At 42.7% G+C, this 1,017,500-nt stretch overlaps 1 protein-coding gene across 1 annotated transcript; it reads left to right on the top strand.

Moving 5' to 3' along the window:
• The first annotated feature begins 456,185 nt into the window (after positions 1 to 456,185).
• On the top strand, positions 456,186 to 977,957 carry DACH1 (dachshund family transcription factor 1). Its single transcript, XM_054973584.1, has 11 exons — positions 456,186 to 456,892; positions 673,287 to 673,402; positions 720,179 to 720,340; positions 814,732 to 814,904; positions 825,816 to 825,951; positions 827,827 to 827,961; positions 915,838 to 915,989; positions 925,396 to 925,543; positions 930,133 to 930,276; positions 930,743 to 930,811; positions 975,165 to 977,957. Exons 1-11 carry the CDS (start codon positions 456,186 to 456,188, stop codon positions 975,200 to 975,202), a joined length of 1,980 nt encoding a protein of 659 aa, XP_054829559.1. The 3' UTR covers positions 975,203 to 977,957.
• Positions 977,958 to 1,017,500: the final 39,543 nt, after the last annotated feature.

Raw genomic sequence — 1,017,500 nt, 5'->3', positions numbered from 1 at the left:
GCCCAAAATGGTCAGGATCGGGCCACTGCTGAGTGAGAGAGTGATCCACCACCCATCAGAGGCCCGATCCGGGCTGTTTCAGCCCCAATCTTGGCTGAAACGGGTCCAAAATGGCTGAGAGTCAGGTGGGCGGGGCCACCTGACATGTGACCTCTTTGGGGAACTGCTAGAATTGCGTTCCTGCACGTTCTTCCTTGAAATGAGCCCTGAGTGAAACAATTTAAATTTCTCCACACACATCTTAGTTTCTAAGCAAATTTGATGGGACAGGGGTCCATCCTATTGAAGCCAGTAGACAGATTAGGTCGGACAAAGTGGGCATTATTCTCCCTGTCCATTTGTGAATGGAGAAGAGTACTTCATGGTATGACTGAAGCTGTCTCAGATCCAGGCCTGACTGAAATAAATTAAGGGCAGAAGAGTTCTTCCTCAATTCCGGAAGCTGAGCTGCTAGCACCCACGCAATCAGCCTTGCCTAGAAAGAATACTCTTGTTCAAACCTCTGTCTGTCTTTCGTAGCAATGTTGCGCTCTCCCAAAAAAGAATATATAAAGGCCAGTGTGGCACAGTGGAAAGTGTGAGGGGATCTGCCCCAGTTCGAAATTCTTGCTTAGCCATGAAATTCACTGGCTGATCCAAGCTGGATTTAAACTTTTTAGGAAATCCAGGTGTCTGCCAAACACCAGCAAAACCATGGCAGGCAGGAGGACAGGGTTTTGTGCAAAGAAATGGTGTCTGGGAAGAGAACTTTTTCCCTTCTGGCCATTCCGCCCTTGCAATCTTCTCTCCTCCCCCCAGTCATTTTTCCTATCAAAAACACACAGTTCTGGAACTCTGGCGGGGGGGGGGGAAGCGAGGAGGAGGAGGAGGAGGAGGAGGAGGCATTGCAGGGTGAAAGCAGCAATAGAAAGGGGACAAGGACATCCTTCCTCTCTGCCACATCTCAGCATCAAATTCTCAGCTTTGCCCCCAGCTTTGTAGGTACGGAAGCTCCCTGACTGGGTCTCCACTGGCCGCAGTTTAAACTTCTCCATAGGGTTGTTATTAGAATAAAATGCAAGCAGAGAATCCATGTATGCCGGAAGGAAGAGGGAAGGAATGTGTGTCATACACACATTTTTCTCTTGAGCATCTCAGGACCCAAGGAGAATAATAAGAATGCCATTAAAACAACAGTTATCAAAATAGACAAACAGATAAATAGAAAGACCCACAGGCAAACTAGGCTTGCTATTAAGAAACAGTCAAACAGCAGCGAGGCCAGGATCCATTTGCTCGCAGAAGGGCAGTGTGTGCCCACTAGAGGGCGCTCTCTCCCTACTCTATCGCCGGCTGACACCGAAGGTCATTTCGGCGTATTGATAAATCACACCGCCGTGATTCCTAACTGACAGCTCAAACTAACATCAAGCTGGATGAGAGAGAACAAAAGGCTATCAAGCAGCCATTTTCTTGACACTTTTATTCAATCACCAGCAGATTGCTTACGACAGCAATAGCAGCTGTTTTGTCTTCATCTTTCCACATTTGATAAAAGGTGTCAACTCAAATTTTTGTAAATAATTCACTTACCCCTGCAACTCTCTCGCCCACTAGCTCTGTTCGGCGCACGGACCCTACACGAGCGGACCAGGCCAAGGCAGGACAGGGCCCACTGATAGCGGGTGAAGGTCATCTCTGATCTACAAGAAGAGCCGATAAAGCTGCAGTCCTCTCAAGGTCACCGATAAGAACTATGCGGAGAGATTGGTAATGTGGACAGAAGGCCAAACAATGCAGGGAGAAATGCAGTATTGCTTTGCTTCTGACCCTTCATGATTTGTGTCTGGTATTGTTTTTGTGGAAAGGACCTTGCTGATTCAGCTGGTTAACGGTTGCAGACACAAACGACTTTAAACACGAGATGAGTAGCCGTCTTAGTCTGTTTGTAGCAGTAGAAAAGAGCAAGAGCCCGGTAGCACCTCTAAGACTAACAAAATTTGTGGTAGGGTAGGAGCGTTCGTGAGTCACAGCTCACTTCTTCAAATACCCGAGTCTCACGAAAGCTCCTACCCTACCACAAATTTTGTTAGTCTTATAGGTGCTACTGGACATTTGCTCTTTTCGACTTTCAACACGGCAACTGCAAATGTGGTTCCTGTTTCCCCAAGTTTTGTTAGTTCTTAAGATCCATTCCCCAAACTTCTGATAGCTGAGTAAGAGCTGCCGAAAGCGACCAAGATTCCCTCTGACTGACCCCCCCCTTCATGTAGATCACGTGTAAGATGCTCCATTCATCTGTCCAAAAACAAGAATAAAAACCATGTAATACTTTTTATTACAACCAACCAAATGGACACAAAACATTGTGCAAGCTTTCAGGTTCCTCAGAAGTCTTCATCTGGCTGGAAGTTACAAATTTTAAAAACACAGAAGGGTGGAAAGCGTTTTTTTCCAGCCCATGATGTTACAACCTATCCCGATCTTTTGCATGCGTTCTCTGAGAGATGCAAGCAGGCAATGAACTTAACTGCATTGCTGATGTGGTGTTCTTTGGGAAGCTGTATTCAGTCTATGCCACTCTTTCATTTTCCTTTCGCTCAAATACAGAAACCACCCCCAATCCATCCCAAATCATCTCAAATTGTTTCTCAGTAGGATGCTAAAAGCCAAATGAGAAACACAATTCCTTTACTATCCATCTCTTTTCCTCTCTCTCTTCAATTGAATAGCTATTTGCAATTATCCAGCAGAGGTATTTGTCTAGCTTCATAGGTCTCTGGGGTAAATTTTGTACCTCGAGTCTTCCCTCCCTCCACTTATCAACCCAGAGCTGAGGCACACCTTTTCTTTGGATTAAAACGGGAGGCATAATTCACCCTTGAACCCCAAAAGGTTTACAGTGCAAATGATTATCTGCCCTCCAAAGAGAGCACCTTTTACATTTTTTGTGAGATGTGTCCATTCTCATGGGCCCTCCTGATCAGAATGATGCCAGGCCAGAATAGCGACTCAAGTAACAAGGGCAATTGACAAATAATTGCCTATGGGGCAAATAATTCTGCTGCGTCTATATCAGGATTTGCCCTGATCTAGATAGCCCAGGAGAGCCTGGTCTTGTCAGATCTCAGAAGCTAAGCAGGGTCGGCCTTAGTTAGTAATTGGATGGGAGACTTCCAACGAAGACCATAAGAACATAAGAGAAGCCATGTTGGATCAGGCCAATGGCCCATCCAGTCCAACACTCTGTGTCACACAGTGGCCAAAAAACCAGGTGTCCTCAGGAGGTCTGCCAGTGGGGAAGGGACACTAGAAGCCCTCCCACTGATTGCCCCCCAAACACCAAGAACACAGAGCATCACTGCCCTAGAGAGAGAGTTCCATCTATACCTTGTGGCTAATAGCCACTGATGGGATCTCTGCTCCATATGTTTATCCAATCCCCTCTTGAAGCTGTCTATGCGTGAAGCTGCCACCACCTCCTGAGGCAGTGAATTCCATGTGTGAATCACCCTTTGGGTGAAGAAGTACTTCCTTTTATCCATTCTAACCTGACTGCTCAGCAATTTCATTGAGTGCCCACCAGTTCTTGTATTGTGAGAAAGGGAGATATTTTTCTCTACCTTCTCTATCCCATGCATAATCTTGTAAACCTCTATCATGTCACCCCTCAGTCATCATTTCTCCAAGCTAAAGAGCCCCAAGCGCTTTAATCTTTCTTCATAGGGGAAGTGTTCCATCCCTTTAATCATTCTAGTTGCCCTTTTCTGCACTTTTTCCAATGCTGTAATATCTTTTTTGAGGCGCGGTGACCAGAATTGTACACAGTATTCCAAATGAGGCCGTACCACTGATTTATACAGGAGCATTATGATACTAGCTGATTTGTTTTCAATTCCCTTCCTAATAATCCCCAGCATAGCGTTGGCCTTTTTTATTGCCGTTGCACACTGTATCGGCATTTTCAGTGAGTTATCTACCGTGACTCCAAGATCTCTCTCTTGGTCAGTCTCCACCAATTTGGACCCCATCATTGTGTATTTATATTTGGGATTTTTGGCCCCAATGTGCATTACTTTGCACTTGGCCACGTTGAACCTCATTTGCCACGTTGACGCCCACTCGCCCATCCTCGACAGATCCCTTTGGAGTGCCTCACAATCCTCCCTGGTACTCACCACCACCCTGAACAATTTAGTGTCATCCGCAAACTTAGCCACTTCACAGCTTACTCCCAAGAGTTTCGATGCAGAGGCAGGCAATGGCAAACCACCTCTGTTAGTCTCTTGCCTTGAAAACCCCACCAGGGGTTGCCATAAGACAGCTGTGACTTAAGGGATTTCTCCACCACATCCAATCACATGGGATGCAGAGATGTGATGTAACTACACGTTTCTTTTGCCCTCTCATTCTATTGGGTTGTTATTTATCTGACTAGGACTTAGTATGCAGTTGACATAGGCTATTTTATTACTGTAAGCCACTTCCTGTGGGGTGGGGAGTGGGGTCCTTCAATCATAAAGCAAAATATAAATAATACTAACACCCGGGGGCCATTTCGTAGAAAAAGAGCTGGAGGAACTCATTAGCATAACTCATTAGCATATGCCATGCCCCTTGCCATTGCCAGAAGCATGTCATTAGCATAACTGATTTACATATGCCACACACCCCTGACATCACCTATCCTGGCTGTTTTGGACCCAATCCTGGCCATTCAGGGCTGAAATTGGGCCCAAAATGGCAAAAAGGGGCTGAAAATGGCTGAAAGGGGCCCAAAATGGTCAGGATCAGGCCGCTGCTGAGTGGGAAAGTTATCCACCACCCATCAGAGGCCCGATCCGAGCTGTTTCAGACCCAATCCAGGCTGAAACGGGCCCCAAATGGCCGAGAGTCAGGTGGGTGGGGCCACTTGACATGTGACCTCTTTGGGGAACTGCCGGAACTGCATTCCTGCGCGTTCCCCCTCAAAATGAGCCCTGCTAACACCTACAACAATAATACTGATAATAATAGTATCAACACCAACTTGCCTCCAGCAAGGAGGAAATGGAATTTATAGAGATGCTTCCGCTGCGGATGAATATTGGAGACAGGCAAAATTGTACTATGATTTAATTAATTGTTTTCTTATAGCACACGCATGCTAGTTTGCTCCATCACACTTAAGGAATGAGCGACATCTTCAATAAGAAGAACTCAAAGAAGGACTTAGCTGGAGAGAGCTAGCCAGCCGCCCTCGGGAAGCTGACAAGCAGGGCCATCTCCCTGTTGGTTCTTTCCTTCCTTTGGTGTTCAGAAGTCCACTGCTTTTGAAGATGGAGGCTCCATTAACTATTATGGGTAACAGCCGTTCATGCTTTTCAAATGGTGTCAAGCGGATCAGCAGGTTTATTTATTGGTGGGGAGAAATCGCTGGATGTGGGATGGAGCAGCAATAGATTTTTAAAAAGACGAATGCTGTTTAGTGCAAAAACCAGTTCATTTTGAGTTCTTCCATGAAATATGTCTGGGTCTCAGCCTGGAGGACAATTAGAGAACACTTCTAATGTGTCCTGTTGTTACAGCTTCATTTACTTTTAAGAGCGGCGAGGAACTAATAGAGAGGTTTCTGAATTATTGTGATACGATGCCGTATCTAGTGTTGGCAGTAGCCAAAGCTCGGAGATTAAAAATGATACATCTTCCCACGTTGCCCTGCCAGCTGCATTACAAAATATATCTTGGCAACAAATAGTCCCTGTTTATCATGACTTGGTTTAGATTTCCTAATAGCAAAAGTATATATGTGCTTTTGCGATCCTGTCTCTTGTCCAACAGCAGAGAATTTATAGAAGGTAATGGATGTACGAGAAAATCAAAGAACCGTTGCTTTGTATGCCTACCCGGTGTTTTCTCCTAGCAATGTGGCAGCAACAGGTCTTCTTGGTGCAAGAGCCCCTTTCAGATATTATCACTTTGTAGACCAGGAGGCCAGCAACCACGGTTATCCTGAGTGTGTTCCTCTGGGTATGTTTGTTCACCATGTTGTCTGAGCTGCGGCACTACGTGCACTTTGCTTGCCTGTACGGTTTCAGTGTGTCTGAACTGGCCTCTGGATTTCGCAGGATTCCAGTTAAAGCTGTGCACACATGCAAAATACACACAGTGCTCCATTTCAGACAACTCACTTCCAAGATGTGTGATTGCAGGCCTTCTGGTACATGCAGAAAATAACATGTGGAAAGAGCTTAAATTTGGGCTACTCTACAAAGACTGACTTCTGACCGGTGGGGTGTGAAAAGGCTCGTTGTAACCTCACATTCTGGTTCATGAACTCCTACGGAGGAGAGCTCTAGGAATGAAGTCAGTCGGTGCCTTCCACTCTAAGGTCAGGATGCGAGCCATTGCCCTCCTCTGGCAAATATTGATTGCAGTAACCGCTCTCTTGGGGAAGCAAGTTGAGCATCAACCAAGTGCCCGGTGCTGGCAGAAAATCCCGATCGCCAGCATTTTAGTGTAATCCCTGAGATAAGATATAGGCAAACCTGTTTCGACAAAATATGCTTCTGAATATCATGCAACCAATTACCAGCGAGCCGAGAGCTAATTTTGCAACAATAGTGGGATTTGTAGAAACAAGAATTGCCGATGTTAATCTATGCAAATGTCTCTCTTCTTTGCTTATTAGTATCAATATTTGGTTTGGGAACGCGTGTGTTTTGAAAAGCAACTCACGGTGCCAGATTTTCAGGTACAGAGTCCAGTTGGTGCAGGCTATATAGGTCAACAAAGATGTCTTACGGCACCTGGCTAAAAGGCTAATCAGAGCGTCATGGCACAGGACATCCAGTTCATATTGATTATGAAGTCCAGCATGACGAGTTGTTTGTAACATGAGCAATGCGCTTGGTAAAACAAGCTCAGGGAGTTCAAGCAAGTGAGTAATGTGACATTGTCACGGCAATATGATGCATGCTTGTACTGATTATTCCGAAATATGCTTGGATGCAAACTCGGGCAATTGAGGGTGCGTCCAGACAAATATCATTGTATCATAGCACTGATTGGCTAGCCCCTGTGTCAAACACAAAGTCGCCTCCCCCTTTCCCAGGGCAGATTTCCAAGGGTTTTTTTTAAAAAAACCTTTTTTTCTTTTGAAAAATAAGACACTGAACAAACGTTTGATGGGATGGGCGTGTGAGAAATAAGCAAATGAATCAATAAAGAAATATGGAAGGATGGGCAAAGAGGGAGAGGAAATTCATTGTTCTGTTGATATGTGCCCCGCTGAACAGCAGAACATGCTATGCCCACTCCCGGTTTGGGTATTTCTACACACAGTCTCAGAATGTCACACGGAAGGCGTCTCAGATGTTGAATCAAACTCCATGTTTATATTTTTGGAAGATCAGGAAGGACAGATTTCCTTGACCTCCCAGGGTCACCTGCATAAACTTGAGCCAAAAAGCTGCTTCGTATGATCACCTGATTAATTATGTTATTCACTCTTAAGCGTGCAGGTACATTTTTGGCATCAAGCCATATAATTCTTGCTGCCTAGGTAATCAGCTTTGCTCAGTCACTTCCAAGGCTTAAAAACATGTGAAGATGGTGGTGCTGGTGACACACATAACTATCACTAGTTTCTATCATTTGGTAAAAGAAACACATTTGGTAAAAGAAACACATGTTATGACAACAACATGCTGTCACAACATGTGACTGTGAGTTTCCTCTTCTTCTGCAAGCAACAAGCAAACAACAACAACATTCAATTTATATACTGCCTTTCAGAATAACTTAATAACAACAACATTCGATTTATATAACGCCCTTCAGGATAACTTAATGCCCACTCAGAGCGGTTTACAAAGTATGTTACAACAAACACCCTGTGAGGTGGGTGGGGCTGAGAGAGCTCCAGAGAGCTGTGACTAGCACAAGGTCACCCAGCTGGCTTCAAGTGGAGGAGTGGGGGATCAAACCTGGCTCTCTGGATGAGAGTCCTGCTGCTCTTAACCACTACACCAAACTGGAATGGGAAAGGGGAAATACATGTATATGTTTGGGATATGTAGATAACAGAACCACGTATCTTCATAATATGTAATTAAGCACATATTCTCATTGAGTGTTTCAGTTACCAGAGATCACCCAGGAGGTAGTGAATGAGGCTTCATGTAATGAGAAGCCTCTGGGTGACAGTAACAACCAGTGCTTGTGTAACCCCTATGAGCTAATTGGTTTAGTCCGGTACGGTGGAGTCAGTAGCTAGAGCCAGGCAGCTGAGGAAGAAGCTGATTGCTGGGGAGCTTGATAATAGTTAATGTGCTCTTATCACCTTGAATAAGGTAATCAGAAATGTTCTATGTGGACAATATGACTAAAAGTGGTGTGTGTTGTGTTGGGTTGGTGTTATTACTGGAATTGTATTGTTCTTGCAGGGCTGTAATTCCCCAAGAAGAGGACAGAAGTCTGCTTCAAATTGGAAGGATTGTGGCAAAGGACTTGGTGGGATCTGACAAGTTGAACTGTTTACCTTTTCAAAGACATTGTTGGCTGAAGGTTTCTGTATGGTTACACCTGAGTTTAGTTAAAGAAAAGAAAAATATTTGTATTCTATTAATTGTTAAAAGGTTTGAAAAGAAAAAAGTTTTTTTCTTAACTTACGTGTGTGTGAAAGTTTGTTTCCTAAATTAGCCCCATAGGACCCATACAAAAGAGGTTACACTTGCAACAGCTGTCCACAGCTACTTAGGCAGAGTTCCCTTCCAGCTGTCTTTCAGTGCATGCATTTACCTCTTCCACTGAAATCAATGATGCCTAAAGGTGCTTCATGTGTTCATTTTTGGTCTCTAAATGAATCTATACTAACTATCAAAACATGCATAAAAGACCTAGATTACTCCAGCTCAGTTATACGAGTTTGGAGAGTATGTTCCACCCAGTTCTTTGATATTCTTTGTCCTCCAACCATTCTACCCTATACTAAATATCTAACAGTGCCTTGCTACTGTAGAACATTCATGCTCGCATGCCTGAATGCTGCCCCCAAACAGTCCTACATGGGAAATACTATAATTTGCCTTATTCGGACAGACTCTGCCAATGTGTTTTGAAAAAGGTTGACACCCTGTCCCGTATGATATTGGAATGCCCTCATTATAACGTTTATCGCGAATTATGGATTTTCCCTATTTTAATAAATTATCTCCTACTGTATAAAAAGATAACATAGTTACCTATCTGCTGATGGAGAGAGACTTGAGATGGACATGAACAGCAATACAAACTAAAAAAAACCCCACGAACAGCCCAATCTGCTGTTCACGAACAAGCTGTTCACGAGGCCCCATTCTAAACAAACAGGTGCTCGTTGCAAGCCTCCTTCGTTGCTGTTCATCAAGCCAGACAGCCTGGCACCTTCAATCAATTCCCTTGGCAACTTAGGCAGGGATTGTCTGAACTCTGTCTGAACTCCTGCTGTTGCCCTGGAAACCCCAATTGAAGCCCAATTTAGCTTGATAGGCAGGTCTTCCTTCCAAGTGTGGACTGGAGCTCCAAATTTGTTACAAGAGTTAAAGACCAGGGGGGAGGGGGGCTCCCAGCTCTGGCTTTCAGGGAGAGACAGCTGCTGTTAGAGAGATAGGGTGAGTGCATTGGAGCTTGAATGTTCTTTGTGTGTGGTGGGATAGGGATCTAACCCTTCAGGTTCCAGGGCTGCTGCCAGGCTCTGGGGCCGAGCTATTATTTATTATTGGTACATTTCCTGTGGCCTGCTCAGGTAGGGTTTCTGGGAGTGGTGTGGTAGGGATCTACATAGCTGGAGGAGAGCCTGCTGGCCCCCACAAACAACGAACAGTGAACATGTTCGTGACAGGATCATGTTCGTCATTGTTCATTGTTCGTTGTTCATGGATGGCAACAAACAACGAACACCATGTTCGTTTTTTTTCTGTTCATGCCCATGTCTAATAGAGACCCCAAAACTACACTGGCTGTGGCCGAGTATCTCTCCACCATATTTTCCTTAAAGAAATCGACTCTCTACCTGCTGCTCAAGATCATTAGATCAAAGGAGTTTGAAAGGAAAAGGAAAAGAAGGATTTTTGGTACTAAACATTTTGAAATTATTATCCTTGTAAATTTGCATTGGTTTTTATTTATTTAGAAAGGCATATTCAGAAATCCTGATTTCAATAATACAACAAAACTAGAAACTATCAAGTTGACTGTTTTCATTAGGTGGAGTATGAAACTCACATAACCATTTGTATCTCGTAACATGAAAGCTTGCTCAAAAGACGTTAAAACAACAAATCGTATGCGTGAACACAATTCTTTCTTCGTTGTTTGTTTCCTGCCTGATTTCAACAGCTCCACACAAGAAACAGAAAATATTACATGATGAGTTGCAAGAAGGATCTCCTTGGTGTCTAAATCTGCATTGCCAGCGTCACAGTTAGCATGGAATTCCTCCAGCACAAAGGAAACTGCTTCACTCCTTCCAACAGCTACTGTGCTAGAAGTGAAGGTTTAGACTCAGGTTCTTTTTAGACCCAGATGAAAGCCTCGGCTGCCATGTGCAACAGGAAGTGAAAATAAATGGGTGGAGCCCTGAGGTCTGCAGTCTACCACCTCACTTGCTGCATGTGTAGATCGAGTCTCTGTTGCCCATAAGGAGGGTAGAATTAGCATAGTAATAGTTAGCATTTCTGTAGAGTAGTGGTCAGAGTGCTGGACCAGAAGCAAGGAGACCCGAGTTCAAATTCCCACTCGGTCACAAAGCTCCCTTGGGCCAGTCAGTCTCTCTCTTCTTAACCCACTTCATAAGATTGTTGTACAAATAAAATGGGAGAGGTGAGAAGCATGTATGACACTTCTGTGGAGAAAAGGTTGGATCCAAATGGAATCGATAGTGTTTCTCCAACATTTAGCCCCCTTTTTGTGGGTGAGGCACCTGAGATGAAAATGGCATGTCTCAGGGAACTGGCTAAGGGACTCGTCATTCGGACAGGAAGGGGGTCACAGTGATGAAGCAGCCTGTCAGTCGCCATAGCATATGCCACTAGTTGGTTCATTATGCTACCCACGTACAAAAACCTTAAGTGGACTTACAGTGGATTGGATCGCGGAAGATGCCGCTGGCTGCAGATCTTCTCAGCTTTCCCCTCCCCTCCCAGCTGCCATTTCTGACCCCAGGAAAGTTTATTCCCTGGCTTCTGGAACCCATGTGGAGTAACAGCCACGTGGATGTAGAAGCTGCAGAGAAGATAGGGAAGAAGGCAAAATAGCTCCTTCCTACCTCTTGCATTAACAGAGTTCTGTGAACGGAAGCAGTAGAAGGAAATGATTTCACCCCCTTCCGACCGGCATGGCTATTACCTATGTTGGAAATTTCCGCTGGGGGTGGGGAGAGCTGGGATTACAATGGATCCTTGCACAGGCCTCAGCCAGTCCTTGCACTGGATCTAACCCACTGCATCTACAGCATTGTGGGTATTTTTTCAACGTGCACCTGTCTCTTTTCTAATGTTCAAATGAGAACTACAGAGCTAGTGCTGCTAATACTACACCAGGCACATGACCAATTTCAGCTGCCCCCGCTGGTCTTCTGTGATAATAGATACCGGTTGAGAATCCCGGTGCTCGTTTTTTTCCTTCTGGACATCTGGAAATGGTTTCATGGTGACTGCAAACTATTCATCTTGCAAAGTGATGTAACAGGGAAGAACTGAAAGTGTCCACTGGCATCATTTCATAGGGTACTTCCCCCCCCCCCACTCCGTTTACGTTATTGGTAATTGACCTCCATCTGTCAATTTCAGTACAGAAGGGGAGGGGCCGTGGCTCATTGAAAGACCCTCTGCTTTGCATGCAGAATGTCCTGGTATCTCCAGTTAGAAAGCCCAGGCAGTAGGTGATATGAAGGACCTCTACCGGGAGAGCTGCTGCCTGTCCGAGAAGACAATACTGACCTTGATGGGCCAAGAGTGTCATTCAATTAAAGCAGCTTCATGTGTGACTATGTTCCCTTTTGGAGCTCCGCAAATCTGCATTGCCTCCAAAGACTTTGGAAATAAAATTTGTTCTACAAATCATATAACTTTGCTGAATTTTTTCTGTCACCGGTCTCTGTCATGAATATTTATTTACATCCCCACAGAAATCATTGCTCATCTGAAGGGGAGTTAACAATCCTTAATAGCCTCTTCTGATATGATTGATGCTTTTGTCACTTTCTCCAGTAAATAGGTTTACATTAGCATACAAAATATGCTTTCTGTCCTTTTTACCTCTGCAGGCATTTAACTGACCACTCACTTAAGATGTAATCTTCCGCCCAAGGTTTTGCTGTCATTTCAGGGTCAATTTTTTCCAACTACTTGCATGAAGCCTTAATAATTTTCTAAAACCCTGGAGTTTGTGAACACTGTTTTCTTCTCAGGTTGCGTCGAACTATATAGCCCCCTTTAAGGAGGAGGGTAATTGCCAGCTGTCGCAGATTGGGTTTCAGACCGTATATAATTATATATAATTATCTTTCAGGAACACCTATACGTTTCTATTTATTGAATTTGTGTAACGTGTTTAAAATATTCATATGGGTCTTCTGAGAATCTCAGGACCCAAAGTGCATCGCCAGAACTCAGGTTCTACACACTGAATAATGATCGTAGTAAATCAGGGAATTACAGTCTTAGGGCCAGGCTAGAAGTGACGAGTTACACTTGAATGGCAAGCGAACAGGCTCACGTGTATTCCTCCCTGTTCACTTGCACTCCACTTGATCACGTGATCGAGTGGAATGCAAGTGGAATGCAAGTGAACAGGTAACTTGTCACTTCTAGCTTGGCCCTGAGGGCCAAGCTACACATGATGAATGACACTTGAATGGCAAGTGTATTTCTCCCTGTTCACTTGCCCTCCACTCAATCCACTTGCTGTTCAAGTGTCATTCGTCATGTGTAGCTTGGCCCTGAGTGGCAGAGAACTCTGGGGTTCTTCTGAAGTTTTTGGTGATTGCAACTAGCAAGGACGACAGCTGTTCTCCTACCATTCTTCCCTTGATATATGTAGTACTCCAGTTCACCCTAGAGCCCCAATGATATTTGACTTGTGCCCCAGAAAACTTGTCAGGACCTTCCAGAACAAAGGATGTAATGGCAGTTGTGCAAAGATTTCATCAGCCAGATTAGAAAGTTGATATTAACAACAGATTTATTTTTTTTGCCATCGGGTTGCTGCCAGTGCCAACTGATGGTGATCCCATAGGATTTTCATGGCAAGAGATGAACAGAGGTGGTTTGCCATTGCCTGACTCTGCATAGCAGCCCTGGATTTCCCTGGTGGTCTCCCATCTAAGTACTAACCAGTACTGACTCTGCTTAGCCACCAAAATTCAACGAGGTTGGGTTAGAGCGAGGCCACTCAGGCCAGGGGAACAACAGAACTACCTACATATTTTCTGTTTATTTAGATGATTGATAAGCCTCTGCTCTCAGCCAATGGCTCCCAAGGTATGCACACCAAAGGTGCCTTTATGATAACAGATGATCCAGACAGTTAAATAAATCAAAGGGACACTGTTTTTCCATTATTGATAACAAGGTGTAGAACGAATGAGGAGAAATCCCAAGCTTTTTTGCCTTGACAAGTCAAGGGCTTTGATCCCATGTCGTCTTCCCAACTCAACAATTCGAGATCATTTCGTTTTAAGGGGTGTTGTGTGTAGCCTGCGGAAGTGACTTGGCTTGTTGTTAAGAACTTTTAAGTCCCATTGATTTCCATGCCTGAGAATTAAGGACATGTATAACTCCTCCATTGAAATAGATAGGGCTGGAAAGTGCTTAACTTTAGTGTCTCTATTTTGACCATCATCATCATCATCTTGATCAACACATTTCACTCTACAGTCTGTGATGCTATTTTTGCAAGAGGACTACCTATTTCTTTATTTAGAATATTTCTATGCCACCTCTTTAGATTCCTGTTCGAAGTGGCTTACAGTTAAAATAGTACAACAATATAAAATAACCAAATATTAAAAAACAAGTATTTGGACATAAACCATGATAAATATATCGTATGTTGCCCCCAGAAATCTAATTAAAGGATTCCATGTTTGGGCCATTAGCAGAGTCTATCGTTTAGCAGAGGAAGTGTGACTGTAGGTGGTTGTGAACTGGTTTCACTGGGTGGCTGGCTGGCTGGTGTGTGTGTGCAGGAGAGAAAATAACAAAGCATACACTTGCTTATACTTAGAAAGTATCTTTATTGTAGGAACTCCATACTCTGATAGGAATGAAGGAGAGACAGATCCTAACTATCTATCTAGTCTAAGGATGGGCATGGATGCTAGGACAAGTCCTGCATCCATACGTCCAAGATGGAGGGAGGAGAAGGAGAGAGGTGTTACCTGGAACAATGCCAGGAAGAGAACAAGTGAGAGGGAGGAGGTCAGGAGGAGGAAATCCTGAGAATACCAATCTACATATCAAAGGATAGTCAGAGTAGTAAACAGTAAACAGAGTGCCCTGACCTCTCTATCTTTCTAGCTCTTTGGTTTGTCCCCCTCTGAAACCTGAAGAAAGGGACAGTGCTGAATCCTCCTCTTCCAACAAACCACATGAAAACGATCCATAAAACAGACCCAAGACCAGAAGCAGACTATTGTGAGGATAATAATGACACGCTTTGTAAACCACTCTGAGTGTGTAGCATTAAGTTTTTCTGAAGGGTGGTATATGAATCAAATGTTGTTATTATTATTATATTGCTCATCCTGGAAGCTGCATTTCTGGAGAGGTTATCAGGATCAGAATAAGAGTGGTGGGAATGGAATGCTTCCCCTGCATTTGGAAGAAACAATTCTGAGATCTTGACCTCTCTGTTATTTGTTTATTTAAAATATTTATATGCCACCTTTTCACTGAAAATTGGGCTCCCAAGGTGGATAATTAAAATATTAAAATTATATTGAAAATACATATATAATACAGTAAAATATTTTGACAAACAAACAAATAAATACATGTAGCCAGGGAGATGGGCCAATAAGAGTTTACCGGGGGTATGAATGACACACAAAAAAGGCCATTTTCACACTGCTTACCAGCCATAGAACATCGCATCAAGCTCCTGGAACGACAGCATCTTCCTGGAGCGATTTCGCACAAGAGCTGCAGTTCTCACACAAAATCACGCCATGAAGACGCTGTCATTCCGGGAGCTTGGCACGATGTTCTGTGGCTGGTAAGCAGCGTGAAAACGGCCACTGTCTTCACCTGCTAGCAGAATACAATGACAGAGGGAGACAGACAAATCTCCCCGTGGGGGGAGTACTGAAGTTTCATTACCACAACCAAGAAAGCCCTTTTTTGGGTTGCCACCTGTCAGATGGAAGGCCAAAGAAAGGCCTCCAAAGATGACTGGAGTTGATGGCAAGTCCCTGGGCCTATGCTAAATATGATTGGGGTCAGGGGTCATTTCGTAGAAAAAGAGCGGGAGGAACTTATTAACATAACTTATTAGCATAACCCATTCGCATATGTCACGCCCCTCGACCTCACTGGAAGTGTCATTAGCATAACTGATTTGCATATGCCACACCCCTGGCATCACCTATCGTTGCTGTTTTGGACCCAATCCTGGCCATTCAGGGCTGAAATTGGGCCCAAAATGGCAAAAAGGGGCTGAAAATGGCTGAAAAGGGGCCCAAAATGGTCAGGATTGGGCCACTGCTGAGTGGGAGAGTGATCTACCATCCGTCAGAGGCCCGATCCGGGCCATTTTGGCCCCAATCCTGGCTGAAACGGGCCAAAAATGGCCACAAGTCAGGTGGGCGGGGCCACCTGATATGTGACCTCTTTGGGGAACTGCTGGAACTGCATTCCTGTGCATCCCCCCTCGAAATGAGCCCTGGTTGATGGATAGGTTCGTATGGAAGAAGGCAGTCCTTAAGGTATGCTGGCCCCAAGTTGTATAGGACTTTAAAGGTCAATACCAGCCCTTTGGAATGGGCCTGGAAACGAATTGGGAGCCAGTGCAGATGAAACAAGACTTCAGCCTGCCTCTGCACATAATTGGATATTGTGCTATTGTTGTACCCTAGTAATTATTTGCAACTGGATTGGCTTGTCCATTGTGAATAATTACTGTCACTCACTGTCCAATAATGTGTGGATGAAGTCCAGGTTGGGGAAGGAAACAACAGGTAGGAAAATTGTTAAACATATCCTTCCCCCCTCCCTTTGGCTCTGAGCTTTTAGTATAAAGGTACAAGAATGAAAATAGAACAAAATGCACTCAGCTTCGGATTCTACATAATTTTATAGTCAAGTAAAAAATAACAATATCAAATGACCCTTCATTGAATTACTCTTGTTGATGCTATTTAAGGTTTTCTCATCCGGTACTTACTTTTCAGCAGGGGGGACCGTCCCCTCAGTAATTGGTACTTAGTCTACGAGATAATCTTATCATTTTCGCATAAAATATTGATAAGGAATAAACACAGCCTCCCTGTTGTGAATGCAGTGGACTTCACAAAACACTAATATATGGATTAAGGAAACTTAACATAATCCTTTTATGGAAACTAAAATCAATTATACTCCAGCTTTGTAGCATTTTAAATGTATTTAGTCAGCACAGTATTTTTTTTTTTGCCGGCAGTATGCCTTGCCGATTGACTCGCCAGATGTTAAATATTAAATAGAACTAATCAAAATACGATTGGAGAGATTTTAAAAACAATGATCAAAGAAGAGCTATTTATTATCTGATCCTTGTTTCTATTGAAATGCTGGATCCTGTGATGTTGGAGCTAATTTACCTGAGTTCCTGAATTAGTTTAGCGTGAACTTATTTTTTAAAAAATGTCACATGAATGAAAAATAAGAGTTCAGCATTTACATTACTATTTACTGAGCACAATAGATTTAAGGAACAAAGAGATCAAGCCTAAGCAGGTCTACTCAGAAGCGAGTCCCATGATATTCAGTGGGGCTTACACTCAGGAAATTGGTAGGATTTCAGCTTAATCATGTGCTCCCAAGCAGTGACGGGAAAGAGGACATGATGCAAGAGGGGAACATGAGATGTGCCCCCCCTGCAGGTCCTTGTGAGTCCCTCCCTAAGAAGTATTCCCCACTCTGACTGACTCTGGCCCTTTTCAGATGGCCCCTCTATGTGTTCATTCACCATGCAGGGAGGTAAAGAGAGGAATTATCAATATTATCTTTCTTTTTTAGGATACACAAAAAATTGGTGTATTGGCAGACATTTTTGGCAATGGAGACTTACCAAATCTGGAGGTGGCCCTGTCCTCAGATCATTTCCCATTTAGCAGTATCTCACAGTGAGGTTTCAAGTAGAGATGGGCACGAACAGCAATACGAACAAAAAAACCTCACGAACACCCCAATCTGCTGTTCACAAACGAGCCGTTTGCGAGGCCCCATTCTAAATGAACAGGTGGTCATTGCAAGCCTTGTTCATTGCTGTTCATCAAGCCAGATGGTCTGGCACCTGCAATCAATTCCCTTGGCAACTTAGGCAGAGATTGTCTGAACTCTAAACTCCTGCTGTTGCCCTGGAAACCCCAATCTAAGCCCAATTTAGCTTGATAGGCAGGTCTTCCTTTCAAGTGTGGAGCTCCAAATTTGTTACAAGGGAGGTTCTGGTTTTGGAGACAGTGCAGAGGGAGAGACAGTTGCTGTTGGCATTTTGATAGAGAGGGTGCATTGGAGCTTGAATTTTCTTTGTGTGTGGTGGGATAGGGATCTACCCCTTCAAGTTCCAGGGCTGCTGCCAGGCTCTGGGCCAAGCTATTATTTATAATTGATACCTTTCCTGTTGCCTGCTCAGGTCAGGTTTCTGGGAGTGGTGCAGTAGGGATCTTGACTTGAATGATGGCTGGAGGAGGGCCTGCTGGCCCCCACGAACAGCCAACCACGAACATGTTCCTGAACAGGGCCATGTTCGTGGTTGTTCATGAGTCCCTGTTCATGGATGGCAACGAACAACGAACATCATGTTCAGTTTTTTTCTGTTCGTGCCCTTCTCTAGTTTCAAGGCCTCAGAAATGAAGAACTTCTATAATCACTGCATCCTAAACTTGACTGATAGATTTAAGAGCTTGCTGGAGACCTGTGATTCAGTGAGTAAGCCTCTGATTTCATGTTTCAAGCCGGAAGGTTTCTTTTAAATGACAGAAAACTTTAGATGAACATCGGACTCAGCAGGTGACCCGTTGTTTGCTCAGAGTCGGAATGGCAGATTTTTCCTGACACGGTGTTCAAAGTGGAATTGTTCTGCGTGCACACCGCATGAATATTATCCTCATAATATGGCATCAGCAGAATGGTGCATCAGGATTTTCAAAGCATTCTGTCTCTGGCTCCAAAACATCGACTGATACCAAACGGGTCCTTCTGTTATGGACTACAGAGACAAAGGACATGAAAAAGAAAACATCTGCTGAAATGATTGTAAAATGCTTCAGAGATGTCATCTGCCTTCCCAAGAACAGACTGCCAGATGAGAGCAACAAGAACAATATTTTTGATTCATATAAATAATTTCAGAATACAGTATTTGACAAACGCTTGATGAATGGCATGTACCAAAGCCATAAAAATATCATCATATATTTTAGCATTAACACTACATTTTTATCATGTGTTTTTATTCTTATTTGATTCCATTGATTTGATTCTGTTTTCAGGTGAAAAAAGCATGTTGGGAAGTATTCTACCCTCCCCATATGTACTAATCAAGTAAAAGTATTCTCTTCTATCCTCTTCTATTACAAGAATTGATTTGCTTTGTTAATTTTTTTTTTTACATACTTTGACCTAGCTGCAATTAATACATTTCCAACAAGTTCTCTATATTTATTCACAACACTGGATTTCAGATGCCCCAACAGAATGAACAGATAATTAGTTGGAACTTCATAATAAAATTTCTTTGATATTCTTAACAATATCCTGCCGATATTCTTTTTATACATAGGAAATTCCATCAAATATGTATAAATCTGCTTTTGGACATCTTGACTATGGAGAGAAGCTAGATTGGATTTGGGTGGGTGGTTTAGAATACACAGCTGGGGCAGAAGATTTGCAGGGTAATCCTACACAGAGTTACCCTCGTCTAAACCCACTGAAATGAATTATTTTAGACTGGAGTAACTCTGCACAGGATGGCACATTTGGACAATTACACCCACGACAGTCGTCTTAGCATAACTACGAATGATTCCAGAAGCCATTAGATGCCTCTCCTCCATTTGAAGAAGTTTGCTTTGACTCTTGAAAGCTTATTCCCTGAAAATCCTGTTGGTCTCTAAGGTGCCACTGGATTCAAATCTTGCTCTCCTTCGGCGGTAACCCTAAAATAGCCACATGCTTTTGCATGCTCAGTGTCAAAGGATTCCAAGGCCCTAGTCCATCTGAAGGTACTTCTGACTAAGAGCTAAACTACACAAGAACTCTCGGGTGAAGAGAGACGCAATGTTAGCTGGGAAGCATAGTTTAAATTTCACCTCTCTACAGAGCCGGCAAAGATCACTCCTCAGAGAGTGTGTTAATTTCTTCTTTGCCTCCCCAAAGGTTCTGACAATTTTTAAAAAACTCTCTGCGGAACGATCTTTGACAGCTCTGTAGAAAGGTGAAATTAACAAACCCTCTGAGGAGCGATCTTTGCCGGCTCTGCAGAGAGAGGTGAAATTCAAACTACGCTTCCCGGCTAACATTGCATCTCCCTTCACTTGAGCATCCTCATGTAATTAGTCTCGTGTCGTTTAGCTCTGAGCCCCACTGAATACAACAGGAATTTTTTAGCCATTACTCACTTCTTCCATCAGTTTAAGAGGAACTTTGAAACCAGTAATTTACACTGCAATCCTGTACAGATTTACTTCAGTCTAAGCCCATTGATTTCAATGGGTTAGACTGAGGATGCTGTGCATTGGAATGGCTTGTGGTCAAATTATTCAGAGACCCCCCCCTCCCCCAAACTCATTACTGTTCAATACTATATAGAACAAAACATCCCAAAGGCGGAATTAAACATGTTGCCAAAGATTAATTTTATGATGTCATCGAAACCCTCTAGATGATGTTCAAACTTTATGTATCAAACTTCTGTATTATTCATTTTAATGTGGCTTTGCCTTTGATATGTTGTGCAATTTTCAGGGATTAAAATGGCATGCTCCTAATTCTTGGATGTTCTTTGATCTTGTTTATTTCTTTCCTCCTTTAAACATGAGCATTCATTTAGAGCCTGACAGCCCATATCCCATTTGAAGAGGTAATTATGGAGAGGAGCTAGTAGACTCTTTCTAGTAAAATCTGTAACTAGTTTCAGTTACAAGACCAGTTTTTACTTGCATTCCATATACAGCAAAATCATCTAAGCGAATCTGGAAATTCGGTGAAGTATACCTTTTAAGATAATATTTATATTTTTTAAGGATGCTTTAAGAACCCGTTTTCAAGAAGAAAAAGCCTTATGTCTTCCGAAAAACCACATTTTAAAAATAATTATTGGCTGAAATCTCAAACTTTGCAGTCAGTGGCAAAAGTTCTTATTTTGAGGGCATTAGCCTAATGATGATAACTAAAGCTATCGTAGATAATGGCCTTGATCCACAGATTCTCAAGAGAAATAGCATTATTGGAGTATTATGACAGTGCGGTGTAGTGGTTACACTGTTGTACTACAATCTGGGAGGCCCAAGTCCGAATTCTCCTTCTGCCACGGACTTCACTGTGTGACCTTCAGCCAGACACACACACTCAGCCTAAACTACCTCACAGGGTTGTTTTTGTGAGGACAAAATTGGAAGCAGGGGAGAATAATTTTGTAAGCTGTTTTAGGTCCCCACAGGGGAGAAAGACATGGTATAAATTAAGTATATAATATTGTCAGAGGGAAATTTTAAAAAAGGGTGTATACTCTGAACTCACACCACTTAACAAGAAACAAAAAATGTTGTATACATAAGGGCAGTAGTGCCTTTGTAGGAGCTGGTGTGGTGTAGTGGCTAAAATGTCATCTGGAAGAACCAGGTTTGAATCCCCACTCTGCCATGGAAGCTTCTTGGGTGACCTTAGGCCAGTCTCACACTCTCAGTTGACCTACCTTACAGGGTTGTTGTGGGGATAAAATGGAGGAGATGGTAATTATGTAATCCACCTTGGGCCCCTGTTGAGGAGAAAGGGGGATGTAAATAAAGTAAATAAAATAAAATAGGTAAGTAACCTGCTACTCCAGTGGTCATGGGCCTCTGCAATGGGGGTGCAACCACGAGTACAATGAAGTTCAGACCTCCCAATTGCCCGAGCCCAGTGGGGAATTCCCCACACTAATCTTCTTCCCTCCTTTACAGTGAAATCCTAAACAGAGTTATTCCCATCTAAGCCCAGTCTAATGGATTGGAGTAACTCTGTTTAGGATTTCACTGATAGTGAAATCACTGATAGTGACGGTCTAGTATTTCCCCTGATCTTTCTGGTTTTTACTATAGATATTAGAGGAAATTCCTAGAGCATCACCCAGAAGTGACATCACATCATCTCAAAATTCCACCCTCCCTGGACACTGCTCCCAAAGTTCCTGGCATTTGCCTAGACAGTGTCAGGAACCCTAAAGGGACTGTCGTTACAGCTGGCGGGGTAAGCATCGCTGAAGCAACCTCTTGGGCATGTGCTTGGGCTGGTGTGCACATGACTGTCAGTTTCTACACAAAATTCATCCCTTCACTGCATCAAGAATGCAATCAACGAAAAGGTAGGTGAATCTAAGTCCTATTGAAAGCAACAGGACTTCAATGCAGTGTTAATTTCAATGGGATTCCACATGACACTCGGGCCCGCCGAGACCTTCCATTCTTTTGGGAGACCTGCAAGATGCAAGTGTTCCGCCAGGCATTTGGTTGAGGCCAACATTAAATCCATCAAATGAGTTTCCCTGCCGGCCTCCCGCCTGTGGAGGGGGGGGGGCTATATGGTCATCTGCCCCCCACATATGAGCAGCCACAGGATATCAACCCACACCTTCACCTTTGAGCAGCTAAATTGTTGAAGTGCTGTACTGTAAGATTTGTGATTTTATTGTAGGCCTGTGTTTTTATTTTGTTGTAACCTGCCCTGAGCCCGCTTGTGGAGAGGGAGGGCTACAAACAAACAAACAAACAAACAGACAGACAGACAGACAGACAGACAGACAGACAGACAGACAGACAGACAGACAGACAAACAGACAGACAGACAGACAGACAGACAGACAGACAGACAGACAAACAAACAAACAAACAAAGTATCACTGATGGTTCCCTTGCTCATCCATAAATCATATAGGTCACAAAATATAATAATATTATTCTAATACTTCTATTCAACCAACAGCTGATCTATACGCAGTATATGTTGAACAAGCAGGCCTAATGCCAGAGGCATGTTATCGGCTAATGGATAACTGATGTCTGTTTTCTTGCTCCCATGACTCAAAACTACCTATACTTAAGATAAGTTGTTGCTTCTATAAAATTATCATCAATGTCCATAGAGTGTTATATTGTATTATTGATAGAGAATGTTACAGCAAACTGCCCTCACTCTCTATAATTGAGCGGAGTCACTTTTGCTGATTTCACCGGTATTTGAACAGTGTACAAGACTGGGGCTGCTACAACTTTTCATTGCATCATCTGTTACCCAAGAATGCACATGAACAACAGCCGTTTTCACACTACTTACCTGCTCCCGGAATGTTGCGAAACATCACGCAAAAATGCGGAAGATAGCGTCTACTTGTGAGAGTTTTGCATAATGTCGTGAAAAACTCTCGCGAGAAGACGCTATCTTCCACAGTTTTTGCGCGATGTTTTGTAACGTTCCGGGAGCAGGTAAGTAGTGTGAAAATGGCCTATGATGACGGAAGAATGTAAATCATTTACTCTTTGGCGTGGTAGTTTGTTTCTTCACTAAAGAGACACATCTACTAAATTTTCCCGTTTTTCATTTATTTAGACCTCACAAAGGGTCTTTCGACATTGTTCTCCCCTCCTCCATTTTCTCCTGACAACAACAACCTTGTGATGTAAATTATGCTGAGAAAGACTATCCCAAGGCCTCCCAGAAAGCTTCCATTGCAGAGGGGGGATTAGAACTGGATTTCCCCAGATCCTAGTCCAACATTCGAACCGCTCTGCCTCACAGGTAGTGTGAGTTTAGTGGACTTCATCTTGGTTGCTGCCTCTTACTTATTTAGTTACTTTCCTGCCAATGAGGACCCAAAGTGGCTCACATCAGTCTCCTCTCCCCCATTTTATCCTCACAACAATCCAGTGAGGTAGGTTAAGCCGAGACAGAGTGATGGCGGCCCAACTTCACCCAACAAGCTTCCATGTCAGAATGGGGTGGTTGAACCTGGGTCTCCTAGATCCTCATTCTGGCATTCTTCCATGCTGGTTTTGTTATGAAAGCTAAACTTTATTTCAGGCATACTGCAGATAAGATTGATAAATAATTGGACCCAAACAGCAAGTGCTCTTAAGTAGTCAGTCAGTCAGTCAGTCAGTCAGTCAGTCAGTCAGTCAGCCTTTATGGGTATCAGATGACACAATGTACATAATACAAAAAAAACGCCATAGAAAAACAAAGAACCATTCCTGATGGAATTTTGTAGCTGTATAGAGAAACATTGCTACATTCTTGGTTGTTTTAGACAGGGAGTCATTCAGAAAGCGATAGACCTTTAAGGAATCTGGGAGGCCCCTCACATTAACTAATTCTGAGTTTAAGTATTTGAGACACGTCTGCATATAGAAAAGAGTCCAGTAGCACCTTTAAGACTAACCAAATTTATTGTTGCATAAGCTTTCGAGAACCACAGCTCTCTTCATCAGATGCAAGTCTGCATATAGTTGGCAATAAAGCAGAATGCGCGAAGCTGTTTCAAGGCTCTTAAGTACTTGTAGGTTTGATTCACAGCAACTGGATCATACACAGATATGCTCTTGGTACAGAGAGCATCACACATTGGCTAATACACGGAAACCATTTGGATTTATATTTTCACATATGCAGGAGTGATTTTGTGGGTTTCAGAAGCCCTACTAGCTAATAAAAGTCATACAAGTATCTAAAAAGGACAATACAATTCAATTGAAACAAATCATGCTTTGTAATTATACTCTAAACAATTCTCCCCATGTTAAAGTGTGTATCCAAGAGAGGGAAAAAAATTGAGATGGGAGCAGAAATGGCTATATTACATATACAGAAAATAATGCTTAAAGAAAATGTTGCCTAATATGAAGGGAAGAGAAACATTAACAAGGATTTTTTTCAAGTGTCTACAATAATCTGTACTTTGCAACACATTACATTATTTTGCTTCATCGTTGGTGTGTTTGAAGGCAAATCAGATGAGGAGGCGCCACCGTTGTATCAAATTAAGTAGGGGATTTAATGTAGCCCCTGTGTGGACATCCTGCAAAGCCAAGCATGCTTTTGAACAACATTTCTGTTGTAATTCTGAATGGTCTTCAAGTGGAAATAATAGTCTCTTTGATCCAGCAACAGGTGCACGGAATGACAATTAGATTTTCCTCTCATAAAGCCCCTTCCGTGTAACTGATGAAAGAAGTCAACTAGCTCCACTGGACATCTCAAGCTCGTTGCGACTGGCTGCAATTCTGTTACATGGATTTCTTTGCATATGTGCACACATGCACACCAGTGAAGTAGGGGAGGCTGGTCAGCAAATTACAGTCTTTTAGTTTCAATGAAAACATCTTGTCTGGAACCAACCAAAGAGCATGTATGTGTGTGGAAGTAGGCGTCTACAGTCTTCTGAGGAAGTTTAGGTGCGTACATGCACCCAGGGCTTTTTTTCTGGGAAAAGAGGTGGTAGAACTCAGTGGAGAAAATAGTCACATGGCTGGTGGCCCTGCCCCCTGATCTCCAGACAGAGGGGAGTTTAGATTGCCCTCTGCCCTGCTATCTAAATTCCCCTCTGTCTGGAGATCAGGGGGCGGGGCCACCAGCCATGTGACCATTTTCAAGAGGTGCCAGAACTCCGTTCCACTGCGTTCCAGCTGAAAAAAAGCCCTGCATGCGCTGCTGATGTAATCTGAGGCCATGGTTATACATGCCTCTCACCAGACTAAAAAGTTTGATATCCGAGAAAGGAATCAGGAAATTGCGTTTAGCTCCCTCTCCCAAATCGATGACATACTTGCTTATCTGGTTGAACGTATACAAGGGCATAACTGATTCACAGTCTTTCCTCTTTCTGTTTGCAGTGATGCTCTTTCAAAGTTGGTTTTGTACCGTAAGAGGACCGAGTGATAGTCACAAACTATTTTCCAATAAACTACTGGTCCTCCTTTTTGAACTTTGCCCTTCTTCTAAGAGATGTAAAACAATCTCTCTTTGTTTCAGTCCTGTGTCTTCTTATACTGAACTTCTTCAAAAGGCAACTGCAGCTCCGTCATGAGGTATCTGTTTTCCCCAGGGGTTCTTGCCTTCTGATCCTTGTAATGATGTTGTGTTTCCTAATGCAAAAGACCTAGAGGCATTTCAGTGCTTCAAAAGACTAGAGCGAAGCTCTTATGCTTTTTTTAAAATTTTGGATACATGGCACAAGGGGGGAAATATTCTGTTTCTGCTTTTCATAATGACAGCTGATGACTCTGCAACATTTATGTGACAGAACATGACAATGATGATAAAAACATTTATTTATTTACTTTCTTACTGACTGACTGACTTCATTTATACCTCACCTTTCTGCCCACTGGGGACCCAGAGCAATGTACAAGTTCTCCTTCCATTTTTATCTTCATAAGAAGCAAATGAAGTAGGTTAGGATGAGACTAGGGGATTTGAATCTGGGGGCCAAGCTACAAGTGACGAATGACACTTGAACGGCAAGTCTATTTCTCCCTGTTCACTTGCCCTCCATTCAATCCACTTGCCGTTCAAGTGTCATTTGTCACTTGTAGCTTGGCCCCCAGGTCTCCCACATCCAAATGGAGCATTCTAACCACTACAATTGGGACTATGGCAAAATAATCTGGAAAGGAGCAAAACAAAAGTAGACGTCCTTTCTGCTGCCGTCTCTTACCCCAGGCCCATTTCTCTGAAGATTTGTGATTATTTCTTTTTGCCAATGTCTTCAGTCTTTTTTTTTAAATTAAGGAACATTAATGAAAGTTGTTAACTGACTATCAAGGGACTGACAAGCCTAAAATAAGCCCAGAAGCCATCAGGGCCTTTGTTTCTGTGTGAAGTGCAATTTGGAGCAGCTTCTCCTCTCATGGGAAGAGGCTTGGCTTGGAACCTCCCAATTCACTTTACATTCTCCGCCATTTTGTTATTGATTGCTGTCCTGTCACAGCAATTCTGTGGTTCTGTTCACTACCCTTTCTAAAAATTTGAAAAGTGCCCGTAGGGTCAACCAATCTGGAGGTTTTTGGATTACAGAGTAGGCAGTGGTCCTACTCTGTAAGGACCACATAAATGAGTCTTTAATGTCTATCATAAACCAGTCAATAATTCAGGAGGCCTTCCCTCAGCCTCTCAAAGAGGCAGTCATCCACCTGCTGTTTGAAAAATCATCCCTAAACAAAAACGATGCGACCAGTTATTGCCCAGTCTCTAATTTGCCCTTCTTTGATAAAATGATTGAGAAAACAGTAGCTGACCAACTTCAGGTCTTCTTGGATAATAACTCTTTTCAATCTGGGTTCAGGCCAGCCTATGGTATGGAAATGGCTCTGGTGGCTTTAGTTGATGACCTCCGTCTGAATGTAGACAAAGGCCATGCTTCATTTTTGCTTCTCCTGGATCTATCTGCAGCCTTTGCTACACTAGACCTCACTGTCCCGTTGAGGCATTTGGAGGCAGAATTAGGTATTGAGGTGGTGCTTGGACTGGTTTAAATCATTCCTCATGGGAAAGACTCAAGGGTTGTTGCTGGTGACCAGCTTTCTTCAGTGTAGGCAGGGCTTCTTTTCAGCCGGAATGTGGTGGAATGGCATTCCGGCACTTCTAGAAAATGGTCATGTGGCTGGTAATCATTAAACTTTAAAATTCCCCCATTAAACTTTAAAATTCATTCAGAAGTTTAAAATTCATGCCAGAAGTTGCCCCATGTGCTGCCAACTCACTTTTCCCAGAAAAAAAAGGAATGATCTTGTGGGGTTCCACAAGGTACAATCTTATCCCCCATGTTATTCAATCTCTATGTAAAGCCCTTAGGAGAAATAATTAATCTATTGAATCTATGGAATCTATGGAATTACAGATGACACCCATCTTATTCCTCTCTATTCTACTATATAAAAGGCTAACCATGTTACTGACAACTCACTTCCTACCTTGGTGTGCCTCCAGAGGGCGCTGCCACGGAGGGAAGCCCGGACAAGGCAACAGCCCAGGATGTCTACTTTACCTATGAACTGACTGTCCCTCCAGTGAGTGCACTGCTGGGGGGAGCCCAGGCTGGAATCAGGTGCAGAACAGTTGGAAATGCCCACCCCCCCTTCACCCAGTAGAGATCAGGAGCGGAGCAGGCAGCAGTGCTCACCGCCCTTCACCCAGCTGGGATCAGGAATGGAACTGGTGGCAATGCCCGCCTCCTGCCTTCACCTAGCTGGGATCAAGAGTGGAGCAGGTGGCAATGCCCGCCCCCCCTTCACCCAGCTGGGATCAGACATGGAGCAGGCAGAAATGCCCTCCCACCTTCACCTGGACAGAATGAGGCACAGAGTAGGAAGCAATGCCTGCTCTCCCTTCGCCTGCCGGGATCAGGCGCAGATCAGGTGGTGATGCCCGCTTGCCTGCCCTCTTCTTTCTAGAGCCTGTTGTATTTTTTCCCCTACAACGGGCTTTGTTACTAGTTCATAGATGAAGTAGACATCCTGGGCTGCTGCCTGACAGCTGGGTCAATTGGCTGAAAGCGAACAAATTAAAACTGAACCCAGACAAGACAGAAATGATGCTGGTTGGGAAGGAAGAGATCTGAAGGGCATTGTGTTTCCCACTTTTGAGAGGGTTTAGTTGACCCCTGGCAGCCTCAGTTAAGAGCTTAGGGGCTATACTGGATCCAGCGCTGCTGCCAGAGAAGCACGTAAATGCAGCTGCAAAAAACACCTCCTTCCAACTCAGACTAGCCTGGAAGATGGCCCCCTACCTTGACATAGCCAATCTAGCCACCTGAATGCATGGTCACATTGAGACTAGGCTGCTGTGATACACTCGACATAGGTATCCTTTCAAAGTCAACTCGGAGACTCCAGCTGGTGCAGCACACTGCTGCTTGGTTATTATTTGGAGCTTGGCAAAGCATGCATTTGAATCCTATTCTGCAATCACCGCTGGCTGCCCTGGGCTCAATTCAACATTTTGGCTATCAAATATAATGCCCTTGATGGTCTTGGCCCCTCCCTGCTCTGCCATGGCAGCTTCGCTCATCTGAACAGGGCCTTTTGCAGATATCACCTTGCAAATGGGCAAACTCAACAGCTGTCTGCACACATGCACATTCTCTGTAGTGGTCTCCAGCTTATGGAATGGCCTGCCTGAAGAGGTCAGGAAAGCTCCCACTCTCCTAACTTTTTGCAAACTATGCAAAACTGAATTATTCAGGAGGGCTTTTTCACTAAGGCTGTGCTGTAAGGAAATAGTTCAAAGAGATGCTTTGGTAAAGGGCCAGGGACTGTAGTCTATACTACCGGGTACTGTCGGTGGATGTAGATTTGATCTTACTGGGTAGCTTCCATGTTGTTTCATAGGTTGTGTCAAATTAGTTATTTTTTTTTTTGTTCAGCAATGTTTCATTGCTGTATTCCTGTATTTGAACTGTAGGCTTCTTTTGAAATCTCTGCCATGCGTACCGTATTGTATGATTTATTGAATGTCTCAGCTTTTGATAGCATGGATTTATACTGTGTAATCCAACTTGGGTCTCAGTGAGAGAGACAGACTCTAAATAACATAAATAAAAATCAAATAAAAACTTTTTAAAAATTGCTGTTTTCTGGAGATCAGTTGTAATTCTGAAAGATCTCCAGACCCTACCTGGAAGTTGGCAGCCATACACCCACAGAGATCAGGGTTTGAAAATAGAGCTTAATTTATACCCATCATTCACATCTCCATTTTCCTCTGTGGACAAGAAAATCAGGTGGGCTGTATAGTGGATGGGAGGGTTGCCAAGTTTCTATACTCTCTTGGGCGGGGGAGGGGCTGGCACTTACCTCGTACAGCTGATGAGGTCTTCTTTGTGTGTGTGCTTTGCATACATGTGCTCCAGTGCCTGCATGATGATGTCACTTCTGGAAGTGATGATGTTATCATGCCAGCCGCAGGCGTGCTCCTGCACTCTGTGCGGGGCCGATTCAGCCCATTTGGGGGCCCAAATCCGCCCCAAACGAAGCGCAGGAACGCTCCCGTGGCCGGTGCAACAACATCACTTCTGGAAGTGATGTTACTGCACCTGTTGGGAGTGCACATGCAGCATGCATTCTTCAGGTGCCTGCTGGTGGCAGGCAACCCCAGGAGCTTACCACCTCCTGCTGACCACTGGTAGGTCAGCAGGCAAGGTGGCAAGCCCCCAGGATTCTGCCCACCACCAGCAAGCACCTGGGGACCCTAGTGGATGGAGGAAATGGGGCCACACCAGAATCATGCCCCCACACTGACATCCAGTTTTCAGTGGAAGTAATACAATGTATTGGCAAAATGTTGGCATGCCAATCCCCACTCCCTAAATGCACCCAGGGGTTGATGGCTGCAGCCTGGCAACGCTATTTACAGCAGTGGTGATCTCTCTCTTATTTTCTTGTCCTTTGGGAATCCATTATGACAAATTTTTCCCTGTTTGCATATCCCCATTTATATACCATGTGGCTTATTACACCACTTCATGAACTTGATGGTCTTTGTCCCTTAAAATCATCCACAATTTAAATAATAATAATAATAAAATTCAATTTATATACTGTCGTTCAGGACAACTTAATGCCCACTCTGAGCGGTTTGCTTACAAAGTGTGTTATTATTATCCCCACAACAATCACCCTGTGAGGTGGGTGGGGCTGAGAGAACTCCGAGAAGCTGTGACTGAGCCAAGGTCACCCAGCTGGCTTCAAGTGGAGGAGTGGGGAATCAAACTCAGTTCTCCAGATTAGAGTCCTGCCACTCTGAACCAATACACAAAACTGGCTATCAAAAATTGTGTAGATGCCACTAGGTTCTTCTTCTTTTTTTGCTGCAACAGGGTAACATGGCTACCCTTTTGAAAGGAGGCATTTTGGTGCTCTCTGATACACTGATTTTCTATTGTGTGTGTGTGTGTGTGTGTGTGTGAGTCTGGAAATAAATATATTTCCAGATTCATTATAATCATTGACATTTTATCCACTTTCCTTTGTTTCTGTATGGCTCATTGTTTGCTCTGTTTCATTATTATCAAACAGCTCGTCAGTGATAGATCGTTGTTCTTCATCTTCGCATTGATTAATTCCATTTCCACTTGCATCATTCTGTTTCCAGCATCTTCAGGCTGGCCTTCAGAAGGGGAGTCATTTGCAAAAGAATGACTTTCATTACCAGATCTCTCTTCCGAGACTCTCTTTTTGGTCTCTTCTTTGGGGATATAGTTTGGGCCTCAGATGAGCTTGATATACTGGCTTGGTCATTAGCTGAGCAATTAAAATCAAATGTATTTATTTTTGCAGATTAAATGGAGATAACTTTTTATTGTAATTGTTTGTCTTTGAAAGTGAAAAGCACTGTCACATAAAATGTTGAGTGTCACATTTCTTGCTTTGAACATTTAATGCAATGAACATTTCCATTTGGAATGTAAAGTGTGCCATTAATATTTTAACGCTCACTTAGCGGATATGTGTGTGTGTGTACTGTTGACATAGTTATTTTGTAAAGGTGAAATAAACGACATGCAAACCAGACCTGCAGAATACAGGACTAGGGTTTCCCATTCTGACTTGGGAAATTCCAAGGGAGTTGCTGGCAACCCGTACTGCCCACCGCTGCTAGGATGGCTGGTGGGAGAAAAATGACTGAAAAATTCTTTGTTGGCATAATGGTGTTGCATCACTTCCAGGGAAACCCGAAAACGATGTCACTGTACTCTAGGAACTGCTGCCAGTTTCTACAGATACATGATGTAACTTCCATGTTCCCCCTGAAAATGACATAATGCCATAAAAGTGACGGTGCCCCCATGTTCCTGCCCCTCCAGACTCCCACCACTGGAATCAGTCAGTCAGTCACCCCTAGGGGGTGCACTGGGATAACAAAGTGTTGGGGAGGGAAGAGGGGAGAGAGGGTGCTTTCAATTGGGATGTGATGCTTCATAGTCCGCCCCCTGAAGCTGCCATTTACTCCAAGGAAACTGTTCTCTGTAGTCTGTGGTTCCAGGACTCCAGATCTCAGCTTGCAGTTGATAATGATAACCCTGTGTAGCATTACCAGCCGTGTATGTTGGACTTGACTTAGTTATCTGTTTTTAGTGGCTCCTTGAAGTTGCAGAACCCGAACTGAGTTTGCAGGGGATCAAAAGCAGAGCTGGTGGACTGAATTTGACTGTGGTGAATTTCAAGCCATAGAAGCCAGATATAAATTCTAGTTCTGTTAGATCCCTAAAGAGAAGAGGTAGTATTAAAGCCACTAAAAAGACAGAGCTTGTAGCCAGAGCTTTAGAGCAATGACAGTAACTTTAAACAGAGCCATGGGGATGTTTGAATAGCGTTTATGTAACGGTTACAGTTTATAGGAGGAACGTGACGTTTGTGACATCTTCATTCCTTGATCCAAGCCCGTATTTTAGAATGCCATTGGGTTAACCAAGGACCGCTACAGGTCTTTTAGTGAACTGTGTGTAGAGAAGAAGCTATGAAATTTAACTCTGCCTTTGCTCAATCCGTGCTGGTTCTTTGTTGTCGTGCTTCAAGGGGCTTTGGCCTTTTGGATACCACAATTATCTTCTACAATAAAGAACTGTCGTCCCTGGCAACAAAAAGATTTCCGATAACTAAAAATCAAAGGTTCTCTGAACACAAAACCTCCTCACTGCTTCAGAAAATCCAGCAAATCACCCACGTATTGCAGTCCATCTCAGTAAAAACCCTGCATGGAAATGTAAAACCAGGGGACTTGTTGTGTCCCTGGCCAGTCTCAATACATGACTGGGGGGCTAGTAAGTCACAAGTTTTATGCCTCTGTCTCCCTACAGAACAAATAACTAGGTTGACATGTTGTTCCACTATTTAGTCTATACATCTGGCCTCCCACCAACAGATTCATATGTATTTCCACGCATGCACACATCCATCGTATAAATTAATGAAATAAATTGCTTTATTACTAGACTTTAGTTCTATTCTTTCCATTGCCTCTCTTTTTAATTTCCCATGAAATATTGTGGTTGAACCAACTTCAGTAGATTGTCTCAAAGTCCAGCAGCCATTGTCGTCACAAACACTAAAACACTTACCTCTGCAGAATGTGTTTTTTGGGGAAGTTCAGGGGATGTGCGTTAGTCTCATAATTCTGTTTAATTATTCTGCCTGAATATAGAGCTCTGAGCCCATTTCATCGTGATTGATAGGCTTCTTCCATCTAAATTACCACCATTTGCTACGTTATGCCTTTTATCAGCAATCCTACAAATTTAACAAGTAGGGGTAGCTCACCAAGTTATGAAGTTAGATCAAAAGACAGATGTTCCAATCTGTTTCTTACCCCCCAGAGATGGAATCATTTTTGTTTTTGTAATTCAAGAAGAAGATGCTTTAAATGTCAAAAAAGAGACAAAGAGTGTATTAAGACTGAATTTCACTCTCTTGGGTAGAAGGAAAAGGTACATATTAGTACATAGCATCAGCTCAAATGGAAGGTTCTACAATTAACCACCAGGACTGCATTTTGACATCTACTGTGTATGAAAAATGGTACCGCCATTTAACAACTGGTACTACCTATTATTGTTAGTCAAATGGGATGAAAAATACATGTTGTAATTGCCAAAAGTGTGGGAAGTGTGTGACAAGAGCAGATTAGAGTCACTGCAGTGTGTAATGAATGATTCCCAGCAGAGACTCTTATCAGCCTTCCTGGGAGTTTTTTATTTCATTGGAGAGGTTCCTTTGGGCAACTTGGCATATAATTCAGATCTCAGTGGAGAGGATATTAATGTTTGTAAGAAGAAAATAAAGCAAGGACTCTGATTGGCTATGTCTGTAATTCTTCTACCCACCTAGTCTAAAGGTGTTCCATTAAGAGGAGGACCCGAGTTACCTTTATCCACTGAGGAAATAAAAGAAGGAGGACGAAGTGACTGGAACAAAGATGTAAGATCTTTGGACAAATTCAGCTCCTCATTAACAACAATAACAACAACAACAACAACAACAACAACAACAACAACAACAACATTCAATTTATATACCGCCCTTCAGGACAACTTAATGCCCGCTCAGAGCGGTTTACAAAGTATGTCATTATTATCCCCACAACAAACAAACACCCTGTGAGGCGAATGGGGCTGAGAGTGCTCTGGGAGAGCTGTGACTAGCCCAAGGTCACCCAGCTGGCTTCAAGTGGAGGAGTGGGGAATCAAACCCGGCTCTCCAGATTAGAGTCCCGTACTCTTAACCACTACACCAAACTGGCTTATTCAGCGTATAGTACTCAGGGGCTGGTTCTGTATGAAAAGAAATTTCAGGGCTCCGTTCTTATAAAAGGATTAGAACAGTAGTATAATGGAACAGCTCAGAAGGGTACTTCATTAAGGGATCCAGAGGAGTGAGCCGTGTTAGTCTGTAGTTGCAAAATAGTAAAGAGTCCAGTAGCACCTTTAAGACTAACCAACTTTATTGTAGCATAAGCTTTCGAGAACCACAGCTCTCTTTGTCAGATGCAAGGACTGCACAATAACATCACTTTGGGTCAGCTGGAACAAGGGGGGAGTTTTTTAAAGTTTAATTTGCCCTCAGCAAAAATGGTCACATGGCCGGTGGCCCCACCCCCTGATCTCCAGACAGAGGGGAGTTGAGATTGTCCTCTGTGCTGCAGCGTGGAGAGCAATCTAAATTCCCTTCTGTCTGGAGATCAGGGGGCGGGGCCACTAGCCATGTGACCATTTTCAAGAGGTGCTGGAACTCCGTTCCACTGTGTTCCTGCTGAAAAAAAAAGCCCTGGTCCTCACTCCCCTGCCAGGGATAAGGACACTTTGGGGGATACAGAGACAAACAAAGTTATAAAATTGCCAATGAGAGACTATTCCCACACAAGCTCTGGTAGTTGCCACCAGTCCTTTTTGTCTATCCCAACAGCATAAGAGCAAAAGGACAAATCTCCCAGCCTTTCTACCCCGCAAAGTTAGTTTGCAAGTAGAGTTTCTCAACAAAGTTTACCTGGTAGGTGGTTTTGAGGTTAGGAAGTCAAGAACCACAGCAAGTTAAAAATATAATTATTTATTTGATGCAAAGATATTCAAATAGACAAAACAGACTGCAGGGGAGAAATAACAAAAGTTTAGCCGTTACCTCTAACTAAACAATTCAAAGCATCAGTAATTCAGAAGGCACTCACAGTCAGTCACAGGTTCAAATTACCTCAAGTTCTCTTACTCAGAGACAAACAGGACCATCGCTTACATCCAAACCAGATGATGACCTCATTGGGGTACCCATCTTCAAGAAGGTCACAACATCACTCTGAGAGCTATTCTTAGCTCTAGGTTTCTTCTCCTACAGCAAGACTAACTAAACTTAAGGGTGACGGTTTTAATTGGTTCAGGCCTGTTAGCCAATCAGAACTCTCACCATAGATGTAACTGTTGTTAGCAGGAAACACGTGAAAGGGAAGAAACAAAACTTATCTGCAACTTAGGGCCAAGCTACACATGACGAATGACACTTGAACGGCAAGTGGATTGAGTGGAGGGCAAGTGAACAGGGAGAAATACACTTGCCGTTCAAGTGTCATTCGTCACTTGTAGCTTGGCCCTCAGGTCCGCCTCTTTCCCACAGGTGCTGAGGATATGTTCTCTGTTCTCAGGAACGTTAATTGGTGCTAGGCACTTGAAGTGAGCAATCTCTTATCTACAAGGTTACTGTGGGCCAAGCTACAAGTGACAAATGACACTTGAATGGCAAGTGTATTTCTCCCTGTTCACTTGCCCTCCACTCAATCCACTTGCCAGGCAAGTGTCTTTCGTCATGTGTAGCTTGGCCCTATGCACTGGTCTCTTCACTAATAAGTTCTGCAAAGCAGGCCTTTCTCCTCCTGAAGCAAAGATTCTAAGATGGTCCAAGTTTTAAAAGAAGCCGTTCACACGTGGGTTCCTGTTTTTGCAGTTGATTATTACTGTACGTTCGAGAACAGGCAGTTGCCCTTATTATGAGCCAACTCCGCTGAAAAACAATGTGTCTGAATTCATGTGGGTTGATATTACCGTTCCATTATGGTGTTCCATCAATGAAATCTCATTCACACATGCACATTCCTTGTAATCAAGTGAACAGGCATGTGTGATCCTATAGTGTACACCAATTAAAATGCGTACGTTTGCAATTGATCCGAGACTGCAGCATAAGTTGTAATCACTTCTTGAAATAAAAGTTGCAATATACAATGTATGTTACTTAGAAAGCGTGCAAGTTTACTGGCCTTTTAGGTTGGACACGCTTCTTGTAAACGTTGGTAACGCAGTGCAGAAAATGGAAGAGAGCCAAATTTAAGTCTAATGTCCATTCTAATCAATGCACCATTTATATTCAAATTACACGGTTGAGAAATGCAACAAAGAAGTTAAGAGTCACTTGTAAAAATGACCTCAAATTTAATTAAATCAAGATCATGGTCAAAACCATTTGCTTTGTAAATTTGTCGTGCTGAATCTACACTAAGATTTCAATCCAAAGAGAACAAATCATGCTTGAGTCCCACTGGCGTACTTACCCCACTGATTCAATGGGATGTAAGCACAACTTAATGTTTTCTTGAGTTCGAACCTAATGCTCTGCTCCCTGTAAAGAAAATTAAAGTGTGTATGATATCAGCAAGACAAAATTAAGAGCTGTTGTTCTCAGTGGGAATGTTAAGCACATTTAAATTTGCCACCATGGAAAACAGAGAGACATAAAAGTGATAACCTGCTGAATCATACCTTTTATGATTATTTTAAAAAACATGCCTTTACTTTGTTGGTACAAAAAAGCAAGAAACATTCCCAGATCATGAAACTTCAACAAGAATGTTAAAGAAAAACATACTCGTAGATTAACACATTTCACTGTGACAATTTCCCCACTTTGAAATGGCTGCTTGCATTGAACAATAATTAAAGCTCTCTTGAACGGGTTAAAAATAAAACTTCGTCGTGCTAATGGTATGAACTGAGGTTAAAACTTCAAAACACAAGTGGAAATGGGTTGCAGTTACTGGGCACATGGAAGCATCCTACTGCAATTTTAGATGTAAAATTTGGAGCTGTGCATTTTCTTCCAAATGGAAAACTTGGCCCACATTCCATCATGCTAAAGAGACAGTGCGTCACTGTTATCACTTCATAGATATTTCCTTCTTTCTTCTAACACTTCATTTCTGCTCCAAACCAAACTCTTTTACATATTGTGTGACAGCCCACCAACGTGAAAGGCATCTAAACTGTTTTCCCCTTTCTTTTTACAAAACAAAATTCATAAACTCGGTTTCTCTGACTGACACACAATGCTCAAGATAAAGGGTTTGTTTAATGAATAATTGACTTGATAAGCTAACAATGGAGGAAGAACACAAGGAAAACAGGTTTTGCTCAACTTTTATAGCCAGAAATCACAGATCCGTTTGATTTTATATTCTCAAGAGAAGAAAACAAATAAACCACAAATGTCAAAGCATTCATATGACTTTATGGGCATGTTTCCTACTGACTGTTTTAGCACCGTGGTATCATCTATTCTATAATTCCACTGACATCTTTATTGGCTACTGCACACATCTGGGGAAAGTGTGTGGACTGCAGTGAGATCCTGCCTGTCTAGTCCGTCTGGGTGCCTGAGTGCCTGGGCCTAAGACATCTCCATTGCATTGGACAGAATGGCTTGCATCCTACTGAAGATCTCTGCTGACTGAAGGTTCTCCATCAATACAAAGTGACGTCTCTGATTTTTGCTGCAACCAAAGAATCTTCCTCAAAATGCTGTTCCTGGAGGAAGGTACTCCCAAGAACTGCATGAAGGGGGAGTTGGAGGTTGCTCTGGGAGGAGGGATTGGCTAAAATCACTCCTTTGGTAGTGGTGGAAAGTTCCGTCAAGTCGTAGCCAACTTATGTCAACATCTGCTGGGGTTTTCAAGGTAAGAGACTAACAGAGGTGGTTTGGCATTGCCAGCCTCTGCACAGTGACCTTGGCCTTCTCCCATTCAATTACTAACCAAGTTCCCACCCTCCTTAACTTCCAAGATCTGACAAGATCAGGCTGGCTTGGACGATCCAGGTCAGAGCCAAAACCACCCTTTCCAACCCAATGGGTGCTTTGATACCTGCCCACATAGTTTGATGTTTCCCAAACGTACCATCTTTATTCCCCAAGTTTGAAAGATAAGGAATGTATGAGGCTTGAGCACAATGGAAGGAATATGCATTAAATCTCAGAAAATGCTCCATCCAATGCAGAAAGAGAGAGGGAAAAGGCGGGCAGGTGGGACCCATTGCTTACTGAACACTGAATTTTTGCAGAGATCCTACACTTGCTGGTAAAAGGAAGCTTGATGACTCACCAGTAGGCTGGGTTGGCACCGGATGCAAGATGCAGTGGTGGTGGGACTAACCTGGAAGAGGTGTTGCGTCCATCTCTGCTCTGGGTCAGCCTCGTGGTCAGAGCCATTCCACCTGAGCATCCGCAGGAGCAGCAAGTCACCCTCCCACCCTCCACTGTTCTGGACTGATGGGGGGCACCGTCACAACTTTATGGGTTTGGCGGTTTTGTGGTGTTGGGCTGGATCCCAACAGGGTGAGTGGGCCTTCGGGACTGCTCACCCCAACGGATCTGGAAGCAAGGGTCGACAGGCAGGGCCGGCGATGGAACAATGTGTGCCGAGGTGTGCCAGCGTGAGGCTGGCGGGAGATGCATCAGTCAGCAGCCTGGCCCTCCGATGCCAATGGGGATCCGTGCCCAGATGCCGGGCCAATGCTCCATCCAGCTGTAATCAATAAAGTTGTGGCCATTTCTAACCCAAACAAGTGTCTGGTGTGATTCTTCAGCCAGAACGCAGTCTGACATAGCACATAGGTGACAAACACTTATCCTAATTTGCTTGCAAGATATCTAGCTTGGAGTATAAGCAGAGACCTACTCTCGCCTTCAATGGATTCTGCTTCCTCATAGCCTCACTGGCTGGAGCCAAAAGCAAGCCCGATGGAGATGGGGTAAATAAGCATCAGGCAGCCAGCTAGCAGGGTCAAAAAGCTGCCCCCTTAAAAGCCATGGAAAGAACAACTGCAATGAAGAGCACTTGCTTTGTCATGGAAGGGAGGGGGCAGGCCTGGGAGTAGCCAGGGTGTCTTCACTTTCTTGTGGTGCTGGGACTTCTTGTGAGGAGGCAGAGGCTCATTTGGGCTTGCATGGCCTTTTGGGAGGAATTAAAGGGGGGGGGTCTAGCAGGCCAGGGAATAAGGAAGCAGGCACTACCCAGGCTATGAGGGAGTTATCCTGGGAGAGGAGATGGAATTGGCCTGGCCTGGCAACCATCAGGAGACCAGGGGGGCAGAAACAGCATGATGCCACTTCCAGAAAAAAACCTGGAAGTGACATCACACCTCCTAAGAATTACTTGTAAAGCCATAGAGTTTCCAGCAATTCCTAGAGAGGTGTGGTATCACTTCTGGGGTTTTTTCGGAAGTGATGTCGTACCATCAGCTCAACAGCCATTTTTTTAAAAAAAACTTCCACTGTCAGACTGAGCAGCCACAGGAAATGAGAGATGGGGTGGGGATGCCCCGCTGGGGGACTGGCAATCCTAATGGAGGAACAAGGTAATTGCAACCGCCTCCCTTTCCATTCTGAGGCCCAATAGAGCCTCCTCTGCTTCACAATTGACTTACTGGGGAAAACTCTCATTCCAACATCAAGATAAGTGGGGATATGATGACAACTCACTCTAAAAGTTCACAGTTTTCAGAAGCTATTTTATTTTTTTTGTTTCAAATGAGTATCCTCCTTTTAGCTCCAAAATACGTTCCTCAAGTTGGCAAGTAGACTCGGTGGAGCAAAGGCTCCTGTTGAGCTTTGCCCTATCAGCACCTCCCAAGGCAAAACGCTCTCTTTTCCCTCCCCAACCATCACAAGCCATCTGGAGTTCATACTACTGCTGGAATGGGGAATTCTCAGAAGTTGGGGGCACAACCGATCATCTGGGTCTGCAAGCCCTTGGAATCTTGAAGGCAATAATGAAGGTTGCACCAAAGAGCAAAGGCTCTATTTTTGCTTTACATGGATAGCTTCTTCTGACATTCATGACTCATTTTCCATCTCGACCTCCCAGGCGGCTTCAATACTATTTCTTATTTTGGACGTGGAGGATTACTGAGAAAATAACAGGCAAGCTGGATGCATTAAGCATTTGTCACAGTATACAATCTTCTCGTTCTCTGTCATATCATGAATACGGGGCTAAGAAATATCGGCCCATCTCTTGACAGCTATGGAGTTTTCTAGTCAAGCGGCCTTGTGCTGTAGCACAAATTTATCAAAGTACAATAGATGGCCCAGTGCCTGAGAACTTTATAACAGACTTCCTTATCACCCTTCCTTTTGTTAACAGAGTTGCTGCTGCGTCGATTCTGTTTTTACAAGCTTGGCTGTCTAAACGGAAAAGGCTCTTCACAAAGTACTTGGTTTCCTGTAGTGAGGTTTGAAGAGAGCCGCGGTGTGAATTATTTGAAAACACTGGCCTGGCAGAGATAATGAAAAAGAAGAAAATGAGATAATTAAAGGCCTTATGATAAATTTTAGGACCGGTATGGAAAATAACACAAAAGGGAATCCATAATCCTTTTCAAGGCTCTTCTACGATGTTGTGAGTGGGGGTAGAGTAACGGGCATTATTCTTGTTCCCTGGCGATCACTCAGTCATCCTGAGGCATCACAAGCAGCTGGGGGAAGAAAGCTGCAGTGCTTTACTTGAAGTTCAGTTCGTGAGCACAGAGAATTCTTGTTTATACCACTCAGGCTCCCTTTTTGCATTACCTCTGAGGCCTGGGACCTGTCACAGCGAGCTCTTTCAGAGTCACAAAGGTAGGTCAGAAGCCCCCAGGCCACAAGGAAACAGATAGAGTCCTCCTAACCCATGCCAGCATTGCTCCTCTCAGAAACAGAGTCTATGCCGCTGTGGTGGATACACATTAGACTCCCTTAAATGGAGTCAGACCATGGGTCTGTCAAGGTCAAGGTAGTATATTCTGACTAGCAGCAGCTTTTTAGGGTCTTAGGTAGAGGTCTTTCAATTTCTGGCCTTCTGGTGGTATGCTATACTGTGACATATGTAAGCGGGTACTGATGAAGCACCTCCTTCAATTAATCCACATTACGGCATAGCCACCATTTTTGAACCCATGAAGCTGATTTACACTCAGTCAGACCATTGACCTATCAAGGTCCGAAGTGTCTACTCTGTCTGGCAGTGGTTTTCCAGGATTTTAGGTAGAGGTCTTACAATTCCTGGCCTTTTGGTTGTGTGCTCCATGATTAATCTGATACTTTTAAAGTTACAACACGGCCTCCATTTTTTTTTAAACAAATGGAGTTTCCTTATATTGAGTCAGATTGTTGGTCTTGTAGGGTATGGTATATCTTATGAATTATCTTGAGTCTGATTAAGGAGTGAATGAAAAGAGTTTATTCAGGAACTACAACTTTGATAGAAAGCTGAGAGATACTAACTGCCTCACTAAACAGCGAGAGAGGAGGAGGGACTTCCGGGAAGAAACAGGAAGTAGCCTAAGAATACCAATCTGGAGACATGCAAGAAAGACAGTAGAGAGGAGGAAAAAAGGATCCCATCCTGTTATCTAACTGTCAGACTGGCTGCCCCCTGCAGGTATTCTGTATCTTCTGCCTTCTCTGTACACAAGACATTGTATGTCCAACAGGTCTATCAAGGTCAGAACAGCCCACTCTGAATGGCAAAGGCTCCCCAAGGTCCCAGGTAGAGAATTTTCACAATGTCTACTACCTGACCCTTTTAATTGGATTGAACACAGGACATGTAAACTCTACCCCTGAGCTGTTCTGTGAACCCTTGTTCTTCAGCCTCACACTATGGGCCAAGCTATAAGTGGCCGTCGTCACACGGGCTTTTATTTAGCGCTAAAATGGCGCTCTTTCCCTGCAAAAACCCACCTTATTCCGTCACTGTTGCGAGTGTCTGATTTCTATTTCTCACTCATTTTTCGCGCTGTAATCAGTATCCGTGCGATCACCCAGCAGCAATTCATACCGCCTCATAACGGGTTATCTCGCCACGCACGGCATTTTGCCCCTCCCATACAGCGGTGTAATTTTTTTTAAAAAAATTGACCTTATGTCGCTATTGCGACGTGGTAAAATACAGATTCATTGGGGGATCACGTCAGACAGGGATTTTTCTCTGGACGATGGGATCTTTATGGAAGTCAAAATTCGCCAGATAAACATTTTCATCCAATGATGTGGCTGGTCAATGAGCGGGAAAACTTGGCCCGCCTATCAAGCTCGTTAGAGGTTGGGCTATCATCAAGGTTTTTCATTGTTATTTCGCTATAACGCTATAACGCAATTAAACGGAAATTTTTTTTTAAAAAAAGGAGGAGTTTTATCTGTGCCTGCTTGATATGCCGGCACAGAGCGCCACGGTGTGAACAGCTGGAAGCGCAAGGAGGACGAAATCTGACAGAAAAATGCGTCATGTAACGACAGCGATTGTAACGCTACATGCTGCATATTTAACGGAATAAAAGCCCGTGTGACGACGGCCTGTGACGAATGACACTTGAACGGCAAGCGGACAAACTCACGTGTATCCCTCCCTGTTCACTACGGGCCAAGCTACATATGACGAATGACACTTGAACGGCAAGTGGATTGAGTGGAGGGCAAGTGAACAGGGAGAAATACACTTGCCATTCAAGTGTCATTCGTCATGTGTAGCTTGGCCCTACGTGATCGAGTGGAGTGCAAGTGGAGTGCAAGTGAACAGGGAGGAATACCCGTGAGTCTGTTCACTTGCCGTTCAAGTGTCATTCCTCACTTGTAGCTTGGCTCTGTGTCATGATCACATCAGCAGTAATCAGGGGAATTAGGTATCTTCAGTAGCACGTCCCTCCCCATTGCCAGAGCATAACTGTCCAGATGAAAGCCCCTTCCCACTCTGAAGACAGGTGAAATGAGAATGAGCAATGGGTAGGGACATATCCTTATCAGCCAAACCCTGTCAATCTCTTCCACTGAGGTTTTAAAGTTACTTTCATTCACAGGAAAGAATCATATTCATAACTGCAGTAGCTCCATAAAATTTAGCAATCTTAACAGTATAAGATATCTAAGGTTACGCTCTGTGGTGTGCAATGTTCAGCCGTGGAGTACATACTGACATCATTAGAAGAATGTTACTGCTCATCTCTCTCTCATTTGCAGCTTGTGGGGCAAGCTTAAACTTAATATGTTTAATTGGCTCAGAGCATATGACCTGATATTTGTAATTCATTCTCAGTTCTATTGTAACTTGTATGAAATGTCACCATGATGTGCTGTAAATCTTAAAATCAAAAATAAAATTTGGAAAAAAGAAATAACGGCAGTAGCTCTGCCTCTCCAAATTTCACATTAGAAAAGTGCCCTTTTATGTACTTAGGTCCAGAGGAGTTAGTCGTGTTTGTAGTCGTAGAATATTAAAGAGTCCAGTAGCACCTTTAAGACTTAGTGCCAAACTACACATGACGAATGACACTTGAACGGCAAGTGGATTGAGTGGAGGGCAAGTGAACAGGGAGAAATACACTTGCTATTCAAGTGTCATTCGTCATGTGTAGCTTGGCCCTAATTTGACGAAGAGAACAGTGGTTCTCAAAAGCTTATGCTACAATGAAGTTGGTTAGTCTTAAAGGTGCTACTGGACTCTTTACTTTTATGTACTGAAGAGTACTTTAAAAAACAATAAGGCCACACTGGTGTAGTGGACAGAGTGTTGGACAGAGATGTGGTGTTCTAACTAAGGGCCAAGCTACACATGACGAATGACACTTGAATGGCAAGTGTATTTCTCCCTGTTCACTTGCCCTCCACTCAATCCACTTGCCATTCAAGTGTCATTCGTCATGTGTAGTTTGGCCCAAATTGTTCAGACATTACCCAACATCAGGAGTAAGTCCTACTTTGCATGAACCATTATCCCCTTCTGCACTAGGGACATAACTCATTTCCCCTGAAGTCAAGCTGAAAGGTATGGAATTAGCTTGTATGTCGCCGTTTGCATGATTAGGGTTTAATCCATGGGATTTGTGCAGAAGAATATCCTACTTTGTGGGACTTAGTTCTGAGCAAACATGTAAGGCTCATGAATTTACTTGGAAGCGAGTCCTACTGAGATTAATGGGTTCAATCCTGTGTTCCCATTCTGGTCGTGGTGAAACCCTCCTCTGGTTCAAAGAGCTTCATTCAAAACACGGAGCCTTCTGCTGGTGCAAGGAACCTCACTCCAGGAGCACATGGTGTGACAATCAAAGCCATCTCTAGCCTCCAGGGGACTCTTACCAACCAAATCACCACTCAGCAGTGAACCAGCCAATCAGGAGAGTGAGGGGGGGGAATGAGTGGTAAGAAGCAGACATCAAAAATGTTTGATAGGGCTGGATAAAAGAAAGAATGAGATGGAGTAATAAAATCAGGACCAATCTCAGAATTCCTTGTGCCAAGGAGGGAATTAGAAGGGCTTTTCTTTGGAGAAGGGAAAATCATCATAAACCAGAGCCAGTTTGGTGTAGTGGTTAAGAGAGCAGGACTCTAATCTGGAGAGCCGGGTTTGATTCCCCACTCCTCTGCTTGAAGCCAGCTGGGTCATCTTGGGTCAGTCACAGCTCTCTCAGAGCTCTCTCAGCCCCACCCACCTCACAGGGTGTTTTGTTGTGGGGCTAAAAGTAACATACTTTGTAAACCTCTCTGAGTGGGCATTAAGTTGTCCTGAAGGGCGGTATATCAATCGAATGTTGTTGTTGTTGTTGTTATCATAAGCCCAAAGTCAAGCCTTAGTGAGATGCTCTGGCTGAAAGCCAGATTTGAAGGCAACAATTGTTGGTGGTGAGTGCCCTCAAGTCATAACTGACTTATGGTGACCCCTGCTGGGGTTTTCATGGTAAGAAACCCAACAGAGGTGTTTTGCCATTGGCTGCCTTGAAGGCAATTGGTACTGTTAAGTACAACATGTGCTGTACCGTTCTGAACCCAGTATGGGCAAAACACTACGCTTTTTACCCTCTCTGAGTGAATCAAAATAAAACCTCTTCAGGAAGAAGCCACGTCTCAATCTATATTTAACCCACAAGACATAACTTCATAGAACCCTTTTATAAAAAAGAAAACTGCTCCCTTATTGCACCACCACTTTTGCAACAAATACATCACCTTAAGGAAACAAAAAGGGGCACAGAAATCACCCCATCTTGGCCCTTACTCCATTCCTGTCTTCAGAGAAGGAATGTCACACACGCCTTTTCTACCAGAAGACTCCGTGTAGGGAAGGAAATTGTCTCCGTGATTGGAATGGAATCGTAGTACCCAACCGAAGGAACACCTATACAATTATAAGGAACATCACAGTGTATATGAATTTCAAGCACACATCCATTTCAGCAAGAAATAAAGTTGAGATCAGGTCAATATAGAAAATGTCAATTTATTTTAGGAGATGCACCAACAAGACTTCTTCTTTTTTTAAATCAAGCTAACTTGAATGAAAAGCACAAGTGGGATCTAAAGTTATCTGATGAAGGACTCTCAAGTAGGCGCCTGTCGGATCTTTTCGAGCAATAATGCACCCTTCTAATATCGCATCTTGCCAAAGGTTGTCTCAGCAAGCATAAATTTTAAATGGACTGAAATTTGATTTTGTTTCATATTTTTGTGCAAATAAAAAAAAATCAATCGCACATCAGATACCGTTGTTTCAAATAGGGGTTGACTTCACAAGAGGTGGCTCTGCTATTAAATACAATTTATGATGTCAAGGTAAAATGTTTTAAGCCAGCAGTTTTAAAAATACTGACTTTAATAGGATGCACGACCCTAGTGCATTTTTATTTCGTCAGGAACATCTTGTGCACATTAGCATTTTCAGACTGGGCCTGTGGAGAATGAAGTGTCTGGCTTCGGCAACAGATGTACATTTGAAAGGATTTTTTTCCCTCATACATACCATTTGTTCAACTTATAGTCGCTCCTTCTTCAGCTAGGATCTTCTGTGGTAGCAACCAGAGGCTTTGGCAGTCTGTTAGTGCAGCGTGTTGAACATTAACATTCTTTTCGTGCCTGCTTAGGGGGATGCAGCCTGTAAAAAGTTTTTAACAGTTTGCTTCTTGCTTATTAATGAGACGGTTGTACAACATGTTGGCGTCTGTTGTCTCCTTTCTCCCCCCCAATGATTCTTTTTCCACTAGGAATTTCAGTGCTCATGAAACTATGGACATTCACTGAGTTTTTAAAATTGTTTTGAGGTGGGGGAGGAGAAATAAGCACAAGTAAAGCAAATTCTAATTTTTTTAAACACCAGATTTGCCAGGACTTTGACTCGAAGATAGACAAATGGCACCATTTGTTACTTCCAATACCTAAATGACCTAAATGATTTGATCAGGCAACCCAGTGAAATTTTAGTATAAAGGCATCATAAAAAGTTTGGACACATATTCATTCATAAAGAAAGGAGCAAGATGTTTTCAAGTTTTTTTTTTTTTGAAAATTTTTTTTATTGGGTTAGAATCCGTTATTTTTAACATTACATTCAATTTTCCCCAAATTTTTCACTTCTAACCCCCTCCCTTTCCCCCCCTTTTGTTGACTTCCAACAGCTTTCCCACCCTTTGTCCCTTTTCCCTTACTTCTATTAAATTCCTCTATCTAAAACAAATATACATTCTCCATTATACTAAGCAGTACATCCTTAACTACTTTTCTTGTTATATACCCAAACTGTAAGTCTTTGTTTCCATCTTGGATAAACAATTTATCCCATTTCCAGTTTTAAATATTTCTATATATCATAAACCTATATATCATAAACCATAAAAATCTTACATTTAAATCAAACAATTTGACTTATTCTCTATATATTACTCATTGTATCTTTTTATGGTAATTCTATATAACTCATCACATAGTCAATCAATTTGACTCTTCTGTACATTCAGTTTGGTGCATTATACAAATCTTATCAAAGAAAGAAAATATTGATGGTTGTTGGGGGTTTTCCGGGCTGTATTGCCGTGGTCTTGGCATTGTAGTTCCTGACGTTTCGCCAGCAGCTGTGGCTGGCATCTTCAGAGGTGTAGCACCAAAAGACAGAGACCTCTCAGTGTCACAGTGTGGAAAAGATGTAGGTCATTTGTATCTACTCAGGAGGGGTGGGGTTGAGCTGAGTCATTCTGTAAGAGTTTCCCAGGGTGTGGAATGCTAATGGCGGGAGGCTTCACTGTAGCCTGAGGAGGTTCTTTTGCATATGGATTGGTGCTTGATGTGCTAATCTTCTCTGCAGGGCTATTGTCGGGTGTGGAGTGTTTTGTTGGCCTGGTGTTTTTCAGAACTGGAGCCCATGCTCTGTTCATTCTTAAGGTTTCTTCTTTCCTGTTGAAGTTTTGCTTATGCTTGTGAATTTCAATGGCTTCCCTGTGCAGTCTGACAAAGTAGTTGGAAGTGTTGTCCAGTATTTTGGTGTCCTGGAATAAGATACTGTGCCCTGTTTGAGTTAGGCTATGTTCAGCCACTGCTGATTTTTCAGGCTGTCCAAGTCTGCAGTGTCTTTCATGTTCTTTTATTCTTGTCTGGATGCTACGCTTTGTGGTCCCGATGTAAACTTGTCCACAGCTGCAGGGTATACGGTATACTCCTGCAGAGGTGAGGGGGTCTCTGCTGTCTTTTGCTGATCGTAGCATCTGTTGTATTTTTCGGGTGGGTCTGAATACTGCTTGAAGGTTATGCTTTTCCATAAGCTTTCCCATCTGATCAGTAATTCCTTTGATATATGGCAAAAACACTTTTCCTGTAGGTGACTGTTTTTCCTTGGTTGTTTGATTCATCCTGGGTTTGATTGCTCTTCGGATTTCATTTCTGGAGTAGCCATTTGCCTGAAGTGCGTGGTTTAGATGATTAATTTCCTCATTGAGAAAGCGCGGCTCACATATCCGTCTTGCACGATCCACTAATGTTTTCATTATGCCTCTTTTCTGTCGGGGGTGGTGATTGGAGTTTTTGTGTAAGTACCGATCAGTGTGAGTTGGTTTCCTGTAGACCTTGTGACCTAACTGAAAGTTTGCTTTGCGGATGACCAAGGTATCCAGGAATGAGAGTTTTCCCTCACTTTCTTTCTCCATTGTGAATTGTATGTTCAGGTGGATGTTGTTGAGATGATTCAAAAACTCCCTCAATTCTTCCTCCCCATGGCTCCAAATGATGAATGTATCATCCACAAACCGGAACCATACACTGGGTTTGTGGGGTGCTGATTCTAGAGCTGTTTTTTCAAAATGTTCCATGTAGAAGTTTGCTATAACTGGGCTGAGTGGGCTCGTCTTACATCAAAGATTCAGCAGATTTCATCAACAAAATCAGTTCTCTGAAACTCAATCCACAAGACATACTTGTCAGTTTTGATGTTGTATCCCTGTTTACCAAGGCTCCAGTAAAAGACACTATTGCACTGATTAATCAGATTTTCCCAGAGGATGTAACAGCCTTATTCCATCATTGTCTGACAACCAGTTACTTCCAATGGGACAACGAATTCTATGAACAGATGGATGGGGTGGCCATGGGGAGCCCACTCAGCCCAGTTATAGCAAACTTCTACATGGAACATTTTGAAAAAACAGCTCTAGAATCAGCACCCCACAAACCCAGTGTATGGTTCCGGTTTGTGGATGATACATTCATCATTTGGAGCCATGGGGAGGAAGAATTGAGGGAGTTTTTGAATCATCTCAACAACATCCACCTGAACATACAATTCACAATGGAGAAAGAAAGTGAGGGAAAACTCTCATTCCTGGATACCTTGGTCATCCGCAAAGCAAACTTTCAGTTAGGTCACAAGGTCTACAGGAAACCAACTCACACTGATCGGTACTTACACAAAAACTCCAATCACCACCCCCGACAGAAAAGAGGCATAATGAAAACATTAGTGGATCGTGCAAGACGGATATGTGAGCCGCGCTTTCTCAATGAGGAAATTAATCATCTAAACCACGCACTTCAGGCAAATGGCTACTCCAGAAATGAAATCCGAAGAGCAATCAAACCCAGGATGAATCAAACAACCAAGGAAAAACAGTCACCTACAGGAAAAGTGTTTTTGCCATATATCAAAGGAATTACTGATCAGATGGGAAAGCTTATGGAAAAGCATAACCTTCAAGCAGTATTCAGACCCACCCGAAAAATACAACAGATGCTACGATCAGCAAAAGACAGCAGAGACCCCCTCACCTCTGCAGGAGTATACCGTATACCCTGCAGCTGTGGACAAGTTTACATCGGGACCACAAAGCGTAGCATCCAGACAAGAATAAAAGAACATGAAAGACACTGCAGACTTGGACAGCCTGAAAAATCAGCAGTGGCTGAACATAGCCTAACTCAAACAGGGCACAGTATCTTATTCCAGGACACCAAAATACTGGACAACATTTCCAACTACTTTGTCAGACTGCACAGGGAAGCCATTGAAATTCACAAGCATAAGCAAAACTTCAACAGGAAAGAAGAAACCTTAAGAATGAACAGAGCATGGGCTCCAGTTCTGAAAAACACCAGGCCAACAAAACACTCCACACCCGACAATAGCCCTGCAGAGAAGATTAGCACATCAAGCACCAATCCATATGCAAAAGAACCTCCTCAGGTTACAGTGAAGCCTCCCGCCATTAGCATTCCACACCCTGGGAAACTCTTACAGAATGACTCAGCTCAACCCCACCCCTCCTGAGTAGATACAAATGACCTACATCTTTTCCACACTGTGACACTGAGAGATCTCTGTCTTTTGGTGCTACACCTCTGAAGATGCCAGCCACAGCTGCTGGCGAAACGTCAGGAACTACAATGCCAAGACCACGGCAATACAGCCCGGAAAACCCCCAACAACCATCGTTCTCCGGCCGTGAAAGCCTTCGACAATACAAAGAAAATATTGTTAGTTACTCATTACTTATATTTAAACCTTATCGTTAATTATTTTCTATCAATATTCTATCTATTAACCTATATATATCTATATATATATCAATCTGTTAATCTAACTGCTTATAAATTCACATTTATCTCTTCCCCCCCCCCGGTAAAGTCACCCCCCTCTACATTTTATTATACTTCAGTAGTTCTCAAACTGCCACAGTTTTCCTCCCACCTCCCATTTCTTCTCCAGATATTGTTTCAGCTTCTCCCAATCTGTGTTAAACTGCCCTGAGTCCAGATTTCTCAGTTTTCTTGTCATCTTGTCCATTTCTGCCATGTACAGCAATTTGTAAATCCAATCTTCAATAGTTGGCACTTCTTGTAATTTCCATTTTTGCGCATACAAAAGTCTAGCTGCTGCTGTCATATAAAATATCAACGTCCTATGATGGGCTGGAATTCCCTCCATTCCCAAGTTTAGTAGCAGGAGTTCTGGGTTCTTATTTATTTGAAATTGTAAAATTTCACTCATTTCTCTTATTATTTCCCCCCAGTACTGCCTGGCTACATCACACGACCACCACATGTGATAGAGGGAGCCCTCATGCTTCCTACATTTCCAGCAAACAAGCTCAAGATGTTTTCAAGTTTTAACGCAGAGCCCCTAAGACAGAAGAGGGCTAGAGGATGAAATTTTGAGAGCCCCGGTCACTCTAATGGAGCAGGACTTGATTAGGTTGAGAGCCAATGGGGTTTAGTGCTTTGAGTGTGGGGCTAAATTGTCTGGGAGACCCAAGTTTGAAATCCTGCCCTGTCATGGAAGCTTGTTGGGATAACTTGGGCCAATTAACCTACCTCCTGGGGTTGTTTGGAGGGTAAAAGTGGAGTTCATGGCTATGCAGCCAAGGTCCAGTTTGCCTCAGTCTTACATGATCTGGATGGTGGCACAAGGCTTGGGGGCTGGGGCTGAGGTGGCTCAGCCAGTCTGAAAGGGGCAGCAGGGGAGGCACCTAGCTGCCCTCTTTACCTCAGCTGGCACGAGGACTAGGGTGCCCTCCACTGTAAAATGGAGGACAAGACAGCGATGTAAGCCACTTTGACTCTCCATCGGGGAGAACGTTGGTGTCTAAAGGAAACCAACCAACCAACCAACATCATACAATTTGGGGATTAGCCCTGAGTAAAATGAGAGTGTTCAGAGGGAACCTTTTTCTAAGGGCCTGTGGTGGAGTGAGGTAATACAGCACTCCTGGCCAGCAGCAACAGCTGCTACAGCTGGGGGCTGTGCATTGCCCCTCTGGAGGTTGTGGAGGCAGCCTCGGTGCTCTCCCCTGCAATTTGGGGACGCACGCAAGCAGCAGAGCTGGACCTATCTTATTCAGCTGCTCCGCCCTTGGTGCTTCAGTGCGCCTCGTGCTTGGCCCACCCACCTCACCCTATTTCAGTGCAGTATTAGCTGGTCGCTGTTTCTAGGACCAGGTAGGAATTTTTCACCTACCTTGCACTGTTAGAAAGGTGAGTAATTGGCTCTGGTGGGTTGAGTTTACTATCCTTTGGCAGGATAGGAGTTGGGGGAAATGAGAGGGCCAGTGACCACCCTTGGTGTATCCCCACTGGTGGGGAATTGGGGTCTGTCAGGAGTGGCTGGTGGATGTCCGGCATAGCTGCGAGGTCAGACACCCTCGTGGGGAACCCCTGGACAAGCCGGTCCTCCCTGGGGCTTTATGGCCGGCGGGGGGGGGAGCTTTAAGGGGATGAACCACTTTGCCAGGCTGGCTGGGTCACAGCCATACGATGGATGGCTCGCCCCTGGGGCCATCGGTTGATCACCCAAACAGGTCAGGGTGGAGGTCCAGGAGTGACCCCCAGGGCCTGACCTGTACCGCTAGTTAGGCCCTTGCCATGTTGACAAATGTGTTGTTATAAATTAATAAAGCGGCCCATTTTAATTCCCAACACTTGTGTCTGCCTCTTCATTCTGACTGGGAGGGGCAATCCTGTTTTGCTCTCAACCCTTCCCTGGGTTTTGTACCATGCCTGAGAGTATTCTCTCCAATTCTTCCTATTTACCAGGGACGGTCATAATTTTTTATCTCTACTTTCTTCTATTTTGTTTTTTTGGAGAGAAGTTGAACCTCTGGAAGTCAAATCTCCAGGTGGAGAACAGATGCACCGGGCTTTAGTGTACGCTCATTTAAATGTTCACACGTAGGCACAAAATGGCAGGGCACTTCCTCAGTGCCTATTGAGATGTGGCTGAATGTGTTTGAATCGAAATTTGTGAGATTCTTTATGAGACTAAAGACTCCATTCATCGTCCTTTTAAAAAAATGATTTGTTATGGTTGTTTTAATATGAAGCACCTGAGGAAGAGCTTTAAGCAGGAGGTGGGTGATTGGATGGTAGCAGATGTTGTCATCCTTGCTTTGAGAGTACAGCAATACAAGAAACCAAAATCAAAAAGAGTCCAGTAGCATCTTTAAAACTAACCAATTTTATTGTAGCATAAGCTTTCGAGAATCACGTTCTCTTCGTCAGATGCATCTGACGAAGAGAACGTGATTCTCGAAAGCTTATGCTACAATAAAATTGGTTAGTCTTAAAGGTGCTACTGGACTCTTTTTGATTTTGCTACTACAGACTAACACGGCTAACTCCTCTGGATCTATGACAAGAAACCAAGAGATCTTATTTTCCACTGTAAAATGTTAAGGAAATGTGGGTACATATTTTCCATCCACAACTGCAAAGTTCTAACTGTGAGATGGCATCAACTTTACTGTCCAATCTGATCATCCCCCAGAGGAGGCCCAGACTACAGAAATAGGACTAGGGCTTCCAAGCCGTAGCTGAAAACCCCTGGGAGAAATTGGGGGTGGGACCTGGTGTGCCGGCATGGTGTTAGCGTGTCAACGTCACTTCTGGTTTCAGCCGGTCATTAGACACTTCAGAATTTCATAGAATCTTAGAATCATAGGGTTGGAAGGGATCTCCAGGGCGATCTAGTCCAACCCCCTGCACAATGCAGGAAATTCACAAATACTCCCCCCTCCCCCGCACACACACCCTAGTGACCCCTGCTCCAAGCCCAGAAGATGACAAAACACCATCAGGTTTCCTGTCTCAACTGGCCTGGGGAAATTTGCTTCCTGACCCAAAAGTGGTGATCGGCATTACCCTGGGCATGTAAGAAAGGCCATGAGAACTAAGCACAGATGTAACCCTTCCTGCAATCCCTCTCATGATCTGCCCAGGTTCACAGAATCAGCATTGCTGTGAGATGGCCATCTAGCTTCTGTTTTAAAACCTCCAAAGAAGTTTTTAGTATAGAGTTTTTAACATACAGCTTTTGCAAATCCCAGAGTGCTTATTGCTTATTTTTATTTATATTTTGCTTTTCTCCTTGATTGGGGACCCAAACCAGCTTTTCACACCATTCCCCTCTCCATTACTTAATCCTCACAATAGCAACCTTGTAAGGGTAGGTGAGGTGAATAGATTGTGATGGCCTCAAAGCCACCTGGTCCATTATGTCACTTTCAGTTTTTATTAAAAGTGATGTCTGCATACCAGTGCCCCAATGGCATGCCAGGCCCTGCCCCCAATTTCTCCCAGAGATTGCCAGCAACAGCCAGGGTTGCCTGGTCCCCCTCAAGGGTGAACAGGGGGAGCCGGGTGGGTGGCAGGGGTAGTGTGGTCACTTATCTGTGTACATGTGCACCCGCAGTGCTGGCAAATGACATCATTTCCAGTGTGACACAGAAGTGATGGGTCACACCAGGGGCCAATTCTCTAAAAATAAGCCCAAAACAGCATTTGGGGTAAATTTTTAGAGAATTGGCCCTGGTGTGACCCATCACTTCTGTGTCACACTGGAAATGATGTCATTTGCCTGATCCATGGGTGTGTACACACATGCTTTATACATATCCTTCAGGCCTGCCTCCCCCATTTCTTGGTGCCTTTCCCCCCTGCCAGCCAGGTGAGTGGTGATGGGGGTTGGCAGCTAGGGGTGAAGGGTCCCCTGCCCCTTGTGGGGGACTGGCAACATTAGCTGCAGCCTGACAACCCTAGTCTGATTTCTGTACTCTTGGGATGTCAACAATCCAGCATGACATTGGCGCATGCCCCATATTCATCCTCCCCCATTTCCTTTCACTTTTGGGCAAAGCACCAGGATGCGGAGAGGTCTCCCACTATCATGGAAGGCTAAATAGGGCATCCTCAGTCAAAGCAGAACAGCACATGGCACTGAGTTCTGTGAGTAGAGTGCCCAGAATTAGTTTTATATATATATATATATATATATATATATATATATATATATATATATATATATATATATATATATATATATAGCAGGTTCACACAAGGCCCAGTTTGGATCACGTCCAGGGGTCCTTTCGTAGAAAAGAGCAGGAGGAACTCATTAGCATAATTTATTAGCATATGCAATGCCCCTTGACATCACCGGAAATGTGTCATTAGCATAATTGATTTGTATATGCCACAACCCCTGCTGGCTGCTTTGGACCCAATCCATTCAGGGCCGGAATTGGGCCCAAAATGGCAAAAGGGGGCTGAAAATGGCCAAAAAGGGGCCCCAAAAGGTCAGTATTGGACCGCTGCTGAACAGGAGAGTGATCCACCACCCGTCAGAGGCTCGATCTGCACCGTTTCGGACCCAATCCAGGACGAAACGGGCCCCAAATGGCTGTGTCAGGTGGGCGGGGCCACCTGACGTGATCTCTTTGGGGAACTGCCAAAATTGCGTTCCTGCACATTTCCCCTTGAAATGAGCCCTGATCACGTCTATGGTTTGAGGGAAGGTAGGGTTTAAGCCTGCTCCTGCATGCCTTTTCCCAACTTGAAACTGACCTATAGAGTTGCTGTTTTTCCTATTGGAAAGAACATATTGGTACTTGTATCAGTATATGTGTGGTTCTCCTGGAGAGCAGATAGCAGTTTACAGAAGGGCATTTCAGTTGGGGAAAAATGACCTGGAGGGGTGGTTTCATGTAACTCCCCTCATGCTGTTGTCCTGAGCCACGTGAGTCATGCCCACATCTAGAATTTAATTGGAGCAGAATTGTGCCTGGCTTATCTTCAAAGCTGTATGAAACATTATAATGTAATCTTGTTACCTTTTTTCCCCTACAAAGAGCCTCCTCCCTTTACAACTGGCCGTATTTCTTTTAACAAAGCCCAGCCCTGTCTTAATTGCAAAAGGATTTACACTCTTGGGTACATCTCTATTGTTTCCTCTCAATAATGCATTGATTTTTTTGAACAAAGCGGCCCGTTCCCGAGAGGAGTTATAACCAGCTTGATCAAATTCAGAATCATTTTGGGGATAACGTAAAACACAGTGAGAAAGATACATACATACCAGCCAGTTGAAGCAGGTGCCGTTGTATGTGCAAGACAGGAGGTATTACAGAGAACCTGATTAACGTAAATGTAAAATAATCTTACATGTGAATCAGCGAATGTAGTCAGCCAGCAAATAACTGAGCAAGCAATATCACGTGATAGTGCAAATTTGTTTGCAATGGATCAGATCCTCTGGTTTGCTTCCGCTAAGCCTTCCTCTAATAGCAAAATCCTTTTCTCCATCAAGGAAAGTCTTCCTCAATAAGAAAAAAGCCATTCTTCTAGACTTATGATGGGAAATCTCCCACCCCCCATTGCCACTGCTGCTCAATTGGGTCATTGGAAGAAACTGGCAAAATTGGGGCAGGGGGTTCTATAGTTGTTCCTGATGCAATGATGCAACTTCCAGCTTGACCTGGAAGTGATGTCATCATGTTAGGGATAATGATTGTTTCCCCATGTGTAAGTTCCTATCTCTCCTATCTCCTGCTGGTTGCCGTGCCTGGAAACCCTCCATTCTCCCTTGGAGGAAGTCTTTCTCCCTTGCACAAAGATACAGCTTAAGGGAGTCATAGGGGCCGGCATAATGGAAGGAATCCTGCATATTTTAATATTTTGAAAAATGGAAGAGTGCCCGCTTACATCTATCAAAGCTTGCTTCTGGTTGTAGCTCTTAATGATCCAAGAATGGAAAAAAACAAAAGAAACAGATAACAAATATGATTAATTAGAAATAACAGCCAAGACTTGCACCCTATGTACAAATTCCATGTGTGTAATCGCTTGCTGCAGAGCACTCTTCCTCTTCTATTTGTGCAAAATCAATGGGTCTCAATGGTCCCTTGGGCAAGCAGAAGTTTTAGCGGAAGAGAAAACTCACTCCAAAGTAGAGACTATCGGAACTTGTTCATAAGATCCAAGCCCCAAAACATTACATTTAGTGAACTCCCCCCTCAAAATGATAAACATTTTCCTTTCAATTTGTACCAAATTTGAAGAGTTGCTTGCCTCAGCTTACCAGAAACAAGTCTTTCTTCCATTGGCATGTCTGTCAAGAAGTCAATGTAATATATTTCATATGGGAAAATTTTCTGGATTTTCCAAAAACTGAAAGTCCCCCCCCCGAAGGTCTATCTCTACACCATTCAGCTAGTTTAAGAATCGCCTGAACTCTGTCCTCTCAGATTTTTCCAGAATTATAATTGGTGAATCTCTCTCGCATACCTCCTACAACTGGTGATTAATGTTAAAGAAATATTCAGTTAGCAGAGCTGACAGTTACTCATCTGGTGAATGAAGATCCACCATTGGGTCATTTCCTGATCTAAAACACTGGGGGAACTCCTTTTTTTGGCTTTAGGGATTTTTTTAAGAAAGAGGAAGATACCGCGCCAAGAGAGAAGAAAGCTTTCAGATGTCCAGTTTTGGCACACCAACCGTTTGAAATGGGAGCGCATGCTAAATGCAGTCCTCCCGCTATGCACAGTCACCATTTTGTGAGAATAGAGAAACGTGTGTATTTTTTATATGTATACAGATTGGTACCTGCAAAGGCATACCTCCAAAACGTGAGAGGGAAATTTTGCTGATTCCGCCACTTGTGGCCAGCCCTCCAACTTCCCCCTCTTGCTGCTCCTGGGTCCCCGACCACCAAGGAGCAGCAGTTGTATAAGTGAGGAGTCATTTGGGGCTGCAGTGGGAGGGAGGTTTCATTTCCATGCTCAGAAATCATTCCATGCATGGAAATTTTAAATAGCATCCAACCAATACCACCGTCTGTTCCTGGTTCTTCCCATGCACCGGTCAGTTCTCTTCTCTCTGTTTCCTCTTTTGTATCTCATACAGAAATACTTTCTTGAAATGTGTTGAAAAATGGCCAGATTTTTAAAATGATAAAGTCTTGCAAATTTATCCAAGATTACAGGGCAAACAAAGCATTTTATAATCTTGTGTATAATTGTTTTTTCCTAGCAGCTTTAACAATATAAAGGTGTTGTGTTGTGTTTTCGTTTGAAAATAAGGCTTACCTCCACACTGCGTCGTATACAGGGCTTTTTTTCTGGGAAAAGAGGTGGTGGAACTCAGTGGGTTACCCTTGGAGAAAATGGTCACATGGCTGGTGGCCCTGCCCCCTGATCTCCAGACAGAGGGGAGTTGAGATTGCCCTCCGTGTCGCCAAGCGGCACAGAGGGCAATCTAAACTCCCCTCTGTCTGGAGATCAGGGGGCGGGGCCACCAGCCATGTGACCATTTTCAAGAGGTTCCGGAACTCCGTTCCACCGCGTTCCAGCTGAAAAAAAAGCCCTGGTTGTATACATAACCTGTCTCCCCCCATCCCCGCTGAAACTTAATTATACCTAGCAGGTTGGATCCAGCTAACTTTCCGCTGGTGAAAATAGGAGGAGGGATGTCCTTCAAACACCCAGAGAAGCTATTCTGGGGATCGTGGGAAGTGCATGGACAAAAGCCATGTGGTACGAGGACCGTAATAAGAAGTGGGCAAGATAGAACAACAAGAGAAAAGTGGCAGCTGATTTTTTTCTTTTCCAGAAATAATTTTGTTTGTTTATAGCTCACTTTTCTCACCGACACTCAAGGGGGATTTACATGGTGTAAGAAAATGCAATCAAATAGCATGAAACATCACAGATGCACTGCAGTAGGACTAGGATTTTAAAAAAAAACCAATACAATCTGAATTGAAAAGAATACAGTTCCCATGAGGCAGTGAGAGAATGTGCATGTACAAATTATTCCAGCTCCAGACAGTTCATTCACCTTCCCCATTAAGGAACTACAAGTCAGACAGCATTAAGGGACTGCAGGGAGACACCTTGTGTCCATAACTCCCTCGCTATGAAATGTTATTTAAAGTGTGTGTCGAAGAGCAGATGGGGGGGACAGTGGCTGGCCAGTGGGGGGAAGCTGTGGGAAAGCAGTATGAGAAGGCGCAGATGCAGTAGGCTTATCTGCATAGTTTGTCAAATAAAATTTCAACTGTGCCAATTGCTACTTGCAAACAGATTGCAAACTGAACTGGCAGGTGACTGAGCACTTTTAATTCGATAAAGAAATGGACGTGGCTCCAAAGCAGAAGACCCAAAATAGATAAGTGGAAAACCAACATCTTTATTTCACAAAGGCATTGCGATACACACTTTTGTTGTTGTTACTGCTGCTGCTGCTTGTTGTTGTTGTTGTTCTGGTGTGGCATTCTAGCCTCGGAGGCATAAGTGTTTTCAATAAAGCTTAATTTCATTTAAAAGGATACTGGCTGGATTTGAACCCACAAGGTCTGGAGCCCTGCCCCTTGGGTCTGTTCAGCCTGGTGACATGAGGTCTAGAACCACAGGTGCTATTTTGCACCTAACAGAGCCTGACCTCATCCTCAGAACATGGCTTAAGTTCTTCGGCAGTGAGAAATGCACTGTGCAGTGTGTTCCAGGGTATGCTAATATGACTGCTCACATACATCAAAGTAGATGTGAATACGGTTGTCATTCACTGGGTGGTGGAAAATGGGCTATGTTTAAGGGAGTGTGCCTCCACCCTCAAGGACAATGTAAAGATATGTTCTAGCAGCGCAGGCTATGCTTTCAAAGAAGGGTCACATATTTAACACAATACTATAAGAGTCTGACTGCTTACCAAACAGATTCCATTTTGACTTCAAAGCCAAATTTAACTAGGAGTCCCTCTACATGAGACATCTGATACGTGAAGTACATGTGTTGGGAGATGCAATGGTAGCCAGGAAGGGTAGTTTTAAAGGACAGAGCTGGTGGCAGGGCAAAGGCTTTCCTATACACTGGAGTGGTGCGAAGGGGCTCTGAAATGCCAGAAGGGAAACTTCAGCCCGTTATAATCTCTCCAGGTCCAAACCGGGCTCTGGAAGGCATCTGCAGCCCATTTCCATTCTTCGCTTCCCTCTGATTGTGAGTCCACATAGTTTTAGACTGGAGAGCTGAAACTGACAGAGGCGAAGGTGAAATTAACAAACCTGCTGAGGGGCAATCTCTGCAGGCTCTGTCTTTTTAAACTACACTTCCCGGTTAACATTGAGTCTCTCTACACTTGACAAACACGCACCGAGGCATCTCATGTAGAGAGACTCTGGGATGAGAGAGCTCCTCACCTTCTCCCACATTTACCTTCTCAGGCAACTGACATCTCCTAATGGCAACTGCTTGTCACTGACCTCTAAAGACCCAAACTCTGGAGTCTTCTAATTTTTGCGCAATAGATTTTGCAGGTTGGTCTATTGTTGGCCTTGCTTTTTAGACAGGTTTTTGGTTTATGGGTGTATTTGAGAGTTGTCATTTTATTAGGCACCAATACAATCCGCTTGTCTGCATGCTTTGTGGAGAGATCATTTGGAAATTTACAGTTTTATTTGTGTGCATTCTGTTGTAGGCTTATGCCTGTTACAGGAATTGCAAAACTGAAAAGTGAACTGTAAATCATGTTTAAAAACCTACCAAACATTTAAAAATAAATAATCTGTTGTACCCCACAGTCTCCTGGAACTTGAACATTTTACACATCAGAGGACCAGTTCCTATCAATTCATTCTAAGAAAAGCACAAGGTATAGCGTTCTGGTTGCATACTGATGTAGCAGGAGCTGGGGGATGGAATGAGATCCTAAGCTTTTTAGAAAGCTTGTGCTTCTGTGAAATATGATGCAATTCTTCACAAATGTAACCCCCAGAGTCCCAAGGCCCAGGTTCAATGTCTAGAGATACGTTTACAAATTCAATTTATTTAAATCCAATTTATTTAAATATAACAGAACACAACTATGAGAACATTCCCAAAGTTATCAATACTGGGTCAGTAACCAGTGACCCCAGAGCAGAGTCCTCCTCACAATCCACTTGGTAGAGTGAGCAAACAATTCTGTGGGTGTGGCCAGAGGCTATACCTGGAACAGTGTCCCAAATATCCAGAAGGCCTTGCCACAGCAGGACTCTTTTTGTGAAGTTGCTGTATGAATCCTGGAGCTTGCTCGTTGCCCTAGAAGCAGTTCCCTTTTCCTCCTAGCAAGACAAAGCGGGGCAGCTCTGTACTAGGGTGCTGGTCTCAAGCAGTCAAGGAAGAGTTCAGTTGCCAGCAATTCCTACTCTTTGCTCTTCCTTGCTTCTTCGGGTCTTCCCAGCTACTGCTGTTCTCCCAGGAAGGGTTCAATTCTTCCCAGCTAGCAGTTTCAGCTCTATGACCTTCTTCGATCCAAAGCTTGGAAACAAGCTTTACCTTCCAAAGAGCAGTAGCTTCAGCACTCCTCTCCAGTTTGGTGTAGTGGTTAAGAGTAGAGACGGGCACGACCGCATTACGAACCTCAAAACCCCACGAAAATGGCGATCGCGCGATTGTGACCCGGTGGTTCGTGATTGGCCATGGCCAACAAACCAGCGTTCCGGAGAGGCCTGGTTCGTTGCATTCGGGTGTGGTTTGGGAAGCCAGGCAGTCAAGCGCCAGTGATCTATTCCCCTGGCAACGGAGCCGGGGGAATGCCTGAACTCTGTCTGCGCTCCTTCTGTCACCCTGGAAACCCGAATGGAAGCCCAGCTTTCCTTGATCAGCAGGGCTTCCTTCCAACCATGGAGCTGCAAAGCAGTTACAAGTTGGGAGAAGACACCCAGGGGAGGGAGGGGGGAGGGGGTGTTCTGTAGCCATGGGCACTCCAATCTCTTCCCTGCAAACCCTGATAGGCAGCTCTGACGGCCAAACATAGACCTCCTGTGTTGCTGAATGGGACCCATACTTATAAATAGCCGTGGTCTCCCAGGCTGGGTTTCACTTTCTGCGAGCAGTGGAGTGGGACAGAGCTCTTGCTTGCCACTTGCTAGCCTTTGGAGAGAGAGACTGAGAGTACAATTGAGCTTGGCATCACCCACCATTCCTGTATTGCTGGGAACACGAAAGCGCTCCACTTTGGCCTCCACGAACCATGAACCAGTTCAGCAACAGGAAATGTTCATTGGGGTTCGCAAATTCGGGATCATCGTCTGCACCGAACCACGATCCGCTGGTTTGTTAATTTTTTTTGGTTCGTGCCCATGTCTAGTTAAGAGTGCAGGACTCTAATCTGGAGAACCGGGTTTGATTCCTCACTCCTCCACTTGAAGCCAGCTGGGTGACCTTGGGCTAGTCACAGTTCTCTGGAGCTCTCTCAGCCCCACCCACCTCACAGGGTGTTTTGTTGTGGGGATAATAATGACATACTTTGTAAACCGCTCTGAGTGGATATTAAGGCATCCTGAGGGGCGGTATATAAATCAAATATTATTATTATTATTATCTCTTTCAGTCTTTTCAGCTAGCCTAGTCCTGCATTACACCACCTCTCTTACTCATGGTGACCCCTTTTTTTTAAACACATGCCCCATAAGCCTTTGCTAAACATGCAAATTAATACAAATCTAGGTACAGCTCAGTTATCTGCTAGTTCCGTCTGCTAGTCTGGTCTATTTATGTATCTGCAGTCTATTAATCAGACCTAGGTCTTAGACCTCAAACCCTTTTTTTAGTACAGACGTACACAAATCTACTCAGAAATAAATCCCATGGTGTTGAATGGGACTTACTGTCTAGTTAGGGTGCTTAGGAATGCAGCCATAAAAAGCTATGACCTAATTGTTACCATAGTGCCTCATTTGCACATCCATGTTGAAGACATCACATGATAAAGAAGAACGTGTTAAACAGCATTGTGGGTCTTATATATATATATAACAATAACAACAACAACATTCGATTTATATACTGCCCTTTAGGACAACTTAACGCCACACTCAGAGTGGTTTACAAAGTGTTTTATTTTTATCCTCACAACAATCACACTGTGAGGTGGGTGGGGCTGAGAGAGCTCTGAGCAGAACCACAAGTGACAAAAGGCACAGATTGGACACTTGTCAGCTTCCCTCAAGTTTTGATGGGAAATGTAGGCAGCTTGGCGGAATGTTGGACAAGTGACAGTTGAAAAGTCCATTGGACAGCAGTCAGAGAGCGAAGCTGCGAGACCAGGATGCCTACATTTCCCATCAAAACTTGAGGGAAGCAGACTAGTGTCCAATCTGTGCCTTTTGTCACTTGTGGTTCTGCTCTCTGAGAAACTGTGACTGACCCAAGGTCACCCAGCTGGCTTCAAGCAGAGGAGTGGGGAATCAAACCTGGCTCTCCATATTAGAGTCCTGCTGCTTTTAACCACTACACCAAACTGGCTCTCGATATAACATCATATTGGGTTTGATCCAGTCAGCTTGTGCACTCAGCCTTCCCAGTTCTCCTTAATGCAGTGCCTATCCCACATAACTTTTGTCCGTGCAGTTTTCATGATTCCCTATCATAGGCTTTCTGGGTGGTCAAAGGAGATGCCAAACCTACTTTCAGCAGTGGATATGCTGGCTGGATCTAACCCATCTTGTTCTCAGCCACGTAAGTGATCTACTGGATGTCTGAATCAGTAGTTTACCAAACAGCAAACTTTCTTTTCCACTGGCAAATATAACTTAAGGGTACTTGACACAATTTATCTATTGTAATAACCTTTGAATTCACAAGTAGTCTAAACTTCACATGGGTGTTAGCAGAGCAAATAGATTTAAAGGTGCCCTGCGCTCCTCCTCTTTGACAATTTGAAAATATATCTGCTGTGTCTTGGCAGGTCCGGATTAGATGCATTTGGAGCCCAGGAAGAAGAATAATTTGATCTCCCCCCAACCTGTACAAATGGAAATGCACAAGTATTGTAACTCATTTCTCTGCTATGGTGTGGACAGTTCCTGGGCTGTAGTTCACCCAGCTTTTTGTCACCTAATATGTCTTCTCCACCTCAGGAGTCCAGTCTCCTTCCTTTATTCATTTATTTGAACAAGGGCTTTTCAAAGGAGGGTACGTGCAACCAGTGACAATATGGAGGCCGACAGCAGTGGATTGGAAAGCAGTCTTGCCTGGGTGACACATGAAGTTGCCTTATACTGAGTCCTCTTCTTGAAGCGTCTAAAAGTCCTGGAGGTATTAGTTTATAAAAAACAAAACAAACCAGAAACCTGGTAGCAACTTAAAGATTAACATATTTTATTCCAGTCTATATTTCCATAAGTAAGAGCTGGGGTTACCAGACAATGGCTGGCACCTGGAAAGAAATGGGATGAGGAGAGGAAAGACAGCATTGCTCACACTGTAATGGCTTTTTCAGGCAAAACCAAAAGTGATGTCACATCCCTCTAGGAATTGGCAGAAACTCTATGGTTTTACCATAGAGTGATTCCTACAGTGACGTGATGTCACTTTTGGGGTTTCCCTGGAAGTGACATCATGTCACCATGGTAACACCATTTTTTTAAAAAAAATTCTCCCACCAGCAGAAGGAGCAGCAGCAGGAAGTGCTGGTTGCCAGCAGGAAGCCCGGCAACACTGCTCAGACCTCACTTCGTCAGATGTATTGGAGCGTGCACACATCAGGAAGATGCGTTTGCATTAAAAGCTGCCAACGACAAAAAAGGGGTGGGGAGAAGATGAAAGCTCCTTGGAAATTTGAGGAAATCTGTACATTTGACAGTCAAAGGAGGGACCATGAGTTAGTGGTAGGGGAGGGGCCATGGCTCAATGGAAGGACATTTGCTTGGCATGCAGAAGGCCCCAGGTTCAATTCCTGGTATCTCCAAAGGATCAGGTACGGTACTTGCTGGACCCAATGTTCTGATTCAGTAGGAGGCAGATTTATGTCTTCACTCTAAACTCTGCACAGGATCAGACTGTTGATTCCTTTGAATGCTATTTACTATTGACAGTTTATTGCAAACTGTACCCAACTACATCAAACTAGCCACATCAGACCTTGGGAAGGAAATAAAATCATTTTGAATCGATTATGATCCCTCTAGGTTTTAACCCTCCTCCTCCAAGTATTGGGCTAGTGGGGAAAAATACTCAGCATAAACTATATGGCAAACCTGATTGTAAAGAAAGATTAATATGGAAAAGACGAGAAGTTCCATAATAAAATCTGCTAACTTAAATCATCCGCATTTGTGTATCAGCATTCATATTTAGTAACAGTCCCAAGGCTGAGATTAAAGCTGTTTGGTAGGTTACTTCAAGGCCTTTTTATTGCTAAATCTTATTATGTCTCTAAAATGTAGAAATTAATCACCTGTCATCAAAGCTGCAGTGGATTATTGACTTCTAAATGTCTCTACAAATTGATTCATGACAGGGTGAACCCGGAGACTGAGCTAGCATTGAAATCCTTTTGCATGTGATAAAAAGGGTCTATTAAAAGAGTTTCAAGAAACACTGCCTATTAGGTAATCATCACAAAGTGTTTTGCTATTGAAAGCTGGGTACAGATGATAGTTTTTCAGAGACTGGAAGTCGGTATGATAAAGCGATTGCTGCCTGTGACTGTGAGGTTCGTTTTTTCCTGACCCGCTGTTGTCTTCAGCCAAATAGATTTTCGCAGTAGTTCAAAAGTGTAATAAAAGTGATTCTCCTAAGGTCTGGTATTCCAAAAAGAAACCACTTTTAGCAGAAGGGAATTTTATTTATGTTATTTATTTATAATCTGCCTTTCGATGTTAAAACAGGTCTAGGGTTAGCTGAGCTGAGTGGATCTTGCAGTGCTCTGTACACTAGAGGGGCCACTTAGGCAGGGTCTCATTCCCCCGGTGCACCATCACATGACTTAGGGTCATGGAAGTGACATAGGGGAACTCTAGGAATCACAAGATACTCTATGGTAAGCATAGATTTTTTTTTGGTGATTCCTACTTCTTTTTCCCACTGGAAGTGATGTAACACCACAGCCATAGCCTTCCTGTCTTGCAATGCCTGACAACTGTAAGCTTGGGACACTTTTATTTATTTATTTATTTATTTATTTATTTATTTATTTATTTATTTATTTATTTATTTATTTATTTATTAGATTTACATCCCGCCCTTCCCACAAGCGGGCTCAAGCCACTAGTATTCAGGATAGCAGCCGAACAGAACTTTCCTGAAAAATGTTGTCCTTGTCCAAGCCTTACTGTTGACGCTTCCGATTGATTTTGGACACTAATTGAAAAAAGTGGAATTTTCTTGCCACTAATATTAACACTAATGGAAGATTTCAGCCACATCATATTTTTCTTCTGTTGCATATTTTCTCTCCCTTGTTCCCTTCAGGCTTTCTTCTCCTAGTTCTGTAGAGAATACATATTTGGCCATTCCACAGTGACCCAATTGCAGAGCAGTGTTCATTCCGGAGTAGCATATGGATACCTAGGAGGCTGAACAGATACTTGTACTCATAAACAGATACTGTTGGACCTTTTTCATACCGAAGCTATGGTGAATTGGGCTATAGTCCTTGAATGCAACTGCCGTGTTAATTTGCCTCCTGAAGATTTCTGTCCTGATAAAAAATGTCATTTATTACTTATTTTAAAAAACACACACATTTTCCCCCTACCCCTCAGACATGAGCTTTCAAGGCTTATTCCAATGAAAAGCATAAAACCCCCAGTTCTGTAAAACCTTAAAACCAATATGAACGCTTCATAAAAGAAAACAAAAATATGAAAAACAGGACAAAGCCCTTCTTGTATTCCTCACAGCATACACTCATCGAAGGCCTGGCCAGGACAAAAAGAAAGTTCTTAGTTTGGTGTCTCAAGTGAAAAGACTACAGAAAAGGTCAGATAGGCACTGCCTCACAAGTACTGCTAGGAGCAACCAGAGCAGGCACTCTGATGGAGATCTTTATTCCTGTGCGGGTTCTTGTGGGAACTAATAGTCTTTAAGATATCCTGGCAAAATGTGGTCCTCATATGGTCCATTGCCCTGACCTGGAAAGCCCAAGTGAGCCTGATCTCATCAGATATCAGAAGCTAAGCAGGGTTGGCCTTGGTTAGTACTTAGATGCGAGACCTCCAATGAAGAGCAGGGTTGCGGAGGCAGCCAATGCCAAACCACCTCTGTTAGCCTTTTGCCATGAAAACCCCACTAGGGGTCACCATAAGGCAGCTATGACTTGATGGCACTCTCCACTACCACCATCTAGTCCATTACTAACTCCAGACACCAAGTGTTCACCACCACATCTATTGAGAAGGAACAAAGTTGAGTGTCATCAACATATTGGTGATGTGTTTTCAGTGGGTAGCCTTGTTGGTCTGCAGTAGAACAGACCAGTGGCACTTTAGAGGCCAACAAAATTTTCAGCATGAAAGCTTTTGAGAGTTGGGAGCTGTGATCCAGAAGGCCAATAATACATATTTTATCTCATCCACACACTCACTCACTTCCTGTATCTGAAGAAGGGAGCTCTGACTCTCAAAAGCTCATGTGCTGAAAAGCTTATTGGTCTCAAAGGTGCCACTGGATTCAAATCCTGCTGTCGTATTGGTGACATTTTCTCTATCCCCTTGTGCTGCCACCTTCTGCCAGCAGGTGAAGAGTTTTTGGTTTTGTTTGGCATGCCCTCAATGTTCTCACTTTCATACCCTTCAGAGATCCTTTCTCCAACTGTGTTAATTACGTGTTTTGGTTGATTTTAATGGTTTTATAATGTGGTTTTATTATGTATATTTTAATTTGTTGGCTGCTTTGATGGTCCTTGGGCAGGCAGAAAGGCAGTATATAAATGTTGTTAAATAAGTAAGTAAGTAAGTAAGTAAGTAAATGTCACACTGTGGGCCAAGCTACAAGTGACGAATGACACTTGAATGGCAAGTAGATTGAATGGAGAGCAAGTGGAGGGCAAGTGAACAGGGAGGAATACACTTGCCGTTCAAGTGTCATTCATCACTTGTAGTTTGGCCCTAAATTGCAAAACAATCTTTACCAGTGGTTTCATCTTGATGTTGAAAGTAGAAACTATTTACACTGAACCAGGACCTCTTTTGTACGACACTCGCCTTTTCTTCCTCCATTTATCAACAGTGCTTTGATTCTCAGAATCTTGTTGCTCGTACAAAGTGTTGGGCTGAGCAGAACATGCATTAATTTTCACTTTTTAGTCCATACCAGCCATTTTGGTAGAGGAACAGAATCCACCCCCTCCCCTCGAAAATATTTCAGAGGGTGTGAATATTCACATTTTAGATATTCACAGACTGTGTTGCTATTAGAGATGGGCATGAACAGAAAAAATCCAAACATGATGTTTGTTGTTTGTTACCATCCACGAACAGAGACTCATGAACAACCACAAACATGGCCCTGTTCACGAGGTTGGTTGTTCGTGGGGGCCAGCAGGCTCTCTTCCAGCCATCATCCAAGTCAAGATCCCTACTGCACCACTCCCAGAAACCTGACCTGAGCAGGCACCAGGAAAGGTACCAATAATAAATAATACCTTGGCCCCAGAGCCTGGCAGCAGCCCTGGAACTTGAAGGGGTAGATCCCTATCCCACCACACACAAAGGAAATTCAAGCTCCAATGCACTCTCTCTATCAAAATGCCAACAGCAACTGTCTCTCCCTCTCCGCTGTCTGAAAAGTCAGAGCTGGGAGCCCCCCTCCCCCTTGCTCTTTGCTCCCTAGTTGTAACAAATTTGGAGCTCCACACTTGAAAGGAAGACCTGCCTATCAAGCTAAATTGGGCTTAGATTGGGGTTTCCTGGGCAACAGCAGGAGTTCATGCAGAGTTCAGACAATCCCTGCCTGAGTTGCTATGGGAATCGATTGCAGGTGCCAGATTGTCTGGCTTGACAAACAGCAAGGAACAGCAACGAACGAGGCTTACAACGACCACCTGTTTGTTTAGAATGGGGCCTCATGAAAAGCTTGTTCACAAACAGCAGATTGGGCTGTTTGTGGGGTTTTTTGTTCATATTGCTGTTCATGCCCATTTCTATTTGCTATACATGCAGCTTTTTCAATCCCATTGTTACCTCTGGATGTTGGTGCATTTTTCTTCATGAATTAGTAACTCCAGCTAGAGATTTCATTCTGAATGGGACGATGTCATTGCACTCAGATGATGTCACACCAAGGTGACATCATAAGCCAGGAGTAATACAATCATGTGGGTTGCATAATCGGATTTGCTTACAGAATAACATCAATGACAGTTACAAGAAGTGACAGCAATTTCTCTTCCTTCCATAAAAAGGTGCAAAGTAGAAATATTTCAACACACCTTTAGTGGAAGTAACTACTGAATGTCAGTGACAATATTTTAATGTATTTTCATTTTTGTGTTTTAATATTTTGTAAGCAGGTATGTTTACATTTTGGAAGCCACCTTGGGCATTGTGGAAAGGTGAGGTATAAATGCTTTAAATAAATTTAACTGAATAAGTAAAAACGTTTTCAGAAAAGTTCCAATGAAAAATTGCAGAATATTAATAGAAAATGTGTGTGATAAAATAATTGAAAAGCAGAAAAGTGAAATACTGGCAAAATAATACCTTTAAATCTCAAACAGGCATCTTTTCATCTAGGGGATTTGCCATCTGCAATTTCTGTGCTGCTTCATGGTTTGCTTTAATTTATCTGACTAATGACATGAAAGATGGAAACTCTGTAAAAAATACAGTGTTTGGTTGCTTAAATTAAGTTTATGAGTTTTTCTTAAGCCTGCCAAACAACTTAAATATTTCATGGCTTTCCACATAGGCTAGAGTTCTAATATTTATAACTCTTGTGTGCAGATTTCAAAAATGATAATTACAACTCCCAAGACACCAGATATAGCAGATGTTCAGTATTTTGCACAATGTTGGCAGAAATGCTTTTCGTAGCATTTTATTATTTTTTTAAGGAAAAAAAATGGTACCCCACATATTTTATCCAAGTTGATGCAACAGTTTATTGCTGCTTTAGAATAAAATACCCATTGAGCACAAGTTCGAGATCATATATTTTGGAGGAGGGTGTGAGTCGGGAGGACCAGGTATCAACATAAAAATTAGGACCCTGGGATGTAGCTCATTGTAACCATCAGGAAATTCTGCCAACAACACCTCCTTCAGATAAATTATTCCTGCACCATTCTTACGTGTCACCCCAGGAAATTGCTAGAAAAGGAAAACAGATTGGGTTGCGTGAATAAGTCTGTGCAGATGATACATTCAACTAAACTGGAAACCCAGCAACGACATGAATTGGAAGCTTATAGTTGCCTGCTGTGGGATGGGAAATTCCTGGAGATTTGGGGGTGGAGCCTGAGAGGACAACTTTGGGGAGGGGAAGGACCTCAGTGGGGTATAAAGCCATAGAATCTATCCTCCAAAGAGCCATTTTCTCCAGCAAAACTGATCTCTGTATTCTGAAGATCAGCTGTAATTCCAGGAGATCTCCCAGCCCCATCTGAGATGCACCCATACATGCAATCAATGTAGCATGTGAATTGAATGCTAATGCCATACGCACAGGGCTTTTTTTCAGCTGGAACACGGGGGAATGGAGTTCCGGAACCTCTTGAAAATGGTCACATGGCTGGTGGGCCCTGCCCCCTGATCTCCAGGCAGAGGGGAGTTTAGATTGCCCTCCACGCCGTGATGCAGAGGGCAATCTAAACTCCCCTCTGTCTGGAGATCAGGGGGCGGGGCCACCAGCCATGTGACCATTTTCTCCGAGGGCAACCCACTGAGTTCCACCACCTCTTTTCCCAGAAAAAAGCCCTGCATACACATGAACTGCATCTTATACCCTACCAAACAGCCCCCACTGCAGAGCCAAATCCCATTCTTCTTTTCTACTTGTAGGAATGTGTCTGCACACCAACACAGGGCTTTCTTTGACAACCAGCTGTGTTCATACAACATGTATGCTCTTGACAGATCACAAATGGTTGGCCTTCTGCCTGGGTTCATTTCCCAGCTACACACAGGACACTCTTTGTGCTGGATCTACTGCAAAGACTGCAAGGTCACGCAAGAATTGCTGACCTTCTGGGCTTTCCTATCCCCTAAGACCATTTTTGACCCTGGGAAACTTATTCTTGGGATCATGGAGGAGGCAGGAGGGAGCCTTTTCGCCTTCTTCCTCCCACTGCAGGTTCCTGACCCGCATTCAAATCCTGCAAACCCTAAGAATAAACTTAGAGCTAAGCTACAAGTGACTTTTTTCACATGGAGAACACTTGATTGTTTTCACAAGTTTTCCTGGGAACTGAAGTCTTCAGGCAGCGATTCTAACAGAGAGGAGCCAGAGAAAGCTGGCGGCAGCAGCAGCTTTTGCAAATTGTTCCTCTAGTCACGAGCCTGCTGGATAAGAGGGCTCTCAATGATGGTTTGGGGGTGAGGACACTCAGACTTCAGTTACCAGGAAAACTTGCGAAAACAATCAAGTGTTCTCCACGTGAAAAAAGTCACTTGTAGCTTGGCTCTGAGTTTGGCATAGAACACATTTGAAAACTCCAGAGCTTTAGATGAAACACAGTCAAATCAGTTCAGGCAGTATTTTTTTTTACAGGCAGGGAGTTATTCTGTTCTATAAAATTTATAACATGGCTTTAAAAGACTGATTAATGAAGCATTGTGGGCTGTGGGATGAGGAGAAGTCGTTATATCTTGCCCTGAAACTTAGTGTTACTTAATTTAATTATGGAGAATTTGTTTCTCTTTTATTTCTCCTAGGCATCTAACGAAGCTGTCTCAAGAGCCGAGTCTGCACGGGTCTGTTTTGCAGGTTCAGTTCCCATATTGCAGTGTTTTTTTCATGACCATCTGCAGCAGATTTGCTGCCATGAGGAGTCACTCTGTGTGGCTTTTCCCTGGCTTTCCTGGGAGTGCTTATGATTTTTAAAAAACAAATCTGCTTTGTGGTAGGCTGTTTCCCTGTGCATACTTTTTATTCCACTTTTGGTGTTCCACCCTCTTTCCCCCCTCTCCTGCCCCCTGCCAGCCCACTGCATTGTGATTGGCTACTCTTGTCTAGCCAGCCACTTCCTCTCCCCTCTTTTCCACTCTTTCCCCCTCTCTTCTTTCCTCTTTTATTTTTTTTTTTTTTAAGTCCAGTGCTAGATCGATGAATCACAGGTTTGAGAGCAGGCAGGGGGAATTTCCCTTTTTATTCTTTTTACTTTGGCACCGGTGGGAATTTTGTACAGGGGGCTAAATATCTGGGTATCAGAAACAATTGAGCTTTAGATTCTTTTTTTATCCCATGGTGGAGAAATAGATGCTTGGGGGCAACAGAGAAGGAGGCAGGATGTGCTTTGCCAGCGATTCATCGCTGCTCAGATGACATGCTTAAGGGCAAGTGAGGAATTATGTCCCCAATGCAGAAGGGGCTAATATTGAGTGTTATATTTTGTGCAGGACAATATAGTTATGACCAGCAGAAGGTGGAGAGAACATTCATGTATGACTTGTATTTCATTAGGCATGACACCAACGTTTTCTTGGACTGCTTGCTTAAAACATGAACTTCTAAATCCATGGAAATTTCCTGAAATTAGCCAAATCATTATCTTGGCTATGTACTGTATATTGAAGCCTGGATCCTATAACATCATTCCCTTTGCACTTCTCTTAGGGTTGCCAGCCCCGTAGAGCAGCAAGGAGAAAATGGGGGGAAACTGCATTGATCCAATGTTGCAATATCACCAGTATTGCTCCAATGTTGTGATCCAATGTGAATCTGGAAGTGATGTCATTCTTGGCGCAACTCTCTAGGATCCCCCAAACAATTAGTTTCCCACTGGAAGTGACATCACAGCATTGAAGCAATGCCTATTTCCTTCCATCCTGCCTCCAAGCAATAAGAAAAGCCAGATGGGAGGCATCTCACTGTAGTGGAGACCTGGGAGCCCTCGCCACTCTCCAGCTGCTGCAGATGTTGTCCTCTTCTGCAGAGGTCATTTCCTCTGCTGCTAGCACTTGTGCAATGTTTTTCAAGGAGCCCTTGCATGAGAAAGGGAGCTCTACAGCAGAGATTGGTCTCCGCAGTGGTCAGAGAGAAGTGTGAGGGGAACACAGTCATAGCATCAAAGCCTTGCTTCACTGTTTTATAGTATGAAGCTTTCACAGTCTACACTGCTCTGGATGGCCTAGTACGTCCTTCATTCCCAAAGACCTCTGGAGTGTCATGCTAACACTTATGAGTAAAGCTAGGCCATGTGGATTTCTCCCAAGTTCCTAAATATAGCACATGCCACTTTCCAATCTATCTGTAGACCAAGCTAGGATTTTTTTACTGCACACCATTAGAAATTAGAAGATGAGGGTTTATGCATAGTTATTTGTGGATTGTGCTGTCAATCTTTCTTTTCGCTCTACCTTTTTTACCAATGGCGTCTCAAAGTTTATGTTGACATGAATATAGTTGTTCCTCATAGGAGAATGTTACGAGCAACCAAGGAAGCACAGGTATCAGTTTTCCCTCAATTCCACCATTTTTGCTGTGAACTCCCTTTTCTCCCAGTGGTAACAGGCAATGAAGATACTTGAACTTTGCTTCTATAATGACCTATGAATTCTACTAAGTTCATGAAGATCCAGAAAACCTAAGCCCTAGATCTAATCCACCTTCTACTATTCACTCGGGCAGTGAACATTGGTATTATCAACATACCTAGAAGAAAATATCATCCAAATGATGTCATAAATCTCATATACAGCAAAACCATCACTCTAAAACGTACTCCATGGGAAGGTCCTTTAGACATTTAGCCCAGTGACTTTGATTCCTAACAATAAAGTGTAGCTGAAAATGAATTTGTTGATTTCCTTGTCTTTCTTCCTGCCATTGATTGGACATCTGTATTACTCTCAAAGAATAGTGTGTGTTTGGTAGACACATAAAGGTAAACACAACGATGACCTCAAAAGGAATGGGGTGGGGTCGAGAGGAAGACGTCTGGTATTAGCAATAAAGCATTATCCTTTGCATTCCACTTCGGGGGAAATGATGTACTAAGGCCTCAGAAGGTTTGCAATTAATTGCTAAATCTCTCATCCATAACTTGGCAGTTTCAGATCGAAGGGAAATTCAGCATTCAATCCAGTAGTAAATGCGATGTCTAGACTAGCTCCTTGCTAAGGACAAAGCAGTCTGTCTTTGTTTTGCTGTTTGTGGGATTGTAGCAGTCGTTTGCTTGCTAACCTGAGTGTGTGACACTGCTGCCTATACGTAAGTTAGCAGTTGGATGAACATCACAGATTGTTGCTGGTTATCACTCCAGGAAATTCTGCAACAAGTGCATTCAATATGGGAGGTGAGAAACTTGGCAGAGTGGCAGTCACTTCAACTGCCTATAATCAGACAGATCCGGATTGCTTTTCCTGACCAAGGAAGACTCAAGCCCTTTTCAGATGATTGATACTGGCGTTGCAACTGTGAATAACATGGAGTCTTTCTACACGAGACATCTGACACGTGAAGAACACGTGTTGGGAGATGCAATGTTAGCCAGGAAGGATAGTTTTGCTGTACACAGAAGGCTTTGCTGTACACTGGAGCTGCATGAAGGGGCTGTGAAATGCCGGAAGGGAAACTTCAGCCCATTAGAACTTCTCCAGGTCCAAGTCTAGCTCTGGAAGGCAGCTCCAGCCCATTTCCATTCCTCGTTGCCCTCTGGTTGCCATTCCACACAGTTTTAGACTGGGGAGATGAAATTGACAAAGACTTGGGGGAGGTGAAGATGAAATTAACAAACCCTCTTAAGGAATGATCTCTGCTGCCTCTGTCATTTTAAGCTACACTTCCCAGCTAACATTGCGTACTCCTACACTTGAGGAACACACGCCAAGGCATTTTGTGTAGAGAGACTCAGGAGCACGTATGATATGTGAACCTCCCGATATGCACAGTCACCATTTTGCATGAATGTCTTTTCCGTATGTGTACAGATTTGGTACACATGAACGGAAGCCCAGATTTTTGAGGGAACCTGGTCATGCATACTGAAGCTGTACATGCACGGAAAATGCATCATGTATTGGCCTTGCCCCTGAAAATGGGAAGTATGCATAATGGGAAGAACAAGTCTAGTGCATGCTCTTGCTATGCCTCCACTAGCCATTTGTTAGCGCTACCTTCCGTGAATTAGTCTAATCCCTTGCCATGTTAATCCTTTGGGGGTGAAGGGAAATAGACTCAGAGGGGACAGCCTACATCTTCCTCTCTTTATTTATTTAAAACATTTATTTACCACCTTACAACCTTGCAGGAACTCAATGTGGCTTACAATTTAAGACTGCCAATAAACCCAAAACTAAAATTTACTTAGCAGTCCTAAGTAAAAATGACTCCCGCTGCCTCCTGAAGATTGGCAGTGAGGGGGCCAGGCACACTTCTCTGGGGAAGTTGTTCCACAATTGCGGGGCTGCCACTGAAAAGGCTCTTTCTCACCAGATAAGCATCTTTAGCCGATGGGACAGTCACTAAAGCTTCTCCCTGTGATTTTTACTCCCAAGCAGGAACACTTTTATATGTTTGTTTGTTTATGTCATTTATAGTCCGCCTTTCTCACTGAAAGCCAAGCTACAAGTGACACCTGACACAGGTTGGGCACTTGTCAGCTTCCCTCAAGTTTTGATGGGAAATGTAGGCGTCCTGGTCTTGCAGCTTGGCTCTCCATTTAATTGAAGTTTAAAGAGCGGCAGTCTATGGGAGGCAGAACAAGAGGTTGGGAGGGGAGTGCAGGTGTCGGGCTCTTGCCGGGTGCCCCCCTTCCCCTCCACTGGGTGTGTGTGTGGGGGGGGGGGTCTGTAAACTTCAATTAAATGGAGAGCCAAGCTGTAAAACCAGGACGCCTACATTTCCCATCAAAACTTGAGGGAAGCTGACAAGTGTCCAACCTGTGTCAGGCATCACTTGTAGCTTGGCTCTGAGACTCAAGGTGGAATACCCAGTGTGAGATTAGTACAGTCAATTTCAAGGACATTTCCATAAACTATGCCATAGGGTAAATAAATTTTACAAAAACATAGCATTAGTAAGAATCCAGTACAGAGTTGAAGAAATGCTGAAACAGAACATAAGCAATTCTAGGGCTGACATTAGACCACATGAAGCACAAGTAGCTCATAGAAGCACATATTCAAGACAACAGGTAGTATGTAAGGTAACATAGTGGGGAGGTCTTTGGTCCCTAACTCATTAGCGAAGCATTTGAGACCCCCTCCCTACAATACAGCCCTCCTATCTGAGTAAAAAACCTTTTTGAATAATTTGGTTTTGCATCGTTTGCAGAAAGCTAGGTGAGTGGGGGCTCACCTGACCTCCTCAGGCAGGCTGGTCCACTTGGTAGGGGCCACCACAGAGCATGGCGAAAAATCGCCATCACCAGCTGCTAAGGTAAGTTTAAGATAAGGTCGAGCGCAGGATGATCCCTCTCCTTACGATAAGAAATGTCTCTGTTGCGTCTCTCTTACAGCTGTCACACCCACTGTTTATCCTTGGCCTCCCATCTCAGGGGGAAATTTACCAGCATACTTACTCAGTCCACATGGATGGCTCTCATGCTTGCCTTAGTTGCCTGACTGTCCTGCCCAAACTCTGGTTCAGGAACTTCACAGAGGCCTTCATTCTTGGTCCCATGGCTCTGACTTAAGCCTCATGAGGCTCTGTTATATTGGGGATATTCGTTAGTCGGTGTAGCAAAACCGCACAGTGTGGAGTCATGTATGGTAAAACGCCCTCCAAGCCAGTATATTGCAAGAGATAAAACTTACTTTTATTGAAGCTGATTTACTTTCACTTTTGTAGTACCAGAAGAAAACGCAGAAGCCTAATCCAGATAACACTATTACAAATGGCTAGCTAATCTATCTGTATATGCATAGAAGTGTATGCCTCTTGTAAGCTTACACAGAAAAGCTTTACAGAAAGTGTCTTGCTTCTTGCAAGACCAGGAGGAGAGAGAGAGACAGAAAGAGGAGCCAGATAGAAGCGTCTAGCTCAGACAAAGAGAGGCAGAATACCAATACACAGTCTTCTTCTAATGTAAAGGGAGAATTAGCACCCCCCTTTCCAGTGTCCAGGCTGAGTTGACTCTATTTCAACATGTTATACCTCCTCAACAAGGGTAGGAAGTTTTCTGTACTCTGGCACCAGTCCAATATCACTTTTAGTTTGGCCGTGGGGCTGATGCCACACCCTGGTGCCTCCTCTCTCTCTACGTTCTTTGGAAAAAAAATCTCAACTATTTCTTGTGGCTACTAAATGTAAATATGCAGTTGTGTAAGCCTGCTCCCAATTAACTTCACCAATAGAGTCTCAATAGAATAATTCTTGTTTATTCTCAATATACATCATAATTTAAAAAACCGCTACAATGGCCTTTTTTGTACACTAAAAACTCTCTCGACTTTGTCAATCTTTCTTCTTGTATGGTTGCTTCTTTTTATCTGACCATGAGCTCTCCGTTCACTTCATTGCACAATGTATCTTTTTTATATGGAATCACTTTTTAAAAAACCTCCTCAAAATGAGATGGTAAAAACTTCACACGGTAGTTCTGTGGGCTCATTACAGATTGATGAAGGAACAGATTTTTTTCTTGAAAAAAAATTAGAATTTTGTGAATATTGATATTATTTATTCATTGATGTATTTTATTTATAGCCCCCTTCTTGCTGAGACTCAAGGATTATTACATCATGTAAGTTAATGCAATAAATAGGATGAGACATCTAATAAGCAATGTAATAGGACTAGGACTGCATACATCTGAAAGCATAATTTATTAGATGTGATAAGTTAACCCATTAAGAAAATGATATGACAAGTAGAAAACAATGCAGTGAGAACAGGATAATACATACAGCAAACAGATAATACATTGCTATAAACAGTAATATAGGCCACAGTCTCATTTCCTTTGTAAAAGTACCTTCCTGAACCATTTCATTATAATATAGCCATATTACCATATTATAATATAGCCATTACATTCGAGAAATGGCCTCCCGAATCATAGTTTTACACAGTGTGCAGAATGTCAGAAGTATGGGAGCATTTCTGATCTTGTTGGGCCAGCCATTCCTCAAGGAGAGGATATAACACAGAATGCATATATGTAGGTAGCTGTTAGGGTTGCCAAGTCCCCCTGTCCTCCCAGCAGGTGGTGGGGCCCCAGCTGCCCTCAGGAGCGCTCCCATGTTCCACTGGGGTGTGTGTGTGAATTGGTCTCGATTTGGGCCTGATTCGACCTGATTCAGGTCTGAATCAGGCTGCTGAGGAGCATGGGAGCTCTCGCGCACTCCACCGGAGCCAATTCCAGGCTGTCTGGGAGCACGTCATGTCACCCGGGAGTGAGCCCCCGGGAGGCCCGTCCCCCCCCTGCCGGCCAGGTAAGTGGGGGCAGGGGGTGGAGGATGGGAGCCAGGGATTCCCCCACCCTCAATAGGGAAATGGCAACCCTTGTAGCTGTTGATTTCACCCATTTGCAGGATGTCCTCCCGAGAAGGCCCTGTTCGGTTGAGGGAAGCTGTTGCGATGGAGCATAGAAAGGGCGGTAGTCCTGCAGATATGAATTCCCAAGGCCATGAAGGGCTTTGTACTGTTCAGAACAAATACCTACAAATTTTTGATTTTTCACAGAATGAATTAATCATCATGAATAATTCTTGTTCCATTTTACTGATTTTACTCACAAAAAAAGGAAAAAGTGTTTATACACATTTTTGAACATTATAAAACTCTAAGTAATTCCAAGCATCCCTTACAATATATGCTTAAACTGATACTCACTTCATGTTGGTTCTTCAATACGTGCAGAAAATGAAGATATATGATTAATTTTTATCACTGTACTCCAAAGTACAGTAGTGAATCTCCACTGCAGGAAAAATTTCCATAAGCTTTGTAGCAAAATTGATATTTGATAAATAGGTAATCACTGTTAATGGTGATTAAACTGAGATTAAAATGCACCTCCGCATTAAAAAATGCCCACATGTTTTGGTGGCTTAAAATCTTTAACAGGGCTTCTAGAACAGGGTAACTGGCTGGTTTCATCTTATCGGGGAGGGGGGAAGGTGTTGTATACATTTCATTTAAGGCATATGATTAACAAACAATGGATTAGGTTTCCCAGGTTATGTTTTTAACCTAAGCACGCTGAAATTACTGTATGTCTTTCTATCAGCTTGAATGGGGTATGGATTCTGTTACTAGAGGGACATAGGGTGAACCAAGCTGTTAAATCTGTAGAGCATTGGGACTGATTTATGAGCACCTTCACTGTATTCAATATATACAGACTATTTAAATTCCAGAGTTAAACTGCGGGGCGGGGGGGGGGATTCCACAATTTTGCAGGGAAAAAAGCACCAACTGCCCAGTGACTATGCCATGACCCGAATTTTATTCATTTGCTTCATTTATACTGCAGAATATTTTCTCCCCCAAAATTCCAGAAGACAACCTGTAGCATGGAAGAGAAGACTGATAGCTGATTCAGCATCTGGACTGAAAAATGTGTATCTGTCATACAAACTGAGAAGCCAAGAGGAAGCTGGGTTCCTACCAAGGGTAAAAAAATCTGCCGTGACTTCTTTTCAGAGACTACATCAGTCTTCATCCTTAATTGTACCTTCTCATAAAGTGTATGATGCTGGGTTTACATAGAACGGAAAGATCCTTTAAATGATGACCCAGGAAAATGAAAGAGATTTATCAACCCCTCTGCTGTTATTCAGTTTCTAATAGTACCAATTCATCTACATAACAGCATTTTGGTTTTCATAGTAAACTTACTAGTGACTTTGGGTTAAAGCTAATTCCTTTGTTCTCTTCAAAGATGTAGCAAGTTTTAAGAAGCTGGGGGGCTAGATATTTATCACTCCCCAGATCCCTTCCACTTTCCTAATTTTACAAAACAATAAAAGCTATATTTAAAAATCATTATCTAATCATATTAAAATGACATATTACCAGGGGTGCATTAAGCTAACCTCTAAAAATTTCATCCATTAAACTACAGCCCTATTCCCTTTTTTAAAAGGGCCTTTCTATACAGTTTATTCTATTACGGCCCTTTTCCTTTATAAGAATGTCCTCCTGAAGAATTCCATTTTACCTAATCTCTAAAACAATAGAAATGAGGGAGCCTTCCTGACCTTCTCAGATGGGCCATTCCTCAAACTGGGAGTCACATCATGTAAGGTTACCATTTAAATGGTAATGGTAGGGACTAGAGATGGACACGAACCAAAAAACCCCCAAACCATGTGGTTCGTGGTTCGTTAAATTTCACGAACCATGAACCACAAACTTTCACGAACCTGCCCCTCGTTAGCGAACGGGTTTGTTTGGTTCGTGAAAACATCACTTCCAGGTCAGAAAATAGTCACTTCCGGGCCAGCAGAAGTTCACTTCTGGGTCAGCAGAAGGTCTGCAGGAAGTTCATCCCCTGTTGCCTAGGAAACTGATTGATTGGCACCAGGCTATCTGCAGTGATGAACCAAAAAACGAACCAAATGAACCAGCCTAAGAGTTCGTGGCGGTTCGTCAGAAATGGGATCTGATGAACCATAGTTTGTGAACCACGAACCGGCCTGGTTTGTGCTTAATTTTGGTTCGCATTTCAGTTCGTGCTCATCTCTAGTAGGGACCTCCCAGTGACACTTCATGCCACCTGCCCTTGCTCAATGGAGCAGCAGGAGGAAAATGGGTGGGAAGTCACTTCCTGTTTCAGAACAGAAAGTGACATCGTCACACTCTAAGAATTTAAAGAATCTCTATGGCTTTACTATAGAGATCTTGAAATTCCTAGAGTGCCATGTCACTACCTGTGTCAAAACAGGAAGTGACTTCCAAGAAGTCTCCACTTCCCGCAGTGCTTTTACACATGAGAGAATGCTTGGATATGGGAAACTGCTTGTCTTACCAGTTTCCAGGGTGACACTTCCAAAGACTGCTTAGATAACCACAGCTGTTGTAGCAGAGTATATCTTGAAGATATGAGAGATTATCTTGAAGATATGTGGGCCCAAGGGCATAAAGGACTTTCTAGGTGATAGCCAATATCTCCAACTGAGCCTGAAAACTATTTGGTAACCAACAGCATGGCTACAAAATAAGTGTAATATACATAACTTGGCTTATAACTTTGGAATGCTATCCAATCTTTCAAATGAAGGTTCAGGTTGCCTCTTTAGCACACAGCAATTTTTACTAACTTTGGTGGTTGTGCCACCTCTAGCTTTTCTTTGTGGATTTGGTAAAAAAAATCCTGTTATATACTACTTGCTGTTTGTAATGACTTTTGATTGATTCCATTGATAATATTGCCTTTGGTGGATTTTGCAATACGGGTTTCAGTTTTACTTTGATCTTATTATGTCACGTTTGGCATTTTTCCAGATTAATTACAAGTAAAGAAAAAATAAATGTGCAGATTAATTAAAATTCTAAGGCAACTTCTTCAGACCCAGTGAGAGATAACATACATGGTATTCTGGACCTTGGATGAAAAGTGAACACTAGCTGTAGCGAGAGCTTGGGAATTTGCAGCATTAAACTTCAGAGTGATGTGATGGCTAATGTTTCATGTTAGAGCCACAGTGGATGTATGGCATCAGGCAGATGGTAGAAGTCATTTTTGGGCAGCTGAGACTTCTGTATGGCAGATCATAGCCTACCATAAGATGAAGAAAGCTCCACCAGCCTAAAGAGTCTTTGTTAGAAGAACAATCACTTAAGTTGGAATAAGTTTGGAGGAAGGTTTCAGCTAGGAATGTGCATCTGGATATTTCCAATCCAAAATGATGCCCCAAATTCCCTGTTTCATTTTCTACCAGAAATACCTGAAATGAAACAAGGCACTCCAGTTATTTTGGGATTCTCAAAATTTGTCTCCTGAAATTTCTGGATTGTTTGGGGTTATTTCAACTTCCACTGTTTTGTTGGGCAGTATACCTGATGTCTGAGTCTGGAGGCCTGGTAAGCCGGTCTTCAAAAACAGTGGAAGTAGACCTGGCCTTTAGACTCAGATGACAGGTCTACCACCCATGGGACTCCACAAGGATAGGACTGGTCTCCAGACATATCTACTGGTCACTGAAAAGAATGGAAGTAGAAGTGATCTCTGGAAGTAAACCTGGCTGACCAGAAACAGTTAACTGACATGAATTTCAGAAATGTTACCAATACTCCTGAAATTTCAGGAAAATTATAGTTGTGCCCTTTCTGAAATAACAAAGCAAAATGAAAATGAAAAGTTTTGAAGTGCGCACTCTTAGCTTCAACCTTTGCTTAGTAAAGTGGTGGTATACATTCTGGTATGTAACATGCATACCAGCTCAGCCACATACCTGACCATGAATGGTGGTCCTACAAGATGCCACGGGACTTCTGTTCTGATTTGCTACAATAAACTACTGTGGCTAGCACTGGTCTTATGCATGACAGGCTCAGTGATTGGCTGTCTCCATCCCCATTGTTTACAGCATTGCAGCCACTCATTTGGGAGGCTAATCATTTAGGTAGGGTAATCAATCCCTCTACCTTTTGTTACTGTCTTGAATACTAGTCGGTTTCCTGAAGGAAGGAAGTAAAAAATAACTTTTCAAACATATGCAACGTTTCTCCTCTTACCTAATTTGTGAAAAATGCAAATATACTTAAGGAATAGAAGGAAATTTGGGAAGGGGGGCAGGCAATGCAAGGCAAAGCCCACTTAGTTCAATAAGAATAAGTTAGTAAACTAGAAATCACCCTTTGGTTTCCCCGAAGGAAGCAATAAAAAGAAACCAACAACCAACATGTGTGGATTATGCCCTTTCCCCGTATTATGTATTTTGGGGTTATTATACCAGTCGCATTGCAAAAGACCTAGATCAACTTAAAAAAAAAATAAAACCCAATAGAATGATTACAGCCGCTGCCTGGAATGACAAGTATTATCAACAAAAATTAATCAGGCGCATCTTTTAGTGAACTCAATTAATAATGTGCAACAACAGGGTCTCTTTTCTTAAGATGAAAATTAATTAGTGGAGGGAAGGTCACTTGGAGATGCTGACATCACTCATCAGAATGCTCTGGCAGCTCCTAATTATTTGTCTTCCAGGCTTGGGTGATCAGAAATTATTGCAATACCTGAGCAACATTTTGAAAAAGCTTTGTGCGCAGCAGTTTTAATTAGACCTGGTATTTGATTAATGCAGTGGAAGCGTTTAGATCGGCCTCTTATCATTGAGTGACTTAGAAGTTTCAGGGGACAGGATGAGCAGAACCTATTCCCAGTTTTAAGATGTTACAAGATGTGTAAGAATTACATCTTGGAATAAAAGGGCAAATGTCCACATAATGTACAGAACAAAAACTTGTCTGTTCAAAACCCCCATTCTAAGCTGAAACTGGGGCATTAAAAAAACACAAGACATAATGTAAGCAACACGTATAACTAGCAGTGTTTATATCGCAACTCTCCTTTGTAACTCTCCTTTTTGTATTTTGATTTGTTGAGCTGATGGCATCTGCATCTGAACGTTCACTTTGAGCCAGCTTGTTTTGGGAAGATCCGGTTAGAGTATTTGGCAGAATTGCTTTTTTATCATCCACTCATGATTCATAAGTTAGTTTTCCTTCTAGACCCAGCTAATCTACATATTGTTTTATGCTTCCTGCATTATCTTGTCACTAGAGGTGGGCATGGATCAAAAAATGGACCATAATTTGACATGGATCAACCTGGTTTGGTGTTCACGAACAGGTGGGTCATGGGATGCGCATTTTTCATGGAAGCAATGACTTTTGGGCTAATCCGTCGGTCTGTTGGTCCATGAAAGCAGACATCCTGGTGCCGAGCAATCTATTCCCTAGGCAACGTAGGGGATTCGCCAGCAGACCTTCTGCTGCCTTTGGAATACCAATCTTAGCCCTGAAAACCTTGATAGACAGCTCTGGCTGCCAATTAGAGAGCTCTCATTATTCTCTATGAGAGGAAGCAGTATATATAACATGCACTGCTGAGCTGCAGTTTCACTTTCCAGCTGGTTACTGAGGGAAGAACTGCTTGTTGCAGGAGTTTTTTTGGATTATGTCAAAGGGTGGCTTGGGGCTTGTGCTGCAGCAAGGCTCTGGGAGCAAGCTTATTGGGTTTCCTCAGCTGAGGGCTCACTCTTCTGTTTAATATTTTTTTCTTTCAATTCTTATTTTATTGTGCGGTGGTGGGCTAGCCTAGGGCTCTGCCCCAACCTAGTCTCAGAGCTGCAATTAGGCTCTGGGACTAAGCTTATTGGGCTCCTTGAGGGCTCACTTTTCTGTTTCATTTTTTTCTTTCAATTCTTATTTGATTGTGGGGTGTTGGGCTAGCCTAGAGCTCTGCCAATTGCTGCAAGCCAATGCAAGTCAATTGGTGTTTGCAGCTCCTATTCTATCTACTGGAAAGTTTCCTGGGGGTGGCCACTTTGGGGGTCTGTAACTCAAACCTCTGAAATGCAATCTTGGTCAAACTTGGAGGGTGGCTGGAGGAGAGCCTACTGAAGACTTGCTGTGAGTTTGGCAAGTCTCTGAGTGTGAAGGGGCGGTCCTAGGGCCCCTGGAAGTGATGGACCATGGACCAACAAACTGGTCCTCAAACAGGGGCGGGTCTATAAAAACTTCATGATCCGTGGTCTGTGAAATGTGATGGTTTTTTCCCAGTCCATGCCTATGTCTAATTGTCACCCATTTTCAGGGTATTACTGCCAATGATCCCCATTCTCATTAAAAAAAATAATTTGAATTTGAAATAAATTTAAATACATATGTAATATGTATATAATTATCTGTCGCCACCCTCACCCCCCCACACCTTCATCCAAAATGGTCGAGGTGGTATATATAGTTCTCTTCTCCATTTTTGCCTCTGCATGGTAAGTTATACTGAGAAAGGTTAAATAGCCCAAGGTCATCCTATAAGCGTCATTAAGATCAGCATGGTGTAGTGATAAGAATGCTGGACTAGAATCTGGGTGACTCAGGTTCGATTCCCTACTCTGCCATGGAAGCTTGCTGGGTGACTTTTGGTCAGTCACTCTCTCTCGGCATCTCACAGGGTGGTTTTTGTAAAGATAAACTTGAGGAGAGGCAAGTAATATTGTGAACCACTTTGGGTCTCCCTTGGAAAAAAAACTGGGGTATAAATATCCAAATAAATATATGGCAGCATGGAGACTGGAAACTTGTTCTACCAGGTTCTCAGACTTGGTTCTCCCTGGTTCTCAGGTTCTATTTTTTTGTAAAGATAAACTTGAGGAGGGGCATATAATGGTCATTTTGACACACTTGTAACCCTCTGCAAATTCGCACAAGACTCACAGCACAATGGCGTCTTCATGGCACGATTTCCCAGTTCATGGCGCGATTTCTGACCTCATGCACCATGAAGATGCCGTCATGCCGTGAGTTTTTCATGATTTTGCAGAAGGTTACAAGCGTGTGAAAACGGCCAAAATTATGAACCACTCTGGGTCTATGGTTGTTGTGGGTTTTCCGGGCTGTATTGCCGTGGTCTTGGCATTGTAGTTCCTGACGTTTCGCCAGCAGCTGTGGCTGGCATCTTCAGAGGTGTAGCACCAAAAGACAGAGATCTCTCAGTGTCACTCTGGGTCTCCTTTGGGGAAAAAAGTGGGGTATAAATATCTTAATAAATAGATGGCAGCATGGGGATTTGAAACAGATTTCCCCCAGGTTCTCAAACCATTGCACAATCACACTAGCTCCAGTACAGCAATAAGTATAAAATATATTAATAATCTGACCCAGGCTTTAGTGCGTTCCCTACTGCACAGTTCTTCTTTGATCCTTCAGCAAGGTTGGGAAGGGCAACTGGATCTTGCCCCTAAACACTTTGAATTCTCATCAGTTTTGAGTAGAGTGATTTTTGCTTTGGCTTAATTGATCGTTTCGATGGCAGAATGAAGTCCATGGCAAAATGACTTCAGTCAAAATCAATGGGGATTCAAAGTAGTTAAGTATGGCTCGACTAAACCTGTAATTATTTAGATATAATGCATTATGCAGAATTAGATAAACATTTAAATACCCCATTGAAAATTCAGTATTATTCATAATCAGAGTGTGTCCTTATAATGGAATCCATCCATTATATGTCATTTATAAAGTCTAATATATAAATGCTCGCTTAAATATAGCATGAAAGCATAGTCATTTCTTGTTATTAAAGGGCTTCATGTTTCACTCCTTAAGACAAAGGAACATAAATATTAAATGGATCAACTTTTTAAAAGAATCCCTGCTTCACTGCTTAGCACACAGTCCATTTTAGATGGAACACATGGATTTCAGCCAATTCAGCTGAACTGGATCTTGTCCAAGGATTTGGTTTTCATTGACTTAGGAATGGAGCTGTATGGATCTTTAAAAGTTAAACCATACATATAGCATTTTTAAGAAGTTATGTTTGTGCAACGTATGGGCTCCCATTTTTCAGCTCGCATTTTCAGTTTTAATTATAGAAGTGTTTGATTACATATTTATGTTTCAGTGACTTCTTATTAAAATTAAACAGATGTGTTATGACCAGTTGGTTTAAACAAATACATATCATTACTAAAACAAGGGCCCTTTTCACACTGCTTACCGGGACTCGCAATGACGCGGAACATCGCGCTACAAAAGTGGAAAATCTCATTTTTTTGCGCAAGATTTGTGCGACATTGCGTGAGATTTGCACAATGTGCGAGAAAACGCGATTTTCCGCATTTGAAGCGTGATGTTCTGCATTGTTGCGAGTCCTGGTAAGCAGTGTGAAAAGGACCATAGAGATTCCCCCCACCCACCCCAAAAAAACTTGAGAGAAGAATTGTCTCATTCAAGCTCCTGGCCATTTTGACATGGGAGGTTTCCAATCACCTTACATCTCTCTCTCTCTCTCTCTCTCTCTCTCTCTCTCTCTCTCTCTCTCTCTCTCTGTCTCTCTCTGTCTCTCTCTCTCTCACCATCTAGGTTTGATCATTTTCAAATGGAGAAGATGGAGACGGGATTCACTTACAGGAGAGGAGAATGGTGTAAGCTGCTTTAGGTCCCCATTGGAGAGAAAAGCAGTATATAATAGCCAAGCTACAAATGACGGATTACACAAGGACTACACGTGAAGGGAGTCACAATGTTAGCTGGGAAGCTAAGTTTTAAAAGAGATCAGAAGGCTTTGTCAATTTCCCTTCTCTACAGAGCCAGGGAGATCACTGCTCCTAGAGCCTTTGGGAGGCAAAGAGGAAATTAACAAACCCTCTGAGGAGCGATCTTTACTAGCTCTGTAGAGAGGGGAAATTGACAGAGTCTTTTGATCTCTTTTAAAACTCAGCTTCCTGGCTAATATTGTGACTCTCTTCACATACAATCCTCATGTAATTCATCATTTGTAGCTTGGCTCTAAGGGCCAAGCTACAAGTGACAAATGACACTTGCCTGGCAAGTGAACAGACTTGTGTGTATTCCTCCCTGTTCACTTGCCATTGACTTGCACTCCACATGATCAAGTGGAGTGCAAGTGAATGGCAAGTGAACAGGGAGGAATACACGTGAATCTGTTCACTTGCCAGGCAAGTGTCATTCATCACTTGTAGCTTGGCCCTCAGTAAAGTAAATAAAATAATTCATAAAACATGTACCACAAAATCCCAGTTCTCATTAACTGATACACAGTTGACCATTTTATAGCCTGCTAATGGGTAGGACTAGAACTGCATCTAGTAATGATTCGGTACACACTGAGACATTCCAGGACAGTTATTTTCATGTTATGTATAACAGGCTCCAAGCCAGAATACCCTATGCAAAGAGCACATAAAGGAGACCCTATGTGCTTCAGGACAAGAGTACTGGATATAAAAGTGCCTCAGGGAAACTGGCAGTTTGGAGCAATGGAAGAGGGCAGAGACAAGCTGGCTGTTAGGATAGATAGTAGGTGGTGCCAGGTTGGACAACAGTTGCCCTGCACACCATCATTTTAAATAAACAAAAAGACTAATAGAGAACTAATTTAGCAATCAGTAATAAATGAAGGTACTCTCAGGCAATTCTCTGCTTGTATGGCCATGTTACAAGGGATTTGGTTTGAAAGCCAAATATTTCTCTAGGATTTCAACTTGTTGATGAATAAATGTAAGATTTCATTTCCTATGACTCTTGTTATGCCTGTCTAAATAATAAATTGGGGCAGTTCATTGAAACTTTTCTTTTTTGCTTCTCTTACTTCTTTATTCTTTCTGTGATTGCTGTTAGTGCCAATTAACTGAGTTTGTCAGACATTTATGAAATACATCTGAAGGTTCAGAAACATGTTAAATTAGCACTAGTTTTACTCAATACAGAAAGAAGCAAGCCTTTATTACAAGAAGCATACTGTTCTAGATGTAATGTATGCTTGTTATTTTTTTATCAAAATCAAACCCACATTATCAGCCATCCATAATTATGTTTCCATTGAAATTCGATTTCCCTCCTGGTTTTTGATGCATATTTTTTAAAAGGACAACTATATTCTAAACGATAATGATACAAACTCATTGATTTCCCCCCCATTTTCTGAATAAAGTACGAATTCCAATTACTTATTATGTTGAGAAACAGACGCATCAATTTAGAGAGAGACCATACTTAGCAGAAACGGGGTTCTTTGAGTGTATCCATAGCTGGAAACATGCACAAAACTAAAGGTGTGCTTCCTCAGCTGAAATCCCAGTGTAGGAAAGGCAAGAAGGATTTGGCCCCCTCTTCTCCATCCCTTCCAAATAGGGGAGGGGTGGGATACTGAGTTTGCAGAAAGGTCTCTGTAATGATTTTAAGTAAAGGTGTACATGTGTCTTTAACTGAAGGAAAGCAATGGTGTGTGAAGAGGAGGGGTTTGGGGTACTAGAAATTGGGTACCAGCATTCCTAACTCCAAAAAAAGAAAGAGAACGCTAAATGAAAGTATACTAGAGTGGTGGTGGAGAGTGCCCTCAAGTCATAGCTGACTTATGGCAACCCCTGGTTGGGATTTCATGGCAAGAGGCTAACAGAGGTGGTTTGCCATTGCCTGCCTCTGCAATCCTGTTTTTCTTTGGAGGTCTCCCATCCAATTACTAACCAAGGCCAACCCTGGTTAGCTTCCGAGACCTGATAAGATTGGGTTTGCCTGGGCTTTCTAGGTCAGGGCAAAAGCAAATATATGCACTGTTAATTACATTCTAATACCATGCAAGTTGAATTGTGCTGATTCCAAAATTTTATAAAAAGTGAGCAGGTTCTTACAGATATATTCACGTTTTCTGTGCCGCAAACCAAATCTTACCCACTGGCTTATTTCTGGAGTCTTCTTTCCATACTTAAGCTAAAATACATACTTGCTATTTCCCTAAACAATGACATTTGCAAAAATTATTTCTCCTGGAAATCTTTTTCAAAGCATATCTTCTGTTTAAGAAATACGAGCCTATGGCCATTTTTAAAGTGTGTGCACACACTCACACACACCCAAGGAAGAGATACTATATCTACTATGTCATGGTACAGCTATTAATGATACTCAAAGGACTGGAAATTACCAGTTCGGATGTGTCCAGGGTAACACACTGGTAAACAAGCCTGCAGTTAGTGCTATGGATGATTTGAATCAACAAGGGTGAAAAGATTTGGTTACTCTGTGTATTAGCGCTAATAGGAATAGATTATAGAGGAATATTTGCGATGTGACCTTCTGTGCACTAATTGAAATAGTATTCAGAGTCAGCAGTGGAGTAATCAAGTTAAACACTGAATCATAAATCATCATGAAAAGTGCTGTCACAACTGAGCCGTTAATGCCCCATATTGCTGGGCAGCCTCACGAAAAATATCTGTGATGCCGATCTTTAGGTTAATAGGAACAGAAATGGCATTTAAAGACTATTTGGATCAAATCTGCTCTGAGGTTGAAAGTGTTACTCTGTTAATTTACTGGTAATTTGAAGTGATGTAGTTAGGGTTAGCAGCCACACAGCTGAGCCCCAGAGAGCCAAACAAAAGGCAACAGCAGTTTTCTTCCCATGTTTATATCATTGCTGTAGGGTGCCGGAGTAGGTTCAATTTAAACATGCGCAAGGTGCTTCCTTTGTTTTCTTAAATCCTGCAGTATGTACAAAACCCAAAAATCCATAAAAGCTGTAGCCTCGTAACAAGATTACAAAGTGCCACAGTACCCATGCCTCTGATCTACAGAGCATGCATAGAGACTGTTACGAGCCTTACTTTCTCTTGGGTCGATTTTGTCTTTAATCTTTCCCTTACACCCTCTGGGTAGATTGCTGCCACCAGGAATATTATATTTCAAGATATTTTATTTAAATTTTCCCTTTAGTAACGTGCCCAGGCGTCAGGCTCCTTCGTGGTTCTATGTGGCCCTGAAGATAGGAATGGGATATAGCAATGACAGCTACTCTGGAATATAACAAAAACAAAGTAAACTTTTATTTTTCCAAGAAGCGTATCGGTTTCATAAAAGTAGTTCTTGGTTCTTAAAGTTACTTCATTTAAACTCATTCACACAGATCTCTTCTAACTGAGTCAACTTGCATGGTATTAGAATGCAATTAACCATGCATATATTTGCTTTTGCCCTGACTTAGAAAGCCCAGGCAAGCCCAATCTTGTCAGGTCTCAGAAGCTAAGCAGGGTCGGCCTTGGTTAGTAATCAGATGGGAGACCTCCAAAGAAAAACAGGATTGCAGAGGCAGGCAATGGCAAACCACCTCTGTTAGTCTCTTGCCATGAAAACCCCATCAGGGGTCGCCATAAGTCAGCTATGACTTGAGAGCACTCTCCACCACCACTCTAGTACACTTTCATTTAGCGTTCTCTTTCTTTTTTTGGAGTTAGGAATGCTGGTACCCAATTTCTAGTACCCCAAACCCCTCCTCTTCACACACCATTGCTTTCCTTCAGTTTTTGACTGAAAGTCTCCACAGGCAGTTCTGAAGCACACTTGACCTGGGATCTCTCCACTCTCCACAGCTACCTCCCTGTTTGACTGGGTAGAGAAAGTCTCCTCTCCTTAGAAGATCTATCCCCTTTCTTTGGCCCGAATGGGTGTCCGCACCTACTTCCCAAACTTCCTTGCCAACTTCCCCCAGTTCTCCTTTCAGTGTTAAAATGGCTCTCCATTAGGACTCCATCTCCCAACTCCTCACACTGGATTCTTCTCAGCTAGGGCTGTAAACAGACCCTCCTCTTTCCAGATCATGCTATGCAATCAGATTCCTTGGAGTAGTCTGTCACTCAAAGCTTTCCATGTCTGAGAGGGATTAACCCTCAATATCCTTCAGCTGTTTGCATAGCACTTCCAGGATTTTAAAAAGTGCAGTCTGTCACAGAGGGGCTTTTAAGCTTTCTTTGGTAGATCAACTTAACAACTTGGGGGTGTTCCTGGACCCAGCCTGGATGACAGATAAACAGGGAGGTGCTTCAGTTAGGAGCCCCTTCTTTCAGACTGATCTGGCTCATTAGCTCAGCCCTTATCTGGACTCTGCATCCCTTGCCATGCTGATCCACAACATGTGACCTGCAGATTAAAGTGGAATTCATTAGACTGCCTTTGAAGAGATATTTGAATGCAGAATGAGGCAACAAGACTCTTGTCTGGGGTCAGCATTTGGAACATATAACACCAGTGCTGTGTGAATTGCAGTGGTTACTTATCTTCTTCCATGCCCCATTCAAAGTGCTGGTTACTGCCTTTGAAGCCTGGGATCCTATTCGGCTGGAGACACGTCTCCCACTATACCTGTGTGTCCTGGCTGTGTTCCTCAGACAGTGTTCTCCTGATGGTACTCTCACCTAGGAGGGTTCATTTGGCAACAGGCCGGTCATGGGCATTCTTTGTGGGAGGTTCATTCCTGGGGTGAGAGGTGGGAACTTAGTGGGGGGGGTGATTGTCATTGCTATGCAATGATGCAGGTTCCAGCAGTACTAAGAAGCAACTGTGTCATGCCAGGGACAATGCTCTAGAATATCGAGATTTGCCAAAAATTCTGTTTCTGACCCCAAATGCTAAGTTTTTGGCCAAGTTCTGAAGTGTAGCCCCCAGCACGAGGGGGAGAGAAAGTCAGTTTGGTGTAGTGGTTAAGAGCAGGAGGACTGTAATCTGGAGAACCGGGTTTGATTCCCCACTCCTCCACTTGAAGCCAGCTGGGTGACCTTGGATCAGTCACAGTTCTCTCAGAGCTCTCTCAGCCCCACCCACCTCACAGGGTGATTGTTGTGAGAATAATAATAACACACTTTGCAAACCGCTTTGGGTGTGGCATTAAGTTGTCCTGAAAGGCGGTATATAACTCAAATGATATTATTATGGCACTATGATTCTGCCACATCCTGGTTGCACTGGAAGTTACGCAATCACACAGGGATGGCGACTGCGCCCCACTTCATTTGGTGGGCCTGCTTCCACCCACTGATTGGCTGATGATCAGAGGGCTGTGGTCTTGACCCCTGAGAGACTGCCTGCCATAATCCTATCCATTCCTCTGGAACGTCCTACTAAGCGGGCTCCTTCACTTGCTATGTTCAGGAAGTTATATAATATTGTCTTGTTCTAGATGGCACTTCATGCAGGGTGAATTATTTTTAGACCGTATTTATATCTCTGTGTACTGGTTTTTAACTGTGTTTGCGTATCAGTTTTAATTGGTTGGACACTTGCGATGTTTTGTCCTTGCAGCTTTTGCTGTTTTGTGAAGATAAGGCAAGGAATACATTCTTCACATAAATGCAGTTCTATATTGAGATTGCAATATTTATTTTATGGACCTTTTAGGATTTTAGGGATAGTTTTGATTGCGCGTATTGTATGTATACATATTTAAGAGACCCAGTGTGGTACAATGGTTAGAGTGTCAGACTAGGATCTGAGAGACTCAGGTTTGAAATGAATCCCTGTTCTGACCTGGAGGCCTGCTGGGTGACCTTGGACCACTCACACACTCTCAGCCTAACCTACCTCCCAGGGTTGTTGTGAGGATAAAATGGAGGAGAGGTGAAGGATATAAGCTGCTTTGAGTCCCCCCTGAAGGAAAAGGTGGGGTATAAATGAAATAAATTAAACAAATTAAGACTTAGTGGGTACGATTTATGTATATTTATTTACTTTTGGGGAAAACAAATAAGGGGATATTTTAGAACCCTGCTAGGACTCTTAGATTTAATAAGGCTCCAGTCTTAAGCCCATTTGCTTGGCAGTAAGTCCCTTGAACTAGGTATAGGATCGGGCTGCAAATGACTTAATAACGTGTAATGGTATCTAGCCCTTTAAGGCAAAGCTCTAATCTGGTGTAATATGTTGTCTAGGAGATGCTATAGAGGCCTACTCGCAAGGACTGTCTACTTGCAAAGGCCGCTTCTGGCAACAGACAGGAGCATTGGAAGGAGAGACATGAGGGGGGGGACACCAGCATCGCATGCACCATGATGCCTTTTCCGGGAAAACTGGAAGTGACGCTTTGTCACTCTAGGAACCACTAGAAATTCTGTGATAAAACCATAGAAACTGTTCCTAGAGGGATGTGATGTCACTTCCAGGGTTTGCTCAGAAGTGACATCATGCCATGCATGACACTGCATTAAAAAAAAAAAACTCTGCTCTGAGTGGCAGCAGGCAAGTGGAGGTTGCCAGTGGGAAATCTCCCACCACAGCTGGAAACCTGGGTAACGTACATCCAAAGGAAATTAAACCCAGTAGTGCTATTCCTAGAACATCTAACTGCTCCCAAGGGAGCAGATAAGAGACTTCAATACCATTGGAATAAATCATTTCAGGACAGTTGGTGGACATCCGGGGAGCAAGCCTAAGCAAGCCTACTCAAAACTAATACTTATTTTATTTCCAGTGAGGTGTTCATAGGAGCATAGTCCTTCTGTCCATTTTCTTAAAGTCTAAGAAACGTTTCTAGAGGTCTTGGAATGGGCTATGAGCGTATGGCAAGCAAATAACATTGAGGGGGTCATATTTAATCCTAAATATTAATTTTATAGACATCTAACAAAAGAATGATCGTGGTCTCAGGCCGTATGAAATTCCTTTGTGGCTACCTGTGCTGGAGGCAAATTCGTATAGTTCCAGTGTTGCAACCGCATCTAGTTAACATGGATCTGTTAATTTCTGCACAGATGCAACCCTCAGCAGGACACAAAAACAAACTGGGAAAGATAGCAATAACTTGCTGTTGTATCATAGTTACTGAAGTTTCTTTGGCTTTCATGTTTCCTTATATAACAGAAACAAGCGCTTTGCACGGGGGGAAAAGAATCACAAAGGTTCTGATTTGTTGTCTGCCTTATTTTTCGTGAATTTATCACTTTTTTAAAAAAAAAATCACCAGATTGTTAGCAACTCAAAGATCCACATTATTTCTCCCCTTCCCCCCAGGGCAATCTAAGTTTTTCCATGTTGAGCCTTGATTTGGTTTTCCCTGAAGTTTGAAAGGACAATGGCCCTTTTCACACTACATACCTGCTTCCAGAATGTCGCGAAACACAGCTCAAAAAACGTGGAAGATAGCATCTTCTCGTGAGAGTTTTGTACGATGTCGCGCAAGACTCATGCGATGTCGCACAAAACTCTTGCGAGAAGATGCTGTCTTCCGCATTTTTTGCGCTGCATTTCGTGACATTCTGGAAGCAGGTATGTAGTGTGAAAACGGCCAATGTCAGTTGATCATGCTAAGATTTCAAGCCAAGGTTGTAATGAGAACAATCAACCCCAAATACTCAAACAAATAAAACCCAGTCAGGAAGAAAATTATTGACCAGTTAACTGGTGCAGATATTATGAGCAAAGCTGTGGCTTTCTATAGGCTTTACCAGCTAGTAAATTCCTATGATGAAATATCGGTTTTGAACTTCTTCTGAAGCCAACATGGTCATACTTAGAAGCCAAGAGCCATGAGAGTGGGATCAGTTGTGCAGATCCCTCATAACTAATTTTTGTTCCTAGATCATTGCTGTTTAGCTTGGATATGTATTTATTTATTATTTTCTGCATTTACTATTATTTATTATTTTCTGCTTTTCTCCCCAATGGGAAGCCAAAGTGGCTTATAATGTTTTTTAAAAAAAATAGTAACCAAAAATCAAGATGGTGGCATGGAAGGTGGGCTAACCATAGAGATCAGGGAAATTCCTAGAGCGTCACGCAACTCGGTGATGTCACTCTTGGGAACTTACCCAGAAGTGATGTTGCAGCATTGCATGACACCCTTTTTCTCAGCCTCTGCCCCCTCTGCTGGCAACCCTGATGGGACTTGTGGCTAGAAGTCATTGGGAAGCATCTCTTGCTTTCTTGCAGTAATGTAGGAAGGGAACACTAACTGATATACTCAGAGTAGGAAATATAAAAAGCAAAAGTTAGTTGAAGCCCAGTAGGTTGAAATTGATAGGAGGAGAATTGGTATTGCTGGACCAGCTCATTTAGCACCACCGAAGAGGATTCCCTGAACTAGCAGAACACTATCTATACACAACCAGGGAAAATTACAATATCAGAGTATATGCCAGTTTTATTATTTTATAAACGTGCAAAGTAGAAAGTGCAAAGGCAATTCATATACAATTAAATACACAGTACACCAATAAATTATGTTAAATCCAACAAGTAAAGTCACAAGTCCATCTAATGGAAGTCCAACGAGTGGAGAGTCATACACAAATCAATGATCCATTTCTCTTTCTTTCATTAACAAATTTTGACATAGACCACCACATGATCTAGAAGAACTAGAGCTGGACGTTCTTTCAAACATGCAGGCTGGGGACAGGTGCACTACTGTTGTGCCAATGCATGCCACTGGCATTCCCTTATCCCCCTCCCCCCATATTACCTATGCTAGCCTGCAAACAGATGGCAGGAAACAGGGGGCAGAACACCGGGAACCCCAGATAAAGGTGGAACTCAGAAGGGAATTGCTGAACGGCCAAATCTAGATTTAGAACCACTGAGATCCTGGGCACTTTACATAGTAGAACCCTCAGGGCCAAGCTACACATGACGAATGACGCTTGAACGGCAAGTGGATTGAGTGGAGGGCAAGTGAACAGGGAGAAATACACTTGCTGTTCAAGTGTCATTCGTCATGTGTAGCTTGGCCCTCAGTTACAAACTGTGAGATGCCCCAAAGATCATGGTCCTCCTAAAAAAACAAGGCTGTGCAGGAAAAGGGGGGGGGTAATCCTTTAACCTCTGCTTAGTTTTTCGATTTGAAACTGGGTTCCATGCTTTGTTATTAATATTTTAAAAGGGGAGAAATGTGTGTGTTTTAAAGGACACAACCTTCCCCCTTTGAAATCCTAACAGCAGAGAAGAAGCCAGATTGTGAAGGGTTAAACCCGCTCTCTCGTCCTTACAAGTCCCAAGGCAAATTGAGATTCCATGAACCTGCATTTTTCATTTTGTGGAGGGCATCAGATACTTGACTTTTGAACCCTCAGTGCTAAGGCTCACGGGATTTCCTTTGGGCTTGCAAATCTCTCTTCACAGTAGAGTTGTTCTGGTAAGCAGGTCCACTAAACCTTCTTGCCTGAGGTAAATGTTCTGGGGATCAGAAGCAAGAATCTCACCTCAGTGTTTACTTGATGAACTCTGGCCCAATTACAAAGAATTATATCCTTTGGGGGGATTTTCTTTGTTCTTCTATTTTTCTCTCTTCCTTCCGTTTCCTTGCCCTTTTCTTTTCTTTTCAACTGCTTACTTAAGAGAAAAAAACTAACAAAAATAAATTAAATAAAAAAAGAATTCTGTCCCTTGGGTTGTAACGGTTGCAGTTCAGACATTTTACCCATTTAAATATTCCACACGTAACACTCTGTTGAATACCTATTTTTTCTGTTAAATAAAACATGTTATTTTACATTCACTTATGTCTTATCTGTCCAGTTGAATATTTAGTAATAGGGAGATTTTTTGATGGGGGAACCCCAGTGTGAAGAGCCTTTTCAGCTACCAAGTTCAATGGCCGATCTTGTGCTAGTCAAGTCAGCTAGCCTCACAGGGTGCTGTGAGGATAAAATGGCCGTTTCCACACACGTTGAATAATCCACTTTCAATACACTTTAGTGAACATTTGTAACTGATTTTCCATGTGTGGAACAAAAAATACCGCTTCTAAAGGATAACTAAAGTGCATTGAAAGTGCATTATTCAACGTGTGTGGAAACGGCCAATGACTTTACTCCACATTAGGGATGTTGCAAACTTTGCTATGAATGAGTCCATCAGGTTAATATATCTCTCAGCCAAGCGACACAAGACATGTGGCACATGGAGGGTTTGCACAAGTTTATCTGGGAAGTGTAGTTGGGTGAGCAGCAGCAGCAGGGCCAGAAGGATGGGAGAGAAAGAGTCATCGAGGAGAGCCCGAAGCTGGTAGGTGGCTAGCAGCGGCAGAATGTTGTCTTTGGGCTCTCTTCATTGACTTTTCTCTCCCCTCCTTCTGGTGCTGCTCACCCAACTACACTTCCCAGGTAAACTTGCACGAACTCTCCACGTGCTACGCGTCTTGTGTAGCTTGGCTGTCATTCAATGGGAAGCAACTATGGTGATTTGATCCCAGGATTACTGGCCCAGAGAAAAATTGCAAGCACCTCACAAACTTGTTAGCAGTTGGGTAATAACCATTTCCCCCCCTTGGCTATCAGTTGTATTATTTGCTTGATGTCTGAGCATAATTAACTGCCAAAGCAACCACAAATTGTGGGGGCAGAGGGGGTGAGCGAGGGCTAGGAAAAAGTGGACTCAACTCCAAGAAGGAAGGAAAGGTATAGTCTTTTTGCTTCATGGCTACTTTTAAATTTCAGCATAAGTCACAATGGTTTCAGGCCAGTTTGGGCCAAACCCATCTAAAACTCCTGAAGATGCATTTAAACTATCTAATTGAATAAAATCCCGCATTCTTTATCATATGGAACGGACTCTTACTCCCTGTTCAGTTCAATACAGAACTTCCAGTTGACCATTCAAGGAAGAAGAAGCTTTTGCAAATGATTCATTTAGCTGCGGCTGAATTTAGAGAGTTGCATAGAATGTGGACTTAGAAGGGTGTCATACAGAAACAGAGCCCCAAAAGAGCCCACTTGGGAATGCTCAAACAAAGCCACCCAAATGGAAGACATTTGTACTGTAAAGTGATACTTGTTAGTGGAGGAGCCGTGTCAAATCCTAAAACAGAAACCCTTAAATGTGAAGAAATCACTTGGGAGTGAAGCGATGTTTCAACTGCTGATATGAAGCCCCCCCCCAAGGAAGACATTTGTACTGTAAATGCTCATCAGTCTTATGATGAAATGGAGCCCTGAAATGGGAAGGAAATCTTTGTTAAGGTGTCTTGAATCTGGGAGAAGATTCTTCAGATGATGACCAGGAGGAACCAGAACCATTCTGAGGGATGACCACTTCTCCCCGCCCCTGTGCCTCTCCCCCTGCCGTGAATGTGGGCAGGTGAATAGGACAGCGGGGAGGGGGGAATGTCAAGCCTAATGAGGATGCAGTGATGGAGAAGGGCCAGGCTGGCAGCTCATATTCCAGCTACAGAGCCACATGGTGCTTTGCAGGATCAGGGCTCAGTCTGGTCCTGGCCAGGTGAACAGGTGGGGTCTCTTGCCCCCTAGGACACTTAAGCCCTGGGCTAAGCAGAGAGATCTCTGTCTTTTGGTGCTACACCTCTGAAGATGCCAGCCACAGCTGCTGGCGAAACGTCAGGAACTACAATGCCAAGACCACAGCAATACAGCCCGGAAAACCCACAACAACCATTGTTCTCTGGCCATGAAAGCCTTCGACAAATTCCAGATTGATCACTGATCAGATTGCAGGATCACCAAGCCTTTTGTTGGAGTTAGCTGCACATCTACATCTAGCATAGCAGCGCACATGAGAGAGCAAAGGAGCATGCACGTCGCCTCTTCCTTTGCTTCATATTCTAGACTCGGGCTCCCTGGTCTGATGGTCTCCTTGAGAGCCGGGACTTACTCAATTGATTATCAGTTAGTAAGGCCTGGAGCTGGTTCTAAAACCCAAAGACTGTGGCCTTGTAAACTGGTTGAACCAACAGACAATCCACAACTACCAATCTGGAATTTATTTGCAACTGGTAACTATAATGCAAGCCCATTGTGTGGAATGGGGGCAGAATGGTTACAGGAACTCTGAAATGACACACTTGCTCTTTTCCCTTTTCCATCTTGCCTCAGGCTTTGGTAGGCAATCTTATGCAGACTTGTTCCAGTTTAAGCTATTGAAATGAATGGGCTTAACTCTGCATAGGGTTCCACAGTGTAATAGGAGCTCTGGTGTGTGATCTCTGTTCAACTCTTGGGCTTCCTGTCTTGAGCAGAGAAACTTGAGCAGAGTTTGGACGCTTGGAACGGCTGGTTCTTTTAAGCTGGCTTTCTAGTGCTGACATTTGAATGCTTCGTATTATGATGATGATGATGATTGACAACTTTAGATCTGTGAATCCCCAAGCCCAGATATTCATAGTTCTCTTCTTGATAAAATGTTATTCCTTGTTCTTTGAAAGGGGCAATAAAAGGGAGCCATGGCAGGTAACGCAAACAAAACTGATATTTGCTTATAGTGTAATATACCTTAGTAATGCAAGGATGTCCAAAGTAAGTGTTTTGAATCCAATCATGGCTAGAATGAGAAGTTTAAGAAGGGTTATTGTTAATGTAAAGAGAATTATATACATATTTTAAAAATCTTGATTCCCATGAGTTTGTCCATACGAAAACGTCTCTCTCAGACACACCATACAAACGGGAGTCAAAATTAAACACAAATATTAACAGAGTTAAATCGTACACATCTTACAGCATAAAAAACTTGATCCTGGAGGGTGCTACATCTGTCTTCCTCCTTCTTGACATTTTTCCTTAAAGGCCTCTGTGTTTAAAAGATAACTTTTCCTGTGATTTACTTTTTTTTAATATTTATGGACACAGACTGAGGGATGGTGTGGTTTTGCCCACTTCCCCCCCATCCCAGGATGCTATTGATTATCATTTGTTATGTTAAAGGGAGCTTTTGGATTAATGCTTATATAGACCTTGTATCTCTTAATGCTAAAGAGAATGTTCAGATAAGGCCTCGCTTCTGATGATAAATGAACTTCTGCTTTTCATATCTATGGATCCCACAAGGTTTCTGGCTTTTTTTTTTTTTAAGCGAGACTGACATACAATTTCATGCTTTCACTGGAAACTGCACTGAAAGAATGTGAAGACAACCATCTAAACAAGGAGATTCACTGTTAAGACTTCGACAACATGCCATATGTCCTTTAATGCTTAATTAGAACAGGGGCACAATAAGAAAGCCATTAAGCCTGCACCCTATTGTGCATAGGTATTTGAGGACATATGGTCTGTTCTGAACAGAAGTATGAATTGTCTAGTGTTGGTTAAGGGATTTGGGGAAGTCACAACTGCTTTATTTCATGGAAATGTTTGGGTCTATGTAAGATCTAACAACTACGACTGAAAATTAGCGATATATAAAATGCAGGTTGGATTTCAGGATGGGATATGCACATTTGATCATCAGTTCTGCTTTCACCTGTTGTCAACAATAGCTGTAATACTTAAGAGTCTCTCTACATGAGACATCTGACACGTGAAGAACACATGTTGGGAGATGCAATGTTAGCTGGGAAGGGTCGTTTAAAAAGTCAGAGCCGGCGGCAGAACAGAGGCTTTGCTATACACTGGAACTGTGTGAAGGGGTTGTGAAGTGCCAGAAGGGAAACTTCAGTCCTTTATAACCTCTCTGGGTCCAAGCCCGGCTCTGGAAGGCAGCTCCTGCCCATTTGTATTTCTTGCTGTCCTCTGGTTGCAATCTCACACAGTTTTAGACTGGAGAAATGAAACTGGCAGAACCTTCGGGAAGGCGAAGATGAAATTAACAAACCTTCTGAGGAGCGACTTCCGCCAGCTCTGTCTTTTAAGACAACACTTCCCAGCTAACATTGCATCTCCCTACACTTGACAAACATGTGCCGAGGTGTCTCATGTACAGAGAGATTCTACGTGTTTCTAAAGTGCATTATGTAAGTGTTCGAAGAGCTATATACAAAGGCTTGGATTCCTCACCTCTTCCTTTTGACCGCAGCCCCAAATGCCCCCTGCTGAATACTGCTCCTGGGGAACCAGGGGCCCCAGGAAGGGGGAGGGGGTCACAGGTCTGCAGGGGGAGGGGAACATTGGCAAAAATCACCTTCCTTCCTCGAGCAGAAATTTTCCACAGGATCCAATCTATTATTCATATGTGCGTGATACAACATCCCTAAAGGTAATAACAATATTTATTATTTACTAAGTGCCTAAGGAGGGAAGGTGGCATGGTATAACCCGATCTTGTCAGATCTCGGAAGCTAAGCAAGGTCAGTACTTGATGTGAGACCACCAAGGAAGACCCTGCAGAGGAAGGCAATGGCAAACCGCCTCTGCTTCTCGCTTGCCTTGAAAGCCCCTTGCGGAGATTGCCCTAAGTCAGCTGTGACTTGATGGCATGTTGCACACACAAACTAAGTGCCTAAAAATAATTAGGGCCTACACAAAGAATATGAAGTTGCCACCCAAACTGATACCGCCATGTTGAGTTCTCCCTGTCACTTAATATTGCATCTGAACATGAGGGTTCTGTATAGCTTATCATGGGTAATAATTTTGATTGTTAGCAACATTTTGTTTCCACAGTGCAATAGCAAACTCCTCTGCCAGGAAGAGGGAGAAGTCAAATCTATGGTCAGCTTGATGTATCTGGTTCTCTCCCTGCTTTTAAAGCATTTTTGTGTATCTTGATGACCCTTGCATTATACTGAATCACACCATGAACTTTACAAAATGTCAGTAATTCCTCTGCATGCACGTATATTTGTTATTTTGAACAAAAAGCCACATCGCCTTCCCCACCTACCCCTCCAAATAGCCTTCATTCCCATTAAGGCCCAGCGGCCTGCAAAATTAAAACTATTGAAGCGCATAGAATCTCTGATCAGGCTCCCCCCACCCAAGACTTAATGTAAATATCAACAATAGACTACCAATGAAATATCCAAGTTTGGAAAACTCTGGCGTGGATAGATAATTTAGACATTATAATCCGATAATGCTCATATTATTATAATGCTGATATTTCAAATATGTGGTTGCATGGGACAAGCAGGGGAAGGATCACAAAATCCAGTTTATGATGCCTTTTATGTTGTATTATTTTCTTTTTCAGGACCCTGCATCTAGAAGTCTCTCTACAGGAGACATCTGACATGTAAAGAACACGTGTTGGGAGATACAATGTTAGCCGGGAAGTGTAGTTTAAAAAGACAGAGCCAGTGGCAGGACAAAGGCTTTGCTATACACTGAAGCTGTGCGAAGGGGCTGTGAAATGCCAGAAGGGAAACTTCAGCCCATTATAACATCTTCAGGTCCAAGCCTGGCTCTGGAAGGCAGCTCCAGCCCAATTCCATTCCTCGCTGCCCTCTGGTTGTGATCCCACACAGTTTTAGACTGGAGAAGTGAAATTGACAGAGCCTTCAGGGAGGCTAAGATGAAATTAACAAAGCTTCAAGGAGTGATCTCTGCCGGCTCTGTCTTTTTAAACTACTCTTCCTGGCTAACATTGCATCTCCCTACATTCGACAAATACGCACTGAGGCATCTCGTGTACAGAGACTGTGTGTGGGCTTATTCAAATGCCTCTCAACTGGATCTAGTTGGAGTTATTACATGTGATGTGACAAGGGCCATTTCCACAAACGTTGAATAATCCACTTTCAATACGCTTTAGTGCACATTTGTAACTGATTTTCCATGTGTGGAACAAAAAATCCACTTCTAAAGGATAACTAAAGTGCATTGAAAGTGCATTATTCAACGTGTGTGGAAATGGCCAAGGTGCTCTAAAATGTAGTGGGAGATGCATGTCTGAATTGCCATCAAACTGAAACGTAAGTGTAGGACACCTGCACCTCTGTTAGTCTTTTGCCGTGAAGACCCCGCCAGTGGTTGCCACAAGTCATCTATAACTTGAGCTCACTCTCCACCACATATGCATATTCATATTCTAGCATTTTTAGGAACTTCAAGAACCTCATTTGACCAGTTTCTGTACTATGCATCTGACGAAGAGAACGTGATTCTCGAAAGCTTATGCTACAATAAAATTGGTTAGTCTTAAAGGTGCTACTGGACTCTTTTTGATTTTGCTACTACAGACTAACACGGCTAACTCCTCTGCATCTATTTCAACTTAGAAATCTGTAGCAGACTGTTAATTATGACTGTGTTATGAATTGTAACCGTGCACAAAATGGAGTATGTACAAGTGAATATCTCATTGTTTTAAGTGTTTTTGTTGTATTCTTTCTCATCCGTGCCTTTGCAGCTATTCATTGTTTATTTAGTAGTACTAGTAGTAACTACTAAATAAGTGCACTCCATGGCAGTGATTATCACGCACGCATAGGCTCCAGCCCACATTCCTTTGTTTACTTTTTCTGAAATGTATAGCCTACACACGGATCAAAAGAACTCTCAAGGAAGCAATATAGTCCAAATCCTTAAACACTAATGATTTCTTTCCTCTTTTACTTCTTCATCATTTTAGCATAACTTCTATAATCCTGTGATATTCAAAGCAATCAACAATCAAAGCAGGATATATTGTTACCTGGAACCCCCTTATAGACTTTTTGCAGGAAACAGAAAGAAATGAAGTGTTGGTTTGTACTTTTGAAGATTGGGAGGTAGAAAAATGTTTATAGGTAAAAGGAGAAGTATTTACTCAGGGTAATTTTGGCATTAGTTTATAATATGTAATAGTTATATATCTTTCACAGAGAAAATTTGTTCTTATCCCTATTTTTCTTCTTTCTTTTAGCTATTTTTTTCTTTTTTAATTAATTTGTTTAAAATTCTTAATAAAAATAATTATATTTTAAAAAAACAATCAAAGCAGGAGAAAAATCTTTGCTTGCCGTTCATTAAAATCTTTATCCAGATTAATAAAGTGAGCAAAACATTCTCTCCATCTCATTTAATACTTCAATCTTAAATTTAAAACTTACTAACTTGGAATCAACCAATGTATTCAGTAGACTTGTGCCTTGGAGTTTGTTTTGTTTCTTTCATTAGGGATTGTTATTCTTCAGACATCTGAAGAAGTGAGCTGTGGCTCATGAAAGCTCATATCCTACCACTAATTTTGTTAGTCTTATAGGTGCTACTGGACTCTTCTCTTTTCCATCATCATCATCATCATCACCATCACTACGACTACGGCTACTATTACTATTACTATTAAAATCAATGTATGGGGTGTGGGTAGGGTCTGGCCTCCGTAGTAGGTCATCTGCTTGCAGCAGTTCACAGGTTGAATTACTGGAATCTCTAGTTTAAAAGGATCAAATGATGGGAAAAACCTCTACCTAAGGTCAGAGAAGACAATACTGACCTTGGCGGGTCAGTGGTCTGATTCAGTTTAAGGCAACGTCATGTGGGCTATGCTGATGACCAGGTTAACACAGTAGTATAAACTACCACATTGTGTCTGCAGACCAGATACACTATAAATGCACTAGTAAGCAGGGATGTGTGTTTTACATGAGTCTGATGCTTTCGTGAGACTTCAAGCCAAATCCTGCCCACCATCCATGCACAGCAGCCAAACAATAATACATAAATCTCTTATTTTTTCTGTCTGGTAGGGACAGCATAACTGGGGGGGGGGTGTTGTCATATACATGTCAGGCAACAATGTGTGCATTTTTAAATCAGAAAATGTATATGCCACCTTTCCAGAGACCTGTTCAAGGCGCCTCATGAAACGTTCATCAAAAACAACAACATATAATTATCAACATTAAAACAAGCCATAAAAATGAACCAAGAGTGAGGGCTATACAACTGCTTTAAACAACATGAAGTAGCCAAAATTGTTCATAAAACAGACCACAGGCTAAAAGCAGATAATATAAGTATTAAAAGACGAAACTTTTCAGTTAAAAGCCTAGATACAGAGATGCTCTGATGTCTAAAGGACAATAAAGCAGGTGTCAGGTGGTCTTCATAGCCATGTTTAGCTTGGTGGATCACAAGCCGTTTAGGATAATGACTGAGTCCCAAAATAAGCTACCGACATCTCCCAACACCTTCATCACTCTGAGAATGTGGCCCTCTGCCTCCATCAAAGTGTGTACTGTGGCTGCACGTGCCTGAAGACTCCACCCAAACAAGTCGACATTCTGAAGCAAATAATTGGCTGGCAGAGAGAAATTTCTGGGGTTCCTGTCAGTATATTATAGTTATTGCAATCCTAATACCCTTCTAAGAGCCAAGCTACAAGTGACACCTGACACGGGTTGAACACTTGTCAGCTTCCCTCAAGTTTTGATGGGAAATGTAGGCGTCCTGGTCTTGCAGCTGTAATGGAGAGCCAGCTGTAAAACCAGGACGCCTACATTTCCCATCAAAACGTGAGGGAGGCTGACAAGTGTCCAACCTGTGTCAGGCGTCACTTGTAGCTTGGCTCTAAGTCAATTGAAGTCAATGCGCTAAGAAAGGGACAATTCTGCGTACAGTTGTCTACTTGTATAATAATAATTTTTAAAAATCACATTCTGTTATATATTTATATGGTGTCTAGGGTTACCTCCAGAAATTACTGTTGAGCAGATTTTGACAAAATTTAGGTAAAATGACACAGGTGTTTCTCAGAGCGGAACTACAAGTGACAAAAGGCACAGATTGGACACTTGTCAGCTTCCCTCAAGTTTTGATAGGAAATGTAGGCAGCTTGGCGGAATGTTGGACAAGTGACAGTTGAAAAGTCCATTGGACAGCAGTCAGAGACCCAAGCTGTGAGACCAGGACACCTACATTTCCCATCAAAACTTGAGGGAAGCGGACAAGTGTCCAATCTGTGCCTTTTGTCACTTGTAGTTCTGCTCACAGAAGGCAGTTACACAAATGCATTTGCCACTGGAAATATGTAAACCACTTCAGACTGCAGGTGGGGGAAATAATGATGGGAGGCTCCTCTATATTTAAAACAACAACAACAACAACATTTGATTTACCTACTGCTCTTCAAGACAACTTAATGCCACACTCAAAATGGTTTACAAAGTGTGTTATTACTCTCCTCACAAAAATCACCCTGTGAGCTGGGTGGGGATGAGGGAGCTCTGGAAGAGCTGAGACTGACCCAAGGTCACTCAGCTGGCCTCTAGTGGAGGAGTGGGGAATCAAACCCAGTTCTACGGATTGGAGTCCTGCCGCTACGCTAAACTAGCTCATCACCACGCCAAAGACTCCCTTCCTGAACATGGGAAACTAGATGTACAGGACAAGCAATCTAGTCTTGACTTCTCCCTCAGTGAGGGGGGGGAAGTCCAAAAATTCAATCCAACATGTACCCAACATACAAACAACCCCTCTATGTGTTGACTGAATGCACAGACAGGAGAATTGGGCATGGGTAGCTGGCCCCACTGTACACCTCCTCATGATCACTGACTCATATGCTAGGATTTTCCCTCCACACACACAATTAAGGATTCAGCTACCCAATTTCACCATCTTTGGTCTGTAGTAATGTATTGTAAGAACCATTATGCCAGTTATCTGATATTTGTACGGAGTAGGCCTGAAAAGAACTGTCTGAGATGTTTTGAACTGACCTGAAAATTCTGTGTGTGGTATTTGACTAATTTAAATCTGTAAATCCACCTTTTAACGCTGAAGTTTTCAGTTCATTTATATGCATGTATCTGTCAGGTCACAGTCTTACAGAGAAGGGAATACTCCAGGTTCATGTTCCATGTTGCTCAGTTACACACAGGGCCAAGCTACACATGACGAATGACACTTGAACGGCAAGTGTATTTCTCCCTTTTCACTTGCCCTCCACTCAATCCACTTGCCGTTCAAGTGTCATTCATCATGTGTAGCTTGGCCCACAGTGATCAAGATTTTGGGACCCGATGCTGCCATGTGGCATGTGAGGCTTTATGGTTACTGTATGCATTTATATTTGTATTTATTTATATATTGGATTTATATCCAAGTGGGCTTAGATATAAAATGCAAATAGGTGGTAGAGTTAGAAAGTGCTGTCAAATTGTCATGGTGACCCCTCATGCAGCATTCAAGGCAAGAAATGAACAGGGGTGGTTTGTCATTGCCTCCTTCTGCTTATCAACCCTGGCGGTCTCCCATCCAAGGACTAACCAGGACTAATCTTGCTTAGCTTCCAAGAGCTGACAAGACTGAGGTAGCCTGGGTCATACAAGTCAGCGAAGTTTAATGGCTTACATAAAGCTTTTCACATGTATAGCAAGGGGTGTGGAAATTGGGAACATTGTTTTTCATTGGTTATTGGCAGTGGTAGTGGCAACACTATTGCATTCCCTTCCTATGTAACCCTGACATAGGAGAAACCATGATAAATAAATACAGTGTCAAGTGTGACAAAACGCTGTAGTTTCATGTTGTTGGTTTGCAAATTGAATTTTTACATAAAATTTACACTAAATGGAACCTCATTATATAGTGATGAGGTCCAGTATGATCCAAATCATTAAAATCATTGTACTGCTTAATGATTCACTAAGTGGTACTGCAGTGCCATAAATTTAGCACTAGTTTCATGATTCAAAACACTAGGCTGAGACACCAGCAAATCGTATGTGGATCATTAAATTTACAATGAATGTCAGAGATGAAATAAGGGGGAAAAAACACTTTGAGAGATCGGGATAATATGCGCTCTGAGGTGACATCCATCAAGATAAATGATTTTACCCTACTTGTGCTTGTTATTCTTCATTTTGTTTTGAGTTTTTTGTTGTTATTCGCCATTTTATAATTTCCAAAGACTGGGTACTTCTAGAGTTAAAACATTCCTTTGCAAGCTATCTGGTTTGCATTTGAGGTCATTTTGATACATGTCAGGGGTGACATGGCTCATGAACCATGTTTGATTCTTTGAATGTTCAAATGTGGCTAATGAACTCTGAGGGCCAAGCTACACATGACAAATGACACTTGAACGGCAAGTGTATTTCTCCCTGTTCACTTGCCCTCCACTCAATCCACTTGCCATTCAAGTGTCATTCGTCATGTGTAGCTTGGCCCTGAGATCCTCTGCTTCACATGGAACCCTGAGAGGCAGGATTGTTATGTCAGAATCAGAAAATGAGATAAGGTTAAAAGATTGCAATTCCTGGGAAATTACAAATGATGTAATAATAAATATACTAAAATCTCTGTAAGATCATGAGTAGGGTGAGAGTAAATAGCCAGTGGGGGAGAGAGAGCAAAGAGAAGACAAAGAAAAGGCAGGGCTCATTTTGAGGGGGAACATGCAGGAACGCAGTTCTGGCAGTTCCCCAAAGAGGTCACATGTCATGTGGCCCTGCCCACCTGACTCTCGGCCATTTTTGGCCCGTTTTGGCCTGGATTGGGGTGGAAATGGCCCAGATCGGGCCTCTGATGGGTGGTGGATCACTCTCCTGTTCAGCAGCAGCCCGAACCTGACCATTTTGGGCCTCTTTTAGGCCATTTTCAGCTCCTTTTTGCCATTTTGGGCTCAATTTCGGCCCTGAATGGCCAGGATTGGGTTCAAAACAGCCAGGATAGGTGATGTCATGGGGTGTGGCATATGCAAATCAGTTATGCTAATGACACATTTCTAGTGATGTCAAGGGGCATGGCATATGCTAATGAGTTATGCTAATGAGTTCCTCCAGCTCTTTTTCTATGAAATGACTCCTGAGAAAAGGTAAACATAAGAATGTGTCGGTTAATGATGGAACACTGGCCAGGTGGCTAAAAGCAGAAAAGTTTATCAACTTATGATGGAAGACTAAGCCGACAAGAAGGTTAAAGGCAGGAGAGGAGCTACAGGGGTCAAGGATCGAAATGAGAGGGTGAGCCAACTTAAGCTGGTTGTATACAGTTGAAAACGGGAAGTTCTCTAAAGCAGTGGTTCTCAACCTTTTCGGTATGGTATGGTGACCCACTTCATACGTCGCCACCTGCACGCTCAGCTCCCTCTGGCTGCAGAGTGCTTTTAGGGGAGCAAGGGGAGCTGGCAGCAGTGAGAGGGAGCCGAGCAGACTAGACGAGACGCCTAAAGAAAGAACCTCTGCCAGGGAGAAGAGGGATTCTCTCCCTCTTCTCCCTGGCAGAGGTTCTTTCTCACTACACTTCCCATGGAAACTTACGGGAAACTGACACCTGTCCTCCCTGCATCAGGCGTCTTGTCTGTTTTGGCTCATAGCCTCCCTGTAGCTCTAATGATGATACTTCATTGATTCCTTCATTGTCTGGTCTGCAGATGAGGAAGTACGGGGTGAGAATAGCTGTCAGCATCCACAAGAAGGTCTGAACAACATTTCCTTCCCAGATATTATGTCCTCAAGTTACACACTGACAGTGAAATCCTATGAACTTAGACAGGAGTAACTCCCCATAAGGCTGCAGTGTAAAATACAAAACTAGGAGCATGGAAGTCTACCATCCATGAAGCCGGACACAACCCACGTTTTAATCATTCATCTTTTTGTTTATTCTAGATTACTTGTTAATGTAAGATTTTCTGCATTTTTCCTTTATTCTGAGCAGTGTTCTGCTTGACATCAGAGAGACATTTGGTCAACTATTGGTGGTAATCTTTTCCATTGGCTGGCTTCTGTTGTTTGGCTTCTTTTCCCTAGCATAACAGGGGTGCAACCTTTTTTCTTCACACTTTTTAAAAAAATCTTTTTTTCTTCACATTTTTTTAAGTCTCCAGACTGATAAAGAGCTTGCACACATTACTTTGGATGATCTTAATAGAAGTGATGATATGGCTTTGGTTTTTGAATTTTATTATAGCCCAACTTACTTTTTTAGCAAAAGTTGTTACTGAACTCCAGCTTTCTGAACATAAATATAATAATTAGGAAGGATTCTACATCCCATCGCATGTTTTTATCCCTCCACCATATTACTTCAGATTTATCTCTGTGGATCATATCAAGAAGTATATAAAGGTCACCTGATTGTATTTTTATCCATATGGATTTCTGTCTTGTAAATTGGGTGTTAGTCTTCACGATAAGTTTTGTTCCCATACTATAGGGATAAAGATTGCGGAAGAAAGGGGAATGGGGTAAGAAATGGAAATGAATTAGTCTTTTTCTAAAAACAAGTGAAAATATGGAACATATGCATATACGGTGTTTGGCTTTTGTGTGTGGGTGTTTTTTGTGGGTTGGGATTGTGAAAAGGGACAGGGGAATAAATAATTCAAAGGCCTGGTGATCACACAAAAGATTCAGTTGACTTGACAGGTATGAATTTATCTCACTTGTGAATGAATAACCTTTGAATCTCACTTGAGACCTAAATATTCCAAACACATTTCCTTGGGATCACATCAAAAAGGCCTGTTCATTTCAACCAAACAGCCCTTTTGGGTACCTGTAGTTTATTGCAGCAAATTTGAAAATTACCATAATAAAGGCTTGCTGAGGAGTTTCTGTCTTGTAAGAAGGAATCTGAGTTAACCCTTTGTTTTGCCAACACTCAAAAGGAATCTTATTAGAGTTCCCCTTTAAAGTTGTCTGCTTTACATCATGCACGGAATTATAACGTACACGAGGTAGGCAGGAATAAATTTTCATAATAATACACATGTGGATTTGACAAGTGACAGAAGTTCCATAGGGATATGCTCTGGGAATGGGAACATTTATAACAACTAGAGTCCCGCAGCATCTTAAAGACCAATGAGATGAAGGAAACTTTATTCTCGAAATCTTGTACTCAGAAAAATCTCATGGGTCTTTAAGGTGCCGCTGCACTTGAATCTTATTCTGCTACTGCAAACAAACACAGCTACCTGAAACTATCTTTATAACAACTAGTTTGTTCTCAATAAGATATTCTATAAAGTGCAACCCCTTGTTTGACTTCCTAACCTGTTCACAGTACAAAAACTGAGTAAACACAATACACATACAAACACATTTTTAAAATAAACAAATTAGTTAAAATGGATCCTGCAGGATTTGGAGAGTGTACAAAGTGTGGAGTGTTGTAGCTAGTTACTGAATTGCAATGAAGTTCACAAAATGATAGTGGATTATGGCAGAAAGACTCTTATTTAAAACAGCCCATAGGCTTCATTTTCCATTCAGAGTCCATTTGGAGCTCACAGATTCTGTTTTTGGCTGTTTTCTATGTGGACTGGTAGATATACTACTGGATAAGTGTCTAGTGTCCACATCTCCTATGGAGAGGGATAACAATAATGGCGTTTTAGAATTTTGAACCTCCCAGGTGCACCTGAGCACAACTGAGGGCCAAGCTACACATGACGAATGACACTTGAACGGCAAGTGTATTTCTCCCTGTTCACTTGCCCTCCACTCAATCCACTTGCCGTTCAAGTGTCATTCATCATGTGTAGCTTGGCCCTGAGATTGGAATGGGGGCATGTGAGGAGAGGGTGCTTAAATCTTCCCCACACTCCATTTTCCTAAGCTGGGTTCCTATTTCCCCATATTATATTTTTCTAGGGATGAAAATAGTGGCTCCTCAAGAGCACTTCAGGTTAAGAAAATGGCTTTAGGGAGAAGGCTTCAGCTCACACTCCCTGAGTACCATGGTCTTAAAATAGGCTGACATCACAAGTCACATTGTGAAGTCCCATGTCTTTTATGCATCTGTTCTATTTGGAAGACTTGGATGGGCCCGGCTAGCCTCATTTCATCCGATCTGTGAAGTTAAGCAGGGTCAGCCCTGGTTTGTACTTGGATGGGAGACCTCCATGGAAGTCCAGGGTTGCTATGCAGAGGTAGGCAACAGCAAATCACATATGTTCATCTCTTGCTTTGAAGGCCCCATGAGCGATCACTATAAATTGGCTACAGCTTGACAACACTTCCCACCACTATCTATTTGCAATATATGGCTTTTCTTCAGACTTTTGTGAAAGTGATTTGTTGGATGAAATAAATCTGAAGTGAACACAGATGAATTTTTTGCAGTAAAAATAAGTACTAATTCATATCCTATTGCTTGCTTCCTTTAGTTTTTCTAAAGAATATATTAAAAACATACCTCTATGGATTTAATGAAAAAGCATTAAGAACGGTCACTTGATACCGTTTGCTAACTTAACGTGAAATCCCTTCACACAAAGATGTAGCCATTTCTACATCTGGAATATTCCGAAACGAGGCCCATGTTCCTGTCATGGCCAATTAGGTCAACACGGCAAAACAGAGGCTCATGGGATGGTGAAACATAAAAGACTACATTATTAACTGATGTCTTTTTCATTTTATTTTTCTTCAGTGACATTTAACAAATTGAATGCTAAATGCTGGAGCACACATGCACACACAAAAATGCTTTGTTAGAGGTTTTTTTTTATAAAAAGAGAGAGCAGAAACTTCTCAGTTGATATATAAAGTAATAATCCTAACTGATATGCTTTCAAAGAGGTTTTGAAGGTGCCATTTCCCCTCATAGTAGGGTCACCATCTAATAGTTCTCAACCACCAGGAGATGGGGAGACATGGGGAGTACATGCCTTTGGATGTCACTTCCTGGTTTTCCCCACAAGTGTCGTCATGTTTCACATAATGGTGGCGTTTTTTAAAAAAATTATCCTGACACCCAAAGGAGCAGCAGCAGCAGGAAGAGCTGGTTACTGACAGAAGGTCTCCCGCCTTGGTAACTGTACTTCATATTGGGTTTTAGTTAAGGCACGTTAACGAAACAAACTGCATGAAGAGAGCTCTCATCCAAGTTAGAGAACCAATAACTGTTTATTTTATCTAAAGAAATGTATTTACGTAAGTTTAGTGGAGAGAGAGAACTAGTAACTGATCTAACTTGCTAGGATGGCTTTAGATTGAAAGTAGGCCATCTCTCTTAGGAGGAAATACCATGCTGCCTCTTCTGGTGCATGCAGGGGAGAGAGAGGAGGAGGAGAGAAGGGAAGGGAAGAAGTTCTCCTGACAGGAAGGAGACTGATAGCAGCTTATCTATCTAACTGACTCTATGGTTGTTACCTTCCTTCTATGCTGGCAGTCTTAAAGGCCTGAGCAAGAGACATCGCCAGTCCCTTCTTCTAACACCCCCTCTCGATGGATCTTGGCTCAGTGTACCACGTCCATCTTCATTCGAAGAACTTCAAAACGTTCTCTCTGGAGAGGTTTAGTTAAAACATCAGCAATCATTTCATTGCTAGGACAGTAGACTAATTTAATAGTCCCATCTTTGTACACATGCTTAACTATGTGGTACTTCAGGTCAATGTGTTTTGAAGATGTACTGACGTCTTCGGTTTGTGATATATGAATGCATGTTTCATTATCCTCATATATGATGACAGGGATAGGTATATTTAGGTCTAAATCTTCAGTTATTTTGATTAGCCACTGAATTTCTCTGCATCCTAATGCTGCTGAAACATATTCAGCTTCTGCAGTAGATCCAGCCATGATGGTCTGTTTCTTACTTGCCCAGCTTATGGCTCTACCACCATAGAAGATTATGTTGCCGCTTGTGGAATTCCTGTCAGATTTTTCCACGGCGTGATCTGTATCCAAATAATGTATTGATTTAGGCATGTTGTCTGCTGGTAGCCTGAGTTTAAGGCTTGCAGTTTGCTTTAAATATCTTACTAAAGTCATTAGGGCTTTTCAGTCTTTCTTTGCGGGTTTGGTAAAATTTCTACACGATAGTCCTACTGCTGAACGAATGTCTGGTCGTTTCAGTGTTGAAATGTATAAGATCTTACCCAAGATCTCACCATATCTGTTCTCTTTGGGTAGCTCTTCAGACGCTTCATTTTGTTTGTTACAGTTAGGCTCCATTGGAATGTATTTGGGAGCACTGTCTTCCAATTTCAGGTCTTTCAATTAATCTCTGATCTTTTGTTCTTGGCTGAGAAAGAAACTTCCATTAGCTTCTCTCTGTATTTGAATGCCTAAATAGTTATTCACGTTCCCAAGCTGTTTGATTGCAACTTCCTTACTCAGATGATCTACAACTTCTTTGCTGTCATTTGAGTTCTCATAGGCCAAAATGATATAATCAACATAAATTAGAATGTAAGTCTATTGTTCATTTTTACATCATGTGTATAGGCTTCTTTGGAAGCCTGCCTTTAGAAGGATGTCATTTAGTTTGTCATTCCAGCATTTTGCACTTTGTTTTAAGACCGTAGATTGGTTTCTGAAGCTTGCATACAAAATCTTCCTTGCCTTTTTTTGATGAAACCTGGTGGTTGCTTCATGTAGACTTCTTCTGTTAGGTCACCATGTAAGAAAGCAGTCTTGACATCCAGGTGCTCTACTTGCATCCTCTTGCATGCTGCACCACTAAGGTGTGTTCTTATTGTAGTGTGTTTCATAACAGGTGCAAATGTCTCATCGTAATCCTCACCAAACCTTTGTGTGTAGCCTTCGGCAACAAGTCTGGCTTTGTAACATTGGATTTTACCTTCATTGTCTTGTTTCAGTTTAAAAATTCACTTGCTCCCCACAGCTTTCTTATTTCTAGGGAGTTCAGTGAGCATCTATGTGTTGTTCTTGTACATGGCATTTAACTCTGTTCTTGTAGCTTGTTTCCATTCCTGTGCTTGAGCGGGTGGCAAGCTTGAGATGTCTGTCAAGGATCTGGGCTCCAGTTCTTCCTCAGCCCTAATCATCACGTTTAACTTTGGGGCCGGGATACCTTTGTTGGAGTGTTCTGACCATCTCAGCATCTGCTGTGTGGCTTTTTTGGGTTCCCTCTGCTCTTCAGGTACTGTTTGTACATTTGGTAGAATGTCTTCACTTTCCCCCTCTGGTTCAGGCACTGCTTGTTGGGCAGCTTCATCTGTCAGGATTATATCTGGATTACCTGATTCCCTCTCTTCTCTTGTGTCTTGGATGTTGGGAATGGCAGGATATTGGAGCTGTGTCTTGGCTTCGCCTGGAGTTACCCCCTCTAAACCGAGAGGTTCTGCATTCTCTTTGAAATGAACTGATCTGCCTACTATCACTTTCTTGATCTGAAGATTCAGGATTTTGTAACCCTTGCAGCTGACAGCATAACCTATGAATATGCCAGCCACTGCTCTATCATCTAGATGCTGCCTATTTTCTTTTGGAACATGTGCATAAGATCTGCATCCAAAGACTCTTAAGTGCTCAACTGATGGCTTGTAGCCAAACCAAAGTCGGTATGGTGTAACACCTGTGGCCTTAGTGAGTAGCCTATTTTGTGTGTAATTTGCTAAAAGGGCGGCCTCACCCCGAAAGGTATGTGGTAGGTGTGAACTTTTAATCATGCATCTCACCACATCCACTAGATAGCGATTCTTCCTTTCAGCTACACCATTTTGTTCTGGACATCTGGAAACGGTCCTTTGGTGAACGATGCATTGGTCTCTCAGGAACTGTTGGAGCTCATTGGACATGTATTCGCCTCTGCTGTCTGTAGGACCTCTGGCTTTCTTCGAAATCTGTTGGACACCATTGCTATGTATTCTTTGAGCCTGCAAAACACTTGACACTTTTTCTTTAAGAGATAGCAAATGTTATTCCGGCTAAAATCATCTATAAAATTCAGAATGTATCTGTTTCCTTCCACTGTGGTTGGGAGTGGTCCACATAAATCTGTGTGAACCATCTGGATTGGGGCATTTATCTTCTCCTGGCTTCCCTTTGGGAAAGGCTGCTGCACTGCCTTGCATTCTAAACAAGAAACACAGCTTTGGTTAATTTTGCAATCATTAATACACATATTTCTGACAAGCCCCTTTGTACGCATTTCCTTTATAGTTTCTAAGTTCCTGTGACAAAATCTTAGGTGCCACAGGGTGGTACATTCTTCATGGTCGCAGGTTGTAGTGAAATTTACTTGCTCTTCTCTATTTTTCCACCAGAGGACTCTTGCTGCAACATATCAGTAAAGTCTTTCTCTTCATCATCTTCTTCTACGTCTGATTCTTCTTGATATTTGTCCATGTAAAAAAATTTTTGGACAGTCTCTGATATTTTGTTCAGTATATAAAGTCCACTTTTGGTACTGCCTTTCTATTCTTTGCAAGTACAATGTTCTCTTTATCAAAGTGTCCCTCCAGGTTATGTTGTCCACAGATTTGCTTATAGAAAGCAGCATATAAAACATGTTGTATTTCTAGCTGTTCTTTGGAAATGTCTCGTGGAAGAGGAATGCTGATAGTTCCACATCTGATGGCAAAGATTTCATGTGAGTCAGCAGTTTTAACTTGATGGGCTGTTCTAAGTCCTTTAATTCTTTGAAGAACTCTTTAGAGTGAAAGACTGATACAGATGCTCCACTGTCTAATACTATGGTATTAAGGCTGGTGCTGACTGAATTCAGACTAAACTTCTTTTGCTGATATGTCTTGCATTTAAAATTACTTGCTTTCATGTTAGAAAAGTGAGGGGGAGCTCCCATTGCTCTGGGAGAAGAGCAGTCGATTTACTTATGGCATATACCCCCACAATTGTAAAATGTCAATTGTTTTGCCTTTGGAGTGGTTGCAAATGAGTTTTGCCCTGTCTCATACTGGGTTGCTGTAGTGAATTTTGTTTGCTTAAGGATTCTCTCTTTCTGGCCAACGTAGTCCCCTTAGGATGCTTGCCAATTTGATAGTTTGAGAAATGTTTTTCTCCAGTCATTGGCAAATTGCGTTTTTGCTGTTAGGGAGACTTTATGAACATACTGGTCAGGTAATTCTCGTAAATTTGAGTTTAAACTTTTACATCTTGCAACTTCCTTTTCAATTTGTATGACTGCTTCTCAAAAATTTAATTTTCCCTTTATTTCAAGTTGCAGGATTACTGGCAGAAACATGTGGTCTAGAGATTTAAACAAAGCTACAACCTTGGCAGAATCATCTGTTTCTTCCCCTTCTTGGGCATACGGAAAGAACAGGTCCTGTAGTTTTCTCACATGACCTTTAAAGCATTGTCTGTCTGAATATCTTAACACTTGCAATTGATCTTGCAAAAATGACCTGGTTGCCCAATCATCTGTTACATGCTTTTTAAGTATAAGGTCATACATCTGCTTACCTGTTTCACAGTCCTGAATCAATTCTAGATAATTGGTAGATCCAGAACTTACAATGACTGTTTGTGCTACATCATCTTCCTGGTTCTACTTCACTCTCTTGTTGCTCTTAGCTGGTGGGCCTTCTGTGAGGTGTTTCTCCAGGTGCTTTTTCCTGAGATTATTCTGCCTTATTTTTCATTCAGCAAAGTTATCACCCTCAAGAATGAAGACAGGTGTGTCTTGATCCTTTATAGTAGCAGCCATTATGCCTTATACTTTCTTTTTCTCTCTCCACAGTTTTGAGGTTCTAATTGGTTAATCAGAACTCAGATAATATTTTCTGATAATTAATTTGGTGAGGCTGGGCCCATAACCACTATTGGGTTTTATTTAAGACATGTTAACTAAACAAACTGCATGCAGAAAGCTTTCATCCAAGACAGAGAACCAATAACTGTTTATTTATCTAAAGAAATATATTTACATAAGTTTAGTGGAGAGAAAGAACTACCAACTGAACTAACTAGCTAAGTTGGCTTTAGATTGAAAGTAGGTCATCTGTCTCAGCAGGAGATACCATGCTGCCTCTCCTGGTGCATGCAGGGAAGAAGAAAGAGAGGAGGGGGAGAGAACGGAAGCAAGTAAGTTCCCCTGTCAGGAAGGAGACTGATAGCAGCCTATCTATCTAACTGATTCTATGGTTGTTGCCTTCCTTCTTCTCTGCTGGCAGTCGTAAAGGCCTGAGCAAAAGACATTGCCAGTCCCTTCTTCTTACACCTCATAGGGATGTTACACCTCTTGCTCTATCCTGATCAAGTACACAAGAAAATTAAACATTGTTTTAGTGGAACCTCAGGAGAACTTAGAGTGTCAGGTCTGTAAAACAAAACACTGATTCTAAAATTATCTTGAGATAACAATTTGTCATTTTGTGTCTCTTGAGTGGACAGCAAATCTTTCTGCTATTTGTTTAATGATCAATGTGGCATTTTATTTTTTAGCATATTCTTAGGCTGCCTTTCCACTCCAAAGCTATCAAGGCAGTTCACAAATTCCTGAAACTGAGGACCCAACTACATAATGCAGGAGATGCTCCATATTCAGTGCTCCCAGCATTTTAAAAAAATGCTTACTGAGAGTGCAGGTACCCAAGGTGGATCAGCAGCATCTCATGAGGGAAAGAGGCTTTTAAACTTTCCTTTCTGTGCCCTGTCACTGATTAAAATGGTAAGTGTCGTAAGACAAAAATCTGTTTTTATGTTCTGACTGGATTTTTAATGACTGTTTTTATGGTTTGTTGATTTTAATGATTTATGCTGTTTTTATTTGTAGGCCACCTTCAGTGGGTATGGAGGTAGGCAGCATATACATTTTCTAAATAAAGAAAATAAATAGCAAGGTTTAAAAAATATAAACAAAACAAATTTAAAACTGGCTAATTTGAGAATTGTCAGTCAGGTGCACGATCCCTTCTGGCATTCTTAATATGCAATCCACTCCAAAGCCTGAAGCATCCTTGTGGATGAAGCTTAGATGACAAGCTGTATCAGGCTTTGACACCCTCCCCCCATGCTAAATATCGCAGATTGATCTATGTCGTGGTGCGTGTACCACATTCTCCTCAGGGATTCCAGCTGGCATTTTTCTGAGGGGAAATTGCATCTAGCAAGCTCTGTCTATGCAACATGAATGTTATTGACCTGCAGGCATTGCAAACCTAAGTATGTTTTCCCTCTATGAGACATGAATATTGCAAGAGGAAGAAATGTTGGCCCATGTACCTCTTGGTTTTGGACAAGATTCTAAACAGGCCTCCACATAGGTATAATACGATCATATCAGCTTGTCTTGGTCAAAACCTAAGCAGTAGCATTCTGTACTAGCTCTGAGTGGTAGACTCTCATAGAATATTTTACAGTAGTTTAACCTAGAGATTAGAGAAGCATGGATAAGCGAAGCAAGGTGGCTGGGTCTAGAAAAGATAATTTCATGCAAACTGGATCTGATGGGAATAGAAGAAAGTTCTGCTGGCTATACCTCCAACCTGCTTCTCTAGAAATAAGACTGGTTCCAGAAATAACTTAACATCTTTTGTTACCATGCATGAACAAACCTTACATACATATGAGATGTGTAGTGTGACTGCAGTCTACTTTCAGCTTTAAGTCAAAATTTATACTAGAATTGTAAGGAAGAAAATGACTGCATATTTAGTTAGTATACATTTTTTCATGCGGTGTATTGCCTGTTTCTGGAAGGCACCTGGAACAACTTGGTAGCCCTGGCCTAGTAACTGCAGAAAAACACACTGTCGCTCTGACAGAAATCGTAATGCTGAATTTGGATGGAGAAGATTTTTAGTAGCACCGCAATCTAAAGGTTGCATTAGCAGTTAACTCTCCTTGGATGCTGCAATTTGTACCTATAGTGGAAGGTTTCAGGAATGTCCACAGAGGCTTAGAGAAGTGGTGATCTTTTGCCTGATATCTGTCCATCAAACTCCTGACTCTTCAGTAAACATGAATACTTTTATGTCAAGTTTTGAAAATAAAATCAAACACAACCAAGTTAGGTTTGAGTAGCAAGAGGTACTTTAGTACATATTTAGTAGAATGCTTGATATAGAAAATCACTTGATAGAACTAGGCTATAATCCTAAGAACATTTTCCAGGGAGTAGGCCCCACTGAATAAAATAGGACTTAATTCTGAGTAGACTTGCTTAAGGTTGCTCCTCTGATCTCTTTTCTGGTAGGAAAAAGCCTATGTTAATAACAGTTAGGGTTACCAACTGCTTGGAGCGGGGGGGGGGGGGAATGACATCTACCTTTCTTTGATAGAGGTTTAATAGGATGCTATTTACCAGATGATATTTGCCTCCATATCAGTTAAAGTTTCACCTGCCCATCTCCACACATTACACCTCTATTAAAAGGACAAGAGATGTTTCGTCAGGCCTGTTGGCAATCCTAAATATAACCTGCCTTTCACATTGGTAGGTTATCTCTTTGGGGAATATGTTTTGGTAGCATTAAAACAGAGAAACTCAATGATTTTTGAGAATGCCTGCAAAATTGATGATATATTCATTTTCACTGTTCTCTTTATTCTCTTTCTCAAGTGAGTTTAGCAAGAGTCCAGTAGCACCTATAAGACTAACAAAATTTGTGGTAGGGTAGGAGCTTTCATGAGCCACAGCTCACTTCTTTAGATACAGACAGAATGTGAATCCATCTATCCTTATAGCTTGGTGAGTGGAGTGATTGCAGAAGCAGAATGATAATAGCTGATGAATAACAATAGCAGGCTTGATTGAATAGGGTGGGGTATGCAGAGAGGTAGTGGGTGTGGGGAAATCAGCATTGGTAATGAGATAGGAAGCCTAAATCTTGATTCAGTCCAGGTGGATGTGCTGTCTTGTTAAGTGATTTTGTTTGCCTTGGGAAGCCTCATCCACCATTTACTCCCCATAAACCTGCCCATTTAAACCAGACCACAGCCACATCACAACTGAAAAGCAAGTGTATTGCAAAAAGACACCTACAAAGCCTGGAGTTTCTCAGGGTACAACTGGTCAAACTGAGCTACATATCTAGTATCTGCTAGTTTTCACCTGGTATTATTATGTGTGCTCCCTTTCGCATGCACCCGTATATATATGTGAATTTTCTAACTTAGGTTCAGGTCACCCACCCAGAAGCACAACCAATTTGGGGGGGATTTAAGCGCAGTGTTAGAGGGAGCAGAATGTGTGTTTTAGGAATCTTTACCTGGATAGTGGGCAAGCAGGCTTGAAGTGCCTTTATGAGGCTACTGGTAACGAGGAAACAACCACATCTTTTCCAAAATGAGGTTTATAGTTTATTGAGGAAAACCCTGAAATTGAAATAGATATTCAACTGAACTGAAGAACCGAAAAGGGACTTAAGCATAAGAACAGTGAAACGGTTGTGTTCAGAAGGACATGTGTATGAAGAGTTAAATGAGACAAGAGAAAGAAAAAGAGAAAGAGCCAAGCCACCAGCTGAATAAGAATTCTGCACTGGAGAACAGCCATAGGGAGGAGTGGGAGAGTAGGTGACATTTTCACAAACCAAACGAATTAGTTCGCAAACCAGGGCACGTTCGTGGAAGTTCGTGGTTCGTGAAATGCAATGAATAACGAACTGCACGGTTCATTTCCCCCCCAGTTCATGCCCATCTCTAGTAGTCATGTTAGTCTGTCTGTAGCAGTAGAAAAGAGCAAGAGTCCAGTAACACCTACAAGACTAACAAAATTTGTGGTAGGGTATGAGCTTTCATGAGCCACAGCCAAAGTGAACGGTGGCTCACAGAAGCTCATACCCTACCACAAATTTCATTAGTCTTATAGGTGCTACTGGACTCTTGCTCTTTTCTACTGGTTCAGGTCTGGGTAGTGTTTCTAATTTCAGCTTGTTCTTAGTGTTTTCTTCTGCTGCTTTGCCCCTCCAGTGTGATATTGCTCATATTTATACCATAATTGTAGTTCACACTGTGGATCTGCATTCATTTAAAGAGCAAACTACTCAAGAAGTATGAAGCCATTAAGCAGTAAGCTGTGACAGGCAGTGCATTACCAGGAATTTATTTCCTGTCTCCAATGCCTAGAAAAGTACAAGGCTAAAGGTTGTGCAACTTCTGCCACCTGAGAAGCGTAAGGTATCCTCCAGGCATGCATTGGTTGTCATGCTTTATTGCTTGTTATGAGATGGAAATTATGGAATCAAAATTAAGAAAGGGAAGAGAGACGAATGGGGTGTACTTATGAATGATTTTCTTAGATAAAGAGGACTTTACTCACAGTTCTAGATGAGTCTGGAGAGTTCTAAACCCACGGCAAAATTATCATGTGTCACACTTGTTCTCAAAGTGGAAGATCAGCATCCTGTGTTGACATTTTTAAAATCAACACCAACACACACACAATCTTCCCACAACACTATATTTGCATCTTCCATACAGGCGGTGCTCTTGCAGAGAATGAAGTGTGGTTATTGAAAAAGAACCATACCCCCCGCCCCCCGGAGAATCAGAGGCATTTGCTGGCTGCCCATCTCTGAATACCCCAAGGTCATTATCTCTGGATAATCACATCTTATGGAGCTGCCTTATTGCTCAAGTGCAACACTAAATTTTAATTACAATGAAATAGAGCTCTTCTGGCAGTTCTTGCAACATCATATGCACTCAAAGCCAGGTGCATGGCTTTCTCTGAATCTGTGCTAGCATTTCAGTAGCATTGGGGGTGGGCATTGTTATTCCAGTATGGAAAGTGATATTGGGTTTGGGTTTTTTTTAGAAATTGAAGGAGATTTTGTTCCCGTGAGCCTGGGTCATGGAGCTAGTCTAGATGCTTGCAAGGTGGTTATCTGATTTCTGTGATGGAGGAAAAGGTGTGCCCTCTGCTTATCCTGGCATGTGCCTAATGTAATGTATGACATAGGATACAAGATCCACTTGGATCTTGTACATGCACAGCCCCAATTTTCATGATTCTTCTCCTTCAAAAATGAGGGAAACATCACATTATTCAGGCTTACATGCATATGAATTTCCACTCAGAGCAACTCTATCCCAATGGTAGGGAGAAGGTGTATGTGAACTCTTCCATCATTATTTCATTCCATTTCATTTCTACCCCATCTTTCTCCTCAATGGGGACTTAAAGCAGTGTACATCCTCCTCCTTTCCTCCAATTAATTCTCACCACAGAACCCAGAAGTGACATCACACCTCTCCAGAGTCTTTAGCAATTCCTAGAGAGGACTGATATCACTTTCAAGGAAAACCTCTTGGAGTCCTCTCACAGAATCATTGAAAACTCTATTGCTTTACCATATAGTTTCCAGTGATTCCTAGAATGGCATGATATCACTTCTGAGTTTAATCCAGAAGTGATGTCACACCATCACCAATGGGCACCAGGGCCGGCGCACCCATTGAGGCAGGTCCGACCCCCACCTTGAGCACTCAGGTGCTGAAGGAGGTGCCGGAGGGGGCGCCAGGGGCTCATGCCAGGGGCGCACGCCGCGAAGCTGTCTTGCCTGGCCTGCAGCTGCTGCAGCCTGCCAACCCTGCACTGCCACCGCTGTCACCAACACCCCCCCCCCCAGCCAGGCGCAGCAGCCACGGGCCAGGTGCGGCAGGTATCCGGCCTGGCGTGTGGATCCTCCCCAGCCACCCACCACGCCCAACTGGAGGCGTAGGCAGCCTCCACGCGCCATTCCAGCCGCCCGCCGGCCAACAGGGCAGGCTTGCTGCATGATGATGTCATATGCAGTGACATCATCACACAGTCTGGGGGGTGCATGCGCGCACTCTGTGTGCATGTGTGTAAGGGCAGCCACAGGCACCAGAAACCCTGGCGCCACCCCTGATGGGCACCTCTCATGTACCCATCCCTCAGTCTCCCAATTATTGCCAAACCTGGCCTGGCAATCCTATACAACAATCCTACAATCATGTGAGGTAGGTTAGGCAAAAACAGCAAACGATCCAATGCCCAGGAGGCTTCGTGGCTGAGTTAGGACTTCAGCTGAGCTCTCCAGGTTCACAGTCTGACATGTTAATCCCCTACTCCTCCCTAGCCCTTACTTTGCATTGATCTGTTCAAGGTGGCTCACAAAGTAAAAACAATATAACAAAGGCATAAAGTAATAACTTATGAGTTATCAAAACAATGCAGAAAGACAAGCCAGGGATATAACATAAAAGCACTACTAGACAGCCTTCGATGTACATAAAATATTCCTCAAGTTAGACACAAACCAGAACAAGAGATATAAAATATAGATCCCCTTATTAAAAAGCCTAGCTAAAAAGTCATGTTTTGAAATGGCGCTTAAAGCAGACACCAAACAACCTTCAAGGGGCCACCACTGGAAATGCCCTGTATCTGGTTGCCACCCACCTTGTCTTTGCAGCTTTGCACAGTGAGCAAAATGTGTGAGGAAGATTGTAACCCCTTCTGCCTCACTGTCCCAGAAGTCAAGCAGAAAGGCACGGAATCGGCTTGTTTGGGTCCTTTCACACCTCTCATGTCTGGTCAGTGTAGTGCTATTCTTTGTAGTGTGTTCCATGTCAAAATACGTCAGGATTGATGAGTGCCACCATCAGCGACATCACAGTGCCAGCCCTTTTCCCTTTCCCCCTTTCTCCTTTTTTTGCACATGCAATGAATTAATTAGGAAGGTGAGTAGATATAAATTACCTGCTAACATCTTCTCCACACATTGACACTGAGAGATCTCTGTCTTTTGGTGCTACACCTCTGAAGATGCCAGTCGCAGCTCCTTGTGAAACATCAGGAACTACAATGCCAAGACCCCGGCGGTACAGCCCATAAAATCTACAACAACTAACGTTCTCCGGCTGTGAAAGCCTTCGACAATATAATGAATTAATTCATCACTGGAATGCTGGCTCTATCTTTTTCTTGGGTTTCTCCCTCTCGACCCATTGGTGCATTGATCCTATGCTGGATTATATTTTTTAAAAAAAACAAGTGGAAAGGAAAATGGAGAGGAAAGAGGAGAGGGGAGAGGAATGGAAAGGAGGGGGAGGGCGTGGCTTGATAGACAACAGTGGCCTATCACAATGAAGTGAGCTGGCAGAGGGTGGGAGGGGGGCAGAAGGGGGTGAAACTCTAATAAAAGATGGGATAAATAGCGTGCACGTGGAAACAGCAGACTGAAAATGGAATTTTTAAAAATGTTGGGGTATAAGTGCTCCCAGGGAAGCCATGGAAAAGACACATAGTGGATAGAATGACTACTCATAGCTGCAAGTCGAGTGCAGATGGTCACCAAAAAAAAATGCTGCAGTATCGGAACTGAACCAATGAAATTGGCCCATGCAGAAGGGGTTACTGACATGCAACAGGATCGAGTGGTAGAATGCTGACACGGTAAACTGAACTGCGGAATTTCAGACTCCATCGTGTACATGTGCAATTTTTGAATGTTCTCATGTTAAAAAAATGCTTTAAGTAAAAGAAAAAAAAACTAGCACAGGAGGGATTAAGGTTCTAGTTTATTTTGCTCCACAGCAAGCTACTTTCCCACTTGCACGAAAGAGAGCATTAACACTGTGATCCCTCTCTGAAGTCTGAAATAGTAGAATTCATTCTACCACAACTTGGATCTAATAGCAAATGTGTCCAAGCCATGTCCATAACACCGTAGAGCAGGGATCTGCAACCTTGTCCAACTAAAGAGCCAAACTTCACCAACTTTCAGAGCCAAGAATCGACAAGGTCAGGGTTGCCAGCCTCCAGGTGGTAACTGGAGAGCTCACGGAATCACAATTAATCTCCAGGCCATAGAGGTCAGTTCCCCTGGAGAAAATGGGTGCTTTGGAGGGGGGACTCCATGGGATTATAGCCTGCTGAGGTCTCTCCCCTCCCCAAATCCTACCCTCTCCAGACTCCGCTCCCCAAATCTCCAGGAATTTCCCAACTTGGACCTGGCAACCCTATTAGTATAAGGAAGTCTGTTTGCATAATTGCAACTATACAACTTAACTTTTCTGATACTTGAGATGTTGATTGATAATCCATAAAGTTTCTGCAGCCAAACACGGGTGGTTGCAAGTTCTTCATTAGCAAGTGATACATGCGTGGTTTCAAAATAAGTAATAAATATACATAACAGCACCCTGCATGATGGTTTTAGTGTAGTGGCATAAATCTGCTCATGGTTTGCATTTGCGTTACCTACAGCTGTTCACCTCTATCCTTTTCCCTTCTGTAAAACATCTCTAAGAAACCCTTTAATCCCATAAAAGTATTTTCCTGCCGTTCCCTTCATATATTTGTTATTCTAGCATCCCACCTCCCCCTCTGATGCACATTGACAAATATTCTTCTTTTTTAAAGAGCTGTATTTGGCTCTGCCCTGATGTGGATAGCCCAAGCTAGCTCAATCTCATCGCACCTTGGAAGCTAAGCAGGGTCAGCCTTGGTTAGTAATTGGATGGGAGACCTCCAAAGAAGACGAGAGTCATGATGCAGAAGCAGGCACTGGCGAACCAGCTCTGTTAATCTCTTGCCTTGAAAACCCCAGCAGGAGTTGCCATAAATCAGCTACAACTTGACAGAATGTCCACCATATTTGGTTCTATGTGGTGGTGGTGGTGGAGAGTGGTGACCCCTGGTGGAGTTTTCATGGCAAGAGACTATCAGAGGTGGTTTGCCATTGCCTGCCTCTGCAACCCTGGTCTTCGTTGGAGGTCTCCCATCCAATTACTAGCCAGGGCCAGCCCTGCTTAACTTCTGAAAACTGATGAAATCAGGCTCACCTTTGGTTCTATACTGAGCCACATTGGCTTTAGAGTCACAGCTTGCAGACCCATGCTTTAGAGAGTATATTTGAATGGGGAGGGCAGGAATAGGGGACATCCACACCCTGAGCTTCCAGAGCTGCCTGCTCTAATACTAGGTGAAAGGAACTTTGATCTGATCAAGGAAAGAGAATTTGTATGTTCTTAATAATAGTAAGTCCTACCAGGAGAATTTATTCGGTGTTTCTGCTTTCAAACATCAGGCCAAACCAATAAATTGTATATAAACATTGTTTTATGCTAAACCACCTTGCATAAGCTAGGGGGATTGCTGCAGTGCGGGAAAACTTTCTGCTCCCCTGTGGCTCCAAAACAAAATAAGGGAGATGGATTGTTCCTGAGGAGGAGGTGCCAGGATCCATGCCAGCTGATTTGGCTGGCAGCAGTGAGAGGTAGCTTTGAAGATCAGGGCAGAATTTGGATACACAGGGCAAGATCAGGCTTCTGTGGTGCTGCTGCATGCCGCGTGGCCCAGGAGCACACCCCGGGAGGTGTGTTCCCCCCACCAGTCAGGTAAGTGGGGGCTGGGAGTGAGGGGTGGGAGTGGGGGATCCCCCACCCCCAGCTGGGGACTGGCAACACTACATCCTCCAAAGCAGTAATTTCTTCCAGGGGAACAGATCGGTCAGCTAGAGATCAGTTGTAATTCCAGGAGATCTGCAGGCCCCACCTTGAGGTTGGCAACCCTAAGTTCACCTGGCTGTGGTTGGTGGAAACTTGTTGCTGCAAGGATGCATTATTGACACTTACCAACCAGCTACTTTTGAATTATTCAAAAAACAATAGCTGCTAACCTTCCCCTCTATCCTAGGCTAAGTTATTTGCAAAACTTAACTGAATTTTATTTCCAAGAAACATCAATATAATTAGCCAGAACATGACTTTCCCTCGTCCAGTTCTGAGCAAAAGATATTCCTAGTCCTGAAATTGTTCAGCTGGGGGACTAGTGAATTTAACTGATTCAGCCTCTATTTGCATCCCCAAACAAGTGAATGAGATTTTCAAAGCAGACCATATCACTCATCTTTTCAGTGGAGTGCATGCATTTCCCTAACAATTATTGTGAATCAGATAGCATTCTGTAGTGATAAAATGTATAATTTAGAGACATCCCCTTATACCAAACCATATTAGGAACTGGTAGTTTAATGACTTGCCCTAAGATCACATGATTGTATTCAGCTCAAGAACAAGGGGGCTGCTTTCACACACTTTGGTTAATCCACTCTCACTGCACTATAGCAATGGTTTGCGACTGGATTGTTTTAAGCTATACTTAATTCTGTTAGCCTTTCTCCTCTGTTTAGAGGTTTACTACAATCCTAGCTTGTATAGAAGCAGACTTCCATACACAACTATTCCATTGCTTGCCTGGGTCAATGGGATGCCTTTTTGTTTGTTTATTTGTTTACACTCTGTCTGCTGGTTGCAAGCAGGCAGCTGACCTCTTGGCAGGCTGTTCTTATTCATCAGGATGTTCCTTGTGTCCTGACGAATGTGTGGTGGAATCAGCCTCGCTTCACACCATCACTGGATGAGAAGGCAGTCCTGCTCTCTCCCACAGACCTACAATCACTGCTCCGTAGAACTCTTCACACACTCCTTTCCTTCACACATTTGCCATTGCCACACACTGCTTGGCAGCTTCTAATCGCTAAGTATGCTGATGCAGGGAGATCTGAGCCTCAGCTTGTGAGTGGTTGTGGCTAGAGATGGGCACAAACTGAAATACAAACCAAAATTAAGCACGAACCAGGCCAGTTCGTGGTTCGTGAACCACAGTTCATCAGATCCCATTTCTGATGAACCGCCACGAACTTTTAGGCTGGTTTGTTTGGTTCGTTTTTTGGTCAGTCACTGCAGACAGCCTGGTGCCAATCAATCCATTTCCTAGGCAACAGGGGATGGACTTCCTGCAGACCTTCTGTTGACCTGGAAGTGACCTTCTGCTGGCCCAGAAGTGACCTTCTGCTGACCTGGAAGTGACGGTTTTCTGACCTGGATGTGACATTTTCATGAACCAAACAAACCGGTTCGTGAACCAGGAGCAGGTTTGTGAAAGTTCGTGGTTCGTGAAATATGACGAACCATAAACCACAAGGTTCTGTTTTTTTCCAGTTCGTGCCCATCTCTAGTTGTGGCTATCAAGCTAGGCAGACCAAGTTTCCTGCTCTCCCTTTTTATTGTTCACCAGCCTGCTGAGGGCTAGTGTGAGGAACTCTTTTTAAATGGAGCAGCACTGACTGGCCTTGGGACTGTCACTCTCTTTCAACCTACCCTTCTTCACAAGGTTGTCATGAAGATAAAATGGAGGAAGGGATGATTATGGCCATTTTCACACTGTTTACCGACCAGAGAACATCGTGGTGAGCTTCTAGAACAACAGCATCTTCCTGGTGCTATTTCACATGAGAAATTGCACCAGGAAGACTCTGTCGTTCCGGGAGCTCGGCACAATGTTCTGTGGCCAGTAAGCAGTTTGCTGTCCTCCTTGCAGCAATGATGGGATAAAGATGTATTACAGACAGATATGAAAATATGCTTGGATGACTGTTTGGACTTAGTACACAGGAAGGGAATTTCCATAATGCTGAGAGGACGTCCAGAGGAGGTAGGGACTCTGAGCTTCAATTTGTGGCTGTTGATCTTATTTTGTCCACCCACAAGCATGTACAGTGCACAGTCTTCTGTTTATAGCAGGAGGCTAACATGTGGAATCAGCTGCCTATGTGGAATCAAAAGTGGAATCAGCTGCCTAGGGAGGTGGTGAGCTCCCCTTCACTGGCAGTTTTCAAGAAGAGGCTGGATGAATACTTGTCAGAGATGCTTTAGGCTGATCCTGCACTGGGCAGGGGGTTGGACTAGATGTTCTGTATGGCCCCTTCCAACTCTATGATTCTATGATTCTGTGATTCTATGATTCTATGTGCCTCCTGTACAAGGATCCAGATATCTCTCTCCTGAGCCCTGACTTTGCAACTGACTGCTATTGTTAATATTGGTTATGATACCTAAGGGGTTAGTACGGGGAAGGAAAAATAGGATCTCTATTTTGCCCTGGGCAATCTCTTCCCATGGGATTGGCAGAAGCACCCTCTAAGGGATGCGCTGATCCCTTAATACCTTTAAACAAGATACGCCCTGGTATTTGAGTCCAAATCATTATTATTTTTTCAATAATTCCCCAATCTCTGAGAATGAAATGATTAGCTCTTGAATAAGCATCTGTGTGTAGCAAATTCCATCCTGACCATAGCAGCTTATCTTGTTCTGCTCTCATGCATTGGTCTTATTACATATCACTTTGTACTGGATTGACAAGAACTAATGTGAATACTTAAATATTTTAAAGGCAGCACATTTCAGAATGATAAAATACTTGCCTGATCTTTCTTTCCTGTTGAATTAGTGGTTAATGATAAAGAATGTAAGACTCGCGTTATTTTTTTCCAACAACAAAACACTGATGGTCCCTTAGAGAGGGATTCCTAAACGGAGCCAGTCAAATGATGCTTTTTAACCACATTGGGGTCTTTTTTATTATTTTTGATTCAACCTTAAAACCTATCTTTCATAAAGAAACCCACTTACATGTCTTATTTCGGTGAAGGTTATTTGTAGACTGAAGGTCTTTTCTTGTCAAGATATGATGAATACCATGTGTGAAGACAGAAGAGCGTCAGGACCTGTATTAGCCGGAAAACCCACTGATCTGTGAATAACCTAAAAAAGAAAACCTGAAGATTAGCAATGTCGCTTTTAAGAATGATCCATCAAATTCAACAAGCAGATTTGCAGAGATGAATCATTTACTTCCTTTCATTCATACAATACAGTAAAGGTTATTTCCTTTCCTTACAAACACAAGTTCCGAAATCATGGGACTAGAAAGACTTGAATACATGCTTCACAGGTGTTAAGTCAATGATTCCATTTATTTTTTTTCTTTCAACCCAAGAATTCGTTCTTTTTTTTAAAAGAAATGGATCGCTGAAAGGAGGTTTGGTTGAGTCCATTGGCACAACCTTAAACACATGATTTCTGTACCATTTCTGGCTTGTGTGCATACGCGAGGTGCCTAAACCACCTCTCAGGTTTGCTGTGAGGATAAAATGGAGGAGAGAAAAATGATATAAGCCATTTTGGGTCCCCACTGGTGAGAATGGCCTTTTCTTCATGGGTGATTTACTCCTCTCTTTTTGAGAGATCACTCCTCAAGGATCAGATTCGTTTTCGTCACCTACCTTTCCATATGCGGCTTTTAACCCCATAGTGGGTGCCGTCTTTTTTTTGTCCACATCGCCATGAAATAGAGAGGATTATGTGATGATGTGTGGAATGGACCTCATCAGTGGTGTCATTGTCAGTATCATTGATGCTGTCACCACCACCCCTTTTCTATTTTTGCATATGCCCAATCACTTTAATACATTATGACGTTACGATGTTATGACAACCAGAGGCGCCCAGCAAGAAGGCATTAGCAGTGGGGCAAAAAAGAGAAACAAAATCAAAAGGAAACTCAACGTGTGTAGTGTTGGTGCAGAGTAACTCCAAACACAGAACTTTTTATCCCAGAAGCTAATCTTTGAAAACCTAAACAAGATCCATGTAACCACAACACAAAGTCATCATATCGTTGTATTGTTATGAGAGAATCATGTCATTTTGCTTGGTTTAACAAAATGCCCCAACACAAGACAGTCATGCTCCAAATAGATATTTTTGTTTAAGATTTATGACCCCCTCCTCTTGATAGTCCAAACTGGAGAGCCCTACCCAGGCTGACCCAGAGCTGGGAGGCTGAATCTGTCACCAGTGGGGCAAACTGACACAATGCAATAACAAAAACGTTATGATGTTGTGATGTTATTAAGATATCTTCCCCCAAAAAAACTTGGGAAAGGAAGGGGATGTGGGGAAGGGGGAGAGGGGAAGACAATTGCTGAGAGGCAGATGGAGAGACCAATCAGCGAGAAGTATCCTGTAGAGGGGGAAGAGGGCAGAACAGGAGGGGGACTGAAAGGAAAATCCTGTATGATTGTAAAAGCTGACTCAACATTGCATTGAGAAAAACATTGGGGAATAAGCCCAGGCAGAAAATTCGAAGGGAAACCTTGAAAAGGGTGCATTGAAACCTGAAGGGGGAGTTAAGTGTGCATAAACTGAACGAAAACCTGAAGTGGTAGGGGCTAGAACCAGAAAAATCACCCATGCAGAAAAGGTCAACGGCAGGGTATACATTAGGTAAATAAATAAATAGTGTCAGTGAGTGTATGTGTGTGGTGGAGTTGTGAATTGTTTTGCACAGATTTTAAGAATTTTTTTTCATATGGTTTCCCACCTGGAGATGCATTCATAATATGACAAATAGCTGTAATAAATAGTACAAGAATAGTAAAGGGATTCGGAAGGGAGTTTGTATCCGAGTTTTACTTAAGTTTAGAATAAATAGAAGATATCTCAAAATCCAGTCTTGTGCCTTATGCAATTCCCAAATAGATTTCAGGGAATTTAGTAACACCTTTGAATCATGCTTTTCTATAAGCTATCCATTAAAACAACGAAAATGGGTTATCAATGCAAATGCTTTAATAATTTGGCCACTTTGTAATATAATGAGCATTATTTAAGCCTTTGAATTACTTGAGGCTTTAGATTAAATTCTTAGGACTATTATAGTGCTCCCAACATTTTAAAGACTGTGGGCACCTTTGGGATTTTGAGAGGGTGTGGTGAGCACCATCCCAAAATGGCTGCCACCAGAGACAGAGTTCGAATCCCAAAGGAATTACAGAAGGGCAATAAAAACAAATGAAGGATAGCCTGAGGGGAGGGAAGAGGAGAAGGAATAATGAGAAGGAAAGCCTGAAGGGGGAATGTTTATGCATACCATTCCTCTGATCTTCTAGTGACTGCTTTCAAAGGCTTGAGTACTGGCTAAGTTCCCTTCCCTCTTTTCCCCTTTAGTCTTATTCACTTTCAAAATTTGGTGCTTCCTAGAGCATATTTAGACACCACCACGCAGTTTGCTGAGATTTTCCATCTCCTTTTTTGGTATGTCTACAAACCATATCTTTCTGTGTACTTCAAGACAGAGGGCCAAACTACAAGTGATGCCTGACACAGGGTGGACACTTGTCAGCTTCCCTCAAGTTTTGATGGGAAATGTATGCAGCTTGGCGGAATGTTGGACAAGTGACAGTTGGGAAGTCCAATGGACAGCAGTCGGAGAGCCAAGCTGCAAGACCAGGATGCCTACATTTCCCATCAAAACTTGAGGGAAGCTGACAAGTGTCCAACCTGTGTCATTCATCACTTGTAGTTTGGACCAGAGTCCCCTGAGAATGTAGAGACCCCTTCCTTATCCATGGGTGGCATGCTTTTCTTGCTTTCTTGATTAGAACAAAGTGCAATGCCAGCAATGGTTTATAATGATTTGCTTTTATTTCTATTGCTATGCAGATTTGGAAATCTCATGTAGGGTATCAGTCTTTTATTGGATGAGGTTTCCATCCATGTTTAATGAGAAAAATCCAAAGACTCCTCATGTCATGTGTGCACACACCCATGCCATTGATGTATTCCCTGAACTGATATATTGATCTGATCTACTATATGATTATATGCCATGCTCACTTTGTGCTCTGTAAGGTAGCCGCACGTCATGCCATTCTTGGCTTTCCTGGAAATGAAAGTACTAATGCTGATTTCACAGAGAAAGTAACCAGCCTGTTATTTCTGAAAATATGCAGCGCTGGCCTTGCAGCTGGAACCAACAATGTAACCGTTTCCCAGGGGAGAGAGAAAGACTTTGCTTTCTTTGTAATCTTCTGCTGTTTCTACTCAGACTAAACTATTATGTTCTCATGGAACTTTTTAGGATTTTCGCGCCTAAAAGCTAACTGCTCAAGGGGAGGGGGAATAATGCTCCTTATATCAATAGTCCATATGCTTGTATCCTCATTCCTGCCAACCTTTCCCATCTACGGATGTACTCATGAACTTAATGGATCTCTGAATAAAGACATTTTCAACCAATGTACTGGAGTGCTTGCTGTGAGGGGTCTGGGGGTCTATCTGCCATGGACTGCCATCCCTAGAACTGACACCTAATGTCCTGCGCTAATGGGACTACATCCTTTTCTTTCTATGTATCTGTCTCACATTTTATCTTGCCTTACATCCAAGTTCAGGCTAGTGAACTGTGGCTGTTTTCACATGCACCCATAAGCATCCGTAAGGTTGCATGAAACTCACAGCACAAAGCGTCTTCCTAGCGTGATTTCCCAGCATGATCCCCTTTAATGGTGCGATGACATCAGAAATCACACCATTAAATGGGATTGTGCCACGAAATCGCGCTAGGAAGATGTTTCGTTCCATGAGTTTCATGTGATCTTCTGGATGCTTATGGCTGCGTGTAAAAGCGCCCTTTATTTTCATCTCCTAAATTGTTTCCCTCACAACCACCCTATGAGGAAGCTGAGGCTGAGAGGGAACAACTGGCCCAAGTGCGCTTCATGATTGAGGGCTATGGCTTCCAACCAAGACCGAGCAACCCTGGGAGCTCTTGGGGGTGGGGCTAAGCATTATGTCATAATGTCACTTTTGATCATATAGCAAGAAGTTAAATCATACATTGCCAGGATGCAACCCTCCAAAATTCCCAGCAATGCATGATATTACTTTTGGTGTCATGACCAGAAGTGACATTGTGGCATTGCTGCATTGTCACTTTTTGGGCCTAGTTTCTCTCAGTGCTTCACTGGGATGCAGGATGTGGGAAGTCTCCTGCTATAGTGGGACACCTGGTCCCTCTACTGAGGGCCTAACTAGCCTAACTGGCCATTACACTATTTCCACATGTGACACTTCTGAACACAGAACTCCCAGCTAGGTTTGCCAAATTCCTGGAATTATGCCTGCTGGGTTCCCCCAAACTGTCCACCCCGAGCACTACCACCAAATCTCTCCGAATTTCCTAAGCCAGAGTTGGCGATCCTACTCTTAGTACACATCTGGTTTGATAGGACCTGTGGTGGGCCTGGAAATGATGTAGCGTATAGTTAGGCTCAATTTGGATTTTGACCTCAAGTCTCCCTGGTAATAGTCCAATACTTCAGCTGTGCATAAAGAGGAGACAGAAGGGATGATTTTGTCCCCGTTCCTTGTCCTCTCTTTAGCTTCCCAGCTGTGTGGCTGTTAGTCCCTGTGGAACCTATGATCGCAGGGATAAACTTTCTTAGGGCAAGAAAGGACTGCTGGAAGGAGGTAACTTGGAAAAGATCTGTGACCACCAGCCCCTTTAACGGACAGTTGTGTTTGTCCCTCACTCCGCATCATTGACTAGCACTGTCAGAGTTGTCTTTGGTGTTGATTTTTATGCACCAAATGCTTAACGAAAATATTATCACTGTCTTTTTAATGATTGTAATGTTTTCCATTTCATGCTTTGAATGCTTTCCTGGATCTGTTGGTTTTGTGTAGTGGTTAAGAGTGGCAGGACTCTAATCTGGAGAGCCAGGTTTGATTCCACACTCCTCCACTTGAAGCCAGCTGGGTCAGTCACAGCTCCTCCAGAGCTCTCTCAGCCCCACCCACCTCACAGGGTGTTTGATGTTGTGGGGATAATAACAACATACTTTGTAAAGCACTCTAAGAGAGTGTTAAGTCATCCTGAAGGGCGGTATATAAATCGAATGTTGTTAATGTTGTTGTTCTTAGATGGAAGGGGGAAGTGGGATATAAGGTACACAAATGAACAAGTAAATCTATGTTCCTAGGAAACATAGGGATATATTGTGGTGTATAATAAAACTCACTCATCTCTTCCATAATAATCTGTTTGAAGGGGAAAAAATCTCAAGAGAGAACAAGAAAAAAACCACCTTGTTAAATGATGGTGCAATGACTGATCAGTAACATATTGGATAAAGATGACGATGTTGATGATGAACTGTCTTCAGGGATGTTCTCCTTTTCTCCTTTTGCATGTCTATTATTTTAATTCTGATATGCAGGCTTTTGATAACGTTTTTTCTATCATAATATTCATTATGCAGATGAAATAGTAAAATAGTAGCCCTGTAATGTCAGCCTATGATTTATGTCTTCATGAATGGGAATCTTATAGCTTGACACATCTTGAAATGTTTGGAGTCACCTTCAGGATATTCGCAAATTCAAACCCTGCGATGCTCAACTTGTCCAACTCATAATGAATCTGCGCCAGGAATCAAATCTGAAATCTATAGACCAACGACGAAGAAGATTGTGCATAGACATTTTAATCTTTTGTTTGTTAGCTGTTTGATTTGGATTCTTTGAAACACTCACAGCACAACTTCTAAATGTTTTCATATTTTGAAGATGTTGCCATTGGTTTTCAATGAGAAATATATTTCCAGGAACATTTGTACACAGGAAGCTACTTTAGGGCGATTCCACATGTCCCGGCATAGCATTATACTCGTGCAATGAGGGCATCTTCCTGGTGTGATTTCTGACGTCATCGCACCTCGAGATGCGATGATGTCAGAAATCACACCAGGGAGATGCCCTCATTGCATGAGTATAGCACTATACCAGGATATGCAGAATAGCCCTTATTCTAAATTAGAACACCAGTCCATCGAGGTCAGTATTGTCTCTCCAGAATGACAGCCCCAGAGTCTCAGATAATGGCCTTTCACATCAGCTGTCATGTGATCCTTTTAGCTGGCAATGAACCTGGGACATTCTGCATGCCACTGCTGCTCTGGGGCCAGAAGGAGCAAAATGGGGGAGAAGTGCCATTGCCATAGAGATATCACTTCCAGTATGACCCAGAAATGATATCAACACATAAGGGCAATACTTTAGTGTTCACCTCAAACTCTATGGTTACACCATAGTGTTTTGGGTGAATGCATCACTCTTATGCAATGGTGTTATTTCCAAGTCATGCTGGAAGTGACATCACTTGCAACATCAGAATGCCAGGGAACCCCACCCAGCCAGAGAGTCTCCATCGGTTGCCAGTTTCAGGCTGTCAGTCCTGAATGATATTCATAAAATGGCCTTCAAGCTAGAAGCAGATCATAAAAACTGCTGGAAAAGATGGCATTCCTCAGTTCAAAGCCTAGTTTAAAAAATAAACCCTTTGCCCTGACACTTAAGGGAGAGTGAGGTAGTCCTACCTTTTCTTTACAAGCTCCATGACCTCAGATATTTGCAGTGAGGCCTCTCCATGGAGAGATGAGTCAGACTTCCTTTCCGATGGGAAGCAAAGTGATCCACCAGAGGGCAAAGCTGTCTGAGCTTCTATTCTTCCCAGGTTTGGCTCATTCCTGGTTCCTGCCTGTGAACAAAGGGGCAAGTCTCAGAAGCTCTGCTGAAGACATCCTTCCAACATTGTTTCTACCTCTGGAGCCCTGTCTCTTTCCTCAGCTTTTCAAAGACTGTGAGGGAGAGTGCCTCACAGACCATCAAATCACATTCATCGCATCCCACAGCTCCTCCCCATCTGTAACTAGAGATGGGCATGAGCCGGAAAAAAATCGAACCATGCGGTTCGTGGTTCTTCAAATTTCACGAACCACGAACCATCAACTTTCACAAACCTGCCCCTGGTTCGTGAACCGGTTCGTTTGGTTTGTGAAAATGGCACATCCAGGTCAGAAAACCATCACTTCCAGACCAGAAGAAGTTCACTTCCAGGTCAGAAGAAGGTCTGCAGGAAGTCCATCCCCTGTTGCCTAGGAAACTGATGGATTGGCACCAGGCTGTCTGCAGTGACAAGCAAAAAAAATGAACCAAACGAACCAGCCTAAAGTTCGTGGAGGTTCATCAGAAATGGGATCTGACCAAACGTGGTTCACGAACCATGAACTTGCCTCATTCGTGCTTAATTTTGGTTCGTATTTCGGTTCGTGCCCATCTCTATATGTAACCCTCCCCCAACCAATAGCAATGAAATTTGTGGGGATCTACCCTTTATGCAAGGGATCCTCACTGCCAAATTTCAAAGAGATAGAAGAAAGCATCTCCAACCAGGCACAGAACAAGCAGCGAGGTCAAACACGACATCAGTCCTGAAATTACTGTAGGCCAGTGACTGTCTATTCATTTCAACACACCATCTGAAATATGAGTATAACAGCACTAAGGTATCTTTCAAGATTGTTCACAAGGATTGCTGTGATGGTGATACCTGTATTATTGATCTGAACTGCAGTCAGCGCTGTTCCTGAGTCAACGAAATACTCTGTTCTAGTGAGGTTCAACCAAAATTCACTCCTTAGTAATACAGGGAACTAAGGAGAAAGATGTCAGTGGAAACAGTAAAACGATGGAAGAATTTAATTAAGCACTCGTTGCTGACACCGGGGCATCCAAAAGCAACAATCTGCCTTTGTAGGTGATTGCATGCTGGAGAACTCGTAGGGTGAAATCCTGCACAGAGGGAACACAGTCTGTTTCCTGTTTTGCAGGGGATTTACCACCTCATTGATTCACTTGATCTGATTAGAAGTCTTTCTTGGCTTGTCTGATGCTCTAATGCAGGGATTATGGATAAAGGGACAGAAACATCTCATGTTGTTTCCAGGTTGTCCCCCTTGAAATCTCCTTTCAGAAGCATATGGGACCAGTAGAGGCACCTTGGATACTAGGACTGAGAAGAAATACCAAAGGTTTAAGCCAGCAGCTCCATATGGGGGCTGCAGCAGCCACAGTTTGAGACAGAGCTGTGGCTGCCAAACCAATCCCATGTGGAGCTACTCGATGTAACGATGGTTCCATGTCATCCTGGATGAGTTCTGAATCCACCATCCTCATGGTGGATTACACAGTGTAAGTCAAGGCCGTCAGTAGGATTGGACGTCCAATAAGCAGTGTAATATGATTAGGATTGCGAAAATTAAAACCAAGTTAAAATCCCGAACAAACTGAAACAAAGCATAAGTAATAACACGGTGTATTAAATGATACAGAAATTGCATAATGGAATAATACATACTGTACAGGTAGCACATCCCACCCACAGTCTCTTTCCCTTTATTAGAGCCTTCCTCCTGAACCATTCCATGATAATAAAGCCCTATTACCTTTGAAAAAATGTCCTCCTGAATAATTCAGTTTTGCATAGTTTACAAAATGCCAAGAGAGTAGGAATCTTTCTGACCTCATCATCCAGGCCATTCCATAAGGTGGGTGGGGTACATGGCAGAGAATGCACATGTATAGGCAGTTGTTGATCTTGCCCATGTACAGGGTGATACCTGCTCTGATGAGTGAAGATGTCATGGCAGAGCATAGGGGGAAAGGTGGTCCTGCAGATATGAGGATCCAAGGCCATGAAGGACTTCATAGGTGATATCCAGTACCTTGAACTGAACCTGCTAACCAATGGGCCATCAATGGAGAATGGGGATATTGTGCATGGTCCCTCTAGCTCCTGATAATAATAAGCTGCGGCATTCTGCACCGACTGGATTATCTAAGATGACTTTGAGGGGAGACCTATGTAGAGTGCATTACAGTAGTCTAGTCACAATGCTACTGTGGCATGAATTGAGGTGGTCAGATCAGCCAAGTCAAGGTAGGGGGCCACCTTCTGGGCTAAACAACATTGGCAGAAAGCATTTTTTGCAATTGCATTATCTTGGTTCTCCAGCTCTATTGTTAGGTCCAATATAACCCCCTTCAGCTACATGTATATGGATGATATACATACCCATGCTTCAACTCTAATTCTACCTGTCTCCAGTCTTACCATAGCATTAGACACATACCTGGGGGCCTGTATAATTGTCCTTAAAAACTTAGATTGCACTTTTTCCTACACTTGATCTTAGGCAAAAGACTGAGAAGCAATTAGATTGTGCTCTTTCTTGAGGGGCGAAACACAAGCTGGGAGGCCTTACAATTGTCCCATACAATAATCAAGGCCATTTTTTAGCCCTAAATAGTTTAAGCGCTGCAGGGACATAATGTCCCCTTTGTGATCGAAAGAATTTTATGATAGTATTTGCTGATCTTTCTCCTTGATTGGCAACATATTTACTGTGGTTGACCCTAGAACCTGATTCTTGTATAATTTTTTTTTCAAATACTATGAATTTTTTGTCCAAACAGCTTTACATAGAGGTTGAATAGAATAGGGAATAGTGCTGTGTCCTGTGTAACCCCACAGAACAGGTCCCACACTGATAAAAACTGGTCTCCAGTGGCAACTCTTTGAGTCTGGTTTGTGAGGAATGACTTGAAACAGTCCAGAACACATCAGGTTCTGATTTGGTTACTAGTGGAGTACCGAATCAGGTTCAAGGTTTTGGTATTAACCTACAAAGCCCTATGCGGGCTGGGACCGGCGTATCTGCGGGACTGCTTCTTCCCATATGAACCCTAGAGGACTCTTCGCTCCAATGGTAAAATCTGCTGAAGGTTCCTGACCTCAGGGAGGCCCACCTGGCATTGACTAGGGCCAGTCTTTTTCGGTCCTGGCCCCAGCCTGGTTGAACGCTCTGTCTAACGCTCTGTCCCAGCAGGACTTGTTATCCTTCCACCGGGCCTGTAAGATGGAGCTGTCCCACAAGGCCTATGGTTGATGCTAGGCGGAGGCCCCCTGTCTTGTTGAGTATGGGTTGTGCCCTCCCCACTGGTAACATCCTCCTTTGGTTGAATACCCCCTAATGCTCTGGTGCTGACTAAAGGGTATGCATATGTATAGTTATTTTATTGTGCCGCTGTGTGTGTGTGTGTGTATGCATTTTAACACGTATACATAATTCCATCAGCACACCATATTTAAAGGTTTGAAAGTTTTATTTGAACAAAAGCAGGGCCTTTCCTGGCCTCTGCTTAGTAGAGAACAAACAGCCCAAAACATGAAGGCAAAATGAAACAAAACTACTACACAGGCTTTTTGGCCTTAAGGGATCAGGGGAAAAATACTAAACAGTTCAATAAGGGAACATCACCAAATTCACAACTTGCTATGATATATATTTATGTATTTTAATTTTGGGATGTTTTATAATTTAAAGTTTTAAACTTTGAATCATCTGATGTAATTTTAAATTTGTGTGCAAATTGTGATCCGCCCTGAGACTGCTGGCGTGGGGAGGGAGGAATATAAATCTAATACATTAAATTAAAATTAAATTAAATCCCCTGATACCTACTTCTGTCTCCAAATGCCTCAAAAATGACAAGGCTTACTGTATCAAAGGCTGCAGTAGGAGTCCAGTAGGAACAACAAAGCAACCAAGAAGCATTGCCTTTGTCTATGTTCAGGTAGTGGTCATCAACCAAAGCCACCAGAGCTATCTCAGTCCTGTAGCCCAGCCTGAAGCCAGACTGGAAAGGGACCAGAACAGATGAACCATCTAAGAAGATCTGGAGTTGTTCAGCTACTGCTCTCTCCACAATTTTGCCTAGAAAAAGTAGATTCGAAACTGAGTGATAACTAGACAAATCATTTTTCTGTAGGAGTGGGTTTTACATAGTGGGTGGATTGTTGCCTCTTTGAGTGACCAAGGGAAGGTGCTCTGAGTTAGAGATTGATTTATGATGGACACCAAGGGCTTGTTGATGTGACCCTTATATGGTTTCAGCAGGCAGGGTGGGCAAAGGTCCAGGGCACAAGCAATGCCCAGTGAATCATTGGTTCTCTAAGACTTGTACTGTAAGTTTTTAGTCTATGGGAATGTCTTGGAGAATGTTTTTGATTCTCAAACTCTTTCCCTCAAAATATTTAACTTTGTCTCATATCTCCCAGTGTCAATATCCACATAGATAACCAGAGGACAAGGTGACCTGTCACCCAACCTCACACAATGGTTTTAAATTCTGGACAAGCATTTAGTGCTTAATGTAAGGTAGGGGGAAAGACAGGCCATAATTTAGCACCAGAAAGGGACTCATGCTCAGAATTACCTTTCTCGTCTCTCAAACGCTTTGCTTAGATAAAATGATGAAAAAAGGCGAGAGAAGAAAAAATATATATAAACAAACTTAATAACACCTTCCTTTCCTAGGAACATGATTTAAAATGAGTTTGTGAGAACAGGCTGCACCTATTTCATGTTGAATTACGGTACACCTTTGAGCGGGACTGCTAAACGAGAACTCCATGTCTGTTGTCTTGTGTGTTTGCCTGCTACCATTTCATGGCACTGCCACTAAAATTTAAAATGCTGTACATACCAAATAGATCTATAAATTTATATAGTAACTATCCCCAACAAATGCAAACTCATTCTTAGTAACCATAAAATTACCTTCTGTTATCTATCACCTGTGAATTACGGTCTCATCACGTACAACAGCCAGTGGCTGAATTATGCCCCTGCCTGGCGCACTATTTCACCATTTCTTCCAGGAAAGAAACACCATGCAAGGAAGAAAAGGGAGAAACAAACAAGCCAGAACTCACCTAAATTTGTAGCGCAGTCAATCTGCAGCTCCTTTATCAGATTTGAATGGAACGTTGTTTAGAACAATCCACATATCAGCTAGCTTTACAGCTTTAAATGTGAATAATAGCATCGCTGGTCAGCATCCCACCTAGATTTCGGTATACAAAATATTCTTAATATGAGACATCAGTTATGTCTCCTGTGGCTAAATTGATGTGTGTTTCAGGATGCTGTTCAAGGCAAAAGAGCAGGGTCAGAGAAAAAATGGGAAAGTATTAAAAAGAATCCAGAGGACCAGTTGAATGGTTTTCACAAACAGAAGTGTAATCTTTGTGGGCCTCCTTAAGAGGATCATTTCCCAAGGTTTCTAGGTTTAAAATGCTCACTAGTAAGGGCTTCCATTTCCCCACCTTTGCAAGCATCAGACAATGAAATGAAGTAGGAGGTGGGGCAATTTGGAATGAGAGAGCAATATGGAGTGAGGGCAATTTGGAGGTGGGGCAATTTGGAGTGAGATGACCTACGATTTTCTTTACATGAGGAAGAAAAGAGGAAGGAAACTAGGGCTGTTTTTTGTGCTAGCAGTCAAGTGTCCTGCATACTGTTTCATTCCAGATGGTTTGTAATGTTATTTACATTATTTATAGTCCACCTTTTTCACTGAAACTCAAAGTGGATCACACAATGTAATTCATTGTGATCAACAGTTGGGATGTTCAATAAACAATACAAGGTATAGATTGCAGAAATTTAAAGACAATGTTGAAACAAAACATATGCAATTTGACATGACAATTACCGCCAGCGCACAGTAGTACAGTCTACAGTCCCTGTCCCTTTATCAAAGCATCTCTTTGAACTATTTCCTTAGAGCACCTGTGTAAAAATTCCTAAATAAATTGGAATTTGTGGAAAGCAAGGCCATTCTATAAGGTGGAGGAGGGCACAGCAGAGAAAGCATGTGTATGGGCAGCTGCTGATTTTGCCCATTTGCTATTTTTAATAGGAGATTTAGTAAATAGGCGTATTGACAGCTGTTAGCCATGGTGGCTACATGGAACATGAGTGTTCCGGGGCAGTATTTTTCTTGCATGGAAGTATAAAACAGTGGAGGGTTATTGTCTTGCAAGCTCCCCAGAAGCATTGGGCTGGCTGCTGTTACAGACTGGATGCTGTATGAGGCAGATCTTTGCTGTGTTCGGGGATGCCCTGACCTGGATAGCCCAGGTGAGCCTGATCTTGTCAGATCTCAGAGGCTAAGCAGAGTTGGCTTGGGTTAGTAATTGGATGGGAGACCTCCAAGGAAGACCTGGGTTGCAGAGGCAGGCAATGGCATATCTCCTGTGTTAGCTCCCCGTTTTTCCTCTTTCCCTTCCCAGAAAACCCCCATAGTCTATCTCCTTTACCTGCTTCCTTTTCTCCTTAACACTCACCAGCCAATCTACATTTTTTCTGTCCCCGTCTTCGATGTTCTCTCTTACCTCCCCATGGCAGCCTCTCCCTGGGAAAACTGTGCAGTTTCAGCCACTGGGCCAGGCCAGGCCAAGTTGCATGGTGCCGGCTGCCAGGTCAGGCCCAGTTGTATGATGGAGAAACTGAAAAAGACTTGCAGGGGTGCTTCGCTTCTCCCAGTATCTCCTACCATACTACTTCTTATTAGTTGCAAGGGTGTGGCTACTCCACAATATATATTTTGTTTTCAACGTCTTCTTTGAACCCGGGGCATTTTTCAGTTTTGTCAAAAGATCTGTCTTGTCTGTTCATGGTGCCATAAAAGTTATCAATGCAGCTCCAAGTCCATTTGGCATGAGGACAGGGAGTGTCACTTCTTAAATAAAGTTCTTCTGAGCGCTGGATCCACATAGATCTTCCAAACGGGCCACACAGCTTGCTGTCTGGCCAGAAACGGGGGTGGAAATACGGGTAGATTGCCTGAGCAGATGGCTCTTGCAGATCTGGCATCAGGGCATCCATGGAACGAAACACTGGAAGACGGGCAGCTCAGGTGTCTGTTCTTGAAGCAGCGGAAATACAGCTGGGACTGGGTTAAGCACAGGATCAAGTTAGCTTAACTCTAACAATAACAATTCAAGGTAGGCACAGGAGACAGTCACTCAGAGCCAAACTACAAGTGACGTCTTACACAGGTTGGACACTAGTCAGCTTCCCTCAAGTTTTGATGGGAAATGTAGGCATCCTGGCCTTGCAGCTGTAATGGAGAGCCAAGCTGTAAAACCAGGGCGCCTACATTTCCCATCAAAACTTGAGGGAAGCCAACTAGTGTCCAACCTGTGTCAGGCGTCACTTGTAGCTTGGCTCTGAGAGTAGATACAGGAAGGTAGCTGGAGGACCACAGGCAGTAGAATGGAGTCACTGGATGAACAAAGTAGTTGTGAGACTGGAAAACTGGTTCCCTTATCCTCATGAGAGAGAATAAGGAAAGAAAGAGCAGACAAGACCACAGGAAATACAGTTTCCAAGTAAAACATTTCAATATAGGAGGAGAGAGCGGATTACTGTGCAAGCCGTACTACTGCACGATCAATAATAATAATAATCCCCGAAATCAAAACTAACTTACTCAATACTTACTGATAATACTTGTTGACACCAAGAGGGCATATGCTGGCAGGAATAGACAGGTGAGTTGCCTGTTAGGCCCTTCCTATTGGTCAGGATAAACTAAACCCTCAGAGATTACAAGGACTCCAAATGAAATGAACAGGACAGTTGAAAAGAACTGAAATACAAGCACCCAGAAGGGGGTCTCTCTCAGGACCTGTCTTACCAAGAAGTTGACATCCAAAGCCAAAGGGGATTAGTAGCGCAATAAGCTGCAATCTCCTTTTATTCTTCCTACTGAGCATTGACATGAAAACACACCGGATTGAGAGGCCCATGTTTTATCACATCACCACCAGCTTTCATACAGCCCTTTGTTCCCGCCTTCTTCCTACTTTAGATCTGTGTTTTGCTGCAGTACCCACAAATGCTTACCTTTGATTTTTAGGACACAGGAAAACCTCCATATGTACTGAAATAAAAAGCAATTTTGGAAGGAAGGCTGGGCGCTTTCATCACCATCGAGAAAAGGCACCCTTCCCCCCTTTAATTCTTTTTTTTATTTTGCACATGAGCTATTGCACTAGAATGCTGAACGGAAATTTTTTAAAGGGAAACGCGTGCGGCTACTATTGCAAGCAGGCTTCTGCAACTGGACAAAAATGTAAAGGAGAGGCAAGAGCTTTGGAGGAAGAACTGGACGGAGATTGAATGAGTAGGGGGAGGATCCTCAGAGGGTCACACTACAAGTGATGAATGATCTGGGTTGCAGAGGCAGGTGGCAAGTGAGTCTGTTCACTTGCCAGGCAAGTGTCATTCGTCACTTGTAGTGCGACCCAAAAATGCTTTAACTGTTCATATGCTGGAAAATGCAAAACAAACAAACCCTGCCAGAAACATGCAACAACAAAAAATCGGAGCATTTGCGGTCCTGGTAAATCCACGTAAAACCTGGCCAAAACCCCACTATGCTAGTGGTTGGCAAACGATGTGTGCATGCTTGGAAAAAAGCCGCCACAGTTCTGTGGGTGAATAGCACCTCTAATGACGTGCAGAAATGCCCACTATCTGGTTGGAAAGAGTGCCTGCCATATTGGCAGAGTTACTTTCTGTCTTTGTTCAACTCTTCCCTGATCCTCCCCTGTAAAAGTAAGATTTAAAGTCAGTACTGCGGAATGAAAACCAAAAGTAGATTATTTCAGATTTGCAGCCCTTCCAGAAAACAGGCTAGGCTTGGCCCAAGCGCTCTCAAATCTGAAAAACTTAGGAAATTTCATTAGTTACTTTTGTGAGATTAATGAACAGGGCATGAATGTATCAGATTTTGATTAATTGCTTTCCAAATTCCTTTCTTTTGCTGCTGTGGGAAGAAGACGGGCCCCACCCAGCGGACAGTTTAGGCAGAGATTGATGGATTTCCCAAATTAAAGTGGAAACCGAGGGGCGTGTATTTCTATCTCTAGGTTCATTCCCAAACTCTGCATCCAAAACCTGCCCCAAATGTCAAAATTGTCTCTCACTGATAGTAACCAAGTCAGTATATGGAGCACTGGCCATCTTCCAAAAGCGCTTTCCCCCAATTTCAGGAGCAAGGAAGAATCACAGTGCTGTAATGTTGTCAGACCTGGCCTGGCAACCAATGAGAGACTGGGGAGTGGAGACCTGGGAGAAGCATCAGTGATGGCATGACATCACTTCTGGGAAAACCAGGAAGTGTCATCACATATTTCTAGGAATCTCCAAAACCATAGAGTTTTCAGCTCATCCTAGAGAGGACTGACATCACATCCAGGTTATCCTAGAAGTGATGCCACAGTGTCAGCCCAATGGCCATGTATTATTTTTCTCTCACTGCCACTCAGAGTGGTGGTGGGAAAGAGATGCTGAGGGAAGGAGATTCCCAGACATTAGTCACACTACACCCACACAATCACGGGCAGATTCAGTTGCAGAGTTCTAGCTTAGTCAGTAAGTGAGAAAGAATGCCCACACTCAATTGATGATTTCCATTAGAACTGAAATTACAATAGCTCTACCAAACTCCAGGTGGGGCCAGGAGATCTCCCCAAATTACAATTAATCTCAAGAGTTATAGAGCTGGAGAAAATGGCAGGTTTGGAGGTGGAGAATATGCCTTGCTGAGGTCTCTCTCCTCACCAATCCCCCCCTTCCCAGGAGTCATTCCCCCAATCTCCAGGAATTTCCCAACCCACAGTTGGCATCCTTATATTAGAGGAAATGCCCCTTCCTACCTCTAGAAGTTTTCTTTAGCTAAGGCTAATTTTTGGTACCCCATTTCATCCCTGCTGTACGCGCTGTATACGATTCTCTTAACATTTTAATAAGGTCTATGAATCATACTTATTGATTTATTCACATAATCATACACTTTTTTTCCTCTGTTGGTCATACTAAGAAGAAGAAAAAAGAGAAAAGGTCTCAAGCCCTTTGACTTAAATATTTCTGTAATGGCTGTTAAAATCAATTCTAGCATTAAAGTCTCCACGAATGAACAATGCATTGAGTGGAAAATTGATTATATGGTCAAAGAACAGTCCTTTGTGGCCTTGGTCGCTTTTTCGATTAGTACAGCTGTCTTGGCGGTTGTAGGTGGTCCTCAGAATTTTTACAGGGCGGGGGTGTCCTTGACATGTGTTTGCCTAAAGATTAAAAGGGAAGCAAATACGTGAATTACTTTAAAGTTAACATTTTATTTAGTCAATGGAATTATAAAGCAAAGTCCTGGGTAGAAATGCGGGGTGGGAGGTGGGGGTCATTGCTTTAAGGAAAAATCAATAAACAGGTGAAAACAAAATGGGTAATACCCCGAAGGTTGTTGGAGACATTTCTGCCTCTGTGTGTTAGTGTGTTGAATTGGGCGAATCAATTTGACTACGGTCTGATTTCTGCATTGTACTTTCTGTTCAATGATACTATCCGTGATGAAAATACTAATGTATTGGGAAACAGTTTATATAAAGGTATCATTTCCACTTTCATTGGGAAGGAGAAGGATTTCTAAGAAGGCTCAAGGGTTCGGAGCTCTTCAACAGCGGAACAGCCTGTCTCAGGAGATGGTGGATTGTCCTTCTGCAGGGGTCTTGAAGGAGGGGCTGGATGCTGTCTGTTGGGACTGGTGATGGGACTGTATATTCCTACACTGAGCAGGGGGTTAGACTAGATGAACACTGTCAGGGTCAGGCGGGGCAGCGTGCGCCGGCGAGGTTGGGGTAGCCGTCCTGGCCTCCCCCGAGCGGGTCTGGCTCCTTCCCTGACGTCGGCCACCTGGTCGTCCGAGCTCCCCAGGCCTGCAGTAGTCGACGGCTCCTCCCCAATAGGCCTCAGAACTTGGGCAGGCACTGGGCCTGGCTGCCCTTGCCGCCTTGGGACAGCTGTCTCTTCACTGCAGTTACAGACTGGTCCACTTGCTCCCATACATTCCTCCTTGGCCTGGGTTCTGGAGCCCTCCTTTATTCCTCCCCCTATTCCCTGCTCCACCCCCTCTCCCAGGAGCCTGCCCCCAGGGCCAGGGCCACCACCTGGAACAGGTGGGGCCAGAGGCCAGGGCTCCGCCCCACCCCATGCTGCGGCCCCGTGCCTTACTTCCCACCACCTGGCTGTTTCCCCCTCTCCCGTGTGCTCGTCCACCCTGTTTCCCCTCGGGCCCAATCACTGCCTGCCTCCCATGCAGCGGGGGTGGGCCCGCACATGGCCTCAGCGTCCCGGGCTGGGGTGTGACCGGCGTGGCCACAGGTGGCGCTGGCTGGGCCCGCCGCATCCTGGGGCGCCCAGAGGCCGTGCCGTGCCATTGCACCCACGCCGCCGCGCCGCCGCCCTTCCCAGGGCCACCACAGTGGCCGCTGCCCTGACAGCCGGGTGTGCTGGGCAGTGCCCGTCCCGGGCTTGGCCGCCACCGCAGCTGCCTCCATTGCTCCTGCCACCGCCGCGGCCACCTCGGCTGCCTCCGCTTCTGCTGCGGCTCTCCCTGCCGTCCCCACGGCGGCGGCAGCTGTCTCCTCTTCGGCAGTCCCCGGCCTGGCCCTGCTGAGGTGAGAAGGGCCGGGGGGGACCCAGGGGGGCTGCTCGTCCAGGGGCCGCGGGCAGGTGCCGGACCAACTCCAAGAGCCCTGCATTTCTGTGCTTTGAAATATTCAAGCTTACATTGAAGACTGAGAGAGAGGGAAGAACTTGCATGGTGTAATCCAGGGGTCCCCAACCTTTTTGAGCCTGCAGGCACCTTTGGAATTCTAACACAGGGTGCGTAGGTGCAACCACAAAACGGCTGCTGCGAGAGGTGGAGCCAACCATACAATGGCTGCTACAGGAGGCAGAGGTAACCACAAAATGCCAGGGAACGAAGTTAACTCTCATAGTAACTCTTCGACGTTTCAGGCAGAAGTTCTGTTTTAAAAGATGCCTTTTTATCTGCAGAGCCAATCAGATTTTCAGAAACCCTACTGGGCAAAAGACCGACTTGGGCCTGCCCACTTGCTAAACACACTTAGTTGACATCAGGTGTTGATATACAGGTTCCCAATAGGTGCCATGTAGGGAACCCCTGGAGTAATAGAATGCTGGGGGCGGGTTAGGAAGATCTGAGTTCAAACTCCCACAGCACAAAGCTTGCTTGGAGAACTTATGCCAGTTGTACTTTCCCCACATACAGGATTGTTGTTGGGCAGATGAAGTGGGGGAGAGAAGAAGCTTGCAAGCTGTCCTAAGCTCCTGTGAGGAACACTGCAATAAAAAAGTAACATTAATATTAATAATGCCTGCTTCATTGGGTTGCCAAAGGCCCAACAGGATTGCCAACTGCAGACTAGAAAATTCATGTCGATTTGGGGGCAGTGCCTGAGGAAAGCAAAGTCTGGGGAGGGGAAAGAGCTCTCGAGAGGTGTGGTGCCACCTCCTGTGATGCCATGCCTGTGATGTCACATTCAGGTCAAAGGTCAGCTCCTTCAACCCCTCCCCTTCCTGTGAGGTCAGTTCCTTCCACCAAAATTCAAATGTCAAATTTTATAGTATGTCATAGTAGCCCTTTGTTTCTAAATATTTGTGCTGATATAACTGGCTGCTGTCCAGTTATGTTCCATTCATCAAAAACATCTTAAAATCTAGGTTTTTCTCAGTGTTCAGGAGAAAAATCCACTCTGAAGGCCCATAGGCGAATGCCAGCCAACAGCAGTCCTATCCTTCTCTTAATCTCCAGCCACCCTTTTGACTTTAGTGTCTTCACAAATGACAATAAGTTTCTTCTAATTTGTATGGTATACCATAGGGTCTCCATGAAAAGTATAAGCCCTAGAGCACCCACACTCTGTACGCAATCTATGGTATGGTATACCATAGAGTCCACCTCCTGAAGTGGTAATTTCCTCCAAGGAAATTGATTTTTGTAGTTTGGACACCCATTGTAGTTCCAGGAAAACTCCAGGCTCCCACTTGAGGCTGCTATTATAAAATGAGGATCTTAAAATGGGGGCGCTAAGAGTTTTACGGCCTTGCTAGGTTTTTTTTGTGATTTGTTAATTTGAATGATTTTTCTGCTTCTAAAATTATTTTATCATCTTTTACTTTGTGAGCTGTTTCAAGCACGTAATTCTCTACGGTATCCCCATTTGATAAGATTCCTCTGTAGCGCCCCCCCCCCAAATACATGGCCCTTATCATGTCAATATATGTTAAGACCAAACTTAAGATCAAATGAGAGCAGAAACGAAAGCATTGCTTCTTTTTAGAAAGAAATGATGTGTCTGAATAAGGGGCTACTTAGAAATATATGGAAGCCGGAAAGTGTTCAGGCGTTTCCATTCACGCTTCCGCTGTTATGTTCTGACTGCCATGGAACACTGATAAATGCAAACGTTGAAACGGTTTCTTTCTTCCCAGCTAGGCAAGCAATTTAGTCATAATTGAAAGCAGATTTCTTTGTTAAGGCCTTAATGTTTTATTAATTTAATTTTCCGCAGTCAGATTCTTTTTTTTTTATTTTTCTGTTTAGCTTAAATTTCCCTTGATATTTGTAATTATAATGTTTGTTTGGGATTGTGTTCCAGCAGAATACTGGAAGTCTCAACCAGCCACAGAAGAAACTAACAGCTATGTCCCCCCCAATACTTTACAAAATAAGAACAGATAATTATATGATACTAAAATACTTTAACTTCTTCTTGGTTGCTGTATGGATATGAATTGTTTTCTTAATTTCAGTTCTATAGTTTTAATAAAGAAGTTGATAGGGATGCATAAGCTTTCATTGAACTCCATCAGCCTAGCATTGCCAAATTCGGCTGGGAAAATTCCTGGATATTTGGGGAGTGAAGCCTGTGGTGGGTGGGCTTGGGATGGAGGTTCCTCAGCAGGGTCTAATCCACCCTTCAGAGCAGCCATTTTCTCCAGATGAACTGATCGATATACTCTGGGAATCAATTGTAATTCTGGGGAATCTCCAGGCCCAACCTGGAGGCTGGCGACCCTAATTCCAGCCCCTAGCTGATCAAAAGGGGCAAACTGTTTGACATTGATGTTAGCTGAGCTTACCTTTATGAATTAACACACTTTGTTAAAATTTGCTGGGGTTTTAAAGCCCTCTTGCTGTTTGGAATGCATACTCGGCCTTCTGAAAATGGCTGCTAGGACTTAGAGTCTGCCTAAACAAGACATCTTACACAGGGACGCTCATGTGACTTACTTGCTATGTGGTCTTATATTCAAGTGTACTCTGTCTCCCTAGCAGTGCATGTGTATCCACAACGGGAGAACAAGTGTAAGATCTTTCACTTGAGTGTCCTGTATAAGAGTCTCTCTACATGAGGAGAATTACACAAGGATGCTCAAGTGAAGGGAGATGCAATGTTAGCCGGGAAGCCGAGTTTTAAAAGACAGATCGGAAGGCCCTCTAGAGCAGGCAAAGATTTCTCCTCAGAGGGGTTGTTTATTTCCTCTTGGCCTCCAGAAGGGGAGGTGAAATTGACAGAGCCAACACTGAGTCTCTCAGCATTTGTCAGCTTCCTGCTGACACCCCTAATAGTGAATACCATTTGAATTGTTCTGTTTTAAACAACAAAATACATGCGTTTAGCAGTCATATCAAGTAAGTAGACCCATTTATTTATTATTGTTTAGGGATTGCCAGGTCCCCTTACCCTCCCAGTGGGGGGATGGGACCCAACACTCACCTTCTGTTTGCTCTTTGCATGTGGACAAAGTTTGCATGCACTCCTGAACCTGCACAATGATGTCACTTCCAGGAAGTGGTGTCATCACACAGGCCCAGGAGTGCAAGCATGTTTTGCACCGGGGTAATTCGTCATTGTGCTGCCCTGGGAGCGTGGCCAAGAAGCCTGTTCCCCTGCCTTTCCCCCTGCCAACCAGGTGAGTGGTAATGGGAGTTAGAGGGTGGGAGCGGGGGATCCCCTGCACCCACTGGGGGAAACCAAAATGTAAAGAGAGAGATTCATGGAAGGAACCAGGAAAGAAAGCCCAAGGCACTGTGAAAAACTAACTAAGCAACAAAATTAATTACAATGTAACAATATTCAATAAAGAGTAACTTAACATGATCATAGATCCAGAGGAGTTAGCCATGTTAGTCTATAGTAGCAAAATGGCAAAGAGTCCAGTGGCACCTTTAAGACTAACCAACTTTACTGTAGCATAAGCTTTTGAAAACCACAGTTGTCTTCGTCAGATGCATGTAGAGTGAGATATTTCCATAAAGTGCTAATTGCTAATTGCTAATAACAATAAATAACAATAAAGTGACCACTGCTTATACATATTTAAAGCCCTCGGTGCCTCGAGTCATGATAATGTTTCAAAAGTACAAATTTGTCAAAAATACATAATTCATTACAAAATGTCCATTTAGTCCAAAAGAAGGGAAATTACTCCAGATAGGATTAGTCACTGCAACGGAGGTACTAGCATTCACGTCCCATTTCTGAGTAGCTTTCTTCCAGGCAGTTACCAACTACAAAAAACAACAACTGATATTTAAAGAGAATAAAATTTAAGAACAGTCAAAACATTATATTACACAATTTAAAAAATAGGTAATACATACTTACTATGAAAGTTTACAATTCAAGATAAGGAACATTCCCAAGCATATATAAGGCATACATCTCAGGCAGCAAAGTGGAATAGTAAAGCATCTACAATTATAGTGAGAAACAGCTGTGGGGAATAACCCCAATTTTACTATATTTAAAGGGCCAGAATAGCAGGTCCATGTAAAATCAACACTTAAGTCACTGGGGGGACAGCAACCCTATTGTCATTTTACATTGGCCATTTCCACACACGTTGGATAATGCACTTTCAATGCACTTTAGCGATCCTTTGGAAGTGGATCTTTTGTTTCAGGCTGCTTTCACACACGTTGGATAATCCACTTTCAATACTCTTTAGTGAACATTTGGAACTGCTTTTCCATGTGTGAAACAAAAAATCCACTTCCAACGGATTGCTAAAGTGCATTGAAAGTGCATTATTCAACGTGTGTGGAAATGGCCTCCCACAGGAAAATCCAGTTCCAAATGATCACTTAAGAGCATTGAAAGTGCATTATCCAATGTGTGTGGAAGCAGCCATTGAGTGTGAAGAACCAACGAGTAGGCAAGAATGAAACGCACTCCTGAGAAGCATTTGTGATCTGAAACATCAAAAGAGGGGCAAGTTCCAGCTCCTTCCACCCCGTTCACCCTTGGGACTTGGAGTAGCAGTTAATATGTGTATACCTAAATAGCAAAGAGTCCAGTCGCACCTTTAAGACTAACCACAGCTCTCTTCATCAGATTACCTGTTCTCTGATTCAGCCTATATTTTGTTAATGTTGTACAAGAGACAGAAACCCTGCCAGCCTCACACTCAAAGCTTTCATGCCTCCAAGCATAGGTTGCCTTCTCCCAGATCACAAATCTGTGTAAAAAAACAACTTGGGATACTCTAGTTCCTATAACAAGAGCTATAATTGAAACAAACCATGGAAAATGTATTGGAAGAACAGGCTAGTTAAACCCAGGTATTAGCTGCAGTGAGAATCAAATGATATGCCCCATTAACCCGCTTTAATTTCCTGACCCCTGGAAACAACTTATCAAGAAAAGAAATAAATAAAAGCAAACCCAAATTCCTCTAGTTAATTAGAGAGCAGAGGAAGAAATACTTAAAAGAACACACCTAAGTTATGAGATTGCTTTCTGATCTCAGAAGATGATTTAATTGCATGGGGCCCATACACTTTGAAATCTGGAGCCAGCGGCTCTTGTCATGAATTTAAAACTACTATCATGCTTTCTACAGATGCCTAGACCTACATTTGGAGGGGAAGCATACAAGAAGCCACTGTTTTCTGCACCCCGAATAGCTTTTCCCTCCTGGAAAACATCAAGATGTATTTTTTGTCCTCAGATCCTTAGCTAGACTATTTCATAAACAAATATTTGATTCATCCAAAGGCGCATGCATGCTACAGATATAAAGTGGTTTAATAATCATGCTCCTGGCCCTGGGGATCCCTGATAACCATAGCTGTATTAGAAGGACAAAATGTTTCAATTAGAGAATAATCAAACTATAATTTTGAATGTCCTCTACTCACCAAACTACAATTTTGAACATTTATTGGGGGGAAACCATGAAAATAACATTAGTACGATACCGATGTCAGTGTGTTGTGTAAATAGGGCCCTAGTAGGTTAAATATTTGTTACAGTGAATGACAACAGCATATGCCATACTTTGTGATTCAAACAAAAATCACTCCTAAGTGGCAGATACACCAAATCTATCCCATCAACTCTTCCATGTTGTATAGGGTTGCCTGCTCCAAGTTGGGAAAATTCTTGGAGATTTGGGGGGTGACGCCTGTAGAAGGCAGGGTTTGGGAAGGGAAAGGATCTCAGTATGGTATAATTCCATAGAGTCCACCCACCAAAGCAGCCATTTTCTTCAGGTGAACTGATCTCTGTGGCCTGGAGATCAGTTGTAATTAGAGATGGGCACGAACCAGAAAAAAAACAAACCATGTGGTTGGAGGTTCGTAAAATTTGACAAACCATGAACCACAAACTTTCATGAACTGGTTCGTTTGGTTCGTGAAAATGTCACATCCAGGTCAGAAAACCATCAGCAGAAGGTCAATTCCAGGTCTGCAGAAGGTCTGCAGGAAGTCCATCACCTGTTGCCTGATTGATCGGCACCAGGCTGTCTACAGTGATGAACCAAAAAACAAACCAAACAAACCAGCCTAAGGTTCGTGACAGTTCGTCAGAAATGGGATCTGATGAACCGCTGGTTCACAAACCACAAACCGCCCTGGTTCGTCATGAATGTTGGTTCATATTTTGGTTTGTGCCCATTTCTAGTTGTAATACTGAGAGATCTACAGCTACCACCTGGAGGCTGGCAACCCTAGATTGTAATAGGTGACTCAGCATGCCTTAGACATCGGGGGCACTGCATATACCACTGCTTATATGTGTTATTTTCCTAATAAGCAAGTTGCTTCTGTTTGTCTAAGGTGGGCGTACCTCCTAACTCATCCTCTCTTTCTGTCTCCATTGAGAGAGATTCCTTCTCTTGCCTCATGGCTTTCCATGGAGAGGATATGTCATTTTCAGATCTCCTGCCATGCAAGCCTGATCTACATACCATCACCAGCATGGTGCTGGAGACATTTGGTGCTGGAGACACCAGCATGGTGCTGGAGACACCAGCATGGTGCTGGAGACATTTAACTCCATTGGAGGGAAAAGAATATGCTTAGTTTTAGACTAGGGTTCTTGTTTCTTCTACAAGAAAAAGCTGTGAATGGACTCTTACCTCAATAAATATAACTTCTATATTTTCTACTGTTTAATTGCCTGAAGACTAATTACTGCATATTGGTAAAAATGCTTCTGATTGAGTAACTCTGCTATCAAATGAAATACAAGTATTTCCACTATTCAGGAGCATTGGGAAAACCCAGCCTTTGATCTTTAATATGATCCTATGCAGATATGCCCCATTCTGAGCAGAGATGGGCACAAACACCAATACGAACAACAAAAAGCCACGAACAGCCCAATCTGCTGTTTGCGAACAAGCTGTTCATGAGGCCCCATTCTAAATGAACAGGTGGTCCTTGCAAGCCTCGTTCATTGCTGTTCGTCTTGCTGTTCGTCAAGCCAGACAATCTAGCACCTGCAATCAATTCCCTTGGCAACTTAGGCAGAGATTGTCTGAACTCTGTCTGAACTCCTGCTGTTGCCCTGGAAACCCCAATCTAAGCCCAATTTAGCTTGATAGGCAGGTTTTCCTTTCAAGTGTGGAGCTTCACATTTGTTACAAGGGAGCAAAGAGATGGGGGGAGGGGAGGGCTTAGTTTGTAGACAGTGGAAAGGGAGAGACAGTTGCTGTTGGCATTTTGATAGAGAGAGTGCATTGGAGCTTGAATTTTCTTTGTATGTGGTGGGATAGGGATCTACCCCTTCAAGTTCAAGGGCTGCTGCCAGGCTCTGGGGCCAAGTTATTATTTATTATTGATACCTTTCCTGGTGCCTGCTCAGGTCAGATTTCTGGGAGTGGTGCAGTAGGGATCTTGACTTGGATGATGACTGGAGGAGAGCCTGTTGGCCCCCATGAACAGTCAACCACGAACATGTTCGTGAACAGGGCCATGTTTGTGGTTGTTCATGAGTCCCTGTTTGTGGATGGCAATGAACAACGAACATCATGTTTGGGGTTTTTTCTGTTCGTGCCCATCTCTAATTCTGAGCCCACTGAAATAAAGTTACGCTGTCCAGGATTGCACTGTGTGATCTGTAATTGTTTTTAGCAGTCATTTTACAAGTTGAAATAATGATATATTTTTTTTGCTTTGACGATTAATGTCAGAGTTTGCTTTAAATATTTTATTTTTAGGATTCTTATAAAAGAATATAAATGTTGACTCAGCCTTCCATCCTTCATAGGTCGGTAAAATGAGTACCCAGTTTCCTGGGGGTAAAGTGTAGATGACTGGGGAAGGCAATGGCAAACCACCCCATAACAAAAAGTCTGCCAAGAAAATGTCATGATGCAACATCCTCCCATGGGTCAGTGCTTGAACTCGGTGCTTAAACAGGAGCTTGCACCTTTACCTTATCTTTAGGATTCTTATAAGCCACTTTTGGAGGATACTGTCAAAAAGGAGGACCATAAATATAGAAATAAATAATAGATGAAGCACAAGATGAACCCTCTTGAGGAGGAAAAAAAAAGCTCACCTTCATTAAGCAAGGGAATGAAACTATACATTTTCTTTCCCCTAGGAAGAAAGGGGAGTTTTTCATTAACACACTGAAAACCGGTAGCCAAAACAGTTAGGGCAATATTTTTTTTTTCTGCCAAGCCAATGTATTTTGCTAAATTTGTCCTTCAGGCAGAATGAGAAGGGCGGACTTGACATTAAAATCATGTCAACCATCACCTTGGATTTATTCCAAATTCACCTCCCTGGGAAAGAAAAGGCATTCTGCAGTCATTGATGCCTTCTCTGGATCATGAGCAACTGTATAAACTAGTTCTTGGTGATGGTCCTGTATCGCTTGCTGTTAACACCTTCCTCTTTCGATGCTGTATCTACTTGCTTCTTGCAGCTTAATCCTCAGGAAATTTCTGCTGCTAAGAATTTATGGGCTTTAATCTTCTTTTATGAGAGACCATTCCTAAAGCTTTTATAAAATCTGAGTAAGTCATGTCCAAAGATTCACCCTCTCCTGTTCCAGTAATATTTTCAGAACTTGTACTGCCCTAGAGAGATGCCGTGTTCCTTGCTGGATCCACCCTTATAACCTGAACAGTGCTTGTAACATGCTGATTGGATTAATCCTTTGCCATACAGGCTGCTTTAATAATATAACCCGAGTATGTTTTTCAGTTTGTTTTCAGTGGAACTACCTGCAATTTCTTGAGTACAGCAAAATACCTTGTAAACAATCGGCACTCGACAACTTAATTCCCTTTGTCCGGGAAGTGCTGCAATTTATTTCAGATCTAACTACATGCCCTTGTCAGTATCTCTGCCATTAACTACTTTATTTGATTCCGAAACCTCAAATGATATATGGCAGTCAAGGTTTTGAAGACCTCCAATCCGAGTAACTTCATATAGCATTTCCCAAAATGATGGATGAAGTTGGGTGCCAGAATTTATGGCACTGAAAGATCTCAGTCCACACCATCCCAAATCAGCGAAAGTTTTCGTTATCGACTTTCCATTAACAACAAACTTGCTTTGTTAACATTTGCTGCTGAAAATTCAATACATATCAAATGTATTTTCTGTTGTCTGGTTGCTTGTATGCTTTTTATGCCCAGGGAAAGTGCAAACAACATTTACCCCCACCAGATTCCCCAGAGACGTTCTTATCTCCCACCTATCCTGCTACAATGTTTGCTGGTACGAGCCAGTGTTATCTCCACGCTTTGTCAATAATTTCAAAACAACAATAATATCTGAGAATTCATATTCAGGATCGGTCTGCGTGTGGTGGTTAATTTAGTATACTTTAGTCAATCTTTGGTATACAAAATCAAGATATCTGAAAGAGGTGGATTCTTTCCCCTTCTACAAATGTATTTCTATGTGAAAATGGCTCCAGCAATTTTGAATACTGAAACAGGCAATCATTCAGAATTAAGTAATCAGAGGTAAAATGACTCAATTCAGGGTATACGTCTTAGGGCCAAGCTACACATGACGAATGACACTTGAACGGCAAGTGTATTTCTCCCTGTTCACTTGCCCTCCACTCAATCCACTTGTCGTTCAAGTGTCATTCGTCATGTGTAGCTTGGCCCTTAGATTCTTCTGCTTTCTTGCTGGGCTCAGTTTGTACAGAAATAATACGAGGATATTAAAAATACCATCATTCAAAGGTGATTCTTATAAGTCCATTTTTTTTTAAAACCAAGGAGGATGAATCGACGGGATGAGCATGGAAACATGCACAGAAACAAGATTCAGAGGTAATCATTTTATATAAGAGGAGAATCAAGAATAAAAAGGCATTGGCTGGGTTTAAAAGAGGTTAGTGAAAACATCTTTTTTTCTTGAACAGCTGCACCCCTCCATGTCATATCTCAAAATGCCTTTTGAGTTTCCGAAGCAGTTTGCTACATAGCAGAGGAATTGTGACAGCTGTTCTAAAAAAGGGGTTCTCAGTTTCAAAGTTCTTTGGACCAAGTCACAACCCCCAAACTGAATTAACCTTCTGTTCTTTTGAAACGTGACAGCATGTAGGGTTGCCAGCCTTCACCTGTACATCCAGGGAGCTTTGAGGGGAGGAGCCTGGGGGAGGGAGTATCATGGACACTGTGATGCCACAGCCCCCCTCCCCCAGTATTATCAGAATATTCCCACTCTCTATTGTATACAGATTAGAGGAAATTCTTAGAGCTTCATGGATTCTGTGATGTCACTTCTGGCGACATTTTCACCCTGTTTTTATTTCTACTGCTCAATTGATCAAGTGCAGGTGTCTGAGGGTGGAATTTTGCCTACCATGAGTGTGACAATGGCTCTTGTCAGTGGCTCTTTGGGGGATCTCAGGTAGAGGTAGGCTTGGACAAACGACAAGCCTACCTCTATCTGAGGGCCAAACTACAAGTGACAAATGACACTTGAACAGCAAGTGTATTCCTCCCTGTTCACTTGCCCTCCGCTTGTTCTCCACTCGATCCACTTGCCATTCAAATGTCATTTGTCACTTGTAGCTTGGCCCTGAGACTGCTCAAGAACCACTGACAGGCACCATTGTCACAGCAAACAAAATGGACCTCGGTGTGACTCACAATAATGTAGCTTCCTTTGTCCCTCTGGGCTGCTGAGTGGCTCGTAACCCAACAGAGATTGTAAGAACCAGTTTGCCTGTACATGTGTCCTTTACAAGCTGCCATCAACATGTATATGAAACAGGGCTCATTTCAAGGGGGAATGCACAGGAACGCAGTTCTGGCAGTTCCACAAAGAGGTCACATGTCAGGTGGCCCCACCCACCTGACTCTTGGCCATTCTGGGCCCGTTTCAGCCCAGATTGGGGCCAAAATGGCCCAGATCAGGCCTCTGACAGGTGGTAGATCACTCTCCCGCTCATCAGCAGCCCGATCCTGACCATTTTGGGCCCCTTTTCAGCCATTTTCAGCCCCTTTTTGCCATTTTGGGCCCAACTTCGGCCCTGAATAGCCAGGATTGGGTCCCAAACAGCCAGAATAGGCAATGTCAGGGGGTGTGGCATATGCAAATCATTTATACTAATGACACACTTCTGGTGATGGCAAGGGGCATGGCATATGCTAATGAGTTATGCCAATGAGTTATGCTAATGAGTTCCTCCTGCTCTTTTTCTACGAAATGACCCCTGATATGATACCTCATGTACTTGTTTCACTTGGAGGTGCTGGACCGTACAATCGTCATTTCAACACTGCATTGTATGCCTGTGAGTAAAACTTTAAGCAAGCCCATAATAAATAGTTAATTTCACCCTCAAAATCTATATGAGAGAGACATGGCTTGTGTTTCGGTGTTGCATGTCTGTCGGTGTGGTTTAGTGTGTGAGTTTACTAAATGGGAGGGAAGGCGACACTATATAGCCTGCTCCTGTCAGATCATGAAAGTTATGCAAAGTCGTACTTGAATGGGGGACAACCAAGGAAGATTTTGCAGAAGAAGGCCTCGAAAGCCCCTTGCTGAAGACAAAAGTTGGTTTTGACTTGATGACACGTCCGTACATTTGTTTCAGTAAGTGTTCTCTCCCAGCAGAAAGCAATATCATATGAGAACAGAAAAGAGTCCAGTAGCACCTTAAAGACTAACCAACTTTACTGTAGCATAAGCTTTCGAGAACCACAGCTCTCTTCGTCAGATGCATGGAGGATATCATATGGAATATGGAATATTCCAATATCATATGGAAGCCAACAGCATGAGTTGTCTAACTCCATATGCTCCAGAGTCTCCTGTATCTTGGTAACACAGCAGGAATGACAAGATAACTGAAAGCAGAGTAGGAAAACTCACTCCTACACACCTTGCTAAGGTTGCCATGTGTGGTGGACATGTAAGAAAGCAAAGAGTTTTTGGTTGCAGATACAATAATTGATTCAGAAGATTTTGAAGATTAAACTTCAGCTGATACCAGAGACTTTTCTGTTGGGAATAACGGACAGCCAGTTGGAAAAGAGTTTTAGAACACTGTTCTTATACTTTATTACAGCAGCAAGAGTACTTTATGCACAAAAATGGGAAACAACAACATTGCCTACAGTGGAGAAATGGTTGACAAAAGTTTTGGAGTTTGTGTCAATGGCAAAACTTACTGCATTAGTTAGAGAAAGGACATTAGTTAACTTCTTGACTGAATGGAAACCGTTGATAGACTTTTTGCATGAAACAGATAACAAGGATTTGATGACATCTGGATTTATGGATTAAGAAACAGGAACAATAGAAAAAGAGGGGGTTTGTGACTAACTTAGAATCAGTGGGACTCTAGAAATGATATATAATTGTTGCGGAGAAAATCAGAACTCAACTTGCAGTGTAATTTAGGGGTTTTTTGTTTTCTTTTTTCTTTTCCTCTTAATTTTATAGATATATGTAGTTTTAGTGTGTTGTTTAGAATTGTGTGTTTTTTCTTGGTCTCTCTGTTTGTTGTTTATTGTGTTGTGGTGTGTAGTTTATAGTTTAAATAATTTTTAATACTGCTAAGGTTGCCAAGAGGCCTGGAGAAAAAAAATGTCTTATCCCTTTAATAGACAATGTGTGGAAATAGGTATTTGAAGCTGACATGACCTCGCATGGTAAACAATTTCCTTCTATTAAGCGGACAGAGCATTTTTCTTTAGGCCAGTTGGCAATTCTATACCATACTCCAGAGACTAATACACATTATCCCTGCTAGGTTGAAAGCTGTCTGGCTGCCCCCCACAGACTCCTACAAGCAATTGCTTAAGGTACAAGTGACGCCTGACACAGGTTGGACACTTGTCAGCTTCCCTCAAGTTTTGATGGGAAATGTAGGCGTCCTGGTTTTACAGCTTGGCTCTCCATTACAGCTGCAAGACCAGGATGCCTACATTTCCCATCAAAACTTGAGGGAAGCTGACAAGTGTCCAACCTGTGCCGGGGCGTCACTTGTAGCTTGGCTCCTAGAATCCAAACAAGCTCACAGAATCCACAAGCACACCCCCATCTGTCTTCGTGGTTGCACCACGACTTCTAAACTGTATGGCATAAGAGATGGCTGAATTACAGTGTCATGTATTCCGTTTTTTTCAGGAAAAAGTAATACTTTGGAACTGTTCGCAGCAAGGCATAAATATCATTCCACCGTTTCCAAAAACTTTAGTTTTCTTAAGTAACTTACTACAAGACAAGTTTCAGTGGATCAGCATAAAATTTTCTTAATTTCATTACAGGCTGTAAATTAAAATTAATGAGGCTGACACCGACAATTAACAATGAAAAATGCAGATTGTTATAATTACTTAAGCAATAACATTGCTTTACATAGAAGACTTAAGGTGCTCCACAAATTATTTACAAGTGTTACATAAAACACAAAAAAATGACAATTTCAATTTATTTTGTCAGTATAAAAAACAAAAATCCTTACTAAAACCTTTCTCATTTGGGAATCTCTCGCCATGCATAATTAAGCAAATTTGATTGCAATTAAGCCTGGCTTCTACAGTGGAGTTTTAATTAATGCAAATCTGGCATCTACATCTATAAGATTAATTTTAGTGAATTAAAAGAAAACAACAAAGCACATTTGAAAGTGCAGTTGCATTGTTGAAAGGACGGGAATGTAAAAAGCTTGTTATATTTCCCCCCCAGCCTTCCATGAAGATAGCCTTTGAATAAATCTTTCAGGAGAGAGATTTTATTCAGACTGTTTTGTTTTGTTTCTCAATGCTTTATTAAATGGGATCATCACGCTTACACAAAGCATATTTGGAGAGACATCTTAAAATGTAATTATATACCCTTAGAAGAAGAAATAAACTGTAACGCAGGCTAAGCAGAGAGGTCAATGCTTTCTTTTATAACAGCTCCTTTAAAATCATTGTCAACCCAAACTTTTTATGTTGCTAATGTATGCTTTCTCTTTTCCTAGCACTTCTTTGGGCGAGAGAGTAAATGGAATCTGCAGTCCCCCATCACAGAAGAGATTTTCTTTAAAAATGGAAGTTGGCCACAAAGACAAAGCTGCTGAGACCCACCGTAGTCTTCAAACGAGCATTCTCTTTGGATCCTCAAACAAATATTCCCCCCTCATACCACCCAGACACAATCTAAATATCACATGGAAGACAACGGCATGAGTTGTCTAACTCCGTAGGCTATCATATGGTCCACTATTCTTGGCAGGACTTCACAACATGGAGACTATGGGTCTCACCACATGAGACAAAATACGCTCGAATTACCGGGTAATTCGAGTGTAATTCGAATGTAATTCAAGTGTATTTTGTCTCGTGTGGTTTGACCCTATGGCTTGGATCCTATGAATGAACCCCATGTGTGGTAGGTGAGCGATGTCAGATAAATGGAATGTCCATGTGGAGATATACAATGGTGAAGGGCCGTTGCCTGCATAGAGGCATCTCTCTGGTCATTGTTGGAAACTGTGTAAAAGCAAGGGTCTCTAGGGCCATTCTTATATTCTGATGCATTCTGAGTTAAATTCTCAGTACCTGAATGCCATAAATGTATGTGCAAATCCCTTTCTGTGGAAGATGCTTATGCACCATCATATCTATATACCCTTCATATGTATCTGTCTATTTCTCCTGTAGCCACTTACCTACCTTCAGAAGGAAAATAATTCCTCCGATAGATCAAATACTGTTTACAAAATTAACGTTATTGGAATAATCTATAATACTTTGGGGGCACAGGGCTGAAAAGTTTCTTGAAAGACGTCATAAGCTGTTTGTTCATGTTGCTGTTTGCAGATCCAATCAGCTGCAATTTGGGTTGGCAGGGATTACCCTGCTCTGCCTTCAGTGGTCCAGGCTAGCCTGATCTCATCAGTTCTTAGAAGCTAAGGAGGGTCAGCCCTGGTTAGTACTTGGATGGGAGAGAGACCCTCAAAGATGGTCAGGGTCATTTTGCAGTCAGCTGTCAGTTGGCTGCAACTTGATGGTACTTTCCACCACCAGGGATCACCCTTCTTCCTAGGAACTCTGACCTTCTTGGATAACTCTAATGCTCTGGACCCTTTCCAATCAGGCTTCAGACAAGGGCATGGGACAGAGACAGCACTAATAGCATTAGTGGATGATCTCCATCTGAATATGGACAAGGACCATGCCTCCTTACTGCTTCTATTGGATCTGTCTGCAGCCTTTGATACAGTAGATAATACCATCCTGTTGAGGCATTTAGAAACAGAAGTGGGCATCAAAGGATGTGCCCTGGACTGGTTTAAATAGTTTCTCATGGAACGGACTCAAAGGGTTGCTGTCGGAGATCAGCTATTCAGGTCCTTCACTAACAAGTTGGGGATCATAGACTTCATCAACATTTTTGCCTTATATACTATCTGCTGCTTTAAGTATGTACTCCTATGTACAACCATCGCTCCATCCTGTCTAATGTTAGTCCTAGAATTGATTGTTTTGCTTCAGTATCTCTACTATGTCTTGGATCCTTGCTAATGCTATGTCTTTAAACTTGTATATGTGTACCTTATGGTATTGTATTGAAATGTACTTACTTGATACTGATTGTATTAACCTCATACTGTGTAATCCGCCTTGAGTCTCAGTGAGAAAGGTGGACTATATATGACATAAATAAAATAAAATAAAAATAAAAAGTGTTACTTGAACATTTCTGGTTCTGAATGTAGAGTTGCCAGGAGGTAATGCACACCCCCAACTTTCACTGCATTATTGGAATAAGTATGAAGAAAAACAGTTCACAGTACCACCTGTGATGGAAATCCTAAATTCAGTACGGCTCAAGAGCACCACCTAGAGCATCTGGGTTCTTGGACTCTGGGCTTGAATAACTCTATTCAGTACATACTGGAGTTACCTGACCAGACTGAGAGCCAAGCTACAAGTGACGCCTGACACAGGTTGGACACTTGTCAGCTTCCCTCAAGTTTTGATGGGAAATGTAGGCATCCTGGTCTTGCAGCTGTAATGGAGAGCCAAGCTGTAAAACCAGGACGCCTACATTTCCCATCAAAACTTGAGGTAAGCTGACAAGCGTCCAACCTGTGTCAGGTGTCACTTGTAGCTTGGCTTTTAATCCCTTTTGAACATGAAGCTAACTAGTTTGGGCCAGACCTACATTTTGTCATGGAAATGCACAGTCATTAATCATTTGGGACCATTCTATAATAATTCTCTAATTGGTAGCCGCAGCTTTTGACATCAGAGATGGATTGGTTGAATCTACTGATCATTCTTGCAGAGGAGGTTGCCTTAGGTCAGATTCCCTTTCTTATAAATATCTGGCCACTCTGGGCTTTTTCTTTGATCTCCCACTTTGGAGCAGCATCTCATCTAGAGACCGCGAGACTAGTGGGCCAGGGCTTAAAGACTCCTCCACAATCTTCATACGACAAAAAACTTGTATACTGTGAGGAACCTGCCACAATATATGTAAAGTGTACTTAGTTGTGTTAGACCAACTCAACTAAGATCAATTTTATTGATTTTATTTGAGAGAGTGCATGTGATGGTGTACTCTTTTCCTGTTTTGTACTTTGTCCTCTTTTCTACCGCTTTTCATTTCAACCACGATCAACCACCCTTTTTCTATGATAAACCTTTATATAAATACTTTTGGGGAGGTTTCCTACAGCCCTGCAGTCACTCCATTGGCTACCTATTACTTACCATGTTCAGTTCAAGGTATTGGCTGTCACATACAAAGCTCTTTACTAGAGGTGAGCATGGATCGGGAAACGGACCTAAATTTAATGCAGTCTGGCTCAGTTCATTGTTTGCAAACATATGATTCATGAGTCTCACGTTTTTCATGAAATTTGGTCCATTTGGGCCAGTCCATCGGTCTGCAGTCTGTGAGTCCAGACATCTAGCAATTCCCTAGGCAACGGAGGGGATGTCTGCAGACCTTCTGCAGACTTTAAAGCCTTAATAGGCAGCTCTGGCTGCCAACCAGAGAGCTCCCATTCTTCTCTATGTAAGCAATGAGCTAGAATTAATTCCCTACAGGCAATGGAGGGGATGGACTTTCTGCAGCCTTGGGAACACCAATCTTAGCCCTCAAAACCTTGACAGGCAGCTCATCCTGCCAACCAGAGAGCTCCCATTCTTCTCTATGTGAGCAAGGAGCAAGAATTCATTCCCTAGGCAATGGAGAGGATGGACATTCTGCAGCCATGGAAACACCAATCCTAGCTCTTAAAACCTTGATAGGCAGCTCTGGCTGTCAACCAGAGAGCCTCCATTTTTCTCTATGCAAGCAAGGAGCAGAATTAATTCCCTAGGCAATGGCTGGAAAGGTGTCTGTGTGGTGAGTGAGGGGGCTCTACTCCTATCCTTTTCTGTTTGATTTTGCTTCATTGCAACTTTTTGGTACTACAAGCCAATGCAAGTCAATTGGCATTTGCAACTCCTAGTATCTACTGAAATTTCCTGGGGATAGTTGCTTTTGGGGGGGTCTGTAACTCAGACATCTGAAATGCAATCTTGACCAAACTTGGGGGGTGGCTGGAGGAGAGGCTGCTGAAGATATGCTGTGCGTTTGGGCTCTCTGGTTGTGAAAGAGGCAGTGCCAGGGCCCATGGAAGTGACAGACCATGGACCAACAATGGGTCCGTGAAACAGGCTGGTCCATGAAAAGTTCATGGTCCATGAAAATCGATGGACCATGGGCCAGGGGTCGGTGGAGTTTTCCCAGTCTGTGTCCACCTCTACTCTTTATGGCCTTGGTCTAGAATACCTGTGGGACTCCCTCTCTCAGCATTTTGTTTTCCTTAATGGCAATTCCCAACATTTTCATCAGAGAAATCTGCTGCTCAGCTCCTGCCACTCCTTCTCTGGTGGCCAGGTATTCAGTGGCCTCCACCAACCACTCCAGCCAGGTTTGGCCATCTCCCTCACAGGCGGATGTGATAGGATACACACAGTGTCCGATGAAGTGCCTGCCTACCACACTACATATGTTATGGCCTGTTCTCATGAACGAGTGGACAGTGAGGGGATTTTGGATGGAGTCAAGGCCCAGTAGCTGCCACATACTCATTACAAGTGATATGACACTTGGGTGGGTGGGGGCTAAAGCTTTTAGGAGGATTCCTTCTTAGAGTTTCTGCAATTCCGCTGATTGCCCACTGTATGTTGGAATGTCAGGGGCTGGTGGCCAGCTGAATTTGGGTGGAACTTTTTTGCTGGTGGCAGGTATATTCACAGCATGGGGCTCTTCCAATAGTCTTTCAAGTTTCTCCACTCTCTCTAACCTCAGATTAACTCATGGGAGCATCTGAAGGTTGAACATTTCTCGAGTTAACTCATGGGAGAAGGTTCACCCTCACCTGCCTAACAGTGCAATGATAGAAAAAAGGGGTAAATCAATGGGAATGAATACTTCCATGCATCTTCTTTCAACCATAAGAGGTCTCTCTCACTCACTCCCCCCACTTGCTATGGGATTAACTGTGAAATCCTAAGCAGAGTTACTCCAGTCTAAGCTTCATTGGGCTTAAACTGGAGTAACTCTGCTTACAATTTCTCTGTAAGTGAATCCCAATGCTCCGAGTGCATCCACTGCCCCCCACCGATAGGTTTAGGAAGTGGCTCATAGGAATTGCAAAATGTTTGCTTTGCGCTGGGGAGGGGATCAGCAGTTAGTGCCGTTGACCAATCCTTTTCTGTATACTGTTATGCAGCAAGCATCCAATGTACAAGCAACCCACCAGCAAGCAACCAATCAGCAAGCATCCAACTTACAAGCAACCCACCAGTAAGCAACCAATCAGCAAGCATCCAACGTACAACCAACCAACCAACAAGCAACCAATCAGCAAGCATCAAACGTAAAAGCAACCAACCAGCAAGCATCCAACGTACAAGCAACCAACCAGCAAGCAACCAATCAGCAAGCATCCAACGTACAAGCAACCAACCAGCAAGCAAGCAATGAGCAAGTATCCAACGTACAAGAAACCAACCAGCAAGCATCCAATGTATAAGCTGGTGTGCCTTCATATAGGTTTTAGGGGGGCAGGATCTCCTTTAGCCTCCAAGTCCTATGATGACACAAATGCAAATAGGTGTGAAAATTTGAAATAATAAATAATTTGCTAGAGGGGAGCTGCAGGAGGACTGAGCTAGGCATCTGGACCAGGTTGCCCAGTAATCTCCCGCTGCTGTCAGTTGTGTAGGTGCCACACTGTGACTAAAGAAGTCTTTCTACAATAACTGGTACAGAAGTACCAGGACAAACTTCATCTTAGCAGGAATGCTGCTGTAGCATACTGGCTAGGTGGTTGCGATGCAAGCCAGCACTCTACTGGTTTGACTCTCACCATCAGAGCAAGTAGCATCACACATATACTCTTTTCCATGTAGGCTGTGAAATATATGCAGTGTTTTTTGTGGGTGGCGAACAACACCATGCACAGAACTCTGCATACATATTTCTTTCTCCTCTCTTTGCTACAATTTTTGCTCTTGATGGGTTTCCTGTCTTCCCTTTGCTGTAAGTAGATCTCCCTCATTATTAACTTAGAAGATTTTTGAGTTTGTACTGTTTAGAAAAAAGAAAAAAGAGGTATTTATAATATATTCTATTTAAAAAGTTAAATTTTAAAAAATAATAAAATGCTGCTGGATATCACTGGGTGTTAGTTCTTTTCTTAATATTTAGGTGACTTTCACTTCTGTTCTGATTCCCCTCTCTCTAAAGAAACCTGTAAAAATGTATGTGAATACATACAAAATTGCTGACTGAATGTCAATTTTCTACCATGCGACTTCTATTGATCATTCATTATTGGTATGAAGGTCTCCAGCATCTTTACTTTTCTCTCTCGCTCTTTCTCAGTTAAAATTTCTGAGGGAGAGAGCAGTTAGGCCTTGAATCACAGAATGACTCAAGTCTCATAGGATGGTTTGCAAAGTACATTGACCTCAGGAAAACATCTGAGGGACGTTTTTAAAAAGACTCAACAACTGTTTTGAATAAAACATTTAAACACAATTGGTGGAAGGGAGGGGGAAAGAACAAGGAGATTCGCCATTCAAATGGAATACAATTTTTAAAAGTGTTGGGGCTCAATATAACAATCATGAAAACGGTGCAAGACTATAAATGTATGAGATATCTGACATGATTATTTCCCCCTTTTTCTGATTTCTGCAAGAGAGACAAATTAATGAACAAATCACCTTGCTTAGATGCAGGAAATTGTAGGAAGACTAATTCAGTTTTGAATTCAAAACAATGTTCTCGGAAAGACACTTTTTAACTAAAAGAGCTAATCCTAAATTCCTTAAAGAAGAGAGCTGCACAAGAAGAATGTATGTTGGATGTCTTCATAACTAGGACATTTTATAAATAATTTTTCCTCACACCATTCAGATGGGACTAATTTAATTGACACCTTCTTGGTTTCATTTGAAAGGCTGTGAATTGGTCTTTTTATTATATATGTTAACCTACATTCTTTTCCATGTAGGCTGTGAAATATATGTGATGTTTTTTGTGGGTGGCAAACAACACCGTGCACAGAACTCTGCAATCGTAGATCTGGCCTTTTATTTCTTTTCGCTTTGTGTGCGTTAATTAAATATACACATTCAGGGCTAAGTGCAGAGACAGCTAAATAAACAAATGACACTGTGGAAAGGTCTTTCTGCATACTAATCATATCCTACATCTGCAAGCAAAAGCTCTATAAATCGATTTGCTCTTTCACATCAAAAGACAAACCGTGATGCAAGTCAGCAATTCCTTTGTCAAAGTCACAGACATTGCCGTTCTTCACAAATGCATTTCGCCAGCGCTGGATTGAACCATTTGATGATTAGCATTATTGGCAACTCTTCAAAGAAGATTCATCAAGCAATTTACAGTTGGGTTGGTTACCATTTTTATGACGCGTCTCCATGAAATCAAACTTAAATAATAATAATAAAAAAGATTGACATTTGAATCCCTCCTTGGAGGGCGAGAGAGTCTACAGGAAGGGCTGTGTGGGAGGAAGACGGATATTTTCTAATTCCTAAGCGTCTGTGGGGCTGGAAGCATTGTCAGGGTGACTTCCATGATAGCTAGATTACGTACGACTGTACAGGTTAAAGATGAGCTTGTCAGCATTTGATTAGGAAAGGGCTTAAGTCTGCTCCAAAGCCAGGCACCTTAACCTTAATATGCAAAGGCCTTGGTGGTATGGGAGAGGTATTCCACCTCTACCCACAGGCAATCTAGCCATTCTTTACTCACATCCATTCAAATGCATTCATATTGCAGTTGGATCTTTTGCATCCCTTAGCACTGTAGTTGCCAACTGCTGCTTGGAAAATTCCTAGAGATTTGAGGGTGGTGGCTTCAGAGGGTAGAGTATGGGGAGGACAAGCACTCAGAAGGGTGATTCCGTACAGTCCACCCCCCCCCCCATGGGATGTTCCATTTTGCATGCAAGTCGGGAATAGGTAATTAGGTTTCTGATCTTAGGTTCACACTGCAGAGACAGGTTATGTTCAAAACAACATCTGTTTACTAGCATGGAGACATAGAGTCTCTCTACACGAGACATCTGCCACATGAAGAGCACATGTTGGGAGATGTAATGATAGCCAAGAAGGGTAGTTTAAAAAGACAGAGCTGGCAGCAGGGCAAAGGCTTTGCTGTACATTGGAGCTGTGTGAAGCGGCTGTGAAATGCCAGAAGGGAAACTTCAGCCCATTATAATGTCTCCAGATCCAAGCCTGGCTCTGGAAGGCAGCTCCAGCCCATTTCCGTTCCTTGCTGCCCTCTGGTTGCCATCCAACACAGTTTTAGACTGATGAAATTGACAGCGCCTTTGGGGAGGTGAAGATGAAATTAACAAACCCTCTGAGGAGCAATCTCCACCAGCTCTGTCTTTTAAAACTATGCTTCCTGGCTAACATTGAGTCTCCCTACACTTGACGAACATGTGTTGAGGTGTCTTGTGTAGAAAGGGATGAGAGTAACTGGATTCTGGACAAGGGAGCTCATGCAGGCTATAATTCTAACTCACAAACAGTCCTAAGAAGCAGAGACTCCACCCCATGAAACTAAACCAACACATACAAACGTTAGAGAAGAGAAGCAGATGGCTATATTGTAATGCATACAATAAATACACCACACACCAAAACTGCCATTTCCTCTAGGGGAGCATATATCTTTAGTCTAGGTATCAGTTTTAATTCCAGGAGAACTCTGGGTCCCATATTGTGGTTTGCAAACCTAAGTAGCACTAAATAATCAGGCTGAGGGCCAAACTGTGTGTTAGTGTTTTTAAAGAGTTGGCTCCAATTTCCCTGCAGCCACACAACAGCTACAGGGAGAGGAGAGCCCAAATTGGCTCAGAATATTGCCATGGAAGGGGCTTCTGCCTCTCCCGCAAAGCTGTTTTCCTATGTGGAAATAGTACCGAAGGGGAGTTAGTTCTCTGTTTTTGCTGCTCCAGTTGGAGTATTCTGTGCACACGGAACAGCACAAAGGAAATAACTTCCTCCCTGGCTCTGTTTCCATATGAGAAAATAACTTGAGGGGAAGGCATAGGGGTGCCCCCCTATGTTGGTGTTCTGAGCCAACTGGGGTCTCTTCCTTTTTTAGAAGCCATTCCTGCAGCTGCTATGTGACTGCAACGAATCTAAGTCACATTGGGGTTTCCTGAACCCAATTCTTTAAAAATACGAATGAGTAGTTTGACCCTGAGACTTAATGAACCCCTGGGTCTCCCATTCAGTGAGGACTTCGCTTGTTGGTAAAGCTGCAAGCTTTTGAGCTCATCTTGGGACCAATGTTCATGGCAAAGAGGAATGGATTATAATAAATAGACCAATGGAGACAGGTCCTCAGAGAGAAGGGCTGGGAGCACCATCTTCTCTGGGGGCACCACATTGCTCTGGAGGGCCCAAGAAGCCCAAGATGGTCCAGATGTCATATTCTTACTGATGACATGCCTGTGCCCTCTGGGCTTTAGCAACATCTAGAAGGACTTTCAGTAACCCGTAGTTAAATGTCATTGATATATAGATGACGTACAACTCTATCTTTCCTCTCCTTCTGAATCAGGTTAGGTTCTCAGTGTTCTGCATTGATGCCTGGATGGAATAAGAGGCTGGATAAGGACCAACAGTGTTGTGTTCAGTCCAGGATTACTTATTGGTGCTGTAGTCAGTTATGGAACTATGAGAGCTAGAGATGGGCACAAACCGGGAAAATTCCGAACCGTGCGGTTCGCAGTTCGTTGCATTTCACAAACCATGAACTTTCATGAACTTGTCCTGGGCCGTCGTCACACGGGCTTCTATTTAGCGTGAAAATGGCGCCATTTCCCGGCAAACACCCACCTTATTCCAACACTGATGCGATTTTCTCTCTTCTGGTTTGTGCTTGATAGTCGCGATATTTTGCGCCTCAGTGTGAATGCCTCACATAGATGTTTTTCGCCTCGCCACGCCATAGGCCCACCCTTTTTTTCTCTCCTCAATCCCAGAATCCATTTCTCCCGCAACTCCCCCCCTTTTTTTGTAATAATGTCCTTATATCGCTATAACGACATCACACAATGAAAATTTTCTGCTGAAGAAAACAAGTAAAAATGACTGAATTGCCATTAGAGAAAGTGCTATTTATATAATTTCAAAATTGGAAAAGTAAAAGGGTCAACCAATGTTCTGGCCACTCCATGGGCGGGAAAAAAGGGCAACCTATCAGTGTCATTCTGGGTTGGGCTACCGGCATGTTTATCTAATGTTATTCCGTTATAGCGGAATTAAACGCCAAAATTTTTTTTTAAAAAGGGGGGGAGGAGCTGCTTCTGCACTCATTAGAGAGAACGGAACAGAGCGCTTAGGTGTGGACAGCTGGGAGCACAAAGAAACGCGAGGTGACACAAAGAAACGTTACTGTGCCGATATCAGCGATGACGCTATATGCTGTAAATTTAACGGAACAGATGTGACGACGGCCCTGGTTCACAAACTGGTTTGTTCAGTTTGTGAAAACGTCACTTTTGGGTCAGCAGAAAGACTGCAGAGAGCCTTCTCCCCTTTGCCTAGGAAACTGATTGATCGGCACCTGGCTGTCTGCAGTGATGAATCGAAATATGAACCAAAGAAACTGGGCTAAAATTCATCACAGTTCATGAGAAATGAGCTCCCACGAACCGCCAGTTCACAAACCACGAACCAGGCCAGTTTGTGATGAACTTCAGTTTGTATTTCAGTTCATGCCCACCTCTAATGAGAGCTTATTCTTAGCAGGCTAATATTTAGGATTTTTTTTAAAGGGAAGGCACATTAATCAAGTTAAGTACTTTCTGTAATGTTATAGAAATGACTGACAAGAACATACTTCTGCACTCTTACAACCAGTGGCAGTCAAAAAAGTTGAAGTAGTTCTTGCTCATTGAGAACTGGCCAATTAATACATTTAAGTAATTTCCCAATGATAGCAGGTCCTATTTAACTGAAGGAAAAGCCCATTGTGGCCATCTGTGCTTTATGACATTTTGGGGATGTCTTGAAAAGTGTCAGGAGTTTCCATATGAAAAGAGGTTCTCTGCATTATCCCAGGGTGCTGTCTACATTCAAGATTCCAGATACAAGCAGTCTGGTATCTAAGATGCAGGAGGGAACTTGAGGGCTCAGCATAGAAAGCAACATAGCGGCCCATTTCTGGAGACCACTGGGGCAAAGCCTCCCTAGGCTTTCCAAGAAGCATGCAACATAGCCCAGTCTGCTAGACCAGCTGCAAAGAAGTCAACACGCATCAGATGGAATGATCCAACCAGGTCTTCAGAAGCAGAATGGTTGTGTAGAAGGATTCAGTGACAACGCCTTCCTGGTGCTCTTTGTCTGCTTGGAAAAGGGATGAAGAACCCTCCTTGGCACTTCTGAAAAACCTTATTCATTAAGAAGACTCTATGAGCAACGGCTTCTCTCTCACCACTCAGCTGCACTAGATATGGAGTCTTCCTCCACTGGAAGAGGCTTCTTCGGCCAGAGGAAGGCTTCATGTTTAGCAGAGTGGAGGGATAGTACACAAGCCATTATTGTCCATACAAACAGCACAATGAGCCGTGGAGAGGGAAAACAAAACACTTGCCAACTTTAACAAATGAATCTGATTCAAGTCATAGCCTATAGCCCTTTCAGTATTCGCCACTTTTAAGCCTCAATTCACCCTCAGCCCAGTACCCTGATAGTACCTTTGTTACTCCTTCTTCCTTTAATGGTCTTTAAAAGAGAACAATCCACAATCATAAATCTTAGATGATCTCTAAAACTGGAAGCAAAAACCCCCCATAAATATAATGTAACAGATGCACAATTGCCTCCGTTACATATGGATGGATGTATTATGCATAGAACGCTGTCATAACATCTCTTGCACAGTCCAGTTTTTTTCTCTCTCTAAGCACTGGCTCTCCTGTTCCATTTTGACAATGCCCCGGATCGTGTTGGGGAGACACAAAAATTGCATTCTGAGTAAGTCTGCAAAAGGTGACAAACCTTAAAAATGTTTCCGTGCCTGCTTGCTTACTTTTATCTGTTTGCTTTTTGAGGCAAATGGATGGCTTAAAGAAATGGTTCGCTGCCAGGTCACCTGGGGGCAGGGGGGCTAGACAAATGGCTATTTCTAAGGCTTGCCCTAAATGTTTCAGTTTTACCTTTTAAAAAATATGTTATATCTACTCTTTGGAAATTTGCTTGTTTGTGACATTAATATAGAAACGTAGACCAGATTATACACCCAACCTTGGGGGGGGGGGCTTGCTTCATTATTATGGCTGGCCTTGCTGACATCTCTAAAATATACGTTCTGCCAGTTAGGAGGATTTCAGTACAACTGAGCAGCAGTCATGTAATCAATGCAATGCAATTTTGTCAAGCTTTTTTGTGAGTCCTGCTTTTCAGTGAAATATATATGGATTAATCATTAGATAAGGAAAAAAATGGTATTAAGGTTTTCTGAGCAGGGTTCCACTTGTCGTAGTCAATATATATCTAGCTAAGGTCAGAAGGTGGTCTCTGCTTTTATTTTTAAAGGGGTCACTTTTTTGTTGATTACATGTTCCCCGTCACCTGCTTTCTGCTCTCTCTTTTTTTTCCCGGACACGTCCCTATCCCACAGAATTAATTTTAACTAGTTCTGAGATGAAACAGGAGTGCAAGTTTCTGTTAAGAAAACATATTTTGCACCCTGTGAAATGCAGCCTTCCCCCTTGATAATTTTTCAAAGGGGCTGTGAGTAGGGGGAGAATTTTTCAGAGTAGTCATAAGCACATCTACCCAGTTATATTCCTTCAATATTCTGAAAGATCATTCTGTACCACTTGCCACTCCTCCTAAGTTTTGGTTTCGTTAGAAGAATTTATAAAATTAATGTTAGTATTGCAGCATGTGGCATTCTCCATGCCATTCAAGTTTTTTTAAAAATCATTTGTATCATTTTTCTTCTTGACACTACTTGTGCATATTTTACAGTGATAAAACACTGAGAAAAAACACTATTTGCTGAATTCCTATAACTGCAGCAGGAGTATTTTGTACAGCATTTGAAATATATGCACATGCAGGGCTTTTTTTCAGCTGAAACATGGTGGAATGGAGTTCCGGCACCTCTTGAAAATGGTCACATGGCCAGTGGCCCCACCCCCTGATCTCCAGACAAAGGGGAGTTTAGATCACCCTCCAAGCCGCTGTGCTGCGGAGGGCGATCTAAACTCCCTACTGTCTGGAGACCAGGGGGCGGGGCCACCGGCCATGTGACTATTTTCACTGAGGGCGATTTAAACTTTAAAAAAACTCCCCCCTTTTCCAGCTGACCGAAAGTGACGTCATTGTGCGGTCCTGAGTTCCACCACTGAGTTCCACCACCTCTTTTCCCAGAAAAAAAGCCCTGTGCACATGTGTATTGATACAACACCACTCTAAAAGAATCTTGATGCAGTCGTGCATATAATCACCTCTTGTGCCTTATCATAACTGAAGTTTATTTAAACAATAAACAATAACGTAAAAGAAAGAAAAAGCATAATCACCTAAGAACCAAACTAATAATGCATATAAACATGAAAGAGAAAACAGAAAAGACAACAACTAATAATAATGAGATGTAAAGAAGACAAATAAAAGAAAAACTAAACTACTCAACAAGTATATATCATATTCAAATTCTCATTTATTCTATGTTAAGAATAAAACCCCTCTTTTTTCTGTAGTTCATATTCCTTAATCCATAAATCCACATACCACCAAATGATTATTATCTATTTCATGTAAAAAGTCTATAAATGGTTTCCATTCAACCAAAAATGTAGATATTGTCCTTTCTTTAATTAGTGAAGTAAGTTTTGCCATCAATGTAAATTCCAAAACCTTTATCCACCATTCCTCCATTGTAGGCAATATTGGAGCTTTCCATTTTTGTGCATACAGTAGTCTTCCTGCCTTAATCATATATAAGAATAAAGTTCGATGTACACTCACACATCATTAATACAGAGGAAGGAGCACATATGAAGTAATTAAAGCTGTGAAGCAAACCATTATGTCATCACTCTGTAATCATATTCACCATGTGATCCCTGATTGGCTGGATCATAGTCAGTGGAACAAGAGACACTCAAGCAGGAAATATCACACCAAAGCACCGTCTTGAGAGGGACTGTAAATAATGGCACAGAAATGGTAAACATGGGAGCATTTCAAGGAATACCCCCCCCCCAAATCTAATTTTATTCCCAAATCATTTGCTGGAGAAAATGCAGCACAGCACTATTTTTTAATATTAAGAACCACACATTTCTGTTTTGGAATGCAGGGTAGACTTCATGTGAGTCTTGTTTCACCACACTTACGCACAGGGCTTTTTTCCAGCTGGAACGCGGTGGAACAGAGTTCCGGCACCTCTTGAAAATGCACATGGCCGGTGGCCCCGCCCCCTGATCTCCAGACAGAGGGAAGTTTAGATTGCCCTCAGCACCATGTGGCACGGAGGGCAATCTAAACTCCCCTTTGTCTGGAGATCAGGAGGCGGGACCACCGAAATGTGACCATTTTCGCCGAGGACGATCTAAACTTTAAAAAACGCCCTCCTTGTTCCAGCTGATCCAAAGTGGCATCATTGTGCAGTCCTGAGTTCCACCACCTCTTTTCCCAGAAAAAAGCCCTGCTTACACGTGAAACAGATGTTGAACTAAATGCACCATTGGTCTGATCCACGCCTGCTTTTATTCTTCTGTACAGTCGAAAGTGGTACAGTCCAGGAAGTCCTGTATCATCTGATTGTGTTTCACATGTAGATTGTCTTTTCCCTGCCACAGGCAAGCAATTTTGACTTTTTGAAATTTACAGAGAAAATGTACTAAGAAAACGATGTCACTTTTTTGAGTTGTGGTTTGCTGAAAGGGAATAAGGCCTCCTTGGTGACGATTGCATGTTTACCAGCAAAGCCTTGAGGTCCCCATTTACCCTTCCATTCTGTATCATGATTAGACGGGGGGGGGGGGACCTGAACTCAACTCCCTGTTCATGAGTGAAAAACATGATGGATGTATTCTCAAACAAAGGCATGGAAAGGAAAAAAACATTGCTTCCCTAAAGCTCTACCTGTGGGGAACTTGCTTTGTCTTAATTTACACCTGGGAGGCCCAAACAGCTGGGAAGCTGCAGCTGTATCAGACATGCATGCAGTCAGGTGTTAATTTCTGGTTGCGTCCCCAGCCACTCCATGTGGAGTAATTTGTGAAAGTCTGTATCAGCCTTCATTGTGAGGACTCCAGTTCCCTTATTCTCTCTAAAACAGAAGTGTCAAACATAAGGTCTGGGGCCATGTTGAACCATCTTTAGAGCAAGTGTGTGTGTGGGAGGGGATGGATACTTACATATCAGTTTTGTTAACTTGCTCTTGGGGTTTATCTAGAATGCAAGTTTTTGGACTCCCAGGACTCAGCAAAGCAAGTGAGCGCATACATAAAACATTTGTTTTACTACATTCAGACCCATTAAGAATAACCAACATCACAGAAATGCAGGAAATGTTTCAGGTCCCCCCGCCCCCCTCAAATATTATGTTAAATTAAGGTAGTTTGAATCTTATTCACAAATTACAGTGAACACACTTACAATTGGTGTACAGTGTACACTTGTTTTTAAAATACATGCGTTGAGTGATTCCCACATTACATTCAATGCATGTACAGCTGAAGGTGTGATACAAACCCCACATTTATCCAGGTACTGGTCTCTAGTTTCAATTGAAAAGTGAACAGGTGTTGGTTCTCCCTTACAAACAGATGTAAACATATACCTGCGGGATATTATGTGAGTTCACTGTACCACGAACATCACTTTGTGTGGCTTTGTATTATGGGGCTGGCATTTTGATACATTTGCCCAATTTGACCCTGTAACTCATAAAATTGTAACCCCACTTTCTCCCACCAGTCCCAGTTGAAAGAAAAAGAAATTGTAGGACCTGTAGGGTCTGAGGTGGTTAAGCAGGAATGAGAAGGAGAAATTAGCAGTGCCTCCAGCCCATTGGCTTTCATTGCTTTTAAGTGTGTGTGTTCTTTCCAGTAGGAAAAAGAAAAGAAAATATGATTTCAAAATAAACTCACAGAATCTCTCATTACCTTTCATGTGTGTGTGTGCATATGTGCTGTCATGTTGCAACTAGAGGTGGGCACAAACTGGGAAAAAACCGAACCATGCAGTTCATGGTTTGTCTGGTTTCACGAACCACAAACTTTCACAAACTCCCCTCAGTTCCCGACCTAGTTTGTGGTTTGTGGGGTTTAAATGCCCCTTTCCGTACTGCTGGGAAGTGGCACAGAAAGGGGCATTTCACCCCTCAGCTTGGATCAGCTGCTTGTCAGGGATCTCCCTGACAAGCAGCCAATGGGGGGTTGAAATGCCCCTTTCCCTTCTGCTGCCTGCTGGCTGTTCTGTTTCCCATGTTTGCAGGAGTTTGTTTATTCCCTGCTGGCCTTAAAAGCCAGCAAAGGGCTAAATGGCTGGTTTTCCCTTCCTCCTTTGAGGTATGCACACATTCTCTCTTTTTCCCCCAAAGGCAAGAAAGTGTTGCAACGCTGTAACATTGTAACATGGCAACATTGCAACATTGTAACATTACTGCACTTTCCTCCTGGCTTTAAAAGCCAGGAAAGGATTAAATAGCTGCTTTTCCCTCCCTCCCAAGCATGTTTCAGGCTTTGCCAAAGGGAATAAAAACCAAGCATTTTGCACAGCCCTTTGGAAACAAAGTGGCAGGGAACTGCTGCTAGCTTCATCCAGGTTAATCAGAAATGGGGTCTGAGCAACTGCTGTTTCGCAAACCATGAACCAGACCAGTGCGTGACAAACTTTGGTTGCATTTCAGTTCATGCCCATCTCTATTTGCAACCCACTTATGGCAACTCCAGCAAGGGGCTGTTAAAGCAAGTGAGAAGCAGAGGTGGTTTGCCATTGCCTTCCTCTGCAGAGCCTTCCTTGATGGTCTCCCATCCAAATATAATCCTGCTTAGTTTCTGAGAGCTGATGAGATTGGGCTAAACCATGCTGCCTCCCCTCCCCCCTTACCTTTCACCCTTCATAAATAGAACTTAAAGTGCAAACAAGGTTTATTCAACAAAGAAGGATGGGAAATCACACATATATAAAACTTAGGCAACCCCATTTAAATATGGAACCAGAGATATGATGGACTCTTTTGCTTGTACTCTCTTCAAGGACTTCTGAAAGTCTCTCAGAGTCTCTCAACACAAGACATATTACAGGGGACGTGCAAGTGACTTGCTTTCTTGGTCTTATATTCAAGTGTACTCTGTCTCCCTAGCCGTATATGTGTATTCACAATGGGAGAAACACATCCTGGAAAATGATGCCTCTTTCTCACAAGCCCTGGGTGGAAGACCTCTCCTTGCCTACAGACAGCTCCCCAACCTTAAATGACTTCTCACTTACAACCATGAATTGGCTAGCAGAGTCACCAACACAGATACCAGACCCTGCAACAAACCCAGATGCCAGCTCTGCCCTCATATCTACCCAGGAAATACAATTACAGGACCCAATGGTGTCAACTACACTATCTCTGGCTCTTACAGCTGCTCATCCTCCAATGTGATATATGCCCTCATGTGCCAACAATGTCCATCTGCTCTGTACATTGGACAAGCCAGCCAACCTCTGCGCAAAAGAATAAATGGACACAAATCTGACATTAAAAATGGCAACATCCAGAAACCAGTGAGAGAACATTTCAGTCTAACAGGACATTCCATCAAGGACTTAAAGGTCATTGTAGTTCAACAGAAACCTTTGAAAAACAGAATCCAACAGGATACTGCTGAATTGGAATTCATATGTAAATTTGACTCAGTCAGGCTTGGATTGAATAGGGACTATGAATGGTTATCTCATTATCAGAAGTAACTGACTTCATTATCAGAAGCAAACTGATCCCATTATCAGAAGCTACTGATTGCATCTACTCCCCCCTCCCCTCTCCACCTATATATCTGACCAGTTTCTTCTTACCCTCCATGCACCTGACGAAGAGAACGGAGGTTCTTGAAAGCTTATGCTACAGTAAAGTTGGTTAGTCTTAAAGGTGCTACTGGACTCTCTTCTATTTTTGCTACTACAGACTAACAGGGCTAACTCCTTTGGATCTATATTACAATGGGAGAAGAAGTGTAAGATATTTGACTTGATCCTACTCATGTAAGATGTCTTGTGCAGACAAACTATATGTCTTTCCTGCTGTGATGCTGTTGTTGATGCTGTTCTAGATGTGTCGAGAAGCTGTACCTCATTCTGAAGAGAAAACACCTCTTTCTCCTCAGACAGCAATTTTCTCCTTCTTCTCTCAGAAATACTCTCTCCACTCCCTCCTACAGCTTCCCCCTCAGGGATAAAAAAAACCCCTTTCCCCTCACAATTTCCACCAGAGGGCCAAACCCTATAGGGCCACACATTTGATGCCCCTATTTTAACATACCTCAAATAGCTTGAGGAAATGAGGGCCTGCCAAGGTTTATTGCTGACCTCAAACACTCTAGCTGCACTGGCTAGTCTGTGTGCTAACAAACCTGTTAAGAGATTCGGAGATTGAACCCAGCCCCTTGGCATGTGCAAGAAGGCAATAAAGGGACAGCACAGATGCTGGATCACTGCTTTAATGAACTTTCTGTGATTTGTTTTAGGCGGGGTTACCTTTGAACCAGCTAAATCTTCCAGACAGTCATCAAGGGCTGCCCAGAACAGAATGTATCACAGTAGTCTATCCTTGAACTTGGATAAGACTGACAGTTGCCAAGTCCTGAGTAGATATGAAATGGTTTCATGGAGATTTATTCACATGTGAGAATCGTTCCTCAGTGCTACAATTCATGTGTGATGAATGTGACTTTGCAAATCTATTTGATACTGTTACACTTGATAGACAAAAGAGATATATAGTTATGCATTCAAACAATGAATTTTAAGTTTGTAAACATGAATTGCTTTTTTGCCTCTGTAACAATCTTTTGAAAATTTTAGAAACATCTTGCAATAGAAAATTAGAAATTTCAATGTAACAGTGAAACTTTTGCATATAATAATGGCATCTAAATTCAAAATTAAACACCCTGGATCATACTATAGCCCTTCTTCAGCTCTACCTTTCTCTCTGAGTATGTGAGATGAACCATGACATTACAATCTTATAGCTGTAGCAAGAATGAGTTATGTTTGTACTATTTCCCATTCTCATTATATTTTTTGTCACAAAATGAATTAATGTTGTGCCATTTTCTGTTCTCATTACAATCTTTTCCTTATGAATGGTGTATCAGAATTTTAATGTCTTTTGTAATCTTTGAATTATAGTGGGATGAGATACTACTTTGACCTTGTTTAATATTTTGCATTTTGACTGGCTGGCCATTACATCTACGGGGCGAGGTTAAAATGATCAGCTAATCAGCTTGTTTTGACAATATTTGATCCAAATGGTTTAGGTGAACTGAAGAACAAGTCAAAAAGATTAATTCTTATCAGAAAGGAGGTGGAAAATTGTTCTTGAGCATTGGAAAATGGCATTTCTCCATCCACACAAGAATTGACTCGGACATAATTTCAGAGATCAGACCCTGCAGTTTCATCTTTTAAAAACCAAAACAACTCAAAGCATAAGTCATGTGTCATATTATATCCAAAAAAGTTATACATGAAACCGTACATGGGCCTGATTTTCCCACCAGTTAAACTGGAGTACTTGGGGCGGGCTTATGTATGCAAACGGCCTCCTTGGAAACACATACAAGCATGTACTCTTCAGAATAAAGATTTTTTTTTTGGTTTTGTAACTTGGTATACCCCCAATAACTGTCATTGACCCTCCTTTCTGGTTTTGGCATTGTGCATTTATGTGTTCAAATGTTTTCATTGAATTATTTTATACATTATTTTAAGAGCAGTTTGAATGTTTGAACATTTTGTATTTACCACATTGGGGGGCCCTGTTTTGGTGGAAAGACAGAATACAAATGTTTTAAGTAAAATAATAAATAAATAAATTTTTGGCCCTGCAGCAGTTGCAAAATGTATTGCATTCATGGAAGCACTGTGATTGTGATTGTGCATCGGTAGATTTCCATTTCACATAACCTACTTTACAGTTTCCATGCAAAAAGATTATTGAAATTAACGTAATTATTGAAACCCATTGGCATATTTGCTTGTTAGCTATATTTTGAGGGGGAAATCAAATAGAAGTATTTTAAATAAATGATTATCCCATGCAGTCTGTTTACATGTATGAAGTGTATGGCAAAGCAGTCAACAGTTTGCCACCTATGTGCTATGTTCTGGCTGGGTTCCGGCAAATGATACACAAACACCTCCGTTTGGTTGGAATGGCCACAACTTTATAGATTACAACAGATTGGAGCATAGGCCAGGCATCTGGGCAGTGGATCTTCTGACATCGAAAGGCCCCATGCTGTTCGATGCATAATACCCCAGCCCAATTCTGGCCCCGTGGGACGGCAAGCTGTATTCCACCACCAGCCCCACTGGCTGGCCCTTGCCTCCCTGTAATGCAGGGGTGAGCCACCCAGTGCCCTGCTCACCCCTTAAGGATCTGGCCCAATGTTTCAAAACCACCAAACCCTTAAAATTGTGACAAGCCCACAGCCACCCTGGTTGAGCGGTACGTGGGTGGGAAAGCATCCTGCTCCTTCCAAAGCGTCTTTGGAATGGCGCCAACCATGATGCACCCGAGGAAGAGGCATCCTGTCGTCCCTCCTCTTCCACCTCTGGACCATGCCTCCACCTCAGCCTCGCCCTCAGTGGCAACACAGCCCGCAGTGAGTCTGCAATCTTCCTTTCTCACTCCTCTGCCACCTATTTTGCTCATATAGTGGATGTGGGTCGGACATTCTCTGACTGTCTACCTTACAGCTATCTCTATCTCCTTTCCAGTACCGCCCCTCAGAACTCTTCTTTAAACTGCACCTGAGAATGCAGAATTAGCTTATAGGGACAAGTCACTTCCTGCCATATTCCTGGCATTTGGCTATAGTTATGAGTGGTTAGCAATATACTATAAATCAAATCTTTTAAAAATCAACATTTTATTATTAAATGGGGAAACACTCAGAATATCTAAACTCGCATAACTGTTCAAATCTTTTTCATAACATGGGCAAATGGAATGTTTCTGCTGTTAACACTGCATATTTCTCTCCTCCAGTTTCTCTTTTTCTTTCTAACCCTGGAGATGGGCTTGGATCAACTGCTTGTCGGGGTCAGCTGCTTGTCAGGGAGATCCCGGACAAGCAGCTGATAAGGGTTGAAATGCCCCTTTCCCTGCTACTTCACAGTGGCACAAAAAGGGCATTTCACCCCTGCAGGTTTGGATCAGCTGCTTGTCAAGGAGATCCCCAACAAGCCTGATTCCAGGTTTAAAAGCCCCTTTCCCTGCTGCTGCATGCCGGCTGTTCTGCTTCCCATGTTTGCAGGAGTTTGCTTATTCCCTGCTGGCTTTAAAAGTCAGGAAAGAGCTAAATAGCTGGTTTTCCTTTCCTCCTTTGGGGTATGCACACTCGCTTTTTTTTAAAGGCAAGAAAGTGTTGCAACATTCTATTGTAACATTGTAACATGGCAACATTGCAACATTGTAACATTACTGCACTTTCCTCCTGGCTTTAAAAGCCAGGAAAGGATTAAATAGCTGCTTTTCCCTCCCTCCCAGGCTGCTAGCTTCCCTGCCACTTTGTTTCCAAAGGGCTGTGTAAAATGCTTGGTTTTTATTCCCTTTGACAAAGCATGAAACATGCTTGGGAGGGATGGAAAAACAGCTATTTAATCTTTTCCTGGCTTTTAAAGCCAGGAGGAAAGTGTGGTAATATTACAATGTTGCAACACTTTCTTGCCTTTAAAAAAAAGAGAGAGAGAGAGAGAGTGCATACCCCAGAGGAGGAAGGGAAAGTCAGCCATTTAGCCCTTTCCTGGCTTTTAAAGCCAGCAGGGAATAAGCAAACTCCTGCAAACATGGGAAGCAGAACAACCGGTACACAGCAGCCAGGAAAGGGGCATTTAAACCCCATGAACCACGAACCATGGACCAGTTTGGAAACTGAGGCAAGTTTGTGAAAGTTCATGGTTCGTGAAAGGGGAGGAACCACTAACCGCATGGTTGTTTTTTTCCGGTTGGTGCCCACCTCTAACCATAAGTCATAAGGTCACAAGAAATCTCTAGATTAGTGCAGGTAGATTCAGTTTATGTTAGCCCAAATACAGTCACATCAATCATGTGTACAATTTTAATTCATCAGAAAAACCTCCTTCCTTCCTTCCTTCCTTCCAATATAGATTACTAACTGCAGAAATAATTATGTTTTTTACAAACAACAGAAAAAGAAGTCTCTTCTACACCAGTACTTTGTACCTAAACAGTACAAGTTGTACAATCAATTCTTCTTTCCTTCTTTCCTTGTATAGGACAAAATACAATAGTAATTAAGGATATTCTGTTTTTTTCCGCTGGTCAACTTTTATGCCATTTCATCAACAAATTTTGTTCAATATGAATTGAATGTCTTGGAGTCAAATATCAAGTGTGAATTTTGTTCCTGCTTATGAAAGAAAAAATCATTTTACTAAGCAATGATCATTCAAGTATTTGTTACATACAGTAGAGGATAAGAATAGATCTGCTAGAGGACTAACCCCCATGTGCTGTGGTGGTACATATGATTGACAAGTAAATTGCTATATGCCAATCAGCAGTATTTTTAGATAAAGCTATTCACTTCTGTCTTTTTAACAGAAAAAATGTAATTTTCACTTGGGCTATAAGTTAAGTATGCACAACAAATAACGTTTCACTTAGTTGCTAGTGAAACCCGTAACTATGGTAAAGCAATCGGTGCTCCAATTAAACATTCTTTACATATGAATTTGAGAGAAAAATTCAGCTAGCTTATGGTGCTTACCATGGAAGATACAGCCCCGTATTCTACCACTCCACTTCCAAAGCCTTTCTCCAGCCTAAAGAAACTTCTTCCATTGAACTGGCTCTTCTTCCAATGAAAGAAGACCAGCCTAAGGTGGGATTAGACTGGACAGATCTCCCACTTTTGACCTTCTGCTGGCAGCCTGAAGCTCCCATAGCCACTTACTGGGGAAACAGAAGAAAAATGGAGGGGTGCCCCCAATGTTGTGACATCACTTCTGGCATGAAATGGAAGTGACATTAATGCATCAGAATAATACTCTAGCATTTGCCCAAAACTCTATGGTAAAACCATACATTTTGGGGTATATGCTACAGCATCACTGCAACACTTTGACATCACTTCCAGTTCATGCTGGAAATGACATCACAATGCCAGGAGATGCTGGGCAGGTTGGTTCCTGCCCCTCCAAACTCCAGCTGATTATTACCCTAGGTAGGATAGTGCTCACAAGTCTTGCAGACACTAACTCAGATTTAGTGTAGCATTTCTACGGACAGAGGGATTTAACTTAAGTGGCTCTTCCTCCAATGAAATGACTTTTTCCGCAATGGGAGAGCCACTTAAATTGGAGGAAGGCTTCAGCTTTGCTCAGTGGAGTTGTAGGGTAGGGGTAGGATCCATCTCATCAGAAGAGCCCTGTAGGCACAAGCACAGAGAAATCCTCAAAGGGAGAGTCTGGTTCTTACCAATGGAACTCTTGCCAACAGGTTGAACTGAATGACAACCCACAAATATGACCAAACTCAGCACTGTACAGTACTGTATACAGTATTTCCGACCTTAGTCATTTCCACACGTCCCAGCATAGCGCTAAACAAATGCAATGAGGGCATCTTCCTGGCATGATTTCTGATGTCATCGCGCCACGAAAACAGGATCGGGGCGCAATGACATCAGATATCACACCAGGAAGACACCCTCTTTGCTTTTGTTTAGTGTTATGCCTGGACGTGTGGAAAGGACCCTTGAATCATACATCTAAAAGGAATAACATTGACAAATAGGTTTTATTTTATTTATACCCTGCCTTTCTCCCTGGGGAGGACACAAAGCAGTTGACATCATTCTTCTTGCTTCCATTCAGTCCTCACAACAACCCTATGAGATATGTCAGGCTGAGACAGTGTGACTGGCCCAACATCACCCATAGCAGGGTGGGCATTCAAATATGGGCTTCCCTGACCCTTGTCCAGCACTTAACCACTACACCGCAATGATATTTACGTGTGTACAATTGGAAACCATTCTGTTTCCCCATATTCTCTCCTGACAGTAGCCTCTTGTCCAGAGTACAGGTTGCACATCAAAACAATCAGATGCTGTGGAACTCCCATTTCTTTTAAGACTCTCCATTGCTTTTCATGATCTACACAGTCAAAAGCTTTGCTGTAATCTATAAAACACAGGATGATTTTCTTCTGAAATTCTCTGGTATGTTCCATTATCTATTGTAAATTTGCAAGGTTCTCTCTAGTGCTCTTCCTTTTCTGAATCCAACTTGAACATCTGGCATTTCTTGTTCCATATATGGTAAGAGTCTTTGCTGTATAATTTTGAGCATCACTTTGCTTGCATGGGAAATTAAGGCAATTGTCCAATAATTACTGCACTCCTTGGCATCCCCTTTTTGGGGGGACTGGAATGTAGACTGAGTGTTTCCAGTCGGTGGGCCACTGTTTTGTTTTTCATATTTATTGACATATTTCTTGTTAAGATTCTGATGGACTCCATTACCTGTTCAACCTCTATGCAGAGTATATCATAAGAAAAGCTGGATTAGATCTAGAAGAAGGTGAAGTGAAAATTGGTGGGAGGAACATTAACAATTTGAGATATGCAGATGACACCACATTACTAGCAGAAAATAGTGAAGACTTGAAACAGCTATTGATGAAGGTTAAAGGGGAAAGCACCAAAGCAGGATTACAACTGAACATCAAGAAGACAAAGTAATGACTACGGAGGAACTACACAATTTTAAAGTTGACAATGAGGAAATTGAAGTTGTTCAAGATTTTCTATTCCTTGGCTCAATCATCAACCAACAGAAAGACTGCAATGAAGAAATCAGAAGAAGATTGAGACTTGGAAGAGCAGCTTTGAGGGAGCTAGATAAGAGCCTTAAAGATAAAGATGTCTTTCTGGGAACCAAGATCAAGATAATCCAAACGATGGTATTCCCCATTGCCATGTATGGATGTGAAAGTTGGACGGTAAAGAAAGCTGACAGGAAAAAAAATGATTCATTTGAAATGTGGTGCTGGAGGAGAGTTTTGCAGATACCATGGACAGCCAAAAAGGCAAATAAGTGGCTACTAGATCAAGTCAAGCCGGAATTCTCCTTAGAAGCTAAAATGACAAAACTAAAGCTATCGTACTTTGGTCACATCATGAGAAGACAAGATTCTCTCGAAAAGTCAATAATGCTAGGAAAAGTGGAAGACAGCAGGAAAAGAAAAACACCTAAAACGAGGTGGCTTGACTCAATAAAAGAAGCCACGTCCTCCAGTTTGCAGGATCTGAGTAGGTCGGTTAGAGAGAGAACGTTTTGGAGGTCTTTCATTCATAGGGTCGCCATAGGTAGGAAATGACCAGACAGCACATAACACACACACACAGTGTAACAATGATGAGGCATGATCAGGGGGTTTAAATTGCATAGAGGGGGTTGCACCCTCTAGATGTGGTCCACTATAGTGCAAGTGCTTAGCTCCTGCAGAAGGACACTTCTTGCGGGGAGGATTCAGGAATAGGTTCTTATCCCCACTGTGGTGCCCACCAGCCCAACGGCCCATGCCGATCTACTTCTGGGTTCCCGGTTATTTGCTGAACAAAACAGGAGCATTGGCTCATGCTCGACTGAGCTCGCCATGGGAAGAAGCATCACAGCAATGGATTCTTAGCTGCTCTACAGAAATAAGCTCTCTTACATCTTTTGGCGTGGAAATCTCCAACTGAGTCTTCATTGAAAGCCCCTCCCTTCTTTGGAAACCAAAACCAAGCACATAGATTCAGGTGGGTAGCTAACCAATCAGGCGGTTGGAGAGCAAGACTGGGGTCCAGTACCACCTTAGAGACCAACTAGGTATCCAGGGTATGAGCTTTCGAGAGTCAAAGCTACCATCATCAGATACAAGGAGTGGAAAAGGGTAGGCATCTTTATAATCTAGGCAGAGGGTAGAAGGAGTATTGCAAATTAGAGTAGGAAGCTAGCTCTAGTACATGTTGCAATTCGCTTGATGGAGCATGGGTGTGAAGTACAGAAAATTGGCATCTGTTATGCAAGAAAAATCCCATGTTTCAATTCAGTCCTGGGAGATCCATTGTTCCTAAACTTACTATATAATTGAGTAAGCGTGTTTCAGACAACTCACTTCATACCCTGGTGCACCACCAGAGGATACTTCCACAGAGGGAAGCCTAGGCAAGTCACCATGTCCCTTCAGAAAAATGTGCCATGATGGGAACCCCAGGCCGGGAGCAGGATGGGAGCAGGTGACAATGCCCACCTTCACCCAGCTGGTATTAGGAGTGGAGCAGGTGGCAATGCCCAGCACCCAACTTAATCCAGCTGATATTAGGAGTGGAGCAGGTGGCAATGCCCACCCCCACCTTAACACAGCTAGTATTAGGAGCAAAGCAGGTGGAATTTCCCCTCCCACCTTAACCCAGCTGTTATTAGGAGCGGAGCACTTGGCAATGCCCCCCCTTCACCCAGCTGGGATCAGAAGCAGAGCAGGTGGCTTTGCCCACCCACTGCCTTAACCCAGTAGGTATTAGAAGTGGAGCAGGTCGCAATGCTCAAACCCCACCTTAACCCAGCTGGGATCAGGAACAGATCAGATGGCAATGCCTGCCCTGCTTCACCCAACTGAGATCAGCAGTCAAGCAGGTGACAATGTCCCCCTGCCTTAACCCAGCTGATCTTAGGAGGAAAGCAGGTGGTAATGTCTACTCCCCACCTTAACCCAGCTGGTCTTAGGAGCAGAGCAGGTGGAATATCCTCCCACCTTAACCCAGCTGGTATTAGGAGCCAAGCAGGTGGCAATCCCCACCCCCTTCACCCAGCTGGGATCAGGAGCAGATCAGATGACAATGTCTGCCCCCTTCACCTGGCTGGGATCAGAAATGAAGCAGGTGGCAATGCCTGCCCTGCCTTAACCCCGCTGGTATTAGGAGCGGAGCAGGTGGAATTTCCCCTCCCACCTTAACCCAGCTGGTTTTAGGAGCTGAGCAGGTGGCAATCCCCACCCCCCCTTCACCAAGCTGGGATCAGGAGCAGATCAGATGACAATGCCCGCCCTCCTTCACCCAGCTGGGATCAGAAGTGGAGCAGGAGACAATTCCCACCTTCCACCATCACCAATTTGGGATCAGGAGTGGAGAAGGTGGCATACCCATCTCACACTTTCACCTGGCTGGGATCAAGCACAGAGCAGGAGGCAATGCCTTTCTTCCCTTCACCCAGCCAGGATAAGGAGCAGAGCAGGTGGCAATGCCTGCCCTCTTCAACCTACCAGAATAATCCACTGAGCCAGCGGCAATGCCCACCCTGTCTTCACCCTGCTGGAGTCAGGAGCCAAACATGCAGCAATGCCTGCCCCCCCCAACCTGCTGGAATCAGGAGTAGAGCAGATGGCAATGCCTGCACCCCCTTCACCCAGCTGTGATCAGGAGCAGAGCAGGTAGTAAAGACAGCCGCCCACCTTCACCTGTCAAGATCAGGTGTGGAGCAGGAGGCAAAGCCTGTTCCTCCCTTCACCGAGCGTGGAGCAGGTGGCAATGCCCACCCCCTTCACCCAGCTGGGATCAGGCTCAGAGCAGGTGGCAATGCCTGTCCCCCTTCACCCAGCCGTAGTCAGGTGCAGAACAGGAGGCAACCCTCTTTACCTGGCATGTATCAGGCATGGAGCAGGCAGCAAAGCCCACCACCCCTTCACATGGCCAAGATCAGGCAGATCAGGTGTGGAGCAGATGACAATGCCCACTCCCCCTCCTTCACCAGCTGGAATCAGTGACCGAGGAGGAGTGAATGCCTGCGCCTGCCCACCCTCCCCTTTCTAGAGCCCGTTGTATTTTATCCCACAACGGGCTTTGTTGCTTGCTTGAAAATAAACTTAACTTCAGCAAAATTGAATTCACTGGAGGAGGATGTTTGGCTTGGAACCTCCCAACCTTTTGTGATTGGACCCTTCTCTGTGACAGCCATTTTGAAGTAGCGCTCAATATCTTTCCTCAAAAAATAGTCAGCCTGTTTGGTATAGTGGTTAAGAGTGGCAGGACTCTAATCTGGAGAACCAGGTTTGATTCCGCATTCCTCCACCTGAAGCCAGCTGGGTGACCTTGGGTCAGTCACAGCTTCTCGAAGCTCTCTCAGCCCCACCCGCCTCACAGGGTGATTGTTGTGGGGATTATAATAACATAATTTGTAAACCGCTCTGAATGGATGTTGTTGTCCTAAAGGGCAGTATATAAATCAAATGTTGTTGTTGTTATTAAAATTCCATCTACTGCCTGAAAGCTCAACAAAGTTGAGGGGCCCTGCCCTAGCAGCTGTTCAACAAATATTACTCTTTGGCTCCATGCCGTCTCCAGCCATGGCAGCAAAGAGGAATGGCTTCTCCAAGTTGCCAGTCTTACGATCTTGAAGGGAATTGTGTCGTTGACTATACCTTGATTTCATGTGCAGATATTTCCTGCCAACCTGGTCTCCTCATATGCCTTTAACAGCAGCTCAGTCTGCAGAGATCAAGAAGTGAAGCTTTCAGTCATGGAGACCAATCAAATTACCTGCTAATGTCTGAGCATTGAGCTGATGTTAATGACCGAGTGCTGCGAGGAGCACAGCTGAAAAGCCGCAATCCTAACAGTTGCATAGATTCTGGAATCCAGTATAAGTAACAACATGCATCTTTCTCTGGTTGTCGGTAGGTGGACGTAACTTTGGACAATATAATGATTTGCTGCGAAAATGCTCAAAGTGGAGAAAAAGAACTTGCTCGGTGGAAGACATTGGGAGGGGAGAATTCTATTATACATTCTGGAATCTGGCCAGGCCTGACACTCCCGATCAACAAATGTGCAATCATCCCTGTTGATTTTCTGCAAAGAACACTACAAAGAGCAGAGCACATTTTCAATGCTCCCATGAACAGCAGTTTCCTACCTGTTCCCCCACCCCCTTTATAAGACTCCAGGAAAAATCTCTCTAACTGCTTTTAAGACATTTCCCCTAGTGCAGATCCTTTTTTTAAAAAAACAGTACATGTTCTCTACAGCGCTGACAGCCTCTTCAGCAAAAGAGCTGGGTTTGTCAGCCACTGATGCAAAAAGACCTGAATGTGCTTTGACACCCCGGAATAAGCTTCTGGCAATGTTATGTCTTTCTTTTTTAGATGTTTGGATAAATCACACCGCTCAAAAAAAAATCCCGCATCATACATTATGCCTAAGTTATAAACAAATGCTGCTGAGGTAAGGATATTTCTCGGCCCACTGTACTGGGCTCGCTGCTTTGAATCTCTGGATGTCACTTGGATACATCAGTGAAACGTTTGCTCCAGGCTTGTATATGCATTCCAAATGGATGGCTGATGCTCTTCACTGAGAATTAACCTGAAATAAAGGTCTAGATACCTCTCAGCTGAGATCTTGAAATACCATTGTGTTTCCAACTGATCAGGAGAAAGTTTAAATTTCTACTACGACTGCCTAGGGGTGTGCACTAAGAAAGTTTTCATTTCATTTTTGGTTCATGGGGAGCAGGGGTGCTCTGGAAAGATTCCATTTCATTACTAGCTTGTTCCAGGTTGGCCAGTGGCAGCTCAGAACTGATCTGTTTGGTTTTTTTTTGTTTTTGTGAGTTTCAGTCTACTGTGCACTTGTTGGCCGCACATGAGCAAATACATGTTGTTCCTTTTCAAGGGGGTGGGATGGGGAAATGAGACTGTGGGGCAGCTGATTTCAGGCTTAATCAAAACGAGCATTAACCATTCGTCCCCCTCTTAGACTAAACCATTGCTCTGCTGCAATTTTCCTCAAGCACAATAACACACACAAACACAACAAAGGAGCTGTAGAAAATGAGTGTCTGTGAGGGGGCAGTGGCAGCAGGGGGTCCCAAGCAGAAGAGTGCTCCAACCGGTGTAGTGCAGCAACATTAAAAACAAGCCTGCTTCATGTTCACTTTTTTCCCTTTTCTATAGTGCCAATAACTTATTACCTTTGCATTCTGCTGCTACTTGCTGGTGTCATGTTTTCTTGTTCTGTGTAGTTTTTGTTCCCACAATGAGGGGTGAATCCAATCTCTTCCTTTTGATGCTCAGCATTCCACTGCAAAATGGGGAGTTCTTGCTGTCAATCTTCTCCATCACCCAAGTGCAGCTGGCAGGCTGAATGTTTGGCTGAACCCCCCTACACACACACACACAGTCAAACAGATCTATGTTTTCCCAATAAGTTTTCCTTTTGCTGTGGAGGCAGGCAAGTTTGTTTTTCAAAAAGGGGTGGGAGGTACAGGTTTGCCATTTGACTCAGAAAAAGTGGGAGCCCTGAAAGACTATGGAAGCTATCCTAAACAGGTCTACTCAGGTGTAAGTCCTATGTTATTTAATAGTGCTTACTCCCAGGGAAGTGTCTTTCGAATTGCAGCCTATGTCTGACATCTCCCTTCCAAATGATTCCAAAGCTGATAGGAGGGGAGGGATCTCCCCTTACGAGGACTCGATTGGCAGGGAGGCAGAGAATGCCATTTCCCTGGTCGCTGTGAGTGGGGGTGGAGAGATGCATTCACACACATTGGTCTCATTCCCCCTTCCCATCAACAGAATTAATAAATAACATTTGGTCTCTCTCCCGTTGGGATTTGATTGGTAAATCCTGTTTAGGAAAACATGGTTCTGCCCTGTGAGGTGAGCCCAGTGCCTGCCTGCTGCTGGAAGGTAGGAACTGAACCGAAACACAGAAACTTTTTGGTGGGAGAGACTCGTTTCAATTTAGTTTCCTGGATTTAATGAGCAAAAGCAGTGACATCTGTTTGTAATTTCAGCTCATTGTTTCCGCTCCTGCTGCCTCTGCAGCAACTGCTGCAGCAGCTATTTGCATTACGCTAAGCTTTCCCATATCAAGAAACAAGGTATGAATCCTTTGATATAAACTAAGACTGGTTTACATAGGCATTTTAAGATGACTGAAGTATCAAGTGAGGTGAACTAGTCACCCCAGATTAATCAATATTCTTCACTTTCTTATCACTTCATGTTGCCTCCTAGGTAATGCTTTACAACAGGGATGCACAACAAATAAAAATACCATGAATGAGTTAATGAATGGATGCCATTCGTTTTATTAATTTCCTTTGCTTTGGTACCCACTGCCCTCTCAGTTTTCGAAGTAGTCAAAAGGAAGGAGGGGAGTCAGGGATGATCTGGAGGTAGAAAACCAACATTGAAGCATTCTGAACTTTAATGTCAAACAGTTCTTTCAAAAGAAGACAATTGTGCCAATAAGTTTTATGTTTCGTAGTGTATTCACCAATCGTGGTTGGGTCAGTGGCTTTTGGAAAGCTTTCTTGATCCCATAAAAGCAGTGGCGACTCTCCACGTGCTCTCTTTGGCCGTTTCCACACACGTTGAATAATGCACTTTCAATGCACTTTAGTTATCCTTTAGAAGTGGATTTTTTGTTCCACACATGGAAAATCAGTTATAAATGTTCACCAAAGCGTATTGAAAGTGGATTATCCAACGTGTGTGGAAGCAGCCTTTGTCTGGTTTTCTTGGTGTCAGGCTATGGATGACAGGCTATGGCAGATTGACCCCTGTACCATTACAGCAAGAATCCAGGCTCTTGGTTAAAAGGTTTTATTCAGGAATCAGATCATTTCCACAGATATGTCCATAAGATTACTCAGAAGCAAGGTAAGCGACTAAGCAGTAAAAACAGGTTAACAGGAAGGGCAGCATGTGGGAAAACCATTCCTCTTAAAGAACACAATTACTCCTTTCCTCCCTCCCATCAGTAAACAATATAACTTTTGGTGCGAACCCGTTCTAAGAACTTTTCACATATTTTAACTTTCAAGTCTAGACACTGAGAAAGCAGGAGATTAAAGTTGAAACACAGTAATTCATGGGAGCGAGCAGTGTACAAGGTCAGAAGCACTGAGAGCTTCCAAAGCCGTTAGATAAGACACCTGTGGCTTCAGTAAGCCTGTGAAAGCTAAGCAGTTATGGCATTGGCAATATGACATCAAGATACAGCATTAAACACTGGTTCAGAATAACAGGAGAGCATCAAATAATGGCATGGATGGGGCAGAGACATGACACTTGGTGCTGTGCTCCTCCCTCAGGAGTTAGAGCCTTTCTCTGTATGTGTTATTGATTGGTTGTGGTGGAGAGTGCCATCAAGTCATAGGCAACTACGACGACCCCTGCTAGGGTTTTCAAGGCAAGAGACTAACCGAGGTGGCTTGCAGCTGCCTGCCTCTGCATAGCAACCCTCATTCTCTCTCATTCTCAGTCTCTCATTCAGTTACTAATCAAGGCTGACCCGGCTTAGCTTCTGAAATCTGACGATTTTTATCATCATATATGTTACTGGTTTATATTACCAATTGTAGTGCATGGAAATACTGAATGGCCATTTTCACACACCTGTTAATGCCTCCAGAAAATCGTGCAAAACTCGCAGTATGACAGCGTCTTCATACCACAACTTCCCATTTAATTGTGTGATGACATCACACCATTAAACCGGAATTGCGCTATGAAGACAGTCATGCTGTGAGTTTTGCACAATTATCCGGAGGTTTTAGCCATGTGAAAATTACCAATGTCTGTATATGCTACTGATTCCAATACAAATGTGCATAATCTCTCTGCTCCTCTACCATCTTCCTGGAAGCAAGATCCATCTTCTCTGCCTCCTGCGCAAATCTATCTGGTTGCTGGGTGCCAAATACCAGTGACTGGTCACTGACTTTTTTGGTAAAACCAAGTGTCCTGATTATTGTCACATCTCTGGTTCATCGTTTGGATTTAATCACCTGCATCCGACCATTCAGCTAAGCAAAATGTGAAGACTCCTTCAAGCCTCAGAAACATTCCTGAAACTTAAATAGCTCTTCCTCCAACAGAACTGGGACTTAAGTTGCAAGATGGCTCATTTGGGTGGATGAAGGCTCCTTAGGGGGGTGGGAAGAGATTCCTCCAGCTTGAATCAGAATACCGTCCACTGCTTACATAGAATCAGGTGGGTATCCATGTTGTTTGTAGTAGAAAAGCAAGATTTGTGTCCGGTAGCACCTTAAAAACCAACAAGATTTTCAGGGTTTTCATATGAGCTTTTCATATGAGCTTTTGAGAGTCAATGCTCCTTTCCCAAGACTCCAGGTTATTGGGAATATATATTTAGTTTGGTTTAGTTTAGTAACTTAGCAGAGTAACATAGCAGAGTTATTTAGTCAGAAGCATTTAAACCCTTAAAAAACATGCATTAATTAATTAATCTTCAGACAAAATCATAGAAAGATAGAACTTACAGTTTTATTGTAGCAGATTTCTTCCATAGCAATACCTTCTGGTAAAAGGAAGGGAAAGATCCTAATCTAAAGAGTTACATTCCCTATTCTAATGCCATGGCCTGAAAAAGTAGGAGGTGATGTATGTTTGTGGACAAAAAGAAGCTCCATAAGGAGCATGGAGGATTTACATCTTTTCTCTTGTAAGACCATGAGGGGAGAGAAAATTTTCCAAGAGACACAGAGGCAAGAGAGGAGGAGTCAGGAGGCGTCCCCACCTTAGACAAGAGAGTGGCAGATTGCTAGACTTATACTTTACATTCAAAGAGACATGCAGCGCCCCCCAGTGTCCAAAGGTAGGGTGAGTCGCCTATTCCAACACAGGTATCTAACAAAGAAGGCTCGACTGTCAAAATCTTGTTGATCTTCAAGGTGCTACTGGAATCAGATCTTGCTTACATATCTATAGAAATGATCCATGTGGGGGGGCGTGGCGTCGCAGCGGAGAGGAATGGACGCATGTTGAGAACGCTCCGACCCTCCCGATCCCAAAGCCTCACCAAAAAACACTACGAGGGGAAATAAATCAAAAATAATGCTTACAAACTCCATCAAGAAAAAGAAAAACAACTTGAAATCGGTGAAAAACCTACAAACTTTTTTCGCGGCTTCAGGAGAGCCGACGGGGAAGGAACGCAGCAGCACGGAGAAAAATAAAATGGCGGAACTCGTCGCAAATGAAGGCGCGGCGGAGGTAGGCCAATCAGAAAACTATTTGGATCCCCAACTAATTCAATTAAAACAAGACATTATAGAGCAAATGACTAAACTAATAAGCCCAATTACAACACAACTCGCGGACATAAAACGCGATTTACAATCGGTTAACCAAAAGGCCGAAAAAGCTATGGAAGTGAGTGTGAAGTCACAACAGGACATTAACGACATGCAAAAAGCAATCATAGAACAACAAGACAGACTAATGAAACTCGAATTAAATGCCAGACAAAATCAGATTAAAATAAGGGGGATAGATGAACTACTCACGTATAATACAGATCTCACAAGTTTCATCGCTAACTGGCTTGCCAAGCAATTAAAACTGGAAGAAGGAGTCTATCCCTACATCACAAAATCTTATCGAGTGGGACCTTATAACCAAAACAAAAATAAAGATCGCCCGAGAGATATAATTGTCGAGATACCAGATCAAAGGACAAGAAGGAAGATAATGGAAGAAGCCAGGGCAAGAGGATCGTTTAAATGTGAAGGCAAGCTGATATATATTTTCACTGATCTTCCAAAGGAAGTGCTAGCCAAAAGAAGAGAACTTAAACCAATTTCAGAGACTCTGCAAAGAGCGAATAGAAGATATAAATGGCTGGATCGATGCAAGCTAATGGTCTATCATCAAGGCAAAAAGTATATAGCAACGGACGTCGACACGGGACTAGAACTTTTGAACGCAGTCGGGCTTGAAACACCAATGGAGACGAACAAACAAAACCAAAAAAGAAAATCTTCTGATCTACTATCTCCACAGAAAGGGAGCAAGATCCCCATCAGAGACACTTAATTTTCCCTGGCGTTGCTCCTAAACGTATAGGTAAAATGCTCATCAGTATGGAAGTTTGTTAGTATATGAAGTAGTGTATTTGTAAATAGAGGTAAAATTCAGAGGTTTCTTTGGGGGGGAGGGGGGGTTCTCAACATAGCTCACACAGATTTATTTAGCTCTCATAAGTGGACGGGGAGGGAGGTTGATTTCCACAACCGGTGAGTGAAGTTAACTCATCAGTTTGAGAGAGCTAAACTTGAATAAATCTTAACAGGGAAACGGAATTTTGGCTTTAAGGGAAAAAAATAAAGACAGTGTTATTTTCAATTCATTATAGAATGAAGGGGTCTTAGGGAGGGAGGGAGGGAGGTAAGGGAAAAGGGGAGGAAGCGGGATTAGTTAATTAGCTGCATATATTAACCAGTTTTATATAGTTAATAATAATAAAAATTAATTAAAAAAATATACATAAACAAATAAAAATAAAAAAAAATTAAAAAAAGAGAGAAAAAGCAACTAGAATAAAAAAAATAAATACAGTTCATTGCTTTAGTTTACCAACACAGGAGGGGAGGGAGGGGTGTGTAGTAAAGGGGGGTGGGTTGGGGTGGCTAAAAGGTGGTGAGGGGAATAGAACAAATATATAACAGGCTAAAGATTGCAACAACGATAGAAAATCAAGAAAGAAAGAAGAAAGTAGTAAGAAAGGTAATAAAAGAAGGAAAGAATAATAGTAAAAGGTGTATATATAGAAAGGAATTGTACCAGATCAGGAATTGATGAGATATATTTGATTTAACTGGTTTGAACTTTAAAACCTGAAAAGTTTATGTTATAAAGAGAAAAAAGAATTGAATCTATATTATCCATATACCGATTTGAAGGGTGTGATCTAAATATAACATCTTGGAACTGCATATCAGGAAAACATTGTGATATCAGTAACACCTCTTTAATAATTATAATACAAGACTTTATTAAGAATCCACAAGTGGTGCTACAATATTAAAATTGATTGATCTTTTAAGCCCAACTCAGTCAGCCTTTACACTGTCTAAAGAGAAAGGAAAGAGAAGAGGGGAGGGGGGAAAAGAGAAAGAAAGAAGTTCTAGATATTGTATTGTCCTTTGTTTTGCTTGTGGTGGGCCATTCAAGAAAACCGGTATCATAGTGTACATTGCATTTAATTGGGAATATTCAAATTATAGTGCAAATCAGATTGCTAATAAAAATAAATAAATAAACAAATAAATAAAAAAGTGAGAGAAAACAAGATAAAATTAAGAAGGGAAAAAAAAAATCCACATTGGAAACCCCAGAGTGATATATCAATAATATTAACAAAATAAGAGTTAGTCATAAATAATCATTACAACCTAAAGCAGAAATGTGTTCTAAAATCAAAGTTTTAACTTTCAATGTCAGAGGCTTGGGAAACCCAATTAAAAGAAGGAGAGTGATCTCGAACTTAGCCCATACTAGGGCGCAAATTATTTTTCTGCAGGAGACCCACTTGCGGCATAACAATTTTGATTCACTGAAGGCTAGGTGGCTGCAAGCACAATATCATGCAACTGGTAATTCCAAATCAAGGGGAGTAGCCATCCTTATAGCAAAAAATATACAATTCCAACAAACCAAAACTCTCAAAGACAAAAAAGGTAGATATATCTTCGTTAAAGGGAAAATAGGGGAGCACAAAATTACCTTAGCCTCGTTATATGCTCCTAATACAAATCAATTAGATTTTATAGAGGAAATATTGCAGAAATTAACTAAATTCCAAGAAGGAGATCTGATAATTGGAGGAGACTTAAACTATATAATAAAACATCAATTAGACAAATCAAATTTCAATAAACCTCACCCAAAAAATATTCATAAAACAACAAAACTAGCAGCTATTCTAAAAAAATATCACTTAATAGATACATGGAGGTACTATCATGACGGAGAAAAGGACTTCACATATTTTTCACAAAGACACAATACGTATACAAGAATAGACTACATATTAAACTCCAATACCACTATAGATAAAGTAGAGGAAATTGAAATAGGAAATAATACAATCTCAGACCATGCATGGGTAACAATGACATTTAATCTAGGTGATAAAACACAGAATAGCAGACAATGGTGCCTGCCAAAGCACTTATTATTTAATCAAATCGCATCTAAAGAAATTGGGAAAATAATAGAAACAGCTATAGCAGAAAACATATCTAAAGATATTGGAGAGCACATACTTTGGGATACAATAAAAACAGTGACCAGAGGCCACATAATAGCCCTTACGGCTAAAATCAACAGAGAAAAATTAAAACAAAAACAAGAGCTAACTAGTAATATCAAAGCTTTAGAAACCAAACATAAACTAACAGGCAGTAAAAAAGTATACAGAGAGCTTCTAACACAAAGAAAAATTTTAGAAACCTTAGAAAGCCATACGATATATAAACAACTGCTAGCTGTTAAGCAGTCTCACTGGTCCAACTCGTCTAAATCGCTCCGTATCTTAGCAAACAAAGTAAAACAGAGAAGATCACAAAATAATATTAATAGAATCTACAACAGTAAAAACGTAATACAGTATAAATCAGAATCAATTCTCAAGGTTTTTAAAGACTTTTATACACGACTTTACTCTTCAAAAAATCCTGACCAAACTAAAATAAATCATTTTCTAAACTCAATAAAAAGTCTTAAGAAACTAGAGGAAACACACCGAACTCTTCTTGACAAACCCATCACTATTCAGGAAACAACAAATGCAATAAGGAATGCTAAAAATAATAAAGCCACAGGGCCGGATGGCTACCCGGCAGAATTTTTCAAAAAATACACAAATTTATTAGCGACACACCTAACTAACTTGGCCAATTCAATTTTAGATAAGGGTATAATGCCACCTACTTGGGAGAGAGCTGACATTATAGTACTTCACAAACAAGGAAAAGACCCTCTGAAAGCAGCATCCTACCGTCCCATATCATTGCTTAACCATGATTATAAAATCTTCACTTCCATCATTGTGAACCGTTTAAATACATTTATATCCAATTACATACATACAGACCAATCAGGATTCATACCAAAAAGAGACATTACAGATAACATTTATAAATCATTAAATCTTATAGATCACTGCACTCACAACAACATGGAAGCTATTTTACTTTCACTAGATGTCGAAAAAGCTTTCGACTCGGTAGAACTAGCATATCTCTTAAAAACACTGTCATACATGGAATTTGGAGAAAAATTTTTAAATTTAATCAGTGCAATTTACCACCAACCAACAGCAAACATTAAGGTAAACGCTATGCAATCAGAAACCATTTACATCAAAAGAGGCACAAGGCAAGGTTGCCCTCTATCCCCCCTTTTATTTGCACTCGCTTTAGAACCCTTCGCGTCAGCGCTCAGAGAAAACAATCAGATAAAGGGGATAAAGGTTAATTCCACAGAATTCAAAATAAGCTTGTTCGCAGACGACATGTTGATTTATGTGACCGATCCAATAAATTCACTGTCCTATCTCTCATCTCTACTCACAAATTTTGGTACGATCTCAGGATTAATAATCAACCAAACAAAATCATATTACCTCGCCATTAATATCCACAACAAAATGATCCAACAAATAAATAAAGCGTACAGCTTTCAGTGGTCACCATCACACTTAACCTATCTAGGCGTTAATATCTCCCCCAAATTAAATGAACTGATAAAATTGAATCACCTCAAGTTAACAAACCAAATTAAATCAGACATTATTAATTGGAATAAATTAAAACTCACGTGGTATGACAGATTTCATTTGATAAAAGCTTTTATACTGCCGAAATTTCTTTATGTATTTAGAGCGATCCCTCTCTCCATCAACAGATCACTAATTGCACAATGGCAAGTACTAATCAATAAGTTCCTCTGGCAAAACAAACACCCGAGAATTGCGTTTAATACTTTGAGGAGGAAATCAGTAAACGGAGGTTTCAACTACCCAGACTTAGCATTATATCAATCAGCAGCAAGATTGGTCAACCTTTTGCAATTGACATCTAACTCTACCCAGCCAGATTGGATTAAGATCACACAATCATCTTTAAATCACTATGACATCGCAGACACAGTTTGGGATAACCCAAAAAATAGACCACAAGGTATCAAAATCAGCTTTGTGATATCATCCATACTAAAGACGTGGGACCAAGTTAAGAGCAAAATTGTTCCAAAACTGTCTAGATTCTCGACATTTATAAATCAAGAATGGTCCCCTCAGGGGTGGGAGCGGTCATTCATCCAAATATTGCGACAAGCCAAAGTTACTAGGCTAACAGATATTGCCACACACTCAGGACTATTAAAGAAGCTAGAGTTAGAGGATAAAATAAAACAGAAATTACAATGGTTTAGCTACTTACAACTCTCATACATGGCAGAGAAAATAAAACTAAGGAACATCATGAAAGAACCTCTGACAGAATTTGAACAAATTTTGAACTCATCCTCACAACAAAAAAAAGGGATGATAGCTAAACTGTACAAAATTCTATTAAACACTATGGAGAATAAATGCCTAAGTTGCCAAAATAGCTGGAATAAAGACTGTTCAATTGAACAGTCCTTAGAAACTTGGAATGACATTTGGTCATCCAACATATTTACCTCAAAAGTTATTATATCTAGGCTCCAAACATTCAAAGTGATACATAGGTGGTACTTAACTCCCAAAAAATTAGCACTAATCTCAGCCAAAGCATCCCCTAAATGTTGGAAAGATTGCGGTGAGGAGGGAACCTTTGCCCACTGTTGGTGGGAATGTATAAAAATCAGACAATTCTGGGAGGAGGTTCTAATGAAAATTAAAGATATCACTAATTATGTACTCCCTTTTGATCCGAAAATAATTTTTCTAGACATATGGGGAACTCTGTGCATACCCAAAATTAGGAAAGAACTCATTGACTCACTTTTTATTGCAGCTAAAAGCACAATTGCGACAGTATGGAAATCTAAGAGATTGCCGACAATTGAGACTTGGTTCTCAAAAGTTTGGAACCATTTTATTATGGAAAAAATAAGTAATGACATACAAAATGCAGAACATTTCACAGAAAATACCGGTTTTATTGATAAATGGCTCCCTTTCTTGGATTATATAGAAAAACATAATCTGCAGCCCAACTCAAAAATTTTTCAAGTTATAACACACAATGGTTTCCTTTCATTCTATTAATCTAACAATATACTCGAGTCATCAGAAGTTTATGTTAATGTTATTGTTAATTTTCAAAACACAAGGTTAAAAAATGCATTGTATATGGAATTTTTGTCGTGATCTGGATTGATGTTTATGATTGTAAGTTATATGTTGCAACAAAGGTTTAATAAAAAAAAAAAAAAAGAAAAGAAAAAAAAAGAAAAAAAAAAGAAATGATCCATGTGCTCTTGAGTGCTGTAGCTTATCAAGAGAATGGACTATGCTTAATACATCTGGGATCCAAAACATGTAGGCCCCTATGGATGCACAACGAGGAGTAATACACAAACAGGATTCAAGAGAGAGAGAATCCTACACACGGACTTGAGGCACAGCTTGACTCTCAGGGGACCAGGCAGTTACAACCTTGACCCCTCACTATACCTTCATATTGGATGTTTGGACAGGGCATTGATTTCTGGCAAGCGAATGTGTGAACCAGCTTCACAGAAAAGCATCTGCTATGATGTGATCAGATAAAGTTCTAACTGTGCTATGAAAACTGCAATAGGCCACCTTCACGTGCATTTGTCAACAAGTGACAAAAATATTGCGGCAGGAACTTATTCTCCTTCCCAGCTACCCAAACCCCTGAGTCTCACCAACCTATTTTACAACAATAGTACCAGTACCCCCTTTGTTTATTTATATCTCAGATAGGGAAGATTTATATACTAAGATTTATATACAGATATTAATCATCTATGTGGTTATGGCTGCAGATCCTGTTTGATACTTTCCAGCGGCTCCATAATGCCTTAAAATTCTGAAAAAGATGGTAAATGCTGGAGCAGTTGTGAGTTAGGGGATCCATATATTAATGGAACCCCCTTATCCCACACCGGCTCAAAGTGCCAAGGGGTGGCAACGTATGACTCACCATTCATGGCTGTCGTATGGCTAAGTGTGTTGGGTTGGGGAAAGCAATGGTGAACTACCCTGTAAAAACTTCAGTGCGAGACTCTGCGGATCTCTCTCGACGCACTATAGGACAGAAAGGCCTGGAGGGGGACGATCTACGGAGTAGCCGAGGGTCGGACGCGACTGTGTGGCTTGGATCGGATCGGATATTAATGGAAAGATGCTGAAGACAATGCCTCAGAGCCACAATTTCCACATGGGCTAGGGTCCTTGCGCAAGTGGAAGTGTGAAAAAGCTCTCAGACTAGTACCTAGTACAAAGTTAGACATAGTGTATCCCCAACTGCTTTTCTACCAGCACAAAATGCTCTGAAAGCAATTATGGGGTATGATAAGATATAGGTTTGGAAGCACTAGGCATTGCATAAAATCTTGTGTGAGTGGAACTGTATTATTTATAGTTTCAGGTGGGTAGCCATGTTGCTCTGTAGTAGAAGAGCAAGATTCAGGTCCAGTAGCGTCCAGGATGGAGTGCCCCCAAGCACTCTGGATTTGCCACAAACCCCTTACCTGAAGGCCAAGGGACCCCCAATTGCAGGCACAGGAAGCCCAAGGGGGGTGGGCTCAGCTCCAGCCGGCAGCAAGAGAAGGGAACGAGGAGCCAGAGGGAGAAACCAGCCAGGTGCACGTTGCCCTCCCATGCCCCAAAGGGCAAGAAGCAAGCAGGCCTGCCAGAGAAGCCGAGGACAGGGCAGGGGGGCTGGAAGCATCTGCACAATCCCAAGGGGGAGCCAGCGGCAACAGCCCCCTGGAAGAGCCGACTGAAGCCCAGGAGACCGGCGCGGCACGTTGTGAGCACAGGCAGAGGAGGCTGCATCGCCTGGCCAGGAAGGGGCCTGCCAGCCCCACCCTGCAGGTAAGAAAGAGAGAGGAAGGAAGAGGGAAAGGGGAACACCTGACGGAAGCCCCAGCTGGGCTACATCTCACCCAGCCCTGCAAGAAAGAACAGGAGAGCAAGGAGAAACTGGGGTGGGAGAGGGAACACCTGAGAGCAGACCCAGCTGGAAGGCATCAGGGATAGGAAAGAGCCTGGGAGGAAGGGAGGGGCAGGCAGTTGGAAGAAGCCCTGTAAAGGCAGGCTCAGCAGAGGGGTCGTGGTGGGTTGTAGAGGAGGAAAGAGGACATGGAGTTGGAAGGTTGGTTGGCGGAGGAATGAGCAAGGAAGGGAGGATGGTGAAAGACTGTGGAGAGAAAGGTGGATGCAGGGGCTGAGTCAGGTTGAGCGGGCCTCGAGTGGACAGAGAGGGAGCAAGGCTGAGGCATACCTCCCCTCCTTCCACAGGGTGGGTCCCAGCATATTCCCTGATGACCCCCCAGAAGCTGGTGTCAGGTGCCCCAGTGTTTGGCAAAGCCACGCCCGGGGCAAAACCTGACAAGTAGCACCTTAAAGACCAACTAGATTTCCAGGGTATGAGCTTCCAAGAGCCAAATGTCTCTTAGAAGCTCATACCCTGGAAATCTAGTTGGTCTTTACGGTGCTACTGGTCCCAAATCTTGTTGTACTATTTATGTTTCTACTCGCACACTGTTGGATCCAAGCCACTGTCTTAGACCGGAAGGGTTGATTTATTAGCATTCAAAGGAATAATGGCATGGAAATGGAAAGGAACAAATAGAGACATTTGTTTGTTACCATGTAATCTAGTCCTTCCCGCAAGGAGCTCCCGCAAGGAGTCCCCAATTTTTATCTTCACAACAAACATGGAATTAAGCTGAGAGGTATTCATGGTTTGTACCTTACCCTGTTGCTGAACAGTGCAGCATCTTCTTATGGCATGATGAGCCTTCCTCTGGAGGAAGAACCTTTTCCACCAGCAGATAACCTCTTGAGCTGGAGGAAGGCTCCACACATACCTGCATGGCATATTGTCTTCCCCAATGAGCATCACGGCAGAATGAGAATCTGAGCCCAGATTTCCCCATTCCTCTAACTATTATGCTACACTTGCTGTCATTACATATTTTGTATACATAGGCTATAATCCTACTTTCCTGGGAATAAGCTCCAATTAATAAAATGAGACTTACATCTGAGTAGACCTGCTGGCTCCCCAAAATGCATCCCTTTCTAGATAGACAACAGGGTATACTTTTTATTTTGTAACATCTGGTCTGGCGAAGAGTTCTGGTGAGCAAACCAACTTTATTGTAGCATAAGCTTTCGAGAATCACAGTTCTCTTCATCAGATGCATGGAGGGTAAGAAGAAACTGGTCAGATATAGAGGAGGAGAGGGGAGGGCGGAGTAGATGCAAACAGCTCCTTCTGATATGGAGATCAGTTTGCTTCAGTAAAGGAAATCAGTTACTTTTGATAATGAGATAACCATTCATAGTCCCTATTCAGTCCCAGCTTGACAGAGTCAAATTTACATATGAATTCCAATTCAGCAGCTTCCCGTTGGATTTTGTTTTTGAAAGGTTTCTGTTGAACTACAGTGACCTTTAAGTCTTTGATGGAATGTCCTGGTAGATTGAAGTGTTCTCCCACTGGTTTCTGGATGTTGCCATTACTAATGTCAGATTTGTGTCCATTTATTCTTTTGCATAGAGGTTGGCTGGTTTGTCCAATGTACAGAGCAGATGGACATTGTTGGCACATGAGGGCATATATCACATTGGAGGATGAGCAGCTGTAAGAGCCAGAGACAGTGTAGTTGATGCCATTGAGTCCTGTAATTGTATTCCCCGGGTAGATATAAGGGCAGAGCTGGCATCTGGGTCTGTTGCAGGGCCTGGTACCTGTGCTGGTGACTCTGCTGGCCGATTCATGATTGTAAGTGAGAAGTCGTTTAAGGTTGGGGGGCTGTCTGTAGGCAAGGAGAGGTCTTCCACCCAGGGCTTCTGAGAGAGAGGTATCATTTTCCAGGATGGGTTGTAGCTCACTGATGATATGTTGGATGGGTTTGAGCTGGGAACTATAGGTGACAACCAGTGGTGTTCTGTTGTTAGTTCCTTTAGGTTTGTTCTGGAGCAGGCTGTTTCTGGGTACTAGTCTGGCCCTGTCTATTTGTTTCCTCACTTCATTTGGTGGGTACTGTAGTCCCAAAAATGCTTGTTGTAAATCTCTTAAATGGGAGTCCTGATCAAGAGCATTGGAGCAGATACGGTTGTAACGTAAGGCTTGGCTGTAGACAATTGATCGAGTGGTATGTTTAGGGTGGTAGCTGGAGACATGTAGATATGAGTATTGGTCTGTGGGTTTCTGGTATAAGGTGGTATTTATCTGTCCATTATGTAGTTGTACAGTGGTGTCCAGGAAGTGTACCTGTTGTGTAGAGTGGTCCAGGCTCAGGTTGATAGTAGGGTGAAAGTTGTTGAAGTCCTGATGAAATCTCTCTAGGGCTTCCTTCCCATGGGTCCAAATGATGAAGATGTCATCCAAGAATCTTAAGTATAGTAGTGGTTTCAGTGGATGGGAGCTGAGGAAGCGTTGCTCCAAGTCCGCCATGAATATATCATCAGTGAGCTACAACCCATCCTGGAAAATGATGCCTCTCTCTCAGAAGCCTTGGGTGGAAGACCTCTCCTTGCCTACAGACAGCCCCCCAACCTTAAACGACTTCTCACTTACAATCATGAATCGGCTAGCAGAGTCACCAGCACAGGTACCAGGCCCTGCAACAGACCCAGATGCCAGTTCTGCCCTTATATCTACCCGGGGAATACAATTACAGGACTCAATGGCATCAACTACACTGTCTCTGGCTCTTACAGCTGCTCATCCTCCAATGTGATATATGCCCTCATGTGCCAACAATGTCCATCTGCTCTGTACATTGGACAAACCAGCCAACCTCTATGCAAAAGAATAAATGGACACAAATCTGACATTAGTAATGGCAACATCCAGAAACCAGTGGGAGAACACTTCAATCTACCAGGACATTCCATCAAGGACTTAAAGGTTACTGTAGTTCAACAGAAACCTTTCAAAAACAAAATCCAACGGGAAGCTGCTGAATTGGAATTCATATGTAAATTTGACTCTGTCAAGCTGGGACTGAATAGGGACTATGAATGGTTATCTCATTATCAGAAGTAACTGATTTCCTTTACAGAAGCAAACTGATCTCCATATCAGAAGGAGCTGTTTGCATCTACTCCGCCCTCCCCTCTCCTCCTCTATATCTGACCAGTTTCTTCTTGCCCTCCATGCATCTGATGAAGAGAACGGTGGTTCTTGAAAGCTTATGCTACAATACAGTTGGTTAGTCTTAAAGGTGCTACTGGACTCTTTTTGATTTTGCTACTATAGACTAACACGGCTAACTCCTCTGGATCTGGTGAGCAAAAAAACCTTGAGCAATATTTTGGTTCATGTTGGCTGGCCTTAATTAAAAGGCATTAGACTGATTTGGCTTTTTAAAAATTTTGCATGGGCCAATACAAACTTTCTACAACCAAAGGTCTAAATCAGCCCAGCGATCTTATTGTCAGACTATGGCATTCCATTTGTCCAGAGTCTGCCTTCCTCCCTTCTGCAAGAAGAAAGACAAGGTCTTTTGATTTCAAAAGGTTTTATTTGAAAGACAGCATTCAGGTCCAGGTGTCCACATTCCAGGACCAAGTAGATCCTGGCTGAGCAAAGCTTTGTTAGGAATGAGATACAGAACAAACGTTGTTACACATCAAACCCTCAGAGCCCAGCCTCCCCCCAGAGTCCACACATAGCAGAAAACTCCTCGGTGGGAACGCTGGCCCGCCAAGTTCGGCTGAGAAGAGAACAGATAAGATGCAGCATCCTCTCTCATGGAAACGGCTCCTGGCATCCCACGGGCCTAGAGAGAGAGGAAGACTAAACAACTACAAAAATAAGTATGGCGTTACTTAGGTTACAGTTCACTAGTATAACAGACTCTGACACTTATCACATCTCGGAAGCTAAGCAGGGTTAACTTTGGTTTGTAATTGGATGGGAGACCTCCAACGAAGACCTAGGCTGCAGACGCAGGCAATGGCAAACCACCTCTGTTAGGGCCAAGCTACACATGACGAATGACACTTGAACGGCAAGTGGATTGAGTGGAGGGCAAGTGAACAGGGAGAAATACACTTGCTGTTCAAGTGTCATTCGTCATGTGTAGCTTGGCCCTTAGTCTCTTGCCTTGAAAAACCCAGCTGGTGTAGCCGTAAGTCAGCTATGACTGTACTCTCCACCACCACAGCTATGAATCTTAGATTTTGGTGCAATGATGTTTGATAACAATGTATCTTTCTTCTCACTAGGTGGCTACAATTTTGGGCATACCATTTCCCAGAGGTTTACAAATGACATCTGAGTCAGCTGGAACTCGGTTTGTATCCCTTCACTCTGACAGGTACGGATCAAAAGATACAATGTCTAATTCCTACCTATATTAGGAGAGCTGAATTCAGCCAAAGGAGGAATTGAAAAGCTAGAGAAGCAGGGCTTTTTTTCAGTGGGAACATGGTGGAACGGCGTTCCGGCACCTCTTAAAAATGGTCACATGGCCGGTGGCTCCGCCCCCTGATCTCCAGGCCGAGGGGAGTTTAGATTGCCCTCCGCGCCACTGGAGATCAGGGGGCGGAGCCACCGGCCATGTGACCATTTTTGCCGAGGGCAATTTAAACTTTAAAAAACTCCCCCCTTGTTCCAGCTGACCCAAAGTGATGTCATTGTGCAGTCTTGAGTTCCACCACCTCTTTTCCCAGAAAAAAAGCCCTGTAGAGAAGTAACTACTTTACTGGACCACTGCTTTTGGATTTGCTGCATCATGGGTTTTCTTAAATAAACATTCAGCTAAGAGGGCTGTATGAAGTTTTTGTTTTTCCCTCTTAAAATCTGTATCTTAGTTAATAGTTTTCTGTTATTTCGTTTTGGGTATTTGAGGATGGTCTTGGAGATACTGGCTTGGATCCAGCACAAAATTTCCATCTGTGTTTGAGCTCTTGTACAAATAGAAATGCAGAAAAAAGACTGCAATAGCAGCTTGCACTAAATAAACTTATTACAATACTGTAATTATTACTGTAACCCACTTGTGTTTCCACATGTGCAAGATGTTGTGCAACCAATTTCTGGGCACTGTGAGGTTTAGGTAGGAGAGCAGTGAGTGTTGCAGATGCTCTTGTGCAAGCAAAACTGTACTACGTCAGTTTGTGTTTCTGCTTGTCCAACTCTGCATCCAAGCCTATGACATGCTGTTGTAGCTCAGTTGCATATTGATCAGTAGAGCAGAGAGAAAGAGAGAGAGGATGAAATACAGATAGATGACTCAAGGTATTTGAACAGAATGATGGGGTAGAAATGTTAAAAACAAGAAAAGGTTGGAACAGCTATATATTCAAATCCATTTCATCAGGAGCATATGCAATATTTGTATTAAACAACAGCAGACTGGTCGTCCTGGAAGTTATTAGAGGAAGAGAATAAGTTGCAACACATGCAAGTTGAATGCATTGTTTCTTGCTAGAGAGGCAATGTGGTGTAATAGTGGTTTATAAAAGCACAATCCTATATTCCACTTTTGGTACCTGCATGACTGTGGACACTGATTGACAATGCCATCTGCAGAGACACACATTTCTCAGCCTTCTGGCTGCAATAGGCTTAGAAAGGTGTAGCTCCACTTAAGATGGCAATGTAAGATCCCGTAAATGAGATGCAGCAAATTGGGGTGGGGTGGTGGTGGTCAGAAGCCCAGATGATTTCCCTTCTCTTCTCCCCACTCCAAGCTGTAGGCTTGGGCTGCAGAGAAAAGGTGAGAAGCCTTTCAATGAGAAGCTCGGAAGCATTGCTTCTTTCCCTGCACAGCTTGCATGGGACAGAAGAGAAACGAGCTCTTTCTCCTCTCCCTTTTGCAACCTCATCGTGTAGCTATTTTGCCGAGGGGGGTGATCAGAACCAAACTCCCAGCTGATATCCCAATCAAACGTGAGTTGGCTTCTGACCAACAGCCAGCTGCAAACTTGTTCAGCAGCTGCTTGAGCTGCTTGATGCCATCCGAACATATCCCTGATCTGCTCATCATTTGATTGTGAGCATCAAGCAAGGTATGTTTGATTACCAAACAGGCTCACTGAGATATTTGCAGCATCCCTCGTCTACCGGCATCTAGGAACAGTCCCTGGCTGTTACAGCTGTTGACTATTACTCATTATTGTCACTGTGTGATTTCCCCCAACAAGAGTGGAGGCAATGAAGTCTCTCTCTCCTTTCAGTGCAATGCAAGATTACTAGTGTGAATGTCGATGTTCTTCTGGAGGGCTATTCTAGCAGAATCCCTGTACCTATTCATTACTGAGGAACTGGCCCCTTTTACTTGGACACTATGTCATGGTGACTAAGGGCCAAGCTACACATGACGAATGACACTTGAACATCAAGTGTATTTCTCCATGTTCACTTGCCCTCCACTCAATCCACTTGCCATTCAAGTGTCATTCGTCATGTGTGGCTTGGCCCTGAGTGTCATGTAGAGGCTACAGTGAGTGACCCAGGTGTGATTGATTGACCAAGTAAAATAAATAAATAAAATGTAGATTTCACAGGCACAAAAGCCCAGCTAGAACATGGTTGGTGACTATATCCCTGTTTTCAAGTTGCACTTCTTCAAGATAAGCTTGGACTGATTCACAGCCAGGGTGTGGTAATGAAGGCAGAGACCCTGACTCTCTTTTGCTATCTCAGCTGGGTTTGGGGTGGAACTTGCAGTGGGAGAGGACTCAAAGCGTTCCCCATCCCTACCACAACCACACCCAGTCAGGATCTCCTGGCTGTCCTGTAAACTAGCTACTGCAGTTCCAACAAAGGAAAGACTCTGTTGAGATAAACCATGCATTGGGCTACAAGCAGTGGCAGTGGGAGGGGAGAGAGAGAGATCTCCTAGGCAATTTGAAGAAGGAGCAGATCATCAAGCTATGGCTATCTGGAATGGCAGACGACCAAAACGTATGAAAATCAGGCAAGTAATTCAATAGGATAATCTGTCTGTGCATCATTCCACACAATTGGCTTTGAGAGGTGTTGGATAAGTATTGTTGCAGAGTAGAATATGCTCAGCAGAGAAAGAATCACAGACGCATGTGGCTTCAGCTTCTAGGATAAAGGTTTACTACATTTAGGGAAAATAGGGTACATTGTAGAGAAAATAAAGAATACTTAACGTAGCTCCTACATCCTCACATCCTGATGATCTAAACGGAATGGTCTAACTCAGGGCCAAGCTAGAAATGACGAGTTACACTTGAATGGCAAATGAACAGACTCATGTGTATTCCTCCCTGTTCACTTGCGCGCCACTTGCACTCCACTCAATCATGATTGAGTGGACCAAAAGTGAACAGGGATGAATACACATGAGTCTGTTCACTTGCCATTCAAGTGTAACTCGTCACTTCTAGCTTGGCCCTAACTGGAGGGCAACGGCATCCTGAAAATAGGAAAGAATGTCAGTTGCCCCCCAGTAAAACTGGTCAACCCATAATCAGTCCTAGATCTCTTCATTAAGCATGCAACTCCCCTTTTACTCTGGTGGGAAGAACAACTTGACATCTAACTGGTCTCATACAAACTAGTGGTCTATAACTAAACACAAACAATTTAACACTTTCATGACTGAAGAGAATGACGTAAAAATCCCAAGAAGAGGGAACCCTTATGTCTGCATTCATGCAATTCATGCATCCTTTTAATAATTTCTGGTCATTACCCAGGATTGGAACATGGGAATTCATTAATCTGCTAGGGGGTTTCTCTCAGCTGCACCACAGTGGCTCAGTCTGCTGAGGGTGAGGTGGCATATTTGTGTCTGTAGGGCTATGTTTTGCCTGAGCGATTGGGGAGGGGTAGGTTTGCGTCATGGAGGCATTCCTGTGTCGCTGATGTGACAGCGACATCAGTATGCCAAACTGTGATTGGTGGGAGCTGGAGTTGTTTGTAATAGTGTCATGACACAATCTCCATTTTAAAACACTGTGGGTTTTTTTTTACCTTCTCCACGTTGGAAATACAATGTCTTGTGTACAAAGAAGGCAGAAGACACAGAATACCTGCAGGGGGCAGCAGGTCTGACACTTAGAGCCGAACCACACGATACGAATTACACAAGACTGAGCGAGTGTCAGGAGTTCTGTCTTACCCCAAATGCCCATGTCCAGCATTCTCTCAATGAGCACGTGTCCTGGTCCAGGCATGGATTCTTAATGTTATGCTCCAGTGTGGCCACGATGGCACATGTTTGCAGTCGCAACCAGTAAGTCAACAATGCAGAGTGTCCTTTTCCCCTGGATCTTCCGCTTCCTATCTGCAGCTCACTCCACCGTGCTCTCAGAACTGCAGGTAGATGGCACGCATGTCTATACGCAGAGTGCATATGCATGATGGGATATCCTTCCCGCGTCTTGGAGGAATGTGGAGAAAACCCATGCCACCGTGAACACGGGTTCAATAGAGGTCTTGCATTCCTGGCACGTGTAGTTGAGAACAATGTTAGAACACATGTAAGTGCGTTTTTGTGTCATTCCCGTGTAATTCGTATCGTGTGGTTTGGCTCTTAGATAACAGGATGAGATCTTTCTTTTCTCCTCTCTGCTGTCCTCCTTGCATGTCTCCAGATTGGTATTCTTAGGCTACTTCCTGTTTCTTCCCTCCTTCCTGTTTAGTGAGGCAGTTAGTATCTATTCTGTTTCTCTGCTTTCTGTCAAAGTTGTAGTTCCTGAATAAACTCTCTTCATTCACTCCTTAGTCAGACGCAAGATTATTCCTAAGATATACACTCCACAGGGCGTGCATATAATACAAAACACGTTGCACTGGTGTCCCAGTGGCATATATGTTGCTGCTCTGCTCAACAGAGTTTGAAGCTTTCCGCCAGCCTGAAAAGCCTTCTTCCAACTGAAGCAACTTCTCCATCAGAGGAAGAGCCACTTAAGTTAGAGGTCCAGAGGAGTTAGCTATGCTATTCTGTAGTCGCAAAATAGTAAAAAGTCCAGTAGCGCCTTTAAGACTAAGCAACTTCATTGAGGCATAAGCTTTTGAGCACCACAGCTCTCTTCGTCAGATCTCAATTGAAAATTTACCACACTATGGCCATTTCCGCATGGCTTACCTCAACCCGGAATGCTGCGCAACATGCCAAAAAAAAGTGGAAGATCGCATTATCTCACACAAGTTTTGTGCGATGTTGTGCAACATCGCGCAAAACTCACGCGAGAAAATGCGATCTTCCGCATTTTTTTCAGCACGTTGAGCAGCGTTCCAGGTCGAGGTAAGCTGTGTGGAAATGGCCTATGTTTTACACTATCCCCTATATCAGGAAACAAGGGGGAAATTTCTTGCGAATATTTTAGCTGGTCTCCATCTTCTGCCTGATTTTGATAAACTAAACTTTATACTTACAGATACAGACCCTTTTATTTCGAACAGGATAGCCCTCTATGCCCTGGCTGCTAGGAAAATAAGGGCAAATGTGGCAACCAGGAGAGTAAACAACTGATATAGATTGTCTTATAAGCTGCTAGAAAATTATTTGGTTTTAATGTTAACTTTTACATTAGGTAAAAGTTTTACATTAGGTAAAACGTATTTTATAGTAATTTTATTTATATGTACATAATTATATCTGTATTCTTGTATTTTTTTTGCTTTTTGATGGTTTTGGATTGTGAGGGCCTATGGCCATATACAATAAATTCATTCAGTAACATTCAGTAGTCTTAAAGGCTCTACTGGACTTTTTACTATTAAGTTAGAGGAAGATTTAGGATGCAGAAAGGCTTCACACATTACTGGGCAGAGAGGTAGGATACACATCAACATACTTTGTGTATTGTAGTGCTGTTCTAAGCAGGGTTGTACCTTTCTAAATCCAGAGCAATCCGTGGGCTGAGAGGAGTGACTCTGCTTGAATACTTGAAATGGGCTATAGAAAATGCTAAGGAAGTGCACGTACCACTTTCTTCTAAAAGTTTATAAGTTCTTCCATCATGACCTCAACTGATTATGGATGTGGTCAGTGGGTCAAGAAGATATAACTTGGGGAGGTATTGTTGTTTTTCCTCTTGATACTGCAAGAATTCACTATTGGGAGCGGGGGAAGAGGCCTTTTTTCTAATAAAAATTACTGGTTTAAAAACAGGGTTTGATTTAATATTTGAAGACAGAGTTAGCTTCCTGCTGTGCTTCAAGCATTTGAAAACCTGCTGCAAACTGGCATTTCAAAGGCAGCCTTATATTGAATTCCATTTGCAATATTCACATCTAATTGTTGCTGAGCCCATTGTTCTATTAGTGGCAGAGCAACAATGTCACCGTTTTTGGATTTTTCTGTTTGTTTTTAGACTTTTTTAAAGGACATAGTAGTAACAAAAGATTTTCCTCAAAGGAAGGGAGGGAGTTACATATATAGTTGATAAACTCCTACCGCTTTAGAGAAATAAACATGTTTATCATCATCTTGTTCAGAATTGATCTGAGACAGCAAAGGTATTCTTTGCATAAATATGTTCTCATTTTCCAGATTGTCTGCTTAGCTTTGCCAATTCCTGGCTTTATTGGGAGGAGGGGAAAAATCTGTAGCTATTTGAAGGGGAAAATAAAATATGTCTTTCTTCGGAACAATCTTCCGTTCCCCCTTCCCCTTCTTCGCTCCAGCAGAGGTAATGCAATGAAGTATTTCATATGACTTCAGCTGTGTTGTTGAATGATTTAAAACCATTTTCCCATTGTAAACTCCCCTGTTCTGCATTTTTATGTTTAGTGATTGTGTTTAGCAATATTGCTGAAAATATCTAGAGAGCAGTCATATGGAAAAGATACTGGCTACTTTTCTTTTGTCGGATTGCTTTTATCTGGCATAAAACTATTAGGCATACAGTCATTATGAATCATTAATAGCATGACAGGAAAGTTGACTGCGATGGGAAATATCAAGTCAGTTTTATTATTCATTAATACATTCCAGTAGGAACGAACTTTTCAGAGAAAGAATAGACATGAGAATTATAATATTTCACCCTTATGAATGTGGAAGCGAGCTTGTGTTTTATCAGCATTTTTTTTTTGTTTTGTTATTGTTGTTTGGCAAACTTTTATTGAATTTCTCCCACAGTTCCAAGATACTGCCTTCAATATTTTTACTGATTAAGCTTCTCCTATTGAAATGGTACTTCATTCACTGAACAGATCTGCAAGCATAAGAATAAATTTTTAAAAGGATGTTCAAACACTTCTTGAAGGGCAGAAGGTACATCCAAGGTGGACTCTCTACAATTATTTAGGCCTCAAACTTTAGATTCCTTCCAAGAGATGTCTGGAAATAAGTTGTTTGCCTTTTGCCATCACTGCCCTCAGACCTTCGCTGTCAATATTCGTATTGTCTGCCCATTGCTGTCAACACAGTCATGTTACAGAATGGAATGCTCAGGTGTAGGCATGTACATATATACAGGGGTCATTTCGTAGAAAAAGAGCTGGAGGAACTCATTAGCATACCTCATTAGCATATGCCACACCCCTTGCCAACACCAGACATGTGTCATTAGCATAACTGATTTGCATATGCCACACCCCCTGACATCACCTATCCTGGTTGTTTTGAACCCAATCCTGGCCATTCAGGGCCGAAAATGGCCGAAAAGGGGCCCAAAATGGTCAGGATTGGTCCACTACTTAGTGGGAGAGTGATCTACCACCTGTCAGAAGCCCAATCTGGGTCGTTTTGGCTCCAATCCAGGCTGAAACTGGCCCCAAATGGCCGAGAATCAGGTGGGTGGGGCCACCTGACATGTGACCTCTTTGGGGAACTGCCGGAACTGCATTCCTGTACGTTCCCCCTTGAAATGAGCCCTGCATATATATAAAGACAGTTGCTATGTGTAAACAAAATGGCGGGGCCCACTGGTGAGTGCCCAAAGAAACTAGTGTTTTTCCAGTGAACTTCTTTTCGCTATTGCTGTGTTCCTCAATTCCCCAGGTGATCAGAAGTGCATGGACCTGTAAGTTTGAACATACAAGACTACATAGGCTTGATTGCCTCCAGGTCTTATTCCAAACACAAAATCCAAAGGTGCAAAAACGCAAGAGTAGGGTAATGCAAAAAGTAAATACCAACTACACAAAGTCAAATCAAGATATATTAGTGACATAAGGAGTAAAACTGCTCTTCAGAGTCAAGATAAGTCCATCAAAATGCTAATATAATGAGTCACGTACAAGATATCTAACAGAAAGGTGACCAACGGGTGAGTAAAAAGTATAGTTGGTGCAACCAAAATCCAATTGGAGTACTTATCTGTTTATACAATATTGCGGGAGCTTACCTGTTGGATGTCTCCTCAATTGAATTTTGGTTGCACCCTACTCTTGCGTTTTCGCACCTTTGTATTTTGTAGCCTCTAGATGGTGGCTGGAGATCTCCCAGAATTACAACTGATCTCCAGGCCACAGAGAGCAGTTCCTCTGGAGAAAATGGCTGCTTTGGAGGGTGGACAATAGCCAGACCATGCAATATCTAATCCTTAGTAAATTAACCCTCTGTATGGAACACTGTCCCACAGAGAGAAGTAGATTCTGGAAGCCACCCCACCCCTCTGATCTCACCCACATTGACACTGGCAAGCCAGAAGTAATGCAAGGTAATGGCACTGTAATAAGGAAGAGTAGGCAAAGTAGAAATGAGCTATGCCAATCAAACTGTGGAACCATCTTCCCAAACACGTTTTTTTGGACGTGTATGCCTGATATCTGTTTGGCATCGCTCACATTTCTTTTTGTAATTCTCCTTCATTGGAATGTGTTCCTCAAACTAACTTGCAAGAATTCCAACCCTGACAGCTACTTTAACAATCAACGACGATAGAATATTTCATTTCTGTACATTTCCTTATCTGGTTACAATACTTATTTGCTTATAAATACTAGAGAAGACTTTTAATCATTAGCTGTCAAAATATCATGACGGATTTTATCTAAAAGTCATTTTATTTAAAAAGGGAAGGCAAAGTAGGTTTTCACAGTGGTGACTTAAGCTGCCACATGTATATGTCTTTCTGTTTTTGAGAAAACAAAAGTAATTAGTTATACTTGCGTAGACCTTGACTGTTCTCTGTGGGTCTGATGTGCAATTTGTAACACAAGCTGGGCTGAGGAAAAGAGACGCCCACTGTTTCAAGACCTGAGAGGGGGTTAGACTTGAAGGAGGAGCAGCGTAGGATCACGTCCTGAAGGAAACTCATCAGAAAAGATGAAAGGGTATCTGAGACAGTTGGTGCCATAGGTGCTGGGTAAATACGAAGATGAAAGTTCCATATGGAAATGGATCAAGGGAAAAAAAATGATAACAGAATTATGTTTTTTTCTCTTGCTAAAATTTGTTTTCTCTTTTTGGCTGCCTTCATGGTCCTTTAGGCTGGTTGCTTTCAGCACACAAAAGCAACACCGGTGAAATAAATTCTCGTCTCTTCCGTTATTTGTTTTTACAGGTCACCCGTGCCCAAGGGCCTCAGAAGAGATAACAAAATTTCACTCTAAAACATAGCTCTTCAGCATGCCCCAATTAATTCTCCATTTAATTAATTTTATTTTACATAGCTTTGAATTCTAGTCTGAGGGTTTTATGTAGGCCAGTTTCCTAAAAAAATTTTTTTAAAGAATCCTACTGACAAGACAGCAAATGTTTCCGTAAATGGTTAGTTTCTTCTCTGATTGGTGAGGACGGCGATGCTGAAGGGACCAATCCACCCAGTGGTGTTCCTGTGCAAGAACCACACTGCACAGCCCTATGTGGAGTAAACACCAGTCAAGCCCACTAATTTCGATCCTGTCGAATGGGAGCTGCTGAAGTTCTCTGCTACATTCCCATGTGTGAAGGACTGTATCCAGTTTTGTCCCATTTGACTGTCTAAAGCCAGAGTCACCCACAGTTACAAGAAGCATGACCCCCCCCCAAATCATTTGTATTTATAGTCTGCCCTAATTTGATTGACAGTCTTCCCTAATCCCAGTTGAAAACAGCAAGAGGTGCTACTGGACTCTTAACATGGCTCCCCTTCCTGATCTAATCCCAGTTGTTTGAGTGCTAGGAAAATATGGATTTCCTGCAATGGTGCCTGTAGCTGGGAAAGCATTGAGTTCATGTTTGAAGAAGGGAGCTCTCAAACTCTCAAAAGCTTACACTCTGAAAATCTTGGTCTCTAAGGCGCCACTGGACTCAAATCCTGATTAACAATGTTTGATAGTTTTCACTGTGGTGCGCGCTCCCTTTTCTGCTCAAACTTCTGCTTGCAAAAGAGCCCATTGAAAACCATTAACCGTACACAAATGGAAGTTTTAGTGGAAGAGGGACCGCCCTCCATGGCACAGACTGAATGAATGAATTGGCCCTGAGATCTATGAGGAACCAGGCTGTGACACATGAAATCTCATGCTGAAATCAGTATTTGAGGTTCCATTGGATTTTTGTTTTATTTGGTCCTAAGATTTAGACTCATTCTCAGGACTAGACATGGGCACAAACAGCATTACGAACAGAAAAAACCAACAAACAGCCTAATCTGCTGTTCTCGAACAAGCTGTTCGTGAGGCCCCATCCTAAATGAACAGGTGGTCGTTGCAAGCCTCCTTCGTTGCTTTCGGCAGCTCTTTGGCAGCCATTCGGCAAGCCAGACAGTCTGGCACCTGCTGCAATCAATCCCCTTGGCAACTGGAGGCTGGGAGGGACTGAACTCTGTCTGAACTCCTTCTGGCTTTCCTTCTGGCTCTAACCCTTCAAAGTACTTCCAGCAGAGAGTCCTGTTTTTGCCACTGTGAAGAGAAATGACAGCCAACGGGAAGACCCATGGATCATGCCTTTCCCAGGGTGCAATCTCTCTGAAACTTGGGGGGGGTCTTCAGAGGACAGTGAGGACTATGCCTCCTGCAAATTTGGTGGGTATTGGACATTGGGAAGGTCACTTTTGTAACCCCTCAAACTAGCTGCCAGCAGACACTGCTGTTTTTGCCAGGACAGGGCCCTTTAAACTATCAGCTGGCAGGCGGCAGGGGGGAATACCCCCCTGCTGCTTGCCAGCTGATAGTTTAAAGGGATCTTTAAAGGGCCAGGTAAGTGGGTTTGAGGGGAGGGGAGCTAAGTGGGGGGGGGTTGGGGGGTTCTGGCCCCCACAAACAACGAACAACAAACATGTCCGAGAACAGTTCAAGTTTGTCCATGTTCATTGTTCGTTGTTCGTGGATAGCACTGAACGACGAACAGGGTGTTCGGGGTTTCTTTTTCTGTTCGTGCCCATGTTTACTCAGGACCTCAGTACAGCAAGTGGACATCTCAGGGGCCCCATCAGCTGACTGAGACCCTGGATGGTTTCTGTGAAGTTTTCTTCACATGCTTGCTTGTTGTAACTACTAATCCAGAGATGGAAGGTAATAATTTGGCACTAACCGTTCAAATGCATTTTATATTTACCACATAATCTTTCCATTTTCTTTAATGTGTGGTGAATAGTTGTTCAAAGCCACCTGACTGGGAATACATGCATTCGTAGATATCATGTTGATCAAGTCCTAATAGTGTGCGTAAGTTTTATTTATTTATTTATTTATTTATTTATTTATTTATTTATTGCATTTCTAGACTGCCCTCCCTGTTGGATGGGCTCAGGGCAGTGTAACAACATATAATTCATAACATACAGTTATTACCATTAGTACAGCTATTCACACCACCCCATGATCACCAGTTTCCACCTTATAAATGTCACAATTCAGGGTTCTGGAAAGATAATCTGAGCCCTAACGCACAATTCCACTAATGAAAACTGGTCCTTCCAGATTTCACTTGGTCCCTAATCAACAAAACCTTTGTCAATTAATATGGTTGCCAGGCGTCTGGCAGGGGTGAGGGAATCTCCTGCCCCACCTCTAATTTCCCACCACATTAGAAGTGACGGGGGAAATGGCCACCCAGCTGATGGCATGACATCACTTCTGGAGAAAACCCAGAAGTGACATAGGTCCTCTCTAGGAATCACCAAAAATTCTATTGTTTTATGAGAGAGGCATGATGTCACTCACACATTTTTCCCAGAGGTGACATCACGCTGTCACCAATGGCCATCCCTATGTCCTCCCCACCTGTCTCTTGCTGGTTGCCAGGCTAACAACCTAATTAATGAATCTATTGATTGGTCCATGAAATCTTGCAATCCTACTTACACTAGTAATACAATCAGAATGATTTATGCTACCAGTACAAAAGAGTCTTTAAACTTCTTGCCTGAGCTGGCTTACACTTGCTACAGGAGTGTGAAAATTGTGGTTTCACATGAATTAGTTAACACAACAATGTCAACTCTTTAAGAAACAGCCACGGCAACAATTTTAATCATGTTCTTAGGATGTGATTGATACGGTCATAAAATATTATTTCCCCAGACAGAGAATTTAACAACCCCTCTTCTGAAAATACAATTTGTTGCAAAAAAAAAAGGTACAATGGACTGAGTGATAAAGTCGACTGAGGCTGAGGTCTCCAATCAGATTTTGCTGATATGAAATTTTACTTTTAATTATTTAATTCTTGATGTAATTAGAATGTTTCTTTCTTTTTTTAAAGGGTCTCTGAGTCCTGCATCATTCAGTTTGTGAAATCTGAGGTGTTCTTCTTTTTCCTGAAAAGTGGGATAGTTCGATATTAAGGACCTCTTTTCGGAAAAGAGGAAGGGCGGGGCTGGCAACATCTACAACATGCTCTAATGATGGCCATGTGGGCCACTGAACGAGAAGACAAGAGCCTCAGATGTTTTTATGTCAGTCTTCTCAGTTAGTAACTGGAATCTGCAATTAGGGAATTATCTCTATCTAGAGGCTTTATTTGCAGGCACGAGGGCTGAGGCTTAGCTAAATATGTGTCATTAAAATTGTTCCTGTTTCCTCAATGATTTCAGTTCCTTGTGGCGTTTTGTAGAGCAGTTTCATCACAATCCAAAGTGAGATTTGTTTCTGTGCCCTGCTCTTCACAGCCTCCCTTTAGCTCTGGTGTGGTCCAGGCACTAACAATGGATGTCAGTGAATGGCAATCAAGCTCTGTTTGGAATATCATGCTCGCCTGCCCTAGGGAGGGCTGAAAAAGGATATACTTGACAATAAATCACTGAAATTAGCTAGCATCCATTGGTGGAATACCTGTCAGAGCTCCTTTCTCAACACAGATACATCATACTGAAAGAAACTCCACTATCCCTAAGGACAGCGCTCATTTTGAGGGGGAACGTGCAGGAACGCAGTTCTGGCAGTTCCCCAAAGAGGTCACATGTCAGGTAGCCCCGCCCACCTGACTCTCAGCCATTTGGGGCCTGGATTGGGCCTCTGACAGGTGGTGGATCAGTCTCCTGCTCAGCAGCGGCCTGATCCTGACCATTTTGGGCCCCTTTTCAGCCATTTTCAGCCCCCTTTTGCCATTTTGGGCCCAATTTCAGCCCTGAATGGCCAGGATTGGTTCCAAAACAGCCAGGATAGGTGATGTCAGGGGGTGTGGCATATGCAAATCAGTTATGCCAATGACACACTTCCGGTGATGGCAAGGGGTGTGGCATATGCTAATTAGTTATGCTAATGAGTTCTTCTGGCTCTTTCTATGAAATGAGATTAGCATACCCCAAGACATAGAGATTTCCTCGCAATCTTTATTCACAGTTGTCCATAACCACTCCGCTTGGCCAAAGACACAGACTATCTTATGGCACTGAGTTTAGCAACCTCTCCCTGCAGCTGCAGAGGAAGCAAGTCCTCCCCTTTTGCTGGAAACGGGACCCCAATAGTGCTTCTTCCCTACAGCCACAGAGTCAATCCTGTCTTTCCTCCACCTCCTTGGTGCTTGAGATGCTTCAGAAGAGTCCAGAACACTTCAGAGTCCAGAACTTCAGGGACCATCTGAACACTTGAAAGCTGCCTGATTCAGAGTCAGTCCATTGCTCTATTCAGGTCAGTATTGTCTGTTCTGACAGCTCGACACAATAGGCCATCAGCATTGTGTAGAGTTCTGCTCCAAGAAGGGAGGCGGGGTCTTCATGACTGGCACAAAGGCTGACCAACCGTCACTGAGAACATCCATCTTCAGCTGAAAAAACAGAACTGGTTTCTGTGATGCACAGGGAGAAGGGCGGCTGTCTGTCTGAAATGCATCGAAGCACTTTAGAAATGTTTTATTTCCAGAGCTGATTGAGCCTGACATAACAAGCTTTCTTAATGCACGGTACAAATAACGGTGAATGCCTGCAGTGGCTTGAAAGTAAATGATGAACAGTTAAATGTTTCTTCTCCTCTGCCTCTCTTCTTTTAAAAGTGTCTTTAATTTAATCAAATTTTCGAACACAGAGTCTCTGTGATCCCCTCTGCCTCTCACACACAGTCTCAAAATCAGGGAGCATGCCGGATACTCTCTTTGTGGTGCTGTAGTTTTGCTAGTTTGTTCAGTGAGGATGCAGTGCTACTAAGATCCTCAGGGTGGAGCTCAACCATAGCCTACCGGAAAAGATCAGCTCAGGCAAGTAGCACCTTGGTGCAAGGTCACTCCAGCATCCTCCGTAGGTTCCTCCCCCCTTTTTACCCCGCTGGGAATTTAACAATACAATCTTGAGTAGAGTCTTCAGACTCTACCATTAGCTTATTGAGTAACTGCACCTGCGTTTAAACTTTAATGATGCATTTTTAATATGAGAAATGTATTATACTTCGATGGTTTTATATGCAGGTCGAATAAACTATGAGTTTTGTTACTCTTCAGAAACTACTTTCCAAAAGTCTAGGCTTATAATCCTATAGCATGGTTAACCACAGATGATCTGGATGCTACAGAGAAGAACGGTAGTTCTGTTCTGGTGGATGCAAGCGAGGGTTAGTTGAAGATGGGGTTTGTTTCTATTCTTTTCTTTTTTTGTTTAAAAATGTTTCTCTTCTGTTGTCTGAAGGGTTTGCTTTGTGCGGGCTTTTTCTAAAGAACAGAAGATTAGAAATCAAATATCTTTTATGGTCAAAAACGTGTGGATTGCAACGTAAATAGAACAGGGCTAGGTTTCTGAAAGTATAAGGAAAAGAAGTGAAGAATGGTGAAACAAAGTTAAGCAGACCTTGGGCAGGAAAGCAATATTGAACTCCTTAGAAAGGAAACACTTGCAGTTATAGAAAACTCTCAGGACTGTAGCTGAATTCACCCCAGTTTATATAGGGCATTGAGCCCATCAGAAGAGGAAGCTGGAAGTCACAAAGAATGAAAGGAGAATTCCACCTCCCGTCTTTCTTTTCTACCAGCAAATTGACAGTCTATATATGCAGCAGAGAGGAGGAAAAGTCCAGTAGCACCTATAAGACTAACAACATCTGTGGTAGGGTATGAGTTTTCTGGAGCCACAGCTCACTTCAAATATCACCTGTGACTCACAAAAGCTCATCCCCTACCACAAATTTGGTTAGTCTTATAGGTATTACTGAACTCTTGCTCTTTACTGCTACAGACAGACTAACATGGTTACCCATCTTAGTGTATATATGATGCAGAATGCAGTAGTGGAAGGATGTTGTTCTGGGCCATTCCACTTCAGAATACATGTAGTGATGAAATCATATTTTTGAGTCCTTCCTGAATTTTTTTTTGAAAAGTTGACCTTAGGGTTGCCTAGCTCTGGTTGGGGCCTGGAGTTCTCCCAGAATTACAACCGATCTCTAGACTACACACATGTGTTCCCCTGGAGAAATGGCAGCTTTAGAAGGTGAAGTCTGTGGCATTTCATGCCTACTGACTACACTGCAGCCCCACGCTCCATAAATGTCCCCGAACAGATCTGGAGCTTCATAAGCAGTTAAGGGCAATATGCCCCCTGTCTAGTCTCTAATTATCAGGAAAAGAGCCCTGACACAAATCCACACTGGGTTCTCTCTCTCCTCTTCCCAGGGACTTCACCAAGGAGGCAGCCAGCTCCCTATATTCACTACCATTCACTCAAACACTGCCCAGGGCTATTGGGGAAAGAGATCTCTATACACTGCCACCATTTAATTAATCAGGCCTACCAGTCATGACCGGAAAGCCTGATGGTTTTGTGTGTGTGTGTTATTTCGTCTTAGCCAACAACTTCAAGTCAGCCAGGGTTTTTAAAAAAACAAGAATAACTTTTATTTACAAGAAATATTTATCACCAGAGTGCAGTATTCAAACACATCGATTCTCTGTTGTTAAGACTTGAACATATAACCCCACATTTGTATAACTGCGGATGGTTACAATGTATGAGAACAGGTGTTCACAGTTGGCTATTATCTGCTGCTACTCATAAGCAGCTCCAAATCCTTCTTTCCTACAGCCTTAATGGATTTCAACTGACTCAAGCCACAGCATTCTATTGGCTCTCATTGGCTGTTTCCCAGGACAAACAGAGCTGGAACTAGCCCTGTCCGTCACAACTCCTGTCCCCAAGCTCCCACCTCCCAAGCAACATCCCCAAATCTCCAAGATTTTCCCTGGAGTTGGCAACCCTAGCTGAGCTACATATAGTAAAATCACATATCAAATAGAAAGATTTTAGCATGGTCATTTCCTTGAGCTACTAGCTGATCACTTACAAGCAGCTTTCCACATGGGGGAACATTTGAAATTGTACTTCCTTTTTGCAGGCTGTTATAACAAAACCCAAAATTCTATGGCACTGGTCTGTGATTTCACAAAATCTGGGATTCTGAGTCACTTGGACCAAAGGAACTTGGTTGAGGTACCCAGGAAGCTTGGACATCTCAATAAGTAAAAGGCAAAAGGTAAAAGCCAGTTTGGTGTAGCGGTTAAGAGCGCGAGACTCTAATCTGGAGAGCCGGGTTTGATTCCCCACTCCTCCACTAGAAGCCAGATGGGTGACCTTGGGCTAGTCACAGCTCTCTGGAGCTCTCTCAGCCCCATCCACCTCACAGGGTGTTTGTTGTGGGGACAATAATAACATACTTTGTAAATCGCTCTGAGTGGGTGTTAAGTCATCTTGAAGGGTGGTATATAAATCAAATGTTATTATTATATTATTATTCTAAAGCTCCAATAGCTAAATGATAGAAATCATCCATAGACTCAGATAAATGTGTGGGTTCTTGCGAGCAAGAGAAATTATGTAATACAAGTAGACTCAGGCAAAGGTTTCAATAAATGTTTTTTAAAAATGAAAAATACTGCAAGAGTTGTAGCATATATTCCTAAGGACTTGAGTATTATGAATTTTTTTTTCCAGATTATTGTGTTTCATGGAAATAAGATCAGGGAAATAAGCAATTAAAATGAAGGTATCTGGGGAAAGAGGGTAACTTAAAATCAAAAAGAAGTTGCAATGTGACAGTAAAGACAAAGGATATGGGTTCAAAACATGCAAGCCTGGGTAAATATTTAATTAAGAAAAAATATTGCTGAATTCTCTTTCTGTGGTCAAATTATAAAGTTATCTTGTCTATTCCACTACCTAAGTCGAGTGTCCTTCAATCAACAGTGCAAAGTTGTGCTTTTGTATGACCAAATTTACAGCACACACATTCAATCAAGGCTGGCCACACCCACCATATCGTGCAGTTGCCTGAACTGTAGCACAATATTTAGTTTGAGATCTACCCACATTTTGTATTTCGCCGCAAGCCATAACAGCCATTTTGAGATTGATCTTGTCCAATGGCAACCATTTTTGGTCATACATTTTCTCAAAAATTTAAAAGCTGCCACAAGCTCAGCAAGGTAGGGAATTCCTTTTTCTTGAAGGACTGGTTACAACTAGAAGACAATGGGATAAAAGAGAGGCAGGTGTAGCTTGTCATACATGAGTGAGAAAAACTACACACTCTTCCTTTGCATCTGGTCACTCCATCTGCTTGCCCCTATCTCCATAGGGATAGAACTAAGAAGAGTAAGGGGGAAAAGTGGAACCAAATAGTAGTGATGAATGCTCAGAAATGTGTTAGTTAAGATGCGACTCAAATCATATACATACAATACAGTAAATTCGGCAAAACTAAACAGAAATATTTCTTACATTTGTGAATGATTGGCATCCCTCAAATCTGACAATTATTCTGGTGTCTCATTGTCTGCTTACATTTTCCTGGACAGCAGGATACACGAGGGGACAAGGAAAGGAAAGTTACTTCGCAAATATTTGTCTGATAGAGCCATCAACCAACCAAAACAATTAGCCCATCTTCCCACTGAAACAAGATTGTCTTAATTGACTCTTCTGTGCTCAGCACTCCCATCTCCATGTATGTAACTGCTATGCAGGGGCAAAAGGTTGACAAGAAAGCCTGAAGGGATACACAGGCAGAGGCTGTGGGTGTAAACAATTGAGGACTCCAGGAGCCATGGGCTGATTAGATTTATCCATGAGAGTTTGTTTCATTTCTTCTATTTTTATTATAAATTCCTAAAAGGACAGTTTTGTTATTGGGTTTTGTTTTGTTAGTTTATTTCATTACTGTTGGTTTGTTTTCAAAATTCTATGTTGCTATTGTTTTCCTTTGGTTTCAACTGAAGACCACCACCCTTTTCTTGGGTCTGCACCTTCATGGGTTTCTATCTGAATTGGAAAAAACTCGGGGGGGGGGGGCTGCAGTACTACCTTAGGACATCTCCATTGCCAAATATCAGACAGATTGTGGCAGTTAAAGTAACCCATGCTTAACATTAAAGTCTATGGGAAAACTGAAAGGAAACAGTAAAACATAAAGCAGCATGAGGAATTGGCTCTGCAGCTGTACTTGAGACACCCAGACATGCAACACAGACTGAGAGTTTCTTTCCATGAGATATCTTACATGGGGATGCTCAAGTGTTAGGGGATGCAATGTTAGCCAGGAAGCATAGTTTTAAAAGGCAGAACCGGCTGAGATTGCTCCCCAGAGGGTTTATTAACTTCATCTTCACCTCCTGGAAGGCTCTGTCAATTTCACCTCCCTTTTGGGGAGGCGAAGATGAAATTAACAAATGCTCTGAGGAGCAACCTTTGCCAGCTCTGTCTTTTTAAACTTTCTTTGTGTAGAGAGGTGAAATTGACAGAGCCTTTGGCTCTTTCTTTTTAAACTACATTTCCCCGGTAACATTGTGTCTCCCTACACTGGAGTATCGCTGTGTAAGATGTCTTGTGTAGAGAGACTCTCAGTTACACAAATCCCAAATTAATTGACATCCCCAAAGAACCACAGCAGCTTCAGTAGTGGTAGGGGTCAAGGTTAAAAATCAAAAAGGTTTGGTAGAAGAAGAGCACTGAGGCAACAATAATAGCAAGTCTCACACTAGAACAAAGAACTAATGAAGCAAATAAGGCTGAGGGAGGATTAAATTAAAAATTGGGCTCCAAAAAGCAAAACCTGGCAGGAGGAAGGCAGAAGGCAAACCTCAAATCAAATAATAAATCAGGGGGAAAGTGCAGGGAATAATCCCCAAGTAAAAACAGTAAAATGCTTCAGAAAAAAATAGAGAACATGACATATGTAAAATGTAAACTATGGCCATTTCCACGTGGCTTACCTTTGCTTGGAACAACCCAGAACATTGAGCAAAAAACGCAGAAGATCGTGTTTTCTCGTGCGAGATTTGCGTGACGTCGTGCTACGTTGCGCAAATCTCATGCGAGAAAACGCAACCTTCTGCATTTTTTGCACGATGTTCCGGGTCGTTCTGAGCAAAGGTAAGCCGCATGGAAACAGCCTATGTTTAAAAAGAAAACTAAGCAGTAAAGAAGGAATAATATACTCAAATACTCTAAAATGCTATAGTCAATGTATGTTGGCAGAAGAAAACTTGTAAACAGATCTCTCCCTCTGAGAACACTAGTTCTCAAGAAAATAACTTGGGAGGGAAGGGGGATTATTTGTGTCTTTCTGTAATGTTGGTTCAGGCTACTTGGTAGTCAAGGAAACTCCACCCCAAACATTCTGTGATTTTTTTTTTTATTTCTAGGGCTTTTGAATACCTTTTAATCACAGTAGCATGCAGGTGCTTCTCAGGGCCAAGCTACACATGACGAATGACACTTGAACGGCAAGTGGATTGAGTGGAGGGCAAGTGAACAGGGAGAAATACACTTGCCGTTCACGTGTCATTCGTCATGTGTAGCTTGGCCCACAGTTATTGCAAGATTTTTTTTCCAATCTGCACCTCCCCCGGCCACAGACAACCTAGCACATTTATTCCTTCCAATGTGATAACAGGCCACAGAACTGGCCCAGTCAATTACCAAAGCCCCAATGAGGGCACATGGAAGGCAACTTATTTTGGTATGATGCATTCCCCTTTCCAATCAGACCAATGAGCACAGAGCTGTGCCAGCCAGCCAATCACCACAGCTCTAAGGTGGTAACATGGAAGGCAGGCTGGTACCTTGTTTTTCTGTTCTGATTTCCCGGGCAACCGGCCATATTTCTCCCTCTAAGGACCCACAGGCAATGGAGCATTGGACAAAAATGCCAGTCTGTTCCTTCTCCTGGTCTCCCCACCCACTCCACTGTAAGAAACAAATCTACTGTTGTTAAAATGATCATGAGCACTATAATTTAGACTTCACACATTTTTTTCCTGGGCTTTAATGGGCTTTCACTCTCTGACAGTTCAAATGTTGATGTTGAAAGGGCAGCAGATCCAGTAATGCCAAACCAAGTGCTCTGTTGCTTCACATTTTTCAACGCCTTCCTTCTCCCTCTTCCACTCACGGTTAACCAAGGTTAACCCTGGTCTCCCATCCACAACATTCATTACCAGATTCATGCCGACCCCCAACAGTAATTCCACACATTCAATGGGTTCTTCTGGAACCACTCCCAGCAGCTAACAATGTTTGAGGGTGCGTGTTTGTTTTGGTGGGGAGACCACGCTGAAAAGTCTGCAACTGAGTGCGGAATGGCAAGAATTAGAGAATGGATGCCCATCTGATTTGGGCATCAAATGTGATTGGATATTGCGCATCATCACATCCAACAACTGCACACAGGAACTTTTCTGGCCCTATAGAGGGACCTTGACAACAGGAAACAATGACAGTTATAGCCACTAGCACAGTACAAGAAAAACAGAAACATAAACAGGCAGCAGGGTTTCTTTTCCAAATGTCGCTGGCTAGCACAAGCCGGGGGTGCTCTTCTCTCCTCCTTGGGAGCAGCCTGCTGCTAATGCTTTCCTCGTAGTTTCCCACCATAGGAGTCAGTGAAACGATGAGCATGCGCTGCTGACACTCACCTACTTCAGGTTCCGTTAACACCGACCCCTTGTTTGTGTGTGCTACAAAATCAGTGAGTTGATAGCTCAGAGGGAGGGCTGCATTCTCCGTGATTTTGATGATGTGCTGCCCCAGAGCCTCCAATTGGTCCCCCTCCACTTCCCCATTGAAAAGAACAGCCATGAAAATCACAAAAACAACAACAACAACAACAACAACAAAACTAATGAATTTCAACCCTGACCTGGCAACGCTCCACCAGAGAACTACCCAATCACAATGAACATTTCACTCAAAAGCTCGAGATACAAAAACACAACAAAACTTCTAACTTTATAACATTGTCTTGCTGAATAATACCAGTTGCTAGTGTGTGTGTGTGTGTGTGTGTGTGTGTGCGCGCGTGAGAGAGAGAGAGAGAGAGAGAGAGAGAGAGCACTACATTGAACCAGGAGAGTGCCTGATGTCCCGCTAAAGACAAACAATTACCTTCAAATTAGGAAAGTTGACAGTGAATCGATACTGTATCTCCTGAAATATCTCCAGGAAACAGTCCACTGCAATCAACAGAACTGGCTATTGAATGCCACCATTTTTCCACACATATATACAAAAAAAAAAGTGCCACTCACAATTGAAATAGCCTTTCTTTGACATTAAGACTTCAGTCTTTTGTTTTCTAAAGTGCTGTTGAGGACAGTAAAGGTGAAGACAGACCTAAGGTTTAGAGAGCAATGGAGCTACTTTGGATGTGACCTCACCACGTTCAGCTCAAACATCCCTTTCTGATTGCCAGAGGCAGGTCTGAGAAAAACCTCCTCTATACCTCTCTCGTCATGAGAGGAAGCCTGAACATTCACTAGTGATGTCACACAGAACAATGCCTGAATCCCAATAGCAGTTCTTACACATTTTGAACTATCTGGAATGAATCCACAGAGGAATAAACATGTAAGCCCAGTTTCTTCTGCCAGCCCCAGCTGAAGAAAAAAAACCTCAGGACCTGGGACGAAGGGCTGTGTGTGACAAAGAGAAAGTAGGGGTGCCCCACCCTAACTAGGTTGGGAGGAGGAGGATTACTATTATGCAAAGGAAAGGAAAATACAATTTTAAAACAAGTGCACATTATCTTTTACTTCACATATACAATGGAAGTACAAATGGTTTATTTTAAAAAAGAGGGATGGGAAATCAAAGCAGAACACACATGTATGAAAACTCAGACTTAGGCAGCACAATATAAAGCTGAAACCTCCGAGGTGACAAAATATTTTGTTACAGGCTTTCATGGCCGGCAGGGGCAGAGCTAGGGTTTCTGGCACCTGTGGCAGCCCCTACATGCACACGCACATAGTGCGCGCACACGCCCCCGGATTGCATGATGATGTAAACGCGTGATGATGTCATCACACAGCAAGCCGGGCCCATTAGCCAGTGGGTGGCTGGGGCGGCACGTGGAGGCTGCCCGCACTCCACATGCCGCCCCAGATGCCTGCTGTGCCTGGCCCGCGGCTGCTGAGCCCAGCCGGGGGCATGTGGTAGTGGCAGCAGTGGCAGTAGTGGCACAGGGCTGGCCGGTGCAGCAGCTGCAGGCCAGGCACACCAGCTCCATGGCACACGCCTCTGCCCCTGGGGCCCCCTCCGGTGCCCCCTCTGGCGCCCCAGCACCCACGGCGCCCACCTCACTGCCTCAATGGTGGCACCAGCCCTGATGGCCGCAGAACGTTAGTTGTTGTAGATTTTCTGGGCCACGGCCCTACAGCCCGGAAAATATACAACAACTGATAAAATATTTTTCTGACGCCTTCAGGAAGTTTCTCACACACTTTCCTACTGCTTAGTTGCTTCTCTGTGTTGATGTTGCTGCTGTTCTTGGGGCTCAGCAGAGCCCCAGAGGCTATCCAAAGCTAAAAAATTACTTAACAAGAGCTTCAGATAGGGAGCCATGTTGGTCTGCAGTAGAACAGTAGGATTTGAGTCCAGTGGCACCTTAGAGACCAATAAGATTTTCAAGGTATAAACTTTCAAGAGTCAAAGCTACTTTCTTCAGATGCCTGAAGAGTACCTGGAGGGTATCTGAAGAAGGAAGCATTCAGACTTGAAAGTTTATACCCTGAAAATCTTGTTGTTCCCTAAGGGGGCATTTTAATAAAATCCAGCTTAAGTAGAATTGCCAACCTTCAGGTGGGGCCTGGAGATCTCCTGAAATTACCGTTGATTTCCAGAATTCAGAGATCAGATCCCCTGAAGAAAATGGCAGTATTGGAGGGTGGACTTTACGGCATTAAACCCCACGGAGACCCTTCCCCTCCCCCAAACCTGCCCTCCCTTAGACTCCACTCCCAAATCCCCAAGAATTCCCCGCCTTCCTCACCTGAAGCATGCACAAGATTGTCAGCTGAACACTACGCTGGATTTGTTACATTTATCTGCTATGCAAGTTGTGAAGCCAAGAGGATACTAGGCTCGCACAACAGCTGAAAGGCATGCTACAGCTTCTGCTTGAGTATTATGTAAGTTAGTAGGGACAACCCGGATCATTTCCCCTGCATGTGCTCACACATACTCACAATTCTTAGAATCAGGCTGATAGTTTTCTTCAAGCTTGATGAAGTATCCTAGAGAAATTCAGTGAAGCCACCGAAGTTTCGTAAAACTGGAATACCTTGAAATGGCCTCTTCTCTTGCCGCATGAGCTGCAGTCCAGAAAATGAAAAAGGAAGCATCTCATACAGAATATGTTGGTTGTATTTGGAAGTATCCTCGCAGGTAGGCTTGCCAAGTGCCTGAGTGTAGCAAGCAATCTCCCAGCAATTAAGGCCTCTGCCTTCCAATCCCCAGCTGATCAGTGGGAGGAGGATGTCCAACAAAATGTGGGGGTGCAATCGCCATCCCTGTGTGATGACATCACTTCCGGTGCAACCCAGGAGTGATGGTATTGCACCTGGGCTTTAACACTCAGCTATGTTTTTGGCTGAGTGCTAAGGTATTGACACTCGTGCAATGCAGTCACTTCCAGGTTGTACCATAAGTGAAATCATCACACTGGGACAACGATCACTTGCGCACCCCTGAGTAAGTTCCTGCCCCTCCTCTGCCACAACTCCCACCAGTTGCTGGGGGACCTGGCAACCCTACTCACTGGTTATGCAAAATACTTTCAGTACCCTCTGTGCTGATCCTGTTAGTACATTTGAAACTCGCAGTGATCAACATGGTGGAATAAACTCAACAAGAAGGTAGACTGTCCAGAAAGCCATCTGCCATAATATAGATTGTAGAAGCACAAAACGAGAGCTAGGAATGTGTGCTGCCCCAATCATTCTGTAGTCAATTTAAGTGAGGTTATGTAAAATTTAAAAAATTAATCGAGATTCATTTGTCTAAATATAGTTTTCAATTAATGTGACACAAATAAAAGGCTCAATACGGAGAACTTAACACCAATAAAAGGTTAAGTGAGATGCTTTAGGCTGATCCTGCACTGGGCAGGGGGTTGGACTAGATGGTCTGTATGGCCCCTTCCAACTCTATGATTCTATGATCCTGAGATAATAGCTAAGAAGGTTGGACCTACAAGGCTCCATCTTGCCCCCTATGCTTTTCAACTTTGACATGAAACTGCTGGGCAAGGTCATCTGGAGATCTGGGCAGTGGATGATATACCTCACGCTTTCAGCCAATCCCAGGGAAGAAGCCCCAAACTGTGCTTGGAGGCAGTTGTGGAGTAGGTGCAGGCTGACAAACTGAAGTTTAATCCCAACCAGGCAGATATGCTACCAATGAGTGGAAAATATGGCTTGGGATTTAAAGTGTCATCTGTTCTGGATGGGGTTGCACTCCTCTTGGAGGAAGAGCTCCATAGTCTGTGGGTGTTCTTGGCCTATTACTGGATAAGCAGGTAGCAGCTTTGCTTTGGATGCCCCACCCCTTGCCTTCTGAGATTAGCTCTATGGCAACCTGGGAAAGGCCCCTCTCAGTCATAGCACCAAAATTCTGGAACTGTCTCCCTAAGAAGAGTTATCTGCCCTCTTCTATTGCCATCTTCCACCAGCAGGTGAAGACTTTTTTTGTTTCATCTGGCATTCCCTCAGTGATCCTTCCTTCCTGCCATGGATTTTATTGTTGTTTTTTATTGTTTTAATGATGTGTTTTGTTTGATTTTAATGGTTTTTAAAGTGTGAATTTATTCTGTATGTTTCTAATCTGTTAGCCACGTCAACAGCCCTGATGAGGGCAGAATGGCAGGGTACAAATTTTCTGAATAAATAAATAATGATCAACTCATACCAGACTTGTCTCCACTTCCACACCTTCATCGGGAGGAGTCAGCAGAAGTAAGAGTAACTGGTGGCAGGGTAGAGATGCCTTAAATGCAATATTGAGTCTGATTTTCAGATCACCACTGACTTTCAACATTCAACCAACCACAGAGAACACAATAGGAGAATTGGACATGTTTATTTTAACTAAGCCTGGATGTGGAAATATTATATTTTCTGTTATAGGTGACTGAGGCTTGTGGACTGATGTGGCTTTTGCAACTGGCAGTATTCCAACAGCAGGCAGGAAACCCTTATGACATTAAAGTGGGTTGAAGGATGTTGACTGTGTAGGGCTCCTTTGAAGAAGTGAAATAACGATGACGATGACGATGACGATGACGATGACGATGACGATGACGATAATAAATATATATGCTGGCCTTCAGGACAAGTTAACGCTCACTCATAGCAGTTTATAAAGTGTGCTATTATTATCTTCACAACAATCACCCTCTGAGGTGGGTGGAGTTGAGAGACCTCTAAGAGAGCTGTAACTGACCCAAGGTCACCCAACTGGCTTCAGTCGGAGGAACGGAGAATCAAACCTGGCTCTCCAGATTAGGGTCCTGCCGCTCTTAACCACTACACCAAACTGACTTTATTGGAAATGACAGAGCCCTCCTTGGACAGTGACAATTGTAGTTGTGGTGGCAGACATTAAGTTGCCATTACCTGCTGAATATATGACACAGACCTTTTGTAACCGAACAGCAACAAACTGTACCTAGCCTGATGATTGACAGTTTACTGCTGTCCTTGCCTTTTCCAGCAGCAGCAGCAGCAGCAATATGAGGGTGTCATTTGAACCCCAGTTATGCACAGTCTGTGGCAGTGTTTTTGGCCTGATGAGACTCAAGCTGTGTAAGCATGGTTAGATGTTGGGAGAAAACTCCCTGGATCACCACTCTGACTTTCCTGACTCCTGCACTGATTGACTGCATTCTATATTTAATTAATATATTATGCATCTAAAAATGTTTCCCACAGCCCCTCCTCCACCACTGAAAGCTGCAGGGCTTTTTTTCAGCTGAAACACGGTGGAACAGAGTTCCGGAACCTCTTGAAAATGGTCACATGACTGGTGGCCCTGCCCCCTGATCTCCAGACAAAGGGGAGTTTAAATTGCCCTCCAGACGGCAATCTAAACTCCCCTCTGTCTGGAGATCAGGGGGCGAGGCCACCAGCCATGTGACCATTTTCTCTGAGGGCAACCCACTGAGTTCCACCACCTCTTTTCCCAGAAAAAAAGCCCTGGAAAGCTGCATTCATTATCTGCCACAGGGATAAACATCTCCCCAAACAGCAGCCAAGACCTGCGTCTTGGCTGTATTGTAGAGACGTTGGCTTGGATTCAGCCAGAAAAAATTCTCTGTGAAGCTTCTGGGTCAACCAAGGCAATTTTCACACAGCCTGCTGAATCGTGCCGTCACATTCAAGCACAAAAATCCTCATTTACTCTTTAAATGAAATGGGTGTTTTAAACCATAAAGCCAGGTGCTCCTCTAAATGTGGAATGGATAGAACGGCATGTCATAATAAATGAATGCGGATTAGTTTATGCTTACATATCTATAAGTTTAATCGGACTGTCGTTACTCATCAGGTTTCTTGCACATGCTTTGGACAGCAAACTGCCTATTACCTGCAAACACAAGCAACTTGAGACAATCTCTTCTGGCAAAAGGTCGCCATGCGGAAAATATTCTGTAAAACGTGGCAAGTTCATCGACAGCATCCTCATCAGCGCTGAAGGCGCAACTTTGCTGTTTCTAAGTCATTTGCCAAAGATGCAGCAGGACGGACAGTAGCCTACATCAAGCAGTTCTGTTTCCAAGCTCTTCAGACCAATTTCCGTGATTCCTTTACAACTGTTGAAGCAAATGAAAGTCAGATGACAGACGGGTGAGCCCTGACACTCCCCTAAATTCAGGGGTCTGCTTAAAATTGCAGCCAGGTTCTGAACTCGGTGGTTTCATTGAAAATAATATTTCAGTTTCTGTTTAAAGCTTCTTAAAAGCCAGTATCTGTAGAAGGCAGGTTGGGGTACAGATTCCTGAAGCATGTTAATAATAATAACAACAGAATAATAACATTCGCTTTATGTACTGCCCTTCAGGACAACTTAACACCCACTCAGAGTGGTTTACAAAGTGTGTTGTTATTATCCTCACGACAATCACCCTGTGAGGCAGGTGGGGCTGAGAGAGCTCCAAGAAGCTGTGACTGACCCCAGGTCACCCAGATGGCTTCAAGTGGAGGAGTGTGGAATCAAACCCAGCTCTCAAAGGTTAGAGCAGCAGCTCTCCAGGGTCTCACATAGAGGTCTTTCGCATCACCTGGTACTTTAAACTGGAGATTCCAGGGGCTGAACCTGGGACCTTCTGCGCACCAAGCAGATACTCCTCCACTGAGCCACTGCCTCTGCCCCAGGTTGTGCTGTGTGCCTTAGGAGCCTGTTCCCAAAGCCCTCTGCTTGCTGAACTGCCAATAAACAGGCACTACACAGATAGCAGAAGTGACCATCATGCTTTTGTTGATGGAAACAAAACCCTTCCTCCCATGCTGCCCCGGCACTTTACTGCTGGGAAGGTGGGAGTATGGAATGGCAGAACGATGCCTTTGTGCATGCATGCAAAGTGCCATCAAGTCATAGCTGACTCATGGGGCATTCCTGGCAAGAGACTAACAGAGATGGTTTGCCATTGCCTGCCTCTGCGTAGTGACCCTGGACTTCCTTGGTGGTCTCCCATCCGGGTCCTGACCACGGCTGACCCTGCTTAGCTTCTGAGATCTGATGAGGTCAGGCTCGCTTTGGCCATCCAGGTTGGGGCAGAAATCTGCCTGTATTTATTGCAAAATCAGAGGCAACAAAGATCTCACAACTCCTTGGTTGTTGTGGGTTTTCCGGGCTGTATTGCCGTGGTCTTGGCTTTGAAGTTCCTGACGTTTCACCAGCAGCTGTGGCTGGCATCTTCAGAGGTGTAGCACCAAAAGACAGAGATCTCTCAGTGTCACGGTGTGGAAAAGATGTTGGCAGGTCATTTGTATCTACTCAGGAGGGGTGGGGTTGAGCTGAGTCATCCTGTAAGAGTTTCCCCACGGTGTGGAATGCTAATGGCGGGAGGCTTCACTGTATCCTGAGGAGGTTCTTTTGCATATGGATTGGTGCTTGATATAGTGGATAAGTTTACATCGGGACCACAAAGCGTAGCATCCAGACAAGAATAAAAGAACATGAAAGACACTGCAGACTTGGACAACCGGAAAAATCAGCAGTGGCTGAACATAGCCTAACTCAAACAGGGCACAGTATCTTATTCCAGGACACCAAAATACTGGACAACACTTCCAACTACTTTGTCAGACTGCACAGGGAAGCCATTGAAATTCACAAGCATAAGCAAAACTTCAACAGGAAAGAAAAAACCTTAAGAATGAACAGAGCATGGTTTCCAGTTCTGAAAAACACCAGGCTAACAAAACACTCTATACTCGACAATAGCCCTGCAGAGAAGATTAGCACATCAAGCACCAATCCATATGCAAAAGAACCTCCTCAGGATACAGCGAAGCCTCCCGCCATTAGCATTCCACACCCTGGGAAACTCTTACAGGATGACTCAGCTCAACCCCACCCCTCCTGAGTAGATATAAATGACCTGCCAACATCTTTTCCACACTGTGACACTGAGAGATCTCTGTCTTTTGGTGCTACACCTCTGAAGATGCCAGCCACAGCTGCTGGCGAAACGTCAGGAACTACAATGCCAAGATCACGGCAATACAGCCCGGAAAACCCACAACAACCATCGTTCTCTGGCTGTGAAAGCCTCGACAATACATCTCACAGCTCCCTTCGTCTATACTGTGCAGGCTTTGGCACAGCCTTAGGCTCTTTTCACACAGCCCTTATAAGTCGTTTTGGCTGCTGGTTGCTCGTGGATTTTTTGTGCCGTTTCAGACACAACCGCTTTGGCTGTAGGTTGCTGATTTTTTCCAACCTCTGTACACAAAGCTGCTTGAGTTCCATTTGCAATGTGAGGTTGAGCCCTTTTTAAAAAAAACTCTCATTCTCCTGTGTGTTTCTGATTCAGTGCAGTTCACAGTTTGAAATTTCTGCAGCACTTCCTTCCGTGCTGTTTTTTTATTTTCCTGCCCATTTTTAGTGCATTCTCCTTTTTTTTCAACAGATAGTGATTTTCACTATAGCACTACAGTGGTGAATGCTGGTATTGTAGCTATCACATGGTATCACCATATTAGTGCCTTGATGATGCATGTAGCACTAAAGCTCATACCATTTTTTTAAGTGCTGCTCTTTCAAAAAAGTGGTGCCATTTGAAATGGTCAGAGAGATTCACTCATGATTCACATATGATTCAAACATGGCTGTTAATGCTGTTTGAAACTGCCATCCTGACATCGCTTTACACACAGAGTCTGAGAAGCAATGGATAACAATCAGGTTTAAAAGGCTGTGTGAAAAGGTCCTTAGACACATGGAAGGAAAGGAGAGGAGGTTTAGCTTTTCATTGCCCACTCATTTCTTTTAATTTGAAACTGGACTTGTTGCTTTTGTTATTAGCATGTTATTAGCAAGAGCCCCGTGGCGCAGAGTGGTAAGCTGCAGTACTGCAGCCCAAGCTCTGCTCACGACTTGAGCTTGATCCTGGCGGAAGCCGGGTTCAGTTAGCTGGCTCAGGGTTGACTCAGGGCCAAGCTACACATGACGAATGACACTTGAACGGCAAGTGGATTGAGTGGAGGGCAAGTGAACAGGGAGAAATACACTTGCTGTTCAAGTGTCATTCGTCATGTGTAGCTTGGCCCACAGCCTTCCATCCTTCCGAGGTCGGTAAAATGAGTACACAGTTTCCTGGGAGTAACGTGTAGATGACTGGGGAAGGCTTTTGGGTTTTAGTTAAGGCACGTTAACTAAACAAACTGCACGCAGAAAGCTCTCATCCAAGTTAGAGAACCAATAACGGTTTATTTATCTAAAGAAATATATTTACCACCCTGTAACAAAAAGTTTGCCAAGAAAATGTCGTGACTCATGCTGCAACGTCCTTCTGTGGGTCAGTAATGACTCGGTGCTTGCACAGGGGACTACCTTTACCTTTACCTATGTTAAAGGGGGGAATGTACATATTTTTAAAGGGAAAATCTTTTTTTCCCTTGGTGGTGTAAAATGGACAGGATATTTTTTTCTCCAGGCAGTTGCCAATACTAGTGGGCACACACATAGCCTATACAAAAGGAATAACGTTTTTACCACTTGGAATAGCCTGCAGGCAAGAGGATTCAGATCCAGGTGCATACAGACTACTCAATGAGAGAAAACCTTTTGGCACTAACTGGGAAACAACACTTGAGAAGTAGGGAGTGGCTTGAGTGTCAGAATAGGCTCTGGGAAACCCTGATTCAAATCGCCATTTTAACATGAAAACTTGATGGGTGGCTTTGGGCTAGTTACACTCTCTCAGGGCCAAGCTACACATGACGAATGACACTTGAACGGCAAGTGGATTGAGTGGAGGGCAAGTGAACAGGGAGAAATACACTTGCTGTTCAAGCGTCATTCGTCATGTGTAGCTTGGCCCTCAGCCTAACTTCCAGGTTTGTTATGAGAATTAAATCGGAGCAGAGGAGAACAATGTAATCCATTTGAAGTCTTCACCTGGAAGAAAAACGGAGTATTTATTTGTTTGTTTTTGTTTCTGTAATTTGTAGTCTGCGCTCCCCACAAGCAGGCTCAGAGCGGATCACATCATTTTAACAGTAACAACAACAACAACATTCAATTTATATACCACTCTTCAGCATGACTTAACACCCACTCAGAGTGGTTTACGAAGTATGTCATTATTATCCCCACAACAATCAACACCCTGTGAGGTGGGTGGGGCTGAGAGAGCTCTGGAGGAGCTGTGACTGACCCAAGGTCACCCAGCTGGCTTCAAGTGGAGGAGTGGGGAATCAAAGCTGGTTCTCCAGATTAGAGTCCCATGTTCTTAACCACTACACCAAACTGGGTCTCTTTAAAAGACAAAAACAGATAAAACTGGTAACATAAAAAGAGAAAATATGATACAGAAAACCACCTTCAGCAGCGCTCACTGCACAGTCCTGTATATGATCCTTTGGGACCATGGGGGGCCTTTGACAATCAGCAGATAACACAACAAGAACCATGGCAGGGATGCCCCCCCCCCCCGGTAGGAGGCCAAATTGGAGGTCCAGTTGCCTCAACCACCAAAGGCCTGGCGGAACATCTCCATCTTAAAGGCTTGGTGGAATGATAGTAAGTCCTGCTGGGCCCGAGTTGTCACAGAGAGTTCCACCAGGCTGGGGCCAGGACTGAAAAGGCCCGGGCCCTGGTTGAGGCAAGGTGAACCTTTTTAATGAAATAAGTAAGTAAGTAAATAGATAAATAAAATAATTAAATGATCACCTGACTTTTCAGGAAACTTGAACATGGCTTCCAATGTTAATTAAGTTTTCTTTTTGGTAACCAGACTTTAACCAAAAATCTGGCCAGGTCAGTAAATTACAGGCCAGGTGGTAATTTTGAAGAATAGCTTATACTCCTTGGTGGGGAAAATGCAACCACTTGCAATGTTCGTAATTCATTTAGGCTTGCCAACTTCAAGTTGGGAAATTTCTGGAGATTTGGAGGCAGATCCTGGGAAGGGTGGAGTCTGGAACGGGAAAGGCGCTCAGTGGGGATCTAATACCATAGAGTCCACCCTCCAAAGCAGCCATTCCTCCAGGGGAACTGATCTCTGTAGTCTGGAGATCAGTTGTAATTCTGGGAGATCTCCAGTCCCCCTCCCCAAAGTTTGGCAACCCTTCCCTCATTCCCTGAAACGGCACTAAAGGCTAAAGTTTGCTTTCTTGGTACTCTAAGAGTAACTTTTTTTCAAGGACAGTCACATTAAACTGTTTCAAATCTTTTGCCTTAATGCTGTTCCATCAACAGCAGATAGAGCATGATGGAAAATTCCACACAAGTTTATGCTCAAATCTAATAATATATAATAGAGCAAGCATTTATTGGCAGGAAAGGGGGGGGAAACACACAGGAGATTCTAAAAGACAAGGTTGAACTACACATACATTTCAAGGGGAAGTAAACTCAGCAGGTGATTTAAAGGGGAATGTTAATATTACACTTTCCGTCTGAATTAACAAAGGTACACCCTAGGTCTGATCTCCAAAGCACTAAATAAGCTATGAATCACCGATCCTGCTCTTTAGAAACAGGACCCAGGATCCATATTCAGCCTCTACTAAGATTTAGGGGCCCTGACGCCCAGCAAGCCCAATCTCATCAGATCTCAGAAGCTAAGCAGGGTCAGCCTTGGTTAGTAATTGGATGGGAGACCAACAATGAAGACAAAGGCTGCAGAGGCAGGCAATGGCAAACTCCCTCTGTTGATCTCTTGCCCCACCAGAAGTTGCCATAAGTCAGTTGTGATTTGACAGTATGCTTCAACACCACCAAGATTGGCTGCTTGTGGGAGGTCAAATCTGGAGAACAAAGGGAGTAACATGGAGCGGACGCGCCAGCTTCAAGGTGTCTTGAACTACTTGTCATCTACTGTAGCCCATATATAATGAGGTCTCTGATGTGATACTCTCTGTGTGTGTGCATGCATGAGCATGCATGTGCCATCCTTAGAAATGTTTAGATGATCCTTGAATCTCTATCTATCTGAGTATTGTAAACATGTGTCATAAAAATACCTGTACTAATTAAGTTTCCATGCCTAATATTTTATTTAAGGGGTCTAGGGAGTAGTCAGAGATCATGATATTTATTTATTTGCTTCGTGTATAGTCTGTCTTTCTCTTAGAGACTCAAGGCGGATACTTGTATTGCATAATTGACTGGCAGTAGTGAATTAAAGGTTAAGAGACACCGATTTAACCACTAGCACGCCTATAGCCATGTCTAATTACCATCTTAGAGCCCCTTTTACTGCCCTGCGCTTTCAGTCAATGCAATCGGCCTTCTTGGCTGGCCGCTACTCTCGAACGCCTGAGAAAAACCGTGTTTGTATTTGCAGTGGAGGACCTTCCTCATTTTATTTATTTATTATATTGTCTACTATATAGTACACCCAGAATTAAATTTCTGGCTGGAATTTTGCCTGCCACTGCGGCATATTCAGAAACTGAGAAAATCGAGTTCCTGTTAGCAGACAACAACAGTCCTTGGAGGTAGATATATTGTAAGCCCAATGGCCTATTTTTGTTATGTGCCCAGTGGCAGCCTAGAAATCATCATCATCATCATCATCATCATCATCATCATCATCATCATCATCATCATCATCATCATCATCAAAATAGTAAAGAGTCCAGTAGCACTTTTAAAACTAACCAACTTTATTATAGCATAAGCTTTCGAGAATCACAGTTCTCTCCATCAGATGCATGGAGGGTATCTGACAAAGAGAGCCGTGGTTCTCAAAAGCTTATGCTACAGTAAAGTTGGTTAGTCTTAAAGGTGTTAGGACTCTGCTATTTTGCTACTGTAGACTAACACGGCTAACTCCTCTGGATCTATCATCATCATCTTCTTCTTCTTCTTCTTCTTCTTCTTCTTCTTCTGCTTCTGCTTCTGCTTCTGCTTCTGCTTCTACTTCTTCATTGTCATCATCAAGATAAACAGCAGAGAGCTGCTGTAGCATAGTAGTTAAGTGGCTGGGCTCTGAGTCAGTGCTCTCCTGGTTCAACTCCCACTCCTGCTATGAACTCTGCCGGTAGCCTTGGCTAAGCCACTCCTCTCAGCCGCAGTTCCCCAGCTATATTGTGGGGATAATAACAACACTGACTTTGTTCACCACTCAGAGGGTGGCACTAATCTGTCCAAAAGGGAAATATATAAGCACACAGTTATTATTATTACCACCTAATTCTCAATATGGTCAAACCTGTGGATACTTAAATTTGGAGCTATGAATGAACAGATCTTTCTACAAACCTGAAAAACACCCCAGATTTGCAGAAAAATCTGAATTCACACGCACACACATTGGGGATGTAACCCCCCCCCCAAATAATAGTAACAGCACCTGTAGCTTTAAATACCACCAGTGGCTGTTGCTAGGCAACCAAAACCATATTGCCAGCCATCAAGCCTTGATAGCCATCAGTAAAAGGCAGAGGGAGGAGGCAGGGTCCTTTCCAGGGCTGTTTTGGCCTTGCCAGAGGATTGGGGCTAGGCTTGGCAGCAACTGCCAGACAATTTGCTACCACACAAACTTGTATAATTCAACCAGGACCGACTGCTTGTTACTGTTCAAGAACAACAACACACACACGCACACAAAAGCCAATATGGTGTAATGGTTAGAGTTTCAGAGTAGGGTCTGGAAAACCAGGCCTCCAATCACCCTTCTGTCGTGGAAGCTCACTGGGTGACATTGGGTCAGTTATACTTTATCATCCTAACCTAACTGACAGGGCTGTTATGAAGAGAAAGTGGAGGAGAAGAGAATGATGCACAGTGCTCTGGGTCCCCATGGTGGAGAAAGGCAAGATAAAAATAAAATGGCAAGTACAACTGAAGATGGGGGGAAGGGAGCAGATAAATGCTTGGCTGGTAGGTGGGTTGGAAGGAGAAAAGGAAGCAGGGAAAGGTGTGGATATGGGGGTTGCCAGGAGGAGGGAAAGAAGAAACAGTGTGGGGTGGAGATATAGGGAAAGTGAGGTAACCCCTAAAAGTTCTTGAAGGTTCCCCATCACACAATTGTGTCAGGCTCAGCTCATACTGGGCCACAGTTTTACAGGAAGGGAAGGAGGAAAAGTTGAAGATGGTGAGGAAGCAAGAAAAAGGAGAGAAGCCTTTTACTGGAAAGGGAAAGAAGAAATAGTGGAAGAGGGGAAATGAGAGCCCCCCCCCCTCCACAAGTCCTGGTGAGTTCCCTGTTTGTGATGATGATAATGATGGTGATAGTGATATAGGAATGATTGTTGTTGCCAATGTTTTCACTGTGGAGTTTTACATATTTAGGAGGGGAAATGGCCCCTGGAATTGTGAGTTAACTACCAGCTGCTAAATTTCAAGTAGAAAACATGAGGAAGGGGGCAGACCTATATAACTGAGAGAAGGACAAATGCATAAAGAACATATAGCAGTGCTGTCAGAAGCTGAAGTTAGAGGCAGCTAAAAAGAACAGATGGGAGGAGAAGCAACAATAACAAACAGTAAAACAGAACAGGCAGCTTAGCAAGGACCAGAGAAAGGAGAGACAGAAAAAACATACTCTAGTAAATCTGGAAATAACTGGAAATAACAAGGCACTTTGGGCATTTCTAAGACAGGCAAGAAGTTATCATAAAGACAGAATCCTTAACAAGTGTAAGTTTGACTTTGTTAAGGCTAGGGTTGCCGTCTGCTAACAACCACTGAGAGCTTTGGGGGCAGGGCATTGTGTTGTTGTGGTGTACAGTCAGAGTTGTGGTCTGGTAACTAGTCAGAGACCAGGAGCAGACATGACGGAGGCTGGTTGATCGTAGAGTTTCCATGGATTCCTAGAGAGGTGTGACAATTTTTGGGTTTCCCACAGGTGGTGTCAGGCCACTCACTGTTTTTTAACCTTTTCTCCTGCTACTGCTCCACACAATGGAAGGAAATGCAGGCAGGGGATGCCCCATCCCCGCCAGGTGACTGAACAACCTGCACAGTGAGTTGTGATACCATTCCTGGATACATAACTGAAAGTGATGTCACTGTGTTGCAGCAATGCAGTTTCCCTCGCATTTATTTATTTATTAAAGCGCACACACACAGCTTTTCTCATGGTTCACTCCTAGGGTTACCAGTCCCTCTCTGGGGGCGGGGAATCCCCTGCTCCCACCCTCCATCCCCTGCCCCCTACACATGTCAGATGTCTCCTGTAGGGAGACGCTAAGAATCTAGATGTTTCTTTGAAGCTTTTTTCAGAGTTGGCGTTCCTATTCTTTGCAGACAGCCTCTCATTATTTCAGTTGCTGGTTTTAAGGCCCCCCCCCCCCCGTTACATTAGCAGCATAATCATTCAAACACTCTGCAGACACAGGAATATTGCCTCACATGATGCTGTGTTGGGGTTTGTAATGTGGTTGCTGATGATGCAGAAACCTGATTCTCTCCATTAGGCGCTCATCCCTCGGTCATTACCCATTCTTCAACACCTCCATCATTACCCGTTCCAAAAAGGAGTCCCTTTGCTGGCTCGTCTTATTTTAAAATGTGCTGGCTTTATACATTCAACCATATGTGTGCATCAAAAACAGCGAGGAGGGTCTGTTCTGAAGAAAGAAAGGAATTTCGATGTGATTGTGCACGTAAGACCTGAAAGTGTCTATGTGAAAACAATGGCTGATTCTGCACACGTTGGATAATGCGCTTTCGATGCACTTTATCAATCGTTTGAGGTGGATTTTTTGTTCCGCACACAAAAAAATCCATTCCAAATGATCTGTAAAGAGGATTGGAAGTGCATTATCCAACGTGTGTGGAATCACTCAGTAATTTCTACTGTTTGGGTGGTTGCAGTAGACTTGAGTGCTACCACTTGTGAGCCTGTCTTTTTGAAAAAGCACCAGAACTCAAGATATTCCCCCCCCTCTCAGTCCAATTCTTGTATGCCCAAGAAGGGCCAGGAGGACTCCATATAGAGGTGCTGGAACTCTGAAAAGAGGTGCCGGTGCTCCATACTGGCAAGTGCCTCCTGAAGAAAGCCCTGGTGCTATCTTTTCCATTTGGACAGAAGTTACAGGCGCAATATTGAATTGATACATTCATGGAGAATTACAGTGTTTACTTAAATGCAAGACTAGGTTTTTTCACAGGTATGATGTGGAGAAATACATTTTACTTCGGAGGCCTGGACTTTTCCAATTCCTACACATGCAGTTTTAAAAATGTTTTCTCTCTCTTAGCAAAGAACTGACAGGAAGTGGGGAGAGCCAAAGATGCTCCTGCCGCACTCAGCCAGGCTTTTAAGACGCTAAGAGCCTCCTGGGACGAAGAAGCCTCTGGCTGAAGAAAATGACAGCTAGCTATACTCATCCTGGATACTTCGGCAAAAGTTTCTTTGACTTCCTACAGATGTGGGCAAATGGAGGTTGTTAGCACACACAACACCCCGGGCAACCAGCAGGGGACAGTCACAGTGGAAGAGGGATGGGACTTACTGGCTGCAGGGTGGACTTGCTGGTAATGTAATGACATTGCTGGTGATGAGTTAACATCACTTCTGGAAGTGATGCTATCATGTCACCAGCCTGCCAGAACCACTCTGGTATTTGAGCAAAACTCTATGCTTTTTTCCCAAATGCTTCACCCATCAATGTAATGACATCACTTGTTCCAGGCATGCAAGAAGTGATATCAGTGCATTGCCATCAACATCATTACATCACCAGCAAGCATGCCCTGCATCTGGTAAGTCCCCCTATTTCCCTCCATTTCTTCCTCCACCAGCAAGCTGAGCAGAGGTGGAGTCACAGGCCCCCAGCTGGAGACACGGTGAGAGATCCCCTGCCTCTAGCAGGGGGCTGGCAACTGCAGAGCAGAGAAAATAAAACCTCTTGGCTCACAGAGGGAGGGTATCTTGGGCTGATTTATGTCAGAATGAACTCTCACACCTGGGCTCCTGCTGATGGTGGTCATTGCCATGTGGAGGACTGCAGGCCTAAACAAAGACTCCAAGATAGCGAGATGCTTTCAGAACACTGTAACTTCTAAGAGCCTGCCTTAGAATAAGATCAGCTAGGGGACGTACAGAGTGAGGGACAGAGGCACTGAGTGTTCACACCTTTATTTTGGGATCCGTTGCTCAACCTGTTGCTATGCTGAGAGTATGCAAGTGAATATCTTCATTTTAATAAATGCTTCATAATTTTTAATACTGGCAGATGTTCCCTGTACCACATAGACTTCCACCATTCAAACGTTATTTAAACATGCGTCAAGAGAAGGAGGTCGTATATTGCCTAACTGCTACCCCCTCCCAGTAGTATGCAACTGTAGTAAACAGTCCCTGTGGTAAACAAACACTGAACAGCTGGAGACACAGGCCTAAGGCAGGGCCTTAGAATTGCCAGCCAAGCTGGAATTCCTGGTCCTCACAGTGTGTAATTCCTACACAGGCCTGGAGGTAGAAGTGGAGTACCCGAAGAGGGGGTTGGGAAAGGGATTGAAAATAATACAGTCTATATTATAATGCCCCTGTATAATGCCCCCTATGGTGCGGCCTCATTTGGAATACTGACTACAGTTCTGGTCACCATATCTCAAAAAGGTCAATGCAGAGCTGAAAAAAGTAGAGAAGATGTCAACCAAAATGATCCAGAGGAGTTAACCGTGTTAGTCTGATTAAGATGATTAAGAGGATGGTGCACTCTTCCTATGAGGAACACCTAAACAGTCTGGGACTCTTCTGTTTAGAAAAGAGATTATTAAGGGGGGACATGATAGAGATTTATAAAATTATGCACAGAATAGAGAGAGTGGACAGATAACTTTTTCCCTTCTCTTTTCCTAGTCACGGTATCATCTGGATTAAACTTTACATTACTTTATTCATTTTTTTTTAAGCGGAGAGCCAGAAAACTAATTATTATCCTATTCCATGCCATATTTCCCCCTTCCCCTTCTCTTACATAACAATGGAGAGCACTCCTTTCTCCCCCCCCCCCCCACCTTCAGTCATTTTTTCCTTAGTATTTTTCTACATTATTTTCCAAGCTATATACCTGTCCTTGGTCTCGAGTTCATTTCTGCTTTGGTGACCGTTTCCAGCCTATTACCTTATCTTCCAGTTTTGCACCATCATCAGATTTTTGTATTGTAGACTGCAAGGCATGTTGTATTTGGGACAGTGAATATCTTTTTTGCTTCTGTTCTATTTGCTCGAAGTGAATACATTTGGTCAAAGTACTAGAGGTTGGCCTTGGGTATTGTTGTTCCCCACACCCAGCAGTCGGTTTTCCCCTAAAAGAGCAGGGAAAAGATGGGTATATGAAGCTGAATACAAAAACAATTGCATTAAATTGCAAGAGAACAAGGTAAATCCAATTCAATTAATATTTGCAATCTTAATTACACTGAACTCTCAATACAAAAATCACATGTATTGATAAAGAGGAAAACATGGTGAATCAGTTGATAAATGTCCATTCATAGCTTTATTGGGAACCTATTAAATGTTGTATCATAAATAAATTCTTTCAATGCCTGACTGGATGCGTGTCTGGTACCTGCTCACCTTATTGGTGAACTCTGTTCTCTGCCAAGCAAGGAACTGTACATGTCATCCATAACAACAAAGATTTTACACAACAGTCTTGCAAAACAAGCTCATATGTTCCACAAGCATTTAAAATTCCAAACAGATTAAAACAAACAAACTTAAAATAGCTTCGATGGCATATATTTGTTTGTGTACCCTCTGTGTGATCACTTCATGGATGATACCCCCGTCTTAGTTATGCTACTGGGGCCATTCCATCAAGGATGACTATTGGAGGATCACATGTCTTTGAAGCCACAGCCATCCAATTATCTGGATTAGAGACCACTAAGGGTCCATAGATTAATCACCTTTGAACTCCTTGAAGACAAACATCACAAATAAATAGGAGTCCATGATATTTGTCTGTTTGCAAACACTGGGAACTATGTTCTTGCAAGAAGTAAGAAAACAGCCCTGAATAGTTCAGTCAACAGAATTTACTTCCGAATTCCAATAAAATTAGGATTGGGTTGTTTTGCTTGGAGCACTGGACATGGCAAAGTCAATTAATCTGATCTTCTCCGTAAATATTTATGTCCGCTCTTATTTTTGCATTGTGACCAATGTAAGATTTCATTAGTGTAATCTTATTAGTGTAATCTAGTGTAAGATTTCATTAGTGACTTTGATGATGGCTGGAAATGATGTCACTGACTAATTTTTTTATGCATTAAGGACCAGTCCACAACACCTTCACAGAACACCTATATGGTGCCACCTTCAAACCTCAAAGCCCATACCCATGGGGTGGTTCCCAGGGTTTTGAGCTGAGGTCTTCAAACCGCAGCTCAAAACCCACATCTCCCAGGAAACTTTGGCAGAAACCCTTCTTCATCGGCACACCTAACCAAAACAAAGCTTACGTACAAAGCTTATGTTGCTACTCTGTCTCCTCCACCCCCTTGTTGGTTCCACCCTGTCCCCCAACTTTCTGCATTTGTCAGGGTGAGGGCTTGTCTTCTGCTTACATTCTTCTCCAATGTGTCATGTACTCAGTTGGTGTAATATCATGCTTGCATGTCTTATGATTCATTAAGCCAAACACAGCATAGGTCCACAAGAAGATCACTGGCAAAATTCTTGTTTTTTACTGCCTCTCGTAAGGTTCCATCTACCTATCACAAAATCCACGTTTGTTGGGAAACAACACAAGAACTTTGTATCACAGCTACAATGGGAGATTTGTGCGTCCCACACTCACACTGACTCGTTTCAGTTCATACAGGGAACAGCATGTTTGCCCTCTGCTGTTTTCATATCCTCAAACCACCCCATGGGTATGGGCTTCATTGGAAAAATCAAGTTATTTACATGTCTATATGGAAGTTTCACAACACAGCCAGTAGTGACTCCCAGGGATTGCTCGAGGATGCCAAATGAAGCGCTCTTTGTGTGCTGTGGTCACAAAAAGGAAAAAAAAGCCAGTGTACATCTGAGAGGAACAAAACTCCCATCGCACTTGTGATAAAAAGTTCTCATGTTAATAATAACATTTGATTTATATACCGCCCTTCAAGACAACTTAATGTTCACTCAGGGTGGTTTACAAAGTGTGTTATTATTATCCTCACAACAATCACCCTGTGAGGTGGGTGGGGCTGAGAGAGCTACACCAAACTGATTCCCCAACAAATGTGAGGACTTTGTAACGTGTAGATGCAGCCTCAAAAAATAGGGCAGGATCAAAAAACTGTGACCAGTGAACTAGTTTTGACATGATGGGTCACAAGCTGTGTAGGGCCATGCTACATAGAATCCTAGAATCCTAGAATCACAGGGTTGGAAGGGTTATCTAGTCCAATCCCCTGCAAAATGCAGGACATTCCCAAATACCCCCCCCCACACACACACACACATAGTGGCCCTTACTCCATGTCCAGAAGAAGGTGAAACTTCATCAGGATCCCTAGCCAAACTGGCCTTGGGAAAATTGCTACCTGACCCCAAGGTTGCAATTGGCCTTACCCTGGGCATGTAAGAAGGGGCCACGAGAAACAACACCACACAGCATATAAGAGATAGGGAACATTACATACCAATAGGTCTTTCTCAAAGAAAGTAAGGGCCTCTTGGCCACCCCATCTATCCTAGCATGTCATGTTTCTTTAGTTGCGAGTCCAGCGTCAAAGGTTGAGGGGACAGAGGCAAACAACACAGAGACAGAGAAGGCTTGTTGGAAATAAAAAGTCCACAGCTTTATTGGTTTACAGCTTATGGAGCCTTGGAGCAGCATGGGGAGTGGATCCAAACATCGGCTAACTCGCCTGCCAGCCAGTGACCACCCTCAGCCCTTCAGCCAACCTGCTGAAGGGGGAAATCACAGAATGACAGGCTGTGGGGTTCCACATGGGCTCAAACCTCTGTGGATCCTCCTGCCCCCTGAGGATCAAGTATGCCCCAAGAGCCCTTGGCTGGGCTTGTCCTTGCATTGCCTCACCTCCAAGATTCCGTAAGAGGATCCCCAAGTATGGGGAAATGGGCTTGCCAGCCCTGTTTTCCCCAAAAGGATCCATGCCCAGTGCCAAAACCACCCACGCCCAAAGTCGTGTCAGAGATAGAATAGCCCAGAGCATAAAACCACCTTATCAGTAATCATGTTGCAGATCCCCAAAAGCAACCATCAAGCAGAAATCTTTTCTAACCACAAAGCCATTTCAAACTCCTGAGAATCCTCAGAAATGAGGGTGGGATGGGTGGAAAGCCAGCTATCAGGAGCAGAGTGCTGGGAGCCAGGCTGGCCCTGCAATTTATTCCGGCAAGCAGACCGGAGGGAAGACTCTGCCCTCACGATCTGCCAGCTGAGACTCACCTCACAAGCCGGATGGACCTGCTGATTGGCTGGCCAGCTATTCGAATCTGGGGGCTGCACACACAGTCCCGCAGAGGCGAATGGAAGCTGCCAGGCCCCCCAAGACAATGGTGGCTGTGGTGCGCTGCACCCCTTCACCTCACGGACTGCAAATGAGGCCCCAGGACCAGGTGTTTCTCATTTACTTAGACAATGTTGGTAGTGGAGGGGAGTTTTGAAAACCTTGGGTTGGTTTGAAAGATTCTTAACTCTTGTAGGCCACCTGCCGCATTTCCGAGGCACATTATTACCAGCCAGTAATTTAAGTGTCATCTAATGAATACATGAAGTTCTCTTATCCTGCGTGAGATCATTATTAATCTATCAAAGTCAATATTGTTTTCTTGTATTTGTTTTAAAAATATATTTATTTACTATATACTATATATATATAGTAAATACAATATTTACTATATATTTACTATATATATATATATAGTATATATATAGTATATATATATATATTTTTTTTTTTCTTCCCAAACGGGGATCAAGGGTGGTTTATAATATCATTCTCATTTCTTTAAGGTGTGAGAAAGTGTTTAAGATCTGCATTTCAATGAATGAATGGATGCAGGGGAAACTGGGATACTTTTGGCAGTTGAGGAGGAACTGATATCAAACGTGTGAATGTAATCTCGTGTAAATGTGACTGTGAGAGTGAGTGCTTGGAATGCTGGAGGGGGGAAAATGTGAAATGAGGTCCACTTAAGCATCCCTAAGTACTTGGTGGTGAAGAGTGCCCTCAAGTCATAGCTGACTTATGGGAACCCCTGGTGGCATTTTCATGGCAAGATACTAACAGAGGTGGTTTGCCATTACCTGCCTCTGCTACCCTGGTCTTCGCTGGAGGTCTCCCATCCAATTACTAACCAATGCTGACCCTGCTTAGCTTCTGAGATCTGACAAGATCAGCCTCTCCTGGTCTATCCTGGTCAGGGTCCCTAGATACTTAGTAACATGTATTTCCACCCTAAGTTTGGTGTCTGAAGAAGGGAGCTCTGACTCTCGAAAGCTTACACTCTGAAAATCTTGTTGGTCTCTCTGGTGCTACTGGACTCAAATCCTGCTGCAATACAGTTAGCAGGCTACTGACTTTAGGAGACATTTGCTTCTTTTATTGGGTTGAAACAGGTAAAGATCAAGATTTTTTTAAAGCTAAAGTATACAAAAGGCAAGACAACCTTCCTCTGTGGTGATTGCTCATTGTATTAGAGAAACAGAAATAAAAGCTTTATATATATATAATGCGTTAAATCCTAAAAGTGCTGTTAAACTCATTAAAGAAGAAATGAAGTTAGAGAAACTGGTCTCTCGCTCTCTCTCACTCTCTCCATTCCCAGTCGAGTTCATTTCTACTTCAACAACTAAGCCAAGGTCACATTTAACTCACTTCAATTTCACCCAGTGCACAAGCTAATGTCAATAGTACAGCTGCCACGCAGAGCTAAAGACTGATGGTTAGACAAAGCCATTTACACAAGGCTGGGTCTTTCATCTTCTCTCAGCTAGTGACATAAGAAAGCACTGAGGTTATTCGCAACTAGAGACTAAAACTGGCATATTAGAAAAAATGTTATTCTCCTTAGCTGTCACCGAAAAGATCTGAAGAAATGTAGAAATGTTTTTTTTCCTCCTCACTTGGTCATCTAGGGAGATCACAAAGTGACTCTAATAGCCTTCACTCTGAAATTTTCACATGGTTTAAGTGATTGCCAAGTCTGATATTTTCCATTTACACTTCATTGCCATCAGAAAAAGAAAAAAAAATCAATATACCTACCTACTCAAGTGTGTCACAGGATGAGCTTATAAAAGAAGACATCAGTCTTTTTAGGGCATGAAAAATATACTTATTCAAATATATCTTATTTAAAATGACATAAATTGCAGAGGTTAGTCAAGATTCGATTTCCTCTAAAATATAAGGCTTTAAAGGTATTCCTTGACTTGCCGAGGAATAAAAATCCTTCATGTTATTGATATATACAAATCCTCTTGTTTTATGCTATTACGTTAACCCCTCCACAGAACACTTTGTCTAAGTGACTCTTTCTAAATTCCACAGGAGAAATGAGAACCTACAATATTACTATATATTTGGAATACAGCCAAAACAGTGCTTCTTCCTGCTTTTGAATGTTTTATTTAAAAGCAGGTATTCTGATCTCATTTGGTTTCAACTTACATGCCAAGGACACCCTGCAAGCTCGTAGGTAACATAAATATATCTGCTTCTCCTAATTGTCTTTATTTATTACATTTCTTGACTATGCATTCAAAGCTCAATGCACCAATACAAATGCCCTTGTCTTAATCAGAGATTGTTGTTAATGAGATGGGTCTCACAATTAACAAGAGACCTGTGTTGAATTGATTGAGTTACTTTCTGTAATTAGTTATACTGTTCTTCAGGTTTCCAGGAACCATTTTGCTTCCCTGCTTAATTCTGTTCATAGGCCAAATGCATTCCCATCCCTTAAAAACAATACTTGCTTGTTTATTCTTAAAATTCTTTGTACTAAACAAAACCGGTAGCCCCTGGCTAACAATCACAGTTGCTGACGGCGATTCATATTGCTTGTATGCAATGAAGGACTAGACTAGGTTTATATTTATAGCTAGGATATGATGGATTCAAATGACCAAGGCTGCATCTGTTCAGTGATTTTTTTTCCACATGGACTTGGCAGTGGAGTTTTTTGGAGCACCCCCACATCCACTTTGCAGACTTTCTTCATTTTCAGTATATTCTTTCTCAAATCCTGCCTGGTACAGTTTTTCTAGACAGAATGAAACACAAGCGCATTAGCAAGGTGTATGGACTGGACTGCGTATGTTCCCGACTACAGTTGTAAATGTTTTTAAAAGGATAGCAACTCACAGCATTCACATAACAACAACAACAACAACATTCAATTTATATAACGTCCTTCAGGACAATTTAATGCCACACACAAGAGGTAGGTGGGGCTGAGAGAGCTCTGAGAGGGCTGTGACTGACCCAAGGTCAACTAGCTGGCTTCAGGGATTGGGGAATCAAACTTGGTTCTCCAGATTAGAGTCCTGCTGCTCTTAACTACTACACCAAACTGATGAAGATTCTCCATCTCTCTGTCACCATTGCCATGAATGTCTCAGCCCCCCCCATGGCGCCCCCCCCCAACTTTATAAAAATATGTAAATTTTGAAAGGACTTCCTACTCCCATATGAATCTACCCAACCACTACAGTCATCTCCTGAGGCCCGGTTTCGAGCGCCTCCTTCTTCTGAAGTTAGGTGAGTGGTAATCCGAAATAAGAGCTTTTGAGTTGTGGTGGCAAGACTGGAATTCCCTCCTCGGGGATATTTATCTTCCCCCTTCTCTCATATTTGTCTCATCTGGCATTCCCTCCATAATCCCTACTTCCTGCCCTATCTTTTAAATTGATGTCTCTTATATAAAAATAAAATCAATCAATAAAAAAATAAAAATTAATCCATGTATTTTAGTTGCAGTTTTTAACCCATTTTATGTGTTTTTATATTGCTTTTGTTTTCAACTGCTGGCCACTTCGGCGGCTCTGATTGTGCTGAAAGACTAGATGTAAATCTTTTCAATAAATAAAATAAATAAATGCTATTGTCATGGCCCAGTCTGAGAGTGAGGTCTCCTCTGGAGAAGAGGAGCCTCGTGTAGCCAGCCAAGACTCCTCAGGAGAAGAGGAGCCCTGTGTAGCCAGCCCTAACCCTGATTCAGCAGAAGCCAGCAATCAGGAGCAGCAGCTGCTGGCTGATCAGAGCTTGCAGCCAGCAGCTGAGACACCAGCACCCTCTAGCTCCAACACCACAGAGGAAGCTCAGCCAGGGACTTCTACAGGTGCAGCGCAGCCAAGAGCCTCCACCCCCCCAGGTTCACCCACGCCCAAGGAACGCCGCAGGCAGCACCAGAGACTGGAACGGCAGGAGAGACAGCGCAGTGCTCGCCTCTTGAGCCAACACTGGCTGCTGGAGAGTGACGATGAGTAGCATCAGGATGGAGCCCCAGCAGCTGGCTGAAAACCACACCTGGCTATAAAAGCCAGTCTGGAGGAACTGCCTGGCATGGAAGCAACGTGTCTACTGCCTGCTACCACTCCGTGTTCCTTGCCCATGCCTACTTTTGGACCTGACACTACTGGTAAATGACCTTGGATTGTACCTGACCTTGCTCTTGGACTTTGGACTCACTCCTGGTGTTATCTCGTGCTCTGACTACCGGTTTGACCTGGCTTTTGCTCTTGGAACTCCCCTCAGACTCTGGCATTAAGGTTTGGACTTGAACCACCCTGCTTGGGCTGGCCCAGCCCGTGACAGCTATCATGGCAGAATAACGTAATGATCTATCAACACAATCTATTGGTTCTTCTGAATCTCTAGCTTTCATTTACTTCCTTTAAAAATCAAAGCTGGAAATTGAGAGGAACTAGTAAAACATGGGGACATAATGTTATTCCACTATAGCCAAATAGCAAATAGCGAGCACTTCAAGGCTAGCACAAATACCTCTTCATAGAATCCTATGGTTAGAAGGTACCTCCAGGGTCATCTAGCCCAACCCCCTGCTGCACAATGCAGGAAATTGATAACAACCTCCTCCTCAGACTCACACTGCCAAGGACCCCTGCTCCAGGACCAGAAGATGGCAAAACACATCCAGGATCCCTAGCCAAACTGGCCTGGGGGAAATTGTTTCCTGACCCTGAAGTGGCAATCGGCCTTACCCTGGGCGTGTAAGAAGGGGCCATGAGAAGTAAGCACTGATGTAGCCCTTCCTGCCCTCCCTCTCACGATCTTCCTAGGTTCACAGAATAAGCATTGCTGTCAGATGGCCTCTGCTTAAAGACCTCCAAAGAAGGAGAGCCCACCACCTCCTGAGGGAGCCTGGTCATTGTGACAGGGAGACAGAGAAACCTCATCGTGTGAATGCTATGAGTTGCTATCATTTTTTTAAAATGTTTAATGGCTTTAATACCCATTTCTGTACCATGGCTTGGACCCTGCCTACAATTTCCATGGATGGAAGTAGACATGGGCACAAACCGCATTATGTACCAAAAAAACCCACGAACCGCCCAATCATCCGTTTGCGATCCGGCGGTTCATGAGCATCCATGGCCAACAAACCAGCGTTCATTAGAGGCGTGGTTCGGTGCGTTCTTCTGTGGTTTGTGAAGCTAGACAGTCAGGCACCATCAATCAATTCCCTTGGAAACAGATCTGGGGGAATGCCTGAACTCTGTCTGCACTCCTTCTGTCGCCCTGGAAACCCAAATGGAAGCCCAGCTTACTTTGATCGGCAGATCTTCCTTCCAACCATGGAGCTGCAAAGTGGTTACAACCTGGGAGAAGACACCAGGGGGAGGGAGGGGGTGTTCTGTAGCCATGAGCACTCCAATCTCATCCCTGCAAACCCTGATAGGCAGCTCTGACAGCCAACCACAGACCTCCTGTGTTGCTCAATGGGACCTCAGCTTATAAATAGCAGTGGGCTCCCAGGATGGGTTTCACTTTCAGCAAGCAGTGGAGTGGGACAGAGCTGTTGCTTGCTACTTGCTAGCCTTTGGAGAGAGAGACAGAGAGAGTTTAATTGGAGCTTGGATCCCTATTGCAATCTTGACCAAACTTGGATAATGGTTGGAGGAGAGCTTGTTAAACACTCACCGGGAATATAGGCTATCTAATTCCAACGGGGGCCGTTCTGACACCCACGAACCTTGAACCGGTTCAGCAACGGGAAAAGTTCGTTGTGGTTCACTGGTTCAGGTTCATCGTTGGCACCGAACCACGAACCGCTGGTTCGTTAAATTTTTTCGGTTCATGCCCATGTCTAGGTGGAAGGCCTTCTTTCATAGGTGGGACTTTCCCACCTACCTCACCTTGCATGAGCCTCAGGATTTGTACTTGGGGTCACCCGAAATGTACCATACAATCACATATCATATCCATAGCCACAGACTGGACCACAAAAATCATTCATCCACCACTCCCTTGGGAAGCCATGGTGCAGAAACGTGGTTCAAAGGCATGACGGATTGCCTTCATTAAATGTCTTTAAACACTTTCTATAAGATATAATATTTAAATTTAAGATACAATTATATTCAACATTTTTAATTGCAACTTTGAAAACTAATCTATTTTACTGATGATTGTTCTTAGTTATTCTTAATTTTCAACTACATAATCAAAGAAAGCTTCCCATTTTTCCTGAAATTCTAGGATTGGCCTATTATGTATGTAAGATGTTAATTTTGCCAGTGCCATAAATTCATATAGCTTATTCATCCGTTCTAGCAAATAAGGACAGCATTTTGCCTTCTATTTTGCTGCATATACTACTCTGCCTGTTGTCACCATACATTTAAATAGTTTGTTACATATTTTTATAATATTACTTGGTAAGATAGTTAATAACATTTTTTAGGAGTCAACACATATTTTTAGGATTCAACACAAAGCGAAACTTTAGCATCTTTTACATTTCATATATTTCTTTCCAATATTTCCTCGCTTTCTTGCATGTCTGCCAGATGTGATAGAATCCTGCATCCATATTTTGAGAGTTCCAGCACTTTCCAAAGTAATCCTTATTAGCTTTTGCAATGTCCTTACAAGTAATATACCATCTGAAGAACATTTTATATCAATTCTCCTTTAATATTTGACATTCTGTAAATTTGTTCTTAAGTACATAATTTTTCCCGCTGGCTCATACCGTCTATTATTGCCGAAGTTTTTGCGTCCATTTTATCATACGATTTTTGCTCGTTCTGTGGCATATTGTGTTTTGAATCTCTAATAATTACGTGTACGAACACTGTTTTCTCTCTTAACCGGCCACTTTCTTTGGATAGTTGATCGTTAAGCTTTGACACCATTTGATAATACATCAGCCATGAAATGTTTTTTCCTGGACCTTAAATTTCTTGCCATGTTTTTTATTTTCCTCTTTGTCCATCATATATTCATAATTAATATAATCAGTTTTATCCAGAGCTTTTTTTCAGCCAGAACACAGTGGAACAGAGGAGCTGTCTGGTGATGCGTGGAGATCTGGTCTGAGTGGCTGCTTGGGGAGGGGAGGCTGGATTGTTGTGAGGGACGGGTCTCCCCAATAGATATGAGGGACTCGCCTCAGCTGCTCTGGGGAGGGTATAGAGGTGGGGCTGGAGAAATTTTGCGCCCCTCAGAATTTTGCACCTGAGGCAAGATTTCACAATTATTGTGATAAGTATTATCCTACTGGGTAGTTCCTATGTCGTTTAATACCACCTGCCCCCACAAAGTAGGAGGTTCTGTCTCACAATTGATTTAAGTCCATAGCGCATGAAAATAATATTATTTTCTTATAATAATATCATAATAGGCATGAATTGGGGATGTCAGTGGCAAAGTTGGCAGACTTAATCTATTTCTGCATTGAAACCATATTCTTAGTAGTCCAGCTCTCAAAATATAATTGCTGTCTGTTCTTCGAATACTTTTTAATGATTTCATGATCCATAAATAGTTATGAATTCCTTCTTTGGTATCATTAATCTCAAGTTTTATATTTCTTCTGTTTGAATTTATAATCCAATCTGATATCCAAACTACTTCAGCTGTTTGATGGTACCGTTTAATATTTGGTACTGCTAACCCTCCTTGTTATTTTTTTCATCTTGGAATATTTTAAACCTTATTCTTGGTTTCTTCACATGCCATACAAAATCATTTATCCTTTTCTGCCATTTTTTAAAGATCCTCTCATCTATATGGATTAGGAACATTTGGAACAGGAAGTTCAGTTTTGATAACATGTTCTTTTTAACAGCAGAGATTCTTCCTAGCCACAAAATACTCAGTTTTGCTCATCTTTGCAGATCTTCAGTAATGCTTGTCCAAACTTTTTGGTAGTTATCTTCCTATAAACTATCATTTTGTCCTGTTATGTTTATTCCTAAACATTTGACTGGTTTTCTGGTGACAAAACAATCTCTTATTTTTTCTATGATTTCTTTTTCTGTTCTAGTTTCCACTAGTAACCTTATCTTAGTCTTATTTTTATTCAGTTTATATCCAGAATACAATCCAAATCTGAATATTTGTTCTATTATGTATTTCAGAGAAATGTTTAGTTTTGTCATTGATATAACAACATCATCCACGTAACTTTTCATTTTGTATTCTTCTTAGCCTTCTTTTATTCTGACAATTCTAGTGTCTTGCCTTCATAACCAATATTTCCAATGCCAATACTAAGCAATAGTGGTGATATTTGATACCCCTGTCAAGTTCCTTTTGCTATTGCAATATTCTGTTAGGGAATCATTTACTAAAACTTTGGCTTGCTGATCAATATACTTTGCATCCAATTTAAAAATTCAGTCCCACAGTTCATATTTTGTAATACTTTCATCAAAAATTGCAAAGAAATTACCTAAATCTTTCTTTGCATACGAAACAGAAATGCTGGGTTATTTTCTCCTTGTCTCCTTGAATACTCAATTGTGTTAAGCAGGTATCTGATGCTATCTCTCATATATCTCTTTGGAATAAATTCTGTTTGATTTTTCTGAATTATATCTAGAACACATTTTTTAAATCTCTCTGCCATTATTGTTGTAAAAATTTTATAGTCCACATTCAATAATGAAATTGATCTGTATGATTGTGATATTAATGGATCATTCTCTTCTTTATATATAAAAGTTATACTCGTATCTTGCCACGTTGGTGATATATACTGTCTGTCTTGTATTTCATTCATTACTCTTTGTAAAAGTATTGTTAATATGTCTTCAAAGCATTTATAATATGTTGCCGTCAGTCTGTCTGGGCAAGGCCCTTTACTTATTTTTAGTTTTTTGATGGCATAGTTAATTTCTTGTATTGTTATTGCTTGATTCACAATTCTTCTATTTTTGGATGTATATTCTTTAATTGGTATCTCAGATCAACATATCTCCTTCTGTACATTTATAGATTCTTCTTGCAGCTGGGCATAGTGTCACTTTTTGGCTATGTAGAATGTCACATGATTGAAATCATAGTTTATCTATATTATAACATGAAAAAGAGCTTAGATTTCTGCCTAAAATAACATATGAAAGTGCTAACCCAGATAGCTGATCTGGGCTTTGGCTGAAAGAAATCTCTTTAAGATCTTGGTGAGAAACTTGCCATTGTAATGTGTGCTTTGGGAACTTTAAGGCATTTCATAGTAAATCTGATTGATTTAAACTTAGATTTAATTAAGAAATGTTAGGAAACTTAATTCTTATTCCCTTTTTCTGTTCCATCTTTGTATGTTTTATTTTAATAAGCATTTATATTTTGATATCTTGTGTTATTTAAAAGGCTAGTGTTTATTTTAATAAAAGAAACAATTAAATTCTTAGGAGGAGTCTCTGTGTCTTGGTGGGGAGAAGAAGAACCTTATAAATTATTTTGTACTGACAGTTTCTCTAAAGGAGCAAAAGCTATTTTCAGGTCTCACTTCAAGATCTTAAACTGCCCAGGATTTAAGATAAAATCTTTAATCTGAGCAGTTAGAAGTCTTAATGAGACACAGATAACATTCTGCTATAATTGGTGCCCAATGTATCTCTTGCTTTGCTCTTCGCCTTCAAGTTATCAGATTCCTAATTAATTTCTCTCTTTTGACCCCAAGTCAAAAGTTCTGGAAGGCCTTCTGTATAAAAGAGATTTTAAGCTGACAGTCTTTTTTGGGCTGTTAACCATGGCACAGCAGACAATCATTTTAGGACCTGCTCGTTGAGCTTTTTTAGATCATGTTACTCATTATGGAGCTCAAGCTGGTTGTAATGTCACCTTTCTATTTAACATTGCTGATGATACTTCCGTTGTGCAATACACTTATTACATACTGGATGTTTTAAATGCTCAAGGACAGATTGAGAACATGACCTCTCATCCATATATTCAATATGAAGCTTTAGAGAGACAAAGATTCCATTTAACTATGCCCAGGTTCAAACTTAGCTGGGGGAGGGGAATATTTTTATTCCCTCTGGGGTTACAAGATTGGGCCCATGTTGCAGTCCGGATTCATTCATCTGGCCAAACACAGGCTCATATTTTCCTCCATGTGGGATCCAAATCGTTGCTTTTGCATCAGACAAATATTGACATATTTAAACTGACTCAGACATTAAAACTGAAAAAAAAATTGGCAATGACAATGACTCAGAATGTATTAATACTCTACCTTTTAAGAGCAAGTCTTCATTTATCCCAGCCAGCATAGAATCATTTGAAAGAGTTATTGTTCGGGACAATTCAGCACTGGAAAAAACTAGATGTAAAAGGTAGGATAATCTCTCCAGACAAGAGAGAGCAGACTTAAAGAATCTATCAGATGATCCAAGCATAATAATAAAAGCCAGCAGATAAAGGCGGTGGAATTGTAATGTTTTATATACAGGATACTAGGGATTTTATTAAAATGGTTGAGAATCTTAGTATACCCCCTGATGTAGTAACTAGAGATGGGCACGAACTGAAATACAAACAAAATTAAGCACAAACCAGGCCAGTTCGTGGTTCATGAGATCCCATTTCTGACAAACCGCCACGAACTTTTAAGCTGGTTTGTTTGGTTTGTTTTTTGGTTCATCACTGCAGACAGCCTGGTGCCAATCAATTAGTTTCCTAGGCAACAGGGGATGGATTTCCTGCAGACCTTCTGCTGACCCGTAAGTGAACTTCTGCTGGCCCGGAAGTCACCTTCTGCTGGCCCAGAAGTCACCTTCTGCTGACCCAGAAATGATTATTTTTCTGACCCAGAAGTGATTACTTTTCTGACCTGGATGTGATGTTTTCACGAACCAAATGAACCGGTTCATGAACAGGGGCAGGTTCGTGAAAGTCCGTGGTTCGTGAAATTTTATGCACCACATGGTTCGGGTTTTTTTCAGTTCATGCCCATCTCTAGTAGTAACCATGGACATAACCATGCTATACACCGCCATTCCAAATGAAGATGCTGGGCTAGTGGTGGAGGAGGCACTTACAGTTAACAACATTTCCTCTGTGTCATTCCTACTGAATCTTTTGGACATCATTTTGGAAAAGAACTATTTTTGATTTGGTAATGAATTCTTTTTCCAGACTAAAGAGGTTGTGATGGGCTGCACGGCAGCCCTGAGCGTCACAAACCTTTTTATGATCAGGCAGGAGCAGCACAGTATATTGAACAAGGAGGTTAATCCATTCTACCATAACATCCTTTTCTTTAAAAGGTACATTGATGACTTTGAATCTGTTGAATTAATGGGGAACTGGATGAACTCCGTTAATCCCAACATTCAGTACACTTGGCAGTATAGTAGGAATAGTGTGAGTTTTTTAGATGTGGTCACATATAGGAACAGCAGCAACAGAATAGGTATTAGACCATTTAGGAAAGGCATGGACAGGAACTTATATTTGCATTTCACTTCTCATCATCTACAACGTCTTCAGCAAAATTTGCCATATGAACAGTACCGCCTACAGAAGAATGCGACCTTACAACGGAATTATCTGTGAGAAAGAGACAGACTAAGTAGGGATCTGTTTGATATAGGGTACCCCCCTGAGGTGTTGGAATCAGTGGCAAACTGAGTCACAAGGCTACCTAGAGAGGAGCTGTTTAGAGCTAAGGAACCCGCCAGGATACAGGTTTATGGCTGTCTGTTGAGTATTCACTGTTGGCAAGGGACATGGGTAAGATCATTAAAAATGTTGGCATCTTGTGGACCTGATCCCAGGATGCGGTAGAGCGCCATCCATTGGCTTTAGACCAATGAAAGATACATTGGTCCACTCTGACTTTAAGCCTAAGGAAGTTCCTATGGGGGGCCCTATAGGTCATTTTAGATCATAGAATCATAGACTTGGAAGGGGCCATACAGACCATCTAGTCCAACCCCCTGCCCAGTGCAGGATCAGCCTAAAGCATCTCTGACAAGTATTCATCCAGCCTCTTCTTGAAAACTGCCAGTGAGGGGGAGCTCACCACCTCCCTAGGCAGCTGATTCCACTTTTGAACTACTCTGACGGTGAAAAAGTTTTTCCTAATATCCAGTCGGTACCTTTGTGCATGTAGTTTTAGCCCATTGCTTCGCGTCCTACCCTCTGCTGCCAACTGGAACAGCTCCCTGCCCTCCTCCAAATGACAGCCTTTCAAATATTTAAAGAGAGCAATCATGTCCCCCCTCAACCTCCTCTTCTCCAAACTAAACATTCTCAAGGCCCTCAGCCTTTCCTCGTAGGGCTCAGTCTCCAGACCCCTGATCATCCTCGTCGCTCTCCTCTGCACCCTCTCGATTTTGTCCACATCCTTTTTGAAGTGAGGCCTCCAGAACTGCACACAATACTCCAGGTGTGGCCTGACCAAGGCAGTATAGAGAGGGGCTATGACCTCCTGCGATTTTGATGCTATGGCCCCTTTGATACAACCCAGGATTGAATTAGCCTTTTTTGCCACCGCATCACACTGACTGCTCATATTCAGTTTACAGTCCACTCTTACCCCAAGATCCCTTTCACATATACTACTGCCCAGAAGTGTATCCCCCATCCAGTATTTGTGCTTCTCATTTTTGTGGCCCAGATGTAATACTGTGCACTTGTCTTTGTTGAATTGCATCCTATTCACAGCTGCCCACTTCTCCAGAGTATTCAGGTCTTGTTGAATTTTAATTCTATCTTCTTGGGTGTTTGCTACCCCTCCCAATTTGGTATCATCAGCAAATTTAATGAGCAGCCCTTCCACTCCTTCATCCAGATCATTGATAAAAATATTGAAAAGTACTGGGCCCAAAACCGAGCCCTGCGGCACCCCACTGGACACCTCCCTCCAATCTGATGAAACGCCATTGACCACCACTCTTTGAGTGCGGTCCTCCAACCAGTTCCCTATCCACTGAACTGTCCTATAGTCTACTTCACAGTCTTCCAGTTTGCCCATCAGAATGTCATGGGGAACCTTATCAAAAGCTTTACTAAAATCCAGATAAATCACGTCAACAGAGTTCCCCCGATCCAGTAAGCTGGTCACTCGATCAAAGAAGGAAACCAGGTTGGTCTGGCAGGATCTGTTAGGAACAAAACCATGCTGACTTCCCCAGATCACTGAGCGGTCCTTCAGATGCTTACAGATTGATCCCTTTAAAATCTGTTCTAATATCTTCCCAGCAACAGAAGTCAGACTGACCGGCCTGTAGTTTCCCGGGTCATCCTTCCTCCCTTTCTTAAAGATTGGGATAACATTTGCTCTTCTCCAATCTTGTGGCACATCCCCAGTGCTCCAGGAGGCCTTGAAGATGATGGAAGTTCTTTCAGCACTCTTGGGTGCACCCCATCCGGCCCAGGGGATTTGTATTCATCCAGTGCAGCCAGATGCCTCTCCACTACCTCTCTGTCAATGTCAATTAGCCACTCAGGTGTCCTGCCACATTTTCTACTATCTCTAGATGTGCCTGAGTTCTTCAGGGAGAAAACAGAGGCAAAAAAGTCATTAAGCTTGTCTGCTTTTTCTCTGTCCTGCACCAGAGTTTCTCCATCTACTCCCAACAGTGGTCCAATTGCCTCTTTTACCTTGCGTTTGCTTCTCACATATCTGTAGAAGTTTTTCTTGTTGTAGCGAGCCCTCCTGGCCAGACCCAGCTCGTACTGAGCTTTGGCCTCTCTGATGGCTGATCTGCAGTACCTAGTAACCCTCATATACTCCTCTTTAGAAGTCTGTCCTTCTCTCCATTTCCTGAACATTTCCTTTTTCTCCCTTAGCTTATTCTGGAGCTCTCTGTGCATCCACATCGGTTTCTTGGAGCCCTTACTATGTTTCCGTCTTGCTGGGATAGTGAAGGCTTGAGCTTGCAAAAGCTCGTGTTTGAGAATGGCCCACCCTTCACTCGCTCCTTTTCCTTCCAGCACACTCCCCCATGGAATGACTCTCATCAAGCCTCTGAGTTCATCAAAGTTGGCCCTACGAAAATCTAACCTACGAGTCTGGCTACGAACTTCCTTGGCTCCCCACAGCAACTGGAATTCAAGAAGGACATGGTCACTTCCCCCTAAGGTCCCCACCATCTTCATCTCATCTACCAATTCTTCCCTGTTGGTTAATATCAAGTCTAGTGTGGCCGAACCCCTTGTAGCTTCCTCCACCTTTTGAAAAAGGAAGTTATCGGCCAGGCAGGTCAGGAAATTGCGTGATTCATGACGCTTTGCTGAGCCTGTCTCCCAGCACACATCGGGGAAGTTGAAGTCACCCATAATTACAAGGTTCTGATGTCTGGATACTCTGCCAATTTGTTCAAAGAGGGCAGCATCCATTTCTTCTCGCTGGTCGGGTGGTCTGTAGCAGACTCCAACAACAATACCCTTTGTCCTTCCTCCCCTTATTTCTACCCATATACTTTCCACCGGGCTGTCCGCCCCATTCTGTGGGAGTTGCAATGTTTGCAATCTGGTGGTGATAGGAAAAGAGTTTAGAATAAGTTCCACCAGACACACCATCATCCTGTGAGATATTTTGACCTGCAGCATAGCTGGCATCATGTATGTGATCGAATGTACGTGCAGACCTGTCAAGGTAAGAGTACAGGAACACATCTCATATATTAGAACAAAAACAGTGGAAGCACCCTTGGTACAGCACTTCTTGGACTATCATAGGGAACCTAGAGAATTTTGTTATTCTGTACTCCAAGTGTTATGTCCAGATAGATTGAACAATCTGCTGAAGGATTTATTGAGATGAGAATCCTTTTGGATTTATGAATTAGATACTATGACCCCTAAGGGATTGAACCAGATTATTGACTTCTCTTGTTACCTGTGAGCTTGATGTTATGTTGGGGAGGCTTTGTTTCTGTGGGGTTCTTTGTACTTTTAATTCCAGTGTGTTGTTCTTCCACTAATTAGAGGCAAAGCTTTTATAAAAATAGGTAATATGGCATTCACCACACCCTGACTGTGCATTTTATTATTCACCACAGAAGACATTGCAAAAGAAAAATGATGGTTGCAGTGTTGTAAGTAAGAGTGTATTAAGGATTGGTTTAGCATGATAAAGTTGTGGAGGTGTTATTAGATCATATTTACTATTTATAATTTTTGTGCTTGTGTAACTTAGGGAATTATTTATTGATTCATCACGTCCTTGAAAAAATAATTTCGAAATAGGAATATAGCTAGCAACCTGTTGGACATTTTTGGACTGTGGACATACATATTTGCTGGCTTGGCAAGCAGCCCCAGGGTACTCTACTCCAGTGAACCAGTGGGTCAGTCTGGTTACTCTCAAGAAGGAGACCATTACATCTGGAATGAGAAAGACAAGTATTAGGAAAGTATTAAAACAAGTACTTACCTATCTATCTGGAGTCAGCCGTTTATATTGAATGCGCTTCCAACCAGATGTTCATGCGCACTGTGAAGGCGAGAAGCAGAAGGGCTTCTCTCAATTTTGTAAATAATAGGGTTTTGTAAACAACAGAGTGTTGTGTAATTGGATTGGATGTGAACATTGCATTGGGGTTGACTTTATATTACATTGATATTGATTATATTGGTATTGATTTTATACAGTCAATGATTATTTATTTATTGCTGTATTTATTGATTAATGAGCACAGTGCACTTACATTAGTAAATTTAAATATTTATTAGTAATAGAGTATTTCAGCACAGTGCACTTTAACTATTAAATGGTTACAGACTGATAATTTCCACAGAAAATCTTTCACCAGTAATCAGAGTTTCATGGTGCCCCTTTTGTTTTGCTGGATAAAAATACTTCGGCAGTTGCATCGGGAGGGCAATACCTAAGTAAAGAGTTGACCATACCATCCATGCCCTAACAGATGTACTAGTAATGTCCAACTTCCTGACACAATTTTATTTGCCTAATTGTGTCTTTTGTCTCTGTAGCCTTGACCATACTGCTTGTCATTCCTAGGCATTTCATTTTCTTTCCTAATACTTGATCCCATTGACTATTACATTTATCTGCCTGGATGAATCCAAGTAGAGTGGGCCCTCTCATATTTTAAAATTTTTACTTTAAAAAGAAATGCTTTTATCCATGCCTTAGCTTCCATCAGTATTTTGCCCAATTCATCTATCAGAGCTATTCCCAATACACATCTTAGAGTAGTCAATAAGCATTGAAAAAAACATACTGGGTGTAATCCATTCTCTCAGATGCAGCCTGAATCCAAATTTCTGCACCTTACAAAAATTGATTAAGAACTTTGGCATTATATACCTTTAAGGCCGAGGGGACAAATTCACCTCCCACTGTATAAAAATATTTTACAATTGTCCTCCCTACACTCAAGGCAGTATTCATCACCAAATCCAAATGAGTTTTCCATGCAAGGGATGCTTCAAAATGGATTCCCAGGTGTTTAAATTGGTTAACCTGTTCCATAGGTTGGCCTGCTATATTCCATCTGAAGATCTTTTCCCTTTTCCTTTTACTAAATATCATGACCTTGGATTTCACTACATTAATAGGCAAGCCTTCATGGTGACAATAATACTCAAAGTTTTTAATCAATTTGTGGAGTCCCACAACTGATCAGGACATTATCACTGCACTGTCAGCATATAAAAGGATTGGAATTTCACACTTAGCTATATATAGAATATGGCAAGCATTCCTCAGGAGACAGGGTCTAAGTTCATTTATATATAAGTTAAACAGCAGGGGCTCAAGAGAATACTAGGAATTTACATTCATTTAGAAGTTGTTAATAAATTCCCTCCCCCCTTTATGTAATTGTTCAAGATGACTGACTCGCTCCATTATTGCTTGTTTTTGAGCTTTTTTACTTTTATTCAAGAATGTAGACATTGTTATCAAGTGTCCTCCCAGAACTGCTTTTTAATGTGTCTCATATTATGTGTGGAGGAGTTTCTTCAGTTACATTGTCTTTTATGTATTGTTTGATGGAATTTTCTATTTCTTTGGCATTTCTTTCATCGTATAACAGTGATTTGTTTTTTCTGTTTTGTTACTAGGGCCTAATGATAGTGTACAGTTTAGATAGGCATGGGCCCTTTTCACACTGCTTACCTGCTCCCAGAATGTCATGAAATATCACACAAAAAATACGGAAGATAGCGCCTTCTTGTGAGAGTTTTGCGCGGTCGCGCAAAACTCTTGCAAGGAGATGCTATCTTCTGCGGTTTTTGCGTGATATTTCACGACGTTCTGGAAGCAGGTAAGCAGTGTGAAAAGGGCCATGGTCTGACCACATTATATTGCCAATTTCAGAGGATAGTGCACTGTCTTTTAGAGAATCAAAGATAAGTATATATTCAATGCTGGTACAGATGTTGTGACATGAGGAGAAGTGTGTGAAATCTTTTTCAGAGATATGCATTGTATGCCATCTGTGGATCAATTGATAGTTATCTAGTAGTGTTGCTCATTCAGTGTTTTGTTTCTTCTTTTATTTTTAGGTTTATTGAAGTGTGTTCTATCTAGATCATGCTTAAGAATGAAGTTTAAGTCTTCTCCAATTATAATTTCCCCTTCTAGTTTTGTTAGGAATTTTAGTGTTTCTTCTAGAAAATTGATTTGCTTATTGTTAGGAGCATAAATCGCAGCTATTGTAAATTGTCGCTCTTCTATTAAACCTTTAACAAAGATAAATCTTCCATAAGGATCTGTTAATGTTGCTTTGTGATGCAATTTTATATGATTAGAGACTAGTACTGATACTCCTTGAGTTTTTGATGAACCTTTGGCATGATATTGAGATTGTGTCCAATTGGCTTTCAGTTCATAATGGAGTGTAAGTAGTTCTTGAACCAGAATAATATCTAGTTTTAACTTAGCAAGATTTGTTTTCTTTTAATTGGATTATTGAGACGATGAACATTAAGGCAGGTAATATTCAATGCATTTGGACTGTTGTTTAGATGCGTATCTTATTCATAATATCATTAGCTGGTTAAATTCAAAAGAAAAGTATCAGGGTTTATGTATTTTTGAACTTTACAATTACAGTGGATAAGAAAATCTAGTTTAAATACAGTAGTTTGGTAAATAAGAATTAATTTTGTATAAGCAAATATCTGTAACAATACTCGTATTAGTTAGTTAATTAATTAATTAATTAATTAATTAATACAAAATTTATATTAATAATTGCTATACTTATACTATATACAACTTTCTATAGAATAAGCTGTCACTATTTAATTTAGTCACAATAAGATTTTTTTCTATTTAGTATACATATATAGTACATTGGGGAAGGCAATGGCAAACCACCCCATATTTTGCTTTCTTTTTGAGGGCTTCGTGGCTGTGTCATTTTTCTTTTTTGGAATGTTTTGTCAATTGGCATATGAGTAAAGATATTAATGTCTTGTAGTAATTTTATTCAAATCATAGTCTGAGGCATGATATAATTTGTCATTGTGCTTTACTTGTAATTTGGTGTGGTTTGTCCATTTAATGTGTGTCAATGCCTCTGTGGTCATTTTGAGCCTTTGGGACTTCCTGTTTGGGATCCATGGAGGTCTAACGCAGCTCCACTTGCGGAGCTGACCGGACTGCCGTTTTAACCGGCCGGCGGGGTGAAAATAGCCCGCGGCCGACTGCTCTCAGGCGGGGAGCAGGCAAAGAACGCTCAAGACCCTAGGGTGAGCTAGATCTCGGACGAGGGGGGGCTCTACACAGCGAGTCTCCCCCCGATCCTTGAGGTCCCACCTTGCGACGGGTCGGCTATAATCTCTGCGGCAGTTTTGGGGCCAATTCGGCTGGCATAAGACCTACATACCCAAGCATCGATTGGGGGAAGAAGCTGAGAGGAGAACTTAAAATCGAAACAGCGATTACAACCCGAGAAAAGTGAAGAGAAGGTAAAGATCATTATCTTCTGAGACGGGACAGATTGATAAAAACAGAGAGGAAAAAAAGTAGATTTTTAAACTGCAACAGACTAGTGAAAAGGAGGGGAAGACTCGGCAGGAATCGAATTTAAAAAGAGACTAAGTTTAAAGAAGTTATTAAAGAAATGGGACTATTGTTTTGAATACCTGTGGCTTTGGAGCTGTGAGAAAAAGACACCATCGCGAGATCTGCTGTGGGAAGACGGGAGACAGGAAGTGCGTAATAACAATAGAGTGGCTGGAGAGAAGCGGCCCTTGCTGGAGGGCAGGAAGTAGGGAATCGCCATTTTTGAAAGGGGAAGGGTCGCGGCTTCAGCAGAAGAGGAAGTAGGCCATCTTGGATTACAAAATCATAGAGAAACCATAGAGAAAAGACGCCCGACATTTTGGACTCTTTAAAACTTAATTTCTATAAGAAGACCGGGACGTTTAAAATAGAAAAACGTTAAATTTTACGCCACGGAGTTAAGGAAGAGAGCGGATTCGTGGGAGCGAGCTAAAGCAAGCCCCACGATGTCAAAAAAAGAGTGGCAATCGGCAATAGAAAACCTGGATAAAAACCTGGACAAAAAACTTTTAGATATGATTAAAGAACTTAAGGACACGAAATTGGAGCTGATAAAAGAGGTTAAAGAGGTTACACAGACAGTAAAATCGGAGCTGTCAGAAGTGAAAAAAGGTATGGAAACAATACGAAGTGAATTACAAGGAACGCAGCAGAGAGTTAAAACAGTAGAAGACGCGATGGAGAATTTAGCAGACACGCAACAAACAGAGATGAGATTGGTGAAGGGGAGAATGTCAGTTGCAGAAACTAAACATATGGAGAAGCAGCTACGTTTTCGTGGCTTGCCAGAAGTGGAAGGAAAGTCAGCGCAAGAACAGATGACTGAGGTGTTGGCTGAGTACCTGGGGAAGGAGGAGGAGGAAGTTGTGGCTATCCTAGATGTGGCATACCGTGTGAATTCGAGAATAGCAACCCAGAGGAAACTACCAAGAGATGTGATTGTGCAGTTTACAACACGAAATATGAAAGAGAGGATTGTGACAAAACAGTTTCAAGATCCATTGGAGATTGATGGCAAGACGATTATTATAATGAAGGAACTGCCCAGATCAGTGTTACTGGACCGGAAAAAATATAAAGTGCTAATTCAGATTTTGAAGGACATGAAAATCAGGTACAGATGGGAGTTACCGGAAGGAGTGTCCTTTGAGTTTGGAGGGGCCAAAAAACGCATCAGATCTGAGCGAGAGATGGAGCGATTTATTAAGGACAATGAAAAAGACTTACCAACAAGATCATGAGTATGGAGTGTAAAGTATTATCTTGGAATGTAAATGGACTAAACTCACCGAATAAGAGGAAAAATACTTTTCACTGGCTACTAAAACAAAAATGTGACATTGTTTGTTTGCAAGAGACCCATATCAGAAAGCAGGATGTAAAATATTTAAAATCTGGAAAATTGGGCAAAGAATATGTAGCGGCCTCCAACAAGAAAAAAAGAGGAGTGGTGTTGTACATAAAAGAGGAGCTACAGCCAAAATTTGTTATGAGAGATGTGGAAGCTAGATTTGTAGCAGTGGAATGTATTTGGAATTTAAAGAGAGTGTTGGTAGTCGGACTTTATGCACCTAACGGTGCAAAAGAAAGCTTCTTTGAGGATTTAAGGAAGCATTTAGACGATCTTGCATACGACCAGATAATTCTTGCTGGAGACTTCAATGGAGTGACAGACTTGGAACTAGACAAAAAGACTACAACGGCACAAAAGAAAAGAGGACTATTACCAAAGCTTTTTTTTGAGTTGATTCAACAAGAGACTCTTGAAGATGTATGGAGGAGAGAATATCCTAAAAGCAGACAGTTTACTTTTTATTCTGCAAGGCATTTTACATTATCAAGAATTGATATGATCTGGGCCTCAAAAGACTTAGCATTATGGACTAAGGAGGTAGAAATAATGCCTATGGTAGGCTCAGATCACAACCCAATTATGTGGAAATTTGGAAAAAAGAGAAAAAGGAAAGCATGGAGAATAAATGAGGACTTGTTACAGGAAAGAGAGAATATGGAAATACTGAGAAGAGAGACAAAGTTTTTTATACAATACAACGTGAATAAAGAAGTACCAACCAATAAAGTTTGGGATGCTTACAAGGCGGTTGTAAGGGGCATACTAATGGACTTAAATGGTAGAGCAAGAAAGAAGAAAGAGGAGAAAAGACAAGAGATTGAGGAGAAAATAAAAGCCAAAGAAACACAGCTAAAAAAGAGACCAGGGAAAAAGAAGGTATACCAGGAAATTAAAATACTTCAAGAACAGCTAACAGCAATGAGCAATAAAGAATTGGAGTGGAATCTCAAAAGACTGAATCAAAAAGCGTTTGAGGGTGCTAATAAACCTGGGAAGTACCTGGCATGGCAATTGAAGAAGAAAAGGGAAAAGAAGATAATAAATAAAATTTGCGAAGATAACAAAACGTATTTGGAGCAGGCTACCATTAGTAGAGCCTTTTATAAATTTTACGCTAAGCTGTATAATAAAAAAGAAGTAAACAAAGAATCAATAGCGTCATATTTGGAGAAAACCAAACTTCCAGAAATCTCGGAAGCTTGGAGAAATAAGTTGAATAGTGAAGTAACTGACGAGGAAATAAGTAAGGCAATACAATCTGCAAATCTAGGAAAGGCGCCAGGGCCAGATGGACTTACGGCTAAATTCTATAAGACAATGGCTAATGAACTGGCACCATTCCTAAAAGAGGTGATGAATGGGGTTTTAAGGGATCAAAGGATTCCAGAAACTTGGAGTGAAGCGAATATATCATTGATCCCAAAAGAGGGCCAAGACCTGACTAATGTGAAAAATTATAGACCTATATCGCTACTCAACAATGACTACAAAATTTTTGCGAAGATATTGGCGGAGAGATTGAAGGGGTGGCTCTCGGAAGTCATAGAGGAGGAACAAGCAGGCTTTTTGCCAGACAGACAAATAAGAGACAACTTAAGGACAGTGATCAATGCTATTGAATATTATGACAAGCGTTGTGACAAAGAGGTTGGTTTCTTCTTTGTTGACGCTGAAAAAGCGTTTGACAATTTAAACTGGGACTTTATGTTTGCCACTATGGAAAAGCTACAATTGGGAGAAAGATTCATCAGAGCAATTAAGGAAATTTATAGAGACCAGACTGCAGCAATTGTGGTGAATGATGAATTGACCAAGAAATTGACGATAAGTAAAGGAACAAGACAAGGTTGCCCGTTATCTCCATTGTTGTTCATTTTAGTATTGGAGATTCTGATGATACAAATACGTCAAGATGATGAAATTCGTGGAATAAAAATAAAGGACTATTCATACAAGGTCAGAGCATTTGCGGATGACATAATGTTAATTGTAGAGGACCCATTGGAGAACATGCCAAGAGTGATAGATAAGATCAAGGAGTTTGGAGACTTGGCAGGTTTCTTCATTAACAAAAAGAAGTCAAAGATATTATGCAAAAATATGACTAAGCAGAAACAACAATTGTTAATGGAAACAACGGATTGTGAAGTAACAAGTAAAGTGAAATATTTGGGAGTCGAATTAACTGCAAAGAACATAGATCTATTCAAAAACAATTATGAAAAACTATGGACTCAGATAGAGAGAGACTTGATTAAATGGAATAGATTGAATTTGTCGTGGTTGGGTAGGATTGCAGCAGTTAAGATGAATGTGTTACCAAGAGTAATGTTTTTGCTACAGACAATACCAATCATCAGAGACTCCAAACAATTTGAAAAATGGCAGAGGAAAATATCAGATTTTGTTTGGGCAGGCAAGAAGCCTCGAGTGAAAGTGAAAGTTTTACAAGATGCAAAGGAAAGAGGCGGAATGCAACTGCCCAATCTGAGACTTTATCATGATGCAATCTGCCTAGTTTGGTTGAAAGAATGGATGACATTAAAGAACAAGAAACTATTAGCCCTAGAGGGATATAAAAAAATATTTGGATGGCACGCATATTTATGGCATGACAAAGTAAAGGTCAACTCGATGTTCCTGCATCACTTTGTTCGGAGAAGTCTATACATAATCTGGAAGAAGTACAGAATTTATCTACAAGAAGGAACCCCTTTGTGGGTGGTTCCATATGAGGTGATAGACCCGAGAGCTGTTGATAATGAACAACAATGTTTAACGTATAAAGAAATAACTAAAACTGAAGCATCCAAACTTAGAATAAAGACACAAGAGGAACTATCACCTAACTACGATTGGTTCCAGTATAGACAGATCAGAGACTTATATAATTCGGACTCTGTAAAGGGAGGTATACGAATAGAGAATTCGGAACTAGAGCAGACCCTTCTTAAAGAAGATAAGAAAAGAATATCCAAGGTATACCAAGTACTGTTGAAGTGGTATACCGAGGATGAGATAGTTAAAACACAAATGGTGAAATGGGCTATAAACTTTAATAAAGAAATAACAATGGAGGCATGGGAATACTTGTGGAAAACTACAATGAAGACAACGACATGTATTAATATCAAAGAGAACATTCATAAAATGATCTATCGTTGGTACATGACACCAAAGAAGATTGCGCTAGGGAATTTGAATACTTCTAATAAATGCTGGAAATGTAAGAAGCATGAGGGCTCCCTCTATCATATGTGGTGGTCGTGTGAGGTAGCCAGGCAGTACTGGGGGGAAATAATAAGAGAAATGAGTGAAATTTTACAATTTCAAATTAATAAGAACCCAGAACTCCTGCTACTGAACTTGGGAATGGAGGGAATTCCAGCCCAACATAGGACGTTGATATTTTATATGACAGCAGCAGCTAGACTTTTGTATGCGCAAAAATGGAAAGTACAAGAAGTGCCAACTATGGAAGATTGGACTTACAAATTGCTGTATATGGCTGAAATGGACAAGATGACAAGAAAATTGAGAGATCTGGACTCAGGGCAGTTCAACACAGACTGGGAGAAGCTGAAACAATACCTGGAGAAGAAATGGGAGGTGGGAGGAAAACTGTGGCAGTTTGAGAACTACTGAAGTATTGAAGTAGAGGGGGGAGACTTTACCGGGGGGAGAAGAGATAAATGTGAATTAATAAGAAGTCAGATTAATAGATTGACATATATATAGATATATGTAGGTTAACAAACAGAACATAGAGAAAATAATTAATTATAAGGACTAAATATAAGGAGCGATTAACTAACAATATTTTCTTTTTTTTCTGACAAGTTTTGTACCAAACTGAAGATATAGATGGGTCAAATTGATTGACTACGTGAGGAGAGATATATAGAACTATTATAAAAAGATAGAATGAGTAATATATATAGAGAATAAGTCAAATTGTTTGATATAAACGAATGTATGATCTATATGGTTTATGATATATAGAAATACCTGAAATTGAAAAATTGGGATAAATTGTTTATCTAAGATAGAAACAAAGGCTTACAGTTTGGGCATATAATGTTAAAAATAGTTAAGGATGTACTGCTTAGAATAATGGGGAATATATATTTGTTTTAGATAGAGGAAGCTAATAAAAGTAAGGGAAAGGGGACAAAGGGTTGGAAAGCTGTTGGAAGTCAACAAAAAGGGGGGGGAAAGGGAGGGGGTTAGAGATGAAAAAATTGGGGAAAATTGAATGTAAATGTGGAAATAATGGATTCTAACCCAATAAAAATTTTTCAAAAAAAAAAAAAAAAAGATTGGGGTTCCTTTGAAGGATAACAAGTTTGGAGTTATAACAGCATCTAATATTTTTTCTGTGTTCTGCAGAGGCCTCACTTCAGGAGACTTGGTCCCACTTATGGGATCAGGGCTTCACACCTTGAACCATAAAATGCCACCTTGCTGCTATTTCATTCTTCAGCAAGGTGCATAGCTTTCTGGACCCCTGCAATTCATTTGCAGTCTGAAATGCCATCAAGGGGTGGAAGTGATTGGCCCCTCCCCCCAGACCCTCATAGGTGCATTACACACACCATTCTGTCACAGCTTCTGTGGCAGCTTCCCGATATCTTCCACTCAAAATATGAGGTTATATTATTTGAGGCTGCATTTTCTTTGGTATTCTTTGGGGCTTTCCGAGTTGGGGAATTAGTGGCTGGCTCTCACCAGGACACTTCCAGCTGGGCATTAACTTTTGGGGACATGTCCATTCATGATATTGCTGTTAGCATACTCCTCCATAGATCAAAGTGGGACCAGCTGGGGTGGGGGACCAGGGTCTCCTGGGCAGTACAGAATCTTGCCCATGCCCTCTAAAGATGCTGGCTTGGTGATCTGCCCATGGGGTCTGGACCTCCTTTTCCTCCACAGGGACGGTGCCCCTCTCACTCATTTTCAGTTTATTAGTGTAATGTTTATGGCCCTTTGCACAGATGTGTTTGCGTCTAAGGAATTTGGGGCACATTCATTTAGGATTTGGGCTGCCACTGCTGCCTTTGAGATGGGCCTGCCTAGTGCTCATGTTAAAGCGATGGGTCGATAGCGCTTCAGCTCATTCAGGTCATACATCAGGCTTGAACTGGTGATTAATTCACACTCTTTTTAGTCTCCTCAGGAGGGCACAGGCTGGTTTGGATTGTGCATTGGGCAGCTGGTTACATGAGAAGATCGTGCTGGAGTTCATTTCTAGGACTAGCAAATGTGATATCTATGAGGTGGATCAGTACAAAGGGGATGATGTGGGACTCCTACTTCCTTGCTTTCTCCAGTTGACCAAGCAGTTCAGGACCCTGGATGGCATGTTTCTCCAACTCGGTGAAAATGACTTGCCCAAGAGGTCCAGGCTGAATCTGCTCAAGCTATCTTGAGACACTTTAGATCTGTTACTCAACCATGCACATTATCTGGTCAGATCTGCTGGAGCACCGCTCTTGATGTGGGGTGAGGGCTGATGACAGGGTTGACTTAGCCTGGAGACGATTGTCTAAGAGGGTGGCGTGCTATGTACTAGAGTCAGGGGGCCTGGTGATTCATCACTCAGATATTTCATTTCGGTTGAAGGCACTTTACTGCCTGGATGGGGTGCACCTGTCCAGCTGGAGACAGGACATATGGCTGCAGAACATCTGAGACAGTTTACAGTGTTGGTTGCAGCTTTAGGAGCTTTGACAGGAGCCATTTTGGGGCTCTAGTGGTGGTTTTGGCATTGGGCATGGATCCCCTTGGGGGAGAAACAGGGCCTGTGTGCAGTTTCCCCATAGATGAGGATCCCTGTAAGGGTTCTCAGACCAAGCATAGGCAGTGGCAAGCCCAGCTTGGGGGCTGCATGAGCATGCCTGCCTCCAGGTGGCAGAGAAACAATGTAGAGGCTGCCACCCCATGGGTGGGCCCCACTAGCTGTCATCCTGCAGTTTCCCTTTCAGCAGGTGGGCTGAAGGGTGAGCGGTCATTGGCTGGCAGGTGGGTTAGCAGATGCAGGGATCAGCACCCTATATTGAGCCAATGCTCCTATCACTGTAACCAATAAAGTTGTGGGTTTTTCTTCCATTCTATGTTTCATGCATATTTGTTAACCTTCCCAAGCACCCTAAACCATAGAGCTTGCCCCACAAGCTTGATTAGGGAAACCCTGACTCAACTCAAGTTTAATGCATAACCCCAAGCCTACCTTTGAAACAGTGGGGGGAGGGGGCAAATCAGCTTTGTGAGCAGAGGCAGGAGGGATATCTTAATTCCCTCTTTTCTGCCCTGTGCACTTTACGTTGCAGAGAAGAGCCCTGGAGTAGGACTCTTTGTCTTACTGACAGTTCCATGAGGCTGCCAGGTTCCACTCATATCGTCTGCTCACTCCTGGGCAGATGTGTGGATCCAGCAGTAAGACAAAACCAGCAGTAACTCTGCTAGTTAAAGTGTCTGGGGTTGAAAAGGGTAAATGAAGGTGCTCAAAGGATGCAGAAGAGCTGATTTACCCCACCCATCTACCATCATTGTTTTAAAGGTAAGCTTCAGTTCACATGTTAAAGTTGGGGTTTCCCCCAATCAAACTCATGTTTAGTACATATGTAAAGAGACCTTCTGACAGTCTTGTTTCTCAACAATGTGACTACACTTGCAAGATGGCAATTAGGTCATCAAAAAATATTCAGTTTGTGTCCTGCTATTTTTCCAAAGCAACAACTTCCTATCTTTCAGTCATCATCTTTGTTAATTTGGAACTGCTGGCTGGACTAATATTGTTAGGGCTAATATTGTAAATTAATTAATTAATAAAATATTGATTGCCTTGATTTACATTGTATAATCTGGCTTGTCTCAGTAAGAAAGGCAGACTATAAATAAAGTAAATAAATAAAATAAAAATAGTTAATGTACCATGCTTTTTATCCTGCAAAGATACAGCCACACAAAAATGCCGCTAAACCTAGCTTTGCCAACTTTTATAAGTTGATGAAGACTTAAACTCTAGTTGACTAATCTATAGAGGGCCAATTTTCATTAGAAAAGATGTGACAAGTACGTGCTTACTAATTTGCAAAAGATATTTAAGCTCTGATATAGTACTATATCAGAGAAATGAAAATATATTAAATATTATCTTCCGTTCTAACAAGGAACAGAAGCTTCTGTTTATTAATCCAAGATACAGACATATATGCCAATCCAACCCATTCCCATTTTAAGTTCATTTGAAATGGAAATCCGGTGGAGCTCAAACCATGATAACCATTTGGATGGTTACAGCTAGTGCCGCTAATCAACCAGTCAAGATTTACTTCATATGAATGTATTTATTTTATTAATTGTGGCATTTAAATAACATCCTAAGAAAATCTCAAGGCAATTCATAACATGCAACACAACCAAAAATGATAATTCGAAATTCTGCATACATCCCAAATATGCTCCTCCTCCCTCAACTCACTTCCATTGCAAAAATCATTTTCTTCCTTTATTCTGATAATGTTCCATTTATTGAGTCCTCATTCTTGCCAATATCTGTGCTGTACCATTTCAAAGTGCAGATGGGGGCTTACATGGCTGGATCCCTTCCAGCACAAAAAACCTTCCTTCAAATAGAAAACTAGCAGGTGAGAAAGAATGGTGTTCATTATCTTTCTGATAATTATTTTTTTATGCATGGGATCTGTTTTTTTATGTGAAGGAACCGCTGAATTGCACTCAAACACACACACCACCTGCACTCCAAAGTGCTACAGCCTAGACAGGTATGCTAGCTCAGTTAGATCAATGCCCCAGCCTTTATGGAACATCTACCCATTCTATCCTATTTTCAATGAAAAATCATGACAGGAGACAGCTAATAGGGGTGCCAGCACAGCCTTGGCAAATGACAGGAGACTTTGAAAGAGGGCCTTGGGGAAAGTGGAATTTGGTGAGGATGTGATGTCACTTCCAGGTGACACTCTAGGAATTTCCCCATATATTTATTGTAAAAACCTTAGAGACATGAGAAAATTCCTAGTGTGTTGCTATGAAGGGCATTTTCTAGCTGTTTCTCCCAATCCTCAGTTCCTCAAGGTTTGGAGATTTGGGCAGAGAGTAGAGCTTTACCCATCATAGTCCAGCAAATGGCAACCCAACAATAACACAATGCTGCTTCTACCATTAATTGGTTGATGTTCTGTGTTTCTCCTCTTCCTCCTAGGGAATATCAAGTCCTTTTATAGTACAGTTGCCATGTCTCCTGCTATAGTGTGAGATCTCCCACTGGCAGCCACTGCCTCCCCACGGCTGCCCAGTTGGCCAGTGAAGGAAAGAATAAAGCAAAAACTCACCATCCCATCAACAGCATGATTTCATTTCCAGGGCAAAGCCAGAAGTGACATCATGTTGCTCTAGGATTCAGCAGAAACTCTATGGCAAAAACCATAGAGCTTCCACTGAATCCTAGAGTGACATGATGCTACTTGCAGGTTTCCCTAGAAATGACATTATGCCATTAGCCAAATGGTATCGCCCATGTTCCTATTGCCTCAGTCTCCCACTGAATGGCAGCCACCAACTGACAACCTTATTTTATACCCTGAGCCTGGAGAAGGAAAGCTCCTGCTGCAGTAACATGCCTAGTGTTGAATAGTGCCTTTCTTTTTGTTCCCTTGAGTTTTAGAAGCCTGTCTGGTCCAATTAGCAGCCAAAGGGGTTCTTCCTTGTGCCTGCCATACCTACATGTTCCTCTCAACACACTAACTATACCGCTACTAAGCCATCCCCCACAGTTACAAGTATTTCAAGGTCAATTTATCAATTTAACAGCTTCATCTTCTTAATCACTAAACTTCTGTCTCTTTGAGCCTGTGCTGAAAGACTCTGGCTGCTAATTAAAATGGAGCTTTACTAGCAAGTACACAAATTAGATCCTGTCAGTAAGTTTATTCTAACTATTGGTCATTTCTAAATGCCTTTTTAATCCCCTAATTTTTACATTAAAATTCAAAAGCCTAACAATCTTAATCACCCCTACATCAAATTCATCATTAAGAACAGGAAGCCAGATGGTATAATTTTGATTTACCGGACTTCAGCGTGAATTAATGTAGTGAGTGCCGATAATGAATACATCAAACCTGATATTGCAGAAACCTATGAATCTGGCATGTTAAATTAATAACACACTTTGCACAATGAAAGCATGTAAGCTCATATAAAACCGAGGAGTAATGGTCCCTTTTATTTTAAATGGTCTTTATTAGCCTTCAATTTTGACTCTTAACAAAAAAAATGAGCATTTTGTTTAGGAATCTTCTGTCCATTTTGCTCCATGTCCAATGCTGAATTGGAGAAAAGACCAAGAACAATTAAATATGAACATTCAGTGTGTGAGATGATAGGACACATCGAGAGTTACGTTACAAACGATTCTCCTGTCATATTATGCCAATGGCAGTCATTTCAAAAACTGCTCTCTAGGAAACTCTGAGAACATATTTGGACTCTTCTGAGGGCTTGATCAATGGTTGGATCAGTAAGGTTCCCTACAACTACCAATCTTCCTTTGCAAAGCTTAGTAATCAGAGGCTGTTGCATGTTTGCCTCCATCACAAAGGACAAAAGAAAGACTCAACAGCCTAGACATGGCCGAAGGCGTGAGCTAGGTTCCTGGCCCTTGTCCTTAGTCCATGACCATGACTCACAGTTTGTGGCATACAGTGAGCTAGGCCAGTACTTTATTTTTATCATTTGATCATCTAAATCATATTTTTTGTGTTAAGCCCTTTTTGAGTTCCAGTGAAGAGAACAGCAGTATAGAAATATGAATAAAGGAATATAAATAATAGACCCATATTCCAGCCGAATTAATTTTGCACTTTAGAACATGCCCCCAAATTTCCTGCCATACACAGAAGACAAATCAATAAGGAAAAGATTGCCAAACAGTAGTTCGAAAACTGCCATTCTAATGGATGGATTTTGACAGTGATATCAATATTGGTCCATATTGTGGCCATTTAGTGGGATAGGAGGGAGAACATATTAAAATGAAATGGGTATCACCACCATAAATACCTCAAGGAAGTAACTCCAAGAAGTTACCTACAGTAACACAAAGGTCTTCACTCTGAAAATTTACGGTGATTAGGTTCATCTGTCTCATCACAGTGAATATCATTATAAAAAAGAATTCCAATATAAATTTCAGCTCTAAAACTTCCTAATACGGCAGTTTTTCTAAAAGAACTAAAGGTTGGAATGGAACTGTGGCTGATCACCTTATATATAAATATAGACTTAACGACCAAAAGTTGAAGCCATTTAGTGTGAGAGAAAATGACTAGCCCAGTTACTAGAAGGAAACAGTTAGTGATATAGCTGAACATGAGCCTAAACAGCCCCCATCTTCATTCAATCTTTCCATCTGCTCAGCAATAAATGAATGTTTCATCAGCTACACATTTAGCCTACAGTGAAATGACTACTCATCCAACAGAGAACCTGAGAAAAATTCACAGTGCTGGGGAGAAAAATGATTTCCACTCTGCCAGTGCTCAGAGGCTAGCCTGAAAATGCATCTCCAGATAGCGCAAAAGCTGTAACGTAAGTTTCTCAAGTCATATTTCATGTGAAAACTAGCTATGGGCAGAGAGAGCTGATGTGCCAATGCAGGTATCAGCAACCATACATAATTAAAGTACCAAACAACACCCAAAATCAGAGCAAGAGATCAAAAAAGACCTAGTATAAGAAAGTCCATTTGCACGCAATTGAACATTATTGATTATAGAGATGTTGATTAATAACATGTCTATTATATGTTGATTAATAATACGTCTGTAATAACAACTATTATGTCTGATGTATTGTATTCAAGATGTCGATCAGTTTGCATTCTACAATCCCACAAGATCTTGTCTTGATCATTTTCTAGCACCTTTTCCACCTGATGTTCCCACGAATTCTTTGATACTGGCAGGTTATACTTTTTACTCAATGACCAATGAATCAGCTTTGCAACCTTGTGATGTCTGGCTTTGTAATATAGAGATCTGACAATAGAAACCACCCAACTATGGATGAAGAATACAACAGTAATCCCCATTGTCATCAGGGCACCGGGAACAATTTCGAAAAATTTTGCAACTTATATGGAAAAACTGCAGCTTTCTGACAGAACACATATAGAACTGCAAAAGACAGCATTACTTGGAACAGTGTACATACTGCCAGTTTGGTCTAGTGGTTAAGAGCGCAGGACTCTAATCTGGAGAACCGGGTTTGATTCGTCACAACTCCACTTGAAGCCACTGAGTGACCTTGGGTCAATCACAGCTCTCTCAGAGCTCTCTCAGCCCCACCCACCTCACAGGGTGTTTTGTTGTGGGGATAATAATAACATACTTTGTAAACCGCTCTGAGTGGGTGTTAAGTTGTCCTGTAGGGCAGTATATAAATCAAATGTTGTTATTACACCGATACCTGGTTGATACTTAGGTCTCTGGAGGAAACTTGTATCAGCTAAACAAGGCCAATCAATGATAACAAGTAATCTTTAGTTATTATTGATTGTGTTGCATGTAATTTGAATAATAATAATAATTTTCTGCTGCCGAGACACTAGCTTGTTGCTATTGCACCACGAAAACGGGATCATGGTGCAATGATGTCAGAAATCATGCCAGGAAGACACCCTCGTTGCAAGAACTTAGCACTATGCTGGTCCGTGTGGAAATGGCCAAGGTCTCACAATAAGTAATAAATACATGCAGAAGCACTGGGTGCACTTTTTTTAGCACAACGGGTTAATTCTTCACATCGTTAACATTTGGATTAGTGGCAACTATTCACCTCTAATGTTTCTCTTTCTGTAAAGCAACTGGAAGGAGCCATTTAGGGACGCAAAAAAAAGGCCATTTCCACACTACTCACCTTCATTCGGAACACTGTGGAACAGCGCGAAAAAACCGTGGAAGATAGCGTCTTCTCGTGCAAGTTTTGCATGATGTCGCGCAAAACTCGCACGAGAAGACGCTATCTTCCGCAGTTTTTTCGCAACGTTCCACAGTGTTCCGGATGAAGGTGAGTAGTGTGGAAACGGCCCATCTTTGCCTGCCATTTCTCTTACATAGTGATTATTCTAGCATCCCACTTACCCCTCCGATAGAGCTTAACATCAAAGATTTCATTTTCTGTTTTGAAGATCCACATTTGACTCTGAAGCCAAAAGTTGCAGACCTCTGTGGAATTGCTGTTGGGTGGGTAGAAGACCAAAGGGTCTTTCCAGTATATTATGTCGAAAATGAACCCTCTGCAGATCCTGCAAACAAAATGTACTGGAAGTTTTCAGCAGGTAGAGAGGTACGGCGTGAAGTTGTACAAAAGAGAAAGGAAGAACCCCTTGGGGAGGTCACAAAGAAATGGAAAAAAAATTGGTGAGAATGTAAAGAAGTCCTGAAGGCTTCTCAATGAAGAATGAAATAGAGATAGTTATCCTGCTTTTAATTAATTAATTCATTTTATTTTTATTTATTTATTTCAAATTTCTATCCCCCACCCCTTCCCGTGAGCGGGCTCAGGGCAGATAACAGCATATTAAAAATACAAAATGCAATAAAAACAACATATTAAAATACAATAAAAATTCATACACTTTTAAAACAAGATAGTGGACCTTCACAGGGAGGGTTAAGATTTTATACACCCCCCTTTTTTCAGGCTGGTGGAGGCCCAGCCTCAGCCATATGCCTGGTGGAATAACTCTGTCCTGAAGACCTGGCGGAAGGATAGTAGGTCCTGCCGGGCCCTGATTTCAGCAGACAGAGCATTCCACCAGGTGGGAGCCAGGACTGAAAAGGCCCTGGCTCTAGTTGAGGATAGGCAGGCCTCCTTGGGACCAGAGACCACCATGAAAAAGAGTTAACCATGAAAAAGAGTTAGTTACCTTCAAACATAGAGCCCTCTCCCCCTCTCGCTAGTTCCATCATTAGCTATTTGGATTGCCAACCTCCAGGTGGAGTATGGAGTTCTAGAAGGGTTTGTAGTGTGGATTCTATGGTATTGTATCCCAGCTGAGCTTACTCCCCTCTCCAAACTCTACTGTCCCCGGATATTGCGTGCCTCCAAATCTCCAGGAATTTCCCAAGCTGCAGTTGGCAAGAAAAGTGAGAAAGAGAAGGTCACATTTATTTCTTCTTTTTATTTGTCCTTTGTTCAGAATGCTGTAAATAGATCTTTTCTTGCTCATTACACCCTCTTCATAATCAGCATCAATCCTGTGCTAAGTAAAAGCTGGATGCTTTTTGCAATTAACTAGTCTTTCTATGATTGTCGCATAAAGGATCCCTTTTGGGAGGCAATAAAGAATCCCAGGAATTTGCTTCATGCTCAATATAAATGGGTTTGAGAGGCGGGGTAGAATTTGTGATTGCAGCTGGTTTACAAGAAGGATTTTTATTTATTTTAAAAGTGCCAAACCACCCTAACATCCCCCTAGTGGTGGTGACCAGAAAAGCAGTTGGATGAAGGAACTGGGCTGGAAGGCAAAAACCTCACAGGAGTCTGGAAACTTGAGTTTGGACCATCGAAGTAAATTCCTCATAGAGGCAGAACAGAGCCATTAAAGCACACAGCCAATCCACTTTGAATGGGCTAAACAACTGTAAATCAAACACAGGACTGAATTAAGGTCTATTTTCTTCAAGACTTAGTGGGTAAGTGTGTCACTGCTGTCTTAAAGCACAGCTTGCAACATAGATATCTCTAAAACTAGGGCTGCCAATCAATTAAATAGTTTTAGTTGATTAATTATATGCCTTTTAATGGACTCAGTGATTGAATGTTAATAATTTTTACACATTACCGAAGCCTCAATATCTCAATATTTTTTTTTTAAAAAAAAGATATTGAAGGAAGCATAGCAAATTTCAGAATAACTTATTCTCAGAACCATTATGAGGAAAAATGGGTAGGAGGAGAACTCTGGCTTGGATTAAGAGAATTATGGGGAGTGGAATGAAGCTTACTGTGTTGTCTCATGAGCAGATATATACCCCCTAAGGTCCGTCACCCTCAGAAATGGCAGAGGATGTGGTTAGGTTGCCGGCTCTAGGTTAGGTGTTTCCTGGAGATACGGGCTGCATCCTGGACAGAGCAGGTTTGAGGAGGGAAAGGACCTCAGAGGAGTAAATGCTATACAGCCCACCCTCCAAAACAGCCATTTTCTCCAGGAGAACTGATCTCTGTAGTCTAGAGATCAGTTGTAATTCCAGGAGACCCCCCCCCAGCCCCTCCCTCCAGAGGCTGGCAATCCTGGGGTGCAGAGGGAAGGAAGGATCAGGGGAAAAAATCTCCTCCCCTCTGGATGATTTATGCTGACTCTGCCTTCCCCTTCAAGCCTCTGCACCAAACCCACGCAATTCCCAAATGTCCCCTGACCATCAGCAGTAGCCCGGCTCCCACCCTTCGCCCTCCACCAACAGTCGCCGGGCCAACAGGGGGGAAAGTCATGGGAACAGGCCTCCCGGACGCTCTCCTGGGATGGTGCGACGACGTCACTCCCGGGAATGATGTCATTGCACTGCCCCAAGTGGGCTCCCGTGCTTTGCAACTCTGAAGAGTGCTCCTTCTGCTTTATGGTGTCTAGAGTAGCTTATGGCTGGAAGCAGCAGCAGCCACCCATTGGAAGTGGGAATTGGAGGCTTCACAAGCTCACATCTTGCTTGTGAAGGATGTTGATGGTCGGTGATAGCTTAACCCCTACTATCACCGGCCACTTGTTTGCGGCAGGCATCAGATGTGCCCCCCCATTACCCACCGCTCCTCTGGGCTTGAGTACGCCAACCTCCAGTTGAGTAGCAATATAGGAGAGGCAGTCCCCAACGATAATTGAAACAACCAAACGTTGTGACCAGCAGGGAAACCAACAGAATTAATTCAAATTATGAAATCACTTAAATGTATCGACAATGCAGTCCTCATTGATACTCATTAAATGACATTACAACAATAAATAACATTATGTGTAACTGTATCAAAAACACTTCAAAAAGATACTTTCTGACAATCTATACATGCAAAAATGAAACACTCCGAACAATGAAGGTGTGTCACAGTTTTTGTTTGTTTCAACCTCCATGTGAGGCCTGGAGTTCTCCCGGGATTACTTCTGATCTCCAGACTACAGATATTAGTTACCCTGGAGGAAATGGCTTCTTTGGAGGGTGGATTCTGAGGCATCGCATCCCTGCTGATCTCCCTTCCCTCTTCAAACCCGCCATCCCTAAGCTCTGCCCCCAAATCTCCAGGGATTTTTCAAACTAAATTTGGCAACCCTACTCTAGGAACAAATTTGCTGGCTCGTTCACTATGGGGGCCAGAAAAGTTTGGGGCCAAGACAGCAAGGGAATTTCAGCAGCAGCTGCTGCCATCCTAAATATGGGGGTGTCAAACGTGGCCCAGTTAACTGAGGGCAGAAGACATTTTGCTTGAGGCTTTTCCAGCAAACTGGAACTGGCCGTGAACTTGTTCGTAAGCTCCAGGGCACAGTTCAGATTGCAATCGTAAATCAACAATCTTCTTTCAACTTTTATCTCAGGAATCCTCTTGTCCATGAGTGAAAGGATCATTGCTGATTAACTGGGTATACTCACCAATCCAACGGCGACTCTGAGATTCGTGGCAATGCCTCTATACATACTGCGGAGTACACCAGTTGGGTCCACGTACTGTGAAACTATCAGACGCGAGTGATGTCCGATTCACATAATAATAACATTTGATTTATATACAACCCTTCAGGACAACATAACGTCCACTCAGAGCAGTTTACAAAGTGTGTTATTATTATCCCCACGACAATCCCCCTGTGAGGTGGGTGGGGCTGAGAGAGCTCCTAGAAGCTGAGACTGACCCAAGGTCCCCCAGCTGGCTTCAAGTGGAGGAGTGGGGAATCAAACCCGGCTCTCAAGATTAGAGCCCTGCCACTCTTAACCATTACACCAGACTGGCTGGTGTGCATCACTGTCCCATTTTCCTGACCTGAAGCACTCCTGGTGCATACTATTTGCCCCATGGGAGAAACTCACAAATGTACAGATGGGTTTCCACAATGATCCAAATAACATCCCCTGACTCTGTTTCAGGTTCGGGAAATGGTATGAGGTGGGGAGACTGAAACCTCTTTCTCCATGCACACCACACTCATGAACTGCATCAAGCACCACCCACATGACAGTTGAGAATAACACACAACTCACATCTGACTGTTACACAGGACACAGAGGCCCTGGACCCAACTTGTGTACTCTGTAACATTCAGATCTTCTTAATATGCCTGGAAAAGAAAAGTTTTTCTGCTATTTTCCTGTGTGGGACAGTAAACAACATTCTGCTCACTTTCTTTTCTGCTACTTATGTTCTCTCTGCTCCCTATAATATGTGAAGCCATTTCTATTTATCCACTTATACCCCAATTTCCCCCCTAATGGGGTCCTTAAATGGCTTACAGTATCATTCTCTCTTCTTCCCTTTTATCTTTGCAATAAGAGCCTTGTGGAGTAGGTTTGACTGAGAGCGACCAGCTCAAGTTCACCCAGCAAGCTTCCAGTGGCAGAGTAGGGATTCAAACCTGGGTCGTCAGGATCATAGTTCGACACTCTAACCCTTATACCACAGCAGCTCTCAAGTCAGAAAGCAAATGCAGGTGCTGTGAACCCCTGGGGCCAAACTTGAGAACAGATTCCTGGAGGAGTCTGAAACCAATCTGGGGAAAGACAAGGTGGCTCAGGGCCCCCCAATACACTTGGATCCCCCTCCAGACCCAGAGCCTCTCCCAAACCAGAGCCCCTGGATCCAGGAGCCTCAGTCTAAGAATGGCCCCTGAAGGCTCAGTACCAGGCAATGTTTGGTGTAGCAGTGAGAGCCTGTTTGGTGTAGTGGTTAAGAGTGCGGGACTCTAATCTGGAGAGCCGGGTTTGATTCCCTACTCCTCCACTTGAAGCCAGCTGGGTGACCTTGGGTCAGTCACAGCTCTCTCTGAGCTCTCTCAGCCCCACCCACCTCACAGGGTGATTGTTGTAAGGATAATAATGACATACTTTGTAAACCCCTCTGAGCGTGGCATTAAGTTGTCCTGAAGGGCAGTGTATAAATGGAATGTTATTATTATTATAATGTTGCCAACGTGCCAGAATCCAGGACTGCCAGTCCCCAGCCTGGACTACCAATCTCCCTGGTTCTCCCTCCACCAGAATAGAGCAACAGAGATGGTGGCGAGTAAGGAGTGCCAGGCTGGCAGCCTGTTTTCCAGCTATTGACTCAGACCTAAGTGCACATGCTGCTTCGCAGGATCGGGGCTCGATCAAGCCCTGGCCAGATGAAGCCTAGGAATAAGTGGGGCCACCTGCCCTCCAGGATGTTTAAGCCCTGGGTTAAACAAATAGCATTGGTGGTTCAACCAGTTTGTATGGCTAGCCTGCTTCTATGCTCTCTGTGAGACAGCACCCAGCACCCAGCTACTGAGCCTGCTATCAGAGCCAGAACAGCAGGTCCTATGTGGTTTCTGTTGCATTGGAAGACTCTCAAATGAGCAGAAGTGGTAGACCATCTGCTAGGGATACAGAAGATCCCAAATTCAATCCCTGGTATATCCAGTTAAAAATGATCAGGTATTAGATGCTGTGAAAGATCCTGGCATGAGATCCTGGCTTCTAGTTTGAGTAGGCAATATGGACTTAGACGGACCAGTGCTCTGATTTGGTATAAGGCTGCTTCATGTGTTTGCTCTGATTCGGTATAAGGCCGCTTCATGTGTTTCTCTGATTCGGTATAAGGCCGCTTCATGTGTTTGCTCTTGGACAATCAGAAACTATCCAAGGCTCTTTCGGACACTGTCAATCCATGGTTGTTTTAATTCAACAACAGTCAGTAACATATTCAGGGAGTCTCCAAGAAATTTAGGCCCACTGTCCTAATCAGAGAAAGGTCTGAACGCTAAACCTGCCTGCTTCTACATTTTATTCTATGGTTTCAGATCATTATTTATTCTTAGATGCCAATAGGATGGAAGAACCCCTCATCAACCAGGGACACATTTCCTCCTTTCAGCTCATGGTGGCCTTTGATTTATCCATTTGATTGTAAAAGATGGCGCTGTTATCTCAGGATTGCATAAACAAGCTTTAAACAAACGTTCATCTCCAAAGGCACTCAAGCAACTTGAAAAGAATAAGTTGGTCCCAGTTGCAAATATTTTTGACTCTTAAATTTCTCAATGTAGCTCATTTGACAAACCTATTATAAAATGAATAAACGCAGTTCTGTGTGATTTGTCCATTGTCAACATGTTAACACACTTTATTTGAAGGTAGATTGATGAAGGGTGGTTGAAGGAGTTTACCCTCCTGATTTAAAGAATAGAAAATCATTTTCCTCCTGCACATTTTTCTTTTTTTTCCCTAAGAAGTTCACAAGAGTAGATATACAATTATCCCCGACTTGCTGATGCAAAGGAACTGAGCATTTAGTTTCTTGTCACTGTCTCTGAAATTCCTAAAGGTACAATTAGCATTTCATTTGACATAATGTTGAAAGGTTCATAGATTGATCTTCCCTAAAATGCAGCAAGAATTTTTTGAAATGCAAATTTTGACATTTATTAACTTTTATTCCAGATCTGTTTATAGACTGTAAAACTGTGCATACATTTAACTCAAAGAAGCTAAAAGGACAATGTTTAGGTGGATACTCTGTGTTATAATAAAAGTCTATTTTATTGTTTCAACAATGAAATTTTTATTATCCAAGATTTATGATATCAGCACAGCAGTTTTTACTGCATGATTCACAGTGTTTTTATAGATGTATATTCAACAAAACAAGGAGAGAAATTGGACTGCAGTGTTCATTCTCCGGAGTGCATTTCCCTATTGAAATAATGTCAGCAGTTTTCCACCTTCAAAGCCCCATGTTTTCAAATCAATTAACAATTCTAATTGTGCAGGAACAGTTGTTCACTTCTCTCGGCAAATGGGACAGGAAGCTTTATTTCCTTTCTTTGCTTGAAACGAAGACTCTAATCTTCTGAACCATATTTAACATTTTTAAAAGCACATACCTTTAAAAAAAGTTGAGACAGTATTACAACACTGTCCAGTGTAAATATTTTTTTCCTGTGTGGGCCACATTAATTTTCTTTACTCGTTTTTCTTATTTGTCAAAGAGGGAACAAGAATAGTCTTCCAAGCCAAGAAAGTCCCATTACACTTCAATGAAATGTTTTAAAAACTATTTTATGCTAGACAGCTATCCTTGTTTGTGAAAAACAGTAAGTTAACGCCCTTTCCACATGTCCTTACAGGGACAGCCCACTCACCAAATGCTGCCGGCTTTCCCCCTTATCTCCAGATGTCTCCGTTTTCAAAATGGTAGCAGGCTGTTTGGCTTCCATTTTTGGGTGCCTTTTCTGGGACTACAAGAAAGTGCATTTTTGGCTTCCATTTTTGGTGCCTTTTCTGGGACTACAAGAAAGTGCATTTTCAGAAAAGGTGCCAAAAAAAAAAAAGGAAGCCAAACAGACTGCTACGGTTTTGAAAACGGAGACGTCTGGAGTCAAGGGGAAAAGCCGGCAGCTTTCAGTGAGTGGGCCGTCCATTTAAGGACACATGGAAAGGGCCTAACACTGGTTTTAACACAAGTAGGAAATTGTAGAAAATGCCTCCCTGACTATCAAGTTATGCAGTACACAGATTAATGCTTCGAATAGTGGTTAGAGTATTGTATTCGGAATGGGGATCGTTCCTGTTTGTATCAGCCATGAAATACACTGACTGGGCATTTCCCACCCTAAAATCCTCTCAGGTGAGTTATGACCCTCTGAGCTCTCTGGAAGAAATAACTGCAGCTGTCAAGGCCCTTGTCTTTGTCCCAGCTGCTCAAGCTTCACATTAACGACATTGTCCAATAGCTTTAAAATACCTTCAAGAGATAGGAATATAGATCACAGAAATTGTGGTGGACAGGCACAAACTTCCCCTCCACCTCTACTTCACTCCAAGTAACCCCCCTCCCCAGCAGTTTTCCTCAAATATTCAACAGTGACAACATGAGTGTGAAACCCCCCCATGAAGATGCCACTTGGGGGGAGTAGATCAGCAGACAGGACACTCCTTCTCTCTCCTTCCGCTTCTCGTCTCCTCTATTGAAGAGTGTTATAAAATGCTGTTGGGCTATTGTTACATCCATCAGCGGATTCAAACATTCAATTCAAGCTAGGGATGCTGTGATCTTCACTGCAAATGAGTTTGCCAGGTGAATTTACTGCAATCCATTACAGCAGTTCTGGGGATTCGATCCTGCGATTAGTTGGTTGGTGCAGAAAATGTCCCAAACCCCTTCCAAACTGGTTTGTGGTTGTGCAGTAGCTTTTGCTCCTAGCCTGTACTATTTGCTTGATCTCTGGGCATAATTAACAGATGGACCCAATCCTCTGTCCTGGGGAAAAAAGATGTTCTGGATTTGGGAGGGAGACTGTGGAGTGGAGCCCTGGAAAAGGTGGGCATGCAAATTCCCCAGAATTGGGGAAAGGATTTTCGGTTAAATCTAGTGGCAATGGTAAAGCAACAGGGTGGGCTGTTTTTGGCCACTCCTTCCCGGTTATTTGCCACTGAACAGATAAAAGGGTTGTGGTCACCAGGGAGTTACTTTGCAAAACCATGACCACTCGGATTTTGATAAAGGTTAGCCTAGGGCTGTTACCTTATTCTCTGTTTTGCTCGAGCACAAGCTGGTGGTTTTTCTTGCCTTACAAAGCTTTACTCCTGCCATGTATGCCAGCCCTGGGATGTTAGAGGCAGAATGGTAAACCCACCTGCCCTCCTGCCCCCTTGTGAGTATAAGATCAGAATAAATAATTCTCCTAAGCTGTGAACCGAACTATAGTACTGATGGAGGAAGTTGTGATGTAACTAAAAAGGAAGGGGAAACGTATCTCTGCTCTGCCAGGTATGGTATCTTGCACTGTCTGCTATGGAATGAATGTTAAGTAACAAATGTATTAAATTTCTATCAGAAGTGCATACCATGGCTGTGCCAAAGGCATTTGTGAGTGACGTGGAGTGTGATGGAGGAGATGGTTACAATCCGCCTTGATCCTTCGATAAACCACCTACATGTTAAACAATATGCTGATTTTGCATTTATGCAGGCATACTGCTGTGCTAGGTGTGTGAAATCCAATGAATGGGAAATAGTCCATCCAATCACTGATAAATCGGTGGTGTATTTGCCACTGGTAATCACTATGTAACCTGAGTCTGCAGGAGTTTGAACCTCCCTAATCCACACCCAGGTTCAAACCCTGCTCTGCCATAAAAACCTGCTGGGTGATTTTTGGTCAGTCACTCTCTCTCTCAGGGCCAAGCTACAAGTGACGAATGACACAGGTTGGACACTTGTCAGCTTCGCTCAAGTTTTGATGGGAAATGTAGGCATCCTGGTCTTGCAGCTTGGCCCTCCGACTGCTGTCCAATGGACTTTTCAACTGTCACTTGTCCAACATTCTGCCAAGCTGCCTACATTTCCCATCAAAACTTGAGGGAAGCTGACAAATGTCCAACCTGTGTCATTCTTCACTTGTAGTTTGGCCCACAGTTTTACCAATCTTATGGGGTTGCTGATGTGAAGATAAACTTCCTGTAACTGAGACACGCCTCATGACAAGAGAACGTACCTTGCACATTGATTTTACTTTAATCAAGTAGTTTCATTAGAAAGCCGAATACTAAGGAACATGTTTTGTTTTTCTTACTCCTGTTCCTAGCACAAGAGTTTAAGACACAATCTAACATTTGATTTTCCAGAATAATCAAATTCAAGGCAGAAAGGGGGGCGGGGGGGGAACCTAACACAAAAAGTGTGTTCTCTAAGAAATAATACACAATAATTTGGCAATCTATTTAAAATTGTATCTCCTTTCAACTCAAGTTCCCAAGGAATCTTGATTCTACACCTGCAGTCTTGGTATATTTTCTGATTTTGCATGACCTCTGAAAAGGCTAAGCAGTTTAACAGTGCAGTCCTAAACACTAAAAGCGATGGGCTTAGGGAATCTCAGCTATCGTTTTCCTAAAAAGCGAGTTTCTGACTCCTGAGCTGTGAAGCAAGATTTTAATGCTGTGGAGTAATCACCAAAGTGAGAGCAGAAAGACTTCTTGTAACTAGGGGCGGAGCTCTTCTGCATGACTGGTAAACCAGAATATATTATGCAAATGAAAGGAATATCTTCAAATGTGCTGGATTTGCAAAATTCAGGATTTTCTTACATGCAGTTTGGGGTGCCTTGATTTCTGAGGTTTCTTTTAACAACTAAGTGCATATCACTCTGCTTATTAACAACGCTATACTCCTGAAATAAAAAAATCTTTCTTAACACAGCGATATAATAATGTACTGGGTTTTATCCCATTATTGGATTACTGAATATTTCCAGAGTAACTCTAAATAGAATAAGGCCTCTATAATGTATTCAGTCTATGAATTATCATGTGTGTGGCAGAAGAGCAGAAACTTCACACCTGTCAGTTCTGGCTGATTTTCAAACACGATGCGCAAGTGTCAGAAAATGACCTGCCAGTCTGTGCTCATGATTAAGGTCCTGTTCAGGTTTTTCAGTGGGATTTGAAAGAGTGTTTATCCTTGAAGGGTTATTGTCTGTATGAATCTGTCCATCTCTGACTCACCATGCGAAAGGCTTATTTTTGTGAATTTGGTGTAAAATAAAAGCTTCAGGGATGGTGCTACACTTTGGTCTGTCTTCTGAACAGTCTGAAAACACCCTGACATTTGAGTAGACCAAGAAAATGTGCCTTAATTACATTGGAATATTAGCACAGAGGGTCAAAGATTTCATTCAGTGCCACCTGTTGTTAGAGTAAAATACTCTTCCGAGACATATTCTGTCTATTGCAACGGATGCAAGATTTCTCAGGAATACTGTTTGAGCTGAATGAATAATTAATTTGTGCGCCGTTGACTTTCTTTTAAAACAAGCCTTTTTTCTAGTGAGAATTTTATAATTTTTGGTCTCATGTCATCTTTGAGTAGTGTCTAGAGATGGGCATAAACCAGGAAAATGGCGGTTCACTGTGGTTCATGGTTCATCATGTTTCATGAACCATGAACCGGCATGAAATTGCCCAGTTCATAAACTGGTGCATTTGGTTCATGAAAACGTCACTTCCAGGGCAGCAGAAGGTCTGCAGAAAGCCCATCCCCCCATTGCCTAGGAAACTGATTGATCCATGCCAGGCTGTCTGCCGTGATGAACCGAAAAACGAACCAAAAATGAACTGGGCTAAAAATCAGCAGTTTGTCGTGGGTCATCAGAAATCCCATCCGATGAACCACTGGTTTGCGAACCAAAAAACGTCCTGGTTCGTGACAAACTTTGGTTTGCATTTTGGTTCATGCACATCTCTAGTCAATTGAACTCTTCTTTCACTATGATGTGATACTTGATAATAGAGATCATCAATATGGATCCTTGGCCGATTCCAGATGACTAACCTTAAGGCGTTTCATGCCGCCCTCTTCCAGATCGCGACGGGGAAAATGCGAAATATCGCGTTTCCTCGCACAAGTTTTGCACATCGTCGCGCAAAACTCACGCGAGGAAATGCGATATTTCGCATTTTCCCCGTCGCGATCCGGAAGAGGGCGGCATGAAATGCCTAAAGGTTAGTCATCTGGAATCGGCCCTTGTCTTATGAATCTTGGTTACCATACATTTGAAAGCAACACAATATATAAATTTCTGCTTTACTAAAACAAAATTCTCTCATACTTATTCTTTGTAAATCATACATACACACATGCACATGAACACACACATACACTCAAAAACAAGATTTCTAGATTTCATCTTTCTTAAAGGTAGAGTTGTTGAATATAATTCACTATCATTTGGAAGGAGCTATGCCTTGGTGGAAGAACACCTGCTTGGCATGAAGAAGGTCCCAAATTCAATCCAGTTAAAAGGATCAGGTTGCAGGTGATGTGAAAGACCACGACTGGAGAGCTGCTGCCAGTCTGAGTAGACAATATTGACCTTGATAGTGGTCCAATTCCATATAAGGCAGCTTCATGTTTTCACGATGGAAACTATTTAAAGGGATTTGAATTTGAAGTTCATAGATCCTCAGGATGAAAGCTTTAATCACTAGGGTTCTCTTGAAGCTGGACCTCATTTATGTAATATTTTAATTATATTATATGGGCCATGGTTCTGTTCAACTTGTTTAATTAAAAGTTAGGTATGTCTCTACATGCCCTGATCTGGATAGCCCATGCAACCTTGATCTTGTCAGATCTCAGAAGCTAAGCAGGGTCGGCCTTGGTTAGTAATTGGATGGAAGACCTCCAAGGAAGATCAGGGTTGCAGAGGCAGGCAATGGCAAACCACCTCTGTTAGTCTCTTGCCATGAAAACTCCACTAGGAGTTGCCTTAAGTCAGCTATGACTTGATGGCACTCACAACCACGGGTTTACATGCGTGAAGTGCAGAAGCTGCAGACATGTTTGACATGTTCAATGTTCAATCAGATATGAGCTGATCACTGGGTCTATTTGGTTCAACTCCAACTGACTTAAATGCATTAGATTTTTGTCAAATTGACATGCACTCAAACAGTGCCAATCCAAAGAAGTTGGCAGCCACTAACATTACTACAGTCTACTTAGATGAACACCGAATAATAGGATTTCTTTTAAAACACAGTGTTTATTTATAACTGATTTATATAATTATATGATTGGTTACTGTTTTGACTATCTACGTAAATCATTGCCTGCCAAACTGAGCTGCAGCTCAGCAAGGACAGGTGAATGGAGAAATGCCCAAGCCATCATGCTGACTGTGCTGTACCATTCAGTTAGAAAGGAATAGTTACATGACCTGCTGAACAGCTATGAATGGGTCAACAAATAGTCGAATAATTGGCTCTCTGTTTGCAACTGGCGAGCAGAATGTGAGCCAAACCAGTGGGTATTCAGGCATCCCTAGTGCGAACCAGTTGTCTCTAGATTTCTGTATGGAAAACAATTGTGGGGAACGGGAGATCTTTGTAGAGAACAAAGAAGATGCACAGTTTTTCTGTCCTTGTAAGAAGTGAATTATAGAGTAACTGAATAGTGTTGAATGTGTAGCATCGAGCACTTGAATGATTTTTATATTTCATCTTTGTGACACAAGGAGCATTGTTCTCACTTAAAGTCTTCGTAAAAGCTTTTCCCCTAGAAGACATTTGGTGATTAGACCCAACTTGTTTTTCTATGTCACTGCAAAGACAAAGCAAATGCTGATTAAAGCAATTAAAAGTTTCCTTTGTTTGCTGAAAGAGATGCACTCAGATAACGCCTTTTTTGTTTGTAGACATCTTAATAAGCAGTAGCAGACTGAAATGAAATCTGTCATCAGTTTATATTTTTTTCCTTAGGCTTAACTGTCTGCTTCACATACAGATTAAGGGCAACTTGTTAACCAAAGTTCCTTGTATGTTTTTCATTTGTTCTTGTAAACTCTAAAATAAGGGGGGAAAGCAATGATATGATCAACAGGAGGAAACTATGTATTACACTAAAAGCCAGCATATGTGGGACAGTCTCAGTGACTAAGAGTTGGACCACGTGATACGAATTACACATGAATGACACGAAAACTTACTTACACATGTTCCAATGTTGTTTTCAACTACACGCACCAGGACTGCAGGACCTCAATCGAACCTGTGTTCACGGGGGCACGGGTTTTCTCCGCGTACCTCCAAGATATCCCATCATGCATCTCCACTTTGCACAGATAGGAAGCAGAAGGTATAGGAAATAAGGACACTCTGCATTGCCGTGACCGCGTACATGTGCCGTCGCGGCTACACTGGAGCAGAAAAATTTGAATGCGTGCCTGGACCAGGATGCGTGCTCATTGATAGAATGCTGGACATGGGCATTTGGGGTAAGACAGGACTCCTGACACTCGCTCTGTCTCGTGTAATTCGTATCGTGTGGTTCGACTCTAAGAAATAGAACTCATGATGAGTCTGTGCTAATAGGACAGACTCAATGGACGGCAAATGTGGGTGCAAGGGACAAAGAATAAAAACATGCCCCTCATTCCAGATCCTGGCATCACCAAGAGTAAACCATCCCTAATGGGGCACCCGATTCATCTGTTTAGTGTATCTTTACCCAGCCCTTCCTTTAATTAATTAATTTATACCCCACTTTTCCCCCCAGTGAGATTCCAAAGCGGCTTACAGCATTCTTCTCTTCTCCATTTTATCCCCACAACAACCCTATGAGGTATGTAGGTTAAGTCGAGTGTATGTAACTGGCCCAAGATCACCCAGTGAGCTCCCATGGCAGAGTGGGGATTCAAACCTGGGTCTCTCAGATCCTAGTCCAACAATCTAACCACTACACCATGCTCAGGTTGGCATGCTTGATTCTCCTTTTCCCTTAACTTTCTACAATAGAAATAAATTGCTGGCTCTCAGTCCCCTGGGGAAGAGGAGAATGCTGCATTTTAATGACACAGTGGGGCAAAAATCCTGATACCTGGGCTGCCAAGAAGGGGAGACTAGAGAGACAAAATTCTTGAGGCTCTGTATAGCCTGAACGGCCCATAGAGCTGGGCAGGCCATGTGATTTACTTTCATATGATGTTTGGGTTGGATCCAGGTGAGGAGGACCCACAGGGAATCTTTGTATGGGGGCACGTGGTGGCTGTCAGCAGTTCTGCCCAAAATTGGGTGGCCAGGAATCACACACAGATACCTTAATAGGACTCTCTAAGCTGAGTGTATCAATGATCTCTGCAGTACACAGGTGTTCCCACTACACGTACACTAAAGGTCTCCTTCTCCTTGAAGGGAATGCCATACTGACAAGGGGCCCTGAAGCTACTTTAGGTGCTGTCTCTCTAGGAAAGGGATGCTTCAACTCAAGCATTTAGTAAGGTAGATATCTGGACCGCCCAGGTGCAAATATGTGATCAAGTGGTCATCGGTACCAAGCCAAAGAAAAGAAAGAAAATGTAGTGTTCCTTAATGACTGTGCAGTTTGTGTTTACATGTGTTGAATATGATGCTTATAGGCCTTACATAAATGTAACATCTGTATGCAGATGCCCAGTGGAGTAGATGCACCTACTCTCCCACTCTGTCCTCACACATAGCCCCTGTATATATCTGATTTGGTTCTTTGTTCATTAGTAAAAGGTGATGGGATGACGATACTACTAGGGTCTGATTACATGTGTACTAAAACAGTTTGTGTTTAATGTGTGACTGCACTGACCTTCAAAATGGTGTGTATGGAAGGGGGATAATGTGTTCTTTAGCATGCATGGAGCAAGGAGCAACTTCATCAGTCCCTGCTTTTTGCATTTGCGAATAGAAGAGGGCTGTGGGAGGCAGGCTGTCCATCTTACTCCCAGAAACACATATCTCAAGCAGTAAGAAGAACAGCCCATCCCCATGTGCCCTCTTCTTCCTGGAAAAGTGTGCTAGATGGAAAGCAAGGCCCAACAGAGACACTTCTGCCTCCACACATGCTCGCAAGCCCATTTCCTCCCTCCCCCAGACACCATTTTGAATGGTTGGTCACATGTTACACATGAGTTGGACTGGAGTTTCTCTGAACCCTTTTTTGTATTTAGCATACGTGCAATCAGATCCTGAGGGCCAAGCTACACATGACGAATGACACTTGAACGGCAAGTGGATTGAGTGGAGGGCAAGTGAACAGGGAGAAATACACTTGCTGTTCAAGTGTCATTCGTCATGTGTAGCTTGGCCCTGAGACTTCTTAATTACAGGAGGCATGATGGTGTTGGAGATCACAGGACCAAAATTGCAGATCGTAGCGCTCATTCAGGGGGGGGGGATGTGTTTTAACCACCAAAGACTGTTCTTTTTTCCATTGATAGGTGTTTCCTTATGACCTTCTGATGAGTCCCACATAAACCTGAATTATGAAAAAGGTCTCAGATGGGCTTGGATCATGGAACAACACTGGCCGTGACCCTTGCTGAAATTTAATTTATGTGCTGCCCAGTGCTTTGCTTCCAAAGCACTTAAGATACATTACTATTTTTCCATTTAAAAAAAATAAGGATGGTGGGTTAAAACAAGCCTTTTTCAGCCACAAAAGATCAGCTGTTCTTCACTGCTGAGAAGATTGTGTAGGGATAAACAGAGTTCCAAGACATGAGAGAGCTGCTGTAGAATAGCAGTTAAGTGGTTGGCCTCTGAATCTGTACTCTGTTGGTTTGAATCCCACTCCTACCATGAGCTCAGTACGGGGCTTTTGGTAAGCTATTCCTCTCACCCCCAGGTCCACAGATGTTTTGTGGGGATAATAATAATAACAACACTGCTTTTGTTGACTGCTCTGGCAGGGGCACTAATCTACCTAGCACACTAATCTAACACTGTTATTATTGTTGTTGTTTCTGCTGCTACTGTTGTTGTTATGTGTTAGGGGAGCCAAATTCCTCCTCGTACAGAATCCATTTTTTAGAAACTCAGGGGACAAAATTTCACAGGACCATGGACATGGGCAAGTTTAAGGATGTGTTTTGTTATAACAACAACAACATTCAATTTATATACCGCCCTTCAGGACAACTTAATGACCACTCAGAGCAGTTTACAAAGTATGTTATTATTATCCCCACAACAAAACACCCTGTGAGGTGGGTGGGGCTGAGAGAGCTCCAAGAGAGCTGTGACAGACCCCAAGGTCACCCAGCTGGCTTCAAGTGGAGGAGGGGGAAATCAAACCCAGCTCTCCAGATTAGAGTTCTGCGCTCTTAACCACTACACCAAACTGGCTCTTATGGTATAGTTCTGACTGGTGTGCATGAGGCAATCTAATGAACAACAGATTTCCCAGTATGTATTCACTGCTGATAAACCACATCAAGTGCAAGTGCTATGCAATCACAATGTACAATATTTATGATACATATAATCCCCTTGGGAGTTCAAATAAGAGTTCAAATACATGTACAACAATAAATTCAATTCATGGGTAATCCTACTGTAATTAACAATAAATACATGTATTGTACATATACATATTGGAAAATCTGTATTTGAGATTATTGGATTTATTACGGGAACACAGTGTGTTTTTTCCCCTGGAGGCACTTAACTGTAATTGCCTTGGTTGATATATCTGGTATCAGGAGCAGAGCAGGTGGCAATGCCCGCCTCCCTTCACGCAGCCAGGATCAGCTGCAGAGCACGAGGAGATGCCTGTCCCCCCTCACCCAGCTGGGATCAAAAGCGGAGCAGGTGACAATGCCCACCCACCCCCCTTCACCCAGCCTGGATCAGGCACAGAGCTGGAGGTAATGCCCATCCCCAACTTCATTTGGCAGGGATCAGGACTCTGAGCAGGTGGCAACGCCCATCCCCTTCACTTGGCCAGGATCAGGTACAGAGGAGGTGGCCATGCCCACCCCCCTGGCTTCACCCAGCTGAGATCAGTCACAGAGGAGGAGGCAATGCCCGCCTACCCGCCCTGCCCTTTCTAGAGTCCATTGTATTTTTCCCCACAACAGACTTTGTTGCTAGTCACATATGATTATTGATGTCTCACTACCCACCCACAAAATGCTCCCATGATCACTGGACATTTCTATTTTATTTTATTTAAAACATTTTAATACCACTTTTCCACTAACTTAGGACCTCCAAGGTGGATAAAAATAAAAGACATTAAAAGTCTTTACCTAATGGCAGAAGTCAATAATGTAGTGGAAGACAAACCTCCCTAAGGAGACAATTTCATAGTTTTGTTGCTACAACAAAGAAGGCCCTTTCTCATGTGACTAGCCATGTAACTTCACATGATGAGGGCACCCAAACTAAGGACCCTGAAGGTGACCCCCTTAAGGGTGCTTTCTCAGGTTGCCACCTATCCAGGATTACATGATGGGGGTACCTAGAGTAGGATCCATGCAGTTGACCATAAGGGTCGAATACTAGTGATGCCAGCCCCTACATTTCACACACACCCCAACCTGGCTGATGGTGGGGGGGGGGCAGGGAAGAAGCAGGACAGGAGTCCCAGAGCATGTGATGAAATGGTGCTTGTGTACCCTGGAAACCATCCGGTAACGTCACTTCCAGTTGAATCCAGAAGTGACAACATGTCTTTGGGGTCAAATCAGCCCCAAACATAGCACACGAGATGGGCAGATCAGGGCCGGTCACCCACCTTCCACCCTCCAGTTTCCAGGTAAGGGGGCTGGCAACCTATTATATGGGAGTATGCAATATTTAAAGTATGCTTGTCCCAAGCCATAAAGGGTTTTAAAGGTCAGTACCAGCACCCTTGAATTGTTCCTGAAAGCAAATTGGGAGCCAATTCAGGTGGGAAAAGATTGGAGTGGTATGGTTCCTATGACCCACTGCAGCCATCTACCCCCTTTAAGAACTATGGACTCTGTTACCATCAATCAGGGATTCTGCCATCTGTGCCAGCCTCCCCATTTTGGACTATGAACTCTGTTGTCAATGCCTGTCTCCTGAACCAGAGACCCTGCCATTTGTGCCTATTTCCTGACTCTGCCACCCCTGCCTGCCCTACCTTGGGCATGGACCTGGCAGCTAGCAATGACGCACAAGCAAGAAGGATTCTCTGTAAAATGGACTAGGTGCCCCCTGGCCTGCCCTCCACAGGGAAACCACCGCAGAATAGTCCTGGGTCCGCCATAATGCCCAGAGCAGCCTGCCAGCGAGCCCACGAACATGCAGAAGCAAACCAGAGGGCAGCCATGTTCTCAGGCAACAGGCAGTTACTACGGACGGTTCTCCTTGAATCCATCATTTCCCCACCAGGCTCCTGTCACGTTCTGAGGTCCTGCCTCACCCTGGTATGCAGATCGCTGGCCACAGCCCTAGGACGGAAAAGATGTGCTGGCTGAACAAAACAGACAATGGATTCATATTGATGCGCCTATCAAGCACCGACGTTCCAAGCTGATCCCATCAGTACAACCCGGCTTCCTGTCAAATCTAATCAACCCGCCCTGCACTCCTTCCCTTCCTTTTGTCCCATCCCAAGGGTGTCACTGTCTCACAATCAGATCCTAAAGTGGCCCATTACATTCCTGATATGAGCCCATCATATCTCATTAGCCCATTATATCTTTTGTTGAAAACATCCTGAGAACCAGTCGCAGGCCGGCCCCTCAGGGCTCCGCCTCAGGACATATTTCGGCTATTTAAGCAGGCTCTGCCTGACACTAGGTGCTTGGTGCTGGGTGCCGTGCCCGGTGCCTGGCACTGTGCATGGCCGGGTGCTGTGCCCCATCCACAACCCAGATGGCACTGTACATCGCCCCCCAATCTTGCTGCTGGAATCTCTGCTCCTCACCATGATCCGGTAATGTATTGCCTCTATTCCATCGATCTCAAGTGGGTTCCTGCTAATGCAAATGTCTCTGTAACTCTTTCCAACCTTTATTTCTGAGTTCTTGTATGTCTGCTGTATGTAAGTGCTATGTCAGGCATATGCCACACTTCTAGTAAACATTATTTATTTGAATATTCGCCTCCTCTTTCTTGTCTGAGTAATCAGATAGACTGACTCTAGTATAGTTGGTTAAAGATCCGCGCTAGCTCAAGCAGAACTTCTTGCTAATTTCCCCATAAAATAGCAGTTCTGGTAACACCACTCCCATAGCTGGATTCAACTTGTGCCTTCTAGTCTGCTGTTCAAATAGGAGTCAGAAGCTTCTTACAGGTATGTCCGTATGGATTTTATTTATGCAGCTATAGAAATAAAAATCTACTGTGATTTTTTTTATCCATCTGATAAAGGGGGAAATGATCACATACTCTCTGCAAGCCTAAAGCCATCTTCATGTTAACTTCTCTCACACGTTCTTTCCCCATAGAGCTCTGCCCACAGACTCCAGTTTGACCTTTCGATTACTTCCTGTTCCAGGCGGCGGCCTCCCATCAGTAGAGGCTATTAGTTAGTGATGTGTATGATAATAAATTATCATGCTCCTGCCTTCCACAATATTGCAATATTATGCTCTGCTTAATGCTAATATTCCTCCTGCTATTCCAGGTTTGCAGCCACTCATCTCGAGCTCTCAGAGGTGTGACATTCTGCCAAGATCCTGAGTAATCCGTAGCAAATCAACAATTTCCATATCATCGGCAAGGGAAAGCATTTCGGACTTGTTGAACCCTAGTTATTATAGGCTTGAACAACTCCTGATATAGAGGAAAGATATGCATGATTATGCAGGCAAATACAAGCGAGGCTGACTCCCGCGTACCGCAAATCTAATTGACAATTTTGTTGCCCTTCTCCGGCTATTTAAGAGAAGTGGCGAGGTCAATGGTAATGACGCATCTCATGGTCGGGAGAGAGAGAAAAAGGAGCCCACCTGCTTGGTTGCTGGCCTTAAGTTCCTAAACTAAAAGAAGATGAGAAAATTTTATGGAATAATAAAGAGTAAAAATAGAGCTTGTAAAAGGAGACAGACTGTCCTACAGATATGAATTGATGCAAGCAGAAGATGAGCTCAGCTTTTTGTAGAAGAAGCACCGTTGTATGGTGACTGAACCAATTCATTCTTCTGGTAAAAATGATCATCTTCTTAACCATCAGCTTCCTCGCGTTCCTCTTGTACTCACTACAGCAGTGCCATTGTGAGAATCGTTTCTTTTTAAAACCAACAGAAATAAGAGAAAGAATTAAGATCCAGCCATTTAAATTCCAATTGATTTGGGGCAGAGGGTTTAACATGGTGATCTTAATGGAGGTAAAGTCAGAGGTTTCTAACAGAGAGCTCACGAGCTCACTGTTGTTGCAGAGAATTTCATGCCTTATCTAGAAAACCCAGGAAAAGATCACAAAATGATCTGCTCTCAGTTTTGTTTTGTTTTTAAAGAAAATATTTCATGGGATTTGTCTCTGAGCTGCCCAGCCAATAGCGTCATTGTCTGTGCTCTTCCTAGTCTATCTTCTGATTCTCAGGGCACAATTTGGTAACATGCCGGAGGAAAGAGTAGTTAGGGATTCTTTTTCATATTTTTGATTTCTCAGAAGTCCAAGGTAGGGAATGGAATGGAGGCAGCGTACCATATACAGGCATAGATCCTCTGTTTAAATAATTGAAATGCTACATTGATTAATCACGGTGACTCCCTGATTAAGGGTCTAAATGGCAGGAGCTGGGTAAGGCGAGGTTTCATCGAAGTTCCTCCCCAGGATGTCTATTTTACTCTGGCTATTGGGATTGAATGAGATACAGCTCTGCTTCTCTGCTGGTTCTTTGTCTCACTAATAGTGACTAATAGTCACTAATAGTCATTTATTGGCATGATGCAAAAACGAAGAGGTGAGAAACTGGTCTGGGCACCAAGAAGGAAGGGGAACAAAGTGGAAGCATCTTTGCAACTGCAGGGCTGACCTTCATGAGCAAAATCAAAATTTAGATTCATGGGTAAGTCCAGAAAGACCATGCCAGTGAGTGCCTGTGGCCTTCCTAAGGCAGTGATCCTGCAGTGTAGCAACCATGCACACCAATGTGTTTCCTGGCACTTAGTTGCTTCTTTCCCAAAGCAAAGAGTTTGCTTTATTTCACTGGAGTAGATCACAGGAGGGTCTGCAGAGAATACCCATTCAGGAAAAACTACCTGTATTGTAGGAGGATGTTTGGCTTGGAACCTCCCACCATTTGGTAATTGCTCCTCTAGCGGCAGCCATTTTTGTGACTGGTTCCACCTCCTGTGGCAGCCATTTTGTGATGGCACCCACTACCCTTTCTCAAAATTCCAGCGCAGCAAAGTTGAGGGCACCACCCATAAGGGCAAAGTCAGCCCCCAGGTCAAACATACAACTTGTCTCTCCTCTCATCTTACTATATAATTGAGTAAGTGTGTTTCAGACAACTCACAATATACCCTGGGGAAACACTAGAGGGTGCTGACATGGAGGGAAGCCTAGGCAAGGCACCATGTTGCTCCAGAAAACGTGCCATGGTGGGAAGCCCAGGCTGGGAGCAGAATGGGAGCAAATGGCAATGCCCACCTCATGCCTTCACCCAGCTAATATTAGGAGCAGAGTAGGTGGTAATGCCCACCCCCACTTTAAGAGAGCTGGTGTTAGGAGTGGACCAGGTGGTAATGTCCATACCCCCTGCCTTAACCCTGCAGGTATTAGGGGCGGAGCAGATGGCAATGCCCACTCCCTGCCATAATCCAACTGGTATTAGGAGCAGGTGGTAATACCCACTCCTCCTTCAGCAAGCTGGGATCAGGAGCGGAGCAGGTGGCAATGCCTGTCCCTTGCCTTAACCCAGCTGGTATTAGTGGTGGAGCAGGTGGCAGTACCCACCCTCCACCTTAACACAGCGGGTATATGGAGTGGAGCAGGTAGCAATACCCATCCCCACCTTAACCCAGCTGGTATTAGGAGTAGAGTAGGTGGTAATACTCTCCCCCAGCCTTAATCCAGCTGGTATTAGGAGCAAAACAAATGCCAATGCCCACTCCATGCCTTAATTCAACTGGTATTAGGAGCGGAGCACTTGGCAATGTCCTCCCCCGTTCACCCAGTCAGGATCAGAAGCAGAGCAACCTTGCTGGGATCAGGAGCAGAGCAACCTTGCTGGGATCAGGAGCAGATCAGATGACAATACCCACCCCCTTCACCCAGCTGGGATCAGGAGAAGATCAGATGGCAATGCCCATCCTTCTTGACCCGGCTGGGATCAGAAGTGGAGCAGGTGGCAATGCCCACTCCCTCCATAACCCAGCTGGTATTAGGAGCAGAGCAGGAGGCACTGCCCACACCCCGCCTTAACTCAGCTGGTATTCTGAGCAGAGTAGGAGGCAATGCCCACCCCCTTCACCCAGCTGGGATCAGGAGCAGATCAGATGGCAATGCCCACCCCCTTTCACCTGACTGGGATCAGGATTGGAGCAGGTGGCAATGCCCACCCCACCTTCTCCCAGCTGACATCAGGAGCAGAGCAAGTAGTTAAGCCCGCCGTCCACCTTCAACTGTCAGGATCAGGTGTGGAGCAAGAAGCAATACCTATTCCTCCCTTCACCCAGCGTGGAGCAGGTGGCAATGCCCACCCCCCTTCACTCAGGTGGGATCAGGCTCGGAGCAGTCGGCAATGCCCACCACTTTCACCCAGCCGTAGTCAGGTGCAGAACAGGAGGCAATGCCCCCCCCCCTTTACCCAGTATGTATCAGGCATGGAGCAGGTAGCAAAGCCCACCACCTCTTCACATGGCCGAGATCAGGCAGATCAGCTGTGGAGCAGATGACAATGCCCACCCCCCCTCCTTCACCAGCTGGAATCAGTGATGGAGGAGGAGCAAATGCCTGCCTGCCCACCCTCCCCTTTCTAGAGCCCATTGTATTTTTTCCCACAACGGGCTTTGTTGCTAGTAAAGAATAATATTTGGTCAGTCTTTCGTCAATTGTGAGGTGTACACTTTTTGTTTTTCTCCTTGAGCAATGTACTCTTACACAGAGAGCATTAAGGTGTTAAAAACTGGGAGGAGGGAGTACCCTTCCGACATGCCTAGCTCCCCCATCATTCATGTCTGTGTTTTCAATTTCCCCAATGTGAACATCAAAACCTGCAGGATTACCAAGCTTATAAAAATAAGTTTCATCCTTCGGAGTCTTCTAAGAATCTCATCTAACTTCAGCATATAAAACGCTGGCCCTTGTATTTATACTAAAATGAAAGAATATATTGTCTGCACACATTATTTTATTGTTTAAATGGTTCTCGTTCATGTTTCATTTCAATAATATTTCCCCAGCTTGTAAAGCTTATGTTACGTTGAGCTCCTCTTTAAATTCACAATGCATAAAACTGCCAGGTGGCCTAATAGCAGAGTGCATTAACAGATTGAACTATAAATCAGATGGTTGGGTTCACATACTGTAAAAATACTACAATTTTCTTCCAGATCAAAGTTTGTACACTTATTTTCTCAGGCACTGAGACTGAACACAGAAGATTTTTTTTCCTTAAATGCACCCAGTCAAAAAGCTGAGGATTTACAGAGCTCTTATATTTCAAGGATATACAACATAGAGAAAATTATACTAGGGATGCCAGGCCTTGGCTGGCAACCCCCAGGAGATTGAGGTGGGTGGATACTTGCCCAAATAGTTTGTTGCAAAACTGCATTGCCACTTCCAGCTGTGTGACTGCAAGTGATACCACCATGTTGCAGGATGCTCTAGGATTTCCCTGAAACTCTGTGGTAAAAAACACATGTGACGGACCAGCACAAGACACCACACTGGAGGGGTGGAGCAGAGGCAGTGGGGTGGAAGCTTCAAAAGGAGGATGCACAGACCAGGGTGGGGTGGGCATTGGAGAGTGAAGTGGTGGAAGTGGAGAGCAAGAGACAGAGAGCGGAAGGAGTGAGGAGGCTGAGGCGCAAAGCCGAAGCAGCTGCAACCAGCGGCACTCTGGAACGGGACTGCAGGGATGGAGGTCCAGTCTCAGTGAGCCAGGGAGATGAGATGAGCTGCTCGGTGCCAGTCAGGCAACCCAGGACTCCCATTCTGAATGATGCTACAGCCTGCCCGCTGGATAAGCAATCCGGCATTGAGCTCAGGAGCAGCACAGGTGATGGAAGCAAGGGAAACACTAGAAGCCAGGAACATCCAGTCAGGCCAGGGATGAGCTGGGAAGCTGCAGCTCACTGTTAAAGGAGCTGCGCCTACTCTGAGGCCACTGGGGCAATCGTCACAACAGAGTTTCAGGGGAATCCTAGAGTGTCACACAGCATAGTAACGTCACTTCCTGTTATACAGCTGGAAGTGTCCTTGTAGCATTGCAGGATGCCATTTCAGCACACGCACATCCATTGTTCTCTGCTCCTTCTCAAACTGTGTCAGGGAGCCAATGCCAAGAATGGGATGGTGCTTGCCAAAGAAACCTAGCCAGCATAAAAGATACCCTTCCCTATGTACTCTTACAAAAAGGAAGCTCCATTAAACATAGTAAGTAAACCTTCTTAGGGTTAGCCTGCAGCTGATATGTGTAGAAAACTTTCCCTTGAAACTAGAGATGGGCACGAACTGGAAAAAATCCGAACCATGTGGTTCATGGTTTGTCAAATTTCACGAACCAAGAACCACGAACTTTCACGGACCTGCCCCTGCTTCGCGAACTGGTTCGTTTGGTTCGTGAAAACGTCACATCCAGGTCAGAAAATCATCACGTCCGGGTCAGCAGAAGGTCACTTCCTGGTCAGCAGAAGGTCTGCAGGATGTCCATCCCCTGTTGCCTAGGAAACTGATTGATTGGCACCAGGTTGTCTGCAGTGACAAACCAAAAAATGAACCAAATGAACCCTCCTAAAAGTTTATGGCAGTTCATCAGAAATGGGGTCTAACGAACCGTGGTTCGCAAACCATGATGGCCTGGTTCGTGCTTAATTTTGGTTCATATTTCAGTTCATGCCCATCTCTACTTGAAACATCAAGGCATGAGGAGAGGGGATGTGCACAAGGGGGAATTAGTGAGTGGAATAGGGCTCAACTCTGCCCCTGCCCACTTTTTCTTCCCTGAAAATGCATTTACTCGTTTTTAAGGTGGACCCTTAAAGACTAATGACATTTTATCCCAGGACAGGATGACTGCTGAATTACTCTGAATGTGAAAAAGTTTTTCTGAACATCCAGCCAGTACCTTCCCTCCTGTAGTTTAAACCTGTTGCTTCGAGTCCTATCCTCTGTTGCCAATAGGAATAGCTCCATTCCCTCCTTAAAGAGTCTCTCTACATGAGATGCCTCAGCATGTGTTCGTCAAGTGTAGGGAGATGCAATGTTAGCCGGGAAGTGTAGTTTAAAAAGACAGAGCCTGCAGAGATCGTTCCTCAGAGGGTTTGTTAATTTCACCATGGCCTTCCCTAAGGCTCTGTCAGTCTCACCTATTCAGCCTAAAACTGTGTGGGATCGCGACCAGAGGGCAGCGAGGAATGGAAATGGGCTGGAGCTGCCTTCCAGAGCCGGGTTTGGACTTAGAGAGATTATAATGGGCTGCAGCTTCCCTTATGGCATTTCACAGCCCCTTCACACAGCTCCAGTGTTCAGCAAAGCTTTTTCTCTGTCTTTTTAAACTACTCTTCCCCAGCTACCATTGCATCTCCTGACATGTGTTCTTCATATGTCAGATGTCCTGTGTAGAGAGACTCTGCGTGACAGACTTTTATCTGGCTGGAAATACAGATGTGAAAATCTGCTTTATTGTTCATATGTCCCTTCACTGGAACAAGACGCTTTTGCATCATTCTTCCGAACACGATTCTTTTTGTCTTTGAAACATGCAAATAATGGCTTGGATCTCATACAAGGGTTGGAGCTGGCTACTAAAGGTCCTGGGAGTAAGCAGAGTCCCCATGGGGGCTGGGCTGAGCTGGCCTCAGCAAATGGCAAGTGGGGAAGCTGCCAGGACTCCGGGCTTCAGATGGGTCCAAATGCTGCTGATTCCCTATTCCCCCATCTCCTCTGATGCCTGAACTCACGCCTGACCACAGCCTACTTGTGAATGCTTTGTCACCTCTGCTCCCAACTGCACGTACTCCCTACTGCTGCTGGAGAAGAGCATGCGCATGATGCACAAAGCATCAGCATTCCTTTTGGCCATGGGAGGGGCACTCCTGGCTGCACCCACCACACAGCACCATCAGGGACAGGGCGTGCAGGCAGTGAAGGCAGCTGTGACTGCAAGTGGTGGGAGAGCTTGCATGTGGGCACAGGAAGAATGCACAGGCAAATGGGAGCATGTGGGTGGGAGGGCAAGAAAGGCAGGGGACCGAGCACTCTGCCCAGGGGCCTCCCAAAACCTGGAACTGTCCCTGTCCCAGGATAAGCTTTAATGGACTACAGCCCACTGCAGATGTGATGAGAAAATCTTGAGTATGCGGATATTTTATGTGGAAGATAAGGGGGGGAGAACATTCTGCCACAACTGGAGAAGTAGCATCTGGTCCACCAAAGCTTATGCTGGAAAACAATACTGTTAACCTTTAGGATGACACCATTTTGTGCTGCTGCAGACTCAGGGCCAAGCTACAAGTGACAAATGACACTTGAATGGCAAGTGAACAGACTCCCGTGTATTCCTCCCTGTTCACTTGCACTCCACTTGTGGTCCACTTCATCAAGTGGAGTGCAAGTGAACAGGGAGGAATACACGTGAGTCTGTTCACTTGCCGTTCAAGTGTCATTTGTCACTTGTAGCTTGGCTCTCAGGGCCAAGCTACACATGACGAATGACACTTGAATGGCAAGTGTATTTCTCCCTGTTCACTTGCCCTCCACTCAATCCACTTGCCGTTCAAGTGTCATTCGTCATGTGTAGCTTGGCCCTCAGACTGCTGTTCCTGTGGAATGTGAATAGCAAAGATGATGGTGTTGATCCTACAATGCTGTTGTGTGGGTTGGTGGAGCAGTGGGGGAGGGGAATCAGTTGCTCTCATTTCATTTCATTTATTCGATTTTAATCCACTCTCCCCACTATGAGCTCAGAGTGAAGTAACAACAGTTAAAAATGTAATAAAATGTACATAAAATACAGGTTCATACAATGATAAAACTCAGTTCATACACTAAAACTGAAGATGGCGCCCCCCAAAATATGCCCTGCCCCATTAACATTCAAGAGGCGGTAGGTGGAGAGAGCAACCAGTCTGATGGAAAGCTCAGAGGGGAAGGGAGGCTAGCGGGGAGGCATTCCTACACCCCAGCCTGGTGGAACAACTCCGTCTTACAGGCCTGACAAAAGGATAATAAGTCTTGTTGGGTCCGGGTTTCCGCAGGCAGAACGTTCCACCAGGTCAGAGCCTGTTTGTTTGAGTCTTCTTGTTAGGGTTAGTCTTGTTGGTTAGTCTTAAAGGTGCTACTGGACTCTTTTTGATTCTTGTTAGGGGAGTTTTTTCTTTCCTAAGTTGCACTATAAGCTACGCCAATGACACACCCCAATACATTTATGAACAGTAAAATGAAATCATGTGCTCAAATATAGGCTATATTTAGAAGGAGGGCTCATTTCAAGGGGGACCGTGAAGGAACGCAGTTCTGGTAGTACCTCAAATTGGTAACATGTCAAGTGGCCCTGCCCACTTGACTCTCAGCCATTTTGGGCCTGTTTCGGCCTGGATTGGGGCCGAAACGGCTCAGATCGGGCCTCTGATGGGCGGTGGATCACTTTCCCACTCAGCAGCGGCCTGATCCTGACCATTTTGGGCCCCCTTTCAGCCATTTTCAGCCCCTTTTTACCATTTTGGACCCAATTTTAGCCCTGAATGGCCAGGATTGGGTCCAAAACAGCCAGGATAGGTGATGTCAGGGAGTGTGGCATATGCAAATCAGTTATGCTAATGACACACTCCTGGTGATGTCAAAGACCATGTCGTATGCTAACGAGTTATGCTAATGAGCGTCTCCAGTTCTTTTTCTACAAAATGACCCCTGTTTAGAAGGATTCTTTTTCTACAGCTCAGTCCTAAGGGGGGGAGGGGTGCCAAAAGTGCTCTGAGAGCTACCAGTCCCCACGATGGCATATCCAGCCAGGATGCCACTGTAAACACCCCTTGCAATGGTGGGTCACCCAGGCACCACTCCACCTGGGTTTCCCACCACTGGGTGGCTGCAACAGGCAGGCACTGGCAGATCTGGAGCATCAATCCTTGCGTTGGCAGGGAAGGGGGAAGGGCACAGGGTGGGGTGGAAGTTAGTCAGCTCTCTTAGCCCTTCAAGCCACAGGAATGTCCCCAACAGCGGTGGAAAGTTATGCCATGGAAAAGGTGGCATAGCCCATGGGTGCCCAAGTTACAGGGAAAGTAGTCCTCATCACCAGCCATGCCCGAATGGCCCAGAGGAGCACAGGATGCCAACTAAAGCTGTGACCAATCTGCTTGTGCCCTCACAGTGGCCGAGCCCCCTCCCATACACCCAATTATGCCCCCCACTCTAAATAAAAGCTAGCCTGGGCACTCATGAACTCCATAAGTAGGGGTGCAGTATGAGGCTCTGCTTGAGAGCCCTCTGCCACGGAGACTGAGAGCAAGAGGCTCCTCGGGGGTAGGGAAAGAGCACAGAGCAGGCATTTTGCATAATTGGCTGACCACTTTGTATTCATGCATGGGAAGAGAGCTAAGTCCAGAATGTATGACTTGCATCTCCCATTCAGTGAAGAGTCCAGTAGCATCTTTAAGACTAACCAACTTTAATGAAACATAAGCTTTCAAGAACCACAGCTCTCTTCATCAGATGCATAGAGGGTATGAAGAAACTGGCCAGAGATATATAGATGGTGAGGGGAGATGGGAGACGGTGCAGGGAGTGAGGGCCATGAAAATGTAATCAGTTGCAAAAGTCATGAAAGAGGTGCAGTGCATAATCCAGGATGAATAGAGACTCTGGATGGTTATTTCTGGATAGAGATTCTGGATGGTTATCTTATTAGCAGAAGTAATTGCCTTCAGGCATTCCATTCAGATTCAGCAATGGAGAAAAGGGGTCACACCCAGGCTGGATTGCACACTCCAGAGCCCTTCAGACGCTCGTCGCCTCTGCCTTAATGCCATTCCACCCTTGGGGCCAGCGACTTTCTTGAGGTGCAGCAGACCTGGCTTCCCCAGTGCTGCACATGTCTCTGTTTTCTCTCAGGAAGGTGGAAATCCAACTGAGAGACATGGGTGTGTGGCTGTCACAGTCCCTGGCTGTCCTCTCAGACTGCATTGCCAGCCTGGCTCCAGGAGCATTCCCCCTGAGACAGTCATTTGACCTGTGAGTCTGCCTCCCTTGCTCAAAAGCAGTGCAAAGGCTGGCCTGACCTGCCTCCAAAAGGCTCCCTGGAATAGCGCGCACACGAACAGTCACTACCCAATTGGAAAGAGTTGGCAACCTGTGCCCAGACGTCTTCTTCACATTTGGCAGTTCAATAAACTCCATATTGTACAATAACTCTCTCCCGGTCCATTTGCTTGTCTGTGAATGATGGTAGCTCCCTGCCCCTCCCTGACCCAACTTGTCCCCCCCCCAGCACTGCGCTTTCACACATCCCAGAGACTGACCTCTCGCTCTGGGCTGGTAAGGCTAGGCTGGCCCCAGAACATGTTCTTGGCACCTCTGGATCTTTGTTTTGTTCTGCTGCAAACCAGAGCAGATGCACCTTGGAGGCTGAGGCCACACCTTGCTACCCATCCCCCCTTCTTCCCCCTCAGGGTCACTGTGGGGAGTGGACTGCAACTTAGAGTGTTGAGCATGTGTGGCTGCCCTTGGGAGGGGGGCTTTAAGTGGGTATCACATTCTTCCACAGCACAGCACAGCATTTGATAAGTCAGGCAGATGGGAAGCATGAGGGGTGCCACTGATGCGAAGATGCGAGGAAGTTGAGGGGGGCCAATTGTGGAGCAATGTGCCAGCCAAACCAATGGATCTCTGGGGCTCCTCACCAGCAAGACCAGCCTCTTTTCCCTTTTGCTGTTTGCAGAGGGAGGGGGAGACCCAGAGCTTTAGCCTGCCTCTCCCCCCGCCCCAATTGGGGTTCATACCACAAGCACCGGGCATGCTATCCCAGGGCCTTTCCCCTGAGCCATGCTGATCAGTGTGATACTCTCTGTCAGACCCCAAGTAGCTGCAGGTAATGTTAGAATTGCAGAGGGGTCTCCCATCCTGACTGGCATGTCTCTTGGGAGTCACCTCTCCTGGCTCCGAGATTTGGTGGCTCGTCCTGAGTGTTAGGGGTTGTGGGTTTGACACTGGCCTGGATTTCTTTGTCCTGCTGACTTTCTGTTTTTTCTTTTCCGGGAAAGGGGTGCACGTGCCTTGGAATGGTGGAGGGTGAAGTCCTTCAAAAGTGGGAGGCACCCTCACTGCCAGGCTGGCCCTTGCGAGCAACAGGGTGGGCTCCCTGTCTGCACCTTGGGAGTACGTTCCTCTCTCCAGCTGGGAAGGGCTCCTCTTGAGCCAAGTGCCTCTGTTGGGGCACTGTGCCATCGAAGGGTCTTTATGCCCCCAAATGCCCGCTCTCTGCAGAGGAGGAGATTGGCAGTGGCAGGCAGTGACGATCATGCCTGCAGATTGGCTCCGCCTTTGCATGCCATTCATGGAGCTGTCAACAACAGCTGCCCTGCCATTGGTGGCTGCTGCTGGAGTTTCCAGATAAACAAGAGAGCCTGCTCTGCTGGCAGCAGCTGTCCCCACTTTTCTGCCAGTGTATCTGCCTCCGGAAAGTCTTTTGGAAGAGAAGAGGTGGTGCCAAAGTTAGACACGTGGCTGGCCACCTCCACCGTAGCATGGCTGAGGATTGTGCTGCTTGTTTTGCCCACCATCATAGAATGATAGAGTTGGAAGGGGCCATACAGACCATCTAGTCCAACCCCCTGCCCAGTGCAGGAGCAGCCTAAAGGATCTCTGACAAGCATTCATCCAGCCTCTTCTTGAAAACTGCCAGTGAGGGGGAGCTCACCACCTCCCTAGGCAGCTGATTGCTCCTTTGAACTACTCTGACTGTAAAAAAGTTCTTCCTAATATCCAGCCGGTACCTTTGTGCATGTAATTTAAGCCCATTGTTTCGGGTCCGACCCTCTGCTGTCAACTGGAACACCTCCTTGCCCTCCTCCAAATGGCAGCCTTTCAAATATTTAAAGAGAGCAATCATGTCCCCCCTCAACCTCCTCTTCTCCGAACTAGGGCTCTGTCTTCAGACCCCTGATCATCCTCGTTGCTCCCCTCTGCACCCTCTTGATTTTGTCCACATCCTTTTTGAAGTGAGGCCTCCAGAACTGCACACAATACTCCAGGTGTGGCCTGACCAAGGCAGTATAGAGAGGGGCTATGACCTCCTGCGATTTCGACGCTATGGCCCCTTTGATACAACCCAGGAGTAAATTTGCCTTTTTTGCCACCACAGCACACTGACTGCTCATATTTCGTTTACAGTCCACTCTTACCCCAAGATCTCTTTCACATATACTACTGCCTAGAAGTGTATTCCAAATCCAGTATTTGTGCTTCCCATTTTTGTGGGAAGCACAACAAACAACAGAGGTCCTTTTCTTCAAGTGGGATTGATGTACAAATCTGTCTCATGAGGTGTTCTAAAATTCAATTGCTTTTTCGCAAAAGCCTACCAGCTAAACCCCATTTACTTTGTCCAATGGGTCTTCCTCCCATTTCATTTAATCTTTTCAGCATCAGCCGAACATTTCTGGAAATCGTACTGCGCAATTACAACAGGCATGCAAAAAGAATCTCTCTTCTTCCCACACCTTGTCCCCTCATTGCTTTTCACAGTGCAGATTGTACCAAGTGCCCCCAATAACTGCACCCCCCAGAAGCACAAAGATCTTGTCTCGAAATGTCTTCGTTTCTTTTGGCTGTTGTTTCAAACTAACGTCTGCCATTCCGGGTGTTTATTCAGCTTCATTTAATTTCTTATTACGTCGCACATTTTTGTCGATAGTGCATTTGGACAGCATATTTTCAGTGCCTTGCAGAATAAGCTTCTTGTAGCCGATGCCATGACAGAAATTGAGATATCGATGTAAAGCTGCAGCTATTGATCCTACTTTGTTTCCTGGCCATTGTCAGAGGTGCAGAGTAGTAGTTTATAGAATTCTGCTATTGCCATTGTCTTTCAGAAAGGAGACTGGAGCACAGAAAGCTCTCCGTGATTAGAACTCAGCCATTTTTTAAAAAACCCTCTGAAATGTCAGGAGTCACATCAGATTTTTTTTGTGTCCTCACCCTGAGTTGTGCTACCACGGCAAAAATGATTATCTCTTTGACTAACAGGGATAATGAATCTGATACTATGATCTTTTCATTGTCAAAGGCATTTTCATTTCTGATTTCCTTCATCTGCAACAATCAGATCCTGAGCTCAGCCTGGGATTTTTTAGGAATTATAAAATGGAATTATAGAGAGGCTACGGACGCGTAACTGAAATTTTGGCAGATCAGTTCCAACAGTAATGTTTATTCTCTTCACAGGACAGCTAGAACTTTACTCGTACAACCCAACTAAGGCCTGACACCCAGCAAGAGGGCTGGGGGCAGAGACATGGGGGTGCAACCATGGCAACGTTGCTGATGTCACTTTGTCACTTCTGAAGAATAATAATCAGGGCTTTTTGTCAGCTGGAACGTGGTGGAATGGAGTTCCGGAACCTCTTGAAAATGGTCACATGGCCAGTGGCCCCGCCACCTGATCTCCAGACAGAGGGGAGTTTAGATTGCCCTCCACGCTGCTCCAGTGGCATGGAGGGCAATCTAAACTCCCCTCTGTCTGGAGATCAGGGGGCAGGGCCACCGGCCATGTGACCATTTTCTCCGAGGACAACCCACTGAGTTCCACCACCTCTTTTCCCAGGAAAAAAGCCCTGATAATAATAATAAAAACATTTGATTTATATACCGCCCTTCGGGACAACTTAACGCTCACTCAGAGTGGTTTACAAAGTATACCATTATTATCCCTACAACAATCACCCTGTGAGGTGTGTGGAGCTGAGAAAGCTCCGAAGAGCTGTGACTGATCCAAGGTCACCCAGTTGGCTTCAAGTGGAGGAGTGAGGAACCAAACCTGGCTCTCCAGATTAGAGTCCTCCTTCTCTTAACCACTACACTAAACCCATATGTGACCTCTAGGAGTAGCCATAAACTCTACAGTAGAGTTTCTGACGAGTCTTAGATGTCCCTTACATCATTCCTGGGATTATCCCTGGAAATGTTGTAGCAACATTGGCATTTTCACTGTTATTCCCCCTCCCACCCCCTCTCTGAGCAGTAACAGGCAAAGATGGCTGCCAACAGGAGACCTCCTGCCATAACAAGAAGCTTGGCAGCCCTAAACCTAACTCTGTGCATATTTACTTCAAAACAAAGTCCATGAACTCCTTCTGCAATTAGCTTCAAACTGGGCAAATTGCTGCTGTGTGGTCCCTGCTTGGATAAGGAAGGAAGTCTTGGGTCCATCTGAGTGGAAACTGCATTGCAGCATCTTTCCATCCCATTGCTGCCCCTTGCAGGGGGGATGTGGAAGAGTCCCAGGATGAGCTCCTCCAATATGGTCCAAAGTGTGGGAAGGAGCTACAGATTCCATTCCAGGAACATGAAATCATAGAATCATAGAGCTGGAAGGGGTCCTACATGCCATCTAGTCCAACCCCTGCCCAATGCAGGAATAGCCTAAAGCATCCCCCCAAATTATCCATCCAACCACTCTTTGAAGACTTCCAATAACATGAAAAGATCCGGAGTGCTGTAGATGTTACTGTTAGACTATGATCTAGGAGACTTAAGTTCGAATCTCTGCTCTGCCATGCAGGTTGCTGGACTAGTCATGTGCTCTCCGCTTTACCTACCTCAGAAGGTTGTTGTGGGGATAAAATGTGGAAACAATAGTCATGTACACAGCTCCTTGGAAGAATGGCAAGATATAAATATACTACATAGATAGAGGTTACATGAGAAGGGACCCTGAATATTTAGTAGGGTTTGTTTCCCAGGTAGTATGCATAGGATGGCAGTCACAGTGCCTTACCACCTGATCTTAAATAAGTTTATTTTTACAACATTATAGCACTTTGCAGAATAATCTAAGGAAAGGGGCGAGTCCTCGCCACAGGAGACTGCAATCTAAAGTCAGACAGGGGGCGGGGGTGACAGGAGACAGAGAGGTTTGGGTACAACGGAGTTTTCCAGAGATGGAAAAGGGAGGTCCAGCCACAGGTTACTTTAAGGCCAGAAACCAGGTGGGATGAGGAGTTCAAGTAAGGGAGAATTGTCCAAGACTGATCAAAAAAGCTGGGTGGATTCAACACGAAACTGGGGGCCAAACCGTATGATATGCAGCTTCCCTGACCTGGCTCATAGTCAAACATCATGTAGTTGGGCCCTGGAAGGGAAGAGAAAGCAGACAGACCTGAGCAAAACTGGGCATTGCCATTCCCCACAGCTGCTGCATGGCTGCAGGGAAAGCCAAAAACGCAGTGTGTAGTTTGTTTTTGACAGCCACTGCCGTTTTGTGTCTCTTGTGGCGTATTGGGCATTGGGCACTGATCTGTTTGGGGGAAAAATAGAGCCCGCAAGCTCAGTTTCCCTATTATGATGATTCCTTTAAAGGGGCCATTTCCACACGGCATACCTTATTCTGCAAAATAGCAAAATCTTGTGAGAAGACACTGTTATCGTGCGAGAAGACGCAATAACAGCGGCTTCTCATGAGATTTCAAGAGAGATTTCGCTATTTTGCAGAATAAGGTAAGCCGTGTGGAAACGGCCAGGGTCTGGGGAGAGAGGCATGGCAGATGCAAGCCCAATGGGGGCTATCAGATCCGCCTCACTCCCAGGTGGCAGGGGATCCACACAGGGGTGTACTCCCATGTGGCATCCCACTGACTGTCATCCCATGGTCCCCCCGCCCCTCAACAGCGGTCTGAGGGGTGTGTGGGGGTCATTGGCTGGCAGGCGGGTCAGCTGATGCTTGGATCAGTGCCCTATGCAGCACCAATGCTCCGTGAGCTGTAATACCAATAAAGTTGTGGCCTCTTTCAACTCCAACACTGTTGTTTGCTGGGTTTTGGTCACCTTGCCCCCCCTCCCCGCTCTCCTCCCCTATTCAGCACTGGCCTGCAACAGAAAATACTGACCTTGAGGGACCAAGAGTCTGATTTAGCATAAGGCTGCTTCAAGTGTTCATCTGACTGATCTGCCAGAGATTTTAAGAAAGCGTGGCAGAACTTGACTCCTGCACAAAATGTGACGTTGTTCCAAGGGCAAAAAAACGAGATAAGATGCTTGGATATCCATGAACGAATCTCCTGAAAGTTGCTTTACTGTAAGTAAAGGTGGGGGGAGTTTAATCCTTTCGCTCCGAGGTCAACATAGACAGGGCAAATAGCTGCCCTGTCGAACTATCTTAGGGCCAAGCTACAAGTGACGAATGACACTTGAACAGCAAGTGGATTAAGTGGAGCGCAAGTGAACAGGGAGAAATACACTTGCCGATCAAGTGTCATTCGTCACTTGTAGCTTTGCCCTGAGGTTGAGGAAATGGCATGAGAAAGGGTTAAACTTCTTTCTCCTCTTCCACTACTAACAGGGGCAAAGAGCAACTTTGGAAGGCCATGAGAATTTGGGGAAATGGCAGTGAGAAAAGGGTTAAACCACCATCCCCGACACGGGCCTGCTACAAACTTTGTACGGTTCCACTTCGAAGACCTGAGTATGGGGTTTATATTGCATCTCTGAGGGCCAAGCTACACATGACGAATGACACTTGAATCGCAAGTGAATTGAGTGGAGGGCAAGTGAACAGGGAGAAATACACTTGCCATTCAAGTGTCATTCGTCATGTGTAGCTTGGCCCTGAGTTTGCTGTTTAGGTATATAATTTTAATAACTGGGAACAACTCTAGGTTTACAGAGAAGGGTGGAGTACGAATATTTTAAATAAACAAACATAAATATTGTATTTCTCCGGCACAAATATTATTTCTTTTCAAAGGAATCAGAATGTAATAAAACACACACATTCCTCTTTGAAATGTCAACACAAATGACAAGTCAAACTGGAAGGGCGGCATAAACCAACATGGTGGAACTTGTCCTTCAGTGCATTATTAGTCCAAGTGGTATCACACACAAAATTTTCTGCTTGCTTAACCATGTTTTATACTTGGCTTCATTGAAAGAATACCTTCCAGCAGCTTGGGAAAGCCCACTGTTGCTTAATTTAGGAACTCCTGTGATATAAATAGTTAAGCATAAAGATGAAAAGTGGCAACTATGATTCAGTACTATTCATCTTCATCCTAACATGTTGCTCAATGACTTAAGTACACCAGCCATTGTTGTAATTAAGATACTTGTGCAATATATAAATGCCCTTCCCCAACCTAATTAAACTCAACGCTTCCATTGGAATTTGCTGGATCACACATTTTGTCTTCTGAAATAATCACCACAGATCTAGCGTGGGGGGAATTAACGACATTCTGCCTAGTATAGCATGGGATAAAATAACTATAGTCAGGTCTCCTCGTGCACAACTATTTTAAATGGTAGTTATACAACCCTGTTAATATTTCACAGTTGATTATTAGCTCTTGTCAGGCCACCTACACGTCCTGTTCCAGCAGTAGTAATAACTTCCCTAGTAGTGGGTCACTACTACTAGTTCACTACCAGTCATTATAGTGAAGGAATATTATTAGTGGTAATCAAGGCAACAATTATGATGCAAACACCTTTGCTACGTTTTCTTGAAAGCTAATCATTAGCTGGAACTTTTCTATTTAACTCAGTCATACTTTGCCAATTCAAACTTCCAAGCCGTGGCCAAAAATAGTTGACAATTTCCCCAATCTAACATGTCTAACAGAACATCCTACCATGTGTCATGAATCATGATATAAATATGCTTTGTTATCTTCCTCCTCTTAGTTCCACAGAGTTGAGAGGATTTCTGCCTTGTTCTCCTCGTAAATAAGTTGGGGTAATAATATCCTCACTTCCTTGACTTTGAGGAACAAATTAAATCAAGGAAATAAGGGGATGTGATTGCTTACTAACCATAAGCTGTGAGCACTGGGTAATCAGGACTTAAGATAGTTTGGCACTAGTCAGAAAATGGATTAACCAACTACTATGAATTAACTGAGTACTGTTCTGGATGGGCCACTGATCTGTCTAGAAGAGTGGTATATAAGTGCAGGTTGTTGTTTGTTGTTGTTGTGAGCGGTATATAAGTGCAGGTTGTTGGTTGTTGGTTGTTGGTTGTTGTTGTTGGTGGTGGTGGTGGTGGTGGTGGCGGTGGCGGTGGCGGTGGCGGTGGTGGTGGTAGTAGTAGTAGTAGTAGTAGTAGTAGTAGTAGTAGTAGTAGTAGTAAGCAGAGTGGTAAGCTGCAGTACTGCAGCCCAAGCTCTGCTCACGATCTGAGTTTGATCCTAGCGGAAGCTGGGTTCAAGTAGCTGGCTCAAAGTTGACTCAGCCTTCCCTCCTTCTGAGGTTGGTAAAATGAGTACCCAGTTTCCTGGGGGTAAAGTGTAGATGATTGGGGAAGGCAATGGCAAACCACCCCATAACAAAAGTCTGCCAAGAAGTCGTGATGCGATGTCCCCCCATAGGTCAGTAATGACTCAGTGCTTGAACAGGGAACTACCTTTACCTTACTTATTATTATTATTATTATTATTATTATTATTATTATTATTATTATTATTTCTGTATTTTAGTATCTGTCACCTGAGACACCTACCTCAGCTACTCTGTCAAATGGTTTGTCCATCCATGCATTGGCCTACAGATACGTAAACAGAAAACACTATTTCCAAGAGCAAAATTTCTTGTTTTTGATGTTGTTTATACTATCACTCAAGTTTATGTTTCTTCCTCTGTGAAGCTCAGCGTACCATCCAATTTTCCCTTCTTTTTAACCTTACAAAAGGGAGGCTGGTCTCAATTCCTGGCCCAAAATGACACAGAGCTACAGAGTGCTGAAGGAACGTGAATGGGGTCTTCTCGGGCCAAGTTCAGGGCTTAATCTCCTACATCATACTGGCTGTCCTGTAAGTGATGATGTTATTCCCTGGCAATGTGAACTTCAGGGACTGAGGGCCAAGCTACACATGACGAATGACACTTGAACAGCAAGTGTATTTCTCCCTGTTCACTTGCCCTCCACTCAATCCACTTGCCGTTCAAGTGTCATTCGTCATGTGTAGCTTGGCCCTGAGATGAGTTAACTGGTTTCAGGATCTGTAGTGCTGACAAGAAACCCAATTGTGGGGGAAGAACATACTACAGAGAGTGGGGAATTGCCACCCCTTATTCAGAAACCTCAAGTGCCCGGAAGTCTCTAGAACGTGTCGCTGGTTACAGACCCTTCTATTTACTGCTCATCTGCCTAATAGAACAATCTTTTAAATGCTTTCTGACACTGGCTTACAAAAATGGTATTTAAGTCTAAGTCTTCATCTGGACAAGATCATACATTGTCCTATTTGATTCTTGCATGCTGTACATTTATTTTTAGCAAGACATTTTGCCCATGTAATGTAAGCGTCTGTGTAACACAGACCTTATGCTTATAAAAGTAATTAGCCATCAATGAAAACAACTGGCTCATCAAAAGGAAAAGTGCTAAGGAAAGGAGACACAGCAAAGCAAGGCCCAAAGACTATTATGATAACACTGAATGTTCTTTCAATGTTGAATTTTTTTCTTTAGTCTTGGCAGTACAATTGTGATGGCTGCAGATAAATATTTGAATAAGTACAAGAGTGTATGTAGCAATTTTCCGTGCATCCATCTTCGTGATATCTGCTTCAATCAGTATTTCTGCACATGGATTGTATATAAAAATGTACACGGACTTGATAAGCTATCTTCAGTCTTGGCCTACTGTAATCTTAACATTGATCCATAAAACATTTTCAGAAATCCATCCAAGACAACTCTTGTTAAGCAGTTCTTAAAATATTTGCTTTTGCTATCTGTCTTAGGACACTGCACACATCACAATTGCACATGTCACATAAGCCCACTCACAACAAAATACTTCCACGCCATCTGCACACAGGAGAGAATCTTTTAAGATGGTATCTGTGGCAACACAAGTATGCACCTCCTAAACTAAAGCCACATCTTTGTTTATTGAATGATTTTGTGTTTGTGTGTGTTTGCATTTATGTATGTTGAGGGTTGTGGATTGGCACCCAATCTTGCCTGATGTTAGAAGAAGGCAGCAATGGCAACTGACCTTTGCTCCTCACTTGCCTCGAAAGCGCCTTGCTGGGATTGCTGTAAATTAGTTATGACTTGATGGCACACATTCACACACACAGAGAGACATGTGGATTGGATCCAGCCAGTATGTTCACTCAATCTTATCCAGTTCCCCAGTTTTTGTACATGCAGAAGATCCCATGATATTCCATGAATTTGTCTAATCCCCCCTTTTTAAAGTGCTCACCACATCTTGTGGAAGAGAGTTCCACAAGTTAATTGTGCACTATGTGAAGCGTTACTCCCTTTTGTCCATCCTAAACTTGCTGCTCATCACCTTCACTGGGCGGCCTTTGAGTTTTAATATTGTGAGAAAGAGAGAGAAACCGCTCTCTCCACCTCTCCCCAGAAATAGTGAGCCTGTATGTGCAAGTATGGCAGAGCCCTCTGTAGTTTCCTGGGCATGTATAACAAAACTATAGCTGTGTAAAACGCTGATTGTGGAAATTGTGCATGTTTTCTCTTACATTGTGAGATTAATCTGGACAGGTTTCAGAACCTCTCCAACACCAACACCTGTCCTTTTCTTGTGTTCTCTCTCTCCTTCTCTCACACATGCGCGCGCACACATACACACGCAGAGAATAAAAAATCAAAAGTTCTTCATGCTCCACTTCAGCTGTTCCAGGCCTACGCCACCCATAAAGAAACACGGTTTAAACAGGTCTATAATTTTTAGCCAGTTAACTGGTTAGGGTAGTTGATCGAAACAAATTCAATTCTGCCTTTTTTGGTGGTCAAAAGAGACTCTTCCCTCCTCTCCAGCAAACAAGCTGGTTGTGTTTGTGTGTGTGTGAGAGAGAGAGAGACAGACAGAGACAGAGCGACGTAGCGGTCAAAGTATCAGGCTAGGATATGCCATGAAACTCACTTGGTGGGTCACAAACTTAAACACTGGAGATTTTGAGTGCTTGTCGACACAGAGAACTTCATTATTGTAACTGATAATGTTTGCATGTTTGATGAATTGTACCACCAAAACGTGGGAGTTATCCGGAAGCCCCATGAAGTTCCGTTACTGAAATTAACAAAGCTTTGTGTTTTTGAAATTGACACAGTGTGTGTGCGAGAGTGCGAGCGGTAGGACCTGCCATGAAACTCACTAGATGACCTTGTCCACTTTTCTGAGAGCCTCAGCTCCAGTGATCTCATGAACTGTAACTATTGATGACATCATTTGAAAAACTGAAACCATGTCCCATTAAAGTGTATTTTCTAGAGTTGAAGATTTCCTGCAGTTCTTCCTTCCCTTGTGTCCCCCCCCCCCCCCGCCACTACCACCCTTTTAATTAAACTTGTTGGCTCAGAACCTCTCTCATTGTCAAGAAGTTGCATTGATGTGTGAATCACTAGCTGTTTGCTGTCTGACACATCTGACTCTGTTGAAAAATTAATGCATGCAAGTTGTTAGCAATGTAGAACTGGACAAATCAAATTTGCAGATGCTCTCTCTGGACGCTGACCCGGAATTCTGCACGGATGAAGTGCTGCACCTGAGGCAGGTGTCTTCCTCCTCCTCCTCCTCATCAGTTTATCTATATTGTGTATTTCCCTAATGTAGATTTCCTTCAAAAGGCCTAAATGGCATTTTCTCTGGGTAAAGAATCGGAGGACAAGTTCTTTATTTACCTATTCCTTATGCAAGTAATGCACAGACAAAAGGAGCATTCACATGCGCATGTTTGTGTTGGTGTTTGCATGTATTCAAAGCATCTCTGTCCCTTGGACTCGAGACGGCCATCAGTGTACCGACTCGGTTGTGAGGACACAAATTATAACAGTGCAATTGAACAAAATTAAAACAGGTTAAAATACACACATTAAAATTTAACAGACTCCAGAATGAAACTACTTTAAAATACATACCAATTCAAATCATGCAGGATTAGAATGAGCACATCCAAATTTGCCAAAACAATTTGCACTCCAACAAGATTGACTTGCATGCTTTCCTCATTGTAGAGAGTGGAGGCTCTGTCCTTGCCCTTCTTTGGTAGGCTATTCCAAAGGACTGGTCTCACCATAGCCATTCAGATGGTCCTAAGGAAGATACTTTAAGGCTATCTGAAGAATGTAGTAACTGGTATAGGGGAGTATTCTGTATAATATGTGCAAGTATCCTATTAGTCCAAAATGTACCTTCCACAACAGCCTCAACTAGGTCAGTTTCTCTTATGATCTATGTTCATGTTTTAATTGGCTGAGAAGTGAATTCCTGCTCCACTCCAACAGTCTGGGAGCTTCCCCTTCCCATTCCTTTAGAGGCAGTTGGAACAAAAACTGCTTACACATTTCCCCTTATACCTCCATAACAAAAAGACCAGAGACATTTTTTTTAAAAAAAATGAAATCCAGGAATTCAGAAGAACTCAACAATAGATCATTATGTTATTGCTCTACAGCACAACAGCGATTACCTTTTTTTAAAAAGCCCTAAAAAGCCCTCCAATGGCACAGCAGGGGAAATGGCAACAGTACAAGGCTAAGAGAAAAAAATTGGTCCAGTGTAGATGGAACATTTGGAAATACGCACTTTCCCATCAGGAAGATGTGCCAGTGAACTTGGATCGCAAATTATCCTGTCCTGTTGTACCAAAAAAGATGTTGATACTAAAATTAAAATTACATTAAATTAAAATTAAGCGAAATTAAAATAAAATTTCCACCAGAATAACAACAACAATTCTGACCTGGGTAGCCCAGATATGCCTGATCTCACCAGATCTCAGAAGCTAAGAAGGGTCGGCCTTGGTTAGTAATTGGATGGGAGACCTCCAAGGAAGACCAGGGTTGCAGAGGCAGGCAATGGCAAACCACCTCTGTGAGTCTCTTGCCTTGAAAAGCCCACCAGGGGTCACCATAAGTCAGCTATGACTTGAGGGCAGCATTTCATTCATTTCAATAATAATAATAATTATTATTTAATAGTTATTTGTTATATTAGTTATTTCACACAATAGTACATCTCAAATAGCTCTCAGCAAACTGGTTGTGTACAGGCAGGAAATGCTGTACATGTCCACAGCTCAGGTTACCAAACTTGTCACACATGTTCTTGAGATCAGAATGGTGTAGCGGTTAGAGTGTCAGGCAAAATCTGAGAGACTTGGGTTTAAATCCCAAAGCAAAGTATAAATGAAGTAAAACAAATAAATTGAGTATCATCTCCAAGAACTTGGATCTGGAAACATCAATATTAGCCAGCTTGTCTTGAGTAAATACAAACCTTCCCTCATTCATACCTGAATTCTATGAGGCAACAATATGCCCAGAGGTTGTGTTTATGTTTGAAGAGAGGATATCCGCAATCCGTACATGATGCCGATGAAAAAAAGTACCATCAAATGATAGGATCTCCCATGTCATAGAGGAAGAATTCTTCAGGAAAAATATATTTGATGACAATTCTTAAATTTGACGGGACTTTCACCAAAAAGATGTAAACTTATACACATTTTTGTCCATAGAACCCATTAAACTCAAGAATAACTTGGCAGGCCCCTGTGGACTGTGTAAGATGGCATCTCAGGAGTGATTTGCAAACTTCCATATGTTTACAACTCCCATGTGCAATATGCAGCTGACAGCCAGAAATGAAACATTTCCTACATTACTGTGCATGACCAATATGGTGTCCTAAATATGCATAAGTTTTGTCTTTCCAAAGCAAACACAGACCACTAAAACGTAGTCCTTATTGTATGCTGAGCAGCATGGCAGTAACAAAGTATTTCAGGAGCATTGTCTGATCAACGTGGATGAGCATGGCCTAGGTAGGGTTCCCCAATCTTCTCTTGTGGGCACTTTTGAAATTGTTTAGGACAGGGAGTGAACACTCCCACAAAATGGCTGCCTTGGGATATACAGCCAATCACAAAATGTTAACAGGTTCAAAGCCAAGCATCTTCCTATGACGGAGGTAACTGTTTCCAACAGACTGCTCTCTGACGACACAAAGTTGATGCCTCCTGGGCTCTTCTGAAGGACTTCCTGCTCCACAAAAGTAGAGGAAAGCCAGCATTGAGAGACAGTGTTGTGTAGTGATTAGACTAGGATCTGTGAGAACCAGATTTGAATCCCTGCTCTGCCATGGAAGCTTGCTGGGTGACCTTAGGCAAGTCACACTCTCAGCTTAACCTACCTCACAGTGTTGTTGTGGGGATAAAATGGAGGAGAGGAGAATTATCTAAGCTATTTTGGGTCCACACTGAGGAGTACAATGTAAGTAAATAAATAAATTGGCTTGTTACCTTGGCGAAGAGATGCTTTGTCTGTCTGTCTATCTGTCTATTTATCACTGATCATATGGCCATTGCCTTAAGCAGAAATTAAAATGGGAAGAACCTTACTTAATGTCATTTCTCTGATGTTTAGTTATCGCCCCTATATATTTTGCCACAGAAAGAATAACGGAATCATTTGTATCCGATAATAACCATGTCACCTGATGATTAAGCTAGCCCTCAACTCATGAAATATGGGACACTTTATAATCATATGTTCAATGGTTTCAATTTTATGATATGGGCACCTGCATGTTCTGTTAGCATATGGTACTTTCTTGCAGGGTGTTTTTTCAGCTGGAATGCGGTGGAACGGAGTTCCGGCACCTCTTGAAAATAGTCACATGGCCGGTGGCCCTGCCCCCTGATCTCCAGACAGAGCGGAGTTTACATTGCCGTCCGCACCACTTGGCGCGGAGGGCAATGTAAACTCTGCTCTGTCTGGAGATCAGGGGGCGGGGCCACCGGCCATGCGATCATTTTCGCCAAGAGTGTTTTAAACTTTAAAAAACTCCCCCCTTGTTCTAGCTGACCCCAAGTGACGTCATTGTGCGGTCCTGAGTTCCACCACTGAGTTTCACCAACTCTTTTCCCAGAAAAAAGCCCTGTTTTCTTGTATCTACCCTCCACAATTGCTGAGGGAAGAGCATTCATTCTTGCCAGAGTAAAAGCTCTTAATCGTGTAAGAAGAAGCAGTTCTGAGTTTTGAAGAGGCAGAGGGAGACAGTGGCAAGGACAAAAAGCTGCAATGAATTGTCTGAAATACCTTGAAGGGTACAAGGTCAATCAATCAATCAATCAATCAATCAATCAATCTCTCGCTCTCGCTCGCTCTCTCCCCCTCCCTCTCCCCCTCCCTCCCCCTCCCCCCTCCCTCTCCCCCCCTCTCCCCCCCTTCCCCTCCCCCATGTCTGGGGATCTGAAGTGGGGAGATGGATCTGGTAACCTGCAGGAGTGCCTCTTTGCTTCTACTACTTTTCTACTTGTGCATTTCTAAATAATGAAAATATTGCAGAAATTATTTTAAAAATTTACAAAACTTCCTAAGTCTTCAGTTATCTCTCTTCCAAAGGGAACTTATTCTAGAAACACTGCCCATGGAATTTCTCACCATTCAGGAAAACAAGAAGCACAGGATGCTGTTAAATGACCAAGAGCTGACTGGTGTAATAATTGTTTTCATTGTATTTTGAATGTCACTCAGCCAACAAGCCCATGAACAGCCTCGGTACTTTCTCCAAGATGCAGACAGGCTCAGCAGTTATATAGCAGAAATTGCTGCTGCTAGGATTTTGATATCTTACATAAGCTGCTTGGTTTCCCTCTATGGTTGGATTCCATACAACATTGCATGGTCTATCAGAAGCTAGACAAACCCACCTCTCGCCCCCATTTTGGCTGGCAAGCAGATTTCTTAAGCTAGTGTTGGGCTCGATAGTAAGCTTCATTTAGCTAGATAGCTAGGTCTCAAGTTATATAGGCCTACTCTTTATTTATTTAAGATATTTTTAGCCACTTTTCTCCTAGAAAGGATTAAAGATGCAGTATGAAAAAGTAATTAAAACCTGCATAATATAGTCATTAAAATGATGTCAGAACTGAGAACCATTTTTCTAATAATAGCATACTTTGTAAACTGCTCTGAGTGGGCATTAAGTTGTCCTTGTCAGGTTTTGCCTTGGATGCCATGGCTTTGGGCACTGCAGTGCCTGGCTCTGACCACAGGGGGGCGTCAGAGATACTGCAGGACCCTGCTCTGTGGAAGGAGGGGCGGTATACATCACCCTGACACTTGCCTGTCCACTCACCGGCCTGCTCAACCTACCCCAGCCATCACTCACACTCCTCTCCTTCTTCAACAACCTCCCTCCTCGCATCCTCATACTCTCTCGCTTCCCACTACTCCACTCCATCACTCCTACACAACCCACCCCACCCTGTGGGTGGACTTCCCTTTTATCCTTTCACCAATTCCCTGTTCCACCTGTCAGCCACACACCCCTCCAGCATTCTAGCCACACCCTTGGCTGACTCATGCAACTGCACCTAGGTTTGCTCTGCAGGCTGCCCAGGGCAGTCACTCATGTTCCTCCTTGGCTGGCTGACAAGCTTTCTCTACTTAGCTGGCTGCTTGGGGCAGGCACACCTGTGCCTTCTTGGATGGTTGCCAAGCTTTTCCTGTAGAGTGGCCCAGGCAGCTCCACCTGTGGTTGCTTGTCTTCCTGCCCTACTTGGCTCTGACTAATCCCTTATAGCCTGCCTGCAGGTTGGGGCATGGCCCTGTGGTGCCTTGACTGCCTTCCCTCTACTGCTGGTAAGGGTTCTGTTTGATTAGCTGCTGGCTGGCTGTCCCTGCTTCCTGTGCCCTCTCCCTCTGGTCTGGCCTCCTCTTGATTGTCCTCATTCTCCCTGTCTGGGCTCCTAGACTCCCACTGGAGGGCGGGGCTAGCTGGCCTCCACCTGTACCTTCTAACCCTCTGAGGCTTGGGTGCTTCTTTCCCTCCCTCCGGTGCTTGCAGGTTCTGGCCCTGGGTGTCTGCTGGGGCAGCTGGGCGGCTGTCTCCTGTCCCTTCCTTCCGGCAAGTCCGGGGGCTGCATCTCAGACTCTGGACAGTCCTGAAGGGCAATATATAGTTGTTGTTGTTGTGTTATTACTAGACATGGGCATAAAATAGAAAAAAACTGAACCATGGGGTTCATGGTTTGTGGGGTTTCCACAAACCACGAACCGGCATGGAACTGGCCCAGTTACGAACCAGTTCATGGTTTGTGGTTCATGGGGTTTAAATGCCCCTTTCTGACAGGGAAAGGGGCATTTAATCATTTAAAGGGCCCTTTCCTGCCACTTACAAGGGGCAAAACCCTTTAAACTATCAACTGGCAGATGGAGGAATCCCCCCTGCTGCCTGCCAGCTGATAGTTTAAAGGAACCTGCCACTTGCAAGGCAGGGCCCTTTAAAAGGCCCAAACCTGAGCCTCCAGCCCCACCCCCCCAGCCCCAGCCCCTCACTTAACTTCCCTTTGATGCTGGGGTGGTGGAAGCCTCCTTCGCTGCCCAACAGGCTCGTGCAGGGCAGAGGAGAAAGCCAAAAACGGCCTTTCTGCCCTTTAAATGGCAGCCACGGCTGCCATTTGAGGGACAGGAGGGCCCTTTTCCATCTCCTCCGCTGCCACATGGGCCTGCAGGGCAGCGGAGGAGGCCTCCACCACTCCAGCATCAGATGGAAGGTAAGTGGGGGGCTGGGGCTTGGGAGGGGAGTGAGGGTTGGGGCAGGGGGCTGGGGGTTGGGCTGTTTAAAGGGCCCTGCTGCTTGCAAGTGGCAGGTCCCTTTAAACTATCAGCTGGTAGTCTGCAGGGGGGGGCGGATCCTCCCTACTGCCTGCCAGCTGATAGTTTAAAGGGACCTGCCACTTGCAAGTGGCTGAAAAAATTTCCTCGGAGGAAATGGCCATTTAAACTGGCCCTTTAATACAAACCAAATGAACCAGTAGTCCAGTTCATGGAAGTTCGTGGAAACGAGCTTCCACGAACCATGGTTCACGAACCCCGAACCAGGCTGGTTCATGGGTTTTTTTGTTTCGTATTTAGGTTTGTGCCCATCTCTAGTTATTACTGAATAGCTAGTCTAAACAATTTGGCCGTATACTGCCTTCAAAATGTTAATAATGCGGAGTCCTTCTTGGTCTGTTGGCCCTACCACATAGGGACCACTGCTAAGGGCCAAGCTAGAAGTGACGAATTACACCTGAATGGCAAGCGAACAGACTGGCATGTATTCCTCCCTGTTCACTTGCATTCCGCTTGCACTCCAAGTGGATGGTAGTCTCCTTGCTTCAGTTTGGTTCTTTTGGGCTCTGTTGGCTCAGCTTGAATAGGAACTTGCACTAGGAAGTGGGCTTTGGCCAGGGTTTGCCCCTTTGCTTAAGGTTTCTTGGCTTGGAAAACCTAGGAAATGTTTCCCCCAAAGGAAACAATGGAGAGTAGCTGGGGGCAACTTGTTTAGGATCCAATCTTCCGGAAATTTGGGGAAGGGGTCTTGCCCTCCCCCAGCCCCCCTGATATTTTTCCCTATTGGAAATAATGACCAAATACATTTGGGATTCTCTAATATATATTCAGATCCGAACAGAAAATCTGACCCAGATATCAGGAATACAGAATATTTATGGCATTTCTGAATACCAGATCTGAATTGAACCAATTTTTGTTTTCACCGCACACCCCTATTGCAGAACCTGATTTAAATCAACTCTTAATTTTTAATGTCTTAAAGGCTGTAATCTTATGCGCACTTACCTGGGAGTAAAGCCTTTGGGGACTCATGGCTGAATAAACATGCAAAGAATCAGGGTGACAAAAGTGATATTTTTGCTATTGTATGGATAAACATCAGGAGCATTTTCTTGTAATATGCACGCTGTGATCTATAATACACCAGAAACTTTTGTTCTCTAGAAAGAAAATGTCATTTGTGTAGTCTGCTTTGGCGACCACAATACTTCTTCAAGTAAGGTAACCTTGCTTTCTCTGAGGTAGGAGTCATTTCATTGATTGTCTCCAAGTAAAAGGAAATGGCTCATGCATCTTTTGTACAATATAACAAATGTCCTTTTGCATTATAATTGAATGGTGATTGTTGTGTTCAATCAATGGGAAAGGTTAAAGGAGCTCCTCTGCCAGCATTTTTAATGGAGAAGTCGATTAAGATTCACTTTAATCATTCTGGCTGCCTAGGAATTAAAGCAACAAAGACTATCACTGGCACTATAATTACCAGTCCTTCTGTAGGTTTACACTGCTCTTTATGCAATAATAAATTTTCCTATAATGCACAATCTGACCAGGTTAACTTGCTTTGTTTGCAAAGCTAAATATTTCCCTTAATTGTATTGTGGGTGAGAAATTCGTGTGATTAAGCTTATGTAATTCAGTTGAATTATAAAAGAGAACCCGCCGCACAGACTGAATGAGCCGAATCAGCAGGACGCTTGGCGCTGAACAGTTTTAACGCCACGGCCTTAACCCTAGGACACTGGTGGCATATTTCACGTTATTGAACATGGGGACCCCTCATCTCTCTCAGGCAACTCTGAAGGGTCAGATATATTATTCTAATCTCTGTTCAAAACAGAGAAAAGGTTATATTGTACAGAAGAATTCGGCACACTGCAGTGAATGAAAAAATTCACCTCAGGGACATAGGTACAAATCTCTTTCAGACATGGCCTTTACGATGCTCCCCAAATGGAATACTTAAGTGGCCCCTGGTAATTTTTAAAAATTCCTGAAATTGATCTCATTTATTAATTAGTCTGGACCTTTAAAGGTCTTACTATAAATAGCAGCAACGTTTTTAAAAAATCATGTCAAATGAGACCCAGGTACAATCCAGGCCATATTAAGGCATGCAGGGCATCGATATATGCTTCCATTAAAACAATGCTAACCCTTGTAATCCACTTTAGCGATGCTTTGATCAGATTTTGTTAATCATCCGGTAACAAGATATTCTAATTCTTTAGATATGTTCTGACTCTAAAATAGTCTGATTGCTGTATCTGTTTATAGATGTGAGGTGGGTAAGAATTTATTTTATGTATTTATTTATTTCAAATTTGTATTCCGCCCTCCCTGCAAGCAGGCTCAGGGCAGATAACAACATACTAAAATACAATTTAAAATGCATGTTAATTAAAAACAACACATTTAAAACAGGAAGGTGGATAGGCTTCATGGGGAGGGTTTTATACACCCCTTTTTTCCAGGCTGGTGGAGGCCCAGCCTCAGCCATATGCCTGGTGGAACAACTCTGTCTTGCAGGCCCAGCGAAAAGATAGTAGGTCTTGCTGGGCCCTGATTTCAGCAGACAGAGCATTCCACCAGGTGGGAGCCAGGACCAAAAAAGCCCTGGCTCTAGTCGAGGCTACACCAAAGAAATACAAAGGAAGCACGCCAAGAATTATTATATTGCCCTATGTACAATGATACACTAAAGATTACAACAATTGGTGCAATGACAATTGTTTACAATAATCATAGGAGCAAGAAAAATTCCATATTTACAATAATCATAGGAGCAAGAAAAGTTTCATCATATCCTTATAAACATTCAACAGGTAAGTGGTAATCACGTTGCTGTTAATGCATAATGTCCCAAAGTCCGTGGAAGGCATCCAGTAACGCTGAGTGGCAGGAACGCTGAGTGGCAACGAGCTTACCGGTCCCATTCGATTTGGCTCGTTTCAGGATAAAACCTTCATCAGGCCACCAACCTATAAATTATCATTAAAAGTCCATCATAGACCGTGCCACAATAACAATCATAAATACAATATCCAAATGCACTAATTAATACTCACTATTTTGATTCCAACATAATCTTAACACGTGAAATTAACCACCAAGTACAGAGTCAATGTAAAGTCCATTCGAAGGTAAAGGGGAGATCATTCCTAAGACCATAAATACTGTCATCATTAAAAGAATCAATTGAGTACATTCATTGAACCATTTCATTAAACTCTGATCCTGAAAAGACCCACATCTACATATGGAGTCTACTTTTTTAAAAGGGGACAGGACCAAATTGGTATCCTGAGAAACAAATGTTCTCCATTGCACATGACCCCCCAGGCACACCATTAATTTGTTAAAATTATATTGTTAGAAAGGGTATATATCCTTTATATCCTTAAGAGAATTTTCGTCCCAAATACAGACCAGAGAACTCCACAGTCTGCGTAATTATCCAAGTTGTTTATACACCACAATGGGTGCTGAATCAAAGGATCGAAGGGAAGTAGAACATGAAACATTCATTAAAAACGGAGAAAGAATTTGTCAAAGCAAGAGATAGTGACAGCTGTCAGAGGAGCCCGTCCCTATCCGGTTTAAGTTATCACGGAGATCACAAAAAGATTGAATAGTCTATTTCAGTATTTAAACCCTGTGGAACCATAGTTTTTAATCTGAAAATCCATCTAATCTCTGCCTGTAAGAGGCGGGCGTTTGTTCACTCCCAATTTAGGTAACACCTCCAATACTGAAAATTTAAAGGTTTTGTACCTACCATGCGTCTGCCACAGATGCTGGTGGAGTGTTGTTATCTCACTACAGTTTTTGACCCGTGAAACGTGTTCCTGGATCCGCTGACGGATCGGCCGGGTAGTGCAGCCTACATATAGGAGGGGACAGGCACATTGAAGGAGGTAAACTACATTATCAGTATTACAAGTGGAGAACCCTTTTGATTGGGCTGATTGACTAGATGACGGATAATTTATATCTCTAAGATCACAAGACAGGGCGCACACACTGCAATGTCCGCAGGGGAAATGCCCCTGCGGCAAGGATTTTTCTTCCAAAGGTATTCTAAAATCGGAATGAACTAGTAAGTCCTTTAAGTTCCTAGTGCGGCGAAATCCTATTCTCGGTGGAGACTCACATCCCGGGATCTCAAGAAGGATGTGCCAGTACTTCCTAATGATCTTAGTAATCGGGCCAGATAGAGGAGAATAGTCAATGGGCCAAGAGATGCCCGTGGTTGCAGGATCCTTTTGCCTATAAGTAAGTAATTGCGGTCGGGTCAATCCATCAGCCTTTTTCATAGCACGGGAGATCACCCAATCTGGGTATCCTCGTGCTTTAAAAGCCCTTCCCATCCTGTTCGCCTCCTTACAAAAGTCAAAGTGGAATGACGCATTCCTCTTAATGCGCATGAATTGTCCCACTGGGATGTTTTTCTTTAAGACAGGGCGATGATGGGAAGTATACTGTAAATAAGCCGCCCTATCAGTCGGCTTCCTAAAAGGTTTTACCCCCAAGGAAGTGGCAGATCGCTTAAAGACAACCACATCCAAAAAAGGCACGCTCTCCAAACTGCCATGGGATGTGAACCGTATATTAGGGTCTAGGCTATTAAGCCAGTTCACAAACCCCTCAACCATCGAAGCATTCCTTATTATGCAAAAGACATCATCTATAAATCTCCTTACACAAACCAGTTGTCCGAAAAAAGGGTTATTCTCAGCACTATAAACATATTTTTCCTCCAATGCGGCCATAAAGAGAATCGCAATACTCGGGGCCGCGGGGCAACCCATCGCGACTCCCTTAACCTGGAGATAAAATTGGGATTCAAATCTAAAATAATTTTTCTCCATAATAAGATCCACAAGGTCTAGAAGAAAGCTAGTGGGGGGGGGGGGATTTTGATGATCTCTTTTCCAAATAATGCTCAATGACAGCTCTAGCCTCATTATGAGGAATCGAGGTGTACAGTGACTGAACGTCAAGGGTGAGCAAATAAGCCCCTACAGGAATCTCCATATCTTCCACTAGTCTAATGAAGTCCGTAGTGTCTTTGATGAATGATCTAACCTCCATCACAAAGGGCTGTAAAATACTATCCAAATAAATAGCCAATGGTTCCAAAATGGAACTGCATGCAGAGACGATTGGACGACCTTGAGGAGGTCGATCAGGCTTATGAATTTTTGGTAAACAGTAAAATACAGGAATCCGAGGGTCCTGATTATACAAGGCATGATGCATAGGCAAATCAATCAGATTATCAGCGAGTGCATTATCTATAATAATCTTAATAATACGCTGAATTTCTGAGGTGGGGTCGTGATCAATAGGAAGATAGTACTTACGATCCCCTAATTGTCTCAACACCTCCTGTCGATAATCCTCGCGATCCAGAAGTACAATCCCCCCTCCCTTATCCGCCGGTTTAATAACCACGGTGTCATCTTCCTGTAGTGACCGTAAAGCTATTTTCTCTAGCCTGGTCATATTTTGCCATTGGTTTCTAGGCTGGCCTTCCAAGAGTTCTACCTCTTTAAGTACTAATTTCTCAAAGGTCTCCAGTTGGACGTCTGAGACTGGTGGCATAAAGGTGGATTTTCTTTTCAGACCAGGAATCACGGAAGTCATGCTAGTATCTCCAAAAAACTTTTTTAATTTTAATTGACGAAATAGCTTATACAAGTCAATACGTGTGTTGAGAATATTGTATTTGGGGGAGGGAACGAAGCCTAACCCTTTGTTCAGAACCTGTAATTCAATAGTTGAAAGCCGCCGGTGGGACAAATTGAAAACTAAGTCCGGTATCTCCCCCTGCGTGGGGGGCGGCCCCTTGCTAAAAAAGAGCACTTCGGGGGTTGGTTGGGTATAATACGGCTCCTTAGGGTTCGTCCCCCTTCATCACCCGAATGGTCAGTGTCCGATGGATCTGTGGTGTCAAAATCATGACCATCCGTGGTGGATGGAAAGCCGGCGGCTTTCAACTATTGAATTACAGGTTCTGAACAAAGGATTAGGCTTCGTTCCCTCCCCCAAATACAATATTCTCAACACACGTATTGACTTGTATAAGCTATTTCGTCAATTAAAATTAAAAAAGTTTTTTGGAGATACTAGCATGACTTCCGTGATTCCTGGTCTGAAAAGAAAATTCACCTTTATGCCACCAGTCTCAGACGTCCAACTGGAGACCTTTGAGAAATTAGTACTTAAAGAGGTAGAACTCTTGGAAGGCCAGCCTAGAAACCAATGGCAAAATATGACCAGGCTAGAGAAAATAGCTTTACGGTCACTACAGGAAGATGACACCGTGGTTATTAAACCGGCGGATAAGGGAGGGGGGATTGTACTTCTGGATCGCGAGGATTATCGACAGGAGGTGTTGAGACAATTAGGGGATCGTAAGTACTATCTTCCTATTGATCACGACCCCACCTCAGAAATTCAGCGTATTATTAAGATTATTATAGATAATGCACTCGCTGATAATCTGATTGATTTGCCTATGCATCATGCCTTGTATAATCAGGACCCTCGGATTCCTGTATTTTACTGTTTACCAAAAATTCATAAGCCTGATCGACCTCCTCAAGGTCGTCCAATCGTCTCTGCATGCAGTTCCATTTTGGAACCATTGGCTATTTATTTGGATAGTATTTTACAGCCCTTTGTGATGGAGGTTAGATCATTCATCAAAGACACTACGGACTTCATTAGACTAGTGGAAGATATGGAGATTCCTGTAGGGGCTTATTTGCTCACCCTTGACGTTCAGTCACTGTACACCTCGATTCCTCATAATGAGGCTAGAGCTGTCATTGAGCATTATTTGGAAAAGAGATCATCAAAATCCCCCCCCCCCACTAGCTTTCTTCTAGACCTTGTGGATCTTATTATGGAGAAAAATTATTTTAGATTTGAATCCCAATTTTATCTCCAGGTTAAGGGAGTCGCGATGGGTTGCCCCGCGGCCCCGAGTATTGCGATTCTCTTTATGGCCGCATTGGAGGAAAAATATGTTTATAGTGCTGAGAATAACCCTTTTTTCGGACAACTGGTTTGTGTAAGGAGATTTATAGATGATGTCTTTTGCATAATAAGGAATGCTTCGATGGTTGAGGGGTTTGTGAACTGGCTTAATAGCCTAGACCCTAATATACGGTTCACATCCCATGGCAGTTTGGAGAGCGTGCCTTTTTTGGATGTGGTTGTCTTTAAGCGATCTGCCACTTCCTTGGGGGTAAAACCTTTTAGGAAGCCGACTGATAGGGCGGCTTATTTACAGTATACTTCCCATCATCGCCCTGTCTTAAAGAAAAACATCCCAGTGGGACAATTCATGCGCATTAAGAGGAATGCGTCATTCCACTTTGACTTTTGTAAGGAGGCGAACAGGATGGGAAGGGCTTTTAAAGCACGAGGATACCCAGATTGGGTGATCTCCCGTGCTATGAAAAAGGCTGATGGATTGACCCGACCGCAATTACTTACTTATAGGCAAAAGGATCCTGCAACCACGGGCATCTCTTGGCCCATTGACTATTCTCCTCTATCTGGCCCGATTACTAAGATCATTAGGAAGTACTGGCACATCCTTCTTGAGATCCCGGGATGTGAGTCTCCACCGAGAATAGGATTTCGCCGCACTAGGAACTTAAAGGACTTACTAGTTCATTCCGATTTTAGAATACCTTTGGAAGAAAAATCCTTGCCGCAGGGGCATTTCCCCTGCGGACATTGCAGTGTGTGCGCCCTGTCTTGTGATCTTAGAGATATAAATTATCCGTCATCTAGTCAATCAGCCCAATCAAAAGGGTTCTCCACTTGTAATACTGATAATGTAGTTTACCTCCTTCAATGTGCCTGTCCCCTCCTATATGTAGGCTGCACTACCCGGCCGATCCGTCAGCGGATCCAGGAACACGTTTCACGGGTCAAAAACTGTAGTGAGATAACAACACTCCACCAGCATCTGTGGCAGACGCATGGTAGGTACAAAACCTTTAAATTTTCAGTATTGGAGGTGTTACCTAAATTGGGAGTGAACAAACGCCCGCCTCTTACAGGCAGAGATTAGATGGATTTTCAGATTAAAAACTATGGTTCCACAGGGTTTAAATACTGAAATAGACTATTCAATCTTTTTGTGATCTCCGTGATAACTTAAACCGGATAGGGACGGGCTCCTCTGACAGCTGTCACTATCTCTTGCTTTGACAAATTCTTTCTCCGTTTTTAATGAATGTTTCATGTTCTACTTCCCTTCGATCCTTTGATTCAGCACCCATTGTGGTGTATAAACAACTTGGATAATTACGCAGACTGTGGAGTTCTCTGGTCTGTATTTGGGACGAAAATTCTCTTAAGGATATAAAGGATATATACCCTTTCTAACAATATAATTTTAACAAATTAATGGTGTGCCTGGGGGGTCATGTGCAATGGAGAACATTTGTTTCTCAGGATACCAATTTGGTCCTGTCCCCTTTTAAAAAAGTAGACTCCATATGTAGATGTGGGTCTTTTCAGGATCAGAGTTTAATGAAATGGTTCAATGAATGTACTCAATTGATTCTTTTAATGATGACAGTATTTATGGTCTTAGGAATGATCTCCCCTTTACCTTCGAATGGACTTTACATTGACTCTGTACTTGGTGGTTAATTTCACGTGTTAAGATTATGTTGGAATCAAAATAGTGAGTATTAATTAGTGCATTTGGATATTGTATTTATGATTGTTATTGTGGCACGGTCTATGATGGACTTTTAATGATAATTTATAGGTTGGTGGCCTGATGAAGGTTTTATCCTGAAACGAGCCAAATCGAATGGGACCGGTAAGCTCGTTGCCACTCAGCGTTCCTGCCACTCAGCGTTACTGGATGCCTTCCACGGACTTTGGGACATTATGCATTAACAGCAACGTGATTACCACTTACCTGTTGAATGTTTATAAGGATATGATGAAACTTTTCTTGCTCCTATGATTATTGTAAATATGGAATTTTTCTTGCTCCTATGATTATTGTAAACAATTGTCATTGCACCAATTGTTGTAATCTTTAGTGTATCATTGTACATAGGGCAATATAATAATTCTTGGCGTGCTTCCTTTGTATTTCTTTGGTGCAGCTTTTTTGAGGAAGCCCTTTCCCTTTTGGTGTTCGTTCTAGTCGAGGCTAGGCAGGCCTCCTTGAGGCCAGGGACCACCAACAGTCATGTATGTTTTTGTAATTTATTGGCATTTCTCCAGGTAGGTTCCTTGGTGGGGTTTCCCCTCTGGTTGTAGTTGGATTCTGTACCAAGGTTGCCTCTTTTTTGCTTCGAGATCTCAGAAGCTAAGCAGGGTCAGCCTTGATTAGTAATTGGATGGGAGACCTCCAACGAAGACCAGGGTTGCAGAGGCAGGCAACGGCAAACCACCTCTGTTAGTCTCTTGCCATGAAAAACCCACCAGGGGTCGCCGTAAGTACAGCATTGGACTGTAGAAAGAGTATCAAAAGCAGGCTTTATAACAGAAAGTAACATTAGACAGTAAACTTGAGGGCACTCTCCACCACCACCATATAATAAGAAAAGTGGGGATGTGGGATGGGATGGGATGGGATGGGATGGGATAGCCCAATCTCATCAGATTCAGGAAGCTAAGCAGGGCTGGTACTTGGATGGGGGACCACCGAAGAAGACTCTGTAGAGGAAGGCAACAGCCTGCATCTCACTTGCCTGAAAAGTCCATTGCTAGGGTTGTTAAAAGCTGGTTGCGACCTAATGGCATGTGTGTGCGTTACATGCTGTCAAGTTGCTTCTGAGGTCTGGTGACTCTATGGATGAATGCCCTCCAAAACGTCTTCTCATTGCCAGCCTTGCTCAAGTCTTGCAAACGGAAGCCCGCAGCCATTGCATATTGAGTCTTCCTCTTTTCCTACTACCTTCCACCTTCCCAAGCTTGGGCCGTTTTCACACGTCTCAGCATAGCACTAAACTTACAGAATGAGGGCAACTTCATGGTGCGATTTCTGACGTCATGGCAACACAATTCCGTTTTCATGGCACTATGATGTCAGAAATCGTGCCATGATGATGCCCTCATTCCATGAGTTTAGCACCATGCCAAGACGTGTGAAAATGGCCATTGTTGTCTTTTCCAGTGAGTCTTGTCTTCTCATGATGTGCACATACATACATATAAGAAACCCACTTTTCCTAAAGAAAAGATGTTTCAGGAGGAAATAATCAGAAGAAGTCAAAGGGCTTCCCCCCAAAGGGGGGTTGCATTCTCTTTTCCGTGTCCAGTACTTATCTGCTCCTTGAAGGACTGTCTCTCCCCGTATGTGCCCCGGTGAGCGCTTTGTTCAGCGGGTAAGAACTTACTGGTGATCCCTAGCCCTAGGGAGGCTCATTTGGCCTTGACCAGGGCCAGGGCCTTTTCGGTCCTGGCCCCAACCTGGTGAAACTCTCTGTCTAAGGACACTCGGGCCCACCATGATCTTGTATCATTTTGGTGGGCCTGCAAGATGGAGATGTTCCACCAGGCTTTCGGTTGAGGCCAGCGTCTGGACCATCATTGAGCCTCCTACCGGTCTCCGGTATTCAAGTACAGCTCGTGTGTCTGTCTACCTCCTCCTTGTATGCTGGGGGCAGGAATGTGTAGCCAACTATATCAGGTTTTTGTACATATATGATTTTAATTGCTGAATTTTATTGTAGAATCTGCTATGTAATTGTATATTATGATTGTTGTACCCCGTCCTGAGCCCACTTGTGGGGAGGGTGGATTAAACACCGAATAAACGAAACGAAATGAAACTTGTCTCCCCACACCCAGCCTTTTTCCTCACATAGAGTTCCAAACACTGTTTTTGTAAGATTTGGCTCCTCCCAAATTGGGAGGCTCCCAAATTGTCTCCTCCCAAATTTCAGGAGATTTGGCTCCTCCTTTGCTGGACTGTGCTGATGGAGCTGTGCTGAATTATGAGACCACAGCAATTTGCTTTAGAAAACAACACCCCCCTTTCCCACCCCCATCCCAGCTGCCCATGTTCCAAGTTAGACTGAAAAAGTCATTGAGATGTTTTCAATTTGCATATATTCATAGGAATCATGTACATATTTCTTTGAACTGGGCAGATTGCAGATCGTGTGCTCATGCGGCGCACTTAGCGCTAGGAAGCAGTTGAAAAGAAGACAGATCAAAATCACTCATTTCAGGGAGAAAATGAGAAGGAACCATTGTTTCTCGCTCACAGGAGATTATAATTAGTACGAGACAAGTTAAAAAATGAAAATCACTAACTTTCTATCTCCAAAGAGTTAAAGACAAATGCCTAATTAACTATTTATTAAAAATGCATGATTGGGTTTTGCAAGAATATCAATATATGATGAATATTATTGATAGTAGGATTATTCTGTTAAGGAATGGGGGTGGTGGTAAATCCTGCATGAAGCAAGAGGAGTTTGGCATAGAGCATTTAGGTTCCCCCCTCCATGTGCACATTACTGCAAGAAATCCGTATGCAATTTTAAAATAAGATAGACTAATCTGTTTGAGTGCCTACTGGCTTGTAAGCAGAGACAAGTGGAGGGTGCCAGAATGGGGATCATATGGGCCTGGAATTCCCCTTCTGTTGACCACAGAAGGCAAAAGCATAATCCATCAAGAACAGAATGTATGCCATACTTTGTTCATTAGCATTTAAAGAGGCTGTTTGGCATGAGACAACAGATACAATTCTTACAAGAACTTGGCAGCAGCAGGTTTGTCACTTAATGACAATCCACAGCTTTTTCAATAACATACTAAATGTTCCCGATGTGAGGGATGAAATCTTTGCAATCCTTTTCATTCTTACCCTCGGGTCTATACCAGGTTTTGCATCATAGCAACTGATTTATAGAGAAACTGACACAGGCGCCGCCGAAAATAAAAATAGATTCGTTGGCAGCTAGTCAAGTAATTGGAACTGAATTAGAAGCTATGTGGGTGTTATTGAAAATATCTTCGTGTTTGCCCCAAAACACCAGAACGCGCATCACGTCTGTAACCCAAAGACCTACACGTTGGCAGAGGAGAAGCAAAGCAGTGACATTGTGGCAGAGACAGCCGAAGCAGCCGTCCAATGTTATTGTAGTCCACGAGCCAGGACCTCAGATTTTGGATACTGAGATACCACCTGGGGAAACAAAGGCTCATTATTATTTTTGGCAAGCTCTGGAAAGAGATGGGAAATGGCAATAGCAGTACGTAACACTTTGCCTCCTCTACATCCACATTTTCTCAGCCATATTCCTAAATTTGCCAGTACCTAGAATTCTATCATTGTTCAGGATATCAATCGCTTTTTTTTTATTTTAATGCCTGGTTCAGTCAAGGGCTTGAATCCTCCACATTGCTTCAACTTGCACTGCACTGTCCTCCACTGAGGAGTGGATTCCTCCAGCCCTAGGTTCTTCCGCTTCACTCAGAGCCAGTTTGTTGTAGTGGTTAAGAGCAGCAGGACTCTCATCTGGAGAACTAGGTTTGATTCCCCACACCTTCCCTTGAAGCCGGCTGGGTAACCATGGGTCAGTCACAGCTCTCTCAGAGCTCTCTCAGCCCCACTCACCTCACAGGGTGATTGTTGTGAGGATAATAATAACACACTTTGTAAACAGCTCTGAGTGGGCATTAAAGTGTCCCCAACGATGATAGATAAATCAAATGTTGTGGTTGTTGTTACGAAGTCTAGCATATTTTGATGAGCAGAAACCATCAAATACCAGATGAACATGGTCTGCAGTAGAGGAAGGCGTCCACAATGGAAGGTTTGTGCAAGTGGAAGGTAAGTATAGGAAAACCAAGGGGCAATATTCAGCTAGAGTTGCCAACTCCAGGATGGGAAATTCCTGCAAATTTGGGGCGGGGGGTGGAATCTGGGGAGGAAGGGGGTTGGAGAGGGGAGATATCTCAGTGGACTATAATGCTATAAAGTCCATCCTCCACAGCAGCCATTTTCTTCGGAGGAACTGATCTCTGTTGTTTGAAGATCAACTGTAATTCCAGGAGATCTCCTCGTCTCACCCAGAGGTTGACAATCCTATTTTTGTACTAAACAGTCAAGACCTCTTCTTGACTGGAAGAAGCAAAATCCACTTACAGTCATGACCAGGGCTCGCCATCACACCCTAAGGAATCTTCCTTTTTCTTTTTAAATTTAAAAAAAAAAAAATCTGATGAAAGGTTCCAGTAGACTCAAAAAGTAGCACACTGTGAGTCTCTGAATATGAGACATCTTACACAGGAATGCTTAAGTGTAGGGAGATGCAATGTTAGCTGGGAAGTGTAGTTTAAAAAGACAGAGCCAAAGGCTCTGTCAATTACACCTCTCTACATGAAGGTAGTTTAAAAAGACAGAGCTGGCAGAGGGTTTGTTAATTGCATCTTTGCCTCCCTGAAGGTTCTGTCAATTTCACCTCCCCTTCCGGGAATCTGACATGTGTCATTTAGTTGGTTGTAATAAAAGATATTATGGAGATTGTGTTCTGATGTTTTGGATTTTACTTTTGGCAGCCTCTGTATTTCAACTGATCTTAAACAGCTTGTCGGAACATTACATAAATTAAATTTAAAAGTTCATAAATTAAAAAGTCTGCTAAAAATTAATCCGAAAACTAATTTTATACACTTGTACATTGAGTAATGTCTCAGGGCCAAGCAAAGACCTCTTGCAATTTTCTTAATGCTTTATTAATCAGTTTGTGATAGGAAAATACATGCCACTCCCATTATCTCCCCAATGAAAAAGTACATCATTAGCTCACTGTTTCCAATCATTTCTAAACGTGTGCATGAGAGATCCATTTTATCTTACTCAAATATCTCACATATACAATCCGCTTGCTTAAAATAGCAATGTTCCTTTTGGTACTTTGAATAGGTGATGATGATCATAAACCAGCTTTAACATCTAGATGATTTGGGTTTTCTCAGCTGGATCTCACAAGCTGAACATTCCTGGTTTCTCCTTTCCTCTGCAGCTGCTGGCGATCCCCAGATGTTGAGGATGGGAGTCAGGTGGACAAAACACCATGAGGATAGAAAGGGGGTGTTGCAATGGGAATCAGGAAAATCTCCACCTCCCGTTTATGCACTGCAGATTCATAAGTAGATAGAGGTGTCATCAGTGGTAACTTCCATTATAGAGGGAGTCCAATTTTGCAGTGCTCCTCAACATGAGTGGCTCATTTGTAACATTTGCAAAGGTTGTAGAAGATAGTTTAACCAGTACATTAGGCTGTGTCTTGAGATGATGATTTTGAGCTACTGGCAATTAAGGTGTGTGATTCATAATGCCAAGAAGGCAAGGCATGACGCAGTTTTGACCATTTCCTTTGACCATTTCCCTAGGGATTCTGTGCTTGCAAAAAAAATCACAGTGACCCTTCAACCCCTGGGGGGTACCAGCCAGCCCCACACACTGAAGGAAATATCCTCAGAGATTCCAGATCATCGCAACATTATTTTTATCTGCCCGCAGGAATATTCTCCTTTTTCTGCACATTTTTTTTCCTGTTGCCGTTTGCATGGTTCCCGTGGTATTCAATACTGTGAACATATTTGGATTTCATTTCACTGCTTTTTACGAAGTGTTTTAACTTATCTTTTGTGGTCCATTTGCCCCATCACTTCAGAATGAAAATGGGAGACATTGATACAATGTCAAGTTACAATGTCAAGTTACAGCCTCCCAGCAGACATGATAGAGGGGTCAAGTTACAAACTGAAATGTAAAATATATTCCAAGAAAGTAATGAATGTGCACAAAATATAGGTTACAAACAAGTTAAAAACATAAGGCCTGAATGGCAAGCTACATGCATATGCTAAGAATTGCTAAAATGTTCTCCATACACAGATAATGATACAGTCCAATGACCAACACAAAGACAGACCATACACGTTTCAGCCCTAAGGCCTTCCACAGTGGTCAATTGTACAATATTTATAATCAAACACACCCACCCGTTCAGAAACCAATATAGAAATGCTCCCAATGCTTTATCTAAAAATGCAGAGAGAAAGGGCGGGGGGGGGAGAGGAAAAAAATGTATTTAGTATTGGCAACCACTACGCTCTAGAAATATTTTTAGAAAAACACTAAAACAAAATTTACTTCATGTATTGTGTGGTATAATACAAATGTTGCTGCAGACCAAGGAATGCAGTCACACAATGCTCTTCGTTTGATATTGTATTCTATAGGAAAAAATGTTACAAATGAACTAATTATTCCATACTACACTCTTTAACCCGCCCCTTCATTTCTTCATTTACCACTAGGAGATTGCCCGCCACCGGAGGGCACGTGGGGCCTCTATTAAATGGCCACGATAATTCAGGAACTCTCTATTCTCTCCACAGCGCAGTGAAGGCCATTCTCTTATTTTGTTTTTCAGGGCAATTTGTATATGGGCAAGCATTTTTTAAAAACTGAACATTTTCCCACATACAGTTTGTAACAGTATAGCTCATTTTACCAGCTCTGAATTACAGCCTGCTCCCTGGGCTGCCCATGTAGACCAGGCCTCAGTCCTTCACAGCAACTCCTTGCAGCTTCCCAAGGCCGGGTGAGCCAGCTGCAAAGTAGAGGTTTCTCTTCTTTTCTTTGTAAGGATGCAAATGGCAGAAGTGTTTCTTTTGGTGACCTACTCCATATCATTGTAAAAGGAGAGGGTAGGGAATGCCAGGTTTCCACCCCTGGAGTTTTGGTGAGAGGGCAAGGGAAAGGCAAAAACCCAGTAATGACATCAGTATGTCAGCTAATGCTTTAGAAACTCTATGGTATTACCATAGAGCATTGGCTGACACACTAATAGCACTTTCAGGGTTTTGCCCAGTAGATAGCATCACATTAGGGTTACCAGCCTCCAGGTAGTAGCTGGAGATCCCCTGGAATTACAACTGGTCTCCAGGCCACAGAGATCAGTTCGCCTGGAGAAAATGGCTACTTTGGGGGGTGGACTCTATGGAATTATGCCATGCCAAGGTCCTTTCCCTCCACAAACCCCACTTTCTCCAGGTTTCTCCAGGTTTCACCCCCTAGATCTCCAGGAATTTCCCAACTTGGAGCTGGCAACCCTACATCACATCATGTTCACCTCCCGCTGTTCTCCCGCCACCCCAGAGGCAAAGGCAGGTGGGGTGGCCGGGTGGTGGTAGATGCAACTGGCACCCCTAGGGGAGAGGCTAAGTATATGTTAGGTAAAGGTAGTCCCCTGTGCAAGCACCGAGTCATTACTGACCCATGGGGGGACGTTGCAGACTTTTTAAAGGGTGGTTTGCCATTGCCTTCCCCATTCATCTACACTTTGCCCCCAGGAAACTGGGTACTCATTTTACCGACCTCGGAAGGATGGGAGGCTGAGTCAACCTTGAGCCGGCTATTTGAACCCGGCTTCCGCCAGGATCGAACTCAGGTCATGTGAGCAGAGCTTGGGCTGCAGTACTGCCGCTTACCACTCTGTGCCACGGGGCTCCTTAAGTATATGTTATATGCACATATTTGCAATAGAGCACTAAAGTCATATTTATATGAAAGGCACATTCAGATGAGGGGACTGTAGAGCAGAAAAGTGGAGGAAGGGGTTAATTCCCTCCCCTCTTCTATGATCTAAAGCATCCCTTCCGCGATGCCACCATGATGTTCCAAAGCTGCATCTCAAGCAATGCCACCAGTTTTCTGCCTTGACGCCCCATCTCCTGAAGCTGATGTTCATTGAAAACAAAATCAGAGTAGGTCTCAGATAAATTTATCTATGCAACTTCTCATTAGCCCTTCTGCATGTCTGGTGTAACAGGTAACATGAATTCCAGCTAGCAATGCTTTACGTTAGTTAATCAAGCCCTTTCGGCTGTGATGTTGTACAAAATGACAAGGTCATTTTCTATATCCAAAAAGTGTAGCCCCCAAGTATAAAATACATATGCACAATAATGTTTTTGAATGTGGTATGTTCCGTTGATATGACTGTACCCCTTTGAATTTCACACGGTGGGTGACAGCCCTGAAAAGTACTCAATAGAAATGGCAGCCCACATAAAAAGCTTAGCTGTTGAAGAGAAGGACTTACCATCCAGTTAAACTGCAGAATTTTGAAAAGGTCAAAATAAAGAGATAACTAATCTAATTAACAGGCTATTGTTCCTGAGTATAGACTTCAATCTGCAAAGATGTTATTGGCATTTGAATAATTTGGAGGCAGTAAATGGCCCTTTCATTGAGAGCTCCACTTCTTTTGCAGTTTTGGTGTTTAAGAGAGTTTGGATGACAAGCCAATTGAAGGCTCCCCCTACAAGCAGTCTACTTTTATGAGCAGTGTATGAAAACAGAAGGACTGGTGTGGACAGAGCCCAAAGCTACCTTACCTGAGCTTTGTTACATGAGAGCACTTCAGAGAATTATATCCATATAGAGATCAAAGAATTATAGTCTTAGATTCCATTCCAAGTATCAGTCAGCTAAAGATACTTGCAAAGAAATGTTTATTCGTTCCCGTTCCTTGACTTGGGGGAGGGGGGATCACAAACTTGATTTCATAATTTTATTTAGGATATTTTTCTTTTATCCAGAATCTTGTTCAAGAAAGCTTACAACTAAAACAAATTCATAAATCTATCATAAATCATCAGTGCAGAAAGAAATGGGTAACTGTGTATGCCATACAACTATTTTTATATGAGTAGCACTCTTGTATGAATAGTTAATTATGGGGAATGCAGCTGGCTGATTATCCAAACTGACTTTTGTTATGGGATTTTTTTAAGGACCTCTAACCTAATGCCCTACTGGGGGCCGGCTGCAATGCCAGATTTCATCTTCCGACTTCCTCAGGGGCAGGCAGAGGATCACCGTATGGAGATTATTTCAAATGTCCATTCCCTCATAGAACCTGGAGAGTGACGCAGATACAGTGAACTGGCATTGCAGCTGGCCCCCAGTTTGGGCTACTACCCTTCAGGATCTCTCATATGGAATATTGAAGAAAACCTATAAGCAAGAAAGAAGAACTAAATGAGACTTGTACTCTCTAAAAAGCGCAGCGCTTAACTGCTATTGGACTTGGAGTTGGCGTCCTGCTTCCTTGGAATGTATGGGAGGGGAATACGTGATCCTTGTTCTTAGAATTTTGTATTTAATATATGATCTTGTTGTATGAATTGCACGCTGTAAATGTATATGAATTTGGGAGCACCAGCACTTTAAATAGATTATATTACTGTTTTTTTTAATCCCAGGTGGTGTTCTTTTCCACTCCATGTATCATATGGCATATCTTAAAATAATCTTTCTGATTTCAGGAAAAGTAATAAGAATTCAAGTCATCATCAAACTGTTGTCATAATGAAATCCAAGTCAACAATTTTTGCTTATTGTGATCTCTGTGCTTTTAAAAAATAATAATAATAATTCAAGTCTATTACTGGGTTTATGCTATGCTACTTAAAGAAATGCTGAGCCTAGGTACTGTACTGAAATAAAGTTCTCCTAATGCATTAAAAACAAGACCCATCTATGAATCACATGCAATAAGATTGTGACTTTGTTTATAATAAACACTTTAAAAGACTGATATTTTCCCTTATAAATACTCATAGTAGGATGATCTATGAGATTTCTAATTTATTCTTGTTTAAAATTTAACCATGCTTTTTTAAAGCATATCAATTTTGTTAATACCATGTAATTAAAACATGTCAGTGCACAGCAAGTTTTAGTCTAAATTAATGACTATGAGAATTATTTTAATTAAATAACCAATTATAGAAAAATCGTAAGCATGAGAGCTGACATTTAAATGAATTTCATTTAAATTGCTTCTTAACATTGTTCCATCTAGGACACTAATGCAAAATGAACTATTGTATCAACATAGATTATCACTATTTTTTTCCATGCACATAATGTATTCATATTCAATCACTGGAACAAAGGGGATATTTTTGTATTGATCTGAAGCTTCTATTAACTAAATACAACAAAGTGAGGTAAGGAGAAGCAGAAAAACATCGTAATTCTCCTATCTGTCCTCCTGCATTTCCCTTGCTTTAATATACCCTTCAATGTTTGTTTTCTCTGTTCTGCTTAGATTTGTGTCTTCTCAATGATACAAAATGAAAAATGAAATGGTCTTTGTTTCTTCCCAGCACTTTGAGTTTTCTAACAGCAGTTTGAGTGAATGTGAAAAACAAATGGGGGAAAAACAAGCTCTTGAAAAATTAAAACAAAACCAAAAAAAAGCAAAGCATATCCCTGGATATGTCATTCCAGGGATATGTCATTCCCTGGATATGTCATTCGCTGGTTCTAACACGCGTTTAGAAAGATTGACCACTAGGGTTGTCTCTACTGCGGTTGCAGAAATGGCCATACTTTTCTTTTTCATTGTATCGGCGCTTTTTCATTGTTGTTCATCATGGCATCTTACAAAGAGGTGTTGGCTTTCTCCGTGGAGGAGCAGGAGCAAATTTTGTTAGGCGTTTCGTCAATTATGAATGAATCAAATGACGCTTCTAAACCTGATTGGGACACTCTTAACTTTCAGAAATGCAAGAAGGTCAAGTATGACCTGCATGCAGCCACCTTATCGGATTACCACAAATCTCAACGAATCCCACGAGGTTTGCGGATTCAGAAACCCCCGGGAATGTTTGGGTTGGATGAGCAGTTCAAATCAGATTGGGCTGCGATATTGAACAAGTGCAGCCTAGATTTAATGCTGTTAATTATCAGGAGGTGCAAAAAAGAGAGCGAGGCACTAATGGAGGATATTGAGGCAACTGGAAGGAGGATTAAGGAGTCAGTCCCGACTGTGGAGTATGAGCCATGTCTTAAAGAAATAGAACAGGAAGTGCGGGCTTTTGAGAATCGGACCAAGGAGATCAAGGTTAAGAAATATAAGAGGGATTATCTGGATTATACGAACAATAGAGTGTATTTATGGTGGGATTCTTCCATCAGTAATAAGGACATGAACCGTAGAGTTACTTGGGCGGAACCGATCCGCTCCTACTCCGACTTAGAGACCTCTGGTCTCTCAGACAGCTCCGGGGAGGAGGGACCGAGTAACCGCAGACTCCGCAGCGGAACAGTCTTTCCAAGCAGTAGGGAACCTTTTTTAGGCAAAGGCAAGAAAAGACCTGTCCCCAGAGCAAGACAGAAACCCTAGTGGTCAATCTTTCTAAACGCGTGTTAGAACCAGCGGAGCACACAGTTCTAAATAAAGGGCTAGGTTTCGTACCTACGCCTAGATATCAATCCTTTCAAACAACAATAGACGTTTTTAAACTGATCCGACAGATAAAATTGAAAGCTTTTTTCAGTGGAACGACCGAAGTGAAAAACAAGGACTCAGGGTTAGAGATACCTAAGCGCCTCAAGCAAAAGTCCAACTTTATGCCTCCCATGACCGATCACAGAATTGATACTTTCGAGTATATGGTCATGCGGGACATTAAAAATCTTGAGAGCAAACCGATAAGGACCTGGCAGAATATTTCCAAGGATGAGAGGAGAGCAATCAGCAATTTAAAAAATGATAAAAACATCATCATAAAACAGGCGGACAAGGGAGGGGGAGTGGTAGTTATGGACCGGGATATGTACATGGAGGAAGTGAATAGGCAGCTAGGAGATGCCTCTAGTTATCTCAGGATTCCATCTGACCCAACAAAGCATATTAAGGACATCATTAAGGTAGTTATTGATGAAGCAAGGGAGATGGGCGAGATTGATGATCAACTACACAAGTTATTACAAGCTAGAACCCCACGCATACCAGTCTTCTACATACTACCAAAAATACATAAAAAGATCTTCCCCCCTCCCGGACGGCCGATTATATCAGGATGCGGGTCTATTCTGGAACCGTTAGCTCTACTTCTGGATATGACCCTGAAACCAGCAGTTGCAGCAATTGGTCCTCTCATACAGGATACCAGGGACTTCATCCAAAGAATAGAGGGGACACCCATGGTGGAGGATGCATGCTTCCTCACCATGGACGTAACGTCATTATATACAATCATTCCACATGATTTGGCACGAATGGTAGTGGAGGAGGCTTTGGATTCAGTAGGAGGCAATAGACCATCAAAGAATTTTCTTCTACAGCTTTTGGACCTGATATTAGAAAAAAACTATTTTCGCTTTCAGGATCAGTTCTTCTTTCAAGTGAGGGGAGTGGCCATGGGGTGCTCTGCAGCACCAAATATTGCAAATCTCTTCATGGGTAAATGGGAAAATCAGCACATCCTGGATCAATCGAACCCGTTTGTAACACAGATCATACAATATTTTCGATTTATTGATGATCTCTATTTCGTATATAGAGGGACAGACTCAGTCGTCAAGTTTTGCGAATGGCTCAATAACAGGGACCCCCATGTTAGGTTCACCTGGCAATATAGTAAGAATGAGATCAATTACCTCGATGTGATTACCTTTAGGGATGTAGACAACACCATCAGGGTACGTTCCTTTAATAAGGAAACAGATAAGAATTCCTATCTACACTTTGACTCGTTCCACCCCCGGCATTTGAGGGAAAACATTCCCTTTAGCCAATTACTGCGGATTAAACGCAATTCTTCCTCTGCTTTGGATTTCTTAAAGGATGGGAGGAGGCTTTGTGAACAGTTTAGGAGAAGGAGCTACCCGGTTAAAGTCATAGAGGCAGCTTGGAAAAGGGCAAATAATACAGGAAGACCGTTACTCTTCATGCCGGGAATGAGGAACCAGGGTGACAGGATAACGTGGGCGTTGGATTTCACCCCCAGAGCCAACCAGATCAAAAAGATAGTATATCGACATTGGCCTCTGATAGAAGGGGTAGAGGGTTGTGAGTCTAGACCAAGGATTGGTTTCCGCAAAACCAAAAGTTTAAGGGACGACCTGATACGGGCAGACATTAGAGAGAGGGAGAAACATCTTGATCTCCCACAGGGTAACTTCCAGTGTGGCAATTGCCAAATTTGTAGCATCATGAATGTGGGTAGGGAGTTTAACATCAGAGACATTAAAGTGACAGTTCACCATTTCGCCAACTGCCAGACCAAGGGAGTAGTTTACCTTCTGGAATGCCCCTGCAGAATGCTTTACGTCGGCTGCACGTCCAGACCGGTCAAGGTCAGAATACTGGAACACATATCACGCATCCGCAATAACATACAGGAAGCTCCACTCACACAACACTACAGGGAACGCAGTCATCCAGAGAATGCCCTTAAGGTAATGATCCTAGAAGTAGTGGGAAGAACTAGCGCCGATACAATCCAAACAAGGCTTCTACGCAGAGAAGCTTTTTGGATTCACAAACTCGACACGATAAAACCAAAGGGACTGAATAATGAATTATGTTTGAATTGTTTCTTGTGAGGAACTGAGGCACATAGCATGTGAGGTTACAGCATACAGTGTGTGGTTGCTTTAAGAAAGGGTGGTACCAACAGGCTACAGCTGATTTAAATAGGGGGCAGTTTGCAATGACGTACAAGGAAGAGAACAAGCATACCTACTAACCAGGCGATGAGAGAAATGTGGTGGTGACATTCTATTGGGGAGTGTTTGTAAGTAGGAAAGATTGTGAACTACAGGGAAGGGGTATTATGGAGAAAAGGCTGTAAATGGGTAGCATACTCATAGAGTGTTTTCATCATAGATGGCACGCTCCTGAAGAAGGTGGCACGAAATCTGCGTTCGTAGCCGGCCCCAGATTGAGCGTGGCGGTCTCCACTCCCTCCTTTGGAATTCATTTGGGCTTTACACCACCTTTGGGAAGAACTAGTTGAAGGAGAGGAAGGAGTGAATCTGTATAAAATTCATTGTATTACTTATATACCTGGTATTGTAGAGCTGTACTGCACCGGAAATGAAATTGCACATGTATGATTTTGCACTTGTACGATTTGCACATGTATGAATTGTCCTATGAGCAATGGTCTTTGTATGAATTGCAATATTGGCTCAACGAACAAGGGGCACTTGCACTTTGAAAATTGTATAATCATTCATTATTGTTGCGGCGTGCACACAGAGTGCAAACGTTTCTGTGGGTAACCCCTCCCTTGTCTCTACTGCGGTTGCAGAAACGGCCATACTTTTCTTTTTCATTGGTATAAGGTAAATGCCAGGTCCCTCCCCTCCCCAGCAGGCCCAGGCCCAGGCTCATCACAGTATTTACTGCCATAATCAGGCATTGCACTTAAGTACCAGTAGTCTGCTCCTGGAGGGGAGAAGCCTGTATCCCCACCCCCTTGCATTGGTATTTAAGGCCTCAGTTCACTGACAACCTTTGCTGGAACAACATCAATGTGATACTGTCAGTTTCTCCCTTGAGGCCTGCTTTGATTCCTAGACCCCAGTCTTGAGCAGGACACTGCTTTATACTGAGTCAGACCACTTGCCAAGTTGCCAGCTTATGGCAGGACATTTCCCAGGAATCTCTACCTCTGCCCACCAGTTATCAGCAGGAGGAGGCAGGCTGGGGAGTGCCCTGGTAGGTTCCTGCCACTCCCACCCACCTCCTGCCAATTGCCAAGGGGACCTGAGACCCTATCTGTCAGGTCCCTATTTTCTATTCTGACTGAAAGCAGCTGTCCAGGGTCTCAGGTAGAGATGGGTATGAACTGAAATACAAACCAAAGTTAAGCACGAACCAGGCCAGTTTGTGGTACATGAACCACGATTCGTCAGATCCCATTTCTGATGAACCACCATGAACTTTTAGGCTGGTTCATTTGGTTCATTTTTTTGTTTCATCACTGCAGACCACCTAGTGCCAAGCAATCAGTTTCCTAGGCAACAGGGGATGGACTTCCTGCAGACCTTCTGTTGACCCGGAAGTGAACTTCTGCTGACCCGGAAGTGATGGTTTTCTGGCCTGGATGTACCATTTTCACGAACTAAACGAACCGGTTCACGAACCAGGGGCAGGCTCAGGAAAGTTCGTAAAATTTAACGAACCACGAACCACATGGTTCGGGTTCTTTCCGGTTCGTGCCCATCTCTAGTCTCAGGCAGATGGTTTCTGCATCATCTGCTACCTAATCCTTTCAGCAGGAGATGCTAAGGACTGTGCCTAGGGCCTTCTGCATGCAAAGCAGATGTTCGACCTTTAAACTGTGTCCCATCAAGTTACATATTCCCATGTGTCCCGTTCCCATGATAGTAAAGAGTTCAGTTGCACCTTTAAGACTAACCAACTTTATTATAGCATAAGCTTTCGAGAACCACAGCTCTCTTCATCAGATGCAACTTTATTGTAGCATAAGCTTTTGAGAACCTCAGCTCTCTTTGTCAAATGCAACTTTATTGTAGCATAAGCTTTCGAGAACCACAGCTCTCTTCGTCAGATGCAACTTTATTGTAGCATAAGCTTTTGAGAACCTCAGCTCTCTTCATCAAATGCAACTTTATTGTAGCATAAGCTTTTGAGAACCTCAGCTCTCTTCATCAAATGCAACTTTATTGTAGCATAAGCTTTTGAGAACCTCCGTTCTATGTATTGTTGAAGGCTTTCACGGCCGGAGAACGATGGTTGTTGAGGGTTTTCCGGGCTGTATTGCCGTGGTCTTGGCATTGTAGTTCCTGAAGTTTCACCAGCAGCTGTGGCTGGCATCTTCAGAGGTGTAGCACCAAAAGACAGAGATCTCTCAGTGTCACAGTGTGGAAAAGATGTAGGTCATTTGTATCTACTCAGGAGGGGTGGGGTTGAGCTGAGTCATCCTGTAAGAGTTTCCCAGGGTGTGGAATGCTAATGGCGGGAGGCTTCACTGTATCCTGAGGAGGTTCTTTTGAATGTTTTGTTAGCCTGGTGTTTTTTTCAGAACTGGAAACCATGCTCTGTTCATTCTTAAGGTTTCTTCTTTCCTGTTGAAGTTTTGCTTATGCTTGTGAATTTCAATGGCTTCCCTGTGCAGTCTGACAAAGTAGTTGGAAGTGTTGTCCAGTATTTTGGTGTCCTGGAATAAGATACTGTGCCCTGTTTGAGTTAGGCTATGTTCAGCCACTGCTGATTTTTCAGGTTGTCCAAGTCTGCAGTGTCTTTCATGTTCTTTTATTCTTGTCCGGATGCTACGCTTTGTGGTCCCGATGTAAACTTGTCCACAGCTGCAGGGTATACGGTATACTCCTGCAGAGGTGAGGGGGTCTCTACTGTCTTTTGCTGATCGTAGCATCTGTTGTATTTTTCAGGTGGGTCTGAATACTGCTTGAAGGTTATGCTTTTTCATAAGCTTTCCCATCTGATCAGTAATTCCTTTGATATATGGCAAAAACACTTTTCCTGTAGGAGACTGTTTTTCCTTGGTTGTTTGATTCTTGGTTGTTGGTTCTTGTTTGATTCTTGGTTGTTTTGAGTCTTTTGGTGCTACTCCTCTGAAGATGCCAGCCACAGCTGCTGGCGAAACGTCAGGAACTAGAATGCCAAGACCACGGCAATACAGCCCGGAAAACCCTCAACAACCAACCTCCGTTCTCTTCGTCAAATGCAACTTTATTGTAGCATAAGCTTTCAAGAACCACAGCTCTCTTCGTCAGATGAATCGTCAGATGCATCTAACGAAGAGAGCTGAGGTTCTCGAAAGCTTACGCTACAATAAAGTTGGTTAGTCTTAAAGGTGCTACTGGACTCTTTTCTGTTTTGTGACTACAGATGAATCTGTTCCTATGAGTTAGCTTCTAGAAATATGCATAAAGCAGGGGGATGATTTTACTGATGTATTTAAACCATCAAATTTCCTCCAGAGGATTCTTGAACAAGTTATTTTATTTATTTAAAATAAATAACTTATTAGCCACCTTTCTTCTTTGCAGTACCCAAGGTGGCTTGCAAAGTTAACAATACAAAGTAAACATAGAAGTGTTTTAACAATGACTTGTTAATATTACAATTTAAGACTGGCAATAAAACTAACTACCTCACTGTCTTCAGCTGCCTCCTAAAGATCAAGAGGGGGGCGCAGGCGCACTTCTCAGGGGAGGTTGTTCCACAGTCATGGGGCTACCACTGAAAAGGTCCTGTCTCATGAACTCACCAGATCAGCTTCTTTGATGGATGGAGCAGTCAGGAGGGCCTCTCCCTATGATCTAAAGTCCTGGGCAGCAATGTATAGGAGAAGATGGTCCTTTAGATACCTTGGTCCAAAGCCATGTGAGGCTTTCAAGGTGAGAACCAACACCTTGAATTACACTTGAGATAAGATTGGTAGCCAGAGTAATAGCTGTAATATCAGGGTTACATCTTCCCAGTTCCATGGCCTCAAACAGCAATCTAAGTGTTCTGTACTGGTTGCAGCTCCCAAACATTCTTCAAGGGTAGCCCCAAATAGAGCACATGGCAAAAATACAGTCTAGATGTAACCAAGGAATGGATCACTGTGGCTAGATCTGATTGAATCAGAAATGGCTGTAGCTGATGCCCCAGCTGAATCTGGGAAAAGCAATCTGAACCATCGAAGCCACATGGCTTTCTAAGGTGACTGCTCTGTCAAGCAGCACTCTCAAGCTGCAAACCTGACCTTTCAAGGGAAGTATAACCCTATCCAAGACTGGAGAGATCTCAAGTTCCTGGTCTGTCTTTCTACTAACCCAAGAGAACTTCTGTCTTGTCAGGATTCCGTTTCAGCTTTTTCACCCTCATCCAACCCATTACTAACTCCAAGCGCTGCTTCAAAACAGCATCCTTGGAATTAGGTGGAACTGGTAGAGAGCCAGTTTGGTGTAGTGGTTAAGAGTGGCAGGACTCTAATCTGGAGAACTGGATTTGATCCTCCGCTTGAAGCCAGCTGAGTATCATGCGTATATTGGTGACACTGCAGCCCAAACCTCCTGATGACCTTTCCCAGTGGCTTCATGCAGATATTAAATAGCACAAGGGATAAGATTAAATCCTGAAGAAGCCCACAGGCCAAGAGCCATGAGGCAGAGCAGGAATCTCCCGGTACAACCTTTAGTGATCAACTCCTCCATTGTAACATAGGGCCCCTTAGTCCCAGGACCAAGTAGGATAGAATGGTTGATAGTATCAAAGGCTGCTGAGAGATCAAGCAGAACTTGTAGGGTCACATTCCCCCTGTCTAGTTCTCAGTAGAGGTCATCAACTAAAGAGACCAGAGCAGTCTCAGTTCCAAATCCTGGCCTGAAGCCAGTTTGAAATGGGTCCAGAGAATCAGAGCCAAGCTACAAGTGATGCCTGACACAGGTTGGACACTTGTCAGCTTCCCTCAAGTTTTGATGGGAAATGTAGGCATCCTGGTATTGCAGCTTGGCTCTCCGACTGCTGTCCAATGGACTTTTCAACTGTCACTTGTCCAACATTCCACCAAGCTGCCTACATTTCCCATCAAAACTTGAGGGAAGCTGACAAGTGTCCAACCTGTGTCATTTGTCACTTGTAGTTTGGCTCTTAATCTCCTCTACAAGCCCCTGGAGCTGAGAAGCCATTGCCCATGACAGCACCTCACCCTAGAATGGACTGGTCGGCAGTTCTCCAACATAATAGGGCTCAGGGAGGGCTTTTTTCAAATCAGGTCTCACCACTGCATCCTTGAGCATAGGTGGCCCAATTCCCACTCTCAAGGACGCATTTGCCACTCCTCTCACCCACTAAGCCAGTCCTCTTCTATCACCTTTTATCAGCCAGGATGGGTAAGGGTTGAGAAACACAGGGGGTAGCTCTCACCTTTCCAAGGATGATGATGATAACAACAACAACATTTGATTTATATACCACCCTTCAGGACAACTTAACACCCACTCAGAGTGGTTTACAAAGTATACTATTATCCCCACAACAATCATCCTCTGAGGTGGGTGGGCTGAGAGAGTTCTGAGAGAGCTGTGACTGACCCAAGGTCACCCAGGTGGCTTCAAGTGGAGGAGTGGGGAATCAAACCCGATTCCCCAGATTAGAGTCCTGCATCTTAACCACTACACCAAACTGGCTCTCGTCCACATCCTTGGGCTGCACCAGCTGAAAGGTATCCATATAAACTGGACAAGCAGATGCCAAAGCTACATCATCTGAACCTGCAGTCTCACCAGCCTCTTACTCAGAGCAGATCTGGGTGACTTTGTCTGCAAAGTAAGTAGCAAATTGATCACAGCAGGCCATTGCAAGGTCCATGGGGCTTTGATGCAAAAGCCCCAGAACCAAAGAAAACAGCTCAGCTGGATGATTAGGTGTAGATGCAGTGGTGAGAGAGAAATATTGCCTTTTAACAACCCTTGCCGCTGTAATATGGGCTCTATGCTGTGTTTGATCAGGTTGGCTCCAAGTTTTCCACCAGCAGTGCTCTAGCGTTGTCTCTTCTATTTCATGGTCACCAGCTCCCCTGTGATCAAGGGAGTGTTTGGCTCTGTCCAGGGGAAGACGGCTCTTAGGAGGAATTGTGTCAACCACCTGGGCCGTTCCCCTGTTCCAAAGGGTGGAGAGGGCCTCGACAGAATCGTCAGCAGCGGAGATGGGGAAATCCCCCAGTGAAGACCCCCCCCCCCATGTCTTCAAGTGATGCTGGATGATCTGTACAGTTGGCACCCAGGGCACTTCTTGGGGGAGACCATTCCACAGTTTAGGGTCAACAGCTGAGAAGTCCAGAATTCTGAAAGTACAGGTTACCACAGCAAGCCCCCTGCTAGGAACTCAAAATTCAGGGAGGGTCCTATAGTAGAAAAGAACCTCTGACTCCACCCACTTCAGACCAGTTCACCATTTCTTTTTGGTCAGTTAAAAAAAAATGATTTCTCAATGCAGCCCTCATGCTCAACGCAGATATCTGAACTGAGACACTGTCTCTTCCGCAGAAGGTTACAGAAGGAGACCAGAGAAAAGGAGAATTTGTTTAGGCAGAATGTTTCTGGATTCTTGTGCCACCACTTCACGCTTTTTCCAGCACCACAAGTACACAGTTGTTTGAGGGCTCAACTAGACGATACATGTGACATGAGTCTGGTTGGGGGAAGTACCTCCCCTCCACCCCCGTGCTGCACTTGCAAGCCGAATCCAACCTTGCAGTGCTTGAGAATGTTCAAAGATGCACTTCTTTAAATATGCATAGGACATTTGGCAGGGAGCCCAAACCAATCCAGACTCATTGGAATCTTTCAGTGTATACCATGGTTCTTTATCTTCATGCTTCATACATTTAATAGGGCAAACAAAATCCATGTGGACCTGGAGATCTCCTAGAATTTCAACTGATCTCTGGACTATAGAAATCAGTGCCCCTGCAAAAAAATGGCTGCTTTGGAGGGTGGCATTATTCCCCACCAAGGTCCCTTCCTTCCCCAAACTCTCCCCTCCTGAGGCTCCACTGCCAAATCTCCAGGAATTTCCCACCTGGGGTTGGCAACTCTAGCAAACACTGATCCAATATTGAAGTACAGTGCTATTAAAAGTGTGAAATAGCACACTGCTTTTCATCCCAGCCTAAACAATACGGCATGAAAAGACTCAAATAAATATGAAAACTATTATTAAACCTCCCCTAGTCTTCAAATGGTATGTACTGTAGCTTTAAACTGTGAAGAAAAGAGAGAGCAAGAGAGAGGCTGCATGCATTTTTTTCATTGATTAACCAGTAATGTTATGTATAAATAATGTATCTGACAGTATGGCAGCCCACTTGGGATATTACGGCATTTACTACAAAATAGGATACCACATGCAACTGAACAACAAGAGCAAATTAAACATCTTTCCTTGGTAACTTTAGCATTTTTATTAGGCGATAAACTTCATCATGAGGGGAGGAAGCAAATGTAGATATTTTCAACAATATTAACTTAATCTAGCGTTATCTAGAGGGATGACAAAGTCTTTTATTTTCTTTAAACCACATTGTAAAACTCTGTTCGAAACAGACGAATGCCCGTCTTGCTCTGTTTGCCTTGGCTGCCTCCCAAGAGACTGATATCAGGGTAAATCCCTTCGCAGAGTACATATTTTTAAATAAGTATGTGTTTTATTGCCTTAAATCTGAAACCACTCATATTATTAAGAGAAAATACTCATACGAAGTGTTGTGCTTGGAATTCAATCATAAATTGTTCAGATCTTGGGGACTGACCCATTTCAAAGTCGGAATGTGCGCTAGCTGTGCTGAACACCACGCATTTGGGGAGAGCAGCTTCAACAGGGCACATCAGCATGATGTGAGATCATCAGGAGCCCAGAAATATTGCAATATCCCTCCTGCTCTCAAGTATATAATAAATGTGCTGGGATGTGGCTAGGGATTGAATTGCCACCTCCACCTGCCCATGGAACCAGTGTCCCTGCATGTTTGGAGAACTCAGAGCCAAACTACACATTACAGCAGCCATGGGTCCAACCCATGGCCACGATACCATTTTAGAGAAGAATTCAGCTGTTTAAAAACTATGGAAAGGGGTCAAACTCGCAGAATGGCAGCACCTTGCGATCTTGTCCTCCCCAACCCACAATGCCTTTTTAAATGCCAAAATAGTCATGGGGGGCTGTATTGGTGTTTGAAAAGGAATGGGGGGAAACAAGATTGCATGGTGCTGCCCCACTACAGCCTCTTGGCAATTTTTAAATTGCTAAATTCTCCTCTAAAATGGCATGAGTGACCATGGGTAGGACCCGTGGCCACTGTAATGTGTAGTTTGTCATTTGCTGTTCTCCAATGAATTTGCTGCGTCTGGGCAATGTTTGAGGTGTAGGTACTGGTGGGGCTAGTGAACTATGCACAAAGTGGGCAGTGCAATTCTGTGTGTGGAGTGCGAATTGATGAACTATCGGATGTCACCTATGAGTACATGCATGGGGTATGTGTGTTGATCACTGTGAATGCATGCCTCTGGCTTGTACTGCTGTATATCACAGCTGTCTTGGTATGACTGGGGACATAAAGACTGCTTGAAACAAACAGCGCACAGCTTTACAAAAATGCATAAAACAGTCTTCACATTTCCATCAATCCATAGAATGTGTAAAATGGAATTGTTTAGGACAGCATTTTTATGTAATGAATATGGTTGTAGTAAACAGGACTTGTTTGGGAGAGTGCTTCTATGAAGGGATTAGTGTTGTAATTACTGCACTCTTTATTGTATCTATTATCACGATTCTTTTCTAATTTTTGTAATTCAGTTTTTTGTGATGTTAATGGTATGTCATGTCTTACTCTGTTTTTTTGTTGCCGTTTTCTAATTGTATAATCTGCTTTGAATCACAAGAAGAAAGGTAAATAAATATATAAAATAAAAAAATGAAAAAGATAAAACACCTAAGTTAAAAGACTGGGTGAAAAAGAAATGTTTTGGTCAGGCACCTAAAAAAAGAAAGCTGGGCACCAGAAGAACCTCAAACAGTGCAATCCTATGGAGAGTTACTCCAGTCTAAGCCCATTGAAGTCAATGGCCTTAGACTGGAGTAACTCTCCATAGGATTGCGCTAAAAGGGAGGGGGAGCATCTCAAAGGTGTAGCGCCATCCCTAAAAAGTCCTATCTTTAGTTGCCACACATCTCACCTCTGCAAATAGATAGGCATGGAGAACAGGGTTAGGGACAAGAATCTTTACTGGTAGCCTGAACAGTGCGGGAGATGATTATATTCTTTTTCTGTTGACTATGCAGGTAGGTGTTATCATTAACTAGCCATGCAAACTAGCGTTGCTCCATTGAAATGAACATAGATTTGATTGGGAAATTATTCTTTTCCACTTCAGGGTCTCCATAGTGAAGCAACCCAGAGGAAAGGCCATCTTCCTAAGGCACAGTTTGGATCTCCCACTATTTCATTCATTTACCCATTCATTCAGTATATTTATTATCCTTCCTCCAAGGAATTCAGGATAGTGTGTATCATTCTCCCCTCCTCCACTTTATCTCTATAAGGATTGGAGATCATGAGGACTGGTCCAAGATCGCCAAAGAAAATTAATGGTAGGTTCGAATTTTTTTTTTAAGTAAGTATACCATCATGATCATGTGTACATCATGACTTTTTTGTTGTTAATAAATTTTTATTGGATGGGTCAATATATAATCAAATTCAAATAAAAATACACTCCATTTCAATACCCCTGTATATATTTCCCCCTCCCCTCCCCTCCCCCCTTTTCAATAATGACTTCCAACAGCACTCCAACCCCCCATTATTAATAATACCTTATTACTATATTAATATTCTTTTCTTACTATTAGTAAAGATCTTAGTTATATCTTATCTAACTTAATTTCTTTAAAACCCCTCGAAAGCCCATAATTGTCCCTTAACATCCCATTTCTTTTCCATATATTTTTTCAGCTTTTTCCAATCTTCCGAAAATGCTTCTGGATCTTGCTCCTTCAAATTTCTTGTTAGTTTGTCCATTTCAGCCATGTACAAAAATTTCCTTGTCCACTCTTCAATTTCAGGTATTTCTTCTCTCTTCCATTACTGAGCATATATTATTCTAGCTGCTGATATCATATAATATAACATTATCTTATTATTTCTATTAACATCTTCCAAATGCAATGATAATAACAACATTTCTGGATTTTTTGCAACATTATAACGAAGTATCAAAGACATCTCAGTACGTATTTTGGTCCAAAAGTCTCTAGCCTTACGACAAGTCCACCACATGTGAAATAGAGAACCTTCATGCTCCTTACATTTCCAACACTTATTGGATAGCTGTTTGTTGGCTATGGCTAATTTTTTCGGCGTTAAGTACCATCTATATAACATTTTACAGCCATTCTCCCTAATACTGGTACATGTTGATATTTTTAAAGTATTTTTCCATAATTGTTCCCATGCTTCCATCGTTATTTCATTATTACAGTTAAGTACCATCTATATAACATTTTACAGCCATTCTCCCTGATACTGGTACATGTTGATATTTTTAAAGTATTTTTCCATAATTGTTCCCATGCTTCCATCGTTATTTCATTATTACAGTTTATAGCCCACTTTACCATTTGCACCTTAACTGTTTCATCTTCTGTAAACCACTTCAATAACAATTTATACATTTTAGAAATCATTTTATTATTACCTCCCAACAATAATTCTTCTAACTCTGAATTCTTGGTTCTAAATCCTGTTTTTCTTTGGTCTGAGTCAACTAAGTCTTTAATTTGTCTATATTGCAACCAACCATATTTAAAAGGCAACTCCTCATTTGGTTTAAGCTTCAACTTATTATCTGTTACTTCTGTTAAATCTTTGAGGGTAAGCCCTTCCTTTCCTTTATATTCTAAGATTGGGTTGATCACCTCAGCTGGTATAATCCACAGTGGTTTCTTCTGGTCTATAAATTTTTTGTACTTTAGCCAAGTCGATAATAAATTTCTTCTTAAGTAGTGGTGCTGGAACATTGCGTCTATTTTGTGCTTTTCATACCACATATATGCATGCCATCCAAAAGATTTATTATAGCCTTCCAAAGTTAGTAATTTATGATTGGTTAAAGACACCCATTCTTTTAGCCAAACAAGGCATATCGCTTCATGATAAAGTCGAAGATCAGGTAACTGCATTCCACCCCTTTCCTTGGCATCACAAAGAACTTTCATTTTTACTCTTGGTTTCTTTCCTGCCCACACAAATTCCGATATTTTCTTCTGCCATTTTTCAAAATGTTTTTTGTATTTTATAATCGGTATTGTCTGCATTAGGAACATCACTCTAGGTAACACATTCATCTTAACTGTGGCAATTCGACCTAACCACGATAGGTTTAACTTATTCCATTTTATCATATCCCTTTCTATCTGTGTCCAGACCTTTTCATAGTTGTTCTTAAATAAATCAATATTTTTTGCTGTTAGCTCTATTCCCAGATATTTAGTCTTATATACCACTTCACACTCTGTTAATTCACTCTGTTCATGTTGCTTCTTTTTGGTCATATTCTTGGTTATTATTTTTGACTTCTTTTTGTTTATATAAAAACCTGCCAGATCTCCAAATTCCTTAATTCTCTCAAGTAGTATTGGCATAGCTTGCAATGGATCTTCTACTATAAACATCACATGGTCTGCAAACGCTCTTAGCTTGTAAGAAGATCCCTTTATTTTTATTCCTTTTATGTCATCATCTTCTCTGATCTGCCTTAGTAATATTTCTAAGACCATCACAAATTACAGCGGTGATAGTGGGCATCCTTGTCTTGTACCTTTCCTTATTTCAAACCTTTATGTCAGGTCGTCATTGACACAGAGTGTTGCTCTTTGTTCCTTATATATTGTTTTCACTGCTTCTATAAATTCTTTGCCTAAATCCATCTTTTCCATTGTTGCATACATAAAATCCCAGTTCAGGTTGTCAAAGGCCTTCTCTGCATCTGCAAAGAAGCCTACTTCTTTGTATAAAAGTGTACATCATGACTGATGTGCAAGTGTGTGTTCTCTTTGTTTGTAACTTGGGGATGGGGATACTGAATCATATACCCAAGACCAAACATCTGTGCATCACATGGGACCAGGTATACACTGACTTCACAGAATTTTTTACATGGATACAATATGTATATAAGGAATGTAACAACAACAACATTCGATTTATGAAGGTTTTATGAAGTGTGTTATTATCCTCACGACAATCACCCTGTGAGGTGGGTGGGGCTGAGAGAGCTGTGACTGACCCAAGGTCACACAACTGGCTTCAAGTGGAGGAGTAGGGAATCAAAACTGGCTCTCCAGATTAGAGTCCTGCCATTCTTAACCACTACACAAAACTGGCTCTCGTGTATCTTCCATGAAGAGTATTATGTCATTATCCATCAAATGGCACCATCCATGCACACAGTGCTTTACATAGTAAACAACAAGACAGCCCTCTGCCCTGAAAAGCTTTCTGTTTAAATTTCAGCAGAGTCAGAAAACACAGAGAGAAAACTGGATGCCATTAATCATAGGGGGTGATTGAAGGACTGAGATAACTGGTAGGTCCATGAGTTTTTTAGGAAACTTACCCGGTATTTATTGAAATGGTGTATAAATATATTTATTGAATGGTGTATATTTATTGAATATATTTATTGAATGGTATTTATTTATTGAATGTACTTATTGAAAGTGTATTAATTAATTGAATGTATCTTTAAATGCTGTACTAAGTGGTTGGAAGCTGTATTTGGTCCCTTTAAGTAGTAATGGGGTAATTGAATTAATTGTTATATAAGTGGGTATTGGGAATAATTAAGTACCTGTTCCATCGCGTCATTGTTCTTTCAATATTGGAGGTTGAAATAGTAGAAGAAGATATGATGGCAAGTATATAATTTTATAATTTTGTTACATGTTTGTATGGACAGGTTTTGGTTAGCAGCTTACCACATTATGGTTTATTATAGAAATAACGGCCTGAAGAAGGAAGTGGGCTGAAACGAGTAAAAGTGAAAGAGACCGGTTGAACTCGTTGCCGTGGACACTGCTTTCAGTGAAGTTAACAGCCACTATCACTATATCGTGGCATTGCTGCTACTACTGACCATTTTTGGACATTGGGTGTATATATATCCCGCATGAGCGGTGCACATTGAATTTGTACTAACGAAGGTTAATTTGAACCGGATATACATTTGATTTTGTATTTCATTAGTCCGTATACTGGGCGTTGTGTCGTAGTGAGCCCGGGACTGCATGAGAATCATTATTGTAATCACACTGTATCCATTGTGTGTACTTTGGAACTTCCTTGAGCCTGCGTGCTCTTTCGGTTTTGCATACTTTAGGAAGTGGTTCCCTTTTGCTGGCTAGTCTTATTTAACCAAACATTCATTAGCTGCTATTAAGAGAGAATCATATTCATTTTTTAAGACGGTATCCTGCCACAGTTCTTATTGCAGTAAATGTGCTATCATCCGTCTTGAACCTGGAGAACATTGTATCCAATTGTGGTTTTCTGCTAGCTGAAGGGTACTTCTGCTTGTAGAGTTGGAGGCATTTTTTGATTATTTCCCATTCTACTGTGGGGCCAACATCATGTCAATCATTGTTCCTGGCTGCCCCCTGAAACCCAGGGGCATTTCAGGAGGTTTAGTAGGCTTCTGAGGAGGGAAGGCAGCATGATGTAGCCCAATCTTGTAAGATCTTGGAAGCCAAGCTGCATTGGCCCCAGTCAGTACTTGGATGGGAGAGCCAAACTACATGAGATGCCAGACACGTGTTCTTCACATATTGGTTCCTGCAAGTTTCCCTGGGTAGTGTAGTCTTACAGAGAACAGCTGCTCAATGCAATTCTCTACCAAGGAAGAGCAATGGGAGGGAGTCTGTCTTTCTCTCTTGCAGAAATCCACGGCTTGGGTTTTCCTCCAGGAGCTTGGTGGGGGGTGGACATAACAAGAGGCAGGAAATCCAGGGTGGCTTTTTGCAAATGAGAGAGATTCCCCCCCGCCACTCTTCTCCCTGGCAAAGAATTGGTGTTGTGAGTCAGCCTTGCTGCCTGCAGTTCACCCCTACACTGACCCAGCTGCAGCTGACCGATTCTGATGAATAGCAATTGCCAGCTAATCAATCAGCAGAGCCTTCAGCTGTAACAGACTCAACAGCAGAGACTTCAACTGTAACAAACTCAGCTGCAGAAGCCCACTCCTCCCTTCCCTCTTCGCCAACACCTTTGCAGCACCAGCACTGTCAGAGATGGGTAGAGTTGCAAGAATGCAGGAAGAGTGCATGACTCATTAGTCAGCAGCAACTGTTAAACAACCAGGATGAATGAGTGAGGTCAGGATGTCTGCCTAGTAAGGGGCTGACAGTTTAGTTTATTAAGACTCTGCCATAAAAAGAGCTGGAAGGAGCAGCAGTTTGTGAAAGAAACTAGTACACATTATGGCTGCGCCACTGTCATTGCTACTGCTCAAATTCTGGAACTCTGACCCTTGGATCGGACCTGACTCTTGGCTTCTCTGGAACACTGACCCTTGAACAGGACTATTCTTTACTCCCTGGTCTTGACTGGCCTCTGCAGTCCAGCCTCTGGCCCCTGGGGGACTGCACCAGTACAATTGCATTGCAAATTCTCTCTCTCTCTCTTGCAAAAAAACACCCGGGATTTCCTTCCTCCTGTTAAATTTACACACACACACACACACACACTCCACCCCTGAGCTCCTGGAGGAAAACCCATGCTGAGGCTTTTTGAAAGAGAGAGAATCCCTCCCATCATTCTTCCCCTGGTGGAGAATCACATCAAGCTTATAAAGATAAGACTACACTACCCAGGGAACCTTGTGGGACCCAACACATGCCCAGGCATCTTGTGTAGTTTCCCTCTGAGACCACTAGAGAAAACTGGAGTTGCTCTGCAGAGGCTGGCAATGGAAAACTACCACTGCTCCCCACTTGCCTTGAAATCCTCTTGCTGGAGCCACCATAAGCCAGTTGCAACTTGATGGCATGCACATACATAGTATGCTTCAGAAGAGGAGGAAGGCAATGAAATTTCTACGCCACAGGTGTAGCTCTGCCCACAGAGTGAAGGCAGTAAATTGAAACACAGACGTTTTAATTGTGTGCGTGCGCAGCCTCAAAGAAGGTAGTACTACTTGTATAGGGATCGCTTCCAGTCTTAGATAAATCCTAAAGTTTCAACCCAATACAAATTAATCCGATTGAAATGAATGAGCTTCAGGACTCTTGATACTGGACTGGACTGTGGCTGTCAAAGTAATAACACATTTCCTGAGCCACGGTAAATCATGTGCCTTCACATTCCAAAATAAAATGTTAGTTTATGGTGCAGTAATTTTTGAAATGTTTTGGTCATATACATGGATAAATATAGAAAAAAACTTAGCTTCCTTCTCACGGGTAATAAATCATACCATAAGCAAATACCTATTTTCTTTGTTTCTTTGTAAAATAATCTTTGCTGCATCTATAGACCCCCTCCCCAGTGTACAGGTCAGGGTCTCCTAATCCTAACCCCCATCTCAGGAAAATGAGAAGTTCTTCCCAGATACAAAATAGGTAGGTACCATGCCAAATGGAAGTTGTTTGTGTGGAACAAATAGCAGCAGTCTCCCACCGTAATAAAAAGCTATCAATTAATTTTGTTGTAACTGTAAGCACCTGTGAACAACTGTTTAATTAAAGAAGCAAACAGAAATCTCTCACAATAATGCTTCAAATTACTTGCATTTATGTGACTCAATTAGGGAGAGTGGATAAATACAATTGGAAAGCTGCCATGTGGACTTTCAGAAATAAAGAGAAAACACAACTGGGGAGACGCAAAAGCAGTGAGGAAGATACAGACTGGCAAGCACAAATAGCTTTCTAGTGGCTTCCTCCCAACAACTGCTCTGCTGGAGAATACGTATGGAGGTTGGGGCATGGTGAAGTACACGGTAATCGTATGGTGCCCATCTCTAGTATAGTGGCACTAGAGCAAAAGCCACCATACTCAGATTTGTGCATGGAGAGGCTAACCAGTACCGATGCAAAGCTATAAAATGGAATTAGAATTGGGCTTGTTCTTCTCAGGGTACCAAACAAGGGTGATATTTTGTTCACAAGGTTCAGCTTAAGTGGTAGGAACATTCAGGATTTGTTAGAGAGCTGGTTTCTTTGTAAGGAGAAAATCCTGAAGATTCGTTGTGGGGGTCTGTGATATGTTGACTTACCAATGGAAGCTGTACCTAGAGAGTAGCTTGACAGTAGCTTGAATCCCACACTGTGACTGAGCCCAGCTGTGCTTCATAAAAGATGACTTTCCTGCCTCCCTTTTCATCTGTGACCACTGAAACTGTGTCCCATTGGGTCAGTGGACCACAGAGGAACATCCTAGGAGTCAAAAGAGGGGGGGAAGTTAGAGGGAGTATTGGCAGATAACTTCCTCTCCCCCCTCCTTTTCACAAGTAGAAGAGCCTACTAAAGACGGGCACGAATCGGGAAAATGGCGGTTCACTGTGGTTTGTGGTTCGTCACATTTCACAAACCACAAACTGGCATGGAATTGCCCAGTTTGTGAACCAGTTCGTTTGGTTTCTGAAAACATCACTTCTGGGGCAGCAGAAGGCCTGCAGAAAGCCCATCCTCCCCGCATTGCCTAGGAAACTGATTGATTGGCGCCAGGCTGTCTGCAGTGACGAACTGAAAAATGAACAAAACAAACCGGGCTAAAAATCATAGTGGTTCATCGTAGGTCATCAGAAATGCCCTCAGATGAACCACCGGTTTGCGAACCAAAAAATGGCCCAGTTTGTGACAAACTTTGGTTTGTATTTCGGTTCATGCCCATCTCTAGTGCCTACCATTTAAGGTCCAAACCAGATCGAAGCTGAGCATAACCTGCAGCAGCAGCAGCTCCTCCAAGGACAACTTGGCTCTGATCTGCTCCTGCCCAAATTATTTCCTCCATCTTCCATTCTGGTTTGACCTGAGCTACTAGCTGTGAGGAGGAGGCGACATGCACCTGAGGCAGGCCCCAAGTTGTTATGGCAAAAGTTGACATGTCTCTTGATATGAGTGGCAAAAAAGGCTCTGGCCCCTCCTTTGAGGACTCAAATTGCAAGGGGAGGGGCTTGCAAGCCACTCACTTCCTGCCCCTGGTGAGATGCTCCTTCACTCTCCATTCTCTCTGAAGTGGCCTGGCAGAGAGAGGAGGCCCCCCCCACCTCTTCCTCAGCCAGGGTTTCTGTGGCTTAAATAGCCCAAGTGGGTCTCCTGTTACTTCCTGCCCTACACATATTTCTGCACTTGCATGGCATTCAGGCCTCATGAGTCCTTCCTCTACCTGCTGGGTATGCTGCAGGAGCCATCTAGCACTTCCCGGAGATTCATGGAACCATAGCTCTGGAAGGGCCGCCAACTAGCTGACAGGGCCCGACCCAATGGCCAGTGGACTGGTGCAGCTGTTCTTGCTGGTTGATGTGGCACTCTTTTGGACTCAGTGTGACCAGGAAGTTAGTTAGCTCTTCTGGGGAGTGTGGTGTCGAGACAACGCTTCAGTGTCCAGCTGAGAGGCAGTGGCAGCTTGGGAGACCAGGGACAAGAGGTGTCCCAGTTTACAAATAATCTATTAGCTAGTTCCTTTAAGCAATTAAAGAAATATGGCCATCTCATCACTTAAATATAGGGTTGTCAGTCCTTGGAGGAGGGGCATTGGGAGAGGGGTGAAGGCCATGGGACATCACTTCCTGTGTTGGAACAGGAAATGACATCATAATGCTCTAGGAATTTTCAATTCCCAAAGCATCATGAATCACTTCCTATTTCAAAACCGGAAGGGATGTCCCAGCATCAATCAACACCATACCCTCCATTTCACCTCCGGTGCCCCACTCAGTGAGGATGGGGGATAGGGAGTGTTGGCAGGAGGTTCTCCACCAGAACCTGGCAAGTGGTGACCCTGCTTAAACAATATAATATCATGTTCAGAACATCATGTGTGAAATGGGATGACTGCAATAAGCCAGACAGTTAAGGAACATGCATTCTTGTTGGTTTGGTTCTTGTAGGTCTGGTGAATGCTGTGTGTGATGGAGATGGTGTGATTTCATGTGCATGCACACCTGGCCAGTGAGTGGCATGAGGGTGGTATGGGAGAACAGTGGTGCTGACCTCTAGATCTTTCTTCCTCTTTGGAGTCACTCAGCCAATGACAGGCCTTTAGAAGGAAAATAGAATAACAAGTACAGCCAGGGAACTGTGTGATGGGCTGCCCTTTTTAAAAGCTTAAAAGTGCTGTACAAACAGCTGAGAGAGAGACTTCTGAACTGGATGTTGGGGAGAGGGGAATCTGATTTCAGCCCCAGCTGAACGGAGAGAAACTTATGAACTGGATGTTGAGGAGAGGGGAATCCGATTTCAGCTCTAGCTGAGAGGAGTCCAATGATGACAGTTTTGAGACTCAGCCCTGACTGAGAGCAGTTTAACACAGACAGGAGAACTGAGGGAAATTAAGGGAGTTCGGGAAATAGGCACAGACTCCTATTTGGGCCAAAGGAAGGGGATAGATCTTCTAGTGAGAGGAAAATTTCCCTACCCAGTCAAACAGGCAGTTAGCTCTGAAGAGTGAAGAGATCCCTCGTCCGGTATGGCTAGAAACTTCCTTTGAAGACCTTAGGCATCAGTTAAAAACTCATGATGAGTGCTCATGTTTAAAGGGAAGGGATTTGGGTACTGGAAAGAGCCTTCTGGAAACCAAAAAGAGTAAGAGAATACTCGAAGAAAGTGTACTAAAGTTTTTGTGGTAACACTGGAACAAAAGCCTCTCAACACAAAGATTTTAAGTAACTGTGAAGAGCTTAAGAAACTCTTATTAGCCAGAACCATAAGAACTAAAATCTATGCATGTATTGATTGCCCCTCAGAGTTACCTCAAAAATATTGAGTTACCTAAGAAATTTTCAAAATTTCACCTGACCTTTCCCATCTCTGTTAAATAAAGTATTTTATTTTTGAATTTAAAAATGCCTCTAGTTCCATTTAAGTTTTTTAAGATAAAAGAAGAAAAGGGATAGGCCAGGAGCATCATAACCTGCTTACCGTTGCCGCTCCTCTGTGACATGAAGGGAACCAAACTAGCCACAGAGGTTACAGCACCAGCATCACTACAGTAAAATCCTTTGATCCTTTGTGTTATATATTTGCCCTGAACAATGGTTTAATGTTTAACAATGATTTTATTCAGCAGGAAATAGATTCCTGTGATTTTTGAAGAATGGCAAAGAGATGTTGATCATATAAATCAAAACTAAATTGAAATCAAACCTTGTATATTCACCAAAAAACCACGATGGGGCTAAGTGTATCAGGATTTTTTCTAATTAAGCCAGATAATTTCATTCAGCCTCAGTTGTAATGCCAAGAGTATGTGCATGTATTTCTTTTAAGAGTGAATAACGCCTTTCTAACTTCAACAATAACTTATGGGACTTTGTCAAAAGGTGAAGTCCTCTTCTCCAATTGTTCAGTGTTCTGTTTTTAGAACACATTCTTGCCACAAAGATGCTCCCATACTATTCGCACTGTTCTTCTTTAGATGAACAAAGAAAGAAGAAGAAAAAAACTTTGATGCCATGTCAAGCTGTGATGGGATAGGGTTTTGTTTTGTTTTTTGATGTCTTGCATGGCCTGTCTGGTCTTTATTATTTAAATGTCTTGTTTGAATTTCTATGAGGAGCTGAAGTACAGGGGAAATACCCAAATTGCTTGTAATACAGCCTGCACTTTGGAGTTTGCTACTCCCAATATTACTTTTTGATTCATGTGGCATTTCTTCAGTTTTGAAGTTTCATTGCAGGTGCCTGAAATTGGAGTCGAACGAGAGCTGTTATTTTCATTGTTCGGAAAACAAAAATGTACCTCTGATAATTTTTGTCTTTGATTACCACTTCTTCAAAGGATTTTAAGCAGCATGAAAGCCTTTGAAATTTTTAGAACTACAGAGACATGAGAGTTATTCTGTATGCACCAGATAAACAGATGTCTCGGCTTTCAAACTCAACGTGGAGAATGGAATTGCAAACTTCATCCAAAAGAGATAACTAACTAGGTTCACAACACTGTGCTTTTGACTAATATGCAGTGGGAGAAATAATAATGCCACACAACTTTCACTTGTCGAAATATCAGCAGAATAGCATTGTGGGGGAAATCACAGTAATAGCAACAAAATATGATAAACTCTGATGGGGGGAGGCTGGGTGGAAATGTATTCTCAGTACAATGTCAGTACAAGAACATGTAAGTACACTTAGATATGTGTTTATAAAGAACCAAAAATGTTCTCAAATCTTTGTGCCTCAAGTTTGGACTTCTCAAATGAACAAATATCAAACACCCATCCTGGTTTCCAGTGATTTTGAGTCGCTAATAGATTAGCACTCAAAGTTCTAAAAGAAATTCTGCACAAAAAATAATAAGATGGATAGCTTGGAGATAAAAACAGAACTTGAGAGAGTGATGATCAACGATGAAAACATCCTAGAAAATACTCAGAGGCAGCTTGAAGATCTGGACTCTCTGTACATCCTCCATCTACCACAGTCCCAAATGGAACACAGATCTCAAAACAGTGAAAGGAGAAACAACCAAGGACAGAGGGGACAATGGAAAGAGCTAAAGGGATCTTTCCTTTGTATTCAGAGAAGCAGATTCTTCCTCCATTTAGCTAAATGGGAGATTAGGCACAGAAAAGCTGTCTTGAGTTTGAAGAGATAAGGCAGAATAAAAATGTTTTCAATAAATAAATAAGAGTAGAGGCCATCAGGAAAGAAGTTTCTGAACACTGGGTTCTGAAGGTAGAAATGTAGGCTTGTTCTAACTTTCACCTTCTGTTGATTTAAGAGAAAGGAGACAAGAGTAAGCCACAGCTGGAGCATTTATGCTCCCAAGAGTAAGCTCAGGTCTGGCGAAGAGGCATGTGTCTCACTCCTCCCTCTCCACACGCACAGTTTGGTGTAGTGATTAAGAGCAGCAGGACTCTAATCTGGAGAACTGGGTTTGATCCCCCGTCAGTCACAGCTGTCTCTGAGCTATCTCAGCCCCACCCACCTCACAGGGTGATTGTCATGAGGATAATAACAACAAAGTTTATAAACAGCTTGTCTTGAACAGCTGTATATAAATCAAATCAATCAATAAATCAATGTTGTTGTTGTTAAACTGACCTACTTTTCAAACATGGAATTACTCAGTGTTCATACAATCAGATTTATCTTTCATGAACTGAGCACAAGGATTTACTGCAAGATTATCTATGCAAACACCAAATTATCTAGGCAAACACTAAATCTAGGCAAACACCAAATTCACACAGAGGCACTTAAGTAGTAAGCATCTGCTCAAAATGTGACATTGATTTTGTTTTCTTTTAACAATTGGAGGTGGCAGTGGCAGAAGATAAGTAGGAAGGGTGGCAGACACAAAATGGCAACCGCAAAAAAAACCAGTGTAACCATCAGGGGTAAATTTTGAAGAACTAGGTGCCCTACCCACACCTCCAAAATGCAACATAAATAGTTGTTAGAGTTCTTATTTTATGCAAAGTAAGCAGTTGTTGGTGAGAGGTGTTACTAATTTGACTGGAGTTACAACTAGACATGGGCACAAATGGAAAAAACAACAACGAACAAGCTGTTCGTTCTTCGTTGCCATCCACAAACAACGAACAACGGACAGTAATGAACATGACCCTGTTCACAAACATGTTCGTTGTTCATTGTTTGTGGTCCCTTAAAGATCCCTTTAAACTATCAGCTGGCAGGCAGCACGGGGGAATTCCCCCTGCCACCTGCCAGCTGATAGTTTAAAGGGCCCTTTCCTGCCATGTGCAAGGGGCAGGGCCCTTTAAACACCCCACAAACTGACCTTCCCAATGTCCAATACCCACCAAAATTGCAGGGGATATAGTCCTCACTGTCCTCCGAAGACCCCCAAGTTTCAGAGAGATTGCATCCCGGGAAAGGCATGATCCACGGGTCTTCCCGTTGGCTGTCATTTTCTCTTCACAGTAGCAAAAACGAGACTCTCTGCTGGAAGTACTTTGAAGGATTAAAGCCGGAGGGAAAGCCAGAAGGAGTTCAGACAGAGTTCAGTCCCTGCCATTGCCAGGGGAATTGATTGAAAGGCCCCAGACTGTCTGGCTTGACGAACGGCTGATGAAGGCAACGAACTAGGCTTGCAACGACCACTTGTTTGTTTAGAATGGAGCCTTTCAAACGGCTTGTTCGGAAACAGACGAACGGGCTGTTTGTGGGTTTTTTCCATTCGTAATGCTGTTCGTGCCCATATCTACCTACAACACAGGTACTTTGTGAGAGGATTAGCCCTTCCCCATACTCACATGCCACACACACAAACAAATAAACTCACCCATTGACAAGAGTTATGCCATCAGTTAGTGTCTGACATGGTTCCAGGTAATTACAATAAATATGTGCATGTATGTGATTTAAGGCTTGCAATCAAATTTTAGTCTTTGACACTTCTTATTTTAGAAACTGTGTTACTTTCAAAGGACCCATAATTCAATGGCATGGCCAGATTGCTCGCTGTGAACAAATTTAATTAAGAACAGAAAGTTCCCTTCCCTTCTCATAGCATGCCTCCAGCCAGGGATTCAAACTCAGGACACTGTCTAACCACTTTCCACCTTTATCAGAGTGAGAACCTCTGTAAATCCTGTGATTCGAGAGCCAGAGAATTACCAGACTTAAGGATAGAGAGTGATAAACTTTGAAGACTCTAAGAGCCATTGTGGTGCACTGGTTAAGGTGTTGGACTAAGATCTCAGAGACCTAAGATCAAATCCCAATTCTGTCATGAAAGCTCGCAGGGTGACCTTGGACCAGTCACACATTGCCAGCCTAACCAACCTCACAGGGCGGATGTGAGGATACAATGAAGGAGAGAAGAATGATGTAAGCTGTTTGCAGAAAGGCAGACTATAAATGAAGTAAATAAATAATGAGCGAACAGGACCCTGTGAGGTAAATCAAAATAGAAGTCTCATGCTTAATAAATGGACTAGAGACACAAAATATTATGCTGTTCACTTGGGCCACAATCCAACAAAGAGTTAAGCATTCCAATTTCATCGGGTGTTGATTAACTCATACTTAAGTCCTGCATATGATCATCCTTTATCCTTCTGTTCTATGGGATATCTTTCTTACATATTCTAATATCATTTGGCCTAATAACTTCTGAATCCCACATAGGAATTCTATTTATTATTATTATTTATTATTATTATTTATTTATTTTATTCGATTTATATTCTGCCCTCCCCGCATCAGCAGGCTCAGGGCGGATTAGTGATCCCAGCTGCATTCCACCTCTTTTTCCAAATGGGAAATTATCCAATTTTACGTCCACAACATCGCTGTGAGGCGATTTGGGTAAGAAAGAATGATTTGCCTAAGACAAGTATATGGTTAACCGGGGATTCAAACTCAGGTCTTCCTGGTTTCAGTTTGATGCTCTATCTGTCACATCTCACAGTCTCTTTCCCTGCTCCAGAATTCCAGCACACACTTTCAAGATGTCTTTTTTAACAACAAAAAACAGCAACCAATCTCTGCCCTCTGTGAATGAAACTGGCATCAAATAACTGCATATAAATTCCTATTTATCGAAAATGAAACTATTATGGCAACATAAAAATCAATGTTTGTTCAATTATTATCTTTGCAGAGTACAGTACATTGCAGCATAGTTTCTCATTAGATTAAATCAAAACTGCTTTTAAATACCATTTAACCAGCTGCTGCTGGATAAAGGGTGAAATGAACAGTTTGTAGCGGCAAACATTTAGATTTTTTGGCACACCTTCATGCCAACATTTCTACAGCTGTGGTTGATGTTTATAAATACCCTCCGCAGTTATTTTATCCACTTTATTGAAATTTTTGTTTTCCCCAACTCATCATCCCGTATCAGTAGAGGAATAAATGATTCTGTGGCTAGCAAAAACCAATCAGAAATAATAAATGAATTCATAACAATTTCTCGGGTGTTTAATTTTCAGTGGTTCGGGCTGAAAGGGTAGTTCAGTTGTTATGCCTGAAATGGAGGTAAACTGCAGCTGGAAAAATCAACAAGTCTACTCTGTTTCAAAAATTGCAAATATTAAATTTATACAAGTGCTGTATGCAAGTACAGCACTTGTATAAATTTAATATCTGCAATTTTTGAGACATAGAGTAGACTTGTTGATTTCTCCAGCTGCAGTTTACCTGCTTTTTGTTTTGGAGTCATTTACTGGGGAAACCTTTCCATTTTCCCTTTATGCCTGAAATGGAAGCAAGTGGCAGCGCAATCCTGTGCAGAAACCTTCAAATGGAGTAACTCGGCATAGGATTACATTATAACAGTGAATTCTAAACAGTCTCCTAAATCCACTGAAATCTAAGGTTGCATTGTAAGTTTCCTTCCTTCACTTTCAATGAAATGCTCGATCGCATAAAAATGTAGAGAAATTGCATTTCGAAAGAGATTCTTCTTTCGGCTTTCAGCTTTTGGCTTTAGCCGAAATTTTTTGGCTTGCACACCCCTGGTATTGAGTATGTGAGGAAATTTCACCTTGGGGCTATGATAGTTGTTTGGATGCTATAAATATCAACGTGTCTCTGATAGTTACTACTCAGTTCTATGCTTTTAAATGAATGCCTGTACATCAGAGAGGTTATGAGAGTACGTACCCCTTTTCCAGAAACTTTCTGCACTTTTCTCTTGCTATAGGGCCAAGCTAGAAGTGACGGATTACACTTGAACGATCAAGTGGAGTGCAAGTGGAGTGCAAGTGAACAGGGAGGAATGCAGGTGAGTCTGTTCACTTGCCATTCAAGAGTAATTTGTCACTTCTAGCTCGGCCCACAGTTTCCAAACACCCACCTCCATTTTTAGAGTAGTAGACCATTTATAGCTGCCCGCATCATATAGGTGAGAGAGGGCAAAATTGGACTGAATGCTTGATACAAATTGCGTGGGACCACCTCGCAACATTATTTATTCAAAAATTCAAATGGCACTCTTATCACAACACAAAAATATAATGAACAACTGGGAAATATTCTTTTCTAAAATAATTGTGTGTAGATTGTGAACACTTTCTTTTGTGGTAGGCTGAAATTTTGTGCAGTACTGAAATGAACCAAATGTGGCTAATCAGTTCCATGATTTGACAATTACAAATTTGGATTTGTTTTCCTATAGAATAGATGTTCTGACTGTCTATCCATATCCTCTTGTGGTAATAGTACTCCAATACAGGGAGCAATCATATGAAAGTTTAATTCAGTCTTGGACAGACTATTGCAAAGTAAATTGCTATAACAAATTACAGACAGAATTAACCCTTCAAAACTGTGTAATGTGGCCAGTATAGGATTGTCTACTTTTGTTTGATCCTGTGGCAGATAAACACAAAAATTCATGAGAATCATTCAAATTCTGATATAAGCTTTAAACCTGGCAAGGATATTGTCACTGTAGTAGGGTTCTTGAAAACGAAATGAGGCATTTGAAAATCCAAGATGGCATCTATAGGCTGGATCCCATGGAATGGCTCTGATGGAAGGATTTTTGTCAACCAAGCATGGCTCTTTCATCTTCTACCTCCTGCTGCACCCTGACCTGGATAGCCCAGGAGAGCCTGAGCTCAAAAGATCTCAGAAGCTAAGCAGGGTCAGCCTTGATTAGTAATTGGATGGGAGACCTCCAAGGAATACCAGAGCTGCAGAGGCAGGCAATGGCAAACCACCTATGTTAGTCTCTTGCCATGAAAACCCCACCAGGGGTTGCTATAAGTCAGCTGTGACTTGAGGGCACTCTCCACACCATACAAGGTAAGATTATATGAGATTAACACACTGGACAACAATAGGACAATGATAGCAGCAGCTCCTCCCTCACCTGAAGCCAACAACAGCCGTGACCTTGGAGGAACCATGTCCTTGCATTCATCCAGCTGGAAGGAGAAGGGTAAATGTCCCACTGGCAGATGGCAAGGGCAGGACACTGCAGCCCTCCATCCCCAACAAGGCAGCAACAGCCAGCTCAGCAGGGGCCATATCAGCTCTTACCAAGACCCTCAGCTAGGAGCCTGGTCAGTACCAGGACTGGCCCACTATGCAGGGCTCAGGTGGTCCAGGGGCCACAATAAGAGGCCAGGCAGGGGTGGGGCTGGGGATGTTAACAAAGGCAGTCCTACAGCCCCTGGCCCAGGTGCTGGGAGGCACCTTCTGGGTGGGGCTGGGCGTGGGGATGAGAACAGGCTGAGGATTGGGAGGGGGATAAAAGGAGGGCTCTGAGTCCCGACTGGAGAAGAGGCAAGGAAGAAAGCTCTGGTGCTCTAGAACTCCCTCCCAAGGATGAGAGAGAGCTCAGGTAAGTAACCGGCTTCTCTGCCCCATATCTGAGGCTGAGGGGGACACCCTCCACTCTCGGGGACCGTGGCAGAAGGCTAGGAGGTGCTCTCCCATTCCCACTCACATTCTGTAAGGAGATTTTGTTATATGTTATAAGTAGTTTTCAACTCTGTATGAACCTTGCATACAACATTCCCACAACTTGTGATCAGCACACCATCATTCAGAATAATTCAGAGCATCTTGGGGACAATCATTATCGAGGGTTTTCCCCTGGCTAACTTTTTTTTCAGCTGGAACGCTGTGGAACGGGGTTCCAGCACCTCTTGAAAATGGTCACATGGCTGGTGGCCCCACCCCCTGGTCTCCAGACAGAGGGGAGTTGAGATTGCCCTCTGTGCCGCTTGGCGCGAAGGGCAATCTAAACTCCCCTCTGTCTGGAGATTGGGGGTGGGGCCACTGGCCATGTGACCATTTTTGCCGAGGGTGATATAAACTTTAAAAAACTCTCCCCGCCCCTGTTCCAGCTGACCCAAAGTGACGTTGTTGTGCAATCCTGGGAGCATGCACACACTTTGTGCGCACACATATGGTACCAGAGGCACCACCTTCTGCCAGGAGTTGCCCCCTGTGCTAGCAACTCACTGAGTTCCACCACCTCTTTTCCCAGAAAAAAAGCCCTGGTTCCTAGTACTGGCTTCATTACATGCCGTGCTTAAGATTGCATTGACCAACCATTATTCTGTATCACAATATATTTATATAAGTAGAATTTTTTGAATAGCATAGCTTCAGCACAGTGCTCCTTAGAGGAAATTTGCCATTTGGAAGTATCCCAATTAATTAATTTACATTGGGAAGGGAAATGTCACTTTTTCAGTAATATTACATTCAGTTGAGAAGCCGTTGTTCCAAGAAGCATGCCTTTGTATGGGGGGGCCACTTAGAAATTAGCAAGTTTGTTTCCAAGTTTCATTTCCCAGATTGTCATAATTTTTCTTTGCTTGCTGTTGTTACATTTCTGACAGAGGATTTTTGTACTTATTTACTTTTTCTGTTTTATACACAAGCAAAATGTTCATTTTTATCGGATGTGTCCCCTTCAATTATGCAGCCCAAATGAGCCCGATCTCATCAGATCTCAGAAGCTAAGCAGGGTCAGCCTTGGTTAGTACTTCGAAGGGAGACCTCCAACAAAGACCAGGGTTGCAGAGGCAGGCAATGGCAAACCATCTCAGTTAGTCTCTTGCTACTAAAACCTTACCAGGGTTGTCATATGTCAAATATGACTTGAGGGCACTCTCCACCACCTCATGCAATACAATAAGATTCACAACCAGTTTGTTTATTTTGATTTAAAACACCATTTTCTTCAAGTTTCTCATTTCCTTAATACTAGTTCTGAGTGGGACAAAAAAAAGGTAAATGTGAGTATTCTATTGCACATTCAGCTGTACCTGTGCTGGATGGAACATGAGAATTGCTCTGCAGACACAGATTGTACATGAGTTAAGTGAGTCTCCTGTTACATTCAACACATTTACAGCTCAACGTGTGATTTAAATCTCACATTTATCCAGGTACTCTTCCCCAGTTTCATTTGTAAAGTAAACACACACTGGCTGTTTCTTACAAACAAATGTATGCAAGTCCATGCAGGATGTACGTGTGTTCACTGTAACATATGAACAGGGTTGGACTTTACATGCATTCACTGTAACTAATACACAGGGCTTTTATTGCTGAGAGGAGATTTAAACCCAAGTTCCCATCAGTGCTAGGCTAACATGATAGCCACTACAGAACTCTGGCTTTGCCAACATTATTTATGAAAGCTTCATTGTAAAAAGTACTTTAAAGGGGCCAGTACACTTGCCAGAAAACATTTCCCTGTCCTTCTGCATCATGGTACAAGTTCATTGGGCACAAGTACGTATGTAGTAGTCTAACATGATGAGATCCAACCCTTTCCTGTAGACACTTTTGTATCCTTCCCTGCTTATGGGCAGTCATTACAGATTCTGCAAACAGCTAAACTACACAAGATGAATTACACGAGGACACTCAAGTGAAGGGAGACTCAATGTTAGCCGGGAGGCATAGTTTGAATTTCATTTCTCTCTACAGAGCCAGTAAAGATCGCTCCTCAGAGGGTTTGTTCATTTCACTTCTCTACAGAGCCCGTAACGATCGCTCCCCAGTCAATGATTAACTAACCTTCCGAGGAGCGATCTTTGCCAGCTCTGTAGAGAGAGGTGAAATTCAAACTACGCTTCCCAGTTAACATTTCATCTCCCTTCACTTGAGTGTCCTCGTGTAATTCGTCTCGTGTGGTTTAGGTCTCAGACAAAGTAACAGGAATCATGTTCAGAATGCTGGCCAGCGTATAGCAGTTTATGTGCTCATAAGCACAACTCCAGAGAGTTTTTTTTAAAAACTCATGCCTGATTCATAAAAGAATGAAAGCAGACCAGACAAAATGGTGAAAGAGGGCCGCTATACAGGAGTTAGAATTACTGAGCAACAGGGCTCCGATTAGCTCATAATTGCAAGCTGCAGGGAGCCTCCAGACATGCTGTTCTATCCAAAAGGAACAGCTGAAGTCCACTTGTACCTTTTAATCATGGACATGTGCAGTTACAGGAATGCAAAAGAGTGTGATATGACAACACAAACTTTTAACATTTGCTGACAGCAGGCCACAGGAGTGGTGTTGTCTGGGTGGGAAAGGGAAGAACAGCATGAGAAAACGAGGCAATAAGAAACAGAAGGGGGTATATGTGTGTGTGCATGCTGGGTGCCTGCAAAATTCTTGTTATAAATACAGTGTATGGTGGGGAGGACCCAATGCTGTAACACTGTTGAATCTCAGTGGGCATAAATCCAATTAATGCTTGGATAGCAGACACCCTCATCCTTAGAAGGCGTCGGCAGGATAGAAAGAAAATTAATATAAGTACTGGGTCATGGAAACACCATACTCAGAGTTGAATCCTATGGATTTGTTCTGCTAACTATAGCACCTTCCTCCAGCACAAGGTGCCATCAGCATCTCATGCTTAGATCTGATTTCCTGTTGATTATCTTCATTGCTTCCTTACCTACCCTTGGTGAATAGGGTGAACAATGGTACTTCGATCCAGAGGAGTTCGCCATGTTAGTCTGTAGTAGCAAAATCAAAAAGAGTCCAGTAGCACCTTTAAGACTAACCAACTTTACTGTAGCATAAGCTTTCGAGAATCACAGTTCTCTTCATCAGATGCATGGAGGGTAAGAAGAAACTGGTCAGATATATAGGTGGAGAGGGGAGGGGGGAGTAGATGCAATCAGTAGCTTCTGATAATGGGATCAGTTTGCTTCTGAAAATGAAATCAGTTACTTATGATAATGAGATAACCATTCATAGTCCCTATTCAATCCAAGCCTGACTATGTCAAATTTACATATGAATTCCAATTCAGCAGCTTCCCATTGGATTCTGTTTCTGAAAGGTTTCTGTTGAACTACAGTGACCTTTAAGTCCTTGATGGAGATTGAAGTGTTCTCCCACTGGTTTCTGGATGTTGCCATTTTTAAAGTCAGATTTGTGTCCATTTGGGATTCTCAAAAGCTTATGCTACAGTAAAGTTGGTTAGTCTTAATAGTGCTACTAGACTCTTTTCTATAATGGTACTTAGTGTTCATTCTGCCATACTAACCATCCTCCTTCCAAATCCCTAGTCTACACAGAGGCAATTCCTTTGGCTTCCTTGCGTATGATTTTCTCCTAGACACGGTATCATCCTTGCAAACCTCCTGAGAACTTGGCATAGCTTGTCAAAAAGCCACCTTCACACACTCCAGCTGTTCTTGAATTTCATTCTAGGACGAGTCTCTGGTGTCAGGGGAAGGCACCTTGCTCCAAAGGTGTTCAGTTTAGCAGAACAAATCCATCAGATCATGCACTTTATTTCAAGTGTTGACTTGCATGGATCAATAAGTCATCACATATAAGATCCCTTTTCTCAGTGCTATGGGAGAAGCTTGGAAGATCAGTTGGTTATTCATCGCTGCTCTAGTATGTAAGAATCTCTGGGTCTCATGGAAGGAATCCACAATTTTATTCCCTTCTCCCAGAAGGGCAATGTTGGTGTTAGAAGTAAGTGTACTTTGGACCACTGCAATGCTATTCATTTTGAAATCTGATTTCCAGTACACTTAGTCTCAAAGTCTTGGGCGGGGGTAGCAATGAATAAATGAGAGAGAAAGAAACTACATGTGTTTCACTAATGCAAACTAGATGTGACCCTAGCCATCCTCCAACTAACCTCCGACTGCCAAAATCTGGCCTACACAAAGCATTTGTGGATTTGGAAAAACAGAGGATCTTTCTCAGTTCTGGCTGAAATACAACCTGTACACTTCAGTTGAAAAAAGTGAAAGGAGCACTACCGTGGTGGAAAAGCCATCAAAGACAGCTCACAAGCTTATACAAATTTGGCTATTCTTTCCAGTACATTGTTTTAAAATATTATCTTGACTTTCAGAAACTCTGTTTAAATATTTGAGGTCACAAGTAGAATCTTTAATGAAGCGTCAAATGCTGATGTTTTAGGCATGGTGTCATGTTCTTCCAAGAAGGGAGTGACCTCTCCATCCCCAAAAGGTTGGAGAGCCAGTTTGGTGTAGTAGTTAAGAGCAGCAGGACTCTAATCTGGAGAACCAGGTGGGATTCCCCACTCCTCCACTTAAAGCCAGGTAGGTGACCTTGGGTCAGTCTCAGCTCTTCCAGAGCTCTCTCACCCCACCCACCTCACAGAGTGATTGTTGTGGGGATAATAACAACATACTTCGTAAACCGCTCTGAATGGATGTTAAGTTGTCCTGAAAGGTGGTACATAAATTGAATGTTGTTGTTGTTGTTGTTGTTGTTGTTGTTATATTTATATCTATATCTTGCCTTTCCCAGTAGCCACAGTGAGTCAAAGTGGCAAACAAAGGCTTTCCCAGCAGGCAACAAAACAATTAAAACCACAAACAATACTAATTCAACAGACGCCACCAGTCAATTAACTCCTCCCATGCCACCAGCATTTAACTCCCTATAATCCTTAATTACTCACCCAATACACCTTTGCACTGCCTACAGAAGCAGGCAAATGTAGGGGACCTCTGTACATCCTAAAGGGCCGGGGGCATTGAGCTTGGACAATGGCTGGTCAAACAGCTTTAAAGGAAGGCGGAAACTCTGGAAGTATCTGTAACGGTTAGGGTTGCCAGGTCCAGGTTGGGAAATTCCTGGAGATTTGGGGGGTGGAGCTTGGAGAGAGTGGGATTTGGGGAAGGGCGGGGCATCAGAATGGTATAATGCCATAGAGTCCACCCTCAAAAGCTGTCATTTTCTCCAGGGGAACTGATCTCTGTCACCTGGAGATCAGCTGTAATTCTGGGAGATCTCCACTCTCCAGCCACTACCTGGAGGCTGGCAACCCTAGTAACGGTGCATAGGCCCATTATATCAGCTGAAGCCTTGGAACAATTCTTTTTACCCAGCAACACTTTGTGTTAACGCATTATTGTGCCTAAAGCAGAACCAATGGCACTGTGAGTGCAAGGGCAACAGAGGTCTGAAATCCTGGTCTTCAACTTCACCAACGCTCCTCCTCATCGGTTGCCCTAGGTTTCACTCCATCCCTACCCCCTGTCACCAGGAGGTAATAAAGACTTCCAGATTTACACGCTGGCTTTTAAAACTGCTTTTGAAAAAAGCATTTTTAAGGCTGTTTTGAGATGTGGGGTGTGATGTGAATGCCTTAGATGTTTTAGCACAGCATTTTAGGGCAGTTTATATGCTTGCTACCAATGGTTTGTTATATGTTTTTATTATATGTATTTATAAGTTGTGAATCCACTCTGAGCATGCTTGCAGGGAGAGCAGACTATAAATTAAATAAATAAATAAACATTTGTCAGATGAAGAAGTTAGGTTAGACTCACAAAAGCTCATACCCTACTACAAATTTTGTTAGTCTTACAGGTGCTACTGGACTCTTGCTCTTTTCCAGATTTGTCTGTGGCTGTCTTGACAGTTGCAGTAATCAAATATCATAACGTAATACTGTCCTTTGTGCAGGCAATCTTAATTAACAGAGCTGAGAACAAATTCTGCCCAAGCAGCAAGGTAATCATTGCCAGTTAGAGAAGATGATACACTATTAGATGGTCTGACTCCATGTAAGGGAGCTTTGTATGTTCATATATGTTGATGCCACAAAGAAATACATGAGCTGGACTTTAATGGAGGGTGAGTTCACTCCTAGTTCATTCCCCTGTACGTTCTCGCCACAGAGGCCAAGAACCTATTCTGGTTATTCACTCAAAAGCAATAAAACACTTCATGGGGTTTATAATGCTTTTGACACTGGTCAGCACTCCTGCAGTGGTCTAAAGTAAAGCGTTTTAATGTTAAGCGCTGTAAGCAAAACATGCACATATAAATGGCATTGGAAATGGACATTCTTAGTGGGCAGCAACCCCAGCAGGCACCATGCCCACTCAGACAAAGGTGGCAGTGGGTCAATGTCTGGAATGGTGTCATCCGCTGAAATTGAGATCACGGCCCAAGGGGATTGTTTGAGTTGCAAATTATCTACACGGTCAGGAGGTAGGATTGTAATGCAAATCTTGGGATTCCTGCTGTCTAATCAGAAGAGGTTGAAGCATCTTTCAAGTGGCCCAAAGGGGCAGAGAAGAAAAACATTTGGAAGTGTGTGGGTTTTTTTAAAGTCCTGCTCAATTCGTAACAAAAGTTTGGCTCGCCACTCCAGATTGCTGACTTGCCCTCCTGCTACAGACTCCCTCCAACTGATATCATTAGAGCTACCTCCATTTCCACCACATCAACTCACCAAAGTTCTCCCGTGACAGTTCCTATACCTGGCAGGGCGCATTTCCAGCACAGAAGTTGAGTGTCAAAACAGACCTTGTGACTTCTCCAGGCCAGCTGGAAACTGATCTAATAATTTTTTTATCGTTCTTTCTTGCTGCCCTTTCCTTTTTCTTCCTTGTTCCTCATAGACTTGCCATTAGACTTTCATTTCTGTTGGGGAAGACTTGTGAGCATAATAAACAAGCAGATTTTTTTAAAAAATGGAAAAAAGTTGTGCGCCAGATTGTACTCTCCCAGACCTTTAGCAACAACATTTCTGGAACATTTTACATTCCAAAACAAATCATTTGCAGCACATTTTCGCACCAAGGATGAGTTTGAGACAACTCCGCTTAGGAAGTCATCTGATTATCATACTAACAAGACCATTGTGCGGCAAGTGAGGAAAGTGTAAGATGTTAAACAGGCAGTACGGGCCAAAGAACAACAAGCAGCTTGAGAGTCACAGAAAATAATCTCTCCGCTGAACGTACTTAGCAGGGTGCTAAGACAGCCACTCACAGTGCAATACGTGCATTAAACAGTCCACCTTCAACACAATGTGCCAGGTCAATACAAGATGGTAGCATTAACATCCACTCCAACATGTCCAAACAAAGGGAAGAACAAATCTTTGTTGGACAGGCCTGTCCCATTTGGGTTTGCCACCCACCTGACTGCAGATGCCAGCAGAATACGGATCCAAAACTGAATCAATAATTATTTCACACAGCTGATAAATGCCTAAATGCAACCCAAATTCATCTCACTTTCCCAATGAAATTATTTTTTAAAAAAGAAATCCTTAGATGCTACCAATCTTAAAGGGATTTCTGAATTATTTCATTGCTAGTAAATACGGGATAGGCTTAATAGTATTAGCCAGGAATCCAGCATGTCAGAGAGCTGCTGTAGCACAGTGGTTAAGTGGTTTGACTGCAGATCAGCACTCTACTGGTTCGAATCCCACTACTGCCATGAGCTCAGTAGGTGGCCTTAGGGAAGCCAGTCCTCTCAGGCCCAGTTCCCCAGCTGTATTGTGGGGATAATAATAACACCAACTTGTTCACCACTCTGGGTGAGGCACTAAACTGTCTAGAAGAGCAGTATATAAGTGCAGTTGTTGTTGTTGTTATACATTCCTGACTCTAGGGATTTATTTATTTGTTTACTTCCTTTGTACCCTGTCAGTCTCCTCAATGGGGACCCCAAGTAGTTTACCTCACTCTCCTCTTCTCCATTTCATCCTTACAACCACACTATGAGGTAGATTAGGCTGAGTGTGTGACTGGCAGCAAGCGTTCCATGGCAGACTGAGGAGTCCACCCTGGGTCTCCCAGATCCTTGTTTGACACTGTAGCCACTACTCCACACTGGCTGATGGGAAGATAGCTATTGTGTACTGAGCCTGCAGCTCAGAATGATTGCAGCCCGGAGTGATTTCAGCCAAAACAATGCTCTTTGTTGCAAGCCAGAACAGACAGATGACAGCAGACACTACTCCCTAGATGACACTACGCACACACTCTAACAAGCTGAACAGAAGCCCTCATTATATACACCGAAACCCCGCCCCAATAATAGCCAGCAACCAATAAGAACATGTATTTTAGAATGCCAACATTTGCATAAACTATATACAATGTAGTGTGCAGGCAGGCCACTGATTGGTCTTTATTTGAGAGGACCGCCCCCAGAAAGTAACTAGTGAAGATGCATATGAATGTACCCAATGAGGGTTAAGTGCAGGCAATGTAACCAATGAGAATGAAGTGTGTTAGGAACCTTGACATGTTATGGAGCTCAACACAATGCATAACATCTACTATGATACAGTAGAGGCCTTGTCCGGCCTAACTCAGCCCAATACACAACACCCCTCCCCACTGAGCTTGGAACACCCTGTTGTCCACAAAGTCCTACAGATAGGCTGGGGAAGGTGAATCAGAATACACTGGAGGCCTGGCTAAGCCCTAGTTCAACCCAATACAAAACAATAGCCCTTGGCACACATTGCTTGGCATAGAAGCTTACTTGCTTTACTCCAAAATCAGTGGAATAGTCAAACCCATGTACACCTCAGCGCAGCTCCAGGGCCTCTTTTTTTTTTTACACTTGGAACTGTGATGTCATTGACTATAGCTCCTTCTGGCCCCAAACCCCATGCACCAGAATAACGGTCCCAATGGGTCATGCTGTACTGCGCAGGCATGCAGTGCTGCTGCTCAAAGTTGAGGGTGGGCAGTTACCAGTTGTGCACATGCTGCCACAGTCCCTCCGAAGCGTGGAAGCTGTTGCCGCTGTTTCTTCAACAGATGAAACCACCAGTACCCTCACCTTCCACCCACCCCTTTTTCTTTGTTAGTATACACTACAAATATTGTCACAGGGATGTCTTACACAGGGACGCTCGAGTGTAGGGAGAGGCAATGTTAGCCAGAAAGCGTAGCTTTAAAAGACAGAGCGGGAGGCTTTGTCAATTTCACCTCTCTACATGAGAGTAGTTTAAAAAGATAGAGCCAGCAGAGATCACTCTGTCAATTTCACCTCCCCTTTGAGGAGGTGAAGATGAAATTAACAAACCCTCTGAGGAGCAATCTCTGCCAGCGATCAGAGAAGTGATCTCCCTACACTCATCCGTCTGTAAGATGTCTCATAGAGACACTGCATTTCATTTGCTACTTGGGTCCAAAAGGTTGTAGGTGTTACACCTTAACATAAACAAGTAGTCTGTGTTATCATCAATTACAACTAGTATGAATGATCAGTTTGGGTGCCAACTCAAGCTTGGGGGTGGTGCTTGGGGAGATGGGCATTTAGGGAGGAAAGGGAGGGAAGGAATGAGATATCATAGAGTCTACCCTACAAAGCAGGGGAACTGATCTCTGTAGTCTGGAGACCAGCTATAATTTCAGGAAAACTCAAACTTCCACCTGGAAGTCAGTAACCTTAATGATCACTGAGTTTATCTGCATACTTTTGGACTTTGCATTGTAATATCACAAACTAAGCTTTGTGACTCACTGCTCATATTTATTCTTTCCTCTCCGTTTGAAAATGCGGTTGATTGAAAATGCACTTAATGCTTCAATAAATTTGATAGTGTTCAAGGTGCCACAGGACTTTTTTGTAGCTACAAAAGGCTAGCTACCTTCACCGGGGTGACTACCTATTGTTCTTTACAACAGCATGCTCTTTACAACAGAGCATATAATATGTAGCACATTTTGCTACTATGTTAAATTGTGCATTTGGTTGTTTCCATTTAGACAGCATCAAAGGAGGCTGAAATCCAATGGAAAAGTTTCGTCAGACAGCATTGTGCAAGAACATGATGTCAATATTAATAAAGGCTGAATTTCCCCTTGGCTCACTTCTTACAGATAAGCTTTTCAATAATACACTGCTTGCACCAAAGGTCTTGTGGGACTGGGAATAGTAAAAAAAAAAACACTAATAAAAGAATGTTGAATGTTTTTATATTAAATTTCCCCACAGGCAAACTGAAAAGCCTACTTAGAGGACGCCAATCAACATGGCACTTATTAAATGTAACAAGAGTCCTGTTACAACAGATCTTTAAAGCCCCTAAAAATGAATTGGAAAATAAAGACAAAAGACAATTACAAGTGCATTTTTAGTTGCAAACCCTGGACACCTCACCTGATACCCAATAACGTGGAACTGAGTTGTTTGATCTTCAAAAACACTGTTCTTTATCAGCGTCTAGCTATATTTGAATTCTGCTTAGCTATATCAGTAGAGAATTTTGCCCCTTTATTTCCAGAAGTTATCTTTAAAAAGGAATGCCAGGTCTGAGATATACTTATGTAGGATTAATGTGGCTTTCACAAAGTTGAAAACGTATCATACACCTTCTTACAAGGTTTAGGGAATAAATAAAATATCAAACTGAATATATCTGAAGGGAAAGAAAGTGGGGAGAAAAGATTGCAGCTCTCTTCAGACTTGTCAAATTTACTTTCCTTGCAACAAATTGCTCGTATGGAGGCTAGCCTACTATACTAAGATTTTTGAATCTTGTCTATGGCCTTTTCTCCTGTGCTCATTATCAGTCATATTCTGCAAAATGTTTATTTCTTCTCCAAAGCTTCCTAAACCATATTACTGACAGTGAAGATAAACTTTGCAAGAGTTAAACTGCTAGATTAACCATGAATTGGCCTTCTTAGCCAGCTAAAATAGCATCTAAGCAAAAGAAAGTAAAATGTACACATTGGTTTATAATAGAACTTAGGTCTCATCTGGATGACAGAAACATCTTGGGGAGATTTCTGTTTTTATGTGACATATTTGTCCATGGCCGTTTCCACACGGCTTACCTTATTCTGCAAAATAGCGAAATCTCGCGAGAAGACGAGATTTTGCATGAGATTTCGCTATTTTGCAGAATAAGGTAAGCCGTGTGGAAACGGCCCATGTGTAAGAGTTACCATGTGCATTTGGCATGCTGAATTGGTAGCTTGCCACCTGAGAAATTTACCTCAAGTATTCCATGATGATTTCATGAGGCAAACTTGCCCATGGTAAATCGAATGTAAGCATAATTCTCTCAGGAATGAGGCTTTTATGCTGTTGTCTATAGAGTTTTGATTCCAAACGATCTTAAAGAGTAAAGACTTTCTAGCAGTCTGTGTCTCTGTGGTTCCTCTTCTCCAACTTCCTTTTGACTTCTCCAACTTTCTTCAGATAGCTTCATGCTACATGGGATATGAAACCTTCAGAGCTTAGAGAGATTGAAGAGAAACACTGTTTGATGGAAAAGTTTTTTTAAAAATTCCTTTAGACCATTCAATGGCAACAATTAAAGATGGGCACGAACCTGAAAGGAAAAAAAAACACGTGCAATTCGTGGTTCGTTGCATTTCATGAACCACGAATTTTCACGAACCTGCCCCAGTTTGTGAACTGGTTCATTTGGTTTGTGAAAATGTCACATTCAAGTCAACAAATAGTCACTTCCAGGTCAGCAGAAGGTCTGCAGGAAGTCCATCCCCTGTTGCCCTGATTGATTGGCACCAGGCTGTCTGCAGTGATGAACCAAAAATGAACCAAACGAACCAGCCTAAAGTTCGTGGCGGTTCATCAGAAATGGGCTCTGATGAACAGCCGGTTCACAAACCATGAACCAGCCCAGTTCGTCACAAACTTTGGTTCATATTTCAGTTCATGCCCATCTGTACCAACAATCAATAATCAAGGCAAGGACTGTTCCCAAACATGTCACCAGCAAGGAACGTAGTAAGCTGTATTGTGCAGAACAGATCTTGCTTCCAAATAAGAGAGCTTAGGAGTGTGGCTTTACCTTTCAACAAAATGGGTAACTCTACTTACATTCTTCCAAATTATAATTTCACCATTTACCGAGTGATGATAGTGTACGTGTAACCTCTTCATAGAAGGGGATTATCGGCATTGTCTGTAGTTATGTATAAAAACATAGAGTTTCCAGCAATTCCTAGATGTATCCACTGTCACTTGTGAGTTTTTCCCAGAAGTGATGTAATGGCACACATGACAGTGGCAGCTTTTTTAAAAAAAAATTCCCCTGCCACTGTGCCAAGTACCTTTCCTATGAGGAAAGGCTGAAGACGCTGAGATATTCAGTTTGGAAAAGAGATGATTAAGGGGGAGATATGATAAATATTTATAAAATTATGCATGGGGTAGATGGGGTGGACACAGAGAACATCTTCTCCCAAAATATTAGAATTTGAGGGCATCCGATGAAGATGGGCAGTACATGCAGGACAAATCAAAGGAAACACTTCTTTGCTCAATGAGAGATTAAAATGTAGACTTTGCTGCCAGAGGATGTACGGAGGACCACAGACACTGACAGCATTCAAAGGGGATTAGACAGATTCATGGAGGAGAGGTCCAGGGCTTTTTTTCAGCAGGAACACAGTGGAACGGAGTTCCGGCACCTCTTGAAAATGGTCACATGGCCGGTGGCACCACCCCGATCTCCAGACAGTTTAGATTGCCCTCCACTCCACTGAGCGGCACGGAGGGCAATCTAAACTCCCTTCTGTCTGGAGATCAGGGAGCCGGGCCACTGGCCATGTGACCATTTTCGCTGAGGGCAATTTAAATTTTAAAGAACTCCCCCTTTGTTCCAGCTGACCCAAAGTGACATCATTGTGCGGTTTTGGGTTCCACCACTGAGTTCCACCACCTCTTTTCCCAGAAAAAAGCCCTGAAGAGGTCTATCAGTGGCTACCAACTCTGGTGCTAAAGAGGTGGTGAACCTCTGAATAACGAAGCCAGGAGGCAAAATACGGGGAAGGCTTCAGCCTCTATGCCCAGTTGTTCAGGGCTCTTTTTAAATTCTTATGAGTTCCTGGTTGAAACAGGTCCTCAGGTGCAGATCAGGACTGTTTTCCTAACATGACACAGCCCCAGGAAGCCACTACTTGCCTTAATGGGTAATTTATGTATAGCTGTCAGTACGCATGTAGCCCATCAGTTCTGTACACCTACGTTTTCCCAGCAGGGCAAAGAAAGGCTCCTCACAGCAATTTCGTATCGGGGAAACGGTATGGAAAGAGGGTTTAAGCCACCCTCCCCATGGTCCATGGTCCTGGAATGAGAATCGAAGTTTTAACTGTGAACTTGCAGTCCACAGTTGCTTGTCAGGTCCAAGACGATATACTGCAACAAACAAGAGGCAAAAACCCACAACTCACCAAATCAACCTGGTAACAAGAATGTGAGCGGTGTAAATATACTGTATAGTACAATTGTTTGTAAAGAAGTTTTTTCTCCTTTAATTATAACACAATGAACAATAATCCACTACAATAGATGCATGTGTATTTCTATCCAATGCAATGAACAATGAATTACTACAATATTCATAGTCCATAAATACAGCAGAGTGAAAAACAACTGTATTGCATGAGTGTCCTCAAGCATGAACCCAGTTCTGTGTGATTCTTATGAGTGTATTCCATATATAAATGCTGAGGACATCCGCTGATGTTATTCGAACCAATGCAATGTCCCTCAGGGGAAATGCGGAAAGAAGATGTCGACTCTGGGAGGAGATGATGTTATCCTCAGGTGGGTGTTGGATGAACTGCCTGGAAACCCTCCCAAAGGGGGCTCCTCACCCGACAAGCTTCCGGATATCTTAGGCTTGTTTCACACACACTTCCTCATGGGGCGATATACTTTCCACCATAAAACGATCTCTCCAACTCCCCTTTACAACGAACTCTCACGTGCTGAATCTCAACGCACCTTCAGGGGTCAATACACTCATAAGAATCACACAGAACTGGGTTCATGCTTGAGGACACTCACGCAATACAGTTGTTTTTCACTCTGCTGTATTTATGGACTATGAATATTGTAGTAATTCATTGTTCATTGCATTGGATAGAAATACACATGCATCTATTGTAGTGGATTATTGTTCATTGTGTTATAATTAAAGGAGAAAAAACTTTTTTACAAACAATTGTACTATACAGTATATTTACACCGCTCACATTCTTGTTACCCTGTCAGGTCCAAGGGCAGACCCAGGAATGGCTTGTCATGTAGACCAGACTGCAAAACAGTCAAGCTTTTCAAGCACCTGGAAGACTCAAATACGGAGCCTTCCAAGAAAGCTATACAATGCTTTCCTGTACGAGGAAAGTGCTACAAAGGAAGAGAAAATAAATTAAGTCCTATCTGTGGTTTTGTAACTTAAAAGCAGTCCAATTTTTGTTGTTGTTGTTTAGAGAGAGACCGCGCGCACAGGTATTTCTTTTCTACTTCTAACTTAACTTTTCCATTGTTTATATTTTAATACTGTTGAATTCAAAGGACTGTGTCAAGTTTTTGGAGCCTGAAGGTACACAGTCCACTTTTTAAAAGGTTGTCTGGTTCTTGTTGACTTAGCAGAAAGGAAGTTAAAGTTAAGATGAGTTTCCTTGAGCGGAAAGCTGATGGAAGTCATTGCAGGTAGGCATAGAGCCTCCAATGAATATCACACACCCAGCATGATAGTTCAGTTGCATGGAAGCCGCAGGGCACACCAGAAGACAACTGGTGAAGGTGAACTTTAAAACAGAATTAAATTTCAAATACTGACTGGTCAAGGCAAATGCTCACCGTTATTTCGGCATGGACGATATTATCAGTTTTCTGATATCAGTTCTGGGAAAGTGAGCTTCTTCGCCAGATTTGACAAATGGGAAAGTTACTGGGATGCTCAAGAAATACAAAGGAATACTTTTCAGTTTGTTTGCATTCAGCAAAGGTGGGAGCAGGAGTCTAATAAAGTGTGCAAGCTGTGTTGCTTCCCTTTCTCCTTTCTGCCCAGCCTACTGGTTGTTCTTCCATATTTCCTCTCACAACAAAACTGTAACTAGAGTGAAACTAGCGTCTAAAGCTATATCCAGGGCTTTTTTTCAACAGGAATGCAGTGGATCAGAGTTCCGGCATCTCTTGAAAATGGTCACATGGCTGGTGGCCCTGCCCCCTGCTCTCCAGAGGGAGGGGAGTTTAGATTGCCCTCCGTGCCATTCCAGCGGTGCAGAGGGCAATCTAAACTCCCCTCTGTCTGGAGAGCAGGGGGCGGGGCCACCAGCCATGTGACCATTTTCGCAGAGGGCGACTTAAACTTTTAAAAACTTCCCCCTTGTTCCAGCTGACCCAAAGTGACATTGTGCGGTCCTGGGAGCATGCGCACACTTTGCGCGCATGCATGTGGTACCAGGGGTACTACCTCCCGCCAAGAGTTGCCCCCTGCGCTGGCAACCCACTGAGTTCCACCACCTCTTTTCCCAGAAAAAAAGCCTTGGCTGTATCTAAAACATTTCCAATGTTTCATTGCATTCTAGAATAAGCAAAGAATGTTGCCGAGGATGATGATGATAACACAACAACAACTGTGCTTATATACTGCTCTTCTAGACTGATCAGTGCCTCACCCAGAGCGGTGAACAAGTTAGTGTTATTATTATCCCCACAATACCACTGGGAAGCTGGGGCTGAGAGGAGTGGCTTACCCAAGGCCACCTACTGAGCTCATGGCTGTAGTGGGATTCAAACCGGTAGAGTGCTGATTCACATCCAAACCACTTAACCATTGTGCTAACAGGCTCTGAGCCTCCTATATAACAGCTCATTGGCAGGAATTGGCAGATGCAGCTAACTTGTTGGAGAAGCAGCCCACCAATGGTACAGAATATTCACCAATGGTACAGAATATATGGTTCTCCGTCCCCATCCTCCTGGCCTTTGCCAGTGTATAAGAATGCTTTGCATTTTCAAGACAAACAATCCTCCAGTGATGCGAAATGAATATCTTTTGGCCACAGGCCTTCAAGCCACTTTCATCAGAGATTTCCTAGTAATTATATCACTCATATAGAACAGAGAGTGCTGTCAAGTCATCGCTGACTTATGGTGACTCCTGCTGGTGTTTTCAAGGCAAGAGACTACCAGCGGTGCTTGCCCTGGTCTTTGTTGGAGGTCTTCCGTCCAATTACTAACCAAGGCTTGCCTGGGCTATCCAGGTCAGGGTATATCACTCAGAGCCAAGCTACAAGTGATGCCTTACACCTGTCAGCTTCCCTCAAGTTTTGATGGGAAATGTAGGCATCCTGGGCTTGCAGCTGTAATGGAGAGCCAAGCTGTAAAACCAGGACGCCTACATTTCCCATCAAAACTTGAGGGAAGCCGACAAGTGTCGAACCTGTATAAGACGTCACTTGTAGCTTGGCTCTCATATACAAGATATTTCTATGCATGCAGCTGTAGTTTTTTTCTTCTTCTTCTTCTTCTTTCCAATTCAGCAGCATCTTCTGTACTGGTCAACTCAGGGCCAAGCTACAAATGACACTTGAAGGGCAAGTTTATTTCTCCCTGTTCACTTGCCCTCCACTTGCATGCCACTCAATCCACTTGCCGTTCAAGTGTCATTCATCACTTGTAGCTTGGCCCTCACTTGCTACATTCAGAGCATGATTCAGACGCTCAGTAATAAATGCCACATATTCTTAGAGAGAAAAGAATGCCCTGGGTGCACAAATGTATCCCATGTACTTGTGGCTTCGAATCATGGCTAATATCGGTCTTTTGTGAATGTTACATTTCTAGTAGCCACCTGGGAAATGTGTATACTATTTTGCTTAATGGAAAACCCTTTTCCCGTCACCCTCAGGTTCCATTCATGTGAACGGCTATGGTTTCTAGTTAATACACTGCAAGACCATTGATTTAACGTTCCCAGTTGTGTCAATACCAGACTGGTCTTACATAACTGCAAATTGAAGATATTCACTGCATTATCCTTTTTCCTATCATCTTTGTGTTACTTTTTAAAAAATTAAATTCCAATTGTTTAATATGGGATTAGCATAATTGCACATATTTCTTTGCTAATAAATGGCCAATCATTTGTTCACTCACTTATTAATTGTTATAAGATTAATCATGATGAACTAATGCAGTATTAATATCCATATAATTTGTGCATCCATAGTCATTTTATTGCAATATGATGATTAACTAATTCAACATTATCTACTTTTTGAGAAATAGGACAAAGAATCATCGGATTCATTGCAGAATAAGATGATATTTCTTTAGTAAGATCTTTTCATTTGCTTTTCAAGAGATTCTTCCCAAACGAATTACAATTTAAGTCCTGTGCAAAATATAGAACTGACACAGTAGGTGCCAGGAGGGCTTGCAAGCAGTGGAACTTACCTTTAAAAAGGTCTGTTAACTTTATAAGGATACAATCTAGGTTTCTATGGGCGCAACACTCACGCCCAGAGAATTCTCATATGCTTGATAGACAGCAGCCGTCTTAGGGATTCTGGGCCCCCAGGCACAATTCTCTTCGGGGGGCCACCCATAGCCCGAATTCCCCAAAGGAGCTGGCTGGGTGGATACCTGCTCCCTATGCAGGCAGCTGAAGGACTTAGCCGTCTGGGCTGCTCCTTCTTGTGCCATGTAGACAGCTTCAGAGCAGCTGGCTGCAGGGGCAGAGGTAGCCCCAACTGCAGGGCCCAAGGCACTGCCCAGGATGCTTCATGCCTCCTGTTCATAGATCCTTGGCTCCCCCACACACACCAGCTACAAGTATAGACAAGGCTTTGAAAGTTCCAGAGTAAGAATGATTTATAGTGAGGTCACAGAAAAGCAGCACTTACAGTATTTGAAGGTAGAGTTACACCCTTCTAAGTCCATTAGCTGGGGGAGGGGGGCATTGACACCTGTTCCACTCCTGATCCCGGCAGGTGAAGGGGGAGGGCATTGCTTCCTGCTCCACACCTGATCCTGTCCTGGGCTTCCCACCATCGCAGCGCTCTCTAGAGACGCACCAGGATAAAAGGTGAGTTGTCATTAATACGGTTTGCCTTTTATATAATAGGATGGGTTTATGGTAGCAGTTGAAGCATACTGCTAATGTTATGGGTATTATCTTCAATTGATGGTGGAAAGTGCTCTCAAGTCATAGTTGACTTAAGCTGACCCCTGGTGGGGTTTCATGGCAAGAGTCTAACAGAGATGGTTTGCTATTGTCTGCCTCTGCAACCCTGGTCTTTGTTGGAGGTTTCCCATCTAATTACTAACGAAGGCCAACCCTGCTTAGCTTCTGAGATCTGACGAGATCAGGCTCATCTGGGCTATCCAGGTCAGGGCATTATCTTCAATCAAGTGATGTTTTTCTCTATTTCTGATTTCTAAAGTGTGTGTTAGAGTTGCCAGATCCCCTTGCCCTCCTGGTGGGAAGGGGGGACCCAACCGTTCTTGTTGTTTTCATGCATGCACTTTGCGCTCACACACTCTCAGGACAGCATGATGACATCACTTAGAACCATAGAATCATAGGGTTGGAAGGGACCTCTAGAGTCATCATGTCCAACCCCCTGCACAATGCAGGAAATTCACAACTCCCCCCCCTCCCTGACTGCCACAGTGGCCCCTGCTCCATGCCCAGCAGATGGGAAAACACCTCCAGGATCCCTAGCCAAACTGACCTGTGGAAAATTGCTACCTGACCCCAAGGTAGCAATCAGCCTTACCCTGGGCATGTAAGAAGGGCCACGAGAACTAAGCACTGATGTAACTCATTCTGCCCTCCCCCTCATGATCTGCCCAGGTTCACTTCCGGGAGTGACATCATTGTGCTGCCCCAGGAGTGCTCCCACTCTTCACAGCGGGTTGATTTGGGCCCCAAATGGGGCTGATTTGGCCCATTTGGGGCCCAAATCAGCTTGCTGTAAAGTACAGGAGCTCTCAGGTCCTGCACAATGACATCACTCCTGGGAGTGACATTGTCATACTGTCCCAAGAGCATGCCTGGGAGGCCTGTCCGCCATCTTTTCCCCCATCAGTCAGGGAGACCTGGCAGCCCTAGTTACAGTATTAGTGGTAGAAACTGCTGTCAAGTCACAGCTGACTTATGGTGACTCCTGCTGGTGTTTTCAAGGCAAGAGACTAACAGAGGTGGTTTACCATTGCCTGCCTCTGTATAGCAAACGTGCTCTTCATTGGATGTCTCTATTGAAGGCTAACCCTGCTTAGCTTCCAAGATCTGACGAGATCGGGCTAGCCTGGGCTGAGTTATAGTATTATTTCCAGGGAAATTTCTCACTGGTGAGTCTTTGATAATTCTAACTTCCTTTTAGCATCACAGAAGTTGTTTCGTTACACTCCTTAAATATTAAGAGTACTTATACAGTATCTGAAATCCACAGAATTCAGCACAAAATGAAGTCGATGGATCCTACCCAAGATTTTGAATTCATGCACTCTTAAGCTCTCAGCAACCACAGGCAAGCTGTTTACTGTACAGAGTTCATAGAGATTCAGACTTAAAGCCTCTTTAGTGCAATGACTGGGCATTGGCCCAAGAAAGAGAGGATTAAAAATCATATTCAGATTTCTTTTCTGCAGTATTCTACTAAGCTATGCTTGAGAATAGTGAGATAAATCTTATACCCAGATTGCTAACTTCTGATTTCAAAAATTCTAGTACATGAGCAGGGCCATGGGATGGAAGGTAGCAGAAGGGCCAGAAGGGTGTGGGATTTGCATAGGGAAGCACCATGATAGCTCTCTCCCTTGCTCTGCCAGTTGGGCCTCCTTTTTCTTCTGGTCTTTGAATATGCTGATTATGCCTTTTCAACATCAGTTGTGCAAAACCAGAAGCAAAGCTAGAAGCATGCATGCTTTTCCTGGGGTGTAAGGAGGCATGTTGCACTTGTAGGCCTTTTAATGAATTTTTTTAGAATGGCTAGGGGGTGCCAGATCAAAAATGGCTGCCATGGGGTAGGACCAATCACAAAAAGAACTGCCATGAGGGCTGGGCCTGATCCCAAAATGGCTGCCAGTTCCAAGCCAAGCATGGAGGCATCTGTTTCTGAATAAGAGCTCCCTGCCAAGAGAAAGGTGTTACCTCCTATGCTCTTCCTAGGAAAGATAACTTGGCTTCATGCTTTGAAGAAGAGAAGCCGTGTGGAAGAACTTGCAAGTAGGCACCAAGGAACATATCAATGAGTATCACGGCACCCATGGACACCATGTTGGGGAATACCGGCCATAAGATAAGGTAGGCTTGCCAAAGCTAAGCATGTCTGAGCCTGGCCAGTGCATGGATGGGAGCCTTGAGTTCAAAGAAGACAGGTGAGATACAGTTAATAAATATATAAATACCTCAAAGTGGCTTGTAAAATAGGAAGTTCACCAGTCTGGTACATGTATGTAATGCAGGGGTCATTTTGTAGAAAAAGAGCTGCAGGAACTCATTAGCATAACTCATTAGCATATACCACACCCCTTGCCATCACCAAAAGTGTGTCATTAGCATAACTGATTTGCATACGCCACACCCCCTGACCTCCCCTATCCTGGCTGTTTTGGACCCAATCCTGGCCATTCAGGGCTGAAATTGGGCCCAAAATGGCAAAAGGGGCTGAAAATGGCTGTAAAGGGGCCCAAAATGGTCAGAATTGGGCCGCTGCTGAGCAGGAGAGTGATTCACCACCCATCAGAGGTCCAATCCTGGCCATTTTGGGACCAATCCTGGCTGTTTTGGGCCAATCCTGGCCATTTGGGGCCCAATCCAGGTCAAAATGGGCCCAAAATGACCAAAAATCAAGTGGGCGGGGCCACCTGACATGTGACCTCTTTAAAGAACTACTGGAACTGCGTTCCTGCGTGTTCCCCCTCAAAATGAGCCTTGATGTAATGTATAACTACACAGGTCAAGCATTCTTGGCTAAGAGATGGGATTTACTCCCAGCATTCATGCTTTACTCAAAATGGTATCAGGAACCTGCCATATGCCTGGTTTTTCACATATTCGTATACATGCATTCTACCCTGACCTGGATAGCCCAAGCTAGCCCAATCTTGTCAGATTTCAGAAGCTGTAGCAGGGTCAGCGATGGTGAGAATTTGGATCGGGGATCACCAAGGGAGTCTCAGAGTTGCTACACAGAGGTCGGTAGTGGCAAATCCTGTCTAAATGTCTCTAGCCTTGAAATGTCTATGGGATTGCCATAAATCATCTGTGCTTGGTTGCACTTTACACACACACACACGTGTGTGCGTGTGTGCATGTGCGCGCACGCGCACGCATGCATGCACACACACACATTCTGGTCAAGTCCTGAGTAGATGGGATCCAAACGTGGCATTGGATACATTTCACATGCATCCAATGCCACATTTTATGTGCTGGGAAAGTCCCTGGTTCAAGCCTCACATGAACCAACTAGCTGGCTTTAGGTCTAAGCCTTTAACAGTGCAATTCTAACAACAGCAACAACAACAACATTCAATTTATATACCGCCCTTCAGGACAACCACTCAGAGTGGTTTACAAAGTATGTCATTATTATCCCCACAACAAAACACCCCGTGAGGTGGGTGGGGCTGAGAGAGCTTTGGAAGAGCTGGGACTAGCCCAAGGTCACCCAGCTGGCTTCAAGTGGAGGAGCGGGGAATCAAACCCAGCTCTCCAGATTAGAGTCCTGCGCTCTTAACCACTACACCAAACTGGCTCTCAGTTACCCCGTGTCTAATGAGACTCGGTGACAGTCAGTAGACAACACTCAGGTCCAGAAATGTTTGTCTTCCTCCCAACTTTTCATTTAATCAGAGCAGTTGTTGGTCACTGTAATCTCAGCTGGAAGTTCATAAAGGGACAGGGCCTGGGGATGCCATGGGGGGCGGCCTCTTGCAGCCTTCTTGTCTAAAATCGAGGACTATTCTGGCCCATCTCACCCTCGGAGTTGTGCATCATGATGTAGAAAGTTCTGCAAGTATTCCACGCGTGTGTAGATGTATTCAGAATCAGCGTATGATTTTTAGAATTTAATACTTTATATTAATGGACAGTTCCTGACAGTATTTGACAGCTGTTGTGCATTGCTATTTTTCATAGCAGTCATCGTTTTAAAGCTGTCACACAATTGCATTTGGTAACTGCTGGCCTTCGGCAGCTGCTGGGAAAGCTGCTGTAGCATATTGGTTAAGTGGTTAGGCTGCTAGTCAGTGTTCCGCTGATTCAACTCCCACTACTGCTATGAGCTCAGCAGGCGGCCTTGTAAGTCACTCCCTTCAGCCTGAGCTTCCCAGCTGTATTGTGGGGATAATAGTAGCACTGACTTTGTTCACTACCCTGATGGGGGCATTAATCTGTCTAGAAAAGTGGTATATAAACATACTGTTATTTGTTATTATTGTACACTAGCAACAAAGCCTGCTGTGGGGAAAAAATACAACGGGCTCTAGAAAGGGGAGGGCGGGCAGGCGGGCATTCCCTCCTCCTATGTCACTGATTCCAGCCAGATGAAGGTGGGGGGGGCATGGCCACCTCCTCTGTGCCTGATCCTGGCCAAGTGAAAGGATGGTAGGCATTGCTTCCTGCTCCCTGCTCCCTAGAATCAATAGTGGAAATCCACAATCCAGGGGGGAAAGTGCTTCAATAAACAGATTAATTTGGGGGGATTTTTTTGGAAATTTCTGTAAGTTATAAAGTGTACAAGTGCTCAGAAATTTACAGTCAAATAAATACAATAAATCATATATTACATAATAATCATAAGCAATATCCTCATACAAAAGTATCTCTCTATACATTCAAATATGAGCAATGGCTGGACCGTCTATATAAAGAAGTCCAAACACACCGAACATAATATTTCCTATTTTCTTGCAGGTGTGTACTCCGAGGCGCTCCAGGAAAGGCATATATAAGTCCAAATATAATAAGTAAGTAAATTCTATATATTCTTTTCTCTTTCAGGTGGAACCCGAATTGTCAGGACTCAATCCTTCCGAGAACCCAACAAGCGGCCGACTGATGTTCACTTGTTTTATATACAACTATTTCATCGGGGTCCTCTATCTAGTCCACCCCAAGATCAGTAGACACATAACGTATATTCCTCTGTGTCCATCCCGGCACACCAAGAACCAAGCCAGGCGCAACCATTCACATTATCAAAGAAGTACACACAGGAATATGTGTTGTGTGTCTACTGATCTTGGGGTGTTTTTCAAAACAGTTCACATGTTATATCAGTAACCCTCACAACAGTCTATGTTGTTACCCATGTTGCAAATGGGCAAGGACATACAGCACTATCCTAAGCAAAGCTGATTTCAGTAGGCTTAGGCTGGAGTAAGTCTGCTTAGTTTGGTGTAGTGGTCTGCCAGTTTGGTTTAGTGGTTAAGAGCATGGGATTCTAATCTGGAGAACCAGGTTTGATTCCCCCCTCCTCCACTTGAAGCCAGCTGGGTGACCTTGGCTCAGTTCAGTCCCTGCCTCCGTTGCCAGGGGAATTGATTGAAAGGCGCCAGACTGTCTGGCTTGACGAACGGCTGACAAAGGCAATGAACAAGGCTTGCAACGACCACTTGTTGTTGTTTAGAATGGGGCCTCACAAACAGCTTGTTCGCGAACAGACGAACAGGCCGTTCATGGTTTTTTTCCATTCGTAATGCTGTTTGTGCCCATGTCTAGTTGCAATTTCAGATCTCCACGCCTCACCTGGAAGTCAACTACATTCCTCAAACTATTGGAAGACATGTCATTGTAATAAGAGATTTTGTACCGATAGACAATAGGCACCAATATTTTTAACTGATAGCATTTACTGGGTTACTTAAAAGCCAAAGAACACATCAAAAATGAAGTGTTATAATTTTTTTTTGTCATGCAGTATTCACGGCATTATTATTCTAACTAAAGAACAGCGAGAGGCAATGTGCAATAGCGGAACCTTTAAATCTTAAGGGAAGCTTTAATAACAATCAGTTTGATAAAACATTATTTACAGCAATTACATATATAGTTAAATTTTATGTATGTGTTTCAGTTTGAATGTCTCCAAAGTGTAAAACAGAAGCCACTACCAGAGCATAACAGATTTCTCCCCGAGGATATCTGCCTTATGTATTCAGATTTAAGGAAAAATAAGACAATTCAGTCTAGCTATAAAGGTATAAAAAGATACAATTTATTTTTATGCAGAGATTAAACTTGTGCAGTTGCTTCTTTAGCTGAGTTTGCGAGTGGAGTTGCATCTATTACACTGGGGCAATGGTTTTCAAATAGGGCTAAGGGGCGCCCTTGTGATTCCTGGATGCTTATCAGGGATTCCTCAGTGAAAAAAATCAGTATGACCATCTCCTTAGAAGGTCCATTTGCCCACCTTTTGAGATCTTTCTGTGCAATGCACACATGCAAGGAAGTGGTAGGTGTATTCTGTGGTGCATTGTCAGTTCACACAGGGCAACAGGCCCGAACTCTGCCCTAGCAGAGTGTGTGTGGCCTAGAAGTCTTCCCCAAATCCTCTCCAACCCCTCCCTTCTACAACTGTAGAGTCTCCAGTTGCACAAAGGTAGGGGAGAGAGAGGTCTTCTATTTCCTTCTGCCTTCCATCCACCTACCCACAGCAATTTTCTCAATTTAAAAGCCTCTGTATTCTGCTGCATGCAAATCAACTGATTCCAGACTTTGAGGGCTTCAAAGGTAGGGGAGATCGTTAAAACCCAGCTTTATTGTTGGAACAGACCTGCGATGTTATAGTCATAAGCAGCCTATAGGAGCAGGCTTATCAGTGCTCGCCCAGTGATTGGTGCGAGGGGACACAGACCTGGAAGTTGCCCACCACTGTCACATGCTCCCAACTGGCACAGCAGCATCACTTCTGAATCGGCCCCATGCGGAGTGTGGGAGCATTCGCATAGCCGGCATAGTGAAGTCACGTCCAGAACTGAAGTTATCTGGCAACACTGGGGTGGGTGCGCGCTTCGCACTGCATGAATGAAGACCTCATGCTCTGCACAAGTTGTGCCAGGTAGTCCACCCTCCCAATGGGAGGTGAGGTGAGGGGTACCTGAAGAATTTCAGCGTTCAGTTTCCAGCCAGGCATTTAAAGTACATTTTCATTAAAATTCTAGCAACATTGGTGGATATTTTTGATTTCCTAAATATTGGCTTTGTAATTAATGTAATTATGAGACAGCAGCAGGAATTCCAGCTGCTCTGAGTCTGAAGAGTTAAGAAGGGAGAGATATGTTTTAAATTAAACATTATGTTTAAATAAATAAATACAGGTGTGTGAGTAAAATGCCATCAAGTCACAACCAACTTATACCCACCCTTACTGGGTTTTTTTCAAAGCAAGAGACTAACAGAGATGATTTTCCATTGCTGGCCTCTGTACAGTGACCCTAGTCATCCTTGGTGGTCTCTGATCTAAGTACTAACCAGCGCTGACCTTACTTAGATTCAAAGACTTGATGAGATCAGGCTAACTTGTACTATCCAGGTCAGGACTAGATACACACATACATTGAGGGGGCAGAAATCCCTGCATTGACTTGGCATCTACTGTTCAAACATGCAGTCAATATTTACATTAGAACAATAGGAAGTAGATAAATATTTCCCAAGATAGACAGATTTTGCAAGACTGGGATATCAGCTATCTAGTTTAAGACAGTCATAAAAGTTGACAGATAAAAGTTAATACACATATAATGAGCCAAAGGAAAAGTGCGGTTTGGAAATGCCTAGGGTTAGATTTCAGAAAGATATGTAGGCTGAAGTGTGCCAGGATTTGAAGATCTATTTGTAATATTTTGCATATAATAAGTTTGGGTATTCTATTTCTGCTTGCTAATGTATGCTTTTAAAAAAAAATTATTGAGAATTTAAATGCAGGCAGGCCTCTGAGGAAAGAAGGAGGGGGCTGGATGTAGGGTTGCCATCCCCCCGCCCAGGGCAGGGGATCCCTCGATCCCCCTGCACCCACTTACCTGGCCAGCGGGGGGCGTACTCACTGGGGTGCACCCTCCCTGGGTGGCGTGGCACACCTCTGAGTGTGGGGTATGTTCCTACACCACTAGAGTGGGTGGTGGCGGCGGCAGAGAGAGAGCAGGCAGCAGTGGCAAGAGCAGGCTGCTCTCACCACTGCCACTGCAGCCGCTGCGACCTGCTCTCTCACCGCCACCACCCCTGTGCAGCCACCACCGGCAGGGACACGGGGCGTGGTGGTGGTGGCAGCAAGAGGGTGAGCTGTGGTGGCCATGGCCTGCTCTCTTGCTGCGGCCACTGCCACCCCTGTGCAGTTCATGCTGGCTTGGACAAGCGGTGCGGCAGTGGCGGCGGCAGCGAGAGAGCAAGCTGTGGTGGCCACGGCCTGCTCTCTTGCCATGGCCACCGCCACCCCTGTGCAGCCTGTGTGGGCAGGGACAAGAGGAACGGCAGTGGCGGTGAGAAAGAGCTGCTCGCTCTCTCTGCCCCTCCGCAGCATACATGACATCATCATGCAGGGCACCCTTTGACCCTGTGTGATGACATCACTCCAAGAAGTGACATCATCATGCATGCTGGGAGTGCGCACGCATGCATGGTCACGACATCAAGAGTAGTGACAGGGTAGGAGCCAGCATCCCGGTCTCCCACTGGGAGACCTGAGGGACCTGGCAACCCTAGCTGGATGAGCGGAGTGTCCTGTGACCGGATGGTAGCTATGTTATGCTGTGCTCTACGGGGCAGAGTGAACAGCACTTTTTAGTCAGTGTTCAGGAAAGAAATTTTCAGCCGCCTTTTATATATCTCAAAGAGAGATTGTTCAAGTTAAGTTGGGCAACTCATGTGGGGCCTGAACTGTCTGCATGTTTCTTGGAGAAAGGATTCTGGCTAAATTGGGCAAGCTGTGGTGGAAGCCTGAGAGAAAAAAAGCCTTTGGGGAGACAGCAATATATAGCTCACACAAACAAATCAGAAAAGGTGTTCTCAAGGTATAAGCCTAGGTAAAGTAGAGAACACCCAATATCTGTGTGAGTAGAATTAAAAAGTGTGTTGGCTGTGACCAGAGCTCTCCTGAGGTATAAGTTTGAAGTACCATAAGGAGGAGCTGTTTAAAAAGTTTTTAAAAAGGCAAATCATTACAGGATGGGTTCAAAACAAAGTAATCATTACACAATCTATATAGCATTTTAAAAAAGAAATCATAGCACTTCACATATTGTCTTAATATGACACATAGGGATGTGCCCTGCCCATGATGACGGGAAAATCCATCCTTTTGACACTCAGCGTTCCACCACAGAATGAGGTATTCTTGCATTAATCACAGCCAGTCTTCATTGCTTAAGTGCAAGCAGGCAGGCAGCGTATTTGTCTGACCCTCCCTCCACTTAAACAGGCCTAATGTTTTTTCTATACAGTTTCATTTTGCTCTGGGCAGGCAGGATTGTTTTTGAAAGGGCAGAGTAGTCAAATGGCTCTGAGGGAGCTAGATTTAAGCTTGATATGGAGAATTTATTTTTAAATAATGTTTGGCAGATGCTGAATGGGGGGAAAGCCATCCTTAACAGGTCTACTCAGATGTAAGTCCCATGTTATTCAACAGTGCTTCCTCCAGGGAGCTGTCTTTAAGATCACCGCCTATGATTGAAGTCCTCTGGGCCTTTATCGAGTCTGATCGATTGAACTTGCAACACAGCCCCCCCCCCCCCCCGTGGCATTTTTCCCCACAGCAACCGGCTGTCCAAGTGCCTTGATGGAGAGAGAGACCAGTGCCCAGGTAGCACCATAAAATGAACCAAGATGCACATTACCTCCTATACAGATCTACTCAAATGTAAGTCCCATGTTATTCAGTAGTACTGACTCTCAGGGAAGTGTCTTTAGAATTGCAGCCTATGATTGAAGTCTGCACATTCCCCTGTCTAAATGTTTCCAAAGCCAATAGGCAGGGAGGGGTCTCCCCTTGTGAGGACCTCATTGCAGGGAGACAATGCCATTTCCTGGTTGCTGATGGCGGGTGAGGGGGGGGGGAGATGCACTCATGCACACTGCACCCATTCTCCATTCCTGCCTACAGAGTTGATTAATACTGTAAGGGTTTTCTCTCCTTGGGGTTTGATTGGTGAATGCCATTAAAGAAAACAAGATGCTGCCATGCAGGCACGGCTGCTACTGTCACAATGAGGTAAGAACTGAAACAAAGCACAGAAACTTTTTGGTGGAAGGGTGTCATTAATAATTTGGTTTCCTGGATTCAGTCCACCATTCTAGATGCTGCTTTAATGAAACAAAAGTGATTTCCAAGTGTATTTCTTGGCTCGTTTGTTCATTTTGCGCACCTAATAATAGCTCTATAAAGTAAGTCATTACTGTTATCCCCATTTTACAGACAAGCGGCTGAGGCTGAAAGACAGGGCTTGTCTCAGGCCATCTGATGAATTCATAGCTGAAAAGAAATTTGAGCCAAGGACTTTTGAGTTTGCTCTTTTGCAATGGCAAGGATACGCAACATATCAGTCAGTTATGTTGGTCCACCCAGAGGTCAATGCTTTCCATTTACAGTGCAGGCGTCCTTGCAGCTTAAAGTTTAGCATTTACAGGGCAGCAGGGAGGGAAGTGCAGGCGTGGGGCACCTTTCCTCCCGCTCTCAAGGTGCATTGTGGCATTTTCCCTTCCCCTCACCTGGCCTGGCACTGCAGAGCGACACCTGGCTGCACCGGGAGACTTTAAGCTGCAAGGACGCCCACACTTCCCTCCCTGCTGCTCTGTAAATGCTAAACTTTAAGCTGCAAGGACGCCCACACTTCCCTCCCTGCTGCTCTGTAAATGCTAAACTTTAAGCTGCAAGGACACCTGCACTTCCCTCCCTGCTGCTCTGTAAATGCTAAACTTTAAGCTGCAAGGACGCCTACACTTCCTGACAAATGTTGAGGTAAGAGAACACGAGTTGAATCTAGGTATTTCGTCTCGTTTGTTTCGGCTCTGAGTTGCCAAGGGAATTGATTGCAGGTGCCAGATTGTGTGGCTTGACGAATAGCAACGAACAAGGCTTGCAACGACCACCTCTTCGTTTAGAATGGGGCCTCACGAACAGCTTGTTCGCGAACAGCAGATTGGGCTGTTCGTGGCTTTTTTTTGTTCGTATTGCTGTTTGTGCCCATCTCTAGTCTCAAGTTGAACCAAGAGGGCTGCAATCTGAGAGCATTTGGGAACAGGAGTATTGCAGGGGCAAGGGAGAAATGACATCACACAATGTTCTTCCCATTTTGTCTCCTTTTTTAAAAGGAATACATTTTGTCTCCTGACAATCCATTAGGCAAGGGCAGAGGTTGGATCAGTGGAGTAGGAGGAATATATATAAATATATATTCCAGTCTCCTGGGTTTATTCTAGGAGCAGGAAAAGATTTTCTTCTGGCACCCAGTTTGCTGAAGAAACTCACATACAAAATATGTGATTAACTGTATGGACAGGTTTTTTTCAAAGGTACTCCATAATTGTATTTTTGACAGAGACACCTCAGATGAGAAGATTGTGGTGAAACAAGGCAATTCATGAATCTGTTCCTCTAAGAGTCTGCTGTTATCGTTTCAAGGTAAATGAAGCAAGAATAAATGCCAAGTATTTGGGAAGGAGATAATTTGTATCTTCCAGAGCATTTTAATAAATTCTCCACACAAAAATCAATGCAAACAGATCGGTTCTATCACTCTTGAGCAGTTGAAGCGCTTTGCTATTTCATTTTTTTCCCTGAACTGTGATAGGTGATACATCCCTTTTTATGTTATAATTTTTCATATGGCTTGATTTTTTTTTTCATTCAGTTCCATCTTAGGGACATTCCACGAAGTATTTCTGTGACACAAAACATACAATTGTTTCTCGTTTATTGTAAGAGATCGGACATCTTTTCTCAAGAAAGGACTTTCTGTTACAGAGATGTCATATTGTCCCAGCACACAAACCATAATAACATGTTGCTGAGAAAATCGGATTTAATTTCCTCAAAAAGAACATAAAATTGCAAATGTTGTGCTATGTAGAGTACAGCTGTGTGTATGCCATGTGCCCCCATGGGATAGTGACTGTGATATCATCAGTGGCAAGTAATCCTATAGTAACATGTTTGGAAAAAGATATCTAACTGGACAGTTATTCTGCATCTGTAGCTTTTTTCTTCTTTTACTGTAATTTTCCAGTAAGGGCCAAGCTACACATGACGAATGACACTTGAACGGCAAGTGGATTGAGTGGAGGGCAAGTGAACAGGGAGAAATACACTTGCCGTTCAAGTGTCATTCGTCATGTGTAGCTTGGCCCTAAGTACTGAGTTGTACTGTTTGGAGACTGCTGGTTTGTTGCCTTGATGAACAGAATTACTATTAAAATTATCATCTTCACTGTGTGGTTTGAGATGGGACACTTAGTGGTCTCAGGGCGAAGCTACAAGTGACGAATGACACTTGAACGGCAAGTGTATTTCTCCCTGTTCACTTGCGCTCCACTCAATCCACTTGCCGTTCAAGTGTCATTCGTCACTTGTAGCTTGGCCCTCAGTTGTAACAGATACAACTCTATTATCTCTGCTCATCCCATTCTGAGTATGCATATATGTTAGTGCATTTAGACAGCAATTCTAAACAGGTCTACTCAGAGCCAAAACACACGAGAAGAAATACTTAGATTCAGCACGTGTTCTCTTACCTCAAGGTTTGCCGGGATCTGTAGGCATCCTGGAAGCTTAAAGTTTAGCATTTACAGAGCAGCAGGAAGGGAAATACAGGCGCCTGTATTTCCCTTCCCCTTCCTGCTGCTCTGTAAATGCTAAACTTTAAGCTGCCAAGACACCTACACTTTCCAACAAACCTTGAGGTAAGAGAACAAGTTTAGCATTTACAGAGCAGCAGGAAGGGGAAGGGAAATGCAGGCGCCTGTATTTCCCTTCCTGCTGCTCTGTAAATGCTAAACTTTACGCTTCCAGGACGCCTACAGATCCCAGCAAACCTTGAGGTAAGAAAACACGTGCTGAACCTAGGTATTTCTTCTCGTGTGTTTTGGCTCTCAGAATCTTACACAAGACTATTTAATAGGGCTTAATGCCAGGAGAGTATTCTTAGGATTGCATCTGTGGGCCAAGCTACAAGTGACAAATGACACTTGAACGGCAAGTGAACAGACTCATGTGTATTCCTCCCTGTTCACTTGCCATTCACTTGCTCTCCACTTGATCACTACGTGGAGCGCAAGTGAACAGGGAGGAATACACACGAGGGCCAAGCTACAAGTGACAAATGACATTTGAACGGCAAGTGGATTGAGTGGAGAGCAAGTAGAGAGCAAGTGAACAGGGAGGAATACACTTGCCGTTCAAGTGTCATCCATCACTTTTAGTTTGGCCCTCGGTCTGTTCACTTGCCGTTCAAGTGTCATTCATCACTTGTAGCTTGGCTCACAGTGTTAGCGTTCCACTAGGCAAAATCTGAAGCCTTCTTCCAGCCTACGGTGCCTGGTCTAAGAGCGTCTCAGATGGGAATCCCACTGTAGGAGGCTGTCCAGTAACAACAGGTACATTTTAAGGAGTTAAACTATATAATCTGCCCTTAAGCATCTCCATCTTATTTATTTTGGTTCCAAGGAAATGCTTGCCTTGAAATCTCATTTTGAAACGTAATTCAAAAGACTAAGTCCAAATCTGTAGTCAAAACGAAACAAAACTGGAACATGACAAATCAATCGTGGCTTGAACTTACTGTAAAATTACGATAGAAGCACCTGAATTTTAAAATGCATTCACCACCTAGCGTGCTTTTTCCCTTGGCCGTTGAGTGGATTGAGGAGCCATTTTTCATCCACATATTGCAACTAGAAAAAAGATTTGAGTTCAGCAGCTCCTCTAAAGACCGGCAAGATTTCCAGGGTATGAGCTTTTGGAAGTTAAGCTCCCTTCGTCAGGATCCACGTCTTTCAGTCATGTGGCTTTTGAGCCCTTGTCCAAAAAGGGGGACAGACCTACGACTTTTCACTTGTTCTATAGCATCTGGCCCTGGCAAGAGTTGCCTGTTATCTGGCTAGTTGGGTTATTTGTCTGACCCTTTGTAGCTGTTATCAACTTTTTCTCTGCAAGGACGGTACCAAGCCAAAGTAGTAGGCAGATGGTAAGTTTAACCCTGCTAATATCATCTATCCAGGGTTCACTGCTGACTATCACTTCCCGTTATGTCAGGCCAAGTCTTCAAGAGCTGCGTCCTCCACTGCCCGTTTTTAGTGACAACCAACTGTCTTCAGCCTTTTGGCATTTTGTCAGCTTAGCCGATCCAGAGCCATCCATCATGGCTGTTGGGGCTGTCACACACATTTAACGTCAGCATCAGCCAACAGCCTGCAGTCTTGGTTACTGATCAGAATCATTGCAGCTGTCAGTCGGGAAACAAAAAGTCTGTTTCAACATTTGGATATCAGGCGATTTCAACAGAGAGCTTACAGCATGAGCTTACATCTACATTGTGTGTGATGATAAAGTGAGGGATATTTAGAAGAAAGAGGGTTTCTGGAAAAGAAAATCCATCCAATACCTATAGAGATCTCTAGTAGCAAAGACTGGATTTTTAAAAAAAATGCCTTGCAATCATAGGTGTGCTAGCATGGCTGCTTCCACACATGTTGGATAATGCTCTTTCAATGCTCTTTAGTGATCATTTGGAATTGGGTTTTCATGTGTGAAACAAAAAATGCACTTCCAAAGGATTTCTAAAGTGTATTGAAAGTGCGTTATTCAACGTTTGTGGAAATGGCCCATGATTGGCCAACTGAATCTTCAGTAAGAATTGTCCGGGGTCTGAGTCCCAGACCCCAGACTTGCCAGGAGGGAACAGTGGGAGGCAACTGGGAGGCAGTGGCCCTGCCACCCCTGCCAGCAACCAGGTCCAGAACCTGCCTACTCCAGGGGGAAGGGGCAAAAGGCCAAAGCCTCAGAGGGCTGGAGGGAGCAGGGAGAGACCAGCTAGTCCCACCCTCCGGAGGGAAGAGAGGGGGCTAAGCAGGACAGAGGAAAAGGGCTAAGGCAGGGGGAATAGGGACCCAGCAGCAGCCCAAACAGAGCCCTAACCAGCCAAGGAGGAGAAGCAGCCACTACGGCCCAGATCCACATCCCGGCTAGAGGACAGTAGCCTGGCTCAGGAGTTGCTAGGAGCCAAGCCCCTCCAGGTGGAGCTGCCACAAGCATTCTGGGGGAGGAGATGGGCAGCCCCACCCAGCATCAATGAGCAGGCAGCCCAGAAGCTGGCCAGGGCAATTCCTCGCGAGCAAGGCCAGGGAAGCTCAGCAGCACAGAAGCCGGCTGGGGCAGCTCCTCGCGAGCAAGGCCAGACATACTCAGCAGCACAGAAGCTGACTGGGGCAGCTCCTCATGAGCAAGGCCAAGGAGACCTCAGCTGGGGATGGCTCACACTCATCCCCACCCTGCCAGCAAGGCAAGGAAGCCTAGAAGGGATTAGTGATAGGAGGGAAACACCTGAGGGAAGGCACAGCTGGGCCAAGTCAGGAGCGGGAACAAGCCTGGAAAGAGGGTGGGGCAGAGAAAGGAAACCTTATAAAGGGTGGCTAGGAAGAGCTCTGGGATGGTGGGTGTGAGTAAGGAGTGATGGTGTGGAGTGAGAGCAGAGCAGAGCGAGAGTGGAGGAGAGTTCTGGGAGGAGGAGATGATGATGATGGAGGATGCAGAGGGTAAGCAGACCAGGTTAAGCAGGCCAGTGAGTGGACTGAGAGGGAGTCTGGGTGATGTATACTGCCCCTCCTTCCACAGAGCAGGGTCCTGCAGCATCCCTGGCGCCCCTCTGATGTCAGGGCTGGCCCAGCCGGCGCCCCGCCCGGCGGCGGCAGCAACAAGCCCTGACAAGAATCTCCAGAGGGACTGATTGTTTTCCCTATGAACTTTAAACTATGTTCTATGAAAAATGCATGGCTGCCATCAACATCTCCCTAGTAATTTTTTTTGGGGGGGGGGGGAGAGACTGTTACAACTTCATTGAGCTCGGAATTTTCATTTCCTTGCCATCACATGTGGCAGCCAATGAAGCGGATCTTGGGTGTGGAAATTCTCAGTGCATTGGTGTGTATGTCTTCATTAACAAAAAATGTTATCAGACAGATGAGATGCTATGATAGACCCCCCCCTTCATTCCCCCATTGTAAGGCAGATTTTCCCACTCAAATTAAACTTTGCTTGCTGTGGTTGAACAGCCTCAAGTAGCATGTCTCTGTTTATAGTTTAAAGTTCTTTTTGTCCCATCCTGATAAGCGGTTAAATATTAGGCTTTTAGCCCAGCCCAGAACTTGATTGAAGGGAAAGCAAGAGCCCTCTTCCTTCTGTATATGAAATGGCACTAGAGGCTGAATAACGTTCCAAAGAATCTTTATTGAATAAGCAGGGATGGAATATAGGCAGTCAGGGAAGGAAAGGGCGGAAGTAAAACTTGCTGGTAGAACAGAATTCTTTAAAAGTAAAAGGCAAAACAGTTTGTTTGCAGCTTACTTTCAATGTTGTTAGAGCATATTAGTGAGAGGTGTTTTGTTTACTCCTTGGGTTACAGTCCCCCTTTTAAACTTAGGTTTCCAGGTGGTAGTTCAACACAGTTTTCCTTTTACACCAGTCCTGGGGTTCTCCACAGAGCCAAATCCCTTTTTCTAGACACTGTGCAGGAGTTATTCTTCTTTTCCTAAGAAGAAATAACCCTTTCCTTTGGCTAGCACGGGAGTCTCCACTACTATCCAATTCCCTCTAAGCCAAAACACATCTTCAGTTCTATTGTGGCTGTTTCTAGCCTTTTTCATTGCAGAGTTTATAGCTCCACAATGAAAAGAGCTGGGCCGTTTTCACACTGCTTACCAGCCATGGAACATCGCGCCGAGCTCCCAGAATGACTGCGTCTTTCTGGCACAACTGTGCCAGTAAGACACTGTCATTCCGGGAGCTCGGTTCAATGTCTGTGGCCAGAAAGCAGTGTGAAAATGGCCCTAGATACTTATTTTAAAAGGGGAAGCTGGAAGCTAGCATATTTCTGCACCAGTTTGTTATACCGTCATTGAACTATAGCAATCTAGAAATTCCCTCTTGGGAAAAAAAAGTTCTCTGGTGTACTGGGAGGAGTGAGAATAGTAGATACAGAGACACAGGAAAGGAAAATGGCACTTATGTGAGTAGGACCCAGGGTTGGCATGTTTCTGCCAGGGGTGAGTGATTCTCCCCCTCCCTCGGCTCAGGTTGCCTTCTAGCTTTCTGATGGTTGGTGGGAGGGGGGAAATTAAACACTGCCGTCAGCAAGAGCATGACATCACTTCTGGGAAAAGCTGTAAGTGATGCCACTCCTCTTTAGGAATCACCAGAAACTCTAATGGTTTTACCTCTTTAGGAGAGGTGGGAAGTCACTTCTGGGTTTCTCCTGGAAGTGCACCCTGTATCCCCTCCCCCATCTCCTGCCGGTTGCCAGGATATCTGCAAAAACTAACATTTCCTCAACCGCACCATGTCCAAAGGCACTCTGATTGTGATCTTTCAAAAAAACATTTTATCAAACCATTTTTGAAAGATCACAGTAAAGCAGGGGGGAATACAGGAGAAGGATGATAGATAATGATGGCATGTGGATGCCCTCCAAAACAAGACTGCAATAGGGAAACCAAGGTACAGCTAAGCATCTGTATGGAAATAGTCAGGTAGGTAGCCATATTAGTTGCAATAGAACAGCAGGATGTGAGTCCAGTGGCACCTTGGAGACCAACAAGATTTTCATAGTGTGAGTTTTCGAGAGTCAGGGCTCTTATTTACATAACTACTGTAAATTATTTCAGCAGTTTCAAGTTTTTTTAAAAAAAATACTTCCCTCCTCCCTGAAACTAGAAAATTAAATTGAAGTTTTAATTTTTAATAAAAAATAATAAACCAGTGTACTGGACTGTGGTCCTTTCTGCACTGGGATTTTAAAGCATTTCAGTATCTGTTCTGCTTCCCATGTTTGCCTGAGTTTCACACTTACAAGGTAGTCATGGGAAGCAGTACCAATGTTTGCCTGCAGTATCCCCGATTATCCCCCCTGCAGACATACCGTGATTTTATTTTGAAGCTGCTGCCTAGTTGCATCTGGCCCAATTAATGTCAGTGCAAACTCTGTACTCCTCTTCTGCTTCTCTTCTCCTCCCCCTCCTTTTCCCCGGGAGCTGATTGGTCTGTGTGGAATTAACCACTCCCACCCTCCTCAGCAATCTGAAATCCTTTCCCATCATTTTTATCAGTAAAGTGAGGTAAGGGTCATAAGGTGGCTGCTTCTTCGTTGGCTTCCTTCCTTCTGGGTATGCACGCACTCTCTTTTTTTCAAAGCCAGGAACAATTCCTAACATTGCTGCTTATTCCCTATTGGCTTTAAAAGCCAAGAAAGGATTAAATGGCTGCTTTACCCTCCCAGGCATGTTTCATGCTTTGCCAAAGAGGGGAAAAAAACAAGTGTTTTGCACAGTCCTTTGGAAACAAAGCAGCAGCTTGCCGGGAGGGGATGAAGCAGCAGCATTTTAACCCTTTCCTGGCTTGGTTAAAAAAATGATAATGGAACAAGCACAAAAAGTACGCGTTTTCCCCCAAAACTCTGCCTCTCCAGGGGGCACGGGACAGCCCAATAATCAAATATGGGGGGGGGGGGGAATGGGTTCAAACATTGCAATGTTACTACACCTGCTCAAAGTAAAAAAAAATTGACACAAATTGCAAAGCCCCGAAAGCTCAAAACTGCACCTAGGCTTCAAAGCCCATCTAAAATGAAAAACAAGATGCCACATCGAAACTGCCTAGGACTGTGTAGAATGTGGGGGTGCCATGCTGAAGCCATTGCGATCGGAACAAATGCTCATAAATGGTGAAAAGTGGTGAAAAGTGCAAAAAGGGCCTGTAAGGACTTTAGATATTTACTTTGCTAACCTCACCCATGGAAATGATTCTCTAATTTTATAGAAAAAAATATATATCCTGAAATTTGGAGGGGGAAAACCTTTCCTGGAGCACTGAATCCTGCAGGAAGCCAAAGCAGGCCTGTAATCAGTGAACCCCACAAAATCGTTCTCGTCCCCCTGGTGCAAAAACTCTCATGTCCCTGCAAGTAGTTGCAGGAATAGAGGGGAGGGTGTGGGGGTTTGCTATGCCTTCTGCCCACATATCTGTATTCTTTTTACTCACTGAGGGCCAAGCTACAAGTGACGAATGACACTTGAACAGCAAGTGGATTGAGTGGAGGGCAAGTGAACAGGGAGAAATACACTTGCTGTTCAAGTGTCATTCGTCACTTGTAGCTTCACCCTCATTTGACCTTTCTGTTGGTATTTTTATGGAATGTTCAGTATGACAGCAAAGAAGTAATTACTTGAATCAAGTTTTTTTCTCCTTAATAGGTGAGAGAAATCATTATTGTTAGTTATTAAACTACAGTAGTTAAATATTGGCGAGAGTAATGTGACTATGTAGCTTGAGCTTCTTGGTTTTGCTTTGTTTTTAAATTAAATTTATTTAAGCAATAAACAGTAAACATAAAATAAAAAAACACAATCACCTAAGAACCAAACCAAACTAACAATGCATCCTATTATATAAAAGGCAAGCTATATTAATGACAACTCACATCTTATCCTGGTGCGTCTCTAGAGGGCGCTGCTGCAGTGAGAAGCCCAGGTGAGGCGGCCCCTCCCTACAGAGAGAGTGCCACGATGGGAAGCCGAAGCCAGAATCAGGCATGAAGCAGGAGGCAATGCTTGCCCCTCCTTCACCTGGCTGAGATCAGGAGCAGAACAGGTAACAATGCTTTCCCTCACCTTCACCGGGCTGGGATCAGACACAGAACAGGATGCAATGCCTGTTCTCCCTTCACCTGGCTGGGATTGGGAGCAGAACAGGAGGCAATGCCTGCCCCCCCTCATCAGGGTGGGATCAAGAGTGGAGCAGAATGCCCATCCCCCTAACTCAGCCGGGATTAGAGGCGGAGCAGGTGGCAATGCCCGCCCCCTTCACCTGGCCAGGGTCAGGTGCAGAGCAGGAGGCAATGTCCGCCTCCCCTTCACCTGGCCAGAATCAGGAGCAGAGCAGGTGGCAATGCCCACCCCCCCTTCACCCAGCCGGGATCGGGTGCAGGTGCAGAAGTGGAGGCAATGCCCTCCTGCCCCCTCCCCTTTCTAGAGCCCATCGTGCTTTGTTGCTAGTCTTAAATATCTTGAATACTAACGTTTCTTCCTTATTCTGGGAATGGCTGCTTAGCCTAGTGGCCGTCAGAGAACAGAAGTAGCCCCACGAAAACCCAGGTTCACATTTGTGCTTGCCATGAAATTCATCAGTTGGCTTTAAGCTAGTTACTGTCAGCCAGCCTATCCTACCTGTCAAGGTAGTTGTGAGAATAAAATTTGCTTTATTTATTTTAAATCGGATGGATCCAATCAGCTTTTCCACTCCACTCCACCTCACCCAAACCCTCTCCTTACTATTGCCTCTGCCTCACATGACCTTTGGCCCTGCAAGGCCCATAGCCTCCAGCACAATCTTTCGGGGTGGTCAAAGGGGAGCCTTCCTTTCTTTATTCATCAGTGGGAGATCTGGTTGTATCCACGGCAGGATATATATGCTGCTTTTCTCCTGATCAATGGGACTCAAAATAGAGAGAAGGAGATGGCCGTTAAAAGTACCAGCAGTGTTGCGGTTGGAGTTCTCCGAAAGCACTGCCCCCCCCCTGAAACCCAGTGGCTTAGATCTATATAGCACGTTCTACATGTGCTGGAAAACCTCTGCCATGGAGCACACTTCCTCTTCTAGTAGAACTTCCGTCTGCACAAGATCAATGGTTCTTAATGAGCCCGTGCCCAAATTGAAGAGCTAGCGGAAGGGGAAGTGTGTTCCGTGGCAAAGGATGTGTAGCAGGCGTGGAACACGTTCGTATGATCCGAATCAAAATTCTTCTGCATGGCAGAATTGACATCTTTGGAAATCTGTACAAGGACATCACTCCTCAGAAACCATAGATATGCAGAAAAGAACACTTGTATCATCTAGAGAATATCCAATCACAGTTGCTGATACACCCATTATAAGGGATGTACATTTTTGAGTCCCTTTCTGCTTTTCCCCTCCAGAATCCTGTGGCGCTGTTAGAACGATCAGGGATGGACTCACATCTCCCTGTGAATGTATTTTCTGGCTTCTTAGCAACTGGCTGTGTGCTGTGCTGGAAAAGGAAGGTGTACTGTTTTGCATGTAATGTATTTAATTTGGATTTTAATTTAATTTGGATTTTTGATCATTGTTGCTATGAGTTTACAGATGTGGTACATCTTCTCCATTAAGATCTTCTACAGTTCTTTAAGAGCTAATTAGCAGCTCTGTAGCAGGGAAGGCCTCCCGCCTTTCCAAAGCTGCAATCAGCTGGGGGGAGGAGGGTGGAATCTGGTGTTTGTGTCTGTCCCCCCCCTCTCTTGCAGATGCAATTGAACTTTGGAGGGGGTCTTTTAAACTGTGTTAGACACATGGGAGGAAAGCTCAGCAGGTGGCCTTGGGTAAGCCACTCCTCTCAGCCCCAGCTCCCCAGCTGTATTGTGAGGATAATAACAACACTAACTTGTTCACTGCTCTGAGGCACTAATCTGTCTAGAAGAGCAGTATATAAGCAGTATTTAAGTATAGAGAAGAGCAGTATATATAACTCTGAAGTTGCCATCTGTGAACGTGAGCAAGCAGCAATCCTGTGCAATCCTATGCACAGTTAGTCCAGTCTAAATCCGCTGAACATGGAGTGGAGTTACCTGCATAGGATCACATTGTAAGTTAGAAACTAGTCACACAGACTGTCCAGTTCTTGGTTTAAGACCCAAAGTTTCTGCCAGGTGCTTGTGGATCTTGTATTTGGGGGAAGGGATGAGAATAGAAGGAGAACAGCAGGGGACGTTAGCTGATATTTGCCAGTGCTATAAGGGCCTACCCTTGACATGAGCTTTAGAAAGGATTTGTCGTGCTATTCTTTTGTGTGAATTCACTCAAGTATAAGGAGGTGTGCTCTTTTTAAAGTGATTGTTTGGTAACAGTTCGAGGATCTGCACAGAAATGAACAAACAGAAGGAGAGTTTGGGTGAGTAGCGCTGGACTGGATCTTTGTCCGTCTTAGGGCTACCAGCACGGGGCTGTGATCCCCACTCCGCCTTGGAAACTGACAGGATCACGCTCTCTCAGCCTGACCTACCTCACAGGGTTGTTGTGAATATAAATGGAGGAGCATGATGATCCCCAATGGCGAGAAAAGCAGAATATAAATGCAAGATTAAAAAAAAAATACTAGCCAACATTGGTTGCTCACAAGTTTTGGTCAATCTGGGTTTCCATCTGTGTTCCTTAGCTAGATGCAGCTCCTATGTTCTATAAAGAAAAATAAAAGACCAGAATGATGACTTTTTGTTCTGATTTCTGAAATGGAATAGAATTGGCCGTCTCTCTCTCTCTCTCCTTTTACCCATCAATGAGGCTTGTTTTTCTTTGAGCCGTCGTGAAATGATGTGAGTCAATCTTTATTTCAGCCTGACTCAATAAGCACAGTCCTCCTGACAAAACAATTCTTTGTTTTCTAGCAGTAATAAAGCCTACATTGCATTACTCATTTGTGGTATTAAGAAACATTGATAATTGCCTTTTATAGTTTTTCAAGCTTCACAGTTTGGCAAACCTATAATTGAAAAGCTGGATTTTGCAATCAAAAAGCTTAATGCAGGCGGTGTTGCTATGCAAAAGCGGAAGAATGTACTCCTTCTTTAGCTTATTAATTTTCAAATAATGCTTCAGGGCTTGTTGTGATAGCCCTTTACAAGGCAGTAAATATAGAGATATCCAGACTTTCTGGGTTGAAAACTAATTACCATTATAAATTGAGGCATTTTTGCTTGTTATTTCTGAAAATCAAACAGCTCCAAATACAATCTGAAATAAAATGTGCAGTGAACCATGGGGTGTCCAAAATATGGATGATTCTTTAAAAGCTTTGTGTATGTGTGTGTTTAGGGTGTGTATGTTTATATGAAACAGAGGGATTCCTAAGATACTGGTCCGGCAGCAGAGGAGAATTCGAAGAACAGTACTTTTTCAACAGGCTACACCACAAGTCTGTTAAAACCACAATACTTAATATTAATAAGCAGCAATGTTTAATATTTAAGCAGATTTGCAGCGCAGTTCTAACCAGAGTTGCATACATCTAAGCCCACTGACTTCATTGAAGTTAGAAGGGTATAACCCATCTTGGGAGTGCAGGGTTAGTGTTCCTTTATTTCCATTGGGCTGATCATTCTAAATCCAGGTTTATTTATTTACTTTATTTTTCACCCCAATTTTCTCCCCAATAAGGACCCCTAAGTGGCTTACATCATTCTCCTCTTCTCCATTTTATCCTCACAACAGCCCTGTCAGGTAGGTTAGGCTGAGTGTATGACTGGCCCAAGGTCACCCCTCAAGATTTCGGGGCAGTATCTGAATTCAAACCTGGATTTCCCACATCCTGCTCAGACACCGTAACCATTATACAACGTTGCCTCTCAACTTGTAGCCTAGTCCTAGTTTGTTCCCTGCATGTTGATTAACTGATTGATTTCGTTTATGGTAAATGACCATTAAGAATCATTGGTACATGTTGTGGTAATGATACAATCCAACATTTCACAGAAGAAAAAAAAGACACTCTTGTTGACAAAATGCCGCTGTGCCTTCACACCAAGGAACATTGCCTGAGCAAACTCACACCCTCACTATCCAATATTAATTGCTGCTTAAAAGCTTCTTTTTTGCCTGCTTCTACTGTATTCATTTTTAAGAACCCGTCTTCACTGGCTTCTGATAAAAAGTGTGTTGGTACAGTAACCAAATAATTGGCTCGTTTGTCTCATATCCTGTTAACCAATCATGATCCTTCACTGAGCTGTTTGGGTGCATCTGAAAAAATTAGACTGTATCTACTTGTGTGATTCTCACAGATGCTGCCCATCCGCCACCATGCTGCCACCGCCAGCGGTTAACAGGTACTGAGTTAAAATTCTAATCCATTTGACATTTTTAAATTGAGACTTACTATGTACATTCTCTGCATGCCATGAGTGTCTGCCCATGAATAGCTAATCTTGCAATTGGTTCTTATGATCACCTGAGGATTCACACAAGTACAAAGATCAGGACAATCTGTAGGCCTATTTAAAGGTTGCATCCTACTGGGCAGGGGGAAAAAGGGATCAGGTGCAAATGATTTTGTACTTATTTATCTATGTCTATGCTACCTTTCCACCCAATTGGGTCTCCAAGGACCAAGCTAGAAGTGACGAATTACACTTGAATGGCAAGTGAACAGACTTGCATATATTCCTCCCTGTTCACTTGTGCTTCACTTGCTCTCCACTCGATCACTCCACTCAATCGACCTTCATAGTTCATTGTTCATAGAATCATAGAGTTGGAAGGGACCATACAGGCCATCTAATCCAACCCCCTGCCCAGTGCAGGATCAGCCTACAGCATCTCTGACAAATATTCATCCAGCCTCTTCTTGAAAACTGTCAGTGAAGGGGAGCTCACCACCTCCCTAGGCAGCTGATTCCACTTTTGAACTACTCTGACCGTGAAAAAGTGCTTCCTAATATCCAGCCGGTACCTTTGTGCATGTAATTTAAGCCCATTGTTTCGGGTCCGACCCTTTGCTGCCAACTGGAACAGGTCCTTGCCCTCCTCCAAATGACAGTCTTTCAAATATTTAAAAAGAGCAATCCTGTCCCCCCTCAACCTCCTCTTCTCCAAACTAAACATTCCCAAGGCCCTCAGCCTTTCCTCGTAGGGCTCAGTCTCCAGACCCCTGATCATCCTCGTCGCTCTCCTCTGCACCCTCTCGATTTTGTCCACATCCTTTTTGAAGTGAGGCCTCCAGAACTGCACACAATACTCCAGGTGTGGCCTGACCAAGGCAGTACAGAGAGGGGCTATGACCTCCTGCAATTTCGACGCTATGGCCCCTTTGATACAACCCAGGATTGAATTGGCCTTTTTTGCCACTGCATCACACTGACTGCTCATATTTAGTTGATAAATATTTAGTCATATTAGTCATATTTACTTGATAAATAGCTACAAGTTAAAACACCCTGAATGATTCAATTAATTTAATTGTTATCGGCTGTCAGGGCTAACGACTGGGATATGTCCATTTTAGTGTAAAATCTAAAATTACTGTGATTTGTGATAACTTATAGTTTTATGCATTTTTAAGACTGTGTTGATTGTTTTGTTGATGTTAGCCGCCCTGAGCCTGTTCATAGGGAAAGCGGAATATAAATCTAATAAAATAAAATAAAGACAGGCATATCCATATCTCACTTGATGCCAAATGAAAATATGGTACATACGGTTTGTTTGGAGGTTCTAGCAGGGGAGCGCAGCTGTCGTATACCCTTGACCGAAGAATGGTACACTCCTTCTATCTGGGATGGTCGTCCTCTTCCACTGAGCACGCAGCTTCGGGAGGGATGCACATGGAGCGGTGAGGGAGGAAGGGGACACCCACCCAGCCAGCCAGATCAGCCGAATCAACCCTGGCGATCAATGGGGTGACAGATGTCACAGCCAGATCGCCCTCACATCCGAATATGGTACATAAGCCAGCCAGAGTTACACATTTTTAATTCCACTGGTTTTGATGGGTCAATTTAAGCATGTGCTTAATGATCCCATTGAAATCAACATGACCCATCTCGACATGAAATCTCAACATGACCCATTGGTGCTCTACCTCTTCCTATTTTGTTCTGGTGAACGACTTGGTCACACATTAAAGATCAAGATACTTAACATAACTTTTCATTGAGGAAAGGCTGTGTTGCAGGGGTGTTTGTCTGCGTGATTGTGAGTCATCTAAGTGCATGTGATCACTGAGGGTTGTAACAAATAATTGCTCCTGTTTTGTGGTATCCCGTGCCGTTTAAGAATGCAAAGCAGTTTAAATTTATAATCCCTTCAAGCCACGGGCGAACAGGATGATGAAGTGTTTGTCTGGCAGTTTCCCTACAGCCTCATTGATGCTGAGCTTTTCTTGAAAGCTACTTGATGGAAGCTCGATTTGGCTTTTTTTTGTTCGTTTAAGATGAGAAATGAAATGGCACAATTGCTTTCTAATGTACACATGCCCTTAGAAAGTGGGGATTGGGGAATTGCCCCTCCTCTCCACACCTTTTATTCGGCTGGGCATCACATGAGCAAGGCCTTTCTTTTGTTTCTCTTTGACGCATCACAAAACTGGCCCCAGGTTACTCCAACGGGACTGAACGTAGGAAGTGCAGCGTGATCTTATTTACCCAAACATGCTTAGGACTAGGGTTGTCAGCTCTGGGTTGGGAATTTCCTGGAGATTTGGGGGTTGGAGGGTAGAGAGGGTGTGGTTCAGGGAGGAGAGGAGCCTTGGTGGTGTATGATGCCATAGAGTTCACCCTCCAAAGTTTCTCCAGGGGAATTAATTTCTGTTGCCTGGAGATCAGTCATAATTCTGGGAGATTTCCAGCCACCACCTGGAGGTTGGCAACCCTACTTAGGACTGATTTTCTGTGGGGAAGATCCATAGATGCACCTTCTCAGGGGTTGCCAAAGCAGCACACAGCAGAACTTTAAGTTGCTTGCATGTGCTGTTTCAGAGCTTGGGAAGGCTGAATGCATCTAAGGGCTTTCGTTTATGACATGCATGAACAACCTGAAAGGAATTGATGCTTCCAGAGACCTCTTGCACTATTCTTGGTATTCCAACACTGCTCTGAGAAGAGAAGAAGGTGCTATTAGCATTGTTTACTTAGATTAGTAGACTTAGAGCCAAGCCACAAGTGACGTCTTACACAGGTTGGACACTTGTCAGCTTGCCTCAAGTTTTGATGGGAAATGTAGGCATCCTGGTCTTGCAGCTGTAATGGAGAGCCAAGCTGTAAAACCAGGATGCCTACATTCCCATCAAAACTTGAGGGAAGCTGACAAGTGTCCAACCTGTGTCAGGCGTCACTTGTAGCTTTGGCCCCTAGAGACAAGTGCCTTGCTGTGGGAAGCCTAGTTCACCATCTTATATCACTTTTACTGAATTCAAAGGGCTCAATTAGCCTTAGGAATTTCCAGGACAATTTCTATTTGTGGTTTGTGAGAAACAAAAATGGTCCAATACAGCAATTTTTCAAATGTTGGTGTTCCTTGGAAGCTTTTTGTAAGTTTACCGGTGAGAAATTCAGTAATGGTGGACAGGTTTCCCTCACTTGTCCTTCCTCTGCAATGAGCAGCCATGTTGGATGGTATACAGGAAGAAGCCCAAGAGCACTGGCTAGCTTTCAAATCAAATCCCATCCCAGAATTCTCTGCAATGCACAGGCAAAGCCACACAGAAAGCCTTCACTATAGAGAAGTAATCTGAAAACCAATGAACTATTCAATAGGAGATTTTGGCCATTTTCACACACACCCATAAGATCGCTCAAAACTCACAGAACGAAGTGTCTTCCTAGCGCAATTTCCTGACACAATCCTTTTTAATGGCACGATGACATCAGAAATCGCACCATTAAACGAGATCGTGCCAGGAAATCGCGCTAGGAAGACGCTTCGTTCCATGAGTTTTGAGCGATCTTCTGGAGGCTTTGGCCAAGTGGAAACAGCCTTTATTTCTGTTACTGTTTACATGGTACTGATCAGATAGCAGTTGCCCACGTTTTTGAGACTTGGGCTGAACTAGATCATACATGGGAGAGAAATGAATGGCCTCTGCCTTTTATTTAAACTGAAAAACAGATACAGAAGGTAGAATAGCAGAAGAAAGAGCTTCCGTGGAGAAAAGGCATAGGGGAAGGGCGTAATCTACTCATAATCATTTCCCCAAAACTGTTTTTTTCTCTGCAAAGAAAAGAGATGGGGGCCCAATAATTTCCCCCTGTGGGTGGAAAAGCAGATGATTTTGAGCAAAAAGGGAAAGGGTTAACTCACCACAATCTGTACCATTCCTCGGCTCCCAACTGCAACCTCCAATCATGTCTTTCCATTTTATGCTGGTTCATATGCTACGCTGAACACATGTACATCTTGTCTGTATGCAGGCACATCTTCTTTTAAGTGAAACCAGGGATCGATACATGAATAAATGTGCAGTTTCAGTCACACATTCAGCTGCACATGTGCTGAATGTAATGTGAGAATTACTCTATGCACGTATTAAAAAAATCAAGTGTACACTGTGCACAGATTGTATGTAGCCCTGTTTACTAGTTACAGCTAATACACATAAAATCCATATACAGTGTACACTTGATTTTTCTTTATATGTGTGATGACTAATTTTCACACTACATTTAGTGCATGTACAGTTGAATGTCTGATCGAAACCGGAAATTCAGCCAAATACTAGTGTCAGTTTCATTTGTAAAGAGAATATACATTGGCTCTTCCTTAAAGACTAATTTACATTCATTCACTAAAATACGAGTCTCTCTACACAAAGCATCTCAGGGCCAAGCTACACATGACGAATGACACTTGAACGGCAAGTGGATTGAGTGGAGGGCAAGTGAACAGGGAGAAATACACTTGCTGTTCAAGTGTCATTCGTCATGTGTAGCTTGGCCCTCAGACAGGGACACTCAAGTGACTTACTTTCTGTGTGGTCTTATATCCAAGCATACTCTGTCTCCCCAGCGGTGCATGTGTATCCACGTTGGGAGAACAAGTGTAAGTTCTTTCACTTGATCCTACTCATATAAGTCTCTCTCTACAGGAGACATATGACATGTGAAGAACATGTCGGGAGATGCAATGTTAGCCAGGAAGTGTAGTTTAAAAAGACAGAGCCCGCGTCAGGGCAAAGGTTTTGCTGTGCACTGGAGCTGTGTGAAATGCCAGAAGGGAAATGTCAGTCCATTTTATCCTCTCCAGGTCCAAGCCTGGCTCTGGAAGGCAGCTCCAGCCCATTTCTATTCCTCGCTGCCCTCTGGTTGCGATCCCACACAGTTTTAGACTGGAGAGGTGAAATTGACAGAGCCTTTGGGGAGGCAAAGATGAAATTACAGACCCTCTGAGGAGCGATCTCTGCCAGCTCTGTCTTTTTAAACTACGCTTCCCAGCTAACATTGAGTCTCCCTACACATGATGAACACGCACTAAGGCGTCTCATGTAGAGAGACTCTAAGATGTCTTGTGTAGAGACAGTCATGTGAACAGGGTTTGTGAGTGCACTGTAACTTGTGAACAGGGCTTTTATCAAGATTCTCACACATCTTTGGCATGTTGTCTAGCTTAGTTGCTGGAAACATGCCATCTTTGCTCTGACATGCTTACATAAGGGGACTTAAATAAGGCCAGAAGAATTTCTTGTTGCATCCATCATCCAAGGGATGATCCACTGGGTTAAATTTTGAAAAGATTATTCTGTTCTAGAGGAACAGTGGCAATCATTTTAATGAATCTACAAAAGAAATGGGTCTCTGTAGACAAACATTTTTTTTTAATTCCATCTCTCGCAGGGAAATGTGACTTATTTCACAACAGTACAATATATTTTTCATAAACAAATATGTTTCAAACTGAATGTTACAGATTAATCTTTTAAATAGAGACGTGTATTTTTCTGAGGGGAAAATCTGTTTATAATGAGGTCACTACTTTAAAAATGTAAGCAAGTGCCAAATTTAAAATCCGCTTTGAGAGAAAGATTCAGCTGCTACATTCAAAGAGGAAGTCTTCATAATAAGCAACATAGTTGTTCAACAGCGCAAATTAACCAATGGAAAAAGCAAATGGTGGGAATGCTAAGAGAGAATAGTTGTAAACCTAGACTCTCTCCTTTTAAGTACTTGTTCACACAGCTGTTTCCAATTTTCATGAGGTATAATATTGTGGTGTCCTCACATTAAGTTATAATACCCTGAAAAGCTGCTTAAAAGCTAGAAATATTCAAGGGAGCCAGCTTGAATTTTTATGAGGGGAAAAGTCTCCACTTAGTAACTCTTTCACCTCAAAAACTGTCATGTGAATCAGGGCCAGTTTACATATTACAGGCATCAATCACCCAGAAGTAGAAAGGAAACACTTTCTCCACTGAAGACCCTCCCCTCCTTAAATGCCTCTTTCTCCAGCCTTTCCTGGCCTACAGACAGCCCCCCAACCTTAAACGACTTCTCACTCACAACCATGAATCAGCCAGCAGAGTCACCAGCACAGGTACCAGGCCCTGCAACAGACCCAGATGCCAGCTCTGCCCCTATATCTACCCAGGGAATACAATTACAGGACCCAATGGCATCAACTACACTGTCTCTGGCTCTTACAGCTGCTCATCCTCCAATCTGATATATGCCCTCATGTGCCAACAATGTCCTTCTGCTCTGTACATTGGACAAACCAGCCAACCTCTACGCAAAAGAATAAATGGACACAAATCTGACATTAGAAATGGAAACGTCCAGAAACCAGTGGGAGAACACTTCAACCTACCAGGACATTCCATCAAAGACTTAAAGGTCGCTGTAGTTCAACAGAAACCTTTCAAAAACAAAATCCAACGGGAGGCTGCTGAACTGGAATTCATATGCAAATTTGACTCTGTCAAGCTGGGACTGAATAGGGACTATGAATGGTTATCACATTACCACAGGTAACAGATTTCCTTTACAGAGGTGGGGTCTGGGGGAGCTCAGTGGTACCTGGCGTGGGCTTTCGGGAACCACAGATCTCTTTGTCAGATGCATCTGGCAGGGAGAGCTGTGGTTATCGAAGGCCCATACTGCATTGGAATTGGATGGTCTAGCTGTTTGGCTTCTACAAACTAACAGGGCAAACTCCTTTGAAGCCAACTGATACACACACCAAAAGGAGATGTTTACATATACTAGCAAAGGAATGTTTTAATTGCTCCCTCCCCCTCCCCCCCAATTGCCTCTTCCCTCTGCTCTTCTGTGTTTGACCAGTCTCTGTATCAGGCATCTGAAGAAGAGAACTTGATTCTCGAAAGCTTATGCTAAAATAAAATTGGTTAGTCTTAAAGGTGCTACTGGACTCTTTTTGATCTTTCTCCAGCCTTCACCTCAAATCTCTGGGAATTTCCCAGCCCTGTGTTGGCAACTCTAACATTAGCTACGCAAAGCATGGATTCAGCTATGGAGCTATAGTTCCTTCCTTACTTGGTACCAACACTGCAAATTTTTGTGAGGATCTGCATCAAGTTTCATGAAATACTGTCAAAAAAGAAACATCCCTTACCAGTGTTAAAACAGTAGAGAAAGGGAATAAAATTTCACTGCTTTCAGGATGAGGAAATCCATAAAAAAGGATAAAGTTGTGATAATCAGAAAAGGCAGGAATCAGATGTTTGAGCAAAAGAGAAGGGCTGGGTAAGATTCAGAAGCAGTAAATGGAAAAAGTGACAAATGTAAATATTATGTAAAATGTATTCAGATAAGTATTTATAAGCTATTCTGTATGTGCTGTGTTGTCTCTCATGCACACAAAGATTCGGATTCTGTTTTTTTTATGTATCCTGCTAACTGAAATCTACTTGTATAGTTATTCCAGCTGCAAATTGTTAACAAACTTTTTTTTATTGTTAAATGTCTTTCCCGTCTTGTGGGTGTGCCATGAAACATGTTTTTGTTTATAATATCATAAAAAGTCCAATGAAAGAGGCAATTGGGGGAATAAACATGACCTTCAAAACAGAATTCCCAACCCTCACCAAGCTCCTGCTCAAAAGTTCCACAGAGTCCTTTCCTACACAGTCTTATTCTAGCCACAGACCTTTCTGTTAGATGGCTGCCCCTAGATCTTAATTTATCTTTAGCATACACTACTTCTGTGAAATGATTGTCCTCCCCCTGCCATAACACAGAGCACAACTTGCTCACATGGAGTGTTTTCATTCCAGAACTAGATGTTTTCGCAAGCATCTGTACAACTGTGGCTGTTCTCTGTGTGATCTGGAAGATCTGCCTGGGAAGTTACATTACAGGAGGAATGGGCCTGTACGGAATTGGCTTGCCGTAGGCATGTGATAATGCAGGCATCCAGAAATTGCAGTCTAGCAAGCTAAACACATGGATTGTCCACCTCCAAGTGGGGTCTGGAGAGCTCCTGGAATTGCAACTGATTTTCAGATTACAGAGATCCATTCCCCTGGAGAAAATGGCTGCTTTGGAGGGTGGACTCTAGGGCATTATAGCTTGCGGAGGTCCTTCCCCTCCCTAAACGCTTTTCTCCGCTGGCTCCACCGTCCCCCCCCCCGAATCGCCAAGAATTTCACAACATGGAGTCAGCAACCCAGTGAACAGTTCACCAGGCATAACAGCTTGATGCATTCTTGATTTATTTTTGTAATCCTAGGCAGGGAGCAACACCAGAGGGTTTTTTTTCTTCTTCCAGTTTTCAAATAATTATTTTCTTCACCTGACATTTGAGTACCTGTTCCAAAGAAGGTTTACACATTAATTTCTCACAAGAACTAGGGCAGATTACTTATATTGTGAAAGTTACTCCTTTCTGGAAACAACTTTGAATAAAGTATAGAAATATCAAAATACTCCAAGTTCTGCTGTGGAAAAGGAAACACAAACAGAATCATTTCTTCAAGGGGAATGTTTCTCCATCCTAATAATAAACCAAATTGAAATAAACATTCTTACATAGGATTATAAACATAGTCACAAAATTTGACCAATCTAAGATACCATTCTCTTCATCGTTATACAAATTCATACAAGCATACTTAAAATTCAGTTCTAGTTCTCCTACTCTATGGCTGATAAACTACAATTTATCTTGTATTGGAAATTCATAACCTACTTTCTTTAGCTATTGGGTTGCAAACAGAGGTCATATAATCTGAAATAGATTTTTTAATGTAATCAAGATTGTGAAAGCCAGCATTATACACATTTACAGATTGGTTCTTTACAATCAATTATGCCCTAAAAGTTGTTACGTGAGGTAATACAGGCTTTAAATCTTCACAAGTGTGAAATGTATTTGTGGCCATGGAAAAACAATAATGATACAGGAAGAAGTAGATTCCCCTTCCCTCCCCTTAAAAGACTCAGAGCTGCCTCATATTTATTCAGGACTAAGATATTCTAAAAAACACCAAGCTGCCACTGAAAACAGAAGTTGTGTGTGGCCCACCCAAAAATCTCTGGGCCAAGCTACACATGACGAATGACACTTGAATGGCAAGTGGATTGAGTGGAGGGCAAGTGAACAGGGAAAAATACACTTGCCATTCAAGTGTCATTCGTCACGTGTAGCTTGGCCCTAAGAGAAGGCCTTTTTCTCTGGATGGCTCAACATTCTTCTTTTCCCTGCTCTTGCTACACACCGCTGCCTGTGAATAGTAGGGGCCAGGAAAATGTGAGATATTGTGATATCACAATGTGAGGTAAATTCCACTAGACATTGCAGAGGTGGAAGGTGTGATAGATGAGTTAGATGATGATGCGAACAATAACAATTTATAATTAGAACATATGTTTCTGTTTTTTATTAAATTGTGCTCTTCGAGTGTTTTTTTGCCTCTCTTACTTGCTGTCTTTTTATTGTAAATTATTAACTCTGCGGTGTCATTTATACTGTGGGCATAAGCAGTTTCCGTTCCCAAGGGTTTCAATAGGAGAGTTTTAAACATACGCTTAATGATCCCATTGAAATAAATGGGACTTGAAGATACTTAATTTGACTGGATCATGCCCTGTGCATTTTATATATTTGATGTGGTGTGGAAACCATCGTTGCTACATGAAAATAGATATTTGTTTGTGCAACAAGAAAAATATATGGCAGCAAATATAATTAGAAGAGAAATGCATTCTTTATCACAAGGACCCGTCTTCATTGTGGAAATGCCTTAAAAAGGAAGGGGTTAAAAGGTCAAAGATCTGGAGGCTTTTTTTTAACAGTTATTGTTTTCAGTTTAATTTCTTTAGATGTATTTATTTCTGGTTATGCCCTGCCTTAACCAAATACTCAGGATGATTTTCAGCTGTGGCAGAACTCACCATCTTCTACGCACGCAGAAGTAGAACTCTCTCCCTAGCACATGAACAGCAGGATTTGAGTCCAGTGGCAACGGAGAGATCAACAAGATTTTCGGCGTGTAAGCTTTCGAGAGTCAGAGCTCCCTTCTTCAGACACAAGTAGGAATGGAGATCCCTGTGGCTACTCACCTTAAACTATCCCTATGCACATGCAAGATGATGGATCCTGCCATATTATGGAGGAACTCCCACTTATGGGGGAGGGCATATTACTTATAATTAGAGATGGGCACGAACAGAGAAAAAAAACCAAACATGATGTGTGTTGTTTGTTGCCATCCATGAACAGGGACTCACGAACAACCACGAACATGGCCCTGTTCACAAACATGTTCGTGGTTAAATGTTCGTGCAGGCCAGCAGGATCTCCTCCAGCCATCATCCAAGTTTGGTCAAGATCCCTACTGCACCACTCCCAGAAACCTGACATGAGCAGGCACCAAGAAAAGTACCAATAATAAATAATAGCTTGGCCCCAGATCCTGGTAGCAGCCCTGGAACTGGAAGGGGTAGATCCCTACCGCACCATTTCCAGAAACCTTACCTGAGCAGGCAGCAGGAAAGGTACCAATAATAAATAATAGCTTGGCCCAGAGCCTGGCAGCAGCCCTGGAACTTGAAGGGTTAGATCCCTATCCCACCACACACAAAGAAAATTCAAGCTCCAATGCACTCTCTCTATCAAAATGCCAACAGCAGCTGTCTCTATCCCTCTCCACTGTCTGCAAAGTCAGAGCTGGGAGCCCACCTCTCCCCTGCTCTTTGCTCGCTTGTTGTAACAAATGTGGAGCTCCACTCTTGAAAGGAAGACCTGCCTATCAAGCTAAATTGGACTTAGATTGGGGTTTCCAGGGCAACAGCAGGAGTTCAGACAGAGTTCAGACAATCCCTGCCTAAGCTGCCAAGGGAATTGATCGCAGGTGCCAGACTGTCTGGCTTGACGAACAGCAATGAACAGCAACGAACGAGGCTTGCAACAACCACCTGTTCGTTTAAAATGGGGCTTCACAAACAGCTTGTTCGCGAACAGCAGATTGGGCTGTTCGTGGCTTTCCCCCCCCGTATTGCTGTCCGTGCCCATCTCTGCTTATAATAGACACATAGAAAGCAGAAGTCTCTTTGAATGTTTTAAAGCAAGACATTAGTCACTAAATAACAGTGTTGCTTGATGATTGAATGTTCCCTTACAACCTTCAATCTTTTCAAGGCACAGCCCTCAATCTCTAAGGGAGACATTGAGGATTGTTCATTTGTTTCTTCCAGGTTCAAAGTGAAACCCTATTATATCCCAGCCAGTAAAGAGTCAATGTATTAACTGAAAGTTTTTATTTAAAAATAATCCGATCTCTCTAGGTCTGATTAAACAAAACATTTGAAAGATACACAGAACAGTAGTATACCCCATAGAAATCAATCCTATATATGCATACATCTCTTTCCTACCCTACATGACTTTTCGGCGGGGCGGGGGGGGAAGTTAAGTTCCAAAGCTTCATTATCCAGACTAGTCAAAAAGGGGAAGGCATCTTACACTGAACTCTAAATCTAAGACATTCAGAGATTAAAAGATATGGCCTTGTTCTCTGATAGAGGCCTATGCAGCCTCTGTTGATAGTAGAATAACACTAAGGATCCAGGAACATTTGGTTTGTTAGAGTTAGGCCAAAGTCTTCTGTGGGTGACTGTGAACAAAATAGTTGTTTTGTTTCCTGAGTCTGCAGTTCACAAACGGAATGAATAACACCTTCTGCAACACAAGGGTGAAACACTTTAACACTTGGGCTTAACTCAGTCATTGGAATAGTGTACTAGGTGTCTCTAGTCAGGTAGATACCTTATGACTACATAATGGAATTGTACTGGCTGTCAATCGAGTAAAGATTTTTAAGTTGATCAATCATCACTGCTCAATCTATCAAGTTTTATCAATCAACTTTAAATAAATTTCCATATTGCCAAAACAGCAATATATGTGCCTTGTTAGATATTAGAGAAGAGCTTTAAATAATAATAGTCATGCTTAGCATTTATATACTCCTTTCTAATGTCTGATGTGCTACACATTATTTTACAGCAACTCTACAAGACAGATTATTATTATTATTATTATTATTATTATTATTATTATTATTATTATTATTATTATTATTATACCAGTGTTTTAGGTGGGATAATCAAATTGAAGACAATTTGTCTAAGGCAAGTTAATGGTTTCTGAACAGAGGGAATTTTAACTGAAGACTCCCTGAACTGTAGTCCAGTCTTTCTGCTGTTACATTATATCTCTTCTCTAAGTAAGGTTGCCAACTGGACAGGGGGGAAAATATCCTGTTCTTTGAACAGAGGATTAATTTGTAGAAATGGGTAGTTGAAGCTTTTCATGGCATGAAGGTAAGTAACATTACCCAATAATTACTTGAGTATCAGACTGATATGAAAGGGACAGCTGCAGGGACTGGTTTAAAAGTCAGCAACCTTATCTCTAAGGTAACTTGCAACCATAAGACAACTTACAAAACCTACCAAACAAAAAGTGCCATTCATGAAAAGGAGAAGGCTGCCTTTAATCTTTCATGTTCACTTCCTATTATCGTAACACAACAGAACCAAAATAGCTTCCGAAAATAAACTGGTATATCATTAACTTCAACTCCAAATTAAAACTGGCCCCTCAACAATTAGTCAACCAAAGCTTCAGCTGATTAATCTACCAGTTAAATGGATTATAAATGAAATGTTTGCTGGAGAGATCACAGAGGACCATGACCACTTGAGTCCAAGCTGGCATTATAAATTAAAGAGGAGAATTCCCCAAATAATTACCCCAAACCCTTAGAGATCTTGCAAATTAACTACTCTCCTTTTGTAAGCATACTAACAAAAGAAATTTCTTAAAGAGCAATATGTCTGCCCAGTGGGACTGATAATAAATCAACTTTGCGGTAAACTTTACAAATGTTCAGGTAGAGAAAAGACTTTCTTTAAAGTACACAGCTCTGTGAATTCTCTCTATCAACATTCTTTGGCTCGCTTTTACAGTTTGTTCCCTTTCTAAGCCATTCGCCGCCCTTAAATCAGCAGCAACTTGCTAGCAAATGTCTTGTAAAGTTCAGAAGTTCTTTTGCAACTTGCAAATTCTAGATTCATTAAGTAGTGCTTTGCACTCATGTTTGATATACAGCATTTGTCAGGGCTGTTTTTGTGACGATATTCATTGGCACTGAGTGCTGGTACCTTTTTCAGGGTTCTCCAAAACCCTATATTTATGAACTGGCCTACCACGCTCAGCCAGAGAAAGACAGAGCAGGCCCTCGGGAACAGCTGGGATCTGCAAAGGGAGGGGGGATTGGTATAAATCAGCACAGTCTTATATTTGAGTACAGGCACTTTTTAAAAAGAAAAAACATACCATCATTGTTTCCTTCTAGGTCAAATAGTAGTGTTTAAGGGGCAGAAAAGAAATTGTCCTCAACTGTTTCACAAGCTGCCTTAATGACCCTCGTGAGGGCAGAAATGTGGGATAGAAATTTTGTAAAATAAATAAAAGTCAAGAATCAAAGGTAAAGCATATCCTCACGTTTTGCTTTGTGCAACAGCCAACTCTTAAAATGCACAAGCATCTTTGACTGGGGACTTTGTACAGACACTCCCCGACAGAGGGCGCTGTAGAACAGAGAATTGGTGATCCTCAAACCAGTATCACAATCTTCGTATAGCTGTGCCACACAAATATTGAGATTTTACACAGCGTTGCTTATTTTAACGATAGGGAACTTCTAATACTTCGGATAGTAGAAAAAAACAACATCTTATATCCCGTGATATATCAAATTATTAGCTCTGATACCAGTCAACTACCTAGGAATATATTAAAGGTATAGATGGCTAGATATTTGTTTTTTTAAAAAAGGATCCTTAAAAGAAAATGTTGAGCTGTTTTTGTGACGATATTTTCCAGGGAAAAGAGGTGGTGGAACTCAGGACCGCACAATGACGTCGCTTTGGGTCAGCTGGAGCAAGGGGGGAGTTTTTTAAAGTTTAAATCACCCTCGGTGAAAATGGTCACATGGCCTGTGGCCCCGCCCCCTGATCTCCAGACAGAGGGGAGTTTAGATTGCACTCCATGCCAAAGGCAATCTAAACTCCCCTCTGTCTGGAGATCAGGGGGCGGGGCCACAGGCCATGTGACCGTTTTCAAGAGGTGCCGGAACTCCGTTCCACCGCGTTCCTGCTGAAAAAAAGCCCTGGTAACACCTACAAACAACAACAAGACTTCTATGGAAAGAACAGGTTTTAAAAAATGAAAAGCACACCTGCTTCAAAAAGACGTCGCTGGGCTGTACGTCTATGAACCATTTTACTGGTTTATAATAAAGTCCATATATATTTGGACTGTTCCCTCCAGGCTGTGAGGTGAACTTGATCTTGCAGAGCATGATGAGAGAAGAGCTTCAGGGGGATATCTGATAAAGCCTTCTCTGTAATAATCTTGGCCATGATCCAGCTAAAATTGTTTTCAAAGGTGCCCTGAGTTCAGTAGCAGCCCATCTTACATCTTTCCGTTTGAAACCAATGGGAAGTGTTTAACTTTTAGTGGACCGTGGTGTTTCCAATGTCATCATATTTTTAATGTTGCCAGCTGGCCAGGAAAGAAGGCCCCGTCCCTTTACTAAACTCTTCAAAGCATGGAGGTAAATAACATCACTCAGTATTTGCTGCAGATCAAACTGATAATTAAAAAGGAAAGCTGAACAGACCAGTTAATGAGTGAGCAACACTACTTATTTTCATCGTGGTATCTTTTCTTTCCCAAGCCTCATCACTAACACCACTGGTGGCCTGCAGATTTAATTTTGACTTCTCAATTAAAAATTCATTTTTCTATTGTCGCGTTTCTAAAGCTTAGGCCTTCAGCATAGCAATTTAATACTTTACCCTAGTCGTTCATAAATGGAAGTCACACGAAAAACATAATGTTTATTCATTTCCTTCAGTGAATCGAGTTTGATAAGACATTTACACAAGGCAACAGAAGTCAGACAAGGAGAACTATTAGGTTTATTGCCCATTGTTTGCGAACAGGTGGGGGACCCGCAAGGACTCATTTCCTCCTCTCCTGCTGTCTCTTCTGTCCCTTCCCTGAAAGCCACATAGCTTTTCCCCTTTTCTGCTTCCTTCTCTCCTTCCCACCCACCAGTCAACCTACCCTCATCTGCCCCTCTGTCTTCAGCTTTTCCATCTTTGCTCCCCCTGACAGCCTCTCCCCAGGAATCTGGTCAGCTGGGCCAAGCTCAGTTGTGTGAAGGAAAACCCACAAAGTTTTGCAAGGGAACAGCTCACTCTCCCCTGTCTCCCCCTACCCACACTACTTCCTCACCTCCTCACGGCAGCTCCCTATTTTCCCTCATCTTTCTCTGCTTCCTCCTCTTCTCCCCATCTATCCACTAACCAACCTTTTACCTGCCACCCATCTTCAGCTATGTTTATTTTTATTTATTTATACCTTGCCCTTTCTCCACAATGGGTACTCAAAGCAGCTTACATGATTCTCCTTCATTTTATCTTCACAGTTTATTTTATTTATTTATGTATTCTATTCGATTTATACCCCGCCCTCCCCACAGATGGGCTCAGGGCGGCTAACGGCATTAGAAAAATACATTAAAAGTCACAAAAACATAAAATCAATAATAATTTTTAAAAACTCATTAAAATAGTCCAGGAGCAGGCTATTTAGACAAATAATGGGAGTCCGTATACGGGCATAGCAGATGGCCGAGAGCAGCCCCAGAAGTGGTGGTCTTAGATGAAAGAAAGAGGACACCCGCTGGCACTCAGCTGAAGGCCCGGCGGAACATCTCCATTTTACAGGCCCTACGAAACAGGTCCCGCAGGGTCCAGATCCCCAGCGGGAGAGCATTCCACCAGGCCGGGGCGAGGGCAGAAAAAGCCCTGGCCCTGGTTGAGGTCAGACAGATGTCCTTCGGGCCGGGGACCACCAGGAGTTGCTTGTCTGCAGAGCGCAACACCCTGCAGGGGACGTAATGGAACCCCGTGAGGTATGTGACTGGACCAAATTCTAGTCTGAAACTCTAACCACTACACTGGTTTTTGTTAGTCTTATAGGAGCTACTGGACTCTTGCTCTTTTCTACTGCTACAGACAAACTAACACAGCTACTAATCTTGACCTTTTTTAAAAAGACTAGATTTTTTTCTGCAAACCTAGGGTTTTTCTCAGGTTTGTAGAAAGACCTGTCTTCTCTGTTCATGGCTCTAAACTTCAGATTTAATTATCCCCAGATGGGGCCATGTTGAGAATGAATAAGAAATGCTTTACAGTGCAATCCTAAGCGGAATTACTCCAGTCTAAGCCCACAGAAATCAATGGGCTTAGATAAGAGTTACTTTTCTTAGAATTGCACTATTAATATCCTAGCCACACTTACATTGAAGCAAGTTCTGCTGAAAAGAGGGAAACTAGATTTCAATGTTTTCTCTAAAGCGATACACATAGGAAAAGTAAAACAATCCGTAGAATGATCCTAATAACTCACTCAGAAGTAAGTCTGATATATGCAGAATTACTCCAGTCTAAGCCCACTGAAATCAAGGCATTTAGATGGGAGTAACATTGCCCAGGATTGCACTATAACTTAATTCTGATTTGGCCTAAGTGTGTGCTACTTACATCCATTAATGGATGGGGGGATAAAAATGCTAATTCAAATGTTTCTAAACCCAAGCATAATTCACTTCCTTTACTAAAAATATTCTAAACCTACATTCAATACTCAACGCAAATGCCTTTGGGCTTTACTGATGTGACACATTTTCTTGAAGTCATTCAGAACTGTTTGTAATGGAGATATAGAAGATTTATGATATACCTTTTGTGGATTTCCAGTGTTAAAATGTAAGTCAAGAAAAGAATAATAATATTGCTTATGTTAATATATTCAAATGCCCCAGCTACTACAGACCAATTAAGCTGTTTTATTGTCAGTCACCACGTCTGAGATTATGCCACTTCCTTCCAGAGTTCCCAATCAATTCTTTCCAGGGTCTGTCATATTCAGCTTTTTTTTCTTAGGAATATTTAGTATTCAGCCTCTTTTTCTTAGAAACTATGTTTTCACATTATATAATGCCGCTCTTGAAATAACCAATAATTAAGCATAAATCTGCAGTAAGCTTGACATAGCCTTTGGAAGTGTTGCAAGAATGACTGAAAAGCAGAATACGTTGAGTTTGTGGTATAGAAGCAAAAGACTAGCAGCTGATGGCTCGGGATGTTTCTAGAACATAGCTGGCCTTGATGATAGGTCAAAGCTATGGACACATCTGAGTATCAAGGAGGTAGGGGATAAAAGGTGGAATTTGTTTTTATTCTGGGTACGGATATTAGACAGGGAAGTTACCTGAAGTTTGGTGATGGGATATATTTATCTCAGAACAGTGTGTGAAATTATGTTGGATTTTTCTTAGGGGGAAAAAGGCAGTATATACATGCAGTCTGTCTCTTGAGGAGGTCTTCCAGGAAACTGATTAATTCCTCACCTGTAGGCACGCAAGATTAGATTGGGGTGAATTATGCTATCTGGTTTTTAAGGTTGTAACCCACTCTGGTTGCCAGCGTCCTGGTGGGTCCAGGAATTCTTCCAAAAATACAACTGATCTCCAGAACAGAGAGATCAGTTCCCCTGGAGGAAGTGGTAGCTCTTGGGGGGGTGGGCAATATGACATCACATCCCTGCTGAACTCCTTTCCCTCCCCAAATTTGGCCCAGTCCCATGCTGTACCCCAAATCTCCAAGAATTTGCCAACGCAATATTGGCAACCTTACAACCAACAAAGTAGTTCTGGAGAAGCCAAATGTGTGTCCTACTCTTTATATACAGGAGTTTATCCCATGCAGCAAAATCAGGAACAAACACATACCGGCTCTGGCCCTGGAAAAGGGAGTTAAAGTGCTACTACTCTCTTTAGGTTTTTTTATCTTTTTGTGGTTGTGGGGGGGGGGGTGTCTTTCCCCTGTTACTTGTAGTGGTGGTGGAACACCCTCAAATCATAGCTGACTTATGGCAACCCCTTCTGGGATTTTTATGGTAAGAGACTAAGAGGGAGTTTGCCATTGCCTGGCTCTGCAGCCTTTGTCTTCATTGGTGGTCACCCATCCAATTACTAACCAAGGCTGACCCTGCTTAGCTTCTGGGATCTGACAAAATCAGGCTCACTTGGGCTATACAGGTCAGCGTATTACTTACAGAAGCGTGGCCAAATTAAATGCTTCCACCTTATGCTTCCTTTGACATTCCATAGATGTTACGAACATATTTCTGACTTCCATTGGAGTCAGAAGGAACATTTCTATCATCTGACCCTTATTGATTTAGTAGCCTGCCACTTCTCTAAGCAACGACAGACAAACTTGATACTCTGTGGAATTGTGGCCATGTATGTATTGTACAGCTATGTGATGCGTTTTGTTTGGAAACTAAAATACTGCAAGAGAAAATCCAGATTGAAAGGTCACCTCAGGTTAAGAAAAACTGGGTCCCAAAAACTGTAGGAAGACAGTAAACTTTGGGGACAAAAAGATCAGTCAGTACCAGAGGTTCACAAACAGAGAAGACGTTCCACAACTAACAGCATTGTTCTAGTGGTCACACAAGAGAGGCCCTTTTCAGTTCATAAATATTGGGAGGCCAGCAATAATGTATTGTTCCTCTTAGTACATGTGGTTTCCATGTTGTCTGAAAAGGACAATGCAGGGATTTTCAGCTTCGATAGTCATGAACTAGAAACCTTAAAAAACAAGGGTTTCATCTAGGCTGCATGTGAAATCCATGGCTTGCCCTTTTCAGACAACATAACTGGGTGTATTGGGAGAATTGTGGGTTAATATGTGCTCCATACAAGTTATCGGCAGGCTTCCTTATGTACCATCATAATGTCTGAAAAGGACTACTGTGTAACGGGCACTCTTAATATATTGTTAAGGAAATAGTTATCCGCCTTAGTGAAGGCAGGGGTGAAAAGGGGAGGAAAAGAAAGGCAAACACAAAAGTTCTGATATATTATTGACATTGTATCTTTGTAAAGATATAGGCGAGAGATGGAAAGGAAGGACAAGAGAATCCATTCAAAATCACATTCCTTAGTAACTCCTTGATGATGGTTGCCATGTCATAAGACAGCTTGCGATTAAACAAGCCTTTCTTTCTACACGCTTCCTCCTGACATTTATGACAATGATGTACATGCCATCTGACCAACATGGGAAGCTGGATAGTATCAGTTCCATTATAGAAGCCGATAATGATGGGTGAAGAAGTTAAGATTCTTCCAGCTCCAGTGCTTTAGAGTGGCCCACTTATCCCTCTGTACTCGAGACAGAGCTCTGCTGCAATACGTGGCCTTTCTGGGCCTACTGATTTATGGGTGATAGTGAAGGTAAGCATATGAAAATGTTAAACCCTTATATTGGATAATGTACTTATGCTTATTAATTGACACATATTGGACAACAAGTGGCTCCAACATATATGCTCAGCGCTTTTGTTGTTGCTGTTGTTTTAAACAGGCCCAGTACTCATTTATAAGGTTGTACTGATTCTCACCAAATCTCCTGTCAGGATTTGGGACTGCTCCCCTCCACCCCATTGCCAGTACTCAGTGCCAGGGGAAAAAAAAGTGAATGCCAGACTTTGATGTTCTAGTGCTTTCCTCATTTTTGTCTATGAACAGAAGAGCTTTCATTTTTTTCCGGATGGCCAAGTCTGCAGTGTTGTTCATGTTCTTTTATTCTTGTCTGGATGCTACGCTGTGTGGTCCCGATGTAAACTTGTCCACAGCTGCAGGGTATGCGGTATACTCCTGCAGAGGTGAGGGGGTCTCTACTGTCTTTTGATCCGGAAAAATCAGCAGTGGCTGAACATAGCCTAACTCAAACAGGACACAGTATCCTATTCCAGGACACTAAAATACTGGACAACACTTCCAACTACTTCGTCAGATTGCACAGGGAAGCCATTGAAATTCATAAACATAAGCACAATTTCAACAGGAAAGAAGAGACTTTAAGAATGAATAGAGCATGGTTTCCAGTCCTGAAAAACACCAGGCTAACAAAAGACTCTATACCCGACAATAGCCCTGCAGAGAAGATTAGCATATCAAGCACCAATCCATATGCAAAAGAACCTCCTCAGGATACAGTAAAGCTTCCCTCCATTAGCATTCCACACCCTGGGAAACTCTTACAGGATGACTCAGCCCAACCCTACCTTCCTGAGTAGATATAAATTACCCGCCAACATCTTTTCCACACTGTGACACTGAGAGATCTCTGTAGTTTGGTGCTACACCTCTGAAGATGCCAGTCACAGCTGCTGGTGAAATGTCAGGAACTACAATGCCAAGACCACGGCTATACAGCCCGGAAAATCCACAACAACCATCGTTCTCTGGCCGTACATTTTCACCTATTATCTGACTTGCTTCTGAGCAAATACTTATGATCCAACTTCCTATCTTCTAGAAATGAATAAAACTCATTAGTCAAGCCAGGGGTCATTTTGTAGAAAAAGAGCTGGAGGGACTCATTAGCATAACTCATTAGCATAACTGATTTGCATATGCCACACCCCCTGACATCACCTGTCCTGGCTGTTTTGGACCCAATCCTGGCCATTCAGGGCCGAAATTAGGCCCAAAATGGCAAAAAGGGGCTGAAAATGGCCAAAAAGGAACCCAAAATGGTCAGGATCGGGCCATTGCTGAGTGAGGGAGTGATCTACCACCCGTCAGAGGCCCAATCTGGGCCATTTTGGCCCCAATCCAGGCTGAAACGGGCCCAAAATGGCCGAGAGTCAAGTGGGCAGGGCCACCTGACATGTGACCTCTTTGGGGAAGAACCAGAACTGCATTCCTGCGCATTCCCCCTCAAAACGAGCCCTGAGTCAAGCCATGCAAAGGGGCGTGAGTTAGAAGGCCATAGGATTGCTGCTATATTCCTATTTAGTGTCCATTATTCTAAAATAAGTATGTGCAGGACTGCAATGAGCCAGACCTATGCAACACCACTTGACCAGCATCACCATTATACCACCATAACATCATGCTGATGTCATATTTTACACCAGAGTAAGGAGTCCAGTCCTCTCCAGCTGACATCACTGGACCTAATGCCTTGCTAATAATAATAATTAATAGATGCATTTATATACTGCTCTTCTAGACAGATTAGTGCCTCACCCAGAGCGATGAACATGTTAGTGTTATTATTATCCCCACAATACTGCTGGGGAGCTGGGGCTGAGAGGAGTGGCTTACCCAAGGCCACTGGCTGAGCTCATGGCAGGAGTGGGAGTCAAACCAGCAGAGTGCTGATTCACAGCCCAACCACTTAAGCACTGTGCTACAGCAGTTCTCTGCAGTGCAATCCTACGAATATTTTCCTGGGACCCAGCCCCATTGAACAGACAAGAATAGACCGATTTAGGATTGCTCTTAGTAAACCAGCATTAGGTGGATAGCTGCCATTATTATTAAAATACTTCAAGAATAATGTAGGCAAAACCAATTTTATTTTCAGTGAACGCTCGGCAACCTCTTGGTCCACAATGGTGCATACTTCTGGGCTGGCCAGGGTGTCCCATCTATTTTAGGAACAGTAATTCCATGTGGGTGGCCGTGATAGACATATAGCAGCAGAATAAAAGAGGAGGCTTTTGCAAGAATAATTTTGCTCATCATTAAAGTGCCACCGGACGCCTGTTTCAATCACAGTAATGTAAATGTATTTTTTTCCTAACTACTGAAAAACACATCACATGTGTTCCAGCCAAAGTTAAGTTGAAATCAAAGCACTTCACTATCCCAACTGACTGCATTTACACACGTGCATGTGCGCGCACACGCACACCCCCACCACAAATAAGCATGCAGCCCAATGCATGTTTTCTCAGGAGTAAGACTTGCAGAATTCTCCCAGAAAAGCATGAGAATGACGTTTTGGGGTCATCTTAATACCTAACATTCAGGGAATTCTGATGGGAAAGAGTTGTGCTGTGCTTTCTGAAAAACATGAAGCACAATCCAGGAAAAGCGTAGCACCTTTAAGTCCCATTGATGCCAATGGGATGTATTTTAAATACATGCTCCACTTTCACCCATTGAAATTGATAGGACTTAAATGTGCATCATTTTGTTTCATGTGCATACGCTGCACTCCCTTTCAGCCACTTCTTTCTGTGAAAAAGTACCATTGATGTCAGGGGCTCTCGCTGGCACGTAGATGTCCTTCGGATCGGAGCCTTAGTATATATACCTGTTTATCTGCCTTTTGTTTTCTGCCATTTCTGGAATATGCTGACTTATTACGGGTCACTGGATAAGCAAGCAATCAAACCCTTCTCATATAAATTACTGGTTCCTTTCCAAGTGCAACTGTTCAAAGAATAATATACCATTTTACAACTTGAGACTCAGGGTAGCAAAGTCCCTGCATTCCATGGCGGTTTTCTTTCTTTAATGCTCAGGAAATGAATAAAAAGGGAAAGACGAAACTGTAAGTGGCTTTATGGTGGGGCAAGCCCGCAAACACTTTTGAAGTTCTCGAACCCATCATCGCTGAATGATTTCAAGTTTGCTTTGCAAAGTTCATTCTGGCAGGGCTTGCTTTTTCAGCGATCCCAGATGAAAAAAAAAACCCATTCCCTGACATGTAGAAAGTAAGTTTTGATTAAGAGCCCAATTACATGCGCACAAATCTGATTGATCTCAATAGATTTAAGCACTGGGACTAGGACAAAGGGCTACAACCAAAGCTGCGACCCAAAGCCGTTCCGTTTTTTTAAAAATGGCATTGCCGGAGTTTTCACACTTAAGCTTTTGGTCTCAGATCGGTCTGCAGTGTGTCCGTAAAGCCTGTATTGGTCAGCAAATATATTCTGTTTCTCTTCCATTGGGCATGAACAATAGACACACCGAGCAAATGTCGCTTGCTAGAATCACCCACATTTCCCATGTCTGTAACATGAATGTGAAATCTGCATTGACCGACATGTGATTTAACAAAACACACAATGTTGTGAGATCTTCCAAGGTAATTTGAGGCTGCAGTACAGGGCCACTTTATACAGTATGCTTATAATCACAGTTGTATGGATATGACAAATATGCCTTGAGTATGTACGAGGTGCAGGACTGACTGCAATATTCTCCAGGGGCTGCTCCTGGTTTGGTGCCGCTGCAGGCTGCGTGGAATGGCTCTTTCGCTGCTTGCAATACAATTGTCCACAATCCAGTTGCATGGAGGATTGTGGCCTCAGTGTCTCCTCCCACTTCAGACCTGAAACTGCTGTGGGCATCCCTGACTAGTAATAACAATTAAATGTTCTCCACTGCAGGGGCAGAACCATTTCCACCCCTTCCTCCAAGGAAGAAGAGGCTTTACTTTGGCAGTCCTTTAAGTTGGTTCCCGTGGAACCTATTTCCAAGTGAGTTTTATTAGAGAAAACTCAACTCAAGGGGAAAAGGCACAAAGGATATTTAAGCATCTGTAAGCTATTTCTAAAAAGCATTAGCCCCATGGCGCAGAGTGGTAAGTGGCAGTACTGCAGCCCAAGCTCTTCTCGCGACCTGACTTCGATCCTGGCGGAAGCCGGGTTCAGGTAGCCGGCTCAAGGTTAACTCAGCCTTCCATCCTTCCGAGGTCGGTAAAATGAGTGCCCAGTTTCCTGGGGGTAAAGTGTAGATGACTGGGGAAGGCAATGGCAAAGCACCCAAGAAAACGTCCCCCCATGGGTCAGTAATGACTCGACATCCCCCCATGGGTCAGTAATGACTTGGTGCTTGCACAGGGGACTACCTTTACCTTTTTAAAGATGCTTCTAAATATACTTACAGAGCACTCCTAAACAGAATTACTCCAGTCTAAGCCCATTGAAGTCAATGGGCTTAGACTGGAGTAACTCTTCTTAGGATTGCACTGTTTGTTGACCACTCAGTAAAACCTCTGGAACTCCTACCCCACCCCTATGGACAGGAGCGCAGTTTGCTCCCTGACATTGAATTCACTTTCTTGGTTTTAAACTCTTAATAGACTTAAAACAAGCTTAATTCCTGCTAAAAATGTTAAAGTTTGTTGCATCTTCGGAGGAGATGGCCAGAGAAGCTTTCCTATAGGCCAGGATAACAGCCTAGGCTTAGTTATAAGAAAGTCTCATTGAGCTCAATAGAGCTTACTTTCTTCTAAGTATGCATAGGATTAGGATTACAGCCTAAGTAAACTGCTTTGCCGTCAACGGGAAGACACATGGGTAGGATGGCCTTATTACAAAGGCCCGGAGATCGCCACGTGTCCGGTCCACATACAGGCATACACGTTGCCGTCCCCCCCCCCTTGCTCCTCTTTCAACTGGCAGGCTATTGTTTTGTGAAACTGATTCTTATCACCCCAATGGGGCATTGTGTTTCAGCAGTGGCTATTTTTTTTTCTTTAAAAAGCGCCCGTCCTTTGATGTTAAGCCGTGTCACTCTATTTTCACGTCCGAATGACTGCAAAGAATCAAGACGACCCAAAGGCCGGCCGCTTCCATCCGACCCCCCCCCTTCTCTCTCTAGAACAGCTGCTTCCCAGTGGCAGGAATCTTTCTGAGCATCCTCCCCTCCGGGCTCGGAACCTCTTTCCCTCCCCGCCTCCTCCGAGTGACATCATAATTAAATTTCTTTTGCTCCTGGATCCCAGGCGAGGCCTGCTAAATGAGGAGCAAAATAGAATTTTAAGTAATTTGTTTGTATTCTCATTGGGGGGGGGGAGGATTAACAGCGCGCCTGGCTTGAGTTTACTGTCGAAGCCCGGCGAGCCAGAGATTGCTTTGCAAACATTACAGTTATTATGTCTGCAGTTGGCACTCTCGGTATAAATGATTGATCAGCCGCCTGCTTTCTCTTTTCTTCGCGCTTAATGGAGACGGTGGGGCGGCCCTTGGAGACGCGGCAGTCAAGACCGGGTCGGCGCCCTCCGCCCGCCCCTCGTGGGTTATTTGGGGCAAAAGGTTTGCAACTCGCGTGGAGCAAAAAATCCGCCCCGATTTAGTTAATGAAAGGGAAGGGGGGGGGTGAGCGGGACGCGCAAAAAGTTGGTTTTGAGCGCCGGGATTACACGGCTGGAAAAAGGCTTTTCCGACCGGGCGTTGCGTTCAGACAGGCGACGGCGCGTTTAGGGAGGGCCGCTTGAGAGGCTTTCGCCCCCGGCGGAAGTCTTTGCCGCCAGCTTCGCTTCCCGGGTGAAGATGCCGCGGACGGTTGTCTTTGAAAGCGGGGAGCCCCCAGGGATCCGATCCGCGCTTCCTAAAGACGTTAAGGAGGAAGGGAAGCGAGTCAGCGGCCAAGACGCCCCAGGTTTTGCCGCTGCAGGCAAAAGGCAGCAACCGCCTGACGCACGTGAGGAGGGCGGGCCGTGAGAATGGAGTCCCGGGGCGCCGCTTTGAGCCGTTTGCAAAACCGCCGCGCCTTGCAGGGTTTATACGCAATCCTAAACGGATTTAGGATTTCAGTGGGCGTAGACTGGAGTAACTCTGCTCGGGATCACGCTCTTCCCGTCCTCTCCCCGCCCCCTCCCTCGAGGCTGAGCGTGCGGACTCTGCAGAGTTGCGCCGGCCCAAGGCTATCGACTTCGGGGCGCTTGGACTGGAGCAACTCTGTATTGTTAGGCGCTCCATTCAAACCGCCCGGAGAGCGTATGTTTTAGGTACCGTCCACGATGGTTCCTGCGCCCGTGAGAGTGGAGAGGCGCGCCGGGGTTCAGAAGAAAGGGAGCCGCCGCGGCTCCAGCGGCCTCCGAGAACCAGGAGCGCCTCAGAGCAGCGGACCCAGGAAGGGCCACCGGGTGGTTCGGTGCTTGCACCGCCTTCGCAAGTTTCCAAGTGCGAAGCGTCCGGCGAAGTTTCCCCACGTGCCTCCGCCCCCGGCGCTTCGCTGCGCTTCTGTGAGCCGGAGGGTGCGGGTGGGCGTGCGCAAGGACGGGGCGGGAACGCTGATGGGGCTGGGAGGAGGTTTCCCGCCCCGCTGCAATTTCTGCTCCAATTGCATGAGACTGCACAGCCAAAGCGTCGTTGCATCGTTTTACATTGGGTTGCACCTCTGGGTCGTTCCAGATCAAGGCTGTTTACTGTTTCCCCAGTCTGCCAGGCCCCCTCTGGGCCCTTCCAAGCTACGGCTGGAGTTCAAACCTCCCTCCTCCCCAGTCAATAAGTAGTGCCAGCCAGGGAGCCAGTCATCAGCACCTCCACTGGCGTGGTTACTGCTGCGGTGCATCTGTTGCCGTTGGCACGGCATCGTTCCCCGCAGCTCGGCCTTGGGCACCAGCCGGGACGAGTAAACGGCGAGGCGAGCCGGTTCTAGCTTGGGCATTAGTGCTGCCCGTCAAGTCGGCACAAAGAAGCGATCAGGAATCTCCGAGGGGTCCAGGGCGGAGTCCATCTAGACCCGCTTCACACAGGGGATGGAGGCCAAGACCTTTCTCTCATGTTGCCTCCTAGCACTGCTATTCAGAGGCAGACTGCCCCTGATAGTGGAAGCTCTTTTTTGTCCCTATGCCTAGCCGCCAGCCATGAATCTCTCTCATTCCCCCCCTTATAAACCATTCCTGCTAGTGCCAGTGCAGCGAATCGCGCGGTTTAATGATCAAGGCCTTACATTTGTCTGCCTGGAGTTCGCACTCAGAAGTAGGGTTGCCAAATCTGAGTTGGAAAATTCCTGGAGTTTAGGAGGGTGTAGTATGGGGAAGGCCGGGTTGGGGTCACCCGAGTCCACCCTCCAAAGCAGCCATTTTCTCCAGGGGATTGATCTCTACTCTGGAGATCAGTTTAATTGCTGGTGATTTCCAGGCCCCGTCTGGAGGTTGGCAAGCCTACTCAGAAGGGAATTATGTAGGAAAGGAATGGGGAGCGGCAGCGTTCTGAAATGGATCGGGGCGCTGGAACGTGGCTTGGGACAAATCCATTCGAGGGTTTCTGCCTTGGAGATTTCCACCTCGGTCCCCACACGCTGGCGGAAGGGGAAAGGACTCTTGGTTCAGACGGCCATCTTGCCCCACACTGGCCGTTGAGGAGGCGTGGTAAAACTGCTCTTACAACGGGGGAAGATGCCCGCTGTCGCCTTGCCAGTAATTTGGTTGTCCTCCGCCCAGGACAACTTTAAAACGAACCGTCCTATTCTAAAGGTGGAGGCGAGGTCGCACGGGTGCCTATTCACAGTTGAGGGACTCCAGCGCACAGCCCGATCCCGTGCGTGTTTATTCTGAGGCAACTCCCCTTGAATCCAGGGCCTGAAGGTTAGAAAGGATCCCCGCCTAAGAAGCCTAAACAGGTGCGGGCCAAAGCTGACTGCAGAATTTTCCATTCTATTTTTAGTGGCCCGCTCGTTTTGTAAGTCGCTTTGAGTCCCCAGATGGGAGGAAAGCGGGGTATAAAAGTCTACGGAAATAAAAGATTGGTGAAATTGCTGCCCAAACTTGGAAGCATCCATTTTTTTAAAAGGGGGTGCCCTTTCCCCCCACTTCTGCCCCTCTCACTCCGAAGTGAGGCTGCAAGATCAAAACGCCCCGAGAGGGGAATCTGCCTCGGTGGAACTTCGGAATCGCGGCGACAACGCTTGGGGCGCGAATTCGTCTGGGATTCCAGGTTGCCAGCTCCGGGTTGGGAAATTCTTAGGGATTTGGTGGCGAAGCCTGGGGAGGACGGGGAGGGAGGGGGGGAGGGACCCCAGTAGAGTGTAATAGAGTCCACCCTGCAAAGCAGCCAATTTTCTCCAGGGACACTGACCTCTATGGGCAGCTCTCCAGGCACTACCTGGAGGCTGGCAACACGAATTGCAGCCTCGTTTGGGGGCGGCGCTGTTTTCCTCCCATCTGCTTCTTGCGGGTGTGCTAAAGACGCGGCTTGATTGACTGAATTAGCAGTCACAACAGTCTGGCCGGAGACCGGAGCAGTTGCAATTGATGTGAACTGCGTCTGGCCTGGAAGTGGCCCCGGTTCGGGTCTTTGACCTCTGTTGCCGGTGCTAAATTTGGGGCTCCCCGTCAGCCCCCTCTCCCGTTTTAAAGAAGATCTTAATTGAGTGCCGTCCCTTTACTCAAAACAAATCCGCACAAGCCTGAAAGTCATTCCCGATTCTTCCTTTGCCCGTTCCCCGCCTCTGCAAAACCGAACCGTTTTGCTTTCAATTAGAATAAACATAATTAGAGAGCCGCCGTGCCTTGAATGGCAACTAGCCTTTTGTATTTATGTTAGGCGTGCTATCTGCTCGTCCTGTCAGTAACTAGAGGGTGAATGTGTTCGTAGAAGGCGAGGGAGGGCCTTACTATTTCCCCCACGACGTTGCAAGTTCGAAACCTCCGCAGTACCAAACGGCCACTTCCTTTATTGAGCACTTTAAAGACCGACAAGCTATCGAGACGGTCTCCCTTCCTCAGATGCCCCCTTGGTGTCTGACGAAGGGAGCTTAGACCATGAAAATCGTGCAGGTCTTTAAGGTGCTCCGGGCCTCAAATCTTGCCGGTCTTTTATTCAGCGCTCCCGGATCCCGAGGCAATCGAATTAACACCACAGTAGCCCTGCTGGGATGCAGTAGAACAGCAGCATTTGAGTCCCGGATGTCCTGGTAGGATATCCTGAAAATCTTGTTGGTCTCTAAAGCACACTGGACTCAAATCCTGCTGTAACATCACACGGGTTTTTCCAGGCTGTAATTTTTGTCACAACACCCCTGGGAAATCCAGTGAAGGCGTTTCCCCCTCCCCCACCCCTCAAACCTTGGGTATTACCCAAGGGAACAGTCCCATCTTAACCACGTTCTTTTGCAGATGTGAAGTTCCAGACGGAGAGGAAAGCGCGTCATTTGAGCGCCGGAGAGTGGGATCTTCGCAGAAACCCTGGGAGGACTTTTCCCTCCTCGGGACCCCCATCGGGCCCGCAGGCCGTCCCTTCAGCCAGACAAGCGGCTTTCCCTCTGGCCCCTCTCCCTCCCCTCTCCTCCACCTACTTCTTAACTTAGCATACATGCCCCCTCCCCTGTCAAAGGACTATTGATCGCAGCGCCAGCGGGTGAGCCAGAGCCCCTCCCGTCCATTCTGAGCAATCGCTGGACAAAGATCGGTCAATAGACAGGAGGGACCAGGCGAGGTATAATGGACTCATTGTATTGCTCAGGAAAGGCGAGAGAGACAGAAGGCGCGGTGGCGGTTCCAGCGCGCAGGGGCGCCTGCTCCGGGATCGGGCGCCCCACCGAACAAGCCCCCTCCCTGCTTCTTCCCCCCCCCTCCCTCCCTCCCTCCAGAGAAGTATTTGTCTGCCTGCCTGATGAGTTGAAATATTTATTTGCCGGCAACGACAGGGGAGGGGGGGGGGGGAGGGAAACGCGCCACCGTCCTTGGCTGCCGCTCAGGTACTTCGAAGATTTCGCAGGGCGCGTCCTCCGCGCTCCTCGCCCGCCCCGGGCTCTGCAAAGCGGCGCGCTCCGGAGCAGGTGTCGGGGAAAGAAGTCACAACGATCGAACGCTCCGTTCCTCCGGCTGGTCGCAGCGCAGCGTCCGCAATTCATTCAAGGGGTCTGGGGGAGGGGGGAGCAGGGGGCAGCCCGCCCCCGACGAGCCGCGCCAAGCAGCCCGCAAGTCCCGCTTCAAACGCTGTTCCGGGGAAGAAATTAAAGGCTTCTTAATTAGTGCGGCAATTAAGCGCTCTTGGTCGCGTTTTAATCAGCCGAGGCCCCGATCAAAGGACGAGCGGAGCGGTTCGCAGGGCTTTGCATTCGGAGCGGCCGGACTGATTTCCACACCGCCAGGCTCTTCGACTCGCGCGCGGAGGAGTTGCAAATAGCGCTACTCGGGAGTTGGGATGACCCCTATTTTGGGGGGGGGGGCGGGGGGGGCAGGATCGTCTAACAATGACTTAAAAGACCAGCCACGTTTTAAAAGAAACGCGGTCGTGGCGTTATCGAACTGGAGTACGCGTTGCAAGCACTCCAGCCCCTAAGCGCTTGTGAGTTGAGATTTGCCCAGTTCGGGTCAATAGACTTACGCTCGTGTGAATGGGTTGACGACCCGGATGCCGGAGCGGCCAAGGTCAATTGTGATCACGCCCCCCCGCCGCCCCCACTCAGCCAGTTCTGCTGGCTGGGGAAAAGGCAAAGAACGAACAAGCCCTCCCGAGGACGAAGCTTAACAGAGTTTTTCTCCAAGTTAAGCCACTCGCTCCGGGATCGCTTTCCGTTTCTAGCTGGGGAGGTAACCCCTGAAAGAAACGCATTTAGAAGCGTCAGATTTGTCAAACTGGTGTAGATTTAGAAGTACTAGGGAGTCTGCCAGGCAAAGAACCCCACATCGACTGCAGACGACTTGTGATGTCTGATTTATGTTCGGGGAATTTACTTCCAAGTAAGAGCGCCGAGGCTTTACAGCCCGAGCCAGGCAGGCAATATTTAGTAATAAATCCCGCTGCTCAGTGATGCCAACTTCCAAGTAAATGTGCGTAGCATATGCAGCCCAAATCGGAAAAACCCAGGAGTTCGGCTTTGGTGTTTAAGAGACAGAGTTAAGGCAGTCGAGAGAAGCGTGTCCGTTCTTTGAAAACGGAAAAAAAGTCTCCAATGTTTCAAGCTATCTATGATTACAATTACATATGTTGATGCCCTCCTATTGATTCCAAGCTCTCTCACACAGCCCACAACCTCGAATTTACATCCATCATCTTTTCTACTTGGATCTTAAAAGCGTAACTTTTTATCGTGCTTCCAAAAGAGATGGTATCTTTTATTGATTTGAAAATGTGGACCACCAAGTCTGTCTCTTGTACTTAAAAATGACACCTAGAACATGTTTAAAATGATATACAATTTGACTAGTTGAATTATATTTTGACTAGTTGAACTTTAAAAAGCAGGTTAAAAACCCATCTGAACAAAAAAGGAGGTGTGGCAGTTTGAACTGCCCTTGGTTTCAATGGGAAAGTTAAGCACGTGATCAAATCTTTAGAAGGCTGAGCATTTATATAGTACTTTTAAAGCATGCAGAGGGCGTCAAATACTTTTGTTCACTCATTCTTACAACTATTTACATTCAATCAGAAATGATTTACCCCCTTATGGGGTAAATCCAGCCCTGTGCAGTGAATTCCATAGGACTAATTGCAACAAAGCGTAAAGTGTTTAATTGTGGCTACCTACTGCTCATGGATTTTAATATTTTAACAATCGTGATAACTACATTATAAGGACAACTGTTCTTCTCACCCTGGAGATCCAGGCCATTTCTCTGTTGTTATTTCAACAACATTGCAATTTCAACCTCCCCTCTCCCCCGAAACATTCTAGAATCAAGTTATAGGGCTTTCTTTGGGTTTGATATTGGTAGGTCTAAACTCCTTTATCTGGACCTATAGTCCCCACTGATTTCAATTTAGCTTTCTTTAACTAGCTACTTCAATGCTGATTTCCTATTCAGACACAACTTCCCCAATTTGTTTATATACTCCGCTTTCCTCCCCTGGTGGCTAGTCAAAGCAGCCCACCTCACTCTCCCCTCTGTCATTTCTAAACCAGGTGCAGACAGCACGTGTTCTGTCCTCACAGTGGGAAGATGTGGTTACTTCATGTGAGAATAACCCATATGTATGCAGGGATGGAGGCCAGACATGATGATGTATGGGTGACTTGCATGTGTGAATGCTGGACGACGAAATGTGAATGACAGAAACAGGCCAAAATCATAGGAGCATATGCACACAGGGCGTACCACCAAGAACACATGTGGGACTCCTCAAACATATACACTGCTCACCAATTAAGTTGAGCGTATTCCCAAAGGGTGAGAGACAGTGCAATGCTAAGAAGAGTTACTCCAGTCTAAGGCCATTGAAATCAATGGGTTTAAACTGGAGTAACTCTTCTTGGGATTGCACAGAGGGTCATAGATATTAGGGAGATTCTGTGCGCAACCAGTTTGTTCAGGTGTCCAGTTTGCCCAAAGAGTCATTAACTTGGCACTGGAAGTGTGCATTCCTAACTTCTGCGCACATAAAAACTAAGGTAGGCAAGTTTATTCTGCACCAGCAGATAGTGGAGGCCAGAAATTCATACACAGGGGGTTAAAAGTCAACAGACCTGACATTTCTAGGTAAAATCTGAAGATGGTCCATCACTCATAATAATTGTAATGGGTGATATCACAGTCTATTTATTTCAAAGAGATGCTCCAGCAAAAAACCCCCAAACAATGTATCAGATAGGTTTAATGACATTAAATCTGTCTTAAACAGAATTCTTAGCCACTACAAGCTTAACAAACCTAGGTAGACAATCACAAAGAGAAGAATGATCTCTTTGCAGAGCCAAGCTACAAGAGAGGGATTACAGGAGGAGGAGCACTGAAGGGAGTTGCAATGTTAGCCGGGAAGCTGTTTTAAAAGAGATCAGAAGGTTTTGTCAATTTCTAAAGAGCCAGGGAGATTGCTGCTCAGAGGATTTGTTAATTTCCGCTTTGCCTCCCAAAGACTCTTGTCAGTTTCACCTCCTCTTCTAAGAGTCTAAGAGGAAATAAACCTTCTGAGCAGCATCTCTAGGGAGGGGAAATTGACAAAGCCTTCCCATCTCTTTTAAAACTCCAGCTTCCCGGCTAACATTGTGACTCCCTTCACGTCCTCCTCCTGTAATTCGTCTCTTGTAGTTTAGCTCTTAGTCTGGTATGTACTACAAACCCTTCTTCTCGACTATTTATAACTCGCTTTTTTTACCAGAAGGTTCATCACCTCCACCCAATATTCTAACAGAGAATTTACTCATGCAGTTGAGGAAATTGGGCCGGTGGTCCAGGACAGCTAATGCTTCAACGAATTTCATACCGTGAAATCCTAAAGCCTGGTGCTCTCTTTTAAGAAGGGTGTCGCTTTGTTTAGGTCCAGAGTGCACCCAGGAGTGATGAAGAGAGCTGTGGTTCTTGAAAGCGTCTGAGGAAGAGAGCTGTGGTTCTGCAAAGTTAATTCTACAATAAAGTTGGCTAGTCTTAAAGGTGCTGCTGGACTCTTTACTTCTTTGTTAGTCCTCATGAGGCCCCAAGGCTTTTATTGAATTGTTATGTAGCATGATTCTCTGAGCAATGGAGATGGGAAATGTAGATGCACAGTGGACCCTCTCACAGCCAACTCAGACACCTTTCTCCCTCTTAAGGAATAACTGATATTCCTGTAAGAAACAGATGTCTGTGATACACCCTTCCATGATCTAACATTTCATGCTGGCCAGATGAAGATGGACCGAAACTCCAAAAGTTGTGTGGTGCTGGTGATGGGTGCCTGCAGTTCCATAAGAGTTCCAGTCATTGTCTGATTTCAGGAAACATCAAAGCACCCCAAACAAACTCTAACTACCTCTAACAAATAGAATGTTTTAATTTTTTTAAAGTTACAAGATGCTCTTGGAAAACAGCAAAACAACCACACACCACATTTGCAGGCTGGTGGCTTTAAAATACACAAAGAGTTTTAACACAATTGGGCCCTAAGGCAAGTATACATCCTGCCTCCAAAGCCCTGGCTGTTCTGTCCCCCTTTCCACAAATTTGTACCGATGGGCTCCCCTCCCCCAAACTGCGCAACAACGTTGCAGAGGCCCTGAAAGAGAAAGGAAGGATTGCGTCTCCATCAGCCCCAGTCCATGTGATGAATCGGGGCTGGCTGCTGAGACTTAAGCCGCAAGAGGGGGGAAGATACTTTCATAGGCAAAAAGGGCACCGCAGGAGCTCCTTCCCCTCGGTAGAACAACGAAACACGCATTTGGCACGGTTAGACACGATGCCGGCGAAACACAGCAAGTTTCGCGTCTGTCTGATTGCGGGGCTAGAGGGCAAAGAGCGCTTCCCGCTCCTCTGGCAAGTCGCAGCCCGGAGCCTAAAAACGCCTCGCTGTGCCCGGATCGTGTCTGGACGTCGTGAGAAAACGCCCCTCCGTCTGGTGGGCCGGCACAAAGCGGGAGCCGGCCGCCTCGCTCCCGGGCCTGCTTCCTTAGAAGTTAAGCCCAGACGGGACTCCGGGCTCGACGTGCTCCTGGCGGAGTCACCTGTTGTTCGCCCGGCGCCAGCCAAGCAGGTTTGGGAAGGGAGGCCAAGTTGCTCCCCGCACGCCTGATTTTCTGCCGCGCTGGCGCTTGCCAAGGACGCGCGGGAGAAGGCTGGAGACCGACCGGGAAGCCACCGGCTAACGCCTGACACGTCCCAAAGAGACAGGGATGAAAAATGGGGGGACGCTTCAGAAGGAAGGGGGGAGAGGAATACTTGCTGGAGCTCACAGGCGAACATCTGCCCCCTTCTCCGTGCCTAGCCCGGCAGCTTTCTGCTGCGAGAATCCCTTCCCACAACAGATGTTCTTCCTGCACTGCGTTCAACGCTGTTACCCCGGGCTCTTTGAAACACACGCGCTTATGATTTGCAGGGGACGCGGCAGCTTCCCTCGCGCTTTCTTCGAAAAAGTTTTTTTTGGGGGTGGGAGGGATGGAGGGGGAAAAAAACACGGATCGCTTTGTAACAAAATCATAACCCGGATTCCCCCTAAGTATCAGTCTCGGAAGCGGGTGTTCCTTCTCCGAAAGGGACGAGCCACGAAGGAAAGGCAAGGAGGCGTGGAAAGCAGAGACCCCTCCCCGGCCCCACGCGCGGGGACCCACCCCGGCTGCTTTCTCGCCCTCGGGCCGAAAAAACGCGCTCCGAGTTCGGGACCGGAGCCGCGCGGCCGCGGGACTGAGCGCGCGCGCCGAGGGAGGGCGGGCGCCGGGCAAGGCCGGCTCGGGACGGGGCGCGAGGCCAAAGGTGCCAGCTAACGGTCCCCGGGGAGGCCGGCTGCCGCGCGCGCCCCGCCCCGCCCCTCCCGCGCGCGCGTGTCCCCCTCCCCGCCGCAGGTTCCTGGTTGGATAATTTCGGCTCCTGCCGGCGCGGGCGGGCGGGCGAGGGAGGCTCGGGCGGCTTCAAAGGGTATTTCAAGTTGCCGGAGCTCCGCCCCCTCCGCTCTCCCTCTCAGCCGCGTAACAACAACAACTGGCGTCCGCGGCCGGAGAGCGAAGCAGCCGGGCAGCCCGGCTGAGGGACCCGCCGCCGCCGCCACCCGCCCGCCCGCGGACGCCGGCCTCGCACCTCAGGCGGGGCGAGAGAGGAGGAGGAGGAGGACAGGAGCGGGGAGACGCCGCCGCCGCCGCCGCCGCCGGAGCAGCCTCCGCGCCGCTCTGTCCTCGGGACGCTCGGCCGGCTCGGACGCCCCTCACCCGCGGCCCTCCTCGGGGCGTTTTTCCCGCCCTTCCCGGCGCGACCCCCCCCCCCCGCCCGCGCCTTTTGTCCCGCGCCCGCCGGCGCCGCTCAACTTTCCTCCCCGGCCGTCCCTGCCGGCGGGGGGCCGCGGCTGATGTGACTGGCCATGGCCGTGCCGGCGCCTCTCCTGCCCCCGGCCCCGCTGGTGCCCCCGCCGCCGCCGCCGCCCGTCGCCACCTCGGCCGCCTGCACCGCCACCACCGCCAGCGCCAGCACCACCACCCCCGCCGCCGCCTCGCCGCCCGCCGGCGCGCCTTCCGCGGCCGCCGCCGCCGCCGCCTCGTCGGGGGGGAGCAGCCTGTTCCGGCCCGAGCCGGCCGGCGTCCCCGCGGCCACTTGCAGCCCGGAGAGCAGCTGCAGCGCCAGCCTGGGCCCCGGGCCCGGCCCGGGCAGCGGCGGAGCCTCCAGCGCGGCGGGAGCCGGGGCCGGGGCCGGCGTGGGCTTGCCCGTCCCCGGGGCGGCCGCGCCGGGCAAGCCGGTGTACTCGACCCCGTCGCCGGTGGAGAACACGCCGCAGAACAACGAGTGCAAGATGGTGGACCTGCGGGGCGCCAAGGTGGCCTCGTTCACGGTGGAGGGCTGCGAGCTGATCTGCCTGCCGCAAGCCTTCGACCTCTTCCTCAAGCACCTGGTGGGCGGCCTGCACACGGTCTACACCAAGCTCAAGCGCCTGGAGATCACGCCCGTGGTCTGCAACGTGGAGCAGGTCCGCATCCTGCGCGGCCTGGGCGCCATCCAGCCCGGCGTCAACCGCTGCAAGCTCATCTCCAGGAAGGACTTCGAGACCCTCTACAACGACTGCACCAACGCCAGGTAAGGGCGGGCGGGGGCGCGCGCCGGCGCGGGAGGCAGGGCGCGCGCGCACGCACGTGGGAACCCACCCCCCTCTGCCCGCGGGCCAGGCTCCGCTGCAGGGCCGGCGGGGAAACACGTGCGCCGCCGGCCCCGGGCAAGTTCCGGCCGCTTCCCCGGGACTTCTCGGCCTGCGCCTGCTTCGCCTCTGGCGCTCGGGCGGTGCCTGCCCACTGCGACCCCCGAGGGTCGATTCGGGCCCGCTGCGCCTTGGGAAGCTGCGGCTCTGCTCGGCCCGGTCAGCCAGCGGATGGCGGAGGGAAAGCACTTTGCTCATGGGCAGAGGCGCTCCTCTCCTTCCTCTCAGGCGGAATTCTCAGGAGCTGGGAAAGAAAAGGCGATGCAGGAAGTTCGGGATCCTCGTACCCTTTTCAAAACTTCCAGCTCTGTGCTGATCTTTCTTTTCTAGGACTTCTTTTTATTAAAAAAATTGAGCCAATCCTTCCCTTCCTGTCTTTGCTGCTGCTTCTAAGGTTAGCCCAGCGAGGAAGGAGAAAAGGAAGAGGCTGTGGGTTGGATTAGCCGGGAGGGGACAGCAAATATTCAAGGATTCTTGCCCTATAAATGTTTGGTTGGAATTAGGTATCATTTGGGTAACGCCTACCAGCAGGTACTCTAAATACCAGGCAAGTGTTTCCAAACACATGTTCTTAGGATCCTGTTTTGACATGAGTCAGTTACCTGTGAACTCCCTTCAGCCTCAGAGACTTAACCTATAACCCTCTAGACCAGCAGGGCAGAGACAGTTGGTTCCCCGCACCTCTTTGACGTGTGCATATTTAGGCTGATAATTCTAATCTTGAGTGATTCTGGTGAATAACACACATTCTTGCAGGGTGTGGAAGTTACTCCAGAGCTGTTAATTCAGAATAAGGAGTTCAACCCTGCTTGTGTCGCTAGGTATAGTTTAGTTTGGAAACTTAGGGCAAACTTACTCTTCTTTTCTAGAGATAGCTAATTACTCTCTTGCAACATCTTCTCTCGGTCTCACAAACTAACAGGGCAATCCTAAAGACACTTTCCTGGGAGTAAGTGTCATTGAATAGACCTGAGTAGGATTCCAAGTAGACCTGCTTAGGATTGCTCTCTAAGTCTCATACCCTGAATTGTCAAAAAGGGAACCTTTATTCCTTCCAAGTGTATTTGATTGAATAGAAAGCAGTAAAGGAAGAGATGAACACGTGGGCCAAAAGGAAGCTCAGGCACAAAAGGAATAATTTACATAAAGGAAATGTTTAAACCATTGATTTATATCACCAAGTAAAAGGTGATACAAATAAACTCTCTGTTCTAATTTACATAATTTTAAAATAAGCATACATACTAGTTGCTTGCTATAACAATTGAAACCAATTTGTGACTAATCTTTACAATACCTAGGACCCTAATCTAGAACCTTTGGCCATGCTCTAGAATATACACCTGCTTAGAAACTGGGAATCAATCAGCTGTGAAATTAATTGACTCTCTTTACATATAAAAGGCCACTAAGCAACAACACTTATGTGAAGTCTTATGTCCGGTACTTTCCAAAAACAAGAACAGATAGATACTTTATGGTTCCTTCATAAGAATGGAAATTAAATATCCATGCTGTTTGTTCGGTACTGTACATATTAATAATTTGCTTATCAATTAATCCAATACACAAATATGATTTCAAAAAGTCGTATTTTGCCCCAGCTAAGTTTTTAAGCGATTGAGTGTAGTCATTAAAACGTCTGTTTATGTCGAATTGTTTGTATTTCATTTTGAACCCGGTTTATTTCTCAGTCATGTTTTAAAACAACAAAAATGTTCAGTGGTGAGTACAAACACAACCACAGATTACCCTACCCATCCTCATTTAACATCTCCTAAATTAAGCAGTAGTAAGTAGAAATATGGCTTTATGGGTCCATCTTCTAATAAAAAGGAAAGTGGAAGTTGCTCTGTTAAACTATAAGGCTCCAGTCCTGTACATGCTTGCTTGGGAATAAACACAGTTTACCTTAATGGTAAAGATGAGTAGACTTTGGTAGCACATCTGCGTCTGGTCTTTTTAGTTCTCTCTCTCTCCCTCCCTCCCTCTCTCTCTCTCCCCCTCTCTCTCTGCCCTTCCAGTTAGTATAATCCATAAATCTTGAGTTAACTTTTTGATCCGTGTAAAATAACATGGTGATTCATTTTCATTAGTTCTATGAGGAGCAAACTTTTTGAGCTGCAAGGAAATGAGACGCATCTACTGTTTCTTTTGCTGATTAAAACTTTGAGTCAAAGCCTTTTGTGCCTCACAGGAACAGAAATTAGTCTGTGAATTTCATATCTCTTGTTCTTTGGGACCAATGTGGCAACAGTTGATTATTCAGAGTCAGTGCTGTTAAAACCAGAAATGCTTTCATAATTTTGTCTAGGAATTTGTGGTGTTGTGTGTACTTTTTGTTACTCTGGCATTTAACTTTTTGTGTGATATTGTCTAAAGAGTTCTTTGCAGACAGCCTGGAACTTTTTAACTTCATAGTTCTCTCTGATAACCTTAGTCCAGCGTCTGAGAGTCAGGGAGTAAAAGCTCTCTAGCTTGGCCAGCTAGAGATCAGTTAATGGGTGGAATTAATTCAGGAAAGTGGGAGAAAAGAAGAGCACAGTGGATTACATTTTTCTGGTTGGGATGTCTTATATTTACAAGGCATCTTCTTATAATATATTATGTATGGTGGTTAAAATTACATGTCAGAGAGGCAGTGAACATTATCCTTCAAGGTGGGACACCTGTGCCCTGCCTCTCTTACCCACCTGTTTTCCAAGAAGTAAGCCAGTCAATGAGATCCTATGAAGATCTCAGTGGGCACAAAGGGATGGAGGACAGAGTGGCTTGATCAGGTAAATCACCTGATAAAAGGGAACATTTCTATTGTTGAAGTAACAAGCTACTTCACAGTTCCAGTTCAGCAGCATTTAGACCAATTCTATTGGTTTTAGGGAGGAAAAATACTTCAATTAGTTAAAAACAAAAGAAGAATAGTAAAATAGGCTCTAGGGACCTTCATTTCTCTGGTGTAACTTTTTCTAACATCTTTGTGTGAAAATTTAATTCATTTTTGCCAAACTCTTATTAAGTACATTTTCTCTTTTTGATGATGTATAATCCCTACCAATTAACAATTTGAGTTTGCCTCAGTTTTATTTTTTTTACTGTGAGTTATTAAGCTGCAATAGTGCATGGGGAACTAATCCAGCAAGACTTTGTTCACTCTGCTTCCTGATGATTGGTGATGGCTGTGTTATTTTTCTCACAAAAAGGTGAATTGGAATAGGAAAAATGATTTTTAGAGAGAGGCAAGAGACACTGATGAACTTCTCCAGTTTTTACTTTGAGTTTGGATATTAAGGGTTTACGGTATTAGAAAGACAACCAAAGTATTGCAGAATAGTATCTAAATATCAATTTAACTGCAAAACCACTTAAGGCTTGCAGATCTGACATGATGGTTATACCAAGAAAACTGGTGATGCTGTTGAAGAATTTATACGAACCTTTATAAAAAAAGTCTTTTTCTGTGGGCCAAATTCTGTGATTTATATAAGCCTATAGCATGATTTTTGGACTATAAAGAGGTGTCTTACTAACTTTCAAATACTTCTGGGTGCCTTCTATATTGTAATTCAGTTTAGCAAAAGATTACCATAAATAAATTTCAATCCATGTACTTTCTGTGAACCAAGCAAAGAAGTTAGTAGAAAAAAATCCTTCCATAAAACATGTACCATGAAAGATTTTTAACAAGCTTCTGCTAAAGAGATTCCTCATCAGTACATTTCCCCCCCTTTTTGATATTTTCTCCGGTTTTCAGAGATGAATAGCTTGGTTGTAATTAATTATTAGACCTGTCCGGTAGTGCACACTTCAGCCACACAATCTAAATGTATCCATTTTGGAAATGAGCCATCATTCTCATCAATTAATTGTTTTGCGTAAAACCGCCTTCTGTTTAAAACTATTTGTGGGTAAGATAAAATGTTAATGTTCAAGTAGTAAACATCTTGTTATATGTATGTTTCAGCAAACTGATAAACCTAAACAACAACAGGTTTGGGTTTTTTTGGTGTGGCATTGGTTGTGAGGGAGTTGAAGCTAACGATTCAGTCAAGGCTAATATACTGTTTAATCAGAAGGCATTTCAAGAAAGCTATTAATTTGTTTTGAATAATAATCTAATTTTGTTCCCCTTGAATGTTTTGATTCATTAGTCAATTGCAATGAAGCACTTACAGCAACTTATCTGTATAAATTCTGACATCTTTTAAAGAAGAGTGGTAATATGGCTTTATGTACAAAGTGCCCAATTTACTGTACCCTCTTTAAACAAAGTACCTGAACGCACTGTACTAGTACTCTGTATGATGTGAGGCTATATCCGAATATTAATAGGAGCTGATTAGAATTTTTTAATACCCCTTTTTATACTTTTTTGAAGTAATTTTAGGCTAATGTCTTATAAGATTGTTTAGGTTTTGATATGCTTGTTAGCCACCTTGAAAACCTGTAAGAGAGAAAGGCAGTTAATAAATAATCAAAACAAAAAAAATACAATCCTTTTATGTGTAGTTGTGAATGGCTGAACATCCCAGATAAAAATCTTTTTGGAATATCAGAAAGACATTTTTTTTTATTTTCAGGTTCTGAAATGTATGCCTTTCTTGTTCCAGACAGTTGTTTACAATGCATGTCCTCTAAATTGTCTGAATAAAATGTATAGCAGTGCTGTACTCAAAATTGTACAGGTTGGGTTTAGGTTCCTGTCAGCACTGGAACGTGTCTGATGCTTAAGACTTATTTAGTTTCCACATCCTTAATGATCTTTTTATTAATGAAGCAATGGACAGCGGTCTGCAGTTCATGTGCTGGTTGCAGTTGAAGCATCCAGATAATACTGGTGTGGAGTTGGCTGAGTGTGACTGAAAGATGAAGAGGAACTGACAGAAAATTTGCTGAAGAACAGACAGAGCTGAAAAAGAACTGTGGAAAATACTAGACACTGGCAGAAATCAAATGGGCAGATTAGTTAGCTGCTCATATATGCCTGAACTGGATATAATCCAGTTCACAACTCTGTCTTACTTGGAAGTAAGCCTCATTGAAATGGTACTCCGTACTCTTAAGTGTGTTTTGGACTGGCAGCCTTGGTTCCACTGATGCCACCAGTTGGTAAGGGGCAGGTTCCTAAATTCGAATACTCTGATTTAATTAGTACATGGATGGAGACTGGCTGTCAGCTTACTTGAGTGATGATGGAAACAAACCACAGTGAGTTACGCAGCTAAGTATGTTAGTTCTTTGAAAGCTAGATTTACTGAATCGCTTCAGTACCTCGTGTATTTTCTTATCCTTGTTCTGGAGGTCTGCCATGAAAACAATCTTCTTCACCCCCCAACTGAATCCTTTCACCTGGCATCGCTGGTCTCTGGATCAGACACCATGAGGAAACAGGCCTGCTCCCTAACCCTTTTGTGATCTTACAAGATGCTATTCAATGAGAACACTGGCAAGCAAAGTAAGAGTGAAGGATTGCTACTGGCATTTGCATTTTTCTAAGAATGAGAACTTTTTTTTTTGCTGTAGAGCATAACAGCAGGTCAGAAAATAGGCCTTTCTTCCCAAAGCTTTGCTTCTCTTCCATTTTTTGAGGGGGGGGGAAGATTTGGATAGCATTTCTTTTTACAGGACATGCTTTAGTATAATATTCTTGCTTTTCAGTTTAAAATTAAAACTTCTCTGTGTACAACTATCACACTCCAGTGTATATAATTTATGGAATACCTGTTTTTATCCTGCAGCACATGTATTGTGAAGTAACTCAAAAGTTGTGTTTGAGTATCAGTCTATATTTTTATATTTATGGGCAGAAGCTCCTAAGAAGGGCAGCATTGAAAGGATAAAGAATGATGACAAGAGCATTTTCTAAAATACAGCCTATGAACCGATTTCTTCATTGTTGTCATAATTCTTTATAGCACTTACATTAGATGCTGGACATTTCTTTAAAAAGTCATTATTGATGCACAGTACAAATTAGAAGGTGAATATAATTATGAAACACTACAGACATTTAATTTTCACTTTGCATTTGGTTTTCTAGTGGGCATTTCCCCTGTATCTCTCAAATTTGGCATTATATATGGTCATATTCATTGTTAGAGAATGCTACAGAATTCCTTCCTGACCCTTTTATCTCATGAATTTTAACTCATACAGTTTATATCATTTTGATAGCAACATATGACCATCATGATAGCAATAGCAAATTGGTCATGCAGGTACCATGTGCTTTCTGTACCTTCATTTAGTAAGATGTTTTAAAAGCGTATGTTACTTTACAAAATACACCCAGTGTATATAGGGCAGAGTCCAGTAGCATACACTTGTTTGCCTGTTAATATATGATGTATCTACTTACACGCTTTAACTTTTTGTGTAAATCTGAGGCCACATCCTATTTCCTAGACAGCTTATTTCTATCACATTAAAAAAGGAAACTGAATCTTACCAAGTGCGTATTTATTGATCATTATTAACTGCAAAAATAGATTAAAGTAGATTTTAAGCACCAGTGCAACAATTTTCTCACTGCATGTTCTTGTAGTAAAAAATGCTGAGAAGCAGAGCCGTGCTTCTAGTTCAACATCCGCTTCTGACTGAAAAGTTGAAATTTGTAAATATCCACTGATGTGTGGCGTTACTTTGAGTGCTTTGAATGTGCGAGGTACCTGAATGCGTACAAAGCCAATGGGAGCTAATGGTGTGTCACACCATTTGAACCAGCTGACACCAAAAATCCCCCCCCTCCCCATACTATGTAATATTGCTCTTGTAAAATACTATATATATCATTCAAGAATGGTTGTTTTTTCTCTCTAGGACTATATTATTGATTTGTAAAGTTAGCATAGCAGTATATTCTAGCGTACAGGTAGTCTTTTAAACCTAGTCTTTACAGTCAAGAAAGTTGTATCTTATTGTATGAACACAAACGTGCAGTGAAAGCCTGTTTATGTAGTGCAGCAGAAATAACAAGAACTGGTCAATCAAAACCCATCTCAAACGTTCACACTGTCCATTTGAAGACATCATATTGGTACAAATGGTACCAAATGAGCTTTTTAAATTATTTAAAACCATTTCAGTTGCTATCTGTCTGACATTCTTTTCAGAGTTATTATAACCCTGTTTACATGCAATTTTTTTGCAAGTAAATCCTGTGAGTGAACAGTGGTCTCTTTACCCTACCCCCACAGCTAACTTTTAGATCTGCATAGTATAGACAAACAAAACACACACCCATGACAGATTTTTGGTTTCCTACACACCTGGGCTGCCTGATAGGCCTTATCTTAAAAAAAAAAAGTTTGTGTCACAAAATAAATCTGCAGATATTTCTTGACTGTCCTATTCCTTTTAAAGAATTTTTGCTTCTTCCCTTATTTATATTAAAAAGTAACAGAATACAAATATTTATTGGTTTGAAGGAATAAAATCCAGAGGATTGATACTTACCAGAAACATTGGTCATACAGCCCAGTTCTGTGCATGTATACTTGGAAGTAAGTCTCACAGTGCAATCCTAAGCAGTGTTACTCCAGTTTAAGCCCACTGATTTCCACATGGTTCCACTGGGGTAACTCTGTTTAGGATTGCATTGCAGGACAAGGAAAGCTTACTCATGAGCAAATGTGCCTAGAATTAATTTTTCTTTGTTACATATTTTACAGATAACTATATGTAGTTTATGAATTTTAATGCTCTTTATTTTGATTTTGTTAAGTTTGGGCTGAAGTCCAAGTTCAACTACTTAACTGTGTTGACCCATACCATAGTACTTTGGTTAATAAAGGGTCTGTTTAGTGATGAATTAGGCTTTTCGCACTAACTTTTGGCAGGAGAATACAAAATCATTTTCTCTTATTTTTTTTAAAAAATCCCCTGCAATTGTAAAGCTATACTGCTCTGATGACTCCTTCAATATTTTAAAGAGTATTTTAACTTTTTATTACCAGAATGTGAATCCTTGCCTTTTCATTAGTTAAAACATAATGCCCATGGAGTGTGTATATGGGCCCATGCATGCGCACGCATGCACAGCTTCCCTGTTTGAGTAATAGATGGTTTTATAGATGGCTCTTCTATACCAGTCTTAAGGGACTATATCTGTTATTTTGGATTCTCAAGTTGTTTTTTCTAAAGCAGTTTCATTGGCCTAGGTCAGTTCTTATAGGTCCCAATCTTTGGTTTTCTGCTTGAAACTGTAGATTTCTACTGTGTGCCCAGGTCTGTAACTGCAGGTTCTACTGGACTCAATGGAATTTATTTCCAAGAGGATAGATTTTAAGTATTGTTGCAATTCTGCATGCTTTCCTTCACAAAACATTTGCTTGGTAATTAGTTTGGCGCTATAAATTATTGTTTGTAGCCAAAGAACAACTGGCAGCCTGCCTTTGGGAGCACGGTTGGTTTTTAAAAAAGAAAACATTGTTTCTAATATCTGTGGGTTTCAGGGAAGAAATCATCTCCAGATCTAGAAGCCAGGTGTAATTTCCTGTTGCACTGTACAGTGTTAGGAAGTTCAGTCTCCTCCAAATAAGTGAGCTACTTTAGTCACAAACCCCATTTCCTCTTTTTTTTCTGCCTTTAAATGATAATCTAACAGAGCTGGGCTGATAGATCCTGACATTGTGTGTAGCACTACAGGTGATTCACCTTGAGTCAAGCCTTTTGAGACTGAAGTTTGCTTAACACTTTCAGGGCACATGTGGTTGAAATCAAAGCTGCTAAACACTAGCACAGTAGATTGGAAATAACAGTAAAGTCTCATTTTGCTTTTATTACTTCTCTTGTTCTTTGGCCTTGCCATTGAGCGGAGTGTTCACAAGTTCACAACATCACATCAAGTAATGAGATGGCAAAGAGAAGAGCCCACAAGCTGCAACTGGTATAAGCAGTTAAATATCTGTTACTATCTTGAATGAAGGCTACAGAGTAAATGTTTGATCAGAGTAACATGTAGGCATCTCACAAACTGTGATATAAGTCATGCATTATTTTAAGCCATAGGATTGCTTTATCTCTATCATAATAAATCTCTATGATATTGAATGAAGTGTATTGCTTGGATCTGTTTCAATCTGGTTTCAGACCTGGTCATGGGACTGAAATGGCCTTGGTTGCCCTGGTGGAGGGTGGGGGGGGGGGGGGAAGCGTGTCCCTGTTATTTATTTATGTTATTCATAGTACACCTTTCTCACTGATCCTCAAGGCGGATCACACAGTGTAAGTGAATATGATCAACAGCTGGAAAATTCAATAAACAAGGCAATACAGTATGCATCACAGAAATTTGAAAAGAAGAATAATTTCGAATACGGAGATGAAACGATGCTGAACAAAACATAAGTAATTTGATGAGACATATTAAACAATGTGGAAACAGACTAGTAGGAGAATACTTAAAGCAACAGACTATACTCAGTTCCTGTCTTTTAACCAAAGCCTTTCTCGGAACTAGTTTTTTACAGCGCAGCTCTATGGCCTGAGTTAAAAGCTTCCCCCGAATAAATCAATTTTGTATAGTTTGTGCAAAACCAAGATTGGGCGGTTTCCTCACCTCTTCAGGCAGACCATTTTGTAACGTGGGGGCCACCGCATGTGTAGGGAAAGCTGTTGATTCTGCCCATGTGCAGGGTGGTATCTGCAGAAGGCTCTATTTATTCTCTTTGACCTCTCAGTGACTTTTGATACCATCAATCATGGTATCTTTCTGGACCGCCTTTTGGGACTGGGACTGGGAGATATTTTTTTGTGGTGGTTTCAGTCCTATCTTGAAGTTAGGCTTTGGATTGTGGCACTGGGAGACTGCTGCTCCCCCCCCCCCACTTGGCTGCCTATCTGTGGAGTTCCATAGGGTTCTATCTTGTCCTCCATGCTTTTCAGCACCTATGTAAAGCTCCTGGAAGAGGTCATCCAGAGAATTGGGATCAGTTGCCACCAACTCAGTGTTGTGCAGCTGACACTCAGCTCTGTGTCATTCTTCCAGAAGAACCCAGGGAAGCTGTGGAAATTGTGAACAGGTGCCTGGAGGCAGTTTTGGGATGGCTGAACACTAACAAGCTGAAACTTAATCCTGACAAAATGGAGGTGTTACTGGTAGGGGGAATGTTTGACCCAGAAATGGGGATATTGCCTGTTCTGAGTGGGGTTGCACTTCGCCTAAAGGAGCAGGTTTATGGCTTGGGGATGCTGCTGGACCCGGGCCTCCTGTTGGATAAACAGTGGCTAGGGGCGCCTTTCATCAGCTTCAGCTGATGAGCCAACTGTGGCCCTTCCTGAGTGGGGAAGATCTTGCCACTGTGGTGCATGTCCTGGTAATATCTAGATTAGATTACTGCAATGTTCTCTATGTGGGGCTGCCCTTGAAGACTGCCCCAAAGCTGCAATTGGCACAAAATGCTGTGACTAGAGTATTGACTGGAGTGGGTTGTAGAGATCATAGCACTTCCTTATACATTGACTCTCAGTTTGCTTCTAGGCCTTGTTCAAGGTGGTGCTATTGATTTTTAAAGCTCAGTATGGTTTGGGACCAGCAGACCTTAAGGACTGCTTCTCCCATATGAACCTACTGGTCACTCCCATCTTCTTTGGAGGCTTGCTTCAAGTGCCCTTGCTATCTGAGTCTAGGTGGGTTGCAACCCAAAAGCGGGGCCTTCTTGGTCATAGCTTGGAACCTCCCTCCCCACAAAAATTTGCCTGTCTCCCTCTGTCATTGTCTTTCACCAGTGGCTGAAGACATTTTTGTTTCATTTGGTGTACTCCCAGTAAACTCTTCTTGGCCTCCACCCTGGTGTGTGTGTGTGTTTGTTTATATGGTTTTTATTGCATTTTAATGTACATTTTAAATGTTATTTTAAGTGTTTTAATATCTGTGGCCTTGGGTGACCTGTTTTAAATAAAAAATAACAATTCTATTTTGGTTGCTATATTTAATGAATTTATAACGGAGAGAATTTTTTTTGTCCTGTTTAAGGGAATGGCTTTACATTAAAAAACATTTAACATGTATTAATAATGTCAAGTTTTTAATAGGTATAGCATCACTTTCGATATGATATAGAAGTATATTTCTTTTACTGTTCAGGTATGATTCAAGAGAAGTTTATTAAAGTGCAGTTGCCTTTCAGATGCAGATTAAGCAAAATCAATATCTTGTGGTTATTTGATACTCAGTGACAGCTGCCAGTTCTATTTGTGTTTGTCAAGAATTTAAACAAAAGGTTTTAATACCATTTAGAGGTGTGTGTTGCTGAAAAAACCACCTTCCGCTTCTGTCATATCAGGATTTCTGTTACACTGGAAAATAATTCGGTGAGATGCCTGATATAGTGGGATATATCAGTGACGTTGTAGCTCTTTAGAACCTAGCATTGATGCGGGGGGTGGGGGGCATCACAAATAAATATTATCCTTGCCACATTGTGGCTGCATTTGGTACCACATCAAATCAACATAAACAGTGCAGTTCTCAGCAGGTTTATTCAGAATCCTATAGAATCTGGTTTATTCCCAGGAAAGTGTTCCTAGAATAGCACTGTGGATGTCAGTGCATAAACTTCATTTTTTTTTTGCCAGGACTGCATATGTGCTTTGCTCCTTCCTTCTCTTCTGCATGCAGCATGATGAACATACGTTGGTTTAAAACTTACTCCAGTTCCCTGAGAGATATGAATGCAGGCATGTGGATTCATTCCCTCTCTCAAAATAGGGTTCTAAAACCGGATTAAACTTGGTTTAAAATTCTGGCTTGTGAAGGGGAAAGTAACTGTGATTAAACTGTGTACCTGTATCATAGGTAAGTGCTTTAAACCAGATTTCCTTTATTGCATTCTGCATGAGAGGGAAGGGAGGAACTAGGTACATGTGTGATCCTGGTAGCCTGGTAATTTTGTGCTTATTCACATTATTTGTTGGCTTAATGTAATGCGTGAATACTGTCTCTGCCTCCTTCACTCTTTGTTATCTTAGTGTTTTAAAAACTTTCTAAAGTCAGGGGATGCTTTTTCATATTGACGTCTACTGATGGACCCCTGTGTGTTGCAGAAGTGTTGAGCATGTTCTAGAGTACATGGACAGTTCACATGGAGCGCTGTCCAGTTCTGATAGTCCTTGCTGTTGCCCCACATGAAATGAGACTGCATTCTGGAAGACATAAACTCCCTCCTATAGCTAGTGTTGCATAGGAGCATCTGTGGAGGTGGGAAAGTTTGTCCACCATTACTCATTTGATTACTGAGAATGTCCTGATAGAGTTCCAAGGAACCTAAGCTTCCCCAGAATGAGGTTTGCGTGCCACATTGCCTGTGGGAGGGCTCCTCAAGGGCTGCCTAATTAACCCATGTTCATTGTTACCTGTTCAAAAATGATGGAAGAATGATCATACTGGTCCATGCTTTGCTGTCACAGAGCAGGGTTTTGTGTATATAGGAGAGTGGTGGAAGGTGTACTAGATCTGGATGAAGTACAGACCAGTTCTTGAGTCCTCTGAATGGTCTGTAATGCTTTGCTGTTCATCTTTCAGTGTTGACGTGTGTTTGAAATATCATTGGCAGTGTGCTTAGGCCACCTGCCTGAAACACTCTTTATAAATAGCTAGGAGTTGTTTGCTTTATTTTCCCTCTAGTGACAGAAGTTTATAGTTTGAAAATGTGTATAGGGTCCATCTACACCTTGTAAAGTTCTTGTGTTTGCTGGGGAAGAGCAGCAGGACTTTGTCTCCCAGGTGCAAGGGGAGCTTTGTGCCTCCCAGACCCACACTGTTTTATGTTTGTTTGCAGCCACAGCATGCAAGGGGAAGCGGATCTATCTTCCTTACTTCTGTTTTCATGTCCTAAAACTGCCCCATGGAGCTCCATAGTGTATAGCCACACTGCTAACATGACTTTTGCAGTGGAGCCAATAGTAGCGATATGGAACAGTATATGGATGTGCCAATAGCATGGAAGGGGAGGGGGGAGACTAAAGTTTCTTCTCCCTCCATGCTCGGTTGCACACATAACAGAACCATTGTGCATAAGGGAGGCACAAAACTCCCATCCCAAATGTATTACGAAGTCCGTGTTGTTCCACAATAAACAGGACTTTGTAACATGTAGATGTATAAGCCTATTAAAAGATGTCATCTTATCTACTTAGAGCCTAATGTAAGATACTAACTACAGTCACTTCTAAAGGGATGCTGCTTTATTTTTAAACTCGTCTTTCGTATGACGTTTTATAGGTTAGTTCTCATGGCTGGAGTGACACAACCTATCTGCCCCACCACATGTGTAATATGTGGGAGGGCGGAATATAAATGTAATAAATTAAATTAAAATTAAATTAAATTAAATTGCTCAAAAGGCAAAAACTTGCTCCAGTCCCAAGGCCATCAAAGAACCACTTCTTGAGATTTGAGTTATTGTTTTATTCTTGTCATCCCAAAATCTGAGCTCATGGATTGGGATTCAGAATATTAATATTTTGTGGTTTCTTGTATAAGCAGATAGAACAAAAACATGAGCATTAAATATTTTTATTCCTGACATCCAGTTCGTTCATACATGCCATAATTGCATGAATGGGCATTTGTTGTTTCTGAGCCAGTGTGGTGTAGGGGCTAAAGTGACAGACTGGGATTTGAGTGACTCATGAAAGCTTGCTGGCAACCTTGGCACATTCGCAATTCACGGGGTTGTTGTGAGAACAAAATGGAGAAGAGGAGAACAGTGTAAGCCACTTAGGCCGTCCCCATTGGGGAGAAAAGTGGGGTATAAAAAAGTAGATAAATAAAATAAAATAAAATTCTGTTCTCAGATTTGCCGAGCTGTGTCCCAAGGATGCAGGCCTGCATCCTGTGACAGAGAGCTGCTGTAGCACAGTGGTTAAGTGGTTCAGCTGCGAATCATCACTCTTCTGGTTCGAATCCCACTACTGCCATGAGCTCAGTAGGTGACCTTGGGTAAGCCACTCCTCTCAGCCCCAGCTCCCCAGCTGTATTGTGGGGATAATAATAACGCTAACTTGTTCGCCACTCTGGGCGAGGCACTAATCTGTCTAGAAGAGCAGTATATAAGTGCAGTTATTATTGTTTTGCATATGCTTTGCTCTGGATAAAGTGCAGCATATTTCTTTTGCTAGTACTTCTGATTGTGCAAGCTGAATGGTTTTCAGTGAGCCCTTGTGCACATGGAAGTGCTAGTGGCAGAGGAAGTGTGCGGTGCTTTGGTGGGTGCGAAGTGCATCCAGAAGAAGGTCATAGGATTCAAGCCTAATCGTTTAATTCTTCTGTATCCTTTCTTAGCCTCTTGTGAAATTTCTGATTCTTAAGGCGTTTTGTGTTGGATAGCTAATGTTGGAATAATTCCTTATGTAATTTAGGTTGGTAAGATAATATGGTCATTTTTTGAGAGCATTCTTATAAACTCTCTGGAATCTGTATTGCCTGAAAGGGTTACATAATATAACATGGTAGCACTTCTAGATCCCACAGAACAACAATAGAATAGAAGGGAAAGGTGAAATATAAATATTTTAATAAATAAACTTTTTTAGTACAGTGGCAGGATAAGGTAGTATTCACCCACTGGGAACTGGGGAGATGAATAGTAAGGTTGGCAGGCGCTTATTACCATAACCCTCTTTGCAAAGCCAAGGGGTTTGCAGGTGTGCTCCCTGTTTCTATCAGTAGTTCATCACCCTTCGTGCAGGGCTACAAAGGAGTTTCTGTGTGTGTCCAAACCTCTTGTGCCTGTGGAAGAGAATTAGAGATTTTCTGCTGTCTGCAACTTCCTTGCTAATTGGTAAAGGAATTGGTAAAGGCTGATGGTGTTTGAACATGCACAAAGAGTGAAGTGACTGAACTGGGATGAGATGAAGAAGCAATAGGAGCCAGTTTGGTGTAGTGGTTAAGAGCGCGGGACTCTAATCTGGAGAACCAGGTTTGATTCCCCACTCCTCCGCTTGAAGTCAGCTGGGTGACCTTGGGTCAGTCACAGCTTCTCGAAGCTCTCTCAGCCCCACCCATCTCACAGGGTGATTGTTGTTGTGGGGATAATGATAGCATACTTTGTAAACCGCTCTGAGTGGGTATTGTTGACCTGAAGGGCAGTATATAAATATTATTATTATTATATACTTTTTTTTGTGCTGACCACAAGGATCTTTGTCTTTCATTAATCTCATTCTCTTCATTAGGTTTATTTTCTTTCCTATATTATTAGGCCTACCTTCCTTATTGTGGCCACAGAAATGCTCTGGCTGGATCCCAGCAAGAAATAAGGAAATCTGATAATCAATTACAATATAAAACCAACACAAGAAACTGTGGCTAGACAATGACCAAGGAAACCCCCAGGTAATACTGCCAGTGAGATCACCTTATGAAGAAGTTTTTATGGTCCAGGAGAGCTTACCTGGTTAACCTGTACAGGGGAAGAGATCCACAGATCAAGCGTTACCAGTGAAATGAATGGCTCTGCTCTTTATCCCCATTCTTTGGTTTGTAAGTTTTTTCATCTTTGGACTGCAACCAGTGTAAGAAATGTTTCTGAACCAACAAAAAGTGATCTGAACGGCTGTGCATATAATCATGAACTTTATAATTAACTGAGAAAAGTATCATAGATCCAGAGGAGTTAGCCGTGTTAGTCTGTAGTAGCAAAATCAAAAAGAGTCCAGTAGCACCTTTAAGACTAACCAATTTTATTTTATGCTACAATAAAATAAAATTGGTTAGTCTTAAAGGTGCTACTGGACTCTTTTTGATTGAGAAAAGTATGTTATTGACATAACTGTCTGCTGTTACTACACGATTGATGACTGTATCATTTGGACTTTGTACAAATAATGGTAATTGGGACATATTTGGGACATAGTGTGGAGCCATGCTGGCTACTTATGATATATGAATGTAGGCTTATAGTCAACCAGAGTTAGTTCCCTGCTAACTGGGATTCTCAACTAGAGTTTAGTCCAGAGTTTAAACCCTCTATTAATCCAGTTTGGAGAGCTATCACATGCACCTTTTTTACATCACAGGCAGCTGAGATTTCTTCATTACGTTTCACATGTGAAAGGAAAGAGAAGCAGCACCAAACCGTAATTAAATGTGAATTCAGCCCTTGAGAACAAGTCGTATAGGACTTCTTGCTTTCTGCATTATTAAGACCAATTGGTAATCACCACTTGCTTGGTAAAAATCATTCCAGGTGACCAGGAAGGCAAACTTGAGTGTAGACCTATGTGTCTTTTTTGGTTATTGATGACATGCGATTAACACAGATATATAGGATAATAATTCTGGTGCATTTAGTTGCAAAGCTGATTGAGATAATTCAAAATCAAGATTTGGTATGTTTTTATGTCCCTGAACTGGGAGCCACGTAGAAATCATGTCGGGCTGAGATAGATGGACAAGTGATAGTAGCTGATAATTTTAATAGATACTTGCTATGTAATGTTTTAGAATTTTAATTTTAGAATTGTTAATCACCATTGAGCCCCTGGAATGGTGTGAGTTTTAAATGCACACCATTTAGTAATGCTAGTCTTGTGTGTGCATGTGTTATCTGTCCTGAACACAAGCTCATTTGTAACGTGGAGTAGTGGACGTAGAGAATGATTCATGCCATTTCCACATGCTGTTAAAAGGATGGCCCACTCACTGAACACTGTGTTTTTGGGTGCACTTTTCTGGAATGCATTTTCCGCGTTCCCAGAAAAATGTGCCAAAAAAATGGAAGCCAAATGGCCCACAGCCCTTTTGCAAATGGAGCTGTCTAGATTCCTGGGGAAAAGCCACCAGCGTTCATTGAGTGGGCTGTCCGTTTAAGAGTGTCTGGAAATGGCCTCAGTTTCTCCCCCTCCCCTAATCTTCACACAGAATATTCCCTATGCAAGCTTCAAAGTGGATCATGTCCCTCTATGTGTGTAATATAATAAACTTAGAATACAGAAACTGACTCTCTTTAGGATAACATGTTGCATTTTTCTAGGCCTGTTGTCATGTGGTTGGGTAAGAAAATCTGTCTGCATTCTGTCTCTTACTGGTAATTTCTTCGTGTGCTTCCCAAGACACGTTTTTATAAATGCAATACGTTTGTGTTTAACTTGAAATGCTTACTTTCAGTCCAGCGTTTGTGTGTTGCTTGTCTCCATCCTCTGAAGATGGTTCGACAATTAGAGCTGATGAGCAGATAGGAAAATGGTGATCCCAACTATGCTTGATGCCTCAAAGTAGAGTGCATCTCTCCTTTTGCTAGGTGCATGAATCAGATTATTTTTTCTTCCCATTACCCATCATAACTATTCAAATGGATTGCGTTTGGTCCTTTTATTTATTTTGCGAGGGCAAAAGAGGTGCTATTTTAACGATAAAAACATGTACTGGGGGGCATTGAGGAAACTCAGTGAAGTACCTTGATACCAAGTACTGAGGCTTGGATCCTAAGCATGTGAGTGGAATCATGCTAAAGAAAGCAACTTCCTCTGTTTCTTCCGCCCCCAGTGCAGCATTCTGTGCCCCTCCCAAACCATGATCTCGTGGATCAGTAGACCTAGAGGAACCATATGGGATGGAAACTGGGAGTCCACCAGGAGGGGACGAATGGGTAGTAATCCCCCTGCTTTCCACTGCAGATAGAAAAATAAGTCTGTCAGAGGAACTGCTGTTGCCCTGATCGACTAGCACCTTTGAATCCAAGCCTGAAACAAGAACATGGTTTCCACCTAGAGTGAACCAACAGAGGAGAAGGTGCTTTGATTACAGGAGGGGCCATGGTTCCATGGTAGAGCATCTGCTTTGTATGTAGAAGGTCCCTGGCATCGCCAGGGGAGAGCTGAAGGGACTCTGGCCAGTGGCCCACAGGCTGTGCCCTTTGGATGAGCCAACCGATGAGTCCAGGACTGCCCCATCATTTAATTTTAGCTTTGTTGATTAGTTCAGGGATTTATGTAGCTTTTCTGTCATAAGTTACTTACAGTCCCTTTGGGAAGAGTGCAAACAACTGAATAAAATGGTGCTTTGAATAATTAGGTAAAATTGCACTTCAAAAGGGTCAGGACAGCAGGGTTGGCCTTGGTTAGTAATTGGATGGGAGACCTCCAACGAAGACCAGGGTTGCAGAGGCAGGCAATGGCAAACCACCTCTGTTAGTCTCTTGTCACGAAAACCCCACCAGGGGTCACCGTAAGCCAACTATGACTCGAGGGCAGGATTTCATTCCAATGTGAAAGAACTCCTCCTGGGACCTTGGAGAGGTCTTGCTGGTGAGAGGAGACCGTCCTGATCGTGATGGGCCGCTAATCTGTATAATGCAACTGCATATGTGGATTTAGTAGGACTTCCAGTCTTAAAAAAAACCCAGACCTATGTTTGCGCATACAGTACGTTCTTGATATTGTATGAATGTGGCTAGGGTTGCCAACTTTGAGATGGGGCCTGGAGATCTCCCAGAATTACAACTGATCACCAGACTGCAAAGCTCACTTCCTCTGGAGCACACAATTGCTTTGGAGGGTGGACTCTATGGCATTATACCCCACTGAGAGCCATCCTTACATTCTGCATCTAAATGTCCAGGAATTTCCCAAGCAGGAATTGGCAGCCCTAAGCACAGTTCTTGGTACATTCTGTCCTAGTTAATATATTTACAAACAGAACAAGAGTACGGTTGTTAATGTGCAAATGGTCATGATTTGATTGTCATGGCAATTGCCAGAATAGCTTCTAACCTGAAAAAATAGTTTTGTTTAAAAACATTGTTTTCTCTGTAGCTCAGATAAGTAGTATCTTAATGTGTTTGTAAAACTGAAGCTAAGGCTTATGGGAGTTTAAAAGATTATGATGTGACAAGAGCTGTTGAAAATTCAGGCACAATTTTTCCTTCTGAATTTAAGCAGAAGCACATGTTCCTTTTTACACCCGAAAAGCTTTTCTTTCCAAGCATGCAAGAGTAAGAAGAACTGTTTGCCCTCAGAGGAGCCCTCTCCCACCCCTGTGTTTCTGGGTGAGTTGCAGACTTGGACATGCCTTCTGATTGGGAAAGAGAGAGATCTAGGGAAGCCACAGTGGCTTGTAAAGGTACTCAGTGGCAGTCTTCTCTGATGGGTGTGGGTTTCAGCTCTGAATGAATGAACTTATCATCACACCAGATATAGAGGGGCAGCTGAATCACCCCAATAGAGGGTGGTTGGAAGGAAGCAAGGCCAGAACAGTAAATCATTCAGAGATGCACCTTGCAGCCTCCTGCATCAGTAGAAATTTTGGGCCGATGGAAAACATTTATTCTGTGTAGCCTGCGTGAGCCTAGCTTTGTGAGTGATCTAGGATATGGAGCTGCAGATAATGTTGTGAAAAAAAAATTAAGTCACTGTGAGTCAAACCATACTTTTCTGTTGCAGATGAGACACAATAAGAAATAGGGCACTTGCAAAATGATTGTAGGTCATCGAATTCATGGTATGTTAGATGAATGCAGTGAATTTTGTGTCTTGTTCGGGGGGGAGGTAGGGGGAGAATTTTTTTTCAAGGGGGCATGACAGTGTGGCTGTTTGTTTTCGACAAAAGTTGTTTGTGATTTCAGGTACTCATGGGAAATCTCTTGATCAGATTCACATCTGTTCCTGTCAAAGTGGGTGCTAAGATACCGGTCACCCAGCAACCATGTCCAAGAGGGAATTGGGCCGATAATAACTTCAAAAAGGAATGACAGATGCTAGATTAGGATGAAAGACAAAACGCATGAAAAATGAGCTTGTTAGAATAAAAAATTTGTTCAAGCACCTTCATGCAAATTAAGCGAATATTGAACATTTGCATGCAGTAATTCCTACTTTTCTGTTGATAAGAAATAAAGAAGGTGGATATATAAAACTCAAGCATGCAATTTTTAGTGCCAATTATCACACAAGACTGTACCTTTCTGAGGACACTCCTCTAGATTATACACATAAGCTGTACTCTATATAAAATCACATTACTTTTATAAGGAATATGAATCTTTTGAAAAGATGTCATATTGTTTTTTAATAGCAAAACAAGCAAGCAGTCATATTTTAATTAAAATATTTAAGTCTCGTTCATTGGTTGGTTTCCTTGGATTCAATTTCTGTTACAAGCTCTGGTAAAAGATTATAGAAGCTCATCTTATTCCCAGTGCCATGGTTTCCTGAATCATTGAACAATGTATTCTTAAAATAAAATCAGTTTTGGTTAAAATGAAAATATAGCCACTTTTGCTGGATCTGTGTTTTTAAGGTAGATCACTTTAAACTAGAAGTGTTGTTATTGAAACAACCACATCATAATCAGAAATTTAGAAAGCGGGCTGATAAAATGTCCTGATTGAGAGAGTTTTCTGTGTCTTGGTAAAGCAACGTCTAATGTGGTCACGTACAGAAATTGATTTTCTTCAGAAATTAATTAATTTTTCATATCGCCCTAAGCTGCAGTTAAAAAGAGTGCATACTTGTCTGTTTTTTCCAGAAATATTGCCTAATCATATTAATACCATTGCCCCAAGGATGAAAAGATAATTGTACAAATGCATTTGGAAATATGTATCACTGAGTATTTATGATTAAATTATGCAAATGACCCAGCTCTCATCCTTTCCAGACCCAGATTGTCTAATTAGGATTGATATGCTGAATAGATGTTCCAGAATTTGAATACAAGCATGTCCAAAGAGCAGAAAATTGGAAATGACAAGGCTGAAATGTTGAGGAAAGTGTCTTTTCCTTTTATACTTTACTAATGTGGTGTTAGCAGTTGCAGTTTTTCCTTTGGCTATATTCTGTGACTCATCTGCCCTACAAGGAAGAAGTCAGCAAGAATATTCAACTTTCTCAAATAACACTATTGAAAAATAATAAAATGTTCTGTTCTTTCTCCCTGATGTAAGAACATAATAAAAATATTTTTGATATATGTAGCTCATTACAAATATAGGCTCTTTCTTGCCTTTCTCGATACCTCCAAATGGTATATTTTTATTTCATAGCCCCCTTTAAAATGTTGGTGATAATTACAGCCCCACTATTTGTTTCTAAGACAGAAATGACTGACGAAAAGAGCAGCTGCATATTGTAAACTTCTTTTCTGTAAAAAAAGAAAAAAATGGGTGGGGGTCAGCAATAAATGTATATATAATTGGTTTTATAAAATGATTGTAAGCAATTTACACAATCTTCAATGGTCTGAAATTTGTTTGTGGATTTCCTCCCCTTTGCTGCTATAAAGTTCAACATTGGACAAGGCATGGGTGTAAGTGAGTGAAACTGACAGTATTAAAGCCATCGTTAGCTGCAGGAGTCGCTCCATCTGAACTCTGTGGGTTTTGTTCCCCCATCTGTGGGATGATGGATTGCTATGTTTAATACATTTCAGCTTTTGTCTGTCTTAGTATGGATAGACAGCATTATCAACGATTTCAGTGGTGATTAGAGCTCCATCGCTGCCTGCTCCAATTGGCCAGATAGTCCCCTGGAGTGTTTGATGTAATAACTTACCCTGCAATTGTATAGTTTAGCTTAAACATTGATGGCTAATTCCATTTTTTTTTTAAAAAAATGCAATATATGAAACCCACCTAGAACAATTAAGACTGCAAAGAGCACTTAATAACAAAATTATACAAGGTAACAGTTTAAAATATTCCTGGGTCTTTCATCTAAATAGCTATCCTGTTTGGCCAGAAGAGTAAAGAGGAAAAGCGGCACCCTTGTTGTAGAGATGCCAGCATGCGTTTTGTAACACGGAGAGCATTCCATTGGGTGCCGTGCTATCATTTATGGGCCTGTCTGTGTGGCCACATTTTAGCTACAAGTGATGTGGTTGGAGTGCTATGCGAGGGTTGTATTAAAGCAATAAAATAGGACATGACATGTGTCAGGGGAGGGTTTGCTAAGCCTTGGGTGCATTGTGATTCAGAAGTCTAAGAGCTGAAGGATTCCAGCCACCAGAGGAGTTGCTATATACTGGCAACACATGCCCTAGAGTGTTTTCATTATAATTTTTAAACAGTACAGTGAGCATTTTGATTTGATTTTTTAATATGTAAAAAAATAATAGTTGTCATTTTATTATATGTTTAGAATATTAAGTATTCTGAACTGTTGCACAGAAAAATAAAAATTTTAAATGGCCTGTATTATACAATGTAGTTGGTGTCCAACTATCTTGACCCAGTTTTTCCTGTTTTGGACCATTCATTGCCTGCTGAGACAGACCCAGGGCTGGCGCGTCCATAGAGGCAGGTCCAGCAGCCGCCTTGAGTGCTGAGGCGCTGGAGGGGGTGCCAGGGGTGGGGGCGCGCTGCAGAGCTGGTGGCAGCAGCGCTGGAGGGCTGGGAAGACACCCACGCGCCACCCCGGCCACCTGCCATGCCTGGTCCGCAGCTGCGGCAGCCTCCCAGCCCTCCCGGTCAGCTACCCCATGCTGCTGCCACCGCTGCCACCACCAGCACGCGCTCCTGGCTGGGTGCAGCAGCTGCGGGCCAGGCGCAGTGGCGACCGGGACGGTGCGCGGAGCAACTGAGCAGGATGGCCAGGAGGACGCACGCACACCATCCCAGCTGCCTGCTGTGTGACGTCATCATGCAGTCCAGGTGCGCATGCGTGCTTTGCATGCGTGTGGGGGCAAGAACAGCGCTGAAGCTGCCCCTGGCCTCAGGCGCCAGAAAACCTGGCACCGGGCCTGGGCAGACCTGACTCCAGAGAATGTTTGCTGTGTTTTAGTTGGATGGCAGACGAAAGTTAAGGAAGATATTTCTTGTTTGTAAAATGCTAAAAACTCAAGTTAGAAGATAAATGAAAAGCTAATAAAAAGTCAGTTGGATGAACTGTATTCGTGATACTTTTATTCATCCTGCAGTTGATATTCATGTGGCCACTATCCAGGATTTTATTTATTTTATCCATCCATCCTTTAAATCTCTCTTTATCTGTGGTCATGGTATACTGTCCTGATTCTGTTTCTATGCTATGCTTCAATCTGTGACTTTTGAAGTCCCAGCGCCAAAGCAAACTTAGGATTCTATTCTTCCTTCTTCAAAGAGGATCTGGGCTGTGACAGTCCTCATAAGCAAGACAACTCATGCTAATTAAAAGCAGAGTTTAACTTGGGGAGGGACCGTTGGCAGTATGCCTGGGAGAGAGTTCTTTATTTTTTACACTCAGTGTTTCTAATCTGTCTGTTTCAAGGAATCTTAATTTAAAGAGTTTTAAAAAGTTGTCTTGATGGCTGAGCGGCTTTCACAATATGACTCAGGAGTGTCCATGGCATGTGTAAGTGATCACAGGAAATTTATGTAGCCATCTTAGCCTTCAAGAGAGGCAGGTATGCAAGATTTTTCTGTATCTGTAGTGCTGTTTTTGCCCCCAAGTGACTGGGTATGAGTGTTGTGGTCTTCATATTGGCTGAATAAAATTGGCTTAATGAAAAAATAGCCATAGAAATAGTGGGTGGAAATAAAAGACAAAGGGATCTTTATTTTTAATCTTTCCATCTACTTAGAGCTAAAGTCAGGCTGCCTTTTGGCCCCACTGATACACTCAATGGGAATAATATTGGCCAGCCGTCTGAAATATGTGTTTTCATCAAGGTTAATGGAAAGTTTAAAAAGTTTATATTGGTCCTATGTTGCCAAAACTGTTCTTTGACACTTCTTTCCTCAGGCCCTTTCCTCCTCCAAGTATTCTTCCTTCCATTTTGTGAGCTTTCTAGCTTTCAGAAAGGGAGCTGGGACGCACTGCCCCATTGTTTTGGTCTGTATGTGGTAGTTTCTACCTTTATTTGACCAGTAGCTCTTAAGGTAGAAGGGAGACAGATTGTACAGTGTAGCTTGATTTACAACCTGTATTCATTTATTTACTTCATTTATACCCCATCGTTCTCCCCAGAGGAGACCCAAAATGGCTTAGAGTGTTCTCATCTCCTCCATTTTATCTTCACAACTGTCCTGTGAGGTAAGTTAGGCTGAGAACGTGTGACTGGCCCAAAGACACCTGTCAAGTTTCATTGGCAGTTTGGGGATGCAAATTTGGGTCTCCCAGAGCCTAGTCTGAGAGTTTCATCGTCATACCAGCTCTGTATGGATGTCTATCAGGATTTAACTGTTACTAGGGATTACTAGCAACTTGACAGCCAAAATATTGGAAGGGTTTGTTTCTGTTATTCACATAAATGAAGAGGCTGGGTATAAAACATTTAAAAAACTGTCCATAAAATCAATGTGTATGATACTGGTGTGGATGAAAAAGTATTGAATTTTTGTGTTACAAAACTCAAATACTAATTTCATAGATTGAACCATATGAATGAGTATTTTATTTATTCATCATACTTTTAGTTACCATGTGTGCACATTCTTGGGAAGTACCAATTTAGTCAGTGGGAGTGATCTTTGTGGGGGGGGGGGGAATTCCATGTCCCTTGAAATTCTTGCCAAGATTACAGCCTTCGTAACTACAGCAAGGCTGCTATTAGTAATGCTCTATAACATTGCCTTAGTATTATTTTAATATTGGCCTAACTTTTTATCAGCTTTTAAAAAAACTTTAGTGCCAGAATACTCGGTACTGCATAATGGCAGAATGCAGACTTTTAACAGCTTGCCAGAGGCCAGAGCATGTGAAACTGGTTTTGGGAAGCTCCATCAATGCTGGCCCAGCATTATGGGTTCCACTGTGCTAATCCTCTTGGAATGTAGCAATTATCACCTAGCACATAGGTGTTAAACTCTGAATTTAAAAGGGATTAGCGCTTTCCACCTCTTTCTGTGGTTGAGGCTTGGATATGGGTTGCTGGTTTTGTGTGGACTTCCTTTAGGGAATAATGAAGAAGTAAGTTTCAGTTTTCTTTCCTAAACTGGAGACAGACAAGAGAATTCAGCATGTGAGGCTCCACTTGTATGTGTTTTGTATGCATTTTTCTCCAAGTATTGCTTCAGGTTGAAAAGATGTTGCAGGTTTTTAAAACCATACAGATTTCTGTAAAACCTGTTTGGCAGAGTGGTATGGGAACATCTTGAACAATGATTCCATCTCTAGAACTCATTTGACTTTGTGAAAAATTGACCGTCTCTACCGTAAGATTCTTTTATAACAGGTGTTTTAGAAGCAAAATATTAAGATGCAAAAGCCTGGGACATAATAACTCTTCAGCCTTTTTCAGAATGCATGAAGGCATTTTGGGAGCAAGCCGGAACAGGTCTACTCAGAAGTCCCATTGTATTCTGTGGGACTTACTCCCCAAAAAGTATTCTAAAGACTGAAGTTTTTGTATCATACTCCTCCAGATCAAACAGTGTTTATTCTCTGAAGGGAAAATTCTGCATTATGCTCAGTTCTGCGGTTCTTCTTTGGATACTGCCCCCACTCCAAAATGGTGCTATGATTGAAGTAGGAAAATAGAACTACAAAATCTTTCTTTTGCTCTGTGTTCCTTTCCTAATGAAAAGCACTGCCTCTAAATGGCTTTTACGGCATTGGTATGCTTTTTGCAGCTGGGGTAAAACTAGCTATTTGGGGCAATTCTCTGTGGAAAAGTAGTGCAAAGGAAAGGGTTAAAAGAATACTGTTTCCTTGAGCTAGCTTGCCCCTTCGGTTTTCAGCCTTTTTTTAAAAAAAGAAAAATTGCAGAACTACAAGTAAAGCTGTGGCTGCACTCTTGGTATACATCTAAGTTGAGAAGATGATATTCAGAATTCCGAGATAAGACTCTCGAAAACTCACATCCTGGGAACCAAGTTGGTCTCTAAGGTGCTACTGGACCTGAATCTTACTCTTTTACTACAGACCAACACAGCTACCTGCCTGAAACTGATTGGCTTCATGTGTTCTTTAGCTTCACCATCCTGCCCAATGGACTTTGAATGGGTTTGCAATTCTAGATGTGGAAAAAAAAATAGAACAAGACTCTTTTGATACCCTGACATTAGAAGAGGAGATCTGGCAATAACATGAACAAAACTTGTATCTACTTTATTTTTCCTCCATAGAAGAGAGAATTCAAAGATATGTGCTTCAATTTCTTTTGCATTGGGACATCCTAAAAGTTGTAGCCCCACCTGAGTACTTATTTTTACCCTGTCTCAAAACTTGTTCACGAACCTGGAACAATTACATGAAATTTTGTCTTGCATTTAAACTTACCTTATCCTTACTTGGCTTAAATCCAAGTGCTGGATTAATCTGAAAAAGGATAGTATGTTTTATGGAATGCCTTCAGTTGTCCTTAATTTTTGACCTACATAAAAATACATTTTTGGGGGGTTTGGTGCTTACAATTGCTTGATGGTACAGAGCAATAGCCATTTTAAAATGACTTAAGAGGCTAAACATTCTGAAAACTTACGGCCTTGTTAGAATGAGTATTCTCAATATTTAATGAATTACTAAAATATTAATTCATTTAGTGCATCTTTGGTGTTAATGGTTTGTAGATTTTATGGGGCATTTTCAGCTGTACTGGCTAACAGCTTAATTTTCTATATAAAGATGAGAATGTTATATACTATTAAATGTCTGCTGTGGAAAAAGAAAGTGCTTTCTATTGTTGAAAGTGACATTAATCTAGTATTTATAGTACATGCATAGAATATAGTATTTATGTAGGTAGAAATTCGACAATGGGCTTGAAGCCAACTGTCATGGAAAGATTTAGAGATTTGGTTCAGAGGAGCTGAAGCATGCGGTCAGTCATTCTCAGTTAGCTGGGGTTCCTTGTCTTGCAGAGTTTGACATCTTTTTCCCTTTTCTTTTTTGCAATTTGATTTCATCATCTTCCTGGTAGATAAGGAGTCTTGTGTTACAGAGATACTTCTCAGTGAAAAATATTGGCTGAGGAATATAGAGAATTTCATTTGTGATGCCATGTTGTCTTTTTTTTATTATTGAATTGTTTGTGGTCTCTGCAGCATAATGGATCCTAATTCCAAAGAACAGCAGCTCCTCCTTTGTCAGCAGGATTTATGATGATGTCTTGCCGTTTTTGTAAATTATGTAACGCTCACTGTTCCTCCTTTGTTATACTGTGAAAATTAGTGGGTTGTTTTAATTATTTGATGGATTCTTATTCTCTCCTGCTCTATTTGTTTTCAGAAGAGCTCGATTTCTGCAAATCATTAGGAGAAATAATTTAGAAAGACTTTGCCTTCTTTAAATAACTTTCCCCCCAGAAGGGTTAAGTAAAATTGAAATGCTTTTAAAAAAATTCTGGAAGCAAGAGTGTGTGCACCTTTTTAGGTACTGAGCATAGCTGATCTTTTGAAATAATCAGAATGTTTGATTTAAAATATTAGCCCTGGAATAGTTATTGGCTTGGTAAGTGGCCTCTTTATCAAGCCTGCATCATATAAAAAATAGCAACAAATCTAATTTTCTTTTTGTTGAGTGTAATATCAAGGGAGCAGCAGCTAATCGCACTTTCCCCCTTTTATCTTTGAATTTTAGTGGCAGACATATATATGTGCCTTTAGTTATTGCACTATCCTGAAAGTTTCCTTATGGCAGTTACCAATTTGAAACATATACAACCAAGTTAGCCAGGGCTTTTTTTCAGTGGGAATGCAGTGGAACGGAGTTCCGGCACCTCTTAAAAATGGTCACATGGCTGGTGGCCCCTCCCCCTGATCTCCAGACAGAAGAGAGTTTAGATTGCCCTCTGCACCACCGAGCGACATGGAGGGCAATCTAAACTCCCCTCTGTCTGGAGATCAGGGGGCGGGGCCACCGGCCATGTAACCATTTTCACCGAGGGCAATTTAAACTTTAAAAAACTCTCCCCTTGTTCCAGCTGACCCAAAGTGATGTCATTGTGCAGTCTTGAGTTCCACCACTGAGTTCCACCACCTCTTTTCCCAGAAAAAAAGCCCTGCAGTTAGCTTGTTTGAAGTCATTCATTGAATAACCTTAAATGTTGAATAGACAGTGCTGTTTTTACATAAAAGGTGAACATAAAGTTCTTTCTGTAGACATATGTTTAACTCTGTAGGAAATTCACAGCACACATTTGTTCCTCTACTACAGTAATTTTCCAGTCATGTTGTTGAATTGTCTATTTCATTGACTTAATTTTCCTGAATGAAACGATGCTGTTTGGTAAATTTGGTACGTTTTATAGCTTGATAACATCCCCATTTTCCTTTTAATCAATTGCTTTCCCTGTTCAGACAGTAATATTTTAATTTTAATGCTACTTGCAAGAACACTAGTTGAATAGTCAAAAACAAAGCATGTTTTCTTTATTAGTGCCAGTATTCATGTTTAATATGCTATTATATGGTTCATGATATTGTATAGATAGAGAAGATTTTGTGAATCAATTGATCGTTAGGACAAAATATCACAGAATTGAAAATCACTGATAAATAGCCTGGAAACTCAAATGTTACAAATCTTTATTAAATGAACTTAGAAAATGAAAGGAAAATCTGCTGTTTGTGGGATATTGAAAGCTTTCCATAGGGTTTTCAGCACATTACTGAAAGATGAATCTGAGTTGTCCTTCTATAATGTATAACCAAGTGTAAACTGATTCCTGAGCAAGTGTATCCGAATGATACCGGTTTAAAAAACTAGGGCCGTTTTCACACTGCTTACTAGCCACGGAACATCGTGCCAAGCTCCCGGATTTCATATGGTGCCAAGCTCCCGGATTTCATATGGTGTGATTTCATATGACAACTGCTGACGTTCCGGGAGCTTGGCGCGATGTTCTGTGGCCAGTAAGCAGTGTGAAAACAGCCTAGGTTTGTGGCACTCACACTTTACACTTTCAGGTGTTTGCCAAACACACCTTTAATGTACACCAACAAATGTAGTGCACGAAGCGGACTTTGAATGCATTAGGTAAATTTGAAGCATTTCATCACTTGCGTGTCTATATTCTGGTCATTTTGTGACCACACTGTATCACGATAGGTGAATTGGTAATGTTAACAGTAACATGCAGTATGATTGTCTAAACGTGGTGGTAGTGCCAAAAGACGATTAACACCATTCCTGACATTGAAGTCAAGTATTCTTTGCGCTGATCAGTTCGTCTGTGATAAAAATAAAGCCAAGGAAACCAAACAGAAGACTGTGTTATATTTGCAAAACATGTTGTAGTAGAACACTGCTCCATCCTCCCCTCTGAGGTATCTAGGCACCAGGAGCCACCTCAGTCTCCATCTGGTGATGTGCCACTGATGTGCCTGGCTTTTGTGACTCCTTTGGTGCTGCTGCCACCAACTGGCCTTTGTAGGAATTGCCTTCTGAGAAGACCAGCACTCCCAGCTTCCTTTCCCTGTGTTGTTGTTCTAAGGCCCTGCCTTGTCCTGTGTCCCCTGCTACCTTGCAAGTGCTTACCACACAGACAGCTTACAGCACTTGCGCACTGTGGAATAGCAGTTTGCCAATTGACTGCATCCCTTTTCCTGACAGCCATTTTAAGTAGTGTGTTTGAGTGGTGGAGAACTAAGTGGTACAGAGAGCAACTACCAGCGGTCAAAATTATAAAGTATTTATTAAAAATAAAACGTCCACACACATACTGTCAGCACAGTGAAAGACCGAGTAAGGAATCCAAAAGAAAAGTGTAAACATGCAGTTCCTCTGTCTCTCCCCAATTACATGCCCTACCTGATCTTATTTTAAGGCAGGCTCTTTAACTTAGTGTTCTCTAAAAGCTTCCCATTGCCTTGGTGTTTTTGTTCAGGCAGCCATCCCTTTGTTTCCTCCTCCCATGGCAATGGTGGCCTTCAGGTGGAGCTCGGAGGAGATAGCTCCTTCTCTCCAGGTGGATTCCACTCTGCCACAAAGGTTTTTAAAAATCTCTCTTTGCCCGCCCTATCCCTTCCCTGAAATCTCTAGGAAGACGCATTCTAGCTTCTTCTACCTCCCAAGTCTCTGCCTTCTTCTAGGTGTCAGTTTCTAGCTGGAGGAGTGAGCTGACCATTTCATTGTCTCTGGCCGGGGAGGCCACTAGCACTTCCAAAGCATTATTGGATGAGAATGGAGAAACTTTTAAAAACCACAGGTGAAGGTTTCGTACAGCCAGAACCTCCAAATTACAATGTATTTCTCCACACATGCTGAAAGTAGAAACATTTAAGATGCTTCATTTTTCTAGTAGTGCAGGAGCACAGCCATAAGTAGGTAGAATTGTGCATTTTGTGATAAAACACAAACAAAAGGAACCCTCTGAAGTTCAAGTTAAGATAGGGAGATACTCCCCAACAATTATTTGTGGGTGGGTAGTTCTAAATAAAGCTATCTCTGAAGAATTGCTGCCTCTTGTACTGATTTTATGCACTGATTTTTCATGTTTTAAATGCATTTAAATGTGCTTATGTACTTAGCGTATTTTATTGTGATTCTTCTGATTGATGTTACCCTCTCTGAGCCCAGTTGTGAGGAAAGTGGGTTATAAATTTAATAATAAATAAATAAAAATAAAATCTCAAGTGCATTTGTGCTTGAATTTTCTTTGTGTGTGGTGGGATAGGGATCTACCCCTTATTATTATTGGTACCTTTCCTGCTGCCTGCTTAGGTCAGGTTTCTGGGAGTGGTGCGGTAGGGATCTTGACCAAACATGGATGATGGCTGGAGGAGAGCCTGCTGGCCCCCACGAACAGCCAACCACAAACATGTTCATGAACAGGGCCATGTTCGTGGTTGTTCATGGATGGCAATGAACAACAAACATCATGTTCATTTTTTTTCTGTTCGTGCCCATCTCTAGTCTTGACTTCCACATCATCAACTTGTTTTAATTGGAGATGCTGGAGGTTGAACTTGGGACCTTCTGCATACAAAATTGTGGGACATGGCTCCTTCATGTTACAATAGAATGAATTCACAAAACTACCGTATGCTGCTCATGAACCTGTTGAGGTCAGTATGGTCTGCTCTTACTGGCAGTGACTCGTCAGGATTTCAGGATCTGTCTCTGTTGGACGTACAATGTCTTGTGTACAGAGAAGGCAGAAATCACAGAGTGCCTGCAGGGGGCAGCAGATCTGACAGGTAGCAAGATAAGATCCTTCTTTCTGCCTCTCCCCTGTCCTTCTTGCATGTCTCCAGATTGGTATTCTTGGGCTACTTCCTGCTTCTTCCCAGAAGTGCCTCCTCTCTAGTGAGGCAGTTAGTATCTATTCTGTTTCTCTCAGCTTTCTATCAAAGTTGTAGTTCCTAAATAAACTCTCTTCATCCACTCCTTAATTAGACTCAAGATCATTCCTAAGATATACCATACCCTACCCTTAGGGAAGTGATGTCATCACGCCAGGCGGGAGCGCATGATCTGGGAGTTTGCTTCCATCCACTGGGCGATTGGCAGACAAGGGGGCAAATCCCTGGGAGTTTGCCCGCCACTGGCCTGCCACCTGGGAACCCTATTATAAGATCATATATCTAAGCTAGCCGATGTTTGGCAAAATGTATTTAATTAAGGGGCACTTTTTACAATGCAGTTCTATGCCATATTACTCCACTCTAAGACCGGTGAACTCAATGGGCTTAGACTGTAATGACTCTGCATAAAAGGCTAAATCCTTTTATAGACCCACTGTTCAGGTCTGATGTACCTCACTAATCTATAGAAATGGCACAGGTAGTTAGGTGAGAGCAAAACAGTTTACAGTATAAGGTACTTCCTTTGCAAACCAGGAGCTGAGCTGTGGTGCAGAGTGAATGCCGTCTAGTGTACAATAAGCTGGCATGAGTTCTAAAGCTAAAAAGGATTTGCATTAATTGTCAATAACATTGTTTAGAAGACTCTGTTGAAGGTGAAATTGACCCAGTGAAACATTAAAAACATCAGATTTTGAAGAGAGAGAAAATGATTAACCTTATAATTTAATGTGGGAGAACGGATAGGAGCAGACTGTACCCATGTGATATCAAGAGTGCTTGAAAGCATTCTATTTGAACACCTTTTGCATAGAGCTGGAGCTACTTTAAGATCTCATGTCTTTGGAAATAAAATCTGAGAATCTGAAAACTAGGTAAGAAAGGAAGAGAGATTCTAGGAAATCCTTGTTTCCGTAGCCCAGCTGACTTCATGCAATGCCACAAAGCTACCTTTTGTGCATCAGGTTACATAAAAGGGTCCCAGGTCCATTCCAGGATCAACTGAAAAGAGTATCACCAAGTGGAGCCCTGTCCTGAACATACTATGGGGAGCTCTGTGAATGTTTGTTCAAGACCCCTCCTGCAATCATGATCCCTTTGGCCTGGTGCACTCACAGGGAAGGAAACATCACCATTCCAGCCACAACATGTGCAGGCTTGTGTAGTTCAGGCAGCAGAGGCATCCTTGATAGAATGTCTAAGGCCATTTCTTATTGATATTTCATGAAGACTAAGGCCGTTTTTAATTGATATTTCGTGAAGCTTATGCTACAATAAAATTGGTTAGTCTTAAAGGTGCTACTGGACTCTTTTTGATTTTGCTACTACAGACTAACACGGCTAACTCCTCTGATTCGTGAAGACTGACGTTCACAAAAATAAGTTTTTGCGAATGTCAGTCTTCGTGAATGAACGTTTAAGTTGAGTGAGAGATGGTGGCAACCTGTGATTGGTTTGCTTAGATTTGGTGGTGGTTTGGGGATTTTATCACCTATTCTAAATTTGAGTTTTTAAGCTGGGGTAGAGCCAAGAGGAAAAGTGGATATAAATAAATATAACTGCTGGCCTGTGAGCAGTTTTGCTGTACCAAACACTGCGATGCTAGTAGAATAATCTTGTTGAAAAGAATCCCAGTCCAAGACGTTATAAGAGGTGCTTAGCTCAGAGGGATTACTTATTCTGGGAAAGGCTGTTGCTTTTAATTCACCTTGAAAATAATCAGCTCCATGGTTAGTTGCATACTGAGTATGCTCATTGATATCTATCAGTAAGTGGTGCTTGATATCTGATTGGAGGAAGATGGAAATCTTAAAAATTACTGCTATTCAAAATCTGGTGCTAGAATGCAAGAACGGAGCATGCACCATTCAGGGGACAGGTTATCCTTTTGTGAAACACTTCAAGGAGCCAAGATTTTTTACTTCAAAGTTTACTTAGTCTTTGTTTGACAGTGGCTTTTTCCCCCTGGGCACTGGGGTCATAGTAATAATTGTTCAGGATATTTTTAAAAACATAGAAACACATCAACTATAGTAGACTTTCTGCCACATTGTAATGCAGATAAGTTATCAGATTCGGTAACTTGTACCCCAAAGCTAAAGCTTAATGTAGAAGCAAGTCCCACTTTAAAAAGAATAGAATTCTTTCCAAATAAATGGATTAGGAAAATTATATTTAACATAAACTTGCTCAATTAATTCATTTCCTGCCTTTACTATAAAATTACCCAATAATTTATTTGTATAGCATATCTGATTGCCCCCAGATCTTAACCAGATTGGATAACATATATAAGGAAAAAGGGAAAGTTACATTTGCTGACACATAGAAAATGTTGTTGCAAGCTATACAGTACTGCAAAGATTTTTAGTTTAAGATTTTTCTTTCTAAACCCAATTTGAACTTAGGCGAGCAACTCCTCAAACTAAGGATAGAGTGCTCTGTCTTTGTCTAATTTCCTTGTAAAATAGAACAAAAAAGAAACATGAACATACCAGAGCCTTGCTAGGGGCAATGAAAATATTGCTGTATGGGTTCTTTTTTTAAAGGTCAGGCCTTCACAGACATACTGCCTACTTTAGGCAGATAGCCGCCACACACTGCTCATCCTTGTTCAGGTAGCTGTAGCAGGAAATACCCCCTCCCCTTTGGATCTGTCTTGCTTGTTTCGACTTCCTTTTGCAGAGTTAGATGTAAATACAACTTTAGTTCATATGTTGTGTTCTAATCCATAAACTCTTGTTTTGGAGGATCATGAATGTGCTTGGGGCTCTTTTCTCTGCTTTTTTGTCAGCAGTTTCAAGGTTGCCTTTAATAACAGTTTGCTTGATGGCTCCCGTTTGGCAAGCTCTGGTTAGTGTTTACCTTCAAATTATGGTTGAACATCATTTGCGGCAAACTACAGTTTGTCATGACAGCTGAACCCAAAATTATTGCGTGTGCTTTTCTCTATAAAAAGTGACATCCAGGATTCTAAACTTTTGGATCAACCCTGGTTTAGAGGAAAGAGGGCAAACATATTTTCTGGTTTGTACGTAATGGCAAACTACAGTTTGCCACAAAAATGAAAATCATTATCAAGCATAATGAGAGGAGGCAAGGGGAGGGAGTACTTAAGTCTGAGACTATTCTAGGAGGGTGGCTTGCTTAAGTGGGCAGGCCATATGGTAGATGGAGTGGACCTCTGCCTCGGGCATTCAGCATGGTAAAATGATACTGTGGTATTCACTTCATGAACCTATTTGTGATATCGGGAAGGTGAAGGAGGTTTGTGACACAGTTCTAGTGTGCATACAGAAGGAACACAGATGGTCTAGGAGCAAGACTGGAAGTCCTTTACATCTTTTGTCCCATTGGTATAATTCTGGGGATCCTAGGGAAAGCCAAACAACTGACAGCAAAGAATATCTTCATTGTTTCACATTGTCCATGGAAATCTATGTACCCAGATGTCTTGGAAAGGTCAGTAAAGGAACACTCGTCTTTGCTGGAGAGGAAATACCTTCTTTTACAAGGTCTGATCCTTCATTGGCAGCCCCAGAAATTCCAACTAGCAGACTCGCTGAGAGCGAGGACTTGGTTAAAAGAATCTGGACATGCATGGTCTTTGTTGTCATCATTGTTGGATTCCAGGTAACCTTTCACAAACAGTATCATATGGAAGATGTTTTTAGACTGGTGCACAAAGGATGGTGAAACTACTGAGATACTGGAAAAATTAGCTGATTCTGGGTTTTATGAAGGATTGGCTGGAAAGAGAGCTTAATACCAGTACACTACAATGTGAGACAATGTCTCTGAGTGGCACCTGAGGATGTGAGAGTCCTGTACCCTGGACAGGCAGGAGGGCATTTAGCCTACCACTGTCACTTGCAGGTAGCATTTCTCTTTCCTTCTAGATGGTAGGCTACATATAGAAAATGTACATAAGGATCCCTTGGGATTTTGTTCCTCTCTGTCTATCTCCTTCTTCTCATAGCATGTGACTACAAGTGACTTCCTTCACGTGGAGAACACTAGATTTTTCTCGCAAGGTTACCTGGAAAGTGAAGTCCGAGGGGTCCTTCCCCTCTCTGTTAGAATCGCTGCCTGAAGAGCCACAAGAGGGCTTCGTTTGGGGGCAGGCAGCTGCTACTTTCTCCCAGGGTGTCCTGCAGGAATGAGGGCATGTTAGAGCAGCAGTAGATCCTTCCACTGTCGCTGCGGCTGAAGCTTCACCGATGTGGCCGCTTTCTCCAGAGCAGCTCTCCGGGAGCAGGCAGCCTGCAGGACGCCCTGGGAGAAAGTAGCAGCTGCCCACCTCCAAACGAAGCCCTCTAGTGGCTCTTCAGGCAGCGATTCTAAGAGAGAGGGGAAGGACCACTCGGACTTCACTTCCCAGGTAACCTTGCGAGAAAAATCTAGTGTTCTCCCCATGAAGAAAGTCTCTTGTAGCTTTGCTCATAGTCAGTTGATTTCTGGCCCTTGTGTTCTCTGTTATAGCAGGACCTGAGTTAAATCTAGATGCAAGGATGCTGGAAGAGTTTCATGCTCTTTCTGATCCAGTGTGGGAGAGAGGAACCTGCACAATGGAGGAGCTGACTGATGTTGCTTCGGGAGGATCGTTCCTGAATTACCTAGGAGTGTGCAATCTGGACCAGGAGATTTGAGGGGAGGGGGAGCCAGATTTTTGCCAATCGGGCTAAAGATGGCTTTCTCAGATCAAGTCAGAGAATCTCAGATCCTATCCGGGAGCTTTGATTCCCGACCCCCTAGATAAATCTGGGTAAATCCAGGTAAATCTGGGAGATGTGGCTTCAATCTCTGGCTGGCTCCTTGCTTGGTTTTTCCAAGAGGGGAGGAGGGAGGCAGGGAGGGGGAGTGAGTGGCCGGTTCATGCAGGAGTTCTCTTTGTCTGCCTGGCTTCTGTGAGTGAAGCGGGTTCAGTTGGGCTATGTTGTAAGAGTGTCCTTTGCATCAGTTTGGTTTGGATGGAATTCTGTTTGGATGTGGTTCTCTGATTTGCTATTGGTCCTCTTGGTTCACTTTGGTTCGGTTGGACTTCCTCTTGCATTGGGAAGTGTGCCTTTGGGCACTGACAGCCTTGCCCCTGTGTGTTTCTGCCTGAGCCTGCTTGGAATTGTTTTCTCCATAGGAAACAATGGAGAGTGGCCCCTTTTTCAGGGGCCCATAGAATTGGACCCCAGGGCCCAATCTTCCTGAAACTTGAGAGGCCTTTGAAGGACAGTCAGGAGTAGATTTCCTGCCAATCTGGTGGTGTTTGCTTGAAATTACCACTCATCTCCCCAGATAGTCTTCCCCATAGGGGATGATGGTCAAATAAATCTGGGAATCTGTCTTAACTAGATTAGAAAATCTTTCTCAGTTTTTAGGAATCTCAGATTTTTTGGGGATCCCTGAAACTTGGATCCAGATTTTCCAGATTTTTTTGGGGGGGGTGCACACCCCTAATCTAGAATGTCATCCTGTCTCTCTGCAGAATACAACTTGGATCACAATATAAAAGGTAACAGGCCGAAAGTCTGTTTTAAATCCAGCAACTTCCTAAAAAGCATCTTACCACCACACCTCCTGTTTTGGCCACAAAGTGACAGAGGCAAAGAGGGAATGTGCTTGTTGAGTAAATGGATCTTGAAGATTCAAGCTACTGAGTTGTAGGCTTCCAATGACTGGTCAGTCAGAATATCAGGAATCTTTCAGAATCTTAATACATTCTTTGTATTAGCCCACCCAAGGAGTTCTATGTGCATTGTATTACACCAAGAAGAATTTTTCGCCTGAGACCCTGTATCTGCTGCATCAAAAGAAGGGGAACATCATAGGTGATTTCCTGACAGCAGCGGACCACAGCTAAGGGATTAGAATAGAAATCGCAGAGACGTATTAACTGATTCCACTCTGTCTGGAGCCCCATGAAGTTCTTTGATTCCAAAACTACATCTAGTGGGTCTGTTGCGTACGCCCGTGTTTCAGCATCACTACCTGATGTCATTTTTTTTTGTTCTTGTAACTCAAGCTTCCTTTAAATGGAAGAGCTTGCTCCCTTCTGCCGTATTACTCATTCTTAATACATGTGTAGTATACTAGCATTACTTTAGCTTCTCTGCCCATAAATTTAGAGATTCAATCATGTTTTTGTTCCAGTTGTTCTTCTTTGCACTATCTCCAGTTAGAATTCTATGTCTTTGAGTGCTCTTGACAAAAAATGGAGCATAGTATTCCGTATGGACCCTTGCCAAGGGTATAGATACTTTGCTTTTTCCTTTCTGAAAATGTGTTTCTAATCCATGCAAGTATTACACTTGTTGTGGTCATAATTCTTTTACTGTCAGTGTCCTCTGATTTTTATTTGTTGAAGCCTCTAGTGAGTCACAATCCTGCTTGACCTGGTGTGCAGAGATAGCAAGTTGTGGAGATTACCTGTATCCAAGTACACCCAGAGCCAGGAATGAAAATCTGTTCTAGTTCATCTGAAAGCAAAGCATGAGGTTGAGAAATTAAATACAGAGACTTTTTACCCTCTCTGATAATACTAGAACCCAATGAAATTGATGGGAAATGGTTATAGGACAGACAAAAGGAGCCATTTTTTTACTCAATGAGTCATTAAATTGTTGAACTCTCTGCCAATATGTATTGTATGTAGTGTACAGATGGCTTTAAAAGGTAGCTAGAAAAGTTCATGAAGGTTAGTTCAATCAGTGGCTATTTGCCGTTACGGGGATCAGGAATGGAGCAGGTGGTAATGCCTGCCCCTCACCTTCACCCAGCTGGGATCAGGAGCGGAACAGGTGGCAATACCCGCCCCCTGCCTTCACTCAGCTGGATGAGGCACGGAGCAGGAGGCAATCCCTGCCTGTCTTCACGCAGCCAGGATCAGGTGCAGAGAAGGCAGTAATGTTTGCCCTCCTTTCACCCACCCAGGATCAGGAGCAGAGCAAGTGGCAATGCCTGCTCCCTCTTCACCCTGCCGGAACCAAGCATGGAGTAGGTTGCAATGCCCACCCCCCTTCACCTGGCTGTAATCAGGCATGGGAAGGAGGCAATGCCTGTCCCCACTTTCACCCAGCTGGGATCAGCAGTGGAGCAGGTGGCAGTGCCTGTTCCCCCCCTTCACCTGGCCAGGATCAGGAGTGGAGCAGGTGGTAAATGTCTGCCCCCATGCCTGATTCTGGCCGGGATCAGGAGTGGAGGATGAGACAATGCCCACCTATATCTATATCTATGTATGATATCTATGTATGTATGTGTATATATCTATATCTATGATATATATGTATGCATATGCATATGCATATGCGTGTATATGTATATGCATATGCATGTTTGTATGTATATGGATAAAATCTTTGAAAATCCCCCTGCTTTACAGAGTTCTTAGGAAAGCCAAGATAGTTCAGACTTCCACTGCTCTAGGCAGCCCAAATCCTCAAATTCATTTATTTACTACATTTCTATGTCACTTTTCTTCATTTCTCTAAGAATGGGCTGCCATAAGGCCTTGCCCATTTTGCCATTGACCTGGGCTGTCTCAATGAAGGAATAGAAGGAATACCTGTCTCCAAATGGAAGAGGCTGTCCTTCAGACATGTGGGTCCCAGGTGATAAAAAGCCCTACTAGTCCAAATGCTTGGTCCTTCCTATAAGGTCATCTGCTTCATCCTTTCTAATCCAGCATCTTAGATCACCCTGTACTTCACTATATTTGCCACATACTTAATGAATTTGCTACAAACTCTTCTTCAATGTTGCTGATCCTTCCTGCTCTTGTGTAGACTATATGATTGTATGCTCGGATTATCTTTGGTTTTATTATTTGTACAGTGCCTACTAGGTTTCAGGTACTTTAGGAATATTAATTATTGTGTAATAACAACAACAACAATAATAACTTGCCATAATAGTTTTTAGCTGATCCCATGCAAATTTCTTTCCCAGATCATCATCTAAATAGGTGTGTGCTGTCAAAAAGCTTAAAGAAGTCAGTGAGAAATGCATTATCCTCAGGGAGTTTTCACTGTTCTAATTGATAGCTTTCCCTGAGATTTTGCTCAACCTATTAAACAAGTCCTTAGAGGAGTAAAAGTGTAGGTTACCTCCTTGAGAACAAAGGACAGTCTGCTGTGGTTATCAATTTGTCCTTTTCTTTTATACGTTTTAGAAACAGCTTGTGAGTCAGTAAATAGTAGCCAATTTAATTTCTGAATATTACATGAAGTTTCTTTTTAAAGTGTGCAAGTAGTTAGTAAAATGACGTAACATTTGGAATGAATGAGTGATAAAATGGTTGTTGTTTTTCTCTGAACAGATAAGGAGTTGCTTGCAGGTTTTTAAACCTCACTTTTAAGCACACAATGAAAAGTCGGCCTGGCTATTAGTATGGACTAAATTTCACTGGTTCAGTCATTTTGAGTGCACATTGTTACTTGCGCGTAAACTCTACTGAAGTTAGTACTCGCCAACCTGTAGTGGAAGCTGAAACAAATCCTGCACAAAGCTGATCACAGGATTATGCCCAAAGGTGTCTATATAAAACAGATGACTCCATGGCACTAGACATGCTGAAAATTGTGGCACAAACATAATTGCTAGATGAACTTACTTTGATAATAATCTCTCAGGAGGTAAACTCTTGATCATGTTCCCTCTGTTTCCTGGCGGAGTTCATCTTGAGCATAGCACCATACTGAGCAGCTTTATGTTTCAGGACTAGGTTGTTAATACAGGACCAAAGTAGAGTATAGTGGTAAAATATATTGACCAGATCACGTGAAGTGATGGTGTCACTCTGCTCTGGTTAAACCTCACCTAGAGTATTGTGTTCAGTTTTGGGCACCACAACTAAAGAAGGATATAAACAAGCTGGAGCAAGTTCAGAGGAGGGCAATGAAGATGGTGAGGGGTCTGGAGACCAAGTCCTATGAGGAAAGGTTGAAGGTGCTTTTAGCCTGGAGAGGAGATGACTGAGAGGTGATATGATAACTATCTTCGTGCTTGAAGGGCTGTCATATAGAGGATGGCGTAGAGTTGTTTTCCATTGCCTCAGAAGGTTGGATCAGAACCAATGGGTTGAAATTAAGAGTTTTCGGTTAAACATAGGAAGAACTTCCTGACAGAGCGGTCCCTCAGTGGAACAGGCTTCCTCAAGAGGTGGTGGGCCCTCCTTCTTTGGAGGTTTTTAAGCAGAGGCTAGATGGCCATCTGACAGCAATGCAGATTCTGTGAACCTAGGCAGATCATGAAAGGGCAGGAAGGGTTACATCAGTGCTTAGTTCTTGTGGCCCCTTCTTCCATGCCCAGAGTAATGCCGATCACCACCTTAGGGTCAAGTAGCAATTTTCTTCAAGTCTGTTCAGCTAGGGATCCTGACAGTATTTTTTCATCTTCTGAGCATGGAGCAAGCAAGGGTCACAAGGGTGTGTGGGGAAAGGGGAGGTAGTTGTGAATTTCCTGCATTATGCAGGAGGTTGGACTAGATGACCCTAGAGGTCCCTTCCAACCCTATGATTCTATGATTCTAAAAGGAAATAGCTCCTGGGAGACCTTATTTGAGTGGAAAGGAGGCATATAAATATTTGAAATAAATAAATAACCAACTTGTATTGTAAAACATGGAATCATTTGCCATTCATACTCTCTTTGTGCCTGTAGCATCAGATGTAATTTTCTTTTTTAAAAATGGCACCGAATTGGATAGATTACATTGCTTACTCTTAAATTGATTGCAAAATTGATTGCAAAATTATCTGGGTTCTTGGGCAGGCACCAAGGCCTGCCTAAATAGTAAATAACTTAAAAAATCTCACTTTAAAAAAAACTTCATATAGAATCAAATAACTTGATTTGGATCCAATCTTTCTGTGAATGGAGTATGATTGTGGAAGAGATTTTTGCTACCATTCCTTTCCCTCTGCATCTCCCTGTGTTCTCTGAAGAACCACTGGTGAGGGTTAGGGAAGCTGCCCTGGCCCCTGACCTGGATAGCCCAGGTGAGCTTGATTGTATCAGGGTCAGCCTTGGGTCGCTTCCACACATCTTACCATCACGCAAGATTCACGGAAGGAGGGCATCTTCATGGAGCGATTTCTGACGTCATTGCGCCACGAACCCGTTTTTGTGGCACAACACCATCAGAAATTGCACGACAAAGGCACCCTCATTCCACGAGTCTTGCACGATGGTAAGATGTTTGGGAATGTCCCAAGTTAGTAATTGGATGGGAGGCTTCCAACGAAGACCAGGGCTGCAGAGGCAGGCAATGGCAAAACCACCTCTGATCATCTCTTGCCATGAAAACCCCACCAGGGGTCGCCATAAGTCAGCTCTGACTTGAGGGCACTCTCCACCACCAAGGGGAAGCTACAGCTGGAAGGGGAAATCTACAGAAAGTGCCTCCCATTAAGTCAAATAGAACAGAAGCACATGAAGGAGGTAGGATTTATAACAGGGAGTATATGAAGAAACCTCAGTAGTATAATGCAGACATAACTTTTCTGATTTCCTAACCAGGATGAGGATTGGCAGTTTTGCACAGGTTCATGTTCTCTGTACTCATTGTGTGCAGATTTCCCTCCTTTGGAAACACTGTTCTGCTTATGTCTTCACTAATGTTAAAAGAAATCCTCCATGAGTTCCAAACCAGAGTTTGCAAGCCAATGTAACAAACCCTAGTTTGAAACTAACCTTAGTGAGAAGTGTTTGTGAAGGCCTAATGGAATCTTTTGGGGAAAGAATTTGTGCATGAGACAGAGTGTAGGGAGCGTGTTAGATCACAGCATGGTTCCAATCTGTTAGCATTGTCTGTAGATCAAGCTATATACAATATGTGGGGCAGGACAGCATTTAATCATATATAAAGTGAGTGGTGGAATGGTGTATGGTTTTAAGAGGAAAAGGGAATCCTGGTGATGGGCATTGACCTCCTTACCAGCACCACAGTGCCTGCAACCTCTCCCACTTAGCACGCTTTATCTATATGTCTGCTTTGCTTTATAACTGGACCCCCAGCCCCCGCACTTTATATGCGATTTGGGCAATCTTGGGTTTAAACAAATGGATGTGTTTCTGTTATGCTTAGTTTGGCCCCCTGGGTCAAGTTGTACACCACCAGATTCAGCAACCTCTGGCAGTGATTTCTTTGATCAGGGTGCCTGAAAAACTTCTTCTGTGATCACAGAGGTCACTGCCAGCTACTGTCAGCGTTATTGCTGTACAGCATGTTTCATACTGAGGCTTCTCCTTACAGCACCATAAAGGTATGGAAGAATCAGAAACTGCTGAACAATTTAAAGTTGTTTGAACTATCAACAGTATTAACACATCTTTTTGGTCTCTGTTTACAAGCTGAACAGGACATGCTGTAGTTATTGTCTGATAGCATGATGGGGAGAGGTATAAATGAAGCGAGTACATAAATTCTTGATATAGAACGTTCTAGAATAAGAGTTTCAGTGAATGACCTTCAGTTTAACTTCCCTTTGTCCCGTAGTGGATGCAAGCCCATCGTGTATGCAAGCCTGTGGACAGTATGGCGCTGCAGATACTGTGTGAACAGTTTGTTCAGTACTTTGTAGAAACAACCTTTTCATCCTCTTTGGGGGTGGTTATAAACAGCAGCATGATCTTGGCCTAAGTATGTATATGAAAATACTAACTTGGTATGCTGCAGTGATCAGATAAGATGCTTAGAAGACAATGCGCTCATTTCTTTTGTTACAAGGTGATACACTTCATTCTTCTCCTATTTAGTTTTCCCTTTCCTTTGTCAGGCCTCAAACTAATGAGAGCGCTTTAGAATGGCCCTTTGCTGTCTAACACCAAGCACATAAATGCTTTTCAATAGGGGGAAAAAAAAACACCCACAAGAACTGTGCACAGAGATAATGTGCAGCCTGAGAAATACTTGTGTGCTGACAGCTATCCAACAGTGTTGTCACAGCAGGAAGACATCAGTTGAAGAAACAGATAGCGACCTCAAAAAAAGAGAAAAAGTCTGGTCAGCAGTGTGGACAGGGTTTCACAAGATTATAAATCACCCCAGGGTCGCTCTGTTCCCACCATAAAGAGAGCATGGTCGTTTTATTGTAATCTAATAAGTGATGGGAGCAAAGGACAGCTCCAGTGTGTGCCTGGAAAAAAAAATCTTGATTACAGTTTGAAAACTATACAGTTTCCCTTGCCATTGAAGTGCAGATTATAGGGGTTAAGGCCATTCCAGGATTGGATTACCTCTTTATAGCTGTATGTTATTTCCCTTGTTCATGAATCAGAAAGTACTTAAATTAAACTGAACATTGGGGAGTAATCCTAACATGTATGAGTTTGGTGGCAGAAAATTAATCACAATTTAGTGACAGATTGTTAGCCATATAAGTTCTTCAGTCAGTGACTGAGCATCCGTCTTTCTCTTGGTGAGCTAGGAAGTAGCAGGAAATACATATTTGAAATAACTCAGTTCAAATTGGCACATACGGTAACGCGCGAGTGAATCAGATGGTTTTTTAAAAAAAAGATTGTGGTTTAAAACGTACTTGCCCATAAAACTGAGTACAGAAAAGAAGGGTAACACCCTCCAGTGATGCAGATTAAAAAAGCAAAATAATCCATGGGTGCAACAAAACCCCCACCATTTATTTATTTACTTTATTTATAACCTTCCTTTTCTCCTTAATGGGGACCCAAAGTAGCTTACATCATTCCCCTCTCCTCCATTTTATCCTGACAAGAGCCCTGTGAGGTAGGTTAGGCTGAGAGAGCGCGGCTGGCCCAAGGTTGTCCAGTGAGCTTCCATGGCAGAGTGGGAGAATGTTTTGTTCCTAATGTCCCACTGGGTTGCTTTCTACTAAATTTTAGTACCTGCCTGCTTAGATCCCTGTTAAAAAAAACAAGAATCAGGCTATTGAAATGCCAATAAATGTCGGACTTCCCAGACAAGATAGTTTAATTCAAAGCTACTTTAAAATCGTGCATGGCATTTTTTTTTTGTAATTTCCTTCTGTAGATATTGGTATTTTAAACAGATAACTCTTCTGTTAAATAAGTTTTAAATTGCAGGCCTCATAAATAAACCTTATCATTTCCCCGAAGACATAGCCAAGAATTACAGAGTCTCAGACAAGAGGCAGACGTGTGATTCTTTCGTAATCTTTACAGGCAATGCCCTTCCGCCAGTTGCTACACAGATTGCTTTCTACCTGCCTACAAATTCCTCCATAGACTCCTCCCCTCATTTCTTCAGCTTCCATAGATTGAGGGATTCCTGCCAGTGATCTTTTCTCCTCCAATTTTGTCACTTCCGCCTTCCCCAAAAATCTTCTGCTCCTTCAAATGTCTCTGATTATTTTCTCATAGTTTATCTTATATCTGAAATTCCTTCCCAGGATTTCTACATGGTGCTATTTCCCCCTGCATCCTTTAGATCTCTCTTCAAAACTATCTGTCAAAGACTGTAATTCTTTGGGGTGGGAACCTTTTATGTTACTTGTGGTTCAAAATATTCTGGGCTGTTGTCGGGCACCTGGGTGCAGGAATTGTATCACTCAAGTGGTGAAAGATCACTGACTCCCCCCCCCCTTTTTTTAGGCACAGTTCAAAGTGCTGGCCCTTACCTTGAAAGCATGAAATGGCTTGGGGCCCACATACTTGAAGGACTGCTTGTTCCCATATTGTCCAGCCTGCCAGTTAAGCTCTGCCTCCAAGTTTCTGCTCTCTTTCATCCCCATGTTCACTGGGGAGGCAGGTAGTGAATAAAGATAAGGAATTTTCATTGGTGGCGCGTTTCCTTTGATGTGCTCTGTTCCTTGATGCTCACCTGGAATCTCCCATGCTGTCTTACAGCTTGCTTCTGACCTGAGGTCTGTTTTATGAGTATTTTTATGGATGTTTTATGCTTTTTTAATGTCCCTAACTTTTTGTTTTATAGCTAGTTTTTATGACAGTAACTTGAGAAGTTTTTAATGATTTTATGGTATTATGTTACTTCTAAGTCGCCTAGCATAACAACAAGAACAGCAACGTCAACACCATTCAGTTTATATACCACTCTTCAGGGCAACTTAAAGCCACAATCAGAGCGGTTTACAAAGTGTGTTATTAGCTTCATGACAGTCACTCAGTGAGGTGGGTGGGGCCGAGAGAGCTCTGACAAGCTGTGACTGACCCAAGATCACCCAGCTGGCTTCAAGTGGAGGAGTGGGAATCAAACCGAGCTCTAGTCCTGCCGCTCTTAATCACTAACCAAAATGGCTCTGGAGAAGTGACATGAAAATTCCATAAACAAATATCATGTACATTGATGGCACTAATAATAGGAGGGAGGGGTCTTGGAGCCTGGAGCACAGAGTTTGCACCTAGTGGACCAGTTGATGCAACAGTGCAGCCTTCTCAAGCGTCAACCTAAATAGGCTGGGCATCAGTTAGGCTCAGTTGCACTGGCTGGCAGGTTTTGCAGATCTCAAGGCTCTGCTGTGCTGCTGTGCTCGAGGCCAGGCTACTGTGAAGAATTACCACTTTCAGCACTCTGCTCTGGATCTACAGGGAGATTGCACACAGACAGTCTGGCATTTCGCCTCCTTTATGCCTGAGTCTTTAGCCATTGCTGTTCCTGAGGAATTGCAGAGGGTCCCAAGGGGCAAGGAACTTGGGTACATGTCCTATCTAGCAGAGGCCTAGTGGTTATCTCAGAGGGTGTTGGTAAGGGCTCACTTGCAGGGTCTGGCAGGTGACCGCTGGCCCTGCCAGAGTGTGGTCAGCAAGTGCAGCGTCAAACCCTCCCTGATCTTGCTGGATCGCCTGATTCCCTTGGCTCCTCGGGTTCTCTTCCTGAACAGTGAGTCAAAGTCCTCCTAGTTAGAATCATTGGGCTGGACAGTCGGCTGGTCAGAGGGCTGATCAGAGGGGGTCATCATGACACCCCTCTCCTTGAGCTCCTAATCTTCCTCCTTTCCCTTGCTGGCCCTCACTTCCTCCTTGCCGCCTTCCTTTCCTTCCATCCCTGCTGATTCAGCTTCATTCCACTTCCCTCTCTGAGCTAAACTATAAGAGACGAATTACATGAGGACGCTCACATGAAGGGAGTCACAATGTTAGCTGGGAAGCTGAGTTTTAAAAGACAGATTGGAAGGCTCGGTCAATTTCTCCTCTCTGCAGAGCCAGCAAAGATCGCTCCTCAGAGGGTTTGTTTATTTCTTCTTCGCTTCCTGAAGGCTCTTTCAATTTCATCGCCTCTTCTAGGAGACGAAGAGGAAATAAACCCTCTGAGGAGTGATCTTTGCTGGCTCTGCAGTGAAGGGAAATTGACTGAGCCTTCTGTTCTCTTTTAAAACTCAGCTTCCCGGCTAAAGTTGTGACTCTTGCAGTTTAGCTCTCTGTAGCTGACGCTTCCGGGCTGTCCTCCTGCAGCTCCCGTGGTCCTTCTTCCCTCTTCCACTTTATCCTGGCTCCTGCTTCCATTTCCCACCCTGGTGAGGATGATGCCCTTTTTGTGCTGCTTCACAATGTCCGCATAGTGCTCTTTTTCCTTTTGGTATTTAAAAAAGACATTTTCCGTTTGCTTCTGCAGTCAAACTACGTTTGCGAGAAGTGTATACCCTAGCTCTGGGTGCCCCCATTGTATAGTTGTTATTTGGGAAAGGGGCACACATATAGTCCTTAGGTGTTAAATGATACACCCGCCTTTGCTGGTTTTGTGTTTGTCATATTTCAGGATGCTTCTCGGGGGATTGAGAAAGGTACATGTTGAAGTGAACAGGAAGCGCTTGAATCATTGAAGAAAATGGATGCCACCTATTGGTTAAATGTCAATCTGTTTCTTGTCAAGAAACAAATGTTAATTTTCTCAGGGCAAGAGAGCAAAATGGAAGGCTTGAAACATTTCCTCACTGCTGCTGCTACAATAAGTTATTCTGTTGTTTGGTGCTTCCTTGTACCTTTTTCTCTGCACAGAAAGATCTGCAAAAACATTCTAACACGTGCTTCATGCTCTGTGACCCTTTAATAGGTTCCCTTCCCTATTCACTTATCACCAATAATTCTTGGGTTCCCTAGAAATCCTCCTCTCCTATAATTTCCTCAGTTCTGCATACTCAAAGTATGCTGGTCCCAAGCTACAGAGGACTTTAAAGAAGCATACCTCAAGGACCACCTTCTCCCATTTGAACCTGCCCATCCACTCTGGTCATCTTTGGAGGCCTTGATTTTTGTGTCCCTGTATTCTGAGGCTAGATGGGTGGTAACCTGAAAAAGAGCCTTCTTGGTTGTGGCACTGAAATTTTGGAACTCCCTCTTCAGAGAGAGTCGTCTGTTTCCCTCTGTCACTGTCTTCCACCAATGGGTGAAGATCTTCCTGTTTTGTAACCCCGGTAAACTCTCATTGGCCCTCCTCCTAGGTTGTGTTTTTATATCTAAATGTTTTTATTGTATTGTTAAATTTTATTGTTTCATTGCTGTTCCTTTAGTTGAATTGTATACTTCTTTTAAAATTCTGCCATGTATACCTTATTATATTGTTTATTTGAATGTCCCAGCTGTTGATCTCATGGACTTAACACTGTGTAATCTGCCTTCAGTCTCAGCAAGAAAGAGGGACTACAGACAGACAGACAGACAGACAGACAGACAGACAGACAGACAGACAGACAGACAGACGCGACATATCAATGTTTTAAATTAAAAATGAAAAAGAAGGGAATATTGCTAAAGGTAGTGATGACACCTTCAAGTGTGGGGAAGGAAATTTAAATGACCCTCCCTCCGATTCCATCTCTTTCTTTTTCTCTCTCCAAATACCTGGGAACAAGAGAATCCCAAATATCCAAAGACATATTAGAAACAAGTTGTTAATAAAAGAAGCTGCAAACTGGTCTAATGAGGAGGGTTTCTTACACTTCGGAAAAGGCAAACTGAGTAAGCATGTTGGCTGGACAGAGAATGGAATTTGGTTTAGGTGGGTAAGCTAGTATTTGAGAGTTATTGAGATTAGACTCAAACTACAAACTGTTTTAGAGGGAGTTTTGAGGATCAGAGAACTTCATTAAAACCTATGGGTTAGATTATAAAATTTTTTTTAATTGCATATTAAACATTAATATTTTTGTACAGTTGTTTTGGATTTCACCACAGCAAAGTCCAAGAAATATTGTTTAAAAGGTTTTTTTTTGTGGGAAACCTTTTGTATTTTTTGTTTTGGTTTTACTTTTTCCTGTTTTTACTCCAATTCCTCAGAACCTTTAATCTGGAGGAGGAAATTCAATAAGACATCTTCAGATTTACAAGCCATATTTAATTCCACAACTTCATCTGCCTTGCTTTGCCTGGTGGCGCATGCTGGTAGAATCACTCTGCCTTCCTGAGATAAACTCAATCAGACTTGGATGAATCACCAAATTTTGATTCTTAAAGAGCAGATGGATCTTCGTGAAAAGGAATTAAATGTGGATGGCTGCTTGCTTCTGGCATAATTTATATTGAATTTCAAATTCCAAAAGGCAAATCAATAAAAAAAAATCTTTGTTATACTAGCTAGTTTTCTTGGGATTGCACTTTTAAAATGTGCATGTGTTGCTGTTAAGACCTGTGCTTTGCATCATACTTCAGTAGGTAAAAATTAGATTCCCCTTTTGAACAAGAGTAACTTCTGGGAATTGACTTCTTGGCAGGATGTATTAGATGGTGGCAGTATTTAACACTTATATGTTGCATTAGAAAAAGTCTTTCGTCTGCTGTGTTGTTTCTTCTCCTGTTACCCCCTTAAGCTGTAATGCAGGCAACCCTCACCCTGTGCTTAATAGGACTGACAAAAACCTCCTAGTGCTGATATCTGTGTCATTCCATTAACTGAAAATGGGGGCATGATTGATAGTCAGACAAGTTTCATTTCCCAGCGTACTGCGTACATAACAGGCATTTCCTGCGTGACATTCCTGGTCTCCTTTGGTGAAGGGAATAATAGCTCCAGAGTCATTCTCATGCCAATCCAAAATGGCCAGTATAATAGCGTGCAACATTGCTGAGAAACCATATTGTGTCAGCAGAACGTACAAGTTCAGAGGAGGTCTGAGAATGTGGCACAGTGGTGGATTTCTGTTCTTGGTTTGCTTGCTTTTTTACTCTGAGAAGTTGCACTGGTTGAAAACATAAACTGGGGCATAGTTTTACTTCAGGTCTTTTGGGTTGTCCAGTACGGTTATTTTAAAAGTGCTTATTTAATCTCCCCCTCCTCCAAATTAACAGCATATTTAGGGTGCATGTCAATATCAATCAAATACCGCTGCATTGGAAAGTGCTGGTTCCTGAAAGCAACCGTAGCGTTTTATCCAAAGCAGCATTCACATACATTTGTTTTACTCGTTGGCATTTAAAAGGGGTGGCTGAGTCAGCTGTTCTACATATGGCGTTTTACGTGCCCCACGATTGCTTTTGTTTTCAGAGTAAACCACAAATGCTGGGGCGGTGGAGACGTGAGGTAGATGGGCTAAGGCTGAGAAGCAAATCTTGTTCATTTGATTTATCGGTTGTGACACCTGTATGTACTATAATGCTCTCCTGGAAACAAAATGGTTACACCTGAGGACAGTGATACAAACACTACTTTGATTATTTGAAACAAACCATTAGGCTCTGATGAAAGCACTGTGGCAGGAGTAGACCGTGTACAGAGTCGGTGCTTTAAAATAATGGATGAGCAGCTTCCAGGTGGCTTGTGCAGAATTTAAGAGTTGCATGTTTTGTCTGAACATCATCAAGCAAAAAGAAACGGGATGCAAGTCATGCCAGCAACCGCAGATCATAAAGTACAGTTCAAGGTACACTGTTGATATTGGGCTCATAAAGAATCTCTTTTGTGAGTCTTGCCTAGTGGTGCTGGGGCCTTCTGCTTGGCCCCAGGCAGTCTTCTCCCTCCCTGCCTATAGACGGCAGCATTCTTGGACTCCTCGTAATGGGCTTCTCGGGGCTTTTTTTCTGGGAAAAGAGGTGGTGGAACTCAGTGGGTTGCCCTAGGAGAAAATGGTCACATGGCTGGTGGCCCCACCCCCTGATCTCCAGACAGAGGGGAGTTTAGATTGCCCTCCCCTCTGTCTGGGGATCAGGGGGCGGGGCCACCAGCCATGTGACCATTTTCAAGAGGTTCCGGAACTCGGTTCCACTGTGTTCCTGCTGAAAAAAAGCCCTGGGTCTTCTTATTAAAATGTTTCACCCTGATGTTCCAGGTTAGCTTGATCGCATCCGATCTCAGACAGTAAGCAGGATCAGCCCTGATTAGTATTAGGATGGGAGACCACCAGGGAATTCCAGGATTGCTCTGCAGAGGCAGGCAACAGGAAACCACCTCTCAACATCTCTTGCCTTGGAAAAACCTACAGGATTGCTGTAAATTCACTGTGACTTGATGGCACTTTTGACACAAAATGTTTATAGTTAGTTTGGTATAGTGGCTAAGTGCAGCAAGATTCTAATCTGGAGAACCAGGTTTGATTCCCCACTCCTCCACTTGAAGCCAGCTGGGTGACCTTGGGTCAGTTGCAGCTCTCTCAGGGCTCTCTCAGCCTCATCCACCTCACAGGGTAATTGTTGTGAAGACTAGAGATGGGCACGGACCGGGAAAATGGCACAGATCATCAATCTGTGTCCGTCAATTTTCACGGACCAAGGTCCATGAATTTTCCACGTACCAGCTCAGTTTGCGGACCGGTTTGTCAGTCCGTGGTCAGTCACTCCCGGTGACCCTGGCTCCGCCCCTGCACACCCAGAGAGCCGAAACTTGCAGAGAATCTTCAGCAGCCTCTCCTTCAGCAACCATCCAAGTTTTGTCAAGATTGCATTTTGAACATCTGAGTTACAGGCTGCCAAAGCGGCCACCCCCAGGAAATTTCCAGTACGTACTAGGAGTCGCAAATGCCAATTGACTTGCATTGGCTAGCAACACCCATAAGTTGTAATGAAAACGTGGGATGGAGTAAGAGAATCTTCCCCTAAGAATGGAAGATTGGCCCACATAGTGGAATGATGCTTCCTGGGAGCAGAAAACCTGCTCTGGGGCCGGAATGGGGGGAGAGAAAAGTACTCTTTGAGGGGACAGTCAGGGCGATGTTTTGGGGGAGACATCAGGAGGAAGACTCTTTGAAAGAACATGAGGACAGAGACAATCTTGGAGAGGAAGTTAAATTTGAGGGGAGGGAGTGGTTTTATTTGGGCAGACAGGAATATCCCTGGACAGGACAGGACAGGACAGGACAGGGGCGATCCTGGGGGGAAGGTGAGTCTCCTGGGGGGAATAGAAATCTCCCCATTGGGCTGCCCGAGGAGAGGCTTGAAGTGCTGACTCTGGGAGGGAGAACAATCATCATGAGGAGGCACAGCTGGGCATGAGGAGACTAAATGACAGGAGGACTCTTGGGGGGGGCAGACATCTTGAGGGGACATACGTGGAAAGGAGGATGAAAGTGAGGGTTTGGTGGGGGACAGACCAAAATTGGCAGGAGGCAGATGTGGACAGCCAGGCATCAGCAGGTCTCCATTGCAAGTTGGGATTGCATTTCACAATGAGGACCTCCATCAACGGGGCAAGCCAGACCTCTCGAGAGGAGGAATGGAGGCTGTACTGGTGGAGGGGAGAACACAGCCCACAGCGAAAGATGCTTGCCTTGCACCCAGAGAGACTGAGGGCAGCTCAGAGACTGGAATGGAGCACAGCCCTAGCATGGCCCACCACCCCAAAAGCAAACAGACTTCAGCCCTGAAACTGGTGTAGGACAGAGCCCTTAAAAAGTTAGAATGTTATAAAGTAACTATGTAACTATTGAAATTGTAACTGTACAATTTTATAATAACTGTATAATTCTGTGCTGTGTACAGGAATGAAGTTTGTCAGTGGAAAAGTTTGAAAAAAATGAAAATATATTTTCATTAAAAAAAATTTTCTACACTGGCCCACTGCCCCAGAAGCAAATAAGAATGGAAAGAATTTTTTAAAAAACAGAACAACCCTCAGCCGAGGAAGCTTGCCTTGCACTCAGAGAGACTGACTGCAACTCAGAGGCTGGAATGGAGCATAGCCCTAGGCTAGCCCACCGCTCCAAAAGCAAAGAAGAATGGAAAGAAAAGTTTTTTTTAAAAGAGGACACAGCCTTCAGCCGAGGACGCTTGTGTTGCACCCAGAGAGACTGAGTGCCCCTCAGTGACTGGAATGGAACACAGCCCTAGGCTAGCTCACCACTCCAAAAGCAAAGAAGAATGGAAATAAAAAAAATTTAAACAGAAGATTGGGCCCCCTCAACCAAGGAAACCTGCTATAACTACGCTTGCTCCCCAGGCCTTGCTGCGTCACAAGCCTCCCTCTCGTGCTGCACAATCCAAAAAGAACTCCCGTAGCGAGCAGTTCCTCGCTTGGTAACTGCGAGCTGGAAGTGAAAGTGCGGCTCTGCGGTTCTGTCTTATATACTAAACGCTCACATAGAAAATAATGGGAGCTCTTGGGTTGGCAGCCAGAGCTGCCTTTCAAGGTTTTCAGGGCTAAGATTGGTGTGTCAGAACATCTGTGAGCGGCTCCGATATTGCCTAGGGAATTGATTGCTTGACGCTGGGATGTCTGGTTTCACAGACTGACGGACCAGCCAAAGTTCATTGTGTCCATGAAAAACGGCACATCCCACGACCTGCCGGCTCACGAACGCCGTACCGATATGCAAAATTTTGATCAATTTTCCATACCGTACCCATCTCTAGTGAGGATAATAATAACACACTTTGTGAACTGCTCTGTGGTATTAAGTTGCCATGAAGAACAGTATATAAATTGAATGTTGTTGTTGTTATAGCAAGAAAGTGGGGTTTCTTGCTATCAGTAGCTTTCAGATGGGGCATGGCTGGTGAGAGGACCAAAAGACTGTAGCCTACAGGATTGCCGTATGTTGGCTGTGACTTGATGGTACTTTCCACACATTATGATATGATATGTCTTCTCTCCTTAGATGGCCGAAGCTAGGTTGGGTGTTCCACTGATCAACAGTGCTTGGTACTAAACCTAGACTATAGTGATTTCACATGCCCATCACATCTTGGTGACTGGAGCCATAGCAGGACAGCAGCAGGGCTGTATCCTAGATCTGTGTTCTCACTTTAGTGGCAGGGGCCAGTCCCAGTCCATCAGGCCTCCATTTATCGAAGCTGAATGGAGCAGAATCCCAGAGCACAAACAGCACATCTTCCTAGGCACCAATCCTGGAGGTGAATTACTTTTTCATCCCAGCGAGTGAAGCTGTTTTTTAACCCGGTGGAGGGATATGTCATTCTGCAGGGCCAGCCCCATGATGGAACAACTTCTCTTCATTCTGGAGGTATCCCCTCTGCCTTTCTCAAGTGAGCAAGGAAAGTTGTTGCCAGAGAGAGATGATGGGACAGAACTGTTGCTCTTTCTTTGTGGAGTGGGAAATTTTGAAGAAGGGGAAAGGAGCCTTTCAGTCCTTCAGCCACTGCAAATGCCAAAAGGTCCTGCAGCAAAGATGAAAGCTATTACTGTCACTGTAGCTCTTCATGAGACGGGCAGAGTCCAGTTTTGCTTCTTCCCCCTTGAATCGAGCTTTTATGTAAGTTTTGGACCCGTAGCCTGGTGACAAGAGGAAGAGGACTCCTTAGTCCCAGAAACAGCGAGAGCTCTTGGCCTCCTCTTTAGGTGTCCAGCTTCACTGGACCTCGTTCAGGTGATCTCGACTCCTGCTTTAGAAAACCAAAGAAGCTGACTCGGAGGAGTCTAGAGAGAACAAAGCTGGTAGTGTGTCCTCAAATGTTTTGGACTTCTTGTGGAGCCAGTTAGAACCCTGCCAGTATCCCCAGCTGCCAAGCATCCCTTGAACCCTGTCTGGGATCTTAATCTGAAGGGGTCATTTTGATGATTGCTTTGTTTCTCCCACCCCTGCTATCCAGAGTCGCTTTTTTCTAGAATGACTCAGTGGTGATTTCCAGACAGAGTGGGATAACACAGCCAGGTAAAGAAAGTGCATGTCAAACAAATAACAAAATGTAGTCGCATTTCCAGACTTTTAAAAAAAGCATTCAGATCTTCATCTGAATAAGCTGTGAGCATGATCCAATCAGAATACGTCCCGCTGTTTCAGTGGGAGAGTTAAACATGATTTTAAATAACCCTCTGTGAGTGAAATTGATACGGGTTATAATGTTTCATAACTTTGGATCAAAAGTAGTGTTTCCACATGTTAAAACGTTGCCTAGCAAATGTTTTAGAGTCTTTTTCATATGCACATTTTCCTGTTGTTGTAAAAGGGCTGGCTTTTATAGCTTACAAAATTAATTGCTTCAGTTTTCCTTCTGTTTTTCACAATTACTGTTTCATAATCATTTTGTTTTGAGTTGTTCTGTGCATTAAGTTGCTGTCTTCTTTGTGTTTAAGAAGTGTTTTAATGAGGGCTAGTTTACAACAACCGCATGGGCTTATGCCTCCTACTTTCTCTTCTTTCTCATTTTTTGCTATGGCTTCTAACCCAGTTTTCTCTGCTCTTTTTCTTTTCAGTTGTTTAATAGAATGAGACCCCCTTTTAAGGGTTCTTAAATGTTATTTTTGTGTGTGTGTGAAGTCACCATGAGGCAACTTCTCCCTGTTGTTTCTTGTGGCAGGCGCTTGCTCGGAATGTGATGCTGCATACTGGCCTTTGAGATTCGTTTGAGCAAGCAGGGTTTTAGGTTTGAAATATTTTGCAGCACATATTGAATGTCAACTTTTCCTGCATGGAGGTTCATTGAAAGGTGAAAATGATGAGTAAAGGCCACCTTGGGTTTACTTTGTGACGTCGGAAATAAACATGAGAATCCAGCCCTGGTTTAATACAGGATGGGAGAAGTGATTACGACTTCCTCAATGCTAAAATGAATATTTAGAATCCCTTAATATGCGTGCTTGTGTTTTCTAACATGGGAATTAATTCTTGTATTAGGAAATGTAGCATGTTAATAGCCTTGCCACTGTCTGCTTTACTCCCGATAATTCTGCTTGGGAAGCTTCCGTTTAAATCAACTTAATGGTGAGTGTCCAGAGTAAAATAGGAGCAGCCATTCACAGCGATCTCTGTAGCACGTGAAATGGACCATCGTCATTGCATAAAAGACCATTTTTTTCTTGCAGTGTACTCCCACTTCTAGCCATTTACGGTCCTTTTGAACACAATGACTTTGATATTCACTTCTGAAAAGGCAGAAATGTTTTGTCTGGGATGGCTAAAGAACATGAGTTTAGATTCAGGGAGTCTCTTCCTCTTGATAGAATGAAATCCTTGGATCAAATCCATGGAAAATAATTTAGGCTGGGTTCTGTTTTTAACTGTGAAGAGCTATTTTAGCATCTATTGATGCTGTATGAGATATATGTTTTAAACATGAAAAGTGCAAAACAAGAATCCACTGGTGCACTGTGGAACAAAACAAGCACAGACAGCCTACCTGGATCCTGCAGGCACCTCTCTGAGCTTCATAAAGGAACAGTAGGATGTAAGTGAAAGAAATACATACATAAATAAAATGTACATAAGCAAATGTGTTATATAGCCCATTTGGGCCTATTCTCTTGTGAAGAGTAGACGACTGGATTTGCATTTCTAAGCCTGAGGCAATGGACGGAGTATATATGTTCATTTTCTTAGCTCCTTTGGTTTACATGTGTACAGGTGCAGCTGTTTGAGCTGCCTCTGCCAGCTGTCAGTCCACAAGCTGCTGGTACCTTTTCCACAGACCAGCTGCTTCCCAGTGGTAGAAAGAGGAGGATGCTACCATCTCGACATAAGTTGCTGTTTGCCGTGTGCTCCACAGACCAAATCAGGTGTGTGCTTTAATTGAAGATACGCTGGAGTGTAAGTTTGGGAAGTGAAAAGGGATAACAAGAACAATTAGAAGTGCTTTTCTGATACATTTAATTTAGTGGAGAATGGAGAAGAAAGAGGTAACTGGATTGATGATAGTGTGCAGCTTAGATCCACATAGCCTTGCCTTGCCTAAAAAACAGTAATTTTGTTACTAGCTATATTCTGAATAAATAAACAGATGAACCAGACAATACACTAGTATTGCTTTAAAAATGTGGTTGCCCAGTGTCTGTTTGTTGGGAAATATGAAAATATAAGGATGTTTTAAACAGAGCTGTATGATACCTATCTTTGAGTTACAGTTTTCTGAGAAACAAAGAAGTGTAACAAATCATTATTTATTCATAAATCCAATTATTAGTCTGTTAGCAGCCCAGTCCTAAGCGGAGTTATATCGTTCCAAGAAGCAGAATTGAAGTAAATGGACTTTGAAGGGTGTAATTCTGCTTAAGATGGCACTGATAGAAGAACTGGTGCAAAGAAAAAAAGTTTGACAACTTGAAAAACGGTAGTTGTTGAGAAAGTGTTGTAATTTGGTCATGCCTATAATGAAAGACTAAGAAGTAGAATATTGCTGAGAAGTCCAAATTTACTTTACGGTACTGATGCCAGCGTAAAGGGGAAAACCACATTTCACAGAGCCTCAGGCCTATGTGTTGATTGCATTATAAATATAACCTACTGCTACGAACGCCAAAAATTCTAAACAAACATCAAATTCTAAATATATTTACTCTGAGGTAAGTCTCTTGAAATCGTCTTTATAAATAACTTCATATCTTATAATTAAGTTAAATGCATTTTGTTTTAAAAAATTGAACACAGAAAATTTAAAATGACAAAATGTCCCCCCCTCTTTTAGAAGCTAGCAAAACGTTTTATGACACTGAGATTTCAGTGTCTTATTTAAGACCAGCAGAAGAATATGGAAGGGGTTCTTTTGTTCGTCCTATGATCAGTGTGTGTTGCTTCCTTAAAATCCCCATTTTAAGCATGGTGGAGTACAGGAAACGCACAATACAGAACCTCCCCCCCCCGCCCCCTGCTTTTTAAACTTTTGTCTCAGCTTCTTTTTAATGAGTTAGGGCAATGTTTCCTAACCTGTGGGTTGGGACTCAAAAGTGGCTCACACGAAGTCTCTGAAAGTGAGTCACACAGGCCAGCCATCCTTAATGGCGGCTCCTATGTTTTGCACCCTTCTCTTTATCTCCTCTCCTTCGTTTCTAGCTTCTCACATTCTTGCCTCAGTGTCACCATTTCTGACAAAAATGGAGGTGGTGGTGGGGAAGTGGTCTGACAACTAGTAATGTTGCCATAGTAGCTGGAATAAGTGGGCGGGGGGGGGGAGGCTGGAGAGTAGGTGGGAGCTGGTCGGTGCGTGACAAAAGAAAAAGGAGGAGAGCAAGGGGTGTGTACAAGTGCAGGACGTGTCTGGGCACTGCTCCTTCAGCAACCCAAGCTTTTGCCCAGCCCCTTGCAGTGCCTCACTGCCCTCTACCTGCTGTGGGAGATGTACTTCAGTGAGCTACTTGCCACACACCTTTTTGCCAACATCTACCGTCTTCCTGCATCTCCTCAACCTGATGCGTCTCCCCCACAGCGCCTTCTCAGTCTCTTGAGCCAGCCTTGGATGGGACACCCTACCAAAAAGGTTGGGAACACTGAATTAGGGGAACAAGCATAAGTGGGTCTACTTAGAAGTAAATCCCATTTTATTCAGTGGAGCTTAGTCCCTGGAAAGTCTTCTTTGGATTGCATCTTTACTGACATTCCTTGTTACTTATTTTTATTTATTTATTTATTTTGAACATTTCTATGCTGCCTTTTTACCCAAATAATGTCCTCAAGATGGTCAATATCAAGGCATTAAAACATTCAAACCACATGTAAAATGTATATGCAAAATATTTTGACAATACAATACAAACATATAGATAAACATACAACCACAGCACAGCTAGTGAGGAGAACCAGTAACGGTTTGCTGAAGATATGCCAAACAAAACAAGTCTTCATCTGCAGGAGGAAGACAATAGTAGAGGAGACAAATGACTCTCTCTGGGCAGGGAATTCCAAAGGTTAGGAGCCATGACCAAGAAGGCCCTTTTTCTGGATGCTACCCATTTAGCCTCAGATATTGGGGGCGTCTGAAGAAAGGCCTCCAGGCACCTATTCATGATTTCTGTGGCCACCCTGAGATCTGCTGAAAGTACTGATTACAGCCGAGTGTTATCCACATATTGATGACAACTCAGCCCAAATTTGTGTTTTAGTTTAAAATCCTATGTTCCTTCCTGTAAATAAAAAAAATGTTTTTGTTTTGTTTAACCCTGGCTGGCTTGGAATCTTTGGCTGAGGGGAAAAAATACCACATACATACAAAAACTCTGGTCGTGTTAAATGGGCCTATTTTAAATGCTGGGAGTTTATATATAAGGAAAGTACCTCTGAGCTCCCTTTTCCTCAATAGCCCTGGGCTGTAGCTGGGTGAAGGGAAGAACATACAGGGAAGTGGCTGCCTGTCTGGTGGAGCCTCTGGAAGAGGAGAGAGGGGATTCTGTGAGATTTTAGGGCTGTCTGCCTGTTGTAGTGGAGGCTAGACGGGTGGCATGTGGTAGACCCCCATCCTTTACCTGCCAGGGTAGCAAGGCTTGTGTGTGTCTGTGAGGTGGGGTCTCCCCACCACCCACCATCATAGTGCCCTTTCATTCCCTTTAGTGGGCCTGAAACCAGACTGGAACCAATCCAAACAATATCTTCATTCAGGTATCCCTGAAGTTGTCCAACCACCATTTTGCTCAAGAATGGTACATTTAAGACTGGGTCCAGAGTAGGTTCCTTTAGGAGTGGAGGCATCACTGCCCACTTCAAGGTTGTGCCCCCCCTCCCTTAGAGAGAGGCATCCCAGACCCAGTCCACCAGTCCCACCTCTTATATTTAAGTAGTCAGAAATTAGACATTTCACTGCTGAATTAGTCTTTTGAAGTTCCAGTACAAGTCTTTATATCATAATGTGAGGGCAGTATGGATAGCAAGACGTTTAGCTGAGTAATAAAAAAAGTTACTTTTCACACTCTGTTTTGGATTTATGTAGCTTGCTAGCTTAGCTAAGTATTTGATCTAGGCTGGAAACTATATTATTTGCTGATGTTGTTACTAAGCTGAGAGTTTCTGCTGTGGTATAGGTCCCTCTGCCTTTGGTCCCTTTGTTGAAAATACTCCTAAGGACATTGCTGAGAAGATCTTGGATGTGCATACTAAAATTCCCAAGCCCAAAATGTACCCGAAAAATGCCTTTCCAGCATGAAATTATGGAACTTTCTGGCATTATGGGGAAAAACCCTCAAAATTTTGGATGGAATGGGGGATATTTCTGAGGGTCTGGAGCAGGGTTTTTTTGAAAAAAATAGAACCAAATTCGCAGGGATTCCAGTCCACCATCACCTTACACCCCCCCCCCCCGCCATCTGAAGGAGATTGAACAAAGGGATATGACTTTACAGACCCCTGAACGAGTGCCCCCAGCCATCCTGGTTTCCTTTGTTTCTTAATAGGGGGAGCAGGGGATCTTTCTCTGTGGTTCTAGTGTGGATATCTGTGGTGTAAACGCCACAAAATTTGAGGGTACTATGTCTCCCTCTCTCCTAATGATGGAATTTGACAAAGGCGTTTTATGGACCCCTGAATGAGGTTTCTTTGACCTTCCTGGTCTCCGTTATTTCATACAGTTAAGAATACAAGTTAAGAATAGACCTTTGCAGACTCACTTAAGCTATTAAATACAAAAACAGAATTTTAAAAATCCCGCCCCCCAACTCCAAATTGCCAACACTTGAAAAAAAACTTCACCTTGCTAACAACACTAAAATCATTTACTAGTAACACAGCCTCAAACTAGGAATGTCAAACCAGTCCTGACGAGGTTCCCACATTGTCTCAGCACTGCAGCAATAGGCAGGCAGGAACAGTCACCTCTCACTCCACAGAACCACTGGAGAAGCTAGAAGAACTCAGTAAAGTGGCTGGCTCTTCTCCAGCCATGGGAGCTTTATTCTGTCAGACTTTTCCAAGGTTATATGGATTTGTTAGGATGCATTGTTCTCACCAGGTTTCGTGGGTTTTTGGTGGGCAGGGGGAAATTTCTGTGTTGCTGTTTGATGGTAGAGATGGGCACGATCGGCATTGCGATAGAAAAAATACCCATGATAATGGCGTTTGCGCGATCAGGACCCGGCGGATCGGTGCCGTCAACGGCGACTGATCCAGCGTTCGGGGGGGGGGGGGGCTTCACCGGACCTTGACTAGGGCAATCGGTATCTGATCGGAGATCCAGTCACTCTGGCGCCAATAATCTATTCCCCTGGCAATGGAGCCAGGAGAATGCCTGAGCTGAGTTTGCCCACCTTCTGTCACCCTGGAAACCTGAATGGAAGCCCAGCTTGCCTTGATCAGCAGGGCTTCCTTCCAACCACGGAGCAGCAACGCACTCACCAGTTGGGAGAAGACAGCCAGGGGAGGGAGGGGGAAGGGGGTGTTCTGTAGCCATGGGCACTCCAAACATTTTTTGCTTTTTAAAAAAACGGGGCTTTGTAGGAGAAATGGGTGTTTTTCTGTCTGTCACTCTCTGTTTTTAACCTGCTTTTAAAACACTGTATTTTGTGGGAAAACCTCATTAACGGCTCTCTCTGTGTGTTTAAAATATGCTTTTGGATGACTGGCTGCTTGCTTTTAAAATTGGGTGGGGAGGAATGGAGGATTCTGTCCCTGCTTTTTTTAAAAAGCTGGCTGAAACATGTTGACGGGGTGTCTCTCTCTCTCTCTATTTGGAGAGGCAGGGATGGGTTAAAAACTTTTTCTCCCCTCTGTTCTAAGTGTGTGTGTGTGAACGCCCCCTCCCTGAGGGGAGGCAGCTCGTCGCCGGGTTAAAAACTCCCCCCCACTCAAAGTGTGTGTGTGTGAACATCCCCTCCCTTAGGGGAGGCGGCTCATCACCGGGTTAAAAACTCCCCCCCCTCTGGTCTAAGTGTGTGTGAACGTTCCCTCCCTGAGGGGAGGCGGCTTGTCGCCGGGTTAAAAACAACCCCCCCCTCTGCTCTAAGTGTGTGTGTGTGTGTGTGTGTGTGTGTGAACGTTCCCTCCTTGAGGGGAGGTTGCTTGTTGCCACCTCCCCGTGCCCGCCGGAACCGGCAGTCGCTGCCACCACCCACCTTCCCACATAGCTGGGAAAAGCTGGGCGCCCCTCCGCTTTGGCCTCCCCAATCCCCGATCCACGGATCGGAAATGGGAGATGACCGGTGTGGATCAGTGATTTGGGGTTGTCGCCGGCGCCGATCCCCGATCAGCTTGATCGGTAATTTTTTTTGGATCGTGCCCACCTCTATTTGACGGTATCTTGAAGGAAGCATGGCATTTCCCCTCATAGGAAACAAAGGAAATCAGGATGACTGGAGACACCTTGTTCAGTGATCTGTCTTTAACCCTTTTGTCCAATTCCCTCAAACTTGGGTGAGTCCCTCAGACTTGGGCGCAGGATGGACAACTTGGTCCCTGCAATTTGTGCTATTTTCTCTACAAACACCTGCTCCAGATCCCCAGAAAGATCTCATATCCCCCCTTATGGGAAGCAATGGACATCAGGATGGCTGGGGACACCTTGTTCAAGGGTCTGTAAAGTCAGGCATCTTTGTGCAGACACCTTTGTTCCATCATCTTCAGACTTGGATAGGGAGTAGACAGAGGCCATTTGCTCTCAAAACACCCATTCTAAACAGTTCTATCATTATGGATTCCAGTATGTGTTAGGATTTGGTCATCTCTTATTCTGGCTTTTGATAACATGTCTAGAAATCTGAATATCTCATATTAGGCCCATATAGGGTTGGGTAGGGTTAGGGCAACTGGCTCTGCAGCCATTTCTTCCAAAACTGTCACATGAATGCATGAAACTGCTTTAAGTGTCAGACCATTGGTTCATCAAAGTCTGTATTGTCTACTCTGATTGGAATTGGCTCTCTGCGGTTTCAGGCAGAGGTCTTTCACTTCACTTACTACCAATCTTTCTAAATGGAGATACTGGGGGTTGATTGGACCTGGGGCCTTCTGCATGCCAAGGAAATGCTCTACCACTGATCTATGGCCACAGATTTCTGATCAAAATCTGAAGCCATCTGAAATGTCGGCTTGTATCCCTTGCTCCATGCACAAAATGCATACTGGACCCCCATTTCAGATGATTTCAGATTTTAGTCAGAAATGAGGAATGAGACAGTTCCTGTAATTTAGAGGATCTAAAATGTCTTTGATTTTAATTGATGTGTATTGTTCACAAGGGCAGAAAACAGTTGAAGTTGCTTTTATCCAAGAAACGGTGCACCGTTTTGGTTTTTTCTCCTTGTAATGTAGAAATAATTTTATTGTTTGTTGTAAGATTTTGTAGCTCTTATAAACCATTAGCCCTCTCCAGTATTAAAAACTTTTAAAAGAAAGATCTATTTTTTTTTAATTCACCTCTGAAATGTGGTGTCTAAAAGTGACAGGTTAATTTCAGATTCAGATTTGATTGAGCATATGTCTTTTTCATGCTTTACAGAACTAAAATAGAGCTGTCTTTAGAAATTGGTGTATTAGAAAAATGAATTCTAATCAGGAAAAAATCTACTTCTTTCCCTTCGTGTGTCTTTCTGTACATTGCTTTTTTTTAACTTGCAGTACTTTTCAAGAAAATGCAGAATTACTAATACATTACTCCACACACCATGTAGGAATTAATTTTATCTGTAATACATTGTTTTAACAAAAAAGCGCCCCACAGTATAAATTGGTTTTATTGTATGGGTTGACTTTGGCAAGCTTTTTCGCTCAGACTCACAATTCTCCTTACTCCAGCCTCTATTGCACATGACTTTGTCCATGCAGGTCCCGTTATCCCCAGCATAGCATTTTTTGATGGTCAAAGCCTTACTTTATCAGCAGTGGAAGAGCTGGTAGGATCCAACCTTACATTGTTTAACTATGTTAAACATCACTATAATAAGAAGAAAAATATTGCAACAAATGTGTAACACAACTGAATCTGAAATTCAAAATAGCTTGCAATTTTTTAAAAAAAGTACATTTGCTACAAGGATAGCCAAGTCACCATGAATAATACATCACTGGTACCAAGATATAAATTCTAAGTAATGCAGTGCATTCTACTTATATACCAAACATTGTTGTGGCTTTTGTTGTTTTATGATATTAGACCCCAGATGGACACTGGAGAGTACAAGAAAGAAATCTTTTGAATGAATACCTGTCAGACTGGGTGGAGACTGATTTTAAGACATGTCTTTTTTTCATCAGGAGATGTTGCACTCATCCTGTATATGGGAGAAGCCTTTCTCCTTGCAAACAGGGTATCCATTTGTTAGATTTCACCTTTTGCTCTTCACCTGCTTGCTTGCTTTTCAATAGCTGGTAGTCTATCAACTGTGGGCACCAGAGGCAACGTACATGCCTCCATCCTCCCCTTGTAATTTAACTTTAAAGAAGTTTAATAGTGGTGGTTCTTGTGCATTACATCTTTACACAATTTTATCTTTTGTGAACTGATAGAGCTGAGACTTGGAGTTCAGAGTGGACAGAGAGAACTTTTTCTCCTGCTCTCAAAATACTAGAACCTGGGATGATCCAATGAAGTTGATGGGCAGCAAATTCAGAATAGACAAATGGGGATACTTCTTTAGTTAACGAGCGATTAAAGATGGCATTTACTACCAGAGGATATACTGATGGCCACAGACATAGACAGCTTTAAAAGGTGATTGGACTGGACAGATTCATGGAAGATAGGTCTATCAGTGACTACTAGCTATGGTGGCTAAAGGGAACCTTCACATTCAGAGGCAGTATACCTCTGAATATCAGTACCAGGAGGAGACATCAGAAGAAGGCCTTGATCTCTTATGCCCTTTTGTTGAACCTCCATAATAACTAGTTGGCCAGTGTGTGAGACGGGATACTAGACTAGATGGGCCCCTAGTCCAGTTTAGCAGGGCTCATGTGTTCTTATGATCTTACCTTTATGTACCTGTATGTGGGATATAATAAGTTTTAAGAAAGATTTTCTGTACAAAGTATATTTACATAATTAGACTTTCTTGGTAGCTTTGTTGTTGGAAATTAATAATATACACAAGCCATGGGTGTAGGTTTTTAGAAACTTTAAAAAATATGCATAGGCCTTGGTGAATGCTGTTTCCATGGTTTGAAAATACATGGTTTGACTCACAAGACATCTTTGAATGAGAGCACAGTGCTTGGAAACTGCGCTCAACAAGATGAACTGAATCCATAAAGTGCAGAGGTTTGGAAGGATAAGGCTCTTTTGTTTGGGAGGCTAAGGCTCTTTGGGAGGCAGTTTTGACTATCCTTGATGGGATGAGTATCTCACTGGTAGGTCATGCAAAGAGCTTGCAGCACATTTGGGCCCATCCTTGGTGATGGATAACCAGTGGCTACAAGTGGCTTCTTTCAATTGCTTCTCACTTGTAAATTTCCTTCCTATTTGTCCTTATTAGACCTAGCCATACTGATCCATGTCAGTGTAACCCCCACACTGTACTAAGCTAACACGCTCTATATGAGGCTGGCCCCTCCCACACAAACAGTTCAGAATTAGAGCAAGAACAGATGCTCAACTTTTGTCTAGAGCAAGTGCCTTTCAACATATAATTCTAGTTTTATAACATCTTCATTGAAAGCTTGTTAGCTTCTGGACCCAGTGGAAAGCACTAGTGCATGCCTAGAACGTCCATGACCTTGGACCCACATTTCTGAAGGCCTACATCTTCCAATGGGATCCATGCACCAGCTGTGTCTATCATATCGCTTCCTCCTGTGCATTCCCTTCCATGGTTTGGACTACTCTGCCCAAGTCTGAACTTGAATTTTGGCTGAGCCAACATTATGGAATAGCACACCCAAGCATGTTTTAGGAAACTACTGAGATGGAGCTTATTGTAGGGCATTTTAAAACTGGCAAGTAGGTTTAAGCTGTGTATTTTTAGGTTGCTGCTTGAGCTTTTTTGGTTGAAAAAGTGTGGACCTTGCAGTTGTAGTTTTTATATTTACTGGAATTTATAAGGTTGTATTTCTTTTGCATACTGTAAAGTGCCTTGAGTCCAAGAAGAAAGGCAGCATATAAATATTTCCAAATCAATAATTCAAATCAATAATTCAAAATACAGTTAATGCTGTGTGTAATATTTTGGCAATAAAACTGAGCAACCATATGTGAGTTTTATCCATGAGTATACATATTCGAGGAATGTTTCAAAGCCCCAGCAGCCACCTTTGCCACTTGCACAGTCTCACTTTAAGGAATACTTGGACATTAGCATAAAGGTTGTACATGTTATACAAAATATAATTAATGAAGCTTTGATCCCCCCCCAAATGTCAACTATCTTGCTAAGTGTCATAACAAAGTGTCAAGCATCTGGTATACAGTTAATTTGTAGTCATTAACTGCATATTGTTGATGTGACAGTTTGTTAGCAAAGCAGGCTTGACAGTTTGCATTTTGTTATTGATTGACACCTACAGACCTCCCTCCCCATGTAGTTTACATTCCTTGTGAGTCTTTTCTCAGGTTGCATTTTCACTTTTAGCTAATTAGTCTTATTTGGCACTCTGTCCTCCCCACCCTTTCCTTCAGCATCCCCTTGTGTCAGTTAAGGTGTAAGTGAACTCTTGAAAATGGCCAGAGGGAAGGGCTTAGTGTATTTCCTATTTTCAAAACATATATCTTGGCCTGTTTCGGTGGGATTAGAAGGACATCTATTAGACCTAAGGGAGACTGGACACAGGCAGTGCTTAAGACCACCAAAACCAAGACACACTTAAAGAATTAAATGTGTTGGACTTTAGTGCTGTTTTTGTAGCAGAATATCTTAATGAGATATTTAATTAAGTGATGAACATACATATGTGAGTACTTCCTTAGCGGGTTAACAATCTCGGTTCTTGTCAGTGCATTGGATCCTATGATTAACATGATACTGATTCGTGTACAAGTTTGACAATATCCTCCTAATACAGTTCCAGCTAGTGAATCTTCCCTTCTTCCTTTCATGGCTTGATGATGTGAACACTAATAAACTCTAGATATCCAGGGGTTCTGCTGATGCTAGCTCATATCATGTGGCAATTGTGGAGGCAAGAAGGAAATTCTTTTATTCTTCTATTTGTTCTTCTTTGTCAACCACCTGCACTCTTATGGTGGGACTACATATTATATGTAGCGCTGTGATAGTTTTTGCCACGGCTTTTTTTCTAGGAAAAGAGGTGGAACTCAGTGGGTTGCTAGCACAGGGGGCAACTCCTGGCACCACATTTGCACACACAAAGTGCACGCATGCTTCCGGGACTGCGCAATGACGTCACTTTGGGTCAGCTGGAACAAGGAGGGGAGTTTTTTAAAGTTTAAATCGCCCGCAGTGAAAATGGTCACATGGCCGGTGGCACTGCCCCCTGATCTCCAGACAGAGGGGTGTTTAGATTGCTCTCCGTGCTGCTGGAGCGGCGCAGAGGGCAATCTAAACTCCCCTCTGTCTGGAGATCAGGGGGTGGAGCCACCGGCCATGTGACCATTTTCAAGAGGTGTCTGAACTCCATTCCACCGCGTTCCAGCTGAAAAAAAGCCCTGGTTTCCCCCTAGTCCAGTGGGATTAAAAGTATTTTGTGTGTGTATGTGTTTGTGAGAGTGTGTGTGGTCGTTATCAGCAAGGAAAAACAGAACGGCAGCAATAAACACCTCTCCCTCTCCCCTCTGGTTTCCATCTTAAAATTGCAATCGAAGAAGAAGAAGAATCATGGAACTACCTAAAATGTTATTAATCTCTTAGCTATGTAGGGGGTGGGAAACCCCTAAAGTTGCCTGTATATAATAGGGAAATGGTTTGCAACTTTCACATTTCTGATCCTGGTGAAGTTGGTCATGGTAACTTTTTAAAAATCAAGTCATTTCAAGATGCAGGACACCTCTTAAAGGCAAGGGATATGTGGCACTATGCAGATTTAAGTGGGAGAAAGACAAAACGTAAAAAGTGCTAAGATTCTGTTTTGGATACTTCTCCTAGATGTTAGACTCAGAAAGACAACAGAGAGTTTGGTGCCTTTTGAGACTGACTGCGCAAACCAGTTAAGTTAATACCACACTTCATGTTGCCGTTTCTATAATTTGAGTAAAGAGGGTTAAAAAAAATCTCTAGGGCAAAAAAGATTGGTCCTAGAGGACTGAAAAGCAGGATGCTATTTAAAACTTAAACGAATGAAATAAAAACTATTTCTTTTTAAAGGGAAAGTCAAGTACAACCTTGCATGATTTGACAAATGAATGCCTGCCTTACCTGTCCCTATCATTTTTTAAACAGATTCCAGCTCAGTTGTAGTTATTCTGGAAAGAATAGAAGAGGCTCTGTTTTTAGTAGTAAGTATGTTCAGTAGAGAGATTAGTGGCAAAGGACTGATCTCTTCTGTTTATGAATCAAATGTTCTTCCCTTAACACCAGTTCCTGGAAATAGAGTAGCTGGCCGGATATTAAAAACAGAGTCAAAATATTATTTGCCAGATCATTCTTTCAGTATATTTATGATTATCTTTCACATTCATGTAGGTTTTTCAGGTGAGAAATTCAAAAAATCTGCTGCTACCAACAATTACTTGTTTTAGCATTTCAGCTTTCAGAGCCAGTTAAAGACACAGTATCCACTGAACAGCCAGCAGGAGTACTAAGAATTAAATATCCAATATGATCCAAAGAAAACCCAGCAAAAAGTCATAAGAATAACAGCTAACTAAGGAATCTATGCCGGGCAGAGAGGGACTGTTTTTATTAACCAATGTGGTTCTGAAGAAAAAGTGGATCACACAACTGCAATGCAGAAACTAAGGAATAAATCCAGAATTATGTCATATAGTTTAGTGGAGACATAATGGGCTGGCTGATTAAAAAAGGAGGGCAGGTTCCCTTTTAACCACCCAAAAGCTTACACCAGGGATCAAGGATTTTGCATAGAGAAAAGGCGTGTAAAATGAGGTCTGTGGTAAATACAGGAATGTGGCTAGTTTGCGTGAAAAATGAGGCTGGATCCAACACAATGTTTTTGGTTTCCCAACTCTGGATAGAAGATTAGGGATAAGGACTTGTACTCTTCTTCCTCTCCAGACTCCCTCCCACCTTTCTTCTCCTCTTCGAGTAATCAGAATTTGCATCCATGGTTATAACTATGTTTTCAAATGGCACAAATTAACCATAGTTAGCATTAAATATTTGTGCACACACAGTGCATGGTTAGTACTGATAAGGGGGGGAATGGAACTTGTGCAGAGAGAAAGCTGGAGGGAGGTGGGCACATGTAAGTCTGCAGCACACTTCCAGTCTTCTGTCCAGGGGAGGTGCCAGGGTTTCTGGTACCTGCGGCTGCCCCTACATGTGCGCACACGCCCCCGGACTGTGTGATGACGGCACCACGTGATGATGTCATCACACAGCAAAGCCAGCCCCATTGGCTGGCGGGAGGCTGGGACGGCATGCAGAGGCTGCCCGTGCTCCGCATGCCGCCCTGTACGCCTGCCTTGCCTGGCCCGTGGCTGCTGTGCCCAGCCGGAGGTGTGTGGCGGCAGCTGCAGCGGCGCGAGGTTGGCCAGCTGCAGCAGCTGCGGGCCAGGCACGCCAGTTCCGTGATGCGCGCCTTTGCCCCCGGCACCCCCTCTGGCACCCCAGCGCCTGCCTCACCACCTCTATGGTGGTGCCGGCCCTGCTTCTGTCCAGCATCTGATATTTTATCTGCACGTGTATGCATGCTTCTTCACTTTCTTCCACTTGTATTGGATGTTTTTTCTGCATTTGAAACCTGAAGATGTCTTTTGCACTTTTTATGTTTTAAATCTGACATAAAAAAGGGAAAATAATCCTTTCTCTAATGCAGTTTTTTAAACAGTTGGCTAAAATCCATTTTTAATCTAGCGATTTGATCATCATACTTACTTTTGTATGATAAAATTAGTTGTCTGTCTTTTAATCAATGTGGATTATCACATTATTGTAGAACTGTTGGTTAGTTAGTATTCCATGTCATCTTCCAACTGAATATATTTTGAAGGTGTAAACTTGTGTTTCTTATTAAAACTATTTTCAGTTTGGTGGAAACTGCTTTGTATGCCTGGATTCTCATTCTCTTGCTTGTGGTATTCTTAGGTAGCAACTTAGTTTTAATTGTTTAGCTCTTAAGCTCTATAACTGAAACTTACCCTTTCTGCTGGAGGGACTAAGTGATAGTCTTCAGTGTACTTGACAGTTTCGACAAATTATTATCCGAAGAGCATAAAGATTCAAGATGTATTTCCTGAATCTGAGAAGGTCATGATACTTTAGCCACGATTAATTAAAGTTTTACTTTGAATAATGAAGAATGATTTATACTCTCTATAAATAGACTCACTTCTTAGGCCAAATACCACAGACATGCCACAGTGAAGGAGCCATGAATTCAGTGTGTAGTAGTCCAATTTAATATCTGTTTATTCAGAAGCAGATTTACCTGATATCAATAGGACTTAATTCCAATAAAATATGCATGGGGATTTGCAAACCTGGAGAAGGTATTGTGCTCAGAAAGTGAAATCTGTGTTGAACTGAGTAGATTTAATGCTACAACCTAGTACGAGTGTTCAATGGTCGCTAGGTTATTAGAACCGTGTTTCCAAGGAACCTTGTACAGATCAGATCAATGTAGTCCTTTTCCTGTATGCTGCGTTCTTGTCCCTTGCTATTATTTTAGGCTTGCTAGACCACAAAGTGGATGCCACAACTGCCACATCTCTCTTATGCAATTAGCAGGAGGGGGGACCCAGCGCTTACCTTCTTGACATTCCTGGTGTGTGCATTTTTGTGCTGTTGCGAGGACATCACTTCCAGGAAGTGAAATCATGCAAGGCAGGGCAGTGTGTGCGCTTCGCACTGGGCCGATTTGAGCCCCAAACGGGCCTGATTCGGCCTTTTGGGACACAAATTGGCCTGCTACAAAAAGTAGGAGTGCTCTCTGGGTGGCATGATGATGTCAATGGTGTCGCTCTGGCTCTTGTGTTACCAAAATGGAGGGTCTCCTTGTAAGTTGGGGGGACTTAGCATGTAAGGAGAGGCAGCAAGAGGTGGGTAACTTAGCAAGATCTCCACCTATGTATACAAGGATTGTCCCTTCTAATAACTAAACAGATGTTCAATCTAAAGGGGGTTTTATTATAAATTATAAAGGCCAGTTGCGCTCAGAAATGCACAGCAAACACACACAACTAACTAGAAAGCAGTGGGGGAAATTTAATAGAGTTGAGGGATTTGGTGATTGTTACCATCCAGATGAGGGCGTCGGGGAGAGAGAGCATTGAGCATTGAGAAAGAGCTCAGATGGAAGTCTGAGGGTGGATGCTGGATCTGAGGGCATGCACACAGCTATGGTGGAGGGACAGTCCAATTATACATACCCTGGTGCAAGATTACCTCTTCTGCTACCCCCCCAAAATAACTTAATGATTGTCTCTGGGATGAGACAAAGAACTAGAAGGCAGTCTCGGGGGTGGGACGATAAGCTGGTGAGTGGTATACAGAGTGAGACAATAAAATTAGGAAGGTTCGATAAACTAAAGTTATCAGCGATGATTGACGACCCATGATGGATGGGTGAGTAAGGATATCAGAGCTCTGAATCACCTGAAAATGGGAGACTGGATAAGGGAAGATCGGTAGGGTGTGTTAAGATGATTAATTCAAGAACTGTGGGAAGACCCCATTTTCTTAGAATCTTTGCACATCTCCGGGGCATGGGGGCTGAAAGCTGGTCTTGTCTGGCATCTTCCATATTAGTAATTTTCCATTTCCTGGCCAGGACCTGGCTTCTATTTCCTGCTTGGCTAGGCAGCGTCTCCATGTTTAAAACATATACAGAGAGGGGCTTATGATATTGCAATATTCATAATCCTTCTTAATACCATGAGGGCAAGTCTGACCTCTAACACTGGGAGCGCACCTGAGAGGCCCGTTGCCTACCTTTCCCCCGCACTGGCCAGGTAAGTAGTGGTGGGGGACAAAAGGTGGGAGTGAGGGATCCCCCACCAGGGGGGGTTAATATTAGGGTGTATGGCTATTTAAAATATTGAGGTGTAAAATTAGCATATATAAATGAAGAATGCCTGTGTGCCTTGGATATCGCAGGGTTTCATCTTTTGTGGGATCTCTGTATGCAATTCTTACAGATACAGCAGATCTTTGCAGACAAATTCACAAATTACAATATTATGGTGTCCTCCTTATGGTTTGCAGATGTGGTCTGGGAGTTCTGCACTCAAGAATTTAATTCCCAGATGCACGCAGAACAAATTTGCACCATGGTGCAAGTGGAGAGGGATCTTAAGCTGTCCCCCACACCTGTCCTGACCTAAAGTGGCTGTGCTACAGAAACGTATGTGATGAAACCTCGCTCTTTATATGAAGATGTCAAAGTGAAAATGAATATTAGGTGTATGGCTATTTAAGATACTGAGATGTAAAATTAGCATATAAATGCCTTGGATATCTTAGGGTTCCATCTTTTGTTCTCCATGCTATTTAACATCCGTGTGAAGCCACTGGGCAAGTTCATCTGGACATATGGAGCACAGTTCGTAAACAGGCCAGTGAAACACAGCTCTGTTTCTGCTTTCCTAGGAAGATGGTGGAAATACTAAACTGGTGTCTGAAGCCAGTGTAATACTGTATGTGTGTGGATAAATTGAAACGTAACCCAACCAAGGTGGGTGGGCACTGAAAGCTTGTTACAAAACTAAGTGTGAGGTCTGTTCTGAATGAGGTTATATTTCTCCTTAGAGGAGCAGATTCACATTCTGAGAGTTAGTCCTGGATGTCTTATTGTCCTTGGACAGAAAGATGTCAGAAGTAACGAGGAATGCCTTCTTCTGACTTTAGCAGCTGTGGCAGTTCTTACAGTTCTGTAACATTAGATTAGATTAGATTGCTGTAACATGCTCCTTTGACATGCTCTTTATGTCAGCACGATCCAAGTCTGGTGGCACTTGAGAGGTTAACTAATTTTTAGGATATGAGCTTTTGAGAGTCAGATCTGAAAAAGGGAGCTCTGACTTTCAAAAGTTCATACCCTGAAAATCTTGTTGGTCTCTAAAATGCCACTGGATTAAAATCCTGTTGATATGGCTACCCATTTATAATGCTCTTAAGGTGGCTCCCTTTGAAGATGTTTCAGAAGCTTCAAGCCAGGCATTCGGTGGTTGAAGGGGGCAGTGCCATGTCGGCCTCCCACCTTTGGGGGGGTGGTGGTTCTCCCCACCACTGCACTTGGTTAATTTATTTCATTATTGTTTTGTATGTTGATTTTAGTATTGTTGTTTTCTTGTTTTTATTGATTTTAACTTGTTCACCGCCCAGAGCCCCTGAGGATGGGTGGTATATAAATTGAAATATAAAAATATAAAATATAAATAAAAGTTTTGCAGAATGTGGCCGCTGCGGTTCTTACTGGGAACCTTCCCAAATGCATATGAAACCAATACGGCATCAACTGTGCTGCTTCCCAGTTTGTTTTGGAGGCTAAATGTGGCTTGGGCTTTCAAAACCCTAAATGACTTTGGTCCAAAGTACTTGAAGGACTCCTTTGATCAGCAGGTGAGACAATCCTGTGGGGAAACTGCACTATCTGGTGTGATTAGCAGAAACTTGGAAAAGTCCCCAAACTACAGAATGCCCAGTCTGAGGAGGTGAGTGGGGCACAAGCTGAGCAGGGGGAGGAGTTTAAAGTAAAAACGGGGAGGAATGGCAGAGCCCGGTGTGTGTGTGTGTGTGTGGGTAGTTTGGAGGGAGAGGAGAAAGAGCGAAGTACAAGGAGAGAAGACGACGTGAGGTGGTGTGTGGCCAGCATTTTGTAGTGGTTAGAATGTCAGACTGGGATCTGGGAGACCTGGGTTCGAATGCCTGCTCTAGCATGGAAGTTTGCTGGGTGACCTTGGGCCAGTCACACATTCTTTCAACCTAACTTGCCTCATGGGATTGTTGTGAGAATAAATTGGGGGATAGGAGAATGATGCAAGCCTCTATTAGGGATAAGGCAGGGCTAAAATAATGTAAATAACTAACTAAATAAAATAGATATATAAGAAGAGGGAGGAAAAAGGTTGAAGGAGCTCGGTATGTTTAGCCTGGAGAGAGACGACTGAGTGGTGATATGATGTCCATCTTCATGTACTATAAGGGCTGTCGTATAGAGGCTGGTGCAGAGTTGTTTTCTGAACATCGGACTAGAGCCAACTGGTTGAAATTAAATTGAAAGAGTTTTTGGCTACATATTAGGAAGAATATCCTGACAGAACAGTTCCTCAGTGGAACAGGCTTCCTCGGGTGGTGGTGGGCTCTCCTTCTTTGGAGGTTTTTAAGTAGAGCCTAGATGGCCATCTGATAGCAATGCTGATTCTGTGAACCTAGGCAGATCAAGAGAGGGAGGGCAGGAAGGGTTACATTAGTGCTTAGTTCTCGTGGCCTTTCTTGCATGCCCAGATTAATGCGGATCGCCAATTTGGGGTCAGGAAGCAATTTTCTCCAGGCCAGTTTGGCTGGGAATCCTGGGGGTGTTTTGCAATCTTCTGGGCGTGGAGCAGGGGTCACTGGGTGGGGGGGGGGGAAGGTAGTTCTGAATTTCCTGCATTGTGCAGGGCGTTGGACTAAACTCTGTAGGTACCTTCCAACTCTATGATTCTATGATTCCGTAAAGAAGGATTAGCAGTGACTTCCTCAGGGTGAGCTTGGCAAAGGTGTAAAGTGGAGCTGCCTCCTCTAGTGTGCTTTAAGCCAGGGCTAGTGACTTTAACCACACTGGCAGGAATACTAATTAAACTTGAATAGAGAAACATGGCTATGCTTGATGGCCTGCTGTAGAAACTTGTAAGATGGATATGAGGTATAGCATCCCAGTGCACCCTGAGGACATCTTTCCAGAATCTTTCCAGAATGCCTTTGACTGACTACCCAGTACTGGATTTTCTGTCCTGACACTGGCTGGAATCAATACGACCATTTTAACTGGCGTACATACATACATTCGACATACTGTACTTCTTTTAGTTTACTTGAATTCTTTTTAAATGACCTAGGCTGCTTTTTAAGGCAGCTTGGAATGGAATTAACTACATCATAGGCTGTGGGCTCAAATATGTCTCCCATTCAGCCGGCTAGAATTAGGGCCCTGTTTGGGTTTAAGGAAAACAAAGGCAATCTTAAACTAGAGCAACTGCATGCACCAGAGGCTAAGTACAGATGTTCATATTACTTCAGAGTAGAGATGGACACGAAATGAACCACAGAACAAAATTCCGAATGGAACGGCTGGTTCGTTTTCAAAGAAACGCGTTCCATGGGTCCACGTTATTAAGCAACAAACAACTTTTCCTACTGTTCCGTTCAGTTCCGTTGCTGGTTCGGGAAGCCAGACACTTTGCGCCATTCAATCCATTGCCCAGGCAATGGTGGCAGTCTTTTGGTTGCCCCCAATCTGAAGCCTTCATGCTTGATTGGCAGCTGTCCCTGCAAACTAGAGAGCTTCCACTCTGGCCCATCCAGCCAGGAAAAAGGCCAGCCCTTCAAAGTAGCTTCCAGCAGCCACTCCAGTTTTTGCCACTGTGAAGAGAAAATGACAGAAAAGGGAGGGACCCATGGATCATGCCTTTCCCGGGGTTCAGTCTCTCTGAAACTTGGGGTCTCTTTAGAGGACAGTGAGGACTATGTCCCCTGCAAGTTTTGGTGGGTATTGGACATTGGACATGTCTTGTTTAGTTTGGTTGTGAGTGTGAGGGTGCCCGTTCTGGGCTCTCTCAAACCAGTTCAGAACTGGCTCAAGTTTGGCTAATTCGTGGTTCATGTTACGTGAAAATGTGGTTCATTTTTTCCCCGTTCTGTGCCCATGTCTACTTCAGAGAAAGTGAACGCCTAGCTAAATTATCTAATAGAGCATTCTCATGGAAGTCTGCTGGAACCCAATTAGTCTAAAACAGGGCTTTTCTAGAGCAAGTGTTCTAACAGTCCCAATGGTAACTCAATGTATCTTTTTTTGTTTTAGATCTCAAGGTAAATATAATTTTCTTCTGCATGGAATTTCAAGCCAAGTTCTAACTTATATAATGCCATGTCACGCCTGCTGATTTCTGTGGCACCGTGAGTGGGATCCAAGAACTCCCTTCTGCAGACTGAAGACCCTTCCTTCCTTCCTCCCTTCCTCATTTTCTACAAGGGAATCTTTGTATCCAACCCTATGGTTCCAACTGTAGCCGGGGATAATGGCTCTGCCACTGTCCCACTTTGCTTTACTTGTATGTAATGTTGGGTAGTACAATGCTATAGCACATTGATTTATGGGCTTTAATGTAGAAAAATGGGACCTCAGGCTACCATTTTGTTTTAAACCCTCAAATTACAGATGATGGACAGAGGAGGGAGGGAGGCTTCCCTAAGGGCCAGCTGTTGATAACCCTAATTTCAGTAAGGTGACAAGGAGTTATATCTGAGCCCGTGGCTTTTTATTCACTATCTTATAAATATAGACCAAGGTGCTTACAAAGAACTTAGGTTTGAATTGGGGGCATACAGCTTACCTTCTTAGCTACTGTGCTGTACAGTACTGTGTCTTTCAGTCTTTTGCAGCCCTTGTGGGAGGGAGGTCATCCCAAAGGATTAAACCAGTTCTTGGTGGCAGTATTAAGAATATACAATCTCTAATATATAAAAGGCAACCCGTGTTGTTGACGACTCACTTTTTATCCTGGTACAGGCACAGTGAGTCGTCTGCAACACCGCGCCTGTGCCAGGATGAGCCTGGAGAAGCAGTGGCTGCAGAGGCGGCAGGGAGGCCTGGCATGGTGTGGTGCCACTCCCAAGGCCTCCATGGTGTGGCCCTTCCAAGTAGGCCTGTGGAGTGCCGTGCTGGCATTGCGGCCTTCTCAGTCGCAGCGGGACCTTGAGAAGGGTGCGGTGTCGGGCCTCCAGAGGCCTGGGAAGACCCAGCCCAGTGGTGGGAACGCCTGGTGCGGTGGCCTGCCCCTCCAGAGGCCGTTTTCTTGAACCCATTGTTTTTACAACAAGCTTGGTTGCTAGTATACAAATATTGATGGTAATGTGAATTTCATTTCTCTTGACGAGGTTTATCCTTCATTGGGAGGATTCACACAGGGAACAAATATCACTAAGAGAGAACCAGAGACACCTGTTTGAATTTTATGTGAACATTTTCTATTTGGTATGTGCAACAAGCCTGTAACTTGCATGAGCACATTTCTTTTAATACCCACTAAATGATACATTTTCCCGTGTTCCGTTATCATGAGCTAAGTTTATCCAAAGTTAGTTCATCCAAAGATTAATAGGTGCTGAAGATGCTTACATTATACCCCATGTTAACAATTGATGCACGTTCATTTTTGTTCGCAATACTATCTGCAACATTTCCAATATCTCTTCATTTTACAACTATCAGTATCAGAGTTGAGTTGGTATTTATGATATGAACATTATGAGCACCTGTAAGGATGATTCTAGTGTAGATTAGAAGTGGCAACTTCTTTGAAAAAGTAGTTAAAATGAAAACCTAAATGAATGAAAGTTAAATATTTTCTGAAGAATATGAAGTAATTGTAGTTCCTCCTTTCATTCTTTTCCATTTGGAAACGAAAGTACAGTTGAACTGCAAAATAGTCCATGCAGAAATACTTATTAAACAAAACCAAAATGAAGATAGTTCAGTACTATCAAAATCATTTTTGATAGGCTCTGATTAATATAAATATATTTAAATAAAGATTTTTTACGCTTTTGGTTTTATTTCAGTTTATTAACAAATGCTGATGTATTGAAAACTCTTCTGAATATTTGTTTTAAAAGCAGGCAGTGGGAAAGGATTAAAATACCTTAATCAGACAGGGAGAAAAGGCTTTGGCCACTTGATTAGGGCTGATTTTTACCATCTGCTTATACTTACTGAGGATCTAGCCCTAGCTGAACACTAATTTGTGCACTTCCTAGAAATTGAAATCTCTCAGCAAGCAAATTAACAAGAGCAGGGATTCAGCAATAATGGAGCTTCTCAGCTTTTGTTTCCCTCTGACAGATGGACAGGGGTGCACTCAAATTGAATTCAGCTTTAATTGCATTGTGCCATTTAAAATTTTATCTGCTCCACAGATTTTGTTTACAGGTTTCAGGGTTCCAAACCTTTGGAAATATTTCCCCCACTGCTCTAGCTGAGCAAGAAATCCCCTATAATTCTGCTCCACCACTATCTGATGATTATTCCCAGGCTAGCTTGTTTGCTTTCCTCTCCCTACAAACCAGATGACTTCTTTTTTTTTTAAGCCATAATCAAATAAAATAATTGTGCGTGGGGTTACCTCCCCAGGTTCCGCATGGGTAGGGGTAAGAATAGTGCTTATGTTACATGTGAATATTTTCCTAATCAGTAAAACACTTCACAAATTGATATATTAGGAAAATAAAATATGCACTGTGGAAGCGTATCTCTGATTGGTTCGTTTTCCATGAAGGCATTGTAAATTGTCAATCATTAAGTCTGTCACCTTGAGCTGTTCGCTTCTGAGATTAAAAGATAAACTTTTAGTGGATGAATAATTATATCGTAAAGATTTCTTTTAGCTTCTGTTTGTCTTGGGTGGTACATAATATGCTGGGCTCTTGTTTTACTTAACATGAAATATTATTAATTATTTACTCATGTCCTAATATCTTTTAAGCTTAATTTAATAAATGCCTATTTCATTTTATTTATTAATGCAATGTTTCCCTCTGAAATCAGGGGCTTTATTTGTACTAAAATGTGATGCCTTTAGGTGCAATCCAGCCAGAGTTAAATACTTTTTATGTTCTGTTCATCTCAGTGGAACACCATTAAGCACATACTTTGCCTTCTTGCATTGAGACAGACTTCTTAACTGGGAAGAAATCATCACTTTCCCTGTCAAGCACAATCTGAAAGTCAATCTGAGAGTTACTTTAAGTTTCTCTAGGGCTCAGTTCCACTGCCATGTAGTTTGATCTTCCCTATGTAAATACAAAGCATGCTGGAGCTGCTTGCCTTTTTTTGTCTGTACAACAATTCTGTCTCTAGTGTAGTGACCTCTGGAGGTAGAGCAATTACTATACCTGGCTCATCAATTTTAGACATCACACCAAGCCATGTTTAGCACAGAGCATGACTGAAAAAACCATGGTTTCTGATTCTGGTTTGTTAATAGAGACCTTATTCCAAACCATATACCACAAGTAGAGATGGGCATGAAAAGCAATATGAACAAAAAAAAAGCCATGAACAGCCCGATCTGCTGTTCACGAACAAGCTGTTCGTGAAGCCCCATTCTAAACAAACGTGGTAGTTGCAAGCTTCGTTCGTTGCTGTTCGTCTTGCTGTTCGTCAAGCCAGGCAGTCTGGCACCTGCAGTCAATTCCCTCGGCAACATAGGCAGGGATTGTCTGAACTCTGTCTGAACTCCTGCTGTTGCCCTGGAAACCCCAATCTAAGTCCAATTTAGCTTGATGGGCAGGTCTTCCTTTCAAGTGTGGAGCTCCACATTTGTTACAACAAGGGAGCAAAGAGCAGGGGAGAGGTGGGCTCCCAGCTCTGACTTTTCAGACAGTGGAGAGGGAGAGACAGTTGCTGTTGGCATTTTGATAGAGAGAGTGCATTGGAGCTTGAATTTTCTCTGTGTGTGGTGGGATAGGGATCTAACCCTTCAAGTTCCAGGGCTGCTGCCAGGCTCTGTGGCCAAGGTATTATTTATTATTGGTATCTTTCCTGCTGCCTGCTCAGGTAAGGTTTCTGGGAGTGGTGCTGTAGGGATCTACCCCTTCAAGTTCCAGGGCTGCTGCCAGGCTCTGGGCCAAGCTATTATTTATTATTGGTACCTTTCCTAGTGCCTGCTCAGGTCAGGTTTCTGGGAGTGGTGCAGTAGGGATCTTGACCAAACTTGGATGATGGCTGAAGGAATGCTGGCTGGCCCCTACGAACAGCCAACCATGAACATGTTCGTAAACAGGGCCATGTTTGTGGTTGTTCGTGAGTCCCTGTTCGTGGATGGCAATGAACAACGAACATCATGTTCATTTTTTTTTCTGTCCGTGCCCATCTCTAACCACAAGTAGGGAAATATGACCCTCCATAGTCTGTTGAGGCAACCCTTTCTGGATGAATAAGCAGTAAAATATTGCATACTATTTTTGATGCAGAGTTGCCACCTTTTTCATCTACCCCTAGTTTATTTCTATAATAGGAAAAGCTTCATTTTTTAAAGACACAGGAACAAAGCTAGAAAAAAGATTGGCAATCCTATTTTCATAAGTTGTCTATCTTTTAGGTAGTCATCTTTACTTGTGCATATTACAGTTAGTGCCTCAATTTAAATTAGCAATTTGTTTTCTGAATTTTTAACTTTTTTGAATTTTTATACACATTCTATGTGAAATTGAGCTGATAAGTCAACAGGTGCAAGTTTTACAATTTCAAAAGCAGAATTTATTTATTTATTTCAGATTTGTATTTTGCCCTCCCCGCGAGAGGGCTCAGGGCGGGTAACAACATATTAAACCTACAATTAAAAATTCATATACATTTAAAGCAACACATTTAAAACAGAATGGTGGACATCCTTCACAGGGAGGGTTAAGATTTATACACCCCCTTTTCCCAGGCCGGCAGAGGCCCAGCCTCAGCCATACGTCTGGCGGAACAACTCTGTCTTACAGGCTCGGCGAAAAGATAGTAGGTCCTGCCATGCCCTGATTTCAGCAGACAGAGTGTTCCACCAGGTGGGAGCCAGGACCGAAAAGGCCCTGGCTCTAGTCAAGGCTAGGCGGGCCTCCTTGGGGCCAGGGAACACCACAAACTGTTTGTCCCCTGATTGGAGTGTCCTCTGGGGAATATATGGGGAGAGACAGTCCCGTAGATAGTCCCAGTCCTCACAGGGCCTTATAGGTCAATACCAGAACCTTGAATATGATCCGGTACTCCACTAGCAACCAATGCAGCTCACGTAAGAATGGTGTTATATGCACCTTATTTGGCACTCTCGTAATAACACGTGCTGCTGCATTTTGTACCAGCTGTAATCTCCGGGTCAGGCTCAAGGGCAACCCCACGTAGAGCAAGTTACAGTAATCTAGCCTAGAGATGACCGTTGCTTGGATCACTGTAGTTAAGTCATGGGTTGACAGGTAAGGGACAAGTTGCCTGGTCTGCTGCAGATGGAAAAAAGAGGACCTGACAACCACTGTGACCTGTGCCTCCATTTTCAGGGAGGCACTCAAGATCACCCCCAGGCTCTTAACCCTTGGAACTGGCACTAATGGTGCCCCATCAAGGGCCGGGAGCTGGAGTTCCAAACCTAATCCCCCGTGGGTCAAGTACAGGACCTCCATCTTCGTTGGGTTCAGTTTCAGCTGACGCTGCCTCAACCAACCAGTCACCAGCCACCTCGATCCAGATGTCTATGAAGATCGTCTGTGAGGGCAACCAGCAACGTCTCCGTCCCATGTCCCAGACGGAACCCAGACTGGAAGGAGTCTAGGGCTGAGACATCCTTCAGGAAGCCCTGTAGCTGTTCCACCACCACCTGTTCAATCACCTTTCCCAGAAACAGGAGGTTCGAAACCGGGCAGTAATTGACCAGGTCAGTGTGGTCCAGTGATGGTTTCTTCAAGAGAGGTCTCACCATGGCTTCCTTTAATAGCCCAGGAAAACCCCCCGGAGCCTAAAGATAGATTAACAATGGCCTCCAGCGAGGACCGTAGCCCCTCGGCACTGGCCTTTACCAGCCACGATAGGCATGGGTCCAAGGGACATGTGGTGGGCCTGATTGCAGGGTCCTGTCAATCTCCTCCCCAAAGAGGGGGCTGAAATGATCAAATATCAGCCCTGCAGATGGCCAAGGGGTCTCTAGCTCATTCACTGAATCAACTGTGGCTGGTAAGTTGCGGCAGAGAGACAAGATTTTATTAGCAAAAAAGCTTACAAAAGCCTCACAGCTAATACCTGAATTCAAAATTTGACGGCCTCCCTCTGGCAAGGAGACCAATGACCGGACCACATTGAACAATTTTGCCGGCCGTGAGCTAGCTGATGCGATGGAGGCTGCATAAAACTCTTTCTTCACAGCCTTCACCGCCACCTCATAGGCTTTAAATAAATGTCCTATAAGATGATCTTGCCTCTTCGTCCCGAGATCGTCACCACACTTGCTCAAGCCGTCTTAGCTCCTGCTTCTTCTGTTGGAGCTCCTCTGTATACCAGGGAGCCTGTCTTGCATGGCGGCAAAGAGGGCGATGGGGGTGATTTTGTTGATGGCTTTGGAGAGCTGGCACTGCCAGTCCTCCACCAGCTCATCTAACGAACTGCCATGAAGCATTGGATCCTGCAAAGCATTCTGGAACCCAATCGGGTCCATAAGTCTCCGCGGGCGAGCATAAATCAGCTCACTGCCCTTGCGAGGGGTGGTATCCCCAGCCGAGCCTTCAGGATCAAGTGATCTGACCATGGCACTGGTTCTACCACTTCCAGATCTACATTTAACCCCATCCCAAGGATCAAATCTACCGTGTGGCCTGCTTGATGTGTAGGGGTCGACACAAATTGGGAGAGTCCCAGTCTGCAGCCTGCACAGAGGAGGCATCATCGACATGGATGTTGAAGTCCCCCAGCACCATCAGTCTGGAGTACTTCAAGGGACTCTCCCATCTCTAGCAGGTGTGACAGCGTATCTGCTGGTGCACTAGGCGGTCGGTACACCAGAGAGATAGCGAAACTCTCCTCGGCAGCCCACACCAGGCCTACACATTCAGTGCTAGAGATCTCAGGGGTGGGGAGCGGCCTGAAGGAGAAAGACTCTTGGGCAAGGATTCCCCCCCGCCCCGCCCCGCCCCGCAACCTCCTATTCAGGACTGGTGGAGGACCGAATATCCTGGGGGAGTCAGCTTTCCCAGGGCAACTGTTTCACCCTCCCTCACCCGGGTTTCGGTCACGCATACCGGGTCCACATCACTCACCGCCAAGAGAATGATAATCAGTCCCAAGAAATTAAATACAGATGGAAGTACATTATATTCTCATTTTTTAAAAAAAAACACATTTAAAGCTCTTTTTACACCTAAAAGATTTTCATAATAGCCTTTTAGCTTAAAACAAATCAGCAATACAAGGAATAAGAGAGAACTGACACAAATGCCCGAAGTTTGGTAGAATAAGCTTGTTTTCTATGATTTGGCTGGGAACAAACTTTTTGGCTTTGCTGTGAGAAAGTAATCTACAAGTAGGTCCCAGAGCAGAAGAGGCTTTGCCCTAGTCCAGGGATCCCACCTTTTTGAACCCTTTGGAATTCTGACATTGGATCAACAAAGTGATTGTCAGAAGAGGTGGAACCAACCAGAAACTCTCAGAAATGGAGGTCATGCCTGCCTCTAGTAGTAACTCCTCAAATTTTAGACGTAAGTTATTTTTAACAGGATGCCTTTAAAAATGAACATATTGTTTCTTGCATACACACAGCTTATCTTCAGTCATATAGTGAAGGTCCTTGTGGCGTGGTGGCTGATGCTGACAAAGCAACTTCTTAAAAATTTGCACAGCCAATCAGAAGCTGTGCTGGGCAGCGATCCCAACTACTTCACCTACTTGCTAAAAAACACTTGGTGGACACCAGGAAAGTTGTCCACAGGCACAACCTTGGGCAATCCTGTCCTAGTCAGTGTCATAAGGAAGGCATCTAAAGCAAAAGCCCCACTCAGAGATTTCCAAAGCAGAGCGGGGGTGTGATTTCACTGTATAATATTCTATTGGCTAAACCAAACTGAGCTCTCATTTGGCCTGGAAACTAACTTGTAGCAAATGAAAGTCTATAATGTGTTGTAGTCGGTTGATGATAACAGCTGTCGTATTGGATGTTGTATGTCACTTTAAATATTAGGCTCGGGCAGACATACTGCTTTTATAGCAATGCCTGTAGTTCCTGTTCCGTTCTTTCTCAGTCCCCACTATTTTCTTTTTTTTTTAATTTGGAACTGAAATCAAAATACCTCCAAGCAAATAAAATGTTTCATTATAAGATTTTTTTTAAATGATAACTTTTGGGTTTTAAATATTGAGCTGAAGAGTTACAAGAGGGAATCTCATTTGCTCAGTCAGCTTATTTTCATGAATAATGTGGGCTGTTGTTTTTGGGTTGTTAGGTAGCATTTTGAGTTGATGGTTCAGAAGTCCTGAGCCATGAATTTTAAAATAAAACTATATCTTAAAAAAAAAAAAGTAGAGATACTTCAGAGCTGTACTCAAACTTTGGATTGGACCCTTTTAGGCTATATTGGCAGTCTTGAAGTTAGCCACAGTAATTTGGAAAAGAAAAGGTTAAAATAATTGTACTTCTGGGTTCTGTTAAAGAATGAAGGTGCTGCTATAAAACTCTTGGCAGTTTGGGGGAAATGGATTATTACACCTAGAAACTAATTTAGTTTTTTTTTCAAAAAAAAAAATAGGATAATCACAAATACCTCACCCTTCTCTGCTGTCAGCCTTGGTCACTTACAGTTAATTAAGGTTTCAGGTGCAGGGCTGCCAATCAAGATCGCAAATGGGGCTTCTCTCTTCTGTTTTCACAAGCAGGCACCAGGAGATTCAGCACAGTGCGTGGTAGCTGGTATGTGATATCTCTCTCTAGTTTATAGCCTAGTACAACGCTGCCATTGCCCCATGCGGCAAATGGTGTAAGCTATTGTAAAACTGTTTGTCTATGTGATTAAGACATTGCAGCAGTGTGCAGCGCCATCCAATTACTTTTTTAATTTAATTATGCTAGGAAAAAAGAGAATAGCATAATAGAAAGTCTTGTCATAGGGAATATGTAAAATGTAAATTGAAGAGCCATGAAAATTTCATGCATTGGCAGTCTGATTTGTTCTTATTTTCAACTTGTTATGAAGAGTGAGTTTCTTAAATGCAATAAAACAAGACATAGCGGTGTTTAGTAATTACTTGGTTCTACATCAAAATAATTATATACAGTGTGTATTTGTAGCCACTCTGTGAAACCAGAATACTTCGGGGCCCATATCAATTCTGTCTTTTAGACAGTGTAAATAAAGCTGAATCTTCAACTTTCAAATTAAAACTGATAACCTTGGGCAATCAGGGCTTTTATAAAAAGGGGGGAGCTTTAACTTGCCTTGGAACAGGTTGTGTCTCTGGAATGCTTCTGGGACTAAAGAGATCAATTAAGTGTGTATAAACAAACAGTTGGAAAAAAGCTACTAAAACAACAGAGGAGAAAGCTCTCTATTGGGCTCCAGGGGCCTGGGGGAGAGAAGTTTCATTAACTGGATCTGAAGTCCTATGGCCCTCTATAAACAGGCATTAATTAAAGAATGTAAAAAAATAAAGTTTCAGACCTTGCAATATGTTAATGATCATATGATTCAGGGCCTGGGAAGGAGAGGAGCAGCAGAGGTCATAAAATAAGCATGAAGCATTTAATATGAGTGCTTGGCAGGGATTTCTGCAAATTAGTTGGTTATTTGCTGGTCCAAAGCAAATTAAGGTGATTTTGCTTCACTTGCTAATTTTTTATGTGCATGCTTGGCAAAATGTTTTTCACAAATGGATGAAGGTTATTGTTAATTGCATAATGAGAAATATTAACATATTTAAATAAGCCAGCATATTCTGTCATAGGATGCTAACATAGGTTTTATTTGATGCGCTCGCCTCAATAAATTTCTCCTTTTGCTGCATGACAAAGGTCACTTTGCCTAATTTTTTTGTATAAGGGAAGGCTTTGGCTGTATTAATCTGTTTAGTAATGTAACGTATCTGTTTCTAATAATTTTGCACACCTTGGCATAAAAAGTTTACTTATTAAAATACCCTTTGCATTTGGAAAACCTCAAAGGGACTTTTACATGTATTAAGCAAATGCATTACATAATGCAAGCTTGCTTGCTTGGCAATAACATTCTCAAGCAGTATAAAGGAGAGTTTTGTGCGGACCTATTTTTCTTTTCTTTTCTGTAAGCTCTTTTTTGGAGAAAAGGAGGGATTTGTCTTTCGTTGTGAACTGGTGAAACTAAATTTTAACTCTTCAGTTGCTTTTGTTTAAATTGTTTTGAATGTATTTGTTCATATAGTGCCACTTTCCCAAAATGATAGAATAATGAAAAGGGGCGGGAGGGAGGGAAGGAAAACTTTTAAAACCAGCTTTTGTATATTGTCTTTAACATTTTGTAATTTGGCATGATATAGTACTTTAAAAAAAATAAAATGAAAATAGGAAGAATGTGCAGTCTGTTTTATTGATTTGATAAAACAGTTTTATCCTAGATTTCTCTCCATACAATGGTGCCATGCTAGCAACAAAACTATAGCCCAACCTTAAAACAAAAAGCAAAACAAAAAATGATAATTGCATCAGCACCCCTCCCCCCATCCCTTACTGGCATAATACTCCCTCCATCATCAAATGCCTGTCTAAACAAAGGATACTTACATTGCTTATGGGATTTGGCTAGCAAGGGAAGCTCTCCACAGTTACCACCTCCTGGCACAACTCTGGAGCACTGACACAATCTTCTGGCATTCTTCTCCCTCTTGCGGCAAGTGAGACGGCAAGTAGCGAGAACCAATCCGATGTCATGGTGAAATGTGACTTACCTGGAGAACAGTTACAAATACTGGTATTCCTAAAATGACAAGGCCCGTATTTGTATCAGGAGAAAAGAAGACCGTATGCTCAGGTGTATGGATGGACTTGTATTGGTGTTCTGTTTTTAGCTCAATACCAAGAGAAATTGAGCCTCAGATGGATCTGCTTGTGTTCATGGTTCTCCCGTTAGCCTTGCTTCCCCCACTTCTCTTCCTCATGGTAAGAGGAAGGAAGGATCCTCAGCGATTACCCCAAAAATACTATGATGGGGATTATGGGCTTACACATACAAAAGCCACGTGAGATGGAAGGGGAATTGGTGAGATTGAATGAAAAAGCTGACTGGATCCATTTTAGGGTTGCCAGGTCCAGATTGGGAAATTCCTGGAGATTTTGAGGGTGGAGCTTGGAAAGAGTGGAGTTTGGGGACGGGAGGGGCCTCAGTGGGGTATAATGCCATAGAGTCCTACCATCCAAAGCAGTCATTTTCTCCAGGGGGACTGATCTCTGTGGCTTGGAGATAAGTTGTGATTTTGGGAGATGTCCAGCCGCCACCTGGAGGCTGCCAACCCTAATCCATCCCTTTGTCCTTGTCATTGTTGAAATCTCTATTGCAGTCTTACTGGGACAAGGTTTAGGGCTGTGCATCTTAAAAATGGTGTTTTGGGATCTAGATTTCAGGAATAATAATAACATTCGATTTATATACCGCCCTTCAAGACAACACCCACTCTGAGCGGTTAACAAAGTATGCCATTATTATCCCCACAACAAAACATCCTGTGAGGTGGGTGGGGCTGAGAGAGCTCCTAGAAGCTGTGACTAACCCAAGGTCACTCAGCTGGCTTCAAGCAGAGGAGTGAGGATGGAATCAAACCCGGTTCTCCAAATTAGAGTGTGAGAATCATCATGATTGGGCAAACATTCAAGTGCTCCCTTTAAAGGTTGACCCTATTGCTTGGGACAGCTGCCTCCTACCCCCTCCATCCTATTGCTTGGGAACCCAGAGTAATGGAAGAAAACACTCCTGGGAGCCTTAAAATGGCAGTCCCAGATATTTCTGGATTTTTTTGGGAATCCTGAATACTGACCGTAACGTGCCACCAAAATTATCAATAAAGTATTTTCTGGGTATACAGTCTTTTGGACTGTAAATATCTGGGTGCACTTCCCTAGCAGGGACCTTTTTGCGTATGTTGCTCTGTAAAGTGCTGTTTACCTTAATGGTGCTACCTAAACAAATAAATGGAAAGGAATGCACTGGGGTGATTTTGGGAGGATTTCATGTATTTGTCAGGTTATTTACTTCTGTATTTTATAAAAAGCATAAGGGTGTTTTTTTTATTTTCTGCTTTTTGAACGTAACCCTTTTAAAAGTTACAATGTAGTAAAGTCAAAGGAAAAATACATGCTCCTTGAATCCCCCTTATTTTCCCCCCTCCCCTTTGTCAAATGCTGCAGTTACTATATCCCTAAGCCGAACGAGGAGGCTTGAGAAGCAAGTTCCAAGGCAATGCTTGTAAAGTAGTACTCTGTAAAGGGGAGGTGCTGAGGGTGGGAAGGTACTATTGACTTTGTCCTGTTACAGCAATTTTAGATGGACAAATTGCAGTTGAGGAAATTTCATGACTCGGTAAAATGAGCAATGACATCTGTGGATGCCGGTCTGTTCATATCTTTGCAGAGCCTTTAGGGAAATAAATATCTCAGAACATTCGGTGAAGTGAAGCTCACTCAATAAATCAACCTGACACAATAACACTTCTGGCACATGAGCTCCGTTTTCTCCTCGGCACCACCTACTCCTCTGTGTTCCTGTGCTACCAAATGGTGTCTCCCCACAGGCCTCTAAATCAAATCGGAGCACACAAATACAGTGAGAATTTATTGAGAATTGGTTTTGTTTGGCAAAAACATTACTTATTAGATGAACTGAGATGATAATACATTTTGACCCTTTAAGTACTGTATTGTTTCAGACATCCCGATGCACGTAAAGAAATCTACACTCTAACTCGCAGAGGCTGCCTACACCTGCTCTCTGGCACCCTGCGTTCAATTGTCCCCGTGCAGACATAACAGTAGCTTTCTGCTGTCCCTTCTTTGTAAATCAGGAGAAACCTTTGGGAATGTATATGTTCTCCCTTCACTGGCAATGGATCCCCCCCCCCTTTTATTTCTTGTCAGTCTTAACTGTGATTTAGCATTACATGTTCACTGATGCTGACAGTAGTTAACGTTGATCTGGCTGGCTGTACAAAACTGGATTTGGAAGTAGGGTTTGAAGTGGATTTCCAAAGAGGGATCCTGGATCCTTAGCCTTGATGCAGATGCATGCAATACTCGTCATGGTCAAGACTGACAAGGGAAAAAGATGAGGAAGAGGGGGGAGGAAGTGCATGTTTCCAAGGCTGGCTTTTTGTTGGCAGATTACATTTTGCAAGGCACCATTGTTCTTAGAGCATATTGATTATTATTTATGCATGGAGGGTGTATTAACTTATAATTAAAATAAGGAAAACACTAGACAGTTACCTCACCACAAAAACACGTTACAGTGCAAATATACTCTTCACAAACTCTGCAAATCCCTTATGTAAACATTTTGTGAACAGAGTGAGATTTTCTCCCTTATTACATCTGTCCATTCCCTGCTGGCAAACTGGCAATATCTTGTCTCTTCTAAGTACATTTCACCTGTATTTTCTAAAGCTATTGTTTATGGGTCATTTGTAGCTTTGGGTTTTGGTGTCACACAGCTCTATTGGGTATGCCTCCAACTGTGGCTATCCTTATCTTAGGACAATTTCTGGATGCCATGAGCAAGTGGCAGAGGGAGAACAAGCTGACATTAAATCCAGACAAGGTAGAGGTGATGCAAGGCTGATGCTCTAGAAAGGATTTTGTCTACTCTGGATGGGGTAGACTCATGTCTTGTGGGTCAATGGAAGAGCTCGGATGGAAGAGCTCTTAGTCTATAGTCTTCCTCCTGGAGGAATGCACTGCCATATACACTAAGCATGCCATCTTTCAATAACGTTTTGCTCGTAATTTATCTTCTCTTCTACATTCAGCTGACCTAGCTATATTGATCCATATCACCCTAGATATAGTTTCCTTGATACAGTAGCCTGAAGGATAGACTACTGTAACACACTGTATATGGGGCTACCTGGAAGATAACCCAGAAACTGCAGCAGTGAGTGTAAAATGAAGGAACTTATATTCTAAGTGTAGCAAATCGGTATGAACATGTGTTTCCTATTCTAAAATGACAATTACTTAGGTGTTCTCAAGCTCAATTTAAAGTGTTAGCTTGAACTCTTAAATCCCTTCATGACATGTCTGGAGGTCTGCTTCTGCTTATATGAATGCCTTACTGCTCTGCTATTGCTTTAGAATGTTTGACTCTCCTAGTGTATAATAGATTGCCCCAGCGTTGGGGAAGGGTCTACCAGAGGATATTAGAAGATTATCGCCTCTTGTGGCCTTTAAGAAATCCTGCGAGGCAGTCTTGCTTTTTTGGGGGGAGTGGATTTCTGTTGAACTTTATAGAAATATTATATTTATATTTTGATAGCCTGACTGTTAGAGTTTTTAGTATATATATATATATATATTTCTATGATGGTTGGCAAGTATGATCTATACATAATTTTAAACTGTTCTTGCAACATTTTTTGTTGCATATTTGGGCCGTTGTGGGAATATTTCAATCACATCAATACGCTAAAATGGACCAAAGAGTTCTGCTGCATGTCTGATTGCACACCCCTGTGCCTCGGTACCATTACAAGTTATTTCCGTGAAGACGGAAAATTTGAAAAGTTATCTTGAAGCTGAGTCCTTCTTCTGTTGGTTCTGCTTCTGAGATTTTAACAAAATTGATTCAAACCAGTTAACTTTCCTGTCTAATCTTGGAGTGACTCTGGATCTCTTTCATAAGACTAGAAAGTACTTTCCCTTAGATTAAAAACAAATATTGCCATGGCCACCGGAGCAACTGTTTTGTGGTTACCGAGATGAATTGATCCAGAGCAGAACTTTTTTTTTAAAAAAAAACAAAATTAGTGTTTGGCTAATCCTGGTTAATTTTTAGGATTTACAAGGGCACTCTCAGTAAAGGATAAATTGTTCCCCTTTTGGTCCTCGGAGGCGTGTCCCAATGACACTATAATGCAAGGGATCAAATTTGGGGCTAATGAACCTTGGCCAGTGACTCTCCCTGCAGTCGCATGTGCCAAAGGAAAAACTATCTACAAAATTACTGCAATGTCGAAGCTTCAACTAGGAGCTTCATTTGTTTTTCTTCCAGTTTAAAAAAAGAAGTCTGTTTCAAATCCTATTTGCCCCTTATCTCTGTTTGTTCAGTTGTTTTTAATATCACGTACTGAAAGAATTTCAATAGCTATTTCTCCATGAAGTCATTTGTTATCCTTCAACGGGTCTTTGCCTGCTGAATTGTAAAGCAGCTTCCACTATTTGCATCCTCCAGATGGAGCAACATATAAACACTCCCAGATATTTCTGGTAAGTATGAAAAAAAAATCTTATTTGTCCTTTCTGTGAATAAATAAGAGAATGTCAAATTTTATAGACTAATAAATTTGTATGCTGGGAGTGACATTGAATCTCTCATGGCCTGCAATGTCACAGACCCTGAGAGAGAGAGAATTTGGGGGAGGGGTTTGTTTTCAAATGTATACTAAGTCAAGTAGAGGCTCAATAAAAAACCGGAGGATTTGATTGCATTGTTTATGTCTGCCAGTAGACTAATTCAGTTGCAATTTGCCACGAGGAAGTACAATTTACATTTTTCCCAGGCTTGCAGAAGAAGGAAAAATAGAAGGAAGAGTTAAAAAAACAACTCTTTAAATACCATATTTTTGTATGTACTTTTAAAAATATGTTGGAGTACTTAAAAACAACAACAACTAGAAATGGAGATAGTTGCTGCATTTATTCTCTCTTCTATGCTGTAAGCCTGCAGAATTACGGGGCTCAGCCAAACTCTGGCACATCTACTGCATAAGACCTCTTGGAATTCATGGAAGCTGCACAAGGCACAGTAGTGCTCTTGCATAGTTCATGTTAATTTCTGTGGGATTTGATCAATTACCCCTCCTTTTCTTTTTGATGTAGGCTCCAGTTGGTTGATTTCTTTAGGGTATTTTTAAAACATTTGAACAGGGCTTTTTTTCAGCAGGAACGTGGTGGAATGGAGTTCCGGCACCTCTTGAAAATGGTCACATGGCCGGTGGCCCCGCCCCCTGATCTCTAGACAGAGGGGAGTTGAGATCGCCCTCCGTGCAGTAGCACGGAGGGTGATCTAAACTCCCCTCTGTCTGCAGATCAGGGGGCGGGGCCGCCGGCTATGTGACCATTTTCACCAAGGGCGATTTAAACTTTAAAAAACTCCCCCCTTATTCCAGCTGACCCAAAGTGACATCATTGTGCTGTCCTGAGTTCCATCACCTCTTTTCCCAGAAAAAAAGCCCTGTATTTGAGCATACTGAGATTACTTCCAGGGTTGATTTTTATTGCAGTATTCAATTCCCAATAAATGTTGTTGCCTTTCTGTTCATTTGTGTTTAATATTTGTCTTCTCCCCTTTGATTCCTCCTTTGTTGAGCTGATATATATTGGAGAAACAAACAAACAAAAATGTAAAACCTAAGGACCAAAACTGAAAAGAAGAAAGAAAAAGGAATGGTCAAAATGTGTATTTTTCTAATCCTCAAAGCTTTTTTTACTATTTGCACTCCTCTGGCAGGCTTTCCCAAGATATGTTGGCCAGCTTCAAGCAGAAACAAGATTCAAAAGCAGGATTCAAAGGTCTGGTCAATATATTCTAGTTTAAATAGCAAAAAGGAAAAAAAAAACACACCCCACATTGTATGAGCACATGGTATGTCTCATAATAAGCAAAGATACACATCTTTCTGCAGAATATTCACATGTTCACAACACAGAGTTGGAGACTGCGAAATTGCTTCCTGATCCTGAGTCCTCACCAAGAAGTACCACCGAGTGCCTGTCCGTTTTCTACGGGCAGCCTCAGGAAATGTTTCTACTTCCTTTGCATTTCACTGACCACACAGCATTCTATGACAACTGTCAATAAGTCATATGTAATATTTATTTTCTTTGAGTAATAATTGGACATGAATGAGGCATGTCCGCAATTTCAAATACTGAATTGATTCCTAAGAATGGATTGTACTGAAGTTTTAAGCTGACAAATGACTTATTTGAGATAGAAATGTTTTAAATCAATATTACGAAACTTTCTGAAATAGTGGTCTCTTGCCACATAGCAACGAAGGGACTCGATGTACAAATTAAAATACAGATTATAAGGATCTCTTTTGTATTACCGTTAGCAATGGTTGATTTGTCATCTAACACAGAAAGTTGACATTTATCTCATAAATCTTTGCAAACTCTATATGACTTACACCTTCCATCACACTTATTTTGGCCTTAAAACTCATGTGCCCAGTATGAACTGCTATCTGTGAAGTTACATTAGGTTTCTTAAATTTAAAAGTCAGTTTGCATACAATACTTTATGCTGGTTCTTTATAACAGAAGGAAAAAACAGAAACGTACTTGGTAACAAAGCTAAGCCTTTATTTGCTTATTTTTAGGAGGAGAGGAGTCATGTTGCTTACTTTAATGAGAAAGGCATTTGATTATTTTGCTGTATCAAAGCTGAAAGGAAGGGGGCATGATCCAGCCAAAATTAAGTACTTACAAATAATATTTGCAAGCTATCTTATTTGTAGCCATAAGAACATCAGGGTGCAATAAACTAGATACAGAAAAAGAAAAGAAACAAAAATCTGAACATGTGGTTGTTTGCTTGTGCATTGCATTGCATTAGCTTAGATTGTGTAAACTTCCAAATTTTGGCAGCCAGGTATTGGAAAGAAGCTACATGTTTAGTAGACATTTTGTGGACTACACAGAAACATACATTTCAAACTGATTGGCCAACATTGATAGGATTAGAAACAACCACTTCTAGTTGATGTTGAAGTATAATGATCCAAACAGCAATAGTATAGAAGACCCTCAATTTCCATTTTTTCAGTGCAATCCCTTTTAATTAAAGAGTTAAGCACGTGCTTAATTCAACAGAACTCTCTCTTTTAAAAGTTCATTTTAGTTAAGCTCTTTTTTTTTAAGTGCTGCAAGATGATGCAGGATCCTTCCTTAGCCATTCCCACCAGTCTCTTAAAACTGTTCTGATGCCTCAAAGCCCAGTCCAAAACACTTTTGTGGTGTTGCCTCACTTACCCATTGGACCTAAATACCGTGACTGAATTTTCTTACAGGTGTGTTACTCCTTCCTCTCCCTCTTTCTGAAATCTTTCTTGATTCTTCCCCCTCCCCCATTTTGACATTGTCTTGTAGTCAAGAAACATATTTTGTTACAAAGGACTATGTTCTATTTTCACTTTGCAGTTTCAGAGCCCGGGTAGAGGCTGAATAAGAAATAGAAATGAGGGCAAAAAACAGGCTTCGGTTAGCTATTTAAAAGTAGCTTTTCATTGTATTTATTCATTCACCAATATCCTTCCTTTGTATTGTGTTAAGATCAAGACATAATTCTGTGTAAGAGGAAAAGCAAAATATTGAAGAAATTTTTCAAAAAAGCTATTGGCTTGATATAAAAAGCAGGACTGTTACTATTGTAAGATCTCTTTTTCATCTGAATGATTGTGTTTAGACATGGGCACGATCTGAATTACGATTTCAAAAAAACCCCGATTTTGGCGTTTGTGCCATCGTGATTCAGCTGATCGGTTCCGTCCACGGCAACCAATCCAGCAGTTGGGGGTTTGCTTGTTCGGGACTTGATCGGATATATCGGTTCCTGTTCAGAATTGCAGGCACTCTGGTGCCAGTAATTTATTCCTGGGGCAATGGAGCCAGGGGAATGAGCTGTGTTTGCCCTCCTTCTGTCGCCCTCGAAACACGAATGGAAGCCCAGCTTTCCTTGATTAGCAGGCTTCCTTCCAACCATGGAGCAGCAACCCAGGGGAGGGAGGGGGAAGGGGGTGTTCTGAAGCCATGGGCACAAAGGAAAGGCAAAAGGCAGCGCAGGAGGCTGGGAGGCCACCCGCGCCGTTCGCCTTTCCCCAGGACAAGAGGCGCGCGGGCAAGCCAGCCGCCCCTTGTCCTGGGGAAAGGCAAAAGGCAGCGCGGGAGGCTGGGAGGCCCCCTGCGCCGTTCGCCTTTCCCCAGGACAAGGGGCGCACGGGCAAGCCGGCCGCCCCTTGTCTTGCGGGGCAGGTGAATGGTGCGGGCAGCCGGCTTGCTGGGGGGGGGGTGACCCAGGAGCGCGCGTGCACGCAAGAGCCTGACTACGGTTGCCCTGGGCGCTGGCAACCGTAGATCCTGCCCTGGGAATGTCCCCTCCCTGAGGGGAGGCGGCTCGTTGCCAGGTTAAAAACTTCCCCCCCTCTACTCTGTGTGTGTGTGTGTAAATGTCCCCTCCCTCCCTGAAGGAAGGCAGCTCATCGCCGCCTCTCCCTGCCCGCTGGGCCTGGCGGCCGCTGCCACTAACCACCGTTCCTATATCGCTGGAAACAGCGGGGCGCCCTCCCACTTTGGCCTTCCCGATTCTGGATCGGAAATGGGACTTGATCGGTTAGAATCAGTGGCCTGGGTTCGGTAGCGGCCTGGATCCACGAACGGCTTAATCGGTATTTTTTTTTTGGATCGTGCCCATCTCTAATTGTGGTCATTGAGGGAATAACTGAAAAGAATGGCAGAGTTAGCCAGAGGCAGAATGTCAAGAGGTGGTAAAAGAGTCATGTTGTACCACTGTATGTGTGTGTGAATGAGAGAAAGAGAGAGCCAGTTTGGTGTGGTGGTTAAGAGCAGCAGGACTCTAATCTGGAGAGCTTGGTTTGATTCCCCACTCCTCCCGCTTGTGGGTGACCTTGGGTCAGTCACAGCTTCTCAGAGCTCTCTCAGCCCCACCCACCCCATAGGGTGATTGTTGTGAGGATAATAATAACACACTTTGTAAACTGCTCTGAGTGGGTGTTAAGTTGTCTTGATGGGAAGTATATAAATCAAATGTTATTATTTGTGTGTTTGTCATTCTACTGAGACTCAAGGCAATTACACTGTGTGAATCAATGTAGATCTGATAAGAAATATCTGATCAGCAATGAGACATATGATAAGCAATATACTAGGGCTAAAATAACAGAAATCTGAAACCAGCATAGAATATTAGGCACATACAGAATGCAGATACAATGCAGAAAAATGGTGTTATGGCTGTAAAAAATAATGACAACAGGATAAAGCATACAGCAGATACATCCTGTATACAGTGGTATAGGCCACAGTCCCTTTCCTTTTATAAGCACCTGATACCACTTGCATGTTGCAGAAGTGATACCAGCATTCTTAACGAAAATGTACTTAACAACCACAGTTTTGTTTCTGAAAATGTCATCAATTCCCTCAATCGCTTCTAAGTCCCCTTTATCTTTTCTTAATGTAACTGCACAGGCGTTCCCCCCCCCTTTGTTTGTTGCCCATCTATTATTTACTTTGATCCTCTGTGAGAAAATCTGGAAGTGCTGTTGTTCTAAATGCTAGCATTTTCCCTCCAAAAGATTCGAGGCCTTGTCCTTCATGTTGAAGAAAAAGGCTCTTGTGTGAAGATGCAGGTTTTGTTTAGTTCTCTGTCCCTGGTGGGAGCCTTAATTGCATTTCTCTCTCTCTCACAGTGGCTGGCTGCAGAGTGCCAGCCTTCCCTGCTGATGCTGGAGTTTTTAAGCTCTGTTACACTATGGCGGTGAAAATTCCTTGGTTCAAGTTAAAAAGGGTCTTTTTTTTTTAAAGAAAGGAAGGTTTTAAAGTATTGTTGGTTTACCATTTGCAGTGAATGCATTGAATAATGGGATGTTTTAACTTTTTCCCTTCCTAGATGTTTTTCAAATTCTATAGCTTAGCTAGTATAAATTGTATCTCATCCAGTTCAGGGTCCTAAATTTCATGAAAAAAGATGATTCCTTTGGGCTAATAAATGTAATATTAAAACAGAACATTAACTGCTAAGCAGAAAATTTATTAATAGTTTGGAATCGATTAATGTACAGTTGGTCTTAGTTTGCAGAGTGCATTTCATCTTTCAAAATGAAGAGCTAATCTTGGCCATAAATGATTGGTTTGAATTATGTTGTTTAACTTCCAAGACGCTTCAAAGTCACCCCAAAGAAAATCAAATGCTTTCAGAAATTAGTAGTTAGGCTTCCTGAAAAACAAATTAAAGTTTAAGTTCATTGAAACAGAATTCCTAAATTTGCATACTTAGTACAATATATAATATACTGGTGCTTGCTGTTTATCCAATGTTGATGTGAAAATAATTCTTAATTTTAGGAGAAGGCTTGACAACAGAATGTATCCTGGTTTAGTATTTGTAGAAGAAATGGTGTCTTCAACAGAATTCATTAATTTCCATGGCAGATTGCTGCTTCTCAATCCATTCCCTGATGGCAATTTGCACAACAGGATGACACCATCATCATTCCATTCTGTTCCATTGTGGAGATACGCCTTTTTCATTATATCTCTGCAAGGGAAAGGTATAGAGACTTACTTTTTTTAAAAAAAAAATGAAAGCTGGGAATTCAAAGAACGTGCTGTACCTTTTATTGCAACATTAGGTCAATCTATTGATATAAAATTGATCGTTTTTTAAAAAAATGCAAAAGCCCTGGTGGCTCAGGGATGGGGTAGGGTGGGGTGGGGTGGGGTGGCCACTTCTGGTGCAAGAAAAAGCAGCATAGTTTGAAAAGCACATTGCCACTGCTGGTCTTGGCTCAATCTCAGCAGAGGTCAGTTTGCCGCTCTGACACTGGCCTCCACCTCCTGGCTCTGGGTCAGCCTAGGCAGAGGCCTCTGGTTGGAATGGTGGGGGATTAAGGTATGGGTGGTGGAGCTTGTTCCCCTTTTAGGTTTCCCCATACAGACTTCCCCATGTGTTCACTTTCAATCCTTTTTTAAAAATTCAGCCCTGATGTCAATCTATCGATCTAAGCATGCACAAAAATTACAAAGGGGTGTTTGTACGGTGATGACTCTGAAGATGTGACCAATGACAACAGCACTTATTCAAGCCGTGCGCAGAACAAAATAAACTGACTCCACAACTGTAAAAATGCAAAGTGGGGGGCAGACGTGTGGAAGAACTGTATCCAAGTCGATTCCAGTGCTTGAGGATCGACTGCTAAGAAAATCAGGAATAAATTGATTGTGCGGAAAAGCCCTCTGATACAAAAAACACTATAGATTCTCTTGCATTGGAACTGATATCAGTGTCAATACTTTAAATATAGCACTTTTTGTGTTGTGGAATTTAATGTCAACCAGGTATTTATTACAGAATGCATGTGTGGTATTCATAGTTTTGCTTTATTAATTTAACACGAGTGGTTCTGAAATTGCAGTGGTTCACAGAAGCAGCTTCTGAGATTCCCTGAGAAGTTAAAATCAGGCATTATTCTCACTGTTCCAGCATAATGGTATTTGTCCTTGAGAGTTACTCAGCTAGTGAAAACCAGTTTTTATGAACAGCTGGTCCTCTGCCATCATAAATCCCAGGACAAAGAACAACGGTACTGTGAACAGTGACTTGTGCTGAATTTAAAGGGTTATTTGTATGCTCAGAGGAAGCATAGATGGTGAGAATCAGGTGATTCAGTGGAGGTGTGATCTTTAACATGCTATGGTCTAGGACTCTTATCAGATCAAGATTTCATTGAGGTGCTCAGTGTAAAAACGCTTAGAAATTTCAATTCATTTTTAATTATTAAATTAAATTATTAGATTAATGAATTATTAGATTACTTTTAAGTAGTTTTTAACTAAAATGGATTATTGGCTATGGAAAATGGGGATTTCACATCAAACCTATAACAGATAAATACACTTCTGATCTTTCCTTAAAAGTTAGAAGGCCAAGTACTGTAGTGTAGAATGTAAATGTTTGAGAGAACATTTGCTTACCATGAAATGTTCTATTTGATACAGTATTTTATATTTAACAGGTTAGCTACTAAAACAAAAAAGACAAAGGATGTTATTTATTTGAAATATTAGTATCCCACTTTGTCTCCTCAGACTCAAGGTGGCTTACGAGTAAGAGCTGCAAGGACACAAAAATGTCAAATGCACCCAGCAGCAAGTTAAAAACAATGCAGATAAAACTTAGCCAGATCTGCCGAGAGTGTTTACCCTTCACTAAAGGCCCTCTGGATTTCATAACTCAGATTCAGACTTTGGTAAGCGTCCAGAGTAAGAGTTTCAATGAGTAGGGCAATCAGTGGGCATTCTTTTCTGCATCTCTCTAGGTTGTGCTCCTGGTAGGTACAGATGGCTGATCAAAGAAGGCATTTCCAATTGAGGAAATGTCCTCTTGGCACCATCATCTGCTTCTTTAACATAAAGTGGGTAGCTGCGTTGGTCTGCAGGAGATAAGCAAGGTTCAAATCCAGTAGCACCTTAAAGACCTACAAGGGTTTCTCAAGCTTTCGAGAATCTAACAAAAGAAGGTTGACTCTCGAAAGCTTATACCCTGGAAACTCTTGTTGGTCTTTAAGGTGCCACTGGACTCGAACCATGTTCTTTAATATAAAGCAACAGCAGACGTTATGCTGCTCTGTGTAAATGGGGCATTTGTTGTCCAACTTGCTTTTATTTTACCAATTTTATCAGACATTTGAAAAGACGTAATGAACCTCTACTTACTGTGAAAGTTTCTTCTGTAACAGAAATATCTACTGGCGTGCATAGTTTGTTGTTTAGATTTGTGCTTTGTAGGACGGATGTATTTGGTTCTCTAACTTGTTAAATATTTGTCCCTCTGCAATGTTATTTCATGTTTCTGTTAAAAGTGACATTCAAATTATAGTGCTGGGTAAGAAAACATAAATGGATAATGTCCTATTCAAATCTATTCAGTATTTTGATCTATATAATTGCACACACTAATACCGCAGGAAAATCAAGGGGGAAGCAGGATTCTCTCTTGTTGGCCACATGTGGTTGATGTCCAGCCTGAGTAAAGACAATGTATAGGGAGTCTGTACCCAGTTAATAATCTAAAGGGGGTCCATCAACAACATGCAAATGAATGTTAATTTATCCATAGATTTAGGATTAAATATCCTAACACTGGCAATTTCCAAAGAGGAGATAAGCGCAGTCTTATTCTTGAGAAAGCTCCATATAGTGATTTTACATTATACAAGAGGAAGGTTTTTTTCTGCTACTGTGGTTGTGTCTGACCTGAACAATAGGGTTATGCCTAGGTTGGTAACGGAAAAATTTAGAATGCTTTATAGAATATTTTGCAAAGTTCCTGTAAGGGATTACCTTTTCCTTACCTGGGAGGGACAGTGCTGTGTCATCTACTGAATTTGATTACCTGCACATCAAGTATTCAGATCACAGCCTCTCCTTTATTTGTTTTAAAGTTTAGCAGTGATTCTTCCTGTATACATATGTGCATAGGACGGAGCTGCCTTGCTAACTGCAAAACAGCCACTGCACTCATGAAAAATGTGAAGATGGAGTATCTAATTGCTCACTTGGTCGCTAAGAATATAATCTGGTGAATGGGGGTTGTCCTCTTGAAAAGCCCTCCAAGCACTTAGAATATTCCCACTTCCTTCAAAACATCGTTTAACCATGTGTGTAAAGTGCCATTAACTCACAGCTGACTTATGGCAAGTCCTGTAGGCAAGAGACGAACAGAGGGTTTTCCATTGCCTGTCTCTGCAGAGCAATCCTGGACTTCTCCTGGTGGGCCCCATCCAATTACTTCCAAGGTTGGTAATGGTTTTGCTTTTTGTTTTTAACTCTTTAATTCAGTTCCTTCCTCCATTACCTGAAATTTTTACCTCAGGGGGACTCTGGTCACAATCAACACTACTTTTATTTCCACTCACACAGAGCTTCAAGTGTTCTCTACTTTACTCAGGCTTATACCTCAGCAACACCTTCCCTTTGGGGTATGAATTCCACTGCTAATCCCACCTTTGGCATTTTGCCCTGTGTAAGACTTATTTATACCTGCATCTCAAAAAGTTTTTGCTGCCACCCAAAGCTTTTTGTTTTAGATCTCTTCTGGTTATCTGGTAATATAGGAAGGGTTATAGATGGTAGTGTGGCAGAACAGTCAATGAGTGGGGGTGACTGTGAGGTAAAAAAGGGATAATTTCTTACTTAACCAGAAATAGAATTTATTATAAGAACATATGCATGATGGTTGCAGAGTATTGCTAAGTGTACTGGTTTCAGAATAGGTTCATAAACTTGGTGTTTCAAAAATAGTTCAAAAATAGTATATTCACAGACCCAGTCACAAAGACTAATTTTCCATACAGTCTTCACTAACCGAAAGAACACTCCTCTCATTGGCACAGACATAGATTCCCTTAGGCCTTTCCACACAGCTTGCCTGACCTATATAGAATAATTTCTGTCTCAGATATACACAGACTGACCCAGGAGCATACATAGTTTTCTTGACTTAGAATTAGGCTCTCAGGCTTACATACAGTTTGCCTGACTTAGTCAGAATAACCTCTCTCTAAGACACACAAAGACTAACTTAACTAAAATCTCTTGTCTGGTTAACTCACTCTCAGAGTCTCCACAGACTCTCTCTCAGGCTCCTCAACAGTTTGCCTGACTCAACTAGAATGAACACTTTCTTTCAGCACACTGACTAAAAACTGCAATTCCCTGCAGCCCCTAGGATACACAAACTGTCTGGTTACAGCAGATTCCATTCAACCATCCAGCCCCCTTTTTCCTTTCCTCAGATGCCTGCATGGTAAGAAATAGTCAAAAACTCCACATTAGCAAGTAGAAATAAAATACAAATTAAATACATTACATGAAAAACATTGCAAGGGCTGACCCTGCTTTGCTTCTGAGATCTGAGGGGATTGGGGTAGCTTGGGCCATCCAGGTCATGGTGAAGTTTAACTAGAAATTGCTTTTGGTAATTTAGATTTTAAAATAGATATTTTTGTGGTGTAGATAGATCACAATTCAGGTTTCACTGGGAGAGCTAAGCACGTTTAAATCTCCATTGAAATAACGGGACTAAAAGTGGTACATAAATAGCAAAGCCTAAAAAAGAAGTACCATTCTATCATAAAAATTATTCTTTTAGCAATTGTTACTGCCTGTTTTGTTTTTGCTGTTACTGAAGTCCTTCGTTGTATTTGAACAGTTTCTTCTCCCTTTCACATGGGTATGACTAGAAAGTAGGATGTTTGGGAGTCTGACCAAGTGGCTGGGAGCTCTGGCTAAAAAGATTTGTTGTTATTTCCTTTGTAGTTGTAAATATCAACATTCAAAGAAGATATTTGCTGTCACTGTTCTTGCTGAGCCAGGTTATCTAACCTTAAAAAAAAAAACCCTTGGGTACCCATGTTTCAAAGACGTAAACTTAGATTTTTCATCTGAGCTCCTAAGGCTTCACATTTAAGTGAATACCTAGCAACAACCTCACACTAGAAAGGTGATTTGGGTAAGTAGGATGTGTCTTTCATTTTTGTTTTAAAAGTTTTTTTTTAAAAGACCAAAATCCTCACCCAAAATCAATACAAAAAAGGCATTAAAACTATAAGGTACCATGAAAAAGGGCCTTTTCAGTCCATACAAGAGCTTGTAGAAATTCACTAAGGGCTGGTTCTGCGTACATTGGATAATGCAGTTTCAATGCACTTTATCAATAGTTTGAGGTGGATTTTTTGTTCCGCACACAAAAAAATCCATTCCAAATGATCTGTAAAGAGGATTGGAAGTGCATTATCCAACATGTACGGAATTCCGTCTCCTACTCCCCTGCCCATATTAGTTATTGTATATATTATACTGGAAACCATCCCTGCTCAGCAATGAGCCTCACAGCCTTGAAGGTTATTGGGCCAGTCAGCATCTCCCTTACATGCTGGTTGTGAGGATAAATGGAAGAGACCATGTATAATGCTCTGAACTCCTTGGAAGAAAGGAGGTGAAAAAGTATAACAAATAACAGACTCAGAAGCTGTAGTGAAGACACAGAACTTGCTGTGCAACTCCATGGAGCTCAGCCATAATTTTCAAAGACAATGGATTGTTTCCATATCAAATCCTGTGATAAAAAATCCCAACACATTTCCTGTTTGTGCCAGTATCCCTTACTCAAAGGGAAAACAAAAGTCTCTACAGGGAGACATTCAGAATCAAGTGGAACACAATTCTATAATTTAAAGCCCAGCAATGAGATCGGCTCATTGAATTTCTGCATTGAATGGGTTTGGCACTCAGATACTATTGCCCAAGGAGATATGTTTGGTTGAATTTTGGTGGTGGAAGGAAGCTACTTGATTCCTCAGTATGTTAAGCCCAAGCCATTAAGAGTGTTGAAAGTCAAAATCAGCGTTCTGAAGGTTTATAAGAGTGGAATGGGTACTGATATTTTGGTATTATCTGCTTCTCCTGGCCTATCCTTGTGGGGGGGAAAGCCTGCTACATATTGTACTTACTGAAATTTGCAGAATAGCAGTCCTGCTTTCTGCACGGCAAACTTTAAACGGCAGTTTGTGATATGCATTGGCATTCTGTTGCTCAAAGGAAAAAAGTTAAAAAAAAATGACCCTGAGCACACCCAGATCCTGATCTTGACAATACTTACAATAGGATATATACTATTGTAATATGTTAATTTAGAGCAGCGTTTCCCAACCAAAGTTCCATGGAACGCTGGGGTTCCACAGGACATCGTCAGGTGTTCCACAAGAAATCATGGAATAAATAGTTAAAAATTTTGAAATACCATGAAAATCCCAAATATCTCTTGAAATACCATGGTTGTTAAGGTTATGTATCCAGACATACCTATATAGAAACCATTTACAAATACATTTTCTTGATAAAATTTTAACGGTAATTGAATCATGCTTGCTGCAAACTTTTTCTGGCCTTTAAAACATTTTTATAGGTAGGGATTCTTTGGGATTTGAAAAAATAATTTATGGGTTCCTCCAAGGGAAAAAAGAGTAGGGAAACACTGATTTAGACGAAACGAGGATGTGAAGTACGACCCTGTGTTTGGGTCTGATGAAAAAGGACACAGTTTTCTCTCCACATGCAGCTGAAGAAAGGAGCTTGCCTTACTTGTTGCTGCCTGAAAAGACACCACTCCAGGAGCTATTCAAGGTTGTGAAAAATACGTAGCTTGGACATCTGCTCCTTATTTCAACTGAAACCTTAGCCCGCCACTGAGACTTAACTCTCAGCACCCAGCCCTACACAGAATGTCAGACCCAGTGCTTTTGTGGCACTTCACACTGGCCTTTCCTTACACTAGTCCCATGGGGCCCAGCCCAAGATCCATCTTGCCTGCAGACTAAGTCCTATCCCAAAGCTTGTGTGAAGGATCCATCCATCAAGGTGATGTCCTCCCCCTGGCTCAGCCAAGACCATGAAGACTCTGGTGTCCAGTGGAGAATGAAATCCTGAAGGAGGGCAAGTCCCTCTTTTCCTTAACCCCCCTTTAAAAGGTCTAGCCTGGTGCTCACAGAAATCCAAATCCATGTATGCTCCTTTTGCTGAGGGAGAATCTCCGGGTCGGCTTGAATGGCTCAGTCAGGTGAAGCCAATTGATATTTCAGTCCAGTTGTGCAGGAAGAGATGACAGTGCGCACAAACAGATCCAAGTAGGACTCATTATCAGCATCCTTAAAAGCAGCTCCCTTGGCCTCCAGACGATGGTGCAGAAAGGAGAGGAAGCCTGGATTTGGGAAACCAGAAAGCCCAAGAAAAGCATCATAGCACATCACAGGAGCAAAGGACATCTACCGATGAAAGGAAACAAGTGAGAAAGAAGAGGCACCAGAAAATCCATATCACAGGAAGTAGGAAGAGGTAGATTCTGTACACCAGAACAACAAGTACTCCAGAATACATCGGACCCTGCAAATCAGAGGTGGAGGAGTGTGAGTTTCAGATGGTTGGTTGTCTCTCAGAAGAGACTTTTAAAGACGAAAGTTTTCAATGTTCTTCTGACTAAAACAGTTTGCATTCTATACCTGGAGGAGACCTGACAACACAGATGCTTGTAAAGAACCTCCAGAAGTCTTCCCCAAGAATTCAAGTGTTGATATCTGTAGTGCTTTCCCAATTTTTTTTTCAAGGGAACCCCAGAGCTAGAATCTAAAGCAGCATTTCCTAATAACCTGGGCAAGAGGTTATATTTCCTCCTGCCAAATGTTGTGTCCTAAAACTTTGATTGGATGCTTCGAGTTCAAAGCCCAGTTCCCCAAAGATTGGAAAGCGCATGGGAATAAAGAGCATATCGGTGCTCTGGAGTGACCACTGGTTCTGAGAACCAACTTACAGCGAACATCTTTGGGTTTTTTTTGCCAGAACTTTGGACTTAAAACCTCTCATAGGAAGCAAAAGGCTATGTGATGATTTTAACAGTTTCTTGCGAGCACTGTAGTTCATGTAAGAGTCCTCAAATGTATTGATACCAGAGCTGTGGCTCAACTCTATAGAATGGGATGCTGGAAAGTTATATATTGCCTCTTTGTTATTAGTTTTCTGGAAAAGGGGAAACGTGTTTTTTATGATTTTCATGACTTTCCAGTTATTATTTTTAAATGCAACAACCTAGTTTTCTTTGATTTGAGTCTTGTATTTTGATGACAGGGTAATTATTGCACATTATCGTGTTTCTTAGACTTTTATTGTGGATTCTCATGTTTTATGGATGCTGGATGCTATCCTACAGGAAGTTCCTCCATCCTAAGGAGCTGTCTTCCAACTTCCATTGGAGGAAGAGCCACTTAAGTTGGAGAAAGTCATTGGAGGTAGTTGGATAGTGAAGTTGCAGGATACAAGCCATCACTTCGGCAGTCCTGTTGCAAACCTCCTTGAGTGCCTTTGAGGTACTGTTGGGTATACATATTTTACATAAGTAAAAGATAGTAAGCATGATGATTAACAGGAAAGGTCAAATCAGGTTTTTTTTATCCTTTTGTTACTGCTATGAATTTGGGGGGGTGTAGAGCAGAGGGGCAACTATCCCAAACAGTAATGGACTCAGATTCTCTTGTGTGACTTTCACTAGTCAAGGTAGATATGATTCAAATTTACAACTGATAAGCTTCATTTTATCAAGTATCCCTTCCACATTTATGGAATATATATATATATTCAGATTGTGCTAGATAAATGGAATGTCCTAGTGCGTTATTCATTGCAATAGTGTACAAATTGAGCTGAAAATATGATATTTTTTTGCCTGTAAAGTCAGGTGGCATGCTTCATCTCTGCAAGTTTGAGATGACTCAGCATGTTTGCCAAGATTGTAGTATATACCCTATGAAATGGCTTCTCTGGACAGCACTTTGCATTGCTAGCAGATTTAGCTGCTGCTGCTTCCACCTGCCACAGTTCTTAAAAATAAAATCTATGCCACAACTGCAAGTCAAGTACAGCCTGCTGTTCTGAAGGCTGAGGTGAAATGGTGAATGAGGAAACCTCAGAGAGCTCTAAGCAACCGAACCTTTGTGAAAGACAGTCGCTTTGGGATAGCCTATGCTTTATGCCTTCTACTTGGAAATCTTCCAGAAAATGACACCTGTAGTAAATAATAAAAGCAGCAGCAGCAGCAGCAACAACATTCGATTTATATACTGCCCTTCAGGACAACCTAATGCCCTCTCAGAGTGGTTTACAAAGTGTGTTATTATTATCCTCATAACTAACACCCTGTGAGGTGGGTGAGGTTGAGAGAGCTCTGAGAGAGCTGTGACTGACCCAAGGTCACCCAGCTGGCTTCAGAAGGAGGAGTGGGGAATCAAACTTGGCTCTCCAGATTAGAGTCTGGCCGCTCTTAACCACTACACCGAACGCAGCACCACTAAGCATATTGCAGTTAGTCAATACTTAGGCTATCTCCATGCCTGTGTTGCATGGGAAATCAGATGCTGGACTTGACAGACTTTGGTTTGATGCATCAGGTTCCCCTCTTATGTTTGTGCATTCTAGGGAAGGGGTAGCCTTTGTAATAAGGAAATAGAACATTCTTATCTGTCTTACATCTTTCAGCAGTGATTGGAGAAGTCATTATGTGAAGTGGCTTCCGCCTTATAACATTTTAATGTCCAGCCATGTATTTCTTAAATCCACATGGCTCCCAAAGCTGGTGCAAAATATTAAATCCAAAGACAATATCTGATGAAGAGAACTTTGATTCTTGATTCTTGTTGGCCCTTTAGGTGGAACTGGATTCGAATCTTGCTCAATATATACACTGTTTCACATGTTAGGTTCGTTAATTTGAATGCAGTCATGGCTGGCAGGGTATTAGTATCACAGAACTAATATAATGACTCTTGTTGGGAAGCACTCAAAACAATACACATATATAACCAGGACCTCAGTGTTGCCTTTGCAATTAGTTTAGTAGCTTAACCAGGAAGTCTGCTGAGAAACGGGGGGGATGGTAGAAACATTTCCAATCTATTTTAGCAATTCAGGAACATTTTTTTTATTATCTAATAATTTTATCTCTTGGTACCTCTATAGGACATCTTTATCAGATACTCCCAGTCCACTCCCTTTTGTGATGCTTCAGGTCTCAACTGATGTTGTGTCAACTATTTGGTTAGAACCACCTGGGCAAATGCATTTGAGCAGATAGCAGTAGTACGCACATGACTGCCAATGCCATTCTGAATTAAATAATAGAAGTAAATTTTTTATTCTCCATAGTACTATAGAAAAACAAGGCATGCCAAGAGCCTAGCAATGAAGCATTCTGAAGGGAGGGGGCAGGTGGGGCAGAGTGCACGTTCAACTAGGTACTGATTGCTTAAGCAGTGATCTCACTCTTTGTTTCACGTTTCCCATTGTAGCCACAACTATTTCCCCAATGCTCTCTGCGCACCCACAGTTATCATCTGTTTTCCCACGATAGGACACTTGTGGTAACCTGACTGAGGGAACTCCTGAAGAAAAAGACTATTGAGTGACACACATGAGTTGGACAGAAAAATGGTTAGGAAAGCAACTTCTTCTTTCCAACCTTGGTATATCAAAATATTGATTACAAAGCAGCCGTTAAGTCATAATTCACACAAAATAGACTGGTAAAACTGTTCCTGGACAGTGCTGCTTTAGAATCAGTAAAGTACCCGCCATTGAATGAAGTTTGTTTGTTTAATTATTTATATCATTTATAGTCTGCCTTTCTCACTGAGACTCAAGGCAGATTACATAGTGTGAAATTAGTGCAATCGGTATCAAAGACATTTCCATGCAGTATCAAGGATATTTCCATAAACAAAGATATAGCGTTAGCAAGAATCCAATACAGAGTTGAAGAATTGCTGAAACAGAATATAATCAATTCTAGGACTGACATTAGATAACATGAAGAACAGGTAGTATATAGGAGTATATATTCAAAGCAACAGATAATATGCAAGGTGAAGTCTATGGTCTCTAACTCATTAGTGAAGCATCTGAGACCTCCCCCCTACAAAAACTTCCCTCTTATCTGAGTAAAAAGCCTTTTTGAATAATTCAGTTTTGCATTATTTGTGGAAAGCCAGGTGAGTGGGGGTTCTCCTGACGTCCTCCGGCAGGCAGGAAGTGACTAAAATGCCCTGCTCTGATTGGAAAGAAAAATGGGATCCGATAATTGAATAAAACAGTGGTTCTGTTGCATTGTAAACCTATGAATTTAAAGTAGTACTTTACCAGAGATATTTTTTCCCTTTAAAAGCAACCCTTCACCAGAGACCATGAGTTGTAAATTAAAGACACGTAAGTGATTGTTAAAATCTGGAGTGACAGGTATTTTCCCCTTTTGTACTTAGAATCTCTGACATGATGCAATGAACAATGATTAGGGAATTAGTGAGACAAGTAAGAGGCCAGCATCAAATGCAGCCTCCCCCCCCCTCCGCAATAGCTTATTTTGCATCATAAACTGGTCTGAATAGGAACTTGGTTTTGCTCCGTGGTCAGGAAATCCACAGTAGCAAAATGCCAGTGGTTTTTTTAATAGTTGGCCACTCATCTGTGACAGTTCTTTTAAAAAACTAATATTACCACAAACATTTAAAATAGAATGTGACTTCAATGTCATTTTGTAGTTTCTAGCCATTATTTAACTCTCAAAGAGAAACCTAGACTTTACAAAACCGAACTCATTTTAAAAACTGCTGTCAAATAACTTTTAAGTGAGCAAAAAGAAAAATCTTGCAATTTATTTTATTTATTTAGCTATTTCCTGTTTCTCTTCCCCATGGGGTCACAAAGTAGCTTACATCTTCATTCTGCTCTCATTTTGTCCTCACAGCAACCCTGTGATGTAGGTTAAGCTGAGAAGAGAGTGAATGGCCAGCAATCTTCCATGGCAGAGTGGGGATATGACCTTGGGTCTCCTAGGTCATAGTCTGACACTCTAACCACTAGGACTTAGAATTTTTGGACAGTGATGGCGACTGATGGCCAAAAGTAATAATTCTCAAAACTCCACTCTACCTTTCTCCACCCATCCCATGTGTACTTCCTCCTGTTCAAGCTCCTTCTTACATCTTTCCCATGTTAACAGTTTGAAGGCCAGATTAGTAGGTAATCCTTTAATGGCTAGCTAATTTAATTTCTTTATGCACTTTAAAAAGCAAGCTAAGAGAAAAGTCTTTGGCAAAGGTTTGATTGATGTTTGGAGAAAATAAGAACCACGTATGCCACCACCATGAACCTCTTGGAGGAAGAGTAGAAAGGCAGATAGAGATATAGGGCCAGATGGATAACTAGAGTTTATGGCGGCGTTCCTGTGCCATAAATCATGGTACAGCATAGTGATAGGAGCAGATAGATATACTCAACATATTGCTCCAGGAATCTTCTGGAAAGGTAAACACATCAAAGAGAATCTTACCTTATTATTAGGTAACCACAATAGGCATCCATTTGTCTGAGACTAGGGAGGAAGCACCTCCAGCAGGATACATGCAATTCCTCAGTTTCTATTTTAGAAATGGTCTGATGAAGGTGTGTGCGCGCGCTCCTGCAAGCGTGATGATGTCACTTCTGGGAGTGACGTCGTCATGCAGCCCCTGTTTGGGCGCTGATTGGGCCCATTGTGGGCCCCTGCGGAGCGCAGGAACGCTCCCACGCCCCACAGGGGCCCACAATGGGCCCAATCCGTGCCAAAATGGGCCCGATCCATGCCCGTTTTGGCACGGATTGGGTCCGTTTTGATGCGGATTGGGCCCATTTTGGACCCCTGTGGAGCATGGGAGCATTCCTGCGCTCCGCAGGGGCCCACAACGGGCCCAATCCGTGCCAAAATGGACCCAATCCGTGCCAAAATGGGCACGGATCAGGCCCGTTGTGGGCCCCTGCGGAGCGCAGGAACGCTTCCGCGCTCCACAGGGGTCCCCAGTGGTTAAAACAGGCCAAAACAGGTCTGATCCTGGGGCTGCTGTGCGCGGGGGCGCGCAGCTCCACGGGGGCGCGCATGGAAGGGGCGCACCCCCCTGCTGGCCAGGTAAGTGGGAGCCCTATGTTTAATGCAGAAGTTCCAAATGGTGGTCCCATTTGATGGAATAGCTTTTTAGTGGTTTTCATGTTGTACTGATCAAATGCTGCCTAAGTTTTGCTTTCATAGATGTGATAGATTATGCTAATATGGCAGCCCTGAAAACTGAAAGTGAATGTAATTTGAGCTAACCTGTTTTGGCATCATATAGATTATGTTGCATTTGCCTAAAACAGAGTTATAAGCTTCAGGATGCTTAAGTGGAATGTTGTTGGATGGTGTTGGGTTGAGACGCTGCACTATCCTTTAGGCTTGGACTCTAGATAGTTAGCAGAGTCTATTTATAGTTAATAGCTATGCAGAGGGGGGGGGAAGATTTTTGTGTTATTTGTGTAGCGATTTCATTGGTTTACCCTAAAGATATATACTAGATGATAATAAAGTAATAAAAGATTGTTTTCACAGCTGTTTGTCTTTGATTACAGATTTCTTTGAAGTATTGCAATAAGACAGACTTTGAACCTGGAAAGAGATCAAATAATGAATTGTTCTGCTTTGTGAAGCTTAAGAAGAGATTTTATTGTTGAAACATATAGTGCAACATTTTTTTTCTCCTAACAGTTAAATAATGGTTGAAAGTACTATGAGATCATTACAGATGGACTAGATTAAAGGGTTTGAGGCCAAACATAGGAACAGTTGAAAAAGAAAAGATTATTTCTCAAGTTTTGCCATCACTAAATATTTTTGTTTTCTTTCAAGTCAAAATGGAAGTTCAAAAGAGTCAATATTTTAAAATTCTTTCCAGAAATTAAGCCTATAAGTGAGTAAGGGGGTTCCTTTAGGAATTTTAATAGTCTGCATTCTTCTTCTGTAGCTTGTAGTTTGGATACATGCGCAATGGTACATAAATATTATCAATAAAACAACGGACATTTCAAAATGTGAATTTAGTTCACAGCTTCCTAATATTAGGCTGCAAAGTTTGGACAACAGTTTTGGAGATTTTTATTTATTTCAATTTTATGTTGCCCTCCTTCCCAAGAGCCTGGGTGGTAAACACCTGCCCCCCCCCGCCCTGTCTGTCAAGGGGGGCAGACAGTGGCAAAACTGAGAACAACTTCATAGTTTTCCTGTTACTCTAGAAGAAAACCTGTGTTAGCACCATTAACATGATTTGTTTTATTAATTCATCTTCTATACAGTCATGCAAAATGTTAATCTAAAATATAGGGAGCTTCTGTGTTGATCCTCACCCCAATCCCCTGAGCTGCTTGTAATGCAAAATATGAAATACAAAATAATCAAACATAAAAATGCTCTTCAGGTCCACATTTCATTATAATGTATCCGGTTATTGCAAGTTACATTGGAGTAGTATTTCTTCAAACAATAAATACTTTGAAGTTCATCACTGTGTATCTTGGGGAGAGAGAAGAACATTAAAGTATTTATATATATATATATATATATATTGGAATTCATTAAATCCCTATACCTAGTACATCATTGCCTTGAATTTAGCTGTTGTGTTATTTAGAGCAAACTTTTTGCCTTTGTGAAAGAGATAAACCTTTCAAGCTATGGTTTCAATAGCAAGCATTAGACAAAGGAATATTGTAACTTTAGAGATTTTTATGATGAAGGTGTGTTTTAAGAGATGTCACTTTGATATTTTTACATTATGTCCTACATTTGTCAGCTAAAACCAGGATATTGCCTCAATGAGAAAAAAGCATGTTCTCCACTTGTCAAAAGGCAGTAAGTAATGATTAAAATAGCAGTGTGAAACGCTAGGAGATTAAAGTGATGCTAATGATAAGTGAGAGAAGAAAAGGGCAAGCTATATTTTAATCCCTGAGAGAATGGTTAATGACTTCTATTGCCTGAGATTAAACTAAACCTGTCTCATCAGCTTTTTCTGCCTGGTGAAAAAAAGCTCTCTGCACTTTAATTTATTAAAGTCTTTTAAGGAAGCACATTGATCCACAGAGGTTAAACTTTAAAAAACTGTACAAAACACACATACACTAAAATGCTTTAACAAAAGTGTTTCTTTGTTGCTTTCGCCATGCTCCTAGTTTTATAAAGAATGCATTGTCTATTGCTTGGTGTATTTTAATTAAGAGATATTAATTACTTAAAGGGAGAGTTTTGAACCTTTTAAAGAACACCTTTATACCTCTTGCATGGAAGGTAGTAAGCATGACAGAGATCAGCAGATATGAACACATTACATTTTATTTCCTAATTACCATGTTCTCTGTTCTGTGCTGTGATGGGTGGGAACAATTAGTAAATCTTTTTTTCCAAATATGTCATTTTATAGCCTAATGCAATAAGATGGTTTTAACAAGCTAATCTGTTTTTGAACTACCTTTCCCCGGGTTCTAATATGAAACACTGAGCTACAAAGTTGCCTTGAATCGTACTTTGTCCAGGGTTACTATTAACCCTCTTCTGATGCGTAGGCTGTTTGTAGACAGGGATGTGAAACCAGGCAAGCAGCAGTGAGTAGGGCTGAGATGGGCATGACTGGGTCTTCATGCCCAATCCCTCCCCCTTTTGCTGCTGCCTGCCCCCCCCCCATCTTGTTGGGACAGAAGTGCCAATGAAACAAGAATCTTGCCAGCCCTCCTCCCCCAGTCTAGCAAGCCGTTCCACCTTCACTGCTGAGTGAACATTAAAAAGGTCTCGTAAACAGCCAGAATTCTCATTACTTTGTTTTCCAAAGGGGACATGGTCTGTTATAATGACACAGAATCTCAGCATATATTTGTGACATCCCAACCGTGATGAAGTGAATGTTGCCCGTAGTCCTATGCATGTAAAAAAGAATAGGTGTGAATAATGTGGGGTGTGAATGAATTCTACTCCTTGGGGGTCAAGCTTAAAAGACAAATAAGTGGGTACTAGGTCAAATCAAGTCTGGGTTCTCCCTAGAAGCTAAAATGACAAAACAGAGGCTATCGTACTTTGGTCACATAATGAGAATACAAGATTCTCTGGAAAAGTCAATAATGATAGGAAAAGTGGAAGGCAGTAGGAAAAGAGGAAGACCTCAAACGAGATGGCTTGACTCAATAAAAGAAGCCATGTCCGCCAGTTTGCAGGATCTGAGCAAGTCTGTTAATGATAGGATGTTTTGGAGGGCTTTCATTTACAGGGTCACCATAGGTCGGAGGCGACTTGATGGCACATAACACACAACAAGCTTAAGATGTATCCTTGGGAGGCAGGAAGGGAGAAGCTTGCTTATGAGTAAGCTGGCAATCAGCAGGAGGTGTAAAGCTGCCTTGCGATCAGCCGCCACTGGCAGGCAATCCGGGCAAAGGGGCAGTGCGCATGCTCGCACTTAGCACTGTGTAGTCACACTGGCCACAGGAGTGCTCCCATGCTTCGTGCAGGGCTGACTTCAATCCCAAACAGACTGATTCTTAAAGCACTCCCATTATGATGTTGCTGTGTAGTGGCTGCAAGCTCATGTGTGAAGAAACCCTACTTATAAGCTAGGGCTTCACACCAAATGTACAAGCTCTAAAGCGATAATGGTAAGGCAAAATTCTTTCTTTATGTCTGGGTCAGAGATACAATTGGTCCAGCAGGCTTCTGAGTGGCCCAGGTCAAGCAGCCCATTTTACAGAGCTTATTGTGAAGAGAGATGGATCAATGAAACCTTTAAGTGGGGGGGCTTTTGTCACAGCGAGAACTCCAGTACTGGAGAAATAGTTCAAGCAGGTACGGCGCCAAGGTTTCTGGTGCCTGCAGCTACCCCTACATGCGCACACACATAGTGTGCACGCACGCGCCCCCCTGAAATGCGTGATGACGTCACTGCATGATGACATCATCACGCAGCAAGCCGGCCCCATTGGCCGGCGGGTGGCTGGGATGGCGTGCGGAGGCTGCCCGCGCTCCAAGTTGGGGCTGGGGAGGTTCCGCACGCCACCCTGGACACCTGCCGTGCCTGGCCTGCAGCTGCTGCACCCGGCAGGGGGCGTGTGTTGGTGGTGGCGGTGGCGGCAGCGTGGGGCTGGCCAGCTGCAGAAGCTGCGGGCCAGGCACGCCAGCTCTGTGGCGCACACCTCCGCCCCTGGCACCCCTCCGGCGCCCCCTTTGGTGCCTCAGTGCCCATGGCACCTGCCTCACTGCCTCAATGGTGGCACCGGCCCTGAGTTCAAGTAGTGAATGAATGCCAACTAAGATTTCCTGTCAAATTGACACAGAACAGTTATTCTCTGTGTGTGCTACCTAGGTTTGGAAGAGGTGGGAGGCAAGGTTAATGGGAGGAATTCCTCCTAAGCATATAGAGGAGAAAGATGAAGCCTACAGACAGAAGATGTGAGAGAGTGAGCCCCAGGAAGTGAATAGGAGAGAGAAATTTAGCCATAGTCCTTTCCCCTCAAAACCTTTCTTGGTCCGGAACAGCAAAAAGAAAGGAAACAAAGAAGAAAATGTGGGATGAAAGGATGAGGTAGACATGTTTGGACGGATAGGAAAGGGGAGTAAGGAAGCTAGAAGTGGAACAGATCATGATAGAGCACATCAAGAGATTATGAAAATGTCACAAATGAGGCAGGTCATGATGTCACAGAATGTGAATATGAGCCAAGTTTTGTGGTACATGCTGAAATATTCTTGTGAGTGATCCTTCAACTTTGCACATAGGCAAGTGAGGATCTTTTGGCAGGTAGTTATCACAGCCCTCAACATCACACTGGCCACCCAAGTCCTGCAGAGAAGCATGCCTGGTGCTTTCTCCCAGCACTTTCGGCTTTTCCCAAAGGGTCGAAACATGTTTTCTGTTTGTGTGTTATGAATCTTTGAGTTTCTCTCAAACAGACACAGTCAGAAAATAAGGATAGCACATTCTTCCTCAACACTTATGTGCTGTGTCTGAAGTAGCTCACAGTATGCATTTGCAAGGTGTTTTCTGAAATTATCTCAGAGCCTAAACTCTGCGGCTAAACTTGAAATTTGAATCTATAGAGTCAGAATTGTGTCCCATCTTTCTTTCCCTCTTGGCATATTATGAAACGGCAGTTCCTGGTTTAAAGCCATGCCTTTTATATTCTGTGCCTTTTATATGTAAGGATAAATATAACCCATTTCATATCTGTCTTTTGTGATTGTTGTAATCCAGGTTATTCTGTTTAAAGCTGTTTTTTTTTTAAAAAAAACAAAAAAAAACACAGAACTTGTTTGGTAAGTGAGTTTAAACTTGATTCATCCTTTGATGTTAATGAAACACCAATTTATCGGAAGGCCCTGCAGCCCTAATGAGCAGTTTCTTTAAAAAGCACATTTAATCAAGGTTTATTTTTAACTTGTTTAAACAGATCTAATAGTTTGTGCTGATTTCATTTTGGTATAATAATTGCTAGCAATCCTATTAGTAAGTCGAGGAACATGGACGTTAACACAAATTCCATTCTAATGAGGAAAGTAGAGCAGCAGAAACCCCTTCTAGCCAAGGAAGGGCTAAGAGTGAAGTGGCAGAAGTCCTCGGACATTTCTGCTGACAATGGATTATTTCTGTTTTTCTACAGATGTCGGGGCATGAGCAGTTAGCGTTTAAGTGGGTCTCGCTGTTCATTAGATGCAAAGCCATCATATTACCTTGCCTATAGTAACGCTGAGCAAAGTTAAATGTTGATGTAAGGGGACCTGCGAATACAAGTCAAAATTGTTCTCCTTTGTGCTGCATTCTCTCTGTGCTAGGCTTTTTTTTTGTCATTACAATATGTATCCTGTGCAGGCTTTTAAATACTCTGTCTACTTTGCTGTGCTATGAAACTGCTGGAGAATCAGAAGATTCAGAGAGAGAACATTTTGGCGTATGATACACTTGCCAGTACATGCATAAGGAATGCCAGAAGGAAATATCAACACAGGAAGAAGGGGGAAAAAAATAAGAGGAGGGGATGAGGGTTGGGAAAAGCACCAATCATGCTTTTCCAGTCATGTCAGAGAAGGGTGAGTTTTCATTAATGCCTCCCTTCTGCCATTGTTTTGGACTACATAATGCTTTTTTTTTTTTAATGGGAATAGTATATTTCTCTCCTTCTAATTAGGGTGAGCCTGACATGAATGCCCAGGCTAGCCTGATCTTGTCAGATCTCAGAAGCTAAGCAGAGTCGGCCCTGGTTAGTACTTGGGTGGGAGACCAGGAAGGAAGTCCAGAATTACTATGCAGAATATTGTTTGCATTGAAAACCCAATAGGGTCACCATAAGTTGGCTGCAACTTGACCCTTTACACACACCACATAGGATGGATCTGCATCATATGGTTTTAACATTTAGCATTTAAAATACTTGCCAAACTGGGACCAACATATCTGCGGGACTGCCTCTCACCATATGTTCCTTGGAGGGTGCTCTGTTCAGCCAACAAACATCTATTGGTGTTTCCTGGCCTCAAGGATGCTCGTCTGGCTTCAACCAGGACCAGAAACTTCTTGGTTGTTCCGCCAGGCCTTCAAGACCAAGATGTCCCACCAGGCCCGTGATTGTGGTTGAGGCATGGACGGACTACCTAACCACCCTTTCCTGCTGTAGGCCTTTGGGCCACTCCACTTTTATTGTTGTGTCCTGTTGTTGGTTCTAGTGGTCTGGCTTTGTTCTACCTCACAGTGTCCAAGCATACTGGATTGTGTGGCATTTAGTGGCACATTTTGAATTCGGATTGTTTTAATTTCTTCATCTCCTCTCAATGGAAGGTCCACTTAATTTGGAAGAAGGCTCCCGGGAGGCCTCAAACTTGACCTAAAGGTGAGCCTGATCTTGTCAGAAGCTAAGCTGGGTCAGACCTGGTTAGTAATTGGATGGGAGACCTCCAGTGAATACCTGGGTTGCAGAGGCAGACAATGGCAAACCACCTCTGAGTCTCTTGCCATGAAAACCCCACCATGGGTCACCATAAGACAGCTATGACTTGAGGGCACTCACCACCACCACCATAACAAAGATATATGTTTTTAATGTAGACACTTTTAATGTGCCATGACCGCTTTTTATGTGTTTCTAGTCTTCTGTGCCAAAAAAACAAGGCTTGTTCCTAGTGGCAGAAAGTAATTTTATCCTTAAATATTGGTGTGGATTCCTCATACTGCCATTAATATAGTACAGTGTATAACTACTAGTCTCATCTCTTCTTCTTCATTTATGTTTAAATACCAAGACACAAATGCAGAGTACCATGTTGGTTGTATATTCTGACTGCAAATCTCACAACCAAGGACATGTTGTATGAGTGTAACTAGAGATGGGCACAATCCGCATTACGATAGAGAAAACCCCACGATAATGGCAATCGCGCGATCATGATCCGGCGGATCGTGATCATCCATGGCCAACGATCCAGCCCTCGGGAGAGGCCTGGATTGTTGCGTTCAGGCTCGGATCGGGGATCCAGACACTCAGGCGCCAGCAATCTATTCCCTTGGCAACGGAGCCAGGGGAAAACCTGAGCTCTGTTTGCCCTCCTTCTGTCGCCCTGGAAACCCAAATGGAAGCCCAGCTTTCCTTGATCAGCAGGGCTTCCTTCCAACCACGGAGCAGCAAAGCAGTCACCAGTTGGGAGAAGACACCCAGGGGAGGGAGGGGGAAGGGGGTGTTCTGTAGCCAAGGGTACTCCAATCTCATCCCTGCAAACCCTAATAGGCAGCTCTGATGGCCAAACACAGACCTCCTGTGTTGCTGAATGGGACCTGAGGGGAGGTGGCTCGTCGCTGGCTCCCCATGCCCACCAGGCCTGGCGGCCGCCGCCATTACCCACCTTCCCACATAGCTGGGAATAGCAGCACGGCCTGCTTTGGCCTCCACGATCCATGGATCGGGAACGGGAGTTGCTCGGTGTGGATTGTTAATTCGGGATTGTCGCCGGCGCCGATCCACGATCAGCTGGATTGTTAATTTTTTTTGGATTGTGCCCATCTCTAAGTGTAACTAAGCTGTGCACAACACTTGCCACAAGACTCCCATAATTTTTAGCTCATTTATTACATGCTTTGGGAAGGAGAGCAACATGGTATAACCCAATCCTGTCAGATCTCAAAAGGTAAGCAGGCCCCTTGGTGGGGGTCACCATAAGTTGGTTGTGACTTGACAGCGCATATATGCGTATTTATATACTTGACACAGACTAACTTGAATGAAAGCGGTCAGATAGGAATAGGAAAAGATTAAATCAAAGTAAGTGTTGTTTTAATAATCTTTGTGGAAAAAGGCACCCTAGTTGCATTTTTTTCAGCAAAACACATAGAGAAATTAATCAGAAACTGCCTATTTTTGGACATTGTCACCAACACATTCGTAACTTTTGGCTTGGTTCCGGTTGTGCAAGATCTTGTTCAACACCTGGCACTTCCTTTCCTATGTATGATAGCACCTAGAAACTGGTTGTGCAAGGTCTTGTGTAAGCGGAAACAAAAGTGGAGGTATAATACATTTGACTTAGATGCAAGCTAATGCTAACATCTTTTTCTTGCGTATCTGCTTGCATAAGAGCTCTAGTGCAAGGGGAAATGTCTTGCTGGATCCAACTCCACATCCCCCCCAATACAGCCACTTAGTTTTCTGTCTGTAAGCAGAGGGGTATCCAAGGAATAAAACGACCGCATCATCAGTATATAAAAGCAGCGGGATGTGCACCATCCCTAATTTTGGGCTGTGACCTTCAATTACTTTAAAAAAGGGAGCCAAGTCATTTAGAAACAGATTGAATAATAATGGGGCCAAAATGCACCCTTGCTTTACTCCAATATTAGTTAGAATCTTAGACATTAGATTGCCATCCTTGGGGCATCTGATTTGGCAAGAGGTTTCAGAGCAAAGCCTTTTGATCAAAAAAAGCAATCTCACTTTCATCCCCAATTCCCTTAATTTCTTCCACAAAAGATCTCTGGAAACGGAGTCAAAGGCACCCTTAAGATCTAAAAAGGCTGCATATAATTTAAGCCCGTTTTCCTTCCTATATTTGTTCACCAAATGACTTAATACAATACAGTGATCTAGGGTCGACTTCCCTTGACAAAAACCGACTTGTTCTGGACCTAAGATCCCATTCGTTTCTGTAAGGGAAAAGTCATCCAGAGAAGCGTTAAAGTGAAGTGCATTCGTTGATTAGTTGACCGTAGTTTGGTACAAACATGTACTTTACTGGAGAACATTTGCCTCACCACAGAGATCCTAACCCAAAGGGTAGAAAAATAGCCCCCACATAGCAACAACACTAGTGATTAATAATGATTAATAATGTTTGAAACAAGGCTGTGGTGTGTATGTGAAACATACAGCTTTCTGTCATCTCAAATATCAATGTTTTGTGGGGAAGTAACATTACCCAAAAAGACATTCAAATTTGGCGTGGGATAGAGAATAACCCCCCAATACAACATTGTTTTATACATTTTTTGCACATTAAATTTATCCTATTGAACATTGTGACTAATCAATTCATAATTTTGATCAATACAATGGGCAGGAACTCCACACTGAAATAAATAACCCTGACATGGAATTCACTGACACAGGAGGTGGTTGTGGCAGCTTCAAGAGGGGATTGGATAAACATATGGAGCAGAGGTCCACCAGTGGCTATTAGCCACAAAGTGTAGATGGAACTCTCTGCCTAGGGCAGTGATGCTCTGTGTTCTTGGTGTTTGGGAGGGGCAATCAGTGGGAGGGCTTCTACTGTCCCTTCCCCACTGGCAGACCTCCTGAGGACACCTGGTTTTTTGGCCACTATGTGACCCAGAGTGTTGGACTGGATGGGCCATTGGCCTGGTCCAACATGGCTTCTCTTATGTTCTTATGACAGATGTGCAATGCAGGGCAACTTAAGGAGAACTTGCTGATGAATTTAACTGTGACTGCATTCTTAATGTGAGCTCTGTTTTGGCTAGCTAATACCGTAGGTAAACACAGAGGACAGCAAAACATATGAAGCTGCAATATTTGTCATGTATTCATGATACCCTCATGACATTCCCCAGCACCATTTTGGGTCCATAAAATATCATGGAAGAAGGAAGGAGTCCCTCCCTTGTTTTGCAGACCTGGCTGAAATGGTGTCTCTGTGGCTCATTTACAGGAAGCTGCCACAGAGGAATGGCTGCTAGTCCCTGTAGTGAACACATGACAAATGTCAGATCTGGTTTGGCCCTTAGAGAGAGCCAAACAGTAGGCTACATTCTACTCTAGCAGCAGGTCACCAAGATGTGAGGCAGAGAGAAATCCAGCCCAGTTATCTGGGATCCTTTGATCTGGAAAGTTACAGATTGAACCTAGGACTCTCCGTTTGTTGAACATGTTTTATTGAACTCCCCATGCCTTTTTTGTTAGAAAGGAAGCCTCAAGAATTATATGTGTTAACATTATTATGAAGGAAGTAATTGATTACTTGTAGTGACTGCTCAACAGAACAATTTTTGTATGTCTGGCTTTCATAAAGTGCCTGTAGCATATTAGAACATAAAAAGATGCATATCTTGCTGGAGAAACAATTGTGTTATTTAAAACCAGGTTCTTGTTTCTGAATTATTTGAGCAGTAGTCATCTTGTCATCTGATATATATAGATATTTTAATAGCAACAGTTTTAAAACAGCTGTACTTTACAATGTTTTAGCAGTATTGGATTGTCTGAGATGTGGTTCACTTTGATCCTTCTCATCCCAATTAATGAAAGCAGAAATACAAATACAAGAAACATGATCATTTAGTTGCCGTTCACAGCCTTATAGCAGTATATTTAAATATGCAGTGGCCCCCAGACTCACCTGGGTGGTTGGTTTGCTGACCATGGGGCGTCTGGAGGGGCAGGAAGCGTGGAGGCCACCATGTTCTGCTTCCTAAGCTCCCCTGGGGCCACCCGTGCCCAATCTGTTCAAAATCCCAGCTGGCCAATCGGAACCAGCAGGGTAGCAGTTCAGGCGGGGGGCGGGGCTTCATTCAGGTCCAGCTGGTGGGTATTTAAAGCAGCTCTCTTGCTGGCTGCTTCAGTTCCTGCAGGCGAATCCCACCCACGACTCCCTGCATAGATGACATTTTAGGATTTGTTTATTTTCTTTCACTCATTACAACTTGAATGGTGGTGTTGCATTGGGATCCGATCTCTCTGGGGGAGATGGGGCCTGCGTGCTCAATCTCCCCAATTTTGGGGGATTCCCATAAGGAATCTTGGGAGTGAGTGAGCAGGCCCAGCTCGGGGGGCTGCCAGGGCAGACTCACTCCCAGGTGGCAGGGTGCTCACTCAGGGGTATACACCCACATGGGGCCCCTTGAACTGCCACTCCTGGGTTTTCTCCTCCACAGCTGATATCTGTGGGGACTGGATGTCATCGTCTGGCAGGCAGATCAGCTAATGTTGGGATCTGATCCCAATGTGTCACCAAATGTTCCTATCACTGTATTCAGTAAAGCTGTGGCCTTCTTTTCAATTCCACCATGTCCGTGTTTTGTCACTGTTCTCCTCCCCTCTGGGATTCTGGACATCAATGGCTATTTCTTTTGTCTCCCAATTTTTACCATGTAGGCTGAAACGCAGTGGTTGATAGGGAAAATATGCAATGCCAGATTATCACTGGCCAGTAACAAATCCTGGCATTGAAGACTTCACTGATATTGTTAAGTATATTGTATGAATATACAGGACCCACACCAAAATTTTGGCTTGGATCCAAAAGTTCCACTCTAGTAACAGGGCTCTTCCAACAGTGGAAATTGGTTCAGTGATGGGAGATTTTCCATATGGCAGCACTTCCAACTGTATTCCTCTGAAGACATAATGTTCAATAGAAAGGGAAGATAGTGGTGTCTTTATGACAACAATAAAAGAAGCCATGTTTGCAGCAAGTCTATTAATGATAGAATATTTTGGAGGTCTTTCATTCTTAAGGTTGCCAAAGGTCAAAGGTGATTTGATGGCACATAACACACACACACACACACACCTGTCTTTGCCTCCTGAATTGAAATAGGCATACACCATTTGGAGTCAGATATATACACATACATCATACGATATGTGTTGAACCTCCGTTTTTATGTTTGTGATTTCAGGACTTGGATATATGAAATGCCCTTTTAAAGTTATTTTTATGCATCACAATAATCTTGCATATCTTAACATACAGGATGGTATAAATTCAATTCAGGCTTAAAAAGTAATGTTAATACAGGCTTTAAAATAATGTTTAAAATGGGAACACAGTTAACTAAAAGTATTTTGGAGCCTTCTGTAAATGCTAAACAGAATAGTAAAATAAGTTGGAATTCATCTATTCACTGACAAATGCAGGCCCTAATGAATAATGTCGTTTGACTGAAGCCTCTTTTCCACTGTAGAAAAACAAATTCATACTATTTGTACTTAATGCTGATACACAATGCTTTCAGAATACTAAGTTGCTATGTATTTACAAATGATGTGAAAGAACTTCTGGTCCTTTCATGCATCAGGTCGTCATAGAAACTAATTAACTTTCATTTTTGTGTCAGGGTAAAGTACTGTAATACACATGTAAATTGTAGTTTAAGAATTGTTTGAATGCAACAGTAAAGGAAGGAGAGCATCAGAAACTTCAAAAGAATCCAATAGGAATGAAACATTCATAACAATGGATCACAGCATGCAATGCATTGGAGTGTAACAGAGTGCTAATAAGGTGGCAAAACAAAGCATGCACTACATAAATATGGTACTATAAAGAAATAAATATATAGATTTATGGCCAACAACACAAAACAACTACAGCATTTGTATTTATGGAACTAACTAGTTGGCTTCAATCCAAGTGCTATGACTTACAGTGCAATCCTAAGAAGAGTTACTCCAGTCTAAGCTCATTTAAATAAATGGGCTTAGATGGGAGTAAGTCTTCTTAGGATTGCACTGTTAGTTATGCTGTGGATCAAAATGTAGTGTGTAATGAGGTTACCTAGCTATATTGATCATGATCCGAAGAACCGTTCAATTAGAGGGATCTAGAACAGTTTCCTGAAAGAGCATAGATGCAGAGGAGTTCGCCGTGTTAGTCTGTAGTAGCAAAATCAAAAAGAGTCCAGTAGCACCTTTAAGACTAATCAACTTTATTGCAGCATAAGCTTTCGAGAATCACGGTTCTCTTCGTCAGATGCTGAAAGAGCAGTAATCCAAGTCTGATGGCAAACTGGTTTTGAAAATGAAGGAAGTAAGAAGATTAGGCATGGTGCAAATATTTTAAATAGAAAATAAATAAAATTAATTATGAAGTAAAATATCCCACTGGGTATACCTAAAATTGCTCTTTGGATTGATCTTGGCTATTGCATATATATACTATAGCAGTAACAACCACAAGGATCTTGGGTCGCAATGATAATTTTCTTTTTTTTTCAGTTTGTTTTTTCTTTATTTATGCAAATAATACTGTGTTTATTGCATCAGTTGTACAAAAATACGGTTTTCCCATGACTATGATTAAAAGGTGGTTTTATAGGAAGTGAGGATATATCCATTCTTCATTGACGGTTTTCCTGTGCAGTCCCACATCGGACTGTGCACGTGCAGGCCTGCCAATTTTGGAGACTTTTTTTGCTCAATACCACTAGGGGGCACCCCTGACTCTCTGCGCACATGCGCGGCCATTCTTCCAGCCAAAAAATGGTGTCTAAGAGGCAGGGCACCCCGACATACCCTCAGTTCCTCTTTTACTGCCAATGAGAGAGGTTCATAGCTCTTCTGATTGTAGAATCCTTCGACGATGTCAGAAACAGCACTCTTTAAACAATGTGTCTCCTGCAACAGAAAGATGACTAAATCTGATGGCCATTTGAGCTGCCTCTGTTGTTTGGGCGAAACCTACAATACGCAGACTTGTAATCATTGTTGAGCCTTCACTTCGAAGGCCAGATCTGAGTGGGTGGGTAGACTGCAAGCTTCTCTGTGGAAACGTGCTGTGGAAGCGACAGATCCACTGACTAAGGCACAATTTTCTGCCTCGCCTGGTTCCACCACCCGAACGAATCCCGCTTTCACCGACTCTAAAATGCCCCAGTCTCACTCTTCTCCACCCCAGTCAGAGCCTAAACCACCGTCGCACTTGACCCTGACTTCGGTTCAAAGCATATTGGAACCGATCCCTACCGTCTTGGGTGCGATGCCATCAGGCTCAAAGGTGCCTTGGAGTTGAACGCCCTTGATGTCGGCTGTGGTCGCCTTGTTCCCTTGAGTCCTGCGGGATGACGCCCCTTTGCGAGCTCCCGGTTCCAAGAATCCCCAATGTGAAGCACCGTTGGCCCCAGCTACCATCTCGGACTGACCCTCACTTCAACAGCAGGACTCTGCTTCTGTTCCACTGCCGGTGGATCCGACATTGGTTCCGACACTGGTCCGCTCTGACCCTGAGAAGAAGAGGTAGAAGAGGAAGCATCAGTCATCTAAACATGATGAAGCTATCCTTGAGAGTGTCCTCTCGGCTCCAAACCCTCTGGAACGATCGGAGGGCGTCGGTTCCGAACTCATCGGCAAGAAACATAGGGTATTGGGGGATCATCCATCGCCCCACAGTGCCCCTCATTCTAAGAGCAGTCATGAGGAGGACGTCATTATACTGGACAAACCTCCCACTCCATCAGGACATCCTAGGTCACTGTTCCGTGGTTTCTGGTCCTCTCCCCCATCCTTGAGAGCTCATTCCTACACAGGCTCCAGTCAGACTACGCACCCTTCGGAACTGAATATAGATACTGGTATTGAACATCATAGAGCCGGTGATTCTCCTGTCTCTGATTCACCTGAAGAGGAGATTGGCCCTTTGGAAGATGCATCCCCAACGGATGACTTTAGGGCACATAATGAGCTCCTACAATGCGTGGCTAAGTCTCTGGAGCTTGATGTAACATCTGCTGAACCGAAATTCACGGATAAAATCTTGCAGCATATTTACTCTGGCTCTACTCCTGCCATCTCCTTCCCTGTAATCGAAGCTTTTGTAAAGCTGTTAAAGGACTTGAATTAAAGACCAGCCTCCACCCCTGCTACGAACAGGAAGGTTGAGAATCTTTACCAAGTGAAGGATGACCTCTGTCCTTTCCTGTTGGTCCACCTTCCGCCCATGTCCCTAGTAACAGAAGAGATGCAAGCAAAGCTGAAACACGGTTCCCTTTCGGTCCCCTCCAATAAGGGGAGTAGAAGATTGGACGCAATGGGATGCAAATTTTATACTTCTGCGGCATTTGCGGTGAAGATCGCTACCTATTCTGCAATGATAGCAGCTTATCAACTCCTTTCTTGGAATAAGGATGCCACCTTCATACCTAAACTACCAGAAGATCAAAAGATTTTCCTGAGAGTCATCCAGGAGGAAGTTTTCCACCACCAGATTAATGCCAATCAGAATATGGCAGATACTTTGGCTAGGTCATTACTGTCGGCTGTTATACTTCGCCATTTTGCATGGCTGAGAACCATAGCTCTGCCGGCGGACACAAAAAATAGGGTGGAAGATATGGCGTGCTTCCACAACACCAGCAGCAGGGTGCATCAAGATCGCACTATAGGTCCTTCCAGAGAGGCTGGCAACAGCGTTTTCAACCTTATCAGGGGTATGCCTATCACAATCAGCGGGGTTACCAGAGTCCGCAATCCTGTTTTTCCAAGAGGATACCAGGCCAGAAGGCCAAGACTGCCACACATCAACAGCATGCCAAGGACTAGTCTCAACCACATCAGCAGTTTTGACAATTACAGGGCCCTGACCCATGTTTTGGAGTCAGGCTGAGTTGCTTTTTCACTGAATGGTGTTCTATCACCTCTGATGTTTGGATTTAAAAAAATAGTTAAATTTGGTTATAAAGTTGAATTTTTGCAGTTACCCTGTTTACAACTTCCTGTGTTTTCTTCTGAGACATCTCAGTCAGGGGTACTCTCTGAGCTCTCAGCTTTGCTAGAGAAAGGGGCCATAGAGGAAATCACTGACCAAGCTGATTTGCTTGGTTTCTATTCTAAGTCATTTGTAGTGGAAAAGAAAGATGGAGGTCTTAGACCTATCTTAGACCTCCATGCTCTAAATGACTTTATTAGAGTTCGTAAATTCAAAATGGTTACTTTGCAGGCAGTCCTAATCTTGTTGCTGTCTGACGCATGGTTCTTGGTTATGGACCTGACAGATGCCTATTTTCACATTTCCATTTTTCTGGAACTTAAGAAATTCCTTTGCTTTTCTTACGTCAGCCGCATTTTTCAGTATCGGGTTCTCCTGTTTGGCTTATCTACTGCCCCACGAGTATTCACAAAATGTACAGCGGTGGTAGTAGCCCACCTGAGGCTCCAGGGGTGCTGTATTTTTCCCTACTTGGATGACTGGTTGCTAGTGGAGCACTCAACCGATGATGTAACGAGGCAGGTTTCGGTTACCTTGACCACTTGCCTTCATCTGGGCTTATTCGTTAATCAGAAGAAGTCCAAGCTTACCCCTTCCAAGGTTATATAAATTATAGGGACCATTCTGGATGGTACCCAGAATTTGGGGTTCCTGCCCCGGGACAGAGCAGTAAAGATTAAGAACCTCATTAGGAGGCTTAAAGGATGTTATTTTCAGTCAGCCCAGTTCTTCCAAACTTTACTGGGGTGCATGGCATCCACCACTGCAGTAGTCCCATTGGCTAGGCTGCACATGAGGGCCCTGCAACTTTGGTTTACCTCAGTTTTTTCCCCAGACAGGGATCCGCAACATAGGAGGTTTAATGTCCCTAGAAAAATCCTTCAATCGTTAGAATGGTGGTTGAGTGATGCGAACCTTTTTAAGGGTGTACAGTTTGGTTGTAGACAGCCCCAAGTGTCTGTTATGACAGATGCTTCCAATGTGGGTTGGGGAGCCCATAGTGAAAGTTCCTATGCTCATGGTGTGTGGGACTCGACTGAGAGTCAGGAACATATTAATTTTCTAGAATTGAGGGCAGTGTTCTGTGCCTTGATTTCCTTTTCAGATGTGGTGAAGAACAGAACCGTCCAGATTCTCACGGACAATACAACAACTATGTTCATCTTCGTTCTTCTGTGCCTCCACACATGGGGACTGCGCAGGCGCAGGCCAGCCGCCGGAGAATTTTCTAGAGCTTCCATGGCTCCGAAGGGGCCGTTTGTCGCGCGCCTCAGCGACCGTTTTCCCGCCCAAACGGTCACGTGATCCTCCAGCGACCAACGGCCCCTTCCCTCAGTTCTCTTCTTGCCGCCGCTTGGAGAGAACGTGAGCTTCGTTGCTCTGTGCTTTTGTGCTTCGTGCTTTATTCTGACTGATTGCTTGGCTTTTGACTTCGGACTTCGTGACCTCGACTATTCTTCGGATCTCGTTTGGACTTTGTTGTGGACTCGGTAATTTGACTCGGACTGTTTGTTGACCTTCCTTTTGCGTGCCCCTGAAGATGGCCTCAAAGGCTCTCTTCAAGCATTGCCTCCAATGCCACACTAAAATGGCCAAGACCGATGGCCATGAACTGTGCCTGTTCTGTTTGGGGGAGACCCATAATGTAACGGCCTGTAAGATTTGCCAGGGCTTCACCAGCAAGGCCCGACAGGAGCGCAAGGCCCGTCTTAACTCCTCCCTGTGGCAGAAGGTCATGTCCGGAGGCGCCCCGTTGCCCTCCTCCAAGGCCGGCCCTAGCCCCTCTGCCGAACGGCATTCCGGAGCTGGCTCAGTGGCCTCCGCGAGGTCGGGGTCGAAACCGCGTCCCTCGAGTGCCTCGGCGTCGAGAGCGGCCTCTCCAGCGCAGGGACCGGTGCGGCCGCCCCGTAGCGCATCTTCCACCAGGTCGGATCCGAGACCGACATCGGAACCGAGGATCCGTCTACCGAGTCCCCGATCGGAACCGACGACCGGGTCGATTCCGGTAAAACCTAAGAGATCGAGGCCGAGGTCCCCTTCGAAGGCGAGGAGCGCGTCGGTTCCGAGGTCTTCTTCGGAACCGGCGAAGAAGAAGAAGAAGACCAAACATCACCGGTCGTCGCATCCCGCTCCCCAGGAGGAGGTCATCGTACTTCCTCACACGCCTTCCCCTCATCTGGATTCCCCGGAGCCAGAGGACATCTCCGTGCCGGTGCCGGATCCGATGGCCTTCGAGACGGTGCCCGCAGAATTCTCTTCGGGACCGGAGCCGAGCCCGCGCCGTCGGATCCGAACATCGCCTGCTCTTCGGTCGCCGAGGCTGGAACCGAGCCCGTCTCCTCGTCGGAGCCGTCCGTCGCCTGCCCGTCCGTCTCCACCAGCTGCCGGTCGTGAGCGACGTCGGTCTGGGGACAGTGTCCGATCGGTCCGGTCCACTGCGTCCCGACATCGACAGGCCTCCTACCTCCCCTCGCCATACCATTGCCAGTGGGAAGGGGCACCTGCAGGTTTCTCCGTGTCGGAACCGAGGCCTTCGACATCGAGGTCGACGTGGGCTCCCCCTCCGCACCAGGTTCCGGAATCCCAGCTCGGTTCCGATGAGGAGGATGTGGAGAGCTTTGGCGGCTACCAGTCGGAGTCCTGGTCCGAACCATCGCCAGCTGAAGAGCTTGTACCATCTGCGGACTCGCCATTCGAGGACCTCCGCATCTACGCCGACCAGATGGCGAGGATGGCCAAGGCTCTCGAGATGGACATCTCCTCGGCGGTTCCCCAGACCAAGGACAAGCTCCTCAAGCGCATTTATGGAGACAACCCGGCATATGTTGGCTTCCCCATGCTCGAGGGTCTTGAGGAAATCGTGGAGAAGGTGTGGCAGGTGCCCTGCGATCAACCTCCAACATCCAAGAGGATTGAGCAGCTCTACAAGATCAAGCAGGGTACCTGGCCGGCGCTGGTGAAACACCCTCCTCCTTCCTCCTTGGTCACAGAGGAGTTCAACCCCAGGCGATCGGGTCACTCCTCGGTACCTGCCGATAAGGAGGGCAAGAAACTGGATGCCATGGGCAGGCGCCAATACATTGTTTCTTCCCTAGGTCTGAGGATTGCCAACTATCAGACCATCATGGCAGGGTACCAGCTGTACCTCTGGGAGAAGTTGGCATCCTATACACGAGACCTCGCTCCTGAGCAGAAGGCTGTGGTGTCCCTGCTGCAAACAGAGGCTGTCCGGCTGTCGAAACAGCAAATGAACGCAGGAAGCCACGCTGCTGACACTGCTGCTAGGGGGATGGCTTCGGCGGTGGTCCTCAGGCGCCACTCCTGGTTGCGGTCTACGGCCCTGTCCCAAGAGGTGCGTTCCAGAGTGGAGAGCATGCCATTTGAGGGGGACTCGCTCTTTTCCAAAGCGACCGACGAGACCCTGAAGAAAAAGAAAGAGGACCGGCAGACGGCGCGGTCTTTGGGCCTGGCTCCAGCGGACAAGCCCTCCTCCAGGTCACGGTACGCTCCCCGATCTGGTCCTTACCATTACCAGGGCAGATACCATCAACAGCGGCCAGGCTACCAGCAGTATCCTGCCTACCAACAGCGGCCTTACCCTCCCGCACAACAGCAGAGGAGGCGTCGGCCCTTCAAGCCTCGTCCGGCACAACAACCGGCCCAGCAGAAGGATCAGCAGGGCACCGGGAGGCAGTACTGACGGGTCACGCCAGCCGTATCCCCGAACTTTTCGGACAGACTTAGTCCACTCCTCTCTGAGTGGGAGTCAATAACATCTGACTCATGGGTCTTAACTATTGTTGAACTGGGATACGGGCTGGAGTTCGTTGAGCTGCCTAGATGCAGTTCACCCCTGACAGCTGTCAATAACACTATGGCCGAGCTGGATGCGGAGATCGTGTCGCTCTTGGCCAAAGGTGCTGTGGAAGAATTGCCCTATGAGGACTCTGTAAGGGGATTCTTCTCTAGGTTCTTCCTGGTCCCTAAGAAGGATGGGGGCTTACGTCCCATCTTGGATCTGAGGGGCCTTAATGCCTTCCTCAAGGTGACCAAATTCAAAATGGTAACGTTGGCGGCTGTGATCGCCTTGCTGAAACAGGGGGATTGGTTTGCGGTTCTTGACTTAAAAGACGCATACTTTCACGTGGGCATACGGAAGGAGCACAGGAAGTACCTGAGCTTTGTTTACCGGCAACGGGTTTTCCGGTATAAGGTGCTCCCCTTTGGCCTGTCCACTGCCCCACGAGTGTTCACTAAATGTGTGGCCCCTGTGGTTTCCTTCCTACGGGAAGAAGGCTGTACCATCTTTCCGTACCTCGATGACTGGCTCATCGTGGCTGAATCAGAGTCTAGGCTGGTGCAGGACATTGGCTTGGTACTTAGCACTTGCCAACGCCTGGGGCTCCTGGTGAACTTGGAGAAATCCAAACTGGTGCCCAACTGCAAGGTGTCCTACATTGGTGCACTGTTAGACTCTGTGGAGGGTAAGGCCCTGCTCCCCTTGGAGAGGGCTCGGTCCCTAAAGGGTCTAGTGTCCGTGTTTAAAAGGAACCGGTTCCAGTCTGTGCGCACTATCCAGTGCTTACTAGGGCATATGGCAGCGGCCACCTCTGTGGTGCCTTTCGCTAGGCTGCGTATGCGCCCTCTACAGAACTGGTTTGTGCGGAGGTATGATGCTCTACTGCACCCTCCGTCCCTCAAATTCTCTATCCCGAGGGTCATCCTCTCCTCCTTGGACTGGTGGCTGTCTGACGACAACTTGTTTAGAGGGACCCCTTTCGGGTATCAACACCATGACATCACGGTTACCACTGATGCCTCTCTGTTGGGATGGGGGGCTTACTGTGGTGATGTGTCGGTGCAAGATGTCTGGTCTGACAGGGAAAAGACCCTCCATATCAATGTGCTTGAACTAAGGGCCATTCGTTTCGCACTTGTGTCTCTTACAGCACTGCTGAGAAATCGTCATGTCTTGGTGCAGACGGACAACACGACTGCCATGTACTACGTGAATCAGCAGGGGGGCACAGTGTCCATGGCCCTGTGCCGGGAAGCCACACTCACTTGGCAGTGGGCTATCAAGAACGGCGTGTCGCTCCGTGCTATACACGTGGCTGGGTCGGACAATGCCCGGGCAGATGCCCTCAGCAGGGTCCCTTTACTGGAACACGAGTGGGAACTGAACGTAGAGTGCGTTGGGCCGATCTTCCAGATGTGGGGTCATCCAGTGATAGATGTGTTCGCCACTGCGGCGACCACCAAGGCCCACACGTTCTGTTCCAGGGCAGGGAGCGACCCCCTCTCTATTGGGGATGCCTTCCAGTTTACGTGGACGCAGGGCTTGCACTACATGTTTCCTCCGTTCCCCTTGATTCCCAGGGTCCTGTGCAAGATAGAGGAGGACGGGACGGACTGCATCCTAGTGGCCCCCTTCTGGCCACGGCAGGTTTGGTTCCCGAAGCTCCTGCGGATGTCCCAACGGATGTATGTGAGTCTGCCCCCTCGGCAAGACCTTCTCCTGAACGGGAGCCTAGTCCACCACGATCCCAGGAAGCTGCATCTAACGGCTTGGCGGATCGTTCCTCCCCGATAGGCTTTACTGACGAGGTACAGAGGGTCCTCCTGAATGCTCGTCGGCCATCCACTAGGCGCGCTTATGCGGCCAAGTGGCGCAGGTTTGAGCTCTGGGCACTTGCCAGAGGAGTGGTGCCTGACATCAGTCCCTTGGGGGTGGTGTTCGAGTATTTGTGCCACTTGCGTGGCCTGGGCTTGAAGGCTTCCTCCCTCAAGGTCCACCTGGCAGCGATATCAGCTGCTCACACCCGAGTTGAGGGTGCTACGGTGTTTTCTCACCCACAATCCCGCCAGTTCCTTAAGGGCATGTACAATCTTTACCCACCTGTGTCAGCGCCAGTGCCTCAGTGGTCGCTGTCCTTGGTGCTCTCACGTCTCATGTTGCCTCCATTTGAACCGATGGCTACATGCCCCTTGGATATGCTATCCTATAAGGTAGCATTCTTGGTGGCCGTCACATCGGCCAGAAGGGTCAGTGAGCTGTCTGCACTGAGGTCTGACCCTCCCTTTCTTGTGTTTCACCCCAACAAGGTGGTCCTGCGTCCCTGCCTTGGGTTCCTGCCTAAGGTGGTGTCCGCCTTCCACCTCTCGCAGGATATCTCACTGCCTGCATTCTTTCCTCAACCCTCCTCTAAGGGGGAAAAGGCCCTCCATACCCTAGACTTGAAGAGGGCCCTAGCCTATTACCTGGATAGGACGAAGGGATTCCGCTCCAGTCCTCACCTGTTTGTATGTTTTGGGGCCAAGGACAAGGGTAACAGGGCTTCCTCACAGACCCTGTCTAGGTGGATTGTGACGGCCATTAGCAAGGCCTATTCCCTAGCAGGGGTGGCTTGCCCGCTTCATGTCAGAGCCCACTCCACGCGGTCCCAAGCATCCTCTTCGGCACTCCTCAGGGGGGTGCCCCTGGTTAACATTTGTAAAGCAGCCACATGGTCCTCTGCAGACACCTTTGTCAGGCATTACGCCGTTGATGTCAATGCGGAGCAGGATGTATCTGTGGCCAAGGCTGTCTTACACTCCCTTTTTTCCTGAGGGAGTTTTGGAATGACTTTCTTGGCGTACCTGTTGGGTACCCTTGAGTGAAAGTGTGTATATATGTACCTGGGGGTGTGTATATATGTAAATATTGAATATTTATGTGTCCTTACACAGTATTTTTACATAGATGTATATATGCATATCTATTTATTGTTGATCTTGTTTGCTTAATAAAATTGTGTTGGACTTCACCCCCGCCTTCCTTATTGTGTGAAGCTTGGTACACTCCCATGTGTGGAGGCACAGAAGAACGAAGATGAAAACAGGGTTAACATACCTGTAACTTATGTTCATCGAGTTCTTCTGTGCTGACACACAACCCTCCCTCCTACCCCGCTGTGAACTCCAATGCACAATACTGTGATGGCTGTAACGGATATTGGTGTTTTTAAGGTGTTACGGCTGAAGTGTGTTGGTCAAGCGGCGGCAAGGGAGAACTGAGGGAAGGGGCCGTTGGTCGCTGGAGGATCACGTGACCGTTTGGGCGGGAAAACGGTCGCTGAGGCGCGCGACAAACGGCCCCTTCGGAGCCATGGAAGCTCTAGAAAATTCTCCGGCGGCTGGCCTGCGCCTGCGCAGTCCCCATGTGTGTCAGCACAGAAGAACTCGATGAACATAAGTTACAGGTATGTTAACCCTGTTTTTTATATAAACAAGCAGGGAGGCACTTCTGTGACTCTGTGCAACGAAGCAGTGAGAATCTGGAACTAGGCTACAGATCATTCGACGTGGTTGCAAGCAGTGCATATCTCCAGCATAGACAATTCACTAGCAGACCACTTGAGCAGGTTGCAGGGAGACAGCCACGAGTGGTCCCTTTGGGATGTTTATCAAAACCCAGTCCTTTCTGAGTGGGGTTATCCTGAAATAGATCTTTTTGCTTCCGAAGAGAACCACAAGGCTCCCAAGCTTTGCTCCAGAGGTGGCATAGGCCACGGGTCTCTTGGGGACACATTTCACCTCTTCTATGCGTTCCCCCCGTTCCCCCTACTGTCCAAGGTGATCAGCAAGATGTTAGCAGATGGGACGTCAGCCATCCTGATAGCTCCCTTTTGGCCGCGTCAACCATGGTTTCATATTCTACTGTGGTTGCAGACCCGGATGTACAAATTCCCAGAGGAATCGGACCTTCTGACGTGGAAGGGGTTGCTCCATCACAAGGTAGAGAAACTCAAACTGACAGCATGGCTGATATCTCAGGAGTAGTCTTTTCCTCTGGTGTGACTCATGTACTGCAGAATGCAAGGCGGCTGTCCACTCTCCAATCTTATGTATTTAAATGGGAGAAGTTTGGTGCTTGGTGCAGGGAACGGAGTCTAGATCCTTTCCTTTCCTCCCTGCCTGAGGTTCTAGATTTTCTTTTGGGGATTGAAACAATGGGGATTGTCCAACTCTTCAGTCAAAGTGTTTTTGGTGGCTATTTCCACCTTTCTCTCCCTGATAGACTGCAAAACAGTGTTTTCTCATCACACTGCCAAATTATTCTTGAAAGGATTAAATAATTTATTCCCTCCTGTTAAAACTATTGTTCCTCAGTGGTCGTTGCCTCTAGTATTGACCACACTTATGTCTAAGCCCTTCGAACCATTGGCTACATGCCCGTTACGTTTCCTCTCCATGAAGGTGGTCTTTTTGGTGGCCATTACTTTGGCCAGGAGGGTGGGAGAGTTGGCTGCTTTGTCCTGTGAGCCCCCCTTTTTGAAAATTCATGAGGAAAAGGTGGTCCTTCAAACAAAAGTTGAGTTTCTACCTAAGGTAGTCTAGTTTCCATCTGTCCCAAGAAATATCCTTGCCAGTACTCAGAGTTCCAATGCTGAGAAAGCCTTACATTCTCTTGATGTGTGTAGGGCGCTCCTTTTTTATTTGGATCGGGTTAAACCATTTAGGGTCGATTACCATCTATTTCTATGTTACTCAGGGCAGAAGAAGGGTAAAAGGGCGACCCCTCAAACCTTAGCTAGGTGGGTGGTTCAGACCATTGTAGAATGTTATGTGACTACTAACCTACCTTGTCCGTTGGGAGTTCATGCTCATTCCATCAGGTCCCAGGCATCATCAGCCGCTCTTCTGAAAGGTGTGCCGCTCCAAGACATCTGCAGGGTGGTGACGTGGGCTTCAGCTGACACATTTGTCATGCATTTTGCACTGGACGTCTTGGATAGAAGGGAGATGGCAGTTGGGACAGCAGTTTTGCAGTCGATCTTCCTGTGACAACTCTTCATTGCCTCTACCCAGCTTTGTAATCTCCCATGTGGGACTGCACAGGAAGACTGTCGATGAAAAACAGTGTTTCACTTACCTATAACTGTTGTTCATCTAGGTCTTCTGTGTAGGCACACATGCCCTCCCTCCTTCCCCGCTAACACTCTTGGTACATACCTTGCAGCACAGTGGCGAAAGAGGACTGAGGGTATGTCGGGGGCGCCCTGCCTCTTAGACACCATTTTTTGGTGGGAAGAATGGCTGCACATGCATGCAGAGAGGCAGGGGCACCCCCTAGTGGCATGGAGCTAAAAAATCTCCAAAATCGGCAGGTCTGCATGTGCGCAGTCCCATGTGTACCTGCACGGAAGACCTAGATGAACAACAGTTACAGGTAAGTGGAACACTGTTTTTTCTCTTCCTCCTCCTGCTTCTTACTCATTGCGTCAAGGATTAGGAAAAATGGCATGTTTACAAGTGTCATGGTGCATTTACACTATAAATATAATTCAGTCTGTAACCCAAGAACCATGAAAAATATAATTCTGCATAGGGTTTGGGCACACACGATAGGCTGTACCAAAATTAAGTCACTGCTAAATCTCTGGGGATTATTCCTCAAACTGCTCCCGCCTATAAGTCAAGAGACATGGGTATTGAGCTCCATACCAAAGGCTTTATAGGTATAAACCCAGCCATTTTCAGGTTCCATATTATCTTCTCTTTGATACACAACCCCAGAGAAAGAAACAGTAAAAGCTGATGGTGAATCACTCTTCTCAGTCCTCTAAGGACCATATCTCTAATGGGAAGTCCTACCAAAGAGTATCCAAAGGGGATAATGTTCATCTTAATTATTTAAATAGGCTTTCTTTCGTTCTGCTTGGTTTACTGTTACCCAAGGTATCTGTCATATATGGCCCCTGCATATCTGCCATGAATGCATTTGGGTTCTGCCTTTGGTTTCTGAGAGTGTGGAGAGTTATTTATTCCTCCATGTCAAGGGGTTATCTTACAAATGTTTACTTTCACTTTCTTGCTCCACTGAGCCAGTGTCCTTGGGAGCCAGCCGAAGCTGGATCGTGATGCGCTCCTCCTGAGAAACAAAGATAAGTTCATCTTTCTCACTGTCTGTTCTAAAACAATGTCTCATTACAACCCGCCCCCCCTTAACGGTCCTCTGTCCTAAGGCGGGAATATTCCCTATAACTAACATTGCTAACCCCACCTACATCACTTTGCCAATTTCACTGTTCATGCACCTTGTACTGTATGGATCTCTAATAAAGTTACTTCAACTGGAACACCTGTGTGTTAACTGTGGAGAACTTGGGGGACCCAACTGCCAGGCACTGACAGTATCTGATGTCCAGAGGGGTTACATTTTAGGGTTTTTATCCCCACCTCCAGTTTTGACTTCTTCAAGCACTTCCTCCAGTTCAATCTTCTTGTCTGGAGGACAAGGCTGCTCAGCTCTTGCTTAAAGGAGCTGATGTTGTTCCTAGTTTTGAAGTTAACCAGGGCGTTTATTCTAGATATTTTCTAGTAAATAAGAAGGATGGTGTGAAAAGACAAACATTAGAACTTAAAAAAAATTCTAAAACATAAAATGGTACAGAAAAAAGGGAAGGGGAACAAAAATTTGAAAAGAGAAATATTGAAGATTGTGTTACAATTTTCAATTCAATTTATTCAATTTCTGGCCTGCAATTTCTCCCCACAAATGGGCTCAGGGAGGGTTACATCCAAGTATAAATGCAATTAAAACTACAATAAAATCGTCAGTCATAAAATACAATTTAAATTTACAGTTTACAACTTCCAAGATGGCGGTCCATATCCATATCTTCCACCCCCAGGGTTGGAGTGTCAAAATACAATGGCCATATAAGATTTATAATATAGCTTTCAAATACAAACAAACCTCAGGTATATTTCTTCTCTCTATCCCCCAAAACCTCATTATTAAATCAACTAACAATTAATAAACTATATAGTTGGGTTAATTTAGATGAAAAAATTATTTAACATTAACTAATATTAATTGTATTTTAACATATATATAATATATAGTATAGTTAAGAACACACACGCATATATAATGTATATATATGTTATATATAACGTATAACATATATAATATATATTATAGTTAAGAAAAGCTAAGAGTATTATAGAGGAAAAAAATTGAGATACCTTTGACAAAGACTGCTAGAAATACAGTAACTATAGCTTTTATACATCACATTCAAATTATAACACAATATATCCTAAGATTTCATTACTAGCGATAATATTTTACATTCTACTAATTATATTAATCAAATTAAGTAACATATTTATCTATACATTTAAATTTGTCTATTACACTTGGAGTGTGGAGAATACCCTCAAGTCATAGCTGACGTATGGCACCCCCTGGTGGGATTTTCATGTCAAGAGACTGAGGTGGTTTGCCATTGCCTGCCTTTGCAACCCTGGTCTTTGTTGGAGGTCACCCATCCAATTACTAACCAAGGCTGACCCTGCTTAGCTTCCGAAATCTGACGAGTTCAGGCTCACCTTACACTTGTCTTACTATTTATGTCTCAAATACATAACCTACTGGCTACAATAAATTATATTCTAATAGTTATATTAATCAAATTAGGTAACAGATTTATCTATACACCATCTCCAAAATTTAAAGCTTAAAGTAAACAACATCTCTTAAGTCTTTAATACTCAAAACTCATAACCAGATTTAGAAAGCTAATTTGTCTTATTTATTTCCAATTTTTATCTGTAGTAGGCAAAATAGGTTTCCTATTTCTCTTTAGATTCTTTAATCAAAGACCAATATTAGATCTTTGAGATCTTAATAGATCATTTGTAGTTTCTTAAAAGATGGTTTATTTCTATTAGAAATAAACACATGGTTTGCAGTCCTAGATCTCAAAGATGCTTACTTTCACATTTCCATTCACAATGACTGCAGGTGGTTTCTCCACTTTCAGTGCAGTCTATCACCTCCTTCGCAGTCCTTTTTAGTGAAGAATATACTTATCACTGTCACCGCTCTTTCCTCCTTGGGACTGGTAGTGAGTTGGCAAAAATCTCATATTTGCCCTGTAAATCTATTGAATTTATCAGGGCAGTTCTGGATTCCTTATCTGCAAAGACTTTCCTCCCTTCACAGAGCACATGAGCCATTCAGACTACAGTGCAGCATTTGTCAACTCAAAGCCCAGGAAAGCCTGATCTCGTCAGATCTTAGAAGCTAAGCAAGGTTGGCCTTGGTGAGTAATTGGATGGGAGACTTCCAACAAAGGCCAGGGTTGCAGAGGCAGGCAATGACAAACCACCTCAGTTATTCTCTTGCCATGAAAACCCCACCGGGGGAGGGAGTGTTCCGTAAGTCAGCTGTGACTTGAGGGCAGGATTTCATTTTCAGATTCCTTAGCTTCTAAGATCTGACAAGATCAGGCTCTCCTGGGCTATCCAAGCCAGGGCATATAATTGAGAAAGGGATTAAAAATGTATTTGAGTGAGGAAAGATCTTGTCATGTCAGTTGTACCACTTTTTCTTTTTTTAAAAAAAGCCTTTCTAGGAGGGCTAGATAAAATCCAATTTTTGTGTTGAACTTTCTAGGGCAAGCAATTTAATGAGTAAACCATTGGACAAGTAACTGGAAAAGGGGGGGAGAGTTTGGATCAGATGGGGTAAGGCATGTATCTGAGGGTGGAAACCCCTCCCTCATATTGACTGGACCCTGAGGAAGAGTAGTGTGACCACACCACCTTCAACTTGCAAGGGCAGCACCAGCATCCCTGAGGCCTGAGGTGGGGAAAGGGCCATGTGGAAGATGGTAATGGAGCAACGTGGCTCTCAGAGTTGGCCATATCAGTTACCAAGATCAGCAAGAGGGAGTGGGGCTGCTGATGAGCCGTATCCCCCTGCCCACCCTGGAGCACAGAGAGCTGCTACCTTGGCCCTTTGGGGCCTGTGTCAACTGGATGAATGTATCATGAGGTACTGGGGAGAAGGAAGAGGAGACTTCTTGACGAGTTCAAATCCCTCTCCTCTCCAATGACAAGGAACCAAAAAGTCCTGCCCAGGGAGGATGTTGGAGGAAACACCAGCCCTGGACTCTGACCCATGAAGCCATACCCTGACAGCGTTCATTTGCAGTAGATGTCTAAAAACTGCCTAGATCTCAGACCTTCTGTACCATGGACTAGGCTAACAGGAGAAGGAACAGAAATGAAGGGACAAATGTTGAAAATCCCTGAAATGAAGATTGCAGAGGCTGTTTGTCATTGGGATAAAGGCTTTCTTGAGTGAATGTCTACTGAAAGTTTATCAAAATAGTTATATGTTCTTAATCAGTATGAGACCCCGAAGTTCACAAGGGTGTTTTGTCTTGCTAAACTGGGAAGGGCTAGAAAAGGCAGGGCTTCTATACAATTTCCATGGTTCTTGGAACGGGGGATTTTTTTCCAAGCAAGCCACCTGAGTGACATTTTGAGATGTTAGAAGGGGGAAGGTGCCAGTGCTCCCATGGGGCCCAGCTTATTCCCAGCCAGCCATGGCAGGTAGGAAAACTTGGCATCTCTCCTGCTCCTTCACCACTGCCTGCTAGGTCCAGGAGGGATGAGACTTGAGGCAACATAATACTTTGATAGTCCTACAGACATCATGCCTGTCTTTCACACTGAGCTGCAAGCAGATGCATATTTTAAAACTGATCATTTTTGTATCAGGAGTTTGTCCTACTTTATCAGCATTTCAGGTTCTCCTTTATCAGCAACATTATTTCTTTCTACTCAACAAGAGAATTTTATTTATCAAAAGAGTTCTGAATCTTACCTTTTTTATTTTAGAGCTTTCATATTAGTTGCACGCCTGTGGCAATTTTCTTTTGAGACATCAAGCCAAACCTGTGGCAGATGTATTCACCGGGAGAACAACTGATTGGTGACACTAGGAAGCTGATTGAGTATGTCTAATATTTTCATAGCCCTTTTTGTATGCAGGTGACAGCTATACTTCAGAATTCACATGTAGGAGGGGAGGGGAAATGGTGGTATTGAAAGAATGAGAGGTGGTTCTTTGGCTTTAAGGAGCAGAGAGGATCGAGGAGAAGACAGGACTTTTAAAACAATGGTATCAGTGAAGTAGCAAAAAATGATAGTCTTGTGGTCTACAAAAGCGAATGCGTTGGTAGTGGTTAAGAACAGCAGGACTCTAATCTGGGGATCTGGGTTTGATTCCCCACTCCTCCAGTTGAAGCCAGCTGGGTGACCTTGGGTCAGTCACAGCTCTCTCAGAGCTCTCTCAGCCCCACCCACCTCACAGGGTGATTGTTGTGGGGATAATAATAACATACTTTCTAAGCTGCTTTGAGTGGGTATTAAGTTGTCCTGAAGGGCGGTATATAAATCAGATTTTGTTGTTGTTGTTATTATTTATGGTGGCACATGTTTTTAGGGACTATGCTCATTTACTGGTAAAACAACAGAAGCAGATGTGGGGTCATTGGGTAGAATGAGGGGGAAATGTTGAGGTTATCATCCTGTGTACAAGTATTTGGGAGGAAGATCCATTGAACTCAGTGGGATTTATTTGAGGGTAAACATTCTCAGTAAGAGAAATGGTGAGAACAAAAGCATGTTTCTTACATTCTGGAATGAAAGGAATGTAGCCAGGAATGCCCAAATGGGAGATTTTTTTTTTTGAAAAACTAAGAATGGACATACTTTAGTAGTCTGGACGTAAGGTTTGATGAGGTCCTATTTCCAACTTGGGTCATCTTGTGTATGCTCACAAAAAAAGCCACGAAGATGGAGCAGCCTTCTCTCATCTGCCTTGCTGGCCATTCAGTCTTGAAATATATACAGCTTCTGAACCGCGGAGACTTACATTTAGCCATAAGTGTCCTACAGGAATTTATAAAATCTTTCTAAGAAACCAGTCACACGAAACTCATCAGAGCGTGTCTGCCATTAGAAAATGCTGGCTTCGTGCTGTTGCCATCAGGGCACCCATACACTGATGGGCAACTTGAGAGCTGAGCACTCTATGCATTTACATTTACAACCGGGAAGGTAAAATGGCACAGTTGCCCACTTTTGTCCAGTAGAGAATTGATTTGGGTATTTTTATCTGTCTTTCCTCCCCCAGTAGGGAGAATGGGGATTCAAAGCAGCTTACAAAATTTTAAACAAATACAAAGCACGCACACACACACAAACAAACTATAAAGAAACATACAAGAAAACTTTCTTGGATAACTCTAGAGTCCAGACCCTTTCCAGTCTGGATTCAGAACAAGACACAGGACAGAGACAGCACTAGTAGCGTTAGTAAATGATCTCCGTCTAAAAGCCATGCCTCCTTATTGCTCCTCCTGGATCTAGCTGCAGCCTTTGACACAGTAGACCATGCCATCCTGTTGAGGCATCTAGAGACAGAAGTGGGCATCAAATGATGTGCCTTGGACTGGTTTTAATCATTTCTAATGGAATAGACTCAAAGGGTTGCTGTCAGAGATCAGCTATCTCCAGAATGGGAGCTATTTTATGGGGTTCCGCAGGGCGCAATCTTATCTCCCATTATTATTTCTTACTGTTCAACCTCTATGTAAAGCCTTTAGGAGATCTCATTCACAGCTATGGAGTTGGATGTCATCAATATGCAGATGACACCCAACTCTATATCTCACTATCCAGTTCTCAAGATTCAGTAGAAATCTTGGATCACTGCCTGACAGCTGTGGTGAAATGGCTGAAAACGAACAAATAGAAATTGAACCCGGACAAGACGGAAGTGATGCTTGTTGGGAAGGTAGAGATCCTGAAGGACGTTCAACTCCCCACTTTCGATGGGGTTCGTCTGATCCTTGCAGATTTGGTTAAGAACTGAGGTATTATACTGAATCCAGCGCTATTACTAGAAAAACAAGGCAGCTGCAAAAAATGCTTTCTACAACCTCTCCCTAGCCTGGAAAATGGCTTCTTACCTTGACATGGCTGACCTGGCCACCTGGATCTATGCTATGGTAACATCAAGACTTGACTATTGCCATGCAGTATACATAGGTCTCCCATCTAAACCTAGGAGGCTCCAATTGGCGCAAAACTCTGTGGCTCGACTGTTATTAGGAGTGAGCAGAAGCTTGAACATCACTCCTATCCTTCAGTCACTCTGTTGGCTACCCATTAGTTACCATGCTCAGTTCAAGTTATTGGTTATCACTTACAAAGCTCGTCTCTGCCTTGGTCTGGCATATCTATGGGCCCCCCCCCCCATGCTACTTCACAGCGGCTTTGCTCATCTGAGCAAGGTCTCCTGCAGGGGCCATGCTGAACATCAGCAAAATCTAACAGCAGCCCATATATAGGCTTTCTCTGTGGTGGCTCCTACCCTGTGGAATAGCCTGCCTATGTAAGGAGAGCCTCTACTCTCCTGGCTTTCTGCAAATTATGCAAAACCGAATTATTCAAAAATAATCATCCATCAGATAACCAAGTTATATTCTGAACATTTCATTTGAATGTCAAAATCTTTGGAGTTAGAGGTTATCTGTTCTGATCCTAAGCAGTTGGACCATATTTTAAAGGCTTGTGTAACAGCAACTCAAGACCTGTAGCCTTCCTTATTTCACAAGGACTGTTGAAGATAGCATATAACACCGGTCTAAATCCCACATCTGTAGCACCTTCTGCTCATAAGATTAGAGAATATGTACCGTGTCAGGAAAGATGGATGTGAGTGTCTGTTTACCCACCTGCCTGCAAACTCGTTAGTGACAGATTCAGAGCTGGAAACCATACTGCACCACTGGATAAGGAAGGTCAAAAACAGATTGGGGAGAAAAATATATTCCTCAGGTTCTGCTGCTTTTAAAATAGATAATTATATGGCTATAATGGGCTGTTATCAGATGTTTCTCTGGGGGCTTATACAGCAGCATATGGACTCTTTGCCAGAGGATCAAAAAGCCTTGAGGAAGGGTATTCATTTAGAAGGGGTCAAGCTGGCGAAACAACAACTCAGTGCAGTCTGTGGCATCAGATATGGTACTCAGAAGGCACTCTTGGCTGCGCTCCTCAGCACTTCCACACAAGTTGAGGGCCAAAGATCTACCCTTTCAGAGAGTTTTTAGCTCCAAAACCCAATGAGTCCCTGGATAGGATGAGAAAAATAAAATAACAGTGAAATCAGTTGTTCATCTTCGTTCTTCTGTGCCTCCACACATGGGACTGCGCAGGCGCAGGCCAGCCGCCGGAGAACTTTCTATAGCTTCTATGGCTCCGAAGGGGCCGTTGGTCGCGCGCCTCAGCGACCGTTTTCCCGCCCAAACGGTCACATGCTCCTCCAGCGACCAATGGCCCCCTTCCCTCAGTTCTCTTCTTGCCGCCGCTTGGAGAGAACGTGAGCTTCGTTGCTCTGCGCTTGTGCTGATTGTAGTGATTGATCTTCTGGTTTTTTGACTTCGGTTTCGGACTTCGGACTTCGCTCTTGGATTCTGATTTGGACGGTATTTAAAACTCGGTATTTTGCGACTCGGACTGGTTGACCTCTCTTACTTGCGTGCCCCTGAAGATGGCCTCTAAGGCTCTCTTCAAACGTTGCCTGAAGTGCCATACTAAAATGGCTCAGACCGACGGCCACGAGCAGTGCCTTTTTTGTCTGGGGGAGACCCACAATGTGACAACCTGCAAAATCTGCCAAAGATCTACCCTTTCAGAGAGTTTTTAGCTCCAAAACCCAATGAGTCCCTGGATAGGATGAGAAAAATAAAATAACAGTGAAATCAGTTGGTCTCATTGCCCCCCACCCTCCTGCACTTTTTAAGCTCAGGTATTTTCCGAGGCACACCTATCAATCACAATATGAGAGGCTGTGATGGAATGCACTTTAAATAAGGTTTCCTAAATGCAGCACTCAGAGAACTAGAAGGGAAGGAGTTAACAGTAGCCTACAATGAGAGCTGCTCCCTCCTTTCTCTGATTGGCCAGTCAAAACCTGCCTTCAGAATGACAGTTGTTTGCTGACAAGATTTTGGGAAGTCTGGGTGAGAGAGATTCTGAAAGGGAAGGTCAGACATGTTTCCCTCTGGAGCGATAAAAAAGAAATATTTTGCCCTAACTGTAACATCATTGTCTTTAAGAAGAATTCTAGTTATGAATTCCAAGTATGAAAGTCAGCACAAGCTGAAACCCATTTATACAGCCACAATAGAACTGGGGGTGTGTTTTTGGCAAAGAGTGATTGGGTAGTAAGTGTAGACTCCCTTTCAAGCCAAGTAAAGAAAGGTTATATCTTCTTAGATAAAGAAGATTAATGCTTGCCCAGTGTCTTAACGGGGGTTTGGCTCTGAAAAGGACCCCAGGTTTGTTGTAAAGGGGAAACAGTTTTGAAATAACATCAGGAAACCTGAATTGTAAAATGGAACTCTATGAAGAAACATTGCTGTACCCATAGTATTAAACATGACACCTCTCATTGTTAAGGATTTTTTTTTTAAAATTTATGAAATACCAGAAAATATAAGAAAATAAGAAGTGCATAATAAAAGATTATACAGGTACTAGATTAGAAATTAGGTCAAGATTTATACAATTGTATTTAGACAATTTTGGGAATTAAACAAGCAGTACATTTAAACTTACATTGACCTAATAAATAAGAACATTGTAAATTCAACATCCCTAAACCTAGATACATCATAATTCTCCTTCCCCTCTCTTAGAGTTTTAGTTATGCAAACTTCTATATCAATTAATTTCTGCCTAAATAATCAAAGAAGTCCTTCCATTTTCCCAAAAATTTGGCTATCGGTCTATTATGTAAATAAGTAGTCAGTTTGGCCATTGATGTGTATTCATAAATCTTATCACTCCACTCTAGCACATCTATTTTCCATTTTGCTGCCAATAATACTCTTGCTGCCATTACCATATAACAGAAAAAATCTCCCTGTTCTTTTCTAACATTAATTGGTAAGATATTTAAGAGCATACTTTTTAAATTTAATTCAAATCTGAGTTTAAGAATCTTTTGCATCTCTTCATGTATCTTTGTCCAATATTTTCATGTTTCCTTGCAAATCCACCACATATGATAAAATGTTGCATCCATGCTCTGACATTTCCAATAATGTCCACTGTAACCCTTACTGATTCTTGTAATGTATTTGCTAGTAGTGTACTATCTAAAGAACATTTTATACCAATTCTCTCTCAGTAACTGACAGTCTGTAAATTTTATGTCCTTTGTCCATAAATTTTCCCATAAGTCCATCGGGATAGGTTCGCCAAAATTTTGCATCCATTTTATCATGCAAGTTTTTAATTGCTCCGTTTCTGTATGGTATTGCAGTAATATTTTATAGATCTTCCCCAAGAGATGCCTCAGATCTCCAGATATTAATAGTTCATATTGCTTTCTTTTCTCTCAGCCTGCCACCTTCTTGGAGAATTTGTTCCTTTAGTCTTGGTAATATTTGGTAATATATCAACCATGGAATATTTTTAACTTCAGCTTGGATTTCTTGCCAGCCTTTTACGTTTCCTTCTTTATCCATCATTGATTCATAACTGAGTTGATCAGTTCTGTTTCTCATGGCTACGACATAGTAAGCATTAATTGGTGACATCAATGGGGAGATTGGTGGTCTTAATCTGTTTCTACGTTGGAACCATATTTTGAGCAGTCCATCCCTTATAATATGGGTCCCATCCTGTTTGTGAATGAATTTTCATGATTTCTTTGTCCATAAATAATTATGGATCCCTTCTTTAGCATCCACTTCTCTAATCTGATTTGTCTACTACTTGGATTTGTGATCTAGTCTGTTATTCAGACTAACACTGCTGCTTGATGATACAGTTTGATATTCCCCCTCAGTTTTTGTCATCTTGTAATACTTTGAATCTTATCCTTGGTTTCGTTTCTTTCCATATGAAGTCATTTATTACTTTCTGCCACTTATTGAAAATCTTTTGTTTCGAATAATTTGAAATAAGAAATTCAGTTTGGGTAAGATATTCATTTTAACAGCTGAAATTCTTCCTAGCCATGAAATATTCAATTTTTCCCATCTCTACAGGTCTTCAATAATTCCTATCCAAACTTTTCGATAGTTATCTTTATAAGATTCTTGTTTCGTGATGATACGTTTATTCCTAAATATTTTATCGGCGTTGTAGTAATGGCACAGTCTGTTAAGTTTCCGATCTTTTCACATTCCTCTTTCATTGTCAAGAGTAAAATTATCTTTGTTTTCCTCTTATTCAGTTTATGTCTGGAATGCTGCCCAAATCTTAATATTTGTTCTATTACATAAATCAGGGAGATATGTGGATTTGTAATTGATATAACCACATTGCGTAACTTTTCATCTTACATATCTCTTTCCCCTTCTTTATTCCAGCAATTTTGCTATCTTGTCTGATTCTCACTGCCAAAATTTCAAGCCCGATAATAAACAATAGTGGTGAGATTGGACATCCTTGACATGTTCCTTTTGTTATTTCAATCTTCCCCGTAAACGAACCATTCACTAAAATTACAGCTTGCTGTTTGGCATAAATACTTTGAATCCAATTCAGAAACTCATTCTCACAATTCATTCTTTGTAGTGTTTTCATAAGAAACTTCCAAGAAACATTGTCAAATGCTTTTTTCACATGGAGAAACATAAATGCATTTCCCCCCACCTTTTCTTCTTGAATATTCAGTTGCACTAAGGAGATATCTGATTTTATCTTTCATATACTTCTTCAGGATGAAACCTGTTTGGTCTTCATGAATTACCTCTGAAATGCATCTTTTCAGTCTTTGAGCCATTATTGTTGTAACTATCTTGTAGTTCACATTGAGTAACGAAATAAGCCTATATAATTGTGGTATTAATGGGTCATTTCCCTCTTTATGTATTAAAGTTATATTTGCTTCTTGCCACATCGGTGGTAAGATCTTCTTGCTTTGTATTTCATTCATGACTTTTTTCAAAGGATCTTCAAGAAAACTATTTTGCCTGTGACTTAAAGAGTATTCTGTTCTACCAACAAATTTTACCTCAGCTCTTTCATTCCCTGACTGCCCTTATTCCATCCCTGTTTGTTCAATAAAGTTGTTATTCCTTTTGAGCATTATGCAATCTCCAGTGTGTTTTCCAACACAGAGGAAAAGGCCGCCTGCTTTCCCCTTATCAAGTTTCTAAGCTGGGCTAAAAAGCCAAAATTATAACTGCTTATCAGGGTGAGAACACAAAAGAACTTTAAAGCCACAAATAGAGACACGCTACTTAGGGCTGCTCAGCCAAACAAGGCAAACTTTGATTTTGGAGGGAAAATCTGCCACAGAGTGGGGGAGTGAATGGGGGTCCGTCATAACCTTCGAATTCCAGGCCACCTTTCTCTGCTCACCAGCTCTTTGTGCAATCAGGTGGAAGAAAGAGGAATAAGTACTCTGCACTGCAACCAAATGAGCTTCTAAGGGAGGGGAGGAACAGCATGGAATGAGATGGAATCATTTCATCCCCAAACTGAGACTGGAGTCATTTGTATGAAGTCTTGGTGAAGAATGATAGAAATGCTTTGGTTTTGATAAAGAAATGTTGAAATGGAGCATTCCAGCCAGTTCTCCATTGGCCAAAGTTAATTTGCATCCTGCGAAATTAATTGGATTATTCATTTCAAGAGACTATACAGATTTCTTCCTCATTGCATCACTCAAAGATAACAGCAGTGAATGCCTATGGCAACTTGAAACCTGTGTATGATTGAATGATGAGAACATTGGACTTTTCTGGTTTGGAAGTTTATTTGTATATAGCTTTACAGAATTTTTTCACTTCTGAATTTTTCTTTATTTAAACTATAAACTATACATCATAACATAATAAACAATAAACATAGAGAATAAGAAAAAACACACAATTCTAAACATGACACACTAACATTACATATATCTATATAATTAAAAGGAAAAAGGGGGGGGAAACCCCTAGATTACATTACAGGTTGAGTTCCGATTTTCTCTGTAACAAGTATATATCATTTCTGGAGTCACACTAATTCTCGGTTAGTCACAAACCCCCTCTTTTTTCTATTGTTCATGTTTCTTAATCCATAAATGCAAATGTCATCAAATCCTTGTTATCCATCTTATGCAAAAAGTCTATTAATGGTTTTCATTCAGTCAAGAAGTTAACTAATGTGCTTTCTCTAATCAATGCAGTAAGTTTTGCCATTGACGAAAACTCCAAAACTTTTGTCAACCATTCGTCCACTGTAAGCAATGTTGTAGTTTTCCACTTTTATGCATAAAGTACTCTTGCCACTGTAATAAAGTATAAAAACAGTGTTCTAAAGCTTTTTTCCAACTGGCTGTCCATTATTCCCAACAGAAAAATCTCTGGTTTCAGCTGAAGTTTAATCTTCAAAATCTTCTGAATCGATGATTGTATCTGCAACCAAAAACTCTTTGCTTTCTTACATGTCCACCACGTATGAAAAAATGTCCCTTCTTGTTTGGCACATTTCCAACATACTTTTGACTCCCCCTCATACATTCTAGCCAATTTTTCAGGAGTCATATACCAACGATACATCATTTTGTAAAAATTTCCTTTAATACTGGAGCTTAATGTAAGTTTCAGCCCTCTTGTCCACATATTTTCCAATTGCTCCATTAATATATGGTGTCCACAATTTTTCACCCATTTAATCATACATTCTTTTACTTGCTCTTCTTCCATCTCAAACCTCAACAAAAGTTCATACACTTTATGCCAATAAAGGTTGCTGTGTTGTGCTTTTGTTCATACATTTTAGAAATAACATGTTCATCATTTGTACAAAGGGCTATTTCAAATTCAGTTTTAGATTTCTCAAAGTCATAATGACTCTTGTCTAATTTGAATCTCTCCAGAATTTGCATATATGGAAACCACTGACAGGTGTGCCCTTCTGCTGCTAAGTCCTCTCTTGATTTAATTTTAACTTGCTCCTGAGAGAAATCCAATAAATCCTGATAAGTTAACCATTTAGGTGGACCTTCTAAAATGAGCTTCTTGTGATGACAGCCAGAGAGGAATTTTCGAACAAAACCTGTTTGTATTTATTCCATACTCTCAGGATTGCATGCCTTACATAATGATTATTGAACTCTGTGTTGGCTTTGTCATACCATAGATACCCATGCCACCCAAATTTTAGATCATGCCCTTCCATGTCCAGAGTTTTACAGAATTTTTTGAAAGTGCTTTTTAATTGGGATTTTAGGAATTCAATTATTCATCTATATATATAAAGACAAGGGTCCTGACTGACTCATCAATGCCCAGCCCAAACCCCTGGACCTAGAAGCATGAAATTTTGGGAGAACGTTCCTTTTACGATATAAATGCCCACTAAGATGGGATTTTAAAAAATTCTCCCCCTAAGGGGGTAAAAAGGGGTTAAATGTGTTTTCCTAAAGGGATACAGCTTCCCTGTGTGGCTGGCTGGCTGCTGCCTGATTGCACCCCTGCCCACTGCCAGCTCAGCCACTCTTCCCTGATTGGGCCAACCTTTCAAGGTCATTTGCATATGCGAGCTGATTGGGGCTCACAACATTCCATACTTCATCCCCCCCCCCAGGCAGTTGGAACATAGAGGTTATTTGCATATGCCGCCTGATTGGTCCTCGCTCTCCACACTCTAAACAGTATGCAGTTGTTACTGGGAGTCACTGAATGTGTCCTGAGGTAAACTGCACCTCCCAGTCTTCCCCTCAAAGTTCACTAGGGTTGTTGATCTCCCTGTGGGGCCTGGCTTCTCTGTGTGGCTGGCAGGCTCCTGCCTGCTTGCATCCCCCTCTCTCTGATTGGTCAGCTGTGGAACTCTGTTCTGAGGTAAAAATCAGGTAAAGGAAACTGTTACATTCCCATAAGCATTGTAACTGGATTTAAAGTAGCTAAATACCATAACGAAGCATGGATATCAAGCTAGTTATATATATAGTGATTTTCTTACAGTTCATTTATCACTTATTCTCAAAATATACGAGTATACATCTTCTTCGGCCTTGGTTAGTAATTGGATGGGAGACCTCCAAGGAAGATCAGGGTTGCAGAGGCAGGCAATGGCAAACCACCTCTGTTAGTCTCTTGCCATGAAAACCCAACCAGGGGTTGTCATAAGTTAACTCTGACTTGAAGGCAGGATTTCATTTTCATACATCTTCTTAATCTCTCCACCATTATTATTGTAAAAATGTTATAATCCTCAGTCAACCTGTTCCTTTTCAAGAAATAGGACAAGATTATTATTCTAGATTTTTTTGTAGACAAGAAAGATGGTGGGGATTGGGGAAAGGCTTATCTTAGGTCTTAGGCACCTTAATACGTTTTTTAAAGTTTTGCATTTTATCTATTGTTGAAGTTATTTCCTTATTACAAATACATGCATAGTTTACTGTTCTGGATTTAAGAGATACTTACTTCCACATCTCCATTCATGCTAACTGTACAAAGCATCTCTGGTTCCAGTTTGTGAACACTCATTTCCAATATACAGTTCCTACCCTTCAGGCTTGCCCCAATACCACAGCCCCCAGGGTATTCTCTAAGTGTATTTCAATAGCAGTGGAGCGTCTCTCCCTGAACGGCTGCAACATATTCCCTTACTTGGATGACTCGCTGCTTACAGCCTGTTCCAAAGAGTCTTTGTGTTCCCAAATAGATATAGTGTTAGCTGCTCTCTCTGATTTAGGACTGTTGGTTAACTGGAAAAAAATCTCAACTAGTCCCCGTTCAATCAATTCAATTTATTGGTGGTATTTTAGATTCCAATCAGGACAAGGTTTTAATGCCTGTCCAAAGGTCTCGAGCTATTCAATCCTTAATATCATGTTTTACTCTCTGCAGGTCACAAACAACCCATAGCATCCCAAAGCTCCTTGGTCTAATAGCCTCTACTACGGCAGTAGTGCCCTTGGCAAGGCTTTATTTGAGATCCCTCCAAAATTGGTTTCTATGTAAATTCAAATCCCAGTCTGATTCTCCTTGGAAACATTTCTCTCTTCCCAGATCCATACTTACCTCATTATCTAGGTGGTTACAGGACTCAAACCTATTTGTGGGAACTCCTCTGGGGTCCAAATCTCATGACATTCAGCTCTTCACAGATACTTCCTTGATGGCTGGGGATCTCACTGTTAGGGGTTATTTGTCTGTGGTTTGTTGTCTTATGCAGAAAGAAAGCTTCACATAAATCTCTTAGAACTCAGGGTAGTCAAGTTTGCATTAACTTTTTCTGCAGCTCTCCCGGAAGGAAAGACAGTGTTGGCGGCTCCATAAAATGCCACAACAAAATGTTATATCAACAAACAAGGGGGCACCTGATACTTACCTCTCAACGATGAAGCAGTTCGAATAGGGTGATGGTCGATAGATCACAACATCTCTCTGATCACCATTCACGTAGCAGGGAAATCCAACACAGCAGTGGATGCTCTTAGCAAAACGCATGTCTAGAACCATGAATGGGTCCTCAAGGACTACTATTTAGTGTCTATTTTCCAGTTATGGGCACCCGGTTGTGGATTTGTTTGCTTCTCATCACAACTCCAAAGGCCAGATTTTCTGTTCCCTAGCAGTAATGGACCCCCTTTCACTGAGAGATGCCTTCCAAATAAACTTACAAGGGACTGTATTTTACACTTTCTCCTTTATTCCCTTGTTGACCAAGGTCATTGCCAAGCTAAACAGAATGCTCTTCCTGTATTCTAATTTCCCTGTTTTGGCCAAAGAGGATATGGTTCCTTCCCTTTGGCCGATATCTAAGGGGGCACACATCCTTCTGCCAGAGGCAGAGGATCTCATTCACATAAGACTCTCTCCTAGCACTGCCTCTCTACAGCCCACTGCTTGGTTAATAACTCCTTAGATAATATTTCTTCAAGGGTAGTAGAGATCCTACTTTCTGCCTGTAAACCGTCCACTAGGGGGTATTATGCTGTTAAATGGGACAGATTTACTAAGTGGGCTACCACTTGCAATTCTGACCCATTCACTTGTGATTTGCAGACTATTTTGACTATTTGCTTCTTCTCGAAGATTCAAGTTTATCAGTTACTTTTCTCAAAGTACAGTTAGCAGCTATTTCTGCATACCATGATACCATTGAAGGTTTCTCTCTGTTTTCTATGCCTTTGTCAAAAAACATTCTCAAGGATTTGTTTAATTTATTCCCTCTATACCTTTGGTACTGACATCTTTGATATCCAAACTGTTTGAACCTATACAAACCTGTGGCTTTCCTTTTCTTTCTTTCAAAACTGCCTTCTTGGTTGCTATCATGTTTGCCAGACAAGTCGGGGGGGGGGTTAAGGGCCTTACTTCGTGACCCACCTTTCCTGAAGCTCCACCAAGACAAGGTGGTTTTCAGACCCAGTGTAATCTTCCTTCCAGTGTAGTTTCATTGTTCCACTTCTCCCAAGACACAGGACTGCCAACCCCACATCTGTTCAAGAATGCACTCTGCATATGCTTTTTTATTTTATTTGAACAAGGTTAAAGAATTTTGCAAAGATAGGAACCTCTTTGTATGCTTTGCAGGTCCTCACAAGGGGCATGCTGTCTCTTCTCAGATGTTTTCCAGGTGGGTTGTCTCTGATAATAGATTTGCCTATGAGATGCCAAGAGTTTCATATCCATTTCTGATCAAAGCTCACCCCAACAGATCACAAGCGTCCTCTGCAGCACTACGAGAAAAAGTCCCAGTTTTAGACATCTGTAAGGCACAGTGCTGTAGCGTGGGTGCCAACACCTGAGGCAACTCCTGGCAGTTGGCGCCTATCACGTGTGCACACAAAGTACGCACACTCCCAGGGCCACACGGCGATGTCATCACGCAGGGCGCGGCCAACCCCCCAGGAGTGCTCCCACGATTTGGGCTGCTTGCCTTCTCGCCCATTACCTGGCAGTCCTCTGGTACAGCTGCCCACGCCACTGCCACCAGCTCTGCGTGCTACTAGCCAGCTGCTGCTGCAAGAGGACCAGCTTGGCGCCCAGTGGCAGATGGCCAAGGCGGCATGGGCAGCCTCTCAGACCTCCCATGCAGCTGCCCGCACTGCTGCTGCCAGCTCCATGTGCTCCCGGCCAGCAGCCGCACCTGGCATCCTCTCTTTTGTGGCGCCTGGGGCAAGCGACCCCCCCTGCCCCCCACAAATATGTTCTTGGTAAGGTAGTGATGTGGGCTTCACCTACCACCTTCTTAAAGCATTACTCCATTGATGTAGACTCCAGGAAAGAGTCATCTGTGGGAAAAGCTTCAATCACTGTTCTGCTAACAGCCCTCACCTGCCTCCTTCAGGGAGGTGAACTTGTTTTTCTCCCATGTGGTCTGCACAGAAGGCACGGGGATGAAAACAGGGTTGCTCTTACCGGTAACTGTTGTTCATCAGGTGTCTTCTGTGCAGGCACACATCCCTCCCCCCTTTCCACTGTGGGCTGCTGTGTCATCCTGTCTTCTTCACGGTGGCAAGGAGGAGACTGAAGAAAGATCACTCCCCTCCTCAGTCACGTATCGATTTAGGCGGGAAGGGCTGGCTCACACCAAGGGCAAGGAGAAGCACTCTGTGCGCTTATGAAAGCGCAAGAATCTTTTTATTCCTCCATATCTGACCTGCACCTGTGCATCAATGGCTCCCTAGAGAAGAGCGAGGTAGAAACTCCGCCCTGGTCTTACACAGCGGGCTTAATTGTTCTCACTTCTCTCCTTTCCTTGTGCCTCTAATGAGGCACGGTCCTAAGCAGAGTTACACTCTTCTAAGTTCACTGAAGCTTCGGGCTTGCACTGATGGTGTCTTAACCAGCAAACACGTTACTATTTTCCTTAGGCTGGATGTACAGCAGAGAGGAGAACAATAAATATGTTCTATCCTGTATTTTCTCCAGGTAGAGATGAGGATTTAAATCTTTCAGAATTGGGTATATCAGACATGAATTGCTGGATCCATCCACAGGAAAAAAATTCATTCTGAAATTAGTGCTGCTGTCATTTGACTCATTTTTAATGGAAAATACAAATGGCTAATGATATGAATTGTGATAGGAGTAGCCTAGATAAGGGAAACATCCCCACAGACTGTTTAATACCATGTGTTTTCCAGTATGGTCCTTTTTTCTCCTGATTTACTGTTTCTAACTTGGAGCCCCTGCATTTTCCCCAAACAAGTCACACAATACACACAGTAGACAAAGTGTTAAAGGGCTAGGAAAATATTATTTCATCACTCCTGTTCCATTAGAATTCACTTGGGTGGCTGAGAAAATGGTTTATGGATTAGAGAAAGAAGAACAAGCTAAAACATTTCATACCTTCATCTCTGATAAATTCCCCAAACTCATTCTTCGCATCTGAGCCATAAATAACAACCATGCTTTTTGCTAAAAAGAGCTTTTTTCCTATACCAGGTCTTTTGTCTTGGAGATGAATGCTATAATAAATTTGCAGTCATAGGGGGAGCATTGTTTGAACTATAACATCATGGTTTACAACTGTTGCTTCTATTATGAGGAGGATAAAAAGCAACTGTGAAGCCTGATCTTTTGGCATAGAAATGGATTAACATTTTGACCTTCAGCATGGGTCAAGTGTATGATCTTTCCCAAAAGCAAGCCTACATTTAATCATCATACTCGTAATTTCTTGTTCTTACCCCAGTTCATCCCCCACCACAACCCCCGGCTCCTTCAACTTCTGATGTACAGCAAGATGCAAAAATTTTGTAATGTTCAATGAGGAGCAAGGGTAGAAATCTATTAACTAAGATTTATTTTTTAACTTTCCCACATCATTTTAAAGCTGTTAATGGCTGAAAGAAGCAGACTTGGGTCAGTGCTGGCAACATACCACATAGTAGGAAATTCGTTCTCTGAGTTTTTCTTGGGATTGAATTCTAGAAACTGAGTCCTTTTATATACACTCATTATAGGTGGCTACGAGTTGAGCCAGCTTATTGGATGGTACCAATTCAAACTGCAGGTGATGAATCACATTTTCAAAATGTCCTTACATTAATAATTCTCTATTAAGTAGAAAACCATGCAAAAAATGCTGGAGTGCATGTTGATTGTCAGATGCTTTAAAAAAACTGCGGAGAGTTTTTGCATAGGGAAGCATTAAAAATGTTTCACCGCGTGATCTGAAATGATTCAACCCTTTTTACACTTTCGGAATCCTGCCATTTCATTCTGCTGCACGTGTAGACAAGACCAAGCACCTGCTTTTCCTGAGTTCAGTGCTTTTGTGACGGGAAACTTGGTTTGGGGAGCCCTATATCGGGCTGATCCAGATTAGTGTGGGAATACGCTTTTTTAAAGGCATAAAGTGCAGTGCACTGATCTTTTGTTATAATTGCATAATATTTTCTTTAAATATTAGGTATAATGACTTTGGGTTGTAATGTCTATAGAATGAAAGCAAACATCTTGGCTATGTTCATTAATACACAAAGTGTTTATTAAACATTATTTTTGCAATCAGAATAGCACTTCATTTGTGCAGCAGGAAAAAAAAAGTATAAAGGCTGGATAGAAACAAATATATTGTTGCCTTATTCATTCCCACTGGTGTTTGCCCAACATAGAAAATAATACAGTGTGATTTTATCATCAAGTCATATAGAGAAGAGGGATTGGTTGGTTTCACTTAAACACAGAAAATAATTCCTTTTTGTGTCTTACTGTGGAGCAGTGTTTGAGTGAACTTTCTGCTTTTGGAGAACCCTTTCTGCATTAATGTTCCTGCCTAAGGATATTGTATATTTTAGACCCTTCAGAGGTCTAAAATATCAAGCAATCTGATAATCTAAGAAATAATATAATAATCTAATCTGATCTAATAAAATCAGGCAAATTCCCACTCTCTAGTCGTGATCCGGAAGGTAGTTGTTTGCTGAGGTGATTGGACATCTCTGAACAAATTCATTTGTGCACTTTTGTATTAGATTGTTTTCTCACAGCTACTGCCCCCCAACTTCTTTGCCATTATCACCACCAACTGTTAAAAGGCCTGTAGTTAAAAGGGAAAAATATGAGATTTTTAAAAGTTGAAACTTACTATTTAGATATCTGCGTGTGCCTTCGTTGTCTGTTAATGTTACAATCTGATGATCATTTTTGAATAGATGCCACTGACGTTTGTGCAGATGCAAAATCAGGCAACACAGTATAGCCATTGTTGGTCTTTTTAAGGAGGCGTTCAGCTGTATAGATGAAATAAGGGATGGACTGCAAGTGATTACATGCTTCAGGACAAGTAGATCACTTCAGCGATCAACTGTGGTCCTTGGGGATTCATGCCCCTTCTCTGGCTATTGAGAAGATGTAATTAAGTTTGTTATTTTTAGTTATTATCAAGGCATGATATGGTCTTTTAATGCAAGCGGCTACTGTGCAGATGCAGAACTACTTGGCATGGTTCTTGAGACAAGTTCTGGCAAAAAACCTTTGAGACAGATCTGATCAGGAGCGCCCTTTGTGCATAAGCGAGGAAGTTCAGTCAAGGTAAGTTGTTCTGTCCGCTTCCACAAAGACTCTCTGCACAGCTCTCATTGTTTCTGTGAATGCAGAGGAATTTAGAGTGGAGAGGGAGCATCCACTAAACAGTTTCCCTTACACTTTACTTCTTCAGCCCCCTGTGTTCACCATTCCCCCCCTTCCCACCACAAGGTTTTGTTGTTTTTTAAGTCAGGAGGAATTGTAAAATCCATATAAACTGCTCTATCATATAAACAAACAAACAGAGAGAAGGGCTGATAAGAATTAGTGAGGAGACACAAAACAAAGAAGTCTTCACCCTCTACTATTGTCTTCTTCAATCCAGTGAAGACTTTTTGTTTTGTTTGGAGTTCCCTTACTAACATTTATTAGCTCTCCTTCCTGTTTCTGTGTTTATATGCCTTTTGTTTAATTGTTTTAAATGTTTATATCTGTATTTTAAATGCTGTTTTTAATTATTGAAATGTTTTAATGTTTGACATGTTTTAAAGGTAGCTGGCTTGGGGAACCTTGAACTGGGTCGAAAGGCTGCATAGAAATATTTTGATAAAATAAAAATAAATAAATCACCCCAGTACAAAAACATTATAACAATATATTGCCACAGCCTACCATTTCTCAGCTTTCATTGATAGAAAAGGACATCTGTAGTCTTTTTCATGCAGACTTACAAGGGGAAACACGCAGCCTCTACCTTTCCTCTTATAAGGTGACAATGAAAAGATTTATTATAGATTTATTCAAAGAAATGAAAACTGGGAGCTAGTATACTGTGGCAATAGATTATTACAACTTTATAACTCTGTAGCAATCTAGCAATTCCTGATTTTTTTTAAAAAAAAGCCTGAAAAAAAGGCCTCTACTGTAGTGGGAGAAAATGGTAACTCTGGGGACTGAGGTAAAGAAAATAGCACTGATGTGGGTGGAAACTGCAAAAATGGCCACCTTCCTATCCACACAGGGCCAAGCTATAAGTGACGAATTACACTTGAATGGCAAGTGAACAGACTCACGTGTATTCCTCCCTGTTCACTTGCGCTCCACGTAGTGATCGAGTGGAGTGCAAGTGGAGCGCAAGTGAACAGGGAGGAATACACGTGAGTCTGTTCACTTGCCATTCAAGAGTAATTCGTCACTTATAGCTTGGCCTACAGTTTCCTGTGATCTTTCCAAAAACAGTTGTACAAAACCAGGGAAGAGAAAGATGCAATAACATTGAGGACAATGTAGAAGCTGAACAAACAGAGGACAACCTCATGCGGATGCGCCAAGTGTTTCTGTTAAAGTTGTCACATGCCTAAAGTTCCATGGGGGTTATCAATTTGTGAATCAGACTAGGTATCATAACAATGAAAGAGCATGGAGTAGTCTTCATCTGTACTTAGGACCCATTCTTCTTTCCCATTCCTAAGTTGGTGTTTCCCATGTGTGGCCACTATAGCACCTCATAGAACTTAGCCAGAGTATTAGGTTTTGCTTGCAAAGGGGCTAATCAGGATGTGATTTTGTCTATGTGGTTGTGATAAAATAACTCCTTTGCTATTTTAAGCCACAGACCTCTGAGTGTCCTCAGCTCAGGACTGTTTGGGGGCATTCAGTGCCTCAGATTGTCAGTCAAGCCAATTCGAAGTGTCCATTAATCAATTAGTTATGAGCTTCATCTTATATGCCTTGAGACAGTTAATATGTTAGATCTTTTGTACTGTCGTTGAAGCTGCACATTCTTCATGAGATACTAATAGAACTTGGCTATTAAGATGGGAATGAAACGAGAAATGATCTTAACTGTGAAAACTGAAGAAATAAGATTGGTGGCTGGTGACAAGGAACAGCCATGGTGACATTTGTATTATGCCTTTTGAAGCATACTGTCATCTTCTTTCATGTATATGGCAGGCACATTGTGAAAAAATACTACTAATTTTTCTATAGCATTGCCAGTTTTGCACGGGCACATACAGTGTTTCTTTAAGACACAGTGTGGGCTCTTTTTTTTTTCTTTTTTGGAAAGTGGATTTCTAACCAGGATTATGATCTATTCCAAGACACCACCTCCTTAGCATACTTCCACTCTTAGTAGTACACCAGCGTGGTGTGGTTAGAATGTTTAACTAGGATTGATCAAACTCAGGTTTAAATCTGTCCTCTGCCATGGAAGCCTTCTGGGTTATCTTGGGCCACTCATTCTGTTTTAGTCTAATCTACCTTGCAAGGTTGCTGTGAAGATAAAATGGATGACAGGAAAATGATTTATAAGTTGTTCTGGTTCCCTAGTTTGAAGAAAAGCAGGCTATAAATTAATTAATGAATACAGTTTTCCTTGGCTTTATTTCTATTGAGTCTGCAGAAAAAGACCTCACCTGTTTGATTAACTCATCTTATGGAGTTCTGTCAACAGGTATTAGTAGAATTTTCATCTTGTGTGGTGCTTAAACCTCTAAATATTGCATGCCTGCGTCAGACAGTATTGGGATTGGAATGCTCTGCTAGGGACTTTCCACGGCCACTGTTTATGTCAGCATGAGGCTCTGGAAAGGGCCATGGTCTGGACCAGTAAAGGCAGTTCTTATGCACTAAAACACACATAATGAAGATTTTGAGGAGTGGTTTGGCATTAATTCGCTGTTCCTGTCACTAAGTGCTGAAGGCATCGCTTTAACATAGGCCGTTTCCACACGTCTTACCTGCCTGCGGAACATCACACGAAAGACCCAGAAGACACCATCTTCTTGCGTGAAATCGCGCCAGGAAGACACCGTTATCCAGGAGTTTTGCACGAAATCGCGCAAAACTCCTGCATAACAGCATCTTCCTGGCGCGATTTCACGTGAGAAGACGGTGTCTTCTGGGTCTTTCGCGTGATGTTCCGCAGGCAGGTAAGACCTGTGAAAATGGCCATGATATCTTCTGTTCTGCAAAGGAAGCCACTGATATAAGGGAAGATCCCTGTGTCTTTTGAATGCTGTGTAATAGAATTTGTAGAAAAAGAATTAACCCTTGATATAATTCACAGGGTTTATTTACCACAGTTAAAAAGTGGACATCTAGAACTATGCAATGAGTAGTACTCACTGAATTACGGACCACATCTGTTCACTGCTTCCTTGGTCGGATTTTGCTCTTTCCTCTGGTCCTCTTGTGCCTAGAGAAGGCTTTCTTTCTTTTTCCCCAAGGCAGGCTAGTTTTCATAGAGGAAGATAAGGGTGCAAAGGCGGGGATGTAGCTCTCCTCCATCCCCCCCCCCATGATTGGGGAGAGGTGGGGGAGGCAGAAACTAATGTGACTATCATCTTCAACATCTGTTGGATGCTATTTTTATATTATTACAGGAGATAATTCTGTGCCCTTTTCTTCAGAGGGTGGCAGCGAGTTATGTGACATTGCCACTTTTGAGATCTTGCTTCATTAGATTGGGTGACTGTTTATTTGAAATTGTAATGAAATATTTACTTTATAGAGCTATAAGGATTAGCTGAGATAATTGAGTGAGGTTGATCTGGAGCTTTCAGTGTAATAGGTGCCCCCCCTTTCCCCTTGTTTGAATACAGAGCTCAGCTAGAATGAATGAGGAGCGAGTGTTTCTGGCTGTCACTTTCTCTCTATGTTGCTTTTTCTTCTGGAGATAAGTGGGGCCTAATGCTGAACAAATACTGGAAATCAGAAGCTACTGAGAATCATTCGCTTCCCCCTTTCCCATGGCAGCATGATAGACATTCGGTCAAAGAGCCCCCCCCCCTCTCCACACGGCAACAATTTTGTCACCACAAGCAAATCCAATTGAAAAATCCCTCCGACCAGGGGGAGAAAACTCCAGTTGTCAGAATCAGCAAACAGAATGAAAAGAACCAAGAGGAGTAAATTGGCACCTGGTGCAGCCGTGGCTGCTTGTGATAGGCTGTTGCATTGTGTTGGGGAGACATTCAACCATTTTCAGATATAATGGGAGAAATTAATGCAAATGAGTGAATGGAATGAAATGTATTTTAATGCAGATTGGAGGGACTCTCGCAAACTGCTTGATAACAAGTCGCTGTTAGAAAAGGCCTGCATTGTGAGGATTCATTTTTTCCCTATTTCTTCTCACTAGTGGCTCATAAGGGCCCTTTTGTTCTCTAAGTAAACTCTTTCTAAACTATTGACATTGCTCATTTATGTGAATTTCAGATTCCAACCCCCCCCCCCTTCTGAAAAAGTAGCCTTGGGTGATCTGGGAAAACGTTAATTGCAAGAGGACAGGGAAACTGGTTGAAACAAGAAATTCAATCATTAAGTGTAATGTTGCAGTTGTCCATGCCTCATTATAAGATGCACACAAGGCAATAAAATGCATGTTTCACAAAACAAATCTTTTAACAAGTATAGTTCAAGAGCCTCCAGCTTTGCAGCCCTCTTTCTTTTTCAATCTGTGGTCATGATCACAAATAATCTTTAGATGTACAGTCCTTCAGAATTATTTTAGGATCTGGTAGCATCGAACAAAGCAACTTTGTAAATCGTTATTTTGCCTGCTCACTTTAGGTGGCCTTTTGTCAAGTGCCAGAATGCTTCTATTATTATGTTTGCTTTATCACATGGACGTTTACTCTTGTCATACTAGGGGGAAATAAAATGATCTGCAGAACTTTTAGCAACTAATGCCCAGTATTTTTTTTATTAAAGCTTAAAATAAAAAAAACCCAAAGCATTAAATTGGTTAATACAATGCTAATTTTTCATTCATATAAGCTCTTGTTTCTTTGCACAAGGTTCATCGGCAATTAAAACTTACTCCATCTGGCTTCCTTTAGTTTATCAGAGAGAAAATAGTCACTGAACAATTCAGCACAGAAGATCATCTTGGGGTAGCCGTGGCTTTTGGAGCCACTATAGTTTACCGGACCCAAGAATAAAGCAGTTAGGAGGGAAAGAGGTAACAGATTCCACATTGTCCAAAAGTTCCAGGCCAGTGATTAATGTGTAAGATAATGGACCTGGGAAATGAGTAAACACTCCCGCACTCCCCTGCTTTGTGCTTCAATGACTTGATAGCAAGGGCAGAGCAAGGTGAGAATTTAAACAGGACTCCAGGAGAAGGAGACAAAAGCTAGCAACCTCCAAGAGGGAGTGGGAGCTTTTCTGGCTTGTGTAGCCGAAAGGTACATAATAACCATTTAAACTTTTGAGATGGATTAATTTAAAACTCCTCGCTTTGTCCAGGGAGGGGGAAAAAGAAAATGAAAATTTGATTCTGGTTTTATGAACATTAGAGAATGTCTGCTTTTTGTGTTGAAGTGCCAGCTCTTCTACCAATGCACTGAGGGTGGTTTATGATATAAAACAATGCCTTAAAAAGAATATTCATTGATTAATTCTTTGCATTCTAATCAAATAATATAATGTATGAAATATTACATATTATATCTAAAACCTACAAGTACCTTTCTGACATAGTGAGGAAGTCTATCACTTTTTGTTTAAAGGTAAGACCAACTTAATATTTTATTTTCTATTCCTTACTACATTAAAATGTCAAAATAAAAATGTCCTAAAATGTCAGCCTGCGTTCTCTTAACTTGTAGCCCCTTAGTTAAAAATCAGTACCTAACAGTTAAGGAGGTACTATGGTTTTGGTTGATTAATCTCCTGATAAAAGTTTGCAGGTTAATAAAAACAAAATGCTCAATTTGTAAAAAGCATTTTCAAACTGCCTGAGAAACTAATCATATGATGGTGTCTAAGCATTTCACATTTTGCTGTCTTAATACGTTTATTTCAGTGTGTTTTTATTTGGTTTGTAGATGGATAAGGAATGAGTGTAAGAATCTTTAAAAGTGAAAATTAAAATACTTTCCCTGAAAAATTGTTTGATCATACTGACTGTGTGGTCAGTCAACGTGCAACAAGCAGGAGGATTGGGGGCAGGGACGTGGGGGGAGGATTGGGGGCAGGGACACGGGGGTCCAGAGAAAACCCAAAGTGACAGTGATTAGCTCTAGAAATCACCAGAAACAAAGTTTCTGGCAACTCTTACCTGCTGTCACTTCCAGGTTTTCCCTGGATGTGACATAACTGTACATATGATACTGGTGTTTTGTTTTATTTTTTTTAAAAAAACATTTTCCCTGCTGCTGCTTGGATCGATGGTGGGCAATAAGAGCTCAGGGCAGGGAATCCCCCTTTCCAACTGGGGGGGTTGGGAACTCTAGCACTGAGATGTCTCAGAGCTCTCGAATGGTCTCGGCTCTGTGGCCTGCACTGGTTCAACTTTCCAAGTTGGGATTGCAGAACTCTTGGCCAGTTGGTTACTTGTCCACCCTTTTGACTTTCCTCTCATAGGTCCAGGTGCACTTATGCTTTATGAGAAAGAGAAGTACCAAAAGGTTAAAAAAGTGCTCTACCTGACCTCCAAACTGGGTAACCAGTTTTCATTTGGAGTGCCATATAAAGGAAGACAGAGAGGCGTAGATTACCACAGCCGATGGCGACAGTTTCACCTCTACAGGGCATTTCTGTAGTTCTTCTCCGTAGCGTGATATTCAAAAAGCTTGGGAGCATCCCTTCCAACAGAAGCAGCACAAAGCCTTCTTGGCCCCTCTGCTTAGTAAGAGAAGCGGAGGGAAGTCAATTTTTAGTGTATGTGAAATATTAGTCCTTTCCATTGCATACATTCTTGCAAAGGATACAATTAAAACACTAAACATTTTAAAGTGTTTGCAGTGAAAGAACTAGATATGCTTTCTGTAAAGTGTTCAAATGCTTTGAACACTTTATGTAGAAGGAAGTGACGGTCCAGAGAATTAGTATGTTGGAAAACATATAAATGTTATTTGCATTTGAAAATTCATTAGTATTTATTTGTCTTTGGATTTCAGCTTTTAATTGTTATTTCAGGAGAAGGGGGAAGGATATGGTCTCGCCGGCCAATTCTGAATTTTTTGGGTTTGGAATCAGGGTTTCCTTCATTCTTCCATACCTATTTTTAGAGCTGCAGATTTTCCAATGGATAGGCATGACCAGAACTATGGTATTCGTAGCATACATTTGTATGTAGATATAAAATGAGATACCTGCCGAGAAGCGTACTATCTTATTGCTCTGAGCTACTACATGTTCAAACAGATGTTGAAGCAAAGCTTAGCTCTGTCTTCTTTTCTCCTTTTGCATGTGCTAGTGTACAAACCTTTTAAAAGGCATCTATGAATTATTGCTTTGGTTCAGCATGAGTGCAGTAAGAAGAAATGTACCTCATCTGTAATACACTGTGTAGACTAATATCAGCTCCTTTTTTCTTATATTGCAGTGAGATATTGATCTGGTAAAATGGTACCATATTGGAGCTGTCTGTTGTGGTATTCATCATGCTGTCACATCCCTAGTGCTTTGGAGTTATTGAAAAGTGCAATTGAGAGGGTTCTGTCATTTTGTGTTGCAATCTGTTCCGAGGAAAGTTTGCTAAAACATTTTATGTAGTATTTCAGTTTGCACGATTCCATGCCCCATCCCCACCCCCCTCTTTAGAACAGATTTGCATGAAGACAGAACCTTTCCATTAAGCGAACATTGACGGTTTAACTGGTCTCGGTTTTGCCATGTTTTGTGTATGGTTGTTCTTTTGTCAGTGTCCACACCTGCTGCCTTTACTGATGATGATGCATTTGGGGGTTTCTCCTCTGGGAGTAATAAATCTGAGAGCTGTGGTTTCATTGCCCGTATGCTTTTATCTGATAGCTGGAAGAAGGTAAACGATGAACTTTTACATGTAGAAAGCTTTTAGTTTCTTCTCACACCAAAAAGTATCACTTAATGTTATAGGAGCTTTCAAGAATATAGAGAGATACTGTCAATCTGTCCTAGGAAGATTAAATAGTTTGAATGAATTATTTTTGCTTTGGAACCTTCCTGGGTGAATTTAGAAGTGTGTATTGTTGTCTAGATCTCAAGATTGCAAAGGGGGATATAATTGTTTGTATAAGCGGCGGCTATTAGATCTTTGCTTTAGGTTGCTAATAACATTTCTATCAAAATTCAATTGGGGATAAGTATGCCAGAGTTGCATAGTGGTTAGAGTGTTGGACTAGGATATGGGAGGTCCAGGTTCGAATCCCCACTCTTCTATGGAAGCTCACTGGGTGGCCTTGGGAGAAACACACGCTCTCAGCCTAACCTTCTTCACAGGGCTGTTGTGAGGATAAAATGGAGGAAAAGAGAACAATGTGAGCTGCTTTGGGTCCCCCATTGGGGCTGAAAGGCAGGATATAAATTAATTAAGTAAATGAATAAAAATAAAGTTAAATTTCTCTCCTTTCATAACTAGAAATGCTAAATAGCTTCAAAAGGGGTGCAAAACTTTTGGACCTCTTTTTGCAAAATATGAAGGGCACCCTAAGGGGTTCTGAGAACTTTGTTTACAGAGCAATCCTAGGAAGACTTTTCTAGGAGTAAGCCTCATTGAGGAGGATTCTGAATAGACCTGATGTTACTATAAATGAGCCAGTTTGGTGTAGTGGTTAAGAGCACGGGACTCTAATCTGGAGAACCGGGTTTGATTCCCCACTCCTCCGCTTGAAGCCACCTGGATGGCCTTGGGTCAGTCACAGCTTCCAGGAGCTCTCTTAATCCCACCTACCTCACAGGGTGTTTGTTGAGAGGATAATAATAACATACTTTGTAAACCTCTCTGAGTGAGTGTTAAGTTGTCCTGAAGGGTGGTGTATAAATTTAATATTATTATTATTATTGATGATTAGGTTATTAGAGTCCACCCCTCACAGTACTGTAAGTACATTACTTTGGGTTTGATAGTTGTATTTTTATATTTGCAACATATCATTAACCATGTGCCATAATAGCAAGTATTGTAGCTTAGCTGTGTGTGCACTAGTGTGTTAATTGAGATGTATTCCCAAATCACCATGGAATTGCTACCATATTTATGTATTTAGGACATTTTAAGCTTTCTTCAAAAAGGACTTGCAAACACATTTGGCTCTTTAATTATAGCCTGATTTTTAAAATGAAAACCCAGAAAGCTTTTTAATGCAACTGTGTTTATGCTATCTAGGAAGATTGAGATATAATAGTAGATAGGCATATGTTATTATAGCTTTTGTTAGACAGTTATTTCACTTTTGGGGGATTCTTCTTGTGAAAGAGTCTGTGAAATCAGCTACTTTAAATAGATCTGTAATATATGTTGTTGTATACATTTATACATTTGTTGTATACATTTATATATATATACCTTATTCTAGTGTATGTCATCCTGTGTGACAGCTGTGACAGGTCTTTCAGGAGCTCTCCGTGCAATGTTGCCTGCCAGTGCCTCAGAGGCTGGCAGGGGGAAAATGTGCTGGGTGTGCCAGTGTACTGTTACTGGATGACAGTAGGAGACAATGCTCTAGAATTTTCCAAATCTCTATAGTTTTTACCATAGAACTTTGGCAAATCCTAGAACATCACCCTGACATTGTGATGTCACTTCTGGTTTTTCACTGGTATGCTGGTATGCTGGGCATAATCGATGTCATAAGTAGACATGGGCACAAACAGAAAACAAACAAACATAGTGTTCGTTGCCATCCACGAACAACGAACACTGACGAACATGATCCTGTCATGGACATGTTTGTTGTTCGTGGGGGCCAGCAGGCTCTCCTCCAGCCATCAAGATCCCTACTGCATCACTCCCAGAAACCCTACCTGAGCAGGCAGCAGGAAAGGTACCAATAATAAATAATAGCTTGGCTCCAGAGCCTGGCAGCAGCCCTCGAACTTGAAGGGGTAGATCCCTATCCCACCACACACAACGAAAATTCAAGCTCCAATGCACTCACCCTGTCTCTCAGCAGCTGTCTCTGCCTGAAAGCCAGAGCTGGGAGCCCCCCTCCCCCTGGTCTTTTCCTCTTGTAACAAGTTTGGAGCGCCAGTCCACACTTGGAAGGAAGACCTGCCTATCAAGCAAAATTGGACTTAGATTGGGGTTTCCAGGGCAACAGCAGGAGTTCAGACAGAGTTGCCATAGGACTTGATTGCAGGTGCCAGACAGTCTGGCTTGACGAACAGCAAGGAAGAGCAACTAATGAGGCTTGCAACAACCACCTGTTCGTTTAGAATGGGGCCTCATGAACAGCTTGTTCGCGAACAGCAGATTGGGCTGTTCGTCGTATTGCAGTTCGTGCCCATGTCTAGTCATAAGATAGTAGGACATAAAGTTGTCTTTTCTTAAAAAGTCAATTATGTTAAAAATTGCAGACAATATAGTAATTACTTTAATTTCCCCTCAAAAGTATATCAACATCCAACTCATTTTTGCTGAGAATGTAACTATTGAATTTTCACTTCAAGCAAAAAGAAAGGTCAGAAATAGACCTTTAATAACAATGGGAAGTTTAGGCTTGGAAAGAAGGCATCTTCCTACCCAGATGAATCGAGCTGCAATATTCCATGGGAATGTGAACCTGAAACCCAGTACCGAACTGACATTCAGGGTCAGCCATATCTTTATTCTTAATGGCAAAGGCACCAAGGAGCAGCAAGTGTTTAGCCTCCACTTCAGTAACAAAACAAAAAAAAAAGTCTTTACATCATTGTGAAGGGTAACGTAAACTTCTCTTGACTGGAGCCCTTTTATCAGATACTAGTATAATAAAACTCTTCATCTAAAGATTTAGAAGACCCATTTTTCATTTTGCTGCCACAGACTTAAAATTGCAAATCTTCTGGGATTTAATAATGTCTTCTACATAAGCAAATAACTGCCATTCATTCCTGACAATGGGTGGACCAGCTTTCATGGTGACTCTGTAGAAGTTGAAGCCCTTACAACATACAAGTGTTTTTATCGACCTCTCCCATTAGTCACAACATGGGTATTTTTCATTTTAGTTATATAGCTGGGCAAAGTTATATAGCTACAGCAGCTATGTACCTGCTTTGTTCTTTACGTCTGCTGTTTGTGTCATTTTCCTATATTGCCAGCACCTAGATGCCATTTAATGCTTTTAAAGTAGCTGGTATTTACTATCGTTTATTTAAAAATGGATATACTACTACCTTTTATTTAAAAATGTATACAGTGGTTTTCCAACATTCAATGCTTCCTCATTTAGTATTATCAAAATGCACGAAAGATGCAGCTTCAACATTCCTGCTGATCCAACATTTTACAGAGATCTTCACTAAAAGAGGATGATGTAGAGGGGAGAGTCATCATGCTGTTATATAATCTTTCCCAAGTGGTTATTTATTTATTTTGACTGTATCATAATGATTGACAATGTCACTTTAAACTGATATCTGGAAATGCTGTCCTCCTTTCTATCACCCCACCAGCACTGCAACAGCAGGCACGTTCCCCAGGCCTTGCACTGTTGGGAACTCAGCTGCAGGTGCCTCCATGGAACCCCTGGCCACCTTCCCTATTAAAGAGGCACCCCTCAATGCCTATTCCCTGTCCCAGATAAAAGTGCTTCAGCAGCCAGGGCGGGGCAAGCACAGGCCCCAGGCCATTGAGGCAGCCACTGGGGAAACTTGAGCAGGTGCAAGCCAGACAGAGGGCTGAGCAAATGTCTCACCCTAAGCTGAGATGCAGAGTCTACCCAACCCTCTGATTGGATAGGCTGGATGAAGGTCCCACTCAAGGTGGCTGGGTGAGGATTGGGAGGAAACCTGGGGAGGTGGGAAAGGGGATCCCTTTAAAAGCAAGTTCCTGCGAGGGCTGAGGAGGAATGCAAGGGAAGAGGTAGCTGGAGCATGCTGTTGTTCCCAGGGCAGGAGAAGGAACATGATGGTGCAATCCCTTTCTTGCCTGTCCAGAAGACACCTGCCTTCAGCACTACTGGCCAGCCAGACGGAGAATATTGGTGAAGGGAAGAACTTCACAAACAAGTAAAAATAAAGCTACAGACTTCCCTCTTTTTCCTCGGATAGTTTTCCTGTCACAGACTTAGACAACTAATGGCCCCTCCCCCATTCCTCCAGACACGTCACCTGCTCAGCCACATGATATGATACAGAATGACTGATGACTTTCATAGTGAGTGCTGCTAAATGGTATGGTTGACCATGAAAAATCTAGTTATCAGAGCACTTTTATTCTCCCCACTGTCTGCTTCTTGACAATATACAGCGTGCAAAAATCCTACTATATAAAAGGCAAGCCATATTTACTCTTGTCTCGAGGCTGTTTGAAACGCCCGCTTACTGCTGGGAGGGGGGCCACTGAATCAACAGCCTAAGCACTCCTCTCCGCACCTCCCCTCAGTGTCATCCCACTGTGGCCTCCAGGCTGCTGCGAAGCACCCTCTTGCCGTCAGGAGGGGGCCTGCCAAATCACTTTCCTAGAGTCCATTGTATTTTTCCACAGAATGGGCATCACAATAATACCCTATTGACTACAAGGTGATACCCCTGAAGATGGTTTAGTGTCTCAAGTTAGTGATGGACATGCTTCTTCCTGAAAATAATTGAAAGACATGATACTAGTTATCCAGATAATTCACAGAACCCTGATGAGGATATTTTTATACTGCCTTTTCTTCCAGGAGCTCAGGTCAGAGTACAGAGTAGCTACCCCATTTTACTCTCATGGTGAACTAGTGTGTGAGGCTAGATTAAGAGCGAATGTGACTCGGTGGCCTAAGGGCACGTAATGTTTCCAGACATAGCAGAAATTTGAGCCAAGGTCCTATACTCCAGCCAGTACACTGTGCCACTCCACACCACATCACACTAATGATCTGCCCAAACTTCCTTCCCTGTGTATCTTGATAGCTGCTAAATCATCATCATCATCATCATCATCATCATCATCATCATCATCATCATCATCATCATCATCATCATCATCATCATCATCATCATCATCATCATCTGTAGCCTGCCTTGCTTACTGAGACTCTAGGCAGATTACAATAAAAACCATTGATTTGAATAACGTCAACTATGCTTATGGACCACACTTCTAGACTGTGGAGCTGAGAGGAGTGGCTTACCCAAGGCCACCTGCTGAGCTCATGGCAGTAGTGGCATTCAAAGCAGCAGAGTGCTAATTCGTAGACAAACCACTTAACCACTGTGCTACAGCAGCTCTCTATAGCAAGGATCTTTAACAAGCAAAATAATGAAGTGGGGCTAGGACTGAACCCATGATGGGTTCATGAACCCTACTAAGGATATATCATCATATTTTGCATTTACTGTTTGAGGAATGTAGTTTCTTACCCCTATGCACTCACTTAATGATATTTAAATCTGGAATCTCTGCATATTAATTTGCATATTCTTGCCTAAGTGCTATTTCAGAAGAGTGCTTCCCTTTAGGGATGTGCAAAGCAAAACAAACGAGCTGGAAATATACTTGGAAATCAGTGTTTTAAAGATTTGGTGAACCAAATCCAGGAAACCAAATTATAATGACATGCTCCAACCAAAAGTTTGTGTGTTTCATTTCAGTTCTTGCCTTGCAGCAGCGTCTTGTTTTCTTTAATGGCGTTCAATCTGATCCCAAGTGGAGAGATCCTTTATGTTATTAACTCTGTTGGCAGGAAGGAGGAATGTGCACAATTCCCTCCCATCACTACCTGCCAATCGGGTCCTCACAAGGGGAGAACCCTCCCTGCCTATGGGCTTTGGAAATGCTTGGAAGGGGGAATATGCAGACTTCAATCATAGGTTGCAATTCTAAAAATGCTTCCCTGGGAGCAAGCACTATTTAATAACATAGAATTTACATCTCAGTGGACCTATTGAAAATGCATCTCGGTTTGTTTTGCAGTGCTACCCAGGCACTGGTCTGCCTTCTCCACCCCATCAGGGCACTTGGATGGTTGGTTGCCGTGAGGAAAAGTGCTGCTGGAAGGGGGGTGGCAAGAGATCTGTTCAATCAGTCTAACTTGATAAAAGCCCTGGAAGGCTTCTATCATAGGCTGCAATTCTAAAGACACTTTGCTGGGAGTAAGAACTATTGAATAACATGGGATTTACATCTGAGTAGACATGTTTCAGATTCCCTCCCCATCCTGCTAGCCATTCAACTACTCCTCCCTTTCAAAAACAACCCTGTCTGTCTACAGCAAAAGGATTTTTTTTTTTTAAAAACAAAGGTCTTTTTAGACGAGAGGGGAGAATTCAGACAAACATGCTGCCTGCCTGCAGTTGGGTATTGGAGATTTGTGGCAATTAATGCAAGAAGACCCCCTCAATGTGGGAACAAAACTACAATGCATAAGGAAATATGGCACTAACGGGCAAGAATAGGATGTAAAGGTAATAATTTATTGGCCTTCTAGAAAAAGGAAAAAGTGAACATAAAGCAGGATTGTTTTTGATGCCATCAGAGCCCCACTGCTCCTTTGCCAGCCAGTTTCCCACTATACTGAGCATCCACTGAAATTCACTGTCTTCTGGATCCGTTGTTTTGTGTAATTGTAATTGAGGAAAAACTCGGTCGATAGTTTCGAGGGAGGACTGTGTTTTCTACAATTTTGGTGCTATTAAGTGCAAAAACAGTTACCCCAAAGAGCCTGAAAACCTTCATTGCAAAGAACAAGGCCAAAATTCAGGATGACAAGAAAGAAAGAAAGAAAGAAAGAAAGAAAGAAAGAAAGAAAGAAAGAAAGAAAGAAAGAAAGAAAGAAAGAAAGAAAGAAAGAGATTAGATTCAAACCAGCAATTCCCCATCCAGTGGAAAAAAATAAACCTAGTATGTACTTCCAGCAGAAACCCAGGATCTAAAAGTCAGTGCATGTTTCTACTTCTGGTAAAGGAAACTGCATTAAAAACCAATGCTTCATTTTCGCACCATTTTGAGTCATACGGGCGCACCTCTCTTCATCTAATCTACCCACCTGCTAAGTTTTCTATCTCATCTTGAGAAAACATTGCTGGGTGCAATAATGAAATCATTTCCATGTCCTATAGAGTATTTAAATCAACAAGACCTCCACTTATTAGAAAGGGCAGAAGAGTAATGCTATGGCAAAGCTGTTATTCTGCTGTTGGTATTTACTAGAAAGGACAGAAATAGAACATCACTGTCCTCCATAAACAATTGCAATTTGATCTGTGCGCAGGACAGAAAAAAAAACCTTAGCTACTCCATGTATTTAGGTGCTGTCATAGCCGCTGTTGCCAAATAAGAATGCAGTGTGATGTTATTATAGTAAACAGCACTTAAGCACAGCTGGCAGGACTGATCAGGGCCACATTAGAGTGAACTTCAGCAGATGACTGAGGCAGCAGAAACAATAACGGAATATGCAAACAGTCCTTGCAGTAAATCCTTTGGGGACCAGGCAGTATTATTTTTGACTTTGAACAGGCAAAAGGAGCTGGTTTGTAACCTCCCCCTTCCCCCAAACGAAAGGGTTCTTAGGTATTCTGTAAATATTTGATTGGCATTTACCCCAGCTCTTGATTACAATGGCACATTCCCGACTTCATTGACTATTTACCTTCGTTAATTATCAGAGAGGGGGAAAAAAAACCCATAAACAGCAGATGAAAACCTTGCAATATTTCTCACTGGATCTTTATTCAATAAACTTTTTTTTTTAAAGATCAATGGTAATATTCCAGGTCTTTCTATGCTATATTCTTTCAAAGAGAATTCATCCTAATTCATTTACTAAAATGTTAGTATTTGTGACCATTTGCAGGGCTTTTTTTTCAGCTGGAACACGGTGAAATGGAGTTCCGGCACCTCTTGAAAATGGTCACATGTCTGGTGGCCCGGCGCCCTGATCTCCAGACAGAGGGGAGTTTAAACTAAACTCCCCTCTGTCTGGAGATCAGGGGGTGGGGCCACCAGCCATGTGACCATTTTCGCCAAGGGCAATTTAAACTTTAAAAAACTCCCCCCTTGTTCCAGCTGACCCAAAGTGACGTCATTGTGCGGTACTGAGTTCTACCACTGAGTTCCACCACCTCTTTTCCCAGAAAAAAAGCCCTGACCATTTGTAGTCATTTTGATTTCAGAAATAAACAGAGGAGTGATATTATTTCAAACTCACTGGAAGCTTGTAATTTACAAGGTACTCCTCAAAGATCATCATTATCCATTAATAAGGAATTGATAAGTAATTGGCTTATTTATACCTTTACTTTTCTTCCTGGTGGGGACCCAAAGCATCTTACCTCATTCTCCTTTTCTCTCCATTTTATCCTCACAATGAGCCTACTGAGGTAGAGGAGTGACCGGCTCAAGGTCACCCAGCAAGCTTGCATGGCACAATGAGGATTCGAACTTGAGTCTCCCAGCTTTTAGTCCAGCACTAGCCACTGCATTATGCTGGTAATTTGTGATACAGAAATACAGCTGCTTCATGTTTTGTGAGCACCTTTTGCCAACCTATTAGTAACTGTTATGGTCATTTTGGACAGGAGATTAACACTCACTTGCCTTTAAATTGATTCATTGTATCACTTTGTTTTGGCAACAGGCTTGAAGCTAGAAAGATTTTGCTTGAATTCGAATGCCCTTCAAATCCGAGGGAGGCATGTGCAAACCTGCAGAATTTCCCAACAGTCTTGAGAGCTGATCAGGAACCTCAAGTGCCATCTGGTCCCATAGACTCTGAAAGCAAGATCACCCCGGGGTTGCAAAAAAATGGGATATCTTAATGACCTGCAAAAGCACTTGTTCCTGTTCTCATCCCATTCCCGCAAGCAATGGTCTTTTGAATCCATTGGCTTAAATTCAACAGAGCATTTCAGCAGAGTGCAACTCCATTGCTTTCTTCTTCCTGTTACAGTCCCGAGTACTTCTGGACCTGAGCATTACCAACCTCCAGGGGGACCCTGGATTCTCCAAGAATTACTACAGCTCTCCAGACTGAAGAGATCCATTCCCCTGGAGAAAATGGCAGTGTTAGAGAGCAGTCGTAATGGATATACCACAGTGTCTAGGAAAAATGGAAGTCCTAGAGTGACAGCACATCTTCGCTGAGCCTTTTCTCCATTCTAAACTCCACCCTCTCCACCTCTCCCAATCTCCAACAATGTTGCAAGCCGTAGTTGGCACCCTTAGTGGGTGTAATAAATAAATGTAAATGTAGTAAGTGTAAAGAAAGGGTATCTTCTTGGAATGAATTAGCTCTTTTAAATGACAGTGTTCTCAAATGTAGCAGCATACTTCTCAATCTAAATTAATAAAATAGCTGCAGTACTTGTATGCACTGTAAATAAGCATTTCATGTATCCTAGAAACTAAGCAGTCCTACCTGGTCAAAAAGAAGCTACATATTCTATAATTAGATCAAAGCATTGATTTATTCATAATATAAATAATGGAAGCGATGCTTTTAACATTGCAGGTATTTTTTCATTAAAGATGTCCATACCCAGTATCACTATTTTTTGCTTATTTTGGCAACCAAAGTAATGGAAGCTGACAGTAGGAAGCTTTAGTGAATAAAAGTGGTGAATTTTTCACTAGTTCATGTTTCTGTCAGTGTTAAGATGGATTTATCCAGATCTCCTTTATTAATGGGGCTGTGATCCAAGAAACCTGTGTCCGTTATGCCATTTTGGGACCTAACTTACTTTTCTAGTAAGGATCCACTCTATTGAGAAATGAAATTATACTGATTTAATGGAAATTAATTGATTATCCTTTCAGTTCTTTTTCCATTTTCCAAATGACATGCATATAAAAAAAATTACTTCACATACTTTTCAACCAAGATATTGTTTGCTGTCCATCAAGGTTTCTAGTATTGAGAATAGTATGCGGGGGGCGGGGGCGGGGGGGCATCATTGGGGCTCTGGGCATGTCGAGGATGGGGTCCCAGAATCACTGCCCCCCGCCCCCGAACCAGGCCAGGGAAGGGGTGGCTCTCGTCCCATGGAAGGGTGGAAGCATCTGCCAGATGAAGCTCCAGGCAGGAGACAGGTGTGAATGTCTGCTGTCCTGAGCAAGCTGCTCACACTCTAAATGAGCAGGTGCAAGCAGCAATCATGGTGGAAGTGTTTTTCCTTCCTCCCCTGTCACCAAGGTGATACGGTTCTTGGCACTTGCCCCCAAGTAGGACCTGGGGCTACTACCCGTTGCCTATTGGGAAGATTCCCCCTGACTGCACTAGCAAGGTATATCAGCCACATATAGTAACCTACTAAAATTCTAGCAAACCTCCCATTTTAAAATTTTATTTATTTTATAAAATTTATATCCCACCTTTCTACACTCACAAGGGCCACTGATGTACTTAAAGTAGTCACTTATAATCAAATGGGGCTGGAGTTTGTTCCAGAAGCTGATTCATCATAAGGTATTCTTAAAGCTCTTCTCAAAGCATGCAGGACAGAGATCGTTAGTTTTAAGTGTGTTGCCATGTTGGCCTGCAGTAAAACAGCAGGATTTGAGGCGGTGGCACCTTACAGACAAAACATTTTCCAGATGTAAGCTTTTGAGAGTCAGAGCTCCCTTCTTCAGACACCACTTGAGAGTAGTTGAGAGCTTGCTGCATGGGACAGACTTTGAAGGGGGGGCATGCAACATAAGTTCATCGGCGGTCTTCCTGTGCAGTCCCACATGGGACTGCGCACGCGCAGGCCTGCCGATCCCGGAGATTTTTACAGCTCTGAGCCACTAGGGGGCGTCCTCGCCTCTCATCGCGCATGCGCGGCCGCTTTTCCCGCCGAAAACGGCTCCTAAGAGGCGGGGCGCCCCCGACGTACCCTCAGTTCCTCTTTTGCCGCCGACTGAAGAGGTTCTTCTGGCTCTGTTGCTAGTGTTGGTTGGTCTTTTTGGAGTTGCGAAGATGTCGGATAAGGCCTTATTCAAGAGGTGTTCGACATGCGACAGAAAGATGACTAAATCTGATGGTCATAAGGAGTGCCTGTATTGTTTGGGAGAAACCCATAACCCACAGGCATGTAAGTTTTGCCGCACCTTTACTTCAAAGGCTAGGGCGGAACGTTCGGGGAGGCTCCAGGCTTATCTGTGGCGGCGGGCGATGGCGGTGACCGACACCGTTCGGAAGTGCAGGTCGTCTGCTGCGGAGGCATCGTCTACACCGACTTCGAAATCGTCGCACAAGTCTCCGCACCCCCGCCCATCCCCGACCTCCACCGTTTCTAGACCTCCGAGCCCGACACCCGTGGCTCGGAGTCCTTCGATTCCGACGGTTCCCGCCCCGTCGGATCCGACGTTGGAGTTGAGACCTGAGACGGAACCGGCTGGTTCCAGCTTAACTGGCTCCCTCCGGAAGGAGTGTCCTACCCCCTCGGAACCGAGGACTCCTCGAGTGGGATCGGTGTCGGAACCTTTGCCATCGGATCCGGTCACCCCTTCTCCTTCGGAAAAGAAGAAGAAGAAGAAGAGAAAGCACTCGTCTAAATCTGACAAGCAGGTGCTGGAGAGTGTGATTGCCCCACAATCTGAGGGTACCCACTCACCCGTTCTTTCTCCGAATCGGATGGTCGGTTCCAGGGATGTTTGTTCCCCGAAGAGAACACCTGCATCCCGGCGTTCACATGAGTCCGACGTTATTATGCTGGACAGACCCTTGACTCCGTCCGGAGCTCGCCGTTCACGTTCTCGTGACTCGTGGTCTTCACGTTCTTCTAGGGGCCGTCCGTCCCTTCGTTCGGACAGATATAGTCCTTATTCCTATCGGCGTCGTTATCGGGAAACCTCTTATGGTTCCGATCGTGATCGGAGGCGTCGTTCCCGCTCTCCTTCGTTCCGTGAAGTATCCATGGAGGGGTTCACTCACTCCCCGATTCCTTCAGACGCTGAGTATGAGCACCTCGCTGCCAGTAGATCCTATGATTCTCCTCCTTCCGATTCTCCTGACCGGGCGATTGGTCCTTCTGAAGAAGCATCGCCAACGGAGGATTTTCGTGCCTACAGTGAATTGCTTCAAAGGATGGCTAAAGCCCTTGAAATAGATGTGGTCTCCTCGGAACCACGCTCCAAGGATAAGATTTTAAAACATATGTACTCAGGGTCTACTCCGACCCTTGCCTTTCCTATGATTGAGGGCTTCGTTGAGCTCCTGGATGGTCTCAATTTGAAACCTGCATCTATTCCGGCAACCAATAAGAAGATTGAGAATTTGTATCGTGTGAAGGATGAACATTGTCAGTTTCTATCCCTTCACCCACCTCCGTCTTCCCTTGTTACGGAAGATATGCAAGCAAAGCCTAAACAAGGGTCTCTATCTGTGCCTTCCGACAAGGACAGTAGAAAAATTGATTCTCTTGCCAGAAAGGTCTATGCTTCCTCGGCCTTTGGTATTAAGATCGCTAATTTTGCAGCCATGATGTCCGCTTATCAGCTGCTTCTGTGGACAAAGGTAGCCACCTTTGTCCCTCAATTGCCTGAGGACCAAAGGATCTTTCTCAGAGTAATACAGGAAGAAGCGGTCCGGTTGTCTAGACATCAGATTACTGTCAGTAGAAACATGGCAGATACCTCGGCCAGGGCCCTCCTATCTGCCCTGGTCCTGAGAAGATTTGCATGGCTTAGGACCACGGCGCTGCCTCTTGAAACACGTTCCAAGGTGGAAGATCTTCCGTTTGAAGGACAACATTTGTTTTCTGACAAGACAGACGACTACTTGTCTAAAAAGCGTAAGGACAGGATGACTGCCCGTTCCTATGGAGTGACTCAACAGCAGCAGGCTGGTCGTCCGCAATACAAGCCTTATCCTAGGTATAGGCAGCAACGTTATCAGCCGTATTATACTTATGGTGCCCAACAGCAACGTCCGTATCAGACCCCGCAACCCTCCTTCCAGAGGAGGAGGCAAGGTGTCAAGAGCAGGCATGGCAGTAATCAACATCAACCCAAAGATTCTGGACAGACTCAGAAACAATTTTGACAATTACAGGGCCCTGATCCTCATTTTGGGGACAGGCTGGCCGTCTTCTTGTCTGAGTGGTGTACGATCACATCGGATACTTGGGTTCTGGATATAGTTAAAGTTGGATATAAAATTGAGTTTATTCAGTGGCCCAGTCTCTCGTGCCCTATTTTTTCGTCTCCGTCCCCTCAGCCCGGTGTGGTTTCGGAGCTATCTGCCTTATTGTTAAAAGGGGCTATTGAAGAAGTGTCGCCCTCTTCTCATCCCCTGGGGTTCTATTCTAGTCTCTTTGTGGTCGAGAAGAAGGATGGTGGCCTTCGCCCCATCCTGGATCTCCGGAAACTAAATAAGTGTATTCGGGTTCAGAAATTTAAAATGACCACATTACAATCAGTGTTGTCCCTTCTACCCTCTAATTCATGGTTTGGTGTCTTAGATCTCAAAGATGCCTATTTCCACATTTCTATTTTTCCAGATCATAGGAAATTCCTCCGGTTTACCTATGGCTCTAGGGTTTTTCAATACAGGGTTCTCCCCTTCGGGTTGTCCACGGCCTCTAGGGTGTTTACGAAGTGTGTGGCAGTAGTTATTGCCTTCCTTAGGACACAAGGTTGCTGCATTTTTCCGTACCTTGATGATTGGCTCTTGGTTGGCCATTCTGAGGACGATGTTTCTTCCCAAATTTCAATCACTTTGGCCACCTGCCTGCGGCTGGGCCTCTTTGTGAATCAGAAGAAATCCAAACTCACCCCGTCCAGGGTTATCCAATTTATTGGGGCTATTATTGATGGTGATCGAAATTTTGGTTTCCTGCCCCAAGAAAGGGCTCTTAAAATTCAGGCCCTTGTCAGAAAGTTCAAGAGGTGTAGGTTTCAACCTGCCAGGCTCATTCAGGTTTTATTAGGTTATATGGCCTCTTGTACTGCTGTGGTTTCTCTGGCCAGGCTTCGCATGAGGCCGCTTCAACTCTGGTTCTCGCGGGCTTTTAGCCCTGAGAGAGACTCCCAAAGGAGGAAGTTGAGTGTTCCCTGTAAGGTCCTTTCCTCTCTTGAGTGGTGGTTGCAAGACGCTAACCTTTTTGGGGGTGTGACCTTTGGGTACGTGCAACCGGATATCGTTGTCACTACTGATGCCTCTATTTTGGGGTGGGGTGCTCACTGTCAGGGACTATTTGCTCACGGTTTGTGGGATGCGGTTGAAGGTGCACATCATATCAACCTTCTGGAGTTACGAGCAGTTTATTATGCTTTATTGGCCTTTTCTGATTTAGTTTGTAATAAGACAGTACAAATTTTGACAGATAATACTACAACTATGTTTTATTTGAATAAGCAGGGTGGCACGTTGTCTAGCGTGCTGTGTATGGAGGCCCTAAAGATTTGGGAATGGGCTATTGCCCACTCGGTTTGGCTGATTGCTGTTCATATTCCAGGTGTGGATAATGTTATGGCTGACCGCCTTAGTAGACTGGAAGGGGACTCTCATGAGTGGTCTCTTCACAACAAGTATTTACGTCCTGTCTTTGCAGAATGGGGTACCCCAGAGCTAGACCTCTTCGCTTCAGAAGAGAACTGCAAGACTCCCCAGTACTGTTCCAGAGGAGGCGTCGGCCTCGAGTCTCTTGGGGACGCATTTCAGTTAACTTGGTCAGGCCCTTTTTTCTACCTGTTTCCCCCGTTCCCGTTGTTAACCAGGGTGGTTTCCAAGATGCAGGTGGACGGGACGTCAGCCATTCTGATTACCCCGTATTGGCCGAGACAACCATGGTTCCATACCATTCTGAGACTTCACAAGGGGATGTATCGATTCCCGGATCACCCGGACCTATTGTCATTTCGAGGGGTCCTACATCACAGAGTGCATTCACTCAGACTGACGGCGTGGCTGATCCTTCAGGACACGGATTCTCCGCGGATGTGATGCACGTCCTCCAAAATGCCCGTCGTTCTTCGACTCGTCAGTCTTATTCCCTGAAGTGGAATAGATTTTCTGACTGGTGCAGGGACAGAGGGGTAGACCCTGTTTCCTCCTCCCTCTCTGAGATTCTGGAATTTCTGTGGGGACTTAAACAGTCTGGTCTAGCTAATTCTTCTGTTAAGGTGTATTTGGCCGCTATTTCGGCTTTCCACCCTCCCATTGACAGGAAAACTGTTTTTTCCCATTACACATCTAAATTGTTTTTGAAAGGGCTTAATAATTTGTTTCCACCTGTTAGGGTTTTAGTTCCGCAGTGGTCCCTACCTTTGGTGTTGACAAGGCTCATTTCTAAGCCGTTTGAGCCTTTGGCTACGTGCCCTATGAATCTTCTTTCTTTTAAAGTAGCCTTTTTGGTGGCTATCACCTCTGCCAGGAGGGTGGGGGAGCTGGCAGCTCTCTGTTGTGACCCTCCTTATCTAAATGTCCATCCGGATAAAGTAGTCCTTTGGACAAAAGTTGAGTTTTTGCCTAAAGTGGTATCAAAATTTCATTTAGCTCAGGAAATTGTTTTACCTGTATTTTTTAAGGGTTTTTCCTCTGAAGCGGAGCGTTCCCTTCATACCTTGGATGTGCGAAGGGCTCTCCTTTTTTATTTGGACAGAGTAAGGTCCTTCCGGAGAGACTCTCATCTTTTTGTTTGCTTTGCGGGCCCTAAGAAGGGTAAGAGAGCTAATTCTCAGACTTTGGCCCGTTGGGTGGTACAGGCTATTTTGTTGTGTTATGAATGTGCTAACTTGCCTTGTCCGTTGGAGGTACATGCTCACTCCACTAGGTCTCAAGCGTCTTCGGCAGCCCTTTTTAGAGGTGTCCCGTTGCAAGACATCTGTAAAGCGGCAACTTGGGCGTCTGCTGATACCTTTGTGAAGCATTATGCCTTGGATGTCTTGGACAGGAAAGAGGCGTCAGTCGGAACAGCTGTGCTGCAATCTATCTTCCTGTCCTGATGTGCTTCCTCCTACCACCCAGGTATTTAAGCTTTGGAATCTCCCATGTGGGACTGCACAGGAAGACCGCCGATGAAAAACAGTGTTTCATACCTGTAACTGTTGTTCATCTAGGTCTTCCGTGCAGTAACACATACCCTCCCTCCTTCCCCGCTAATTCTCTTGGTACTTACCTTGCAGTCGGCGGCGAAAGAGGATCCGAGGGTACGTCGGGGGCGCCCCGCCTCTTAGGAGCCGTTTTCGGCGGGAAAAGCGGCCGCGCATGCGCGATGAGAGGCGAGGACGCCCCCTAGTGGCTCAGAGCTGTAAAAATCTCCGGGATCGGCAGGCCTGCGCGTGCGCAGTCCCATGTGTTACTGCACGGAAGACCTAGATGAACAACAGTTACAGGTATGAAACACTGTTTTTATTACCTGTGTTTGATGAGTAACATGTAGTCTCTAAAGGATTAAACATGGCATAATGCCAACCCATGTCCTTACAATATTCATATTTTTAATATATTGTAGTTGTTTCTGTCACTCTTGAGTAGGGCTTATTCCTCAAGTAGGATCCATAAACACTAAGGATTTAAGGGGTACACCTCTCTGTTGTAGCAATGGAACGCTAATTTAACATTAAGCGACTGACAGTTTGCTTCTAGAGGCAGCCACAACAAGCTGCCTCCTAGTGCATCTGCTTCTGGAGTTAACAAAGGTTAGATTGATCCAAGAAGACAAGCACTAAAGAAATAATGCCAATTAAGCAGAAAACTATGGGGTTGAACCGGAGAAAAAACTCCAGCTGTTGCTAGGTGCACCTGCCTCCAGGATCCTGTGGCTGCCAGAAGGGGGAGAGAACTCCAACCTGTGGTGAAAGAGATGAGCTGCTCAGCCCTACCCTCCTCTGTTTCTTCATGCCCGAGAGGGAGCAGTATCTGCTGGAGGCAGCAAATGGTCTATTGAATGCTGTCTGCTGAGGCCTGACGGGAAAAGTCAGCAATGCTCCCCATATCATCATCTCTTCTGCATGGGAGCCTAAAGCCCTGCTGAGACCCAGAGGGGACACCGCTGCACAAAGGGTGATGCAACAAGGACATGGTCCTTAATTTGGCCTGGTGAAAGACCAGGCACTCTGTACTGAAAAAGCAGGACAATGAATAGAGATTTAAGACTGAGTTGATAATTTAAGTATATTTTTATGCTTTTTATTTCTGTCCTACTTTTCTCCCAGATTGAGGACCCCAAGCAGCTATTCACATCACCCCCCTCCACTTAAACCTCTAAACAACAACCTTCGTAGAGTAGGTTGGGCTGAAATATTTTGATGGGCCGAAGGTCACCTGGCAGGCTTCTATAGTGAGGGATTTGAATCCACTCATCCCAGTTTCTGGACCAATACTCTAACCGTTATGTCACAGCAGCTTTCATCATAAGTATATAATGAGATATATAATTAAGGTAGTATAACTCCTTAACGAATTTGAACTTTGTTTCTCCAGAATGAACTGTTTCTGGTGTCTCTCTTTTTATAAGGTTTCAGTTCAATTCATTACTAAATTCTTCTGCCTTCTAGATTTATAAATGCGAGCATTTCCTCGATTATTGTTATGTGCATATTAGCATTGTGGAGATTCTTTAATAGTATTGGAAGATGTTATTTAAACCACTATTATGGATTTATTAGGAATTAATTAATGTGCATTAATAATTTAGGTGTTTAGATAGCTTTTGTTTTTGGTGTTTATATGCTGCCATCTAATTCTGTGGATATAAGATCCTATTTTTATATTTCCTGTATGAATATAAGACAAGCAAAGAAAAAAAGGAAATGGAGATCTAAAGGATCTATAATGGAAGGTATAGGGAAACTAATACAGACAGATTTTTTAAAAAAATGATAATAAATATATAACAAAATATAATTTCAAAAAGTCGAACCTTTTAGTAGAAACAATTGGAATTGTAGACAATCTAAAGAAAGCAGGTAGAATTGATGAAGTAGAGACAACATTTAGATGATCAGAAAAGTATTTTGACATACAAGAAGAGGTAAAAGTCTTGCCAGAAGGTTTTAAAGAATTAGACAATAAGATAAGGAGAGCGAATTAAAGGGTACATGGTTTGAAAGGAGGAGTAGAGGGGGATATTTTAAGGAACAGTCTTACAGATTTGTTCACAAGCTGGTTACGATCAGATTTTCAGGAAGAAGAGAGGAGGTGGAAGAGGTGAGAGGAACGAGGTCATTGTTCTAGAGGTTCTAGAAGGCAATAGGGGTGTGCATGACAAATTATCATTTAATTCCATATTGTAATTTCAAAAAGAGTATGATCATTTTTTTAATTAAATGGAAGTGTTTTTGTCATATCGGAAAGACATGGAGAAAATTTCTTTGTCATTAATGTCAGATTGGATGTCTGCCCATTATTTCCTATGGGAGAAATGGCGGGCTTTCTGAAGTGGCTTTTTCACCAAACGTACATAGTCCTCCCTATCTGCTAAAGACCCCTCCAAGTCCAAGAAAACTGAACAAAGAGGTCCAATTTTATGGACCCCTGAAATGGTGTCCCCCATCCTCCTTTGCATTATTTCCTACCAGTGTGTGTGTGAGGGTAGGGGGGGAGGGGTTGGAGTGGCTATTTTTTAATGAAATGGCAACACCTCCCTGAAACAACAAATGACTAATTAATAACAATAAGTAAATTCTCCTTCTCCCCAGTCCTAGAGAACAGAAGTTTATCCCCTTCCTAACTATCCTCCTCAGGGAAGAAAAACAAGGTTATTACTACTACTAATTTGTGTGTGTGTGTGGTTGCTATGTTATTTTTGTTGTGTAATGGTGTTTTGCTATTCCTTTGAATTTTTATCATTAACTGATGTTTTCAGTGAAATGAATTATCCCAGTGAATTTAATGTGTACTGTTAATGGGATTTATGGCAAATGTTTGCAAGATATTTTAATGATTATGTGTGTCATGCTAAATCTTAGATGTATTGAACTGGGGCCAAGGGTTCAGAAACATCAGTTGACCTTGATAGATAGTCATAATTTTTGGTTACCTGTTCCAAAAGGGGATTGAAATTTTGTCTTTGATACAATGCTTCAGAGGTACTTAGTCCCTTCAGTGGGTATTGCAAGGTCAGGAGCATTTCCCACATCTGTCCCCAGGCTGGTGACACTCCCCATTTCCTCAAGAGAAGTAACTGTCTCTGAACATAGAAGTTCTGTTTAGCTGTCATTGCTAATTGCCATTGGCAGACTTATCCTCAATATCGTCTATTTGAGGGTCTGCCTATTGTGCATCAAAATGAAATGGAACTATGAACACAAAATGCATTGTATTTATTGCACAAAAACATTGATAGGGCACTTCTGTTGTTCCTGGAGGATTACAAAAATAGCAAAATGTCAGGAAAAAATCAAGATAAAACAGAACAATCTGGATTTGTGAGCGATTATTATGTCTGATTGTTATGGCTCTTTTTTCTGTTTCACCATCAAATGAATGTCTTCTTCCAGATATCTGTCTAGCCGTCTCTTTTAGAATCTATCATTTTTATTAGTGCAGTATATGGATTTTGAGTTTAACATCCATCCATGTGGCCCTCCCAGTGTAGCTTCTTCATGGCAGCATTCATGCAGATTTTATGAGCTGTTTACTGCAGGCCTATGACTTGTGGGTGGAAGAATGCAAAGGAGGGAAGAGGTTTTCGTACTTGTAGCTTGTACAACATATTTGTAGCTGCAGGGGACATCTCTTGTACTCTTATAGAATATTTTTGCACACTGGATGTTTCTCACTTTCTGTGTGCATTGACTTTCAAGGGAAGATAGACAGCCTCTGCTTGGAGAGCATTTAGCATAATAATTTCCCACGCAGATTTGACTGATTCAGTGACACCTTAGCCACTGTAGATTTGTTGTTGTACATTATAATGCTAAGCAGAGAAAACATCTTGTACTGCCAGTACACATACCCCAAGAAGAATATCCTAAAGTTTTATATGGGAATATAAAAATGTGAAAAAATGACCAGCTAGATAAAGATTAAAAGTAAACTCAATACTTGTGTGTGTATTTTGTTATAACTGTGCATGCCATGCTTTCTGCATATGCCTTTGTTTCCCTTGAATCCGCTTACCAGCTGTGGTGGGCTTGGCCAGGCATGCAAGTTTTCCAAATAGATGCTAACGGTTTGGGAAACTTGTATGTATGGTGTTGGTTACAGTACGGTGTTGCAAAGTATTTCTGGTCAGCAAAAATATTTAACATCCATGTACCAAAGTTTGGGGTTTTTTTTAAAGCAGTGGTGGCAGGTAGAGATTGTGTCAGTGGGGCTGTAAACTTTTGAACCTGCTTTGTAATCATATCTCGGGAACTGGAAGGGCACCTGTGTGGCCAACAGAACACCCACCCCTCCCCCCAGCAAAGGTTTGAGTGGCAGAAAATTAGCTACCTACATGCAACCATCCCAGCTCTGAGCCACGCACTCACTTCCTTCCCATGAAAAAGGACAACCAAAATAAAAAAAAGATAAAGGCCAGGCTTAAACCCACAGCATCCAAACTCAAGACCGGCATCCTAATCACTGGGCCAAAAAGGCATGCCATCAGGTAGCAGGCCCTCCACTGCAGCCCTGATTCAGCACCAGCCACCTGAGGCCAGGCAGAGACCATTGCAAAGGCAGGCATGGCTCAGTGGAAAGTTACAGGGATGTCATGGCCAAGGCTTCTGGTTTGAGTCCCCATGGGGAGAGGGTAGTGGGAGGCAAAAGCATTGGGGCTGATAGTTTGCCCATTATCAGATGCCATTATCAGAGCGCGGTGTGGGAGTGTGGTATGCAAGGGCATCCACACACAGCCTTGGACCACCCACCAGCCTGTTTTCTGTGTAAGCTGCACACACCAGCCTGCAGAGTGCACTTGCGTGTGGAAGGACCAATATGTGTAGTCAGTCTCCAAGATGTTACTATGCCATATCATGGAGCTAAACAAACCAGAGGAACCATAAAGACCAACACCAGCGATCTCAGCGTGAGCATCCCCTGGGCCAGAGTCCACCCACCTGGATGTGTGAAGGGAAGAACACCCCAGGAAGCCCTAAAGGGGGCATTACCGAAGGGGGCTAGGAGATGGGGCAGACAGGGGTGTGGAGCAAGATTCGTCCTCTCAAAACCAAGGGCAGAGTTGTAGAACACCCAGACTTTACTGAGCAGCAAATTATGACTTCTGATGCCAACTTCTGGTTGCCAACTTTCTCTGTCTTGAAGGGCTCCTGTGCATTTGCAGATGGCTCCCATCTGTGTTTAGCACAACACACATGTGTGGTGTGCAGACTTTCTGGGAAGAGGCTGTTCAAGATAGGACATCCTAGGAGTTGGGCTGGAACCGGTGACTGAGCAGAGTGGCAGGAACTGCACTGCTCCAAGCTCTCTTTGTTGAATCACCACCTGCAGACATGCTAAATGGAAACATGTGCTGTGATAGTAAACAACACAGATTTTGTGCCCACTACAGCCATGCCTGTGGGGCCCCAACAGGGTCTGCAGTTCCACCCCCATGGAGGGGACTTCATTTGCCAAGGAATTCGTCTGAGGTGCACGCTGTTCCCATCCAAATGATACTTACTGCTCCCGTGAGAAAGTAATCTGTAACTGCATCTGTACCACCGGCTGCCACTTCTGCACTGTAGGGCTCTGAACCTTTAAGGCAATGGGTCCTCGGACAGGTCGGCCAGCTGTTCCACAGAACAGAGCGGGGCAGCTGCCAAGCACCCCAAGCCACAGTTGTGACCTGTCCTCCGCCTTGGTGGTTGGGGGCACCCAGACAAAGGAGTGTGCTAGTGGCCTGGTATGGGGCTGCCAGAGTCCCTGCCCTCCTGTCATAGGCAGCTGTCCTGGATATACCTTCCTGGGAGCTTGCCCCATTCCATGACATGGGGCATACTGCTGGGTGGGCCTTGCTTGGGTCACCCTATGTGCACACATTGCTAGCCTCAGATATGGGAGGTGGCAGTGTCTGGGCTTGTGCAAGGTTATGGGGGAAGAGGGTGTGGACCCCTTGGCCTGGAGCAGCTGGCTTGCCATTGCTACTTACCTGTTGCTTACCTCTTTAGTTTCTGTTCCCAGAGACAGAGTTCCTGTAAAGGTTCTGAAACAACACATGTTAGCCACATGGCATGACTGAGTACAAAACAGCTCAAGGGTTGGGGAGGGGGGAGAGTCTTACCTGTTCGTGCCACTCCACGTGGAGTATTCTGTGCAAGTGGAGCAGCAGAAATGGGTAAATCTCACCCCTTCCCCTGATGCTTTTGTGCACAAAAATGGCTTGAGGGTAAGGCAGGAAGGAACCCTCCCTCCTCCTGTGGCAATGTTCCAAGCCCGTTTGGGCTCTCCCCCCCCCCTTAAAGCCATTCCCCACAGCTGCTGTGTGGCTGCTGGGAACACAGCTTGGCTCCATGGCGAACTCATTAAAAAAGTAACATTTATTTTGGCTCTGAGAGAACTTCTTGTCTTAACCCAGTGCATAATCAAACTGTTGAACTTGTTACCATGGGAAGTGGCAATGAGTGCTTATTTAGATGGGTTTGCAAGAGGATTAGCCAAATTCACAGAGGCTCATCAATATCTGTGGTGGAAGGATGATGTCCCTAGTGATGGAATGGGACCTCCATGTTGGGAAGCAGTATTTTCTGAATGGTGGTTGCTGGAGGCAGTAGTAGGGGCAGTGCAGGGGGACTCATGCTGCTGCTGAGGGCCTTCTGGTGCATGTAGTTGGCTTAGGGTTGCCAGCCTCCTGGTAGTGGCTGGAGATCTCCCAGAATTACAACTGGTCTCCAGGCCACAGAGATCAGTTCACCTGGGGAAAATGGCTACTTTGGGGGTGGGCTGTATGCCATGCCAAGGTCCTTTCCCTCCCCAAACCCCACTTTCTCCAAGTTTCTCCAGGTTTCACCCCCCAGATCTCCAGGAATTTCCCAAGATGGAGCTGGCAACCCTCCGGATGCTGGACTAGATGACTATTTGTCTGATTCACAAGGGCTTTTCTTGTATTCTTAAATATTCTCCTGCGACTCTAACATGTTATTTAAATCAGATTTGATATGCAATGTCAGTGTATCTGTGAAAGGAAACTCTTGCTCTTAATAAGCACTTCTCTCTCCCTGCCCCCCCGCCAGACCAGTATGCAAAAATACGTTCATGATTTATGCTTACGAACATACAGGGGGAACTGAATGAGAACGTAGAAGGAATGTTACAACTTCTTTAATACGCCTTTCCCCTTTAGGTTGCCAGTTTCTCCCTGTCTACATTGATGGACGGTTTTGGCTTGGCCTTTAAACCTACAGTATTTATTTTTTGGTAATGCTTATCAGTCAGCCAACCAATCTCACCATGTTTTAGAGAGGAAAGGAATTTTCCCGTGACATACAGTATGCTTTCAGATAGAACTGTTCAGAGCAGCCTTTTTTATTTCATTTTGCTTGGGTCGTGGGTTTGTTTCAAGAAATACTGACCGATCTTAGAATATGGCTCTAGCTTGTTAAAGTCTGGCCCCTCTCAATATTTTTCTTGTATCTTTACTGCAGTGTGGGTGATATTGTTAAGCTTCTTAGAAGGCCCTGCTTCTGGGCAAAGTATTGGACTAAAACAGATGGTAGCTTCTGGGCCTACATTTGATTCTTTTCCCTGCTTACAATTCTAAAGATGCTTTCCTGGGAGTAAGCCCCACTGGATAGACCTGAGCAGTGTTCCAAGTAGACAGAATTGCTGTCTTAAGGACGAGAGAGGGAGCTTCTTCATGAACACAACGAAGTGCTCCTGCAATTCTTCCTTTTCCTCCCCAGTATAATAAATAAATATGGAAAATATATAAATAACGTGTGTGTGTGTGTGTGTGCTGCCAAGTTGCAACTGACTTATGGTGACCTCCTGAAGGGGTTTTCAAGTCAAATGAGAAGCAGGGGTGGGCTGCCATTGCCTTCCTCTGCAGAGTGTTCCTTGGTGGTCCCCCATCTAAGTACTGACACCACTTTGCTCCTGAGATCTAACAAGAGCGGGCTATGCCATGCTGCCATCCCACCCATATAAATAACATACAACCGTTATTTATATAGTTTACATATTTATTATACAAGGACGAATAAGTAGAAATTACAAGAGTCCTCCATTGTGTGTATGGAAAAAGGGGTACACCTTCTCTTAAGGAGACCTACCGTGCAATCTGTTGGACATTTCTTACTGTGTTCCATAATTATTATTATTTTTTTAAATTCTGCATATGTACTTTCTTCTGGACTTACTCCCCTTAGGTCAGGAAGTTCTACATTTGGTGACCTTTTTATTAGTTTTTAAGCAAAGATCGGCAACTACATCTTAGGGGCGTTTCATTTCCAAGTAAATTTATTGAGTTAGCCAGTCATTTTACCAAGCTTGATCTAGCAAAATTGAACAGGTGGATTATGCTGAGGAAATAAAATCAGGAATATTATTATAGACAGAGAAAATTCTTTTCTTGTTGTACATTACTTAGGTAAAGTTAAACAGACTGCTCATGCTGAGGAAACTAGAAGAAAGCAGCAGGGTTTTTTAAAAAATGTAGTAGTAATCTGTGGATGAACCTTAATGGTTTACAATAGAGCAGCTTGTTCAGGCTAGAGCAGAAGGACGCAAAAGGGTTGGTCAAATGTGAAAGCCCGTTTTTAAAACCAAGGATAGTGATGATAACTTCATTTCTCTGATTAAAGTTAGTCCTCTGTTTATTGTTCCAGGGTTAGTTGAATTTATTCACACGGGATTTTGTTAGCAATTACGTTTGAAATGAAAGCTCTCTTCTTACCGGTATGTTTAAGGGGGAAACAGAGGGGAGTGGGAGGAGAACGTTCTTTGTTGCAATGTACCCAGTCCATTTTTCAAATAATCCTTGGCTACCAAAAGCAGACCGTGCTAGAGGCTCTTCAGAGCAGAAATGACTAATAAACTAATAGAAAAATAATATCAAAATATGATTTCTAATTTGCCAGCCATCTGGTATAGGAAGATGTCGTTTGACATCCTAGAGAACCACTGTGTATAGTGGTTAGAGTGTTGAACTGTGATTTGAGAAACTAAGATTTGATTCTCCAGTCTGCCATGGAAGTTTGCTGGGTCACCTTGGGTCAGGCACTCTCCCCAGCCTAACCTACCTCACTGGGTTGTTGTGAGAATAAAACAGAGGAGTGGACAATGATGTAATCTGCTTTGGGTCCCCATTGAGGAAGAAGGAGGAGCATAAATGAAGTAAAAAAAAAAGATAAATACAGTTAAGTCAAAGAACTTTTATCATCTTTGTGAGGAGGGATCCTGTTAGGCTTACCATGTGTTCCTTATTTCAAGGAATCATTCCTCATTTTGTATTTTAAACGTGATGGTCTAATAAATTGAAAGGACAGCATGTTCCAATAAAGAATGATCTGACATATGTAAGATGTCGTTATCTTATGATCTCGCAATGTGTTCCTTATTTTGGACATCCTCCAAGTGACAACCTGAGAACGCATCTATTTAGATCTGTGATCCTTGAATGGTCATTGCGAAGTATGCCGAAATTTACTCCAGACTTGGAGGAAAAGTTTAGTACTGCAACAAGCTGTAGCTCTCAACTAGTCTGATTAAATTCCTTTGACTGGAATAAACTTTAAACAGCCCAACTGCAACCAGGTTTTTTGCTGCTTCTGCTTCTTCTTTTTTTCTTCTTTGTTTACAAATAGTTCATGATAAAATGTTAATACTTCATTTTCATGCTACTTTTTGACCATATAATTGATGATTTGAAATAAGCCAATGTGTTTTGAATCTCAACTGTGATTTTTAGTCACACTGGATACATTCATTTATTTTAATTTGGAAACTCCTAGACATGAAGAAGTGTTATGCATTAAATTCTGCACCTGATCATATGCATGCTTAAAAGTATCCAGAGACTGATCTAGCAAAGATTCAGTGACTTCCTAGTTGTGCCTCTGAAATTAAGATAACTCCTTTGAGACAATAGATGAAATCAACACGACATGCTTTTTGTGTTACTCAGACACACAAACTCACATAAATCTATCCTGCTGCTTTGCTTACAACTAAGTGCAGTCAACTTATAGATAGATATCTATAGTCACTGTAGGACTATACAGGACTATTTTACTTTATAAAGTAAAATATGGAATGTTTCATTCTTAAAGCTATATTTTAAAAGGCCATATGTCCTTCACTTGCACGTATATATGTATTTTACAAGTTTAGAAAGAGAAAGCTATTTAGTCTTTTGTAATAATATTTTGTTTTGTGTCATCTGTTGGTGCTCATAAAATAATATTACTAATAAGCAAAGCAAGGCATAAACTAGAAATGGGTAAGTAAGAAAAATGGTTTCAGCATCCTATAACCCTTTTTTCTGTATTAAGAAAACAACTCATGCAATATCATTAGCAAACGAACAATGATCAGCTAGACACCAAGTGGTATTAAAAGACAAGAAGACTTTGTGACGAAGACAGGAAAAATAATAGAAAATTGCAAGAGGTCTGTTGTTGTATCTTGTAAGGAATAGCTAGAAAATTAGATTAATCAAGGAGCAGACATTTGGAAGAAAGTTTGTGCGAATGCCTGACAGTCTTGCTCTTTCCCCTCATTTCAAATGTTGGCAGGGTAGCAGGCAGCTCCAAGGGAAATGTGCTCCTTTCATACTTGAGTAATTGATGAATTGTATGCAATATGCAAATGAGAATCCATAAATCTTATGAATGACAGCTTAATTTATGTGAGCCTTAATGAATGCAGGATTAGATTTTAATTAAATATCCTCAAAGGCACCCTGAGTAGTCGGGGTTTTTAGGCCTTCTTTTTTATTATTATTTGAAGATTCCCCCCCAACCTGCAGTTGCATATTGCAGAAAATCAGGGGAAAGAATTTAGGATTGCTTATGTTTTAATGATAAGAATTACAGTGTGTGCATGTAGGGGAGGGGGCCGGTTTGTACGGCAAACACTTCTTTGGTTGATAATAGGCATTTAACAGACTATCTACAGATCTTATGCTTCCTACACATTTTGCCAAATTTGATTATCTTTAATTGCTCTTGGCTTCTAATATTGGTAAGCTATTTTTAATTAAAGGAAAAGTTATTAAAACTTTTCAGAAACATACCCATGCTAGTTTATTAATATCTGATTTGGCTATATCAGTGTTATCAATCGCTGAACCTCGTTCTGCGAGAACCTCATTCTGCTAAAACAAGAAACTCCTTCCTTGCCATCATGATTTTATTAAAAAAAATCTCTATGCACAGTAAGATAAAGAACAACAACTTTTGGGTGTAATATTTAGTCATTTTTAGTCCTTGTAGTCTTTAAAAAAATGCTGTCTAAAGTAGATACCATTGGAGAAGCCAAAAGCAAACTTAACCAGATATAAATTAATTACAGGAAAAATGTAAATGGTTGTAAAGGAGTGATAGGCAAATGCAAACCGAAGAGACATGAGCAGGGTTTCATCACTGCAGTCGCAGCTCTGTTCTTGTGCCACCTGTCACCTTGCCTAAAAAAAATAAATAAACCACAAACCAGCTTGTTGCTCAGCTTACACTCTTGCCTTGTTGCACAGAAAACTGCTGGTTACAAACCAACCCTGCTCATCCATGAGGGCCAAATACAAGCATGCGTCGAACCAGAGTTAATGGCCCCCTCTACTTGTCAGAGGAAGTAGCAAAGGGAGGAGTAAGGTGTGCAGATGAGCCCTGCAACCAACAGAGTTTCTGTACAATTTTCCTTCACTGCAGTTACATATTTATTTTATTTTACCCCAGCTTTCTCTTGCGAAAACTCCAGGGCAGCTTGCAATAAAAAAAGCCTCATTAAACAAAACTATACAATGAACAGCACCCAGAATCTCACATGACGTGGAACAAGTGAGTCACAGGCCTTTTCCCTACACAAGAGTTCTCTCAGGGCTTCAGGCACGAGGCTGAGCAACTGCTCTCCCGGCCCCCAGGTTGGTGCTCTCTTCCCCCTCTGACAGCAACAGGATCCTGGAGGCAGATGTTCTTATAATCCATTCCATCGCTTGACGCTATGAATAGTTTTGGTTGCTGGTTCAAATTCTTCCGCAGCTTTTCAGTACGATATGCAAGACCATTGGTCTTCTTTATGAAAAGTTTCCAACCTAAGGAGCCTTCTTCCAACTGGCGTGGTTTTTCTTCCAAAGGGCAGAGCCATTTATATTGGAGAAAGACCTCTTAGGGTGGATGAATTACTTCCAATCTGTGGTAGGATAACAGCCATTATCTTCAGGGAGGGCCGTAGGTGAATGGCAAAGGAACTTTGTTTTGTTTTGTGTACCTCACCGCATTACTGCCAGGTAGTTGAAATTATCATTGAAGTTCCACTCTCGATAAAGTAGAAGTTTAAAATTCGACTTCCCTGATGATTCTTCTGATCCATATCCTTTTTTTTAAATTCATAATTTTGTCTAAGTTCTGTGCCATATCTGAGATACGAGAGCAATCCTAAAAAAATCTACTAAGAATCCCACTCAGACTACGCAATGAGGTTTACTCCCGGGCTAGTGTTCTTAGGCTTGCAACGCATGGCTGTAGTAAAATTGGACCTACTTCTGAATAGACCTGCTTGGGTTTGCTTCATGCATGTTGCTGAATGGAAGACTTGATTGAAATGACTGCAACTATCTCAAATATTTGCAGTAATTTACAAACTACTTGGAATGTTAGGTTTAACAAGATGATTCTGGTCATCCCCAAAATGTGGCATTTCATTTTCTAATTCTGCACATTGAGAACTAATTTACGAAAAGTAAACGTCATATTGGGGGCCTTTATTTTCGGTTGGGAGTTGGGACCCACTTCAGCATCATTGGATAAAACCTGTTCTCACCTTTATGTTTGGCAGTGTCCTTTTCGGTAGGGCTTGTACAGTTGAACTTCCTGTGGATTGTGTTGTTCCTGATGGTGTCAGAAACTTTGAAGATAGTTTTACACAAGCTGTTCACCAGAGGCTTTTTGGCTTTAAGCTTCATTTTCTTTTATTTATGGCTGTCAACCTCTTTTATAGGTACATAACAAAGGTTTCTTCTGGAAGAAAATTTACCTCTGTGGAATGTATTAGGAATGCCATTCATGAAAGAATGTATGTGGATCTATGCTTCTGTAACCACATGCCTGGATTACTAAAGAAAGTCGGATTCTTGGTTGCCTTGAAGACAACTGAAAAACTACTCCTGGTCCAGAATGCAGCCGCCCAACAATTATCAGGTGTTAGTTGCTGGAGACATAGATTTCTCATAGATTTCTCATAGGAGACATAGATTTCTTGTTCTGAAACGAATGGAATGGCTGGTTCATTTTCAAAGAAACACGTTCTGTGTGTCTGCTATTTTAATGGAACAAACGACTTTTCCTACTGTTCCGTTCTGTTCCGTTGCTGGTTTGGGAAGCCAGACAGTTTGCGCCATTCAATCCATTGCCAAGGCAACGGTGGCAGTCTTTTGGGTGCCCCCAATCTGAGGCCTCCACGCTTGATTGGCAGCTGCCCCTGCAAACTAGAGAGCTCCCACTCTGGCCCATCCAGCCAGGAAAAGGGCCAGCCCCTCAAAGTGGCTGCCAGCAGACACTCCTGTTTTTGCCACTGCAAAGAGAAAATGACAGGAAAAGGAGGGACCCTTGGATCATGCCTTTCCCAGGGTTGAATCTCTCTGAAACTTTGGTGGTCTTTAGAAGACAGAGAGGACTATGTCTCCTGCAAATTTGGTGGGTATTGGACATTGGGAAGGTCAGTTTGTAGTCCCTCAAAGTAGCTTCCAGCAGACACTCCAGTTTTTGCCACTGTGAAGAGAAAATAACAGGAAAGAGAGGGACTCATGAATCATGCCTTTCCTGGGGTTCAATCTCTCTGAAACTTGGGGGGTCTTTAAAGGACAGTGAAGACTATGTCCCCTGCAAATTTGGTGGGTATTGGACATTAGGAAAGTCTTGTTTAGTTTGGCTGTGAGCGTGAAGGTGCCCATTCTGGGCTCCCTCGAACCGGTTCAGAACTGGCTCAAGTTTGGCCAATTTGTGGTTCGTATTCCGTGAAAATGAATGAACCACTTGGTTTGTTTTTTTCCCATTCCATGCCCATGTCTACTTTGGAGATTTCATCAGGCACTGAATTCCGTCATATACTTTCTACACATCTTCAAATTTTTAAAAGAAATTTGAGATCCTTTGAATTTAAGGACAATTTAACAGGGAAAGGCTTCACATTTAGTTAAGCTTCAGACAGTATCGACTTGACATTATGTAAAATTTAGCAAATGTATGGGCTTTGGTATGCAAAATAGTTATCAGATTCTGTGGCTGTTCTTTAGTTGTGCAGAAGTATAAGACACAAGAAGGTACGATTGTAGAAATCTGTTGTATGAAAGGTTTGAGAAATGGGCCTTCATATTTATTTTTGCATTCTGTGCATTTTAAAAGTGCGTGGGAAACGACGACTGTGTTGTAGATGGAATATGTTGTCCAGTTTCCTTGCTCTAGCTCACTTTCTTCTTCTCTGTGTTACTTTTTTCAGAAGTATCATTAGCAGTGCTTGTTACAATATAGTATATTTATAACAGGAAACAGCTGTGGGAAAGCAATAAAGAATAGTTTTCATAAGAGTTTTCATTATCTCGTGCCAATATATGATAAGTTACATTTATCAGGGTATAGAAATGCTCTGACAGGTGTAAAGGATAGCTGATTGATACAAACTCAGCACTGTAGGAAAATGAACCTTTTGATAAAACCATCTTAGTTAAAACTGATAAGTAAGATACAGAGAACATAAGTGTCTGCTATTATGTATCATTTTATTGCCTTTATGTTGATCTTGATCTTTTAAGTGGATAGTAAAGCATTGACAAAAGATGAGTGAATGTAGGCATTTGTATAATGCACTGTTAACAGCATAATCTTGGTATCAAGGACAATTTAACAGGGAAACGTCTCTCATTTTGTTAAGCTCGAGACAATATATAGTTGAAAATATGCAAAATTTAGGAGAGTTGTGCGCTTTGGTATGCAAAATGATTAAAATTTTAAAGACACATTAGAAAGACTGGTTGGTGTGTCAACAGCTAAAATGTGAACACAATTGGAGTCTATTTTTTTTCCATAGAAGAACTGCCAAGGCAAGGAATCCAGATTTATCATAATACACATCTTTGTAACCAAGAGAAGTCTATTTTATTAGATACATCCGTAGTTTCCAAGTTGCTTTCAGGAAGTCCTAGAATTCTTTGAGATATTTCTCAGGGGTTCCTCAAGAAGATCAGTAACAGCTAACAACCTTTCCTAAAAGTCAGCTGTTCTCTTCTACCTCCTCTTAATATAGTTGAGAGTAAGCAGTCGGTATCTTGTTAGACACATTCTCCGTTTCCATGTGACAACAGGTAAGTCTCAACAAAATTGGGCAGTGCTTTAATATGGGCTGAATCCACACATTCCCGAATATTATTTATTTATTTGATTTGATTTATACCCCACCCTCCCCACAGATGGGCTCAGGGTGGCTAACAACATTCAAAAAATACATTAAAAGTCACAAAACCATAAAATCAATATTTTTTAAAAAGTCATTAAAATAGTCCAGGAGCAGGCTATTTAAAGAAATATTGGGAGTCGGTATATGGGCATAGCAGATGGCCAAGGGCAGCCCCAGAAAAAATGGTGGTCTTAGATGGAAGAAGGGGGACACCCCATTTTTGATGTCATCGCGCCACAAGAGCGGCATGTCTTCTGATGATGTCTGAAATCGCACTAGGAAGACGCTGGCATTCCGACAGTTTAGCGCTATGCCGGTACGTGTGGATTCAGCCATGGTCAGTTCCCCAGAGCACTCTCAGAATATTCTGCAGTGAGGGTGATAGATAAGGAAGTATATTTCTATATGTCAGATACAAGGATTTTGAATGCCTATATATTAATAGATAATACTACAATTTAAAAATCGTATGTTGAATTAAAAGTTGGAATTAAAGGAAGCACATAAAGGGATTTTTTTTGGTTAAAAATAAAAGCAGTGTTCTGTTTTTAAAATATCAGTGGAAGGATTATTGCTTATCAGTTTGTTCATTATCTTTGATAATAACTAATATTGGTGAATGACAGTTTGGAGAAGGCAGTGAGAAAAAAATGAGCAGAAGGCTCAAGCCATGTATCTAAAATACCCTGCTTGCTGCCATTGCCTTCGTACTTTGCGTTGCTTCGGGATTACCAGTGAAATAGGCCAGATTAAATCCAAGTGTCGTCACTTGCTGATTATTAAATAGTAGCCCGCAGCCTATCCTGTGTTGGCAAATAAATATTTAGAATGTGGCGTGTAGTTTGGTTGCATGGCAAATGCTGGTGTTCAGGAACGGTATGTTGGTCTTGCAGGCACATTTAATAGTGCAAAAGTAAGGTTTCTGTTCCAGGCTGTTTACCTATAAGTTAATTTTTTTTTTAAAGGTCTTCTCTTTTTTGTGAATGTGAATCTCCTTGGAATGGTTTGTGAGAACATTGCAGAACTTAAACCAACCTTCGGTGTGTCACATTCCCACTTTGAACAATTAAAACACAATAAGAGCATAGCAGATCAGGCCTCCAACGAAGCATGTGCGGACACCCTATTGAGAGTGGGGCACAGTGAGATTACTATAATTTGACACTGTTTTCAACCCTTCTTGATGTGTCATTAGCAGTCCTTTAGAACTATCCTATGGACCCAGTTCTCAATTGGCTATGCTGATTGGAGAGGTGGAGGGAGTTGTGGGCCTTCTAAATATAGGGTTAGAGCCAGACTACGTTTTCCATTAACAGAAGGGGTAAGGTTCCCCATCCCTTGGGAGCAGCAGTTTGGGGAGACCTGTGGACTGCAGTGTTCCACTGATAAAAGTGCCTTGAATAAGCAGACGTTACAGCCTGGCTACAACTCACAGTATTCCCTTTGAACATTAGTGAATCGCTCAGATGGATTTTCATCTGATCCTACTCATTCTCATTAGAATGAAAATACCTGAGTTGTGGTACATAGCTGGAGGTCCATCATTTGATGCCTTCTGTATGAAGTGATAGGGAAGATGGCTTGGAATAGCCTGATTCTGTCAGATCTCTGAAGCTAAACAGGGTTGGATGGGAGATGACCAAAGAAGACATGGGTTGCTCTACAGAGGAAGTCAGTGGTACCCCACCTCTGCTTTTCACTTGCCTTGAAAGCCCCTTCCGGAGTTGCCATAAATTGGTTGCTGCTTAATGGTACATATGTATGTAATACGAGGTGATGTGCAAACAAGCAGTTGCGCACAAAACACTCAAGACCTGCCACTTCAGATCATTTAAAATACAGTATTTTCCCATGGGATCACTTTATACAATCATCTCTTGAGTCATCAAGTGATGAACTTGCATGAAGGTAGTGGCCTTGTGTGACAATCATGCTACTCCATCACATAAATACTTAGGATGCAACATGTTAAATGGTCTTACGGTGCAGTTTCATAAAACTGGATTCTGATTTATGACTGCAATTGTGCTATGCCAGTTGCAAAACATGTACCCTGAACAATTTGGAGCGGTCCGTCACATCAAACCCATGTCCAGATGTCATTCGTGTGTTGATTGATTAAGCATATCCTCTATATTCAGACCAAATACGCTTATAGCAGCTTATGCAATATTCAGATAAAAATAGGATAGTTAAAACAATATTAATAATAGTCAATAATAATAAACAATAGTCAAAACAATATTCATTTATAAAGTAAACAATTGACATGCTCCAGCAGTAGAAAACATTTTTGAGTAGAATAATCTTGGCTCATTTGAAATTAGTGAGGTATGTTTCTCCAGGGAAGAAGTTTTAAAGAGACACCACCAGGAAAGCTAGGCATCCTGCTTCTCTTGTCCGTACTTCTAGAGATGAGAGACATAATCTTCTGAAGATTTTAAAGCATAAAGGTGGGGCATAGGGACAAGAAGTAGGGTTGCCAGATCCCTTTATCCTCTCAGCAGGAGGATAGGGGCCTGGAACTTACCCTTGCGCGCTCTGGCGGCAGCATGATGACATCACTTCCGGAAGTGACATCACCACACCAAGTGTGTGGTGATGTCTCTTCTGTAAGTGAAGTCATTGCACCGGCCGTGGGAACGCTTCCGCTCTCTGGTTTGGCTGGTTTGGAGCCGAATCAGAGTGCAGGGATGCTCCTGTGGCCGGCGTGAGGGGTAGGAGCACGCACATGGGGCGCACTCCTGAGGTGTGTGCCAGTGGCGGATAAGGGGGCAAATCCCTGGGAGTTTGCCCACCACCGGCTGGTACCTGGTAACCCTAACAAGAAGAGATGTGTAAAGTTGCATAATGTTTTTCAGTCAGTGCTCCTGTTCTTACTTCCAAAATGCACAAATGGTTTTTGTAATGTTTTGCACTCAATTGTGCATTTGTATCTCTGAAGAAGAACTTAAATGGATGCTAATGGGCCACATTAACATTTTAAAGTTACACTTATGATGAAATGCTCTCCTGACCTGGCCCTTAACATTGTGAATAGGTAATTGGCAAGTTAAGTGTCACAAAAGTTTCATGGTCTTAAAAGCAAGATATCAGTTTTAACAAAATTAATATTAAAACAAAAACTGATGCTAAGTGTCTGAATCATTAATCTATTCAAGTAAATTTCAAAGAAAGATTTCCTTGTCTTGTGAAGGAAAAAATAATGTTATATTGTATAGTTGTTGGAGATGAATAAATATAGTTAAATTATAGTGTCCCTGTATCTAAAATTGTGTCCAGGGCCATTTTCACACTGATGTTCTGTGGCTGGTAAGCAGTGTGAAAACGGCCCAAGTTAGATTATTTGCTTGCATGCCCTAGAGGATGATGACATCATGATGACATACATCATACTAGTGGGATTCTGCCTGTGACTGCCCTTTCTAAATAGTACTCTCTGTCCATAGCAAAATCTAGAAGAGACCTGTATGTAGATTTCACTTCTGGATTCCTCCAACATTTCACAGATGAAAAATGCACATTTGTAATGCCAAAATTACAAATGGTTGAAGGCTCTGCTCTCAGCGGTATGCTGTATTCCCTTAATCTGCCGTAGCCTACTCTGTGCAGTATTAAAACTCAAAAGTGAAGTGAGGTTTGAACATAGAACCATTTGTGTGCATGTATCCAATCACCATTTCTAGAGATCAACTTGAATCCTGAAGAATGATAATTTTATCATATATTTGAATAGTCAAGTGTGGCCCCCATGTGCAGACACTTAAATCTGCCACATTGAGAGAAGGGACATGTGCAGACAACCGCTTCTCTGTTTGAGCTGCTAAGCGATGAGGGGGAAACTCCCAGTACGGCTGTCTGTGGGCCTGGCAGTGGCTATGAAGCAGGCATTCATGTCAAGCATGGTGCGACTCGCTTCAGAACAGCAAAAGGCAGGGTAGTGGATGGAAAGGCAAGGGGAGGCCATGAAGAGAATGGGTGGGTGAGTGGGCTCAGCAATGAGAATGGGCGTGGGGTGGGAGAAAGTGGAAGAAGGAAAGGCAGGGGGAAAGAGATGTACCCTCTCGACAAGTTCCTTGTAGATCCCTGCTTGTAACTTCATATTAACAGTATTCTAACAAGCTATCCCTGAAAGTTTGAAAGGACCAAAATATAGGGACACTTGGATGGTATGCTTTTATAAGCACCGCACTAAGATTTGAAGAACCATTTTTTATGGTTCATGGTGCCAGTTCTCAGATTATGAGGGGGGGACCAGAGTTCTGAATAAAATTCAGAAGCCCCCACACCTCAGCCCCCAACTTGTGCCCCCCAAGATCTGTGAAGCAGTAGATAGTTGACTGTTTATATAAAATAAACCAACTCCCCTGTAATGTGATGCAGGTACTGTCACTATGTTTATAAAGTATCAAGAATCTAAATCTGTATTATTTTGTCAGATATTGGACAAACTAATTCAAAGTATTTTACACGTTCATCAGTGGGTTTCATCTCTCCATATGGTATCCCTGGAGCTGCATAATTGTCCTTTATAAATCAAAAATAAAATGCAAGATAAAATTTAAAATACCATGATATAAGGCTATTAGAGATCTTTTATTAAATCAGTAATCAACTTGATCTATTTTTCTTGTGCATTACCAAAGTATTAAGATGTTTTGAAATAACATGTAACATGTAATGAAAAAGCTCTAAGAAACAGGTCAAATAATTGATGGTTGGTATGAGTCACTGAAACCATACCCTGGCACAGTCTAAACAAATAAACATTTTTCTTACCATTGTTTTGCAGTATCTTATGAAATTAATTTTGAAAACCATAACGTACATTAGCTTTAGTGATTAAAAAAATATTTACGGGTCCTAGCAATATCTGAGAAACCTTGTTTTCATTTCTGGTCACCACCTCGGCAAACTAATCAATGAGGCATGAACTCCTATCTGCAGTGAAAGAAATGAAAAATAAACCAGAGATAATCCTTCAGTTAAAAGGTTATTCTGTGTGATAAAAGCTATTTTGTTAATTTATTTACTTACTGGTACAGTGAGATAAAGTGAGGGAACAATTAGGGAATTCAAGTTGAAAGGATTTAAAAGGGCAATGACAACTTAATATTTTAGGTTGGTTTACACCATCCAGAAATATCTTTCTAAAAATTAAAAGAAAAACTGCAATGGGATTAATGTTGGGTTTTAGTTTCTCTCCCCCCTCCCCCACTAAGTACAGATCGCTCTACTTATTACACTGTCCAACTTGGCATAGCTATTCTTCTGAATAAACATAATTTTTGGTTTATACTGAAGCCTAGGATAAAACTTAGCTATCTCTGCCTCTCACAGACTAGGAAGATATTTCTCTTTATTCCCTTTTATCAGGGCGCTGTTAAACTTGGCCACTTATTTTCTCACATTTTCAGACAGTGTGAAGGACAGAGAGATTCCTTCATTTTGTGCTGCTGGTATAATGTTCAAAGCAAGAACATGTATGTGTGGCCATGTCACGAAGGTGGAAAGTACCTGTTTTAGACTTCATAGCACACTTTCCCACATGCTTCTGTTGGCCCGGAACAGTAATTTGTCCTTTCTCTGCATGTAGGTCTATGTATTATCTGAATTTTTCTCCAATTATACTCAAAATTATAACTCTTGCAGGAAAAGCAACACCACCAAATTGTTGGGCAAATGTATTTCTTTTAAAATTGGGGCGGGGGGAGTACAATAATAAAAGTGGAGGGGGGAGGTGGCCAGACAAGTGAAGAAATTGTGCCCACCTAGAAACACTCAATTACATTATCAGGTTTGATAATTTTAAGTGTCGTTGAGATAAACAGCAATTTCCTCTTTAAGCAGCCTAATGACACTGGGAAAATATCTTAACCAGTTAATTTTCTACTCCAAACAAAATGCAACAATGGTGAAATTGTTCAGAATCGGCTTTCTGGAATTCTCTCTCTCTCTCTCTCTCTCTCTCTCTCTCTCTCTCTCTCTCTCTCTCTCTCTCTCTCCCCCTCCCTCCCTCCCCTATTCTCTTTCTTTTTTAAAAAAGCACTTTGCTCTTTTTGATATTTGTTCAGAATACTTTGTGCCCCCTCCCCCACTTATTCTACTGCTACCCTGAGTGTGACTGAACGTTAGAGGTGTCTTATTTTAGGAGCATATTGCTGAAAGGCATTTCAAACAAACACTAACTATGTAAAAGGTAATAAACCAGCCTTAAAATATAGTAAGCCAGAGAGTGAGATGGTTGGGCTGTAATGACAACATCAGTGTCTAAGGATTAGCAATTTAACAATATCTTATCTAAAACCAGTTCGGCAATAAAAAGTCCTACAACTTCAAAACCTGTCTCAACAAAAATGTTTTCACAGCCTTCCTAAAAACGTAAATGCCCACCATGTCTCATAGGGGAAAGGCAATCCACAGCGTTTATGTTGTGACCAAAGAAGCATCTTCCTGGACCGCCAAAGCCACAGCTATCAAGCAGGGCTTAACATCTGAATAGGCTCATATTGGAGAGCCCAGCCTTCAGGTTATTCTGTTATGATTGCTAGGGCTAGTCTCCCACTCAGGGTGGGGAATCCTCTGCTGCCAGCCCACACCCTCACTTACCTGGCAGGTGAGGGAAAAGGCAGGGGAACGCTCCTCCTAGACCGCACTGCTCGGCAGTGCAGCACAGTTCTGTGCACATCAGGGGACCGATTTGAGCCCCAGTTTGGGGCCTAAATTGGCTTACTGTGAAGCTCAGGAGCACAGGAGCTTCCAGCTGTGCTCCAGAGTAGGCCAAATCGGGCCTGTTTGGGGCCCAAATTGGCTTGCTGTGAAGCATGGGAGTACCTCAGGGCCTGTTGTGCCACCCTGGCAGTGCTTCCATGCTCCTCATTGGGCTGATTTTGGCCCCAAACAGGCCCGATTTGGCCCGCTGCAGAGCACAAGAACACTCCTGGGAGGGCCCTGGAGAGTGCCTGTGCTTCACAGTGAGCCAATTTTGGCCCCAAACGGGTCAAAATCAGCCTACTGTGGCATGAGGCCCTGCATTATGACATCACTTCCCAGAAGTGACGTCATTGTGCAGCCCGGGAGAGCGCCTACAAAGACATCAGTAAAGGAAAGTGCCAAGTCTCCTGTCTCCTGCCCAGAGGGTGAGAGGACTCAGTAACACTGATGGTCGCCAACCTTCAGGCGGGGCCTAGAGATCTCCCAGAATTACAACTGCCCTTTAAACTACAGAGTATGTTTGACAGTGGCCAAACCAGAGTCTACCAAAAAAGGGCTACTCCTGGTATTTCAGTTTAAATTGATAAAAGGCCATTTATATGGTGTGTGCCCATCAGTCTCACATCATGATTCATGCAAGAGGAAGTAAAATATCTATTTTATTTTATTCATAACATTTGTACACCTCAGTACTCTTGTGCAGCTGATGCAACTGAATGCCAGTGTGGTATATAATGCTTAAGAGTGTTAGACTAGGATCTGGGAGGCCTGAGTTCGAATTCTCACTTTGCCATGGAAGCTCAGTGAATGAACCTAGACCACTTATTCTGTCTCAGTCTAACTTCCTTTGTAGTGTTGTTGATAATAAAATGCTGATAGAACCTTTTATGCTGCTCTGAGCTCTTTGAAGGAAAGACAACTTACTAGATTCCTATACCTCATTTGCTATGCTAATCCGCATGTTATTAAATTCAAGGGATTGTTTGATTCACACCCCTACCCAAGGGCTATTAATTGCTACATGTGACTACTTGAATATGACTAGGATTAATAGTGTTTTTGTACTAAAAATACTATGCAGTTGCTTTTTTTTTTTTGCAGTTGTAACTGCAACCCATACTTAGACATATAACGTGAAACTACCTACTGGCTGTTTCTGAAAACTCCTTAGATTAGTCCGAAATTCCAAGTGGCCATTTTGGACTAAAGAAAAATATTTTTTAAATCCATGTAATACCTCTTCTAATAATTAAAGAAATGTAATAACTTGTACTAATACTAGGCATTGCGTTAGTATTAGTACAAGTTCTCCAGAACTCTTCATCTGACTGGATTTTTTAAAAAAGGTGTTTCAAGCTGCAGTCATGAGTAGACATGGGCATGAACCAAAAAAAATTTAACGAACCAGCGGTTCGTGGTTTGGTGCCGATGACGATCCTGAGGTCGCGAACCACGAACATTTTCCACTGCCGAAATGGTTCACGGTTTGTGGGGCTCAGAACAGCCCCTGTTGCATTTAGAAAGCCCATATTCCTGGGGAGTGCAGGAATATAGTGAACAAATAAGTCATGACTACAAGCAAGAAGTTGGGTATTATCCCCAAGCTACTAATTTAACTTCACACTTGCCCAGTGTCAGCAGAACACTCTGTTTATAATGGGGGAAGGGGGGAGGAAATCAGTGTTGAGTAACTACTTATCCTGAGCCACAAATGTGGAGCATAAGCCCCCAAACATCACCCACTCCAGACTTCCTAATCTGTTCCCCTGCCCCCACATTCATTTACCCTCCTATGCCTCCCCCTGCAATGTAAATAATCCGGTTTTTCGAATTAGATCAATGAGTTAGCCAATGCCAGTTCTCTCTTCCCATCTGCTAATCCTACTGCAATAGAATCTGCTTCAGAGAATAGATTCCCCCCTCCCAAGTTACAGGGCTTGGCAGGGGTCAAGGGAGTGGTGTAATTTAAATAAAACAGTAGATGGTTAATCATCAGTCGGCTAGCCTCCTCTTACTCTCTCCTTCTACATTTTCTTATTTACAAGGCCTGTGCCTCTGTAGGGGCAGGCAGGAAGTGAAACGGGAAAACCTTTGCGCTGACGCATTAGTACCACAGGATCAGCTGCCGCCATTTTAAGGACAAAGGGCAAAACAAACCTTAGTACAAATAAAATAGGCATTGATTTTTATTTGCCCTAAAATGACAGTTCAGCATATTTCCACTGTGGAAGGAGTCACCTCTCCTGTAAAAAAAGACATCTTTCCCCCATTACACTGACTTTTTAAACATGGCTGCTGCACCTTTCCTTTTTTCCGAGTGTTTGGAAGAAAGGCTTGCTAATTTAATTACATGCCTCATTCACATGCAAGTTCATTTGATCCTAGACTGGCTGGAACCATCTGGTTGCTAATGATTCATCCAATATCCTTTTGGGTTTTGGGGGGTGGGGAGGAAAATTTCTTTGCAATTATATGTTGTCACAATGTTATAATTACTAAAACACAGTAGTATAGCTGTATGAGTGTTCTTCTTAGTGTTTTTGGTTGGTACACTTGTGCTGCTTTTAAACAATAGAAGGTGAAATGCTCAAAATAGTTTTCCGTTGCACAGGTTTTTATGAGATCCTGAAATTAGTGTTACAATGGGGTGTGTGTAATTTGTGTTGCATCTGATTGCTTTTGCAGCAGTCAGTTTGATAGTATCAGGTTCCAGCTTTCATGAGAGGGTCAACGTGGACCGAGGCCATTAAATGAGAAAAGTTCAGGGAAAGTTCATTTCTATTGTTTAACCATGGTTACAAAACAGAAAAAAATCCTGTATTTGTAACATATTGCTTTTTTGGACCCTGGAGGTAATTTGGTCTTTTATATTTTTCCCACTCTTAAATTGAATGCAGAGATATAAACCTTGTGATTATCTGTAGCGTAAACAAAAGAATATTCTCTGATCACTTTTAAAGTAAAACACAGATGTTCTCTGTTGACTGCTGATGTCATTAAGCAAACTGTTTATATTTGTTTAATTTGATCTGCTAAACTGTTAGTGTTTTAAACTATTACTAGGTCAATAGGAAAAAAAGTTAACTTTCACAAGACTAACAGTAATGTAGACTTCATGTTTACAGTGTACTGTGTTTTCTGAAGTCATAGTAAATCTGATAAAATAAATGTCTTTTATTTTTTTTAAATGCAACCTCTTCTTTAAGTAGCTTTACTTAATTTTACATAATTTCAATTTTAGTTAATATTGCAAAAAGGATGCATTTTAAATGCTGGGCTGCAAATGTTAATAAGCTAATTATTGTTTCGTCTATACAATTAAAAAATGGCTAATTTGAGACACTGAGCATTAAGACCCTTTGCGCATTACCAAATACAACTATCATAGGTAATCTGTGCCGCTCTAACTATTTTGCTTTAGGACCAGCAGAAACTCTTGCCTCTTTAAATGATCTTAAGATATTTTGTCAAAATAAGCAGCATCTAATTACAAATTGAATCAAAATTTTAGGTGGGTAGCTGTGTTCGTCTGCAGCAGAACAGCAGGAGTTGAGTCCATTGGTACCTTAGAGACCCAACAAGCTTTTCAGGGTGTAAGCTTTTGAGAATCCATGAAAAAGGGAGCTCTGACTCTTGAAAGTTTATACCTTGGAAATCTTGTTGGATTCAAATCTAGCGGAATCATGTAAGCATGCAAAGATTTAAATATTTCCTGTATTTGGCTCACTCACTCACTCACTCATGCACGCACTCACTCACTCACTCACTCACTCATGGGCAAAAACTAACCATGAATGCATAACTGCAGTGAGCAGCCTCAAGCCAGGGAGAACCCTCTTGCCAGAGCAGCGAGCTGCACTGAGGCTGTGCACAGCTGCATTGATCCGTTCCAAGGCCTGGATATCCAAGCAGTAGTGAGCTGCATCAAGGCTGTGCATGCCAGCAGCAAGTTGCCCCAAGGCTGGGATAGCTCTGTACAATGGTGGGGGGCCAGAAGTCCAGCACAACTCCCTGGAATCCCTCCCTTCCTGCATTTTTTGTGACCCCTTGCTTGTTCAGACCTTGTTAAAATTTCCTCATTAACATTAAGTGAGGGGAATTAATCTTTCGTCATAATTTCTAGAAGAACTTGAGCTGAACGTTCCTTCAAACATACAGCCGACGGGTACGATTCCATCTTTTGCCAACTGAGTGATGTGTGTGAATTGGCTTGCTGACCATCTATGAAAATCATGCCTGTGAGGAAGTAAGAGTACGGAACGGGAATTGGAAATCTGCTAGCAAAAACCCGTTGGCTGTATGTTTGAAGGAACGTTCAGCTCAGGTTCTTCTAGATAATATGATGGTCTATGCCACTGAATCTGTCAATGAAAGATGAATTATTAATTGTATGGTTTTCACCAGTTGGACTGTTTACCATATGGACTTTTGACTCAACCTGTTGAATATTCTAACATTGTATTTAATTGTATAATAATTGTATTTGCACTTTGCACATTTAGGAAAACTGATAGAAATTATTTTCTGAAACCTTGACTTTGTATCTTTCCCCCTGGGTTGTATATTGATAGGGATATTCTGCCAGGCATATGATTAAAGCCAGTCTCATATCCATCTGATAAGCCTACTGGTCTCCTGTTAAGCAGGGGTTGTATAGTTATCTTACCCCCCCCCATAAGAAGTTGCAGTGTGACCAGAACAGCTGAAACCCCCCTCCCTTGAACGGTTCTGGCAAGGGTGAATAGAACGACCAGCAATCGTGGTAAACTAGTTTACATTGTATGATGATGTGGTTTTTATTGGTTTTTATTGTTTTAAATGTATTTACCCATTGTTTTATGCTGCTTGTTAACCACCCTGAGCCTGCTTGTGGGGAGGGTGATCTAAAAGTTGAATCAAATAAATAAATAAATAAATACTCCCTATTCTGCCATGCAGCTTTCTGGGGAAGCCTGAGCCAGTCAACCAACTTAATCTCAAAGGCTTGTTGTGAGAATAATGTGGGGAGGCAGGGAGGAGGGAACCCTTGCAAGGGTATGATAGGAAGGGAGAGATGTCATTGTCCAGGAAATCAGTAGAGTTAAAAAAAAAAAAAGTTCATGCTGCTTGGACAAAAATTGGATGTTTTCAGAGAGGGCATTTTGCTATCCCCAGACATCTTAGATTTGTGTTACTGTTCCAGAAAATCAATATAATGATTTGAATCAGCGATTTCTGGATAATTTTTTTTTGCTCAGGAATTCCATTATTCACACCCTTATTGAATAGTCTAAATTAACATTTAATAAAATTGAACATTCTAAATTCAAATCGAATCATCAGCAACTGATTTATGTTTTTAGCAACAGACAATAAAATCTAAATTTCTCGCTTCATGTCTTCTTCCAAGTTTTACAATGTGCCAACTACGATCCTCAAGCAACCATTTATTGGCTGTCCCACAGCTCAGAATGGCCCATGTAGCATGAACAAGAGCCTGGGCCTTTTCCGTCGTGGCCCCAGCTCTGTGAAATGAGCTTCCTGAGGAGGGTGAGGGGAGCTCCTCGTTGGAGATATTCTTGAGATTCTACAAGTTCTGTCTCTTTGCCATGGCTTTTGAAGGGGTTTGGAAAGGAGGCATCTGTTAAAGGTGCGGAGGGGAGAGGCAAATGGGAATTATTTCAGCTTGGTGTTAATTGTAAATGTTTTTAATTTACTATTCTAAGCTGTCTTGAACTATATGGAAAGGTGGGATATAAATGTTTTAAGAGATATGAAATGCTGTTTTATTTATTACAAAATATAGTGCCTGTATCTTTCTTGACATAAATAAGTGGTTATTTTGGCAGCACAAAATTTCTTCTTGCCGAAATATAAAAGGATTGGACCTTAGGAAAATTTAGGCATAAATTGGATCATTGGTTGTTGTGGGTTTTCCGGGCTGTATTGCCGTGGTCTTGGCATTGTAGTTCCTGACGTTTCGCCAGCAGCTGTGGCTGGCATCTTCAGAGGTGTAGCACCAAAAGACAGAGATCTCTCAGTGTCTCAGAGGTGGTGCTACACCTCTGAAGATGCCAGCCACAGCTGCTGGCGAAACGTCAGGAACTACAATGCCAAGACCACAGCAATACAGCCCGGAAAACCCACAACAAGCATCGTTCTCCGGTCGTGAAAGCCTTTGACAATACAATTGGATCATTGTTTATATTAATAACAGTTCATTTATTTGGAGACGTTTTGTACTTTTTTGTTGACTAGAAAGTTCATACAAGATACATTCCTGCAAAGTTGGGTCTATAGAATTATATACCATGCCAGTATGCGTTTGTCAGTGATTATTGAAAAGCTCCACAGAGATCCTTGTGATACATTTAACGAATTACCAAAAAACCCCTTTTATTAAATTAAATAACTCTGTGTAATTACTTATTGTCACAGTCTAGGGGGACTCCAGGGGTTGAGGGCTCAACCCCCAGACTCTCTAGGGCCCATTTGGCTATTGCTTGCTCCTCAATCAATAGCTCCCACACACTCTTTGGGTATTTGCCAGCACCTGTCACACTGAGATCTGAGAGTATACCATGCGTACTTTTGCCTCTCTCTGTTGTAAGGTTGTCAGGTTTCCCGCTATAGCGGGAGACCTCCCTGCAACACATTCTTTTTCCAGCTGGTGCCTGAAATACAGGAGGAAAAGGAAGAGGGATTGGGATGCCCACCAATGTGCTGATGTCACGTCAGGTTAAAACTGGAAGGGACGTTATGGCCGCTTTGTGGTTTGCAAAAACTCTGTGGCTTTTAAAAAAAAATCCTGCACAATGGTTTGAACTCTGATGCAAGGGGAGAGTGATTCCTCCCAAAGATTTATCTGCCTTAGGTGAAATAACACCCCACCACCTCCCAATTCCATATTTTATCACATTGTCAAGGAGAAATAAAAACAATAGAATGATTTCTTACACACAAGCAAAGACAAACAGATAAAAACAACACAGAAATGTTATACATCCTGAATAACCTGGATCCCTAGATTACTGATTTATAGAGTCATGCTGGCCTGGCATGGACCTATCTGGCAAGGGACCGCCTCTTCCCTTCTTCACTCCTTGGAAAGGCAAATGTAACTCCAGGTTTTTATCATTTTTTTCCTGTGATTGTAGTCCCTTACCAGTTTGGTGTAGTGGTTAAGAGCGACAGGATTCTAATCTGGAGAGCTGAGTTTGATTCCCCACTCCTCCACTTGAAGCCGGCTGTGTGACCTTGGGGTCAGTCACAGGTCTCTTGGAGCTCTCTCAGCCCCACCCACCTCACAGGGTGATTGTTGTGAGGATAAAAATAACACACTTTGTAAACTGCTCTGAGTGGGTGTTAAGTTATCCTGAAGGGCGGTATATAAATCAAATGTTGCTGTTGTTATCACATGGATAGGTGGACTTTTCCCAGTCCAGATAATACGAAGCCAATCAAGCGATCCTTCTTGAAGGAGAACCCCTATCCCTTTCTGTGGGGCTTTGTTACTGGCTGGCCTGTTCCCACTTTTGGGAGAGGGGCTACCCACAGGGATTGCCTCTTTGGGGAGCTTAATTAAGATACGAAATCACGGCGTCCAGGATATGACTTGTGACATTTATATATAAGGAAAGATCATTAGAATGTTACTGTTCAGTGAAATCCCTTGATAAAAGAAGATGGTTGATTGAAAAGACAGTATGAGAAAAAGGTTCGATCTAGCTAGTTACAGTAGACAGCAGTTAGTCTGTCGTGCTATAGGTAGGATAAAAATGTTTCTTACAGAAACATCGATCAGAAATATGTTAATATGTAAGCACAGAATACATAGTGAAGTTATGCTTCTAAAATATTTCAGTTTGATCCTCGATTTCTCCCCCACCTCCTCCCCAGTATGTGGGTGATACACTTTTCAAGTTACCCTGGAATCTCAGACAGAGGAAGAGTAAACATTCAGATAACAATTGTGAATCTTACGAATCTGTCTTTTCTTTACTTTAATGATACTGCTCATTTGGCCAACATGCCTTGAGCAATGCCATTCTAAGTACCCAGACAAGCAATTTTTAAAGTGACCTAACATTTACTGCACCTAAAATCCTTTAAATTGTGACTCTATCCACACATGCAAAGACTGGCAAGCATGGAGTAATTTTTCTGTGAATGGAAGACACTTTCTGTAAGTATAATGGCATGCTGGGATTTAATTAGAATATTTATTTTAATTGAGGGTCATAGAGAACATTCCCAAGAATACTGGGTATATTAATTTATTACAACAGAGCTGATAATACACAACAGTTCTTTTCTCATGTAACACTAAGTTTAGAAAATAATATTTTTTTTAGCAAGACAGAAAAAAATCCAGAGCCAACCAAACAAAAATCTTCTGGCTTGTAATATTAATAATGACCTCAGTTCAGGTCATTAACTTGGGGATTAATGACCAGTTAAGGTTAATGGCCCAAGGTCTTGAGTCATTAAACTCCAAGGAAATGCCCTGTTCTTTGATGGTTATTCGTTTATTAGGGATGGCTTGTAGTTTAAAAAAAAATCACTGGTGTCTCAAAACACAAAGATGATCCAATGCTCACAATGAAAGAAGGTCATTGTGCTACAGATGTCTTGCATCTAAGAACAGACTTCCAGATAAACAAGATACTTCTAATAATTTAACAGCCTTTGAAGGTTACTGTAGTGTGTAAATACTAATTGCTTGAATCTTTTCCTTGAAACTCCTAATAGTGGGACAGGAAAGATGGGATCATATTTATCCACAGATAGTATACTACGATTTTGAACTGTCTGTTTATACACTTGCACAATATCTTACTTTTTACCAGGCCATTCCTCTAAGAAGCATAAAGTGGTAAACATGAGGTATGATTTATGTTATCTTAAAGGTAGGTTGTCTGGTGCAAGACCACCAAACAAGCTGATGAGGGGAAGAGTGGCCACAAGATTATTATTTTTTTTGGCAATGGATGTATAAATGTTTATGGTATTTCCACATAACTGTGGAATTTAGCTCTGCTGTATAAATAGCTTTTGGTTTTGAAGCAGTTGGGTCATTCTACTTGCAGGTGGAGCTGTCATATATCCAGACCAAGCTGCATGAAGAACCACTGATTTCTTCATAACCAACAGAAACAACTATAATTTTATCACTAAACTAGTGTCTTTGTGTACTTCAGAGCCACTGGATTGTGTCAAATAAACTGAATAAGTGTAGCCATGTATTAAGTTCAGAAGCTTTTGCTTGCTTGTATTAACACCTCCCCATATTTATTTATTTCATACCCCACCTTTCTCTCCAATGGAACACAAAGTGGCTTACATTGTTCTCCTGTAAAGTTATATACTTTAACTAGGTTTGCCAGGCCCCCTCAATCTCCCAGTGGGGGATTGGGGCCTGGCTTTTACCTTTGAGAAGGGGGGAGCACACGTGCACAAAGCATGCTCATGTTCCTGCAAACATGATAATGTCACTTCTGGGAAGTGATGTCATCACGCAGCCCTGGGAGCGTGCCCACGCTCCGCAGGGGCTTGAGTTGGGGGCTGCTGCAGAGCACAGAAACGCTCCTGCCCTCCACAGCAGCTCAAAACAGGCCCGCGGATCGGGCCCATTTTGAGGCGCTGCAGAGTACAGGAGTGCTCCTGTACTCCACAGCACCTGAAATGGGCCCGTTTTGGCACGGATCGGGCCCGTTTTGAGCCACTGTGGAGTGCAGAAGCACTCCTGCACTCCGCAGCAACACAAAATTGGCCCGATACATGCAAAAATGGGCCCAATCCAGGCCTCTTTTAGCGCGAATTGGGCCCATTTTGGGACTCTGTGGAGCGCACGAGTGCTCCTGCGCTCCACAGCCGCCCGTATCTGGGCTAAAATGGATCCAATCCTGGTGGCTGCTGCGTGGGAGCACGCAGCACCACAGGGGAGCGCACATGGAAGCAGGGGAGCATCTCCCCGCTGGCCAGGTAAGTGGGGGTGGGATGTGGGGGGCAGGAATGGGGGATCCCCCGCCCCCGCCAGGGGTCTGGCATCCCTAACTTTAACTCTTATCCCTTGCAACCATTATGCCAAGCTCAATGCTATAGTACATAGGCAGGGATTTGTTTCAAGATCACTCAAGCAGAAGTTGTTGGTTTTTAAAATCCGTTTGGGGAGTGTTGGCTGGGCCGTGCAGGGTAAGTCAGGTTGGTGGAGATCAGAACACTGCCGTTTTGGTGTAGCTGACTTTTTGTTAAACCAGAACCACCACCCCGTTTCTCAAAACAATTGGTCAAGTCACAACCATGAACACCAACTGTTTTTCAAATATATATCTTGAGCAACTAACTGTGCAGTCATAAGCAGTGCAGTCTACTGAGGTCAGTGGGCTTAGAAGGTTATAACTCTGTTTAAGAATATTCTGGTGTTGTTTTTGGTGGCCAACCTGGCTTGACTAACATATATATTCTCTCTCTAGACAGACAGACACATACACATACACAGGGATTTTTTTTCTGGGAAAAGAGGTGGCGGAACTCTCAAGAGGAAAATGAGGAAGAAACACATGGGATTCTTTGAAATCATATTATTTTCAAGCACTATAGCCGTGTATTTTCTAGAGGTGCCAGAACTCTGTTCCCCTGCGTTCCCCCTGAAAAAAAGCCCTGCATATACATATACATTTGCAAAGTTATTTAAGGTGCCTTTTATTCGTTACTGAAATGGCTGAAGTCTGGTTTTAAGTGGGGTGTATTTCAATTTTTGGTATAAAATAGTTAGGATTCTCTAACTTCTCAAGAGGTCTTATAGACTGCAGGAACTGTGGTTCTCGAAAGCTTATGCTACAATAATGTTGGTTAGTCTTAAAGGTGCTGCTGGACTTTTTACTATTTTGTGACTAGAGACTAACACAGCTAACTCCTCTGGATCGACTCTCAGCCTAATCTACCTCATACAGTTGTTGTGAAAATAAAATGGAGGAAAACAGTGAAATAATTTTGAGTCCCCACTGGACAGAAGGGCAAGGTATAAATGAAGGAAATACAAATAAAATGCTCAAAACATCTTTGGATGCAGTCTGTGTATTCATGGTTGTGTGGGAAACTTGAGGAAGAGAACGAAAATTGGCGATATGTGGATTGGAGAGATATGAAAAGTTGGTTTTATCCTGCAGGGAGAGGCAGCAGGGGAGCCAAGTCTCTATATGCTATTTTGTTCCTGTACCTGCCCTAACTTTAGGAAGAGATTCTAGTCCCTGGATGCTGAAATCCCAGGAGTTCCCTTCCCGCCTGCTGCCTCCATAAAGACAAAAAGAAAACCAGGAGCAGGGGCAGATTGGGCAATTGAAACAACCCTCGAAATAATTTCCAGAGTGGCCCAATCCATGCTCCTGATGAGATTGCAGGTACAGCTCAGAGGGTACAGAATTGATCTTCGGGCAGCAATCCTAATCAGGTCCCCTTCTAAGTAAGACCCATTTTAGGCATTGGATAAAGGGAGCTGGCTCTCAAAAGCTCATGCTGTGGAAATCTAGTTGGTCTTTAAAGTGATACTGGGCCCAAATCTTGCTCATTGTATGCAGTGGGACCTACTTCTGTTTAACTTGCATGTGCTTTTTAAAAAAAAAAAATAACATGATGTTACTGTCTGTTACAGTAAGTATGTTACATCCATGTTCATTTAATGTGCCATTCCAATTTGCTTATATTTTGTCTCAGCATTGTTTTCAGCTCTGTGTCAGATCGCTGCTTGTTTTCCAATTTCTGCCATCTTTACCCTATTGTCTTATTTATTGAATATGCCAATGTATTGCCTTACACTGTGAAATCCACCTTGAATCTCAGTGAGAAAGGAGGGCTGTAAATAACATACATAAAAATAAAACAAGTAACAATAAAATAAGAGGCTTGCTGGATACCAGAGGTCTGTCTAGTACAATGTCATGTTTCCCATGCTGAACAGCAAGATGCTTCTGGAAAACCCACCACAGAATAAATGCCACAAATTGGCATTCAGTGGTATACTGCCTCTGAATATGAAGGTTCTATTTGGCCATCACACCTCATAGCCACTCATGGACCTGCCCACCTCCATGAATCCTTCTAAACACCTTTTAAACCTGTGGATATCACCTCTTATTGTAGTTTATTCAGCAATTTGATTATGCAGCATGTGATCCAACATTCCTTTTGGCTTTCCCAAGCCTCAAGTTAAGGATGGATGAATACTGATGGTGAGACAGTAAAAAACCCTTACTCTTCATTTCCCCCCCACATCATTCAGTAGTTTATAAGCCTCTATATTTACATGGTCTGTCAATCTATATAAGCCTTCATAATAGCGCAAAAGGAGCATGGGCAGCTTTCCTCACCTCTTTCCAGCCCGATTTTTCCTGCCAAAAATGCCCTTCTGTTTATTAAAGATTCTCAAACCTTTCCTGTTCTCTTTGTATCAGCCCCTGAGAATTCCCTGGATCAACTACTCAGTTTGCATAGCCTGCATCTCTTAATATTTCTCTATATAGCCATGTGCCTGATTTTGTAATTGTGTATTTATACACACATGCACATAAGTCTATCAGTACAGGGTAGGTAAAGGCAGTCCCCTGTGCAAGCACCAAGCCATTACTGTCCCATGGGGGGACGTCACACCATGACGTTTTCTTGGCAGACTTTTTACGGGGTGGTTTGCCATTGCCTTCCCCAGTCATCTACACTTTACCCCCAGGAAACTGGGTACTCATTTTACTGACCTTGGATGGATAGAAGGCTGAGTCAACCTTGAGTCAGCTACCTGAACCCAGCTTCTGCCAGGATCGAACTCAGGTCGTGAGCAGAGCTTGGGCTGCAGTACTGCTGCTGACCACTCTGCGCCACAGGGCTCTTCACCAGTACAGGGTACACTTCTTATATCTGATGAAGTGGGCTCCAGTTGAATGTAGCAAAGTCACATTTAGAAAAAGCCCAGTATCAGATGCCCACCGATAGAACAACCGTAACAACCCGTTGCTTGAACAGTGTTTCATATGCAATTAAAATAACTTGTTCGGGAGTGGGATCAGTTCTAACTTTTAATCTCAGACGTCATATGTGCTTTAACTCAGTCTAAACAAGTAGTATTTTAAAAGCACAAACATAACTGATAGTCACTTATTTAAGCTAGAATATTGTTTGCTTTGACAGAAACCAGAACTAAGGAACCCAACATTCCACATTTACAGCCATTAAAACAGATGACAGTGCATGGAAAGTATAGGCGGGGGGCGGGGGCAACCCTTTCAATAATTTGATAGATTCTTGGGGAACACGAGGTAAATTGATGGGCCCGTGTTTGCTTCAGCCTTGTTGCAGCCACGAAGAGCTTTCTTTTCAAACAAATCACTGCGGGGAAGGGAGGCACCAAAGACTCTATTAGAAGCTGCTTGTTTCCTGGGCTCTTTGCCCCCTACTGGTTGCATGTAGAACACTAAAATAATAATAAAAGAAATGCATTTGCTGAATGCATGAATTGTCCATGTTTAGGGGCCCTGAAGAGCTGACAGGGCCCTGGGAATTTTCTTCCCTCTCTTGGCAGCCCTGGTAACCCCTATGTCACACAATGGCTATTGTTCAGGAAGCTTAGTGAAAATAAAACCCTGCTGGAAATGCAGAGGCTCCTCCGTATGCATCTCGGTATCTGTTGTACTGTGCAATTATGCAGAGGTATTCCAGTCTAGGTCATTGGACTTCAGTTGGCTTAGACTGCAGTGTTTCTGCATGGGTTTGCACTGTTGTATGTGAATACTATAGTGTTGTTTTCACATTCTGATGTTTTAGAATCACTATCAAGTGACTTCTCTGTGAATGTTGTGCAATAAACCTTTCTTGTGAACGGGGTGCCAAAAATGGTGGATTCTATGATTTATCACCACCTTCTGGAAAAGTCTTTTGACTAAAGGGTTTAGTAGGTAGAGAATGCAGTCAGTCCCTTTTATGAATCCACCCAGAACAGATGTAAGGTGCTAGGACTGCAATTTGTCAAGGATGCCTTAGAAACTATTCAAAGTCTTTTCTGACTAATGTCCCATATTTAAAGCAAGATTTTTTTTTTTGCTTTAAATAGAATAAGGGTTAAATGATAACTTGACTTATCTTTTGCATGACAAAAAATAAAGAAATTGCAAGACCTTTTCACATATTAGATATGTATTGTCATTTATCATTTGGATATCAGGGTAGTAGTGCGAAGTAATAAAACATATCATCGAAAAATGTGCTATGGGTCTGAATCACTCTTTCATTCCACCTCCCAGCTAACTGTAGTATTAAATCAAACAAGCAGAACATTTCCTTAGGCAGCCATTGCCTTTTAATTTCCTGAAGAACCTTAAAATATCATTCATTACAAGTACTACACATATTTGGTTTTTAAAAGTCTCATAAATCAATAGCTGGCTGACTGTAATAATTATTACAAGTTAGTGCATAATTTTCGTGCTGAAGGCTGCATGCAGAACTTTAGCATATGCAAACGAGGCAATTCAAACTGTGTATAGATATTAATATGAAGAAGCAGGTAACGAGGTGCAGGCTATGAATTATGCATCAAGCGCGGCTGATCTTCAATGAGGAAAATGAATTCTGCATGTAATCTAATTAGTGATGGAAGTCTATTACATCTAACTGCAAAAGCAACCGTCCTTGAAACAAATTTATTTACAGTCCATGTTACCAATTGAAACAACTTTGAAATGATATGTAAGACAACAGCTTAATTGTAAAGTTTTTTTTGTTTCTTTCTTTCCTTTCAGTTCCAGACCTGGACGGCCTCCTAAGCGGACTCAAAGTGTCACCTCTCCAGAGAATTCTCACATTATGCCGCATTCTGTCCCCGGTCTCATGTCTCCGGGAATCATCCCACCCACAGGTATGGATTTCACAAGTTATGACACGGTAGAGGTATCACTGAGTTGGTGCTTGCTTTTAGAATTGTTTGGTGTTATAGTCATACTGATGGTCATTGATAAGCATAGGAAAGCTTGTTTTGTATTTCCCAGAACATTGGAGGGGCTGCCTTTTTCAAGTTCCCGCAATGACTACCTGTGATTCCTGCGCTTGCATGGATTTCAACATTTCTCTACATTGTTAATGAATGATTAATATCTGAGTTTTTTTTCTATGCTTCTTTCCACAAGAACATGTTAGACATTTGGAATGAGCTATTTATATTTCAGGACAAAACCCACTAATTCTTGAAACATATTGTAACTGATCGTGTTGTAGCAACTTGCTTCTCATCCTCAAAGAATGACATCTCCATGCAGTCTAGTACTTGCATTGGTTAGCTGAAAAATCCCTATATGTAACTAACCTGGCATTTCACTGTTCATTTTCCCTCCTTCCTATTTAGGGTTTTACCCGTGCTCTAATAAACCGGGACATTGATTGAGCTTTCCTGTTTTTACATAATTAACTATGTCTGTTTTAAAAGCACAGACATATCTGATAATACTTTGGATGTAACGCTGTAAGGATGAACAGAGAAACCATGTAGTGTGTGTAATGGAGAAGCCCATCACAAGATAAGGCCTACAGACCTCCTGTCTAAATACTCATCTGTGAGTTCCAGTTGTGTATCACTGACCCTTACAGGGGTCGCTCAGCATGGCTTCAAACCTTTCCAGGATCCAGAAGGTTCTTCGTTCCCATTATTACTGGGTCACGACTGCGTTTTGCGTTGTTCAGCATGTTCTGGGTTTGCTGCGCCGATCTATTCCCTTTGCCGCAGAGCGAAGAGACGACATCGCAGTTGGGTCAGGTTCTTAGCAAGGCAGAGAAGCAGATTTGGCGATACTTATAATATCAATTTATTTCCCTTAAGCAGCAGTGCCTCATAACCTATAGTTGCTGACTATAGAAATATGCGTGCATGGGCTTTGTCATGTGTACACAGAGTCACATTGCCTAGGCAGATGTCTTGGTTAAGGAGTCATTATTGTAAATGGTGGATGGAGCAGCACTAATCCCTGCTATCTGTTCTGCCTGGAATTGGTTAAAAAAAAAAAAAAAACCTTACAGCATGCTTCTCTGGTCATCTGGCCTTTTGCAGGTTCCTGCTCCCCTTTCCTTGAGTTCCTTACCGTTGTCAGACTATGGAATCCCAGTTATCTTGAGTTCGTCTCCGCCCTTCTGCAAGAAGCACAAAGTTCCTTGATTTCAAAAGGTTTATTGAAAGACAATGCTCAAGATACAAGTATCCATATTCCAAGGAGTTTAGGCCTTGGCTGAACGGAAGCTTTGTTGAGAATGACACATAAAATGAAAGTAACAACACTTCAAACACCCCTTCCCAGCCTCCCCCCTTAGTCCTGTCTAGAAGGCTTGGGAAGGCAAGGACGTCAAGGTCAGCCGGGCTGATAAGAATTCTTCGTTCCCATGGATATAGGCGGCCTGGGCAGCACCTGGGCCTGGAGGGAGAGAACTAAATAACTACAGATTATAACAGCAGAACATGGCGTAGCTTTGGCTTGAGAACTGACATTCTGACAACCGTTCTTGGACTTAAGTTTGGCCATCAGGGAGACTCTTGGTCCACTTCAAATGTAATGTATTCTTCAAATGATGATCATGCCAGAGGGATAGCCAGGATAGCCTGTTGCAGCAAAATAAAACAGAAGTCTAATGGCATTCTAAAGACCAACACAATTTAATTCATGCATAAGGTTACTTATTCACTTATACAAGGGCTGTTTGCCTCTGCTTGGATGCTGTAGGGAAGAAGTCCCCCCTGCCCCACAGCTTTGTGGGGCTTCTATAAGCGTCCTGGGTTTTCTGTGTCTTTCTTTTGATCTTTCTCAAACTTGCTTTGCTGCAGCATTCTGGGAAGATTGTAGCAAAGCCAGGATGGCACCCAGGTGGACAAGGAAGTCCTGCCACACTGCCACAATTTCCCGGTCCCAGTGCACCCACAAGAGCCCTTTTCCCTGCCTGCAGAAGGCTTTGTAAAAATAGCTGCATGTTATCATTTCATCATAACAATCTATCAGTTTCTGCGAATTCCCAGCTTTCTTTTTAAAAATAGTTAGTCTCTAGCTCCTTTGTTTCCCGTTATATCTCTTCAATGAAAAGGGCCCAGGGATTTACTTTTTTAAAAATGAAAGCTGGGATCTCTGATTGATAGACTGTTACAATGTTATAACTCCCAATATGTCAACTGCTGAGTTTAAAAAAAAGAAATGGAAAAAGTCCCCTGTGGTGTGGTAACAGTTGGGGGCTGGGGCAGGGAAGATGCAGGGAAAACTGCCTCATTGTCACTGAGCATTATCAGCAAGAGGAAAATCAAACCAGCCCATTCCCTTGTGGAAAACAACCAAGCTTTTGTGAGTCAAGAGTTCACATCATCAAATGCTTCTGAAGTGAGGTCTGACTCATGCAAGATTATGCTGAAATCAATTTTCTTAGCCTTTAAGGTACCACTAGACTTTTGCAATGTCATGTCTGTTGTATTTGTTACTATATGCCTCAACTGCAGGAAGTCTGACTTCTTTTATGTATTGTTCACATATTTTTGCTTCAGTCTGTAGTGCGGGGCCATTTATCAGTGCTGACCTAGCTATAATGCTAAGATTTGCTGGTGGCGACTTGTTTTGTAAAAACAGGCACTTCAGCTTCAAGAATTGCTACCAGTGGCGGCTTTTCAGAACTAGAAGTTTCCTGTTGTCACTGTGAGTCAAAAGGGTTGGCAGGTTTTTGTGCAGGAAAAATATTTGCAAATCAGGCTGTTCTGGCAGGAAATGGTAGACAGAACAGGTTACAATCTTCTTTCAGTTCTTTCTGCCATATAACAAGCTACTCCGAAGAAAAACATCTTGTTCTTGGGAGGCTGATAGAAGGAACCTTTCATCTTAATTGTCTAAGGCCAGCATGGATGGCTTGAACACTTCTCTGTTTCTATGGTAGTGTGTGAGAATTGTGTTAGCCCGCTCATGTCCATGAATATCTGTGTTGTTCAGCATAAGAAGGTCTGACAATTCTTCTGTGAAAGATCAGCCCGTATTTAATGTTCTGGCGGTGAGCTGGTACGCATTGCCAAAGACTGGCCATTGGATGGTCTCTGACAATCTACCTAAAATCTCTGGCTTCTGAAATACTCTCAGATTCATTTATCAGACACCTCCCTTCGAGACTGGCAGCGACTGACCATTTTTACAGTGCTGACAGATTCTCAGCAGAGATGCTACATTTCCAGAATTCTTGAAGCCAAGCCACACTGTGTGTGGGGTGGGTGGGTGATTGGGGGGTATTGATGGCACTTCTTTTTCCTTTGGGGGGGGTTCATAAAATTTTTGGGGGGAAATGATATATACAGTGCTTAGTTTCCTATCAAATCTGAATTTATTGATTTAACAACAGGAAATGCATTATTTATAACTTAAATTAGCTTATAATGTTGTGCTCTTCATGGAATTTAAAAGTATAAATATCTTCATTTTCTGTAAGAAAAACTGCAAGTATAATATTTGATAAATTGTTGTAGACTATTGCACCCTATTCTACCAAAGCACATATATCCTTAATTTTTTGCCATCTTAGAGGGAAGGGAAATAAATTTGAAGGTAGAAAACAAATATTTATTTATTTATTTATTTATTTATTTATTTATTTATTTATTTATTTATTTATTTATTTATTTATTTTATTCGATTTATAGTCTGCCCTCCCTACACCAGCAGGCTCAGGGCGTATTACAACCATATACAATTAAAACACATTAAATAATTGTTACCAGTTAAAACCATAAAGCAGTCAAAGTTACACAGTTAAAAATACATATATATACATAATCACAATGTCACAGCAACCAACTGACCAACTTTCAATCTAAGTGCTTGCCACTCCACCGATTTCTTAATCTGCATAATATGTATAATAGTTCTTTCCCTTGATTTCCATAGTTCATACCGCTTGCAAAATACCTCTTTTGTTTGTGTTCCAGAATTTTGATATTGTTTGAAAGTGCAGCTCGTACACAGGCAGGAAAAATAAATAGTAATCCCTGCATTTGCCTCAGGCAATGTACATACTCAGAAGGAAAAAAAAAACATTTGGTACAGCCTCCCTTAACTTTACTGTAGTATACAAAGCAAAGTATGTTATTTGGACAGAAACTCTTTCATCGAGTCATAATAGGTAGTACTACAAGCATGTTTGGTTATTAAGCTTAACTTTATAACATTGAAAACACTGAACTCTTTAATAATGTATCATTAAATATATTGCCAAAATTGTTTATATTTAATCCAAAACAGTTCTCGAAAATATAGCCTATGTCTACAGTATGAGTTCTTTTTTCCAGTGTTCCCTCAAATCTTCCAATATTTCCATTGAAAAAACTGAGAAAGTCCTCCGACTTTTCCATGCTGTACTACGTAATGAGAGAAGTGCTTTGCAAGAGAAGGTTTTTCTTGTTCAAAAAGGGAAGGAGGAAAAGTTGAAGACAGAGTGCTATCTAACTGCAGGTTGGCTGCTGGGTGGATAGGATTGAAGCAAGTAGGAAAGGGAGAGAAAGGGCTTTCCATGAAGGAGATAATAGAGGAGGGAAGATGAGATGCTCTCTGCAAGTCCTTGCATATGTCTCACTTGTACTTTCTTTAAAAAAGTGAAACGTATTTCCAGAGGCAGATCTACGTTTCTGGGGCCCTGAAGCTGTTATGGGGGCCCCTTCGCAACCAGCAACAATAGGGCAACATCCAACAAAGTCCAAAGGGCCTTGCTGCCCTTGCAAGGACCTCTAGGCCCAAATTGCAGAGAATGGGGTGGTGGGGCGGAGCCCTTGAAAATGGGCCATACAGTGAGCCCCCACAAGGTCTGGGTAACCATTAGGGTTGCCAGCCTCCAAGTGGTGGCTGAACATCTCCCAGAATTACAACTGATCTCCAGGCTACAGAGATCAGTTCCCCTGGAGAAAATGGGTGCTTTGGAGGGTAAACTCTATGGCATTATACCCCATTGAGGCTCCTCCCTTCCCCAAACACCACTTTTTCCAGGCTCCACCCCCAAAATCTCCAGGAATTTCCCAACTTGAACATTAGTAACCGCGGTTATCTTCTTCAATGGGGTTGTTCCATGGCACATCACCACAATTTTTTAAAAAGTTTAGCCACTACACCCCAGATTTTGATTAAAATAGCTGTACTGGGTTATCTCGCATGTCAAAGTCACTTGTGTGAATAAAAATTTCCTAGGCTATGTCTTATAGTTTCCGAGTTATGGGGGATGAAAGTCAGGGAAATACTGTATACATGCATGATGCATCATAGAATAATAAGATAAAACATAGCAAAGACCATAACTAATATAATCTTTTATTTTAGACACCTATGAGAATACATACTGAAGCACATTTTACAAAATACTTTTTTTCTGCTTTTTCTAGCAACATATTCACATACAGTTTTGTCATACAAGAGCTTCCTTGTAATAATTCATTTTCTAACGACAATATGCATAAAGAATTTAAGTGTTCTTCAGTCATGGTAGAACGAAATTTGATCTTTATAAAGGAAAGCTTTGAGAAATTCCTTTCTCCTTCACAGCTTGTAATAGGCATTGTCAAGTACAGCTTAAGTAATATTAGGGAACACTTCAATCAGGTGTTGCTCACAAATAAGCTGAAGAAATGATAGCTCCTAGCTGGGGGCCCGAGTTGCGGGCAATGCGGGGGAGACAAACGGGGAAGCGGCATGGTGGCTGCAACGTTGTGGAGGGGTGGGGAGTGACCAGGGGTCAGGTGAGCACAGCCAGGCACATCTGGTGCAGGCCCCTTGTCTGCGAAGCTGGCCCCCGCCCCATGGGACTTGGCCTGTGGCGGCATCCTGCCCAGCCCTCCCTTTTTGTCACAACTTTGGAGTGAGTAGGCTGCAGATTGGGGCATAGGACACCAATCCGTTCAGGGGAAACAAGGCCCTCAGACTCAGTTTTCCTATTATGGGGATCCCCACACGGGGTTTGGGGAGTGAGGAATGTCCGGTGCATCCCCAGTCGGTGGCTATCAGTCTGCCTCACTCCCAGATGGCAGGGGATGATTCACACAGGGGTTTATATCCATGTGGCATCCCATGGTTTCCCCCCTCAGCAGAGGTCTGAGTCTGTGTGTGGGTCATCAGCTTGGCAGGTGGGTCAGCCGATGCTCAGATCCGTGCCCTATGTGCACCTTTGCTCCCTGAGCTGTAATGTCAATAAAGTTGTGGCCTCTTTACCTCCAGCACTGTGTCCGTGTGTTTTTGTCGCCGTGCCCCCTCCCTGCTCTCATCCCCCACTTAGCACTCACCTGCAACTTCTGCACATTACATTTTAGATGGCGTGTTTTCTTCTGTGTTCTGGGTTTTTCTAAGGTGTAAATATTCTCTGAACTGATAACACTCGTTTACTAATTTGTGGCCAAAATCATCTTTGTAATGTGATATTATAAGTTTCATATTGTCCTCATCAATTTCAGAATTGTTCACTATTTCTGAGAGGAACTTGAACCTTTTTGCAATCTGCTCAGATGGGTCAATCCTCTTGCCTAACTGGATTACCAAGTAGTCATAGAGTTGATTTAGAACTTCTATCCTAAATTTGTCAGCTCCTTTTAAAGAAGCCCTACTACTTTTTCCATCTGAAAATTTCTTTGCAACAATGCATTTGGAAGCATCAGAGTAACTTGAGGTGGTATCTTCACACAAAGCTTTTACTTCTGATTCATAGTGTGCAATCCAGTCAGCTGAATTTTCTCGGAGTTTTTTAACAAATGAAAGTAAAGATAATAGCAGAAAATAACCTTCAAATACATCAAAAACAGGGGTTTGGAGTTTCTTGCCTGTTTTGTTGAAATGCTCAAGAACTTCTTCCCAAACAGCTGTTAAAATAGCATATTCCAACTTTACCAACTTGCGGTATAAATTCTTTGATTTCGTTTATATTCAGGCTTTTCTTCTGAGTCTTCAAAAATATGTTTGAGAGTTTGTAAAATACCTGTATATCCATCTTTAATTGCCCAGATTGCTTCATACAGACCACTTAAACTCTTTAGGGAAAAATCTCAATTGCCCTGTGTGTTTAAAATTCCCCATCTTCGTGGAGATCTAGAAATGAAAATACATAGCTCCTGCACAATGCCAAAATAGACAACAACTCCAGGCACGGTAGACACTGCCTTTACTCCAACAAGGTCGAGTGAATGGGCTGCACATGGTACATAGTCTGCATACCTGTTAATTTTTTAAAGAGTGCTTGCAACCCTTTCTCCGAGCCATTCATTCATTCATTCATTCATTCATTCATTCATTCATTCATTCATTCATTCATTCATTCATTCATTTTATTAGATTTTTAGTTTGCCCTCCCCGCCAGGTGGGCTCAGGGTAGAGTACAACTTTTCAATTTACATACATTTTCATGTTAGATGCATTCTCGTAGGAATCCTCGTTCATTCCAGTCCAGTTGCTTTGTAGCAAGAGAACCAGTTTTGTGTAGTGGTTAAGAGCGCAGGACTCTAATCTGGAGAACCAGGTTTGATTCCTCACTCCTCCACTTGAAGCCAGCAGGGTGACCTTGGGTCAGACACAGCTTCTAGGAGCTCTCTCAGCCCCATCCACCTCACAGGTTATTTTGTTGTGGGGATAATAATACCCTACTTTGTAAATTGCTCTGAGTGGGTGTTAAGTCATCCTGAATGGTGGTATATAAATCGAATGTTATTGTTATTATTATTAAGGCTTTTAAGGATATTATTGGCTACAAATATCTTCAGTATCCACAAATATGCACAGTACAAAAAGTTTAAACATATAAGTAATACAGATATTGTAAGTCGGGGTTAACGTTCACAGTACTGGAACAGCAGGTAAGATTTCCAGGCTGTACTTGGGAGGCTGGAGTTCTTCTCACTTGAATCCTGAATCCTACTTCACCTTTGTTTTAAAAGATCTCTAATAATTGCACAGGTTACCAACATTTACCTGCAATAATCCAAAGCAGGCCATGAAACAAGATCTGTACTGGCCTTTCCCCACCCTTATGGTGCTGTAGCCAGGCCAAGCTCCCCAGATAGAATACTAAGAAAGATGTATTGCAACAGTTCTAAAAGGATTAATAATTATAAAATTACATATTTTCACAATCTTATGAATTTCCCATTAAAAGTCTTAATAATTCCAAACCAACATTTAATAACTTCCCAAGGAGTAACTTCAGCTTTGTTTTAAAAGATCTCACAGATTACCAACATTTACCTGCAATAATCCAAAACTGGCCTTGAAACAACAAGATTTGTGCAGGCCCTTCCCCACCCTTATGGTGCTGTTGCTTCTTCCTGGGCCAGGCTGAACTGCTAGGCTGCTGGGAACAACCAGCCCACTTTAGGGGAAGCTACAGCGGTAAGCATGCTCCATTCTAAGGTTAATATTAAGTACTTCAACCCATTGGCTTATGATTCTATCACTAAGATAGCCTTATTTTAATAACAAACACTTAAAAATTCCATTAATTTTTGTTGAAAAAATCACACATTAAAAAAAAAAGTTGCTTCAGAGGCCCTCTGGGATTAGGGGCCCTGAAGCTTAATCTTCATTAGTTTCACAGTAGATCTGCCTCTGCATATTTCAATAGAACTCATGCTTTATTGCTTTATTTATTATATCCTCCTCAAGGAGGCCTACATGGTTCTCTCCTTTCCATTTTATCCTCACAACGATCTTGACAGGTAGGTTACGCTAAGAATGAATGACTATCCCCCGGTAATTTAGCAAGAATCATGTCAGAATGGGGGATTAGAACCTGGGTCGCCCAGGTCGTAGTCCGACACATCATGTTGGCTCCTCCTTTTAGTGAACTTGAAATCTAGCACCTTAAAACAAATGGTGACATTTTGTTTTCTGTTCTGATCCCATTGTATTGGTTGGCAAGCAGATTATAGATGTTGAAAAAGAAAGGAGCTGTTACTCACAAGACCGAGATTTACACATATTTAATCCTAGGGTAAGTTCGGAACGCAGGTTTTCCTATGAAAGTCATTAATTTGAATGAAGACAAATTTGCTTCCATGTATCAGGGATTTGTTTAACAAACTTGGCTATAAATTCAAACTCTTGGGGACATAAGGAGAAAGTAATTGGGTCCTCTTGTATATTCTTTTAGAGATTCTTCCCAGGCCCGTTCCTTAATTCCTGTCTTTCATTCTTTTGAGTTTTATAAACTGGGAACTTTTAACTGACCTGTAAAATGATAATCCACAGGATAAGCGTGTTATGATAAATTTTTAAATTATCTTTTTTTGTTGTCTCATTTCCCTTTTTGATGAATCGATAGATAGCTCTTCTGCTCCCCCTGATATATTTAAACCCTATAATTCCTGTAATTTTTAATAATTTCCAAAAGGAAGATCTAGCATTGTATAAAACACGAGGATTTTTAAAGCAAAAATTTTGGCACAATAACCCTAAAAATCTGAAACTTCTTTCATGGAAGGTGAATAAGAAACAAGCCACAAGACTTATAAACCAAATAAGAGACGAGAAGGGACTGATCCAATCAAACTCAGAAGCAATTCTTAAAATGTTCCAAAGCTTTTACAAAACTTTATACACCTCGGACTCCCCAAGTTTGAACTCAATTAATAGTTACCTAGATAGGGCTGGAGTTCATAATAGACTAGCAGAAGTTCATAGACAACTGCTGGGCCAAAGTATTTCAATTAGAGAAACGCAGGACATAATCAAAAACTTGAAAAACAACAAGTCTGCAGGGAATGATGGGTTTCCTGCGGAATTATATAAGAAATAGTCTTTCCAGCTCGCCCCTCACCTTGCTAAGGTATGTAACGCAATCCTAGAAGAGGGGAAAATGCCCCTCTCTTGGACGGAATCGAATATGGTTGTTATTTTAAAACCTGAAAAGGACGCCACTAATCCTGCTTCTTATCGCCCAATATCCTTGTTGAACCAGGATATGAAAATCTTCACTGCAATTTTGACGGCCAGATTAAACAAATTTATTTCTAATTATATAAATACAGACCAAGCCGGATTCATCCGAAATAGACAATTAACAGATAATATACGGAAGACCTTAAATATTATTCAGTATGGTAAAATAAATAAGATCAATTCCCTTGTTCTGGCCCTTGATGTGGAAGAAGCCTTTGACAAAGTGGAAATCCCTTATCTCAAAGAGCTACTGATTAAAATGAATGTTGGCGACAAATTTCTAAGAGCAATAAATTCTTTATATGCCACCCCCACAACCCAAATCAAAATTAACGGGTACAAATCAGGAAAAATCAACTTAAGAAGAGGAACAAGACAAGGATGCCCGCTCTCCCCCATCCTTTTTGCGATAGCGATTGAACCCCTTGCCAACCATATTAGATCATCCCCTGGAACCAAAGGTATAACTATCAACAAAAAGGAATATAAATTATCTATGTTTGCAGACGATATGACAGTATATATCTCTGATCCCCTAAACTCTATAATAGAACTAGAGAAGATAACTAAAGAATTTTCAAAAGTGTCAGGCCTTAGCATTAATAGTAATAAAAGTGAAATTTATCCAATATATATACAGTCTAGCTTTACAGATATTCTTAAAACCAAACTCAACTATAAATGGGTCAAAAAATCTTGGAAATACTTAGGAATTAGAATACCTATTAATCTAAATGATTTAATGAACACCAATTACTCAGAAATTAATCAAAATATTAATTCATTTTTGGAGGAATGGGGTAAAGCTGCTCTTTCTTTACTAGAAAGAATTAACCTTATCAAATCATTTCTATTTCCCAAATTCCTCTTTCTGTTTCGAGCCATTCCCATAATAATACCAGACAAGTCTATGATTTGATGGCAATAAATGCCTATGGAATAAAAAATCTGAACGCCCATCCAGCTTAAAAAATAACCCTTTCTTGTTGAGTGATATTAAGACATGGGATAAATACAGAGGCAAACTAACTCAATCATTATCTTTAGCCTCACCTTTTGTGGGGCAACACTGGTTTGTACTGGCTCTTAGTCCCCATTCATTTACGTGGTGGAGACTCAATAACAAAACCCGGATTCTAGATGCCATAGAGAGGGGCAAAATACAAGAAAAGGCAAAATTAGAACAAAATTCAGGGTCACAGGTTCCATGGTTAGAGTATCTACAGATCCAACATCTTCTTGAATCACCTAAAATCAAAGATTCATTGGACAAACCATTAACGAAATTTGAAAGGATTCTGATTGACAAACCCGACCAGCAAAAGGGAGTACTTTCTAAGATCTACTCAATCTTTTTAGAAAAAACACAGGAATGTAAAATGCTATCTTATCAAAAGATCTGGACTAAAGAATGCAATCTAGATATATCAGGTGAGGATTGGAATTCAATATGGAAATCATCAAATTTCAGATCAAATATAGTAAATATAAAAATGCAGACAATAAAGCTGATCTCTAGGTGGTATATGACCCCGGTCAAGCTCCATCATACAAACCACACTACGTCAGCCAACTGTTGGAAGCAGTGTGGGGAACTGGGCACATACTTACATTGCTGATGGGGATGCAAACACATAGGTTCATTTTGGGACAAAATAATTGAAGAAATAAGAACAATAACAGGATATTCCATACCAAAATCTCCTGAAGTAATCTTGTTAAGCCTTTGGGAGAATTCAGAAATACCAAAAGTGAGCCTCAATATTACTTTTCTCTCTTGACACTAGCTAAAATGACGATAGCTGCATGCTGGGAACAAAAAACAGTCCCTTCAGTCAAAAATTGGAGAGCCCGCATTTGGGATCATTTTATCATGAAGAAAATCACAGATCAACTAGCTCAGAGAGAAAATATACACGATAAATCTTATATCTTAGAGCAATGGTTCCCAATACTAGACTATTTGACTAAGAATGACAATTGGACAAATAATAAGGTGAAACAAGATCTTTACTATTCAATGGCTTACCTCTAATTATACGATGTTAGTTCATGTAAACAAGTATTTTAAATCTTTTAAGTGCAGACTAGAAGACGCGCTATTATTGCAATTGAGAGATGTGAAGCCGTTCATAAAAAGCTGTTGTTACTATTTTTCTTCTCTTTTCTTCTGTTGAATATTGTTGAACTGTTGATATCACTTAGAGTTCTTGAAACATTAATGACTTAATACGTTTACTGCTTGTAAGATTGAATGAAAAAATACAATAAAATGAACATTATTATTTAAAAAAAAACGAGGATGATAACTTGATGTTAAAATAGTATTGTTGCCTAGTTGTTTCAGCTGTTCAGCAGCATGTACTTAGGATCAGCTGTTGCAAGTAAATTCATGCCCTTCATATTCAAATGCCCTAGCAATTAAGTTATGCCTTTTTCTAATGTCAGTTTAGTAAGAGGGCCCAGATGTCCTGTTAGCATAACCAGTCCCTCCCCCCCCGCCCGCTTTTGCATTGAAACTTTATGGTTAGTTCCCCTCCCTCCCCGTTTATAGCTTGTGTGTCCTCTTGGCTAGCTGCTTTCTGTATTTGATTCTGCTCCACTACCTCTTTTGAAGTTATTTATGATTTAATTGTATTTATTCACTTAACACAGATCCATCTGTGTCCCATTCCCAAAAGAAGCCTTCTCATTTCATCTCTGTCACTAAATGCTAACATCTCATACATTTCTTAGCCTCTACTTGCCTTTTGCAGTGTTGTTCCTATGGTAACTTAATATGATTCCTTTTTTTTTTTTGAAAAATTTTTTATTGGGTTAGAACATTGTTATTTTTACATTACAATCAATTTTCCCCTAATTTTTCGTTTCTAACCCCCTCCCTTTCCCCCCCTTTTGTTGACTTCCAACAGCTTTCCCACCCTCTGTCCCTTTTCCCTTACTTCTATTAAATTCCTCTATCTAAAACAGATATACATTCTCCATTATATTAAGCAGTACATCTTTAACTCCCTTACTTATTATACACCCAAACTATACGTCTTTAGATAAACAATTTATCCCATTTTCCAGTTTTGAATATTTCTATATAAACCTATATATCATAAACCATAAAAATTTCCCACATTTAAATCAAACAATTTGATTTGTTCTCTATGTATTACTCATTTCATCTTTTTATGGTAATTCTATATAACTCCTCAGATAGTCAATCAATTTAACTTCTATACATTCAGTTTGGTGCATATAAATCTTGTCAAAGAAAGAAAATATTGTTAATTAGTCAATCCTCATGTTTAAACCTTATCATTAATTATTCTCTATCAGTTAATCTATACATATCTATATATATCTCAATCAATTAATCTAACTGCTTATAAATTCACATTTCTCTTCCTCCCCCGGTAAAGTCACCCCTCTCTTTTATACTTTTATTATACTTCAGTAGTTCTCAAACTGCCACAGTTTTCCTCCCACCTCCCATTTCTTCTCCAGATATTGTTTCAGCTTCTCCCAATCTGTGTTAAACTGCCCTGAGTCCAGATCTCTCAGTTTTCTTGTCATCTTGTCCATTTCAGCCATATACAGCAATTTGTAGATCCAATCTTCAATAGTTGGCACTTCTTGTACTTTCCATTTCTGCGCATACAAAAGTCTAGCTGCTGCAGTCATATAAAAAATCAACGTCCTATGATGGGCTGGAATTCCCTCCATTCCCAAGTTTAGCAGCAGGAGTTCTGGGTTCTTATTTATTTGAAACTGTAAAATTTCACTCATTTCTCTTATTATTTCCCCCCAGAACTGCCTAGCTACTTAATATGATTCCTTTTAACAGAGCTTACAGTATAATCATTAGAGAGATTTTTATTATTATTATTATTATTATTTTCACTGCTTGTCTTTTTTTGCTGCCTTCTATGTATCTGTGGTTGTAAATGGCTTCATAATACATATCGAACGTATAGTATGCATATGGCGTCTTCTCTTTCAGGCATGGCTTGGAAATGCTTCATCTGCTTTTTGTTTGTGAGGGTGACAGCTTGATAGCTAAAAATGATGTTTCTTAGATCGACAACAAACCTTCTAACTAGTGCCAAAGATTTGTTCACTTCTTTGTCATGTATAAATGTGTCTTAAATGTCAAAATATACATACATATTCTAAAAAATGAGGAGGGGTCTTGCATATGTTCCCTCTTCCCACTACCTCTACCTCTGTCCCTGTTGTGTACAGACTGCCTTCCTCTATGGATTTCCAGGCACAGCCTGCGAACCAGTGGGAGACTTACAGCATGGATGGGGGCCTCACCAGTAACATAATGATGTTGCTGGCAATGCACAATGTCAGCCCCCATGTGTCTGGAACTGAAACAAATGCATCTCTGGATACGCCTCTAGTATTTGGCAAAACAAATGCTGATGTCACTTCTGGGCGCACGGGAAGTGACTGACATCACCACATCCAAATGCTTCTATTTCGATCCTCATTTTTGCACCTATTATTCCCCTGCTGGCCAGCTGAATAGTAGTGGGAAGCACCCGCTGGCAGTGGGCACCCCTCACCCTGACCGGTGGGATGACAACCCTATTGCCTTCTATTCTAGTTTTTTCTAATCATTGATTGCCATAATGTCTAAATCCGAAATTCTCTTCAAACCACAGTTTGCAAATCCACTGCTAATCATGGTTTCAAATCACAATATGAAGGCAGTTCCTGGTTGTGTTTATGACAAAATGAAAGCTTTCATTAAACAACAGACAGTAATGGAAAAGAGGAATCGGAGCCGGGGGGGGGGTCTGTTGAGAGTGCAAGTTTAGAAGAAAGAAGTTGGAACTGAAAGAGGTCTGGTCACCACCTGTCTTGTCAGTTTGGGAAATTACGTGCTGATTGGTGGAAGCTGCAAAATTCTAAAGCTGAGAAAATTCAGTTAAAGGTGGTTAGTGACAGTTGGGCAATGAGAAACTTGAAGAGAAGATAGTGAAGGAAGCACTCTTAAGAAAACAGGATCTAGAATGGCTTGGTTTACCAAACTGTATGAGATGGAAATAGAAACAGAATGGAAATAGAAAGCTTGCTGTTAACTACACAGGGACAGTAGCTAGTTATTTTTTTCTATATTAATTTTTGGGGGAATTAGAATACTTTCAGCTGAACGTTGTTCCGTTATCTTATTCTTAATTAATTAAGGATTTAAAGGATCAGAAACCTCAAGTGGTGGCAGTAACTGGAATAAACTGTTTATCACACTGCTAACTGTAGACTACAGATATGTGAGAAGCAAACGCAAGGTAAAAGAGGCAATTGGACCGCTGTTGGGAGTGGAAGGAGAAACTCTGATGGAGGACAGAGGAAAAGCAGACAAGCTTGATGACTTTTTTATCTCTGTTTTCTCCCTGAAGAACTTGAGCCCATCTAGAGATGGTAGTAGACACGACAGGACACCTGGGGGGCTAGTTGACATTGACAGGGAGGTTGTGGAGAGGCACCTGACTGCACTGGATGAATACAAATCCCCTGGGCCAGATGGTGTGCACCCAAGAGCGCTCAAAGTACTTTCTAGAGAACTTGCAGAGCATCTGTCTATCATCTTCAAGGCCTCCTGGAGGACTGAGGATGTGCCACAAGATTGGAGAAGAGTAAATGTTATCCCAGTTGTTAAGAAAGGGAAGAAGGATGACTCAGGAAACTAAAGGCTGGTCAGTCTGACTTTAGTTGCTGGGAAGATATTAGAGCAGATTTTAAAGGGATTGGTCTGTAAGCATCTGAAGGACCACTTAGTGATCTGGGGAAGTCAACATGGTTTTGTCCCCAACAGATCTTGTCAGACCAATCTGGTTTCCTTCTTTGACTGAGTAAAGAGCTTACTGGATCTGTCGATGTGATTTACCTGGATTTCAGTAAAGCTTTTTATAAAGTTCCTCATGACATTCTAATGGGTAAACTGGAAGACTGTGGACTGGACTATAGGACAGTTTGGTGGATAGGAAACTGGTTACAGGATCACACCCAAAGAGTGGTGGTCAATGGTGTTTCATCAGATTGGAAGCAGGTGTCCAGTGGGGTGCCACAGGACTCGGTTTTGGGCCTGGTACTTTTCAATATTTTTATCAGTGATCTGGATGAAGGGGTAAACGGGCTACTCATTAAATTTGCTGATGATACCAAATTGGGAGGAGTGGCAAACACCCAAGAAGATAGAGTTAAAATTCAACAAGACCTGAATACTCTGGAGAAGTGGGCAGTTGAGAACAGGATGCAATTCAACATAGATAAGTGCACAGTAATACATCTGGGCCACAAAAATGTGAAGCACAAATACAGGATGGGGGATACACTTCTGGGTAGTAGTGTATGCAAAAGAGATCTTGGAGTAAAAGTGGACTGTAAGCTAAATATGAGCAGTCAGTGTGATGAGGTGGCAAGAAAGGCAAACTCAGTCTTGGGTTGTATCAAAAGGGCCATAGCGTCGAAATCGCAGGAGGTCATAGCCCCTCTCTATACTGCCTTGGTCAGGCTGCACCTGGAGTACTGTGTGCAGTTCTGGAGGCCTCACTACAAAAAGGATGTGGACAAAATCAAGAGGGTGCAGAGGAGAGCGACGAGGATGATCAGGGGTCTGGAGACAGCCCTATGAGAAAGGCTGAGGGCCTTGGGAATGTTTAGTTTGGAGAAGAGGAGTTTGGGGGGGGGCATGATTGCTCTCTTTAAATATTTGAAAGGCCGTCATTTGGAGAAGGGCAAGGAGTTGTTCCAGTCGGCAGCAGAGGATAGAACTTGAAGCAACGGGCTTAAATTACATGCAGAAAGGTACCAGCTGGACATTAGGAAAAACTTTTTTTCATGGTCAGAGTAGTTCAAACGTGGAATCAGCTGCCTAGGGAGGTGGTGAGCTCCCCTTCACTTGCAGTTTTGAAGAACAGTCTGGATGAATATTTGTCAGGGATGCTTTAGGCTCATCCTGCATTGGGCAGGGGGTTGGACTAGTCTGTATGGCCCCTTCCAACTCTGTGATTCTGTGCTTCTGTTGACTGATTCAGATGTCATGTGAGCAATGGAAAGAGCAGACCTGAAACCTAAAAGGTGCACTGCTGGACGAAACCAGCGGTCTATGTAGAGCACCATCCCACTTCCCCACAGTTGCCCTGGAGGGCCCATAAATGCTGCATAGAGGCCAAGTTCTTCCCCCTAGTTGCCTTCTCCCTCTGGTAGGAGGAAGTGGGAAAGGGATCTGTTTGCTCACAGGGCAGTTCCAAACTGGCGTGTTTATTTATTTATTTACCTCATTTATAGTCCACCTTTCTATTTTAAAAAAGTCTGTAGTGCCTTACATTGCAAACATATATCCCCTCAGTGGAAGGAGCTCCCCCAGTTACATACAGCTTCTGGGATTTAGGCAACCCATGTTGGACAATACACCATGGTTGTAGCCTTGAACTGATGAATAAGCTGAGGCCATTAGCATGTGGGATATGTGATTTTGTGTTTCCTAGGGTGCATTTTTATCCTATGCAGGATGTATTCTGAAAGTATTATTCCAGATGGGAGCTGGTAGATATGAGGGTGGGAAAGGTGGCCAGTACCAGAGAAAGATGCTTGCTGCTTTTCTAACCTCTCTAACATCTTAAGAGTTGACAATGAAAGGTCCGCTACCTCCACCACTGCTACACTAATATTTTGTAATATCAGATCTATAAGAAACAAAGTTGCATGCGTTGCTGGGACACTGCAGGAAGAGGGAAGAGACATGGCTTGCATAACAGAGACATGGTTGCAGGAAAATGATATGGTATGTTTGTCTCAATTTAACTCCACCTAGCTATTCGATCCTACATAAACCTTGCAACAGTGGTGGAGGTTCTCTTGGATGTGGTGCTGGAGACTGAGAGACACCCACACTGATTGTTCTGAGAGGCTTCAACATCTGTGCTGAATTCTCCACGTCAGGAGCAGCCCCGAATTTATATCTTGTCTGACAGCCCTGGGGATCTCTCAAATAGTGTTAGAGGCCAATAAGACCTCACTCGTTGAGGGAAAGTCTTGGTTCAGGATTGAAGATTTGGAGCAGTAGGAGCTTGGAATGCAAAGCTCCTTGAAGTTGTTGACAAAATTGCTCCTTGCTGATCTCGCCAACCCTTGGGATGAAAGCCAGCCCTATGGTTTACCATGTAGCTGAGTGACCTAAAGAGGTTTGGAAGATGCCTAGAAAGATGCTGGCGGAAAACTCACGTGGAAACAACAGAACCTATAAGAACTACAGAAACTACAGAGCACGCTAAAGAACCCACTGGAACCCACTATGAAACAGAAATGAAAATGGCAAAGATACATTATTTCTCAGCAACAATTGCATCAGCTAGTTTATGAGCATCCCAATTGTTTAAGGTATCTTAACACCTTCTAACCCCTAAATCTGAACCTTTACAGTCTCAAGAACAGACAATCAGCTGTGAGGCCTTTGCTAAGTTTTTCACTGATAAAATAGCATAAATGCACTCTGATCTGGATGCTAGCTGTAATACAGATGATATGGAAGAAATGTTTAATACACCCTCTGGCTCACATATGGACTGCCTTGAACCCATTACAATGACAGATCTTAACAGGATCTTGGCATCTATGAAAGCCACTACCTGTGTGCTGAATCCTTGCCAATCTTGGCTGTTAAAATCAAGTAAGGACCACATAAGTGAACCACTGAGGTCTATTGTGAATCTGTTGCTAACTCAGTGAACCTTCCCCCAGCTGCTCAAACAGGCGGGTTATCTGCCTACTTATTAACAATACATCTCTGGACAAAAATCACGTAGCTAATTATCGCCCAGTCTCTAATCTGACCTTTCTGGGCAAAGTGATTGAGAGAGCCATAACTGACCAACTCCAGGCCTTTTTGGATAACTCTAGCTTTCTGGACCCTTTTCAGTCTGGATTCAGACCAGGTCATGGGACAGAGACGGCACGAGTAGCTCTAGTGGATGATTACCGTCTGAATATAGACAAAGGCCATGTCTCCTTATTGTTCTGTCAGTGAGAAAGGTAGACTATAAATAATGCAAATAAACAAATAGAAAATTTCTGATAGATACTTTTAATAAGACTGCATATAAGAAAGTTTGTAGCATAGCTCCCCCACCCCCACGGGATACCTTACATGGTTCTCCTCTCCATTTCATGCTTAAAACAATCCTGCATAAGAAGTATTTTAAGTAAAGGATGACTCAAACGTGATTTCCCCAGTTCCATTCTTAAGTGGTACAGTCTTAGGAGAGCTCTGCCATGCATTTTTTTCCTGAATATGTAGATCAGCTTTGAGAAACGCACTGATCCATTTCCAGCCTGTATCTATTGCCTCATTGAAGTTAATGGGGCAGTTCACACTTCTGAGAGCTATTATTTCATACTTACAAAATAATAACTTCATTATAGCGCCGTGTTTTTATTCTTAACCATAGCTACTTTTATTCCTTATTATATGCAGAAGACAGAGTGGTCTCACGATGAGTTGAAGATGTAGCAAAGTACAGTATAATCCTCCAATTTAATTTAAAGTAATGATTTGCTTTTACAAAAAAAATGCTGTAATAACCTGTTTTATTTGACGATGGTTTTTTTTCCACCTCCCTTACCATTTTTCATGACTTACAAAAAATGATAAAGTAACTATGATAAAAGCAGAACCCCTTACCACCAAGAAATAAATCAATGGAGAAAATAGACTGATGACCTTCGTCCAGGACGTTGGATTAGATCCAACAGAAATGCCTGTGGAAGGAGTTGGTGATCTTTCCCCACTTCCCCCTTCCCCAAACAGCCTATTCTTAGTCCCGAACTGATCTTGAGTCTTATCACAGAACACGAAAGAGTCCAGTAGCACCTTTAAGACTAACCAACTTTACTATAGCATAAGCTTTTGAGAACCACAGCTCTCTTTGTCAGATGCATCTGATGAAGAGAACTGTGGTTCTCGAAAGCTTATGCCATAGTAAAGTTGGTTAGTCTTAAAGATGCTACTGGACTGTTTTCTATTTTGCTACTACAGACTAACTGCCATGTGTATGTATGTGTAGGTAAAATTTCCTCCTTTTAAAAAGTTCAGTTCCTTCTTCTGGTGCATTGTGTTTGTAAGGCTCTCCCAACCCTCAGTGAGGATTTCTGGGGAAAACAGCAGGCTCCTCAGGGAAGGTGAAGGTGGGGAAAGGTCTATTCCATCAACTCCTTCCATGAGCTGTTCTGCTGGACCCAGTCCTTTGCTTCATAGCCTACAGGAAAAACCCTGCACTTTCCAGCTATAGTTCTTACCTGGAAAGTTGGCAGTGTCAGGAGGATCCTCCCTGTTGAACTTGGCATTTATTTGTGGGTGTTGCCAACACAAGTGTGGGGCTCGTATTCCCAGATCACAATGGTCTTGAAAGAGAAACTTTTTAAAAAGTTCAGCGTGTGAACACCTGCCATAGAGATGGCAGGAACCTGCCCAGTAAATAACCATATGTATTTCATTAAGACTGAAGCTAATAAGGTTGCTGATATAAGGAACTGCTTATTTTTACATTTAATCAGTGATTTTTGGGAGGGGGGATTAGCCCCTGACAGAAACTTATGATGATTATTTACAAGACTGATCTGATTCGCCTGCAGGGCACCTTAAATGGGTCCTATGGTACTGGGTCGATCTTAACTATGTTGAAAGTCTGGCAGTCCTGTTGAGTTACTGACTCTTGAGATGCACAAATCTGGCAAAGAGTGGGGCATTTCTCGGAGGTGCTCACACAATCAGGCCAGAGGTTGGAGCCCCTGTACTCAGAAACAAATCGAAGGGTAAAACCAAGAGAAAACACTCTGTTCCCCAAAAGTGCACAGATATTCCATGTGTCTGAAAATCTTACCAGTCATTGTTTCCTGAATTCTGACCATGAAATCCATGGCCACCAGTCAGAACATACAGCACTGGGCTAGATGGACTAATGGTCTGACAAACAAATTCATAAATTCTAGGCAGTAATACTTCGTACATTTTTTTCTGGGAGTAATTGCAAACCCATTCCGACTTCTGAGTAAATAGGCATTTGATCATAATGAAACTCTTGTTTGGGGGCGGGGGAGGCTTTTTAGTAGAAGTCAGATGCAAATCTGATTTTATTTTAAGAAATATTAAAAAGTTTGTATTCTTACCTTCTTCATTGCTCCCAAACTGTTCCTCTCTTTCTCGCTGAGAAAATATCAGGAAAGAAAGGGAAGCAGGAGAAGCAGCCCAGAAGAGCTTCAGTATTTACAGAAGCTCCTTTGGAGGCACTGAAAAGCCTTGGCTGACTACAAAAGTAATGTTAGTGCTGCAAAGGTCTTAGGATCAGTGTGGCAAATTCCAGCCATGAGGGGAAACAAACTGGTCATGCCAACAGGAAAAGTGCCAAGTTGGCATGTGTACAGTCTTGCAATCTAGGGGAACAAGAAGGACACAGTCTCCTGGTTATTCTGGGAGCCCATGGAGCCAGGTCCGTATGCAAGCTACCAGCTGGCCCAATATATATTTAATAGCATGCAGTATTCAAGTTATACTGTCCTGGGGAAGGCAACCTTGTGAAACTCATATTTTGACGCACTTCTGAATATTAGTAGTAGGTGACTCTTGTAGTTTTAAGAGACCAAAGCACTGACTACAGTGTAAGATGATAATTTTGAATAGTGTTGTGGCTTTTATCCCAGTGGCTTATGTCACTTTCCAAAGGCTATCAGATCAGACCTTTGATCTATCTATCAAAGCAAACAAAGTGTCTTTAAGTGGGATTGCCCACTCTAGTTTAGGAAATTTATAGAGATTTGAGGGTGGTATCTGAGGAGGGCAGAGCTTTGGGAGGGAGCTCAGAAGGGAGGTGACACCATAGAATCCGCCCTTTGAAGCTGCCATGTCCTTCTGGGGAACTGCTTCTCATAATCTGGAGATCAGTTGTAATTCTGGGAGAACTGCAGGCCCCACCTTGAGATTAATAACACTTCTTTAAAGTGTTCTGTCTTCATGAGTGAAATCCAGAACTCATTATAATGAGTATGTTCCTTAATTATATGAATTATGTCTCTGATGCTGAATGCTTATATTTTTGAAATTCCATGCTCTAGAGACAGTTTCTCTTATTCTTCTCTCCCTTCTGATGTTGTTGTGTTGTTGTGGATAATCTGCCCACCAAGGGAACCTTGAAACCCAGCAATATCCTGACTGCAACATATTTTCACACTATGGCTGCCAGCGGGGAGGAGGGGGAACCTGTCACTTATTTTGTGTTGCTCGCGTGGTTGTTTGCTGCACATACGCAGAGTACGCACATGCCCCAGTGCTTGCATGATGACATCACTTCCAGGAGTGATGCCATCATGCTGGCTACGGAGCACTCCTGCGCTCTGTATGGGGCTGATTTGGCCCGTTTGGCACCCAAATCGACCGGGGGGGGCTGCTGGTAGTGGGCGACCTCCGGGGGGCTCGCCACCTCCCGCTGATTGCTGGTGGATCAGCGGGACAGGGGGCAAATCCCCAGGAGTTTGCCTGCTATTGGCGGGCACCTGGGAACCCTATTTCACACCGCAGGTTGCTGGGAAGGGCCTGGCCCAGCAACAGTACACCATGGACCTGCTAGTGATGGCTGATGGTGTCAAGGAGTTGTATCAAGCAGAAGCTAAAGAAATTATTTGTACTGCACATGTTTAAAGTTTGTCCCAGTGCCTAGCAACCTTATGCCAGCCAGATTGACTTTCAGTGCTGTTTTCTACTACGCATGCTTTAAATTATTATGATAGCTTAGAAAGATCAGGGATTGTTCTATTATTATAAACATCAAGCAAGATATTTTTTTAAAAAAATATAATGAAGATTTTTCCTAACTTTCAGTTTTAACTGATGCCACCTTGTGACTTTGGAAACTTAGCATGTACCACCCCTTAAGGATAAACTCAGTTTTTCATGACTAAACTCTTATAGTGCAGTAGTGTGCTAGGGCTGCCTGGCCTCCTGCTATGGCACAGCCTCCTACGTCAGTTCTGGGGAAAACCCAAATGTGACATAGGGTAGTTCTCGGAATTGCTGAAATCTCTCATTTTACCCTAGAGTTTCCAGAGATTCCTAGAGATACCCTACGTTGATACTGGATTTTCCGTGAAAGTAATGTCGCAGCGCAAAGGTCATCGTGGCCTCCCCTTATCCTCCCCCCAGTCTCCCATTGGTTGCCCAGCATGGCATGGCAACTCCGTCCTGTACAGAGTTAGGTGAGTGTCACTCTATTAATTTCAGTTGGTTTAGACTGGAGTAATTCAGCACAGTTAGATTCTACATTAAGAAATATTTTTCCATCCTGTTAAATTACCTGATTGAACAGTGCCATGTTGACTTTGCATGATTACACTGAAGTCTAGTTACTGGAATCTGCAAATCTTTAATAATTCTTTGCAATCAGTATTGCTAATAAATATCATCTGTTCTGTAAGTCCTCAAAGTGCTAGAAGTGCAAAAAAATATAATGATAGAGTATGGTCAAATCCACATTACTCATTCTAAGTCGCATGTTCCCCGCGTTCCCCACGCAATCCCGAGTGCCGGTCACATTACCTCATTAAACAGACGCATTTCATTCGCATTTCTCCCGAATATGTGGTCACAGGTTTTCAACGGGAGTTTCACGGTGGCCGTGAACGGGCCAATGCGCAATTTACGCGTTTTTTTTTTTAAAAACCACCCCCCTTCCTGTCTCTCCGGCCGTTCCGAGAGTTCTTATTGGCTGATTCAACTTGCAAGTGCTCCGTAGTCTGCAAAAGACTGTTTTTGACTTCATAACATTGGCTTTATTGATTATGCTGTTTCTGAATCAAATCTGGTAGTTTGAAAAATCATTTTGGGGTGAATCCATCCTCAGAACGGACTCACGAAACTTCCTTTTTAACTGTTTTTTATTTTTTTTATTTTATATTACTGTAATATCGAAATTACAAAATATCAAAATAATGACACTCCAAGGAAGTGAAACTTCATTAAAATTCAGGCACTGAACTGTCCTGCATAGGAAATGCCCACGAAAGCTTCCCACATGCTTCCAAATTTCCAAAAAAGAAACGGGAGAGAGTCATCAGTGCTGTCAGTGGGGGAAAGAGAGGCATCATTATCTTCAATGATGTTTCTTTATAAGGCAAGATCGAAATAACGGAAAAGTGTGCTAAAAATTTTTTTAAAAAATGGGCGGGAAAAAAAGGTCCCGCCCAAAAAAGCGGTTTTCGAGCGGCCGTGTGACTGGAGGGACGCGCGAGAAAGACGGATTGGAAGCAGGAATGTGAACGAAGAGGAAAAAATCGCGGATTGGAGGCAAATGGAAGATATCCGATAAATATGCGGGTAATGGGTGAATGTGGATTCGACCTATATTTACCTGCTATATCTGTAGCTGTTTAAGCACAGAATTGGTAGACCCCACTGATGGCTGTCTATTGAGCTGGCCTGATATTAACCATGACTTTACATGTTTCCGAGCATATTTTACAAAATTAAGATGAATGTGTAACTATTTGCCATATCTCATTTGCCTTCCTAATCTGCACCGAATTACTTACGTTTGTGACATCTGAAGAAGTCTTTAGTTGGGCAGTGTTTTGGCCTCTTAAAGGCAAACATTTCCAGTTCCATTATATATAAAAGCCTGCAGTTAAACAACCCTTTCTTTGCCTAGATTGCTTTTCACTTTCGTCTCTGTGTGTTTTGAGACCTTTAATGCCTGTTTGCCTACTATGTTTCATGGAGAAATCAAATTGGTTGCATGGTACATAAATGTTTTATGCAATATTCCATAGAGAACATTAAATGAAAATAAAGAAAGTTTGACCCCTGGAGCCTTCACCCATTTCTTATGTCAACTGGGGAGCTGCTGAAAGCTCTCTGTGCTTGTAACCCTTCTATCTAGCTGTGACCCTCCTTAACATTAAGCAGGTGACTCGATTAAACATAAATCAGGCATAAAATGCCCTGCGTGAGGCAGCACACTGAATCAAGCAAATTATCAAATGGCAAAACTCATTTTGTGCTCAGGGCAATGTAAGCTGCCAGCATATATACATCAAAACTTCACTCAATGTAAGATTGATTTTTATTTTATTTTGTTTATTTTAATTCCCTATAGCAAGCTATGTTAGCCCTGTAAAATGCTGTCTGCATCATTAGGCTCCTAAGAAATGCTTTTTAGCAAGGGGGCTGAGCGTGAGCTCCTACCACAATTGCAATCCATCTCAAAGCTAGTATGCCACAGTCGTCTGAAGCTGGTTTGAGCAGATCATTTTTCTTTGGGTTGGAATTGCATTGAAATATAAGCATCTGTGACTGTATAGATTTTCTTTGTCTATCACTCTATCAAAAATAAGACCACCAAAGGAATAATGTTAATAGTATCAAAGCACTGGTAGCATCCAAGATATTTTCAGGTTCCAGTTGAGATGTTCAGATTAAAGCATATAAGCCCAGTCTTAGGGCTGAAATGAATTTTTATGTAAGATGATACATGTCTTCCTTTCACAGTTCTTTTTTATGCTGCTTTAAAACATGTCAAAATAATCCCCAGCAGAGGAATCTAAAAGGAATGTCAGCTCTGTGGTTATGTAAATCGAATTGAGTGCTTTACAGCAGGTTTAAGATTTTTATAACTCCGAAGTTGTTAACAGCCAGCTGGTTTGTATCTGTTTTTTATGGTTATTCCTGTCATATGCAGCCTCCACAATTTTTAATTATGTTTTATGGTATGTGTTTTCCCTCCTTTTGAATCCCACAGCCACTCTTTGCTTTAGAAGATATTTTCCAGTGGGAAAGAAACAAGCAGTGGTTTGGGACTCCATCATAGAAACACAGTTGTATAATTGCTTCAGGTTCCTGGTAATAGAGTTTGAATGTGTTGGAAATCTGTGGCAAAGAGTGTGGGCAGAGAGTTCGGTTTGGCTGACCCTCCAGTCAATAAGTTTCAAACAGTCTATGGTTAAGAACAAAGAGATTGACATGGTTGCCTTCCATTCTGAAACAGCTGGTTTTCAAACAGTATTGACTGCTGCACAGTTCAGTATACTCCTTGTGTTTAAGATCTTTATGTTGGAAATAGTTCCGAGAGCATTGCTGAGTTGAGATCACCGTTTTATATAAGATACTGCTTTCATGATGCAATTAATGTAATGGGATTGTCGAAGGCTTTCACGGCCGGAGAACGATGGTTGTTGTGGGTTTTCCGGGCTGTATTGCCGTGGTCTTGGCATTGTAGTTCCTGACATTTCGCCAGCAGCTGTGGCTGGCATCTTCAGAGGTGTAGCACCAAAAGACAGAGATCTCTCAGTGTCACAGTGACACTGAGAGATCTCTGTCTTTTGGTGCTACACCTCTGAAGATGCCAGCCACAGCTGCTGGCGAAACGTCAGGAACTACAATGCCAAGACCACGGCAATACAGCCCGGAAAACCCACAACAACCAATGTAATGGGAGTTTTGAAAAAGTTTGGTAATTTTCTTTCAATGCAGGAAAGTTGTAATATTTATCCGGATTCTACATATTGCCTCTTTTTTTTTTGAGCATCCAAAGTAAAACATTTATGTTGCTTTCCCAAGAAACTTTCAAAAATACTGAAATGTAAATGTATTTTCAGTTTTTAATGTTTTATAGCTGGATTAATAGGAATATTTTGGCCTTGCACAGTTTCCTTGCTATGTTTTGTCTCATTGTTAGTATTTAGCAGCACTTTAGTAAAATGGATTGGACTGCCCCCTTTAACCTTTAATGATGCCCTTCTCCTATAGAAATAATGTATCTCATTTTTGGCATAGAGCTGTTAAGTGCTAGAGCCTTAATCTATTTGCTTGAGATGTCACTAAATGAATTTTGTAAATTAGTTCTGCCAGATCAAGCAGCTAATACCTACCAGCAGCAGCTACGATACTACACTGTGTATTAGCTATGTGTAGGTCATGTTATCTATGGGATTTACGCATGCACAGCCATGTGCGAGGTTTATAGCCAATGTCATTTGAAGAAGGCACTTCCACAGAGCATAGCAGAAACAATATCTGCTTCTGTCTTATAGTCAAAGAATTGATTCATGTAATCCAATTTCATTACTTTAACAGGCTAAAATCAATATAGGTATTATCATCAAACTTAATATCTACAGACATTACGCCTTTAAAAGGCTACTTGTATTACACTATATTATCATATTTAAGCACTTGACCATTATAGATTAGGGAATGTTTGTTTTCACCTACTGTTCCTTCACTGTCTGAAAGAGCTTGATTTAAAGAGTAAAATACGCCCAATGTTGCTCTCTAGTATCCAGCTTTGTAATATTCAAAGCACTGATTTGAGAGTAATTGGATAGCAAGTCATTTGGGCTTGTCCAGAATGAATGATCTGAGATCAGTTGTCCTAAACTGACTTTGAAAAGTTGTTTCTTGGAAGTTTGTGGCATAGGAAAGATGGAAGCAAGATTTATTTATTGTAAGAGATGGGCTAAGACTGAAAAATACATGGCTAACAATCTAATCCATTGCCTATTTGACCAGCCAATACTTATCAAGTCAGTCTTGAAGGGAGAGTTTCACACCCAGGAAATTCCTAGAAATTACTTCTCTGCATTTTGATGCTATGCACTTTGGGGGCAAAAAAATATTGTGGGTAATATTTCATGTAAGCACATACATTTTAATTTGTATATCTTTTTCACTATCAGAACACTTTCTCCTGATTTACATAGCAATCCCAAGAACGCCAGCAGGATTCTGAGTAAAACCACATAGGTTTGCTTTCTTAATTGCCTTCACTAACCCATTTGCATAAAGGAGGCGGCGAAGGCAGAGAACATGGTTTGCAAGCAAAAAAAGCCTGGTTTATTTATTTATTATTTATTCAAAACATTTGTATGCCATCTTTCCATCCCTTTAGGGCCTTCAAAACAGCAAACAAATACAAAGAGATTAAAAATAAACTTTTAAAACCAGTACATACATATGAAACTGACAAGTACAAAAAACAAAAGGTAAGTCAGTAAGGGTACGCCAAATGAAATTGAAAAGTCTTCACTCACTGGCAGAAGCCAATGATGGAGGGGGATAGATGAATCTCTCTGTGGAGAGAATTTCATAATTCCCAACAAAATTACACTTCAGTCCCCAGTGCATCCTCTTGAAGGGCAGAGCCAGTTCAGTATACAAGCAACACATCAACAAGAAGATGAGGAAAGAGCTGTAGCTGAGAGTCAAGCTACAAGCTTCCCACGCCTTGCATGCCCTGCACTTGCTTTGCCCGCCAGTGGCAGTGAACCCCTTCTGGCCTCTGCAGCTTCCCTCCTGTCCTGTCTTGGATTCAAGAGCCGTGCGAGATCCAGCAGGAGGCAGGGTGGCTCAGGAAGCTTCCCGGGCCTTACATGCCCTCGGCTCTCTTCCTGAGCTTTGCACACCCTCGGCTCTCTCCCTTGGCTCCGCAGCATCTCTCCTGCCGCCCGTCCACCTGCCTCTCTCTGCCGCCCGTCCACCCGCCTCTCTCTGGACGCCCCCCAGCAGATGAAACTTCCTGCGGTGCTGCTGGTGGGAGTGCTCCCAACTGTCCCGGCTGCTGGCAGCTTTTCCAGCCGCCAGTGAAATGGCGTAAGGGGGCTTGGAGTGGTGGCAACTTCCAGGGGCTCCCTTGGGCTGGCAGAAGGTGAGTTCTCTGCACCCTGTCGCCGGCACGCTTTGCTTATAATAAACATTTGTTGTAAATACTAGCAATCTCTATGCAGGCACCGTCCCTCCAACTCTGCAAGTTGGATGGGTTTTCTGTTGTTAACTATGTGAATTCCTTTGGTAAACTTCAGTCCCCAGTGGCTGGAAAGGAGCTGAGCTGTGGTAGTCAGAAAAGACGCCTACACTTCCCATCAAAACTTTCGGGAACCTGACTCGTGTCCACCTCGTGTCAGGCGTCACTTGTAGCTTGACTCTCAGTAGTAGAACATCTGCTTGCCGTGCAGAAGGTCTCAGGTTCAACCCAGTGAAAAGGATGAGGTGGAAGGTGATGTGAAATATCACTACTCGTGACCCTGGAGAGCCTCTGTTAGTCTGAGAAGACAGTACTGACCTTGATGGACTGATGGTCTGATTCGGAACAAGGGAGCTTCATGTGATCTTGTGACTCTTGAGATGAAGTTGATGTGGCTGTGGTGTTTTTTTAATTATTGCTTTTCTTACTTTTATAATTGTTTTTATGATTGCTTTTGTTGAAGTTGATGTGGCTGTGCTGTTTTTTATTGTTGCTTTTTAACTTTTATGATTGTTTTTATGATTGCTTTTGTTTCCGTCCTGTGTCCAGGATTTGATAAGGGAATGAGCTGTCGAGGGCTTTTGAGAGGCAAAGAGACATACTAAATATGTGTGGTGTTAAAGCAAGACGTTGTTTACCCCACACCAATTGTTTTGAGTGTGCACTGTACAGGTATTGATAGCTGCAGTTCTAAGAGAGAGAGTCCTGTGAGCAAGCCCTATAACCTAACATGAGACTTACTTATGAGTAAATCTGCGTAGGCTTCCTCTGTATGGTAACCTTGTTTCCAGGCCTTTCTAATTAGAAGCCTTGCAGGTTATAAGGTCACAAAACCTCCCCTCTCCTTTTATAATTGTTGACCACATATTTTTTTTTATATTACTGAGACGTACAAATAAACAGACAAAATATTTTAAAGGTGAACTACCTGATTAATCTGTCCCTGAACTTTCATCCCAGAAGCTTCAATTTTAAATGCAAATTAGATGCATATATTATTGACTGCTTCCTTCTCTAGCCCCCTCTCCTTCTGCATTCTGTCACAGAGGTAAGATCTCTTGCAATGAATTAATGATATGTTCAATGTTAAATGAATTAAAAATAAAATAATATCCCTGGAAAGTGTACATTAATTTGTGCGAAACTATGTTAGTGGTGCAAAATTATTCCTTGCTCGGCATGGCAAAATACTTAGATTTGTTACAAACAAATCACATAGCAAACATATGAATTGGTTCACCTTCTTCATTTATAATTAATCGTTGCACATTATAATTATTTTTTTAAACAGTAAATATAGGAGGCTTCACAAGTTTACCCTCAAAAACTCATACCCTGGAAATTTAATTGGTCTTTAAAGTGCTACTGGACCCAAATCTTTTGCTCTTCTACCACAGACCAACATGGCTACTCACCTGAAACTGCTATAGGGGTTGTGAACGTACAGTGACTGATTCATGTATGAAATGCAGATCACTTACAGTGCAATCCTATGCACTTTGAATATTTAGTCTTACAGGACTGCATTATTAGTTTACATACATTCAGCTACTGTTCATTTGATGACTTCTTGGCCTCTGAATGTATGAATTAATTCGATTGAAAAATGTTTCATTTAAGGTGATCTGAAGCAGGCTCATTCTGTTTCTGGCTTTTGATCAGCAATAGCTGATTCACATATATGAGCATAACCTGTTCTATGTATAGATCATTCCTTAATGACACTGTGTTCCCGAAATGTTACATATGTTACTGCTGAGTATTAAGCTGTTGCTTCATTAATTTGATTTTAAAAAAGAGGTTACTCTTCCTAGAGAGAGCTGTAATTGTGAGGGGAAAGTTTGATTCCAATTCCAGTTTATACTCAGAAACACTTTCTAGAATCTGTAAGGAAATAACGTTCTTATTATTTGTCTTATTTAGTTCTGCGTCAACTTTCCACCTTGTACAACAAACTAAGATCCAGTCAAAACATCACAGTTTAATACGTTTTAGTATCTTAAAATACATTTAGAACATACAATAATCAGTTGCTGTCAAACAATCATTAAATCATTTAAAGGCCTTCCAGATTTGGGGGGGGACCCACCCATTCCCCACCCCAGAAACACTGGAAAGGCAGCACTAGCTTCTACAACTTGAATTTCTCTACCACTATCATAAAATGCAGATCTTTTAATAAACATTCACCAAAGCTCAGGTAGATTATTATGGGAGAAGGTGGTCCTTCCGATATAAAATGATAAAAACTTCAGTGTTTCAAGAAGAAAGAACCAGCACATGTGACAAATTGTCCTTTAGCTGATCATCAAACATGGTTCTGAACTCTTTGGTTCTTGTCTTCTTCATCTCTGTCTTTAAAACTGATGAGAAAAAAGAGTTCTTTGAGATAGCTACATGGGTTTCTTTATTGTAAGGTAATGGGGTGGGTTATAATTGAGCTAGTCAAATACAGACTGGGCACATAACATTGCACTTTTGAACTGTTATTCATGAATTGGTGAAACAGGTTTGCTTCCCCCCCCATTAGTACCCTCTCTTTTGATTAGGGGAAGTGGTGCTTGCCCTCCAAGTGTGCAACTTTAAATCACTTTGAAATTTGCATAGGAGGACCAGTAACTGAACCACGAGAGAGCTGCATGTCTTTTGTTCACATGTCCAGGATAGTATTTGAAAATTCATCTTGTATGAACTACACATTCGTGTGCTATCTCCAGCTACAATAATAGTGTATGTGTCTCAGAACTAGAGAGAGGCACAAAACGGAACACGAACCCAAAAGAACCGGGCCGGTTCGTGGTTCTCGAACCAGTGGTTCGTGGAAGCTCCTTTCCACGAACTTCCAAACTAGCATGCTGGTTCATTTCATTCATTTTAAAAAGCAATGCCTCTTGCAGTGGCACGGAAAGGAGCATTTAAACCTGTGGATCAGCTGCTTGTCGGGGAGATCCCCAACAAGCAGCTGATCATTTAAACAGTGGGGCTTGGCTGGCCAGCCGGCCAGCCAAGCCCCACTGTTTAAATGGCAATTTAAACTGCAGGTGGGGCTTGGTCAGCCAAGTCCTGCTGATTAAACGGCTGGCCAGCCAAGCCCCGCTGTTTAAATGGCAGGCCAGCCAAGCCCCACTCAAAACACATGAACCGCATGGTTTGTTTTTTTCGCGATTTGTGTCAACCCCTACTCAGAACTGAACAAAGCTCCCTGAAAACAATATATGGATTAAATGTTCACAATGTCCCAAGCAAAGTCTACTAGAAGATCCATGCATGTTAAAACTCATCAGCCTTTCAGAATTCAATACAGGTCCCATCTTGTGCATACCGTCAACCCCACTTTTTATTTACTTATTTGTTTACTTTATTTATACTCTGCTTTTCTCCCAAATGGGGACCCAAAGCAGCTTCCAGAATTTTCCTCTTCTCCATTTTATCTGCATAGCAAATCTATGAGGTAAGTAGAGTGTGTGACTGGCTCAAGGTAACCCAGCAAGCTTATGTGGCAAGCTTGTGTGTCTCCTAGTCCAGTGCTCTTAGTCCATACTTACTAGTCCAGCGCTCTTAACTACTACACCATACTAAATCAGAGCCTGATATATTCTTCTTAGGTTCTGCCTTCCTGACCTCTGATTTTTTCTAGATCAGGACTGACTCAGGAAATATTGGCACCTGAGACAGAAAATCTAAATGGTGGGCCTGCCTTAGGCAGTTAACACATAATAAATTAAATAACTGACAATTTGTCTCCTTTAATGGGCCTCCAAATCTGCTGCCTGAGGCAGCTACTTCACTTTCTCTAATGGTGGAACTTGCTTTGTCAGTTAAAAATACGCAAAGAGTGTCAAATTTCATTGTGTTACATAACAGACCCTATCTTCAGACCTGTCTGTTATCTACACATATAGTTCCGGAGTTACTTTGTTTTGTGATTTGGAGTTACTAATTGAATTTAACATATTGTGGATCATCGTTTGTTTTCAGGAAGCTTTATGGGTGAGTTTGCTTTGTCAGAAATCCCTTTTTGAGAATATATGGTGTGTATCTTCAGTAGTACTGAGTCTGACCACATCTTAGTTGGGGTAGAGGTCCCTGATGTCTACTGTAGTAATGGTTGCACTTATTTGCATGTGGGCGAATTTCTGTCCAACATGAAACTGATGAAAACTAAAGGAAGTTAGAAGACAGGAATGTATAGAGAATTGTCACCAGGTTAGACCTCTAACATGTTACAGCTAACTGGCTTCCATTGTTGTGGGTCAATCAAACTTTCAAACGAACTAGATACAAGTGGCAATTTATTGAGGGAGGGATATCTGTTTTCTCCGATTTTCCCCTCCCCTCCTGCTCTGCCACTGGTTCCATTTACCACTCCCTATCCTGTCTCCAGTTCCATTTCTGCCCCCATATACTCCCCTTCAGTCTTCTTGCTGCTGGTAGCCTCAGTACTAAAACATTTGTACTTACATTTGTACTTAAACCTACATTTGTACTTACTAATTTTTCAGGTGACTGTTGTTGTTTTTTCCCTGTGTATAGTTTGTGTATTGGAACGGTAGCCTCAGTACTGGCTGTCATTTTGGCAATCTAGAATGCAGCTCAGACTACATTTCCCCCCCACCCCTCAGTCACTGTGCATGCACAGACATTGCTCTGAATATGTTGTGGGTGATATATTCCACTTTTTTTTCTTTTTAGAAATTTACACCAGAGGATTTCTCGATTCACTAAGCATTCACCATTCAAACAAGCAAAAGTATTGTCCTTTGGGGAGATTCCAGGCTGATATAATAACCTGGGAATCCAGTGTCACTCTTTAATTCATTATCTGTTCCAAGGTAAAAAAGTAGAAATCAAAGTATGATAGAACCACATAAGTTGAGTCAAAGATGGAAAGACAAGAATATTTTCCTTTTACCTAACAAGATGTACTGTTCTAGCACTTGTTAAACACTCCGGCACTTTAATTCAGTGTGTTTATCATGTTTCAGCTTTCTTGCTCCCAATTATGACTTGTTATAACACCGGGAACAAATTGCATAATCAATGCACAGCAGGAAAAAAGGCAGATTAAAAACAAACCATACCATTTAATCGCCCACAAATAAGTCTGACTCTTATTCCGTTATCTAATGAGTTATCTAATGCATTTTTCCTTAACATTTTTATACAGATGTGAGGAAGTGGATGTGACTGTGTGCAGTTCACAAATAACCCATATTTTATACAGAGAACCATGGAGGAAATGATCATTGCTTAACCAACTATCTGACCCAGAGGTGTCTTTGAAGCTGCCAAAATAACTATTTATGTTATCTGTCAAGAAGCCAAGTACTGCTATAAAAATATCTTCTATAATTTTGCTTTTGGGTACAGTGATTTACAACCAAAGACGAGAAAAAAGGAAATGAATATGTTATCTTGTGATGTTGGGGAGGTGCATTCGACAATTCACCAGTACCTTAAAATAGCCCTGTAGACCTCTTAGGCTGAGAGACTGTAATTGGCTTCAGTCCACCCAATAGACTTCAATGTTGAGTGGGTATTGCCTTTCACTTTAATTCCCATTGGCTACAAGGGAAAGATTGACATTCCCTGTTAAACAGCAGGGCAGTTGTGGGAGAGTAAGAAGTTGAGGTCAGGTGTGCAGGTTATGTAGGGCTTGGGGGCTGGGGAAAAGGTCATCCAAGAGCAAGGAAATTAGTTGGGTTAATGCAACATCTTTTTTTTTTCATGAGATGCTCCTTGTGGGAGCTCTCGCTTGCTCAGTCTCCTGGGGAGGGAGCTTGAGAGATAACTAAAGAAAGCATCTAAATTTCTGGACAGCAGTGGCGACTCTTCAGCCTGTCCCTCAATTTTTGTTCCCTAATGGACCCATTGCCATTGGTTTTCTAGAAGCAGTAGCTGAAAATGACTTCCTGGCACTCTCACCATGGCTCGTGTCTCTTGCACTCTCCCCCCTCCCCTGCCCAAAACCTAGGGCTTTCCCTAGGAACTAGGTGTAGTAAACCCATGGTAGAGCAACCTTCTGTGCAGCAGGTCTGTGTTTGGTGCATGTGTAGATGGGAGACCCTTGCAAAATCTACGGAAAGCAGGATTATACATGTAATGAAATTAGCCTCTCCTTAATTTGCAAAACATTACTTCTTGGCTGTTTTCACACTGCTTACCAGCCATGGCACATCGTGCCAAGGTCCCAGAACGATGCTGTCATTCCAGGAGCTTGGCACGATGTTCCATGGCCGGTAAGCAGTGTGAAAACGGCTCTTGCCTGATCAGTCAGAACTCTGAAGAACAAATGGATGCATCGGACAGAAGCTGCCTCTCCCTTAGCACTGCTACGAAGACATTTTACATGTGAAAGCTGAACTTTAGTTGTCCTTTAATAGATGTTTTCATTTTCTTTAGATGTACTTATTTTCTTTAGGCAATCCATGCTCTCTCTTGTAATGTTAAGTGTAATATTCTTGTGACAACAACCAAAAGAGATCAATTGTGTCTTATCGATGCTGCAAACAGGAGAACGTGGATTGTGGAATGCATCAGCACATACTCAAGGTTAATTTCCTCTCCAGGAAAAAAAAAAGATTTACTGCCTTAGAAACCATCTGTACAATATATTTCCCCAAATATGGTTCTGTAATCCAAATAACTATTAAAGAGCACTTTGTGTCAAAGCATTCTACATAGTTGGAGAAAACTAGTTAGGGTGACATTTCAGTAGAGAAGGCAAGCAAATCCATTTCAGTTGCACGGGGCAAGCTTTTTCAGTAAAGTGTAACTCTTGGATAAATTCTGTGCTAACTTGCAAAAACAAAATAAACCCCCAAGAAATATTTGTAGAACATTTCCTATGACTGCCTTTATTCCTCATAATAACCATAGCAAAGTTATCGCGTGGGACAATTATACTTTTTAAACGGCTTGTATCGTTCCATAACGTACGCCATTTATGTTGTTGTTACAATACCAGTATGCAGATGCCAATTAATTGGTGGTTAGAGTGTTGGACTAGATTCTGGGAGAACTCTATTCAAACCACTACTCTGGGATGGAAACTCACTGGGCAACCTTGGGCCAGTTGCACCCTCTCAGCCTAACCTACCTCACAGGGTTATTTTGAGGGAACAATGGAGAAGAAGAGAACAATGTGAGCCACTTTGGGTCCTCATTGGGACGAAAGGCATGAAGTAAATAAATCTGAAATGGACAGGAGGAAGAAGAAAAGGATACCTTCCCCCCAAATGTCCCCTAAAACTGAGATGCAAGGAAGCTATTTATTTTAAACTCACTTCTCCTCCCCTCCCCCTTTGCTTGCGCTTTTTATCTGCTGCTCTCCGTGGAGGTAAGGGAAGGAGGTGCAGCTCTTCTCCCATGCTTCTTTAATACATTGGCTGATTTTGATGTGTACAGCAGTCATTAATGCTGTAAGCTCGTTTTGAACATTCTCTCGCAAGCCGCACGCAGCTGTCGGGCTGGGGATAAGACAGGACAGTTACATATCTGTTGAGCTAGAGCTCTTACGAAACAATGTCTCAACGTTAGTTCAGCCAAAGGACTGCTCTCTGGCTGCATAGTCTGTGTTAAGATGTGGATTAGCACTGGCGGGGGGGGGGACCCAACGACCAAAGCTCCTGGTGGTGGAAAGATTATAATTATTATTTAGCTCCATTACTTGCCATTACAGGTATGAACATGTCTTTTCAGCTATTCTGAATTGCAGCATTGTTACAATTAATTAATTGTGTCCATGTAGCTGAAATGTAGACTAAATATATTGGATAAGAATGTGTATTAAATTCTTCCAGTTTTGTGTGTAGTTTTTTTTTGGGGGGGGGTGCTGTGTTAAGTATAAACAAAATGCTTAAGTAATGGCTTCTTTTTAATACGAATAAAATACACAGTGTTTAAAAATAAAGAAAGCTTATTGGTGAGAATTTTTGTACTGTTACTGCTCATATTAACTATTTTTTACTATTATAAATGTTTGAAAAGTCATAGAAGCATATTTACCCAGAAAATCAAGACGGCCATCATGCAGTCCAAACTATACATTTGCCTGTGTGTTCACCTGTATAGGAGTGAAAAGGACATTATCAGGAAAGCTGTTCATTGCATATGGTGCTTAAGCAGTACTGGCATCAAGCAACAAGCGGGAACAAACATGGTGGCCGAGATGGACCTGGAGTGCTCTCTTTTCAGGATACCCAATTGAGAGCCCCCAGGCCATGTGGCTTGAGCAGGTGAGGCCACACTACACAAATGGTGGTGTGGCCCCTATGTTTATTTCTTTCACCCCTCACCTTATAGGATTATATTCTTTGTCATGGACTCAGTTCATTTTTATAAATGGATTCTGCATGTGTGAAGAGGACATGCTAGGAACACTCTAGAGCTGTAGGACATCACAGAGCTGGTGCATATTTTCCTTCACTTGATAGAATATTTTTGTGAGTGTGCTTGTAATCAAGAGGGGAATACTGCTCTTCTAACAGCTCAGGGAAGTATGTGTTTTAGCTCATATAATGTTATGGTTCATTGCTACAGCAGTCACTTTATAAGCAAGGGTCCTATTTTTTTAAAAGTTCTTATAAAGTAGGGTGTACTTCCACATTTTATTTTCAGTAGGTTTTTCTCCTCTTTTGTTCTTGCATGCTTATAGGTGCACCTCTACTGATGATCTTGATGGCAACTGAGCTCAAGGTGACAACATATAGGGTTAGATGTCCACATTGTTCCAGTGATCTCTGGAAAGCAATCCTTAAACTTTCGGTAGTTTGGTGGTGGAAAGTGCCCTCAAATTATATCTGACTTATGGTGACCCTGTTGGGGTTTTCATGGCAAGAGACTAACAGAGGTGGTTTTCCATTGCCTGCCTCTGCAACCTTGGTCTTTGTTGGAGGTCTCCCATCCAATTACTAACCAAGGTCAATCCTGCTTAGTCTCCAAGATCTGACTAGATCGGGCCTGCCTGGGCTATCCAGGTCAGGGATTATCTTTGGTAATATTAAAATATCACAATGTTACAAAACTCTCCAATGTGATATTTTAATATCCCATTAAAGAATCTCAATTCTAACCTGTGAGGCACAGATACTTTACCAAGGACCTGGTCATGATTTTACAGTAATTTCAGTATAATGGAAGTGCATTCTCATGGTGGGTCCCCCCCCCCAATGGTATCCTGTTGGAAAGGGTGTGGGGGACAGCTTCAAAAGGGTTTCATGATGCAAGTACCATTCTTTCTTCTGGAAATGCTTCAAACTTTGACAGACAATTGAACAAATCCTTAGCAGTAAAGAGAGATCAAAACTCAAATGGCTTAGGAAATCCAAATTATCTCTTGTGTAGGAAACACAGCAGTTAATTTTTTCCTATATTTCCTAGGTAAGCCTTGGATGCCATGACAATCCTTTCATATTAGGTTATTTTCAAATTAATTATTATATCTGTGTCTCTCTCTACATGAGACATCAGGGCACGTGCCCGTCAAGTGTCTGGAGACGCAATGTTAGCCAGGAAGAGTAGTTTTGAATGACAGAGCTGGCAGAGATCACTCCAGAGGGGATGGATTTTCTCACAGCCCTCCACTGTCTCCGGCGTGCTGGCCTATCTCCCCTTCCGGGGCTTTTACCTTGCTGCCCTTGCTTCTTAAGACTTTGAATTAACTGAGCCTTAGCAGGGCAAAGGCTCTGGAAGGGGAGACACCAGAGGTGGCAGGGGGCTGTGAGAGAATCCGTCCCCTCCGGAGCGATCTCCCCTGGCTCCATGCTTCCTCCCTAACATTGTGTCTCCTGACCCATGAAGAACGCATGTCAAAAGTATTGTGTAGAGACACTCTGTGTGTCACTGGATTTGTACAGATAATTAGGACCTCTCTTCGCCCAAGTTCATGGTGGAAAGGAGGAGAAGGTTGACTTATAGAAGGAATTGCAGCAACAAGATTTTTGGGGGGGAGCTGATATTGCTATTTCTTCAATTTTAAGCATCTCAGGTATGCTACAACAATAAGTCTTCTATATATTGTCAAATAAGTCTTCTAATCAAGAAGGACTTTAACAGGGTAGTGTACATTTCTTTTTAAAATAGAAATATATTGAGAATATGTCTGATTTGCAGTTCAGTTGTATTTTCATTCTGCAGTAAATCTCACTGGAATTTAAAGGGGGCAGCTACTGAGTGGGCATTCAGCTGGAACCATGCGGTGTGATCCTGTGTCCTTTTACTCCCTAGAAAGTATGCCTATAGAGCAAGGCTGTGCATGTCTACTTACAGTTAAGTCCCCTTATGTTCAACTGGGTTCATTCCCAGGTAATTGTACATAGGACTAAGTCTACTCACACTTACCTGGAAATGTCCCATTGAATTCAGTAGGATTTACTTTTGAGTAAACATGCTCAGTCCAGAGTATTTTTCTTTTGGGGATTATGCAGTTCTTTGCATTCTCCTCAAATAATGATCTTTAACAGTGTTATCTTAAGCAGAGTTTCACTCTTTTAAGCCCATTGACTCCACTGGATTTAGAACAGTATAATTCTATTTAGGATTGTACTGTAAGTCTTTGTATTAATGCAAAATGATCGATGCATTCTTACACTTTTAAAGGAACTTGTTTTTGAAAAAATTGTATTTTGGGGGTCTGCAAAGATCATTGTATATTTTTCCTCCAAAGCTGACCTCTACTTTTAGAAAAGACATCTCTGTGCTTTTTCATCAATTTAGAACACACATTTTTGGTTAAGAAATAGAAGACAATTTCTTTGTCTGTCTTCTAGTCTAGGGAGGTTGTGATAAAAACAGAATTCCTCCTTTAAAAGTCACACATGGCTGTAATTTAAGGGGTTTTTTTTTAGCCTCCTTGTCCGCAACAGTTGAAAGAAACCTTCAATGAAAGTTTATTAACTAGACCAATGCCTGAGGCAATAAAGGTTCATTTATTACCAGTTTCTTGGCTGTTTTTCTTCTTCTATTTTTCAGTTAAACTCCTAGCGTAAGATAATACTTCACAAAATTAAACCTTTGACCTTCTGTAGAGTTAAGTCGCCTTTGATTAGATAAAGTAACAATTTATGGTCCAGCTTGAGGTTGCACATGAAATGAATAATGCAAGAGAGTGGATGAGGACTGAGAATCTATTGCTTTCGAAGAGATGACTGCTAAAAAAAGCTGCCCTCTTAATTGAATTGTTTTGACTCTCTATGCACATCCACAATATTTCAAACTGTAGAAAATGCAGTCTTTTTGTGGCACCTATATAATATACAGTTTAATTTTGAGTAATATTGAGCAATGTTTACTAGAAACGGTGATGCAAGACAGCAATTTTGTAGTTTTAAGAGAACTGGATATTATATTTTCTTTGTTTATAACCAGATACCAACAATTTGTTACTAAAATGTAAGTTCAATTGATTTCAGCAGGATTTATTTCCACACATATATGGTTAGGATTGCAGAATAACGTCTTGTTATGGGACAAAATTAAAGTTCTTCTAATTTCAGGGCAGCAGATAGGGAAGAATGTTGGCTAAAACCGATCTTACGTGAGCTGCATTGGTTGCCAATGGAGTATCGTATCAGATTCAAGGTTCTGGTATTGACCTACAAGGCCCTGTGCAGACTGGGACCAGTGTATCTACGGGAAAGTCTCTCCCCATATATTCCCTGGAGGACACTCTAATCAGGGGACAAACAGCTGTTGGTGGTCCCTGGCCCCAAGGAGGCCCGCCGAGCCTCGACTAGAGCCAGGGCCTTTTTGGTCCTAGCTCCCACCTGGTGGAATGCTCTGTCTGCTGAGATCAGGGCCTGGAAGGATTTACTATCCTTTCGCCGGGCCTGCCAGACAGAGTTGTTCCACCAGGCATATGGCTGAGGCTGGGCCTCCGCCGGCCTGAAAAACGGGTGTATAAAATCTTAACCCTCCCTGTGAAGGCTGTCCACCATCCTGTTTTAAATGTGTATTAATACACTGCTGTTTTAATGATGTTTTAATGCAGATGAATTTTTATTGTATTTTAATATGTTGTTATCCGCCATGAGCCTGCTCGCAGGGAGGGTGGATTAAAAATTTGAACTAAATAAAATAAAATAAAATCAATAAAAAAGTTGGTGAGAAATAGTGCACAGAAATTCTGCACGGTCTCTCATGTTTTGGAGCTTTTAAAGAGATGGGGGCAGCTCTGTAGTTGACACCTGGAAGTCAACCCATATATATGCAGCAGCAAATCCCAGAACAGAAGATTCAAGAACATGCAGGCAATAAAGCTCTGGGCGTTGCTGACAGCATGGCTTGCTGTCGCACCTTGCACGAGTTGCAATGGTAGGAATAGTTTAGGTATAATCATGAATAGAGATGGGCACGATCCCAAAAAAATTGCAGATCCAGCTGATCATGGATCGGTGCCAGTGACGTTCCCGACTAAATGATCCACACTGATCATCTCCCGTTCCCGATCCGTCGATCGTGGAGGCCAAAGCGGGGCGTGCTGCTATTCCCAGCTATGTGTGAAAGTGAGTGTTGGCGGCGGCCACCGGGCATGGGGAGACGGCGACGAGCCGCCTCCCCTCAGGGGGCAGGGGGTCTGGCCGCTCGCCGGCAGCACCCCCCATGTGCCCGCCCACCAGGCCAAAAGGGAGCGCGCTGGTGAGAAAAGAACGTTGGGTGATGCTGGCGGCATCTGTGTTTGTGTTTGGCCTTCTGTGTTTGGCCATCTGAGCTACCTATCAGGGTTTGCAGGGATGAGATTGGAGTGCTCATGGCTACAGAACACCCCCTTCCCCCTCCCTCCCCTGGGTGTCTTCTTCCAACTGGTGACTGCTTTGCTGCTCCGTGGTTGGAAGGAAGCCCTGCTGATCAAGGAAAGCTGGGCTTCCATTCGGGTTTCCAGGGCGACAGAAGGAGGGGAAACACAGCTCAGGCATTCCCCTGGCTCCATTGCCCTGGGAATAGATTACTGGCGCCTGAGTGTCTGGCTTCCCGATCTGAGCACGATCCAGCCCCAATCCAGCCCCGATCCAGCCCCCCTCCCGATTGCTGGATCATTGGCTGTGGCCGATCACGATCCACTGAGTCACGATTGCGTGATCGCCATTATTGTGGGTTTTTTGGGATCGTAATTCGGATCGTGCCCATCTCTAATCATGAATTCTGTACAAAAGTTGTGTTGTATATGCTTTGCATGCTAAATCCTATTGGCATGCCTAATTTTTCAAGATTATGGAAATGAAATCAATTTATAGAAGAAGAGTAAAACTTATTTAATTTTTCTTCCATAAGGTTTTATCTCCCTGCTTTTGAGTTCATTGGTATATATTTTTTCTATGATACATTTTTTTCTGTGATAAAATTTATAAATAAATAATCACCTTTCTGCAGTGGGGCACTCGAAGTAATGTACAGAGCACTAAATATACCTCTTCTAACATTTCACAAGCAGAAATACAGGTGCATTTATAATACCCTGTTCTCATTTCTCAATCATTTCTCAAAGTAGCAGAATCTACTCTCCTCTCTTTTACATTATATTAATTTACTCAGCAGCCACCCATCACCAGCTTAAAAGGCAGGAGGATGTATTTACTTATTTACATTATTTATTTACATTCTATATAGTCCACCTTCCTTGCTGAGGCACAAAGCGGATTAACACAGTTTAGGTTAATGCAGCCAATAGCCGAAACATTCAATAAACAATATAATGGGGTAAGGATTTCAGAAAAAAACAAGCAGAAATCTGATACAGAGCAGGAAGCAGTGCTGAAGCAAAACATAATCAAATTGACATGACATATTACAAGACGTGGAAACTATCCACTAGGAGCATATTTACAGCAACAGACAGTACACCGGAATATAGTCTACAGTCCTCCTGTTCTATTTGCCATGGACCTCTCTGAACCATTTCCTTACAATTCCTGTTACTGGTGTAAAAAAGCTCTCCAGAATAACTCAGTTTTGCAAATTTAGTGGTTAAGCGGCTTGGCTGCAAATCAATACTCTGCTGGTTCAAAACCCACTACCACCATGAGTTCAGTAGGTGGGCTTTGATAAGCCACTCCTCTCAGCCCCAGCCCCCCAGCTGAAGAGCAGCGATAATAATATACTGGCTTTGTTCACTGCTCTGAGTGAGGCACTAATCTGCCTAGAAGAGTGGTATTTAAGCACACTGTTGTTGTTGTTATAAACAGGCAGTTCTCAAAGGAGAGAGAGGTTCTCAGCGATTTCCTCCTCCTTTCTGTAGCTGAGCTTTATCTCTTGTATCATGTGGATTCCATTCCTTGTTCAGATTTTTGTGAAAAGTGAATTTCAGTAACCCACCCACCCCCCATATCCCATTATTACTTCTTTGACTTGGCAGATTTGAACCTCAGCTCTGAGTATTCCTAGATGTGTGAGGGAGAGGGGGGATATTCAACTGATAGCACTACAACAAAGGAGGAGATTGGTAGAAAAAGACACAAGAAAGAGTTCATTCAATATGTGCATCTGTTGGTTTTTAGTGTCTGGCTGAAGTTAAGACCTGAGTTCCTGCTAAGAGCTTTGAATTGAGTTATAATTCGGGCGCACCAGCTCTTACAAGACACCTTGAACGGCTTTTCCCAAGGAGTCTATAGGAACTGTCAGCAGCAGGGAAGATTACTTCAGTACCATGACTGTTGAATTGAACTTTACTTTTTGATGTTTTGCTTTTTGAATTAAATTGTTGAACAAGATTAATTGCACACAGTGAGAGCTTTAAATGAATAGCTGTGTTAAAGCATTAAAGTTCTAAGTATGTCACATGGGGGGAAAACTGGGAGGTTTAATGAATAAATGTATTTAATGCATAAAATGCCTAAGCTAATTTTTTAATTCCTTTACTAACAGTCTTTATTGGAAGGGGGGGCTGCACTTTATTTATCCTTCTGTGATGGTTGTGGCAATTTCATATTCCTGCACCTTGCTAATCTTCTGGTTCCACAGAAGTAAACAATAGATTTCATAAATTAAAAATATGCGCTTCAGAACATGCCTCTAAAGATAAAAAACAAGGCTGTAAACATTTATGACTGAAGCAAACTAGATTGTTCAAATACTGCCATGATGTATCATGTATATCAATATGGCACTGATATCAGTTAGAATGCAAACAAGGTTTTAAATGATGTGCCCCTTCATTTCAGCTGGAGAATCCACTTTACGCCATCTGCCTATCAGATGGTTAGGAACCAGGACTGCGTATTAATGCCACATGTTCGATTTTTCCTCCTCCTTGTAATGGTTAGATTCATATTGCTAATAGCTGTGCAGGAGCACTGTCGATGAAATTTGTGTGACGCTGGAGTGATGAGATATTTATAAAGTGGCCTGTCTTACTGAATAATCAGCAGGAAGAATGCCAGACGTAAACAGCTTATCAATTTCAGAATATTAATGATAACTACTGCCTGCGACTGTGATAGGGTGACTTTCTTGACACATTTGTTTACATTTTTTGGAACAGATACTGGCAGAAAGTACGGAAATAAAGCTTTAAAAATCAATATCGTTATGCCTTTATTTTGGATGTACTTTTTATTTTCGTATAGATATATGAATCAGCATATGACATATGCAGTGTTTATAATATTTACAGATAAATGTGAAAGAAACCAATTACACCTTAAACTCCTCATCTTAATATGAAAAAGGAATAAAAAATCACTAGTAATGCAGTGCTTTATATGTATTATATTTTCTCACTATTACCAACTGGCAAAAAGAAAAACTAGAAATAAAGAACCCACCAAATATTAATTTAAAATTAGGTACTTCCTAAAATTAAAGAAGAGGTATTTTGGAATTGTATATTGATGTCCTTTCATAGAAATGTCATGATGATGACGACTATGATAATAATAATAATATTTGATTTATACATCACCTTTCAGGACAATTTAATGCCCACTCAGAGTGGTTTACAAAGTATGTTGTTATTATCTCCACAATTGCCCTGTGAGGTGGGTGGGTAAGTAATACAGTCCTATTCTAATGGCCTGTAGAATACACCAGCTTCAGGAAGAGTTTGGATGGTATAATAGAGGCACAATCCAGTGCATGCCTTTTTTTTTCTTTTTTCTGCATTTTGCTGGTGCACATTTGTGATGCAGCCACAAAACACCTCTGTGCATGCAGTTGGACCAATCACAGCACAATCTAGCCAAGCAGTAAGATCTTGAAGGGTCACAGGTCCAGTGGAGCAGCTGTTGAAATCACTACTGTCAGATGCTGTAAATTCACACTGAAGAGGCCTGGTAATCCCAGGTGTGGCTATGCCAGTGCTGTGGACACAAGGAATCTTAGCATAGTACCTTTGGGGGCTATATGGTGCAACAGGATTGTGAAATAGTTCATGATATAATGAGGGTTTTGTAGTTGTGCCATAGTGAACTTTCTTTGTTCATTGTCTTCGTTTGTAACATAACTAAAAGTTTCTGTACGTAAGACATCTTATACAAGTAGGATCAAGTGAAAAATCTTACATTTGTTCTCCCATTGTGGATACATGTGCACTGTTAGGGAGACAGAGCACACTTGAATATAAGAACACACAGAAAGTAAGTCACTTGAGCGCCCTTGTGTAAGATGTCTTGTGTAGAGAGACCCTAATAGGCAACCACCAAGAATGCCATTTTATGTATGTAGTTTCAGGTGGGTAGCCATGTTGGTCTTTAGTTGAAGAGCAAGATCCGGGTCCAATAGCACCTTAAAGACAAACTAGAGGTATGAGCTTTGATCCTCAAATGCTCAAACTTTGGAACTCTAGTTGGTCTTTAAGGTGCTACTGGACCTGGACTTTATGTATGTTAACTCTGCTGTTTGAAAAGTGCACACAGACATTAGATTGAAATGGACACTCCTATCAGAGAGGTTGCAGCGAAGCATAAAGGAGAAGGTGGTTGTTACGACCCCCTCTCTGTTGTGTAGTTAGATTTTGCCTTTAATCCTTCTCTTACACCCTCTGGGTAAATTGCTGCCGCTTGGAATTATATTCCAAAATAGTTGGTTTAAATTTCTCCTTTAATAATGTGCCCAACCATCAGGCTCCTTCATGGGTCTATGTGGCCCTGAGGATAGGAATGGGATATGAGAATAACGGATACTCTGGGGTGGAAAAAAACCCAAAGTAAACTTTTATTTTGTTAAGAAGCATATCGGTTTCATACTGTTAATTAAGCTTGATGGTTTCAGAGGTAGTTATCAGTTCTTAAAGTTTCTCTTCGTAGACTTAGGGCCAAGCTACAAGTGATGAATGACACTTGAACGGCAAGTGAACAGACGTAGTGATCAAGTGGAGGGCAAGTGGGGTGCAAGTGAGTCTGTTCACTTGTCGTTTGTAGCTTGGCCCTTAGTCACACAGATATACACAAACTTTCCCTCTCAGGCTGCGCACACAGTTTGTCTGCTTTAGACAGAATGGTCTCTCACAGACACTCAGAGCCAAGCTACAAGTGACGCCTTTCACAGGTTGGACACATGTCAGCTTCCCTCAAGTTTTGATGGGAAATGTAGGCATCCTGGTCTTGCAGCTTGGCTCTCCGACTGCTGTCCAGTGGACTTTTCAACTGTCACTTGTCCAACATTCCGCCAAGCTGCTGGGTCCGGTTCAAAGTTTTGGTGTTGACCTATAAAGACCTATAAAGCCAACTACTACTGATGGAAAATTTAAGTTTTCTGGATACCATTTTGATTTTATTTTGTATGGATGCTTTTCTGTAAAAAACAAAAACACTTTAAAATCTCTTATTGGTTTAATAAATAAATACATTTTGAAAGAAATATAGCTTTCTGAACTGCGTATTGCTGAAATTGCCTTGTAGTAACTTAGTGAGTTCCTTGAGTATGCCTTGACTTCAGATGGTGCAAGCAACAAACAATATACATTCAAATTGAAAGTTGGTGAGAAGTTATAATTTCATTAGTTCCATTCCTGTCCCTTTTTAGGTCTCACAGCTGCAGCCGCCGCCGCCGCAGCTGCCACCAATGCCGCCATTGCAGAAGCAATGAAGGTGAAAAAAATCAAATTAGAAGCTATGTCAAACTATCATGCCAGTAATAATCAGCATGGAGCAGAATCCGAGAATGGAGATCTGAATTCTAGTGTGGGTAAGTTTTCAATCTAAAAAAGTCTTAACTTAAATAATGACATCATCACAATTTTGGTTCTTACTTTTTGATTGGAAAGGATGGAGAGAAAGAAGTGGAATTTTATGTGGGTTTCAGCTTTCTTTAGTACAGAATTTCGTAGACTCAGTAGGTTTTGTGCTTCTCTTTACGAAGATCCTTTGCAGGGGATGCCCTGCAAACTCAAACTAGTTTATTCTCTGAAAGAATATCATGTAAATGTTCACTGTTCCCTTATTGTAGGGTTAAATACAGTTGTCGTATCAAAGTGTCCTGCCATTGATCCTCATTTTAGGACATTGACAATACAATCTCAACCACATTAAGCTAAAATGTTTGGATTTAAGATTATTTTTGTCTGACAGACTTCCATTTGACCAATTCAAGGCAAATTCTTTGGTTTAAGTAGTTTGGTTCAGGCAGGTAGAAAGCCAAAGAATTTGTCTTTCATGCCTGGTGTTGAAAAGAAAAATAAATCATAGTATTTTCATAGTATTTACCTTTATGAATACTTTTCTAAAAAGTAATTATTTTTTTCTATTCTAACTGGTTGGAACAGTTATCAGTCCTTTCTGACTAATAAGTTAGCATGATCTGTTTACACATGCAGCCAATTTATTTTGCTATAACACACTTTACAATAATACTTACTTTTAAGGTCATCCCTTTGTAATGGCTCCCTTCTGCTCTCCGAGATAAATGGAGTGAATGCGCTGAAAAGAGGAGTTTGGGTAACTATTGTACATGGCAGGGGTCGCACAGACATAAAACAGACATGACAGTCTAATATATTCCTCTTTTTATATTCTGCACATTTTTGAGGTTATTCTTAAGGATGACAGTTTGACAACTTTTTTGTTCTAAATCATATTTATTATTTAACCTATACTCAAGAACAAAAGCAACAAATGTGCGCGTGTCAGCAGATTTTGAGGCCAGTTTTTTCTTCCCTTTTTTCTGTTAGTGTTTCAGCAATAGGCAAAAAAAGCTACAGGTATTGTTAGGGGAAATTGTTTCTGTTGTGATGAAGACAGATGCGGCCATAGTACTTTGATCATTAGCAAAAGATGGTAACAGCAGGTGAGGTGGGAAGGGAAAACAAGATGAAAGATGAGGTTGCAAAGGAAAGAATAGGTAACTACAGTGGCATCCATAGACTGGTTGTCTTTAAGCATTTGAGGAAAGTAAAATAATTAGAACCATTTTCTACTTCTGACTTGTAACATGATGTAAGTAAAATGGTTAATTCACAGCTGGCCTTCTTATCATGGTTGCAAGTTTTACTTGATTTAATCATTGGTTGGTGTGTGGACCAAGGTTAGTCAGTGGGATATGATTTTTTTTTCCTGAGGGTATTTTGGTTCTAGTGTACTCTAAGAAGGAATATCATGAAGACAATAAATACAGATGCCCTTTACTGTTGACAGAGGATAATATTTGTTTTCTGAATGTCGGTCTACAGTATATTTTCTTTGGCACAGTATGTGCTGTACTACAGTACAGTACAGTATACTTTCTTCAGTATTTCAAAAAGAACACTTATATTGATGTTTTAGTAACACACATTTACAATGCAATCCTATGCAGTTTGTCTGCACATGGAACTGCAATCTACAGAGCCAGACCAGACCATTGGTCTATCAAAGTCAGAATTGTCTCATCTGACTAACTGTCCAGGGTCTCAATTGTGGTCTTTCACATCTCCTCTAATACATTCCTTGTAACAGGTGTAGAGGATGGAACCTGGAACCTTCTTCATGCAAACGCTCTTCCACGGAAAGGCACCTCATCAGAATGCCCCATTAATGACAAATATGAAGGCCAGGGTGGCTTAGTGGTTATTAGGTTAGACTGGGATCTGGAAGACCCAGGTTTAAATCCTCTTTCAACCAAACAGAGGGAAGAGGTTCTCCAAAGGAGAAAAAAGGAACAAAAAAGAGACTTCTAAACAGAAAAGCAAGCAATAATAATATGAATGATTGTAATTAGATAAATGAGAAATATTTATATTTTATATATATTATATAAAAGATAGCAGACGAGGCCCCAGACATGGCTTGTTTTGATACTATAGTCTCTTGTTCTGTATGTATAACAGAACAGCTTCATGCCTCCAAAATGTACTGTTTTCTAACATGTTGAGGCCATTAAGTTGTTTTCTTATACATACTGAACCAGATACTGCAGTCAGTATCAAAATGAGCCAGACCCAGGACCTCATCTGTTATCTTTTATGGTTATTTTTTCATGTATAAATGTTGATAATTAGAGATGAGCACGAACCAGGAAAGTTCCTAACCGTGTGGTTTGTAGTTTGTCATGTTTCACAAACCACAAACTTTCACAAACTTGCCCCTATTCATGAACCGTTTCGTTCAGTTTGTGAAAACGTCTCTTCTGGGTCAGTAGGAGGTCTGCAGAGAGCCCATCTTTCCATTGCCTAGAAAACTGATTGATTGGTGCCAGGCTCTCTGCAGTGACAAACCAAAATATGAACCAAATGAACTGGGCTAAAATTCATCACGGTTCAGCTCCCACAAACCGCCAGTTCGCAAACCACGAACCAGCCCGCTTCGTGATGAACTTTGGTTTGGATTTTGGTCCATATTGATAATCATGCTCATTTTATTACTTTCTATTATTATTTTCTATGAGAGAAAGTTGATGTTTAATCCTCCCCCCCCTTCATGGTTTGTATGGTGTTAATTCTGTAATTCTTGTAATTATATTGGATGGTTTTGTTATGCACACGTCCATCACTGTGATACTTATGTAATTACACAACCTTTACAATACAAATATTTTTCATTTATTCGATTACAATCAGTCATATTATTATTGATTGTCTTTCTGTTTAGAGGTTCTTATTTTATTTTTTTCTCAAATCTTCTTTCAGCCATGAAATTTGCTAAATGACCTTGGGCTAGTCAGTTTCAGCAACACCTCCCTCACAGGGTTGTAGTGAAGACAGTGTTGGAGGGAGGAATCACGTATGCTGTTTGGAGTTCCTTGGATACGGCAGGAAAAAAAAATAGATAGGTTTGGGAGAGAGTTTGGTGTGGCTGCCGTTAGACTATGGAGGATAGATTAAATAGTGGCACGACCACTGTGACTGAGAAACAGATATGAAGTTAGTTAAAATTATTTGGCTTAACACTTTCTGTAAGAAGTATGTAAGTTATTTCCATAAAGTTTTAACGTTTTAATGATCTTAGAAAAAGAAAGTGAAAAACAAACTACAATAAAGGTTATCGTAGGATGCCTTTAGAGTTGCTGTTGGTATAAACAAGAGATAATGAATTGTTCCATTCAGCCTTTTCTTGGACTGAACTCCTTAAAACTTGTATTTACTGCATATCATTCTTATTTTTAGATTGTCTTCTTTTTTTTTTGGCGCTTGTTTCATGAATAAGGACTTTCTACCAGACTGGTGCAGGTTTCTCTACTCTTACCACAGCTATGAGAATAAAAACTAATAATAGAACTAGGTGAATCAGTATCTGACAATGAGGCTATTAACTAGCTTTTGTCTTAGTAAACAATAAGCTATTTAAAAGAGGCATTTTTCTTTCTGGTGTCCATGACTCCTGACATGACTTCTCTTCTCTTCTCTTCTCTTCTCTTCTCTTCTCTTCTCTTCTCTTCTCTTCTCTTCTCTTCTCTTCTCTTCTCTTCTCTTCTCTTCTCTTCATTCAAATCCATGACCAACCAAGAGCAGACTTTAGATTGATTGTTTAGATTTATGTTTTACCTTATCTAGAAGTCATATCTACAGTTGGATCTTAAAATTCATGGCAGCACAGAAGTCTGGGATTCCTTTGTTTGGAAGATGAACTCTCGGAAATTATAATGCTTGCTGTAAAAATGGACTATACAGTCCTGTGAGTTCTTCTCTGGCCTTTGGGGCAGTTTATATATCTCTGACCTGCAGTTAGTGCCTCTGACTTGTACGACAAAAAATAAAATATTTAAAAAAAATTAAACAAATAACATATTCTGTGCATGAATAGAATATCATTTTATATCATGAGATCATTTAGATTTCCTTAGTGAAATGACATTTATCTTGTAAAGTATGTAATCATTGCAATCTCAAAAAGTATATATATTTTAAGCCAAATAATTATGAAGTTGGTTGGTTTATAGCTATATAGTCAGTGATTTTCAAACCTTACTCTGGGGTATCCATTGAGATTCTTTGTGAGAAGACTGGTCAATGAACAGAAAGACAGCTTGCCTACACCTATGTGTGAGTATGAGAAATATGGGTTATTCCTGTGTAACCTGCAAGCACATGCTAGAACATACATAAATTATATATTTAGGGCAGAAATCTTGAAAAGTAACCGAGTAAGGAAATCTCCTCTGCCACAGCTTCAGTAGGTCAGAAGTCAGTCTTATTGTCTTAGGTATAGATCAGCTGATCATCCAGCCAGTTTCATTTAATCAACAGGGATTTGTGCTGTATATTTTAATGAAAAGTGGATTACATATCCTTTTAGAGATTTCTCCCTAGTTTTGATCTGTGTGTGTAAGCAAATGAAGTTGGGCAAGGCTCAAGATATGGTTATGATTGCTTAGGTCCCCTAAGCACATGCCTTGGAAAGATAGGTGTCTAACAGTGCAATCCTAAGAAGAGTTACTCCAGTCTAAGCCCACTAAAATCAATGGGCTTAGACTGGAGTAACTCTGCTTAGTATTGCACTGTAAGTTCAATGGGCAACAGATACCTGCACACACTCCCAAACACTCACACAGGAAAAAAATAATAAAACATTAAATTCAAATTGCAGTGGTAGCTATCTCCTTGGCATACTAGCAAGAACACAGTGAGATGCCAGATTCTGAGAGACCATTGCAAAATAAAGGAAATTAAATAAGAGTATTCAGATGGAATTCTTGCCACTAGTTATAAAGAGTATGCTATATTTTTATTCAGGAACTTAGCGGCTGTGCAGGGTAGAAGGGGTTTAACCCTGCCCCCCAAGAATGGTATGTCTTATTCAAGCTGCCTCCTTCTCACCCAGGTTGTTCTTATCACTTGAATGAAAAAAAAGAGTAGTTGCCCTTTTCACCTCCTAGGCCTAATAATAGTTTTAGCTTTATGAATGTAGGAGTGGGGGCTTGATTTCAGTCTGTGAAAACTTGCGGAGGGGAAACATTAAGCTGTTAAGCCTCCTATCTGCCATGCCTCAACTCCAGTCTAAATCGCTCCTCCTCCTAGCTACAATTCCTGGTCAGATTTATTATTATTATTAATAAATCTTTCAGCATTTCGTGTCCTTTAATGGAGCAAGGTTCAAGTCTAGTAGCATCTAAAAGACCAACATTATTTCCGAAGTATAAGCTTTTGAGGGTCAAAGCTCCCTTCGTCAGATACGTGTTGACTCTCGGAAGAGTCTTATACCTTGGAAATCTTGTGGATCTTTAAGGTGCAATCAGACCCAGATATTGCTCTTCTACTGCAGACCAACACGGCTACCTACCTGAAACTATATAATTTCAATTAAGTTATTCAGAATCATTGAAACTCTGACGGGATAGCAACTGTAAATTACCTTTTGGCTACCACAGCTAGAGGAAGCTGAGTCTGGATCTCTTTGCTAACAAGTGGATCAAGTGTTGTCGGGAGGCTGGTCTGTTTCTTCCCAGCAACTCTGGTGTTCAACTGCAGCACTTAGTCACTCTCATATCCTTTCCCCCACCCCACTCTCATTTTGTGTGCTGGTCTTTTAGGTGATAGCCCAAAGACAGGTTCTTTCTCTCTGACTTTGTCGTCTTTATTATTTTTTTTTGTACAGCACCTAATTACTATGGGTAAACTATAAATAATAATAATAGTGTGGTAATAATAAAAATAGCAATGGAAGGTTATGGAATAAAAGGATCTAAAGGAGATGAATGACATTTATAATTAATAATTTCTCACCTCCCTAATTGAGTGCCATAGATCTGAGCTTGCAGCTTCCCGCTAGAATTACCCTTTGAAGAGGGAGGAAGTGCCCGTGGAGGGGTCCAGGGACAGCATTAGTAAAATATATGGTCGTGATGTCCCCCCCCCCTCCGCTTTCCATAGTGAGTTGGATTCTTTTAGTTTAATATTTACTTGCTAAAATGAGATTCTCGTCTACATGGTGATAAACAGTCTGGTACTGGCATCTGAAGGTGACCTGTCAGTTCATATGGACAAATCCCCTGCTTACTGAAATGTACAAAATAAATCATTAAAGCAGGCAGGTGCTCATTCCCAGTTTTAAATCACCACAGATTTATGATTTGAATTAATGCTTCATTTGGTCATAGAAAGAGATGCCGAGACAAATGATATGCAGTGGTTGGGATTCCATACTGTAGCCATCCTAATATTGATTACTGAGATGTCTTTGCAATCTCTTGTTTATATCAAGCACCGTCTTGTGACAGGTTGGCTGATACCAGCAACACTGCAGATAAGAAGGAAAAATGTCCTGGATTCTTTTTAGTGGCAACTTTACACACCGGCATGCAGCCCAGATAAATTATTTTAGTTTGCTTCTTTGAAGTAAAAACAGCTTTTGAAAAAGGCCTCAGAAGAGCAAGATTAAAAACAAGTCATGCTTATATTTAATAGAAAGTATGTTATTTCTGCCATTGTATTTGGCAGTGGAAATTCCTGACTTTATCATTGTGCACATGAGCCAAATAAGATGAAATACTCAAAGACCTACAAGTGCTTTCCCAGGAAAATGTTAATTGCTAAATAGCAGCCCCACTCTCCTCCCCTCTTAAATCGAGGGGGGGCAGGGGACATGGCACAAGGGAGGCATGTTAATTTCCCCCTCCCCAGCTGTTTCACTAACTTCACAATTGCTCCATGTAGCTGCTATTTTAGGGATAACATACTGGCAACTTAAAGAAAGCTGTGCGTTTCCCCCCAGTGGAGCAAATGCTCCACAATACATCTAGTGCTTTTCTTTGAGTTGGCCTTTTGAAAGAACCTCCAAAACGTTTGCTTATCCAAAGAACAGTAAAATAAGTTGAACGCTCCAAAATGGTTTTTGCTTTCAAACTACTCTTGCACTAGAACCCCAGCAGCTGTTAAAATTTAGGACATTTCAGAGCACTTTGGGGTGTCTGGGGAAGACTTGTTTCGAAGACCAACCCAAAATAAACCAACCAGCAAACAGTTGTATGTGTAGAAAGTACACCTACATATTATTAAATTATTACAATGGAAATATGCAGAATGGTACCGCAAGGCTGTTTCATGTGTAGAAGTCAGCTTCGGTGTGTGCATCACCTTGCAGGATGCCATCCGCATGTGCTATAATGATATGCTGGGTGAACACACACACATTCAGCAAACTGGGTGGCAGGTTGGACAATCCCTGAATAGGCTGTAGTAAGCACAGTCAGCCTTGCTTGTATAGTTTGGCCAGTGAGGAAATGAATGAATCACTCGGGGCACAGTGAGAGCTCATCTTGGGCAATGCAATGGCATGCCCTCAGACTGGAACCATCCATCCATCCATCCATCCATCCATCCATCTCCCTCTCTCCCTCTCCCTCTCCCTCTCCCTCTCCCTCTCCCTCTCTCTCTCTCTCTCTGTCTGACTGTCCTGCCCTCCCCATGTATGGGCTGAGGGTGGATTACATCAGTTAATAACATGGTCACAATACAACAAGAATTTACAAATTCATAAAAGCATATTCAAATCACAGTTTACATAATAAATAATTAAAAAGGTATCAAGAGGGCAGCAAACCACAGTAGAACTTAAACTTGGTGGTAAAAACATCTGATGAGGGGGAGATTTAAGCATTCATTGACTCCTCCACCCCACATGGCCGGCAGAGGCCAGGCCCAGCCTCAACCATATGCCTGGCAGAATATCTCTGTCTTACAGGCCCGGCAGAAGGGCAACAGATCCTACCGGGCTCTGCTTTCAAGACCACCAGGTTGAAGCCAGGACCGAAAAGGCCCTGGCTCTGGTTGAGGCCAGGCAGGCCTCTCTGGGGCCAGGGACCACGAATAGCTGTTTGTCTGATGATCAAAGTGTCCTCTGGGGTGTATATAAGGAGAAGCGGTCCCGCAGACATGCTGGTCCCAGTACACGTAGGACTTTATAGGTTATTACCAAAACCTTGAATCCGATCCAGTACTCCGCTGGCAGCCAATGCAGCTGACGTAATATAGGTGTTATATGTGCCCCAATTGGCACCCCTGTGATAACACGTGCAGCTGCATTTTGAACCTGTAAGCACTAAACAGGACTCTAGAGAGTTCTGGGTCCAATCTTAACTGGATCTGAGAGCTTGGACACTAGGAGAGTCCAATTCCCTCATGACTAAATAGCGTACAAAATCATTCCCGAGCCAAGGTAAGTTCGACAAACAGTGCGATCCTGTGCAGAATTTCTAGAGTCTCAAATCATTGAGGTAGCTGTACATTGGATGGCCCTAACTCTGAACCTGTAAGCTCTCAGTCCATGTGTTGCCTCTTCCCATAAACACGTTGGGTGGCCTTGAGCAAGTCATGCTCTCTCACTTTTGAATCTCTGTCTGCAATATAGAAATCATAACATTAACTATTTTCAGAATCATTAAGATAATTTATATGAAATACTTTGATCCCCAAAGTGCTGTTATTAATATTTTGATAACAACATGGAATTCCTGCACATAAGCTTTAGGGACGGCCCTCAAACCGTCCCTTACCTTGAAGCAATCCTTGATTTTGTGTGTTTCCCCCGGTGCATATTGGAGTTTTCTTTGAACAAAGAGTTCTTGCACCTGGCCTTATATAACAGATATTTTAATTAGAATTTTTTTGTTCAAACTGTAGTAGGGAAACCTATATACAGAAAGCATTTCTGTTTCTAGTAGAATATCCACATCAAAATGTGTAAATAGTGTGGAGGATGAATATGAATGCAAAAGAGAGAACAGTATAAGAAACCAGGAAGAAAAATTCTTCTTGAAGAAATTAACTTAAATTGAAGAAATTAAATTAAAGTTCTTTTTGTAATCAGTGACTTTTTAAGACTAAGAAGAAAATTATTGACTCCCCCACCTCATCTTTAAGCATAAATGTTAGAAAAATACTGTACAAAATTACCAAGGCATTTCCCAAGGATCTAAGAAGAACTTTTGCCATGACCTAATATCTCCTCTGCATATCTCGTAAACAGTGATCGACAATAGCAAATTACTCGCAAGGTAGGAAATGAGTTCATTTATAATATGATCTCAAAACAGATGTTCCAGAAACAAATCTCATTGTTTAAACTGCAATCATACTTTTTAAAAACTCCTGCCATTATTTCTTCAAGGAAGTGAAGCAATCCGAAGGACTGTTTCTAAACACAGTTAGGAAATGTAAGACTGGCTCAGACAGAACAATCCCTGAACAACCACAAGATGTGTCGAAAATGGAGTGGTGCTTTTGACACTTTGGACTTCCTTTTTTATTCTCACACATTCACAATGTTCAAAACAGTAAGAACATATTGATGGTAAACCAAGAACTGTTGTCAGAGTGAAACAGTTGCCTTCCTTGAGCATGTTCCAAAGTATCAAAGTATCAAAGCAATTGATCAGGAAATATTTGTCTCAAGCAGCCTTCTCCGGGAACAGAACAGTCTAAAATGCAGTCATTTCCTTTCTCTTGATTCATATGTCTATTTTGGAATGAAGAATTAATTTTATGGCTTCAGGAAAAAAAAAAGTCTTGGAGTCCTTGAGAAAGCAAATACAAGGAAACAGAATGCACGCGGGCCACTGAGCGCAGCTCTGCAGTTGCACATCTGAATCTCTTCCTTGGCATTGTTAATGAACCTCAAATCCTCCCCATAATTAGATGAGGGAATTGCTTATATTTTCAAACAGATGATGCTGCTATAATGAAACGATTGACAGGGAATTTAAGACTGTCTACAGTAGTCATTTGGATTCTGGTCCCCCCCCCACCCCTTTCCTTAAGTTTAAAAAAGAAGATTGGCTGTAGACTCAGGTCCTAGGAGAGGTAGTAATTTACATAGAATGCTATGACAGGTGTCGTTGTACAGCATGGAAATAAAATGAGAGCGGGAAGGATGATGGGCAGGTAGATCACTGTTTTGGGGAGGGGGAGAGGGTCCGGCGTTTCTCCTGCCTGGGTTCTTTAAAAGGGGCCGAGGCTCAAGAGATGGATCCGGATTGAGTGCACAGCTGTAACTGCTGATGAGCTAATTGCTCCTTATCTCTCAGCCCCATTCATCTTCATTTTTTACCAATTACTGAGAATTATCTGTGTTCTCAGTTGGATATGAGAGTTAATCCTTTTTGGTTAAGCTGGCAGTACTGTGAGCAGATTCCAAATCGGAGGGTGAAAAAGCCAGAGCGTGCTCTTTCTAAAAGTCTCCCGTTCAATGGCAGCATTGTACAAAAAAAAATGCTGTTGTTTAGCAGATTTGTACTTTGCCATCTTTTCGCTCCCCCCCTTGATTTAAATATATAACTTCCTTCATCTCCTGTGCGGACAGATTAAAAATAGAGGTTAAGTCTAATATGTCTAATTCAGTTGCATTTCTCCAAACTTGCAATGTAACCAAAAAATAACTCTCATAAGGCAAAAGTCAGTTGCTTGATCAGATAGTTATAAATCTACACACACACACACACACACACACACACACACACACACACACACACACACACACACACACACACACACCGTTAGAATAAGTCTAGTCATAAGTTGCTTCAGGATCAATGAGTAAACCTGTGATCACACAACTCTTTGCAAAGCACTACTCAACAAGCCCTAGAGGATGTTATGTCACTGTTACAAATAATACTTTTGTATTTATTATTTCTTTGGAATGAATGTAGATACCTTGAATAGTCTTTAATTTAACAAGTGCTTCGATTTTTAGAGTCTGAAAGGCAGACTTATGGGATAGGAAAAAATCTGTCATTTGAAAACTCAAAAACATTAGCGAGTTAATTCAGGGCTCTTAAAGCGCTGGTGGGCCTCCTTGCAATTCGGGGATTTGTTTCCTGACCTTTAACTGCTGGAAAGTCTGAAGCACTCTTTTTGATGTAATAACCTGAGCAACAATTAGCACATTTCTAAAAAGAATCAGCAAAGCACCAGTGCTTTCATACAGGATAGTCATTGTGTTGTTGTTTTTTTAAATGAACTTGTTGCATCAGCAGATGGAAATTCTAAAAATAATGAATACTTGTTTTCTAAATAAAATTGGAATAGGTTAATGTTCTTTTTAAAGGAAAGGGAAATCAGGTACAACAAGTGTTAAAATTAGATTTGCCAGGCTGGGCCTGGCAACCAGCAGGAGACCAGGGGGCTATGGTGGCCATCAGGTTTTACCATAGAGTTTCTGGCAGTTCCTAGAGAGATTTTCCTGGAAGTGATGTCACACTATCAGCTCCAATGGACTTTTTCTTCTCTTGGTACCACTCCAAGTAGCAGCAGAAAGCTTCCTGGTGACCCTAGTTAAAATTCAGGATGAAAACATACATTTTAAACAGGTTAGTTGTCCAATGAAAGATAATTCTGGAAAGAACAATAACAACCTAAAATGGTGGGAAAGTTGTGTGGTAAAAACACTTCCTCTTACAATGTGATAGCAAGTTTTTTATGTAATAGGCATTTTTTAAAATTGTATTTGTAAAATCCACATTATTGGTGTTTGAGTTAATGTTGTAATATCTCTCTTTATTAAAAAAATAGAAACATTGTTATAAAAATGTTAGTTTTATCCACCTTAACTTCAATGTTATTTATTATTACTGATGCATTGATGATTGCAGTATTCTGAGCTTGGTATAATAAGAAATATGAGTTGATTTAGTTAATTTACTTTACTAAATTTTGTTATAATTGATGTGGCTTTCCTCCACAGTTTTAAGGAAGTGGGGCTGGAACACCTAAATAGTAAACTGAGTGTTGGTTTCATTCTCCTTTGGCAGAGTACATACTGTTACAAGTACATACATTTTAAACACATTAAATGCACGCTCATTGCAATATATTTAATCTGGAGTTTGGATGAAAGCAGTTTTAAGTATTTATATAATGCTGTTGTTTTACTGTGATTTTATTGTATGTATTATGTTTTGTATTGCTTTTAAAAGCAATTGTTGTAAGCTTCAAGCTCTTAATTGAAGAAAAGCAGTATATAAATCAAATAAATCAATAAATTGCAATGTTGAGAGTTGAGAGGACAAGGACATGCGGCACAAAGACACTGAAACAACTTAATGAATTAAAAAGGCCGCAACTTTATTGGTTTATGTCTTATGGAGCCTTGCTGTAGCACTGGATGTGTGGATCCAAGCATTGGCCAACCTGCCTACTGGCTTATGACCCCCTCAGCCCTTCAGTTGGTTCGGGAGCACAGTGCTGGATGCCCAGCTGGCTTCACTATTTAACTGCAGGACCAGAGGGAAGACTTAGCCCTCCACTGCTGATTTGCTGGTTAGTGATTGGAACGTGGGGCTGAGCACACAGCCCCGCTGAGGCACCAGAAATCTGCTGGGCCCCCAAGAAAATGGCAACTGCTGTATGCTCTGCCCCGCCCCCCAAACACCCGGACCAGAAAGGTGACCCTGGGTAAGTCCATATTTCTGTAGGGAAAATGCAGTGTGTCGAACAATATTTATTACATGCGAATGTAAATTTTATTCTACTTTTTAAGTGGTTTGCCATCTCATTCCTCAACAGTGTGTCCCGTTTCTTTAAGTGGAAGAAGATGAATTTAGCTTTGGAAACTGATCCAAATGTGCATCAACGCCTTCCTTTTATACTTAAAAAAAAACCCCTCTAATGAAACTGTCCATGGTTTCGCTTAGGTTTCATCCTTCCAGTGAAAAGGAATGAATTGAAAACATTTGTGTGCTGCAAGTAATTTAACTCAAAAGTAAAAGGAGGGAGTTTTGCACTTATCTTTATCATATGGGTTGTTTTTTTTTGGGGGGGGTGGCATTAAAATTACGAAAACTTAGGGCATTGCTTGGGTAGTAGTTCCTGTGGAGCATGACACATAAAATTGCGTTAGAAGATACAGAGACCTCTCCTGGCTGAGGCTAAAGGTCCACCTATTCCAGTTTCCTCTTTCCTAGAGAGGCCAGCCAGATGCTTCTAATAGTGAGCACCTAATAGCGAGTGGATTGGAAGTGAAGTGCCTCCTGCTTGCAGATATGGATCAGCTTAGTCACATGCTGTACCAGCTGTCATTTCAGCCATACTGCTGTGATTTAATTAGTCTATTTATGTCCTTTCTGATAGTATTTCCCACAAGCAAGACATAGAGACAACATCCCTTCTCTGGAGTTTGTACCCAACACCTGGGTATCCAATGATATAAGCCAGTAATATAGATGCCGCACCACTGAAAATAGCTGTGGAAGTGCCCAGTGCTATCAGTGTATCACAAGAAGCAACCCCTTGGCACATTTCCTTGTTTTGATGACCTGCAGGTAATTGCTGCTTACTGTAGATGAGAACAGCACAACATGCAAAGGAAGCACACCCGAGGCGGAATCAATTAAAGACAAATTTACAAAGTTTCAGCAAGGATAACACGTAATACAAAGTTACATGCGAGAGTAATCACTATATATCAGCAAATTTAAAGTCCGGTGAACGCCAAAATATTGTTGCTGACATGACCATTAATCAACTATTGCCCAAATCGTTCCCAATTGTATAACGAAAGCTTATAGTCACTTGCACCCCCGCCGCAGAGCGGGCGGGAGCCCAGGCAGGCACTCGTAAGAGCCGCTGAAAGGCAAGCCGTCCCAATCCGGCGCTTGTAGAAGCCGCTGTGAAGTGAGCGGAAGTAAAGCAACTGAGGCAACGAGCGTGAGCCAGCCAGATCGTTCTCTTTTTCTCGTTTCAGACTTGAATAAATCTTTCATCAAGTTTATTCTCCCAGGAATATATCCAAACTTTCGGAGTGAAAGTGTCTCCGAAAGTTTGGATATATTTCTGGGAGAATAAACTTGTGATTTGTATTATATTGTGGCCTGATGAAAGATTTATTCAAGTCTGAAACGAGAAAAAGAGAACGATCTGGCCGGCTCACGCTCGTTGCCTCAGTTGCTTTACTTCCGCTCACTTCACAGCGGCTTCTACAAGCGCCGGATTGGGACGGCTTGCCTTTCAGCGGCTCTTACGAGTGCCTGCCTGGGCTCCCGCCCGCTCTGCGGCGGGGGTGCAAGTGACTATAAGCTTTCGTTATACAATTGGGAACGATTTGGGCTATAGTTGATTAATGGTCATGTCAGCAACAATATTTTGGCGTTCACCGGACTTTAAATTTGCTGATATATAGTGATTACTCTCGCATGTAACTTTGTATTACGTGTTATCCTTGCTGAAACTTTGTAAATTTGTCTTTAATTGATTCCGCCTCGGGTGTGCTTCCTTTGCGTGTTGTGCTGTTGAAATTTGTGTGAAGCATTCTACCCTCTTTTCAGTTAATTACTGTAGATGAGAAGGCAAGTTGCTACTTACAAGGCTGTGCTAAAGTGTCCAAGAATACCCTATATACACTTCCACAGCTATATATATATATATAGCCTAGACCATCTATCTATCTATCTATCTATCTATCTATCTATCTATCTATCTATCTATCTATCTATCTATCTATCTATCTATCTATCTATCTATCTATCTATCTATCTATCTATCTATCTATCTATCTATCTATCTATCTATCTATCTATCTATCTATCTATCTATCTATCTATCTATCTATCTGTGGTGTGTGACTGTGTTTCTGTGTGTGAGGCTGAATTGATTGGAATGGTTTAGATCAATAAAAATGTTGTAATTAATAGTTTAAAATCACATTTTCCTATTTTTGTGCATTTCCTAAAGAAATGAGCACACAATTTGATTGATATAATGATTAATTTTTTTAAAAAAAATTGCAACTAAATGGAGTTGCTATATCACCTAGGAGCATCATCCGTAATCTTTGCCATGCAGCCATGTGCCTTTTGCAATGCACAGTAGGTAGAGGCAAGTGGAGGAATTGCAAAATTAATGGATTTATCTTGGGCTCTGTCAATATACATGCAAGGACATTAACCAAGCAAGACCAGGGCCGATTCCAGGCGGCCCTCCCCATGCCGAAACGTCGTGCATCGTTGCGTGGAAAACGCGAAATATCGCGTTTTCTCGTGCGAGTTTTGCGCGACGTCGCACAAAACTCGCGCGAGAAAACATGATATTTCGCGTTTTCCGCACGATGATGTGCGACGTTTCGGCATGGGGAGGGCCGTCTGGAATTGGCCCAGGACTGCAGTTCTATGCACAAGTACTTGGAAAAATCCTACTCAAAGTCTTGAGTGTCTGAAATCTTGAGTGGAGGATCAGGAGGAGTAGGGATGGCCTACTCTAAAGTTCCATAAAGGCTGTCCAGTCAGAATCTCTCACGTGCCCAAGTTCCCCCACCAAACTACTTTTCTCCCCATGAAACCCATTGATTGGATCTTTTCCAGTTCTTCCATTGGTGTAGATTTTGCTCTATGAAGAGTCTGTGGTTGGGAATGGACAATAAAGCCACATGGGATAGGACTGCAACGAGGAAAGAAAATCAAGTGCAACAGTCCACACTCCCCATTATGCCAGCGGAAAATATAGTGCTATGCAAACCCATATGTGTTTCCCCACGCATAGGAATACAGCGTGTGTGAATATATGATTTTGTTTAGGATTTTGGCTGTAGAGAAAGGGTTCACATGCTCCTCCCCCTTAACTGAGCAATCCAATAAGAACAGTTGTTTATATTAATACATGGGGGAAATATCTGTATCTAGCTTTGACAGTAATAACGTTGAGAGCTGGGATATTTCAGAGATCAGGCAGAGGGAGGAGAGAGAGAGGGGGGGGTTGAATATAGTTTTCCTTAACAGCAGGTTCTAATGGAAACATGGACCCTTCCATTTATTCAGCGCTGAGAGAATTACTAGTTTGATAATGACTCAGAAAGCTGTTATTAAAACAGTGTGCGCAGTTCATTTTCAACAGTTTTGAATTAGAGTCTGCACTAATGAAACGGATACGGTTTCTTTCACAAAGGGCAGATCTGTTAGTTAATACAGCCGCCGCCGTGCCTTGTGGACCATGCCTTTAGCTCTATTTGTATTTCACAGCGTGATCAGCAAAGAGTGTTGATTTTCAAGGATCCTGCTGATGAAAGGTAATGGCATTATTACATCTTTATCTCAAAAACAGAACTGTGTGGTAAATGGTTCCCAGTCCCTTCCTTACACTTTCTCCCCTTTGCACCCCACCCCCAATTTCTTTATGGCACAGATGATTTCTTGGTTGCAAGCCCCCTTTTTATTTCTTTAAGTCACTTTAGCCTTGGAAATGATATGTTATTATTTAATGTCTGCACAGCAAGCCTGAGAGCACCTAATAGCGAGTGGATTGGAAGTGAAGTGCCTCCTGCTTGCAGATATGGATCGGCTCAGTCACATGCTGTACCAGCTGTCATCCCGGCCATACTGCTGTGATTTAATTAGTCTGTTTATGTCCTTTCTAATAATATTTCCATCTCTATGAAAGGGCAAATGCGACAGGGACTTCTTTCCTCCTCTCCGGGTTCTGCACACTGAGGAATGTGGCCTACATCCGATACGCTGAGATGCAGGATTGAATCACTATTCCTGTCATTTCGAGCTGTTGATAAATTGTTCAGCCAAGAAGTGTACTTACTTCCTTGGGGTCATTTGTGTAGCTCTGGTCTGTGATGGGCACTGAGAAGGGATGAGAGGAGGGGAGAGACTGCAAGGCGTCCATTGCGAAGACCAAATTCCACTGCTGGGAAAAGATACTGCATTAGCAATGTTTTGTTTAAAAAACCTTTGATTAGACAAATACGCATAATAATTATTTCAGCTGGAGCATTGCACCTAAATTTCAGCAGAGCTGCAATTCAAAGTGAAATAGGAAGGGAAATAATTCTTTGTCAGATGGACCTCCTTCCCCCCCCCTCTGAAATGCAGATTGTTTCCCCCTCCCCATTTAAACTTGATTGGGGTTCAGTAGTACAAGCTACTGCTCTCACTATGGTTTGAACTGCCATGTATTATTTTTATTTATTAAAACGTTTATAAGCCTGACTTTCTCCCAGTATAGAGACTACAGGCAGGTGACAACATATTGAAACGTACTTATTTTGAACATGGAATAACAGCACAATTTAACCATAACCACAAGGCTGCATGGAGCCAAAAAAACATAGTGTTGCAGCCTTATCAAAATCCTTATTTTGGGGGAGGTCGTTCCAAAGAATTAGGGCTATGACTAAGGTCCAAGCTAGAAGTGACGAATTACATGTGAATGGCAAGTGAACAGACTCATATGTTGTCATATGTGCCTCCTGCATATCTGCCATGAATGTATATTGGCTCTGCCTCTGGTCTCTGAGAGTATGGGAAGTTCTTTATTGGTGTAATGCCAGTAGGTTATCTCGCAAATGTTCACTTTCTCTTTCTTGCTCCGCTGAGCCAGTGTCCTTGAGTGCCAGCTGAAACTGGCTCGAGATGTATCCTTCTTGAGAACCAAAGATAAGTTCATCTTTCTCACTGTCTACTCTAAAACGATGTCTCACCCCATCCCCCGCCCCCCGTTAACGGTCTTTCCCAAAGGCAGGAATATTCCCTATAACTAACACTGCTGGCCCCCACATACATCACTTCTGCCAATTCCACTGTCTGAGCACCTTGTACTGAATGAATCTCTAATAAAGTTACTTCAACTGGAACACCTGTGTGTTGACTGTGGAGAACTTGGGGGATCTAACTGTCAGGGACTGACACGTGTATTCCTCCCTGTTCACTTGCACTCCACTTGCACTCCAAGTGGAGCGCAAGTGAACAGGGAGGAATACATGTGAGTCTGTTCACTTGCCATTCAAGTGTAATTTGTTACTTCTAGTTTGGCCCTAAGAAAGAACAGTATCATGCTGTCCTTGTCCGCACCTGCTCATGAGACAGAAATCACAGCAAGCTCTGAGGTGAGGGGCAGAGAGCTCTCATGGACTCAGAAAGGGAGAATGAGTCACATGAGCTCACTTGCTGCTGCCTCGTCTGTTCACAGTTTCAAGCTAGTCTGCAAATCTGGAGGACCAGCACAAACTGTGCTGTGTGTATAAGAGCAAGGTATGGTTTGTGCTTAATAGAAGGTAACTTATTGAACTGAAGTGCATGAGGGGAGAGGGACAGTCTGCAAGGCCAGGATTTAGTCACATAACCCACAAACATGATTTAGTATTATGCGTGAACTGAGGGCCAAAATGAATTTTGGGGGGGAGGGGATGAGTTGGGAGGGATGAGTTGGGTTAGGTGAGTAGGAGACTCAAGTGGTGGGGGTCCCTCAAGTGGTGAGGTTCCCTCATCCTGTGCAACCAAAAGTGACGTCAGTGTGATGCTGGGGACACTGTATTTGGCCAAAAAGCTATGGCGTGACCATAGAGTTTTGCCCAAATGCTAAAGTGTCCCTGGTTGACAGGAGCCTAGACTCTCTGGGCCTGACTCAGTTTGGTGTAGTGGTTAAGAGCACGGGACTCTAATCTGGAGAGCCGGGTTTGATTCCCCACTCCTCCACAAAGCCAGCTGGGTGACCTTGGGCGAGTCACAGTTCTCTTGAGCTCTCTTAGTCCCACCCACCTCACAGGGTGATTGTTGTGGGGTAATAATAACACTTTGTAAACCGCTCTGAGTGGGCATTAAGTTGTCCTGAAGGGCGGTATATAAATCGAATGTTATTATGTTATTATTATTATTACATACATTCACACATTCACAGAAGCTCTGAGAAAAGCTATTTTTAAGTGTCTATGAGTCCAGTTTTTTAAGTATCTATGAGCTTGAACTGTGCTGTGAGGAGACGGAAGGCTCTTGCCTTTCCATCCACGCCATTTTCACAGATCTTTGGAGTGGCACATAGAGTTTTCTGAGTGGGTGCAGCTCCAAATTTATGCAAAGAACTTCTTGTTGGGGTCATTTCAGCTCATAAAAACAATGTGGAGGGGAATGCAGGAGCCTATCCTTCCTTCATGTCACAATTCTTAGCAGAATCGAGCTCCTGGGGAGTTTCAAAATGTCTTTCAAAGTAGCTACTGTGTGACTGAAGGGAAATTAGTTGGGTCCAGGGAACCTCAGTAAAACTAGCCCAAAATTATACTGTGTGCCAGTGTAGTTTAGCTTGACCCATCTTTCTTCAACACAGATTTGAAGAGTTGTAAAAGCTTCATTTTCCCAGTATATGATGAAATTCCATTGCAAGATAACATGTATGGTGCATTTAAAAATTATTTTTTAAGTAGTATTAGTAAGCAGAAATGGTCAAATTTCAGGAAGTAGAATAAAAGAAAATTAAAACATGACAAAAAATATTGATACAGACTTAACTAGAGTGACTGAATTTAATAAGTGTTTGTAAACTGATGTTGCAATAGAATTATTTTTTATATATTTTTTTACTGTTAAAAGATTACTACTGCCTAGAATCGGGTTTTCTCCCACCTGTCTTATGCACACACACCCATTTCAAATTCCCTTCTGCTACCACTGTAATTTGGTTGTTCATTCAGTCCTCCCATGCTACCACACTAATTATAACACCTAATAGCTTGGATGGTCACTGTTAATTGGAGCTCAACATGATTTTAAAATTGCCTGTAAACAGGGAACTTTAGAATAGGAAATACTAAAAAAAAGTGTAGTCCTGTATGTACATAACTAAATGCCACTGCTGGTAAATCATTAGAATTAATGAAATTATATTAACTGCTTTCAGTAAACACTCATTATATAATTTTCTCTAGTGGCAATAGCCATTTTGGGCTTATGAAAGTTAAAACCATTGAGAAAAGTTATAGTCTCTGATTAATATTTTTATATAACTTAAAATTATGGAACCTCTCAAAGGACAGTCAGATAAGAAGAGAGGCAATTTAGCTAGAATGTATGTAAATAGAAAGTTATCAACCTTAGATATCTGTTTTTGTACGATATAATACAAATGTTTGTTCAGTGATTAACATTATTAGTAGAAATACAGGGTTGGATCCATCCCATGTTTCTGCTGTTGCAAAAGGAAGGTGGGGTGCCCACTGACCCTGCCATGCCAGATCTCACGGGGCCTGCATGAACAAGAGCCGTGTGAGTTGGGGTCTTTAATAAGGATGGGTATTAGGTGAGACTGAGTTAAATAGCTGGCCGGATCTAACCCGAAGCTCTGTTGGTTCCCATTGTTGTGTTCTTATGAGTAAACCTTGCTAGTACAAATGCTTTCTGAATGCTGAAACTTTTAATCTCATGACTAATAAATGTTGTAGCCTGTTTTCATGAAACCGCATAATGTGCCATTAGTGACATATCGGTGACTCACAATAACAATAGCTGCTAACAGCTATGGAGCCTTTGGGTTTTGACTTTCACATACAAAGCCCTTTATGGTCTTGGCCCCTCATGTTGTTGTTGTTGTTGTTGTTGTTGTTGTTGTTGTTGTTGTTGTTAACTGTCCTGAGCCAATAAACTTATCTGCAGGGACCCCCCCCCCCATCTCTCTATGCTCTGCTTTGCTCGTCTGAATGGGGAAAATACCCTGCAGTTGGACAAAATCAGCAACTGCCCCTACAAGTGCATTCTCTGTGCTAGCCGAATGGAACGGCCTGCCTTACTGTCAGGCTATGGATGACAGGATATGGCAGACAGATCCCTATACCATTGCAGCAAGAAGTCCAGGCTTTTGGTTAAATGGTTTTATTCAGAAATCAAATCATTTCCATATAAATGTCCATAGGATTACTCAGAAGCAAGGTAAACATCTAAGCAGTAAGAGCAAGAAATTGACAGGAATGAGAACATGTGGAGAAACCTTTCTTCTTAACACATGTGTTTGCGCCTTCCCCCTCCCGACAATAAACATGATTTTGGCAGGCACTCTGTGTGAGAACATCTCGCATATTTGCACTATCAAGTTGAGTCACTGGAAAGCAAGACATAGCAATGAACAGGAGTGAGTAGTATACAAGGTCATGAGGACTGAAAGTTTCCACAGTTTGCTAGATAAACACCTGCAATCATTCTGTGAAAGAATTGAACAGAAGAAACAGTTATGGCACTGGTAATAGGATATCAAAGTACAGCATGAACCATTGTTTTAAACAGCTTTAGTATTGGCATGGATGGGGCTCACACATGACACTGACAAGCTAAGGAACGCTCCTGCTCCTTTAATTTCCCTCAAACTATGCAAAACTAAATTATTCAGGGGGGCTTTTTTTCTCAGATAATAGCGCTATGCCGTTACAATGAGCTCAGAGGGATCCTATGGTAAAGGGACAGTAACTGTAGACTATTCTACTAGGTACTGTCTGTTGATGTAGATATGACCCTACTGGGTATTTTCTGCGTGATTAAATATGTCATGTTTAATAGCTGATGCTTTGTTTCAGCAGTGCTTCATCTTGGTATTAAGTTTTATGCTTCTTTCCCATTTCTGCAACCCATAACCTATTGTATTGTTCACTGAATATCCTAGCTGTTGACCGCATTGACTTGCACTGTGTAACCACCTTCAGTCTCAGTGACTAAGGTGGACTATAAATAAATACAAAGTTAAAGTAATATATTAGACACAGTAAGATGACCTTTGTTTTTAGGATTTCTGAAAACACAGATGCCTTGCATTGTGAAGGCACCAAATACAACAAGGACAAAATCTTACAACGCCATTAATAATAAACACTTCTGATGTTCCTATACTGGAACATGCTTTTTGTTTTACTCCAATTTTTTCCATTGATTTTTTTTTTGGAAGCAAGTACTAAAATACCTTGAGGTGCTGTTCTAAAGAACAATTCAGTCAGAGGGTTGGCATAGCTTTAGACATCTCATGGACTCGCATCAAGATGTACCCTCTGGCATTTCCCACAGTTTCCTTATCACTGTCGCAGAGAAAAAAAACCCTTATAAATTATATATTCAAAATATGTTTTCCCAGCTTCTGTTTGGTCTTCAGATACAGTCTGTGCTCATTCCAGGATATGCTCTTGGGGGCTTTTGAAACAGTATCAGAAACTAATACTACTTAACCCAGAAGAAATAAGACTGCCATTTGGAAATTAGAGACCAACATCATCATATTAGGGGAAGAAAATCAGTTCTGTGCAGTTTCTCTTTGTTAATATAGGTCCCTTCATTAAGAGTTTTGTTTTATTTATCATTTTCATCTAGAGCCAAGGATAAGATTGCTGAAACGGCAACCCTGTCAAAGAAACAATTCAAAGCCGGGGAGTTTTATAATTCTCCACCGCTTGCATTCATCCTTTACTTTAGAAGAGTTGCTGGGATCGAGTGCAGAGTTTAATTGATGTATCTCAATGTCAAAGTCATGCTTTTTTTTCATTTATACAATATGTTTACTGCTATGTGTAAATATAGGGATGATTTTTATAGCCAGTGAGCAAGCGTGGGGCTGAACCATTCACATGGCCCCCAGCTTCACTTTCTCAGCTGTCAGTAGGGTTGGCAGGTGTCTGGTTGTGTCCTGGGCAGTCCGTTTTTTATTGGACTACCTTGGGGGGGAAACACAGTTAAAATACCAGACATGTAAATGTCCAGTATTTTTGTGCGTGGGTGAGGAGCAGCTGACCACTGGCCGGGAGGAGCTGGCAGCTGTGCCAAAAGGCCTTCCCGCATCACCTCCAGCTCTTCCTCCCTGCTAGAAGCACTCTTGGAGGAGTGGCTGGTGGTACGGTCCAGCCTCTTGCCTCCTCCCTGCTGTTCCCAGGCAGCTCACTCAGCTGCCTGCATGCTGGGGAAGCAGCTAACCAGCCGGCTCACCCGGCCACTCACTAGTACAGCAGCCTGCACACCAGGGAAGAGGTCACCTGGCAGATGTGGTATCATTGTGCTAGAGTCTGGAGCGTGCACTCTAAGGAAAACAGTAAGCTGAGTGCTAGAGGGCAGCGTTTGGTTTCTTTTGGGAGGCCAGCTCCACTTCTAAAGTAAGCCACTTCGGGGAAGGCGAAAAATCTATTAGATTGCGTACAAAATAGGGATGTGCACCGAGAAGATTTTCATTATAATTTCTGATCCAGACTTCATGAGTGAAATGTTCATCATTATTGCTTATTTCTGGGTAGGATATTACAAGTTTGGGAGTAAAATCCATGTCCCCCTTCCCATTTCAGGACCATTATTTTCAATGAGAAATGTATTCAAGGGTGTGGAGTAGCTGTTTACAAAGATAATGGCACCATATTTGCGTAGTACACAGTTCTTCCTCTAATCTAAAGACCTCCTAAATTTCAAACAATTTCAAACAATTTCAAACAAAAGGGGTTAATTTTACAGACCCCCCCAAATCCGCCCCCCTCCGCACAGCTGCACATTATTTTTATAAAGAAACAAATCTCTCTGCAGCCCACAAGGAGAAGGGAAGTGGAAGAGAATCTTAGCTTGGGATTGGCTGAGAGTATGCTTTGCTCATCCCTTGCAATGATCTGATTGGAAGTTAGATAGACTGGAAGTGGAAAAAGGACAGAGAGAGGAGGAGACAGAGGAGGAACAGCACCATAGAAGAAAAACAGTTTGCAAAGAAATGATCAGTTTCAGACCTAATCAAGTGCAAGAAAGTAATTTACAACCTTCAGAGTGGTTGCTAACCAACCAGCTCTCTGCAATGAATCAACCTTCTGCAAAGCATACCTCAGCTTCTGCAAAGTATATCTCAGTCAGTGCAAAGCATATCTCAGCTCAGCAAGCTCAATTCCAATCTGTGCAAACAAGGAACACAGGTCTGTAAGACAGGCCTGTGCAGAAGGGGAATTTGAATTCTAGGGCATCTGAGCAAAGGGGGGGGGGGAAGGGGGGGGAATCTCCAGCCTATAAGAAGGGGGGAAGGGGAAAGGAGGAGGGAAGGGAAGAAGAAATGCTGCAGTTTGGATTGACTAGAAGTGCTCTTTGCACCTCCCTTTCAAGGGTTTGATGGGAAGAAACACCATTTTCAGGAAATCAGTACAGAGGAAAATATGTGCTTGTGTTGCTTGACTGGTAAGCATCAGAACTTGAAGAAAAAATAACAGATTTTTTTTCGGGGAGGGCGAAAAAAAAGATCTTGAATTATTGCAAGTATCTTGAATTATATTGCAAGCATCTTGCATTAGTGTTACCATTCCAGATAATCAAGGTACTGATCCAAAACACAAATTTCAGTGTATATGTTTTGTTTTGCACACACCTAGTACAAAACTTCCACTGATGAAAAAGATGTCCATCATTGTGCTGGGATTTCTCCATCTTCCCCTCTGTATACAGCCCCAAATGAACCATGAATTTTTGTTCCTAGGGAACAGCCCCCCCCCCCCCTCCAACAGCAGGAGAGGAAAATCAACAAGGTGAGGAAGGAGTCAGTGACAACACACCTCCCCCTGCTTCAATCAAGTAGAAATTTTCTGTTTGATCTAAGCCCTTGTCCCTTCCATACCAATGACTGCTAACATAGAAATAATAAATTAGGTCCCAGTTAAGTACACCATTCCGCCCTGTGCAGAAATAACATTTCTTTTGGTCTTGAACTGGTTTAGCCAAGAATGTGATTGTCAGGGCTTTTTTTTCTGAGAAAAGAGGTGGTAGAGTTCTCAAGCGGCAAGCTGCTTCGGGATTTGGGTATTTAAATACTTTGGTATGCTCCTTAAAGATTTGGGAATCTTTAGGCGCACATGTAAGCTCAAAGCAGCACTTTTCTTGCCATTTGCAAATGGCAACAAAAGTGATGCTTTCAAAAGTCAGCTTCTTTTCGGCTGATGGTAGGGGAATCCCCCTCCTGTAAGCTGAAAAAATGGCAGGCTTTGAAAGCAGCAAGAGTTTTCCTGCATGGCAAGAAAACTGTTGCTGCTTTCAAATGCCCCTACTTTTTCAACTGACATGAAAAGGAAGAGGGAGTCCCTCCGCCTCCCTTTCCTCTCTGCTTAAAAAGCTGCTGTCATTTTAAAAACAGCTTTTTTCAGCTGATGGGAGGGGAATCCCCCTCCTGTAAATGGGAAAAACTGCCCACTTTGAAAGCAGCAACATCTTGCAAAAAAAGCATTGCTGCTTTCAAATGCTCTGCCGCTTTTTTCAGCTGAGGGGAGTGGAATCCCCTCCTGTAAGTGCCCAATTTGAAAGCAGCAACACTTTTCTTGCAAAAAAAGGTATTGCTGCTTTCAAATGCTCTGCTGCTTTTTTCAGCTGTGGGGAGAGGGGTCCGTTCTCCCCTCCACTGAAAAAGATGTTGGCATTTTAAAACAGCTTTTTTCAGCTGATGGGAAGGGAATCCCCTCCTGTAAGTGGGAAAACACTGTGGACTTTGAAAGCAGCAGCACTTGGGCTGATGGGGGAGGAAAGTGGCGGGGTCACTGGACATGTGATTACTTTCAAGAGGTGCCGGAACACCATTCCACTGCATTCTGGCTGAATAAAGCCCTGGTGATTGTTGAATGTATTTGTTTATATGTGAACAAAAGCAGGGACTGACCCTAAAAAGTCAGACAGTTCCATTTATCTGGGTTTGGCTTACCCTTCAGGAAATATACCGGTAACTCGCTTTAGTCTATCGGTATGAAAGTACAAGAAGAAATCCCCAAAACTATGACTTTTACTTGATATTGGCTGAACATTCATCATAGAGAAGTAAAAATGATAAAGGATCAAGAAACTTTAAATGTGATTCAGGGACAGTGTGATCACCTAATTATGAAAGACTTGTTGACATGATTTTTTAAAAATATAGATGCAAGCAGCTTTTTTTTAAAAAAAAAATCTATGTTGGCTTGATGCAAGAAACACCTGTAGAAATATTTCCAATGTCAAAAGAGAATCTGAATAGTCCTCATTGAAAGGGATTTTGTTTCAGTTGTGTAAGTATTGTGTGTGTAAATTAATCTGTGATGATTTGTTCATGCATAAAAGTCTTCACTGGATGCTACAGTTCATGTGATGAACTCCTGTGTGTAAGTAGGCCCCTTGGGTCTGACCATTAGTAGAAGTGTCAAGAAGAAGTTTACAAAAATCTAGAGGCAAATGTTTTGGTAAAAATTTCCCTAGCAGTTTCGAAGACATGTTTAGCTTTGAATCTCAGATGTCATTGTGCTAATAATTTGTAATCCCTCCTCCTTTCTACTCAGTATATAAACATGACTGAATAAGTTATCCTCCTGACAACAATGTTTTTGATGATGGCAAACAACTTTCCAGTAAATGTTTGATGGCATTACTTATTCATAAGATAAATGAATTGTGAGATGTGTGATTGCCTGATGATGTACTCATTTAGTTGTTCTTTTTTCCCTTTTACTAATCTCTGTCATGTTGGATTTATAAATGGAACAGAGTGACCTTTGAAACGATGATGGAAACGAAGAGATAAACACAACTTGAAAGGACAAACCAATTAATATAAATGTGTTGCACATAAAACTGATTTCAGTCCATTGCTATCTGTGTAAACCTTTTCAATACTTAGAAGAACAAAGGGAGACAAAGAAATGATATGAAGTAGACACAAAGTATTTTTTAAAAGTTTTTTGACAATATTATAAATCCACCCATATGTATGTATATGCCGTCAGGTCACAAGTAACTTATGGTGACCCCCTAAGTGAGAAGCAGAGATTGTTTGCCATTGCCTTCCTCTGCAGAAATTTCTTTGGTGGTCCTCCATCCAGGTATAGTAGCATAAGCTTTCAAGAATCACCGAGCGGCGCGGAGGGCAATCTCAACTTCCCTCTGTCTGGAGATCAGGGGGGTGCACCAGCCATGTGACCATTTTCTCTGCAGGCAACCCACTGAGTTCCACCACCTCTTTTCCCAGAAAAAAGCCCTGTTTCTAGGCCTTTATGAAGTCAAAAGATTTGAACATTTATGAGTAGTTGATGATTCATGAAGCGGTGGTGGATCTCAGCCCTGTGGCCAAGTTTCTCACTCTTTTCTTTAGCTTTGTTTCCCAAAGTAAGCATCTCCTGTGAAAACAATGGAGATCGGAAATGTGTGTGATCAGGTAACTATAACTATTAAAAAGCCAAAATATAATTGCAAGTAAGCCAGTGAGGGTTACGGGAAGGTATTCTTGATGTGCAACTAGATTATAAATTGAATTTATTCCACTATTCTGCACTTCAGATTTGTAACCCATTCTGTGTTCATATAAAAATGCACAAAGATTCCAGATTTTATTTTTTTAAAAATCGTGCTCATCCCATTCTCCCATGGGTCATTAGGATGGCTTATTGCCACTGAAAGGTGAAGTACTGGTAGTACTGGTAGTACATTCTACCTACAATGCGGAGTTGCTTTGCGGCAGCTCCAGCATGTCCTATTCATCTACTTTCCTTATCCCTTGATAAGAAAATGGGTTGGCTTTACCAGTGCCACAGGTATAAGTCATCACATGGAGGCATTTTTCACTAGAGCACCCTCCATGGACCCTAAAATTCTATACCATTATCATCTGCTTGCTCAGTCATGGTCCTTTTGGTTTGGAAAAGAAGGTCACATGAGGCATTCTTGAAGGATATAGATTATCTATACCAATTGCAATCTGCCTTTAGGCCTTGCTCTGGAACAGCTACTGCCTCAGCTAACCTGATGGGTGGTCTATTTGGGGAAAGGGAGAATGCATCCCAGTTGATTTTCCTGGAAGACTTAAAGATCACGATAGGTAGCTGTGTTGGTCTGTAGCAGTGGAAAAGAGCAAGAGTTCAGTAGCACCTATAAGACTAACAAAATTTGTAGAAGGGCATGAACTTTTGTGAGTCACAGCTCACTTCTTCAGATACTGCTAGAATATGAGTCCATCTGTCCTTATATCTTGGTGAGTGGAGTGATTTCAGATGCTGAATGACAATACCCAGTAAATGACAAAAGCCAGTGAATGGCAATAGCAGCTGTGATTGCAGAGGGGTGGTGGGTGTGGAAAAATCAGCATTGGTAATGAGACAGGAAGCCTAGGTCTTGAGTCAATCCTGAAATACTTGTCAGCCTTGGATATCATCTTCCATTGTATCCTCTGCTCCTGTCTAGTGATGAATCTGTATCTGAATAAGATGGCTAAGAATGACTGATGAAGGTCAAAGTGTTTGTTCAGGGAAGGGTGGCAGCATGTCTCAGTCTGCTTTAAAATGTGATGTACATGGCTGAGGTATTACGCAATATATATTTTATTTGTTAATTATTAATGCCATGTTTGTGTTGTGAGCATCAGATAGGTTTTAACCTTTATCATTTTTTATGTTGTAAGCTGACTGAGAACCTTACAGCTGAGGCAGATGTAGAGGTTTATCAAATAAATAAAATAAAATAGAATTTCTGCCCAGCAATTGTAACATGTAAGGCAGTTCTTAAATTTTGTCCATGCTAATTGTGCGTTCTAGGGCATCTGTTCATTTCTTGCTGGCCAGATCTCATCATCAGATCTTGGAAACCAAGAAGGGTCAGCCTCGGTTAGTAATTGGGTGGGAGAGCCCCAAAGAAGAACAGGGTTGCAGAGGCAGGCAATGGCAAACCACCTCAGTTAGTCTCTTGTCTTGAAAACCCCAGCAGAGTTCGCCATAGGTCAGCTATGACTAGATTGCACTTTCTTCCACCACCGGATGTTTTTGTCCTCCATGGTACCCTGAACAGGCAAATAGAACAATTAAAACACATTCTGAACACTCCCATGTCCTACACATTGCAGACGAAAATGAAAATAGTTGGCAAGCAATCTTTGAGTGCAAGGCTCATTTTCCCACTGACACAACTTCTGCTAAGATTTTAATAAATTCCATGGTTAAACTAATATGGTATCCAAATTTCAGTTCTCCGGTCACAGAATCTAGGTTTTTTGTTTTGTTTTTTAAAGATGAGAATTTAGAGTTCATGATTATATCAGTGTTTTGAACTCATTCATCCTATTGAAAGATTTCTGTATAGTGTTCATTTTGTAAACTTCCTACAACTATCTCTTTCCTCCCTCTGACTTTCTTTTTTTTTCACTTGATGCTTTTAATTGATCTTTTATTTGGAGCAGTCTTGAAATTTTTTAAAAATGCCATGTTTATTTGTTCTACAGTTGCTCTGTAAGGATAAAACTGTTTATCATCTCAAGATCAATACCTTGGTATTGAATGTTCTTGTTTAGGAATGTACGGTATCTTTATCTCTCTTCTTCCATCTCTCTCACCTATTTACTTTCTCCTAAAGAATGAAATTTCTTTTAAGTGTATCTTATAAACTCTATACACATGTTTTTTTTACAGGCTTAATTACAAAATATGATCAATTTAATAGAAAGGTTTCAAAATATCATTATTACACTATGGATACAAGCGGTGGAGGAGGGACAAGCTTGACATTTTAAAACACTTAAATTAGACAGAGTTTCACTACTAATTGATTTTTAAAAGAGTTCCCTGGAAAAGTGAACTCTGAAATGTTTGGAAGTGCCTTGGCTGCACTCCAGAACATTTACTACACAGCATAACTAGACGGTTTCGCTGCTGCTGAGAAGATATGTTCAATGCATTGGTGGTTCTAATTTAGTACCCCAGCTGTATGCTGTTGACATACCATCATTTCTACTTCTTATATTTTTTTTTAGTTCCATCTCAACCAACATACAGATTAATCTTCTATCTCTACAATAGCATTAATTTAATTGTTTTTAGATGCATTTGAATACAAATTTATATCCCAGTACAGCATCCTTGCAATTAATTTTTGGAACAAATGCCAACATAAATGTTCATCCATACTGCATGAGGTTCAAAAACAGCCAACAATAAAAGTTAAAGATTAGGAGTGTTGCACTAAGAAAATTTCCAAATTTTTGTATACGGGGTTTTGGAATGGACTCTGTTCATTGTCGGTCTTCTGTGCATTCATACATGGTACTGCGCTTGTGCAGGCCTACCAACTGGAAGATTTTTTAGCTAAAATTTCCACTAGAGGGCGCTCAACGCATCCCAAAGTGCAGGCGCAGCTGTTTTCCCGCCTAAACAGCCTATACCCAGGAGGTGTGATGTTCTTTGTCCTCAGTTCCTCTTTTGCCACCGCTGTGAGAGATTCGAAAGTTGGGTTGGTTGTGTGAGTCTTTTCCATGTCTCTTCTTCTTTCTGCATTGTGGTCTCACTAGAAGAGAAGGAGTTAGAGGATGGCTGATACAGCCTTTTTCAAATGTTGCTCCAAATACAACACGAAAATGGCAAAAACAGATGGGCATTCTCTTTGTCCCCTTTGCCTCGGCGAAGCACACAATGCCCAAGCTCGCAAGATCTGCGGGCCTTTATCCCAAAAGTGCAAGCAGATCGACCTTCCCACTTGAAAGCAGCTCTCTGGAAAAAGGCAATGGTCGTGCCCAGCCCGTGACCCAAGTCGGCCAAGACAAACCGGCCCAAAAGTACCGAGGGCCAACCGGATCCAACCCTGATCCCAGCGCCCCAGACATCCCAATTGGAACTGACCCTGCCTGGGACTCGAGCACCCTCCAGGGAACCGTCCAGTCATTCTGACTCAAGTTAGAGCCAAAAGTGACGCTCGGAACCGAGGTCACCTGTGTGCTCAGAGACATCACTGCTCGGATCCGACGCTCAAAATTGAGGGAGTCATCCAGACCTACAGAATCGAAAGAGTCGTCTAGACCTACAGAATTGATGCCCACGTCGGCACAAGCCCAAACCTTGGAACTGACATCGGATCCAGCCACTTCAGAACCACCTAAGAAGAAGCGGGCAAAGACTAAACATCTGACTGGCAAGGAACTGAGCAGGACCAAACTGAGAAAGGCGGGCATACCAGAGATGGATGTTTTGGATCTCCTGAGGACCCCTTCACCAAGGTCCTGATCCTCCTCAGTTACATCCTCTATAGAGGAGGGTGATATCCTGAGGGAATGATTATCTAGAAGGACCAGGCACCATCCATATTCTGAACAGTCCTACTCTTATGGTCGCTCTCCGAGATACTTCTCAGATATCAACATTGGTGAACCCTTCCACACTGACTCTTTATTTTCACAGATGTCTTATTCGGATTTTGGGAGGAGACCCCATTCTATCCCTGAATCATCAATGTCTTTTCAGCTTCGAGACCCTGAACCTGACTCTTATGAGATGGAAGTTAGCCTGAGTGGACCATCGGACCCTTCCCCAGATGAGGCATTGGGAGAGACAGGCGAGGCCTCCCTGATGGATAATTTTCAGTCTTACTCTGAATTACTCCAGAGGATGGCTAAAGCCCTGGAAATTGATATTACATCACTGGAGACCAAGCCTAAAGACAAGATCCTTCAGTATTTGTACTCGGGGTCTATGTCTAATGTCACCCTTCCTGTCATTGAAGGATTTGTGGACCTTATGAACTTACTCTGTGAGAAGTCAGCCTCTAACCTGTCCACTACAAAAAAGATGGAGATGCTTTACGGGATCAGGGATGATTCCTGCCCTTTTCTTTCGATACATCCTCCTCCCTCCTCTTTAGTGACAGAGGAAATGCAGTCACGACAGCACCAAGGCTTGCACTCTATGCCCTCTGATAAGGAGGGAAGGAAGTTAGATGCCATCTGGAGGAAAATCTATGCATCTGCAGCCCTGAGCATAAAAGTCGCCAATTATTCGGCAATGATGGGCGCATATCAAATCTTCCTTTGGGGAAAGGCGGCTGCCTTTCATGAGAAACTCCCTGATGAGCAGAAACCTTTGGCAAAGGTTATAAGGGCAGAGGCATTATGCTTAGCAAGACACCAGATAAATGCAGGGAGGAGCACGGTTGATGCTGCAACTAGAGCCCTGACTTCAGCAGTTGTCCTTTGGAGTCACGCCTGGTTGCGGTCAACTGCCTTGCCAATTGAAACCAGAAATAAGGTGGAAGACCTACCATTCAAGGGAAAGTCTCTTTTCTCAGAGAAAACAGATGATTACTTCTCTCAAAAGAGGAAGGACAGGCTCATAACCAAGTTCTACAGAGTCCTCCCATCCCTGCTAGCAGTGCTTTTCTTCATAGCTTCCGATTGTTGTGTCCAAGTGACCTGATGGGGGGTGGTGTAAAGTGAATATCAATAACTTCACTGCAAGATTCCAAGACTGCATGAGTTAAAGATTTATTGATGATCCCCAATTCAGCATCCTAAAACGTTCTTTGTTAGGAATAAAGTCTGGTTTTCAATACCCAGCATATATAGACATTTAAGCACAGCCCCGTTCCCCACTTCTATCTACAGCGAATCAATCGACATCAAATGGGAAGGAATCTAGCTACAGTATATATCTACAGGACTGCGAGCGAAGCTAATGTTTTTATAAAGCCAAGGTTATGTATCTATGGCAACGGCTCTTTTCTTGCTAAAAGTTCAACATAGATAACATAGTTTCTGCCATGTCAGCTAACAGGATCCTTTACACACAAGATTTTACACAGCATGTCAACGAATATCAAGTCCCAGCATAATAGTTAACATTAAGTCCCTAAAGTATGGCAGGGGCTGCTAGACAATGAAGCTTGTAAAGTATAGCTTATGTCAGGGGCCATGACTCTGACAGGTGGGGGATGGTGTTGCTGGAATGGTACATTTCTCTGTCCAACCTATGCCCCCCCCCAGGAGACCTTTGCAGATCAAATCTTTCCCTTTCATTTTTTCAGGTTACACTTCCTCCTTCATTTGCATAAGTGATGGCTTGCACTCATCTTGGAGGATTTCCTGGTTTCCGCTTTTAATTCGGTTAACCCATGAATGGAAGAAGGGGAAGGAGCTTGTGAAATATAGTTCATCCACAAACCTTATTCACAGCCTCATCACTGTTACAGTGGCCTGGTTCGACAGACCTGCAGAAGGAAGTGGTAAAATAAACTGACACCCTTAGCCAATTGTAGATTTCCCTACCTTGAGAAATAACTCAAGGCATTTAAACTTGGTGATCATAGAAGTAAAAATGTTTATTTAGCAATAAGCCTTGATACAGTCAATTTGGTAACTGAAGGCATACAGGAAAGCATCAGTACCTGCATTTTATACCTGTCACTCAACATAAAAGATAGTATACAGTTCATTATTTCATAGAGTTCTGTAAACAAACAGCAAGTTCTTACAAACGATTATGTTGAACAGTTTAGATTGACAAGTCATAGTACGAATTAAAAGAATAACATTCTTGGATGGCACCATTAATTTCAAAACACAACTGGAAAAGGATACCCAAGGCCAGAGGTAAATATCTCCAGATATAAACAATTATTAACCTTCAGTGTATAGTGGAAGTAAACTCGCTATGTTTTTTTCCTTATTTTTTTCTTTCTTATTTTATATTACTTATTTTATTTTATTGTTTGTTTTCTTTTTTCCTCGATGTTATAATGTTACAATAAAAATTGCAGAAACAGAAATGCAAAATGTAGGGTGTAGAAGGATTTTCTCACAAGCTTTGAGCAGACCAGATCAATGAGTTTTAATTGGAAATTAGGGGGCTACCCCAAAGTTCCCTAACAGATGATCTTTCTTTCTTTTCTTTTTTTACTAGTAAAAGTGAAGCACTGGACAAGTCGTCCAGTTTCCCTTTCCAACTAAAATGGCTAACCTAGAATTGAAGGAGGTAGGAGGAGGCAAAGTAAATGCTAAAAATGCTGGCGCTCAGTAAGAAAACAAATACTGATCATGAAAGACTTGGGTTTGCTTGCGCACAGCACTCCTATTCTCAGTGTGATTTAATGCTGGGTTACCAGTTTTAATCAGAAGAGCCCAGAAAAGACTGGAATCTTTCTAAGAAGGGTGAAATTCCTCCTGGTGCTCCTCAAGCCATTATCTTCAGAGGATTTCTTTCATCATAGTGGCACCTAAGCAAAGGACAGCAGTAGAATGCCACTGAATGGGCAATCTGGTCCACACATGCCCGGGCCCTCCTCGGTGCACTCTTCTTTAATAATTGTTTATTATTTCCAATCTTCACCTGCATAACATGAGACTTTGCGGCAGCCCAGAACTTGGAGGCTTGAGGAAACTCCTCTTTCCTCAAACCCAAGTGTACAAGACCACATGCTGGCTTTTCCCTGCATTGCGAGTAAAAGTACAAGGAAAGGGATTGGCAATGCTGATGGCACCATGTCGTCCACTGCTCCCCTCCCTGACACAAAGCAAACTTTTGTGAATCGATCCCTATGAGCCACTCAATCGCAATGCCATTGCCCAGGAAGAGCCAAAGTAAAAATATATTCATGCACAACAGACATATTCCCTTTTCCACCAATGGAGTTACGCTATGCGAGGACTCCGTCTCTCCCCTTGGGGTCTGATTGATAGGTTGCCATTGAGGAAAATAGTTACAGATGTTGCTGTCTACTACTACTGGACCACTGCCAGACTAAAATATACAAACTTTTCAGTGGGGGGGAGTCATTACAGCTTCATTTCCCAAATTTGTTTCACTGTTCTGGAAGCAGCTTTAATGAACCAAACTAGGTATTTCCGGGTGTATTTCTGGATTGTTTGTTCAGTTTTGCATACTCCTATTAATTACCTACCATAGCAAGGATATAGCAACATCTGCCTCCACTCCTGAGGACTGGAAGGTAGCTAATGTCGTCCTCATCTTTAAAAAGGGTTCTAGAAGAGATCTGGGAAATTACAGGCCAGTCAGTCTAACGTCAATACCAGGTAAGTTGGTGGAAACCGTTATTAAAGAGAGAATTAGTAGGCACACTGATGAACAAAAGCTATTGAGGAAGACTCAGCATGGGTTCTGTAAGGGAAGATCTTGTCTCACGAACCTGTTACAGTTCTTTGAGGGAGTGAACAAACATGTGGACAAAGGGGAACCAATAGATGTTGTCTACCTGGACTTCCAGAAAGCTTTTGATAAAGTTTCTCATCAAAGGCTGCTAAGCTCAATAGTCATGGGGTAAAAGGACAAGTCCTCTTGTGGATCAAAAACTGGCTAATGAATAGGAAACAGAGAGTGAATATAAATGGGAAATATTCACAGTGGAGCGTGGTAAGCAGTGGGGTACCGCAGGGCTCAGTATTGGGTCCAGTGCTTTTTAACTTGTTCATTAATGATTTGGAGTTGGGAGTAAGCTGTGAAGTGGCTAAGTTTGCGGATGACACTAAATTGTTCAGGGTGGTGGTGAGAACCAGGGAGGATTGTGAGGCACTCCAAAAGGATCTGTCAAGGATGGGTGAGTGGGCGTCAATGTGGCAAATGAGGTTCAAGATGGCCAAGTGCAAAGTAATGCACATTGGGGCCAAAAATCCCAAATATAAATACACAATGATGGGGTCCAAACTGGCAGAGACTGGCCAAGAGAGAGATCTTGGAGTCATGGTAGATAACTCACTGAAAATGTTGATACAGTGTGCAACGGCAATTAAAAAGACCAACGTGATGCTGGGGATTATTAGGAAGGGAATTGAAAACAAATCAGCTAGTATCATAATGCTCCTGTATAAATCAATGGTACGGCCTCATTTGGAATACTTTGTACAATTCTGGTCACCGCACCTCAAAAAAGATATTACAGCACTGGAAAAAGTGCAGAAAAGGGCAACTAGAATGATTAAAGGGATGGAACGCTTCCTCTATGAAGAAAAGTTAAAGCGCTTGGGGCTCTTTAGCTTGGATAAACGATGACTGAGGGGTGACATGATAGAGGTTTACAAGATTATGCATGGGATAGAGAATGTAGAGAAAAGTATTTTCTCCCTTTCTCACAATACAAGAACTCGTGGGCACTCAATGAAATTGTTGAGCAGTCGGGTTAGAACGGATAAAAGGAAGTACTTCTTCACACAAAGAGTGATTAACACATGGAATTCACTACCACAGGAGGTGGTGGCAGCTTCAAGCATAGACAGCTTCAAGAGAGGATTGGATAAACATATGGAGCAGAGGTCCATCAGTGGCTATTAGTCACAAGGTATAGATGGAACTCTCTGTCTAGGGCAGTGATGCTCTGTATTCTTCGTGTTTGGGGGGGGGGGCAATCAGTGGAAGAGCTTATAGTGTCCCTTCCTCACCAGCAGACCTGATGACACCTGGTTTTTGGCCACTGTGTGACACAGAGTGTTGGACTGTATGGACCATTGGCATGATCAAACATGGCTTCTCTTAGGTTCTTACGTCATGCTTCACCCATGCCTGAGGCAGGCTGGTAGGAGACGTTCAGACAAAGTCACTAAGAAGTAATCAAGCCCACCTTGGCTGCTTTGTAGTAATTAGGTTCTAGTTAAGTCAGGTAAACAGTATGCAGCTAAAAATGTCTGTGTGTTTATGAGAGAGTTAAGCAGCTAGGAGATTGTAGTTAAAAGATTCTGGCTAAATCAGGAAAATGTTGTATGAGTCCGATAGCCTAATTCTATCTAAGTTAGGCAAACAGTATTTTTGTCTGGACCAATCTTTGTGTATCTGAGAGAGATATTATTTTACTGAGGAACTGAGGAAATCCATGTCTGTGTGGATTAGACAGAAGCATTTATTCTGTTGTGACCTGTGTGGAAAATTACAGTGTTACTGAATCTGCAAATACGACTTTTAAAAGAGTTAATTATTTTTAAGCCACCAAGCTTAAGAACTATTCTGAATCCAAGACACTTATCAAAACTCTGCAACTATCATGCTTATATTCTGATAAATAAATCTTTTGTTTAGGCAAGAAAGAACCCTTTCCCCCCCTCACAGCTGCCATCATTTGCTGACTCTTCTGTCAAATTACCATCTTTAACAAGCCATGCTATATTATCCGTTAATCAGGTCTAAGGCAGCCTTTGGTGGTGGTGAAAACCTTTGGAGAGGCAGAAAACAACAAAAAAAGGAAGTTGTTCTTGAGATAAAAGTAGATAACACCTGAAGCTCTGGGTGAGTGGAAATGAAAATATAATAAAATAAAAAATAATAAAACGTTAAAGACCATAAATGAAAACATAATTTAAAAACATGCAGAGAGCAAGTGCTTCCCATATGAAAGTACTTATTATGCCAAGTTGAATGCAACTGTGTGTTCCTGAGAGAGTCTGCGTGTTTCTCAAATAAAGGATTCTGGCTAAATCAGGCAAGCTATGTGGAACCCTAAGAGCCTAATTCTGTCTATGTCAGGCAAACTCTGTGTATATCTGTGAGCGAGATTATTCTATCTAGGTCAGACAAGCTGTGTAGAAAGGCCTGAGTAAATGTATATTCATGTGGATGTGAAGAGAATTTCATCTCGTAGTGAAGATCTGTATGGAAAATTAGGCTGTGTGACTGAGTCCGTGACTATATAAATTGTCTTTGAAACCACCAGACTTAAGAACTGTTTTGAAACCAATACACTTCTCAAAACACTGCAATTGCTTATGTGCTTACAAATAAATCCTACTTCTATTTAAGAGAAAAGGATACCCTTTTTTACCTCATAAACACCCTCACAGGCTGACTGTTCTGGTCTGTTAAATGACCATCTGTAACAAAACCTTCCTGTAGTACCTTTTAAGTAGAAGTAGAGATGGGCACGAACCAGAAAAAAAAACGAACCTTGTGGTTCGTGGTTCATCATATTTCATGAACCACGAACTTTCACGAATCTGCACCAGTTCGCGAACCGGTTCATTTGGTTTGTGAAAATGGCACTTCCGGGCCAGTAAATCACCACTTCCAGGTCAGCAGAAAGTCATTTCCAGGTCAGCAGATCTGCAGAAAGCCCATTCCTCATTGCCCAGGAAACTGATTGATCGGCGCCAGGCTGTCTGCAGTGACAAACTGAAAAATGAACCAAATGAACTGTCCTAAAGTTCTTGGTGGATCAACAGAAATGGGCTCTGATGAACCGCTGGTTCGTGAACCATGAACGAACCTGGTTCGTAACAAACTTTGGTTTGTATTTCAGTTTGTGCCCATCTCTAAGTAGAAGAGATCTAAGGCTAAACCCTTCGGTAGCAGCGAAAACATTTTGGGAGGCAGCAATATATGGGTCACACAAACAAAAGAGAAGGTGTTTTCAGGGAGAATACCTGAAGCTCTGTGTGAGTGGAGATCATAAGAGTGCTGTTGTGATCAAAGGCTTCCTAAGGTATAAGTTTAAGGTAAAGTAAGAAAGAGGTCCAAAGCTTTAAAAACCTAAAGGTCCAAAGGTTTTAAAAGGTTTTAAAAACAAGCTAGTCATTACAGTTTCCATGCAAATTATTTGCTCTGCCATGGAACTGTGGTCTCCCTGAATGCACCTCAACTGAGAAGTAATTCCATAGCCACAGGGCCACCACTATGAAGGCCTTGCTCCTTACTGCTGATGTTTTCTCTAAGGTTAATAAAAACATGAACTACAGTGCCTGTTAAACTGAATGTAGACATCAACAGAATTCATTGTGAGGAAAAAGTGTTCACTTAAATGATGCATGTCTTGTGGGGAAAAAGTGCTACAAAAAATGTACCTTAACAACAGAGATATGCGAACAGGGATGTTAATTTCTAACATTTAATTTTGAATGTGAAGAATGTCTTTAAAACAGATCTTTCTGCTTTATCTGTTTGAGTTACACGGTGTTTCTGTGTGAAGTGTGGAAGAAATGAGTAGCAGATTTAATTATTCCTCCGAAACAGCTACTGCAAATTGAAGCGTAATGCTTGTTCCTTCCAATATGTAATGACATTTTAAAACCTTGCTAACCAGCTACACTCTGTATTTTGTACAACATTTAATGCACTTATGGGAACATCCAGTTCACAACAATTTACCATCACTTTTAATTCCTGAGTTACCACTCCACTACTTCATAATTCAGCAATGAGTTCTGTGCATTCCAAGCAAACAGAGTTAGAACAAGACAAGTCTGAACAGAAATATTTGGCTGCAATGTCTTCATCAAGCAAGGGGGTACAGAAGGACATTTTCTAAATTTATTTGTGAGATAAAGAGACCAATGGAAACGGTGAGCAATTACACTGTGAGTAATTATAGCGGGCAAAGAAATGGAAGCAATGTTGTACCGTGAGTATAAAATCACATTTAATTACTTTCTGAAAAATTAAAAAAGCTAAGTGAAAATGTGTACAAATATCAAAGAAGGGTGGCTCCTCCTGTTTCTCATTGGTAGAAGAAATATTTCCCATACATGCCTTTTCTGTTTTGCGTTCCTAAAATAAAACTTATTTTCATTAAGACTGCCAAATTAGATATATGACCATGCGGACATTTTAGCTTTTCAATCAAAGATAAATGGTAAACTCTTCAAGGGGATATAATTTGAACCCACTCGTGTTGACATTTCGCCATGAGTACATTGAGGTATAACTCCCCAGCTGTATTGTGGGGCTACAGGGTTGCCAGGTCCCTCTACCCTTCCAGCGGGAGGGGGAGGACCTGGTACTTACCTAGAGGATCGTCCTCTTTCGCATGTGATACAGTGATGCCACTTCCAGAAGTGACGTCAGCGTGCTGGTGGTGGGAATGCTTCCAAACTTTGTGTGGGGCCAGTTTAGCCTGTTTGGGGCCAAAATTGGCCCCTGTGAAGCGAGGAGCATGCCTTTCACCAGTGTGATGACACCACCTGAGGAAGTGGTCATTGCACTCCACTGGGAGTGCGCCCACTGTATGCTTGCCCTGGAGGCTTTTTGCCTCCCAGGCCCATTCCCTGTGCCTCCCCCCCCCCATCGGCCAGGTGAGAGGTGACAGAGGGCAGAGGCTGGGAGCGGGAGATCTCCTGCCCTAACCGGGGGAATGGGATTCTTATGGGGATAATAATAACATTGACTTTGTTAACTGCTCTGAGTGTGGCATTAATCTATCCAGAAGTATGGTATATAAGCACACTGTTGTTGTTGTTGTTATTGTTGTTATTGTTATTATTAGCAAGGCCAGCATCAAGGATCATGTTGGGTAGCGGCTAGGAACTCACCACCGAACCCTGCGGAAGAACAAGTAATCAGTTCTATTTGTCCTTCTTCCACTATTGCCCCTGTCTTCCTTATCCTTGGAATTGGCCCCTCTCTGGAGTGACCCACAGTGGATACTGTGCCCTTCTTGTGCTCATGGCAGCAGTTTCTCCTGTTCCTGATGGAACAGGCAAGGGTCAGCAGTGAGTGGGTACCAAAGAGCGCAGAAGAGACTACCTCTGCTCACCTTCTTCATCTGCTTGGTACAGCCAGCCTTAAGAGGATCAAGCTGTTTCCTGAGCTTGTGTGCTTATATACTGCTCTTCTGGACAGATTAGTGCCAGACTCGGAGCGGATTAAAATCAGTATTATTATTATCCCCACAATACAGCTGAGGAGCTGGGGCTGAGAGGAGTGGCTTACCCAAAGCCACTTGCAGAGTTCATGGCAGTAGTAGTGGGAATCAGACCAGCAGCGTGCTGGCTTGGAGCCCAGCCACTTAAACACTGTGCTACAGCAGGAAAAAGTATGGCTGGGGTCTGAAGACAATGAGGTGTTTCCACAAACAGGTTCTTCTCCCTGTCCTGAAAAGAAGGGAATGATGCTATTTGAGGGGCAGCAACATTACCACTGTGTTCCATGGCTTTGCACAAGGCTAAGAAGAGTCTTCAGTCCTTGAGAGGCTGTTCCTGGAAAGGATATATGCAGAGGTGGTTGTGGGTTTTCCGGGTTTTCCGTCAGGAACTACAATGCCAAGACCACGGCAATACAGCCCGGAAAACCCACAACCACCATCGTTCTCTGGCCGTGAAAGCCTTCGACAATACATTGATATATGCAGAGCTTTCTTCAGCTTCCTGAAAGCTGCTTGTGATGCTTTGTGGTTCCCTGGTAGATCTGGAAAAGGACCTGCCTGCAGATTTCGGTATGCTCTCTTGTCGAGCCATCCACGCGTGAGTACACTTGGAAGAAGAAAGAGAAATCTGGTTGCCCTGCCCCATCAACCTCAGGGATAGCTTCTGGCATCACTCATGAGCAGGTGGCAGAAATAATGCATTGGTAGGAATCCAGACCCCTCTGAGATTCTCAGATTCTTGTAACAATTTGTTTGGGTAGAAAAATTCATTCGATGTTGGCTATGGACACTTTTCACCTCCCCGTCATTGAATGGGCATTAATTCTCCACCAAGCATTTTTGGTTCCGGTCTTGTTTTATTACAAAACAAAGCCAGTGTGCATAGTGATTAGACTAGGACCTGGGAGACCCAGGTTGGCATCCTGCTCTGTCACTTAAACTTGCTGGGTGACCTTCTCACACTGTCATATACTCTCAGCCTAACCTACCACATAGGTTTGCTTTGAAGATAAAATTAAAGAGAGGAGAACAAATTAAGCTGCTTTGGGTCCCCATAGGGAGAAAAGGCATGGTATAAAGGAAGTAAAGAAAACATATTAGGTTGGATCCAGACAGCTTTTGCACTCGGTCTTACCAAATTCCCCTCATTATTCCAATCCCCATCACAGATGCCTTCTGTCAATGACGGTTTCATGTGGTCATGAAGGACTACCCCTCCTCCTTTTCAGCAGTAGAAAAATAGGTTGGCTCAAAACCACAGTTGTACATAAAATATTAGTGATATTACTTTAAAAATGTGGAATGTTTATTTTTATCCATTTCTTTTCCCTCCCCCTCTTAATTCCAAATAATGTTTTGTTTACAAGTATGAAAAGGTTTCGATGCATGTTTACCCTTTTTAAAAAAGAAGAAGAGGAATTCTAGCAAGAAAAAAGTAGTCATACTGTTATTCAGATCACACAAGGCTCTCTTTAATTGGTCCTTAATAAGCTTGGTTTAACTGGGATTTAAGGAAAGAACAGTGGTCATTAACATTAGCCAGATTAAGGCTTTGTTAATTACCGCTGAAAGATAAGTAACATGCAAAGATGGGGCTCTGAAATATTTCCACACTTAAGCAGCAAGAGAAGCTGAGAATTTTGCTAGCAGAAATTAATAGATAAGTATATGTCTAAGATATTTTAAAATTGTTTTAAGTAAGAATACAAAAGTTGAAATCAGCTTTATAGTCTCCCTACTTTTTAATGTGATTTCCATTTACTGTTAACACAGAAAGATTAGTAATCTAAAGTAATCAATAACACCCTTGAATCAACAATAATATCCATATTTTAAAATACTTAAATATATGTGCAATATGCATATGTATAAACAAATAATGTTTGCAGAGATATTGGACTATGACTGACAGCTCTTCTGTGAATGGTCTGTGCAATTTTGCTCCAGGTGAAAAAGGGCAACATCTTGCAAAGGTCACTGAGTTCCAATGAGGGTTTGGACTGACTCATGGTAGGAAGCTTCCTGTGTTAAAGACTGCTAACATTGAAAATCAGAGTTCATGAAATCATCAGTGGCTTAGAAAACGTGTCTGACAAAATGGTGGTGTGATACTGAATCCGTTGTTGGAATTCTTAGGATTTTCAAGCTTGCTATGTAGGCACAGAGACGACCTATTGTTCATGTCCACTCGAATGGGCCACAGCTATATTTGATAACATATAAGTGGCTCTTTTTTAAAAGGTATTGATCATTCATAGGCACTGCCAGTGCCAGGGTTTTTGGCGCCTGCGCACGCGCGCCACGGACTGCGCGATGATGTCATTGCTCAATGACGTCATCATGCAGCGCAAGCCAGGGGGGGGCATTCGCCGACGGATGGCTGGGGTGGTGGGCGGAGGCTGCTCCGCTCTCCGCACGCCACCCCGGCAGCGGCTCGTGGCTGCTGTGCCCGGCTGGGTCGTGTGGCGGCGGCGGCATGGGGCTGGCTGGCTGCAGCAGCTGCGGGCCAGCCACGCCCCCGACACCCTCTCCAGTGCCCTTGTGCCTGAGGCCACCGCCTACCTGGCCTCTATTGGTGCGCTGGCCCTGTTCATAGGCCTTACACGCTTGAGAGTGGAAGACACTTAAGTTGCAGATAGAAGTTGCCATATGGTTTGGATGTTCTGGAAATGATAGCACGTTGCTGTAGGATTGCCAACTTTTGAGGGAGGCTGGAGATCTCTGGGAATTTCAGCCAGTCTCCAAACTACAGAGATCTGTCCTCCTTGAGAAAATGGCTGCTTTGGATGGTGGACTGTATGGCACTATAACTTGCCAGGGTCCTTCACCTCATCAAATCCCATACTTCCCAGGCTCCACTCCCAAAATCTCCAGGAATTTTCCAGCTCTAACAGTGCAATCCTATGGAGTCAATGGGCTTAGACTGGAGTAACTCTCCATAGGATTGCTCTGAAAGTTGTCAACCCTGTTTTTCTATAAAACCATTAGAACAAGGGGAATTCTAGATCTCCTACTGATAAGTACATACTTTACTTGCTTTTTATTGAACAAGTCTTACTGGCCCATTACCTGACAGATGTGAGACAGTTACTCATACTGTTTCCCAAGGGCAGAGAGATTCCCATTATTTAGTATTCCACAAAATGTGTGAAATTGAATTGTTCAGGGGGGCTTTTTGTAAAGAGAATAAGGTTATAGTTTTAGAAAAGTCCCTGTGCTTTTATCATTCTGCCAAATGCATGGAACAGAGTTATTCAGGTGGGTATTTTTATGAAGATAATGAGGTGGTAGTAAAAAGGGAAATGTTCAGTAAAATGGAATTATTTAAGACTCTTTTTAGCAAAAGAATAGGATTGTAGTTTTAATCTCTGAAAATTTAGATAGGTTTTCCCTTTTGTATTTTTGTTGAATGCATTATGCTTTTTAGTTTCATTGTTCTCTGACTTTGTAATCCAGTTTTATTGTGCTGTTTGTTGTATTATTATACTACTCCTTTTTGCATTATTTCCAGGCTTTGTAATCCACCTTGAGTCTCAGTGAGGAATACAGATTTTAAAAAGTAGTTAAATACATGGATAAATGTTCCTCACATCTGTGAGCAGTAAGAAGTTCAAAAGGCAGCCTTTAGAAATCACATATATGTCATAAGCAATGTAAAAATGGAATTACAAAAGAAGAAATCAGTGCACTAACAACACAACAATACATACAATAAATGGTGAAGTAGAATTTAGTTGCATTCCCTTTATTAAAGTGTCCTCCTGGAAGCCAATGTGGAGAGGGGGGCACCCATCATCAATGGTGTGCTGTCACTTGAGGGTTTTTCCCAGAAGTCCTCTCAAGAAATCTCAGAAAACTCTTTTCTAGAAGCAACATCATGCTGTTGACCTAATGGTCATTTTTTAAAAAAACATTTCCCCCCCACAGCCATTCTGAGTGGTAGTGGGAAACAAGGTAGAGACAGAGCATCCCCCACCCCATTGGGAGACTGGCACTCCTACCTCCACTTGAAGCCATCTGGTTGACCTGAGGTCAGTCACAGCTCTTCCAGAGCTCTCTCAACCCCACCCACTTCACAGGTGACTATTGTGGGGATAATAATAACATACTGACCCTGCTTAGCTTCCAAGATCTAAACTACAAAAACCACCAGAATTATGATTTAATTTTAATTATGAAAATACGAAAGTGCTGTGCAAAAATGCAATACTAGTGAAATAACTTAATAGCTACATAAATAGGTGTTCATATACAAAAAGTGAGTCCATACATTATATACAGAGTGCAATAAATACAATCAACAAGTCACTGTCCGAAATATAGGAGTAAAGTGCAATGTTCCAGCAAGGTGGAAAAGCGCTGCTTGGTGGAGAGCCAACCGGGTGTCTTCTCATGGAGGTTCACAGTCCCAAAGTAAATACGTTATGGTGCCGACGGGGTATGGCAAGCAATATTTCTGTTTAACCCGTTTCGTGAGGCAAATTCACTTCATCATCGGGCATGAAACAATTAGGACTGACTATGAAATCCCCAGAGCAGAGCATAGAACCGTTGTGGATTTCATAGTCAGTCCTAATTGTTTCATGCCCGATGATGAAGTGAGTTTGCCTCACGAAACGGGTTAAACAGAAATATTGCTTGCCATACCCCGTCGGCACCATAACGTATTTACTTTGGGACTGTGAACCTCCATGAGAAGACACCCGGTTGGCTCTCCACCAAGCAGCGCTTTTCCACCTTGCTGGAACATTGCACTTTACTCCTATATTTCGGACAGTGACTTGTTGATTGTATTTATTGCATTCTGTATATAACGTATGGACTCACTTTTTGTATATGAACACCTATTTATGTAGTTATTAAGTTATTTCACTAGTATTGCATTTTTGCACAGCACTTTCGTATTTTCATAATTAAAATTAAATCATAGTTCTGGTGGTTTTTGTAGTTTTGACCTTTTGGTCCACCAGACTTGCCCGTTTTTGTGGTAGCTTCCAAGATCTGACAAGACTGGGCTATGCCATGCCACCTTCCCTCCATCCACTCCTTTATACTACAGCCTTACGCCCTTTATAGAAATGCCCTCCTGAGCAATTCTGTTTTACAGTTTGTGCAGTGACAGAAGTGTCGGGCTCTTCCTGGCTGCCTTAGCCATACCTACTCAGAAATATATTGTATCAGTTTCAGTGGGACATACTGCCAAGTAAGTGTTTAGTTGCTCCCTCCATATGGTTTTGTAAAATCTGTTTCTTCGCAACTCAAGAGATGGAGTAAGGGGAGAAGCCATACAAATTATGCTACTCTTTAAGGCAATATCAATTCTCCAAAAGCAACAGGAGAACTTCCCAAGTTCTTTATTTTTCAGTCAGATTCAAAAGCTCACATTTTGCTCCTGCTTCTGTTTCCTTCTGCTTGTTTTCTTCTGCTGCTGCGAGACAGCTTCCTCCAGCCTGCACCCAAGCAGATGAGATGTACCTGTTAGGTAGCACCAGGGCTTTTTTTTCTGGGAAAAGAGCTGGTGGAACTCAGTGTTGGAACTCAGGGCTGCACAATGACATTACTTTGGGTCCGCTGGAACAAGGGGGGAGTTTTTTAAAGTTTAAATCGCCCTCGGGGAAAATGGTCACATGGCCAGTGGCCCTGCCCCCTGATCTCCAGACAGAGGGGAGTTGAGATTGCCCTCTGTGCCAGTGGTGTGGAGGGCAATCTAAACTCCTCTCTGTCTGGAGACCATACAAAAGTGTTGCATGAAGGTCATTTTACCATTTCAAATGAGAATGCTTGCAACAAACAGTAAGAAGAACTTAGCTATTTCAAGAGCAGTTGACTCACATTCTCTAAGATAGATGAATGCAAATTCTTTTTATAAATTCCCTAATAAATAAGAGCACATAACACTGCAGTCCTAAACAGAGTTACATCCTTGTAAGTCCATGGCCTTAAAAGGCTGTCACTCTGTTTAGGATTGCATAACTGCTGTGTTATTATTTTTGCTGTGTACACTGTGAACCTAGCTGATGAAAGGTTCTGTATAGTTATCAGACATTTTGCCAAGGTTTCCTTTCAAGATCTTCTCTGAAGAGCTGTACAGCTTCTACGAGGAAGGTCAACAGCATGTCTTTGCCAAACACAGGAACTCTGCACACTGTTATGAAATTTATTGTATTCACCAAGACTAGCAAAAATAGTTTCATTATGTTTCATGTTGAAAGAGCAAAGCTGGGCTTTTCCTTTCCTGCAGCTCCCCGGAAGAGTGACATGATAGGGAAATATAGAATGCAACTTTAATATGATGAAGAGCAATAGTCCACCTGGTAGGGTATGAGCTGTTGTTGTGACTGAGCCATAGCTCACTTAAGCTCATATGCTAACACTAGCTTGTTAGTCTTATAGGTGCAACTGGACTGTTGCTCTTTTTCACTGCTACAGACAAACTAACACGGCTACTCTTCTTGACCTAATATGATGAAGGAACTGTTCTGTGACCCCATGTGTTGTAAATGTGTGAGAGCACAATCCATGCCTGGGATTTTTAAGTATATATGACTATGTTGACCCCTTCCCCCTTTTGGACTTAAATAACACTAGAGGCATTTTTTTAATTCAAAAATAACAAAATATTTTATTTAACAAAGGTGGGAAAGGTCAGGTGAAATTAGGTTAAAAATTTCTGCAGTAACTCAATATAGAGAACTCTGAGGTAAAATCAGTACATGCACAGACTTAAGGGCTCATGTTTCAGATTAATGAGAGTTTTTAAAGCTCTTGACAGTTACTTAAAGCTTTATGTTGAGAAGCTTTTGTGCCAGTGTTCTCCCAAACACTCTAGTACACTTTCTTTGAGTATTCTCGTACTCTTTTTGGTTTCCAGAAGGCTGGTACCCTCTGGCTGGTACCCAATCCCCTTCTCTTGAAATATCAGTACTCATCTTGAGTTTTTGTGTGTTTTATGTGCCTTCAAAGTCGCCCCCATACTTATGGTGACCCTATGAATGAAAGACCTCCAGAATGTACTATCATTAACAGACTTGTTCAGATCTTACAAATCGGAGGACATGGCTTCCTTTATTGAGTCAAGCTATCTCATTTTAGGTCTTCCTCTTTTCCTACCACATTTCACTTTTCCAAGCATTATTATCTTTTTCAGTGAGTCTTGTTTTCTCAAGATGTGACCAAAGTACAATAATCTCAGTTTTGTCATTTTGTCTTCTAGGGAGAATTCAGGTTTGATTTGATCTAGAATTCACTTTTTGGTTGTCCGTGGTATCTGCAAAACTCTTGTCCAACACCACATTTCAAATGAATTAATTCCTGTTTTCTTTCTTCACCACCCCACTTTCACATCCATATATAGTAATGGAGAATACTATAGTTTGGGTTATCTTGATCTTCATTTCAATTTGCTCATTGTCAACTTTAAATTTGTGTAATTTCTCAGTAGTCATTACTTTTGTCTTCTTGATGTTCAGCTGTAACCCTGCTTTGGCGCTTTCTCCTTTAACCTTCACCAGTAGTCATTCAAGTCTTCACTATTTTCTGCCAGTAACATGGTGTCATCTGCATATCTCAAATTGTTAATGTTCCTTCCACCAATTTCCACACCACTTTCTTCTAGATCTAATCCATCTTTCCTTATGATATGCTCTGCTTAGAGGTTGAACAGGTAGGAAGATAATACGCATCCTTGTCTGACACCTTTGCCAATTGGAAATCACTCTGTTTCCCCATATTCTGGCCTAACAGTAACCTCTTGTCTAGAGTACAAGTTGTGCATCAAAACGATCAGATGTTGTGGCACCTTCATTTCTTTTAACACTTTCCATAGCTTTTCATGATCCGTACAATCAAAAGCTTTGCTGTAATCTATAAAACATAGGCCTATTTGCTTCTGAAATTCCCTGTTACGTTCCATTAGCCATCATAAATTTGCAATGTGATCTTTAGTGCCTCTTCCTTCTTTGAATCTAGCTTGAATATCTGGCATTTCTCATTCCATATATGGTAAGAGTTTTTGCTGTAGCATTTTGAGCATAACTGTGCTTGCATAGGAAATTAACGCTATTGTCCGATTGTTGCTGCACTCTTTAGCATCCCACTTCTTTGGAATTGAAATGTAGACTGAGCATTTCCAGTCTGTGGGCCATTGTTTTGTTTTCCACATTTGTTGACAAATTCTTATTAAGATTTTGATGGACTCAATTTCATAATTTCTGTATCTACTCCAAGCGCTTTGTTTCTCTCAATTGCTTTGAGTGCAGCATTTACTTCACTTTCTAAGATTGTTGGTTCTTCGTCATATGATTCTTCTTCAAAAGTATCTGTCATGCTTCCATCTCTTCTGTATTGTTCTTCGGTGTATTGTTTCCATCTTTCCTTTATTTTCCTGATCAGATACTGTATTTCTGTGTTAATCTTTCAGCACGAGTTGTGGCTTGAACTTCCCTTTGATTTCCTGGATCTTGTGGAACAGATCTCTTATCCTTCCTTTTTTGTTGTTGTCATCGATGTCTTTGCAATAGTTATTTGAATAGATTTCTTTGTCTCTGCATGCAAGTCATTGAAAAGCTGCATTTAGAATTCTGACTCTATTTCTGTCCCTTTTGCTTCCTGTCTGTATTAGCAATTTAAGGTTATCCATTTAGGCTTCTCTTTCCTTCGGGCTACAGGAATAGTCTTTGCACATTTTTCCTTGATAATATCTCTGGTTTCAGCTCATAGTTCTTCTGGTTCCTGATCAATTAAACATAACATTTCAAGTCTGTTCTTCAGGAATATTATTTAGTTTGTACTTTGGCACTATTATTCTTTTATTGTTTATCTTCAGCTTTATTTTAATTTTTTAATATTAGCTACTCATGGTCTGTATCAGCTCCTGGTCTTGTTTTAGCAGAGAGAATAGAGCTTCTCCATCTAATCTCCAGAGCTACCTCTCTATTTAACTGGGTAAGGAAAGTCTCCTCTCCTTACATCTATCCCCTTTCTTTGCCCCAAACTTCCTTGCCAAGTTTCCCCCAGTTTTCCTGTCTGTATTAAACTGCTCTCAGTCAGGACTGAATCTCAAAACTGTCAGTACTCAACTCCTCTCAGCTAAGGTTAAAATCAAACTCCCTTCTCATCAGAATTCAGTTCAAAATCCTTTCTCTGTTCAGCTCAAGCCACCCAATCAAATTCCTTGGAATCTGAGTGACTACTTCAACAAGAATTCCATCCTTGCTACCATTTTCCAGGGGGCATCAGGGTTAGTTCAGGACTGCTCAGTGTGTGACCCAGGGGCAGATATTTATGGGCCTCAGAGTCTTCTTTCTCATTCAGCAACTTCTATTGCTTTTTATGTCCTATGTTAACAGATTAGCCCTTTCTCCTTAGTTACAATCATTACAAAAGAATGCAAGTACAGCAAAGTATGTCTAGGAACATTTTGGAATAAGGTAGGATTTAAAAGGCAGGAGTACATAAGAAGGAATTCTGATAGGGCTCCTCCCCCTTCCTCATTGAGGCAGCTTTCTACTGCTGAGTCGGATTTGTATCCAAAATGTACTCTGGAGATCTACTATAATTTCATGAAAACTCCAGGCTCTATCTTGAAATGGTTACCTTATGTGTGATACTATACATGCATAGGAAGACATCATATTTTCTGTGAAAAAAGTGTAGGAGATGAAGTTAAAACAACATGGCCAGATACCAGAGCTGCTTACTTAGGAGGCAAAAAAAAAAAGGACTGATACACTGATCATGCAGATTCTTTGCTTTGGGCTAATAATATGGACAGATTTTTTTTATTCCAGTATACGGTTCTCAGTGCCAAGCCAGGCAGGTGGGATATGTGCTAAAGACAAACAGCCACCAGCTTTCAAAGTAAGTTAACAATCTACACAAAAGCCTTGAAATAAGGACATTGGTTGTACTCAGTTAGGAGGACGAGTCCATACTTCGTTTTTCCCACCCCCAAATGGTGCAGGATTTACTGTGCTTCAGTGGTAAACTAGAGATGTTGCAAGGTTTTACTGAATTCTTTGAAATGCTTGCCTCTCGCCTCCAATATTCACTGGATTTCCCCCCTGCGTTTGCCAGTGCTTTTCCACAGTGATGAATGAGGTTCAAATGCCTAACAAATCTTACCGAGCTGCTAGAGAAGTCCAAATTGCTGTAAGCGGAAGTGCCAAGGGAGCCTTTACCGTGGCACCAAAACCATAATGCAACATTCCCAATGTGATCATTGCATCGTAATCCCTGCCTTGATGTGTTTCCTTTTGCGCACTGGTCATTGACAAGTCAAAGGGAGGAAGGAAAGCAAGAGCCAGGGACTTCACGCAATAATAGTGAACCTTGAAAGCTACACATTTTATAGGCATGCTTGAGGGCATCTATGCCACATTTCCTTGGAGATCAAACTCCCCTTTATATCCGCTGTAAATATTTCCTAGGCTTTAGAACTTGGGAAAGCTAAGTAAAAAGCAGCATATGTATTCTTAAATGCATCCGTCGTGCCTGATAAAACCCTAGAGGCATAATCAGTATTCTGAAATGCAGCCTAACGCCACTATTCTGTATATCGTACAACATCATTTCGTTTAGCGATCTTCCTTTTTCTTTATTGATCTCCTTAATGCAATTCATTATGGCATACATCATGAATTAAGAAACCAGCATGTATGGAATGGTCTGGATCTATTATGAAATAATTGATACGCTCATCCAAGGCTACCATGCGCTGTCAGCCCCAACACTGAATGTCTGATCATCAGACAGAGTCCGGACTATTCACGTGGTTGAAATGACCTTGTTAAGCCTTCTGTGGTGGTTGAGTTTGCTCACCACTATAAATGTCTCTGAAAGTACAGTTGAAGAGAAAGGCCTCGAAAGGCTGTGTGAGTTGTTTGTGTTCTGTCCCTGTTCTCTCACAACAATGTACGGTTCTGAAGGGGGAGCGAGGACCAGGTTAATCAGTTCAAGAAGGCCCTGCAAAAGTTTTATGCTTGTGTATCCCAAGAATTTAACCTCTTCTGACTGGTTGTAGTGTACAGCAACACTGAATTATGTGAAGGTGTACAGTGTTTAACATTCTTGAATGAAGAATGAAAGACACTGCTTTGTAAGGTGTATATATTCATTTATTTTTGTCTTCCTATAATTTCTGGTCAAACTGATACTGTCGATTTGGGAAGCAGTAGAAAATCCTTCAAAAACTTTTAAAGCTGAGGTAGAGATAAGAGTGGTTCCCACCAGAGCAAAGATACCTGTATGATATCCATGAATTTAGGGAAGCTGATTCAGTTGGTGGTGCAGCGTGAATCAAAAGCAAAACCGGGTATCTTGCTTGTTATGATGAGATTCTAGAGTTTTCTGACTTGGCTAGCACCAATGAGATAGAGTGTTTAGGTTCAGGGAAGGGTGCAGATGCAGCATGTGAGGCCAAGAACAGAGAGAAAAATACCAGAATATATAACAAAGGGAGTTTTGACTCTCAAAACTCATGCCCTGGAAACCTAGTTTTTTTTTTTAAGGTGCTACTGACCCAAATCTTGCTCTTCTATTACAGATCAACATGGCTACCCACTTGAAACTAAAATATGACATTACTCTTGGTTTCCACTTTGATTTGGGAAATCCGTTCATCTCCTCTTTATCTTCCTGCAAGATAGAGCTTGTCAGCACAAGTAATTAATGGTGGCACATGATAATGGGTAGGGAGAGAAGGCGGCATAATATAGCCTGATCTCAGCAGATCTTGGAAGCTAAGCAGGGTCAGTATTTGGATGGGTGACCACCAAGGAAGACTCTTCAGAGGAAGGCACTGGCAAAAACCTCTGCTTCTCGCTTGCCTTGAAAGCCCCTTGCTGGAGCCACCATAAGTTGATTGCAACTTGACAACATGTGGTTGGGGGATATGGTACATGCTTTATATTTAATGTAAGGATACTGCCCTGTACAATTAATACTGTGGTATGATCATTCCATTATGACATTCCCTTGTCCTTAAACAAGGACAGGTGAAATCAGGTAATTCAACATATATATCTCAGGTGAAATCAGAATATGCCCAGGCTTTAGTTCTTAGGCTCTTCACAGATATTTAAAGGCTTATGTTTTGAGGCCTTGGTTCCCTTGTTTTCCCCCAAGCACTCTAGTACACTTTCTTTTAGTATTCTCTTTCTCTTTTGGAGTTAGGAATACTGTTCCTACTTTCTAGTACCCCATTCCCCTTCAGACACCAGTGCTTTCCTTCTGTTGAAGGAAATTGAATCTGATGGTCTCCGTAGGCCAATTACACCTGACCAGGGATTTCTTCACTCTCCAGAGCTATCTCCCTGTTTGACTGGGTAGGGAAAGTCTCCTCTCCTTATAATATCTATCCCTTTTCTTTAGCCTATTTGGGAATATGCACCTACTTCTCAAACCTCCTTGCCAACTTGCCCTAGTTCTCCTGCCAGTATCAAACTGGTCTCCATTAGGACTCCATCTCCCAGATCTGCACACAGATCTCTTTCTCCTAGGACTGAAAATAGAAATTCCTCTTTCCAGCTCATGCTATTCAATCAGATCCCTTGGAGTAGCCTGTCAAAGGTCTCTGATTTTGTGAAGGATTAACCCTTAACAGTCCTGCAACTGTGTGTGTACATCCCTTCTAGGCTTTTTTTAAAATTTATTATTGTGCAGTCCATCACAACACCCACCTCACTTTGGGAGAAAAAGAAAAAAAAATCTATTGCTTGTTTCAGATCACTTGCATCAGGTTCTTGATGACAGTTGATAGTTTATGGGTCGCCATAAGTCTGCTATGACTTGGGGGCACTCTCTGCCACCAGCGCTCTGAATAATGTTCCATGCCTATACGGGTTCCGTCACTGTGTCCTGTAAACAAAAGCTGAACAGTGTAGGACAGGGGGAAATATCCATAAAAGCTGCAGAAGGAATTTGTGTAGAGAAAAATGCATTTGAAGTCTGAGTACAATATATGGGTTCACACATACACTTCTGTGAAGAACTCCAGGGGATATTTAATGTTTGCACTGTCAAACCCTGTTTTACTTGTTATCTGAAAAAACAATGCCACATATAGCAAATAATTTCTAACAGCAGGTTGAGGCATGATTTAGGGCAAGCTTGATGGAGATAGGTACTACCTATCAAATTCCTTCAGCCGCCTTCATCTGACTTTCTGTAGGTGTTTTAGTCAAGAATGGCATAGCCCAGCTTTGCTTAGCAAATGAAGTCTGACAAGACCGAAACCCAAGGTATTGTGACTGAAAGTCGAACTGTTAATGCCAGAAGTGTTCCAGCATCAGATACTTCATCCGATATTTTGCAAGTGATGACTGTTCCCCTTATGGGCTTACTGTCTTCTCAGCTGAGAATATGGATCTTGCTCGCAGGAAGGGTTGTAAAATGAAATGACAACACTTTTAACCAAAATATTGACATGATGTTTTATGTTAACATGTTCTGGCATGCTTACTAGTAAAAGTTTAAGAAGAGTGAATTTTAATGATGGAGAGAGCTGTGGGTAATGGAACACCTAGTTTATGTCGGCTGTTTTGTTTCCTTAGCGTATCTCTTTTTGCTCAGTACTATTATTTGGATTATTTAGATTTGTGGCTTAAATAATAAATTACATGTCACTTGATGGTATTAGGTATAATATTCCTAAAAGATTCAGGTGTCTATGTGGCCATAGAATGAGAACTGACAAATCTGGAAGTGTGAGATGACAGAAGCTGTCAAGCGTCATACATAATTCTGAACCAGGCCCTAGAATGTGGATCAAAAAATCCATGCAAAGGGGCCACGGATAAACAAAGGGCATTTTTTTCCCTAAAAAGGAAAGCCCCAGATTTTTAGAAATTCAGAAAATATCTGAATCTAAAAAGAGAGAAATAAAGAGAGAAATAAAGTAATAAAAGCAATGTCTCCAGCTTTAAGAGATTAATATCCACTGAAATCTCACATGGCTATGTTCATTTTAGTGGTGGTTAGGCGACCACAGCAATATTGCTGATCCCTCCAGGTCTTGATTTCTTTCAGTCAAAGAAAGGTAAGGATAAAATATGGGGCGGGCAGGGAAAGAAGTTATAAGGACTACCCTGGGGAGGAAAAGAGTCAAAGGGAGGGGATGTATAGGGAAAATGAGATGCCCCCCCATGAATCCTGACATATCCCCTGCATATAAAACTCTGCTAATGATCATGGAAGATTCAGGGGAGTAGATAACTAGATGCCAAAGGCCAAATCTGATTATTAATACCATCCCATTTGGCTCCTAACACAGACCTTTACATCAAAGACATTCCCCACAAACACATGTCATAAGTGGTATGTAGAGGCTATACAGAAAGTAAGGGCCCAACAGGTAGTTTTATTGTAATCAGAATGGTGCATCAGGAGGAAACCTTAAGCAAAGCTGGCTGCTTGCAAGAACCAAACAGAAATGGAACCAGAAAGTGAAACTGCCCTTACTCAGAGACTGAATCCCAGCATTTCCTAACATGGCAACCTGGGAGGGCCCGTACATTCATATACAAAGATGGACGTCAGCAACTTTATCTGAAACTGAGAGATAGGGACAAAGTTTTTAAACCTTCCATCCCTCGCCTTAGTAAAATCAGCAACAAAAGGACTATGGGTATTTTCTGTCTCAAAATTCATCACAGCCATAGTGGAAGACTTCCCAGCAATCCTCAATGTTTCCTGCTGGTGCCTTAAAGGCCAGCGGGGTGGTGATGGAAGAAAATTGAGTAGTTGTACCAGTGCAATACCATTTGCCCCCCACAGTTGGAAGAAAGAGGCAGACACAGTATATGGAACTAAGGGCCGCTTTATTAAACATAACATTAACAATAAACTGCGGCAAGGCCAACTGATGGTACAGGTCAAGCCACGGGGTCCAACCAGGACCTCCGCCTTGACCTGCTTGGGCGAGCCCCACTGCCCCGGACTTGAGCCATTTGATGAATGGCCTGGACCCGGCCGGCCAGGCAAAGGGTTCTCCATCAAGATCCTAAAGCCTCAGCCATACAGCGTGAGGGAAGGACTTGCATCCGGGGTTCCCTGGAGGCGGTCTAGACAGGTGGTGGCAGCCATGAAGCATACCCTCCTTCCTGCCAGACCCCTTTCCCCACCTATGGGGAATTTGCCTAAGGAGTGCTCAGCAGCCCGCTCCCTACTCCCCGACTTTCTCCTGCCAGGACAGCTACACAGCTCCACCCAGATAAAAATGCCTCTCGTCCTGCTACAGTACAAGGTAGGCGAAAAACCCAAACCTGTATGGCCAATTTAGGAATGGGAAAAAATTCCTACCTGGCTCAACAGCAGCCGGCTAATCCTGCATTGTAACAGGGCAGGGCGGGTGGGCCGATCACATGGAAGGGACTGAGGCAACAGGGCGGAAACACCTGCTAAGGCTCCTGTCTCCTCCCCCAAGCCCAAATGCCCGAATGCCCTGGAAAGCTCCCTGCCTCCTCCTCCTTCCGTGGGAGCAAATACCGGCACCCAGCTAAACTGCTATGCAGTAGCTGAGTAAGTGCCGTATTCTGGCTAAAACCCGAAGTGATGTCATGATTTTGGGGTGATACTGTAGGATGTGCCAAACTCTATGTTTAAACCACAAAGTTTGGGCAAATGCTACAGTGTCATCTCTGACATCATGATGTCACCTCTGGTTTTTGCCATTAGTGATGTCACACACCACTGTGGAATCAGTGTTCCTGTCCCTGCCACCCAAATCCTTCTAGGGGTGCCTGGTAATGGCCTGGTATCTCTAATCACAGCCTCCAGCTTCTGGTAATGTCCAAGTCATAGAGAAATAGTAGTGAGTATCAGGTAGTGCCTGAAAGAAGAGTTTCATGCAAACTTCTGTTGTTCAGAGAGCCAGTTTGGTGTAGTGGTTAAGAGTGGCAGGACTCTAATCTGGAGCACCGGGTTTGATTCCCCACTCTCCACCTGAATCCAGTTGGGTGACTTTGGGTCAGTCACAGCTCTCTGGAGCTCCGTCAGCCCCACCCACCTCACAGGGTGATTGTTGTGGGGATAATGATAACACACATTGTAAACTGCTCTGAGTGGGCGTGAAGTTGTCCTGAAGGGTGGTATGTAAATCGAATGTTATTATTATTCATCACACTACAACGATGCTTTAAAAAAAAATCTCAGGAGAGCATTTGCTTAAAAATTATTTCTTGTTTAAAGTTGATGTTTGAGGGATGCATATGTTTTAAAGCTATCAGTTGTTATTGAGGCAGATTAAGTGTAATGTTTTAAATGCATTTATATTACTGCTGGTGCTATGTATATCGGCTGTTTTTTATGTCAGCCTTCTTGATCCCATATTAGGAAGAAAAGGAAATAAGGAATAAACAGATAAGGAACTAAATAAATGCATGCATATGTACATATGGCAGTGGCTGCCCAAGGTCTCAAGCAGAGGACCTACTTCGTTAAGCCTGGGACGTTCTGCTTGCAAAGCATGAGCCATACCATTCAGCTGTGGCCCCTGCAGCTGGTGCAAGCCCTGTTCTATGGTCTCTGACAATACTTCCAACAGAGGCTCCTCCTGCCCAGGCAACCTGATCTCCTTGAAATGAAGAGACCAGGTTTAGCCAAACCCTGGTGTAGCAGTGATCATTGATGTGGTTGCCTCAGCTGGTCCAGTTCAGCTCTGTGTTGTTCAGCCCAGCCACACAAACTCATCTCCCCCTCTGGAGACTGTGATGGAGCTGGCTCAGGGCCAGCAGGGTCTCCTTACGCTGCATCCTGTGGATCATTGATTGACCTCTCAACCATGTGCAGCTGCTCTGAAATGTGCAAAGCAAAAATGGTAATATATCTTTTGTTTCAAACAAAATGCACACAATGAATTGGGATGTTTTTTTAAAAAAAAAAGATACCTGCTTTTTCAATTTATATCATTCTAAAATGTCGTGCAAATACATTGACAACTTGAGTTCAATGTGCAGTAATGAAGACAGATCGATACAAAAATGATTTATAAAATGCATAGATTCTGTTACCCACATTTCAAAGGTGTCAATAGAACTGTGAAATGTGTTTTGATATTTGAACTGACATAAATGCATGAAGTTGCCTTGTACAGAATCAGACCATTGGTCCATCAAGGTCAGTATCGTCTACTCTGGCAGTGACTCTCCAGGTTCTCAGTAGAGATCTTTCATATCACCACCTTCTACTTGATCTAACTGGAGATGCTAGAGATTAAGCCTGAGACTTTCTGTATTCCAAACAGGAGGTCGGGAGTTCGGCAATGCAGTCAGCATATAACGTCAGAAGACGACTGTATAGGTGAGCTGAAAGGGTCCAGAAGAAGTGGCCCGGCTCATACTAGCGGAGCGCGAAAAGCTCCAAAGATCATAAGGATCGCACTATGTATTCCAAACAGAGGCTCTACCAGTGAGCCATGGCCACTCTTTTGGGTCTTCAGCAGCAATAGTTGCAAATATTTGTCCAGTAATTCCTCAAACTGTGTGCCAAAGAATCCACCCACATGGAGCATTCCCACTACCCTTATAGACATGCTAGGAACAATTCTGTCCCATCCTTTGGCTTGACAAAAATGGTTGAGCTCTATACACAGATGGACTCCTAGGTTCTCTCCAGGTCTTCCCCCAGATCCCATCAAAATTGTTAGACTCGGTCTAACCTCTAATCCCAGCTTGGACTGTGACCGCAGGTCCCGCAGAATGTTTTATTTAAGAAGATGACAACCTGCATGTGCAATATCGAGAGGGTGTAATCCAGGGACTCTGCATGTGCGGACCAGCTCTTACAAATCCTCATGGCAGTAAACTTGGATGCGCTTTCCATGTCTATGCTTGATCACTGCACCTGGGCCGTTTCCAGACGGCTTACCTGGCTCCGGAACGTCGCGCCATGTTGCGGGGAAAACGTGAAATATCACTTTTTCTTGTGCGAGTTTTGCGACATCGCGCAAAACTCACACGAGAAAACGCGATATTTCGCGTTTTCCCCGCAACATGGCGCGACGTTCCGGAGCCAGGTAAGCCGTCTGGAAACGGCCCTGGAAACATAAATATGAATAAAGAAATCCAGTGCTCCTTCTCAAGCTTAAAAAAAAAAAGCACACTTGAGATTTTACCGCAGAAATGCTAAAATAGTTGCAGATTTGGTATGCTTCATTAACTCTTTGCATACAAGATAAAAGTGCTTTCTGATGAAGTGTAAAACCAACTTGGGAACAATTTTCCACAACATAAATTCAGCGTTCATTCTTTTCTCTGAGAGCCTTAAATTCAAACTGCCAGACAGGGTTCATATCTATCCTTTATCAATAATTATTTTCTGTTCTATTGTTTTAGACTATTGAACCAAATGAAGCATTCCTATACATGTAAGAGGTTAAATGATCAATATATTCCTTCATCAATAACAACTATCTCTTCAGAATATAGTTATATATAGGCACGTATATACTTACCAAAATGATCTGCTTCTGTGATCTTTTCTATATTGGCTTTATCCCCTGATATTATCTACATGCACTTGGGAGAGATTAATGGAGCAGAGGCTCTCTTAAAGAGACTTTTGATTTCTCATACAACATTTAGAATCTTTTCTGATGCCGTTCACTCTTACAGCTATCACTGCCCCACCCAAGGATATGGATATAGGTACCATTCTAACAATAGTTTAAGGATTTTGCTGGAATAATAGCTTTTGCTACATTTCAGAACCAGGATTAGGTGTTTGGAACATGTTAGGAGTTCCCTCCATCTTGCTTTCCTTCCTTTCCCATGCGAATCCCCTCAACCATGGTGGAGCATTATTGCTGCATCAATACTAACCATTTGTTAATGCTAACCGGATTTCTTCCCTTAATCAGAATATGAACCCAGGGTTTCAGGTAGTAACCCTTATCAAGGTTACGTGTCTCCAAGGATCGAATGCACCAGTTTCAACCTTTGCAATAGATTCAAGAATAATGTAAGATAAATGATTTGTGTCTAACATAGTATGTGGAGTGGGAAAGGGGGCAGCACTGAATGTGGAAGAAAACTACAATTATGAGCAGAGATTTACTGAGGTCCTTGTAGTGTAGAGTGTAGAGGTCAGACTCTGGTAATCTGGACCATGGTATTCCCTAACAAAGGTATGTATGTTCCTTGCGTTTATTGAAATTGCCTAGTGATGTACTTATGAAAGCTGACTTGTTAATTACTGAGTATGACTTCATTTGTATTAAATATCAATAATTGTCTGTACCTTTGAGAATGCTAAGTGCCTTTTGGTTTTTAATCTCATTTATCTTTATACAGAAATCCATTCCAAAAAATAAGAAAGCAAACGTCTTATCTCTTTAGATCTATATAATTCATAATGCTATTTCACCATGTTAGGATCCATTTTTAAAACTTTCTTCAGATCGTATGAATGGGTACTTTATGATAGACTCTTTGTTCACATATTTTAAAGCACCTTTTCAATATACTAGCTAAACAGGAAACTTAGTTGATTACAAAGAAGAAAGGGTGAGTTGGATATCGGGATCTCCTCTCAGACTGTGAGCGTGTAAACACCATGTATTTATTACAGAGAAATGCAAAATCCATGTTGAATATAGCTGCTCTTGGGACCTTCTTTGGAGCAATTCAGACTGACATTCTTTCTTCGATTTTTTCCCCCTCTCTGCTTAAAACCTTTTGCATGCCTGAGTTGTCTTTATCATATATTGTTTTCAGATCCTGTGTTGAGTCCTTCTGTTATGTGTGCACTAACTAAGCATAAGCACTGTTAGCACGTCTGAAGTAACATCTGCTGCGTCTTTTTTGTTGCTGGGGTTCATGGTATAATTAGCTCTATATTTCACCAAATACAATTTTGTTCCCATGGCGGACAAAGCAGCGTGAAGAAAACATAAATAATTGAAGATTAGAGAAACAGAAGGCAAAGTTGAGGTAGGTGGTTTGGCTGGGAAAAGGGGTTAAGGAGAAAAGAAGGTCATCTCATTATGGAAAATACCATTGTTGTAATGGCGCATGGAAATGCGATTTATTTTATTTCCTGGTGATTAATGCAACGGACAGGGTTCTCTACTATTTTCAGCCAAATAACACCAGCGGATCCAGAGCATATATCTTAAGAAGTATTTTGTGCTTGTATATACTGTATATATTGGTTAATTAATGAAAATTAATTATATTATTGGATTCTCACGAAGACTAGCTTTAGTGTCACAAGGTAAGATATTTGCTCCTGGGCTATCAAAAGGCCCACCTGTCCAAGAGGGCAGTTATTCTGACTTCTTCAGAGAGCACTAAAGAAGGTCAGAGAGAACTCTGCAAACCTTCGCTTTTTGTACTAAGTGTCCCTTCTCCAAGGTCACCAAAATTCTGGTTGGGTTGGATCCTGGTGATTTGTTCTGCTAACAGTAGCACCTTCCTCTGGCACATGGTGCCTTCTCACAATTCATTGGGCTGTTCCACTACTGGAAGAGTCTCTTGCATTGAAGGAAGGTCCCTAAGTGCAACTACTATCCGTAGAAATAAAGCATAGGCTCCATTCCTCTGACACTGGTAATTCTCAGAGTGTGAGAAACTTCAGTAAATGGGACAGTATCTTTATACCAGAAACAGTGTTTTGTGGAAAAAACAATCGCAGTATTAGAAACTTCCTCGCCATCTCATTTGGTATTACTGAAGCAACACCTTACATTCTTCATGGGAGGGGGGAGTTACACACACAAGCATACACCTGATCATGAAGTTCCTACAATGGAGAAGTATTTCTGTTTGAGGAACGTGGGGGCAGTAATTTCTGCTGCTGAATACCCCCCTCCTATGCTGTTCCTAAGGGTTGTGAAGAAACAAAATTTCAGGAAGCCTCAGTGAGCCACAGCTGGAAGCAGAAGTGAGAAAGTTCCACTCCACTAAGAGCTAAGCTACAAGAGATGAATTACACATGGACATGGACATTCAGGGAGTCACAATGTTAGCCTGGAAGCTGAGTTTTAAAAGATCAGAAGGCTTTGTCAATTTCCCCTCTCTACAGAGCCAGCAAAGATGGCTCCTCAGAGGGTTTGCTAATTTCCTTTTTCCTTCCAGAAGGCTCTGTCAGTTTCACCTCCCCTTCTAGGAGATGAAGAGGAAATGAACTAACCCTCTGAGGAGGGATCTTTGCTGGCTCTGTAGAGAGGGGAAATTGACAGAGCCTTCCAATCTGTCTTTTAAAACTCACCTTCCTCCTAACATTGCAACTCCCTTCGTGTTAGCATCCTCATGTAATTTGTCTCTTGTAGTTTAGCTCTAGGTCCACAAATGGTTGGATGCCAGTGGGTCCAACCCACATTTTAGATCGCTTTCAGTGGAGACAAAGCTAACCAGAAAAGTGCTCAAGGAGACCTTGACAGAAGTTTTTGTAGTTGAGGACAGTTTGTGATTGTCTTGTATGTTATCTTCCATTGAAGCTACCATGATACGAACACTCCAGAGCATGCCATTCCATTCGAGGAAAATGGGAGAGAGAACAATGTAAGCTGTTATGAGTTCCCATTGGAGAGAAAGGCAGGATGTAAATGAATCAAATAAATAAATTCCAAGCTCAAGATACAATGAGAGAGAAGCATAATGTATAGGATACGTACTTAATTAAGAACTGAGGGGGGTTGTACTTAGATACAAATCATAGTGTACAAAAATAAGAGGGCAGGTGTGTATTGTCATATTGTTTCCATTTAGAAATACATCTATATATCTATATCTATATCTATATCTATATCTATATCTATATCTATATCTATATCTATCTATCTATCTATATATATATATGCATTCATCCTGCTTGACAGCTGGCATATGACTTAGACTCCGGTATGCATACAGCATAAGAAATCAATTGGGAATCAACCTTTTGTTTAATCTACAAGAGCTAAATAGTGTCAAGCAGAATTCTTTTCAGCGAGAAGGCGTTTTTAAAAAAAGAAATATCAAATGTCATGTGTTGCAAACCCTTGTCTAACTCAGGCTTGGGCTAACCTTCCTCTACCCTGAGGTAAAACTTCTCATCGAGCACATGAAGCGGAATACTGGGCTGGGAAGCCTTTAGTAGCGTGGTTGAGGTTTAGCTTCAATTTTCTTTCTTGTCCCACCTTTAAGAACCATGTAAGTGGTATGGTTACCCAGCCAAGTCTAAGTAGGGGAAAGATCAGGGGTCTGTGCTTCCCTTAAAAACAAACTGGTGCACGAGGCTTAAGGAGATCCAAAATGAAACAGAAGGTTTATTATTTACAAGTAGGTAGAATAAGTAGGAATGTAGGCAGGTGTTTAAAACTGAAGTAACTTAGAGATTTTTGTACTGAATACTTTACTGGTGTGAGGCGCAAAACACTTGAAAGGGCTCTTAAGTTGCTGACTTGGATGAGAGATGTTGTGTTATTAGACTAAAAGTTGTTACAGTGAATTCTTTCTGAGGTTGGCCCTCCTTCACAAGTTAGGTGCTCCAATTTTAACATATACACGGCACAACTTCCCCTTTTCTGCAGACCTCAGGGTACTCCACTGAGTCAAAACTTTTTTTTAGATACTGGGCAGGAGTTATAGTTATGCCCAAGCTATGACCTTGAGAGGCTCCTTTCTACCCACTACAGTTCCCAGATCTCTTGTGTCCATGCAGAAGTTAGTGCTGACTTTCCCACTTTAGTCCAAGGACTAAAATTGTTTCATGGACGTAATACTTTTTCCTTTAAGGGTATACCTTCCCCCTTCCTTCCTCACACAGAGGACTCTGGCTGACTCTCTCTGGTCAGAAGCCAGGCTCCAACTCCTTTCACTCTCCAGTTTTCTGCAACTGTCAACCTCTCCCTCGAGTAGCACCAACTGTCCCCTCAACATTCCAAGCTATTTTATTTGTGTAAATGAAATAGTTTGGCTGAGACTCATTCCACAGAATTAGGAGTCTCATGGAACTGGGAGGCCGCATGGATGGTGGATGTGATTGCCTCTTCACATCCTTTACCACAAGGACATCAAGCTACATTGTTCCCAGCTAGACAGTGAAGCGCTTGGGATAATTGCTACTGCAATGGAGGAGGAAAACCAAGCAATTCAATTGAATGTTAGTAAGAACCCATCGTACAGAGCTGACACACAGAAGAAAAGCTGTTGATTGGATTGCCTTCTTGTCCCTTGGCAAAATTAACCTCTAGCATGGCACCATGCTCAGTACCTGCGCAGTAGCCAATTGTGCTACAGGGCTCGATTGTTGCCATTTACTACTGCCTTTGCCCAGTTTGAGAACTAGGTCATTTCATCTATCAGAGAAAAAGCAGGATCCCTCAGGATAACGATCATTCTGGTCATTCAGTGGATTGGCTTGTATTGTAAAGCATGAAATCACTTAGTCTCCACTTCATGTATCCTTGGAACAACCAGCATTAGATAGATTACATTACCTGTTTTTTGCACCTGAACTGTCAGTGATGTGTACTTGAGAAATGATCACAAGTTTAGCTTGATTTATGGGCCAGACACTAAAGGCACATAACAACACATATGTAATAAGTCTCAATTCAAAAACCTCAAACTTGGCCAAATACTAGAGTGTTACCTGGCATGATGATGCAACTTCCATATCCTGCAAAAAGCAACATCGTCATGCTGGACACCTGTCGTACCCCCCATTTTGCCCAGGAATTTTCTCCTGCTGCCCTGCTGAGTGGCAGCAGGCATTGAGAGCAGCGGGCAGGAGGTCTTCTACTAGAACCAGATGTTCATCTTCGTTCTTCTGTGCCTCCACACATGGGTACTGCGCACGCGCAGGCCAGCCGCCGGAAGATTTTTTTATCGCTTTCCCAGCTCCGAAGGGGCCGTTTGCCGCGCGCCTCAGCGACCGTTTCCCGCCCAAACGGTCACATGCTCCTCAGCGGCCAACGGCCCCTTCCCTCAGTTCTCTTCTTCCCGCCGCTTGAGGAGAACGTTCGCTTGTAGCTCCGTGCTTTTTTCTTGTGCTTTGGATTGCTTTGGATTGCTTTCTCGTGACTGACTTGGACTGGATTTGACTTCTCTCTGTTTACTGATTTGGACGGACTGATCTCGGTGAGGTATTTGACCCGGACTGTGTGACTTCGCTTTTGGTTTGCCCCCTGGAATGGCTTCTACAGCCCTGTTTAAGCACTGTGCCCAGTGCCGTGCAAAAATGGCCCAAACGGATGGACATAGCCTTTGCCTGCTTTGTCTGGGGGAGGAACATGTAGTCCCCACTTGCAAGATCTGCCAGGGCTTTACGCATAAAGCCAGGCAGGAGCGGTCCGCCCGCCTCAAGGCTTCACTGTGGCAGCGGGTCTTGGACGCCCCTGGGCCCTCCGAGGCGGAGAAACCTGGGGCCGCGGAGAAGGCTGGTCGAACCTCCACCCATGTCGGGAGCCGGTCGCGAGCGGGCTCTGTAGCCTCTTCAAAATCGGTGGCTACATCCCGCCCGGCGGACAAGCCTGCATCGAGGGCAAGCTCGGTGGCGAGGTCTGCGAAGTCCCCGCACAAGTCGGCGTCGGTGAGGTCGGAACCGGGGAGGTCGACTCCGAGGCCGGAACCGGGCGAGTCGGATCCGATACGATCAGCCCCGGCGTCGATCGAAAGGCCTGCGTCAGTCCCGGGACCGGAGGCTGCGCGAAAGGCGTCGACCAAGAGGACATCGGTTCCGAAAGCTTCCTCCGAATCGGTGCCGAAGAAGAAGGCTAAGAAGACCAAACATCGTTCTCGGTCCCCTCGGCGCCGGCCTGCAGAGGAGGTGGTCCTGGTGTCTCCACCTACGCCGTCGCCTCACCTAGACTCCCCTGACCGTCCCCTCCTTGAAGAAGAGGTGCCGGATCCCGGGGCCTATGTGGTCCTGTCGAGTGGGCAGCGTTCGCCAACACCGGAATCGAGCCCGGCTCCGTGTCGTCGGATCCGAGAGGCGACCAGGGATCCTTCGCCTGCACAGTCTGCCCGTAGTCAGCGGTACTGGTCGGAGGGGAGTGTCGGATCCGAGCGAGTCGGATCCGAACGGTCTGTGGCTGCGCGTCATCAACAGGCTACAGATCTACCTGAGGCCTTTCGGTGCCAGTGGAAAGGGGCTCCGCCTGGCTTCAGATCATCGGATCCGGGGCCGTCGTCGTCTAGCCGTCGTGAGTGGTTGCCCCCACCCTTCCCAGGAGACGAAGTATCAGCTCTTCCGTCTGATGAGGATGACGAGGATGTGGGGTCCGGCTACCGCTCTGAGTCATTCTCTGAACCATCCCCAGACGACAATGTTGGCCCATCCACCAGCTCTCCCTTCGAGGACCTGCGGATTTACGCAGACCACATGGCCCGCATGTCCAAGGCCTTGGAGATTGACGTATCTTCCGTGGTCCCGAAGACGAAAGACAAGCTGCTGTGCAGAATCTATGGAGAGAACCCGGCTACAGTAGGTTTTCCTATGTTGGAGGGCTTGGAGGAGATCATCGACAAGGTCTGGAAGTCACCATCTGACCTGCCTGCCACGTCCAAACGCATCGAACAGATGTATAAGATCAAACAAGGGACGTGGCAGTCTCTCATCAAGCACCCTCCACCATCATCCTTGATAGCCGAGGAGATTCAGCACAAGAGGTCGGGGTCCTCCTCTGTACCACCGGATAAGGAGGGAAAGAAAATGGACGCACTGGGTAGGCGTCAGTACTCAGTCGCTGCTTTAGCCCTCCGGATAGCCAACTATCAAACAATTATGGCGGGCTATCAGCTCTACCTATGGGAGAAGCTAGCCAACTATGTCACTGACCTCCCTGCTGACAAGAAGGCGGTGGTGTCGTTGCTGCAGACGGAGGCAGTACGATTATCAAAACAACAGATGAATGCTGGAAGTCATGCAGCTGACACGGCGGCTCGGGGTATGGCGTCAGCGGTGCTTCTGAGGAGACACTCGTGGTTGCGGTCAACTGCCCTCCCGCAGGAGGTGAGGGCCAAGATTGAACGTCTGCCCTTCGAGGGTGACTCCCTCTTCTCTACCACCACCGACGAGGCACTTAAGAAGAAGAAGGAGGACCGGCAAACAGCTCGCTCCCTGGGGGTCACTCCGGCGGACAGGTCCACGTTCAAGTCTCGGTACTCGTCGAGGTATAATCCCTACCAGTACCGCAGCAGATACCAACCCCGTCCGTACTATCCGCAGTACCCTACTTCGCAGCGCCAGTATACCCCAGCTCAACACCAGGGCAGGAGGCGTAGGCCGTTCAAGCCCCGCTCGTCTCAACCTCCACCCCAGCAGAAAGATCCGCAAGGGGCTGGAAGGCAGTTCTGAAGACCCGGCCCTGCGGCAGCCCTGAACTTTTCGGACAGACTCAGTCCTTTTTTGTCTGAATGGGAGTCAATAACATCTGACTCATGGGTCTTAACAATTGTTGATAAGGGGTACGGGCTGGAATTCACTGAACTGCCGATGTGTACTTCACCGCTGAGTGCGGTGAATAATACCTTGGTTGAGCTGGAGGATGAAATTAGGTCCCTCTTGGCTAAGGGTGCTGTGGAAGAGGTGCCCTTTGTGGAGTCTGAGAAGGGTTTCTTTTCCCGGTTCTTCCTAGTCCCTAAGAAGGATGGGGGTCTACGTCCGATTTTGGATCTTAGGGGCCTAAATGCCTTTCTAAGGGTCACCAAGTTTAGAATGATCACACTGCCTGCTATAATTGCCCTTTTGAGGAAGGGGGATTGGTTCGCTGTCCTGGATTTAAAGGACGCGTATTTCCACGTGGGGATCTTGGAGGAGCACAGGAGATTTCTGTGCTTCGTTTACAAGCAGCGGGTATTCCGTTACAAGGTTCTCCCCTTCGGCCTTTCCACAGCCCCACGTGTGTTTACTAAGTGCGTGGCTCCTGTGGTTTCCTTTCTTCGAGAGCAGGGCTGTACCATCTATCCCTATCTCGACGATTGGCTCATAACGGCGAGCTCGGAGGCTAAGCTTCTGCAAGATGTGGCATTGGTGCTAGACACTTGCGAACGCTTGGGCCTCCTGGTTAACTTTGAAAAATCTAAGCTGACACCTAGCCGTGTTGTGCCTTATATTGGGGCAGTGTTCGACTCAGGGGAGGCCAAGGCTTTATTGCCTCCAGAGCGGGCACGTTCTTTGAAGAGACTGGTAACCCTGTTTAAACGGAATCGCTATCAGCCAGTGCGCATGATTCAATGCTTGTTAGGGCATATGGCTGCTGCGACTCCGGTGGTCCCTTTTGCGAGGCTGCGGATGCGCCCGCTTCAGAATTGGTTTGTGAGGAGATACAATGCTTTACAGCATCCTCCGACTGCTAAATTCTCTGTTCCCAGAGCCGTTATATCCTCTCTGAACTGGTGGTTGTCGGATGTTAATTTGTTTAAAGGGACCCCATTTGGTTTCCATCATCCCGAGTTCTCCGTAACCACGGACGCCTCTCTGCAGGGGTGGGGGGCTTTCTGTGGGGAGCTATGTGTTCAGGATGTGTGGTCTGAGAGAGAAAAGGGTCTCCATATTAATGTGCTTGAACTGAGGGCTGTTCGTTTTGCACTTATGTCGTTCACAGCAATCTTGCAGAACCATCAGGTGCTGGTGCAGACGGACAACACTACCGCTATGTATTACCTGAACCAACAGGGCGGCACGGTGTCCATGATCCTCTGCAGGGAGGCCACGCTCATTTGGGAATGGGCAATCAGGAATGGGGTGACGCTTCGCGCCATTCATGTAGCTGGGTCGGACAATGTGCAGGCGGACACTCTCAGCAGGGTGCACATGCTGAATCACGAATGGGGGCTCAACGCAAAGTACGCTGGGCCGATCTTTCGGAAGTGGGGTCGCCCAAGCATAGACGTGTTTGCGACGTCGTCAAACACCAAGGCCGAGGTCTTTTGCTCTCGGGCAGGGAGCGATCCCCTCTCTATTGGGGATGCCTTCCAATTTACTTGGGCCCGGGGACTACATTACATGTTTCCGCCCGTCCCTCTCATACCCAGAGTGCTGTGCAAGGTGGAGAGGGACAACACGGACTGCATCTTAGTGGCTCCGTTCTGGCCACGGCAGCTCTGGTTCCCGAAGCTGCTGGAGATGTCCGGCCGAACTTACGTGGCCCTTCCGCCCCGGAGGGATCTCCTCCTACACGGGGAGCTCTTTCACCATGAGCCCAGGAAACTACACCTGACCGCTTGGCGGATTCGGCCCCGTCCCTAGGTTTCTCTGAGCCCGTCAGGAAGGTCCTACTGAACGCTAGGAAGCCCTCCACACGCCGTGCCTACAAGGCGAAGTGGAGTAGGTTTGAGGCTTGGGCTGCCTCTAGGAAGGTGGCGCCTCTCGATAGCCCCTTGGGGATGGTCTTGGATTATCTTTGCGAGCTGAAAGACCAGGGCCTTAGTGTAGCATCTCTGAAGGTGCACCTTGCGGCCATCTCTGCGTTCCATGATCGGGTGGATGGCTGCACGGTTTTCTCTCACCATAAGTCTCGCCAGTTTTTGAAGGGGATGCTTAATCTTTACCCGCCTGTGTCACCCCCTGTGCCCCAGTGGTCTCTCTCCCTGGTCCTGGCCAGGTTGATGTTGCCCCCTTTTGAGCCTTTGGCTACGTGCCCTCTGGACTTGCTCTCCTACAAGGTGGCATTCCTCGTGGCGATCACTTCTGCCAGACGGGTCAGCGAGCTGGCTGCTCTTAGGGCAGACCCCCCGTTCCTTCGCTTTCATGCGAATAAGGTGGTCTTGCGACCGTGTCTTTCGTTCCTGCCCAAGGTGGTGTCAACCTTCCACCTTTCACAAGAGATTTCTCTGCCTGTATTTTTCCCTGAAGCTTCAACTAAAGGGGAAAAGGCCCTCCACAGTTTGGATCTGCGGAGGGCTTTGGCTTTCTATTTGGAGAGGACAAGGGTGTTCAGGAACAGTCCCTACCTTTTTGTGTGTTTCGGGGCGAAGGACAAGGGCCGCAGGGCGTCTGCACAGACGGTGTCCCGTTGGATTGTGACAGCCATTGTGAAGGCCTATGCCACGGCTAAGGTGGACTGTCCTTTGGGTGTCAGGGCTCACTCCACACGGTCCCAGGCGACGTCTTCGGCACTGCTCAAGGGTATACCTTTAGCTAATATTTGCAGGGCTGCAACTTGGTCGTCCGCCGATACCTTTGTACGGCATTACGCTGTGGATGTAAATGCCAATGAGGATGTAGCTGTTGCAAGGGCTGTCCTCCATTCCTTGTTTCCCTAGGAGTATGCTGGTTAATATACTCCAATGGGGAGGTGAAGTCGCTGTATATGGTGTATATATATATATATTGATATGTATTTATACTTGCTGGATGTTGTGGGGTTGATATATTTTCTGTGGTAATATATGGGTACGTGTATATATGTTGTTTTGTTCCTTTCTTGTTGTATAATAAAATTGAGTTGGATTTCACCCCACCTTCCTTATTGTGTGAAGCTTGGTACTCTCCCATGTGTGGAGGCACAGAAGAACGAAGATGAAAACAGGGTTAACATACCTGTAACTTATGTTCATCGAGTTCTTCTGTGCCGACACACAACCCTCCCTCCTACCCCGCTGTGAACTCCAACACAGATCGCTGTACTATGGCTGGGCTATGGCTCTAGTCTTATCGGGGCTATGGCTCTGTGTGTTGGTTGAGCGGCGGCAAGGGAGAACTGAGGGAAGGGGCCGTTGGCCGCTGAGGAGCATGTGACCGTTTGGGCGGGAAACGGTCGCTGAGGCGCGCGGCAAACGGCCCCTTCGGAGCTGGGAAAGCGATAAAAAAATCTTCCGGCGGCTGGCCTGCGCGTGCGCAGTACCCATGTGTGTCGGCACAGAAGAACTCGATGAACATAAGTTACAGGTATGTTAACCCTGTTATTCTTGCACTGTGTTGTATCTGTGAGAATGTTACTGAAATTACATCTGGGCGGAGTGGATTCACATTTTGACCAAGGTTTAACACAGTATAAAAAGCCTGCATGATTTCATTCCTGCTGTGAATCCCTGGGGTGGCGGTGAAGACAGGGGAATGATGGAGAATCCTTGGGGTAGTGTCTAAGCACCATAAAACCTCAATAGATTATCTCAAAGGCATTATTAAGATGTCATGGACAGCAGGACCAGGGCCGTTTTCACACTACGGAACATCATGCCAAACTCCTGGAACGACAGCGTCTTCCTGGTGTGATTTCACGTGAGAACTGCAGTTCTCACACCAGGAAGATGCTGTCATTCAGGGGGCTCGGCACGATTTTCCGTGGCAGGTAAGTAGTGTGAAAACGGTCTAGAACTTCCAGTTTTTATGGAGGCAGCGATAGACTTCTTCTGACAAACAAAACAAAAACTACACTATGTACATTAGAGCTGAATAATTATAAGCAGGATCCTAGAAAAGACAGTGTCTGGATATATCTGTTCATCGAGACCCCTTTCCGTTTTGCTTTCCTCTTGCACATGGCACAGAAACTGGCTTGGTCAACCTGATGGATGATCTATGCTGGTGTGCTGACAGAGGAAGTGGATCCCTGCTGATCCCCCCAACTCTCTTCCTCAGTGAGTCACATCTGGCTCTCATCTGGGGCCTTCTAATGACAGATAAAAACATTTTTTTTAAAAAAGGAAGGCCTTTTAAAACGGAATTCCTACTCTGGATTTAAATTGTGGATTTTATTGCTGTGAATTGTGCCTTAATTTTGTTATCTTGTAATCATTGCTGTATTGTATACACTGAGTCAGGTATTTTTTCTGAATTAGTAAGGCAGCATAGAAATAGACTGAATAAAATAAAATAGTGCTATAATGATACAACTGATCTGAGATACACTCTTTTCAGCACCCTTGCTTGGTGTTTAAAAATGTAAAATGTTACATTTCAATGAATTTTGGGCTCTCTCCAGCATCAAAGTTCACTCCTAAAATCTACAGTGAAATCCTGAGCATGTATACTCAAAAGTAAGTCCCATTGAGGGTACAACCTCAGTGTAACTGAAAGATGAAAATATACAATACACCCCCCCCCCCCCGAGGAACTGATAATGAATTGTTATTGCTTAAACATACTGGAAAGGAAATGTAGGGTTAGGTTTTCTTCTTGCTTAATAGACATGGAGGTTTGTAGGCTTAATAACGTGTCTTCCTTTTGTGGTGTACCTTTTAGGCCTTTTTTCCCACAGCAGTTCTGTACAGAGCAACTCCACTCTAAACCAATTGATTTCAATATGCTTACACTGGAGTAAATCTGCATAGGATTGCACTGTACATGTTGTAATCATGTATTTCCCTTCAGACAGTGGCAGCAGAAAATAAAACCTGCCCACATTATTTCAAAGTCCTCTTACAGTTCAGGTAGCATTATGTTGCAAATTAACTGATGGATTTTTGACTTTATGTGCATTACTCAAAAAGGCTCTGACATATTATGAAATAAATAACTATATCTTCCATATCCCAATCTCTGATTTTATCTCACCACATATGCTGAATTTCTGCTTTTCCTCCCCTGCTATAATCAAGGGGATTATGTTTTGCATTGTACCTTTATGTTCTGACTCCCTTCTTTGCAACCTCCTTCCCACCTCTTGACTGGGATATAATGGCTGCGGGATCTCCTTTCTTACTTGTATCTGACTTGACTCTCTAAAGTTTGTACCTTGGAAAATCTTTTTGCTCCTTAAGGTGCTATTTGACTTGAATCTTGCTCTTCCACTGAAGACCAACATGGCTATCCACCTGAAACCCCATATCATAGAAGCTCATAGTACAATATTTTTCTAAAGTTATTATAATATTGGCATCAGCTAACCACAATAAATAAGAACCATAATGTAAAACACAAGATGTCCCCTGGTGGCTCTGGGATGATAGTGAATTGTTGTTGTTTAAACATACAAGTTACTAGAATAAATGTTGATAGTCTTTAAGGAGCCAGTCTGATCATATGCTGGATAGTGGCATCGTCGTGTTTTATAATTAGGCTTGCTATGTCTCCCTGTGTGGCATGACATCACTTCCCGTTTTTGCTGGAAATGACATCACACACCATGTGATGCTGGCATGTCTATCCATCTCCCGAAATGCCCCCGGGGGTTCCAGGCTGCAGCCTGGCAACCTTATCTGTAATCTATATGTTGACATCACATAAGGCAAATGAAGGCCATTCAGAATAAGGGTGGTTTTTGTGATCTGATTTACAAGGCCAATATTTGGCAGTTGAGGATCACTCTAAAATCTAACACCGTCGTCCTGCAGCAATCCCTAAAAATAAACAAAAGGGACTTACCCTTTTAATCCTGGAGAAGATTATCACAAAACTTCTCCCTACCCTTCTTACTACTATTTGAGATTTCTACTACTGTTTGAGATTCTTCCAAACTGAGAAGTAATACACTGGTTGTGTGGGGGAGGTGTACAGGAAAAAGTAGTTTCTAGATCTGGTTTGAGATAGGTAGGCCAACAAGTATATTGCTTAGGCAAGTCAGGAAATGACTTCTGATTGATAGGACAAAAAGAGAACAAGGGATAGAAGCAACAGGCACAAAGATACATGCCATATAACCAAGCAGTGGCAGGTAAAAAAATGATAATAGTGAAGAGCCATATGGAGCTCTGTACAAGCGTGGGCTGCTGCATTGTCTTCACTGTAGCGAGCGTTCCATATTGCATCCCCATTAAATCTAAGATTGTTTCCTGGCATTTAAAAGGATGAGAAGATGCAAAAGCAAAAATTGCCAGATGCTTAAAATCAGGGCTGATTTTGAGGGGTAATGCGCCGGAACACAGTTCCAGCAGTTCCCCAAAGAGGTCACATGTCAGGTGGCCCCGCCCACCTGACCCTCGGCCATTTTGGACCCGTTTCAGCCTGAATTGGGGCCGGAACGGCCCAGATCGCGCCTCTGACGGGTGCTGGATCACTCTCTCACTCAGCAGCAGCCTGATCCTGACCATTTTGGGACCCTTTTCAGCCATTGTCAGCCCCTTTTTGCCATTTTGGGCCCAATTTCAGCCGTGAATGGCCAGGATTGGGTTCAAAGCAGCCAGGATAGGTGATGGTAGGGGGTGTGGCATATGCAAATCAGTTATACTAATGACACACTTCAGGTGATGCCAAGGGGTGTAGTATACACTAATGAGTTATGCTAATGTGTTATGCTAATGAGTTCCTCCAGCTCTTTTTCTACAAAATGACCCCTGCTTAAAATACTTTATTGCAAATTGATCCCCAATGCATTTGAACATAGCAAAAGTTGAGGAAGAATAAAGGCATGAAAGAATGCTCTAGTCTAACTTGTTCTCTTCCAGATTTCATCAAAGCATACTGATTTACTAATCGAGAGGGCAATTAAAAGAGCAGCATTTTGCTATATTTTGTTGGCTGAGCTGAATCCTAACTTTAAACAAGCACTGATGGGGTCAGGACTGGTTGAGATTGAGAGGGAAAGAGATCTTGGGGTTGTAGTGCATAGCCCGATGAACATGTTGACTCAGTGTGCATCAGACAAAAGGAAATATATCTTTGCCGAGTGAATAAATGGTGGAATCCACTGCTAGTAGATTTAGTGTTGTCCACAAGTATAGATGGCTTTAAAGTGGAAGGGGGGTTAGACATATCGATAGCTCCATCAGTAGCTACCAGCCATGGTTTTGTCTAGGCATTCAACTCCCTGGCCACCATTCCAAGTGCTGCTCTCAGCCACTCAGACCCCTGGCAGCCCTCCTGGAGAGTTGAACTACCTGGGATTGTTTGAGGCTTCCCAGTCTCCGGGTTCTTTACTTGCACACAGCTGGTCAGCAACTCAAGACACAGGCTTAAATATAAAGGTTGTTTATTAGCTTCGGAGAGTGTATTCAGGGTTGCAGGGATCACTCTATTAAAGCACAACCAAAGGGCAATAAAATAACAAACAACGTATCTATTTCTCTCTAGAGCTATCTGACAAACAACATAAGCTTGCTAACTTGCATTTTTCTGAAGAAGCTTAAGTGCTCATACTCACAACAAAGTCCATAATTCGGCCCACCAGCAGTGTAGCTGCTTAAGGCTTGGGGCCACCTTTTGCCTCCCCGCAGGAAGAAGAGCTGACAGACAACTTCTCAGCCAATCAGGGATTAAGGAGGGGGCAGAGCCAAGAGGCTTATAAAGTGCCTCCACCCCTGTTCCCCTGCAGTTGCCTTGAGCTTGGCTCACCCACCCTGCATTAGTACAGACTTAGCTGGTCGTTGTTTACCAGGGCCAGGTAGGAATTTTTTCTCCTTTCTCCATTTTGGCTTCAGAGAGGGAAGTTTTTTGCCTGCCTTGCACTTCTTGCATGGGTTGTGGTAATTGGCTTATGGTGGAGCTGTAATTGGATGTCCCCTGGCAGGATTAGGAGGGGGAGAAATGAGCAGGCTGGTGAGCACCCTTGGCACATCCCCATTTGGGGGAGAATTGGGGTCTGTCAGGATTGTTGGTACTGCTTGATTGCTGCCAGCTGAGAGGGAAGACTGCTGTGTGGATCCCCTAGGCAAGTACAGCCCTCCTGCTATACGACAAGGTACTATAGGCTTGGAGTGGGGAACCATTTGCCTGGCCAGCTGGGTCCCAGCCATGCATGTGAAAGGCTTGTGCCCGGGGCAGCGGGGCTTGCCCAGACAGGTCAGGACGGAGGTCCAGGGTGACCCCAGGGCCTGACCTTTACCGCTAGTTAGGCCCTTGCTATGTATATATGTTCAATGATATGTTGTTGCCAAATAAATATGGCCCATTAGTTCCCAACACTTGTGTCTGTCTCTTCTTTCTGTCTGGGGTGGCAAACCATGCCAGGCAGCTCTGATCATCTCAGGCGTGACATGGAGCAAAGTCTCTCACATGCTGATGGAATAAGGTATCAATAGAATGACCAAATGAAGTCTCAGAACCAAGCTACAAGTGACGCCTGACACAGGTTGGACACTAGTCAGCTTCCCTCAAGTTTTGATGGGAAATGTAGGCATCCTGGTTTTACAGCTTGGCTCTCCGACTGCTGTCCAATGGACTTTTCATCAACTGTCACTTATCCAACATTCCGCCAAGCTGCCTACATTTCCCATCAAAATTTGAGGGAAGATGACAAGTGTCCAACCTGTGTCAGGCATCACTTGTAGTTTGGCTCTCAGTGAGAATTTGTGGCGTGATGATGAGTGCAGTGAGGAGCCATCTTTTCTAGCAGTGTCAGCCAGTCAGGGCACACCACTATCAGGGTTGCTAGCCAGAGAACAAAGAAGGCCAAGACTCCCCTGTGCCTCAAGGACACCTAGTCGGAGCAACAGCTCACAGGTGCAATTAATTGAGCTGCACGTTCCAGTCCCAGGGGGACAAGCCAAAACGGCCTGTGAGATCTTTGGAAGCCTGAACAAATGTTCTCAAATGGGCTTAATGTGGCTCTCCTAGACAAGTGTATAAAGGGAACCTCCATATTCAGAGGCAGTAAACTTCTGAATGTTAGTACAAGAAGGAAAAATCAGGAGAAAGCCTCAGCCTCTATGCCCTGTTGTTGGCCCTTTGTAGTAACTGGTTGGTCACGATGTGAAAAAAGATGCTGGAGTAGATCGACCATTGGTCTGATGCAGCTGGTCTCTTTTGATGCTCTTAAGAGTTAGAGATAACTAGGTAAGCCACTATTTAGGTCCTCACAGTATGAGTAGCCTCTAATTAAGAAAATATACATTTTTTCCTTTGTGCCTTCGCCTTCATATATATGCAAAGAGTAACAACAACAACAACAACAACAACAACATTCAATTTATGTACCCCCCTTCAGTACAAGTTAAAGCCCACTCAGATTGGTTTACAAAGTATGTTATTATTATCCCCACAACAAACACCCAGTGAGGTGGGTGAGTCTGAGAGAGCGCTGAAAGAGTTGTGACTGACCCAAGGTCACCCAGCCGACTTCAAGAGGAGGAGTGGGAAATCAAACCTTGCTCTCCAGATTAGAGCCCTGCCGCTCTTCACCACTACACCAAACTGGCCCCCAGTGCAATTTCTATGAGAAGTGTTATTTTTATTGTTTAAACTGACATAAGATAAGGGCCTCATCATGGCATTATCCGGCTCTGTTTGATGGCCGTAGTGAAACTACTACTTCCAGGCTTGGCTAAGGCTAACCATAGATGTGGCCAGCAAATCAGGTGGCCCAAATCATTGCAGCCCGTGCCTGATCATGATCGTGGTGGCAGCTCCCACATACGTTCCTAAGGCTCTTGCACAGGCCTGCAGTATATGTGAATGTGAGTCCATACATAGGTTAAACCTTTAGCCACTAGCCTTGACAAATATAAGCCTTGACAAATATAAATACTGTTTCCAGTTGTGGCTTAAAACAGAAACAAAAAGAATGGGTTCATTGGAAACATAGGACTCATTTAGGATTTATGAAGGGGGGAAAACCCCTGCATGAATCATCTAGAACACAAACATAATCAGTTTACATTCCCCCCCCTTTTTAGCTACGATTACAATCAGCATTTGTGTTCTCTCTTCTGAAATCTGTATCATCCACTAAACCCAAGACTTATAAAAGCATTACCAATATTTTCTAATTAATATTTACTCTTTTCTAAAGCTATTATAAGAACACTTAATGCACAGACTAAAATGAGAGTTGACAATTGCAAATACAAACCAACCAACATCGTAATAAAATCAATACTTACATTTCCCTTGGGGGCACTATTTACTGTTTGCTGTGCCATTTCCTTAATGGAATAGCAGTTATGTTTGCAGAAACCTTGTAACTACCATCTTTATGTTTTAACTAAAAGCTGCTTTCTAGAAGTAGTTTGGGGCGGGGGGGAGAAACCCTCGAGTTACCTTCAAAAATTGCTACAAGCATTTTGTAGCTTATTCATACAATAGCTCAAAGATACATGTAATTTTAACAGGTACACCTCTGGATGTTCTATGCTATGCGTGAAAATTTTGCATTTGAACTGGCCAGTATGCTCTTTGTATGATATTTTTGACACAAATATACTTCATTGTTTAATAAAGCACTGTGAATATATTTTCGTGTGCTTGAATACTTGACATTGTCTGTGTAGGAAATGTCTGTGCTTTCTTTAACACGACGAATGATAAACATTCTAAAGAAATCTGCATGGACCATAGGACCAGTAAATAGAGTGCACTTACCCCCACCCTGTACAAGATACTGCTTCATTTGTCAGAGAGCTTTCTTGGAGGGGCGGGCGAATTTTCATTGATACTCTGTCTGCAGTCCCCTTGTGACACAGCTCACGCTGTTCTTGTGGGTCCCCAATCCTCACAGTCCACCGTGAACAAGAAGGGGACTCTGATACATCCAGAGTCCGCCAGGTCCAAGCCATGGTGTTCAGGAAGAATCTTCATTGTTGATACTTCTCAGTACAGTGTGCAATTTTCTTCAATATAAAAAGAAACTGGTTCCTTTTATATGTCAGTAAGTTAGAGAATGAAAGTTGTTATTGAACACACCACTTAATTAATTATTTTTTTTAAAAAATTACACTTTGGGCTCTTATATCCAAAGTGTGATGCAAGTATACCAAGCAAAATGCAACGACTTGCTAGAGAAAGTTAACACCCTTTACCTATATCTCTGTTATCAGGGTCAGAGTACCAAGGTGGTGTAACAGTATGGTCAGCAGCCTGGAGTCACCAACATTTATTCTTCCCTAATATCCTTTATGCACATACCTTAAAGTTCTTTTCCCTCCAGGCTTGGTGAGTATTTAACACCTTTCTGGATAGTGTGTGCCAGGCGGCTACTCTGAAGAGACAGTACATGGGGTAGGTAAACCAGACTTTTTACCCACTAAAACAGAGTGGAGCATCCTTCTGTACCTTACCTGCTTCTTCCACTCTTGCTCACACTCCTTGCTTCCTTGCTTGCAATATGAGGGCAAGATTTCAGAGGCCTCCTAACTGAGGACCCCAGCAGTAAGTCTTTGTCTGTTATTAGGAATTGAAATGCAGCTGTGATCCAGATATGTGGGTCTACTTATCATGGCCAAGGATGCCCAAATAAAGCCTAGAAGGTTTGTATTGTTTGCACAAGTGTGCAGAAGTCTTGATCCTCTGTTCCTTTAGAGTACTGGTAGAGAATTAAAAGGCTGTGCATACTCTACCATGAATGTACCAGGATTTTCAAACCTCCCCTCCTTTCCCCGAAGAAAAAAAGCCATCTCTGCAGGTGGTGACACTCCAAAGCACATACAACTGCAAGAGGAAAAATGTAGCTCCTTCCTATGTATAGGAAGGACATCTATATGAGGTGTTGTGGATAGGAGTAAGGTAACCTATCAGATCACCCTTTAGTCCTGCTCAACAGCCAGCATGTGGGAGACCCTGGTAGCTTCAATAACAGGTCCCTTTATTACCTCCAGTTGGAAGCAGACACTTACAGATGGAAGTGTCTCCTTGACCTTTGGAGGACTTCTTTAGTGATCCAAGCAAAGGGCAGCAGCAGCAGAAGTACACTGAATGGTCAACTGGTCCACACATGCCTGGGCTCTTCTCAATGGATCTCTCCTTTAATAATAGTTTTTTATTTCCAGTTTTCACCCTAATCTGCATAACATGCACATTAGTGGCAGCCCAGGATGCAGAGGTAGAGGAGGACTCTCCCTCCTCAAATCCTCCTTTACTCGCCTGCATGGACACGTTGGTGCTTGCCAGAATTTCCTCGCATTGCTCATAAAAGTACATATAGCTATGCAATGGCCCTATGCCGTTTGCTCTTCCCTTCCCTGGTGCAAAGCAAGCCTTTTGCTATTTGATCCCTATGAGGACAAGCCACTCAGTGCAACTACCATTGCCCAGGAAGTACTGAAAACAAAATGCACTAATATGCAATGCTCACATTCCCCTTCCCGCCAAAGGAGTTATACTATGCTAGGGCTAAGGGTCTCCCCTTGGAATATGATTGGTTGGTTGCCATTAAAGAAAATGCTGCCACCTGCCACTGTCGGTCCGGGGTCAGCGTTTATCTGCACTGCTGCTGCCGCTGAGTGGTAAGAGCCGAACCAAAACACACAAACTTTTCAGTGGAAGGGTAGTCAACATAGCTTTGTTTTCCGATTTTCTTTCATTATTCTGGAAGCTGCTTTAACAAACTGAACCATTGATTTTCAAATGTATTTTTGGCTTGTTTGTTCCATTTTGCACACCTCTAGATACAAGCTGTTATAGTTTGAATCTGCATGTGTTTTGTGGAGGTGCATTAGCTAGGTTGTTTTCACTAATTTTTAATCAAATCTACCAGGTGAGCCATTCAAAGAAACTTATTTTAAAACAGGATATTGGAAGTATTCTCCATAGGACAACAAAAGCAGCTTTACCTGGTGATAGTCATATTTTTGGGGACAGCGATAAAGCAGAGCTCTTGTCAACTCTAGATCTTTAATAAACAAGAGAGCTGTTGCTTCACTTTTTCACATTATAACAAAACTGAGCTTCTTTGTGATCGCTCTTAAAGATCTGATTGTTGAGAATGAGAGTTACACACACACATACACATATGAGTTACATACACACACACGTGTGTGTGTGTGTGTGTGTGTGTGTGTGTGTGTGTGTGTGTGTGTGTGTGTGTGTGTAAAAGAACACAAAACAGTCCCAGTCACATTATTACGTACGGCACACAATGCCTTCCAGACTGCAGCTTTATGTCAAAAGCTTTTGAACAGCCCTCCTGTACCAAACAAATGTAATTGATACAGAATCATTGCTATACAACAGCTGCAGTAACAAGGTGTTGGTAACTTTACTTTAATCTCCCTTTCTCTCGCCAGTTTATTATGTTTTGAATGTATGCTTTTTGTAGATCTGTGAGCTATCTTTCTTATGGAAATTAATCTTTTTTAGAAGATCCATGCTCTCATTTTCAAACACTAATACATGCATTCAAGTATCCCATTATTCAAGACCAGCTGGCTTTTTATCTAGTGATATTTACTTCAAAAAGCCAAGCTAAATGCTATCATAGATTAATTCTAAGGGCACAGGAGAGCTTTTTTTTTGGAGAAAAAGAGATTTGGTAATTACTTAGAATATTGAAATAAAATCAAAGAACATGTCAAAAATGTGTTATCTAATCTGTCATAATGGAAGATAGAAAGAGGGAGAAGAGATATAATTCACTGAACTGAGCAGTGTGTGGAGATGGTGTAGGTGGAATCCCCCACCCCTCCGAATTTCCCCATATTGTCAGATCCTCTGTAAAGACTCTCAACACAGACTTAGCCTGTTGACTTAAATGGACTTGGAAAGTTGTAAGGCTGCTTAGGTTTTTACTGTAAGTATGCCACGCTCTCAAACAAACTCCGACTTTGTGTATGTGTGAAATGTTGAACACTCTCCCCCCCCCCCATTAGCTCTCACTCATAATAATTATAAAACTTGAACTGGAAAAATACAGTGAATCATCAGAAATTGTTGAATGCAAACATTAGTATTATGGATTGGATGCAGACTAGACCAGCAGTTTCCACTGATTCCCATTGCAGATGACCTTCATGTTGTTCCTGAGAGTACCCTATCCTTACACAGCAGCGTTTTGTGACGACCGTAGGCCACAAATGTCCATGGTGCCATTGGGAAATGTAGTTCCTTAAGCATGCTCCTCAATAAACCTGCCCATCCGCTAAAATTGTCATTGGAAAGTCACCCTCCTCACCTTCTGATACAGTACAAGAAAATCTCACTGAGTAGGTAGAGTGTCGGTCTAGGATCTGGGTGACCCGGGTTTGAATCCACAGTGTGCTATAGAAGCTTGCTGGGTGGCCTTGGGCCAATCAAACAGGCTCAGTGTGACTCCCCTCACAGGGTTGTTGTGAGGATAAGATGGAGATGGGGAGACTGTTGTAAGCCACTTTCGGTCCCCCATTGGGGAGAAAAGTGGGGTGCAACTGAAGGAAATAAATATCTGCCTGTTTCTCTAAAACGATTTATACGGCGCCATCATGACTTCAGTGGACTTGGAGGGATGTGCTAATAACAAAAGGAATTCTAAGCAGATCCTTTATCAGGAAATACTCTGTGCCTTAAAAATGGTTATGGCATTGGATGATTATTTATTTGACTGTCCCATCTATTGAAAGAATAAACAAAAATGGCTTTCACCATTACTAGGAAAATCTACGGCTGCAGAGTGGGAGAGATTGGGTCTCTTATCAGTAGAAATGGCATCCTTTGATATATAATTTATTTATCTTTATGTATTTTGTTGCAAATGCCGTGGCAAGTTTTTACTTTAAAAGTTGCATTCTGTAAATATTTCATAGGGAATTGTTTTGGTTTTGCACTGTATTTGGTTAAAGTAGCTGGTCATTAAACATGAACAAACATCTCAACTAACAGTGCAATCCTATACAGAGTTATTCCAGTCTAAACCTATTGAACAATGGGTTTAGACTAGATTAACGCTGCATAGGATTTCTTGGTTGGTGTGATGGTTAGGATTAACTTGTATGTATCTTGAAGAGGGGAAGATATATCTGCTTCAGGTCATTCGCTAATCTCATATATATTTTTTTCCATTCTGTTTTGAATATTGACATTCACCAAATTTTGAATATTTTCTGTATTTTCTGTTCCATACATGCACATAGGTTGTATATGTATGTAAGTATAATCCCAGCAAGGAAGCACTGAAATTTGAAAAAGGATATTCTCTGCTGCAATTTCTTACATAAATCAAACTGGAAATAAGACACATTTTACAATTCAATTTAAGATCCCACTGAGACAATAATGTTGCAAGCTGTGCATTTTGCAAAGTAATATAGTAATGTCTAGTTTGCATTTTTTAAAAACCAAATTAATCACACTTTATTGAATATGTTGAAGCAAACCTAAAATTCATCTATTATTAAAAAATCCTGTGCAACAAACACAAACTATATTTTATACATAAAGGACAAACTCATTTATTCATTAGGATAAAACACTTGGAGTTTGCATTTTGTAAGTATGAGAGAAATGACATTTGCTACCTCTAGTAGTTTGAATTTTTAAAAGCACTCTATACAAAATAGACTGCTTGAAAAATTGTTCTACTAATGTAAAGTGTTGGTAGCCCCGCAGACTGATGGAATCAAGTGGAAGCAAAGTCAGGTATCTGTTGACCCAGTCTGGCAAAAGAGATCTGTATGCAGCATCACTCATTGGATCTGGGACAAAGGTTGCAAATCAGATTTGTATCCAGATTAACTGACCAGTAGGGTTACCAACTTCCAGGTGGGTCCTGGAGTTTTCCTGGAATTATTATTGGAGTCCAGAATAGAGATCTGTTTCCGTGGAAGAAACAGCAGCTTCAGAGAGTATTCATTGTGGCATCACATCCTGTCTGAACTCCTCCCACTTCCCCAAACCTTTCCTCCATAGGAACCACCTCCCAATTGCCTGGAATTTCCCAGGACGGTAACCTTATTGACAGACTCACCTGAGTGCGAATGCCATCTGTCTGTGCTGCATTACTTTCACTGCCTATTCAAACGGGCATTCTCGTGCACATTCTGATCAAGGAAGTAATGACTAACTCTGTTGATACTAGTTTGAACAAGTTATTGGTGACTAACTCATGTCCTGTTTCCTTTCATAAGGCTTAGCTGAAAAAGCACCTAAGGGTATAACTATATATTGTCGAAGGCTTTCATGGCTGGAGAACGATGGTTGTTGTGGATTTTTCGGGCTGTATAGCCGTGGTCTTGGCATTGTAGTTCCTGACGTTTCGCCAGCAGCTGTGGCTGGCATCTTCAGAGGTGTAGCACCAAAAGACAGAGATCTCTCAGTGTCACAGTGTGGAAAAGATGTAGGTCATTTGTATCTACTCAGGAGGGGTGGGGTTGAGCTGAGTCATCCTGTAAGAGTTTCCCCACGGTGTGGAATGCTAATGGCGGGAGGCTTCACTGTATCCTGGAGGAGGTTCTTTTGCATATGGATTGGTGCTTGATGTGCTAATCTTCTCCGCAGGGCTATTGTAGGGTGTAGAGTAAGGGTATAACTGTTCTTCGAAATAGATCATCAAAAATTAGAAAATTGAGTTGATATCAGGGTGGTCTTGAACGATTAAGTTGAACCAACATATGAAAGAAATTGCTGTCATTTGAAAGTCAGAAGGAACAGCAAGCTCTGCCTTGGCCCTCGCTTACAATTATCCTGCTGACATTCATGTAGAATGAACTCATGATGAGCGAAGACATCTTCAGCACATCTTCCCCTTTGCCTATGGAAATAAGCCCTTTTTAAAAAAAAATTGGGGGAGCCCCTTTTTTGTTGACTTCTTGAATCGGAATCGGTTAAGGACTATGATCAGAAGAGGAGGGCGTTATTACTCTTTTCTTGTAGCATTGCAGAACGTTATTGTTTGTCATTGTTTGTCATTTTTCATTCTTTTATGTTTTGCAGTTGGCTAGGGCTTTCAAAAGGGAGGACAAAATTGCATACACTGGCCAAAACCAGTCTTAGCAGTTGTTCGACCACGTACAAGGCAGGGAGGCGAAAGCTGCAGAGAGAGCTTGTCGGCACTTGGCTCATGTGCTCTGACCTTCATCCCACCCTAAGTTCCATCCCATGGAATGACTCATATCAGCAGTAAGACTGGCAGAGAGACACTGGGTTGGTGTCTGCAGAAGTACACTTTGCACGTGAACCTCTTTGCATCTCAGCCACTGTAATTATTTGCACGCTGATTCATCTTCCTTAAGAAAATACCTTCTACAACCGCTGGTTGCACCAGCTGGAGCTGAAAGTTGAATATCGCTCTGCACTGTTTTGATGGTTGTCAGATTTTCTGGCTTGCCCCAAATAACATTTGTATAGAACTGTGCCATCTGCAAGGGTAGGATGGAAATAGGAGATAGACACACCTTTATTGTGCCACAAATTTCTGAGCCTGACGCTAGAGAACACCATACAACATTGCGGGCTGGACTGGGCCCATTCTCTTCGCACAAAATGCTGGTGTGGTCAGGGGTGGTCTTAGTGATTCTGGAGGCCTGGGGAAAGTCCAGGATGGCTAGAATTACTGCCCTTGCTCCATTATGTTGGGACTCTGTTCTTTCCCGGTTTGGTCATTCATACATATGTGGAATTGTTGATTTGCATTGTTGTATAATTTTCACAAACTAGTAGCACGTTGCACTTTGAAAATACTTTTTGATAATTTGTAAGAATGTGCCTTTCTTTTCTCCCGGGAGTTTCTACTCTATTTGCACTACTTGCTCCATGCAAGGCAAGTGGGAGCCATTGCTAGAAGCTGGCTACCCAGCCACTCTCAGAGTGCACACAAGTGGCTGTCATCACGATGAGCAGGCAGTCCAAGTCCTCCTGAACAGGCTGGGTCCGAATAGTAGAAACGAGCCCTCCCTTTTTCTTTCTTCTCCATCTCTTGGAGAAGGGCAGCACTGTGATGGATCAGATCCCCCTATCGTGGGGCACAGAGCAGCTTCCCCTGTTGCTTACCGGCTAAAATTGTTCCTGGGTGTGGTACTCTATATGCAATTGAACCTACACATATATTTAGGATTAAGGTGCCTGTCCTTCAGTAGGTAGCTTTGCTAGCTCTGTTATTCATTTCTTTCTTTTGAAGTAGGGAAGAATAAGAAGGTTGATGTAATTAACTAGAAACCAGGCTGCCATTTGTGGCTCAACAAGTTAAACCCACCCCACTAACCATATATGGCATCCTACAGGGACTTGATAAGTCTGGATGCCAGCCTCTCCCCCACCCGTAATATATGATCGGTGAGCTGCGTTTAGCTCAGTGGATCTCATTGTGCATTCCTGACCTAGAAGTTATTAGTGCATTGAGTTCCCAAAGGGAATTGTCAAAAAAGAAATTACTCATTGTACATTTTTTTAAAAAAAATAATCCATTTGTGTAATGTAACTTTTTATATGTAACCTCAACGAGGAAGTAACAAGGATGCTGCTAAAGCACTGTGGTGCTGTCTTTACAAATGTTTCTAATGCATGGTTTCTAGTTTAATCGTGCTGAATATTAAGTGGGACCTTTAAGCTGAAGATCTCATCATGCTTTAGAGAGGTTCACCCTCTCTTCCATATGGTATCTAATTTCAAATGGTTAAGACTTCATCACAAAGAGAAAAAGAAGCACGCATATCAACACTGGAAGAAAGGACAACCAACTGTTGGATTTGGATGATTATACTAAAGAGAACCTGCCATTTATGGAAGGGCCAAAATGATTAACTTTTAGCAGATGGAATGTAGGCATTTTCCAAATGGAGCATAATCACATAAATAATGTAGTATGAACACAAAGAGCAATGCAGCAATCAGGGTTCAGATAAGTGACCCCAAACGGCTCAAACTGTCTGCTACCTGCTAGACCTTCTTGGTGAAAAACAGTGCTCCAGTAGTAATGCAGAAAATGTCTGAGAGCCAAGTAGATGTTACAAGTGGGGGAACCGCAAGGACTTGTGGGTGCATCTCATTTTCCTTTATCCCAACATTTGTCCTCTTTCCCTTCCCTGCCCGCCATAGCTTCTCTTTTTTTCCTGCTTCCTTCTCTCCTTCCCCCTCACCTTTGTCTGCCCCTGTCTTCACACACACACCCAGCAGCCTCTCCCCTATGGATCAGTTGTGTGATGTCAGTTGAGCCAGGCCCTGTTGCATGGTGGGAAACCTGCAAGGATTTGCGGGGGGGGGGAGGGGACTTCATTTTTCCCTATATCCATGCTGTTTCCTCTTTTCCTCTTTCAGCAAGCTTCAGTACGCTCACCTTTCCTTATATTCTTCTCTCTTTCAAATACATTAAACACCTTACCTTTTATCTGCTCCCTGCCATCATCAGTATTTATCAATTTACTTTAGGTATATACTGCTTTTCGCCACAATGGGGACCCAAAGGAGCTTACATCATTCCCCTTGCCTACATATTATCCTTACAATATCCCTGAGAGGTAAGTCAGGATGACAGCAGTGTGGTGATTCGAATCTGGATTTCCCAGATCTGACTCGGAAACTTTAACCTCTATAGTACATTATGCTGGCTTTGCGGGAGGGGGCTGCTTTTGGAACAGTAGTAAGCAGTCAGGTCTCGGTGAGCCATGTCAGTCATGCGGTATCAAGTTGCCCGGTGATTACTTCTGGCCCTAGTGAGCCAAAATAGTCCTGGAAAGAGTCCTGCCCCATCCCCCTGACTTTTTCTGATAGAAACAATGCTTGGGGTCCTGGCTAAACCGTTATGGTTGCATAACAACACGGAGGCATCTGGTTAAAGCTACAGGTGCTCTTATATCAATTTGAAATTTTTTTTAGAACCCTAATGTGTTTTATTTCAGATTTCTCTGTAATCCTGGGGCATTTTTCAGGTGTGTAAGAACATCTGTCTTGTCCAGATTTAAGTATCCAGAAATCAGGGCCACTTGGCTATTAGTATATAAGAAAACATGGGGCTCCCAAGTTCCTTTCTTCCCAAATTAGTGACAGGGAAGCATTTGGCAAGAGAGAATTGGCATATCACAGGTGATTTTTTCATTTTGAGAAGTTTAGAAGGTATAATCCTGAACAGAGTTGTACTCTGCAATCAATAGGTTTAGAAGAGTATAATAACTCTTCTTGAGATTGCACCATGATGAACTTATTATTGCATTACACATAAACACATTGGTCTAACAAGGTCAGTCTTGTCTGCTGATACTGGTAGCAGCTCTCCAGGGTGTCAGTAGAGATCTTTCACAATTGCTTCTACCTGGTCCTTTGAAGGTAGAGAACCAAGGATGTTTTGCATTCAGTGTAGATGCTCTATGACCGAATGACAGTCTATCACTAATTAAAATGAAGAACCATATCAATTCTATTTCATCAGTTGTCAGGTTACATACACAAACAAAAGGTTATTATTATAATCTTAACTCTAGCTCCAGAAACCTGGGTAAGCAAGATAGATGCAATCTAGTACCTAAAGGGTCAAAATGATGGTACAAGGTAGATCCTTTTGGGAAGAGAGTCCTACCACCGCACACAGCAGACCCTTTTTATAGTGGCCACCCAACTTCCCTGCAAAAAAGACCCCAAAGCATCATTTTAGGATCACAGAGAGGTCTGTGTCGAATTTCCATTTAAAATTCCAGGTGGATTGAAAAAAAACGGGTTGATTTTTTTTCCTGCTTCAGCTAAGAGTGTCACACTAAAGAAAAAAAATTAAGAGATGGAAAATCGAATGACCGCAATAAAATCTTGAGTGGATTGTAGTCCTGGTGCTTTCTGCGTGCCCAGAGAGACGTGGCGTTCTCATCAGAAAGGTTAAATAAATGGGATTGAGATGACCTCAGGATACTGGATTAACTCAGAGCAGTTTCATTGTTGCTACCATCGTCTTCATACAGTCCTGCAGCTTCTATTTAAGATCTTTGTACTCTTATGAAATACTATTTCTTACTGTTGAGGTTGTGGATACCTGCCCAAATCCACTGCTCTGAGATCAAAACATTGTAAATGACTATCCCAAGTGGTTAGAAATTGCTAAATTGTTGAAAGGTAAGAGTGGAGATTCGTATTCCTTGTTTTAGAAAAAATTGCTAATATGAATCTAAAACATAACTATTCGCGTGTAAGACGTGTAGGTGGAATTTCTTGGATAATCCCTCAAAAAGTTGCTTGAAGACTGAGCCCATTCATCCTATGTTATTATTTTTATCCTGTATCCAAGCAATGTTCCTGAAACACATCGCAGGACAGGAAGGCGGCTATATACCGTGTGTTGTTGTTTTTTGTTCAAGCGAGGATTTGTTTCCCCAATGGTATATAAGAACCATGTGTTACTTTACTCTTTGTACATAATCTTTAAGTATTAAATTCAGCATAAATGGAGAAAATAATTATTGGATAAATCATGTTCAATAGGATAAATCATGTTCAATACTTGCCTTCGTTCTGATACCCGTCTGATTTTAAAAAGCATTAATAAAAGTTTCCTTCCTTTTCCGTCTCTGTAGCCAGACTTGAGGCTTATGTTTTGAGTTTCCATCAGTGCTTGTCAACTCTTTGTAATAGGCTTAAGAGCTTGGACACCTGATACCCCTAGTACCTATAGTGCACCCTCTTAGAAGCTGTTTGCTTTAGATTTAACAGCAATTAGTTTTTTAAAACCATAAATTAATAAACAAAATGTTCCAGCCTCAGCGTAATACTTCTTCTTTTGCAAGTGGCAACAGGAAGTTCTACATGTATTCAAACATTATTTCAAGATTACCAACTTCACAAATCTGTAGCAGTCAACCTGGAGTACTGGTATGAAGCAAAGTACTGTGGCCAGTGCCATAATGAATATGAGATGCAGAATCTAAATCTACTCACTTGTATTCATTTACCCTATGACATTGTTTATGGAAATGTTTTTGACACTGTATGGAAATGCCTGCCCTCGTCCTTGCTACTGATTGTACTAATCACACACTATGTAATCTGCCTTGGGTCTCAGTGAGAAAGGTGGACTATAAATAAAATAAATAATAAATAAAAATAAAATATAATAGTGCATTAGAACTTCTTAGAAAGATCTATTGGCTACTATAAATTGGATCTATTTCAGTGGGTTTAAGAGTGCTTATTTGAGTTGTGGGTGGCATTACAGCCATGTCCACAATTATACTTGTTTGAATGCCACTGGAGAGATGACTGGGTAGGATTGTTTAATGGTTGTTGTCATAACTGAGTGGCTGAGTTCATGACAAGTGTGTTTGTTGGTTATGGGCACAAACCTAGTTAGTTGTGATGCCAAAGCTAGCTAGTTTGCAAATCTAGCAAGTTGTTCGTCTTCCCCGTGCTCATGGACCATGTCTCCTCATTTCAGAAGCCTTGAATCAAACTCCCACGACTTGGAAATGTATTTCTTCCCAGCTACCAAGGATTCTGAAGTGGACCAGGTGCCATATTTTGAACACTCTTGCAAATCTGAGTTTGATTTTACTCCTCGTAGCAGGAAGCTTTCAACCACACATAGTTTGTGATACAAAGACAGAGATTAGGATGTAATAACAGCAATGATCCAGGTTTGGGTCCATTGTAGAAAAACCAAGAGTCCCCCTCAAAATACACAATGAACTATTCAATTTTATGTATATACTATATGCAGCACTTTATGGTGGTGCAGTAAGCACCACCCCGTTTCTGCGAACACGTCTCTTAAAGAAAATATGATAAGTCAAATTCCACATTTAAACCTTTAGGTGCCATAGTATCCAAATAAAAGATCCAAAACTTTTCTCTTTGGAGTAGTCGATTTCCTGATATACGACCTTCCTTATTCCGGGCCACCTCCAGAACTGAGAATCTCATATCACATTCAGTGCATTAGGCTTGCTGAAAATGGGCAGTAAGAAGTGCTTTCATGGCCCTCCTTACTTTTGATTGGTGTTCCTGAATGTGAATTCTAATCGCTCTAGAGGTGCTTCCTATGTAAATTTTGTTACATGGGCATTCAATTAGGTAGATAACCCCCTGAGTGTTACAAGTGGAGAAACCTCTTGATTCCACCTCTTTCCTCACATGTTGAAGTGTTAATTTCTTATCAGGGATTACCAGGGGGCATGCACAACAATGCCCGCAGCTAAAATGACCAATCGGACTGTCCCTTCCTGTTTCCCGAGATTGAATGTTGGCATGGATCAAAATGTCCCGAAGGTTCTTGGTTCTTATATAACCTATCCTGGGTACGTGAGTGCAACCCGGAAGATATTGTACTAGGTGCCAATAGGACCTGATGATATCGCTAATACGGGTGGCCCATGGGGTGAAATTTAGTGCCCCTGCTCTTTAGTCTCTGCTTTTTCTCTTGTGGTGGCACTTTCAACAAGTCTGTTCTGGTAGTCTTGTCTGCCCTGACGCATGCTCTATGTATAACTTTTTTAGAGCACCCCGTCTGAATGAAGTTATCAATCATTCTCTTTTTTTCTTTGATATAATCTGCTCCTACCATTGAGTTTCCTTTAATTCTTAATAATTGGCCGTAGGGTATATTATTCTTTAGTCGGGAGGGATGGTATGATGTAAAATGCATGTAAGAATTTTTATCTGTCGCTTTATGGTATGGTCGGACTGCCAAACTGTTGTCTTTTAGTTTATAGACCACTACATCCAAAAAGTTAATCTGTGTTGGACTATGGTATCTCATAAATTTAATATGAAGGTCAAGGTTGTCCATCCAACTGGTAAATGCATCTATTGATTCCGGCTTAGAAAAGATTAAAAGGATATCATCTATAAAACGCCGGTAATATATGATGCCCGAATGGAACAGATTGATCATTGGGCACAAGATATTCTGCGTTTCAAGTCTATTCATGTAAAGGATTGCAATGGAAGGTGCTGCTGGGCACTCCATTGCAACTCCTCTGATTTGTAAGTATTAATCCAGATGGTAATGGAAGAAATTATTTTCCATGATTAAAGATAACAAAAACGGAGTGGGGGGACAGGATTTTCCCGCTTCCTTAAGGCTTCTTATATTACTAGTCTCGCCCCTTCATGGGGGATAGAGGTGAACAATGAAACCACATCAAGAGTTACAAGTACGGATCCCTTCGGGATAAATAACTTCTCTATTTCTTGAATTAATTGAGTTGTCTCCTTTAAAAAGGCTGGTGTTTTTAAAATCTCTGATTGCAGTTGTCCATCTAGGAGTTGGGCCAAGGGCTCTAACAAGGAATTAGTGCCTGCAACGATAGGTCTACTCGGTGGGGGGAGCCCACCCTTGTGAATTTTGGGCAAGATATAAAAAGTTGGCATCTTGGGGTCTTTGTTGTAAAGAGCTTTATGAAGTGCAGGTGAAATATCACCTGCTAGTATGGCCTCGTCCAATACAAAGGCTACATGATCACTCAGATCCTCATTGATCCTTTTATTGATCCTGTCCCTATCATGTAATTGTCATAGTAGTTCTCTCTCATAGTCCTCTGTGTTAAGGAGGACTGTGCCGCCCCCTTTGTCAGCCGGTTTTATCACTATACCTTTATCATGGCTCAGATCGTGTAATGCCCTGCTATCTTCCTGTGTTAAATTGTGCCCAACTTTTATCTTTTTCAACTGCCTCTAAAGGTAAAGGTAGTCCCCTGTGCAAGCACCGAGTCATAGGGGGACATTGCATCACGACGTTTTCTTGGCATACTTTTTACAGGGTGGTTTGCCATTGCCTCCCCCAGTCATCTACACTTTACCCCCAGGAAACTGGGTACTCATTTTACCAACCTCAGAAGGATGGAAGGCTGAGTCAACCTTGAGCGGTTACCTGAACCCAGCTTCCACCAGGATCGAACTCAGGTCGTGAGCAGAGCATGGGCTGCAATACTGCTGCTTACCACTCTGCGTTTCTATGCTCAAATCTGAGATAATGGGCACAAATGTGGATTTCATCTTCACCAACGTTTTATTTTCCAAGGGTACAGGATTATCTCCATACATTTTTCTCAATTTCAACAACCGAATTAGTTTGAAAAAAACCAGTCCTTGTATCTAGAGGAAAGTAAGTGGGAGTAGGGACAAATCCTAGTCCCCCTTTTCTTTTCTTTTTTGCAGTATTATTATCAAGATGCTTCCCTGTACTGGTAGAGGTAAAGTAAGATTGAGTAAATAAATTAAGGATAATGAGGTGAATGAGATGACCCTGTTTTCTTTTCTATCTTCTCTTTGTTTCTTTGACAGTTTTCAAAATCTCTGTGGTTGAAAAAAAAATCCTGTTGCATTTTAGGCTGATCTGCACCTGATTCCAGCTGGGTGAAGGTGGGAGTGTGGGCATTGCCACCTATTCCGCGCTTGATCCCAGCTAGGTGAAGATGGTGAGTGGGCATTGCCTCCTGCTCCACTCCCGATCCTAGCTGGGTGAAGTTGGGGGGGGGAGGCATTGGCTCCTGCTCTGCGCCTGATCCTGGCCTGGGCTTCCCACCATGACTCACTCTCTGGAGGGACGGGCTGCCTCACCTGGGCTTCCCTCCACGGCAGCTTTTTATATGCAAAAGTGAAAAATGGTTGTGATCCAAAATTAATGATTTTTTTTGTGACTGTCGTACCTATGACCTTCCTTTCCATGTTGGAGTTCTAATTTTATTAGTAGAAGGCCTGAAGAACTGAAGTAATTATTTTAATGTTGTATTTAAGGGACTGTGTATCACACAAAACTCTCATGTATGCTGCTGCTTTAAATTATCCACACATTTTAAAGCATTTTATTTTTAAAGTTCTATAACTTAAACCATCCAGTTCCCCAAATTCCTTGCTGTATATAAAGCAAGGTCTAATCTAGCCCAATTTATTCATAGCAAGAATTAACATTGAAAAATAGTTGCTGCATTGTATTCATCTTTTTCGCCTACAATGATGAAGAATCAAATCGATATAACTTGCAAAATTAAATACAATAATATAATTTCTTGACCTAAAAAATTATACAATATGATTCTATAGGTTGATAATTTTTTTCCAATTCCCCGCCCACAGATTTTCCAAAACTAATTTAACAATTGCGAAAGGAACTAACCTGACATCCTTGCTTGCAATTTAAGCTTGTTGCAAATTTGGACTTATCCAAATATCCCAGTGATTTATATTCCTTCCCCACAGGAAGCAATGATGGTTCTTGGGATAGAGAAAAACTCCAGTCTGCCCCAACCCAAGGATTGCAGGCCTCTGTTAACCACCCCTGCTTGCCTGGACAGCATAATCTGCTTCTTAATCATCCTCTCAGCCCTCTCCAACAGAATCACCTTCTACCAGATGGTACAGGTTGACATATTTCCACATTAATATTCACACTCTTTCAAATTTGTTCCTCTTACCTTTGCTTAAACAGGCTGCATTAATTCCCCCCCCCCCAACTTTCAGAGTGATAATTTTAAAAAGCCATTATAGTGTAACGTTTCATCATGGAACTGGCTTTCAAAATTAAGTTTAACAACAGTGACAGTCATACTGGATTGGAAAGCGTTGGCAAGGTAGATCTTTCCCCACCTTCCCGAATCCCAAAGAGCCTGCTGTTTGCACTGGAAATCTTCCCGGACATACCACAGCACAGGACACTGCAAAAATGAAGGAGAATTTGGGGAAATCATTTTCTTCTTCCTCATCCGCGGGCAGTTTGCATCAGCCCCTGTCACTGCAGTGCCCCACACCGTCATACAGTTTGCTCATGAATCCTGACCCTCCAGGAGGATTTTTATAGGAATCAGCAGCAGGCAGCTTGGGGAAGGTGGGCAGAGATCTATTCCACCAACCCCTTCTGTGATTTTTTTTCCTCATTGGATCCAACCGTTTTCCACTAGGACCCTTCACCACAAACTTTTGAGAAGACTGTGCAACAATCATCAAGGACCATTACCCTTGTATGTATGTTACAGTCTGGTACTTTCCAGGCCAACTATAATGAATGGGGTTGCTATTGTTTTGGATGATGTGGGCAGTTAGAATTGCCAGCAGTCCTGGAGAAAAAGAGTCCTGTCCCTTTAACGGAGTCTTAATAGGATGTTATGTCCCGGGTGATTTTACCTACTTGTTCTGAACAGCCTCACTTGCCCTTCTCCACATACTAAGCCTCTATTAAAGGGACAGGACATTTTTTTTCAATAGAGATGTAGGCAAGCCTATAGATATTTCACTCTTTACATATTTTCTAAAATTATAACTAACATCTGATTTACATATATTGTTGAGCCACGTGAAAGAGAGTTCTTGATACAGCACATAACAGTGATGTCAAAAAGCCACACCATGCCATCATGAGCATCATGCGGAAGAGCAATAACAGCTTGCCAGTTGAGGATGTTGTGGTCTGTCTCCTCGTATATAGCATTCCTTTTAATTGGTTCTCCTTAGGCAATTTTAACCAGGGTGCCAAGATAGCCTTCAACCAACATCTGCCAAGCAACATTTTGGTATAGTCACTAACTCTGTACCTACGACTGAAGTTAAATCAAGAAACGGGTATTATTTGGAGATGGACTCCTATTAAAGAAAATTAAAAACCTGTACTGAATATATCACTTATCAAGAGCTGCCATTCTTTTAGCAATAGTAAAGATCTCCTCTGTTGCATATCGTACTACGACAGTAATATAAAAATACACTTTGAACGAAACAATGATTGAATAAAACTTTACTATTACCTGGTGGGTAGTTCAATTGCCTTTGCTTCATGTTGGGAATATTTGTAACGGTCAACATAATTTTTTAAAAAAAATTCTGCTTTCCCCTCTCCGCAGGCCTGGAGCTTCCTTTTATGATGATGCCGCACCCACTCATTCCAGTCAGCTTACCGCCCGCCTCTGTCACAATGGCCATGAGTCAGATGAACCACCTTAGCACCATTGCAAACATGGCAGCTGCAGCACAAGTACAGAGTCCTCCCTCGAGAGTCGAGACGTCTGTGATTAAGGTGATTCTCTTTAAAAAGAAAGAAGAATGGTTTTGATGTCTTTGTCAACTGTCATTCTCGGGCGTATATCTCTACCGTCATACAAATAACTAAGCATTCTCTCACAGGAATAAATTCTGTCAATTGGGAATTGTATTCAGGGTACAATCCAGTACTTGCAAATTCAATTATTCTCTCTCAGGCTTCTGAAACGGCCTAGAGCTTCTTCCTGCATTTATTGCCCACCATCACTAGCTGCTATCACTGCCATTTCACTGCCAAAGCTCTTCTGTTGACCAAGGAGTCAATGAGCTCCACTAAGCAAAAGAGGACATCTCAGAGCAAAGCCTGGGTCCAGCCCCTGCTCCAGAAATCCAACGAGGCTTCAGCAGCAGCACTAACTGTTGATGGGTGGCCATGCAGATTGTGTTCACATACTTTGTGTTTACATGCTTTTCACATATTTTTTGATGCTGTAGGCTTTCTGGTCGCGGACTTTGGAATTTTGTTTTAGCTAATAAAAGGTACTGATTTGTGAAAAAAGCAGCAGATGGTGAGGAAGTACCTATTCCTAACTCCATCAGTCAGGGCTGGCCTGACTGCTGGGCCAAACCTAAGTGATCACCTAGGTTGCCAGATATTGGTGAGCACCAAAAAGGCAAGAGGCACCTCCTTTACAGGTTTGAAGGGAACCTTTTTGTTAACTGGCTTCTGGAATCTCCATATCAGTTGACTCTGGTATTCTATAGCTGCCCTGATGGAGCAGGGAGGGCTTTTGAAGAGTTGGTCTATTTTTTTTTTATTTTCTCATTGTTCATTTTGAATGCTCAGTAACTAAAATGTTCACTCTAGATTTCTCACTTTTCTCTCTGTCGAAGAGTTGTGTGTGCCAAAGTCGTAGTTTGCCTATGGCTCCAAAAAAATTTTTAGATTGGCCCTGGCAGCAGTACAAGTAAATCTGCTGTTCTTGTTCTGAACTTTGTGCAAGTGAGAAGTGAAATTCTCCAAAGCATCTCTGTGCTTCTGTCAGGTGCTAGATAGTGAGATCCGTAAAATGAGAAACTCCTTCGTTCTGTCCTGGTCATAAAACTGAGCTGGGGATCCTTCCTGTTCCAATAGCTCGCTGACCTCTCCCCACAACCGTTCTGAACCAGCGCTGTTATCTTAAACTTGAACTAAAACTTCAGATGCCGTTCTGCTATTAAGCAGTGCTTCATTTTCCACAGATAAGATGAACACAAATCTTGTGTTTCTATTTTTAACTCTTTCAACATCAAGCAGCATGCAATTAGAAAGACATTGAGTCGGAGGACTCAGTGCAGTTCAGGAATGAGCAGGGACAACAGACTGTGACAACAGTAAATCACAGTGTGTGTGACAGCTGTGACCTGAGCGTGCTAGAGGCAGGGGATGTCTTTCATCACCTGCCCAGGGCTTGGAAAGCCAAGCTTGTCAGCAGCCTCAGCTTTCCCCTGAACAGAAATGTGTGCAAATAATATAAAAGACACATTGAAATAAACGTTGATGGCAATATGCTTATGGTATGTGATACGCAGGACATCCATAAACAATATCACAATCTGCAATATATCTATGAAATACGGATTTAAATACCGAGGTGTAATAAAACATGCTATATGTATAAGATCTTCAGCAGCGCTGCGTTGGCTGTTTGAGTGGCTTAGGGGACTTTCAAAAATATAAGAGGATTGGCAAGGAGGATTGAAATGGGAGAAGTATTGCTATTTTATCTTGAAGGAAAACACACTCAAGATAGACACAGTAAGTATGACTAAGAAGCAGTTTGAAAGCAGTGTGAAACATGCGGGTTGTAATACCCCCGTGTGCTTAAAAAACAGCTTCATCCATTATGTTTTTCTATTTGTATACGTAAAAGACAAACAGAATGGCTTCTTTTATGACAGGTGTCAGTAACGCAAGTTTGGCCTGGTCTAGGCTAACTTTAGGAAGACTTACGGTGCCATCATACGCAAACTAACAGGCGAGCCTGTTACCCTGGGGGAAGCCACCTTGCCTTGAAAGAAGGCTCTACCATTAGTAGAACAAATGCACAGTATCCAACCCACTGTTTCCCTCTAGTGTAGTATTGTTGTTTAGAAATGTCATTCATATGTGTGGGTTGATCGTTTGTTTTTTAAAGGCTGCATGGTTCTGAAATGTTTTGCTGAAAGGGATCCAGTACAACGAAACCGTGAGGCCTAATAATAAATACATAGGGTAGTGCCCAATAACCTGCTGCTGATTTCACAAGGAATTAGCTTTAAAAAAAAAAAAACCTAACAGCATATTCAAGGAAATTAACTGGTTTTGACTCTTATTCATATTCTTTCTTTACCATTCTACCACACTGTGCCCTCTCTCCTCTGCTCACCAGTGACGTCCACTCCTCCTATTGTATGCCCCCCACCTACCATGATTGCCACTGTTTTCCTGCCTTTCCAGGCCCGGTGCTGCTTTCTCTGTCTTCTGGATCTCTGTCACCTGCAGCCGGAGGTCCACCTGCTTCCAGCCAGTGATGGGGTGGGAGAGATCAGTCGGTGTCTTTTGTAGCCGTTGTCACCTCTTAGAGTCTCGCCTCCGCAGACTGAATTTCTATAGCAAGGGCAGTGTTGCTGGCGCTTGGCTTGCTCTCAGTTAGTGGCAAGGTGGGAGGAGGCAATGGGTGCCATTCCCAGACTGTGATTCACCAAGACTGTCCCCACAGACCACTCGTGGCCTACATGCCTCAGTTTAAGAGCTAACACTGTATTGTCTTTTTTATTTAGCTATTTGTTTAAATAATAATAATAACAACAACATTCGATTTATATACCGCCCTTCAGGACAACTTAATACCCACTCAGAACGGTTTACAAAATATGTCATTATTATCCCCCACAACAAACACCCTGTGAGGTGGGTGGGGCTGGGAGAGCTCCGAGAAGCTGTGACTAGCCCAAGGTCACCCAACTGGCTTCAAGCGGAGGAGTGGGGAATCAAACCCGGCTCTCCAGATTAGAGTCCCGTGCTCTCAACCACTACACCAAACTGGCTGTCTAATAATATCTTTCTTCCTCCATGTATGACAACAAAACTGATACAAATATGACTACACAGGTACCAAAAACTACTGATTTGGTGAGCCAGTTTGGTGTAGTGATTAAGAGCGGCAGGACTCTAATCTGGAGGGTTTGATTCCCCACTCCTCTGCTTGAAGCCAGCTGAGTGACCTTGGATCAGGCACAGCTCTCTCAGAGCTCTCTCAGCCCCACCCACCTCACAGGTGATGGTTCTGAGGATAAAAATAACACACTTTGTAAACTGCTCTGAGTGTGGCATTAAGTTGTCCTGAATGGCAGTATATAAATCAAATGCTGTTAATGTTATTATTATTAATTAATGTCCTGTTACCTCAGCATACACTGGAGGGTATAATAAAAAGAGTGCTAAGCATCCCAGTGCCGTGACTCAAGAATTTTGATTTGATCAACAATCGTGTGCTTATATTCTGCCCTTCTAGACAGAATAGTCAGAGCAGTGATCAAAGTCAGTGTTGTTATTATCCCCACAATACAGCTGTGGGGCTGGGACTCAGAGGCCACCCAAGGCCACCTGCAGAGCTCATGGCAGCAGAGTGCTGGTTCGAACCCAGTCACTTAACCACTGTGCTATAGCAGCTCACTTTTAATGAAATTAACTACCCGATGTCTTCATTGAAGAGAGAAATAGGGAAGCTGCATTTCATTAAAATTCTCCCAGGGAACAAGTCTAGAGAAAGAATTGGTCCAAACTGGGCCTGTTCAGACAGTATATCCCCCTGGGGTATCTATCCTCAGGCTCTAAGGGGAGACTAAATAGGTCTGGAGCTTGCGAGTTCTGTCTTCCACCCCTTCCCTCCTCTCCTTATTTCCAGGAGAAAATACCAAATAGTCAAAGAGATCTGAAAACAGAGGTCGAATCCACATTACTCATTCTAAGTTGCATGTTCCCCGCATTCCCCACGCAATCCTGAGTGCCGGTCACATTACCTCATTAAACAGACGCATTTCATTCGCATTTCTCCTGAATATGTGGTCACAGGTTTTCAACGGGAGTTTCACGGTGGCCGTGAACGGGCCAATGCGCAATTTACACGGTTTTTTAAAAACCACCTCCCTTCCTGTCTCTCTGGCCGTTCCGAGAGTTCCTATTGGCTGATTCAACTTGCAAGTGCTCCGTAGTCTGCAAAAGACTGTTTTTGACTTCATAGCATTGGATTTATTGATTATGCTGTTTCTGAATCAAATCTGGTAGTTTGAAAAATCATTTTGGGGTGAATCCATCCTCAGAACGGACTCACGAAACTTCCCTTTTAACTGTTTTTTATTTTTTTTATTTTATATTACTGTAATATCGAAATTACAAAATATCGAAATAATGACACTCCAAGGAAGTGAAACTTCAGTAAAATTCAGGCACTGAACTGTCCTGCATAGGAAATGCCCACGAAAGCTTCCCACATGCTTCCAAATTTCCAAAAAAGAAACGGGAGAGAGCCATCAGTGCTGTCAGTGGGGGAAAGAGAGGCATCATTATCTTCAATGATGTTTCTTTATAAGGCAAGATCAAAATAACGGAAAAGTGCGCTCAAAAAAATAAAAAAAAAGCGGGGAAAAAAGTCCCGCCCAAAAAAGCGGTTTTCGAGCAGCCGTGTGACCGGAGGGACACGCGAGAAAGACGAATTGGAAGCAGGAATGTGAACGAAGAGGAAAAAATCACGGATTGGAGGCAAACGGAAGATATCCGATAAACATGTGGGTAATGGGTGAATGTGGATTCGACCAGAATCTCCCTGATGCTGCAAAATAGAATCCTCTTTTTTTTCCCTAGTACTGACTAGGAACAAGGTGCCCCAGCAACTCCTTTGTTTCCTATGGGGGGAAAGTCAAAAAAGCTGACTTCTGCTGCAGAAACACACTGAGGCAAGGCTGCCACATCCAAGGCGCACTCCCAAATGAAAGCTCCATAGGCAGAAAGCTCATCAGAACTAAAATGAAGCACTTCCCGCTATCCAAGTGCCCCTGAACAAGCTCCTCGGAGTCACTCTCCCAGTGACGGGCAAGTTCCCAAGCTGGTTCTTGGGGCACAAACACACAACAGCCAGGCTGCCATGGCCAAGGCACACTCTCAAATGCAAGCTCATCCCAGAGGAAGCCCAACAGAAGCAAACTGAAGCAAGGGAATGGAATTCCTCCCAAAACCAAAGTGAAATTAGGGGACCAACATCACACCAATGAATGACATCCATTCCACCCACGCCAAACTGAAGCAAGGGACAGTGTTGCAACTTAGCCCAACAGAACCAGAGAATCCCATTGACTGGAGAAGGAGAGCTCCTTCCAGGAGTGGTCAGTCACTGCCCCCCTCCCTGTCTCATTCCCCTTCCTCCTGCCTTTGCTTCACTCCCTCCGCCGTCCTCCACCCACTCCAAGAAAAGGCAGGAAATTCTGTTTCTTTGCAGGGAAACAGCCAAGTTGTGTTTCCCAAATTAATCTGGATTTACTGGATATAGATATATTCAGGAGTTTCAGTCTGGGTACCCAGACCAGATCTGGGATTCTCTAATGTGATCTGGAGAATCTGGCTTTTCCCCTGAATCCCAGACCCAGATTGCAAACCCCTAGAGAGAATTCACTGCAACTGGAAACTATAGAAATATGAGTAGCTGAGTCCAAACCTTTCTCCCTGATATTACACTTTATACTTCCATTTAATTTCAAAATGGAGGGGGAAGTATTCAAAAATACAACACACACTTTTCAGTCTAACCTTATAAGATGGCACTACCATTTCATGTTTCTACCATAGGGTTGTCAGCCTCCAGGTAGTAGCAGGAGATCTCCCAGAATTATAACGGATCTTCAGGTCACAGAGATCAGTTCCCCTGGAGAAAATCGCTGCACTGAATGGTGAACTCGGTGGCATTATTCCCTGCTAAGGCCCCTCTCCTCCCCAAAGCCAGTCCTCTTTATGTGCCAACCCCCAAATCTCCTGGAATTCCCCAACCTGGAGCTGGCAACTCTATTCTACCACCTCATTCTGATGGACGCATACACCGGGCCTAATACTGAATCGTTAAGATCACTGCTGAAGTAAAAAAAATTAGGCAGACATGAGTTTCCCCACCTGTTTCCATTTGCCCTGTCATCTACCCAATCCTCTGTGTTGTAGGCTGCATGACTGGAGGTGTACTGAACATTGGGGAGGGGCCAATATAGAGGTGGCTGACAAGACCAGAGGAGTGGCTGGGAAAATCTTTCCTTGTCTCTGGTTGCAGTAGAGGCCCCTAGGTTGTAGCCTAGCAGTCCTGCCTAAGGCAGCTTGGTCATGATAGCTGATTTCTCCTGAGGGCTCTAGAGAGTGAGCATCAGTGGACACCAGTAAAGATAGCAGTGAAGGTTACGCATAATATTACTCAGACCAATTTGACTATTTTCTCACCAGCTGCAGTTGGTGTGTGTGTGTTTATAAAGGGCAGAATTTGCCTTTTGCTGATATAAGTAGCAACAGTCTGTGAAAACCATCCACAGAATACCCAAGAGTAGAGCTTGATAGCTTCCCAATTTCTTTGTGCAATAGAGGCCTCAAGTAGAGATGGGAATGATCCACACTACGATCAAAAAAACCCCACGATAATGGTGATCGTGCGATCGTGACCCGGCGGATCGTGATTGTCCACGGCCAACGATCCAGCGATCGGGAGGGGCCTGGATCGAGGCAATCGGGCTTGGATTGGGGATCCAGACACTCAGGCACCAGCAATCTATTCCCCTGGCAATGGAGCCAGGGGAATGCCTGAGCTGTGTTTGCCCTCCTGTCGCCCTGGAAACCCGAATGGAAGCCCAGCTTTCCTTGATCAGCAGGGCTTCCTTCCAACCACGGAGCAGCAAAGCAGTCACCAGTTGGGAGAAGACACCCAGGGGAGGGAGGGGGAAGGGGGTGTTCTGTAGCCATGGGCACCCCAATCTCATCCCTGTAAACCCTGATAGGCAGCTCTGATGGCCAAACACAGACCTCCTGTGTTGCTGAATGGGACCCATGCCATGGGCTCCCAGGCTGGGTTTCACTTTCTGTGAGCAGTGGAGTGGGACAGAGCTCTTGCTTGCTACTTGCTAGCCTTTGGAGAGAGAGAGAGAGAGAGAGACTGAGAGAGTCGGCCGCCGCCACAACCCACCTTCCAACATAGCTGGGAATACTGTGGCATCCATGATCCACGGTTCGGGAACGGGAGATGATCGGTGTGGATCATTAATTCGGGATCGTCGCCGGCGCCGATCCACGATCAGCTGGATCGTTAATTTTTTTGGATCGTGCCCATCTCTAGCCTCAAGGTCTACACTTCTTGTTTCCCATCTCCATCTCTTCTGTGATAGCTCTGCATGATGAGTATAGAAAAGTTCTATATGATGAACTGACTAAACACATCTTAATTCACTTTTTAAAAAAATAGTTTTCCTCCTGATCACATCATTTTCGTAAAAGAAAGCCAGTATTTTACTAAATCCATCATTACCCCCTCCCCACAAGGAGGACTTTCTTATATTGATATCCCACCTCCATTAGTGTATTGCTATGCATTTTTTGAAGGAAGAGAGTGCTTTAGTTTATTATTACTAGCATTTCCATTTATTATTGCAGTTAGTTTTGATAAACATAGAAAATTGCAAGAGATTGTACATTATTGATTGGAGGAATTCTGTAGCAAGGCTATAAAACAGAGAGTTGAGGAATTAAATTAATTACAGTCCTACATCTGCCTAGTTCAGTTGCCTTTCTATTAAGGTTAAAGGGTATTCCTCAAATGAACTGATAAACGGAGTTTACAAAACGCTCTCTCCTACACTTTGTCATGGTATGTCTTATTATATGACAATAATAAAAGCCATTATCACCTTTGTTTCAGTCATAATTGTGTTGTGTTGCCCTATGCATTTTTCCCTGCTGTCTCCATCTTATAATTTGCTTTGTAAAGGCATACATAAATATGGAAAACAAATTAAGCTCTTAAAAATAAATTAATTTACTGCACAACTCTATTCAAATCTTATATGCTCACTGGATTTCATTTTAATGAAGCTCTTCAGAAGATAATGCATGGCATGCCAAATAGTAACATTATTTATTAAATAAAATGGTGACATACATTGGTTTGCTTTTTATGTATGATCTGTGTTTGCAGCTTAAATTTATAGAAATATATTTTGTGGGTTTGTAGATATCCTCACATTCATTTAAGATATCCTGAATACATACACAATCAAATGCTAAAGTTGTCAATTCTCTATTAGCACATTTAACTTGAAAAAAGGCATCCTGTAATATATCTATTTCAGTATTTTCTTTCCATGGCCTTCTTGACACATGCCTTCCTCCAAACTGGGTAATAATTAGATAAAGGTTGCAGTCCTAAGAACACTTACATGGAATAAAATGGGGCTTACTTTTGAGATGACCTGTTTAGGAACACATTACAAGGAATAAAATGGGGCTTACTTTTGAGATGACCTGTTTAGGAACACATTACAAGGAATAAAATGGGGCTTACTTTTGAGATGACCTGTTTAGGATTAGAGATGGGCACTAACCTAAATACGACCCAAAAACCCCCACAGACCAGGCCGGTTCGGGGTTGGCGAACCAGGGTTCGTGGAAGCTCCTTTTCATGCTGGTTCATTGGGTCATATTTACAGGAGCAGTTTAAATGGCCATTTCCCCAGGGAAATGCCCAAACCCCAGTCCCCCTACCCCCCCCCCCAGCCCCAGCCCCACACTTACCTTCCGCCAGGGAAATAGCCATTTAAACTCCCCCCCCGCCACCTGCCAGCTGATAGTTTAAAGGGACCTGCCGGTGGCAGGGCCCTTTAAATTGCCCAAACCCGCTCCCCCTACCCCCAGCCCCAGCCCTAGCCCCACACTTACCTTATACTTGCCATTTGAGGGGCAAGGAAGCCAAAAATGGCCTCCCCACACCTCCTGGGAGGAGAGGAAGGACTGCGCTGCAGGATAAGGAAAGTGTGGGCCAGGGCCAGTGCCCGGGGGGGGGGTATGAGGTAGAGGGGCTGGGGTTTGGGCAGTTTAAAGGGACCTGCCGCTTGCAAGTCAGGAAAGGGCTCTTTAAACTGTCAAATGCCCCTTCCTCTGCTGCTGTTAAGTCCAGAAAGGGGCATTTAAACCCCACGAACCACGAACTGGTTCATAACTGGTCCAGTTCCGTGGTTCATGGTTCATTTTTTTTTTTTGTTCCATGCCCATGTCTACTTAGGATTGCTCTGAGAGACCCATGACCAGGTTTCTGTATTTGTGCATTCATACTCACAGATGCACTTCCCAAGACAGAACCTTTATTGGCATAACCGTAACAGTGTCAAAAACAAGTGGAGCCTGTTAATTGTTAAACATTCTAAACACACTTCTCCTCTTGTATACACAGTAAAGGAAGTTTGCCACTATTTCAGTGACTTCAACCTTGGTGCATTTTATATTGTTTTCCCCGCAACTAACACTATGTGTGACTGGAGAATGGGGCCATTGGTTTTAAGTTTAGCATTTTGCAGTATTTCCAAATACAGAACCAATTTGGATTCTGAACTGTGGGGTTTTCCACATGGGTTTCCCCCTTCCCCCAGGTTTTTATCTGTTCTTTTGAGACCTCTTTTACTCCCAATCTTTTTCTGGAAGCCAATTTCGAGTCTATTTTTTCCTTGTATGTAACGTTTCTTTCAATTTTGTTTGTCCCACCCACCTCCAACCCACTTTTGGGTTATTGGACATTCATCATTGTCAAACAACTCCTTCCCTCACTTCCTTTCACCCCATCCTGGTTTTGTTGTCTATCTTTTTTAATTATCAATTTCATATTGATGTATTGACCTACCACTGCAACAATAGATGCAGCAGATTCTCTGAATTCCAAGTTGTCATTTTAAAAAGGAGTAAGTTTCTAGCTCCTTCCATTGTGGAGATACACCTTTTTTAAAAAAAATCTCTGCAATGGAAAGGGCTAGAGAGTTTTTAAAAATAAAGGCTGGGATTTCTGAGAGTCCGCTGTATCTGTTACAATGATAGGTTGATATAACAATATGAAACGGACGATTTTAAAAATTACAAAATCCCTAGAGGCACAGGGGAAGGGGTGGTGGGTGGCAACCTCTGGCACCAAAAAGAGCAGCACAGTTTGAAAAGCATAGAGCCTCTGCTGGTCTGGGCTCTGTCCCAACAGAAGTCAGTTTGCCTGGCTGGTGCCAGCCTCTGCCTTCTGGCTCTGGCTCAAACCAGGTGGAGCTCTCTGATTTAGACCACAGGGGGAGATGAACTTTGGTCTGGGTGCCGCAGCTGCTCCCCTATTAGGCTTCCCTATGCAAAGACTTCCCCATGTGTTCATTTTGACCTTTATTTTAAAAATTCAGCCTGTATATCAATATAATGATAAAAGCACACATGAAACATTTTTAAAAGGATGTGTGTGCTCTGACATCACTGATGATGCCACCAGCAATGACAGCACCCTCGCTTATAATCCTGATTATTTAAGGCACGTGCAGAACAAAATAAATTGACCCCACAACTGTAAAATTGCTGAGGGAAGTGAGACGCACGGAACAACTATACCAAAACCCATTCCAGTGCTTGAGGACTGACTGCTAAGGAAAATAGGGAATATTTATTTATTTGTTAATTTGTGTCCCCCCCCCAAAAAAATTTCAAATCAGAATCTCAACTAGTAAGGGTGCCCCTAAAAAGTCAGGATAACAGGTGTTCTACCAGCAACCCAGATCTGAAATGATACCCATTTTTTTTTGTGAGCGCACAGCCCTATTTGAAACTAAAAATAAGAAGCTTGTGTACAGGGGTATCGTTTTTACATTGCATTTGTTTTCTTTCGGTGATGTGCAGGAACGAGTCCCAGACAGCCCTTCTCCTGCTCCATCCCTTGAAGAGGGCCGAAGGCCCGGAAGCCACCCGTCCTCTCATCGCAGCAGCAGCGTTTCCAGCTCGCCTGCGCGAACTGAAAGTTCTTCAGACAGAATCCGTAGGTCACAATGCTTTTTCTTTGTCATTTACCATTTACAAGTCATCTGCTAAACTGATCTCCAAGATCAGGGCCAGTGTGTTGGACTAGGATTTGGAAAACCCAGAGTCATACCTCATTCTGCCATGGAAGTTTGCTGGGTGACCTTGGGTCAGTCACACTCTCAGTCTAACTTTCCTTACAGAGGAGAAAATGGAGGAAGAGATGAAAACATGCAAGCCATTTGGGGTCCCAACTGAGGAGAAAGGCATGGTAGAAAAAAAAGTAAATAAATGATAATATAAATAAATAAAGCATTTTGTTGTCAGCTTCTCTTGGAACAACTATTTCTTAACATTATTTCCCCCCAGCTTCTAGTACTGAATATTGTACCTACGTTCATAGAACTGATGTATTAAAAAGCAAGGTGTGAACATTAAAGGACGTTTAGTGGGGAAATGAGTTTATGAGATTAATTTCAGAAGTCAACATTCACAGGCCAGGCCTGTAGAAAACATGAACCACCAAACTGCTACTAACCAGATATTGTGGCTTACCAGATGTTAACAACCAACCCCCTTCCCATTTTTGCAATTCCGTGAAGGCAGGGGAAAACAAAGGTTTGTTAAGTGCTTGTTGGGTCTTTTTATATCACATTTAGCATTGCGTATCACACTCCTTGCCAAGCTCTTATGGAAAACTGTCTTTTGATGCTGTTATATTTCTGTATGGCCTTTCAGCAGTAGAACCAATGTTTGACTGTACTTGACCTGGAAAAAAAATCTTCATTTACAGTGCCATCCTTTATATGGCACTCTTAATTATATTCCCAGCCATTCTGGCATTAAAATCTGGACAAACTTTTTTTGATTGTATGAAGCAGCAGAAAGAAATTCAGATTTGTTACTGGCATTACATGTAGAGAATAGTGCATTGTAAGCTTTTTCAGACTAGAACATTACTTACAAGAGCTGTAAATCAAAGGACTGAAAATAAGGCCCAGGTCACACTCACACCTGTATCACTTGTTTTCTTATCACTTGATGCCTGACGTTTGGACGAATGACCTGGCTATTGAAAACATTGTCCTTGAAGTAGAAGTTCCATCACTAGTGTGTGATCTGTGATGGCTTATTCACACATGCAGTTAAATAAATGTAGCAAAAGCGTTCCCATTCATAAATCTTTTGCGGTTTCCATTCAAGCTGCACATAAACACTACTACATTGAAGCTGTGCGTGCACTACACCGCACTCTCCCAATGGGAGGGGGAAGGAGGGAGGAAACCTCCTCCTCTCCCTTCCAGCGGGTGAAAAAAGCAGCAGGACAGGAAGCTCAAAGCAACACTTTTCTTGCCACTTGCAAGTGGCAAGAAAAGTGCTGGGCTGGCTGCTGCCTGAAGCTTTCTAAAATGCTCCAAAGCTTTTGGAAAACTTTTGATTCGGTATTTATGAATCGGCTCAGCAATGCTGGGGCCAATTCAGAAATACCGAATCTATTCGAATCAGGCCTGATTTGGGTTAAAAACCCAAATCATAAACCTGAAGTGCACACCCCTAGTCTAATGTCCATGAACTGGCTGTAATGTTGAAACAGGGCCCATGTACACTGATGTGATCTTTGCATAAACTTCAGTGTTAGAGGTAGGCCTGTGCACATGGGACTCTGCATGTGCAAACACTATTCCAACAATTTATGTCCTGCATGTGGCATGTGGATAGCAGGGTAATCCAGCAGTGGGAAGGTCAGAACTGTGATCGTTCTCTCCCATAGTTAGGGTCTGCCATCCTCAGTGACACCTTCATGCAGACAAAAGCTAGGGTGTTTGACATCAGTAATGTGGGTTTTAATAGCACTAATTTATTATTTTGGCTTCTTTGTATATTGTGCCAGCAGCTGTCCATCAGAACGGACTATCCATGAACCAGATGTTAATGGGTTTATCACCGAATGTTCTACCTGGCCCCAAAGAAGGTGACCTGGCTGGCCACGATGGCGGTCATGATTCAAAAAGAATGCACATGGAGAAAGGTACAGAAGTAAATTTTTTTTAATTACTTAAATGAAATTAATATTTTATCCCATTATCAGTAATCAAGCAATTGTATTCTTGATGCTATGGATGGTGCACACATGGTGGTGACAGAAAAAGAGTCAATTCCTTTCTACAAGAAAATATTCATTCATCTCTTTGTGTGTGTGTGTATGTGTGTGTGTGCACGCACATGCATGCACACCCGCGTGGTATTAATTATTTTAATAACGGGGGGAAATTTAAATGGTAAAAATGGTTTTAATAACGGTGCTTAAAGAGAGGAACAAATGGATTAAAATCACACAATGAAAAGCAGATATGAAAACTGTAGCCCTTATCTATTACACTTCTTAGATGTCTCGAACAGTATTTTAGAGAAAAATTGTTTTATTTAATTGATGTGTGTCTGTAGTTGATCAAAGAAACAGTCACTTAAAGTCAACCACTATGAGATAACTGTTGATGGGGCCATGTGAATGGGAGGCTGAGAGGCTAAATTGCTTAGCTCCGGCAGCTGTTAATGGTGTAAAATGAGACTGGCAGATATCATGTAATTTATTTTAAATTTAATCAGCCATCTGACTGAAAATGTATGAGTTAGATTAATGTCTATTAGTATTTCTATTGATTATTTTGCCATCTTCTCATTTGGTTTATACAGACTTATTAGGAACTTTCTATGTCTCTTTTCCCTCTTCAATTATAGAAATACAGTTGAGGCAGGCTATAATTTTGTGCATAGATGATATATACACTTGAAGCTACCTCTGTGGAATGGTGAGATAATGGGATGATAGAGGTTCGACTCAAAAAGGCAACAGCTTGGTGGCAAAGCAGAATAGAGCCATAATAGCAAGTGCAGCAATACATCTGTACGGAATTACTGTAGCAGTAAAGATTTTAAAAATGGGACATATTTTGTGGTATAGTTTAATACATACAAAAGCTTCCCAGCTCTGTCTTATGTGCAACTACTGTGAGACGTGGAAGGGAAATTAAAATCTGGACACTTCCATTCTGGACAGGTGGCATCTTTAATAAGATTACACTAAAAATTAATGGAAACAACATTTCTTTTATTCAAATCATTAATTTTGGTTCATTGCACACACAACCTGTTATGGTTACTTGTGTGCCCCCCACTTAGACTCTGCAAATGGGATCCATGCTGAGAGTGATGTGACCAAATAGGCTTGTTTGTAATACTGAGAAAAATTTTCTCATTCAGTCCATTCAAGTTTTATGGAGGTAAAAATGAATTCCTCCTTGTTAAGCCCAGTAGGATTCTGGTAAAATGGTGACATGTTTTATGCAATGTCTATTTTTTTTTAAAGTGGACCTTGGAGGAGGTTCTGCAGAGTGGATCTCTTTGCAATTATGAGCTTATCTAGTCTGAGTTCAGTTCCAGTTGAAACGGCTTTCCTCCCCTCCCCCTTAGACATTGTTTAGATCATCGCCGCCTTTTGTCCCCTTTTCCTTCCTCTCCCTGTGTCTCTGCCTACTGAATTGGTTGTAAATATTCATGGGTTATCTAGATTTATAGGGTATACTAAATTAAAAATTGTTTTCTGTCATGACTACATTTATCATATCTCCAGAACCAGCCCTGCAACTTTTAGGGCGAGCTTACCTGTATTAAAAACAAGCGATTTCACTTACAGATATTTGCGGAGATAGTAATTATCTGTTTGCATCATTATGGACCCACGGTTCAGATATGCAATTTTGTTTCTGACCACCTTTAATCATTCAAAATCATTAATCATTATTACAGGTGGAGAAATGAGTACAAACCAAATAGGTACAGGCATTTTGATTCTTAGGATGGAACATGCCTCGTCTGCATTACTTGCCTATTTTTTTAAAAAAAATCTGAATTTTTGACCATTAGTCATTAAGCATTTGTGCATAACTCTGTTTTCCTCCAAGACACATATATGTTAATCCATCAATTGGAGTTAGAATGACTTTTAATAATTACTGGTGTGAGTTGTTGGGAAAGCTCTGCCTCTGGAAGCAGTCTTGGCTCTTCCTGATCCCCTTTCTTCTTTTAATTCAAGTGCCCTCTAAGAAGAATGCTAATTTCAGAATATATGGTTTATTTAAAAGTTAAAGTAGTAGGTATATTAATTGATTTAAGAGTTGACACCCAAAGAGGAAAAAGGCACTGTGGTCTCATGTGAATGTGGCAACATTTTGTGGAGTTTTTGATTGGGTTTCAACAATTTTTTTAAAAATATCTATTTTTTTAATCCCGCCAAATTGAATAAGAAATACCTTTAGATATTGAACCATTAAACAAATATTTTTGTTCAGAACGTCACTTCCTCCATTTGATCTTTGGTTAATTAATTCTACTGTGATTGGAACTTAAAACCATGCCACAATTTACAGCCCAGTCAATCTTAGGGTGCTGTCATGTGAAGAAGAATTTCTGGAAGGAGGCATTGTTCACAGCTACCACCACTATGGAATTTTCTAGCATCAAACAGGGTGAAGCAGCCAATCTCAGGAGACATGGCGGTGCTGTTAAAAGGCGCTGATTTGAAAACTATTTATTGTTATGTGCCTTCACTACCATAGGGGAAATCATTGGGATTATCTCTCTTGGTCTGTTTTTGTCTCCTAACATCTCCAGGATGTTGGAAAAAGAGATGTTTCCTAAAGTCTCACGCATCCTACAATGGTTAACCAAGAGAAATTCATAAATCATTTCATGGTTTTTTCTCAGACTGGAATCTGTGTGCAATCCTTGATTCTTCCCTAACCGTGATGACCCCAATCCTGAGAAAGTTGAAAAGTTCCACCCATAGGCTTCAAACCAATATATTTATGTCAACAGCCTTTGAACCTTGTATGTCTTATGAGAAGTTGCAATAATCTACTTTTCCTATATCTCCAACGGCTTCTTAAAAGAGAAAACCTAACTTTAAAAAATAAATTTAAAAATGAAGTAGCGTATTGCAAATAACAACAACAAAATTCAATTTATATACCACCCTTCAGGACAACTTAACACCCAATCACAGTGGTTTACAAAGGATGTTACTATTATTCCCATAACAATCACCTTGTGAGGTGGGTGGTACTAAGAGAGCTCTGGAAGAGCTGTGATTGACCAAAAGTCACCCAGCTGGCTTCAAGAGGAGGAATGGGGAGTTAAACCCGGTTCTCCAGATTAGAGTCTCACTGCTCTTAACCACTACACCAAACTGGCTCTCCCAATGATTTGGTATGTTTGGCTGTTTATATCATTAAGGAAAATTATCTACTCAGGAAGATGCAAACAAGGTATAATCTGTATTTTAAAGTAAATGTATTTATTTATTTAAAATATTTATATTCCCGCCTTTCTTCCAAGCATCTCAAGACCCAATATGGTGGTGAAATTCTTTGCAAAATTTTGAAAATAATTTTCAATTTTGTTACTGCAACATAGTTTAAGACTTGTTACAAATGCGTATGAGAATAAGTATTAGTTCTAGATTACACAGAGACATCATTTTCACAGGGGTATGGTGTTTAATAGGTCATCAGATCAGAAAATTCTTCTATCTACATCTATTTATATCTTCTCGATTGATGCAAATGATAAATGAACCCTGAATGAGACAGAATATATTATTTGCAATATAATCTGAAAGAAAACTGTGTGCAATTACTTCAGTTTCACACAATGAAATATTCACAAACTTCACAACAGTTGATGTCTAAAACTAGAGGGCTTTTTAAATTTGCAAAGCCTCTTGGTATATGTGGAAATTTTTCCAAGACAATTTTCCTTGCCAACCTATATTAAACTGCTATAGATGGTTAACAATTCCTGTGATTCTAATGCATGTTTTCTTAGGCCTCAGTTTTAAAATTCAACAGAGTTCCCTTTGTTTACACAAAGAGAATGTATGTGTGTCTAGAGAGGCATAATAAAAATCTACATAGTCAAATTAGAACATGTCCTAAAGCTAAATGTAATTGTGAATACACAAAAAGGGGGGGGGGAGGACCTTACTGTTTTCAATGATTTTTTTGACAAATGTGCATACTGTTTTATTTTTCCATTTAACTTGTACCTTGTCCTAATTCTTCAGTTCCTTTTTAATCTCAACAATTTTTTTGCCAGTATCTCCAAAGCTGTTCCGCAAATGTACTTACAGAATATTCTGGAATACTTAGAATTTTACTCCATAACTAAAGAATACATTCATAACTGGAGGACTGCATTGTTAGACTTGGCGCTATAAGCACCTAATGCAATTTGTTTTTAATAATTATTTTAATTGTATATTTATGTATTCATGCCTAGTGCATAGGTGCAAATCTGTTGATGCCAGTTCTAAAAATGTCAAGATGTGATGTTGTCCTCTGACCTTTCGGTTATCAGCCCTCCCAGAAAGAAAAAAAAAAGCAAACTTCATTCTTATATTTCAAAGATTTCTCTTTGGAAAGTATATGATTCCTCCCTGGTCCCCAGTTTTGTCAGCTTACTAGATCCTGCTCTAGGTGGATACTGCTCCAGACTACAGAAGGAGCCATGGCTCTGTGATGCAGCATTTACTTGGCATGCAGAAGGATCCAGGTTCAATCCTTTGTATATCCAGTTAAGGATCAGGTGTTAGGTAATGTGAAAGTCCTCTGCCTGAGACCCCGGGGAGCCTCTTTGCATCTGAGTAGACAATACTGACTTCAGAATAAGGCAGTTTCATGTGTCCATATGTTCCTCCAACCATAGGCACTTTCATACGAATGGCTCTTAAGAAAGCTTAGACTGGAGGAAGGCTTCAGAAGTTGTTTAGTGGAGTGGTAGGATACACACCCTACTGTTCTGGGTATGGTTCATCAGGATCTGTGTAAACGGCTGAATTTTCGTATCAAGAGAGATTGAATGATCCATCAATGCTTGATACAAGGGTACAGCAGACTTGCTCAGATCCAACAGTCAAGAGTTAGGGCCAGAGCAGTAAACTGGATTCATACTGAATCTGCTAAATCTGGCTTTCCCAGATAAAATTAGAGAATCAATTTGTAATTGATTCAAACTGTAAACATGGATCTAGACCTCTGGATAAATATGTGTTAATCCAGATTAATCTGGGAAACTTGCTTCAGCTTCTTGGCTGGTGGTTTCCCTGTCTTCTCACATATCTTTTTCTGAGGGGAGGAGGGAGAGGAGAGTGAGGTAGGGAGGGAAGAGGTGGTGAGGCAGGGAGGAGTGCGTGGGCAATCCGTACACAAGCTCTCCTCATGGCTTTTGCCAAATTCTTTAAAAATAATGAAAGGTTTATTCTCAATAAAACTTTGACTTCTGATTTACTGATTGAAATACATAAACAAGTTCAAGGGAATTCAGGATTTTTATTCTCAAGGCAGTTGTTTATGGAGGTCCTTTGGTGTCCACCGTTTTTTCTGTGCATATTTGTCCTCTTCAAGACTTATCCACAAGTGTCAACCTTCAGTGAAAATTGGGAAAGGTAGTATAGAAGTTTGACTCCTATCCTGCTTTGGGGCAGACAGGTTTCTCTTGTTCTTTTGCCTTGCTGTTCATACACTCACACTCTTTTGCCCAGTTTGCAAGCAGTCACACATTCTTCAACATCCCCACCCAAGCCTCTGCATTAGAGTTGGCAGCCTCCAGGTAGTGGCTGGAGATCTCCTGGAATTACAACTGATCTCCAGGCCACAGAGAACAGTTCACCTGGAGAAAATGGCTACTTTGGGGGGTGGATTCTATGGAATTATGCCATGCCAATGTCCTTTCCCTCCCTAAAACCCACTTTCTCCAGGTTTCTCCAGGTTTCACTCCCCAGATCTCCAGGAATTTCCCAACTTGGAGCTGGGAACCCTACTCTGCATACACCTTATTTCATTCACAGACATATGGACTCATATCGGCAGAGCATAGCAAGTGCCATACAGCAGTTTAAATTTGATTAATCCCACAGTTACTTTTAAGCAATTTCAAGTGGTATGGAGAAGAGAGAAGAATGTTCCAGCAATCATCACCATATCTTACCTCTCCTCCAGGCTATGAACCAATACTTGTGATTTTGGCTTCATGCAAATCCATGTGATTGTCAACCAATTCAAAGGCCATGGAATTCATCTGGATGGGGAGTGAGCAAGCCTCCGCATAAGAGATGGAACAGAGGAACTTTTTCCTAAAATGGGACATTGCTGCTCTGGATAAGAACATCAGCTTAGAAATCAGTTTAGGATTTTTACTTGGCTTTTAGTTAGGATTTAGGGTCAGTTTAGGAAACATCCCGATCCTTGTTTTAGTGACACAAACAAGCCTCCCAAATCTAATTTTTGGGTACAGATTCAATGAACAGGGGCATTGTGAGTTAAAGGAGCAACCTAGATAGAACCTGTCAGTTGGGGAACCCTGTCGGTTGTGGTTCCAGTGAGCCTTGAATGCTGAGGGATCCTGTACTGCAGAAAAAGGAATCAACTGTCCCCTCAGTGTTTGCATGTGTCAACTGAGGCTCAGTTTCAATGTGTTATCTCCCATTGGGACAAATGTCTAATCTCTGGGGAGTGAAGTTGAGAGCCAGTTATAAATTCTGTACTGAGCTATTCCACACACAACCTTTGCCTTGTTACTTTATTCTCTGGTAATAAATCTTTGTTGTTCATCACCATCTGAGTCTTGTCTGTACAGTCAAAATAGCTGCGAAAAGAGGTTTATACTTATCTCTCAATTAAGTGCATTGTTCTAGTAGGGTCCCAAATGAAAGCCTTTTAGGGAGCACAACGCTTACACACTACCAACCAGTTAATCAGTTTTTGTCTCCCTTTTTTACTGATTGTGGGCAGCTGGGGTTTAAACAAGTAAAAAGAATGACCAGAGAGTGTGGGATTGTACAGCCTTAAGACCAGAGGGCAGCTTATCTCAGAAACACCCTCTCTTCTCTCTGATTCCCCCACCAAATCATAGCTGCCCAAAAGTGCATAGAGACATGGTGCTGGAGACTAGTTTGTAGGTCTCTGTGACAGCCTCTGTTCCATAAACATGGGATAGAAAAACTTCAGAAAAATTTTAAATACTTCCCCTGCAATCCTAAACAGAGTTACACCTTTTTTAATTTATTGAAATCAGTGTGCTCAGAAGGGTATAACTCTACTTAAAATTGCACTGCCATAATCACCATTGCTTCTGAGTATTATTAGTATATCCTAACCTGGATTGGACTTTGCATAAACTGAAGTTGCTTCATAGGTGTTTTAAAAAAACCCTTTTTAGGATTTTTTTTCTTATTGAAGAGTGTTTTTTTAAATAAAACATTAGTAACAAAGCCCATTGTGGGGGGAAAAATGCAACAGGCTCTAGAAAGGGAGGGTGGGCAGGCGGGCATTGCCTCTTCCAATGTGACTGATCCCAGCTGGGTGATGGTGGTGGGGCAGACATTGCCACATGCTATGCTCCTGATCCTGGCCAAGTGGAGGGAGGGCAGGCATTGCCACCTGCTCCACTCCTGATTTTGGGAGGGTGAAGGGAGGAAGGGCGTTGCTGCCTGCTCCACACCTGATTCCGGCTGGGTGAAGGGGGGGGGCAGGCATTGCCACCTGCTCCACACCTGGTTCCAGCGGGGTGAAAGGGGAGCAGGCATTGCCACCTGCTCAACTTCTGATCCAAGGCAGGTAAGGGGAGGGCGGGCATTGCCTGATCCCAGCTGGTGAAGGGGGGGGTGGGCATTGCCTCCTACTCCGTGCCTCATCCCAGGTGGGGTGAAGGTGGGGGATGACATTGCCGCCTGTGCCGTACCTGATCTCGGCCAGGTGAAGGAAGGGCAGGCATTACCACCTGCTCCACTCATGATCCCAGCCAGGTAAAGGGGGGCAGGCATTGTCTCCTGCTTTCTGGCTGATTCTGTCCAGGTGAAGTGGGGTGGGCATTGCTGCCTCTTCCATGTCTGATCTTGATGTGGTGAAGTGGGGGTGAGCATTTCTGCCTACACCACTCCTGATCCCAGCTGAGTGAGGTTGGGGGCGGGCATTGCCACCTGCTTCGCTCCTGATCCCAGTTGGGTAAAGGCAGGGGGTGGGCACTGCCACTTGCTCTGCTTCTGATCCCAGCTATGTGAAGGCGGAGGAGGGGGGGTGAGCATTGCTACCTGCTCCACTTCTGATCCCAGACAGGTGATGGTGAGAGGCGGACATTGCCACCTTCTCCGCTCCTGACCCCAGCTATGTGAAGGCGGAGGAGGGGGGGTGAGCATTGCTACCTGCTCCACTTCTGATCCCAAATGGGTGAAGGTGGAGGGGGCACTGCCACTAGCTCCATTCCTGATCCCAGCTGTTTAAAGGTGGGGGGCGGGCATTGTCACCCTTAATGCTGAATTAATTGCTTAATGCTAAATTAAGATGCTGAATTAATTGCCTTCAAAAGAAAGTATTTAGCTGTTCATCCACACTGTTATTGCCCTGTTAAGATTCAGAATCAAGATGGGTACTCAACATAAGGCTGAACGTCAGGCTACAGTGAAATAATATGTTAGTCCAATGCCTTGTTTTGTATCTAAGTTATAGAACACAATGTCCCACACACCTTTGACAAGCATTCATTACAAAATTCACTGCAGATAGTCACAAAACCTAATGTGAAAACATGACAGCAAATTTAAGCTTTAGATCCTAGGCCACATGAATTTATTTTTGTGGATGATTTAATAAAAGATTTTCCCCCGATATATAATACTGGACATATGCCACCTCACAATGTTCTGTCTTGTTTTTTCTCTCTGACTTGTAGATCCTGGATCACATTCATGGACACAGACACAAACACTTTCACTTGCCTAAACACTGCCAACGTCTTGTTCCAAATATTATGTTATGGGTTAAGAAGCACAGTAATAGCTCCCCAGTCCCCCATGCTTGGAGCTGTTTAAATTCCTCCATCAACTTGATGGAATGATTAACTTCGTTGTTGCAGCCCTTGTACTTCCATGTAAAGTTGAAGCAACGCTTTACCCTAAGGAAACCGAATTAACTTTTACATGATAATTCATAGTTCAGAATGCCTGGGTCAGCAGTTTATAATGTCTTTTAAACATATTATCAAAAGACAATTTTGCCCAATTTCTCATCTGTTCCAGTTCAGACTGACTTTCTTTCAATGCTCTTTTTTAAAGTTTCATTTTTCCCTTTAAACGTTTGTTTTAATGGACAACAGCTTTAACGAAAGAATGCTCCTCTCCATTTATGTTTTGTTTTTCTGTTTCTTTTGCATAGCGTTGTCTGGCCTTTTCGGAGAACTCTTTGAATCAAACTTTTTGGAGGGGAAATTTTTTGGATTGCCATTGTTACCAGTTCATCGTGGAACAGTTTCAGAATATTAAACCAGTACAATTGTTTTAACTACTGTGAAATTGACATACGACGCTGAAAACCAAAAGCACCTTTCATGGGATTTTAAACACTATTTTCCTCCATATGCCATCCCAATTATTATTTAGATATTACATTCCTAATTTACTGTTAAGGTTGATTAGAATTCAAGCCTCTCAAAAGCATGCACCAAAGGTCTTAGGCTGTGGAAAACATTTTTATAAAATAATCCATTAATGCAGAGGAGTGCAACTAAATTAGTTAGCAATTTGCTGAGCATGAATTAATGAACAGAGCTTCTCCCAGCTCCCAGAGTTGTAATTTTCATAATAACCTCAGACCTTTATTTGGCAGGTTGTTTAGTTTTTTTCGTTTGAAGGTTTTCATTAGTCTAATGAGGACTATGCAAGGGCGAGCAGTCAGCACAATTTACATGGGGAAGCTATCATAATAAATGAAGCAATTTGAATAACACGCAAGGGTTTATGCAACAAGATAAGAAGAGATTGTAGAGTGAGATTTAGAGGTAACCAATACATTAGACCAACTAATAACTGAAGTAATCCCAATAAAAGGCTTAAGTGAAAGGAATGAAATTAATGATATATACAAAACTGTAATGATATGATACATGATTCATTAGATTAATAAAATAAGTGTTCAATTGTTTTTAGTGCTTTTAGCCCAAGCTTTGTTTGTATCAGGCTCTTTAATTAGGACTGCTCACTGGATCCACTTGGCTTAGTTAAGTTTTAGACTATGGCTGTGTTTTTTAATGATATTTCTTTTCTTATTTAATCTTTATAGCCCTGGTAGTCATTGAATTAATTATATGCAATATATTCTGTATGGAGATTCTTTTTTAAAAAGTAATTGCTTACAGCTCTACCTAAGTAGTGATTAAACTTTAGGGATGAATGCAAAATATCTGTTAGTTAATTCTTCAGAAAAACCACACTTGCTTCCTTTTAAAATTTGGAAAAATAATTTTAATAACTTTTGAGTCCTGCATTTCTTATGTCTTAACAACTTTTCTAATACAATACAATGCATCTCTAATCTAAGTGTATGTACTTTAAAAATGTAAACATCTTTATTTTTTAAAAAATGCTTCCGAAACATTTAGCCAAATTTTTATTTCTCAGTTCTTGGCTGTTTCAACATGCTTGTTTATTGATGAGGAATCCCCCCCCCTTAAAGAAATGTGTACAGTTTTCTTTGGCAAGCTATTTTTAAGAAAACCAGACCTAAACACAAATTAGTGTCTGCCTTCAGTGGTTCAGGGCAGTAGATCATGCCAACTGGTCCTGATGTGGTGCCAAGACGAAGCTGTTAGATAGATGCTTCTTAAGTGGCGTAGATTGTGCCCAGTACTGATAAATGGAAAATGTTATAATTTCTAGTTTCATATTTCTCTGGGTTTCAGTTACATTCTCTTTCTAGGGTGCTGGGTGAATCCAGAGATTCCCCCTCCTCATTGCACCATAACTTTTGCCTTCAGTGTCTTCTTGTGGGTTGACATGAGCAAACCTTAACTTGTCACCATCTCCACTGTCTCCACTCACTACTGCATGCTTATCCCAGGCTGACGATGTACTATGTGCCATGTGCTTATTTATGACTCTTCGTATATACATGGAAAATAATTTTAAACTGATCCAGTTTTGAAGACAAGAACTAGATCCTATTAAAGGCATGATAGTCAAGTAAAGGGTTATATGCTACTAAATTATATGAATCGTGCGTGTTGAATGAGTATAATGCAAGAGTGTGTGCACACAATGTTTAAATCAACAGTAGTTGGAATACGAGAAAATCGTTTCATTTGGTCCTTATTTGGGATTGAGCAATAGTATGAAATATAAATCATGATTTCCATTCACCAGTGTCTTGTTTTCTTTGTCCCCAGTTTCTGTTTTTCAAGAGGTGAACTATTAGTCCCATAAATACAGGGATGAGTTGACAAAATGTTCCATTTTTTGAACAAGATACAGGGCAATGTGAAATAACATTAAAAGAGCATTGACCCTGCCAAAAAGATAAGTTATATCATAAGGTATAGGATCCCCTCAAAACAAATCTGACTATGATATAGGCTAGTAACCTAATATTGTTGATATTTTGTTGCATTTGAGGGAGTATGATGTCATAGGTAGTCAAAAGGATGCACACACGTGTGGATCCTTAGATGGTGCTGATCTGTACCACGATCAATAGCTTATTCTAATAATAGTGAATGCACCTGGTGAGATCTACCACCATAATCACCTACATATAATCTCTCTCCTAAGCGCTACATGACAAAAAGCATTCGTAATTATATTTACTTCTGAAAGATTATGGTTCATAGTTAAACCAAGAGAGGCATCCTGTCATTTTCAGAACCCGTTAAATGTGACAGAATCTATTTTTCTGCCAAGTTGTGAAGACCAGGCAGAGAGCAAATTTGCTGTGGTCAGCTAAGTGTAACCAGTGAGCAGGAAAGTGAATTTAATAATGCATTATTGTTCTTCACTGAAGGTGAACTGTTACAGTGCCTTTGTTATAGCAGACTTTTGCCTCTGCTTAGGTTTCCAGATGCCGTACAGATTACCTGATTAAAATCTCTAATGCATGATAAAATATACCATGTAGGCTTTTTCATATTAACATAAATGCATCAGTTTTTGGAGGACTACTGACACTAAAGCTAATTGGAAATATTTACTACTGTGCTGTATGGGTGCATATTACAAATAAGGTTTTATTACAGGGAAGGCTAAATGATAAGGAACCGTGAATTTACAAGGCTTTATAACTACAGTGTGTGTATGTGTTTTTTCTGGATAGTAATGTAATGGGAACAGATCTCAAATGGTTTACGATGATGTCTCCAAACCTAGAGCTGAAACTCGGTGCTCTCCGTTTTATGTTGATAGCAGATAGATATTCAATACAAAGGGAAATATACCTGTGGTCACCATGTTGGATTTGGGCAGGGGGAAAGCAAGTTAGAAGATTGCAGCTGGGGTTTTTTCACTTCTATGTGGTACTTCCTAGGTTCCCCCCCCCCTTGATTATTGTACCCAGATCCTCCCTATTTTCTCTCTAAAAAGCCTGGTTGCCTGTAACTCTGCTACAATGCAAGGATTCATCACTGCTAACCTGACTGTGTCCTCATCTAGCAACCTTTGAAAACAAAATTGATTTCACTCAAATTAGAATGAATCTGTATATTAATGAAAAAAAATTATACTTGTCTAAGGCACCAGGCCTCTTGAATGACTAATTCATTGGCAATAAAGTTTATGAGAACATACATGGTAAGAAAAATGTCATAAATATTTAGGGGAAAGTTAGAAATTGAGCCTGGGTTCAAAGCACTTTCTCTAGTAGTAATACCATACCAATTTATTCCTAGACAAACCATTGAAGAGAATCATAGGTTTGGTTTAGAAATTCAGATGCTGGTTTAGATGCTGGTTTGGTTTAGAAATTCACGGCTGACTGCCGTGGGTGCTCCGTGCAAAGACCCATATATGTGAAATCATGGCTGGTACTCTCACCCCCTCCTGTTTTATAGGGCAGAAGAATTTCCACAATTAATCAGTTCCTTATAGAGCACCCACATCACATTGCGGTAGTCTTGCTTTCTTCTCACTTTTTTATATTTCTTTCCTTGAGAATAAAAAGTTCGAACAAGTGAAGGATTTACAACACACTTTATGGGAATATATTTATTTATTTACTACATTTATATGTAAAATAGTAAAGAGTCCAGTAGCACCTTTAAGACTAAGCAACTTTACTGTAGCATAAGCTTTCAATAACCACAGTTCTCATTTGCCTTGGAAGCCCCTTGTTGGGGTTGCCATAAGTTAGGTGCAGCTTGAGGACACTTTACACACACACGCACAAATGTAGAGGAGTTAGCTGTGTTAGTCTGTAGTAGCAAAATCGAAAAGAATCTAGTAGCACCTTTAAGACTAACCAACTTTTCTGTAGCATAAGCTTTCGAGAACCACAGCTCTCTTTGTCAGATGCCATGCATCTGAGGAAGAGAAGCAGAGGTGGTTTGCCGTTGCCTTCCTCTGCAGAGCCTTCCTTGGTGGTCTCCCATCCAAGTACCAACTCTGCTTAGTTTCCAAGATCTGACAAGATTGGACTATACCATACCACCTTCTCTCCCTACTCCATTTATACCCAGACTTTTCCCCCAGTAGGGAGTCGACATTGTTTATGTCATTCTCCTCTTCTCCATTTTATCCCTAGTTTCACAAGTGAAATACTAAGGCTTGGCTATTAAGGTGGAAGCATAATAGGGGCTATATATTCCTGACACTGCATTCTAGCCAGGGGTCATTTCGTAGAAAAAGAGCTGGAGGAACTCATTAGCATAACTCATTAGCATATGCCACACCCCTTGACATCACCAGAAGTGTGTCATTAGCATAACTGATTTGCTTTATGCTACACCCCCTGACATCACCTATCCTGGCTGTTTTGGACCCAATCCTGGCCATTCAGGGCTGAAATTGGGCCCCAAATTGCAAAAAGGGGCTGACAATGGCCGAAAAGGGGCCAAAAATAGTCAGATTCAGGCCGCTGTTGAGCAGGAGAGTGATCCACCACCCGTCAGAAGCCCGATCTGGGCTGTTTTGGCCCCTATCCATGCCAAAACAGGACCCAAATGGCTGAGAGTCAGGTGGGGGGGAGCCACATGTCATGTGACCTCTTTGGGGAACTGCCGGAACTGCGTACCTGCGCATTCCTCCTCAAAACGAGCCCTGATTCTAGCAGTTGGTCACGTTCCTATCAAGTTATTTTCAAAACCAATATCTGGTTAGTATCCATGTTGGTTTGTGGTTGAAGAGCAAGATCCCACTCCAATAGTACCTTAAAGACCAACTAGTTTTCCATTGTTGGTTTTTAAAGTACGGTTGACCCCGATCTTGCTTTTCAAAACCAAGAGGCCTACGTGAGGCTTTCTACTATACTCCCCTTGCACTTTGCTTGATTCCTGTAATCCGTAATGATTTAAACAGTGGAGGAAATGTACCTCAGAAAATAAAAGCAATTTAAATGGTACTATCTTGATTTTTTTTTAAGACTGTCAGTGTTTCCTTTATTTCTTGTCTACCACAGTATTTTAATTCAACCCAGCTATAATAATAGAGTCATTCCCTAGAATGTAGGCAAGGTGGTTATTATGACCCGGATGCAGTTGACTAATTTTTTTCTGCTGAGAATCAAATTGTATGATCTCTGCTCTTCTTCCTGGAATAGAGGCATTTATTAAACACTTTTAAATTAGAATACGATGAGAAGACAAACACTGCTTCTTGTATTTCTTGAAGTTTCCTGTGGACAAGAAGCACTTGAGACAGGTAGACAAAAGAAATCTGGAATGCTGCTAGGGAGCATGAATTAGAAAAGGAAGTGAGGTTGATATACAGGAGTTGAAGAAAATGTATATGTTTGTATTTGTCACTTACATTACAAGACGGAGAGAGCGAGAGAAAAAGTATAGTCTAGTAGAAGCAGGATTTCTTTCCGCATGTACTCAGCCGTCACATAATATCTGGTTTCCATTATTCTCTGTGGATTTATTTTTAATAACATACCTCAAATGAATAGGTCAGAGTAACAAATAATTGATTTATAATTTGGTAAAGTAGGATATTTAATTTACCTTACAAATAATTTCAGTCCTTTTAACAGACCTCTTCATACTTGTGTACAAAAATGGGAGGGGGGAATCACTTTTGAAAGCAAAAGTGTAAAGGTTAAACAAAGCAGCAATCTTGCCACAGCATGGTCCAATTTGTAATCTGACCCGGAGATCTCCTGTTTGCTTTACAGGGGACGTTATGGCAGAGCACTGTAAAACAGGTGCAGAACACTTTTTTCCAATATACTAATCATACTCTGAATATCAATATTTTTTAGATTTAAGTGAGTTTATTGCTAACAGATTCTTGCAAATTAAGAAATTAGAATGGAAAAATAATGGTCTCATAATTTGCTAAAGTAGACTCTATCTTTACCTTGCAGATAATTACACCCCTTTTAACTGGCATCTTCTTTCTTGTGACCCTTCCAAAATTACCATTTAAAACGTAAACATTAAGATTAAACAGAACAGCAATCTAGCAAGCAGCCTAGACCAATTTGTAATCTGACCCAGAGATCTTCTGTTTGCTTTACAGACATTACGCCAGCGCATTGTAAAACAGGTGCAGAACACTTGATACTGTTGCCCCACTGTTACACAAATGACTTGATTTTTACTAGGCGCATAGTATTTCCTGTGTTCAATAAGAAACTCCAGAAACCACAGATTAACAAAGTGGAAAAACTCCATTGGCTTCTTGGCCACGACCCTGGCAGTGATACAAAAGGAGAACAGTAGAGTGAGACGTTTCTCATATGCAAGAGAAAAGACTGTGCTCTTCAGCGGCATCAAAACTCTTCGAACAAATTAATAATTTTTGTGACAATTCAGTTCTTTCAGTTCTTCATATTCTATGGTGAGAATGATGTAATTTATCTAGCTCTAGTCCTTTATCTAGTTTTATTGTTTCACCAATTTGATTTCAAGATGAAGCATTATTTTTGAACAGCTGCCATTTCTTTCCCATTAAGTGCAGTACTTAAGTTGAGTTCTAAACTAGCACTGGATATTTTAAGTTCCTTTAACTGTGACCATATTTAGATAAATACTAGTGAAGTATAGGATACATGTGAGGAAGCTGCAAGGTGCCTCATTTTTTTCTGTATCTCTTCCCCTTTTCCTCCCAGCAGCCCCCATATTTCCCCCACTTTCCCTGCTTCCTTTTTTCCTTCCCAACCCATGTACCCATTAATCAATCCACAGATCATATTTATCCACAGATCTCGAATTCATTTCATATGAGGCTCAGCTCTACTGCTTCAGTTATCTGCCTAGCATGCTATTTTCCTTCTTGAGTTGCCCAGGAGATGAAGTTGAGGTCTTACTCTTAACTGTGTTAGAAAGCTCTGTGCTGGCCTAGCAAGTGCACAAGGTGGCCACTTAGAGAGGATTATATAGTTAAGTGACTTACAGTGTAATTTTAAGCAGTGTTACTGCAGTCTAAGCCCATTGAAGGGACCTCTCCCTCAGTTTGATCTTCGCCACTGCAAGGACAGGGTTGTTCTTTAGTGTGTACTCCACAGTGTAGTGACTTTTTTCCTCTGAGATTTTTTTATTGTCATCTTTTGATTGTTATTGATATCTTTTGATTGTTAGCTGTTGATTGTCATCTTCCAGAAGGGCCCTAGGAATACATATCTGTATTCCTCTAAAGGGAGAAAAAGGGCACTCTGGAGGGAGATAAAGCCTCCCCCCAGTGATGTCAGGGGGTGTGGCATATGCAAATCAGTTATGCCAATGACACACTTATGGCAATGTCAAGGGGCGTGGCATATGCTAATGAGTTATGCTAATGAGTTCCTGCAGTTCTTTTTCTACAAAATGACCCCTGCCCTTAACCTTCCTTTTATCTGACCCCCAGTCTTCAGATTTATTATTTACTTAATTTATACCTCTTTTTTCTCTCCAGTGAAAATCCAAAGTAGCTTACATAGTTCTCCTCTTCATTTTATCCTCACAATAATCCTGTGAGATCTATTAGGCGGAGAGATGGTAACTGGCTCCAGGCCACCAAGCTTCCATAGCAGAGCAGGGATATGAACATTGGTTTCTCAGATCATATTTTGACCCTAATTACTGTACTACACTGGCTCTCAGTTTTCCCTCCTGCACCTGGGTGAGTTTCACAAATTACAGGGTAGCATGTTGCCTTGTGGTTGTTGTTGAGCATGGAGCTTGTGACTCCTCACTGCAGGACAAAAGGGAGGGAGCAGGGGTGGCCTTGGAGGCCAAAACAGCCCTAGAAAGGGCCCTCCCTCCTAACTTTTACTGACAGAAACCACGATTTGAAAGATGGCAATATTGTGGCTGCCTAGCAACTCCCACCATGGCCACTGAGATCTTTCTTAATAACAGTAATAGTAATAATAATCGTAATAGTAACTGTGCTTATATTCCACTCTTCTAGACAGATTAGTGCCTAACCCAGAGCGGTGAACAAGTTAGTGTAATTATTATCCCCACAATACAGCTGGGAAGCTGGAGCTGAGAGGAGTGGCTTACCCAAGGCCACCTACTGAGCTCATGACAGTTGTGGAACTCAAACCAGCAGAGTGCTGATTCTCAGCCAAACCACTTAACCACTGTGCTACAGCACAAGTGCTGCTTCTATTATTTGGGGAGTTTCTATCTCCCGCTCCTCCTCATGTATTTATTTTTAGATTCCAGATTTTTCTGTAAACGGGGGCTTTTCTCAGGTTTGTAGAAAAATCTGTATTATCTGTTAATGCCTTCTTAATCAGATGGGGCCATTCTGAGAATTAGCTATATCTGTTATGATACTCAGTGGCTGTATATTGCCATTGATATGCAGGGTTTCCTTCTGAATGTGGTTCACTATATATTTTTCCCCTTATAGGGTCTAACTGTAATCTAACCAAAATGTGACATATTTATGGCTTAAAGTATAAGATCTGTTCGATGTAGGATCATGCTACTGAGCCTTTATGTTGCACAGCTTAATGAGGTCATCTATAGTTTTGTAGCAGGGTATGGCCAAGAAGCTGATGACACTAAATTCTCTATTTCTTTAACAAAACCTTTAGAAGTGGCTGTCTTGTTCTGAATCATTGCCTGGAAACAAACTGAAACTTAATACAGACAAAACAAATATGATACTGGTTGGGAAAGCCAGGTTCTAGACAGGATTGATTTATAAGTTATGCATACCTGTTGGCAGAGTGTGCTTATCAGCAGATTAGGTATAAAGTTTGGGATTATTTTTATACCCAGCCTTCCTTGTAGAATGTGTCCTGTCAATACAAGTGCTCCTTTTCTTTTTCATTATTTGGATTCACGTGATCTTGCTGCAGTAATCCATGTTTTTGAAACTTCTAGAATGGCTTTCTGCTCTTTAGATGGGCCTGCCCTTGAAGACAACTTAGAAATTCCATCCAGGACAGAATGTAACTACCCATCTTCTTATGGGTCTGAACATATGACTCCACGATTAAAGCAGCTGCACTGATTAGTTTTGTGCTTCTGGATTCAAATCAAGGTGCTGGTTTATTACTTGAGGCCCGGATATCTGAATGATTGCCATATATCTGAATGTTGCTAATTGTCCCTTCTCTATGAATGATTCACAGCTCACTCTCAATCCTTCTTTGGGGCTACCACAACAGAGGGGAACAGTTTTTTGTGATGGGCACCTTCATCCAACATTCAGGGAGACATATATAGAGATGGGCATGAACTGGAAAAAACCAAACCATGTGGTTTGTGGTTCATCAAATCTCATGAACCATGAACTTTCACAAACCTGCCCCTGGTTTGCGAACTGGTTTGTTTGGTTCATGAAAACACCACATCCAGGTCAGAAAATAGTCACTTCCGGGTCTGCAGGAAGTCCATCCCCTGTTGCCTAGGAAACTGATTGATTGGCACCAGGCTGTCTGCAGTGACGAACCAAAAAACCAAACGAACCAGCCTAAAAGTTCATGGCGGTTCGTCAGAAATGGGATCTGACAAACTGTGGTTCGCAAACCATGAACCTGCCTGGTTCGTACTTAATTTTGGTTCGTATTTTGGTTCGTGCCCATCTCTAGTCATATATGGCAGTGATACTCCCCAAGGAAAAGATTTTATTTTTGTGCTAATTTTTGTAGTTGCTAGGTAATGGCATATTGTATAGATTTTCTGCTTACTCTTTTTAATGAACCTGTTTTAGGATTCTTCATTAGTTTCCCTGAGCTTTGAGAAGAGGCAGGGTATACATTTTATCAAATAAAAGAGATACCTACATGAGACTGAATCATTGCTAGGTATCTCCTGATCCTACTCGTTCTATTGCATACATAAAGTGGCAACATATTTGTTCAAGTACTCTGCCTAGGTTTTGCATCATTAATAAATGGGACAAAAGTATCAAGAAAGAAAGTGTTGGATGTTCACTCTCAGGTGTCCCTCCACAAGGTTGATTATATGCTTTGACCGTAGGCAGCAGACTATATAATAAAAATTTACAAAATTGACTTTAGAAACACCAGCATCCCAGATGACCTTTTCCAAAACATCAAACTTCTTGAGGTATCCATTCATTCCTGAATCACTACAAATAAGAAAAAAATTAAGAAGAGGGCTGCAGTTACTGTAAACAGAGACTTCTTTCCTCCATAGGATCTGTTGTTTTTGTCTCCCAAACAAACAAACCTTGAGGAACAAGCTACCAGAACAAAGCAAGATTTCCACATCCAAAACAATTTCTTACAAAGATAGCACTCAACTAACATTCTACAAGTCAACCCTAACCCATCATGAGCAGTATGGCAATGTTCTGTCGAGTGCCTTCCCACCCTTTCTCCCCTTGTTGCTATTGTGGATGGGTAGGCTAAAATATAAAGAATATAATAACTTACAGGTTATAGTACAAAATGTGCCGTGGGGCAGAATTACATCTTCTGCCCCGGAACAATGTCTTGTTGATGTATTGTCGAAGGCTTTCACAGCTGGAGAACGATGGTTGTTGTGGATTTTCTGGGCTGTATAGCCATGGTCTTGGCATTGTAGTTCCTGACATTTCACCAGCAGCTCTCTGTCTTTTGGTGCTACACGTCTGAAGATGCCAGTCACAGCTGCTGGTGAAACGTCAGGAACTACAATGCCAAGACCACGGCTATACAGCCCAGAAAATCCACAACAACCAATATCTTGTTGACTTGTCCAGAAAGGGAAAGTCTTGATTATACACATCTGAGAGAAACTATAAGTGAAAAAGGTGCTTGATGTCCCACAACTGCCGGATAGGAAGGGCTTATCAGGTCCCTGAATAGCCCTGATTGGGAAGGTGAGTGAAGAAAGGCACAGAAGGGTGTTGATGAGATTAAGCATGAACTCCTGGAAGACCTCTTTGTCTTACTTAAATGCTTCTCTGGGGTGTGGAGGAGTAGTTAGTCAATTTGACTTACTTTCTGGTAATTATTCAACTCCATATAGGGTTGGCATCTGTTCTGCCTGACCAGGCAATGTTTTGTGTATGAGGAAAAGGGGTTTATGATATTCCACTGTCATAAACTGACCTTTCAATAAGAAGGGTTTGATTGCTAACAGAGCCCAACGATTATGAGAAATTGATAATTCTACTCAGTGAAACAAAACTAAACAAACCTACTATCTGACAGTCTTATTGAGATACTGGCTAAGCATCCTTCTGATCATACTTTCAAATAATACATTCAAGTCGCAAATACTATGAAGGTGAGGATCTCCATGCAAAAGGGTCTAAACCTCACTTTTCAGTTCAGAATAAGCCAAGCACTTATATTGGTCATGGCAACTAGCAGACCTATTCTAAGCAGAGTTACACTAATCTACCATTCCTGTCTGGCCTGTTTCTACACCCTTTTGGATACATGAGTGAGTTGTTGTCTCCACTCATTTTGTCACTTCATCTGGAGTAGGGGATATTGCAAACCTTTCTTTTAACCTTGAGATTCTTGGCAGTAACCCATGGAAATGTTGTCTGTCTCATGTTCTCTGTGCTTGAGAGAACAGAAGCAGTCTTCTACCTACTGGGCCCTTTTGATGGGAGGTGGACCCCACATCAGATGGACCTGCATTGGGTTCTGACGTGGTCAAGAGAAAAGCAGGGATATAAACATTTTAAATAAATAAAATTAATCAGTTGTGTTTCTTCTGGGACTGTCGGCATTGTAGGAAAGACTAGTGTCTTGCCTCCTTTAGGCTTATTTTGAGTCTGGTGATATGGTTAATGGTTCCATTGTTGATTGTATTGGGTTTTAGATCTATGAACTCAAAGTTTCTCCATGTTTTCTGCTAGAGATAAAACCTCAAATTTTTGTAAGGCTGAAAGCTTTTTCATTTTTTGTGAGATGAAAATGAGGAAAACCAAACAGATCAATTCCAAGCCTGCACTGACCCAGCTAGAACAAACCAGTGATGGAAAATTCCGGAACCCCTCTCTCCCTCCGGTCCACAGCAGATGAGCTCTCCACAGCAGATGAGCTCCATCCCTTGACCCTGCTGAATTCTACCCCTTGACTCTACTCTTCCCATTCCTAGGTGAGCCTTAGGCCTGGCTGGGTCCGTTGCCAGGTTTGTGCCTTCTAAGAGATGGCAGCCCTAGTTTTATGCCATTAAGATTTTGATTCATGAGGACTCTCAGTTGAGGCGAGAGTTAAAAAAAACAAGGTCGCCCTTACCTGTAACGTTTGGTTGTTGAGTGATCTTCACAGAAGCTACGACAATGAACCTAAGCTGATGTGTTTAAGGCTTCTGAAACAGTTACCATGTTTTCTAGCAATTTCATTTGTTTAATAGGTAGGTAGGTTTATTGTTTGTGGCTAAAGGCCGTTACAATCATACACACAGGACACATAAAACACTCTAACATATAAACATATGTACAGATATTAAAAGATTAAAATGATCTAGGCAGAGAATACCAGTCAGTTAAAACCATTGCTACCTCTGGAAAGAGCTCTAGCCCGAATTTTCTTGGCTGCTAAGGCGAACAGAGAGACTCTATAAAAAACAAATGCAGCAGTGTCAGACAAGAGAAAAAACAACTTCTCAGAGTCTAAGAGGAATCTAAACCAATTAAAAACTCTTCTAGGAATTTATTCCTTGCCTCTGCATAGAGTGGGCAGGATAGTAGGTAATGTAGTAAATCCTCCAGAATGTGAGCACCACAAATACAGCAGTGGAGGGCTTGAGGTGTTTTGGCATAATGCCCAGCTAGCAGCACTGTGAGCATCGTTTGGAACCGAACTGAGGTAAAGGCTGTTCTGAGGTTGTGAGGGAGGATGTTGACCAAATAGGGTGCTCTACCATGATCCTTCTTGAAAAGTTTAAACCATGGCCGTTTCCACACTACTCACCTTCAATCGGAACGCCGCGGAACATTGCGAACAAAACCCGGAAGATAGCATTTTCTCGCACGAGTTTTGTACGATGTTGCAAAATTTCCATATTTATTTCGCAACGTTCCACGGTCTTCCAATTGAAGGTGAGTAGTGTGGAAACGGCCCATGGGAAGAGTTTAGAATAGAAAATTGCCTGTCTATCCATTACGGTGTCACAGTGGAACACTCATTCCCAAATGTTAAGGCCAGCGACCAGGACACCCTGAGAGTCGACACAGATGGAGTAACATCGAAGGATATTATTACAGCTGGCTAGCTGTACAGCCTCGTTTTTACGCATAATTTCATAACATAACCTGTGTAATAGGTTGGTATTATCATTATGCTGCTTCCTCCAGAATCTGAGCAGGGTTAGATGTACATGGGCTCTGACTGAGGGCAGGTCAAGCTCTGCTCGCATAAGAGCTGCAGGAGTACCTTTTGGTAAAGCCAGAATTCTCCTTAAGAAATGATTTTGGATAGATTCTAAAGCTGTGATTAAACAATCTTTCCAACCCCAGACATCTACACCATAAAGGAGCTGAGGAATAGCCTTGCTCAAATATATTTTCAGTGAAACCTCCTTTTGAATAATAAAATTTCAGAATGCTGCCGATTGATCTAAGAACTGTAGATTTGGTTATTGTGAAATGCACCCTCCAAGACAGAGTTTTGCTAAAGGTAATCCCCAGGTATTTAAAGGTGCAGCACTGCTCTATGGTGGTTCTATCTATGGTCCCTTGGTAGCTACGAGGCCTTTTCCTAAAAAAAAATACTTTTGTCTTGGCGTAATTGACGTTTAAGGCCTCTTCTTTGCAAAAGTCACCAAAGTTTATGTAAAAGCCTTTTAAGGCCAACATGGGTAAGACTGACCAGGACCATATCATCAGCATATAAAAGAATTGCTATTTTCTGAGATCCTAATGAAGGGGGACAAACTCAGGGCCGGATAACGTCAGGATAATATCGTTTAAATATAGGTTAAAAAGCAAAGGGGCCAGGACATATCCCTGCTTTACACCTCTCAGAATTGGTATTGCCTCTGTTAAGGAGCCTGAGGTGCCCAATCTGATTTTTGCAAAGATGTTGGAGTGTGTTGAGCACAGATTTGTGCCTCTGTGGTTCGTTCTCTTTTCTCCCAACCAACCACAATAAAAATTAAAATAAAATCCAGGAGTCCTTCTTGAATTGAAGCAAAACAGATGGTTCTTTATTAAGCTTCTTCCCTTACACAGAAGTAGACGGTCTCCTTGTGTGTAAAAAGCTCAACCCCTTACAATAGAAGTGTAGAGTAATTAATACTTCCAGATAATCATAACAATATTACAATATTCTAATATTTGCTATCTTATTGGCTCATAAGGTATCTAGGGTCAGTTCTGATTTGAAGATGCAATTCTGGGTTGGCTCTTCTTCTGGGGAGAATTCCAAATCCTGCAAAATCCTTTATCTTGTCCTAAAATCAGAAGGACATAGGCTAACCTCTCACCCACTTTCCTCTGGGCACACCACCTTCAACAGCGCCAATGCGTCTCGATCTAGCAACCTTGATACCCTCTGATAACTGAATTCTGCTGATAAAAAGGATGTTTTATTTTCTCTGTGTCCTTTCCTCCAGTTCCTTCTCTGCCTTAAGGAAAGTAGGCCACAGGAGGCCAAAACCAGCTTGCTGCATCAAATCAGATTTTTTTACAAAAGGCTCTCTGGTACTGATTTCTTCTGGAATCTTATAGAATAATATAACATATGCATAACATTTTATAAGTGCATCTCTAAAAGCAGTATATCAGTTCTTATACAGTTTCAAGTCTTCTTGTTTCAAGTGTCATATTCTTACAGGTTGCATTACAAGTACTACATTGGCTCCTGAGCATAGGAAGAAAGTGCAAGGCATATATGTGTTGTATAAAAGTAATATATAAAATGCTTTTCTTTAATTCTATATCCATCAAGTGGAATTCCCGCAGAAGAAACAATAGCCGCCTATCTATGTTTGAAGCAGCTAGCTTCATCCAGAGCTGTTAGCAGCTGTTAAGTCCACAAAGGCTGCATACAGAGCTTTATAGAGCCCTTGATACTTTGGGACGCTAGTTGGTTTGACAGTGGTCGATGGTACAATGCCCTTTGCGGAAGCCAGCTTGCTCAGGATAGATGACTTGATTGGAGGCTTCCCAATCTTCCATCTTACATAGAAGAGATTTGCTATACAATTTAGCAGCTATGTCCAGCAAGCTTATTGGACTACCGTCTGGGGGTCTGCTTTGCTCCCCTTTTTAAACACTGGGACTACTATACTCAGTTTCCACCCTGAGGGGAAGACCCCTGTTGAATTTATTCAGGTGAATAACTTAGCTAAGATGGAAGCCCACCAATCAGGGAAGGACTTTGTTTAATATATAAGATACAGTTTCTGAACTTGGAGGACTCTATAAATGGCTTTAAATTTTGGAAGAATATACACCATCCCGAGTGCTAATTCAGCTGTTGGAAGTAGCTCACACCCACCGTGAGTGGATCATCTATTCTTTTGACAGGATCTTGCTTTCATCAGTCTTCAGCAGTGTAATGTCCTGGACTGCCTTTGTAAAAACTCTTCTTTCCCCTTCTGCTGTTGGTAGTTTTGTATACAAACCTCTACGGACTTAGTGTTACACCTCATGCACCTAGCAAACTGGGCTCTGACTCATGCGAGCTTAAGCCACAATGAATCTGTTAGTCTTACAGGTGCCACAAGTCTCTGTTATTTTTGTGCAGCTGTCTAAAATTAACTAAATAGCAGGACAGACGCGTGACTTGAATTATGTCAATACAGAATTTTCATTTTGTTCCTGCGAGTGGATTAGGAGCTCCAGTTTTTGCAATGGCATTAAATGAGACGAAAATTATATCTGAAAAAATGCAGGACCAAAATATACATAGGGGGTTTGCAAAGGACATGTGTAATTTGCTTATGTCTGATGTAGAATTATAAAGATATGTTGGTCACATGGATATGCACATGCAAGAGCTGAAGACCAAATAGGTAGAAGTTGTGATAAAAGATAATGCACCTGTTGATGGACTCTTACTTTTCAGAGAGAGATGAGGGGGACTCCATGTTGAACTTCTGCCTGTATATGTACTAAATTAAAATCTTGGTACATACAGAGAAAGGTGTTCTAGCTCAGCCTTCTTCCTCACACAATAGCTTTGTATGCACAGGGAATTTTTTCTGGGTATGCATGGAAACATGCAAGTCTACTGCCTGCAGTATGAAATGTTTTGAACCCAGCAGAAGCTGAACCATGTAAGTATCATTTGGTTTTGTTCTCCTACAAAGTTGGAGTGCTAATCTGTCTAGCACAGTGCTACTTTCCAGAATCTTAGGCAGAAGCTCCTGAGGTTTCTGTGCAAAGCAGCATGGGCTGCATCTTTCAGCTACGTTCCTTTAAAGTCAGTGCTCTGTAATCTGCAGTTTGATCAAATATGCGGGTAATCTGAAAGCGGAGGAGTTTGTGACATATTCCTTAAAGCTAGAGCACTACTTGGGAAGCGTGGAGCATGAACTCTACTGGACCCATTAACCTGCAGGCTTACGAGATTTATTAAGAGAGTACCTATTAGGATTTGGGTTGGGAGACCTACTGGGATAATCTAACCTTGAAGATTCCTGGGGCCCAAAAAAGTTCCAGGTGGTTCTCCAGGAACCCCTGTTTGGATTGGCAAGTTCTCCTGCCAATACCTTGGTCTGTTTTCAAAATACACAATCAGCCAGGGATATATACATCATCACCTCTAGACTGCCCATCCTACATCACAGATCCAGAAGATCCAGTTTTCCAGGAAACTGCGGGAAATGGAACAAGTAAAATGATGACTAGAATTCAGATGATGAACCACTGGGACCAAATCCAATCAAATATACCTTAGGAGTCGGACCCATTCCATAAGATCAGCTCATACTTTGCTTGTGTTTGCAGCAAAGAAATGTTTCTTCTCCACCATCACATCTGCAAATAGTAATTCACCAATATTAATCCGGCTGTTCAGGTTTGTTGTTAGGAAATAGTAATTCACCAATAGTAATCCAGCTGTTCAGGTTTATTAGGAACTTGACTCATCTGCCAATCTGTATCATGCCCAGAAGCTCCTCCCTGCCCTTTCCCCATTAGTAACATCTAGGCTGAAGAAGAGTTCTGGAGAACGCGAAAGATTTTATGTTATCTGTCATTCATTTGGTCTTAATAAAAGGTATTATGTGGATTGTGTTCTTGTTTTTTAAAGGCAAGAACCAACACCTTAAACTAAGCTTTAAAACACAGCAGGTAACTGGACATTCTTCATAAGTTGCAGTTTCCAGGAGTCTAAGGGCAACCTTATGTAAAGGGTGTGGCAGTGGTCCTCTTATGAAGCTACAGAAGCACGGATCAGTTTGAATGTGGCATTCTAAGTCAAGCTTTTAATTTAAGCTCTTAACCCCATTCTGCTCTATGCTGTTATGTTTTAGTATAAGTACTGAAGTTTTCAGTGGTTTTATTTTAATGGTTTTTATACAAATGCTGGGTGTTGTATTACACTGCTTTAATTATTATTTTGTATCTGAGGGCAGTATTCACAAAATCATTTTTCAGAATAGTTTTTCTCCGAATTGATCATTCACCTAAAATCAGAACCCACAGTCTAAAATGGATTAGAATGGTTCTACAAGTAAGGTTGCCTACTTCCAGGTGGAGAGTGGAGATCTCCCAGAAGTACAACTGATCATGTTGGAATGTAGGCTGCAAGGTCTGACATTCAGTCATTATGGGGTTAATGTGTTTATACAGTGTGCTATTGTTTGTATTGACCTGGAAGGGAAACCTGGCAGAAAGCCAATAGCCTAATCTAACTCAAAGCTCAGGAAACTAAGATATGTTTGTAAACAGCTATTGGTCAATTGATCAGGTGATTTCTTTTCTATGGTCAAGAAGATCACCATGACGGACGTGGATCTCAGTCTAAGTTAGTACTTCGTAGTGTCAAGATGTAGGTGATAGATTTCTTTGTTTTGTAGCAACCCCATGCACCCTTTTTCCTTTCTAAGTAAACATTTCTTGATTCAAGATCCATTGCAACTCTGAATTGAATCTATTTTTAACCCGTTTCCCAACACTCCAGACCACAGAAATCAGTCCCCCTGGAGAAAATGGCTACTTCGTTCCCTCCCCCAAACCTCACCCTCTCCTGGCTTCACCTCCAAATCTCCATAAATTTCCTAAGCCAGAATTGGCGTCCCCACTCCACACAGACTGAGAAAGGTAGGAGAAGCCCACCGTTTTTTCTTTCTTCAGCTGTTTTGATACTGAAACTCTCCCTCTTGCGCTCTCTCTCATATGTGCTCATACACATGTACACTGTTCCCAGAAGTAACCTTACTGATGAGATAAACCATAACTTTCTATTGTATGATACTGAAAATTCTGTAGGGTCTATGTAAGCTCCACACTTGGATCGTAATTCCTTATCGACTAATGGTATTCTCTTTAGGCAGCAAAATGCAAGCTGTGGTTTTGAGGGGGTTAAAAAACAATGTGCGCAATGCATCTTTTGAATTTTACATGCACTAGAATATTGAAATATGTTACCTTTGATTTGGTTTCTGTTCTTCTCATTGTGATGGGGTGGTGGACTTGTTATTAGTTTTATTCCAAGCGATTGCGTGTTTAGCTGACCATCAGACCTGTCATGAAAGTCAACAATAATAAAAATGCAAATCATTGTCAAAGGCACGTGTTTCAGCGAGAGAGCATTTCAAAGATGTTTTATCAGCTGTTCATTTTCCTCTGTCAGATGTTGAAATCTTTTATTTTCCATCATATTACAGGGAAATACAGTTCTGCTGATAGTGTCTACTTGTAGCTAAGCTGTGAAAAAGTCAAAAATTCATTTTGTAAAAGCAGTTATCACACTGAGTGTTGGAGGCCTGGGTTATTGGTCCTTTTTTACAGGCCCAAAGATAAGATGTCTAATTTCCTGACCTTGCCTATGTATGTGTTTGTGTGTATACGGTCCCTGTAAAATATTTAATACAAAGGGAGAGCACAGCCTGTTGTCCTCCTTACTCTTGTGCTGTATATACAAAAAATTTTAGAAAAATACCTCCTGCAGAAAATTGCCACTTTAATTAAATTAATTTTAATACTTTGTCTCAAGTTAGCATTTTAACCAGCAGCACAAATGCAATACTTTAGAAGTTATGTGTTTTCAAAGAGTTTTTTAAAAATGTATTTTCATTTTTTTAAAACAAAAAACATCAAAAACAACTGGCTCTGTTAAAATGAAGAGCACACGTGTTTGAATATTCCAAGGATCCGCTGTGTTATAATGCTGTGCGTTCACATAAGGCGTTTGCAAAGATGCTTCCATTGTAAGATGTTATTCAGCTTGTTGAGAGAAGATTGTGTGAATACAATCTGTGGTCCAGATTTGGCCTGTATACTTTGCTATTTATTTATTTTCCAACATCTGTTTTCATAAGAATACTTTTAAAGGATACCATAACGAATCATAGAAGAAAGCATTCTAAACTTTACTGAGAGCGCTTCCATATCAGTTATTCTAGATCAGTTCCAGGAATATGTGGACAATATTGCAATGAGGGCAATATGACATGGTTTTGTGCATCCGCAGATACGGTTTCTGTTTTGCAGGACTGATACATGCAGCCATAAATTGCTGCACAGAAAGGGCACATGTAACCACGGATCTGCCAGGTCACAATTACTTCCTCTACACAGTTGTATTCATAAAAAGTGTCCCATGTGGAGGAAGTGCTTGAACAAGTTTGGGTCAGGACTAGACATGGGCACAAACCACAAAAAAACTGAACCATGGGGTTTGTGGTGTTTTCACGCACCAGGAACCCCACAAACTGGGGCAAGTTCACGAACCGGTTCATGGGGTTTAAATACCCCTTTCCGGCCGCTTCCACCCCTCCCCCCAGCCCCAGCCCCCCCCCACTCACCTTGGCTCTGCTGCTGGGGGGGGGTGGAAGCTGTGGCCCAGCAGCAGCAGCTCCAGCCTTCTCTGCCGCCCTGCGGGCCCGTGGCCTCCTCCCCCTCCTCTGGCGAGGAGCAGGAAGGCCCTTTTCAGCCTCCTCCACTGCTGCACGGGCTTGCAGGGTAGCGGAGGAGGCCAAAAAGGGCCTTCCCATCCCTCAAATGGCTGCCACATCCATTTAAACTGCCTCTTTCCCTGCCACTTTGCAGTGGCAGGGAAAAGAGCATTGCCCTTTAAAACTATCCAAATGGAACCAGTAGACCAGTTCTGTGGAAGTTCGTGGAAATGAGCTTCCATGAACCACTGGTTCGTGACCCACGAACCAGGCTGGTTCGTGGAGTTTTTTTGGTTCATATTCAGGTTCTTGCCCATCTCTAGTCAGGAGTGAAACCTGCAATGTATCTTGAACTGATGTTGTGAAAGCTCTATGATGGGAAAGCAGTGTTTTGCCATTACTTTTGTAGTCGAAGGGAGATTATCAGTGCAATCTTAAACAGAATTATACCCTTCTAAATCCATTGAAAAGTGTAACTCTATTTAGAATTGCACTGTCAATCACATAGCCATGAAAGTGTCCTACATGAATAGGCCTGAATAAGTAGTATTTTTAACTATTATGAAAGCTTGCATGCAGACTGGAATGCTAGCATGAGCAGCAAGATCTTCAGACTGCCATTGCCTCCCCAGGGCTAGGTGCTGACTGTCCTCTGTAAAGAGCTTTTGCTGAGATAATTTCCTAGTCCTGTTCTCTCTCTGTCTTCCTCCCTCTGTCTTTGTCTCTCTCTGTCTCTGTCTCTCTCTGTGTCTCACTCACACACACACACACACACACACTGACATGCCCTAAGTCAGTGATGCCTCTCATGCTTGAGTTTCATGTATGAAGTGGAAATCCCTGTTGGCAGGATCACTGCCATTTAATAAGGAGCACAATGTCCTGCCTGGAACTTCAACACATGATCACTGTCAAACACCCGAGTTCTCTCATGTGAGACCTAATGCCAAGATTGAATTCATAATAACAAAAACTTGGTTGTTATCAATTGCCTCTCGGGCCTGCGAAATGATAAAGTATTGCTTTTCATTATTTGATTTCGAGAACTATGGAAAAGGCTCACGAAGTAAGGTTCACCCACGCCTCAGCAGCACTTCATTTCTCCATAGAAATGTTCTTGGGCTCTTATTTTAGTGTATTTCGCATGAAAGAAGTAGTGTGTGAACAAAAAATAATCATGTACTGTTGTTAGTACTACAGTGGTTACTATCCTTTTTGGAACCACTGTGGAGGCAAAAATTACATCAGTCATGTGTCTCTTGGCCACACAGTTTCTTCACATCAATAGGAATGAGCATATATATATGACAGAGCTATTAGGGCTGACCAGATCTCAATGAAGTTAATGAACCCATCCAACATTTTTATTCTGGTTAGATCATCATTGTTTCATTAAGATCGTTGTCACTCCTTCTTGAACAATCATGCTATATCTTTTTCAGCATGCACAATCTTATGATGGAAGATCTCTTGTTCAATTTATTGCATATTTATAAAAGCATACAGATTTCATGTTGGCAATAAAAAGTACTTATGTACTAGCAATTGCCGAAATCCAAACAAATAAGGGAAAACTGCCTTTTAGCTGGATAATGGATAAGGTACTTCTAAACACTGACATCTTCTGTAATTAATAATTACGAAAGCTAGACACTTGTTACTGGGATTTTCTTGAAAAAACCAACTTACTACATTTATTTTTAACAGTTTGGTGAACTCTGGAAACTTTATCTACAGTGACTAATAGAATTCCATAGGCATTGTTCCTGGCAAAGTTCATCTGCAGAATTTCACCATTGTTAAGTTACTATCAGTCTTATAAAGAATGATCTTCTTGGCCATTGGAATGTTTCCTTTCCTGTCCTGGATGAAAAGAAGAAATGCTGAAGTTGTTAGAGAATTGCTCCCTTTTTTAAAAAAGGAAGTATTCACACTGTTCCATAAAACATGGGACCATAAGTTCAGATGTTTAGCTTCCTTATTTTAATTTCCATGCCTGAATCATTCATTTATTGACTCTTTGAGATTCACACTCTGTAAACTCATTTTAACAGAAGTACCATTAATCTCATGATGTAAATTAAATATCCGTTGTCAGGTCTATTAAATAGAGTATTATTTTATTTATCCCACAAGTGATAATGGAGCTGCACTAGTCACTCTAGACTACGCTTTCTGAAGTTACTGCTGTGATGTCCCTAAAAGGATAAAAAGTCAAATTATCTATATTTCTGCTTAATTTCATCACTGCATGTAGCTTTTATTTCACAATAAATCATAAGAAAGTGATCTTGGTGGCTAAGAAAAGCTAGTAACATCTTCCATGAAGGCATTTATTAGGTTTTGTTAAATGCCACCATGCCCTAACAGCTTTCCTTCTGTGTTGGCAGATGGAGTGAGTGGCTGTGGATGTGATGTTGGTGCAGGGTGGGCAGTCTGCTCAGGTGTTTGGTGTTTCTTGGTCCTCCATCTTTCCATCTTTTCAGATTGTCTCACATGAGATGTAGTAGTTCCAAATGCAGGGATAGCTTGAACATTCCCTGGGAGACGTGATGTGAAATTTTCGCAAATGGACATGGAATAAGGGAGCCTACACCAACAGCTGGGATAATCAAGGGCCATCTTTATTTATCTGATAGCAAGATAAGGATCTGCAGCATCCAAGAGCAAAACAAAATCCATACTTAATCATGGTCTGGGAAACCAATGGGATGCAGAAGATTCAGACAAGCTCTGTTTGTTAATAATAAATAACAGCATTTGATTTAGAACCAATGAGATGCAGAAGATTCAGACCAGCTCTGTTTGTTAATAATAAATAACAGCATTTGATTCAGAACAACTCAACACCCACTCAGAGTGTTTTACAAAGTATGTTGTTATTGTCCTCACAACAATCACCCTGTGAGGTGGGTGGGGAGAGCTCTGAGAGAGCTGTGACTGATCCCAGGTCCCCCAGCTGGCTTCAAGCAGAGGAGTCGTGAATTAAACCTGGCTCTCCAGATTAGAATCCTGCCGCTCTTAACTACTACACTAAACTGTTCATCCCTGTATTCTAGGCAAGGCCACACTGGCTCGGAGCTCTCGAGACATAAACTATCCAGATTCCTTCTTCCCAAGCATTTGAACACATATGAACACATTTATTTAAAATATTTCTGTGCTGCCTTCCCCTCAAATAGGATCCCAAAGGCTGTGAACATCAAAATATTTGAACATTAAAATGACATCTAAAAGTATATATAAAATAATTCAATTAATTATTTTATTAAGTATATTAAGTATAATTATTAAGTATTAAGTATAATTATTAAATATTAAGTATATATAAAATAATTCAATTCAGTGTTCGTTAAGCCAGACTGTCTGGCTTAACGAACAGCAACAAACAGCAGTGAACGAGGCTTGCAACGACCACCTGTTCATTTAGAATGGGGCCTCACGAACAGCTTGTTCGCAAACAGCAGATTGGGCTGTTCGTGGGTCTTTCTGTTCATATTGCTTTTCGTGCCCATCTCTAGCCCCAACCCCCCAAAATAATCCAGAAGGATACCACAATCAATGGTAAAGAGCCACCAAGAAGTCCAGAGTCACATTCCCCCTGTCCATCCTCCGCAGCAGTTCATCCACCAGGGTGAACAGTGCTGTTTCAGTCCCATAACCAGGCCTGAAACCGGACTGGAACAAATCCAAATAATCCGAAATTTAATCATTTGATCATCATGCTCAAGAATGGTACATTTGAGACTGGGCCATTCAGCTCTCCTTGGTCTAGAATAGGCTTCTTTAGGAGTGGACGCACCACTGCCTGTTTCAAGGCAAGGATGACCACCCTGTCTCCCAGGGAAGCATTTGCTGTCTCCTGGACTCGGGTTGCCAGCTCCCCATCCCCAGGCAGATTTAAGCAACCAGGAGGGACAAGGATCATACAGGCGAGGAATCAAGTTTCCAAGAATCCTGTCCTCAGATGGTACAAGCTGAATACCATTCTACGCAACTCAACAAATCTGCACCTTGGGGCCATCTGACTTGTCACTGCTAATATACAGTCGAGTTGGGATGGATGCAAGAGATTTTATCAGCAAAGTGTTGAGCAACATGATCATAACAGACTGCAGAGCATTCCACTTCCTCCTGTTGGCCACAGCTGACCACTGTGTGTAGGTCTACCCTGTGCAGATGCAATAGTGGCAGAGAAATATTCTTCCTTCACTACCATCGTGCCCCGAAGTAGGTTTTAAAATGGGCTCTAACCTCTGTCTTTCTTCTTAATTTCTATTTTCACAACCAAAGTCATAAAAAGCAAGCCACCACTTACTAAAATGGCAACCTACTGCCAGAGTTTACAACGCGATTTTACTACAGCCGCCAAAAATTTAGCCACACACAAAGCAACTTGTTTATTTTCATCTTTTAATAGCCAAGATTCTCTAGCCTGTATCTTATTGGATTCATCCCATTGTTCCCCAAGACATCTCCTTTGTCTTTTAATCATCTCCAGCCCCTGAGTAAACCAAGGGGCTACCCAGTCTCTTATACCTGAGAGAGGGTGCCTAAGGGCCAAGCTGCAAGTGACGCCTGACACTAGTTGAACACTTGTCAGCTTCCCTCAAGTGTTGATGGGAAATGTAGGGGTCCTGGTCTTGCAGCTTGGCTCTCCAACTGCTGTCCAATGGACTTTTCAACTGTCACTTGTCCAACATTCCACCAAGCTGCCTACATTTCCCATCAAAACTTGAGGGAAGCTGCAAGTGTCCAACCTGTGTCAGGCGTCACTTGTAGTTTGGCCCTAAGTGTAACCACTTTCTCGTTTCAGAGTCATTTTCTCATTTCAAAGCAATGAACACATTAAGTTGCCTTACGCCGAATCAGACCATTGATCTATCAAGGTCAGTATTTATTCCAACTGGCAGTGATTCACTAGGATCTCCATTTTGAGGTCTTTCATATCACTTACTACCTGATCTTTTTAACTGGTGATGCCAGGGATTGAACCTAGGACCTTCTGCATACCAAACAGATACTTTACCACAGTTGAGGTGCTCAGCAGAGGTGTACCTTGTCCTTTCTGACTGGCTGTGGGGACTTTGGATCAAGGATAATAACAGCTCTCAAGGGGCTCTTGTCCCAGTTCCATGAAAGTGCAATAGCCCAAGTTTCTAGTCTAAGGCATTGTCCCTTCATCCTTTAGCTGATGCCTCTGGTTACTCACTTAATGTCTTTCTTAAGTTTAAACCACTCTGTAATGTTTTACCCTCTTTGTTTTTATAATCCTTTTAAAACCTTTGCTTTTGGATTTTTAATCCAGCTCCTCCTTAATTTACCTTAAACGTATACCTCAGGAGGGCTCTGGTCTCAAGTCAACACTCATATTATCTCCACTCACACAGAGTGTGAGTGTTCTCTCCTTCATCCAAGATGGTGTTTTTGTGGCCTTTATATTACTTCCTCCTTGACTCCCTCAAAAAGTTTTCATTCCCACCAAAGGCTTTCACCTTATACCTCCTCAGTTGAACTGGTAATATACAAAGGCTTGTTATAGATGGTAGTTTGACAGAACAGTCAGTACGTCAGGGTGGTTGTGAGGTAAAAAGGGATTCCTTTTTCTTAAACAAAAGTAGAATTTATTTATAAGTACGCGTGTGTGATGGTTGTGGAGTTTTGATAAGTGTATTTGTTTCAGAATATTCTTAAGCTTGGTGATTTCAAAAATAATTATATCTTCTTAAAGGTATATTCACAGACTCAGTCACACAGGGTAGTTTTCCGCACAGATCTTCACTAACAGCATGTGAGGGAAGGTGGCATGGTCTAGCCCGATTCCATCACATCTCTGAAGCTAAGCAGGGTCAGTACTTGGATGGGTGACCACCAGGAAGACTCTGCCGGAAAAGGCACTGGCAAACCACCTCTGCCTCTCCCTTGCCTTGAAAGTCTCTTGCTGTGTTCTCCATAAGCCGGTTGTGACTTGACTGCACATTCACACACACACTTCACTAACAGAATAAACTCCACCCAAGCATAGATTCACTCAGGCCTTTCCACACAGCTTGCCTGAGCTAGATAGAGTAATCCATCTCTCGGGTATACATAGACTGACACAGGCTCACACAGTTTGCCTGTCTTGATAAGAATTAGGCTCTCAGGCTTCCACAATTTGTCTAATTTAACCAAAATCCTTTTTCTGAGACACACACAGAGAGTGACTTAAGGTCACATACAATTTGCCTGACAGACAGAATTTCTCACAACTTCACACAGACAGCTCAGGCTGCACATAGACTGCCCAATTAAATCACACTGAGAGCTTTCAGAGTTTCTCTACACGAGACACCTCAGCGCATGTTTGTCATGTGCAGAGAGACACAATGTTAGCTAGGAAGTGTAGTTTAAAAAGACAGCCACAGAGATTGCTCCTCAGAGGGTTTGTTAATTTCACCTTAGTCTCCCTGAAGGTTCAGTCAGTTTCACCTCTCCAGTCTAAAACTGAGTGGGATGGCAACCAGAGAGCAGCGAGGAATGGAAATGGGTTGGAGCTGTCTTCCAGAGCCGGGCTTGGACCTGGAGAGGTTATAATGGGCTGAAGTTTCCTTTCTGGCATTTCAGAGCCCCTTCACACCACTCCAATGTTCAGCAAAGCCTTTACGCTACCACCAGCTCTATCTTTTTAAGCTACTCTTCCCTGCTAACACTGCATCTCCCAACACGTGTTCTTCATGTGTCAGATGTCTCGTGTCAAGAGACTCTCTGCACACTGAGTAAAAATGACAGTTCACTCCGCTCCCTCAAGTACAGCTACCCTCAAATCAGAGTAGACTCCATTCACTTATCCAACCCACCCACCCCTCCTTCTTTCCTCTGAGGCCTGCATGTAAACCCACAGTAAAGTGTTTTTTTTTTAAAAAACCTCCACATTAGCAAGCAGAAATAAAATCCAAATTAAATACATTACAGGCAAAACATTCCACATGATGTGAAGAGATTCTTGCTATGTGCCCGCTTCCTTGAATGTGTTAATGAATATGATCTTTTGTAAAGTAGTAACTTAAAAACACATTGTATAGTAAAACTACTTGATAAACCAACAGTGAATTCCTAAGCAGAGTTACTCCGGAGCTGAAACCGAAGGACTTAGAGTGGAGTTACTCTGCTCAGGATTTCCCTGCAAGACCTCCATAATGTCCTTCTACATATTAAACAAAACCTTATCACATTTCTGTACCTTATCAGAAAGTGGGGAATCATAAAAGACTTGTCACTTGGCAGGACAATGTATATTGACAAAAATTTATATCCATACAGCAGGTCTTTTTTCTGAGTAAAGAGGTGGTGGAACTCTCAAGAGGGAAATGAGGGAGAAACACACGGGATTATTTGAAATAATGTTGTGAGCATGTCTCTTTTTAAAAAATGTATTTCAGTTTACAAACATACAAACAAACTACAAACTAATTAGTATTGTTTCTCGCTTAGAAACAACAGTCATTCATACCTGGTTTCTAAATATTTATTTATTTATTTATTATATAAATATCAAACAGGATGAAGCAAGAACAGTTTGCAAGGTGATCCAAATCCAGAATATGGATACCAAAGTGCCAGAAATGGACAGGCACTTTGGGATCCCTAGGTGAAACCCTCGGGTTACCACCCTCAAGGTGTGGCCTGGAGTTGTCCTGGAATTACAAACGAGCAATTTGCACAGTCATTTTAAAAAATGTGCACTAGAGCTTCCAGCAGTATCCCAGTCTGCCCAAGACAATCTCAAGAGTTATATGTCTCATATTGCGACCTTCCTGGGCTGGGCTCTTGACTGCTTGGCTCCACCCCTCTGCCAGTGACAGACGAGTACATTTTTGTGTGAGCTAAAAGACATTTGTAGTTACCTGTAAGGACCCTTCCATGTTTTTATATTTATTTATATTTCAATTTATATACCGCCCATCCCCAGGGGCTCTGAATCAATGTTTGCCATTGATTCATGCTTAGATGATCTGTTTTAAAGTAGCAGTGCCTGCTTCTGTTGTTACTGTTGCTTGTGTTAGTCATTCATCCAGAGTAGGCAAGGGGCAGGAGGGGGGGGGAATGAATACTGCTCAAGAAAAAACATACCTTGTACCCTTTCACCGGCACAGCAATATATCACCAGGGATTTTCAGCTCTGGGACAGAGAGGCCCCTCGGCTGCCTGCCCACCGCTGCCTCCTCCTCCAGCTCCCAGTGCCAGGACAACTGCTTGGTGGGTGTGGTGGAGAGGCTATGCAGGTGCCCACCTGCCGCTGCCGCTGCCGCCTCCTCTGGCTTCCAGTGCCGGGACAGAGAGGCCACTCGATGGGCACAGTGGAGAAGGAATTCCTCCATGCCAGGGCCGCAGCAGGCCCTCTGGGTAGGCCTGCCAAAGGGCAGGGGAATTGATTTCTGTTTGGAGATCGGGGGGCAGGACCATCGGACATGTGGGTATTTTCAAAAGGTGCTTAAACAAAAAGCCCTGCAATACAGTGTTACCACATGGCAAAATGTTGACCTAGAGAGGTAGGTGAATTGAAACTGTGAGGCACTTGCACTTTTCTCTGTTTTACTGTGTTGATATTGCATCCAAAACCATTACGAGGCACTCAGTAGGCAGTCTACCCAAAATTTTCTCGGTAAGGTCATTTAAAAAGTCATCTTGCTCAGTATTTAAACTAATTCAGTCATCTTGCGCAAGGCTGGGATTTCATTTTTATCAGTCGAGACTGCAATATACATATTGCAAATGGGTTATCTGAATCATTTGTCAGAGGTGGAGATCGTTAGGGTGTAATTGTCATGGCTTCTCCAACGAAAGGACAGGAGGGCACAAAAAATCCTTTGCTAGACAACATCTTCAAACAAAATAAATTTCTCAGGACAACAAATTCATTTAAAGCCAGTTTAAGAAGTGTATTATAGATTATCCTAAAGTATCTGCCAGAGCCTCATCTTCTTCTGGACAGAGAACGGAAGAGGGGGGAAAGTGTAATTTGAACTGAAGTTCACGGCTAGCTCCGATGGATGGCAAAGTTAAACATTTTCTGGGGCCCCAAACCAGCCAAGGGCTGTCTGTATCACCTGTGCGACGGGAAGCTAAGACAAGACTGGGGTCAGCACATGATGAAGTGGGGCATCTCCCGGGGCCTGTAGCTTCTGCTGGTGCTCGCTGCTTTTGACTCCCCACTGACCTAAGAAGATTTATACCAGAGAGAATTCTCAGTTAGTGTGCCCCACTTCTGTCTGGGCACACTGAGGGTACCTTGCCCAGCACCAAATCCTGTAGGACATAACACTGCTGAGAAGAATTCTTTAGCTTTCAATATTGTTCAGCATGACCTGAAAACATTGATATATCACTGTTGGCTGAAGATAGTGCAAATGAGGTTGGAAAGGAGGCTGCTAAAATTAATACGAGACATTTTCTCATATTCGTCCTACAGCCGAACAAGAACAGTGACGCAGAAAAACATATACCTGAGTATACAAACTACTTTTGCTCTTTATGTTTTTATATTCATTAAATCAGTCGACTCTGGTTTCTATGGTTCCTTATACAAGTCCCCTTTCTTGTCCCTAAGTAGAAAAATTCTAAACACTGTTTAATTCCCTTTAAGTAGTGCTTGTTGGGAAATCTACTTGTCTTCTGAAGAGCTTTTCAGAGAGATTGTTATAAAATATAAACTATACTGGAATTAAAAGGTAGCAAGTGAATACATTACTTACATATCCTCAGTAACCTTGATTTTTTTTATCAAAGCCTTAAGTACTTGTAAAGTGAATCTGATTAGCTGAGAATAACACTAATTTCATTCTGTTCATAAAGCTGGTTTTTCTAAAGCTTCTAAGAAATGAGATACAAGTGGAAAATTTCAACAGCATCTGTTTTATTTTAAGATCTGTGCCACAACAATTTTCAGTTTCAATTTCCTCTCCCTTTTTTTTAAACAGAAAAAAAAATCCTAAGAGCATGCTCAGTTTGGTTTGTTACTCAAGGGGTATGTTCTCACAAGAGTCCAGCTAACCTAGGAATGTCCCAGCCCTACCAATGAGCCATTTATTTTATTTATTTGATTTGATTCATACCCCGCCCCCCCCCCCGCCCCCACAGATGGGCTCAGGACGGCTAATAACATTAAAAATATGCATTAAACGTCAAAAACCCATAAAATCAATAATAATTTTTTTAAAGTCATTAAAATAGTCCAGGAGCAGGCTCTTTAAACAAATATTGGGAGTCCGTATATGGGCATAGCAGATGGCCGAGGGCAGCCCCAGAAAAAGTGGTGGTCTTAGATGGACAATGGATTTGACAATACAGTGGTGGTCTTAGATGGAAGAAGGAGGACACCCGCTGGCACTCAGCCAAAGGCCCTGTGGAACATCTCCATTTTACAGGCCCTGCGAAACTCTTAACAGGTCCCGCAAGGCCCGGATCTCCAGCAGGAGAGTGTTCCACCAGGCTGGGGCCAGGACAGAAAAAGCCCTGGCCCTGATTGAGGCCAGATAGATGTCCTTCGGGCCGGGGACCACCAGGAGTTGCTTGTCTGCAGAACGCAACACCCTGCAGGGGAAGTAATGGAAGAGGCGGTCCTGCAGGTATGCAGGTCCCAGTCCGTGAAGGGCTTTAAACACCAAGGTTAACACCTTGAACCGGATCCGGAACTCTACTGGGAGCCAGGGCAGCTGGCACAGCACAGGATGAACGTGTGCTCGGACTGGCGTTCCGGTAAGGACGTGTGCCGCTGCATTCTGGACCAGCATAGAGCCCAGCCTAATTAGATCTCCTTTAGCACAGTCCTTTTGTGCACAGATGGCCCCATAAGATGTGAAATAAGAACATCTCAATATATTAGTATACCCAAACCTCAGCACCAACATAGTTGTTTCTGGCACTGGTAGTATAACAACCCTGCCCCAAAGGTCACTCACGCTGTTGTATTTTGTTGGTGTTGCCATTGGCATGGAGAAGTCCCTCTACAGTTTCAAGGCTGAATTGATAAAAATAAATGTGTGGAAGATTTTTCTTCATTTTGCCAGTCAAATTTTGCTGGTCAGCATAAGAGGAACGTGTTCTTCTTTGTGCTCATCCTTCAGATCTTCAAAGCCAATCGATTCATCATAAGTTAACGATGAACCATGTTTGATTACAACCTGTCACTTACTTTTAAAATGTATTTAGATGTAATGTGTTATTTTCAGAAGGTGTAGGGTAGATACCAAACTAAATATTAACAACTACAAAGTTAAGAACACGTTTCCTTTACAATATCTTCAGCAATCTGCTGGTTGATAATGTTAGTACTTGTAATTTTGTTTGCATTACGTTTGTGTGATTTTTTTTTAAAGTTCATAATCTTCTTAGTGCTTTTATAAATTAATGGAAAAGTGGAATAAATGTGATAGGCAAATAAACAAATTTAATGTATAAAAGCTTTTAAAAGTGACAAAATCTGCTGCAAAATGCCCTGAGAGCCATAATATTTAAAACAGAATTAGACATTTGAGTACCAGTAAAGATATGGAATGCTCATGTTTTATCATTTTTAAAAAATGGATTATTATTTTTAAAAACTACAAGGCAGTATTATTATTATTATTATATTTCAGTTTATAAACCGCCCATCCTCAGGGGCTCCGTAGGTATGGGGGGGAATGGGCTTGGATCTTATACATGATATAGGGTTTCCTGACAACCAGTGGGGAACTGAGGGGCGAGGACATAGGGGCATCATTAATGATGTCACATTCAGGGAAAACCTGGAAGTGGCATCACACCTCTCCAGGAAATCTAGTGATTTTTTTAAGAGGGCTGATGTCACTTCCAGGTTTTCACCAGAAATGACATCAAGCTGTCATCCCAGTGGCCAGGGGGTTTTATGTGTGTGTTTCCCCCCCCTCCACTTCCTGAGTGGTGACAGGAAACAGGAGCCAGCAGCTGGGAATCTCTTACCCCCAGTGGGGACTTGGCAGGCCTAATGCCTCAAGAAGTGCTGTGCTGAATAAACTTTCCCACCTCCCTGTTTCTTTCTGCAGACTTACGTTTACTCTCCAGATTTTGTTCCTATGGGTTCCTGGACCTCCAGGGACATCATGGGACTTTTAGTGGAGAGGTGTGAAGTGGCGGTGTGAAAATTTGCAGTCACTCTCTTCTGCAGGTGGCGGTGACCACCATGAGTGTGAAGGGCACTTAGGATCTAGGTCAGGAGTTTCTTGAGTGCATGATACATGAATGTGTATGGAAACTTGAAGCATTTTCCCCATGAGGCAGGACAGTCCATGGCACGAGGTCTAAAAATGTTGTGTAAGTATCAGTAAGGGAACTTGCACACAGAACTGAAGTAGTTCCGTATTTGTTTCCACTCTTGAAGAAACAAGCTGTTGTTCATAGTTAAAGATGGCTTGTTTCTTCAGGAGTAGAAACTACTGGAGGTGTTACTTTAAAGGGGATCATGATGTGACGTTCTACTTGATCTTTGCTTACAAATTTCTTATTCTAACAAGCTTGACTAGAAAATAAAAGACCAGGTTTTCTTTTCTTTAAAGAGTTCACTGATATCTAAATTAATATTTGCCAGTGTTTAAATGAGAAAATGTTTACATTTTTCATCTCTTTTAAAATCACATAATGTGCTGCTGAAAATAATACATATCTGTCTGAGTTATTTGGTCATCTGTGTAAGTATGCTAGACTTTCAAGGCATTCTAAATAAGAGATTACTAAAAGCAGTTCAAAGCCTTCTTTGTGAATTTTTTTTTTCGTTAGCAACCCATTTTTATTTTCATTGCTTTTGTTCCTTGCCACCTTCTTCATCCAGGGGGGGGGGGGGGGGAAAGTAACAGCCAGTGTCGCTTTTGAAATGGAAAAATGGTTTCAAATCATTGGCAAAGCTTAATGACTTCTGACTGCTGAGATATGTTAATTTAAGGCAGACCAAATGTTCCTCAGCTGCAAATATTTGGTGTTGTTCACTGGGAACTGGCAAGATTTATGAGGGCCCAGTGGCAAAGACTGCTTACATGCACCACATTACAATTGTTTCCCATATTAGCTGATAAAAGATGGGGAGGGGGGGGAGAGAAACTGGAAACAGAAATTCTGAAAAAGGCTCAAAGATCAAAGCATTTTTTTGAAGAAATCAGAAAGTCAGTTTCACTTTTTTTCACTGTTTCATGGTGGCCAATTGAGGGGCAGGAAGGGCCAGAGGAGAAGACTCTGTCCTTCCCTGCAGCTTGGCAGGGCTGTGCGCCACCGGGTCTGGCCTTCCCAGCCGCCCTGGGGGCCACTGTGGCCCCGGAGGAGGTGGCACAGTGGCGGTGGCGACGGCTCTGGCCTGCCCCGCAGCCTTGCGGGCCCACGCTGCAGCAGAGGAGGCCATTTGAGGGGCAGGAAAGGCCGGAGGAGGAGGCTCTGGCCTTCTCCACTGCCCTGTGGGCCTGAGCGGCAGTGGAGGAGCCAGAAACGACCCATCCTACCCTTCAAATTGCTGCTGCAGTGGTCATTTCAAGGGCAGGAAGGGTCAGAGGAGGCAGCTCTGGCCTTCTCTGATGCCCTGCAGGCCCGCATGGCAGTGGAGGAGGCAGAAAAAGCCTTCCCTGCTGCCCTGCAGTGCTCTGCGCTGCCAGATCTGGCCTTCCTGGCTGCCCTGCGGGCTGCTGCGGGCCCAGAAGAGGCGGCGCAGTGGCAGCAATGGCGGTGGCTCCAGTTCTCCCCACACCCCTGCAGGCCTGGAGGAGGTGGCAGCAGAGGAGGAGGAGGCCGCTCTGTCCTTCCCCACCTGGCCAGGTAAGAGGGGTTGGAGGGGATGGGGGGCTAAGTGGAGGGTGAGTGGGGTGCTGGGAGAAAGCTCAGCCCCCAAATCACTTTGGAATGCTTTGAACCTTTACGGAGCATTTTGAAACGATTCAAATACCCGAATACGAAGCGGCTTGCGCTACTGGTCTGGGGTATTTCTGAATGTTTTTCCTGCTTCGAGTAAACCCAAAGCAGGAAACCCGAATATTTGGGGGGTGCACGCCCCTAGATCCAGGACAATCTTTTTTTAAAAAAATATTTTTATTAGGTGAGCATAATTTACAAATAACATTTATCTATTAAAACCTTAATATCTATATTACCCCACCCTTTCCCTCCCCCCTTTTTCTAAGACTTCCAACAGCTTTCCAACCCAATAACAAAATCTATTACTTACTTATCTATTCTTTCTACATATCATTATAACATTTTGCATACTATACTAACTAATATCCATTAATTTCAAATCAAATTCTAATCTTAAACTCAATAGTTAAAACTTCCCTTTATCAGATAAAGATTCATATCTCCTAATCTCCAAATTTAATAACTTTCCAGTTGCCACAGTTTTCCCTTTACGTCCCACTTCTTCTCTAAATATTGTCTTAACCTCCCCCATTCGTTGAAAAATTCTTCTAAATTCTGGTCTCTCAGCCGCCTTGTCATTTTATCCATTTCTGCCATGTACAGCAATTTTTGTATCCAATGTTCGATAGATGGTATTTCTTGCACCTTCCATTTCTGCGCATATAATATTCTTGCCACTGTTGTCATATAAAATAATAATGTTCTATATTGCATAGGAACATCTTCCATATTTAAGTTCAGTAGCAATAGTTCTGGGTTCTTTGTTATCGATATCTGCAAAATTTCATTCGTCACTTCTAAAATATCTCCCCAGTACTGTTTAGCCACCTCACAAGTCCACCACATATGATACGATGATCCTTCATGATTTTTACATTTCCAACATTTATCTGACATCTTAGCATTTCCATACGCTATTTTTTAGGCGTCAAATACCACCTATATATCATTTTGTAAACATTCTCCTTAATACTAGTGCAAGTTGAAATTTTTAATGTATTTTTCCACAGATACTCCCATGATTCCATTGTTATATCTCTCTGACAGTTGCTAGCCCACTTCACCATCTGGACTTTAACAGATTCATCTTCTGTATACCAGTTCAAAAGTATTTTATAGATTTTTGATATCTTCTTCTTACTTTCTTGTAGTATATTTTCCTCCAGCTCTGAGTCTTTCCATCTAATTCCCCCTTTTAAACAGTCCGAGTTATATAAATCCTTGATTTGCCTATACTGAAACCATCCATAGAATAAAGATAACTCTTCTTCTGTTTTAATTTTAGTCATATTTTGTTCCATTGTCAATATCTCTTTATATGGCAAACATTGTTCTTTATTATAGATAGCTCTCGGGTCAATAACTTCAAACGGTACCACCCATGCAGGGATACCTTCACCCAAGTAGTTCTTGTACTTTTTCCAGATGGTGAAGAGGCTTCTTCTAATATAGTGGTGTAGAAACATAGCGTCCGCTTTTAATTTATCTTGCCACGTATAGGCATGCCAACCAAACAATTTCTTATAACCCTCCAAAGTTAGAAGCTTGCGGTTCTCCAATGACATCCAATCTCTTAACCACACCAAACACACAGCTTCATAGTACAATCTAATATTTGGTAATTGCAGTCCACCTCTTTCTTTAGCATCACACAAGACTTTCATCTTTACTCGAGGTTTCTTGCCTGCCCAAGATCCAGGACAATCTTAAGACAACTATTTGTCCTTTGCAGAAAAGAACAACTGGAAGACAAGAAAGTGTTGTGGGGCATGTTGCAGTAGCTTCCACCAAATACTGTGTATAACCATGGGGGGCAGGGGGAGCTGTTGAGTAAGGTGCTAGATTTCTGTCTCCAAAGGTGACTATGGCTACACCACCAAGAATCAGCTATTCGACAGATACAAATCTATAGTGATCAAAGGTTGCCTACAGATATGAAGAGGGGAGGAAGGAATTTGAAAGGAATTTTGTCCATAGTTAATATGCTATCATTTATTTATTATTTATTTAATTTACAACATTTACACTCTGCCCTTTTGCCCAGTCAGGGCCACCTGGGCAGCTAACAACTAAAAGCAGAACATTATAAAACCAATTTAAAACCAAATGTAAAATGTTTGTATAAAAACACCCATGTATATGAAGCTAACGTTGACTAGTTTGATGTTTTCAGTCTTACAGAATGAACTCAGTATCCAGATAACCCTGTTAATGACTATTTCTGTTAAAATAAAACATTGTTTTGTTTATTACCAAATGTGGATCTTCTGTTGTTAGTTCTCCCCCCCCCCACACACACACCATATTCTTGATGTGAAATGTCGCTGGAGCTCTATGAAAGCTCTTAGGGGCCGTTTTGGGTTACAGATACAGGAGAGGAAAGCCTTAACACCTCTGTTCCCCTTATTCTGTGGTCCAGATCAGAATTTGGGTACCACCCGTGATAATACAATGCATGGTGGGGAGAACACACTGTCCATGGAATTCTTAGTGTCACATTTGATTTAGCCTTTAGTTTTGTGACTGAGAAATAGCCATAACTTACTAGTGTAGGTGCCAAGGTGCAAGACCTGGATAGCCCAGGGAAGCCTGATCTCATCAGATCTCAGAAGCTAAGCAGGGCCAGGCTTGATTAGTGATTGGATGGGAGACCTCCAACGAAGACCAGGGTTCATTGGAGGCAGGCAGTGGCAAACTACCTCAGTTCGTCTCTTGCCTGGAACAACCCTCCAGGGGGCTCCATAAGTCAGGTTTGACTTGAGGGCACACTCTACCACCACCACTAGTGTAAGGAAGAGTAAAATGCTGCATTTGGGGACATTTTTGTGCTCTAAAGCCTGATAGGGGTCTCACAAGTTGGGCACACAGAGTTGCCTTGCAGAGTCCCTGCAATATAGAGAGTCTTTTCTAGCAGTTCCATGCCTGCACATGGTGATGATAGGCGTTTTGCTTATCAGTCCAATTACACAGTTCCCCATACCTTTTAGCATTATAAAAGCATCATGGAGCACAACCGGTGAGGATGGGCACTGTGCTGTGCAAAGAAAGATCAAATATATGTCATAGTCCAGAGATATCACAATGCAGTGTTAGTGAGGGAATTGCTGGCAGAAGTGATGGCTGACTCACAGTGATATTAGGCTTACCAGTTGCCTGTCCCTGAAAAGCAACCTCCTGCCCCACACTCATCCAGTGAAGCAGTGGGAGAAATAATTGAGGAAGATAACGGTATCACTGGTGCCGTGACGTCATTCCAAGTGAACACCTGCAGGCAACATCATGGCATCTGTGATGGCTCTAGAAATTCCTGCAATCTCTTTTGTAAAGACCATAGAGATTTGAGGAACGTCCTAAAGAGCGTTGCAGGCAGTATGATGAGACTTTTCAGTACTTGCCTGGTGACTTTGCAATGCTCCCCCTCCCCAGAGTCTTCCCTACAATGCCCCAGGTGTTTGCCAGTACAGCCCTGTGTGCCATTCTTATTTTGATATACTGAATGGCCATTAGAGCAGACTATGCTTCAGAGGTAGGGTGCCGACCTCCAGGTGGGGCTGGAGGTCTCCCAGAATTGCAATTGCTCTCCAGGCTACAGAGATCAGTTCTTCTGGAGAAAATCGCTGATTTTGAATGTGGATTCTATGGTATTATTTTCTGTTCAGGACTTTTCCCCTCCTCAAATCCTGCTTTCTCCAGGCTCCATCCCCAAAATCCCCGGGAAATCTCCAGCTGGCAACACAATTCTGCAATATTTTCTTTAGAAAAGTTGATTCTTTCTAAATAAACTCCTCTAACATAAGCTTGCAGTAGGTTGACCGCCACAAAAATATAAGGTGAAGCATTGCTTTCGTATTGTCACAAAGGTTTACAGAGACACACCTGGATAGCACAGAGCATTTTTAGATATGGGAAGGACTTCAGTGCCGGTAAGTTAGTTACCATTTCTCCAATGAGCATGCCACTTTAAAGATGAACAAAAGCGCAAAAAAACAACAACCCCAAAACAAGCTTGTACTCAGAAGAGTTTATCATTTCAATAGAATCATACTAATGCTTGTGCAGAGTATATTATTATGATGTTACATAAATAATAATTCATGTTGCGCTTAAGTTAACCGTAAGCAGAAAATATCCATGGTAAACATCTCATTGCTAAAGAGGTAAGTAAGCATTCTTCAGATCAAAGTGCTGATATTTTCACGGTTCTCAAGCAACATGTCCAGTTGAATATAAGCAGGGCTTTTTTTCAGCAGGAACGCGGTGGAACGGAGTTCCAGCATCTCTTGAAAATGGACACATGGCCAGTGGTCCCGTCCCCTGATCTCCAGACAGAGGGGAGTTTAGATTGCCCTCCGTGCCACTCCAGTGACGCGGAGAGCAATCTAAACTCCCCTCTGTCTGGAGATTAGGGGGCAGGACCACCAGCCATGTGACCATTTTCGCTGACGGCGATTTAAACTTTAAAAAACTCCCCTCTTATTCCAGTGGACCCAAAGTGATGCCATTGTGCAGTCCTTGGAGCTGAGTTCCACCACCTCTTTTCCCAGAAAAAAAGACCTGAATATAAGTCACTTATTCTTTATTAACCAGATTTTCAAGCTTTTTTTTTTTTAAGTCTGTATACTCATGTTGGGTGGATGGAGGGAAAATCTTACAAGAAGGGCAATGTTTTTAAAATAAATTATCCAGTCTGCCTAACAAACACAACTGATATTGCTGAGTTTCTTTACCATTAATCCTACTGCAGTGTTTTCCTTAGAGTGTGGCAGGAATCCCCATGTGATTTAAATAAAGTTTGTCATGTTTAACTTGCAAGCACCAAACAGTCTGAGATCTGTGCTGGATGACAAAATAGGTGGTAAACTTACTTCTTTCCCTTCATTTCTGTAGTTTCAAATATCAGGGAGCATAATTTGTAATATTAAAGTTATCAATTTTCTGTTAAAAACACGCATTATTTTTCCATACAGGCTGGCTAAAAGATCCTGCCATCAGTTGATTAGAGAATAAAAATGAGGATGATCGTGTTTTTCTAAAGATTGCTTCTTTCGATCCTTCCACCCACAGGCTCTATAGAAGGCAGTAAATAGTCCATTTTTGTTAATGAAGCTTCACTCATACAGCTGGGATTGTTTAATATTTTACGAGTGTTACTTTGTTTTGCTCTCAACGATCTCAGGCAGTTAAGGATTTATGAATCGTGTTTTTTCTCAGCCCATCTGCGGTTTCCTATCTTCTCTGGCCTTGAGAATATGTTTAAATTTATTAAAGCGAAGCAAAGGCTCATTATTTCAAAGGGGAGCCAAAGTGACACAGTGAATTGGTTATTAATGGAAAGGCACTGCCATAGGGCGATTGAAATTTAATGATATCCTACAAGAAAAAAAATGAGGGTGTCACTTTCCAAAAAGTCATGCTAAATGCCAGCCTTTTTAAGGTCCTGCCGCTAATTTTATGCCTGCGCACAGTAATGTTTTCAAAAGCGTTTAGGAAACACGGACCACTGACTGTACTGATTATCCTTTTCACCTTCTCGCCTGCTCCAAATGGGTTTGTGCAGTGAGCGATTTAATCTCTAAATATAGGGAACGTTAAAAAAAAATAACATTGCTGTTTTTCACAAGCTAAGGGCCTTTTGCAATCCTCCAGAGATGGACTTGCAAATATGCTATCTCCATATGCTCACAGCAAGCTCTCAAACTGGCTCATCACCAAAACAGCAAAACAGAAAAACTTCAATCCCTCTGTTTCTTTTGCATCTTTGACATCCAAGGGAAAAAAAGTATACAGAGTATATTTTGCCACATTTAAGTCACCTATAAAGAACAGCAGCACATTAGAATATGGGAAAGTTTCTAGGGGATTTTCCCCCTTCTCCTTGTCTGATGTTTGCTTCTTTTTTTTTCTTATATTTGCTGGACCTTTTTCTATATCTTTTTTTTAAAAAAATGTACGAGAGCAAATTATAGAAACTCCTTGCCAACACAGAAGTGATTTTGATGTATATTTACAATTAATGTGTTGACTTGACAATCTTGCAAATATGTTCTATCAGTAATAAATGCATAACTTGTTGATTATACACCTAGTCAATATATTTTCTATTTATATACTGAATTCTATTTAGCCGAATATTGTATATGTGCGTGTAGATAGATTCGTTCTGTATTTATTAGTGTTGACTGTGCTGTTTTATGGATAGATTTCAAGTTGTTTGTGTTTTTATGATCTTTTGTGTTTTTTCCAAATTTACATCATTTTCAGTTACCTTAAACAACATAGGACTTATATATTTACTTAATACACAGGAATTCACACTTTTAAAAAGTTTTTGCTTCAGATAGCATATTACAAGGTAATTTTATCTGCCCCTCCTATTTGAAAATCAATGTGATTTTTAGCATTCATTTGTGGTTTTTAGCTTTCTTGGCAGTTGAAGGTGTTGGAACTTGAAATTTTGTCCTGAACGTGTAAACCAGCTTTCATTGTGACATTTTAATTGTCAAGGAAAATGTTGCCTTACAATTTATACAGCAACTTCTCTCTTACTCTAGAAAATGTGTGTGTGTGTTGGGGTGGGGGGTTGAACAGGCTGTCTGACTTGAAGCATAGAACTAAGTCCTCAACAAAATTCTCAATGCTTCTATGTTCAATGTTCAGTGTCTTATTCACACTCATTCATGCATATACACACATAAGTTTCCATAAGAAAAAAAATGGAAGCTATATAGGAGGTAGTCCAAGGCTCAGATAGTATGTTGTTTGTCACAATATATAATAATGATTTTTCTGACAACTTTCATTTTCATATGAAAATAGTATACAGGTATACTTCCTGTTGCCATTTGAAAGCTGTGAGATACAACTGTAAGTACTATGGCCTCTCATTAGAAGGTTTCTTCTGTGCCTTATTTGATAGAAGAGACTGAAGGTATTTTTGGTAGGACAAGGGGATACCATGTTAATATAAAAATAGTCTCATGGGTGTTTGTAGAGTTCAAGGACAAGTTGCTGCCACTCAGGGATCTTCATAAATCTTTATCAATCTTCATCATTTGGACCATGACATAACTTATTTTGTAGGGGAAAGACTGCTGTCTAGTAGTGATATTCATTCATTCATTCCCCACCTCTCCACTGAGGATCCAAAGCAGCTTACATCATTCTCCACTTCTCCAGTTTAGGTAAGTTAGGCTGAGAGTGTATGGCTGGCCCAAGGTCACCCAGCAAGCCTCCATGGATTTGAACCTGGGTCTCCCAGATCCTATTCTGACACTCTAACCACTGCACCACACCACATTACAACACTAGAAGCTGTGGCCTGCCGACTTACCAGTGGGCCAGTTTACAGGGCCACAGGGTGAGAGTGAGCAGAGGAGGCTCTTGGCTGTGGCTTGACCTAGGTGGCTCTTGCCAGCTCCCTCATACCTGTGGGAGCCTATCCCAGGGCAGAGCCCGGCCAGCCAATCAGGAGCGGCCAGCAGGGCAAGGGGGCATGCCCTGCGTGCACTTAGTGTGCAGTCGCCAGGGCCCCCTCGTCATTCACCGCGTGCCAGTATGAGAAAGGAGTGATTGTGTCTATTCTCCACACCTTGGTTTATCAAACCATATGTGACTTTCATTGAAGCACCTATATTTATTACCAGTTCACTAATTTTACAAACAGTACTACTATAGTACTACTACTTCTTTGTCAGTACTAATACAGCAGTCTTATAAACGGGAGAGGAAGGTTCAGTCTAGTAGCTCTTTAATGGCCAACAAATTTTTGCTCTTCAAGGTGCTACAAAATTTGAATCTTGCTCTTCTACTACCAGATGGGTAGCCATGTTAGCCTATCTGTAGCAGGGGAAGACAGCAAGAGTCCAGTAGCACCTATAAGACTAACAAAATTAGTGGTCAGGTTTGAGTTTTCGTGAGCCACGGCTGAAGTGAGCTGTGTCTCACAAAAGCTCGTATCCTACCACTAATTTTGTTAGTCTAATAGGTGCTACTGGACTCTTGCTCTCTTCTACTGCCCATCTGAAACAATCACCTATTACCATTGCCTACGAATAGGCCATCTAACTGTTTACAATGGCAATGTGTGTCAAACTAGTGAACTGGTAATAAATATCGGTGCTTCTATGAAAGAGTCACATCTGGTTTGATAAACCAAGGTGTGGAGAATAGACAGAATCACCCTTCTCTCATAAAAAGCATCTCTGTCTAGGTTTAAACCTTTCCTCTGAGCCAAGCTTGCAAACTTCGTAATCTGATGTGGTGATGAAGGTCTTGATTCTGCCTGACGCTGCGGCTCAGAGCTCTCACTGAGGCAAGAGTTGAGAGTATGAGGAAACTCTCCCATAAGAGTATACAACATTAAACCATTGAATCACATTGTTACTTTGTTCTCCCCCCTCCTTAATAATAATAATAACTCTCTCCCAAGGTTTAACACACACACAACATTACTGGCATTTGCACAGATTGGGGATGAGGTATATAGAAATTGAAGACATCTTTTTAAAGCCGTCAACTTCAGACTCTCTCAGTCTCTGGTTTTTATCTGTAAATGTATCATCCTATAACCTTTCTAAAAAAGACATAAACACTTCAGTTACATATATTTTGATTGTTCCATGACAGTTTACTGGAGGCTGAGCAATGACAGATTTCTTCATTGTCTTTTTTGCCAAAATTTGTCCTTTAAGTCATTTTTGTTGACTGCCCCTTTTAGCAGCTCACCTCACAATGAGAGAGGAGACAATTAATGGGAGGGTGATTTATCACTGCCAAAAACTGTCAAGGACTTCTTATGTAGCTAGAGAAAAAGCAATTTCACATTATGGCATTTCATTCCGAATACATTGTATTTACTGCTCACAGTTTTATTTTCAGAGCCTATTATCAGGTGAAACAGTTGCATCTGAAATGTTGTTTGTGACATAGGTGACCTGTTAGGATTTGATAAGTATTTACGCCAGAGCACAAGGGGCTCACACATCTGCTGTTGGCAGAAGCAATGGAAAAAAATAACCTGGAAATGAGGCGTTTGATTTTTCTGGTTCCTACACTCGAGCATCTGTTGCTATAATTAAGTGGCATTCAGTAATTGCAGAGCAATGGTGAAATAAACATATGTATTCTTGCCAGCTTTTAGGATTTGGTGTCCTTACTGTAGGAGAGACAAGCAAAGTGACTTCAGTGGGAACAAAGGGTTCTGTGACAAAGTTTAACGATTAACTTTCCTATTGCATAAAAGAAAAGAAAAAACTATGGGGGGAAAATGCCAGGAAAGGGGAGGGGAGAGGAGATATACATTGGCTGGTTGCCTAATACATTTAACCATTTAAATGTCAAGTATAATGAATGCTTAAGCTACACGGTGCAAAGATACCGAATTGGAAACACATTAGTACTTTCCTGTTGATTATTCCTAAGTCCCTAGATGATATTCTTGGAAGGCAATTTTTTTAAAAAAAAAAAATTATGATGTGTATTGAGGGAAAAAAACATTCAACAAAAGGGAAGTTTCTGACGTGTTCCTTGAGAAGCAAAATTCTCTTGGAAAAACTCTTCGTTAAGGAGAGCTTGTTTACAAAACGTGTTGTTATTGAAAACAGTTGGGGCCATGAGCGTAGTAGACATTTCGATGCGCCTCTGTTTGGTCTCATACTTTATTATACTTAGTGAAGAATCCAACCAGGAGTTAAAGCAGTTATTTTTAACTCCAATATTTGTACTAAGTAACTTGGGTGTCCCTGGTGGTCAAAGCTTGTGTTGGATCCTCACTCTCTAATGGCATGAATAAGCAGAAGCCTCTGTCTGTTGCAGAGGAGCAGCTTGTGACAAGTTGGGATCATCACCTGGCAAGTGGCAGCCTTTCAGAGATGGAGAATTGTTGACTCCTCCCACATTCTCCTCCCACTTGTTGACTCCTCCCACATTCTCCTGAGCAATCTCTGTTAGCAAGGAATAGCCCATCAGAATAAGGAAAGATGGCTCTAAGGTCAGTGGCAGGAGTTGGGCATGATTCCATCAGCAGCCAAGTGTTCTCTAGACAACAGATATAAGGCGCCCAGAACAGAGCTTGAAATCTACATAGCATTGGACCGAGCTGTGGGTGGGTGGCAGGGATTTGAGTTCCTGGAATAAGAGGAGGCTAAGTGGGAGAAACTTGTATCCCGCAATCTCACAATCTTCAAGGACTGCTGTGTTTCATTTGACTGAGCCATGCTGCCCTTTTCTTGTAGCCCCCTGGTCCTTATCTTTGTCCTGCCACCACATTTTGAACTGCAGAGGTATTGGACTAGCACGGTGGACTAGCACAGAACTTTTACAATGTCAGTGGTTCCAAGAAGATAAGAGAGCAGTTGATAGTGATATCTTTAGATACAATCTGTTATCATCCCTTCACATGTTTAAAATCATGCTATTGAGTATATGAAACTTAGATGTTCCTACAAAGAGTCTGAGAAAGAAGCAAGACATGAAGTCATAGAAATATTCCAGACAATCTTATGAGTGACATTCAGTCTATTGCTTTTGGTTAAGGAAGATGCCTTCTCATTACTATATTGTCCCCTTAACCTAGAAGAAAGACAAGAGTCAAACTTGGAATCCCATGTGCTAAGTATCTACAAAAGGCAACATTCAAACAAAATAGTATCTACAAAAGGCAACAAACCAAAATAACTACCTGTTTACTTGAAAGGAATACTAGGTTCCCCTTCCCCCCATGTGTGACATCAAGAAAAAGGGGTGGTAGTTACAGTAATTTTTTAAAAGTTTCGTGCATAAACTTTTTTAAGGGGAATTTTCATACATTCAGGGTCTCCTTCCTTTGTTGAAAGCACATCTTTTAAAACCCTTGATTATGCCCTTGTGTTGTGAGGGTGATAAAGATTGTAACCCATATGCTGCAGTCTTGCAATTATCATAAGGGAGCTGGGATGTAATTGCTCCTTTTTTGGCCTTGGTAGCAGACTGTTCAGCGGAACAACTAGTAACCCTTCTTCTTGCTGGAGAAAATTTACCTGTTACTGAAATGTGGCAGTGTTTTTCAGGGTAACCATTGAGATTAGATCCTGAATGGTGAAATGACTCTATTAATCAAATGTTAATAACGAGTATGTTCCTTTTTAAAATGCTTTTATCTTAACAGTCGGTTGACCATATAATAAACTTGTTGATAAACCTTTCAGGTAAATACAGTATTGCAAGTTTCTATCATCAACGCACTCCAGATATGATTGTTTTGTATGCACTTTCCTTTCCCTGTTCAAGCCATCTTATCATGCCTCAGAGCTGAAATAATCGCAGCCTTACATACTGCGGACCACATAATATTTTAAATGTCCAATTGATACTGCTACAGGCAGATGTCTTCTTGCCCCTCTGATTCTTTGTCAGTTTTAGATTTCTGGACCTATAGTATGAAACATATACCCATGTCAGAGCCATCTGTATCTTGTATGCTTCCCAAAAAACCCATCCAGCATAAAGTAGTGGTACCCCCTTTGACCAAAACTCAATCCCCAACAGTGCTGTCCTAAGAAGAGTTAGACTTTTCGAAGACCATTAAATTCAATGTGCATAGAAGGGTGTGTGATTCTTCTTAGGATCACACTGCAAGTAACCTAGAAGGCCTTGAAAAGTCATGAACGGTTGAAAGCATCTTCCTCACCCAGAGGCTGATGCTGTGATCTCTGGCACCATCTCTGCTTCCTGAGCACAGAATGGCTGGAATATTATAGTACAGGGTCCTATACAGGAACAGTTTTAAACTATCAGAGTCCATTTAACATGCATGATAAAGGAAGGTTCTGAGGCTCCGTGGTAGAATATTTGCTTGATATGCAGAAGGTCTCAGGCTCAATCCATGGCATCCTCAGTTAAAAAGGCAGTAGGTAAAGTGAAAGACCTCCATCTGAAATTTTGGAGAGCAGCTGCCAGCCCAAGGACACAACTTGATGGACCAATGGTCTGATTTGGTGTAAGGCAGCTCAATTTGTTCAAGAACAGTTCTGTTACTGGGAGGGAAAAGTCAAAGAACCTCTACATTATGATCCAAAAATAGAGACGGAGAGAAAGGACTGATCCTATGAGTGCTTGAGCATGGTCCAGAACCATGCCAGTAAAAAATGTCTGTCTCTGTAACCAGAGGAATATTTGGAGGAAGACAACATGGTGGGATAAATAGAAAAGTCACAGTAAGCCTCATGAACAAACTGAGCACAAATTAATACTTGCTGGATTCAATTCATCCCATAGCTTCTGCTTATCAACCAGTTCTGCTTATCAAAAGTGGCCCACTAGGTGTCTCGCATTCCATGACCCTGCCTTCACTCAGCTAAGATCAGAAGGGGAGCAGGTGGCAATGCGCGCTCTCCATCTTCATCCAGCAGGGATCAAGAGTGGAGAAGGTGGCAATGCCCAACCACCCTTCACCCAGCTGGGATCAGGAGCAGAGCAGGTGGCAGTGCCCAACCACCCTTCACACAGCTGGGATCAGGAGAGGAGCAGATGGCAATTCCCGCGCCCTGCCTTCACCCAGCTGGGATCAGGAGCAGAGCAGGTGGCAATGCCCACCCCCTGCCTTCACCAGCTGGGATCAGGAGCAAAGGAGGTGGCAATGCCCATCCCCTACCTTCACCCAGCTGGGATCAGGAGCAGAGCAGATGGCAATGCCCACCCCCTGCACCCAGCTGGGATCAGGAACAGTGCAGGTGGCAATGCATGCTCTCTGTCTTCACCTAGCAGGGATCAGGAGCAGAGAATGTGCCAATGCCCGTCCCCTGCCCTCACACAGCTGGAATCAGGACCAAAGCAGGTTGAAATGCCCATCCCTCTTCACCCATCTTGGATCAGGAGCAAAGCATGTGGCAATGCCCACTCCTCCCTTAACCTGGCTGAGATCAGGAGCGGAGCATAAGGCAATGCCCATCCCTCTTCACCCAGCCTGGATCAGGCACAGAGCAGGAGGTAATGCCCTCCCCAACTTCACCCAGCAGGGATCAGGAATGGAGCATGAGGCAATGCCCACCCCCCTTCACCCGGCCTGGCTCAAGTGCATAGCAGGTGGCAATGCCCCCCTCACTTCACCCAGCTGGAATCAGGTGCAGAGTAGGAGGCAATGCCATCCCTCCTTCACCCAGCCGGGATCAGGAGCAGAGCAGGTGGTAATGCCCACTCCGCTTCACCAGGTTAGGATCAGGCATGGAGCAGGTGGCAAGGCCTGCCTCTTTACCGAGCCCGGATCAGGAGTGGAGCAGGTGGCAATGCCCGCGCCCCTTCACCTAGCATGGATCAGGTGCAGAGCAAAAGATAATGCCCGCCCCTCATTCACCCGGCTGGGATCAGGTGCAGAGCAAGTGGCAATGCCCACTCCCCTTCACTTGGCTGGTATCAGATGTAGAACAGGTGGCAGGTCCCCCTTCCCTCTGCCTTCATCCGGCTGGGATCAGTGACAGAGACGGAGGGAATGCCTGCCTGCCCGCCTGCCCTCCCCTTTCTATAGGCCGTTGTATTTTTCCCCACAACAGGCTTTGTTGCTGGTGTGTGTGTATACACACATAATTTTATATACTTATATATATAGTTTTATATATATATAAACTATATACTAAATAAACTATATAAACTATATACTAAACTATATATATAACTATTTATTTAGTTATTTGATGCCACACACTCTTAACTGACCCTAGTGCCAGAAAAGCTTGAAACAGTCCTTTTAAAGGTGCGCTGAAGGTTTGTCAGTCCAACTTGCCTACACCTTTACAATGACAACATCCAATATCAGAATTAAAATTGTGTAAATCTATGGTGTGGCATTATGGTTGCCAACCTCCTGGTGGGGGGGCTGAATTATACCTGATCTCCAGCCAACAGAGATCAGTTCCCCTGGAGAAAATGGCAGAGTGGACTCTGTGGCATCCCCTCCCTTTAAAAAAAAATATTGGTGAGTTTATATTTCTTATTTAATACATACATTCCCATCATATCTAATTTACTCTAACCCCCACTCTTTCCTCCCCCCTCCTTATCGACTTCCAACAGCTTTCCAACCCTTAACCCTTCTTATTACTTAACTTGACTTCACTTATATTCTTCTATAACACATATATCATAATATTTCTTACTCTAAGCATATTCAAATTGTTTTGTATATATACGATATTAAAATCACTAATCCACCAATGTGTCCATTTTACTCTTCCTTGATTAAACTCTATATTCTAAGTAAGGGCCAAGCTACACATGACGAAAGACACTTGCCTGGCAAGTGGATTGAGTGGAGGGCAAGTGAACAGGGAGAAATACACTTGCCGTTCAAGTGTCATTTGTCACTTGTAGTTTGGCCCTAAGATTTACTTAAACATAATACTAGCTTAGATTGTAATAATTAGTGGTAAATTCGCTTATCTCTTCTGTTTACAACATCACATTTTAATAGTTCTCAAACTGCCACGGTTCTCCCTTCACATCCCATTTTTTTCCTAAATATTGTTTCAATTTCCCCCAATCGGCAATAAATTGTCCTGGATCAAGATCTTTAAGTTTTCTTGTCATTTTGTCCATCTCCGCCATGTAAAGCAATTTATAAATCCAATCTTCTATAGTTGGTATTTCTTGTATTTTCCATTTCTGCGCGTACAAAAGTCTTGCCTCTGTGGTCATATAAAATAACAATGTTCTGTACTGCACTGGAACACCTTCCATTCCCAAGTTCAGTAGCAACAATTCTGGGTTCTTATTTATTTGGATTTGTAAAATCTCATTAATTGCTTCAATTATATCTCCCCAGTATTGCTTAGCTACCTCACAAGTCCACCACATATGATATAGTGACCCTTCGTGCTTTTTACATTTCCAACATTTGTCTGACATGTTAGTGTTTCCTAGCGCAATCTTCTTTGGTGTTAGATACCATCTATAGATCATTTTGTATACATTCTCTTTAATATTCGTACAAGTTGAAATCTTCAATGTATTTTTCCACAGGTGCTCCCACGCCTCCATTGTTATTTCTTTATTGAAATTTACTGCCCACTGTGGCATCCCCTCCCTGATGAACTCTGTCCTCCCCAAACTTTGCCCTCTGCAGGTGCCACCCCCAAAATTTTAACCTGGAGTTGGCAACCTTATGTGACATGGACTAGTGATATTGGACATGCAGCAGATGGAGGGCGTAAATACACTACACGTAATGCTTTTGATGCATGATTATAATATCAAACAGCTAGGCATATGGGGTTTTGTTGTTGTTTTTTTGCATTAACAGGTTAATCAGTATATATCAAACCCAGTGCAATCCTATGCAGAATTACTCCAGTCTAAGCCAATTGATTGCACTGGGCATAGCCTAGAGAGTTTTGATTGTGTTTGTGCCAGATTTTAAAAAGATTTTATAAATCGGCCTTAAATTGCTGAGTGACTTGGGGGAGCTGTGGCAGTCTCCTGGATTTCTGCATCATGTCTGCTTACACAACAAGCTACAGGTGTTACATCTACACAGAAGTAAAGAGTCCACCAAGTGGAGATGTCACATACAGAATTTCGCAGTGGATCTGCAGTTTCAGTTGCCATTGAATCATGGAGAAATAATGGGGAACTTCTGGCACTTTAGGGGAGACTCCGAAGGTTCATATGGTAGCCTACGGTAGCCTACCACCAATAGGGCAGGTCATTATATTAAACAGAAATGAATGGCAAACCACAAAGGTGTAAAAGTATTTAATATGTCATAGTAAATAGATTACCCTGATACATCTTCTTGGAAGAAGGCATTATTATTTAATGTTCTCTCTTAGTGAGCAACAGAAAGAGTCATGCTCACATCTCAAAGGTCGTGTAATGTCATTATATAATCATGCTGCAGAAGACACATGAACCACAACTTCCACAATCTGACACAGGTTCTAATCCTGAACAGAGGATAGTGTGTGTGCATTTGTACACAAAAGAGCAGCAAGCATTCAGGTGAACCATTGAGTTGGCTGAACCTTTTCTGGAGAGGAGCTTCCATCTCTGCATATTCTTCTCTTTTTGAGCTGAAGATGCTCAAGCTGTGTTTAAAAGAAGGTGAGATATGAATGCTTTGTTCTATCCCTGCCACCCCCTCATAGACCAAATTCTTGGAGATGAACAGGAACTCGGACTTAATTGACAATAAGAGATTGGAGTTTCACCAGTGTGTAGATTTATTTTACTTTCATCCTCCGATCATGAATTTTGGGCCTAACAAAAAATAGAGATACTTCTAGATTAGACTTATTATGGTTGATAAATGCGTAGAGAATGGATCTTGAAGCAAAATGTGAGAAACAAAAACAGAGTTTTTATGGTGCAGGCAGACATGTTGGCCTTGTACCTATTATTTAATAATTTTATTATGTATATCTTTTTATTGTATTTCTTTAAAGGGACAGCAGTAGGTCTAATGGAACCTGTCATCTTTGTGTTGTTCATTGTTTTCCTAAAGAAAAAGAGAGAGAGAGAGAGAGAGAGAGAGAGAGAAAATCCAACTGCACACACATTTTGGGAATTATGTCCATGCCATAAAGATTCATAGTAGTGTCTACTAAAACTTAGCTGAGGCCAAAAAGTAATTTTAATGGGCATTTTTACAACAGTTTGCTAACACTCTTTTGATCACTGTAGTTAGGGCTGGATTCCAAGTGTAGACATAAAAACTGTGACTAATCCACTGAGTCACCCACACAGAGTCGTATATTGTTAATGTTCTCTGCTGCCAGGAATTATTACAGCATTTTTGTAATGTTCCTTCTAACAAAGAAACTTCATGTACACAAAAGAATAATACAACTTTAAAGCATGGTTGAGTAAAAAAAAACAGTCAAGGCAATACACTGGTACTGTGGTAAGACTGAGTATTTTTTATTTATGATTGTAATTGACTGCAGAGAGTCTTAAATCACGTATATTTTAAGTTAACGACTAATATTCTAACTTTGGTTGGTTAATGTTTGCAGGGCACTTACAGATGCTAGAATAATCTCTAATGTTTTTGCTCAATCTGCTCTGGAGATGGATGAAATAAATAGTTTAAACTAATTAATGTAACACCAGCTGTTACAAGTGCTTGGCAGACGTCTGTGAGTTTTGATGGGCAGAGAGCGGCTGTTGTACTTGACTTTATTTTAGTACAATGTTGATCACAGTGTAAGCTGGAATAAATGACAAGCCAAAGGAAGAAACAGAGGATAAATTTCTCTGTAATGTAAAACAAATATTGCCCTTTTCCCAGAAAGCAGTCTTCGTATTAGAGTGACCATCTTAAGTCATGTATATTCTGACAGCTGATGCACTAAGCTTGTACCATCTTAGGGAAAAATCGGCTAAATCCTCTTCCTCCTCCATTTCATTCATGTCAATGGGGCTTAAATGGGAGCACCACTCAATAGATCACAACTTTAATGTGTTTTTAGACTGCATATATGCGGCTTTGTTGAAACACAGGTATAGTGTGATATATATGCGTCTGAGATCAATTACTTCGTGATGGTTATGAAGGCACAGTACATTTTTTTTTGTCCTGAAATGTAAAATAATTTACTATAAATACTAGTTAGGAGTGTTTTGTGTATTTTTATAGTTTTTTCTCTCCTCTTGCTTCCTAGAATTACAGGTTATTTTAGGGAATCAGAAGGCTTGCAAGACATTTGGTAGGGCAAATAGGAATGTTTCGCTTTGGAATTTATACCATGTCTTCACTGATTCAGTTGTTATGTAAAATCGGAAAAAAATAATATGTTAAAAAATACCCTTCTTTCCTCCTACCCAACCTAGCAGTGTTAAAATAACAGTAAATATATAATAATAAGCATAAAAAGCAAACTCAGGTATAATAATAAATATAGAAATCCATCCAACATATTCCTCTAAAGGTCTGAGTGTAAAAAGCTTTGCTGTGACAAAAGAATGGGAACCATCTCTATAAATGTGCCAGCATTAAGATAACAGTGTCATTGTACAGGTTGTTACTCTGTGAATATATCTAATAAGTTATTATGGTGTGCCGAGCAGATGGCAAGTGTGCTCCTAGAAGAATTGATGGATGGGATATGATGTCATCAATGAGATGACATGGTTCACAAGGTACTTGACCTCCCCGAAGAAGTTCTAACTGGTTAGAATTCTAAATGGTGAACTTTAGTGACACTGGCTAAATGGGAAATAAGTGCAATTTGTATTTCTTTATGGTTCTGTTTACCCCCTTCACTGAACTCCACATAATGGGATTTGGTCCCAGAAGATTTCAAGATATTGTTGGAAGGTTTCACCCTGTAACCTTCATAGGATTTATAATACGAATGGAGACTTTAAGAGAAGGATCACATGGAATGCTGTTTTGTTTGTTTTCATTAAATATGTAAGTCAGAGAGAGGGAGGGAAAGTACCATTATTTAACATATTCTATTAATCTTGTCTCAGTGACGAAGAGCAAAATTATGAACTAGGCTAGCATAAACCTTCATATGTTTCCACTGTATTTTAATTAGGATAGGTAGCTAAGTATTTCTGTAGGCATTTATACCAAAGCTTTAGAGATTTTTTTTTAAATCCACTTTTTGCTCTTACATTTGTTTTAAAAAGACATACGTCAACCTACATGTACAGTGCAATCCTAAACAGGACTGAACCTTCTAAGCTCATTGAAGTCAAAGGGCCTAGAATGGTGCAACTCTGCTCAGAAGGGCACTGCCCCCTACAATCTCTTCTTGATGTTTGCTTGCTATATTTTCTTGTCCAAAGTAAACCATCCTGGGGAACTCTCCACTGATGGCTACTTCTACTTAAGCAAAATAAGAACCACAGATGATTTCAACTGTTTTATTGAAGAGTTTAGTGCCATGCAGGGCTTTTTTTCAGCGGAAACACGGTGGAACGGAGTTCCGGAACCTCTTGAAAATGGTCACATGGCTGGTGGCCCCACCCCCTGATCTCCAGACAGAGGGGAGTTTAGATTGCCCTCTGCACTGCTCTAGCGACGCAGAGGGCAATCTTAACTCCTCTCTGCCTGGTGATCGGGGGGGGGGGGGGCGGGACCACGGGCCATGTGACTATTTTCGCTGATGGCAATTTAAACTTTAAAAAACTCCCCCCTTGTTCCAGCAGACCCAAAGTGACGTCATTGTGTGATCCTGGGAGCTGAGTTCCACCACCTCTTTTCCCAGAAAAAAAAGCCCTGGTGCCATGTAGATTTATTTTGTGCTGGAACTGCATAGGACACCTGATTTGCAGCCAGCCATTGGAAGCACCTGCAGTTGCTCTTTTATTGTGTGATTTTTCTGCTCTTGCCTTCTTGGGTGGGTTTGGTTTTAGTACTCTTGTACAATTACTATATTAGTGAATGAAAGTTGTACAGGAATACGATGTAGATGCTGTTTTCTCTAGCAGGGAGCTCTCAGTGGTTTCCTGACTAAGGTACTGACCAGGTCCAACATCCTGCTTGATTTCAGCAATGCTGCAACCTCAGATGCTCCAGCGGATCCGTTGGGTTCCATGCAGAGACACTCCTGGATGGACCCTACTTAGGATGTGGACAAAGAATATGATAGGTGAATGAATCCCGTGCATTTGTATCTGTAGAAATGGAATGGAAAGTCTTGCCAGTCAGGAATCTCGTGTGTTTACCCAGCTAGAATGTGAGATTCAGATATATGAATATAGAGAGACAGTAGATTTAGTCATATCTCTTTTCTGTTTCTAAAATGCTTCTTACGTGTACAAGCTAACATATTGGATGTCTGTGTGGGGTGCTACATTACTGATTCATATGAATGACCTGGCTATGGCCTCGTAAAATCATTGGAGAAGGCTGAGAGTAGAGAAGAATAGGATCCTTTTTTTTTTTTTTGCAGGATCAGTTGTTTGAAATAAATAGGGAATCAAATAATTAGAACACCTGTTTATATGCTCACTTTGAACTATTTGTGTTATTTGTCATTAGCACCCACTGTTCTGTGAGCTGTTTGAATATTCATTTGACAAACTAACCATTTTATTGAGGAAAGAGGGTGGGTAGGGAAGCAACAGAATCGAAATAATCAATTAAGGTGTTAGCATCATTGTATAAAATTCAGTAGGGGATTTCCCATTCTGAGGAGTAAATGGTGCAACCCTAAAGAGAGCTACTCTTTTGTAAGCTCACTGACTTCAATGGATTTAGAGAGGTGTAATACTGTTTAGGATTACACAGATAGTTCCCATTTTAAATGATTTTGCGATAGCAATAAAACTTTCACAAACATGATGTTATAAATTGCTCCCATCTTTGACTGTATGGCCACTATCTGTGAGTAAAGTACTCAGGGGTCCTAAATTACTTTAAAATGACAGCAAGGCTTAGGTTGACTTGCAAACACCGTAACAATGAATTAATTTTACAGCAATTACTATGGTAATATGGATTATAATTTAAATTCAGAGTCATCTTTTTGGAAGGAGGCAGGAGAGGGAACGCAGGAGATTACGTGAGAGTTATGTCGCTGTTCATCTAATACAGTTTGATATGTTATCCCTGTGTCTGTTTGAACCCGACCTTTGTTTCCCAGAAATTCAGGAAGTGGTAAAAGATGATTCATTCACCCAAAAGCATCTTTTTTGCTGGTAGTAGTTTATATTGTTTGCTGAGGCTGGGGTGGTATTAAGATGATATGGCTAAGATGCTCATCTGCACAGTTTACATTGTTAGGGGTGCAATTTTTCTTCATTAACATTAATAGGAGTTTTGCTGTACATTTGTGTAGGTGCAGGATTGCGTTCAAGTTAAACACTCTTAGTCTTATTAAACTTAAATCAATTTAAATATTCATAACTTGCTGCAGAATTGTAGTCCTGGGTTTTGGCATAATATAAATTACAGCAGTAATATCTAAGTAAGTATCTTCCATTAAAAAAAAAAGTTCCTTCCTTTCCTAAAAAGACTCTTGCAAGATGTTTGGTAAATAAAACAAACATCACTCCACCTCGTTTTATAATCGGCTCAGTCTTATTTATTTATTTAAAACATTTATTAACCACCTTTCTCCTTTGCAGGTACTCAAGGTGGCTTACTCTCATAAATAAAATAACAATCATAAAATAAATAAAACAAAGTTTAAAAATAATTTAGGAATGCCAATCAACATAGAAAATGAAATTAATTAAAAGCAGTCCTAAATGAAAATATCTCCAGCTGCCCCCTGAAGATCAGCAGTGACGGGGGCATGCATGCCTTCCTGAGGAAGCTGTTCCATAACCTGTTGGGACTGCCACTGAAAAGCCCTCTCCCATGTACCCACCAACCAAGCTTCTTGGGTTGATGGGACTGTCAGGAAGGCCTCCTCTGTGATCTTAATTCACAGGCAGGAACATAGGGGAGAAGACAGTTCTTCAGATACTCCAAGTCATCTGTGGTTAACTACAGTTCCTGACTTTGGATCCTGCACTGACAGTCTCTATCTAATCGTAGTTACTGGAGTGGACTGCATTCAGACATCACACTAACCATAATTGTGTTAATTAAACCATGGATTTGTGCGACGTCCGAATGGTGCCAGTGTGAGGAAATCAGAACATTATTCAACCCAAATAAAATGGTTCCACTGCTTCATCTTTAGCCTAACTGCAGTCAGGCCTCAAAATATGTAGAAAGAAAGGCAAAATTGGTAAATAAACATTTCCTCCTGCTTACTTCTACATGTACAGAGGGCCAACAGTGCACTGTGGATTGTACATAGCGCTGTTAAGACTAGAACTGTTCAGGAAATGCTTTGTTTTCAATCTCAAGAAGCAACTTGATAAAGGAAAGGGAAATTGCTTTACAAAGAGAAAGGAGGATGTTCCAAACAGAGAAACAGAACAGTTGAACGGATATGAATAAGAGATAGAGCTGAATGAGAGCAGTAAATGAGTTAATGCAGAAAGTAGTGAGCGAGAATCGGCACATTAGAGGACAAGGACGTAGGGTCAAAGGTGTGGATTGGTATGGAATACAAGTGGTGTCACGGAGCATGACAAGGAATCCATGGAAGGGCTTGAGAAGAAGGATGATGGATCACATCAAGAGGAAAGAAAAGTAAATACTGAGTAAACACAAAAGAGAAGATTACCAGAGGTAGGGAAAGAGAAGTTGCTTTAGTCTATCATTTTGCAGTTGGAGCTCTTTGTAAGCCACCTTTTGTGTCTTGATATAGTTGAGAAACCTCTGAGATCCAGTAAAACATGAAACAGGTCACCAAAACCAAAGCCTGCAAACCTTGATATAGTCAAGAGGATATAGACAAGTACGGGGAAAGAATTAAGAATAGCTCCTTTATCAAGCTGCTGTTGTTATTGCCTATAATACCATACCACTAAATTGTATTTATTTATTTCAAATTTTTCTTCCGCCCTCACCACAAGCACGCTCAGGGTGGATAACAACATATTAAAATACAATAAAAATTCATCTAAATTAAAACATTAAAACAACTGTGTATTTAAAACATTTAAAACAGGATGGTGGACAGCCTTCACAGGGAGGGTTAAGATTTTATACACCCCTTTTTTCAGGCCAGCAGAGGCCCAGCCTCAGCCATATATGCCTGGCGGAACAACTCTGACAGGCCAGGCAAAAGGATAGTAGGTCCTGCTGGGCCCTGATCTCGGCAGACAAAGCATTCCACCAGGTGGGAGCCAGGACCGAAAAGGCCCTGGCTCTAGTCGAGGTTCGGCGGGCCTCCTTGGGGCCAGGGACCACCAACAGCTGTTTGTCCCCTGATCGGAGTGTCCTCCAGGGAATATATGGGGAGAGACGGTCCCATAGGTATGCCACACAGGGCCTTATAGATCAATAAAGGATGTTGTTATACACCTTCTGGATCATGATAGCAAAGACTAACTGTAAAAATGAACCTAATTAATTGTGGAAGTTCTGAGGCCAGCTGTGACGGAATGCACTTTTTGAAGGCCTGGAAGTGCTGTGCAAACAGTTGGAGGATTATTAAGGATTAATCCTTCACAGACACAGAGAGCTTTGAGTGACAGGATACTTGAAGGGATCTAATTGGGTAGCATGACCCTGAAAGAGGAGGGTCTGTTTTCAGCCCTAGCTGAGAGGAATACAGTGTGAAGGGGTTAGGAGATGGAGTCCTAACGGAGAGCAGTTTTAACACTGACAGGAGAACTGGGGAAAAGTTGGCAAGGAAGTTTGGGAAGAAGGTGCAGACTCCCATTCAGGCCAAAGAAAGGGGATAGATTTTCTAAGGAGAGGTGATTTCCCCATACTAGTTAAACAGGGAGGTAGCAGTGGAGAGTGAAGAGATATCTGGTTGGGTGTGGTTGGAAACAGCCTGTGGAGACCTGCAGATTCAGTTAACGACTGAAGGAAAGCACTGGTGTGTGAAGCGAAGAGGTTTGGGGTACTAGAAAGTGGATCCCAGCAGTCCTAACTCCAAAAGAGAAAAAGAACACTGAAAGAAATTGTACTAGAGTATTTGGGGGAAACACAGGGACAAAAGCCCTGAACATAAGAATTTAAGTACCTGTGAAGAGCATAAGAACTAAAGTCTGTGCGTGTACTGATTTTTACCTCAGAGATTTCTATGTCGAATTAGTTCAGACATTTTCAACCCCCTGATCTCACCTGACCTTTCCCCTCTAAAATAAATAAAATAGTTAATTTTGAATTTTAAAAATGCCTCTGCTGTTTAAGAAGAGGGAAAGAGAAGGAGGCGATGTCATACCAGCCAAAAAAAGCAGTCTATAAACTGCTTACTCCCCAGTGTTAAACTTAGCCACAATCAAGCAGTGGATTAGGTATATTTACATCCACTGAAATCAGTGGGCATTCAAGCACACAGCCAGGCAAGCCGTTGCTCTGGGACAGAATATTGGACTGTGGGAGTTCTCATGCTTTTTCCATTTGGATTTGAGGAACAGTCCCTTCAGTTGCAGCAAGGAAAATCACAGACTGCAAGTTAGGTTTTCTTTTACGTGTGTGTGTGTGTGTGTGTAGCTGGGCACACACATGCACAAAATGAAGTTGATAAATAGCTTTAGATTTTATATAACACTTTCAGATGCACTCATAACTATTGAAATAATCAAGGTTTGTTTTGAAAGAGCAAAGAACATCATCCATCATTTACCACTGACAATTTTATATTGGATTGAACATCTTTTGTATAATGGTTCAGTGCGATACTATACTGAGCAATGTATTGGCACCGGTAGCTAAGGAGTAAACCATTCTGTCAAAGCAGCTATGGCTGATGCTTCAGAAGTTTTTAAAATCTCACAAAATGAATGACTTCCTCCGTTCTTCTTTCACATACCCATTCACAGTTAGGTACGTGCAGGAAGGGCTTTCAGAGAGCATTTATTGAATGCTTTCTCTCCCCCCCCCATGCCTCACCCCCCCCCACACACACACATCCTTAGTTGGGTGCACAAAGATCAGTTTCTTTGCCCAGCCATCACCTTCTATTGTCCTGGGACTGCGATTCAACTGCCTCCTGTTACAATTCATGCACAGCAGTCGATTTTTGCCATATTGGGATTTGAGGCAGGGGTGTAAATTTGAGGAGGGTCCAAAAGGGGTACATAATCTGGAGCATTGTTATGCGCCTCTTTCTATATATGGCACATACCAAACAGATTTTGTGTCTTTTATGTTAGTCACCTGGAATACATGTTCGCGCGTTTTCGTTGGCCCTGTTCCTTGTTTTTGTACTGTTTGTTTTGAGGACCTGTTCCTTTTTGTTGGTTGCAAATTAGGAAAATATATAGTACAATTTTTTTTGTGAGATATATTATGCTACATAATAACTGAATGCCTATCCCAGTCTAAATTTTTTGCATTGCTTCATTAAGGGTCGAATGGGATATTTCATTATTACCAACAACCTGTGAACTGCTTGTGCCTCCCTTTAGGCACTAATTATGAAACATGGGCATCAGTGGCATGTGGATGTCATCTAGGGTGAGATTAGTGTCCTGAAATGAACTCTGAGATCTGAAAATACGATTACATTATGAACAGGTATGCAGAGATGTGAGCGACTTGTACATTTACTCTTCCCACTATAACTGTAATAATGGAATTTCTGAACTGACCTTTGCTGAACATTTAATAAATATTAAAATGTTAGACAAAGATAAAATAGAAGATCTCCCATATCTAGAAGAAAGGAAGTTCTGGAACACAGATTTACTGTTTGTGCTATTTTTTCTTAATAGTTCATGAACAGGTCAATATGTCCTTCTGTCCACTATGGTATTTACAGCGTAGCAAATGCAAGGCCAGGTTATGTTGGTACCATACACATAACAGGAAAAATCTGAATACATAAAGGCACACAGTTGTCAAATCATCAGTGGATCTGTCTGTGGTGCAGTAGCAACACGAAATGACTTTAATGTGAAATCTTCAAATGTGGCATTTAAAAAAGCAAGTTAAAACTTGTGCAGTGTTCTCTCGGTGAGCATCAAGTTTGAAAATACCACTGAAAACTTGCTAATGGATGCATTTTGTCAGTTTGTTTCAGACATTTGATGAATGCGCTTGCCACAAGAATCACATCAGGAATAAAACTGCATACTGATTTCGTTTTGAGTTTTGCTTATGAGCGCAGCGATTAGTGTTGCTCGTTCCTTTTAGTTGTTTTGGCATTTCTATGAAAGCTAGGTAATAAGAACAGAATACAAAATAAGCAATGGTGAAGTAAGGTTAGATATAGCTATATGGGGAATGATTGAAATAAAGCATAATTCACTGGGAATTTCTCCAGCACAAGGCTCAATATGTGGCACACTGAACTTGCACAAGGTCACAACTGTGATCTTACACAGGCCCCAATCATTTCAGAGGGGCATGCTGTGGAAAATGCTCTAGTGGGTTGTGGCCCAAACACACTAACTGAGTCATTCAGAACTGGCTCTGCTACTTTTCCATTTCTATATTTAGCATCCGATTCACAGTAAACATCTTCATTGCAATATTTATGCAAGTATTATCCGTCTTGCTTTATATGAACTTACTGGTTCTGATCCAGAAAAGGATAACCATGAGTGGAAATCATACGCATATGTGAATGCAGAAGTCATTCATCCTCAGTGCAATGCATTCAGTGGGATGCACATTCAGACGGCATTTGGGTACCCATCCCCTTGTAATGCAATGGCAGGAAAATACTGTATTTGGACATTCATGTGGATGTCCATCCACTTTATTTTAAGGAATTTCTGATGTGCATGTGGCAGCCTGCTTCCATACACACCTGCTTCGCTTGACTGGAGAGCATGACTAACTGCAAAGCAAAGAATTGACCAGATGGTATCCATCAGTTCTTTCTCAGAGTTCCAGTAGACGATTGCCACGCTTTTCCACTTTAGCCTCAAAGTTTGAACAGCATGCTGCCTGAAGATCTACACTTCAATCCTAAGATCAAGTTCCATGCACGTTAGGGAGTTTCTACCATGGATCACACGCTCTCTTGCTCTAGCACTTTCATTTGCACAAGATCAATGGTTTTCAGTGAGCCCTTGCCCAAAAGGAAGCATTAACAATAGCACCAGAGAAGGTGTGCTGTGCAGCATATACTCTCTAGTGCACACATAACTTGTTAATAGGATCCACGCCTCAGTCTTGCCAATTTTTGGCCCTTGCTCTATTAAACTAACCTTTAAGAATAAAGACAGGATTTCTGGCAATTCATATAACGTTTCCTATTTAATATACATTAAATATGTGCTCACCTCCATCTCACGTGTTGTATGCATTCTAAAGGTGCCATTTTGATACTTTTTTCTATTGAAGTTTGAAACAGCATGCTTACAATTAAATAAAAACACAAATCTATCTCTGTCCATCCAACCATCTATCCATCAGTCTGCCTTTCTCACTGAGATTCAAGGCAGATTATACAGTGTACATCAATACAATCAACAACTGGGATATTAGATCCAAATGATCTATAAAGAGGATTGGAAGTGCATTATCCAACGTGTGCAGAATCAGCCAATATAATAAGGCATGCATTGCAGAGATTTGGGGGGAAAACATAAATTTGTATACTTACTTAAATGATACTACTCATTTAACCTATAGGTCTTCCTTCCTTTCCTTTTCAAAGCTCCTATGATCAAATGATCTTAAGCAATGACTAATAAACCTATAGGTTTTGAGTAGCGCCACACTAGAATTTGCCAGGTTAAGGGGGAATAAAAATAGATTTGCATACAGAAAATATAGACCTGTAACCTTGCTGAAACAAAACATCATGTGACAAATTAAATGATGCAAAAAGTACAAAGAAAACCAAGGAGTAGGCAAATGTCCCATTTTTAAAAATCCCATAAGGCAACCATGAAATGTTCTACTCACAGTCATCCATCAGGAGTCACAACCACCTCAGAGCAATAACCTGCACTGCTCTATCATAGCCACTGTTCTTCCTATCGTGTCTGTTGCTCCTGGATCCCTGTGCCACTGGGTCCTAGCTCAGATCTGGAGCGCTCCACCTCCGAGAAATCAGCCTTGGTTCCAAGAAGTGTATTAGAATCAATGTTGAAGAAGGCAAAAGAATAGAGGAAGCACAAGGAACCAAGACCTATGCCTCAGAACATTGGCACCTAGAGTATTCCATTCCTGTTCGCACGTCTTCCCCTTAGCGGCAGACTTACTCTCTTCTTCTGAAGATGATAATATGGTTGAGATTTCCATCCTATCACGACTTCCATCTACACACCACTGCATGTCTCATGCTGCCATGCCACAGCCTCCAGTATTTTGAGGCTCCCAGAAAACACCGTGGTATGCTGCCCACCCTTCATTGTCATCCCCTGCTTATCTGCCACAGTGGGCTCATGGGACCATCAGCTGATATAACCAGGAAATGTTCCTGAACCTCCAGTTTTGTCAACATCAAAGGATTTTCAACCATTGGTTTCCTATGGAAATTACTCTGATTCTGGTTCTGAGGATGATTTAGTTCCACAGACTGATCCAGTGCGGCCCGTGAGCCTTCATTGGATGAAGCAGTAGGTGACACAATGCCTGTCACCCGCTACGAGGATCTTCAACTGTACTCCAAACAGTTGCTCAGAATGGCAAAATCTTTAGAAAGCCTTTGGACCCAATATTGAAAGTGTGAAACAACACCAACATAGGACCTGTAGCTCTTCCCATGTTTCAGTGTACATAGCCCAATCTGTTTGGGCCAAGCTTGCTTCAACCTCTCTCTCCACAAGAAAAAATGAAAATAAAGTTGGAGAAGAGAGGAGAGGATTTTTGTTTGTGCGTTCTGCAAATTAACTCTATAGTGGTGGATATTATTCCCTTCTGACAGAAAGGGGATTCCCATACTGCTCTTGTTGATTGTGTTGATTGATTGCTAGATGGTCTAGGATGTAAAATTTATTCTTCAGGGGCTTGGAGCTTAGAAGTAGCTAACTTCACTGCCATAACGAGTAGACACCAAATGTTTTTATGGGAGCACATATATCGAGATCTTTCCTGAGGATAGGAAGGCTTTAACAAAGATGCACGTGCAGAAGGAGTTAAACTAGGGAAACAGTAGTTAAATGCTGCCAGACATGTTGCCCACTATTCCCACAGAACAATTGCTTCAGCAGTAGTTTTAAGATGCCACTCTTGGCTATGTAACTCTGCTGTACCTAATGATACCAGAGCAAGAGACATGCCTATCAAGGGAAAGGACCTATTTAGCTCTTAGACTGATGGCATGCTCGATAGGCTACACAAAAATAATGCTCCTGCAAAATCTCTGAAGACTACTCTTCAAACTGCCCCTACCTATAAGCCCAGGTACTTCCCTAGACATCAACAACCTTATTAGAGGCCTTATAGGTACTGACCTGTCCACCCCCATGTGCCCTGCCGTCCTTCCTTTGAGGCACACTCCCAGGTGAAGAAACAACAGAAACCAAGGGTAAAGCATCCTTTTCAGTCTTCTAAGGACTGTATTTCTGATGGTAAGCCCTACCAATGACAGTTACAGGAGGTTGCTTCTATTTATAATAATAGACTTCTTTGTCCAGTTCCTTTTGATGTTCAGTTATTAATGATTCTTGGGCGCTATCTGTAGTTCTTAAAAGTTATTACTTAGAGTTTCGGTCCCCCAAGGTCCCAGCCTATTGTATGTTGGTTGTAGTTGCATATCTTAGGTCAAATGACTACTTCATTTTCCTCAATTTGGATAACTGGCTTTTATAAACTCCATCCTAATCCCTTCCAGAATGCAATGTACACTTCAAAGTCACCACTCTCTCCTCTCCAGGCCTGGTGGTCAACTGGTAAAAATCCCATCTGTGCCATTCCCAGACTGTTGACTTCATAGGGGCTACCTTGAATTGTACGCAAGGAAGAACCTTCCTCTCTCTACAGAGGGCCATCCAGTCTATGGTGTGCCATTTTTCAGTGCATAGATTTCAAACTGCTAGGTCCATTCAAAGGCTCCTAAGATTGATGGCATCAGTTACAGCTGTAGTACCCAGGTTTTTTTTTCAGGGGGAACGGAGTTCCGGAACCACTTGAAAATGGTCACATGTCTGGTGGCCCTGCCCCCTGATCTCCAGACAGAGGGGAGTTTAGATTGACCTCTGAGCCGCACAATCTAAACTCCCCTCTCTCTGGAGATCAGGGGGCGGGGCCACCAGACATGTGACCATTTTCTCTGAGGGCAACCCACTGAGTTTCACCACCTCTTTTCCCAGAAAAAAAGCCCTGGTAGTACCTTTTGCCAGGCTCAGTATGAGAACTTTGCAGAATTGGTTCCTGGCTCACTTTAAACCCCAGATAAATTCCCAGTGGTTAAGGTTTTGTATTCCCAGATCGGTTGTAGGATCCCTCCACTGGAGTTCTCAAGACTGCAGTCTCTTCAAGGGAAGCGAGTTCGGTTCTCCTTACCATGACATCCAAGTAATCCCCGATGCCTCCTTATCTACTGGGGAGCACATTGTGGTCAATTGCATGTTCATGGTTACTGGTCAAGAGCAGAATCTAGACTGCGTATAAATTTGCTTGAATTATAGGTATGCGTTGTGTTCTTTTGCAGGTATCCTGCAGGACAGAAAGGCTCTACTTGCAACAGACAACACGAGCACAAAATTCTATATCAGCACACAAGGATGCACAGGTTTCCTTGCTCTATCCACAGAATCCAATCAGATCTGGAAACAGGCCATTCAAAGAGACATCTCCCTTCAGGCTATCTGTATTGCTGGTCATACCAACTGCATAGCTGATGCCCTAAGCAGTACCTCTTTAAAAAGCCACGAATGGTCACTCCAACAGTTATTTGCTCCCAGTTTTCCACCACTGGGGTCACCCTTGCTTAGACTTATTTGCAGCCCAATTCAACCCAGAAGTGCCATATGTACTGTTCCTGGGCAGCGACGGACCCCTTTTTTCTGAGAGATGCCTTCCAAATATTCTTTTTTATGCCTTCATTTCTATTCCTCTATTTCCAAGAGTTATAGCCAAAAATCAAATTAGACCTACAAGGTGTATTCTTAAAGGTCTCTTCTCACCCAGACAAGATTTGGTTTCCAGTCCCCTGGATTCTGGCCAAAAGAATGAGGCTGCTTTTTTACAGACACTGTTTCACTGATCAGCCCCCCCCCCCACCTTTCCGTGATAAGTGAGCTTGCTAATCTCTCATGTGGGACTGCACAGAAGCCAGGAAGATGAAACAGGGTTGCACTTCCCTGCGTTCATCAAGTGGTCTTCTGTGCATCCCTCCCTCCTTTCCCTGCTGTGGCGAAGAAAAGTCTGAAGGAAGCGTGTTCCCTCCCCCACAGTCACTAGGCAGGAAATCTCAGGCATAGGCTGAGAGGAGGGGGAGCACTCTTTGTAGGTCTTCAGGAATGTGAAATTTTCTTCCAATGGGGAACTTTAGACAATGGCTGATTCTGCACACGTTGGATAATGCACTTTCAATGCACTTTATCAATCGTTTGAGGTGGATTTTTTGTTCCGCACACAAAAAAATCCATTCCAAATGATCTATAAAGAGGATTGGAAGTGCATTATCCAACGTATGCGGAATCACTCAATGTCTGAAGATTGGTTCTGGCATCCAGCAGCATTCTAGTGGGAATACCTTCAGTTTGGGATATAAGCCAATGGCTCCTCTTACTTCTGTTTTAGATAGCATATATGCAATAAGATCCTACAGTATCCCTGAAAATTATGTACTCTGTACCTCCATCTTTTCAAACGCCCACTTGTCAAGGAAAGCATTGAAAGTTCTAACGTAGGTTGAGAGTTCTACAGGACACTGCAATGTGTCCTTCTGGCATGATGTGCAAGTTACCAATGGCCAGCATTCTCTGTGTAATTTGAGCATAATATCTCCATGTATGAGACTCTTGGATGGTCCAGGCTAGTTCAATATCATCACATTTCAGAAGTTAAGCAGGGTCAGCCCTGGCTAGGACTTGGATGGGAGACCACCAAGAGGGTCTTTGTGCAGAGGCAGGCAATGGCAAACCACATCTGTTTATCTCTTGCCTTGAAAACCTTACAAGGTCACCGTAAGTCAGCTGCAACTTGACAGAAGTTTCCACCCCCAAGGGGTTCTTGCCCCATTGCTTTCTGAGAAATTTGCTTCCTGATTCATGCTCAGTTCCTGGCTTTTCTTCTCAGCGGCTTCTGTGGCACAAGCCACTTGGTCTTTGTGAATGTTAGTGTTCAGACAACTGGGTAGCTTTTTCTGTAGCCATTCGTATAATAAATTGGTCTCTCGAGGCATTGTTTCTTCAGGTTGGCAATGCTCTGACGAGTTCCCGAATGCCTCACAAACTACACCATCCATTCTGCACTTCTCTGATGTTGCTGGTAGAATCTATAGGATTCTTCAGTCAGAGATGGAAAGATTAGCTCTCACAGCATCTGAGACATCAACATAAGTAGTATTGCCAGGCAGTGCTGGAGAATGAAAGTTGTGCAGTACCCCAGAAACCTTACATCACAGTAAGCAAGGTCAGGACTATTTCTTCCTCAGGAATGGACCTGCAAGATATAAATTGCTCAAGCTGTTCATTATGTGCTGGCTGTGTTTCATTGAATTCCCTGATACTGCCCAGAAAAGTTGCAATTATTGATCTGGGGTTCAGTATGTTTCTTTGTCTCTTGGATTTCCCTCTCGCTGTAGGCAATTCTTACAAGTACAGGGTGTTGTTTTCCTAGATTTTAACAAAGCAAAAAGAAACTCTTGTCTTCCACCAACATTAGTTTCATTTTTTAATGCCAGAAACAGCTCCACTTTTCAGTTTCCATTTGTACTTTAGTGCCTCTTTCTCCAGAACTTCAGTTTGAATGCTGGTCTCTCATAAGACTTATACACCAAACAAAACTGGGTCAGAGGATCCTGGTTGCCATATATTATATAATGTGGCCCTATTAGTGTAGAAACCATTGCTCCAAGAACTCAGAGCTATCAAGCTGCCAGACTAAATTTATCTCTTTTATTGAAATCGGAGTTAAAAAGACTTAAACAAGAAACAGAAACCAAGATAGAGTACAATTTGAACAAACAGTCCATCGCGCTAAGAAGCCAGTGGATAAGGTTGCCAATTGAAACTGGTACCCTGGCAGGAGAATTCAAGGAGTAGAGAAAAGTGATTCAGTATCAATGATGGTGTTGCTCTCAGCTTCACTGACACACTCAAACACCCTCACTGCGTTAAGGTGTGTATCCAAGAAACGCAACCTGTACTCTGGACAAGAGTCTACTGTCAGGACAGAATATGGGGAAACGGAATGGTTTCCAATTGGCAAGGGTGTCAGACAAGAATGCATATTATCTCCCTACCTGTTCAACCTCAATGCAGAGTATATCATAAGGAAAGCTGGATTAGATCTAGAAGAAGGTGGAGTGAAAATAGATGGAAGGAACATTAACAATTTGAGATATGCAGATGTCACCACGTTACTGGCAGAAAATAGTGAAGACCTGAAATAACTACTGATGAAGGTAAAAGGAGAAAGCCCCAAAGCAGGATTACAGCTGAACATCAAGAAGACAAAAGTAATGGCTACTGAGAAATTACGCAATTTTAAAGTTGACAATAAGGAAATTGAAGTTGCTCAAAATTTTCTATTCCTTGGCTCAATCATCAACCAAAATGGAGACTGCAATGAAGAAATCAGAAGATTGACACTTCCTGTTTGGGATCCATGGAGGTCTAACGCAGCTCCACTTGCGGAGCTGACCGGACTGCCGTTTTAACCGGCCGGCGGGGTGAAAATAGCCCGCGGCCGACTGCTCTCAGGCGGGGAGCAGGCAAAGAACGCTCAAGACCCTAGGGTGAGCTAGATCTCGGACGAGGGGGGGCTCTACACAGCGAGTCTCCCCCCGATCCTTGAGGTCCCACCTTGCGACGGGTCGGCTATAATCTCTGCGGCAGTTTTGGGGCCAATTCGGCTGGCATAAGACCTACATACCCAAGCATCGATTGGGGGAAGAAGCTGAGAGGAGAACTTAAAATCAAAACAGCGATTACAACCCGAGAAAAGTGAAGAGAAGGTAAAGATCATTATCTTCTGAGACGGGACAGATTGATAAAAACAGAGAGGAAAAAAAGTAGATTTTTAAACTGCAACAGACTAGTGAAAAGGAGGGGAAGACTCGGCAGGAATCGAATTTAAAAAGAGACTAAGTTTAAAGAAGTTATTAAAGAAATGGGACTATTGTTTTGAATACCTGTGGCTTTGGAGCTGTGAGAAAAAGACACCATCGCGAGATCTGCTGTGGGAAGACGGGAGACAGGAAGTGCGTAATAACAATAGAGTGGCTGGAGAGAAGCGGCCCTTGCTGGAGGGCAGGAAGTAGGGAATCGCCATTTTTGAAAGGGGAAGGGTCGCGGCTTCAGCGGAAGAGGAAGTAGGCCATCTTGGATTACAAAATCATAGAGAAACCATAGAGAAAAGACGCCCGACATTTTGGACTCTTTAAAACTTAATTTCTATAAGAAGACCGGGACATTTAAAATAGAAAAACGTTAAATTTTACGCCACGGAGTTAAGGAAGAGAGCGGATTCGTGGGAGCGAGCTAAAGCAAGCCCCACGATGTCAAAAAAAGAGTGGCAATCGGCAATAGAAAACCTGGATAAAAACCTGGACAAAAAACTTTTAGATATGATTAAAGAACTTAAGGACACGAAATTGGAGCTGATAAAAGAGGTTAAAGAGGTTACACAGACAGTAAAATCGGAGCTGTCAGAAGTGAAAAAAGGTATGGAAACAATACGAAGTGAACTACAAGGAACGCAGCAGAGAGTTAAAACAGTAGAAGACGCGATGGAGAATTTAGCAGACACGCAACAAACAGAGATGAGATTGGTGAAGGGGAGAATGTCAGTTGCAGAAACTAAACATATGGAGAAGCAGCTACGTTTTCGTGGCTTGCCAGAAGTGGAAGAAAAGTCAGCGCAAGAACAGATGACTGAGGTGTTGGCTGAATACCTGGGGAAGGAGGAGGAGGAAGTTGTGGCTATCCTAGATGTGGCGTACCGTGTGAACTCGAGAATTGCAACCCAGAGGAAATTACCAAGGGATGTGATTGTGCAGTTTACAACTAGAAACATGAAAGAGAGGATTGTGACAAAACAGTTTCAAGATCCATTGGAGATTGATGGCAAGACGATTATTATAATGAAGGAACTGCCCAGATCAGTGTTATTGGACCGGAAAAAATATAAAGTGCTAATTCAGACTTTGAAGGACATGAATATTAGGTACAGATGGGAGCTACCGGAAGGAGTGTCCTTTGAGTTTGGAGGGGCAAAAAAACGCATCAGATCTGAGCGGGAGATGGAGCGATTTATTAAGGACAATGAAAAAGACTTACCAACAAAACTATGAATATGGAGTGTAAAGTATTATCTTGGAATGTAAATGGACTAAACTCACCGAATAAGAGGAAAAATATTTTTCATTGGCTACTAAAACAAAAATGTGATATTGTTTGTTTGCAGGAGACCCATATTAGAAAACAGGATGTAAAATATTTAAAATCTGGAAAATTGGGCAAAGAATTTGTAGCGGCCTCCAACAAGAAAAAAAGAGGAGTGGTGTTGTACATAAAGGAGGAGCTGCAGCCAAAATTTGTTATGAGAGATGTGGAAGCTAGATTTGTAGCAGTGGAATGTAATTGGAATTTAAAGAGAGTGTTGGTAGTCGGACTTTATGCACCTAATGGTGCAAAGGAAAGCTTCTTTGAGGATTTAAGGAAGCATTTAGACGATCTTGCATATGACCAGATAATTCTTGCTGGAGACTTCAATGGAGTGACAGATTTGGAATTAGACAAAAAAGACTACAACAGCACAAAAGAAAAGAGGACTATTGCCAAAGCTTTTTTTTGAGTTGATTCAACAAGAGACTCTCGAAGATGTATGGAGGAGAGAATATCCTAAAACCAGACAGTTTACTTTTTATTCTGCAAGGCATCTTACATTATCAAGAATTGACATGATCTGGGCCTCAAAAGACTTAGCGTTATGGACTAAGGAGGTAGAAATAATGCCGATGGTAGGCTCAGATCACAACCCAATTATATGGAAATTTGGAAAAAGGAGAAAAAGGAAAGCCTGGAGAATAAATGAGGACTTGTTACAGGAAAGAGAGAATATGGAAATATTGAGAAGAGAGACAAAGTTTTTCATACAATACAACGTGAACAAAGAAGTACCAACCAACAAAGTTTGGGATGCATACAAGGCGGTTGTAAGGGGCATACTAATGGACTTAAATGGTAGAGCAAGGAAAAAGAAAGAGGAGAAAAGACAAGAGATTGAGGAGAAAATAAAAGCCAAAGAAGCACAGTTAAAAAAGAGACCAGGAAAAAAGAAAATATACCAGGAAATCAAAATTCTTCAAGAACAGCTAACAGCAATGAGTAATAAAGAATTGGAGTGGAACCTTAAAAGATTGAATCAAAAAGCGTTTGAGGGTGCCAATAAACCTGGGAAATATTTGGCATGGCAATTGAAGAAGAAAAGGGAAAAGAAAACAATAAATAAAATCTGTGAAGAAAATAAAACGTACTTGGAGCAGACTACCATCAGTAGAGCCTTTTATAAATTTTATGCTAAGCTGTATAATAAAAAAGAAGTAAACAAAGAATCAATAGCATCATATCTGGAGAAAACCAAACTTCCAGAAATCTCGGAAGCTTGGAGAAATAAGTTGAACAGTGAAGTAACTGATGAGGAAATAAGTAAGGCAATACAATCCGCAAATCTAGGAAAGGCGCCAGGGCCAGATGGACTTACGGCTAAATTTTATAAGATAATGGCCAATGAACTGGCACCATTCCTAAAAGAGGTGATGAATGGAGTTTTTAGGGATCAAAGGATTCCAGATACTTGGAGTGAAGCGAATATATCATTGATCCCAAAAGAGGGCCAAGACCTGACCAACGTGAAAAATTACAGACCTATATCACTACTTAACAATGACTATAAAATTTTTGCGAAGATATTGGCGGAGAGATTGAAGGGGTGGCTCTCGGAAGTTATAGAGGAGGAACAAGCAGGCTTTTTGCCAGACAGACAAATAAGAGACAATTTAAGGACAGTGATCAATGCTATTGAATATTATGACAAGCGTTGTGACAAAGAGGTTGGTTTCTTCTTTGTAGATGCTGAAAAAGCGTTTGACAATTTAAACTGGGACTTTATGTTTGCCACTATGGAAAAGCTACAACTGGGAGAAAGATTTGTCAAAGCAATTAAGGAAATTTATAGAGACCAGACTGCAGCAATTGTAGTGAATGATGAACTGACCAAGAAATTGACGATTAGTAAAGGAACAAGACAAGGTTGCCCGTTATCTCCATTGTTGTTCATTTTAGTATTGGAGATTCTGATGATACAAATACGACAAGACGAGGAAATACGAGGAATAAAAATAAAGGACTATTCATATAAGGTCAGAGCATTTGCAGATGACATAATGTTAATTGTAGAAGACCCACTGGAGAACATGCCAAAAGTGATAGATAAGATTAAGGAGTTTGGAGACTTGGCAGGTTTCTTCATTAACAAAAAGAAGTCAAAGATACTATGCAAAAACATGACTAAGCAGAAACAACAATTGTTAATGGAAACAACGGATTGTGAAGTAACTAGTAAGGTGAAATATTTGGGAGTTGAGCTGACTGCAAAAAATATAGATTTGTTCAAGAATAATTATGAAAAATTATGGATTCAGATAGAGAGAGACTTGATCAAATGGAATAGATTGAACTTGTCATGGCTGGGCAGGATTGCAGCAGTTAAGATGAATGTGTTACCAAGAGTAATGTTTTTGCTACAGACAATACCAATCATCAGAGACTCTAAACAATTTGAAAAATGGCAGAGGAAAATATCAGATTTTGTTTGGGCAGGCAAGAAGCCTCGAGTGAAAGTAAAAGTTTTACAAGATGCAAAGGAAAGAGGCGGAATGCAACTGCCCAACCTGAGACTTTATCATGATGCAATCTGCCTAGTTTGGCTAAAAGAGTGGATGACATTAAAGAATAAGAAACTATTAGCCCTAGAGGGATATAAAAAAATTTTTGGATGGCACGCATACCTATGGCATGACAAAGTGAAGGTCAACTCGATGTTCCTGCATCATTTTGTAAGGAGAAGTTTATATACAATCTGGAAGAAGTACAGAATTTATCTACAAGAAGGAACCCCCTTGTGGGTGGTTCCATATGAGGTGATAGACCCGAGAGCTGTTGATAATGAACAACAATGCTTAACGTACAAAGAAATAACTAAAATTGAAGTATCTAAACTTAGAATAAAGACGCAAGAGGAACTATCACCTAACTATGATTGGTTCCAGTATAGGCAGATCAGAGACTTATACAATTCGGACTCTGCAAAAGGGGGCATACGAACAGAGAACTCGGAACTAGAGCAGACCCTTCTTAAAGAAGATAAGAAAAGAATATCCAAGGTATACCAAGTACTGCTGAAATGGTATACTGAGGACGAGACAGTTAAAACACAGATGGTGAAATGGGCTATAAATTTTAATAAAGAAATAACAATGGAGGCATGGGAATACTTGTGGAAAACTACAATGAAGATAACGACATGTACTAATATTAAAGAGAACATTTACAAAATGATTTATCGTTGGTACATGACACCAAAGAAGATTGCGCTAGGGAACTTGAATACTTCTAATAAATGCTGGAAATGTAAGAAACATGAGGGCTCCCTCTACCACATGTGGTGGTCGTGTGAGGTAGCTAGGCAGTACTGGGGGGAAATAATAAGAGAAATGAGTGAAATTTTACAGTTTCAAATAAATAAGAACCCAGAACTCCTGCTACTAAACTTGGGAATGGAGGGAATTCCAGCCCATCATAGGACGTTGATATTTTATATGACAGCAGCAGCTAGACTTTTGTATGCGCAAAAATGGAAAGTACAAGAAGTGCCAACTATTGAAGATTGGATCTACAAATTGCTGTATATGGCTGAAATGGACAAGATGACGAGAAAATTGAGAGATCTGGACTCAGGGCAGTTTAACACGGACTGGGAGAAGCTGAAACAACATCTGGAGAAGAAATGGGAGGTGGGAGGAAAACTGTGGCAGTTTGAGAACTACTGAAGTATAATATAAGTATAAAAGAGAGGGGTGACTTTACCGGGGGAGGAAGAGAAAAGTGAACTTATAAGCAGTTAGATTAATAGATTGATATATATATATAGATATGTATAGGTTAATTGATAGAACATTGATAGAGAATAATTAATGATAAGGTTTAAACATGAGGATTGAGTAACTAACAATATTTTCTTTCTTTGATAAGATTTATATGCACCAAACTGAATGTACAGAAGAGTTAAATTGATTGACTATGTGATGAGCTATATAGAATTACCATAAAAAGATGAAATGAGTAACATATAGAGAACAAATCAAATTGTTTGATTTGTTTGATTTAAATGTGGGAAATTTTTATGGTTTATGATATATAGGTTTATGATATATAGAAATATTCAAAATGGGAAAAGGGGATAAATTGTTTATCCAAGGACGTACAGTTTGGGTGTATAGTAAGTAAAGGAGTTAAAGATGTACTGCTTAATATAATGGAGAATGTATATCTGTTTTAGATAGAGGAATTTAATAGAAGTAAGGGAAAAGGGACAGAGGGGGGGAAAGCTGTTGGAAGTCAACAAAAGGGGGGGAAAGGGAGGGGGTTAGAAATGAAAAATTTGGGGAAAATTGAATGTAATGTAAAAATAATAATATTCTAACCCAATAAAAATTTTTCTAAAAAAAAAAAAAAGAAATCAGAAGATTGAGACTTGGAAGAGCAGCTGTGAGGGAGCTAGAGAAGATCCTTAGAGACAGAGATGTCTCTCTGGGAACCAAGATTGAGATAATTCAAACAATGGTATTCCCCATTGGTATGATGATGTATCATACCAAGGTGCAGCATCACTTCCAGCATGAAACAACGATTGAAGTCATAGCATTGGGGTGAAGCTCTAGGATTCAGCGAACTCATGGGTGCATTGTCCTGAGGCAATGGCATCACTTCCAGTTTCTCAGGTTGGCATAATGCCAAATCACTCACCCCACCCCCTCTCCCCACCACCCTCTTGAGTAGCAGCAGGGAATGAGAAGTCAAGGCTGGGGGGGGGGGGCGCATCTCCTGCTATATGGGGAGACCTGGCTAGCCTAGCTAGTGGGATGGAATAGGTTGGACCCCATAAATTATCCCATCATGTTTCTGACCATGCCTCTGTGTATGGAATATCAAATGATATTTTAGTTGCATAATGTCTTAGCAATACCTGTTTATGCTTTCTGCATTAATCTTCTTGAAAAGAGGAGGTGCTCATAACAGGCTTGTGGAGGAAATGTATGTTGTCTCTTTGGGGCAGAATTAAAGAATGAGGTCCCTGAACACAAAAATTGCACTGACCATAAATTACAGCATTTGTTGGGAGTACAATTATACCACAGGGTTATCTGAAGTTTGTGTAAGAATTTTTGAAATACTTTAATGGCAAGAGTCATATCATTTTTGTAATTATGATCTGTGCAGTGTTTTCATTGGCTAACAATTGCAATGTGTGCACTTTTCCCCCTTTAAAAACATTTTTTTCAAAATATCCTTATCTCATATCCACAAATATCCAGTCTTCCTGTGTATGATATATACATTTGTTTTTCTTCAAATATACTCACACTAAAAAGTTTATTTCACACGACATGTTAAGAAAACAAAGTCGCTTTACATCAGATGATCTGGGGTTTTTTTCTAAGTTAAACTTTAATTAAAATAAGTTCAACGTAAGTTCAGGCATTTATTTGTATATTGCAGTTCAATGTTTTTTATCGTTTATTGGTATAAATGGTATTTAGTCAATGTGTGGAATGTCATTTTGTTTCATTTTAAGAATAAGGTTTTTTTTCTTCTCGATTGGTGGAAGGACAGCCATCCCAAGCAGAGCAGACACACTAGTAGACTGAAAAGTATTACAGTTTACAACTTTGGATCAGATCTCATACTTCTCTTCCACTAAGAGAAGTATGAGATCTAGAGTTTAGAGAAACTCGAGATTTAGGAGATACTCTAGAGCAAATATTCTTCATGTGTAGCAAGGCACCTAGCTTAGTTAAGGCTAGCTAAGGTTAGTACATTCATACTTTTATTTCATAACTTATAGGTAGGGTTGGGTCATCTCCCAGAATTGCAACTAACTACAGAGATCAATTTTCAAGGAGAAAATGGCTGCTTTGGAAGGTGGGCCTTGTGGCATTGTACCACACTGAGGCTCCTCCCCAAACCCTGCCTTCCCAGACTCCATCCACAAATCACCAGGAATTCCCCAACCCAGAATTGGTGACCCTACTTTTGATGAAAAGAACAACTTAGGGCTCATCTAAAAGAGGCACCTGGAGCTCCATGAACAGCTCGCGGTTTTGCCCTTTAAAAAAGAGGTGCATTCACTCCATGCCATTTTCCAAGTGACGTTGTCTCTTGTGCCCTGTTGGTGCAAACATGTGGCAACCATATCAGCACTTGTATGTTTCTCCTAATAGGTCAAACAGAAATTTCCTGGGGCAGTTTTAGGTCCAGAAAATGGTGGGATGGGGAAGGCTTAACTCCCTCCCCCTTGTGCCACTGTCTCAATTGGAACTGCATGCCTGATGTTTAGATGGAAAATGCTAGGGGCTCCATTGCTGGCAAGCCCAGCATCTTTTGTAGTTGAGCCCTTAGCACAGAACTGTATATGCGTCAAACACAAAGATAACAGCTGATACATCTTATGACATAAAATTCAGGAATGGGTTAATTACACTCCACTCATTTCAGTGGAAGAGTTAAGTATGTACTTAACGTTCAACTCAAGTGGGACTGAAAAGAGAAGAGTCTGGGCTAGATCTCGTCAAAATTAATTAGGCGGGCATTTGTTTTGTTTATTTATTAAAACATTTTACCCTGTCTTTCCATTTAGCTCAAGGCAGCTTACAATATTTTTTTAAAAAAATCCTAGTTAATTCCAATTTCCAATAACCTTTATTGGCATAGTACACACATCGGGGAAAAATGGCAATACAATACAATTTGCCAGTTTGTCAGCATGAGAGCAGAGTGGGTTACAGGTAATTGTGACGTACCCAGCTAATAATCAACCCCCCCTAAAACCCGACAATAATCTCAGGTGTCACAATCAGCCTTCTCCCTCCTGTTTCCCCCCTTCCTCTCTCTTCCTTTTCCCTTTTTCAATTTTTCCCTTTCTTTCACCCTCAATACGTTTGCCAGAAACTCTGCCACCTGCTCGGTAATTTCAGGAAGTCTGTCCGCTAACAAAAATTCCACACCTCTAGTAGTCACTATCTCAGAGGTTTGAAAAAGAGGACTGATCAATTGTGTGTGCAGCTGGGTAAACAATGGCCAGTGTAGAAGTATATGCTGAATAGAATCGGGTTCCCAGCAGTGGCACCTGTGGTGTCTTGCCTCATGGGGGATACCCTTATATCTGCTGGCGACCACGGCTGAGGAGAATATATTAAGTCTAGCCAGCATAAAAGCTCTACGCTGAGAGGGGATTACTAGAGTCGAGAAATACTGGACCGTAGTGTCTTGTGAATGGAAAGGCTTGAAAACAGGGAGGAGCAAGTCCCCACTGCTCCGGCATTTATCAGCTGCAAATCAATATCCTAAATTCTCCTCTGGATTGTTCTAAATATATATTTTTCACTGGAGTTAGCCAGAGAGTCTAGATCAATGCCCAAAGTTTTAATTTTTTCAGATATTAATTGGGACCACTTAGAGACAAACGGATTGGCCCTTATAGAAGCAATAAGACTATTTGAGGGCAATTAAAACCATTTCAAGTTATACATGTATATAACAGTACACAATATTGTTAGACTAACCCTGGGACTACCAAATTATAAATCCCCACTTGCCCCACTTGCCACTTGATAAAAATGTGTTAAATCCCATCAGCATGAGAAATCCATTTCTCTGCCCTATTCTTAAACTGTTCAGTATCATGTATCTAGATTAAATGTAAAGGTGCAAGCACCAAGTCATTACTGACCAATGAGGGGACATCACATCATGACGTTTTCTTGGCAGACTTTTTTGTTGTTGTTGTTATGGAGTGGTTTGCCATTGCCTTCCCCAGTCATCTACACTTTACCCACAGGAAACTGGGTACTCATTTTACCAACCTCGGAAGGCTGAGTCAACCTCAAGCCGGCTACCTTGAACCCAGCTTCTGACAGGATCGAACTCGAGTCATGAGCAGAGCTTGGGCTGCAGTACTGCAGCTTACCACTCTGTGCCACAGGGCTCTAGATGATAAAACTTATATTTATTTATACCTGATTTTCTCCCTATCGGGACCCAAAACAGCTTTCCACTTCATTTGCCCCTCCTCCATTCTGTCCTGTCAACAACAACCCTGTGAGGTCAGTTTGGCTGACAGAGAATGACTGGCTCAAGATTATTCTGCAAGCTTCCATGCAGAGCAGGGAAGTGAAGTGCTTTGAGCATTCTTATCAATGCTAAGCATTAACCTATATTGCTTTGAATTGATGAGTGGTGCCAGTGCAGTATAGTGTTTAGAGGGCCAGCCTTGATCTGGGAGACCAGGCATAAATCCCATATCTGCCACTGAGGGTTGTTGGCTATCCTTGGGCCAGTCCCGCTTGCAGCCTAAGCCTACTTCACAGGGCTGCTGTGAGGATGTATGCGGCTTTGGGTCCCCCCTGGGGAGAAAGGCTGGGTCTACATGAAGTAAATAAAATAAATGCATTGTACTTTTTTGATAATTCATTGTATACCAGTATGACATCCCTGAAACAGGCTCCAATTTTGTGCAAGTGATGGAGATAAATCAGCCAATAATTTTAGAGTTACAGTTTATAAATGTATATAAATGTAAACTGGGTTGGAAGAAATCATGAGTTTGACAAAAAGGGACAATATATCCACATTATTATTCCTCTGTGACCCTTAATATTAATTTGAGTCTATGATGTAGTCATCTGTAGGAGCCACAATGCTGAGACCCTCTTTTAATAAACAGAAGGTTGCCACTCTCCGGAGGGGACCAGCTGTTTCCTACTTCTAACATGCAGGGCTTTTTTTCAGCTGGAACACGGTGGAACAGAGTTCCGGAACCTCTTGAAAATGGTCACATGGCTGGTGGCCCCGCCCCCTGATCTCCAGACAGGGGGGAGTTTGGATTGCCCTCCACGCCGCCAAGTGGCGCGGAGGGCAATCTAAACTCCTCTCTGTCTGGAGATCAGGGGGCGGGGCCACCAGCCATGCAACCATTTCTCTGAGGGCAACCCACTGAGTTCCACCACCTCTTTTCCCAGAAAAAAGCCCTGCTAACATGGATGTTTTCACTGAGACTAATGGATCTGGGTGGGTGTAGTTTGTGTTATTCCAGGGGGAAAGTCCTACATCCAGGAACATCGTGCATAAATTCCCAGAGCTGGATGCAGGACACCTCTGTCACCAACTCCACCACCCCGCCGATATAGCACCATCCTGACCCATAAGGGCAATCTGCTTATGCAAATCTGTTTTCACATCCTCTTCGTAGATCAAGAAGATGGTTTATTATGGGTTAACTAAATAAGAATTATCTGCACATAAACACACCCATGCAACATAAAAAAATATGTATCGTATTAGGAAATATTAGTCTATTGTCAATCCAAACAAGCTAACAGACTAAAATGAGATAATTGGGAAGGTACCCATAAAGTCAGCCTAAATATATTATCACAAGTATATGTGAGATAATATTTGTTTTAAAAAGATTCTATGGCACTGTAAACTCAGTCTCATTAGAGACTGCATTTAAAAGGCTTATAAAGTTACTCATTAATGTTATCTTGTTGTATCTCCACAGCTTTTTCATTAAAGAAAATTCAGCAGAAAGCATTTTCTCCTGATAGCAGGAACCAATTTGCAATAAATGTTCTGGAAACCACTAGGGAAGCCATTACTGAGGTCTAATAAAAACAGACAAGCGTAACTTGTTCTATATTTTTGTTTCAATCACATACAGATGAGACCTCGCTCTCCACACCAACCGCAAGAGACAGCCTTGACAAACTTTCGCTAACTGGGCACGGGCAGCCACTACCTCCAGGTTTTCCATCTCCTTTTCTTTTTCCTGATGGATTGTCGTCCATAGAAACCCTTCTGACAAATATCCAGGTAGGCTTGCCTTGTAGATCAATGAAAAACCAACCCAGATAAGCCAGTGAATTGTTGACGTGAATGCAATCAATCGAGCTTTAACTAGTTCATAAGAACGAGGGAAATTCGTTCAGTCATTTAAACTATTAAACGCAACACAGTAGTCAAATGACTTTATAAAACAATCTAAATGCAGTACATAAAATATGGCTTATAATAATGAGCATACAGAGCAAGATAGAACTGGCACCAGCATTTTGTCAAAAATGCACTTTCTATTGCAGAATAATGATTCATAGTGATTTGCTTAACTTCCCTGATGGTATTAAATAGAGGAAACCTGCTTTAATAAATAGTTATTTTAAGCTGCCTTAATGCCAGGGTAGAAATGACGTTAATCTGTGGAAAATATGTCTTAATATAAAAGAAAAAAATATTTTTTAAAAATCAATTCTGTTACAAATAAGCTTATTCTAGTGCTATCTTCAAAGAATAGACTTCAAAGGGCATTACCCAATTTTCTGCAGATTTCCCACACAACAGTCAGCTTGTCTATTGTATATATATTACACTCTGACTCAAACGTTATTCAGGGTTTTGACTAGCATATAGGACATGCTGGCACAGGAAATTTTAGGGGGAGAAGTGAGAGAGAGAGAGAGAGAGAGAAGAGGGGAAGCCTGCCTGCGTAAAGAGTGATCGTGAGTACGGCAGATGGAATTGTTACCACCACCTGGTTCAGTGTTGCACGTACCAACAGCCGTGCAGAAAAGACAGAGCCATCTTACAGTTTCCCCAGCTGTGCTTTGCATGTCCATCTTCTTAAAAGCCTTCCCCATACAAATACAAGAAAGAAAATTAACTCTGGTTAGATCAACAAAGGATATGCAGGAAAAAAGCAATATCAGTTTCTTTTTTCCTCATTGGAGTCGCTTTGATACATTTATTGGAGAGTTTCCAAGCTTCCAGTCTGCTGTAGTGTTGGAAATCTATCACACTGACATCCGGTCCTTCATCCAAGGAGGGTGAAGGGTGGTTAGTGTACGTGGTTCTCCGTTTAGCACATCGGAATCTCATTTACGCCAAGTAAACCGGAGTACCTTCAGAGAATTAACGTGATCGTAAATGATTTTTTAAAACGAGCACTTTATTCTCTTCATGAAAAGAAGGGTTATTTGTATCATAAATTCATGTTCAGACTGGAGATGTGGATAACATGAACGTTGCTTTTCAGATGGGGATGAGAACAAGCAAAACACACTGGGACATTTCTCGTTTCTGTACAATCCTTTATTTTTATACAAGTGCAGTTACCTACCTCAGAAGGTTGAATGAATCTGATAATCTTATGTATGAATGGCTCTTTTTAAACTGGTGTTTTTGAATGGGGATGTATGATCTTAGCTTAGGGTTGCCAGCTCCAGGTTGGGAAATTCCTTGAGATTTGGGGGGTGGAGCCAGGGAAGGGCAGAGTTTGGGGAAGGGAAGAACCTCATCAAGGTATAATGCCAAAGCAGCCATTTTCTCCAGGGGAACAGATATCAGTTGCCTGGAGATCAGTTCTCATTCCAGGAGATTTCCTGGCACCATCTGGAGGTTGTATACAAAAGAGAGTATCACAGAATCAAAGCAGAAAAAAAATTACAAAAGCCGTGAAAACTAAATAAGAAATCAATATGAAATAATTTCAGATTTCAATTACACACTTTAACAGCTTAAAATCATAAAAAGTCATATTTATTATAGTTAATAACTAATTTTAGCAATATTCCTTATAATTAAGCTATAACAAAATCAAACTGTAAATATTCAAGAACATGTACAAAGTGCAAGTATCCAATTGTTCAAAACTTCCTATGTACATCTAAAAAATCTCTGATCAATAAAGCGCTGGTGTCTATTGTTCTTTCACACAAGGTACAATAAATGGTCAGATACAAGTGATTACGTAACCCAATTTTTGGAAAAAGGTTCCCCAAAGGTATTCAAAAAAAGTTCATAAATATTCATAAATGGATGATTGTATCCCAAAAGAATCCTAGATGGTTTAAAATTCCTTTGACAGGTAATCCGGTGTATTAAGTTCCCAGTTTCAAATCATCTTTCTCTGAATAGTCACAAAATAATACGCATCAGGCACGATTACAAACAACATTTCTGCAGCCTCGTCTATGGTAGCATACCACTCTTTTCCAACCTCTTGCCAAAGAGATTTGAAATGATTTTCAGTATTGATGCCAAATAACTGGCGTTGGCGATGTGGTTTTGGTATGTATATGGCTGTCCTTTCACTGGAAACAACACTGGAAAATGTATTTTTTTATAAAGTAATGCTTGAAGACATAATTGATTTAATTTAGGTTAATCACTTAAAGTTTCACTGTATTAGCAGTGCAAGTCCATTTTTGTTGGTATGGGCAATTATCAATTGATTGAGTTGTGTATGTTGGTACCTTTTGAGGCAGTGTGAGATTTAGTTCTTACAGAAATAATGATTGATCAAACACACCTCTATAGAAATAATTCCTTTCTCACAGAAAGCTAGCCATGCAATCCTTGTGCAGGTTTAATGAGAAGTATGTCCCACTGTCATCAGTGAGACTTATTCCCTGGTAAGTGTTCATAGGACTGTAAATGTCAAAGAGAAGATTGGGTATGAAGCTTTCTCCTTGAAATGCTTGTTTTCTTTCTGCAAAGTATTTTTTTTTAATTTTTGGTATGGAACTTATACCACTTTGAGCACCTGCATTCCAAAGCGGATACCACCGCAGACACAGGTTGGGTACCTCCGTGAAAATTAGGCCTTAGTTCTTGGTATGGGTCCCATTCCTTCGGTGGGGGTGGGTTTTTTGCACCCTCTCCCCTTTGCGCCACTCCTGTTGCTCAGAGCAGCTGTGGGAGAAAAATTATAAAAACTCACAGCATTGCATGCGGTGTCACATCACTTCTGGGAAAAACCAGAAATGACATAGGGTAACTCTAGGAAGTAGCATAGGGTAGCTCTAAGATTCCTAGAGCTACTGTATGTCACATCTGGTTTTTTTTATCAGAAGTGATGTGAGACCTCAGTTGGCATCATGCCCCCCCCCATCCTTGCCCACAGCCCTCTCACCTGGTGTGCTTCTATAACAAGAAATGAAAAATAAAATGTAGGTGGCCTTTTCTTCTAATGGCAGGAGAAGCCATTCTTTATTAAACAGTTCATTACATTATACTTTTCTCAGTATCTAAAAATGCAACTTGTGTTTCCTGGATTATTTTCACCATGATTTAAATGTTTAACTAGTTCGCAATCCAATTATTAACTTGTTGTCACCTTTTAGAGGATATAAGCAAAGCATGGAATAGATAAATTAGTTGAAGTAGCTGAACCTGCAAAGACATCCCAGCTTTTTGGTAGTTTGAAAATAACCTGATATACTTTCTTTATGAACTCCGTAAACGCTGCTGTTTAGAAGAAGCCTGCCACATATGAAAACAAAGCAAAGTTTGTATTTGCACTTGGGAGCTTCCTGTACTACAAGATATGAATATTGTAAAATAATTTGCAAGCATTAGATCAAACAAAAGCTGTAATTTGGTACTGTCAGAATTCACCACCTTTTTTTTCATCTTCCTTCTGCAAACATTTATGAGAATGAAATTCTCTTCAGCAGAATGCTAACGAGGGGAAAGTTACGACTTACGAGTAGTTGTCTAGATCTGCCTGTGTATTTATTGCAGGTGATACACACAACAGCCTTCTTTGTGACTGGGTGATGAAACAATCAGCATATTGGCTGATTTTGAATTATTGACAATTTAAACAATTAGTGATCAGGGAAAGCTTAAAATGGTTGCTGCAACTATATAAACAAGCAATGTACATGTAGCTGTATATTCTGTAAAGTACTTGCTTGATAAAATCATCAATAAAATAATTTGCATGTATACAAGGATAAATCAAGCTCCTGTCCTTTCCTCCTCTGAAATTCTGGAATTTGGAATAAATAATAACATTTAACACTCACTCAGAGCAGTTTACAAAATATGTTATTATTATCCCCAAAACAAAACACCTTGTGAGGTGGGTGGGGCTGAGTGAGCTAGAAGCTGAGACTGACCCAAGGTCACCCAGCTGGCTTCAAGTGGAGGAGTGGGGAATCAAACCTGGTTCTCCAGATTAGAGTCCTGCTGCTCTTAACCACTACATCAAACTGACTGAAGACGACGGTAATGATTAATCAGAATTAAAATCCAGCCTGTCCTCACTACAGAAAGAGAAGTATGTCACTGCAGAAGGCCAAAGACTTGAAGGGGTAGAATGTCCCAGTGCTCAGGGCCCACTGTGAACAAATCAAGAGGGGTAGTGGTAGACTTTGAATAAATCTGATTTAAGGATAAGCCCTTTTGCTATTTCCAGCATTACAAATGGGTAAAGAAAGTACTTCTGGCCAAGTGCCTTTCCCTTCCTATCCAGTAGTCTTGTCAGCCTCTGGCTGGCAGTCAGTAATAGAGGGAGAGGACGGGCAATTACCCAGAAATGGTGTTGATGTGATGCTCTAGGAAAACTCAATGGTTAGTCTATGGTTTTACCATAGAGTTTTACTATAGAGCGTTGTCTGAATCCTAGAGTGTCACATTAATGTCACGCCAGTGACACAATTTCATACTAATAGAAAAATGGCTTCTGCATTTTGTTCTAAGTGATCTTCTAAGTGATGTTCTAAGACCATAGGGACTAGAAGAGGCAATATTAAGCATAATCCTGGTAGTGATATCGCATCCTTGTAATGATGCCAGGCAACTCTCAAAAGATTTCACTTCAGGAGTTAAAGTTCTTTATTGATAAGATGCCAGTTTCATGCTCTTACGCCATCTTTGCTAGGACTGGTGGCTACGGACAAACCTAAAGCAGATAAAGGTTCCCCACGATTCCTCCTACTTCCCCCTTCCTTCTAACAGTCCTCAACTCTGCAAGCAGGGAAACAGGCTGTGGACCTCATAGACTTCTCAAGGCCAGGCAGGTTCCCAGGCTAGGGAGAGATTACAGCAGGAATCAACGACCACTTCCCATTCTCAATTTCCCACCCCAGTGACAGAATCACTACAACAGCATCAGCTTCAGCTGCAGGGGCATGACAGGTGATCCTGAGCACCTGACAAGCCTCTTCAAATTCTGCGCTCCTCAAGCACTGCCCCCCCCAAATCTCCCGACATTTGCTGAGGTATTATTGGGAACCCTACGTCCGTACGTTCGTCCGTCCTTCCTTCGTAAAATCCAATAGCATGTTTTAACATTTTGGAGTTATATATAGCACTGAACTTCTTATAAAAATGCTCACTTTCTTAAGAATTTAAAAATTGAATTGATAAAACACTAACAAAATATGAAATACAGTCCCCAGGAAATCATACTGCATTTTATAGACTAAAAAAAGTGTATAGTTGGGTGACAATTCCAGAGGGGTAGCCATCTTAATGTATCATTGCAAAATAAAACAGAAGTTTTATTGGACCTTTGTTTTAGTTAGATGATACTTTTCACTACCACGTTCATCTCTGGCTCTAGCATCCTCACTTCTTCCCCAGAAACTGAAATACAAGCTCCTTCTAGTTCCCCTTCCGCTGAATTAAACAGTATTTATTATCACCACGAAGGAGAACATAATGGATTTCCTTTGTGACTTGCATTGTTTAGTCAGAAACTGTTGCACTGGACAGACAGAACTTCCCTGTTTTGAATGGAATAAAAATAAAATAATGCCAACACTGTATGTTTTGCAAATTTTCAAGTTGCTCTAAATTTTACCAGACAAAAGGAGGGGATGATTTTTCAGGACCTGGGCTTCTTTTTTCCCATATCCTGTGTAGAAGGCCAAGCAGATTTTAATAGAGGAATTGTTGTCGGTTGGAGCTGGAATCAGGTTGCACCTTTAACTGCCTGAGAAGCAAAAGAAAAAATGGCTGCCTCCAGACAAAAATGTGGAAATCAGTAGTTGTTCAGATGTTGCAAATGGGACATAGTGGGTCATTATAAAAAAGTGTAACCATTATGTAAACAAAACTGAAGAATCAATTTTGATGATTCTCTTAAGTGCTTTCCATGGTTCGAATCCCCTTTCTTCCATGGCGTCACCCTTGCTGGGTGACCTTCGGCCAGTCAGTTCTTTCAGCCTAACCTACCTCATAGGGCTGTTGTGATAAATGGAGAGGAGAGTTATGTAAGGCACCTTTGGTTCCCATTGGGAAAAAGTGGGGAATAAAATTAAGGAAGGAAGGAAGAAGGAAGGCAGCCAAACTAGGTAATAGTACCTAATGGAACTGGGGCAAAATAAGCATAGCCTTTCCCCATCTAATGTTCCTCCTTTTGAAGAATTCTATTCTGAGTGATTCTCCCAACAGAGAAACATTTCTCTATTTTTCCATGCTGGGCTGCAATCCTGCACCCAGTTATACTGCTTAAATACCATTGAAGTCAATGAGGTTAAGCTCATATAAGTCCTCCTTAGTGCTGTGTTTTGTATTGATTTATTACCATGTTGGAAAATTAGCCATCACAGTGGAAATCTTGATCTGCAAGGGTTTTGTGAAATCTTTTCCAAGGGATCCTAAGGGGGATCCGAGGGATCACACAAACCTGCACAGTCTAGCCATTAATATTATCGTTGATAGCTGAAAGGCATGTGGAGGTCTTAGGTGTTGCATCATTTGCCCTTCTGCCCATATTGTTATACTGAATGTGGGCTGATACCTCTTTTCTTTTCCAAATACACCACATTAGGCTTTTCATTGGCAACAGAAACCCTTTTTCATCAGCATCCATTTGGCTCCAAGTGCAAGAATTTTGCCTGTGTTGGCCACCCTGCTGATGTGCCTGTTATAACTTCTAAAAATGAGAGTTCATTTTCCATAGGTTGCAAGTAGTCTCTGGTGGGTTTCAGAGCCAAAAATGTGAATATTTTTGCAGACATAATGAGTAGCCGTAGACAATGCATTACCATTAGCGACATTAGAAGGAAGTGTTTCAAAAATATGTTCGGGGAATAGAGTGGAAGAGAAGATCAGTGTTGCAACCCAATGCAAATGTAACGTGCTCTTAGTGGCTTCACATTCTGCAAAAGGTGCTTAACATAAAATTACACTCATTGGTGTTGCAGTTTAGTATTTATTCTCCATGTTTATCCATGATTGTTTCATATTTAAAGAACAGCAAAATATTGTGTTTTGTCAGCCAAGGACAATAATAGTTTAATAGTAATTTATTTTCCATTGCTACTGATAATACAACCAATCAACACGTTAAGTGGTGCCAACACTGGCATCTTGCTAAATAAATCTCTAAGCTTTGCACTGCAAGTATATCTTTCAAAGATAAGTCAACAAGAGCAATCAGAGCAGAAAATTAGAATTTGGTATGTTAGAATTAAAATACAGCTAAACTAAAGTTTTAATTGGGGTGATCTAAAAGGGCACTTGATGTAATGATCTCTTTCATTTGTTACTAATTGTTTGTTCCTGATGAAGAAGAAACATGTACATGAATGTTGCTGATTGAGTAAAGATGGCAGTTGCCATAGCAGCTCCTTTTTATTGTTCAACAAGGAGGGATCGTCAAATATATAAAGGGGGTTTGCTTGTGAGCTTTAACATTTTCTCTGACACTTTGCCACAAGGGACAGTTTTTTGTTATAAGAGCACATTGTTTGAAACTGTGATCTTAAGGGCGCATGCACCACTTCCAATTTTTGTGGCATTTAACCTGGGGTAACTTCCATTTATGCATTGAACTGGAAATAGATAACAGGAGGGTCTTACTTACTTCTAGTGAGCTAAAGGCAGGTTTGAGGCAGAGCGCACTGTGGTCTGTTAGTATATCAAACCAAAGGTTGTGCAAACCGAGTTTTTAAAAAAGGGGAAAAAATATTCAGATATAATGTTCTGGATCTTGAACATAGGCACATACAGTATTTTAATCACTGACTCTCTTTCATTTCCATGAAACAAAATGTAAAACATATTCTAACATAAAACATTTTGTTTAAAGGGTTTGGAGAACATTTCTATAAAGCTATTGCTAGTATGACGAGAATAATTCTCATCATAATTTTTATTATTTATATTCATTTAGCTTGAGATGCTTGTGGTTCTCTGGGGCATCTTATACATATTAGGGTAGCCAACCTCCAGGTGAAGTCTGGCAATCTCCCAGAATTACCAGTCATGGCTAGGCTATAGAGACCAGTTCCCCTGGAGCAAATGGCTGCTTTGAAGGGGTGGACTCTACGGCATCAGAACTCCGCTGTGGCCCCTCCCCAACCCCCCTCCCAGACCACCCCAAATTTGCAGGAATTCCCCAAGCTGGAGTTGGCAACCCTGTAACACACCCTAGTTTTGTGTGAAAATAAAATCGTTTCCTGGGTCTCTTTTTGGTCATTATCTTCTCCCTCTCCAGTCCAGCAAATTAAGTTTTCTGTTTTGCACCAGTTTGCCTACCATACCAAAACTTTATGTCTTATAAATTCCTTAATAGCCATAATTTTTAATTTCTGAGAACTTAAAACTCCAAGGAACTGACAAAATTGAATAGTCAGCCTTTCTGACTTTATTGTTACCAGATTGGCATCTTAAATATTTGAGCTCGTCATCACTATAAATACCTAATAAGTGAAGACTGTTTAGCAAAAACTGACCTTGGAATGCACTAGAGGAAAATATGTAGGGGACTAATAAAAAAAATTGGTTCAGTGACCATATTTCATGGAAGAAGTAGAGGACAACTGGTAGATCTGAACAATGAATATTTCATGAAATAAAATAATTTTGTTTGAAGGCCCTACGGTTTGTGTTAAAGGCCTTACCGTAAATACCAAACCTGCTTCTGTTGTAACTAATGACTGGTTTGTCCTTATTTGGTGCAGTATTTCCCCCCTATGCTGGAGGTAATTCAGAATCTGTTATCCTTTTGTATAACTTTATACCGCATAGACCTAAACATGCAATGGATCTGGTAGACCCATGAAGCCCAATCCAATGAGTTCATCTATGCATTGGAACTCCAAAGTGTGCAGTCACTTCGCATCCAAAGCAGCTCTAGATATGCATGGTATGGTATGCATAACATTGTACTGTAGCATAATGTTGAAGTAAAAGAAGTAGAACTTCCTGTACACAATGGGAGTTTTGACTGCTTGTGAGTGTGCCAGTCCTCCTTTGCTTTTGCCAGCCAACTTTGTGTTTCCATTGGTTAAACGTCGGCCATAGTTTTCTGTCAGTTTTGTTTCTGTAAAGATCAGATGATACGTAATAGGACTCCACAGACTTTAATATGGATTCAGGATTGTAATTTGTTAACAGGTTACTGTTAGAATTTTACACGGGGAACAAAAATTGGATTGTTTCCATGTTCTAAACAATTCCTTTGCTAACATTTGTCTTTGTACAGGGCCTGCTAAAGGTTGCCATAGACAACGCCCGAGCTCAAGAGAAGCAGGTCCAGCTGGAAAAGACAGAGCTCAAAATGGAGCTGTTCAGGGAACGAGAACTGAGGGAAACACTCGAAAAACAGTTGGCGGTGGAACAGAAGAATAGAGGTAATGATGATAATCTAATAAACATTTATAGAATTGGGTCCAACGACTCCATTTCGCTGAGTGAAGAGGCTTCCTCCAACGGAGCAAGGCTTCCTGTGACAGAAGAAGACTCTTCACTTAGGAAGTCACTGGGCCAAGGTGTTTATGAATGTCAACGTGTGTGACATGCAGTACTGCAATTTTGCAAAGGTATTTTGTACTCATTGAGATCTGATACTGTCTTGGCTTCTTTTTCTGAGAACACTTAGCTCAAATTCACTGTGGCTGCAATCCTCAAAACACCCTCTTGGGTCCCATTGTATAAAATGGGACATACTTGTGAGTAGTCCTACTCAGGATTGTTCTCAAAATGATTTTCTGCGAGGACTCTATTGTTAAGACGTTCTTTTCAGAAAATTATATTAATTCTGTGCAACTTTCTATCCAGTCCGTTTCTATATAGATTCTGAATCTGTTATCTTGTTCTCACCACAATCTCACTATGGTTCTCACCATGAGTCAGGAATTCTCAACATTTAAAATAATGCATATGAATATTAAAAACAATTCACAACATTCAGAGGAATATGTATATTATCTGTTGTATGGCCTAATTTAGACACGTGCTGGCTACTCCTAAAAATACACTTTCAATTAATTCTTAGATCCATTATTACACTTTAGGGTCTCACTTTGATGGTAGTAACTTAAGGAAAACTTAGTTGGAATCTTGACACCACAACTGAAGCTTTCTAATTACATAACGTTAATGAACCCCCATCTTTAGTAAAATTTGTAATTAATCTGGGAAATTGGATTAATTGCCTGCATGTTCAGTGGATGTCCAAAAATTAGTCATTTTTTCCTAGGTTAATTATAAATCAGCTAGGCATTTCCACGGGCCTGATGTGATGATTTGACTTGGAAGAAGGAAAAAGTGTAAGAAGGTATCATTTTAAAAAATAAATATTTATTTATTTTACTTTATTTATACCCCATCTTTGTCCCCAATGAGGACCCAAAGCAGCTTATGGCATTCTTCTCTCCTTCATATTTCCCCCCTCACAACAATTCTTCTGATGTAGAATAGGCTCAGAATTTGTGACTGGCCCAAAAGTCACCCAGTAAACTTCCATGGCAGAGCAGGGAACTAAATGTGAATTGCCAAGATCCTAGTCCATCACTCTAGTAATCCGGGCTTTTTTCTGGGAAAAAAGATGGTGGAACTCGGTGGGTTGCCCTTGGAGAAAATGGTCACATGGCTGGTGGCCCCCCCCCCCTGATCTCCAGACAGAGGGGAGCTTAGATTGCCCTCCGCACTGCTGGAGCGGCACAGAGGGCAATCTAAACTCCCCTCTGTCTGGAGATCAGGGGGCGGGGCCACCAGCCATGTGACCATTTTCAAGAGGTTCCGGAACTCCCTTCCACCGCGTTCCCGCTGAAAAAAAGCCCTGCTAGTAACTGTACTGAACTGGTTCAATGCTTTTGAAACTTTTATTTATTTTATTTGTTTTAAATTTGTATTCCGCCCTCCCCGCACAGGCAGGCTCAGGGCGGATTACACTCAATAAAAACATTTCAATATAATTGACACTGAGCCTGCTTGTGCGGGGAGGGCGGAATAAAAATCAAAAATAAATAAATAATTTAAAATAACAATAGCAAACCATCCAATATAAATATTTAAAAGAATATAAGATAGCAGCACTCAACCAATAGGAGGTAACCAATCTACCGCCTGCTATCACTTAAAAAAGCTAGATGGTGGGTGCCTCTAATGGGGAGAGCTCTGATCTCATCTGTTCTATTCTGTTCTGTTTGGCCAGTGGAGGCCTAGCCCAGCCTCAACCATACGCCTGGCGGAACATCTCCATCTTACAGACCTAGTAGAAGGATAGTAAGTCCTGCCAGGCCCTGGTCTCATCAGACAGAGTTCCACCAGGTAGGAGCCAGGACCGAAAAGGCCCTGGCTCTGGTCAAGGCTAGGTGGGCCTCCCTGGGGCCAGGGACCACCAATAGTTGCTTATCCCCTGATCGGAGTATCCTCTGGGACACATACGGGGAGAGGTGGTCCCGCAGGCTTGGAAGTGGGGTGTAAAAAGAGCCTGAATGCTCTTGGAAGTGGCCATGGTATTCAGGCAATACAAACAAACAAGAAGTCTTGCACAGCATTTGAAAACTGTGTGTTGAGAAGAGGTAATGTTCAGTTGTGGAGACAGACACGCTATGTGACCTTGGTCCATGACTGGTATAGTAAAGGAGGGCAGGGCTCTTAGTTGATCTTAAAGTTGATCTGATTGTGGTTGGATTTTGTATAGCAGGGCTTCTTGTTGGCAGAAGCCCTCTGTCATTACAGGAGTTCAATGAACATGATCTTATATAGGCTTTCTGTCTTTCAATCAATATTAATGCTACCACACATTGGTATTATGAGTATTGCAAAGATGAGATAAAGAGCAGGAATGCCCGATTTTTGTTTTTTTTAAAAAATAGCATTTAAAGTATTTTGACATCCTAGCACCATAAGATCAATGAAAGGTACTTCTCTGTGAATACTGTTAGGATTGATGTGCTAGGCTTAGGAGTGAACAAGAGAGCTAATGAACAGGAACTAAAACTTAGTATGCTTTGAATAGCATGGGAACCTTATATGGAGACATATATACACTACGATGCTTACGAGTTATGCTACATGACATGTTTACTTGTCTCGTTTCCTTTGATTTCCATTTCTATCCTCTAATTAGTGACTGCTTTGACTGTGGAGGTTGCTATGATCGTAGTAAAACTAACATCGTATTTCTTAAGAGGGCAGGTGCACAGTGAGGCATTACTTACCCTGCCTCTGCTCTCCGCAGTCATGTCTGCAAAGGATGAAGCTACAACACTCCCATAATTCAGAAGGCAGCCCACACTTCCTTTGCAGTCATTAAGGTTATTTGCAGTGTGGTTATAATAAAACATTAAACTATAAACCTGCTCAAGATGCCTCCTTCTTTGTATCAGAGAATATAGCAAGAGATCAGTTCTGGCGTGCGCTTGCAAATTTCTTACATGTATTCTTTTCCACCAGGAGACCTTTGAATCAGCAGATCAGGGAGAGGGCCCCGGTTTTATCAGTTCCATCTCCACTCTTGTACAATCATACATCTATCTGATCTCTGACTTGAAAATGAGCCTTGTTCTGCTGCAGATGTCAGGATGATGTACACTCTCCTTCTACCTGCTGGAAGGAGGGCGGCAAAGGGCAAAAGAGGCAGCGAATAAGTGAGCTCAAAGCAAAGGAGCAGGAAGGTTGAAAGTTGGGAAGCTAATGGGGCAGAGTACCTTGAAGAATGCAAAGATGTCACCGCATAGGAAGGAGCTCTGAAAAATGTCCCGAGTTTGTTTGTCCCAGTAGTTCACACTAATCCAAGGTGGAAAATTAGTGTGAATTGTAATGCTTTCAGGGGGAAGCTGTCCCTCACCTAAGTGTAAGCCTTGCTAACCCAGATGGAGTAGTGTCACTGCAAACTCCACTTTGTGGGAGAGAAAAGAAGCAGGGAAAAACCAAGGGACATTAACTGTTATTCCCTCTGAGGAAGTAATATAAGTGGGAAAGAAAAAGGTAGTTGCGTTAAGGGTGGTTTTTGGTTTTTTGCAAGCGGGATGCTCACATGAAGAAAGTATGCAGAATTTTGAAACTAATATGCTTGTGCGCATATTGCGAGTATTTTTATTTCTCCATTGTTTACTTAGTACTACTTTCAAGCCAGGCACATGTATTCTAAAAAGTTGGATTGGTAGAGCACCACAGCTGCACGTCTTGTAGAATGTCATGATTTGTGGTGTTAAATAGTGCAGGGAGAGGCATATGTCATTAAAACCAGAGCTGGTTCCAGGTTTTTGGGAGGGTCCTCAGCAGAGAGTGGTCAGCCCCCCCCCATGCCTACTACTAGACCCTACGTCTGCAAATAACCTTAATGACTGTAATAATCTCACACTGTGTAATCCGTCTTGAGTCTCATTGAGAAAGGCAGACTATAAATAACATAAATAATGATGATGATAATGATAACAATGCTCCCATCTGCCTGTGCATCCTTCCTTTGCCCACTTGCAAGCTCTCATACCACCTGTTGCCAGAGCTGCTTACGCTGCTTGCACAGCCTTTTCCTAATGGTGCTAGATGGTGAGTGCTGCCAGGAGCGCCACTGCCATGGCAACCAGGTTGTTCTGTTCACCATGTGCATGCCCTTCCTCAGCAGCCCTAGGCAACACATGCAGCTGGGAGCAGAAGTGACAAAGCACTCACAAGCAGGCAGTGGAAGAGAGTACAGGCATCAGAGCAGATGTGTGAGTAGAAGTGGGCCCCACCAAGAAGCCACAGGCCCTGGCAGCAGCCCCACCTCTGCATGCGCTGATGTTGGCCCTGATTATAACAATTTTGGGCAGATACAGAACAGCCTAAGACTGGCCCACGGAAGTTATAGTTAAGGGTACACAGACTGTTAAGTGTGTTTATCTGGTCTATGTTAATTATCTCAGTAACCACATTTTTAAAGGAATCTAAAATAAAGTACTAAGTGTTTGGACTGAACTTGAAAAGGTTTTCTTTTTTTCCACGGCAGCAATAATTCAGAAAAGGTTAAAGAAGGAAAAGAAAGCCAAGAGGAAATTGCAGGAAGCACTCGAATTCGAGACAAAGCGGCGAGAACAAGCAGAGCAGACATTGAAACAGGCAGCGTCCACAGATAATCTCAGGGTCCTAAATGGTGAGAATTCTGCTTTTTTTTGCACTGATATGATTAATGCCCAGTTCATATGGCGTGAGAGAAAAGAGGGGTCATCTTGGAAATACAGTTATTGTTCAGTCCCTTCAACCGCAATGGAAAAAATTAACATTTCTTATCTCCGTGAAAGTGCTTTTCCCCCTTTGTCGTTGCATTTCTGGTTTCTGTATTACGCAGGAAAGAAAACAAATGCTCTGAAACAGACAATGTTATTAAATTATGAGTTTTGAGATGGCAACTTTCTGGTTTTGACTCCACTTAAACATCTATTTCTCATGAGTCTTGCTGGTTTTAAATTATTGTGCTACCATCCAGTCATTGTTCAAGATTAAAACAGGGCAAAGGTTGATTGTATTGTAATTCAGGACTGGAGTAACAGGTTGTAAAAAAAAGGTTTTTTTAAGATGCACATGAAATATATGTCAGCCTTACCTTTCTGTGCTTTTAGACTCTCTGACCCCAGAGATAGAAGCTGACCGCAGTGGGGGCAGAACAGATGCTGAAAGGACAATACAAGGTAGGAATTTGCAAAAGGCTATAAATCTAGATCTTACTATATTAGTTTTTCCTCTGCTCTTGCCTGCTATTCAAGCATGCAGCCTACCATCTGGGCCACATCAAAACAAGTTCATACAAGGTCAAGTTCATCTAGCTTTTTTTTTATAATGGAGAATTCATTTTACACTGATAGATTTCCTTTAAATTAGCAGGTCATTTCTGTTTATATAATGCAATTAAAGAGGAATAATTAATTTGAGACAATGCAAGATTGTATTCGGTGTGGCCAAGATGAAGGTATTTTTGTAGATCTCTGCAGTTGTATCTTTATAGAAAATGACGTTTTTACACATGTACTTGCTATATAGGTAAATAGCTTGGATTAATACGGAGGTAATCTCTAAGACAAAGATGTCACTTCAGAATAATTAGCAAATCCCTTGCAATTATGGGAAGGAGTTCGGTTTTGAAGAAACCGATCCCATCAAATAAAGCCGTGGATTCCTATCTTAGAGATTAAACTGATCCTCTACCTAGGTGCTCATCGCTCATTTAATTAATTGGCACTTTCACGTAACTGATGATAGAATTGCACCCGTAATTTTCTAGAAATATTCCATAGCTTATTATTTATAGTTTGATTGATAGATAGCAAACACACACAAAAATTAATAAAGAGCAAATTGTGAAGGTTGTATTTATTTTATAATCTCTGCAGTAGTTGGTACGCTAAACATGCTGACATGAATACTGAAAAGCAAAAATAGCATTTATTTTCAATTTTAAATGAAGGTACATTCTTCAAAGACAAGCCTAAAATGATTAGCTGAAGTAATCTCCCAGAGATGCCTTTCACTTGCATTTTAAAGTCAATCACTCTAAAAGTATCATTTGCTGTCTTTTTGTGTATTATTGAATCTTGTTTTCTAGCTCCTCTAAGGCGTAGTGGCTAGCATTATACTAAAGGCTGCAGGGGGGAAATTAAGATAATAAGCATCACATTTATTACACGTATGTCAAAAAAAACAAGACGATCGGGAAGTTTATTTTCACACATCAGGCAACTCTGCACTAGGGATGCTATGGATTGTTTTGTGAGGCACGAATGCAATCAACCAAAAGCAAGATGGCACTGAGGTGAGGGAGGACTGCTGATTGGATTTTGTGGGCTTTGCAAAAATCAGGGGAGCCTTAAGTTAACTTAGAGCCAAGCTACAAGTGATGAGTGATGCTTGAATGGCAAGTGAACAGACTCGCGTGTATTCCTCCCTCTTCACTTGCCATTTGCTTGCGCTCCACTTGACCAGTGATCTTGGCTCTTAGGGCCAAGCTACAAGTGACGAATGACACTTGAACGGCAAGTGTATTCCTCCCTGTTCACTTGCCCTCCACTTGCTCTCCACTCAATCCACTTGCTGTTCAAGTGTCATTCCTCACTTGTAGCTTGGCCCTGAGTCAGTGCTTTATGTGGTCCTCTCCATCCGTGCTCATCTTTACAGCCAATCTTAAATTTTATTCAGAAGTAATCTCATTTATTTCAATGGGATTTTTGTCTAGAAAAATGTAATTAATATTGTTGTCTCTATACTAGTTTACTTTAGCGAAGCTTGAATCAGCTTTATTTCAAGCATGGTGACTTGTTCGGTATTTGACTTTGCCTATGCTTGTACTTCTTTGAAATATTTGCCATACATATATTTTCTGTAGAAACCATTCAGCGCGTTCAATGAATATTAGTTGTAGTTTATAGTCCCATTGAAACAGGTAAGAATTAAGTTAGATTTGACTAATTTCCTCTGCATTGCTTTCAGTTACTGGTGAGGAGGTTTCCCCAACTCCATCCTTTCAATTCATTTTTAATCCCAGGGTTTCTTGCTCCAACTATCTTCTGTACAATTTTACTTTTTAATTAAAATGTATTAAATTACCACAACAACAAAACTGTAAAGGTAGTTCTCTAAGTAAATATGTATTTCTGCCTTTTTGCCATTTTATAAGAAAATTTTGATCAGGTTTAACCTTAAGGAGTAAAGACACTCCTCTGTGTCTTTTCCCCTCCCAGCGTCCATGGTATCTGCAAAAAGTGGGGATTTAAAAAAAAAACAAGTATCATGGGTTTGCCCTTCCCTAAACGTGAAAATCAGGGATCCCAGAAGACACTAATGAGTGGCAACATCAAACAAAACAAAACTTCTCTAAAATATAGAAACTCCTTCAATGGGAGCCTTTTGTGTACTAATTTTTTTAAAAATAAAAAAAACATGCTCTTTGACATGCGAAGGGCAAGTCTTGGGTTTCTTTTATCTTTTTTTCTTTTTATGTTGCAAAACATGGGAATGTTTTTCCTGGGATAACCTTGGACTAAACAAAAACTATTTTCACTGGTCTTTTTGGCCACCATGGACACAAAGGGGGAAATAATGTTAAAAAATGTTCTTGTGGACTGGATCTCCTGTAGATATGAGCTTTGACCTGGAAGGCTGTAAAAGACCAGGGCCACAATTTGAGGATTTTGCAGTCGTCCCTTCTTTCAATGAATTAGATCACAACTAACTTTAGCTAGATTTGTGCCCCGTGTTCCCTCAGTGTGCACTAACTGAGCTCAGGGGGGCTCTTACCATCGTTTTTGTCAAGAAGCCTCGCCTTCTGTCCTTACTTGTACTCTAATTTGACATTTAACTCCACTTAGTACACTTCACTCTAATGAGCTTGCAGCGGCTGTTAGAGAGATTGGTTAGGGGTTTTGAGGTCCTTCCACAATAACCTGAGGGCCATTACGGAAAACACACTATTTATACAACACGATTCCAGGGTGCATCATCACTGAGCATGGCGATAGATGCGTGACCAAACTCTTGAACTGCTCCGTTTGTCTCATCTGCTTGAACACCACTATAATTCAAGGTCCTGTAATGCTTTGGAGAGTGAAGCCCAAATCAGGTAGATTTGAGAATGACCTCATTTGACCTTAAAATTATTAGAATGTTACAGAGAAAACAGTCTTTGTCGTAAATACATTTGCTGTGAAAATAATGGCACATATATGTTATTCCTTTCAGCTATACATAAATCAGAGAACTTGGTAGAACACTGCCTCTTTACCAAGAGACATTAATCTTTTGATTCTTATATATGAGAAGGTTGTGTTGCTGTTCAAAATGAAGGCTTTCCACCAACTGATCTTATGGCACAAGAGAGCTTCTTTGGTGAAGAAGCATTTCTGCAGACTCATTGCAGATGCACAAGGTCCAGGGTTTTTTGTGCTCCATCGAGTCCCAGGGTCAAGTACTGTGGCAAACAGTCTCTTTGCTGCAGCCAGTGCAGATGAGCCAAGTAGGGTTGCCAGTTCTGGAGGTTTTGGGGTTGCCAGCTCCTGGAGGTTTTGGGGGTGGAACTTCAGGAGGGAAGGGGTTGGGGAGGGGAGGGTATAATGCAATAGATTCTATCCTCCAAAGAAGCCATTTTCTCCAGGGGGTATGATCTCTGTAGTTTGGAGATCAGTTATAATTCCAGGAGGCCGCCAGGTTGGCAACTGTAGAGCCAAGACAAGTTTAATATATTATCTGCATCTGGATACAATTGGGATTGGGCTACTGCATTCCGCTGTCATTCCCATTTCCAGTCTGCCTTCAAAGGCCCATGTAGCTTACCAGAATATGGGTGGAGAACACTTATTAATCAACTGATGATCCTGTCTGTAGCTGGCACTGAGAATCCAGGAACAACATTGGGTTGAGAAGTGTTCCCAAACTGCAAAGGAGGGGGGCAGTGTGGTGAAGTGGTTAGAATGCCACACTAGGATCGGAAAGACCCAGGTTCAGGTCTTTGCTCTGCCATGAAAGCTCACTGGGTGAAGTTTGGCCAGTCACACATTCTCAGCTGAACCTACCTCACAGGGTTGTTGCAAGGATAAAAGAGAGGTGAGGAGAATGATATAAGTCACTTTGGGTCCCTGTTAGGAAGAAAGGCGGGGTAAAAATGAAGTAAATAAAAAACAGTCTGCTCCTTCTAGAGAAATGTAATAAATGTACAATAAAGTTTGAGGTCCTTCCCATAAAACAAATTAAACTATAAAAATTCTGAGCAATTTAATGCCTGGTCAAAGATAGCTTTAGCCTGAATTTTCTTCACCGCCAATGCATAAAGAAAAACTATGAGTTGCATGGGGGCCTGTGTCAGATAATAAGCAAATTATTTTCTCTGCCTCTGAGCTTGAGTTTAAGCAGATTAAAACATGCAAAAATTTATGTCTACATTCAGAGAAGAGTGGGCAATGTAAAACATAATGTGGGAGATCTTTTAGTTCTAGAGTTCCAAAGTGCTGAACCACAGATATTTGGGTATATCGATCTATTAGCATGGCTGTTGGGATAGTTTGGAAACAGATAACAGTAGACGCTAATCTAAAATTTATAAAATGTAACGCTGGACAAATAGGAAGCTCTATTATGGTCCCTTTTAAACATCTTAAACCATTGAGAAATATGATCCCATCAAGAAGTGGCCAACTCACTCCTTTTGAATTATCAGATCTGACTACTATCAGTTCTTTTTTGGATTTCAGCTCACACTTGCTGTTCTCTCCTCTGCAAATCTTGATTTCAGTGCAGTTTGTGAAGAACTTTGCAGAGTTTTATTATTTCGTTTTCTAATAAACTGAAAGCCTAATTCCAGGAATTTTTCAAACGTGGAATGGTGCAAGCACATTTTGTTCCCATGCAGTTAATGTCACATCTAGGGGTGTGTAGGGATAGAAAGATTTGGTTTTCCCACCTCGGAATTTCCAAAGTGGGAAAGAGAATCAGAAATAAGTGATTTCTGAAGTGGCAAGCTTCATCCATGCTTACAATATTGAGGATCACATAGAGGTCGCTACATTTTGTTAATGAGAAATGACATACACTTGCAAGCAGCAGGGAAAGGGCCTTTTAAATTTCAGCTAGCCCATGAGGGGATCCCCTGCGGGCCAGTTGAAGTGCAGCAAGTGCCCTTTCCCTGCTGCTTGCAAGCAGCAGGGAGAGGGCCCTTTAAACTTCAGTTGGTCAGTGCGGGGGATCCTCCTCCGCCAGTCAGCTGGAGCCAACCACAGGGTTTGAAAGTGCCCCAAAGCTTCCTGAAGCGATCCAAATCGCTTCGGGGTGGTTTGATTTGGCATTTCCAAATCGGGGCCAGCATGGCTGATTTGGAAATCCTGAATCTTTACAAATTGGGTCTGATTTGGGTATGTATCCTGAATTGGAAACCCGAATCCTACACTCCTAGTCACATCCTGCCCTAATTACTAGTAGGATCACATAGAGCTCGCTGCATTTTGTTAACAGCAAGTGACATACACTTGCACTGCAGTTCCAGGCTTAGAGTTGGATCCAGATACTTCCACAGTTCCACTGTAATGACATCAGACAAGGGGATGGACCATTCCCCCAAATCTTAGTGAAGCAAGATTGAGTTCAGAACAGAAAAACATTGCTGAATAGCTATTAAAGCATTTTGAGCAAGGATGCTTTCCAAACTTACCATTTTATAAGATTTTTTTTTCTCACACTGCTTTACAAATACAAAATTTCCTTCCAAGTAGACTTGAAAAAAGCAAGCAAGTTTCAGAAGGAAAACAAGATTATTATTGTATTTTAGTGTGGAGATCTTCAACATTTCTAAATAGGGGACCCACTTTTATCCTCAAGCAAGCTACATGGGTAAGACTATGCTGCAAGTATTTGACAGGAAGTCATGTGACATCCCAGCTAAATCACACGACAGGAAGACAGGGAGCCAGAGTTTGCGATCAGTAGATTCAGACATCCAAGAAAGCAAACAAAAACTAATCACCAAGAGCCAAAACACACGTTAAGAAATACCTAGGTTCAGCACGTGTTCTCTTACCTCAAGGTTTGCCGGGATCTGTAGGCGTCCTGGAAGCTTAAAGTAGGCGTCCTGGAAGCTTAAAGATCTGTAGGCGTCCTGGAAGCTTAAAGTCCTGGAAGCTTAAAGGATCTGTAGGCGTCCTGGAAGCTTAAAGGCGTCCTGGAAGCTTAAAGCTTAAAATACAGGCGCCTGTATTTCCCTTCCCCTTTTTGCTGCTCTGTAAATGCTAAACTTTAAGCTTCCAGGACGCCTACAGATCCCGGCAAACCTTGAGGTAAGAGAACACGTGCTGAACCTAGGTATTTCTTAACGTGTGTTTTGGCTCCAAGAGGGGAACCATATGAGAAAGAAGCCAGCTCAGGCACGTTTAGAGAGACACGCTCCTTCTGCAAAAGTTCTCCCTTGATTTCATTCTCTTGGACTGCTTGGCTTGGCCATCCATCCCCCACTCATCCAATGCACCTCATCATTGCTTACCATGTTGAGCTCCCCTTCCTATGAAAAGGGACAACTCTTTTGTCAGATAACTCAAACATATGCGTGGAGGAGAGGGGGCCCAAATGGCAGGGATGGGTTGGCCAGGCTGTGCCAAATGGGGAGCAGCCATCTGGATCAGGTCTCTTGAGGGATGGCATGTGTCGGCTCTAGTATATCTTAGGAATGATCTTGAGTCTGATAAAGGAGTGAATGAAGAGATTATTCAGGAACTACAACTTTGATAGAAACCAGAGAAACAGAATCGATCCTAACTACCTTGGGAGAGAGGGACTTCTGGGAAGAAGCAGGAAGTAGCCTTAAGAATACCAATCTGGAGGCAGAAGAGAGGAGGAAAGAAAGATGTTATTTTGCTATCTATTTAACTGTCAGATTTGCTGCCTCCTGCAGGTATTTTGTGTCTTCTGCCTTCTCTGTACACAAGACTTTGTGTTTCCAACAGCATAAAAGAGAGAGAAGGCAGTGGAGAGCTTTCACGAGGAGGAGCCTGCACCTCTGCCTGTGGTAAAGAGTTGTTTCCACCACTTCTCCTTGGCATCCTGCTGCTCTTTTCAGAGGCATGAGCACATCTCCCTTGCTCTCTGTGCATCTGTAGATTCTCTGTGGCCCTCCCAAAAGTTCTAAGCCATGTGCCCTAGCCAACTTAAATCTGCATAAGCTGACTGAAAGCGAATACTGCATAGATCTGGGACAGGGACAGACTGTCTCATAAGCAATTGGTCCTGAGCTGTTAAAGGCTGCAAAGGTTAAATTCAGACTTTGCCAAAGAACTGCTGTTAGCAGTCATAAGAATTGCTAAAATAAATCCTCAGCCACTTGACTGAAAGTATAAACTGAATTGTTTTCTAAACGGATTTGCCATCCTTTTAATCTATTATTAAACAAGTCTAATGAATGTAATAGTCTGAGTAAATGAGCATTTGTTTGCATGCAATTCTTCTACAACACATTTGTATATTTAAAAACTTCTCTGTGTAATCTCTTTTAAAAAAAATTCTATGCTCATTTTACAGGAAGCTTGCTCTTGTTCTAATGCTGATAATATTTTGAAAAGGGAAAACTTTACACAGTGCAGATATATTAAAATGTTGTTAGCTTTGTTATCTCTTTGATATAAGACAAAGGCGTTTCTGTGGCCGAGTTGCTTGTTACACTTCTGATTCTCTTATTACTTCTCTTAGTTCATAGTACACACATGGGGATTAAGTTGCATGTCTACAAAGCAGCAATCTTATTATGGAGTAGAGATCCTCAGGCTTTCATTCAGAACCTTGAGAATTTTGGGCTTCATATTTTATGTTGATGGGTCAGATAAGTAGTTTCTGGATCTTATGCTCTGTTACCAGAAACCAGTAGATCAGGCTTGATCCCAGCCTTATGTAGCAGCTAGAGAAGGGCATGAACTGGAAAAAAACTGAACCATTGTGGTTCATGGTTCATCAAATTTCACAAACCACGAATTTTCACTAACCTGCCCCTGGTTCGTGAACTGGTTCATTTGGTTCGTGAAAACGTCACATCCAGGTCAGAAAATCATCACTTCCAGGTCAGCAGAAGGTCACTTCTGGGTCAGCAGAAGGTCTGCAGGAAGTCCATCCCCTGTTGCCTAGGAAACTGATTGATTGGCACCAGGCTGTCTGCAGTGACGAACCAAAAAATGAACCAAACAAACCAGCCTAAAAGTTCACGAATGTTCATCAGAAACGGGATCTGACAAACCGTGGTTCACAAACCACGAACCGTCCTGGTTCGTGCTTAATTTTGGTTCATATTTCGGTTTGGTTCTAGTAGCAGCATCCATTTGAATTAATGCATATTCATTTGTGTGGCTGATCTTTTCCCTTTAACACGTTAAGTGGTTATCTCTTTGCCATCTGGTCACTATTTCTACTACTGGCTCTATTTCTGGACCACCTAATAGCAGTGTTGTTTTTAGTTTTATTTAATGCTTTTAAAAAATTTTTTAATTGCTGTAAACTGCTTTGGACCTCATTTGAGGTGATATAAAATCTAATAAATAAATAAATAAATAAAATACTCATTGGTTGCTCAGGTCCAATAGGTCAGCCCTTAGGAACTGTAATTGGCTGAGTGACACCTCAGTATAGTCCTAAGTCTGGTATGAACATTTCTGGTATAAAACTGAATTCAAATTTTTGCTTTATTTTCCAATGCAAAGAATTTCACCATAGAGATAGGAAGGTGCCATTCTGTGTCCATTGGCAATGGTGGTTTTCTATTGAATGCTGGAAATCCAGGTTTTGTTTGACAGTAATTTTCTTCCATTTCTACGAGGAGCTCTGAAAGTTTGTCCAGCCCCCTGTTATCCCTGTTTAGCAGGTTCTTAGATAGAACGAATTATTCAGTAAAGAAGTCTCATGCTTTCTCTTGCGTACGTTCCCTTACAATCAAGGAGTTTCCAGGGTATAAGCTTTCTAGAATCAAGCCTCCTTCCTCAGATATGAATAGGAACAGAGATCTGAGTCTTTGTATTCCAGTTAGAAGGAGGGATAAAATGACTCAGATATCCATTCCTACTTCTATCCAACAAAGGAAGCTTGACTCTTGAAAGCCTGGAAAGTCTTTGTTGGTCTTTAAGGTGCTTCTGGACTTGAACCTTGCTCATCTGCTGTAAACTAACTCCTCTGAAACTATCTTCCAGTCAAGGAGTGATAACACCCTCTCTCAAGTGTTAGAGCCCAGGTAGCCTATTGGTCTACTGAGAGGTTATGGCCAGTGAAAAGACAATGGAGATGGCTAGAGCAACAGAGGAGGAGGATTTGGGACAAATCTGATAAGACACGGGCAAAAGCTCATTTAAAAGACGTCTCTCTATCAGTGAGGGCAGCAAAGAGACAACACTTTTCCATTCCTGTTGCATCTGTACAGTGGAGCTGTTCTACATGGTAAGAGACCCATTGGGACCTGGCCTGCAGGAGGAGATGGACTGCTCAGTGGGCTGCTGTAACAATCTTGCTCAGCACTTTGCAAATAAAATTACTTGCACCTGTTCTGACTTGGACCCCACATGAGCAGTGATAAGAGCAGGTGGTGCCTGTGCCAGTGTCAGATAGACACAATTCAGAGTCCTGGTGCTGAGTCCTGGTGTTTTGAGACCAACTTGCCTGAAGGACCACCTGCTCCCTTATGAACTTACCCAACCACTGCTGTCATCTATAGAGGCTCTGCTTCAGGTGACCTTGTCTTGCGAGATTAATGTGGGTGGCCAGGAGAGGGCCTTCTCCAGAACTTTTTTTGCTGGGAAAAGAGGTGGTGGAACTCAGTGGGTTGCCAGCACAGGGGGCAACTCCTGGTGGGAGGTGGTGCCCCTGGTGCCACGTGCGCATGTGCAAAGCGCGTGCATGCTTCCTGGACTGCACAATTATGTCACTTCGAGTCAGCTGGAACAAGGGGTGAGTTTTTTAAAGTTTAAATTGCCCTCGATGAAAATGGTCACATGGCCAGTGGCTCCGCCCCCTGATCTCCAGACAGAGGGGAGTTTAGATCATCCTCCGTGCCACTATCTGGAGATCAGGGGGCGGGGCCACTGGCCATGTGACCATTTTCAAGAGGTGCCGGAACTCCGTTCCACCGTGTTCCAGCTGAAAAAAAGCCCTGGCCTTCTCAGTAGCAGCACCAACTCTAGAACTCTCTCCCCAAAAAGATTCACCTGTCCCTTTCTTTTGCCGACTTCTACGAGGGGGTGAAAACTTTTTTGTTTCACTTGGCATTCCCTCAGTGATCCCTCCTCCCTCCACAATGTTCTAAATTGTTGGGTTTTTTATCTTTTGTATTCATCTTAAATTCTTTAAATGATTATGTATTGGTTTAAATGGCTTTTAAGATGACATTTTAAGCCGTATGTTCTAAATTTGTTAACTGCCTTGGTAGCCCTGTGAGAGCAGAAAGTTGGGATAAAAATTTTGCTAATAAAATAAATAAAATAATAAGACACAGGGTCCCCCACCCCAAACCCTGATCTCATCAGATCTCAGAAGCTAAGCAGGGTCAGCCTTCAGTAGTAATTGGATGGGAGACCTCCAACAAAGACCTGCATTGCAAAGTCAGGAAATGGCAAACCTCCTCTGTTAGTATCTTGCCATGAAAACCCCACCAGGGGTCGCTGTAAGACAGCTATGACTTGAGGGCACACACCTCCTCCACCACCACCCCCAAAGTCTTTATTTTTATGTTTGGTGATGTATTCTTCCTTTAAATATTTGGGAGCAGGAAGATGGTGATAGCTATGCATGCACAGATGTGGAAAGCAACCTGGTAACCAGGCTCAAGCTGTTCATGAGCAACCTGAGCTGGCCACAGAATAAAGAGTGACGCGGCCACTATGCCCATTCATGACACAAACCCAATCAGGTTACTGAGGCATTCTAAGCCCACATACGACACACAGAGAGGCTGGCCCTGGCAGCAAGATCCATGAAATGAAAGCGTCTCCGTAATTTTACCAAATTAATAGTATGCTTTTCTAGCAGTATTGAAAGCAGAATACAAATATTATAAAATCGTATACAATAAGGTAATACGTTTGATTCAAAGTATAAAACAAGGACAATCTGGAATCCAGCCATACGTCTAAATAATAATAGTTTTTAAAAGCGAGTAACCAGGAGGAAAAAAAGAAGTGAACTACCAGAGTTTTACTGACAGTGGAAAAGAGCAGGAGTCCAGTAGCACTTTCAAGGCTAATAAAATTTGTGGAAGGGTATGAGCTTTCATGAGTCACAGTTCACTTCATCAGATACAGATAGCTGTCTCACATTCTAGCTTTATCTGAAGTGAGCTGTGACTCAAGAAAGCTCATGCCCTACCACAAATTTTGTTAGTCTTATAGGTGCTAGTGGACTCTTGCTCTTTTCGACTGCCTAACATGGCTACCTATCAAAATTTTACTGTTCTTTTTTCAGAACACAGCAATGAAAAGACCCAAGTAAAAAGCCCGTTGTAAGGCATTCTAGATCCAGGGCAGCAATATTAAGCTAATTTGTTACTCAAAATTTACATTCCCTTCTGTGAACTTTGGTCTTGAATAGTTTTTAAATGCTCATTTGATTTCTCATTACTCTCAATTTTAATATTTTAGTCTAATATTTATTATTTGAATGCAAGAGTTTGATAATTGCTGAAATGAAAGCTACCAAGAGATTCCAGCACGTCGAAGCACTTGAATTTTTATGTTAAACATTTTCATGTTCCAAATTTTTGATTTAATTTTCATGCCCAACATTTTCACGTTCAAAAAGTTGATTTATTTTTTCCTCAGAATTTGATTTATATTTAGTTTAAATGTATACAAAGCTATCATTTAATACCTGTATCAAGATTCCAAACCTATCTTTTTCTAGTGTTTAGAAAGTTTTCGGAAGTAGGGGAGCAGCTAGCTCATCACCGAAAATGTTGTGCTCTTAAGAAAAAGAGAGCAGGAATGGTAGGAGATGAATTTGTCATTCTAACAGCTGTCTTATCAGCTTATTCTTTCTTATTTGATTTTTAGGTTCTAATGAATAGGTTAGCTTAGCTTTTAAAGATTTAAAAAGAATACAGGCTGTGGCCTTGAAATGTTTCTATGGTTTGTCTTATGTCTGTTATCATTGATATCCAAAGAGTCTAGGAGAAAACATCCAGTAATTAAATACTTTGCCTCACCTACAACATTTCCCCCCATATCTACTAAGAATAAACATTGGAATTGTACTGCAGTGTACAGAAACGAAACAATAATAAATTTGTTTCCTGTCTTCTAGCAGAGCGCTCTGGTATTCTGGCAGCTTTTCAACGCAAGCCAATCAATTAAAGGCAACTTTGATTAAGTTAAACAAAAGGTGGTATTGATTGCCAGGAGTAACCTATAAATAGGCCATTGTTTCATAGTGTTCATAGGTCATTGTTAGCTACACCTTTAAACTAGACAGTCATTCTATTTATCACCTAGGAAGGCAAACCCGGCGGCAGAGTTAATGCATGCTAACTTAGGCATTTCACTTTCTTTGAAAGAAGTCCTTTTCTGAGTTGCAGGCATGAACGATACACAATTAACCAGTTTGCAGCTTGCAGCTTGTTTTATAACCTTGCTCTTCTGAAGATGCATGAAACAGATATCTTTGTTGCCCATCTTATGAGATAAATGCTTAATCAATTGAAACCTCTTCACAAACAAGGTTTTCTAAGACAATTTTAAAACAACTGATGTGCAAAAGGAATGGCAGAGCACAGACAAAGTCAAGTGAGGTGTTGAAGAGCATTATGAATATTAAACAAATCATGCATTCCAACAGAGAAAACATCTTAGAATCTATTTTGGGTTTGAATTATGTGTATCTCTCTTCGGGTTTCATGCATTCATTTCTGAAGGGAGTTGGAGACTTATTTTGGCTTGTATATTTAGGAACATTCATCATTATTATTTCGTCTGTTCTGTTCCCTAAAATAGTTTCATACTGCCATTTCGTGAACTTCTCAGCATTCTGACATCAGGACATTATAATGCATTAAAATGTATACAGTTTCATAATTTATGCATCCCTGTTGCAGTACAAAACAAAATAAAATCTGTTGTTTCTCAGATTGGCATACATTACTGTGTCCAAAATGGATATAGATGTCCAGATCGGCTATGTCAAGGTAGGAGGTCATCTTCCAGGCTAGACTGAGTTTGTGCAAAGTTTGCATCTTTGGCAGTTGCCTTAACTTGCTTTTCCAGCAGCAGCACTGGATCCAGTATAACCCCAAAGCTCTTAACAGAGCCTGCAAATGTCAGCTGAGAGCCAAGCTACAAGTGACGCCTGACACAGGTTGGACACTTGTTAGCTTCCCTCAAGTTTTGATGGGAAATGTAGGCGTCCTGGTTTTACAGCTTGGCTCTCCATTACAGCTGCAAGACCAGGATGCCTACATTTCCCATCAAAACTTGAGGGAAGCTGACAAGTGTCCAACCTGTGTCAGGCGTCACTTGTAGCTTGGCTCTCAGCCTCACTGAAAGTGGAGAATCACAATGTCCTTCAACATCTCCGCCTTCTCAGCCAGCATCATTTCCATCTTGTCTGGGTTTAGTTTCAATTTGTTCATTTTCAGCTAACTTACCACAGCTGTCAAGCATCACTGCATGCATCACCAGGAGATTTGGACAGAGATACAGAGCTGGGTATCATCCACGTATTGAAGACATCCAATTCCATAGCTATGAGTTATTTCTCCTAAAGGCTTTACATAAAGCTTGAATAACACAAGGGATAAGCTTGTGCCTGTGGAACTCCAAAAGATAACTTCCACACTCAAGATAGCCGGTCTTCAACAGCAACTTATGGCTTCCAATACTCAAACAAATGTCTAGAAATATGCTGATGATAATAATAATAGTAACAACATATGATTTACATACTGCCCTTCAGAACAATGCCTACTCAGAGCATTTTACAAAGTATGTTATTATTATCCCCACAACAAAACACCCTGTGAGGTGGGTGGGGCTGAGAGAGCTCTAAAAGAGTTGTGACTGACCCAGGGTCACCCAGCTGGCTTCAAGCGGAGGAGTGGGGAATCAAACTCGGTTCTCCAGGTTAGAGTCCTGCCGCTTTCAAATATTACACCAAACTTTGCTTCTAATGATTGCCTATATGTGTACACACACACACACACACACACACACACACTATGTATCCAATCTATAAATACTTTTAAAAGAACCTTAGTTGCCTAGGGAGAAAGTTGCCTAAGGAAATACATAATAGTATTACTTCAAAGTGAGTTGAACTGGAAGGGAAAAAAGGGTTTCCTAACCTCTGTAGGTGACTGTTGAAGCATTTGCTGAGGAACTCATCACAATACTGACTCATAAATCTGTCAAGCTCTGTCTGGAAGCTAATTGCATTCTTTTCCCCCCTCTGTGCTGCTCGTTGACTACTCTTCTTTTTTTAACTTCCCTGATCATTAGAAACAATTGTCTGATTCCCAATCTAACTTAAACTTCTGCCCAGCGAATCTTAATTTTCTTCATTTTTTTATCATGCACAGATTTATGTGTTATATGTGAATTTTGTTGCTGTTGTGTAACAAAATAGCACAGCCATTTACATCTTATGTTTGTCACCGAACAGTCCCACCCTTTATGCCACCGTCAGGTTTGTTGATGTTGGACCACTAGTGCACCTGTTTCATGTGGGGTTTCCTCTCAGGTACCCTCCCTGCTTTCAACCATGTATCAGAAACTGATTAAACGGTGCCAAGCTCTGTATGAACTGCAGCAGGCAATTTCATCATTTGAACGGCTGTGTGTATATGTTTTACAGCCCCATCTAATGGTCTGTTTCTAAGCTGAATTCCAGTGCGCTTTATTCACCATTTGCTACAAGAGAAATGCTCTGATGGACAAGAAACATTAATATATAAAGCAGCAAACACTTTCCTTCCCTGAGTACATGTCTGTTTGTTTAATGACTCTAGAAGGACAAAACTTTTATGCTGTCAAATAGAAAAAGCAGACATTAAGGAAACTTTTGATAGGATAATGCTGCTTTGCATATAGCTTATACACCAGTATAAGCACATTAGACATTACGGTCTACTCCAACCCATAAAATACCATTTGCATAAACAATGCTAAAACTTACGTTGGAATTTACTGGGATATGTGTGCGCACATAGGTGTGCATGTGTGAGAGAAATCAATTGCCTTTTAGAGGCTTATATATTTTCCACAGTAAAACTTTTTGGTGGGTTCTGAGAGGATTTAACTGAAGAATCAGATCTATTGTGTGCTGTCTAAAAATTCCCAAAATGAAAAATAAAAATAAACGTTACCACCGGAGGGATTTTTAAAGGTTAAATGTTATTTCTTGCATTATTCTGTGTCCTGTGGCTAGGGACAGAAAGCAGACATGCCACAATAATGGTTTTTTTTTTATTTCTACTGTTCAAACCATATTAATGAGAACATCATTTTGGAGAACTAATTATTTCTATTTGTCTTGTGTCACACTTTCTAATTCCCCTATATTAGCACAGCCAAAGCAAATTAATTGCTTTTTCAGCAGTTGAACCTTGTCCAAGAATGAGCTCACATTCTCTTCCAGTTTCCCAGTTTCTCCAAGTGCATTGTGTCAAAATTTTCTCTTGATACTAAACATAGCCCAGAGAGTATCTGCTCAGATTCTGGTAGCTGCTCACTTGATGAAATTTGTAAGTTTAAGTGACCCACCAGGAAAGATAAAGTTCTTAGCTGCAAGATTATACATAAGAACAGTTAAAGTGAAATTAAAATTAAATGAATGAATCTCACTGAAGCAAAAAAAGCAGTAATTAATGGTTCCCTTAATTGTCTTCATAAAATATTTGCATGGGTCTAATTTGCATAATTTGCATGTATTAATTAATCTTTCAAAGGAATTTTGTGCTGAGAGAAGCCAAAAAATCTCTTTGTTTTATTTAACATCTAATGAAATATTTATCTTCTTTAATGAACTTCTCATCTTCATTAAAATAAAAGTTGCACAAGTTTGTATGTTTTAAATGTTTTTATAATTGAAGTGTTAAAAAAAAATCTCTTTAGGCTCACAACAACTGAAAAAAACAAACAGATTATTGTATATTCTGAGTCATTTGGCTGACAATAGCATTTAAAAATGAAGGGTGTATTCCTCTGTTTGTTGAAGTCTGTAGCAAAGCTCTCATTGATTTTAATGGATGAAGCTGCTACCTGGAAATTATATTCAACATTCTGCTGATCTATAGAGAGTTGCAAGTTATTTTTTTTTAACTATAGCCATTCATTTGACGATGATAAAATAATACCCATGGTGGGGTGTGTGTATTATCATTTGGTTACAAAATGTAGCTCCAGCCCTTCTATGAAAGGTTTAGAAAAGAAAAAAAAACTGAATGATAATAGCAGATTCAGGGTGGGGTAGGAGGACAGCTGCATGTATGTTAATGGAGTAACATGGAGAAACAGGTTTAAACCTTATAATGGCACAGAAAGGTCATAATCAAGTGTCGTAAAAGCATTCATTTGAGGTAATAACACCATCTCGTATGGAGGAGAATTCAAAAGATGAAGCCATGCAGAGGAGAGAAATGAATATTAAGGCGGTAGTGTTAAAGTCAGAATAGGAAAAGCATTAGGAGATGAAATGTGATGAAGTGCTTTGTGGAAAGCAATTTCTATAAAAGTTATAGATCTAAAAGGACAGTGATTAGTCTTTCGGAGGCAAAGGTTAAGGCTATTACTTGAGAAGGGGACCACCTATATCCCAAGGTAATGTATCAAGTAGTTAATATTGTAGCAGATAGTAATGGGGGGAAAGCAAAAGGGATGGTTACAATGCAAGGTTGCTTCCATACAAAATTTAACATAGTACATAATAAGATTTATGAACTGGAGCTTCATTTTTCAAGGATAAGTACAACACTATTAGAACAATAAACACGTACTTGAACTAAGCAAACGGTTGTGGATTCAAAGGACAATGAAAGCAAGTTTATTCAATAGACGTGCATAATAAGATTTGCACCCTATGAGGAAAATGGCCCCCCACACCCCTCTTTGTTAAAAGTCGTGCTTAGGGAGTTTGAAAACTCATCAATAAGTAGAAAGGCATTTAAAATTGGAAGGAGGGCACATAGTTGCTTTTCAGTGGGCAGACCTGTATGGTTCACAGCCCTGTAAGAATGCATTGAGAGTGCCGCTTAGGAACAGAAAGAGATTTAAATGGTCCGTTGGATCATGGAATTCTTTACAACAAATGCCCCCCCTCCTTATTATGTACACTTCTACCTGCATATGAGACAATATGCTCATATATTTTATTATATTTAAATTGTGATTTGTTTTTCTGTCTAAATTCAAAGACAAAAAACCGGTCACTGCAGCCTAAGCAGACGCTAGCACTTGTTTCTTTCTTTATTTTAAACATTTATAAACTCACCATTCTTCCTGATAACTAGAACCCAAAGTAAGTAACAGCACTGAAATCGGTACAAGATAACATAATTCTTAAAAACCACAGATATATCAAGCAAGGGAGAGCTTTTTAAAAAATCAACAGTGATTCCAAAAAGGACTAAATTAAAACGAACCGAAGAGCAGGTTTTCAGGACACGCACATGCTAATTTTTTTTTACACCCTTCGCAATTTCCATTTCATGTATTTCATTTAAGTGTGCAATTCAAAATGCATGGTGTGATCATAACCAATGTATCATATAGGTACACTGATGAGGTTGTGAAGATGAGCTGCAGGACTCCGTTGGGCTCCTCTTGAGCTTGCCTCTGCATTCCAGGTGAAGTCACCTGCCTGTAATGCATTAGTTTTCAGCTAACAGGGCATGAGCCACAAGGAGGCATGGCGTAACCTGATATAGGTTAAACTAGAGACACTTCCTTTTATTTAAGAGGAGAGAGAGAAGAGGGATGAGAGAGAGTGAGGCAGCAGGAAGATATTTACAGGGTTTTTTTAAATTAAAGAAGTGTTGCAGACTAGAGTTAAATGCAAGTCCTCTATCTAAAAAAGAGAGAGTGTTGGTTTTATGAAACTTTCCCCATTACATGAATCCACTGAGGGGTTTGGGGGGTTTTTTTGGTATGGATTGTTAATTACAATCTGTAATACTAAAAATACAGATTGACAACTGTATGTGATAGATCTTCTAATGAGGTGTTATAGAACTACACAGTCCTGCTCCACACTCCATACACACACATACGCATTTAATTTATTCAGCAGTTTATAGCATCAGTTTGTAGTATATAAAAATCGACAACCTTCTACGATAGAAGACAATATCCTATCCATCAAGATTCTCACATTTGCCACGTGCTTGACCTTATAGTCCAAGATGGGTAGCTGTGTTAGTCTGTAGCAGTAGAAAAGTAGCAAGAGTCCAGTAGCACCTGTAAGACTAACAGAATTTGTTGTAGGGTATAAGCTGTGACTCTTGAAAGCTCATACCCTACCTCAAAATTTTGTCAGTCTTATAGATGCTACTGGACTCTTGCGTTTTTCTGCTTATAGTCCAGCCAACTTGACCACTGCTGTGCATCTGATTGTGACATAGTCCATAGTTCATCCATCAGTATTATACAAGGATATTATCAAAGTTAAAAGAATATTAGGCAATAGCTGCAACATACTCATTTGAGTTTTTGGCACTATACAACTTGACCATCTCTCACAAAACTTCAATCAAGATACAAGTTTTGTAGTCTTCAGGTAGGGCTTGGTCTGTGACATATCATCTTCTCTAGCCTCTTTCTCTTCAGACACATCTTTAGTTCCCCAGATTTCTGCCTGGCGTGAAGTTGTGGTTAGAGTGTTGGACTAGGACTTCGGACAACCAAGTTCAAATCCCTGCGCTGTCCACAGAAGCTCACCAGATAACCTTGGGCACCTCACAACCTCTCAGGCTAACCTGCCTCCCAGAGCTTTGTTGTGTGGATAAGGTGACGGAGGAGGTAACTATCTCATTTTGATGCGGTATAGCAAATCCCTGATATGACTTCCTAGCTTCTGCTTGGTCAACAGCCCCCCTTAAGGTTATCAATTATATGGCAAACTAACACTCTTCCCTTTCCATGTAGCCCACCCAGATCACATTGCAAGCACATCACTTCTGAATGGACTCGATGTGTATCAGTGTGTTTGTGTGTTAGCTTCTGCATTAAAAGATTGTTGCTACAACAGCTCCGGATGCTGTGAGGCTTAGTCTGCCTTTTCACACAAATATATTCAACGTTGAGACCCCAGCTGAGGCAAACAAGCATAACCTCAGTTAATAACTACACTCAGGAATCCCTGCCTGCTGACCGAGCTCAGGAGTCGTGAAGCATGGCAAAGGCACATGAACTGAGCAGAAAGAAACAGATAGAAAGTAACGGACAACATTCAGGAATGCAATAATACCAGCTCCTGTCCTGGTCAGACTACAGGACCGGAAAGGCTGTGTAAATCCCATCTTTGGAAAGGGAGTTGGAAGGGAGCTAAGCAAAGCTGGAAACACTGTTTTGCCAGCATTCCACATGCCTTCCTTCTGCCCCCATGTACTCACAGCAAACAGCCCCTACACAATTAGTCAAGGCTTGCTCAAGCTGAACATCCTCTACAGCCAAACCATTGTGGCCTCTGAGGAAGTGAACACCTCTTCTTGGTTTTGTAAGCTCAAGCAGGCAACAAAAACAAGAGCTCGCTCAAATTCTAGTGGGCTGCACTAAGCTGGAAAGACCACGAGTTATGCAGCCCCTGCATTCCATGATTTTGTTCTTCAGTAATGTAGCATATTCTTTCCATGCCATCTTTTCTCACACAACTTTCACAATTTCAACAGGAGTGTCCATCAATTGCTGCACTGAAGATCTCCCAGAATATGCCATGCTACACTTGTAGAAAAGAGGCCAGTACATTTCAAAAGACTGTATTGCCCTATTCCCGCCATTCTACCACACCCAACGTGACCAATACCTCCGTTTCCCTAAGAGGGAAAGCCTGTATCTGAACATCATTTATACTCCACCTTTCTCCTGCAGAGAATCCAAGGCAGCTCCCAGAAACAAAATTAAAACAATTCACATAAAAATACTGAACACTATGTCAAAATATGTCAAAAATAATATCAATAGTCTAGTTGTCAGTCCTCTTAAAAAAAGTTATCCAGCTAAAAGACCTGTGGAACAGTTCCACCTTACATGGTATCTGAAGGCTCAACAGAGATGGCATTTTCCCAAGGCATTCTAGAAGACCATTCCACAATGTGGGGGCCATTGCAAAATGTTCATGAACGGACAGTAGCAGTCCTAACCTGCTCTCCGGAGGGAACAGTCAGCAGAAACTGACCCATTGAGTAGAACCACCATGTTGGTACAGACAGTCATGTGAGTACATGGACTTTTGTGTGTCAGAGAAGACAAGAGATTGGACAAAGGAGATTAGATTTCAAGGGGAAAGACTTAAGCTTATCATTTTCCCTGTCCCCAAATTTCTATGTACAGGGTTTCTGTTTTCTTTGTTGGTACGGAATTTTTATCATATTTATTGTTAACTGCATTTATTTTTTACTTCATTTATACCTCACTTTTCTCCACAATACGAACGTGAAGCAGCTTACAGCACCTCCATTGTTTCCTCACAACAAACCTGTTAGTTAGGATAGGCTGACAGTATGCAACTAGCTCAAGGTCATACAGCAAGCTTCCATGGTAGAGCGGGAAATCAATTCAAGGTATCCCAGATCCTAGTCTGACGCTCCAGCCACGCCATCACACTGGCTCCCCACAGCAGTGTTATGTCTCCATGCCAAGTCCAAAATCTGTTTATTAAAGTCTCCAGAAAGATAGCAATTAAGACACATCCCTACAGCGACATTCACTCCCACTTCCTACATCTGACTTATATACACCGCTTCCCATGACAACTGTTCTCTTAAAGAAATATACAGGGACCTACACCACAAGTGAATGGTATGACTCTCCACAGGTATGGAAGAGTTGTCACTCCTATGAGCCTCAACTTGCAGTCTGACTGGCATGGCTCAGATACAGGTCTGCCATCCTTAGTCAAAATGAGGCTCAAATCCAAATGGTATCTGAAAATATGGGATCATCTGATAATGGAAATTATCTCAGATGGTCTTCTCCAATCTGAAATTTACCCTAAAACAACTGGGTCCATTGAGAAATGGCTCCCATTGCTTGAGCACATTACCAAAGAGTATACTCTACCCCCAAACCCAGTCTGTCTGAAACTCATATATCCATAAAATTTAACTATCTTAACAGTATAAGATATCTAAGGTTACGCTCTCTGGTGTGCAGTGTTCAGCCGTGGAGTACATACGGACATCATAAATAGAATGTTACTGTGCATATCGTTCTCATTGCGTCAGCCAAAACTTAATATGTTTATTTGGCTTCGATAGTATGGCCTAATATGTTTTTCATTCTGTTATATAGTAATTCATATGAAAGGTCAAGATGATATGTTGTAAATCTTAGAATCAAAATAAAATTGGGGGGGGGGACTTGGCACAAAGTAGCATGATGCAGGAGGTGTGTGTGTGTGTGTGTGTGTGTGTGAGAGAGAGAGAGAGAGAGAGAGAGAGAGAGAGAGAGAGATTGGAAGTGGCTTCGTTTTCAGTGATGGGTGCTATGAGAGCCAGGGAACTGGTTTAACCCCTACACATGATACCCTCTTAATTTTGTCCCTCCTAGTGACTTTTCCCCAACAGAGTGAATGACCGAGTGCTGCCCTTGTTACTGCTCTGCCAAGAGGAAAAGTTGCTCTGATTGTGGGTGGCCCAGTTACCCTGGGAAGAAAGTGTCAATTCTTGTGAGCCTGTGTTCTGTCCACTTGAACCACTTGGCTAGTAAAACTGTTCTACGGCAGTGGTTTTCACATGCGCTCACCCTTTGTACACAGATTTGTCTATCTAGGAATCCTTGCACATTGATTTTGGGGTACATTCTAAGACACACACACAAACTATACACAGGTTATGTGCAGGCATGTCGGGTCTGTTATCACACACAAACTGGACCAATACTCCCCTCAGCCACTGCATATCATTGACTATGATGAGTCACAGTGGACTCGTTTCCTTTTGCCAAGCTTGTCTCCGTGACTTAATTTCTCATCCAAGGAATGCTTTGATCAGCTTGTAAGGTAAGCCGTCATTACAAGGAAGTCATTTTCATTCCCCTTGTTCTGCATTATTATCCTCTATACTTCTGGATTTTTTACGCTATGTTTTCTGTACAATATGTTTTCTGTAAATTTTCCAGAATACCTGAAGGACATCTGTACAGAGACTCTGATAATATAATGAATTTTTATTGTTATTTTCCTTCGCTGAGAAACATGAAGTGTGAATCAGTAATGGTAAAAGGAACATTTTTTTCTATTATGTTCTTGTTATTCTTATTAGTTAAAAAAAAACCTTGATGCTGTCTCTAATATTGTAGGGGAAGCAACCTTTAAGCATGATAGGCCTGTGTTTGTGACGGGAGAAATAAAGGATAGAACTGGCCTTGGAAACAAAGTATAATAAAGATAGGACTAAAAAAAAAATGTGCTAGTTTATAGACATAAAATTAGACTAGAAATTGCCCCCAAACACACAATAGTATATTAGCCAATTCAGGGCTTGACTTGTTTATTTACCCTCTTTGTTGATTCAGCAAATTTCCCCTCTGATGAACTGTCAGTGCAAAACAAACAGACAAACTTCCCCTCTTGTGTAAAGAAGGAGGTTTTTTCATCATATTGCTCGGCACTGGAATATATTTGGCTACAAATCCTTTCAAGAATTCAGCCTTCATTGATAACAAATGCATTTTTTTAAAAAACAGCCATTCATTTGGGCTCTTGTATTTTATTAGTTGCCTAGATGTAGCACTGCCATTATTGGGTTAGACCTAGCCAGTTTTTCACTCAAACGCACCCAATTCCTATCCTTAATGCAGCCCTCAACTCACATGGCTTTGGTCTATGCAGGTCGCAGGATCCCTAGCACACCCCTTTTGGGTGGACAAAGGGGACATCTTTTTACCAGTGGAAAAACGGGCTGGATCAAACGCATTATACTATGGAAGCAGGGTTTTGTTTGTTTATCAGCAGACGGGTTCTGGACGTTCCTGGGCCCAAGATGTATGCAAGTCATTTGTAACATCTGAGTAACTTGATCCATTGTTGGGTCTGTGCATGAAACTAGCCAGAGCACAGTGGAAGCAAGCTAGACTGCATGGGCAGTACTTTCAGGTATTCCACTTCCAAAGTTTTGAAACATCCTGAATGTAACAACCATGTGGACAATACCTGAAACCAGTGATACTCAGTGGTTCAGGAGCCACATGCCACCTGTACCTCTTCTGAGCACTGGTCCCCAATGTGGCATTTGCTTCAGATGGCAGGAATGTGAAAAGGCTGTTGCCCGATAGGACTTGTGGTTGGCTGTTTTTTCCCACCTTGAAACAGCTACTGTGATGTGGTGTGTGTACCACTATCTTAATCATGTCTTTTTAAAAATTCTGCCTTTCCAAAAGATCAATATGGCTAATGCAGCATTAACAAAAACATAAGTTAAGAAAGAATAAACTGAGCAGCGTGCCAAAAAGATTTCTCATGCAAATGTAACTATACCAATAAATCAGTCTTAGTAAACCACAAAACTAAGCTAGGATGTGGCTTGCACAGTTTTCTAAAGGCCATCAGAGAAGGACCTTGGCAGACCCAAACTGGCACAGTGACCAAGAAGGTCTTGATTCTGATGTCTCTAAAGAGAGTGCCTTTAAGAGAGAGGTCTTGTGGGGCTGCTTGAATGAATTAACTAAAGATAATGTAAAGTTGAGCTAAACATTTACAGATGCCTTGTGTGAAGTCTTAATTATATGTGTAAACAAAAACCATCATAATAGGAAGGAAGTTCACTTCATTTGCATGTAGAGCCCTTGTAATGCTACAGGGACTTTGTAGATCTCAGTCACTGTCCCTCAAGCCTCTCTCAAAGATGATTTAATAGATTGAGGGTACAAATTATAGTCATTGGGCCACAGTCTTACGTGTCAAATGGAATTACAATAATAGAAAGCTGATCATTTGTTTTCTAGTGGTTAATAGATAGGAAGAAGGAAAAAGGGGTAGCCGAAGAGGCAAAGATGGATTCAGTGATGAAAGCATTAAAGTTGCTTTTTGCCTCCAGAACGAATATATTACATGCATCAAAGAGAAGTCAGTTCAGATTGCTGTCTAGGAATGCACCACTAGAGTAATATTGGAAAACTGGGTTTTCTTGGCTTCAGTTCCTTATCTGTAAAATGGGCATAAGTTCTTTGCCAGTTATAGCCAATAGAAATGATCGAGAGGTTTCCAATATTTGTGGTTCAAATGCAAGGGGAGAAATTATTTTTCTTATTGCAATGCATTACTTATTCTAATAACGAAACTAGAGATCATTCCATCAATAGTGCAGCAAGATGGAGTCAGCCACTGAAAAAGTGGAGAATCATAGCCAGGTAGTCTGTTGGTTTGGGAAAAAAACAAAACAGGAAAAAGGTTTTTTTTAATGAAGAAAATTCATAACAATAGGCCAGTGAGCAGTGATCATGTCCTTTGCTGTAGAAGAGGCATATTTATTTATTTATTTGATTTATATTCCACTCACCCCGCAAGCGAGCTCAGAGTGGATCACAACCAAGAATAAAATCAACAGGGTAGCATAAAAATATAAAAACGTCAGTAACAATGCACTAAAACAGCAACACACATATATTGTACAACTCTCTGGTGTCAGCAAATCTGTGGGGTAGGGTGGCCAGTTGATAAGCAACAGAACCAGGGGTCATACATCCCCACCACCCATGGCAGGAGGCCGTCTGGATGGCTTGCCTGCCTTAACCACCATATGCAGAGCGGAACATCTCTATCTTAGAATACTTAGGACAACTGACAGGTGAAGGGTCTGCTAGCATTTCTAACAGTTTATAGTAACTGAAGGGAGATTAGGGTTTGAGGATGCATTAGGGGGACATCCTCCAACCCTCTCCCTTCAGCCCTCCCTGTATGCCATAAGTTATTCTGGACTCTAAACTCTCAGAAGCTAAAAGAGTTCTAACAGAGAGGGATTAATTAGGAACAGCAGAGGGGAAAAAACACTTCCTCCAATCTAGCAAAGAGTCCAGTAGCACCTTTAAGATTAACCAACTTTATTGTAGCATAAGCTTTCGAGAGCCACAGCTCTCTTCATCAGATGCAAGAGAGCTGTGGCTCTCGAAAAGCTTATGCTACAATAAAGTTGGTTAGTCTTAAAGGTGCTACTGTACTCTGCTATTTTGCTACTGCAGACTAACAGCTCTGGATCGTCCTCCAATCTGTAATAACATACCCATCCTTAATCCAGGACATGCACAGTGTCAGCAGATCTATACCAGCAGATCCACTGCTAAGGACTGTGGTGTTAAATTATGAAGGGAGTAAAATCCTAAAAGCATGGGGTATTCACTCTCCCCAAACCTTCCCCCATATTATTCCATACCATTAGGGAACAAGAGGTAAAAATATCTGTTCCCATATTTATTTAGGGAATTTATATGCCACCTCTCCAGCATCCTGCTCAAGGCAGCCTACAGGTAAAAGCAGGACCATAAAAGCATGAAACAGACACACATGTATATGTGTGCTGTTTTAATGATACATATGATTGCATTGTACTGCTCAAGTTTGGAGCTAAAGGATTGGCTTCCTGCTTGCCTAGCCTCCAAATGCAGCCGTCATGGTAGTTTAATTGTAGCACTAGAATGCTTTAAAGATCAGCAGCACTGGATTATTTTTCTAAGGAAGAGAATTTCCTAGTTGGTTGTCATACACAGAAACTCAGCTTTCCATAAAATTCACAGGCAGAGAGATCTACTTCCAAAGTTAAAGCTGGTTTTAGCAGCAACCTATATACAAAAAAGACAAGAATATTCACTAGACTGCATTTAACACAACTAGTATAAGAATACCATCCTACTAAAGAGGCAAGCATTAGGAGAAAAAACACCTAATAACAAATCAGTAAAATGCCTTGGGAAACGATAGGTCTTGACTAGGGATGGGCGCGTACAGCAATACAAACAAAAAAACCCCCACAAACAGCCCAATCTGCTGTTTGTGAACAAGCTGTTTGTGAGCCTCATTCTAAATGAACAGGTGGTCCTTGCAAGCCTTGTTCGTTGCTGTTTATTGCTGTCCGTCAAGCCAGACAGTCTGGCACCTTCAATCAATTCCCATGGCAACTCAGGCAGGGATTGTCTGAACTCCTGCTGTTGCCCTGGAAACCCCAATCTAAGCCCAATTTAGCTTGATAGGCAGGTCTTCCTTCCAAGTGTGGACTGGAGCTCCAAATTTGTTACAAGAGGAAAAGACCAGGGGGGAGGGGGGCTCCCAGCTCTGGCTTTCAGGGAGAGACAGCTGCTGTTAGAGAGACAGGGTGAGTGCATTGGAGCTTGAATTTTCTTTGTGTGTGGTGGGATAGGGATCTGACCCTTCAGGTTCCAGGGCTGCTGCCATGCTCTGGAGCCAAGCTATTATTTATTATTGGTACCTTTCCTGCTGCTCAGGTAGAGTTTCTGGGAGTGGTGAGGTAGGGGTCTACCCCTTCAAGTTCCAGGCTCTGGGGCCAAGCTATTATTTATTATTGGTACATTTCCTGGTGCCTGCTCAGGTAGGATTTCTGGGAGTGGTGCAGTAGGGATCTTAACGGCTGGAGGAGAGCCTGCTGGGCCCCACGAACAACAAACATGTTGGTGACAGTATCATGTTCATTGTTCGTGGATGGCAATGAACAATGAACACCATGTTCAGGGTTTTTTCTGTTCGTGCCCATGTCTAGTCTTGACCTGATGCAGACAATTCAAAAGGCTAGGCATTTGAAAAATGGATGAGAACGGGGTGTTCTTCTTACACTTGGAGTGCCACAACTGAGAAGATCCTATCTTTCAGAGCCACCTCTTACACTTCTCAGTGTTGGGAAACTAGGCAACTTAACTTAGGTGCTGGTTTTGTGTATGCATAGCTGGCTCCATCCCTCCCTCTACCCTCCAACTTCACAGCCAGGATCTTTTCCTTCCATATTTATTTTGTTTCGTTCCATATATCCTGAAGCTGAAGAAAGCTTTTGTAAGTTTCAGGTTTCTAGGCTCAGAGTTGTACATGTTCAAATGAATGCAACCTCAGAGTGTATGGCAGATGAAATTGACTAAGGCTTTCTGTAGTCTTGGTCAATGTTAATATACCCTTCAGCTGTATTCATTTGGAAGAGGCAGAGCTCAGCACCTGGGAACTTAGGAACTGGCAATGAAATCGATGAAGGCATTTGCAGCCACTAAATGCTTTGATCCATTTCACCTTCAATGCAATGAGCAAGCTCTCTTGATGCATTAATTTGGAGGACATTCAACTTCCAACCTGGGAACCTGAAACTAAATTGACCAAGGCTTTTTCTTAGCCACAGAGTTGTGCACCTTCAGGAAATACAAAATAACAGAGAGAGAGAGAGAGACCAAAGAAAAGAAAAGAAATATTCCTGGCTGTGGACAGTACTTCCTTAATGGAGAGACAACCTGTCCACACATGCCCAACTTACAGTGCCATCCCGAACAGGTGTACACAGGACCCTACTCCTGTCTATTCAGTGGGGTTTACTCCCAGGAAAGTGTTCTGAGGCTGGCACTGATGCTCCTGTTTCCAGATTCTTTTGCCTGACTGTTCTGTTAACAAACACCGGATCAGACAGACATTAGGTACAGGGAGACAGCTAGCATCTCGGTCTCTTATTGAGAAGTGTGTTTTATGTACTGTAAAACTGTGGCAACAAGCAGACAGGGAGGGGAGAGATGGTAGGCAAGGAGGAAGATACTAGAGGAAAACAATAGAAGGAGGCACATGTACTATCAGCTTTTTTGTACAACCGAGAACAATGGTTGAAATACAAACAATTCAGTTTGTTCAGCATTTGACTGTGCTGATTTCTCTTTGGTGACAGCTTGTGAACCAAACCATTGAACAATCCAGCATCTCTGGTGTGGGTTAGCGTGTGTGTGTGTGTATCAGAACAAATCAAGTACGTGTAAAATTAATATCTGGCATGATTTTGACTTCTGCTCATTGTGAGAGTTCGGAAAGGGCAACAACCTGCTGCAATTCTCTATAACTTTTGTGAACTTACATTACAAGCCACATAAATTTTTACTGCTTTTGCCTACCCACCTAAGCCATTTGTGGACTTCATACGTATCTTTTTAAAGGGATGGACTGTGGCAATCAACTTTCAGAAAGCTTCTTTGCCCGGTTGCCTAGAGATGTATCCTACTTTCCACAGATTTTCTTTAAAAAGCTTGCATAGTTGACTTTAGCCAGAACAAAACAGAACCACTTCAGCCGCAGCTGAATTGGAACGAAACCAAAATATTTAATGGTTGGAGGGAGTGCCCATCAAAGGTGAAAAGCCCATGGCAGAAACATGTCCCTGTTGCTTAGCAAACTATTTATTTGTTTAGATGGAGCCCCCTCATCCGTTCACTCAAAAATGGTTTACAAAAAATCACATTCAATCAATTAAAATAATCAGCTGCACATTCAATAACAGTGACAGCACATTCTGTTTCTCTCCCTCCCCCAGCCATTCAGAAAGAAGAGCCATGTGCTACATGGAAGGAGGTGCCATTTCTTTCATGCTATTTAATCATGTGAATGTACACGAACGCATAAAGTAAACGATTGTCATTTTCTAAAACTGTCTTTGATCCAGCACTCATTGCACTCATCCAGCATTCATCTATCTGAATGATGGCACTGAAGAGGGAGCCAATTTTTTTTCTCCAAAACTATTTGCTGATGGACATAAAGCAAACAATTTTCAAAATAAGTGCATTGAACTAATGTATACAAGTGCTGTCAAGTTGCAACTGACATATGGTGACCCAGCATGGGGCTTTCAAGGTTTGCTAGTGCCTTCCTCTGCAGAGTCTTTCTCGGTGGTCCCCCATCCAAGTACCAACCCTGCTTAGCTTCTGAGATCTGCTATGATCAGGCTTGCCATACCAACTTCCCTCTCCAAGTGCATTGAAAGGTCCTCATAATTTAAATGAAGGATAGAGTTGGAGGAATGTGGACTCGAAGAAAGCATGAGCTCAAAAACACTTTCTCCTAGCCAAAATTTCTCCCCTTCCACATTGGATTCCTTTAAACTGCAAGGGAGGAAGTTTCTTTGCCATTTAAAAGTATGCGGAATAAATGGGATATGCATTCAAACGTATGGAATCCAAATGTGAATTCCATTGAAACAAGTGCAGCCCAATGCAGATAGACAGCATCCACAGTTGCATATGCATTTAGATGAGTATCCTAATTTACTTTGCAAGGTTTTTTTATTAAATAATTTTATTAGCAAACTAGAAACATGCACGAAGGACCAACATACATAATCAAAAGGGAATACAGGATACAGATTAAAAAAAACGAAATCTACCAATCCTATCACTGATCCAGAACCTCCTGTCCCATCTCCACCAATACGCAAAATCACGCATTGCCGGCTCATACTATCAATATCAATTTACTTTGCAAGTTAATTCCACTCACATCACAATTGAGGGCACTCCAAATAATAAAGAGTCCCAAACCATCATTTGTTGTGGAAAGAATGTGTGCCATCATAAAACATATAGTTGCAGGGCTTTTTTTCAGCTGGAACGTGGCGGAACAGAGTTCCGGCACCTCTTAAAAATGATCACATGGCCGGTGGCCCCGCCCCCTGATCTCCAGACAGAGGGGAGTTTAGATTGCCCTCTGTGCTGCTGCGTGGAGGGCAATCTAAACTCCCCTCTGTCTGGAGATCAGGGGGCAGGGCCACCGGCCATGTGACCATTGTTGCCGAGGGCAATTTAAACTTTAAAAAACTCCCCCTTGTTCCAGCTGACCCAAAGTAACATTGTGCAGTCTTGAGTTCCACCACCTTTTTTCCTTGTATAGTTGTATATGCTTTCTTTTCCTTCATGGTACCAATCCAAAAAAAAAAAACCCTGAGAAAGACTCACATCGTTGTGTGTGTCCTGGTTTCATTTAATGGATGAATATTTGTTCCCCAAGAGAGGCAAACCCATCCACCTTGTTTCACTTAAATCCATAATTGCTAACTTATCGGCTGAAAATCAAGATGTATTTGAGACATGCCAAAAGGCTTGAGCCTGCCCAGTGGAAATTTGGACAGTCTTTTTTTAAAAAATGCCACATCAGAAATGACTTTGGAAAGCTTGTAGCTTAGCAGTCATTTGCCACACCGAGTGAGTGGATGCTGATTGAGTCAGCAATAGCATTTCTAAGCACTTCTTGTCGCGACAGGTCATTTGAATTGGGCCATAAATCTTTATTCATACAGTAACGGCAAATCCAAAATGGCTTGTTGCCACTTTTTGCTGAACAAATGTTGCATTCAGTTTTATTTATCTGCTCCATTTATATACCACCTTTGTGCCATTGAATAGTCTAAGTGGTTTACAATTCAAAATAGTTTGTCTAACAGACATTAGACAAAAGGGGAAAGGAACAAGAAGGGAAGAGAGAAAGCAAGAAAACTCAGATGCCAACTCTTACATGATTGAAACCAGCTTTAGATACTGACCAAGTAGAATGGTCGTTGCCAGTTTAGGGCATGGTAGGGAACAGTCAATTGGTGGTTGGTCTAAGTAGGCTAATAGAAGAGGCCTTCTTGTGTCCCTCTCCCTCTGATATTCATTATTGGAGCATTCTGAAAGAAGAGGAACAAAGTGCATTTGGTCTCAGGTTAACTGACAGGACATGGCTTTCTCATGTGATGCAGCCAAGCAGAATGGCCACTTGAGAAGGTAGTTCTGTGAAGAGAGACACAGTCGAAGTTAGTCTTAAGTAGGGGTCTTTCTCTCTCTTTCCTCTCTCCCGCTGATAGAGCTAGGTAGAAGAGCAAGATTCGGGTCCAGTAGCACCTTAAAGACCAACTAAATTTTCAGGGTATGAGCTTTTGGAAGGCAGAGCTCCCTTTGTTAGACTCTCGAAAGCTTATATCCTGGAGATCTAGTTGGTCCTTAATGTGCTACTGGATCCGAATTTTGTTCTTCTACTACAGACAAACACAGCTACCCACTCGAAACTATCTCCAGGTAGAATAACCACTGATGATGATGATGATGATGATGATGATGATGATGATGATGCCATTCGATTTATAGACTGCCATTCAGGACGACTTAATGCCCAACCAGAGCGGTTTACAAAGTATGCCATTATTATCCCCAAAACAAAACACCCTGTGATGCAAGTAGCTTTGTACCTTGGGTGAGAAATATATCTATTTTACCAGGAATTTAAATATGAATAATGAAGCCAGATCATCATACAGAACTTCTGGAAAATTATCAGTTTACAATATAAGCACAGTGACATATGGAGGGGCAAAACGCTATTATAATTAGGAATGACTTCATACTCAGATATTTATTTTTTCCCCTTTTGTTTTTACTGTCCTCCTTTTATTTGTTTTCTAATAGAACTTACTGGAATGCAGTGCTTTAGCAATTCAGGTTCAGTGATTGTAAGTAATTAGTTCTGTTTCTCCCCCTCTGGAAGTGCTTTCACACTGTTGATACAAATCAAAACAAAACAAAATGGTAACTAAGTTCGCTAGGCAGCAGAAAAATTGCCTTTGTTTAATTACCAAATTTCCAACCTCAGTGTTCAAAATCCAGGTGCCCCTTTTAAAGGAATGCAGAACATTTTGCTTGCACCCATTGGGGATTCATCTTTTTGGTAAAACCATTCTATTGAAAGCAAATTTTAAAAAGATATGCCTTTTTCCTGGAACTGTGAAATAGAGAGGTTCTTCTTGTTCTTTGAAAATAACGAACGAACAAACGAACATTCATTCGAACTAACGAATAAATGAACTAACTGCACATACACACACACTCACACACACACTGGAGCCAGAAATGTAGTTGTCAAATCACTTTTTCGCCCTTGCTATGACAAGCTGTGGGTTATTAATTATAACAAACTGGTGATTAAAGGTATTTTATAGTCAAACTTTTTTTGAAGTTGACTCTCCTCAGTCTAAGTAAATACTCAATTCAGTTTTTGGTTTATCTCCAAATCAGTTTCTCTGTTTTGTGGTCTGTTACTGAGGCAGTTTGTTCACCCGGAAGATATCTTGGTTAGCGGCAGGTAGAATAAAGTAGCTTTGTACCAGCTTGGATGGAAAAGTTTGTCAGCACCTTGATTATACAGAATTATCAGGTAAAATTGCTGGAGGGAAAAATAAATACCTACAGCTGACAAAATTGCCTCCCTTTAGAAATTCTATAATTACGATCTCTTCCATTTCAAAATCTCTGAATATGCATCAGTTTCAACTGAAATGCTTTCCTGTGCTTAAAAACTGAGACTCCCAAGGCAGTATTGTATTGGTTAGATACTAAATAAGTTCTCCTTTGTCTGCATCTTAAATGAGATATATGAAGGCAAGACAAAAAAATTGATTTCACCCTTAATTAGCTACTTCCTCATAAGTGTTTAGAATAAGGGTTACAGTTTGTCTAAGATTCCTTCCATCTGCTGCAAGATGCTTCCTTTTATTTGGCTCTCTTGATAGCTGTTTTCTCAAACATTGCATGAATCACCTCCCGTTTGTTTGCCTTCATCTTTTTTATTGTTCTTGTTCCTTTTCCTTCAATTATTAAAACACGCACATGGAATGGAAGGTTAGTATTACACTGAGATTCACATTTGCCCAGGCTTATTAAAACAAATACACCCAGTAGTTATATAATTTAAAAGCATTTGAGCCACCGATCCACGCTGCTTTTATCAACATTGGGATAGAGAGGTTGTGTGCATTCGGGCATGCATGGACAGCTGTTCCTTGGAAATAGCAAACCTCATTAGATTGCAGGCAACCAGAAATAACTTCTGTGAAAATAAAATAGCTGCCATTTTCCAACAAAGTTTCTTCCTTAACAGGAAATGTATTTGATTGTATCTTTTAAGTGAAATGAGCAGGGTTGGGTTTTTTCCCAAAGAAAAATGGTTTCTGTTTTATGCAAGCTACATTGGCCTGATGTTAGAAACAGGTGGCAACAAGTTCTACTTATTGGTTTGTTTGTTTGTTTGTTTATATTTTACTTGGTTTATACTCTGCATTTCTCCCCACTGGATCCCAAGCAGCTTACATTATTGGTCTCCTCCGTTTATTTTCCCATAACAACCCTCGGAGGCAGATTAGACTGAGAATGTGTGACTGGCCCAAGCAAGCTTTCATGGGTCACCCAGATCTTAGTCCATCACTCTATCCACTACTCCACACTATCTCTCTAGCCCTCCACCAAGTTGTACATGCAAATGATTACAGCATGGTCGCTTCCCCTGCCTGATCCACTTCTCTTGTCTGATCCAACAGCCAGCATGATGCGCACAGAGACCTAGTTAGAGACTCTGATCAGATGTGTGGGACAGGGAGCACCGGTCTCCCCAGACTCCCCTCAGTGCCAAATAACATTTTAATATATTACATTTAGAGATTATGTAATGATATTTTGTATTCCTGTATGAAATACTGGGGACGAAGAACAAACATGTATTTTACAGTAGAAAAGAACAAAACTCCAGTAGCCCCAGTAGGGGAAAATTTTAACCTTCCAAGACATTCAGTTGCTGACCTAAAAGTAGCGGTTATCCTGCAGAGGAATTTCAAAGGGAGATTAGAAAGAGAGACTGCTGAATTGAAACTGATAACAAAGCTCAAGACAATGCATTCACCTGGACTGAATCGAGACCTAGGCTTCCTGTCTCATTACCAATGCTGATTTCTTCACACCTACTACCCCTCTGCATACCCCACCCTATCCAATCATGCCTGCTATTGTCATTCACCAGCTATTGTCATTTACCTGCTATTGTCATTCGGCATCTGAAATCATTCCACTCTCCAAGATATTTTATCTATTTATTTATTATATTAGATTTTTAGTCCGCCCTACCCACCAGGCGGGCTCAGGGTGGAGTACAACATTTCAGTTTACATAAATACAGTTAAAAAACAGATAAAATACTATACAAATAACATTAAAACAACTTTATACAATACAGCTTCTCTTCAGATGGCGATGATAAAATACTGCTTTTCAAGCCCTGGCTCATATAAGGACAGATGGACTCACATTCTAGCTGTATCTGAAGAAGTGAGCTGTGACTCACATAGCCTACCACAATTTTTGTTAGTCTTATAGGTGCTACTTGACTCTTGCTCTTTAATACTGCTACAGACTAACACGGCTACCCATCTTGACGTATTTTACAGTAACAGACTTTGCTCGGGAGTAATTTCTGTCACATTAGGTTCACATATGTTGGAGAAGATAGCTGGTGTTCCACACTACAACTGAGTTTGCAAATCAGATAGATGTAAACTTGCATAACAAGAATTGCAAAATATGCAGAAATCTCCTTCTTCCCTAGCTCGGGGGTTCAGGAGAACATAGCATATACACACGTATAAATATCACAGACCTGTGGAACTTAGGGATGGGGGGGATGTTGACACGGTAATTCCTAAGTCCCCTGTCTGATTCCATACAGCCACCTCCTTGGTACACTGAGGATTTGGTAGCTATGTAGTCGCCTGGTGGAGGAAAGACCCATATGATTACAGGTTAGATCTTTTCATTGTGTCCCCTGTGATAGTGACAGTAACAAAGCATGTTCCCTTCTCTGCCCCCATTGCATCTGCTCAACTGGACTTCCTAAGGAGTGTGGGGACTTTTATATTCTGCCCTTGGTGATATAGGCTTGGAACATTTTGGTAGCTCACTCTGAGATTCTTTGCCAAGCATTTTGGAGATAAAATTTCTCACAGATCTACATTTTAACCGTGGGATGTTATCAGAGCTTCATCTGATCACAGTTGCTTGGATGAATTTCAGTTCCTATAGTCCAAGGATGTAGACAATTTTTTCAGGCGAATCTTGCCCATTGTAGCTTTTTAAATCGGGGGCAGGGGGTGGTGGGAGGTGGGCCTTACTAGATTCGTCCATTGAATTCCTCCTTTAAAAAGGAGGGTGATACTAAATCCTTTGATGGAAAACTTCTCCTCTTCATAATTATTGTTCAGAGGCAAGTATCTCCTTTCTGTCACAGTGTTAAAATGAATGGTAGCTTGATACTTCAAACTGTCTTGTCTGAAAGAAACTACCTGCATCCATTTTGATCTGATTTGGGGCCTGGGTTTGGAACAGAAACTGCTCTGGTCACTCTGAAAGCTGACCTGTATCAGGATACAGACTGGGGGGAATGAAACCTTCACTGCTCCCATACAGAGATGAGTACCTGCTGGGAGAAGAGTCCTCTATTTCCTAGGTCTCCCCTTGTGCTCACTCATCCCCTACAGTGATGGATCCAGAGGAGTTAGCCGTGTTAGTCTGTAGTAGCAAAATCAAAAAGAGTCCAGTAGCACCTTTAAGACTAACCAATTGTATTGTAGCATAAGCTTTCGAGAATCAAGTTCTCTACGTCAGATGCCTGATCAAAACTGGGCAGATACAGAAGAGGAGGGGAGAAGAGAGAGAGGAGAAAGAAGGGGACATATATCACAAGGGGACAGAATGCAATTAGCGTGGAGGCAATCAAAACATTCCTTTGCTTGGAAATGTAAACATCTCCTTTTGGTGTGCAGTCAGTTTGCCGTATTAGTTTGTAGCAGTGAAAGTATCCAATTCCTATGTAGTATAAGCCTTTGATAACCACAGCTCTCCCTGCCAGCTGCATCTGACAAAGAGAACTGTGGTCCCCGAAAGCCCACACCAGGCGTCACTGGGCTCCCCCAGACCACGCCTCTGTAAAGGGAATCTGTTACCTGTGGTAATGTGATAACCATTCATAGTCTCTATTCAGTCCCAGCTTGACAGAGTCAAATTTGCATATGAATTCCAATTCAGCAGCCTCCCGTTGGATTTTGTTTTTGAAAGGTTTCTGTTGAACCACAGCGACCTTTAAGTCTTTGGTGGAATGTCCTGGTAGATTGAAGTGTTCTCCCACTGGTTTTTGGACGTTTCCATTTCTAATGTCAGATTTGTGTCCATTTATTCTTTTGCATAGAGGTTGGCTGGTTTGTCCAATGTACAGAGCAGAAGGACATTGTTGGCACATGAGGGCATATATCAGATTGGAGGATGAGCAGCTGTAAGAGCCAGAGACAGTGTAGTTGATGCCATTGGGTCCTGTAATTGTATTCCCTGGGTAGATATAGGGGCAGAGCTGGCATCTGGGTCTGTTGCAGGGCCTGGTACCTGTGCTGGTGACTCTGCTGGCCGATTCATGATTGTAAGTGAGAAGTCGTTTAAGATTGGGGGGCTGTCTGTAAGCAAGGAAAGGTCTTCCACCCAGGACTTCTGAGAGAGAGGTATCATTTTCCAGGATGTGTTGTAGCTCACTGATGATACGTTGGATGGGTTTGAGCTGGGAGCTATAGGTGACCACCAGTGGTGTTCTGTTGTTAGTTCCTTTAGGTTTGTCCTGGAGCAGACTGTTTCTGGGTACTAGTCTGGCCCTGTTGATTTGTTTCTTCACTTCATTTGGTGGGTACTGTAATCTCAAAAATGCTTGTTGTAAATCTCCTAAGTGTGAGTCTCGGTCGAGAGCATTGGAGCAGATACGGTTGTAACGTAAGGCTTGGCTGTAGACAATAGACCGAGTGGTATGTTTAGGGTGGAAGCTGGAGGCATGTAGATATGAGTATCGGTCTGTTGGTTTCCGGTATAAGGTGGTATTTATTCGTCCATTATGTAGTTGTACAGTGGTGTCCAGGAAGTGTACCTGTTGTGTAGAGTGGTCCAGGCTTAGGTTGATAGTAGGGTGAAAGTTATTGAAGTCCTGATGAAATCTCTCAAGGGCTTCCTTCCCATGGGTCCAAATGATGAAGATGTCATCCAGGAATCTTAAGTATAGTAGTGGTTCCAGTGGATGGGAGCTGAGGAAGCGTTGCTCTAAGTCCGCCATGAATATGTTAGCATATTGTGGTGCTATGCGTGTGCCCATGGCTGTGCCATTAACCTGTAGATATAAGTTGTCACCAAATTCGAAGTAATTGTGAGTGAGTACGAAGTGACAAAGTTCAGTGGCGAGGTTTGCTGTGGTTTTGTCCGGGATAATATTCCGTATGGCTTGCAGTCCATCCGCATGTGGGATATTGGTGTACAAGGCCTCCACATCCATGGTTGCTAGGATGGTGTCATCTGGTAGGTTGTCAATGGACTGTATTTTCCTGAGGAAGTCAGTGGTGTCCCATAAGTAGCTGCGTGTTCTGGTGGCATAGGGCCTGAGGATAGAGTCCATGTATCCCGAGACTCCTACTGTGATGGTGCATTTTCCTGAAACAATTGGGCGTCCTGGGTTACCTGGTTTGTGGATTTGTGGTAGTAGGTAGAATCTTCCTGGTAGTGGTTCCTGGGGTGTGTCCATATGGATGCATTCTTGTATGTCCATGGGGAGTGTTTTTAATATTTTATTGAGTTCCCTTTTGTATTGCTCCGTGGGGTCAGAAGGTAGTATTTTATAGAATGTTGTGTTGGAGAGTTGTCTTTCTGCTTCTTGTATATAATTTTGTTTGTCCATGATGACAACTGCTCCGCCTTTGTCAGCTTCCTTGATTACGATGCCAGAATTATTTTGGAGGCTGTTTATGGCCTCTCTTTCTCCACGGCTGAGGTTCAGCTTTAGGTGTTGTTGTTTGTCAATTATCTCAGCCTGAGCACGTCTACGGAAGCATTCAATGTAAAAGTCCAATGAGGAGTTATGGCCCTCAGGGGGTGTCCATGTGGAATTCTTTTTCCTGGAGTTTTGTAACGATGGTTGTGTATTGCTGGGTTGGGGGGGTGGGGGCTGCTGTGATGGTGTCTGTTCGGTGCTTTGTTCATCGTTGGAGGACACTGATGGAGGACATTTTAATAACAACAACAACATTCAATTTATGTACTGCCCTTCATGACAACAATGCCCACTCAGAGCGGTTTATAAACTGTGTTATTATTATCTGCACAACAAGACACCCTGTGAGGTAGGTGGGGCTGACAGAGCACCTAGAAACTGTGACTGACCCAAGGTCACCCAGCTGGCTTCAAGCGGAGGAGTGGGGAATCAAACCCGGTTCTCCAGATTAGAGTCCTGCTGCTCTTAACCACTACACCAAACTGGCTCTCTTTTGCCTATTTATCACTAGCTTCTATATCACGTTAGTGTTAGAAGGATAGTGTTAGACAGCTATAATGAGATACCAACCATTGATTTTTAAAAGGGCACACCCGGCCTTTGCAACTCCCCTCACACCTCCACTCCTGAGAGAATATGGGTTGCTGCCAGGTTGCCACTCAGCCTGGGCTCCCACTGGCAGGACTCTCCAGGGGTAATTGCTCAAGCAGAATTGCCCTGTTGTTGGGGCTTCTCAGAAGTTGGGGGAGGGGTGAGGGTCTGGCAGGAAAAAATTCCCCCTGCCTTGCACCCCACCCCCACCCCAAGCAGGACTCTCGGTGATGATTGCCACTGTCTCTTAACCCTCCCCCCTTTCCCTTTCCGGCTACCTGGAATTCTTGCCACTTTCTCTTTCTCCCCTTTATGCTGGAGTGCAGCAACTTTTCCTCTTCTCCCTCTGCAACTCTTCAGGCATCTTAGCCAACCAAAGCCCACCCCCACCCACCTAGCACCATTTTTTAATATCCTCCCATCTGTGGGGTGAGGGAGAAGAGATGGGTGGCATAAGAGATCACCTGGAAAATGATGCCAGATGTGTTCAAGGATGTCCAAAGATCTGCACCATCCTGTCCCCGTGTTGACTAAACCCACTTTTCCATAAAGATCTACCAAAGCAGGTTTGAGAAAAAAACACGGCAGACAAAGGGAAACCTGGAAGGGGACCAATGTGCAACAATTTTGCAATGTGCAACAATTGTGCAACAATTTTATATGGATGGTTTGCCAAGATCTGCTGCTGTTTATGAGGCAGGGCAGAGAAAACGGACTGTGTGGAAACAGACCCTGATGCTGTTCTCAACAACAAAGCCACTCACGAACCCCTTATTGGAATGGTTTGCTTTGTCTGCCCTTTATAGCCCTTTTAAAAGGGCATGGAGTGGAGATACCATACAGGTAAATAAAACCTAATGTACTGACTGCAGGCCAGCTTTAGCATTTAGGGGTAGGAATTACCGCATGTACTCATTAGCTCTTATCCACTCTAGATAGGCAAAATGCTGTTAAATACTACACAGTACTTCTCCTGCAGCAATTTCTGGACAGCTTTAGTACTGTAAGTAATGATGGCATTTATTCTGCACATGGGGGAGAATTATATCTTGCTAAAACCAGAGATGGACCAACAGGCTTTACTTTTTCAACAATGACTGTCTCACACCTTTGATTTTTATATTCTGTCCTTGTTTTCAGATATTGCTGGCAGGTTTTGTTGACTTTTTTTTTAAGTCTTATTTCTTTAGGAAGAAAGTATACTTTTTTAAAGTTGGGCAATTTTGTCTTCACCCCCCCTCCCATGCTAGAAACAGTGAATGAGCAAAGAATGGTGGGCAAAACTATCAGAACATCCCATACAGGTCTTAAAAACTGGTGCTCCCAGAACGCTTTTTATTTATTTATTTATTTATTTATTTATTTATTTATTTATTTAATTGCATTTCATTGGATTTCTATTCTGCCCTCTCCACAAGTGGGCTTAGGGCGGATTACATCATTTAAAACACAGTACAGCAATAAATATACAAATTAGCCATAAAAAAATATTAAAACATTATAAAATCTTAAACAGCTATAGCAATAGTAATAAATAATACCAGGATAGCAGCAACCATTGCATAGTTATTTTTTCAGTTTCACTTCGATAAAACCCATGGGCAACAGCTGATATAATTTTCAGGTGCTATTAAGCTGTTAAAGACAGGGTGGTAGTGGAATGTCTGATGGGGAGGGTTAAAACATTCATTCACACGCTCCCCCCCCTCACATGGCCAACAGAGGCCTAGCCAGCCTCAGCCATATGCCTGGCAGAACGTCTCTTTGGGACAACAGACAACAAATCCTGCCAGGTTGTGGTTTCAATGGACAGAGGGTTCCACCAGGTCAGGGCCAGGACCAAAATGCCCCCTGCTCTGGTCAAGGCCAGGTGGGTTTCCCTGGGGCCAGGAGCCACCAGTAGTTGTTTTTCTGCGGATTGAAGTGTCCTCCAGGGCGTATATAGGGAGAGGCAGAAAGCTTGGTGGGAAAACTCAATCCAGCCTACATGCGTATTGTAAAGTGCTGTCAAGTCACAGCTGACTTATGGTAACCCTAAAGAGTTTTCAAGGAAAGAGAGAAGCAGAGGTAGTTTGCCGTTTCCTGGCTCTGTGCAGCAACCCTGGACTTCCTTGGTGGACTCCCATCCAAGTACTAACCGGGACCAATCCTGCTTACCTTCTGAGATCTAATGAGACTGGGGTAGCCTGGGCCATCCAGGTCAGCCATTTGAGAGGCAGTGCCCCATGAAACTAAGAATATATGTGTGTGGGTGCTAAGTTTGATGAGAGAATGTGTCTTAAAAGAGACTCTCAGTATATGGTCAGATACCAGATTGAAGATTTCATACTTACATGCTAGACTTCTGTATATAACAGCACAGGACAAAGTCATAAGTTTACATGACTGAATGCTCTTTCAGACAAAGGAATCCCTCACATAGAAAACATGCATGTCAAGCAACGAGATTTCTGCCCTAGTTTTCTACCTGGCTTGCTAGTTTTGTTTATTTATCTGTTTAAAATATTTATATCCCATTATATTCCCTTGGCCTCAAGGCAGCTAAAAATGCAACTATGTTGCAGAACACAAAACACAAAAGCCCATTAACAGATAGAAAGAATGCAGAGATTTCTAAACACATACAAATTTAAAAACACACAAATCTGCAGAGACAGTTCACCTTTCTCTAAATGACTTCTGTAGTCAGTCAGTGTGCCCTCCATACCATCCTCAGACTGGACCTACCACAACGAAAGCCCGTGAGTTGTGACCAAGCTGTTATCGTGTGAATAGTCCTCAGAGAGACAGCTTCAAGAAGACAGTTGTTAGGGGAGTGTAACTGGCTTGTGGAAGCATACCAGAGCCATAGGTTGTGAAGAGCTTTAAAGTAAGCAGTACTAAGAATTGAGTCCAGAAGCAAGTAGGTAACCACTGCAGTTGATATACCACTGGAATGATATGTCTTAAGTGGATGACCTCTGTCAAGATGCTTGCTGTTGCATTTTTGTAGCAATTGAAGCTTCTGAGACATCATTAATGATAGACCCACGTACAGCATGTTAAGTAGTCCAATCTGGACTTTACGGTGGTGACAATCAGTGTGGCTAGAGTCCAAATGCTGGCAACTGGCAGAAGGTGGACAGAAGCAGTGACCTGTAAATATGCAGCATTCCTACACTGTGACATCACTTCCAGTGCAACCCTGGAAGTGATGTTATGGTGTCAGAACACTGGATATTCCCTCTTTGGCACTCTACAGGCCAGTAGTGTACATCTCGGGCTGCCAGCCTGAGGCCTCCCACCATAATGGGAGACCTGGAAGCCTTAAGTCCAAGGGGACAGCTTGTATGTAAATGTAACTGAACGAAAGTGCTCTTAGCAACAATAACTCAAGCACTAAGGTTTTCTATGGGTATGGAGAACTATTCAGCCATATGAGTCCCAGATGTCATGAGTCAGCCTGGGTCAGTCAGCTTACCTCCTGCAGCCGAGTCCTCGTTGGAGGACGAGGACTTGGAGGGGCTGGCAGAGCCAGTTTCGACACCAGAGGAGCCTACACTGGAGCTGATTGCAGTGCCAGAGGAGCTCACGGCGGAGCAACTGGGAAGGCAGCCAGGGATCTCCAGGGAAGCTGTCGGGGGTGAGGACTCTAGCAGAGCAGAGGAGAAAATGAGATCTGAGAAGCTGGAGCCTTCAGAGCAAACCACAAAATGGAGAAATCGAGCAAGGGCAGTTATCTGGGATAGACGTAGGAGTGCTCACCTGCAAGCACAGCACCAGATGGGACTGCCCTCTGAGAGCGAGGTGCGGCAATTAGAGGGAAAGGAAACACCCGCCCCTCACTCCCTTAACCAGAGCTGAGCATAAAAGGAAGATGATGAGCAGGGCTCAGCATAGCAGCAACTTCATTTGCCACTCCCTGCAACCAGCAGCATTGTGCCTGGAAGCTCATGACCCTGCCTTGTACCTTGTTCCCCTTTGGATTGAACTCTTGGATTCTGACTTCGGCTTAGCTTTTGGACTTTTGTCTACCTGGCTCTTTGTTCAACTGCCTCACCAACTGGTGAGCCACCTCGTCTCCCTAGTGCCCAAGACAGACGCCCCAGCACCAAGCGCAACACCAGAGATGTATTTACCATCTCAGTGAAAACCAGGTGTACAGTCAAGACTACGCTGTTATTTTTTCCTAGAGCCTTTAGCCCTTTATCAGAGTTGGTATATGAGAATTCAGTAAATATCTGAATGTTATGGAATTTAAAACAGTTTTGTAAGGTCTAAAGGACTGTGTGTGATTTATCAGAAGGCCTGTAGTATTTGAAGAGTTATGAACAGTAACAACACGCAGTAAACATACTTCAAAATGTTTCCAAGATGCAATAGTATAGAATCAATCTTGAAATGGCTGGAGTTCTAAAGCCCATTCTTCTGTTATTAATTTATCAAACACTTTATCATGAATCCTCATGAAAGCAGCTGTGCTGGTAACCTGTTAGTCTTTATGCCCAATCCAGAGGGCTGATGATTTACTGCGAAGCCCAACACTGGGCCGAGTATATTTGAAGAGGTGCCTTCTTCCACCTTCTCCTCTCTGTTTTATTAGATCTTGATATGGAGGAGGCATTGCTATGTATCCAAAGAGCTGCTTTTTAAAAAAGATCTGTTTGGGTACAAGCAAATTTTCTCAGCGACAGCAGCCAGTGGGAGACATGTAAATTGCTGATGATCCAGAGGAGTTAGCTGTTTTAGTCGGTATTTGTAAAATAATAAGAGTCTAGTGGTACTTTTAAGACTAACCAACTTTATTGTAGCATCAGCTTTTGAGAACCACATCTCTCTTCATTAGATGCATCTGACAAAGAGAGCTGTGCTTCTCGAAAGCTTATGTAAATTGCTGTCACTCAAATGGTGCAACGTCACTTCCAGCATGAGCCTGAAAGTGACATCATCACATCAATGGAATCCTAAAGTGTCACTCCAGAGATTTATAAGTGCCTTGCACCAAATTGTGCATATTATATGCATTTACCAACAGAATGATTTCATCATAGAATCTGTTGAACAATAAACCCAAATTACAGAATACAAACTATAACCGCAATTCTGCACCTCAAGAAAAGTGTGTCTGAAAATCAATGGGAAGTGAGTAGAGAAGACGAGGATAGGCTAGGCTTGCTTATCAGTAAGCTCATCTGACATACCTCCTTTTTCTTCTGCTCAGCAGGGGCAAGGGTGACCCACTCTCCCCCCATATAGGGCACTAGCACCATAAACAGGAGAAGGTCACTGTATCAGTGGTTGTTGTGGGTTTTCCGGGCTGTATTGCCGTGGTCTTGGCACTGTAGTTCCTGACGTTTCGCCAGCAGCTGTGGCTGGCATCTTCAGAGGTGTAGCACCGAAAGACAGAGATCTCTCAGTGTCACATCGAACACTTCTATGGGGAGGAAACATTCCAACAACCATCGTTCTCCGGCCGTGAAAGCCTTCGACAATACATCGTCACTGTATCAGCTTTGGGTTTTTGCATGCGCCGAAAGGAATCGTGCCTAAGCAGCAAAAAGGACTAGGGCAGAGTTAGAACAGGTTATCCAGGCCTCTGTGGGTCTCACTCCTTCTTTCCGGTTTCCTGTCCTAGGAATGCGAAATCTCTGTACAGAAAAGAGCTGGATCTTTAGTGAGCGTGCCTTTAGGTGTACAAGAACAGTCTTGCTCTGCCAGAGCAACTCAAATGACCAAAAAGAACTTCAAAAAGAAGTTCAGAGAAGCCTTGTTTATTGTTTGTTTGTTTATTTTGAAACATATATTAGCCAGCTTTGCACCAAAAAGGAGCTCGAGGCAGCTTACAATATAAAATATAAACAAACATAAATATTTAAAAAAACAACCTTTACAATCGCATATTAAAAAGCACAGTTAAAATACATTAAAATGGTTAAACAAAAGCTGCTCTAACAATCGGGAGGGTGGGAGTCCCTCTGTCTTCTCTTTCAGCATTTTTTAAAAGTTTGCCATCAGGTTTTGTTTTTTCTTAGCATTCGTATTACAAAAGCTTGGAGAACCAATTGCAGGAGTTTATATTGATATGTGCCATTTCTAATGTTGTGTGTGTATATTTGTATATTTGAGTGTTAGTGTTTGTACAGGAACACATTTTAAAACTTTTTTTTTCTTTTCTGTTTTTAGATGGAAGACTTTATTTGAAAACTACTGTTATGTACTGAACTTAACCTGTTGACAAAACGTGTGCTACGGTAAAGAACTCTGCAGTAAGAAATTGACCATTCCCGAAGTTCTGCAAAAAAACAAAGGTGCTTTCCAGGCAACGTGGCCACTTCATGTATCCGTGTGTTCTGCAGAGGTTTTAAGCATTCTGCCAAGAGCATCCTCCACTAGTTTGCAAGGGCTTTGCCCTATGATGCAGAGAACATTTCTACACCTTATGTAGCACTCTTCTCAACAGCTAGCTGACTGCAGCTGTTGTATAGACCGGACAGAGAAAGACTTTGCATTCCCTTTTCAGTGGAATGAAAAAAACTGTGTCCTCCTCTGATAATCTGAGCACATCAAGCAAATCTTCCACAATGGCTGCTTCTATACCGAAAGACTAGTATGCCATACGTAAACCAGCAAGAGAATACAGAAGTGAACTTTTCTCTAAAGGGGCATAAGAAGATTCTTACAAACACAAAATGGGAAAGAGAGGGAACAAATCAAAAGTTACACACATTTTATTTCAAATTCTAGGAGAGGGTCTTGTTTCCCTTATAGACACGTTTTATCCCACGTACTTTTACAAGAGACCAACACATTGCAGAAGCCGAATACAATTTTATCTTGGGAAAAGAGCCGAATGTAAATTTTACTGTTGACCAATAGTCTTTGCTTAAATTAAAATAAAAAAGGTTTATAAGTTCTCTTTTGAGTTGTGTGGGAGGAGAAACAACAACAATACGTTGCTTCGTACTGAAACTGTTGGTCAGGTCATGTACAGTATATAACCACCAACCACACAGAGAAGGTATTATGTATGCAGTAGATTACTAGATTTTAGGAAAATGACAATTTTAGATAACATGTTTTGTCACCCTGTTGGTCCAAATGACACCTTTCTAGATTTAACGCATGCAGGCATGTAAATATTCGTCCTGAAGTCACAGTATTAATGAACAAGATCTTACGCATCTGGGGATGACGGCCACATTTATTTGTATATTGGTCAGTGCCATGAAAGAGCACTTTTAGAGTGGATTGTGGCTCAAGAGCAAGTCGACCCACCAGAAATATTTTTATATGTTAATGTCATATTGCGACAATGTTGCTGGGGGAAAAGATACCCAGAAACTAAACAGACACTTGATGTATCAGTCCAATACCACGTACTAAGTGATAAAAAGTTGAAGTCGTTTGTCCTTCCTATTCACCGTGTCTTGGGCAAGGACAAGTTATGTGTTATTTTTATTGTCTTTATAAACTCTACAACATATGTTCTCCAACTTCGTGCTCATAACTGGAAGTGAGCTACAACAGAGTGCTTATAACATATTAAGCAATCTTCTTTGCTCTGCATACTTCTCCAGGTTTTCCCTTTAAAGACAACCCTGAAGTTTAGGTTCATCATTCGAGACGATGCTTTCTTCCTCTGTAAGGTTTTCTGCCTATATTGATCAGGAACCAAACATGCCTAAAATTCCTCAGTTGAAAATATTTTTGATTGTCAAAATAATACCTGTGATCAAAATAAACAAAGGGACAAACTACGTTATATTTCCCACAAGTTCACCACAAGGATTTGCAGCCATGAGGCAGCTGTGAGTTCCCAGCGGTGACTCCATTTAGAAACACTGAAGGGGGCCCATTTTGGATCAGGAGCTTTACACCAGGCCGGGGGTGGGGGGTCACTCAGGCAGAATGCAGTGTGTAGTTTGGCATTAATCCTGTTTTAAAATCTCAACCACCCATTTATCATTGGCTGGTTTTGATCACAACAGTGGGACCTTGAATATTGCATGTCTTACATTAGGCCCCCCATTATTTTATGCCTAAAATGCTTTTTAAATTTGCCTCATACAATTTAAAGGAAAAAATTAAGAACTATCTTGTTGTTAAAGTATTATTCCACAATACTTTTATAGTAAATTTTGGTTAGTTCTTTAGAAATTGTACTATCCTTTCAGATAATCTGTACTCCATTTTTTAAAAAGAATTGTGGTCTTTAAAAGTTTAACACCTATGAACCTAGATGGACTTCATGGCAAACTTCTAAATCTGAGAGAAGAGAGTTCAAAACACAAAACAAAAGCTAAATGTGAAATCTGTAATAGTGTCTGTCATCACTCTTGTTCCCTTCAGAGAGTCTCACCTGTAAGTAGGTTTAACTGTTTCCTACCATGTATACTTTCCAGACTGTTCAGTATGCATCATTGTTTGGTACAAACGTAAATGGAAATGCTGAGAATTATGAGGAAAAGAAGTATATCTTATTAAAACAAATGTAAATATTACAGTTCATGAAATGCTACCGTATGATGAATTTGGGTTTTTGCCCCTCTTTAGTTAATCGAAGGTTTTTCCTTTTGCCTAGATTATGAAGAAACATTGTGTTCATGTTATTGTTTATATGCTTTTTTTTTGGTAATCTTAAAGATATTAATGTCTAGTTGTTCTATATTATAACCATCTTTGCGCTCTATGCAAGCCCTTGGAACAGAACATTCTCATCTTCGTGTAGGACCTATGAAAATTGTCTATTTTTATCTATATATTTAAAGTTTTCTAAAAATGAGAAAAAAAGGTTATTATGAATTTTGTTGTACAAAATCTGTACAAAAAAAAAATCTGTTTTTACATCATAATGCAAGAATTGGAAAATTTTTCTATGGTAGCCTAGTTATTTGAGCCTGGTTTCAATGTGAGAACCACGTTTACTGGTATTGTATTTAATTTTCTTTTTTTTCCCCCTCCTCCTCCTTTTCAACAATCTGCTAATAAAACTGTCTGAAATCTGCCTGTGACTTTATTTACAGTTCATCTTTATTAAATTTTGTGAAATGGGTAACATCGGAGGAATATTTACTTTCTAATGGGAGGCATCTTAAAACATCATAAGTCAGCTCTTTGCAATACAAGAAGAACAATACTGAATGATTTTATTTAACATGCAACTGCTTCTACCTCTAATATGAATTACTGTGGTGAAAAAAAAACACATCATAAAAGCACACTCTGTGGTTATTGTTTAACAAGCAGATTTTCCATATTTTGTTTCTTGCCAGCTAAGCAAACTACCCCCATCTGCATGATTTATTTATGTACATTTCTCAGTTTATGAAGCTGTTATTTGTACCTTTTCCCCCTTTATATTGTGATATTCCCAGGATTCTTATTTTACAAAGCTCTGTGCTGAATAATGGAAAGTGGACACATTGATGGAACAAAACATGTTATTTCCATAACTACAAGAGTGCGGAGAATTTTTTTTTGCTATAACCCACTTTCTTGCATTCGCTCTCTCGCTCTCCTTCTCTCTCAGATATGCACATGCACACACACACATTCTACCAACACTCGCAGCACCAAGTCTGGCAAGGTAGTTTGGAACTTCTAAAAATGTTAATACATTTACTCCCATAAACAGAAAGCCTTCTAATCATTGAAGCAAGTTTTTAAACATAACACATCACTGCTGTCTTAACACCTCTGTTGTTCCTCAGGCAGAGTATGTGTGGTAGTTAACAGGTCTGGAACTGTAACCAGAAGAGCAACTTACTGCATTTGACACCAGAGCTAGTGACAGTCGGGACAGGATCATAGAAATATAGAGTTGGAAGGGACCTCCAGGGTCATCTAGTCCAATCTCCTGCACAATGCAAGAAATTCACACCTACGTCCCCCCGCACCCCCGGTGACCCCTGCTCCATGCCCAGAAGATGGAACAAACCTCCAGGATTCCTAGCCAAACTGTCCTGGAGAAAGTTGCTTTCTGACCCCAGAGTGGTGATCGGCATTACCCTGGGCATGTAAAAAGGGGCCACGAGAACTAAGTACTGATGTAACCGTCCCTCTCACGATCTTGCCTACGTTCACAGAGTCAGCATTGCTGTCAGATGGCCATCTAGCCTCTGCTTAAAAACCTCCAAAGGAGAGCCCACCACCTCCTGAGGAACCCTGTTCCACTAAGGGACCATTCTAACTGTCAGGAAGTTCTTCCTAATGTTTATCCGAAAACTCTTTTGATTTAATTTCAACCTGCTGGTTCTGACCCGACCTTCTGGGGCAATGGAAAACAACTCCACACCATCCTGTATATGACAGCCCTTCAAGTACTTGAAGATAGTTATCACCTCTCAGTCATCTTCTCTCCAGGCTAAGCTTACTGAGCTCCTTCAACCTTTCCTCATAAAACTTGGTCTCCAGAGCCCTCACCATCTTTGTTGCCCTCTCTGGACATATTCTAGCTTGTCTATATCCTTCTTAAATTGTGGTGCGCAAAACTGAACACAATTCTCTAGATGAGGTCTAACTATAGTAGAGTAGAGCTATTCCATCACTTCGCAAGATCTGAACACTAGACTTCTGTTGATACAGCCCAAAATCGCATTTGCCTTTTTAGCTACCACATCACACTGCTGACTCATGTTCAGTGTATGGTCTACTAAGAACTCTAGATCCTTTGTACATACTACTTCCAAGAGAAGTCTCCCCCATCCTATAATTATGCATTTGATTTTTCCTACCTAAATGCAGAACTTTACATTTATCTCTGTGTAAATTCATTTTATTTTTATAGCCCAGTTTTCCAGTCTATCAAGATCATCCTGTATCCTGACTTTGTCTTCTACCGTATTTGCTACCCCTCCCAATTTAGTATCATTTGCAATTTTTTTTTAATATTTTCAATTCATAGGGAGGTACACAAGAAAAGGGGTCAAGGGGGAGGAAAATTAAACCAGATATATAACTTTGTGCTACGATGATTATAAAAATACAAAGTTTATAACCGGAAGTTTTCCAAATATTAAGATAGAAATTAATTAATTATTAACCTTAGCTAGTGTATATTTTCCAGCTATACTACACAATCATAGTTTATGCATATTCCTGCTTATTTTAAATATTAATAATTCTACTAATAAAAAGAAAAAACTCTTTATTCCATTGTTGCTCCTTACTGTCTATTCTTTTTTAATAATTACAATTAATGGCAGAATCACTAATTATTTCTTAATACAACTGCTTACTATAACCTTTAATATAAATATGGGTTGCGATAAATAATGTTAGCCTCTTTCTATCCCTTATCTTGTACAAAAGGAAATTCTCTTACCTCTTTTGCATCTCTTTACCTTCTAATAATTCTTTACTTTCCAATAGACATATTACTTCTATACCGGTATTTCCACATTATACAGTCTGTTTTACCAACTATTTACCTAAACAACCACTTATCTTTATATAATTAACCATATTGAAATCTAATTATAACATACATCAATATACAATTGTTTCCTGGTTTCCAAAATTAAGACTTCATAAAATTTTATTTACTGTAAACCAAATACCTTCCCCATTTCTCTTCAAATTTGTCAGTGGGCTTTCAATTAATATAGTTCGTCAGTTTTGCCATCATGGCATATTCTGACATTTTATCCTTTCATATTTCTCTAGTAGGGCATTCTTCTTTCCATTCGCTTGCCATTACTACTCTTGCTGCCATTAACAAGTACAGAAATAGTTCTTGTAATGTTCTATTGATACTATCTGGAATCATTCCCAGCAGCACAATATGGGGTTTCATGGCAAGGTTAATTCTTAAGATCTTCTGAATCTCAGCATGTATATCTTTCCAAATTTTTTTGCTTTTTATACATGTCCACCACATGAAAAAAGGACCCATCTGCTTCTTTACACTTCAAGCACGATGCTATATATTTCTTGTCCATTTTTTCAATGTCCTTTGGTGTAATATACCATCTACAAAACATCTTATACCAGTTTTCCCTAAGTGATTGACATGCGGTAAATTTTATTCCTTTAGTCCATAAATTTTCCCATTGTTGAAATGTTAAGCTTTCTCCAAAATTCTGCATCCATTTTATCATCCATTTTTTAACTTGTTCTGTTTCTGTGTCATATCGAAGTAAGAGTTTGTAAATTTGACCGAACATATGATTCTTTTTCTGCATAATTATTTTCTCAAAATCGGTGAGATCCCTCAGTTGACCTCTGTGATCCATAAGGGCTTCTTTTAATCTGGAAACTGCCTGAAAATATATCAGCCATTGTACTTTCCCTCATCACAAATTTCTTGCCATGATTTTATGTTTCAAATATCAAACTATACTGCTGTGATTCTGCTTCACCTACTCCCAGTTCTGGACTCCACATACTAACTCTTTTCAGGTAATCTGGTGCCTCTAGACGTGGTTGCATGTGCGACACGGGTGGGCATTTAAATTCTCCACCAAACACTTTCACTCCTTTGCTTCTAAAATACTAAACACATCACTCTTCCCCCTTCACTCTTCCCTGCCCACCATATATACAAAAAGGGTGGAGATGCAAGTTGGTATCATTTTGTAACTGCACATGCATGGTGGGGGGCAGATGGCTATGTAGCACCCCCATTAGTAGGAGACCAATAGGGAGGCTTATTTGATGGTTCGGATGCTGGCCTCAACCACATGCCTGGTGGAACATCTCTGTCTTTCAGGCCCACTGAAGGGATACAAGATCTTGGCAGGCCCGAGTATCCTCTGACAGAGAGTTCCACCCGGTTAGGGCCAGGACCGAAAATGCCCTGGTCCTGGTTGAGGCCAGTTGAGCCTCCCTGGGGCCAGGGACCACCACGAGATACAGCGTTGCCTACTGTGAATCAGAAATTGCATTTCCAACTCCAGGAAGGGAAATTCCTGGAGATTTGAGGGTGGAGTCTGAGGAGGACAGGGTTTGGGGAGGGCACTCGGCAGGGATATGATGCCATACAGTTCACTGTCTGAAGCAGCTGTTTCCCCAGGAGAATTGATCTCTGTGTTCTGGGGATGAGTTGTAATGCCTGGAGATCTCCAAGCCCCTTCTGAAAGAGCACTCCAGATCTCAATCTGACCTTAAACACAGCAGATCTCAAGCTCAAGAACTCATTTACCATAATGTGAAGTAACACAAAGCAAGGAGAGCCTTGGCAACATGGAGAGTCAAAAGCATTCCCTCACCACTAGGCAATTAACGACATATACCAACCCAAACCAGATCAAAGGCTGCAGCTTCCAGAAAAGAATGGAATGTCTCAGAAAACCCCAAACTTTTCCTTTCAGAGATGACATTTTTGGAAACTGGTAGCAAAAAGATTGAGAGCACGTGCCGGACACTAATGGTGCAGTCCTATAGCGAAGTAAGCCCTGCTACCGTCAGTAAGACAAGCAGGTATATTGTTGCAGACTGGACTGAATAAGACAAGTGGGGCTGGGGAGCTCCAGTGATCTGTTTAAGTATTGGGCCACTGAAACAGTTTCTTTTCATCACCCTTCTCAGAGCTAGGGTGGCCAGCTCCTAGTTGGGAAATTTCTGGAGATTGGGGGGGGGGGGTTGAGCCTGACCCGGGGGGGGGGGTGTGAAGAGAGGAAGGACCTCAACTGGGTGTAATATTAAGAGTGATTTTCTCCAAGGGACTTGATCTCTGCCACCTGGAGATCAGCTGTAATTCCAGGAGATCTCCAGCCACCACCTGAAGTTTGGGAATCCTACTCTAGAGCTCATGAAAAGCCTTTTTTCTGCCCTTCCCCACTAGAGAGAAGATGCTGCAAAAATTGCACTGAGGGGTAGGGGTGTGCATACCAAAAAAAAAAAAAATAGGAAAACCATATCTGGGTTTCAAGGATCCCAAAAAAGAGCCAGGATTCCTGAAATCTGGGTAAGATTCTCTGATCTGGCTAAGACAGATCAGAGAATCCCAGATTTATTTGGCCATTATTCCCTATGGGAAAAATTATCTGGGGGCTATCGAGAAAACTCCACCAAATTTTTAGGGAATCTATTTCTGACTATCCTGTAAAAACGCCCCAACTTTCTGGAAGATTGGACCCTGAAGTCCAATACTATGGGTCTCTGAAGAAGGTCTCTCCAGCCACCCCCATGGCTTCCAATGGGGAAATATTTCCAAGCAGGATCTCAGGGGCACACTCCCAAATGCAAGAGGGCACACGCACAGAGGCAAATGCCAGAGGAAGCCCAACAGGACCTAATTGAAGCAAGGAAATGAATGGAATCCCCCCCCAAACCAATGTGAATCAAGGGGAGCAACATCAAACCAGAAAATCTTGTCAAGAATTCCACCCAATCCAAACTAAAGCAAGGGACATTGTTGCAACTTAGCACAACTGAACTTGTGTCACTCACAGAAGCCAGGGAGAAAAGGAGAACTCCCACATGGATTGGCCACTCACTCCCCACTCCCTGCCTCACTCTCCCTCTGCATCAGTACTCCTCTCTCCTCCCTCTCCCCTCTTGGGAAAAAAAAGTGGGAGAAGCCCATGAGGAAGTCAGACAGAGGCTGAAGCCATGTTTATCCAGATTTTTCTGGGGGTCTGGATTCGGGTTCCTGAATCAGATCCTGGATTCTCTGATTTGATTAGGGAAAGAGAGATTTAGCCAGATCTGCAAAACTCTGGCTTTTCCCCTGAATCCTGGATCTGGATTGCACACTGAAACTGAGTTCACAGTGTGAACTCCCCTTTTACTATGGTTGTTGTGGGTTTTCCGGGCTGTATTGCCGTGGTCTTGGCATTGTAGTTCCTGACGTTTCGCCAGCAGCTGTGGCTGGCATCCCCTTTTACTATTTAGCTGCCTCCTGCTAAGTTTCGAAGGACTGAACGTCTTGAGTGAAGTGCGCATCTGTAAAAAAAATCCACCCAGGTTTCTTTTTATTGTATAAGGGTGGGCAGGGGATGATCATGGCTTTAAAGAAACAGTACAGTAGTTCATCCAGGCTTTGGCAGTCATGAAATTTCTCCATTTGAAAGAGTATCTTTGGTTGTCTTTCTCTTTCCCTCCCTTCTCCCTGGGAAAGAAGAAAGATTAACAGGCCTGGCCAATGGATTCTTATGGATCCATTGACCAATCAATCAAATATTCAGAGGGAGCCATAAGGATGGCTGCCTGCATGATGAACTAGCAGCCTAATGGGGGGAATAGGGTTGCCAGCTCCAGGTTATGAAATTCTTGGAGATTTTGAGGCTGGAGCCTGGAGAGGGTGGGGTTTGGGGAGGGGAAGGACCTCAACAGGATATAATACCATAGAGTTCAGCCTCCCGAGCAGCCATTTTCTCCAAGGGAACTTATCTCTGTCACCTAGGATTGAATTGTAATTCTAGAAGATCTCTAGCCACCCCCTGGAGGTTGGCAACCTCAAGAGAGAGATACGCCCCTATCTTTCTAGTGAGCGGTTTGTTTGCCTGTAGTTCTGAGTTAAACAAAACCAAGGCACAGACTGACTGACAGACTGCATAACTGGCAGCCTGCTACCCATAACCCCTTGGACTCTCCTATCTGCTCAGGAGAGTAAGGGGGCAGGATGGGGGGGGGGAGGCTCAGGAGTGTTGCCCCATTTTGTCTTAATAGGCCAACCTCTGCTGGTCCTCTAAATCTGATGCCTCATCCTATGTCTGCCACTTACAGAGTCCTCGTTTTTTCTGTCTGAAGGAAGAGATGGGACGTGATGACACCAAGTTACCAGCTCTTTTTTCTCACCCAAGGAAAGAAAATATTTCCCACCCTGTTTCTTGCTGCCACCACTAGAAGCCAAATAGATCAATTTACTCTGACTAAATTTCTTTTGGCAGTTCTACATATCAATAATCCCCCTTCCCCGCCTCTTTCTGGGTAGTTGAGCTCCCAGCTGAAATCTAACCTGGGAAACCTGGATTCACATCATCTTGTTCTACCTAGAGATGCAAATTTAAACAGGACGCGGAATATAAAAATTGTCCACCAAAACTTTATATCTCACGAATATTACCTGTGAGTTAAGGATTCACTTCACCACGTTTTAAATCTTATGCCCATTTTAAGGCATTGTTACAAGAATCACTGAGATAGTATGTGAAGCGTTTTCAACAATTCATGTAGACTGTTTCAATTACTACCTTACCACCATCAGTTGGGAGGGAAGGCTGAATTCTGAATGTTGAATAAGAAAAGATCAAAGTGTCAAAAACAAATGCACACAACCCCCTCCCCAAATCAAATGGAGATCCAGTTTGGTGTAGTGGTTAAGAGTGATGACTAATTTGGAGAGCTGGGTTTGATTTGCCACTCCTCCACTTGAAGCCAGCTGGGTGACTGTGACGGATCCCCCAGCCTTATCTGGCTGACACCCTTCGATGCCACCCCTTGTGAATGATTCTGCTAGCTTAGGACGGTTCTGATTTGGGATCTCACAGCTCCTGTCACCACTTGTGAAGTATTCACTGGTCGAGGGACCCTTCTGAGAGGGAATAGAAATAGGGACCACTTACACTCCGGCTCAGTTGGCATGTTGTAGACCTCTCCTCATGAGGCTAGAACTCAGGCTGGAAGCGGGTTCACTCTCTGGACAGAATGGAATCCTGCTCAGCTCTCACAGACACAAACTGGAACTTGAATGTCACTTCATTGCACCAGCACCTCCTCAAACTCTGCCACTTAGTCTGACGGGCTGAGGGCTGGTTCCCCTCAGGGTGTATAAGATAGGCAGGAATTATCAAACCAGACTCAGATGGTTAACAGAACAAATTAACTTTACTGAAGCACATTTTATCTTCCTCCTGCACAGCCTTAAATGGTTAAACGTTCCAGATACCTCATTAACTAGTCCTCCTCAGAGAACTCTCTAAACACATCTGCCTTCTCTGGTTGCTAGCCCTCCACTTCCTTTTTCAGAGACTCCCTTAACTGCCAAAACTCCCAACCAACGATTCTAAACAGTCTTAACTGCTCTTCACTGCCACTCTCTCTCAACATTCTATTCAGGACCTGTCACTCAAACAGGGCCCTCCCCCAATCAAATGGAGATCCAGTTTGGTGTAGTGGTTAAGAACGACGACTAATCTGGAGAGCCGGGTTTGATTCCCCACTCCTCCACTTGAAGCCAGCTGGGTGACCTTGGGCTAGTCACAGCTCTCTGGAGCTCTCTCAACCCCACCCACCTCACAGGGTGATTGTCGTGAGAATAATAATAACACTGACTTGTTAACCACTTTGAATGTGGCACTAATCTGTCCTGAAGAGCAATATATAACACAAGGGTTTTGTTGTTGCTGTTGTTAGCTTTTGCATAATCCCCCATTTATACCCCCACCCACAAAAAAACATATATACAGGGGGAAAGAATTCTAACTTAGCCCTTTGCCTCTGGCTCTGGTTTCTTAACTTGCAAAGACTTTTTAACACAAGGATCAGAAATATATAATTTTTAGCCCAATTCAATTGCTTTAGGATTTTATCTAATTATTCTGCACTAGTAGATCAGGCTTGCATGTTGAGAAGAAGGCTGAAAACGCGGAGTTCTATTTGCAGCATGTGAAAATATTTCGCACACACACGGCTTTTTTTCTGGGAAAAGAGGTGGTGGAACTCAGTGGTGGAACTCAGGACCGCACAATGACGTCACTTTGGGTCAGCTGGGACAAGGGGGGAGTTTTTTAAAGTTTAAATCGCCCTCGGTGAAAATGGTCACATGGCCAGTGGCCCCACCCCCTGATCTCCAGACAGAGGGGAGGTTAGATCGCCCTCCGTGCCGCAGCATGGGGGGCAATCTAAACTCCCCTCTATCTGGAGATCAGGGGGCGTGGCCACCGGCCATGTGACCATTTTCAAGAGGGGCTGGAACTCCATTCCACCGTGTTCCTGCTGAAAAAAAGCCCTGCCCATACATCTTCTTGTGCTTTTATTTTTGGATGGAAAGGGGTGAGGAAGAGAAAACTTCTCACTGTTTTTGGTATATGCTGCAGTGCCATAACTATGAGACACGTAAAGAGCTCTCTCTCCCTTCTAATCCAAACTGACAAAACTTCATTTAAGATTTCATTTGAAATTAATCGTCTAAATCATTGGCCAGGTTATTTTATTAGTATCAGCAAGCATTTGGCCCATGAATTTGATTACTGAATTAATCAGATTGTTCTTATTTATTCATTCATGCTGTCAGCCCTATTTTTCTAGTCATGAGGAGAATTATGCACAGGGCTGTTCTATAGCCCTGATTCTACACGAGGTATTTGTTCTTCTTCTGCTTTAAGGCCAGAATTAAACACAATACTGGTAAGAAACACGTAAGAAATGTTTATCTGTGTGATGTTCAGTGCAGCCACCTCACAAAAAATAAGTTGCCTCAGCCAGTACATGCTGAAAGTTAACCATGCTTGAGTTGTACAGTGTACAACTGGACAGACACACAGCTAAGAGCCCATGAGATATGGGTGTGCTTATATGGATCAATTCATTTGGCAAACAGTGTTCTGTTGTGGTCACTGTATTTCAAAAACGACATTGCAGAGATGGAAAAAGTACAGAAGAGGACAACCAAGATGACTAAAGGGTTGGAGCACGTTTCCTATGAGGGAAGGCTGAAGAGTTCAGCACTTTTCAGTTTAGAAAAGAGACAACTGGGGTGAGGGGGCATAAAATAAGTGTATAAAATTGCACGTAGGGTAGAGAGAGGGAGGACAAGGGGAACTTTTTCTCCCTCTCCCCAAATATGAGAACTCAGGGTATCTAATGGAGTTGACGGGCAGCAGATTCAAGATGGACAAAAGGAAATACTTCTTTACTCAGAGATTGACTAAAATGTGGAATTCACTGCTGGAGAGTGTCATGGCGGTCACAAAATCAAAAAGAGTCCAGTAGCACCTTTAAGACTAACCAATTTTATTGTAGCATAAGCTTTCGAGAATCAACAGCAACAACGATAACCTTGTGCTTATATACCGCCCTTCAGGACAATTTAATGTCACACTCAGAGCGATTTAGAAAGTCAATGTCATTATTATCCTCACAAACAGTAGGTGAAGCTGAGAGAGCTCTGAGAGAGCTGTGACCGACCCAAGGCCACCAAGTTGGCTTCAAGCGGAGGAATGGGGAAGCAAGCCTGGTTCTCCAGCTTGGAGTCTGGCCACTCACACCACACTGGTTCTAAACGGACCCTCCATATACAGAGGCAGCAAACCATCGAATACCAGTGCCGGGAAGCAGAAGTAGGGGAATGTTTTTCCATAGTGCTGGGAATGATATCATTCCTGGTGTGACATAGAATTGTGGGGTCGCACCAGGGGCCGATTTGATAACTGCTAGATTGAGAGCTGATTTTAACAAATCTGCCCCTGGCATGACCTGTGTCATGTCAGGAATGACGTCATTCCCAGTGCAATGTGGAAGCATTCCAGGGCGCATGTACTGCAAATGCACACAAGGTAGGTGCTCCTGTAACTCTCCCCCCCCCCCCATGAACCTCCTGTTCCCTGCTTTGATCCCTGGGTGATCTGGCAACCCTATTCTAGATTAACTGTGTGTGAGTCGTGATACTGGACTAGATGGACCTCTAGTCGGATCCAACACAGGAGTTTTCATATGTTCTTTTGTTCATCCGTTGTTTACATACGTATATCATCATGCTTAAATTCTGCCTTATAGACTCACTGGTATTATCCATTCTAAGATGACCTTAAAAGTCGGCCAGTGTGCCCAGCATCGTATTGGGTGTGCTATATCTGAAGCAGTCGAGAACATCTCCTGGATCTCTTAACATTGTGAATTAATTGTTAGAGATGTAAGGAAGTCTGTCTGGCTTGCCCATTTTTAAAAAATAAAACATTTCTCCCCATTCCTTAGGAAACCTTTCTCCCAGCCAATCTTAGCTCTGGGACTGAGCAGGCAAGTTGCCTTGGCCAATCACACAGAGCCAAGCTACAAGTGATGCCTGACACAGGTTAGACACTTGTCAGCTTCCCTCAAGTTTTGATGGGAAATGTAGGTGTCCTGGTCTCACAGCTTGGCTCTCCATTTAATTGAAGTTTACAGAAACCGCCCCCCACCCCCACCCAGCAGAGAGGAAGCGGGCACCTGGTGAGAGCCCGATGCCTGCACTCCCCTCCCGACCACATGTTCTCCCTCCCATAGACTGCTGCTCTGTAAACGTTAATTAAATGGAGAGCCAAGCTGCAAGACCAGGATGCCTACATTTCCCATTAAAACTTGAGGGAAGCTGACAAGTCTCCAACCTGTGTCAGGTGTCACTTGTAGCTTGGTTCACAGTCTTTCTTGGAAGGAAGGGAAGCTTTAAACTGCAGTCATCTGTTATGTTCGGTCCTTTTGTACTACGAGTGTCCTGCACTCATTGCACCTTGTGTCTGTTAAGAGACACCTTGCTTGCACTATGCTAGACCTTAGCTGGACAGATATTTCAATGGTCCTTCTGGATAGACTGGTCTGGTTAATTTATTATTACCACTAGCTAGCCTTTCCTCTGTCCTTTTCCCCCAGGGGAGGGTTAGTAAAGGAGAGTGCATTTGTTTACTGGGGAGAGGTCAGGAGAAGTATTATTTTGGGGTATGTTTTGGGGTTTATGCTTTTAGTATTGGCTTTGTTTTGATCTCCTGCCTTTCCTTTTTATGCTTCTGAGGAGTTTGTTTCTTGTTTTTCATTATGGGATTTTTATTGGTTTGTTGACTTTTCTAGTTGCTTTCAGTTTGAGAGTTACTGGTTTTCCATATTTTTGCACATGAATTAGGGATTTATTTGCTTACTTTTGGGACAGGTAGGCATCCTTTCCTCTGCAACACGAGCAGCAGGGTGCGTGAACACCTCACCGGACAGACATGACTGAGTCTGTGAGTAGTAACCTATCTAAAAGTTTAGTTATGGCAAAGCCAATGGCTAAAAAATGCAACTCTGCTTATGATAGCGTTGCCAGGCTCCAAGTGGTGGTTGAGATCTCCCAGAATTATAGCTGATCACCAGGCCATAGAGATCAGTTCCCCTGGATAAAATGGCTTCTTTAGAGGATTCACTCTATGGCATTGAGGCCCCTCCCCACACCCCTCCCTCTCTGGGATCCACCTCCCAAATCTCCAGGAATTTCACAACCTGGAGATGGCGACCTAGCTTATGATGTAGTAGTGTGAGTCACTACCCTGACTTGGATGGCCCAGGGTAGCCTGATCTCATCAGATCTGGAAAGAGGTTCATTGAGTTTGTCACCATCTTGGCTAAACTAGAACGTATCTGTCTATTGTCACCTAGGGGCTATGTCGGTCTGCGTTACGGCTAAATGATCACACCAGACACTTGCGTGGGTTAGAAATGGCCACAACTTTATTGATTACAGCTATATGGAGCATTGGCCTGGCATCTGGGCTGGATCCCCGTTGGCATCGTAGGCCTTCCTGCCGACCGATGCATCCCCCGCGTCGCCGGCTCCGCCTGGCGACCCTTGCTTCCAGCTCCGTCGGGGTGAGCAGTCCCGCAGGCCAGCTCACCCTGATGGGATCCGGCCCAATGCCTCGAAAACCGCCAACCCATAAAGTTGTGACAGAGCCCCCTCGAAACGCTCTCAGTCTGCGGAGGGTGGGAGGGTGCTAGTTGATCCGGCAGATGCTCGAACAGTAATGGCGCTGACCATGCGGCTGGACCCTCATGGGATGGATGCTCCGCCTCCGCTCCGGTCCCGCCTCCACGCCGTCCGGCCCCAGGTGCCAACCCTGCTTGCAGGTGAGTCTGCCGCTTTCTTTGTCACCTAGGGGCTATGTCGGTCTGCGTTACGGCTAAATGATCACACCAGACACTTGCGTGGGTTAGAAATGGCCACAACTTTATTGATTACAGCTATATGGAGCATTGGCCTGGCATCTGGGCTGGATCCCCGTTGGCATCGTAGGCCTTCCTGCCGACCGATGCATCCCCCGCCAGCCTCCCGCTGGCCCATCGGCTCATTCTGCTCCGTCGCCGGCTCCGCCTGGCGACCCTTGCTTCCAGCTCCGTCGGGGTGAGCAGTCCCGCAGGCCAGCTCACCCTGATGGGATCCGGCCCAATGCCTCGAAAACCGCCACTGGAGGCAGGCCGAAGGCCCGCCTCCCGCCAACGCTCCAGCTGCTGTAACCACAAAGGTGGAGCCACCCCCAATCCCCGAGGGGGGCCCCGACTTAGATGCCCAGAGGGAGGCGAAAAACCCCAAGTGGCCTCGGCCAATCTGGCCCCTTGCGGGAAAAAATTCCTCCCCGGCCCCCGAAGGCGACCGGCCAAGTGGCCCTGGGGATCTCCGCCGGGGCCCTCCGGGGGGCCCACTCTCACCCCCCCGCCTGAGCTGCTCTCGCTGTTCCTCCAGTCATTCAGCTCCGTGATGCCTCTCTCCGGTCGGGGTGGGTGCTGCGCCTGTAACTGAATCACACAAGGTTAGTATGATCTTTCCTGACATAGCCCAAATAGGCTCTGGAAGTCCACCTGCCCACACGCTTTATCCTTTCAGCGGACAGGCCCACTTCTGCTGCTGTGGTGGCTGCTCCGATGCGAAACGAGTGGGACCCGTATGCCTCTGGTGGGAAGCCTGCCGCCTGTAGGCTGGTCCGCATGACTGCTGTGAACTGGTACCTGGTAAGTGGCCTGCCGTCAGCGTGCACTAGGAGCTGACCCGGGGTGGCCGGGCGCCTGTCCAGGTATGCCCTGACCGCCTGCACTGGGCACGGGGCCCCCCGCCCCACGGCGTGGAGCTGCACGATCGCTCCACGTCCCAGCTGATCGGTCTTGGACTGCCGGACCCTGATCTTAAGTGTGCCCCCCTTGATTGATACGTCTACTCGCGCCAAGGCCCTGTTGGACTGATCCCTGGAAGAGGCCGCCGCCAGCTCGCTGACGCGAAAGGCCCCATAGAACGCTAGGCTGAAGGCTGCCTCGAACAACGTGGCTTCGAAGGGTGAGTGGCATACCCCTTTCAGGTGTTGCAACAGGCCCTGCAGGACTCCCGCTGTGATGGGACGCCGGGTGTCCCTGTGGGGCGGCCCCCGTCGGGCCCAACCCGCCACGGCCCTCCGAGCCAGAAAGCTACCTGTCGGGTCTGCCCTCCCAGACGCCTTGCAAAAGAATGAAATGGCTGCCACGTGCATCTTGATGGTCTTGGGTGCGTACCCCGCTTCGTCCATCCGAGCCAGGTATTCCAACAGGGCCTCCTCCGGCACGTCGCGTCCTGGCTGGCCTAGCCTCTCTGAGAGGAACGTTGTAAATGCTGCGACTGCGGTCCCATAGGCCCGCCTAGTCGTAGGCGCCAAAGACTCAAGAACTCCCTGTACTATCCGGTGCTCCCAAGCTCCCACAGCTCTTCCGGGAAGGGGTCTGGCTGTTGCTTTGCGTCTGGTGCCATCTCTCGAAACCTGTCCTCCTGAAAGCGAGAAAGGGCGTCTGCTATGTTGTTGTCCACTCCGGGAATGTGGCGAGCCCCAAACACAATGTTATTCTGCAGGCACCGAAGAACCATCCTGCGCACCAAGCGCATGACGCGCTCTGAGCGTGATGTCTGCCTGTTCACCACCCGCACCACTGCTTGGTTGTCGCACCAGAAGAGAACCTTCTTGTTGCTAAACTGGTCGGACCAGAGTTCTATGGCTGTCAGGATGGGAAAGAGCTCGAGGAACGTGAGGTCTCTGAGGATGTCCCGCCCCAGCCAAGCCGTGGGCCACCTCTGCGCGCACCACTGGCCCGCCCAGTACACCCCGAAGCCCACACCTCCTGCCGCGTCGGAGTGCACCTGCAGTGCCGCCCCCAGATCGAGGGGCTCCCGCCACCAGGACACTCCGTTGAAGTCCCTCAGGAAGATGTCCCAGACGTGCAGGTCAGCTTTCAGCTGTTTCGTTATTCTGATGTGGTGCTGTGGCGCAGTGATTCCCGCTGTTGCTCTGGCCAGGCGTGCGCAGAATGGCCTCCCCGGCGCCACTACCCTGCAAGCAAAGTTAAGGCTCCCCAGGAGTGACTGCACCTCTCGCAGTGTTTTCTTCTTGGCTTTGAGCGCCGAGCCGACCTTTTCCTGCAGGCCTTTCAACTTCTCCGGGGGCAGCCTGGAGGTGCCCCGCAACGAATCTATCTCTATCCCCAGGAACGACAAGCAAGTAGTGGGGCCTTCCGTCTTCTCTTGGGCCAGCGGCACGCCTAGCTCCCAGGCCAATCCTTGGAACAGCTCTAAGAGCCTCTGGCACTCCCCTCCCTCCGCCGGCCCCGACATGATAAAGTCATCGAGGTAATGAGAAATGAATGGGGAGCGTGCCCGATCCTTCAGTGCCCATTCGAGGAATGTGCTGAAAGTCTCGAAGGCCGCGCAAGCCACCGCACAGCCCATTGGCATGGCTTTGTCCATGTACCATTGTTCCCGGAATTTGAACCCCAGGAGGCACCAGTCCTCTGGGTGGACTGGCAATAGCCGGAAGGCGGATTGTATATCACACTTGGCCATCAGGGCACCCCGGCCGCAGGCCCGTACTAGGTTCACCGCTTGGTCAAATGATGCGTAACGCACGGTGCAGAGCTCTGATGGTATTGCTTCGTTCACTGATGCTCCTTTCGGGTAGGACAGGCGGTGAATCAGTCGGAATTCTCCCGGTGTCTTTTTGGGGACTACACCCAGCGGGGACACTCTCAGGTTGTGTACCGGGGGTGCATCGAAGGGGCCAGCCACCCTTCCAGCCTGCACCTCCTTTTCGATCTTAGCCGCCACCACGTCCGGCATGTCCCTCGCTGACTTGAGGTTGGGCGCATCTGTGGCGACCCGAGGGCCCGTGTATGGAATCCTGAAGCCCTCGGTAAAGCCTTTCCAGAGCAATGTGGCGGCCGCCCGATTGGAGTAGCGCTGCAGCCAAGGCTGCAGTGCCGCTGGGGAGACTGGCGTTCGGGCGAGAGAACGCCAGTCCCCCGCGCCGCCAGTCTCATTTTTTTCCTGGGCCCGTGGTGACACTCTGGCCCCCCGCTGCCGGTGCTCTTGCCCCATCCTCCCCCCTGACTCCGCTTCCGACTGTGCCTCCCCGAAAGGGCCGCTGCGATCCGGAGCCCTTGTGGCAGTCCCGCCGAGGGTGACGGCCTAGGCAGTCCTCGCATACGTGGTCGAAGCGGCACTGAGCCTTGCGGCAGCCCCTCGCATTGAACTCCCAGCAGGGGCGCTTGCCGGCGTGGCGCCTGTATCCTGAAGCTTCGGCCTTGGCATGCTCCCCCATGCCCTTGCTGTTGACTGCCCGCAGCCAGCCCATGCTGTCCGGCTGGTCCCAACGGGTGAGCTCGTTGCTGGACGCCTTCTTCCGGAAGTTCTCGTCATACTTTAGCGCCGCCTTCTCGCCTGATGTGGCCTTGATGTGCGCTACCTCCCTCATGTGCATGGTGAGGTGCCACGCGCGCTCGGGGTATGCCGCCTGGACCACTCCCGCATATTCGCAGTACCCCAGGACCCAGTTCGTGAACGTGCGCTCTGCCGGCCTCTCCCTATCCTGACGCCTGCGCTTTCTGGGGGAACCCATGTCCCCCGCTGGCTCCTCTGCTTGCAGTAGAGTGAAAACATCCACGTAGTATCCGTTTAAGATCCGCTCCCTCACGCGAGCCGGCAGATGGTATCCGATGGGGGCTTCCCCCGGCCCTACCTGTGGCGGAGACTTCTCGCGCCGGGCTGCCGGGGTATGCTCCCACGCTGCCCTGGCCCCTATGTGGGCTCTTCCCCGGTGCCTGCGGCGCCGGGCCCACTCAGCTAGCCCCGGGACGTAGGCCGCCGCCTCCCAGTAGTCCCTTGCCTTCCTTTCCCAATCCTCGTCCCCGGAGGACTCACCTCTCGACTCCCTGGACGACGATGTACTGTGGCTCCGGCTCCTACGGCGCGACTTCCGTGACCGTCGACCTGAGGCTCTGGACCGCCCTTTGTTCTGTCCTCGTTCCGAATCACTCTCCCAGCTGCCCTCTGGGCTTGGCTTGTCCACCTCCTCGTCCACCACGATCGTGTCCCTGGCCTCCTGCGATGGGCTCCTATGCGTCGGGCGCCTGGCCTCCCGCCGCTCAGGCCCCCTTTGGGGTGAGTGACCCCTCCCTCGCTTGCCCCCCGGCCCCTTCGGGGGGCTCTGGCGGGCTGGAACAGGAGGGGGGCGGTGGCGGCGGCCCCAGCCATGGCGGCCCGGGTGCTGGCAGCTGGTGCCCCGCCCCCGCCAAATGCTGCGGACAGCACAGCCATGTTCTCCTGCATGCTTATCCATGCCGCTTGGATGTCAACCCCTTGCAGAGGGGGGGACGCCCTGCGCGAGCCCGGCTCCCCGGAGGGCACCAGCAGCCCCCTGCTGGTGCCTTTGCTGGGGGCCCCGGCCCCCCGGGGGACCCGGCGGGGTTCCCCCCACACCTTGCGAGGGGCCCCTGCCGCACCCCTCGTGACCGGGCCCTGGCGTGATGCCTTGGCCGCTGCCTTGCCCTTCGTGCTCACCGCTGGAGACATTCGTCCTGTAAAGTAAAGAAATGCCCGCCCTGCGAGGCGGTCTGTTGGTCAGCTCCCGGGCGACGCTGGGGGGGGAATTCCGGGAGGCGGCCCCGCGCGCACCGCCGTGGGCGCCCAGCCTGGCTTGCCAGACTGGACCAGGCGGTCGCTCCTGGGGAGGCCAGCTCTGGGAATGGGGGGGGTGCCTGCCCCGAGCCATGCCGCCAGCCTGCTTAACCATGCCGCCAGCCTGCTTCCGCGACTCGCTCGGCCCCGTGCCCCCCCCTTGCGAAGTGGAAAGGTCCCCCGTTACTGAATGGCCAGGGGCGGCCTGCTGCAGCTTGCCAGCCCCCGTGCGACACCGCTACTGCTGGCAGCCCGGCCGCCCGGCGCCAGCGCAACCGGTTGACCCCCGCGGGAGCCGGGCCGCCCACCCGCCCGGCGCCCCGCCCCCGGCAGCCGCCAAGGGGCAGGGCCCCCGGCGGGGGGGTCTGAGTGCAGATGCCAGATGGCAGCCACCGAGGAAAGGCCGCCGGGGGGCTGCCGATGAACCCCGGGACCGCCGCAGCCGCGGAGGCCCGCCCGGTCGGTGGCCGGGCAGCCCACCCGCACCGCCCGAAGGGGAAGCCCCCGGGGGCCAAGCTCGGGGTGCAGGCTGGTCCCGGGAATGCCCCGCTGGGCCCGGGACGAGGGCCCAGCGCCGCCGTAGCGGCAGACTCCGTGGAGGGAGGCCCGGCCCGGGCAGCCCGCGTCTGCGGCAGCTTCCTTGGGCGGCGGCCGGGCCGCCCGCCCGCACGACCGCCACTGAGAACCCCCCCCAGTCCCGCACCCGGCGCCGGCCGGATCCGGCCGCGGCTGCTCCGGCAGCTGCCAGGCAGCGCACCCGTGCCGCTGCCGCCGCAGGGCCCGGGGGCCTGGAGGGAAGGTGCGGGCCGGCCTCGAAGGCGCAGGCCGCCTGCGGCCGCAGCGGCCCCTCAGGCGGTGGCCGGGCGACCTGCCTGCGCCGACGCCAGTAAAAAACCGCCCAGGCCCACGCGCGGCGCGGGCCGGATGTGGCCCTGGCTGCTCCGGCAGCCGCCGGGCAGCGCACCCGCGCCGCCTCCCGAGGAGAGCTCAGGGGCTTGGAGAGCAGGCGCGGGCCAGTCGCCGCTGCTCACCACCTCCGCGGGCCCGCACGCGGCGTGAGCCGACTCGGCCGCGGTTGTTCCGGCAGCCGCCGGGCAGTGCACCCGCGCCGCTGCCATTGGAGGGCCCGGGGGCTTGGAAGGAAGGCGCGGGCCGGCCGGCCGCAAGGGCCCCAGGCCGCCCGCGGCCGCGACGGCCCGCTCGTGCGGCGGCCAGGCCACCCGCCCGCGCCGCCGCCGGTAAAAGCCCCGCGGGCCCGCGTGCGGCGCGAGCCGACTCGGCCGCGGCTGCTCCGGCCTCCGCCGGGCAGCGCGCCCGCGCCGCCGCCGGAGGAGGGCCCGGGGGCTTGGAAGGAAGGCGCGGGCCGGCCGGAAGCGAGGGCCCTGGCTGCCCACGGCCGCAGCGCCTGCTCAGGCGGCGGCCGGGCGACCCGCCCGCACCACCGCCGATAAACCCCCCCCGGGTTCACGCGCGGCGCGGGGAGACTCGGCCACTGCCGCTCCGGCCTCCGCCGGGCCGGGCATCCGCGCCGCCACTGAAGGAGGGCCCGGGGGCTTGGCCTGAAGGCGCGGGCCGGTCGGTCGCGAGGCGCGGGCCGACCGCGGCCGCAGCGCCCTGATCGGGCGGCAGCCAGGCCACCCGCCTGCGCTGCTGCCGCCAAGAAACCCCCGCCCCGGGCCCGCGCGCAGCGCCGGCCGGATTCGGCCGCGGCTGCTCCGGCAGCCGCAGGGCAGCGCACCTGCGCTGCCTCCGAGGGAGGGCCTGGGGGCCTGGAGGTAAGGCGCGGGCCGGTCTCGAGCCGAAGGGGCCCGGCCGCCTGCCCCCTGCCTCCCCCCAGGCCAGCAAGGGGGGTGGAAGAACCATGGCAGCCCCGCGGAAGGGGAGGTGGAGGGGGCATGCACCCCCTCGCCCCCCCAACCCCCCCCCAGAGAGACACGGCCCCTCCAGAAATCGAGGGGAAGCGGGGACCCCCAGGCTCAGCCCCCCCCCACCAGACGTGGGATGGGAATCCCCCACCCAAGCATCTGCCTGCCTTACCTGATGCTAGTTGATCCGGCAGATGCTCGAACAGTAATGGCGCTGACCATGCGGCTGGACCCTCATGGGATGGATGCTCCGCCTCCGCTCCGGTCCCGCCTCCACGCCGTCCGGCCCCAGTTGCCAACCCTGCTTGCAGGTGAGTCTGCCGCTTTCTTTTTTAAAAAATGGCTATCTATTTATATGCTTCCACTCAGGGCTTTTTTTCTGGGAAAAGAGGTGGTGGAACTCAGTGGGTTGCCAGCACACGGGGCAACTCTTGGCGGGAGGTGGTGCCCCTGGTTCCACATGTTCACGCGCAAAGTATGTGCATGCTCCCAGGACTAATGATGTCTCTTTGGGTCAGCTGGAACAAGGGGGGAGTTTTTTAAAAGTTTAAATCACCCTTGCTGAAAATGGTCTCATGGCTGGTGGCCCTGCCCCCTGATCTCCAGACAGAGGGGAGTTTAGATTGTCCTCTATGCCACTTAGTGGTGCATAGGGCAATCTCAACCCCCTCTGCCTGGAGATCAGGGGGCAGGGCCACCAGCCATGTGACCATTTTCAAGAGGTTCCAGAACTCTGTTCCACCGTGTTCCAGCTGAAAAAAAGCCCTGCTCCCACTGTTAAGGTGGTTTGTGTCCTCACCCTGAATATTCTGTGTGATTTTACACCTCCGGTGCCACAGAGTTCCCCACCCCATATTTTAATACGCTACTCAGATGCCAATGATTTGAACATGATATGACCTGTTGAATGGTGACTTTGAACAAAGGCATGAGACTGGAGACCCCGTCGAGCCCATTTCTCTTTCTTGCCTTCATTCGGTTACAGCTGGAGAAGAACAAGGCTGTTCCCCAAAAAGCGTATGAATCATAGCTGCTCTTCGCCTTACCATAAGGCCCATGTGTGGATTCATCGGCAGACTTTCAGTTTGATAAACTGTCGGTATGTAAATATTTCCTTGAAGAAATTCTAGTCCAGCTGCTTCTGTTTACAAATCTATCAATGGTTAACACCACTGGATGTATTTTGCCAGGATCTCTGTTATAATTACAGCATGCCTAATTGTAGATTAATTATTTTTTCTAAAAAAGAAAAGCTAAATATTAAATATTTTCTGGCATTTGGAATGCTGCCAGGGTGTGTGTTTATTGTGGAAACTTCACAATGTAAGTTCATCTGTTTTCCTTCTTTCAAGATAATCTGACTGGATTTTTATTAAAAGATGCATTAACCCCACCAAATCCAAACATAAAAACTATGTAATACCTTTATAAGGACCAACTGAAGCAACACACAACAGAACATAAGCTTCTTAGTTCTGTAGAACCCTTTGTCAGGATGAATATATATGTGTATGTGTATGTGTATGTGTATGTGTATGTGTATGTGTATGTGTATGTGTATGTGTATGTGTATGTGTATGTGTATGTGTATGTGTATGTGTATGTATGTATGTATGTATGTCTCTCTCAGTGTGTGTGTGTGGGGGGGGGGCAACTGAGAAAAGATGATGTTTCAGGCGTTGAATCCTGTGTTGAATGGTTGAATACCAGTCTGGTTTGAACAGATGAAGAGGTCCTGGGTGGTGTTGGTATCAGGTTACACATTTAATCTTCTATGGTAAGAACAAAAAATGTCAGCCAGTTTGGTGTAGTGGTTAAGAGTGGCAGGACTCTAATCTGGAGAGCCAGGTTTGATTCCCCACTCCTCTGCTTGAAGCCAACTGGGTGACCTTGGGTCAGTCACACCTAAGATGGGCACGAACAGCAATACGAACTAAAAAAAGCCATGAACAGCCCAATCAGTTGTTCACGAACAAGCTGTTCGTGAGGCCCCATTCTAAACGAACAGGTGGTTGTTGCAAGTCTCATTCATTGCTGTTGCTGTTCATTGCTGTTCGTCAAGTCAGACAATCTGGCACCTGCAATCAATTCCCTTGGCAACCGGAGGCAGGGACTGCCTGAGCTCTGTCTGAACTCCTGCTGTTGCCCTGGTAACCCCAATCTAAGCCCAATTTAGCTTGATAGGCAGGTCTCCCTTTCACGTGTAGAGCTCCAAATTTGTTACAAGGAAGCAAAGAGCAGGGGGGAGAGGGGCTCCCAGGTCTGGTTTTGCAGACAGTGAGGGAGAGACAGTTGCTGTTGGCATTTTGAGAGAGAGACAGGGAGAGTGCATTGGAGCTTGAATTTTCTTTGTGTGTGGTGGGATAGGGATCTACCTCTTCAAGTTCCAGGGCTGCTGCCAGGCTCTGGACCAAGCTATTACTTATTATTGGTACCTTTCCTGCTGCATGCTCAGGTAGGGTTTCTGGGAGTGGTGTGGTAGGGATCTTGATGGCTGGAGGAGAGCCTGCTGGCCCCCACGAACAACGAACAACGAACAACATGTTTGTGAACAGGTCATGTTCGTCAATGTTCGTTGTTCATTGTTCATGGACGTTATTGACGTTCCAGGGTTGCCCGTATTTTTCCTCCATTGTTCATGGATGGCAACAAACAACGAACACCATGTTTGGGGTTTTTCTGTTTGTGCCCATGTCTAGTAATCACACCTTCTTGGAGCTCTCTCAGCCCCACCCACCTCATAGGATGATTGTTGTGAGGATAACAATAACACATTTTGTAAACTGCTGTGTGTGGGCTTTAAGTTGTCCTGAAGGGTGGTATATAAATTGAATGTTAACTCTCTGCATGAAGAAAAGAAGACCCTCACCTATGGGAATAATTACAATTCCTTGGGGGTTTGATTGGTAAGCACTAATGAGCATGTACTGAAGTTGTTCAGGGTAAAAACTATTGTTTACTTCCTTTTACTAAACCAAAAAGCTGATCCATAATACAATGGGCCTGCCTGATGGGTAGGCAGCTTAGGAATACCAGAAAGATGATGTAACTCTTGCTTGAGTTTGTTATTGATTACATCTAACATTCATAACGTCACTTGGAAATATTTAACCATATGATTCATTCACTTTGCACATAATCAGCTTGTGAGTTTTATGACTAAGTATGACACTATGAATAATACATTCCGTCACCAGAGTCTGATATATTTATCTTTCCCAAGAATATTAACAAGAATGAAACATTGTCCGATAACATGTTGCAGCAGTTACCACTTACTCTGAAATAGCATTAGCTTGCTGAGAAGGAAGTAGACTGATTTAGGAAATAAACTGAAACATTTCATAAATATCATTTATTTATCACAGTTTAATCCCAACCCTTCTTCCAAGGAGCATTGGCAGGAATACTTGGTGGTGTGTCCTATTTTATCCCCACATCAACCCTATAAGGTAGGTTGAGTGGAGAGAAACCATACCAAAACCAGACTATCCCAAGGGCTCTTGATGAAACCACAAACAAACAAATCAAACTTTGTGGGACATTTTTACCCCTAGATTCATGGAGAATTTGGCTGGTGATAGACATCACCCCCAAATTCAATATCTGTTTTCAGATGATGGGTTGAAGGTTAGTTTCCTATTGGAGCATCTCCCTTGAAATCCAGAAACTATAGATCAGGGGTGGCCAAACTTGCTTAATGTAAGAGCCACATAGAATAAACGTCAGATGTTTGAGAGCCGCAAGACATGATGCATTGAAATGACTTCAGATGAAGAGGTGGATTTGGGGGAGATTCCTGAAAGTGACATCACAGGAAGGGGTAGGGTTTTGGTGCAGTATGCTGGAAGTGGCATCATCGGAAGTGGTGGAGCTTGGGAAAAGCCATCACCTGACCTTTGACTTGGAAGTGATATCATGAAAGTGATGTCATGTCTTTGCTAGGCTTCATCCCCAAAGTCCCCAGGTATTTTCTGAATCAGACCTGGCAACCCCAACATTTTTATTGAAATTATGAAAGACATGGAAAGAAAGAAGGAAAGGGAGTGAGGAAAGGGCAGGAGAGGAAGAAATAAACTAAAATAAAATGTATGGCCACGGCAATACTCAGAGGCCTCTGGGAGCCACACAATATGTCTAGAAGAGCCACATGTGGCTCCTGAGACACAGTTTGGCCACCACTGCTATAGATGGACTGGGTGTAGATGAAAATGCAGAGGTAGATTTGCATTTCAAGGTCCTTTTGAACACATGGTATCTAATGTGGTACCCACTCATGACTTGGTTGTGCATATCCATTATGAGCAAAATGCAGATGTGAAGCCACATTCCAAATTACTGCTGCATGCAACTGTCACGTGGGTCTTTTGCCCTTCAGACAACCATAATCTGATCAATGAGGCTCCAACCATTTCCTCAAAGTCCGAATGCCCATTGGCCTGCCCGTTTCACCTGTGCTTGCCCATCACTTGATGTCCTTGTACAAACTTAAAGCATGCTCGATAAGCACAGCTGCAAACAAATTCCACTGAAAAGCAATGCATTTACACTGAGCAGAGATACAGAAGTTCTGCCTGAGGTTTTAAATTTAGTGATAAATCCGCATGCTTAATCCAGCCTTTAATAATATGACTTCATATATCTACCATTAGCTTGCAATAAGGGGGAGGGGGAGCTCCAATCAACTATTTCTTTATATACTGGCTAGTTCACTAAACATATACCCTTATGGCACATTAATTTTCTTTTAGTACTTTGTACATCATTTCTTGGATACATTAATTACAATACACATACCACATCAATCAAGCGCTGCACTTAATCAATAGAATTGCTGTTTTCCTGCCCTTTATAAACATATTCACATATGCCAAAGAGCTTATAAAAATACAATTAGTTACAATAAAGAACAAACTTGTTCTTGTATTGATTTAATTCCATGTTGCGCTTGGCAAAGTTGCAATATACACCCCTCTCTCTGAGACGGGAATGAAAGTTTTCATCGCCAGTGGATATGTTCCACGTGGGAGGGTCAGGGATGGCCCAAAAGTCAGAGCAAGGAATTGCAGTTGGTTTCATTCAACCTATATCAGTACAGTTGATCTGGGCTATCACAGGTAATTTGAGGAGGGCTGTACACAGGGGTCATTTCATAGAAAAAGAGCTGGAGGAATTCATTAGCATAACTCATTAGCATATGCCATGCCCCTTGACATCACTGGAAGTGTGTCATTAACATAACTGATTTGCATATGCCACACACCCCTGACATCACCTATCCTGGCTGTTTTGGACCTAATCTTGGCCATTCAGGGCCGAAATTGGGCCCAAAATGGCAAAAAGGGACTGAAAATGGCCAAAAAGGGGCCCAAAATGGTCAGGATCGCGCTGCTGCTGAGCGGGAGAGTAATCCACCACCCGTCAAAGGCCCGATCTGGGCTATTTCAGCCCCAATCCAGGCCGAAACGGGCCCTAAAAGGCCGAGAGTCAGGTGGGCGGGGCCACCTGACATGTGACCTCTTTGGGGAACTGCTGGAACTGCGTTCCTGTACGTTCCCCCTCAAAATGAGCTCTGGCTGTACATATGCAGCCCTGGATGATAGAAGGCCTTTCTAGTCTATGCTAATTGAAGGCAACATGCTACATTTTCTTTAAGACCTAAAACAAGATGGCTGGACTCAATAAAAGAAGCCACATTCTCCAGTTTGCGGGATCTGAGCAAGTCTGTTAATGATAGGACATTTGGGAGGACTTTCATTCATAGGGTTGTCACAGGTTGGAGGCGACTTGATGGCACATAACACACACATCAAGTTACATTTGGGCTATATAACACAGCATATTTGAGTTGCAGTGGATAGCTATTATGTTTGTGATTTCGGCCCATAGTGATTTCAGCCAGGCAGTGATTTCAGCTCATGAGAACATCTTTATTGCAAATACAATTAACAATCACACTCTCGAAAGAGCCAGATATGTACACCCTAACCACGCCCCTTTTCAGTGACCCACCAATAGGAACAAGTGCAACTAGGATCCTTCATTTGCATGCCCTGAATACAACTTGTTTACCAAACAGCAATTGGCCCGCATCCCAGAGAATTGATTGGCTGCTGCTAATTTACTACCCAATAGGATTTCAGACCTGAGGAGCCTAGCTTTACCTGAAGCTAGCCCAATACATAACAATAGCAACTCTGTCAAGGAAAAAGTGAATCCATGCATTTTTTGGGGACTTTCTGAGGGCCAAGCTACACATGACGAATGACACTTGAACGGCAAGTGGATTGAGTGGAGAGCAAGTGAACAGGGAGAAATACACTTGCTGTTCAAGTGTTATTTGTCACTTGTAGCTTGGCCCTGAAAGAGTTTGCCACAAACACATTGAATGCGTTCTTATGTAACTGCACCAATATGTTGCATAAGAACTGTCTTGCTTTATCTACCCAACGTCCATCCAGCCCAGAATCCCTCTCTTGAACAGCAGCCAACATCAAGAAGCTCACAAAATGGGGCATGATAGTAGAGGTCTTCCCCTTCTGTCTTCACAATTGGTTCATTAGAGGTACACTGCCTCTGTACATGGAGGTTTCATTTATCTACCAGAATGGTTTGATTTGGCTTCCATTGATAGTCCTGTCCTCCATATAGCAGTCTAATCCTTTTCACAGCTGCCAAAGTGAGTGGCTGTTACCTCTTCTTGGTGGCACAGACTTGGAATGCTTGTTATGTGTTATATGGGAATATAGGTGTTAGATGGGCAGCTGGACTTCCTCCACTCCAGCTCTCCCCCCGCCACTCACTTGACTGATGCAGGAAACAGAGGGGAAATGGAGAAGTCAGGATGGGGTGCAGGCCACAGACGTGGGCATGTGGGCATGTGTCCCTGTCCAATGGCATCATTTCCAGCACAACCCAGAAGTAACAGGTCGCACCACAGCTGGTCCAGTAAAAGACAGTCCCAAAATTCTATATTTGGGGTTGATTTTTACAGAATTGGCTACAGTGTGATCCATTGCTTCTGGTCGCGCTGGAAATGATGTCATCAGTTGTGGACACAGGTGTGGGTGGGCACTTTATGCATGCCCACACACAGATATGTACCCTGACCCCCCCATTAATCCTCCCATTTTTAGGTTGCGAGGACCTGGCAACTCTCTTTTTGAGACAGAAGAACCAACACTTAGGGAAAAGGCTATAGGTGAGTAGCAGAAGAATTGCATACATAAACTTCCCAGGTTTTTTTTTCAGGCAGAAGTAGTTTAAAAAATTGCAGAGCTAAAAATTTTTTTTGCCTAAGCCGAGGAGCCTCTGCCACTGAAAATAGTGAACAAGGTTGCCTTTTACGGTTTGTTTCCCATGGTTCACTTGCAGGGAAACGTCTATTCAAGACAATGGATTAATCCTGCAGGCATTAAAATGATCCCCAGAGCCAGTTTGCTGCAGTGTTTAAGACTGGAAGGAACCCACAAGGGCTGATACAGGTAAGATAAGAAAAAACAGACCAACGTCCCCATATATCGAACCAATAGCAAAAGTTCACAGCTTATACACCATTTATCTGCCTAAGAAATTAGGCATCCATAATTATGTAACAAACATAATACCAATAAGGAACAAAGGAGCTAGACAACATAATTGGCTCCTCACAATACACTGGAGCCTACACAATGATTGCTATAGTTGCTAAAGAAGTCCAGACCGGAGCAGTGTTTAAGACTGGCAGGACTCTAATCTGGAGAACCAGGTTTGATTCCCCACTCCTCTGCTTGAAGCCAGCTGGGGGACCTTGGGTCAGTGACTCACAGCTCTCTCAGAGCTCTCTCAGCCCCACCCACCTCACAGGGTGATTGTTGTGAGGATAATAATAACACACGTAAACCTCTCTGACTGGGTGTTAAGTTGTCTTGAAGGGCGGTATATAAATCGAATGTTATTATTATTACTAAATTGTAAACTTTAATCCTCCTCCAGATTAGAATTGTTACCAGGGTGTATCTGCACAGGTTATCTGTTTGGGTTCACCGCTTTGGGGAAGTATTTTTTTTTCCTGCTTCCTCACAGCATTGTGCCACATTCGTGTACCTCCTATTATTTATTATATTTATTATTATTTGATTTATAAATCGCCCATCCTCAGGGCCTCTGGGTGGTGAAAAACAGTTAAAATCAATAAAAACAAGAAAACAATAATTCTAAAATCAACATACAGTAAACAATAATAAAATAAACTGTGTTCCTGCATGTTCCCCCTCGAAATGAGCTCTGGCAGTACATATGCAGCCCTGGATGATAAAAGGCCTTTCTAGTCTATGCTAATTGAAGGCAACATGCTACATTTTCTTTTTAAGTCCTATCAAGATCACATCATGAGAAGACAAGATTCTCTGGAAAAGTCAAATCAAAAAGAGTCCAGTAGCACCTTTAAGACTAACCAATTTTATTGTAGCATAAGCTTTCGAGAATCACAGTTCTCTTCGTCAGATGCATGGAGGGCAGAAAGAAACTGGTCAAATATAGAGGAGGGGAGGGGAGGAGGAGAGGAGGGATGTAAAGAACTCCTTTGATATGGAGATGCAGACAGCTCCTTTTGATGTGGGGATCAGTTTGCTTGTGTAAAGGTTCAAAGGAGTTTGCCGTGTTAGTCTGTAGTAGCAAAATCAAAAAGAGTCCAGCAGCACCACACAATTCCACTGCAGCACAAGCCTTTGATAACCACAGCCCTCCCTGCCAGATGCATCTGACAAAGAGAACCGCGGTCCTCGAAAGCCCACGCCAGGTGCCACTGGACTCTCCCCGACCCCGCCTATGTAAAGGAAATCAGTTACCTGTGATAATGAGATAACCATTCATAGGCCCTATTCAGTCCCAGCTCGACAGAGTCAAATTTGCATATGAATTCCAATTCAGCAGCCTCCCGTTGGATTTTGTTTTTGAAAGGTTTCTGTTGAACCACAGCAACCTTTAAGTCTTTGATGGAATGTCCTGGTAGATTGAAGTGTTCTCTCACTGGTTTTTGGACGTTTCCATTTCTAATGTCAGATTTGTGTCCATTTATTCTTTTGCGTAGAGGTTGGCTGGTTTGTCCAATGTAAAGAGCAGAAGGACATTGTTGGCACATGAGGGCATATATCAGATTGGAGGATGAGCAGCTGTAAGAGCCAGAGACAGTGTAGTTGATGCCATTGGGTCCTGTAATTGTATTCCCTGGGTAGATATAGGGGCAGAGCTGGCATCTGGGTCTGTTGCAGGGCCTGGCACCTGTGCTGGTGACTCTGCTAGCCGATTCATGATTGTAAGTGAGAAGTTGTTTAAGGTTGGGGGGCTGTCTGTAGGCAAGGAAAGGAAACCCAGGGCTTCTGAGAGAGAGGTATCATTTTCCAGGATGGGTTGTAACTCACTGATGATACGTTGGATGGGTTTGAGCTGGGAGCTATAGGTGACCACCAGTGGTGTTCTGTTGTTAGTTCCTTTAGGTTTGTCCTGGAGCAGGCTGTTTCCGGGTACTAGTCTGGCCCTGTTGATTTGTTTCCTCACTTCATTTGGTGGGTACTGTAGCCCCAAAAATGCTTGTTGTAAATCTCTTAAGTGGGAGTCTCGATCAAGAGCATTGGAGCAGATACGGTTGTAACGTAAGGCTTGGCTGTAGACAATAGACCGAGTGGTATGTTTAGGGTGGTAGCTGGAGGCATGTAGATATGAGTATCGGTCTGTTGGTTTCCGGTATAAGGTGGTATTTATTCGTCCATTATGTAGTTGTACAGTGGTGTCCAGGAAGTGTACCTGTTGTGGAGAGTGGTCCAGGCTTAGGTTGATAGTAGGGTGAAAGTTATTGAAGTCCTGATGAAATCTCTCAAGGGCTTCCTTCCCATGGGTCCAAATGATGAAGATGTCATCCAGGAATCTTAAGTATAGTAGTGGTTCCAGTGGATGGGAGCTGAGGAAGCGTTGCTCCAAGTCCGCCATGAATATGTTAGCATATTGTGGTGCCATGCGTGTGCCCATGGCTGTGCCATTAACCTGTAGATATAAGCTGTCACCAAATTTGAAGTAATTGTGAGTGAGTACGAAGTGACAAAGTTCAGTGGCGAGGTGTGCTGTGGTTTTGTCCAGGATAATATTCTGTATGGCTTGCAGTCCATCTGCATGTGGGATATTGGTGTACAGGGCCTCCACATCCATGGTTGCTAGGATGGTGTCATCTGGTAGGTTGTCAATGGACTGTATTTTCCTGAGGAAGTCAGTGGTGTCCTGTAAATAGCTGGGTGTGCTGGTGGCATAGGGCCTGAGGATAGAGTCCGTGTATCCTGAGACTCCTACTGTGATGGTGCCTATTCCTGAAACAATGGGACCTTTAACAATATGTTAAAGGTACACAACCCCAATATGTTACATACATTTTTAAAGTTACAATGACTCAGCAAGGTTAAAGAAATGTATGTAACATATTGGGGTTGTTTACCTTTAACATATTTATGTATAAATTTGGTGTTGATTAACGGGCGGGGCGGCATTGTCCTGTCACTCTGCATCGACTGGTTATTGACTGGCTAGAATGATTGTTTATTGTGAGACCTGTAAGTATGAGAAATGTACTCCTTACATGCTTTTTATTTTGATGTAATGGGATATTGCTATGTTATGACTTGTTATTTATTGTAGTATTAACACCTTGCCTGTGAGGAAACGGTTGTCGCGAAACGGGAATTGACAAACGCCTGGCATAGACCCATTGGCTACTCTGCAGGACCGGTTTGCAGTGGTTGTTCTACTGGGACGTTTAATTGTAACATGGTCTACATACAGAGAGACTCTTATTTACCTATATTGCTTACCAGTTGGTTTGTTCATATGCATTACTGATGGTTCATTCATTGTAATATTTACTTGACTTTATATTGACTGCATTTATACTGAGCACATTGCACTTTATAAATTGTTGGATATAATTCAGTTTTATACTATGTTTCTTTAATGGTACAGTTCATTGCATATTGCCTTCCATATGGTTGTGGTTAGCAGTGGTTAAGAGCGGCAGGACTCTAATCTGGAGAACCCCGTTTGATTCCCCACTCCTCTGCTTGAAGTCAGCTGGGTGACCTTGAGTCAGTGACTCACAGCTCTCTGAGGGCCAAGCTACACATAACGAATGACACTTGAACGGCAAGTGGATTGAGTGGAGGGCAAATGAACAGGGAGAAATACACTTGCTGTTCAAGTGTCATTCGTCATGTGTAGCTTGGCCCTCAGAGCTCTCTCAGACCCACCCACCTCACAGGGTTATTGTTGTGAGGATAATAATAACACACATTGTAAACCTCTCTGACTGGGTGTTAAGTTGTCTTGAAGGGCGGTATATAAATCAAATATTATTATTATTACTAAGTTGTAAACTTTAATCCTCTTCCAGGTTAGAATTGTTCCCAGGGTATATCTGCACAGGTTAACTGTTTGGGTTCACCACTTTGGGGAAGTATTTTTTTCCTGCTTTCTCACAGCATTGTGCCACATTTGTGTACCTCCTATTATTTATTATTATTCAATTTATAAATCGCCCATCCTCAGGGCCTCTGGGCAGTGAAGAACAGTTAAAATCAATAAAAAGAAGAAAACAATAATTCTAAAATCAACATACAGTAAACAATAATAAAATAAATTAACCAAATACATTAAGGTGCAATGGTGGGGAGAACCCCCACCCCACCCCACCCCAAAGGTGGGAGGCCGACATGGCACCTCCCCCTTCAACCACCGAACGCCTGGGGTTTCCCCAACTTTTCTCCAATCTTTCTCAAATGTGCTTTGTGCTGAATTTTGGGAAAGATCTCAATGAAGGGTGGATGGCTACTTGTAAGTGAGAAAATTTGGATTTTTCTGCCCAGATGGCTGCCATTTTCCCTAACCCTTTCTCCACAGCAGCCATTTCACCCTCTACCTCTGCAGGGCTTATTTATTATTATTATCATTTTTAAAAAATGACACTAGAATATATTTATAGTAATATAACACTATACTGATGTGTGTAGCAGGTTCTCTGAATCCTCAGCTTTCATTTTGTTAAAAAAGTAAGTCTTTATTAGCCCCTTCTGTGGCTGAGATATAAGCAGAAAAGCTCACGATTGAAAGGGGTAGAGACTATTTTAAAAAAAGAAAGCTGGGAATTCAGAGAACCAGGTAGGCCTATTGCTATAAAGTTGTATCAATACAGCAATATTTTAGTGCCTTTTTTTAAAAATTGCAAAAGCTCTGGTGGCCCGTGTGTGTTTGTATGTTTGTGTGTGTGCTGCTGCTAGATTGAGGCAAGAAAATAGGGGGAAACCTGCGACGTGGAAACCCAGTTTATCAGCAGCTGCACCAACAATGGGGAAACTGCACAAGTGTGCCCCTGTGTGGAGAGCTCCTATGTGGATTAGCTGTCCACTACCCCTACTATATACACTAGTTTTAGAATTCTGTCTTAGTTTCACATATTAAGGTTTACTAGATGAATCTGGATGGGGCGGGGAAATGCCATGTTCCTAAAGAATCAGAACCAGAGATATTCCTAAATGCTGAATGACATTCCCATCATACTGATCTCCCCCATGCTCCAGGTTTTTTAAAAACCACATTTTTCTCCAATCTTTTTCAATTTTCGTAGTTTTAAATCTATGTCTTCCACTGGCTTGCAAAGGCAGTTTGCAGCTGTACGTTCCATCTAAGTACGCACTGAGTATTGAAATAAATTAGGGGGGGCTCTTGCCTCCGAAGAAAAAAATGACCCTTATTTACTCATTCATACCAAATTATTATCAGCCACATTAATCCTTGGGGGGGGGGTTGCTAATCTTGAGCAATTGTTTTAATGCAAAAACCAGTTCTGCATAATTGAACTGAGCATCTCATCTTGATTTTTCGTGGCTGGCTTGACTGTAACTACAATCCGTCCTGACTGTAAGTCCACCCGTGGGATCCGAACAATTTGGTTGTTATTATAATGATGTGGGGGCTTGTCATAATGTGGTTAAAGTGGCGTCTAAGGGAATAGGGAGGTGAGCCGGCAGTCTTTCTCAACGGCTCTTTTTTTTCCCAGCTCTCTTAAGGACCACACTTTTGAGGATCAGTAAAATATGGCAGCGTATCTATTCCCTATAAGTCTCAGAGAAGTGTGGCATCCTCCAATGGACTGCTTTGATACTAATAGGAGCTCATGTTTAGAACATGAAAGGCCCCGCATCTGTTCCTTGCGGCAAGGCATACAGAATGTAATTCACATTTGATGAATAGCTGGTGACTCTGAATGGTCCAGTGAAGACTGGTGCGAATTTTGCAGTGACGCCTTCTGCTGCATATGCGTGAATGCGAGGATTTAAAGAAAAATCTTCCTAAACAGGCCACGAACATTTTAAATAATATTAATAATATTATTAATATCAATAACATTAATATTAATAGCAATAGTAATAGTAATTAATAGTAATAGGGCTCTCCTTCCTGTCTATTTGAAGTTACACGACCATGCCCCAATGGTTGTATGACTTCCCTCTGTCTTTCTGGGAAACTCCAAACAAAATAAAATTAGGGATGGGAGAGTGCAAATGTTGTCATGGAGGAATTACTCTGGATTATGTCAAGGCCCTAGATAACAACAAGAACAACTGTGCTTATATACTGCTCTTCTAGACAGATTAGTGCCCCACCCAGAGCGGTGAACAAGTTAGTGTTATTATTATCCCCATAATACAGCTGGGGAGCTGGGGCTGAGAGGAGTGGCTTACCCAAGGCCACCTACTGAGCTCATGGCAGTAGTGGGATTCAAACCAGTAGAGTGCTGATTTGCAGCTGAACCACTTAACCACTGTGCTACAGCAGTTTTCAATCAATGCATGATGAAAAGACAATTTTCTGTTCAGGAATTTTCTCCTAAAGATGGTAGTCACAGTGCACATGGGGAATCCCTGGAGCCATAATGATTAGTCATACAAAATGTGTTGTGCATACAAGTGACTGCCAATGAACACACATGAAGCTGTCCAATACCGAATCAGACCCTTGATCCATCTAGGTCAGCATTGTTTATTCATACTGGCAGCAGCTCTCCAAGGTTTCAGGTAGAGGTCTTTCACATCACCTACTGCCAGGTTCTTTAACTGAAGATGCCAGGGACTGAACCTGGCACATACTGTATGCAAAGCAGAGGCTCTTCCACTGAGCCACAGCCCCTACACAACGGACTTTAGAAGAGTAAGGAAGCACAGTGTGATGACACCACGTCATGGGCTTAGTTTAGACATCACTCAAGGAAATTGAAGATGGGGATGTGAGCTTGCTTTTTTTCAGTGGCAACCATGGCTTTATCATAACTAGAGATGGGCACAAACAGGGCTCATTTTGAGGGGGAACGCGCGGGAACGCAGTTCCGGCAGTTCCGCAAAGAGGTCACATGTCAGGTGGCCCCGCCCACCTGACTCTTGGCCATTTTGGGCCCGTTTCATCCTGGATTGGGGCTGAAACAGCCTGGATCGGGCCTCTGATGGGTGGTGGATCACTCTCCCACTCAGCAGCGGCCCGATCCTGACTGTTTTGGGCCCCTTTTTGGCCATTTTCAGCCCCTTTTTGCCATTTTGTGCCCAATTTTGGCCCTGAATGGCCAGGATTGGATCCAAAGCAGCCAGGATAGGTGATGACAGGGGGTGTGGCATATGCAAATCAGTTATGCTAATGACACATTTCTGGTGATAGCAAGGAGTGTGGCATATGCTAATGAGTAATACTAATGAGTTATGCTAATGAGTTCCTCCAGCTCTTTTTCTACAAAATGACCCCTGGGCACAAACAAACAAAAATGAACATAATGTTCGTTGTTCATTGCCATCCATGAACAGGGACCCACAAACAACCACGAACATCGACTTGTTCATGAACATGTTCATGGTTGGCTGTTCGTGGGGGCCAGCAGGCTCTCCTCCAGCCATCATCCAAGTCAAGATCCCTACCGCACCACTCCCAGAAACCTGACCTGAGCAGGCACCAGGAAAAGTACCAATAATAAATAATAGCTTGGCCCAGAGTCTGGCAGCAGCCCTGGAACTTGAAGGGGTAGATCCCTATCCCACCACACACAAAGAAAATTCAAGCTCCAGTACACTCTCTCTATCAAAATGGCAACAGCAACTGTCTCTCTCTCTCTCCACTGTCAACAAAGTCAGAACTGGGAGCCCCCCTCCCCCCTGCTCTTTGCTCCCTTGTTGTAACACATTTGGAGTGCCACGCTTGAAAGGAAGACCTGCCTATCAAGCTAAATTGGGCTTCAATTGGGGTTTCCAGGGCAACAACAGGAGTTCAGACAGAGTTCAGACAATCCCTGCCTAAGTTGCCAAGGGAATTGATTGCAGGTGCCAGACTGTCTGGCTTGATGAACAGCAACGAACAAGGCTTGCAATGACCACCTCTTCATTTAGAATGGGGCCTCACGAACAGTTTGTTCGCGAACAGCAGATTGGGCTGTTCGTGGCTTTTTTTGTCCGTATTGCTGTTTGTGCCCATTTCTAATCATAACATCTAATTTTGTCCTGTGTCTGTATGGCTTTTATATGCAGCCCTTTGCCTTGGAGATATATCATGAGATTACCCTGAAAACCGCTGATTCATTAGTATGGTGACATTTTCATCATTATCAAATTTTGCTTTACTGATTGCCATTTTAATCAATTACATTTATTCGCCACAATCTTATTATGACAATCTTTTGGACATCAGGTATTATGTCACTGGAACATTCTGTTATACAGACAAAAGTTCTGTTTGGTTAAAAAAAATTAGAATTTTTACTTTGGACTGTCAATTGTTTAAAGATTTTTCAGTCAATCAATAGGATTTCCAGGTTCTCCCTGGCAACTGGCAGGGGGAAGCTTATGGGTTGAGAGGAGCTAACCATCAATGTTATCACATCACTGGTGACATTCATTCATTCATTCATTCATTCATTCATTTCCATTTATATCCCTCCCTCTCTGGCGGGGTTATAAATACTAGATCATACAAAGTTAAAATACTTTAAAAACACATTAAACAAGAAAAGAGCACAAAACAACTAGCAATGAAAAAGCATCAACTATCAGATCCAAAAAACACTGTAACAAGGTGTATGTCCCTCCCGGAACATGCTGATGTCTCTTCAAGAAGTGACGTAATCAGCTCATCCTGCCTGCTAGAACCGCACTGGTATTTAGACAAAACTCTATGGTTTTTTCCCAAGCACCAAGTTCTATAGTTTTTGCCCAAGACTTTATCTGGAGATATGATGACATCACTTTGCTACACTGCCCGATTCCCCAGTTTCTCACTTTCCCCTTCTACATGCCAGTGGAGTGGCAGTGGGAAATGCATGCTGGGGCAGAGGATATCCTGACCCAATGGTGGCCTGGCAAGTCGACTTATCAATCACCTGCCTCTTAACTGCTTTAGTAAAATATTCTTGTATATTATTGAAAACTCAATATAGTTTTGCATATAATTGAAACGATACTATAGATCCATTTTTTGTTTTCTGTGTTCAGCACATCACAGTCATTCACACAGGCAGACAGAAGTACCTTCAGAGAATTAATATAATCATCAATAGATCTATTTTTGAACCACATCATACCAGATATTATTGATAGAGCCACAAAATGAAGCTAGAGACAAACCAGATTGACTTTTCTGCAAACCTCAAGGTTGAAGGAAAAATCTGAAATCTAAAACACACACACACGCAGTAGTGGGATTAACACCCCCCCCCATCAGAAACAACACCTGTAGCTTTAAGAAAAGAATGCCCACTGAACTCTCGATGGCTGTTAGGGATTGCTAGGCAACAACACAATATTGTCTTAATTCTGTAAAGCAAAGTGGGTGAGTGGAGTTGGAAGCTGAATCAGCCCTGGAAAAGGTCCTACTCTTCCTCCACTGTCATGCCTCCTGATGGAGGAGCACTTGCTGGAGGCCCAGGTGTGGCCATTGGAAACTCACTACCTACACAACTCAGCCTGGTCCAGTGGCAGCAGCCACCATACATCTCAGCCCAGTCTGGCCCACTAGTGACTACCATGAAATTGGAGTGGCCACCATGCAGCCAGGCTACCACACAGCTTAGTCATTTTTTTCCCAGGGAGTGGCTGCCAGCGGTAGGGAAAGAAGGAAAGCTGAAGATGAATAAAGGGGCAGATAAAGGAATATTGCATAGTAGGTGGGAAGAAGAGAACGAAACAGGCCCAACAGTGGCAGCCACCCCAGTACTCAGCCCAGCCCAGCTGTAGCAGCAGCCACTGTATCACTGTGCTAGAAACCAACCCAGTACTGGAGGCCACCACTCAACTGGGTCCAGCCCCTGTACTGACAGCCAGTCCTCAACCTTGCCAGATGTTTCTTAGGGAGAGGTCATCAGGGGAGGGGAGGGAAAACTGAAGACAAAGTTGGCAGATAAAGGTACATTGACTGGTTGGTGGAAATGAGAAAAGAAAGCTGGAAAAGGGGAGAGAATATGTGGCCTGCCATGGAAGGGAAAGAAGAAATAGTGAGGGACTGGGATACGGGGAAAATGAGATCCTTCCCTTGAGGGTCCTGTCAGCTCTAGGGACGGCAGTCCATGGCAGATAGACCCCCAAACCCCTACGAGCAAGCACTCCAGTGCATTGGTTGAAAGGTCTATTTAGAGATCCATTAAGTTCATGGGTACATCCATAGAAGGGAAAGTTGGCAGGAACAATTATACAGGGAAAGGCACTATTGATATAGGGAGTACTATTCCCCCCTCCCTTGGAGCAGTTTGCATTTAGGCATGAAAACCTAAGAAGTTGCATGAGAACACAATAGCTTAGTCTGGGTAGAAACGACAGAAGACTACAAAGAAATCAAAGTCTTTCTCTCTCTCCTGGGAAATGGTTATATTTCTGGTTCCAGTGGCAAGGCCAGCACCACATATTTTCAGAGATGACAGGCTGGTTACTTTCCCTGTGAAAATAGCATTAGTACTTTCGTTTTCAGGCAGACCAAGAATGGCATGACTATGTGGCTACATTACAAAGCACAACTATGTGAGCGTGGCATGAAATCATACAGTAGATCAATACAGTGAACAGATCAGATCAATACATCAGATCAGAGAATACATCAATGGCATGGGTGTGTGCACACATGACAGGTCCCATACTTATTAAATATAAAAAGGAACACTGTCATCTCTTTATTAAAAAGGAGCTTTACTCGAACCATAAATTCATGTTGCATGGTGGGTGGGAAGTAAGTAACACGAAGTAACATTTTCAGATAGGATTACAAACAAAATACACTTGGATGTTTCTCATTTCTGTATGATCGCTCATGTTTATATAAGCACAGTTACCTACCTCAAAGGGCAGTCGTGAGGTTACCAAAGCGAGAGGAGATAATGTGCACCTGAGCTTCCTTAGAAAGAAGGATGTGGAAAGAATCTAATCATTTTGTGTTTTAATGGCTTTGTTTTCACCGAGTGTGTTTGAATGATTTTGTAATATCTTCGCTGTAAGCTGCCTCGAACATGTCTCTGGAGAGGCGGGGTATAAATTTCCTAAACAAACAAATGATAATTAAATAAATAAATAAGAAAATGACAGAAGTGTAAAATAAGTTAGTAGGAAAGCAGAGCACCGCCACTCATTGTTGAAGGGATATCTTTAATAGGGTTCCGCCCTCTATTTTGTTTTTCAATAGCTGACACAAACAGAAACAATTTTTTTTAAATGAACTTCCTTAATGGGCAGACCTCACTGAATAATCGGCAGGAGACCATTTCAGTCAACTAAAATGTTAGTTGATTAATCTACTGATTAAATCAATTAAAATCTAGGATGATTTCAAGCTGTCACGAATCAGTCATATAGACAGATAGATAGATAGATATAGAGACAGGTGGCGTTTCTAGACCTCCTTCTTTCCTCTTCATTTCCCCCTTCTTTCTTTTCCTTGCCTTTGATGGACTTTCCTTGATATATTTCTCAATAATGACACTTTGGCGAGCAATTCTATTGGGAATGAGATTGATCACCCATCATATGTGCTGATATGCTGTTTAATGCTAAGCTGGTGAACCATGAACTGTCATCAGAGAGTGCATCAAGTTAACCAAGTGTGTCATGCAGCTCTCTCTTCAATATACGTCACAGCCCTGATAATTCCTTTAACTTATTTGACAGCTCCTGATGAAGAAAGGGCTGATGATTCTTCAAGCGAACCTGTGAAGCAGCTTCACACGCTATGGGGGGGCATTCACCACATGTTGTGTTCCATAGGTAACAGACGTTAAGTGCTGCCTTTTGTCTGTCCCGAACGTACGGCCAGTCATTTAAACTGAGTGACCCCAAGTTTTAGGGAGGAAAAAGAGGAGGAAAAACACCCTTCTCTCCACAGCATTAGTCCTTTTTTACATGATACAAGCAATAGTCATTTTGTCTGGAAGGGGCAATTCATGTATTTTCATCTTTGCAACACACACATCAAAACTCTGATTTGTCAGAGGAAAATGTGTGCTTTCCTTCTTTCAGACAAAATGGCAATAGCCATTGTAAAGATAACAAGTAGCATGCTCTCCCCATATGTAGGGTAAAAAGGTCTATTCATATCAGAATACATACTTAGACTGCCAAATATCTTGAAGCCCTTGACGGAAGACTCATTAATGGTTTCATTATTTTGGTATTGTGACTATCATCTACTGTTGCTCAATAAATACTGTTGCACCCTACAATCTTCTCTCCTTCCAAAACCTGAGACGCGGATGAATCTATCCTTTTGATATCCAAGCAGTGAATCTCAATTAAGGCATGTTTTTCTCCAGGTGCTCCTGGGAAGAATTAGTTTGGCATTTGGAGAAGTCCAGGGGCACATTAATCAAGGGTCTTTTGTATGGTCCTCCAAAGCTCACACACCCAGGCCATGAGTAATGAATGATCCATGTTTGCAGGATAATAGCTCTCAAAATCTCCTTCACAATGTAGACCTCTAGTAATTCAGTCAAGAGCCCAGAAAGGGCCATCAGCCCATCTCTTGACCATTGTCAACAGGTCTGAGTCACACCTGCCATCCAAG

The sequence above is a fragment of the Eublepharis macularius genome, chromosome 3 (assembly GCF_028583425.1).
Source record: "Eublepharis macularius isolate TG4126 chromosome 3, MPM_Emac_v1.0, whole genome shotgun sequence".
Lineage (NCBI taxonomy): Eukaryota > Metazoa > Chordata > Lepidosauria > Squamata > Eublepharidae > Eublepharis > Eublepharis macularius.
The sequence above is the reverse complement of the archived record's forward strand: the minus strand, read 5'-3'. Positions and strand labels throughout refer to the sequence as shown.

Coding starts and splice junctions, on each gene's coding strand:
- DACH1 (XM_054973584.1), top strand. CDS start 456,186: ATGGCCGTGCCGGCGCCTCTCCTGCCCCCGGCCCCGCTGGTGCCCCCG. Junction 814,905..825,815: donor TCGAGACGTCTGTGATTAAG/GTGATTCTCTTT, acceptor GGTGATGTGCAG/GAACGAGTCCCAGACAGCCC. Junction 915,990..925,395: donor CCCTTCTGACAAATATCCAG/GTAGGCTTGCCT, acceptor GTCTTTGTACAG/GGCCTGCTAAAGGTTGCCAT.